Below are 855,790 nucleotides of genomic sequence, written 5' to 3' on the forward strand. Positions count from 1 at the left end.
TTTTTCCCCTGGATATTCTTTTCTGCTTTGACCATATAGTTGTAGGTCAATTTCTGGGTTTTCTATTCTGTTCCATTTATCTATGGGTCTATTTTTGTACCAGTACCATACTCTCTTGATGACTATAGGGTTGTAATATAACTTGAAGTCCAGAATTGTAATGCCTCCAGCTTTGGCTTTCTTTTTCAGGATTGCTTTGGCTATTTGGGGTCTTTTGTGGTTCCGTGTGAGTTTTAATATTGTTTTTTTATAGCTCTGTAAAAAATGTGGTAGTATTTTGATAGGGATTGCATAAATGTGTCGATTTTTTTTTGGGTAGTATTGACATTTTAACAATAGGTTTCTTCCAATCCATGAGAATAGAATGGTTTTCCATTTCTTGGTGACATCTTCAATTTCTTTTATAAGTGTTCTATAGTTATCAGAGAACAGATCTTTTTACCTCTTGGTTAGGTTTATTCCTTAGGTCTAATTGTTTTTGGTGCAATGGTAAATGGGATCAATTCCTTGACTTCTCTTTCTGCTGCTTTATTATTTGGTGTATAGAAATGCAACAGATTTCTATATGTTGATTTTTTTATCCTGTGACTTTACTGAACTTGTGTACCAGTTCTAGAAAATTTCTTGTGAAGTCTTTTGGGTTTCCTACATACAGTATCATATTTTCTGTGAATAGTAAAAGTTTAACTTCTTCCTTGCTGTTTTGGATGCCTTTTATTTCTTTTTGTTGCCTTATTGCTGTGGTTAGGACTTACAGTACTATGTTAAATAACAGTGGTGAGAGTAGACATCTCCATATTATTCCTGATCATAGAGGAAAAGCTGTCATTTTTTCCCCATTAAGGATGATATTACCTGTGGGTCTTTTTTATATGGTCTTTGTGATGTTGTGGTATGTTCCCTCTATCCCTACTTTGTTGAAGGTCTTTATCAAGAATGGATGCTGTACTTTGGTCAAATATTTATTCTGCATCTATTGAGAGGATCGTATGATTCTTATCCTTTCTTTTATTAATGTGGTATATCATATTGATTGATTTGTGAACATTGAACCACCTCTATAGCCCAGGCATAAATCCCACTTGATCATGGTGAATAATTCTTTTAATGTACTGTTGGATTTGCTTTTCTAAGATCTTCTTGAGAATTTTTGCATTTATGTTCATAAGGAATATTGGCCTGTAATTTTCTTTTTTAGAGGAGTCTGGTTTTCGAATCAAGGTAACACTGGCTTCATAGAGTGAGTTTGGAAGTTTTCTTTCCATTTCAATTTTTTGGAACAGTTTGAGAATAATAGTTATTAACTCCTCTTTAAATGTTTGGTAGAATTCCCCTGGGAAGCCATTTGGCCCTGGACTTGTGTTTGTTGGGAGATATTTGATTAATGATTTGATTTCTTTGCTGGCTATCAGTCTGTTTGAGTTTTCTATTTATTCCTATTTCAGTTTTTGGTAGTTCATATGTTTCAAGGGATTTATTCATTTCTTCTGGATTCCCCAATTTGTTGGCATATAATTTTTGGTAATATTCTCTTGTAATTATTTGTATTTCTGTGGTGTTGGTTGTGATCTTACCTTTCCCATTCATGATTTTATTTATTTGTGTCCTTTCTCTTTTCTTTTTGATAAGTCTGCCTAGGGATTTATCAGTTTTATTAATTCTTTCAAAGAACCAGCTCCTGGTTTCATCAATCTGCTCTGTTCTTTTTTGTTTGTTTCTATATCATTTATTTCTGCTCTAATCTTTATTATTTCCTTTCTTCTGCTGAGTGTAGGCTTCAAATATTGTTCTTTTCTATCTTCTTGAGGTGTAAAGTTAGGTTGTGTATTTGAAATTCCTCTTGTTCCTTGAGGTTTGTATTTCTATAAGGTTTATATTTCTATAGGTTATATTTCTATATACTTCCCGTTATGACTGCTTGTTCTACATCTCAAAGGTTTGGGACCATTGTGTTTTCATTTTTGTTTCCATGTACCTTTTAAATTCTTTTATTTTCCTGACTGACCCATTCATTCTTTAGTCAGATGTTTTTTAACTTCCGTGTATTTGTGGTTTTTCCAATGTTTTTTCTTGTGATTGACTTTAAGTTTCATAGAGTTGTGGTCTGAAAATGTGCATGGTATGATTTCAGTCTTTTTGTACTTGTTGAGACCTGATTTGTGACCCATTATGCAATCTCTTCTGGAGAATGTCCTATGTGCCCTCAAAAAGAGTGTGTGTTGGGGGGAAGGGGGGTGCCTGGGAGACTCTGTTGGTTAAGAAGCCAACTCTTGATTTCAGCTTAGATCATGATCTCACAGTTGTGGGACTGTTGGGCCCCATGTTGGGCTCAGTGTTAACAGTGCAGAGCCTGCTTAGGATTCTCTCTCTCCTCTCTCTTCCCCTCCCCCACTTATGTTCTCCCTCTCTCTCTCTTTCAAAATAAATAAACATGAAAAAATTTTTAATAAAAAATATATTTCTTTGTTTGATTTTCTGCTTAGATGATCTATCCATTGCTGCAAGTGGGGTGTTAAATTCCCCTACTATTATTGTATTATTATCAATAAAATTTTTTGTTATTGTTTTATATGTTTGGGTGCTCAAGTCGAGGGCCTAAATATTTACAATTATTGGATTTTCTTGTTGAATAGGCCCCTTTATTATGATACAGTACCCTTCTTCATCTTTGGTTACAGTCTGTGGTTTAAAAGTCTGCTTTGTCTGATATAAGTATGGCTCCTCTGGCTTTCTTTGATGTCCATTAGCGTGATAAATGGTTCTCTATCCCCTCCCTTTCAATCTGCAGGTGTCTTTAGGTCTAAAATGGGTCTCTTGTAGCCAGTACATAGATGGGTCTTGTTTTTTTTATGCATTCGGACACCCTATGTTTTTTGATCGGAGCAGTTAGACCATTTACATTCAGAAGGATTATTGATAGATAGGAATTTAGTGCCATCGTATTGCTTATTAAGTCGTTTCTGGAGGTTTTCTCTGTTCTTTTCTAGTCATTGTCACTTTTGGTCTTTTTTTGCACTCAAAGAGTCCTCTTTAATATTTCTTGCAGGGCTGGTTTAGTGGCCATGAACTCCTTTAGTTTTTGTTTGTCCGGGAAACTCTTTATCTCTCCTTCTATTCTGAATGAGAGCCTTGCTGGATAGAGTATGTTGGCTGCATATTTTTCCCATTGAGCACATTGAATATTATCATGCCACTCCCTTCTGGCCTGCCAATTTTCTGCGGAGAGATCTGCTGCTAACCTGACTTGTCTTCCCTTGTAAATTAGGGACTTCTTTTCTCTTGCTGCTTTTAGAATTTTTTCCCTTATCTCTGTATTTTGCAAATTTAATTATGATCTACTTTGGTGTTGGCTTGACACCCCCCCCCCTTTTTTTTTAAATGGGATTTCTCTGGTCCTGGATTTGGCTGTCTATTTCCTTTCCTAGATTAGGGAAGTTTTCAGCTATAATTTCTTCAAGTAAACTTTCTTCTCCCTTCTCTTCTTCTGGGATTGTTTTGATACAAATGTTATTATGCTTTTGTATCACTAAGTTCCCCAAGTCTACCTCTATAACCTAATATTTTTTCCCTCTTCTTTTCAGCTTCATTATTTTCCATAATTTTATTCTCTATGTCACTTAATCCTTCCTCCGTGTCTTCCAATCCTTGTGGTCATTACATTCAGTTAAGTTTTGCATCTCAGTTATAATATTTTTTTTTTATCTCCACCTGACTAGTTTTTAGGTCTTTTATCTCTGCAATAAGGGATTCCCTGCTTCTATGCTTTTCTCAAACCCAGCTTGTATCCTTATGGCTGTTGTTTTAATTTGGGATCAGGCATATTATTTACATCTGTTTCACCTAGATCCCTGGCCGTGACCTTTTCTTGTTCTCTTTTAGGGTGAAATTCCTGTGTCTTGGCATTTTGTCTAGGTCTCTGTCTCCTCTGTGTTAGGAAAGCCTGTTATGTTTTCTGCTCCTAGAGTAATGGCTTTATTAAGAAGAGGTCATATACTGTCCAGGGCTCAGAGCTTCAGAAAATGTTTCTGGTGCACGCTATGCGCACTGTGCTGCCGCGTTTTGGCTGCTCTTTCCCTCAGGTCAGTCCTCTGCAGAGTTTCTCCATGCCTGCAGTGGGGAATGTTTGGACCTTGGCCAGAGTTTGGCAAGTTTTAACTAGCTGTGCTCCAGTCTGTTAAAAGAGACCTCATGGTATTTTCACCAGAGCTGAAACTTTGCAGTGCTCTATGGTCAGTAGACTTGGTGTGTGGGGGCGGTTTGTGCTGGTCCTCTGGGAGCGTGGGCCTGCTGCTCAGGTTCTTAGGCGCACTTGCGCTAGTAAAACAGCACCTGCGGCACAAAGGGGGGGGGGCGAGGCTTGTTATACGTGGTTTAGGCCACCACTGTTGGCATTGCTCTGCTTACTGAAGTTAGTTTATGCTGAGGGGCATGGGAGAGAAATGGCACCAGAGTTCTCCTTCATCCCCAGAGAGAGGAGGTTGTGCCTGTCACTGTCTGGATAGCCCTCACAGAACAGTGAACAATCTCCGCTCCATCCCTCAGATCCCTGCCTTCACCCTGCGTCTGGGCTGTGTGCCCACCTGGTGAATGCAGTGTACCTGTGTTTTTTCCCAGGCAGGCCGACTGAGTTTTAAAACTTCAAACGTGGGGCACCTGGGTGGCTCAGTCAGTGGAGCATCTGACTCTTGATTTTGGCTCAGGTCATGATCTCATGTTTTGTGGGATCTAGCCCTGCATTGGACTCTGTGCTGACAACAAGAGCCTGCTTAGGATTTTCTCTCTCCCTCCTCTCTCTGCCCCTCCTCTCCTTCTCAAATAAATGAACATTAAAAAAATAATAAAACCTCCAACTTTAGGGACCTGGCATGGTGTGGACCTATGCTGGTCCTCTGGGGGAGAGTCTTGCACATGGGGCTGATGCAGGTTTGTCCCAGAAGGGCAGTCTCACCAGAATGCAGGAACTTGGAGTTTGAAATAAAGTGCAGCAAAAAGCGGTGTCCAGTTTAGCCACCCTCAGCAGGTGTCCCTGTGCCTATGCTGAGGGGCAGGGGAGAGTAATGGCACCTGCCAGCTCTTTTGTCCCCAGAGAGGCAATGCCATATCTCCCAGATGTGCTCCAAGAAGGGGGAACGATCCCTTCCAGTACAACAGGGGATCTTCAGATCTCACCTTCCACTGTCTGTTCTCCTTCTCCACAGGAGCTCTGTAGCACCTGTCAGTCTCCACACAGACCACAATGTGGACCTCCAAAACTTAGAAGTCTTTGAGCTACACTGGTTGTAAAAACTCATGACAATCAGCCCCTCCTGTTTTCCCAGTCAATGACATTGGGGAAATGTTTTCTTTGTGTGATCCCCTGTGTGCCCTCTCTCTCCTCTCCTCTCCTCTCCTCTCCTCTCCTCTCCTCTCCTCTCCTCTCCTCTCCTCTCCTCTCCTCTCCTCTCCTCTCCTCTCCTCTCCATGATCAGGGCTCCTTCCCTTTTGCAGCACCCCATGACCTTTTCTCCCCCAAATCATGTCTCCTCACCTCCTATCTTCCATGATGTGGCCTCTTCTCTCCTTCTAGTTGTGCCATTTGTGCTTTCTGTCCTCAGATTGATTTCTTGGGTGTTCAGAATGATTTGATATTTATCTAGCTGTATTCAAGGGCAAGCCCAGGGTCCTTCTAGTTCCCTGCCATCTTAGCTCCCTGTTTCTTCTAATATATATTAGTCATCCTAATGGGTATGAGATGCTACCTCATTGTAGTTTTGATTTGCATTTCCCTAATGATTAGTGATATTTAGCATCCTTAATTATGCTTATTGTCTTTTTGTATACCTTCTTGAGATAAATGTCTATTCAAGTTCTTTATTTTTTAATTGGGTTGTTTGATTTTTGTCCTTGGGGTTTAGAAATTATCTATTCTGGAAATTAATCTCTTATCAGATACATAATTTGCAAATATTTTTCCCATTTTATGGATTGCCTGTTTACTCTATTGATAGTGTCTTTTGATGTACAAATTTTAAAAATTTTTATCAAGTTCAATTTGTCTATTTTTTTCTTTTGTTGCCTGTGCCTTTGTTGCCATATACAAAAATCATTGCCAAATCTAATGTCACGAATCTTTTGTCCTACAGATTATTCTAAGAGTTTGATAGTTTAGGGTCTATATTTTGGTCATGAATCCACTTTAAGTTAACTTTTGTATATGATCTTAGTTCAAGATTCAGTTCCATTATTTTGATTGTGGATATCCACTTCTTCCAGAACCATTTGTTGAAAAGATGGCCTTTTCCCCATTGAATGGTCTTGGCACCCTTGTTGAAAATCATTTAACTGTATATGCAAGGATTGATTTCCTGACTCTTTATTCCATTGATCTATATGCCTGAATTCATGCAAGTACCACAGTTTTGCTTATTGTAGCTTTGTAGTAAGTTTTGAAGCAGGAAGTGTGAATCTTTATCTTTGTTCTTTTTCCGGCTTGTTTTAGTGATTTGAGATCACTTTAATTTTTATATAAACTTTAGGACAGATTTTTCTATTTATGCAGAAGAAAAAAAAGGGAATTGGGGATTACATTACATGTTTAGGTCATTTTGGGTCATATTGGCATCTTAACAATATTAAGTTTTCTAATCTATGAACATAGAATGTCTGTACATTTATTTATGTCGTCTTTATTTTCTTTCGGAAATGTCGTTTTCATCATACAAGTCTTTTGCCACCTTAGTTAATTCTCAAGGATATTTTTGGAAGCTATTGTAAATGGAATTGTTTTCCTAATTTCTTTTTTCAGGTTGTTCATTGTTAGTGTGTAGAAATGCAACTGATTTTTTTTATTGACTTTGTGTCCTGCTACTTTGCTGAATTTGTTTATTAATTCTAACAGGTTTTTTTTTGTGTGTGTGTGGAATTTTTAGCTTTTTACATATAAGATCATATAATCTGCCAACAGAGATCATTTTACATTCCAATTTTAGTGCATTTAACTTCCTTTCTTCACCTAATTATTCTGGCTAGAATTTCCAGTATTGTGTTGAACGGAAGTGGGGAAAGTGGGCATCTTTGCCTTGTTTGATCTTACAGAAAAAGCTTTCAGGCTTTTTTTTTTTTTTTTACCATCAAATATATTTGCTGTGGGCTTTTTATACATAGCTTTTATTATATTGAGATAGTTTTCTTCTGTTCCAAGTATGTTGAATGTTTTTCTTTTTTTTTCTTGTTTTTTAAATGTTTTTCTTTTTTAATTGTGAAAGAGTATTGAATTTTGCTAAATGCTTTTTCTGCATCAATTGAAATGATCATGAAGTCTTTTCCCCCTTAATTATGTTAATGTGCTATAGTATACTGATAAATTTTTTTTTTTTTTTGGAAGGGGAGAGAGAGAGCGAAAGTGTGTGTGTGTGTTTGTGGGGTGTGTTCACACACATGAATGGGGAAGGGGCAGAGCGAGAGGGAGACAATCTCAAACAAACTCCACACAAAGCACTCAGTGCAACTCCAGCCTTGATCTTATGACAATGAGATCATGACCTGAGCTGAAATCAAGAGTTAAATGCTTAACTGAGGTAACCAGGCGCTAATACTGATAAATTTTCTTATGTTTGAACCATCCTTGCATTTTAGGAATAAATCCCACTTGGTTGTGATATACAATATTTTTAACATGCTGCTGAATTTGGTTTGCTTAGTATTTTATTGAGGACTTTTACATCAGTTTTCATAATAAATATTGGTCTGTAGTTTTGTTTTTGTTTTCCTTATACCGTGTGTCTGATTTTGCTACTAGGTTAATTCTTGCCTCAGAGGATGAGTTAGTGTTCCATCCTCTTCAATTTGGGGGAATGGGTGTTTGAGAAGGATTGGTGTTAACTTTTCTTTAATTACTTGGTACAATTCACCAATGAATCCATTAGTCCAGAATTCTTTCATTGTTGTTGGGAGATTTTTATTACTGAGCCAATACCCTTAGTAGTTATAAGTCTATTTATATTTTCTATTTCTTCATGGTCTATTCTTGGTAGATTTTGTGTTTCTATGAATTTTTCCATTTCATGTAGTTGTCCAATTTGTTGGCATATATTTGCTCACAGTATACTGTCTTATAATTCTTTTTATTTCCACAGAATTGTGGTAATATACCACGTTAATTTCTGCTTTTAGTAATTGGAGTTTTTTTCTTACATCTAGCTAATGTTTGTTAATTTTGTTGCTCTTTTTGAAGAGCCAACTTTTGGTTCCATTAATTTTTCTCTACTATTTTTCTATTACTAACTTAGTTTCTCTCCTAATGTTTATTATGTCTGCCTTCTGCTAGCTGAGGGTTTAGTCTTTTTCTTTTTCAAGTTCCTTAGGTTGTGAAATTAGTTGTTTGAAATCTTTATTATTTTCTAATGCAAGTATTATAGATATAAATTTCCCCTTTAACACTGCTTTCACTATGCTGTGTAAATTTGGGTATGCTATGCCTTTGTTTCTATTCATCTCTAAGTACTTTCTAATTTCTCTTGTGATTTTTTCTTTCACTCATTGGTTGTTTAAGAATGTATTGTTAATTTCCACAAATATGTGACTTTTCTAGTTTTTTCTTGTTATTGATTTCTAACTTCATCCTGTTGTGGTCAGAGAACATATTTTGTATGATATCCTTTAAAATCTATTGAGACTTAATTTGTGGCCTAACCTATGGTCTATCATGGAAAATATCCCATATGTACTTGAGAAGAATGAGTATTCTGTTGGGTAGAGTGTTTTGTGTGTGTCTATTAGATCTAGTTAATTTATTGTGTTGTCAACTCCTCTCCTTCCTTACTTATCTCTATCTTGTTGTTATACACATTATTGAGACCAGGGTATTGAACTTGTCAACTATTACTATATAACTATTTTTCCCTTTCATCCTGCTAATTTTTTCGTTATATGGTTTGATAATCTGTTATTGGATAAGTAAGTGTTTATAATCATATCTTTTTGCAGCCTTGAATTTTTTATTAATATATAATATCTTTCTTTATCTTTTATATAGTTTTTAAATTTAGAGTCTATTTTATATGATATTCATAGAGCCACTCCTCTCTTTTAGTTACTATTAACATGGAATTATTTTCTAGCTTTTCACTTTCAATCTATTTGTATCTTTGGATCTAAAGCAAGTCTCTTCCAGACAACACATACCTGAATCATGTTGTTGTTGTTGTTGTTTTTTAATCCATTCTTCCAATCTCTGTCTTTTGATATGAGAGTTTAATCCACTTACATTCAAAGTAACCACTGCTGATACAAACTCAGTGTGCAGAAATCAGTTGCATTCTTCTACACTAATAATGAAGCAACAGAAAGACAAATAAAGAAACTGATCCCATTCACAACTGCACCAAGAAGCATAAAATACCTAGGAATAAATCTAACCAAAGATGTACAAGATCTGTATGCTGAAAACTATAGAAAGCTTATGAAGAAAATTGAAGAAGATATAAAGAAATGGAAAAACATTCCATGCTCATGGGTTGGAAGAATAAATATTGTTAAAATGTCAATACTACCCAAAGCGATCTACACATTCAATGCAATCCCAATCAAAATTGCACCAGCATTCTTCTCGAAGCTAGAACAAGCAATCCTAAAATTCATATGGAACCACAAAAGGCCCCGAATAGCCAAAGTAATTTTGAAGAAGACCAAAGCAGGAGGCATCACAATCCCAGACTTTAGCCTCTACTACAAAGCTGTCATCATCAAGACAGCATGGTATTGGCACAAAAATAGACACATAGACCAATGGAATAGAATAGAAACCCCAGAACTAGACCCACAAACATATGGCCAACTCATCTTTGACAAAGCAGGAAAGAATATCCAATGGAAAAAAGACAGTCTCTTTAACAAATGGTGCTGGGAGAACTGGACAACAACATACAGAAGAATGAAACTAGACCACTTTCTCACATCATTCACAAAAATTAACTCAAAATGGAAAAAGGACTTGAATGTGAGACAGGAAACCATCAAAACACTAGAGGAGAAAGCAGGAAAAGACCTCTCTGACCTCAGCCATAGCAATTTCTTACTTGACACATCCCCAAAGGCAAGGGAATTAAAAGCAAAAATGAACTATTGGGACCTCATGAAGATAAAAAGCTTCTGCACAGCAAAGGAAACAACCAACAAAACTAAAAGGCAACCAACGGAATGGGAAAAGATATTTGCAAATGACATATCGGACAAAGGGCTAGTATCCAAAATCTATAAAGAGCTCACCAAACTCCACACGCGAAAAACAAATAACCCAGTGAAGAAATGGGCAGAAAACATGAATAGACACTTCTCCTTTTTTTTTTTTTAGAGTTCATCTCTTTTTTTAATTTTTTAATTTTTTTATTATTATTTTTTTAATATATGAAATTTATTGTCAAATTGGTTTCCATACAACACCCAGTGCTCATCCCAAAAGGTGCCCTCCTCAATACCCATCACCCACCCTCTCCTCCCTCCCACCCCCATCAACCCTCAGTTTGTTCTCAGTTTTTAACAGTCTCTTATGCTTTGGCTCTCTCCCACTCTAACCTCTTTTTTTTTTTTTTTTCTTTTTTCCTCCCCCTCCCCCATGGGTTCCTGTTAAGTTTCTCAGGATCCACATAAGAGTGAAAACATATGGTATCTGTCTTTCTCTGTATGGCTTATTTCACTTAGCATCACACTCTCCAGTTCCATCCACGTTGCTACAAAAGGCCATATTTCATTTTTTCTCTTTGCCACGTAGTATTCCATTGTGTATATACACCACAATTTCTTTATCCATTCATCAGTTGATGGACATTTAGGCTCTTTCCACAATTTGGCTATTGTTGAGAGTGCTGCTATGAACATTGGGGTACAAGTGCCCCTATGCATCAGTACTCCTGTATCCCTTGGATAAATTCCTAGCAGTGCTACTGCTGGGTCATAGGGTAGGTCTATTTTTAATTTTCTGAGGAACCTCCACACTGCTTTCCAGAGCGGCTGCACCAGTTTGCATTCCCACCAACAGTGCAAGAGGGTTCCTGTTTCTCCACATCCTCTCCAGCATCTATAGTCTCCTGATTTGTTCATTTTGGCCACTCTGACTGGCATGAGGTGATACCTGAGTGTGGTTTTGGTTTGTATTTCCCTGATGAGGAGCGATGCTGAACATCTTTTCATGTGCCTGTTGGCCATCCGGATGTCTTCTTTAGAGAAGTGTCTATTCATGTTTTCTGCCCATTTCTTCACTGGGTTATTTGTTTTTCGGGTGTGGAGTTTGGTGAGCTCTTTATAGATTTTGGATACTAGCCCTTTGTCCGATATGTCATTTGCAAATATCTTTTCCCATTCCGTTGGTTGCCTTTTAGTTTTGTTGGTTGTTTCCTTTGCTGTGCAGAAGCTTTTTATCTTCATAAGGTCCCAGTAATTCACTTTTGCTTTTAATTCCCTTGCCTTTGGGGATGTGTCGAGTAAGAGATTGGTACGGCTGAGGTCAGAGAGGTCTTTTCCTGCTTTCTCCTCTAAGATTTTGATGGTTTCCTGTCTCACATTCAGGTCCTTTATCCATTTTCAGTTTATTTTTGTGAATGGTGTGAGAAAGTGGGAATAGACACTTCCCTAAAGAAGACATCCGGATGGCCAACAGGCACATGAAAAGATGCTCAATGTCGCTCCTCATCAGGGAAATACAAATCAAAACCACACTCAGATATCACCTCATGCCAGTCAGAGTGGCCAAAATGAACAAATCAGGAGACTATAGATGCTGGAGAGGATGTGGAGAAACGGGAACCCTCTTGCACTGTTGGTGGGAATGCAAACTGGTGCAGCCGCTCTGGAAAACAGTGTGGAGGTTCCTCAAAAAATTAAAAATAGACCTACCCTATGACCCAGCAGTAGCACTGCTAGGAATTTATCCAAGGGATACAGGAGTACTGATGCATAGGGGCACTTGTACCCCAATGTTCATAGCAGCACTCTCAACAATAGCCAAATTGTGGAAAGAGCCTAAATGTCCATTAACTGATGAATGGATAAAGAAATTGTGGTTTATATACACAATGGAGTACTACGTGGCAATGAGAAAGAATGAAATATGGCCCTTTGTAGCAACGTGGATGGAACTGGAGAGTGTGATGCTAAGTGAAATAAGCCATACAGAGAGAGACAGATACCATATGGTTTCACTCTTATGGGGATCCTGAGAAACTTAACAGAAACCCATGGGGGAGGGGAAGGAAAAAAAAGAAAAAAAAGAGGTTAGAGTGGGAGAGAGAGCCAAAGCATAAGAGACTGTTAAAAACTGAGAACAAACTGAGGGTTGATGGGGGGTGGGAGGGAGGGGAGGGTGGGTGATGGGTATTGAGGAGGGCACCTTTTGGGATGAGCACTGGGTGTTGTATGGAAACCAATCTGACAATAAATTTCATATATTAAAAAAAAAAGTAATTACTGCTAAGGAGTGATTGACTTCTGTCATTTTGATTTTTTTTTTTTCTATATGCCTATAGCTTTTTGGTCTTTTGTTTATGGCATTACTGTGATCATTTGTGTTGACTTTTTTTTCCCCCTTTAGTAGTGGAACATTTGAATTCCTTTCTGATCTTCTTTTATGTATATTCTTAGTATCTGTTCATTTCAAACCATAAGATCCCATTTAGAATTTTTAGTAAGAAAGGATATTATCATAATAAACTCCTTCGTCTTTTGTTTATCTGAAATAGCTTAAATTTCCCCTTGCTTTTGAAGGACAGTTTTGCCAGATAATAGGATTCTTGGTTGATATTTTTTCCTTTTAGCATATTCTATCAGCCCACTCCACTGTCTTCTGGCCTCCAAAGTTTCAGATGGGAACTATGCTAATAATCTTATTGAGGATCCCTTATATGTCACAAGTTGTTTCTTTCTTGCTGTTTTCAAAATTCTTTGACTTTTGACATTTTGATTGTAATATGTCCCAGTATTATATAAATAAATAAGCTCAGCATGAGTCTGAGTTCATCGTAGTTGGAGTTTGTTGAGCTTCTTGATGTTTACATTCATGTCTTTCATCAAATTTGGGAAGTTTTCAGCCACTACTTTTTCAAATATTCTCTCTGCTCATTTCTCTCTCTCTTCTTCTGGGACTCCCACAATGTGTATGTTGGTCCTCTTGGTATCCCACAGGTTCCTTACGCTCTGAATACTTTTTTTCTCCAATCTGTTTTCTTTCTGTTCCTCAGGCTCAATAATTTCATTATTCTATTATCAAATTTGCTGATTCTTTTTACTGTCTGTTCATATCTGCCTTTGAATCCCTCTAGTAAATTTTTTGAGTTACTGTACTTCTCAGTTCCAAAATCTTAGGTTTAATTTTTTAAGGTTTTCTTTTTCTTGATATTTACATTTTGTTCATCGCTTTCTTGATTTTTATCCTTGTCTTCATTTAATTCTTTGAGCATCTTTAAGACCACTATTTTGAAGTCTTTGTCTAGTAGATCTATCATCAGTTCTTTTTCAGGGACACTTTTTGGTCATTTACTTTTTCCTTTAAATGAGCCATGTTTTCCTGTTTCTTTGTATGCCTGGATTTTTAGTTGGAAACTGGGCACTTGAATCTAATAATGTGGTAATATGGTAACTCTGAAAATTTGATTTTCACCCTTCCCCAGGGTTTCCTGGTTTTTGTTGGTTTGTTTTTAGATTGTTTTGGTTTTCTTTTCTTTTTTTTATTGTTGTAGGCTATCTCTGTGCTAAGGATCACCTTAGGTGTAAATTTAACTTCTTCCTAGGTCTTTTCTGAAGCTGTACATTTCCCTGAGCATGTACAGTGACTTTCTAATTTCCTCCATATATGTGGTTGCTTGTGAATGTCCTAGTCTTCAATTTCTAGCTCCCAAAAAGTGAATAATGAAATACAGTGGTTCTGACTCTTTACAAATCATGCTGGCTCTTTAAATGCCATAGACGCCACTTTAGTCAGAGGGGCATGGGCTTGCAGAAATTGGAGGAGATACGACATTAGCTGCTACTTCTTTATTTGCACCTCTGTGATCAGAATCTGCAGTCAGAGCACAGATCCCTAATATTTGGAGGACAGGGTGCTTCTTACCTGCCTTTTCCCCGTGTAAGCTGCAGCAGGAAAACATGCATAGCTACTTGCCATAATGGGACTGCGGGGATGGGAATGCATAGCTACTTCTGTGCTAAGAGCTGAAGTTGACTGAAATTAACTGCAATTTATCAGAGTCTTTCCTGGAAGTTACAAGCCTTCAGTCTATACTGCGGAGTTATTAAGTAGTTACATCACACAGATTCTACCAGTGTAATTGTTGTCTAGGTGAGAAGACTATTTCTGGTGCTTGCTACTGTGCCATTTTCTCAGAATCCTCCATTGATTGAATTTTGCATGTCAGGCCAACCTTGCATTTCTGGAAAACCCCTATTTGGTCATCTGATATTATTGTTTTATATTTTATCAAATTTGATTTGTTAAAATTTTGTTTAGGACATTTGCAACTATGTTTATGAGGGATATTGATTGGTAATTTACTTCTTATAATGTTTTTTTATCTCGTTTTGGTATCAGTTTAATGATGAACTCATAGATGAACCCATAGTACCTTGGGAGTACTCTGAAGGTTTTTTAGCAATTAAATTTTTTTTTTTTTTGAGAGAGAGAGAGAGAGAGAGAGATAATTTTTGAGAGAGAGAGCGCGCGCACGCACATAAGTGGGGGAGGGGCAGAGAGAGAGGGACACAGAATCTGAAGCAGGCTCCAGGCTCTGAACAGTCAGCACAGAGCCTGAGTTGGGGCTTGAACTCATGAACCATGAGATCATGACCTGAGCTGAAGTCAGATGCTAACTGACTGAGGCACCCAGGCACCCATATCAGTTTTTGTAATGTTTATTTTTGACAGAGACAGAGACCATGGGTGAGGGAAGGGCAGAGAGGGAGAGAGAGGGAGACTGAGGATCCAAAGCAGGCTCTGCTCTAGATCATGAACTGAGCCAAAGTCAAATGCTTAACCAACTGAGCTACCCAGATGCCCCTTAACTACAAATTGTATCTAAGCTGTCAAATGTATTGGCATAAATTTATTTATAATATTTAGCTAGTACCCTTTTAATATTTATAATTCATATTAATCCCCACTCTAGCTAGATATTTATCACTTGATCTCAAAGAATCAGCTTTTGGTTGTGTTGATTTTTCTCTATTTTCCTGTTCTCTATTTCATTGATTTATACTCTGACACTTATTGTTCCCTTTATTCTACTTCCTTTGAGTTCAACTGGCTCTTGTTCCTCTAGTTGCCTAAAGTGGAAGCTGAGGTCATTTATATGAGTACTGTCTTCTCTTCTAATATTGGCATTAATTCTATAAAATTGTGACATCCCATAAATTTGTATATGTAGTGTTTTCATTTTCATTAAGCTTGAAATATTTTTAAATTTCCTTTTTGATTTATTCTTTGACCTATGTGTAATTTAGATGTGTGTTAGTTTCCAATTACTTTGGAAATTTACAGGGATATTTAAAATCAAATTTTAATTTAAATCCATATTAATCAGGGGTGCCTAGGTGGTTCAGTCGGTTAAACTTCCGACTCTTGATTTCTGCTCAGGTCATGATCTCATGGTTCGTGACTTTGAATCCCATGTCGGACTCCACGCTGGTAGTGTGGAGCCTGCTTGGGTTTCTCTCTCCCTCTCTCTTTGCCCCTCCTCCACTCATGCTCACGCTCTCTTTCTCTCTCTCCAAATAAATAAATATACTTACAATCCATAGTAATCAGACAACACACTCTGTATAGCTTGAATACTTTTCAATTTCTTGAGATATGTTTTATGGTCTACAATATGGTTTACCAATATTGTTTGTGCATTTGAAAATAATGTGTATTCTATTGCATAGAATTCTCTATGGTCTTAACTAGATCAAATTAAATGAGAGTGTTATTCAAGTATGCTATATCATTACTTATTTCCTGTTTAGTTGTTTATCAAGTATTGTGAGAAGGGTAATGAAATGTCCAACAGTAACTGTGAATGTTTATTTATACTTCTAGTTGTCAGTTTTTGCCTCATGTTTCTTTGCAACTCTGTTATATAGTGCCTAAATTTCTATGATAGTTATTTCTACTGCATTAATTGACTCCTTTATTATTATGAAATAACTATCTTTTTACATAATAATAATGTTTTCTCTGCAACCTATTTTGTTTAATAATAGTACAGCCACTTCAGCTTTTTATTTTTTTACTATCGTTAGTGTTGTAATACTCTGGTTTCTCTTCAAACTGTATGACTCTTTCACCTTTTACTATTGTTAGCATTGTGTATTTTTCACACTTTTAATCTATTTGTGCCTTTGTATTTAAATTGTGTTTCTTATAGGTAGCAAAGAATTGAATCTTGCTTTTTTTAGGTCAATTTGACATTTTTTGCCTTTTAACTGGGATATTGATAGTCTGTTTATCATCTTGTAATTGTTTTTTGTTTCTCCAATGTAGCTTTCATTCCCTTCTCCTTTTTTCTTAGCTTCTTTTGGATTTAGTGAGCACTTTTTATAATTCCATTTTATCTCATTTTTTTTTTTTGTCCTATCCAATGTAACTCTTTGTTTTACCATTTTGGGGATTTCTTTGGAGTTTATAGTATACATATTTAACTTATGACTTATCAGTTGCCTATTTTCAAGTGATATTATACCGCTTTTCATAAAATACAAGAGACTTCCAGTGGCATACTTTGACTTCCCCTCTTCTGATATTTGCCCTATTGGTGTCACATATTTTACTTTCACAGATGTTGTAAACCACAGAATACATTATTTAAACATTATATTTAAAAGTATTTAAGTAATAAAAATATTTGGTATTTACTCATGTAGTTATTTACATTGCTCCTTATTACTCTGTGTAGATTCATATTTCCATCTGGTGTCCTCTTCCTCCTTTAACATTTCTTTTTGAAGGTCTCTTCAGCTTTTGTATTTAAAAGAAACTATTTCACCTTTATTTTTAAGAGGTATTTCCCTGGGTATAGAATTCTAGGTTGAATTTTTAAGTTTAGTACTTAAAAATGTTGTTCAAATATTTTCTTTCTTGCATTGCTTCTGACAAGAAATCAACTTTTATCCTTTTTTTGTTCTTCTGTGTATTGGTTTTTATTTGCTTCTGTGCACTTACAATATTTTCACTTACGATAACCTTGGTGACTTAAAACAGCACAAATTTATTATCTTAATAATACATTAAGTGGTGGAATTATCTCATCGTTCTGGAAAAACCTTGAAGTCTGAAATAGGTCTCACTGGGCTAAAATCAAGATGTTGGCAAGACTGCATTCCTTTCTAGAGGCTACAGGAGATAATGCATTTTCTTGCCTTTTCCAGCTTCTAGAGACCTCTAGCATTCCTTGGCTCATGGCCCATTTCCCCCACGTTTAAAGACAGCAAAATCAGAACAAGTCCTTCTCACACCCTCATCTCTCTGGTTCCCTCTTCTGTCTCCCTTTCCCTCTTTCAAGGACTTTTGTGATTACACTGGGCCCATTCACATAATCCAGGATAATCTTCCTGTCTTCAGATTGCCTGGTTAGCAAACTGTATTACATCTTTTACATTAATTCCTTTTGCTATGTGACCTTACATATTTATAGATTCCAAGGATTACTACATGGACATCTTTGGGAGGCTGTTGTTCTACCTTCCACACTCTGCATATATCATGTCTTTTTTCTCTGGATGCTTTTAAGATTTTCCTGTATCACTGGTGTTGAGCAATTTGATTTTGATATGCCTTAGTTTTAGTCCTTTTTTTCTCTCACAGGAATCACTGTTCACTACCTCTCGGGATCAATGTTGGAAGTTGGAAGAGGGTCAATAATGTATCCTCCAGAATGAGGAGGCACTTAAATACAAAACAAACAGAAAACAAAGCAAGACACTGCATATCGTTTATACAGAGTTTTATTCAGAGTAACCTACTGACAGGGCACGTGGGCACTTGGGGCTGATTCAGGGTACTATGCAGGTACCCCCACCCCTCTCCAGATTTAATTCCCAGCTTTTATGAAGTGAGGGGCATGGTAGTGAGGCCCCAGGGTAGTTATCTAAAGTGGCACCATCTGTGGTCCAGAGTGGAGCACACAATGGAGGGCCAAAGGTGGAATTAGTGTTGTCAGCATTTCTATAATCACTCTCCTTTATTGGCTGATATTCAGTGTCTTCAAACCATTGTTTCATATATTTGAATTTTTAAAAATTGTTTCGGATAAGAGGTTAAATATAGCCCCTATTATTCCATGTTGGATTGAAGCAAAAGTCCCCATGGCCTCATTTTTGAGATTAGAATTATTTTACATTGAAGGGAAGGGGAGAGAAATTTATTCATCATCAATTCATCCACTAAATAAATATTTATTGAGAATCTATTATGTGTCAGATACTAGTTGGCACTTTCACTCTCTTGGGTTTGTGTCTCTCTTTGGCTTTTTATACCTTGTTACTTTTTGCTGTGTCTTAGAATTATGTATTTAATGCCCATATCTCATCTGATTTGTGAGCTTTTAAAATTTAAAGTCCTTGTCCTATAGGGGTGCCTGGGTGGCTCAGTTGGTTGAGCATCCAACTTTGTCTCAGGTCACGACCTCACCGTTCTTGAGTTTGAGCCCACATCGGCTTTCTGCTGTCAGCACAGAGCCCACTTCAGATCCTCTGTTCCTCTCTCTCTGCCTCTCCCCGTCTTGTGTTCATTCTCTCTCTCTCTCTCTCTCTCTCTCTCTCTCAGAAATAAATAAATAAATAAATAAATAAATAAATAAATAAATAAATAATTTTAAAAAGTCCTTGCCTTATGTAACATCTACATATCCCTCACGGCACTTACCACAGTTTCTGGAGTCTAGAAAATTCTCAATTAAAGTTTTCCATTTGGAAATGAACTTTTCAATACACACATGCATTTGTGTTTTTGAGCATATAGACCTATACCCTGTATGTGTGTTCCTTACCACCTTGCAGCTTTCACAGAGAAAACAGTTTTGAGGAGACAACATAGTGCTTTCTAAAACTCATCCTTTCACAGCTGTAACAGCTGCTCCTCTGCAAGTGTGATCAAGGGAAGAGCTCCCCAAGAGGCCCCGGTTGTTGAATTGGGAAGGAAAGTGTTTTGTTTCCCATGAATATGAATACTTATAAGAGGAAAATGCTGGGAGTGATGATGCTAATAATTTATATCTACTGGACATAATCCTTCCTGTGGATGTACTATGGCTTCAGCTTCTGAGAAATAGAAAGGGTGATCCAGAAATATACAGATAGTATCTCTTTCTCCCACTAGCTTTCAGCTCAGTCTAAATGGTAACAAATGAGGGCTTTTATTTTATAATTTTTAAAAATTTGTAGTCTGATTAGTTAACATACAGTGCAATATTTATTGGTTTCAGGAGTAGAATTCTGTGATTTATCACCTACATACAACACCCAGTGCTCATCAAAACAAGTGCCCTCCTTAATACCCATCATCCATCTAGCCCATCTCCCACCCACCTCACAAATGAAGGCTTGTAAAAGAAAGTTTGCAAGAGGTTATTTTCAGCTTTATTTAGACGCTATTGATGTATCTATTTTGTTATTTTATAAATTTTACCAGGACTGGGAATTAACTTTTGGGATCTGTCTTTATATACTATTCTGCAGACATTCAGGGTTGTATCAATGGATCTTTGTTCTCCTAATCTTTCAGGCTTACCAGGAAGGCTCATCAGTCTTCAGGATGAAAGAACTTTGGATAACACCCGAATAGGTTTATCGCTTGTAACTAATCCTGAATCTATGGAGTTATAGGCCTATATCAGAACCTTCCTCAAGGCATGAAACCCCTTTTGCTTACTAGTTCAGCCTAATTACTTTTAGAATCTGCAATATTTATCTAGAAGCCAATGAAAGGAAATTCAATATTCCCTTTTTATACTTTGAAAACAATACTGAAGATGATCAAAGTCAGATTTGGGTTAAAAGATGAGGGACCTAAACTCACACTTTGAAAACTCACTTTTTCACCTCCTCTTTGTCTATTCTTTCTCTATTTACACTTTATATGAAGTTTCTATTTACATGAATGAGTCAAGATGAAAAATTTAGCTTATATCTAGAAACTGGTTAAGTAAAAGGTCTCTGGGCTTCTCTTTAAAGCCATGATGAACTAAAAAGGACTAGGGCAAACATCCCATCATTAAATATGTGTCTTAGCACATCCAGGTTGTTATAACAAATTGCCATAGACTGTGTGGCTTATAAACAATAGGAGTTTATTTCTCATCATTCTAGAGTCTTCAAAGTTCAAGATCGAGGCGCCTGCAGATTTGGTGTCTGGGGAGAGCCCACTTCCCGGTTCACTGATGGCCATCTTTTCACTGTGTCCTCACATGGTAGAAGGGGCCAAGAAGTTATTTTATTAGGGCATTAATTCCATTTATGAGAATCAACTCTCATGACCTAATCACCTCCCAAAGGCTCCACCTCCAAATACTATCACATTGTGCATTATATTTCAACATATGAATTGGAGGGGAGGGTGGCAGTGGTGGGATACAAATAGTCAATAGCAATATGAAACAACTATTTTCAGTCATTGTAAAATGGGCAGCATATGTTTGTGCCTCCTAATCACCTCGGGGTTTGTGAACCCCATAATCACCTTGGATTTCTGCCTATAGGCAATTTCTGGATGGTGTGCATAAGCGGAGGTGGGGTCAACCTAAGCAGGGCCCAGTGATCTTAGCGAATTCAGAAGATGGAAATTTCTTATCTAGAAATGTTCTCATTTCAGATAGACTTCTGACCTAGAAAATTAAAGTTCAAGGAAGTTAAGGTTGTTGGATGTTTAGTGTAGAATTTCAAAAATACGTGATGTGAGTTGGAAGGGGAAATCCTCCAGAAACCTGAAAAAAAGGATCCTTGTGAGTCTTTGCTTAGTACTAGGCCGCACATTCATAAAGGAAAACTTTACAATGCCAGGCACGGATTACCCAGAGAACTGTAATCAAAATAATCCCTAGAAGCTTACACAGGTTAGTGTGATGTTTAAGCTGTGAAGAGGTATTCAAATTATGACTAGTTAGGTAGGAGAGCCATTAGTTATCATACCGGGCCATTCATCGGAGACCCCACAGCTCAGCACTGGGCTGTACCACATAGGGTAAAGTCAAGCTGTTACACCCCTACCGTAGGGCTGTGCTATCACAGGATGAGCACTCTAGACCTGCTCTTAAAAAGTTCAGACAGGTCTCAAAAGGATCAAACATCTGCAAATTACTTAACTGCCTGCCCAACACTCTTTAAAGAAAGACCATGCAATGTAGACACTCAACAACATAATATTCACAAAGGCCATCATTCAATAAAAATTACTAGGCATTCCAAGAAAAAGGAAAATATGGCTCATAATTAGTGCAAAAATCAGTCAATAGGAACAGATGCAGAAATGGCAGAAATGATAGAATTAGAAACAAGGATGTTAAAATAGTTACTGTAACTATGTTCAAATATTTAAAGTAAACGATGAACATAATGAGGCAATCAATGGTGATATAAAAATAACCAAATGGAGCTTCAGATGAAAAACTAAAATATTTGAAATTAAAGTCTCACTGAATAGGATTAACAACAGGTTAGACACAGCAGAGGAAAAGATCAATGATCCCAAAGATATAGGAAGGTAACCTATTCATAAAATGAAGCACAGAGGAGGAAAAAATACTAAGGTGTAAGTCAGAGCCTTAGTGACTTATAGATATTAACAAGTAGTCTAACATAGGTACAAATGGGAGAGGAGTAGGAGTGGAGGAAGGGTAGAAAAATATTTGAAAAAATAGTAAATATTTTCCAAATTTGATGAAAAGTTTTTAAACCCACAGATAAAAAATCAATTAACCCCAGGTAAGATAAATACACATACCCATACACACAGGTATGTACACACACCACACTGAGGCATAGTATAAGCACAGTTTATAAAAACTAACGGTACAAAGTGAGGCCTAACAAGAGCCAAAGGGGAAAAAAAAGACATTATGTACAGAGGGAGACAGAGAAGGATTTCTACAGTCTTCTCACTGAAAACTATATAATCCAGAAGACAATAAAATAGCAGTTTCAAGGGTATGAAAGAAAAATAAAACCACCTATTATTCTATACCCAGTGAATATAACTTTAAAACATCAAGGTAAAATTTAAAAAATTTTTAGATAAACAAAACCTAAGAGACTTAATTAGTAGGAGACCTGTGCTCTAGGAATTGCTCTAGGAAGTCCTTCAGGCAGAAGGAAAACAATAGATTGAAGCACATTTGGTACAAAAGAACAACAGGCCCAGGAAGAGTAAACATGGGGGTAGATATGAAATGCTTTGTTTTCATTTTCAACATTCTTTGAAACATAATTGACGGCTGGGACATCTGGGTAGCTCAGCCTGTTAACCATCTGACTCTTGATTTCGGCACAGGTCACGATCCTAGGATCATGGGATTGAGCCCCATGTAGGTCTCCACACAGAGTGTGGAGCCTGCTTAAGATTCTCTCCCTCCCTCTCCTTCTGTTCCTCTCCCACTCCCACTCATTCATTTATTCATTCTCTCTCTCTCTCTCTCAAAAAAAAATATACTTGCTTAAAATCAATTAGGATATTTTGTGGAGGTTATCACATATGTATGTAGAAGTAAAATAAGTGGAGGGGCGCCTGGGTGGCGCAGTCGGTTAAGCGTCCGACTTCAAGTCACGATCTCGCGGTCCGTGACTTCGAGCCCCGCGTCGGGCTCTGGGCTGATGGCTGGGAGCCTGGAGCCTGTTTCCGATTCTGTGTCTCCCTCTCTCTCTGCCCCTCCCCCGTTCATGCTCTGTCTCTCTCTGTCCCAAAAATAAATAAACGTTGAAGAAGTAAAATAAGTGGAAAAAATAGCATAAGATTGGGAAAGAAAAATAGGTTTATACTATTGAATAGGCTTTATACTACATATAACATAGAATAAAATTAGAGATGGATTGTGAAAGTTAAAGATGTATTTTGTCAATTTTAGAGCAACCACTAAAAACTTAAAACTTATAGCTAATATACCAAGAATAGAAGTTAAACAATAGAAATGTACTTAATCCCCAAAGGCAGAAAATTCCCATATAATTAACATGCAGTGTTGTTAGTTTCAGGTGTACAACAGAGTGATTCAACACTTCCATACAACATCTGGTGCTTATCACAAGTGACCTCCTTCATCCCCACCACCTATTTCACCCATTCCCCCCACCTCCCCTTGGTAACCATCAGTTTGTTTTCTATAGTTAAGAGCCTGTTTCTTGATTTGTCTCCCTCCTTTTTCCCCTTTAAATATTTGTTTTGTTTCTTAAATTCCATATATGAGTGAAATCATATGGTATTTGTCTTTCTCTGACTGACTTATTTTGCTTAGCATAATACGGTCTAGTTCCATCTATGTATTACAAATGGTATAATTTCATTTTTTATGGATAAGTAATCCATTATATATATTACATATGTACTTACATTATATATATGATACATGCACATATACATACTTACATTATATATATATGCATATATTACACACATTATGTATATATACATGCATACATACACATACACACACCACTTATTTACCAATTCATTGACCGATAGACGCTGCTTCCATATCTTTACTGTTATAAATAATGCTGCTATAACATAGGGGTGCATGATCCTTTTGAATTAGTGTTTTGTATTCTTTGGGTAAACACCAGTAGTGTGATTTCTGGATAATAAGGTAGTTCTATTTTCAATTTCTTGAGAAACCTCCATACTGTTTTCTACAGTGGCTTGCTTTCCCACCAACAGTGCAAGAGGGTCCCTTTTTCTCCAGTCCTTGCCAGCACCCGTTGTTTCTTATGTTGTTGATTTTAATCATTTCCTAACAGGTGTGAGGAGATAATCTCATTATAGTTTTGATGTGATTTTCCCTGATGATGAGTGATATTGAGTATCCTTTCATGTGTCTATTAACCATCTGTCTTCTTTAGGAAAATGTTCATATCTTCTGCCCATTTTTAAATTGGATTAGTTGGGTTATTTTAATTGGATTCTTGGGTTTTTGGTATTGAGTTGTACAAATTCTTTATATATTTTGGATACACCCTTTATCAGATATGTCACTTGCAAATATCTTCTCCCATTCTGTAGGTTGTCTTTTAGTTTTGTTGATGGTTTCCTTCTCTGTGTACAAGCTCTTTATTTTGATGTAGTCCCAATATTTTGTTTCCCTTGCCTCAGGAGACATAACTAGAAAAAAATTGCTATGGCCAATGTCAGAGAAGTTACCACCTGTGATCTCTTCCAGAATTTTTTTTTAAATTTTTTTTCAACGTTTTTTATTTATTTTTGGGACAGAGAGAGACAGAGCATGAATGGGGGAGGGGCAGAGAGAGAGGGAGACACAGAATCGGAAACAGGCTCCAGGCTCCGAGCCATCAGCCCAGAGCCTGACGCGGGGCTCGAACTCCCGGACCACGAGATCGTGACCTGGCTGAAGTCGGACGCTTAACCGACTGCGCCACCCAGGCGCCCCAGATAATTTTTATACTTTCATGTCTAACATCTAGTTCTTTAATCCATATTGAGTTTATCTTTGTGTATGGTGTAAGAAAGTGGTCCAATTTCATTCTTTTGCATGTTGCTATCCAGCTTTCCCAACACCATGGGTACATCCTTGCCTCCTTTGTTGAAGATTAATTGGCAGTATAACTGTGGGTTTATTTCTGGGTTTTCTATCCTGTTCTATTCCATTGATCAATGTGTCTCTTTTGTGCCAGTACCATACCATTTTGATTCCTATGGCTTTGTAATATAACTTGAAGTCCAGAATAGTGATGCCTCCAGCTTTGCTTTTCTTTTTCAAAATTGCTTTGATTATTCAGGCACCTCAAGGAGCTAAAAAAGAACAATAAATGAAGCCTACAGCCAACGAAAGAAGGGAAATAATAAATATTAGAGCAGAAATAAATGATATAGAAACAAACAAAAAGAACAATAGAACAGGTCAATGAAACCAGGAGTGGCTCTTTGAAAGATTTAATAAAACTGATAAGTCCCTTAGCCAGAATTATCAAAAAGAAAAGGTAAAGAACACAGATAAATAAAATCCTGAATGAGAAATGAGAGTTCACAACCAACACCACAGAAATACAAATAATTATAAGGAAATATTATGAAAAATTATATGCCAAAATACTAGGCAATCTGGAAGAAATTGATAAATTCCTAGAAACATATAAACTGCCAAAACTGAAACAGAAAGATATACAAAATTTGAATAGACCCATAACCAGCAAAGAAATTGAAGCAGTAATCAAAAATCTCCCAACAAACAAAAGTCCAGGGCCATATGGTTTCCCAGGGGAATTCTACCAGACACTTAAAAGAGAGTTAATACCAATTCTTCTCAAACAGTTCCAAAGAATGGAAGTGGAAGGAAAACTTCCAAACTCCTTGTATGAGGTCAGCATTATCCTGATTCCAAAACTGAAGACCCCACTAAAAAGGAGAATTACAGGTCAATATTCCTGATGAGGATGAATGAAAAAATTCTCAACAAGATCCTAACAAATTGAACCCAAAAGTACATTAAAGGAATTATTCACCATGATCAATTGGGATTTATTCCCGGGCAGCAGGAGTAGTTTAATATTTGCAAATCAATCAATATGATACACCACATTAAAAAGAATAAAGGCTAAGAACCATATGACCCTGTCAATAGATGCAGAAAAAGAATTTGACAAAATACAGCATTCATTCTTGATAAAAACCCTCAACAAAGTAGGGATATATGGAAGATAACTCAACATCATAAAGGACATATATGAAAGATCCACAGCTAATATGCTGAAAAACTGAGAGCTTTTCCCCTAAAGTCAGGAAAATTCCAAGGATGTCCACTCTCACCACTGTTATTAACATAGTACTGGAAGTCTTAGCCTCAGTAATCAGACAACAAAGAGAAATAAAAGCCATCCAAATCGTCAAGGAAAAAGTCAAACTTCACTATTTGTAGACAACATGATACTCTATGTAGAAAACCTGAAAGACTGTAACAAAAAAATTGCTAAGTAATACATGAATTCAACAAAGTTTCGGGCTAAAAAAAATCAACGTGCAGAAATCTGTTGCATTTCTATACACCAATAATGAGGCATCAGAAAGAGAAATCAAGGAATCAATCCCATTTGCAACTGCACCAAAAACAGATACCTAAGAATAAACCTAACCAAAGAGGTAAAAGATCTGTACTCTGAAAACTGCACTTGATCTTAGCCAAAAGGCCGAGAAGCAATATGTACTCTGAAAACTGTAGAATACTTATGAAAGAACTTGAAGAGGACACAAGGAAATGGAAAAGCATTCCATGCTCGTGAATGGGAAGAACACACGTTGTTAAAATATCTATATTACCCAAAGCAATCTACACATTTAATGCAATCCCCATCAAAATACCAACAACATTTTTCACAGAGGTAGAACAAACAATCCTAAAATTTGTATGGAACCACAAAAGACCCTGAATAGCCAAAGTAATCCTGAAAAAGAAAAACAAAACTGGAGGCATCAACAATTCTGGATTTCAATCTATATTAGAAAGCCATAGTCATCAAGACAATATGGTACTTGCACAAAAACAGACACACATAGATCAATGGAACAGAATAGAAAACCCAGAAATGGGCCCACAACTATATGGTCACTAGTGTTTTGCAAAGCAGCAAAGAATATCCAATGGAAAAAAGACAGTCTCTTCAACAAATGGTGTTGGGAAAACTGGACAGCAACATGCAAAAGAATGAAACTGGACCACTTTTTTTACACCATACACAAAAATAAATTAAAAATGGATGAAATACCTAAATGTGAGACAGGAAATCATCAAAATCCTAGAGGAGAACACAGCAAACTCTTTGCCCTCCACTGTAGCAACTTCTTACTAGACATATCTCCAGAGACAGGGAAACAAAAGCAAAAATGAACTACTGGGACTTCATCAAGATAAAACCTTCTGCACAGCAAAGGAAACAATCAACAGAACTTAAAGGCAGTCTAAAGAATGGGAGAAGATATTTGCAAATGTCATATCTGATAAAGGCTCAGTATACAAAATATATAAAGAATTTATCAATCTCAACACCCAAGACACAAATAGTCCAGTTAAGAAATGGGCAGAAGACATGAATAGACATTTTTCCAAAGAAGACCTACAAATGTCTAACAGACACCTGAAGAGATGCTCAACATCACTCATCATCAAGGGAATACAAATCAAAATTATAATGAGATACCACTTCACACCTGTTAGAATGGCTAAAATTAACAATACAGGAAATAATAGGTGTTGATGAGGATGTAGAAAAGGGGAACACTCTTACACTGTTGGTGGGAATGCAAACTGGTGCAGCCACTCTGGAAAATAGTATGAAGGTTCCTCATAAAGTTAAGAATAGAACTACCCTATGACCCACCAATTGCACTACCAGGTATTTACCCAAAGGATACAAAAATACTAATTCAAGGGGCACCTGGGTAGTTCAGTCGGTTGAGTTGTCTAACTTTAGCTCAGGTCATGATCTCACAATTCATGTGTTCGAGCCCCACATCTGGCTGGCTGCTGTCAGCGCAGAGCTTGCTTTGGATCCTCTGTCCCCCTTTATGCGCTCCTCCCCTGCTCATGCTCTCTCTCTCTCTCTCAAAAATTAATAAACATTAAAAAAACACTAATTCAAAGAAACACATGCACCCGATGTTTATAGCAGCATTATCAACGATAGCCAAATTATGGAAAGAGCTAAAATGTCCATTGACTGATGAATGGATAAAAAAGATGTAGTCTGTATCTATACATGTGTCTATATTTATATCTATACCTATACACACAATGGAATATTACTCAGACATCAAAAAGAATGAAATTTTGCCATTTGCAATGACCAGGATGGAGCTAGAGTATATTAAGTAAAATAAGCCAGAGAAAGACAAATACTACATGATTTCACTCATATATGGAATTTAAGAAACATGACAGGTGAACAAACATATGGGAGTGGGGAAAAAAGAAGGAAACAAACCATGAGAGGTTTTTAAAGATAGAGAATAAATTTAAGGTTGATGGAGGAAAGTGGGTGGGGGATGGGCTAGATGAGGGATGGTTATTAAGGAGGGCACTTGTGATGAGCACTGTGTGTTGTATGTAAGTGATGAATCACTGAATCCTACTTCTGAAGCCAATATTGTACTGTATGTTAATTAACTAGCATGTAATTAAATTTTTTTTATGTTTGTTTATTTTCGAGTGACAGAGCGAGCATGCACGTGAGCAGGGGAAGGGCAGAGAGAGAGAGAGAGGCAGACACAGAATCCGAAACAGGCTTCAGACTCTGAGCTGTCAGCACAGAGTCCAACACGGGGCCTGAACCCACCAACAGTGAGATCATGACATGAACCAAAATCAGATGCTTAACTGACTGAGTCACCCAGGCACCCCATAACTAGCATGTAGTTTTTAAACCAAAGTATAAGGTGAAAAAAAAACTTTTATGGCCTTAGATCTTACATTTAGGTCTTAAATCTATTTTGAGTTTATTTTTGTATATGGTGTAAGAAGAAAGTGGTCCAGTTTCATTCTTTTGTATGTAGCTGTCCAGTTTTCCTAACACCATTTGTTGAAGACACTATCTTTTTCCCATTGTATATTCTTGCCTCTTTTGTTGTAGATTGACCATGTAAGTATGGGTTTATTTCTGGCTTCTCTATTCTGTTCCATTGACTTATGTGTCATTTTTGTGCCAGTACCATACTCTTTTGAGTACTGTAATTTTGGACTTATCTTGAAATCTGGCATTTTGTTTGTTTACGCAGCTTTGTTCTTTCCCAAGATTGCTTTGAATATTTGAAAACTTTTGTGGTTCCATACACATTTTAGGATTATTGTTCTAGTTCTGTAAAAAAATACTACTGGTATTTTGATAGGGATTGCATTGACTCTGTGTATTGCTTTGGGTAATATGAACATTTTAACAATGTTAATTGTTCCAAACCGTGAGTGTGGTATATTCTCCCATTTATTTGTGTTATCTTTAATTTCTTTCATTGATGTCTTATAGTTTTCAGAATACAGGTCTTATACCTCCTTGGTTAAAATTATTCCTGGGTGTTTTATTCTTTTATGCAATTGTACATAGGATTGTTTTCTTAATTTCTCTTTCTGATAGTTTATTATTAGTGTATTGAAATGCAAGACATCTGTATATTGATTGTGTATTCTGCAACTTTATTGAATTCATTTATATTAATAGCTTTTTTGGTGAAGTATTTAGGGTTTTCTTATAGAAGATCATGTCATCTGTAAATAGTGAGTTTTACTTCTTGTTTACCAGTCTCCTCCCTTCCTCCCTCCCTCCTTGCCTTCCTTCCTCTCCTCCCCCCCCCCCCCCCCCGCTTTCTCTCTCCATCTGATTGCTCTGGCTAGGACTTCCAGTACTATGTTGAATAAAAATGATGAGAGGAACATCTTGGTCTTCCTGATTTTAGAGGAAAAGCTTTCTGTTTTTTAACATTGAGTGTGATCTTAGCTGTGGGTTTGTCGTATATGGCCTTTGTTAAGTTATGTTCTCTCTAAACCCACTTTCTTGAGAGTTTATTATAAACAAAGATTGAATTTTGTAAAATGCTTTTTCTGCATCTATTGGGATGATCATATGGTTTCTATTCTTCATTTTGCTAATATGGTGCATTACCTTAATTGATTTGCTGATGTCAAACCATCCCTGTATCCCTGGAATAAATCTCCTTTTTCATGATGAATGACCATTTATAGTATTGTTGAATTTGATTTACTAACATTTTATCAAGAATTTTTCATTAATCTTCATCAGAGATATTGGCTGTAGTTTTCATTTTTGTAATGTCTTTATTTGGTTTTGGTATCAGAGTAATGCTGGCTGCATAGAATGATTTTGGAAGTTTTCCTTTCTCTATTTTTTGGAATAGTTTGAGAAGAATAGGTATTAACTTTTCTTGAAAGGTTTTGTAGAATTCACCTGTGAAGGCTTCTGGTCCTGGATTTTTGTTTCTTAAGAGTACTATTATTATTATTGATTCAATTTAATTACTAGTAACTGATCTGATCAAGTTTTCTATTTCCTCCCAATTCAATTTTGGAAGATTGTATGTTTCTAGGAATTTATCCATTTATTCTAAGTTGTCCAATCTGTTGGTATATAATTCATTGCAGTAGTAGTCTCTTATAATACAAAGAGTAGTCTCTTTGTGTTTCTGTGGTATAAGTTTTAACTTCTCCTGTTTCATTTTATTTTTTTAAATATGAAATTTATTGTCAAATTGGTTTCCATACAACACCCAGTGCTCATCCCAACAGGTGGCCTCCTCAATACCCCTCACCCACCCTCCCCTCCCTCCCACCCCCCATCAACCCTCAGTTTGTTCTCAGTTTTTAAGAGTCCCTTATGTTTTGGCTCCCTCCCTCTCTAACCTTTTTTTTTTTTTCCTTCCCCTCCCCCATGGTCTTCTGTTAAGTTTCTCAGGATCCACATAAGAGTGAAAACATATGGTATGTCTTTCTCTGTATGACTTATCTCACTTAGCATAACACTCTCCAGTTCCATCCATGTTGCTACAAAAGGCCATATTTTATTCTTTCTCATTGCCAAGTAGTATCCCATTGTGTATATAAAACACAACTTCTTTATCCATTCATCCTGTTTCATTTCTAATTTTATGTGTTTGAGTCTCCTCTTTTTTAACCTGATGGGTCTGGCTAAAGTTTTATCAGTTTTGTTTATTTTTCCAAAACCAGCTTTAGTTTCATTGATATTTTCTACTCCTTTGTCTCAATTTAACTTATTTCTGCTCTGATTTTTATTTCCTTCCTTCTAACTTTGAGCTTTGTTTTGCCTTTTTTTCTAGTTAATTTAGGTGTAAGGTTAGATTATTTACTTGAGATTTTTTCTTGTTTCTTGAGAGGCCTATATCATTATAAACTTCTCTTTTTGAACTGTTTTTGCTGTGTCCCAAAGATTTTGAACCATTTTCCCCCATTTGCATGTGTCTTCAGGTATTTTTTTATTTTCTCTTTGGTAGCATGTAGTTCAGTCTCCATGTGTTTGTGTTTTTTCCAGTTTTTTCCCCCTTGTAATTGACTTCTAGTATCTTACCATTGTGGTCAGAAAAGATGCTTGATACGATTTAAGTCTTCTTGAATTTGTTGAGATTTGTCTTATGGCCTAACACGTGATCTATCCTGGAGAATATTCCATGTGCACTTGAAAAGGATATGTATTCTGGTGTGTGTGGATGGAATGTTTTGTATATATCTGTTAAGTCCATATGGTCTAATGTGTCATTCAAAACCATTGCTTCTTTATTGATTTTCTGTCTTGGTAATATATCTATTGATGTAAGTGGGGTGTTAATGTCCCCTATTATTATTGTATTGTCAATTCTCCCTTTATGTCTATTAATATTTGCTTTATCTATTAGGTGCTCCTATATTGGATACATAGATATTTACAGTCTTATATCCTTTTGTTGAATTGATCCCTTTATCACTATGTAGTCCTCTTCTTTGTTACAGTCTTTGTTTTAAGGTCTATTTTGTCTGATAGAAGTATTGGTACTCCAGGGTTTGTTTTTTTTTTTTCACTTCCATTTACATGAAAAATCTTTTTCCATTTCTTTACTTTCAGTCTGTATGTGTCTCTAGGTCTGAAGTGAGTCTCTCATAGACAGCGTATACATGGACTTTATTTTTGTCCATTTGGTCACCCAATATCTTTTGATTGGAGCATGTAGACCTTTTAAATATAAAGTAATTATTGGTGGGTATGTCATTAAAAATTTTTTTATAGTTCTTCTGTTTCTTTCTTTTACTCTCTTTGTAATTTATGGCTTTCTTTAGTTTTATTCTTAGTTCCTTTCTCTTTATTTTATTGGATATCTATTTAGGCTTTTGGTTGCCATAAAATTAATTTATAACATCCTAGGTATATAGCACTCTATATTAAGTTAATGGTTGTTTAAATTCAAACACATTCTGAAAGCTCTACATTTTTACTCCTTCCTCTCCACATTTTCTATATGTAATGTCGTGTTTTACATATTTTTATGTAGTATGTTTGCTTTTATGAATGAAGTTTATTCCTTTCATAATTTTCTTCTAGTTAATGCCTTTCCTTTCCCACTTAAAAAAGTTCCTTTAACATTTCTTGTAAGGCCAGTTTAATGGTTATGAACTTTTTAAACTTTTGTTTTCTAGGAAATTCTTTAATCTATACTTTTTTCAAAATTATAGGCTTGCTGAGTAGTTTTCTTGGCTGTAGGGTTTTTTTTTTCCTCTCAGCACTTTGAATATATCATGCCACTCCCTTCTAGCCTGCAAAGTTTGTTCTGAAAAATCAGCTATTAGTCTCCTGTGATTTCCCTTCTATATAACAAGTTGCTTTTCTCTTGCTGCTTTTAACATTTTATCTTTATTTTTTGATATATTAATTATTATGTGTCTTGGTGTAGACCTCCTTTAGTTCACCTTGTGTACAACTCTCTGTGTTTCCTGAACTTGGATGTCTGTTTCCTTTCCCAGGGTAGGGAAGTTTTCAGCTATTATTTCTTCAAATAAGTTTTCTGTCCTTTCCTCTCTCTCCTCTTCTTCTGGGACCTCTATAATGTGAATGCTATTATGCTTGACATTGTTGCAGAGGTCTCCTATCCTGTCCTCATATTTTTACTATTCTTTTCACTTTCTGCTGTTCACCTTGGGTGCTTTCTCATACCAAGTCTTCCAGATCATGGATTCATTCTTTTGCATCCCCTAATCTGCTGTTGATTCCCTCTAGTGTACTTTTATTTCACTTATTCATTTATTTCACTCTTCAACTCTGATTGGTTCTTTTTTTATATTTCCTATCTCTTTGTTGAAGTTTCACTAAGTTCATATACTCTTAACTCTGTTGAACATCTTTATAACCATTACTTTATATTTTTTAATATTTATTTATTTTTGAGAGAGAGAGGAGAGAGAGAGAGGCAGTGCATGAGCAGGCGAGGGACAGAAAGAGAGGGAGACCCAGAATCCGAAGCAGGCACCAGGCTCCGAGCTGTCAGCACAGAGCCCGATGCGGGGGTTGAACTCAGGAACCGTGAGATCATGACCTGAGCTGAAGTCAGATGCTTAACTGACTGAGCCACCCAGGTGCCCTTATAACCATTACTTTAAACTCTTTTCCAGGTAGGTTGCTTATCCCCACTTAACTTAGTTCTTTTTTTCCTGAACTTTTGTCTTGTTCTTTCTTTTGGAACATATTCCTTCTTCCCCTCACATTGTTTGACTTCTGTGTTGTTTCTATGAATTAGGCAAAACAACTGCCTCTCCAAGTCTTGAAGGAGTGTCCTTGTGTAGGAATGTCTGCTGTGTAGACTGAATGTTTCTGGCAGCTTTGCTGGCTTGCTGGAGCAATATGGGCTAAGGGGTTTCTTGGTGTGTGCCAGGCCAGGAGTAGCCTTGGTTGGACAGCTGAAACTATAGCAGGTAAAGTGGGGAGGTGAACTTTTATGGGTGTACAGCTGGAGTGGTGTGGTCTAGGAGCCCTCTTAGAGCTCCTGGTGTCGCCGGAGACCTGTTAGAGCACCTGGACCCTGCTGTTATCTGAGCTACCTATATTGATGGTTGGGAGGGAACACAAACAGTGGTGCTTGCCAGCATCTCCCAAGCCAGAGAGAGTTCCGGCAGTTCCGCCACTATTTGGCATACGCTTTAGGGTTAGTAAATGGATTTCCTTCAGTTACAGTCAAGGTGCCCTTTAAATCACTGGATTTTTTGCTTGTTTTTGTTTGTTGTACCCCAGGTCAGGAAATCTGATCATGGGCTTCTCAGTGCTATCCTCTCTACTGCATTTCATAGCATCATTGGTGGGGTTCCCATTGTGACTGTGTCTCCTTCTCTCCCAACATTCTCTATATGGTCCCTCTATCCTTTATTGTGCAGAAGCTACTCAATCAGTTCACCTTCAGGAGGAATTGCTGTATATGTATGTGGTGTAGATTCAGTGTGTCTGTGGGAGTAAATGAAGTCAGGGATTTCCTATGCCACCATCTTTGACCCCTCCTTCTTTTTTGTCTATGTGTGTGTTCATTAGGTAAGACTAGACCATCTAATTTTTTCCTCCAAATAAAATATCCAATAACCAATAATATCACAGATTTAATTCTAACCACAGACTTTCAATACATACTAAACTGCTAGCAGATTAGATGTTTAAATACAAAATCTTACAACCCATACAATCATAAAGTGTTACCCTTGTAGAAGGTCAGTGTGTGTGTGTGTGTGTGTGTGTGTGTGTGTGTGTGTGTGATTAACTTATATACAATAATCAGGTTAGCAAGCACTCCTGTAGAACCAGGTTCTACATCCAAACACTTTGTATATTAATCTAATTATTATAAGAATCATATGAGGTATGAACAATTATTGTCCTAATTTTACAGATGGAACAGACTCTTCCAAGGTCAGTAAATGGTGGATCCAGTATCTGAACTCAACTAATTTGGCTCTAAGTCCTTGTTATTAGCCTGTATACAAAACTGTGAAATACGTGGCATATTAACATTGTACAATAGGGTCACTTATTGTCTAAGAAGTGCATTGCTTTTTTTTCATCATTCCTTCCTATTGAGTTCTTATAGTATCTAGTACCTCACTGGAATGTCAAGTATCACTGCATATGGTGGATGTCTTATAAATGAGCAACAATAATTAGAAAATAAATTGATTAGAATAATATTTAAAATTTTTGTTTTTGGTTGCGGTGTGGAAGTCTTTCTCTGTTCCTTGGATGGGTCTATTTTCACAAATGCTTTTTCAGTCTTGGAAATCAAGTTTCCAAGTGAGAGGTGTCCCTTCCCTTAACCTTTTCCATCCAATTCTAGTGATGGATGCTGGTGTGTGTGAGGGGGGTGGGACTCAGGAAGTGGGTTCAGTTCTGCATGACATACATCATACCTGGAGGAGAACAAAGAGTTTGAAAAAGGGACACCTAAATAAATCCGAGATATTTAGCCTGAGTAAGTCCTTATTACTATCTTCAAATATTTAAAAAACTGTCTTTTGGAAGAGAAATTAGACTTCAGTAGCTCCAGAGGACAGGTCTGTTGCAATAGATGAAAGTGACACCCAGGGGGAATGAAACAGCACAAAATGGGGCCCATACCAAATTGCCATCTTTTTAGCCAGAACAACCTTAAAATACTACTTTCAAAATCTTACACTTTGATATTTAAAGACTGGTTCTACATGGTATGGGCAAACCAGAGATGAGGCACACTGACACAAAATACTCGGGGTCCAATTCCACAAGGTACAAATTTGGGAGCCTGAATTAAGATGTTTTTTGCATGTGTCTAATCCCAGGAATATTTATAATTAACATCCTTTATCCTGGCTGAGTCAGTGTGAGGTCTGAGAACGTTGTATATAAGAGCAGGCTGGTTCAAAGCAGCTAATGCTTCTAAGAAACTCCTCAAGAAGGAAAACAAAACATACTTCTTTTCTTTGAAGCTGACATCAGCTACTCACAGAGAAGAAATGCCAACCACTGTAAATATGGCTATATCTAGTGAGTCTCAGTTTTCCTTTTTGTCAAATATTTTCTCAGATGATATATTCTAGAAGGACAATGTAAACAGACTTTTGCAAGAAAAAAGAACCATAGAGCCCCCCAATGCTTTAAATGAAAATAGCTTTCAACTAGGTAGGGAGTGTGTTTTTTGAGGTTTTATTTTAGATCAGGCTGTAACTAGCATATTGTGTAGCCTCACACAGCACAGATTTCTTATCAATAAAATGAGGGGCTGGAATTAAATCCCTGTTTCTCAAACATGGCTTCTTGGACCACTTGTAGTCTGAATCATCCAGAGTGAATATAAACTTGCAAAACATGGAACTCTACTCCAGACCTACTGAATTAGTATTTGTGGAGGTAGAACTCAGGAATCTGTATTTTCAAAAACTAACCCAGTGGATTTGGATGCACACTGGATTAGATAGTCACTAATAGTCCTTCAGTCTTGCATTTTCTCATGTAATAATTTGTATCCTCTGTGAAGAACCTGAAGTATCTGTCAAGTTAAGATTTGGTAGAGATCTTACCCTTTATGAAGAGGCCTATGGTGACCAAGGGCTGGTTTTCCAAGGACTCGGGGGATTCCCAGAATGCAAGCCTTTCAGGCAAATTGAACAAGTTGGTTACCCCATGAGGACCCAGCTATAATGGTTATTTATTTCACTGCAGCAACCCACCAATCTGCAAAGATATCAGGAACCTCTCTGTGCCAGCCACAAGTACACACCTAGCTGCTAGTATAATTTCCTGGCACTCTGTTAGCAAGTGGTCAAAGGAAACTTTCTGCCCCATTGGTCTGAAAATCTGTTTAGAAACCACTGCCTACTCTGTAGTCCATTGGCAGGGCTTCCAGTTAAGATGGGGGAGGGGTTCTTCATTCTCAGGGGAGTTGGCAGGAAGAATTCCATCAGCCATCTGTACAGCTTAAAGATGAACAAACGTGAGTCATCTCTGCTTCATCAGTGCACACCACCCATGGGGAGTTCGACCTCCGCCTATTTCTAGAGAGGCATTTAACGAAGACTGACCTAATTCAAGCAAAAATAGGTCTTGATTAGTGTGTGACTAACCTGCTGATTTTTCTAATTGCAAAAGAACCTTTCTGCCATGTTTGATGATTAGATTGTGGTGCTTGGTAATGATAAATTTACACTTTGGTTGTGTTAATACTTCTCCTTAATCTTCTTTCTCTTCCTCCGTCTTCTATCTGTCCTTTGTCTCTAAGAAATTTCTGCCGCTGGTGACCAGTCATGGTGCCTGAAAACCCTCTCTTCATCCATCTTTCTGGCAAAGCAGCTGCCATTTGGAACTCTGATTACTGGCCAAGGTTAAAGCCACCACCTCTCAGCTCAGATCTGAGCAGTAGCTGCTTGTGTTTCATGGAGTCTGGCTCAGGGTGCAAAGGCTACAGCACAGTGTGTCTCAGTGGGGAGCCAAGTGGCCCACCCAGTTCCTGGGACCCCTTGTTAGGTCATCTGCCTCCCCTGAGTACCTATCTGGGAAGGGCTTACCAATCCCCCCAAGAAATACTTTGACCCCTCCAAGGTGACTTGTTTTGAATTCAATCTAAGAAGTAAGAAATTATTTAAAACTTCATGGACTATTCCCAGTGCAATCTATTTATGAAGACCCTGTCTTCCATTTGTACTAAAAATCCCACAGTGCAAACCAAAGGAAAAGGTCTATACTTATACAAGTGATTAAGAAAAAAAAACATAGATTCCAAATACCTGGAAAAGAAGAAAGGTGAATAGGTCTGGGGCAGAAATATAACAGGGAAATAAAGAGTCCCTGACAGAGGGATTTAATCCTGAAAGTGAGGTTTTCAATTATAAAGTGAGCAAGACGGGGACCTCTGCAACAGGTTTGCTTCTCCAGAGACAAACATTTGAGGTGCATTTCACTTTTTGCTTAAGATGTACTCCTGGAAGTTATGAATCAATTTATTGTAAAACTCAGTCATATTTTTAAACACACAAAGGGACAACTATTGGGATTTAATGAAGCAAAGAATGATTTGACGACAAAACAAGCTTAATTTATCTTGACCACTAGTTGTGATTCTGACAGAATCAGACAGAATCAGACAGAATTCTGACAGAATTTCTTATTGGAAAATGAGATGCTGGTATGACTTCTTTTGGTCCTTATCTTGCCCTATAAGAAATATTCTAAAGAAGCTGAATATATGAGTGACACAGCTGCATGTGCTGTTAAGAGAAACATGGAAATTATCCTACTGAGAGTACCTTGGGTCTCTTTGAGCAGCGGACTAGATGGGAGGACCAGAAGACTCCACGGTGCTGGTCAAGGCCACCACCTTCCATGAGGAGGTACAGATATGTGGAGCCGCCGCTGCTCAAATAGATGAAGGATAACCCTCTGTGGCTGAAAAATGCCCCCCCCCCCGCCAAATGTCTACATCCTAACCCCTGGAACTTGTGAATATCACCTTTCATGGCAAAAGGGACTTTGTGGATGTGATTAAATAATCTTGAGATGAAGAAATATGACCTGGATGATCTGAGGGAGCTGATGTAATCACAATATTTCTTATATGAAGAGTCTATCAGAGAAGGCAATGAGATTCTAGAAGCAGAGGTTGGAGTGATGCATTTTGAAAATGGAGGAAGGGGCCAAGAGCCAGGGGATAGAGATGACCATTAGAAGCTGAAAAAGGCAGGGAAAGGAAATCTCCTTCAGAGACTCCAGAAGGAACCAGCCAGGTCAACACTTTGACCTAAGCCTACTGAAAGGGACTTTGGATTTCTGACCTCCAGAACTATAAGAAAGTAATAAGAATTGTTTTAATCCACTCGTTGGTTTTTTTTAAATAAATAATTTGTTGCAGGAGCAAAAGGACTTAATATGCCATCTCAACTAACTGGCTCCCTCATTTATTGGAAATCACAGATTTATATGTCAGTGTGATACACCAACCAATCATCAAATCCTGTCTATTCCTCCCGTAAATAGACTTCTCGATTGTGTCCACCTTTTTCCATCTCTGCTGTCACTATTCTATCCCAGGCCCCTCTTACCTGCTCTACTACAATGGATTTGTCCCCCTTTGAGTACCAGTCTGCTCATTTCAGCTAAAGTGTTTTTGTTTTGTTTTTACAAATCAGACCATGTTATTCCTCTGCTTCTTTTACCTCTGGGGCTGCTCACTGCTGTCAGGATAAAGCTTGGGTGATACACAGGGTCACAGGTCAGAGGGCTCCCTACTTTGGCATAGTGGCAACCAGGAGTCTGGGCACTGTTGGGTTCTGTGGCACTAGACTCGGGGATTTACTTAGGCTGGGGAGGGGCTGAGGTTGAGAGTGATAAATGTGAATTGTTCTCCGGCCTGAGGGTTCTGCTCTTCACAAGCTCCGTCACCATGGTAAGACTTCAAGATTGATGAGGCAAGCCAGCCGAGATGCACCCTGACACTTCTCCAGATTAACCTACACTGAGAACAGCTTTGTTGTCGTGTCTGTGAGTAGAACCTGGAGGAGATAGTTCAGCCTCCATTGAGTCTGAAGTGACCCTCCCTCCCTCACATTATCATTTTCAGCTGTGCACCTGCATTGTTATTGGGGCCGGTAGGGTACGGTGGCCAGAAGCTTATATTGTTGGATGCCTCAGAATATTATTTCTCTGTGGTGTATATGGACTATGCTGACATTCTTCTTTATCCTTTAGGTAAACAAAGCTGTTTTGGCTTACCCATGTTATGTCTACCTCTAGTCTTTTCATGATGTGATACTTGTCATTACCATTTGCCAACACAGTGGATGCCTGAAGGTTAAACTCTGAACATGGTTTATGAGCTCCCCCATTATGTTCCAGCCTTATCCCTTAGTATATCCTCTCAAACTTCACCCTTGAAATGCGGCAAGCTATTTTCTCTCACATCTCTACCTGACATTCCCTTTTCCCTCCTTGTGGCCCAGCTAACCCCAGTCATTCTTTAGGCCTCAGCACAAATACCAGTTCTCTTAGGAAGCCTTTTGTGACTCCCCAAGTCATTTCTCGGGGCTGTCATAGTACCATCAAAGTTCCCCACCCTAACAAAAATCACACAATGATGTAATGGTTTGTTTGTTGATAGAACTTCCATTAGGCTGTGGACAACTCAAGATCACTATTTCACCTGGCTTCTTAATTATTGAAACTCTAGTACTTGGCGCCATAGTATGTGATTAATAAATACATTTAATGGATGAGTAAATACATTCATAATGATAACAATGGGTTCATTGAATGTCTACAATATGATAGGTACCATGCTAAGTACTCAGTGTGTGTGTGTAATCTCTTATCCTAAATACAACTACATGCAGTTGGTCTCATTATCCTAATTCTACATTTGAAAACAAAACAAAACAAAAAACCAAAAAACCAAGGGTGAGAAGCCAAGTAACATGGCCATGGCTGGGATCACACTATTCAGTGCATAACTGGAATGTGGACCCAGGTCTACCTAATACTTTATGTATGCATTTACCAAGTTGTATTTTGTGAGACAACCTTTTCCCCTCTCACCACCCTCCCAGCCATCCACACTATATTTCTATCCAAGTCAAGCCATCTGATCTGGAGGCAGAGGAAAGCAGTGTTTCTAACATGCCTTGGGACTGGGCCTGGATTCCACACTGTTATTTTCAGGCCTGATAGTTTGATCTGTCACAGCTCTTCCTTTGATTTTCTTTGGTGCAAGTAGCTTTTCTTGTGCCTGGTATTTCATTAATATCTCCTGGGACTGTTTCAGGGTTTGTAAAAAGGCTCTGGGGTGGGTCTGGGGGATGTGAAGACTCAGATTTCTTTGTACCCTTTACAAGGGAGAGGGTTCATAGTGTCTATTAATTCTAGACACATGAGCAAAGGGTCTCCTGGGGTATTTCTCTGTTATTTTCTTCTCTTGTTTTTTAAAAGGTTGTGCTAGGGTTTCTGGGGGCTACCTCAGGAGCTTTCTGTGGCTGACTAGATTCATAGGAGACATCCTTGTCCTCTGGAAAACACGTATTAGAGTTTTTCTAAGTCTTAAATCCCTCACATATGAAATAGACTAGGACAGAATTGATACAGAGGCCCTTTCCTGCTCTAACATTCTGGGTTCTATGGTCCCTGTATGTTACAGGATCATTTAAATACCAGCAGATGGAGACTATAGTTATTACTTTTTATGAGCACATGTAGTCTTGTATGCAGAAGCTGAGGCCAGAGATCTGGAAACAGTGCCCTGAGGCTTGGGAGTTGCCATCCTGGATGGACTCATAATGGTTGGCTTCAGTCTTCTGCTGCGCTGCCTGGTATCCTGAATACTCCCCCAGGAATCACCTTCACAGTATTGCACAATTTATTTATGTCCCGAGCTGATGACTTATGAACTAATGGTTCTTTACTGATCACATAGGAATGGTCTTTTAAAAGGATTGATCTTATTTTTTTCCTTTTTTAAAAAAAAAATGCTGTAGTTTAGAAGTTTATTTTATCTTCTCCATAAACCTCAGCATGTTTATCTTTTGTATAGTTATTTTTTGATTTCCAAGTAATGTAGTCTTCAGGGAGGTATACTACTGTTTACAGATTAAGTTTGGACTTTTTATATATTTTAATCTCTGTGTTCAACGTGGGGCTCGAACTCACGACCTTGAGATCAAGAGTCCCATGTTCTACCAACTAAGCCAGCCAGGCACCCCCGTGGAGTCATAATCAGGCCATTGATGCTGAATATATGATTCCCTTCCATGTGCTGTTAATTTGGGAGTTGCTTGATATTTCAAATTGTCTTGAATATTGCTATGTTTATATGTGTACAGTATTTTAATGTTGCCATTAACTTTATTGCTACTTTTACAATTAGTATCTCCCACTAATGTCTCCCCCATTTTGTTATTAAATGAATATGGAAATTAGAAGTGAAGAATAAGCAAATTAGAGCTTGTTGCTGAGAAGAGAGAGGAGGCATTATTTAAAAATAGATATATAATAATGACTTGCTTGCTTTTCAAAGCTAATTTATTCCCTTTTGGACTGTGTCTCTGAAGCATTCAGTTTCTTGGGTTTGGGGAATGTACTTGTAAGTGACAACAGTGATGACTATGATGGTGGTACCTGACTTGTACCAGTGCCTCTTATGGGAACACACTGATTGTTCTCTTTATATGGAAAACACATTCAGTGTGTACTATACCCCTTTCAGGTCTTGTGATAATTGTTCCCATTGTAAAGATGAGGAAAGTGACTTTAAGGTTAAATGGCTTGCTCAAGGGCACACAGTTCAGGAATGGTGGTACAGATTGGAATTCGGGTGGATCTGACCCCAGAACTTTCATTTGTCTTCCTGTTCTTTGTTGCCTATTATGTTCATGGTGTTCTAAAGCTATATGCACTTGTGACTAGTCCCAACATTTTGTGTTTTAAGTATCTAAGGAACTGAAATCTTGGTCTCTGGTTTGCAAACTTTCCTAGTTTATTAGCAAAAGAACATGGTATACAAGTAAAGGCAAGTTTTATAATATCCCAGAGGCAAAACTTAGGTTAAGGGACAAGTCTTGTTAGGGTAACCAATAGATGCTCAGAGGCATAATACAGGAACACCAGAGAGAAGTTCAGAGTAGGGTCTATTTTCCTTTATATGTGTTTCCTAGTGCCATTAGCCTGGGAAATACTATGGACCTATGGATACTATGGATTAGAAAGAAACCAAAAACAAACCCCTCATCAATCAATGTAAAAATTTCTTACAAACCAGCCTTTGCCCAAACCAACTAGTCATCCCATAGAAGTGTGTAATTAGGTAAAATTGTTCTTCAAATTCTGTCTTTCCAACTTCAGTGGAGGTAGAAGCCATGGGAAAGAAATTATGACTGGAAAATAAACTCTGAGAGTTGAACAAGATCTTTGAGATTTCCAATCCAGACTCCAAGGGTTCTGACTACTTGGCCACCCAACATATTTTTTGATGGTTTTAATCATAAGAAAACTCTTTAAAAAATCATGTACGTTAGGACTTGAGAAGTCATCTTTGATAGAACTGCAGAGATAGAGGACTCATTCTAGAAGTTGGTTTCCATTAAATTGATAGAAGAATTTATTCAAACAATAAACCCAACACTAGGATTAGAAGATGATGCTTCCCTAGGGACCTGAGGACTGCTGCTTTCCCTTACTCAGGAGCTATTATGACTAAATGAGGAGTAATACAGGCAGAGGGAAAGAATAGGCAGTATCTCCTCCAAGTCTTGGGGTGTCTTCTCCTTCCTGAACCTGGCAGCTAAGTGAGTGTCCTCTCTTGGAGAGGAGGCTGGTTGTAGCTCTTTTACTTACAAAGCCTTGTGTTCCATAGATCCCCTGTCTAATTTAAAACTACTTACCTAGAGATAGTATTTTTCTGGCCAGAAAATAACGTGTTCAGGGAACCAGTTTGTCACCTATTTTTGTTGTTGTTGTTTGTTTCCTCCAAGACAATACTTTTAACAAAAGAAAATCTTTCAGGGCCAGGGTAAAACTTTGAGAAATTCTAGAATTCCTCCTCATTAGCTGGGCTGACCAGATGTCAGCTAACTGCACTGCAGAACCTGCTGCCACTTACCCCGAGAGTTCTGGCGAGGTTTCACTCCTGTGACCTCCCTTTTTAGGGAGCAAAGAAACAAGAGTGAGGGCAATCAGGCCGATTAATTCTTTACAACAAGGTTTTATTTATTCTTTTCTTTGACCCCCCCCCCCAAAAACATTAAATTTGTTCATCTTTCTTTTATTTTTAATAATTTTCCTTTTGGATCCAAACGAGCATTTATATTACAGGATATCCACCTGGTCAACATGCAGTGCTGAACTCTGGCTTTAGGAAAGATGCACCGATACTCTAGGCGGGCCAGCACTGGCTGCCATTCACCCACCATTACTGAAGGGGTGTCAGGCTGGCACACCGCAGTGGATGCTGCCCATAAGGAAGTGTCTCTAGTGTCTTGACTCACGTATGTTTTGTAATGCAGGTGGCAGCGTTTTAACAGCCTAAGACAAAGCACCCAATTTTTCTCTTGATCCTGTCTTACATGCTCATCTTCTAAGAGCAAATCAAGGCGGGAATGGCCTGACCTTAAGTCCCAAAGGACAGAGGGCATGGCCTGGACACCCGGTTGTCTACTTTTTTGTAACGCTATCCTTTGAGGCTGGTACCGGTGCACCCTTCGCAGTTTGAAATCTGTTCCTGATAAAGCTCATCCCCTGTCCCACTCACCATCCCTCTCCCCTCCCGTGGCACTTGTACCACTAGGAAGATCAGTAAAATCTCTCCACTATTGGCACTACTATAATGAAGAGTTGCTAAAGTCACAGAGATGGTCTTCGGGCTGCTTTAAAGCAAGAACCTCCTTTCTCTCCATCTCCCAGTTCTGGAAAAGTTCTCTATTAATCCTTTGAGGGCTTCAAATCCACTACCTTTGGTGAGTTTAGCAGAGAGAACTTCTCTGAATCCAGTATCGTGCTAACAAGTTTACCAGTGATCTAGTATAAGAGACGATCTCAGGTCACACACTTCTGTTCCTGGGACTAGCTGGTATTTTCCATCTCAACCTTCTCTTTGTTTTATAGCTTGTCTTCCTAGCCTCTGCCCACATTGCCCCAGCTACAAAATGCCAACTATACTTGATGCATTAGATTTTTCTCCTCCATTGGGTTTTTCTGGACGAGTTTCAAATTTGGGACTCAATTTGAGTGGAGTTGGACTGTTCTCTAATATCACCGAGTGGGAGGTTCCTCTGCAAGTGCAGCACTTACGGTGGCTTTGTATAAATTTTGGCTTGTTCACAAAACACCAGGATAGAAAAACACTGGTTGAAGTTTGGCCTGCAGGCTAAGTATATATCCCCATTGGTAGGCATTAAAATTCAATGCCTATGTTTTTACTATATCTGCTGGGATCTGCTTAATGTGGTAGAACACCATATCAAATGTAGCTAAGACCAGAACTACTGTATACTTTAATTGGCAGTTAGATTACATTGTTTAGCCCTCATTTCATTTTACCTTTATTTTTTAAATTGATTAATGGCACCTTGAGATTCTGGAGTGTGTTTTTTCCTGCTCATCCCTTATACAGACTTCTAACAGACTTGCTTTGAGCAGTGGGTTTCCTATGTGGTACAGACTAGTGCTAAAAGAAATCAGAGTACTGGAAAGAAAACTGAGTCACCAAATAAGGTCAAATTTGGATTTGGCAGCTTTGTTTTAGTGTCCTTTCAGTTTTGGGGCCCACCTCTGAGTGAACCGAAGAGGAAACAGTAGTAGTTGGTATAGATGCTACCGATCTGTTTCCAGAATATAGAGAGAATCCCTTACCTCTGACAAACTGGCAGAACAAAGAGAGAGAGAAAAGACTCCTGTGTCAATGTTGGGTTAGAGAAGAGGACTTTGTGAGGATCCTAAGCATTAGAGAATGGTTATTTGATCTAGGACTGGCTTAAGTGTCCACAAAAAGAAGGTACCAGGAAGGTCTGACCATGAAAACTCAATTTCTTTCCTGCATTAAAAACAAAAACAAAAGTCAACTTTTTTTTTCTTAGCTAAAAAAAAAAAAAAAAAAGGAAGGAAAATGGGAAGAAGAGATGGTGAAAATAAAGCAAATCTGGGATTCAGGTTCCAGTAAACATGAAGTTTCTTCCAAAAAATTGAATGCTTATAGCAATGCCAAGAATTTCATAGGTCCTTAGTGGGATATAAGGACAGAAGATTTTTCTAAGTTGATTTGTGGAGACTAAGAACTTTAAATGATGTGATAGTAATTTACTTACAAACACTATGACACACCCATTAATTAGCCAAGCTTTAGTATTTCAATTTTCCTAGTGAGGGAAATAAAGCATGTAGACGCAATACCCTTGCTGAAGGCACTAGTACGGAAGGCTGAAATAGAATTATTTTTGACCCCCAATAATTTTCATTTCCAGATTACCATACTGCTAAACATTTTATCTTCTCAAGACCTAAATTTCCTACTTATTGATTAAAGATGTACTAGGGAAAAAAAATCTACATCCATTCTATTCTTTCCTTGGCTCTCACTGAAGTTTTCAGGAAACTTTACATTAATGTAGGTTACATTTTATGTCCCTAGAAACAAGAGACAGAGACTGACTTAGAAGGAGAAGAAAGATAAAAGAAACAGAGAAGAGGGAACTGGTACTATATAACCTCAGATTTTTGGTTTAAATATATTAAGTTTGATGGAAATTAATTAGAAGCTGATTCAGAAACACTGCAGAGCACATATTTATCCTTCATTGTTATTCTAGAGCAGGTTACAAAAAATCCAAACAAAAAGATACCAAATAAAAATAAACATAGATCCCCTTACCATTTTTAAAATCAGATTTGCTCAACTCTTTCATACCCCCAGAAATAAGAATTCAAGCCTCAATAATGTATTTACATAGTAGCATGGCTTATTATAAAATCGTTTGCATTTAGGTCAAGATACTAGTGTCCCTTTCTCCCCATTTTTAGCACGAGGGAAGGGAGCAGAAGGAAGAAGTCTATAAAAATAGAAGGGCAGTTTGGAGGCACCCCAGCTCTCCATTAGACTCTGTGTGAGTCTCATTCATATTTCTCCACCAACTGGCTTGAGTTTTGTTAAGCGAAGCTTTCCAGGCCCTTTGGGTAGGCTGGGACAATCTATGGATCTGTTATCTTTGGCTTGGAGTGATTTCTCCAGGATGCCTAAGCATCAGAGGGTCAAAGCAGGAAGGATTTAAGGGAAGAAAAAGATGGCCATCAGAAACCAAAGATAGTTCAGTTTTTTTATCCAATCCCCCATGTGGTACGTCTGTGTTCTTCTGACTGAATGAGGGTCAGTCAGCACATGATGGCTGACAGATCACCTCAGCTGTCATTAGCTAAACCTGCTACTGCAACCAGCAGAGAAGCCATCAGCTGGGGCTCTGTTGGGATAAATGGCTACAATATACTGGGTGGTTTGCCGAAGAGAAAACTAAAGACAGAAAGAGCTGCAAATACAGGCAGCACTCATTAATGTGGCGTCTCTTCTGATCCTGTCATGCAAAGGTTAGGTCCTAAGTCCTGAGTTAATTCTGTTTGGCTTTTATTAAATTAAGAGTCTCAGTATGGAGATAGATTTATCCAAACCTAGACCTGATTCCTTGTGGGGCTCTTGTCTGGAATTAAAACATGACACCCAACTGGCCACTTGTAGGGGGACCACTTCTCTCTTTTATCTTGCCTTACAATGACCTCACCTAAACCTCTCAGACAATGCTCAAGGCCTGGGAATCTAGGGAGGAAGAATGGACAGGAAGGGAGACTCTGGTGAGGAAGAGGCTACCCCAAGGCATGGAAATGCCTCTCCTCACCATGATTTTTGTGCACACTGGCACCATGCCTTTGAAGGTCTCACATCGTAACAAACATGAAACTGATTCAAAAAAAAAGGGTGAAAATTCCTTAACCTTCCAGTTTCACAAAGTTCCTCCAAGGTAGAGGACTATCTGCTCCCTGCCTGTTACACATATACCTTTTCTTTACATGACCTCATAATATTTATTATAGCTTAGCTGAGAAATGAATCTCCATGTATCCTTGGCTCAACCTACTAAAGACAAACTCTGTCCAAAAATGAGACATCCAGAACAGGCTTTAGAAATAGGATGTAATGAAAAATTGAGAGCTTTCTTTAAAAAAAATCAAAATTATTAAATTTTGTTCTATTATGCCAGGAGAGACCTAATTTGCCTGCAGTAGGCTTTCATTGAGTATGCAGACATTTCATATCCCCATCATGCCCCAATAGTACTGCACCTTATACTGTTTCAGATCACCTTGTGAGTATCACCTGGTGAGTCCCCAACCATTTTCATGAGATCAAAGCATTCCCCCACAGCAGAGGCAGGCACGTCAACAAACAAGCCTGGACTAGGTGAATTTAACCATCTCAGAAGTTGGGTCAATGCTAACATGCAGCAGAGCAAGGGCTGGGATAGGAGAATAGAAGGCAGGAGATACTCAGGCTCATCACAAAGGTTGTAGGAGAGGTGGATGTGTGTATGGAAAGAAGATGGTGGCTGAATGGTGGGATATGGGGTTGTCTTTTTGTGGTCCCAGAGTCAAGAGAGTGCAAAATCCAGAACATCTGGATTTCAGCTTCAGAGAAATGTCCGTGATTTCAGTACCCTGTAGGGACAGTGAGTAGTGAGCAGAAGTGAAGCCCAGAATAGAAATTGATTCCTCAGCTAGAAGAAGGGACAGATCCACATTGGGCAGTTGTGTTCATGGCTTATGTTGACCCTGGGGGGGACATTCAAGGGTACACCCTCTTTATAGTGGAGGTAATTCTATCCTGACCCTGGTTCACAGAGCCTCTTGACCTAGAGCTCTACTCCTATGTCTGAAGGCCGGCTGGCATTCTGACCTCATGGGGATTGAGAGAGGGAGACATGTGAGTTACTAGAAGTCTGCCTGGAGCTGTGAGTGAAGAGAGGAGTATCTAAACACAGACATAGACTATCTCTCCACCTTGGTTTCTTTTCCTTCTTTTTTTCCCCCTTCCTCTCTCCCTCACTCCTTCTTTGAGAGGATGCTGAAGACTAATATTAGCAAGGGAAACTGGATATATAAAGATTCTTCTGAGGGGACCTGCAGTACTAAGTCTGATAACACCGAGTGTCTGAAACACTGATAGTGTTCCCAGTTTGCTTGGCATTTCTTGAGATGCTGCCATACTTTTTTAATCCAAAGAGAAGCACATGTTTTGAGATCTCAAGGGGCTGCTTTACAAAGGAAAGAGAAGAGGCAGAATCTGATAAGTAGGAAGCGATGTCCTGGTCAACTATTAGAGGGAAGGTGAGAGTTCATACTTATCAACAGGCAGAAGGAAATGGTTAGAAGAAGATTATGATAATGAGTTCTGTGACTTAACTGAAGACTGTCTTTTATTTTCTGGTCTTAATGGAAAGATAAATGCAGGCTAAGGGAGAAGAAACCCAATTTCTTGGTCAGGGGAAACTGGTCTAGAAAAACGCAGGTGGTTGGTCGGGAGACTGCGTCTGCAGGGCTTTACAGCACTTCGTTTAAGACTCAAATTCTTGTGTATATAGGGGTTTAAGGAGTTCAGGTGTCCAGGAAGGTTTCCTGGCATGGTAAATTTAGTGTTCGTAATGTGGTTTACAGGCAAATTCCATTTCTGGTAATTGCTCTGCCAGCCCAAATTTCTCCTGCTGTTGAAATGGCTTAAGATATCGCTTCAATTCCTTTTCTCAAAACACAATGCAATAGACTTGCTGACTCAGAACGGCTGTCCTGTTGTGGGCCTGTCCCCAGGGAAAGCTGCATTTCTGAGGTGGAAGAAAGCAATTTTGTGCACAGAAAGCAGCCCACAGCAGCACTTTGGCACAAAATGATGCTGAGCAGAGGAAACCTTTACCACACTATGAGGCCCAGCACCTGAGTCTTGTGTAAAGCGCACGCCTGTTAGGATCGGGGCGTTCCACGGTCATGTTCACACTGCTAGCTACTCCCGAGTACACAAGTGCTCAGCGGGAGACGAGAATGAAAGTGAGCGGAAGGTCTGAGGGGAGGCAGCTTATGTTCTGCCTCACTGGTCTCCTGCCCTGGGAGTCCTTTGATCGGAGGGGCTGACCATGGGTCATGAAGCTGCATCAATACCTAGAAGAGAAGGCAGAGCCATGACAAATGATCCTGCAGCCACGTGATTGTATTTGGCTTTTCGGGGTTGATGCAACTACTCCTTAGTTCCATTTCAACCAAAACAAACAAAAAGCTTCATAAGTAAAAAGAGGCTCCTTCTAAGAAAAACAACAGTGCCTAACTTCTCCTACCCAAGAGGTGGAGTCTGTTTTGGCTGGAGGAGGATAAAAAAGAGTGTTTATCCACTGTGATGTCAGGCCAGGGGAGGGTCCTGCGAGGAAAGCCCCATCTGCTCCCGGTGGAGCAGGGAAAGCCCTGCCTGGCGCCCTTCTCCGGGGATCCTTCTCCTTACTGTGATGAGCCCAGGGAGGAAGTGAAGGGGACGGTGCATTCCACCAGATAAAGAGAGTGATGTGCTTCCCTGAATGGACAGTCGAAACAAGAGGAGCACGGATTAGCCAAGAAAGGCTCTCTTTTTCGTAACGCTTCTGAGATTGGGGAGTTAAGAAGGACACAGTGGCCTGAGGCTGTCTTCTGCCCAGCTCTTACTCTGGGGAGGGGTAAAGCCCAGTCTCATCACATGATGTGATGAGGCCCCGTCAGAGCCTGCTTTGCTAGGAGGAGCAGCCCAGGTCTAAGCTGAGGTATATTTACTGATCACCTTCCAAGTATCATGCCAAACTGACCCTTAAGCACAAGCTGGCTGAGGAAGCTGCCAGACCAAGGGCCCCTCCTCCCAGGAGGTCCTCAGCAAACTCACACTGATGCTCCCATGGAAGCTTCTCATTTCAATCTGTCTGCCTTTCCTCTCTCTCTAGAAGTCTCTACCAGGTGATGTAGGGCCCACCTTGGGTTTATGTGTGCTGCCTGGTCAGGGACTGGCAGAGAGGCCCGCGGGCTCCTGGGCCAGAGTCTAGGTTGACATTTGGCTGTATGTGCTGATACAACTGTAGGACTGTTCCACGTTCTTCTAGACTGGTTGGAAAACAGACCGTGCCTTACACGGCCCCCACCCCCCTCAGGGATCCCTTATGACCAGCATTTGCAGGGCTAAGGCCTGGCAGAGCACGGGGCGCCAGCAGGAAGGCTGAACCTCTGCTCACACCAGCTGGTGCGCTGGCCAGAGGGGTTAAATGCTTTTAAAATATCACCCTTCCTGGAGCGTCAGGGACCTCTGTGGAGCCTGAGGGACCTCCCTGGCCTACCCTAATGCAGCACCTACTGAGTGGGTGACAGGCTTCCAAGAGACAGGACTGTTGCCCCCAACACCACCCATTCATCATCTCTCTGAGCCTCTCCCCTGTGGTCTGGGCTGCTGGACTATGGCTTTGCTCACCCAGACCAGCCCTTGCTGCTGCTGCCACGGCACCCTGACCCCTTGTTCCACTTCAGCTTTTCCCTCCCTCCTTGCCTCCTATCCTTGGCATCCAAGGCTCCTAAACTTAGCCTGTGCTTCTTTGGGGGAAGCAAGCCAGAGGGTAATGCATGAGATGCCGTTGCGGTTGCCCTGATGGCAGTGGTGCTGGCCAGGGAGCAAGAGCTGGTGAGGGAGGAGGTTCCTCTCCTGTGGCCTCCACGACTCCCCAGTTAAGAGCCAGAAAAATCTTCCAGGCTTTTCAGGGCAAGGGGCGTAGACACAGGCCAGCTCCATCCCTCCACGGCTTAGAGAAAAGTGGGAAGGGGCAAGGGGAAGCAAAGCCATCCTCACGTCCCTTCTGCCGTGGGAATAACCCTCTGTGTTCTTGTATTTCCTTTCCCCAGCAAAGAGGCAAAACTATGGCAGTGCCCATCTTGCAAAGGGAAGTAAAGCAATCGGGCGCGTTCGACTGGTTTTCCTTGGGTCCTTTCCTTCGTCTTGTCCAATAATGCATGGTGTCCTTCTCTCTTCCTCCTCCCTCTTCCTCCCCCCCGGGCAGCACTGGCTTCCCAATTCGGTCCTGGTTTTCTCCGTGTGAGAGAAGAGCATGCATCGGAGGGGGGAGCAGCCTCTAGCACTTGTCGTCCTCTTCCGTGTCACTCAGGAGGTCGCTGACAGCCCCACACATCACACCTGGCCCGGGCCCCCCGCGCCTCCGCCGTCGATAGTGCCCGTTGGGCATCTGCCAGCTGTGCCGCAGCGGTGGGGCCGAGCCGATGGTGTTGGAGCGGCCCAGGCTGGTGGCCACAGCTGCTTCAAAGGTGAGCGTCTCCTCCTCGCCACAGTCCGAGGCGTGGGAGTCTTCGTGCAGGGCCAGGTAGGGCTCGGAGATGTAGCGCTGTGGGGAGGCGTGCTGACCCTGCTGTACGTGCCGGGAGCTGGAAGATTCCGCCAGGCCGGCCTCAGGGCTCTCCAGGGCTTGGGAGGCCAGCGGAGAGCCACCCTCGCTTCCATCAGCCGGTGGAGACATGCTCCCGGTGTGTCGAATCAGGGAGCTGTAGGAAAGGAGGGGCCGAGGCTTTGGTGGCACGGGCGGGAGCTGCCGGCGACTTCGTCTCGGAGTGCTGGTGTCAGAGATGGAGGGGATGGAGCTCTCACTCAGGGAACCCGTGCCCTGTGCAGTGGGACAGACATGGCATGTTAGACGGGGCTGGGCCTGATCCCTACTTGCGGCCCTGTTACAGCCCCTAACCCTTCTGACAGAGAGCCTGTGGAGTCTGGACTCTGGGGGAGGGAGGGCTGAGTTGGGGTCCCATCTGCAAGTCCCCTCCCCTAGGAATGCAGGGATTAACTGAGACTGAGGAGTCTCTGCCACATAGGCCAGGGCAGGTCCATTTAAACTGCAGCTGAGGCCTGAGACTCTGCACTTCTAACAAGCTCCCAGGTGCCGGACCATGCGACAAACACCTCAAGTAGCGAAGATCTGGAAGCTCTATATATGTTACAAGTGGCTCACCAAAGAAAGCCTTGGGACTTTTCAGAAAGACCACTTACAGGAAAGGTGAATGAATGCTCTAGGGCTGGTGTCTGGGAAATCCTTCTTGGGAAGTGGATCTGAAGGAATGGCAAACACCTTCCCTCCTCTTCACTTTTGCCTTCGAGTCTTCAGTGGCTTGCTGACGTTAACTCATCCACATGACCAGCTGCTTCCTCAGACCTTACGTGACCTGCTCACCTATTTATTCCCAAGGGTCCCTGAGCCCAGTGCCAGTAAACAGACCTTCTGGAAGGTGTTTCTCAAGGTATGTGTGACCATGAGCCACCTGCTCAGAAACTCTTGGGGAAGAAGGGGTCCTTTCAACTGCAGACTTCTGGGTTTCCCTTTCTAGCTGGTCTCACTACTGAAGTAGAATGCTTTAGGCCCCAAGGCTATGCTTTGGTGATTATGTTCTGCACTGAAATTTGAAAGCCACTACTCTAGAAGAAAGTTCTCCACTGCCTCTAAAAGTCTCTATTAGCCCCTCCTCCTCCCCTCTGCTCACTGCTGTTGCCTGGATCTCCCATCTGGGCTCTGACACCCATGGTAGGGCTGGGAGGAGGAGAGCAGGGCTAGAGCATGTTTTCGCATAGCTCGGGTAGTTGTTTTTTAGGCAAAGGATGGTGTTTCAACAATAGTCTGGAAGAAGAAGGTGGTCTTCTTGCGATGGCTGGAAGCTAGGTCAGTAAGGGTGAACTGATCCAACTTATAAATCCTGTGCTGAGGGATGAATCACCATTCTAACTAATACTTAGGATCATGTAACTGGTCAAAGAAATTTTTCTGGCTAAAGGTGATCTTTTCCTCCTAAATCTGGCTGAGACATTCATGCACGTATTTGTTAGGACTTTGTACCTCTGGGTTCTGAGGACTGAGATGGAATGACTTCTCAATACCATTGTCTTTCTTGGGGGAACTATCTGGTTTTCTGTGAATTCCTATCCTTTGTAAGTACACAAGCATGAGTAGCTAACTTCTGCGCACAATGGATATAGTTTCCTGTGAAACCAAGGTCTGTGTGGGTGCCCATATTTTGCACCTAATGTTAACAGACCACTCCTCCCTATCTTTCTAGAGGCTCCACTTCCTCTCCATGCTCACCTGTCTGTTGGGGGTCTGTGACCTGCCCTCGCTGGGAGACCTGGACTCATGGCGCTCGGGGGACTCCCAGTCAGCCTGGGTCCCTCGCTCCTCTGAGTTGCAGCGGGAGACATCGGGAGAGAGAAGATGCTTTCGCTCTTTTGAACGTCCCCGCTCTCTGCCCCCTGAGCGGTGGGTGTCAGACTTGTGGCCTGAGAGAGAAGACAAAAGCATCTGATCACAACTCTACCCATACTGGTCTCTGAACATAAAGAGATGTCATACAGCCTGGGACTGAGCCCCTAAAGAACCCCAGCTTCTCCAGGCATGTCAGAGGCAGGAGGGAAAGGTTGGAAAACTACCCTTTGTGAAGAGGTAAGTGTGCAGACACATAGGCCAAAGGATGCAATTGGTTCTCTTCTGCTTCTGTTAACCCTAGACACAATTAAGATAGAATCTTTGCCAACACCCTGGCCCAGGAATTCTCTACATCCTAAACATGGGTGTGTAACTTTTGGGGGGCAAGATGGCACCAGTAGAAGGGATGGAGGTCAAAGGGTTTCAGTCCCATTGAGGGCTTCTAGTCCCATTTCTGTGAATTACTGGCCCTATGCTACAGGCACGTCACTGCTTTTTAATATCTGTTTCCTCATCTAGCAAAACAGCGTTTGAAGTAGACTAATGATTTGCTAATGATTGTTATCAGTATGACCCTTTTCCTTAAAACAAAACAAAAAACAAAAAAAACACAAAATGAAACTCAAATACCTAAAACAATTCTGGTAACACTATCGAAGTTGAAGCGGAGTTGGAGGTGAGAGCCCAGACCCTGCCAGGAATATATCAGAGGCCCCCTAGCAAACCCCAGGGGTTTTGCAGAAGGCCATTTGAAAATCTCAGTTTTTTTTTATTATTGAAATATAACTGAAATACAAGGTTAAATTAGTTCCAGGTATACAACATAATTGCTTCAATAACGCTATACATTTTAACGATTTCTATAGCCCTACTCTGAAAGAAAGAAATTTCAGCCTTTAGGATGAATATAGAGGACTTCATTTTGGGATAAGTCACAAAGGGAAGCCACTTCTGGTCATGAGTGTTCTTCCTTCCCTCACTCTCCTCAACCTGCATCCTTATCTGAATCCTGTTCCAGTGATTTTCAGTTCTTGCCAGAATTGGTCGTCAGGGCAGGAGCCTGAAAAGAGGTGAACAGTGAAGACCCCTTCACCTGAGTCAGAATTCAGGCGATGAGCTGACAGTCTCAGGGAGGAGTGGTAACTCCGGCGACGTGACTTGTAGGTGTTTTCACTGCTTCTCTCCATAGAGAATTCCTCCAACCATGAGGAATTTGAACGCTTATCCCGAATGGTGGAAAATGAGCGTCTCATGGAGCTAGGGTCTGTCACCACCTGGAAACGTGAACCCCCCCCCAGAGGAACACAAAATCCGGATTAATTACTGGAAGGTTCTAAAATTAGGGAAGAAGTGAGATAGAAATTATTGAACATTGCAAAGCATAACTTCCCTTGAATCCCTCTTGCTCAGACCTGAGCTGAAGGAGGCTGTTCCAGAAAGTGTCTTATGCTATATTAACACAGATACTGAGACTTAACTAGGGTCTTTTCTTCGTGCTCAGGAAAGCAAGCAGCTGAGTATACAGGGTAAGCTTCCCATACAGCCATTTACCAGAAGAACTCAGCCAGGACCTGCAGTGAACCTTGGAATATGTGAAGGCAATTGTCAAAAAAAGTCTGCACCACACAAGAAGCACAGCTTTGCCTTTTATTGTTTCCCCTCGCCAGCGAAGGCCCTGCCATGTAGCCTGGGAGCTTGGGAGAGCCTGTCACTGGGCAGCATCTAAGATTGAACTGCTCTCTATCATGGGTTCCATCCTAGTCCCACCTTAAACTCTGGCATTTTTGATTTGCCACAGATGTTAAAACAGATCCACAAAAACTTCTTGTCTCTGTCAAAACTTGATGTGAGACAGACAGACAGAAAAAAAGCCAGGAAAACAGACAAATGAGGCGTGGCCTGCACTGGTTAGGACAGACGGTCCTGACACAGAGCTGTGTGTGTACATAATTGCATATGTGCTGGGGGAACCAGGAAAGGAGAAAAGGAAAAATACACAGGGAAAATCCTGTAAAATATTTCTTGCATGGCTGGTTGAGTCTTGAGAATGTTGATCCCATCCGGAAGGAGTTATACCATTTTGCTGGCTAGACTGTTATGGTTAGGGCTTCCTTGAAAACACACTGTGGAGGAGTAGGCTCTATTAAAGATGGCCCATGAGCCAGATTTTTCTTGTAGGGAAGGGATGGGGGCAAGTCAAGAGCTCACCTGATAATATCAGATGTTTTTTCATAACCCACCAATTCAATACAGCCCAGGATGCCACTGCATAGGGTAGGTGGTGATAGCTTTTTACCTGGGGATCCACAGTCAGGCGTGGCATAGAGGATGCCCTCCCAGATCCCGTATGCTCCTGGGTGTCCGAAGGAAGGTAGATGCCATGGTTAGAGGACTGCACGCTTTTTAATTCACTAACCTCTGGCTCCTGGAAATAAACACACAGCCACGCTTGTGGGACTTGGTTCCATCTCATTGCTTCTCACCTCCAGTGGATGATTCTGCCTCCTCCATAACAAAAATGGCTTTTAGAAGACAGACTTGCATCTTTATGATCTCAGTTGTATGTGTATATATGTGTCCATTTATGTATGCACATGTGGTATACCAGATGTCCCAAACAGAAAGCTCTACCTGGGATTAAAAGGTAAAGATTACCTTTCCTAGTCTAGTATTTATCACTTTTATTTACTACTAAGCAATGTTTCAGATTGTATAGCTCTGTAAAGTATTATGAGTCATAATACTTCTTAGATATGTGAAGTCTACTTTTTGAGAGTTGGTAGTGTTGGTTCCCTCAGATTAAAAGAATAAGCCTATTTATCAACTAAATAGAAACTACTGGGGCGCCTGGGTGGCTCAGTCAGTTAAGCGTCCAACTCTTGGTTTTGGCTCAGGTCATGATCTCACGGTTCGTGAGTTTGAGCCCCGCTTCAGGCTCTGAGCTGTTGGTAGGGAGCCTGCTTCAGATTCCCTCTCTCTCGGGCCCTCCCCTGCTTGTACTCTCTTTCTCTCTCAAAATAAATAGATAAAATTAAGAAAAATAAACAAATAGAAATTCCTACTCTAAGGAAAGTCACCAATTTCTGGTGTCAAATATATCATCTCAAACCTTAAGACATGATTTTGTGAGGTGAGAGCTTTCCTAAGATTGAAACCATTTGAAAAATGTGGTAGGTGATGCTGTCAGGGATGCTCTAAACTAGCAGAGTCCAATATAATCCAAACTACTATGTAATTTTAAATTTCCTAGTAACTACATTTAAAAGAGTAGTTTTATCAAACTGTGTTTTATTTAATCCAATATATCCAAATATTCTCATGTCAACATGTAATCAATCTAAAAAATGAAGATATTTCACATTTTTTTTTTTTTTTTTTTTGCACCAAGTCTACCTATCGCACATCTCAGTCTGGACTAGTACATTTCAAATGTTCAACTGCCACATGTGGGTAGTAGCTGTTATACTGGGCTGTGCCACTCTAGAGAATTAGAGATTTCCAATCCACCCTTCTAAGTCTCTGTGCAACTTTTTTTATTTTCCTGGCTAAAGAATGTTAGTTTGGCAAATGTACGTGATCTATACAGATAGCTACTGTCATTGCATAAAGGGTAGGGCTGCCTTGGAAATGTTTACATGGCCACCAAAGAGACCTAGAAATATCCTGGACATCTGGAGATTATAAACCAGAAAAAAAAAAGCTATTTTATATTTAGGAAATTATACCTTAACAACCTAGTTGTCTGAATAGGGCACTGCTGAAGGAAGCACGCCCAAGACCTTGTGGCTGGGTGGTTACTGGGGTGAATGGGAGGACTGCCTTCCTAGGACATGTGATACGTGCACTTGAGGGAATTACAGTGTTTGTAGTACATGCTTTATAAAGCACACAGGTCCGACTTGAAACAGACGTGGTAACAACACTACAGGCTGTGGGGTGTGAGAGGTAGTGTAAGACACACGCACAAATCATGGCCACGCCTCTGGACGTGGAGCAGGGGGCCCCAAGGGATGGGCAAGAGTACACAGTGGTGAGAGTATAGCACGGGCTGACACCTGAACTGAATTACAGACACCAGTACTGACAATGAGATGAACACATATCCAAAAAGTCCTGGCACTACGGCTCAGCCCTGGGGAACCCACAGAAATAATGATGTAATAAAGAAAGCCTCCCTGTGAAAGAAAGGACACATTATTGAGATTTTCCCAGCCAGACGCATCATGAGGCAGACAAGCTGTAAAATGCTGAGAGGCACTTTTAAGAATCAAACTATCTGTACCAATTAGTCCATGGTACTAAATTCCTCACAAAGAAAGGCAGGAAATTCGTTCAAGGCTTCCTGCCTACCTTACCAAGAACACCTAAGGCACTCGTCTAGCTGTCTCCCAAACACAGCGACGCAGAATTCCCTGTCTCTGCAGTCACTGGAGACGGAATCACCCATTTGAGCTACCAAAGGGTTTTGCCCTGCTCTGAGGGTACTCATGCCAGCAGACATGCACTCCACAAACAGATCAGTCCCACATTTCACCCACATCATCCATCTAGGATGGCTCTGAGGTGCACGGTAGCAGTGGAGAGGGGTCAGGAGAGAAGGGGAGAGAAAAAAACAGATGAATTATAATCAAAATGGCATAGAACTTACTATAAGCTGTCTATATGGATTTTTGCAAATGTTGGGTTTTGTCTTTTTCTTCCCAGGCCAATGAACACTTGGGGTTTAATTCTAAGCTCAGGAAGGAACCTGATCTGATGACTCCTGAACTAAGGATAATGGTAAAGTCTATTATCATTGGAAATCACATGTTAGCTTTGTATTAGCAAAATCTAAAGGTCAGTGTGCTCCCTCTTCTCCAAGCTTAAACTTGACTCAAGAGGTTTCTCAGGAATTTTATCATTTATGCTAATAAAAAACTATAGGCTTGGGGCACCTGGGTGGCTCATGTGGTTAAGCGTCCGACTTTGGCTCAGGTCATGACCTCACACATGAGGGTTTGAGCCCCGCATCGGGCTCTGTGCTGACAGCTCAGAGCCTGAAGCCTGCTTTGGATTCTGTGTCCCCATCTCTCTTGTCTTTACTCCGTTTTCACTCTGTCTCTCAAACATTAAAACAAAAACAAAACTCTAGGCTTATGGGAAGGATTTTAGGGACCTCTTAGAATGTACTTAGCTGGTAGAATTGTGACCCAAAGGGACACACAGAAAAGAGGTAAGAGATTGTTCTGTAACTCTTGGCTGACAGCCAGTCACTCACACGTGCTCCCCTGAGTGATCCAGGAGCAGGGCGTCTCCCAAGGGCTGGCGTAGGGTATTCCTGTGTTCCCAGAAGCAGTACCTGGCTACACTAAGCTGTCCATTTGGTGCCACTCATTCTGACGGTCCATCCTAAGGCCCCATATCCAAGGCAAGATTTTAACTCTTGCTTCTACATTTGCTGCTTACAGGCATAAGTTAAGAAGGTTTGGCCTGAAGCAGTGTAAGTTCCTGCAGTAGGTAAGGGGCCTCTGGGATTGTAAAAATCTGCAGAGGAAGCATTTGTCACAGAACATCAGAAATTCAGCTATGAAAGAGACAGCAGGAAACTCCTGGGGTGACTAACTGGCAGGACTACTGGAAAGGGTTTTCCTGATAAACCATAGCTATGAAATAAAATTTGGAAATGAGGATGGGAGGGATCAGGAAACCAAGGAAAGATTTTTGAGGTCATGTAACTCATTCATTCACCAGAGACTGCTGTTCCTGAAACTGTCCATCATCGGCTGGGTCCATACAAGCCAACTGGAATATTTCCTGGGGGGAGAGCGGACTCATCGAAGGGTATCCACCACGGCCACTCCTGAAAAGCAATGGCAAAGTAGGAGGTAATGTGTACATGAGAGAAAGAGAAAGCCATGTCATAGGCACCACTATTAATTCCCACCCCAGACAAGACTTCCTTCCCACCAAGGGTAACACCCTTTAATACTGGCTGGCTTGTAAGCCTGGTAACTGACAAGCAGCTGGACCCTAGAATTAAAAAGGAAAAAAAAAAAAAAAAGCAAAAGCATCGGAAAGGAGAAACCACTGTTTTCAACCTGTGTTGGGAACCATTCAGTATTCTGCTGGTGACTGGTGTATCTGTGACAAATGACATTATTTGTCACACTCAGCCATATGGAAGACCAATGCTGGATTGCAAACCTGTTTCTGCTCAGTTTCTCCCTTCAGCAGAAAAAAATGCCATAGTTTAAACAGAGAACAATTTGTTTAAATATTAAGCAGTCATGGTCTTTTAAAAAATTTCCTCCAGTTTCAGTAGAAATATGGTTTTATTGTGCCAACATCCCTGGCCAAACTAAACAATTCAATGCTATGAACACTTATTGAAGGACGACTGTGCCAGACATAGTATCTGTTGGTTCATGAACGTGTGGAGTGATCTCAGAGGTGCTGGTGAGGAGGTGGTAACTTCTGGGTTGATGGCTACGTAGGGGGATGCTTGAGTGGTGATGAGGTAAGAGGCCTCTGAATGAAAGGTATGGACAGCTGTCCCTGTGTGCCTGATATTAAACCACTGTTGGGTACCTGTGGACACTCTTAGCCAATGGGATCCACGGGGCAGGTTAGGAGAAAAAGAGATAGCCAGTCTTTCCTGAGAAGATAGCTGCTATAAAATAACAGGTGCCCTCTGACCTACTCAAGGATGCAGAGTGGGCTTCCTGATTGTGGGAAGAAGGAAAGTGGTCAGGGGCTGGGCCACAGCTCTCAGTAATGGTGGAGCTAGCAGGGGGAGACGGGTCTACCATCTTACGCTCGAGGAACAGCCCTTTCATGGTTGAGTCTACTGTACTCATGAATGCATCCACTGGAAAATTTGAGGCATAAACAAGGGGTTCCAGTTACTTAAAAATAATCCATAGGCACAATCTTACCTTGACTTGGATCACAAGGCGAGATCTGAAGAGCAGAGAGTCACCCCCCCCCCCCCCCCCCCGTCTGGCCCCTTGCTGCCGGGAGGAGGTTTGCTGAATTTTCACAACTGATACAGAGTGATCTGATATTTAAATGACCTGCTTACATGTTACTCATCTTACTCAGTGTGTCTTCTCCTGAGAACCACTAGGAGTAGGATAGGCACTGCTGTATGAGGAATCACAGAATCCCTAATAGGTAGAGAGGACCCTTGGAATCACTGAACAACCTCAGAGTTGACTAACTTCAACCGAGAGTTGGCTTCCTACTTTAAAAGCCTTGTCTGTCTTCTCATCGTTAGGATAAAGTCTGGAACATGGCTGCTCATGATCTAGTTCCTATTTTTCCAGCTTCCTCTTGCCCTTCACCCCCCGCTCCTGAATTTCATTCTCTTAAATTCACTGAATGTGCCCACCCGGCTTCTTTCTGCCTCAAGATGTTAATACAGGCTGTTCCCAGAGAACAGAATGCTTCTCTCCAACTCCTCTGCCCTCCACAAACTCTGTTCATGTTACTTTGAGTTCATCCTTCAAAATTCACTTTGTTAAGTCAATGCTCTCTGATCTCTCCCTCTGCCAGAACTGGCAGGTCCCCTTTTCACATGCACTCAGATTCTGCCACACTGTTTTCTTCCTATACAAATGACTGAAAATGACAGCTTTTCTTCTTTCCAATAATTGTGTTTCATGACTGGCTTCCCACCAGATGTAAGCTCAGTAAGGGCAGAAGGTACGGAGGGACCAATGTCCCCCTCTCAGGACATGTGCCAACATCGATCCCAAAGGCTCATGCCAGAAACTTGGGGGTCATCTTTTATTTTTCCCCTCTCCTTTACTCCCTGAGGCAAATCAATCACCAACTCCCATCCAGTCTCCCTACTATTTCAAGTCTTTGCATCTCTCCCCATCTCCCTCTTGTTAGTCTAAGGGACAGTCATTAATAATTTACACAATTGCAGTCACATACCAAAAGCAGTACTGTCTCTCAAACTCCTCCCCTCTGATCCAAGCCCACACTGGATTCAAGAATGATCTTTGAAAAGTTCAAGTCTGATCAAGTCACACTGATGAGTAAAACCCCACTCCCGTATCCCATTTATAATGCTCCCACGTGCTGGCCCCAGTGGAGTTCGTCACCTGCTGCCTCACTGAGCTCTCTGTGCTCCAGCCAGCCATCAGGCTCCTGAAGCTTATCACCTTCTCCCTTCTCTTGAAGAACATGCCTCTGAGTCTCACTTAAACATTACTTCCGCAGAGAGACTTCCCTGACCCCCCGACCAGATGTGCTGCTTCCCTCCTGTGGTATTCCAATAGGCGACCCTTCTCCATTAGAACTTTCATCACTTGTGTAAATTTCTTTTTCAGGATTTGTCTCCATGGGGATTGTGATCATGTTGACTGCTAAATACTTAGTGCCTGAGCCAGCTTTTCCATCATATTGGGTTTTAATAAATATTGGTCAAATCAATGAGTAAATGAATCAATAAACACAGAGAGAAGTTGGACTGATGCCATATGGGAGTTATGTAGAGCAAAATGTTTCGGTGAGAGAGGTCTAGGTAGAAGGGTGGCCTCCTTTCTAAGCCAAGGACTCTTGAAAAATGCTGCACACCCTTCCACTGGGAAGGTTCCACTGCTCCAGCCATACCTCCTTCCCGCACAGATCAAAGATAAACATCTGCCGGTTTTGTGTAGACAGGAGAATCCATACCTTGCTACCTCATCACATCAAATATTTGTAAAAATGAGCAATTGCCTTGGTCATGGTGTTGGTCCTTTGCTTCTCTTGTAAATGTGTTGGATTATGACCTCTGAAATCAATGTTTTTCAAAAACAGGCGTCCAACACCACAGGCAGAAAGGAACTCATGGTGAGAGACTCCAAATGGCTTTCATTCCCCTGATGATTCCTAAAGTTGTGATATTTAGTGACTATTGGTTCCATGAGAACCAGGACTGGGTTAAACCCAACAACAAAACCTCATTTACATGGGGTAGAGGAATTTCTGCCCTTTGGGTACTCGTACATGCTTGTTGAGGAGAGAAAAACCATGTTATAATGAAATAGGGATGGTATAATAAAGCATTTATGACTAACAAGTAGGGGCTAAGGCTTGCAACTCAAAAGAGTTGACAAATTCCTTAATTGAGGTTTTGTTTCTGCTTCCAATATACACATCTTTTTTTTTTTTTGTTTGTTTTTTTGTTTTGTGCCTGATCTAAGGTTGCTTTTGTTCATTACAGATAGCACCGTAGTGGGAATACTCTACAGGTTGGGAATAACAAACTGAAATTCCAGTTCAGCTTCGGCAACTAATGTCCAATTTCTTATTTGTTTGAATGATGACACTAACTTATGCCCTTTTTCCTTTGTCCATTCCCAGTGCTGTCTCTTAAGCTGGCCACAATACCAAATATGCATTGTCTGCCTTTTATTACCCATGCCGAATAACCATTTTAAAATAAAAATTGTAATGGGGCACCTGGGTGGCTCAGTCGGTCAGGTGTCCAACTTCCTTTGTGAGTTTGGGCCCCACATCGGGCTCAGCGCTGACAGCTTGGATCCTGCTTCAGATTCTGTGTCTCCCTCTCTGCCCCTCCCCCACTTGCACTCTGTCTCTTTCTATCAAAAATAAACAGTAAAAAATTAAATACATAAATAAAAATAAATGTCTTCACCTCAGAGAAAGGGTCATTTGGCTCAGACTATTATTTCTGGGCCTGCACAATGGCATGGGTGACAGGATGCAAACAGGGCAGCTGTGGACCCATTGGTTATACTCACAAGCCTGAGACAGGGTCTTGCTGGAGATAAGGCAGGGCTTTGGCATTAGCAATGATCTCCTGAGGCAGAGATGAAGGCTCCATGCGCTGGAACATGGGTGCGTTTTTCTGTGTTAAAAGTAGGAAGGAGGAAAAAGGAACTCATATGACCCTGGGGTGTGATGGTGGAGTGGGGAATACAATTTACTTGGGTAAGATAGGAACATGCCTGATACTCTGATCCACTGGGTTTCTAATCCCCACAACTAGAAAGTTCCTGGACGCTGCACCCCTACCTCTGCTGCTAAGCACTTGCAGGGCACTGTGCCCCAGCTATGCACAGGCCCGTCCCTATAGGGAGTCATGTGACTCCTCACGGCGCACCCACCTCCCATACTGTCAGTGACCCTCACCTGTTCCTCCAGCTGCTGCCTCTGCTTCTTCACCTTACTCTGTTTATAGTAGTCCATGATCATCATTGCTGCATAGATTTTGCCCACAGTCAGGTCAGAGGCTAAAAACACAAATGTGGCATGGAAGGGAACAGGGAGAAGACAGGTGGCAGAGAGTGAGGATACCTCACAAGCTTCCCCATTCTTTGAACCAGGTTTGCTCCCTCAGCCATCCACCTAGCCAGTATTTATTGAGAGCTCCACATGCACCAGACCCTGAAGATACAAAGTGACTAGGTTGCATATCTATCTTTGGGAGCTTCCATAGCCACCCAGTGAGAGTAGGCATACTGATGAGAAACCACATGTGAGTAAGCATCACCTCCACTGGTCTAGACTTCCATGTCTAAGTAACGGCACCCTATTCCCACCTGCATGAGGGTTTGCTGAACAGTATCATGGGTAGGGAGAGAGCTGTGCACCCAAGAAGTTTCACCCACGACTACAGTGACCTATCTTGAGAAAATGTTTTCAATTCATGCCAAAGGGATTAAGGAGTGGGAGATTTGGGTTTCCTAAGAATAAAAGAGCAACCTTCCCTTATCTCCTTGATCACTCAGTGTTCTAAAAGATGTGGCCTTGGTATGCTGAGCTCAAAGTGACAACGATACCCAGGAGGAGACCCACACCTTTGGGCATGGGCACGAGCAGATCTAGCATCTTCTGGGATAGGTGAGGCCAGATGGCCAGGGTCTCCTTTTGTAGTTCTGAGTCTAGCTGCTGTCTGTCTGCACCACCTAGAATAAAATAAATTTCAATAAATAAAAAAGACATACAAATAACCAGTACCCAGGGAGCAGGTGGGGGGAGGAGCTGAATCAGCACGGCACCTCATAGTCTCAGAGGAGATCTTGGCACTTCGTGACAGTGGATCTTGTAATACCACGTCTTTCTGCTGAAGAAGCAGAACACATTTTGGCTCCCGTTTTTAGTGACTCAGGGATATCCTGCCACAAGATCTGAGGCCCCAAGACCAAGATCAGCTTCCTCATTCATTTGAAATACCTCCCAGGTGCTTAATATATCAGAGGGAAAGATGAAAAGAGCCACAAGGAGCCTCCCCTGACTCATTATACATACATCAATTCTTCCGGCAACTCTGACTCCATAGTCTGAGTGACCTGATTTTAAAAAGGATTTGGATCAGGCAAGAGCAGGAAGGCTGGATGCCCATCTGGAAGTAATAAACCTCTTTTCTCCTAAAGCACTGAACCGGAAATCAAGAAGAGCAAAGAACGGCCCTGATGGTATCTGCCACAAACCTTCCAGAGCATTAGAGATACCACATAAGAAACAAAAAGAACAAAATTAAAACTCATTTGTTCAATAAACAAATATTTCTAAGATGCCTACTATGTGCCATTCACTGAAGACCACACCCTGGTAAAGCTGAAAGGAGGCTTAGAGATTGTCAGACCAGTCACTTATTTTCCAGGAAGAAATGGCAGACATTATAGTGATTGGGTCAGAGGTGAAACTAGGACCCTGATAGTTGATTTTCAGATCACGACATTGTCAGATGGATGCAATGTTCAAACAGCTCTGTCCTGTGCCACCTTGGGTGAGTCGTTCCAGAGTCCCATTTTCCTTTCCTGGCTTACCTTTGGCGATTTTGATGTCCAGTGCTGTCCGTATCAGAGCCATGAGTGTGGAGGTGAAGTGGACTGTCATGTCCTCAGCTACTGGCATATTCATCAGGACCAACCTCTGTGCGAAAGAGAGAAAAGAAAGAGCAGGAGGGAAAAAAATATCGAAAGAAACCTTGGTGAGAAGAGAAGAAAAGTGTGGAGGTCAATGCTGAGACAAAAAAGAAGGGCAAGGATTCCCCATCCCCGGTCCCACCTCCTCTCCCTGCTTCTCACTTATGGCTCATTTGCTGCTGTTTAGTCCCCCCCCCCCCCCCCACTAGAGAATGTTGCCAAATTCCAAAAGAAGGAGGACTAGTCATTCTTGAGGACTCCTCCATGGTCCTAAGAATGTCTTTAATAGGGATGGAAAGTGATTTCTAAAAGAAGTGGCTCAGAGAAAGGGGTCAGCTCTGGGAGGTGGCTCCATTCCCTGATGCAAGGCTGCTCTCTCTTTCCCCTTGTCCCATGGATACCCCCAAAACTCACATGGAAAGGTAGTGATGGGAGAGATTTTGCTTTGCTTATCTGTTGAAATATGCATCCTGATGCCCCCCTTTTTGAGTCTTTAAAAGGTGAAATTTGCCAGCACGTGATTGAACATGCATAAGTCCAACTTATCCAAAGGTGGATGAGGTGGAGCAGGATGGAAGAGGAGGAGAGTGCAAACAGGGTACAGGGGAAGAAAGCTGGGAACAGCAGAGGAGAGAGAATGAGAGAAGGGTGACCAAGGCAGGAGCAGAGTGGGCAGGCCTTGTTCCCCTCACCCAAAAGAAGGGATCAAACTGAAATGGCCAAATCCACTTTCCAGAGAGTATATTGCTTTTGGAATCCTTTAACTTTTCCTCCAGTCCCCACGCCCCTTCAACCCGCCAAGCTTCATCCCCGACATTCAAAAAACTCAAGGCCACATTCTACCACCTGGTACTTTGGGATGTGGCCATCATGAGCAAAAAGGATGCCAGCCCATAAGCTGCACATGAAGAGCCATGTACTGGGCCCTCAAGGGCCCTGTTCCAAGGAGATGCTCTCTGGAGCTGTACAAGTTGGAGGCAGCAGCAGCAGCAGGTCCTCTGGCAGAACCACCAGCCTAGCAGGGAGGGACATGTCTCTTCCCAAGGCAGGATCTCTAATGCTCCAGTGGAACATCTGGCCTAATGTGATTCTACAGACATGGTGTCTTAGAGTGTAAAGTCAGTTTCTTGTTTGAATCTGAGTTCCATCTCTCTCCCACTTCCTTAAGCTTCCAGAGAAGTGGCCACATTGCTGTGGTATATTCCTAGATGAAAGAGCTCCAGAGTTCTGGGTCAGTCTAAACACCAAACAGTAACTATTACTAATGGGTGGAGAAAAAAAAATCAGGCCCCAAAGCTCTGAGTACCCTAATGGCGGGTGACTTCCAATGTATGCTGCTGCTCTGAGCAAGCCATGGGGAATCCACCCCTAACTCCAGGGCCAGCCCCCAAATCAGTCCTGCCAATCATGCAAATCTAATGCTGAGTGCAACTTGTGCCCAATGTCACCTTTTCCCTTGTACTGACAAGAGAACCGGGCAGCTGGGCTGGTGGGGGAAGGGGCCTGGATCCTTCATCATGTATCCTAGAAGTCGCGTTCTTCTTTTTTTCTAATACCTAGAAGGAACCATGCCACAGTTCCTTCCTATATCAAAGAAGAAGACATTCATTAAGGGTTTGCCTCTCTCCTAAAAATTTGAACCATGTTTAGACAAATTTCTGCATCATTTCCTCAGCTTATCCGATTGGAGGTTTTTTCTAGGCTCTGATAGCAGTTTTGCTGTTCGCTTCCTTCTTGCCCATATATGCTATCCTGCAGGCCACCACTCTGCCTCCTCTGAGCAAACACGCTACTAACACTTCCTTTCTAGTCATCTGCTCACAAAGAAGCCACACGCTTGGAGACACGCAGAAGAACACATAACAAGCCCCACGGTGAAGACTCTTGCCAATCATTCCTCATATTGTTTCGGGACTCCATACTTCCAGGAACCTTCCTTGCCCTTTGACCTCATCATTCCTTTTCCCCTTGGTTCCCTCCTCCGCCTCCCCGGCCCAGCTTCCTCCCCATGTTCTGGCCTCCCTCCTGTTGGTCTCTAGCCCAGAACAAAGGAAGGGGTGGTCTACCTTATATGCCACTTTGGAGGGACATCTCTTGCCGAGGCCTAGCGGTGGTGACATGAGAGTCAGCATTTCATACATCTCAGTGTAATGGATGCGGCCACTGCTCATGGAGGGGTGGTAAGTGGAGACGGGGTGGGTGGGCAGGGCAGGGAAGGAAGTGAGGAGAAGGATGCAGACCAGGAGGAAAGGAGAACAGGCATTCCCAGAGAGCCAAAACAAAACGAACAAAATAATACAGAGAACAGGAGAAGAGAAACAAAACAAAATGGACAAACAGAAAAAGAATAGGAAACCTGTTAATCGAGGCAAATCATACACGGGACTCCATCCTGGTGCGGATTTATATCACGCCCCACACAGACCCGGGAACGTTGGTGGCAACCTCTGGTCCCCCTGACTCTGCTGCGTAGTCATGGGGATGCGTTTTCTCCTCGTGGTCGATTGTTGCCTACTTCGCTACTCACTCTATCCATCCTCCATACAACACAAGCCTGTTTTCAATTCCCAGGGCTGTGTGCGAGCGGTATAAAACGGATAGACGGTGCTCCAGCCACGGGTTAGGATTTCTGGCCCCGGCTGGGACGGGGCCCCGACCTGCATGTCAGGCCCTTCTCCTCCTCTGAACCCACAGGCGGAACATCGTGTATCCCCCTCTGTGGTGTGTGTGCGCGAAAGGAGGCGGCAACTTGCACTGAAAGTGGCGCGCTACTTTTCGGAGCCGGCCGGTTGCTTCCACCTGGCTCTGCGGGGAAGAGTGCTCTCTACTCCGGGCATGCCCCAGGGCGATGGCATGCTGGGGACAGAAGAGACCAAACCAGGAGGAGGAAGAGCATCTCGCATGCCATGCTGCCCTCCCGGCTCTCCCCACATGCGGCTGCAGGTTTCACCGGGGCGGAGTTTAAAGAGTCTCAGCAGAGGCAGCTGTTTGGCCTCCTGAGTACAGGAATCACCGTGTCACCACCCCAGGCCAGCTCCTTCCCATTGCCCCGGCTGGCCTCTTCCTGGGCCTAAGTCTTCTGCCAGCTGCCGGACCGAGCTACGCCCAGAGAGCCCACCCTTCTCTCCTGCGGCACCAGGAGATGCTTCCTTAGCTAGCGGGTTTGGCCTCGGACGGTGGCTTGGCAGAGCCGCTCCTGTTCCAGTTCCCAGGGTCTGGCAGAGTTGAAGAGGGGGTCCTATGTGCCCCTGAGCAATGTCCTTGGTCTCACAAACAAGCAGTGATGTCGCAGTTATGACAGGCCCCCTCGATCCCCTCAACGCTACACATAAGACCCCTAAGGCAAGAAATCTGCTCGGGAGCCTCCGCTGCCCTACAGAGACCTTCGCAGACCCCCTGAGCTACTGCATTCTTCTACACACCCCAAGTCTACCCTCTCTTACCACTCTCACCTCCTGCCCTGATTCATTATGGTTTCTCCCCTCCTTTCTGTCCTCAGGCTTTCACAATCCTTTCTGACCAGACTATCCAGGGGCTGGAGAATGGGCGGAGGTAGGAACAACTAGAATCACATTTTGCTACATTGCACATGGGAGGATGCTGCTGCTTTTCACCAAAAGGAGGTTCTCTGTTCTCCAGTGAAGACGTCTGCATTCTCTGGAGGACGGGGAGGTCCTTCTGGTGAAATCTACAGATTAAGATGGAGTGGGGAGAGGGAGAGAGACAGAGTGTGTGTGTGTGTGTGTGTGTGTGTGTGTGTGTGTGTGTGTGTGTGTGTTTGTGTGTGTGTACACGACTGAGTGTGTGCATGTGCAGAAAAGTGAGAGAGGTCAAATCGGCCTTCCATATCAAGTCCTTTTTTCTGCCTTCCCCCCAAAATGTGCCCTTCTTCCTTCTGTAACAGCTGCTGGTTCTGGGAGTGTTTGGACCTCTTTAAACTCAAAGGAAAGCAACATGAAGGTTCCCTCATGTGGCGCAGCGGTGGTGGAGCAGAACGGAGAGGTGGGTTCGAAGTGGCACCCCACCGCCGGTCATGGCTGGGGACTGGGAGGCAAACCTTGCAAGCCACCCTGTAGGGGCAGTTCTCTCCCAGGCCCAGAGGCGGCGAGATCACCCGCACTAATTTGTACATATCCTTATACGGGATCCTGCCGCTGTAAAGGAAGCACAGGTGGGTTAATAGGACACTCAGAGAAGGGTGGGGAAGACAGGACAGTTTAGCCATGATGCTGAGGGCTGGAAGAGGGAGAGCAGCTTTTTCCCTCCGGCCTGGTAAAACCCAACCAGGAGAGACTGAGAGCAGTGAGCCTCAGAGAACCATCACCTTGCTGAACTGCACTGCCCCCAATTTTCTAAGGAAATCAGAACCCGTCCAGTGCCCAGAGGGGCTGCTGCATGACCAAGAGCACCCCGAGACACCTATCTGGCCCACACTTCGTCAGATGCAGAAAATGGACTCTGGCTCGAGCCAGGCCTTGAAGAGCACAGCCTGAGAGTTCACACAAATGCCTCTGACAGCTGTCAAGAGCAGATGCCAGGCTGCCGTGAAGTGGACTGCCCAACTGTTTGCTTTTCGCAGACATTGATTACAGTCGGTTACTCAGACCCGCTTGTCAGGGGCAGTGGGAAGTCAGCATCTTTCCGCAGACTGTGAGAGACAAATTTCCCATTAGGCTAATTAGCAAGGAGCTCAGTTGGCACAAGGGAATTTGCAAAGGGCTTTGCTTCTCTTGGTGGCAGATTGTTCCCGAGTTCAGCTTGGGCGAGCTCTGCTCCCTCGGTGGGAGCCCGCCTGGATCTGTGCTGGGAGAGCAGCCTGGGAGGGAGCCGTGGACGCTTTCCTTCCGGCTCTGCTCCTGCCGGCCAGCCCATGGGCAGCCTGGTCAGATCCAGCCAGAATTCCAGGAACAAGGTGACCTATCTCACCAACCTTCTTTCACAAGGGCCTGCTAGAGAGTCCTGGCTTTCCGTGAGAAGGACAGAATCAACAACTGATTCCTTTTCAGCAGCTAAAGCATCTGCTCTTTCAGAGACCAGAACAAGGAAGCAACATCCCAGTATGGACCACGGTTTCCACTGGAAATTACAAACACACATGTCCACCTCTGAGCATCCAGTCCTTGCCAGCTGCCACGTGAGGCTTTGCCCCAGCTTTACTCTTTCCAGCCTTTTTTTGATTTTGGTGTTAATTCCTCCTCTTTTTCTAAATAACAGCTCATTGGTACTTCAAGTCTCTTGATTCTTGAGAGGAAGTTCATTTAACCATTTGCTCTTTGTTTCTTACTGAGATTGGGATGCGGGTGGGTTGGTACTGCCTAAAGGCTGGTGTTCCCTGCATCCTGTATGAGTCTTCTTTTTGAACACATTGGCTCACGCTATCCCTGTTAGTTCTTTCCCCTGCACCTCAAAAAGAAGGCCAATGAAACTCTAACCAGAACATGACGCTGTGAATTTCAAAGCAGAAGAGATTCTCCATTCTATTTTTGCTCTCTCACAGCTCCTATATCTGAGTCTCATGGTTTTTTTGTTTGTTTGTTTGTTTGTTTGTTTGTTTTAGTCCTCATAGAATCATTTCTTCCCAGCAGCCAGAATGAGTCGGGAGGAACACATTTAATGCACATGGTATTTGGGTCCCAAGATAATATGAAAGCACAGGAAGCTGTGGTTTCAGAGAGCTAAAGACACCTGAGTGAGGCCAGGTGAGCAATGAACTTCTCTGCTAGCAGTTCTCCTCTCAGGTTGAGTGAAGACATCCCTTCTCAGACTCCCAATCCCATGGCCATCCATGCTTTCCAAACCAATTTTCCATAGTTTCTGGTTGGTTTTCCTGTATAGTTATTGTCAGTTATAACAACAGTTACATACATGATTTCATATCATCCTACTACCGCCCTTCAAAGCAGGCAGGTATCAACACCATTTACAGATGAGGAAGCTCAGAGTAGTTAAGTGACTTGTCCAAGGCCACAGGGCTGATTGGATGCAAGCCCTGGCTACATTCCCTCTAGCACAGCACCCATGGCTTTCTAAGCAGCCCATCTACCAGAAAGTAGATCCAGAGAGGAAAAGCCGTTGCTCAGCCATCGTAATAGGAATGGATTTAGAGAACTCTGTGCCCTAAGTCATTAATAATTACTGAGGGGAAGAGGAATTATGATTCACTCTTCTGACATTTGACCCAAGTTCAACAGCCTCACAGGAGGGAAGATTTTAGGATGAGTCTCAGATTATGAAGGGACTCCAGGTGGAAGCAACGTGGGCCATTCCTGTGAAGGATGGCATTTCTTGTAGTATTTTCAGAGGGGGACCAGAATGGGTAGATTGGTGAGATAAGATCCTAGAACTAAAATGACATGGGACAGAAAAGTTCCTGTGAAGGAAGTGCTTATAGAACAGTCACCCTGTCCTCAACCGCGAGGGGCCAAAATGCTGTTTCTGTCCTCTAAAGCAGGGATCGGCAAACTTATTTGGTAAAGGATCAGGTAATGCTTTGTATTTTGAGGGTCACACTGTCTTTGTCACAACTACACAACTCTTCCTTATGGTGTGAAAGCTGCCACAGACTATACATAAATGAGTGGATGGCTGTGTTCTAATAAGCTTTACTCACACAAACAGGCAGTGGACCATGTTTAGCCTTGAAGCTGAAGTTTGCCAACCCCTGCTCGGAAGCCCAGGAGGCACATCATCTGAGAAATACTGGACGGTGAAAGAAATCGGGGGAGGTTATTCATGCAAATTCCTGCCATTTAATTCAATTCTGTATATAAAAATCCTTAAGTGTTTAGGGGATCAGTTGGAAGAACAGCCTGCTCAGTTTTCTACATAATTTTAGTCAATCTCAAACCATGTCTTTCGAGAGGGATGAGTGAGATAAAATGCTAATGTCACTTACTGTGATGGCCAGATGTTCTGGCCCAGAAGACCCCTGTCAACCCACCCCTCTCCCCGCCCCAATGACTCAAAGGAGTCCACTAACCACTGGCAGGGAAGAAAAAGAAAAAGATTACTGGAAGCCCCTCTGGTGATTGAAACCAAGCACTCTGAGGTGCAGACTGTGTGATGAGATTGGCAAAGAAAAGGAAGGCCCGTCACAGAAGGAATGAGAGGGAAAAGGAAGATAAAGAAGCTATGGTTTTGTTGGCTGGCTGGATACCAGAGCCAATCTGAGGGCCTGAGCTCTTCCCCAGGCCAGGACTAAAAGGAATCTCCTCTCCTTCTGTAACAGGCAGACCTTTAGGTGGTTCTGGTTCCAACCCCTTCCTTGGGAACCCCACAGGCCCTTGATATGGGCCCCACTGGGATGGTCGAGAGGCCTACGCACCATGCAGCTCTGTCATATTCTGCCCAGACGCGGACAAACTCGTCCAAGTGGTGGGGCCCTAGGATGGATGAGTCCCGAGTCAGGTACTCAAAGTTGTCCATGATGACGGCCACAAACAGGTTGAGCATCTGGAGGGCATGGGGGAGAAGAGGAGTTAGGTAGTGCAAACAAACCTAACACAGTAAAACAGGTTTCAAGGCCAATAAAGAATTCAAAAGTGTGTGAGGCCGAAGTTCCTAACTAAAGCCCTATTCATCTTGTTGAATGCCACGTGTTTTCATCAGAATTTCCACACATTTCACTGTGTATTATTTCACTCTTCAATGCCACTTTATATTTGGAAAGAACCCCACAAAAAGAGTCACTTCATTATCTGTTCAATTAATTTGTTATTGCAGCAGAGGGAGCAGTAAGAGTGACAACATTCTCAAAGTCAAGGCCTGACACCAATCCTCCCTTCTAGCCTCCCCCACCCCCACCCCTGCTCCACAAAAGGAGCCAACAGAAGAACTAGTAAGATGCCTTAGAGCTGACTGCGTGGCTTACTGTGTGAAGACCTGGAAGCCATTCACGACCTGAAGTGGCTTCCAAGACCCTGTTGTCTCACTTATTTGCACAACATTTGCACAGCATTTATTGTGCACCCACTGTGCTGCAGAGATCCAGGTGCTAAGGATGGGAAGTAAGAAAGTTTTGTCCAGAGATACATTCCTATGCCTAGCACATTGCTTAAAACAGAGCAGACCTTCACCTGTTCCTTGAATATTCTTAAAGACTTAGTATTTAGCACAGACTGTGATGTATGAGGAACACACAAAAGGTGTAAAATTTTTTATGAGCCATTTAAGAAGCATACACAGGTTACAACGGGACCAGAAAGGGGTATGAATGTGAATTTCGTATCATTTCCAGTTCATGAAATATTATCCATCTTTTATTTTTTCCTTAACCATTTAAGAATGTAAAAACCACTAGCTCATGGGCCATACAGAAAGAGGTGGCAAGCCGGATATGACCCACGGGCTATAGTTCCCCCCATTTCTGGTCTCAATTTTGCAGTAGGCAACAGAATCCACTAAAGGGGTTTGAACTAGGATAAAGACCTAGATATATTTTATCCAGAAGGAGCCCCTGGAAGCAGGGGAGAGTTTTGTGGTGCTTCTGAACCAAGGCAGTAGCAGGAGAGTAGTATAGATAGGAGAATCGAAGGACATGGTATTAACAGAACTAGACCACCTGAATAGCACTGTTTTATTGTTTCTTGGCTGCCTAGAACTCATTTACTATACATCTGGTCTCTTGAGGACCACCCCCCCCTGCATCCCCCCAGCCGCCTATACCCAGTTAATATGGTTCAGTGGGGTACCACCTATGACCCAGGTCTCAATCAGTCACTGAACCCCATTTTCCTGGGCCACAGTGACTGGTGATCCAATCAAGGCCAATAAAATGGTATTGAACCTTCTGGGCAATAGACTTGTTCTTCCCTGTGAGTCTTGAATGTGTGAGGACTGGGGTCTAGAGCTGCTGCTACAGCCATCTTGGATCCAGAGGCTGGGGGTGTTTGGAAAAGAGCTCACAGGGAGGAGCCTGGAGGAAGAGTTCCATAAATAAAGAAACTTGGTCCTGGTGATGTCATCTGAGGGCCAGATCAAGCCTGCTAATGCCTCTCCTGCCCCAAGACTCTTCATTTACATATGCCTGTAAAATCCCTTTTTGCTTAGGCCAGATATAGCCTCGTGTCCTGGCTTTCACGAGTCAAAGAGTCCTGCCTGAGAGACAGAACTGCCTGAGGGGACAAGAGGATTGGATCTCTGTTGATTCCCAGGCAAAATGGCCAGGTGGATGGAGGTGCCAGATATGCAGACGGCATATAAGATAAGGAGAAAGTCTGGAGACAGGACGTGGTTGGAGTCTTCTCCGCAATACAGACAGACTGCTGGCTATTTCCTAACAACCAGTCTCATTCCTGCTTGCCTTCCTCTGTTTTCCTCTGTCCCACTGCCTAGAATACAAGCGGATGCCTAGCCGTGTAGCCCCTGGAGGTGACGTCTGGGGTGCTCACCACTCTGTGGAACGACCGAAACAAGCCTGTACTGCCTTCCTCCAGACTTCACTGGTGTGCAAGAGAAACAAACATCTCTTTTGGTTAAGTCACTGTTATTCGGGGAGTTCTGTCTCATGAAACCTGAACCTAATCACAGGCTAGGCCTTTCTTTCTGTCACTGAGATTGGAGCCGCCGTGAATACATATATTCAATCACTGCCTGGGTTCTAAAGGGGTTTCCACATAGCCACATGTTTGTTTTACACTCCTTTCAAGGTACTTATTATTAATGTTAATAAAACAGTACTATCTTCGCTTCATATTTGTGTAGTCTTTTATAGCATGGTGTGCACACTCATACCTATTATTTGCTTTAATGCTCATCTCACCTTGTGAGGCAGGCTTAATTATCATCAGCCCTTCGAGGGCACATGTGCCTCCAAGGACACATTTGTATTCTCACCTCCAAGCACACAGCCTGGCTCATCACAGCAGATCAGTAAGTCTAGAGTGGTTGGTTTGAGTTAAGAAGCTGTGTGACTTGCCCCAGGTCACAAAGTCGGTCTCATGCAGGGCTGAGATTTGAAAGCAGATCATCTCATCCTGAATATAGCCTCTTTAAAAATAACATTAATGTGAATTATGCAGCACCCTCCATCTCAAAATTCTGAGTACCTTTATAGTCTCTAATTAATTTTCCAGTTATATCTTGGTTTCTTTTAAATATTTATTATTAAACACTTACACCATGTAGGATAAAGCTGAGCTGTCCACATGCCCTTCTACCTGCTCCGTATCACCCCTACAGCAGCCCCGTCAACAGGCACTCATACCCCCGTATGCCTTTCTCCCTTGGACTCCAGCCGACAGAGTGACTATAACCCACTCACAGTTTCTCCCCAGGGCCTCTAAGACACTGTTTTGTGTTCTTTTTCACTGGAAACCTTTCACACCCCCAAGAAGAGAGTGTATTCAAACAAATCCCCGCTCACCATGAAAATAATACCCTTATATCGACTCATTTTCCCTCCCATTTACAGAAGCTACAAAAGGGAAAGTGTCTTGGCCATTCTAGAACAGCAACAAAGCCAAGACACAAGGCAGGCTACCCAAGTCTCTAGCTGGCTCACTCTCTGCTACGTTAACCTGCTGACCACCCTCCAAAGTCTGCCTGCAAGCTGCTTTTCCACACCAGAGAGCTAGACATGTGGCAAATCTCCTCGTGATCACTTTAGGGAAGTAGAAACGCTTGGCCATGAGATAATTCACTTGCTGCACGGCTGTGAAATTAACCACTTTTCAGTGGTATTGCCTTAGTTTTAGACTTGTTCAGCGAGTGACATTAGCAGCGAAGCCAAGCTGAGGGGTGTCAGGGTGGCCAGAAACATCAGACCGACCCTTTAACCTATCTGGTAGCACCTTGTCCATGACTGTGCAGGGCAGGGATGTCTGGATGCTGGTGTGCTAACTCATGCTTTCTTCCAAAAAGAATTAAGAAGGCCATTTAGGGCTTCTCACCATTTTCAAAGTGGGTATGCTTCACCTATATCACTTAATATTTACTAATGCCCAAAACAGTCCATTTCCTTTCATGCCTCTCAAGCTGGCCAACTGTCATCAAACAAAATGACAGAAGAGAGATCACATCTATTACATCGTATATTGTCATCACTCTACCTTATTAATGCTACCACTTTGTACTTCCAAGGTACCTTTTTTCTTTTGAAAGTCTCCAAAAGAGAGATAAGATATTCTTAGTCCTCCCTGTAAGATACTATACCTGAAGTATAGAGAAGACAGATTTACTCCAGGTCACAACAGATTCAACATGAAGCTCAATACTCTATTCCCTAAACTCCACTCCACTTGTTGTTCCTTCTCACAGTAATCCTTCCCTAGAAGCAGCAAGAACTGTCCAGTGTCAGCCATGGGAAGTCACCCACCCAGGAGTTGGCTAAGGATCCTGGCCTTTAAAAGTTCCTTGGGAGGGACCTGGGTGGCTCGGTTGGTTGATCATGCGACTCTTGATCTCGGCTCAGGTCATGATCTCATGGTTCATGAGTTCCAGCCACGCATTGGGCTCTGTACTTGATGGTGTGGAGCCTGCTTGGGATTCTCTCTCTCTCCTCTCTCTCTCTGCTCCTCCCTGCTCTCTCTTTCAAAATAAATAAGAGTTTCTTGGAGGATGGGGCGGGATAGGGTAGAGTAGGCCACATCTCAAGCCAAGAGCACAGGGTTTGCTCACCAAGAAGGAGCAGAAGAAGATGAAGGAGACAAAGTAAACATAGGCCAGATCGGTGCCACAGCGCTCATTCTCATTCTGCCCTGATGGCGCAGTGGTGTCGGGCTCACAGCCTTTCTCCCCGAGGCACGACAGCATTATCTCCTGCCAGGCCTCACCTGTGGCACTCCTGAGCCCAAAAGAGATTTTGGTTAGTAGTATCAGGTCTGCGTGTCTCATCCTCTCCTTGGCCCTCTTCCCCAACTCACCCACCCCTTTCTCTTCTCTGCAGGTTCCTTTTGTGAACAGTTAGTGTCCCTCCAGTACTTTCCATCCAAAGAAGAGGGCCCAGGAGGTCTCTCTTGGGCTCTGTCACCTCACCCACTGCTTCTCTGTCTTTTCAGGAGTCTCTGCTGACAGTGGTAGAGATAGTGATGGGACTCTCTAGGGACACATAAACCTGGCCATCCAGGGTTTCGGCCCTTAAATGGAATTTGGTCCACAGGAAACTGTCTCCACCCTCCCTACTCAGAGTCCTGGCATGTGTGTTCTGAACTTGCAATTTACAAACTAACCTCTGAGTCAAAGATGTCAAGGAAACTTTCTCTTGTCATCAGAGCATTTTTTCAGAGGCACTGGACCTCCCCACCCCTGCCTCTAGTCTACTGTACATCCTGATAGGATCAGAACATGCAGAACAAGGAGACAAATAGGAGGAGGAGGCAGAGTAACTCTGTCTCCCTCGACAAGAGAGCCGCAGTATAAGAGTTTTGCATCCAGATACCTGAAGAGTAACATGAGAGACCCGAAGAAACTCCGGAAGTTGTTGTGTCGGTTGATGTGACTCTCCTCATCTAATTTTATGTTTCCGAATACCTTGAAGAGAAAAACAAAAAACAAAGAGCATGACTTGAGCTGTGTGATGTGTCCTGCATATGAATATTAGATGCACCTCATCTAATGGGGTTGGCAAATCTATATGCATGGCCTTTCCCAATGGCCCAATCCTGAAGCAGACAACTCAAACCCAGATAGGCTGATGGATCCCATGCTCCTGGCCTGACATGAACAAGTAATTATATTCTTCTGCAGCAGAGAGGACCAAAGACCATAGAAGGCAAGATCTTTTTGAAGTCATTCTGCCTGTACGTAGTTCCTCCCACACCTAATTTGGTCTTTTTATTTCCATGGTACCTGTCACCATGGTACTCAAGCAGTCTATCAAAGACATACCCCATAACAGAAGTGCAGGGAAGGAGCTACCCCTGTCTTTCTGTCTCAGGTAGTAATGATTGGAATATGTGTATTTGTAGAACATGTGATTGACAGCTTGGGCAGGTGCGGCCCTGGAATTTGCAAGTGGTTTGGGTCACAGAGGGGCACCTCTATCTTCCTTGGATATGTTTCCATCCAGAGAGTCCAATTTCAGAAAGTCAAAACATCTATAATCTAGAGTCCATGACAATGAATGCACACAAAGCAAAGTCCAGACCAATAGGATGAAGAAAGTCACAAAAACTGGATACTTAGAAAAGGAGAAAGAATGGGCAGACCTGGCTATAGAATGAATTTGCTAATCTGCTTTCGGCCTTTGAGCCCAGAATGTGGTCACCATGCAAATTCACATGAAAGAAAAAAAAGAAGGGAAAACTCAGAGATCTTTATCCACAGACAGTGAATAATGTTGAACTCTGAGACCCTAAGTCTCTTCGGATGAGAGGGGTACCCTTCCACATGGACTTTCCTCGCAACCACGTTTCAGGTATCAGGATCTATTCCTACAAGTCAATGATGGTACAACCGAAGGCTTACAGGTCACTTTTCCAGCCGTTTGAGACACTTTCCAGACTATATTTAACATACTTCAGTTTATCTAATATATGCTAAATGGAACACATTTTCCCCCCGGACAGTTTTTAGAATGTGCAGTTGAGGAACGATCTCTGCCCCCAGCTATTTTACTCAAGTCACTCCCACTGACATCTGCTTTGGGGATTTGTTCTCCACACTGTTTTTCAAAACCCAAATACTACTTGTCTCTCAGGGAGAACGGAAGTGGCAAGGTAGGCAGCACAGGGGAAGAAAGGAAGGAGGAAGATAAGAGGGTGGAGGGCCCACAAACAGACAAACAGTAGAACTGAAAAAATCCCCAACAACCACATTTAGTTCCAGGCACCCCGGGAGGAAACTGTCATACATCCTTATACCTGTGTTCACATCACCTTCTCTCCTTTTCACTCTCTTGGCCCAACATCTGCAATTTATCACATCACATCCACACAACTTACAATGTTTTTTTCTACCTCTGACAGTCCTGAAACCACCATTAATTGTCCTCATTATGATTTTCTCAAACACCTTATCCAGCTATCAACTAGTGGGAGGGCATGCTGTGATTTTGCATGAGGTATGTGTGTAACAGTCAAAGAAACTGAAGCTGTTTTGAATCGACTATAGTTCTCAAGCCAAACATGTATAAATACATATTTATTGTGAAGGCAGTTTTTAAAATCCCACCTTCTATTTATTTATTCATTGTTTATTTTTTAGCTTTTCACTTAGTCCTTGTCCCAGACCAAATTTCCTACACCAAAAGGGCATGAAAGAAAAAGAAGAGATACTGAGACCCACCAGAACGCTTAACAGAAGTACAAGCTTAAATCTACTTTCACTTGGAATCACAGAACTTTAGAACATAAAATGACCTGTGAAGACATCTATCCAACTCGTCTATGGTTCCGGTGAGGGTGTTAAGGCCCAGAGAGGTTCGGTGACTTGACCAAGTTTGTAGAGCTGGTCAGTGGAGGAGCTGAGGCGGAAAGCCTCACCTCCTAATGATCTGTGCCCCTGGACTGTTTCCCATACCCAGCAAGTTACTCCTTCCTTCCCTCTTCAGATTCCTCTGCAAAATTCTCTTCTTCCAAGATGACTGTGAAAGTTCAGAATAATGGTTCTTCTCACAGATTCATCCTGTTCCTATCTATTTGTCCAATACTGGTCTCCTGCCTTTATGTCTGTTTGGATGGATCCCTCTACTTTGTTGTGACTATATCAGATACAATTTCTCTAGCCACAAGCTACGTATCTGCATTGTGCACAGTGTGGGGTTTCTATCATGCAACAGGAGGAGGATGGCTCTCTAAAGGCAAGTCACAGTGGGAAAGCCATTTGTGTCCCTGTGTAATGGAAACAGTGCTCCTATTTTGGGGGAAGAAGTCTAAGGGAAATAAGATATTAGACATCGCAGTTATTGTAAATATCACAATTTCATGACTGAACAGCTCCCACTTCCCACCAAAGGGTCAAATAAATACTTGTATTTGCTTGTTGGTGGGAGGAGAGAGAACATGTAGTACACTAAGAATATGGGTTGTACAGCAGACAGAGCTGAGATTTAATTAAACTCAGCTCTCCCACTTACTGGGACCTTGAGTATGTTATAAGTTACTTAACCATGTTAAGCGTCAATGGAGACAATGAAACCCATCCATAAACATTTTCACATCACTTTCAAATACGTTAGTCACGTATTGTGCGTGTGCCTGCAGACAGGGAGGAAGAATGGGGTTAGAACATTTTGGAGAGTGTTTGGCACACCCAGGAATTCAAGTATTGGTAAATGGCATTATCATCATTATCAGCAATAATGCTAATAGTTTAGTACTAGAGATGGTGTTATTCTAGTTTATTTTGACTGAAGATGAAAGGAAGTAAGAGCTATTTTAATCATGGACAAAAATTTAAGTTTCATTTGGCTGTTCAAGAACATTTAAATTCAAGAATCAAATATTTGAGAGTTAGAAGGGACTTAATAGACATCATCAAGCTGATCGTAAATTTCCATAGGGAGTCTGCTTACAGCACAGCTCTGACGCCATCATGGCATTTCTCCTGAAATATCTTCATTAAAGGAGAACTCACTACTTCTCAACCAAGTCTCACGCTTTTTGATACTTGACATTCTATTGTATTTTGGGAGAACAAAAATCTCTCCAGTAATACAGTTAGGAGATGAACAAAATTAAGAAGTGCATGCAAGAGAGAGGAGCATAAAGAAGAGACATTTCAGAGATGCTTTGGCAAAAGGCTGCTGACACAGCAAGCATGGGAGATGTGTGCAGTGGCTCCAGATGGCAGGCACTGTTGAGAAGGCAGCTGGCAGTCCAAAGGCAGCCAGACTGCCTGACTGCAGGAGACTGCCACTTGGCTGAATTTCCATGCTAGGGTTTAGTCTCAACATCTCCAAGTCAGAAAGTTAGCCCCCCTGAAACAAGCAGACAGTCCAGTGTATCTAACTGGGTATGTTCATGGGATGTGTCACTGACTGTTTATAGTAGGAGTCCACCTGCCACAAATGACAGTCACTTTAGGAAGATCTTATGACATCTTCTGCTCAGTGGACCTCTGGCTACCTGCATAAATATCCAGGATGGAAACACGGCCCTTGGGTGTCCCTAGGATTAGGCAGGCTGCTAGGATCCCTTTGAGTTGTTCCCAGTGGTAGGTCTTAGGGTGTAAATCTCAGCCATTCAAGACTTAACTCAGATATATTTTGTGCTGTTGTGTATGAGGGAACAACCATCTGACCTTCTTTTAGGTCTAGCTCAAATATGGGAGATGCTGAGAAATGGATCATCATGAGCCTCACCCCCTCCTTGGTCTTATGCGAGACCTCTCTGGTGTCACTTTTGCTTTAGCCCTACTGTTATGTTCACAGAAGTCCCACTACTTGTAAGTCAGCACCATGATCTGATAACCTCAGATGAAACCCCTGTACCGGATTTGTACTGCAAATACCTTGGTAACCTGAGTGGGGAACCGTGCATATGTAAAATTCCCAAGGTGACATTGCAATAAGATCTTGGGAGCATGCCCATAGGCAAAAAGGGGTTCGAAGCACCCTCCACCTTGGATGCTAAGGCTGGTGAGCCAGTGACAATATGTCACTGTCCCCAACCAGGCCCCAATATACCAGCTCACCTGCATCCCGATGATGGCATAGATGAAGAAAAGCATGGCAATCAAAAGGCAGACGTAGGGGAGGGCCTGGAGAGAAAGCAGAGATAGGACCATGAATTCAAAGGGAGGCAGCTCACAGGCTCCACACCAACAGTTCCAGGCAGTACTAGAACTCTTGCCCTGAAGCTGATTTTAATGGAAGGCTGGGACTCCCTATTCCCTGGGGCTATTCTGATTTGGAGTGCCACACTTCTGCAGATGTCCATGTCCTCTGACAAATATGTAAGCTATTGTCCATAGACAGACTTGTCATTTACTTTCTGTCAAGAATGTTCATTCACCCAGAAGTGTGGCCCAGATCTCTAAGGAGAGCTAGGGAAACTTCCTGGGCTTGAGATTCATCCCACTTTGCATGCAGAATATTAATAACCGGGGCAATTGTGATGCAAATTAGACAGAAAGCACCTAGATTGGTCCTCAAATACCTATGTTACCCCTTCCCACTCCCTCACTCAATGCCAAGCCCATAATAGAGAATCTGGAAGCAAAGAAGCCGGCTAGGGGTCTCAGTTGTTCGTCAGTTCCTAGAAGACCCCTTCATCTTCCGACGAAACTCTTTTTCCAATGTTTAAGCCTCCTGGCACTTCATTACATATCATGCAAAATTCCAAAAAGCCCTTTAAGTGTTAGCCATTGCAAAACCCTGCCATGAAGCCATGCGGCACAAAATTCCATATCATGTAAGCTAACTGCCACTGTGGGATGACAACATTTCAATTGTAGGGGTGAAGGGGGGCAAGTGAAAGAGATGCGAGGTAGGGAACTGCCTACCTACAGAGAACTGGCTGGGGGAGGATGTAGGGCAATTTCCTTTGGGGGCCAGGGAGGGCTCTATGATTTGGGGGTGATCTCCATGCTGACATGGAAGCCTCTCTCCTTTACCATTCAGGAAGCTTCCTGGAGGACCGTGCAGCTTGCAGTCTCCATTCTATCCTGAGTGTGTGCAATGCGCCTCCCAGGAGACTAGTTGAAGGCTTTCAGACTGCAGGGGCAGGGCAGGGCTTATCAACAGAGCTAACTAAATGAAGAGCCTTGGGAGACTTTTAGAATAGACTTTAGAATAAAGGATAAAATTAAAATGCGACCAAGTTGCCTACAGAATCCCCTCTCCAATGAGGTGCTGACTCCCAGGATCTATAAGGGAAATGGCTGCCTTTCAAGGGGCCGTGTGAAGACTCCGTCTGCTGAAAGGAGAGGGCTGGGAGGCAGGTTTCTTACCACTTGAGGTGCCGCTACCTTCTATCACCTTCTGCTTACTTTCTGCCCTTATTCTACCTTCTACACTCCAAGGTCTCCAGTCCCTAGCTCATCTCTCCCTACCACACCCCGCCAGCTTTTGGGAAAAGATCAAAGATTTATTCTGATCTCCTTTCTTATCATGTTATAAATTCTAACTCAAAATAAGGATAAAGAGGGAAGAACAAAGTAGGAGTCATTGGTTGGAGAACTGAGCTATGGTCACGGCTGGTGGCGGGGGGGGGGGGGGGGGGGAGGGCGTGGCTACGCCATGGCCCCCGGGGGGCAGTTTATATTGTGTGGCTCCTTGCTGTGTATTTGCAGAGGGAACCTTTGTTAAGCCGACTTTCAGAAAACAATTTCTATACTGTGTCCTGGGACTGTTCCAAAAAGGAAACACCTATCCATCACAGTGTCACCTACAGGCTGATTCACCTTGTCTTCACTGTTCTATATTCACTGCAATGAGCCAACCATTTGACCATCAATTTTTGACATGCTTTTCTTTGCCCTCAACAGTATGCAGTTTTACAGAGAACTGGCAAGAATGATAATGTGACAGGCTGACACATATTTCTTGAGAGACTCACTAACTGTAACTTACTCGAAAGGTCTCTAACAAAAAGGTTTTAAAGAGTGGTGTGTGTATCAGATTCTAAATCCAAATTGACCTGAGACTCGGTAAATTCTTGCTAAGGTTTTAGATTTCTCCTCTGTCATGTGGCTTTGGAAAAATTCTTTCCACTGAGGTGAGAATAGATGAGAAACCCCATTGAGAGGGTTATGACACCAAACAATTACTATGGATATGATAAAAATGTTAAGGTTGCTGGTAGGAGCCTGAACATCCTTACAACTCTTCTCATATATCAAACCCGCAGGATCTCAATGGAGAATAAGTCAGTAATGATGCTGTAGGGTGCACACCTTTTCCAAATGATGAAGAAGAAATCACTGAATTCACTGGCTTAACCTCTTTAGCTCAATTAAAATACATAAACAATTAAAATAAAGGAGGCAACTTAGTAAATTCATGATTCTCATCTTTGAATCAATTTCATCAAATTTATTTTTAAAGCACATTCATTGAAAAGCTTTTTTTTTGAGAGAGAGAGAGAAAGCGAACGAGCATGTGTGAGCAGAGGAAGGGCAGAGGGAGAGGGAAAGAAAGAATCTTAAGCAGGCTTCATGGCCAGCATGGAGCCTGACTCGGGACCCAACCTGGAGCTTAATCTCATGACCATAAGATCACAACCTCAGCCAAAATCAAGAGTCGGACACTTAACCAGCTGAGCCACCCAGGTGCTCCCAAAAGCTTTAAGAGGAAATAGTAGGCATTTGGGCAGCACTTAGACTCCCAAAGCCTTAAAAACAAACTATGATATCTGCTACAGCCTGAAGACACTTAAATATGTTTGGAAAACTTCTTTTATAGGAAGTTTCTGTCATTAAAGTGGGTTTCAGGTATCTTTAAAACTTACATTTATTACACATACACCTCTGTGTAGCCCCATGAGACCATTCAAAGAAGCTCACCACATTAACCTTGCCCAAGCATCCTATTAGATAGTAAGACACAGAGGTGACCATTAGCATGCCATACATTCAGGGGTTCAGGAAACACACACTGATGAAGACATGGATGGGACTTATGAATTATCTTGCAGAACTTTTTATCTTTAATTTTTTTAAATGTTTATTTATTTTTGAGGGAGAGGGAGAGACAGAGCGTGAACAGGGGAGGTGTAAAGAGATAGGGAGACAGAATCAGAAGCAGGCTCCTGGCTCCGAGCGGTCAGTGCAGAGCCCGACACAGGGCTTGAACTCACAAGCCACAAGATCGTGACCTGAGCTGAAGTCGGACGCTTAACCGACTGAGCCGCCCAGGCGCCCCACGTTGAAAAACTTTTAATGTGACCTACAGCCATTGGCAAGTCCCTCAAAATGCAGAAGATGCATTACTACAGGTGTCTGGCTCTCTACTTGGACAGGATCGCTGGAGGAGCTTTGGAATACCTCGAGAGGGAGCACACCTGATAAAACAGGCCTCAGCGAACAAAGAAGGGAACTGAGTTATAATGTGGAGGTGTTTTTCTAGAATGAGATTCTCTCCAGTTAAACACAAGCTGCCTGCTGCCTGGCTGAGCTGCATTAATACTAAGAACTGCTGTATCTATTTAATGCTTCTGACAAACACTCATTCCTCGAGGTGAAGGGACCAGTGTAATGACACTGTGTGGCCCGGCTGTGCTGTCTGATAAGAAAGAGAGGAGGATCTGGTGCTGCTTACCTTAAAGGACTGTACAAAAGTCCAAAGTAAAATACGGATGGTGTAGCCCTGACGTAGAAGCTTGATGAGACGAGCAGCTCGGAAGAGCTTCAGAAAGCTCATATTGAAGCCACTGGTGTTCACCAGCTGGTGGACCAAAAGGAAGCATATAATTAGTGACATTACGGTCATTTAGCAAAAACTAAGCACTAGTATTTGCATATGTATCCCTCATTCAGATCATGGAATTGGACACAGATTCTGTCTTGTTTTCAACCCCATCGTCAACTAATGGGCCAGTGAGGACCATCTCTCTAAGCCTTCCCAGGCCTGCACTCTATTCCCAGGTAGAAGGGTATGGGTAGGACCCCAGAAGAGTGCCCTGCATATATCATACAAAACTAGCCTCCCTAGTCTTCTAAGCAGGCCTAGTGGTCCTAACTGCACTTAGATGCCCAAGAACATACCTAATAACCCCTCCAGGACATATGGTGGCCATGTCAACATTCAAAGAGAGTTATGATGAACCCTCCAAGTCTTCTTTAGGATAAACAGTTTTAGGGTAACAATTCAGGTCTAACAACCTTGATGGCAAAGATACTATGCCTCTCTTGTGCCTCCTAAAGAATCTAGCAGGACACTGTGTACACAAGCCCTCTTCTGGTATGGTCTATTGCACTCACCCCATTAGGTAGCTGCTTTTTGAGTCACGCAAATGAAACAGAACCTTCCATGAGATCCAGTCAGTGCCCTCCAATGTTTGCATTTTCTGGTGGATGCTCAGGAATGAGGAAATGAACTCCCAGCACCAAGAGGGCTACACATTTGGCTGGACGAGTTAAAAATGGGCTGTACGCACAGAAGGATTTTTTTTTTTTTTTTTTTTGCTATTCCAGGGCCAAGCTTAAAGACAAGGATGTATGAGCCACTCACCTTGCTGTCTGTCAGAATGATTTCTGTGATACTGCCAATCACGGTGATAAAGTCAAAGATATTCCAGGTATCTCGAAAATAGTTCTGCCATGTGAATTCGGTCATGGGAGCATCAGAAAAAGGAGGAAAAGAAATGGTGAAGAGACACCTTTCATTACATAAGTTTGTAACTTGGAATTAAAACTTGTCAGTTCATGTACAAGGTCATCCTAACTTTGACTTCAGTTTCCTATGTCTAATCGGAAATGCTATTTCTCCTTTACTGATTTGGGCATTTCTCATTTGGGAAGCAGTCTCATCACTACTTGAAGACCTTGTTTTTGAATCTGTCACTAAAAAGCTACACAAAAATATGTAAGAAAGAGATTTGTGGCCAAGAACATTATAAAGTCCAAAAAAAGGCAAGATCATTGTCACCCATAAGGCAATAAAATTATTTACAATATCACTCTAAGGCTTTCTACAACTTTAAGTCATCTATATTATACCATGTGATTCTATAAATATACAGTTCTGACTTTCAACTATTAATAAAAATCACAGAGATGTTCTAAGTGATTAAAGGTCAAAGATGTGCCAAAAATCTCCTCCTAACTCCACGGGGCAATAGGACAAACAAGACTTCATCTTTCCCCTCTTTCTCTGCTTTATTACAACTTTTGAGTAATAAAATGAGTGTATTGAAGGAAATGGAGTAGAAATAAAGGACCGAAGATGCACCAGCCATGTATCACTCTGCTTAACAGAGAGAGGAGGCTTTCCTCCTATCTCCAGTGCTCAGGTGAACACAGACCTTGGACTACATTCCTTAAAAGAAACAGAATACTTGGGTTTCCAAAGTCACTGGCTTGTCCTTGGGCAGCACCTCCCATAGGAGACTCTCAGAGCACAGCTAAAGTTAACTCCCCTACCCTCACAATGAGCATTAGTGAATTTTATGACATGTGCCAGATATGGGGTAGTCCCTTGGCATTCTTTCAGTTCATTTGTGTCTCCCACAGATCCTACAGGTATGTCAAGATCTATATCCTATGTTCATAAAACACTCAGTGGCAGGAGTGGCAAGAAGAATCAGCAGAGACATGCAGTTGGGAGAGCAAAGGAGTGTGGTAAGAGCAAAGCTACCTTTATTGAGCACCTTCTCAGGACTAGAACCTAAGGACCTTGGGCACATTGCCTAACTGGGTATACACAACAAAGTATATAAACCTCTAAGATAGCTATTGTGATCCTCGTTTTGAAAGACAAAACTAAGGCTTAGAGAGGCTCATCTGCTGGGCATGTAGAGAAACAGGCTACACAGCCTCACAAACTCACTTTCCATGAAGAGTACCTACTTCCTCAGGAATTGAACTAAGTTGAGTCTCCGAGTTCATAATTTCTCAGGGCTCTACTATTCCCAACCTGGAGTGAGCTTCTTGATCTTAGGCCCTCATACAGTAGAGAGAACACGACTCTAGGTCTTAGAGGACAGAAGCTCTGGATTCCAGGTGAAGGAGCTTCAGTGTAGTGTAGACTAGTAGATTCTTGTGGACAGATCATGGGCTTTCAAGTCAGATTAGACCAGGATCTGAGTGCTGGTTCTGCCTTTTAGTAACCTTGGGCAAAGTACTGAATCTTCACGAGCCCTAACCCATCCATACAAGAAACTGTATCACCTATCTAAAAGAGCTGTTATAAGGCTAAAATGAATACTTAATATGGCAAACAATATATGTTCATTCTCTCCTTCTTTTTTCTTCTTCTTTTTTTATTCCCATCCTACTTTCCAATTCTTGTGCCTTTTATTGGGTCATCTTCTTTTTAAGTTTATTTATTTTTCATTTTGAGAGAGAGAGAGAGAGAGAGAGAGAGAGAGAGAATATGAGAATGAGAGGCGCAGGGGACAGAGAGAAAGGGAGAGAGAATCCCAAGCAGGCGCTGCACTGCTTTGAGCCAAACGTGGGACTCAAACCCACAGACCATGAGATCATGACCTGAGCCAAAATCAAGAGTCAGATGCTTACATGACTGAGCCACCCAGGTGCCCCTATTGTGTCATCTTTAAAAAAGCTATACCATTTTTCTGAACTTCAATTTCCTCATTTAAATGAACAACATCGACAATGATAATGATGGCATCTGCCATGTGTATTTCAGAGTCACTGAGAAGATCTAACAAAATAGTATACATTAGGATATTCTGGAAACCTAGAGTACTATATCAGTGTAAAGACTTGTTTGGACCTAATGTGCCTTTTAACGGGTGAAAATGCCTCTAGACCTTGAATAAAAATATGGAGGTGAGGGTGGGAAGGAGGCAGACTCTGGGGCCAGTCTAATTAAGCTTGTAAGTATGTATTCAGCATTCACCATAATTAACACACAGTTGGGGACTTAAGTCACAGACAATGTCAATGGTACATGCAAGTAATCAAGATGCATAGAAAAACTTTCTCTGTTGTGGCACCAGCTTCTCCCTCACTCTGCTCACCCTGCTCACGGCTAGACTGTATTATAAAGACATCTTTGTTGGTGGCAGTTTCTTTTTACTTTTTTATTTCCTCAAGTCTCAAAATACTCAAAGGGGAGTCAAGCAAACAACAATAGAGCCACCTGCAATGGGTTCTCTTCAACTCCCCTCCCCAAACCATCAAGTTAATGACTTTTCAAAGACCCATCAGGAGACCAAAAGCAGCCCCTACAATCAACACTCACAATTATCAGGCCCAGCCCAGAGTCCCTGCTAAAACCGCTACCAGACAAGCCCTTTTTCAGATAATAAGCAAAGTTTCTTTCCTTGCAGGGAAAGCCACATACACACACAATTTGAAATGGTAGCTCACACACTAAATAAGTGTGAAACAGCTGTCAAGTGGGTTTATCTGCATCCCACTGATCTCACTGTAAACGCTGAAGGAGGGGGGGTGCAGAGAGAATTATTTTGTTTATAGGACACTGAAGCAAAGGGCTAGGTTTGCTTAACACTGCTGAGAGCAGATGCAAGAATGTGCCAAGCAATTATAATTAATAGTTGAAGAAAAGTAAAAGACTCATACAAGAAAAACTCATCCCAATCCCCCTCAAACCTAATTCCGGTATACCTACCTATCAACCTCTCTCTCCCTCCCTCTGTCTCCCTCCACCCCCCCCCCCTTCACACACACACACACACACACACGCACTTTAAAGGTCATTAGCCTTTGTAAACTTAAGCAATGAACGTTTATTTTTGTAGGCAGAAATTACGCTTCATGTAACTAACGGGAGGAGGACAATTAGGTAAAATCTAGTATCTGCTATGTTTGAGGCTAAGAGGGACAGGTATTTTCCCATATGAATTATAAAATCTCATACCTTTTACCAATAAACACTCGAGGCTTATTAGTCCAATCTTTGTTTGGTTCCTATCAACAAATAAATTGTAGTTCTAGCAAGACCCAATGACTGTCACCCCTAAACCACTGACAGAACCTGAAAGGACCAGAACTGATGGCTAGATGAGTTTGGAGCTGGGGATGCTTTGCCCTTTCTCCTAACACCCTCACACATCCTCTTGTCTTTATGGCAGTTTATTGAGAGTTGAAACAGGCCCACAATTAGGTCAGGTGAACCATTTCTGGAATAGTGGTAACCACCCCCCTTCCAACAAAGGCTGGGAATGCATCCAAAACGAAGGGAAGACAAGTGTGATGCTGGGATAAATGCCATGACTTACCAAGAAGCCAAACGCGATGATCTTTAGGACACATTCCAGAGAAAACACCATGGTGAAGGCAATATTCAGGTACTTCAGGGCCAGTTCATAGGTACAGGGAGCAGAGTAGTACTGCCAAGAAGAGAAAAGAGGAGAAAAAGAATCAAACCCTTAAGGTGAGGGGGTTATTCTTTGTCACTGAGGCTGGCCATCTCTCATCCCTGCCCTTGGGGGACACTCTGGTGTGTGGTGTCAGAGGAGAGACATGCATCGAGTGCTGGAGAGAAGGATGATGGATCCCATGTAGCAGAACAAAACAAAACAGAGGAGAGCACAGACCATGCCCAGCTGTGGCTACTTATTAGCAAAATAGCCAGTCTTCCTAGAGATGAAGGTGGGCAGGATAGAAACATTTTCTGGAGTTAATTACTTTACCAGTTTTTATTAAATAAGATCAAACCTCTTCCAACACTCCTTTAGAACCCCATGATCACCTAGATCACACATTTCCACTCTTGTCTGAATCTGACTGCCATCAGCATCTCTGGTCCTGGGAGCTACTGTACTTCTTTGCTACAATGTGTCTCACTGCATTTTGCTCCAAAGATCCAGAAGCTGGGCTGTTGAATGGGACAAGATCAAAAAGAGATTCCACAGTGTTAAAGGAGGTAAGGAGGCAACAGACTTGAATGCTGGAGTGTCTGCCCAGTGTCTCGAGTGCACATGTAATTGCTCTGTGAGGGAACGGGCCCCAAGGCTCAGTCTCCTGAATGCCTGCAAGCCACCACCCCCTCACCTTCATCATCAGCACGACGGTGTTCAAGGCGATCATGGCCATAATGGTGTACTCAAAGGACGGCGACACCACGAAGTGCCAGACGCGGTACTGGAAGGTATGCCTGTTCTGCGGCATGTAGCGGGTGAGAGGTTTGGCACTGATGGCGAAGTCGATGCACGCCCTCTGAAGGAAAGTCACAGCTATTAGCTCAAGCTCAAGTTCCCTAAACCTTGCACATTGGTGGGCTCTCTGTTAGGTGGCTAGAAAAACAGGACAGTGTATGAAAACAAAGATAGGGCTAGACAAGCAAAAGGAAACACGGCAACAGGGATTATGTAGACAAAACTACAGGTGCATGGTCACTTTAACTGTACACAGCACTGGGATATCATATGGGATATGGACTTTATGGTTCCTAGTAATGTCCTTTTACACAGCCTGTGGCTGAGATGATTAGGCAGGAAGCCTTACCTGATGCTCTCGGTCAGAAGTAAAACTCTATCTCCCTAGGCATTCCCGGAGCACTTTATTTGTATTTCTCTCATAGTCTCTAACAGTCTCTGGTTCCTTTCCATTACAAAAATAATGAGCTCGACAATGTGCCAGAACTATGCTTGTTACTGGAAAAGCAGCAATAAGCAAGTCATATTCCCTATCCTTATAGCAAATACATGCCACAGAGGGACAGAGCCAGGTACGCAAATGTCTTAATGTTGTAAATTTGGCACACATCTTTTACTACCACCTCTACACTACTCACGGCATAAGGGTAGGGACTACATCTTAAACCTTCCAGTTCTCTGTGCCTCATGCCTAAGTCTTAAAAGAGCTGATTCTTAAAAAAATGTTTACTTAATGACTGAATAACTAATCTTTCCCATCTCTTTGTCCTTTTTCATAAAGTCAAGAAAATTCAGTCTTCCTTCCTACCACTGCTGTCCAAGAGCCCTTTCTGGAGCCCCTGCTGTCCCATGCTCTAGACCACTTATTTTTACCTCGTTCTTCTCCAGGCTGCACTCCTCCATCATCTTGTCTCCTTGCTCCTGGAAGGTGATGATGATGAGAGCCACAAAGATATTGACAAAGAAGAAAGGGAAGACCACAAAGTAGACCACGTAAAAGATGGACATCTCCATGCGGTTGCTGCGGCTTGGTCCTCGGTCTTCCTCTGTCACATCGACAGAATGCTGTAAGACTCTGTAGGGACAGAATGAGAGGGCTTGGATGGTGGATGGAAATCTTGGCAGTGGCTCTGACTCAAGGCTTCATTAGGAGATGTGCCACCTATTATAGTTTCTTATATGACTTCTTTGACCTTGCAGATCCACCATAATTTTTAGGGTCCATAATCAAGGTGGTGAAGATCCAGTGACCCCAGATCTACTGCTTTTTCTATGCCCTGTTCCATCATGCATCCAACTGCTAAACAACAGAGTGACATTAGTTTATAGCTTAGGTTGTCATATTCAATACCAAGAGACCCCTGGACTTCCTGGCACACTGCCAACTAGAGTATGCTGCCACCAGAAAGTGGGGTCTTAATAATTGCCAAGTCTCTGAAAAATCAGACATTAGCAGCCTAAGAAACTGCATTCTGTTGTCTTCTTCACAGAGGTGTGACCACAGAAAGTGTCTCTGAGTCTTCCAACTCATTCTTAACCCTCAATCCCAAGGTGAAGGGCCAACGTGGAGGATAAATGTATTCAAAACAGTCCCCAGGGAATTCTTCTAAGGGGTGGAGAGCCATTCAAAACTCATTTGCTCTACAAGAGTGAGATGACTCCACTCAACTCAATTGGCTAAAACAAGAAGAGTTTCAAACATCTCTGACTTTGTTATCTCCCTCTTGATTTTTGCTTTAAGTTTTTTCATTCCTCCTCTCTTCTAGCTCTCACCCACTCATAACCACTTACTTTCCCTGGTATAATAACAAAGGGTTAGCCTCATTCATCTTGAATAAGCTTCTCAAGGCAAACACGTGGCCCTATCCCAGCTCACAGACAAGCATGCCAACTCAAACCCATCACTCACTGAGGCCATCCTTCCCCTGTGGAGACAGTGAAGAGGGTCAGCAGGGCCCAGATAATGTTGTCGTAGTGGAATTCATGGCGCTTCCATTCCCGGCCTTTCACCTCCATCTTGTTTTTTTCATGATCTACATAGTTGCCTCTAAAACCAGAGTACAAATGAAACAGGGCCTCTTCACTACAGCTCGTGGGAGAGTAAGGAAATTCTACAAACTTCAATCATGTGGCTAAGTCATAATCAGGATACAAATGCAAGGAAGAAAGCAGTGTATTATTAAAGGCAGTCTATCATTGCAGAATAAAAGTGGTATTAGGTGCCCAGTAGACATGGAAGATGAAATCCTAATCCTTTTACTAGGCACCGTGCAACCTTGAGCAGTTTAAACTTCCTGAGCCTCAGCTTTCACATCTAGAGTACGTAAATGAAACCTATCTCAAAAGGTCACTGTAAAGATTGATAATGAAAAACAGTATGTAAAATGCCATGTACTGTGTGTGACACAAAAGTTTAGCAGGTTCCTATTTTGCCTTTTTTCCTAAAAGAAGAAATGAGAGATGGGTAAGAGAGAAAGAGAAGACCTATCTATGGAGGGTTAAGTGGGCATCACTGGAACATGCTTTAGCAGAAAGTGAGTGGCTTGTGCTGGCTGCACGTACATGCACTCCTTCTCTGTGTCCTTGGAACTGTCCGTGCAATAAAAGAACTTTCCCTTGAAGAGCTGAACTGCGATGACAGCGAAGATGAACATGAAGAGCTTGTAGACAATGAGTATGTTGAAGACATTCTTCAAGGAAGTCACCACGCAATCAAAGACAGCCTGCAAAGAGAAGTAAAGAGCACTGTATGTCCCTGGAATGGCCTGTGCATTTGCCTTGAGCGGAGCTAGGGCCACATCACCACCAGCCAGCCCCACTGAGAAGGTGCCTCAGGAGATATCACCTTACTAAGAAGTAACCTCATGGGATTCAGAGGTGGCTTCCAAACTGGTCATGACTGCCAGGACCTACCACCTGGAAGGGCACATATGCTCTGAAACTGAAAGTAAACCCCAAAGCAGTAGAGGCCAAAAGGCACCAGGCAGTGGTGGAAGTCCTTTGTGGGATCCCAATAGGTGTACTCCAGTTAGTGGGAGGCACAGAAACCTATCGCAGAAAGGATCTCTGAGAGCATTTAGCCCATTTTAGCCATTACATGGCTTGTCCCTAACCTTACATCTATTTGGTGGCCTTCTTAGATTCGGTTTATATATTGCATGCATATGGTTTTCTCTTTACCTTTCTAAATGGATCAGAGAGCGCAGTAAATTACACCTTTATTTTAGTGATAATTTGAATTAATCCATACATTCGATCAAAATATGTTCAATAGTTCACATGTAAATGTTCTCTAGCTTAAAGCCAGCTGTATTGGGGATGAAGAGTCAACAGGTGATGTAGGAAGGGATGGAGAGCAGCCTTCCCATAGAGAAGGGAGGACTGGGTGGACAGAATCAGACTGGTGCTTCAGTCACAAGCCTGGATGTCACTGTGCAGAATCCATTCTAGGCCCTGAGCTGTGGGGAGTTACACAGGAATTCGACACATTTCAAGCCATTTTTAGGTTATTTTCTAGGTTTTTAGGTTTAGCTCACTGGAGAGTTGAGCCCCATGGTGGGACTGCATTTGTGCAGTTGCCACATTGGTACAGTTGTTTCTTCACAGCGCTGGGTGACTATTGCTGGTTTAATTAGTTCAACACTGCGGGGTATGTGAGCGGCACGCAGCCTTGTAGAATCATCAGAGCCACCTACACTTCCCCCAGGTGATGGAGCTGCAGAGAAAGCAAGAAGCCAGCGCTTCCTAATTAAGTGGAATTAGCCAAGGCTGGGGTCGAATTCTCCAGCCTATTAACTAATCTCATTATGTGGTCTGCAATCTCCTTAGGACCCCAACATAGCTCAGAAAAGAAGAGACCGTTGGAGCCTGGGCTGCAGCTAACAACATTGGTTAAGGCCTCAGCCCCCTGGTGGTATTGTTGGGGTGGAGCAGAAAGGAATGAATATTTATGGACATGGACTGAGGCCTGGAACAATGCTGGGTCTATTACCAGGTACAAGGTTGTAGTGAACAGTGTGCGTAGCCCCTGAAGACCATGCTCGGGCCTGGTGCTGTGGCTCACTCTGGCTGGCCATGTGGCCTGGGCATCAGGGAGTGGACCTCAGGGCTGTGAACCAGGCATCCTGGCCTCCTCCCTCAGGGTGGCTAACTCTCACTCACAGGAATTCAGGAGGAAAAACTTTTTCCCCAGTGAGGCTTCAGCTTCTGTTCACAGCAGTATATGTGTGGAGGGAGGAGGGTTCAATGTGTTAGCCAACTGGACTGGAATGGTAAAGCACACCCTGAGGGCAGGAAGGCTCAGCCAGGGAAGAAGCCCCAGGAGGGTTGAGCAGGGAGACACTGGTTAGAAAGGAGGAGAATCAAGGTAATATACCTATGAAGTGCAGGCCCTGGAAACAGGAAGAACTTAATCCATGTTAGCTCCTCCCCATTCTCTGCTTCTGCCAAAAATGACTATGTTCTTGGGCAAGTTGCTGACCTATCTGTGCCTTAAAAATATGAAGGGGCAGGGCTAGTAAATCCTTTCCTTCTCTAGAATTACCCATCCCTGGTTACTCAGCATGACCTGCTGTTCGGCCACAACACAGTCAGAAGACTTCTACTTCCATTTTGGTGTTCTGGGTCCACCTTAATGACACAGGGTGCTTTCTGGGTGACATGCCACAGCCAGAGTATGTATAAAATACCACCTGGGTCTGGACCCAAGAGGCCAAAGCCCCCTCATAGATTTCTTGGCATGTTGGTTATTTTTCTTTTAAACAAAGACCTTTCACTCAGGCCGATGAAAGGACCCCAGTCCCTGTGTGAGCCAAAGGACTATTCTCAGAAATAATTCTCTGAAAGCAGGCTGACCACGGCTAAAGACAAGATGGGAGAAGGGGACTCGGAAAACCTTACCTTGAGCTTGGGCAAGCGCTTGATGGTCTTCAGCGGTCTCAGAACTCGGAGCACCCTCAGAGATTTGATGGTCTTGATGTCCCGCCCCTTGTTAGTTCTGCAGGGGAGAGGCCCCCAGGGATCAGAAGACAGGGGGAGAAATGAAAGTGGCATTCACACTACCGCATTAACAACAACAAGGTAAAAGGGGGGATAGTGAGGCAAGAGGCCAGATATTGGGTCAGAGTAGACCCCCTTCAGGAAGACCCCACAAAAAATTCAATTCACTCCCTATTTTGAACACACTCTTATGCGCGTGTGCGTGCACACACACACGCACACTCATGTATATTCACACAGAAGAACACGTGAGCACGCACAAAGGCATCCATGTAATAAGTATTTTAATAAACACTTCCTCTCCCCAATGCCTAGAGTAATGCTGGTTATTAACACATTAGCAGAATGGGAATGGAAGAGAGATCGACTATGGAACATGACTGGCAATCCATTCTGGATCCCCATGGTGCCTGGTCTGGTGCTTCTTGAGTAGCAGGCTCTCAAATGATATTCGTTGAATGGACTGGGAACCCCTGGTTGAAAGCAAGTCTCATCAGAGGACTTAAGCTAGTCCTTTCCTTGACTCTACATTTGCCACCTTGGCAGAACTCATTAGTTCAGGGGAGAACAGGGTGGGGAAGGGCAGTAGGGACAGGACACCCCTGCTGTGTTGGCTGCTGCTTCCAGAGAAAGCATGTCACGTAGGCTTCCTGCCAGGACGCTGGCTCACACTACCCGCGCATGGCTGGCTCCTTCCGCAGTCCCTTCTCACTGGAGGTGCCCTATACCTAGCACAAGCTGCAGAGAGCCATACAGTTGGAGAAGGCCCAAACTCCAGTCCCTGCCCACCTTTATCCTTGCCCTACAGCTAATGAGCTTCCCTATTCAGCCACTTGGAAATGTTTGCTCCTAATAGATAAAATATGCTTCCCTTTTTAGTTTTAGGAATGAAATGAATAAATCAACCTGCATTTCTCCCTCCACCCTTCTTATCCCCTGAGATCTTTGCATTCAATTCACACAATTGCAATTTGTAAAAGACACAGATGGTAGGAAATGAGACTCTAAAGACTGAGCTCAGGCTCTGGTTCTTTCCTCATGTTGGCCCAGAGTACCATTACACCAACAGTCCGGGGAAATGGGATCCAGAGCATCAGATGGGAACTACAAGGGCTTCTGCCTGCCTTTTACCCTGTCCTTCCGCCATACACGACATCCCCTCTGACAGGGAGATAAAAGATCATTTTCTTCCACAGAAGGCAAGGTAGGAAGAAGACATTTAATAGAATTCAAGGAATGTTGGCTTTGCTCAGAATGTGAATTTAAAGACCCTCTTAATGGCTGTAGGCCATGGCCTGTAAGCCACTTTTATTCCATTTGAACTCTTAATACAGATAATCCAAAAATATTGCATTATCAGGTCTTTTGCATCCAGGGGTTTTGTATATTTTATAAACTCTTTTACTGTATTACATTCATATAGCTACCTACCTAAAAAAGGCAACTTCTAAGCCAAATACATACCTCAACCAATAAAAATGATCACTGTCCAAGAAGGCTTGGTGACTCCTCACTTTTGTTCTCTTGGTTGTCAGTGAGAACTTACCACTTGTATAAACTCACCGCTCCTTTCTCAACGAGCAGGCTCCTTCCCTCCCAACTGTACTTGCACCCTCCTCCAAGCCCACTTCCCGTATTCTTTACTTCAAAGAAAAGAGAAAACAATATTTACCCTAAGGCGTTCCTATGGAGGATCCAAGCAGAAAGCAGTTTAAAAAAAAAAAAAAAAAGGAGGAGGGGTGGAGAGAAGGAAACAGTTAGAAAACTTCAGGGAGGACAGGGAACCTTACGGCGACAGGGAATTGGACAAGCACAGGCCCAGGAGATCCCGCTTACAGCCTTGGCACTTGCAGAGTCCACACGCTTTGTGAAAGGAAGGGCCAGCGCACCATTTGCTCCACACCCCCCCTCTCCAACCTGGAAAGGCAAAGGCCCTTTGCAAGCACTAGTGAAGCTGTCTCTAACCAGATGGCATTCCCCACAATGTGCTTTCTTTCATGGAGCCCAGTCTATTGATGTTTTCTAAATATAGCCTTTTACTTCCTTAGTAGTCTTCAGACAAACTCAATTTCCAGGGAATTTATAAGAAACCAGGAGAGAGGAATTACTCCTCTGCTCTGGGCCAGAAACTCTATTGGGAAAGGCATATCATGCCATAGTGGTGTATCTATGCTTATGAAGGAGTTCATTTGCAGTGGGGCACACAGTCACTCTGTCAGGGATAGCATGACCTCTCTCAAAAGCACAGATGAGCAACACCCTAAAACCATTCAAAATATAGGGGAAGGCATAGTCTTCAAGGTCTTGATGTCACACAGAGGATGGCTTTGATAAATTAAATGACCGACTGTCTATCATGAGTTTTTGCTGTGCAGCTTGAAGAAAAATCATCCCAGCTCTATTTTGAGGCTTTCCAATAACAAAAAGGGTGAGAGCATAAATATGTAATACTTAAGATAGAAATAATGAGAGCCAACTTTCTGAATATTAATTCTTGGCTAGACTCTATGCTAAGAACTTTTAGTGTGACTCTTTATTTAGACTTTCTAATAACTTTAGGACATAGGAATGACTATCCCCAAGACTATGTGATGGTTGGAGCTCTTGCTCTGAACCAGTAAACCTCTGCAGCAGGTTTTGGTTCCAAGCTCTGTCAAACAGCTCACCAAATTTCTAGACCTGGAAAAGACCCCTGAAATACACTTAATTGCAAAGGAAACTGCATACCCAGGAAGATGTGCCTTGCATAAGATCACTAAATAAGTGAGCCACATTGCCAGTGGTGAACCTGTCTGCAGCCATGTAGAACTGTCTAGAATTCAGGCTGCAGTTCTTAGTTGCTGGTTGCTCTAAACGGTACTTTTTCTCCTTTCTTAATTTTTTTTTGATGTATCACAAACCTAGGTTACATCACTATATGTCACGAGCAAAGACTTCTAATCATTATTTTACTCAGTAAATGATGTCATATTCAAAATTACATTAATTTTCACTATAATTGCCAAACTAATGTTTATTTGGGAATTAAACCCAAGGTTTTATAAATCTTACATTGCTCATGTGATGCCCTCTGAGTGTTCAGAAGGCAAAGATAATATCTTCCCCTGAGCTATCACAGTGTCTTCTCATACGCGAGCCTGGACTCACGGTGGATTGGTCCAACACACCTGTATCCACTCATATAACAGCACTGATGGAGTCCTTAGCATATGTCAGGTACTCTTCTAGGTGTGGGTTTACCACCATAAATAAAACAATTGAGGTCCCTAGCTTCTTGAAAGTTACCAAGTGTAGTAGGGAGAACAGACCTCAAGTAAACAAGCAAACAAATAAAAGTATAATTGCAAGCTACGTGCCATGGGAAAATGTAATCACTTGATTGAAAATTTCACCAAAACAACTACATAGGTCACTTTCCTTTCCCCAGGCTACATTCATCTTAAGGAAAAGCTTAGGGAGACTCTTCCATATCCCTAAAATGAGAGAACAGAGTAGGATCAATGGATGGGCAGGTGATTTAGGGTCACACACTCCAGGCTTTTACCTGTTGCTTAGCCCAGGTCCTCAACTCTGAGACCTTTATGTCCAGTAGCATCTGAACGGGTTCTCAGAGGTTCATACTCACAGATGCCCATTTTATGAAGGAAGGCCCCAAATTTCTTGCTCTTCCCACACACCTGGATAAAGGACAGAATTTGTTCTCTATAATTAATTTTGCTCCAGGATCCTAGTAAAATATTCTGCTACGGAACAAAGAGCATCTCTGACCCATTGCTCGTATGATGTGTGTGTCTCTTGTTTTGGACAATGGGGTTCCTTAACAGCACACTCTGATCTCAACAACTGATTGTAGCTGCCAATATACAGCAGGGGTTGGGAGAGAGATTTGTCCCCTCCTGACTCCCACAGAGTTGAGCCAGGGATAGTAATAAGACAGAGGCCCAAAGCAAAATAAAGATTAGTCATTGCTCTGCACATTGTTCAAACAGGAGGAGCCACTGAAAAGCTCTGATTTTGAGTGGTTGAAGAAAAGCACACTCGCTTCTCAGTTTTGTTAACATATGTTCAGCACTGATTTGAAAACTGCCATTTGAAATGAAAAGAATACTGGATAACAAAGCCACAGAATCCAGAAAGGTCTCAACAACTTAGCACCAATATTAATTTTAACATTAATTAAAACACATCATAATTTACACATACACTAGGCTAAAGTACCTTTACCAAAGTCATGCATACAAGTTATTTAAGCCATTATCAAAGCTAACAAGATTGTAAGGGAAATGTTTTATCAAACCAGGGGACAAACTCTTAAAGCACTTTAAACTGAGGCACATTATTTTTGAAATAATTCATGTGCTTTTTTACAAATCATTTAAATATAATCATTTGATAACACTTTGTTAGTCTTTGCTACTCCATGTATAATCAGAATTTTTTTTTATACTGCCTAGCTAATTACTGAAATTTATCAGGTCTAAAAATTAACTCTAATGTTAAAATTTGAGGATAATTTCACATGGTAGGATGTACTGGTCCCACCTTAACTGGGACTCATTTGGGCCACCCATTTTCCCCACGTCTTTCCTACTTATTTGGTAAGTTACTGGCTGCTCTCCAGGAAAAAAAAAAGTCACATTTCTCTTATGTCTCATCAGTAAAAGATGAGACTTTTCCAGCTCAATTGTCAAGTTGCCCTCCAGATCTTTCATGTATAATCACCCATCATTCACTGTAATTTCACTCTTCAGTTTCCAGCGCCCTCCCTTCCAACCCTTTCTCAAAGGACATGTTCTCAAAGTGATTTCTGCAAGGAATCACTCTTTCCATGGGGGGCAGAGTCGGGGTCTGAAGAGCTCTTCCTCCTTAAGTGGAATAGCCTTCTGCCCTCCCCCATGAGTCCCAGAGAGAACAGCACAGGGATTTGAGGGAATCTCTTGCATGAGAAGAAGGAGCCTCCAGGCTTGCTGGAGTGTAAGGTGGGGAGAGGAGGTCACACTGTGAGGAGCCTTGAGCCTTGCTAAAGTGTCTGGGACTATTATTTGGTAGGCAATAATAACTAAAATTTAATATGCACTTGCTAAGTATTTGGCACTATATCAGACACTGAATATATTTTATCTTGTCTCTCACAAGACCAAAACACAGTTATTTTTAATTCCCGCTATGGATGAGGAAATAGAGACAGTGAAGGCAGCAAGTAATTCGTCATGCTGGGATTCAGAACTAAGTCAGGCTCTGAAATCTACGTCCTTATTTGTGATGTTATGGTGCTTTTTCAGATGGGAATCACAGGGGGTTTTAACCAAAGAAGGAACAGCAAAAGAAAGCAGTTCCTAAGCTCAAATATTGACCTATCTATCCTCTGTTAACCTTAATCAGTCTAGGGTCTGCAAGGGTTCATGGAAAGAAACAGGTACAGATGGAATAGCAAGATGGACAGGGTCAGGGACGCCCTTCTTAATCTGGTCCATATGTCTTGTCTGTCTCTAAGCAGAGACAGATGGACCTGTAGGCTGAGGAGAGATCCACCGCCAGGCCCCCAAGTTGAGTTTACAGGGGTTAATGGCTTAGAAATAACTACAACAACAGAGGTAGAAGGAAGTTTAATGTGACAGAGAAAGCCCCTAAACTTGAAATAAAAAGCACCAGTTGTTTAAAACTGGTTTTGCAACTAGTCAAATGAGTCAAAGTAGTTAAAGTCTCCAGCAATCTGCTTCTCAACTATAAAACTTTCGAGTGATAAATCAACTAGTGAGAAAGCACTTTAAAAATTCTAAAGACCCATGGAAATGATAGTTTACCTCTTTGCGTTGGCAATTCTAGTCTCCAGAGAAAAGTCTAGAACCTGTAAGGTAAGGCTAGGTCATCTATTTGTGTATTCTTCTTCCTCACCCATACCTCAGCATTGTTTGGGGTCCCCCATGAGCCCTAAATCCTTTGTGACTCTGCCAACTTTCTTTGCTCTGTGACCAGGGCACTAGCTCTATGCTAAGTGGTTAGTGCACAGTACTTTCCTTCTTGCAAATCCATCTCAGTGAGCTCCCTGTACACATTCAGCATTGCTCCTGAAAACTTTCTCCTTTGCAAACGCTGCACCATGCTGTGAAGGTCTAAGCACTGAGGAGCAGGAGACAGCAAAGCCCCTTACCGTCTCCTAGCAGTTTTGTTATCTGGTCTGGGGAATGGTGATTTTGCTTCTTAGTGTTCACATTCTGTACATACCCTAGATCCCTCATGTGCTGATCTTCCCGAGAAGGCCTTGGTGCTGGAAAAGTCCAGCCAATACACTCCCCTATGCTGTGGCTCTGTGAGTGTGGATTAAGCAGATGGCTTGCAGATCACACGATCTGAGCGGATCCTTCCCTAGTCCCATCATGACATCTGCTCTGGACTATTCTAAAACTTACTTTTAAATCCGGAGGGCACTGTGGTGGATTTCTACTCATCCTGCAGGACTGCGCTGTTCCTCCATCTGTGAAGGCTTGCCTCATGTGCAGGGTGTTTCTTGCATCTGAGGCTGGTTAGCCAAATTGTTGGCTACTATGTGAATGGGGCTGTGTTCCCTGACTGGACCATCTCATTTTGCTTGGTTATGTGGCCACAGGCTGAGGTCCATTTATAATCAACCATCTCCCAAATTTGTGCTTGTTAATAAAGAGAATTGCTTGGGCATTCACACCCATTGCCTACATATGATAAAGGTCTCCAAATGCACATTCCCCAGCAGCACCAGTGGTGTATATAACAGACAACGTGTTTTTCAGTGTTCGTCAAAAAAAAAAACCCCAAAACAAAACAAAACAAAACAAAACAAAACAAAACAAAACAAAAAAAACATGCATGCTGGGGCTTAATGCCAAGAGCAGGCAGACTGAGAACTTATCTCTTTCAGGCATCCCCTCCATGTGGCTCCTACTCTGTCACCCCTAATTCATGCCAAAACTCATTTTCTATGTCTTCTTACATGTTTATTTATTTTGAGAGAGAGACAGAGACAGAGAGTGAGAGAGTGAGAGAGTGAGAGAGTGAGAGAGAATGAACAAGTGGGCAAGGGTCAACAAGAGAGGGAGAGAGAATCCCAAGCAGGCTCTATGCTGATAGCACAGAAGCCAACGCACAGCTCAATCTCATCAAGGATGAGATCATGACCTGAGCCAAAATGAAGAGTTGGACACTCAACTGACTGAGCCACACAGGCACCCCCAAAACCTGTTTTTCAAGGCAGCTCAGATACAATCCAGCAGTAGGCACCCCAAGACTTCACGGCCATTCATCACCTTTAGTGTTCCTGCCTGGGCAGAAAGTCATGGTAAGTCACTCTCGAGGTAACTCTTAAGGCTGGAGTCTTGAGAAACAACATCCTTCTCTCTGCTCGCTGCTGGAAATTTCCAATTCCAGCTCAGCCAGCATCCTAAATCCACAGTTAATTGGCTACCTGATGGCTAAATTTAATTTTAATCCTTCATTTTCTTCCACAGAACAGTGGGACTGGATGACCTGTCTGGCTCAATGGTAAATGGGTCTTCTCTGCATGAAGCAGGACTGTGTCCACTCCTTTTCTTCCCCCACAAGATGAATGTGTAGGCACAGCTTCCTTTGGGAGACACCCCTCTCGGTTCTAGAAAAATAGGGGTTGTCAAGAAAGAAGTTGCACAGCAAAGCTTGAGGTTTGAGGGGACTGCCTCAGACACAGGCGCACAGTGAGGAAGAGGAAGAAGGAGCCAAGTATAGGGTAAAATGTCTGTACGACTATTACTGTGCTGAGTGTAAGTGCACACTAGTATCTCAGTTCTGAATAGCCACTCCTTTCTCAGAGCACGCATTCACACCTTTATAAATACAAAAGTAGAACTGGGGTACCATATTCTGTGGCTCCTGAGGACCCTCCCGAACCTAAAATTGTATCTGCATATTTCACTGAATGAATTCAGAACTGGCTCTGCCACTGTGGCTGCATTCAGAAGGCCTTATCCATCTTAAAGACTAGGGCAGAGTGTCAAATGTCAGAAAAGCAACACACTTCAATGAAAAGAATGCAATAAAAGCTAATGTGGGAATTCTGGTTCCTTCTGGCATCGAGAGGCAGACTGACTCATGTTTTTCCTTCCTGGCTAAGCATGGAATAATTAAAGGCCAAGTGTGGCTATGATCCAGGTCCCCTGTGTGCCAGGGAGCCCTGACCTTACCTTGTGCCCTGCTAAGATGGCAAACAGTAAGGGGAAGCTTTGGCCTGAGCTGCCATAGAGCCTGCATGATTCTGACTGATGCACAGGCCCCAGATGGGGGGAGGAGGTGGGAGCAGAATTGCTATTTTTTTTAATTGTTTGTGTTGACAAACCGTTATCAGCTGTGAGTTTACTGTTTGCAATCCAATCTAGGATAGCTCACCTGGTGACCTGACTTGAGCTAGTCAAGTAACATGTTGTAGAACAATGAGAATGAGGAAGGTGAGGAGCTTGGGTTGGAGTGCAAGATCACACATACATATGTCCCTCACCTTTCTTCCTATGATGCTGTCCCTGCCCACCTGCCTGTCCAAATCCCTTCACTCAACATTTAAGGTATGAAACCTGAGGGCTGGGGGGCATCACCATGACTGTGCAGGATCCCATAAAGCTCACGAACTCACCCTGACATGTTGGCCACATGACTTCCTACAAGGCAGCTGACTCCGGCAAGACACCCCAAAGTGACAGAATGTACCTGATGTGCAGATACCCAGAAATGCCAAGGCTGGAGCCATCTTTGTTTTCCCACCCAGGAGGCTGGGAAGCAGAAATGATGGCAACAGGGTGTGAGGACACTGGGAAAAGCAGTTTCTGGCCCTTCGGTGTAAAATAATTATCAAACAGAAGAATCCCTCTTTTTCAGATAGAAAAAGATCAAAGAGAAAGGTTTCATAGATCCAGTCACTCACCAGACTTTTCTTGAAACCTCACAGAGGAAAAGGCACAGTCAGTACATTTATAGTTGGCAAACACTCTGTGTCTCCATATGGCCCAGAAAGTGGGGTGTTGTGAGGGCAGTGGAATGAGGAGAAACATATCCAACCTCTGCCAAAACTCTGCCCACTTCCCTACACAGGTATCTGGCTGAAGGCAGGAGACCTGAGTGTTCTTATAAATGCTTTATAATGTAAAAGTGTACCGGGAAGAACAGGAAAGGGGCCATGTGAGTATCTTTCCGTTTATTTTCTCATCTCCTGGTATGCCCACACTTAGAAAATAAATCCCCTTCCCCTCCTCCTCAAAAGTCAATAATAAAAGTTCCCAAACAGAATTTGTCAGGTTTACATTATAAAGAATCCCTTCACTTGAAGTACGCAGCTATAGAGAAGAGAGAGTTCTTTTCAGCCACTACACAGACAGCATATATGCTTATAGAAAACATACATGATGGCAAGTGCAGACCTCTGCAGGAGGGCTCAGGGGACCACGCAGCTTTCTTTGAGAATTCAGCTACAGGCCATTCCCTCCCCTTGGCTAGGGGTATTGCTCTTGGGACTTGGGCTGGGTTCTGAGAGGGCCCTGGCTGGTAGTGTTGGAAGGGATGCCGAGTCACCTATGACTTCTGAGGCATCACATAAAGGTGTTACCATGGCAATCATCATCCGTTCTACTCAGACTGAGCAACAGCCTGAGTAGAAACCTCGGCAGGGCAAGGTTCAATTGCAAGGAGGAGAGAGAGATAGGGCTAGAGTAAGGTCATCTGAACGGTGGACATTCCCAGAGGCAAACATATGGGTTATAACAATGGAAGTTGTAAACACAAGGAGGGAGGTCCTTGAAAAGTGTGCAGAAAACCCCACATTTGGTCTCCTGTTGGCTTGAGCCTCCTGCCATGGCCCGGCAGAGTACAACACAGGCTTCCTTCTGCTGTCTGCCCCAGGCCAGGCCCTCACTCTGCTGGCAGGGGAGATCCTGGCCAACCCTACCAAAGTGATGGAAGAGCTGAATTCTCCGGGGCCCTTAATGAGGAAAGGGAGAGAAGAGAGTTAGGAAGCGTGGCACATGAGCGAGAGAAAGCATTACCTGGACCTCAGCAAATGTGACGAAGGCCAGAGAAGAGGGGTGTGAGCCTGTTCCATGAGCAGGAGGAAGGGGAGAGGAAATGTGCATGGCCAGCTTGGAAGGATGGTAACAAAAGACAGTGGATGGAGAAGGGTGAGCAGGTACCATTTACATTTCCAGGGAAATTAAGAAAAAGTTCAGAAAGTGACATCACTAAAAGCAAGTGATGGATCATAACTCTCAATCCATCACATAAGTGTGGACCCCAGAACCCAGGGGTTCTTGGGGTTCCCTGCACTGTACCTGGTCTGAGGACCAACAGACAGGCTTCGGTTCCGGGGCTGTTAAGGCTTCCCTGCCACCAGCACCAAAGCCACCACCGCCATGTTTTCAAAGGGTACAAAAAGAGAACAAGACAGGTGACAACCCTCCAGCCCATCGTCCTCGCTCTGGATCTGAGGAGAGACAGCTGGACTGTGGACATGGGGCAGGCATGCAAAGGCTTCCTCTAAGATGCACCTTTTTCCCATGGGCACCTACATACCTGACAAGGTGATGTGTGTGTGTGTGTGTGTGTGTGTGTGTGCGCGCGCGTGTGTGTGCGTGTGTGTAAAACAAGTCTTGGAAACCACTCTGTGTTCATCTTCAACTATTTTCATACATTATGTATCAACACATACTTGTCTTCCATGTTTAGCCTTGGTGAGAGGATGGAAGCATAAGGAAGGAAATTAACATTTATTGATCACTTACACTGTGCCAGGCCCTATGCTAAGCACTCTATACACATTATTTTGCCTCTATTTCAGAGATGAGAAATTGAGGATAACAGGGTTACTGTCTTGCTATGTTGCTCTAGCACATGATGCAGGTAAATAGAGGGGCTGGGATTCAAAACAGGGCCTGCCTAAGTCCACAGCCCACACCTTCCTCCCACTATGTCCTGTCACTCCAATGAGATTCCTAAAGATGGGGTGGATTCCTTGATATACTTCTCTCCTTGTCTTTCGTTTCTTCAAAAAGACACAAACTACTTTATTGAGATCAAAATAAGAAAGAAGAACAATATGGTGAATAATGTAAGCAAATGAATTGACAAAATGAAAAGGGAACTTGACCTTTTAGAAACTCAAAGGTGATATTTATCCCTTACCAAATAAATAGGCCTCCTTAGGAAAAAGACTCTAATGCTTCTTTCTAAGAAGGAGGAAGAGGAGCTGGGAGTCCCCTTGGTATAGCCAGAGCTGCCTTGATTTTTGTCTTGAGGTGAGAATTCATACGAGGTAGAGATGTTTGGGAAAATGCCATGCTTTTGTGAAATTTCCTTGGAAATAGCTCAGTCATGTCTAACGGGAGTCTTTCCTGTTGTGAGACACAGGTGATTCCATGCGACTCTAATAGGGGTTAATATACTGGTGTACATGGGGTACAAGGGACACTGAAATTGATCTGCAAGGTCAGCTCAGGGTCATAAGCCACATTCACCCTGGCTCTCCTTTGGGGGGGTCCCTCATGGGTGGGACAGCAATTCAAATAGCCCACTTCTAGGTTCTGGGAGATCTTAGATTCTTAGGACAGCTGGAGACCTTTCATCTCTCCCACAGAGAGCTCCCTACCCTCAGCCACTTGGGGAATGTTTCTTCTTAAATCTCACCCCACCTCTTTCTCTGCCAGGGTAGACAGAAATGGAAGCTTATGGTATTTGGGGAGCAGGGGGGGGATGGATGACCCCTTTCTTGGACCTGGCAAGGTCAAACCTATGCAGGTATTTTGCCCCTTCCCTCTTCCAGTTGCTATCACTGACAACTCCCAAATGTTTCCCTTCAGCCTCATCACACTGAAGCCAGACTTGCTTAGAAGATTCAGCTCTTGTACTTGAAGAGTCTGGAGGGAAGCCTGCTGCACCACCTAGGAAAGGGGGGAGGCTGCTATGGTGGTGGAACAAGGTAGAGACAGAGCCCAAAAGGCTGTCATTCATCTGAGGGTACTCGACATACCAGCTTAGGGAAAAGGCCCTGACACCATGTGTATTTCCCAGCTATACCCTGGAGGGTTAAGAGAGCCCCTTCCTTCCCTTCGCCGGATTCCACAGGAATGTCGGAATGTGGTTGAAAACCTGCTACAGCTGGATCAATGTTTGGGGGAAAAAATCCCCAAATGTAATGAACACGGTTTAGTTACCTAAATGGTTTAAGACTGTCTTCCTCAGTGTGTTATCAAGGAAGTTCCTAAATCTTACGTTCTGGAGTTAAACGTATTAACATGGTTCTGATGTCCCTGAAATCTCTCTGGGGTGTCTCTGCTCATGAGCAGAGAGTTTCCTCATGCTCAAGATTCTGTGATCCCCAACTTTGTTCTACGCTCTACATTCTTCTTTCAAGCTGATTCTTTGTTTGAGAGAATCAAGAAACGAGAGATACGTAAGCTGTCCCTGGGTCCCTTCCTGAGCCCCTGGAGGCACCGCCAACATGGGTGAGCACCTGCCCATGCTTCCTCAGAGGAACCCCAGGGCCTCTGACTTCTCCCTAAGGACTTTCCCGGCTCCTCCTTCACCAGTGCTACCGTTTCGGGCATGTGAGCTGAAGATATAAGGCTCCTAGAAGTACCACAGAGGGCAAGCGGGAAGCAGATTTCAAGGGCAGCTCTCTTTGGCACCACTCTGAGTGAACTGTTTCTCAGGTTGGCCTTGGAGAGGCCTCATCAAAATCAAGGTCTCAGGAAGAAGAGACAACAGGGAATTGAACAAGAAGAAAGAGTTACACTTACGCCAAAGCAAAGGCCACCAATGCGCCAACCACCACCACAAAGTCCAGGATGTTCCATAGGTCTCGGAAGTAGGACCCATCCTGCAGGATCAAGCCCTGGTCTATCATCTGAAGGAGAAAGATGTGAACAGCCAGGGATGAGCCCACTGGTGTCGGCAATGCACCCTGAGCTCGGGGCTCCCCATGACAATGCCCCTACTGCCACTGTCTCTACAATCAACCCTGTACAAGGACCTGAAGAGCAAGAGGACATGTCTCACAGTCTCTCTTCACCTCACTCTGAAGCCTGAGGCCCCTTGTCATAGCCACCAGGGTTCAACTAGACTCCTTGGCTCTCACAGAACTCTCCCACATTCCTTCCTCCATTAGTGGCTCAGAGCACCAGGCGTTGCCACATATGCACAGAGGAGGGAACCCCACATAAGGGAGACTATGAAAAGAATAGAAATGTGGGGTGTTAGGATGGTGGGAAACAGAATGGGGGGCAGTGAGGGCAGCTGGAACTACATGTTGTCCAGGAAGACCCATCCCTAGCTGACCCTTTGCCTTGGCACGTGCCCAGGCTCAGACCAGGGAGCACACTGGGGAGGTGAGTACAATCCCCACCCCTGTCTGCATTCCCACTGCCTGCCTGAGAGTGGGCCTGGCTCCCCTTGGGCCATACCCACAGGTCTGCCCCAGTCTAAACAGATCCACGCAGACGTGCTGTACCACAACATCTTATGACAGACTTCATCAGAATTCTGAGGCCAGAGGAGGCGTGGCTGGAGGCCCTACTGAGGTTCTGTCATTGGCTGGTAGGTGGCAGCACTGGGGAAGGGCACCAAACTAAAGGAGCAGACACATGACCCATCTAAACCCCGTAGCCCAGCTTTTCTCTAGAGGCTTTTACCTTTATAACCATCTCAAAGGTGAACACGCCAGTGAAAACATAGTCAAAATACCTCAGGACCTGTAAGACACATATCCGTGAAGGGGAAGAGCATCACATGTGGCCGCCAGGCTATACACATGCCTGACTGCCCGTGTGCATGCAGTCCTGCACCCCCACCCCAACTCGTTTCTACCTCAGGACAGAAGCTTGGGATTGAGCCTGCTAGTTGGACACAGGAGGAGGGGGACCAGGCGTTACTGCTGGCACCGCATGACTTAGCGGTCAGTCCTTGGCTCTTCCCTCCCCTTGGGCAGAACTTCACTTCTTGGGTCTGAATGGCCTCACAAATATCTCCCTCAGGACCTAGAATCCTTGTCAGTTCCAATCCTCCTGACCTCCCTCATACTCCCCAACATACACCCTTAGGACCTCCGGGAGATGTCTCAGCAGCCTGGGGTAGAGCTTCAGCTCCCCAACTTCATGCACATCCCTCATGACCCTACATGACCCTGTAAGACCTGGCTGGCTCGGGGGAGAAGGCCCACTGCTGAAACATAACAGCACACAGTGTGGCTGGGGAGTGGGGACTGGAGAAAAGGGGCTGGTCTTGAAATGGTCCCTACTTTGCCCTGAGGGACTGGAATGGACCATTTCTTAACCCTTCTTCACTCCCCAGGAACCTGCCTTAATTCCCTTTTAATGCTGGGATGGGGAGGGGCTGGGATGGGGTGGGTACCAGGGTATTACGGACGTTGCAAACGGCTCCCGTGCACCCACTTTGTTGCGCTCCGAGTTGGTCAGGACAGGGTCCTCGGCTGCCAGGGCAATGCTGCTGGCTGCGATCACCAGGAGAATGCACATCTCAAAGTAGCGCAGGTTCACAATGTAGTGGCAGGCCCTGCGAATCCTGTGGGGTGGAAGGGCCTTCTGAGCTGCCTCTGCTTCCCTCCCATCCCCATCTCTTACTCCCCACCCTCATGCTCATCAGCCTCTTCCAGACAGCCAGGCCCTGGCCAGAGGAAGCCATGGGGAGAGCAATTTAATTTCTCAGGCACCACCCTTGATTTAAAGCTCCAGTGGGAGAAGGTAATCAGATCGGTTAGAGGCTACGGTATGCAAGCCAAATACATTATCTGCAGGCACGGGAGCAGCCAGCATCAGATTACACGCACTCAGCATAGCTACATGGGACCCTCCATTGTATCTCAGTGTCACCTCCCCCACTGTACAGAAACTGGGGCATAGCAAGGAAATCATAAGAAGCCAGAAATGTAAAAATAGACTTTGATTCTAAGATTCCTGATGAGAGGAACAACAGGTTTTTATGAGCCCCAGGTATTCTGATTAAAGTGATTATATTCTATAGATTGTACTCTGGACTCAGGTGACCCGATATACCTTAGCCCGAGTTCCTTCCCTCCCAGAGGCTTGTCTGAATACTGCCCGTGTGGTCACTGAAAACCTTTCTGTCTTCCTAGCCTCAGAAGCTGGTCTATGTGTACATCTTGCTCATTTCCGGGGCAAAGGCAGCTCAGTCTAACCTTCCATAATCTTCTCTGCCACCTCCATCTCATAGCCCTACCTCTGCTTTGAGGACCATGCCCATTTCAAAATCCACATATAGGGAAGTGGGACCAATCCTCTTAAACTCCAGTGGGTGGTCTATTTATTCCAGGCTCCATATTCTCAGTTCTGTCCACCACTGAAATATTTGGTGACACATCCCAAGTAGATTTCCTTGCTCCCACCCCAGCCCTCGACACAACCTACTGAACAATTTGAGGTAAAGGGTCCTTTTCTCATGACATTGCTCATGCTTCTCCGTCTTAAATTATTCTTCAGATGCAGCACAAAGCTCAGCGGCGATTCAACCTCATGACACACTTCTACCAGGGAGCACCCCGCATGTTTCAGATGTCTGGCCACAGTTCACTGAGAAGGATCAGGGGGGTGAGCGGACCCTCGTCTCTCCTCCTCATCACCCCAACTCTGGCTCTAACCCTGGTCGTCTACCATGGTGCCAAAGGGCGAGCGATAGGAAGGTGCCTTACGGGTTGGTGGTGCTGAAGATGAACATAGAGCTGTGGGGAACCATGGCTTTGCCCGTCTCACGCTTCTCCTTCTTTTGCTGCTTCTTCTCTACCTCTTCCTCCTCCTCTTTGATCTCTGCCTCCTTCAAAGGACTGGCTTCTCCATCAGTCTTGTTGCTAACTGTGAAAGGCACATGTTGAAATCATCAGAAACCTCGATGCATGTGAGAATAGCACCTTTTGTTTTCCACAGGGATGGGATAGAGACGAGGGGAAGGGGTTACAGGAATGCGTCTAGCCAGGCACCCTGCAAGCACTGGGTTTGTTAGATTACACTGTGAAGCCCTTACTCTCCTCCTAGCCTGACCCTCACCCTAATTTTACATGACAGCCTTTTTGGGCATATAAATAATAATCATGTGGGGCACCTGGGTGGCTCAGTAGGTTGAGTGTCCGACTTCAGCTCAGGTCATGATCTTATGGTTCATGAGTTCAAGCCCTGTGTCGAGCTCTGTGCTGAGAGCTCGGAGCCTGGAGCCTGCTTCAGATTCGGGTCTCCCTTTCTCTCTGCCCCTCCCTCACTTGCACTCTGTCTCACTCTTTCAAAAATAAATAAACATTAAAAAAAAATAATAATCATGTTTCCCAGGGTAACAGAACGATTATTTCTGTTGTAAGGCTTACAAAGTTATATCTAAATATCTAGATTCTTTGTCTACATTTACTTATTGAATTTTCACAACAATACACCTTGAGCGGCATATATTATGTCCATTATACAGATGGGAAAAGTGAAGTTCAGGGAATTCAAGTTATCTATCTTCAGTTCATACAGCTAGTTCCCAACTCAAAATCCTATATCTTTTCAATGATATCACACTGCAATGGAAGATTTTAAGAAACCATTACTCTGTTTGCAGCTGACTCTCTGGCTGTGCTTTTTCCAGTCGTGATTAATGTTGAAACGGGAATGCAATATTCATGCAAATATGGGACCATGACGGCCTTCCAGGGCTAGGAGGATGAAGGAGTCAGAGACTGAGTGGAGCTTTTGGGCCGCCACCCTCAGTTTCCACATGCAACTTACAGTGTGGGTTAAGTGGCAGGGAGGCTAAAGTTGAGTGGGCAAGGGATTCAGTCAAACTCTCCCACTCTTCTCAGTGACCAACTCTACCCTGGAGCCTTGTGCAAGCAGCAGAGCTCTGAAGCTCTGGCTCCTTCTGGGTCCTTCCAAAAGGTAAATGATCCCAGATCCCTCTGACATTATGCCCTTACCTATGACCAAGGCCATAGACTAGCCCCAGGACAGGAGCAGAGGAAGGCCAAACTTTGTTGATGTTTCTCATAAGAGAGGGTCCAAAAGACTTACTTATTAGAGCATAAAATTAAACACACACCACAAGAGGTTGTGAGTCTGACATCCTGAGACATGCCCAAGTCAACCAACCCCAGGAGCAGTGAACATGGGAGACTTCACTTTTTAAAGCAGTACTGGCATTTTGAGTGTACAGAAAGTAAAGCAATGGAGAGGGAGCAGAAGAAAGAAAAACAGGAAGAGGAGACTGTCCTATGAAAACAGAAATATATGGGAAAAATCAGAAGGAAAAAAAAGCAAGGGTAGAGCCCTCTGGTCATAATTCAGTGAGCATGAGGCGGCAGCCAGAATTAATGCAGGAATGGAAGTGGGGTGAGGGGTGGGGGTGAAGTTGGGGTGGGGGTGGGTTTAGTATGGGGATAGAGGCAGGGTTAGGGCAGGAAAGGGGGTGGGGCTGAAGTGAGGATAGGGGTGAGGTTAGGCTAGGGCAGGGATGGGGGTAGATGGAGGGCTTTCTGCTGTTTCCTTTTGAGGTCTGGAGATTAACATCCATTGCCGAGGAATCTATCAGAGAAACTGAGTAAAAGCTCCTAGGAGAAAAGAGTAAATAAGAGTAATAAATTCATAAAATGTTAGTGCTGAGGAAGACCTCAGTGATCACCCAGTTCAGTGCTTCACTTTAGGGTTGACAAACTGAGGCCTCAGGAGAAACAGGTTTGGAAGCCACACACTAAGCGGTCTGGACCATCTCCTGCTCCACACGGGTTCCCTAACTTGTCCGGGTGACATGGCCCCTCGGAGGTCCTGGAGAGTGCCATCGAGTGTTCACATGATACATCAAATAGCCACGTATATACATCTGGCTACAAAACCACACGTGATCTCTCTGACGTCTCTATGATGGTCACAGGGGCCAAGGCGTAAGCAAATTTTACAGATAAAACTAAAGATGGAGAAAATTCTAACTAATTTTCCTGCAAACCTAGATAAAACTGCTCCTATTGTTTCCTTGCTGAAGAATGATTTCGTCCTGCTGGTGGGGCTTTTCACGTTGCTTTACTGAGCGACTCCGGAGCCATAACTGTCCCCAGCCCTGGGTGGGATGGGTGGTGAGGGTGAAGGGGGACAGGGACTTGTGTTCTCACTGTGAACCACAGTTGAGTCCACCAAGGGGCCCACGTCGGGGATGGCGACGGTGACGCTGGTACTCTCAGTGGTGGCCTTGTCCGTGTTGGCCGTGACACAGGAGAGGTCGGGCTCACTCTGACTGATGGCCCGGCCCATGTCCAACTGCACATCCCCCAGCAGAGCTTGCTCACTGCTGCCCTCCGGCTCCTGCTCTGTCAGAGCCGTGTCCTTCCCCATTTCCAACTCTGGCTGCGGCTGGACTAAGGGTGTGTTGGCCTCGTCGAGGGCTCCTGCCAGCCCGGAGCCTCTGGGCACCATCAGACTGTTGGTCCTGCGGAGACAGAGGAGGAGACGGCTGGTGCTCAGATCAGAAGAAGATGTTCTAAAGTGGCTGGTGAGCCAGGCAAGAGGGAAAGTGGGGGGAAGCGCAAGGAGCCTCGCTCGGAGCATGGCATCTGCTGCCTCTCACCCCCACCCACCCAGGCAGAGAGGAGCTAAGACCCACAGGCGCTGTCCGTGCCTTGTTCCCATCCATCCACCTATGACCCACACCCAACAGGAGATGCCCTAGAAGACCAGTCTCTAGGTTTCAGGGGGACAGAGCCCACTGTGTGTCATATTTACCCATGCCTTATAAAGGGTGCATCAGTATCATTTCCATTTTATAAAAGGGAAAAGTGAGGGCCAGGCGGGACTGTATTGAAGCATCCTTAACACCAGGAGGGCTCTATGCCTCCAGGGCACTCCTGCAGCTAACTTACCTCCTTAAGTCTTGGCCTCTTTCCTCTTCCTGGATTGTGGGTTCCTTGCCCCCGTGGCTGGCCCTGGGCTCGCGGTCCTTCTCCCCCTCGGTGGGCCCCTCTTCATCCAGACTCCGCTCCTGGCTGGCAGACCTGCTCCGGGAGGTGGAGGAGGGTTCCTTGCCTTCGGTCCTGACACGACGGTGCCTGCTGCGCCGCTGGCTCTGCCTGTGCCTGGCCCGGTCCTCGAAGGTCACCACAGTCTCCCCTCCCCCAGCCTCCTGCTGGGTCGAATCACAGTTCCCATGACACGGCCTGGCCAGCCATGGTGGCTCCCGTTTGCCCAAGGACAAGGGGCTCCTCTGGTTGTCCAAGGCACTCGGCAGGTCCCCTCCGTCCCCCTTGAGGGACCCCCCGCGGCTAATGCGCTCCTCCTCACATTTCTCCAGGCCCAGGCCCAGGCCCTCAATGGGTCTGGGTCTCCGGTAGAGGCTCGGGTGGGCGTTGAGTGGGTTGAGGGGGCTCAGCGGGTTGAGGGGGTTGAGGGGGTTCATTGGTGGGGCCTCCTCTTTGTTGAGGGCCTCCTGGCTGGACATCTGCATGTGCCTTCTCAGCTGGCTGGTGCGCTGCTCCCACACTGACATGTGGTGCCGGCGCCTCCGCTCCCTCCTGCCAAAGAGGAAAGGGTGAGGACCACGGTCAGGAGCTGACTGCTGAAGGCCAGGGAGGGAGCCACAAGGGTGTAGACCAGCCCTCAGTAGCCACGGGAAAGGGGTGGGACACATGGGGGGCAGCAAACGGGAGAGCCTAGGACCTGCAGACAGGAAGCACAGAGAGATGCAAGGAGCCGAGTGGGCCACGCACGAGTAGGTGGTTGGACCAGCGCCTCCTGGTGTGTGGGGCTTCCCACCCTAATCCCTGCTCTGCAGTAGTCGAAGGGCGGGCAGGGATCAGCCTAGGACTGAGCCCCCAGGGCCTGCAGGAGAGGAGCAGAAGGCTTACCAGGTTTTCACTCCCCTGTTCTCCTTTGCTCTCAGGGCACCAACCTGTACCCACCCTCTGCTCACCACTGGCCCTTAATTCAAGGTCAGAGATCTTTCTTCCTCCTACTCTCCCTGTCTTTGGTCCCTCAGATGACAGCCTGGGATAGCACAGGCTGAAAGGCGCAATGGTGGGCTACTCTTGGAGGATGACGGACGGCAGTGACAGGCAGACCCACGGAGTCATCCCCCTCAAAAAATAAGAGTGCCGTGGATCTCTTCCACAACAGCCGATAAAAGCCACAGGCTGCACGTGTAGAGCCCACCAGAAGCTCATTCTCCAAGCCGCTGCTGAACATCTCATGTGGCGGCAGGAACACGCAGACATATGCACGCAGGAGAGCACGCGGGAGTGGGCTCACACGGGCGGAAGGGTAGTCACCTACTCTTTCACTCACATGTGCCCACACGCATCCTCACTGAGGCCCACACCTGGCTGTACACAACTGCCTACGTGCAAGGCACACCCACCAACACCAATTACCCACACCAACGCGTGCCCACTCACAGGCCGCGCAGAGGAGTGAACAACACACAGGGTCACATACCTTAGACACACACTGATATAAGCACATGTCGGAAGGTGCAGAGGATAGTGTCCACAAACCATGTGCACGGAACACACGCACACACCACAACGCACACTGACATACACACCCAGCGCCACTCTGCCCACTGTGTGGTGAGAACAAAGACACGGTGTCCCTACACACACACATAACCACTCACAAACACGCAGACCGGTACACACATACAGGTGGCTGCTGCGTGGCTCCCACATCGACATGTGGTGTCTTCTCCTTCTGTCTCTTCTGGGAAAGAAAAACGAACAGGTTCAGTTCACCCCAACCTCCTGGAACCACAAGCCCCACAGCCACCAGCCAATTTTCAGGAAGAGGCACAGAGTCCTCTACGTGCCCGTACGTTCTCCACATGCCTGCTGCCCTCCGTAGACTCCCGACCTTCAATTTGCCAAGGGAGTGACCTTTGATTCTTACTCTGTGCAAACACGCGGATCTAGTTTTTGAAGCGTACATGCAGGGACACAATGGATATGTCATTTCGTAGAGTACGTAGCTTCAGGTGCTCAATCATCATGCCCGGCACTCACACCTGTACCTAAATACCTTTCAAGAGAGCTATTCTGGAAACCGCATAAACTTGCATGAAAGTTGTATTTCCCTCCATCATTTCCAGGCTATTCACAGGGGTGTGACTTCACAACTCATCACTCCAATCACTGTAAAATATGCAAGAACAAATGCTTTGCCATGCACACCATCAAAGCCACACAGTAGCCCATGGCCAGAGGCAGGGTCACCACTCCATGAGCTGCTGTCCATGTACTTCAAGATATGTGCCATATCCCCTGCAATTGTGCAACACAGTGACCCTGGCCAGAGGCCTTCCAGGTTCCATCTGTTCATCCAGGTAAAACACAGTAATAACCTTCTTAGTCATGCACAGGGGAAAAAAAAATCTTTCTACAGACATACACATGCTGTTTCCTTTTGTTTACAAGCTCGATAGAAGGTCAGACAGGCAGGGTGTGGGAATCACCCACAAAGGCAAAAAGGACTCATACAAACACAGCCGTCACTGCAAGATCAATGCTCAGGTAGAGGACAACACATCTGGGACACCTGTGGAGTGAGCTCGCCCCAAGTCCCGGGCTGACAGCCCCAGTTTGGCCCAGTGGGCCCCTGACTAGACCTAGGAGGCTGGCAAGTGCTGCGCCCTCCCTGACCAATGGAGAACATGCTAGGTAAAGCGGCACTGCTCAACTGCCATGTCTCACATGCACAGGGGAGCCTGACATGTGGGTGGGCGGAGGGAGTAGAGGCAGCTGGTTGGAGCCTCGCTTGGCATCTGGAAGAGGCACAATGTGTACACGCATCCACAGAGTGGAGATGCCTGTGAGCCCCCCATCTGCATGCACCCTTCAGCACAGGCAGCTGCAATGCAATAAGGCACACGTGGGCTGGTGGTGCCAAGGAGCATGGGTAGCATATAGAAATAGAAGCACACACACTAGCCAGGCAGCATGCACACCCACTAGGGAAGGCAGATTCTGCCGTCTATTTGCAAATTCTCAAATACTCAAATAGCCGTTCTCCAGAAGCACATGTGTAAGAGTTTAAGTACATGGAAGAATTCTCTTTCTTGTGAATGCACACAGGTGTGTGCGCGCGCACACACACACACACACACACACACACACACACACACACACACATACACAGACCAGTCAAACAGAGACCCAACTTTTAATTCCCACACAAATCAGATACACACTTCAAACTCCTCTTCACTTCTCCATTCACACGTACGAAGATCCAAATTCACACCCCATCATGAATATACCTTCATTCTTAAAATCATACAGAGAAGCATCGACATATCTCCCAACTCATGCATATGTGACCTCACATACACCTTACATGAACCTTGTGGATCAGGAAGGGCAGCTGGCGTTCTTTCCATTTCAAAGATGGGGAAACAGACATTGTAGAATCCTAAGTGGCTCTCTCTCCAAGTATACTGAGCATGTGAGTTACAGAACCAGCCCTCAGACCTTCTGATTTGTAACAACACGCTTTTCATGTTTCTTTATAGACAGCCACACCTTGGTTATACAGCAGCCCAGAAATCAGGGGTCTCGTTTGCCCTCCCCAGCAGCACACACCCACCCTGACATAGTTCCCAGCAGCAGCACATACCCTACAGCAACGTACTGCAACCAGAGCCATATCTCTGTTCATCGTGGAGAGTTACAGCACCTTCCTCCACCTCTCCAGGCCCAGATACACACACAGCTCACTGCCTACAGCCCTATGCCCTACCAGCATTTCATTCATTCTTTCCTTCTATAAATAGTGAGTTTCTACTCTGGGCCAAGCATCTTCCCAACTCACGTCTCCAAACCCACTCTTCCTCAAGCTTCCTCATCTCAGTAAATAGAACCACCCACTCCTAAGTGACAGCCAGCCCTACCCACCAGCATGTTTGCATACCTGTGTGTGTGTGTGTGTGTGTGTGTGTGTGTGTATTTTTAACCCAAACTCACGAGTGCAAGGAAGGTGGGGAAAGAACTACTCAAGGCCCAGAGATTATTCCAGAGAGGAAGGAGTTGTTCTGCCTTTCTCCATCAATCTTTAACAAATTTTCAGGGCAGTATTTTCTCACGCACAAAGAAAGGGCTGAGAGGCCAAACCTTCAGTTCTGAAAGGTGAGGGCAAGATGAGGATCATCCAGGGGAAGGAGACCCCCACATAAAACCAAGAATGCCTCTACAGGGAAAAGCAGCAGACATTCAGAGACCTTCCCATGAGCACTTGGCAAAGAAAGGCTCCTCCTTTACCAGCTTCAGGGAATAGATAACGGGGTCTGGTGTCAGGATAGAGTTATACCTACCAGGGGTCTCAAAGTCTCCCCATCGATCCCCAGGGATGCCCACATAGGCCTTGCACAGGCTCAGAAGTCACAACAGGGATTCTCAGCCCTTCCTCCAACACCTTCTTCCAGCTCCACACAGGGCCCACACCCTGCTAGTTCCTGCTAGTTCTACCAGCAACCACAGGTTCAGGTTGGATCCTCAAAGTCTATACTTGCTGCTCCACTCTCTAATCTCTCATCCTCCCCCTAATTCATTCCATCTGGATTCTGTTCCCACTGGGCCACTGAAACTGAAGGTCCACAACAACTTTCATTTTGCCAAAAGAAATGGTCCCTTCTCTGTCCTCATCTCATGTGATCTCTCAACAGTAGTTAGCTGTACTGTCCAGTCGCTACTTCCTGAAGAGTTTTCTTCTCCAGGTCTCCAGGACATGACCCTTCCTTGTTCTTTCTTCCTACTCCTAATTGCCCCCATCAGTCTCCTCTGCAGGTTTCTCGTCAGCTGGACCTCAAGGCACAGGAGTGCTCTGGGCTTCTGTCCTTAGCAGCTCTGTCTCCACTACGATTCACTCCATGCCAGCTCACTCATGCTGAGAGTTTAATGCCATCCAAACTCAAATGGCTCCCCCCAAATCTTTATTTCTAACCCTGACTTCTCTTCTAAGCTTCAGACTCATGTAACCAATGGCCTATTCAACATCCTCACTTGGATGTCCTCTAAGTATCTCAAATTTAATGTGGCCAAAATGAATCTTGCACTGTTCTCTAGACTATCAGTAAATACCACCACCATCTACCCAGTTGCTTAGGCATCAAACCTTAAAACTTGAGAGAAATATTTTTTTTATCCCCACCCCCATGACATTTAATCTATCACCTCTTCCCGTTGGTTCTCTTTCCAAAGCACAGACTGAATGTGATTGCTTCTCATCTCCTCCATGGCTATGATGGCCTCAACTACCATCATATGTCACCTACTTTACTCTAATGGCCAAATCTGTCTCCCCACCTCCACTCTTGGCCCCTACAAATCCATTCTCTACAGGGAAGAGTAACCTACTATCGGTGTAAATCATGTCATACCCATCCTTCCACTTTAGACCTTCCATGGTTGCCATTAGAATAAAAGTTAAAATCCTTTACCTGGTCCTTCAGGATCTCCCTGGCCTTGTCTCCTAGTCTTCTTTGCTCCCTGCATATCAGCTTCACTGCACCTTGCTGGAGAACACTTTTCCTTCATAATTTTACATGACTGCCTTCTCCATATTTAGATCTCTGCTTGAATATCACCTCTTCAAGGAATCCCTCCCAGACTGCCTGTAAGTACTCCGCCCAATTCTTATTCCTCTGCATTATTATCCTGTTTTATTTACCTTACTGCAATTATCACTGTCTAAAATTATTTATGTATGTTTCTTATCTAGCTCACTGAAATAAAAGCTCTGGGAGAACAGAGACTTCATCTTGCTCACTGCTATATTCACAGGACATCTCCGGGCATGGAGTAGGCATCCTCTGATAATACACCATTCTGAGTTGATGAATTAATTGGCTGTTAGCACAGGAGCCCAGGGGTCACTGAAGTGGGGACAGCCAACTCACTCGATAGAAGGCATGTTGGGTGCAGACATCGGGCTGACCTCCTTGGCCTTCTGCAATGCATGTTTCTGGTTGAAGGCCTCCTCTTCTTCTTGTTCATCCTAGACACAGAGCAGGGATGGGTTTGCTGGTATCCCCGTGAAGGAGAATAGCTGCCTTGGCTCTCCCCCCAAGTTCTGGAGACCAGGTGAAATGAGGAAGGCAGGAGAAGAGGTTAACCAAGGCAGTTTGAGGGTGGGTTGGCTCAAAGACTTCAGGAGGCCAGGCGCCAGGCCCTTTTGGAAACAGAACCCTTTCAGCCCTGGCATGGCCAGTTTCTGGTTTCCACCTTGCCCCAAAGGTTTCCTCACAATTCTTCAGGAAATCCATGGAATTCTACCCCAAGCTCCTAGCCCTCAGTGGAGCTACCCACAGCTATGGAGGTCAGAAGCTAGAGCCAATACCTCTCAGATGTTCTGCAGTATCTGGAAGTGATGGAGCAGGGCCCTTCTAGGCAGAACCCCGTGAAGTAAAAGGCTGAGACTGTGCCTCTACTCATGCCCTCTCCTCTGCCAAGCTGAGTGGCATCATCCCAAGTGATCAGGCAGGGACCCCATCCCCTCACCTATATTCCTGTTGTAAATGTCTCCTCTTTGTGATGACACTGGGGAAAGCCAGTTCAGGTGAAATGACTAGAGCTACTAAGAACACACATCTTACTTAGCCTGCTCTGTTTTTCACATACTATACATTATTTCACTTGATCCTAACAATAATCCTGTGAGGTATGCAAAACAGATATATCATTCCCATTTCATCATCTACCCAGTTGATGAAGTGCCCAATGGCATTAGAGAACCATCAGATCCCCAGAGAATGCTTACCTTGGTCAGCTCTTGGGCATTGGCCAGATTGTCTACAGCAATGGCCAAGAACACATTCAGCAGTGTGTCTGGGGTGATGAGTTAAGGACGGGCGAGTAAGAAAAACAAAAGGCTTCAGCAAGACTGAGATGGCATCTCTAGGTCTTTCCTGCCTGGGATACCAGCAGGAACAGAAGTTACCCCAAAGCATTGATTAAGCAGGGGTTATGCAGCCCTGTCTGAAGGGGAATATATATTCCCTCTTCCACTTATCTTCTCTTTGCATAGGACAAAGAAATAGCTAAATCCAACCACTCAGGGGCCAAGGTGGAGTAAGGAGGCCTTTAGATAGCTATGGCCTCTCCTCACGGCTTACTGAATAGAGATCGGCTGAACAACATGACAACAGGAAGCTCAATGCAGGAGCTCATGTCTCCTTTCTGAGAGGCTGGAACTGAAGCCCACCTAGACCAATCCTACTACTCTGTTCTTAAAGATGAAAAGAAATGAGATTCCACAGCTCCATCACTGATTGGTTCTCAATAATGGGATGCTAACTTATTTCTCTCATTCTTCTTATCCTGGAAGTCTTCCATATTTCATTTAACAAAAATGTCACAGAGCACACAAGGTCATTATAGAACCTATTTCTATTCCAAGCTCTAACCTCTGAAGTCCCAATTTTCCAACTCTTTTTGGGGTCCATGTGTTGTGGAACACAGAAGTGGTTCCAGCATAAAAGTCCAGGTCTAACTACCCTCAGAGTAATAGGAAAATCAAGGTGCCATTGTGACAAACTGACCTTCTGTTTCTGTGATGCATTGCATTAACTTTCTTTTTATGGGTTTCTCATGTTTGGTTCATAGTCTGCTCTGACCCCTAGAAATTTTCACAGCAGATAACTTAAAGGAGTATCTTCTCTCTGTGAGACTATGGGAAAAGCCAAAGTCCAGCTATATCACATGGCTCTCCTTTTTCACTTCACCAATCCCATTTTAAGGCAAATCTCATTCCCCCAAAACATTTAATGATTGTGTAGAAGTTAACAGTTTATAAGGTGCATCCAAAGAAATTATATCATTTACTATGCACAACAAAGGGGTAAATGCTGTCATCCTCCCCACAGATGTGAAAACTAGAAGTTCAGGGAGATTAAGGGACTTTCCCAAGGCCACACAGCTGGTAAACAGAATTGTTGGGATTAAAACATAAATCTTCCTAGTCTACATATTATGACCAGACATAGGTTTGGGAATTAAATGGACTCAATTTCCAGTCTCCTTTTATAATTTAATAATTGTTTGACTTTGGTCAAGTTAGTTCATCTAAGTCTTAAGGATTAGATGGTAAGGTAAGGATTAGATGAAATGGTACCTGTAAAACACTTAGTACAGGGTCTCATGAATAGCACAAATACAATAAATGTTGGCTATGCTTAGGAGTATTAGTATTAGTCATAGTACTAATATTTTTGAAAGCTTATTATGTGACCAGTCCTATTCTATATTAACATGTAATTAATTTATTAGTATTACAGTGTGGTCACTATTTCAGCCTACAGTTATCTTTGTCAACTCTTATTTTCCCCAGCTGATAGCATCTCCAACTGTTCAATGTAAGAGCCTCATAAGTTATTATTTGTGTATGTTGTAGATATAGATAATACTTTATCTTCTTGTTTATATTTGTCTTCTTGACCCAACTACTGTACAATGTCCTTAAAATCAGAATCCTTATTTCTCTTAGTACACTGAACTATATCCACCCCAATGCTACCCTGATGCCCTAAAAAAACCCCACCCACCTCTACCACCATCACCACCCTCCTCAAATGCTGGTCCAGGCAGGCAAAGAGCACAAAGAGGAGCATCTTAAAAAGGATACAGTTTCCAAACAAGGTGAGCACAATGAAATAGATAGCTGACCACATGCCTGAGCTAACTCCACCCTGGGAGCGGATCCCATTGTACATAACCTCATTCCAGTCCTCACCTGTTAGGATCTAGGCAAAGCAAACAATAGGCAAGTCAGAGACCTGGGTTGGTTGAAAAAATGGGGTTAATGCAAAAAGGAAAATTCTCGCCTAGGTTTTTTCCATCTACCTCTTGCTTGGCTATTCTTCCAGGGAGAAAAATAAAGTCATTTTTATGAGCAATTCTAAACTTTCTTCTGATAAGGAAGAAAGGCATTGAAAAATAGAAAGAAAGCATCAAAAGGAAAGATTCTATTCCTCAGACTACAGACTCCCTCCATCTCCAGCTTTGCCAAGTCTATGGTAATCACACAGATCAAGTGGTCTGGTCACTACCAGACTATGCCAGGGGAGCCAAGTGTATAGTTCTTGAGATAGCAGCATTATTAGAAAGAGCCTCATGGGCTCCAGTTCTGGAAACCTGGGTTCTGGTTCAGCCTCAGATTCCAGCTAAACAGTGTTTTCTATAGCACTCGGCATTATTTATTTTTGAGTTTGCCCCCGTGATTTAAAAATATTTTTTGTGGGGGGGGGATAGTGGGGGTGGGTGGAAAACATAATTCATTAAATGGACACGTGGGTTAGAAGATGCTTCCAATTTTAGAAAACCATAAATGTGATATGACAGTTTTACTTCTTCCTTACCAATTTGGATGACTTTTACCTCTTTTTCTTGTCTGACTGCGGTGGCTAGGACTTCCAGTACTATGTAGGATAAAAGTGGTGCAAGTAGGCATTATCAACAATTGCTAAGCTATGGAGAGAGCCCAAATGTCCATCGATTGATGAATGGATAAAGAAGATGTGCTACATATATACAATGGAATATTACTCAACCATCAAAAAAAAAGAAAATCTTGATTTTGCAATGATGTGGATGGAGCTAGAAGGTATTATGCTAAGTAAGACACATCAGAGAATGACAAATACCATATGATTTCACTCATCAACAAAACAGATAAACATATGGTAGGGGGAGGAAAAAGAGGAGAGAGGGAAACAAACCACAGGAGACTCTTAACAATAGAGAACAAACTGAGGGTTGATGGAGGGAGGTGGGTGGGGGATGGGCTAGATGGTGATGGGTATTAGGGAGGGCACTTGTAATGAGCACTGGGTGTTGTATGTTAAGTGATGAATCACTGAATTTTCCTTCTAAAACCAATATTGCACTGTATGTTGGCTAACTAAAATTTAAAAATAAGATAAAATAAAATAAATAAAATAACAGTAAACATTAAAAAAAGTGGTGCAAGTAGACATCTTTGTCTTGTTCCTAGTCTTAGAGAAAAAGGTTTTAGCTTTTCACCACTGAGTATGATTTGGCTATGGGTTTGTCATATATGGCCTTTATTATGTTGAGGTATGTTCCTCCTATATACACTTTGTTGAGAGTTTTATCATGAATGAATGTTAAATGTTGTTACATGCTTTTTCTGCATCTATTAAAATAATCATATGACTTTTATCCTTTATTTTGTTAATGTGGTATATCACATCAATTGATGTATGGATATCAAACCATCCTTGCATTCCTGGAATAAAGCCCACTTGATGGTGGTCATAAATACCATAAGTTACTGAATGTCTTTGCCTTAATATCTCTTGCAGACTCACAAGTATGGGGAAAAGGCCAATCAGGTAGTTATAATAGAGCTCTTCCATTATTGGTAAGAATGTAGCTACAGAAATTCTAGGAATTATTGTGTTGATAATTATTCAACAAGAATCCCAGTTGCCTGGAATGAGCCTGGAAAGGAAAAGTAGTATTCTATTAACATATCACCATTTTTCAGTGTGAGCTCCAAAAGATCTTACTTAACATTTTTACCTGCCAGTTGGGCTCATACCTGGAATACAGTCATGATGGCTGCCGGAAAGGTGTCAAAGTTTGCTGAAGGAGTCCCATCATTAAAGTTAAACCTGAGAAAGAAGTTCAGAGAGAAGAATAAAATGAAAATCTCACATGCAAAGTTTTTCCCTTCCTGAGATTGTTCTCTTTTTATCACTTCTTTTACTCTTTCTCCACATCCTCTTCTTCCTTCATTTCTCCCTATTCAGTGTAACTTATGAAGATGGCATTATTAGTGGCTATTACTGATGCACTGTGCACTTTGTAGGGCATGGATAATGAGATAGGGTTTGGGCTGACTCTGAGTTATAAGGCCCCATGCTGTACATTTCAGGGACAGTTCCCAAGAGAGGGGTCTTTTCCAGAACCAGAATCCTGTACACTGTGAAAAGGTTAAAAACAGAGACCACCACACACACTCAGTGGTTGATGGGCCATGGAAAAAAGCAAACAAGATGATATCATGGTGATCAAATTAGAAACCCGAGTGCTCACAGGCTGAAGACTGGGTTTTGAGGCTCCTTTGGATGGAAAGTTCATTGGTGCTTACCTTCCCCCAAACAGCTGCATTCCTAGGAGAGCAAAGACAACGATGAAGAGGAAGAGGAGGAAGAGCAAACTGATGATAGACTTCATAGAACTCATCAAGGAGACCACCAGATTTCGCAGAGATGCCCAATACCTACAAAACCCAAACACTGTAGCAGTGAACACTGAATATAAACTTATCCCCAATCCAGCTGGGAATCTGCCTGGTAGTGTATGAAATGTGCTGCATTTGTATATTTGTGTGAAGGAGAGATGTCAGCAACAATGAGGCTCCCCTTGGGAATGTGACATGGGATCTGGCGTCATAGATACTTTTCTGGTTTGATATTTGGGGAAGGAGGAACTGAAGAATGGAGCGGGGACATGGTAGGGAAGGGGAACATATGGCGAGGGAGAACAGGGGATGGAAGGAAATATAATATAATAAGGGAGAGAGAAGCTTCCGCTCTCACAGGTGGTTGGGAAGAGTCCAGTTTATGATCACTTACTTGGTTATTTTAAATATTCTTAGAAGCCGGAGAGCTCGCAAGACACTGATTCCAAAAGATGTACCAGGTCTGAAGATTGCCCAGACCACTTCAAAGATACTGCCCACTGTGACCTAAAGAGCCAAACCCAGCCACAGTGAGGAGGAGGAGAAGAGCAGAGCCTTCTGGCATTCAGCAGTCAGCACTTTTCATTGGGCTACGGTGAAATTGAAACTCTCCCCACCCCACCCGGCACAGCTCCAACAGGACTACCTATTTGTGAAGGCTGCCAAAGGAAAATGAGACTCTACTGCCTCCCTCCCCACTTCTCTCCACTCCTCTTCCTGACTTCAATCCTTCATGCTGGAGATTGGTTCACTGACTGCTGTTTTGTCCTTGGTGAAAACTACAAGAGCCAGTGTGCCTCTGCACAAATTTGATAGCCACAAGCGTTCTTACACAGTAACTCCTTGAACAGACAGACAAAAGAGTGATACTCAAAGCAAAGAAACAAATTTGAGTTAATGCAGGTTGCATCCCAATGTAAAAACCTCAGAGAACGTCCACGTTCTCTCACCGTCCGAGAATTTAGCACTAACAAGAAAGAATCACTAACAAGAAGCACTAACAAGGTTCATTCACCTATATGTGAAGCATCTTTTAGCCACACAGGTCCCATGTACCCCAATGTGACAGTACTACTTGGTGGCACAGAATCTGATTGCTGTGGGAAGGAGTAGTGTCAAATTAACATTTTGGCTTTGTTTTCATTATATTTTCACTGAATGTCTACTATATTCTACACAGTGCTCTAGGACAAATAACAAAAATTAATCCTCACTGCAATGCTGAGAAGTATGTAGAGAGGGAATGGTCTTTCACTAGCTGTTATGCCTGAAAATTGCCCGTACCCAGAAGCATATGTTCCAAGTTAAAATGCAGATTGGCAAGTGCTCAAAATCGTTAGCACATAACTGAAGATTTGGCAGGAACAGAAGTGGGCTTGGCAGAAAGAGAAGTGGTTCAGGAACCCAAAGTTTTGCAACCTAGTTCTGCTGCTAACTGGCTATGTGAACTTGCACACGATGTTCTCTATTTACTCATTTTCAAATGAGAAAGATAATTCCTGATATGTAATAGAGTGGTTAGGAGTCCCAAAAGCAGTGGAGGACAAAAATGTATGTCAAAACATCTTGAAGGCACACATTTATATATCAACACATTTATATATCAACAGTATTTAGGAAGTGAACACTGGATGAAATAGTCTATGTGGGAACTTGCTAATACAAGTGTGTGTGTGTGTGTGTGTGTGTGTGTGTGTGTGTGTGTGCACGTTTGCATGACAGTATATCTAGGTAACTTTCCCAATTTTAAACTGAACTAAAAAATACACAAATATATAAGCTTCTCTCTCTCTCTCTCTCTTTTTTCTTTTTTTTTTCTTTTTTCTTTTTTTTGTTTTTTTTTTACTGAACCACCTTCTGGAATCAGTTCCTTTGTTCTCTCTCAGGCTTCCCCCAAGACAATAAGTGGTTCAAAACTTACTATGGCTAGATCTGTCAAATTCATACAGCTATCCACTTAAGTGTGCACCATGGTATACGTGTTATACTTCAATAAAAACATTAAAAGTAAAAGAGCTTTAAAAAAACAAACAAACCAACCCTACAGTGGGAAGGATTCACTCATTCCTGACTTCCCTGTAGCTAACTTACTTATTCCCCTTTTATAAATTCTGATTTCAGTGCTTCATGCTGAGCAATGGAGCAAGCTGCTTATCTCAAACCATGGCATATCAACACGAAGCAGGAGGACAGGCGGGCTCCAAAGCACTTACCCCAAAATCAAAACAGTTGAATGAAGAGTGAAAGTAAAGTCGAGGCCCCATGCCATACATCTTCAAGGACATCTCCAAGAGGAACAGTCCCAGAAACAGAAATTCTGCATAGTCTGAAAGCATCAAGAGAAGAAGCCTTTGTTCCATAGATGGCATGGGCTCCTGCATGCCCCAGCCCGACACTCTCACCTACAGAGGAGCCCTCAACACCAGCAGGACCCATAATGCAAAGACATTCACTGACCGTGTCAGGTCAAAGCCAGGCAAAACCTGATGATATCTGCGTACACTCTGATCTGGGAGTCCCAAGCACACTCCGCATATTAGCTTTGCTCTTTTCAACAGGTGGATTTGTCACTATCCTTTAAATGGTATACAGCTCTCAGGAGAGAAGGAAAGAGCTTTACCATGGCTTTGATGCAACAGCCAGATTCGACCTATACACACCCAGCTGTGACAGCATCCTGGATCTTCATTGACACGCAGTGGCAGCCTTACTCAGAGCTGACCTATAAGTTCCCTTATTGGTCTACTGGAAGTAACCATTGCCCTAAGAACTTTCTCCCCAGGACTTAGGTGACCAAACTCTCTACACCACTGAGCCTACACCATTGAGCCTAAGTGAAGGCTTTAAAGTACCCAAGGCTAACACTATCTTATTGACTTGTCAATAAGTTAGTGGTTCAATGATGAATGACAAGGGGAATGGTCATGTGATATCCCAACCCCTTGAGGACAACTCTAGCCTCCCTCACAGAACACTGCCAGGTCCAGTAGGATGCCTGCTCTCTTACATTCACATTCCAATTCGGCAGCACCTGTGACAGCCAGTAGTCACTATTCACTTACAGAGGAGATGGGTGAGCCACTGGGGCTGGTTGTGATGGACGATGGCCACACAGGCAGTGTTGAGAGCCACAAGGCTCAACACAATCCAGTAAAACACCTGGGATTTGACCATGTGGCGGATAGAGATGCGCAGAAGCCTTTCTTTGTGCCGGAAATAGGAGGCCCCATCCACCTTTGCGCTTTTGATGCTGGCTCGGGCAAGAGGTGTGCCTAAGGGGAGACAAGTACAGAAGAAGAATGAGGCTGCACAACAGATCACCCTCCATGGCAAGGGGGCCTTCAAAGGGGGAGACGGACAGCTTCAGTTGGCTCAGTGACCACCATGTTGCAGGCCCAAGGAATCCCCTTGATATGGGCTAAGTGTTTCCATAGCAGAGATCCCTGGTTATCCTCACTGGACACTCTAAGTTTTAGGAAACCAAAAGATTCCCTGGGCATGACATGAACCATACATCCAGTGTTCTGAATCCTAACAGGATGATGTTTATGTTTTTCATAGATTAAGCTTCTTTCTGGCCTTTCCTTTTAAATATGCTTCAGGCATTGGAGTCAATTGGCTGCATTTGTGGTATTTCTACCACTGGCAGCCTAAAGCAGCAATGAGCTCTGTACAACTCTTCTGCTTTTACCCTATGACCCAGCAATAGCACTGCTAGGAATTTACCCAAGGAATACAGGAATGCTGAAGCAATACCCCAATATTTACAGCGATGTTTTCAACGATAGCCAAATTATAGAAAGAGCCTAAATGTCCATCAACTGACAAATGGATAAAGATGTGGGGTGTGTGTGTGTGTGTGTGTGTGTGTAATGGAATGCTACTTGGCAATGAGAAAGAATGAAATCCTGCCATTTGCAGCAACGTGGATGGAACTGGAGGGTATCATGCTAAGTGAAACAAGTCAGTCAAATAAAGACAGATACTATATGTTTTCACTCATATGTGGATCTTGAGCAACTTAACAGAAGACCAGGGGGAAGGGAAGGGGAGAAAAAGTTACTAACAGATAGGGAGGGAGGCAAACTATTAGAGACTCTGAAATACAGAAAACAAACTGAGGGTTGATGGGGGAGGTGAGGGAGAGGGGAAAGTGGGTGATGGGCGATGAGGAGAGCACTTGTTGGGATAAGCACTGGGTGTTGTATGGAAGCCAGTTTGATAGTATATATATATTTTTAAAAAGGTTGAAGTGAGACCCTTCCCTTTTTCTGGGGAGGTAAAATCTGCATTGACCAGAATGTCTGGGAACCTGGGATTGAAGAGGGTTTTTAAGGGTTGTCAGTAACAATCTGTTTAAACATCACATGGAAGTAGGTAGGTGCCACTGTGGCTAAGCAAATGATTCCAGGGTCTCAAATGGGGGTCACTAGAAGCATCAGGTCCTCAGGATCTTCTGAACAATATCCCAAAGTGGGTTCTCATTATCACATTTAGGACAGAAAGTATATATATATATATATATATATATATATATATATATATATATATATATATATATATATGTAAAAGGGATACATCTGACACACTTGAAGAATCTGGTTGGATTCTTAGCCCTCAACCCCATGGTCCATTTTTCTCTGCAACTCACTGTCATCTATTAGATTTCCAAGACTTTCTCTTTTTCTGGATTCTTTGGATTCTGTTCCTCTTTGTGGCGCTTCTCAAAAGACATGATCTTTCTTTACATAGAAGATTCAGACCAATAAAAGAAGATCTAACTGGTTCCACTCACCCACAGAGGAGATATCAACACAGTGCTCATCGCTGGAGTCTCGAGTCATGGCCTCTGTCCGGCTCCTTTTGATGGTTGCCCTTCGAAGCACTGTACCAGGGAAGGGGAAGTCCAGTGAAAGAACACAAGAACAATCAGATCATTCAGGTCAAAGCTGAGGACTGTGTGCCAGAGGCCTCTTGACACAGGCGACTGCCTTGAAACAGCTGAGCCATGGTTACAGAAATCACGAATGTCTATAGAAACATGACTCGTGTGCTCAGCAGCACCTTGAAACACATGTGCTCCAGAGTCCTTGCCAGACCCTATCTACACGCAGTCGTAAATAGGCACTCCATATCTATTTGTTCTGGTTCTTCATAAACAATACCACTTCCTGGGGCGCCTGGGTGGCTCAGTTGGTTAAGCGTCTGACTTCGGCTCAGGTCATGATCTCACAGTTCATGAGTTCAAGCCCTGCTTTGGGCTCTGTGCTGACAGCTCAAACTCTGGAGCCTGCTTCAGATTCTGTATCTCCCTCTCCCTCTGCCCTTCCCTAGCTCATGCTCTGTCTCTCTCTGTCTCTCTCTGTCTCTCAATAATAAATAAATGTTAAAAAAATAAAAAACAAAATAATGCCACTTCCTGCTAATGAAAGTGGTCCCAAGACGATCCCTGCAAATTTTCAAAGAAGATCCCTTTCCATGCCACTGGTTGTATGATGGTCTTTTCATTGCACAGTAGCAATCACACGCCCTAGAACAAAGCAGCTATTGGAGTTCATTTTCATCACTTCAAAAAGCATTTAAATCCATGACTCAATTCCCTTCATTTTAAAGCATGAGGGATTTTATGACAGAGAGACTTTCATTTCAAATCCCAGAGCACCACTCTTTTTATTTCTTTCTCTTTTGATCAAGAGATTGCCACAGCGTAAGAGGGCGCAAATGCAGTAAAGCGTTGGAGCACTTCCTTACCTTCTAAGGCTGATGTTCCAGCGTTTTTATTTTCTTCAGCAAGCATGACTTCCTCTATATGGAAATAAATGGTTTAGTAAATTATCTGTAAATGTCAAATTATTTCACAAGATGAAAAATCCTCTAGGGACAGCTGTGGCCCCAGGGCAACAGAGAGAGAGCAAAGAGTTCATAGCTCCATGCAAGCACCAGCTTCAGAAAGACATCAAGGGTCACAGAGGGAGCTCCCAAGTGCAGATAAGAACAGAAAGGAAGTTCTTGTAGTAAGGGGGCACTTGGAGGTTGACTGTTAAAATTCAGCCCTGTGTCGGGTAATATTTGTTGAGAGAAAGAACTTACCTCTTTCTAACCAAAATCTCCTAAACTGATAGCAATGAAAATTTTCCATTTCTATTTTTTTCCTTCTATCCAGGTTCTTTAAACTTTTTCTAGCAGTAGGCGCTTCCTTGGTTTTTCTTGTCGGCAGCACATACAAGGCATACCAGGGCAACATCTACTGCCTCGTTCAGGCGATAAAACCATGTTTTGAGCTCCAGCCAGTCTACTTCTTTGAGGAGGAGCAGCGGAAGATGCTAATGGCATCTTGTGGGCTTGCTTCCTCTTACCCCCACACTACAGTCTGCCTTGCTTGGGCAAAAGAGGCTCAGGTCTGTCGTGAATTTCGCCCTCTGATAGAACGAAAAATAAATATCTGGTTTTTGTCCACCTTCCTGGCACAGAGCTCCAAAAACCCTTGGAATTTACTGTCTTTTGTATGCTAACTAGACAACTCAGTGTCGAGGACACCTACATTACTTAAGGATCTGCATTGGTCACCAGAAAAACCAACCATATGATTAGGTTATAACTTTCAGCCTCATTCCCCCTCCCAATTCCCATGATGGGAGAGAGGCTGGAGAATGCACAATCACCAATGCCCAATGATTTAATCAAGTATGTCTACATAATGGAATCTTCAGGAAAAACAACAACAACAACAACAACAACAACAACAACAACAAACCCTCCATGAGGGGGCTCAAGGAGCTTCGGAGTTAGTGAATATGTCAAGGTGCTGGGAGAGTAACGTGCCTGAAAGGGGCATGGAGGGTCTGTGTCCCCCTCTACCCTCCACCTTACCCGAGGAATCTCTTCCATTTGGTTATTCCTGAGTTGGATCCTTTGTAATAAACTGGTGATAGGAAGTATAGCTTTCCTGAGTTCTGGAAATCATTCAAGGAATGATCAACCTGGAACCCTCTAAATTGGCAACTGAGTGGGTAAAAATGCAAGTCACTTCGGGACTCCACTTGTGGCTGGTGTGTGAAATGATGGCAGGCTTGTGGGACTGAGTCCCTAATCTGTGGGATCTGCACTAACTTCTGGTGGTGTTTAGTGTCAGAATTGAATTGAATTTTTGGATACCCAATTGGAGAACTGAAGGACTGGCCAGTGTTGGAATGCTGTGTCTGGTTGTCAGTATTTGGAAAAGAATCAAGCGGCTCCTTGGATTTTCCTCTTGACCTCCCCAGGAACAGTCCTGTATTCCAGGGAGGTATCATCACTAGTGGGCTATTTTCTAGTAAGACTTGTTAGGATAAACCTCACTAGCATTCCTCCAAACTTACAAACTAGCCCTTCTGTCCCATATCTGACAGGATTCTGTGTCTCCATTGGGAGTGATGTGGATGAGTTTAATCCTCATCCCAACCTCAGCCATAGGCAGGAAGCTGGAAGCTGGAAGCCATCAGTCCTTAAGATCCCAGCTGCTGGGGAAAAGCTTGCAGCAGGCCCTATTAAATGATGGTTTCATTTAAGCAATTGTAACAAGTAAAAGGACAAGCAGAAGAGGGTAAAGTCATTACCATAATTCCACCTGCATATAAAACTGAGAGCATATAATGTATTTCCCAGGGAGGGGAACATTTTGAAGCTCGGAGGGTACCACTCAGGATAGCTATTATACCAAGGCATAAATGTTTAGCTTTCCTTTTTAGTACAGCCTCTGGCAAAACTCTAAGTTAACAGGTTAAATGTTATTGGTGAGATGCTCCTTTATGCAGACATAGAGGTTTTAAAGTCATTTACAGCACACGTTGTTCAGAGGACATCATTTAAAGATTAGGTACTCATTAAAATACCTCATAGCAACATGCATGACCTCAGCCAGGGAGGCACATCTGCTCTGTACCGTGTCTGGGTGCTGGGTGGGCTAATCTGAGGACCCCCAAGGCAGAAGGAGGGCGCGTGGTGCTGCTGAGTATCTCTGGGAAGTGCTTGAGGGCTCTGGATGTGCGGAAGCTGCCCCCACCTTCCCCCATAGCCTTTTGCCAAGTTCTCTCTCGAACTTGAGAGTCTCTTTCCAGGGAAATGTAACCCATATGTCTCTGATTCACTCACACCCCATTTGCAAAGGGAAGGGCCAGGAAGCCCAATCTGACGTTGCAGTGCGTCTTTTTTCTTAGAAGGAGAGAGCTGGCTTTGCCAACTGGAAGAAAGTGGAGCCTTGGAATTCTGCATGTATCTGAAAAGCAGAGCCACAAAGAACAGCGTCCTGTGCTGCCTGACCACGAGTCGGGTCATGGACAGGGCGGGCAACGTTCTTTTCCAGTTCTGCTGCCAGACTGCTCCCTGGGGTGGTCTGTCAGATGGCTCCTCCACCCAGGAAGCCAAGGACAGTGGGGAACTTCAAGCTGCCTGCCAGACCTGGAGACGAATCTGCTCAGTAAGGCTGAGTTAACATTCTGGAAAGGAGGAGAGGTTCACATTCACCCCTACCTGAGAACCTCGGAGGAGAAAGGGCAAATTGAAAGTATAGTCAGTGGTATGGTACATGCTTCTAGAAGCAGCAAAGAAATGCAGATGGTCCTAAATGGGAGGTGCTTATTGTCTGGCTTTGAAATGGCACTTTTAATCATACGTACTCTCTCATCCCTGACAGATGATCAAAAGTTGACTCCAGAGCTGAGACAGAGCTTTTTTGTCTTGGTGGGTAGAAGAGGAGTGCCATGGTGTCATTCCTAAGCTGCTATGGAAGAATAAGTCTCAGGCAACTAAGCATCAAATCATATTCCAAATTTTTCTAGAGAGATCTCACATCTGTGCTATGCTTTCTACTAAGAATAGAGGGGAAAAAATGCTGTCATGTGTATCTTTTTATTAAAATAAATTCCTCTTTGCTCAGGATGAAAATAAAGATATATAACACCAATGCAATGTAATCTTTAAAATAATAAGGAAAGTAAATGCATCCATTTTACTGACAGATATGCGGTGATTGATACCCCTTCATGAGCAGCTGAGCCACAGTCAAACTTGAAGCTGGTGGTTCTGTGGGTTAACAAAATCATGATAGGTTTGGACCTATCCTCAAGGCGGAGCCTCATAGCGAGGAACTGGTGATAGCTCAGGAAATAGGAATCACCAGTTCTCACCATCAGGTATTACCCGTCTCACCGCAGTGGCCTCGCCGTCGGTCCCCTGCTTCTGACCTTGCCCTCCTACAGTGTACTCTCAATGCAGCAGCCAAAGGGCCCCCTCAAAATCTTCAATCAGACCATGTCCCACCTCGGCTCCAAACCCTCCAATGGTTCTTGCATCACTAACAGCACAGCCCCGAACCCTTACAATGGTCCATAAGTTCTGCCCACTCCTCTCATCACTGGCCCCACCCTGTCTTCCTGCCCCTCTCCCTTTACTCATTCTTCCTTCTATTCCTGGGATATTCCTGGCTTGCTTCCACACTAGAGTCTTAGCACTGAGATATCCCCCTCAGACCTTCCCATGACTTACCACCTCAACTCCTTCAAGTCTCTCCCCAAAAGGGTCTCCCTGATCTCCCTATTTCAAAACACAACCTACCCTACACCCCATAACCCTACCTTGATCTGTTTTCCATGGTACTTGTCACCTTCTTACAAGTTATTCATTTATTATTTTGTTTATCCCTGCCTTTTCCAATAGAGGGGAATGGGCTTCACATGAAAGGGGCTTTGGTGAGCTGGTGGTCTGTTTGGTTCATTGCTGTATCTCAAGTACCTAGGACAGGGGCTGGCACAAAGCAAGCGCTCAAATATTTGTGGAATGAATGGACTGTTTTTGCTGCTGCTGGTGGTCATTATAATTATCAGCAGTAGTGTACAATGTCACCCACCCAACCCAGCTCCAGGAGCTAGCTATGTTACCTTTCACTCAGTTCACCTTGCTAAACTGTGAGCCTCGTGAAGGTGTTCGGTAGAAGAATAGGAACAGTTAGTCCCCGAGGAAGAAAGAGGGACCAGCATGGAGCCCACAAAGCCGGTGAGGCATCCAGAGCTACTCTCTGCTCTGGCCAAGGCTGCTCCTGTGACTGGAGGCACCGGGGGTGCTCAGGGGGACGTCTACACTGATGTCTGTGCAGCCCGCCAGGCCTCACCTGCTTTGTCTATCCAGGCGCGGTACCCATTCAGCTCACGCTCAATCTGCTGCTGCCGCCGCAATTTCATGAAAGCTCTCCGGTTCTCCACTCTCTCTCTCTCTTTGGCAAATTCCCTGTGGATGAGAAGGATGAGATTCATAAGCAGTGAACTGGGGTAGTGCCGTGACTAAAAGGAAGGGTGAAGCAAGTAGGAGCAAGAGAGTGTTTGAGCAGGTGACTCTCTATGCCCCATTTCCCCTTTCCTTTGTTCCAGGCTGCAACTATCACCTCCTTAAAATGCTGTTCAGAAACATACTTTGTTTGGCCTCACTCAAGAAGCTTTCCCAGATCGGTTTCATCCCAGTCATCACTAACACCCTCTGCCTGCTCTATTTTAAAAGGTACTTTCTTAGTCAGGTGACAAACTAGGGTTCAAAATGCTATGTTCTGTTTCCCCAGCTACAACATAAGGCCATTAACCCTCCCGAGGGGCACACCTACCCTTTATGCTTTTAATAACAACAGTGATTAATCTATATGGACCAATTATGTGCCAGCCCTGTATGAAGTTTTTCATACCCATGGACTCTAATTTAATCCATTACAGTCACCATGTGAAGTAATAAGTACTATTAAAATTCCTACTTAACTGATGGGGAAACCAAGGATTAGAGAAGGGAAGTAACTTGCTGGGATCTAAAGTCTAACCATAGTGCCGTGCTTCCTCTGGCATCCTGCGACACTCTATAAGGGCTGCCACTGAAGACCATTGACACCAATGCCTTGAAGGACTGAGTGCTGTGTGAAGATGGCTAGTGGAGGTTAAATAGGAAAGGGAAGAACACGGGAAGGGCACCTGGCTCCAAAAGAAAGAGAGTAGGAAGATGGGAGGGATATGAGAGGAGATAATGAGATAGATGGAAAGCCAAGGTCAGGGTCAGGGAGAAGACACAGTCCACTGACAGGTGCAGGGGACCAGAGCCACTCTGTACAAGACGATGAAAAGCCTAAACCCCAGGATAGCGGGGGTGGGGGGGGGAGGGTGAGTGGCGTGGAAAGGGAAAAGAGACACAAGGATTCCTGGTAGAGAGGAAGATGAGCAAATTCAATGGCTGAGCAAATGGGGTTAAAGAAATATTCATTTGCTGATAGGCCTCTCTAGCAACCACCTCTACCAACGCCCTTCTCATCAAACACCCCTCCAGGCTACAATGCCCTTAGTAGTGTAGTGCCTCTCCAGCCTCGGCTCAGGCATGCTCCCTACTACCTGGAAGCTGTTGCCCTTAGCCAAGGTGCTCCCCACAACTAGAGAGCTTCAGCCTGACAACGAGGGAGCCCAGCACCCACTGTAAAAAGTTGTATTTCGAAGGAAAGTTGCTTTGCTTTAAGAATGAAGTAAGCTGTCTCCGGGTGTCATCATCTTCTCTGTTCTCACGTATCAGAACTCAGCCGCTCAGCTGCTGAGGGGCCACACTGGGGGCTTAACAATAAAAGCATATGGAGAAACAACTATGGCAAGGGCACATTAGACTATGAATGCAGAATTTGTGAGGATGACCCAAGAGTGCTTGGTCTGAGCAAGGCTATACTTTGCTGATCTAAGATAGCTCCTTGAAGATCTTGGGCAATCAGCTCCAGCCTTGGTAACAGTGATACTTTTGTTTTGAAGTTTATTTTAATTCCAACTAGCATACAGTGTCATATTAGTTTCTGGTGTTTCCATACAAATGTTAGAATTGTTTGTTCTGTCTCTGTGAAAAATGCTGTTGGTATTTTGATAGGGATTTCATTAAATCTGTAGATTACTTTGGGTAGTATATAGACATTTTAACAGTATTTGTTCTCCCAATCCGTGAGCATGGAATGTCTCTCTATTTCTTTTTGTTCTCTTCAACTTCTTGTATCAATGTTTTATAGTTTTCAGAGGCCAGGTCTTTCACCTCATTTGTTAAGTTTATTCCTAGGTATGGTATTATTTTTGGTGCAACTGTAAATGGGATTGTTCTCTTACTTTCTCTTTCTGTTATTTCATTATTAGTGTATAGAAATGCAATGGATATCGGTATATAGGTTTTGTATCCTGGGACTTTACTGAATTCACTGATCAGTTCTAGTAGTTTCTTGAGGGAGTCTTGAGGGTGTTCTGTATATAGCATCATGTCATCTGCAAATAGTGAAAGTTTTACTTCTTCCTTACCAATTTCCATGACTTTGATTTCTTGTTCTTGTCTGACTTCTGTGGCTAGGGCTTCCAGTAGTAAGTTGAATAAAACTCTACATCTGTAAAGGTGTCACTTACAGGCAGTGATGAGTCGTGCAGAGGCCCCATGAAGATCAGCTTGCCCATCAACACCAGGCCCCATTCCATAGCAACATGCTCCAGCCACACGGGGCTTTTACTTTTGCACTAATACCTGGACGTCAGCTCCCAGTTTGGCTAAGCTGTCTCTCCCCAGTACCAACTTGTATAAAGGTACACCTCAACTAAATTTGCACTTTATTCCTTTCACCTCCTCTTGCCTGGAACAACAGTGTGATTGATCTATCATTGATTTCAAGTATGTTATTTCTCTAAAAAAATTTTTTTTCTTAGCGTGTATTTATTATTGAGAGACAGAGAGAGACAAAGCATGAGCATGGGAGGGGCAGAGAGAGGAGGAGACACAGAATCTGAAGCAGGCTCCGGGCTCTAAGTTGTCAGCACAGAGCCGGATGCGGGGCTTGAACCCACAAACCATGAGATCATGACTTGAGCTGAAGTTGGATGCTCAACCAACTAAGCCACACAGGCGCCCCGGTGAGTATGTTATTTCTTTATTGGCTTATTAACAGAAATTATCCTGTGTACTACTGGCTTGTCAAATTCCTGCAGTGAACTTTCGTTAAATAAATTGCTGGAAAAGTCAAACTCAGTCTCTGAGCGTAATTTTTCTTCCAAAATAAAACATTGTTCATATCCAGGGAGGAAGAAACCAGCCAGGGGTTGAGGGATGTGTCACAGCCCCAGAGCAGAGGAAGAGGAGGCACCTCATTCACCCTCTCCTACCAAGATAGATGGATTCCTTGGCACAGACACCTTATCATGGTCATGGTCAGGCTGAGGGCATGGGAATAAGGCATATTAAAAGGAGAAATCGCGAGCTTGTCTTCAGGTTCAGATGGTTCTATCAACACTGTTTTGGGGGAATGGAGAGGGAGACAGTCAAAATGAAGAGTCCAGGGCCACTGAGAGTCAGAATAACAGAATACAAGCCGTGGGGCACCGCCTTTCCTTACCTTCTTCCCTGGATGTCAACAATTAGAAAGAAACAAGGGGCTGGATTGGTTCATGGTAACACCATCTATCAAGGTTTTTACCTTTGACTCTTTGTTTTCTTTCTATCCTTCCTGTCCAATTAGTGTGCCATGTTCTGTTGGTTCTATCTTCAAAACAGCACTTGGATCAACCTTTCCTCTTTGTCCTAACTGCCTTTGTCCAGGACCTCATCAATTTATGCCTGGATTATTGCAATAGCACTTACATGGTCTCTCAACCACCTGTTTCTCTTCTCTTCATTTTATCCATCTCACTCACTCTTTCTAAAACACACATTAGATCTGATCACTTCTAAACCTAAAACAATAATCACAGTGAGTAGCATTTGTGAGGCCCTTTCTAGTTTCTGAGCACCTTCATACATTTTGCTAATATTTTTTTATAATCACTCTAAGAAGGTGGAACAGGTATTTTTGTCCTCAATTTAAAAGTTAAACGGGGCGCCTGAGTGGCTTAGTCAGTTGAGCATCTGACTTTGGCTCAGGTCATGATCTCATGGTTCATGGGTTTGAGCCCCACGTCGGGCTCTGTGCTGACAGCTGGAGCTCAGAGCCTGCTTCAGATTCTGCGTCTCCCTCTCTCTCTGCCCCTCCCCCACTTGCTCACGCTCTCACTCTCGTGCTCTCTCAAAAAAAAAAAAAAAGAAAAGAAAAGAAAAGTTAAACAACTTGTGATAATTTAAGTAAGAAGCAGATCCAGGATTGGACCCTAAGCCTGTCTGCTCTAAGAGCCCAAGCTCTTCATGCGGCACACATGTCTCCCTAGTCCAATGGCATATTTATATGCTGTTTTCTTTATTGTTTCATATGTATGTGTCTTGATTTTTCAAATACACTCTAGGGATCCGGGAAGGTTTAACAAGGAGGTAATATTTTGAGGAAGACCTTGAAAAAAGGAGGATTTAAGCAGGCTATGAGCAGAGGAACACAATAATCCTTTAGCATCGAGGATAAGCATTATTACCAACATCACCATTTTCTAGCTCAGAGCACTAAATCTAAGGAGAGTTAAGTGGCCCTGTGAGAGAGCAAGCATCCAAGGACACAGAGTCACTAAGAGGAACCATGACCCTCAGATCCTATACATTCCATTTTCTTTCTATTCTTCCCCTGCTCCTCCACAGCCTCCTCCACCCTCTGCTAAATGAAGTACAAACACTTAACATGCCCTTCACGGTTTTTCACAGCCTGATCCTAACCTTTCCTCCAAACCTCACCTCCCATCATTCCCACCCGCCCACCTGCCTGCAGTCACCACGGCCATGCTCCAGCGGCAGCACCCGTCTCCCTGTCTGGAGAATGCAGTATGGCTATCAAGGCTTGGTCCACACTGTTTCTCTTCTTATCTGCCCAATTCTGTCAAAATCCTTCTCCAAGGCCAGTGTGAAATGTCACTTCTTCTGTTCAGCTTTCCTCTCCTCTCCCTCTCTCCCTTTCCCAGTCTCCAGCCTCCATTCTTTCTTTCCTCTGTGTCTTTACAGTTCATCTCACAGCCAGGCTTCACTGTGGTAAGCTGTACATGTGACTGCCTCTCCCTCTATGCGAGCCTCTTGTGAAAATATTCCATGTCTTACTCAACTCTGTATCCTCCCAGACTAGACTAGGCCTGGCACATGGTATGTGTCCAATAGATTTTTTTGTTAATTAAAAATATCCAGGCTGACTTGGAGAGCATACTGATAGCTCTACCCTGGTTCCCAAAGGCTCAAATGAAGAAACGTTCCGTCTCTGCACTGACTCAAAGGGAGGCAGGTGAACAAGCCAGAGAGCAGCAGTTGCCAGGTAACTCCTGGATGCTGCCACCACTGTTCCTTTGTTCGTCTCCACGAAGATCTCCGTAGAATTAGTGTACGAAGTACACAGTGTCTCACTTCTACCTGTCCCCCATAATGACCACATACCTTGATTTTCTGTGAAGGAGACCAACAAACCCCAGTCTAGCCTCCTTGCATGTTTGGCAGTTTCCTGGCTCTGGGTCTCTTCAGCCAGCTTTCCTGCTCTCCTCTACTGTCACTGCAGGTCCCTGTGTCCTCTCACCCTTCCACCTAGCCCCTTGGCAGTCCTCAAGGGTCCAGAGCCCAATAAAACTGCCCTGGTCTTTTAAAGAAGCCTCTTGGCTAAAAGCAGTAAAGCAAAGAATCTGCACCAGTGGGGATACTTCCTGAGCAGCCCCTGTGTCGGTGGACAAAGAGGGTTGGGTAGGGGGAGGGTTCTGTACTATGTTTATCAAGGGGACTTTTCTGTTTTCTCTTTCCACTGGGAGCCTAGAGCAGAGAGTATGGCACCAGTGTCTTTCATAAAATCTCTCACCCCTCCTTTGTTGTCATACTTGTGCCCTGGCTTATCTCCCTGACTAGTCTACAGGCTTCACAAGGCCAAGCAGAACGTACATCATATCACATTCCAACAAGCCCCTATAAAGCTGGATCCGAGGCTTGGCATTACAGTAGGTTCCACAGATTATGGAAGTTAAATATAAAGAACAGCTAATATTCACATAACACATTTGTGAAAATTTTAATTTACAAATCACTTGCATGTAAACCATTTCATTTATATATGTAAAAACTCTGGGAGATTCAGAAAGGTTCTTGCCCAAGATCACCTAATTAGCAGAAGGCAGGGTCGGAATTCAAGCTAGGCTGTTTCCACAATGCCTCAGCTGTCTTCCATGCTATCTAGAACTCAACATTAAAAGTCTACAAAAGAGATTTAGTTTCAACTTAAGGTCAAAGAAAATAAGGACATAAAAACAGTTTTTTTTGTTGTGTTGTTTTGTTTTGTTTTGTTTTGCTTTTTCTAAAAGGACTATCTTTTTAATTGAGAGAACAGCACAAAAATCCATTGCTCTGTGTTGGGTTAATAAAGACCCAGTATAAAACTCATAGCATTAGTCAAGCTAGTGATGTACTGCTTGATCTTGTGTCCATAATATAGCCATCATTTATTTATGCATATTACATTCTAGAGAGAACAGGGACAGACAAGATTCAGTTCCATTACCTGCCAAAAATAGGTATCTATTCTGACCTTAGATCCAATGTGTCCACCATTCTCATTGCATATATACGTGGCTGGCCCCAAGGGAAGGGAAGCATGCCCCTCCACTGATCTCCTCTCTTCCCTGAAGACCTGAGTACTCTCTCTCTCCTTTTCACAGAGGATCCTGGAATTATTTGGATGATGATACTTTTGCAAAGATAAAGTATATGGCTGCTACCTTACTTAGCCATCCAGATGACCACTGCCAAAGAGTGATCCTCCAAATATCTCAATTTATTTAATTCCTTTGAATCAAGCAACAGGAAGTTTAAAAGGAGGAAATATGGCCTATAAAAGAGTGCTCATGACCCCTCAGCCCTTTTTGTATTGGTCTGTGGCTTAAGGTAAAAGGATGGGTAAATTACTCCTCTTCATTTGCTCCATCTGTCAGCAGCACCCACAGATGTCACAGAACTCAAGACAGGATGCATCTAGACTCCAGAATCCCAAACAGGGGGAACAAAAATACGTCCCATGTGATATAGCAGAAATACTATCAGGTCTATCCTCAGAGATAGGTTTCTAGGTAACTTCTGTGCTAATAAACTGGGCAGTAACCTCTCTGCCTCAATTTCCCTGTCAATCATTAGAAAGTCAAAAAAACCCTCTGCTCGTGACCAAGAACAGGAATAAATCTGGTTACTCTGGTAGTCCTGACTGGGTTCTTGTAAGGGACTATATAATAGAAAAAATCCAAATTCTGTTTCGTTAGAGATACTTCTACCCAATTCTGCTATCCATAGTTTTTAGTTATTACCACGCCCCCTTACTTTGTGCAAGACAATAACTTGCAGTTCCCCCCATATGATAGCTCTCACCTAGATGAAAGTGAGTTGAAGCTAAGCATGGATGAGCCTCTATTCTATTTGTCAGTTAGGTATGCAAGGTTTGAGTTTCTAAATTTCAGTTATGGGAACTAAGAAGAAAGCTGATCTCCTTGTTCTGCTTGGTTAAATACAATTTTCAGTCTAGTCAGTGAATTTGCATTTGTGACTGCTTTTGTTTTCTAGCACTTTATATGAGAGGCATAATTTGTAAAAATCAACAATTCCTATATAGCCAATTATTTACAAATTATTCACAATTAGTTGAAGTAGAAGGATTATATAGATAATCTCAGACAAGGTATAACACCTAAAATATTTGTCATGTGTGACTGGTGGGTGGTGTATAGGAAGAAAGCAGAGTTGTCTTTTAAATCATATTTAGGTTTGGGGCGCCTGGGTGGCGCAGTCGGTTGAGCGTCCGACTTCAGCCAGGTCACGATCTCGCGGTCCGGGAGTTCGAGCCCCGCGTCGGGCTCTGGGCTGATGGCTCAGAGCCTGGAGCCTGTTTCCGATTCTGTGTCTCCCTCTCTCTCTGCCCCTCCCCCGTTCATGCTCTGTCTCTCTCTGTCCCAAAAATAAATAAACGTTGAAAAAAAATTAAAAAAAAAAAGAAATCATATTTAGGTTAATATTAAAATGATTTCCCTTTTTTTTTTAATTTTTTTTCAACGTTTATTTATTTATTTTTGGGACAGAGAGAGACAGAACATGAACGGGGGAGGGGCAGAGAGAGAGGGAGACACAGAATCGGAAACAGGCTCCAGGCTCTGAGCCATCAGCTCAGAGCCCGACGTGGGGCTCGAACTCCCGGACCGCGAGATCGTGACCTGGCTGAAGTCGGACGCTCAACCGACTGCGCCACCCAGGCGCCCCAAAATGATTTCCCTTTTATGAACTCACACATCTATAAAGGAGCCACTGCCTCAGATAATTCACAAAGTGCTAATCTGTATATTGATACATTAAAGTGGCTGGTTTTGATCCATGGGGTGTTGGGAGGATGCCTGGTCGTTCACATTGCTAGAATTTATCATGAGGTGACTGACTAACTCATGGGGACTAACTCTTGGGAGGTTCAATGAAGCCTTGCTGCAGCCTGAAATTCCTGCCCGTGTTGGGTCACCTCAGAGTCACAGGGCACCTGGACAGATATCTGTTTACCTAGTGAGGAAAACGTTCTGGTGACAAGAAGCTGTGACAAGAAACACTCTGTTGGAGGACTCTGGCTCCTGTTTTAGCCTCTAGCTCCAGACCCCTCCTCCTGATTCAGTACACACAGGGAGCTTTGTTTACTGATGCTGAGGCCTTTTGCTGCTGTCATGGCAACCAAAAGGAAGACAAAGCCCTCCAGGATGGGCTGGCCTGTGTGACTCAAAGATCTGTTTACCCACACTCCTGTACACACTTGTACACTTCATCACACACACACTGGCACAAATACACGCATGCTCACACCGGCACGGAGAAGTATATGCAAACACTCTGCCAAGCACACTAATGGCCACATGGTCATATTCCTACTACTCTTCAGAGACCACATTTTCAAAATGCTTCACTGCTCCCAAAGGAACTTGGCCAGTCTTCTGCAAGACGTTTGCTTCAGGAGGAGGAATTTGGGTTAGACACCAAGAAAAACCTCTTCGACCCTATATATTCTGAAACTAAGAGAAATTGGGGGAAGTCAGATAGGCAATTGTGTGTTGGCTGTGGTTTAATTTCAGTCTCATTGGAATGAGGGCTGGAAGATGGAGGGTAAAACAGCTTTTGGTTGTTCTTAAGACTCTGGGGAAGTTTTTCTCCCATTTTTGAGAGAAGCAAACACAGCCCAGAGAAGGTAAACACCTTACTGAAGGTCACACAGTTCAGCTATATTTTAGTTATTTATGCCTTATCCCTTGACTTATTCCAGAAAGGATTTAAGGAGCCTTACATTGCTAATAAATAAAGGCCAGAGCAGTGCCCAATTCTCTAAATGCCATCCAATGTTGACTCCAATAAGCAGGATGGATGTGAGTCCAGAAGGGTAAGGGATGCTTAACTCAGGTGCTGTCTCATACCATGTCACTCTTCTCAGAGATCAGGAGCTTTGGGAGGGCTCCTCCAATGAGAAGAAGTCCTTCTTTAAGGCAAATACATTGCCTTACACAGAATGCTGCATCCCACCCCTACTCCTCCACCCTACACCCACAGCAATGAAACAAAGGCCATGGGTCTCACAGACCAGAATATCAGGTGGGGTATGCCCAACAAATTAATTCTCCAAGTCTTGCCTTTGACATGCAAGGAGACCGAGGTACAGATGGGTCAGATGGCTTGCCAGTCCAAGGCCTACAGCACGTGATGGCTCGTCTGGACACTTGGATCTCTGGATTCCAAAGCCAGTGCATACCACATCTTCATGACATTTCAGTCATGAGAAATCAAAGAGGCATATTCTTGTAGGATCTTGGAGAATGTGTGGTCTTTTTACTTTTTTCCTTGCTCTTCTCTACATTGAAATTTCATTTATTTGTTTGAGTAGATGCAGGGGAAGGCCTGGCAATAACACAAAGGGGATAATGAAGAAGCTGGAATATGTTTCCTGCTTTGCTTTTTAACCTTGAAGTTGGTATAATGCAGACCATTGGAGCCTAATAATTAAAAGCTCTGAAACTGAACCAAACTGGATTTGAATCCTGCCTACATTGGGGTGTGATCTGGGGCAAGTTAACATCTGAATCTTCAGTTTATTCATTTGTAAAATAGGAATAAATACCATACCTGTCTCAAAGCATTGTGAGTATTAAATTAAATAATAGAGGGAAAACGCAAAGTATAGTATCTAGTACAGAGTCGGTGTTTTCAAGTGCCTATTTGAAGTATCACTGACACTCCTGAGAATGTATCATAATACATATAACGTATTACATCAAGGCCTTCATCCATCTACCCATCCATCCATTCATCCATCCATTCAACCATCTACACATATTCATTCTGCCTCCAAAATATGATTGAGTGCCTGCCGTGTGGTTGGCATTATTTTAGAATATGGGATACTACAGCAACCATAAAAGCAGAAATCTTTGCCTTCGTGGAACTTACATTCTAGTGGAGGAGACACACAATAAACAACATAAATAAGCAATATAAAGTATGTTATAAACTTCTAAGTGCTAAGGGGGAAGATAAGTCATGGAAGAGAAATAGTAAATATGGGGAGGAGGTCTGGGATTTGGGGTAGAGTGGCCAGGGAAGCCCAGGCCTGAGAAATGACTTCAGAGGCATGAGGGAGTGAGCCAAGCAGGTATCCAAGGGAGAGCATTCCAGGAGAGGCAATAGCCAGGGCAAAGCTGTGAGGTAGGGAACATCCTGGAGGAGAGTTCCAAAAACAGAAAGGGGCCAATATGGCTTGAAGTGGACTGAATAAACAGAACAATAATGAGATGAGGTCAGAGTGGTTAACGGGCTGCAGGGAGGTGGAGTGCTAGAGGACGTAGGGCTTTAGAGACCCTTAATGATTTGACTTTTACTAGATATGATCTGGAAGCCATTGGTGGGGTTGCCGCAGAGAAGTCAATGACCTAAGTTTTCATAGAATGTCTCTTGTCACCCTGTTGACAACAGGCAGATGAGGGCTAAGGGTGGAAGCAGGGAGACCCTACAGGTTATATCCAGATCATGGTTTCCTTGGACAGAGTTGTAGGTGTGCAGATGTTGAGAAACACCAGGGTTCTGGGCACACTGTGAAGGCAGGACTAAGAGGACTTGCTGACACTTTGCGGAGTATAAGAGAGATCTGTGTCAGGGGCGCCTGGGTGGCTCAGTTGGTTAAGCATCCGACTTTGGCTCAGGCCATAATCTCATAGTTTGCGTGTTCAAGCCCCACATTGGGCTCTGTGCTGACAACTCAGAGCCTGGAGCCTGCTTCAGATTCTACGTCTCCCTCTCTCTGTCCTTCCCCTGCTTGGCTCTTTCTCTCAAAAATAAACAAACACTGAGAGAGAGAGAGAGAGAGAGAGAGAGAGAGAGAGAGAGAGAGAGAGAGAGAGAGAGAGAGAGATCTGCATCAAAGATGACCCCCAAGGCTTTTTAGCTTGAGCAAGGCAAAGGATGGAGTTAAATGAACTGCAATGGAAAAGACACAGAGAGGAGCAGGTTTCCGGGGGCTGGGAATCAAAAGTTCAGCTGTGTATATAAGTCAGCTGGATATCCAGACATATTCACATCAAAATCATTACCCCATAGCACCGATTCTGTTATCCACATGGTATGTGCCAGCTGCTTCAAGGAGTATCTGTTGTGGAGCCACATTAGACTGTCTCCCTACCACCCCTCCTCCTTCTCCCCTGCTGTCATGGGCTAGAAAGATGGTGACTGATTTTTCAGCAAAATATAATCAAGAAATTATTGTTGCTATTGCTGCAAATAAAATTCAAAAGAGAACACAACTCCACAAATATTCTTGAATCCTGCATTACTCCACTCCAACTACTTCACATCTCCTGCCATTAGCAGGGATGATCAAGGGATAGCATGGACTGTGGACATGGGAAAGTGACAAGGTCTCACATGCTTGTCCTCGCCAGCTTTTAAGATGGGAACTAGGGCATCATACTTCTCTCCCTATTCGACAGATCACAAAATTAAAAGCCTCAAGGATCAGTGTGACTTAATGAAAGACACAGAGTTACATAGTGGAATTCAGATCTCCCTGCTCTGTATAATTACCTACAGTCTGCACCACCCCACTGTAGCACATGGATACTATCAAGGCACGAACTCAGGGGCACACAAGCCGCTTTCTCTCTCTGTACAGAATAGTGTATGTTTCAGTCACAATATTTCAGTGGGTTCAAAGCCCTGTGGTGCAGGAAGAGTGAGCCAGGGGAAGTAAGGGATTTCATATTCTTTTTCCCTCATTTCCACCTCTTCCCCTCCCCCTGCCAGCACTCTAATTACAGCAGTTAAGAGGCATCTTGACAGAGAACAAATGGCTGTTCTTTTAAGAGACACTTTTTGCACTCTTCTGAGAAGCTGCAGCAACCAGTGCCTCCCCCCCCCCACCCCCAAAGGTTTGGAGGCTTCTGAGGAACAGGTGTGGCTCCCTTCAGGGGAGTGACTGAGACTTTATTACCAAGTTGAGTCATTATACACTTAACACTGTGTGGGCTTTTTTCCCCTTTTTCTTTGTAAAGCTTTGAATTTCCCAGAATCCTTTGTTCAACAGCCCCAGATAATTTAAACATTAAAGATTCCTGTCAGGGAGGTAAAATCCTTCTGGTTCAGCATCAAAAGATTCTTCCCTGTTACAACAAATCCTTTCTTCTGCTTTAGAATGGACAAGTGGAAGAAAGAGAAGGCCCAGATGAGAGAACGGGAGTGGTGGAGGTGAGATACAAGCAGAAATCTGAAGGAAAACCTGGGCTGGAGAGAACCTGATAAGGGGAGAGTCCCGAGGGAGGGGAACAAGGTTTGCAGACTTGGTATTGGCTGATGCACCAAATGTGAGCTTACCACCCAGAAAGGCTGACCAGGCTTTTCCAGTCACTATCCTTTTAAACATCTCCATGATGGGCTATATAGGAGTCTTTATTCACATGTATACATTCGCATCTTCAGGGTTTATTAAAGAGCCCCTCAAACTCAGTTCCATTTTTCAGACAGAAAAATCTAGGCTCAGAACAACGACTAAACTTGCCCAAATCACAGTCTGTACTAGCAACAGCCGTACCTCAAACCTTTCTGTTCCTTATAACTGTCCACTTACTCGTTGGTGGCCCTATCATGTTGTCCACTGTCTGAGGGTAGGGACTGTGTCAAAATGCTCTTGTTCACCTAAATGTCCATCAACTGATGAACAGATAAAGAAATTGTGGTTTATATACACAATGGAGTACTATGTGGCAATGAGAAAGAACGAAATATGGCCCCTTGTAGCAACGTGGATGGAACTGGAGAGTGTGATGCTAAGTGAAATAAGCCATACAGAGAAAGACAGATACCATATGCTTTCACTCTTATGTGGATCCTGAGAAACTTAACAGGAACCCATGGGGGAGGGGAAGGAAAAAAAAAGAGGTTAAAGTGGGAGAGAGCCAAAGCATAAGAGACTCTTAAAAACTGAGAACAAACTGAGGGTTGATGGGGGTGGGAGGGAGGGGAGGGTGGGTGATAGGCATTGAGGAGGGCATCTGTTGGGATGAGCACTGGGTGTTGTATGGAAACCAATTTGACAATAAATTTCATATATTGAAAAAGAAAGAAAGAAAGAAAGAAAGAAAGAAAGAAAGAAAGAAAGAAAGAAACCAATTTGACAATAAATTTCATATATATAAAAAAAGAAACTTAAAAATAAATAAATAAATAAATAAATATTTTCAGGGGAAAAAAAACTGAGGACAAACTGAGGGCTGATGGGGGATGGGAGGGAGAGGAGGGTGGGTGATGGGCACTGAGGAGGGCACCTGTTGGGATGAGCACTGGGTGTTGTATAGAAACCAATTTGACAATAAATTCCATATATTAAAAAAAAATGCTCTTGTTCAATGTCACACTCATAGTCACACTTAGCACTGACTGACTGCTCAGGAAACGTTTGCTAAGTGAATGAACTGTACCCCACACCACACGCAACCACTGGGCAAAGAGAAGTTTCATATTTTGGAACAAGAGGAGAGAGCGGGTCTAGTGGCATACACCCTGGGTCTCAGTCCTGAAGATGTGTGGCTCCAGGATATGCAGAGTCAACAGGAGGGGGGTGGTGCAGGGGGATCTGTGACTCCCCCTTATTTTTCCCAGGAGATGCTTCTTCTCAGTCTCCTTTGCATCTCCTTCAACCACTGGTGTGTCCCAGGATCCAGACCTGGGGTTTCTCCTTGAGCATTCTGCCTCTAGGTGATCTCAGAAAGCCCCATGGAGTCAACACCATCCTATACTAATGACCAAATTTACATATATCTCCAGCCCCAACTCACCAGTGAACCCCAAAGCCATTTATGCAACTGTCTACCTGATATTTGCTTCATGAATGTCAAGCCGGCATCTCAAACTTAACATGGCCAAAGCAGAACTTTTGATTTCTCCCCCAAACTGTTCCTCTTCTAGTCTTTCCCATCTCAATAAATAAATACTACCACCCAGGCTAATAGTCATTTTTAATGCCCACTGCATGCCCAATCCAATCTATAAGCAATTCCTTGCTGTCCTACCTACTGCCTTCTCTCCAACTCATTGCTACCACCTGAACCCAGGTTACTCTGGTCTCTTTCCTGGATGCTTCCTACCATCAGTAACCTACAATAATCTCACTAAGTGACTTCTTATTTCCATCTTTATCCTGGTCCCCTATTTCCCTCATGGAAGGAAAACTGGGGGGTGACTTTTGAGATACAAAATAGTCATGTTACCCTCTGCTTCACACTCACTCCCCCTGGCATCTCACTGGTAAAATCCAAACTCTTTACTATAGTCTGTGAGACCCTAAATAGGTTGGATGTTTGGATCCTTGTCTATTTCCCTGATTTCCAGGGGCCTTCCCCGATCACAGAATCTAAGTTAATAGTCCCATTAGTTGTCATGTTTTACCATATCAGCCTGTTTAATTTCATTAATAACATTTGTCATGAAAAGATGATCTTTTTCACCTTTTACTTTTCTTTCCAGAAGAATATAACCTATCTGAGGAAAGTGTCTCTTCTACAATGTTCAACACTATGTCCTCGGTGCCCAGTTCCTTAGAAGGAACTCAACAAATACTTGTTGAATGAATGAATAAAGGTAACAGAACATAACATTCAGAATTATGCATTCTTTTCTCTGATGGCAAGTTACCTTTATGAGTCATGACCACTGTGGATCCCATTTATTGGTGGTGTGATCAATCCTTCTACCTCTAAGAATTAATTCTCAACTTAGCCACTCTGAAAGCAAGCTGTACATCTTTGACACTTTATGTAAACTTTCAAAACCATGCCAAAGCTGCGAAGTGTCAACACTGCAGGGAATTCAATTTTTTTGCTGCAATTGACAACTCATCCCTCTGTCGACTCACTTAAGTTGATGGTTATTATCTTTTATTTAGAGGTCTTCATTAAATTGGAGATATTTAATAAATCATCAACTTCTTGAACTTATCTTACAGTTAGCCTAAGTACTTTGATAAAATGTAATTAATTAGTATTTCATTGAATTCCAACATCTATTAGAGACAAATGCTACAAAGGCAGGTGATGTACCAGCAAAGATGTTCCCCTTCTGAAAGGCTAGCATGTATGTGGTGGACCTTCATGCTTAGGGCTATTGTAGGCTATGCACTTTCCAATGAGGACTCTGTCACAATAAATACACAAGGAAAGTAACAAGATGTCATAAAAGATAATTAAACACGTAGTAAAAAAAAAAGAACTGTATGTCATAAAAGATAATTAAACACGTAGTAAAAAAAAAAAAAAGCTAGGTATGCCTAGCTTTGAATCACAGACCACAGGCAAATCATTTAACCTTTCTGAGGTTCAATTTCCTAATATACAACATTGATAAAAATACCAGGCTCACTGAGGTGTTGTGTTAATGGGCTCACAAGAGCACCTAGTATGGTAGATCTTGTTTATATTTGAGTTGAATCTGAAGCTCAAAGTAGCTGGTACTCTTAAAGTCCAAAGCACTATGAGTGGATGACTCCTGCTATTTTATCACCTTTGGATGTTAACTTAAAATAGACATTTGAGTAAAGGATAATATAAATAACACCAGAAAGGAAGGACTACAGAGAAAGAGAGAGAGAGAGAGAGAGAGAGAGAGAGAGAGAGAGAGAGAGAGAGAGAGAAATATGAGTCTTAAGTGAGTTCCAGGCTCAGCAAGGAGCCTGATGCAGGGTTCAATCCCAGGACCCTGGGATCATGATCCAAGTCGAAATCAATAGTCGGATGCTCAACTGACTAAGCCACCCAGGGGCCCCACCTCACAGACTTTTTTTTAGTAACACTGCCATATTCAAAAGAGATAAAAGTTTTTAATAGGGCTTTTTGATGAAGATTTCCATCAGAGAAGATTTCCCAGGGTTTGTGCCAATCAGGGATATATGTATAAATGAATGCATTAAGGAAGGAGCTGCCAGCCTGGACTATAACCCCCACCCCAGCACAGACTTCTAAGAATTTCCAAGGTCCTTCTTTTACTGAAGTCCGCCATTATGCATTTAATGCCATTGGCATATCTGTCCCTCATGGAGCAGTGTTACTCTAAGTGTGGTCCATGGACTGATGCCCATATGCATACGGTTACTACTTCATGATGAAATGCATTCAGAAATTGAAAGTGGTTAGTAACTTCTATAACAATTTGATAGATTTTTTTAATCTATGGAATATAAGAGTAAAAATTGGGGCTTATATTTTATATCTCTTTGTATCTTTTCATTTGTATGGTAATCATTTTTGTTACAATTGCATTTCACAAAACTATCCATACACACTAGACAGGTGAATGTTAAAAAGTGATTCTTCACCACAGAGAGTTGGAGAAGTGCTTCCTAGAGTAAAACCATTTCTTTGTGGCTAGAACATGTGGTATTAAGATCATCATACTAATTACAATTTATTTTGTGTTTATGCTGTACCAGAAAGTCTGCTAAATGTTTCCTAAGCACCGTCTAATTTTCACAAATATCCAAAATACAGGATGTCATCTTATTTTCAAAAAGAGGCCAAAGGATGTCGAAAAACAAAAACAAAAACAAAACCTGCTTCAAGATCATTATGAAGCAGTGACAGAACCAATATTCTCCTGACCACAAATAGATCTAGAAGGCAGGAGGCATGTGCCACTTGAGGTCCTTAAGATTATCCAGGAAGTGTTTGACCACATCTTTTCAACGTACCTTTTTCTTCTTTCCTTCTGTGTGACCCCCTCCTTTGCTTTTTGTTACTTTTTTTTTCTACCTTATTATTTTCTGTCTTCTCTTCTGTCTCTCATCCCTGAGGATGGACTCAGTTGAAAGGATAGGACCTGAAGTCACAAAAGCCCCTGAACTTTGCTACAGAATATTTCTGTTCTACCCTTCCCTGTACAGTTGAGGGGATGAAATCATACGGAGGCATTAAATTCACATTCTTATTATATGCGGGAAACAAGGTATGTATATTGCCCTTTTATTACCCAACAGCAGTTAAGAGAAGGTGATTCTCATTAAAAGCACCAATTTTCAATAGCATAAATAATAGCTATATCCTTTTGCAAGTAAACATGATCTGTTAATAAACATTGATCATTTTTTAGCTATCCTACATTCAAATATTACAACGAGTTCTAAGTTTAACTATTACTTCTTTCCAAATCTTCATTCTTATCTGAAAATACGTCTTATTTGAAAACATTATCTGTGCATACATATGGCTCCACAGTCATGAAAAAGTACATGTACCCATGTGGTTACACACATATATTGCCAGATCCCACTTACAGGAAGGTTGGCACCTGAAAAGATATACCATGCCAATGTTTTTTTCCAGAGGTTCACCTACTTCTTTGTAGATATGCCTCCTACCTGGGAAGCTAGTAAGCATAGGCTTTACTTCTAAAAAACTAGATAGAATTGGCTAAATCTGCTTAAATGTGAAATAAGGTAGTAACTATGATGCTATAATTGTATTTCTACCTAATGCTACTCAGAAAATGATTGCATTTTACAGAGAATCTGAAAAGTCAAAAAACTGGATTCTACTTCTGGCAGAATGATCCACTGGTGTTCTGAAATACCTTTTACCCCAAATTCCCAGATGCTGGGTAAAGTGGCAATAAGCATGGCAATTAATGCATTCCTAAGCTGAAAGTAACAGAAATCACCATGTTCAAAAAATCAAAAATAGATACATGCTATAAAAATATTTTCTCCCAGTCTGTGGCTTGTCTAATTTCCTTTTCTTAATGTTGCCTATTGGATGAACAGAATTTTTGATGTGGAAAAAGCACAACTTACCAATGTTTTTATTTCATTGTTTGTGCTCTTTGTATTCCGTCCAAGAAATATTTGCCTACCCCAAATTCTCACAGACATTCTCTCTCAGAGAGAGACAGGGGTCTGGATTCACTACCCCACCCTGCCCCCACATGCCAATATCTAGTATTTAATAAAAATAAATCATTGATTAAATCATTTATTAATCATGTATTAAAAACTTTCCTTTTCTTATTAAACTGACTTTTGTCAAAAATCAACCAACCATATATATGAGGGCTCTCCATTCTGTTCCACTAATCTGTTTCTCTATCCTTGTACCAATATCATATTGTCTTGATACAGTAGCATTATAGTAAATCTTAAAATCAAGTAATGCAAGTCCCACAAATTTATTTTCCTTTTACAAAACTGGCCTCTCTAAAGCTTTTGCACTGACATCTTAATTTTTGAAACACCTTGCCTATTTTTTCAAATTAGCCTGTTGGAATTTTGATGGGGAATATACTGAATCTACATATTGATTTAGGGATAATGGATATCGTAATGATATTCAGTCTGTCAATCTATAAAGATATTATGTCTCCATTTCTTAAAGGACTTAAATTTATTTCAGCAATGTTCTGTACTTTTCAGTATAAAGGTTTTGCACATCTTTTGTTAGATTTATTCCTAGGTATTTGATTTTATGTTACTTTAAAAATTTTTTTAATTCATTTTTCATTCAAGTTGAAACTGATCATTGCAAGCATATAAAACCCAATTAATTTTTTATATTGACCTTATGTCCTGTAATCTTGCTAAACTTGTTTATTAGCTCTAGTAGTTGGTACATTGCATTGTTAGTTTAAAAATATATGATCATATTGTGAAAAAATTACAATTTTCATTCTTCCTTTCCAATATTACCTTTTATTTCCTTTTCCTGCCTTATTAAAAGGCTCAGATCTACAGAATAGTGTTAAGACATGCTAAAAGTGCAAATTATTTCCCTATTTCCAGATCATAGGGGAAAAGGTATTAATATTTTACCATTAAGTATGGTACTAGCTTGTAGGTTTTTTAGATGATCTTTTATCAAATTGAGAAAGTTCTCTCCTATCATAAGCTTACTGTGAGTTTTTATCATAAAGAAGTATTGAATTTTGTTAAATTCTTTTTATGCATCTATCAAGATGTTCTATGTTTTTTCCCTTTCATACTGTTACGATGGCATATTACATTGATTGATTTTCAAATGCTAAGCCCATCTTGCATTCATGGATTAAATATTAGTTATTAATTATGTATTATCTTTATATTCTGCCAGATTTGACCAACAATATTTTATTAAGAAATTTTGCATCTATGTTCATGATGGCTGCTCTTCTGTAATTTCCTTTTAACATATTTGTCAGGTTTACATACTGGGGTTATGCTTGCCACACCAAATGAGTTGGGAAGTGTTCTATACCCCTCTATATTCTAAAGGAGTTCATGAGAAATGGTATTATGTTTGATAGAACTGACATGTGACCCGGGCTTATGTTTTGTTTTTGTTTTTCTTTTTTTTGGTGTGAAGGTTTTTGGTTAATTTAATTTTTAAATAGATATGGGTTTATTTAGATTTTGAATTTTTTTTCAATATATGAAATTTATTGTCAAATTGGTTTCCATACAACACCCAGTGCTCATCCCGAAAGGTACCCTCCTCAATACCCATCATCCACCCTTCCCTCCCTCCCACCCCCCATCAACCCTTAGGCTCTTCTCAGTTTTTAAGAGTCTCTTATGCTTTGGCTCTCTCCCACTCTAACCTCTTTTTTTTTCCTTCCCCTCCCCCATGGGTTCCTGTTAAGTTTCTCAGGATCCACATAAGAGTGAAAACATATGGGATCTGTCTTTCCCTGTATGGTTTATTGCACTTAGCATCACACTCTCCAGTTCCATCCACGTTGCTACAAAGGGCCATATTTCATTCTTTCTCATTGCCACATAGTACTCCATTGTGTATATAAACCACAATTTCTTTATCCATTCATCAGTTGATGGACATTTAGGCTCTTTCCACAATTTGGCTATTGTTGAGAGTGCTGCTATAAACATTGGGGTACAAGTGCCCCTATGCATCAGTACTCCTGTATCCCTTGGGTAAATACCTAGCAGTGCTACTCCTGAGTCATAGGGTAGGTCTATTTTTAATTTTCTGAGGAACCTCCACACTGTTTTCCAGAGTGGCTGCACCAATTTGCATTCCCACCAACAGTGCAAGAGGGTTCCTGTTTCTCCACATCCTCTCCAGAATCTATAGTCTCCTGATTTGTTCATTTTGGCCACTCTGACTGGCATGAGGTGATATCTGAGTGTGGTTTTGATTTGTATTTCCCTGATGAGGAGCAACGTTGAGCATCTTTTCATGTGCCTGTTGGCCATCCAAATGTCTTCTTTAGAGAAGTGTCTATTCATGTTTTCTGCCCATTTCTTCACTGGGTTATTTGTTTTTCGGGTGTGGAGTTTGGTGAGCTCTTTATAGATTTTGGATACTAGCCCTTTGTCCGATATGTCATTTGCAAATATCTTTTCCCATTCCGTTGGTTGCCTTTTAGTTTTGTTAGTTGTTTCCTTTGCTGTGCAGAAGCTTTTTATCTTCATAAGGTCCCAGTAGTTCATTTTTGCTTTTAATTCCTTTGCCTTTGGGGATGTGTCAAGTAAGAAATTGCTATGGCTGAGGTCAGAGAGGTCTTTTCCTGCTTTCTCCTCTAGGGTTTTGATGATTTCCTGTCTCACATTCAGGTCCTTTATCCATTTTGAGTTAATTTTTGTGAATGGTGTGAGAAAGTGGTCTAGCTTCAATCTTCTGCATTGTTGCTGTCCAGTTCTCCCAGCACCATTTGTTAAAGAGACTGTCTTTTTTCCATTGGATGTTCTTTCCTGCTTTGTCAAAGATGAGTTGGCCATACGTTTGTGGGTCTAGTTCTGGGGTTTCTATTCTATTTCATTGGTCTATGCGTCTGTTTTTGTGCCAATACCATGCTGTCTTGATGATTCCAGCTTTGTAGTAGAGGCTAAAGTCTGGGATTGTGATGCCTCCTGCTTTGGTCTTCTTCTTCAAAATTACTTTGGCTGTTCGGGGCCTTTTGTGGTTCCATGTGAATTTTAGGATTCTTGTTCTAGTTTTGAGAAGAATGCTGGTGCAATTTTGATTGGGATTGCATTGAATGTGTAGATAGCTTTGGGTAGTATTGACATTTTGACAATATTTATTCTTCCAACCCATGAGCACGGAATGTTTTTCCATTTCTTTATATCTTCTTCAATTTCCTTCATAAGCTTTCTATAGTTTTCAGCATACAGATCTTTTACATCTTTGGTTAGATTTATTCCTAGGTATTTTATGCTTCTTGGTGCAATTGTAAATGGGATCAGTTTCTTTATTTGTCTTTCTGTTGCTTCATTATTAGTGTATAAGAATGCAACTGATTTCTGTACACTGATTTTGTATCTTGCGACTTTGCTAAATTCATGTATCAATTCTAGCAGACTTTTGGTGGAGTCTATCGGATTTTCCATGTATAATATCATGTCATCTGCAAAAAGTGAAAGCTTAACTTCATCTTTGCCAATTTTGATGCCTTTGATTTCCTTTTGTTGTCTGACTGCTGATGCTAGAACTTCCAACACTATGTTAAACAACAGTGGTGAGAGTGGACATCCCTGTCGTGTTCCTGATCTCAGGGGGAAAGTTCTCAGTTTTTCCCCATTGAGGATGATGGTAGCTGTGGGGTTTTCATAAATGGCTTTTATGATCTTTACGTATGTTTCTTCTATCCCAACTTTCTCAAGGGTTTTTATTAAGAAAGTTTGCTGAATTTTGTCAAATGCCTTTTCTGCATCGATTGACAGGATCATATGGTTCTTCTCTTTTCTTTTATTAATGTGATGTATCACGTTGATTGATTTGCGAATGTTGAACCAGCCCTGCATCCCAGGAATGAATCCCACTTGATCATGATGAATAATTCTTTTTATATGCTGTTGAATTCGATTTGCTAGTATCTTATTGAGAATTTTTGCATCCATATTCATCAGGGATATTGGCCTGTAGTTCTCTTTTTTTACTGGGTCTCTGGCCTAGGAATCAAAGTAATACTGGCTTCATAGAATGAGTCTGGAAGTTTCCTTCCCTTTCAATTTTTGGAATAGCTTGAGAAGGATAGGTATTATATCCACTTTAAATGTCTGGTAGAACTCCCCTGGGAAGCCATCTGGTCCTGGACTCTTATTTGTTGGGAGATATTTGATGACTGATTCAATTTCTTCACTGGTTATGGGTATGTTCAAGCTTTCTATTTCCTCCTGATTGAGTTTTGGAAGAGTGTGGGTGTTTAGGAATTTGTCCATTTCTTCCAGGTTGTCCAGTTTGTTGGCATATAGTTTTTCATAGTATTCCCTGATAATTGCTTGTATCTCTGAGGGATTGGTTGTAATAATTCCATTTTCATTCATGATTTTATCTAGTTGGGTCATCTCCCTTTTCTTTTTGAGAAGCCTGGCTAGACGTTTATCAATTTTGTTTATTTTTTCAAAAAACCAACTCTTGGTTTTGTTGATCTGCTCCACAGTTTTTTTTAGATTCTATATTGTTTATTTCTGCTCTGATCTTTATTATTTCTCTTCTTCTGCTGGGTTTAGGCTGTCTTTGCTGTTCTGCTTCTATTTCCTTTAGGTGTGCTGTTAGATTTTATATTTGGGATTTTTCTTGTTTCTTGAGATAGGCCTGGATTGCAATGTATTTTCCTCTCAGGACTGCCTTCGCTGCATCCCAAAGCGTTTGGATTGTTGTATTTTCATTTTCGTTTGTTTCCATATATTTTTTAATTTCTTCTCTAAAAGCCTGGTTGACCCACTCATTCTTCAGTAGGGCGTTCTTTAACCTCCATGCTTTTGGAGGTTTTCCAGACTTTTTCCTGTGGTTGATTTCAAGTTTCATAGCACTGTGGTCTGAAAGTATGCATGGTATGATTTCAATTCTTGTATACTTATGAAGGGCTGTTTTGTGACCCAGTATGTGATCTATCTTGGAGAAGGTTCCATGTGCACTCGAGAAGAAAGTATATTCTGTTGCTTTGGGATGCAGAGTTCTAAATATATCTGTCAAGTCCATCTGATCCAATGTATCATTCAGGGCCCTTGTTTCTTTATTGACCGTGTGTCTAGATGATCTATCCATTTCTTTTATTTATTTATTTATTTATTTATTTATTTATTTATTTGGGACAGAGAGAGACAGAGCATGAACAGGGGAGGGGCAGAGAGAGAGGGAGACACAGAATCGGAAACAGGCTCCAGGCTCCGAGCCATCAGCCCACAGCCTGACGCGGGGCTCGAACTCACGGACCGCGAGATCGTGACCTGGCTGAAGTCGGACGCTTAACCGACTGTGCCACCCCCAGACGCCCCAATCTATCCATTTCTGTAAGTGGAGTGTTAAAGTCCCCTGCAATTACTACATTCTTATCAATAAGGTTGCTTATGTTTGTGATTGTTTTATATATTTGGGGGCTCCCGTATTCGGCGCATAGACATTTATAATTGTTAGCTCTTCCTGATGGATAGATCCTGTGATTATTACATAATGCCCTTCTTCATCTCTTGTTACAGTCTTTAATTTAAAGTCTAGTTTGTCTGATATAAGTATGGCTACTCCAGCTTTCTTCTGACTTCCAGTGGCATGATAAATAGTTCTCCATCCCCTCACTCTCAATCTGAAGGTGTCCTCAGGTCTAAAATGAGTCTCTTGTCGACAGCAAATAGATGGGTCTTGTTTTTTTATCCATTCTGATACCCTATGTCTTTTGGTTGGCGCATTTAGTCCATTTACATTCAGTGTTATTATAGAAAGATATGGATTTAGAGTCATTGTGATGTCCGTAGGTTTCATGCCTGTAGCGATGTCTCTGGTACTTTTTCTCACAGGATCCCCCTTAGGATCTCTTGTAGGGCTGGTTTAGTCGTGACAAATTCCTTCAGTTTTTGTTTGTTTGGGAAGACCTTTATCTCTCCTTCTATTCTAAATGACAGACTTGCTGGATAAAGGATTCTCGGCTGCATATTTTTTTTCTGTTCATCACATTAAAGATCTCCTGTCATTCCTTTCTGGCCTGCCAAGTTTCACTAGAGAGATCAGTCACAAGTCTTATAGGTCTCCCTTTATATGTTAGAGCACGTTTATCTCTAGCTGCTTTCAGAATTTTCTCTTTATCCTTGTATTTTGCCAGTTTCACTATGATATGTTGTGCAGAAGATCGATTCAAGTTACGTCTGAAGGGAGTTCTCTGTGCCTCTTGGATTTCGATGCCTTTTTCCTTCCCCAGATCAGGGAAGTTCTCAGCTACGATTTCTTCAAGTACACCTTCAGCACCTTTCCCTGTCTCTTCCTCCTCTGGAATACCAATTATGCATATATTATTTCTCTTTAGTGCATCACTTAGTTCTCTAATTTTCCCCTCATACTCCTGGATTTTTTTAATCTTTTTCTCAGCTTCTTTTTCCATAATTTTATCTTCTAGTTCACTTATTCTCTCCGCTGCCTCTTCAATCCCAGCCGTGTTTGTCTCCATTTTATTTTGCAGCTCATTAATAGCATTTTTTAGCTCCTCCTGGCTGTTCCTTAGTCCCTTGATCTCTGTAGCAATAGATTCTCTGCTGTCCTTTATACTGTTTTCAAGCCCAGCGATAAATTTTATGACTATTACTCTAAATTCACTTTCTGTTATATTGTTTAAATCGTTTTTGATCAGTTCATTAGCTGTCGTTATTTCCTGGACGTTTTTTTGAGAGGAATTCTTCCGTTTATCATTTTGGATAGTCCCTGGAGTGGTGCAGAACTGCAGGGCACTTCCCCTGTGCTGTCCTGAATAACTTGCATTGGTGGGCGGGGCCGCAGTCAGACCTGATGTCTGCCCCTAACCCACCACTGGGGCCACATTCAGACTGGTGTGTGCCTTCTCTGTCTCTTCTAGGGGAGGGATTCACTGTGGGGTGGCGTGGCCCGTCTGGGCTACTTGCACCCTGCCAGGCTTGTGGTGCTGGGGATCTGGCGTATTAGCTGGGGTGGATCAGCAAGGTACACAGGGGCGGGAGGGGCAGGCTCAGCTCGTTTTTCCTTCCGAGATCTGCTTCGGGAGGGGCCCTGCGGCACCGGGAGGGAGTCAGACCCGCCAGAGGGATGGATCTGCAGAAACACAGCATTGGGTGTTTGCACGGTGCAAGCAAGTTCCCTGGCAGGAACCGGTTCCCTTTGGGATTTTGGCTGGGGGATGGGCAAGGGAGATGGCGCTGGCGAGCGCTTTTGTTCCCCGCCAAGCTGCGCTCTGTCGTCTGGGGCTCAACAACTCGCCTGTTGTCCTCCAGCCTTCCCGCTCTCCGAGCAGAGCTGTTAGCTTATAACCTTCCAGATGTTTAGTCCCGCTTGCTGTCTGAACACACTCCGTCCGGCCCCTCCGCTTTTGCCAGCCAGACTCGGGGGCTCTGCTTTGCTGGCAGGCTGTCCCTCCACCCTGGCTCCCTCCCGCCAGTCCGTGTAGCGCGCACCTCGCTGCCCTTCCTACCCTCTTCCGTGGGCCTCTCATCTTCGCTTGGCTCCGGAGACTCCATTCTGCTAGTCTTCTGGCGGTTTTCTGGGTTATTTAGGCAGGTGTAGGTGGAATCTAAGTGATCAGCAGGACGTGGTGAGCCCAGCATCCTCCTACGCCACCATCTTCCCCCCACATTTTCCAACATTCAATTATTTATTGTGTACGGAAATATATGTGTGTGTGTTTGTGTGTAGTAAAACTAATGAAAAGCAAAGGCATAATAAGCACTACCATTAAGAGGGAGGTGGAGAGATAAAGTTGGAGAAAGGCCACTGGGTTTCCCACTATTGGTAATATTTTCTCTCTTAAGCATCATTGTGAGTACCTGGATATTTTATTTATGTTTATATCACATATATGGTGGAAAGCATATATAAAACTTTATACAAATATTGGGGGGATATAAATGAAATATTTCAGGCAGAAGGTTTTTCTCAATGAACCATGAGTCATGGAAACACACTGCTTCATGGTTATGAGGCAGTTGAGTTGTCTTGAATAATAAGAAGAAAAGGACCAGACTGGAAGAAGAGCTGGGTTTTGGTCCCAAGTTTAACATAATCTAGTTAGGAGATTCTAGGTAAGTCACCAAATGGCCTATTTGTTACAAAATGGATGATAATTTCTTTTGAGGTTATGGTGGGGATAAAGAATAAAATATACACAAAGGTGATCTAGAAATTGTAATAAACCATATATTATCATAGATGAATACAGAAACCCTAAAAACACCAAGAGAAGGTACATTTTCCTCCCAGCTCAAGAAATGATCAGCTCTATCTTTTACATCTGCCCCAACGCCCCTTCTTTCAAAAATATAAAAATGCAGTTAGAAGTCATCTTAATTTTTACCCTCACCAAGTACAGGAGCAAACCTCTGAGGTTCTCAAACCTTGATGCTTTGTATTCACTTGAATAGAACCTTGGTCCACTGTCCCCTCCTGCACACACCCTCTCAAAGGACTAAGGCCCAGCCACCTGAGGGGTGAGTCTGACAAGAAGTGTGGTGAGGAACCCCCCCCCCCCCAAACACATCCACTCAGGACATTTAAATCTGTACATAACAAATTTGACATCTCAGTATATTTTGCCCTCGTCACTCTCCAGAGCATAAGGAACCACAGATTCCAGACATCATTAAGGGAAAACTAAAGGGCATGACAGAAAATAGAAAAATCCCAATAGAAGACTGTGAAGATTGGTGGTCATGTGTTCTTCTCACTGCCTCCACACCTGCTGCCCTAATAACTCCAGCATCCCAGTTCCCCTTTGGCAAATGGAGGTTAGGTGATGCTCTTCTCCCTTCAGTGAGAGCCCTTCTGTACCCCCATTAACCATCTCTCTTGAAATCTGTGAATTAGAGGAAGACTCTTGAACCTCAACCTCTCATATTCCCAATCAAGCCAATCACATTATCTTGCCAAAGAGACAACAAAAGACACACACATAGTTCCAGTATGCATAACAATAAAAATTAGCATCACAAGTCACTCAGGATCTACATCTGTCTTTGAGGTGAGCTAGAGGAAATATGATGTAGAGTCTTTTTAGAATTCTCTTTGCCCCTCACCAATGAGCCTGCTTCCCAAACAATTCTGTACATGAGAACTCTTTACGTGAAAGTCCTGCTAGCATCCCTACTTGTCCTCTGAACATGTCCTCACCAGATTAGAAGGGCCTTATATTTACTACCAGTGGCAATCCAAGCTGCATCATCTAGATAGCAGTAAGACTTTAAAAAGGCTTATCATCTTGCTACCAACCATAGTACATCAGCCTCAAAGACTGACACACAGAGACATGAAGCCATCACTTGGAAACCTGGGTTCTTGTTGGCCTCTAAGGTTCTGTAATCAATCTAATGAGGGATGGAAACCATGGTCTTGGCACCAAATCAAGAGAAAGGGACAACAAGGATGGAAGTCAAGTATCAAAATGTTCATCTGATAAGGATAGGCAGTCAGAGTACTGAATAACAGCCAGGGGGCTAGGATTCTAGCCCTACTCTGCCACTCACCACTTCTAGGTCTTTGTCAAGACAAAACGTGGGGTCCAGGGGGCTTTACCTCAGCTGTGAAATGTCCTTTCTCTCAGAGCCTTTCTAGCTTGAGCACTTTATGGTTATAACTCAAATGAAGCCCAATGTTAGTGACATCTGATTGCTCTTAGGGAGTAAAATGTAGAGAACAAAAATGCAGGGTGTGAAGTATATGAAAGAAAGGGCCATGTTATATAAAATGCAAAACAATCAGTGTATAAAATGAGGAAGATTTGGGAAGTGAGGGGTAATAAAACAATGGGATATAGGTGAATTATTCTAAAAAGTCTTGTAGACAAAGTTTGAGAGGGTCTCTTAAAAGTAGGTCTATTTGTGCTTTTCCTACAGAACACAGCACCTGGCTCAGAGGAGGAACTATAAATGTTTACTGAATCAATGAGGCCAGGACTGAGAACATCTGCTAAAGAAGGGTTTCTGATATGGTTTTTACAAATGGAAACACATGCCCAAAACATGACAATTTGGAACATCAGGAGAAAGATCTGGGTGATAAAGAGGCATCCCAAAAGAGTGAGTCAGGTGGGGGGGAGGGCGGGTAAGAAGACTGACCTCCAAGAAGGAAGAAGCAGGTGCAGTGAACCTACTGTCAGTAGAAAATAAACTGTACTGGGTTAGTTATCTACAGTGTCCAGCATGGTTCCCCTGGAGACCTGTACAAGGCCTTTAGAACACAGTACTGACTGACCTGAGGGGTGCAGTCTATGGATGCAAACAACTTATCATGAGGACAACATGAAATGATAGATCTGGGGGAAAAAAGTCTTCATTTGTTCACCAAATTCTCATTCGGCATCTGCCACTCGCCAGACGTGATGCTGGGCATTAAGTATAATGTTAAATATAACACTTTTAACAGTATGCCACTTTACAGTTTGTAAAAAAACTTTCATACAGAGTATCTCAAGAGTAACTCAGTATTTTCAATACATTAAAGCCCCCAAAGCTATATAGACCCCTTGAATTCAAAGTCTGCCAGATTGCAAATTACAACTAACTTGTGTATATCTTGTAGCATGATACTGAAAAGGCAAAAAATGAAAACAAGACATCTTTTGTTTATGGATGATATCCATCTTGAATGGGAATGTGGTATTATCACCAAATAAGAAACAAACAAACAAAAAAACAAGTTAGCAAATCTAATGAAGAATAGAAAGAAAAAAAGTCTGGTAAGAAACAGTCTCTTACACCCAAGCAGAAGAGCACAGGACACAATTCTGTAAGAGACTGAAAAATTACAAGCTGAATAAAATTCAGTAGAAAATTATTGCTGACAAACATCAAAAGTACTGGGTTTTGGTACCAACTCTGCTACTGCCTGGGTGGCTGTAGGAAATCATCCCCCCGACCCCATCATTCAGACACAGACTCTTAGTCAATGTCACTGGATAAAATACTACTTGCTAGATTGAAAAATACAGAGATGTGTAAGATACTATTCCTTATTCAAGTAAATCCAATATTCCCAGGATACAGACAAAGAAATCAATGCAAAATGGCATATGCTATAAATGGAACATGGATGACATAAGGAGGAGAGGCTGTGACTCTATGGGAGGAACTAGGGAAGGTGTCTAGGAAAGAAGATATTGTGTTCCAAAGGATAAACACACAATCAGTGATGACACCAGCCACAGAGAAAATACAGGCTGGGTTGTGGGGCTTGCTGGAAGTGATAATGGGGGTTCAGAGATGGACATGTAGAGTCTAAGATGCCAGGGAGCACTAGATGGAGATGTCTTACTCTTCTTGATCCTTTAGTTTCCTCATCTGTGATGAGTAGAACTGACTAAAAAATGGTTTCTCTCCCCTCTAGTTAGAGTATCTTTAAGGGTCAGTTTTTATACTCAAGTCCTTGACATATTTAAAGTATCCCATCCATCCTCCTTTGAAACCAATTGACTAACTAATGGTCACATGGAGTCCCTGTGTCAGAGCTTGATCAGGTCAGGAGGCAATCCAAAGGGCAATGATCTGAGGTAACTTCTATGGGATTATGGGGTAGTGATTAATGCTGCTCACATAATACTTTTGCTGCCTTCTTAGTCCCTAAGCTTGGATATGAACATATGAACAACTCTGGCAAATAAATTTGAGGCCAAATACTTCATTGCCAGAGTTAGAACCTTCAGAGCTCTCTTTTTCCTTACCCCAATGTGAGGAAGTATGGCTGAAGTGCAGTGGGCCAGTACAGAGCAGGAGGTGATGAGGTCAGAGACTGGGTACTCCATGAGCCCAAGTTCTAGAGGAAATACAACAACAACTTGGTATGGAGTCCCCAGCCAACTGGATGACGGACATGTAACATGAACAAAAATAAAGCAACCCTGAGAGGTAGGTATTATTGTCTTCTTTTTTATAGATTGAAAAACTTAGAATCAATGAGATTAAATAACTTACTCATAGCTAGTAGGTGGTAAACCAGGATTCAAATCCTTGTCTGGCTCTGTTCAAATATAACCCTGTTCCCCAAGGACTTTATGTGATTTAATTTATTCTGTGGGTCGCAGGAAATTCTCAAAGGTTTTTTCACAAGGGAGTAACATGATTAAATCTATTTTTAGGAAAATAGCTATGTTTGTGCCATAGACTAAAGATGAGGGGGTCACTATTTGACAAATTATGACAGGAACCTGGGCCTCACATGGTCAAGGGCACTGAAAATGGAAAGGAGGATGGACAGATCAACAGACATATAAAAGATTAAAAAAAGGAACCTGTAGACCAGATTAGAAGAGCCAGAAATTTCCAAGGCCCCCATGATGGCTAAGTGGGTGTGTTAGTAGAGAGAGGAGGTGGGGATTTTGGTATAGAAAGTTAATTTGTTTTGCAGCATGATGAACTTGAAGTAATCACACAGTAGAAAATACGGCTTTGTAGCCCTGGAGAGAGGCAAAAGTTGGGGATATGGATCCAAGGGTCATAGGGCATGAATAGCTTATAGCAATGGAAGTACATTGGACCTCCCAGGAAGAGCAGGGCAATATGGCTCAGAATGGTACCTTGTGGAGAACCAATGTTTCACCAGGACTTAGAGAAAAAGAAATCAGCAAAGAGAGTGAGGTAGACATTACTGATACCTGCTCATACCCGTTCTCTTTGACTTCCAGGCACACGGAAGACAGTTCTTCTTCCCTCTTGATGTTAGTAAGACCATGTGACTAGTTCTGACCAATGAAATGGGAGAAGGATTGTTGGGTGGCACTTCTGTGCCAAAACACTTAACTGTCAGCCGAAATCTCTAGAGGCATCTATGATATGCAACTTCAACCTTGAAGCCTGAGCAAAAAAATAAACCTCTGTTGTTTTAAGCTACTGAGATTTGGGGGTTGTTTCAGCAATATAGCCTAATCTACACTGACTAATGCTGAGAGGGGGTGATCAGAAATGCAGGCAGTGAAAGAGAAACTTAAGAGAAAGGTCTCAGTGAGATCCTCAGTGTATTTAAACACTTCAAGAAAGTGAAAGGGCTTCATGCCAGAAGGAGATGTGACTTGGTGATGTGGCTTCACTGGGGATAACTGAGGGCAGGTAGAGGAGTGTGGTGAAATTTGCTGTTGAGAGGACTTACATCTGGAAAAAGCATAGATCATTCTCTTGTGGTTTCTTTCTTTGGCTCTTCATTTCTGGAGGCAGGGAGCATGAAAAGCAGGGTCGGCTGGGCTGGCACTGGTTTGCATGTGAATTACAGAACATGCACTGGTGGAACACATGGTTCCTTGACTCTCTTTGGCCCTGTTGGTTGGAAGCCTACACATTTCTCATTGTGGCAGTTTTCGCTCACTCAAGCCCATTTGGGTGTCATATCTTTGGCTTGTACTCTCACCCCAAAACGTACCCCTTATCCCAGTGGTTGGAGATTCATACATCACAGCACATCAGACCTGGCTCCTTCAAAAGTGTCCAGCCCACCTTCACAAGGACACAGGAACCACACTGAAAGCCCACTCCCTGCCCAGAGGATACCTCCAACACCAAGTCCCAATTCCCATGTTGCTTCTCCTCACTCACGTCCCCCTTCCTACCCACTGGCTCCCCCAGCCTGTATCTTGACTCCTGTTCTTTGTCTAGCTCTTCAGATTAGGGACCCAGCTTTAGAACATCAGCCTTCACTCTGACTTTGGTACCCTTCTGAATATGGATATGTCCATTCTTTACACTGCTGTGGCAAGTAACAGGTGGCTTGCCTTATTGGAAGTTCCCTAGGCCCCTGCCTAGTCAGGCCTGCTCATGCCCAGCCACTGACAGGGGAAGGATGTTGGATAGCCCTCTCAGAACCCCAGTCCCTGAAGCACTGTCCTGTGTGACTTGGGAGTGTGATCAGGGACTCAGTCTCTCTGTCTTCCTCAGACCACATGAGTCCTAAGGGACACTGGAAGGAGAAACGGTGAAAATATATCTTTCGTCACCCTTCCCCCACTTACCTGTTAATGGGAAATGTTTGTCTCTTTTACACATTTACGTTGGGCTTCGTGGCACCATGTTCTTAGCCTCCCCTTGGCTTCCCCAGGATGCTTGACTTCTTACAATAGGCATTGCTGTTCTGTGCATTCCCCCAAGGGCCAGCATAATATAAGACAAAGCACACAGGCTTTGGATGAAGAGAGATCTGAGTTCAGATCCTGATCCCCCCACTCAATATCTGGGGATTCTTGGGCAAGTTACTTAATCTCAATGGTTCATATTTCCCTATCTGTACTGTGCGGAGAACCTAGCCTATCTTACTGAGTTGTTATGAGGATTAAATAGATAATACATGACTTTTTCCTACCATACTGTGGTTATTCAGTACATTTTGTTAACCTGCCTCTTCCCCCCCCCCCCCCCCCCAGATTTCTCTACCTTTTACAACTCCAGTCCTTAGCTATCAAAATGATTTTGTCCTTCCTGGGTACCTTTTTCCCGAGGCTCTGTTATTCTAAGGTGCTAATAAACGAATTGCACAAAGATGTTCAAGGAACATGAGGGAGAAAATGTGTAACTTTGATGATATATCATATTTTTAGTTATTTAGAGGCTTTTTCAAAGCCTCAACTCAAAGATACAATGGATGACAGAAAAATTATGATTCACAGGAGGCTAGTTAAGGAGACCCTTAATAATAATTACTGAACATTTATTATGTGCCAGGCACTGTGCTAAGTTTGTTGCATTAATTATCTCACTTGCAACAACAACAATAACAACAACAACAAAACCAAAACTATGACGTATTATGACCCCCATTTTACAGACTGGGAAACTGAAACTATATTATAGAGGTGGAGAAATCCACCCATGGCCGTATAACTAGTAAAATGAAGAGTCAGGAGTCAAGTTTGAGCCCTCTAATTCCGAAACCACCATGCTGGACCACCTCCCACTTTTGGTAAGGGTCCCTTCCAAAACCTTCCCATCAGGGGTTGCCTTTTTGTCTGTATTTATTTCCAGCACATTAAAATCCTAACACCAGTTTGGCATGTCCTTGTCAGAGACCTACATATTAGAGCATATTAGAGATGCAGCAAAATACAGTAAAATGTAAGGCCTAGCAAGCAGGAAACGCTTTACAGAGAGAAGCTATTATTACCATTATTGTTATTGCATACAGCCCTTTGCTATGGCTCCCAGATAGTGGTGTGTTTACAGGTGAAGGCTGACTATTATTTCAGATTTTTCATTTATCTAAACAAAAAGCAAACACCTTTCATTTGAAACAATGCACATCCTGATGTCTAATCTCAAGTCTCAAAGCCATGGTCCGGGCAAAGTAAGTGCTCTGTCTTTATAGAAGCAGCCTAACCTAACTTCTGCGCCAGGCACATCTAGCCAACAGTTCAGAGTGGCTGACTGAGAGACCCAGCCATGGTCCTCATGCCATAGCAGCTCAGAGGTCTCCGGAGGATTAAGAAGCTGGGGAACTAGATAAGCAGATGTCCTTTACTAGGACAGGTCTGCAAGATAATTTTACGAAAATTCTATGACCCACATGGCCATCCTGTATCCTTTATCTGGTACCCACAATAACTCACCCACCTGCAGGATCAAGCTTAATCCCCTCTTTTGTGAGACTCTCCAAAATCTGGCCAGAATCAACTGATCCAACCTTGTCTGCCCCACTCCCAAATGCAGTGCCCTCTCTATCCCACAAATAGATTAGGTCCTGCCTCAAAGCTGGTGCCCACCTAATACTCCCACACCTAATGCTCCTTCCCTGAACTCCACACCATCCCTGGCTTATGTAAACTTTAGGCACCCTTCAAAGCCCAGCTCAAATTCCACATCTTCTGCAAAGCTGCTGTTATGATAAAAGCCACAGAATACCTACTGCGGTGATGCCCCCAATATGACAGAACAGTGGGTTTTAGCTTCTTGGGGAGGATATAAGCCCCCAAGAGAAAGAACCAGTTCCCATACTTCTTTTACATTCTCCTATTTTCATTGACCAGAAGGTCACACACTAATCAAGTGTGCAATAAAGATAATTTCTATTCTCTAACTACTCTTTCCCAACTGACCTTCAAAATAAACATCCTAAGGTATGTGCACGGGAATTTCTAGATTCCTTGGATGTGATGAAAATCACATTGGAGACTACACTATATTATTGAAAATTGCACGTTTAAAGGGAAAAAAAAAGCCTTTATAATCAAACACAACAGTACTATGGGGATCAATATATTTATTCTCTTGAATATAACTGAGAGAAAAAGGATATGCAGGAGTCAGATAAATAAAGACAAAGATATCAGCAATATTTCGATAAAGCCCATTGGATAATGTGGCTTTAGTTCTATCACTAATGTTTACCCCAACATTTTGAGCCATCTTGTCATAGGCACAACCACATGATCCCAGGCCTGCCCTGTTCCAGGGTGCTGGCCCCATAAGCTCAGAACAAAGCAGAAGAGAGAATACATACACCTGGAGGGCAGATCAGTTCTAAAAAGAGACAGGCTGACAAAAGCATAGCCAGTTCTTCTAAGCTCATCAATTACAAGTCAGGAGGAATGAATGAAGGGTGAGGAAAGAAGCCTAGACTTTTCTAGAGGAAGTTCCACCATATGGAAACATGAAGTCAAGGAAAAGGAGGTTCCCCTCGCTAACAAATGGTTCTAAAGCATAAGAAGTATTAGGCACACAATAATATGTGAAAGGGGCTGGAAATTTAGTTGATTAGTATTTGCTGATCCAAAGAACTCACTCAATGATTTGCTTATTTCCATAGAGGTGCTGCCCTCCTCGGGGGTATTAGTTCATGTATATATACATCTGTACGTCATCTGTTGAACTTGATGTGGATCACTGCCAGAGAGTTTTTTGTTGGAGTCTAGCCAGAGCACATATAATAAAGAGGGCCTGATACTTCAACCAGGATCAAGCACTCATTCTATTCACTCAACAAACATATATTAAGTAATTATTGTGTGCCAGCTACTGTGCTTGGTGGTAGAGATTTAACGCACGAGACTAGTGAGGACCAGTATCAAGCAAGCACAAGGTGGCAGCAGGATCCCCAAATTCACCCAGTCCTAAGCCCAAGTGAGTTAACTCACAGATTTGTTCAAAATGCTGTAAAATAAATGCTGATTATATGAGAAAAGAATATGTATTGCAATGTCCATAGCTAGTCTAGTGAGGAAAAAAATGGAACAACATTTGAATGAAATAAGGGGGTTTCGAGGGATTTATTAAAATACCTTTTTTTTCAGTGTAAACATTTCTAAGATGCTTTGGGTGCATTTCCAATTTAAGGGTAGTCAATAAACCATTACTTACAACTCCTTCTCAACCTTCTAATTTTATGCTTCTAAATGCTGCCTGCTCTTTTCTAAAGCTCACACAGCTCTGGGGCACTTGGCTGGGGAGAAGAGCCTTACAGTTACAATGAATGCTCAGCAATGGGGGCTCTGCTCCAAACTGCTGCAGTAAAAGTGATACAGCACACATTGTCACTTGGGCTGCAGTGAAATCCACTGGAAGGTCTAATGCTGGGCTATAAAGGATGACAGGTGGGAGGGAGGAAAGGCAGGAGAACAGGGCAGGAGGACAGACTGGCTTTAAGGGGGCTCTCAGCATGCTAACCTTCACACACAATTCTGACAATTTCTTTTGTCAGAGTCTCTGAGCTGCGCCTCGCCCAAAGCCCAGGAGGTTGTGAAAAGCATTCTAGCCCCGAAGCATAATCCCACCGGCTCTGCTGTGGTCAACCAGGAGCAAGCAGCTTCAGCAGTCCAGGCCCCCAGAGAGTGGCAAGCAGTGGCTCTTCTGAGGTGCTTTTTGCTCCATGATCAGTTTTATTATTTGTATTATTTTAATTCCTTCCTTCTGGGCTCCCCTGCCTTTCCATGCGAAACTAGTTCAGAGATACCACTTTTGGAGCTCATTATGTTACCATGGCAACTAGAATTTTCAAAGTTTATTTCTTCTCTTCTCCCCTCCATGAACTCTCTTTTCCTGTTCCCATCTCTTGCCACATATATGTTTTGTACAAGAAACAAAACATGGAAGAAATTAAGACCAAATCACCACCAGGTAAATTTTTCTTACACTCTATTTCAGCACAGCATGTTCCTACTGGGTACTTGAAATTGCCACTGTTCTCGCTATATCCAATTAATATTCTTAGACTCCCAAATCCCCGTGATGTTTGGGAGCAAGGCCTTGGGTAACAGCCATTAGCTTGCCTCCGTCTCTTCTCCTGCAGAGAGAAGTAAATATATTCCTTCCTGCTTATATAAATCATGCATATGCTACTTATTTACCATTTGTTAGTCCTGGAAAACAGCATTAAAAAAAAACAACAATGGGGGCACCTGGGTGGCTTAGTTGGTTGAGCATCTGGCTCTTAATTTTGGCTCAGGTCATGATCTCATGGTTCGTGGGATCCAGCCCCATGTCAGGCTCTGCACTGACAGCATGGAGCCTGCTTGGGATTCTCTGTCTCCCTCTCTCTCTCTGCCCCTCCCCTGCTCATGCATTCTCTCTCTCTCTCCCTCTCTCTCTCTCTCTCAATAAATAAATAATATTAAATTTTTTTTTAAGAATATGAAAATAACAATGGTAGATGAAGGAAAGTGCAAACACCTCAGACATACTTCACAGGGAATCTCTGGAGATAAGAGAAGCTACAGTTGCCAAAAGGAAAAGAAAGGAAATCCCCAAAGAAAATCTGCTAAATTGATTGTTTAATTATAATGTTAACCTTTACTATCAAAAGCCAGGTGGAGACAGAGAGGGAAAGGAAACCAAAATAGGGCAGAAAGAGCCCGAACTTCCACTCTGCACGGAAGCCACCTGAGAAAGGCTAGCGCTTGCTCCCATCTGCTTCATTCACCCACAGGGAGCTGAGGGGGTATTACAGGTGAAATGGTTGTTTGGTTTGTACAGCTGCCAAAGGGTTGGTACTCTGAGGATCTCGGCTCTGGCTGTCTGGACTGCGTTCCAGGTGACCCAAGACAGATGGGTAGGACGAGCACAGTGCTGTGGACTGTAGTAGAGTCCCTCCTTCCTGATAGCCCTCCTCTGCTCTCTTACCCCCGGGAAACAGAAGTGGACTGGGGCTAGAAGACACAGGCTGGGGGCATGAAAGTGATATATGGGGCCAGACACAGATTAGGGGACAGCATCCAGAAGTTCTAAGAAGGAATGACCATCTGGCTACTGAAATGCAATATTTTTAATTTACAGACCTATTGAGTTCAATATTAGACTTCTGTGACATCAAACATGATGAATGAGTATTTTAATTGAGACTCTGCTTATTTATTATAGCATTCATCATTGGTAACATAAGGAGATCCTCAATTGCTTAAGTCATAAAAGCTCCAGACTCTAGCATTGCTTAAATTGGTCCTTAACAGGATTAGCTGTGTAGATGGGGAACTAAGTAATGATAATGGGAATACTGTACTTCACGGTGAGGAGGAGGGTGAAAAGGGCAGGAAGGCTGAGCAGGAAAAGTACAGACTGGGATTAAATGCAATCGTGGGTGTGCTGGTGAGGGAAGGAAGAAGAGGAAAGGGTAGTGACTTCAAGCTGGCATGGCAGGTGTCAGGGCATGGACCATCAAGTGGGCTTGGGAAGAGGAATAAGGTTATAGGGGAGGGGTAGGGTCATGTTGACCTAAACGTTCAGGTCTCTGATTGGCCTTGCAGGATGTGACAGATGTGTCTTACCCAGCCCATGGCTTCTAAGCACATACCTATTCCCAGGGCACCTATCTTTCCGGCCCTTTGAGGGATCTCATCATTCGGGGCAGCGAAACACCTGCTCTCCCAGACTCTCCATGCCTCAGATCTGTTCTCACCCTGCTTCTTTTAATTCGCCTGGACACTAACCTCAGAAAACTATTCCTGGCACACAATAGGTGCTCAACAAATGTTGAACAAGTGAAATACTCCTTGAATGGACCACATACAGTGTATGCCCTGGATGCCCCACCTCATATCCTCTCAGACCACCTCTGAGTTGTCCTAAAGCTGCAGTTGACAGATCCTGTGTACTTTGACAGATGTGACAGCTCTCACCTCAGGTGCTCACATCTTTCTGTTTCTCTGCCTAAGGGATTTCTCCAGTGCCCCGGGAGCTTGCTCAGCTCACAAACAGGGCAACCCAAAAGTATCATCACTCAAGGAGGGACAGGAATTGGCGATTATATATAAATATATATCCTAATTTTTCAAGCCCTGGTAGAGCAATTCTGAGGTACATTCTATATGGTTCTTTAGAAGGTTCCCAGTAGATTAAGCCTCAGCAGTCCATACTAGTAACCCTCTCAATTAATGTGTATTCTTTGGCTTTTCCTCGGTTTCTCCCACTTTCTCCCTTTTGCAGTTAGGGAGCACCTCCCAAATAAACCACGAATACCCAATCCTTTTCTTAGGGTCTTCTTTCAGAAAAACCCAGACCAAAACACCGCATGTGAACTAGTTAGTCTATCAAATCATTTTCCTTGCTGACAAAAGCATGGGGAAAAGGAAGGAGTGACAGTAAACTGGGGGAGAGCAAGTGTGCATGATTTCAGATATAAATACACCTACTTCTCAAATTTAGCCAGGAGCAAATCTTGACCAAGGTTGAAAGACTAGATGGACAAGAATTCCTAGAAAGAAGGGATAACTTATGCTTAATTCATCTGTGAAAATGACCAGCACAGCCCAACCTAGGGACAGTGATTTGCTACCACTTCTGAGGACAGTGCTGAGGAAAGAGGCCAGAAACGTGTGACTGAATGAATAACACACCTCCTCTCTGGGGGGTACCCAATCTGGGACACAACTTGGCCTTGAGGTTCCCTCTGACCGTTTTAGACTTTTTTTTTTTTCTATTCATAGGTGTATGCACAGGGAATGTAGAGGGTGGGTATGCCAATAACAGCACAGTCCTGGATTCTGGCTCCTTATCTCTGGAAAGAATATTAAGTTGTTTTATCCACTCGGGTATCTTTCACCACTAGTTAACACAGAGGCATCCTTTTGAACACCACTGAGCAAAGGACACTGAGCTCCACACAGGTTAATTAATACATTCAAGATACTATTGCTTGGTTATTTTTTGTAGCCAAGTTGGCTGGTAAATGACATTTTCAGAGTGAATGCACCATCCCTTAGAGAAAAGCACACAGTTCTCCTGTAGGGAACAGTGAGGAAGAGACTGTGTCAGCTGAGAAAAGCATTATCCACAGATCTGACATAGAGGTCAGACCCATGCAGACTGTCCAGGAATGGTAGCTATTCTCTTAAGTCTGATTTTCTTCCCCATTCTAAGATGAGAGTTAGAGCTGCTATTCCAAAAGCCTGCTCATTTTCTTCATAACATTTACCATTAATATCATGGTATTTGTATGTTTACTCACTTGTTTTCTGTCTTTGCCATTAGAATATAAAGCTCATGAGGGGGTTGGGCCTCATCTTCTCGTTCACTATCAAGCCCAGAGTGCCCAACACACATGTGCTTGATAAATGTTTGCTGAAAATGTATTTTGATAAAGGAGCAAATAAATGTTTCATCTCCTTGTCTACCTCCACTTAAATTATCTGTATCTTCTTCCCTCACTTCTTGGTCAGAGACACTTGCTGACTGAGATATTAACATTTGCAAATAAGGTCACCCCTCCCTCGTATTATATTTGACCCCTGGCAACCTTGATCTAAGGGAATAGTGTAATGTGAAAATGTAGTGGCAAGGTGATAGAGGAGACACTGCCCTGTGTATAGCACAGAAGGTCATGGGAGGAGAAGGGAGGAGGATCATAACCTATTTCATTGCCATTTCAGTCAACTCTGGTGAGGGTTAGGGGAACTCTTCTGGACTGGTGAACTTCAGCTTATGCATGTGCCCTCTGGCTAAACAGACTGATTATCAAGTTTAGTTTAATATGGGTAACAGTAATGTGAACCCCTAAACTGGCTTTGGGGTCCCTCTTATTCTTCCAAATGCTCTCAGTTGCTGTCCATTTCCTGGGTTCTCTGTGGAACACATCTCAGTGTTCTCCCTACATATCTGAGTTTGCTTCTTCAACTGGGAAAAAGTAATTTCAATATTTTTGCTAAATGAGGAATATTTTAGGATGCAATGATAATTAAGTGTTGAGAATGTCGTGGCTCACTTAACACCAAGGGGAAAATAAAGAACTTTTAATTCAACCACAACTCTAACAGAATCAGAACTTAACAGCTAGAAATGCCAAGTACCCAGTATATAACCAAGTTGTAAAGACTGTGATTATCAACTGGGGAAATTGGGAGGTATTATTTCAGCCACCTCAGTGTGCCCATGTCTGCAAGTGCACAGAAAACATGTCTAATTATAGGGGCTTGACTATGGGCCATAAGCTCAGAATGAAGTGAGGTTCTAACACTATTACAAATTTCCATGTGGTGAAAGCAATTACTATGAGATTCCACAGACCAGAAAAAGAGACCTAGGTTCAAGCATAAAATTCTTTTCTAATCTTGAAAAGCGTAAGATTTTGACACAAATGCTACAGTGAAATGAGCATGTGGGATAAATTATGACAGCAAAGAAAGCCATTTAAAAGCCTCTCAAATAGCAACGATTTGATTACACTGGGTCATGTCCACCATACTGATAATGACAAATGTTCCCTCTTTCTCCCTGTAATGGAGAAGGTCTACACAGCTCTTAGAGTTGTCCCTTGATACTAGCAAAATAATGGGAGTTCTATTACACTAATCTGTGCTCAGCTCTTCAGCCAATATTAAACTTGGGCTTCAAGGGCATTATACCCATTGAAAACAATGCCCAAGATCTCAGGAAAATTTCTGACAAATACAGACATCCCACAAACAGGAAGATGGCCTTTGATTTGTTTACAGGAGGGCATTTACTGGGAGCCTACTGTGTGCATACTAATTATGCTTGCTAAGTGCTAGGGAAAGAAAGATGAACTCACCATGGTGCCTGCCTTCATAATTTTATGAAAGGGACAAAGACATCCACAAATAACTATAAGACAAGGGCTCTAATAGAGGATTATACATAGTGCGATGGAAACAGATGAGGAAACTTATGGGGAATTTCACCTTACAAGATGAATCCCCAATCAAATAAAGCACGCAAGTGGAGGGAGTTATGAGAGGTGGCTTCTTCTAAGCAAAGCAAAAAATGGAGGTATGTGTACCTGGGAAATCCAGTAGCAGCAGGTGTGTGGCAGGGCTAAAGGAGAGGAATGTAGGATCAAGGGTGGAAAAGTAGGTTCTGCTAAACTTTGAGAGGTCATGCAAGATAAGGAACATTAATTGGGATTCTTTAATAAACAGATGAAGAGGGAAGTTAGCAGTGGAAGCTGTGCTGATTAATGTTTGCTTTAAAGCCTTTAATTGTTAAAATTAAAAGTTACTCATCTGTTCTACACACTCAATGCTAGCTTTCTGTTTTTGTTTATTCTCTTTTTCTAAGAATTTACTGTTTCATAATATTGTTTAAAAAGTCACATATTTAATCATCGTTAGCCAACATTACTTATATTGTCTTACAATATCAACATAAAGTTGTGATATTAATGTTCATGGTCTATTATTTATTTTTAAGCTAGCCAGTGAGGACCTGGAAAACATAGGACTCTCATATATTGCTAGCAGGAATATCAAATGGTACAGGCATGCTAGAAAGATTGACAGTTTCTTATAAAACTAAACATGCACTTACCATATGACCCAGCAATTGTACTCTTGAGCATTTATCTCAGAGGAAAGAAAACTTGTTTGCACAAAAATCTATGCAGAAATATTCATCCTAACTTTATCTGTAATAGCTCCAAACTAAAAACAACCCAAATGTCCTCCAACGGGTTTATGGTTAAACAAACAGTGGTACATCCACACCATGGAATACTATTCAGAAGTAAAAAGGCATGGGCTATTATTACATGGAACAATCTGGGGAGAATTTAAGGAAATTCTACCTAGTGAAAAAAACTGCCCATTTCAAAAGGTTACCTACTATATAATTCTATTTATATGGCATTCTTAAAATGACAGAATTAGAAATGGAGAACACATTAGTGGTCACCAGGGTTTGTGGGGAATGGCTAAGGGACAATGGTGTGTTATAAAAGGGAGAGCATGAGCAAGTCTTGTGGTGATGAAACATGTCTGCATCTTGATTGTGGGGGTGGTTGCACAATTCAGGTTCTACACCTGATAAAACTGCATGAGACTATACACATGTGCGCGCACACACACACACACACACACACGCGCGCGCGCGCGCATGTAAAACCTGCAAAGTCAGAATTAGTTCTTTGGATTGTACCAATGCCAACTTCCTGGTTTTGGTATTGTTCTATGGTGTTACGCATGAGGTTATCACTGAGGGAAACCAGGTAAAAGGTACATGAGGAGTTCTCTGTACTTTTTTTCTTGCAATTTCCTGGGTTCTCTATTATTTCAAAATTAAAAAAAAATTTTAAAAACCAGCCAGGTCCTCACATTGCCCACGTCAACAGCTATTTTTCAGTCATGTTTGTACTGACTGAAGATGACTGACTGAAAATGACTCTAGGACTCATTCAACATTTGGGATTTTCTTCTTCCTTTTTGAAACTGTGTACTTCTTCATCTTTCATGATGTGGTGTTTTCATGATCTCCTTTTGACCAATCTTGATATTCCAACTCTTTAATGGTTAGTATTTTTGGTAAATCTCTATCTCTGGCTCTGTTTTTTTTCTTTCCTATATGTCCTCCATGGATAAACTTGTCTATTTTTACCATTTGCTCTACCATGTCCTGATAGCATGTCACATCTTTTCTCTCTCTGTTCTTAAAACACAGATATTGGCTAATCTTATCTACTTATTTGGTCCTCGCCGACCTCAAACTCTGTCTGAAATCAAAAGCATCTTTCTCCCAGAACAAGAGCTTTTTTTTTTCTGTTTTTCTTTTCTCCTCTATTATTCACCTCAGTAAATGGCAACAAAGTTCTCCAAGACATTTACAACTGAATCTTCGGATATCCTCCATGATCTTTCCTCACCCAATACAGTCGCTCATTTACCATATCCTGACAATTTTACCACCTAAAATCTTCATGAGTTTTCTCTTTATATTTCAGTCATCAGGCTTGATATCCTCATCTTCTGTTCACAAACAGATCTTTTTATAGTCTTATTACTAGCCAATCACCTTTAAAAAAAAATTTACATCTAATCCACTACAGACTCAATCTAAAATTCAAAACTAGGGGCGCTTGGGTGGCTCAGTTGGTTGAGTGTCCCACTTTTGATTTCAGCTCGGGTCATGGTCCCAGGGTTGTGGGATCCAGCCCCACATCAGGCTCCATGCTAAGAGCAGAGCCTGCTTAAGATGTTCTCTTTCTTCCTCTGCCCTCCCCTACTCACCCTCACACTCTCTTTTTCTCTAAAATAAAAAATTAAAATAAAATTCAAAACTAACTCGTTTTGTCTTTTGATTTTATTAAGGAATTATGGTAGTATATTTTTATTTTTTCAAATTCAAATGTATTAATTATTTCCTTAATGGCTTATTAATTTGTATCATCCTTATAAAAGCCTTCCCCTTGAAGAATTTTAAATTGTGCATAATCTCTTTGAATACTTTTATGATTTACTTAAAAAATATACATATGTACTAGCTCCACCTGCAGTTTATTATGGTATAAGATATGAGAGTTAGGGATCTAATTCAATTTTTTCTTTTTAAGTTCTGGCCACAGATTAACACCTTTTATTGAACAGGTCATTTTCACTAATTTGAAATGACATATATACTATTGTAAATTCATATATATGTGTGTGTGTTGATATATACACCCATATATATATATATATATATATATATATATATATATATACACACACACAGACATGCATACACACACACACACACACACACACACACACACACACACACATCTTTTTGGTCCTCCTATTTCTACATCCTACCACATTGTTTCAATTACTATAGCTTTAGAATATAATTTACTACTTGTAGAAAAAGTCTCTGTTCTCATGTTCTAAGCAATAAGCAATACCCTGGTTATTCTTAGATATATAAGTGTTCAAGTAAGTTTCAATTTAATAAAGTGAAAATCTTATTTGGGGACCCCTGGGTGGCTCAATCGGTTGAGTGTCTGACTTCAGCTCAGGTCATGATCTCATGGTTCATGAGATTGAGTCCCATGTTGGGCTCACTGCTGCCAGCTCAGAGCCCACTTCAGATCCTCTGCCTCTCCATTGCATGCATGCTCTCCCTCTCTCAAAAATAAATAAACATTTAAAAAAGGAAAGTCTTATTTGTGTTTATTAATATTAAAGTTAGAAGAAAGAAACATCTTTGTGATTTAAAATATTCCTTTTCAAGAACAGGGTTTGCCTTTACATTTACCTAAATGAAAATATGCAACAATTGGATATGCTCATATTAGAATTCAAGCTTCATGAATACAGGACTTTTTGTTTGTTTTGTTCTCTGCTGTGCAGGCAGCATCTAGAACACTGGCTGGCACATAGCAGAAGTTCAATATCTATTTGTTGAAAACCTGAACAAGTGAAAACATGAATGAGTCCATTACTTAGGCAATAGGAAGCCATTATAAATAGTTAAGATATACAAATCATGTAATTAAATGTCTACTTTGGAAAGACTGCTTTGGTGATGGACAACAGGCCAGATTCCAGTAAGGAGAGCACTTAAAGAGACAATTGCTACAATCCAGGATACAGTTCATGAAACCTTTCAAGGGTGGAATCAGCAGGTCTTGATGAGCAATTAGATGCAGAGAATAAGTGAAAAGAAGGCATTAACTAAGGTTGCTATCTTGTGTAATAAATGTGGTAAAAGGTAACAAAGGGAGAGTGCTGAGTTTAGGGTAGAAGAATGAGACAATGAATTCACTTTAGAGCATCCTGAATGTGAGATGCCTAAGGGATATCTAAGAAAAGAGGTACTCTTTGGAGCTCAGTGGCAGACAGGAAATTAAATCCAGGTCTGTATGTTAGCAAAGCCATCTTCTTAAACATTATTTCATATTATATCATTCTATTAAGTAAACATTGACTCCTCTTCTGAAAAACAGATAAGAAAAATGGGATTTTTAGTGGAAACATTCTTGGAATAGGCTTAAATATACTGTATAAGTATACAATATAGTGTATGCTGTTCAAGGTGAATTCAGAATGGTACAGTCTTCTGCTGGGTCCTTAAGTACTTCATGGAAGGACAAACACTGAAGAACAGTATGTGTGTGCATTAGAGTTGCAGCATGAATACAAAGCATCACAAACATGTGAAAATATGTGTATGTATTAAGTATGTATATAAATATGTGTGCATATGTGCAGTGTGTATATATACACACTGCACATATACACACATTAAATAAAGGTATCAGAGTATTAAAGGATGAATCTGTACGAAGTTAGTTAGGGTGTGGCAGAAGAGATGACACGATTGTTTCAGCCATTTAAGAACTTAGCCAACTAGGGGCGCCTGGGTGGCTCAGTCGGTTAAGCGTCCGACTTTGGCTCAGGTCATGATCTCGCGGTCCGTGAGTTCGAGCCCCGCGTCGGGCTCTGTGCTGACAGCTCAGAGCCTGGAGCCTGTTTCCGATTCTGTGTCTCCCTCTCTCTCTGCCCCTCCCCGTTCATGCTCTGTCTCTCTCTGTCTCAAAAATAAATAAACGTTAAGAAAAAAAAATTTAAGAACTTAGCCAACCAGAAATTCCATGTGTAAAAAATTCTTCAAAAGACAATCAGGCCTTTTTATATTTGGCTACTGTCTCAACATCACCAAATAGGCACCTAATGAAGTCCCAATATAATAGTTCATATGTCTCTATAAAATGGTGAGTACGGATAGAACAGTCCCTCATCTTGATAATTTATCTTGATTGTCCTACTTACTGATTTCTCTGTTTATTTTCCCTGAACACTTCGACCCAGCCCCTGGAAGGTGACCTTTCTGGATACGATGGTTGGCTTCCACCACACCAGAATACCACACTTTCAGATTTATGACTTAGGGCATAATACTTGCTCACTTTGAGCTTTAATATCCTTATTTGTAAAATAATGGCAACACAATTCCTAGGACCACTGTGAGAATCAAACAAAAGAACACATATGGAATGCTTTCTAAATGAAGTGCTCTAAATTTAAAAAGAATAACCATTTTATAGTCTTTTTCTGCTTTCAACAGACTTAGTTGCCCACAACTCCTGATATAACAACTTTAACTATCCTTGAAAAGCAATTATTTATTCCCTAAATATTACCACATATGATAAAAAAGGTTAATATCTTTGCTAAACAAATGGGTCTTTTAAGTTCGTATGAAAAAGATAAACATGTCAATAAGAAAGTGGCAAGGAACATGATCAATAACTAAAAAAAAATATTACTAGCAATAGCCACATGAAAAAACTGCTCATTGTGAGACAATTACTTGTCTGGAAGATGCAGGTAGGGGCCATCACTCTGCAGAATAAACAGTCTCTCTGAGGCTGCCATCTGGATCTCCAGTGCCAGTGACTATGCTCCTTACTTTTAAGATACCAGCATCTTCCTTCATCTCTGCAATATTATTCTCCAGAAAGTCACAGGGGGTATGGCATCCTCTAAGAGGGGCCTGGTGTTACTGGATCTCCCTTCAATTCAGCAATTATTTATTGAGCCAAGAACCAGGCACTAAGATCTTAGGAGAGATCCAATTACAGGGAAAGCCATCTCTAGCACAAGAAACAAAAACTAACAGGTGACAGGAACATTTATGGCTCCAATACACTCCACTCACTTAAATGTGCAGGCTTAGGCATGGCTCAAAGTCTCTCAGTCTCCATTTTCTCATTTATAAACTGGGGTTAACAACAGTACCTTACTCATGAGGCTGTTATAAAAATTAACTGAAATAATGTATATAAAGTATTTAGCATAGCATCTGGCAGATGACGAGCTTTCAATAAATGTTAGCTCTTGTCTTGAATATTATTAAGTTCTATAACAAAATTGCATGTTATTATGAGTAATAGATTCTATAATAGACAGATGCATAGTATTATGAGAGTATATGGGAGGAAGATTTTAATCCTAATTGAAGAATGGGAGGAGGGGTATGGATCTGGAAATATCTCATGAAAGAGGTCAAAGTTGAAACAGGCTGTGAGGGCAAGAATTCAACAAGGAAAACTAAAGGGGCAGGGGCCTACTCTAGACCACAGGAGCTGAAGGCAGAAAGTCCAGGGCATTTCCAAGAAACTGCAAGAAGAGGAATGTCTAAGGTGATGGCCACATGTGGGGCACAAGCATGTGGTCCACTGGTATGTTATTACTATTCCCTGAAGGGTGCCATAGTCAATTAGCCCTACCAGTGGTATCCCAAAACATCTCAGCTCCTGTAACTGACTCAGAGCGGTTACTTGGTAGGTAAGAAGAATGACTCTTTCCCAGCTCTACCTTCTGAGGTGTAGACTAGGTTCTGGAGAGAAGAAATCTGCTATTAATAGCTAACACTGATTAAGTATTAACTCTCTCCCAGGTACTAAACACTTCACATGCATGATCTGATTTAGTTTTCTCAACCATCCTACATGGTGGATACTAGTATCCTTGTTTGCAGTTGGGTAATTAAGGGTATGAAAATATGAAGTGACTTGTCTAAGTTCACAAAGATGACAAGTAATAGAGATGGGATTCAAACCCAGATATACTGTTTACAGTGTCCATATTTTACTACTAAACTACACCTATTTACAGAGGAAGAAAGCACTCTGGACAGAGAGCCAAAGAACCTAGGTTCCAGTCAAGATCCTCCACTAAATAGCTGACTATAACTTGGGCAAGTTGCTTCACTTTCTATTCAGGTTTCCTCGATAGTAACACAGAGGCCACTTATAGTCTCTTACCGTCCGTTCTACCTCAAATAATTTTTATCCCAATCTAAGATACAACTCTGACAACTGATATACGAAACAGTGTCTTGGGGAAATGCAGATGCTCCCAACAAGCTCTCATAGCTTTATATGTGACCTTCATGGTCACACAACTCATCCAAGAAAGGGTCCTTGTAGTCAAGGGAGGGACTTCGAACACTACTCTGGTGATTACTGGTGTTGAACATAAAATCTCTGTCTGCAGGGCCAGAAAGTTCTACATGTCTTGCCAGCCACCAAAGACCCCTTCATCTCCATCAAGATGTGCTGTTCTGTATGCCAGCTAATTTCCTTCCAAAAAGGACATTTACCATATGAAGGATGTGTTTAACAGCATAGGTGTTTGGCCATGGCAGCTCTCATTTCCAAATTCTGAACCTGCTGCCTAACAGCTTTGTGAGCTTAGGCAAATTACCAAACTTCCCTCTTGGTTACCCTATTCATAAAAGAAGATAGTAACACCTTATAGGGTCATGTGAGGATTAAATGAAACAATGTGTGTCATGGCATTGGCGTAATTTTCAATGTATAGCACAATCTCAAAAAATTACAGCTTAAAAAAATCAACCTGAAACAAGCCCTATATTACTGCTGTAAACTAGCCAACAGGTGTAAAGTGTGTTATGCTTTCTCCAACTCAACAGATCTAAAACCTATCCTCCTTCCCTCAAAACCTCTTTGTCCTGTGTTCTCCCCTAGCCACAAAGTGGCTCAATTCAGAAATCTAGAAGCAGTCCAAGAGACTTCCCTCTTATTTTTACCCCCAGTCCACACTCAGACACACCCAAACAGTCACCAAGACATGCACATGCTGTCTAACCAACACCTCTTGGATCTGGCCCATCCTGTCCATAGCCACACCACTGGGTTGCTTTGGGCCTCACTGCTTCTTCCGCTTTGCTCCTAAAGTGTCTCCCTGTCTTCAGTCTTGTTTCTCTAAATAATTTCTTCAGGATGATCATCTTTTTTTTTTTTAACTTATTTTTTTTAATTTACATCTAAGTTAGCAAACAGTACAATGATTTCAGGAGTAGATTCCTTAAAGCCCCTTACCCATTTAGCCCATCCCCGCTCCCACAACCCCTCCAGTAACCCTTTGTTTGTTCTCCGTATTTAAGAGTCTCTTGTGTTTTGTCCCCCTCCCTGTTTTTACATTATTTTTGCTTCCCTTCCCTTATGTTCAGGATGATCATCTTTGATTGTAAACTGGTCATCTTCCCTGCTTAAAACTTGAGAACCCCCCAAGAGCTTCCGGAATCAGATTTAAACTCATTAGCTTAACCCATATAATGAGCCCTTCATGATGAGCCTCTGCCTTTGCTTCTAGTTTCATGTTCTCTACTTTTCCTGACTTGATTCATTCAAGTTACTCAGAATATACCTTTTATACCTTCTTGACTACTAACCTGCTGGGATGTCCTCCCTTTTGCTTCTAGTCAACCATTACTCATTCTTTCCACAAACGTATGGCCAACTCATCTTTGACAAAGCAGGAAAGAACATCCAATGGAAAAAAGACAGTCTCTTTAACAAATGGTGCTGGGAGACCTGGACAGCAACATGCAGAAGGTTGAAACTAGACCACTTTCTCACACCATTCACAAAAATTAACTCAAAATGGATAAAGGACCTGAATGTGAGACAGGAAACCATCAAAACCTTAGAGGAGAAAGCAGGAAAAGACCTCTCTGACCTCAGCCGTAGCAATCTCTTACTCGACACATCCCCAAAGGCAAGGGAATTAAAAGCAAAAGTGAATTACTGGGACCTTATGAAGATAAAAAGCTTCTGCACAGCAAAGGAAACAACCAACAAAACTAAAAGGAAACCAACGGAATGGGAAAAGATATTTGCAAATGACATATCGGACAAAGGGCTAGTATCCAAAATCTACAAAGAGCTCACCAAACTCCACACCCGAAAAACAAATAACCCAGTGAAGAAATGGGCAGAAAACATGAATAGACACTTCTCTAAAGAAGACATCCGGATGGCCAACAGGCACATGAAAAGATGTTCAGCGTCGCTCCTTATCAGGGAAATACAAATCAAAACCACACTCAGGTATCACCTCACGCCAGTCAGAGTGGCCAAAATGAACAAATCAGGAGACTATAGATGCTGGAGAGGATGTGGAGAAACGGGAACCCTCTTGCACTGTTGGTGGGAATGCAAATTGGTGCAGCCGCTCTGGAAAGCAGTGTGGAGGTTCCTCAGAAAATTAAAAATAGACCTACCCTATGACCCAGCAATAGCACTGCTAGGAATTTATCCAAGGGATACAGGAGTACTGATGCATAGGGACACTTGTACCCCAATGTTCATAGCAGCACTCTCAACAGTAGCCAAATTATGGAAAGAGCCTAAATGTCCATCAACTGATGAATGGATAAAGAAATTGTGGTTTATATACACAATGGAATACTACGTGGCAATGAGAAAAAATGAAATATGGCCTTTTGTAGCAACGTGGATGGAACTGGAGAGTGTGATGCTAAGTGAAATAAGCCATACAGAGAAAGACAGATACCATGTTTTCACTCTTATGTGGATCCTGAGAAACTTAACAGAAACCCATGGGGGAGGGGAAGGAAAAAAAAAAAAAAGAGGTTAGAGTGGGAGAGAGCCAAAGCATAAGAGACTCTTAAAAACTGAGAACAAACTGAGGGTTGATGGGGGGTGGGAGGGAGGGGAGGGTGGGTGATGGGTATTGAGGAGGGCACCTTTTGGGATGAGCACTGGGTGTTGTATGGAAACCAATTTGACAATAAATTTCATATATTTAAAAAAATAAATAAACAAACTACGTCTCAATGGCAATTTCTTCACTTGGCCTTGACTGATCTTTGCCTCTTCTAATCTAAATGCTTTCCCTGTGCTGTCTCTCTACTTAGACTACAAGCTCCTTGAGGGTAACAGCTCTCTGTCCTTGTTTGATAGATCCTCGGCCCCTAGAAGCAGGTGATGTACAGCAAGAACTCAGTAACATTAGCTGCATGAATAATTGAATTTCTATGGTTGATTCCAGTGTCTGAATCCCGGCAGGAAAATTACTGTATAATTCACCTACACACAAGTCAGGTCTGGGAGATACTGAGGTGCCATCTTCTAATATCCAAAGAGAAGCAATGACAGGTGATTCAGGAGATCCAAAGTTTAATATTGAAGATACACTTGTTGGTCTCTTCCTTCTGGACAGGACCTAGGTCCTATTCAATTTTGTATCCTCAGTTATGCCTTGCAAGATAGTAGGTGCTCAAAATATGTGACATCTACAAATCTTAAAAAAATATATGGTATATATATTAAATGAATTGCTTTGGATAGGGCTAAAACCCTGGATCTGTTTGAATTTAGATTCCATTACATATATTTTAAATTATTTCCTTAATCAATCTACAATCTCCTTATTTTATCTTTGTGATCTCAGTCTAGCAAAGTGTCTTGTGTATAGTAAATACTCAATAAGCATTTGCTGAATTGCACTTAATTCTCTTTTTTTTTAATTTTTTATTTATTTTTTATTTATTTATTTTTTTTTTTTGCACTTAATTCTCAAACACACTCAGCAAATGAGTTGGTGGCAGGACAGACAGACAGCTGTGACAATGGTTGTTATGGGAGCCATTCCACTCACTCAAGAGATGGAACCAGAAGAATTCTTCCTGTAATACGGAAAGTTCACCACTCCCCATTAGTCCTTAGGGCAAGAGGATGTGGACAGTGGGTCTTGGCATTTTATACCCTGTATGTACCCCTGTGTACATGAAGACTAGTGTATGTGAATAAGTGTGTGCATGAATGCATGTGCAGATTAAAACTCACACTAAAGTCTGTATAGACAGGATACTCTAGGCTAATCCTCAGCAGCCTTTCTCTAGTTGTGCCATGTTGTCAATATTCCTGGATGGAGGCCACATGATACGTTTAAAAACACATGGAAGCAAAGATGCTTTGAAAACTATGACACGCTTTACATACATGAAGTTTCCAATTGCTTCCGGTGTGCATTTGTAAGCATCTCTGGCCTGGCTGTCCCTGTCCCAGTTTGGAGACAGCACAACTGCTCCCCCAAGCCTACCTTCCTCCCTCCAGAAGCCCTGGGAGCAGTAGATAGAGGCAATGGGCTAGCTTAGGGCCATTTTCTGTTTGTGTGCGCTTTCTGCCCTGTAGTCCTGTGCTTATGCAGTTCTGGTTTGTTTCCATGGAGACAGGAAGCTCTGCTTCTCTTCAAGCCTAAGCTAATGGTTTTCATCAAATCCCATTTCCTCTGAGACAAGTAAAAACACTGCAATGCTTCTATCTATACTTCCTCTTTAAATACATCGAGGGTGACCAACTTACCTCACAGCCCTCCTTTCACTGAGTCCCATGCCTCTGAGATGGGTGGCTCAGTTACTTGCACACTTCGTATCCAGTGAGTCATGAGCACTGGCATAGGCTGCCTGCCCCCTCTCACTCAGACTCATCTCGTCACTTGCCCAACATAGGGGCTCTTCCTTCCACTGTCTTCTTTCTCTGCGTTAGGAAAGCCTTCTCATATAACATTCAAACTGCCTTCAGGTCACTGGGAACATGTCCCCTGGAAATAAAATCTCCAGAGCTTTCCTCTAGCTTTCAAGTGCAACTCCCAACCAACTGCTTACTCCAAAGAGAAAGTCTACATCCCCTCCAGAGGCATGTGAGAACCAGACCAAGCAGAAGAGAGCATCCTTGGCCCTCTGTACACAGAACTAGCTACTGCTAAACCCTCTGCAGACACTGGTAAAACTCCATATGTGTTGAGCATCAGAATGTGAAAAAGAAACAGGGACAGAAATATTTCACTCCCAGCCTGTAAGGCCCCTATTGTTAACACTCTTTTAAATGTCAGAATTTATTTACACCAGCTGTTCCCAGCTGCTGTTTTCACTTCCTAGGCTACTCCAGAAGTGCTAAGGAGACATATGCCATCCCGGGTCTGTTTCATCTCCCAACCTAAGGAGGCTGTCTCCCCATCAGAGGGGAGCTGATGATCTCACAGCCTGTTCACACAAAATATCACAGGCTGCTACTCAGATGATAGCCACCTAGACCTAACAGGTGGAGAAAATGAATGTCAGTATTATCAAAGGACATAAGAGCTAATGGCTACTCGATGCCAGACCCTGGGCTAGGTCTCTGTCAATGAAAGACATTACTATCCCATTTTACAGAGAAGGAGGTGAGCTCAGAGTAATTTATCCAAATGCACAATGCTGGTAAGTGGCAAGATTAGGGTCTCACTCATGACTGTCACATGCCAAAAGATCACGCTTCCACCAATGTGCCACTCTTTCCCATCCAGAGAAGGACGTAGGAGAACTAAAAGAAACAACTCCAAACCAGAGATGGTCTATCAGATTGGATACAGTTAGACATAGAAATTGTCCTGGAGGGCAGTGCTCTGTCCTAGTTCTAGCTCTGTTAAAGTATGTCTTGAACCCATATAGAAGCCTTATTTGGAATATGGTTGATTTGTTCACATAGCATCTATTTCCCTCCCTCTTCAAATAGTAAGAACAGGGCTTGAATTTTCTAAATTAACCATGGACACACTTTGGAAACAAGTAGGGATAAAGAACATCAAGTAAGATTACATAAATAAGAGATTATCCCCTCTGCATAAATACATGACAAATGAAGTCTATGGTCAAGCTCCTTCCATACGTAGTCACTGAGAGATAGTATCTGAGTTGTAGGTACAGGCAATATGGAGCAAATGACCTAGAGCAGTGCTTGGACATAAAGAATGTCAATAAATGCTCACTGAATGAGTAAATATATAAGTCCCATTACATCTTATGACTTTCCACTCAAGATGCACAGTATTAAGAATGTCTTCACAGTGCTTCCTGCTTTTATTTCATAACCATTTCACAAGTCACCACAGGCTCTCAATACCACATACTTGGACTAGTATGGTCACTTCCTTCTTAATCCTAGTGAATCTGGTCTCTCTCCATGTCAATGCTTCCCCCACTGATGCTAGATGAATGGTCTTATATATTTCTTTCACCCCACACTTTTCTGTATATGCAGTAATTTTACTGCATATACGGGTATGCACATTTTTTCTCAAGGTATGAACATTGACTTTTAAACTCAAATATTTTTTAAAAACTTATCATGAAGAGATAGCCATCTACTGCCACACCTCTCCCCATCCCTGACTCTCACTCCCCAGAAACCATCATTTGTAAGTTGTACCTGTATTTTTTTCTAGTATCCTTTTTTAATTTTTTAATATTATACCTCCATAATTGATATTTCTTTATCTTTAAAAATTTTAATGTTTGTTTACTTTTGAGAGAGAGACAGAGGAAGAGTGGGGGAGGGGCAGAGAGAGAGAGAGAGAGAGAGAGAGACAGACAGACAGAATCTGAAGCAGGATCCAGGCTCTGATCTGTCAGAACAGAGCCCAATGTGGGGCTTGAACCCACAAACTGCAAGATTATGACCTGAGGCAAAGTTGGTCGCTTAACCGACTGAGCCACACAGGCACCCCTATTTTTCAATTTAGGATACTGCTTAAAGACTTTCTCACTATGGAACCTAAGATTTTAGTCTTTGACATTCCCTTCCCCTCCCCTTATTTATCTTCCCCCATCCTCTCAAGGCAATTATAACACCATACGGGGTCATTTCACAATCCATTAAGGCTCAGCTACACACAAAACTAACTTACTATGCTTACATGTCTCTAGTGGTAACCCTTTTGTATTTTGTGGAGTTGCTCAGATGGAGGTGTGTGCATATAAATACATATATGAATATGTTTATACACAATTCAAACATTTATATATATATACACACATATATAAATTATATATTCATATATATAATCTTCACAAAACCTTTGAACTTTTCTGAATACAATGTACATCAGGGAATAACTTGCTTAATTCTTTCCTTAAAGATATCATTCTTAAGCTCTCTGTCATCCTATCCAAATCTGAATTTGCTGCTCTCTAGGTCTTCTGACAGTTATCATTGTAGACTTCCCTTCATAATCATCCTGGAATCCCCTTTGCCTGTTTTCTCTATTGAATCCCTTGTTTGCATGAATATCATGTCCTTCTCTTTCTTCAATTAATTCCTTATTTTTAGAGATTCACATTCTCCAGTAACTTCTTCAGAAAGACAGTCTCAAAATACTGCCATTCTATTCTCAGAAATTATTGCTATTTTGGCTGGGTATAGATTTCTATCTTGGAAATTTTTTTCCTTCAGAAATATTTAGGAACTTCTCTGTTCAATTCTAACTTTAAGTATCATTGAGAAGCCCAAAGCCACCCTAACTCCTGATTCTTTGTTGTAAAAATATATTGCCTTTTCAATAACCAGAAGCTTTTGGAATATTATCTTTATTCAGATGTTCTGAAATGTTATGATGATTTATCTTGGTGTGTGGTCTCTTTTCATTAGTTGTGTCAAATGCTCAGTGGGCATTTTTATTATTAATTAATTAAATTAATTTGTTCCCTTTTATATCCATACCCTCTTCCCATATTTCTGCTATACAAACTGCCCTTACAATAGACAGGTTTCCTCTGCTATCTGAAAGTTTACTTTACACCACTTCACTTTCATGAAAAACCCACATTAATACATATTTTTGATAACTGAAAAAAATCCAAAGAGCATTTTTGCTTTTACAAAATGGTAATTGTTTCTTTGTTTTACACCACATTGGTATATGAAAGTTTTCACAAGAAGGCTCTACTTTCAAATAAACACCAAAAAAAAATCTGATTAAAAAATCGAGAAGAGGGGCACCTGAGTGGCGCAGTCGGTTAAGCGTCCGACTTCAGCCAGGTCACGATCTCGCGGTCCGTGAGTTCAAGCCCCGCGTCAGGCTCTGGGCTGATGGCTCAGAGCCTGGAGCCTGTTTCCGATTCTGTGTCTCCCTCTCTCTCTGCCCCTCCCCCGTTCATGCTCTGTCTCTCTCTGTCCCAAAAATAAATAAATGTTGAAAAAAAATTTAAAAAAAAAATCGAGAAGACCTGAATAGACATTTTTTCCAGAGACAATGTACAGATGGCCAACAGTCACAAAGATGCTCAACATCACTAATCAAAGAAATGAAAGTCAAAACCATAATTAGGTATCATACCACACCAGTCAGAATGGCTAGTAGCAAAAAGGATAAGAAGTGTTAGCAAGGAGAAAAGTAAACCCTTGTGCACTGTTGGTAGGAATGTAAGTTGGTTCAACCACTGTGGTAAATAATATGGAGTTTCCTCAAAAATTTAAAAACAGAAACACCATATGATCCATTAATTCCACTACCAGATATTTACCCAAAAAAATGAAAACACTAATTTGAAAAGATATAAGCACCCCTATGTTATTGCAGCACTATTTACAACAGCCAGGATATGGAAGTAACTCAAGTGTCCATCCACAGAGAAATGGATAAAGAATATGTGGCATACATAGACAATGGAATATTACTAAGTTATAAAAAATAATGGGGTCTTGCCACTTGTGACAACACGGATGGACATAGGGTATATTATGTGAAGTGAAATAAGTCAGAGAAAGAAAAACGCCACATGATTTCACTTATATGCGAAATATAAAAAAACAAAACAAATGAAAAAACAAACAAAAACCAGATTCTTAAATATAGACAACTCGTGGTTGTCAGAGAGGGGAAGTAAGCGGGGTGGGGGGTGCAAAACAGATAAAAAGATTAAGAGTTACACATTTTCAGTTATAAAACAAGTAAGTCATGAAGGCAAATAGTACAGCAAAGGGAATATAATCAATTATATTTTAATAATGTTGTATGGTGACTACACTTATCATAGTAAGTGCCAAGTAATGTATAGAATTGTTGAATCAATAGACTGTACATCTGAAACTACTTTAAAATTTTATGTTAAAGGGGGCATCTGGGTGGCTCAGTCAGTTAAGTGTCCGACTTCGGCTCAGGTCATTATCTCATAGCTTGGGGGTTCGAGCTCTGTGTCGGGCTCTGTGCTGACAGCCCAGAGCCTGGAGCCCACTTAGGATTCTGTGTCTCCCTCTCTCTCTGCCCCTCCCCTGCTCACACTCTGTCTCTCTCTCCTCCAAAATTAAATAAACTTAAAAAAAAACAAAACAAAGAATGCTCTACTTTCAAGAGAAACTTGTACTCAATGTATACTTTTTATTGAATGCATTCTTACAATCTATGTATTTTGTGTGTATGTATTTTTACATGCATTATACTATACTATTTCTTGTTTTCACTAAATTTTATGCTTTTAAGATACTCTATGTTGTCGTGTGTACATAGTATTTGTTGCTCCTAACTGCTGCATAGTATGTCATGGGATGCATCCCACAGTTGACCCATGTACTTTACCAACTGTGGATGCCCAGGTTCTCTCCAATTTCCCATCACCAAAAACTAATGCTGAAAAGAATATCCTTGCGCACGTTTCAACAGACTTTTACTCTGGCAATGTGTGTTTACTGATTCTGGAAACATTTTTAGTATTTTTACTTGTAAGTTTCTCCCTGCCCTCTTCCCTGTTCTCTTTATGGACTCTTATAAATTGAATGTTGGACTAACCCTCTGATTTTTTAAAAATTTTTGTTCTACTTTCTAGGTGATTTCATTAATCTTGTATTCCAACCATTTACTCCTCATTATTTTCATTACATATTTATATTTTTTTACATTAATTCATGTTGCATTAATGAAATTTTACATTATTTATTTTACATTAATTTCCAAGGGCTCTTCTTAACTGCTAAATGTTCTCCTTTTTTTATTTTTTATTTTGTGATTAAAATTATTTCTCTTCGACCTCTGCTAATATCAATTACACTTTTTAAGAGTTATCTTTTGTACCCTCCATCATTCATATTCCCTCAAGTCCTTTTTTTTTTTTTTTAAGAGAGAGGGAGTGCATGCCAGGGAGAGGGGTAGAGGGAGTGGGGGAGAGAGAGAATCTTAAGCAGGCTCCATGCTCAGCACAGAGCCCAACACTGTACTCAATTTCATGACCTTGGGATCATGACTGAAGCTGAAATCAAGAGTCAGATGCTCAACTGACTAACCAGGCGCCCCCTCAAGTTCCTTTTTTCTGTATATTATTTTGTTTTTGTCTTTTGTTTTGGATATCTTTTTCCAATGCTGATGATCCCTACTCTGCCTTAATATTTAAGAGCAGTGTCAAAAAAGCTTATTAGAAACTCTTGTGTGGATGGCTGGAGCTTGTAGAATGATAAGTGTAATGGGTTGAATGACCCTGCAAAAAAATGTATGTCCACATCCTAATTCCTGTATCCTATGAATGTTACCTTATTTGGGAAAAAAGTCCTTGCAGATGTAATTAAGTTAAGGGTCTTAAGAAACCCTAAATCCAAAGACAAATGTCCTCATAAGAAAGAGGCCCAGGGAGATTTTAGACAAAAGACAAGGAGGCAATGTGACCACAGAGGCAGAGACCAGGGTGATGTAGCCACTAGCCAAGGAATACTTGGGAGTCACCAGTGACTGGAAAAGGAAGGAAATAAATTCACCCCTAGAGCCCTTAGAGGAAGTAAGACCCTGCCATATTTTGGACCTCTAGCATCCAGAACTGTGAGAGAATTAATTTTATTCACAGTGTGAAGCCACTTAGTTGTGTTCATTTGTTGTGGCAGCCACAGGAAACTAATATGAGCCTCACTGAGGGCAATGGGTGGGAACCGTTTCTCTGGCCATCCTCAGGTATCAGTACATAATATTCTTAAGATGGATGGTTTCCCCACAGAGGAACCCTACTAACCCTTACCATACCAGATTGATCCACTTCTGAGAGTTAAGAGTAGGCAGATGTGGGCTGGAAGCATGACATTCAGTTTGTGGACTTTCATTCCAACATATCAACCCTACCCTCAGAAGCACCTGATGTTACCGTTGCAAATTTTTGATTCAGCCTCTACAGAGATAGTAAGTCTTCTGACTTTGGCTGGGGTGGGGGTTGGACAGGGCAGACACCTGTGAGACTTGTTTGGGGCTAGATATCTAGGGTGTTAGATAGATGGGGATAGAGATCTAGGGTGTTGGATAGATGTCCTCTAAGTGTTCCTTATGAGGACTTTTGACCAATCCTCTTGTTTTTAGTGCCATCCATATTTCATCTCTCAGACATATGTGGTGTCTTGAATTCTGGAGGCTTTCCAGGACTGTGGAAGGTTCGGAAGGAAAATCATTTGCCTTTTTATTGGCATTCCTCACCAAAGTCAGTTAAACCTCAGCTTTCCCACCACTAGATCAGTTACCATTTACTCTCTGCCTTCAAAAATTTTGTTGACCTCTCTCATCTGTTGTCATTTCCTCTCCTGTTCTGTCACTGTGCCCTTCTTAATGTTAATAGAATTACAAGACATGGTGAATTTCATTCAACCTTCTATGTTTAACAGAAGCGCCACCTTGTAATTTCCATTTGAAGAACTTATGCTACTCAGAGAAGAAATTAAATTCATTTTTGCTTAGAAAAATGTAAGACCTTCTAAAATCAACCCCTGTTGTAGCTCTATTTTACACTTTACATTTCCCAAATGCTCTAGGTAAATTAGGCTCATTATAATCCTTTCCTATTGCAAGATGAGTCCCATTTCTTCAATTTTTCTTATGGTGTGGTGCTCTCATTCATGGAATGTTCACTCACATATATCCTATTACATATTGTGTGTCCCAAGCAAAATCTCAGTCCTTCATGAAGCAATTCCTAATAATCTCAGACTATATAATAGATTTGTTCCTTGCCCCAAATTATCTATATCTCATATTAGTCAGTAAAAGAACTCCATTCCCTGTCTAAATGTTTGTGCCCTGTCCCCAAAACACAGTTATAGTTATATATATATATATATATATATATATATATATATATATATATATATAAAATTTTTTATTATATATAAAAATTTATTGTAAAATTGGTTTCCATACAACACCCAGTGCTCATCCCAACAGGTGCCCTCCTCAATGCCCACACCCACTTTCCCCTCTCCCCCACCCCCCATCAACCCTCAGTTTGTTCTCAGTATTTAAGAGTCTCTTATGGTTTGCCTCCTTCCGTCTCTAACATTTTTGTCCCCTTCCCCTCCCCACTGGTCTTCTGTTAAGTTTCTCAGGATCCACATATGAGTGAAACATATGGTATCTTTCTCTGCCTGACTTATTTCACTTAGCATAACACTCTCCAGTTCTATCCACGTTGGATAGGAACCATGCCTTAGACTTTATGTGCTCTTTGCTATGCTTACCATGGCTTTAGACACTGAGTACTTGCTGACTGATGTACACTAATCCAAGCTACAAATATGGAATTTGATGTTCAATAAATGATAGAGTAGGAATCTTTGAGGGTAAAACCTCTATCTTATTCAACCTCACATCCCTCACAACTAGCTTGGTGTTGGACAAAGAAGATCTATGACTGCTGAATGACTGAATGAAAGGATGTATATGAATCAATGAACTCTCACTGAATACTATATTCAACGTTGTACCTGGCTTAAATATTTTTTTAACTCATAAGAAAAATAAAGACGATTAAACAATGTGCACTACTGCATTTCCAGCATCTCGAATAGCACCTCACACAGGGGCTGCCCTAAAGGGAGGTTAAATGAATGAACTGGCCAGTAGTCCAGAGCATTAGTTTACAGTTGGAAAGAAGTTAAGAGGAGAGAGGAACATCTGGCTTACCCGGAAAGCACTCCCAGAACGAGGTTGAGAACAAAGAAGGATCCAATGATGATGAGGGGGATGAAGTACAGCCAATTCCAGGTGGCTCCTAAGGCATCATTGGTCTGAAAGAAAGAATAACGCTTCCTTAATATTTTACCAAAACCATGTGCCAGAAGAAGGCTTCCATTCCTGAAGTTTCACATATAGGGTGATATAACAAGCACAGAGCAATACAGTTAAACACTGCGTGCTTTATTCCCAGTTTGGTGTTATTGTGGGTTAACTCATATTCTCCCATGTATACAGTACAGGACACTGCATTGGCCTCACACAACACCCTGAGTAGGAGCGGTCCGACACCCTTACTTAACAGCTAAGATAACTGAACCCAGAGAGGTCAAGTACTTTTCCAAGATCATACAAACAATTGCTGGTTTTTATAGTGTTTGATGAAGTGGGTTCTAAGCTTTTGCAGTCTAAATTGGGCAAATTCTCAAAAATCAGAGGCAAGCTGTGTCCATCTACTCCATGGATGCTGGCAAAAGCCTGGACAGGACTGCTTGGGACACATTATTGTCATCCACATCCTGCTCAGTCCTTGACCTTGCACTCTTTTTTTCTTCTATCACAGTCCAATAGTACAGAGCTGGCTCAGGCTTGGGCCCAACAAGGCTCTGGACAGAATAAGGAATAAATCTAGATTTAAAGATTAATCCTTTCCTCTCTCTCTAATCCGAACACACAGTGAAGTGAAAAATGCTTGGAAATCCATATTCTGGATTCTTATACTACAAGTGAGATTCATGGCCCTTGAATACTTAGAGGCTGAGGGAGGATTACACCACATGGCTTAGCCAAAAGAAGCAACCCTTGGCAGGATGTCTTATTAGGACCTAGGAACCGTTTGGGAGCGTTTTGAAAAGTCTTCTCTAACACTTCATCCTCTCAACTAAACTTCACCTTGACCCTTCCTCCCCATAATATCAATCCCAAATCTTTCTAAACAGTCTCCTTGAATTGCATTTTATATATGCAGGCTTTTGAAATCCCCCTCCAACCCCACACCAGCCCCTCACATGCAAACTGTAATACCCATTTGAAACAATTAAAAGATATTTTATTCTTAATTCACTGGAGAAACAACGCCATGAAAGTCAAATGCCATGACTAAAATTCACAGGCTAAATTACTAAAATTAAGATCTGAACTCAGAATTTCTATGACAAAATGCTTCTTATCCCTGTGATTTACCTTTTCCTCTTCTCACTGCTAAGCTTTACAAACATATGTTTGATTCATTGCCCTCATGCTTCTGGTGGTCTCTGAGGACATTCTTTCTTTTCTCTCAAATTATCTAATTTTCTTTCTGCCTCCTATTGAAATATGTCAGTCCACAGAATATAGCTTCCCACTGATCATGGAAGCTATCACTGCACAGTAGAATTTTCCATTAAAAATAGCTTTTAAGACAACCTCTTTCACCAAACTTGTATCTTTTGTCTTGCCCCCACACTGTTCAGAGACGGATGATTGCAAATGAAGCAGAATATAAGTTAAAAACAAACACCCTCTGAATTGTATGGGACAAAAGTGGGGATCTGCCAGTTTCAGTCTGTAAGTTCTAACTCTTTGGTTCAAACAGGTCTGATCAGTTAAATGCAAGCAGGGAACATGTGGGCCAGACCTCAAAGAAAACTGCTCCTGATTATCAGAAAGAAGATGCAGAAGAACTAGTTATCAAGGGCCACAAGGGATTTTAAAGAACATAAGAAGCTGTTTTTTTTTTTTTTTTTTTTTTTTTCCAGGACAGTTGAGACATGGTCCTTCCTGTGAGCTGAAGGATAGGATCACAGGATCCATGTATAAATAGCTCTACCTTTATTCATGATTACAAATGCAACATTTTTGTAAAGACTGGTTAGCTCAGAGGGCTCACCAGTGGTGCACCAGAAGTTGGACTGACTATATGGTTTAGCCAGAGTCACCCCCCCGCCGCAACCCCCAGCCCAGCATTCTTTGGCAACAAGGACTAAGTCTGCTCCCAGCACCCAGATCAGGGCTCAGCTGCCAATAAACATTAGTTGGTACCAGCAATGGAAAGGATGAAATTGTGACTGTTAAGGTGTCTTTGGTCCCAGGAGTGACTGAGCTACTGTTTGAGGATGGCTAGAGCAATTTCAGTTGGGTGATGATTTGCCAGAGACACTGTAGAGTGAATAACATTTCCCAAAAAGCATTCTCACTGCTAGTGATCTGCAAGATGTTAATGTGTTCTGTGGAAAATGAGCTTCTGCGACCAAAGAGACTTAGGAAACACAACAGATTATACTTTCCCCTTAGCCTGTGGGAAGACTCATGAAAGGCACATTACTAACTTCAGTATCATTTCATACACTTCCTTGATTATGAAACCCCTCTTTTTGAAGAAAATCTATTAACACATGAGGAAATACAGCCTGTGAAATGCAGGGATAAGAAGACTCTTCTCATGAGCCCAAAGTCTAGAACACACTTCCCAGTTCTCCCAGAAAAAAAACAATGACAAGGACAGTGTCTCTTTATCCACGTGTTGTGAGAATATTTTGGTTTGGGTTTAACCCACCTTAAGGCAAGAATCTTAACTGTTCATTTCTATACCTGGCACCTAATGAAGTGTTTGGCACATGGAGTGTGTGTGGTTCAACTACTCAATAAACAACCACAATTTGAATAAGAGAATTCTCGTGTTTAAAATGAATCAAAAAAAAAAAACACAAAACTTTCCTTCTGATGGTCTCCTTTCAAGCTTTGTCTGAATTGTTTTTTTAAGAAACACTGTCCTCCACTATGGCATTGGGACCTGTCTGATGAGAAGAAGAGGAGGAAGGGGAAGAGAAAGAGAAAGACTAGGAGGACACCAAGGCCAGGGGCACTATCCCCTGAGGGAATTATTACAGATGACTGACAGCTTAAAAGGTTCTTCTGGAGAAGGCAGCTTGACAGCGCCCTGAGATTATTCACAAACCTTTTAATAGACTCTGCGCACCCTCTCTACACCTTTCTCCTCTCCCTTGGGTTTCCTCCCATTTCTTCCCCTCCCATCCTTCCTCACCAGGAGGCCTCACCCTCATTTCACATGCCCTTCAGTGGATCAATGACAAATCCAGCAGGACAAGGGGACATAGCTCAGCAGGAAGTGGGCAAAGGACTTCCCATTTTCCTCCCCCACAATGACATGGTTCTTTCTGATGCTAATTAGAACTCCAATCTCCTTCTGATTCATTATTAAAACCTTAAAATTATCCAGTGGAGGAGAGACAACTACTAAAGTGTCTTTTGAGATTGAAAAAGAAGAAAGTAATCGACAACTCTCAAGTGAGCAAAAGCCCCGAAACCATGTGAGGCGGGAGTCAGGAACACCAAGGAGAAAGTTGCCAGTGTAATAATCTCAGAGCTATGTGTGTGTTTTCTCTCAGGTGTCCCTGTGCCTGTGTCACAGTAGGAGGGGGAAGAGAGGAAGGCTGCCTAGGTGAGAAGCTCTCTCTCTCTCATCCTTTCTCCAAACTCCTCTGCTTCTGTGACTCTGACAGGCTGCTTGCATGCGGGATCATCACACTCTACTTACCCTGGTGACTCTTCCTTCAGGAACAGAGGACGACGGCCATGCTAAATGTTCTGAGCAAGATGCTGGGGAAGGAGACCCACAGCCTTCTGAACATGTTCCACTAGATTCTGGCCCAAGAGTCTCACAGTAGAACCTTCCCTGCCCAGACCGCTGCTGTGGAGCAGCTAAGTAAGTATAAACCAGGCTCCTCCCTGCAAAGAAGGCTGCACAAGGAGTGCCAGCCTCTTCATTCCCCACCATTCATGGAACACCTACTCTTTGTCAGCCATTGCAGAACAGTGTTTTTCTTTGGGGCAATGTCCTCTTACTTAAGGCACTGATTCTCCTCCCACCCAACCCAGCCAAGCCCCTAGACTGGCAGGCTGACTACTGTCTTTCTCACCTGCTGATTCCCCAAGTGACACACACATGTACACGTGCGCATGATGGGGGTAATGACAGACAGAGAAAGCAGTCGGGGGTGGCAGCCCGCCTGCACAGGGTGTGCTCAGCGGGTACCAGTCCTGACACCGTGAAATGTGTTCCTTTGGGAACCTGCCTGATTGGGGGTGGTGAGTGCACCCACTCCCTGTGTAAACAGGCACACATGGCAATTATCACATTAATCTCTGGAGGACTGGGGGAAATGGTAGAAGGTGGGGTGGGAGGAGCAGGATTGAGGAGAAAGAGGAGGATGGAGACAGCAATATGAAGGGAGGAGGTCCAATGGTTCTCCCAGGCTGAAGCTGTATATGCAGAGCCAAGCCCCCACCCTTGAACTCAGGTCTCTATCAGGGTTCCACAGGGCTCTGGAGAATATACTGTTTTCCTTCTATGTACATGCCTTTCATAGAGGAGGGCCTCTTCTATGTACATGCCTCTCATAGAGCAAGTCTCACCAAGAGACTGAGTGAGCTGGACTGGGGAAATGGGGGATATGGATTCCAGGGTCATTTCAGGAAAAGAGAGGGTCTCTGGGACACACCAGCTTCCTAGGCTGGAGACAGCATCTGTTGGCGAGCCTGGGCTGGCCTACAGAAGGGTTTCTCAGCCAGGGCATTGTTGGCATTTTGGACTGGATAATTCTTTGTTGGAGGGTAATTCTGGTTAATTCTGTCCCATGTGGTGCATTTGCAGGATCCCTGGCTTCTGCCCACTAGATGCCAGTAGCACTCCCCCACCTGTGACAACCAAAGGTGTTTCTGGAATTGCCAAATGTCCTGAGGAATAAAAACAGTTTCCAGGGGAGAATGACAGGCTGAGAGGCTTTGTCCCAAGGAGAGATCTTTAGAATCACCAACCAATCTCAGGTCAAGACACGGTTGGGATGTCCACTGTAGGCTTCCAAAAAGGCCAGCCCATCCATCTCAGCAAAAGCATCTGTCCAAGGCCTCTGCTGACACCCCAGGGAGAGAAAGTTCAGGAAAGGCAAGCATGGGAATGAAAGGGACAGAAGCTAAAGGCTGGCTCCACCAAGTACCACCTTCCTTGAAGGGCAGCATACCGGGAATCCCCCAGTGGATGGCCTTCCCTGGCCTCTGCTTAATTCCAGCACCAAGTGTGACAGCTCCTTTTCCACCCTCCAGGGACCTTGGGTTCATGTTTTGGAGCCAGAATGCCATATTTTGTTCAACAAATTTGTGGACCATGTACTTTGTGACAGATAGTCTCCTAGGTGTTGGGGATAAATGATGAGCAAAACAACATCAGGTGCTGGCTGTTGTGAAACACAGCACAACAAGGAACCTGCATTAAATAGATGAGGAACACATATACACATACAACCTTCAGCTGTTTGCTATAAAGGGGCCACACTGGGCAGGGATGCAAAGGGGCATTTGATCTGGTCTAGGTGGTCAGGCAAGGATTCCCTGGAACTTTCAATGAAGCTTTGAGAGAATAGAATCACATGATAGTCTAACACACAACCCCTGGCTGAGACAGCAGAGGTCAGAAAGGCAGATAAAGGGTTTATTATGGAAGGGAAACAAAGAGGAGAAAAAGGTGATTAAGAAGTGCCAAGAAGGAGGGGGCACGTAAGAGAAAAAGGAGGATAGGGATGCCCTCTCAGAATGAACTCCTACCACCCTGTAACAGCAGCCTCCTTGCTTCTTTATGGATGTTATACTGAAACATCTATGCACCATAAGGGCACCCCTTGATGGATTTTTTCTAAGTGTACGTAATTTTCTGACCAGCATCCAGATAAGCCCAGTGCTTCCCTCATGCCCCATCCTAGACACCATCTCCCTTTCCTCAAATATAACATTAGCCTGACTTCTATTATCATCAATTATGTCAGTCTAATTGGAAAGCCATATCTAAGCACTTTCCCGCATATGCTGAGCCATCCATTGAGCCATCTTTGCTTAGGACTTTAGCTTGCTCAGGAATTTACATTCAGAATAGCCCTCTCCCACCCTGCTTCCTACCCTGATCCCTGCCTGGCTCTCACCAACCTGGATGCCATAAGTTCTGTGCTGCTCCCATTAGGTACCCTTCACCTGCAGGTGCACCCATCCTCCAGCAGCCATATGTGTTGGCTCACACCTGGACCCTTCTCAGAAGTTTGGCCTTGGATGACAAAACTGCCTCACCTGGGAGTCTATACCTGCCCTTGGAGTGGGGGGACCTATATCCAATGACTGACATAAGGGTATCAATGGCACAGCCCCTCTTCCTCTGGGTGGGACCAACTCTGGGTTGCAATTCACACTCCTGACCTGCCTGTGGGATATGGCTGAGGTTAAAACTTCTGAAATCACGTCTGTGTAATATTTTCGCCTGACCTATCCTGGTTCCCTCATATCTTTACTGCTTTCCTGGAAAGCAGTCACTCAAGAAATCATTGCCCCAGGAATCTGTCCCAGTACCTGTTTACAGGGAATCTGACTTAATACATTATATATACCCTTTCTCATCAGGTTGTTGTTGTTGTTGTTGTAACATTTATTCATTTTTGAAAAGACAGGGCAGGAGCGAGGAGGGGCAGAGAGAAGGAGACACAGGATCTGAAGCAGGCTCCAGGCTCTGAGCTGTCCGCACAGAGCCCAACACAGGCTCGAACCCACGGACTGCAAGATCATGACCTGAGCCAAAGTCAGATGCTTAACCAACAGAGCCACCCAGGCGCCTCTCTCATCAGGGTTTTGACCAACTTTACAAAGAGGCAACACCCCACCCCTGAGTCAAGAGTTGGATGGTGTTTCTAAGGGAAGAGCCATTTATACTCCTCTGACTACACTCACATTCCAGGAAAAGGACACAAAATGCTGACTCTACAACCACTGGGCAATTAAAGGCATATGGATTATCCAACCTGGTTCCCTGCATACCAAGAATTCCAGCAATGGTCTTGGAAGATTATGAGAACATGCTATCCAACCCATCATTTGGTGGAAGAGGAAACTGAGGCCCAAACGAGCAAAGTGACCTGGAGTCACAATGTAGAACCACAGTTGGTCAACTGCTTTAGAACTCTTCACTCTCCATATCTCATGTAGTCCCAGGTCTCTCTTTTTAATTTTTTTTTTAACAATGTTTATTTTTGAGACAGAGGGAGACAGAGTACCAGTGGGGGAGGGGCAGAGAGAGAGGGAGACACAGAATCTGAAGCAGGCTCCAGGCTCTGAGCTGTCAGCACAGAGCCCAACGCGGGGCTCGAACCCATGAACTGTGAGATCATGACCTGAGCTGAAGTCAGACGCTTAACCGACTGAGCCACCCAGGCGCCCCTAGTCCCAGGTCTCTTAAATGCAATCCTAGCCATACTGTTACCACTTTCTGGGGGAGAACAAAAATAAATAGGAAAGCCAAAAACTAGGATCTGGCAGCCAGAAAGTAAGAGCTGTCTTCCCAGTCCTCAGGCAAGAAATAAGGGTAGAGGAGCAGGTGGAAAGAGTGAGGACAGAGAGCTCCAAGTAAAACACAACCACCTGCTGCTACCCGGCAAGGAGGCTGAACCTGTCAGTCCTGAAGGCAAAGCATTTCATTATGTCTCAGATTCCTGAGCATATTTAATCAACACTGTAAGCTTCCCCATACAAACAAGCTCCAAAGGCAGCATCTGGCTTAGCTAGGGGCCAGTTACAAGTAATCAAGACTCAGCACACATTCTGGTTGTTCCAGGTCCCTGAACTTGATGGCCAGGAGCCACTTTCTCTTGCTTGCCTGGATTGTCAGTGACTGTCACCAAGGACGCAGCAGTGCCTTAGTCCAATGCAAAAGCACCTCGAGGAGTAACTTCCTATTGGATACTTCACCACGTATTCCTCTCCTACTCTTGCCAGTGGGAAAACAGCAGAACCAGTTTGGCCACAAAAGCCAGGAAAAAAAACAGCACTCCCACCCTCACCCACAGGCAGCAGTATGATGTGAATGAGTCCAGGGTCAGGAGCTGCATTCCAGGGAGCTCTGCTCAGCATCACGGGCAAGCAGTGCCCCATCCTGGGCATGGGTGGTGATCACCATTGGCACTGGGGAGACAAGCATTGATGCGTCAGTGAAAACCCATCCATACAGCTGGGAAGAGGACTCAAGTAATTGCCATCAAACTTAGAGAGTGTAAGTGGTGCCACAACAGACCAGGAAGGCAGCCATGACTGTGTGTGTCCACATAAGCAAGGGCCTTAAAAACCCACATGGCCCAGGGCCCTGAAATCCTTAAAATCTCTTTGGATAAATCCTAATAATTCCAATATCATGGTTATGTGATGTTTATCCTGTCATCTCCCTTTTGGAGCTCTAGGCCAGAAGCCCAACACGGAGGAAGATCTTCTTGTATCTATGAGACTGGGCTTGGGTTACAGGAGGGGCTCAATATTTTCTTCTCTCTAGCTTTGTGTATGTAATTTCTATAATAAAATGTTTTCAATTTTTCCAAAATTAAATTGAACAATTTACTTAAGTAGTTCAGGGTCATGTACAAATTTTAACAGTAAGTTCTGTTTTAGTCAAAATAGTGAAAAATGTTAACAGTGATGGTAACGGGGGTGGGAGTAGAAACGAGCGATTAAAATAAAAGTTTTTATACCTTTCTATACTTTGAAACTTACCTGCAGTAACTTTTTTTTTTTTTAATTTTTTTTTTCCAACGTTTTTTATTTATTTTTGGGACAGAGAGAGACAGAGCATGAACGGGGGAGGGGCAGAGAGAGAGGGAGACACAGAATCGGAAACAGGCTCCAGGCTCTGAGCCATCAGCCCAGAGCCTGACGCGGGGCTCGAACTCATGGACCGCGAGATCGTGACCTGGCTGAAGTCGGACGCTTAACCGACTGCGCCACCCAGGCGCCCCTGCAGTAACTTTTTTTTTAATAATGAAAGAAAACAAAGACTATTGGGGGAAAAAAAGAGGGAGGGCGGGAGAGAGAGAGTGTGAGGAAAGGAGGGGGTGGGGTGAGAAAGAGAGAGGTGGGGGGAGAGGTCCTCCCTGCAAGTGCAGCCCCAGATACTAGGCAGGCAGGCAGGCAGGCATTTTTGGAGTCTGGAAACCAGGCCAGGGACAGTTGACCCTATGCGAAGCCATCCAGACTGGGATGCTGCTTTGCTCTGGGAAAAGGTGAGTGTGTTGTTCTGAAAGCACCATAGGCTGCCTGGCCAAAGTACGTGACTGAAAGAGGAAATTACAGAGGATGCATCCTATGATGATTAGCTAAAACACATCACCCTTTGACCCGTTCTACAGGGCTTGCTGATGAGAGACTTGATGTACTGTTTCCAGAAAGTCGGGAAGCAAAAAGTGCTCAGAGATTGAAGGAAGAGTCTCAGAAGACTATTCCTTTGAGGCTCAGGGACAAAGGGTACATGAGGCTTGATCGAATCTGTACACTGGCAGAGCTTTGTGGAGGGTCCTTTGTATTCCAGAAAACTGTGCTGATGACACCAGGGCAACAGGTCTTTCACCAGTTCCTAGCTGGTTCTCTTCTCTATCTTATGGTCCTCAGGGATCAATCCTTCTAATTATAACCATTTGTTGCATTTCCATTGGTCCCCTGTCCCCTCCAGCTAACTAATGACTGCTTTCCATTCAGTATAAGAACTCAAATCTTTATCATCTTGCAGATTACAGAGATAGCACACACCCCTCATTTCACAGGTGAAGAACTGAGGATCGAAAGCTGAGTGAATGCTGAAAGATACTCCACTACTTGGCTATAGAAGAACTGGGCGGTGGGCGGGGGGGAGGGGGGGGGATGGTTCAGTCAGTTAAGGATCCAACTCTGGATTTCGACTCAGGTCATGATCTCATGGTTTTGTAAAATCGAGCCCTTAGGATTCTCTCTCCTCCATCAGCCACTCCCCCATTCATGTTCTCTCTCTCTCTCCCTCTCTTTCAAAACAAATACACTTAAAAAAAAAGTATAATTGAGATATGCAGGACTTCTGTCCTGCAGCCTACTCTGCACAGCACTTCTATACCACTTAGTTCAGAACTCAAACTATGTATCCATGGCGCCATTCCCTCTGGCTATTTTTTACGTAATTAACCTAGCCTCATGATCTCATTTGGAAGCTACACCAAGACATTTGAAGACAAATGTTGAAGACATTTGATGCTGTCTCCCACTTTTTCTGAACATTAAGAACACAGAGCTCAGACCTGTGAATACTCCCATCTGATTTAATGAAGAAAGGAGTGAGAGCAAAAGTGTCATGGAAGGCTTCCTGGGGCTGTACCTGGACTCAAAGCAGGAGGAGGATTTAGATTGGTCAATCAATGGAAGAACAAAATCTAAGGACAAAGAAAGGGGTGGGAATAATGAGACCACAAATAGTTGCTGTTGGCAGTAGTTAGGACAGCAAGACAAGAAGCAGCAGGTCATGGACGACCCTGAATGGTGGCCTAAGTGTTTATTTAGATCTGCTCACTCCCTATCCCCTCCCTCTGCCAAACCATGAGCTTTCTCATACTGGAAAACACTGCTTGGCCTTTATAAGGCTTGCCTTAAGCACACCACTCTACTTCACTCTGGAATTGCCCCAGCACTTAGGTACACCCCACATAGCATATACATTTAACACTTTTGAGTGTGTACTCTGCACAAGAGGAATAAGAATGTAAAACAGTCCTCAGGGGCCTTGGTATCTGCAGGAAGGCTAGGCTAAGTCATGAGTAGAAACACCTACAATAGAAAAGAGAACATTAAGTGCTGCACTTGAGTTTTTTATGTGTGCTTATTTACAGACCATCTTTATCTATCTATCTATCTATCTATCTATATAGATAGATAGATAAAGATATATATACGTAAAGATATATATATTCTGTCTCTTTCATATATTGGTCCTACGTTCCCATTAGGGTTAAATGTTTCTCAAGAACAGAACTGCAACTTTTATTTCTCTGTTCACTCTGCTAATGCCTAGAATATTATTTTTCAAACAAGAGATTCTCAATAATGTTGCTGTCTCATAGGAGATTATAACACCCCTAGCATTCTTCTGCGTCACAGGCCTGGAAGAGTTTCATTCTCTGGAAATAAATACATCACCTGTAAGATAGCATCTCTGTTGACGTATAGCAAGTACACTTAGCTAACAAATATTTAGCACAGCACAGAAGAGCAGACACTCAAGAAAAAAAGCTTCAAATAATTTTTCTTGGCTTTCATTTTCCCCTCCATGTTGGCTTCTGAGCAGGTGAATTAATGTATCATTGAACATCCCTATCTTAATTAATGACTGTGTGTCAAACACTACACAAGGCTGGTAAGCCCAGTTGGTTCCCTGAAGAAGCTACAGGCAAGTTTGGTGGCCAGAGGAAATACTCTTACTCCCTAGTGAGAACACTGTGAAAGCAAGAAACCATGGCTTTTAAGAAACTGTGGATTCTCCAACTTCAGAATCCAAGACATATCTCTGGAAAACATGCTCAGTAAATTTGCATTTGTATGAATGATTATAATGAAATACCCAGTCCAATGTGCCTATTTAGCACCTGAGGTGCTGTCCTGAGAGTGCATGGGTGAGGTTCTCCACTCTGGTCCTGCTGGGTTTGAGTTTCTCAAAGCACACTGGGTTACAGGTGTACTCAAGGTATTGCTCTACTCACCTGTCAGAGTCCCCAGGTTGGTCACCTCCACTTGTAAGCAGCCTCATCCATTTACCTCAGTGTTATACAAATATTATTTTCTATGTGTGCCATGATGTGAAAAAAAATGGGAATAACTGTGCAAGATTACCATCTGTTAGGGACACTGAGGAGGGAGTTCCTCAGTTGAGTAGGTGCCTACATCAGACAACAGATGTGAGATCCCTTCCCACTCAGACCATATTCCTCACTTTGCTTCTCCTCTCCCTCATGGACTTTCATTCCTAGGTTCCAAGTCTACCACTCTCCCAAACCCTTCTCTTTTCTCATCTCTTGATTTTGTACTGTCTTCTTCACTTTGCTGCTAGAAATTCTTCTTGTTCTTCCTCACTCTCATAAGACACACAAAGTTCATTGCAATTGAGCATTCCCATTGGTTTTGGGGTATAACAAGGTTGAAACAATACAGATAACAGAACAATGATGTTCATTGTTTGTCCAATCTAGGAGTCACTGGAAAGAATCAGTTTTTGCCTTTACCATTCTCTGCAGAACTATCTTTGTTGCTCAGTAAGGTGGAATGCACCATGATTAATGATGATAGGTGACTAATACAAGAATCTATATAAGCTATTGAATGACAGCTCCAACATGGGCCCAGTCAAACCTATTTCTACAAGTATGAAGAGGACCTGATTAAAACATCTTTACCTAAATATTTTCCTGTGACTTATAGCCTAAGACTCCAGTGTAGCTTAGGAGGAAAAATAATCATGGCTTCCACTTGTTTTGTATCTACTCTATGCTAGACACTGAACCAGGTGCATAATATACATTAAATCTAATCTTCACAACTATGTACAAGAGAGGTGCAATTTTAAGTTTACATGTTAAAAACAAACAACAGCAACAAAATCCAAGCTCAGAAAGGCTATACAGTCAGTATATTACAGAACCAATATCCAAACTCTTATTTGGCCTCTTCTCAAGATATTATATTGTGTTGCTTCTTGTATTAGGGGTGGGAGACAAAAATAACAATGTTGTTTTAATTTGGAACATTCTTGAGGACAGAGTTATGAATGCAAGTATTTACAACAGCAATGCTAGCAGGGTAAATACTTTCTGACCAACTGCATATGGTAATCCCATCCAATGATATATTGCTTCAAGTCATTTGGTGTGCACATCTTAACTCATGGGATTATTTTTGAGCCATGGACATTTCATAAGGTAGGAAGACTGTCACAGCTAGTTCCTTGGCTAGTAGGCCAAATGCCACTCTGTTGCCAGGGTAACCCTGTAAAGTGGGACAAGTGATTCCCAGTCACAGCCGGCTTCAGTCTTCAGAGCAGGGGAAAGGTGTTCTTTGTAACCAACATATCTCACTCTGTCTCTCCTGTGCTTAACACCCTCGAATGGTCACCCTTGCCACATCCCCTCCCAGGACTGACCCCAGCCTAAACTCTCCAGTTGACTTCACAGCTGCTGCCTCTCCCTAGACCAAGTCACATGACCACACCCTGCTTCTTGCAATGCCCTCATATTTCATGTTCTTTCATACCTCTGTGCTTTTGCTCATGTCCCCACCGCCTGGAAAACCTCCACTTTTCCCACCTGGAAAGCCTCTACACATACCCTGCATAAATGTTACCTATGCTGGGAAACCTTCCCAGAGTCATTCACCCTCATTACCCCCTGCACTTGGTGCTGTCACACCACTTAACTTTGTACTGTAATTACTGCTTGAATGTCATCTTCCTCTCCAAGACTTGATACCCCTTAAGAACAAGTAATAGGTGTTATTTGTCCATGCATCTGCCCCAGAACCCAAATTAGCTCTCAGTAGGTGCTCAGCAAGTGCTTATTGAATGAATGAATGAATGAATGAATGAATGAATAAGTTAATAAGCCGAATGCATGGCTCTGATTAAGTCCAAGGGAAGCAGAAAGGAGGAAAGAAAGAAAAGGTGATGAGAAAGAAAATTTCTCAAAGAGCTAATTAGATGCCTAGAAGTCTATTTCATTACTAAGAGGGAAGAGTTAGTAGATGATGTGAGGGGGTTGATCAGGGATTATCACTTAATAAGCCCTTCCCAGGTGTATCTTCCAGGAAGGACTTTAGCTTCTAATCCTCTCTGGAAGGAGAAAGGCTGTATCACCCTTATTTCTGAGGAGGTCAGGAAAGGATTAAAACAAAACTGCTATGATTCTGCCTTCCCATCCAGCTACAGTTTCAGCTGGGAAGTTAGGTCTGAGGGAGGCAGAAAATTCAGACTTGACACACAGCATCAATGTGGACTGCAGTCCGTAGAGGGCCCCAAAGATTAAGGGAACACTCCCTGATCTTGGAATAAAAACACAACGGAGAATCACATCCCTTGGAGCTGGGGAGGGTATCTAGGAGGGGAGAAGACTATGCTTCAGGGGAAGCAATAGAAAACAGCCTCTCTGGAGGGCATTGCTAGGAAATACCCAGTTAATGCTGACAGCACCAACCATATGGCATTTGGGCATGAAGGTGATGGGGGATGGGGGAGAAAGCATCTCTCAAGGAAGGCGAACCTGGCTGTCTCAATGGCAAAGCTAAGTTTGAAATTCTACATCCCAGCCTGAGGATTCTTCCCTCTTAAGATTTGTTGGGTAGGGATGTTGTCTCTGCTAAAAATGCTTTTAAGAATCCATCCTGACAATTAACCCTGAAGAAGAGAAAAAGAAAAAAGAAAAAAAGCACAGTGAAAATCCTGGCCATCCTTCCAGGCCTTTTGTTTGTTTATTTTTGAGAAAGACAGAGAGGCATCACAAGCGGGGAAGGGGGAGGGGGGGGGGGAACACAGAATCTGAAGCGGGCTCCAGGCTCTGAGCTGTCAGCACAGAGCCCTACACAGCGCTCGAACTCATGAATGGGGAGATGATGACCTAAGCGTAAATGGGAGGCTTAACCTACTGAGCCACCCAGGTGCCCCTTTTCAAGGCCTTTCTTATGCCTCATCTGGATAAAGTGAGTCCCTGGTTGCCCCAGCTAAGGCTGCTTCCTGGTAGGGGTAGAGCCCCAGGCACTTTTCAGGCTTGCTCTGAGTTCCTCCAATCCCCACATTCAGACCTAGCCCCAAACCATTCTCTTGGCTAAATCCTGGTGATTTATTTAGTCTGGAGGGTATACATTTCTTTAAGCAAACTGTTTGATATTCAGCATGAGGTTACAAAATATTGATAGTAAGAGGCAACTTTTTATTAGAGCAATTACTATGTTCATCTTGCCCCTTTTTGCACCTATAATCTTCTCAAGATCTTTTGAAGCAGATCCTAGTTCCATAGCATTTTTCTCTGATGAGGAAACTGAGGCACAGAGTGGTTGAGTAACCTGTCTCAAACCGCACAGAGAGTAAGTGACCAGGTTACAGCTAGAAGTCTGACCCCAGCAGTTTTAATCAATATATTCTGTATGTGGTTCAGTAATTGAAACATAGTAAATGCTCCACACACACTAGATGTTAATGTATTTAAGTAGGTTAAGCTCTGATTCCCCTAACCCTGGAAAAGGAGGGAAAGAAAAAAAGAATGAATCACTTTATATGAATGAATTTATGTTCATCTGATTTAAATATTTTACATTCCTTGTACAAGATCAGTGCCTACTTATAAACCTTTTTCATTATTTGCAGGTTATTATAACATTTATCACACCATATAATAATTATTTACTTGTTTGTCCGCTGTACAAATCTGTGAACTCTTGGAGGACAAGGTTTTTTGTTTCTTTGTATAGAGAGTAGCTGCCACAGTACTCTGAAAAGGTGCTCAATAAACATGTTGTATGAATGGATGAATGAGCTAATCAAACCATGTAGAATCAAAGCACAAAGGAATATTCCAGCCATAACTAGTTCAACATGGGCAAACCTAGTCCAGAATAGTGATTCTTAAAGGACGGTCCTTGGCCCTACAGCATCAGCATCTTTTGGGACCTTATTGGAAATGCACATTCTTGGGTCCCAACGAAGCCCTTCAGATCAGAACTCTAGGGACAAAACTCAACACTCAGAAACTGTGTTCTAACAAGCTCTTTAGGGGATGCCTGCTAAAGTTTGAGAAACACTGGTCTAGGAAAATAAACAAGTCTGCCATGCATAGCCTCAGTTGCTCCGCAGATGTATCTTGGAGCAAAAGGAAGAGAAATCTGAGGAAGGAGAAAGCCTGAGGTTGAGTGAAGGGGAGGGAAGATAACCGAGGGATGTGGTGAGAGGTGGAGAGGGAAGAGAAAGGGAGTGGGTGAGGAGAGACTGATTCACCTTGAAATCTCCTGGGAATGAAATGGGTTCATGATCTCAGCTGGGTGCTGCCATAGCAACAGGTACAGCTCCTCTCACCACCCCTGCTCTGCCCCCCAAGATAGGCAGGCACTAGACACACCTACGCTGAGGCCTGAGCTCTGCAGAAGGATCTAAGCTTGAGTAGGAAGGACATAGTGAGGGGAAAACTTAAGGGAAAAGCTCCCCACATGGGGTCTGGCCCCCAGCTGGGCCACCTGCAAAGACCATTTCTTTGTAAGGGCAGAATAGTTATAGGTCCTGACAGGGAGTGAAGACCCAGCAATGTAGAGGCACTTGGGTTTGCTCTAGGCTCATACCCTAACACAGCCTGGCTTGGGCGGATGGCTCAGGTACCTTGTGGGACACACTGTGAGAAAAGAGGAGTAACTCAAGAGGAAAGGAATGGAGCCCACCTTCCTGCAGGGCCGGAAGCAGAAGAGGTCAATGAGGCAGGGCTCAGAGACTGGGGAAGGATTAGTCTAGAAGCCAGGGGAGGAGACCCAGTGGGGAAGGGGCACAGGAGCAGAACTCACATGAAGATTCAAGGCCAGAGATTCTGGTGGGAGAGCAGAGGGATAACGAGAAACAGAAGACTCACAAGATCATCCCAGCCCTTTGCTGGGAATGGCTGGAGCTTCGAGGGCACCCACAAGGCAAACACATATCAAATCAGCTTCCACAATAAAGGCTAGATGAGGCCTTAGATGAGGCTAGATGGGGCTGCAAGAGGAGGACACAGAGATAAGCCAAATGCACAATGCTCCATACATTTGATGGAAATAACTTAGTAAAAGCAAATTTCAGCCAATCAGACATTAAAAGTAAAATATAATTGCTGTTGCTATGTTTGTTTCCAAGAACTCTGTTATGATTAGACTAACAGGCTAGTGTTAGAATTCTGAGCAAACTGCATGGAATACTTAGTCTTGCTATCCCTTGGTGTGAGAGAAGAAAGCAAATTTGGAAAAGATAAATTAATAAACCACCATCATGTTCAAAGTATCTGCCCTCAGAAAATCCTTGCGGAGCTTTGATCCCTCTTTGGGGGGCCAAGGAGGATGGGAAAGGATGTGCTGAGAGATTTCTCGTATTTGATTTCTTTTAATCCTCATAATGACCCAATAAAGTGGTCATTATTACTCCCATTTTATGGATGATGAAACTGAACTCAGAGAAGTAGTAAAACAAAGAGCCAGGATTCAAACCCATGTCTGCCTGACTTCAAAGACCATGCTCATTTGTCCACAACAGAGGACATGATTCTGTCTACAGTAATGGAGAGGGGAGACAACTGGTGGTCCATATATTACCCAAGGGCTGTGATGTTTATTCCAGCCCAAACTGATGTCTTTCACTGGACAGGCTACCTCTGTGAGACAATATAGGACAATGAGAAAACAATGGCTTCATCTCTTATTAGTTATGTGACATTGGGCAAATCATTTAAACTCTCCATGCCTCAATTTCTCAATCTGTATAATGGGATGATAATCTCTATCATGGAACAGTGCTGTGAAGACCAAATGAGGAGTACAGTCTGATAGTTAACAGCCCATCATGTATTAGCTGTGCATTCTTAGGTAAGTTACTTGGCTTTTCTGCCCAACAACTGCCTCACCTTTAAAAAAATATGAACTAAAAATAATGTAGCTAAAACACCCAACTCAAGGTATGGCAGGCAGAAAGCATTCTGCAGGTGGACACTATGTGTTCTAGCCAATTCTTTTCCTCAGAGAGGACACACTCCCATCTTCCTGCTGCTGGGAACATCTGCTTCTGACAGCTCACAGCTGCACCCCTCAGTGGAATTGCCTTTGTACCTCACATCTAGCTAGCTCTGTTGGTGTGGGTCAGTCCTCCCTCTGTCCAACTTTGGCCTCCAGGCTTCCTCAGGTACATTTCCCAAGGTACACCCAATATACATTATGCACGCAATTCTCCAGTGCAGAACTGACTTCCATGGACCTCAATCTAAGGGAATATCTGTATCTTAGGGAGTATTCAATAAAGAATAATCGATAACAGTAATCATAATAGTCTTCAAACTCAAAAGACTATGATATTGCATATGCAACCCCTAGAAGCTTTATAAAATTATTGGCTGGGCTGCATACTCGTTGAGGAGAAGGACTGTGTCTTGAATGTCTTTATCTTTCCTCCAAGCACCTTCAAGACAACAGATCCTCTAGAAGCATATTTGATTTGTACAGGCTATATTTCTATTCAGCTCAGAATCAAATCACCCGGCATGGGTTCAGAAGGTACAAATTTCATTTCCACAGTATCCACATACATGGCCCACAGTCGGGACACACAGCCTCAGCAGTAAGGAACTTTATAAATGAAGTTCCTCTGACAGATTAGCTTTATAAAAATGGGCCACACAAATCAAGCAGGGGAGTAGGTTATACAGGCTATTATTATCATTGGTTCTTTAAGAGTTAAATATTAAACAAAACTCACTTATGTAAAGACAGGTGTTGCTGACCTGATCCTCCAGCATCCCGGTGAGAATGGCATAAGTTCCTTGGAGGATAGCTGATCCCAGAATTCTCCCTCTGCCCCACCTCCTACCAAGGTGACACAGAAAGCTGCTGACAGTGCTTGGAATAGAAGTGAGCTCTCTTATTTTGAAACCTGCATTCTTGGGTTACACTATGCCTTTATAACTAGCTCCTCTGGAATGTCGGTATAAAAGGGAAAATGCACACCCATCGTTCCTTCTGAGCCAGGGATCAACAAATCCCTGTTGATCTCCCTCAGTGGCATCCCTGCATTGGCTACAAGGTGGACAGAGAGTGAGAAAAGATGTTCCATAGAGAATGTGTAGCTGTCAATACTGCATCAGCTCATTCAGTCCAAGGTGACTCTGGTTCAGTCTAAAGACCTTGGGGCCACACTAGAGTGCACTCTACCTCAGGACTCCAAGACCAACTTGCTGTTACTTATACCCGTCTCTTGCTTCGTGTACGCTGAGATTCCCCAAAATACTGAGTTTTTGTGGGGCCTTGAGATCCACTGAGCAGTATTCCTATTGCTACGTGAAATCTGAGCTCTGTGTGTATGTGTATGTAGTGTCTATATATATATATATATATATATATATATGTATATATATATATATATATATATATATATGTATATACACACACACACACACACACACACACACACACACACACACACACCACACCTCATCTCTCTGGACTTGTGGTCAGTCAAGGGCCCTGGGAAAGGCCGTGTGGGTCAGATGTCTCTCCTGGGGGCCCAGCCACCATGAATCAGGACAAGTGGGCACATGGAAGGTTCCTCAACTCTCTCCTTTCAGCTTCAGTGAGTGGGAATAAAGTGGGCATTTTAATAGGTGAGCTTTCAGCATTCTCCCTGGAAATCGAGGACTCAGCTTCTCCCTCTCCTCACCTTCTCCAGGGTTCACTTCCCTCTGAGGGGCTAACAGGAGTTCCTGGGCTGAAAGGCCCATCCTCACTATCTCCACTAAGCCTACTGGGACAAGCCCCCGCCTCTGGGATACAGCCCCAGGCCTGCCCCAGGATCCTCAAACACTTCAGGCATCTGTCATCTGACTGAGCACCAACTATGCCCAAAGCACAGTGCTGGGGGGGGGGGGGGAGCAAATGCCTAGAGAAAATTCCTGACCTCAGACTGCCCAAGATCCAGCCAAGGAGACTGGAAAGTGCAATAATTGATGGCATTACAAAGGATATACCCCCAAAAAAAGGCATTCAGAGAGGGGAGGATAGGGTCTAAGGGTGTGAGTGGTCCTATGAAACTATCCCGAAAGAAAAGTCACCCTGGGACCTGAAATATTCAAGCTCTTTGCAGAGAAGTCCATTCACAGCCTGAGGCTTCCCAGACTCATTAGCACACAGCCGGACTGCAGGACCACCATAATCGCCTAATTAACCAAGGACCCTGCACCTGGCTGGCACCCCACCACCACCACCACCTGTGGGCACCAAGCTTGTGAAAATGCCCCTATTATGCAGTGTCAGGCCTGGTTGGTTTGTTCTTGGAGAGCAGGCCTCCAAGGAGCAACACCCAGCTGAGGGTGACAAAAACCAAGCTCCTTCCAGTAGGGCCTTTCAGCTACCTGAGGGCAATTCCAGCAGGTGCTAGCCTGTCTGGCCTAGGAAGAATTAGGTCAGAGTTAGAAAAACACAACACTACCGCTTGGGAAGTGTGCAGGACTCAAAGCAAGTACATGTGGAAAGCCTAGCACATAGTAGGCAATCTACCTACCTACCTATCTACATATAGATAAACATATGTGTGTGTGTGTGTACATACATACATATATATTTGTTTACATATTTATTAAAATTATAACTAAAGTAAGAAATTGAAGAATGGATTAATGAATAAATGTTAGGTCCTAAAAGCAGAGAGGCTAAAACAGGTGCAGTGGGTAGTGTCAATTATACTCTGTTCCATGGGATGGTGAGCCAAGGAGTTCACCTCACCGGGCATCATGTAACTGTTTTTTAGCTGGTTTGAACAACAGTAGTAACAAAGGTGTCCTAATCAGTTCTTAATTTTTAAGCAATTACTTCAGTTGTACTTGTGATATTTTAAATTGCAAAAGCAATGTGTATTAGGAATAACTGATAGTCAAACACTACAAAGATGTGTAGAGAAAAACTTTAGGGGCGCCTGGGTGGCTCAGTCGGTTGAGCGTCTGACTTCGGCTCAGGTCATGATCTCGCAGTTTGTGAGTTCGAACCCCCACATCAGGCTGGGTGCTGACAGCTTGCTCAGAGCCTGGAGCCTGCTCCGGATTCTGTCTCCCTTTCTCTCTGCCCCTGTCCCGCTCACACTCTCTCTCAAAAATAAATAAACATTAAAAAGAAAAGAAAAGAAAAAGTTTAGCTTCCCCTCATCTCCCTTCCCATCCTGCTGTGTTTACACAGGTGTTTATGGCCTGATGTGCACACTTTCCCCACCCACCTCCATGCACATTCAAACTTATGTATAGTGTTTTGCTATTTTTTAATGGAATCCTACTATACACATTACTCTAACTTGCTTTTCTTATTTAAAACACATTAGGAATATCCCTCCAGGACAAACATATAGATTGAATTCGTTAAAATACACACACCACAGGGGGCATTTGCTTTTGTTTTTGGTGCTATAAAATAAGGCTGAAATATTCTCTCTTACCTATTATGTCCTTATCAACCAGCTTTTTATTTCAGTAGGTGGATGTCTCAACAATGGGCTTACGCAATCAAAAAGAATACTTGTTTTTAGTATTAATTCCCTCAAAGGTTGTAGCAATCCATCAAATACTCCCCACCATAAATTCATCAATGCCTTTTCCTCCACATGCTCACAGGTACTGGATGTTATGACCCTTAAATGTCAGCCAATCAGATGGACAAAAATGCACCCTATGAAATTTGCATTTTCTGAGTATTAGTATCATTTCAGGTGTTTATTAGCCATATAGATTTCCTTTTCTTTGAATTTCTTGTTCACATCCTTTGTCCTTTTTTCTAGGTGACTGTCTTTTTCTTATGAATTTGTAGAAACTCTTTGTGTATCAGTTATGTTAGAAGCTTATTTTGTGTCATTTTTCTCAGTCTATCAATTGTCTTTTGACATTACTTATGGTGGGTGTCCTCTGCCACTGAGAAAATTGTAATTTCTATATAACCATTTCTTAAAGTTGCAGAATCAAATTCCTACTGGAAATGAAAAGATTGATATTCTTTTCCCTTTCATCTTATTTGGGGTGGCTCTGTTTCACGAATATTAAGATTTGGTCTTACAGGTTGAATTACAGCTTGAAGCAACACAATCCATATTATAGAAACTCCACAAGTGTATTTGACAGAAAAGTTAGGAGGAAATAACAGTAAAACAACTCCTCCCAACCATTAGAGAAACAAAGACTGGGAACAAATTTCCACCGATATTCACTCCATGTAGAAGGCTAAGCAAAAACCATCCACTGCTAAGTGCCTGTCCCAATGCCGAAACTACTCAACATCAAAATCCTTCCAGCCAATTGATCTCAGCCAGGCCTCTGATCCTGGTCATTTTGGGGTGGGCATCACCCAAGCAAGCTCCTCCTCTTAATCTTCATCTCCTTCAGCACTCAGCTCAGACACCTACACTTCCCTCACCTCCTTAGACAGAGGAACACTGTGCTATCATGGGCTCCCTGCATTTCCCAGTATTGCACTTACCTATCGTTTGGTAATTATTTACCTGTCATGCATATTTATATCCCCAACACCTATGACTACACCTGACAGAGTATTTGTTCCTCAAGCAGTCATTAAAAGAAAGAGAGCAGAGCAAAAGAGCAAGAAATTGAGAAAGAAGCACTAAACTCCAAAGCTGAATGTTCACAGTTAACTGCCAACTCAACATCAATCAGGAAAGAATGTTAAACATTGCTGAAATTACAGGGTAAGTTAATGAAAAAAAAAAAAAGATTCCATTTACAAAAAGCTGATTGACACACAAAATGTCAAGAACATGCCTAGTTCATAAAGAAAGGCCCGCCTACACTTCAGGTTGTTGAACTGCCATTCTCCAGCTACCATGTTTCACTCTGGGACAAATGGTTTTTGGTCAAGGATAAAGTCTAAATATTCATTTTTCAGACTCTTAATGAGTTTTGGAATGATCACTATCATTTAGCCCTAACTGCAGCCAATTTTCTCTGAGTTAATCTTGACATCAACACCCCACCTAAAAGACTTTTCTATGGTAAAAAAAAAAATGATTCATGTGATAGCATTCACTTCAAGCTCACATCTTTCAGAAGCGATATATTTTTAAATTGACTATAAGACTACAAAGAAGTCTGCCAATGAACTCCTAGGAGAAAGGATTTCCAATTTTTAATAGAAGAAAGATAATCTTGTTGCACAGAGTCCTTCTTTAGGAATACAGCCCCTGCTTCTTCTCTGTAATTGCTGTGGACATTTACTTCCTGAATTAGTCTCATGTTTTCCCTGAAAGTGTTTCCATTCCTGGGGGTTGCTGAAGAATCTAAGAAAAGGAAAGCTTCTTGAAATACCCTCAAAGATCATAACTGGACACATGCTTTTGCAGTAGAACAGCTGAGCTCTTCACCTAGAGCAGGGTTCACCTGGGGCAGGTTATTGACCTTGGCCAGTCATCTAAGGGACACAGATCTCAACACTTCATCACTCCATCTAGCTTCTTGGTGTGATTTTTTTTTTTAAAGAATCTGATTTAACTAGTCTTATGATTCTGGCTTCCAGAATTACAGAATATGTCTAAATGATCTCAAATGTGAATTTCATAATACAGAAATAATTTAGTTCACTTTAGTACTAAAATGAATATGAACTAAATGTCAATAACGGGGTGGAAAAAGGCTAGACAGAGAAAGCAGAGGTGGGTTGACAAGACACGACACTAAAACAATGAAATTATTGTATCACGATTCCAAAAAGTTTAGCAACCTTTAGCCTCACCCACTGGATAAGCATGTTAGTGACACAGCTTAAACCTCATTTTCCCTAATTTGTAATAACTATGAACACTGTGGAAGAAGTCTGATGTCCCCAGATGTATCTACCACCTTGAAAGACATTTTTCTAAACTCTGGAATGCCTAGACAACATTCCCCCATACCTGAACAGCTGTGCTGGACTGATGAGTCCCCTCTAACCTACTCTGTGACCACAGTCAATTCTTCCAATCTACAGCTCTGTTATGGCCTTCTTCTGCTCACAGCTCTGCAGTAGCTACACCCTGCTCACCAACTGGAGACCATGAGCACAACCATCTGGGCTTGACGTGCATGTCAAACCTTACCTCTCCCTACTCCCTGATAGGATCCCTGCCATACACCTAAACCTGACCTTTTACAGTCCCTTGATAACATACATTTTTTAGATACAGGTGTTATTTCCTTCAACTGAGATTTCCACCTTACACATTCTATCCATTGCTCACTCTTCCCATAAGACCTAGTTCAATAGCTTTCTCTTCTGTAAAACATCTTATCCTGTGCTATCCATCTTGAATGATAATTACTTATAACCCTCACAGTACTATTATAACACTGTAAATGCTAAATAAATGTTTACTGAATGAGACGGATAATGTTTGTTGGAAAGAACTGAACTGAATTTTGAAATTTTTCATTGTTCTTTCACCATAGAGCTAGAATGTTAATTATTTTTATAAGATTTTGTTCTGCTAGTCATAAAAGTAATACATGAACATATGAAAAGAAAAGCATAAACAGAAAAACAAAAATTACCCACAATCATCACCTAGAGATAACCACTCTCATTACCCTCTTAATTGCACATTTTACATCAATGCAATTAAATAAATTTACATATGGAAGTCCCACGCCCTGTGCATGTTTTCCTGAATTTAGATCAAGTCACATACTCTGTACTCACCCAGCATTTGGTTGACCAGAAATCGCTGCCAATAAGCACTCCTACATATCAACAGTACAATGCAAGCAGATGTTCTTGGTGATGACTTTGGGCCCAGCAAGTTTCTGAAGTGCCTTCTCTGAATCATAAATTCATAGAACTTTATTTCTCAGAGTGACCTCAGAGAACATCTCTATCAATGCCACCTCTTTTCTCTCCTGTGCATTTGGTAGATAAGGCTAATCATTCAAGCTACTCTTCAAAAATGAGTTTACACATGACCTCAGAATCTTTTTCCAGACAACTGTGTCCATTGACTAAAAACTGCATGCAATGTGAAGCCTAGTTGTCATCTGAGATTCCATCCCTGGTTTTGTTGATGATAAAAGATCCTGAGAGAGACTAATCCCCCAAGATCCAAAAGCCCATGAGGAGTAGAGCAGGAAGCAAAACTTTCTAGCTTTGCATCATTTGCTTTATACCACACATCTAAGAAAGATGAGATTTGTTTTGTATTATTTGAATTTAAAAGGTATTTTATTGCATTTTGATATGTTTTAATTTATAATCTACAAAATCTATACAAGTCTTAAGCACTGTATTTGATTAAACAGAAATTTATAAATTTATACTCCTGCTTCAGACAAATCCCCTAATCATTTAATCATTCAGCAAACATTTGGGAACCTACTCTGTGTCTACTCTTTGTTAAACTCTGGCAGAAAAAATCATTTAAGGTGTAGTCCTTGTCCTTAAGGAACTTACTGTGTAGTTTTTAAGCAACCACTTCAGATTTCACCCTTTATCCTCTGGATCCAGCCCAAATGAACTTCCAGAAAAGGTGTTGGGGGAAGTGGAGACAACAGAAAGATGAAGTGTGGAGAGTTTCCCCACTCTTACGGTCTGAATTGTGTCCCTCCAAAATTCATACTCCCAGTATGACCACATGTGACTATATTTGGAGATAGGATGTATTTAGACAGGTGATTATATTAAAATAAGGCCATTAGGATGGGCCCTAATTCAACCTTCCTATGGACAGACGAAGGGACACCAGGTATGCACATACACACTGAGGATGCAACGAGAAGGTGGCCGTCTGCAAGCCAAGGACGGAAGTCTCAGGAGAAACCAAATCTGCCAACACCTTCATCTTGGACTTCTAGCTTTTAGAAGGGTGAGAAAATAAATTTTCTGTTGTTTAAGCCACACAGCCTGTGGTAATTTTTGGCTTCTCTAGCAAACGAACACAGCTATCAGTTACTCTAACATTGCCCTCATAATCAAGGATGGCTCAATAATGAAAGAGCCTTGACTCCTTGAAAGAGAATAGCCCTCTACTGAGCCAAGAGCTGGCTTTCCAAGACACTGTGGAAGAAGACTCTTGGGGGGAAGGAAACAGAGGGTCTTACCTTGGATATGCCAAGCATAACTTGAGAATGGAAACAGACATGAGACAGTTCTGATGGATCTGTGCCAAGGAGAGTTGGTGGAGTCCTTGTCAACCAAACATACCCAGGAGAAAGGAGTAGGGGCTCTGTGACTCAAGGACACTATATAATTAGTCTAAGGGAATTCTGAGCAGTGAGAGGTCCTGTACTGACTGTCTTAGATCAGCAGGGTCCTGTATGCATCTTGGGAAAAGCATATACTCATGGTGGGCCTGAGCATGATCCTCACCACAGCTGACAAAGCTGTCTCTGCAAGTAGATGAGACCACTTGGCACAGGCAAAGGCTCTGGCAAGGGTCAGGGACCACCCCACCCCATAGAGCTAGTAGTGGAAAATGTCCCCTTCCCCTTCTCACACTACCAACACTTGCTCCAGGGTCTCCCATGGCTACAGAAGAGATACACAAAATGCAGCACAAGACAACATAAGAGTAGGAAAGCATAATTTCTGGAACTATCAGTTAAGAGCTTGAGATATGCCCTGCCACTCACAAGCTGGGTGACAAAATTGGTTCTTCAGCCTCTCAGCATTCTGCTTTCCTTACTGTAAGATGGGGATGATGATACCAATCTCGTAAGGTTGTAGTGAGAATCAAGTGTAATAATATATGGTCATGTTTTAAGCCATTAAGGAGCTCCATAAATACTAGTTGCTCTGGCAATTATTAAATTTACTTACTACAACTTCTGCTTATCTAAGTTCTGTCCTCTCTTACTGACAGATTGACTTGCAACGTGGACATGCATTTTATATTCAATTAGACTTTGAGCAACTGAGAGAGAGACCCATATGTTCAATTTTTTCCAGTCTCCCCTTTATATGTATTAGAGATCTGTGGACTCAAGCAGTGTAAACACTTAACAAGCACCTCTTTGGCTAATACACAATCAACCCCATGGTTCCATGTCTTTCCATTAACCGTAACTAGCATACTAGGACTCTCAACTCTTCTCCTAGCCTATGGCCTTCCTTCACTTCTCTACCGTGAGTTACCTCATAACCCAAGCCAGAGAGCACGGTGCTACCAAGACAGCTTTCTAGCATATTATTTTTAAAACATTCAATCTCTTGTGCAAAAAGATTTTGTCAGCTACTAACTGCCCATAGCATAAAGTACTTAACTCCTTAGTTTGACATTCAAGGCCTCACATAATATAGCACACCAAGCACACATTATTTGTCACTACCTTCCTACACAGATCTTCTGCTATGGTCAATGTGGCCTGCTCGTTGATGCCAGACAATAAGCACTTGCTGAATAAGTAGATGGGTGTTTGATAACCATCAAAAAAAATCACCAGATCATATCCAATTCTGCCTTTTTGTTTTTGTTCATGCTGCTTCTTACCTCCTGGAGTGTCTCTCTGTCTTGGGGTCACTGACTATGCACATGATTAGTATATATATGGTGCTATTTAGAGTTGATATGTATTGCCTGCACAACCACATATGGCAGGCTTTCTCCTCCTTCTCTTACTTAAGAGCCTCCACTCCTCAAAGACCAGCTCAAGCCTCATATCCTGTGGAAATAAGACTTTTCCGACTCCATGGCACTCAGGAGCCTCTCTCTTATCTGTGTTCCTCATGGCACACACTGCCTTTGCTGTGCCCTTGCCTTCTAGCACCCTCCATCTTGCATTATTTATTATTTGAACTTTCATATAAGTCCATTAGATAATAAGTCCCTTAAGAGGGCCCTCTAAGCCTTTTACCTCTTTGCACCCCCAGTGCCCACCACATTGCTGACTGCAGTGCAACCCATGTGGGACTCCTTTGAAGGAAATGCCTTCTGACAATAAATTGGGAGAAGCTGTCTTCCCAGTTTAATAGGCAGTGTTCACCAGTCCTAGTATGCTTTGATCTGTGTTTACTCTGGCCCATTTGTCAGCTCTATTTCAAAGTCTCACCTTGAGATGAATGAACCCTAAGAAAAATAAGAAATGAATTCAATTGCACATGTCAGCCCATGTCTCAACATGTGGATGAGGGGGTGTCAGCATGGTGAAATGACATTATCCAGGTGAGTTGTATCTGCATATCTGTCACAGCAATCAGGATGTGCTCCCCTTCACAGAAAGGACGTCGATGACGGCTGACTCACCACATGAGGCTGCTTTCCCAGTAGCGAGGCTGGCTTATGCCGATCTATTCCCCTGCTCTCATGAGGCTAACCTGTAAGGTTAACACATAATTGTACTATACTATACAGCTAGCCTGGCTAGTGGCCCTGAAACAATTCAGTGCCCTCTCCTTCAAACAAGAAAACCTATCTAGGGGCGCCTGGGTGGCTCAGTCGGTTAGGCGTCTGACTTCGGCTCAGGTCATGATCTCACGTTTTGTGAGTTCGGGCCCCTCATTGGGCTCTGTGCTGACAGCTCGGAGCCTGGAGCCTTTGGATTCTGTATCTCCCTCTTTCTCTGCCCCTCCCCTGCTCACATTCTGTCTCTCGCTCCCTCAAAATAAATAAACATTAAAAAAATTTATAAAAAAGAAAAAAATTAAAACCTATCTGGGCCATATCCAAATGGAATGCATAACAGCTTTGCTCCCATCTAACTTTAATGGCCATGTATATGCTACAATGATGATATAATCATAACATAATATAAATAAAATACAAAATAATAAAGTCATTTATATGTTATAATAGCCCAGAAATATTATGTTTATCACAAATCTTTTCTCTGAAGTTCAGAGTCAGATATCCAGCTACCTAGTCAAGTTCCTCTGTGGATGACCAATATCTATCTCAAACTTAACATATCTAAATCTGAGTTCCTGATATTCCCCTTACAATACAATCGTACTAGTTGTTCAAGCCAAAAACCTTCAAATCATTCTTGACTTCTCTTTATCTCTCATATCCAATTTCCGCCCGTCAATAAATCTATCAAACTTTCCTTCAGAACCTTCAGGATTTTGCTCCTCATCACCCATACTGCTTCAATCCTGGTCCAAGTCGCCATCATCTCTTACTTGGACTATCGCAATAGCCTCCTACCTGGGTCTTCCTGCTTTCACCACTGTCCTCTTCCAGTCTACTCTCAACACGGCAGCGAGACTGACTCTGTTAAAGTAGAAGGTGAATCACACCACTGCCTTCTCCAAAGGCTTCCTGTCTCACCCCTCAAATCCTCATCATGACCTATAGGATCCCACATGTTCTGACTCCCATAGCTGACCTCATCTTCTATTACTGCCTCCTGTTGATAAGTTCCACCCACTCTTTCCCCTTAGCTCTTCCTTGACCTCTCTAGATCTACTTCAACCTCAGGGCTTTCACATGTGCTGTTCCTTCTCAAAATGCTTGTTTACCTAGGTATGCATAGGTCTCAATCTCTACTTTCTTCAGGCCTTATCCAAAAGTCAACTTCTCTCTGAGGCCTTTTAGAAAATCACATTACCAGACCCTTCTACCAAACCTGCCCATATCTCCAAGGATTATATCCCTTTCTATAATACTATGTATATCATTTATTTATTTAGCTTTTACATTATTTAGAATATAAGTTCCATGAATGCAGGTATTTGGGTTGTTTTGCTCCCTGCTGTACCCCCATTGCCTAGATCAGTGCATAGTACATAATAGATGCTTGCTAAAAATTTGTTATACGAATAAACCTAATTGAATAAACTGAAATCCACTTATTTTACCTGTTATAACTGTTTATCTATTGAACCAAAAAATTTCATAATCTTGCAGTAAGGACTTCAGAACCAGATTAGGCAAGTACTCTGAAGAACATGTTAAAGAGTAACCTTGAAGCAATTTTTACTAGCAGTAGCTTGTATTTGGTGTTCATTCAAAAAACATTTGTTGAGCACTTATGTGCTAGTTACTGAAATAGGTGTGGGGATACAACATTGATCATGGCAAATAGTCTTTGACCCCTGAAATTTGCAATCTAGCAGAATCCAATTTTCATTTTTTTATCAAGTAATGGAATGTCTCTGGATATCAGTTGTGTTATCTATAAAATATGAACAAGGATGCTTTACCTACCCAAAGACAGAGGACTCAACCAGATGATCTTCTGATGTCCCTTCTACCACCGTGAATCTCATCTGGCATGCCCACTGTCATCCCCTCTCTGGCATCTTCCTACCTTTCCTAATAATGTTTCTGGTTCACAGAGTTCCCCTGTCTCACATAACCACATAAACATAGACATATAGCCAATTCATACTTAGTTTATCTTTAACATTCAAAACAACATTGTAGGCAAATTAAATGTCATATGGGGACTCATTGTCTGCAGCTTTAGGCCTCAGAGACAAGGCAGGGAGGAAAAGCCATGCTGAGTTTAGAGTCTTAAAAAAAAAAAAAAAAAAGGAGCTGCCATGCAGATCCAAGAAGCTTTTCTTCCCACACTGAAAATAAACTCCCTCAGCTCTGGGGCTCACCCAGCTAAATGTGGACAAAGCAGCAGTCACCCAGATGACATGAAAAGTCCTAATGGTACTTCCAATGGAGTCACTGTGCTAATACCACATCACTCTGTCACTGTCACAACGTTGTGCCCCTTAAAATACCCAGAGTCATTTGGGCTCTTTTGTAATGGAGAGAGGTGTGGGAGGCAATCTTTCCTTGGAAGAACACTGACAAGGAGGGGCTGATGAGAATGTTGGCAAAGAATATGTTATATACTTAAGCCGGCAGCACCTCTAACTGTTATAATTGTGAGTGATGGGCTGGGGAGGAAGGGAAACACAAGTCCTTGATGGGGGCACTGGTATAAAGCAGATAAGCATGAAAGCTGGCTAAATCACAGTCAGAGAGTCAGAGAAGCAACTAAACACAGAACAAAGGTGCCCAAAGGAATTCCACCAATTCATTTGTGGTTGGACAAACTCAGATCCCTGACTATCTCTGTCCCAACGCATGCTCTTCACAAAGACCTAGGTGCTCATTCGCTCAGTATTTTCTGGCAAAACACTTAGGATATGCTAAGTACTATTCCAGGTACAACTTACCACCATGAACGAAACAGACACTAAAAGTGCCAATTAAAAGACAAAAATCGCTTTAAAAAACACCCCTTAGACATAGAGATACATAGAAAGGTTGGGAATACAATAGCATATTAAAACCTCCAAAATAAGAACAAAATAATAAACTTAAAAATAAATCTGCAATGCATAAAATCAACAAAATCAAGAATTGGTTCTCTGAGAAGGATAATAAGTTTCACAAAACTCTATCAAGACTGATAAAAAATAAAAGAGAAGAAAAGGCAGAGATTACTAATATCAGGAATGAAAACAAGAGGACATTACTGCAGATCCTATGAGCATCAAATAAGATAATAATTAACAACTTTATGCAACTAAATTTTAAAATTAAGATGCAATGCATAAATAATTTTTTTAACTGCAACTTAAAATAACCAACACAAGAAGCAGGAAAACTCAAAAGTTTGATGTCTAGAAAAGAAATTAAATCTGTACTTAAAAAAACCACAAAAACAAAACTTGAACCTTATTGAATTTTTTCTATATTGATGTTTGCATTGATCACAATTTTTCTCCTTCATTCTTTCAATACAGTGAATTCCATTAATTAATTTTCCATTGTTAAATAAACTTTTAAGTTGGATAAAAACAAAATAAAGCTTAAAAAAAACCTACCAAGCCCAGATGACTTCATGGGTGAATACTAAGGGGAGAAATAACCCTAATCCTTCAATCTTACAAATTCTTTCAAAGAATAAAGAAGGAACATATCTTGTTTCAGGAGAGAAACCAAAACTTGATATCAAAATCTAACTAGGACATTTCAAGAAAAGGAAAATTACAGACCAATTCTATTATAAACATAAAGAATACAATTCAAAACCAGAATATAACAAATCAAACCTAGTGATCTGGAAAAAGCATAGCACAATAAAGTTGGTATTAATCAAGCATTGAAAGTTTAACACTAGCAAAATCAGTGTAATTCATTATATTAAAATATGGGCAAAAAATAATATGATCAATGCAATAAATATGAGAAAATGAATTTAAGAAAGTTTAATCTCTATTCATGATTTAAAAAAAAATTTATCAATTTAGGAACAGAAGAAAACTTTCTTAGCGTAAAAAACAATATGTGTGAAAAACCTACAACATAATTAATGAGAAAATATTGAAAGCTTTTTCAATGAGACTGTAAATAGGAACATTCATTTTTACCACTGATTTAATTTGTAGTAGAGGTCCTAGCCACTGCAATAAGACAAGAAAAATAATGGTATAAGCATTGGAAAGGAAGAAATAAAACTATCATTATTTGCACCTGGCATGATTACATATGTAGAAAATCCAAAAGGGTTTCAGATATACTATTATAATGCATAAGTGATAGAAAGTTTTTGTTATTATTAAAAATAATGCAATTATAACATTAAAAACATTAAGAAAAGATACATCAGACTTCTACATAGCATACTATAAAACATTACTGAGAAAAAGTAGATATAATATATAGAGGGATATACTAGTGCATGAATGAGATGGCCCTGTATTATAAAGATGTTGATTCTCCTCCAAAATCTACAGATTCAAAGCAGTTCTAGCAGGAATTTTTGTGATGGAAATTGACAAGTTAATTCTCAAATATATACATGGAAATATTAGGAGAAAAATTAATAGCCAAGACAAATCTGAAAAAGGAGAACAAATTTAGAGGAATTACATTATCCCACATCAAAATACATTATAAAGCTATAATTATTAAGAAATGGAGGGGCGCCTGGGTGGCGCAGTCGGTTAAGCGTCCGACTTCAGCCAGGTCACGATCTCGCGGTCCGTGAGTTCGAGCCCCGCGTCAGGCTCTGGGCTGATGGCTCAGAGCCTGGAGCCTGTTTCCCATTCTGTGTCTCCCTCTCTCTCTGCCCCTCCCCCGTTCATGCTCTGTCTCTCTCTGTCCCAAAAATAAAAATAAACGTTGAAAAAAAAAATTAAAAAAAAAAAAGAAATGGTGGTGTTTGGTGCAAAGAGACACAATGCAACAGGACAGATTATCCAGAAACAGACTCATACACATATAGTCACTCCATTTATGATAAAAGCGGTATGATAAATAGCCTTTTCAATAAATAGTGTTGGGTCAATTGGCTGTTCATATAAAAAAATGATTTTTTTAAGTTTATTTATTTTGAGAGACAGAGCACATGAGCAGGGAAGGGGAAGAGAGAGAGAGGGAGAGAGGGAGAGAGGGAGAGAGGGAGAAAGGGAGGGAGGGAGGGGGGAGGGGGGGAGGGAGGGAGGGAGGGGGAGAGAGAGAGAGAGAGAGAGAGAGAGAGAGAGAAAATCCCAAGCAGGCTCTATAATGTCAGTAGCATGAAGTCTGATGCAGGGCTCAAACTCACAAGCTATGAGATCATGACCTGAGCTAAAATCGAGAGTCAGACACTTAACTAAGCCACCCAGGCACCCCTGGAAAATAATGAATCTAACTCCCATGTGCAACATACATAAAAATCAATTCTGAGTGCATTGAAAACTAAATGTGAAAAATAAACCTTAAGTAAAACTTCTAGGAAATAAGGCCTTCTTGACCTTGAGGTGGGAAAAGTTCCTCAATCAACCTGACACTTTTGTGTATACTCAACAAGTGAATGGAGGGGTGTATCTTGCTTGGCATTGTAGATCATAGTAGCTAAGAAGGAAAGACCATTTTAAATGTAATTTGTGTGTGTGCGTGCATGTGTGTGCACATGTCTACACTCCATAGGAGTGTCCCAAATAACTGCTACTAAAGAAGGTCTAGAAGCTGGTGGCATCAAACCAGAAAGGGACAGTGCCAAGGGATATTGCTTGGGAGTCAGACAGACTTTTAGGAGGCCCCCAGTGGTAAACTTCCCCGAGGAAACTCCATATACTCCAGAGTCTGGACCTGAGCATGGGTTACTTACAAACATGATTCATTCACCTCAAGAATTGATTTCTCAGGTCAGACTCAGCATCAGCAAACTTTACAATGACAGAACTATAAAAGAACCATGGCCCACATGAGCTCAGGTTAACCCATCACTCTCCTACAGAGAAGCTACCTGTGAAGCTAATTTCTAATTGGAATTTTTCTAATTTCAATTTCTAATCGAAATATTTCTCAGAACAAGTTGAGTCACATGATTAGAAAGGTTCGTGGCATTAACCACTTCCCTCCAGGAGAGTAGAAGCCCCAGATAGATCTGGAAATCTATTCCTTAGGCAGAGCACCTCCTGCCTTACAGATGCTGGGATGGGTCCTACTTATGCTTCTCTCCAGGCTACTTCTTTCCCTTGCTTCTGCAGGTGGCCAGCACACCTCTGAGGGCCACATTTTGTTCAGGTATGTTAACTGACCAACAGTATTGTGATTTGTCCTGGGAGGGAGACTGGAACATGATTTAGCAATTTCTACTCTCAGCTTTGCACACTGATGTTCAGAAGGAGATCGTCTCTTATTTTTGTGTTTTTAGAGGATACCTTATTTTACCTCCTGTATGCAATAAAGAACAGTTTTTCCATAGCTAAAATTTTACCAAGGGTAACAGAGAGAGTTGGGTGCATTCCAGAATGACTAGATATGGTGGTCCTCACTTAAGAATTGTAACATGAGCCAACTGGCAATGAAAAATCTACTAATGACACAGTTGCACAACCACAATGTTGTGGCTTTTAATACATTAGAATAATTATGGCAGTAAACATGACACCACTGGTTCTCCCCAGCTGCCAATACTGGGATGGGGTGGCGGGGGGGGGGGGGGGGGAATGATTGCTGATTGAATCTACAAATCACCAAGTGAGATAGAGCCTCTGCAGGTACATCCAAATCATGCTTGAAACCTCTGTGTACCTCAAACCTATCTTTTTTAATATGAAATTTATTGTCAAATTGGTTTCCATACAAGACCCAGTGCTCCTCCCAACAGGTGCCCTCCTCATCTTATCCTTGAGGAATGAAGGCTGCTGTCTGGCTTGACAGCAGAGGTGCACCTGCCCAGAACACCTCACCATGTGCCTGCTGATAACTGACCAGGTCTTCCATTCTCTGATTAGAAGTAAGTGCTTAGTATGAACTTTTTTCCAAGAGAGAAGATGGACTTAAAATCAAGCAAAAGTGTAAGCAACTAAAATGAGTACGTTTCCTTAGAGCAATGCCCACAATGGTACCCAGTACAGTGAGCATTTAACAAGTATCACTTGATGGAATGAATGAATGAATGAATGAATGAATGAATGAATGAATGAATAAAATTTGATAGGAGAGGCACTGAGTGACAAAACTGTGCTGACCATGGTGAGGGGAGTGGGGAGTTTTACAAAAGGTCTATATGGGAAAGGAAAGGAAGGTTCGCAGCTAGAAGACACACTTTACCATTCTTTCAAGGTCTGGCTCTGATGCTCATGACCGTGGAAATGGATTTAGCATGTGAACTATTCCCCAGGAACTACTATGCAGCAGGAGGCAGGTCTTTCATACTGGGGTGGAGGTTAAGGGCATGGACCAAAGAATCCTCAGATAGACTTACTACTATGTGACCTTGGTAAGTTATTAATTTTTCTAAATTTCAGCTCCCTCATCTAAAAAATGGTAATGATGTTACATTGTAGTTGTTTTAAGAGTTGGAAATAATAGATTTAAAGACGTCAACACAGTGCCTAGTGTATCGTAAAAGTTCAATAGCCATTTTCCATAGCTCACCACAAAACAGGGCTTTCTTGAGCCTCAAAACACCAGCGTTGACAGAGTTACCTAAGGATGTGTCTTTGCAAATAAGACCTTTAGATGATCAAGTTCACAAGGACTGCTTTCAACTCTTTCAGTGATTTGAGTGTGAGAAACAATGTTTGCACCAGAATGTTTTGCTCTATTCCAAAAATGATTAAGGATATTTGGCACCTCAAGCTTAAAATTCAAAGGTACACAATACTCTACTCTGAGGCTGGCTGTCTTTTTTAAAATAGGCAAAGTAGAAAGTGCTATAGAAAATGAAATGTTCTTGGCATTTCCCAACAAATCCTCATATACATTCGGTAGAACCCTAATTACCTAAAGACACGTTTGGAAGGAGACCTCTCAACTTTATTTGCTTAGGTCACTTATCTATGATTTGGGATAGGAGTGAGAGGAATGGCTAGAAAAATTATGTGTAGGTACTGTGAAACGGATGGTCTTTTTTTTAATATTTATTTTACTTCTGAGAGAGAAAGAGCACTAGTGGGGGAGGGGCAGAGACAGCGAAGGAGACACAGAATCTGAAGGAGGCTCCAGGCTCCGAGCTGTCTGCACAGAGCCTGACATGGTGTTCGAACTCAGAAACCGTGAGATCATGACCTGAGCCAAAGTCAGATGCTTAACCGACTGAGCCACCCAGGCCCCCCTGTGAATGGGCTGGTCTTCAGGAAGTCTGCTCAAGCCACAGACCCTCTATGTAGCCCTGGCGCTAAAGGCTTGCTCCCCTTTTCTTGTACAATATGGGGAGTAGACTATCAGGGATTTTAGAGTAAGAAGATCTGTTACAGGTCAGGAAGATGCTTTCTACCCACCAAACTGATGGGGCTTTTCCCAACTTTTCCTGACCATCCATCTAATGAACACTTGTGCTGGAATCTCTGGGCCAGCTCCAAGCACATGGGAGGTGGTTGTGATAAGGGCGGAGATGTGCTCTGTCCTACTAACTCTTCTTTAACTCCATCTAAGACCAATTAGGAGTTCTCGCTAAGGAACCACATCCAGGTGGAACAATCCCTCGACAGTGCTGGCTTCGCCCACTTGAGTTTGAGATCCATTTATGCCACTTACCAGCTGTGTGACCTTAGGCAAGATACTCACTTTCAGACTCAGTTTTGTTATCTACAAACTAAAGCTAATAGTAGTTCTATCTCACAAAACTGCTGTGAGAATTAAAGGAGATAATACACAAAGGAACTAAACCATAGTGCTTAATGACATAATGAATACATGATTATGATTTCTTTTGGATCATTTAGCAATTTTCTTATAACTTGCACACAAGTTCTTAGGCAAAGGCCTCACTGACTCCCCATCCTGTCCCAGAGCCCCTTCTACCACACTGTGTCTGGTGTGCCCTGTTCATTTGCCCACTCTGTCTCTTTTCTGTCCTATGTGGGGCTATCATTCCTAATGCTTCCCCATCGCACCTGCCTGTTTTCTGTTTGACAACCCCTCTCAAAATTCATCACTTCCAAACATCTTGTCTCCAGTTACCACTGACAAAAACAAAAGAAACAAATAAAATACAAACATTTCTCAAATAAGAGGTTTTAAGGAAAGGAGAATAGAAGGACACTGCCAGCCTGAAAACAAGCAAGCAAGCCCCACTGCCCTTCTTTCTCCGGGGCCCTCATCTCCTGGGGTTATGTTTTACTTTCTTGTTTGTCTTATTTCAGGCCTAAACCCAAGGAGCACCTCCAGTATTTCACTTTGTTTCCATGTGGCCCTGATGTGCCTTTTGTGCTTAGTGGATGTTAAATAAGAACTAGCATTAAAATAAAGGAATGGCGCCAGATGGATGGGCAGGAAGTGGCCCTGCTTGGTAAAGCAGCCTTTCAGGTGCTAAGGAAAAAGCCAGGGGAAAATATTCCCTCTTCATTTCTTCTTCCTGAGCTTCCCACACCCTGGGGGCCCACCTCTGGGTGTGGCTGTCTCCTTGGAATCCCAAATCGCAGGCCTGATCCAGGCTGCTGCAGAAGTTTTGGAATACAGTCAGGAGACACGACTGCCTCAGCCCCGCAGGCTCAGAAGCCTCGGACCATGAGTCCTGAGTCTTATGGTAATAAAGTGTGATCAGGGATGTGGAAGGAGCCCCCAGAAACAAGATGGCAGGCAGCTGCAGCAGCGATGCCCCAAGGAAAAGAAGAGAAAAGCTCTGGTCACAAAGACCCCTGGTATGGGAGTGGAAGAGATGGGAAGGACATAAAGGGGCAAGCAAAGGGATCCTACCCAGAAATGCCAGGATTGGGGGCCTCTCTGTGCCCCGGCGTGTCCTATGGACACACCCACTGGTTGACAGCCTCCACATCCAAATCTCACCCGTTCCCAATGGTTCCTCATGTCCATGTAGCACTTCCCATCCTCACGCGGCCACCATTCAGTCTGGGTCCCCTGTCTCCTTACAACAGCACCTAATACAACAACCTTCCAGACGTTCCTTGCTCCCTCAACCTGACCCACATACCTCTGCCTGAAACATTTCTCCACACACAGTTTTCATAATGGATCTTCTCTGTTGAAACATCTTCCATAACTTCTGTTGTCAGTAGGATAAAACCCAAACTTCCAAGTCTGACAACAGCTTTTCATGGCTTGGCGGAGGTTACCTACTTTTTAGACCCTATTTTCCATTGGTTTCTTCAGCTGCCCCCTAAATAACTTCCAGCCTTTTGGCTTTTCTCACATCATTATCCTCACCTGGACATCCTCACTGTTCTTTGTTCCTATCTTCACCAACTATACCCATCTGTGCTGCCCCTCCCCCATCTATGTTCAGCCCTTCCCTGCGCCCTGAGAGGGTAGCCCCTTCAAACTTCCTCACCTGGCTCCTTGGCCCTGTTGCTTCTCACAGGAGGCACCTGCAGCAGGAGAAGGTTGGATTTAGGTCTTTCCCAGCTCCCCCCAGCTTCAGGGCAACAATTCTGTTGCCTGAAGCAAGGTCCCTCTGTGATCACAGTCTGGCAGTCCATCTTCCTGCTCCCAGATCTCACTGGGGCTCTGACAACCCCCTGTCCTCCCTGGCTCCTTCAGACCCAGGAAGGAATGGAAATTATGTCCCACGGTAGCTGGTCCCTGGGATCTAAACACTCCTTGTTGGCCCTGTCCACATATCTTAAATACTCCCTCTGGTAAATACTCTTCAAATCCCAGCCGAAGCTGTTTTCTGTTCCCCATCAGGATCTGCCTGAAACACCATCTTTCCAGCCTCATTCCAAATCCCACCTCCTCCAAGAAACTTTCTTTTGCGCTGCAGTTAAGAGTGATTGCTCATCTCTCGTCACTCCCCAACATTCTTACTTAATTCCAACACTCTTATGGAGCTTTACGGTTTTCAAAGTATTTGACATAAATGAACTCATCTTTTCCTCACAACAACCCTGAAAGATAGACAAGGTATTATTACCATTAATAATCTCATTCGCATTTTGCAGAGAGCTGAAGCTTCTAGAGAATAAGAGCCATGGCAGAGAACACGCAGCTATCAGGTTGTCATAATGCAGGCAGTTTGGGCTACAGGATGAACTGAAATCCCACAGATACAGGCCAGTGTTGAAGGGGAGGAAGATGCATCCAGCAAGACAGGGGCTGGGAGGTATCTATGTATACTCGAGATTCAAGAAAATAAAACCCACTGTATGTGTGCCCACAAAGTGGAAGACAGAGTACTCAAGAAGTATATAAGGTCTATTTGGGAGAAAACATGCATGTGAACACAAGCTGATAATATAACACAAAACAGAATAGGACTAGGTAGGAAGGGGCCTTAAGGCCAAGGGCTCTTTGTTACACCTTTCTGAATGTCCTGCTCCTCCCCAGCCCTGTGGGAGGCACTTGAATCAAGGAAAGTGCCCCCAAGGCACTTGAATCAAAGCACCTTGAACAGAGGTATTCAAGACAAATTCATTCACGTGTTCAGTTTCTACAATGGAGTGGCATATCCCAGACACCACAGTGAACAGGACAGACACAGCCAGCTGTCATGGGGCTTACGATTAGTAGCAGGGATGGTATTACATAAAACATTACACAGGGGTGCCTGAGTGGCTCAGTCAGTTAAGCCTCCAACCTAGGCTTAGGTCATGATCTCATGGTTCATGAGTTTAAGCCTGGCATCCGGCTTTCTGCTGTCAGCACACAGCCAGATTGGAATCCTCTGTCTCTCTCTTTCTCTCTGCCCCTTCCCCGCACTCTCTCTTTCTGTCTCTCCTCTCTCTCAAAAATAAACAAATGCTAAAAAAAAACATTACACAAATAACTGGAATAATATAATGATGGTATAAGTGCTCCAAAGGAAAATAGAGCCATGAGTATGATTTCCTGGGAGAGCTGACTTTGTTTAGGGCTAATGTTCAGAAAAGATTTTCTTCACGGTATGCCCTTTAAACTGGGGTCTAGGGGCACCTGGGTGGCTCAGTTGGTTAAGCGTCTGACTCTTGATTTCGCCTCAGGTCGTGATCTCGCGGTTTGTGAGTTTGAGCTCTGTTTTGCACTGACAGTGCAGAGCCAGCTTGAGGTTCTCTGTCTCCGTCTCCCTCTCTGCCTCTCCTCCACTCTCTCTCTCTCAAAATAAACAAACTTAAAAAAATAAATAAAGTAAACTAGGATCTAAAAGATAAGTAGAAGTTTAACCAAAAAGCAAGGAGGCTACTGAAGGAAGAAATTCCATATCAAACTTTCTGAGGATGGTGATGTGGGAAGTCTGTGATTCTAACAAAGACCAGCATGGCCACAGCACACAAAGCAAGTGCCAGCAAGGCTAGAAATGCTAGCAGAGGCCATATGCCTTGCAGATCATGTGCCATTACAGAATTTTGTCTATATTTCAAGTGCAAAGGAACCCAATACAGCATTTGAAAAGGGAAGTGACACGGGAGATGTGCATTGTTAAATATCATTCTGGCTGCAGAGTAGACAGTGGACTGAAGAGGCACAAGAGAGAAAACTGGACTGGCAGTCAGGAGGTCCCTGCTGTAAGCCGGGAAAGGAGACAGTTACTGGACCAAAGTCACTGTAGCATAGACAGAGACCTGGGGACTGGGACCCATTTTGCAGGGAGCGTCCACGGGACTTGGCATACATGGTGATAGCCATACATGGTGAAGGAGTAGGGGGAAACAAGGATGAAAAGGAGGTTTGGGGCTCCTGCCCCGCAACTAAATAGTTGGTGGGGCTCTTGTACTAGGATGGGGGGCTAGAAAACAGGACAGCAGGAAGATCAATACTTCTGTTTAAGGCTTGTTAATCTGAGGTATTTAGCAACCGTGCTGGTGGTAGGTAATTAGCTATACACGCCTGGAGCTCAGAAGAGAGTTCTGGGCTAGAAATATAAAATAGAATCATCAGCATATAGTCAAGGGACTTTCAACAGCATTCCCAAGGGAAAGAGTGTATGAGAAGAAATGAGGGCTCGAAGGAGAAGAAGCAACCAGAAAAATGGAAAGAAACAGGATGATGTGACGGCCCTGAAGCCAGGAGCTTCCAGAGGGAGGGAAGGAGCTATGCTGAATGTCACTGAGAGGTAGACTGATCCATATCCACATACTGAAGGGAACATGGTTGAGTTTAAATGCTCAAATCACAAGTTTATTTATTATTATATCCAGCACCTCAGGATATCAGTCTATGAAGCATAAAAACCTACTGAGTAAAGCCTGAAACCTCCCTGTGCTGAAACTTCCCACGGTCACCCTGTCTTCCCCTACCCACTGCAGGGCCAGGCCAGTGGATCCCATGTGCTGGCTGTGTCCCAGAGCCTGGGCAGTGGTGGACACAGCTCTGAGGCCCCCTCAAGGTGACCGAAATAGCCACATAGATAATAAGATCTGTGCTTGCTCCTGAACTGCTAGGAATGCTGGGTGTTGACTGAATTTTCATACCTCCATGACAGACTTTTTTGCCTCTCTTTTCTTTTTTCTGTGTTTCTTTCTCGGTTGTTATTCCTGTTTCAAAAACATAAGGAAAGTGCAACAAAAGGAATTCTTTTCTTGCACATGTATTGGCTCCAGGTTTAGGTGCTGGCTCACAGGATGAGTGGTGTCCCAGCATCTGGGACATAGCAGGCAGACACTTCCTCCCAGTCCCCAGCCCAACGCCCCCCATCCCCCGCTGCCCCTGTTCCTCCCTCCATCCCCTGCTTCTCTCTTTCTTTTCTCTTACAGCAGTTTTTCACTACCTCTTCAGGCAGCCTTTTGTCCACATTCTGCCTCCCTCGCCACCCCCCCTTGGGACATCTTCCCACTTGCTCTAATTCCTCTCTTTCCACTTCCTCCTCAATTGCATCCTAAGTTAAACACTTGAGTGTATGGGCATGCACTCACTCAAGATAACTTTCTTTTCTCTCCCTCTCCTCCCTTGCTCACTCAGTCTCTGGACAGCTCTCCTTATTTCCCTTCTCAGAGAAGAGCCTTCAACCAGAGATCATGACTCTCTAAGAGAAGACAAACAATCATCCATTCCTTCCTCCACGTTCAGAATGACAAATGGGGCCTCTCTCATCTCTCCCACACTAGGAGGGTTTTAGGGTCACTGTCTCCCCCTCGTTCTACAAATTGGACTATAAAAATGGTAAAAGACTCACTTTGACCTCCATTAAGAAACTCTGTGCTAGGTTAAGGGAGGCATCCTTGGGCAGATCCCCACCCCAAGGAGATGAGAGTGGCCCAGAGAGGCTTCCTCTCCTCCCTCCAGCTGGGATGTGGGATCAGATCCAGTTGGAGGTTAAAGTAGGGTAAGGTGTATAGTAAGCACCTTTCTACCTCAGTCCCACAGGAATTATGACAGGTGACCTAATTTCATCTCAAGTGACTCGGCAGCAGCCTCACCCGTGTCGGTAGAAAGTGACGTTAGGAGCCTAATTACATGAGCGTGAGGCCTGGCACTGTGCAGAGAGAACCCACCAGCCCTGATGTAAACACTGCCTCCAAGCATAACCACTCCATCTCTTCCCACTTTCCAGCTTTATCCAAGGGAAGTATAGCCAACCTCAGCTCCTATTCCTAAACAACTCTATGCCAGCCTCTTTCCATGAAAAGAATGTGTTGTGAAGATAGCAGTAGGGTCTAAGGGTCCTGATTACTTCTCCGAAAGGAAGGCTGACCAAGGTGAGGCAAGTTCCCTAATGCTCCCACTCTGGAATTAGATGGGACCTCCGTCTGAGACAGGGTGAGAGTGGAAATACTCACCTACTACCGGCCTCAAAGTGCAATGACACTTGGAAGTTTAGATACGTGTGCACCATTCATGGGAGTCAAGACCCTTCCTCTCAATCAGGATGAGTCCAGCAAATACAAACTTGACTCTTCTCTGAAAATCAGTGCTTCCAGAATGAGAATAGTTGCCCAGCTCTGTCTTCCATGGGGGAGAGCAAAGTGCAGAGGGGAATGGATCAGAGGGCCATTTTCAAGCTTCAATTCAGCTAAGTGTTGCACATCTTTGACCACCACTCTCCACCTGAGCTGCCTTCAGAGGTCTAGAAGGTGGGCTGCTGCAAACCTGACTGTCCTCTTGCCCCAGACACCTGATGGTGAGCCAGAACACATCACCAGAGATGGAAAGGCAGGCAGGCAGAGGTAAAAACAGGAGAGGATAAAAAATAGTCCCCTCTAAAAACTATGGAACCCTTCCTGGTAATCAAGAATTCCTTAGTACCAAGGATCAAAAGTGAAAAATGCTTACTAGCATCTGACCAGTCTTTAAGTGTCCCAGACCTTCCAGGACTTTCCTCAAAAGGACAGCTCTACTTTAACATTCTCTCTTATGAAAATACTAAAAAAATAAAAGGAAGCAGGAAAAGAAAAAAGATGTGTCATGAGCAAAGTCTCCAGCTAGGCACAGTGGGGGAAAAATAAAACCTGTTCTCTCTTAGAAATACTAATTACAGTGTTCACACATGCATACCTCATTAAAAAGTCAGTTTTTACACACAGCTACTCCCTACAACAATATCACAAATAAAAATATAAGAAGTAAGCATACTAAACAAGTTGTCTGTTCTCCTAAACGGCCCTTCGGCAACACTTATTTTAAAACAGTTGTAGCATAATGGTTAAGAGCATAGACTCTGGGCACAGACTGCCTTGGTTTTCTCAACTGTAAAGTGGGGACCTAAAAGTCCTACCTGAAAGGGTTGCTGAGAAAATTAAGTGAATGTATATTTCTAATATGCTTAGAACATTGCCTGGCACACAATATGTGCTGTACGAGGGTGATTCCTCACCCTGGACCTTTCCCAACACTAAATATCCCCAAGGATATAAACAAGAGGTTTTCCAATTCTTAACGCCAGTAGGTTTCCCTTCCTGGTTTTAAGGTTCAAATATCTCCAGTTCGTTCACAGATTCAAACTCTAGCCAGTAGTGTTGAAAGCTCACTATGGCACCAGCTGTGAGTCTAGATGAAGGCTTCATGACAAATCCCTTGGGAATTCTGATCTCTTCCCCACCCCCCATCCAGAGACCCCACAGTTATCTTCGTGCATAAATACGACTCTTGTGGACCCTCAAATAAATCACTATTTCTTTGGTTAATATGATCTCAATAAGCCCCTCTGTGGATTCATCTAAGCTCAGAAATGGGATGGGCAGTTTGCTAATAATACTAAGTATATCTAGGTGAACAGCTCAACTCTGTGGAGGCCAGCTGACTTCTCACATGGGAATGCTGTTCTGAGAGCACAGATCACATCCCTTATAGCAGCCAGCCAATTCAAAAAGGCACTCTAAAGGTCACCAGAGGGTAACAGACAATGCACTGACCAACCCACCTGCCACGAACTCACAGTCTGTCATTTAATTATTCAGCAAATATTTATTAAGAACTTACCTTGTGCCAATGTGCTATGAATAGTGAGACAAAATTCTGACCCTCATGGGGCTTATATTCTAGTGAGACGAATGAACCTATAGACAAAATAAATGGGTAAAATACACACTGTGGTAAATTCTCTGGAAAGAGAAAATGGGAAGGGGGATATTGAATTTTAAATGGAGTAGTCGTGAAAGGGCTCACTGAGTAAAGACCTGAGGAGGGGAAAGAGTGAGCCCACTGTGGTAACTGGGGAAGAACACTTCAGTAAGACAGCATAACACCAAGGTTTCAAGGCAGAAGCATGCCTGATGTGTCTGCACAAGAAAACCACTGTGGGTGGAGCACATACATGAAGGGGGTGGGAGGAGTAGGAGATGAACAGGTGGGTGAGGGGAACAGATCACATAGAGTCCTGTGGAACTTGGTGAGAGCTTTGGTTATTTCTCAGCAAGGGAGAAGGAGCCACCAGAGGATTCCCTGAAGGAGTGACAAGCTCTGACTTAAACTTAACAGGGTTATAGGGACAGACTGACATGGGACAATGATGCAATCAGGGAGGCACTGCAGCAACTCAGGCTTGGAGCAGGGTGTCGTGCTGGAGGTAAGAACTGGGGGTGGTCAGATTCTGGACAAGTACAAAATGTGGGGCCAACAGGAATTATTGATTAATTAACTGTGGGGTATGAGAAGAAAAGAGGTCAAGAGTGGTTTCCAGTTTGGGTAGCTACAGTGTCTACTAATGAATGATATGACAGGTATGTGAATGATGCAACAAATGTAAAGAAATCAAGAGGAGCTGAGAGACAGCAGAGGACCCTGAGGGCAATACAGGAATCAGGAGAAGAACCATGTGTTTGAAAAGGGAGCACAGTGTCCAGCATGCCGTGAGCCTCCAATGCAAGTTTGAGGAATGAAAAGAGGTACAGTTACAGACTAAAAACCAAGCCGTACAAACAACATCATCTCGAGGGAAAATATAACTTCTACAGGAGAAGAGGCGCAAACAAAAGGAAGATGAACCAGACCAGAACAAACTCAAATTGAAGAACATTCTCCACACCTGAGATTCTATCTGCCCTACACCTGCAGCTGGCTCATTGGCTGGTAATGGAAACTCCTATTTTCATTTGCTAGGGCCAAGCAGTCCTTCATAATGAAGAAACTGGACCTAGAGCATGTTAGTATCCTGATAACTTCCTAACAGGAGTAATAATGCTAAATTTGGGTTAAATTCCAGAAGAAATAGCTCCAAGAGAAAACCCCCAAGCTCTCAGAGGCTTAGTAACAGGCCTACTGCCATCCTAATACACAGTAAGTTGTAGCTTCTCAGAGCTCAGTCCTCGGCCCTCTTCTTTATGTACACCTTCCCGCTATGGGACATCAGCCTGTCAATCTCACAACTCTAAAATGATTAATAAATTGATGCTTCTTAAATGTGTATGCTCTGCCTTGACCTCTCCTCTGAACTCCAGACTCATCTATTCAACCACTCACTCATCATGACATCTCTAACTTGTATATCCAATAGGCATCTCCAATTTAACATGCCCCTGACTGAACTCCTGACCCTGCCCAACCAGGGTCCTTGGTCCTTCTCTAGGTTTCCCTGTCTTGGTAAATGGCACTGCTGTTGATTCATTAATGGTGATGAGGAGCCATCATTGGTCCCTGCCTTTCTCTGACAGCCTACCGTGAGCCCATCAGCAAGTCCTACCAGCTCTACCTTCAGAATACATCCTAATCTGACTACTGCTCATCACCACCAGCACAACCTCCCCAAACTTCACCACCATTGCCTTCTAACCACCTCTACTCTTGCCTCCACCACGACCAGTCCTCCACACAGTAATCAGGGTGAACTTTTGACATCTATCAGATCATAACACTCATCTGCTCAAAATACTTCAAAGACTTCCCATTACATGAGAAACAAAATCCAACCAGGCCCAATGTGATCTGTCCCCAACTCTCTTTCTCTGCTGCCCTTGGAGTGTTCTGACATTCCTGCTGTTCTTTGAACCTATCAAGCAACCATTTTGCCAAGCAAGGCACTGTAAGGTTTCTCTACAAAGCCTTTCTTCACCACTTCAGATAGAATATGGCCATCATTTTCATGTGCCCATAGCACTCCATCCCTAATGCTAAAAGTGATTAAACACTTTATCATAGCATTCATTGAACATAGTCTGTCTTCCCTCCCCGAGGCCAGGAACAAAATCTCTTTTCCTGGAAATCAGTAGGTCCTCTAACGTTTGGTGTGTAAATTAAGTTGAACTAAATTGCCTGATCATCCACAATTCTCTCTCCCCTTCTGCACTAACAAATGGCAGCAGGGAGTAGTGGAAAGAATCCAGGCTTCTCTAGTTAGGCAAAACTAGGTTCCAACCCAACCTTTCCACCTTAATAGCTGTACAACCTTGGGCAGATCACTTACCCTCTCTGGGCTTCAACTGCCTCATTTGTAAAACAAGGTATGACGAGAGTCAACTTCAAGGCTACTGTAAGAATTAGAGGTCATACACGTAAAGTGCCCAGCACAGTGCCTGGAACACAGTAGGTATAAGATAAATGGTGATTAGTATGATCATCTACGTTTCTTGTCTTTCATCTCTCTTTCCAGAACTCCCTAATGTTGAAAGAGATCCCAACAGAATGCGTTCTGTCCTGAGACAAAAGAGGTAACACAATGAGAAAGATGCAAAGGCATATGGATGGGAGGAGAGGCTTCACTCCAGATGACGGAAGAAGAATTGGCAGAGTGAAGTCATGGGAAGCAAGATGACTGACAAGAGCAAGATATTCCCTTTCTCCCCTTGAGCCATCCCCTGCTTACTGAAGTGACCGTGACTGCAAAAGCCACGGAGGATCCACATCCCCATGGTGGTCATAGCTCTTCTGAGTGCCAGGGTGGGCCTCATAAAAGAGACTGGTTGCCACAGCAGAAAGGGATATGCAGACTCTTCTAAATTAGAACAGGAATTTAATTAAACCAAGAGAGAAATGAGAGATGAGGAGATGATGAAGGCCCCAGGATATTTCCTTCCTTGGAGGGGAGGGGAGAAGGCAGGTCAGAGCTAGAGTTCACCCCCCTCTCCTCCCTCTGCCCCTCAACCCATCTCCTCCCACCCTCTACTTCTGACTCCTCCTTGGCATCCCTCTTCCTCCTTTTTTGGACACCTAGGCCCCTACCCCAAAACCAGCCTTGTGCAAAGCTCTCCCTCAAGACATATGTGCTGCTGACTCATTCTCCCAGCTTGTAACAAAGCTTAAACTTTTAATTCCCCAGTTATTATCTTTTCTTGCTCTTTCTACTTCATCTTGCTTCATGTTATGAATTATGTACGGTACTTCTGGTACTCAAGAAAGACCCTTTATCAAATCTGTACAAGAGAGAATTCATGAGTGATTTTGATCCACCAAGAGCCTCTTGAAAAGACAAAGGGCTACCCAGGCCTGCAGGGAGTTCGAGCTTGAATATGTACATATACAGCCACCTGCAGGGTGGGAGGGGTGGGAGGGAGATGTGGTACCCTGGATGAGACCCCCAAATCCTTGTTTGGATCCAGTGACTATAAGATATTCGAAGGACATTCTTTCTCCCCTACACATCTGCCCATGGCAGGCTGCTTAAAGCCGTGGCACATAGGGGATCGTGTCAGGTGGAACCTACCTTTCCGGGTAGGGAAGCTCACTGCAGACTTCATGCAATCTGCAGCAGTAGGCAGTGCCTTAGCTTTATTTATAAATCGTAATCAAGATAAGTCCACAGGAGACTGCTTCCCAAATGCCTGAGACAGATAGTCTTCAAGACCCTCCAGCACAGGGGCTCTGTGTGTAGCAAGCTGCAGCACACATGGCTTGCCCTACTGAAAGGAGGGGAAAAGCCACATTATGTTTCTTTGGCCCCTCTGAATCTCCTCTGCCCAACCTCCTGTCTTTCTCCCTCCTCACCGCCCACTTACCCACTTCCGAAAGGCACCCAAGATCCAGTTTAAATAACCTACTTCGCAGTTTATTTAGCTCTAAATGGAAGTCGTAAGACAAATGCAATAAATAACTTGGGCACAAAAGAGAGGCACGTACCCTCCCTCTCACTCCGTCACACACATGCACATACAGACTAAACACGGGCAATTACTCTCTGTGGTAACCCTTCCTGGGCACGGCCTGCTGAGAGTCTCAGCTGCTTCCAGTAGCACAGGATGGCAGGCCAGATTTCATGTTCCCAGGTAGACTAAGGTCCTACATGGTAGACCAAAATGACTGGCTCAATGAGGCAATGGAGTTTGTAATCCCAGGAGGACTGGAGCCATGGATGCCTACCTCTTTTGGGAGCATGATCCCGGTGACTTGGCCAGCCATGGGTGCCTCTCTGCTATTCCTTCCCAACTTGCTCAGGTGGCATCCCCCATGAGGGCATGTTATGCCACTCCAGTGCAACCTGCTAACAGGAACCCTTCACAGAGAGAAGAAGTGGGAGATCTGGGAAAGGGGAGGAAGGTGAAGAGAGAGACCCCTGGATGAAAACCCAGGGAGAATGGGAAGCTTGTGACAGAGATGTGCCAGCCTGACTGACTATCCCAGCCCCATCTGTGTTTGGGGGGGGGGGGCAAGGGGGCATGTACTACCAAGAACTTGAATGTGACTGTGACTGGTGATGCAGGAAGCGTGATCACCTGGGTGGGTATGCATGTGCCTGCTGCCCTTTGAGTCCTGCCTTTGAGTCCTGCCAAATCATTATTGGCAGGCTCTCTGATCCAATAGGACAGTTACAACCAGCAGCACCCAAGAAGGCAGGCGGGGGACATACCACAACCATTCAGATACAGGTGGAGGCTCCTGGGGAAGGACTCCAGTTCCCACACTCCCTTTCTTTTCTGCTTCATCTAGAAATCTGCTGCTTTTATACAAATTACTTGGGGGGGCGGCGGCTTTGTTTTACATCATCAAGGAAACGGTTGAAAAAGGTCACGGTAGTACGATGTGTTGTGCACCAAGGAAAGAGAAAGATGCTAACGATATTTTGAATGTATATTCTACCTTTATTCCAAGGGATCCCATTGGCCATATCTGTCAAAACACATTTAAAGACGCTACATGAAAAATCTGCATGGTTAAGCTCAATAGTAGAAATCCTCCTAACATAACTCTTCATAACCTTAAAATATTTTAATAATACCTTACATTTATAAAGCATATCTCGGTGCACAAAGTACTTTCACACATACATTTTCCTTAATTCTTACATCCATATATGAACTAAGGACTGAATTGGTATTACAATTTAACAGAAGAGTAAAATGAGTCTCACTGAGGTCAAGTGACTTGTCTAACTCATGACCAGTGGGAGCCAGGGAGTTGATAAGAAACAAAACCTTCAATTGAACCCAAGCCTTCTGAGCACAATCCAATGTCTAATACTACTTTATTCCTTATGGCAGTCACTATACCAGCATCATTGGTTTTCTAAGATATTCATTCTTCAATGACATCACATAAGCAACTACTAAGTTCTGTTAAAATTAATGTAAAAAACTCAGTGTCACTAGAATGGAAAAGAAAACCTAAGTACCAAGCTGCTAATAGTAATATTGTGCATTCACAGTAAATGATTTCCATCAACGTGATTATATTAACAGATCGATCTATGATGCAGATAAAATCTATATTACCCATGTTTTTTACCTTTCACAGATCAGAGAATTTTCACAAAACAAAAACAAAAGAATATGGCCTTGCAATAGGGTCAACACTTTATTTTGCCAAGAAAAGCCATTCATATTTAAAATTTTTTAATTCAAGATCAAGTTGAATAAGTTCAGTTTCATGAAAAACTATACTGCCATTATTGTGTAATTGTACCAGACCGGTAAGAAGTTTACCAAGAGCTCAGCCCCGGACCATTCAGAAATATGGCTGTAGATAAAGTTCAAGTGCAAAAGTCCTTCAGCATGTTAGAATTTGGTACCGGCGCAGTATCAGCATTTTGCCAGTTACTCAGAGGTTATACAAGTTGGCAAGAACACAACTGTCTTCAAATGCATTCAGAAACCCTTTTTCACCAAATACAGGTATGGTTTTCAATATGCACATAATATAAACACTACATTTCTAAACCAAAACACAAGACACTAGAGAATCCAGTACACGGAGCAGAGACTTAAACAGCAAACAGATGCAAAGGAACAGAAAACGTGATGGGAGAATTCACCTTGCATGCCCTTGAAACCACCAGACACTTTCTTTGAATAAGCAAAAAAATAAAATAAAATAAAATGAAATAAAATAAAATTTGCTCACTTACCAAAACTGAGTTTACAAGTGCACAGCTCATTCAAGCAAAAAGTCATGAAAAGAACATTCATAGGGTAAGTGATAAGTGTATTTTTCAAAGTACTTTTGCATGTTTTATCTCACGTTATTACTGCAAGACTCTTCTAAGGTAGGAACATTAGGTGGTATTACCCCCATATTACTAATGAGCAGACTAATGCACATTCATTTATTCATCCACTCAACACTTAAAAAGAGAGGTAAGTGTTTTGCCAGCAATCACAGGGCTCCTGGCAGGAGCGGATCCAATGGCCATGCCCCTACCCTCAGTTGAGTATCAAATCCCAAGCTGATGTTAACAAAAACAAAAAAATGAAGCTTGTAAAAGGTTCAAGTCAAAGGTGGATTCAGTTATAGAAACTGATTCAAGAAACAAAACTGGGGTGTGTGTGTAGTCTTCAATTTGGGGGCTGTTCTTGGTCACATTTCATCACAAAAGGCAGAGCATGCTTTTTCTTTGTTATGTTCCAAAACCTTAACTACCTCGCAGATTGCTTAGGTGTGGGTCTCTTTAAGAGCATTTCAGAGCCAGGTTCCAAGCCTGGCCGCCAACTGTGTCATGGAAATAAACTGCTAATTACATGCAAATGCTCTGTAAACACAATAATTACCGTCCCCCTACTTTTCACTATTTTTTCCCTCTACCTGCCACTGGAAAAAGGGAGCAGGGAGCTGAGCTGGGGTGAAGCAGGAAAAGCAGACTGTAAGAGAGGTGCCAGCCCACTGTGGTGCCTCAGCATGGTGTCTCCTGGCAGTGGCTCACTCACCCAAACACAGAACCTGTACCACGTACCCTGTGCAGTCTGGAAGCCATGGCACCTTCAGTGGGTTCACACAGACACTCTGTGAAATCAGTCCATCAGTGGATACTTGCTGAATATTTCATCATGTGTGGGGAACTGTGACTGATGCCAGAAGACAGAAGGATATTCCCATATGGAAAAGGGACAGAGACACCTAAAAGACAAGTCAAAGTAGGAGAATCTGGGGAGAAAAGCACCAAATAAATGCCACTCGCATTTAGGTCTGGGGGAGACAGCTCAGCAGAAAGATCCCCTCTCCTTTGAATTTCTCAGGGATAGTCAGAGAAGGTTCACTAGAAGAGACAGCACCAAAATCTTGGGGGGAAAACATGGGTGCAAGATCGGCAAAGATGCAAATGGAAGGCAGCAGAGGGACGGGAAGGAGCAGATCCACATGGCGGGTCGGCAGCAGAGATGTTCTGCCTGTGTACTCTGGGTGAATGGTTGGCACAAGATGTTACAAGTAAGAATCATATCACTATAGTGCTTCCTATGTGCCAGGCAGGTGCCAAGGGCTTTATCCATGTGATCTCACTTAAAAACCCACCATGCCATGAGGTGGGTCCCATAATTACCCTCACTTCACAGATAAGGAAACTAAAACACAGAGGTTAAGTAAGTTGTCCAAATCCCACAGACAGTATAAAGGTGGGACCAGGCTTCCTAACCACTGTTAAACCACCGCTAGCATCATAAAACAGTTTTTCAAAAAAGACCTTATTAGAACATTAGTGCAGAAAACTTGCTGGAAAAGGACACCTTCCGACATGAAAGCATTTTATCTACTGTAAACCTGTAAACAGGTTTATAATACAAAGCATTTATTCAATAAGGAATTGTTGACTCAAAAAATGAGATGATTTTTAGAAAGATGCAAATGTGAAGTCAGGGCTACAGATGACAGTTGCAGTCTTGAATCAGCATTGGCATCCAGTTTATTTCTGTATTTTGTTTTAGTTTCACAGTATTGAGAAAATCCTGAATCACACAGCAAAGTAATGGCGCACTTGCTGGTATCACTTTACATGAGCAAACAAGCTCAAGCCTGAATTTTTTAAAAGGCTAACACAGAATACACGCTTTCTAATCAACAGCACATTTACACAAAGTTCAAATGAATGCAGAAGATGGAATAGCGAGCTTTACTCTGAGGTCTGCAGAAAATGGAATTATTCCGGTATGACCACAGGTGGTCTCCAAGTATGAAAATGTGGTCTATAACTCATTGACTATGTGTGACTTTTTAATTGTTTTTTTTCTTTTCATAATTTCCAACGTCCTCAACTCCAATATACCTTTCTTCATAGCTGAAAGTTTTAGAACCCAAAATATATGAATATATAACATATAGAGTGTAGTAAGGCCTCCCTCACCTCCACCATGAAATGGTGTTATTATGTTTTTAGTAAATCTGATAATCAATGGTGTCTTGGATTTAAGGAAATGTCACAGTTAAAAGATGTATTTTAAAAACAAAATTTGAATCCATTTTTGTAGAAGCCTCCAAAGCCTGTCTATGGATGTCAGTTGACAAGTTCCCAGTCTAGGGCAAAATGCCCAGAGGGCAGGGGAAAGAGGCACCTGACAAAGCACCCTCAAGGGGATGGAAATGCCAACAGTTCTCTGACCATCGCTGGCTGCTGTGATTGGTCTGCTCCTAAGGGTGATTGGTCTGCTCCTAAGGCTTAGCCTTAGGCTGCTGCTCCTCAAGAGGAAGGAAACTAAGAGGGGCACCTGGGTGGCTCAGTTGGTTAAGCGTCTGACTCCTGGTTTCCACTCAGGTCATGATCTCACGGTTCATGAGTTTGAGCCCCGCATCAGGCTCTGCGCTGACAGTTCAGAGCCTGCTTGGGATTCTCTCTCTCCCCTCTATCTGCCCCTACCCTGCTTGCACTGTCTCCCAAAATAAATAAATAAAAACTTAAAAAAAAAAAAGGAGGAAATGAAGAGAAGCTGGTAGGGATAAAATCAAAAGGTCATCCCAGGTGCCCTAGGGACTGGTCTCAACACTGTGGCTTCTTTGTTTTATTGCAAGTGTTGTGATTTCCCACAAGATCAGAGATAGTCATACGCAGATGATAAACCAAAACTAACTTACTAGTCAAATATAAAATCTATTTCTTGTGACTAATTCCACTACTCTGTCTCTCCATGAGTACAGGGGATACTTCGTTTTCTCTTGTAGACAGATAACGGGAGCCGGTAGCAGGGGGAGGAAGGCGGTGGAAAGTGGGCTTTCTCAGGAGTCCCTTTAAAAAGGGTTCCCAAAATGTAAAAGGGGGCCTCATGATGCCTAGCACCTTGGAGGAAAGAGGCTCCTGTTCAGGCCTTCCCTTTCTTTGGGAGGGAACCGAGGTATAATTGAGGGTAGGAGTGTAGGTCAAGAGGAAAAGCATAAAAGCATTGGCTGGAACTTCAACACAGAAAAAGCTGACATCTGCAAAATGTAAAACTCGAAGAAGGCAAAGATATGTAAATCTAGATGTACTGTTTTGAACAGACATGAAGCAAGGAAGGGACAAGGAGAGGGTCCTTAAGAGAGTTAGTTCTCTCCCAATACCCTGCAACTTTAAAGTCAGTTTCTGAATGTTAACTCTGAAAGAAAGCAAAAATGTAAAATAGCTTCTTAGTGCACAGTAGGCAAATGATGTCCCTTATCTACTTTCAGTTGCTGTGACTTCTTTGTCCAGCAGCCTGTCCAATGGCTGCAATTCAATATCACTAACCCTCCTTGAGTTCACAGGCCCTCACTGAAAACAGGCTCAGTCTACACAGGCTCCTCGAAGCTCCCTATAAATGAGCCATTCCCTCCTCAATCTTCCCAAAAGACCTTTGCTTATGTATGTCCCAATTGTTTTGCCTTGTTACAAGAATGTGTTTCCATGCAGGTCACTGATCACCCCTTTCAGACTCAAATCATTAAATTAACTCTTTTCCTGAGAGTCCACTGTGTGTCGACCACGTTATATTAGACAAATATTGAATAAAGCATGACCTCACGGAAATCCATCCGGTGGGAGAGACAGGCTGAAGGCTTTTTGTTCACTGTCTCCTACTTTGCACCCCACACTACCCTCCTCATGCCTAGCAGTTACAGTCATGTACAACACTGGCTGGTTCTCCAACTTTAGTGTGGCCTCACAAACATGAGGGAACTGTTAGAAATACAGATTCCTTCCTCCTACCTCTGGAGCTTCTGGTTCATTAGATTGGGGCAGGGCTCCAGAAACTGCAGTTCTAATAATTACCCCCAGGTGATTCTAAGGTGGACCAAACTCTGAGGGGCACTGAAAGTAAGTACTCAATAAATACTTTTCCAGGGAATGATAAATTAAGGGAAAAAATAATAGAGACCTCTTGGCCTGTCCAGTGTACCAGAGAATGGCCTTGTACCATCCTTGTTTGGCTGAGATTTCATAAGGATTTTGGGCTCCAGAATGATCCAGTGGAAAGCACCTGAAACAGCCGCTGAGCCACCAATGCGCCACCCCCAGTTAATTTCTGCCCCTTAGTCCTAAGGCTTAGTGTTGCCTCAAACTAGAGAGATCATAGCCTAAGGCTGCATGACACATCAGGCACCTGAGGCCTCTGGCCTTGGATCAGAAATTAAGCTGTATATTAGAGCAGGCTAAAAGAAAGGAAAGAAACCATGAGCCAGCCTAATTGCTCTGTGCAAACAAAAGATCTGGAGATTGGCCTGGTGCATGGTGTGAAATTCAGGCACCCGATCAAGAGGCAAACTTAGCATATTTGGAATAAACCCCAAACACTATGGCATCTCTAGTTTGATAAATTATTAAGAAAGCAAGATGGATATGAAAGAGTAGGGATAATTTCAGGATGGAGGCAACTATGGATGGGAATATGTGAGCATGAGGGAGAAAGAAAGAAAATCACAGCATCTTCCCGTGGAGGGAGCCAGGGCAGGGAGCACTGTAGACCCCAGGCTCCAGTCCAGCCGGCAGGGTGCAGGAGGAAGGCATTTCAGGGTTTAGTGAGAGGACAAGCAATTAATGTAGAGAACAGGCTGCCAAAGGCATCAGCAGAAGCAGCAAACATAATGCATTTTAAAAAACAGTTAGACACACACTCTGAGGAAGAAAACAAGATTACAGAGTACAGTGCTAGTGAGGAAGGTGGGAGGGCCTGTGGTTTGGGGCGCCCAAATGTTCCCCAAATCAGTGTTCTGAATCAGGCAGAAGCAAGGCCAGGAGTTAAGTCAGAGGGCACAGGAGGTGTGCCGAAACTTCTAGTCACAGCTTGCCCTGCACATGGGCACACACATACCTCACTCACACAGGCACACACACGCTCATTCTCTCTCTACTGGGGGCAGTTAGAACACCAAATTAGAAATCAGAACATTTGGTTTCAAAACTCACTTCCTACTTCCTATATGCAATGAGACAGGTTTCGCAACTTATTCCACAGACTGAATATGTCCAGCAGATTTAAGAGTAACATTTCAAATCATGTTTGAATATAATATGTATTCTATATATATTCCATTATTCCAGAATCCATTATTCTACTCCCCTTTCAGTCTCTCCCCCACTTCTTTTCCTCCCTACCTTGCTCAAATTCCACTACCATGCTAAGACCCCTCTCTTGACCCTCTCATTTTATTTTACTCACCTGGCAAAACTGCCCAGGTAAAAAAAAAAAAAAAAAAAGCCAGCTCTCTAGCTACTCCCTGCCTGAAGCTCAGTAATGGAATGTGACCAGAGGAAAATACACACGTTCACTGGTCTCACCTCACCCTCATCGACGCTAACCCCAAGTGGGTCCTGGATGCTGCCCCGATCAGATCCCCACTCCATTCACCCCCCACTCTCCTCGAAAACTATGTTACACTCTCTCTTCCAACCCCAACCTCTTCCTCCTCCCAGCCACTGCTGATGACCTTACTACTTATTTCATTGAGAAAACAGAAGCAATAGGAGGAGAATTTCCACAAGTTTCCATTACCTCATCTACCCACATGGCAGCCTCTGCAGTCTTTCCCTCTAGGACTGTGGATGAACCATCGGAGCATGAGCCAAGCAGAACCCTCCCCACCTGTGCTCCAACCCCATTCTCTCAGCTGCAGTACGATGCTCCACTCACGGTCCTCCCTCTCCTACAACAGCAATGATTTTTTATCTCAACTAGATCATTCTGATCAGTCAAGAAATGGGATTTCTTCCACTTGCCCCATCATCTCTGCTTCCCTTTCAAACAAAATGGTCTGTACAATTTTGCTGAGTACCTCAACACAACGGTCTGTACTTACTGTTTCCAATCTTCACCCTTCTCCAATCAAGCTTTCCCTGTTCCTACTCCACTCAAACTGCCCCAGCTCTCGGATTGATCCAGGAGCAGTATTTGACTCAACTGGTCACTTTCTCTTTCTTGCATTCTCTCAACTTGGCCTCCAAGACACCACACCCCCTGATTTCCATCTTTCCTCCCTACTGCTCCTGATTAGTCTTTTTACTGCTACCTTCTCAATTCATCAGAATTGGAACTCAGTTCTGGAACCTCTACTCTATAGTTAGAGATTCACATCCTTGATGGTTTATCCAGTCTTGTGACTTTACATACCATCTATACACGGAAAACTCCCAACTTGACATCTCCACCCTAGGTTCTACCCTGAACTCATTTAACCAACTTCCTCTTACACCACCATGTCAAATAAGCATCACAAAGTCTGAGTTCATTTGCAAATTCAAGTTCTTAACTTTCCTCCCAACCTACTTCACCTACAGTCTTCCCCCAAGTTAGTTAATATCAACTCTACCTTTCTTTCTGGTTGTCTTTCCCCATGCATCCAATTCACTAGAGAATATCACAGGCTTAACCTTAAAAAAATATCAGAATCTAGCCACTTTCACCTCCCCCACTGCTACCTCCCTGGCCCAAGTCTCATCATTCCTGTCTTAAATCACTGTAATACCGCTTAACTTGTCTCCATGTTTCTGGCCTTGCTCCTTTATGGTCTATACTCAGCAAAGCAGCTAGAAGGATCCTTTTGAAACATAACTCAGGTCATGTCACTCTTCTTCCCCAAACCCTCCCATTGTTTCCATTGGATGCAGAGTACCAACCAGAGCATTTACAGTGGCCTAGAAGGCTCCACACCATCTGGCTGGCTGTTCTGTCTCCTCCTGACCTGATGGTCTCCTACTTTACCTCTCACTCTACACTCCAACCCACTGGCCTCTTTGTTGTTCTTCAAATAGACCCGGAACGTGTCCATCTCAGCATCTCTGCAGTGGCTGTTCCATCTACCTGGGACACTTTTCCCCAATTCAATACTTCATCGGCTCCAGGTCTTTGCTCAAATGCCATCTTCTCAGCACAGTCCTCCCTGACATCTCAGTTTAAAATTGCAACCAACTTCCACCTTCTCCACTTTATTTTTCTCCACAACACCTACCACAACAGATATACTGCATGCTTTAGTTATTTATCCTGCATGTATTTCCCAATAGAATGTAAGCTCCATGAGGGCAGGGACTTTTTTCTATTTTATTCTCTACTGCATCCCCAACATCAAGACAGCTCCTAGCATGTAACAATAGATATTTATTAAATGAGTTAATGAATGAATCTATGTAAATAGAGAAAATGAAAATAGAGAAAAGGTGGAGATTTAGAAGAATTTGCTTTGAGTTTAGAAAATAGCTTTCTCCTGCCTGTGCTCTTTCCCCTCCTTGAAGAGTCTGGCAAGCAATGTGTCTTGCCCAGCACTTGGGAGGAATTAGGGGAAAGTATCATAGTTCTTTATAAGCACACACACCTTGCCTCTCAACCTTAACAGAAAAGGAGACAGACTAACTTCTAACATCCATTTATCAATCCCTCCGTGGGTAAGACAAGTCACAGGTGAACAAACACTAGTATCAGATTCCGAGTGTCATCTGTATTATGGGTCCCAGACACCTGCAAGAACACAGGAAGAGGATAGTGCAGATGGGGTGGGGGGACAAATAAACAAACAATATATTCCAGAGCATGACTGATCCTGGATACAGGAGTCTACAAATTTTATCAACTATATCTGTAATCCTAGGTCAGCTAGTGAACCTTACCATTCTAGCACCACCCAATGATGGCAGGCTCCTTCCTGCCTGCTCTTTGTCAAATGAGTTTTGAGTATGTTCTGCTCCCAGGACACGTAGAGGAGGTAGTGAGAGACTAAAGCAAAGATGAGTAGACACATTCCCTAGTCTCATGGGTTATAGAACCAAAAACATTCTCTATAGATCCCATAAAATCAGATAAACTTTAGGAAGCTAGAGAATGGCAGTTTTTCATCAACCTTGGATATGGTGTTATTCTTTCAATGTTATTGCTTGGGGAAGAAAGGATGGAAGGAAAGGAGAGGAGAGGACAGGAGAGGAGAGGGGAGGGGAGGGGAGGGGAGGGGAGGGGAGGGGAGGGGAGAGGGACGACAGGCCCCAAATGGAGTCACTTGTGCTAAGTCCCACATCTTAACGCTTAACATCTAATCTAATTGTAGTTTCAACCTCTCCCAGCAATGTAACCTTTAACCAGTATTATCTGGAATTACCTGATCAGTATTAGTGAGGTAATCTGACTGATAGAGCCCTCCTTTTCTCCCAAAAGAAGGTGACTTTGCCTGAAACAGTCCATTATTTGTTAGAAACTTTTTTTTTCTACTCCCTTCTACCTATAAAAGCCTTCTCTTTTGCACAGCAATTTGGGGCTTCTTTCTGTTTATTAGATGGGATGCTGCCTGATTCATGAATCATTAAATAAAGCCAATTTGATCTTCAAATTTACTCAGCTGAATTTTGTTCTTTAACAGATTTGGTGGCAGTTATAGGCACTTCTGAGGGCTTTGGGGACAAGAAGAGACACAGGCATGATGCCTGCAAACCTATTTGAGCTCTTTGTCTTTCTCACCATTTCTGAGTGCTGTTGCTAAATGCCCCTTGGTTCTGAGCTCTGATAGCTTTGCATCAAGCTCCAGACCTAATTGGCTTTGAGTCATTTCCATGTTGGGAACTACTGGTAGTTCAGACTGCAGTACTCATTTAACTGGTGGAAACTCGCAGCCCTTGATTTTGTCCCAAGATCTACATGGGAATTGTTAGTGGCAGGTCACAACTCCCCACTTATGTGGAGCCCCAGCCCACAGACCCCATTTGTTGAAGTCTGCTGGTTCTGTCCCTTCCCCAGTCCTTTCATGGTAGGAATTGCTGGTGGTGTGCACAAGGCCTTCTCCTAGCCAACATGCAGTAACATCTCTTGGTTACCGCCACTATGTTAAGGTGCACATGTTCATTTGTCTTATTTTGTGTAGGCCAACGCTATTGCTAATGGGAATCTTAGAAGCAGCTGCAAAATTGGTGGGCATACATAGAGCATTTAAAAGCTGTTGGAGTACTTACCACATAACCCCAAACTCCTGTTAGGATAAGCTGGTCATAGGACAGGTTAGATAGGCACAAGCCAACCTGCCAACCTCAAGAAAATTTCTGTGCAATGAGGTACACTATGAAACATGGCACAATCCCCAATCCAGCAGTATATCCCATTTAGGGATTAATTTGTCTCCAATACAACCAAAGGCTTAGCTAAAAAATAAACAAATAATACAAATAGTATCCTTAAATTCCAAAGAGTTGAGTGTGTCACTTTCCAGCATACTAGCTTATTTTATGTCTACAAACTATGGTTCCAGAATATAAATATCTACAAAAATAGCAAAATCTTACTAAAGACCACCTAGAATTACAATGGCCATTATGGGGAATATTCCAATCAGACAAGATCATTCATTTCAGAAGTACACTTGAAAGTAAGGATTCCTGAATTAAACAGACTGTAGACCTATTTTAATTGCTACGCAAAAGATTCCAAAGGCTTCTAGATTCTAAAATGGCTTCATTAAAAAAAAAAAAAAAATGTTGTATGGCCTCCTGGGTGATTCAGTTGGTTAAGCATTGGACTTCAGCTCGGGTCATGATCTTACTACTTGTGAGTTCAAGCCCCCATGTGGGGCTCTGGGCTGACAGCTCAGAGCCTGGAGCCTGCTTCAGATTCTGTGTCTCCAGCTCTCTCTGCCCCTCCCCTGCTCATGCTCTGTCTCTTTCTCTCTCTCTCAAAAATAAATAAACATTAAAAAAATTTGTTGCAAAGGCTAATGAAAAATTAGAGACAGGAGGTACCTAAAATGAGACATGCTCCCCTCTATCCTTCTTTACCTGAGTACTCACAGTCTAATCTCCCAACCAAATTACCTTTCCACTCTGAAGAGGCTACAAAACTGTAAACAAAGTCTGTCAAGTTAGTAGGCTCATAGATATCCTCATCTACTCTTGAAGGAGAGCCCCCATATGGCTCCCTCCCGGGATTGATGGGACTCTGAGGAATTTTCTGGTAAACTGCTGTTATTCTCTTAAATAGCAAGAGAATCTAAATTAAAGTTAATGAAAAATCTTGCCAAATTCTGCTAAATATGAAGGCTACAGAGGACATCCTAGGGAAACTGGCAGAAGCCAGCTAAGTGTAAAAATTCTTGCCAGAGTCAGCTCTCTCAGATCTCTGTTTGTAGGGCCCAGTTGAAAAAGGAGGATAAAATTTCACTTTGTCTCTTTCTTTCCAAATCTAGACTTATTGGTTATTGATCCTTTGTCTCCCAGGGATGACTGCCTCCTTGTCTTGTTCTGTGCCCTAAGAATTTGGCTTGGCTATCTGCCTACCTGAAACATGCAGGCTGTCAGTTCCTTCTTTTGGCTATCTTTGGAGTAACTCTACATCTTGCGAAGATATTATCTTTTGTACTGTCTTTGAGGACACCTCTTGGGTCTATGAGGTTGTTTAATACTGCCAGAAGTTTTACTGTCCGCTGAAATCTGTAAGTTATTTGAAATAAATTAGTAACTATGATCAGAAATCTGGCCCAGTTGGAAGCTAATACTCAGAGCCTAATAGCAATATTTTTAGACCTTGTCCCCTAAGTTATATGTACCCAGACGAAAGGAAAAAACATTCCAACACAAGTGAATGGGTATGTCAGTCCTCTGATAAGCAACCAACCTCACCAATTCATTTTAAAAGGCTTGTAGACATTGTACAATTCTGGCCTCGGGAAACAAAAATCTTTGGAGGAACTTAATTTTTTCCCTGTACCTTTGAGGTACAAGTGTCCTACCTGGTCTTCTTCAAGAACTCTTAGCTAGGCCATCTCTTTGAAATGCAAACATCAGGAAGGTAATTCTTACCAAAAGAAGAACAGAAAGGGGAAATGTTATTTTAAAATTTAGGCAAATAAAAATCTTAAGTGTCTTCTCCATAAATACTAATAAAAAGCATTAGCCATCTGAGCAGGTAATCTTAAATTATTCCATCTGCTAGAAAGGTATTTTGGATCCAACCTCTTCTATAACTACTTGACTCATGTCTAAAATTTTAAATGGAAGATATAAGGTCTTTTTGCATCCCTCCATTTATGTGTATCTACATATATGTGTTACACATGTATGATAATTTTCTATCTTGGGATGGTATTACCAAAAACATTTTGTAAAAGAGCTCTATTTGATTGGCCCAAAGAAAATTAAGTGCTTATATGAATCCCGTATTCATAAAATTCTCAGAATTATAATGAAAACTAACCAAATGTTTTTCAGGTTCCCATGATCTCAAATAATCTTTAGTAATTAAACGCTAGTTTGTTTGTTTAATTAAATAGACATGTCTTTAAAGTTAGCAACATTAAAAATAATGCAGATATACAACTTTTATTCTACCTGGGTTTACTAGTCAAGCAAATTCATATGATTTCTGTTACAAAACTTGTCAGCAAGAAAAATAACTTGGTATGATGAAATTTTCATAAGTGGTCTAAACATATTCATTAAGAAGAAGTGAATTAAATAGATGTAAGTGGGATAAAAGTCTTAAGATGTTTTTAATAGTTTCCACAAATCTTTTTTGGTAACCTGAAACCTTAAGATTTAGCCAAGTTAAATTAAATTATGCATAGTCATTAAATATCTGGATCATTTCCAAATAAGATAAAATACTGAAATATTAATTACTGAATATAAGTTTATCCACTTTTGACTTCCTTTTACAGATGAACTAAAGATATTTGGTTCTATTAGTTTTGTGCCGTGCTGAAAAATTTACTATGAGAATGCCTGTGTTTCTAGAAATTATAAAAAAAGTATGTCTGCTAATCCACAAAATGCTAGGGTAAGAAACACCTCATAATTGTTTACTTCTTTATTCTTACTAAAAGGTAAGATTTTTTTTAATGTTTATTTATTTTTGAGAGAGAGAGAGAGAGAGAGAGAGAGAGCAAGAGAGCACAAACTGGGGAGGGGCAGAGAGAGAAGGAGACACAGAATCTGAAGCAGGCTCCAGGTTCTCAGCTGTCAGCACACAGACCCATGTGGGGCTTGAACCCATGAACCATGAGATCATGACGTGAGCTGAAGTCAAACGTCCAACTTACTGAGCCACCCAGGCGCCTCTACAAGGTAAGATTTTTGAGGGTTAAAAATTCTAATATATGTAATTAAAGCCACTAAGGTTGGTAGAATAGGAATCTTTGGAAAGGAATTTTATGCATGGTCAGGACTGGCTAAGATTGGAATGCATTTAATTAAGTGAATGTGTTTTAATATCAAAAGTAAGCTGGTACGAAATTAGAATTTGGTTTTCTCTCTCTTAAAAGAACAAAGTTTTATTGGACTATAGGCCCGCTCTTGATAACATACTGTGAAAAGTTTCTCTTTTTAAGTAATCTGCCTGAACAGCAAAGATTTTGTGTCTTACCAAAATAATTTGCCATGCTTCATGTTATCTTTACAATATGTCAGGTCATTGATTACCTAAGAAAACTGAGTCTTCTCTATTTAAAAGCTAAGTTTTTTCCCCCCAACTACTTAATTTTCTGTAATTGCCTATAAAGTCTTTAAGTGTCACTATGATTAAATGTGTAACTATTGTTTCACAATGATTTATAATCCAATTTGACTGTTTTAAAACCTTTGATATTTTTGACAAACTTCACAAAATTAAATCCTAAATGAAATTTGTTTGTTTGTTTTTTGTTTTGTTTTGTTTTTTACTTAGAACTATCTTTGGGATTTTTTAGAAGGTCCCTAGAACATCTGAAAAGATTGTTTTCTTATAAAAATGAGATGTTAAACTAATTAGGCTTATTTGATATGCTAAATTACATAGGAAGCACTGTCAAAAAGAAGTAATACTAAGTCCTTATGCTGTATTTGTATAGGGAAATCTTATAAGTGTTCTAGAAATTGTATGAAATTCCTAGAAATCTGATATGTCCTGGTATATAACGTTATCAGTCATAATGTTAAATGTTAAAATGGTGTGTGTGATAGAAATAACCAAATTTCCTTCTTAATTTCATCATGACAAACTCTTATCAGACCTTTACCAATGGACACTTTTGTCATTTATAATAAGCATTTATTGTTTTACTTAGATGCTTTTGCAAAAATGTTCCACAAAGGTGTTTCATCTTCAAAGAGATCCATTGGAAGGACTTTGATCTGGCAAGCACGGGTTCTGATAACTTTAAGATAATAAAACTTAACTAGGTAAGAATTTCTATAACTAATGGAAAAACTGTATTCAAGCAGAATAAGTATTAAGTACATGGGACTGAATAAACCAAGGATAGTTTTTATTCTTTAGTTATAATAGTTTAATTATAATAGTTATGATTCTTTATGACTTTTTGTTTGAAACATTGCTGGTTCTTTAATGTTTTGTTTTTCTAGATATAAGAAAACCTTTTCTTAAGCTACCTATGGCTTACACAATTTGGTAAAGTATATCTTTGTAAACAAAGATGAAACATTTACTTTTTCTCCCCACCCAATTTGTCCAGAAATTGGAAACTCTCCATTATTTTTTCCATGGCAATATAATTAGTTATGTGCACAAGTTCAACAAGAATCCATTCTCTTTGTAAAAGGACACAATGGAAACACTGGTAGTATTCCCAAGGTTTTGATTAGAATGCCATATTTGAGAGAGATGTACAGACTCAGATATGACCACAGACCTTAAGTAACTACTTGGAAAAATCATCCTGATACTTTGCTTATAAGGTTCCTGGCAGCTTTACCAGGTTAATTAAGGAATGTCACTGCCTGGTAGACCCAGGAACATCAAGATCCTTTGAGGGACCTTGAGAAGAGAAGAATTTACCCAAACTATAGGTATTACAGGCAAAATCTATGGCAAGCCCTTGGCTTAGCTTCCTGGCCTCAGAGAATTTTAAGAATTCAGTCTGAGATTTCCTATGAAAAGTTCCAGCATAGCAGTCTTTTAAAAAGCTTATATAGTCATAACTATTCTTGCTGCACTTATGTAAATAATCAGGCCATGTTTAATGCAAACAAAGTAGTATTACTACGATATTTTTGGTTAGAAAACTAGGGTAATTGTAGAGAGAAAAATTAGTCTGCACCTTTGTAGGTATGAGATTCTAGTCTTGTTAATTGTCTTTGAGGTTTTATTATATACTATAAACTGGACTGGATCCTGAATTGTTCTAGTTTCCTCAAATATCTGGTTACAACTCTCCAAACTAATGTTTCCAATTAGTTCCCTTCTGATTTGGAATCACTATAAACAGAGACTGTCCTTGAATGTCCTTGAAAGGCATTATACTAGATCACCCTTACTACCCAGCCAACCTTCAGGAATTTATTTTTTTTTAATATAATTTATTGTCAAATTGGCTAACATACAGCGGGTAAAGTGTGCTCTTGGTTTTTGGGGTAGATTTCTGTGGTTCATCACTTATATCAAACTTCAGGGATTTAAACCTTGAATATACATACACCTCACAGCTGAAGAAGGTCCACCTAACATCTGGTCCTGTACACCAGTTAGAGACCTCAAAATCAAATTGATGAGAAAGAGACCACCCAAGACGCTGGATCAAGACTTCATACTTTAACTAAACATGAAACTCTTCTTTTCTTTCTTCCCTTAGTTCTGGCGTTGGTCTTGAAAGATAATGCCGGGGCGCCTGGGTGGCGCAGTCGGTTAAGTGTCCGACTTCAGCCAGGTCACGATCTCGCGGTCTGTGAGTTCGAGCCCCGTGTCAGGCTCTGGGCTGATGGCTCAGAGCCTGGAGCCTGCTTCCGATTCTGTGTCTCCCTCTCTCTCTGCCCCTCCCCCGTTCATGCTCTCTCTCTCTGTCCCAAAAATAAAATAAAAGTTGAAAAAAAAATTAAAAAAAAAAAGAAAGATAATGCCATCATCTGTATCTCCTAGGCCATTGCTAAGAGAAGTGATCTTTCAGACAGCTAGAATTGTCATCGAAAACTCTAATTTGTCCATTAACAGTGCCTCCTTATAGTGGGAATGGTTTGTGCCCCAAGAGAATTTATCTTTGTCTGTAGTGGTTATCATTCACAGCCTAAGAATGCTTAGATAGCTGGTATATAACTGGGCAATACCTTTTAGGCTATCTAACTGTGCCCCTACTTTTTCACTAATAGACTGTGCTACATCATTGGTCAACTCCCTTGAATATACAAGATTGAGTTAGAAAAGACCTACCAGGAGGTGTTTTATGACTCAGGATTTGCTTCTTTTGTCAGCTTTCTACTTCCCTGGTTAGGAGCAAGTACAATGAGGCTCTGGTCAAGAAACTCTCCTTAACTCTTGAAAGTTAAGATTCTGCTGGTAAAGCAACAGCTGCCCAACAAAGGTCCTTAGACTCTCTAGCCAAAGTTTTTCTTGATAATAGGGCAGCCCTAGATTGTCTTAGCTGAGCAAGAAGGTGTCTGTGCTGTGGACAATACCACTTGCTGAACTAGACTAACACTTCTAGGAAAGTTGGAACTTAGCTATATAAGATCACTGAACTTGGCTTAAGAAAGTGACTCCTTCAACAGGGTATTTCTTTGATTTATTGGATTTTGATTGGTTTGAATCTTGGGGACCATCGCTCTAAAGTAACTCTAGACATTGGTAACTATCCTGCTTATGTTAGTAGTAGTAGTCGTCTCCCTGACACACTATATTCTCTCAAAAGCTTTAGATGCAAATTCACAGCCATGAACCACCAAGCAAATAATCTCCCTAAGACCAGAAATGCCAGAAAAGGAACAAAGACAATGACTGAAGTCAAAACTGAAGTTTTGGCCTATAAATACCATTGAGATTCAGGGAAAAAAAATCAGAACCTGTGAATATCATATAGAGGACCAGTAAAAGCTATAAGAACTTCAGGGCAGTAGCTGCAAGTGGCACTAATGCTTTAAATTTTCATCACACCTTTCAGTTAATTCTGAATCACAATTCTGATCAAAAAGGGGGAATTGTCAAAGAAAAAGAGAGAGGAGGAGGAGGAGGAGGAAGAGAAGGAAGGAAGAAAGGAAAGGAAGGAAGGAAGGGAAGGAGGGAGGGAGGGAGGGAGGGAGGGAGGGAGGGAGGGAGGAAGGAAGGAAGGAAGGAAGGAAGGAAGGAAGAAAGGAAGGAAGGAAGGACCTCAAGTGGAGTCACTTGTGCTGAGCCCCACATCAGGAAATAAGGTTCATTATATAGTTTCAGCCTCTCCCAGGAATGTAATTTTTAACCAGTGTATCTAGAATTACCTGATCAGCACTAGTGAGGTAATCTGCCTGACAGAGTCCCACCCTGCCCCCAAAGGAAGGTGACCTTGTCTGAAACGTTCCACTCTTTTTAGAAACTTCTGTTTTCAGCTCTCGTCTGCTTATAAAAGCCTTCCGTTTTGTACAGCTCCTGGGAGTTCCTTTCTATTTGCTAGATGGGATACTGCCTGATTCATGAATCATTGAATAAAGCCAACTTGATCTTCAAATCTACTCAGCTGAATTTTATTTTTTAGCATTGGGCATAACACACTTGAACAAAATCTACAGGCAAAAAGTGAATAACTGTTAACTATTTAACAAATATTGACTATGTGCATCTGGAAGCAGGCAACTTAAAACAGAGCCATAGGCTGTTATAGACCAAAGAACTGAGACACGAGGAAGACTCAGAAAGCATCCAGACTACAAGTTCCCTCTTCTTACAAAAAAACAGTAAACTTGAACAAAATCTACAGGCAAAAAGTGAATAACTGTTAACTATTTAACAAATATTGACTATGTGCATCTGGAAGCAGGCAACTTAAAACAGAGCCATAGGCTGTTATAGACCAAAGAACTGAGACACGAGGAAGACTCAGAAAGCATCCAGACTACAAGTTCCCTCTTCTTACAAAAAAACAGTAAAGTCTGTAAAAATCTCTTCTCCCACAGCAGCACAGAGCATCCTATTCAGTCATAACAGATACAGCTGGCATACCAGGAGAAAGGGCATGTCTCCAAGAAATTTGCACACCTGCATGAGTTTATCAACACCCAGTGAGAAGAGAAATAGCTCAAGCTATGGAAATATAGATGAAAAATAATGGACTTTAAGAACAGAGGTTTCAGTAACTGCAGACAGAGACTGGGAACCTCTGCAATATGTATATTAGTCCTGGTAACACAAACAGCAGACAAAACAAAACCAGATATACAACACAGAAATAAGACTCAGACCAGATCCGTAGACAACCAGTTCTCAGGGTCACATCCAATCCAGGTGACCAATGTTGGAAGTTAATACAAGAGCCACAGTAGCATTTATAGAATGAACTCTATTGATCAGAGAGAAAATATACTGTACTGAAGAATACCTATCCAGGTTAGGAGAAATAAAATGAATTAAACTAGTAAGAATAGGGGAGGATTTGCAAGTTGAGGAGACCTTCACAGAGACAGTCAAAACAGGAAGAAACAGCCAGCAGGATTGTAGACTGCTTTGCATTCTTTCTACCACAAGAGGGAGGGAAGCCAAGAATACAGTTGGAGTTTGACCAAGCAGAGTTGAAATTTTGGTAGACTAAATTGAGCAAGCATGACACCAAGTTGCCCTGACAAGAAGAACCCTCCCAGCCCCTTACAAAAATGTATTATCATGAGAAAAGCTATATGCAAATGAAGTTAAAAGTAACCAGCAGCAGAGTACACAAGGTCATAGGAGGCATTGGGGAAGAGTCTGTGTAGCAGAAAAGGGATGCAAACAGGATGAAACACTTAAATTGTATCTAAAACGGCTAACCTAGGTCCATATGCTTGAGAGAACTTCTGTGTACCGTGTAAATCTGAAGGTTCTAATAACTGGTTTGAGCATAACTGGCGCCAGTATATCTTACATATTTGTTGCCATCATGGAATAGAAGAGGTGCTGGACAGGGAAATAGGAGCCCCCCTGTTCCTTGTGGCCTAAGTGAGAAAATCCACCAATGGGGTGAATTGAACCTTCCCAGAATGAGTGGCAGGAAGGGCAACCAACAGTTACATTTGCATCTTATTGGTGGTGGCGGTGATAATGGCAGAGAGAGATTTTCTACACACAGAAACCTATGTATATGTATTACCTATATTTATAATACTGAGTTTATTAGTTGTGCATGGTTAATTCCATTGTGTGCAACCACTGCTAATAGCTATGTAAAATTCTGTCATTACCAAGTCTTGAGTTAAAATAAGAAGAGGACAAATACTCAGGAAATGCTGAGTTGGCTATTTCTTGCAATTTTTTCAGCCAACATCTTTCTTGGGCATCTCTCATCACACTTACAATGTATAGGAACACTGAAATGAATGATAAATGAATTAGGCTGTATTATTTATCTTCCTCTCTCCCTGACCCCCTGATCTCCTCTCCAAGCTGAATGGTTGGATTGGGATAAATTAAAAGCATGTGTGATGTAACTCCACTGTGTATGATGTAACTCTACCTCTCCCCAGCACCATGAAGAATGGACTACTCTGAACCTGCTCTTCCAGTAGCAGACAGTGCTAACGCCAGGATGAGCATCCAGCTTCTGTAACAGAGTTCTGCCTGGGTCATTCTTCATGCCCCAGTTCCCTGCTCAACTGACGCCCAGCCTTTGTTGGCTCTTTCTTCCTAAGGAGCCAGACCTTGTCCTTGTTCCACTGGCTGAAAAATGGGTGTCTTTTTTATCCAGTTTCTCCTGAATCAAGGTATAGTTACCCACCTATGACTATCACCTCTTCCTGTGGATTCCTGGCTCCCTGCCCCTAAATATAATGTTTTGGAAAGTAACTTCATTTCAAAGTGGACATACGTTCATTCTGCCCCATGAGCAGCAAGCTACTTTTGGAAACCAGCCCCACAACTCAACTAATTCCCTCAACCCTTGTTTTTCAGCCACAGGGGGTAGCAGGAGGTCAGTAAACTGAAATTCGGTGGCGACAAACTGGAAGTCAGAGGGAGTGTGAGTCTGTGGTCCTGGGAGCCCGTGTAATGAAAGGTTTCAGAGAATTAGCATCTTGACCTCTTTTCCTCCCTGCTTCCTCACTGGACCAAAACTAGAGAAGAGGGCAAGATCATTGTCTCTGTGTGACCTCCATACCTGTGTTATACAGGTAACTGGAGACAAATGGGAATTTAAAGAGAGCACCATGAAAGCAAGCATCATAGCACCCTTTTTCCCTCCACATTTCCCTAGTACAGTGCTTGGCATATAGTAGACGCTCACTTAATTATTTGTTGAATGAATGAATGAACAAAGGATCTAATGCAAATGACTGGTCATTCTTGTCTCAGCTGTGTTCATACTTGTGTTCATACTTGTCTGTGTTCATACTTGTCTCAGCACTATTTGAGCCCTGGCTCAGGAGGACCAACGGATCACACCTGTATGTTCAAACGCAACACTTCTCCTTCTAGGCTTTCAATGCATTTATCACATCACTTAGGTGAGTCTACACATATAATTGAAATGCATCACTCCCAGAGCCCCAAAATGACACCAGCCACTGTGGGGCCAGTGCAGAGATGCCTGGCTAATCTGAGTGACATGGCCTAAAGACATCCTTCATATCTCAAATAGGGAACAACTATACTCATCAGTCTCTTCTCCCTTCCCTCCCTCCTGCTACCCCCCACAACTGGTGAGAATTTCAGAATGTCCTTAAGGTGTTTCTAGGTCACAAATAACCCTTAGGCTTGCTGGGCATAAGCTTGTCTTTGGGACTTCTTCCCTGCCCTTTAGAGCTTTAGCATAACAGCCTGTGGCTCTATTCTGTAAACCTCAGGCCTGAATTGCTCACCTGCATGGAAATGGATCTAGGTTGGTAAACATTTACTAAACACCCACTACAGGCCTTACACAAATCCTGGCTCTTTGGGCATTACAATCTGGTTGAGTCTCTCCTGGGACATAGCACTTCCTTTCCCTCCAGTGTGGATTATATCTAGAGATCCACAAAAGTGAAACCAAAGACAAAGCACAAAAACAAAAGCAAAGGGTGTTTTTGTGTAAACTATACCATGCCCCACACAATAAGTTTTATACAGATGGAATCAGGTTAAAAGGAAACAGAGGGCACCTTAGGGTAAAGGCAGCCTATGAAAGTAGAGATAAGAGGCATGATCATTCCAAAGTACCTGCTTCAGGGTGGGCTGGCTGGATTCATATGAGAGTACAGACCTTGTAAGCATCTGTACAAAGGCAACCTACCCAAACTGTTTTGCCCACTTAGGTTCCCTTTGCATCAAAGCACACACCTCCCCGACCCCTGTCATTTTAGAACTTGAACTTTGCCCATGCCTTTCATAACTTGTTAAAATAGGACGCTGAGAGGCAAAAGATACTTCAGTGGTCACCCTGTCTAACTTGTGTCCCATGCAGGAGTCCCTTGCCATCCCTGACAGGCAGTTAGGCAGCTTTGTCTTATGCACTAATTCAGAACCTTCCAAACATACCCGATCATATGAATCACTAGAATCACTTGTAAAAAGTATAGCCCACTAACGATTCAAAACTACACAAGATCAACACCTGCATTAAAGGGCCCGTGAACCTGAATTTTTAACAAGCATCCCCAGTGAGTCTTACAATTAAGCATGTTTCTTATGTGCATATAATGCAGTGGTTCTTGACAGTAGCTGCATATTACAATCAGCTAGGAAGTTAAAAAAAAAATCAATGATGGGCCTTTACCCCTAGCCATTCCTACTTAATTTGTCTGGAGTGAAGCCCAGAAGGTATAAATTTTTAAAGCTCCTAGCTGATTCTAATCTGCAGCCAGGGTTGAGAACTACCGTAATATCTTTCCAACCTGATGGTAAACTCTTTGAAGCAACCAAGAAATCTTTTGGTACTCCTCACTGAACCCCACCACCATGTTGAACCTGTAGTAAAACATACTCTATCACTGCTAAGTTGATCTGATATAACTAGCTTTGTTCACCCATCCAATGGGATGTAGCTTCCTAACTCTGCTGAGAAACTGTATACTTCCACTCAGCAAGAGGCCAGACAACAGGATACGAAGTGCTATGACTTCTCACAGTTGAGTCCAGCCCCACCATCCCCACCGCCCCCACGCACACAAACTGACATATACACAGACATATCCCCAGCCTTCCCTTTCCCCAGACTAACCAGTCCAAACAATGCCAGAAGCCTCATTCTAGGGCTCTTCCCTCTGGATCCAGCCCCCTGCCAGCTCTACTCACATTGTACAGCACGGTGGTCCATCCTTCCATGGTGATGCATTGGAAGACAGTCAGCACAGCAAAAAGGATGTTATCAAACTGGGTGATCCCATCGTTGGGGCCAATCCAGTCCTTGCATTCATAACCAGCTGGGCAGCCCTGCACACCACATGGGTGAGGAGGGTCAAATCCTTCTAGAATGCCTGCAGACACATTCAGAGGGTAGGGGATAAACCACATATTTTAGCATGACCTGGAAATGACCCTCAGGAAGCCACAAACACTCAATTCTATTTCTTTGTCTCGGGCTCCCACCTCTGGCTTCTTTATACCTCACAGCTTACATACTGTGTGTTCATCCCAGTGCTTCCCAGCTTCCTCTGAGGCCACATGGCCTTCACTTTCTTCAGGCTACATCTTCTACCCTTGCCTGAGTACCACAGGCATGGACAGACTGGATCACATAGAACAATCTGAGGTGAAGGCAGAATCTTCCTGATTTTCCAACTTCAGACTCAGTACAGATCCTGAGTTCTTCTCGGGTTTCTTGGGGACAATTATAAACTAAGTCCCTTCAGTGGGTCTCAACTCCTTGTTTTTCTGGCCTAAGTTCGTGGTCTTGAATAAGAAAAAAACAAAACAAAACAAAACGCCCAAGGTAGAAGGTGTCCTTTGACGATTTAAAAACAAAACAAAACAAAACAAAAACCAAAACCAAAACCAACCAAACAAACAAACAAAAAAACCCACATGATACTAAATTGGGCTTCTTCAACCTCTCCCTGACCCCCTTTCCTGCTAGGGTATTCTACTGGACTTGAAAAGAACAAATAAGATACAAAGAGGTACAGATTTGAGGTCTGTGAACCCTGCAAATTTCACAAGCACCCCTGGCAAGTCATGCTCAAAGCTCTCTCAGCTTTTCCATACTGTGTGTGGGTCACAGCAGGGAAGGAGGAAGGTCATGAGGTGGATCATGGAGGGAAAATGTCTCCACAGACCTAGAGAGACCCAAGTCTGACTCTGGGCTCCAAGGCCCGCCTGGCCTGTGGGCCAAAGAGGCTATTGTACAAAGGGTATTTCTTCAGACAGGTGGTTTTTGACAGTCAGTCTGATAGCCTTCTACCATGGGATGGGGGAACTGAAACCTCCTGTTTGAAATCCTCTGACTGCAAACTTAAGAGGTCATTTGCTGTACAATATCAGTGTCCCCTGGGGATCCTTAGTCTAGGCTGCTTGTGCCTCAAAAAGCTGCTGACTAGGAAGTTTGTGATTCTAATCCCAGGGCTGGGATAGAATATACTTTTCCACTCAGTCCCCCAATGACCTGAAATTACTCCAATGACCAGAGGGGAGAGGAAGGAAAGAAGGAGAAGGCAGGGAACAACAATCCTACCTGAACTGTTCGTGAAACATGCCCGGTGCAACTTCCCACTGTAGAACTCCAAGCCAATGATGGCGAACATCAAGATGGCAAAGAAGAGCAGAAGGCCAATTTGCAGAAGAGGCACCATGGCCTTCATGATGGACTTCAACACAATCTGTAGGCCTAGAAGGAAAGGAAGAGAATGACAAATGGAGCCTCCTCGAGCACCACGTGATATAGGAGGCTCCCTTTACTCTCTTCTAGGAGGAGAGGGGCAAGTCTTTGAGGGAAAAGAACCACTGGTCCTAAGACAATGAAGACAATTTGCAAAGGGACAACCAGAGCAAGTTGAGCCGAAGACTGCCATCACTACTTCCCCTGGAATCAATTCCATGTTCCTTCTCACCATTCCCTGATCCTTTACACGCCTGTTACTCCTCCCTTATTTGTTTCGCCCATGTTGCTTTCTGCTTATCTCTTATAAACTTATTAGAACATGCTTCTTTCCTAAAGGAAATTAAGCCTGGCCTTGCTAGGCTCTAAATCTTATGAGAGCAAAGACAAAGTTTACCTCCCCCACTACTCTACCTGGAACCTGGCTTTCCATCCACTGTTTTAGGATAACAACTAGTACAATCACTATTCACAAAATACCATATACTTTGACCCAGAAGTTGTACTTCTAAGATCCTAGCCTAAGAAAATAATACTTCAAATAATAATTTGAATAAGATTTAAGAAAAGAGATATATGTCGCTGCGCTACTTCTAGTGGGGGGAAAATGAAAATAATCTAATGTCCAGTAGAAAGGACTAAAATAAGTCATCTTGTATAAGAAGGGCTATAGTACAGGCTTTTTAAAATACATTTTTGAGGAATTTTTAGTGTCAGGAAAATCAAATGCTTATATGATAGGATCCAAAAGTATACACACAGTATGATCACAATTATGTTAAAAATGCACAGGAAAAAATGAATTAAAAAATAGGATAATGAGGGTGTTTCCTTTTCATTTTACATATATTTTTTTACTTTGAAAATTTTCTCCAAAGATCTTCCACTATCTTTAAATTCTGGAAAAAAAGTTGCTAAGTTTTAGAGTGAAATGTTTTGCCAGATTGCTGCATCCCCATTCTTTTTTACCACTGGAGAAATAGCTTCCTGTTTATCATTTCAGGAAAGCCATTAACAGAGGAGAAGGAAGAAAGGCAAGTGCTCACTAGGTATCCCTGACACGAGCTTCAGGGGCCTCAGGACACGCACAGCCCGAAGGGTCCTCAGGTCCACATGTGTGTTGAAGTGGGTTCCTGCCGTAGCCAGGATGCTGCAGATGGAAACAAAGAAGGTCAAGGTTATCACCGTCTGGCTTTCTCCTCCTGTTCCATGGGGGAAGCTGGGTTGAAGAAGGATCAGCCTGGAAAGTACACAGAGCTGATGCCAGCTGCGTGTGGGTGCACCTGAACTGGGGTGAATCATCAGTGGTTCCGACTGAAATTATATTTAGCCACATCTGGGTTTTACTTTGCAAAGAGGGAAAACTCGTCATTACATCAGAATCCTGGTTCCCAATCATGAGTAAAATACAAGCTCTCTAGCATCTATCCCATTCCTGCCTCCAAACTTTGCCCCCTCCTCTCCTCTCTATCCCTCACCAACCTCCTTTCTCCCTTTCCAAACTACTGAGGCCCCTGGATTTTTTATATCAGAATTCGTAGGTTCCCCTGTCTCCTGGCTACTTCAGGGAATTTCCCTGGATCAGCTGCAGTAAAGGAGTAACTCACTCTTGTTCACTTTGGCAATCAAGAGTTTTTACCAAACAAATCAATCACACTGATGCTATAACTATGAGTGTTCTATAGCTATAATGTGCAAACTGGATATTACGTCCAACACAAATATTAATAATACTATTTTTGCAACTTTGTCTAATTTTAGTCTTCTTTCTGTGGAATAGTACCTGTCTTCCCTCCCAACCTCTCCATGACAATTTCAGCTGTCTGGAGCCATGGGCAAATAAATCACTCAGAAAACTGAGTTTTCTACATAGTCAAAGGGTGGCAGGAAGAGTTTATGTCATTTAATTATTTTTGGATGAAATATTTCCTTCAATACTTGAAATCTAACTTGAATGAAAGGTTTATGCTGTACACCTCTAGAAAGCAGCTAGAGTATCAATGGGTACAAATGACACAGATCCAAGACTCTACAATTGTGAGCAATAACTTTGAAACAAGCCATGCTGCCCAAGAACAGGGGGACTGTTCATGTGGTAGTACACTTCCCAACATTAAACGTACTCAAACACAGACTGTAGAACTTTCTATTAGGAAGTTAAAAATGTTCCAACATTGGTTGAAGGTTATCTAAAAAACCAGTAGAGATTTCTCTCAACTTTAAGACTATAATCCTACATTAACCCAACCTCAAGATAAGAACCAGAAAGAAACTCTACTCGCATAAAAGATCTCAGGAGCTAGGCAAGCTTCTCAGGTCTTCTCTACCTCTCCTGACCCAAACTTCCATACTGCCCTCTGAAAAAAAGGGATTTAGAGGAGCCACATCTCTGATGCTGCTTTTGACTCTATCTGCCAATGCCAAAGAGAGAAATTAGGGAGGGAAGTGATATTATTTCCAATAAGTAGGGAAAACCTGAAGAGAAAAGAGAGCAGAAGAAATGTGGAAAATGGGACTGAAAAATAAAACAGGCAAAGAAGCAAATAAAGGGAAGAGGAGACAGACAAACCTCAAGGCTAAGCATAGTGATAGAGAACCAGAACCCCAGGAAAACGGGGTCATTGTTCCGCTGAATCCACTAACAGAGGAAGAAGCACCATACTCTGAGTCTTCTGAGGTGCACTGCACATGGGAGACAGCTCTCCCTATGGTTTGCTCTGTCTTACAAACGCGGTGGGGAGAATCCGCCCTGTTCAGAAACCAGAGTTTTGTTTCCAAGGATACCCAGATACACACGAGATGCTCTTTCATATCATAAGAAAGAGCTACTGAAAAGGAAAATTTCCTCCCCAACCCTGAGCTGAAGGAGGTGTATTTCAGAACATGGAGGTAGAGTCCAAAAGACAAAATTAAAAAGCAAGAAGGCACAAGTGTAGAGAGAAATAAAACTGGTAGAGGGGAGGGAGGATAAGAGGACAGGGAAGTGAATGGGGAAAGGAAACAGGGACATGAAAACAGGAAGGAAATAAGAAGAAATAAAAGCTTGTGGAGAAGCAAATGTCAGAGAAATAAGAATTCTCATGTGGGAAAGAAAATAACAGTGAAGCTAATTTGAAAGAGAGAGAGGCAAAAATATGGCATTTGTTGCTAGAGGCTTGAGTAGTGACCCACAAGACACATCCATGCTCTTTTCACCAAGTGTGGCCCTCAGCTGAACAAACCTGCCCCCCCAAGTCATCTATGCTGCCCCAAACTTTAGCCAGGACTGTGCTGCCTGGGGCCCATGCTCTCCCCAGCCCTTGGAATTTTCTTTTCCTTCATCCTACCCTTTGACCTTGGGTTCTGTCTTAGCCTCCTCATAAACTAGGTCTTTAGCTCATGCCCATTGGCCAATGGCTGCTTCCTAGTGTTCACATCATGTTTGAGGGTAGGAGTTCCTGTCCACCTGCTAGAAGTAGGGGCAATGGAATTCTTAGGGGGTAAAGATAATTGGGGAAAAAGTCCCCATAGAATTCTGTGTCCACTGCCATCACTGCCCTTACCACATCTTAGAGAAATTCTCTGTTTTCTCTGGTTTCTCATCTGTCTCTCCCACAAGATCCAAAACACCTCAAGTAGAGGCACTGTCCTCCCCATCTCTATCCCCACACCTAGCCCAGGGTCTGGAAAGTTAAAAGGTGCTCAATGAATACTTGATGGATTGAACTGCACTGATGAAGGTAGTAAATGTGTTGAAGCAGAAACCAAAAGGAAAGAAGTACCAGAGAAACCCTAGAGTTTACCAATGATAACGGCAGGTGGCAAGCCAGGATGCTGTTCCAACACATGCCTGTTGGAGCACATGTACCAGAAGTCTGTCCCTGAGCATTTTAGAGTCTAATAAGGATCTTCCAATATAGTTTAGGACTCCTGCTCTCAAGGAGATCCCACAGGACAGGATCTGCTCAGGAAGAGAGGGAAGGAAGAAGACTCAAAACGTAAAGACCTGCCCTTCAGCAAAGCCTCAGTGCTAAAGTCTATACGCTCGGCAAAACTCTGGGCCTCAGATGTACGCAGGAGGTTCAGGGCAAGTCCACAGTAGGAAACGGCCCAGGTCCTCAGTCTGGTGGAAGTGGACAGACACAGAAATGAAATAATTATAATTCACCATGAAGAGTGTCATAACAGAGATGTTTACAAAGTGTTCCAAGAATGGGAACACTGCAGGAACACACATAGGGCTCACTATCTACTAGCATCTTTCACATACGTTATCTCGTTAAATTCTCAAACATATCCTGATATTACTATTGTTTCCACTTCATAGAAGAGGAAATCGGGACTTCGAAAAAATTATGCTAATAAATGGGAAGACTAGGCATTAAGGTCCTTTCTCTTCTGATATCAAAGCCAAGCCTTTCCCCACTCTGCCATTATGCCATGCAATGTCTTCTCAGTACTGCACAGCTCCACTGTTCTTTAGTCCAGTACATTGCTAAAAATACCAAGGTCACAATACTTAGTCTCCCAACAAGCCAGTGAGCTCGGTTCCCTTTATCCCCAAACCACAAATTACTAACTCCCACAGACTTGTCACTGACACCTCTCCGGACGAGCAGGTCAGACAGAGGCTCCTTGCACCTAAGGTGACAACGGCTATAATATCCACATATACACACATGAAGAGACAGTTGTGCCACAGAATCAGAGTGAGGCCGCTGTGCAAAACTCTAACTCTGAGTTAATAAAAGCCTAAGCTCTGCAATCCCATGCAGCATATGCGAGTACTCTTCAGAAACAGCGGCTGTGTTTTCCATTTCTTTTGTCACTATGAGCACAGGGTCTGGGTGGAGAGCTCTGTACATAGAGGGGTGCTTAGTGACTACCCCAAAGCAGAGGACACAAACCTCTGGCTACGACCAGGACAGATGCAGGATTCTGCACACTATAAATGTTCAAAAACTGTTTCCTAGCGGATGTCATGGTTCAGACCTACCTCTAATGCTTTTGCTCTTAGCTGTCAGCAAGTAAGAAGAGTCTAGAGCCTGATATGATCCTGAGGGTCTTGTGTGCCCATTACAGCAGTGGCAGAAGATGGAACGAATGCTCTGAGCAATCACAACCAAATGACCTCTCCCCGAGTCAATTATGCAAAGAATTCTCCCACCCTGGAGTCCCTTTGACCTTGGGTTCTGCCTTAGCCTCCTCATCAACCCAGGTCTAACAGTCTCTTTTCACACTTCCATGGCTAAAAATTCCCTGAAGCATTATGCAAATATTACACTAAAAAATTATCCGTTGCTTATCTGCAATTCAAATTTAACTGGGCATCCTGTATTTTTATTTGCTAAATCTGGCAACTCTATTCAAGGGATGACCAGGTAAATAGCTTCCCTCCCAGTTGTTGCACTAGCCTTAAACAAGTGTGTAAGTTCTCTTTTGAAGAGGAGATACAAACCAGGGGTCTCCTACCCTTAGGCCCAAAAGTTCCTCCTGAACTCCCAAAATTACTTCTTTGCTTCCGCCCATATAAATCCCAAGGGAGAAGTTCATTAACCTTCGAAAGGCAAATTGTTCATCAGCATCTGTGCAAAAAGGCTGATTAATACTAGCAAAAGGTATTAGGTGCTTAACCAGCCCACATTATAAGAAACCAAGAGGAGACAGGGAGGGACCTAATTCAAGTTGGATTCCCAACACAGTTTGAGCCAGGATATCATTTCCATGGGTAATCCACCAAAATGAGTTGTTGTGTCCACTTAGAAGTGTTTCAGAGGTGATTGGCTCCTTCTTCTCTTCTACAATTTTACCTCCAACGAGGCACCAAAGTCTAACATATCCTTCCTTTAACACATCTCTTGGATTCACCTCTTATTCTCCCACCTCTTTCTTGCCTGGAATGCCCACCCCCTTGCCTTGTCTCCCTGCCTAAATAATATGATCCAGACTTCAGAGCCAGATGGCATCCTAACTCCTCCTTGGAAAAGATCTACAGGCAAAAGAGAGTTGAACTAGGATGATGAGGAAGTGGCAAAGCACATGCTCTCCAGTCATACTGGCTGGTTTCAAATGCCTGTTCCCTCACACAGCTGTCTTGCCTTATGCAACTGCCTCTCTGAGCTATAGTGTTATTATCTGTAAAATGGGGACAATATTTTCCCAAGAGGGTTGATGTAAGGATTAAAAAAGATAAGATGCTTATAAACTTCTTCACATAGCACTGACTTAAAAAGATATCAGGAGCCCACAGAATTGAAGGGATACTGGAAGACCAGGCGGGAAAAATAGGAAAACAGAAATCTTGGTGTGGTAGGCTGAAAAACAGATTCAAAGATATCCATATCCTAAACCCTGGAAGCTGTGAATGTTACCTAATATGGCAAAAGTGATGTTGCAGAGGTGATTAAGAATCTTGAGATGGGAAGATTTTTCCGGATTATCTGCGTAGGCCCTAAATGCAATCACAAGTGCCCTTATAAGAGGCAGGCACAGGAAAATCTGGCTAGAAAGAAGGTTGCAATGTAGTGACTGAAGCATGGTGCTATGCTGCTGGCTTTGGAGATGGAGGAAACATGAAAGGAACCCAGCCCTAGAAGCCAGGGAAGGTAAAGAAATGTCTTTCTTCCTAAAGGCTCAGGTGAGAGTACAGTCCTACTGATACCTGATGCAGCCCAGGTAAACTGATTTTAGAGTTCTGACCTCTAGAACTGTAAGAGAATACATCTGCTTTAAGCCACCAAGTTTGTGACAATTTGTTACAGCAGGAATAAAAAACTTATACACTTGGCAAAGGTCAGAGACTCCAGGAAGTCTGATTCTTAGGCCACTGTGGATATTGCTAGACACATCATCACCAACCGTACCAATATCATAACATCAACAGCTTAAAAGTCATAGGGGGAAAACCATGTGGTCGAGCTTAAGTCACATGTCCCCTTATATCCCATCTGGCTGCACTCGGACAGTCTTCTACTACTTCCAAAGTGGGCAAGACACCCACCAAGAGCACACACAATGAAAGATCCCCCCAAAAGGAAGACTGGAGGCCACTGGGGAAGTTGGACATGGGAAAGCTAAAACAACAACAGTGTTTACTAAGTCTGACTCATAGAAAGTACTTAATAAATAGGTGTCACGAAGGAAGATGAGAAAGAACATATCTGGGGTTTTGTTTGTTTTTTACTCTCTAAAATGAAGGAATCAACTAGAGGGACCTCTCAGATCCCTCCTGGCTCTAAGACTCTGACCTAAAACCTGTCCAGACGCTGCTACACTTCTCCAGCCCATGCAATCTCCCCTTTCTCTGAACATCTTGAAAGCAGTACAACATTTAACACCTGACTGCATACTGTTCTTAGGTCTTAGAACGAAAGTCTGATTATTAATGATAATTAGCTGGATTCTCATAACTCAGTTCAAAGCCATCTCCTTGATGGAAGAAAGTACCTTTCACATTTCCATCTACTATGGTCTCTTCTCTAACAATATTCAACAGCGGTGCCCAAGAAGTACCCTTGACTCAGGGATAAATGAGTGTTAATACATCCTCACTGGGGCAGATTGGATGGACTTGTCTGGAGCTGTGAATGAGCCCACAGGCAACTGTATAATTAGATATCCAAACTGAAGGAGATTTAACTACGTGTGCAAATAATGATGATCTATCAAAAATCTAAATTACCCCCAATGTTTGGCTCTCCATTTCTTTTAAATAAATTACCGAAAGTGTAATTTGATTTTGGAATCAATTTCTAAAGATTTTACTTCATTTTATCAAAAACAAAAAAGCCCGTGTGTTAAACTGTTCAGTGGAGACAAGCTCCCCCCAAAATTCAACTTGACTAAAATACATTTGAGGGAAGAGGATGAGGCTGCGAAAGGGAAAACAGGTGACAGGTCTTACACAGTACATAGTCTCTGCAAGCTGCCCCCTGTTCCTCCCCAGACCCTATGCTAGGGCTCTTGGATCCCATTCAGGCTTAGCTCAATCCTAGAAACCAGAGCCCATCTACAATCAATTGATATTTACTGAATGTATGCCATGCAGTAGGCATTGGCATTATAACAGAGAACAAAATGGAGATGGTAGCTGTCCTCATGAAACAATGAAAAAGACATTAAATAGATCACAAGTTTAGTAAGTGGAAGGTCAGGAAAGGAAGGATTCACTATGGAAATGACATATGAACTCAAAGGTGAAGTATGAGTAGGCCAGAGGAAACAATGCAGGAAGAGCATCCAAGGTATATGAAAAGGCATGCGTAGAAGGGACAGAGGCACAAAGGAGATTGGCATACTTGAGAAATTCAAACAAGGGCCGGTGTGGCTGGAACTTAGTGATCCAGGAAAGAATGGAGACCAGAGAGGCAGGAGAGTATGAAAAATGTAAAATAAAGGAAACTTCATAGCCTATGTTAGAAATTGGACCAAGCCTGGCAGCGCTTAAAAGCTCCAGGTTACATTTGGTAATGGAACATCAGGTTACCCACCCTGCTACTCTGAGCTCCACAGAAGTCCCCTGATTGAACAAATGGTCTCTTAACCTATCCCCAAGCCCGAGCTCCAGTTGCTATGAATGACTGTCTACCTTGATCACTGTGCCGGAATTAATGCCAACTTCTATTCCTATAGGCCCCTCCTGGAACAGCTGCTGCTGCCTACCTCCTCTACAGTAATCTTTCCTAATAACAGAAATATCCTATAGTCACACCTGCTAGAAAGATTAGGTCCCTCTCTAGCCCAGAGACTGAATCTAGATTATCATAAGCAAATCATCCATTGTTCTGAATAGTGACTGATTTAGGAATGAAAGGCCTTTAAGGGAAAATATGCTGTGTTGCTTCAATTCACCCATGTTCTTAGAACAAAAATAAAAGTGTACAGAGCAATGATTTTCAAACTTCTTTTGAACACAGCCTGCAGTACAAAATACATTTTACATCACAAGCCAGGGTGAATATATGTATGTATGTTTGTATGTATGTATGCAATATGTATGTATTATGTGTATATATAATATGTAATATATATATATATGTTATTGTATGTAAAATTACATAATGCTTCATAAAAAAATACTCTTTCTGTGTATGATATATTCATATTTCCTCTTCAATTCTTCCTAGCTATCTTTTGTTTCACTCTGGTTGCAACCAATTAAATTGATGTCATGACTCTCTAATGGGGTTGACCTACATTTTGAAAAACCCAAATGTAGAGACTAGCTAATACACATGCTCATTTTTTTAAGGATCTAAATATTAAAATTTACTGAATTACTGTTGAGAGTACATGTTGAATTCAATAATTTTTTTCTTTTAATTTTTTTAAATAATTTACATCCAAATTAGTTAGCATATAGTGCAACAATGATTTCAGGAGTAGATTCCTTAGTGCCCTTTACTCATTTAGCCCATCCTTCCATCCACAACCCCTCCAGTAACCCTCAGTTGGTTCTCCATATTTGTGAGTCTCTTATGTTTTGTCCCCCTCCCTGTTTTTATATTATTTTTGTTTCCCTTCCCTTATGTTCATCTGTTTTGTCTCCTAAAGTCCTCATATGAGTGAAGTCATATGATATTTGTCTTTCTCTGACTAATTTCACTTAGCATAATACCCTCCAGTTCCATCCACGTAGTTGTAAATGGGAAGATTTCATTCTTTTTGGTTGCTGAGTAATACTCCGTTGTATATACTTCCCACATCTTCTTTATCCGTTCATCCATCAATGGACATTTGGACTCTTTCCATACTTTGGCTATTGTTGATAGTGCTGCTGTAAACATTGGGGTGCATTACACATGCTCATTCTAAGGAGACTGTTCTAAAGAGGACAAGATGGACTAACATGAACTGCTGCTTTAATAGTACCATGTAGCATCTTGGTGTTTTCCTAGAAATGATGAAACAGTTTGCCTTGAAAAGTTTTACTGTACTTTTCTAATAACTGCACACACAGTGGTCTAGGAGAGACCCTGTTCCCTCCTCTGTTACCAGAAATAGCAACAGCGTCTTGCTACCCTTCAGAATGGATAATCTCAAAGAGAGACCACTAACTCCAAAACTGTCACGAGGCAGCTATTTCTAGGGTTTGGTTGGTTGGTTGGCTATTATTTATTTATTAAGGCTTGGGCCCAAGTTGATTTATGACCAAAGTGGAACATGAACTTCCTTCTAAGATTCTAAGCAAGAAGTCATAGTATTTCTTGGGAGAATAAGAAGGACAATAGGGTCAAATTTCCCCTTTCCAAAAGAGAAAAGTCTATGCCATTTCCAGAAGAGATAAGTGGTTCTGTATTTAATAAAGGTAAGCCCCCCCCCCTTTCTGGAATTTAAAATGGGGCTCATAATTAAATTTCCTAAGAATCTTAGTGGATATGAAGTGGTCCGCAAATATGTCTTTTGATGAACAGAAAAGTCATGGCCTAAAAATTCTCCCATTCCTTTCCCACCAAAAGAAAGTTCAACAATCAAAGCATGTCACACCAAGAAGAGTTTGTATTGACATTTGAGACCAGATAATTCTTTGTTGTAGGAAGCTGTTCTGTGCATTGTAGGATGTTTAATAGCATCCTCCACCTCTAGCCACTAGATGCCAATAGCAACCCCTCCTCCAATCCGCCCCCCTCCAGGTTGTAACAACCAAAAATGTCTCTAGACATTGTTACATGTCCTTTGGGGGGACATCCCTGGTTGGAAACTACTGCTAAAGGAGAACCTCTCAGATAGTGATAGCTTTAGACTGAGCAATAGCCTTGGGCTCTTGGGTGGCTCAGTCTGTTGAGCATCTGGTCAGGTCATGATCTCATGGTCTGTGGGTTCGAGCCCCGCGTCGGACTCTGTGCCTACAGCTCGGAGCCTGGAGCCTGCTTCAGATTCTGTGTCTCCCTCTCTCTCTGCCCCTCCCCCACTCATGCTCTGTCTCTCTCTGTCTCAGAAATAAGTAAACACTAAAAAAATTTTTTAACTGAGCAATAGCCTGATTAAATGCAATGTGTGTGTTTCACAACCAGTCCTCATCCACTCTGGGAGAAGCACATAGCCCCTCAGGCAGAGAGGAAGATGTTGCAGGGTGACCCCAAGCCACAAAGTCATAATTTTGATGAAAATGCAATGATGCCAACATTGATAAAAATACCCTCTGCCTTCTTCTTTAAACATCTCCTAGTAGTTACATGAAGCTTAACCCCAGTATATCTACCAAGGAAGCTGTAATCCAAAAGTTTCCCCCAAATCATGCAAGGTAAAGAACACAATAACATACAAAGGAGAGTTTTGTCTACTTAGCTTCAGTGTAATGGAAACAAAGGTCTAGTTCCTACCAACAGCCCTAGGTTTCTTCCCTTTTTTATGAGAAAGTCCCTGGTTATTCACTCAGATACCACAAGGAGAAATGCCAAGCAATGGGTAGAAACTCTATGAGTGTCATATAGGTCCAGGTGATGATGATCATGATAAAAACATAAATACCTTGTTGTTTCATAGTTTACATAACCCTGTCTCATAAAGGTACCATTATCCTCCATTTTGTAAGTTTGAGAATTAAGGCTCAGAGAGAGAAACTGGCTGGCCCAAGATCACTGAGAGAGTAAATGGTCAAACTGAGACTCAAGCCCAGAAATTTAGATTCCAAATTTGGAGTGCTTTCAGTAGCTACAAAAGATAATGGCTAATAGCTAGAAATACATCCCAAAGGCACATATATTTGACAAATGTCTTCTCTAGGACAACCACAGAGCTACCTCTCTGTAGAGCCTTATGGTGGTGTCCTGTGATTGCAGGATCATATGAATGTTACCAAAACTGTACTTCAGAGAGCTGGCAAAGACGGAGAATTGCTGGAGAGGGAAATCCCATATTATAAGAACTTGCTAACATAAATACATGTTCTTTCAGTTGTTTTTCTAGTAGCGGTGAGGGATTTCTATTGATCCACCACCCACACACTTTCTCTCACCAGGTCTCCCTTAGGTCCAGGGACAAGCATTTGTGAGATGGCTAGCCTGGGATAGAGCAGAAGCCAGGGAAGACACAGAACCCAGCTAATTATCCATGTAGGGGCCAAGCTCTTAATGCAGGCCACATTAGAAGGATGCACTAGTGACCTCCAGTATCACATGACAGAGACCAGCTGTATAATCCAACACTGCCCACACACAGCGGCCACCGATTGTTTGAACAGCCAGTACCTCCTTTTCCTCCAGCAATAATACTCTACCCCTACAGTTCTTTGTATTTTTTTCTGCATTTATTTTATTTTTTTGTTTCTTATAAAGATAACAGACTTTTTATTTATTTTTATTTTATCTTATTTTATTTTATTTTATTTTTTTTAATTTTTTTTAATGTCTATTTTTTTTTTTTTTTTGAGAGAGACAGAGACAGAATGCGAACGGGTTAGGGGCAGAGAGAGAGGGAGACACGGAATCCGAAGCAGGCTCCAGGCTGTCAGCACAGGGCCTGACGCGGGGATCGAACTCACGAGCCGTGAGATCATGACCTGAGCTGAAGTCGGACGCTCAACCGACCGAGCCACCCAGGCGCCCCATCTTATTTTATTTTTAAATAGCATTTACTGTCAAGTTGGCTAACATACAGTGTGTACAGCGTGCTCTTGGTTTTGGGGGTAGATTCCTGTGATTTATCACTTACATACAACGAACAGTGCTTATCCCAACAAGTGCCCTCTTCAATGCCCATCATCCATTTCGCCTCCTACAGTTCTTTTTAAAAACTGTAATGCTCTTACATGCCACTGCTGGCCAGTGAACAGTTCCTCCCCTGGGATGTTTGGACTTGGGACTAGAGTTTGGCTGAGCTCTCCTGAAGCAGGTAAAGCCCTAAAATAAAAGGCTTCAGGAGATGTCACTGTTCATGATTTCTCTCAGAAAATAAAGCTGGCTGTAGTGTGAAAGAAGAATAAAGCTGACTCTGGAGATAGGAGCTAGCACCTTGATCCTGAAATTCCTGAGACCCAACTACTTCCTGGTATTTCTGCAACTTGATGGTTTGGTGAGACACATCTTCCTTGAAAAGTCCTCCTCACTTAAATGACTCCACCTTTGGTTTCTGGCACTCACAATGACCCACTCACCTATTATATCCAGATAATACTATCTGGATAAGAAACCAAAGTGAAAGTTGATATAACTGGCCTGGCCAGACAAGAGCTAAGTAAGATACAGGAAAAACAAGGAAAAACTCAGAACCATGCCCCTGGCATGGAGCCAATACACCAATTAGAGAATGTGCAAGCTTTTTCTTGATGTCATCTTAGCAAGTCACTTAACTCCTAAGATACTGAAACACTGCTCTGCTCCCTCTTCAGCTTTGGAAAGACTGAAAAATTATATATGTTCATGATTCTGGGGAGAGCCAGAGTCCTGTTGCCAAGAAGTCAAATGTGGATGAGTGGAGGTTAACATTTGATGGTGGACTGAGTGAAGGGATACTTCAAAATAGGAGGAAAAGAAAAATCTAAGTAATAAAATTCTACCTTCTCATAATGTATTGGGGTAGGGAGCTTTTTTTTTTTTTTTTTTTTTTTTTGGATGTATGAGGAATATCTAGCTGAAAGAATCTGAGTTTATAAAACCTTTTCAAACCAGTGACTCTTTCAGAAAAATCATGGATCCATAAATTTTAGATAAAACATCTTTGTCCATTGTTCCACTCTCCTCGTTCTGCCTATAATGCCGAAGAGATTGATTTGCATGACAGGCATATGCCATCTGTATTCTAGGATGACAAGTATTAAAAAAAAAATACCAGATAATTTCCCACACTTGCACAGCAGACAAACCCACAATTATAGTGCATGATGAAGAGACAGCTTTAAGTTGTTATAAAATATCAACTGTCTGCAGAGCCCCCAAATGAACTAGAGTTGTTTGTTAGAGAAAACAAAGTGCTTTTTACGTTTCAGATTGATTAAACCAAAATTCATTCTAGTACTTCTGAGTCATATCACATCCCATACCACCTATTTGGAATACAATAAAATACAAGCAATTTTAATAATTAAAAAGAATTGTGCCTATATACAGGAACTCTTTAATTGTTACCCAAATCTACTTGATACAGATATGTAAGCACAAAGTAAGTGCTTTTAATTGTACTTTCATTGTGAATAAATAAAATGCTGAATTGTTGGAAGAATCAAGAGGTTACTCTCCCAGCAGAAGAGCTGAGAGGCATGGCTATTTTCTCAGACAGGAATTTTAAAAAGGACCTTTTTCTTTTTCTAAGGAACAATGGAGTGTGTTTATTAATAATGGAGTCTAGACCAAGGGACTGCTGCCCCCTGTAGAAGAGCTGGCACCCAGGGTCCAAGTTTAACTCAATGGCAATGAACTTTCTTTTCAGCTCTGAAGTTATTTTTACCTTGCCAGCTATGCAAATTAGCTCATGGCCTCAGAGCATGAAAGAAACCAGGCTGAGACCAGGTTAATATTTTATGAAAAAATGAAAATACTGCAAGCCACTGATCCTGGCCCTGATCTTCACATACTCTATAACTATCCTGTATAGATAGAACCATGGCAAATTTCTGTACCAATCTAGCATCAAAAAAAAAGCAAGCTATATACAATTCACAAAAGAAGAAAGATAGAATATTGAAGGATTATATAAAAGAATTCCATAGCATTATAGTCAACGAAATTCAAATTAAAGCAACACAATAGGCTGTTCTGCTGTCAAATTGCCATGACTAGAAAGAAAGCATATTGGTACAACTATTTTGCAAAGGTATCGGACAATGTGTATGCAGGCATTGAAGATGTTCACTTTCTCTGATCCAGTAGGTGTAGGAAATTATTTTAAGACCATGCTCCAAAATTAGGACAAAGTTTTCTGCCTCTTCAAAGGTAGCACCCAATTCAAAAACCAGGACTGAGTTGAAAAGTGTGACCAGTCTGAATCTTGTTTGGGACCCTAAACTCCGTTTACAGCAGGTCCACATAGCATTATCCCTTCTAGCAGCCATTCTGCTTTAATGTACTGTGAATCCTTTCCTCACAAAATGCTGCTAAGACGGTTCTGTTTCCTCCTCTTTTCAGTATGGGGAAGCATGGATGGTTCTGGACTAGGAGAACAATGTGAGCAAAGCTATGCTTTTAGAAGGTCATCCAGCAGTGGTTGATGGAGTGGCCAGAGAGAGGACAGCTGCAGGGGCACAGTTGCTGGGAGAAGTTCTGCCACAGTCTTGCTGGGAGGCTCTGAACTTGGGGCGGTAACTGGGATGAAAAGGAAGCCCATTATCCCCGGCTTCTCCGAATACTCAGCTTGCAGGCAGGACGTGCCTGCCCCACATGGTTGTCAGCAGGACTATTAAAATGTCTGAAGCTGTCAAAAAGAATCAAGGCAGCCACTATATGGCAAAGGGTGACTACAGTAAGGTGAGAGTTGCTGGTGTAATTTTCCAGAGGGGAAAGCGAAGGCTAGACAGAAAAATTAGGCGGTGCTCAGGAGAGCCTCCCAAGCCGTCCCCTCCATGGATCCCACTGCATTGGCCATTTGTTCCTCTCAGAACCTCATGCTTAGGGTACCCTGGATGGCACTGTCAGAAAAGCCCTGCTGAAGGCCCACAGGCTGGGCTTCCCATGAGGCAGCAACCAGGGCCACAGGAGGGAGAGCAGAGGGAATGATGACCCCACCTGAGCAGATTCTCTAACACTCCACAGGCCCCCGCCAACGCGTCTTCTCCCAGAGCCAAGGAGGGGCTCACTCAGCACCCTGTTCTTGCACCTTGTAAGGCTGCGTGCCTGCTCATCTCACTGCTTCTGACATATTTGAAAGAAATAGGTGGGGGACTAAAAATTCTGTGCAAACCATGAGAAAAGTCACGAACTAGCAGATTCTCTAGTTCTCCCTCCAAACTCTGGTTTTACACGTCTCGGTGGCAGTGGTACTGCACACATTCAGGTCACTGTTCAGGTAATTAGGAACCTGAGCCCCTCAGAACTGGAAGCTTTAGCATTTCGTTACCTCAATATGACCACAGCGCCTCCTCATACCTCCTCAAATTCTTCCCACCAGCCCCAAAATGTGTCCTGAGGCCGAACACCTGGTACTATTGTGGGAAGGGGTGTGCTCAAAAGACCAGTGCCCACAGAGGTTTTCTGGGGCTGAGCTATCCAGAGACAATGAGACAGGCTGCTCCAACCCTTCCCATACCTCCCCACCCACACATACCCCCCATCTCTGTCCCTTCCAGCAGTTCAGATCTGCTGTGATCGTGAAGGGAGCCTGAACTTTTGCATCTTATTTCTATTCTTGCTTTAGAGGTGGCTATTATGGGGACACAAAGAGCTAAGAGTACCTCTCAAGGGTTTTGTGGAATGAAAATTCATGAGAATTCACTATTCTGGGATCAGCAGTATTTAGTGTAAACCTGCATGAAGGTATCCTGCACCCCTCCCATCCCAGAGGAAGAAGTCGTGTCAGTGTCATGCTGCGAGACCAGTAAGAAGATGCCTGAGCTACTGTGGTACAGAACCATATCTGAAGCAGAAAGCCCATCCTACATCCTTACTTCTGCAGTGTCCTTCACTGGTGACAGCAGCTGGACAACCAAGCATACCTACATCACTCGAAAATCATTTGCTAGTCTAGGGCCGTGTTTCCAATAATCTCAGAACATTTCCATTCTTTCTGACAGGGTTTAAGGAATAAAGTTTGGTGGAGACTTTCTGGTGAATTTCTTTCTGGGCTCCCTCTTCACAGAGCTTAAAGGCTGCATGGTGCTCAGACCCACAGGAGCCACAGTTCCCATGGAAATGAATTCTCCCCTCATTTATTCATTCCTTCATTCCTGCAAGCCTGTACGTTTTCATTTCACATGTATGAGGTACCAGACAATGTGAGGAGCTAAGCAAGACGGTCATGGTCCTGCCCTCATAGAGCTGACAATCCAGCAAACCAAGACCAAGGAGCGACCAGGGCAGCTCCTAGCTCTGCTGGTAGCAGGACACCATGGAAGTTCCTGCCTGGTTTTTTGTGCCTTAGTTTTCCCAGTGAGAAAATGGGGCTGTTAATGCTTCAGGGTTAAAAAGCTGCTTGCTTCTGTATGCAGCCATCCCTCCCACAGTAACACCAGAAGAAATTTCAGGGGGCACCAGATTATCCTGTGGACACGGTTGGGGGGTGGGTAAAAGGAAAAATAAGAACATGAAAATCAATGCCTATGGCACTCTTCTTCCAGGATCAATGTGGCTTGCTTCTTTGAGGACTTCTGTTATTTAGTGGAATACAGAGAAGCTTTTTTTGTGGACAAAAGAATTCTAAAGCTACACCCTCTCCCTCCTTGAGTCTGCAACTCCATTTCTTCTACTTCAAGCACTAATCAGTGGGGAGATGGCTGGTGAGTATACCTTCCTGTGCCTGATGACCAATATTTGGCCATATACCACTGTGTGTCTTATAAATATATAAAGTAACTTTAAAAAAGTAAAACAAATTCTATTATGAGAAAAGTAAAAACCAAATAGGATATAAGAAAGACTACCTAATCATTTTCAATAATAACAATGGCCCAAATATGTCTGAAACTTTAAAACCTGAGAAGCACTTTTACATAAACATTCTCTTACAAGAACATCTCGACATCCTTAGAAATATTCTTTGCAGGGATTAGTGTCCCCATTTAAAAAAATGAAAGGACCAAAACCCAAGATGGTTGAGTGATTTGCTGTTAGTCTCACAGATAAAAAGCCATAGTAGAACTAGACTTGAATCCAGTCTTTAGCTCCCAAGTCGAATGCTCATTTAGACTCAGCACTGAAAACACAACAAAAATATAGAAAATTGAAAGAGAATTTGTAAGACAGTGAAGATAAAATCAAAGATTGTAGAAACCCAAAACAACCCAAACCCAAACAAATATCTTGATTTAAAAAAATCTAGAAGAATAATAATAAAATAATAATAAATAATATAATATATAAATATAGTAAGTAAATAATAAAAATAACCAGTGAGCCCATTGTCAATCCCAGAAGAATTCCACACTAGATGGCTAAATTGTTTATGAGCAATGAGAAAGCAAGCTGGTCAAACACTGACTGGGAAAGCTTCACTCAGTGCCTTGTACAGGTGAGGAGGGCTCAGTAAATGTTAAGGGCTATTACTGTCACTATTATCACTGTTTCTTATTATCTGGAATTAGCAAGACATTGCTTGGAACAAACCCATCCAAGCTAACCTTGCTTCTTTTTTAATAGGGTTATTGGAAGAATAGATCAAATAAATGCTAAAGATCTGGTATTCCTATGTTTCACCAGCCCTTGACGAAATCTCTTACGCTTTTAGAATGGTAGAGAGTACCTACCATTGGATCAGAGTTGCTGACATTTGAAAAGTCTTGCTCAAATTATACTGATCACTGAATAAAAGATGGAGATAAGTATCGAGTTTGCTATTTAGAGCCTGTGAGAGCTTGGGCAACTTATCTAACCTCTCTATAGTTCCATTTCCTCATCAGAAATAATAATGATAATAATAACAACAACAACAACAACAACCATCTCAAAAGACCAGTGATTAGACAGACAGACACACAGCAAATGTTAGCTGTTGATGTAATTATATCCTTTAGGAGGTTCCTAGAGGTACGCCACTGAGTTTTATCACCACTTCTATCCATTTCAACATAGTTATCAACAGCTTAGATGAAAACAGCAAAAATGTAGAAAAATGTAGAAAACTAGAGGGGAGTGACAACTGTTCATATATGAAAGATTTGAGAATGACAATCACAAGCTTCATATCAGCCAACGATGTGATGAAAGGGATAGACAGTAAGCTCAGACTGTGTTTGTAGATGTATGGTATCATCCAAAAGCACTCTATGTGACTCAGACCATTAGAATACTAGGTTCAGTTCTGGATGGCATATTTTAAGAACCAAATGGAGAAATGTGGGGGAAGAGGTTAACACAGGGGGTCTTGAGGTGATGTCAGGTGAGAAATAGTTGAGAAAGGTATGAATGTTCTGTTTGGCACCAAGTGGTTGTCATTTGGATGAAGACTTACACTGCTTTTCTTCTTGGCATAATGTAAGCCAGTAGATCAAATTAGAAAGGGCCAGATTTTGCAAAAAAAGACAAAGACAGACAGGGAGGGGGGAAAGAAATCTAGGAGCTATCCAACAACAATGGAATGGTGTGGCTTGCCCAGTAGTGAGCTCTCCATCATAAGAAAAGTCCAAGCAGGGGCTTGGTGACCAGCTGTCAGGAATATTGTTGAGGAGACTGATGAACAAAATGATTTTAAAGGCCATTTTCAATTCTCAGAGGCTATGATCCCCACCCTCTGCCCTCCTCATAACTTTCTTCCACATACCCCTTCCCCCATCAAGGTCACTGTGGAGCTCCCAATCCCATGAACACCTGCCAAAATTTGGCCTGTGAAATGTCTATTCAACAGTGAAGGATTCAGCTGGCTGAACTGGTTGGCCTGTCTGAAGATTTCAACACCGCAGCAAGTGACCCTCTGGAATCCCAATGAATTGTCGAGAGAGCATCAGCAGCCTTGGCTCCAAGCAGCCTGCATTGGGGACCTCAGCCACACAGGCCAAATGCTGCATCACCAGCTCCCCACCCCCAACCGCCCACCATCACCATAGCAACCACTGGGGCTGACTACCTCGCAAGGCATTTCAATTCAGGCAGAGGGAGGCCCAGTTTTTCCTGTCATTTCCCAAAGTAGTGAGCCCTAAGGGGATGCAGGTAGGAGGACTGAAGAGGGGAAGTTTCTCCTGTCCTTCCCCAACAGGCTGCCCTGAGGCTACCTCAAGACACAGACTGTCATCCATAAATCCATAAATCCATAGCTTGACCTTCTCACTCTCTTACTGTAACCAAAAGAGAGAGGGAGAGAGAAAGAGAGAGGGAGAGAGAGAGTGCCACTGGGGAATTTCATTATTTTTAGAAGCAAAATCACTTAGCAACCTAAATGTCCCATTCTTCCCCACCCCTCCAAAAGCCTAGAGAAATAAATGCAGTATTAAGGACTCCAGTGTTTGGCTCTGATACAGTGTAAGGATATAATAATAATAATAATGCTTTCTATTTACACAGAAATAAAGCTTGCCTTCCAAGGAGCTCAGACTGTCTTGCTAAAATTGAGGTGCTCATCCTTCACACCCAGCTCCCTTGCCTCTCACTGCAAACTGCAAAAGTTCTCTGCTCTTTGACAAAAGCCTAGAACCAGAATGGACTTTATGTATGGAATTGAACACCCCAAGCAATAATAATTCGATCCCACAGAGACAGGGCCCCTGTATATCACTGTCTGCCATTAAGAGAAAGCTCTTATTTCTAGCAAGGAAGAATAAAAAGGGTAGCGTTTCTCAGACAAATGCCAACAGTGGATTCTTTCCTTACATTTGACCCTGTTAACAATTCTTTTCTTGTAGAAACTCCTCTTTCATTTCCCTGCTAATGGTCTCCACTAATCTGCCTCCCCTTCCTTTTCCTGCTGCACCTGGGGCTCCCTCTTAGGTCCCCCGTATTTTCCCCTGGAGTCTATCCTTGGCCTCTTCTCTCTCTGTCTCTCCCCTCCTCTGGGGCAATCTGACCAATGTCTATGGTCTCACCTGCCAGCCACACACTGATGAACCACAGATGTCCACACAGATGCCTGTGCTGACCTCCACTCCCAGTAGTCCAGAAGGCATATCCAAACCAACAAAGACAGAAATACCTCACACCTCCAGACTACTCCTCATCCAGTGTATTATCTCTCAGGGAAGGGATTCCATCCACCAAACCTGGATTCATCTTTGCTTTTTCCCTCTCCCTCATCACATAAATTTAAAGATCCCAACATTGTATCTGTCCCCTTCAGTCTGGTCTCACTGACACAATCCAGGTTCATATCTTCATTTTTTTCTCTGGACAATAAAGAATATAAAGGATAGCCCCTAACTGGTCCTCAGGGTTCCAGTCTGACCCCTTTCTTCCTAATCACACACATGCACCAGCCTCTGAAGGTTGGAAGGTCTACCCATCCAGGGATTCTACTACTCTCCTGCTTTAAACCCTTTAATGACCCTCTATTGCCTTCACAATAAAATCCAAACATGTTATCATGGTACACAAGACCCCACTCTTCCTACCTGGCTGCTCAGCTATATCTGGAACCACCCTCCCTCATGCTCCCAACACTCCAGCCCTGCACACTACATATGCAGGCCATTCTCCAATGCGGCATGTCTGCTCTCGCTTCTGTGCCTTTGCCTGTGTTCCCTCTCTGTGGCTTTATTTCCCAGTCACACTGTTGAGGAAGCCCCTCTGAATAAGTCTCCATTCAAGCAACACCTCCTCTGCATGGTTTCTTTCCCTGTCTCCTCCCAGAAGAGCTAGATAGTTCATCCTTCACACTCCCTGAGCACCTTGGACTTTCCTTTCTCATAGCCCTATCACCCTTATTGTAATGGTTGGATTCAAGGTCTAATTTTCTAAGATATTCTGAATCCTGCAGGAAGGGCTATCTACCATCTTTGTGTCTCCTGAACTTATCAGAAGGTTTACCCCTTTATAAGCACTTACACCTGTCAAAAAGGTGCTCCAGTTTCCAGAGCCCCACACTGTCCCACTGCCCTCCTCTGAGGGCATTCCAGATGGTTAGCATCTCTTATACCGCATGACCCTTGAATTAGCACATCACTTATATGGGGAGTGAAGTTAATAGAACACATGTATTCCTACTATCTTTTAGCTGGACCCTACATTTCTACCAATACAAACTAAGACAATATTAAACCATAAAAACACAAATCTTATGTGAATTGCTGGAAAGGCATAGCTCTGCTATCTGGTTCTTAAGTTATTCAATTATAAAATCCTAATTCAGCTCTTTACAATTTCCCCCTTTCATTGTATTACTTATTTAGGACTATGGATCTACTTAACTAGAGATCTGGGGACATCTAATCATTGTTATCCACTCCCTTCCCCTACCAGAAGACACATATCTAAGCCCCATGGGGTTCCACTTATTTATAGCTCCTCCAGCAAGTATTTTGGGGCCCCAAGGGCAACACCCCTCTTCCATCCTTCTGTTTTGGACAGATTCACGCCCCATAAGTTTTCAAAAAGTTCTAAAATTGAGGCAGTATCATTGTAAAGGAGAGATAAGTGAATCTGGAAGCAGCCTGAAGGTGAGCTGTTATATCTACAACTCCCTACCTCTGAAGATAAGTGACATGAATGTGGCCTTCTCTTATTCCCTTATTTATTCCTCTTTCCAGAGAGGGGAAGTAGGCTGAATTAAAAGCAAACACAGCTGGCCCCTTTCTCTTCAGCCTTTCTTCCTCCCTTCTCTCTCTAGCCCTTCAGTCATTCCCTGCACTCCTATCCTAATCCATTCACTTCTGTCCTTTTCTTTAAAAAAATGTTTTTAATGTTTATTTATTTGGGAGAGAGAGATAGAGAACAATCAGGGGAGGGGCAGAGAGAGGGAGAAAGAGAATCCCAAGCAGGCTGTGCATTGCTAGTGCAGAGCCCAATGTGGGGCTCAAACTCACAAACCATGAGATCATGACCTGAGCCAAAATCAAGAGTTGGATGTTTAACCGACCGAGCCACCCAGGCACCCCGCTTCTGTTCTTTTCTTAATACCCTCAAAGCATGGCTTGACAATCCAGTCATGTGACATTTCTCCTAACCGCCTGATGGAGCTTAGGGGTTAAGGAAACTAAAACCACGCGACCAGGCTGATAACTCAGAAGTCCTTGCTCCTTCTTCTAGTCATAACCCACACCTTTACCACCAGTGACTTTAGGCTGGCTTTCCTTATTTGGACCTCCATTTCCTTATTCACAAAATGAGGTCACACTTTCCACCTCTGAATTGGAATCAAAGAAGAACAACTCCTCTTTCTGTCTAGCATTTCCTTTCCTTTTCCTCTAGACATACCTTTCCTTCCCAGACCATATTGGTTGAGGTGCTTGGAAAATGCTGCCTGTCTCCTGTTACCTGGGAACTTGCTCTATTCTCTGTACCACAAAGTAAACAATAAAATGTCATCTCTTCATTATCTGGGCTGATAAAAGTAGGAAGAAACCGAGCCAACTAACCATAATGGATAAAACCAAAGTCATTTATTGTGCATTTGACTTTGAGAGGCAGTTAGAGACACACTCAGAGACATACAACTATCTCTGCCCATCTGGAAACCATCCCAAACCCTCCCAACCTGGCCTTCATCCCAGCCTGGGGTTTGGCCACAGTGTGGAAAGAGGTCCTGGGCTGTGCAGATAGACCACATGTGGATAAGATGGTGTTGACTGTGTCATCATTCATAATATTCAATTCAACAACAATGTATGGAGCACAACCATGTGCAAGAAATTGTGTGGCCAAAGAAACCTCCAGGCCATACAGAGAAAGACTTCTTATTGTCCCTGGAAACCCAGAATCCAGAAAGAAGCAGGGGTTTGTTCATAAATTATCCACACGATCTGAGCAACAATCAAGGTGCTAATGAAGTGCTATGAGAACAGAGAGGGGGTACCTAATTCTAACCAGGTGGTTCTGAGAAGTTGCAGAGGCAACACTGGTGTGGGTGGACAGGTCCCCATCACAGCTAATAGCTTAAATGCGAGCTTTGCCTGGAACTGTCCTTGAAACCCAGTGAAACAACAAATAGACAGTTCTATTCCATGCCTGGAACCGTGGAAGATGCTTTGGGCTACAAAAGATATTTAAGACAGTTTTGACTTCTGTGCATAAAGTAATTAGTGAACAAGGTAATGTTATATTCTGATATAAAAGGACTCAATGTGTGGAACTGACAATAAGAATGAGATCAGGCTAGAATAACGTGCTAATTGCATGGCAAAGGCAATGAATAAGAAATCCTCCACAAATATGGTTATTTACTTCTGCCACATCTCCGTTGCTGTTAACGGCAACATCCTCGCTAGCTGTGGATGACAACACTTCCTCTTTGGCTTCAGGCCACATGTGATGAAAGGAGTACTGGCCTGGGACTAGGGGGCCTGGTCCAGGAATCAATCACCTGGTATATACTCATGAGCAGGTTACTTCCTCTGTTGGGGCCTCTAGAGAGAAGCAGGACTCAAGGATCTCTGAGGTCCCTTCCAATTCAAATGTGGTTCTGAATGCAGAAGAACCAGACATCGTGGTGCAAAGCTTTGAGAAGGACAAAGGATGCACAGGAGGAAGAAGGAGGGATGACAGAAGGGGTTCCAGGTGAGGGTGGATCCTGAGCAAGGATGTGAAGGTCAGAAAGGAAGCATGAGCTCGTGGCTACAGTGTTCGAGGCAGTGTAGAGACAACATCACCAACTGAGAAAGGCTTCAGACCTTCAGAAGAGTTCAGACCCGAGGCAACAGGAAATAGCCAGCCATTCTAGGTTCCCACTCAGGGTCATGTCTTGCCACAGAAGGGGCATTAAGGAGATATGACAGTCAACAGACTGAAATTGCGGAGGAAATGAAGGCAAGAAGCCAACCAATGAGCCATTAAATCACCTGTATTACTGAGGTGATAAGGGTGCAGGCTGGTGGCTGGGAGGAGGACACTGAAGGAAAGAACAAAGGGCTTATTCTAAAAGACAAGACTTGGGACTTGGAACGTATAGGTATGAAGAATGCAGAAAAGTGAGGAGTCTAATACCTATCTTATCACTCCTGACCCCAGGCTGACACCGGACTCTAAATCCCCAGAGTTTGAAATAGCCCAACACCAATGTCTGTGCTCTGTGCGATGGGCAGCTGACATAGAGAGGCAGGATAGCAACCGATGAGTGTGCACTGACCCCACAGACACTTTTGCATGGAGAAGAGGGACTACTTAACATCGTGTCTCCGACAGCAGCTAGCACGGTGCTTGGCACAGAATGGATGATCAGCAGTTGCTTAATTGAGAGCTTCCTACTCTGAATCTTAAGTAATCCCTCATTTAACTTTAGAAACCTTAAGAGGCGTCAAACACAGAAGAGAGCAAGTCTGAGAAGGGAAAGGGGACAATCTGAGGTAGAAAACAGAAGGCACAGCCTCAGCAGGGGCTCATGTGAAGACACCGAGGGCAACAGGAAGAGGGAAGGAAAGGTGATCGAGGTAAGGCCTTGCAGCAACTATGGGATTATAAATCAGCAGGCTTCCAAATGCCCTACCTTAGTGTCATCACCTCCACAAGGCAGGAGGAGGGCACTGCCCGCTTTCAGAAAGGAGGGCAGAGGTTCAGGGAAAGAAGAAGCTGGCAAGAGCCTGAGTCTCAATGCTCAGGCCAGAGAGCTCTCTGCCAGGCCTCCGTGCTCCTCAGGGATGGCACACGCTGGCAGGCTTCCCAACTGGCCTGGGACCGCTTCAGAACTTGATGACTTGGCATACATCTGCCTTCAAGCCAAGCTTTGTGTCTGCTGGATGCAAACTCTCCAGCTACCAAACTGTCAAAGGCCAGCCTGCCGCCTTCCTACCGCTGGCACGGGCTTTCCTCTCATAGTGGCTGACTCGCCCAGAGCTCCACAGCCTCTGCCCGCCCTCTCCCTACACCCCAAGATGACTGTTTGAGGTTCAGAGCCCCACCCCCACAAAGTGGCCACCCTGGAGTAGCATTTGGTCACCTCATCTGCACATCAGTCTACTGCCATGTAAAGACCAAGGAAAGAATATACTTTAGGAAAACAGCAAAGAAAGAGGTTAGACTGGGGGATGGGGGGTTGAGGGGGTCCCAGTGATAGCTTTTGAGCAAGAAATAAAAACTCCTCTCTCCTAGAAACAGGGGTAAAAGGCAGAGGCCTTGAAACCCAAGAGGGAAAAGGAAGGAAATCCATAACCATAGAGATCTACATGAGGAATTGTCCAGAACTCCAGCAACAGAGAGCTCCTAGGACCAAGCAGGCAGGCTGTGGTTTCCTGGCTTCTCTTCTCTTTCCTGTTGTATCAGGAGAAATTCTCTCCTCAGGCTCCTAGAGTTCCTGTGTCCTGCCCTGATGGAGCCTGTGTGGGGCCAGGAGTAGTTGTAAGGGTGCCCTCAATGCAGCAGGCAGAGTGGGGAGAAGAAGGGCAGGGCCAGGCCCACCAGTGGGCTTTCCAGCTGAGAACTACCATCACCTGCAGCCCTACCGGAAACATGGAGCCCAATGTGAGAGTCCCTGAAAGGGCCCTAAAACCTAAAATTCCGAAGACTATAAAATACTATATTTCCGATGAGATATTTCAGAAATTCAGAAAATAAAACATACACCACAACGTACACAGTCCTACAGTCTCCTATTTAACAAGGGTTTACCATTTTGGTATTTGCTTCGAATCATTTTTTAAAAGATATGAAGGTGCTAGATCCAGAGTAATCACTATTGTGGAATTGGTTGTACCAGTTGTATACAGATTTATGCACCTTCCCAGTAGAGCTAGGTGTTTTCTAGCTCAGTTGTTTTCAACACAGTCCAAGAACCACCTGCATCAGAGTTATCTGGGTACTTGCTTAACATGTAGATTCCCGACCTTCTTGGAGTAAGGCCAAAATTGTGCTTTTTAAATAAGCACTCCAGATGTTTTTAACGCACACTAAAGCTTTAAGGGCCACTGTTCTAGCTTAGGTCTTTAAGCCTTCTTAAAATGCCAAAAAAACAAAACAAACACAAAAACAAAACAAAACAAAAAAAACATTGACCAAAACAAACCAACTAACCCTGGGAAGGGTGACCCTTTAAACTGCTGTCACTTACTACTCCATGTAAATGACAGATCAGAAGCAGGCCTTCTACTCTGTCCAATGGGTCAGCTTGCTGCTTCCCTGTCACTGCCATGGCTCACTTAGAGCCACAATAAAACAAGAATGATAGTTATTATCTTCAGAAAGGGAGACAGGGAGAGAACAGAGCTAAAAGGCCCCCCATATCTAAGTGTCCCGTTCCCATCATCCCACCGCTGCCACCACATGTAGCTCATCTCTGGCACCTTATAGATTGTAACAGAGTAACAGTATATGCTGTAATTGGATATTTGTATTTTTGTTGCTCTCTTAATTTAGCAGCTTTATATACCAGCTTTATTAAGTTTGTTTACAATCATAAAATTCTCCCATTTAAAGTGGTTTTCTCCCATCCAGTGGTTTTTAATATATTCAAAGAGTTGTCCAACCATCACCGCTATATAATTCCAGGACATTTTAATCACTCCAAAAACAAATCCCATACCCATCAGCAGTCACTCCCCAATCAGCCTCCCCCCACCCTTTGGTAACCACTATTTCTATGAATTTGTCTATCCTGAACTTCTCATATAAATGGAATCATATAGTATGTCGCCTTTTTGAAGGACTTCCATTTTGCAGTTTTCAGGTTCATTCATGTTGTAGCATGAAATCAGTACTTCCTTCCTTTTCATCATCAAATAGTATTCCATTATATAATAAATCATATTTTGTTTGTCCATTCATCAGCGAATGGACACCTGGTGCTTAGCAGTTTTTTGCTACTATGAATAATGCTGTTAAGGGCATTCAGGTACAAGTTTTTGATAGGCACATGTTTTCATTTTTCTTAAGGATATGCCTAAAAGTGAAATCGCTGCGGCTTATGGTAACTCTATGGTTAATATTTTGAGAAGCTGACAAACTGTTCTGCAAAGTGGCTGTACAATTTTACATTCCCACCAGCAATGTCTAAGGGTGCTAATTTCTCCACAGTCCTGCCCAACACTTACTATTGTCCGTCTTTTTTTATCATAATCATTCTAGTGGATGTGAAGAGGTATCCCCTTGAGGTTTAGCTTTGCATTTCTTTAATGGCTAATAATGTTGAGCACCCTTTCCGGTGCTTATTGTCCATTTGCATACTTATTCTTTAAAGCTTTTACCAAAGAACCTGGAACGATATTAAATAGTGGGCTTCAAAGTGCAGTCCACACACACACACACACACACACACACACACACACACACCAGCAGCATCGTCACGACCATAAATCTTATTAGAAATGCAAATTCCTGGGGTGCCTGGGTGGCTCAGTCAGTTAAGTGTCTGACTTTGGCTCAGGTCATGATCTCACGGGTCATGGGTCTGAGCCCCACGTCAGGCTCTGTGCTGACAGCTCAGAGCCTGGAGCCTGCTTTGGATTCTGTGTCTACCTCTCTCTCTGCCCCTCCCCTGCTCATGCTCTGTCTCTCTCTGTCTCTGTCTCTTAATAATGAATAAATGTTAAAAATAAGAGAGAAAGAAATGCAAATTCCCAGGCCCTACCTCAAATCTCCTGAATCAGAAATTCTGGGGTGGGGCCCAGCGATGTGTGTTTAAAAGCTCTCCAAGTGATTCTGATATAGGTTTCAGTCCGAAAATCAGTGCTGTAGAATAGCGTCTCTTATAGGGTGCTCCACAGTATTTTACCAGGTGATATTTGATAAAGAAATGTTTTAGTGACAAAAATTTGGGAAACATTAGGCTAATCAAAAAACCCTTTACTCAGGACTTCTCAGCTTCTTTAATGTGTATGCACAGGTGGATCTCCAAGATGGAGATCTAATGTGCAGCATTTCCCGATACTATATAAGCATGAAACCTCTTTTACATGGAACATCTTATAGGCCTAGAGGTTCCCTAGAGGTTCCTTTGAGAAACACTCCTTCAAAGGTCTTCTGTTAAAGAAATTAAAAGGGTACGCTACTACTTATCAAATCAAGTCTATTGTTAACAATATCCTTTAAACTAGTGCTTTACAAAGGCTTTTGCTTAAGTTGTCTATTGCAGCAGAGCAATAGCGTCTTAACAGAGCAATAAGCATTTATTATCTCACATAGGGGAACAGGAATCTGAGAGAGGCTTAGCTACATGGTTCTTGCTCAGGATGTTTCATGATCTCGCTGTCAAGATGTAACCACGGACTGCAGTTATCTGAACGTTTGACTCTGTCCCAGATTTCTAAGATGGCTCACTCACATGGCCTTGGCTGGAGTGCCCAGTTCCTCACAGCGTGACCTTCTGTAGAGCTCACTGAGTGCCCTTACGAGATGGCAGCTGGCTTCCCCCAGAGCAAGGGATCCAAGGCAGAAGTGACAATGTCTTTTGTGACTGAGTCTCAAAAGTCACACCCTTACGTCCGCCATGTTCTCCTGGTCACATGGACCAGCCCTGACACAATGTGGGAAGGAACTACACAAGGCCACAAGGATCAGGAGGTGAGCATTGCTCTGCTAGTAACTGACGAGGCTGCAACTTGACCTGAGGCAGTCTGGCTCCAGAGTCCAGGCCACTGTGCCTGTGACTGTTATTCTTACTAACCACACTCTCTGATACTCCTTTAAGAATGGGTACTTCAAAAAGACCAGCCTTTATAGGTCAGAATTCAGAATGTGTTCTTCTGCTTGGTGTTAGCATGTTTATATACTTACAGCTGCTGCTGAGCATTACAGCTTGCCCAGAAACCAAACTTTTTAGAACATAGGGCTGGAACTGTTCATTAGCTAATTGGGCTGTTCTTAACTAATCTGGGAGATAAGTATCAATTCAATTCTGTTTGTGCTCTCAAGAATCTGGCTACTAGTAAACTATAAATCACACCCCCCCTCTTTTTTCTTTCATTGTCCACCTATCTAATTGGTAAACTCATAACTCCTAATACATCTAGCTCCTAAAATCCCATTCCTTAGAAATTGCCTCTGTTCTTTTTTGGGTGAAGCTTTAACCACTATTATTATGGCGGTAGACCATTGATATAAAGCCTCAGTTTCTTTCCAGATGTAAATTACAACATTTTTGCCTAAAACCATGTTAAATCCTAAAATTATTAGGACTTTAAAAACATTCTTGAGGGGCACCTGGGTGGCTCAGTTGATTGAGTGTCTGACTCTTGGTTTCAGCTCAGGTCATGATCTCGTGGTTTTGTGAGTTTGAGCCCCACGTTGGATGCTGTGCTGGCAGCATGGAGCCTGCCTGAGATTCTGTCTCCCTCTCTCTCTCTGTGCTTCCCCCATTCGTGCTGTCTCTGTCTCTCTCAGGATACATAAATAAACTTTAAACAAACAAACAAACAAGGATTCTTAAAATACTTGCCTGCCTGCTTTGTTAAATTCTCCTCTTTTTCATATCTGCCACTCATTCATTAGCTCGTTTAGTATTCATTAGATATTGCTGAATGACTACTAAATACAGGCACACAGGGAATAAAAATTACCAATATAAATTCACATAATACACCATTTACCTTAGGGTATGAAGACTACAGCAGTGAACATAAGGGATGAGGATACAGGAAACCCCTGATGATGAGACATCTAATCAAAGACCTCTGATGTTTGTTGTGTCTACGCATGTAATTAAGACGGACTCCAAAAAGCATGTTGGAAACGTGGTTACATTAAAGTGGATTTTGTGAAGATCTTCCATTTCCCTCATTATAAACAGATTCTAAGTACAACATGGCATCACCAGGATACAACAGGACATCATACCCAAATAGTAGGTGTTTGTTTGGTATCTACTGACGGTGGAAATGAGGATAGAAACCAAAGAAGGACAAATAAGAAACATTTTTTTGTAGGAAGCATTTGTTATAAGACTGAGGACCTTAAATCGGACATCCTGGTTTCTGATTTCACCCATGTCCTATTTTAACTGAAGACCTCCCGGTCAAACAGCACAGCTTCACAACACACCATTTCGTATACATTGAGATTGACAGCAAAACCTAGACTCTGCCTGTCTTCTTTGGAGAAAAAGTGAATTTTAACAGGAGTTTCACCCATTAAATACTGTAATGGTCTTATTGTATCTCATATTCAGAGATCATTGCTCTGAGGAAGGATTTCTATTAACTAAGAAAAAAGCTTATCAGTTTTTTTCAGGTTGCTTTTACTCAGCCAAGAAAGGCTTTAGTGGGACTCAGACAATGTAGAACATGTGGGACTGAAGGGCTCACATGCAGCATTAGTAATATTAAAAAGGACCTTTAGAGAAGGGGGAAGGCATAGATGACTAGAAATGATAACATTCTCCCTCCCATGCAGGTATTCCTTAGACATAGATTGGATCAATCTGGCATTTCTTTGTTTGGCCTTAAGAATGTCCTTGAAACATTTTGCCTGCTTTCTTGAATTTTTCTTCCTTTCATATCTGCCGTTCCTTAATTTATGCATTAGCTTGTTCATTCATCTGTTTTTCAGTAGTATTTGCTGAATGAATGCCAGGCACACAAGGAATTCAAATAAGAGTAAGATATAACCCTGCCCTCAAGCCTCCAGCAAGCAACCCATCTAGTGGATGAGACACCAAAGTCAGCTGTGGGAGTAAAGTTCAGAGAGAACCTGGCCAGGAAGGAAGGGGAGGTGGAGGGAAATGAGGAATTGGCTAAGGGAATGGCAAGGATGGTGTAACAGCAGGCAAAAGAGCATATTCAAAAGGAAAGAGGCATATAAAATAGCACAAAATTCAAGGAACTACAAGTAATCCAGTATAACTAAAGAGCAGGTCGCATGTGGTCAGGTCAGGAAGGATCCTGAACAGCTCCTGTACTTTGCCACACACAACAACAAATCACTGAAGGCCTTTAGGCAAAGGATTACATGATCATATCTCATTTTGGTCATCATCTTCTGCAAGATTTTTTTTTTCAAAATTCAACAGAAGCCTTTTAAATTAACAGGATATCATTGAACAGATTCACTTTGTAGATTCTCAGGATTTTACAATTCACTTTGCTTTTATATCAGATGATATCCTCCACTTGCCCTGATTGAGTGCCCGTCACCACATTCTCCATGGCAACCCTTCGCCCATCTTCAAAGCGCAGTTAAAACAAACACCACCTCCCCTGTGACTTCTTTTTCCCCTCAAACATAGTCACCTTCTTCTTCCTCCAAGCTCCCAGGATACATGCTACAGAACGTAACTGCGGTGATACGTTCTAATTACTTTTTACAAGTCTCTCCCTTCTATTACACTATGGATCCCATGAAGGCAGAGACTTGCCTTCTAATTTACATATACATGCTCATTTACTCCGCAGTAGTTTATCGAACACCTGCTCTCTACCAGACATTGTGCTAGACGCTGATTTTCAATACGACAGTACCAGATGAAAGACACTGTTCTCGTGCAGTATATGTAAATGTGTATATAATACATATGTATATAGAAACTGGAGTGTAAATTCCCTTAAAGCAAAAGTCAGTTTTTTTCCCAGTATTCTGAACATGAGAAATGAAAAGCTAGTGATTTTTAAAAACTTATTAACTAAGTTATAAGTTAGGTCATACCACATGACAAAAGCAGAAAAAGTTAAAACGGTTTCAAGAACCAAGAACTCAATATGTAAAAATCTAAAATTTTTTCAGCTGGTAGGGCTGGAACCAAGCAGCCAAAGTCCAGAAACCCAGTTTATTTTTATTATGTAAGAAAACACTCAGAGTTTGGGGTCTGCAGACCAAGTAGCTTTTTGGTGTCTTTTCACTCACCATATTATTTTATTAGTGCCTATTTTCAGCCAGCTCTGTTTCAACCAGCTCAGATTGGCTCTGAGAAAAATAACAACTGCCACTTTTGTGATTTTAATATGTTTCAAGCACCCTGTTAAGTGCTTCATATGTATTAATTCAATAATCCTCAAACTAGCCCTATTAAGTAGGTAGCTGCTTCATCTTATAAAATGCCAATAATATATAACAGAGTGTTGTTGAGGAATCAGATGAGTTCGCACATGTGCAGTGTGAATAATGCCTGACATATATTCTACTTTTAAATATTGGCTAAGTATCACCGCACTACCACCACCCTTACTTGGGACACAAGAAAACTGAGGCTCAGTGAGGTTAGGAGAAGTTTCCCCAAGTTCTCTCAGACAGGCAGCATGAGCACACACTGTGACCTCTTCTTCCCTGAAATTCCTAGAAATCGTTTTACAAATACAAACCACACTGAAAAGCACGAAGGGAAACAAACCCTTGGTAGACTAGAGACTGTGATGAATACCCTTAGGACAGAAAGTAGATGCAATCTGATGTTTAAAAGGACACCACAGCCTCCAGCTCCCAGAGGAGGATGAGACTGCCATAAATACAGTCTGGCTTCATGAGTACCCCTGCTTGCAGATGGTGAACACTGGGGTCTGGGTTGATCCAGGGATGACCAATGTGGTGACAGTCTAGGTATAGTAGCAGAGAGATCAAGCAAGCACTTTACTCTCTCCTCCTTCCCCTCCTCAGATCAAAGCAGCAATAGAGGGATATCTACCCATAAGCCAGAGCAATGGGTGTGGAAGTTGGGTAAGAAGTAGCCAGCACCTTTGTGTCTTTCTATTCCCAAAAGCAACAGGTGACTGGCCACCAAAGTGACCCACCCAACAGCAGGTCTCACCCCACCCAAATTCTCACTAGACTGCTAGGCTCAAAGCCTAAAGTCCCTTTAAGCAGCTAGTACAAACAGATATGACATTACAATCAGATGACATTACAATCAAGAGTCACCCAATGCTTGAGGAAATTGAATAACACAAAGAGAAGAAACTGAACCACCAAAGAACTTATAATCAACAAGAATGAATACATACAATTACTAACTTAGGAAAAGTGTGAGAACATTGCAAACATTTTTAAAAGTTAGCTATAGATGGTGCAAATAAAAATTTCGGTAACTGAAATTTTAAAAAACGATGAAACAGATTACATGGCCAAAGAGATGACTGACTTAGAGACCTGGAAAGTGAAACTGAGCAATGTTCCCAGAAATCAACATAGAGCAATAAAAAGCTGAAAAAAAGCAGAGTTAAAAGACAGAGGATATATAGAAATGTCTCAGCATCACATATAATAAATGCTAGAAATAAAGAACAGAAAAAAGGGAGAGAGACCAATATTTAATGAAAGACAGGAGGGAGCAATTTGCAGGGAGGGAAAAACAATTCAAAAAGCACGTCCCATAAATGAACTGAATAAAATATGAATCTTCAGTTTGAAAGGGGCCCCCAAAGTGGCATGAAAAAATAAAAAAATAAAATAAAAACCATCAGATAAGACATATTAGTGAAATTTTACACCAAAGGTAAGAGGAAAATGTCAGTTTTCTGTAAAGAAATAACCAGGTGGATATTAGAATGGCTGTCAATCACAGAAGATAAAAGACAGTAAGTAGTAAAGATAATCGTGTGTGTGTGTGTGTGTGTGTGTGTGTGTGTGTGTGTATTGAAATGGTATGAAAGTTTTTTATGAAGAAGAAATTTTGCTTGCATTTTGTTCAAAACCAGTTGGAAGCCTCTTTAGTAGTTACCCTTCAATATTTATCAGACATTTATGCTGATGACACATAAGGACTCATAACTTTTACATCTTCTTGAATGATTTTCTTTTCATAGAAAATAGTCACCATTGTCCCCTTTAATGCTTTCATCTTAATGTTTTTACCACCTGTCATACCTGCTTTCTTTTGGTTGGCATTTGTCTAGCATATCTTTTACCATCTCTATTTTCCATTTTCTAGTATCATTTATATTTAGCTCAATCTTTCCAGTATGAGGTTAAAATTAAATAAAATCACAGGGTCTCTAGTTTTTAAGTTTAATTGATTTGCATTTGTTCTGTTATTAAGTTAGGACTTACTTGTACATTCATATTCTTTATTTGTCTTACCAACTGTTTCTTTTCTCTTGTTTCTCACTTTTCAGTGGACTTTCTGAATTTTGTTATCTTTTTTCTTTATAGGTTGTATTTGTCTACAGCTTCTATCTCAACTTATAGAATACCAAACCTTGTTTACTATGACTGAAAATTATGTGCCTGTCACTACCCCATAGATTTGCATTCCATAGGTTTCTTAATTTAGAAAAAAATTTGTTTATACACTAACACCACATAGCATCAAAACTGTATGCATATTATAACTCCAAAAATAAGTAAGCTTATTTTTAAACCTTTAAACAGAATTTTCAATGGCATTCACAATAATTTCAATGTCTTATCCTCTAGAGGATGAATTCTATAAACTTTGAATTTAGAAGTTAAATGAAAACATTAAGATATTAATAAAACTAATTTAACTGTCACCCTTTAGTTACTTTAGAAAAGGTACCCACCATAACAAACATCTGTCTTAATACAGATGCTTTAAAAGCATTTCTTTTAATATCAAAAACAAAGATATGAAAGCCTCTATGCTGCTGTTACTCAGCATTGTACTAGAAGTTCTAGTTAATGCAATAAGAAAAGAATATATATAGTGAGTAAATTGGAAAGAAAAAAATACAATGACAGTTATTTGCAGTTGATGCAATTTTCTACATAGATAACCCAAGACAATCCACAAATAAATGATTTCAATTAATGAAAGGTTTTGACATGATTACTGGATATAACATCGATAAACAAAAACAGTAACATTTTTACACATTAGCAATGTTTAATTAGAAATGCAAAAAAATACCAATTCCTTTGCAAGAGCAATAAAATTATAAAGACACTTAGAAATAACCTTAATAAGAGGCAAATGGGTGGCTCAGTCACTTAAGCAGCCGACTCTTGATTGCAGCTCAGGTCATGATCTCACAGTCATGAGATTGAGCCCCATGTTGGGTTCTATGCTGGGCATGAAGCCTACTTAAGATTCTTTCTCCCATTCTCCCTTTCCCCAGATTGCATACATGCACTCCTTCAATCAATCAATCAATCAATCAATAACCCTTATAAAAGATGTACAAATCCTAAATGGAGAAATCTCCCAGACTCTAATAAGACATCAAATATATCCCAAATAAATGAAGAGATACTGGCAAGACTTAACATTGTGAAAATGTCAATTCTCCCCATATTAGTCAGTAAACACACTGCATTTCCATTTTGGGTTTATTTTTGTGTATGGTGTAGAAGGTAATATAATTTCATTCTTTTGTGTAGCTGTCCAGTTTTCCCGACACCATTTGTTGAAGAGATGGTCTTTTTCCCATTATATATTCTTGCCTCTTTTGTTGAAGATTAATTGACCATAAAAGTGTGGGTTTATTTCTGAATTCTTTATTTCATTCCATTGATCTATGTGTCTATTTTTGTGCCAGTACCATGCTGTTTTGATTATTACAATTTTGTGGTATACCTTGAAATCTGGGATTGTAATACCTCTAGCTTTGTTCTTTCTTAAGATTGTTTTTGCTATGGGGATATTTTGTGGTTTCATACAAACTTTAGATTATTCTCTCTAGTTCTGTGAAAAATGTTGTTGGTATTTTGATAGGGATTGCATTAAATCTGTAGATAACTTTGGGTAGTATGAGCATTTTAACAATACTGATTCTTCCAATCCATGAGCATGGAATATCTTTACATTTGTGTGTCATCTTGAATTTATTTCATCAGTGTTTTATAGTTTTTAGAGTACAGGTCTTTCATTACTTTTGTTAAGTTTACTCCTAGGTATTTTATTATTTTTGGCACAATTGCAAATGGGGTTGTTTTCTTAATATTTCTATGACTTCATTATTGCTGTATTTCCTAAGAAAATCTCAAGATTTGAACAAATTAATTCTAAATTCATATGAGACTATAAGGCCCAAGGTTAGCTAATTTTAATTTTTTTTAATGTTTCTATTTATTTCTGAAACAGAGACAGAGCATGAGTGGGGGAGGGGCAGAGAGACAGGGAGACACAGAATCAGAAGCAGGCTCCAGGCTCTGAGCTGTCAGCACAGAGCCCGACATGGGCCTCGAACTCACAAACCATGAGATCATGACCTGAGCCAAAGTCGGTTGCTCAACGGACTGAGGCACCCAGGCGCCCCTAGGTTAGCCAATTTTAAAGACAAATGGAAAGGAGATGATTAGCATTCCTGGTTATCAAAAACCATTATGAAAATATATTCATTAATAGGATAGACAAATAATAATCAGTGGGATAGAACTGAGAGCCTAAAGCCAAACCATTCACCTGTGGGAACTTTGTATATGAACAGAAGTGGCATTACAAGTCAGTGGACAAAAGATATACTATTCTCTAAATGGAGTTGGGAACCTATGGGGAAATACACAGACATATTCAGACCTCACATAACACACAAAAATAAATTTGACAAGGATGAGGACCTACATAGGAAAAGCATAGTTTTTAAATTATACTAGAAAATATACAGAAATAATCTTTATAGCCTCCCTGAAAAAAAAAACTGAATGACCAATAAACATGCCATATCTTCATCATAATCTTGCATCTTACTCATATACTGTACCTGTACCAACTTCCTATTATAAAATGTGGATGGAGTCTGACTGCCTAGGAGGCAATGAACTCTGTTCAGGTAACAAAATTATATTTTCTTAGCAGACTTCTGAAGACCAGGACATACTCAGGACTCCCAATTTTCCTACAAAATGACTAAAACTGAAAGGGTTTGTAAGTAGGGAATGTCACTCTTTTATAATATAAGCTAGGCATCAGTCCCATTTTTCCCATGCACACAAGTATTTCATAACAGTTTTTAAAGATAAGGAAAAGCTACAAAATGAACGGTAACCAGATGTTCTCCATCTCTAGTGAAGGAGACACACAAGGAAACCAAATTAATGTAGTAGCAGGGAGTGTCTAGGTTAAGACTCCAGGTTAAGAAAAAATGTCCCCTAACCAGGAAGGTTTGAAATATTGTAATGCAAAGGAATAAAGGTAATGTATCCCCTTTCCTCAATTGCTTTGAAAATCAAATTAGCCATTCATCTTGGGGAAGGTGACAAGCTGGTTTAAAGAGGATAAACTCCAATTCATTGACTAATCAAACAAACAAACAAAAAAAGAACCACTGATGAAGAACCGAAATGCATACACTCATGGAGAATCTTGCTTTCCTAGAAGAAGCTCCAATAGTCTTACCTTTGATAGAATACAGAGAGAAAGACCATGTGCAACCTTCTCTGCCCCTAGGGAGTGGTCTGCACCGGCCCTCTAGTGAGCAAGGGAGAAACCTCCGACCTTTTGTATGAAGTGCTGGACACACACACACACACACACACACACACACACACACACACATATCCTGTTGTCCCACCATATGGGCCATGAATCATTCAGAAAGCTTCTGAATCAATTATTCATCCAGACCAAAGACCAAACGTTTTGCTAATTGTCCAGGAAGGAGGGGTGAAGGGGGAAAAGAGACTGATCGAAGGAAATGGAATCTGTGCCAATTTGACAATTGGCAGTATTAATACATCATTCATTTTAAACAAAAACAACAATTTAAAAAAAAGCACAACGAGAAAGAAAATAGCCTCTTCTACATTAATTGGATAACTAATATGGGATACAGGCTGCCTCTGAAACAGGAGGGGAGAAACATACTGCCTTCCCCCAGAGCCCTAATCAAAGCATTCAACCCCATGGCACCTCATTCTCTACTTTTAGCCTCACCACCCTTAGCTTGACTGGGAGGTCAATATCCATACACACATGGCTACTGGGCCTCAGGTAGGTTCATGGCCCACATTTTTATTCCTGCTACATGGGCTTAGGGCTGGGAAACACACCTGGAAAGACTACAAGTGAAACTAGAGTACAAGGCTTATGCTGTGTGATTCCCACACCCACCTTACTCCTCAGCTCCGTGGGCAGGCACACACTGACCCTTGCTTTTCACCTCCTCATTCATCCCACATATGTTGGGCATCTATTACAAGTCTGAGAAAACCCAAGTCACCCTAGAAGAGGGAAAGAAGAATATGACACTCAATCTCAATGGAGTAACAAGAGGGTCACCCGAATAACTAGAGAAGGGGCACAGTGTTTGCTAATAAAGGGCAAACACAGGTAAGTGTTGAGCGAGTCCAGGAAAGGAAGGCTACCTTCCTGAGGAGTTGGGTCTTGAGCTGGTTCCCACAGACAAAACATCATGGCATGGATTGGCAAAAGGCAGACAGGATATAAACAAGGTAGGGTGACAGCAAGTAAAAGAGCATGGGGAGAAGCTTTGAGATGAGAAAGGCATTGAGTCTGGCCCGTGGCAGTAATGACACAAGTCAGGCAACGGACATGAGGACAGGGAGCAGGACATTCAGCTGACGCACATCTGAGATGTCACGCTAAAGTGTTCCTTTTCCACATAAAAGAAGAAAAGTTTTTCCAAAGGTCCTGATCATGACAGAGATATGAATAAAGAAATGATTCAGTTACACCTCCCATGACAGACCAGGGCAGTGGCAAACCTGAGGCTGGAAGTCAAGTTGTGATGCTCTTGCAGGGAATAGATCCACTGATGACAATCCTGACAAGGACAGAGATGGAAATAGCCAGAGAGAAAAACAAAGTCTTGGATTGATGAAGACATCAAACATAACAGAAAAGTCTACATGACAGGAAGGGTAATAAAACCCAAATAAATTCTCAAGCTTGTAGGTTCCTTCGAGATCATTTAACAGAATAGTCCTGAAATGTGGCTCACAGGCTCCTTTGATAAAATCTATGAACCCTTTCCCTGGGGGGAAATGCTCACATATACTAGCCTTTAATAGCATTTCAAGTGACTCAAGGTTCCCTAAAGTCCATCCATCCAAAGCTTCCAGGCTGCAGGTGAGTAAATTGTAGACGGGGTTTTCCTTAGAAGGGACAGGCAGTGCCTGGAACAGATCCCAGTATTTCTGACACACCTAAAGGTCTTTTCCTCATAACCACACAGACTAGTGACATTACTGATAGAAACAGTGATGGTGGAAAGAGTGTCATTTTGTGGGAAAGGATTTCCTGCTCAATGAGAAAAATCAAGGAGGTAAAAAAAAACGAAATAAAAAATTGTAGTGAGAGAAGTCATTACTCTTTCTGGAATCTCTGTTTGCACTTACTCAAAAAAAGTCACCTTTTTTTATAAACTCTTGACTTTCTGTTTTTGCTTTTGTTTTTAATATACAATTAATTTTGGAAGGGGTTTGTCTTTCAAAAATCATCAGGCAGGTTTTCCATTCTCCCTCCCTTCACATAGTAGAGAGAAGACAATTTCAGTGTGCTCTGTTGAGAAATGGGTCTGCCTTCAAACAGCAGGCCAGGGTCATGAATAAAATTAGGGCTGAATTGCTGTCCTTGCTGTGGCAAATTCATTTCCAAATGTCCACCCAGGCCTACGATTTGCATTCTAGAACTGGTGACCTGGGAGAGTTTATTCCCAGTAAATTCTTAGCATTGGGTCCTGGCAAAAGACCAAAGTGGTCGGGGTCAGGGACTAGGGATGCTAAGGCGGGGAGAAGAAGAGAGCAGATCACAGAAAGGCAGGGGAATCCAGCCCTAGAATAGTTCATAGAAATAAGCTATGGTCTCTCCAAAGGAAGGAAAAGGCTTTTAAATCCTTTTAACAAAATAACCACTGATAAAGGAAGCAAGTTGCTAAGGGAACACACTGCCATGCTGTTTGCATTTAGGCTTCTCCTTACTGTAATGCATGGTGAGGAGGATACAGATGCGAGTATAGATATGGCTCTACTTTGCTGCAACTTCAGGCAGGAAACTACGTGACAGATCATCAAGTACACATATGGATAGATGTTAAACTATAAGCCTGTGCCGATCTTCTTCAAGAGCTGCAAGAGTTCTTATTCTTACTTCTTATTCTTTTTATTCTACCTTACCTCTCCAGCCTGGCAGCTGCTGGGAGCACCATCAAACTTTAATGGACTCCCTTCTCTGCAGCACCATGGCCTGAATACAGAGAACTGCATAAGGTGTCTCCATGACTCCTTCTACCTACCGACGGGTGATTGGCATGCAAAAAGGCAGACAAAGAAAAGTACTAGCGGCAGGGCAGGTACCAGACACTCTCAGATATGCCATTCCATTTCATCTCAACTCTTCTAGAAGACTAGTATTTCTGTTTCTTTTTGTAGAGCAGAAAATTAAGACTCAGAAAGGTGAAGCAATTAGCCTACAGTCATATCACCAATAAGGCCCAGTAGCAGTATTTGATCAGTTTTGACCTGGATGGGCGTTCTACCCCAAAACACGGTCTCTCACTGCAATTGACCAAGTCTGACTGCCAAACTGTCAGTTATACAGTTAGTATTTTTTTTTAATATTCATTCATTTTTGGGAGACAGAGAGACAAAGAAAGACAGAATGCACATGGGGAGGGGCAGAGAGAGCAGGAGACACAGAATCTGAAGCGGGCTCCAGGCTCTGAGTTGTCAGCACAGAGCCCAATGCGGGGCCCGAACCCACGAACTGTGAGATCATGACCTGAGCTGAAGTGTGACACTCAACCGACTCAGCCACCCAGGCGCCCCAAGTTATACAGTTAGTATTAAAACTCTACAGGGGCGCCTGGGTGGCGCAGTCGGTTAAGCGTCCGACTTCAGCCAGGTCACGATCTTGCGGTCTGTGAGTTCGAGCCCCGCATCGGGCTCTGGGCTGATGGCTCAGAGCCTGGAGCCTGTTTCCGATTCTGTGTCTCCCTCTCTCTCTGCCCCTCCCCCGTTCATGCTCTGTCTCTCTCTGTCCCAAAAATAAATAAACGTTGAAAAAAAAAAAAAAAACTCTACAAATGCAGGATCAAGCTTAGTTCTGTATATGTATGTATGCTTACAGCTCACAAAGGAGTGGGGAAGGGGATGGGAGCTAAAACAAAAAAGATAAAATGTAGATTCTCCATCATAAGAACTTAATAATTTGGCTGATAATTATAAGAAACTGATTTACAACATTCTGATCAATATAGATTAAGAAAAGAAAAATAAAAAAAAATCTAAGAAGAGCAAGAATATAGATGAAAGAAATGAAAACAACCTATTACAATAAATACTAATGTGTATATTCTCTCAAAAGAGGAAGATTCAAGCATGTCACTGGAAAGCAACACAAAAAACTGAGCTATCACAGGATTTTGATTATTTAAGTATGAAGGGTTGGGAAGCAAACAAGGAAGTAGAGAAGAAATAAAATGGATCGGTTTCTTGGAGTAAATAAATTTAAAACCAGAACTGAAAAGGGAATTAAAAAAAAGGGGGGGGGGGTAAGGAGAGAAAAAGAAAACCACACACATCACCCTAGCATTGCTATTGCTCATAGCCAACTGATAGTGTCCCTTATTTGATACAGACTTGCTTTATTATTGTTAGGTGAATATAGTTATTCTACTAGGTAAACTAACAGTTGTGAATACAGATCAAATTGAAGTGATTCTGGGACCGTGAAGCCCAAGATTCAGGACATTGTAGAAGCTAGTATAACCCAGGGCAAGTAACAACAGACTAGAAATACAGGGACATCAACTCCATCTCAGCTATACCAAGCATTTCTGTGGGGCTTAGAGTAACTCAGGGAATATATTTGCTCATTTTGTGCTTCCCTTTCAGCACCAATAAACTAGAGAATAGTAACAGAAGCCATTTATTAAAAACCTACTATGCGCAAGGCGCTGTGCCAAATGCTCTACATACACTGTATTATGATGCTCATAAAACACCCAGAAATACCCTGAATCCTTAATTTCCTAATGAGGAAACTGAGGCTAAGAGGTTAAATAACGTGGTCAGTCACAGAGCCAGATGCAGACTTCAAATGCAGAACTACGTAATTCCATAGCCTTTGTTCTTCCCATCCTGCATTGTAACACTAACCTATTTTTAAGAACTAAATGGAAAACCTGTCTAAAATGATTTCAAGGTCAAAGTGTTCTAGAAAATCTACTAATATATTGTTTTTTTAATCCCTTTCAATAAAAGATGTTTTCCCAGTAACTGAAACCAAATAGTGAGTTTCACATTCTCCTGGATGGATTCTGACATACCAATAGATACATCCCTTTACTTTTGTTAGTTACGATGCATCAAGATCAAACACTACAGAGCAGGCAACCACCACGATATATGCATTAGGAAGACAGGATAGCATCATGGCTAATGATAAGGGCTTCGGAATCAGACTACTTCATCTGAATCCTAATTCCACCAACTACTAGCAGTGTGATAAGGGGGAAATTGCCCAACCCACTGAGGCCCCTGGTTTCCTAATCCAACGGTGGTAACAATACTATCTACCTCACAGGGCTGTTGTGAGAATTAAATGAGAAAACGCTTTAAAACGTTTAATGCAGTGCTTAGCACTGACGATCAGCTTTTAACTAAGTCAGCAGTCTTGAATAACTAGGTAATCCCAGCTCTCTATCCATTCTTCTCCTCCCTGCCTCCTGACCTGGCATCACTGACAAGGGCCAACTGTGAATGAAAAAGCCCTCTTCCAGAGTTAGACATAGGAAGTATCAAGGCAACTCCTTTCCTTAAGTTCATGAACTTGGGACCAAACTGGCCTCTTCTCTTGGAAAAAGACAGCTCTCCTAGATCAGTTACACAATCCCCTTATAAAAGGCATGTTATACACTGCAGCAAGGAGCAATATAATTAACATCCTCAAGGACTCTTCCAATACTCTGGCCACAATGATAAATCTTTCTCCAAAGACCTGCCACAACCATTTACTTGTTACTGACTCCCCAATTTATTTGTTGTAGATGTACATGAAGTAAACTTCTGACTTCTTAATCTTGTACAGAAAAAAATGTTAGTGAAATGAAATGCTGGTTTTCCCTCTGAAACTTGCTTCTGATCCCCTGTCCTAGTGGCCACAGAGTTTCGAGCTTGACAAATGTTAACTAGCAGCGATATCCAAGCCAACATGCATATTTTAGAAACAGCTCACCGGGCTGACTACCTCTGGGCTTTGTCATCTTAAAGAGGAAAAAAAATACAAAAATTAAATGAAATAAAATAAACTACTTGCTTCTCAATCTTATCTTCAAAGTGTGATCAGAAGAGGTAGCAAAAAGAGTTCAGGGACTGCTTATACTGGCATCTAGTTAACGTGTCAACAGAGCAAAATGAAACCAAATGCCCAGTGGCTTCCCATCTCCTTCTCATTTAACTCTGCTGTTGTGCCTCCTACTACTCACAAGTAGGCCTTTTACATGTTAAGCACTTAATAAAGGTGGATAGATGGGACAAAGAGAAAGCTAAATGGACAGAACAAATTTATGTGCACAGTCTTTCCTCCTGATCAAATGGTGTTGAGTCCAAATCAACATTATCTATCTATCTATCTATCTATCTATCTATCTATCTATCTAATCTATCTATCCACTATCTCTATATCAGACTGAAAGCTCTTTGAGGGTAGATATCTTATTATGTATCATTTTAGACCCAATACTTGGTAAAATGTTCTGTACATGCATGGCAAATATTCCTTGAATCAATAAGTATTACTAGTAATTAGAAGAAGACATTTATTGTAAATCTGCTATACATCAGACAATTTACGTGCATTTTCTTATTTAACTCTCATACAGACGATGAAAAGGTCACTACCTTCCTCTAAAATTGATGGTCTCTTTCCCATCGTGTAGGGTTGTTGTTGGGAAGCAGCCACACAATTAGAGATGAGATCTCTCAGTCTCCTTTGCAACTAGGTTGAGTCATGAAGCTGGTCCTTGCCAATGGGATGTTAGTAGAAGTTATGTATGTCACTTCTATGCCAAAAAATGTAAAAGATGAGTATATCTTCTTCATACTCTCTCTTTCTACTCCCATCAAGGGATGTAAACCATGGGAACCTAAAAGATGGCAGGGCCACCAGATAGAAGGGAACAGAAAGTAAAGGAAAGCCAAGAATGCACTGGCCTATTTAAGGGGAAAGACATAAACCTAAGCCACTGCAGTCTTGGGGGGGGAGGGGTTGTTTCTGACAGCATCAAGTGCTACTCAATATAGTACATAAAATCTTGCAAATGGGATATTTTAGATTTTAAAAAAAGGTTCAGATAGGTTAAATAACTTGCCCAAAGTAACACTGCAATGGCAAAGCTGAAGTTCAAGCTCAACTTCACTAAAGTTCAAGCTCTGCCTAACACTAAAGTCCTCAGTCTTTCCACCACAGAGTACTATTAAGATGATTTGATGTTGGTAATGGATGGATACACACTTATGAAACCACTACTTACCCCCACTACCAGGTACAATCCAGGCAACATCAGACTAAACTTTCTCATTCTTCCCTAAGCCTGAATTGACGGTAAGCTCCAGGTGGGCAGGGAATACAGCAGTTACATTACTGATATATTCAGTATCCTATATAGTGCTTGGAATTCTGTACACATTTAAATAGCATATGATCTTTTTTTTAGATGGATGGGTTGATGGTTAGGTGGAGAGATGGATAGGTGGATAGGTAGGCATGTGGGAAAGGAGTATCACTTGGATAAATATTATACTAGGATACATGTGATGAAAGGGGGCCAACCACCTCTTCCCCTACCCCACATCCTCCTGAAGCAAGGGCCAAGGATGCTGAGAGTCTTTGCAGACTCTCTATTATACCTTCTTGCCCTGCATTCCAGGGAAAAAAAGCTGTACCTTTAAAGATCTAATATTGCTCTCCACTATCAAGCAGTAATCAAATCAAGATCTATATTCAAACTGAAAAATCTTGAGAAAAATATGCTGTTCTCTTTTAGGACAGTAAAACAAGATATATACACACACAGGGTGAAGGAAAGATGGACATGTAACCACTGAAAGAGAGTTAATCATCCAAGAAGCCATTTCTCATCAATGATAAAAGACAAATATCCCAAAGGCTGGTCATGGAATACCTAACTCTGGAGAGGGATCTGGGTGTCTCTGGCCCAAACTACACCCTTCCCTTCTAGCCACTCCTAGATACTGGACCACCCAAGCCAGAACGAGGCTATGTCTTGACCACATTGTACTTAGCTGCCTTATATCCATATACATATTCTACTCCAACCAGACAGTTCCATTCATGAGTGAGAGCACTGTGTCTAACTTCTACTTCTACTTCCCCCAACACACCTACTCCAGACTAAATACCAGAAATCTATAAGCTTGACTAAAAGCAGGCTTTAGCTTCAGGCAAGTAACTGACAACCAGAGACAAGGGTACCAGGCATACATTGGCCCTCTCTGGGCCTCAACCCCTTCATCTGTAACAATGGATCAGACTGGATCAGCTCATATCTTTCAAGTGTGAGACTCTCTTTTTTAATGTCAAAAATCCAAGACCTACTTTGCCCCCTGGAGGAGTTATTTCATTAATACAGCCCCTTAACATTTTGTTAAATAGATGTCATTATCCACCTTTACTACCACCTCCTTTTTTATAGAGACCCTCTAGATAATGTCCTCTAGACACTGAAGCTTACAAAAGCTGGGTCACTTGCCTACAACCACTGAGCTACTAAACAACAGAGCAGAAATTTGAATTCAGCTTTGGTTGTCCACAAAGCTCAAATTGATAACCACTATGCTATACTGACTAAATGGGAGGGAAAAAAACCACTACTTATTAACAGTGCCTTTAAATATATTTATATTTTATAAATCACAATGGCACTTACACACTTTAGAAAAATGATACCGTGGTGCATATCTGTGGGAGACATTGTTCAGAAAAAAGCCAATGCTGAGTGTGGCCATGGATCTGCACGCCCACTGCAATAATCCCAGAGGTCTCCAGAGTCCCATAGCCCACAGACAGAAAACCACTGGAATAGCTAGCTGACACATTACATACACTGCTTCTTTAACTTTCTATCTGTGGTTCTAAAATCTGAATTTCTGGCTGACTTCTTAGTGTGTAGCTTCAGCCTGGCTTCCAGTCAGGCACAGCTCAGGGGAGTTAAAGTCAAGGAAGTTCCTTCTTTATTTGCAGTAGTATCTGATCAAACCTTTGAGTCATCCTATTAGAAATAGGGGGGATCCACCCCAAACTTGAAGTTGTTTGTTGGAGAAGAGGAGCTGGATGTCAAATTCACTTTAATAGAACTTTAAGAAGGAGCCAGTTTCTGGGGTGTATGCGTAGCTCAGTCCATTGAGTATCCAACTTCAGCTCAGCTCATGATCTCATGGTTCGTGAGTTCAAGCCCCACATTGGGCTCACTGCTATCAGCGGAGAGCCTGCTTTGGATCCTCTGTCCCCCCCTCTTTCTCTCTGCCTCTAACTGTCTCTCTCAAAATTGAATAAACATTTAAAAACATGAGTCAGTGAGAACTGTCATCATACATTCACACACATATCACACACACACACACACACACACACACACACACACACACACACACAACCACCCTCCATGGCACCTGCCTCCACCTTACCCAGTCTTTTATTTTGAATGAGGGTGAAAAATGAAAACAGAGAAGAGGTAGGGAGAGTCAGGAGAGGACAAGGGAAGAGCAGGGAGGAGGAAGCCAGAACATTAAGGAGCTGGCTGCACTCATCTGAAGAGGGGATGTGGAATTCAAGTAGTCATTGGGAAAGACTGGAGTAGGCAGTAAGCACCTCCCCATCTCCAGCACCAGAGCCTAGATGTGAAGCATCCATGTGGGTGACCTGTCTCTCTATAACAAAGGATGTAACACTTACCCAGAAAGGGAACCAGGAGGAGGCCTGTATTTCCCTTTTCCAAATGAGGAGTGAGTAGAGAATAAACAAGAGAGCACTGTGAACTCTCACCAGATGGGGCCCCTAAACCACAAAGGGTTATGTTTATGGTGGTTATTAACCAGAGTTCAATTAGGATCCAGATCCAGCATCGTGATGTGTCACAGGCTATGAAAGCAGGAAAAAGAGAAACATCCCATAAACAAGCATGTGGGTTGGCTTGATCTTTTGACTATTGTTCTATCAGAAAAATAAAAGTCGTAATAATCATATAGCAATGTTCTCAGCAAAGCGTTTTTAAAATAATCTCTCTGCTGAATATCAAAAATAAAAGCCCACACACTCATCAATTCTTACCCATTATTTGAATCAGTAGGAGATGCTCAGACTGTGAACCCGGGAGGCAAGACTATGTCTCTGCTCTGGGCAGGGTTAACAGATCTTTAGCATATAATGGGCTACATTATAAGGTCTACAGACTGGGTTTTGGTACAACTCCAATAGGTTAAACAAAATTATAGTTGAGGGCCAGTGTTGGAAGGAGGAGGCAAGATAGAAGAGAGGGACTCTTTGAGGACACTAATTCTATGTACCTAATTTTGAGCAGACACAGAACCAATCAGGGAAGTTGTTCTGTCTTCTCGGCAAGCATTACCCCATCTCCATTCATTTACTGTAAACCTGTCCATTTCCCTGCTTCAAACCATGCAGTGGCCCCCCATGGAACAACCCTGGTGATGCCAACAAGGCACTGGATGAATGATGTGGCCCCTCTCCCACTCCCCAGCCACCCTTGCTTACCATCACCTCAATCACTATACAACAGGACCGCTGGCCTTCTGTCTGTTTCCCAGACCTGCCATGCCCTCTCCCACCCACCCTACCCTCTGCCTATATTCTCCTCACCCTGGCCCCTTCCCTCTTCTCTTCTTTCTCCAGCCAAATGCTACTCAGTCTCCAGGTGGCCACATCAACAGCAACTTCTTGAGCATTCTCTCTCAGATGAGGTTAGGTTCTCAATTTAACCACCCTCCCAGGCCCCTAAAATTTCTCTTTTGCAGCACTTTAGACACCATTAAAGTTAAGCATATTTAGTGTCTGTCTCCTCTGCTAGGCAGCAAGCTCTAAGATAATAGAAATGACATCTCCCTCTGTGGTCATATCCCTCATAGCCAGCACAATGTCTGGAACATGGAAGGTGCTCAACTAATACTGGCTGCCTTCACCCTTCCTTCTTCCCTGTCTTCTACTGACCCCTCCGGTGTCTTCCCCACCCCGTAATTCAGAGTTTCAGATGTGGGTACTGGGCATGCTCAGCCCTGAGTGGCCCAGGCTGGGAGAGACATCATCCTAGTCATCCCCTCCTCTACCCACCAGATTTTTTACTCAGACTCAACAGCAAAGACTCACTAGACCAGTCCATTTTAGTTTCAGCCTCCCCAAGGCCAGTCATGTGGCCTTGGGCTAAGGAACAACTCCCTAAGACCAGCTTTACCCCCTAAAGTTAAGACCAGCTTGGCTCCATAGGGGTGGGAGAAGGAGGTAAGATGCATGGGACTCCCATAGTGACATGTCATGAGACTTCAATGCAAATGCCATCTCAAGCGTGAAGCAGCCACACCTGTCATTCAACCTCCCAGTCCCAGTCCCAGAGTGAGAGGCCAGGGAGAAGAGCCTTGGCCTTGAGCTCCCCTCCTAACCACTGTGTCACCAAGGGCCAGGCTCCTGACAGAAGAGTGGCAGCCGAGACAGAAGGAAATGAAAGACAAGGGTGGGAGGATGTAGGAGCTCAGACTTTCCTGTCAGCTCTCCTCCGCGATAACTAGAGTTCTCCAATGGGACATTCCTCCTGAAGGAAGAGGGGTAATCTCTTCAGCCTTTCTTTGTAACAATCAGAGCCCTCTGATGTGTGTGTGTCTGTGCAAAGTAGGGAGGAGTATGGAGGACCTGAAGTCAAAGCCAAGAAAAATAAATAAAAAAGGGGGAGGGGATCTGGGTAATATAATATTTTCACTATTGATATGATTAAAAATAAAGGGCTTTGTTTCAGCTTTTACTCTGGGAATTTCTTTGTTGCTGTTGATAATAACTGTAGAAGGATTTGACTAGTGTTTTTTTTTTTTTTAATGTTTATTTATTTTTGAGAGACAGAGACAGAATGCAAGCCGGGGAGGGGCAAAGAGAGAGGGTGACACAGAATCCGAAGCAGGCTCCAGGCTCCAAGCTGTCAGCACAGAGCCCAATGGAGGGCTCAAATTCACGAACCATGCGATCATGACCTGAGCTGAAGTCAGAGGCTTAGCCAACTGAGTCACCCAGGCACCCCAGGATTTGACCAGTTCTGATGCAATTAGATACACTACTAACAGGAAGTAAGAGATACAGTGTGTTCAAGTTGTGCTAAACTTCTGTCTTGAAACAAAATGACAACTAATGGAAATTTGTTAATTAGCCACAGTTTTGGAAACTGCAATAGATTGTAGTGAAACTGGTCTCTGTGGCTGCAAGTTATATGGAGATAAATGACTATTCTGAATGAGCTCAACAGAACCATAGTATTTTGAATGCTTTCCTTGTTTACACACCTTTTTTTTTAAAGGTCCAAAAGGTACTTCATGTGTATTTAAACATTCATCTTCATAATATCACTGTCCTGGGGGGAGGTATTACCACTCACTGATTTGGTATTTCACTTCTTTACCTTCCAAAACATTATGCTGAGGCAGCTGTGCATACAGTGGATACAGCACGGGCTTTGGAATTGTTGCTAATAGAATTAAAATAGCATTCCTCCCCTTAGTAAATATCTGGCATGAGCATGTGACTTAGCCTCTTTGAGTTTTGGTTTCCTCACCTGCAAAATGGAGATGGAATCTGCCTTGCTTTGTTTCTATATTTAAAATGATCTGTGCAAGGGCTGAGCTGGTATGTGAAGGCTTTCCCATTTAAAATAGGACAACGTAAGCTCCTGGTAAAATGGGAGCCATCACCATCAGCATCATCATTACATTATTGTGCTTGTCACGGAAGGTGGTGAAGAAGCTAGGCCAGGTGTTGTCTTCACTCCGTGAAGGAAACGGAAGCTAAGATCATCTACGTATCACCCGGCATCACGGAGAGAACGCATATTACAGTCAGGACCAGAACGCAGGATACCCGAATAATTTAATCCACTAGATTAAACTGTTTTCATATAAATTCACATATATATTCCAGCTACCTAATAAAAAATCATATTTGTTTCCTAACCCCCAGCTTGACGGCCTGGGTGCGATCAAGCAACAGCAGCTTCTCACTGTCAGCGACAGCGAAGCTTAACTACTTAACTACAACCACGCCCCAGATCTGGAGTTAGCAAACCAGCAGCTGCCCCCCCCCCCCCCCCCCCCCCCCCCCCCCCCCCCCCCCCCCCCCGCTCACCACATTCCAGCTACGAGACCCTCCACAAGTTGCTTAGCCACCGGGCCTCGGTTTTTTTCTTCTGTGACAAACAGTAAATAAGGGAAAGCTGGATGAATTGAGCATCCTCGTAAACCTAAAGTTCAGTGATTAAGTCTTAGTGACCGTAGACTTGACTTTCCTTTATATGTTCTCTTTAAGACCAGTACACCCCCTTTTTCCTTTCAACATCTGCACTGCTCCACCTCACCCCTTCCTGTTGGCAACCACTCTGCACTCATCACATCTGCTATTTCCTGACTTCAGTGAAACATACATTAAACCGTGCTGTTGAATTTCACATTTCACACTGACGCATTTGTACTTAACTGTGGACTATATTTACAACATAGACACCAGTGCACAGATCTCTGCCCAAGTGAGGAGACATGTATCATCCACAAGATGGAAATGTAAACACTCCCTTTAATTCTCAACTCTACCTTGTAAATCTATAGAATGAACATTTATGCCATATCCATCTCTGCTTTGCAAACATGCTTCGGAATTTTCACCCCTGCCACCCTCTTCCACACACACTCATGCACATAACTAAGAGCGTTTGCATTTCAGTGCCTTGGTCTGACTTAGAAAGCAACTTGCCATAATTGTTTTCCTTACGCGACTCTAAGTGGATGTCAATCCAGAAAAATAGCCTGAAACCAATCTCCCTGTGGATTCTGAAGGCTCTTCTAGTCCCTTTCCCACCTCCTCCTTATTGACACGGAGGCCAATACAGGCCTCAGTTAGTTCTCTCCAGTTTGAGCTTCTGTCACTCAGTGGGGGAGGCAAGAAGCAGTCTTTCAGGAAAGAGAAACCGTGCCAATATCAGTGGTTTACTCGCAGAACATAGTAGCTACTCAATAAATATCTGCTGAGTGAATCAATGATGGCTCTCAAGATAGAAAAAAGACAGAGTTCATACATGAGAACAAAATTACCCACCACCCCAGGAGGAATCCCAACTCAACTGCTTGTCAACTACCAACTGGGATTCTCATTCAGGGCCTCCCTGGAGGAACTGGGCTCGTCATCAGCGCAGAGCTGAGAAGAGCCCTCTAAGCTCCACTTTTTGCCTTCTGGCCCCCTCTGCCCCAAACCAAAACTCCTAATTCTAACTCTGGCATTCCCACCATTCACCCATCTGGAGGAGAACGCATTAGAAAAACACACTAAGGTCCTGATGAAAGTAGGTGTGGCAAGCAGAGCTGTGTCCCCCCTGGTGCGGAGCTAGAAGTGAAAACGGAGCCCGTGAGGAGGTGGAGGTCTTCGGGTGAGCAGCCACCAACTGCGCTGGGAGCAAGACGTTGAGAAGCAGTCCAGCAGAGCACCCTGCCAGCAGCATTAAAGCACCGGAGACCTCGGCCCCTTCTCCTGACTCGGCTCCTCCAAAGCCGAGCCCCGCACCTCGCTCAGCCTGCTGCTCCATCTCCGGAATGATAAGCTCCGATGCCCCCTCCCTCCAGCCAGCCCTTGCTTGCTCCCCACCTCCCCGCTTCGCCCACTCAGAGCAGAGAGGATGAGTACAAGACAGGTCTGTAAAATCCTGCCAGGCTCACTGGCAGGAAGATGCTATATAAATACCAAGTGTTATCGTCCTATTACCACAGAGATTTAAATTGGGCTGGGGGCCCCGGGACTGCGTTCACAATACCTCCTCCACATTCGCAGCACCGGAGAGACAGTGCTCCAATGGGAAAACTGTGCTTTCCTCGATCTTTAGCTGCTCGGGAAACTCGTGTATTAGGGCGGCCTTCTCACAGAAACCCTCTAAAAATACTTATCAATGTATATTTAGCTCCAGATACCATCCTCCTGCCAACAGGCTTCAGGCTGAACCGCTGTGCGTGTGCCACTGGAAAGAAACTGGGGACATGCACTGACAGCCCCCAGCATTTCTTCTGCTGCATTTCCTCAGGCTTTTCTCTCCCCTGTTCCCTCTTCTTTTGTCTTTCCTCTCTCTGCTTGGTTATGCAAGTCCTCCCCAAACTACAGCTAAAGACTCGGCAAAGGCTCCCTTCCCCTCTCCATGCCCCTTCCTGGGAGTGGACTGAGTCCAGGAGAAAAAAGACCTGTGCGGCATCCAGAACAGAGCTAGAATGAGTCATCCCAGCCCTGCTCAAAGCCTTCAGCGGTTCCCCACTGCCCTCCGGCTAACGAACAAGCTCCGGAGCACGGCCGGCCCTGGCCCCTGCTGACCTTTGCGGGCTCGGCTCTCAGACTCCGCCAGCCAACTCCCCAGAGCTGTCCTGCCTGCTCTCACTCTCTCACCTTCAAGGATTTGGACATGGTATTCTTTCCCCAGAAAAGAAAGCTCTTCTCTTTCCTCGTCTAAGCCCCACCTGCCCATCCTCAATCCCAATTTAAATGTGTCTTTCCCCAACCACCCCCCTGCAAGAGCTAGGGTGGGTGCCCTTCTTCTGGGTTTTCATGACATGCGGTCCCCAGTAGGGGACGCTCAACCCCATCCCACCCACACTCCGTACAGGGCCTGGCACATTGTGGGTACTCAGCCATGTCTCTTGAAGGAAGACAGTAGGGTAGGGACAGGTGATCACTCAGGCCCTGGAATGAGGGCCTTGGTAGAAAAAAGGAGAAAAGCCCCAGGCTCAGATACACCTGCCCATAATCCAGAGTCCGCACACATGTACTCACAGTTAAGGGAATAGTCATAACAGGTCATCTCCCACAGCAAGGCTGGCCACGCTGACGGCATGGCATATTCTGAGCAGTAACATACATACATACAAACGTGTGTGTGTGTGTGTGTGTGTGTGTGTGTGTGTCTGTGTGTGTGTGTGTATTACAGTCTTTGGCATATAGCTTAACAAATGCCAGCTTTCTCTCTATAGCAAATGTCAGGTGATCCGATACTGCTGCTTCCTCCTTACCACCCCCCTATAGTCAGTTCTGGAAGGCTGTGTCTTCAATATTCAGCCCTGGCCCTGCCCCCACCCCCATCACCCAGGGAGCAATCCCCAGAAGGTAACCCTGAGAACCCTGTAAATAGGCCCAAATGAATAAAATCCCCATACTTCTTAATAACCTACAGATTGAGTTCCCAGTTTTCTTTTCTCTAACAGAGTGATCAGAATGTGAGCAAGCTCACAGGAGTCGAGAGAGAGAAAGAGAGAGAGAGAGAGAGAGAGAGAGAGAGAGAGAGAGAGATGCTGTAGACCTAGGGGAAGAACTGAGAATAGACAATCATTCCCTACTTTTAGTCCCAGGCTTCCCTCAGCACTCTCTTTTGTATCCTATAGGTGACAAGAGAATCTGAGAGGAAGCCTGTGATTTGACTCAATTAGCATTTACTAAGTACCTACTACAATCCAGGCACTGGGGCGACAGACATGAACAGGGTGGAAAGGCAGCCCTCACCTTCACTTCCCTGTTCTTAGCCAGGGTTTAGGAGCATCTTTGAGTGTTCCATCCCCTCTATAATTTGCCCATATTTCTGGTACTCTGATTTATTACAAAAACCAATATACAATAATGACTTCAAATAATTTAAAATCCTCCGGGTGGCCTAACAAATGTTTAGAAACAGCATGTCCCGAATTGTTACCAATACAAGAGATCCCAAGTTATGTAAGGTAATAGTTTGTTAAAGGAATGGCAAATTCCACTGTCTTTTAGAAGAAATGAGAATACATTAACTTTGGTGTTCCTTAGTTACAACATTTGCTTGCGTATTCAACAATACGAGTCTGTTTAATAAATGGATAAATGAATGAATGAATGAATGAATGAATGAACAAGGCAATTAATGAACTGGTGATTCAGTTTTTGTACATTAAACCCACAGGAGTTAAGTAACGTGCCTTCTTAACCACAGAGCTGGGGGTTTTATTCCAAGCCCACAGAGAGAAGTCCTAGGATGGACAGATGGGACTCTGGTCCTCCTCAAGCCACACGTGAAGCCCTACCTCTGGGTCGGGGACATCTGCCAAATTATGCCCCTCTCTGCCCAGCCCACACTGCTTCAGTGGAACTGAAGGAACATGCAATCATGCAGCTGTAGAACCACGGAGGCTGTGAGGTTGGGTGGTGGCTGATGGTGTGAGAAAACGAGTGCTGAAGAAGGAACGTGGTGTGAGAAGATGTGGGCTCAAGTCTTGGATCAAATACCTCCTAGTACATCACCTACCCTCTCTGAACCTCAGTTTCTCCATCTAAAATGAGGATAACAAGATCTCATTTGGCGGATTGTGAGGATTAGACGAAGAATGCACATATATATATACTTTCTAGACCATGAACTCTCTCAATTTACAGACCTAAGAATACAGAAGGTTAGAAGGTCAGAGGACAGGCAAAATGTAGTGGCTCAGGTCCTCAGCTACCCATTCCTTGGCAAAAGTCAGTGATAGAAGGTCTTTCACTGACCCAGCTGTCTGACACCTCAGCACCCCCTCCCTTGCTCCCTCCCCTCTAGTCACACACTGAGAGCTGAGAAGTTGTGCAGCCTCAGCCCGAGGTGCTGTGTCATGCTCCAGCACTTGTCATCCACCCTGTATACAGGAGGAGAATGAGAGGTGACACCTGGAGCTGAGGTGGGAAGCAGGAGCTGCCTGCAGGGACTACTACAGAAGCGGATGTCAAGAAGTGTGGAGAGGGAGCTGTGCCAGGCAAAGCACCAGCCCTGGGTCAAAGGACACAGTTCCAACTCCTGGATCTGCCATCAAGAAGCAGCTGATCTTACACTGAGCACTTAACCTGCATGCTAGACAATTCACATCTAAAGCCTGATCTGCCTGCCTCCCTGGGTTGGTATTATAACAACTGGTATTTATTGGTATTTCACTGCTTCTAAGACCCTAACAGTTGTAAGATGCCCCATGATTTCCTTCTTAGTGAAGAAAGAAAGAAAAATGCTGTCGATGAAACTATATGATGTCATTATTGTAAGATATAGGCTGATGTTGAAGATGCTCCAGCTTGAGAAATGTGCGTTGTAGAAGCCATGCAATGTGATACATGAGAGCACTGTGTGAGCAGAAGACTAAATCTGATGATCCATCCTTGTGGGATAGAACCACAACCCTCAGCACCCTCAGCACCCTCAGTACACATCTCAAGAGTGTCAAGCCCCTCCCATGGAGCACATTCACATGCGAATTAAAGGGAGAAGGAAATCAGTAGGTGTAGAAAGAAGATGGACAGTCTTATTGGTTCAGATGGACAGCAGTGGCCTTTTGGCAAAGTCTGAAGAGCCGCTAAGAATGGGATATTGGAGGGCTGAGTAGGGAGAGAACAAAGAGGACAAGTAACTTGGCTTAGGGTTCACCACCTGTGCCCACTCATGTGCACCCCCACACATGCAGGAGAGGACACAGAGGTCCTTCCTGGCCATGTTACAACAGAAGGACCCCGCTGACTCCTACAGATCTGTTCCTCGGGCCACATGGCAACCCTAACGGGAAGGCAGTGCTTACAGCTTCCATCAGTCTCAGTCTTCTCTCCTCCTGTCAGAGTCCACTCCTTCTCCTCCCCACACATTCTCGCTCCCAGACCCCACATCAGAATGGCAGATTCTCCTTTAGAAGCACTTCAACCTGTCACAATGCCTCTTAAAATGTGACAGCCGAAAGATGTACATTGGAGCACTTCTAATAATCACAATAGCCCAAACCAGAAAGCAATCTAGGTGTCAAATAATCGTAAAAACGAAGAAATGCACGTCTTCTATGTATATCCATTTAATAAATTGCTTTTTTACCAAAATATGGAGTAACATGTACTATGCCCATACTATGTTCAGAAAAGGCAGCAAAATTACAAACACTGAAAAGAAAGCTTCCTTAGCATTAAAAGGGTTGGAAGGAAACACCACAAAACAATAAGAACTTTTCTTAATCCGTGAACTGCTTTTTTCTTTTGACTTTCCAGTATTTTACCTATTTTCTTTAATGGACACTTAATAGCTTAAAATAAAAATAAACGGACTAGATGAGAAATTTCAAATGGCCTCTGAATATAAAATTCAGCAGGACCAAGAATTCACACAATCCTAACATATAATACACATGCGTAATAGTATTTTTCTTCCAGACAGAATCACATTTCTAAATGACTCAGATTCTCTTTTATACCTTTCACTATATAGTATGTATTACTTATTTTAGGGACATTAAAAATATCGCCAAGCTATTATCAAAAAGTCAAAAGATAACAAACGTTGCTGAAGATGTGGAAAAAAGGCAGCCCCTGTGCACTGTGAGTGGGAATACAAATTGGTACAGCCACGATAGAAAACAGTACAGAGGTTCCTCAAAAAATTAAAAATAGAAATACCATGAATGCAGCAATCCCACTTCTGAGTATATATCCAAAGGAAATAAAATCACTATCTTGAAGAGATACTTACACCCCCACATTCATTGCAGCATTATTCACAATAGCCAAGATATGACAACATCCTAAATGTCCACTGATGGATGAGTGGATAAAGAAATACACACATGTGTGTGTGCGCATGCGTGCACAGACACACACACACACACACACACACGCACGCACGCGCGCACGCGCACACACACGCACAATGGAATGTTATGTAGCCTCAAAAAAAAAAAAGGAAGGAAGGAAACCCTGCCATTTGTAATGACATAGATAAACCTGGAGGGCATTATGCTAAGTGAAATAATTTAAGTACTAAAAAGAAAGATACATAGTGCATGATTTCACTTACATGTAGAGTCTTCAAGAAAAAAATCAGACTCACAGTAACAGAGGAATGAATGGTGGTTACTAGGTATTGGGGGTGAGGGAGACATTGGTCAAAGAGTACAAACTGTCATCTATTGATGAATAAGTCCTGGAGACCCAATGTGCATCATGGTGACTATAGTTGATAATAATGTATTATACACCTGAATCTGCTGAGAGTAGAACTCAAGTACTCTCAACACACACACATATCAGGTAACTATGAGAGATGATGGAGATGTTAATTAGCCTGATTGTGGTAATCACTGTGCAATGTATATCAAAACATCACATTGCACACCTTAAATACACACAATTTTTGTCAATCATACCTCAATAAAGCTGAAAAAAATAAAACATAAAACACATTGCCCAGGTGTGCTGCATTGTCTATGACCATGCACTTCTGAAACACTATGTACAAATTATCTTTATACACTAAATCATACTTAAAATTCAGTAGAATTTTCTTTTAGAAGAGTAACCTTCAGAAAATCCTTTTGTAAGGCCACAGATGTTTTTAAACATCGTTGTCGTTGTCTCTACTTATTTATCTGTTCCCTATATTGAGGGGTTGGCTGCTTATGAGCTCCATTCGAACATTCCAGTCCTTTACACCTTTGACTTTTTTCTCTTTCTCGTGCTCACAATTGGTGTGAAGGTTAAAAGTATAAGTGTTATGTCTATTCCACAAGACAATGAGTAAACGCGAACATTCTCAAGCTCTTGTTCTCCTCAGACTTTATTGACTTCCACTCCTCTGTTCTGTGGAAAATAATTTCCTCTTTGCTCCCGCTCCTTTTGGTCAATCATAATGGTGGCTCCTAGTGCCCCGCTCCTCACTTTTCTACTACATTCTCTTCTTTCCCACACAGATTTGAGCTACTGTCTGACAAGCATCTGGGTGTGGTGATTTCCACACCCCTTGCTGTCATACCCACACAGGACATGGGCACCCCCGTCAGGCCTGGACCACTCCCCTTTCATACAGGAACCGAAAACCACCTGACACAAAGCCCGGTGAGACATACCTACTATCACCAGTCCTAAGGTCCATCACATATGCTGCTGACGGTGCTGGACAGGCCCCAATAGAGGTATACTATACTCATTTTCAAAAAAACGATTTATCAAGTATTCAAATAAATCTACTGCCAATTAATGCACGCTGCCTATGACACTGCATGGGCAACAATTTAGTACTGCGTATCAAACATTTTAATGTGATTCAATTTTATACTTCCTCACGTTAATAAATATGCAAATCATAAAAAAATTCTGTTTTCAGGACACAAGTCTCAATTCTCAGTTAAGTAAATATCCTTGGGGTTCTTCTCCAATGTTCAAAGAAAAACTGCACTTTGGGCCCAGCTTTTGGGGGTGCCCCTCAGGCTATGGCAAGCTGCTTGCTTTAGTGAAAAGGCTCACTGGGATATATGTGTCCAGCACTAGCCAAGCACAGAATGGAAAACCGGAAGCGGTAGCAGCCACACCTTGGTTCTATAACCTCTGTAGAATACCACATGCATCTCTGCAGAGTACCCATACTCCCCTGCAGGTGGGCTACCTATGGTCTAGCCCCATGGGGAATCTTGTCCTTGAACTTTTTTCCTCTGTCCCTATTCCATGGGCTGCTGCCTTCCCACCCTTGAGTTCTTTGCACCAGACACTTCATGACAACATAGGTGCATCTTCACACCCAAAAAAGGAAAGACAGGAAGAAGACTCACCCACTGAGGACCACGATGAAATCCATGACATTCCAGCCATTGCGGAGGTACGAGCCCTTATGGAAGATGAACCCCAGGGCCACAATTTTGATACCAGCTTCAAAGCAAAAGATCCCAATGAAATATGGTTCTGTCTTTTCCTGTGGGATGAGGAGCAGAGGTGCCGGTAAGGCAGGGAATATACTTCATCAGATTCAGACAAAGGCATATCCTGGCCACCCCCTCCACTCTGACCAGTCCTGTCTCCTATAGGACGGCTGGACATCTGCCCTGGGCCAGCCCCATGTACAGGTGGGAAGGGCTTAGGGAGTGCACAGGAGCAAGGGAAGTCTCAGGAAAGCCAGCTGCAGAAATGGACAGATGTAGGGGTAACACCAAGGCCAGGCTTCTTCCCAGGGGCATAACTGATGCTTCTAGCTTTGCCTTGAAGGGGGTGGCTTTTCCATCGCTGATCTTCACTTACATTGGAAGCTCAAGGGTTTTCATCTGCTGGTAATCGGGCTGGAGCCACTTATCCACACATTTGGAGTTTAAGCAATTAATTTGCCCTCTCTAGGGGGAATACATCAGACATATGAATCATTGCTTTAAGGTGAATATGGACATAAGATCTAGGAAGTTCACCACCGTGAAAGCACATAGGCTTTGAGATCCCTCAGCCTCTCTTCTCTACCCTCCCTTCTCCCTCTCACTTCAAAAGTCCCTTAGAAAGGGGAGCGAACTGAATGGCCCTTGTGCCCCCACCTTCCATCTTGTGTGGCTTCCATGCAGCGTATACACAAGTGTTTGTGATGCCCTGAGAATTTCCTGGGAGCAGGAGTTATAAAGGTCAGTCCTCTTGTCCTTATACAGCCCAATGGGATCTGTCACGAGCTTGTCCCTCGGCAAAGAACAAACTCCTCACAGAACTGTAGGTTCACAGAACTGTAGGTGGGAGGGGGCCAGGAGATGAAGCAAAGGAGAAGAAACCAGGGAAGGGAAGGAGAGGGGGAAAGACAAGAAGGAAGGAGGCACATACCAGTCTGCGGGACATCGGGGTCTTGTCATCCTCAGGAAGATGCTGTTCCAGGGCCAAGACAATGCAGTTGGCAATGATGGTGGCTAAAATCATGTATTCAAACGGCGTAGGAAAGGTGAAGTTAAGGAACAGATTCACCAAAGAGACAGGGATGCAGCCTCCAAGACGGCTGTGCACATAAATACACAAAATTCATCAAAATCCATGTTATGTCTGCACAGTCTGCAAGATCTGTATCAGCAAACAGGCAGGCAAGGCAGTGGATGGTCCTTAGCATGGGAACCCATAACCATTTCTGACTGGGCTCTAAACACAAAGCATCTTGTCCAAGAAAAGGAAGAATGTAGCCAATAAATAATACAGTTAGACATACGGTTGATACTTCAGATACTTCGTGAATTCAATGACATATCCGGGAATTAAGGAGGGCTGAAAATGGACACAGAAAGAAGGGAAGAAGAAACACTGATGTTGTGGCAGGCTGTTCTTCCCAGGCTTCAAACCACCGCACTGTACGATGATGCTTCAGCAAGGATCCAGCTGTGGCTGTCCGTTGCTGCCTCTGGGCATCACGTCTGGGGTCTCCTCCTCTAGAACCTCTGCTCAACTGAGTGGAAGAGCCCTTGGAAGAAGAACAATTCTCTCCATGTGAGCTCTCTTCTATTTCAATATCCAATCCAAAAAAATATTTAATGGGGTCAGGAGAAGCTTGCCTTGTCCCACCTTATTTTCTCCTAAGTTTCTACATGGACAGCAAACAGAGAGACACATCATGAGTCTGAATCCAAGACAGCGAAGTCAAGGCATCTAAAAACCAAAGTACAAATGAATGGCTAATGGATTCAGGCTTTTTTGTGTTCCATTGTTCTGAAGACTGATGAGGGGGCTCCCTGGGACTCTCTGAAAGACAGGACTATGATTCAAGAGCCTGCATCCTGCCTATCCTGAAGAAAGGTTGTGTCTCAAGCCCTGGGAGAGTTAGAGGGGGGACTGTTACCAGAGACAGAGGGAATCACCAGTTTCCGAGTCAAGTGATTCTAAACATTGGATTTCATTCCATAACTGTTGTTGTAACAAACACAAGTGAGCTGTTGCCACTGGTCTTACCAAGCAACCTATGCTCTGGCAGATTCTAGCATCCAGGCAGGAGAAAAGAGTAGATCTGGCCAAGTGGGGACAAGGCAAGGGACCATGCTCCTTGTCTCCCCACATATCCAGGCCTCCGGTGTAGCATGTAGGGCCTCGACCTTCCCTAGGGAATACAAGTCATAAATATGCCTCGGATGCGTCCTCATCCCTGCCATGATATGTTAGTGCCCATCAGTGGTAGGTGGACATTCAGGGTGTCTGTGAGGAAGGGCAGGGCACAGGGCACCTACAGGCAGGGGTGCGTGTGCTGTGCGAGGAGCTGTGAGCTGCCCTGGTGCAGGAATGGGAGGCTGCAGTAGGTGAGGCAGCCAGCTGCATCTGAGCCTCCAGACATTTTCATCGTACTCAGCAGTGTCTAGGGCCTTCTCCTCCCCAAGACTATGCACCCCTGAGTCACCGCCCACTCTTCTGCAGCTGGCCATCCTTCCTTCCCACACACCCCCAGTTCATCCAAGACCCGTACTCTAGGGACAGCTCTGCTGGCTTTGGCTGCTCTGTGGCTCTGCCCCCAGATCTGAAAACTGGATGGGCTCAGAGGACCTCAGAGCCAGCATCCTGCCTCCCACATGCTACTGTGTCTGTTTAACCCTCCTAGTCAGAGGGGAATCTAACCTCAGGGATCGTCCCTCAGCGTCCCCCAGCACACCCAGAGACTCCTCACGCAGTCTCTCTGGGAACCAAAGTAGGCCCCTGAGAGCTAAACATGCCAGCAGACACACTCCACAGATGCCCGGCTAGTGTGCATGCTCACTTTCTTGGGACAAGCCCCACCCACAACCTACCTAGGGCCCCCAGTACCCACTGATCACAAAGGGGGTTCTCTTCACTCCCATCATGGGCTCTGGCCCAGAGCTCCAACCAAGTGTAGAGTGACCAGGGATCACACTGTCCAGAGACAGTGTGGGACCTGCTGTCCCATAAGCCCTCTGAAGAGGCTGGCTGGTCCTGGGCCACCCAAGATCCCCCAGAACCAAGTGGCAGAATGAAGATGGGAGTGCCAGAAGTGGTTGCTGAGGCACCCAGGCCTTTTCCTGAGAACATGCCTACCAGTCACGGACACACGTCATGCCTACCAGTCACGACACGCGTCAACAGAAGTTGAGGGCATTTAGGGCAGTGTTCCTAAAATGCAGCCCACGGGATACGAGCACTACAGGAACTTGCAATCACATCAATGAGGGAAAGCCGGAATTCAGGAAAGCGAGCAGGTGTCCTCCCAGCAGGACTTCCTGGAGCCTTTCGCACGACTGTACTATTGTAAACAGTGTGCACCGCCTCCCCCAAAGGGGGTGAGAATGGTACACAGCATTCCCTGACTCGTTCCACTGTATCATCCTTCGATCAGAACATCTCTCCTGGGAATGGTGTCGGAGGAACGTATTTGGGGAGCTCAGACACAAAGGGCTTATCTCACTGCTGGTCCCCAGGTGTGAGGAGGAGGGCCGGTGCTCCGGCAGGAGTGACACTAGTGCCTCTGCCACCTCTCACCTCATCCTTGTTCCCAGCAAAACTGTTCACAAAGTGTGAGGCTCAGCTGCCCTTCACCATGGCCGGAAGTGCCCTGAGCAAGTTCACAAAAGCTGCCCAAAAGTCCAAGGAGCCCAGCAAGTGACCTGGGAAGCAGGGCTGGGGACCACAATGCTCTCACTCAAGCGGCCCACATCAGGAGCTCTCCTCGGTCTGCTTGGGTTCGAGGATTGCTTTCTGGGATTCGGGCTTCTTCCCCTGAAAACCTTAAAGTGATAACCACAGACTTAAAAGTTCATGAGCTCGTAGTTGCTGACTTGCAGGCACAACAGGTCATGGCGGCTATGTGCCCCCAGGCCTCTCTACCCCACAATACTTGCTTGGACTGTCGCAGCCCCTCTGTGGCCCCCACTCCTTGTTCCCTGCTTCCACACCTGCGTTTCTCTAGCCAAATCACCTAAGCATACAACTCCCTGCAAGGACCTTTAAGCTCACCTAGTCCAGAATGCCCAGTGGCAGACATAGGAGGCTTCTGAGAAACACAGGAAGGTGTGGCCATCACACCCCAGAACACCCCAGGATGTTTGGGGCAGGAGAAAGGCTCTTGGCTCCAGGTGCTAAGGAACCAAACTTCCTGCGACTGGCCAGATATCTGGATGGCTGGGAATTCATAAGGTTTCAACTAATAGCACTGCCTAAAGCCCTGGAGGCTACAATCAAAGCAGGAAGGTTTGGTAATGCATTGCTTCTGAGAACACCCCATTGCCACGCCCTCCCCCATCCAAATCCTCTGCCTACAGTCTGATGTCTAAGGACGCATGCAGAGCAGCAATCCTTTGGCTTGAAATTTCGAAGGCCATCTGGGTGGCTCAGTCAGTTGAGCATCTGACTTCGGCTCAGATCATGATCTCACAGTTCTTGGGTTCAAGCCCCACATTGGACTCTGTGCTGACAGTGCAGAGCCTGCTTTGGATTCTCTGTCTCCCTGTCTCTCTGCCCCTCCCTGACGTGTAGCTTACACACACGTTCTCTCTCTCTTAACAATAAACATTTAAAAAAAATTTTTAAAGAAAGAAATTTTGAAAACTATTTAAATGCACATATCCTCAGAAGTGATATCCCTTTAGGCGTTACAGATCATCTCAACCTCAGGATGAATTCATGTTTGGGGCAATTAAGAATCTGAGGTGAGATTTTGCTGCAGAAGAGGTGAGACTATGGGAATCCTGTGTATCTGTGGACTACATGACAGAAAGGATGATTGACTGGAAAATTTGGGGAGAGAAGAACAGGAGAGAACATCCAGTTCCATCTGAGGCCCAGTCACTCTCCCTTCCAGCTCTTTCCTTTCCCCCCTTGTGTCCCCCTCTTTCTGAAGAAAGCATGAAGAATGGGCACCTATATCTTGGTGCTTTTGCCTCCACCTGCAATGGCCTTTCTCCTCTTTTCTGGTCATATGTCAAGAGCAAGCTAAAATATCACCTTGTTTGTGAAGGTTTCTCTCTGTGCCCCACTACTCCTTTACACTGTATGACTTTATCATCTCTCCTCATATTTTCCTTCCCCCAGAAACTGCACCTTGAAAGCAAGGGCGTGCTCTTGTTTACCTCTCCACGGGGCAGTGCTTACCAGAGCCCCTGGTACACGGTAGGAGCAGACTCCGTGTTAAACGCAGGCATGAATGAATGGGAACCAGCCCCTAGAGCGGCAGCTCCATTGAGGAGCCATCACAGAGACTGCAGGGTAGTCACTCACTCTGGCTCAGGCCCGGGCTCCAGCTTACCCCCACCCTTGGGAGCTGACTCAGAGCTGCCGCTCCCATGGCTTCTCCTTTACCATCATAACTTCAAGCCAAATAAGCGTGGCTCTAAGGCTTGAGGCTCTGCTACACCTCCAAAGGGAAGAGCCTGGATGGCAAATAACAGCCCATAGGCTAAGGGAATGCACCTCAGGCTAGACAAAGACGTGACCGGGAAAGGTCAAAGGAAGCTCCATGTTGCCAAGGCCTCAAAGAACAAGGCCCTTCGTGAGACAGTAATGGAAGTCGGTCCAGGACTCTTGATTCCTTCTGCCCAGGAACTCAGTGGCTCCCATTACATTCTGTGCTTGACACCAAACACATTTTGCAGAACAGTATCTCTCCCTGGTGTCCAGCTATAGACAGAGATCCTGAATAAATGGAACTACCAGGGCAGTGAGGTGTGGGAGCCTTAGGGCAGGAGCTTTGCCTGTATTATTCACCTCTGGAACCCTGGTGTCCACCACATGGTAAGCACCCAATAACTGCTTTCTAATTAACTAATAAATTAATCAATCAGTTGATTAGTGAATTGCACAGAGAAACCAGAGCCAGAGGTATCCTTGCAAAAGGTATCTCACACTTTCTCCACACCGTGTACCCACTTGAACTTTCTGTACTATATATTATGTATACACATTAACTATTCAAAAATAGAAAGCAGCAGGCATAGAAGATCCCTTGAATGTAACAAGAGTTTTGAAAAAGAAGCAAAGAAAAAAATCTGTCATACTAGAAGGATAATGAGTTTCTTGGGGTACAAGGGGTATTTCCACTTTCTTCTTTACTCCTTTATGTACTGTCTTGAGGGCTATGAGTATGTATTAATTTAGAATTATAAAATCAATCAAAGCTATAGGTATTTTGAAAAAAAAAAACAAAACAACACAAAAACACCATTCCAACCTGAGGGTCATGGAAATCAATGCAAGATTTCCGAGAGGATCTAATGCAGGAGGACAAAGGGACCGGATCCAATGAGGAAATGGCCATGGAAGTACCTTGAGCCCTGCCAAGATACCTCCTCTCCCTTACCTGTCTCACTATCTGCTCACTATGGGCCTCATTTCATCAACTTCTCTGGCAATCTCCCCAAACACCCCTTCACTCGTCTCTCCCTCTGAGCCCCTTAATGAGGACCTGTGCCGTTCCATCTCTCCCTTTCCCGTCTAGCAGCTTCAAGACAATCATTAGGGAAATGATAAAAATAGGTTTGCTTATTGATTTATCTCCTTTACCCAATGCTCCTTCCTTCCAACGGTTGACTTGTTTCCTTAGCAACACAGCTAATTTGAGCAGCACTACTTGGCCTGCACACCTACCATTTGTTCATTTCCTTCCTGAAGGCACAAAAAGCCAGGGCAAGGAAGAGGGCTGCCCTATAGGCCACAGTTGTGGTGCTGGCCCTGCTCATCAACAGAGCCCTGGGGACCTGGCCTGGGAGATGAGCCACCTTCTGCCCAGAGCAGCAGAGCTTCCCCTGTCAGCCCCTCTCAGGGGTAGGTCTATAGACTGGGAGGGTCTTGTAGACAAGACTGGGAGAGACTTAGGCTCAAGGAGCACACCTGGGGAATCCCAGGGGAAACATGGATCTCCACTACCATCAGGATACTGACCCTAGATCCCCTCCGCTCTCAGCTGTGTCCTGTCAGAGCTATGGCATCAAAGCACACTAAGGAGACTGAATATACTCAGAGAGGCTGAGAGGCCACCGGGGACAGACTACTGTGCTCTCTCCCCAACTCCAGGCCTAATGAAGATTGCACTTTTGTGGGGAGCAGTCTGTGGCCACTCATGCACTTCCTATAAACTCCTGGGGAAGTCTAGAATAGCCCACAGACTCAGAGAAGGCTTGTCTCAACCTCCTTTACCCATTTCCACCTCTCACCCCAGGCCAGAACACTCTCCCTGAAAGATCTTTCTTTTCCCTCCCTCCCATCCCAGCTGCCTATTTTTTGGAGGTATAATTCTAAGAAATGAAAGAGTCTCATAAGATGACCTGGGCCATTCTAAACAAGTTGGATGTTGACTCAAAGACAGTCATAGGGAAGGGTTACTGCCTAGTCTGTGATTCCCTCAAGAACTACACCAAAGAGACATTTTAAACATGAACAATAACGAAATGCAGCTATCCAAGGCTTTCCCACTACTTTCTTTCTATGACCAAAATCAGAATCTTCCTTGAGACCTACAATGCAATGGAGAAACATAGCTTGGTAATAGGAAACCAGAGCCAGGGTTCCCACTGTAAAATCTGCCCCAACATGGTACTCACGGCAGGGAAAATCACCACCATCCATTCCCAAGGAACCAAACATGAAATACAAAAGGATCAAAGTCTAAAACCATCCATGAATATAAAATCCTTTGAAAACCATAAGGTGCTACACAAATGCACAGTCATTTTTATTATCCTACTAAATCACTCTTTAAGCATCTGCTGTGGTTCTAAAGCTTTGGGATAAGCAACTGTTAGTGGTCACAGCCTCCGGGAGTGGGCTGGCTGGCTGCAGCCAGGAGCTGACACTGAAAAGACCGACCGCAATTAAGGATTTAAAAAAATATATATATGGTAATGGGCCTCCGGGAAGAGAGCAAAGACATTTGGCCCAGAACCTCCTGGGAATATGGAAAGCATATCCAAACACCAGTCCCCAGAGCAGGATTTATGAAGCTGATGGCTCTGATGCAATCTCTCCCAGTGATTAGAAGGGGCATTAATCACACCCAAGGCCAGCGCTAAGAACAGGAGGGATTGAACCATCACAGAAGTTCGGCTCCAGCTCCTACAGACCCTGATGGAAATACAGTGAGATCATGCTGGTGAGATCACATCCCCCTTGCCTGGGCTGCTGAGAACGATACATCTGTCCTGGAGGGACCAGTAATATTGAAGAGACAGATTTCATGTCTCAAACCCAGACATGGCTAGAGCCACCATAATTATTTCCACAGAGGGTGTCTGCACCCCTCATATTCTTCAGCCCTTCTAGAGGCTGATATTCTCATAGGAATATGCCATGCATACAGGTCTTCAACCTTTCAGATTGAAAAGAAAATTAAATCCCACCCCGTTAAAACAGGCCTGAGGCCATCTCCCTTTGTGGAAGGATGCCTCGCTTTTTGTCCAGATCATGGTAGGAAGTAGGAGCGAGTATGAGACAAAAAGATGGAGATCCAAGAGGGCCCCCTGAGGCCTCTCAGCAAGCTTTCTCCACCTTACCTCTTCCCATGCAGGGGAAAGGCCAGGTTAAGAGGTAAGCTGAAGTCCAAGGAACCTGGCTCAGAGGCTAATGTGCTCCTGGCTCGGCTCCTTCCAGACTTACTTGCACTTGCTCCTGTGGCTGACCTAGCAGGACAGTGTAGCCCAAAAACCAATCCAGAAAAGGAAATAGACAGAGGGATTGTATTCCTTGGGGTTCTGACAGCTATAGATGAATTTTTCAATTTTTAATCATCTAAACTTATCAATGTATAAACCACCCTCATCTATGGAGCAAGTCACACCTTCAATTCCATTTCCATCTCTTTTCTCAGTTCTTAATTTTAGGTTTCCCTTCCTGGGCTGATCAATAGAGGGCAGACCACACATTGCCACCAAAGGGCAGGAGAGCTAACCCCCCTGGGCTTCTCCATGTGACAGTTAGCAGTGCACAGGGTGCAAATTTGGAAAATCACACTGTATTCCCTCCTCCTTTCCTACCCCCATGTCAGGAGAAATGCACTGTTAACAAACAGAAAAATGAGGTGGAAGGCTCTGTGTACTTCATGTCGTCCCATTTCATTATCTCATTGCTTTCCTTATTGCAGTTTTTCTCACCACCCAACTTTGTCTTAAAAAAAAAAAAAAAAAAGATCAGATTGAAAAACCAAACCCCTTTTCTTTTTTTAAAACAAAACAAAACAAAAATGTATCATGTGACTTCCAGCCTTAACATCAGTTTTTTAACTTTGGTTTCCATGGTGGTGGGATGCAACCTGCCATCACCATGACAACAGCTGCTTCTGTTCAAATTTACCATCTGACAGGCAGTCCTGAACATACATACACACCTCTCCCATTCTCTCTCTCTCTCTCTCTCTCTGTCAAGAACATGGAGATGCCATTACACCTACTCTGAAAGACTTAAATCCTAATGAATGAAAGACAAAGAAAGCAATGTTGACAACACAGCAAAGAGGCAGAGACCCCCTCCCCCAAAAGGCTCTCTCTTGATGGCACAGTCCCACTGCTCTCTTATGGAGAAGGTCAGTGGACTCAGTTACTCAACAAAAAAGATCCCTAGCACTAACCTTTCAATGTTGGCTGTGAAGGAAGCCACATTCAACCTTCCATTGCTTTTAGACCAAAGAATTCTCATCTGACTCCTGTATCCCTGCCTCTATATACAATGAGTGAAAAGAAGTTCACATTATTGCTAATTTGGTTAACCAATACTGAGCTCTGTTCCAGACTCATCTGGGCCCCAATTCCAAGAGAATGGGGAGTAGAATTTCTGAGGAATTAAGACAGAACCCGCTTTCCTCCTCCTTTCGCCTCAGTTTCAGTCAGGTGGATATATCTTAACAATTCACTTTTTATGTATCTGACTGAATCCTGGACTCAAAATGCTGTCATTCAACACACAGTTTTGGTGATTAGGGGACAGATGATTGAACACTACAGAAAAGGGAAGAAAGAAAAGGGGAGTATTAAAAGCCTCTGGAAGAAAACAAAACAGCAGTGGGAAGATTACCTGTTTCAGAAACCAGAATCTGTGTTTTGATGACACTCTGACACATTCGAGCCCATCAAGAGTTCTGGCAGCAGCGTGCATCAAGGGGAGAAGAATGTGGGCTGCAGCCAGGAACCACACCCAAGACTGTACCCTCCTTCACATCTACACTTGCTTCATGGCGTGATAGGCAGTACTTGAATGTATAAAGAAAATGAAAAGTCTTTTATGAAAGGGTCCAAAGATCATCTGTGAGAGAACACTTGTTTTTCTTTGAAAACCCAGCAACTGTACCCCAGAGTTCAAAGACACACACTGGGCCTCCAAATCACATGAGAAAATGTTAAAGGTACTAAGGGTATACAGCTTGGGAGAGGAAGACTTGAGAGAGACGTCATAGCTGTTTTCAAATATCCGAAGGGCTGACTTATAATGGGGACTTAAACATTGTGTAAGTTATTCCAGAAGGTAAGACCAAGGCCAAAGGGTAGAATACCCATCCAAAGGCGGATCTCAGGGAATACAGAGAAGCAACATCACTTTTCCACATGTGAATAGATAATTTCGTTAAGTAGTAAACTGAATGTTATACTAATAAATGTTTAACAACCAGTCTCTCTAAGTATAGCATTTGCCAATTTCTAGTATAAATATTCTCTCCATAACTAATTTCAAGCTACCAATTTGACATCAATGCACATAGAGGTACAAAGATACAATAACCACCCAAGAGTTGGGGCCCGCCAGTTTGAATACATCATTCACTGTTAAGTTCTATGACTCTGGGAGACCATCAAGGCTATTGAGAAGGAGGTTCCTGTATTTGATAGTAGTCAAGCTGGATCAACCCTTGTTGCTAACAAGGGGTTAACAAATGCGTAGGAAGCAAGGTCAATGAGTCTTCAGTTACTTGCTCAAGGGCCTCCTGGGTCAGATGACTCACTCTGTCCATGAGCTTCAACTTGCCCAATTAGCTAGTCCTGCATTCATGAAGTTTGGAAAATCACCCTTATCACAGAAGGCTGGTACCTGTGCAGCTGGATGTGTGCCAGAAGCAGCACAGGTGAATGGTTTGCCAGTGCCATAGACATAACAATTAATTAATCACCCCACTCTCTCATGCTGAATTCTGGGATACCCAGGGGCTCCTGCTATTTCACCACAGCCTACAAAAGAATAGAGAGGAATCTGACAACACAGCTGAAGAAAGCACAATCCCAAGAGATAGAAATACATCAGGTAAAAGGCTCATCTCTCCTTCTAGAAGACTGGTAGATCTCAGCCTTGGCTGCACACAGAATCACCTGGGAAGCTTTTAATTTTTTTTTTAATGTTTATTTATTTCCGAAGGGGAGAGAGGGTGTGAGTGAAGGATGGGCAGAGAGAGAGAGACACACACACACACACAGAATCTGAAGCAGGCTCCAGGCTCTGAGCTGTCAGCACAGAGCTCGACGAGGGGCTCAGACTCACAAACTGCGAGATAATGACTTGAGCAGAAGTCAGACGCTCAACTGACTGAGCCACCCAGGCGCCTCAGACTTGGGAAGCTTTTAAAAATCAAGGATACCAGGGGTGCCTGGGTGGTTCAGTTAGTTGAGTGTCAGACTTCAGCTCAGGTTATGATCTCACAGTTCATGAGTTCGAGCCCCACATCAGGCTAGCTGCTGTCAGTGCAGAGCCCGCTTCAGACCCTCTGTCTTCCTCTCCCTGCCCCTTCCCTGCTCATGTTCTCTTTCTCAAAAATAAACATTTACAAAAGAAAAAATCAAGGATACAGGTATCCTATCTCTAGAAATTCTGATTTGCCTCAGCTGCCATATGATCATCAGCATTTCTAGAAGTTTCCAAGCTGATTCTAATGTACAGCCAGGGTAAAGAACACTTCTGTAGATTCTGGAGGCCATGAAAGGTAATGGTGTCCTCAACTCAGGTGGCATAACAACTGAAGAAACTAAGAAACTAGATTTTCAGGGGCACAAAGGTAAGAACTGAAAGGTGCCTTAGAGTTCTACTTACTACTCCATTATATTCATTTTATAGATGTAGATATTGAGACCCAAGGTGGAAGGAGACTTTTCCAGAGCCAGAACTAGAAACCTCTCTGGATTCATAGCCCCATACCCTGAAAAGCTTAGGAATTTATTATCAGAACAATCAAATAAAACTCCCTGGTTTCTTGGCTTGAATTGAGGATTCTAAAAGAAAAAGGATCTTTTGATTTGCATTTACTGACTCCATCCCCAGAATACTCAATTGTTCTCAAGAGTGTATTTCTTAAGGTAGGGTCTGGATGGTTTACCTTTCCTAAGGCCACTTAAGAGTCCAGAAAACATTTCTGAGACGTGTGTTTGCCTGAGCATCCATTCTCCCATATGCTGAAACACAGTCTTGGTTTTACACTTGGGAGAAGCCCAGTGCCTACTGAGTTCAGTACTATCAATTCATAAAGTTCTCCAGCAACTCACAAGGGATACTCTCTAGCAACATTTCTGGGAAAGGAGAACATTAACCATTGTTCTGAATCATTGCTTCCTATTCTTGTTGGATCAGTGCTGATTGGCCTCTCTTCAACTTTCTCTTATCCATTCCTGCTCCTTAATTAAACCCTTTCTTATCAATCACAATCCCTACATCCAGCCTTCTATGCCCCAAACCAAGATGAACAACAAAACACATACTTGCTAGCTAATAAAAGGATGAGAAGCCCCAGAAAAGGATGAAAGGGCTAAAAGGAAGATGACTGAGCAGAGAGAGGGTACTGAGGGAAGAAAAGAGGAAATGTGATCAAAGAATCCCTGGATGTAGAGTCAGGAGCCCTGGGTTCATTATCATTCACTAAAAGTTTCTCTTAGGTCACTGTTACTCTAATACACTATTATTCTGTAGTGCTAATAGGCAATATGATGGGAGGAGAGTAGAGGATAAAGGAGGAGTATCTATTGTTACAACTGAGAGAAGCCATTTTTGATGAAGCTAGTAATGAGGACATCCAACAATAACATCCAAAATGGAAATCCTGGCACACCTAGGAATACTTTGAAAGTGTCCAAAGTCAATGGAAATGTTTCTAAATTTTCAAGAACAGGAGCTCCATTGGCCTGAGAAGAACAGCTGAATTGGCCAAAAACTTGACTAAAAGATAGTTAATAAAAAGGTAGAATGTTCGCAATGGTGGCCTGGGGGTGAACACAGAGCTGCTTCTCCATAAATTTATTGTAAGCCTTTTCTACACTCTCTATTAGAGTCTAAGAGTCTTTTCTGTCCCCCGAACTCCCATTTCTTTAAAAATATGCAAAGGCAAAAGCATTCAGTAAGATGAAAATTCAAGAAAAAGTCATTAAAGTTGACTCCTCCACACCGTAACTTACAACTATGGGCATCCCAGAAAAGAGTAGACTTCTTTGAGGGCTGGAAAAAAGAAGTGGGACTTCACATGTTAATATTAAAAAGAGAGTGAGAAATGGCATTTCCAAAACAAAGGTCCTTTGCAATGAAGGAAGTGTGGCAATGGAACTTTTGGTAAAGGGAAAACAAAACGACAAAATGCCCCAATTCCAACCCAAGCTCACATTCCAATAACACAGAGCAAGATGTCTCAGATCCGTTTAATGATGGTCATGATGATGGATAAAAGATCTTTGTTCTTCTACCATCTAGTGATCCTTTACTCTTCCATAACCAGCGGGTGCTACAGATACAGATAAGCAGCTCACAGTCATCCTGAAAAAATGCGCTGTTAGGGAAGAGTGCCAGTCTCTACTCTGACCAGAGGCAGTGTGCTACAATGGAAAGAGAGCAGCCAATGGAATTGGTCAGATCACATTTACCTGTGACCTTGTGCTAATCGTCAGTAATAGGAGAACAACAATGTCCACTTCACACGAGGTTAGGTTAAATGATACATGTCTCTAAAACACACTTAGAGTGTCACACAATAGGCATTTATTAAAGGCATACTGAGGAGTGGATGACTCTCTAGGCCTGGATCATGGTTCATATGGAATGTCAGTAAAATTATATGACAAAAATATATGAAAGTAAGAGAAAAGGAGAGATGATAACTCTTATGACTGTCCAAGATTGTTGTGAACCCAGCCTCTTTCACAGAAGTGTGGATAGCTATTGGGACAGTTCTCATTTCCTACAATCTATTCCTTTGTTTTGCTCTTTTGAGACTGTCTACTGATAATTTGCAGCAGAAATGAGCTCAGTCTTTATGAGCCTGTATATTCAGGGGTGGGCATCTGGTACTCTCTAATCATCACCAGGGAAAGAGGTTACCCAGAGATTATATAACATCCTTATCCATAGAACTTGGGTGGGGGGGGCAGATGGTGATCTCAAAAATAAATAAATATATACATACATAACTCTCTTTGAGAAGGGAATGCTATTTTGCCAAAAGGCTCAGATCTCTGAATTTACATGGGCCCATATTCCCCAGCCCTGCCTCCTCCTTGTGTTACCACTTCTACCCACCTACCCCACCTCCAGACAAGCCCACACCCTTCAACTGCTCCTCATATCAACAGATCAGGAGAACACATGCATCCTTGTGCCTCCATATGGCTCAGTTATTTCATAAATACAAATTCCCATGCAAATACAATCCAAAGTTAACAGAAAAAAGAGAAAATTCTTTAATATTCCTCAATTTCTTTTAAATCTTCCACCTGGTTTCCAGAAGCCAAGTGGTACATCCTACTTCTCCATTCACATCCACACCAATATCCAGTGCCCTCAGGTAAAATGTCCTCTGGTATCCCAGTTGGATGCCTTCACCAAGCTCATTAGGCAAATTTCCAAGGGCTCTAACCCATGGAGGTTCCCCCTCCCCACATCCCTCTAATCCTCTCAGAAGCTTCCTCCACAGTTCAGGGAGTCCAATCCTGACTCCCTCTTCTGACAGAACAGAGGTGGAGACCCAGAATACACAGAAACCCAAACAGATAAGGAGTAGTTCACCAGAAGGCCAACAACCCCTTAGAAGGAAATCTGCTCAGAGGCCAAGCTTGGATTCTAGGATGGATCCTTCCACTTGCCATCAATCAAGCTATCTGAAAACTGTGGCTACCATCTTGGTACAAACAAAAACAAAATCTGTGTTTGTTTAAAGCTGAGGGTTCTGAATATCTGATCTGCTTTTATAAAAAGCTTGCTGGGAAAATTCCACATCGTATTGCTCCTGAAGATATCTTTTCTTGGCTGTAAATCCTAATGTGCCCTTAGGGGCAATATCAATATAAAATCGGTATGAGACACATGCAAAGAAATATAGGCTTTGATGTAGGTTTTTAAAAAACTCATCTGAAAAAAAAAAAAAAGTAAACTCAGTAACTTTGAAAAGAAAAAAAGGCTCATGGAAAGACCCTCTATCTGCAGTTGTTGAGGGTCCGGGCCCCAGGGTTCCAGCTCTCGCTTACTGTGTAAGTGGGCAAGTGAGTTAACCTCTCCACACCTTAATCCCCCAACTGTGGGATGTGGAAAACAAGAATGGGTATCTCTACAGAATTGCCACGAGGAATCAATGTAATAGTCTGTGGGACAAACTTAGCACAGTAATCTGGCACCTCATAAATACTCAATAAATGTTAGATATTTGTTAACTCTATCAACATTAGCGCTGCCACTAATACAGATCATGTTTACAAAAAGGCTTTCATACATATCAGCCTTGAAAGGTAGACAAAGTAGAGATAGCTATTTCCCCCTCACACCTGAAATCACTGAGGCTCAAAGAGGTTGCAAAAGCACCGTGAGGTCACAAAAATGTTGGGTAATGGCAGTGCTCAGGTTGAAACCTGACAAAAGTCAGAAGAAAGGAGATGGTATTGTTAGAAGAACACTTAAGTTTAATGTCGATTTACCCAGAGTTAACCAGAGACTATTGATTAAGCTGTAGTCACAGCTATGTGCCAAACATTGTTCTAACATTTTATATGTATTATCCCACCTGATCTTCTGAAAAACTCTATACACCTTATAGGTTAAAAGTCCTATTTCCATTTTGTGTTTGAGGCATCTGAAGCACAGCAAGGTTGAGTAGCTTCCCCAAGGCACACAGCTAGGAAGCTGTGGAGATGGTACCAAGATTTGAATCCAGAGGCCATGTTCTTAATATTGACACTCTAATGCTTCCAAGCAGGGACTGCCATATCCTAATAGTAAGGTGATGCTTTCACCTTACTGGGCACTGGATTAGATGATGTCTAATCCCTTCAAATGCCGAGGTTCTAGGCTTTGACACTTCTATTTGCTAGTAAAGAGATAAAATAGTGTCTAAGCGAGTCTCTGGAAACGATATTTAGCGTGGACTTTGGAGAAAGTAGAATGCTATATTCTAGCCTAAAATAGACATGAAATAGTCATAAAAGTATGTATTGATTCAGCAAGGCATGTGACAAGAATATCTTGCACAAAATTCTTACTAAATAAAGAAATATAAGCTGGCTAAAGAAGAGTACGGGAAATTTGAGAAAAGCTGAACAGTTGATGGGCACTGACCAATGCACTAATCATAAGCAGAAGGGAGGCTCCCCAATTCTAATGATATTCTTATCAGTTACTCGAATGAAAGCATAAAGCATATGTTTATCCAGTCTGCAGATGATGTGGAGCTCCGAGTAGAGAGCTCATTCATTAAACAGCAGGGTCTGAAGACCATGTGTAGTGGAAATCACTTAAATCTTAGACCACTGGGGTTCAAGATCACTGGTGGTGACCTTGGGCAAGTGACTTAATCTTCTATAGTTAAAATATAAATAATATTTCTCTCACTGGATTGCTGTTTTGTATAAATGCAGAGAGTCTCAAATTTGGTGGATACTCAATGAATGTTAATTCCCTGTCCCCACTTACAAAGAATCTCTACAGGAAGAGCTGTTGCACCAAAAGGAGATAAAATGTACTTGAAATAAACATGGAGTCCTGAATTTAGACTCAAAAATTAAATTGAGAAGAGAGTGAGAGAAAACTAACTCTGTCATCAATTCATATAAAAGATCCAGGGTTTATAGCTGATTGCGACATCAAATCAAGTCAGAAGCACAATGCCATTTCTAAAACAAAACAAAACAACTAAAAATTTTAATTTAAACAAATGTATTACATGTCAATGTTAATAAGGAATGCTCTGTGTTCTAGTAATTTAAATACTAATAAACAATGTTCTTTCCAGGGATTTTAATAAACCAGCACTAAAGCTTTGTGGTAACTGTTACAATAAAGCAATAAACCGGGTGCCATATGGGAGCCCAGAGGAGGGAGTTGGTCTTACTCTGCCAAGAGAAATCAAGGAAGGCTTCATGTAGGAAGTGACTGAGTACAGTCTTAAAGCCAGGAAGTCAAGGGGGGAGAAAGACGTTTCAGGCCCTGCAAGCAGTAAGTGCACAGGCATGGAGGCCTGGGGGAGGCTGGTGCCATGAGACGTTAGCAGCCCACTGGAACAGTTGAAAAGAAGGTGATTATGGTGGTTCAGGCACATTGCCACCATGTGTAGAGTAGAGCCCTGCACACCAAGGTAGGGAAATCTTGCCCGATACAAAGCAAACAAATGACAGAACCCAGATAGGAACTTAGGCTTTCTGACTCATTATCTATCTATTCTCTCTACCTCTGCTGTCATATACTGTAGCACTAGCCATAGGTAGCTATTTAATTTAAATTAATTAAAGTTAAATGCAATTGAAAATTCAGTACTCAAACATAATAGCCACACGTCAAGTGCTCAAGAGCCACATGTGGCTACTGCTACTGTAGAAGCACAGATAAAAACATATCCATCATCACAGAAAGTCGTAGTCTACAGCACCATAGGACCATTAAGTGAATGAGAAGTAGACTGGGTTTGTATTGCTTTACAGAATAGAAACAGGAAACAAAATAAGTAGGTGGAAGCTATAAGGAAGAATATTTCAACGTCCTACACCTCAGTGACGGAAGAGCATCTCATCACTAGAAGCTTGGTGGCCAACTATTACAGTGATTCCTGTACTGACTTAATGCTCTTTGGTGAGAATGCTTGCGTTTGACCGTGGCAGTACAGCTGATTCACTAGTGCAAACATATCTCTGTAGATCCTTCACATGGAGTTCCTGTCACACTTGAATCTAAAGAATATGATGCTAGTTTGGGAGTCACTATTCCTGATAGTCCAGCATCCCAACATCCCAGAATGTGGGAATTTTTTAACATAGTCAGCATTTTTGAGTTGTGATCCATGAACCCCCTGAAACTGAATGCAAATTGTATGTGTATTTCTTTCAGGAAAGAGGGGTGCATAGCACCAATCAGATTTCAATCAAAGTTGTGACCCCAGTACAGAAAGCAAATAAACGCTGTACTTGAGGGACTTGGCAGTTGGCAGAATTGCAACTGAGAATTGCAACTTGGCAGAATCATCCAACTGAGTCCAAAAAGACTCAGGTCATTCCTGACTCTAAGGTTCTACAACCTGAGCATCTAAAGACCATCACCCTGCAACTGAGCAATTTCGAGTCAAACATCCCCTGACCTTGTTCAAGGAGAAAAGAGATGAGATGAGTATAAAAGGACATGAAAATAACCCAAGGCACTAAAGTTGGATAATTCAGTCAAGTCGGGGTAGGAAGAAAGAAGAGAATCTGTCAACCTCTTCTGGAGATGCCCATTGGAAGCTCTCTCAGAAATCTTGATGGCTCATTTTCAATGACAGCCTACAGAAACAAGCACACCCAGTCGGATGGAATACCAGTTTACCAGCTGGAGAACTTGCCAAGTGAATCCAAATCTTGCTGAACTATCAATCCATTTCAAAAATTAGGACTTTTGTTCTAATTACCACCTGACAATATGACAAGTGTACCAGGATTCATCTCCAGGTCCTAGAGTATTTATAGAGCTGAAAGGACTGATTTCTAGAACAATGCAGGGATTCCTCTGTTATCTGGCGTAGCTAGAGAAGTACACTTTGGTCAATTTAACAAAAAAAGTGATAAAGAGCTACTTTAAATAATCAAAATGGATTATAATTTGCAAAATCTCTGAACACAACAAAGTGCACACACCATTCAAACCAAGCTGATCACAATGTAACGAATACTTCATTGGTAAAATCCAGAAAGCACTATGGCATTTTGTGGTGCCTGGGGGCCACTGGAACAAATCTCAATTGTTATTATACTACAGACCTCTGTACCCATTAATAAAGAGCTCTATATAATAAAATGCCAGATAACAAATACTGTGTAGTTTTTTCACAGTCATTATTGGGTAACATAGAAACTGAAGTGGTTGATACCAAGATCGTGAGGTAGCTGAAGTTCATCTTTCCAACCTCCAAATTCCCATTGTAATGACCCCACCAGCCATCCTGTGCCCTCACTACCTCCTAGCAACCTCCTCTCCCCACACTAGGGCCACACCTGTTCCTACAGGTCCAGGTCACTGCAACACTAGGCACATAATGTTTGCAACACTGGGCACATTGATGTTTGTTGTTAACCAAGAGTAACCAATTAATTAATTCATCCAACATAATTTTACCAAATGCTCAACATGAGCCAGTCTTGTATTAGATGCTGAAATTAAAGGGGGAATGTCCAGTGTCAGTTCTCAGAAGAGCCTGCCTTCACTTATAAGGTATTAATGCCACATATTAGCTACTATATCACTGCTCCCAAGATCATCTGTATTTTGACAGAGAAGTCCTGAGGCGTCACTATCTGAACCTAAAGGTAGCAACAAGGCTTCAGGCTGGAATATGAGAGAGAAATTTGGGACGAAGACTCTCCTCAGTGATTTATAAAACTGGCCTTCTCTAAAGGCAATGCAGGGCAGATAATGAAACTGTGTCAAACAGCGGTTCTCAAAGTACGGTCAGCAGCATCAGTGTGAACTGGGGACTTGTGACAAATGCATATTCCCAGGACCTACTTCACCTTATAAGTGAATCTGAAACTCTGGCCATAGGTCCCAGAAATCTGTATTTTATGATGCCTTCAGTAGATCCTGAGTGCCACTAAGCCAGAGAACCAGTGACGTAGATAAAATGGGCAGTGCATATGTATGACTTCGACACAAAGAAACAAGATGAGGAATTAGCCTTGATGCTGACGGAAGTCACCTGCTGGAAGGAACAGTCTCTGACAGAATAGTAGCAAAATAGTTCCCAACAACACACAGCTGGAAATTGCCAGGATGCTGGTGAGTGACTGTTGAAAATCCATTTCATGCTTTTTGACTCTGACCAGCCCCATGAGACAATGGTGTGGAAATTGAGAAAGAGGCACAGAAAGTTTGAAACACTTCAAACCTACACTAAGTTGAAGGTTGAGAAAGGCTTATGAAAACTAATCTCCCTCCCTGCATTGGTTTTCAGAGCCTCTTCTCTGGGTCCACAAGGCACACACAGTGTCTGGCATCTCAGCCACAGAAATTACACCAGAATCTAATTCCTACAAGCCTCAGTTCTTGACATTGAGTAGAGAATTTCTTCCTTTCCCCTCTAATCTGTTACCCACCAATCAGCCACATCCTCTTCATCCCTTCTTTAAAGGGGACAGCTATATAGACACCCATTCCCGGCTCTACTGACAGAAGCCTTTAGGAAGCTAAGGCATACATCTGACACAGGCTTTGCAAATTCTCCAGGGATGGGGAGAACAGAGGCACCACAAATGCAGCATGAACAAATGCAGCAAAAAAAAAAAAAAATGTAGCCTCAAAATTATGCAGAGTTGCAACAGCAATTCAAATCAACCACCCACAGGCAAAAAGACCACACTTGGCACAGGTGCCATGCACAGCCTCTCCCTGAAGCCCTGCACTGGCTGGACCGTAGGAGCCTGTAGCTGGAGCCTAGCCTGGAGTCACATTCCCAAGCCCTGCCCACCTGTGTCAGGGATGAACTACCACTTTAAAAAAGAACCTTTTTTTTTTTTTTAATATTCTAAAGGACTAAGAGTGGAACTGCCTAGTCCTACAAATTTGGAACTCAACATGCAATTAAAAAAAAAAAAGGCACTCCTAAGAAGTACCCACCACTCTGCCAGGGGCAGGGTGGGAAGTATCGTGGATAACTGACACGTTTTAGTCATTCAGTGCCATTCTCCTTAATCTGGCCCATTTTTCCTTCTTAAGTACACACCTCCTGGCTGCTCCTTGCTTTCCAGAAACAGTGATATGGGGGGCTCATTAGAGTGTATAGCCAAAGACTGGCCAAAGATACAGGGAATGGAAGATTAAGTAAACATACCTGGGCTATTCAGTGAGCAGAAGTGACCACAGCCATCCCCGAAAGTAGGACTGACACATAAGAGACCATCAGGTTGGAGGAGCCTAAAAACTCGGTGCTGTACTTTCTGCCCTTAAGTAAGAGTGATGCTGGAAACGAGCTAGTGAGCCCATACACAAGTCCTCTCTGTGCAGGTCCAGAATGCTTGGGAGGGGAAGTGTTGCCACACGTCACTGGCATTTCTATCCCTCCTCGACAGGAACTGCTTAAAAAAATTTTTTTTGATGTTTATTTATTTTTTGAGGGGGGGGGCGAGAGAGAGAGTGAGAGAGAGAGAGTGGGGGAGAGGCAGAGAGAGAGAGAGAGAGAGAGTGGGGGAGAGGCAGAGAGAGAGAGAGAGAGGGAGACACAGAATCTGAAGCAGGCACCAGGCTCTGAGCTATTAGCACAGAGCCTGACATGGGGCTCGAACTCATGAACTGTGAGATCGTGACATAAGCCAAAGTCAGACGCTTAACCGACTGAGCCACCCAGGCACCCCTTTTTCAGATTTTTTTAATGTTTATTTATTTTTGAGAGAGAGACAGAGTACAAGTAGGGGAGGGGCAGAGAAGGAGACACAGAATCTGAAGCCGGTTCCAGGTTCTGATCTGTCAGCACAGAGCCCAATGTGGGGCTTGAACTCATGAACTGTGACATCATGACCTGAGCTAAATCATATGCTCAATGGACTGAGCCACCCAGGCACCCCCAAAAGGGACTGCTTTAAAAGCCACGTAGCGGTGCAGATGACAGAGCGGATGGGGAGTGGTACACATTAATTTCAGTACCTGCTCACCCTTCCAAATTCCTATGTGAAGTCCCACTCAAATTTGAAAAGAAACAATTACAGAAGCCTCCTGAGCTCTATGGTTCAGCATTTATTAGCGTAAGACCTGGGATGACAAGAGCGTTCAGAGTGACAAGTACTTGGGGGACATAAATATCTCCTAGTTAACCATTTCTCTGAATAGAGGAGGGGAGTAGCTGCATATTTATGGGGCACCCAAATGTAACAGGACTGGGTAGGAGGCAGTCATTATAAAAGCAGCAAGAAAAAGCATGTTAAAAGAGAGCTCTACCCCCCTCCCCAGCCAGCTCCCCCACTACCTTTCTTTGTGTCCTAGTCCCACTGCAAAAAAACAGAGGATGTAGACGAAAAAGTCCATCTGTGAAGCCAGTCCTCGGCAAGAGACCTTGCTTGTATCCAAGTAGACAAATAACCTTCCTTTTCTGAAAATCCTAGAGAAAACCCACACATATAATGAATTATTCACAAAGGCTGAACCTAAAAATGAGTGAGGGAGAAATACAGAAAGATGGAAAAGGGACAGAAGACAGCAGAAAGAGAAAGTCTCTCTTTGAATAAAAGGGTATTCATTACAGTCACGTCCAGGTTCCCTCTTTCCTGTCTGTGTGGTCAGTGAGAAACAGAGTGGCCTCTGATAGCTGGCTTGCATGGCTGGGTTTTTGGAGACCCGCAGCTTCCTGTGCAGCCTTGCGAACGACAAAAGGGAGGCTGCTGGGCTGCTGGTGGAAACCAAGGAGTCAAGGGTTTGCAGGAGTTCTGACAGCTTAGCGAATCTTGACTCCGTTTTATTTTAACTAAGAACATGAAGATAGGAGGAAACCAGATGTTCCTATGAAGAGGGGGGAAGCTGAAGAGATTGGGGGGGGGGGAACCCTACATTTTATACAGCAGCAGCTAAAAAGAGATCAGCAACTCCGGATGGAGCTAATAAACTCCAAAGTCTGAATCTTTCAGAAGATAAAAAAGACCTGTGCTCATTATTTCCCTCCTCCTCCTTTAATTCATAGTGTGCATCCCGCCTGTTACAGGGAAAGCAAGTGGAGGGAAGAGGAGACATGGTGACACGCAAGCCAACAGACAAAACTATCGCGTCCAAGATATTTTCATCTCCAGCCTCCCGTCATTTCATTTCTGTCAAACTCCTTCGCTCCAGCTCGCTTTCCAGGCTGCATCCCAGTGGCAACTGGTCCCCACGACAAGGCATAGCCTGGTTTCCAGAGGAAATGAAGACCTTTCTCTAGCAGCCGCAGGGCCAGTGACAGTCACTGTCTGCTTCACTGTCTGCATCTGTGCCCAGGTACGCAGAAAATGCGAAACCCTTCTGCATTATGTGATCATAGGATGTAATTACAGACTCTGTCCTTGTTAGCTGCCACCCTCTGCCCTAATCAAGGCACTCTGACTCATGATCCATTAGCGTTACATCAAACCTGAAATTCTTGCCAAGATTACAGTCTACTATCCTGCAAGGTGCTGTATATTTATAGACAACCAGAACAGCAGAAAAGTTTATGTCAAAATGGGAGATGTGGACACTAAAGCTTTTGGTAATCCTCACCCAAATGCTCCAAAATAAATGCACATTTTTCAATGGGAAATTTACCATAATAAAGCACATAACCTCTGACCCAGAGCCAGAGTCTTTTGAGACTACAATGAAATTCTCTGCAACAAGAAATCATGGATGAATATCTACAAGTTCATTATAATGAGCTTCAACATCTCAGCGGCTGCAAACACATTTGATCTTCCTACTTTAGGTCCTGTACATTTCTGCATGAAACATGTGTTCCCCTGCTGAGATGACCCACATCACCAGTGGGGAGGAAATCTCCCACTGCCGGTCAATGGCACAGAATCCCCAAGTCAGATATATTTCCTCCTCTCATCCTCTGACCTAAAAAAGTACGAACAAGTGTGGGGCATCTCACAAACCATGAGGGAGACATTGTATGTGTCCATAGAATAACTGGGTCTGGGAATGGAAGGGTTAGAGCTGGTTAGCATATGGCAGTGAATGTGGGATGACGCTCGGAGCAGCCAATTCCGTGAGGAAAAGAAAATCCTTTTGTTACATCTATTAGATGAGCAAGAAATAAATGGAAGAATCATATAGAATGTGATATCACATTTTAAATCAGATTAGCATTTTCAAAAAGGTTACGGTCTCCACTGCAGAAAAGAGTGCCATAAGAAAATAAAATTATCTCCCTATGCAGATGTAGCTTCCAAGAAAAATGAAACACATTCAGAGTGGGCTGTAACTTACCACCATCTTTCATGCCAAATCAGGGTTCTTGTGGGCATTTCTTTCCATAAGAACTAGACTTCCCCTATTAAATAACTGGAAAAGATTACCCCACCCACCCACGCAAGCCAGAGAATGCTACAAGTATAAATTAAATAATTCTTTTCACCTAACTGATCTTTTCAGGCCAATTTGTTAAAGACGAGTAATAGGCAGCATGAAGAGAGGCTAACACAGCACACAGACGTGTTCCTTCCCTCCTAGACCCACGGTGACTTTCTGCAGCCCATAAAAGATGTGTAAGTCTCAGAGACATAGTGCACAAATAATCAAAGTCCTCAAGCACGTTACATGTTCCTATGTCAGTTCAAAGCAGGAGGTCTTAACACATTTTCTGAACAATCTTTCTTTTTTCCAAAAATCTGGCCCTTACAAACAGTAAAGAAGTACTTCCCAGACTCTAATGTGCAGACTAACCACCTGGGGATTTTATTAAAATGCAGATTCTGATTCAGTAAATCTGAGGTGGGGCTCAAGGTCCTGAATTTTTAACAGGAACAGGCCCCCAGATGATTCGGCTGTTGGCTCTTTGCTCTTTTTGAGAAGCAAAATCTAGAAGTTCATTTAGAACTGGGACCCCTCTCTTCAGGGATGCTGAAATTTCTGAAGGACCCCATTAAAATAACAGCCGGTGTTTACTGGGTCATTAGGCAATGTTCTACAAACTGGACTTTTACTACCTCATTTAGTTCTCCCAGTAACTCATTATTATCACCCTCATTTTACAGATAAGGAAACTGAGTCACGAAGTAATGAAGTAACTTTTCAAGGTCACAGAGCTGGTGAAGGAACGGGGAATTTGAATGCAGACAGCCTGGCTCCAAAGTTTTACTGGTTAACCACGGCTCACAGTGCCACCCAGTAAGAAAAAGGGAGCGATTTCAGGAAGCTGGGTGTCCAGGTAGGAAGGAAAGCGAGACTAGCATCTCAGATGCAGTACTGGAGAAAACGGAGAACCCAAAGAAGCGCAATGTTTCCACACGGTCACCACCAGAGGGAATATATATTAGACAGTCTCGCTGTACAGCCAGGAGGGGGAAAAAAAGCAAACATGGTGTATTTTAAATTTTCCAACCAGGCTCCTCTACACACCTTAGCAGATGTTCTCTGAACACTGTTACAACAGCCTACACGCTGAAGAACCACTGAGAAACTTCCAGCTATGGGGATAGAAGAGGCCACTGGGACCAGGCTCTGGGCCAAGGCAGAGTACGATGCTGAAATCAACTCCCCATTCTCTCCTTTGACTCTCTTTGGTCCATCCTGGCCAAAGACAAGGAAAGGGCGGAGTAAAAACCACTGTCGCACCTTGCGCTCGCAACGCCTGGCAGAAAGGCGGTGTCTTTGCAGCGGAAGAGAAAACGTGAAAAGCGCCAACCGCGTAGTATGGACCCCGTGCTTCATTTCCCAACCCCCGCCCCCCCACCCCCCAGTCTGGGCCCAGCCGGAAGTGCCCGAGGTGCTGAACCAGGCTGATCCCACTGCCGCGCGCACGCCTGGGGAGTTTCGGTGGCGCTGTCCTAGGTGCCAACGATGGCTGCTGGCACCCTTTGCCACCCGCGGGGTGGATGGGCGGCTTTGTCTACCGCCAGGAAACCGAGGGGCGCCTCGGTAAACACGACCGTAAGAGAGGGGCACAGTAAAGCAGCACCTGGAGTGTGGGGAATTTTAGAGAACTGTAGAGGCGGACAGGGGAACGGAGCCCCGCGGGAGGAATCCGTAGAAACCTGACTAGAGGAGTGTTTGCTGCCGCAGCACGCAACACAATGAGATCTGTCCGCTTTGTGCTGCGCACCGGGCAGGCGGGACTGCAGGGACAGGACCCTTCCTCCTCCCCAGTATCCCCACCCCTAGATACGTTTAACTCAGCACGGAATGGCCCCGAAGCACTCTGTGGGGGTGGGAGGAGGAGGGGAGCACAGAGTGGAGGAGAGAGGAAGCCCAGCCAGGGGTGGTTGTGGGAGGATTTGAGCAGCAGCAGGAAGAATATCTGCTTCGAGATGCTCCTTCGTTTCTAATGAGGGGTGCTGCCTAGAAGCACCATGCGCCAGCCAATCGCAGTGCTGCTGAGGCAGAGAACTAGGGAAGAAGGAGGGGAAGGCCAGAGACTGGGGTGGGGGTAGTAGGGAGATGCCCAGGCCCTGGAGGAAGCGAGCCACGTGCCTCACTGATACTAGAGACCCAATGCAGCTCCAGCTGTCTCACTGCTGCACACCTGGAGGGTGGGGGTGGGGAGAGAGGAGGCTAGAGAAGACGACTAGGGGCCTCCTCTGCAGGTACATCCTTCCCAAGAAATTTCTTTCCACAAGCATCAAAGTCCCATGTCTCCAAACCTACTCCCCTATTTAAAGCCATACCACTGGCTTGCTTCCTACTAAGCACCCTCCCCACCAACCCCAATTCCTAAAGACCTTGCCAGGTGCCCAAATTCTTAGTGAAGAACAAGGCGGTGAGATGCCTAATCAGCAGCCTGTATTTGGTGCACTTGATTAAACCTGCAAAGAAGCTCCTTCTATGCCTGTTCACCCTGAAACTGCCACCATCAGAGACACCCCCACCAGCTCTTTGTGGAGAGCAGTTCCTTTGGAAGTAGGGAGAGACAGACGGCTTGCACATCTCTGGGCACAGCTGATGAATTCAAGCTCAGCAGATCAACCTGAATCTTGGGCACAAGGAGAGCACTCAGCTGAGTCAAACATTCAGAGGCAGGAGTACCCAACCCAGGACTAAGAAAAGGATGGACTCCGATGAGCTGTTCTTTGGCTGAAAAGAAAACTCCACTCTGAGCTGTCTGGGCTGTATCATTAGAGATTGCCTCTGCTGACACATTCATTCACTCCACTCTCAGTGGAACTTAAACTCAGTCCCCAGAGTTAGCTGAATCCCCAGCCAAATGGCTGTTTTATTTGTCCATTTGTCTATTTGTCTACAGGGTTTTGGCCCAGACTCTTGAAGCTTCTGAACTGATAAATCCCCTCAGGGAGCCTTGACTTCCCCACAAGCAGACAGTGCAGGTGTCTTTCCAGAGGGTGGGGATGCAGACAGAGGGGGTGTCTTTGAGGGAGGAAAGGGGAGTGAGAATGAAAGAAAACCCTGAGATTTGGGGCAATCCATTCTATGTGAAGGGCCTGAGGGGGCCTGAAAATCAGACAAAGCCCAGCCCAGAAAGGGGCAGACACAGCAACACCATGCACCCAGGGACACCAGAGATTTCCACATAGGAAAAATCAAAAACCAAGTCTTACCTTGAAAAGCACTAGTGCCCACACTGGTCTCTACAGACACCAAGCTTGCCCCTCAGGTGCACTGAAGTAGAGTGCACTCCAGCAAAGGGGCAAATTGGCACCAGGAAGGGGATGGGGGATAAATTCCATGCTAGATTTCCCCCCTTACCGGAAGAAATGCAAAGGGAGAGAGGGGAGTTATGGTGGGCAAGAAAGGATATGGCCAATCGATGAGCTTCTTGGCGTATTTCCTGACAATATTATCTTCTCCGAAGATGAACAGGGATCTGTTGACGGTGAAACAGTTCTGCCGGACGGGAATGGGGTTGTACAAAGCCATAGTCCGCGCCCTCTGCGCTTTCGACTGCTTGTAGGCGGCCGCTGGCCCCGAGGCCGGCACCGGGGTTCCTTGCCGGTTCCTGCTCTGGTCCGAGTCTCCATCGCCCGACCCCGGCCTGCCGACCACCGCCTCCCCGAAGCGAGCCATCCTGAAGTTTAAACAGACAGAAGACACACAAAGGTGATCGCGGCCGGACACCCGCACACAGCAACAAGCAGAGAGACACGGAGACTCAGAGCCGCATCCAGACGAGCACGGGGACCACCGCCTCCGGGGAGCCTCGCGAGCTCTTGAGAGAGGCGGCGGCAGCAGCAGCCCCGCTGCTCTGAACTGTTGAATCTAAATGCAACCTCTGCGAAGCTCCATTCCTCAAGGAGGAAAAAAAAAAAAACGGGGGGAGGGCTTGGGGGTGCTCAGTTTCTGGAGGCAATTTTTTTTTTTCAAAATGCCAGTGTGTGGTGGCATTCGGGGACTGAAGAAGAGAGGGGTGGAGTAGGCTGCTCTTCAAACATAGCTCCTCTTCTGGCAGACGCACCACCTAGTTCTGGAAGAGAGGCAGGCACCGGCCCGCTAGGTAACAGTTTGGTGATTTATTGGGGGTGGGGGTTGGGGAGGAAGGGAAAAATGAAAACAAAAGAACTTAAAAAAAAAAAAAAAAGACAAGGACGGGGTTATGGTGACATGCTTTATAACGCCAGCCCCGGCAAGTCCATCTAAGAAATTCCACAGCCAAGACTTGGGTCTTTAAATCTGCCAGCACAGACGCATCCAAAGGTTGACAGAGAGGGAGGGGGGAGCGATACTGAGGTTCCTGCGCAAACCGCAACGCCCAAAATATCAAAAGAAGAAGTCAATCCAACCGGAGAGGGACAAACGACTTCAAAGCTCCTGCGCTTGGGATAGAAGTTGAGCAGCCTCCGGAGAGCAGCGGAGCCCGAGTGCCAGCATCCTGCCGGAGCGCTCGCCGCCGCCGCCGTCGCCGCCGCCTCCCCGGATCAGCATGCAACAGCGATCCGCGGCTGCGCCGGGGCGAGGGCGGGAGCGGGCGGGCGGCGAGCACTTGGGCGAGGGAGGAACAGGTTGCAGGCGAGCCTAGCCGTGGCCTGGCACGGGAGTTGTCCAAGGACCGAACTTCCTGCCGAACGGCTCGGCGTCTTCTGCCACCGACAGCCCCACACCGGGAAGCAGAGGAGAGGTGGGGAAGGAAAGGAGAAGGCGAGGAGTTGGGGGTGGGAGGGGGGGACGAGCGAAGCGCAGAGGCGCAGCGAGGCGCGCGTTGGAGCGCCTGGAGAGGCGGGGGCGGGGCCGGTGAGGACAGGAGGGGCGGGGATGGAGCCGGAAGGACCCCGGCCGACCGCAGCTGCAGGGGCCTGGGAAGTGAGGTTGGTTTGGCTCATAGATTTATTTAGCCAGAAGGTAGCGGGCCACCTCCGCAGAGGTCCAGCAAGAGTCGCCTCTCCCGCAAGTAACGCCAGAGGAGAGAGGCAGGCGCAGCTGGCGGCGCGGCACGGTCCCCGCAAGAGAGCCGAGCCCAGGCCCGGCGGGGGCGCACACGCACGCGCGCACGCACTCGCGCCTTCCGTCCCCGCCGAGGCGCCGGCCGGTGCTGTGCCCCGCGCAGTGCCCGCCCAGGCGGGTAGTGGAAGCCTTTGCGCCGTGCGCGCCGCGCTCCAGGGCCCGGTCGCTGCTTCTCCACACCTCCCAGTCTCCAAGGAACGCTGCCCAGGGATTTCCGCGGAGAAGGCAGCACCCTCTCCCCGTCTCCCCACTTAGCAACCTGCAGGCCCCGTGAGGCACGCTGGGACCACTGGGGGCTCCGCACCCTGCTGTTGGTGCCAGCTCCCCGCGGGAGCTTCTGCCCTCCCTAGGCAAATGCGATCTGGGGCGGCTTCTTGGGTTCAGCTCCGGAGGAGCCCTGCGCATCCATTTCTGGAAGAGTGGCCCAGATACTGGGGCCGGCGATAGTAGTTTGGGGCTAACATTACCCTTCTCAAAGTCTTATCAGGAGATCCTCCCACCCACCCCTTTTACTCCTAAGTCCGCTCCACTGACTTCCTCAAACCCACCCTGTTAATGAAGAAAAAACCAATTAGTATCTGAGCTGCGTTAAGTGGGAAAGGTGGACTCCAAGGCCCTGAGAAAGAGGGTTTAGCAACCACGCCCTTGTCCACAGGTGACTCAGTGGTTTGAAAGGAACACAGGTACCAGCCACCCCCTCCCATGTCTCCAGTAGCTGGAACACACTTGCCTCTGCTTTTTTCCAATCTCAGCCTCAACACACAGCTCTATCCAAATCCTCCCCACATGAGCAATGTTAGAGAAAAGGAAGGGGCGGGTGGCTAAGGAAAGAAACAGAGCCTGACCAAGGCCAAGAGGTTGGGTGAATGCAGCTTCATGTGTCTGAAAGGCAGTGTGTCCCTGTGTGTGAGATTAACTGAGGGGAAGGGAAGGGACATCTGAGTGAGAGGCACGTGTGTTCCTATGTGTATGTGTATGTGTCTGTGGGCAAGGCCACGTGAGCACTGACGCAAGGTCTACTGTGTGAGAACATAGGAGAACATGTGTGAAGGGAAATTCTCTGGGTACTGGAAACCCAAAGGAATGACGTCACTGCTGCCTTTGGGATGGCATGTTGACCTTTTGATTCAGGGTAGCCTGTTTCAGGCCAAATTACTACACAAGGTGTGTCAGCTCTAATTATTATTTTGATTTCACATTACTGCCTTACTCTGTCATTCTACCTACCTTAATTGGAGGGTCCTTTTCAGTCAGATACCTAGTCAGAAGTAAAAGGGAAGATGTTGCTATGAACCATGAGGTCCCTGTTCGTCACTCACAATGGTCACAAGTGGTCGTCTCAGTAACCCTGCAAACTGTGTAGATTAGAAAGGGCTTTCAGAAGTGAGCAAACCCGTGCTTTCAGGCAGAACCATAATCCATAGTACAAACTTCATTCAAATCAATCATCTGATAAATATTTTTGAGCACCAGACACTGTTGGCACTGAGGACATAATAATGAACAAAATAAATGATGACCCCCAAAAACGTGTCCTCTTCCTGGATTAAATTAGATTCTATAACCTTACCGACCAGAGTGCCTGAAAGACCTCATTCTCAGAGTACGACTTCACCCCTGTCCTCTGTGTCTGGGCCTTAGCAGGCTTCAGGGTGGTGTGCCCATTTGTTAATGCTCAGAGGAAGCAGGGTTCTCTGAGCTTTACCTCCTGGAAGAGGTTCCTGGAAGATCTGGAACACCCAGACTTGGGTCTTCAATGTCACCCACTCAGCAGAGAGGCAGTACTAATTCTGCTTCCTCTCTCTACAATGTTCTGTGTTCTCTGTGGCTGCTGTAATTCTTTAGAGACCTAGGATCCCCAAGACAGGATATTAGACTTGGAGATGTGTAGCCCCAGTGGAATTGAGGCCTGCCTTCCTTGCATTCTGAGACAGCAGTCACAAGCACATGTGTTGGGGATAATGTAGACTATGCCAGCGAGTACGAGCTCCTCTGTAGCGAGGTTATAAATGGGGAATTCCTGGAGGGTGCAGCCCAAGAGGAAAGAGGCAAGCATGACGGTATAAAAGTCTTGGTAATGGACTTGGTACGAGGGCAGTAATGCTGAGAGGGAGGCATACACTCATATTTCACCACATCTACCATCCCCCACCCTATAGTCACAGCTCTTCAGACCTTTGAGATCTGTGACTCTCTAATGCCCCCATTCTTCCAGCCCCCAGAGGGCTAGAATTTTAATGGCCGAATTATATTTTATGTGTGTTTAATAGTTTTCAGCTTACAGAAACCTCACAACAAATCTCTGAGATCAGCCCGCTAACCCATGTATTATGACCCTGATTTGGTGGACAAATTAGCAGTTTCAGAAATATTAAGTAATTTTCCCTGGGCTTCTAACAGATCTTCTGACTTGCACTTTATGGCTCTTTCTAACACCCAGTCTAATCTCTTGTGGATGGTAAGAGTGTAATTCCAAATTTTTCACTGTCAAGAAACTCTACACTCACACTAAGCCCATGGGAATTCTATGCTTGCCATCCTCAATTTGGATTTGATCAGTGGCCACACGTTCCTGGGACCATGCTGGGAAGATGCTAAACTAAACACATCTATTGCCCTCAAGATCCAGGAGGATCCTTAGAAAAAAACAGGTCATTGCCATGATGCTCTTCATAAGGGAACTTGGTGGGAATTCTCCTTACAGTGTCCCTCTTTCCAATGTATTAAAGACCCACATATGGAAATGCAGAAAATCAGCATTTGGTCATAACTGATTGGAAACCGGTTTCCTAAAATCGCTTTCCAGCCCATGAGAAACAGAGGCCATAGTTCCCTGTTGTTAGAGCACCATCTACTGGTCACTTGTGAGCACATCACTGTGAGCTCAGGTACTTGGCAGCCCAGCACCCCCAGATATTCCAGAGCCTGCGTAATGCCTAAAGAAGTGACCTCTTGTCACCAGCCCTCTACTCCCATGTGGGACTTTGCTGAGGTCCAAGCCCCAAAATTCACTATAATACAACCAGCCCATCTCACAGTATTTAGAAAGTACAGTCCCACACACTGGGCACAAAGTCGACACACTGCATGCACATGCACATGTGTACATGCACACATATGGACAATACGCACACAGTTAAGATGGTGCAAGCAAATGTTTTTCCACCTGCATGTTTTTCGGCAAGCAGTCACCTGCAAACTCGAAACCCAACAGGGTCTGAGGAAGCAAGTGAAAAACTTCCCTAGATTATTAACCCCATATAGATGGTTTAATCTCAAAGCTTTCACCCTGTAGCCCCTCAATTCCAGTGTACCATCCAAAATGCAAGCAGGAGGGAAGGCTACTGGTAGAGGGTCCCTCCAGTTACCTTTGGAAAAGGGATGAAACCAGTTGGCTGCACTCCCGCAGACCAGGAAGGCCATGGGAGGTTGTACTAAGATGGATAGAATGAGCATCGCGATTGGAGAGGCACTTAGCCTATTCCCCTCATTCATAAAGCTCTTCCCAGATCTGTCAGGCCTTGGGCCATCTTCGAATGAGATTTTAGCCCGTCACTGCGGAGTCTGTAAACCTAACCTCATCCAAAATGCGTGTGCCCCTCCCACCAGCCTGGCTTCCTCATACCCCACCCCCAACCCCGCCCCTCCAACAATTACACTCAGATAACTTATGCTTAAGCTATCAGAGCCCCTTTTGTTCTATTTTTCCCCCTGTTGAGCTTTTCCAAGAAATAGACTCTTATGCAAAGCAGTGCTCTAAGGAACATAATGCAGAGAGGATTTGGGAGTGGGTTCTTAAGAAAAAAGTTGGCAGGAGACCATGTGCAAATTCATTGCAGAGCAGAGGAGCATTATGGCAATGCAGACATCTTGGGAATCTGGTGGCTTCCACAATACCTTACAGCCCTCACTTGGGTGAAAACATAACTTTACATCCTTATGTAATGTCCATCCCTAGAAGCAGCATTTCTCAAACCCATGCTTGAGAAACTCCACAGCTCTAACACTCCACCAGCTAACTATAGATGTGCAAATTTTGCTTAAAAATGTTTTTAAAACCATTCATTTATGACAACTCAATATTTCCTGAGTGCCAACTGTGATAATGTCATCTCACTGCATCTTTGCTGCAGGACTGTAAGGCACATTCTGTTATCTGCGGCCCAAAGGGTCAGGTATTTGTTCAAGTGCACAGAGCTAGGAAATAGCAGAGTTGGATCTCCTGATAATAAGGTCAGGACTCTTCACAATCGGTGGCCACTATTAACATTCTGCATGTCAAAATAATGGTTTCCTTGCTTCAGAGTCCATCACAGACCTGATCTTGTAAGGTGAAGCATGACCCTGAGCCAGAAAGCCTCCCAAAGGGTTAAATTTGAGGAAAGCATGCCACCTGTCTCAGGACCGTTATGAAGATGAAGTTAGTTAGTATGTGTAAAGCTCTTAGAACACTACCTACCTGGCACACAAGCGCTATATATGTGTTTGTTAAATACATTTCAGCAATGGTAGCTGTGACCACAGTAACACATAGCAAACCACATATCTGGCAGCTTTCGTTTCCAAAAGCAGATTTCAGAAGTGCAGGTCAGAGATGACTTTGGTGTGTATGGGGTGGACGGAGGGGCAGAGAAATAGAAGTGTCTGAGACTTGGTCAGAAGGACAAATGGAGAAAAAGAGAAAAGAAAGAAAAACATTAGAGATCGGAGTCCAAAGAGCCCAAAGGCCTTGGTACCTGGGAGAGGTATTCATTAATTTACTTATTCATTAATACATAAGTCCCCTTAATGAATACTCATGAAAGCATTCTCATGTGCCAGGCATTTTTCTCAGGAATTCTGAGGTTCAAAGATAAATCAGACATAGTCACAGCCTCTGACAGCTTACATTTTTAGAGAGAGGAAGGGTAAAACATACCCATGAAGGGCTCTGATACAAAGCAGAATGTAGTGTGCACCATAATAGTGTACCCCATGAGGGGGAGAACAGAGAAGGGAGACATCCCCTCCAGCTGGGAGCAGCCAGGAAAAGGGAAGAACTAGGGAGATCCCTTTGAAAGAGATGGCACCGGAGGTGGGGAGAAGCAGCATGGAACAGCAACATGGAACAGCAGCATGGAACATGAATGCCCAGGCTGTGGAGCGAATGCTAGATGCACGGGACTGATTAACCAGTCAGCATGTTTACTGTGTTTCAGTGTAACTAGGACCACAAAAAATCTATTACCACTTCGATCCTTTCTTTTCCCTAAGACGAGCTGACTTTTCAATCTGAACAAAAGTCAAATATATTCAATCAAACAAACATTAACCCTTACTGAGAAGGTCCCTTTGGAGCTTCTATGTTTATTCCCAGATGTCAAAGGATCCCTGCCCCATTACTTCACCTCAGCACCTATCCTCAGGGTCCAGCCTTGCTTCCTGGTCAAGGCAAAGTGCAGCAGGAGGACTCTGCAGAGCTCTAGCTCTGACTGGTAGGGGTGAGCGGAGGATGCTTCAGTATCTAAGGGTGAGAACAACCGACGGAAGCACGCCCATCCATCCGCCCCCTTGGCCTCTTGACTCAGAAAACAAAATACAGCCCACACATTGCAAAGCTTGCTCAGCCTGGGTGGGTTTAGTCTGATTCATTCATTCAGCAAACATAAAATGAGCACCTTCCATGTGTCAGGCATGATGTCAGGTGCTAAAGCAAAGGAGGCAGTGCCCAGGACGAGAAGGTACCTGAGTTATAACCTGAACTTGCTGATCTTAATCCATTCCCCACACTTCACTCTTGAAGACAGTGTCCCGATTAGCAGGAAAAGCAGCTCACAGCTGAAACAGAGCCTAGAGGACCCTAAAGGCCCAGAGAAGGGAACTCATTTCTACCACACCCACCAGTCTTGCCTCTTACAGGACTCTTTGGGTTGGAATCATCAGCAGATTAAGCCACCACCTGTCCATCACCACACCCTTTCTCTCCCACTCTCTCCTACGCTGAGCAGCTGGTTACACCCACCTGGTATAAAATAATCAGAGTGAATAAGGCATTCCCATATGATATGGACTTAAGGCCAGTTTTGAAATGTGCACCTGGGCAGGCCATGTGCTGGTTCTGCCCCTTCCACTCCCCTGAAACTGCACTGAGACCCCCCACTGACCTCCTGTGGTCCTGTTTCCCCCATCCCCCCCACCCTTGACTCCTCTGTAGCATCTGGCACCACTGACTGCCCCTACTTCTCAGAGTTCCCCTATCTTAGCACCCCACCTCCCAGTTTCTCAATATCTGTTTCCTTCTTTTGCTCCTTTTATTCCTCTCTCTATTGTGAGAGTACCCCCAAGGGGCTGTTCTCAACCCCTGCATCTTCTCTGACATCTTTCCTTTCAGGGTCATATCCTTACTCACACTTTCTACTATCCCCTCTGCTTCCACATCTAGTTTCATCCTTACCTTTCCACCTTCTTTCCAGATCCAAATGCCCAACTAAGGAATGAGTATCTCTACACGGACTGTCCTTCGTCATCTCAAACTCAATGTGTTAAAAAGTGAATTCATTGTAATTCCTTCAAAGCAAGCTCCCCTCCAAAAATTCCAGTTTCTACTGGGGTGACATCATTCTCCCTGTCAATCACTTAACTTCTGTGGTTCCTTCCTGCCTAAAAAATGGCCAAACTCCTAAGCCTGACAACTCAAGAAAATATGAATTCAACCTACCTTTCTAACACCATCTCCCCATGTGCCATAGTATCAACATAGCTATAACATGTCATGCCCACTCCTGCCTCAAAACTCTTGCTCAGAGCACCTGCTTCAGACTGACCCAAGAACATCTTTCATCTTTTCTGCTTCTCTAACTCCTAGGTGTCCTTGAAAGTATGGTTCAGTTCAATTCTGCCTCTTCCATGAAGCCTTCCGTAACCTCTCCAACTCTATCTGTGATCTCTACCTCCTCTAAATTCACAGAACTTCTGTGTCATTCATATAGTACCTGTTTACTAACTGTCATTGTTGTCATGGGTATAACTTCACCACTAAATTCCTATTTAATTTTTCAATTATGTGTGCCTTGTCTTCTTCACTATGGTATAAGCTTTTCAAGTACAAAGGACATATCTTCCCCTTCATTTTATTACCTGGAGTGCCTGCATTACGTTATACTCATAGCAGGCCTTTATTAAATACATCGTCAATGAATGAATCATTGAGTCTCCTGCAACTCTTTTTGGTGAAAAAGATCTTAGCATCAGCTGGTTAGCTGGTGCCTGTCTGAGGGGCTGCCCTTCCCCTAACACAGTCTAGCTCTGACTAGACTGTGAACCTGCTAGTCTAGCTAGACTAGACTGAATCTCTGCTCTGTTGTCAGCTGTTTCCAGCTGTTCATCCTGGGTTTAGTGTTCATCCTCCCCCTTACAGCATGAAAGGATGCCTACCTCTCCTGTAGGAGATCAGATATTCTAACTCAGGAACTTTTCCAGCACAATAACAGCCTCACCCTCATTTGATCAATCATCAAATTATAGGGTTCATTTTCATATGAGGAATATCTCCCGCTCTTTAAAAATATGGTTGAAATAAGATTTAGGGAATCACGTATTTTAAAAAGACATTCAGACCCTCATATAAAGAACATTTTCAGGTCTCTTTCCACAGAATACAAAACACAGAAGAATAAAATTCTGCTTCGAAATCAATCATCATCTTAAACTAGTTCTATCTCTTCTCTCTACAAAAAGGCAAATGTTATCATCAGACCTCTGTCCCTTATGAAGAATTATATGTGGAAGAGACACACACACTTTTGCCTATATGCAAAGACACACATTCCATTCTGGTCTGATCTCATTCTGCCAGCCAACTGTATAAATATATAAACTGAACTTCCTATGCTGTTGGGAGCTATCAGACAGACCTATACATAAATGTAACCCATTATATTTAAATGGGAAGAATCACAAGTTCTTTTGAAGATTTTTAAATATTCCTAATGAGCCATTTAAAAATGGGAAAGATGAAAATGTAATTCTCAATCAAAAGGGAGAATTTCTGAAATACTCCTCTCTAAGACCCTTAACAAACCAACCCCAACACACACACGGATGTGCTCATACTACAGTCTTCTCCCTTAGAGACTTTTCTTGTTTTTTTTCACATAATCACTCGATCCCTTAGTCACATTCCTCAAAAAACTTCTGCTGGATGTGAAGGGGTCAAGTATTATTAATATAATAACCCAAAGTTTCCTATTATGCTAGTTTTTCTTTGTTAAAATAATCTCTATTCTCTAATAGATCCTGATTTCATAGTGCAAATTCCAAGACTATAAAAATCCAAGAGAAAAATGGACATGCATCAAACAAATAAAGAATAATTACAAAGAAGAGTATAGGCAATTTGGTTAATGATATTAATTATAATGGGTATTAAACACTTATTATTTAATAAAAAGGCACTACACTAAGCTCTTTGCTTTCCTTATTTCTCAGAATAATCCTGTATGGTATGTACTATTATAATAAGCATTTTATAGATAAGAAAAGCAAAACTGAGAGAAATGAAATAATTTCCCTCAAGGTCAGAGGGGTGGTAAAGGACATAGCAGAAGGTCAACCCTAGGTCTATTTGACTCCAAAATCCATTTTCTTAACCACCATAATGTAGGCTTCTCACTGATACCATTAATAGAGACATGGGCTAGTCACTTCATTTCATGACCATCCTACAATTCCAAGATGCAAGAAAATGTCCAGAGACTACAGCAGGTGTTGAAGGGTCTTAGCATAAGCAAGTAATGAGTGTGAGACAAGACAGGAGACTTGCACCTCAATCTTTGTTTGGCTTATTACCACATGTGCAAAAATGACAACAGTAATGCCTGCCCTCTAAATCTCAGGAGACTATTGATAGACCAACTGGGACAACAGATGCCCAAGTGCATCGTATTCCAATATGTGCTGGTGTAATTAGCCCGACCTGCTGCTGCGGTTCTGCATTTCAATGTCCCAGAGCAGCACGGGCACGCCAAGGGGAACCAAGTCTTACTTCAAAACCTGTTCACACTCTTCAAAACTTCTTAAAATCCAAAGGGTATATTATTGTGCACAATTTACTCATGACGAATATGGTTTTACATGCCATTTACCTGTTTTTTCAATGACTGGCCAACTCTACCCAAAATGCCCTACCCCCTGAGCTCCCTGGTGGGTCAGTCTTAGGCAGCTTCCCAGAAACGCTATCAGACAAACTCTGGAGGGGTCAGTAAGGAAGGTAAGGAACAGATGGAGAGATGGTGTTCAGCAGTAGGAAAGGAGGGTCTGCTTTACTGCAGCCCCAAATATTAGCCAGTGTTCGGTGTTCAACAAATCCACGGGTAGCACTATTCCTACCATTCAGGAATATCGATCCTGATTATTAGGTATGGCTTTCATTTTTTTAATGAAAACTTCTGCTGCCAACGCGTGCCACTAAAGGATTCAGCAAATTTAAATCCTCCTGCCTCTCAACTTGTTGTTTTCCTGCCTGCACTCCAGCAGGTAAGACACCCACAGACTCACAGTGCTCCGGGCTGTAGAATTCACAGGAGTCTATAATGTTCGGGTTATTTTTAAACTTTCAGGCCACTTTCCCTCCCCACGAACAGCAGGCCTGCCATTTAGAACAGTGTTTAACCCACACCCCACCTGCTTTGAAACTTTAGCTTTTTGTGTTAAAAGAAAAGAAACAATCCTTCAAGATTGCACGTGTGTGCATGCGTGCGCACGCATGCGTGTGCACACGCACACACACACACACACACACAGGCATGCGCGAGCATCTAAAAACTGAAGACAGTCACCAGCTTAATGGGGTGAAAGACCCAGCTTCCCAAATGATGCTAAGATTGTTAAGACTGGGTGTGTGAAAATGCTTTGTAAACTTACATTGTCACACCACTGTAGGTGGTATCATTGTTATATTTACAGGGACAGACACCAGGCATTACAGGTGATGTCAAAAGACAGCTCCCTATTTCCAAAAGAGAATTATATCTGAACAATCAAAGCATTCAAGGCCCTCCATAGGGATCCAGACAGAAGCTGGCTAATGGGTGTTAGGTATCAATTTTCTTCAATATAGTACTTTAAAAAAAAAGTGGAAAACACTGGGAGAAAGGGAAAGGAATTCTGAAAACAATTCAACAGAAAAAAGAAAAAATTCCAAAGCAGGAACAATAAGTAACATTTGTGGAAGGTCTAAGAAAGCACTGTGTACATGTTACCTCATTTGCTCTGCACAAGAATCCTAGGAGGTAGGTTATGTTTAGCTTCAACCATTTTTCAGGTGGGGCAACTGAGATCAGAGAAACCAAGCCTCTAAACTAAGATCACACAGCTAGTAAGTGGCAGAGCTAGACCTGGAACCTGGTTCTGCCTGATGCCAGAGTTTACATCCCACCACTACACCTCACTGCAAGAGACAAGCTGCAGGAGTGAGTGTGGCCTGAACCCTGAGGCCAGACAGGAATGGCTGCAAGACACCATGGTAGAAAAGTGTAGAGTCACTCGGGAGTCAGTGAGGGTCAAGCCTTGGGCACAGAGCCTCCTCCACAGCCAAAGTTACAAGACGAAAAGTCCCTTTACCTGGAAACCATAGGCTTTGAATGACCTACAAACCCTGCCACACCACTCGACCCTCCAAGATGGCACAAACATAATCGATCACAAACAGTCCCCAAATGTCTTCCCTTCGGTGGCATCCCTCTCAGGGGCAGAAGCTATAGCTTCCTACTGTTGCCACAGTGCTCCAGGAACCTATTATAAAATAAGTCAAGCAGCTTTCTCTTGCAGCAAACCTTTTAACCAAAACTCTTAACACACACGAGGGATGAGTCACTGGAGAGCCTCCTCCTTTCCCTCTCCCTCCTCACCCTCTGGCTGAGGCACCCAGAAGTGATAAAATGATCAGGTGGCTCAACACTTTTACAGCTAAATGCATCCAAGGGATTTTTAAAACCAGAGTCTGTTTCCCTGGAGGCTATTAGGGTGTATACACATTCTGCTGCATCCGGGACTCAGAAGGAATTGGCTTCTCTGCCTCCCTGCTTCCCCCTCAGGAGCATTTCCCATCTATATTCTAATCCCACCTCCCTAACTGCCCCTTCGTCTTCTTCTCCACTTTTTCTTCTTCCATCTCCTAAACGTGTGCATTCTTCAGAGCCTGTTTCCTACCTTTTCTCTAAGTATATACACTCTCTCGGTGATCTCATCCATCTGGCTGGCTGCAACTAAAGCTAATACCCAAAAGATGCCCAAATCTTTATCTTTAGCCCTATTCTTTTTAAAGTCAGGTGCCACATTTACAACTGCTCAAATGGGCTCCCCCACCTGGATAACCTGACGGCACCGTGAATCAATACACTGATTTAAAAACACTCATCCTCTTTCCCTCCAAACCAGCTCCTTCCCAGGTCTCTCATTTTGTTTGCAACATCACAGACTCCCCCTAACTCAGGCAGAAAACTTCAGGTGCATCTTTGATTCTTCTCCTGCACATTTCGCACAGCAACCATCCCCCAAGCCCTGTCACTCTTTGTTCTTTATTCCACGCTCATAATCTTCCTTTCTTTTCTGTTTGCACCACCACCTCTCAGGCTCAGGACTTTAAACCTCCTCAGAGGAGGAAAAGAGCCTTCTGAGGCTTCCTTCTCCTCCACATTCTACCTGGTTCAGAGGTTCACTGCATAACTCAACTCTGACCCTGGTCCCACCCTTCAGTGTAATAAAATTCAAGAGCGTGTTCAGTGTTGCATTGCCTGTGTCTAGTACAGCATCTGGTACGAGGTCACTAAACAAATGTATTTACTGGATAAATAAATGAGTCTCTAATGCCTATCAAATATCACGACGGAATGAAGAGATCTTACAATCTTAGGGTTAAAAGGAAACTTAAATGTCATCCAATCCAAGTCCTTATTTTAAGGACCAGGACTGAACAAAATGTTCCGCCCCCACCCTGTCTGTGCTCCCAGCAATATCTCCTACCACTCTGCAGTGTTCACTGCCTGCTCCAGTGAAGCAGGACTGCTTATCATTCCACAAGCACACCTTGAAATAATCCTCCTGCATTTCATTTCTCATTCTTTCTCCCTTCCTTCTCGTCCTTTCCTATCCACCTGTTAAAAAACAGGACAGACTTAAAAGCCTCATACTATACCTCCTTCATGAAGCATTTTGTGATCATACAACAAACATGATCTGTCTCTCCTCTGAGCACCTCTGGCACTTTATGTCCCGCTGCATCAGATACTGTGGTGTATGTATCTCTTCTCCCCCATTACACTGTAAGGGGCTTGACTTATATTTACATACCCTTCTGTTCCCCACAGCAACCAATGCCTGTACACTGTGGGTACTAACTGCACATTTACGGAATGAATGAATGAATGAGTGATAATTATATGCAAAGCCAAGTGGATACAAATAGGACATGGACATCTTAGGACCTGCACCATACCGGGAAGTTTGTATGGGAAAATCTAGAAGTGATAAACCTGTTCTAGAAACAATCAGTTCAGCTTAAGGAAGATGACCCTCAACCCTTACCTCACAGGAATAAGTGCAATCTGCAAATGTAACATGTTAAGATGAATGACCTAGGGCATGGAAGCAAACACAGTGGTCAATATGAGCCTGAAAAGCTCATAGCATTTTGAGTTTTAGATTTTGTTGTTTGCTAGAAAAGGGAGGGATGTTTTTTTAACTCATTTCATTTGATTCATATTTCTATGGATGTGATGTGGGCACAAGTATTCTGTGTCAGGTAGACAGGTAATTTGAATATAGTGTTTACCTAATCTAGCTACACACATTATCAACCTCCTCTTCTAACCCCTCCACTTTATAGATAAGAAAAGACATCTAGACCAGGGTTTGTCAGACCCAGCACTATTGAAATTTTTAAGTCAGATCATTCTTTGCAAAGGTGGTTGGGGGCCGTCCTATGTATTGCAGGATGTTTAGCAGCATTCCCGGCCTCTTACCACTAGATGCCAGATGCACCCCCAACTTGTGACAATTAAAAATGTTTCCAGGAAGCAGGAAAAAACCTCTCTGACCTCAGCCATAGCAATTTCTTACTTGACACATCTCCAAAGGCAAGGGAATTAAAAGCAAAAATGAACTATTGGGACCTCATCAAGATAAAAAGCTTCTGCACTGCAAAGGAAACAATCAACAAAACTAAAAGGCAACCGACAGAATGGGAAAAGATATTTGCAAATGACATATCGGACAAAGGGCTAGTATCCAAAATCTATAAAGAACTCAGCAAACTCCACACCTGAAAAACAAATAATCCAGTGAAAAAATGGGCAAAAGACATGAATAGACACTTCTCTAAAGAAGAGATCCAGATAGCCAACAGGCACATGAAAAAATGCTCAATGTCGCTCCTCATCAGGGAAATACAAATCAAAACCACACTGAGGTATCACCTCATGCCAGTCAGGGTAGCTAAAGTGAACAAATCAGGAGACTATAGATGCTGGACATGATGTGGAGAAACGGGAACCTTCTTGGACCATTGGTGGGAATGCAAACTAGTGCAGCTGCCCAAAACATTGTGGGGGTTCCTCAAAAAATTAAAAATACATCTACCCTATGACCCAGCAATAGCACTGCTAGGAATTTACCCAAGGGATATAGGAGTACTGATGCATAGGGGCACTTGTACCCCAATGTTTACAGCAGCACTTTCAACAACAGCCAAATTATGAAAAGAGCCTAAATGTCCATCAACTGATGAATGGATAAAGAAGTTGTGGTTTATATATACAATGGAATACTACTTGGCAATGAGAAAGAATGAAATATGGCCTTTTGTAGCAACATGGATGGAACCGGAGAGTGTGATGCTAAGTGAAATAAGTCATACAGAGAAAGACAGATACCATATGTTTTCACTCTTATGTGGATCCTGAGAAACTTAACAGAAGACCACGGGGGAGGGGAAGGGAAAAAAAAAATGTTACAGAGAGGGAAGGAGGCAAACCATAAGAGACTCTTAAAAACCGAGAACAAACTGAGGGTTGATGGGGGGTGGGAGGGAGGGGAAAGTGGGTGATGGGCATTGAGGAGGGCACCTGTTGGGATGAGCACTGGGTGTTGTATGGAAACCAATTTGACAATAAGTTTTATATTAAAAAAATAAAAATAAATAAATAAAAATGTTTCCAGATTTCCTAATGTCCTTTGGGGGGACAAAAATGCCCCAGGTTGAGACCACTGGTGCAGAATAACTAATTGAGTTGCTCTGGATCATGCAATTCATCAGTAATCTGACCAGGAATGCAGTAACTCCCAGTGGAATGCTCTGGCCATACCACACACTGCCTTCTTTGCTATCCCTCATATTTAGTAAGACACAACCTTTGGGAGCTGGAGTGAACTCAGAACAGGACCTCTGGTTTTCTAATGCCTCATAGCCCTACATGGGGTTCCACAACTCAATATAAAAAAGACATATTCTTAGCAGTGGCTGAAGGAAAAACTCAGGGCAAAAATATAAGGGTGATCACAACCCAACATTATCTGCTTAAGTCTTAGCAACTGGATCTCAGACAAGTAGCATTTTTCCTGATGCTTTGCATACTAAGAAATGTGGTCACAAGGCCCCCATTGAAAATAGGTTCTCCCCCTCAAATCAGCTTTGTCTTCAGGGAAAACTACTACACTCATGTTTTCAACTCAATCCTTTCTTTACACCCTCATCCCATGCTTCTCCTTCTATTTGCTTCCCCTTCTAAGTTGTAAAGCTTCTCCTTTCACCAACACCCTCTGTGGCCCCACTTTGCTTCTAGAATTTGTCTTCACTAGAATTTGAAAGCCATCTCCCTGCTTCCAGATACTGATCTTTCATTTCCTAAAAAGTCTCAATCACTTCCGGCAAGCTATTTTTAGGAGCTGCTGGTAAAGACTAATCAATTATCACTTTCCTAAGTGAATTGCTTAGCTAAGCACCTGTGTACCATCTGAGGGAGGCAGAAAATGACTGTCCGTTAATGCGCTGCTTTCTCCCCAACTTCCTTCCTCAAACCTTCCCTTATGCTCAGCCCAGCACTCTGACTAACCTCTCCATTAGGAATATCACACTTATAAGTCCTGGAGGACTTTGTGTATCCCCCAAGAAATATCTTCTGTTCTACTATTTTAGAGTATTCTCTTTATAAAAGACATTCAAGGATCTAGAACTGGAAAAATGGTAGAATAAGAGAAACTACTTGCTATAAATTTCTAGAAAACTAGGTAAAGTACAGAAATGCATGTTCAGGGGCACCTGGTTGGCTCAGTTGGTTAAGCATTCGACCTCAGCTCATGTCATGATCTTACAGTTCATGAGTTCAAGCCCCACATCAGGCTCTGTGCCAACAGCTCAGAGTCTGGAACCTGCTTCGGATTCTGTGTTTCCCTCTCTCTTTGCCCCTTCCCCACTTGCGCTCTTTCTCTCTCAAAAATAAAATAAAAACATTTAAAAAATTAAAAAATAAATGCATTTTCAAAAATATATTTTAAAATATATATTGGTGAACTTGTAAAATATGAAAGGAAACTCCCAGGAAGAAACGAAAAACATAAAACTAAGCATGTGAACCAACACTGCAGCTATCCCATGGGCAGTGATTAGTCCTGGTAATCTCGAGGATTTAATGGATGGATTTAATGCCCATTTAAGAGCAAGAGATGAGGTCTTAACAGCATATGTGAACAGAATTTGAAAATAAAACTCTGTGTTAAGCAGGAACCCTTGAAAGCCTACACCCTGAATTAAACAATCAACTGCAAAAAAATCAACTGTACAAGCAAGAGGAGATAATGATGAAGCTCCTGCCTCTGAGTGAATGAAAAGCAAAACTCTGAGAAATCAAAACCCAAGACTGCATGTTACATGGGTGACTGAATTCACACTACATGTTTAGGAGGATTCAGAACCCCTGAAGCCAATAATAATAAATATAAAAATTAGTCCTAGTAACTCTCCTCGATCAAGTAAGAGAACAAACGAACCATTCTATGAGGCTACTCTCACAACTCTTACTCTCCTGCATTTCCATAGGGAACACAAGTACCACTAGACATGAGCTTACAATCAAAACTTTTAAATCATGCAAGGAAACAATTCACTATAAGGAAAAGTTAGTTGGTACAATAAATAAGAGAATTAGAGCACTAGAGCTCGAAACAATAGAAAATGTATATAAAGAAAGAAATAGGATACAATGAAAAAATATTAAGTGGCAAATATAATTTCTTGTCATGAAAAATGTAATTATTGAAATTAAAGGCAATAGGCAAGTTCACTATTAGGTTAGACACAGCTAAGGAGAGTGTTAGTGAACAGGTAGACACATATGAAGAAAGCTCCCTAGAATATAGCCAGAGAGATAAAGAGATGGAAAATATCAAGTTAAGAGGCAGAGAGAACAGAATGAAAAATCCGAAATATGTCTCATGGAAGTTCTAGAAGGAGAGAATGGAGAGAAAGTAGAGACAGTATTTTAAGACAAAGGATAAATTTTCCAGTATTAATGAAAGATATAAATCCATCAATGAGTTCTAAGCAGGATGAACAAAAATAAACCCAACTTATACACATTTTAGTGAAATATCAAAAGATCTAAAATTATGAAGAGAAATTCCTAAAAGCATCCTGAGAAAAGAGACAGATTACCTACACGAAACAGCAATTTGATTATCAGCTATAATAACAGAGACCAGAAAAAAATGGAATAATACCTTCAAGTATTAAAAACACTCAGCTAAATTACTTCTCAAAATTGAGGTTAGAATAAAGACTTTCTCAGAAAAATGAAAGGCTTACTACTCAGGTTTAAAAGAGAAAAGTACTATACAGTATTCCTCAAGCAGGAAATTTAGATGGAAGAAAAGAATGGCTTGCAAGAAAATGGCATGATGAGCAAAAGATAATGCTAAATTTAAAGACAAATCTACAATAAAGATAAATGATTAGATAGATAGATGGTTAGGTAGATAGTTTAATTTTGAACACACACACAAACACACAAGATAGAGCTATACCACTAGACAACAGGGCATGTAAGGTGGGAAGGGTGATCAGAGGTAAAGTATTATTCAGAAGGACAGACTTGCAATTAAGCAAGTGAAGGAAGGTATGTGACCAGGACACTTACTAAAAAAACTGTTTCTATTCAATACTGTACATGAAATACTAGTCCATGTAATCAACAAAGAGAAAAAAAAAAAGGAAAGAAAAGGTATATAGACTGTTAAGGAAAACACAAAGCTGTCATTATTCATGGTTAATGCTGTATATACATAAAAGAGAACAAGCAGAAAGAAAAATTCAAAGTAACAGAAGAGTTCTACAAGGATGCTGGATATGAAATCAATATATAAACATACAAGTTCTATTATAACTACAGCAAAGAACCAGAAAATACAATGATAAAAAGGTACCATGCAATAGCATCAAAACTATATGGCATATAAAAACAAATTTAATGATAAAAGATATGTAATAAAAATATAGAGAAAAAAATTTTAACTCTCTTGAGGGATTTTAAGATAGAGCTAAGCATAGGAAGAAACATGTCCTATTGGGAGATGGAGAAACAAAAGAGCTTAAAGATAACAATCCTCCCCCAAATAAATCCATAAGTTCAGTTACAATCAAAATCCCATTTTTTAAAATGAAATGTGACAAGCTGATCCTAAAAGTTATATGGATGAATAAAGGGCCAATATCCAAGACAATCTGGCAGAGGTATGGAGAGAATTACCCTAATGCAGCAAAACTACACAGCCATAAAAACTAAATTAGTGTGTCACAGCTACAGGGAATATACAATTAGACCAGTGCAATAAAATAAGGTGCCCAGAAACAGAAACCAACTGACTAGTCACTAAATGGTGTTGGGACAAAGGACTAATCATAGGATAAAAGATGAAATTAGAGCCTACCTCACACTATACACAAAAATTAATTATGGATGGATTGAAAGAGTCAAATACAATAAGAAAAACTGAAAAAAAAGTTTAATACAATACAAATAACTTCTTTTTTATCTCAGTATATGGAAAGAATTTTTGAACAAGACAAAATCAACTAAAGTTATAAAAAAAAGCAGATAAGTTTTATCACACTAAAATTAATAACTCTGTGTGACAAAAAGCACCATAAACAAAGTGAAAAAGACAAGCTATGTGAGGGAGAAGATATTTACAACCCACAAATCATATCTAGAGTACATACAAGAACCCTAACACGTCAAAAGAAAAAAACACATACTACCTAATAAAAATATGGGAAAAGGATATGAAACTATGATTCACATATGAAAAAAATCCAAATGGCCAATAAACATATGTTAAATGCTCAACTTCAGGGGCGCCTGGGTGGCTCAGTCGGTTAAGCGTCCGACTTCGGCTCAGGTCATGATCTCGCGGTTCGTGGGTTCGAGCCCCACGTCGGGCTCTGTGCTGATGGCTCGGAGCCCAGAGCCTGCTTTGGATTCTGTGCCTCCCTCTCTCTCTGCCTCTCCCCCACTCACACTCTGTCTCTCTCTCTCTGTCTCTCAAAACTGAATAAACATTAAAAAAATAATAATAAATGCGCAACTTCATTAGTAATCAGGGAAAAGGCAATTAATGCAATGATTGGATTTCATTTCACACACATCAGATTGTCAAACTTTACTAATTCTCATCAAGTGTTGTGGAAGACACACAGAAATGGGGACTCTGCATACGCCAGGTGTGGGGAATAAGTTTAGAAATTCCCTGGGCTTACACCAATGGATTAACAAGTCATAAAGAATTACAAAGCCATAGGATGCTCACACCCAAGTTTGGGTAAACAAGACAAGGCAACCAAGAATAAGGAGGTGCAAAGGCACCCCAGAATATAGAGGGGGTGCAGAGCCCCTAGAATAGAGAGGGAGGGGCAAAGGCCCCAAAATAGAGGAGTGCAAAGGCGCCCAATACATAGATATATGAAACAAACAAGATTAGATATTCAGGATGGATGCACCCCTAATTTAGTACTATAGCAGAAAGCTGCTTTCACGGGAAGAAAAGACCAAGTTAGGTAAACAGGTAAATTGGGCCACAGACCACTGCGCTGCAGGTGAAGCAGCCCAGAGTGGAGATGATTAACAAAAGAAAAGGTGCCTTGTTAACTCTGAGGTTATTTGTCCTACCTGTCTCATCCCCTAGACTAGCTAAGATAAACAGAGGTGGTGCCTCATGTCCTCTGTAAACAACCTTCTGCCCAACTGCCCAGCATCAGGATTTTGCTTTGTATTAACCCAAACCCCTAACCCCAAATATCTTCAAGACCCCTTTCCCTCACATCTGCAAGTTAATGTTCACAGATTGTCTCTTTGTGCACATCCATCACCATGTCTGTAAGCCTTCTGATCCTAATAAAAACAAGGACAACTTATTCAGGGCCCTTGTCTTTTCCCAGACATTAGCCATCTCTCGCTTTTCATCCTGTGTCCCATTCTCTTGCTAGACAAGAGAGAACTTTAGACCCAGAGTCTATGACAGCAGGGTATGTCGATGGCAGTCACTCTGGAAAGCAATGTGGTGATACTTAATAAAGTTGGACATGTGCATTCCAAAACTCAGCAATTCCACTTTTAAGCATCTATCCTAGAGAAAATCTCACACCGGCACCCAAGGAGACATGGGAAAGGATGATCATTTTAACACTGTTTATAATAGGCAAAAGAACTGGAACAACCTGGCTCTCATCAGAAGGGAAGTAAATGACCAACCTGCAATTTATTCATACAATGCAGTTCTATGCAGAAAGTGAAATAATGAACTAAGTGTGCATGTAATAACACTGGTTAATCTTAAAAATTAATGTTCACTTTGCTGCAATGGGACAGATTTAATATATCATTTATATAAAATTTTAAAACACACAAAATCACACACATACTTTATTAATGCATGTATATGTAGTAAAATTACAAAAATGCACATGGTAATGAAATTTTAATTTCAGAGAAGTGGTGACTTCTGGAGAGAGGGATAAGGGATGAGGGTGCATAAATACATCTATAACATTTTATTCCTTTAAAAATGGGAGCTAGATGAAGCAAATATGACAAATGTTATGATCTATTTAATCTTAATGGTGGTGTATGGGTGTTTCTTAACTGTTTTTTATACTAAGTGTTTGAAATATATCACAATTCAAATAAATGTTTAAGAGAGATTCAGGAGATATTCTTACTAATTAAAGCACATAGAGTTGGCAAAGATGTGGGCAATCTCATCCACTACTGGCAAGGGATGTAATTAGTACAAACTCTCCTGAGGGAGACTGGGCAATGCTTCTAAAGAGTCATAAATATATGCATAGCCTTTGCCCCAGTAATTCCAATTGTAAAAGTCGGTCCTTATGAGATCATTGAACTTGTACACAAAGATGCATTTGTAAAATTGCCCATTGGGTTGTTAATTTGAATATTAAAAACTATAATCCAAATAAACAACAATAAGGAACTGGTTAACATATTATAATGTGGTTATATAGTGGAATATTTTACAATTATTAAAAATCATATGCTAAAATAAACCATATGGTAACATAATATTAAAGGACAGGAAATTGTTCACAGTATACTATTAGTAAAGCAGATTACAAAAGCAGTATGTACAGACCATAATCCCCATTTAATATAATAAAATTGTATATAGGTGTGTGTGTACACACACACACACACACAATTGTACATATGTATGTATGGGAGGGGGAGAGAAACCCTAAAAGAAATAGTTACCCAATATTAGTGATTAAATTTAGATGACAGGATTATAGATAACTTAGATTTTTTTCTGTTTATAAAATAAACACAAAATACTTTTGTAATGTCAAAATAACCACATTACTATATCTAAGATGGGTCTAAGGTTCATAAGAGTTGTTCACATCAGCCACTGTTAACATCTGATAATTTACTCTGCAAGAGCTGCCATTATTTTTGGTTGAGCAAGTGAAGAATACAGCTTCAAGGGAGAAATTCCTCAGCATTTGACTGCAAAGGCACAACTGCCTGAAGTATTAGAATCTTCCATCTATAAAATGGATTGAACAACACTTGTCTCAATAAACGATCTCACACGGGCACCATCACAGTAATTCATAGATGGATGCTGCTCTGAGCCTCTCAAAAGAAAGGGCTAGATTCCAGCCTCCTGAATATCTCCAGGGGAATGGTTGGTAAGGATCTATTACCCTGCTTAATGGTACAAACTCCAGAATCTCCAGGCTCAACCATGGAAGGAGGCTGAGCCCACCTCAAGTCAACCCCACTGAACTTCACCTTCCATGGGATTTATTTACAATGAGTGCAGTAAGGGGATAGAAAAGGCATTTATCAAGCACTTTACACATCTAAACCATTCAATTCTCACAACTCTAGGCAGCTGGTGTCATTAATCTTGACAGTGCAGATGGACTTAGGCTATATAGCTAGGAACTGGTCAAGCTGACATTGAAACACAGAGCTATCTGAATCCAAGATTCAGTCTCGTTTTATTAAGCTAAATTACTTCTTATCAATGGAAGCAATATCTCCTTAAATTTTGAGCCATGGAGATTTTTCTGCAAAAGAAATACTACTCTAAGTATAAATTAATTAAACAGATAAAGGCAGAGGACTACTCTGATTCAGCTGAGAGTGTGAAACACAAGCCCCTTTTCCCTGAGCAAGCAACAGTTTGAATAATGCTGGCCTGAGGTTGTTGTAAAGGTCTTTGGTTTGCCCTGGCAGGGTTCAAGGGGAAGCCTCTCTATTTCAACAAAGATGAAGGTCCATGGCAGGTTGCAATTTGTCATTTTGCTGAAGCACATATTGGAATTCCAAGCATAAAGGAGGCTGTGCAGAGGTGAGTCCATTACTGAGAGCAACCTGGCCTACCACCCAGCACCAATGTCAATGTTGCATTGCCTTATGATTGCCCTTGTCACAGGCACACATACTTATGACCTCCACTGCTCCCACTCATTTGAGCTATCATTCATCTCTCACCTGAACTACAGTGTAGTAATCCACTCTTGCCTCCCTTCAAATTATTCTACCAATTGCAACCAGAGTGATCTTCTTAAAAAGTAAGTCAGATCAATAATCCTCTGTTTAATACTCTCTAACCACCTCCTCTAATTCTCAGAATGACAGGCGGGGATACTCACCACCAAAGTAACGAGGACGGCGGCCCTAATTCTCAGAATGAAATGCAAATGCCTTACTATGTCCTACAAAACCCTACTTCAGCTAAAGGCTGCCTGTCTTATCCCAGCTTCCCAAGAAGCAGAGCCTGAGGCAGGGGCTTAGATGCCTTTTATTAAGGCATGCAATCACACGAAAGCAGGAGTGAGGGGAAAGGGTAGTAAGGCCGGCAAAAGCTAGAGCCAATACTAGTATGTATTACCAAGCTGGCTGAACTAAAAACCCAAGTAACTGCATCTTGGGACAATCCATAAGAGGAAACCAAAGAAATTTATCTCCTGATTCTCCTATTGGTCAAAAGTTCATCATTCAGGGAGTTAATTTCCTTCTCCAACTTGCAGTTGCCCAAGAGAGTTCTGAGTATCTCATGAGTCTGTGTCAACAGGGAAGTTCCAGGGTAAGAGGTAGGGGATGCAAAGCATGAAGTGAGGGGCTGTCAGGTTTTACATACATGGAATTGGTCAGTCACTGCAGTGGTGGTGGGGCTAGAGCAAAAGGCCAAAGGTCCCAGGGACAGGTAAAGCCAAGAGGCTCTGACGTGGCCCATGTATGACCCAATGACCTTGTTATCTTGACCATATCACCTACCTCCCTCTCCCTCACTCATTCCACTCATACTGACATTGATAAATGTCACAAGCTATATTCTGCCTTAGGGCATCTAAGTTAGTTGTTTCCTGTGCTGGAAATGTTCTTCCCTCCTCTTCTTATAATGGCTACTTCCCAGTGCTCTGATCTCAAGTTAACATGCTACCTTGTCAGTGGCCTTTCTGGACCATGCACCCAGATACCCTTTATGACATCACCCTTTATTAATCTTCCACTTTTTACTATCTGGTAATTTCTTGTTTATTTTTTGTTGATCTGTCTCAAAATAATGTAAACTACTTGAGAGCAAAGACTGTCAATATCGTTCACTGCTGTATCTCCATAGTTGGATCAGTACATAGTTGTGGGTAGTTGATAATTATTTCTTGACTATTTATTGAATAAATGGATAGATGGATGGAAAAATGGATAGATGGATATAGATGGATAAATTAACAGATGTGTAAATAAGTTATTTACAATGTATCTTGTCTTATGAAAAATAGCCATGAAGTATGATAAAAAGCCAGGGTGAAAGCTAAAAAGGCTACCGTGACACAAGGCACCAAAAACACATGACCTTCAAAAGTAAAGTCACAAGTCCATATGAAAATGTCTGTATACATGGGCTTGGAAAGCCCCAGCTAGGGCTGCTCAGCTCAGATGTCAAGAGCCCACTGCACATCAGATTATGCATGCTTCTTAGAAATTGCTTTTCACAGGCTAAATCCTGGCTCTCTCTCCACTGCCTCCTTTTCTCTTCCTAGTCATGGATGGGACAAGTCAGCCTATCATGATCCCTTAGGGTTCTTCCCCCAAACAGCCATCCCATCTCAGGTCTCCTATAGCTCTACCCTGAAAGAGGCTGTCCATGTCTTGTCAGGCTATTTGTGAAATGGCCAGAACAACAACAACAAATGTTACTACTGTTTCCTCCTCTGCTTTTGCCTTTTGGTAGGCATAGGTTGTGGGAACTTCATGGATGTGGGGGCAGGGGCAGAGAGACAAGGAGGGGACTTGTAGCACGAGGAGTTCCAGAAGTGCCAGCCCAGGATCACCTGTGTCTTCTGCCTCCATGCTCTGCCAGCAGGACACCCCCGGCCAGCTGGAGACCCCTAGCCAGCTACCATGGCAACAAGAGGACAAATGGAAGCAGAGAGAATTATGACACACAGCTTAAAAGAGCAGTTTAAAGAACAGAAACAGGCTTTCTGGTAAATGGCTAAAAAGGCAGGAAAAGGCAGCTAGAGGAGTGAGTGGAGGAGGGCATCTGGCCCACTGTGGGGAGCCAGCTCACAGACACAGATGGACCCACACCATGTCCAGAACCTACGTGGGGTGACATCCCTACCCACTCTCAACTTTGAGACTCCTTTTTTCATCCCTACCCCCATCTCCCTGCATGTCCCTTCCTCCAGCATTCCTGGGAAACCTCTTTTCCCACTGCAGGAACATAACAAGTCTTAGAACATCATCAGTTATTCATCTTTCTGTCATTCACAAACCATGTTGAGCTGAGGCATTTCTCCTATTCCTGGCCTCAGACATTTGTTCCACTTACTATATATGCTTGACTCCTGATAGGTGAGCAGGTAAATACTAAGGCTGAGTCAGCACCAGGCAGTGGGCTTGGAGGGAACTTGCCCTTTATGCATATTCCCAGGGCGTAGGAGGTAGTTATGCACCTAGTCATGTGAAGCCTGCTAAGCCTCCCCTGTAGAGGTTGCCTGTGTGGCCAGCACCAAGTGAGACCAGTCACAGAAATACCTGAGAGTGTCATCCATACTCTCTAGTACCCAATACTAGAGTCCTTCACCTGGTAAGTAACAGTGTCCCTTGGCTGGCAGCTGCTCCCCCTCCCGGGCTGCCCAGTAGCTGGGTGAATCTTCAGAGCATCTCCCAAAAGCCCTTTGCCCACCAAATTCATCTTCGTTCCTTGCCTTTTAGTAGAGAAGCTAACTCAAGACCCCCTGACTCTCCCCTGCAATCTCTGAATTCTCAACCAGGCAGTCTTGAAGATTACAATTACAATTTTTTTTCATTTTCAAACCTCTAGAGAAAGACAGGTGGAGGAGGAAGGGAGAAAAAATTTGTCTCCACCTCCAGCTGTCACATCCCACGGCCCCACAGCCAATGCTGCAGGTAAATATTAGCTCCCATTGGAGTTGAAGAATACCAGAGAAAGTGTGAGAGAGAGGGAGAGGGGAGAGGGTGAATATGAATTTCTGCTGCTTAGCACCTTTCTGGCAGCGTGGGAAGCTAGTTGAATAAGCAAACATGGGCTCTCAGCTCCAGGCACATAAATAAGCTCAAACAGATCCACTGCTTCTAGCACCCCATGAGGGAGGCCCAAAGAAGGACGGCCCCTTAGGCTCCTACCCTCTCTGTGTCCTGTAGCCACTCAGTTCCTAGAAGCAAGGACTTCTTTACCTTGAGGAATAGGAGGCAGGGAAAGGTGTGAAGACAGCAAGCAAAGAAGGTAGAGGTTTGTGCCAAGGGAATACCACAGATCACACTTGGGCCCATGAAATAAGCACACTTCTCTCTCATCTTCAGGCTGCTCATCTATAGTGAAACATGCCTTCCAGTCCAGAAAGTATGGGTCTTTGCCAAGATCCAAGTTTATGGTCTCTAAGTTGGTGGTTTCCCTCATCTTGTCCCCCATGGGCTTTTCAGTCTCCTGCCCATGTGCCCAATCCATCCTGCCCTCATCTTGTCCCCCATGGGCTTTCCAGCCTCCTACCTGTGTGCCCAATCCATCCTGCACTCATCTTGTCCCCCATGGGCTTTCCAGCCTCCTGCCCATGTGCCCAATCCATCCTGCCCCTCATCATGTCCCCCATGAGCTCCCCAGGCTCCTGCCCATGTACCCAGTCCCTCCTGCCCATCTGCCCAGTCCCTCCTACACTACTTTCCAGCCTTCATGTGAAGCTATACTCCTTTCAGTCTCCTTCTCCCCTATGCTCACTTGGAGCTGCAGCAGCATTGCATTCTCTCTACAGAAGTTCTCAATCATGAATACGTCTTGGCTCCAAATGGACCTCATCTTTTTCCTCCAGTCTCAGTTTATCTCCCTTCCCATTACTGGGCTCAATAACCCTGAAACAAATACTTTTGCTCCTCTGAACAGGCTGTCTTCCCATTGTAGTAAATGGTGAACATTCCAGCCTCAGACCCCCTAGCTTAGGCCACCGGTTCCTCCCTTTCCACCTAGATACATGTCCTATTGAGGCTTCCTTCCTTCTCTCAGTCTCCCCTACAATGCACCCTGCATGCCACTGCTCACTGTGCCTTCCTCAGGAGCTGGGACTAACTCAGTGTGTGTGCCACCCTCAAGGGATGGCCTATGGTGCACATCTCAGAACAAACCCAGAATGAGCAAGGTCAGTCTAACCCAATAATGAGTCTGCATTATGGTCTAGGATGGGTCCTGAAACTGAAAATGAGGTCAGAACTGAAAATGAGATACTTCTCACTGCATGTGAGTATTAAAGCAAGGTCAAATTTGGCATGTTAGAGAGCAGGCCAGAACTGGAATACAAGATGGACTGGGTCATTGACTCATTGACTGGGGTAAGTGGTTCAAGATATGGACTTTGGTTATTTCAAAGGAGTCCAAGATCTGTTTTTATTGTGATAACAGCAGAGCACATTTTTTATGGCCATAGAAGGTGAATGGATAAGGCTTCCAAAACTTTCTTCCTACCACCCTAAATAAACCCTCTAGTCTTATTCCCAAAGCTCTTCTCACATTATTCCTCAACAGGGAGGCTCCTCATACCTCTCCACTGTATCAAATCCTTCCATCCTTCCAACTCCTTATCAATGTTTGTCTTTGCCCTGGGAGCTTTCCCTGAACACTCCACTACTCCACATTTGTTCCTCTCCTTGACTCCAGACATTTGTGCACATCAGTGGTTCCTTGCTTTTGGCTTTCAAGGATGAGCGAAATTTCAAAGGGAATAAATATAACGTGGCCAACTTTTTATTTTCTAAGTATGGGCTTTCAAAAAAAGCCATCACTATTTATACCCCACCATTTTAAAAAAGAAAGGGCATTTTAGCACTAAAATGTTGGAAGGATATACTCTCAGAAACTCCTATAAAACAAATAAATTTAGACCTATGAGATAATCACTACTTGCCCTATTTTCCTCATTTCACAGCAAACTGATGAAAATGTTGTCATCAACAAGCACCAACCCATAAATTAGCATTTGGGAACCACAGATCTCGATGTCTCATTTGACACTTAATCATACAGTGCCTTGCATGTTTTGTTTCCTTTTACTTGCTCTCGTATTGTTTACCCAACTTTTCAACTGCGTACATCTTCCCTACATGCTAGATAGTAAGACCCTTCAGGTCAAGGTCTGTCGTATATTTCTTTGTATCCCTCATAGTATACACAGTACATGGAATAAATACCAAGTAAGTGAATTCCAGATTAGAGCAGGGAAATACTTAAGAAACCAAAGGTAAGGAGGGAGTTAAGCAATAAAAAAATAAAAATAAAAATAAAAATAGAAGATGGGAAAGATAGCGCATTTCCACTACCATTTTATACTACATTTATGCTTTGAATCCTTGAATTATGCTGATGAAAACAGATTTGTATATAATAAATCTGACAAATTTGGTTGGTCCATCCCAAGGGATCATTAGTTCATTAGTTCATGATGCATGAACTACCTCCCAAACCCCTGAGCTGTCACCAATTTTAGGAGCAACTATGTAGAAGAGGAGTATTATATTGAGAGGCAAGACGGGGTTACATTCTTGCTTTGTCTTCAGGGTGTCATTTTACCTCTTCTAGCCTCAGCTGCCTCTCCTGTTAAATGCCCTTATTTTACACTTGTACTGGAAGTTCTCTTCCAACTCAGAATGCTGTGACTTTCTTTCACTCCCATTTTATCAGTATATGAACATGAAAAACACACAGAGAAGGTTAACAGGCTTATCTAAGTTCCCCCAGAAACTCTGGAGAGGAGCCTGATCTCTAGACCCTCAATCCACTTGTAAGAGTAAAGGGTAACATCCGTGCTAGGTCACCTCAGCCTTGTGTGCCTTGTTTCCACTATGAAACTGCTGGATTCACAGTAAAAGTAATGAGGTACTATTTACTGAGGGCCTGCCATATACCAAGTACTTTCCCTGCACTATTTTGCACCCTCTCAACAACCCAGCAAGGTAGGAATTAGTCCCCTTTTGCACCATAAGAAAACTGAGGCAAGAGAAGTTAAGCAACCAACTGAGTGGAAAAGGACAGCAGGGACTTGAACCCAGGTATCCAATTCCAGAGCCTGTGTTCTCCTAGCAGTGGATCTGCTGGGTGAGTTGCTCCAGAGGGTGGTGCTCCCACACTTCAGTCTGTCAGAGGCTAAGAAGTCAAGAACTATTAGTGTTCTTGTGGATCTTCAAAAACATACGATTGAAATATCTTGAGTTTGCCTTAGTGTAAAAATTCCACTTGAGTCCAGAACTCCCCACCATCAACCCCACCAGCATTTGAAATTGGTTTACCAGTGTCAACAATCCTTGGCAGGATCTTTCCCACTCTGTCTGCAGTGAAACTCTGCCATCAACCCCCACACTTCTGGAGTAGGATATAAAAGGGTCACCTGTCATATCACCAACGTTCTAATTTGGAACCTAGAGACAGTCTGTTTACTTCCATGTTCAGGCTACCCTCAGCACTTACCCCATCTACTCCTCCCTCCCTGCCTCCTCTTTGTATTAGTTAAGTGCATGCTGGGATTATAAACTCCTTTGAGGGCAGAAACCATTTCTTAAAATCTTTGCATCCTCTATGGAGACTAAAACTTGCACTTACACTACACTTACTGAGAGCCTTAGTTTTGCACTTACACTATAGTTGCTCAATAAGTATCTGAGAAAAGGAGAAAGGCTTAGGCCTGTATTTTACAAATTGTGAGTTATAAAGTTGCCATTAAATTCTAGGCAGTTCTCAGAAATGGAAACCGGAGAAATATGAACTCTTAATTTTGCTGTACAATTAGGAAATAAAATTATTTCCTTTCCCTCTGGGTCCTTCCTCTTTACCCTCTAACTCATAACTACTGGTGCATCAAGGCAAACTTCAGCCTTTTAAAGAACTTTAAAAGGGATTGTTTAATGGAAAAGGGATTGTTTTAATGAAGGTACAATTTCTGAGAACAAAGAAATTGGTACATTGAAATGTTTGAGATGCAATGGTTTCAGGAAAACACTGCCACGAAAGGTCCAAATACAAGTCCATCAGGATTTAAAGATACTAAAAGTGGACTGCTGGTGGTCACAAGTTCAGCATCAATGCACGTCCAGGAAAGACTCCAAGTGGTAAAATTTTATATTCATTCTTAGAGTGTCCAGGGTGCCAGGAATCCACAGGAGGGGTGGAGGGACAGAAAAAAGGCAGCCATCCTGCTGAGAAGAACCAGCACCAGGGAACATGGTCCAGATGGAAGAGGCTGGAGCTGGAGCCAAAGGGTTAGGGTAAGAACAACAGGCATGGCTTGCTAAGTCTTGTAGATGATAAAGGAACCAACAACAACTTTAGAGGATGGTTTAGTCAGGTCTAACTAGAAAAGTCTTGAAGACAGGAGAGGTTTCCCACACTGCAAAATGCTTTTCTGAGAGAAAACTTCCCAAGAAGGCTGATACAGAAAACTGACAAATACCTGACAGCCCTGGCTGAGGTAGGCTAGGAGTTGAGCGCTGCTTTCTAGATGCTTCCCAACACCCGCAACCTAACACAGTCCCTTAAGTGTTTCAAGGAATATGGTGTGCAAACCACTGGAGAAGCATGAAAGTACCAACTTTTGGACCCAGTGACTAAGATTTAAAAGCTGGCTCCATTACCTATGAATTACCTTCAAACTTCTGTACATCTTAGCTCCTTCTCTGCAATATCCTCTATAACTTACCTGCTGAAATGATAAAATGAGGTAATGTACATCAAAGGGTTTGGTAAACTCCAAAGTGCCAAAGCATTTCTTTTTATTCAGAACCCTTCCCACTTATTCAAGAATCTAGGCTTTGGCGGGGAACTCAGAAGTCAGTTAGTCCCAAGGAACAACGTTTATTGAAGATTCTAACAAAGGAAAATTGATAGATTAACCATCAGGTTGAGGAAGATCCTTACCACCGATGGCTCTGGACCACATTGTGGGACAGAAGAACTACTTACTGTGGGACAGTGCTACTCGCCTGCTACTCAGTCGTCACATGTGGTGAGCTGGTTCCTTTCCAAGGGGCAGTATTTATCTCGCCTACCACAACTTATCTCACCTTCCCCAACTGGAGCAGCAGGTCCTTGAGGACAGCAACCTTGTCGGACTTCTTTGGCATTCTTCTTAGTCCTGAGGGTTCCCTAGTTGCTTTGTTCCCCTGCCCAAAATACTTTATTGGCTCCTCACTTCCTGTAGGGTCAAGTCCAAATTCATTAGCCCTAGACCCTCTCTTCTTACTCTATACACTCTTTCTGAAGACTCTCGGCCACTTCAAGGCTTCAACCTTCAGGCTGGTGGCTTGAAATAGAGTATTTGTAGCCATGACCTCTCTTTCTCCTCAGCTCTTGACTTTTTAAAACCAACTGCCTGCAGGACACTTAGCTGTCTCCAAGGGGAGATGTTAAAATTATTGAACTGGGATGGCAAGGGCACTAACCAGTCAGAATACATGTCCTACTATGCCGCACATTATCCTCATTATACATTTAGTTTCCAGATCTTGGGAAGATCTTAGTGACTGGGTAAGTTAGGGCAGACAAGACAGTGGCAGGGGAACATGGATGAGGAGCTTCTCAGGGTACCAGTTCTTTATCAACAGTACAGAAGTATTTTGTTATTTCAATAACCAACCAGCCACATCAATCAGAACCAACTCAAACTCCATCCTGGCTATCCCACAGCTCCTCACACTCAACATGTCCCTGCTACGTTCATCTTTTCCACCCCAGCCTCCCACACCTGCTCTGCCTTTTATGTCCCTGGAGCAATTAATGGCTCTACTATAGTTAGTTGCCTAAGGCAGAAATTTGGGTATTCTTGTGGCCACCTCCTCTCCATGAACCCCACTGAATCAATCAGCAAGTCCTGTTCTTTGCTATTCCTGAATAGTTCTCAAATACAAACACTTTCTCCAGCCCAATCCTTAAGTCTGACCACCGCTTTTTTCACTTAAGACTATTTCAGTGAGTCTCCCTGACTGGTGCTGCCTCCTCCAAGCCACTCGCCACATCCCAGCTAAAATAATCTTCTTTAAGGATGATTTGTTCATGTAACTACTCTTCTATCATTATCCCATTTCTCTGAGGTTAAAGCACAAGTTTCTTCCCATGGCCCATGTGTCATTACCTGGTGTTTCAGTTCCTGCTAATCTAATCTCTCTCTACCTCCCATCCATTGTCCTACTGTGTGCTAGGTCCCACCTCTAATCTCTGCTTCTAATTCCTTCACTTCCCTACCTCTCTCTGGCCTCTGGGCTTTTACTCATGACTTTATTCTGCTTAGAGCTCTTCACTTCTTCTTGACCCCTCTAAACACACACACACACACACACACACACAAATACACACATTCCTCCCTTACCTGGATGTCTCAAATTTGTCTTCAGGTCTAGTTTGTATGCCAGTTCCTTACGAAAAGCCTTTCCTGCCCATCCACTGCCAAGACTGGGCTGGGTACCTGCCTATGTGGCCCCATAATACCCTATACTTCCCTACCTCCCATAACATTTATAACACTCTATTGTATTTGCCTTTGTAATTAAGGGAGAGGTTTGTCATTGAATATCCAAAGTAGAGGTTTAATCAGTATTTGCTGAAATGAAACAAAGGAGCCCACAGCCCAGCACCTTCACACTCAGGTGATTTGTGGGTAGGAATTGGTCATCAATAGAAAGAGGTCCCCAGTGTCTGCTCACCCAGGCTCCTGCCCTCCTGGATGCAAACAGAAGACGCTGACATCAGTTCATGCAACACTGCTGACTCTCAGCACAGAAGCTAAGAGGGAGAAGAGATTCAGATAGACATTATAAATTCCTCAGCAGCCAGGGCCCAAAAGCGAGTTAGCAACTTGTAATCCTGATCTGTCAGTTGCTTTAATCAACATGCAAAGACAGAATCATGGTGCCGTGCCAGCCTGTCAGAGCAGTACCAAAATTGGAAGAGAAAAACAAGAATACTGAGGCAGGACATAAGCTGATCACATTATTTAAACTATGTACATGAGTGTACACATGTATGTACTGAAGACTGAAATAGCTGCAGCCCCCCCTGAGTCATTACTCTGGCGATTATCTCAGGGATGGGGCTGCACATCTCTGAGGATCTTTCTAATTGATGCAGAAGCCAAATAACTCTGACTTGAACTGTGAGCCTCCAAAATACCACAGTATCAACAGTCTACCCATATCCTAACCAAGTGTATCTGTAGGACATCAATGATCACATCACTGGGGTGTTTTACAGACCTGGAGGTGTCCAAATGTGACCCTGCCAACAGCTGACCCAAATCTGTCACCTCCTTCTGCCGTACCGTCTCCTTTGTTCCTGCAATTCCTGGAAGGTTTTTCCCTGCAGAGCTCCTGCATTTCTGACACGTGTGGCAAGTTGACCATGGGTGTATGGGTTGCAGTCAACTGAGAAAGCAGGTGCCACCTGCCCAAGACCAGCCTCCTGCAGAGTCCCAGGCAAGCTGAGATGAGCAGAACAGAGGAGGAGCTTCAAGCGGCTTTCCAACACCTAAGTTTGGGCACTACAGGGACAAGATGCCTGGTTCCACTTTAAGCACTCAAGTGACTTTGAGCTTGGCCCAGCCAAAGGCTCCAGGACAGTTTCCTCACTTCCTACATTGTCCTTCCCCAGACCTGAGTAACATAAAATTAGTCCTGCTCTTATGAGAGACTGAAATAGGGGGAAATTAGAGATCTACACTCCACCTGAAGCCCAGGCCTCAAACATACTAACTCCAATCTAGAGAAAACATGTATGTTTAAATAAGACATTAATTCTGAGGCTCTTGGTTGAAATCCCAAGAGAGAACAATACGATGTGTTAGAAAGAGCAGGATTCAGATGTTGGAGTGTTACCCTCCTGGGCTCAAATCCTGACTCTGTCATTACTACCTTTTGGATCTTAGGCACGTAACTTAATTTCTACAAATCTTAGTTAACCATCAACAGAGTGAGGACAGTACTTACCTAATGCACATAATGCATGTGCAGGTCTAGCATGATGCTTGGCATACAGCAGGTGCTCAATAAGCATCAATTCCCCTCCTCCTTATTGTAAACTTCTACAATTTAAATTAAATGTAATGTAGGCTTTGCAAAGAAACTATATGTGGCAGGCAGAATAATACCCCTCCCAGAGATGTCCACATCCTTATCTCCAGGACCTATAAATTAAGAGAATTAAGATTGGAGGTGAAATTAAAGTGGCTACTCAGCTGACCTTAAAGTGGAGAGACTATCCTGGGTTATCAAGGTCTCATCTACCTATTTACACAATCTCTAATCCAATCGTATGAGCTCTTAAAAGTAGATGAGGAAGTCAAAAAATTGGGCCAAAGATGTAGCATGAGAAAAGCCCACCTGCTCTTGTTGGCTTTGAAGAAGGAGGAAGAGGGTCACAAGCCAGAGAATAAAGCAGCCTCCAGAAGGAGACGCCCTCTGGTTATAGCCAGCAAGAGAATGGAGACTGTAATCCTATAGCTTCAAAGAAATGAATTCTGCCAACAACCAGAAAGACCAGGAAACAAATTCTCCCCCAGAGCCTCTAGAAGGGAACATTCTGCTGACACCTTGAGTTTAATCCAGTGATACCCATACCAGACTTCTGCTGCATAGAACTGGAAGGTAATAAATCTGTGGGGTTTTTAAGGTGTTAACCTCACAGGAATTTGTTACAGCAGCAATAGAAAAATTAACACACTACACTATGTATATAGTGATTTAACTTTTTAATAGAGTTCTATTTTGATAAAAAAAAAATACCCAAATAGAAAAATGATCAGGTTTGTTTTATTTTTCACTCAGTTAACCCCTCCTAGAGAAGCCAGGATATTCTGGATATTTGAACCCTGAGGCTCTAATACAGGCCACTCCCTCTTGATGTCCACTAGCGAAATGTAGCACAACGCCTAGAAAGAATTTGACAGCCTTGGGACAATAGCCTTACCAAATCACCCTATAATCCAAGATAACATCGCAAGCTCAAAATGCAACGGACCAGATTCTTCTGGGATTAAGAAAGGCTCCAAGAGGTACAGTTCCAAAGAACAACACTTTAGGAATGGTGTGGTTTGGAGAGAGGAAACAAACTAGATGCCATTTGTACCAAACATGGGTATCTGGAAATAAGAATGATCCAGGAGGTGCCACAGCCCTGTGAGTTACCAGTAGAGCTTCCCTGGTAACACGTATGGCACATTTCATGATATGTCCCATCATGTTAGAAGGTGTTCTCCAACTGGATGACAGAATGCAAGAGTCTTCGAGGGACATGCTGCAAAAGAATAATGGGGGTGAGCAGAGAGAGCATTGGGACCAAGACAAATTCTTAGTTTTCAGTCCTGAGTACTTCTAGATTTAGAGAGCCTGAGCCAAGAAGCTCTAAACATTAATTCAGCATGGCATTTTATCATCTTATTAAATGCCTCTGAATCTCTATATAGTGCATTAGCCACCCGAACACCAAGAACAAGAAGAAGCTGATGGCAGTAACTCTAAGCGGCGTGAGCTGATGGGAGCCCACAGCCCCCATAATAAAACAGCGGTCTGCTGTATTAATTAGATCATCTATAATAGCTTTATCCATTAGGCCCACTGTATTCTGACGTGCTCAGAATGCAATACTTGGCATCAAGCAATCCTGAGCCATTCGGCTAAGATTCACTGCATTCCCTATCACAGGCAGAAGCAGAATGTAGGCTGTGCTACAAGTCCAGTGACACCTATGTGGTAACCTCGCAGATGGGGGAAGACCCCAGAATGGTCCTTGTCACACGTTTCTCCCAGTCCTGGAAGTCCCCCCAAAGAACGCCACAGTTCAGCAAGGTAATTAAGACTGACCCATTCCCCAAACTCTGAGGTCAGAACTGCTGGTGAGCATAAAAGGAGTCATTCTAGAAACAGGATACTATTTTACCTTGAGAACAGACTGCCAGGTAGGCTCCAAGATGACTCAGTGACAGTTATTTGCAGAAAAAAAAATGTGAATGCATCCTTATATTCTTCTTCCCCCATGTATGTTTCCCCCATGTATATTGGGGGTGCTCAGTATGGTGGGCTGTGAGAGCAATCACCTCACAAAATTAGGGTTGCTGAGGATTCTCTTGGAGCCAATGGGAATTCAGGAACCATATGCAAAGATACAAAGATGCTTTCCCTACTCTGATATCTCCCTTTTTGAAACCTGAATGATTCTTGCTGCATGAGCTACTAATTTAGCAAGTACAGTAAGGCTGAGACAAAATTTACAAATGCTATGATTTTTTAACTCTCTGATTCTGAATGTTTTTCAATTGCTACCTGTGTGTCAGGCTTATGTGTGTCCTTACCTGTGTGTCCCTTTGGCTCCAGGAGGGCCAGGACCCTGTGTGGTGCATCATGCATTGTACCACCTATCTCTACCACATCCTGATCACAGGGCAGGTATGCAACAAAGACACATGGGTGGACTGAGAAAAGCTCTCCCACCAGACAGCCACGCAAAGAACTTCCTTTAGTCAGAGAATTGCCACCACTCTTCATCCTCACTGCCATCCTTCATCCTGATCACCCATCCTTCATCCTCTCTATCCCTCAAATCTAGAGGCAGGAACAGGCGAAACAGCTTCAAGGCTTTAAGTCTTCTGAAGTATTCATATTCTTCTCACATTTGTGATTAACTCATGCTAAAGACAGAAGAGGCACTCAGAAATAGTGTTGAATTGAAAATACGGGGATGGGGGTATATCTTGAGTTGGAGATGATGTGTTATATTTTTATCTTTTTTTTTCTAGTTTATAAAAGAAGTAAACATACAATTCCTTAAATACTAAGTTCCCCAGTGCATGTAAAAAAAGAATCAGCCAGTGCTTGGGAACAAAAAGATGAATAAGCCATCTTTCCTGACCTCAAGGAATTCAGTCAGGAAGGGAATGAGCCAGGAAAACAACTGTAGGAGAGTTGATCAAGAGAGCAGTCTAAGTGCATGTTTCCCTTTCTTTCCCTTCAGTTGCTTTGTTTTGTTTAAGAATTAGTCTATAACTAGAAATAGAAAACAAAAATGCCATCATCCAGAAATTTCTAAAAGATCAAAAGCCAATGAGTACAAATTGACAGAGAAGACTGAGGAACCATGCCCAGAAAAAAATGGTAACCCCAGAGGTTACCAGAGGGAGCAGCTCCAGGGGACTCCAAGCAGAGTCCTCAGTCTAAGGAGCACTCACAGTGGGGAACTGCAGAACTGCATTCTGGTCTCCTGAGCCAGCCATTCCCATCTCCCCCACTGGTGCTGAGCTCCCCAGCAGATGATCCAAGGCTAAAGCAGGGAGTGCATCTGCTAGGGCCAGACAGGTGGAGCAGTGTCCCAAGTTGATAGCAAGGAAGCCCTATGTTCTGAAAATATATTATCTTCCCTAAACTATTTTCCTCTCACTCCATCTCAAATCTGTTTCTCTTCTGGAATTCTCCAGCTCATCCTACTCATTGCTGTAGTAAAAATTCTTCCCTTTCTCTGTCTCTCCAGATTATCTCCAAGTCCTATAATTCTACCTTTCAGTGTCTCATGGCGGTCTCCTCCTCTCCGTCCCCACTGGCCTCCCTGTAGCTTAATTCTCATCTTTGAACTGTCTCTCCTTCTTCATGCTCCCCCATGTGAAACAGCACAGAGAAAAATCCTATATTTTTAACAGCATAGTCCTCCCTACCCCTGGAAGACACCAGCTCTTTTGGGTGAATACTTTGTTAAGCCACTTGGGGACATGCTGAAGTAACTGCAGATGCTCGCTGGATTGCTATCAAAGGAAGTCAGCTCAACTAACTGCAGAGATTCTGCTTGGCCGCCTTGTGCATGTTGGCCTGGGTGGGCGGTGAATCGCTTAGAACAATGGAGGGAGTACCGAGGAGTCAAAGGAAAAGAGGGAGAGAAAATAGATGAAGCAACCCTAAAAGTGGAGCTGAGAGAAAAGCATTAGGGAGAATAGAGGTGTTAAAAATGAATTCAAGGAATTCAAGAAAGTTTTTCTAGATGATATACAGTGCAAAATGTCTTCCTCATCTGGCCAAGAAAATATTCAGTAAAAGCTCTATTTTTCATCTGTGTGCTTTGAAGTTAGATTTATCTTGCAGATTCATCAAAGTTCTAAGTCCTGCTTTGAACTATTTTGGAGCAGCAGGATGAGAGCTGTCCTATCTACATCATATGCACAGTCAGCGTTATGCTGCAGTGGGAAGAAGATGAATTCTGGAGCTTAACAGGCTTAGGATCAAATCCTGTCTTCACCACTTACCACTGGGATGAGCTCTGTCTGCTCACACAGGCTCAGTTTTCTTATCTGTAAAAGAGGAGTAAGAATCCCTGCCTTACACAATTGCTATGGGACACCCCATCTCAGAACCTGTTGTCCTCAAGAGTGTAGTGAGGTGATAAGACTGGTGGTCCGGCCTGCAAAGGTTACCTGCCTCTTTTTAAATCCGCAACAAACACCCCTCGTACTTTTTCTAAGCAATTGACTTTGTTTTAAAGTGCCAAGACTGAAAAATGTGTTTAAGGCATTTTCTTAGTCAATTTCAATATCTCAGAGACAAAATAAGCACATTTTCTGATCTCTCTTCTGTCAGGGAGGGAAATCCAGGGAAGAGACAGCCATGAAGTGTAAGGTCAAGATTGGGGCAATGAGGAAGAGGTGAAAGACCTGTGCTTTGAAAACTCTGATGAAAGAAATTGAAGATGACATAAAGAAATGGAAAGACATTTCATGTTCATAGATTGAAAAAAAAATCATTAAAAAGTCTATCCTACCCAAATCAATCTACATATTTAATGCAACCCCTATCAAAATACCAACAGAATTCTTCACAAAGCTAGAAGAAACAATACTAAAATTTATGTGGAAGCACAAAATATCCCAAATAGCCAAAGACCTTGAAAAAGGAAAACAAAGCTGAGGCATCAAAATTCCAGACTTCAAGTTATATTACAAAGCTGCAGTAATCAAAACAGTATGGTACTGGCACAAAAACAGACATACAGATCAAAGGAACAGAATAGAAAACCCAAAAATGAACCCACAGTTATATGGTCAATCTTTGACAAAGCAGGAAAGAATATCCAATGGAAAAATAAAGTCTCTTCAACAAATGGTGTTTGGAAAACTGGGCAGCAACATGCAGAAGAATGAAACTGAGCCATTTTCTTACACCATACACAAAAATAAACTCAAAGTGGATTAAAGACCTAAATATGAGACCTGAAACCATAGAAATTCTAGAAGAGAACACAGGCAGATAGGCAATAATAACCTCTTTGACATTGGCCATACCAACTTTTTTCTAGATATGTCTCCTGAAGCAAAGGAAACAAAATCAAAAATAAACTATTGGGACTACTTCAAAATAAAAAGCTTCTGCACAGCAAAGAAAAAACAATCAACAAAACTAAAAGGCAATCTGTGGAATGGGAGAAGATACTTGCAAATGACATATCTGATAAAGGGTTAATACCTAAAATATATAAAGAACTTATAAAACTCAACACCTGAAAAACAAATAATCCAATTTACAAAATGGGCAGAAGACATGAATAGACATTTTTCCAAAGAAGACACCCAGATGGCCAACAGACACATGAAAAGATGCTCAATATCACTTATTACCAGGGAAATGCAAATCAAAACTATGGTGAGCTATCACCTCACACTTAATGGCTAAAATCAACAACACAAGAAACAACAGGTGTTGGCGAGGATGTGGAGAAAAGGGAACCCTCTTGCACTGCTGGTGGGAATGCAAACCGGTGCAGCCACTCTGGAGAACAGTATGGAGGTTCCTCAAAAAGCTAAAAGTAGAACTACCCTATGATCCAGCAATCATACTACTAAGTATTTACCCAGTGAATACAAAAATACTAATTCAAAGGGATACATGAACCCCAATGTTTATAGCAGCATTACCAACAATAGCCAAATTATGGAAACAGCACAAGTTTGCATCGATTGCTGAATGGATAAATAAGACATGGCATAGATAGATAGATACATATATATAGTGGAGATACACGCACACACACAATGGAATACTACTCAGCCTTAAAAGAATAAAGCCATGCCATTTGCAATGACGTGGATGGAGCTAGAGAGTATTATATGAAGCAAAATAAGTCAGTCAGAGAAAGACAAATACCATATGATTTCATTCATATTTCATTCAAGAAACAAAACAAATGAGCAAAGGGGGGGGGGAAGGAGAGAGAGGCAAGAAACACACTTTTAACTATGTAGAACAAACTGATGGTTACCAGAAGGGAGGTGGGAAGGGGGATGGGTTAAATATGTGATGGGGATTAAGCAGTGCACTTGTTGTGATGAGCATTAGGTGATGTATGGAAGTGCTGAATCACTACAATGTACACCTGAAACTAATATTACACAGTATGTTAACTAAGTGGATTTTAAATAAAAAATTTAAAAAGATTGGAACAATGGGAATGGACAGTGCACATCTACTCATGGCAGACTGAGGACTGCACCTGGAACCCTGGTTGAGAAGCCTGAGGTGTACAATCCTGTCCAGTACCTTACCTTCATCTAGTATTTAATATTCTCCAAAGTGCTTTTGCATACTTTATATATGGATTCTGTGAGGCAGAAGGCAGAGGAAGCAGAGGCATTTTGTAGAGGAAGAAACTGAGTCCAAAAAGTGAAGTGACTCATGCAAACTTCCATAGTTTGCAAAGCCAGGCAGGACTAGAACCCACCTATCATGTTTCCTGTCATGTTAGCTGCCCTTTGCTCTTGGCCAGCTCATCTGTGTTGGTGCTTTTCTTTTCCTTGGCTTTTGAGCATTCTGTTCTGCCCCCTCTACGCCGAGGGAGAGGGCAAAAGTCACAATGAGCCAGAGAAGTTAGGGTGAGCAAGGCAGTCGTAGGGGTAGGGCAGGTCTGCAGAAACAGATCCTCCACTGAGGGAGTGGCCCAAGAATGGGGTAGCTGGGTATAGCAGACTGAGATGCCTTCTCTCAAAAGGGAGAAACATCCCTCGTTGAGCCCATTGGCCCACGACATTCACCACCTTCTGGGGAGTGGTAGAAAGAAAGAGCACAGCAGGGTATGGAAAAATTGAAAATGAAGGGAGTTTGAATTTATCTGAAGACTAAGAAACAAGACATCATCATATCCTCACACTCCTTCTGGGATATTATAGAACCAGGACATTCTGAAGCTATATGAGGCCTTTGATGCCTCCTGCCATCTGGGTGCTAGGCAGTTGGCCTGCTTCCAACAGAGGAAGTGGAGAGACAGGCCACTGAGAAGTTCTTTTAGAGCAGCTGGAAAGAAAAGGCCCAGGAACAAAATGAGGAGCAAAGATGAAGTCCTGTGCCCTTCACACCTGTGCTCTTCTTCCCAAAACCCAGAACACTGTGCCCCAGGGAAATGGGAAGAACAACTGCTCTTCTTACAGCCAATTAATGCACATGCCATAGTCCAAGGTCCGTGAGGGCTCTAAAATGCTGTGACTCCATTCATGGCACTACCTGCAGATGAGGAGACATTGCAACTTCCGTTTCTGAGCTATTGGATGAAATGAATTAAGGCTTCCCTAACACTCCCTGCCTTAACTTCCTTCTTCCTCTCCCAGACTGCTTCATGTTCCCAAAGCAGAGGCTCCCCTACTGCTAGCCTCTTTGCCCCCCTTCCTGTGCAGATCCAGGCTGAGAACACATAGCCCAAACATACTTTTGGCCGCCCTCAAATCCCACTTCCCATGCAAACCCAGCAAGGCAAGAGGAGAAAAGCAGGGGCAGCATTTGATACAGTCCTTTGAGACCCAGTCATCAGTGAGTTCCTCCCCATCTGGTAGGATGCCTCTTAAGTTCTGAGCACCAAAACACACAGTGATCCATGTGTCTGCATTAACCAGATGCCACAACAGAGCAAACCTAGCATTTCTAATTTGGGTAGGAAAGGAAAAGAATGACCAACACCATGGTTGTGTTCTTAAACCAAGCCACCCAACAGCATTTTCTTGGTTTCAACAAACAAATGTTAAAATCAATGAATCATTGGGGCACTTGGGTGGCTCAGTCAGTTAAGCATCTGACTCTTGTTTTCGGCTCAGATCAGATCTCACAATTTCGTGGGTTCAAGCCCCACAACAGACAGTGCAGAAGCTGCTTGGGATTCTCTCTCTGTCTCCCTCTCTCTCTGCCCCTCCCCTGCTCATGCTGTCTCTCTCTCAAAAATAAGTAAATAAACTTAAAAAAATAAAAGCATTGAACAATTAAATTAGCCAATTAAAAATAATAATGGCAAAATGAGGCCCTGCCACCCACTGTAGAACATAGATTTAATATATTTCCTGGGGCCAGGAAGACTGCTTTTCCAGACTCTGGGAACAGCAGGGCATCTTCTGTTGAGAGTTTGGAGTCACTGCAGTTATCCAACAAGTTATGTCAACTTTTTCAGTAACCAACACCACCCACTTTTGTCTCTGCCTACCCTGCAGGTGTGAACACAGACCAATCACTCCCCCAAGGTTGGGGGAGTTTCAGATTCCTATTGTTCTTTGCCTGGTTGACAGTTTCTTTGACACACATACAACTTCAAGTCCACCTCCCTTGGTCCACCCCTGCCCAGAAGCTTTGTGCTATGCAGTCTATATGTGTATTTTAAAAATTGAAGTGAATTACAATTAATTTCCTTTGAAGAATTTTAAGACACCCCTGGGGAATCAATAAGCAGGGCCGGGAATCAGTGATGCAAGGTCTCACTCCTAAGGATGGGAAACTTTTCAGTCTTGTCTCCTCCATATCCTTCTATGGAAGCACACGACAATTGACTCTTTCCCCCGCACACTCACACAACCCCAAAAAAGTAGGATGTCCAATGCTGGAGACCATTTTCCAAAGAAAATATCTACCTGATCACAGGTACTGCTTGAGATTGTGGTCGCCAATCCATGCTGAGATAATTGACATGCAAGTACTTTTGAAAGGTATAAAGCATTCTATAAATGTAAGGCCTTATTATTTCCTATTATTCCTACCGTTGCATAAAAGATTGTACTCGATGTACCACTCTGTATACTGCTCACTCTAGAGCATTCTGGTCATCTCACTGAAACTGCTCCCTAGGTTTCTGTTCCCTTGCACTTAGTAGGCATTCACATATATTTGCGATATTGAATGAACTTGAGCAGAATTCCACAAAGGTATTTCTTAAATGGAAAAGATGCTGTCTCCTTGTGGGGATGGATCTGTCTATCATTCAGTAAAGCCTATTTTTATGCTTTTCACCTGTGACCAGATGACATGTTATGCTCTGGGTAGACAGTGCCATACTGTCTCTTGGTGTGAGACCTGCCTTTTCGGGTGGAAGGTAGGGAGATTACTTTGATAAGCCTCTTTCAAGGCAAGCATATATACTAGGAAAGTTGCCAATGAGGTGATGCAACTAAAACTGGCAAGAAGTGCTGACAGACTATTCCCTGCCAATCAGTACCCGGTGCTGGGGACACCGAAGTGAATGGGTGCAGTCTCTGTCTGTAAGTGCTCATTTCCTAGACAATAGGGTGACTACACAGAGTGGTTTCACACCTTCTGCAACTTGGAGCAGGTTGGGGGCAGAAAAGAGACAAAGCCCACCCCAAACTTCCAGTACCTAAGGCATGTCTTACTCACACTAGTCCTGGACCAGGGTTTTAAAGATGACTCTGTGAAGAAAAGATACCACATTTGCGAAATATAAATCTAGCTTTCTGAAATTTACGGGGGAAATATTTCAAATCTGAACTTTCTGTGAGTGATTTTAGACATGTTGTTATTCCCTGTTCCTAAAATGACTCACAGGGCAACAGGGCTTTTCCCTCTTCATCCCTAAAAAACACTTTTAAGCCCCTCCCCCAGCATGGGCACCCTCTCTGATATATTTAACACATAATCTTAAGTATCCATTTGTCTTTATAAAACATAAGATGCTGGGATGTTTTTCAGTTATGTAAGTCACATTATGTTACCAATTTCATTCAGTTTCTATTTTTGTTCACTCAACAGTGTTTTTAAAACCTATCCCTCTTGCTGCATGTAGGATCTTGGTTCTCAACTGCATGTCCCACAGCTGTTCCCACCACACTTTACTTACCTATTCCCTTTGTTGTTGGTTGTTGTTTTTTTTCTTTTTTCTTTTTTTTTTTTTTAAGTAGGCTCCATGTCCAACATGGCGTCCAACACGGGGCTTGAACTCACAACCCTGAATCAAGACCCTGAGATCAAGACCTGAGCTGAAATCAAGAGTCAGATTCTTAACTGACTGAGACACCTGGGTGCCCTTTGTAATGGGCACTTAGGTTGCCATTAACTCCCTGCTATTTTTACAAGCAATACAATAATGAAATCTCTGTACATGGCCCATACAAAGAATTTCTCTGGGATACGTATACCTGAGTGGGGTTTCTAGATTGTAGGTCATACACATGTTTCATTTCACCAGACTCCACCAAATTACTTTCCAGAATCATTGTACCAATTGTGTCTTCACCAGCAATACATGAAAGTTCCCATCTCCCCACATCAGTGCCAATAAGAGAATTATCCACATTTCTGAATTCTGCCAGTCTGACGAGTATGAAGACGTTTCTCATGATTGTTTATATTTGCAGTTCCCTGGGGATTTCTACCTTAAAATACCATCTGACTGACAGTCTGATTTACACTCACCTATTCCCCACCAAAATGCATATAATGATAAAGAAAAAAAACCCACAAAAACAAATAGCATTTAAAAAACAACAACAACTGAGAATGGAATTGGAACAGAACAAACCTACCAGCCTGAAAGAATTTCCATAAATGTTCCATCCATCACCCACAATTCCTATTCCACATCACAGGAACCCAGAGGCTGCACTACCCAGAAAAGCAAGAGGCCAACCTTTTCTTGCATGAGTGTAACTTTCAAGTAGACCGAATACCATTGCCCACTCCAGCCTTCAGTGCCTCTGCTTCTAGAGCCATTATGAGTCCAAAACTCCTAAGAAGGGAGAGAAAGTAGGAGGGGTGGGTGGGTAGAACTGGCTGTACACCCTGCATTCTGAGACATCCACTACAAAATGAGGAGAGTCACATGGGAGAAAGGACACGTCCTGGTAAGAGCACCCCTGGAGAACAGAGCTATTACTCCCACCACACGCCTTCCTTAACTCTTTGACACAAGCTGGGATTGGAGCCACACTATAGATGGTGGTGTCATTTGTGGAACAGGGAAGACACAGTGGAGGAACAGATTGGAAGATGGGATAAGCTGAAAGTTCTGGTTTGGACACATTAAGGTGAAGATGCCTACGAGACACCTGAGTTAAGATGTCAAGGGGGCAGTTGGACTTACAGCTCCAAGGAGAGGCGAAGGCTAGATCTACAAATGGAGAAGTCATCTACATACTGATTTGCATAAACCCACAAGAATGGATGAGCTCCTAGGGATGAGTATAGGCAGACAAGAGGCGGCCAGAACCCAGCCCTGGGGCACACCTTTCTTAGGGGTATAGCAGAGAGGAGGAGCCAGCAACAGAGACTATCAGGAACAGCCACAGAGCTGGGACGGAAGCCCTACAGAAGAGCATGCTATCCCCAAAGCAGAGAGAAGTAAATGTTTCCAGAATGAGAGAATAGTCAGCTGTACCAAATGAGAAGTCAAATAAAATCAAGTCAGAGAAGGAACCTGAAAATGCAGGGGAACCATGGTACCCCTGAGGACCTTCACAAGAGCAGTGTTAGCAAACTGAAGCCTTTCACAGTAGCTTGAGGAGGGTAACAGCAGATGAGAAAATGGAGACCGCTACTGACAACTCTTGATAAGAGAACTCTGCAGAGAAGAGCAGAGAAATGGGACAGAGGATAGAGAGGGGTATGAAGTGAAGGGAAGGTTGCTTTTTTTCTGTGAGATTCAATAGCATGTATTTACACTGGTGGAAGTAATCTCTTAGAAAGAAACTGAAAACACAAGAAAATGAATGGCTGTGACTGAGAGTAGATGTGGAAACATAACCGGCAGAAGTGAGATTACACCCCCAGCCACTTAGAGACATGGGAAGGCCCACATGTGACCCATGGTGATGAGGTGGTCTGCTGGTCAGAGGGGCCACTGGTGAGCACACAGGGAAGACCTGGCAGTCTCTCTCAATCATGCAGTTAGCACCATTTCTTAGTTGATCATGTGTTCATGGATAACCTAAGTTTAGCTGCATTTTATTGCATAATATTTTTTTATCAATCACTGCAATCTACCCCAACTCCAGAAATAATCATGAAGCTGGAATAAGCCAATTCTGGACATTTCAAGTAAAAGAACTCCTTTGTCTATATAAGAACTAATTAGAGAGTACAGAAAGGTAGCCAGATGCATTTATTTACTCCAAGAACATAGACTGAGAGCCTACTAACTGACAGATACTGTCCTGGGCAGTAGGAACAAATAAATAATTAAATAAATAGCCAAGATTCTTGCAAATAAGTAATTATGGATTGATAGCGTGGTCAGTAAAGCCCTCTGGGAGGAGAGGACACATAAGCCCAGACCTGAAGAATAAAAAGGGATTATCTGCATAGAGAAGACACTGGGAAGTCTGAGATACAAAGAACAGATCACACAAAGTAGCAAAACAAAGACCTTAGGGTGTTGGAGGAAGTTGGAGAAAGTCAGGGGGCCTAGGGTATAGAAAACACAGAAGAAGCAGGAGATGGAACTGGAGGACAGATGGTGCCAGATAAGACAGCTGTTTATAGGTCCTGGAAGTTTAGATTTCACTGGGACACCAATGTAAATGATCAATATACAGAAACAAAAAAAAAAAAAATATAGCTTGCCAGACACATCAGAAGAAGTATCCTGCTCATATAGCAATAAAAACTGTATCTAGAGGGAAAAAAAAGCCTTAACAAGATACATAGAAACAGAATTTGCCTCAAGGAAGGAAATTAGAAATAATATTTGACTGCAAAAGGTAAGAGAAGCCTTTAATAAACACCAAGTTCCAAGATGTCCTTTCTATAAATGTCCTTTCTGACTAAACCAATAAAAGGCTGTTGCAATTCCCAGCCAAGTTCTATTTTTTTTTATATTACTGCGAAGTGATTCTAAAGTGTACTAAACCGGATGTGGCCTTATCAAATATTCTAATATAAAGCTAAAAATTAAAACAGCATGCTAATGAGGAAATAATAAAAAGATCAATGGAACTAAATAGAAACAGAAACAGACCTTACTATACATGAAATTGTAGACGATGATAGAGGTAAAATTAAAATTCAGTGGAAAAAGAAATACATGTTCAGTAACTAGTGCTGGGAAAATTGGTAAACCATTTAGAATAAAATGAAATTGAATTATTACCTAAGATCTTAAACCAAAATCAATTCCAAATTGACTAAAGATGTATTTTTTATGAAAATATACATAAACATAAATGAACATTCCTCAGACCACTAGAGAAGAGTTTTTCAAACATGAAAGCACTGGCAGAAACAATATAGATCCCATTCCATACAAATGCTAAGCTTTTATATACTAAAAAAAAATTAAAAAGTGAGCTAAGGAAAGAAGAGTGAACTAAGGAAAATATTTGTAACATAATGCAAACAAAAAGTAGTACTTTTAACTTATGAAGAGTTCGGACAAATCAATAAGAAAAACACAAACACCCAATGTTCTCATAATGGAGCATAGGACATGAATAAATAATTCCATAAAGAAGACAGACGAATGAGGGGTGCCTGGGTGGCTCAGTCGGTTGACCGTCTGACTTCAGCTCAGGTCATGATCTCGTGGTCCGAAGTTGGAGCCCCGCGTCGGGCTTGGTGCGGACAGCTCGGAGCCTGGAGTCTGCTTCAGATTCTGTGTCTCCCTCTCTCTCTGCCCCTCCCCCACTCATTTTTGCTCTCTCTCGCTCGCTCTGTCAAAAATAAATAAACATTAAAAAATAATAAAAAAAGAAGATAGACAAATGATCAATAAACATCTAATCACTAATAACCAAATAGAATACCATTTTTCATCTAACACATTTAGTTTTTTCTTTTTCTTTTTTTTTTTTCTCCCTTGCTAGTGATTAGTAATCAATAAGGGCACAGGAAAATTGTCTCTCCTAGCTGGTGGATATACAAATTGGTGAAAACTAGGGGCGCCTGGGTGGCTCAGTCGGTTAAGCATCCAACTTCGGCTCAGGTCATGATCTCACAGTCCGTGATTTCAAGCCCCGCGTCGGGCTCTGTGCTGACAGCTCAGAGCCTGGAGCCTGTTTCAGATTCTGTATCTCCCTCTCTCTCTGCCCCTCCCCTGTTCATGCTCTGTCTCTGTCTCAAAAATAAATAAACGTTAAAAAAAAATTAAACAAATTGGTGAAAACTTCCAGTAGGGAGCAATTAGATAATTTTATGCAGTCATTTCACTTCTAATAATTTCTCCTAAGGAAATATTCAGACCTGCATTCAAAACCATATGTTGAAGAATGGTCATTGCTGTATCACTGCCATACAACTCATTTTCCACAGGGCAGATAACGAAAGTGTTTTTAAAACCTAGATCAGCTCGCTCCAGGGGTGTGCTTGTAAAGGTTTAACAACTGGCTCTCTGAAGGATAAAGCCCTGATTCATAACATCTGCTAAAGATTTCCGTGGTATAAATATTCTTACTGTGGCCGTTTCAAATTATCAACGTGTGATGTCACCACACAAGGAGTTGGGAAGAGATAGGTGTAATTGGCTCTCACAAGCCCATGTGAGCCAGGTGGAGCACATTTGCAATCAAGTCCACCCTGCTTACCTTGTCCTCCAAAGCTCTCCATGACAAGGTGCCCCCCACCATCCCCTCTTTGCTCACTCACTGCTCCTGAATTTGACTAAACTTCCCACGTTCACTTCCACTTCAGAGTCTTTCAACTTGACCTTTCCCAGATTTTCTTTCTGTCATTCAAGTCACATATTCTGAAAGGTCCCCCCTGACCACCCTACCTGAAGTTGCCACCCCCTAGTTCACTTCATTACCTTGTACAGTCCCTGTCACCACCTGAACTTACCTTGCTTATTTATCATGCTTCTCCACTAAAATTTAAACTCCGTAAGGTCAGACACCTGTAACTCCCAGCATTTAGGAAATACTCGGCACACGGTAAATACTTGATACATATTTGTTGAATACTGACACATTGATTAGTTTACAATAGTGAGAATGTTTAAACCACATAAATGTCCAAGGAGAGGGAAATGATAAAACTAACATTTGTTGATCATTTACCATCTTCCAGGTACTGTGATAAGCACAGGATATGTTCACCTCACCTAATCTGTACAAAACTCTATGGGGCAAGCACTCTTGTGATGCTCATTTTACATATGAGCAAATATCCAAAGAGGTTATCTGTCCAAAGCCACAGGAAGCCAAGTAAGTAAATTCCAAGTCAGTTCCACAGGCCTACCTAGATAGACCATCTAAGATTCCAGGGATGGGGATTAAGCTTCACTTAGACCAGTGAGCACAGAAATGTGGAAGTGCTGGCTTCAGGTGTTCACTGAGCTATTAATAAAGTAGTTCCTTATTTCACAGTTGGCTTCTTCTCTTTATATGGGTGGTTCCCTTGGTCAAGAGCTCTCTGGGGAGGAAGAATTAAGAAGCAGGGCAGGAACTAAGTTTATATGAGTTGCTAGCTTAACAGCAGCATGATAGCACCAAAATCTCTCTCTGAACTTCGACCATTAGCCATTAAAAATCAGGTTTTCAAACAATATTTCACAATATTGTTATAATGCTCACAATATAATAAAAAGTGAAAGACCCAGAATAGAAAACTATGTGTTCTGTAAGAGCTCAATTCTGGGGAAAACAAAGAAATTAAAAACACATTTGTATGTATATACAATACTTAGAAAAATACCAGAGGGAAAAATACACCAAGTGCTAGCAGTGTTTGGATTAAAGTGATCGGATTGTGAATGATTTTTATATTCTTCTTTATACTTTTCCCTATTTTCCAATTGTTTCCCAATAAGCATGTCTTTTGTAATGAGAGAGAAAAAAAAAATCTCTATCAGTGCATTTTTTTTAATGGGTGAAGATTTTAAAGGTAATGGAAAGCAAAATTGAGAGATGTTAAACGGCCCAGATAAAGCACGGATGGGGGGCTATAAATAGGGTTTCTCCAGGGCCAGGCTAAGACCAGATGTGTGGGGAGAGGTCTCATCCACTTAACCTGAGAAAAAGCAGCAAGGGAAGTAGTTACAAATGAGGTAAGCACAGGACAGAGAGGTGAAGGTGAAGAAAGATGACAGGTTATATTTCAAGAGTTGGTCCCCACTCCCCCAACATCAGAAGGGAAGTGGGTTCCATGTCAGGGTAGTCTTCTAGGTTCCTGGACACAATTCCAACATGTGTGTCAAAGGGCGGGGGAGGGGGGATTCCTCCACCAACAACAATCCTCTGGATATCAGCTGGGTATCCTACTATCCAATTCAATTCTGACATTATGTACCCACAGAAAATAACAGATTCCACAGGTTAAGGGCTCAGTCTTGTAAGACTGCCTCCCTGGGACACACTTCAGATGCCAACTGCAAACCCAGGTTGTTACCTGTATTTCTGACCTGCTGGTTATAAATCACAGGTTCCCAGGACCTACCCTTGGATTCAATTAATTTTCTAGAGCAGCTCACAAGCTCACAGAAAAAAATTACTTACTAGATTACTAGTTGATTATAAAAGGATATAATTCAGGAACAGCTAGATGGAAGAGGTGCATGGGGCAAGGAATGGGGGGAAAGGCAGGAAGCTTCTATGTCCTCTCCAGGAACACCAACTCTCCCCAATCTCCAAGTGTTCAGCAAACCAGAAGTTTTCTCCTCATTTGGGTCTATTCCATAGATGCAGTTAAACTCGTTGGCCATTGATGATTGATTCAATCTCTAGCCCCTCGCCTCTCCTAAAAGGAGGTTGCAATGGGACTGAAAGTCCCAACCTTCTAATCACATGGTTGGTTCTCCTAGCAACCAACCCCCAACCTTAAGTGCTTTCCAAAAGTCACTTCATTAACAACCGGTGACATCTTTATCACTCTCATCATATAGGAAATTCCAAGGATTTGGGGAGCTGTGAGTTGGGAACTAGACAAAGACCAAATATATATGAGTAATAGATTTTGGTCATCAAATGACCAAATATACGTTTTTCTTATAAATCACAATATCCCAGGCAGGATAGCCATCTGGAAGAAGGAGCTATGACACTCAGAGACTGAGTCAGAAAGGATAGTAAAGATATTCTAGGGTAGAAAGGATACTCTAAATTTGAGTACCCAAGTGTAAAATCCCCAAGGGTCAGAATGAAAGACACTGAAGCTCATTCGAACAGTGCAGAGTCCAAAACAGTAGCCAGTAGCCAGTGGCCATATGCACTATGAGCATTTGAAATGTGGCTGTTTCATCAATTGGTAGCTATACACTGATTTAAAAGACTTAGTAGGAATAAAATGTAAAATACCTCAATTTTTTGTTGGCTACATGTTTAAATGACTATTTCTGATGTGCAGGATTAATAAAATAGATCATGAATTTCACGTGTTTCTTTTTACCTTTTTAATATAGCTACTAAAAATCTTAAAATTATATATATGGCCTGCATTTGTGACTCAAATAAAATTTCAACTTGATGTGATCTAGACCAACCCTTTCACTTAAAGATGACCAACTTGAAGTTAGAGAAGGTAAGTGGCTAGAGCTATTTAGTGACTGCCACACAGCTAGTTACTGAAAGAGATGAGACCAAATCTCACATTTCTTAACACCCAATCCAGTGCTCTTGCCTCTTGACCCAACATACACATTACATGTTTGACTTTAGGGACATATAAACGGTGTACTTTGTTCCTACAGACAACTGAGGTTATTGTCATCTGAGGTTTGGGCAACTTGGAACAACTAAGGATTTTTTTCCCCAATGTCCTTTCGTTATTTCAAAAACTGTCTTTGTGACAACATTTTAAAAATGCTTTCATTCATGTATTGTTTCAACCCAAGCAAATGTAGGGTTGTGTGGGACGTTCTATAAACCATCAGATAGAGTCCAGTCCAAACTATCACCCTGGAATGAGGTCTGGAAGAGTTTTCCATTGATAAAAATTAAACTAGATCCTGCCATTTTGTTTAGGGAAATATTCTTTATTTAACACTAGGTCTAGTTTAAGTTGGAAAATGACAATAAGACAAAGCTTACATAGGTTTTGATTTTACTTTCATTCCCAAACATAGGTGATGCTGCACTGTTTCTTGCTTTACAAGGTTCTATAGCTGAGAACTGCCTACCCAATAGCCTTTTACTCCTTTCTTCCTAACAGAAACCTGATTCTATAAGGAACAGCTGGGTGCCCCACTAGTAAAACTATACTTCCCATCCCCCTTTGTCTCCTAAAGGAAGTCATGTGATACAGATGAGGCCAAGGAGATATAACCACAAGTTACTAGATAGATGCTGTCGGGGAAGTTCTTCAGGAAGAGGCTGACTCCAATACCATGCTTCCCTTTGCCCTTCCTTTTCTTTCTTCCCATATTCCCCACAGTGCTGGACACAGATCTACTGCTTGGGACCATGAGGCAACAAGCCCACACTAAAGATGGCTGGGTGGAAAGACCCTGATAACATCACAGGACTGCCACACCAGCCCCAGCCTGCCTCCTGCCTACTTACTGTAATGAAAAAAATAAGACCCCAATTTGTTCTTCAGGTCACTGTACTCAAAAGTCCAAACTCAATTTCCAAAACAACAGACCACAAATACACCTTACATGTATCCATCACATGAAATCATGAAATGCTTTTATGAGAACACTCTTTTAAAAAGCAGAACATGGCCTAATCTCAGGTGCCCTAAGGCAAAAGCTTTGTCCTGAGAAATCCTATGGACTGCCAAACAAGAGAGGACAAATGCAGCTGCAGATACCCCACCCAATCCCCCCACCCCCCACCGAAGCCACGTGCCCTGGAAACAACTGAACGGCTTTGTGGTTTGGTGCAGAGGGGAAAAAAAATGAAAGTGATGTTGCTGTCCAGTAACATCTAGTAAGTACCCAGGGTCATTGGTATTTTTGTCAGATTCCTGAAGCAGGTCACGAAGGGATTACCTCTGCCAGTTTTCTTCAACTTAAACTATCTGAAACTGCCAGTTCTAGCCAGGCGGTCAATCCCTGGGTTTCAGTGGTGTGGAACATGTCAATGCCACCTCAAAAGAATTGTTTATTTGGGGAGCGCCTTTGGGAAACTTTAAGAGTCATGATGTCTTCAAAATGATGATTACATACCTCTGAGTTTCAGGGTCAATATTTGTTTGCCATCAAAACCAAGTCAAAAGCAGCTAGAGAGCAAAGATGTTTTACACCCTGACATGTCTAAAATTACTCCACAATTTTGGCTCCTTATGCAAGCAAATGACAATAATCTTCTATTGAAAGTTACTTTTAGGCAGAGCTTCAATATATCTTTTGTTTTACTTAAACAATTTTTTACTTTAATTTTTTTAATATTTATTTATTTTTGAGAGCGTGCAAGCAAGGGAGGTGCACAGAGAGAGGAAGACACAGAATCTAAAGCGGGCTCCAGGCTCTGAGTTGTCAGCACAGAGCCCAACACAGGGCCTGAACCCATGAACCGTGAGATTATGACCTGACCTGAAGTCAGATGCTTAACCGAGTTTTTTATGTATGTAAAATAAAGTATTTTATTGTACGTAAAATAAATTAATAAAATTAATTATGGAAAAATTGTTCATGATGGTGTATATGTATATGTGTTTCTGGGATGGGGAGAGTTCCACAGCTTTCCTGGGTACTTGGAGGATTCCAAAACCCTGATGAGGTCATTACAGTTCCAGGACTAACTCATAGCTACTGAGCCTACAAAAAGTGCTAAGTAGCCTTGTTCCTTTATTACAGTCTCTTAGTCCTTGAACTGTCTGTGATTCTACTTATTTACTATCATACGGAATGGCAAGGTCAGCATAATTGTAAGGTAAATGAAAATGTGGGTTCAATCCTAGTTCTAGCTGTGTGATCTTGGGTAAGATATTTAATCTCTCTGAGCCTTTTCTTTATCCATTACAACTTCAATTGCATCATTACCAACCTAAATTAGATAAGGTAGTGAATGTGCTTTGTCAACTATACAATGTTCCAGAAATGTAATATTACTGCTGTAAGGCACATATTTTCCTGTAGATGAGGAAAATGAGTTTCAAGAAGGCTCAGTGATTACCCAAGATCAGACAGCTAACTCAGAATTGCTGGATTAAAACTGGACGCAAATCCAGATAAGACTCCTACACCCCATTAAGCCCAAGACTCAGCCTTAGGGACATAAGATATCATCTAGTGAGCCCTGCCCCCTTATTTTACATGTACAGAGACCCAGAACCTCTCAGAGAAGTTCTAATTGCCTTCCAAAAGACCCAGATGAACATCCCAGTCTCAGAACAGAATATGTGGAGGTCACCAGGAGATAGTCTCGGACAATCTGCTGTATCCCAGGAAAGACAACAGTGGGACTCACGCCTGACAAAGGCTAGGCAAAGGTGCCTGTCCACCCTGTAAAGATCAATAGTTCTCAACCATGACTGCACCTTAGAATCACCTGAAGAACCATAAAAGTATATTTATCAATATACATATATATGTATACACATAGATCTATCAATGCCAAAACTCCAACCACACATACCTGAATATGACTCTCTCAGAGTTGGAATCTAGACACCTGCATTTTTTAAAGCAAACTGAGAAGGGAGGAAGGTAGGGCCACTGGGCAGTTCACTGTGTAAATACTTGTTCTGCTTCCCAGCCACAGCCTGAGGGAAGCAGGACAAAAAGACTACCATGAACTGAATGTTTGTGTGTCCCTGAAATTACTATGTTGAAATCCTAATCCTAACATGATGGTTTTTGGTAAGGACTTTGGAAGGTAATTAGGTCATGAGGGTAGATCCTCTGTGAATGGTTTTAGTGCCCTTCTAGGAAGAACCCAGAGAACTCTACCCACCCTCTGAGGACACAGCAAGAAGTCAGCCATCTACCACCCAAAGTAAGTCCCCACCAGAACCTGACTGCGCTGGCACCCTGACCTCAGACTTCCAGCCTCCAGAACTATGAGCAATAAATTTCTGTTGTTTATAAGCTACCCAGTCTGTGGTACTTCGTCATAGCAGCCCAAACGAAGGAAGACAAAGACTAATAACAAACACTAGTGAAAATGATATTAAGCACATCACAAGAGTGTAAGAATGTATGAGACTCATCGGTAAAGGTAAATACACAGACAAAAGCAACCCTGAGATGTCGCTGTCCTCGATCCCAGAAAGATTAAGAGACGTGCCAGGCTAGTGAACAACAGACCAGGTCTACCTAATTCCAAAGGCTTTCAGCTTCTACTAAGCTCTGCTTCCAGAAACATCTCAGAGGAGCCTGAGATGCAGAGCCAGGCATGGATGCTGGGGCACATGATCCTCGCTGGCGAAAGTGAGAAGACTCAGGTCCTCTGAGTCTGAGAGGTTCCAACCATCTCCACAGGTATGAGGAGAGGTGAGAGTAAAGAGGCAAGCACTCACAACAGAGGAGTGCCCTCAGAACAGCAGGGCCTGGCTGGTGTTCCAGAAGGTTCTGGCTAGATACTGTGTGTCTGCTCACAGGCAAGTCTGGGCTGTGGGGATGGTGCGACACAAAGGCATCCTTCTATGTGGTACAGAAGTTTCCAGGCCAGCAGCCCTTAGAGCAGCTCAGTGGATGCTGTGATGTGCCCATCTCCCTTCAAGACTGCGGGTCCCGTCCCCTGTGGCTGTCAGCCCACCACAGGAACTGCCTTAGCTAAAGCTAGCCACCTGGACCAAGGTCATGACACCTTCCTGAGGAAGTCTGCATCCAATAACTGATCAGTGAGGGAAAGAAAGGCCTGGCCTCTGTCCCAACTCGAGACAACTCTAGATGACCCCCCCAACCCCCACCCCAGGAGGTCCCCTGAGATCTTTATTGAGACACATCATAGCCTGACTTCTCTCTCCATTCAATCCTGCGTCCCTCCCTTCCTTTCCCCAAGTGTGGATCCCAAGAGCCCCCTAAACCCCCTGCACATCGATCCAAATCTCAGAGTCTGTTTCCCGGAATGCAGTCCGCCACAAGCAGCCTCATCCTCCCTGCAGCAGCACGGGAGCAGAGCCGGGAGGGCAGGTGTCCTGGCATGGGAAGCCAGATGGTGGGCTTGACAGAGCCTGGCCCTCAGCAAGCAGGGCCGAGTGGAGCACGAGGCCAGGCCCACGTCCCAGCCTGGGGGTTGTGGTTCTGTCTTCAGTTCCATGGTCCCAAAGTGGCTCCACAGCCTGCTTGGGAAAAAGGGGAGTGGGGGGCATTGGGAAAGAAGAGGGCTGAGGCCCTACCAGGTGGCCTAAAATACTTCATCTGGAGTCCATCTGTCAAACAGCTTACAAACAAACTCTTATCTTCATCAGATTCGAATTCACCTCAGTATCAAACTGAAATTAGCTGTATGGAAAAGGGATGAGGGAACAAAAGCCCAGAGAGGTGAAGGAAGTTACCTAAGGCCACCCAGCTTCCAGGGGCTACAGCCAGGATTAAAAACAGGCAGTCTGTCCTAAAATTTGTGCTCTTAACCATTGGTCCCCACTACCTCAGACAGCAAAGGAAGGCTACCTCTAAGCCACATTACAAAGGGCCAGAGAGGTAAACAGGCTTGGCCAGGGTCTCATAGCTTCTTGGTGGCAGCTTCCATTACAGAAACATTTCTTGAGCAACCCTATAGGAGCCTGGCACTGTGCCAGTGCAGGATTTAATGTGAGACCACCTAAGAGTGTATCTGTTGTGAAAGATGACAGGGGTGGGGGATGGTTACAATAGTCTTTATGCCGAAGCAATCTTTATGGGCCTCCTCCCCCTCAAGAGAGCCTATGTTTTGGAGGCAGGATCCTTCCTGAGACAACTACGCTCAACACAGCTCGGCAAGTGTCACTCACCTTTACCAGCACCAGAGTCACAAACCTGCCACGTGGGCCCTGAGAATCACACACACCTGGACGTTAACCCCCATGTCTGTCTCCTTTCCCCCACCAGGAGGCACACAGGGCTCTCCGAAGGAACTTCTGAATTCAGCCAGTCTCTTGCAAGGTCGCCCCCACCCCACCCAGGAAGGTTCCAGGGTTCCCTCTCGGTGCCGGATGCCACAAGCTGAGCCACAAGCCTCCCAAAGTATTTCCCTGGCTCTGGATAAAACCCTAGCTGTCGGTGTGCTAATTAGCAACCGGGAGAGGTTGGGCACACTGACTATTAATGACTCCATCTCTCTGTTTCCTGCTGGTCTGTTATTAATTTATGGGGCTTCTCCCGTGGGGCCAGAGAGATAACTCAGACTGCAAAAGTTCACATTTCAATTTGAAGCTGAGATGAGAGGAAGGGTGCTGGGGAAAAGCATCAGTCCTCAAGAGGCAGGAGTGCAGTGTGGGAAAGCCTGCTCCACAGACTGGCTTCTAGGCCTCTCTGTGGGAGAAATGAAAATACACATCATAAAGGCACAAACGCTGAGGGTCACTACAGCACTGCTCGTAACTGGAGACTCTCACGCTAGGGAATACTACGCAGCATTGAAGAGACATTATGGACATCTTCCTAGAAACTGCCACAGAAAATGCCCCTGATACAGTGTTAATCTTTAAAAAGCAAATAAATAAATAAATAAATGCAAAATGTAGACCTGTATGTGTACTGTGACTCCATTTTCACGACAGAAAGTGAGGGACAAGTTTTTCTCAGCTAAAGCACAGGGATGAGGGGAGACAGTAAGCACAATGGATGGTGGCCGGAGAAAGGTTGAGATGAGGCGGAGGGGGTTGAAGATGGGCTAGACCCCGGTATACCCAAGCCAAGGGTGCCTGGCCAGCACTGCCCCGCCCGGAAGAGCATGGTCCCCAAGTAAGCCTTTCTGTATATTATTTCTCCACTCTAAGAACACAGAGGGAATTTGCCTACTCCTCCCTGTTTTCTTCATAAATCTGGGAAGGGATGTGGCTTTGCCATCAAAGAAATCAGGGAACGGGCTGCATTCTGACCAGAGCAGTGCGCTGAGGGGGGGGGGGGGGGGGTGGTGCACCGCCATAGAGTCCACACGGAGGTTCCTAGGTAGGAGTGGAGGGAAGGAAAAGAGGCACAAAAAGACTCCAACCCTGTATTTATCCATTCCTTCTTCACTCTGGGCTTTGGGGAGCAAACGAGGAAGACAGGTGGTGAGAGGGGCCAAGAGCAGAGCAGAGGAGGAAGAGGGGGCGGTGGAGTAGGAGCAGGCTAGGGAGCAGTCCCCGGAGACGGAAAGCAGGAGCTGCACTGAAAACAGCAGCGTCTAAAGGTCAGACAGACCGGCTGCTTGGCCCAGGGCGATGCGCTTCATTCTGCGCGCCTCCGCTTTCTCACCTGAACATTACATGTGAAATTATGTGAGATGATGTTTCTAAAGGTCTTGTTTATCGCAGTGCCTGGAATACTGTAGAGTGTGTGTGTGTGTGTGTGTGTGTGTGTGTGTGTGTGTGTGTGCGCGCGCGCGCGCGCTCACACTTCAACGCTTCAGCACCGAGTATTTCCTTTTCTACAAGTGTCTTCTTCATCTATCCCTTCGCATCCAAAAGAAAAACCCCCTTGACTCATCTGCAGCTACTCATCCAGGTTAAGTTCTTGAATGGAGGTGAGGAAGATGGTAGCGCTGGACTGGAACCAGAACCCTCAGGGCTCTCACTGTGCTGCGGTGTCCTCACCTGTGATATGCTGGGTGGTCACGAGGCTGCCTCAGCTGGTTCCAGCGGCACAGCATTCTGTGAAGCTTCCAAGTCAGAGACGGTGGATGCAGTACACAAAAGTGACCACTCGGAGGCATCGTAAAACAGGAAAAATAATCTCAAGAAAAAGGGAGTGTGACAAATTGTGCATCTGACACTAGAGGGCGCTGTTTGTCCCATTTTGTTCAAAAGGGTGATTCCGGAAGGGTGCAGAATTGGTTCAGATCTTGACAGTCCGGAGGTTGAACAGTCTCCTTTTGAAGATACTGAGGCATGGCCCAAGCCAGGAGAGTAGAGGTTGCCGAGTTTAGGGTGGTGGAGGGGAGATTAGCTCACCTGCCCCCTAAAACAGGGACCTAACTCTGATGGTGGTGGAAAAGGAGGCACAGACATCAAATGGACCCCAGGAGGCATATCAGGACTGAGAGCAGGGCTGCAGAGTCACAGACTCTTCTCCCTTGCCTCCTCCTTCCTAGCATGGCCTGGAAGGGTACAGCCAGGACAGCAGAGAAACATTTGACCCCACTAAACCTTGGCTCCTGCAACCATGCTCTGGAGAAGGAGAAAGGATTCTGCTTTCGTTTAGGGCAAGCGATGACTTCGCCAAAGGAGCAGAGAGGTAATGCTTTCATTTACTTTGAGAAGTGATCGTCACCAGGCACTGAGTGAGGGGCTGGGCACCTGCACAGGAACCCCACTGCGCATGCTTACCACCCTGCATATCCCCATAGCCTATTCCCTACAAGAAGCATTTATAGAACTGTAGAGGGGAAAAAATGTGGGAAAAGGAAAGTCACTAGAGACCAGACCTAGAAAGAGACCCTTATTTTCAAATCCCTGGAGGACAAAAAAAAAAAAAAAAAAAAAAAAAAAAATTCAACAATGTATGTTGACATTTCCTCAAAAGGCCCATCTTAAATCTCTAAGGAATCACCCAAATTGTGTCAGTTCCCAGGAGGAGCCCGGTTCTCTGGATTCTCAGTGACTTCCTGTTCTGCTCAGAATTCCAAAAAGGCTGGGCATATGCTACAGGGCCCTACTTGGTTTGTGGTTTTCAAACGTGTTGTTGACTAGTGATAGCACAGTGTGTTGAAGTCTCCTGATTTTTGTATTCCATTGGCATATGTTCTGGTTTCTGCAAGTCTGTTATACTATAACCCTGTAAGCCTGAAATGCCTCATCTTTGAGCAAGGGGGTGAAATCCAGCAGGGTTACAGACCCAGGCATCCTCAGGACCAAGCCAGTCCTCTAATGAGTGAATCAACCCTATCTAAGGCCGTGGGGAGGGGTGGGGACCGCAGTGACCTCAAGAATTCCCACCCCTCCTAAGAGTATACAAATAAATTGTATTAAAATTACCAGATCAGTCAACAAGGCATCTCTATTTAACTGAACAAATTCTGCCTATGCACCTTTCTGGCAATGACATTTCTATAGACACTAGCATTCAAGGAAACCAAATGATGTCTGCTTTTACCAGCAAGTGGCAGCATGTGGAATGATGTCCCACTCAATCAAACTAGATCTGCATGACATTAGCTGCCTTTCAAGAGCTCAGAAAAACACTGACCCACTGGCTTTATTTTTTTTAATTTAAATTTTACATAGTTAACATACAGCGCAATATTGGTTTCAGGATATTTCAGTGATTCATCACTTACATGTAACACCCAGTGCTCATCACAAGTGCGCTCCTTAATACCCATCACTCTTCTAGCCCATCTCCCATCCACTTCCCTTCATCAGCTTTCAGTGTGTTCTCTATCATTAAGAGTCTCTTGTGGTTCATTTCCCTCTCTTCTCTCCCTCCCCTTCCCATATGTTCATCTGTTTTGTTTCTTAAATTCCACATATGAGTGAAATCATATGGTATTTGTCTTTCTCTGATTGACTTACTTCACTTAGTATAATACATTCTAGCTCCATCCATATTGTTGCAAATGGCAAGATTTCATTCTTTTTGATGGCTGAGTAATATTCCATTCTATATATTTATATACCACATCTTCTGTATCCGTTTATCAGTCAGTGGACATTTGGGCTCTCTCATAGTTTGGCTATTGTTGATAATGTTGCTATAAACATTGGGTGCATGCACCCCTTTGAATCTCTATTTTCATGTCCTTTGGGTAAATGCCTAATACTACAATTGCTGGATCATAGGGTAGTTCTATTTTTAGTTTTTTGGAGGAACCTCCATACTGTTCTCCAGAGTGGCTGACCAATTTGCATTCCACCAACAGTGCAAGAGGATTCCCCTTTCTCCACATCCTCACCAGCATCTGCTGTTGCCTGAGTTGTTAATGTTTGTCATTCTAACAGGTGTGAGGTGGTATCTCATCATGGTTTTGATTTGTATTTCCCTGATGGTGAGTGATGCTGAGCATCTTTTCATGTGTCTGTTAGCCATCTGGATGTCTTCTTTGGAAAAATGTCTATTCATGTCTTTTACCCATTTCTGAACTGGGTTTTTTTGTTTGTTTGTTTTTTTGGGTGTTGAGTTTGATAAGTTCTTTATAGATTTAGGATACTAACCCTTTGTCAGATATGTCATTTGTGAATATCTTCTCCCATTCTGTAGGCTGATGTTTAGTTTTGTTGATTGTTTTCTTCACTGTGCAGAAGCTTTTTATTTTGATGAAGTCACAATAGTTATGTTTGCTTTTGTTTCCCTTGCCTTTGGCAATATGTTTAGTAAGAAGCTACTCCAGCTGAAGTCAAACAGGTTCCTGCCTATGTTTTCCTCCAAGGATTTGATGGTTTCCGGTCTCACATTCAGGTCCTTCATCCACTTTGAATTTATTTTTGTGTATGGTGTAAGAAAGTGGTCCATGTTCATTCTTCTGAATGTCACTGTCCAGTTTTCCCAGCCCCATTTGTTGAAGAGATGATCTTCCCATTGAATATTCTTTCCTTCTTTGTTGAAGATTAGTTGACCATATAGTTATGGGTCCATCTCTGGGTTTTGTATTCTGTCCCGTTGACCTATGTGTCTGTTTTTGTGCCAGTATCATCCTATCTTGATGGCTACAGCTTTGTTAATACAGCTTGAATTCCAGAATTGTGATGCCTCCAGTTTTGTTTTTCTTCTTCAGGATTGCTTTGGCTACTTGGGGTCTTTTATGGTTCCATACAAATTTTAGGATTGTTTGTTCTAGCTCTGCAAAAAAATGCTGGTGGTATTTTGATAGGGATTGTGTTAATGTGCAGATTGCTTGGGGTAGTATAGACATTTTAACAATGTTTGTTCTTCCAATCCATGAGCATGAAATGCTTTTCCATTTCTTTGTGTCCTTTTCAATTTCTTTCCTAAGTTTTCTATAGTTTTCAGAGTACAGATCTTTTACCTCTTTAGTTAGGTTTATTCCCAGGTATCTTTTTGTTCTTGGTACAGTTGTAAATGGGATCGATTCCTTAGTTTCTTTTTCTGCTGCTTTGTTATTGGTGTATGGAAATGCAACCAATTTCTGCATGTTTTTATATCCTGCAACCTTGCTGAATTCATATATCACTTCTAGCAGTTTGTTGGTGTCTTTTGGATTTTATCCATAGAGTATCATGTCATCTGTGAAGGGTGAGAATTTGATCTCCTCCTTGCCAATTTGGATGCCTTTTATTTCTTTGTGCTGTCTGATCGCTAAGGCTAACACTTCCAGTATGATATTAAATAGTAATGGTGAGAGTGGACATCCTTGTCTTGTTCCTGACCATAGGGGAAAGGCTTTCATTTTTTCCCCATTGAAGATGATATTAGCTATGGGTCTTTCATATATCGGCCCACTGGCTTTTAAAATTCAATGGCCTGCGGCATGCCTGGATGGCTCAGTCGGTTAAGCTCAGGTCGTGATCTCACAGTTTGTGAGTTCAAGCCCTGCATGCATCAGGCTCTGTGCTGACAGCTCAGAGCCTGGAGCCTGCTTCAGATTCTGTGCCCCCCTCTCTGCCCCACCCCCATCGCACTCTGTCTCTCTTTCAAAAATAAACATTAAAATTTTTTTTAATTCAATGGGAAAGCTTCAAGGTTGGCACACTTGTTTCCTGACAGAATTTGTCTGCAATGCTGGGTGTGGTGTGAAAGCTGGTGAGAATGTGGTTGGACATTTGAGTTTTCATCCCTCCTGGTCAGCAGGGTAGCAGCAGGGAAAAGCGGATGGGACTTACAAGGCTGGTTCCTCAGAGCCTGTCACTCACTGTAGCCTGCTGGCCTTGCGATCAGAAGAGCAGTTTGTGTAAAGCACCAGCAGTCACCCAGCCCTCAGGACCCTAGTTTCCTCGTCTGTAAATGAGGCAGTTGGACTAGATGATGATGGTGGTAGTGGTGGTGATAATAATAATAATAACAATAATGGCTGATATGCATGGACTCTGTGCTGTGTGTTGGGCACTGTGCATTTCCTCATTTCATGGCCTGAGGGGGTCCACTGATGTACACAGCTGATCGCAACCCTGACTGCAGCCTCTGTACCACAGGCTTTAGCAAACCTCTGGTGCCCTGCTGTAGATAGCATGTGACGGACGCCTAAGATGAGGAACCAGACATTGGGGGATGGGGGGGCCAACCAAACACCGGACTAAGTACTCTATATGCTCATTGCAGTTCAGAAAGGTGACTGTCCTCAACCACAATCCAGCAAATAGACAAAAATGAGGCTGAATATGGAGGTTCAGAAAGGTTGAATCTTTTTCCCAAGGTGGAATAACACACGGCTCAGTAATGATCAGTGGTGAGAAGGGAGACAGTGCCCCAACAACCCGCAACCTAACCAACCTGGGTTTCCACAGCCCATGAAGCTTCACACCCCAGGGGCTGACCTGGTCTAGACCTAGAGCCCCTGATGTCCTGAGCTCCCTAGACTAGACTTGACAGTATGTCTGGGTGCTGGCAGGGGCTAGTGAGCATCCAGATCATAATTATTACCACACCAACCATTCCTTGGGCATTCATTCATTCATGCACTCACAAATATTCACTGAGAGCCTAGATGTCAGGCACTGCTCCCAGCACTGAGGCTATGGAGTGGACAGGGTTGTGTGTCATTTCTACTCTTCTTGGGGGGAGGCAGCAGCACAGGGTGATGTGACCTAGAGTTACCAGATGTCTATTTTAGACTGTTTGGTGAAGACTAACATCACTGAGGAGGTATCACTTAAGCTGAGGTCTAAATGACAAGAATGAGCCAACCTTATAAAGATCTGGAGAAAGAACATTCCAGGCAGAAGGACGAGGCAGAGACATAGCAGACAGGGGTCTGGCCTGAAAGTGGGCAGGAGTGTAGGGAGCAAGGAGCGAATTGTAGGGCTGAGGTCGGGAGTCACCCAAGGAAGGCTAGGTGCAAAGAGAAGTTACATCACAAAAGCATGATTTAATTTACATCTTTTTTAAATGCCCCTGTCTGTTGTATGAACAGACACATTCCTGGTTACAGAAAAACAAAGCCATAAGGAGAGAGGCCAATTAGGAGACCACTGCACTGGTCTAAGTGACAGTGGCTTGGAAGAGATTGGTAGCACTGGGGACTTGGCAGCAGAAGTGTTCAGACTTGGAATATGTTCGGGAGATGTGTTGACAAGGCTTGCCAACTGATTGGAAGTGGAAGAAAAGGGAAAGAGAGTAATAAAAGACAATGGGAATCTTTGGCTTGAGCAACCGGGTAGATGTGGTGCTGCCTACTGAGATGGGAGGAGTCTGGGTTGGGTCAGGAGAGGATCTAGAGTTTTCCTTTAGCCCTGCTAAGCTTTAGATTATGGTAGACCACCGTGTGGAGATGCCAGCCTCGCATTTGGCTACAAGAGTCTGGGGTTCTTGGGAAATCCACATTCGGGAGTCATCTGCAGATGTGTGGGCCTGATTGAGGCCAGAGACTGTGCAGAGTAGAGTCCCTGAATAACAGTGGGGCTCATCAACGTCTTGAGGACCCACACCGGCATATGTGACCTAGTAAACATGGTCCAAATTCACAACAGGCCTACAAAGTGAGTATTATTATTCATCTTTGCTCTAAAAGTGCAGACAGGTTACACCTTGCCCCAGGTCCCATAGTTTACAAGCAGCATGGCAAGAATTAACCCTAAATAGTATGACTGGGTTCCTGCCACTTGCTTACCACTATATAATCACTGCAGGTGGATACTAATATGGGCATAAGGCCCCAGTGGAACAAGATACACAATGAAGTCAGAAAGCCTGGAATGAACCCTCAGTAGCTATGTGATACTGGACAACAAACATAACCTCATTGAGCCTGAGTTTTCGGGTGTATAAAATCATGAGTTGTTTTTTTTTTTTTTTTCATTCTGCAAATACCTGTTAAGTGTCTCTTGCGTGCCGGACACTATACCAAGGGATGGAGACCCGTGGGGAGCAGACAGACTGCTCTGCTATACAGTGTAGTGGGGGATACAGACATGTAAATAGGCAATTAGAATGTAGTGTGATAAGTACTATGATTATGGAAATACTGCTTCCCTCTTTTTAGAGTATGTTGTACCAACCTACGCAGACTTGAAAGTTACACATAATTTTCTTTCTTCCAAATCCATATGCAATAATAGTCCCATATGAAATGTTTCTACTCTTTATAATAGTACCTGTGATTTTCATTAGAATAAATAATACATGCAAAGCACCCAGCCCATAGCCAGTGCTCAATAAATGGTGACAGTCTTTATTAAGACACGGTTTTTTGGACTAGCACCACCTCTGACTTTTGGGCTCATTTTTCTCCTTTGTAAATTACGAATAATAATAGCTAGTCCACAGGGTCCTTGTGAGAGAAAGATGAGATACATGAAAATATTTGGTAAGCTGGGGGGAAATTCTATTAAAGTATGAGTAAAACATGTTTTCATGGCCAGTCACTAAAGCTACAAAACTCAGTCCATGAGGAATAGTGTTACCCAAGAGGTCCCCGTAGCCCATACAGTGGGCCTGAGGAAACCTTTTAACAGGTTCTTTGGGAAATAGCATTCTGCACAAGAAATTCTGCTTCATCTGAATCACCTATACTCTGTCCACAGAAAAACAAAGATCCTTTATTTGAGGGCTCCTCCTATCCTCTTAATTCATTCCCCTACCACATTGGGCTCACCCAGCCAAAGGCAAAAAAAAGCTGGAAACCTCCCAGGCTGGTTTCTAGTCTGCTTCGTGCATCACTAGAGTCCTGAGTCAGTGCCAAGGAGGCAGGATTTGTAAGGCTGGCATGTGTGCCATGGGCTGTCAGCTGTGTGGGTGGTGGACAGGGCCATGGGAGGGGCTGGAGCTGAGGGAGGTACAGGAAGCTGGCAGGGCCACCGACAGAGAATCCTTCCTGACTTCCTACTGCAGCAAATCCATTTCTTAAGGACCAGGCTGCCCCTGTCCTAGTGCCAGGAAGATCCTGACTACAGAATATAAGTCAGGAGAAGCCAGGAGGCAGGAGGCAGGAGGGAGCAGAAGGCTCCATCTCTCCAAGGTGCACTAAGTAGACACAGGGTCCTGAGCAGCCTTGAAGGAGGGCAGAGAACAGACTCCCCACTTCCTCTGCTGATTATTTAACTGGAGGGCCTTGGGCGGTCAGCAACCTGCACAACCACACTCCTCTTTCCCTGGAAGCTAGCTGACTGGAATGGGTATCAATTCCCCTCAGTGCATTTACTTCATCATTCCTTCAACTGATACTTATTGTGAGCCAACTACATACAAGGTACTGTCCTATACTCTGAAGATAAGACCAAGTCCCTCCTTTTAAGAAGCTTACACTTCAGGGGCAGCTGGGTGGCTCAGTGGGTTGAGCGTCCAACTTCACCTCAGGTCATGGTCTCACTGTTTGTGAGTTCGAGCCCCACATCGGGCTCTGTGCTGACAGCTCGGAGCCTGCAGCCTGCTTCGGATTCTGTGTCTCCCTCTCTCTCTGCCCCTCCCCTGCTTGTACTCTGTCTCTCTATCTCTCTGTCTCTCTGTCTCTCTCTCAAAAATAAATAAATGTTAAAAAAAAATTTTAAAAAGCTTACACTCCAGTGGAGGGAGACAGACATATATAGAAAGAGAGAGAGAGAGAGGGTCTTTACGTGCCTGTGTGTGTGCGTGTGTGAGTAGCAACAAGGGCTGCAATGGGGAAAAAGCAAAATAAAGAGAGAAAGAGAGTGACAACAGAGGAATGCTATGCTACATAGGGTGATCAGGAAGGTCTCTCTGAGCAAAGACCTAAATGAAGTGAATGAGAGTCATGAAAAGTCTATGGGGAAAGAGCTTTCCAGGTGGAGGGAACAGCAAAAGCAAAATTCCCTGAGGTGGGAATGGTCTGAACATATTCAAGGAATGGCATGGGGCCAGTGTAGGTGAGCAGAATGGATGGGAAGAGATTAAGGGATGCAGCCAACGATGCCTGTGTGTGTTTAGGGATGTGGGAGAGAGGTCCAAGTGGTAGAGGAGGGAGATCATGTAGAGCTTTAAAGACCGTGCTAAAGACTTTGTTCTGCGGGACATGGGGAGCCAGCCACTAGAGGGTTTCAGCAGAGGACTAGTGTGATAAATTCTGAAGACTCTCTGATGGAAACTCCACGTACTGTCTTTCCAATTCCTCTGCAAATCTTAAGGAAAAAAAGGCAAAGAAGAATCCTTAGCTCCAGTGGGGGAAAGAGACTCTACCAGGGATGCATGGAGACAGGGAGGCTGGTTAGTTAAGAATGGCTGTAGTAACCCTCTTACACAAGTTACTCAAACTCTGTGCCTCAACTGCATATATGGGGATAATAATAGTACCAGTCTCATCCAACTGTTACAAGGATTAAAGGAATTAAAGTATTAAGAATAATCGCTTCTCGGCCTTTTGGCTAAGATCAAGTGTAAAGTATTAAGAATAGTGCTGAGTATCTAGGAAGTACTATATAAGTGTCTACAGAATAAGAATAAAAATAAAAATAAAAGGTGATTTGGACCAGGGAGATAGTAGCAGAAATGGTAAAATGTGATCTGATACATTTCGAAGGGAAAACTGATGGGGACTGGCAAGAATAGGGAGTCAGTGTGAGAGAAATCAAGATGACTCCAATGCTTCTGGCTCCAGCAACAGAAAGAATGAATGTAGGGGTGCGTGGGTGGCTCAGTTGATCAGGCGTCCAACTTCAGCTCAGGTCATGATCCCACAGTTCTTGGGTTCAAGCCCTGCGTTGGGCTCTCTGCTGACAGCTCGGAGCCTGGAGCCTGGAGCCTGCTTTGGGTTCTGTGTCTCCCTCTCTCTCTGCCTTTCCCCTACTCATGCTCTCTTTCTCTCTCAAAAATAAATAAATAAATATTAAAAACTTAAAAAAGAAAGAAAGAATGAATCAGATTCCATTTTCTGAGAAAGAAAAGACTAGAAGAGAAGAAGATTTGGAGAAAAATTTATATTTTGCTGTTGGACAGGTTTTGCTTGAGATGCCTATGGATGTACAAGTAAAGGTGCTGATTAAGTGGGTAGCATGTAAAATTCAGGGAAGAGGTCTTGACCAAAGATACAAATTTGAGAGTCAGCAGTCTGTGATGGTCACTAGAGGTCCAGGCCTGGGTGAGGTCACCAGGAAGTAAGGGTTGGTGAGAAGAAAACAGGTAGAGGACTGAGCCCGGGTTCCCTGGTGTTTAGGGACTGGAAAAAGGAAGAGGAAACCAGCAAAAGAGGTAGAGGGAAGGCTGTCAAGGTAGGAAGAAAACCTAGAGTGGGGTCCTAAAGGCCACGTGAGAAAAGAGTTCCAAGAAAGACAGTGTGATAGTGGACAGATGGTTCTGCTGCTGCCACCAGATCAAAGAAGATGGACACAGAGACCTGCCAACTGTACTCAGCAACGTGGAGGATGGTGTGAGTATGCCAGAGCTGTGGGCTTGACTGGGACAAAGGCCTGACTGCAAGGGGCTCTACAGGGAACTGCAAAAGGGCTCATCATGCTCTCCATCTAGACCTCCGCATGGAGTATCCAGAGTAGACAGTCACAGAAACAGGAGGAAAGGCCTGTAACAGGGGTCCAGGTGCAGGTGGTCAATGTGGTCAAAGAGCTCCTCCAAGCCTCTTTGCTGCTCTTTTCTCAATGAAGTAGGAAGGCAGTTGCAGTTATGAGCTAGAAATGGGCTGGCAGGAGACGTTGGAGTCTGAGCATGAAGGGGTAAGTATGTGAAATAATCTCTAAAAAGAGTGTGAGGGTAAAATGGAAAGGGGAAAAGTAGCAGGATTCCTGGGCAAGATCAAGGGCCGACTTGTGGTAGGGGGGTCAAGAATTTACATAAATTTACAGCAAGCCCTGTAGAGATTTCTCCAGCTTTCTACAGCAAGCTCTACTGCCCAAGGGCAGGGGAGGAATAGGTGGCAAGTGGGATTTAAGCAGAAGTGGAGTCTTGCCAGACCAGTATAGTGGAGCAACAGAGGGGCAAAGAAGTTGAGGGTGAAAACAAGGATGATGAAGTATGAAGTAGACTAGAGCCATTTGGGAGGCATCCAGCATCCTTGCCCTTGGCTGATGACTGGCTCTGTATGAGAAGCTGGCAGGAGAAAGGGTTGAGAGGGTAGGAGGAGACTTCAAGGGCAACATCCCATTTTGCTCAGAAAGTATTTTTTGGTTCTTACAATGGGATTTAATGTGATTATTTTATTTTATTTTATTTTATTTTATGAGAAGTAAGGATATGATTGAGAAGGGGAGCAGCAAAAACATAATACAATCGATCTCTTGTGGATGCCAGCGAGGTTAAAGAACCCTAGGAATCAAGCATTGGAGGGAGTGAACTGGACATAAAAGAGCTGGTGGCCAGACAACAGGATGGTTGAAACTGAGATTAGGGAGCCATGCCCGTTACAAGGTCCAGGCAGGCCATGGAAGTGAGGTCTTGGCAGCAAACATGGAGGGAAAATCATCAGGCAAAAGAGATTAAGGATCCAAGAGGCCAGGGTCCCACAGAGATCATTTAAGTGGATACAAAAATCACCAAGACTGATGACAAGAGAGGAGATGGGAGACAGGTGGTAAACCGAGAGCTAAAATCTTTCTGGAATGAAGGGGAGTGACCTGGGAGTCTGTAGATGGCTTCAAGAAAGAGTAGCAGGTGCTATTGTATGATGACATGAGCTCCAGAGCTGGCATTTTAGGACAGGCGTGAGGAATAAGTCTGGAAGCAATAATAGGGAGGAAGGAGCCACCTACCCCACCTCCAGGCTCAAGAGTATGAGGAAGTGTGGGAGGAAAGGCAACCACCACATGAGGCAGCTGCTGATCAAGCCATGTTCTTGCGGGGGGAGAGGCAGGTACCAGTTAGAACAAGGAGGTAACGGGAATGTCCAGAGAAGGTGGAAGAATGTAGAAGAGTTTTCTGATGATGGAATATGAGTTCCAGACAATGTAATATTAGGGTCTGGGGAGCTGGTGAGGAGCAGGAAGTGGGTCAGATTAAGGCATGGAGAGCCATATGAGGATGGAGTTTGGATGGTAAGGAAAAAAGGCATGATGATATTAACCATGGAGGCCTCCATATGGGCTGCAGCGATGAAGCTGTGAGTGTTGCAGGGCAGAGAGTCAGGTAACATCACCATCTCCATCATCTCTCACTTTCTCCTCAACCCATTCCACCTGGACCCTGGGCCCATAACCCTACTGAAACTGCTCCCACTAAGGTCACCTCCATATTGCTGAAAGCAGTAATCCCTTCTCCATCCTCATTTTATTTGCCCTTTCAGCAACCTCCTACACAGATGATGACTCCTTCCTTCTGAACACATGCCTCTCTTCACTTCCTTGTCCCTTTACTCTCTGTCTTTCCTCCTATTTCCCTGACCCCTCCTTCTCAATTCCTCCACAGCCACACTCAGGAAGGTTGACATGCCCCCAGGCCATTGACGTGTCTGCCCTGTTTCACTTCCTTATGCACCTGTCCAGGTGAAAGCAGTCTCCCAACCATCCCCACCACCACTCCAAGTAGTTGGCTGCTACTAGACCTTGATATCCCCCAACTAGCAAAAGTTTAACTTTAAGAAAGACATAAGAGTTACTCATGCATTGCTAGTCATGGTGAAGCCAGTTTTTCAGTGAGTATTATAGACATTCTTGAGTTAGGCCATATGACAGGCACTGAGTGACATGAAAAATGTGTAAGAGAGTCTCTGCCCTCGAATTGTTCAGACCCTCTTAGGAAAACAAGACAGAGGTGCAGAAAAATATAATACTTCTGAATATGAACAAATACCAACTATCAGAGCTGCACAGTATTTCCACAGTCTACTTTCTCCTCCTCATTTTTCAAAGCCATGAGGTAACTGACTTGACATCATACCACTAGTTTGGTCACCCTGGGAATTAGACCCAAGTCTCTTAACCCCCAAGTCGGTGCTCTTGTGGCATCTCAATTGGTGGTTGAGATAGAAGTTAAATACTGTGGGAACTGGAAGGAAAGGTCCTGTGCCATTGTGGAAAGCATGAATTCGAGAACCAGACTGTCAGGGTCCAAATCATGAATCAATAGCAAATCACAGTAACAACATAGTTATTATTGGAGTGACTTTGGGAAAGTCACCTAACTTTTCTGTGCCTCACTGGTTAAACATGGATAATAACTGTACCTATCTCACAGTAATGGTGAGGATTAAGATAAATTAATATAGGTGCTTAGGATGTTGCCTGGATCTTAGAGCTATGTAGGGTTTTAAAGACTAGCAGTACTTGGAGGTGAACAACAGGAGAGAAGTTGAATGCTGGATGCCCGACTCCTCTCTAAATCCCAGGAGCCTGGCACATATCAGGGCTCACTGAATGAATGAATGAATGAATGAGCCAATAAATATTTTAACATCCATACGAAAAGACATCCAGAGATCAGCTAATCTACACCCCTTTGCACCACCTAGAATGTCCACTGAAACCAGTTAGATAAAGCCTACCATGACCATCACCATCAAAACACATTGATTATTTGCCTTTTTGCACCTGATGACATTTAACAACTCAACAGTCTAAGGAAGAGGAGCTAAAGACATACAAACCACAAGACATAACGTGCAAAATATACACTGGCATCCAAAGGACAAAACAAAGTCCCTAGGTGGGGTGTAAACCTGGAGCACCAATTGAGAATCAAATGAAATCCTATCTCCCTTTAATGTAGGATTCCTTGGAATGAAGCCTAAGTTTCCAACAGGTATGAACTGGGTTAAAGGCAGTCTAAGAACATAAATCCTTTTGCTCTCCCCAAAAAGATCAGTGATAAAGTCACAGAGGCCACAATCTCTTCCACCACTGAAGACGTGCCCCAAAATGTAATCATTCACCCAAAGCTGACCTTAGAAAGAGCAGGGTTGGCTAAATTCCAGAAGGAAAGGTGAAGGATGATTCATTCATGCTTTGGTGGCTTCTCCCCGGCTTTATGGAGTTCCTCTTTTCAGGGAAGCTCAGAGTGTGACACAGACCCCAGCTCTTTCTCCAGATCTCAGTAAACAGGTATGCTTTAGAGGGCAGGCGTGACTGCCCCCATCTGAGGGCTGTAGACCTCAGTGAGGGTGAATGCAGCCTACAGCTGGTTAGTGAGATTGTGGCTGACCCTAGGGACCTCTCTCCCTGGGTCAAATCCCTCTTGAGCGGCAGCAGAGACAAAGGCACCTGCCTCCCTGGGCCCACCCTTTCCCACTGGACGCCCCGGCAGGGCCACGCGCACCCCATCCTCCCCGCCGCAGCACTGGGCCAGCCCCCGTGCCCCCGCCACCCGCTCCCACCTTCCCGTACTCACTCCCACTCCTTGCGCCGGGCCTGCGGGGTGCTCTGCATCTTGTGCGCCTCGTGGGCCTTGATGATGTCGCGCTGCTCGATGAGCCCCCCGCGCCGCCGCTTCATCACCTCGGGGCTCACCGGGAGGAACGGGCTGGAGCCAGCTTCCAGGGCCGCACCGCCCTCCCAGCCGGGGCCCTCGCCCTCCTGCACCGGGAAGAAGTTGTCGAAGCCCGCGGCGACGGCACGCGGGGAGGCGGGCAGCATGCCCACCTCGTCCGAGGCGTCGGCCTCGAGCAGGGCGCACTGCTGGGGCCGCCATGCCTCCTCCTCGGGCAGGGCTAGGACGTGGCGGTGGCGGCGGCCCAAGGCCCAGGGCTCAGGGTTCCCACCTGCGGCGGGGCAGGGGGCGGGCTCGGGCAGCCTGTGGCCTGGGCTCGGTCCACGCATCTCCGGCACCATCCCAGAACATTGCTCTGCGCAGGGGAGGCGGGGGAGAGAGAAGGGAAGGCAGGGGAGAGAGAAGGGAGACAGGATGGAGGCGGGGGGAGGTGGGCAAGAGGGAAATAGAGAAGAGAAAGAGGTTAATGAAGTCGTCCTTCACAGCAAGGCTTTGGGCTTACTCGGTGCTATGGCCCAGGCCTGGTCCAGAAACTGGCACACAGTAGGAAGTCTGTAAATGATCACTGAACTCAGGAGAATCCACTGTGGACCAGGCTGGGTACCAGGTGCTGAGTTACCCAGAGTTAAACAAAGTACACTTGATTTTTGCCCCAAGAACTTCACAGGCTAGTGTAGAAGACGGAAGTTACAGCAACAGTCATGTGCAATAGTGATGAATGTCTCAGGGTACTGCTACAAGGAGAGAACATCAAAGGCTGTCCTCACCCCAACTTCAGACAAGCTAGCTGGCTGTTCTCTCCCATTTGTACTGAAAGAATCTCTCTAACCCTTTCCCTAGTGCCCCACGTCCTCTGAGGAAACCCCACCCACCACCTGCTGCCCTGATTCTAACACTCTCTCCCCAGGACAAGACACAGGCAACCTAGCGTTGAGAACTGGATCCCATGTACAGGTTCCTTCCTCCTTTCCTAATGCACATCCACCGCAGGATCTGGGGAGCAGGTGTAGAATCAGATGCCTCTGCTAGCATCTTTGAGCCTCCTTTCCCTTTTCCATGCCAAGGAGGATGTGGCCAGATTTGCCTCTGAAAGATGTACTCATCCAGTCCACACTGACAGGGCTTACCATGTGCCAGGCACTGTGCCAGGGACTGGGCACACTGACATGAGCTGGATTTAGTCCACATCCTCCTCGTGGGAGAAACGGGAAGAACATCGATTTTGACCACACAACATGACGTGCTATGATTGAGGCAGGCCTGATTGCTGTAGGAGCTCACAGTAGGAACATGGAAACCCACTTGGAGGTGGCCGGAAGGGCTATGTGGAGGAAATGGCCCTCATTCTGCATTTGAACAGAGCTTGCCAGGTGAGAAATGGGACCAGATTACAGACAAAAGGAAGAGCATGTGCAAAGAGGATTCAGGGAACTCAAGGATCGAGAGCTCCCATGATAAGTCTGAGGTCTGGGGGACAGACCTTCTGATGCAAGAGGACCTTTTTGAGATATCTTCTTACTATCTTCTTCCCAGCCAAGAGCCCAACACCTGAATTCTTGGCCTCCTCCCCACCCACATTCCAAGCCACACCACTAGTGACCACAAGTGACACACATACACACACACACACACGCACGCACGCCCCTTGGCACTAAGCAGTGCCACATGCTCTACATGCTCAGAGAAGGCCTGGTATCCAGATCACTCAACCGTGCTTAGTGTGCACTGGGGACTGTGCTAGGCCCCCTAGGGAGGCATCTTTCCAGAATGCTACCCTCCAGAACCCCCACCACCTCCCCTGGTCTGAACTGAAAGTCTCAAAAATAGCGAATACTAAAGTGTAATCTTTATGGTGTAGCCATACCATTTTGTCAGGACGCTGATGTTCAGAGAGGTAGAGACTTGCCCCAGGTCACATCACCACTCAAAGTCAGAGCTGGGAGAGAGCTCAGGTTTCAAGTCCTGGCTCATAGTTTTTCTCACTGTATTGACCACACTGCTCTACCACACGAAGCAGAATAAATAGATGCCTCTCCCAGCCACCCCCACATCACACTAAAGTAGCAGGTAGACAAGAAGAAGCCGGGATGATCTTCCTGCCTGTGTGATAAAGCCTGATGTGAACACTGAATAGACCTGACTTCCCTGGAGAGAGGACCCTACGATATCCTCCTCTTCTGTCCCTGCCAGTATCTCTAGCACCTGGCCTGCTCTTCCCAGCCCTGCCAGCACCATACCCCAAGGCTTCGGTGATGCTGGGCTAGAGGTTCTGGGAACGTGCTGGTCAGTGCTAGATACTCGGCCACCAAGTCTGGGTCAAAGGAGCAAAAGGAAAGGAAGGTAAGGGTCCAGGATAAGCTCGGTAGGAAAGAGAAATGACGGGAAAAATACATTTCAGAATCTGCAAACAGTTGGGTGGGTCCCTAGAAAGAGTGATTCATGTTCTTCACGTTGTCATTCTGTCTCAACTCTGCTTGATGGATTTTAATTTTATCCTTCATTCCTACGATGTTTAAATGTCTCTCCCTCACCACACACATGCACGCACCCCTCCCTGGGGTGCTCCCACTCCCTCTGCCAGGCTTCAGCACTACCAGAAACTCAAGCAACCTCCGGTTCTGCCACCAGGAGCCTCCTCTCCCTCATGGTCCTACATGGCTGAGATTCCTGGGCCACCCTCCCAGCTCTCGCCAGGCCACCGGGACCTGGTTCCTGGCATCTGCTTCCTGGCCCATCCCACCCTCTCTGTCTCCTTACTGGATTTCCCTTTCCCAGACACTTTGCCAATCTGAATCACATCTTTGCCAAAATTACAGCAGCAATAATATGCACTGCAGAGCTCCGCTTCAACGGAATCAATTTTACGAATATCAAAACATGAAATTATCTCATCTTTCCTTTAAGAATTCCTGTTAAACAACCCTTCTATTATTGATATAAATGTTCATCAAGGGAATCTGTCACCCCCACTGCCTGACAAGCCGGCCAGTCTCCTGCTCTGGCTATCATCAAACTGAGAAAACATTTACTATCTCAGGCAATTTAGGTGAGTTGGAGTCTACATATTCCAGGGAAGGACATTCGAGTCTACTCTATACTTAGTCTTCCCCCCACCCAGCCCCAAGTTCTGGCATCCCTGGAGTTCCTCAAGTCTTATCTTTCTATATCCAGAACCTAGTATTGAGTTCAACACATAGTAGGCTGTTGTGGTGGCCATTAGAACTGTTTGCCAAATATTCTGGTCATCCTCCATCCTGGGCACATAGTAGCATGCACTTCCTGGCCCCTGTGGTTGAGTGGGGTCACGTGACCATTTTGGCCAATGAGTTGTGAGTAGAGTGATGTATGTCACTTCAAGGCTAAGCATTTAAATACAGTGTGAGATCTCTAGATCTAGAGGGGCTGGCGGACTGTTTCTATAAAGACCAGATAATAAATAGTTCACATATTGCAGGCCATGTAATTTTTGTTCAACTACTCAAACTCTGTTCTTATAGCATGAACACAGATAATATGTAAACAAATGTGTGTGACTGTATTCTCATAGAACTTTATTTATAAACTTTTGTAAACTTTGCTCTTTCAACTGCATCTCTTGGACTCCATCATTGTTACTCAGTCTATGTCCATGGGGGCAGGTTCTACAGCAGCGGGCAAAAAGAGGGAATGGAGACCCATAAAACAGAATCACAGGTGGACATACTAAATGAGAAGCTTCCTGAGGGCAAAGTTGGTGTCCTGTGGCCCCCAGCCCCAGCCCCTAATGCAAAGAAAACAGGACTTGCTGTTCTGAGATACTAGCCCAAGAATAAGCTAATGAAATCTCCAAGGGCACCCATCTTATTCCTCTAACCCTTGCTTTCTATCCACCTCTCTTCTTTTTCTTTTTTTTTTTTCTTTATTTATTTTGAGAGAATGTACCTGTGCATTCAAGTGAGCAAGGGAGGGGCAGAAAGAGAGGGAGAGACAGAATCCCAATCAGGCCTTGGGACTGATGTGGGGCTTGGTCCCACGAACCATGATCACGTGACCCAACGGAAATCAAGAGCTGGACTCTCAACTGACCAAGCCACCCAGGCGCCCCTCTTCTTATTCTTTATTGCTTTGTTTGGCTAATGGGCAGAGGATAGAATTTTTTTTTAATTTGTTTATTTTGAGAGAGAGAGAGGGAAAGAGAGAGAAGCATAGAGAGAGGGAGACAGAGAATCCCAAGCAGGCTCTGCACTAACCATGGGGCTCAAACCCACAAACCATGACTTCACGACCTGAGCCAAAATCAAGAGTCAGATGCCTAAGAGCCACCCAGGCACTCTAGGGATGGGATTTTTAATTACAGTGGTCCTAAGGAGGAAAAATGACATATCTGAAACCCAGTAGCCCCATTAAAAACTGTTCCCTTGCTTGTCAGTCCACACAGAGTAGCAGGGTAAGGGATCTCCTTCCCACCCCCACCCCAAGCATGTAGCACTGCCAAAGCCACTTGAGCCACTCCTGCCTGCCTCCAAAATCTTCACTCCTCTCTGCCTTCCAGTGTTGGAGTCAAGATCTTCCTCCATGGAGAAATATTACATCATTTGCACCATCCTTCCCTTTATACAGTATCAGTTTTAATTTTTATTTGTCTACTTTTGATTACTTCAGAAATAATGGCCTATGCATCCCACAGGCTTGTCCGTGCCTCCCAGGCCCAGCAGGGGAGTCTACCACATTGAGGACATGCATCCTTCTCTCACTGGGTTCATGTCCATCCCACTCCCACCCCTCCACTGCTCACTTTCTCATTCCTCCAGAACATGTGCATCCTCAACCCACCTTCTGAAAAATAGATACACCAGTAAGTCAACAAAGCCTATGTTCTTGTGAATGTACTGTCTTCATACCCTGAAAGTCTTGAGTCCTACAATGAGGAGGAAGTCTCCACTGCATACACCACCTAGCACAGGCTGGGAGACAGTGGGCAGAAATAAGACTGGTGGTACTAAAAGGTGAGTGGTGGCCCTGAAGCTCTCCTGGCTTTGTTCCTTCTGTCTGCCCTGCACAAGAAGAGGGCAGAAGGATCCCATTCCCTATTAGAAGTGAAAAATCACAAGGAGGAAACATTTTTTTAAAATGTGACACTACACTACTGAGATGCCACATTGAGTTCCTCTCTAAAAATGATTCTCTAGAGATGAGAACCGATAGGGTTCATGGGTTTTCTGTAAAGCAAAAGGGAAGGCAGAGAATGACCCTATTCATCATCCTCACCCACCTGTTCAGAGAGGAGACATTCCTGGTGCAGAAATATTCATCCAGGGATTTTTCTTTTCTGAGTCAGCTTGCTACCCAACCACAAGGGAGGAACAAAAGCTATATGTTATTTTCATTTGCTGTGACCTCCCAAGACTGTGGTGCTCAAGCTTTAGTGTACCCCAGAATCATCTTCACTGCTAGTTTTTAAGTGCAGATTCCCGGGACCTCCCTCCAGAGATTCTCATGCAATAGTTCTTTGGTGCACTCAGGAAACTGTAGTTTTAATAAACATCTCCTCTACTAATCATGTCTTAAGAAACACTGTCCTAAAAGCACTAAGTAGTTATGAGAGGTTGTGCTAAGTTGGTAAGAGGTGTTGTCCTGGATGAATTAGGATATTAAATGCCCCTGGGACAGTGTCCCTCTCACCCATCTTCAGTCTATATCTACATATCCAGGAGTTCCTTGACCCACCCCCACTCCCTGCAAAACTCTATCCTTGCCTAGACTGGCATCGGTTTTGCCCATCCCACATTCTTCTCCATATGTCTATGTTGTTATGGTGACTGTTCAAGGACGGGCTAATGTCCAACTGCAATTTGACAGACAGGCTGGTTCATCTTGAATGTAAACCAAGACCAAGGAAAACACTCTGCTTCAAATATGGAATGATCACTAAGTCTGCCAGAGTCCCTATGGAGGAGTCAAAAGAGCCCATGATCTGGTGTCAGAATCTCAGGGTTCAGGGTACAGTTCTTCCACTTGCTAGTCAAGTAACCTTTGGCAACTCTCTTCTCTTCTCTAGGTCAGTTTCTTCCATGAGGATAATAATATAATCTGTTCCTCAGAAGTCTGTGGTGGGAATCAAATAAGATAGCATCTGGGAAAGAACCTGGAGACTGTGAGTTTACTTACATGCCAAGTAAGAAGAGGAGAAAACTAGTACTAATAAGCACTAGCAATCTCCATTACACTATAATATCTGTATTGTGATATAACCCCAAAAGTAACACAAAGCCATATATTCCACGTATTCCAGATAGTCTCTGGAAACAAATATATCAAATACACTGAATATTGGCCAATTTAGTGGGGTATTAATTAACTGCTGAAACTAGCAACATCATAATATATACAGACACAGGTAAACAGATATATTTTATGTAAAAGGAGAAACCCTAAACATTGTGACAAATGATCGATTCACCAAAGGATCTTGATGATTTGGAAAACAAGACCTCAAAAATGTAAACTGTGGGTGAGTCCTAATAAATTACAGAGCAAGCTCACATCGTAGACATATCTATCTCTACAGTCATTTGATTAATGGCACACCTTCCCACACTAGCCTTTTAGCTACATGAAGGCAGAAACCACCCTTGCTTTATTCAGCACTGTACCCCTAGCACCTAGCCCTTATAGGCATTCGGTAAATAGTTATAAAAGGAAGGAATGCATGGGAAAGAGAGGGCAGGGGCAGGAAGTAGAGAGAAAAGACGCTATGCAGTCTCCCATACTACAATTTTGCTATGTGGCACATTAGTCCTCTTTAAGAGTTACCTTCTGCAAAAAACCTTACAACTACACTGAGTGGATAGAAGTGGTTTTAAGGGGCTTTTACCTGCAACTTTCCAATTTGCTTAAATATTCATCTTTACTATTCTGCTTTAGAAGCTGCTTCAAACCTCCACAGGATCTGCCCGACTTAAAGAGGGAAGGAAAACTCTTTAATAAGGAAAGGGGACTTAATACGTGATGTGCAGAAATCATCAGAAAAAGACAACAGATTCATTCAACAAATATTTATTGAGCACCTACTATGTACTGGGAACTGAGAAAGGCACTGGAAACTCTTTATGATATCACAACAGGAGTCCAGGAGGAAACCCAAGAGGTTAGACCCAGCACAATTAAAAAAAATGTTTTAGCACAGTTACTTTTTAATATAAAGTAAGAATTACTTCTGCAAGACTATCTTGAGATTCCTTGAGCATTTGTGACTTTTCTGGAATTTATTACTTCTCTTACTCCTTCTACTTCCCTAAAGCACACAGATAAAACAGACAGACAGATAGACAAAGACAAAACAAGTCCTTTTTCTGAGGACCTGAAAGGGAGTAGAAAACAAAGGACAGAATACCACTCCTCAGATAGTGTCTGGAAAAAACACCCATTAGGAGTCAGTAATGGTTACAGCGGGAGAAAAACAAGTATTTCCACCCCCCTGGACTTGCAGAAACAGAGTCAAGGTCCACAACTGCCTGACCTGGGACAAAGAAGGCCTGGTGGGCAAACATCTAAGAGACCACAGGTCTCTGAAAGGTATCTGTCCAAACCACTGCAGCATCAGGCTCAGACAACTCAATCCACAATGCTGCAGAAACTTCTCCACTAGCCTCATTTCCATCAAAACACTTCTCAAGTATCAGTCTCAGCAGCACCAGGAGTCTTCAACTAGAGTCTGATAATATCCTTCCCACCCACGCAGACCCAGATTACTTGAATTGATTTCCTAAGAAGCCCTCTTTTAAAGAAGAGTAAGTTACTGCCGCGGTAAAGTTATGGGTGGGAGATAGCAGCGTTGGTGCAGCCAGATAGAATCTCTTCTCTGATCAGAGTCCCAATACCAGTGCATGCTTGCAAAGACACCAGCTCAGCAGCAGTCCCTCACTCTTCAGCTGGAAGCAGGGAACTCTGTACTGGGAGAGCCAGTCTGAAATGCCACATAGACAAACAAGTGCAAAGCTCTGAGCCCGGCATTCAAGGTCTCCATAATGTGGCCTCAGGAAGAAGGAAAAGCCTATACCCCTAAGGGCTTTGCATGTTAGCCAGGCATGAGCCCCTATGGTGGTGGCTGTCTGTCCATTCCAGATCCTGAGCTCTGCCACACCTGTCTGCTGGGGCTGGCTCCTCCTAGGGGTCAAGTCCAGATGTCAGACCTGTGTCAGAGCCCAGCCTCTGTCTAGCCACCTCCTCAGCTGTGATCAAAGATATGGAAGATACAAAGAAGCCCGCCAACACGTAGAAAGATGACAGGTTACGAGCTGGACATTCAGACACCAGTGGAAATGAAGAAGGACACACCGATGACTCCAGAGCCCATCTGGTTTCTGAAAGCTTTTATACTCTCTCCTTCATTGTACCAAAATCTCTGTACTCTGTGTTCAATTTTATGCATTTTCTTTCTGGTCATTTATTGTGTATTTCACCACATAACTACTAATAATGATATTATAATTAACCTGTTTTTTAAGCCAAAGAATTCATTGAGAACAAAATTTGCATTTCCAGGGATAACATGACCTGAAGGATTTTTTGCTCAATAAATACACAACAGAGTACAGTGTGGGCAATCCCAGGTGTGCAACTCAGACTGGTGCCCCTTGGAGTTGTGCAATATGACACAGAGCACTTGTAAGATTAGACCAACAATTACAACCAAATCGAAACCGCCTGCATACCTCCAATAAACTAAAAAGAAAACTCATAGTGGGGCGCCTGGGTGGCTCAGTCACCTGAGCATCTGACTCTTGATTTCAGCTCAGGTTATGATGCCAGAGTCGTGGGATTGAGTTCTGCTCAGCATGGAGACTGCTTAAGATCCTCTCTCTCTCTCTCTCTCTCTCTCTCTCTCTCTCTCTCTCTCTCCCACACTTATGCTCTCTCTCTCTCTCTAAAATAAAAAATATAAATAAAAACCCTTAAAAAGAAAACTTGTAGCAAGCATTATGGTTACCTCTTCAAGACCCTGCCATTCCCTACCCTTGTGAAGTATCTGCACAGTGTGGGCAATGGGCTCCAGGGTGGATTCTGGTTAGATTAAGCCAGTCTGGAGAATCCCATCCTTTCGCCAGTGATGAAGTAAGAGGAGGGCACATGACCCATTTAAGGCCAATGAAATATGAAGTAAAGCTTACTGGGGCTTTTAGGAAAATTCTCCCAACTTGTAAGGAAAGATTTTGGGGGAAGTGCCCTGTCGTCCCGCACAGATGTAAACAGTGGAGCTGTTTACCTCTCCACCAACCTAAGAATGAAGCTCCCACCTGCAGAAAAGCAGGGCCAAGACGATCACAAGCAATGGAAATAAAGCCACCAGACTCAGTCAACCTGGAAGCCACCCCTCCTCTACACCACTAGCAATATGAGGCAATACAGATACTGATGGTTAAAGCCCATTTGTTGGAGTTACATTTTCTGTTACTTCTACCCCAAATATACTAACTGAAGGGGCCCCCACATGCTCTACACAATGATAAGATTTAGTACTCCACAAGCCCACAAAACCACTTAATTGTTTTGATCACAGCAGAGGGAAAGTCCCCTCACACTCCTCCATATATGGTTTGGTTGTAATTCATCTTTTATACATAGACATTGGGACTTAAGTCTTGCATAAAATTCTCAAGACTAGGATTTTAATTCTAAGAATCCTTGGTATAATGGGAAAATGACTTAGCCCAAATAGAATAAAGTTAAATCCAATCGAGCAAGCAGTATGTTTTAGGTAGGGAAGGAAACACTGCATTGGATTGTATGGAAAAGGACTTACTGCAATTAAATACAGTATAAAAGGATTTAGTGGTCATAGTAGGCACTACCACCATCATCATTATCATCAATAAATATAATGGCTAATATTTATTGAATTTTGATTTTATGCTAGATATTCCAGCAAGGGACTTTCATGGAATAAATCATTTAAAGAATTCATTTAATTCTTGAAAAAGTCTTATGAAACAATTATTATTAACCCAGTTTTATGAATGAGAAAACTAAGACTTAAAAGGGCTAATTAATATCCTCAATGTTAGGTTCATACTGTGGTTAAATGGTAGAGCATCTGATCCATTTTTGACCCCAAATGCCATTCTGTCATCCACTGTACCAACTGGGCTTTAATAATGGTAGTACTAAGACAAGAACAATGGTAATGATAACTTTCACTTAATTGGACTCATATTCAGGACTAGAAATTCATGTTTATTAACCACCCTATGAGATAAATATTATTACTATTCTCATTGAATAACAGAAACTTACCTAAGGTCACCTAGCCAGTAAACACTGAATCTGGACTTCAATATCTGATTCCTCATCCAATGTCTCCTCACTTGAAAGTGAATGGGATTGGGGCGCCTGGGTGGCTCAGTCGGTTAAGCGTCCGACTTCGGCTCAGGTCATGATCTCACAGTCCGTGAGTTCGAGCCCCATGTCGGACTCTGTGCTGACAGCTCAGAGCCTGGAGCCTGCTTCAGATTCTGTGTCTCCCTCTCTCTCTCTGACCCTCCCCTGTTCATGCTCTGTCTCTCTCTGTCTCAAAAATAAATAAACATTAAAAAAAAATAAGTGAATGGGATTTCGAATGGTCCTATCTCTTAAGTACAAGACCATCTGCGTCTTGTCTTTTCTTTCTTCCTTCCTTCCTTCCTTCCTTCCTTCCTACCTTCCTTCCTTTTCTTCTTTCTTTGAGCCTCTGCATGTTTCAGTGGTTGTATGCACGTGTACATGTATGTATAGGGGGTAACAAGTCCTACACGTTTATGACAGATTCTACCCAGTCCTCCCACAGCTTGGCTCTGTGCTTTATACAGGTCTGTGTAGAAGATGTAGAGCCATGGTCAATGGGACACTCTAAATAAGCACAGCACTTTGTGGGAGCAGAGCATGCTCTTGGCATGGCACAGAGTCCCAGGCATCCCCAGGCAGCACCCATGCAGGATGATCACAGGACTGCCCAGATGTGTGGAAAAGGGGAAGTGACACTTGAGATCATGGCATCACGTGGCAAGAATCAAGGAACTGCTCTGCTCTGGGTTGAAACAAGAAAGAAATGGACAAAACAAGCTTGGGGTCTTTCCAACTCCTTCCTTAGTCCCTGAGCTCTTTCTCGCCACTACACCTCCACCCTTTAGCTGCCAGGACCCTGGTATTGCCGCCTGGCTGTTGCCAAATTTCCTGCATGTCTTCACCATAATGTTTTACAAAAAAAAAAAAAAAATTCCCCATTACTACAGAAAATTTTATCCAAAAATTAAAACTGGTCTGAAAACAAGATGTTTTTCTGATTTTCAAAGTTTTAACAAATATGGAACGTCTCATATAATTACCTGTGTTGGAAAAAAAATAGAATTATATGAAATTGGGAAGCACCAGAAAGACTGGACCATGTAATCACCACACACATGCTCCAAAGTAGTTTACCCTGTCTTTCTTCTACCTTTTTTTTCCCACCTCGAACTTGAGTTCCCCAACACCAGGCTCTCAGAGGTGAAATCAAAATCATTGAAATACCTTAGCACAATCGAAGGTGTCAGTGCCCCAGGGAGAGTGGGCTCTTTGACAGCCAGGCACTGATAAAAGGACGTGAGGCAAGAAGAGGGGCCTCTGCTAGTCTTGATACCATAAAAATATAGGACTGCCCATTCCATCCAACACATGTTTTCCATGCATTTTAGTCTGATTTCTATATAAAATTGGTGTCATTTTCACTGGAACTAGTTGAACTCTAGACGATACGGAATCTCTGTGGCAAGAAGATCTTCCTTAGCATATAAATTATAAATATGAATTAACTCCTTTTGAGCCAAGCACCATACTGTAGGCTTTATAAGCCTTCTAGCTAATCTTCTCAACAGTCCTTAATTTTTTTTAAATGAACTGAAATCACATACTCATTCATCTGATCCCTTATTTATACAACACACTTATGACGAGCACCTATTACATGCCAAGCATTGTGCTAGCATTAGGGCCAAAAACAGACCAGTAAACCAATCCTGACGGGCCACTGTGGTAAGGGCTCAAATGGGAACAAAGAATAAGTGATTTCAGAGTCCACAAAGGGCACTGGGGAGTTGCAGAGTTTGCTTGAAAGATAGGATATTTAAGCTTAGAATGTACATTATGTAAGAATGGGCCTGGCAGAGAGGCTGGGAGTTGGGGTAGGTTGCAGTCAGGGTAGGCCTCAGTGAGAAAGTGACCTGAGTAAACTTGAAGAAAGAGAAGGCATGAGCAATTCAGATATTCAGGAAGACAGAAAAGGAGGTGCCAAGACAGTATTGAAGGAACATGCCTAGCATGTTCCAGGAGCAGCCAGGAGACCATGTGGTTCCAACAGGAGAAGCAAGAGACAGAGTCAGAGACATACTGGGAAGGGCTGATACACAGAGGCCCTTTGCCTTTTGCTCTGAGTGAAATGGGAAGCCACTGGAAGGCTTGAAGCGGAGTTATGACATGACCCTAGCTACTACTGAGAATAGTCAGGGATCAAGGTAAGAGGCCAGGAGATCAGTTGGCAGCTATTACAATAATAATCCAGTAAGTGTGCCTGCTTCCTCTCTGGAATCCTGGGCAGAGACAGCCATTCAACGTGTTATGATAGGTAGGAGTTCAACACACCGCAAGGAAAAACGGAGGGAGGGCAGGCCTGGGCAGTAGCAGGGAGAGAGGTCTTGAGATAGCCTGGGCCCACCCCCTAAAGCTCCCATGTCTCCTGAGTGGTGAAGAAGAATCTCTGAAGATTTCCTATCTGTTACACACACTCCTGCCCACCGAGAGGAGCAGGGGGATCTTGCAACTGTCCTGAAGGGGCTCAAGGTTCAGATAAGGACCAGCAGCATGGCGGGGTGTGCAGCTGCTGTAGCAGCCAAGACGCCAATGCCCATTCACAGGGAGGACACCTACATGTCAGCCATGGCCAGTCTGCAGCCAGCTCCTGCAAGTCCATAGGCCTGATGCCCCACCCCAATACAAGGGCATGTAAGCTCCAAGAAGGAAAAGGTGGGGGGCAAAATATTAGTTAATTGCACCTGACTGGCTCAGTCGGTAGAGCATGTGACTCTTGATCTCAGAGTTGTGTTTTAGCCCCACACTGGGTGTAGAGATTGCTTACAAAAATTCTTTTAAAAAGAATGATAAATTGCGAATTAACCTGAAAACCTCTGGCCAGAACTAACAAAAACAGGAACTTATAAAAATGAAGTTGTTTTCCATTAATGTAGCTAGGGACTCAGAAATCAAACAGGTTTCTAGAACTAATGAAAGCTACATTTTTATAACCTGAGTTCTGTGGCTGTGCAAATTCAAATCTGCTTCCAATGTATCACTGAAAAGAGCACTGAGATAGAGCATAGAGATACAGTAGATCTAACTCCATATGATTTATCTGGATCATCTGTACTATCCATTCTTCGGAATGATCAGGGCAGAAATTCAGCAATGAAGGTTTTAAATATTCAAGGTCAAGTTTTAGGACTCCACCTGTAATTTGTACAGTCTTAATATGGGTTACCATGGCATTGATTGTCTTAGCTCCATTCTTGGCAATGATATATATAAAATCATGATCTGATATGCTAATTATATTTTTACTCTTTTTTTTCAGTTTTTTTAAGACTTTATATTTTATACCAATTTTAGGTTCAAAGAAAAATTGAGAGGAAGGCACAGAGAGTTCCCATATACCTCCTGCCTCACACATACACAGTCTTCCCCCATTGTCAACACCCCCCATCAGAGCGGTACATTTGTTATAATTGATGAACCTGCATTGACACGTTACAATCACCCATAGTAAAGAATTTACATTAGAGTTGGGGCACCTGGGTGGCTCAGTTGGTTAAGCATCCCACTTCAGCTCAGGTCATGATCTTGCAGTCCATGAGTTTGAGCCCCACGTCGGGCTCTGTGCTGACAGCTCAGAGGCTGGAGCCTGCTTCAGATTGTGTCTCCCTCTATCTCTGCCCCTCCCCCATTCACACTCCATGTCTGTCTCTCTCTGTCTCTGTCTCTCTCTCTCTCTCTCTCTCTCTCTCCCTCTCTCTCTCTCAAAATAAATAAACATTAAAAAATTTTTTTTAAGAATTTACATTATGGTTCACTCTAGGTGGCCTGCATTCTGTAGGTTTGGACAAATGTAGAATAACATGTATCAACCACTATAGCATCATACAGAGTATTTTTTACTGCCTTAAAAAAAGTATCGTTCTGCCTATTCATCCACTCCTAACCCCCACAACCCCTGGCAACCACTTGTCTTTTTACTGTTCCTATAGTTTTGCCTTTCGAGAATGTCATATAGTTGGAATAATGCAGGATTTAGCCTTTTGGGATTGACTTCTATCACTTAGTAATATGCAGTTAAGGTCGCTTCCTGTCTTTTCATGACTTGATAGTTCACTTCTTCTTAGCCCTTAATAATACTCCATTGTCTGATTACCATAGTTTATCCATCCACTTACTGAAAAATGTCTTGCTTCCAAGTTTTGGCAATTACGAATAAAGCTAAAAACTTCAGTGTACAGGTTTTTGTAGGGACATAAGTTCCAGCTCCTTTGGTTAAATACCAACAACCTTGATTGTTGGATCACATGGTAATACTATATTTATTTTTGTAAGGAATTGCAAAACTATCTTCCAAAGTAGCCGTACCATTTTGCATTCCCACCCGCAATGAATGAGTGTTCCTGTTGGACCAATTCTTGCTAGCATTTGGTGTTGTCAGTGTTTTGGATTTTTACCATTATAATAGGTATATAATGATATCTCATTGTTTTACATTTTTCCTGTTTTTAATAATAAATCCTCACCAATGAAAATCATCTAGCACACCATCATGTGGGAAACATTGTCCTTGTTGACAGGCAGGCTCTACCTACAGTGAGTAAGTCATCCAAGGTTTTAATGCTGAACATGAAATAGAGGACATTAAAGATTACCTAAGCTATCCTCCCAGTCACTGCTCAAATCAGCTCTAAATGTTCCCTGCACAGGCATTCAGCCTATGTGTGAACACCTCCATTGACAGGGATCTCACAACCCCCAAGGCAACTATTCCAACTTTAGATAGCTCTATTAGGATGTGCTTTCTTATTCTGAGTTGAAATCAATGTGTGTCAACACAGAAATCAATGGACTGTGAGGAAAAGTAATTCATTCACCTCTGCCCGCTGCTGACACTCTAGAAAAAGAGGATGTAATCAACAATAAAAACAATGAAGAGAAGCCAAAAATCAATGCGTCTCCTGTCGAAATGGCTCTCCACTGAAATAATTCAGTGTTTTCTCAATTGACTCAGAAGACCACAGATTTTTCAGTGGCTTCTTTTCCTTCCTCCACCTCTTCCTTTAAAAAAAAAAACCTTTGAACTTTTTTTTCCCAATGAAAAGCTAATTGTAACTTTCCTGCAAGCCATTACTTTTTGATTCAGGTTATTTTGGGAAGAATCAACTCCCACAACTTCAGAAGAAGGGCACAAAGGGCACAATATGAGGATGAATGTTTAAGGGATTCAGAAGGTGGCCTGAGGGGACTCACTGAAAGATCAAGGTTCACCTAAAATCCATAGAGGAGATGCTCCCTCACAGTCATGCCCTCATAGTGTAGACAGAATTTCTGAAGTGATATTCTGCACAGCAAGACCACCTGGAAGGAAGAGAGTTCTGTTTCTAGTTCTCTCTCTGTTGCTGTTTGCCCTTTGATCTAGCTGAAAAGCTGATCTGTAGGGATGGGGTACAGATGTAAAAGAGGTGCCTCGTTTTGCTTGACAAAGTGAAAGTCCTTGGAAACTAATACAAGAGTAGGTCCAGCCGTGCTGTTCAGACATCTTTCTTGAAAATGAGACCGAATGGAAAGTTGTCACGTTGTCACAGTGAAAGGTGACCCAGGTTGGGTGTGGGGGGGGGGGGGGGCAGAGAGGTGTTAGTGCTCCATAGAACCCCAGTCTCCTTCAATAAGGCCCAAGGAGGGAGAGCACTCCCCACACACAGCCCAGCTCCAGCTGCCAGGAGGACTTCCCTCCAGAAGTCACAAAAAGAGATCGTCCTCCTGGCCCTTCTGCCCTTTCCTGCATCCCTAGCTTTCCCATTTACCAGCTTAATGTCAGTAAGTAAGTTAGCCCCCTCTCTGGGCCTCAGTTCCCTCATCTGCAAAATGGGGTTATTGCCCTTGCCTCCAACAGATTATAAGGATCAAATAAGATAAACGTGAGAAAGCATGTTTTAAGGAGGAAAGTGTTATCACCTAATTTAAAGTTTTATTGTATCTTTTTCCTGTTTTTAAGGAGGAAAAGAATGGTTGTTCCTCATACTCCTGAGACCTTATGAGAAATGGGAATTAAGCTGACCCTCCCCTCAGCTGAAGCATCTGGGCAGAGCCTGTGGTCTTCATAGGTGTGGAGATGGCAGCCATTTGATTTTACAACTGACTTCAGAATAAAGAGAAGTCAAGAGTTAGCCCTCTGCAGGACCCCTGTGGCCTGTGCAGCCCCATAGAAGTCTGGGGTTGAAGCAACAATGGAAAACTGAGCACCAAAACAGGGATAGGAGGCCTAGGAGGAAGAGGTCACTCTCCTGAGCCAAGTGCCATTTATATGGCAACATTAGCACACTAGCAACAGGCTAGCTAATTGATTTTTTTCCTGCTACAGGAGCACCTGTTTCTGCAAAAATGAGGTGGCCACCAGCTCTGTCATGGTTGCTAGGAGAGCATCCAGGATCTCCAGGGTTACTTTGTCCCAGCCAATGGGGCAAGGGCTTTTTGAGAACCAGGAGAGTGCCCATGGAAACTGCCTGCAGGACAAGAGGGGCAAGGGTTGACCCCATGGTCAGGCCTGCACCTGGAGATTCTAGAGCTGAGGAGCTGGGCAGGAGATAGGGAGGACAAGAAGGCAGAAGGGGAGGGATGCCAGTTCTGAAAATGGATTCTAAGCATCATTAATATGACCATTCAAAAGCTTCTCTCACTCTCCTCCTTCTCTGGAGCCTTCCCAGTGGGCTCAAGAGGAGATTAAGTCACCTGGTCCAGGCAGGATTCTGGGCAGCTGAGGGGTCCAGGGAAGAGTCCTAACTGCTATTTATTTTAGTGAGATCCAGTGAGCAGAAAGGGAGCACAGGAGGTGCTGAGGTGGGGCTGATGCTCCTGCCTCTTCCAGAAACATTCTGAGAGCTCCCACAGGCCCCTGCCCTTTTTGACTGTGTATTCTGGTCAGCTCTTCAATTCCCTCATCCAAAGACAGAAAGCCTATCTTCAGAGCTCTGAACTACCCTAAAAGTCCCAGCCATTCTGCTCGCAAGGTTTTTCCATTTACAGAGGTTTTCAAACCAGGATGAACAGGTAAGTTATACTCCTGAAATAAAGAGTCCAGTCTTCTCCCAATTCCCAGAGGAAAAATTAGTTAATGGAACGAATCTTCTCAATATTAAGATTTCTCTTCTGCAATTTTTTTCTTAAATTCTTGAGATGTTACTCCTTGTCTACATAAGAATGTGGTGAGTGATTTTGTCTGTTTTATCATAAACTATTTTTAAAAATTGTTTCTTCTTCTTGGGGCACCTGGGTTACTCAGTTTGTTAAGCATCTGACTCTTGATTTTGGCTCAGATCACAATCTCACAGTTCATGAGATCAAGCCCCACATCAGGCTCTGCATTGTCAGCACAAAACCTGCTTGGGACTCTCTCTTTTCCTCTCTCTCTGACTCTCCCTCCCTCTCCCTCTCTCAAAATAAATAAATAAAACTTTTAAAAAGTAAATAATTAAAAAATAAAAATTGTTTCTTGATGAAGAATAATTGACATAATATTATATTAGTTTCAGGTACACAACATAGAGATTTAATACTTATATACATTTTGAAATGGTCAACACAGTAAGTCTAGTTATCATATGATACCATACAAAGTTGTTACAATATTATTAACTATATTCCTTATGGCTGAACATTGCATTGCATGTCCTATTTATTTTATAACTGGAACACTGTATCTCTTGATCCCCTTCACCTATTTCATCCATTCCCTTCTGGCAACCATCAGTTTGTTCTCTGTATCTATGAGTCTATCTCATTTGTTTTTCATATGAGTTTATTCATTTGTTTGATTTTTTAGATTCTATATATAAGAGAGATCATATGGTATTTGCCTTTTCTCTGACTTATTTTGCTTAGTATACTACCTTCTATGTCCACCTATGTTGCCACACATGGCAAGAATTCTTGGTTTTATGATTGAGTAGTATTCGTGTGTGTGTGTGTGTGTGTGTGTGTGTGTGTGTGTGTGTGTGTGTGTCTGGCATCATCTTTAGTCATTCATCTATCAATGGACACCCAACTGGCTTCCATATCTTGACTGTTGTAAATATGATGCTGCAATGAACATAGGGGTACATAAGTCTTTTCAAATTAGTGTTTTTGTTTTCTTCACATAAATACCTAGATGTGGACTTGCTGGATTGTATGGTATTTCTATTTTTAATTTTTTAAGGAACCTCCATATTGTTTTCCACCATCGCTGTGCCAATTTACATTCCCACCAAACAGTGCACAAGTGTTTCCTTTTCTCTGCATCCTTTCCAGTGCTTACTATTTCTTGTCTTGTTGGTAATAGCCATTATAACAGGAGTAAGGCAATAGTTCATTGTGGTTTTGATTTGCACTTTCTTGATGGATAATTATGTTGAACATCTTTTCACATGCCTATTGGCTATCTCTATGTCTTCTTTGGAAAAATGTCTATGCAGATCCTCTACCCATTTTTATTGGATTTTTTATATTGAGTTTTATGAGTTCTTTATATATTTTGGGTTTTTTTGTTCTTTATATATTTTGAATGTTAACCCTTTCTTAGATACATCATTTTCAAATATCTTCTCTCATTCACTACACTGCCTTCTCATTTTGTTGATGGTTTCTGTCATTGTGCGATTTTTTTTTTAGCTTTATGTAGTTCCACTTGTTTACTTTTGCTTTTGTCTTCATTTCAGGTGACAGATCCCCACCCCTGAAAAAATCACTAAGACCAATGTTAAAGAGTTTACTATCTATGTTTTCTTTTAGGCATGTTATGGTTTTAGGTCTTACAATAAGTCTTTAATCCATTTTGAGTTTATTTTTGTATATGGTACAAGAAAGTAGTCCAGTTTCATTCTTTTTCATGTAGCTGTCCTGTTTTCCTAACACCACTTACTGAAGACACTGTCTTTCTCCCATTGTATATTCTTGCTTCCTTTGCTGTAGACTAATTGATCATAAAAGTGTGGGTTTATTTCTGAGCTCTCAATTATGTCCCATTTATCTACATGGCTATTTTAGTGCCAGTACCATACTGCTTTGGTTACTACAGTTTTGTAGTATAGTTTGAAGTCTGAGAGCATATCTCCAGCTCTGTTCTTCTTGCTCAAGATTGCTTTGACTATTTGGGGTCTTTAAGTTCCATAAAAATTTTAGGATTATTTGTTCTAGTTCTATGAAAAATGTCATTGATATTTTCATAGGGGTACATTGAATCTGTAGATTTTGGAGAGTAGTATAGACATTTTAACAAGACTGACTTTTCCAATCCATCAGCAGAATATCTTTCCATTTGTTTGTTTCATCTTCAGTTTCTTTCACCAACATCTTAGAGTTTTCAGAGTGCAGGTTTTCACCTCCTTAAATTTATTCCTAGGTATCTTCTTTTTGATGCAATTGTAATTGGTCTTGTTTTCTTAATTTACCTTTTTGATAGTTCATTATTATGGTGATAGAAATGCAACAGATTTCTTTATATTCATTTTGTATCCTGCAACTTTACTGAGTTCATTTATTTGTTCTAATACCTTTTGGCCGTCAGCTTTAGGATTTTCTATGTATAATATCATGTCATCTGCAAATAGTGAGTTTTGCTTCTACCTTTCCAATTTAAATGACTTTTATTTCTTTTTCTTGCCTAATTGCTGTGGCTAGGATTTCCAAAATTATGTTGAATAAAGGTGACAAAAGTGGACATCCTTGTCTTGTTTCTAATCTTAGAAGAAAAGTTTTCAGCTTTTCACCATTAAGTGTAACATTAACTGTGGGTTTGTCATATATGACCATGTATGTTGAGGTACACTCCTTCTATATACACTGTGTTGAGAGTTTTATCATACATGGTTGTTGAATTCTGTCAAATGCTTTTTGTGCATCTATTGATATGATTATATGATTTTTATCCTTCATTGTGTTAATGTAGCATATCACATTAACTGATTTATGGATATTGAACTATCCTCACATCCCTGGAATTAATCCCACTTGATCATGGTGTATGATCTTTTTAATGTATTGTTGAATCCAGCTTATTAATATTTTGTTGAAATTTTTTGCATCTATGTTCATCAAGAATATTGACCTGTAATTTTGTCTATTATAGTTTCTTAGCATAAGTTATTTATTTTAGGTTAAATAGATCTTTGTTTCCATGTTACTCTATGAAGAGTAGATGTCCCACTATCTGGACAAGTTATGAGAACAAAAATTCTACTTTTAACTTAAAGCAAAAGGAATCACCCGGAAGGTGCTTTTACTGTGGCCACAGTTACTCATCATCATCAAAGTTACCAAAGCTATCAAAGCCATGATTTTTTAAAACATATACCATCTGGGGGACCTGGATGGCTCAGTCAGTTAAGCGTCTGACTCTCGATTTTGGCTCAGGTCATGATCTCACAGTCAATGCACATGGGGCTCTGTGCTGGGCATGAAGCCTGTCTAAGACTCTCGTTCTCCCTTTCCATCTATCCCTCCTCCTCCTCCTCCTTCCTCTCTCTCTCTCTCTCTCTCTCTCTCTCTCTCTCTCTCTCTCTCTCTTTCACCTCTCTCTCAAAAATAATATATATATATATTTATATTTATATATGTATACACACACACACACACACACACACACTATCTAACAAGCCCAACTGATGATACTTCACTGAGAAACATGGAGCAATCAGAAGATAATTCCACAAACTCTCATAACCATATCTGCCCACATACCACATAGTTATCTTCCCAAATAATGCTATAGATAAAATCCAGCCTGCCTCCATCTAAAGTCAACCCCTCCTAGGGGCACCTGGGTGGCTCAGTAGGTTGAGCGACTGACTTCAGTTCAGGTCATGACCTTACAATTCGTGAGTTTGAGCCCCACATCAGGCTCGCTGCTGTCAGCCTGTCAGTGCACAGCCCACTTCTGACCCTCTGTCCCCCTCTCTCTGCCCCTCTCTTGCTTGCACTCTCTCAAAAACAAATAAACATTTAAAAATACATTAAAGTCAACCCCTCCTTCTTGACACAAGTTCTTATCTCTCCCACTCAAGGACAGTACTTTCTCTTCTATATAATCAATTTTCCACTCTCTATTAGACTATTCCCATCAACATACAAGCATAGTGTTATTCTCTCATCCTAGGAAAAAACGCTTCCTTCTCCAGCTATTACCCCATTTCTTTGCTCCTCTCTGCAGAAAACTCTTCAAAAGAGTTGTCTATACTCATTGCCCCAGTACTCCTCTTCCCACTATTTCTCACATCAACTTCAATCAAACATTTCTCTTCACAGATTTTGTTAAGGTCACCAATAATCTCCACATTGCTAAACCCAATGATCAATTCTTCTTGTCATACTTGGTGTGGTAATCAACTTCCAAAATGACTCCCCACCCTCTGGTACTCATGCTCTTGTGTCATCTCTTCCCAAGAACATCCAGAGGTGATGGTATAACACTTCTAAAAGTAGGTTACAGAAGACCATTACTACCCTCTCAGGTGCTCTTTTACACTCTCTCTATTTCTCTTGGATCACATGAGAAGAAGCTGCTACTATGTCATGAGGCCACTCAGACAGCCTATGGAAGAGCCCACATGGTGAGGAACTGAGATATCTGGACAACAGCCAATGAGGAACTGAGGACTTCCAAAAACTACAAGAATTTGGAGTAGGATTCTCCAGCCCCAGTCTAGACTTGAGATGACAGAAGCCTCAGATGAGAGCTTGACCACAACCTTGTAAGAGATCTTGAGTCACAGGCACCCAATTTAGCCACTCCCCGATTCCTGACCCTCAGAAACTCTGTGATACAGTAAATGTTTATTATTTTAAGCTACTAAGTTTTGTAGTGATTTGTTACACAATAGGTTACTAATATAACTTGACTTGTCACATCATTTGACACAGTTGATCACTCCTCCCTCCTTGAAACACTTTCTTAAGTTCAGCTTCCATTAAACCACCCTTGGTTTTCCTTCTACCTCACGGATCACTTCCCCTCAACTTCCTTCGCTGATTCTTGTACTTCTGCCCAACTTTTTTAAGTTAAGGAGGCCCAGAGCTAGCCCTGGGTACCTTTTCTTCTATGTCTACACTCACTTTCTTGGTGACCTCATCCAGCTTCATGACTTTAATTATCACCAATTATATGCTGTCAATTCCAAAATTTGTATTTCGGCCCATTTCTCGCTCCCAAATTTCTGACTCATATAACCAATTATCTGCATGACTTTTCCACTTAGATATATAATATTAGCACAAATTCAACCTGATCAAAAGTAAACTCTTAATTTTCCCCACCCAAACTGATTCCATATTCTTCTTTATTGATGGCATTCTCCTAGTTATTCAGACTATCCTTGATTCCTATCTTTCTCTCATACCCCATATCCAATCATCAATGAATCCTATTGATTCCACCTTCAAGAATATGAGATCCAGTTGCTTCTCACCTACCATTGCTACCATTTTGGTTCAAGCCACCATCATCCCTCACCTGGACACAGCAATAGCCTTCTAACTGGTCTCCCTGTTTCCACCCAAGCCTTTCTGCAGTCAGTTTTGGATACAGTAGCCAGTGTGCAGTGTGATTCCCTTAAATAGGCAGATATAATCATTCCTCTCTACTCAAAATCCTGCGATATATCCTCATTTTATTTAGAGTAAAAGCCAAAGCCCCCCCAACAGCCAGCAAAGCCCTACATAGTCTGGCTCTCTCTTACTCCCCTGAATTGGTCTCCTTCTATTCTCCCCTTACTCTGCTCCAGCCACACTGACCTCCATGCTGTTCTTGGAATATGCCACACACACTCCCACAGCATCTGCACTGCTCTTTCTTCTGCATGGAGTGCTCTTCCCCTAAATATCATTATGATTCACTTCCTCATCTTAAGTCTTTGCACAAATACCACCTTGTCAATGAAGCCTGTCTTGGCCATCCTATTTAATACTGCACACTGCTCCCACCCCTAGCGGCCCCAAGCCTCCTTATCCTACCTTTATTTTTTCCACAGCACTTAGCATCTTTTAACACACTAGAAACTTTATTCATTTATATTATTGTCTATCTTCCCTTTCTAAAATTTAAACTACAAAGGGCACGTATCTTTAATTCACTGTTATGTCCCAAGCCCTTAAGATGGTGCCTGACATATAGATGACACACACACACACACACACACACAAAACCTTGTTGAATGAATGAATTTATACCTACTATCTATAATTATTATTAAAGCCTCAGAATTTTTTATTATCCACATTTTAGAGATGAGGACACTGAGGAAAAGGGAATTAACATTTCTCAGGCTTACTATGTGCCAGACAGGCTACATACGTTATCTTATTTATTCCACCTATTTTTCAAGGCCCAGAGAAGTTAGGTAGCTGTCTAAAGTCACACAAGTGGTGAGGAGTCAATTCCTGATGTGAATTCAAGCCCCTGAGGATACCATTCTTTCAGTAAACACTCCCCATACCCTAGACTGGTCAGGAATCAAAAGTCACATGAAACAACTGTCTTTGGCCCAGAGAATCCACCATATCACAATCCATGGCATCCCTTAAGGGTCCTGTCTGAAGGCCAACAGTCAATCTCTACCTTACTTTCTGTCCCCAGGTGCAGGCACCAGTCCCACCTGTAACACATGGTGACTGACAGAGACACAAACAGCTCCAGCCCCTCAAACCCACAAACCTGGGAAGAGGTTCTTGGTATTCACTTTTCAAAAGTTGTAAACATTTTTTTCAAACATTTGAAATATCAGGGCTTTCAAAGCCTTTAAGGCCAGATGAGTACACACTGGCCCACAACTTCTTAATGCCTCCACCAAAAAAGAGCACTAGCCCTTTATCAGTCCAATCCTCAAAGACGTGAAGACAGCATAAAATCAGTGAAGTCACTCACAACCAATGGTAATAAGAATTAAGGCTGTACTGGCTCTTTCAACATGCCAGACCTTCCTGAATGCTTACATACATTACACTTCTTATAATCTTCACAAAAACACTCTAAGGGGGTTACTATTATTAACCCCATTATATAGATGAGAAAAACTGAGGCATGGGGAGGTTTGGTAACATTCCTAAGGAACCATAATTAGTAAGAAATAGAGCCAGAATTTGAGCCCAAACAGCCTACCCCCACAGCCTGTATTTAACAGATACACCACACTTCAGCATGAAAGCGAGCGGAACATGTAAACAACACCTGCAGCTGTTGAAGCCTCCAGCACTCCACAGAGCAAATCCATTCATGCTCACAGACAACACCTAGAATGGAAGCAAACTGACATATCTTCTAATAGAGCTATCTACATTTAACTCCCTTATCATTTCACAAACCCCATCCTTACCTTTCTAAAGAACCAGCCCTCCATCTTCCACTACATCAGTCATTTACTATTCATTGATAAACATGACATTTCAAAATTGCCACCATCACCTACCTATATCTTCAAGCTATCCTTTCTCAGTCTGCTCCCCATTTCAGCCCCTCTCATGACCGGTTTTCTTTTCTGCCAGTTACCCATTAATTAAGGGAAGCTTTCTTTTGCTCCAAGAGCCACAATTTCATATTTGCTTCCAGTGATGGTACTGCTCTGTCTTATTCCTAAAGCACTCCCTTTCAGGAGGCTCATTAATCATTGATCACACATATTTCCACCTGCCTAGCTTTTCCTTCTTTTTTAAACACTGACTGCTTGAGTTTTAGGATTGCATAAATTGCCATTCAATGGATGTTGGTCGGTCATCCACTCTGTCGCTGACTATAGTGGTGACATCTCTGAAATCTCTCTTTTTGGAAAAGCTATGATTTTACCAAGAAGTGAAAGCAATTTTAAACCTTTTAAGATGTCTAAAGAGAGAGTGATCCCTGTGGGCTAGAGGAATCAGAAGGATGGAGGAGGTGAGGATTGAGATGTTCTTAAAGAATAGAAAGAATAGGAAGGTCGGATTTGGCCAAAAGGAAGCTTATATGCAAAGGTAAGAAGGTTGAAGTTAGTAAGGCTTAGTCAAGTATCAGAAAACAGATTTCCAGTGGCAAGGCACCTGGGTGGCTCAGTCAGTTAAGCGCCTGACTCTTAATTTCAGCTCCGGTCATGATCTCACGGGCTCATGAGATTGAGCCCCACGTGGGGCTCAGTACTGACAGCACAGAGCTTGCTTGGGACTCTCGCCCTCTCTCTCTGCCCCTCCCCACACTCGCCTGCTTTCTCTCTCTCTCCCTTTCTCTCTCTCTCTCTCTCAAATAAATAAACATTTTAAAAGATTTTCCCTGTAGAGAAAAATGGGAGGTAAGATCAGAAGATCAGATCATCTTAATGTCGAATGAAAAGACACTGAGATTGTATTCTGGAAGCACCAAACTGCCTGGGCTTTACACCTTCTGTGCTGACCTGCCATGTAATTTTCTTAAGAATAATATTCTGTGCCTATCATCCTATGGTCAACAAGAGGCTCTCCTTCATTTACCCAGCACTTGGCCCAGGGTAGACCTGTCTCTCCACCACACACACACACACACACACATACACACACACACACACACACACACACACACACACCTGTAATCATTAACCAGATTCCTGGGCTATGGCACTTTCTGACAGACAATTTCAGCAGCTTTCTGTTCCACCTAGGAGTCAACCCCAGTCTGCATATATTATTCAACCAGAGCCTTGAAGACATTCCATAAGCCAAGAATTTACTGCACTCTATTTTCCAGACACAGTTCACTACAGGACTGCCTTGGCCCCTAGCCCCACATGTGTCCCGACCCCTACAAGGTGTTTCAGAATACCAGGGGGAGCTTGGTCCACCTGTGACTCATCCCTGAGACACAGCGTCTCCAGGTCCGGGGTCTCCTCAGTTTTCACCTACATGGTGAGTCCTAAGCTGAGCTGGTTTTCACAAAGAACACCCCAGGATACAACTCACAATCCCTAGAGTGGGTTTCTGAACCCAGGCCACTGGGCCTCATCTCTAGACTTCTGGACCCTGCCAGAGAGCATTCCTGGGGCTGTGTGGTTATGACTCCTGCCATGGGATGAGTTTGTCCCACTCTGGTTCATATGATGAAGTCCTATCTCTCAATGTGACTACACTGGGAGACAGGGTCATTAGGAAGTAATTAAGGTGTCAGAAAGGATGAGATCATAAAGTGCAGTGCTGGTCTGATAGGATTAGTTACCTTTTAAGAAAAGACACCAGAGAGCTCTTGCTCTCTTTCTCTCTCTCCCTCTCTTTCTGCCATGTGAGGCCACAGCAAGAAGGTGGCTGTCTGCAAGCCAGGAAGAGAGCTCTCACCAGACACCAATTCTGCCAGCACTTTCATCTTAGACTTCCAGCTCCAGAACTGTGAGAAGTACATGTATGTTGTTTAAGCCACCCAGCCTAAGGTGTTTTGTCATGGCAGCCCAAGCTGACTAAGACAACTCCTATTTCCAGAGTCACACCCAAGTTACAGACCTGGGGCTGCAAACACCCAGTCCTAATATAGTAATGCTGGAAATATCAGCATACCAGATATCTTTATACAATTTCCCTTTTGCTTATTTTCATTGAAGACTCCACATGGTCTCAAACTTTTCTGGATCTCCATCTCTGTCCTCCACCTCTATCTCCGGAAATATCACCACCCTCCTCATTCAAATCCATTGGTGCCCCCTGTGACTGTCCCTGGACTGATTCACTCATCCGTGCTAATGCAATAGCTAGTAAGTTCTTCCTCCCAAGTAACACATATGCTAAGAGTCTACCAAAGGCAACACTATATATGCCCGAAAATAAAAACATCTTACATTTTACCTGGTAATTTCAGGTGTTTGACAAGCTAATGGTTCCTTAGGAAACCCCAAAGCACAGCCCACAGAACCTTGCCCTAAAAATCTAAAGGTGATCACCCAATGGGGGATGGGCAATCAGATCATTAGGAATGTCTTGGTTTTTCCAGCTTCTCTCATGGGGTTCTCTAGTGGGCTCCTTCCCCAGCTTGGAAAGAGAAAGGCCAGACTTTACAAACAGCAACACAAGTCACCCAGAGTTTCCCAGATACCTCTAGCAGCAAGGACTGAGCAAGAAAGGGTGTCAGTAACCACCCTGATATGTACTGGTGGGCCACAAATGACTGGCCATCACAGCTGCCAGCTTGTTAGCCCCTGTGGCCAGCCCTTATCCCACCCCATGTGCATACCAGACCTCAGATTGGGTAGGAATAAATTGACCCTGCTCTGTAACCCTGACCTTGCCTTCCTCCACTTCTCTCTATAAATAGACAGATTGCCCTTTGAAGCAGATCAGTGCCAGCCCCCAGCCACACACATCCAACCTCCCCCATCCCCGGTGCCTAGCCCCTAGCCTCCATCCCTACCTAAGCACAGGGAGTCAGGGTGAGTGGGGAAGCTGCCTCAAAGAGAAGACAATGAGGAGTCTTGTGGAAACCATCCCTGATGACATAGTTGAGGTATTTTTTTTTTCATTTTGGTAACATTGACATACATAAAATTCACCACTTAAAAGTATACAATGCAACAGCATTAAGCATATTCACAATGTTGTGCAACCATCACCAACTTACAGAACTTTCTCATTACTTCAGAGGAAACTCTACTCATTAAGCAGGCTTTTGCCAATCCCCCTGCCCCAGCTCCTGCAACCACTAATCTGCTTTCAGTCTCCACAGATTTGCCTATTTTGGGTATTTCATATAAACAGAATCATACAGTATGTGTCCTTTTGCCTTTAGTTTCTATGATGATGTTTTGAATCTGTCTTTATGCGTGTCTGATAGACCCAAACATCAGCCATAGACAACCTTGGGAAACATGGCCCACCTGCCGCTAGACATAGAAGGTCGGCACCCCTCAGCCTAAGCACCCCAGTCAAGGTCCTGTGAAGCTTCAAGAGATATAAATCAAAGGTGAAGGCACAGCTTGCCCAAATGAAAGTCTTCAGCTTAAAGGAAATAACAGAAAGGCAAAGGAAAGGCCCAGGACAGGCAAGGAAGGCTTCATGGAAGGAGCAGCACTGCTCTGTCCCGGAAAAATGGTCAGGACCACAGGGACAGTATTTAACCCCAACACGTGCATGCTCCCAAAACTCTACCTCCACCTCCGACTTTGCCCCTTAACTTCTGATTTGTGCATCCAGCTACCCACACGGCAACTCCACTTGGGTGCCTGATAGGCGTCTCCAAATTAACACTTTTGACTTCCCTGCTCTTTACATTCTTACAAATCTGCTTTTCCATCATTGTCTCTTGTCTCAGTAAATGGCACCGCTGTTCACCCAGGTGCTCAAGTCAAAAACCTTGGGAATCATCCTTGATTTCCCTCTTTCCTTCCTTAACACCCCACATTCAATCCATCAGCAAACTTACCGGCTCCATCTTCAAATATATCTAGAATCTGACCATTTCTCAACAACAGCATCAATGCTAAGCTGCAACAAGCCACCATCATCTCTCACCTACACTACTGCAACAGCCTCCCAACCCACCTCTTGGCTTCCACCCCTGTCCCACTAAAGGCTATTACTTACAAACAATTAGCATGATTCTTTCATAATGTATTGTTCAAAACTTTCCAATGACTTCTCATCACATTTAGAATAAAATCTGTAACTTCAGCCATCACCTGCAAGCTCACCATGATGGGTTGCTAATTGCTTCCTTTATTGCTATCCCTCTTCCTTTATTCACTGTACTTCAGCTACACTGTCCTCCTTGCTCTTCCTGGAACATCTCCTGCCTCAGGGCCTTTGCACTTGCTGTCTTCTCTGACTAAAACACTCTTCCCCATGATACCTGGCTTGCTCCTCTATTCAGATCTTTTTCATGTCACTTCCACAGAACAGAAATACCTTCTAAAACTTAAACACCCCCTTTCATTGTGTTTTATTTCTTTACAGTGTTTTATTTTTCCAAGAACTAATAATTAACTTGGCAAAATAATGTATACACATATACACACATAAATGTTATTTTCACAAAATTGATCATTACTTGGTAACAAATAAATATACACAATATGTACATACACACATATAGATGTATGTACCTTCCCCATTAGACTATAAACTCCATGAGGGCAATTTGCTTACCTTATTCACCACCGTATCTTCAATGTATACAATAGCGTCTGGCATATAATAGAAACTTATTCAATACTTTTAGCAAAAAAATGAACACGAATGAGTGTAAATTGGGTATGATGGGGCCACAAAGAGAGCATTTGTGCTATAAGAAGAAGTCAGGGAGTGGGAGGAAACGGACCTCTTCTTCAAACTCCTTACCTTAAGGTGATAAAGGTCTTCATTACCTGGCCCCTCCCATATTTCTGACCGCACACATTTCATCACATCCAATCCATGGTGCCCTGGTCACTTGCCCAGCCCCCATACACTCTGCACACAAAACTGCTGCTTCCTGTTTCCCAGACAGCCAGGCTCTTGTACCCCTCTACATTTTATACTGCCCCCTCTGTTTTCATTTCCCTTCACAGTTTTGTTCTCCTGCCATTGTCTGCTCACCCTCCAAGCTTGGCCTGGGATGTGAACAGCCTTCCTAACAGCCCCAGGAAGAGCTGGCTGCTACCCCCTGCTCTGCCCCCACCCATGGTACACAGAGTTCTAATAGCACATATCACACTGCATTATAATGACCTGTTTACGGGTTTACCTCCCTTATTAGACAGTGAGCCCAAGGGAAGGGGTCCCATTTTTACATTTACATTAATATCCTGCTTTACATTTAAATGTCTCTTCCCTTGCACAGAACTTGGTTATTACCAGGTATCTCAATCCTTGATGAATAAATGATTCAACCAATTAACCAAACTAGAATTCCTCTTAAGTTCACCAATCTTTGCTAATGGCATCCCTCTGTCTAAACCAATTATGACTCTCAGAAAGCCACAGAATTGTCACTGGTGTTAAAAGTGAAGCAAATCTTCAGACACTTTCTATGTGTATTTCAGGGCTTAGTGTGAGTATTTCACAGCTCCCTCATACCTAACTGAATAAACTCATGAACAGCCTTTAAGGTCTTCCATAATCTGGCCTCAACCTGCCTTTTTTTGACATAACCCCTACCTAACACCCATCACGGTCTTTACATTCCAACAAACCAAAGTTCTCGTCTTTCCCAAAATGTACACTTTCCAAAATCTCTGCTTTTCCATTGGTTGAGAATCTTCTTTCTTCTCTCCCATCACTGCTTTTGAGATTCTACTCAACTTCAACACTATTTATTTGTTCATGCCACAGGTATTCACTAAGTGTGTACTACATCTGGCATCATTCTAAGTGCTGGAGACGTTTATAACAGTTCACGCAGCTGAATGGGACACATAAGTCCCCTTCCTTCATGGGGCTTTCCTTTCAAGTGAATATCTACACACTGCTTTCACAGAGTTTATAATCTAGTGGGGAAGAAAAATGTATGGGTTGGGGGTGGTGCTGAGAGGAGTGGGTGTGTTTGCCAAGCAATGACTAACTATATAAAAAAGAATATTGATTAAGCTGTGTAGTGAAATAGAATGTGATAGGAAAGGGGCACTCCTCAGCTTGGGTGGTCATAGAGGGCCTTCCTGTGGAGGTGATATTTGAGCACAGACCTGAATGAATTCAGGAAAGACAACTAATAAATAGCAAACAAATAAGTAAGTTTGATTATGATAAGCACCACAACAAAATGCCAGGGTGATATCACAGAGTAGTCATCTGTAAGGTGAGGGCAGCTACTTTAAATGGGGTGGCACCTGGGTGGCTCAGTTGGTTGAGCATCTGACTTTGGTTCAGGTCATCATCTCATGAGTCATGGGTTCAAGCCCCGCGTCAGGCTCTGTGCTGACAGCTCAGAGCCTGGAGCCTGTTTCGGATTCTGTGTCTCCCTCTCTCTCTCCCCTCCCCTGTTCTCTCTCTCTCTAAAAAATAAATAAACTTAAATAAATAAATAAATAAATAAATAAATAAATAAAGTGGTCAGGTAAGGCCCCCTGGGGAGATACCATTTGAGCTAAGACTGAAGGATGCAAAGAAGGAGCCAACCATGAAAGTGACCAAGGGATGCCTATTCCAGAAAGAGAGAACATTATCCAAAGGAGTACAGAAAGAAGAGCCTAGGATACTCCAGGACCAGAAAGGAGACTGGCAGAGCAGGCCTGCTAGGAGGAAAACAGGTTGGTACAAGGCAAGGATGGACAGGTGGTCAGGAGCAGATCAGGTGAGGCCCTGCAGGCAATGGCAGAGAGCTGGGAGTATGCCAGTCTTCACCTACTTTCTGTCAATCTATTTCTACCATTCAGCCTTTCTCAAGGTGTCTTGATAATGGAAGACTAGTATACAGGAAGAAGAGAGAGGCCAGAGTATTCCCCTCTTCTTGGTTTCAATTGGCATTTTACAACAATGGTGGCATCTCCTTTGTCCTTGCAGCTTCCCACAAGACATCCCCTTCCTCTAAGGTCACAGCTCCCACCAGGCAGGATGCATCATGGTTGAGCAGCTTCTAGGTTCTGGGGTTTGGGTCCTACCAATCTAGAGTTAGAAGTGGTTTCCTGCTCTGGTTGCCTCCCATCCTCTATTTCATCTATGCAACAAAATCTCATATTAATATTCCTTGTTTGAAATATCTAAAATTGTTTTCTTCCCCAAGGAGCAGGTGGCAGCAGCTTGTGTAGCCATGGCCAGGATTAAGGCTCAACACCTTCATAGCAAGAAGAGGGAGCTGTGTAAACAGCTAGAAACCCTGAAGATGGAACTGTCCCAGCTGTGTGTCACCAAAGTGACAGGCCACACAGCTTCCTTCCAAACTCTCCAAGATCTGAGTTGTTAGCAAATCTATTGCCCATGTTCTCACTGTCATTAACCAGACTCAGAAAGGGAACCTCAGGAAATCGTACAAGGGAAAGAAGTACAAGCCCCTGGGGCACCTGGCTAGTTCAGTCAGTTAAGCATCCAATTCTTGGTTTTGGCTCAGGTCATGATCTCACAGTTTGGCTCAGGTTTGAGACCCACATCAGGATCTGCACTGACAGCAAAGGGCCTGCTCGGGATCTGTCTCCCTCTCTCTCTGTTCCCCCCCTACTTTCTCTCTCTCTCTCAAAAATAAATAAACAGAAGAAGAAGAAGAAGAAGAAGAAGAAGAAGAAGAAGAAGAAGAAGAAGAAGAAGTAGTAGTAGTAGTAAAAGCCCCTGGATCTGCAGCCCAGGAAGACATATGCCAGGTGCTGCCAGCTGACCAAGCACAAAGAGAACCTGACGACCAAGAAGCAACAGCAGGAGGAGAGGCTGTTCCCACTGCAGGAATATGTGGTCAAGGTCTGAACACTGGCATCAATAAAATGCAAACTGGAAAAAAAACAAACCTGTGAAAAAATATTTCACTGAGTAATATAAGAAGCCACATAGGTTTTGTGAGCAGAGGAGTGCCAGGATCTTGAATTACCTTTTGGGGAGATTACTCTGGCTGCTGCAAAAAAACTGTTGATAGGCTAGGAAAATGAGCAGGATTTTAAGCCACCTCGAAAGTTCTTTCAACAGTCCCAGCAACAGGTGGTTGTGTCCAGGGTTTCAGTGGTGACAGTGAATAGAGTGAAATGGATAGAATCAAGTTCTATGCTGGAGATAGATGCTAAGCAAACCAGCAACAGATTGGATGTCAGAGAAGAGGAAAAAGAGAAGCATCAGTAATGACTCCTCTGGAATTTTGGGTTGACCACCTGGGTGGAAAGTATAGAGATGGAAAGATAAGGGCAGGGGAAGTTTGGAGGTCAAACAGCATGTCAAATTATCTCCTGCTTCATGAAGCTTCTAGTTATCCTCTCAGTAGGAAGCAATTTCTCCCTCCCTTGTAAAAACAGCATAGTGGAATAATATAATTATATAGCCACATGTCCATTTGACTTACTTCCCTTGCTAGATTGTAATTTGTCGTGGCTCACCATATCTTGTTCATCTTTGTGACTTCCACAGGACCTAGGGCTCTCAGACGTGGAGCCACAGGGCCAAGCACTGAGCTGGCAGCCTAAGAGAATCACCTCTAAGCCAGAGACACCAAGTTCTAATCTCTTATTATACAAAAGGGTATGGCTTTCAGCAACCACTTTGAGCCCGTTATATCTTTCCCCAACTCATAAATTAAACGCATTCCCCTGTTGATGGGTAGCTGTCACTGACCTTCATGCCCATATTGCTTTTCTGAAGGAATAGAGCGCATGACTATTCTTTCCAGCAGGAAGGACATACAGAGACTCAACAAATAGCTACTGAACTGAATCAAACTGGCACCACCAAACACCACGAACAGCATGGCTTCTTTTAAAAGCTCTCTCAACTTTCTCCAGTTTCCTAACCTCTCATTTCTGGCCATCCCTGAATTCACTGAAGCCAATCCCCACAGTGACATGAATGGCCGCAGGAACGCTGGGTCCATAACTGATCCTCTTCCCTTGGGAAGGTGAGGCAAATCCCCTGGGCCCTTTGCTCATCTGAACAAAGAACACAACAGTCCTGCCCTGTCTCCTGCTTCTGAGAGCCATTGTAAGGAGTGGCCATCATTTATGCAGAGGGGGAGGCCTCAAGAAGGAGTCTCCTGGAGAAATGGAAAACAACAAGCGTTCTGCTTCTCACCTCTCCCATCCCAATACAGAGTCTGCCTCTCCTAATATCATCTTTCTTGTGGCTGCAGCCACTTCAGTCTCTTCCTTCAGTTCCTTCCACTGCCTCTTCATTTATTTTTTGAATTAATTGTAAGCTCTGTGCCCTCACTTGAAGTGCTCTTTAGATCCTACATGCATCCCATCTCATTTCATTCTCCCTCTGGACGCCCTCTGCTCTAAAGCAGGACTGATATCATCCCCACAGCCCAACAGCAAATATTCACCAAGTACCCACTCTGGATGAGACACTGTGCCAGACAGTGTTGATGCAAATGAGAGACATATCCTCCCACAGCTGAGTCTGTCTGAGGACACAGGACAAAAAGTAAGATTCCCTCACTATGCAGGCAGGACCACTACTTTGGGTCTCCCTGTGATACACAACTACACGAGATTTCATGCCATTTCTGCCCAGGATGCTAATTCTCCACATCTCTACAGAAAGCTGATCTGTTTTTTTCTGGGTGCTTGCTCTGAGGAGAAACTAAAAATGGTCAGCCAAGAGGACTGGGGCTTGATATCCCATCTGCCAAGAAATCATTAAAAGAACTCTGGGAGCCTAGACAAGAGACGACTGGGCTATCATCAAATACTCAGGGGTATTCATGTGAAGGAGGGATGATGAGGCTGGGCTTATCAGGTCCCCAGAGGAAGGCCAGAAGCCAGGAGTGAAAGCTCCCATGGGCAGATTTTAGTTCAGCCCAGTGAAGTATGTTCCAATAGTCAGAAGGGCCTGAGGACAGGAGGACAGCCTCAAGTGGCAATGAGGCCCCTGTCACTGCAGGTGACAACAACCGAAGGGACACTGAGAAAATATAAGCACTGACTAAATGATATTTGCGACAGTCTGTCATTAATTCTATGAAAATACATTCTCCAAGTGGGAACTGAGACTCTGCCAGGGCAAAATCTTCATTCCATCACTAAAATTACCACGTCCCTTATCTTCTATGTACTCTGAAAATGGGGCAACACTATCTGTACTTCCAAAGAGAGAAGAACTAGCCCTGGGCTAATCACATGAGAGAACTCAGGTGGGAGCTTCACACATCTTTGGCTCTGGTGACTGAGGGAAGCAAGAAAAGTGGTGGATCATTGATTATCCCCAAATCAGTTGAAAGCATAAGAACATTTTCTTTTATGCTTCAAGCTGAAAACATAAGCGTGGAAATAAGATCATTTCCCAGTCAGTTTTAAGCTGTAAACCCCAGTGGGAAAGTGATTTGACTGTCAAGAGAAAATACAGGAATGGAAAGCAAGCCCCGTCACCACAAGGCTTTTAGAAGAGCAACCCAACAGTTCTTCTGGGTGGCAACAAGGCGCCATGAAGTGACATCTCGCCTTTCCATGAAGAAGCAGAGAATCCCTCTACCTCACTTCATTCACAGAATTGAAGTGTCCAAGGGGTGGACAAGTGAGAGATTCTGGCAGGACCCTGAGAGGCCATGCAGATGTCCCCTTCTCAGGCAGATGTCCCCCATGCACATTCAGGGGGCTGGGATATACAAATCTAATGGGGCAGCCCATAGACCAAGCTAGTGTCTGCATCCTTGAGCTTTTTACCCATAATCAGCCCAGGAAGGAAAACGAGTCAATCCCAAAACAAAAATTACTCAGTGAACAGAGGCTATGTGCCCTGCCATAGGATAAAAACAAAAGCCAAGAGTAGTCCTCAGTCTGAGAGTGTGAAGGAAGAAGGCAGACACACATAAGAACCTGTAGAAAGTTGCTATCCAATTAACTGGGAGATTTGATTGGTACCTCGGGCCTCAGTGGTTGGGAAAGGCTTCACAGGAGCAGAAGGCCACATGGCGGTGCAGTGCAGAAAACACGTGGTTGTAATCCTGGATATGATTTGAAAAGATGATTCAGATATGCACTGTCCAATAAGGTAGCTTTTAGCCACGTGTGGCCATTTAAATTTAAATAAAATAAAATAAAATAAAATAAAATAAAATAAAATAAAATAAAATAAAATTCAGTTCCTTAGGCACAATAGTCCATATTTCAAGTGTGCAAAAGTTACCATGCTTAGTTGCTACCATATTGGCTATTGGCCATCGCAGAATCTCCACCATCACAGAAAGTTCTGTTGGACAGTTCCAATACAAATTGTCCTTACCTTCAGTGGTCTTCAAATGCCCTGAATGAATTCTGGACTCACTGCGGTGGCTTAGATGGCCATTATGGATTGGTCCCTGCCTGGGTCTCAGGACTCATTTTTGCCACTCTGGACCCATACACCATATGCACTAGCAGTGAATAAACTCTTTTCCTTCTTTCTCACAAGCTCCTCCCCTGCAACAGCTAGCTGAACCATTTCCCCTGACCCTTTTGGCCAACCTAATTTCTTCTCATCCTGCTGGGTTCAATCAAAGCACCTCTTCTCTGGGGTCCCTCTAGACCCTTTAGGTGAGACAAGATTACCTGCTTTGCAATCTCAGAGAAGGCTGTGCTTTGCCCATCATATCCCCACTATCAGTTGTTCACTGGTGTATCCTAAGTCTGTAGAACACTGCCTGGCTCACAGTAAGCTCTCTTTAATTATTTGCTGAATGAACAACTAAATAACTCTTTGTCAGAATTCCTTGTATCATTGTTTGTCAACCATCATAGTTTGCAATTACACAATGGCAGGGAACTTTTTTATCTCATTCATCACCTTATTTCAGTCTCTTCAATATAATAGATAATCAAAATTATTAAGGAATTATGGTAAAAGAAAGGAAGGGAAGAAAAGAGAAAGGGGGGTACAAGAAAAGGAGAAAGGAGGGGAGGACAAGTGTAAGGAAAATAAAAGGAAGAGGTAGGTGAGTAAGTGATGAATGCAAAGCTTATACCTTAGGAGACAGGAAAAATGATGTTATTGAGAAACAGAATAGCTGGGGAGCTAATGGCACACAGCAGTCAAGCTTTGACTGTACAATGCTGGAACAATCATTTTCCCATCACCAACTCAAGGACAAGCTTATAAAGACTCCTTGAATAGCCCCATCCTTGCCACCCCCACTCCCCAACCCACTGGAATGAGAAACAGAAGTGCAAATTAAGCTTTTTATTACAATTAGCAGCCTAACACAGGCATCACCTGTCTTGCTGAAATGTGATATTTCATCTGAGACACTCATAATCATAGCCCAATGGGGGAGACTGTGAATCAATTCACTGCCTGTTTTTCAACAGCTTTATATGAAATGATTTTTATTCTTTACACTTGCTAGTTATCCCCAAGGAATTCAAGGCAATTTACAAACTTTTAATTCTTCAGACACTCTGGGAGTGAAGGAAGTAAAAGCCTAGAATTTATAGATATGGGAGAAAAACCATGTCACAGGATTAAGTACTCAGACAGGGGAGACTCATCTGTTCCCAGATCCCACCCTTTTGAAGATGAACAGAAGGGCATTATAGTGATATTCCTAAAAGCCATCTGAGCAGAGTTTGACATGGAAATGAGGCTGGAGAGGCTGAAAGTGAGTAAGGTGTGAGGCAGTATTAACAGGTATGGGCATAATCAATGATAAAGAGGAAAGACATGAAGGTGCGAAGACAGAGGCACAGAATAGAACTTAGAAAGGCCTGGAAGGGCCCTGAGCCAGAAGCACTTGGAGTGAGGATCACCCAAGCAAAGAAGAAGAAACAGGATGCTGAAGAGAGCATATATTAAAAAAAAAAAAAAAAAGCAAATCCTGAAATCATAATTTTATAGGTAAGGAAGTCAGTAACAAGAGATAATAACAAGTGATTTGCCCAAGCCTACACAGTGAGCTAGGATGGAGAGGAAATCAGAACCCTGAGCAGTTTCTTCTACCCTGAGTAGGAAAAGGAGGTAGTGTTTGCCTCATGGCCTTTTGTTCATCACTTCCCTCCGAGAAAATAGGATGGGGGGCAAAACTAGGAGCTTAAGGGAGGTGAAATAAGATTAAATTGTCTATTTAGGAATGACACTAGATAATTAGGTTTGATATTAGATACTGGGTTTGTCCAGCCACATTGCTTTCCAGTTGAAGATGCATACCATATAAATTTTTAGTGTAGGTATATCAGCAGGTATCCCTCATTTTATGGAACAGATATTATATCTCAGTGTCTTAACACAGTAAACGTGTATTTCTCATGCACTTTACCATGTTGTGCCAAGAACTCTGCTCAATCTAGTCACTCAGAGACCAGACTCCTTCCATTAAAAGCTGTGCTATCCAGCATGGTAGCTACTAGCCACTTGTAGCCATTTAAATTAACTAAAATTAAATAAAATTAAAAATTCAGTACCCCAGTCCTGTTAGCTGTATTTGACGTGCACAGTAAATGCATGGCTACCATATTGGATAGCAGAGCTCTAGAACATTTCATCACCACAAAAGTTCTACTGGATAGTGCTCCTCTAGACTGGATCTCTGGCATTCAGCCAGCACACAAGAAGAGAAAAAGCATAGATGATAATGCAGGAAGGGCCAGACCTAGCCAGCCATTACTTTTGCCCATATTCTACTGGCCAGGGCTCCATTTTACATCCATACCTAACTACAAGGGAGAAGAAAGACAGAGAAATGTAGTCAAGCTATATGCCCAGGAAGAGGAGGAAATGAGCTTATTGAGTATTTACCAGTTTCTGCCACAGATATATTCTAGCAAATTCCTAAAATAAAAAATTAATTTCCCAACTGAGCTCTGTAATAAAATCAGAATAATGATCCTAAAAAGAGAATATCTCCCCATAGACTATTTTAAATTTTAAACAAGGAAGAGTTAGGATGGTGGTCAGGCTCATACTCAGAATTGTAGTTCTCTAAGGGCATTTTGCCACAGACATACTTTCCTAATTCTAGCACCCCCAAGTGCTCCATTTATTCCCTTTATTTCCTTTCTGTCCCCACCTCCACTCCTACTCCATCATTTATACCTGGCGTAGAGATACTATAATCAAAATTCACAGGGGAGGCAACAAAGAAAAGATAAACAAGTAGGACTACATCACACTAAAAAGCTTCTGCACATTAAAGAAAACCACCAACAAAATGAAAAGGCAACACACTGAATAGGAGAAAATATTTGTAAATCATATTCTGATAAGGAGTTAATATCAAAAATACTAAAAAAAAAAAACTCATACAACTCAAAAGGAAAAAAGAAACCACTCTAACCAAAAAATGTGCAGAGAGAGGATCTAAACAGGAATTTTTCCAAAGGAGATACACAAAATGGCCAACAGGTAAATGAAAAGGTGCTCAACCTCACTAATCATTTGGGAAATGCAAATCAAAACCACAATGAGCTATCACCTCACACCTGTTAAAATGGTTATCATTAAAATAACAAGAAATAATAAGCCTTGGCAGGCATGTGGAGAAAAGGTAACCTTTGTACAAAGTTGGTGGGAATGTAAATTGGAGTAGCCACCATGGAAAATAGAATGGAGGTTCCTCAAAATATTAAAAATAGAATTACCATATGATCCAGCAACTACGCTACTGGGTATTTATCCCAATGGAATGAAATCACTCTTTTGAAAAGATATCTACACCTTCATGTTCACTGCAGCATTATTTACAATAGCCAAACATGGAAATAACCCAAGTGTCCATCAACAGATGAATAAATAAATAAAATATGGACTTCTGAGCCAAGATGGTGACATAAGAAAGCCCTGAAGTCACCTTCTCCATAGACACACCAAATCCACACCTATATATAGAACAGTTTCTCCTGAAGAACAGAGGGCTGATTTAACAACTTCTGTATAATGAAAGACAGACTACAGAGAGAATGGCAAAATAGACAGAGGTAACAAAGGAAACCTTCATCCCCAACATTGCAAACTGCAGTGGGGAGGAGTAGTACTAAGAGACTGTGAGTAGATTCACTTGCCCCAGGGCACAGAAAAAAAAATGCCGCAGTTTGAATTTAAGAAACAAAACAGATGAACATAGGGGGAAACAAGAAATGCAAATCAGGAAACAGACTCTTAACTATAGAGAACAAACTGAGGGTTGTTGGAGAGGAGGTGGTCAGAGAGACCGGTTAAATAGGCGATGGGTATTAAGAAGGGTACTTGTGATGAGCACTGAGTATTGTATGTAAGTGATGAATCATTAAATTCTACACCTGAAACTAACTGGAATTTAAATATAAATTTGGGGGGGGGGGATAAAAGAAAATAAAAGGGCAACTAAAATATAAAGGAACCAGTCCTAGAACTCTGCCAAATGTGGGGTAGCTGCTATAACTCTCTTCAGGTTGAAGAAGTTGGTGGGAGCCACAGTTTACATTTCCCCTCTACCTTGACAGTATGGATGGGAGCAGAGACCAGCCAGCCTAGCACCTCGGTGAGCCACAGGCCTCTAGGCCACACTAACCCAATCCTCCTATCACAGTGGCCCCAGTGCAGAAACCCCTGGTCAGTGCTCTCTACAGCTCCAGCCAGATCACCAAGATGACCCAGGCACAAAGCATTCCAGAACCACTCCTAGCTCATACCACTTCAGCTCCAGACAAGTAACAAGGACATCTTCAGTACAGAGTGCCAGGACCCCTCAACCCTACTTCACCTCCAGCTACCCCACCAGGACACCCCATGCACAGAGTGCCACACAACACCCTAGCTTGTACCTATGTCAGCTTCAACTGTCCTCCCAGGATATCTTCTTCATGGAGAGCCCCAGCACTCCACCAGCATGTACCCACTTCAAGTTCAGCTGTCCTGCCAGGGAACCCTTGGGCCACCCTGGCCCATGGCCACTTCAACTCTAGTCATCCTACCAGGGCAACCACAGCATGAAGTGCCCCAGGACCCACAACCCAAGTCAGCCACAACTCCAGCCAGCCAGCCAAAATTACCAGGCACACACAGTCTGCACAGGGGTGACCTAAACTTCTTCAAGTTTAGGAGAAGTAGCTCTTCTGCCTAATTAATAGAAACAAACACAGAAAGTCAAGCAAAATGAGACAGAAGAATACATACCAAATGGGAAAAAAAAAAAACAACAAGACAAAACCTCGGAAAATAAGCTAAATGAAATGGAGATAACCAACTTACCTGATAAAGGTTTCAAAATAATGGTCATAAAGATGCTCACTGGAGTGGAGGGAAGAGTAGATGAACATAGTGAGTACTTCAAAAAAGACAAAAAACATATAAAAAAAAGAACCAATAGTAGTTGAAGGATACAAAAACTGAAATGAAAAATACACTAAAGGGACTCAACAGTAGATTAGAGGATGCAGAAGCAGATCAGTGATCTGGAAAACAGGGTAGTAAGAATCACCCAAGCTTAACAGCAAAAAGAAAAAAGAATAAAACAAAATAAGAATAGATTTCTTGAACATCAAGCAAACAAACATTTGCATTATAGGTGTCCCAGAGGAAAAAGAAAAAGAAAAAGTGGCAAAAAAAAAAAGTTCTTTGAAAAAATAATAGCTAAAAACCTCCCTAACCTGGGGAAGGAAACAAACATCCAGATTCTGAAGTACAGAGAATTCCAAACAATATGAACCCAAGCAGGTCCACACCACAACACATATTAATGAAAATGTCAAAGTTAAAGATAAAGAGAATTTTTAAAGCATCAAGAAAGAAGCAACTAGTAAACCACAAGGAAAACCCCATAAGGCTATCAGTTAGGTTTTCAGCAGAAACTTGGCAGGCCAGAAGGGAATGGCATGATATATCAAAGTGCTGAAAGGAAAAAAAAAAAAAAACCTACAACTAAGAATACTCCACCTGACAAGGTTATCTATGACAATTGAAGGAGAAGTAAAGAGTTTCCCAAACAAAAGTTAAAGGAGTTTATCACCACTAAACTGGCCTCATAGGAAGTGTGAAAGAGACTTCTTTAAGTGGAAAAGAAAAGGCTATAATTAGGAATAATAAAATTATTACACAACAAGAGGATATAACAGTTGTAAATATCTATGTGCCCAATACTGGAGAACTTAAACACATAAAGCAAATACTAATAGACATACAGGAGAAAATTGACAGTATTACAATAATAGAAGGAAACTTTAACTCACATCAATGGATACATCATTCAGACAAAAAAATCAATAAGGGAACAGTCTGTGAATATCACATTAGACAAGGTGAACTTAACAGGTATATACAGGTATATATCCCAAAACAACATAATACTAATTCATTTCAAGTGTACATGAAACAGTCACCAGGATAAATCATATGTTAGGCCGCAAAATAAATCTCACTAAATTTAAGAAAACTGAAATCATATCACACATTTTTTCCAACTACAACGGTAGTTGGAAACAAGAAAAAAAAACTGGAAAAAAACACAAGCACATGCAAGTTAAATAACATGCTACTAAGCAACCAGTGAGTCAATGAAGAAATCAAAGAGGAAAGAAAAAATACATGGAGACAAATGAAAATGAAAACAGTATAGTCCAACATCTTTGGGACACAGCAAAAGTAGTTCCAAGAGAAAAATGTAGTGATATAGGCGTGCCTCAAGAAACAAGAAAAATCTCAAATAAACAAGCTAACCCTACACTTCAAGGAACTAGAAAAGAACAAACAAAACCCAAAGTTAACAGAAGGAAGCAAATAATAAATGTAAGAGCAGAAATAAATGAAATGGAGATTTAAAAAAAACAATAGAAAAAATCAATGAAACCAAGAGCTGGTTCTTTGAAAAGATAAAATTGATAAATCTTTTACCAGACTCATCAAGAAAAAAAGAGAGAGAACCCAAATAAATAAAATCAGAAATCAAAGAACAGAAATAACCAACACCACAGAAACATAAAAGGCTATAGGAGACTACAATGAAAAATTATATGCCAACAAATTTAGCAACCTAGAAGAAATGGATAAAATCCTAGAAGCATACAATCTTCCAAAACTGAATCAAAAGAAATAAAAAATATGAACAAGCCAACTGGCCTAGTAACAAAATTGAACTGGTAATCAAAACACTCCCAACAAACAACAGTTCAGGACCAGAGGGATTCATAGATAAATTCTACCAAACATTTCAAGAAGAGTTAATACCTATTCTCCTCAAACTATTCCAAAATATAGCAGAGGTAAAAAAAAGCTTCCAAATAAATGCATTCTATGAGGCCAGCATTACCCTGATAGGAAAGAAATAAAGAAAGAAAGAAAGAAAGAAAGAAAGAAAGAAAGAAAGAAAGAAAGAAAGAAAGAGAGAGAGAAAGAAAGAAAGAAAGAAAGAAAGAAAGAAAGAAAGAAAGAGAGAGAGAGAGAGAGAGAGAAAGAAAGAAAGAAAGAAAGAAAGAAAGAAAGAAAGAAAGAAAGAAAGAAAGAAAGAAAGAAAGAAAGAAAGAAAGAAAGAAAGAGAGAGAGAGAGAGAGAGAAAGAAAGAAAGAAAGAAAGAAAGAAAGAAAGAAAGAAAGAAAGAAAGAAAGAAAGAAAGGGAAAGGGAGGGAGAGATAGAAAACTACTGGCCAATATCTCTGATGAGCACATATGCAAAAATCCTCAACAAAATATTAGCAAACCACATTCAACAATAAATTAAAAGGACCATTCACCACAATCAAGTGAGATTTATTTCAGGGATGCAAAATGATTCAATATCCATAAATCAATCAATATGATACACATTAACAAAATGAAAGATAAAAATCATGTGATCATATAAATAGATACAGAGAAAGTATTTGAGAAAAGCAATATCTGTTCATGGTAAGAACTCTCAACAAAATGGGTTTAGAGGGAACATACTTTAACATAATAAAGGCCATAAATGAGAAATTCACAGCTAACATTATATTCAGTGGTGAGAAACTGAGAGCTTTTCCTCTGAGATTAGAACAAGATATGGATGTCCATTCTCACCACTTCTATTCAACATGGTCCTGGAAGTCCTGGCCACAACCATCACACAAGAAAAAGAAATAAAAGGAATCCAAGTTGGGAAAGGATAAGTTAGACTGTCCTTATTTGTCACTATTTGCAGATGACATGATTCTACACATAGGAAACCCTAAAGACTACCAAAAAAAAAAAAAAAACTATTAGAAGTAATTAATTTAGCCAAGCTGCAGGATATAAAACTAATATACAGAAATTTGTTGCTTTTCCATAAACTAATAACAAACTATCAGGAAGAGAAATTAAGAAAACAATTCCATTTAAAATTGCATCAAATGGCATAGGGACACTTGTACCCCAATGTTTATAGCAGCACTCTCAACAATAGCCAAATTGTGGAAAGAGCCTAAATGTCCATCAACTGATGAATGGATAAAGAAATTGTGGTTTATATACACAATGGAATACTATGTGGCAATGAGAAAGAATGAAATATGGCCTTTTGTAGCAACGTGGATGGAACTGGAGTGTGTGATGCTAAGTGAAATAAGCCATACAGAGAAAGACAGATACCATATGGTTTCACTCTTATGTGGATCCTGAGAAACTTAACAGAAACCCATGGGGGAGGGGAAGGAAAAAAAAAAAAGAAAAGAGGTTAGAGTGGAAGAGAGCCAAAGCATAAGAGACTGTTAAAAACTGAGAACAAACTGAGGGTTGATGGGGGGTGGGAGGGAGGGGAGGGTGGGTGATGAGTATTGAGGAGGGACCTTTTGGGATGAGCACTGGGTGTTGTATGGAAACCAATTTGACAATAAATTTCATATATTGAAAAAAAATTGCATCAAAAGGAATAAAATACCTAGGAATAAGTTAACCAAGGAGGTGAAAGACCTGTACTCTTAAAACTATGAAAGACAATGAAGATAATATAAACAAATGGAAAGACCTACCATGTCCATGGATTGGAATAATCAATATTGTTAAAATGTCCATACTACCCAAAGAAATCTACAGATTCAATGCGTTCCCTATCAAAACACCAACAACAGTTTTCACAGAACTAGAAAAAATAATCCTAAAATTTCTATGGAACCACAAAAGACCACAAATTATCAAAACAATCTTGAGAAAGAAGAATGAAACTTAAGGTATCACAATCCCAGATTTCAGTATATACTACAAAGCTATAGTAATAAAGAAAAGTATGGTGCTGACAAAAATAGACATATAGATGAATGGGACAGAATACAGAACCCAGAAATAAACCTGTTTATTTGGTCAACTAATCCATAATAAAAGAGGCAAGAATATACAATGGGGAAAAGACAGTCTCTTCAATAAATGGTGCTGGGAAAACTGGATACCTACATGCAAAAGAATGAGACTAGATCATTTTTATATACCATACACAAAAATGAACTCAAAATGGATTAAGCCCCTAATTGTTAGATATGAAAACACAAAACTCCTAGAAGAAAACGTAGGCAGTAATGTCTTTAACATTAGCCTTAGCAACATTTTTCTAGATATGTCTTCTAGGCAAGGGAAATACTACACCAAAATAAAAGCTTTTGCACGGGGAGGAAAACCATCAACAAATTGAAAGAGCAACCTACTAAATGGGAGCTGATATCTGCTAATGATATATCTGATACTGGATTAATATCCAAAATATATAAAGAACTAATACAACTCAACACCAAAAATATGTGTGTGTGCGCACACGCGTGCACACGCACACACGCACAGACACACACATATGTATATACACACATATATATGATTTAAAAATGAGCAGAGGATCTAAATAGACATTTTTTCAAAAATGACATACAGATGGTCAACGGATACATGAAAAAGATGCTGAACATCACTAATCAACAGGGAAATGAAAATCAAAACCACAATGAGATATCACCTCACACCAGTTAGAATGCCCATCATCAAATGACAAGAAATAACAAGTGTTGGTGAGAATGTGGAGAAAAGGGAATCCTTGTGCATTGTTGGTGGGAACATAAACTGGTGCAGCCACTGTGGAAAATAGAATGGAGGTTCCTCAAAAATTAAAAATAGAAATACCGTATGACCCAGTAATTCTACTACTGCCACTACTGGGTTATTTACCCAAAGAAATGAAAACACTAACTTGAAAAGATATAGGTTTATTGTAGCATCATTTACAATAGTCAAGATATGGAAGCCACCCCAGTGTCCATCAGTAGATGAATGGAGAAAGAAGATGTGGGTGCGTTTGTGTGTGTGTGTGCGTGTGTGTGTGTGTGTGTGTGTGTGTGTGTGTGTACACATTGGAACATTCCAATATTGCATACACATTGGAATGAGATCTTGCCATTTGCAACAACGAATGGAACTACAGGATGTTATGCTAAGTGAAATAAGTCAAACAGAGAAAGACAAATATCATATGACTTCACTTATATGTAGAATCTAAAACAAAACAAACTCATAGCTACAGAGAACAGACTCTTGGTTTCCAGAGGCAGGGAGTGGGGGGTGGGTGAAATGGAGGAAGGTGGTGTAAAAGCACAAACTTCCAGTTATAAGATAAATAAGCCTTGGGAATGCGATGGACAACATGAAGACTATAATTACCAATACCGTATTGTATATTTGAAAGTTGTTAAAAGAATAGATCTATCTTAAAAGTCTCATCTCCAGAAAAAAAAATTGTAAATATATGTGGTGACAGATTTGCAGTATATAGATATATCAAATCATTATGTTGCACACCTAAAACTAATACAATGTTATGTGTCAATTATATCTCAGCCAGAAAAACTTTAATTAAAAAAATAAACATTGGGGCGCCTGGGTGGTGCAGTCGGTTAAGCATCCGACTTCAGCCAGGTCACGATCTCGCGGTCCGTGAGTTCGAGCCCCGCGTCAGGCTCTGGGCTGATGGCTCGGAGCCTGGAGCCTGTTTCCGACTCTGTCTCCCTCTCTCTCTGCCCCTCCCCCCTTCATGCTCTGTCTCTCTCTGTCCCCCCCCCCCCAAAAAAAAAACAACGTTGAAAAAAAAATAAAAAAATAAACATTCAGAAGCACCTGGGTTGTTCAGTTGGTTGAGCATCTGACTCTTAACTTTGGCTCAGGTCATGATCCCAGGGTCATGGGATCAAGCCCCATGTCATGTTCTATGCTGAGTGTGGAGCCTGCTTGGGATTCATTCTCTCTCTCTCTCTCTCTCTCTCTCTCTCTCTCTCTCTCTCCCCCCCCCCTCTCCCTCTCCCTTCCTCCCTCCCTCCCTCCTGCTTTCACTCTCTCTTTCTCTCTCGAATCAACAAACATTCACATAGGAATCTTAGTTCCCTTCTAACTTTTCTCTGTACCTACCATGTCTGAAGCTTGTATTTGAACTTGAATGGGTTCAATTCAACAACCTTCACCAGGTCCCTGCTATATGCATGAGTTATATGCAGTAAGGATCATAGGGCATAAAAAAAGGTGAAAGACACAATCACTCAGGGAAAGTTTGAAATAATTAATAATATGTTGAGCTGAGACAAATGCCCAGAGAGATACAAAAGTGAGAGTTCAAAACAATGTGAGATGACAACAGATAAGGGAAGCAGGGAAAGACTCCCTAGAAGAGAAGACAGTATAGCATGCTTTCTGAGTGCTGAGCCTGATTTCAATAGGTTGGGATGTAAGGAGAAGCTTCGAAGAAGAGAGGGAGGCAGTGCTAGCCTTTCTCTGAAGACAAGATGGCTGGTTGTGTACTTGGAAGTCAGTCTCGAGAGGAATTGCTTCCCTCAGCTTCTGTTCCATCATCTGTATCTCCTACCCTTCCCCAGGTCCCACTTTATAACACAAGAACCACCATTCCCTGCACCTGAGTACCAAGCTATGACAAAATAGGCTGGAGCAGAACACCAGAGCAACAAGCTGAGATAAAGGGAGGGTAGGACCATGCCCTTGAAGGAAACACCATATATGAACACACACTGGAAACTTTGAAGGACCACACTAATTTGAAAGATAATTATTGCTATGTGCTAAGGTATGTGTCCAGAGCAAAATGGGAAACATGGTAGTTGGTTAAGGAGTTCTACCGAGCAATCCTTAATACCACTTCCAACTCTAATATTTTAAGGCCCAATGGTTTTGTCACTGCCAAGATTCCTGACCTTGGTTTTTATCAAGCCCTGATCTTTCTACCTTTAATCTATCCACTCCATGGTGATCCTAGTCCAAGTCACCACCATTCCCCATCTGAACTACTTACTGAAAGAAACTTCTCACTTGCCTCCTCCACAAGTACTTATCCACCTGCAACTTATCCATAATGACCTTTCTAAAAACACATCATAAATTGTACCCTGAAGACAAAATCTAAACTCATTACATCCTATCAACCTAACCAAGGCTTAAACTACCTTCTTCCTCCTTTACCAACTCTAGCCACGCTGGCCTCCTAAACAGTTGCTAAAACACATCAAAGTCTTTCCCATCTCCAGGTCTCTCCAGTTGTTCCTCAGCCTGGAACACTATTCTTTTTTATCTCTACATGGCTGGCTCAACTCCAATGTCATCATTTCAGATAACCTCTAATTACTCTATCCCAAACAGTACCCCAATTACTGCTATACAATCTGCTAGGAGTGTCCACAGACTTCTACTCTCCCCTTGCCCTATGCTGTCCTTGCAAATATCTCCTCTACCCTCCTGCCTCCAGCCTCGCCTCTGTGAACGTTTGCACGTATTTGTGGCCACACTCATGTCTCTGCAGCTGTGGTTCCACATTCCCAACTAGCTTCTGGGTATTCCACCTATATGTCACTGTTGAGAAAACAGAATCACCATCTTTTGCAAATCATTTCCTATCCTTTATTTCTATTACTTCTACCACCATCCTTACAATTTTCTTTTTTTTTTTTAATTTTTTTTTCAACGTTTTTATTTATTTTGGGGACAGAGAGAGACAGAGCATGAACGGGGGAGGGGCAGAGAGAGGAGACACAGAATCGGAAACAGGCTCCAGGCTCCGAGCCATCAGCCCAGAGCCCGACGCGGGGCTCGAACTCACGGACCGCGAGATCATGACCTGGCTGAAGTCGGACACTTAACCGACTGCGCCACCCAGGCGCCCCTACAATTTTCTAATCTTACAATCACATAGTCATCTTTAATCCCTTATATATAATTAATGACTAACTTTTCTGGAGCACTGTGTAGTATATAGTTTTCACACAACATCTTCTTAATCATTGAGGTTGTCATTATTTTTTAAGAGCTCTACTGAAGTATAATTGAATAAGATATCAAACTATTACCAAAATCAAGATAATGAACATATCCATTGACCCAAATGGTTTTCTTGTGCCCCTTGGTAATCTCCCCCTCATCCTTCTCCACTTCTCCATTCTCTCCTGGAAAGCACTGTTTCCTGCCACTATACATCAGTGTGTATCTCCTAGAATGGAGATCTATAGAATCACACATTATATACTCATTTTTGTCTGTTTTTCTACTCAGCATAATTATTTTGATATTCACCCCATGTTATAGCTTATATCAATAGTCTGTTCCTTTTTATTACTGTGTAGTATTCCGTTGTACTGATGTAACAGTTTGTCCACTCTTTAGTTGATGGGTATTTGGGTTGTTTCCATTTTGGGGCTATTCCAAAAAAAAGCCTCAGTGAACATTTGTGTACAAGTCATTGTATAAGCATACGCTTTTATTTTTCTTGGGTAACGGGTGAAATGCCCGTATCATATTGCAGATATATGTTTAGCTTTTTTAAAAAATTGCTAAACTGTTTTCAGTGTGGTGTGCCATTTTGCATTCCTACCACCAACATTTAAGAGCTCCAATTCTTCCACACACCTCCCAATACTTCATATCATCAGCATTTTTAATTTTAGTCATTCTGGTAGACATATAGTGGTGCACCCACTGAAGTTTTAATTTGTCTTTCTCAAATGACTGATGATGCTGAGCATATTTTCATGGTTTATCTACCACCTTTTTGAATTCAGTTTGTTAAAATTTTGTTCAGAATTTTTGCAGTTATGTCCATGAGGGATAATGGTTTGTAATGTTCTTTCCTTCCGGTGTTTTTGTCTGTTTTCGGTTATCAGTGCAATGCTGGCCTTATAAAATGAGTTGGGAAGTATTCCTTCCTCTTCAATTTTCTGGGAAGAGTTTGTGTAAGTTTCCTATTTAAATGTTTGGTAGAATTCACTGGTGACATTATCTCACCCTAGAATTGTCTTTGTAGAAACGTTTTCAGCCAAAAATTAAATACATAATGCAGCTATTCAGGTTATTTGTCTCTTTCTAAGCTAGTTTTGTTAGCTTCTATCTTTCAAGGAATTTGTCAATTTGATCTAAATTGTAGAATTTACTGGTAAAAAATTGTTCATAACATTATCCTTATTCTTTTTTTAACACCTGTAAAATCTACAGTGATGTCACCTCTCCTGACACTGGTAATTGTATATTCCCTCATTTTTTCCCTGATCAGTCTGGTAGAAGTTTATCCATTTTATTGGCCTTCTCAAAGAACTAGCTTTTGGTTTCATTAATTTTTTTCTATTTTTCTGTTTTCTAATTTATTTCTGCTCTTATTCTTTCTTTCCTACTTACTTGGCGTTTACTTTGCTCTTTCTAGTTTCTTAGGACAGAATCTGAGTCACTGATCTGAGACTTTTTTTTCTAATATAGGTTTTTAGTGCTATAAAGTTTGTGTCTTTATATTCAGTGTATTTCCTATAGGCAGTATATATAGTTTTTTTCCAACCTGACAATCTCTGTTATCTAATTGGGGTATTTATGGATATGGTTGTATTAATCTATTATCTTTTTATCTTTCTATTTGTCCATTCTAGTAGTTCTTTCCCTCTTCTTTTTCTGCCTTATTTTGGATAAGTTGAGTATCTGTATGATTCTATTTTATTTCCATTTTATACATAGTTTACTCTATAACTCTTTGCTTTGTTATTTTCATGGTTGCTTTAGGGTTTATAGTATGCATATTTACCTTATGCAGTAAAGTGAGAGCATACTACTTCATATAGTGTAAGAACGTTATAATTGTGCATTTCTATTTTCTCTTCCTAACCCTTGTTTTGCTGCTACCCTACCTATCATTTTTATATATACTACAAATCCCACACTACACTACACTGTTACTGCTTTTGTTTAAACAGTTTACTTTCTCTTAAAGAATTTAAAGAGTTTTTAATAATAAGTATGTCTTTTCCATGTCTGAAAAATCTTCATTTTTCCTTCATATTTGAAAGATACGTTCTTTGGACATAAAATTTAGGTTGACAGGGGTATTTGTCTTTCAGTACTTCTTCCTTTAATTTGCTTGTTTTTCCAAAAGAAATCTGCTCTCATCCTTATCTTTGTCCCAACTCTGTACATATAGTGTCTCCTTCCTCTGGCTGCTTTTCAGATTTTTCTCTTTACTGATGGTTTTGAGCAACTTGCTTGTCATGTGACTTGGTGTAGTTTTCTTCAGGTTCCTTGTGCTTGGAGTTTGTGAGCTTCTTGGAGCTGAGAGTTTATAGTTTTCAACGAATTTAGAAATTTCACCCATTATTTCTCCAAATAATTTTTTCTGTTCTCTCTCTCTCTCTCTCTCTCTCTCTCTCTCTCTCTCTCTCTCTCTCTCTCCTCCTTTGTAAACTCCAATTACATGCATATTAGGTCACTTAACATTGTTCCACAGCTTACTAATGCTCTATTCATTCTTAAAATTTTCCCTTCCTTTTTTCTTTTTCTTTCTTTTTCTTTTTTTTCTTTCATTCTTTCTTTCTTTTTCTTTCTTTTCCTCCCTCCCTCCCTTTTTCCTTTCTTCCTTTCTTTTTCTTTCTTTTATTCTTTCTTTTTCTTTGTTTCTTTTCCTCCCTCCCTCCCTCCCTCCCTTCTTCCTTCCTTCCTTCCTTTCTTTTATTCTTTCTTTTTGTTTCTTTTCCTCCTTCCCTCCCTTCTTCCTTTCTTTTCTTTCTTTCTTTCTTTCTTTCTTTCTTTCTTTCTTTCTTTCTTTTTTCTTTCTTTTATTCTTTCTTTTTCTTTGTTTCTTTTCCTCCCTCCCTCCCTTCTTCCTTTCTTTTCTTTCTTTCTTTCTTTCTTTCTTTCTTTCTTTCTTTCTTTCTTTCTTTCTTTTTCTTTCTTTCTGGATATTTTCTGTTGCTATGACTTTAAGTTCACCAAACCTTCCTTCTACAAAGTCTTACCTACCACTAGTCTCATCCAGTGTATTATCCACACATTGTAATTCTCATTTTTAAAAGTTGAATCTGGCCTTTTATATCTTCCATGTCTTAACTTTTTTAACATATGGCATACTGTTGTAATTATTTTAATGGCCTTGTCTGCTAATTCTAACATCTGGGTCAATTCTGATTCAATGTCAGTTGACTGACTCATCTCATTACAGACTGTATCTTCTTTGCATGGCTGATCATTTTTGATTGGATAGCTGACACTGTAAATTTTATCTTACTGTATGCTAAAATTTTTACCCACAAGTATTTGTGATCTCTGTTTTTGATGCAGTTTCTTGGAAACAATTCAGTCCTTTTGTGTCCTGCTTTTAACATTTGTTATGCAGAACCAGACTAGTATCTAATCTAGAGCTCATTAATCCCAAGTGCTGAAGAAAACTCTTTTGTGTACTCCACTCAATGCCCTTGAACCTTGAGGTTTCTAGTGTGGCTATTGAGAATAGGCACTATTTCTGACTCTGTGTAAGGGCTGTTACCTCTAATCCTTTCAGGCAGTTCTTTATCCAGGCTTAGGTAGTTTTCTCAGACAGGCACTCATAAGTACTCAGCTGAATCCTCAAAAGGGACCTAAAAATCTCTGGAGATCTATATGCAACTCTCCCCTCTCTACTACTCTGTCCTGAGAACTACAACTGACCAGACTCTCAGCTTTGTCCCCTCATTTCAGGGAGTCTGACATCTATTTGATTTTCCCTTCTCTGCAGTGTGGCCTGGAAATTTTCAAGATAATAAACTGGGACAAGCATAGAGTTCACTTCATGTAAACACGTAAGTGTAAACAAAATACACATAGTTTTGTCCTTCTTAATAATTAAGCCATTATTTGGACAGTTCAGATGATAATTAAATTTTGAACTACGGTGATGGTAATAGAAAAGCAGAATAACTACCAGAACGTGCTTAAAGACTGCTTGCTATGAGGTTTAAGGACACTTAAAATTTGGAATCTTGGGCTGGCTCTTTATTCAATTTACTCATTTGAAATATAGGTGTAATAAAAATGACAGAGATTTGGCTTCTGGCCAAGATGAAACAAAAGGGAGCATATTTAAACTACCATTTGAAATGCCATAAATTAGACACAATATATGAAATAATGGTTTGTAAGACACAGGACATCAGGCAAAAAAAAAAAAGGACAGTAAGTAATCTTTAAGAGATGCATCTCACAGAGATGCACCATATTCTGTCAATCATTCCCCTTTTTCTGTTACTATCATCATAGTTCAAGACTTAATTATCATTTGAACTATCCAAATAATTACCTCTCAACTAAGTGATGAAAGACAAAACTATATGTGTTTTACTGTGTTTTATTTACATGTCTGTGTTGCTAGTGGCTCCTTCCACATGGTTTGGGTTCAAAACATACAGAAAAATGTATCATGCAGTGTAAAGAGAATGTAAATGCTAGAGCCAGACTGCCTCAGTGCAAATCCTAGTGACATGGTTCACCAGCTATATAACGTTGGATAAGTCATCTAATCTCACTGTGCATTCATTTTCTTGGCTAAAACAGAGAGATAATAATAGTATCAACCTCAGAGGATTGCTGTGCAAATTAAATGATTTAACCTATGTGAAATAAATATTAGCATATATTATTGACTTGAACTGAACTGGTCTCCTTGCTTTCAGTTTCTCCTCCCTTTAATTTATCCTCCAGGAGATAGCTCTTTTAGAAGATGCTTCCTAAAATCCAAATTTCATCTACTACATCCCTGCTGTAAAACCTTCTGTGATGCCCCATGTAACCCCCAAAGTGCTCCCACTGTCTAGCCCCAGCCTTCATTTCTGAATTCATCTTACCACTACATCACCACACAAATCCTTTGCTCAAATAATATTGATCCATTTGCCAGATCCCATATACATGCTTCTCCCACCTTTGCTCACACAATCTCCTCCACCTGGAATTCCATTTTATAGCCCCCCCTCCACCCAAGTCTGCCCCCAATCAAAATCCTACCCTTGAGAGTCCAACTCAAACTCCACCTTCTTATAAAGCCCATACTGATCACTTTCAAAATATAATCTCTATATCCTCTCAACACCCTTGGAAACAACTATCTATGGTTTTCACATGACTCTTATTTACTTCCTTTATTAGTACTTGTTATCAAAGACCTGTGTACCCAGTAGGTACTCAATAAATATCTACTCAATGAACAAATAAATTTGACTCAGAAGACTCATGAGGCCATTCAAGGCAAAAGACCATACAATAAATTCTTTACTAAGACAGTTTTTCCTGGAAGAAGATGAATTACTCATCATGCAAATGGCAGGAAGAACTATGCCCAAAACAGCCACATTATCCCTGGCAGCCTCAGGGGTACACAAGTAGCAAAGGCTACAGAACTCCAGTTTCCAGTTTCCAGGCTCTTGAATTTGTCTAATTAACACAGCCTGAGTCAAATGTGCCAAAGGGAAGCAGAACATCCCACCAAATATAGACTCAGCCGCCATGTTCCCCTGGAAATAGAAACTGGGAGGCAGCAGAAGCTCAAGATGCAAAGGAAGATTGACATGATGTCACAGGGTGGGAACCAGCCTATTCCTGCCAGCCCTGCAGTGAGCAAGAGAGAAACCATGGATGGGAACCACTTCCCACTTCCCAAGCTCTGAGGGGCCTTCCCAAAAGGTTGGGAAAAGAGAGAACAAACAAGGCATGTCACAAGCTACCTCCCACCATGAGGTGTTCTCTACCTCTGTCTCTCAGAGATTGAGGGAGGAACAGAGAATTAGGATATAAAAACCCATCCTTGCAGGTTCTGTGCCCCTACCTAGCTCAGGAAGCATCAGGTAGGCCAATGCCGTCAAAGAATGCAAACTGGCACTGCCCAACCTCCTTCCCTATTTCTTGTCTCTGCTCCAGGAAAGTAAATGGCTTACCCTTCCTGGGTGAGCAATCCTAGTCAAGATTTGTTTTATTTTTTTTTTAAGTAGGCTTTATGCCCAGCACAGAGCCCAATGTAAGGCCCAAACTCACAACCCTGATATCAAGACCTGAGCCGAGATCAAGAGTCAGATACTCTACTGACTGAGCCACCCAGGCACCCCAGTCAAGGTTTATTCTAAAGCAAACAGCAATGAGAACAAAAACAAGAACAATGGTATCTACACAGATGACCTCATTTGTAGGAAGTTTGCCCCAAACATCTCTAAACCCCACTCCCACTTCTCTGCCACCTAGGTTTCCACTGTACATTCTTCACATTGTCCTTTCCTGGCTGCACTCACTCAATGAGTATTTGCTGAGTGCCCACTATGTGCCAAATTCTTGCTCTGGTGATTAAATAGAAAATGCTCACACAGTTTCTAGCCCCAGTGGAGATAGTAGTCTACACGAAGTAGACATTAAATGAATAATGGCACAGATAAGAATGTAATTACACAACATAGTAAGTTCTAAGAAAGAAAATACACAGTGTCATTGCAGCATGCAACCAGGAAACCCGGCTTCATTTGGGTCTCAGGAGAGGTCACTCAGAGGAGGCAAGAAGAATGAGAGGCTCCATGCTTGAGGCTCCATCATTTACCAGCAAGGTGAGCCAGGGCATGATGCTTAAGTTCTTTGTGCCTACTTCACAGAGCTGTTGTGAAGATTAAAATGAGTTAATTCAACACATATTATATGTACAAAGGGTTTAGAATAGTTCCTGAAAAAGATAAGTACCACGTGTTTGCTATTGTCCTTGTGGTTGTTCTTGATCCTTCAGGAAGGAGCTCAAGTTCCTCCTCTTGGAAGACCCTCCTTGACTCCCTTGGGAAGAGTCAGACATCTCCAGAAATCTCAGTTCACATATCTATAACAGCATCTGCCATGCTCCACTCTGATTTGCTTGCCTGTGTGTGTTACCCTCACTGTCATTTGAGGTTCTAGGAAGCCTTGACAACATCTGATATTCATCTTTGTGCTCTCAGTGCCTCTCCTGGTAACTGGCACAAATAAGTGCTAATATTTAAGGAACAAATGAATTCCATTTAAGTTTTAAAGAGATGCCTATTAAAATATAAATACACAGACAAGACTAATAATAGCTACAAACCCAACTGAGATGAATATGACCCCTAACGAAACCTCTTCTGCCAGAATGGCTTTTCAGGTTTATGCTCCCAGTCTGCATGACAAACCTACAGGAAACAACTACCTGGAAATCCACTAGGCTGTATGTTGTATGAGGGCAATGCCTGAGTCACATATTGTTCCATCCCCAGCACCTGACATGGTAAGCAAACTGTACACATTCTATAACTATTGGTTGAATGAAGTAACAAATGTCCATTGTATTGTTATGCATCCCCTATATAACTCAACATCTCTGGTCTCTCCATCTTTGGTGTCTGGAAATCTTCTCCAAAGTAACTTTTTCTCTGACCTTATGAAAATGTGACACCTGGGACTAATTGTGCTTTTCTTCTTATTCTGGCTGCAGAGGAGCTCAGAGCCAAATCTGAAGTCCATTTGATGGACTTTTATAGTCCTATGAAGGCATTTATAGTGCACAGTGTGCCAGCTTTTTGTTTGACCTGAACTATGTTGTATTACTTTCCCTTCACTGTAGTCATCCTTTGGTGTCTTTTATCTTTATTACTTGATATACATAGAGGTGCAAAAATTATATTCACAACTCAGATATGTAAAAACATACCTTTCTTTTTAAAGCCAAATTCATTTTTATTTTTGAGCCCTGATTCCTTGAGTTGTAGTGGGGAATGTAAGCTTGCTGTTTCAAGTTATTTTAGACTCTATTGACCTAAAAGAGTTTCTTTTAGATTATCTCAGGCTTCTAGGGGCAAAAATTGAATCAATTCAGAGTTGAATTTCCTACCAAGACTGTTTCTACTAATTAAGTGATGTTAGAGTCTCAGGAGACACTCAGGCATGTTGATGGCATTGCAGAAGGGACCAAGGTTTTCCCAGATCTTCAGTGCAGTGTGACTGGTCCAGCCTGGCCCCAGGGACCTGAAACTCCTTGGCTCTTCTGGCTGTCATATTTCATGCTGGCACCAATTGCTAAGGAACTACCTCCAGGCATGAGGTCCCCATCTTTGAGGTCAATGTACTGGAACTATAGGACAACTTTCAGAAATTCATTTGAGAGAAAGTTCTGTGACTATGGCGTGTCCCAGAACACTTTAGTTAATGGGTAGAGAATTACACTCCCTCTGAGGGGAACTTTGATTGATAGTCATAGCAAGGTTTATGACACAACAGGTATTCATTTTCTCCTGTGGCCCAGTCAGACTGGGAAACAGAGACTGAAGAATGCTGCCATTAAAAAGACTTGGGAGCGAGCCAGGTAATTTCTCCAGTTTTCAGCCTCCACACTGCATTTTGTGCAAGGCTTGAATTAGTGGAAATTTCCAAGCTAGAAATACCTTAAAGTCAACTAGCTTTGAAATGTTGACATGCAACTATTCACTGGTGTGCTTGTCCTCCTGCATAATTAAGTGAGGAAATATCCCAACCTGAACTAGTGGAGTCACTTAGACAAAAGAATCCGCTCTCTTCTACAGCATGTGCTTCTTGATTATGCTTCTTTTAGCGGAGTCGTCATCTTGATAAGTCAGCATCAATACAAATCCTGGTGGTAATTTAAAATGAGCCTACTGTATCCTGAGTGCTTACACACATGTTCTCCACTCCTTTAAGAATCCACAGGGAGGGTATTATGAGATCAATTCTATAGCTGTAGGACTGAGCAATCTGATTCCAAAACCCATGTGCATTCACACTGACTGCCTCTAACATATTTCCTTTCTCCCTTTGGAAAGTTGGAAACAAATTCAGTGTAAATAGAATTTTTTTAAGGTTTTCCTTTTTTTCTTGCTTTCTTTACACAAATCTTTTTTTCAAAATTAGTTCCACGGCCACTTGTCTTAATGCTGAGTGTGGGGCAAATGCCGCTACCCTCCTCACTGCCTATCCTCCACTGCTATCTGCTTTTCTCTGTCCTCACAAAACAAAAGAGGGAAAATGTCAGATGTAAATTTTGAAAAGCAATTTTACTAAAGACCCATAAGGATGTCTGAATAGTTTCTGTCACACAACCAAACAACCTTTTTTCCCATTAAAACTGATATTCTTATTTCTGGCTACTTTTGATTTTCAACTGCTTTTATTATTTCTAATTCAGGTATCTTTAACAATTTTTTAGAGATCCTTTTGATAACAAAATTTGTACCACAGGTTCTCTGTGGAGACAGTTTTCATTTGTCACCTAGTTATAAATATCTTCATTTCGGTTATTCTGGTAGATCTGTGATGCATTTTCTCTTTGCCAACCACTTCACATGGCTATCTATCAAAAGGACTGGTAAGGTTATTCGAAATGCTATATGAGAAATAAGGCATCATGTTCAAGGAAAGCAGAGTAAATTACAAAGAAGCTGGCATATTCATATGTGGAACTTGAGAAACTTAACAGAAGACCATGGGGGGAGGGAAGGGGAAAAATTAGTTTCAAACAGAGAGGGAGGCAAACCATAAGAGACTCTTAAATACAGAGAACAAACTGAGGGTTGATGGGGGGGTGGGCAGGAGGGGAAAATGGGTGATGGGCATTGAGGAGGGCACTTGTTGGGATGAGCACTGGATGTTGTATACAAGCTATGAACCACAGGAATCTACCCCCAAAACCAAGAGCACACTGTATACACTGTATGTTAGCTAACTTGACTTTTATATATATATATATATATATATATATATATATATATATATATGTGTGTGTGTGTGTGTGTGTGTGTGTATATATATGTGTGTGTATATATATACATATGTGTGTGTGTGTATACACACACACACACACACACACACACACACACATATATATACATATATAAAACAAATAAGCTGGCATATTTCTCATGGTTCTAGAACAGAATTATATATGTTACATTGGAAAATAATGAAAAGATAAAAGCAAATTTACCATATCTTACTCATCCCTTATGAAATAATCTTTTAAGTAGTCTACTAGTTACCCTTTGCTTTTTTCACTTATAACTAAATTATAACATAATTATTAACCCAAATCAACTTCACCTGGAAAGCTTCAAGCTTCGAGGTATTTTATTATTTTTTTCTACAACTGTGAATTCAATATGGCAAGCATCCTAAATGTTTTTCAAGATTGTGGTGCACAACAAACATGAATGTCCAGGTGACCCTGGGACAAACTAAGAAAGTAACTCCTGAGGCCTGAGATGGGAAAAAGAAAATTTAAAAGGAGAGATGAGAAGGTGCCAATTCAATTCAAAAAAGAGCTTCTTAAGCAGCACTTTGGATCAGCCACCAGGCCAAAGATCTTTGACAAATTATGAATTGTGCTAAAAATCGCCTTGATCCCAAGGAGCAGCAGTGTCCCCAAATGTAAAAGGTGCTATGACAATACTCTTTTGAATGGCAACTCTTCCAGGATGGGGGAGCAGGAGGTGCAGTGCTGTCCCAGGAAGCTGGGGTGTCCAGGGCCCAATTGGGGCCCACACCTGTGGTAGCCCCAAAGGGAGCTAATAGGATATGTTAGGCTGGGGGGAGGGAACACCTCCTTCAATACAGACACAGGATCACATGATGGAAAGAGGAGCAAGTTTTAAAACAAGCAAGCCTCCAAGACATTGTCCTTCCACTTATAAAACGCAGATGCCAGTTGAGAAGATTACAGATCATATAAGTAAGCACCTGGCACAAAACAGACCTCAAGGGACAGTTGCTACTATTATTATTAATAATGATCGATCATCTCTTTAGTTGGCTGACATAAAGGCACAGGTTTCCTCTCCCATCTTTGAAGAAAAGTCTAAAATTCAGAGAAGTGATACACGTTGCCTGGGGTCACACAGCAAACGGGTGGTGGGGTCGGGGTTCACACTGCTGCTCCTTGCATTTGCAGTCTGCGACTTAGTGCACCCATATGCGGGGATGCTCCCTCCTTCTGCAGCAGCTCCTGTGAATGCCATCCCAGCAGGCTTGGACTTGACAGGCTGGCAGCTCACCTCTCGTGTGGCCAGGGACAAAAGGGACAGATGGGGAAAGCAGAGGCAAATGACCAGATTACGCTGCAGAGGGAGGATGTAATACGTGAAGGTGTGCCAATCTTTTCCTCCAACCCTGAAACAGAAGGAGTAAGGTGGGAACAGCCATCCAGAGGATGGCTGGATCATCATGTGACAACCAGATCCTCTGGGGGCTCTGATCCTAGTTCCTTTTGACAGCCTGTCTCCAGCTCTCACCAGCCTGGGGGTGTGGAGGCGGAGGGACAAGGTAGTAACCCCAAGTTCACAGGCTCTGGCAAGCCATCCCCAGTCACAGGGGACAATCTCCAAGGAGCAAGTCACATGCGCTCACCAGCCAGTTTCCACAGAGCATCTGCCCCGGTCTTGCTCTCCCACTCTGCCCCCCTCACCCACTTCCTCACAAGGGGGTGCTCGCAAACAGGCTGGTGAGGCATTTTCTGCTAAATGTCAGGGCGCGAGGGGGTCCACAAGGGGAAGGCCCTTTCCTGCCCACCAAGGCAAATTCAAGTCCTCAAGTTCCTGCCAAGGCTCCCTTCCCAGTGCTGCCCAGATCACGTGTCCCTGCGTTTGGGGTGGGAAGGGAGAAGCGGCTGTCCCAGCCCAGCTCTTCCCTTGCTGACTTTTCAGTGCAACAACAACAAATCATACCCACAGGCTGCGGCTGCCCCACCCCAGCTCCTCAGATTGACCCTGGTGCTTCTGAACTCCAGGTAGCTCTACAGTCTGGGATCCCCATCACAGTAGGGCTGTCCCCACCTGCCTCCACGCTCACACATGCACTATTAAACAGCTTGACCTCACCAAAGTGCAAGCTCAACGCTGCTACTCAACCATGCCAGCAGTAAATGAAACCTACCCAGGGCCACTCAGTGGGAGTGGCAAAGCTTGGCTGATAAACATATGCCAAGGCCTTTGTGCAGAGGGAAGGCCTGGGGAACCACTCATTATCCTAGCAGCCCTGTCAGCAGGAAGGAGGCCACAGGCAGGAGAGCAGGAAAGGTCTCCCGTCTGCCCCCACTGTGGCACCTGGCTTTCCCCACTACAGGCGTCAGACTCAGGCCCAAACGAATCTGAGAACAGACACTTCCCCCTCCCACACCCCACAGCCCCCTCCAGGGAAAATCTTCCCCCTGGAACCTCACTGTGCCTGTTGCTCCAACAATGCTGCTCCAGCCAGAACTCTGTCCTAGGGTACAGCGATTCACCAATGACACAGCATCATCCTGCTTTCCCTGGTCCAAATCTTCATGAGCATGCCTGCTCCCTCCTTCCACTCGACCCCCGTGTCGACCCACCCTATTGCATCATCCCCCCAAGTATCACTGAGGTCCAGGCCTCCCCACCTAGCTCTTTCCCTGCCAGCCTCCACCCACCTCGGGCTCGCAGCAATCCATTATATGAAATGTGTGCTGCATACGTGCCGTGGGCCAGCCGCCACTCGCCCACTCAAGATGAATCAGTGAGCAAAACAGAGAGCCTTGCCCACATGGAGCTCACATTTTCTAAGAAGGGGAGACCAGCAACAAAAGTTGTAATAATTAGACAGGTTATAAAGTATGTTGGAAACTGGTCCGTGTTACTGAAAAAGGAAAATGCAGAGCAGGAGAAAGGGAATTAGGAGTGTGAGCTGCAAGGAGAGCACGGCGCAGGATTCAGGGGAAGGCGCAGGATGGGCGTTGGTGAGAGGTACTCTGAACAAAAACCTGAAGGAAGTGAGGGAGTTCACCAGTCACGTCCATGGGAAGTGAAGGATCCAGGCACTGGGGAAAAGCCAGTGCAAAGGCCCCAAAGGAAAGTGCATGCCTGACCTGCCCAGCCTCTAGGCTCTGCCCCACGCCCCCCATCCCCTTGAACTTTGCCACTGGATTAATCTATGCTTTCCTTGTGCCAATCACCTACTCAGGAATTTATGAGGGCTTATAGTCAACAGAGGACCCAGTCTAGACTTCTAACCCTGGTACTGACTTCTAACCCTAGCCCCAACCCCTCTGTCTACATATGGCTGCTGGCAGCCATACCTGAATTTCTCTCCCCGCTTCTGTGCACCGCCCTCCGTTCTGCGTGCCTTTTTTCCAACCCCTGGCACCTGTGAGCCCTGCCACTGCTATGCAGAGAGCCAGAAATGCTCAGGGTCTGTGTCTCCCACCCTGCAGACAATGAGCAGGACTAGAAAAGCCTTGCCTAGAGGTTGGACAAAGTCGGCCATGTCATTTATGACCCAGAATTCCCAGAGGGAGTAGGCGGAGGCTGCAACACCTGGAGTGTCAGCCTTGCTTGGTGTCTTCCCTGCCCTGTCCTGCTCCCCCTGGCCCCTCACTCGTTTCTCCTGGAAGCACTTCCTTGACAAATCACTTGCATACCAGTCTTTATTGCAGGATCTGCTTCCAGAAAAATGACCTAAGACACTGTCCAAATTTAGCTTCTACCACTGCCAAACACAGATTCCCTCCTTCCTCCCTCAGCCACGCTGGCAGCACTCTCTGAATTATAGCAATAGACATCTCACACACATTTTGGCAAGTGTTCACAAAGGGGTTGGTTTGGGTTTGGGTGTGCTCATGGTTTTCATAGATCTATTTCTTACATTCCTAATGAGATCAGGCTACCCTGAGAACAGCGATGGATCTTTTGGCTTCTTTATAACCTTCTGCACCAGACTAGGCACAAAATATGTTTTCAAGACCTACAGAATGAAACCTGAAATGAATGCATGCTTATCTGTGTCCTGTATGTAGCACAGCAACCTGGAACAGGGGCTTCAAAGAAGGCAATGACAGGTGACCATCCACGGCACTCAGCTTTGACCCTCAGGAGACTGTGCCCCTAAGGCCTTTGGGGACCTGTAAGAGGCAGGATGTCAGAGCTGGGCTGGGATGTTTATACCCTGTCAGTCTCCCCTTCAGCCTCTTCAGTTAGCCCATAATGGTGCTCCTGAGGATGCCCCAGGGTGAAGGTTCCAGCAAAGGCGCTAGGTCAGCCAGAGACAAAGTATAAGGTCAAAAGATCTATCTTTCACATTTCTCCCCAACGTCCCCACCCATTTCCCTTCTTTGATGTGCATGTCTAAATCTTACTCCCAGGCTCTGCTCTCAATCCTACTGCTATAAGCACTGCTATGAGCCACTTCTGGGAGATACTTGTGTTTCAAGAGGGATGGCAACACTTTAGGTCATCAGGGAGTCCAGAACACTAATCCCCTACAACTGCCCAACACTTTACAAAATACTTATTACATTCACATTCCATGAGGTGCCAGTAATCCTATAAGATGGGTGAGGCAAATAGTACCATTATCCCCATCCTACAGACAAGGAAACTGAGGTCTAAAGAGGGGGACTACCTCGTCCAAGACCACATACCTACTAAGCAGCAAAGACAAGGCTAGATAAGGAGGGTACCATGTCAGCAACAGCAACAAAGGCGAAGGCTCATTCCCATAATGAGGAAGTCTTGCTGTCAGCCACAGCAGACAGGCACACAAATGAGTCTATCCTTTTATCTCTGTACCCACTGGGAAAATACATGGGGGTCTAGGCCTCTGGGAAAAACAGAGTCAGTAAAACGGACCCAGAGTTGTGAGGTCATGATGGGGACAAAGCACCTCCCCTTTTGGTCTCTGAAGAGGAAGGGACAGAGCGGCTGGAGAAAACATGTGGGGGCAGATTAAGGATTGTCTAATACCTACCTACTGAATGCCACATGTAACTAGTCTTCCAAACAGCCCTGTAAAGAAGGTAACAATGGCCCCACTTGACAGATGAGAAAACAAGCTCAGAGAGGGTAAGTGATGATCAAGATCACACATCCAGTGGTAACAGTCAATACGGTCTCAGCCATTTACAGAGCTCCCGCCTCACGCCAGGCACTGTGCTGAGTAACATACGCACTTAATAATCCTAATGATCCTTAATTCATAGACTGAAGGCCGAATGCATTAAGTAATCACGTCACTGTTCACAGATGTGGATACTGAGTCTCGTCAATTTGCTCAAGGCCGTGTGGTCTTTGGGTAACGGAGCCATCTTGAGGGTTTCAAGATCAAGCTGAGTCTCCTTCCCTATAACATCCTCAGATCCACAGTGGAGCAGTGGTTGGCCAGAGGCGGACTGACAGGCACCAAGGCATGCACCTGCAGGAGGGGACAGGCAGCTGGGGAAGATACATTTGCAGGTGACAGAGCAGGACAGCAAACAGCTGCCTCCGTGGGTGGTTTCAAGGGTATTGAAAAGCCCCTTTTCATGCTGCCTCTCTCCGGAGTCAGCCCCTCACTTCTAATGGCAGTACTCCAGTGTTCCCAGAGGGTCCTGGGAAAAGGAGTGAAGCAGGCAAATCTCCTGGCCCACAAAACTTCTGAGACCTTCTCTGCTACTTGGGGGAGAGGCCCTGTATGAAGCAAAAGGTCGGGATGCATGTGGTAGGATAATATTCTGAAATTTCCAAACCCAACTTTTCAAACCCACCTCCATGTTTCTGTCCTTCCCGCACTGGGTCTGCCAAGACAGTCTGTGGGCGTGGCCTCAGGAAGGACAACACAGAAAAATCACGGAGGAAGAAAAAGAGTCCGTTCCTAGCTTGTGGTTTCCAGAGTTCAGCCCTCAGGAAGAAGCAGAGAAGATTCAGTGCCCAGACGGCAGACCCAGGAGACAACACGAAGAAGTTCAGAGGTTCTCACCCCCGGGGAGCGGGGAGCCATCAGTACTGAAGCAAGGAGTGGAGAGGTGTAGTGAGCCTCTAAGAAAGGGGAATGTTATGTCCTGTCCCTCCACCCATGGAGGACACTAGAACCACCCTCCTCACAGGTTTAGGAGATCTGAGCACTAAGGGTCCTTGCCCCCTTTACCCAGTAGAGCCCTAGAGAGGCAACAAGATCTCAGAGAAGAAATAATTGTGTGGTGTGTCCATGGAGATAGTGGGTTTCTCTCTCTCTCTCTCTCTCTTTTTCTCTCTCTCCAATCTTCAAAATGGAGATAAAATTCACATCACATAATATGCACCATTTTAAAATGCACACATCTGCAGAATATCAGAACTAGAAGGCCGTTAGTGGGAGTGCAAGCCTGTGTTCCTTAGAATGGCCAACTGGACCCATTTTAGCTGGTGCCCAAGTTCCTTTCCAGCATCACCTCCCCCTTCAGCCACAATGGACTGCTTGCTCTTCCCCACATCCATGGTGCATGTTCGAACCTCTATGCTCATGCTGTTCTTTCTGTCTTCCCCTGTCAAGGCCAAGTGCAAATGTCTCTTCCTTCAATGAGTTATTTCCTGACCTCTCAGGCAGAATTAATCCATCTCTCATTTATGCCTCTCAGCATGTTACACACTTGGCATTGTAATTTGTTTATCTGTCTCTGTCTTCTGTCCAAAGCCCCTCTGAGTCCCTCCAGCTAAAGAGCTGTATCTTATTGGACTACACATCCCATGCTTTTTAGCACAGAGCTGGTGTTCCATAAATACCTATTAAGTGAATTAATCAGGCCAACCCTCTATTATATAAATAGGGGCCCAAGGCCAAGAAAGGTAAGGGATTTATCAAAGATTCTGACAGTTAATGTATGGCTGAGCCAGTGCTCGAACCCAGCACATCCAGGGTGCTTTCCAAATGAAGCTGCATCCAAATGAATACTTTCTCATTCAGTTTTGGTGTCATCCAAAATTCCTGTTGATCCCACAACTGCTTTCCTGAGTTTCTGATAAAATGATAGAAGTAAAGAGTGTTACAAGTGGGGAACATTGCTGGCATATGCATTAGACTGGCATTTGAGGAAGAGACATATGGGGGAAATGTTACAAGGACATTATGTAGTGTGCTGGGTGTACTTCTGAGGGAGGACAGTTTCTAGAAGTCTGCTTTACATTGATGTGAAATGATAGTTCATGATGAATAAATCAGCCATAACACACAGCTCTGCAATAGCCAGATTCCCCACTCAGCAACACTCCTCCTGCAAAACAGAATATTCACATTTAACCCATTGCAAGAGAGTAGCTGTCCAGGCTTTTCTGAGTAATCTCCATGGAAGGACAAGCCTGAATGTTCCTTAGTTCACTGGATCACCAGCCTACAATAACAAAGCTCTTTCTACTATCCAAAATAAATCCCTCTGCAGCCTTGTAAACTCTCATAAGATTACACATTGAATACGATTTCACCAGATACTCTTTAAAATGTTCCTTTATACACTGGAAGAGAAATCATTACAAACCCCGTTGTTACATCTTGCAGCAAAACAAAACTGAGTTGTTTCTGCACGTTTCCAAGGTCTTAGCTAAGTCAGAAATAGCTCCTGACCACCGAACAGGAGTAGTTGGTAAAACCCGCTCCAAACAAAAGAAAGGCTACTTCCACCTAGTCCCCCTCAAAATCTGAGGAGTGTTAACACTGCTCTGAAGAAGACATGGCATCCTCCACACAGACAGCGAGCCTCCATCAGACACAGTCCGGTCTGTTTCTATAGCCAGCACTCTCCTGTTCTCGTGAAAGGCATCTCAGGTCTCTCTACTCTGCCTCCCCTCCCCGTATACTCATCAGATGACCAGACCTCTGCTTTCTCACCAACAGAACCCTCCAGTAGCAAATCTCTTACTCCCTTGCATGGCAAATGTCAATAGCCCACCACCGTTTCCTCTGCCCACAATGAAAGAGCAGCAGGAAAAAAATCCCTCAGGGAGCAGACATGACCTCCCTGCGGCCCTCATTCATAACTCCAAGAGGCAGAGATTCCAGGTTTGGTGTCCAACCAGTGTGGGCCCCCCAGGCTCCCTCAGGGGCTGGGCATCTAAACACCAAATATCCACAGCATCTCGATACCAAATGTCATTCAGATGTTTGGGGGTTAATCCATATAGCTTTGAAATCTAGGAAAAACCAGATACTCTTTTATTGGCCTCAAATTGAACAGTGATGGGTTAGGCAGGGCTGAATTTCCCTGTAGAGCAGGGGGGGGTTTCCTTTGGGCAATACCCAGGCAATCCTATCCATGAATTACCATCATTGGCCTACTCCTACTGAGCTCACACAGGGTGCCTGGCAGCATCCCTTATTTCCAAACAAGAAAAATAAAAGTAGGGAAACATGAACAGAAGTCCGTCCCCACTACAGAGGCTAGTGGCCCAGGACAAGGATGCAGGCACCAGTTCGACTCACCAGGGAGCCCAAAAAGAGTCAGAATTATGCATCTACTTCAGTTTTCTCATATGGAGGTGGGAAGAAGTAGTGGCTTTGATGTTTACAAGTCCCCAAAGTGCCTGATAGAGGACTTCTGAGCATAGCAATGTGAGGTCACACCCATTCCCGAGGGCTGTGAGCCACGCAAGAGTGGGCTTAGCTCCATCAGCCACGGCTCCCAGAGACTTTCCCCAGCCCATCTTTCTGCTCATTGAGCTGTTGGGGTTCATCCAAGAACAAGAACAAGAGTAAAGACTCCTTTCTAACAGTGGGTGGGTGAGGAAGCAGCAGGTGGAAAGGGAGGAGGGGAACAGCTTCAATGGAAACAAATACATTTGCTGCTAAAACAGGCAAAGAGGATGCCTGGGAGAGGGCAGGTCCAATTACTGGTAAAATAATCAGAAATAAATAGTCATTTACCCAAGTACAACTTCTCCATACCCTCTAACTGAGCTTCTTTGCTGCACTGGTTATATTTAGAACCTATTTAAGCAACCACTTATTTTGTCTACTGGAGCCAAAGAATATTCTAAGGGCTCCTACCAGGGCTTGGGAGGAGGGAGGAGGAAGGGACAAGGGTGTAAAGAAGTTAGCCTTCCCCCACTTCAAGCCCCAGGACGAGGAAACTCCCAGGGTACAGCAGGAGCCCACCCTGGCAGGAACAGAGTACAGCAGAGGAGCCTGGAACAGCCTCAGAGATGGCTCTGGCTCTGAAGCTGGTGGCAGGGGGGTCTAAATAAGGCTGAGGCCTACAGGCTCCAACTCTCTTCTGGTAGCAAGGCCTGGTGACAGATGGTGCAGAGGCCAGGGCATGCATGTCTTCTAGGGAGGGCACGGTGCTGGGGTGGGTCCAGCCACTAAGGGACAAAGTCAGACCAGGAGTCCATCAAGCATCATTGTGTCCCAAGCACTAGGCACAAAGCCATAGGTTAAACCAGGGAAAGAGGAGATGGTGTGGATTAGATAGAGAGCAAACAGATGATATAGGAGCCACCTTCTATGAGGTCACAATCAACCTAGACACATGCATACGCACACATACACAATTGGAAAGCAACAGCCAGGGAATAGGGTGGCTAGAGAGAGTCCCACCACCCTTCTCCATCCCTATGTCCTCATGCTCCACTTCTCAACAGTTCAAGGAAAGTAACTCAGCCATGACACCTCCAAGCCATCTAGGACATTCCCTATACATCCACCCACAGGAGCAACCACATGAGTCAAGGAAGTCACATGTTGGCCATGTACCAAGACCAACCAAGCATTTTCAACGTGCCCGCTCCCACTGGCACCAGGCACCACACAGGCCTGGGGATGCAAAGGTGAGAAGACTTTCACAGCCTTGGCATTTTACAGCATAGCAACCCTGTTCACATCCAAAGTACGCATACTTAGATAAAGACCTAAGCTTAGGATTCCTGCCCCAAATCCTCACTTTGCTTTTCCCCCAGGGCACCTTTTAAAATAACCACTTAGAGTTGAGAGAAGTTAGTGACTTCCACCCCAACTTTGTTATAAGTAACAAATGCTTGCTAGCCTGCTCTCTATCTCCTGCTCACTGGTGACCCAGGACAGAGGGCTCATTGCAGCCCCTAACCCCCTGGTTTCTGGGATCTGGAAGTAATAAATCTTGTGACATGAATTCCTTTATGTGGGTGTATTGAAACTGCACCTTTAACCAATACAATCCTGGTGGGGGGGATGGTTCACTTCCCCCAAGTGAGACCTTGGATGCGAAGAGAGCTACCTACCTACCCTGGGTGGGTAACTTGTGCCTTCTCACACAGCAGGTCATAATATGCATATTCTTAATTCACACCAGCTCTAGCTTCTCAACATATCTACCTGTACCTCCTTTTGTAGGGCTCACAGGTTGGCAGGTTGTCCTAAAAGCATTATCTTAACCACAGCACAGTAGGGTTATCAGTCCACATCTCACCAGAAACACCTGAGAGCTCTCCCCACAATATGGATTATGTAATAGGACCCCATCCGAGGTACATCTGGTTGTGGACGTGGGAAGAGATGCCCTGTCAACATAAGGTACAAGAGGGGTTCTGCAGAAAAGGAGAAGGGGAAATAAGCCACTAAAACAACACGGCATGAAATTTTGGATCACAAAGTAGTGTGGACATTGTCTTATAAAGTGGGTCTCAGTGCCCTGATGGCTTGCCTCACAGTCCCCCATCCCTGATGTCTTCATACTTGGCAATGCCTTCTGTCAATTTAGCTTTAACCTCCTCTGTCCTCCAGCAACTGTCAAGCAGTTACTGGTCTGTAAACAAGCATTGTGGTTGGGAGCTCTCTTTTAAAGGAGGCCTTCAAGGTGGATTTAATTTCTAATCATTAGTAAAATAAGCATCATAGGATGTCCAGGGCTCCAAGTCCCCACACCATGCCTCATGTAACCCCCACCTCCACCCTGTGAGGTAGGTCTCATTATTTTTCCACATTTTTCAGATGAGGAAACTGATAGGGAAAGGGGAATAATCTTGCCTAAGGTCACCAGCTGGTGTGTGGCAGGGTCCGGATTCGAACCCAAGCAGTCAGGGCCTGGTCCAGCTTAACCACCCCATTGGGCTCTTTCCCCTAAGGACTAGTCTACTTTGTCAAGTGCACCCCTTCCTCTGTGGTTTTTCTCCCAGTGAGACTTCTCTCTCCTCATGGAGCAGAGCGCCATGAGACCCTGGTCATCTTTCTTGAGACCCTGGTCATCTTTCTTCACACAACTGAACACACTTCCTAGGAGTCTTGCACAGGAGGTTGTAAGATCCAGAAGCTCACTTGTTAGTACCATTCACTAGGCTTTAGGTTAGCCATATTTATTTTTCTGTTTGGGGTTCTTCATGGACAAATCTTCCTTTTCCCCTCTTCCCTCTTCCTCTTTCCAGAAAGGAATGTGAGCTGCCCTGTCCTCCTACACCCTATCGATTAGACCCTCTCTTCCCCAGAACCCTGTGAGGCAGCCAGCACCTTATGGCTCTTTCCTTCTCACTCTATGAAAACCTACTCTTGGGGTGGCTTCAGCCACATCTTCCACAGCAAAGCTCTAACTATACCTGTGGCACAGCATTCCTCTAAAGAAACAGGCTGAGGGGCGCCTGGGCGGCTCAGGTGCTTAAGCATCTGACTTCAGCTTACGGCATAATCTCCCCGTTCCCCGAGTTCGAGCCCTGCATCCGGCTCTGTGCTGACAGCTCAGAGCCTGGAGCCTGTTTCAGATTCTCTCTGAATCTGCCCTCTCTCCCTCTCTGCCCCTTCCCCATTCACACTCTGTCTCTCTCAAAAATAAACATAAGAAAGAAAGAAAGAAAGAAAGAAAGAAAGAAAGAAAGAAAGAAAGAAAGAAAGAAAGAAAGACAGACTGAAATACAGACAACCCAAACCACAGGAAGGGATCTCTACTTATAACCTTCCTGACCCAGGAAGGTCTGGATTTTGATGAGGTCGATTCCCAGGGCCCCAAAAACTGTTCATTCATTCCTTCAGATCTTCTCTCAAAATTTACCTTCTCATTAAGGGCTTCCCTGAGAGCCTAATTTAAATAGCAACTCCTCCCTTGTGCTCCCTGTACTCCTGCCTGGATTTCTCCACAGCACTTATCAACACAGATACTATGGATTTCACCTATTTATTTTGTTTATGTTCTGTCTGTCTCTATGCCCAGAACATGCCTGGGACAGAGCAGATATTCAATACACATTTCACTCACTTATTCATTGAGTAAACACTGATGGAGTGCCTACTATGTGGCAAGCACATTACAGTGGACATTGGTTTAAAAAAAGAAAAGATTACTCTTCTTTACTTACTCATCCTACAGTTTGATATGGAGATAAATATTAAATGTAAATAATAAAAAAATAAAGTAAAATTCCAATTTATGTGTAGCAGAAGGACCAAGTCCTCCAGGGCAGTTAGACAACACTCAGGAGCTCAGGGCAGTGGCTATTTATCAAATATGTATAATAATATTTCATTGTTGACAACCCAATATAGCAGTACTGGTGCATACAAATTATCAACTAATAGTCAAGGAATCTCTTCCAACTTCTTGCCTATAAATAAGGACAGCCTTTTTTCCTACAGCCTTCCAATGCCTTCCTTCCTTAGTATGGTGGCCACAAATTTGACAAATAGGACACTCCGCTATCAAAACATAGTCTCCACCCCTAGCCTTGAATCTGGATGAATGGTTTTGTGACTGCTTCCATCAACAGAATGCACTGGAAATAACACAGTGCTAGTTTCTGAGCCCCTGCCTTGAGACACTGACAATTTCTAATTCTTCTCTCATGGAATATTCAATCTGGAAATCCTGAGCTTCCACGCTGGAAGCTCAGCCACCTTTAGACAGCTTTCTTGGAGAGTCTGAGCTGAGCCTGGACTTCTAGCCATCTCCACCAAGGTGACAGATGTGTGAGTGAAGCCTCCTTGGGTTCTCCAGGGAAGCCCCTCTGCAAACAAATACAACTAGTCACCTGAGTCAACCCTACACAGAACAGAAGAACTGCCCAGCTAAGCCCTGGCCAAATTTATGACCAACGAAACAGTGAAATATTTGTTGTTTTAAGCTACTAAGTTTGAAGGTCATTTGTCATGCAACAATACGTGACCATAACATGATGGATCTCATCTTTCCTCACTCAGTGCTATTTCTAGAAGCTCTCACCTCTCCCTTGGTTTCAGTTATCATACATGGGCTGAGGATCCAATTCTGCATATACTGCCCTGCTCTGTTGCATGTGTTGAGACCAGTGTAATCCCTTCTGGAATATCCCACCAGTATCTCAGAATCTTTCCTGAAAAGTGGGCTGCACCTCTTATGTTTCCTATATAAGCAAATAAGACCATTTTCTTGCCCATAAATGAAGCCCAGGTATCAACCTCTATTCCTCCTTCTTCATTCTCCACATCTTCCAAGTCCTATCACTTCTACTCTTTTAACATTTCAAATATCTTCTCTCCTCTCCATCCCCACTGCTGAGACCTTAGTCTATCCCACCAATGTCTGTTGTCCAGATGACTACAATAGCCCCTAAACTGGAGTCCCTACTAACAAATCTTAACCCCTCCCCAAATCATCCCCCACACTAGAGCCAGAGTGATTTTTCTAAAATAATAGTAACTGAAAATCTAATCTTGTCACTCCCATGTTTAAACCTGTTCATGACCCATTGCCCTAATGCTCCATCCAAAGGACCTATGCTTGGTTCACCCCCATCTCTTTCCAACCCCATCCCTCTCCTACCACTACATTTTTGCCAGACTGCTTCTGATTTCCCAAACACATCATGCTTTCTCTCTCTCTGCAGAGTTTATTCATATGTTTTTCCCTCTATCTGGAATGTTCTCCTCTCCATTTTACTTGACTAATACCAAATTGGTCTTTCAGACTTTAGAATAGGCATGACTTCCTCCAGAAAGCCACCCTTGACTCTCTCAATACCAGGTTTTGTGCTCTCAGATTACCCAGCACTCAGGCCTGTAGTAGCCTACAGGCCACTCTACTATGATTGCCGTTCTTAACTGTTAATCCCACTACACAAAAGCTACTTAGGGCCAAGCTTGTGGTATGACCAAGCTTGTACCAAGGCTTGTGGTATACCCACAGCCTGACCCATAGTAGACTCCCATTAAATGCTTGTGGGATATATAAATAAAGGCCTATTGCAGGACCCCAGAGAAATGACATACCACATGCCCTTCTAGGTTAGTGGAGGAAGCCATCAGTTCATCAAAAGCCAAACAGTGGCCATCTCATTAATTCCCAATATGTATAGCTGGCAATGACCGGCATTAGATAGAGCAGGCATTGGCACAGCCAATAATCAGCAGTTGTCCAGAAGCCAAGGCAGAATGATAGAAGCCCCCCTTGAAGGGGACATTCAGGGTCAATCCAAGACCCTGTCCTGCCCTCCCTCAGATCCTGGGTGGCACCAACCTATCTGTTCATCTTCCCTGGCCCACACTTAGCTCCATTCCCCAACCCAATCAGAAAGAAAGTCTTGGGGTGCCTGAGTGGCTCAGTTGGTTGAGTGTTCGACTTTTGATTTTGGCTCAAGTCATGATCCCAGGGTCATGAGATCAAGCCTGCATCAAGCCCTGTGTCGGGCTCCACACTGAGCATGTGTGGAGCCTGCTTGGGATTCTCTCTCTCTCCCTCTGACTCCCTCCCTGGCTCATGCACTCGCTCGCTTGCTCTCTCTCCCAAAAATAAAAAACAATTAAAGAGAAAGCCTTTTTTTAAATTTTTTTTTAAGATTTATTTATTTTTAAGAGACAGAGCATGAGCAGTGGAGGGGCAGAGAGAGAGGGAGACACAGAATCCAAAGCAGGTTCCAGGCTCTGAGCTGTCAGCACAGAGCCCGACACAGGGCTCGAACTCACAAACTGCAAGATCATGACTTGAGCCAAAGCTGGATGCTCACCTGACTGAGCCACCCAGGCGCCCCAGAAAGTCTTATTTTAACAGGCTTACCAACCCAAGTCCTATATTGAGACAGATCAGTGACAGCAGACCTTGGCACAGTCCCCCAGGAGCTTACAGCCAAGACCCCTCACCCTCTAATCATAACCACCACCTCCACCCACAGCCCAGTGAGCAATTTAGCTGATGCCTACAAATTGCACTGCCACATCTTTGATCTATTTCTTTCCTCTCAGCACCTTAAGATGATATAGATGCTAACAAGTGGCAGAGGAGGCGGTGAAGAGGGAGACCAATGCATTAATTATTCAAATTTATTCTTGTTTAACTTCAGGAATAATAAAAAGAAATTCAATATTTCTGAAAAGACTGTCTAGGTAGGAGACCTTAACGTTTCTTTGACAGATCTAGGAAATACAGTATTCTCTTATTTACTTAATCTTGTCTCATATAATTATTTAAGTCCATAAATTCTTAAAATCTAACCATAAGTAACTCAGAACTAAAGTCAGCAAAGGACCCTGTTAATGCCAATAGAAGTCCCAGCCCTCTGCCACCCTCTGCCACCCCCACTCACATGGACACCATCATTTCCCACTGCTCTGTGCCCTTTTACCCTGTGTCAGGAGGCTTTCTGTTAAAAACACAAAGAGTTGATAAAGCTGAAAGGCCCAGGGTTTCTGCCACCCCAAACTGCTCATCCCTCCATCCTTCTGGTCAAATTCTCTCTGGGAATAACAGGATTAAGATGTAATGAAAAATTAAAATATCATAGCTGCAGATGGGCAGATGGCCTCAAGTATTTTTACCAGTGCTTACTGGGGCTTCAACCAAGCCCCAAGAATCATCTACTCCAGAAGCTGGTATGTGGATCCTGCCTCACTCCTCCCCCCAACTCCTTTACAAGCACATCTGTGGTAGGCGGAATAATAGGCCCCAAATATGTCCACACTCTAATATTCCCAGGGCCTGTGGATGTTGCCTTATATGGCAAAAGGGACTTTGCAGATGTGATTACAGATCTTGAGATGGGTAGATATCCAGAATTATCTGGGTAGGCCCCCATGCAATGACAAGCATCCTTATAAAAAAGAGGCAAAGGGATACTGGACCCAGAAGGCAAGAAAGAAGAAAGCAATGTGACCACAGAAATAGAAATCAGGGTGATGCAACCACGGCTAAGGAATGCCAGTAGCCACCAAAGCCAGGAGAGGCAAGGAACAGATTCTTCTCTAGAGCTTCCAGAAAGAGCTTGGCCCTGACAGCACCTTGATTTTGGCTCCATGATACTGATTTATGACTTCTTCCAAAATTATAAGAGAAGAAATTTCTGTTTCTTACCATACACTGAGTGCATGGTAACTGGATACAACTACCACCAAAAAAAAAAAAAAAAAAGACAGATACAACATCCAAATCAGTCTTTCTCCATAGTAGAAACCCAAAGTTCTGCAATTCCCAGGAACTTGAAGCCATATTCCTCAATCTTGAAGAGTCCAGGGTACCCGCCATGTTCCATGACATACACATGGACCCTGAACACTTTTTGTGGACCTTGGGACCTCAGCACTGGGAGTTGCCCAGGATGAAACCCCATGCTTTGCTCACCCCTGTATAAACCACCACCCCTTCAACCTTAACTCCATCACTGTTGAGTGAGGAATCCAGACACATCAATCCTCCTTCAGTTATTCTGAAGTTCCCTGCCACTCCCTCTAGCTGGAATTCTGCTCCTCCTGCTCTCCAAGTGGCTGGCTCCTTCCTCAGATCTAAACTAAAATAATTCTTAGAGAATCCTTTCCTAACACAGCATCAAAAAGAGTTCTCCTCCTGGTTTTTCTCTGCCATCTTCCTGTTTGCTTTCTTCACAGGATTTACCACCTTTTATAATTATTTATTTGCTTTTTTTTTTAATTTGGGGTTACCTCCCTCCCACAATGCAGGGGTTTGCATTTGTCCTGTTCCCTCCTATATCCTCAGCACCAACACCGTGCCTGGTAAATGGTAGGCACCTAATAAATACTTGTCAAATTACTTAGTTAATCCCTTAACTGCAGACGTTAGGGATGAAAAAAACGGGGATATATGAGGCAAAGGAGGTAGGGGGGCATATCCAACCATTTCCAAGTATGAGTCATGGGGGATGGCCCTGTTGAGACAGAAGCCCAGTCTGAATGGCTAACGGTGTGTGTGCTCACTGACCCTTGCTTGTTCTGACTGTGCCTTTCTATACTTCCTCTCTCCCCTTTCCACCATCCTTCAAGGTCCATCAGTCCCCAAGGGGTCCCCCCAAGGTCCTCTTCCAGCACCTTCAGCCTGTCTCCTACAGCCTCAGCCATGCCTGCAAAGACCCCAGCAACTTCATCCCGTGCAGAATGGGGCCACTGTGAGACCAAGGACTTACATGCTCAAGGTTGGCCTCACAGGCTCTCTGGACTGGCAGACTACCCTCTTCCCTAGCTAGATTTGTATAATTCCTAAGGCTGCATCCACTTCCTGATTTGCTTGTTAGCCCCTGTCCTGCTCCAATCCAGATAGCTGTCCAACCACAGGACCCACGGCATCTGTACGTACTCGCCTCTACCTGATAAGCATGGCACCATCTAGAAACTCTTGCTGTAATATCCCCACTCATCAGATGCTCTTGGGCCCAGTTCAGAACCCCTTTGGGCACTGATGTGAAATGTTGATCACTTCCACTCAGGAACCAAGGAGTGTTTTCAGCCTGACTGATGGAAGATCAAGAGAAGAAGAATATCACATACATGAGTTTTCCAAAATTAAAATGGAGAATAGGGCCTTTGGGAAGGCTGTCTGGATAATTAAAGCATTAATTCAGCCTCTGGTTTGCCTGAGAGCAACAGGCTTCTGAGAGCTCCATTAAATCTCTCCCAATAAATACTGATGGCTCTGAGGCGGTCTTCCGGCCAGGGTGCAGTCATAAAAGACGCCTTCCCTCCCGGTCTCTACCTGTCATCCTTGGGGAAATATCCAGAGGTGATAAAGTCAGGGAGTTGAGGGTCTTCACTCAAAATGTCCCTCTTCAAAGTTAGGGCTGGAAGGTCTGGAAAGAACTATGCACCAGGAAACCAAGGTGGAAAAAGGTAAGTGACTTGCTTAAGGTCACACAGCTGTTGGTAAGAAAGAGGGGAGGGGCGCCTGGGTGGCTCAGTCGGTTAAGCGGCCAACTTTGGCTCAGATCATGATCTCACGGTCCGTGAGTTTGAGCCCCGCATCGGGCTCTGTGCTGACAGCTCAGAGCCTGGAGCCTGTTTCAGATTCTGTGTCTCCCTCTCTCTGACCCTCCCCTGTTCATGCTCTGTCTCTCCCTGTCTCAAAAATAAATAAAACATTAAAGAAAGAAAGAAAGAAAGAAAGAAAGAAAGAAAGAAAGAAAGAAAGAAAGAAAGAAAGAAAGAAAGAAAGAAAAAGAAAGAAAGAGTGGAGACCAGTATTCAAATGTCTTGCTATCAGGATAATACCTATTCCAACCTTATTACATCACACACTTCTTGGAGCTTCATCTATAAAACCCCCACACACATGCACGCATACACACACACACACACACACACACACACACACACACACACATACACGCACCCACAAGCCCGCACATGTGTGAATCCTTTCTACACAAGCTGTCTCCCCAATGTCACTCAATAACTACATGCTTTTGTTCAAGATGCTCCCTGACCTTGGAGCCCTTACACCTTCACTGCCATCCCAATTTCACCCATCCTTGAGGCCTTAGTTCAAGAACACTCTTCTCCACTGTCTTCCCTTTTAATATCCTTCATTCCCTTCTTTGAACAACTCTAGCACTTGGACGTTAGCCCTGAATTCTACCCTGTTTCGTATGGTGCAGAGCTGTTTCACCTCGTATTCTGAACAAGACAGCAAATTTCATGCAGATTTTCTCTCAGCAGCCCCCTACCCAACCTCCCCACCCGCAGCCCAGCACACATTGAGAGCACCATCACTGTCTGCTCCTTGAAAATCAGGAATTCAAGGCCAGTCCAGGTTTTGTTGCCTTCTGCAGCCTTGGATAAGCCCCACAGTAGACCTGTGTCTCCACCCCCACCCAAACAATGGACATGTACTCAACCAAGGACCAACTTTATTCCACATTATGATGTCTCTCTGCACCTTCTAACAGCCAGCCCAGTCCTGCCACATCCTTGCTTTCTCTGCATGTCCCCCAAAGCACCCCCAGGATACTGCTGTCTAAGGAACTCCATTACAGCACATTCAACAACTGCCTTGCTTCCCTGCCCATATTCTGTGTTCTCTCTGGATCTGCCCTGGAGATGAAGAGGAGCAGTGTGGCTGGTGTGAAGAGCACTGGATGGGGAGCTCTGGGCTGGGTCCCGGGTTTTGTTCCACTCCCCACTCCTGCCTGCCTGACAGGGGTGCGGAGTGGAACAAAGGGGACCAGTGCCACATGCCCTTGTTCACTCACTGCGGGTTCTTGTCTGTTAAATGAGGGTGTTACAGGTCACTGCTGCTCCCTAAAGGTTCACTGCCCTATACTTTTTAAAGTCTTAATTAGACAGCAATGTCTCTGTGCACAAATGACAAGCAGAGCAGCTGAGAGCACAACGTAGCTTTAAAAGTCTGAGGTATGGAAGAAGAGCAGGAGGAAAATTAGCCCTTTTCCTGGAAATCTGGCTTGCTTTTCCCAGAAGAGAATGTGCAGTAAACACTAGAAGCCACGGAAACCTCCGAGGCAACAATACACCCACCTGATACACACACACTCAATCACCACCGCACACAGCTTCCCAGGAGCGTGGCAATGGTTAATTAGATCTGTGGCCCAGCAACTTGTATCAAGGCTCATCACTAAGACAGTAACAAGCAGAACTGCTATTAAACAAACCACACTGGCCCTCTAAGTCAGCTCCTCAGGTAACAGATGTTTTCTTTGACTGTAAAAGGAGGGATGAGGAGGAATGAACTAGATGTGGGGAACCTCACAGGAGGCTCAGATGTGGGGAACCCTCACAGACTTTAGGTTTGGAAGTCCCACATTATCTATGACCCTTGCTTTCCTCTGGTGATTAACTGTGCCCAAATATGACCCTTCATCTCCACTTAAAGGCCATCCTATCTGCCTAGACCCCAGACGATAGCTTAGTGCTGGGGCACATTAATACCCCCACCCCCAAAACAAATGACTTCAAGGAACAGGGTTGAGTCCATTGCTACAACTGTCATGCCAACTGGTCACTTTAAAACTACACGTCACCAGGTAGAAGGCATCTGGAGAAGATGACCCTGCCCATCTCCTTCCCATACTCCAACCCTCACAGACGTCCATATCAATGGCCAGATTGTGGCAATCCCAAGGTATGATCCAGGGGTGCCTGGGTGGCTCAGTCAGTTAAGCATCCAACCCTTGATCTCGGTTCAGGTTGTGATCTCACGGTTTGTGCAATCAAGCCCCGAGTCGGGCTCTGGGCTGACAGCATGGAACCTACTGGGGATTCTCTCTCTCCCTCTCTCTCTCAGCCCCTCCCATCCCTCAAAATAAATAAATACACTTTAAAAACAAAACAAAACAAAACAAAGGCATGATCCAGCAGAAAGTCGGCCCACCTCAATAGTGCCCAAATGTCACCTACCAGTCACCTGAGCAGGTGAGGGTACAGAGCTCAGCTCACATCCTAGCCCAGGTTGGCCCCAGATGGGCTCTCCCAGGGATTGCTTTTGTGCTCCTGACTGTAAGGGGGGCAGCCACCTCTGCACTGGCACCCTAAGGTGAACTGTCGTGCAGTGTCAAGTGCCTTTTATGTTTCCAGCTGGGATATTATTTCTTGACAAGAAGGGAAAATATTTATGATCTTAAAACACTCTGACTGGAATCCCCACAGAGCACAATAAGGGGAAAAGCCCTTTGTGGAAGGCGGAGGCCCTTTTGCTGTCCACAACTCTGTCACCAGGGAAAGCAGACACCATCATTGAGTTCAGATTGCTACTGGCTCCACAAATGACTGAAGCAAAATGAATTAAGGCCTGAGCCTGGGAAGCCCCAGAGTCACAAATGGAGGAGAATCAGGTGCAGAAGTAGGTACAGATCCTATTACCTACCATCCCTGAACCTGTAAGTTTTTAGTATGGGGTTGGAGATGAAGGAAGGGCTCTGAATTTGGATGGGAGCCTTCTTGAAGAGGAAGCCTGTCTGCCTTACCATGCAAAAGCAAGCCACACATTATTCATGGCAAAAACACCAAACGACCATCTGGGGATGGGAGGAATGAAGAAAAAACAAAGAAGAGAAGAACTGCAAATATATTCTTATTTTATTGTTTACTCCCCATTTTGTATCTCTTCAGCTTGGGAAGATTCTGGGATCTTCTGGCTTCATGAAAAATCATGCTTTACAGATAAGGAGACCAGTCCTAATAGAAATCAGGTGAGAGCTGAAATAAGCCTATGGGATGCTTCACTTCTGTGACCTTGGTGAACATGCAGGAAGGTGGTGGCCATTCTTCAAAGACAAGGGATCCGAATAAAGGAATGTGGGAGAATAAAGATTTCCTTATTCCTAACTAAGCAATTTCCTTATTCCTAATAAAGCAATGCTAGGATTTTCCTATTAAGTGCTGTGGTCCTCCCTGATTAGCCCAGGACATTCAAGCAACAAGTATTTCTTGTGTGCCTGGCTCCATTCTCAGCAAGTCTATAAGGAACTCTGTATGCCAGGCGTAGGGCAGGCTGCCCTCAGAGTGCCCTGCCCAGGGTTTGTTTCCATAAAAGGACTTCCCTGAAGGTCCAAACAGTGGTCCTGTGACAGGTGGGGACAACCAGCACTTGCCCCGGTATGAGAGGCAACCCCTGGAGGCCTGGGGTCAAGAGGGCCCTGTCCCTGTTAGCATGCTTGGAATGCCCTTTGCATAAAGGAAATGTGGTCCCAAGAGCCTTCCGTTAAAAGCCAACAGAAGGTAAAGGCAATAACCCACACCTCAGACTGTCTGACTCTCTGTCGGGAAGTGTCCTGAGGAAAATGGATCCCTGCCCAGAGAGCTGTGAGGAGGGATTTAGGGAAGGTTAAAGTAACCTGCACTAATTAGGGATAACAGGGACCTACAAGAGCACCCTACAGCAGCTATGGCTGGTGACCCCACAGTGGCCCCCTCCCTCTAACAGGGGGCTGCCTGGCATCCTGGCTGATAGCAAGCAACAAACCCTACCGAGATCCCTGTCTTCCTATCACCTGCTTTGAATGAGGTATGCAGACAATATCCAAGATTTTGTTTCAAGCACAACAAATGGCATTTTAGATGTTGGTAAGAGTTAAGGAGTAAAAATAAAGTAGGGAGATACACTGGCCTACATTTTTAGAAAAGATAACCAAGGAAGCTCTTCTAGAGAAGGTTACTTCTGAGTAAAGATCTGAAGGGTGTAGAGGATGGAACCATGGAAATATCTGAGGAAGTACATTCCAGACAAAGGGAAGAGCTATGCAGGTACCCTGAGAAAGCAGACCTAGGAGAGAGGTGAGAGACAGGAGGAGGCTGCTGGCTGGAGCAGAGGGAAGGTCAGGGAGAGCTAAGTGACGGGGTGAGGGAAGACAGGTTCGTGGCCCCCACTGACCTTCAGTGACCCTCCTCCCAGTTCTCCTGACGTCCTGCTGCCCACTCCAGCCATGCAGGGGTCTCGATTACCTACCCTTCCAGGGCTCACCTACTTTGGGAAAGTCTTGGGCTTCGCCTTCCATACCCAACTGCCCGTGTGAAATGTTGGGAACACCTTGCCCTACGTGAGTGAGAGATGTGATGAGGAGTGCAGCCTCTCACAGCCGTGGGGCGGGTGAAGCTTGCCCTCAGTGCCTCCAGCCCCTCCTCCAGTAGCACTCAGTGCCCAGGAGCCCACTCCTCCCTCTGTCAGAGCCCAAAAGTGTCGAGAGGGTCCTTGGCTAGGTAGAAGATCTGGGCTCAGCAAGCCATCAGACCTTCCCAGCCTCAGCTTGTTCACTGTAAAATGAGAACATTGCGTCGCTTACCTCTAATACCTCTTCTAGCCCTTGGTGAGCCCTACCCTGTGCCGATAAACCCCTCCTTGCCAGTGTGTTCATCTGTGTCTCCTCTCAGGCCACGAGCCGACATGCTAACAGTGGCCCTAAGTCACATGGCCAGGTGCCCAAGGGAGGCTCTGAAGCCAGCAGGCCAGGGTGCTTTTGTTTTAAGCCCATGACCTTCTCAGTGGCCCCTCACACCACAGGCACAGCCACCCAGCCCAGCCCCTTAGTGTGTGGCCACGCCAAACAATGAGGAGTAATGAAGCGATTCCATGTAGAGAGACCCTTCATCAGCCAGCGTTTTCATTGCCAAGGCTCACACCAACCGTGAGAGCCTCCAATCCCAGGGTCTGCAGACTGTCATGAAAAGGTTTTACAAGGAAATGAGCCACCAGCACTCCAAGGCAGTCATCGTCAATCAGCACGGCAGCTGACTGCTCACCCTGCAAGGCAGCTTCGCCACAGCTCCGTGCACGGAGAGCTGAGCAGCTGAGTCTGCAGTCTGTGCATCTAGGCTGAGGCAGGGGCTCCCTGCCCAGGCACCTCCGTTGAAGTGGGTAATGGGAGCTAGCTGCCACTGAGACAGCCCTACTCCACTGTCGTTCACTGTAGGGTTTGGGGTGGCTCACCTTTTTCTCAGTTTATCATACCTGGGCCACCTATGGATGGCAGGTAGCAGTGGAGCCAGAGGAGGGACATAGTATAATTGCGAGAATGACCTCAGACCTGGCGAAATCCGTAGGCTGACTTGGTCAGTATGAACTGCAGGGGCAACCAGGGCTCTGCCAACAGGTTCTTTTAAAAAAATACTTCAGGTTCCCAGACAAACAGCAAGCCCAGAAGAAACCTTATCACTATCAGCCCACAAAAGGCCAACCTGTATTGTGCACTCTGTGTGGCTCTTCTTCCACTTAAGGACTCCTGCAGAATTCAAGCTAAACGGAAGTGGGGGTGTTAAGCAGGGTAGATACACATAATATAATTCAACTGCCCTTGCCAGATCTCTTCCTAGGACAAACAGCATTTTCAACCACTTAGACCCAGGTTTTCCCCCGGAGGCAATTTTTCAGTCATTTTGTTTGGGAGGACACCAGAAAAGCTGAGTTCTGTTCTCCCTTCTCTTCTTTGCAGCTGCTCCGATAACAGCCTTGCCTCCTCCTTAGGGACCTTCCAAGCCCTTAGGCAGAAAAGCATCTGCACTCTCAGAAGACTTCAGGGGATGACACCAAGCTCCCAGTGTTCTCTCTCCTTGAAGGTCTGCCTTAGAGCCTCAGTGGTTTAGCCCAAGACAGGACTCTTGTGAAAGGAACAGAATGAAGTGTGCCTCAGCGTGGAGACAGTCCAAAAGGAAGTTGTGCTGGTAGAAGAGAATGAGCACGTGCCTGGAATGTGTGCAGGGCAGGGTGTGTATTAAATGCTAATATCAAGAGGTGTTTGTTCAGAGTTTGCCTCAACAGGTGCGGTGCAACTGCTTGGGACGTAACTGTGAACAGGGCCCAGTCACTGCCCTCAAATAGCTTGCAGTTGAACAAAAAAGAAAAAGAAGGGATACCTGTAGGGCAATGGAATGACTGCTAACAGAAGAGCGAGGTGAAGTCGGGGTTGGGAGCACATAGGCAGGCACCTCACCCAGTCCTGGGGGCTCAGAAGTGCTGAAAGGCTTCCTGGAGGAACAAGTATTCCAGGTGAGACTTGAAGAATGAGCCCCAGTCCCCTCATCACTCACCCAGTTGTCTGCAGTCACCTAGGTGATAGATGAAGGGTGAGGGAAGAAGCTGAAGAGAAAGAAGACAGCCCAAGGAAAAGCATGCCATCTTTTATATGACCTGAGTGACAGAGGAGCCGCTGGGAGAGACAAAGCTGGAAAGGCAGGACCCAGCCAGGCACAGGTTTGGGACAACAATGATGAATTCAGCCTGTAGCCACTGAGCAACAGTCACTGGGGAATTTTTGAGAAGAGAAGCAGCATTCCAGATTTACTTTTTGGATACACTACCTGAACCATGGGGGCAAGAATACAATGAAGCCAGCCTCCTGGAGGCCAACTAGCCAGGTAGGAAGCTGGTGTCTACTTGATTTCTCCACTTAAATGCATATAAGCATCTCAAACTTGATAGAACTGAAGCAGAATTCTTTATCTCCCCTTCAAGACTGCCCCTCCAAAGTCTTCTCTTTCTCAGTAAATGGTACTAGACGCTCAAGCCAAATATCCCGGAGGCATCCTGATTGCTGTTTCCCTCATCACGAACTCTAACTATAACCGATCTATCAACAAGCCCTGCAGACTTTCTCTCCAAAACACATCCCAAATACAATCCATCAAAACTAACACAGTTCCAGACTCTGGATGTCTCACCATTCACCTAGATGTATGCAGTCACCTAAGCAATGGTCCTCCCTCCACTCTTCATTCCCCTCAACACACTTGCCACATGGCAGCCAAAGGACGCTTTTATACATTTTTATTGTGAAATATAACATATGTGCAGTAAAGTACAAAAACCAAGTGTATAAATCAATGGTTTATCACAAAGGAAACGTACATGAACTCATCCCCAAGGTCAAGGAATAAAGCGTTAGCAGTTCTACCCCTGAAGCCCTCCTTGTCCTCTCTCCCTATCACTGCTCCTCCTTCTCACTATCCTATCTTTTAAGGTGATCCCTTCTTTGACTTTCCTTAAAGTTTACTAAGCACGAATCTCTAAAAGCAATAGTTTAGATTTTGGCTAATATTTTGGCTCTATATAAATGGACTCCTACTGCATTTGTTATTTTGTACGGGACTTCTTTCATTCAGCATTATGTTTATGAGATTCATTCATGTTGTGTGGGTAGCTCTAGTTTGCTTATTTTTATTGTTTTATGGCAGCCCATTATTTATCCATTCTACTGTTGATGGGCATTTGGATTGCTTCTGGCTTTTTCAATTGAAGTACAGTTGACACACGATGTTACATCAGCTTCAGGTGTACAACAGAGTGATTCCGTATCTCTATATGTTATGCTCTGCTCACCACAAGGGTAGCTACCATCTGTCACCAGAGAACACCATTACAGTACCAGTGACCATATTCCCCTTGCTGTACCTTTTATTCCTGTGGCTCATTCATTCCATAACTGGGAACCTATGCCTCCTACTCCCTTCACTCATTGGAATGCTTCTAGTTTTTCAGATAATATGAGCAAGGTTGCTACGAACAGTTTGATTATTTGTCTCTTGATGTCACAATAGTCTTAACTCACAAATCAGACATCATTCCTCTGTTTAAAACTCTCCAAAAGCCTCCTGCCCTACTTCAAATCCAAATTCCTTATCATGGCCTATAAGGTCTTCCTTCTCTGACATCCTCTTCTCTCTCTCTCACCCTTACTCACAATGTTCCCACCTCATCAGTCTTTCTACTGCTGGAACACACTATACTAGCATCTACCTCAGGGCCCTCACACTTAACTCTTCCCTTTGCCTAGAATGCAGATCTTGTATAGTCGGCTTCTGTCGTTCAAGTTTTGAGTCAAATATCAACTCTTCAGACGACTCCTTTGACCACCTACTTTGGAAGACACCCTCAATGCACTCTCTCTCACATCCCTTTGTTTTGTTTTCTAATGGTACCCTTTACTATGGAAAGCCATCTTATCTAAACGTCTGGTTAGTCGCTTACTCTTTGTCTCCTCCAATCCCCCTGAGCTCAGGGACACTGTCTTATTCACTTCTGTATTGCCTGCACCTGGAACCATGTCTGACATAGAGTGGGCATTCAATAAAAGCTTGTTGGATGAATGAACGAATGAATGAATGATGAATGAATGCACCAGGAAAGATGTCAGCATAACCAATCTAGTGGTAGTTAGATGGAGGAAGCAGAGTAGAGAGCAGTGAATACTTTTGAGAACAATGGAGGAAGAATAAAGATCATTGAGGAAAGGGGCGCCTGGGTGGCGCAGTCGGTTAAGCGTCCGACTTCAGCCAGGTCACGATCTCGCGGTCCGTGAGTTTGAGCCCCGCGTCAGGCTCTGGGCTGATGGCTCAGAGCCTGGAGCCTGTTTCCGATTCTGTGTCTCCCTCTCTCTCTGCCCCTCCCCCGTTCAGGCTCTGTCTCTCTCTGTCCCAAAAATAAATAAACATTGAAAAAAAATTTAAAAAAAAGATCATTGAGGAAAAGATGAATATTGAAAAAATGATATTGGGACAACTGCATAAACATACAGGAAAAAATTAAGTAGGATCCTTCCCACAAGTCTTACACTAAAATAAATTATCAATGAATCCTTTGCAGTGCAGAAGCTTTTATCTTGATGAGGTCCCAATAGTTCATTTTTGCTTTTAATTCCCTTGCCTTTGTAGTGAAATAAGCCAGTCAGAAAAGGACAGATATCATATGTTTTTCACTCATACGTGGATCTTGAAAAACTTAACAGAAGACCAGGAGAGAGGAGAGGGGGAAAAAATAGATACAAATGGAGAGGAAGGGAGGCAAACCACAAGAGATTCTTAAATACAGAGAACATACTGTAGGTGGATGGGGGTGGGGGAGAGGGAAAATGGGTGATGGGCATTGAGGAGGGCACTTGTTGGGATGAGCACTGGGTGTTGTATGTAAGCCAATTTGACAATGAATTATATTTAAAAAAAATTATCAATGAATCAAAGATCTACATGAAACCCTAAAAATTCTAAAAGTAAAAAAAGTATATATTTTGTAGTTGTGAAGGTCTTTGTTAGTACAATACAAAACCAAAACACAGTAATAAAATAAAAAAGACTGATGCATTTAATTACATAAAAATGTAAATACTACCATAAAAGCATAACTTCAAAAGGCAAATTACAAATTAGGAAAATATTTTCTGCATCTATACTATAGACAAAAGGCTAATTTTCTTAATATATAAAGAACTTCTACAAATCAATAAGAAAATATATAAAGGATATGAACAATCAATTGACAGAAAGGGAAATATCAATGACTCTAATTTATTTGAAAGATGTTTAATCTCATAATAAGAGAAAGACACATTGAAACTAGGAGATACCACTTTAATCCCTTAGATAGTCAATGGCCTAATACACACTGTGTTGGCAAAAATGCAAGGAAACAGGCACTGTACTACTAGATTGATAAACCAGTACTTCCATGAGAGGTAATTTGGGACTATACTGCAAAATTCTAAATTCACTCTTTGGCTCCACAATTCTACTTGTAGGAAATTTTCCATCACATATATTTGCATGTATGCAAATATATGTTTTTATAGGTGCACATATATGTTTATTCATTTATATGTTTATCTATTGAAGCATTAATATAATAGTGAAATATTATAAAAAAAGAAACATTACATATTCATTAAGCAGGGAACCACTAAATAAATTATAAAATATATACAGCCTTTAAAAAGATTGAGACAAATCTCAGTGCCCTGATTTGGGAGGATCTCCAAGATTAATTATTAAGTGGAAAAATATCTAAGCACATAACAGTTAAATTATGTATGTTACTATTTGGTTTTGAAAACGCTAAACATTATACTTTTATTTATGTATCTAGAAATGGAAGGATACACAAGAAATGGTAATAGTACTTGTCTTCTAGGAGGGGAGCTAGGTAACTAGGGGAAATTTTCAAAATAAAGAGAAATTTTAAGAATAGACCCTGAAAACTGCAAAACACTATTTAAAGAAATTAAAGAAGATAGTAAAAAATGGAAACACATCCTGTGTTCAGAAACTGAAAGACTTGATACTCTTTTTTTAGTGTTTATTTATTTATTTATTTTGAGAGAGAGAGAGAGAGAGAGAGAGAGAGAGAGTACATGCACGAGCACAGTGGAGGCGCAGAGAGAACGGGAGAGAGAGAATCCCAAGCAGGCTCCATGCTATCAGCACAGACCCTGACATGGGGCTCCATCCCATGAACCATGAGATCATGACCTGAGCAGAAACCAAGGGTTAGGCACTTAGCCGACTGAGGCCCCCAGGCACCCTGATGTAACATTCTTAAGATGTTGATGCTATCTAAAATAACCTACAAATTCAATGAAATCCCTATCAAAATCCCAACTACAGTTTTTGCAGAAATAGAAAATTCAGGCCTAAACTTCACACGGAAACTTAAGAGACCTGAAACAGCCAAAACAATCTTTAAAAAGAACAAAGTTAGAGGTCTCACACTTTCTAATTTCAAAATTTATTGCAAGTGTGGTACAACTTAAAAACAGACATACAGCTCAATGGAATATATTAAAGAGCCCAGAAATAAACCCTCATGTATATGATCAAATGATTTTCACAAGGGTCCCAAGACCATTCAATGGGGAAAGAACAGTCTCTTCAAATGGTATTAGAAAAACTGGAAATTCACATGTAAGAGAATAAATCTGGACCCTTATCTTACACCATATAAAAATTAACTCAAAAAAAAAAGGACCTAAAAGTAGGAGCTAAAATCATAACACTCTTAGAAGAAAACATAAGAGAAAAACTTCATGACATTGGATTTTACAATGATTTCTTGGATAGGACACCAAAAGCACAAGCAATAGATGAAAAAATAGGAAAAGTCAACTTCATCAAAATTTAAAACTGTTGGACACCACGGGACGCTATCAACAGAGTGAAAAAGCAATCTATGAAATGGGAGAAAATATTTGCAAATCATATATCTGATATGGGGTTAATACCCAAAATATCTAAAGCACCCCTATGACTCAACAACAAAAAACTCAAACAGCACAATTTAAAAATGGACAAAGAGGGGCGCTTGTGTGGCTCAGTGGGTTAAGCGTCCAACTCTTGATTTCAGCTCAGGGCATGATCTCATAGTTCATGAGCTGGAGCCCTGCATCAGGCTCTGCACTGGCAGCACAGAGCATGTTGGAGATTCTCTCTCTCCCTCTCTCTCTGCCCCTCCCTTGCTCTCTCTCTCTCTCTCTAAAAATAAACATTTTTTAAATAAATAAATTTTTTTGATGGGCAAAAAACTTGAATAGACATTTCTCCAAAGAAGATATGCAAATAACCAATAAACTCATGAAAAGATTCTCAGTATCACTAATCATTAGGGAAATGCAAATCAAAGCCACAATGAGATACCATTTTATACCCATTAAGATGGCCAATAAACAAACAAATAAATAAATAAATAGGTGAGGATGTGGAGAAATTGGAACCCTTGTACATTGCCAGTAGTAATGTAAAATGGTATAGCCACTGTGGAAAATTGTAAAAGAGTTCCTCAAAACAATTAAACATAGAATTACCATATAATACAGCAATTCCATTTCTGGGTACATACCAAAAAGAATTAAAGCAGAGACTAGAACAGATATTTGTACACTCATATTGATAGTAATATCATTCACAATAGCCAAAAGGTGGAATATACTGACATATATAAGTAAATATATTGATATATATTGATATATATACAATATGTATATTGTATATATATTGATACACATACTCTCCTTTTCAGAGCTATGTCACCTTCGTTTAACATACTTGGTAAGGTACTTTAGCCTTTCTGCACATCAGTTTCCTCATCCATAAAATGAAAATAATAGCACTGCCTACTACACTGGGCTGGTCTGAGGAACATAAAGCCCTTTAGAGTAGTAACTGCCACACTGTATGTGCTTCATAAGTAGTGGTTCCTCAGTTATTATTATTTTTAACAAATATCTATTGAGTACCTACTATATTCAGGCACTATGCCAAGTGCTGGGAATACAGAGATCAACAGAATGGGTTCCTGCCTTTAAAAGCCTCACCACTAAGTAAATGAGACCTTAACTGATTCCATCTTCACTCAAGCCCTCACTTTAGGAATAAGTGTTTAAAAAGCCATTATGGAAGTATTCCTCAAGAAGATACATAAAAGACTCAATTAGGGTGAAAGTCTAAATTGCTTTCTAACGATTAGACCTGCCTGAAAACAGAATGGGCTATCTTTAAAAGTAGTAAGTAGTCTGGATAACTACTTATCAAGATATGTTGCAGAAGAGATTCAGAGGGTTAGACTAGGTGATCACTATGACCCCATCTGGTTCAGAGAGTCTGTGATGCTATAAGGTGAGGGCCAAGGACTAGACTATGAGCAGCTTGGCTGGGGAAAGGCTCCAGGGTTTCAGCCTTGCAGACATATCTGCTTCATGACATCATCCAAATTCCCCCCAGCAGGGGCCAGAAGTGTCCATATGTCTGGTGTGGACTCAAAGTCAAAATGACAGACACGATTTTCTCATAGATGAATGGAGAGGAACCAAAGCACAATCATTCCCAGAAGACAGAGAGAAGGGCAGAAAGGCCCGAAGAGAAGGCCACCACAGCTTTTTTCTGGGCCAGCACAAGCTGCAGGATCCAGGTCTAGGAATAAAACATTGCAACAGAATTCATGAGTGAAGATCAAGAAGAAAACACCCCCAAGGTTGTCTGTGAATCCAAAGATGGTACCTCTACACAAGCCCCAAGCTCTGGGAACCACAGCTAGTCCAGCAACCCAGAGGATTCTGAGAGTCAGGTTTTTAAATAAAGGGCAAAAGTTCTCTTTCTGAGGTGTTTCAGGGTGTCCTGCATGGAGAGAGAGAGAGAAAGGCAGGACTCCCCTTTCAGTCTGGAGGCTTCATCTGCAGTCCACACATCAGTTGCAGGGCCAACTCAGGGCTGATGAAAAGAATGGGCAGGAAGAAACTGCTACATGACCTCAGCCAGTCAGTTCCCTAAGGGTCCCAGAGAAAAACAGCCCAGCTTCTCTTTGCTGGAGATCCTGACTTTCTTCTTCCCTGGAGTGCAGGGGTCAGGGGAATAACCTAGGAAAGGCCTCCTTGACAAGGTGACATTTGAGCAAAGACCTGAAGGTGGTAAGGGGCAAGCCATGCTAATACCTGCAGAAGAGAATTCTAAGCAGAGGAAACAGCAAGTGCAAAGAGCCAGAGACAAAGAGTGTGCCTGGCCTATCAGGAGTTCGTGTGATTGGAGCAGAGAGGTATGGGAAGAGTTACAAGACAGGAAGTCAGAGAGGTAAGGGATGGGGGTGACTTTCAGACCTTGTAGGGTTCTATAGGCCATTTTAAGGATGCTGGCTTCTACTTTTAATGAGATGGGAAGCCACTGGAGGGTTTTGAGCAAAAGAATGAGATATACTGACACAGATTTCAAAAGATCCCTCAAAAGCTGCCAGGTTCAGAATTTACTCCAAGTAGGGAAGCATGACCACCTGACCACCCTCAGTTAGTAGTAGCCTACTGCAACAATCCTGGAGAGGGATGACAATAGCTTGAACCAGGCTGACAGCTTGGTGAGAAGTGGATATATTTGACGATTCAGCCAAGAGGAACTGCTGACAGATTGGATGTGGGGAGTGAAAGAAAGAGAGGTATCAACGATGATGCTCATATTTTTTTGGCCTAAGCAGCTAAAAGGGTGTAGTCATTCACCAAGACAGAGAAGACTGAAGAAGGAAAAGGCTTTATGAAGATCAACTTAATATTTGAACGAGTAACGTCTGGCGTGTCTCATTAGACATCCATGTGGAAATGTCTCGTGCAACTGGATGTAGTGTTCAGAGAGAAGGCCAGGCTAAAGCTATATATTTAATATACTATTAATATGATGCTTAATATGTATCTACATGTAGCTATACGTTTATATATTTATAAGTCCTCTGCATATAGGGTCCTGGATAAAAGAATGTGCATAAAGAAGAGGTCTGAGAACTAAACCTAGGATATCCAACACTTACAGGTTGGCTAATGAGGAAAAATTAACAAAGCCACCGAGAAGGAGTTACCAATAACATGGAAAGAATACTGGGAAAGGATGTACATCCTGAAAGCCAAGTGAAGCATTTCAAGGAAGAGGGAGTAATAGCTTTCTCAGACACTGCTGTTAGGTCAAGTATGTCCAGATGAGAACTGAAAATTAACCACTGGATGTAGCAACAGGATAGCCATTGATGATCTTGGAACAATTTTGGTAGAGTGAGGGCAAGGGAGAGCCTCATTAAAGAAGATTCAAAAAGAATGGAGGGAGCCAAATAATGCAGAGAAAATCTCTCTTTATAAGTTATTCCAACTAATGTCCACTCTCACCACTGTTATTCAACATAGTCTTGGAAGTCCTAGCCTCAACAATCAGACAACAGAAAGAAATAAAAGGCATCCAGATCAGCAAGGAGGAAGTCAAACTTTCACTCTTTACAGACGACATGATACTCTATGTGGAAAACCCAAAAGACTCCACCAAAAAACTGCTAGAACTGATACATGAATTCAGCAAAGTCGCAGGATATAAAATCAATGCACAGAAATCAGTTGCATTTCTATACACCAACAATGAAGCAGCAGAAAGAGAAATCAAGGAATCATCCCCATTCACAATTGCACCAAAAAAATATAAAATACCTAGGAATAAACCTAACCAAAGAGGTGAAAAATATATACACTGAAAACCACAGAAAGTTTATGAAAGAAAGTGAAGATGACTCAAAAAAAAATGGAAAAACATTCCATGCTTATGGATTGCAAAAACAAATATTGTTCTTAAAATGTCAATACTACTCAAAGCAATCTACATATCCAATGCAATCTCTATCAAAATGACAGCAGTATTCTTCACAGAGCTAGAACAATCATAAAATTTGTATGGAACCAGAAAAGACCCTGAATAGCAAAAGCGATCTTGAAAAAGAAAACCAAAGCTGAAGCACCATAATTCCAGACTTCAAGATGTATTACAAAGCTATAATCATCAAGACAGTATGGTACTGGCACAAAAACAGACACATAGATCAATGGAACAGAATAGAGAACCCAGAAATGTCCCCACAAAACTATGGCCAACTAATCTTTGACAAAGCAGGAAAGAATATCCAATGGAATAAGACAGTCTCTTCAGCAAATGGTGTTGGGAAAACTGGACGGCAACATGCAGAAGAATGAACCTGGACCACTTTCTTACACCACACACAAAAACAAACTCAAAATGGATGAAAGACCTCAATGTAAGACAGGAAGCCATCAAAATACTAAAGGAGAAAACAGGCAACAACCTCTTTGGCCTCAGCACCAGCAACTTCTTACTTGACATGTCTCCAGAAGCAAGGGAAACAAATGCAAAAATGAACTACTGGGACCTTATCAAGACAAAAAGCTTCTGCACAGTGAAGGAAACAATCAGCAAAACTAAAAGGTAACGAATGGAATGGGAGAAGATATTTGCAAATGACATATCAGATAAAGGGTTAGTATCCAAAATCTATAAAGAATTTATCAAACTCAACACTCAAAAATACTCCAGTGAAGAAATGGGCAAAACACATGAAAAGACACTTCTCCAAAGAAGACATTCAGATGGCTAAAGACACATGAAAAAAAATGCTCAACATCATTCATTATCAGGGAAATACAAATCAAAACCACAATGAGATATTACCTCACACCTGTCAGAATGGCTAAAATTAACAATTCAGGAAACAACAGATGTTAGTGAGAATGAAGAGAAAGAGGAACGCTTTTACACTGCTGCTGGAAATGCAAACTGGTGCAGCCACTCTAGACAACTGTATGGAGGTTCCTCAAAAAATTTAAAATAGAACTACCCTATGACCCAGCAACTGCACTACTAGGTATTTATCCAAAGGATACAGGCCTGCTGTTTCGAAGGAGCACATGTACCCCAATGTTCATAGAAGCACTATCACCAATAGCCAAAGTATGAAAAGAGCCCAAATATCCATTAACTGATGAATGGATAAAGAAGATGTGGTAGGGGTACCTGGATGGCTCAGTCAATTAAGCATCCAACTTCAGCTCAGATCATGATCTCACGGCTCATGAGTTCAAGCCCCACATTGGGCTCTGTGCTGACAGCTCAGAGCCTGGAGCCTGCTTTGGATTCTGTCTCCGTCTCTCTCTGTCCTTCCCCTGCTTGCACTCTCTCTCTCTCTCAAAACTAAAAAAATAATAATAATAATTTTTTTAAAAAAGATGTGATGTATATATACAATGGAATATTACTCAGTGATAAAAATGAAATCTTGCCATTTGCAACAACGTGGATGGAACTAGAGTGTATAATGCTAAGCGAAATAAATCAATCAGAGAAAGACAAATATATAATTTCACTCATAAGTGGAATTTAAGATGCAAAACAGATGAACATAAGGGAAGGGAAGCAAAAATAATATAAAAACAGAGAGGGAGACAAACCAGAAGAGACTTTTAAATACAGAGAACAAACAGGGTTGCTGGAGGGGTCTGGGTAGGGGAATCGGCTAAATGGGCAAGGGTCTTTAAGGAGGGCACTTGTTGGAATGAGCACTGGGTGTTATATGTAAGTGATGAATCACTAAATCTTGTTTCTGAAATCATTATTATACTAAATGCTAACTTGGATTTAAATTTTTTTTAAATCTCCAAAAAAAAATAAGTTATTCCAACTAATAAATGAAGAAGGAGTAACAGGATTATAATAACATTTTGCAAGCCCCTAATGAAATAAACAATCTAGGCAGGGGTCAGCAAACCACGGACCTTGGGCTATCTATGGCCTGCTTGGTTTTGTATACAAAGTTTTATCGGAACTCATGTATGCTCATTCGTCTACATATTGGCCATGGCTGCCGATGCACTATAATGGCAGTGTTAAAAAACTGTGATAGAGACTGCATGGCCCCCGGACTAAAATATTTTCTGACCTTCATAGAAAAGGTTTTCCAACCCTGATCTAGATAATGATCCTCGGTGGTTGCTAATGTCATAAGAAGAGAAACAACCTCTGATGGAAGTACGTACTACTCCCTAGGAAGTCTACTTACAAAACAGTAAAAAATCAAATCTAAATCAGCGCCAGTTTATAGGAAATACAGGAAACAAAAACATTCAACAACACAATGGAGATGCAAGAATGGAAAGATCTATAGAAAAGCAACTGAGTTTTGTCAACAAATCAACTATAAAGCCAAAAACAAAGTGGGGGAGGAAACATACAGATTTTGACTTAAGGAACCTTTACTTTTTTTTTTTAACGTTTATTTATTTTTGAGACAGAGAGAGACAGAGCATGAATGGGGGAGGGGCAGAGAGAGAGAAGGAGACACAGAATCGGAAGCAGGCTCCAGGCTCTGAGCCATCAGCACAGAGCCAGATGCAGGGCTCGAACTCACGGACCGCGAGATCGTGACCTGAGCTGAAGTCGGACGCTCAACCGACTGAGCCACCCAGGCGCCCCAAGGAAACTTTAAATCAAATATAATGTGTGACACTTCTTTGAATTCTTTTTTTTTTCACATTTATTTATTTTTGAGAGACAGAGAGAGACAGCGTGAGCAGGGGAGGAGCAGAGAGAGAGGGAGACACAGAATCAGAAGCAGGCTCCAGGCTCTGAGCTGTCAGCATAGAGCCCAATGCAGGGCTCAAACCCACAAACTGTGAGATCATGACCTGAGCCAAAGTAGGACGCTTTAACTGACTGAGCCACCCAGGCGCCCCTGAATTCTGATTCAAACAAAAAAATAATAATAATATACGTAATAATAATAAGAAGACACAATTGGAGAAATTTGAATACCAACTAGATACCCGGAAGAAATTATTATTAATTAACTTGGAGGAGTGTGATAATGCTGGTTATTCTTCTAGTCCATTATCTTTTGGAGACTGGCACCTAAATATTTATAAAGTTATGGGAGGACTGGAATTCGCTTCAAAATAATCCAGTGGGGAGATTCAGGTGAAAACAAATGAGTCAATAATTACTGAAGCTGAGTGGTGGGTATTTGAGGGATTATTATACTATTCTCTCCAGTATATGTTTGAAATTTTCCACAATAAGAAGCTAATTCAATAGAATTAGCTAATCAATAAGAAGAGGATATACTTATTGTAATGAACACTGAGTAATGTATAGAATTGTTGAATCATTATATTGAATCAATATATATGTTGTATATTAATTATACTTCAATTAAAAAAAAAACTAAAGAAAAAGAAAGAGGAAAAGGAGGAAGAGGAAAGGAAAAGGAGAAAATAAAGGGAGAGAATTTAGACCCAACAAAGACAGGTAACTCTTTGGAGGAATCATACTGCATTGAGAAGAGAAATGAAGCCATTTCTGGGGGAGGAAGGAGGAGTTTTAAAAACACAGTCATTTCCAGCAGACTCGCCCTTCACAGCCCCTGCAGCTGTCACTGGAGCTCTATTGCTTCTCCCGGCTGCTCTCCTAAATAACATATTTGGTTTCTTCTTAAACTTCCCACTCTGAGCCTCCAGGTAGCCAGGCAGAAGGTATAGTCTCTGACCTTGAGAAACTGCCCTCTAACTGCATAGTCAAGTCCTACAGCTGAAAGGTTAACCAAAAAAGGCAAGGAATATGGGAACACATAGCACAGAGGATGGGAGGACCATAATTATATTGGGGTTCACAGCAGTGATGGACAGGGGCCACCTGGGAGAGATGCCAAATGTTTCCCAGAGGAGATGAGCCTCTGGAAGATGGGCAAAGAGGAGAGAGCAGGGCATTTTAGGAAGGAAAGGAATTCAAGCTAAGGCTAAGTCCCAAGGGAAACCTCTTCCACAGCCTATTTACAGAGCTCATGTTGGAAGGGGCTGAGAAATGTTGTCATCCACCCTCCAGGCCACCCTTTGCTGTGTCACTATGGATCATTTCCTGTGGGCCAAGCTGACCCACAGCCAGCCTTCTAGACAGCATCAGGGCTCACAATTGCAGAAGGGAGCCTCTGTCCGGGTGAGGTGCAGGAGGCATCCTCAGGGAGGGCAAGTCTGCACGCTGAGGATGGAAACTTCTCTGCATGAGTCCTGTACACCAGAAGCTCCGGTGAGGGCAAGGCCCAGACCTGCCTCTCCACCTGGCATCTCTGTCCTCTGAGCTCTGCCCAGTCCTCTTGTGGCTGATTCACGATGCTAAGAATATTCTCAACCTGGGGTAAGTAGGAAGTGCTTCATGAGGTTCTGGGGTCCCCTGATATTGTATGAATATTTGAGATGTGCATTTCACCAAGTCGAGTCCACAGCCTTCATCAAATGTTCAAAGGATTCTATGATGGCAAAGCCTAAGAATCACTGTAGTAGGAGTTTAACAATTTTTTGATGTATTAGATTTTGGGTAATGTCTGGGGTCTAATTACATCTGCTAGGGCTCCCTCCAAGGTCCTCCCACCCCTCAAAATAGAAATCAGGATCAGTGAAAACAAAAGTTAAAATTCTTCAATTTTCAATTGCAATTCCTCAATGGCAGGCTAACAGCAATGTAAACCTCAAGCAACCTCTACCTTTATAGGCAGAACAAAATAGCAAAACTACCAGGAGCCATTTCCCACATAACCACTACAATTATACCTATTTTTCAAGCCCTACAGTTTACAAGGCAAATAATTTCACCGGCGCTTCATATTTGGGCTTTGAGAATTTTGCTATGAAAACTTTAAAAAGCAGAATGAAGGAATAAAATGCGGGTGCAATCTGTATTTTTTTAATTGAATTGTGTTTGTCTTAATGGTTTGAATGGCCTCTACGAATAAGCATCCCCAAACCCTCAAAACTATACACGCCTACAAAAGCCATGCCTAACAGGATGTGAGATTAACACGCTCTGACTCTCTCCCTCAAATACTTTATATGCTCATTTAGTCAGTGTTTACTGGATACCTACAGGCTTGAGGTTCTGAGATGCTATAAGATGCACATTAAGAGGGCGGCCCAAGTGCACTATGGCAGTGCCCAGCCAGATCTTCCTGCCATTGTGCCTTCTGTCCCCTCCCGAGAGCTCACCACCACCCCCTCTGACCCAAAACAAGTCTCAGTAATCTGTAGCTAATATCTGTTCATTGCTTATAGTGGTTCAAACTTCACACAAATCCTGTGAGGGAGGGACTACTCCTACACATATCCAAGGAAGCTGAGATTCAGAGAAAACAAGTCACCTATGCAAAGCCACTTAGGAATGGGAGAGCCAGGACCCTGACAGCTGTGTGACCCTGCGGCTGGTGCTCTAAGCCCTCTCCCACAGAAGTGGGTCCCCCATCTGCTTGGTTATTACTCGTCTGGCACCTCCTTGGACTCCCCCACCCACAAGGAAAACCCACAGGGGCCTGGGCAGCTTTATGTTCCAGCAACACAGTCTCAACAACTCCAGGATGCCAGCAATCCTTGCCCCACCACATAAGGAAGAAAACATAATAGCAGCTGGGGACAGAGCTACTGCAGCCACATATTACACGCAGGCTGTGTTTGCCTGGTTCCCCAGGCACCTTCCTCCAAGTTCACCTGACCAGGCGGCCCTCTGCTCTGCTCACTCCCAGGGCAGCCAGCCTCTCACCAAGATGACTAACACCTGTTTTGACATTTTGGAGGTGCTTTGGCCTTTAGTTTCAGCCATAATGAACTGGAAGCAAGCAGAGAAGAGGGAAAGATAGAGGGCTGGGAAGTGGTGGCCATAGCAGGGAGAGATGATGGGCAAAAGCCAGAGGAAGCTGAAGGCATAATGCAGACCTAACACCAGGAGACCCTCACAGGTCAGAGGGTAGGCTAAGAAAGAGGCCGCAGCTTCACTGGGTCATCCCAGAGCAGCTGATCAACACTATCTTTTTGGAAGCTGGTTGTTCAGCATGGAAGCATCCTCAGTCCAGTGGTGAAAGGGGGGGTGAGGGAGAGGAGAGGATGAAGAAGGAAGGGAAGCAGTATGCAAGGAGAAACACAATTTCCCCTTAAGGAACTCACAGTCTAGAATCAGAGCATTCAATTCTTCCTGGGCAACCCAGGTCCTTCCCAACCCTAAGCCAGGGACTAGGAGGGGTGAATCACCATAAGACCCAGTCTCCCCTACCTCCTTCCCCCTCTCCTGTATCCATTCAACCAAGAGTTAGGGTTACTAAGCTACTGCTATGTGCCAGCACTGTGCTGAGCTCTGGGACACAGCAGTGGACAACAGGGACATGGTCCCAATCCTCAAGAAACTTTCTGCCTTGGGGACACAGATATTAAGTGTACACACATAAATTGGGATGAGTTCTATAAAAGTGTAGGATGCTATAAAAGTGTGCAGTGGAAGAGTCTAAATTAGACTGTGGGGGAGGACAGTTGTCTGGGAAGATCTCACTGAAGAAATGACATCAAAATGAGAATAGAATGATGAGTAGGTATGAATGATGAACGGAATGATGAACAGGCATTCACCAGGTAACTGGAGAGTTAGAGGTTGGAAGAGTTACAAAGAGAGGGAACAGCATGTACGAAGGCCCTGAGAAAGAGCTTGGCATATTCCAAAGGAGTCCAATATGGCTACAGAGTGGTAGGTGAAGGAGAGAGATGTAGGAGTTCAAGCTGAAGAAAGTAGAGATCTAAAACATGCATGGCACATGGGCCATCACTAAGATCTTGGATTTCTAGCTGAGAAGTGGCATGATCGTGTTTATTATCCAACATTATATGAGCTACCAGGTAGAGCAGAGAGCTGCAATAGGGACAAGACAGGAAGTGGAGAGATCAGTTAGGAGGCTCTTATGGTCATCTAAGTACAAGATGATGAGGGCTTGGTCTAGGTTGTGGCAGTAGGAGTGGAGAAGAGAGTACAGGGTCAAACAGTATTCAGGTAGTTAGACTGGCAGGATTTCATAATGGATTGCCTAAGGGTATAGAGAGGTGCAAGTATCAACAGTGCCCCCTGAACTGTTAGGTGGGTGAAGACACCATTCACCAAATCAAAGAAAGCTGGAGGAGAAGCATTTGGTGGTAGAGATCAAGAATTGAGTCTTATCATAAGTTTGAGATGCCCGTAAGACAGCCAAGTGGAGACATTAACAAAGCTTTTGGATGGACGCCTGGGTGGCTCAGTTGGTTAAGCGTCAAACTTCAGCTCAGGTCACAATCTCATGGTTCATGAGTTCAAGCCTAGCATCGGGCTCTGCACTGACAGCTCGGAGCCTGCTTTCGATCCTCTGTCCTCCTCTCTCTGCCCCTCCCCCCCCCAAAAAATAAATAATTATTAAAAATAAGGAAAGTTGTTGGATAAGGATGTCTGGAGCTTATCACAGAGGTCTGAGCTACAAGTGTAAATATGGGACATATGAGAAACCATTTGACTAATGGCTGTGTAGCAGGACATAAGAATGCGCCTGGCAGACGTTTAACTATAGGACACTTAATTAACCAAGAGCCCCAGCTTCTGGGCTCTGAAATCCATCACTGCATTTGCACAGAGGAACAGGGCACACTAAGGCAGGCCACTCCTAGGAGACATGAAACCCATCTAATGACTGATGTTGGTCCAAGGGCTTCCCAGAAGCCTTGCTGAGCCTTCTTAGATTTACAGCAGGCTGGGATCCTTGCACTTAATCTTCCTTCCCTCTACTCATCACTCAGGGTCAGATTCATTTGGTGCCCTGATAGCTCTTCCAGCGTTGCCCATTACCTTTCGTAGGTATTTCCTCTAATAAAGTCCTTGTACATTGAATCCCATCTTGATGTCTGCTTCTTGGAGGAGCTTTGCACACTGAAACTGAGCTTGGCCCTGTGACTTGCTTTAGCCAATGAAACGACAGCAAATGTGACACAAGCAGAAGACAAGATATTGTAAATAATAATGGGTTCAGTTTGGGGCAAGGTAAGCTTGAGATACTATGGAGTGTTGAAGTAGAAATGTCCAGTAGTCAGTTAGAGGGAAATTCTGAAACTCAAAAGACAATCCTGAGTTGGAAAGTCATCAGTATATGGGTGATGGCTCAAGCAAAGGGAGGGGAGAAAATCCCTCTGGAAGAGTGTGTACCATAAGAAGTGGAATGGACCCAGGTTGGGACCAGGAGGACCTACCTTTAAGAAGCAGTCTCTCAGTTCCCATCTGGAAGAAGAACCCAGCCAGAGCTAATCAGAGGTGAAATTACCAAGCAGTTAAAGCACCCAGGAAATACCAATGATACCTGGGTTGCTCCAGATCTCTTCTTAGAAGCCTATAGTAAATGGATAATAAAGCAATCAGCACTAAAGTGTTTAATGGTTAGTAACAGAAATCTCTAGAAATATTATCATCTAAACCTCATAGTAATTATGGCTTTGGAACCAAGACTTCAGTCAAATTTGGGCTCTACCACCTCTGGTGATCTTGGATTCTGGAGGGTTTTGCTCCTATAAAACGAGAACAACAATTCCTATATCTCAGACAGGTGTAAGATATGTCATGTTTCTGGTACATCCCTTCACCAATACCTCTAACTGTGGTTCTCAAACTTTAACATGAGTCAGACTCACCTGGAAGGTTTGTCTCAACCCAAGTTTCTGATTCAGGATGTCCGGGCTGATGCTGATCCTGCTAGTCCAGGAACCATACTTTGGGACAAGATGGTCTCCCTGAAGGACCTCTACCATGTCAGTGAATAGCCCACATACCCCAACAACTGGTCTCGTTGAGTTGGGCTGTGGAATTAGAGCTCTAGGTTCTAAGTACAGGAAGCGTGATAAAGCAACAGCAAGGTGAGGAACAGGGGCAGGCACACAGTCTTCTCTCTCAGCTGTCACCCAAGACATCTCAAAGGCTACAAGTTGAGTGATTCATACCTGGGTGCTTGAAAAGCCATGACTCACTGGATACAGTAGGTGGGCTACATTGACTCAAGTCTCAGAGAGGGTGGCAGAGAGGGGAGCAGGTCTATAGAGTCACAGCCAACAATCAGCAGAATGGCCTGAGGTCTTCTGGGCACCTAACAAGCCAGGCTCCAGGACTGGAGGAAGACAAAGGATGCAGACGTGTGGGAAAGGAAGTCTTCCTCCCAGACATGGAGGGCAAGAGTGAGCTATGGCATCTTTTCCCAATTTCAAATAAATTAACCTCGGCTCTGGGTCAAGAAGACCACGAAAGGCAAGAAAAGCAACATGGAATCTCCTCAAGAAGTCTACTTCCTCAGTATTACCCATCCCTCTCTGCCCTGGGGATGCCCTTCTCTGAGAAATTCTCCATTCTCCCCAGAGCACTGTGTATAGAAATCTCCAGGAAATCCCAGGAGTTGCAAGAGCGGAAGGAATTTTCTTTTAACAAAGGCCTGCCACAGACACCACCTTATTTTATTTCTTAAAAATCCCCTCTGAACTCCCAATTTTATAAGCCTAAATTTTTTCAACTCACATTTACTACCATGCTAGGTACTGAGATTGCAAATATTAATTAATCACAATGCTTGCCCTTAAGGAATTTTGCCTAATGAGATATAAAATGTGCTGCATTTATTTTATAGTCTACAGAACACTTTCTTGTGCAGTGGTAGTTATTCCTCATAATGGCCACAGAGAATCGGTGATTTGGATCCTATCTCGTTTTTTGTCATTCTGATCTTCCACTTAAATATTACGTCCTCGGAAGCCTTCCCTGACATTCCAATCTAAAGAGCTACTCAGTCACTGCCACGTCACCCTATACTAATTTTCTAGGTGACATTTACCACATTTTTTTTTAATTTACTTGTCTATTTTCTCTCTCTCTCTCTCTCTCTCTCTCTCTCTCTCTCTCTCTCCCTTCCTCCCTCCCTCCCTCCCTCCCTCCCTCCCTCCCTGCAACAGAATATAAATTTCACAAAAGTAGGAGATTTTTCTGCCTCGTGCACTGCTATATTCCCAGTACCCAAATCACTGCCTGGACCAGAACAGGCACTCGGGATATATTTGCAAAAGGAGAGAGGGTGGGGACAGAGGGTGGGAAAAGAGAAGGGAGGGAGGGGGCAAGCAGAGAGAGGCTGCTTAACAGCAGAGAAAAACAGAGATGAGGCTTACATCTGGGGGTTTATCTCCTCCCCAGCCCAGACTCCTTCCCCTCCACACACCTTGGGGACCACTCTGGGCCAGTGCCCAGGTTCTGAGGTTGGCAGGCTGACTTTCCTTGCCTGGGTACAGAGGCAGATGTACCCAGGACTCAGACATCAGCGCTGAACAGCTCATTAACCCAGAGTCTGAGATGCGACAAAAAGAGAAGCAGGTTGTTGGATACGTGTTCACCTGTCATTACAAATCCTTTCACTAAGGAAGGCATGAAACTTTGTATCTAGGTTCATTATACTCAAGAAAACATCAATCAAGAACCAAATAAGTCAAGAGAGATTCAATTTACCTTCTTTTAAGAGGCAGAAATATAAAATGTTCTTCGTCACTTTTTAGATTAAGGAAAAAGAATAAAATTCCTACTCAGTAAATAGAGCAAACAAAAAAAAATTCTATTATATGTCAGGGTAAGAGGGAGAGACAAAGAACAAAGAGAGAGGGAGAAAAGGGATGGGAGACAAAATCATAGAACAGTCATTACTCTTAAAATGGGCAGGAATCTCAAGCAACCACAGGCTCCAGGCCCCTTCTCTGTAAGGTGGGGTACTGGGCCTGTGTAGTGATAACATAGCTGAGGCCCAAGGGGTTACGTGATTTGTCTGTGGTCTACAGCCAGTAAGGACTGGAGCAAGACCAGATCCCCTACATCATGGCCAGATAACATATAATTTAGTAAAAGAAAAAAGACTTCTTCAAAGTACTGTACTGAGAGCTAGAAACCAATTATTTGAAAGTGAGAACCATGTCATTTTCATCTTTTTTTCCCACTCCTCCTAGAAAAAGGCCATGTACACATGTGGTTCATGAGAAAGGGGGGAAACCTCAAAAGATATACGAGAGAATAAATATAGCCTCTGTAGTACAGAAGACACAAAGAACTACTTCGGCATCAAGTTGGATTTTTGCAACAACAGTGATACTTCCATCGCTGACAGATGTGTCCGTGAGTATAGCCCTAGACTTTGTTACCCAGGTTAGAAATTATGTAAAAAGTCACAGGGATAGATTCACTGCCCTGCCACAGGCCGTGGTGCCTGGACTGTGCCCAAGACAGCATCACGCCTTCCTCCTGGTGCTCCCCAGTTCTATGCCCTTCCGGAAAACCCATTTAGGAGCTGCTGCCAACACTAACTCCATATTAATAATCTAGAGCATTCTCTCTTTACTCCAGTCCCAGGCTAGCATTTATAGGAAGAAAATGTCTTTTTCAAGTGTGATCAAAGTAGTTACAGAGGCTCTGTGATTCCACAGGATGAATCTTTCCAATAATACCATGGGAATATAAATGGTATATTGGGTACCATGGGAATGTAAATGGGAAGGCCTTTCCTTGGTAAAGCCCAATTCTGTTCTAGAATCTCATTCACTGTGGTTCCTCCATGTCCATGCATGTAAGCAGACAACAGAACCCTTTAGAATCCTCCTGTCAGAGATGAGGATTGTAGCCTGGTATATGTTTTCCAGGTGACAGCGAGAAAGGTACCACATACCTTTGCTTCCACCAGGAAGATACCTGACATGCACATAACCAACTGTCTACTGTAACAAATAGTTTTAAATGAGCCTTTTGGTTCCACGTGGCTTTATAATTTGTCACATGTATACTTCATCCAATGGCCTAGATGCAGGCTCCCCACCACACTATAAGCGCCATGAGAACAAAAACCGTGCCCCCTCCACCTTTTTTTGGTAGACCATCTCCTACTGTCCTGCTCCCTAACCCACTCCTCCTTCAGTGCTTAGCTCTTCAGGGCATATTGTAGATATTGGTTAGCAAAGTGTTGTATTTCCTGCTCTTCTCAATTCTCTGCCACTTATTGAGGATGCAAGGTAATATAACTTATTCGGGATGCCAAGGTAACACAAGGCGGGAGCAAAGAGTCTCCCCTGGCCAGATAAACCACCTCATTTCTCCAGCCACAAACTGGACTCAGGCCTGCCCACAAGAGGCCAAGGCAGTCACTGTTCTGTTCCTCCCCAGGATGCCTCTTTCATAGCCCCTCCATCTAACACCTATCCATCAACCCCACCCACCCACCCCTAGCCTCACCAAGTGAGGAGAAGGGAGGAGGGCTCTGTCTAGGATTTGCAGAGCGAGCACAGAGCACAAAGCCCTCCTGAACTGTGAGATCTTAGATGGTTGAACAAGGACATACCTGGGGAGCATCTGCCCAACCTCCATTTTCAGGCAAGGTAAAAGAGGCCCAGGGAGGTGAATGATTTGCCCAAGGTCACATGGCTACTCAATGGGGCTGAGCCAGGGCTAGAAATCAAGTCTTCCAGAGCAGTGCTTTTTTTATCTACCCCCCCCCCCCCCACCTGATAATGCCCTCCTTCCCCCTAAGCATGCTGTTCTTGGTCTGGCTGACTGTGGTGCTACAAGGTCAATAAGAATGATGACCAGGCGTAAACAATGTCTGGGACTATCTACTTAATGGTATATTTTCACCCATATGATAGAGAAAGAATCTGAGGGACCTGGCCAAGACACTGCCAGCGGGTATGGTCAGCTTTCCTTGCTGATCTATAAAATTATTTCTGGGCAACCATTCCTTTGCTAATCTGTAGAATTACTTCTGAGTAGTGATGATCTCTCCAAGCCCAGGTCATGGTCAATCTCTGAAAAAAACTGGACTCAGTGAACTGTGACAGTGAGAGACCTCAGGCTTTAATAACTAAGGTGTAGACAGACCCTAAAAACCAGATGGTGACATGTTCTATCTTTCCAAGAAACAATCCTACCATCCCAGGTAATCATGAGTTCACTGCAGTAGGATCCAGGAAAGAGACCCCTCCAGTGATGGTCTAAGCAGCAACGCAGGTAACGAGAGACACAAACTTCATGGAGACCAAGAAAGGACAACGCTGACAGAAAGGACAGGGGCAACATGAGTCAAGAACCAGGCAGGATGGACAAATGCACTGCCCTATCCACCCCCCTCTAGAATTGCCCCTCACCCTCCAAACCCCAAATAGGTGGGATTATTTCTGTGAGCCAAACACTGACCACATCAAAGTCACAAAAAAGCACCACTGCATGGAGGGAGTCAGCTAGCTTTGGGTTTGAATCCCAGCTCTGCCCCCTACTATCTGGGGGAACTTGAGCAAGTTACTAACTTTTCTGAGCTTCAGTTTCCTCATCTATAAAATGGAGATACCTTCTGAACAAGGTTGAATAAGGATTAATTATGATAAAGTCTAGAAATTGCTTGGAAAATAATAAGCACTTAATAAGCGGTAGCCAAGTTTTTGAAGCCCTGCAAGGACTTGGCTGCCTGAAAGACCCATGGGCCCCCAGAGGAATGAAGGTATGACTGATAAACACACCCCCTAAGAATCCCCATCACTCCTGCACACAAGCGAGAGAAGTCAAAGCCAGGTATTACCCTGTAACAGGACATTTCCTGAACACGAGTTTCTCAGTTTGAAACCAAAGCACACACACCTCATTCCCAGTTGCAGGAGAGCCAAGGAGGTATGACAGCAGTAATCCAATAAGTCAACTGTGTGACTCTGAGGGTCACTGTATATCACATTGCCATCAACACAACACTTGAATTCCTGGCAGATGGATCACCTCCTTGGATCCCCATGCTCATAAATACCACAGAGAAGCAGACAGAGGGATAGAAACAGCTCCATGTAAATCACCCTCTGCTTGCAATCCCCGAAGTCAGAGCATGAAGTCCCATGCTGGGAATGGGATTTTCAGAGGGACTGATGGAGCTGGGGGGAAAAAGTTCATCAAGGGCAAGAGATTTGTATTCAGAGCTGGACTCTTAGATGGAACTGAAATAAAGTCCATCTGAGATCTGAGTCAGAAAGAACCATGCCAGGAGGGAACATGCAAGATCCAAATGACATGAAAGTAACACATATTATGTCATCAACTGTCCCTACCTCTGACCATATAGTCACTCTTAGGGCAATCATTCATCCCTGTCTGGACAGCCTCTATTGCCCTACATAACCATTACTAATGTCTCTGTCCACTTTCAAAAGTGCCCTGGCTTGAACAATAAATTACATGATCACCCATTACTACCAAGTGGTATTAAAAAACAAGTAAATAAACAAAAACAAAAGAAGACCTCTTACCAGGCCAGAGACTCAGCGTGTGAAGAAAACTCTAGAATGGAATCAACCAAGAAAAGATTGCCTTCTTCTACGCTCTCGAGACAGCCGTACAATCCTACAAGATCTATACATTTGCAGAAAGGAGCTTCTATATTTTCCGTTGGTAATTCCTCTTGGAACTGTCAACTGGAAGTTTTCCCCTGGCATCTACCCTCATTCCCAGCCCAGTAAAGAGAGCCCCTTTTATCCGGCTCTGATGTTGGTGAAGATAAAGTCATGCCTTTATTTAAGCATCACAAACATCCTATCCTTCCAGGAAGACACTTCTCTGGACTAAGCCATCCTGACTCCTCCAGCTTTTCTTCTAACCATGATGCCTCTGTGACATGTGCAGCTCTGGGCGCCCAAGAGTAAGAATCCACCACCATGGCCTCCAAAGGGAAGAGCTGGTGAATCATTACAAGCCCCCAGATTTTGGTCACCAGCCCACCCATTCAGCCTGAATCTCGCGCTCTGAGCCGCCAGAGTCACAGACCCAGCGTGAGGGAGGATCCCCTCCTGGGGCAAGTGGCCAAACTGCCACCCTGACCCCCAGGGTGAGGTGGATGCCTCAATCTCAGAGAAACCAGAGGGGGTAGTGTTTCCCATCATTCTCTCCCAGGCAAGGACTCAAAACAAAGAGGCGCAGAGAACTGGGAGCTCCATCCCAGGAAAAGAACGCACAGCCACTCTCACACCGGGAGATCCAAATTCTGTCAAAAAGCAAGTCACTCCTAAGTACCCTGGCTTCTTCTCCGCACTCCCCTCCCTCCTCTGAGCCCAACTGTCAGCCCTCTCCCAGGAGTGGGTCTGCCGGCCACCCGCCCGACCCGCGGCTCCGGGCACCCAGCCTACCGTTCCCGGGACGCCCCCAAGGGTGCACGCAGCTTCCTTCACAGAAACTTCGCTGGAAGCTCCGTCCCTGCTCGGCAAGCCCCTCCCATCGAGGTGGTCTCCCGCGCACAAAAATGCCCGGTACGGGGTGGGGCGGGGTGGCTGGCGAACGCGCGGCAGGGTCCGGGGAGGCTAGCTAAGACCCCGCGCCCGGCACCTGCACCGAGCCTGGCGGCGCTTCCGGGGCGCGCGAGCCTCCCTGGCTGCGGGCTGGGCCAGCGAGACGCCGGCCGGGCGCCTGGCAGGGGCACACCACTCACACCCCGAAACGCGGGACGGCACGGGCTTTCTCACGCCCAGGAAGTCGCCACCGAAGTTGCCAGGAAAGGGTAGCGCGTAGAGAGGCAAAGCCGGCGGAGAGCCAGATTCCGAGAAGGTATGGGCAAACTAGGAATCCCCGCGGTCCATCATCCCCCAACAGGTAGCAGCGCCGGGAGCGAGGCGCGGCGCCCCCGCCGCCGGGGAGGAGCGGGCAGCGCGGCAGGCGGCAGCGGGCACCGGCGCGGACCACTGTTCCCGCGGTGGCCGGACCCCGGGCTTACCTGGAATTCACGCAGGGTCCCGCGCTCGGCTGAATGGGCAGGGCGTGCTAGTATTCCCGAGGCATCCCTGAATTATTTTAAAAGAGCAAACGGGTGGGGGGAGGGGCCCCGAGAGAGGGGGGCGGGGAGGAAAGACGGTGAAATGGAAGGGGGCCGAAGGAGCAACCCAAAGAAAGAAGGGGGAAGGAAGGCAGGAGGAGGTAAGGGGGAGAAACGAAAAATAAAATCGATAAAACAGAAGGGAAGCAGTTAACAGGGGGGAAAAAATCTGCCTCCTGCCCACACCGTGGAAAGGAAATTTCTGACAGCGAGACAACTCGCACACATGCCCCCCAGAGAGGCCAGACGGGGGGAAACAAAGGAGCAGGGCGGCCCGGAGCCGGCTCCCGGGGAAGCGGCGGCAGTCCGGCTCGGGCAGCGCGCGCAGGTCGGCGAGGGAGCGGGCGTGGAGGCGCGGCGACGGCGCGCCGGCGGGCGCGCGCACTCCGGGGGCTGCGGGCGGGGCGGGGCGGCGGGGCCGATGGGGCGGGGCAGGGGGGGCAGCGGGGAGCAGGTTGGTGACGGCGGCGCTCGGGGTAGTAAACGGCTTGGGGGCGAGAAATCCAGGTCAGGGTTCCTGCGGAAAAGTTCAGGGACCTCGAACTTTCCCCCAGGCGATTCCACTCCAAGAACACCCTCCGGGTTTGTGGGCAGGAGTCTCCGTTGCCAGGCTTGGGGGAACGGTGATGCGAGAGTAGGATTATATCCCAAAAGAAACAGAAGCGAATCGAGGGCTTTATGGAGTAAGGGAGAGGGGAAAGTGTGGAGGGGCCAGTTCCTGAGCCAGAAGCTGCCCAAGGACAGGGGGCCCCGGCCGCGGGGGGAAGTCTCTCGCTGCCCGTGGAGGGGCCTACAGGTCCTCTGCGAGTGCTGCCAGGGGCCAGGTGAGGGCTCCAAGGAAGACCCTACCCCCTGGGGGAGTTAAGGAACACACAAACAGCCCGAAAAGCCAGTCGAACTGTCATTTGGAAGATTTTCTAGATCTGAATCTCTCGGAGGGCTCTTTCTTCCCCTATTTCTCCGCTCTCTGCGTTATGTTTCCTCAAGAATTAACAGAAATGCCTCCCAGAGCCATTGCTGGTGACGACGTTGGGCTCCGGCAGCTCATCTCTTCAGTCCAAGTAGGTCCCCAGGGGGGCTTTGCTGACTAGCTATAAGCAAATGCCCACCCTCCACCAAAAGCTGAGGGGGGGGGGGGGGGAGGAGGAGGAGAAAGGGGAGGGTTCTCTCCCTCACTGCTCTTGTTCCTTAGGCCTGTCCTTGGCACAGATGCAGCAAGTCCTCTGAGGCTTGCTTTGGGTGTTTCCATCGTTGAATGAGGACAGTCGGCCATTCCTACTTAGCTAGGAGTGTCCCATGGCCAAGAGCAGGGATTCTACTTAGTCAGCTTTGCACCCTGTACACCCCACCCACCCAAGGACCTGGCACTTCTTAGAAAACATTCACTGAAGGGAACAAAATAGCCACAAGGCTAATGACTCCTGTCCCTCTCCCTTTAGTTTAGGGCAGGGAAAGGAAGTGAAGACCAAGGGCTTTGCGGCCTCCTTGATTTTTTCTCACTCCCCCCTCTCCCCCTCTGAAGGTCTATTCAGGAGGGTCACTCTGTGAGGACCCAACTTCAACCCCAGAGTCAGGTAAGTCATGAAAATTATCACCAACACTGAAAAGAAGTGAGTCTGGTCTCTATGAACTAGACTTTCAGAAAGCCAGGACTTTAGGCCTGATGTTAAAAACTGCTCACGCAGGGCATTGGGGGAAGGGGAGGGGGGAATCAGGGCTACACATCGGTTTTTCTGAGGCCGATAGATTTTGAGAAAGTCTTACATAAGTCTAGTTTCCCCCATTAAGAATTCTTTTTCTTTTTCAGTGCAAGCATCAGAGTGCAGTGGGAGCCTCTCTTGAGAAGGAGATCTTGGGCCCTGGTCTAAGGGAGGTCAGAATCCTAGGCCTGGGGAATCAGCAGCCCTCCTCTCAAGGGAGAAAAACCACCAAGTGGAGAGGAAGAGGGAGAAATTTTCCCACTCTGGGAAATTAACCTCAGAACCTATTGAATCTGTTAGAGGAAAGGAGAATGACTCCATTAACTCCAAAATGTGCCCTTCATGCCCCCCACCCCACCCCAGCATATGCATACATAGAGGGCAGTTACCAGCTACTCCATAGGCAGGAGCATCGACAGGACAACGTTTGGTTTTCTTTTTATAATGAAAAAGTTTAAAGAGCTAGGATACCAGAAGGCTGATGGTTTTCCTGGCTTGGAAGCCATCATCAAAACAAACAACAATTGTGCCCACAAACAAGATTCTCCTTGATAGCCCACTCATACTATTGGGATAAGGCCATGCCCACCAACTGGAATGTTCCACAACAGATTTCCTTAACCTGTCCAAGGAGGCATCATAAGCCCAGATGCCCAAGTATGACCCCTTGGACATACCTGCCATTTTATTTCTTGCCTCTCTGGCTACCAGTAACAACTAATTAGAACAATATGCTGTCGTTGCAGACATAACAAAAATATTGGCTTTGGTTCTTATCCCATTTGAATGAGTTGTGGCTGTTGCCCAGCGCCTTTTGCTCTAGGCAGAGCAGGTGGGGAAAGTACTCTTGGATGTAGGGGTTCAGTTGGGCACACAGGGCTGTCCCCCTCCCCAGCAGACGGACCTCCTCCCCACTCCCGAGCCTCTATAGTACCCAGCGGTGGGGAAAAGGTTCAGTGCTCAAGACGCACCGCCATCCTCTCTCTGAGCCAGACCAGCAAGGGAGCACCTAGGACAGCCCGGATGCCAACCTATACCCCATACTGCGCCCCCTAACGGTACTTCACACTGGGGCCTTGGGTTCAAAGAAAAGACCCTGGTTTAATAATTCAGCCTGCTTGAATGCCATTTAGTAGCCATGGCAACCAGTTCTCTGATATCTGGTTGTAGGCAGGATATGGTTGGAAGGAAAAAGAGAGGGAGAGAAATAGGAAGGTAAAGGAGAGAGGAAAAAGAAAGCCAGCTCAGATTTCATCTAAACTCCCTGCATTCACTCCGGTGAACCTGACTATGTGGTATCAGTGAATATCATCTCTCTGTGCCTCTCCCAAGCTCCCTGACCTCCATCTCTGACTTCCCACTCTCCCCATCTTCTCCTTCCCCAGCTCTTCTCTCCAACCTTCTGGAAGCCAAGATCTAGCTTCCTGACTCAGCACTCAGATGAAATATCTTTGTGACTCTGGCAAACGACTTTCTTTGCCTCAGTTTCTGTATCTGTGAAATTATTCCTTGTCCGTTCACTATGGTTCCTTCCAGCTCTAACAATCCATGAGTCTATGGTCATCCCTCTGTCTCTGGCACCTGTCCACCTTTCAGCCTTTTGTCTCTGACCAGCTGTCTCTGTTTCTCCTTCTTTGTCTCTTTGTTTCCTATGCCTGCCTCTCTCTCTCTCTCTCTCTCCACCCCCTCCATTTTTTCTCTCTCATGAATATCACTTTCCATGAGGTTTCACCTGTGAAGCAGTTATTTTTTAACAAATATTTCATTCCCTCTTGCCTGAAGGGGTGTCATCACCCCGCTTTACCTAGCTAGCTTTCCCTCATCCTTCAGGTTGCAGATCAGATATCAGTTTCTCTAAGAAGCCTCCTGCCCCGTCCCCTTTATCTGTGCTCTGGGTTAGCCCCTGTTGTGTCTTATCTCATTGCTGGGAGGCTGATACCTCTCCACCAGTGAGCTTGCTAAGGGCCAAAATAGTGTCTCCTTCACTGCCATATGCCCAGTGGCATTTAACAAGTAGTGGTTGGATGACAGGATGAAAAAACCTCAAACCACAGGTTTCTGAATCACTGCTTGTGAGAAACTCAACATACCCCCCAAAAAGGGCACAGGGTGAGGAAGCCAGAGGGGGAACCCATTCAAGTCGCAGCCTCCCCTCTACTACCATAGATGGGGTGAAGGAGACCTCCTTCCTAAACTGTTTTGGTGAGGTGGTGAGCCAACAGCGATGGGATCTTTCAGCCACGTTGGTGGGGATGATCCATTATGGCAGTAGCTCCCAGGGGGCCTGAAATGGGCTCCAGCAGGAGTGGGGAAAGTGAACAGCACCAAGTGGGTGGTTCCCTTCAGCTCATCTCTGAGGGCGCTATGCCACCTTTTGAGCAAAGCCAACGAGGAACTCTGCCCACGCAGTAATAAGAAGTTCTGTCCAAGGTGTCAGTGCTTCAGGCAATTGCCTGACATCAAACATCTCGTAGCCTTTCAGCCTGACTCCTTCCTTCTGGGAGCAGAGCCATGGGGAAAGCAGACGGAGGCTGAGATGGTGATGCCAGAAGCACACGGGCCATGGGCTGAGGAGTCAGAGGACATGGGCAGTGTTTCAGGCCCCTGCTGGGAGACGCCAGTGTGGATTGCTGTCATCCAGGAAGTGGCTATTTTCAAAGGAGAAAAGAAAATATTCTTTTGATAGGCGTTTTTTAATAGACAAACAAGACCTCTCCATTTGGGAAACCTTAGCTGCAAATGTGAAAGAAAGGCAAAAATTCAGAAGACAAGGGTTTCTCCGCAACACTCCCTGGAGAATTCTCTTTGTTTATACATTACATAAAGAAGGGATAGAGCTGATAAGCACACAGACGTGCAGGCTCTCACACTTGCGTGCCCAGAGCCCAATGAAGTCAGGACAGCCTCAAGCCCGGGGTCAGGCTTCACGCAGTATGAAGACCTCAATCATAGCTCGGAGACCCAGGCATGCCTCTCTGAAGCCCCAGGCTTCATATAGCTTTCCCCCCAAATAATCCTTAATCCAGATGGAGCTGCCTTACCCTCAAAGATCTGCCAAGTGACACACAATTTTCTCGATATCATGCACATACTGAATGACACATTTCATTAGCAGACTTCCGTGAGTTGTCCTCACCACCCGCTCCCCAAGTGCCACATTCTCATACTCCTGTTGCCATAATCAGGCTAGCCCAAGCTTCAGAAAAAGGGAAAGGTTTATAGCAGGAAGCTAGAAGAGAATAAATAAAAGGCCAACACATACCCTGGGGGGGGGGGGAGGGGAGACACTGTTTCCCAAACCTGAATCTGCATCCACACTAGATTGTTTGAGCAGCTTAATATGGATCCAAGCTGAGGTTTCCCATCCTGGGGGAATAATACCTCCCAGCTGGTGAAAAATCCACCTCCTGTACACTTTTGTGCAATAGAAATCTGATATGGGAAAAATAAGTTAAAAACCTTCCTGTATGCCTCAATCATGCCACTACATCACCCTCCACTAAATTGAAAATGCATGTCTTCTAACCAGCTCCGAGTGCACCACCCAAACATTAGGACAAACCTACGCTCTCTCACCACCCCTGAGAGCAGAACCGGAAAGCATGTGGCAGCAAACGCCCATGCTAATTCCATTTGATACACACACACACACAAACTGCCAAGCCATCACACAAACACACCCCACATACAGAATAAGGAAAACATGAGCACATGCAGACATAGTCATGCATATATATATATATATATATATATATATATATATATATATACACACACACACACACACACACACACACACACACTCCCGGGGTGTGAGTGTGTGTATGATGCTTGGAGACTGGTGATGCTTTGGATTATGAGGTTTCCATGGTTACCTTCTGTGGAGGGAACTGGGGTAATTGAACTCTTGGGGTTCACCATTCAACAGATGCGGCTTGCTCAGTCCTGCACACTCACTCACACGCTCACTCACTCGCTCACTGGCATGCTTTGTCTGCATTCCAGCACCATCAGTGTTTAGTTACAGTTTCAAGTCAAGTACACTGTAACAGAGTCAAACCTTCCTGAGGCTCTGGCTTTACCTTGGAAGGAGAGTATTGAAAACTCTGACTGCAGTATATAGGTTACCCTCAAAAGGTCTCAGACTAACTAGGGTCTAGGGGCAGCCAAGGTCAAGCCAAGGTGGGTCACACCCACCCTTTCTTATCATACAGGAAAGATAACCATTCCAGCATGGGTGAAAAAAACCATATTTACTAATTAATAAAAAGCTCTAAGAGAATAAACTCTAAGGGCCAGCATTAACCACAGGAATGGGGTCAGGGCTCCAACACTGGTGTTTTCTCTCCTTTCCACAGCCCTTTCCAGGAGGCCCCTCTAAAATAGTTATCTTATAGGGGCTCCTGGGTGGCCCAATCTGTTAAATATCTGACTCTTGATTTTGGCTCAGGTCATGATCTCACTGTCATGAGATCAAGTCTCAAGCCGGATTTCATGCTGGGTGTGGAGCCTGCTTAAGATTCTCTCTCCCTCCTCCTCTGCTCTTCCCCCATTCACACTCTCACATGCTCTCTCCCTCAAAAAAATAAAATAAAATGGTTATATTATATCAATTTGAGGCAAAATAACTTCTCAGGATAGTATTAGCCTCAGACATGGTCCTATTTATCTATCCATAGATATGTATAGATATGTATAGATAGATAGATAGAACCTGTCTATATATATATATATATATATATATATATATATATATATATACACACACACACACAGTCTATATATATATATATATATATATATATATATATATATATATATACACACACACACACACACATATACATGAAACTGCCCAAATTGGATTGTCAGATAAAATACTTCAACACAATTCATATGCTAATGTCTCATTTCCTCCAATGAGTCTAAAAAGACAAACAAAACCTATTGGGAAGTAATTGCCAGACTCTTCTTCAGACTTTGATTACCTAAAGGAGTAAAGAAAAAACATAATTTCATTTAATCAACAGAGTAATACAGTAAGGCTCAAGTGATAGACAAGAAGAAGGAAAATCATTTAGTAGTATGGGAGCCTAATTTCCTGTCTCAGTTCATCCATTGCCAGCCTGGAGGCCCCCAAGCAATCCTCTTAGCTTCCCTCAGTCTCAGCATCTTGTGTGCCTATGACTCCTGGTTTCTAGAGGTCCTAAACAGTTTGCCACATATGGGACAAACCCTTTGGCTTGGTAATCCAACATGTGATATAGGGCAGAAAGGACCCAGTTAAGGGGGCACCTGAATTATAAGTAAGGGTAGAAAAGAACACTTTTCTGAATGCCCACCTTCTTTTATACTCGCCTATCTCCTGCATCTCCACCCTGAATTTTCTCCTCCAACTCAGAATGGGCATTCTCTATGAATCAGTAGGAGGGAAGAGGAAAATTAAGTTTAAATGGTATAGCATGCTTTCAATTTGAATCCAAGTACTTATGAAGCAGGACATGAAACTTGATGCACTCAGTGGAGAAAAGAACCGTGTACATAATTAACCAGTTGGAAAGAGAAAGCAAACAGCAGAGGTAGGAACTATTCCCCCATACAGAAGAGAAGGGCAAGAAACAATTTTATCATTGTGGACCTCAATGGGACCCACACTGTCCATCCTCCTGTGTTATGGGCTGAATTGTATCCCCTCCCAAAATTCACATATTGGAGTCATAACCCATAGTACCTCAGAATATGACTGTATTTTTGGAGATAGGATCTGTAAAGAGGTCATTAAGGTTACATGAGGTAATTAGGGTGGACCCTAATCTAATATGACTGATGTCCTTATAAAAAAGAGACTAGGACACAGACATACACAGAGAGAAGACCACTGAAGACAGAAGGAGAAGATGGCCCTCTACAAGCCAGGCAGATAGGCTTCAGAAGAAACCAACCCCACCAATACCTTGATCTCAGACTTCTAGTTCCCAGAGATGTGAGAAAATAAATTTCTGTTGTGTAAGCCACACAGTCTATGGTACTCTGTTATAGTAGCTGAAGCAAATTAATACAAGCTAAGACCAGGTGCGCTGAAATGAGACCGTGAGGAATGTCTCCCAAACAGTGATCTAGACCGCGGGCTCTGGAGTCAGAACCTGCGGTTCACTCCCCACTCACTGCCTACTAGCTAAATAACATGTGACCTCTCTATGCCTCAGTTTCCTCATCTACGTAACTGGATAATAGGGTGTATCTGGGTTCCTCATCTACGTAACCTTCATACGTGATCGTGAGGGTGATCGTGAGGATTCTAGGAGATATTGTCTGTCAAGTACTTAGAACACTGCCTGGAACATAGAAAATACTCAATAAGACTCTTAAATACAGAGAACAAACTGAAGGTTGCTGGAGGGGTTATTTGGGGGGATGGGCTTAATGGGTAAGGGGCATTAAGGAAGACACTTGTTGGGATGAGCACTGGGTATTATACATAGCGTATGAGTCACTGGAATCTATTCCTGAAATCATGATTGCACTATATGCTAAGTAACTTGGATATAAATTTAAAAATTTTTAAAAATTTTTTAAAGTTTTAAAAAGAAAATATGCAATAAATATTATTTACCTATACTCAATAAATATTATATTCATTATTACAGAGACAGCCAAGTAATGTTTTAATTGAAGGTTTTTTGGGGGGAAGGGGGATGGGTCTTTTTTTTTTTCTTCAAAAAGCTGGAATTGAGTCAAGTATCTGGGTTGGTCCTGCCTGAGGACAAGGAAATGGATAACATAACTTATCAGGCACCCTCCTAGCTCTGAAATCACACAGAAGTCTGAGAACCACTTGCTACCTTTCAGGGAAGGCTGCAGATTTTAATCCCTAAATCCTACACATAGATTACTTTAGAAAGGATCACTAAACCAGAATTAGCCATAATTTTTCAAAACATCACAGTCTGTAAACTATTCCCCACAGATGCACTCATTCCTCCCCTATAGCCCACTCAAGGCTTCTCAGATTTTCATTTTCCTTCCCTGTGAACATATTATCCCTTACAGATCCCTCCAGATCTCTCCACTCCAAGGACAACTGATCTGATTTATTCTCCGCTCTGTCCCTGTGGGATGTTTAGAGGCTGGGGGGCAGGAAGGGGGACTGGGACTGGGCATTTCACTTAATGACACTAGAATAGCACAAGCGGGTTCATTTCCATGGATCAGGTATGAATGGTGGTTAAAGGGTCCTAAAAACAGCAGGTGGTGTGCTCCCAACAGCCTCTGCTTGAGCATCACACTCTGACAATAACTCACAAAATGTCTCCTCTCTTTCCATCACCTGGACCACAGGCCACCCAGTTAATTATCCACTTTGGGAATTTTGATTTAGTTGCTGCTGGTTCTGTTCTACAATCTCTTTAGCCTCTGTTGCACTTAGGAAACATGGCAGGAAACCCAGACTTACAGTCCTTGGGATTCTGGTAATACCCAGACTTCTATGCACCATATCTGCCTAAGGAAGAGTCCAAGGTTAAAGAGACAACATTTAGTTTCACATCTTCAGGGAATGTCCAAAAACGGCAATTTGTCCATTCAGAGAGCTCAACAGTATCCAAGTTATCAAGGCCTGGGATCCTTGAACAAAGAGCTAATGAGTTATCAGAGAGAGAGTTAAAAATGTTTTCCTAGGCCCATAGTGCATGCTTCCCTGGAGCCTGACAGCAGGTATAGCTAATTAGACGGTGCACGGCTTCCCTGGGATGTGTCAACCCTGTCTTTCCAGGTGGACACTCTTAAAATGTTGTTACATGCAAAGACAACAATTTAGAACCTATGGCTTTCCAAGTCCATGGAGGTGAGGGGCCGGAGAGAGAGGAAGAAAGAGAAAATGAAAAAGGCATGATATCTTTGTACAAGGGAAGACCTCCTCGGTTGTTAATGAACAAGACAAATACCACCTTGCTTTTCTCACCACACTGATATCAATGATATTGGCATATTTTCAAAGAGCTTTTATGGGAAGGAAAAAAAGGAATACACAAATATTTTGATGGGTGAATCTAGTTCCCTGTCCACTGGTAGTTACTGAGACACCCATTCACTGTTTCTTCCCAGGAAACATATTAATAGCCCAATCATCACAATAGGAAGGTTTGGGCATCTTTCCATCAAATATTCACCTTGATGGATTTACCTACTCTCAGTGCTTCATATAAGTGGAGTCATATAATATTTGTCCTTTGTATCTGGCTTATTTCACTTAATATAATGTCCTCAAGGTTCATCCATTTGTAGCATGTGTCAAAATTTCATTTCTTTTTATCACTAACATTCCAATGTACATATATACCATATTTTATTTTCCCATTCATCTGTATTGATGGACATTTGGATTATTCCCCCTTTGGACTATTGTGAATGATGCTGCTATGAACACTGATTTGAGACCCTGCTTTTAAGTCTTTTGGATCTATACCTAGGAGTGAAATTGCTGGATCAAATGGTAATTCCATGTTTAACTTTTCGAGGCCCTACCTAATTGTTACCACAGTCTCTTTTAAAAGGTTCTAATCTGCAGAAAAATCTTTCCCAGGGACATAAACAACATCACGTTTCCGAGAATACCAAACTGGGTCTGGGGTAGACTGCCTTAATGTCCTCAGTTCTTCGCCCCTCCCATATCCATACCCTTTGCTGTAGCTTGCTCGGTAGCTTGGTGGCCCCTCCCACAAGAAGGCAGGGAACTCCCCGCCCTGCCCAATGAAATTGGCTCAGACATGTGACTCGCTTTCGCCAATGGGATGCCAGCAGTTGTGATACAAGCAGAACCTTGAAATGTGCTCGCATTAGGCTGCCTCTCTACTACCACTGTGAAGAGAACATGCCTTGCTTGGCCCACTGGTCCCAGGAGGAACAGAAGAGACCCTGGATGCAGCTCTAGCCCAGTTACCGCAAACTGAAGCAAAGCTGGTTCAGCTGATCTGCTGCTCTTTGAAAAGAAACTATTCTGATTTGGAGGGTGGCTTAGGACAGAGTGTTATTATGGCAAAGTTGCCAGTATAAGTACAGGCCCATCTCTTCCTTATCCTAAATGTCAGTGAGAATGAAATTTCTGGAGAGTTGGTAATCAGTATAGGAATCTCATGGCTCCAAGATTTTTTTTTTAATACGCCCTAATCTGTGGGGCGCCTGGGTGGCTCAGTCGGTTGAACATCCAACTTCGGCTCAGGTCATGATCTTGCAGTCTGTGAGTTCTAGCCCTGTGTCGGGCTCTGTGCTGCCAGCCCAGAGCCTGGAGCCTGCTTCGGATTCTGTTTTCCTCTCTCTCTCTCTGCCCCTCCCCCACTCATGCTCTGTCTCTGTCTCTCTCTCTCTCTCTCTCTCTGTCAAAAATAAATAAACATTAAAAAAATTTTAAATACACCCTAATCAGAATTAAAAACCAGGCATCTCCCTATCTCCCAGCTCTCTAGGATATTGGCCAGGCCCTCTGAGTCTGTTCTCTATCTGACCCTGTCCTCAGGCCTTGTTAGTACCAAACCCAGCCTGTGAAAGAATGTTAGCTAGGCATAAAATAGAACATTCTGAACAGAAAACATCAACTAAGTAACTCTTCGGAAGGCTGTGATTCTTGGCTGCTACAGTTCAACACATCTTTATAAATGGCAGAGGGAGGCTGGCTACTGCCTGAGATGGACCCCACGAGGCACTCACAGCTCAGCAGAATCACCTCCATTTAGAATCTGACCTCAGCTGGGCAGTTTCAGTAACTCAGTTTTGTTACTTCCCTCAAAATTAACCAGTTTCAGGGTGTGGGGTGTCACATTAGCCAAAGCTCTAGAGACTGAAAAACCAGAATGCCAGTTTATCAATTTATACAGGAGGTTGTCCTGCCTGGGGCCTGGAGTAATATACACAAATTCTGTAGCCAGCATACCTCCTTCTTGTTATCAGTGTATCTGCAAGACCAAATTAGTCATCAGAAGCTATTTGGTGAGCGCAGAATCATAGCAAAGAAAGAAGGACAGGGTAGGTACATTTTATCCAGGCCATGGAATATCCTAATAAGTATCCCCATCCAAAAACGGAGCTTGATTCTAGTACCAAATATTGGTATAGTGTTAGCCATCTTAGGGGCTAGCACTCTAACCAAATTATCTTAATAAAAAATTTTTTAATTTTAGTTTAAGAAATAAAGCATAAACTTTAAGCACAAAGATACCTCTGGAGTTCTAAAGCTAGGACAAATATCTTGTCACTTTTACAAATCCCACCAATTCTACCTCTTAAATGTCTCTGGAATCCAAGTCTTCTATCATGCCTGAGGTCAGACCACCATCATCTTGCCTGGACAACTCCACCAGCCCCTCTCTCGTCTCCCTGCTGCTCCTCTATCCCCTCCACCTCATTCTAGAACCACAATGCACCCTGCATCCTCAGAGTGATTGTCCTAAATCACACACTGTGTTACACACTTGCTTAAAATCCTCCAAGTTATGAATGGATAAAGAAAATGTGGTATGCCCATACGATGGAATATTATTCAGCCTTAAAAAAAAACAGAAATAAAGCATAATGCTTTTAACAGAAGTATCACATTATTATTGTTGTTATTATTATTAAATGTTTGTAACAACAAGTGTGGGTAGTGCCATACAGGTGAAGCATACTAAGTCATCTGTAAAGACTTAGATTCTTTTTTTCTTTCCAAATTTTTATTTAAATTCCAGTTAGTTAAGGGGCGCCTGGGTGGCGCAGTCGGTTAAGCGTCCAACTTCAGCCAGGTCACGATCTCGCGGTCCGTGAGTTTGAGCCCCGCGTCGGGCTCTGGGCTGATGGCTCAGAGCCTGGAGCCTGTTTCTGATTCTGTGTCTCCCTCTCTCTCTGCCCCTCCCCCATTCATGCTCTGTCTCTCTCTGTCCCAAAAATAAATAAACGTTGAAAAAAAAAATTTTTTTTTTTAAAATAAAATAAATTCCAGTTAGTTAACACACAGTGCAATATTGGCTTCAGGAATAGAATTCAGTGATTTATCCCTTATATACAACACCTAGTGCTCATCCCAACAAGTGCACTCCTTAATACCCATCACCCACCCATACCCCTCCATCAATCCTCAGTTTGTTCTCTAAGAGTCTGTTGTGATTTGTTTCTCTCTCTCTCTTTTTTGTTCCACCCCCTTCATATGTTCATCTGTTTTGTTTCTTAAATTCCACAAATGAGTGAAATCATATGGTATTTGTCTTTCTCTGACATTTTGCTTAGCATAATACACTGTAGTTCCATCCATGTCATTGCAAATGGCAAGATTTCATTCATCTTGATGACTAATATGCATGATATATACATATATGTACATGTATATAACACATCTTCTTTATTCATCAAAGGCTTAGATTCTCATCACAGTTTTGCCATCAAATTACTATGTGACATTGGGAAACTAACTATGGCACTCTGGACATTGGTTTTCTCATGCATAATGTGAGTGAGTTGAGCAAGTTGAGTATCAAGGACAAAATGACTTGAGTCTATGGGCAGAATGGACAATAAGTGTTGAGATTTCAGAGGAGGGAGAAATCAGTGAGGTTTATTCATAAGATGGATCAGGAGAAAAAACATATGGAATAAGACAAAGCCAATAACACTCCTGGCAAAACAATTTAAAGAGTATATCCCATTGGGTCAGGAAGCAATAAGTCAGACAGAATGTCCAAAAACCACTATGGTGAGAATAACAATAATGTAACTATAATTGCTGATCTTGAGGTGGCCTGCTTGGAGAATTCCTTGGACTCACCAAGTCTTTTGGATAAAAAAAAGTCAAGTTGACAGTGTTCAGAATGACAATAAAGTGTTGCTCTTTTTCAGTGCTGTGATTATTTTATTGACGTTAAATTTTAATTTCAATTAAAGTGTCAGGATCATGGCCCAAGATTTAATTTTGTTAAATCCCTAAACTGTTGAAATAGCCATGTTTACTTCCTTGATAATTCTCATCTTGACTTTAAGCCTTTTAACTTGAAATCTTCAGATACACGAAACCATTATTTACTTATATTTTAAAGCTCCATTTCTAATATCCTGCACTGCATGCTCAGTACCCAACTGGCAAAATTGGCCTGTCCTTCATGCTGCATTCTCAACACAGTTTTAAGGCCACTTACTTTGAAATTTACTGACATTATTTTCTGCCACAAACCCAGAGCTCTGAGCTGTCAAAATTGGTTCCTGGTTTCAGACTCAGTTCAACTCTACATGGACAACATGTCTTAGGCTAGGCACTGCTAGGTGGATCAATTGTTTAAGAAATGTGACCCAGCCCTCAAAATTATTACAGACTGGTAGAAAAACCAGGACTTGTACATGTGAAATTATTAGAAGACAATGCGAAGGCAATCTAGTCCACAGACACTCCTTTCTTTAAGAGACTTGAAAAGAATGAGGTTAGTGATGATTTAAAAAGGCTTTATGGAAAAAAAAGTGGGATGTGAAAGAGACCATAATATAGCATGAACATCATACAAAAATACAACAACAACAACAACAACAACAAATGTGCCAATCCAGTGACTGCATTTCTCAAGATTTGAGAAATGGAGCCCTACTCCTGATTCCCTTTCTCTGTGCTTTTGTACACGTCATTCCCCTATGGAGGCAAGGTGATCCTCTCACTGTCATACATGGAAGATTTAAAGAGATATTGTTCATATTGACTCTACACCTGCTCTGAAAACTGGGATGCTTGCTAAGCCTGTAAGCTCAAAGGTGGGAGATATGACACCTGATACTGTCCTGATTTCATCATGCTCCACTGCTGGCAAAGGTCACTGTGAGGCTCAGAACATAAGAGGCAGGAAATACTCCTTTGGAGACTTGTTAAAACAGTGAACAGCCTCAATCCAGAGAAGGCAGGCTTTGCCATAGATGGAGTGGAGAAATCATTGTTGAAAGACTCTTATGACCAACAATAATCCCCACTGGGCCTGCCCCAGGCTAGATTCCCTTTCAAAGCCTTTTCAAGTACTAAAAGAAGTGCTGCTTCTGGTGAGGAGGAGTAAACACTTACCTTACCAAATAACAGCTATAAACCCTGAGAAAACGTACAACAAAAAATTCAGGGAACTCTGAAGACTGAACGAAGGCAGGCCTATTTGGAGAAGAGTAAAAATTGAAGCAAGTGACCAGTACAGAATGAGTTCTCTGCCTATGGTGGCTTCTCCCTGAGGGAAAACACAGTTGCAGCAATGCTGGTGTGAGCTAGCTGACATTCTGGTAGCAGGTCCACCATCTTTCTGACCATGGGACCCATGCAAAGAAGCCAGGACAACCAGGGCTGCCAGAAAGTAAGGGGGAACCCCAGAAAAGAGAAAGATTAAGAAAAGGAGAATCTCAAACTCTATGTATAAACCCAGCCCAAGTCTCTGGCTGACACCTGAACCATGCATATGTGGAACAAACTGAAAGTAAATTGTGAAGAACTGAGGTAAGAACTGAACTACCATGCAGCACAGGCATGACAGCTGGCGATCTGAGTCTAAACTGAATTAATCACCTGCTAAAACACAACAAAACACCAACTCTCCTCAGAGAAATATAACAGAATGCAGAGTTTCTGCAATATAACATTGACAATGTCCAGTGTACAATCCCAAGTTATGCAACAAAGGAAGACTCAGGAAAATGTGACCCACTCTCAAAGAAAAAGATAATCAATATATGCCAACCCTGAGATGACCCAGATGTTAGAATTCTCAAAGACTTTAAAGCAACTAGTATAAATATGCTGAGGGAGGTAAGGGAAATAGACTTGCAATGAATTAAAAGGTAGGAAATATCTACAATGAAATAGACATGATTGTGTATGTAAAAAAGTCCCCAGGAAGCCACAAATACTCCCTAGAACTAATAAATAAATTATAGCAAGGTTGCAGGTTACAAGGTCAATTTACAAAAATTAATTCCACTTTTATACACTAGGGACAAACAACTAAAAATGAATTTTTTAACATTAAGTGTATATTAATTGGTAAATCTAAGACTAAGTTATAGTTACAAAGGAGGGTATGTAAGATACATAAGGTGATATGTTAAAGCTATATGTTTTGACAACTCCTGTGCAGTATAACCATGAAAAAACAGAGGGAGGCTGGAAAGAATATGTGAAGAGTAAAATAAGCTCACTGATTGGGAATTAATTAGGACTAAAAGGAGGCTATTTCAAAATAGATTGAGTGGAAGGAAAGGGAGGGGAAAGAAGAGATTATTACATCAGTGCTGACCCAATAGACATAAAAAGAAACCAAAAAACAAAAAGTCCCAAATCCAATGTCTTACAAATAAGGAAACACCAAAAGCTTCTCTGCTAAATTCAGGAACAACACAAGCACTATCTCTTCCTATATTTCACACTGTCTTAGAACTAATTTAATTAGATGAGAGAAAGCATCTAGAAGAAAAAGAATTGGAACAAAAGAGGTAAAAACTCTTCACCTGTATATAATATTATCTAAAAATTTGAAAAGCATCCCTGAGAAAACTACTACGAATAATAAGAAAACTTAGTAAAATAGCAGGCATTAAAATTATCATAAACCAAGAGACCCAGTTAGAAGGCTAAAGGAAGAGGTTTTTCTCTTAAAAACCCCTTTCATTGTAGCAAAAATAAAATAAAATACCTAGCCATAACCTACAAGAAATGCCCAAAATCTGTACAAGGAAAACCATAAAACATTCAGAAAAAAACAAACGTAGATTTGAACAAATGGAATGAAATACCATGTGTGGGGATAGGAAGGATCAGCATCTCAAAGATGTCAGGGTTTTATTTTCTGTATACTTTTTAAATTTTTATTTATTTATTTTGAGAGAGGAAGAGTAGGAGGAGCAGAGAGAGAGGGAGAAAGAGAGATTCCCAAGCAGGCTCCATGCTGTCAGTGCCGAGCCCAGTGTGGGGCTTGAACTCACAAACCATGAGATCGTGGCCTACCCCAAACCAAGAGTTGGATGCTTAACTGATTGACCCACCCAGGTGCCCCCAAAGATGTCAGTTTTTTATAAGATATTTTCTAAGTGTAATGCAATCTCAATAAAAAATGCCATCAGCTAATTCTCTTTTGAGTCAGACACATTGATTATGAAGTTCATTTAGAAGAACAAACAAGTAAGAATTACCAGGAAAAAAGCCTTAAAATGAGGAGAAATGACTATGTCAGAGTAAGGGGAATAGTCCTGTCAGAATTCAACTCTACAATAAACCTCTCTAATAAAATATCTTGAGCAATGAGCAATGTATAGAATTGTTGAATCATTATATTGTACACATGATGCTAATATAACACTGCATGTTAGTTACAAAAAATAAATATATATGTATCACAAATATCATATATTTTTTTACATATGTTTGGTATTGTTATATGAACATAAAATAAAACCTGGAAAATGACCTAGATATTAACATATATGACACGAGCATTTAGTATATGGTAATGACAGCATCTCAAATCAGTGGAAAAACTTAGTATAACTATATAGTAATATAGGAAAAGATAAGATCAAATCTATTGCTCATACTGCATTCCAGAATAAATTTCAAATGGATCTGTGACTTACTTCACTTCATTTGCATTCACGTATCAGTTCTAACAGTTTTTTGGTGGAGTCTTTTGGATTTTCCACGTGAAGTATCATGTCTGTGAAGAGTGAAAGTTTGACTTCTTCCTTGTCAATTTGGATGCCTTTTCTTTCTTTTTGTTGTCTTATTGCTGAGACTAGGACTTCCAGTACTATGTTAAACAACAGTGGTGAGAGCAGACATCCCTTTCGTGTTCCTGACCCTAGGGGGAAACTCAGTTTTTCCCCACTGAGGATGATATTAGCTGTGGGTCTTCCATATATGACCTTTACGATGTTGAAGTGTGTTCCTTCTATGCCTACTTTCTTGAGGGTCTTTATCAAGAAAAGATGCTGTATTTTGTCAAATGCCTTTTCTGCATTATCGAGAGGATCATGTAGTTCTTATTATTTCATTTATTAATGTGGTGTGTCACATTGATTGATTTGCAGAGATTGAACCACCCTTGCAGCTGAGGAAGAAATCCCTCTCAATCATAGTGAATAATTCTTTTAATAGACTGTTGGATTCTGTTTGCTAGTATCTTTTTAAGGATTTTTGCATTCATGTTCATCAGGGAAATTGGTCTGTAGTTTGCCTTTTTAGTGGGGTCCCTGTCTAGTTTTGGAATCAAGGTAATGCAGGCCTCACAGAATGAGTTTGGAAGTTTCCTTTCCATTTCTATTTTTTGGAACAGTTTCAAAATAGTAAGTATTAACTCTTCTTTAATGGTTTATAGAATTCTCCTGGGATGCCATCTGGCCCTGGACTCTTGTTTATTGGGAGATTTTTGATTACTGATTCAATTTCTTTACTGATCATGGGTCTGTTCAAAGTTTCTATTTCTTCTTGTTTCAGTTTGGTAGTTTATATGTTTCTAGGAATTTATCCATTTCTTCCAGATTACCCAATTTGATGGCATATAATTGCTTATAATATTCTTGTATTATTGTTTGTATTTCTGCAGTGCTGGTTGTGATCTCTCCTCTTTCATTCGTGACTTTATTTATTTGTGTCCTTTACTTTTCTTTTTCATAGGTTTAGCTAAGGGTTTATCAATTTTGTGAAGTCTTTCAAAGAACCAGCTCCTAGTTTCATTGATCTGTTCTGGTATTTTTTATTATTATTTTGATTGATTTCTGCTCTAATCCTTATTATTTCCCTTCTTCTTCTGGCTTTAGGCTTTATTTGCTGTTTTTTTCCAACTCCTTTAGCTATAAGGTTAGGTTGTACATTTGAGACATTTCTTCCTTCTTTAGGAAGGCCTGGAGCACTATATACTTCCCTCTTATGACCACCTTTGCTGCGTCCCAGAGGTTTGGGGCTGTGGTGTTATCATTTTCATTGGCTCCCATGTACTTTTTAATTTCCTCTTCAATTTCTTGGTTAACCCATTCATTTTTTAGTGAGATGTTCTTTAACCTCCAAGTACTTGTGGTCTTTCCAAATTTTTTCTTCTTGTTGATTTCAAGTTTCATAGAGTTGTGGTCTGAAAATACACACTGTATGATCTCAGCGTTTTTGTACTTGTTGAGGGCTGATTTGTGACCCAGTATGTAGTCTATTCTGGAGAATGTTCCATGTGTACTCGAGAAGAATGTGTATTCTGCTGCTTTAGAATGAAATGTTCTGAATGTATCTGTTAAGTCCATCTGGTCCAGTGTGTCATTCAAAGCCATTGTTTCCTTGTTAATTTTCTGCTTAGATCATCTGTCCATTGTTGTAAGTGGGATGTTAAAGTCCCCTACTTTAATTGTATTATTATCACTGAACTTCTTTATTTTTGTTATTAATTGATTTAAATATTTGGATGCTTTCAAATTGGGGTCATAAATATTTACAATTGTTAGATCTTGGTGGATAGACCCCCTAATTATGATACAATGCCCTTCTTCATTTCTTGTTACAGTCTTTGTTTTAAAATCTAGTTTGTCTGATATAAGTATGGCTAATCTTGCTTTCTTTTGACATCCATTAGCATGAAAGATTGTTCCCCATCCCCTCACTTTCAATCTGCAGGTGTCTTTAGGTCTAAAATGAGTCTCTTGTAGGCAGCATATAGATGGATCTTGTTTTTTATCCATTCTGATACCCTATGTCTTCTGATTGGAGCATTTGGTCCATTTACATTTAGAGTGATTATTGAAAGATATGAATTTAGTGCCATTGTGTTGCCTGTAGAAATCTGTTGCATTTCTACACACCAATAATGAAGCAGCAGAAAGAGAAATCAAGGAATTGATCCCATGTACAATTGCACACACACACACGCACACAAACAAACATGAGATACATAGGAATAAACCTAATCAAAAAGGTAAAAGATCTGTACACTGAAAACTATGGAATGCTTATGAAAGAAATTGAAGAAGACACAAAGAAATGGAAAAACATTCCATGCTCATGGATTGGAAGAACAAATATTGTTAAAATGTCTATACTAACCAAAGCAATCTACACATTTAATGCAATCCTTATCAAAATAACACCAGCATTCTTCACAGAGCTAAAACAAACAATTCTAAAATTTGTATGGAACCAGAAAAGACCCCGAATAGCCAAAGTAATGTTGAAAAAGAAATCATAGAATTAGGATATCTTAAATTTGCAAGTTCTAATGAATTAATATGAGTACTGATCATTAAGGGCTACTAATATTACACAAAGACAATTAAATATCACATCACTTCTAATGGAAGTGCACAGTACCACCTATGAAGTAGTCAGTCCTTCTCCAAAATCAAACTTGAATCTGATCAAACCTCTAGATCTAATATATAATTTGTAGAAATACCAGAGACAGAGGAACATGTTAAATAAACACTATCAAAGGATGCAATCAACAACAACAACAACAACAACAACAAATGGTGGGAAACTCTTAGCATCTCATCAACAACAAAAACTGCCAAGGACAAAAAGAAATGGAATGGAAACTATAGCTTAAAAGAAATTTAAGAAACGTAGTCACCAATTATCATACATAGACCTTGTTTGGATCTTGATTCAAACATAGTATAAACAAATAAAAATAAACAAAAGAAAAGAACATTTATAGTACAATCAGGCAATTGTGGACAATGACTGGATACTTGGTACTATTACAGGTTATTGATGATTTTTGAGGTCCGACAATGGCATTATGGTCATGTTTAAAAAGGGAAGTCTTTGTCTTTCAGAAAGAGATACTGAAATATATAGATTAAATTGTACACCTGGGATTGCCTTAAAAAAATGAGGAGATGGAAAGGAACAATATAGTAGGGGAAAATAGGAGCCATGCATTTATAAACATTCAAGCTGAGTGATGGGTAGGATAAGGGATAGGCAGGATAGGTAGGATAAGGATAAGACTAGGGGATTCATTAGGCCATCTGTCTTTTTCAGTAAATGTTTTAAATTCTCCATAATAATTTTTTTAAAGAAACATAAAACATCCTATTCCTCATAGATATGTGCATTCTTATGGTCATAGATTGAGAATTTCAGCAGAAATGTCAATGTTGTGTAATACAACATAATATGTTATAAATAATATGTAATAAAAATAATAATATAAGAAAGTAAATGCAATGAGTGATGATAATTATATTCCACAAACAGAGGAGGGTAATTAATGCACTCTCTAAACCTGAAGCCCTCTCCCCCAAATTACAGAAATAAAATACATGTATAAAAATAAAAGATCATGGCTATCCATTCAAAAAGTAATTCAGGAAGTTATATGTAACATGTTCATTAGCATTGTAATTATAATTTATCTGAGAGCCTCCTGGGTCCTATTATCACCTATTAGAGGCTAAGCCCCATAAAAACTTTTCCAAACTTCATACTGTTCCCTCAGAACCCTGATGTCATGGTGTCTACACATGGATTAATCAATCCTGTTAATATGTGAAATCTTTCTGCATATTTCACTTATCTACCAGCAGCTCATTCTATTCTAACAAACCTGCTCCATAAGAAAACCTGCTGAGAGAAAGTGAAACTCAGAAGTTATAAACATATAACTTCTGAGGAACTAGGATCTGAGGATGTTCTCTGAACTTTATAAAGATATAGTAAATTACAAAGAAAAACTTAGGTCCTCCTCTGGAGGGAGAATCCCATTTCTTACTGGGATGCAAAACTGAAACTCAGAGAACCCCAAATGGAGATCAAGCATTGGGGGATGAAAGGCAAACCAAAAGAAAGAGGAAATGAAGAAGCAAAGGCTAAAAGTGTTGTTGGCCAAGGAAATACAGGGAGACCACAGAACCAGGAGATGACACCCTAACTCCATTCTCCTCATACAAATCTGTCTTGATCCAGAGAACTAGCTTCCAAATAATTTTCCTATTACATTTCTGAGGTGGCTGCTCAGTGATCAGAAGTAGGAGTGGGTTTGGTGGTTTCATTTTACATGTGCTTATCTGCCTGTCATTGTACTCTGATTCAGAGCAGGGTACATCTTACCTTCTACTGACCTATCTTCATCTGCAGACCCAGCAGGAGCAGATGCCCAATGTCTAGGTCTGGTGCTATCTGGTCACAGGCAGTGCCTGGAGAAGCACAACCCACACACTGAGTCCAGGTCTCAAGTATGGGAGTCTCTCTCACAACACTGACCAACAGGCTGTGTGTGTTCATTGCTGGGAGGGTGGGCAAGAGGCCAAAGCCATCTTTGGGTTCATAATGATTCCATGGGAAGAGCTATTTGAGGGCATGACAAGAGCTTTCAACTGAACAGATCAATGTGTAGGGAAACTAACTGGGGTCCCCATGTAGCCCTCTCTGTGCAACATTAGCATGCCTTCTCCCATTCCTATCCACCTCTTGGAAACTAGGCAAGTTCTCACCATAATTCACTCCTATATGCCTTGAGCGTCCCCTCTTGAGGTTTCTGATCTGTCTCCTACTCCATTTTGGTATCTTCACTCCATCTAGACAAACCTGTGTGGAAAGTTAAATACACAATCATGGACTGAGAAAGAAAGAAAGAAAGAAAGAAAGAAAGAAAGAAAGAAAGAAAGAAAGAAAGAAAGAAAGAAAGAAAGAAAGAAAGAAAGAAAGAGAAAGAAAGAGAGAAATTTTAGAATATCTTAAATTTGCAAGTTCTAATGAATTAAATATGAGTACTGATCATTAAGGGCTACTAATATTACACAAAGACAAATATCACATCACTTCTAATGGAAGTGCACAGTACCACCTCTCTCTCTCTTTCTTTCTTTCTCTCTTCTTTCTTTTCTTTTTCTTTCTTTCTTTCTTTCTTTCTTTCTTTCTTTCTTTCTTTCTTTCTTTTCTTTCTCTCTTTCTTTCTTTCTTTCTTTCTTTCTTTCTTTCTCTTTCTTTCTTTCTTTCTTTCTTTCTTTTGCAGTCCATGATTGTGTATTTAAAGAAAGAAAGAAAGAAAGGTTTTTATTGTCTATAACAGAATTTAGCTCAAGAGTTCTTATTTCTTTCTCTGTCACAGAAATCTTAATCTTTCTTATTCAAGATTACTCAGCCTTTTTAGGATTTAATTAGGATTACTTTGAGATATACACTCTCCCACCCACCTCCAACCCCTTCTCTTTCCTTCCTGCTGGGAATGTACTAAACTTCTATTTTGAGGGGCACCTGGTGGCTCATTTGGTTAAGCTTCCAACTTCAACTCATGGTTCATGAGTTCAAGTCCTGCACCCAGCTCTCTGCTGTCAGCACAGAGCCCACTTCAGATCTTCTGTCCCTCTCTCTTTCTGCCCCTCCCCCTCTTGTGGGCTGTCTTTCTCTCTCTCTCTCTCAAAATTAAATAAATAGACATTAATTTTTTTTTTAAATACACTTCTGGGTTGCCTGGATGGCTCGGTCTGTTAAGCGTCTCACTTCAGGTCATGATTTCACAGTTCGTGGGTTCAAGCCCCACATCAGGCTGTGTGCTGACAGTTCAGAGCCTGGAGCCTGCTTCAGATTCTGTGTCTCCCTCTCTCTTTGCCCCTCCCCTGCTCACACACTGTCTCTCTCTCAAAAAATAAATAAATATTAAAATAAATAAATAAATAAATAAATAAATAAATAAATAAATAAATTTATAAATGTATAAACTTGTTTCTATTTTGGTAAAGGTCAAGCATTTTCCTGGATTCTGGGGAAAGACATCTGATCTTTGAGCTGTCCCCTGTCCTGGCTGCCTCCAGTGAGGCATACCTTATTTCCTCTGGTCCTCACCATTCATCATCCTGCTATAGCATCTTACCAAGAGGTACCATGCATCCTGCATCTTCTTTGCAGAATCCAAGCCCAGTCTCCTTAGAATCTACCAGCTTATTCCCAGTCACTTTTGCTGTCATTGTGGGCATCATGGAAACTCTTTGGATGCCCTCTGCTGCTACCACTTTGGAGAGCATAGGATTGTGTGGTATTCCATGAAGCTGTCCTCAGATCTGCTAATTAGACTTTCCCCAACCATCACTACTCTACAGCCCAGGGCCCTGTTGGGAACAGGTATAACTTGGGCTTTGGGCCACAGTCCAGGGAGAGAGAGGCACAGGTGTCTATTACTGTTGGAACTCCTTTCAATCCATTTACAATTTCAGTTACCCAGTCCTACCCACTCCCATAATTCAGCCCAGAGTATAGGGATGTTGAACTTCTTCACAGAAACCCCAAAGTTCCAGCATTATCTGTTTTGGTTATCCTTCCCCCAACTGGTCACATTTTTATCTCCTTTTGAGTAGGGAATAAGTTGTGTCATCCTACCTTCTAAAATTTCAGCTCTCTAGACTTTGGCTCTTGATATTTAAAGCCAAGCATTTGAGATTTAAACAAAAATGTAAAGCCTCAGCTTTTAAGATTATTGTTTTTCCTAGGCAAGTTCAGAAGAATCAATCAGAAATCCAATGGACTTCTTTTTCCCACCTCCATCCATCTGCCCCTAAGAGCAGTGCAATAAAAAGATGTCAGGGTATTCTGATTGTGAGGGACAAGAAAAGAGTGTGGGGATAGGAACAGGGACTCAAATTCTAAATATCTGAATTATTATGATCTTCACTGTAACACCTTTGGCCTTCTTCCTTCTCATGCTCAAGTTTGGCTCCATCCTGCTCTCTCCAAGGTTCTGTCTCTATCCCCCTGTCTCCCTAAGCCAGACATTCACTAACTTCAGAATGTGGCTGACATCCCATCTCTGCCAAGGTGCCTTCCCTGACTATAGTCCTTCCCAGTCACGCTTTCACATCACCAGCCCTCACCATAGGCAACTGGCCTGCAGCTCTTCGTATCTGGATCAGATGTCCAAACAGCTTCTCTGCAAAACCATCTCATGCCTCTGTGCATTTGGGGGGGGGGGGGGGAGGGGGTTGCAAGGTGACCTGCTTGCCTGCAGGCCCCTAGGCCAGCTGAGAGAAATAGAAAAAACTTTGGACTGACAGGCTCTCAGAACATAACAATCGCAAGATGATGTAAGAAACAAGGGAGGAGAGAGCTAGACTATGCCAACTAGCAGTGGGGACAAAGAGTTTAAAAAGAAGAAAAAACCCAAGAGATGGAAGGCTGTCCTTGGCCTTTTGTTCCAAACCTACTCCTATCTAGCCTCTCACATGCTCTTGACATTTAAATATATATAATTTTTTAAAAATAGGGGCACCTGAGTAGCTCAGTCGGTTGAACACCCCACTCTTGATTTCAGCTCAGGTCTTGATCCCAGGGTTGTGGGATCAAGCCTCACATCAGGCTCTGTGCTAAGCATGGAGCCTGATTATCTCTGTCTCTTCCTCTGCCTTTCCCCTTCTCTCTCTCTCTCTCTCAAAAATAAAAAATAAAAATAAAAAACATTATTGTATAGAAAATGAATGTGTGCCCCAGTTTTTATGGCTCTTTTTGTGCATTTTTGACACTTCCATCAGAATGCCAACTATTGTAATTCTTTGTTCTTTTGGTAAATTGAGTCCAGGGAGCATGTACATATGTTTTTCTGCATTTCCCTATCCACACTCCATATAGCAAGTGCTCAGTAAATGTTACCAACTCACTAAATGTCAGCAAGAGATATTTGGGTTTGGCAAAATGAAAAACTTCAGAAATTGGCTAAGAACTGGGGCAAAATAAGGAATTATTCCCCGGAGATCTAAAAACAAAGAACAAAAAACCTAGGATTGTTTTCTCCTCACTAAAATGAGCTAAAATGAGTTCAGTATCACCCTCCACTGTCCATTCCTTTCCTCTTTCCTGAGGCCAAAAATTACCAAGGGTATGGACTATTGCTGCTGAGTTTTCCTTATAGCTTACGCAGAGGCTCCACTTCTTGATGCCTATTTGCCATTTCCAATAATACTATAATAGCAGCACTATGAGAAACCAGCTGTGCACCCTGGGATGCACTCAGCTGCTCTGTGGGGCCCCACAAATTAGACCCTGAATTAGCCACTTAGTGCCCCAGGTTCCAGTCCCACCTGCTGATGCTTCCCAGATGAACACAGCCAAGGTTAGGAAAAGACCATTCTAGGCCCGTGAGAATGACAGAGAGACCTTGGAGTTAGCAATCAGAAGTTAATATACCAGAAAAGAAATTCAGGAAGGGTTTAAACAAGAGCATGATCTGGTCTGACTGACCATTATAAAATATTTGAAAGCATGCATCTTGTTTCTTCACTTACTTTGTAGTTTGAGGAGTGTGTAAGTTTAATAAAAAGCTTACGATATAGGTTTAGACTTACCCACTTAATAGTTTCATGTTTTTAAAGAAGTTATTTACTATGTCTCTGTTTTTGTATCTGATCTAAAACAGTTGTATTGGGGGTGCCTGAGTGGCTCAGTTGGTTAAGTGACCAGCTCTTGGTCAGGACTTAGGTCATGATCTCACTGTTTGTAAGATCAAGATCCACATTGGACTCTGTGTTCAGTGTGGAGCCTGCTTGGGATTCTTTCTCTCTCTGCCCCTCCCCAACTCATATGCACACATGTTCTCTCTCTCTCTCTCTCTCTCTCTCTCTCTCTCTCTCTCTCTCTCTTTCTCTCTTAAAATAAATAAATAAACTTAAAAAAATAAAAAATAAAGTAAAACAATGGTATTGGTGATAATAATGATAATCCTAATAATAATAACTTTAGTTCTATCTACCTATAGTGCTGTGAAGTTAGGAATCATAATAATAATAATAATCATTCTACCTACATCACAGTCCTATTAAATTAGATAGAAAAAGCACTTTTGCAGATGTAAAACATTATAAAGGTGTCAAATATTCTTATTCAATTTCTGACACACCATCAGAACATTTTTATTGACATTGAACCAGTATCTGTCTAATGTCCATCAACAATGTGCTGTGAAAGCACAAAAACAAGTCTAATTCTTCCACATGATAGTCCTTGAAATGTTGGAACGTGGTCCAATGCCATTCCCAAGTCTTCCTCTTTCCAGGTTAAAGGTGCTTAGTATTCTTTGTTTTCCCAGTCATGTGTCCCAAGTCATACAGTACCATGTGTTTAGTCATGGCCTAACTGGGCTTACGTGAAGTTTCCTTCAGCTTTTCAGGCTTCTGAATTGTTAGGAGAGAGGCTGAGGAATACTATGCCCCTCAGACAACTCTGGTGCCTAGTGAAGGAAACAGGCTCCATCCATCTTCAGCCTGTGTTCAAGGCCAGGCTATTGTCCCACCCATGGCCCCATAGCCCACATCTCTACATCAGCTCTGGCCCTCACTTGCTCCTTCTTGTTGCAGCTCAATCAAAATGGGCTTTGAAAAACACAAAAACCAAGAGTGTGAAAAAATCTACACCCCAAGTTTGAATACCAGTGAGACCTCCTTGTAACCTGTAGAAAGTATATGAATTAGAATGAAAGAATCACTTACATATTAGATTCATACAGCTTCTTTCCTCAAAAATGCTGAGGGCATTGTACTGGGAAATTTTAGTGAATTAACATATAATTTCTTCAGTGCTGCAGAGCTCAGCTTCTCAGGACTTTGCAAATGCCATTTCGCTTCCTTGGGCTGACCTCTCCCTCCCTTGAAATACAACCATTTCTTGTCTATTGCTCACCCATGGTGCCGTGTGGTATGGAGGATGGGCAGAGAATGCTAAGCTGGAGGAGAATCACAGATGGTAGAGCCAAAAGAACCTTTAGAGATAATCCTATCCATCCCTTCATTTCAAAGATGAGAAATTATGACACTGAGAAATGACTTTCTCAAGGTCACAGCTAGTTAAGAACAGCAATGGCCTTTTTTTTTTAATTTCCTCTCATCTGAAAAACAGAGGAAAAATAAGCCAAGGCTGCTCAGCACTCCTGACAGAGATAGAACTGAGGGCAACAGGACCTTTCTTCATTAGCTTAGCTTTTGCCATAAAGTTTGCAAGTCTCCCAGAGATGAGTAACCATTCTGATTAGGTGAATACAAGGGCTGGCTGAAGACAGGATCAAATACCTAGCCAGGTAGGTTAGGTCTGTCAGGAATGGTTTCAAAGAATGGGACAATGGTTTGGTGTTTCACAGTTGTTAAATATCAAGGAGGAAAAATATAGTTTGAGTGACACAAGGGAAGGTAATTGTACAATAGGAATGAAGACACTGAAGCAAGAAAAGAAAAAATAAGGCTGAATGTATGAGAATGCTGCCCAGCACTGACCCACAGGGACATGGGGTACCTTATTACAGACAACAGTGTTTGTTTGGACAGTAAAATCAATTTGCCATGTTTCTTCATCTTCTCCAGTTTTTGTGATGATTTATAGGATGGACACACGCACACACACACACACACACGCACACATGCACACAAAGATAGTATTCAAATACTCCTACAGTCATGAGAATCCTTGCCTGACAGCCTGTTCTACCTTTTTTAATTAATACCCAAAGCAATTAAATCATGGTGTGTTCCCATTACCTGCCAAGTTTTGTTATTTTTAAAATACAACAACACGGCTTCAGATTCTATTATTTGGTCCACATGAAGCCTTTCAAAGGTGGTTTCCTTGGTTTCCCCGTAAATGAACCTCTGCAGCCAGGCAGTAAAAACAAGCTTGCTTTGCAATGTCTTGCTTTTGCCTGAAAAGACTCTCCTTTAAAGGGTGCAAGGCTGCCTCTCCTTTCCCCAAAACCTTCCTCAGAGGGAAAAATAAAAGGGCCAAAAAGATGTGGTGTGCAAGGTCACCATTACACTGCAACCCACGCATACACTGCACTTGGTAATGACTCTAGCAGCCCTCCTCCTGGCTTCTCTACCTCTTGGACACTTAGGGACTTAATAGGTATGTGTGGCTTCTTGAAGAACTTTCTATTTGTTCTGCTAGGAGGAGTAACAGCCCAAATCATGGGGAGCAGGTAGTATATTATTGACTTGGAGTAAACTCACGTCATCAGAAGCACAATCCCTAAAACTCACTGTAACAGACTCAAACACACCTCAAAGATGATCTCCAAATGCTGGACAAGGAAAGACCTCCAGCTGTTCAATACCTACCCTATAAGCCAGTCTGAACAACTGAAGTGTTTTTTTTTAAAGTTCTTGTGTTCAATGATTCATGTTCATTGTGAGGAGTCCATAACTTCTCTACATAAAAACTAGCCAACATCATCCCCTCTACAAAAAGATCTACTTTGACAAATTGGCATTTATCCTTGATACTTGAATAAGCACATTTATTATGCAAGAGGACTGAGATAAGTGTTCTGGAGGACACACAAAAGTATAAGCCAATCCCTAAAATCAAAACCAAGAAACAAGTGTTGGCAAGGATGTGGAGAAAAAGGAACCCTGTGTACTCTTAGTGGGAATGCAAACCGGTGCAGCCACTCTGGAAAACAGTATGGAGATTCCTGAAAAAGTTAAAATGGGGCAAGTGGGTGGCTCAGTCACTTAACTGTCCAACTCTAGATCTCAGCTCAAGTCATGATCTTACAGCTTGTGGGATCAAGCCCCGTGTTGGGCTCTGCACTGACAGTGTGCAGCCTCCTAGGGATTCTCTCTCCCCCTCTCTCTCTGTCCCTCCCCTGCTTGCTTCCACACTTGCGCGCGCTCTCTCTCTCTCTCTCTCTCTCTCTCTCTCTCTCTCTCTCTCTCAAAATAAATAAACTTTTTTTTAAAGTTAAATATAGAACTATCTTATGATCCAGTAATTACACTACTGGGTATTTATGTGAAAAAAAATACAAAAACTAAATTAAAGGGATGTATGTACCCCCATGTTTATTGCAGCATTATTTACAATAGCCAAACTATGGAAGCAGCTCAAATGTCCGTTTATAGGTAAATGTATGTATATATGTATACACACACACACACACACACACACACACACACAAAGGAATATTATTTAGTCACTAAAAGAATGAAATATTGCCATTTGCAATAACATGAATGGAGCTAGAGAATATAATGCTAAGTGAAATAAGTCAGTCAGAGAAACACAAATACCATATGATTTCACTTATACATGGAATTTAATAAACAAAACAAATGAGCAAAAAGGGAAAGAGAGAAAGAGAAATCCAGACAGAGTTTTACTATAGAGAACAAACTGATGGCTACCAAAGGGGAGGTAGGGGCGTGGATGTGTTAAATAGGTGATAGGGATTAAGGAGTACACTTGCTGTGATGATCATAGGCTGATATATAGAATTGCTGAATCACTATATTGTACATCTGAAACTAATATAACAATGTATGTTAACTACATTAGAATTAAAATCAAAACTTTAAAAAAAGAATGTAGATTTTTAAAAACTTAATTTAAAAAAGTATAAGCCAATCCTTACCTCAGAATTTTTACAGTTTATTGGAGATAGAAGACAAGTACATGTGAAAAAAGAACCACCAAAGGCAGTGAACGAGGGATGCATTAATACTGAGTGTGGCAAGACATCAGCAGCAAACTCTAGAATACTCACATGTACTGGTGATGAGTTTCATACATTCCAGAGATCAAGAAAGCCCCCACAAGCCAAAGGGAGAAAGAACAACTGAGACAATCCTGCTGCCAGGAAATACCAGACACAGCTTCAGAGCTGGTGTAACCTCTGTCTCCTATTGCTGACAACAGACCTCCACTCACTCACCCACCACCCCAGGGCCTAATTACCTCCCAGATATAGAGTAGGGGTTGTCTAAGAACAGCTTTCTGCCCTGGGAAATACAGACAGATAGAGGGGCCAATGCACCAAGGGCCATCCTCCTCCCTGTAGGGCTGCATAAGGCTGGTGGTGCTGTTTCAAATGTTTGCCAAGAGCAACAGAAGGTGTTTTTCCTCTTGGAATTTTTTCTTTTCCTCTCTCTAGCCTGCCTCTAAGGGTAGCTCAAATGACTCAGAATTGGGGCCTCTGGCAGTAATCTTCTGTATCCACTCATCCAAGTTCCTCTGGTTCCTATGAGATCTACATATCATCACCCAGAGGGCACTGAAGTGTGACAGGACTCATCATACGGTACAAAATCATTGAATCAAACAATATTGGAGCCTTCCACATTTTCCCCAGATGTTCATCAAATCTATCCAGTGATGAGGCACTTACTACTCCAATGGACAAACTAGTCCATCCAAGAACAGTTTTGATTGTGTTCCCCTACCTAAATTGTGTTCCCCTGATACTTCCATGAGTTACTCCTAATGCCATCTGTCATATCTACCCAGATCCAGCTTAATTCCTGGTTCATGAGACAGCCTGCTGGAAATATGAAGGTTCTCAAGTGGCTTTAGTCCTTTCTTCTGCAAGAACAACACATAGGCCTCCTTTAACCATTCCAGATAGCATTTGGTTTCAAAACCTTTCACTTTCACATTTGATTCCTTAATGCTTCAATCAATCAGTTTGCTATATTTCTCTTAAAACCAGATACCTACAAATGAATAAAACACCTTAGACTTAAACTGGCCAATGTAAAGTAAAACAAAACCCTTTGTTTCAAATATCTTGCATACTATACTTTTACGAATACAATCTAAAACTGCATTTGACTCTAAGTTGTAGTCACATGGCATGGCATGTGCTTACTGTAGACTAAAATCCTTTAGCTGCAAGTACTTCCCACCTGCTGGTGAAATAATTGATTTTCACTTAATATGCCTCCCTCACACAGTTAGACATTATCCCTAAAACTATGTAAGAAAGTGACATCTTTCATGTTCTTTCCATCCTTTCTACATGAGCCTCAATTATAGATTCAGATGACAATCTCAACAATCCAGGAAAAGAAACACCGTGCATGACCAAGAAATCTCCATGGAAATATGTCAACATGGAGTTCTATGATAGGAGAATAGAGGCTTCAGCAGCCCTACAAGACCCCAAAACTGTTCCTGATTTCCATTGAAAGCCCTCCCTTCCCATGTCCATAAGCCAATCAGAAAGCCCTAGAGAGAGGCCCTGAGGGATGAATGAGTGACAACTCAAGGAGAAGAAAGGTGACCTGCATTCAACCAGCCATTTATTTCAGTCCCTTCTGACCACTAGACTGTAAGACACTGAAGACATAGACAATGCTTCTTAACTACCGTAAGATATAGATAGACTAAATGAGTGAATAAACAAATGCTGAAGCTTTGTACCCTCTCAGTGTCTAGCATTATGTCTGTGAGAGAAAAGATAGTCAGTTACTAGTTTAACACATTAATTCAATGGTTATGGTCCTAAAATTTTATTACAGATTTTTGTGGTGAAGAACTATTTATGGCTGGTTTAAAAAATAAAATGCAAGGATAAAACTTATTTTAAAACCTTATTCATGTTAAAAGTGAATTTAAAAATAGGCTTACATGAAAGTGGAAGAAAAAGAAGGAAACAGAAAACATAGGGCAAAAACTTCCATCGCTTTATTACAGAAGAGCCTCCCACAGTTCTCTCTTCAATTATTGCATCAAGTCCACATGCCTCAGCCTCGACTTCAAGGTTTCTACTATCTGGGGTCCTCCTTTTAACCAGTCATATCTCCTCAAGTCCAAATTCTACCCTGCCTGGGTCAGCCTGAACACCTATGATATTTGCCAGGAGATTCTAGTAGCCCAAAGGATCTTCCACCTTTTCTTCAGCATATCTTTCAAGAAAACACTCAAAAATCTCTCCTGAAAAGTCTTCTCTGGCTAATATCATCCCACACTGACTATTCTTTTTCTTTCTCAATAGCTTATGGACAGTCTGTAAGACCATATATTGGTTATCTTTTTGACCAAAGACGGTATGAGAATTCACTTTAAAAGCAGTAAGGTATTGGGGTGCTTGGGTGGCTCAGTCGATTGAGTGTCTGACTCCTGATTTCAGCTCAGGTCATGATCTCACAGTTCCTTAGATCAGCCCCACATTGAGCTCTGCACTGTCAGCATAGAACCTGCTGGGGATTCTCTCTCTCCCTCTCTTTGCCCCTCCCCTGCTTGCTTGTACTCTCCTCTCTTAAAATAAATAAACTTTAAAAAATAAAAGCAGTAAAATATTACCAAAATAACAAACTATTAGGTTATATTTTAACTAATATATTTATCTTGCCTCCCTAAAGAGTCCATAAGCCTCTTAAGGGCAAGAGCAGTAGTCTTTATTTTATATTCCTTAGAAATGCCAGATACAACAATTAAATAAAATATACTCTGGATGAATACATGAATGGATAATGCATTTCAGCATATGAGTCTGAAGATTTCCTCAGTGCTGGAGCTGTTTGAGGCTTTGGTTGCTGAGGATAATGATAAGCTTGGGTACAACCAGCTAAGAAAATGACTAGTGACAAATTCTGCTGAACCTGAACCCTGAGAGAACTCCTCAGCTGGTTATCATAATGATCATTAAATAACCTGCTGTCACTGTCACCCTCCCACATTTAGTCCCCCTTACCTCAAACACCTATATCATAGGGGCACATGTACCCCAATGTTTATAGCATCACTTTCAACTATAGCCCAGTTATGGAAAGAGCCCAAATGTCCATCAACTGATGAATGGATAAAGAAGATGTGGTTTATATATACAATGGAATACTACTTGGTAATGAGAAAGAATGAAATCCTGCCATTTGCAACAACGTGGATGGAACTGGAGGGTATTACATTAAGTGAAATAAGTTAGAGAAAGACAGATATCATATGTTTTCACTCATGTGGAAATTGAGAAACTTAACAGAAGACCATGGGAGAAGGGAAGGGGAAAAAATAGTTTCAAAAAGAGATGGAGACAAACCATAAGAGACTCTTAAATACAGAGAACAAATTGAGAGTTGGTGGGGGTGGGGGGGTGGGGGAGAGGGGAAAATGGGTGATGAGTATTGAGGAAAGCACTTGTTGGGATGAGCACTGGGTGTTGTATGTAAGCAATGGATCATAGGAATCTACCCCTGAAACCAAAAGCACACTGTATACACTGTATGTTAGCTAACTTGACAATAAATATTAAAAAAAAAAAAACAACAATCTTACAGCTAATCAGAAGCTAATTAAAAACTTTGCACTATAAAAAAAACACCTATATCATCATTTCATTTGGTCAAGTCCCTGCTCAAAAATCTGTATGTAAGAGTTCCCTATTGCCTGCAGTAATTCTCAAACTGTGTAGCACTAATAGAATAGAAGGTGGGAATTTTGTCATTTAGATTCTAAAATACATCTTAGAAGAGTGGCTACCACATAAGTTGAAAAATAATTCCTGTAAGTAATGAGAGATATTTCTGAGAAATGTGTGCTAAGGACTGAATTGTATCCACCCTCAAATTCATATGTTGACACTCTATCCCCCCCACACCTGCCCCGATGTGATGGTATTTGGAAATGAAACCTTTGGGAGGTAATTACATTTAGATGACATCGTGAGGGTAGGACCCTCTTGATGAGATTAGTGCCCTTATGAGAAAAGACACGAGAGAGCTAGCACATACACTCCCCCTCTACCCCTTCCAGGTGAGGACCTAGTGAAAAGGCAGCCATCTTCAAGCCAAGAAGAGAACTCTCAATAGAACCCCACCATGATAACACCCTGATATTAAATTTCTAGCCTCTAGACCCATGAGAAAATAAAGTTTTATTGCTTAAGCACCAGTCTATGATATTTTGTTATGGCTGCCCAAGCCAACTAAGGCAATGTCTGTGAGGCATATTAACCATATGAAGGCACACAATATATACATATAACTGATCACACAAACTCAAACACACACAGTGATAAATACTGTTCTAGACTTCTTACACCTATGAACAAGTAACTGCTATGGAAATTGCATAACTGACTTAAACAAATGAAAATATAGACAAAACATATTAAGCAGCTATTTTCAGACATTGGACTACAAGCTATGCAAGATTATGTTCCCTTAGAAAAGGGAAATAAATTAAATCTTTATGTGTTTGCCCTCACTGTTCACCTGGATGCAACTTCCAAACTGTAGTTGCAAGGAGGACTAATCCAAACAAAGCCTTGCCAAATTTGAGGTCTGAGAAGCCCAAGGTAGGCAGAACACTAAAAATATGAAGCTATGTGAAAATGCTGAAGCTATATGAAGAAAGAACTTCAGAAATCCACATAGTGTCTCCTTCAAGTCATTGCCTGAATAATATTTGTACATGCATAGGGTGAAGCTCCATAATGCTATGAAAGATTTAGCAGAATGCTATAAGTCAAGAAATTCTCAGAGCCCAAACAGATCTGAAAAATCATTTAAATTTTCATCAGCCAGACTAGGTAGACCTCACTGAATTCATTAAGCATTCAGAGGAGTCATCAGAAGAGTTATGGTTTAGTAATGTAGCAAAGAAGCCCTAGTATACTGGAACGCTAAGGTATCCTCAAGACTTGCCCTGAAAAAAAATTTAAAATAAACCTCAAGGGGTGCCTGGGTGGCTCAGTCAGTTAAGCGTCCGATTCCTGATTTCAGCCCAGGTCATGATCTCACAGTTCGTGAGTTCAAGCCACACATTGGACTCTGCATTGAAACTGCGGAGCCTGCTTGGGATATTCTTTCTCTCTCTCTCTCTCTCTCTCTCTCTCTCTCTCTCTCTCTCTCTCTCTCTCTCTTTCTCTCAGTAAATAAAATTAAAAATAAAATAAAATAAAATAAAATAAAATAAAATAAAATAAAATAAAATAAAACAAAATAAACCTCAAGAGGACCAATCTGATCTCCAAGTAACGTAACTGTCTGCCAAAACAAAACTAATCATGCTTTAAAGAAAGGTAATAAAATCAAGTACCCAACAAAGAAAATTCACAATGTTCATTTTCCAATAAAAATAATTATTAGATATGCAAAATGTGACTCAAAACCACAAGGAAAGTCAGTCAATAGGCATAGATTTAGAAATAATAGATTTGATAGGGAATTTTCAAAGACATAAAACAATTATAAATGTCATAACTATGTATAAGTACTTAAAAGAAAATGTGAACATATGAAAAGAGAAACAGAAAATAGAAACAAAAACAACATAGATCATCTAGAGATTAAAATTCATTATTTGAAATGAAAAGCTCATTGAATGAGAAGTTAAGAATAGATTAAACACTGCAGAAAAAAAGACCAATAAACTTGGAAGACGTAACAGTAGTAACTATCCTAATTAAGTACAGAGGGTAGGAAGAAGAGAAAAAGGCTAAAACAAAATACTAACATCTCAATAACTAGTAGAACAATATTGAACTCTTTAGCATATGTGTACTTGGAGCTCCAGAAAAGAGGAGAGGAGAACAAAATCAAATTTAAAGACTTTATGGCTGAAATTTTCCCAAATTTGAAATTATAATAAATTCACAAATCAAAATTACTGAACAAAGTGTCTAAGCATATACTTTAAGAAATCTAGGGGCACCTGGTGGCTTAGCTGGTTAAATGTCCAACCACAGCTCAGGTCATGATCTTATGGTTCATGTGTTCGAGCCCAGCATCAGGCCAGATCTGCACTGACAGCTTAGAGCCTGGAGCCTGCTTCAGATTCTGTCTCCCTCTCTGCCCTTCCTCCACTCATGCTGTCTCTGTCTCTCAAAAATAAATAAACATTAAAAGAAAAAAAAAGAAATTTAAACACACAGAAAAACTCAACTTTCTCAAAACCATGACAAGGATAATCTTTTTAAAAATCCAGAGAGAAAAAAAAGACATATCATACAGGGGAATAGAGGTAACACTATGTAAACTTCTTATCAGAAACAATCAGAAACAAGACAGAGGACAATAAAATGATATCTTTAAGGTGTTAAAAGGCAGGAAAAAAATCTGTCAACCTAGAATTTTAAATCCAGTGAAAATATCAAAGTTAAATTAAAAATGAAATCAAAATAAGTATTTTTCAGACAAAGGCTGAGAAAATTTGTTGCCAGAAGATCTTCAATCCAAGACAATGTAAATCCAATTATTTAGGAAGAAGGAAAATAATGCCAGATGGAAACTTAGAGTTATCCAAAGGAAATGAAGAAAGTTAAAATAATAAGTATAAGAATAAATATAAAAATCTTTTTTTGTCATACTTTAACTTTTTAAAAAATAACTTTAAAAGAACTACACAATGTATTGTGGAGTCTATAACACTTGTGGAAGTAAAATGTATACTATAATAACACAGTGGACAGAAAAAGGAAACACAGAAGTATATTATTTTAAAGTTCTTGTATTACGGGGCACCTGGGTAGCTCCGTCAGTTAAACATCTGACTTCAGCTCAGATCATGATCTCAGGGTCCGTGAGTTGGAGCCCCTCATCCGGTCTGTGCTGACAGCTCAGAGCCTGGAGACTGCTTCAAATTCTGTATCTCCCTCTCTATCTGTCCCTCCCCTGTTCTTTCTCTCTCTCTCTCTCTCTCTCTCTCTCTCTCAAAATTAAATAAACATAAAAAAAAATTAAAAACAAAGTTCTTGTATTACATAATAAGTGGCACAATATTATTTAAAGGTAGACTATGTTAAGTTAAAATTTATAGTATAAATCCTAGAGCAAACACCTTCCCCACCACACACATACACACACACACACACACACACACACACACAAAGAGGTATAGCTAGTAAGCCAAAAGTGAAAAGAAAAAAGAATACTACAAAATACTCAATCCAAAAACAAGGTAGAGAAAGAGGAAAATATGAACAAAGAACAGATTTAAAAAATTGAATGAGAAAACAAATAGATCTAGCTTTAAACCCAGCTATATCAAAAATTACATTAAATGCAAATGACCTAAATATACATAGTCCAATTATTTTTTTTAAAAAATACATAGTCTAATTAAAAGTCAGAGAGATGTCAGACTGAATAAAAAAGCATATTCCAGGGGTGCCTGGGTAGCTCAATCTGTTAAGCATCCGACTTTGGCTCAGGTCATGATCTCATGGTTCATGAGTTTGAGCCCCGCATAGGGTGAGCTCCGCATAGGTGAGCCCCACTAGGGGTGAGCTCAAGTACCACTTTGGGTGAGCTTGAGCCCTGCTCCAGGCTCTGCACTCTCTCCCCTCTCTCTGCACCTCATGGGATTCTCTCTCTCTCTCTCTCTCTCTCTCTCTCTCTCTCTCTCTCTCTTTGCCCTTGGTTAATTCACATTTTCTATCTCAAAATTAGTTAAGAAAATAAAAAATTTTAAAAACCATACCCCAACAGAAGAAACCAGCATTAAATATAAAATCAAAGATTAAGCTAAATCTAAAAAGATATTTAAAAGGTATATGATGGAAACACTAACCAGAAGAAAACTGGGATGCCTATTTTAATACCACAACAACAAAAAAAATAACGAAGGATAAAAAGATACATTGCATAATGATAAAAGACTCAATTTCTCAAAGACATAATAATCCTAAATGATATGCACCTAACAACAGGGCTTTATAATAGAGAAAGCAAAATACATTGAAATGAAAGGAAAAATAAACACGTAATTATAGTTGGAGACTTAAACATGCCTCTCTCAGTAATTGATAGAACAAGTAGACTAAAAAGTCAACAAAAATACATAAGATTGAAACAACACTTAATCAACTTCAGTTAATTGACATTTATAGAACACTCCACTCTATTCAGCAGCATGTACTCAGAGAACTTATAATTTTCTCTGAACACAACAGAATGAAGAAATCAACAACAGAAAATTATTTGGTAAATTCTAAAGTATATTCAAATTAAACAAAATTCTTCTAAATAATCCATAGCTAAAATAAAAAATCATAGGAAAAGAATTTAAATATCTCAGGGGACCTGAGTGGCTCAGTCAGTTAAGCATCCAACTCTGATTTTGGCTCAGGTCATAATCTCATGTCATGGTTCATGAGATCAAGCCCCATGTCAGGCTCTGCACTTACAGTGTGGAGCCTGCTTGGGATATTCTCTCTCTCTCTCTCTCTCTCTCTCTCTCTTTCTCTCTCTCTCTCTCCTGCCCCTGCTTGCACATGCTCTCTCCCTCTCCCTCTCCCTCTCTCTCAATTTAATAAAAAATAAATTAAAAAAGAAAAAAATTTAATATTTTAAACTAAATGACAATGAAAACACAGATATCAAAATATGTGGCATGCAACTAAAGCAGAGCTTACTGGAAAATTCATAACTTTTCACACTTACGTTGGAGAAGAAAGTTCTAAAATAAATTATATAAGCTCCTATCTTAAACTAGAGAAAAGAGCAAATTAAACCCAAATTAAGAAGAAAAACAAAATAATATAAATAAGAGCAGAAACCAGTGTATAAAAAATACATAAAATATAGAAAATTTGATTAAAACATCTGGCTGTTTGAAAAGATCATTAGCAGTAGCATCAAAAAATGTGAAAAATTTGGGGGAAAATTAAACCAAATATGTGCAAAACCTGTACACTAAAAAGTACAAAACATTGTTGGATAAATTAAAGTAGACCTAAATAATTGGAGAGCTATACCATGTTCATGGACTGGAATACTTTATATTTTTAACATGTTAATTCTCCCTAAAATGATCTATAGATTCAGATTTGGATTTCAGTGAAAATGTTAGCAGGTTTTCTTGTAGAACTTGACAAGTTGACTTTAAAATTTTTAGGGAAGTTCAAAGTACCTAGACTATCGAAAACAATTTTGAAAAAGAATGAACTTGGAAAACTGACACTACCTGATTTCAAGACTTACTATAAAGCTACAGTAATCAAGACTATGTGGTATGAGTAAAATGATAGACATATAAATCAGTGGAAATGAATTGAGCATCCAGAAGTAAATCTACACATGTATGAGTCAATAATCATTTTTGACAGAAGAGTTAAGGGAATCCAATGGGGAAAAGATCATTGTTTTAACAAATGCTGCTAGAACAGTTGGATTTCCATACAGGAAAGAATGAACCTCAACCCTTCCCTCACATCATACAAAAACAAACAAACAAACAAACAAAAACTAACTTGATATGGATCATAGACTTAAATGTAAAAGCTAAAACTATAAAACTTCTAGAAGGAAACATGGAGGAAAATTTTTGTAACCTTAGGATAGGCAAAGATTTCTTAGAGAGTATACAAAAAGCATGAACCATGAAAGAAAAATATGGTAAATTGGCCTTCAACAAAATAAAAACTGCTCTTCAAAAGCCACCATTACAAAAATGAAAAGGCAGAACATAGAAGAAAATATTCACAACACATATGTGTGACAAAGGATCACTATCCAGAGTATTTAAAGAATGTCTTCAACCCAATGACAAGGCAACCAATTTTTTAAATGACGATATATTTGAACACTCTATAAAATAAGATATACAAATCTCAAATACATGAAAATATGTTTATTATCATTAGTCATACATAAAATCTAAGTTAAAACCACAATGAGATGACACGCATTGTGCCATCTAGAATGGCACCACCCACTAGAATGGCAAATATTTAGAAGACTGACGACATCAGGTGTAAGGATATGGAGCAACTAGAAGTTTCATACGTGGCTGAGGTTATATATAAAGTTTTAATCACTTTGGAAATAGTTTGGCAGTTTCATAAAAAGTTAAACATACACCTATCATACAACCCAGTAGTTCCGGTCTTAAGTATTCATCCAAGAAAAATGAGAACATATTCCCGCAAAAAGAGTTGTACACAAATGGCCATAGCAATTTTACTTGTAATAGCTCGAAACTGGAAACAACCTAAATATCTAACAACTGGTAAATGGATAAGCAAGTTTCAGTACATCCATAAAATGCAATATTATTCAGCATTTTCTTAAAAACTATATACTATATATAAAATGGGTGAATTTCAAAAACATGCTAAGCAAAAGAAGCCAGTCTCATAAGAGTACTTGCTATTTTGTTTCATTTATAAGAAATTCTATAAGAGGAAAATTTATGCTATATGTTTTGCCTACTATTATGATTGGTAGGGGTATTGGTTGCAAGGGAATAAGAGAAAACATTTTGGGGTCATACAAATCTTTTATTTCTAGATTATGGTGGTGTTTACTTGGGAGTATATAGTTATCAATGTTCATCAAAGTGTACACTTAAAATGAGTGCAATTTATTTTATGCAAATTATAAAGGTGATTAAACAACAACAACAAAAAAAACTAGTCTGAAGAACAAACCCAGGCTCTTTCAGACTTACATTCAGGACCTCTGTAACCTCTTCCCACACTATTTTTTCAGCCTTATTTTTCATATGCCCCAAATTCAAAATAATCCTCAAATTCAAACAAATTGGCTTATAGCCTGACTATTCATCACTCCCACTCTTAGCTTCCTGAGCTTACATAAACCCTCTTCATTCTGCAGAGCCCAGATTTATGACCAGTCCTTTCACAAAACCTTCCTCTAGATCACTCTGATTTTTCTAACCTTTGTTATTTGTATCAATTTTACTGTTCAGGTTGCTCATTATTTCTTTCATGTGTGTTCCTCTCATTTCCCAAGGTAAACTGTCACCTTCTAATATACAGTCAATTCTAGTTTTCCTGGGAATTATGTTTTATACAGTTGCTGTGAACACTGAATTAGTGAATACTGAGGCTTTGCTCCTAGGGAAAATACAGGGTTAGATTCCTGTGAAATTCTGGTCCCAGCATTTTCATCAATCAATCAATACATAACCTCTTTTGTGTGTGTTTTTGTTTAAAGACACCTTATTTACTATATATTGTTGATCTATCAAATTCATGGTCAACAGCGCTATAACTTATGTCTTAATAAAACTTATCTGGGGGCGCCTGGGTGGCTCAGTCAGTTAAGCGTCTGACTTCGGCCCAGGTCATGATCTCACAGTTTGTGTGTTTGAGCCCCGCATCAGGCTCTGTGCTGACAGCTCAGAGCCTGGAGCCTGCTTGGCTCCAGCTTGTCATGGTTCATGACAGCTTGGAGCTTGGAGCCTGGAGCCTGGAGCCTGCTTCGGAGCCTGCTTGGTAAAACACCTCAGCTGGGAATGTGCATGTTGAGTAAGTCAAATTTTCCCTGTACTACACATGTCCACAAATGACCATGAAAGAGCCATGAGCACTAATTTGGGGTTACAATAAAGTTCACCAACCAAGCAAAATCATAAATGTGGAATCCATGAATAATCAATATCACCTGCACATTGCAATGTATTATATAGTATAAGACACTTAGTAAACATTCAATAATTTCCAATAATTGGATAACAATTGGAAGGACAAAAGAAGGAATTAACTCATGACTTCACTTAAATCTCCATCAAGAATCCTGGTTTAATACTCATTTTAGGAGGCATGTTCAGGCTAGAAGACAAGTTCTCCAAAGTAAGTTTTTGAGATACTTACATAGGCAAATTAGAGGCCATTGCTAAAGAAAGGCTGAGAAGAAAATCTCAAAAGACCATCTACTATTTGCAATATCCATCAAAGAGAAGGAACTTGTTTACCAGCAACCTGAAAGTTATCTGTTTCTGATTGGGGAGAATTAGTAAAAGAAAAAAAAATGATTGCCATGTTTCTAAAGCAAAGGGAAATATGTCATACTTTTTGAGAAGAAAATAGACTAGAGAGACAACACACATAATTTAATTTACCCCATTAAAAATTATTTTTTAAGAATCAGTTGTATTTCTGACAAATGGATAAAGAAGATATGGTTTATATATACAATGGAATACTTCTTGGCAATAAGAAAGAATGAAATCTGGCCATTTGTAGCAACATGTATGGAACTGCTAAGTGAAATAAGTCAGGCAGAGAAAGACATATGTTTTCACTCATATGTGGATCCTGAGAAACTTAATATAAGACCATGGGGGAGGGGAAGGGAGAAAAAAGTTACAGAGAGGGAAGGAGGCAAACCATAAGAGACTGAGAACAAACTGAGGGTTGATGGGGGTGGAGGAGAGGGGAAAGTGGGTGACGGGCATTGAGGAGGGCACCTGTTGGGATGAGCACTGGGTGTTGTATGGAAACCAGTTTGACAATAAATTATATTTAATATAAAAAATAAATAAGTATACATTAAAAAATGTTAATAAAAAAGAATAAGCCCAGAAACAAACCCTCACATATATGACCAACTAATATTTGACAAGGGAGCCAATATTTGACAAGGGAGCCCCATAGCCAAAATAAATAAGTGGGATCTCATCAAAATAAAAAAGCTTCTGCACAGCAAAATAATTAACAGGCACCTGGGTGGCTCAGTTGGTTAAGCATCCAACTTCAGCTCAGGTCATGATCTCACAGCTCTTGAGTTCAAGCCCCATGTAAGGCTCTATGCTGAAGCCCAGAGCCTGAAACCTGACTCAGATTCTGTGTCTCCCTGTCTCTCTGCTCCCCCCTCACCCTACCAGTTCATGCTCTGTCTCTCTCCATCTCTCAAATATAAATAAACATTTAAAAAAAATTTAATTAGCAAAATAAGAAGGCAACCTAGAGAATGGGATAAAATATTTGCAAATCATGTCTGACAAGGGGTTAATAACCAAAATATATAAGGAAATCATTCAATCCAATAGAAAAAATAAACAATTCTATTTAAAAAATGGAAAGAGAGACTGAATAGACATTTTTCCAAAGAAGACATCCAGATGGCCAACAGACACATGAGAAGATGTTCAACATCATTAAACACCAGGGAAATGCAAATCAAAACCACAATGAGCTATCACCTCATACCTGTTAGAATGGCTAAGAAGTCATCATGTCTTCATAAAGACAAGAGATAAAAAGTGTTGACAAAGATATGGAGAAAAGGGAAACCTTGTGCACTGTTGGTAGGAATGTAAATAGGTGCAGCCACTATGGAAAAGAGTATGGAGGTTCCCCAAAATATTAAAAATAAAACTACCATATGATCCAGTATTCCCATTTCTTGGTATATAGTCAAAGGAAATGAGATCAGAATCTCAAAGAGAAATCTGCAACTCCATGTTCATTGCAACATTATTGACAACAGCCCAGATATGGAAACAACTTAAGTGTGCACCTATGGATGAATGAATAAAGTTGTGGTATATATATACAATGGAATACTATTCAGCTATGAGAAGAAGAGAAATCCTGCCATTTGCAACAACATGGATGGACCCTGATGACATTATGCTAAGTGAAATAAGCAAGACAGATATGTATGATATCACTTAAATGTGGAATCTAAAAAAAGATGAACAGAGTAGAATGGTGGCTGCCAGGGGCTAGAGGGTGGGGCAATGTGGAAATGTTTGTCAAAGTATACAAACTTCCAGTTATATATATGATGAATAAGTTCTGGGGATCTAATATACAGCATGGTGTTTATAGTTAACAATACTGTATTATACACTTGAACATTGCTAAGAGGGTATATCTTAAAATGTTCTCATCACAAAAAGGAAATGGTAATTATGTGAGGTGGTGGAGGTGTTGACCAATGCTATAGTCATTTCACAATACCTGTGTATCCAATCAACATGTTGTGTACCTTAAACTTACACAATGCTATATGTCAATTATATCTCAAAGCTGGGGAAAATTTTCTTTTTAAGAGTAATCCAGAAAGAAAACAATCAAAACAAAAATAACAAGAGCACCAAGGAATATTTGTAAGTTAAAATGCCCGGTATTAGGAAAATAAGCACTCTTGTACACTGCTAATGATAGTTTAAATTGATACAAATCTTCTAAGGGGGCTGGGTAGTAATATATATCAAGAGTCCCCAAAATACCTGTTATTTTTTGGTCTGGTAATTCCATTCCTGGGAATTTATCCTAAGGAAATAATCCAAGATGCAGGCTAGGATTTATGTGTAGTAAAGTTCATGCAGTGCAATATAATAGAAAGACTTTTAAACAAGCCAAATGGTTAACAAAGGAGAAGTGGATAAATAAATAAATAAATAAATAAATAAATAAATAAATAAATAAAAGTACATCCATCAGTAGTTCATATGTTGGTCTACCTCCTCCCTGCCCCCTTTCTATCTTTTGTTTTCAAGGCCACCTTTCTCTATTATATGAGGGAAGGAGAATGTTTTATGTTAAGGGTACTTAAGGTGTTGTTTTGCCATTTCCAGTTCCACTTTGGACTGTCATTCACTTCACAGATGGTCTCCATATAGAACTGCTAGATGCCACCACCTCCAAGGACACCATGGAGGTTGGACTTGGACCTGGCCATACTTCCCTTTACTGACCTTTTTTTTTTTTTTAATGCTCATTCATTTATTTTGAGAGAGAGAGAGTGCACAAGCAGGGGAGGGACAGAGAGAGAGGGGGAGAGAGAGAATCTTAAGCAGGCTCCACACCATCAGCTCAGATCTCATCGATGAGCTTGATCCAGTGAACTGTGAGATCATGACCTGAGCCAAAATCAAGAGTTGGATGCTTAATCCACTGAGTCACTCACCCCTTTACTGACCTTTTACTTTATTCCTCAAACATCATACCATAAAGCTCTGAGTATAGCAGATTTTCCAAACTGTTGAATTAGTTAGAGATAATTATACAATAGGAACAAAGAACCTAAAGCTCTATGTGATATGAATTTTCTCCAGTCTACAGGATAAGCACTTTAATACTTAAGTCCTCCATGGATGGGAGGAAGATTCCTTTCATGGATACACTACATTTCCTCCCTCTTCTCCTCTATCCTCATATCTGCCCTCTTTTCTAACTTCTTCCTATTGAATCTCCCCACAAGTTATGGAAACTTCTCTTCCAATCTGTAAAAGTTAATCTCTCCACCCCCAGTGGTGCGTGTCCTCCAATTTGAATTATCCATTCTAGAATAAAGTCCTATTTGGGGTGGGGGTGGGGGGTGAGAAGGAGGCAAAACTTTAGTAGGAGAGTCAATAATGGTTATGACAATGCAATCTGGAAGGGATGGGCAAAGGCAGGGGTGGGGTGTGTGGGGAGTAGCAATCCAAGACCCAAGAAGCAAAGCAGATTAAGTATAGATACTCAGCATCTGGTCTGTCTCTTTTGTGATTCCCCCTTCATTAAGAATTGCAAATGTGCCTCTTTGTTCTTCCAATTTCCCAGTGAATAACCTCCTAAGAATAAACACTTTTTTTTTTCTGAGAAAATAGTTTAATTCAAGGCTCTCAACCTGACCTCAACCTGAATTCCCTGAGGTGATTTTCAAAAATTCCAGTTCTTAAGTCCTCACCTCCAAAGACTTTGCTTTAATTGGTCTGGTGCAAATACTCAAATCAAGCACTGAAAATTATGCTACAATTATTGAAAAAGTTATCGAAAAATATTTTAAGATTTATTCTTCTAAAGCTTGCTTGCTCTCGAATTCAGAGTCTAGCTAGTCTGCTTTTCTTTCTTTCTTTCTTTCTCTCATTCTTTTGTTTTTAAATTTATTCAAACTTTGGATTTCACTTCGTGAGACCCAAGTGTTTGAATACATCATTTTTGGTCATAATATCTTTAATTGATTATAATATATTTATTTTTTTAACTCAAGTATAATTAACATATAATGTTATATTAGTTTCAGGTGTACAATAAAATGATTCAACAATTCTATACATTTCTCAGTGCTCATCATGATAAGTGCTCTCTTAATCCCTTTCACTTATTTCACCCATTCCCCCACCCACCTCCTCTCTGGCAACCAATAAAAGGTTAGTACCTAAAATATATAAATAATTTATATAACTCAACACCAAAAACCAAACAATCCAATTTTTAACATGGACAGAAGACATGAACAGACACTTCTCTAAAGAAGACATCAGAAGGTCAACAGACACATGAAAAGATGTTCAACATCACTATTCAACAGGGAATGTAAATCAAAACTATAATGAGATACCTCCTCACACCTGTCAGAATAGCTAAAATTCAAAACATAGGAAATAACAAGTGTTGACATGGATGTGGAGAAAAAAGACTGCTCATATGCTATTGGTGGGAATACAAGCTGGTGCAGACACTGTGGAAAATGTTATGCCCAGAATTCGTGATCCCCAAAGACCACCAGGGAGCCGAGTCAGATTAAAAGCAAAAGAGACTATTCGAGCTAGCTCGAGCTCAATCCCCTACCTGCACCGATGCAGCGGTGAGATACTGGGGAGAGAGAGTGAGTTTCAAAAGGACAAAGGTTTTATTGGGGCCTAGGGGCAGTTGGTGAGGTAATGGCTGTGGCCTCAGCCCATTGGCTGGGGAAGGGTCCAGTCCTGTTAGGCAGGTGAGCGGGAGGTTACTCAAGGGAGGAAGCGTGGTCAAGGTGAAGGACACAGAACAAGATGGAGTCAGCCAGCGTAGGCCCGCCTTTTCAGAAAACAGTATGGAAGGTCCTCAAAAAATTAAAAATAGAAATACCATATGATCCAGTAATTCCACAACTGGGTATCTATCCAAAGAAAACAAAAATGCAAATTCAAAGGCTTACATGTATGCCTCTGTTTATTGCAGTATGATTTATAATAGCCAAGATATGGAAGCAACCCAGTGTCTATCCATAGATGAATGGATATAGAAGATGCACTACACACACACACACACACACACACACACACACACACACACACACACACCAAAATATTACGTAGACAGACTTAGGCAGTCTTTTTTGAACAGAGCTCAAGGAATATTAGTTTGGCAAGATTTCAACAGGTATGGCAACCTAAAAAGAAAATTTTAAAGTTTCCATGTTCAAGTAGGTTTTAGAAACATCTAAACTCCAAAAGAAAATAAATATTTCTTTGCTGCAGGATTTCTCAGGGACTTTGATGTGTCAGTATGCATAGCGACTCTCCAAAAGGCTATATATAATGTGAAACATTTTCCAAACTTACTTGGAAATAAGAATTTTTGTTTATTTTGTAAGATGGCTCTAGATCTCTATACAAGAAATACAGGTTGAGAAATACTACCCATCATTTATGGCATTCTTTTTGTTGAGCAATTAAAAAAATATTTTTAATTCATTATTTAAAAAGCAAATTATCCACATTATTAACCATATCTTTGGCTTAATCTTTAAGATTTCACTTCTCTACATAGTGAACAGACCTACTGAATATTGGATAATCAGACATATCCACTGATATACTTCCCACTGAAATGTGGAGTCTATACCCCCCCTCCTTGAATGTAAGTGGGTTTGTGACTCTATCAGCCTAGAGGATTATGGAGGCGAATTATAAAGATCCATGCAGCTTTAGCCTTGTTTTCTGGAATATTTGCTCTTAGAGCCCTAAGCCACCACATATGTTATAGACTGAACATGTCCCCCTCCCAATTCATATGTTAAAATCCTAACCCCTAATGTGATCCTATTAGGAGGTGGGGCCCTTGGGAGGTAAATAGGTCACGAGAATAGATTCCTTATGAACAGGACTAGTGCCCTTGTAAGAAGAGACATGAGACCCTGCTCTCTCTGTTCTGCTCTTTAAAGTTATCACCAGTTGTTCAAATATTCCCAGCTGCAACCCCCAGACATCCTGTAACAGACAAGCCATCCCCACTGTGCTCTGTTAGAATTCCTTATCTATAGAATTTGTGAGCATAATAATTTTGGGGTGGCTTATTATGCAGCAGTAGATAACCAAAACACAATCTAAAACAAGTTGTAAAGACATATGGAATCTCATCACAATTTTAACAAAGCACATTGAGGGAAGGAAGATATGAAGAAAAGTCAGCTCCACAGGTGAGTGGGAAAGGCTTAAATAGATGCTCTATTCTTTCTAGTTTTAAAGAGATGTCCCCATGATACCTGTAAGGAGGATAAAGCTAGTGCTTGGCAGGGAAATGGGCTGGGGCATCAAAGGTCCTTGGTTTATGCCTGTTGACATGACAAAAAATGCCCCCATCAGTACCTTGTGACTAACCAGTGTCCAGCTGGCCAGTATGAGGGTCTTGAGCCCCTCTAGCTTGCACTCATCTCAGCATTTTCTCCCCAGGCTGGCACCTTCCTGAAACACACCCAGGAGGATCCCTCCCTTCCTCCCCTGCTGAGCTCAGCAAACTAGCCTGGCTCTCAGCACAAGAAAGGGATTGGAGGCTTGACTGCTAGATAGAAAAAGGAATAGCTCCTGGCCACAGTACTGGGGAATGAGGTCTTTGGGGGGATCATAGAAACTGTTTTCTTATTGCAGAGTTTGCATTCTTATTTGTATACCCAGTTATAACATTTAGGTTTTCATCTGGATCCAGAGTTATCATATTCTGAATTATCCACATATTTATATTCTCATCTGCATCCCTACTTATTACATTTGCACTCTCAGACAGGTAAAGCTGTATTATCTCATGAATATGATGGAGGAGGAAGAGAAAGGGAGTAACAAGGGTGTCCAACCAACAAAATTTGCCCAGGATTAAGGGGTTCCAAAAATGCAGGATTTTCAGAGCTAAAACCTGGAAAGTCTTAGGCAAAGCAGGGTCATTCTACTACTAAAATCTCCAGAGGGCACAATCCTACCACCACCACCTCATAGGTCACCTCCTCCAGGGCAGGAGAAAGGGGAGGAAAGAGACACAGCCACTGCCCAAACACCCACCTGACCCAGTGGGAGTGCCCAACTCCACTGTAGACTATGATAATGGTGTGCTGGGTACAAGAGCCTCTGTCTCCTAGCCCAGGGTTCTCTGCCCAAAAAACTCTGTGCTCAAATAAACTTTGGGAAATCTAGGTTCAACATAACTGAACAGATGCTTTTACTGCAAGACTTCTTAGAGCCTGCATAAGACACTAACTGCTTTTCACTCCTCTCTTCAGCAACCTAATGAAGAACAGAGAGAGCAAGAAAATAGAAGCAGAGGGTTCAAATCATCATCTTCATCCTCACCCTACTTGCCATCAACATCACTGTCCCAATCATCACAGGGGCTACATTTACCAAGCACTTCCTATGTAGCAGGCATTAGCACTGTGAGGCTTCTATGACTTAGGCCATTTAACCATCACAACAGCACTATGAGCAATGTTCAGAAGTTTAAGTGCCCTGCCTAAGGATGCAGCTAATAATGCCTGAGGTAGGATTTGAACCCAGGTCTGTCTGAGTATAACGAAGGCAATGACTCTAGCTTCAGAGACCTAGTCCTTCTGCCTGGCTTCTTTCTTGACCCCACCCCCTTCCTTCCTAATAGGATTGACTTGTTTCTAGAGACTTCCAGCCACAAAGGGAAGAGGTTCTCTCAAGCCAAGATTTGGTGTGGGGAGCAAGGAGAGCCATTTCCAAAAATAGAAAAAATGGTTGAACTTCATGGGCCTGATGGCAGTTCTACCAGAAAATAACAATCATAGCAATAATAGCCAATATTTATTGAGCACTTACTGCAACCAGGTTCAGATGAAATGCTTATATGTGTTCTCTCATAAGATTTGCAAGAAAAAGAAGAAGGAGAAGGAGGAGGAGGAGGAGGAGGAGGAGGAGGAGGAGACAAAGACAATGGAGGAGGAGGAGTTCTCAGGTTGGATCTCACCCTTGGAGCCAGTATTTTGAGATCACACTGCTCCCGTGCATATTCCTCTCCCTGTCTCAATTTGCTCATCTGCAAAGTGGGACAATATTTGTTTCTACATTATGGAATTATTGTGAGGATTGAATGAACTAATATTTTTGAAGCACTTAACATAGTGCCTGGCAAGTATCAAGTGTTTGCTTTTTTTATTTAGAGTTCAAGAAAAAAAATCCTTCATCTCAGGGATCAAGGAGCCTGGCAAGCAATGGGGGGTGCGGGTTCAGGCTGGATGTGAGAGAAGAGTTTCTGTCCTTTCTCCAGCAGTGGTCCTTCTGGCCTCAGCACAGTGCCTGGTTCACAGCAGGCTCTCCAAAAATGGCTGTTAGATGCTGGATTTCTGTCTATAGCTTCCTTCCCCAGCCCCTCCCAATCCTGTTTAATAGCTCCACATATACAAACTCAGTCTTCAGAAGGAAAAACAATCTGTGGAACATCCATTGGCAGGAGACATCCCTTTCCCACTCCCTATATTGCCCTGCCTTGCTCTGCCCTGCCCCATCTGGCTGGCCTGGCTTCTTATCCAGACTAGCATGATGGTCACTCTCACCAATCCCGGCTGGGCCTGTCCCTTTTCATCATTCACTGCAGAGAAGTGAGCTGGTAACTGCTGGTGAAGAGCATATCTCCATCTCTGGCCCAACATTAGAGATGGGGTCTTCAGGCCTCATAGAAGGAGACCATGTTGCTGAAGTAGGCTGTGGGATATGGTTCTCCCATTTTGCAGATAAGGAAACAGGCTCAGGGGATTGAGTGTCCCAATATTACTCAGGTATAAGCAGTGATGCCAAGATTTGAGCTCAGGTCTGATTACAAATTAGACTTCTTTCCACTGTAATATTTCCTTCTTCTACACCTCTCCTACTTCGTTCCTGTTCTTTCAACTTTCCATGCAACTTTGTCCCATTACTTATAGGAATGTACCCTTCCTGTATTGGTTGTAAAAAGTAGCCATCTCCCCCTCTACCCATACACCCATGATACTGCAGTTTGTCGGTGGGTTGTTTTTATTTTTTTGGTTGTTGCAATTTTTTTTAAATCATACCAAGTGGACTGGGGGTGGGGAAGTCAAATAGTTACTATATTTATACAGTGAATGGGTTTAGGTGATAATAAAGGCAGATGTTGCTATAGCAACTAACGTTCCAGGATCCCATACACATCTTTCTGCCTTTGTGCAAAGTACACTGGATGATAGCCAACTCTCCCTGAATGGTATATGCAGAGCAGGGCAAACTGACCATTGTGGTCAGGTCAGGGCCAGTTTACACATGTGGGGCTCCTTAGCTACCAAAACATTGGCCGCAGCCCACAGTTTCAGGTAAACCTGGATGCTAATGCAGCCTCAGGGAGAACCATGAAGAGGCTGCACCGTCTGGCTCCTGGGTGACTCTCTCTCTTACTCACCATTTCTTTCCCTCTTTTTCATGCTGATTATAAATTATACTAACTGATTAATGACAGGTTAGATTATTTTCTGAACACTACTGGTGATAGGAGGGTAGGGTATTCACTTGGACCATAACAAGCCTTGGTGTGAAAGAGAAAGCCCTGGGGCATGCCCTGTGTGCTGTGTAGTAGAAACAGCCCAGGCCCCTTTCCCAGGGACCTCTCCCCTCCTTGCCCAAGAGTTCCTGCCCAATAGTCTGCCACAACCCTCCTAGCCCTGCGTACCCAGCACCACAGGTGTCCTCCCTCATCCACCCAGTCAAAATTGTCCCTCTATGCCTCACACAGACAAGGAAAGACCTGGCTAGAATTTAAAGGGCATGTGTTCTAGCTCCACTCTGACACCCAGGAGCTGTGTCCTAATCCCCTGAATCTTAGCCCCCTGAGTCTTAGTCCCTTCCCATATGAGAGAGGGCTGCATCTCTGTAGAAAATCCTAACCTAATAGGATTCATTCACAAGTAAGGGAAAATGATGTGGCAAATGTACTTCCCACTGGTATTTGCCTTTTTTTTTTTTTTTTTTTTTTTTTTACAAAATAGGAGTCTTAACCCAGTTTTCTGTCTGTAAGTTGGAGACAATGTCTGTCTCATGGATCTGTTTCTGGATAATCTTATCTACTGCACGCTTTGTACTAGTACCTATTTCCAATGGCTCCCAAACACCTCATATCCCAAATACCAAGCCCAGAACACTTCCTTGAACCCCACAGCCACAGATCAAGCTAATAACTGGCAGCTGTGTGTCACCCTGACACCTCAAACTCAACATAGCCCCAACTGAGCTCATCATCTTCCCCCATAAATCTTCGCTCCCCCTGTGTTCTCCACGTGAAACAGTAGCTCTGTCTTCTACTTCTCACTTCTCCTTACACACCCACAGGACCAACCAACACCTAGTTCTATGGAGTTCACCTCCCAAGTATTTCTGGATGCCTTCTTTCCAAATCTTAAAGAATTTCCCTGATCCTGACCATCAGTATTGCTAGCCTCTAATGGGCTTTCCTCTCCCTAGTTTTGTCCACACTAATCCCATCCTTCCCACAGACTCCAGGGGGCCCTTTAAAATGCAGAGGGGATAATGTTGTCCCTGTCATATAAGTCTAAACTCCTCTATGAGGGTGTTCAGAATGCAGCTCTTGCCATCTTCCCAGCCTCACTAATTTCCACCACTTCATTATCCTCATCCCTGAACCACAGACCTGCTTATAGTCCCTAACAAATCTATGGCGCCCCTCACCTTTGTGCTTTGCTTAGCTTTGTGTCCTCTCTGCTTGGGATGGCTCCTCTACACATATGTCCCTCCTTCTTCTCCCTTCGCCATCTTCCACATTCATGGCATTACCTCCTCCTGGAAGCCCCTATGATTTCCCTGGGTGAGCTTCTTAAAGCCACATGCATATGTCTCTTGTCATATTCACCATGTTGTCCTCTGTGTATATGCTCATTTCACCCACAATAAACTCCACTGTGGCACAGACTAACCACCACTCATGTATACATGTGTGTCTAGCTCCTACCTTAGTGCAAAGGCTCCAAATAACGTCTGATGGAAGTGTGAATGAATGAAATATTTGGAAGAGAATCTCTCTAAAAATTGAACTGAACCCATGGACATGATAGTATTTGCTATCCAACTGAGCCAAGCAAAAGGAATATTGCTAAAATGGATGTCCACTTCTAGATTCTAGCTGCAATGGTCAGTTTTATGTGTCAACTTCACCAGGCTATAGTAGCTAGGTATTCAAGCAAACACTAATCTAGGTGTTTCTGTGAAGGTATTTTGTAGGTGTGATTAACATCTACAACCAGTTGACTTGAAGGAGAATATCCTCAATGATCTAAGTGGGTCTGAACCAATCAGCTGAAAGACCTTTCAAGTAGAACAGAGGTTTCCCTAAGGAAGAAAAAATCCTGCCTGTGGACTACAACTTTAGCTCCTACGGAGAGTTTTCAGTCTGCCCTTCCTCATGGCCTGCCCTATGGATTTCAGATTGGCCTAACCAGCCCTTAAAATTGTATAAGCCAGTTCTTTGCACTAAATTTCTTCACACACACACACACACACACACACACACACACACACACGTATATACACATATATACACTACTATATACATATACTATATATACAACAGTATCATATTCTATCAGTTCTGTTTCTCTGATAGAATTTCCACTAATATATTAGCCTTCAAAGCCCTGCTAGACCCCTGAACTTAGAAGCTCCTTAACTTTGGACCAAAGCTCTTCCAGAGAGGAGCACACATAGGAACTCTTTGGATGTCTCCAATTTACAGTGGTTTTACAGCATCCATAAAAAGCAGATAGGTGGTGAAGATCATGCTTCCTTTGCGCCAGGAGAAACTAAGCACAAGATGGTTTAACAGCTTTACAAGATAACACAGTGGAACCGATTGTCAGGTATCCTATCTCCCAGGCCAGGGCTCCCCAGCAGATCAAATCTGAAGCATCAGTAATTTATATTGATGAGAAGAAAAGGCTGCTGTAGATGATTGAACTTGGCCAATTAACAAGTAAACAAACATGCAATTGCAAGCCAGAGCCTTGGCTAACCCAATGTACTCTGCTCATTTAATTTGACATGAGTCATTTAGTTTTAATTAGGACAATGCTTCATGGTATGTTAGTAAGAGTCCTGTAGTATACATTGTAGAAATAATGAAGGCTTAGCAATGAGACCTGTTTCAGCACTCTGCTATTAAACCTTCACTGAGAAGGGAGGTGAGGCTGCCAGGCTCTTTGTAGAAATGATTGGGCTTAGAAATTAGCACTGTGAGAAAGAGGTAGGTGAGACAGAGTCTGGCAAAGCCCCCAGACTCGTGCAAACCCTGGAACACTCAGCTCATGGGCCTAAGGACCAAGCCCACTGCTGAACCCCAGGATCACCCAGCTCTGCAGATCTGAATAAGGCCTGGAACCCCCCTCCCCCACAAACACACACACACACACACACACACACACACACACACACACACACACCGCCCAGTAGCTAAGAGGGCAGGCAGGATGGACGCTGCTCGGGAGAACACTGAAGCAGTGACCAGGGGGAAAATGTCCCAACTCAGATCCTAGTTCATCTTATTTAAGTTCCACTAACCTGAACCTAACTTGGGAGACCATTTGTCTTAGTAGGAGTTGAATCAAGATTCAGACCTCACTTTCTCACTAGGCAGATGAGAACGGAGTCTCTGTCTTTCTTCTATCTTAAGTGTGCTCAGTCAAGTCACTTCATCATAAGATGGTTCTGTTCATGCTCAGGGTTAGATAGCAACATTTGCTTCCCTCTCCCTCACTCACCCAATTTCAGCTTAAATTGCACATTTATAGTCTTTATTTTTATCCTTTATTGCCCTCTTTCCAGCCAGACACTAGGGTATCTACAACCCCCTGGCTTTCCCCTAAGAAACTACCATCATTTATCCTCAGCAGAGATGCATCCCTATCACTGTTCACTCCCTATCATTTGCAATGTTAACCTTCCTTCTCTCATTTGTGGAACAAGAAGGTTGTCTCTTAAAGCAGTTTCAGGTATCATTGAATAAGTAGAAGATATTTGCCTGGGGCAGGAGACAACTCTTCCCACATCCAAAGTCACCAGCATGTTACAGAACATGCACCAAATTGAGAGACATAAGGAATATGGTCTAGGCCAGCTCTTACTGTCAACTCTAAAGTCTTGGATAAGTCATTCACTTCTTGACCTCAGTTTCCCTTTTATCAAAAGAAAAGTTTAGACTAGACCTTTTCCAAGATGCCAAAGGAGAAAAAGCTCATTTCCCCAAGGCCATCTCTTCTATACTTACCATGCCACTACCCTTGCCCTGGGTCTCTCTCTTTCTCTATCCTTCCCTCCCTCCCATTTTGCTTCTCTTCTTCCCTATTCTTCTCCATCCCTGCCTCCCTCCCCCTCTCTCTCTTCCTTTCCCCACTCCCTCCCCACCCATTGTCTCTCCCTCAGAATTCAGTGAGTCGCCACCAGGGCAGACAATCCATAAATCTATATCTCCATATTTCTACAGCACCATCCTGTGGTACCTAAATTGCTCAACCAGTGAAAATAGTCCCAGAACCTCCCAGCATGAAAACAAGGAGGAACATTGCCAGGGCATCAAATACTATAATGGGAATGTTTTAAAAGAGTCCACAAATATTCAGGCCCCTTCGAGGTGAAAAAAATACGGAACTTCCAACTCTTGGGAATAAAATTTGGAGCCCTGGACAGTGAATATATGTTGGTTGCAATGGTGGAATTGGTGTGTAGAGCACCTTGATTGATTCATGTGTTTTGTGAACTAATATTAACATTACTAAGTGCATGGCATCAAGTTCAGTGTTGCTAATGAGTAAGACACTATCCCTACCTCAAGGAACTCTGGGTACAGTGAGGAATATGGACATGACAAAAGGTAATTACAACACAGAAAGGAAGCAGTGGGTGTGTGGGAGCACAGCCTTGGAAAGCTATTGAATCCACTCAAGGGGTAGAACAGACTTCTTAGAGGAGGGGGCAGTTGACCTAAGACCTGAAAGAGTGTGTTCATCTGACTCAGTCTGTCAGCAGCATTTGATGCAGTTAATACACCACCTCCTTGAAATACTTTCCTCACTTAATTTCCCTTCAGCCACTCCTTCCTAATCCCCTTTGCTGGAGCTCCTTATCTTCTGAATTTTTAAATTCTAGAATGCCCAGCACTTGATTCTTGGACCTCTTCTCTATTGCTCTCACTCCCTAGGAGAGTTCAGTCATATCTTGGCTTTAAGTCCCATCTGCCACTAGAAACCACCACATTTTTATTTCTAGCTCTGACATCTCCCCTCTAACCACTAACTGAACAGCTCCTCTGCAAGGTCCAATGGGTATCTTTAACTTAACATGAATGGAAATGGACACTCAATTTCTACCCTCACCTCCCACAAAACTGCATCCCCTTCAGTGTTTCCTCTCAGAAGAGTTCTCTACTTCTCTCATGCCAGCATCCAATTGGTCAGCACATCTTGTGCTATCTCTCCTTAAACATGTTACCCCAATTTGGCCCCTTGTCACCACCTCCACTGTTCTCACCTTGGTCCAAGCCACCATATCTCTCTCTCTGAGACTGCTGCATTAGCCTCCTAAAAGATCTCCTCACCTCCATTTTGTCCCTAAAAATCAGAGTGACCCTTTGAAATTGTAAGTCAGATCGTGTCACTCACCTGCTTAAAAACCCCCAGTGGTTTCCTATGTCACTCAGAGTGAAATCCCAAATCCCTCTCATCCCCCAGAAGAACCCGATATAATCGGAGAGGTCCCTAACTCTCTTCTCCACTTCTGCTGCTTCCTTACCTCCACTCATCCCACCACTTTCACTGGCTCCAGCCACACTGCCTGGTTTCTGGTCCTTGAATGTGCTCAGCACCACACCCTTACCTCCTCCTCCAGGTCTGTCCTATCTACTCAACCATCTTCCCCAGATACCTGCTTGACTTTCTCCTTCACTCCAAATGTCATCTCAGGTATGATCTTTGGAGAGCTTTTTTACTGAAGGTACTGTTCACAGAAGAAATCAAGAAGATATTTTGAGGTCCTAAGGATTGGCAATGCTAGGAGGCTGACACCACTTTATCCCTAGTCCTGAAGGACAAGGCAAGGAAATGGTGTTACCAGAGCCCATCTGAGAGCTGCAGCCATGGGCATGGCAGTGCTTGGTGAAGGTGTTGTGGGAACTAGGGCCAAACAGGGAGCAGAAAGAACAAGTACCTACCCTTTACCCATCCTCGGGTCCTCTGCAGCTGCATACTTTTGGTCAAATACGACCAGGAGTTAGACGGCAAGGGAGCCTTAATGATACAGTCCATTGAGTTCAGGCTCAAGAGCACCCAGCATGGCAGCAAAAGACAGACAACATATCTGGAGTAAATGGAGATGACTCCACATATCAATATTTCTGGTTCCTCTCCTTCCAGGGGTCCCACATTCTCTGCCAAGTCCTTGAAGTCAAGTCAATTTCACTTCCAGACATAAGTGATCATATTCCTCACATTCTCCCTTCAGCCTGCTATAATGACCATGGACAGTCCAGAACATACAGACTCAGCAGCCCAGGTCCCATAGTGATAAGCATGTGGAGAAGAATCCCTTATTGTCCCACAGTGGACATGTAGCAAAAACAAAACAAAACAAAAAAGCCCTGAGATATTGGGGTTGTTTGTTACTGCGGTTTCACCTAGTGTAGTCAACTGATACACTTCCTCTGCTAAAATAGCAACCTCCCTCACACTAATACCTTAGTAGGCTTTGTTTTCTTCATCAGACTAATCACCACCTGATAAACTTCACTAGTTATTATCTGTCTGTCTCCCTCCTCTAAAATGTAAACCATAGGACTTTGTTTGGTTGACTACTAATTCTCAGCACCTAGAGCAGCACCTGGTTAATAGTAGATGCTAAAATTCTTTATTGAAAAGATGAATGAATAAATGAGCTCATAACAACCAACAGGACCTAGACACATTCTCAGGAATTGTGTACGGGCAATTCTGAGGAAGTGAAAGATAAAACAATTCACCAAGTTCACCCAGCTTAAGTCATGAGGTAAGTTGTGAAGGCATTTTGACTCCAACCCCAAGCACTTGACCACTCTGCCATGCCACTTCCCAGTATTAAGGGGGCTTAGTAGGGAAATACAGGAGAGGCCATCCAAGCACAGGCCAGAGGCTAGAGAGAGCCAGGGAACCTACATAAGTATTAGCTATGGCTGGAGCTGAGAGTGACAACGAATAAACTACACAGGATAACAGGGAAAATTAGAAACTTTGCTTGGCTATGTAAAAATAATACTAATTACAGTCATTTATGTGAATTGCTTACCATTTCTGCCTAATTACCAGGCAGCACAACAATTAGATAGATCTTTAACTAATGTCAACGTAACTTTGTTGTAAGTTTTATTTGATTATAACTGTAAAAGCTAAAAACAAGAGTTTAATCCAACAATGAATTGGTTGTTCATGAGGACGAATTCTCTGCCCAGAATTTAAAATTAAAAAGAAGCTACCCAGTCCTTACTGGTTATTATCTGTACTATTTAGTGATCTTCCAGGAATAAGTGCTTCATCTGGACTAGAAGCTCCTTGAGGCAGGTACTACCTAATTTTTTTGAGAGAGAGAGAGAGAGAGAGAGAGAGAGAGAGAGAGAGAGAGAGAGAGAGAGAGAGAGAACATGAGTGGGGGAGGGACAGTGAGACTGGAGACACAGAATCCAAAGCAGGTTCCAGGCTCTGAGCTGTCAGCACAGAGCCCAACACAGAGCTCAAACCCACAAACCCATGAGATCATGACCTGAGCTGAAGTCAGATGCTCAACTGACTGAGCCACCCAGGTGCCCGCTATCTTATTTTTCATGGTATCATTATCCCTTCCCCACCTGGAGCCTAGCTCAGCCCTGAATGGGTGGTGGGGTGGCTTCCATGCCAGTGTTCATCTGCTGGTGCTCTCTCTCTAGAAGAGACAGTCCTGGCTCATGTGTCTTAGTCTCTTCTCACTGTCTGGAGGCTGAAGATGTAAGATTGGCTAGAAGATGCCATGTCTATACCAGCTACAAACAGTGGCACAAGCATTTCCTAAAACCCTGTAATAGGCTTTCAGAAAAGGCGAGGTGAGGGTGGGAGACAGCACTTAGTGGCCTAGAGCTAGCTGAGAAGAACCATTGCAATGTTATAATAGAAAGTGCCAGCCATTCCCCAGTATCCATATTTTCCTTTGAAAGGGACAGAGTTCTAGCCAGGCACATGGGCATCCCAGATGAAAGCCTTATTGCCAGGCTCCTTTACAGCTAGGTGTGGCCAGTAGGAAGTCAGCAGAAGTGATATATTCAAATTCAAGACCATGCACTAAAGAGAGAAGAAATGAACCTCTCCTCCTATTTCTCCTCTTTCCTCTGCCTGGGGTACAGGCAGGATGTTAAAGCTTTGGCAAGCTTCCTTGGACCCAGGGTGGAATGCAAGTATTGAAATGCCAGAACAGTAAAATCAACGGAGCCTAGATGGTCAGAACCGTGGGGTTGCAGAATCGTACCACCGTAAAGCAACACCGCCATGCACGTGCAATAGATGTAAATCACCATGAGAGCACAGAAAATAGTAAAATGTGGTAAAATTCTTAGGAAGTGTTTTTGAGTATTCATTACTTTTGTTTTTAATATACTTTATCCCCTTTCAAGTTTATATAATTTAAGTTTTAATGAGGACTGTATTTAACAGCCAGCTCTCAAAATTTCTGAAGATTTGTGCCAGCTCCAGCTTTGGGTCTTTGTTAGAATAGCAAAATCTGCATCCTAACTAATACAAAGGTAATGGAAGAAGTGGGAAATGGGTTGAGCTCATGTTTTCAGATGTATGGGATATGTAACTCGGCCCATGGATGACCTGGGTTACCTGAAAAATGATGTTGCTCCAGGGATAACTTTGAACAAAAAAATTCTACAACTTCTATCAGTTATTATTTGAAAAAAATTCTTGTAACCTAACTCCAACTTGAAGATACCCCTGTCTGTGGAGAGCTGCTCTTCCACATGACTGTTAAGGGCCCTTATGCTCCAAAGCCCAGTGTTCCTACATAGCTCACTTGAGCATTCCTGCCTCCTCCCCACCTGCTTCTCTTGGGACCTTCTCTTACCAGTATAAGGGCCAAGAGGACATTGCTCTGGTGAGAGGCATAGGGCCTGACCTAACCTCTTACTTTTACAAAACACAAGCTGAATGGCAAGTATTAGCCATTCATTCAACAAATGAGCACAGATTAAGTGGAACAAAACATGTCTCAGAATAATGTGTTTAGTAGAAACCTATGTTGTTACCAGTAAGAAAGGAAGTGAGGAAGGAAGGAAGGAAGAAAGGAAGGAAGATCTATAGTCTCATTCTATTAGACTTTAGGAACACAAAAAGGTAATTCAGAATCATCCCGTTTTTAAGAATCTTACACCTAGCCGTAAAGACAGATGAATAACTTGCTCTATGATAGAGACAAATAGCCTGGCTATGCTTCTTCTGTTGATAGAGAAGGTGGCAAACAGGCATGGAGAGGAAGTATGTGGGGGGAAAAGCAGACTTACGCTCACCTCCCAGCTCTACGGCTCACAGACATGAGATCTTGAACAAATTACACAACTTCTCTAAGTCCTATTCCTCATCCTCGTACCTTGATGGGTCAGTCAGTGCTCAATTACCATTAAATACATGGGGAAATGAAAGATGGAGAAAGATGAATGATTCATCCAAGACAAACTATAATGGATGACAAATCCAGAATTCCAAACCAGGGATGTGATCCCCAGGGTGCTTTGAACACAGTAAGAACATTGAGCTTTCTAGGTGCTCATTAAACACGTGTTGAATTAAGACTGAATTTCTGGGAAATTTCATATGTTCCCATACCTCCTCACCTTCCCCCTTTAACTAGGCCAATCACTGCCTCTTGGCATATAGTCCCTCCCTCGATGTCCTACCTGCTGATTCCCTGTGGTGTATTCAATAAATTTCTATCTCCTTTAAAAAAAAAAAAACGACTGAATTTCCAATTTAAAGTAAATCATTTAAAAAAAATTTTTTTTTACATTTATATATTTTTGAGAGACAGAGTGAGAGAGAGCGCTAGCAAGCGAGGGGCAGAGAGAGAAGGAGACACAGAATTCGAAGCAGCCTCCAGGCTCTGAACAAGCATTCAGCACGGAGCCCAACTCAGGACCCAAACCCACAAACATTGAGATCATGACCTAAGCTGAAGTCAACCGACTGAGCTACCCAGCTGCCCCTAAACTCAATTCTTTAATCATAGACTCCTTTAAAACTAAAATACATAGAAAAGAATAAATCATTAACCATAACAGGAAGGACAAGACAGAGAGGCCAATGGATTTCCCAAGATGTCACAACAGGTGGGACTAGCACCCAGGTCTCCCACCTCCTATCATACCACGCCCTTCCCCCAGGTTCAGAGGTCCCCTCGTGCTCTCCCCTGGACAGCACGTGTCCCCTTTCTCTAGACTGTAACATTAGTGATCACTCATCAATCAATGAGTAATCACTCATACTCCTTGAGCTTTCAAGATGTCATTTGCCCCTTATTTTCCTCCCGCCTCTCTGTCATCTCCTTCCATCTCCTGTCTGGGCAGCTTCTTCTGTACCCATGTGGTATTTTCTGTGGCTTTCAAGTAACCTTGGAATTCCTTTTGCCTCTGGAAAGCTAGGTCAGGCCAGGGTGGGTGCTAGAGTGAATACTTGGAAGAGCCAGTTCAGGTCACCAGAATAGAAAAGGTTCCACTGATAATAATAGACCATTCACTGTGTTGAACTGTATTCTTTCCTTATACTATTTAACTGAATTTTCTGAATAATCTTATGAGATAGACTTCTCCTGCTTCACAGATGAGAAAACTATCACTAAAAAAAAAAAAAAAAAAAACAACAAAAACTTAGAGAAGTGGTCCAAAGTCACATAGACAGTAAGGGATAGAGCCAGGATTTGAACTCCTGAGGCCAAGATTTACCCACTGTGCAGTGCTGCCTGGACAGGAACAGGACATATAGCATACCCACCGGGCTGAATCCTCTCAGCAATAGTGACAGTCCTCAGTTTGACATAAACCTACCAGATGAAGAAAATAAATCTACGTACATATTTCCCTTCTTACATTAACATTCAAGTTCAGTTTGTGGCCCACACCCTGTGCAATTGGTTCTAGAGTCTATAACAATGTTCCTAGCCTCTTGCTTCTTGTTTTCATTTGAAAATTAGTCAACTGCTTCCATGTGCCATTGATCATATTGGGCTTTCCATTTTTCTCTGGGCATTTTTCTCCACAGTCTCAAATGCCCCTTTAAAGTCTTCAAGATGGTTTTGCAAACATCCAGGCCCAAACCCCACACTTCCTGAGATTTCACTATACCCATGCCAGTAACTCATCACTCTGATGTTAAATCCATCAATTCTATACCCTGAAAAACCTCTCCAAAGCCAGCTGCTCCTGTCCCATGGCTTCCTCTCTTTTCCAAAGTCACAACCTCCAACAGGGAGGAGGGAGGAAGACACCTCATGAGCCCTCAATCCCTTCTATTTCTTACTCAAAATGTCAAAGTCTGGGAGACAAGCTCAAGGTTTGTTTTTTACCCTGGACTAGATTATTTTTCCTGTGTGAATCAGCAGAAGTGGGCAGTCATGGGAGACTTGAACAGCATGCTAACCCTGTCTCATAACAAATTAAAAGAGATGATGGAAATTAGTGTTTTTTAAGTAATGGAGTGCTAGTAAGATATTAGATGATAAGGGTTATTTCACATGAGCTGTGCAGGAGGATGGTGGCATATCTCCTTTTTAGTCCAGTCTAATCAGATACAGCTGAGTTTATATCTTAAAAGGAGGGGTCACCAATCCCCATAACCCTACCTCCAAGGAGCCCACCAGGATACATCTCACCTTCCCAATAGTGCCTACAGACATTGTTCTGCTGGGGGATCATCTGTTCAGCCAGGTAGACTAAACTTATCTTGGATGCACCTTTGTTTTCTCTGATTTGTCACTCTGAGGCCCCTAGGTTCCTATTATATCACCAAAGGCCTACCCCTCCCACCACTAGTTAAATGGCCAAGATCTTCCCACACAAGGGCCTCTTGCCTAGTAACTTTGCTTCACGGGTTTGCAATAACAAATACAGTTAACATTTATAAAACAATGGACACAGCTGATTTCATTTAATCCTTGCTCCTATGCTCTGATGTCATTAATATGTTACACTTTGGGAAGTGGAGGCAGAGAGACATTAACTGCCTTTATTAAGTTCCAAGCTAGTAAGTGAGACAACTGAGGTTTGAACCCATGGCTGTATCATGCAAAAGCTCATTCTCTTAACCATTTTGTTATCCCCCTTATAACTTCAGAGCTAATAATACAAGTGGTTTACAACTAACTAAAAACTGAGTCCCCTAACCTTTATTCTAAGAAGACCAGATAAGGAACCAAGCTGCCTTGCTCAAGCTACAAGCCCTACTTAGGTTGCTCATGTAACATTTGCTGCTTCTCAGACTGTGAACTACCTGGGAATCACCTGGAGATCTGGTGCAGATGCAGGTTCTGATTCTATTCTAGATATGGTGACCCTGAGAGTTACATATCTAACAATCTCCCAGGTACTGCTATGCTGCTGGTCTAAGTACCACACTCTGAGTATGAGGCCCTAGAAGCCTGGTGTACTGACTCAACTGACCATGAACTGTTGATCAAACCATCCACCAAGGAGGCCAGCTGGGGAGGGGCTTTCTGGGCTTGAAGAACAGCAAGAGCAAAGGTATAGAATTCTCAGCATGGATGGTGCAGTCCAGTGATGTCAGGGCTGGTACCCAAGGCACATGGGAGAATGCAGAACACAAGTCCTGGAAAACAAGTCTGGAAGGAAAATTTTAACTGAGAAGACTTGGCTATGAGCTAAGACATTAAAGCGTCAAATTTACACTCTTTTTAACCACAACTTTTTTATGGTGAAATTACCCATTTCCAGCTTCTTAATACTGATTCTCCTTTTTAGAAATAAGATGTGAAGTCTCAGAATTGTCTTTTTATCCCCTAAATTGCCTTTCATCTGGCCATCTTCAGTAAGGAGTAGAGAATGAGAAACACCAGAGTTCTCTGAAAGGGAAGTGGTAGGACTCAGTCTGTGTCACAGGCATTAGTATTGGTGGATTGGAGATAGGGAGATGTGTTAGGAGGTTGTCCCAATAGTCCACGGGTAGAATGATGATGCTGTAACAAAGATGACGACTGTGAGATTGGATGGAAAGGGGGGAGGCATTCTGGAAGCAATCAGTCAGACTGTGTTCTCATTGCCACCTCTCTGCCCCATCCTCTGGCTCTCTTTGCCCCATGCTGTCCTTCAGAAGACAGACCCCTGTGGACTGCATTATCCAGGCAACGTTTCCTTCTGCTTCCAGTTGAGCTCAGCCAATGAAAGGCACTAGTAGGAGATTGGAAAGGGAAGAATGGAGGAAAGAGGTCAGGGTATTTCTTTCCATACCCCCTAACCCTACACTTCCTACCTAACCAAGGTTTTGCAGTGGCTGCATTCATCTATGACTGAAGATTTAATTGGACAGTCTCTTTTCCATTATGCTTGCTGGGCCCTGCACCCTGTACGGTTGGGATGCTATCCTATAGGATGAAGTGGCCAATATATGGTATTATTTCCCCTAAAGTCAGATAAGCCAGGTCCCAGAGCCAAGAGGCAAAGGTGAGGATGACCCCTCTTACTACCTAATACCACACTTTAGGGATTTTTTTTTACTTCCTTTGGTTCAGTGACTATGACAAATGGTGCTCATGCCATGCTTCCCTTGGCCTACCTAAATCCCCCCACAGGTGCAGCAGGCAGGTCCCAGCATGCTGTAAGCTTCTTCTCTGCCAAAGGACTTTCTCCAGCATTGAGGGAGCTTGCTCCACCACAGATGGCCTAGAAGACAAGGAAAAGTTACTCTCCAGATGGAAACCCTCTGCCAGTGGGGGACAGAAGTAAAGCCCCAGTCTCCCTGTTCATTGGTAGGATGATGATGCTTAAATGTATTCCACATAATTTGTCAGAAAGTCTCCAGTAGGACCAAACCCAATGACCCATAGTAATCTGCTCATTAATTCACCCTTTATTGGCTTTTCTCCCTTCCTTGTGTCCCTTCTCCATGCCCTCACTCCTGTTTTCTGAGATCACCTTTGAAATAAACTACTTGCACCCAGGTCCCTGTCCCAAGGTTGGTTTTGGAGGAAACCAGACTAAGAGAGTACATTTGGAGCAAGGCTTCCTGTAGAGAACACAGTCTGAGATACATTCAACTGGAAGCTGAGTCCACCCCCAGTCACTTAGGGCTCTTCCTTCTGCTAAATGGACAGAGGGTGGAGGTGCTATAGGCACAGGAGGTACCTATGTGGGCAAACACTGCATTCCCTTCTTCTCCCAGACAACTGAGAGTGTCCATTGGCTCCTCCATGCCTGAGCCTCAGCAATAGCAGTAGTTAGTGATTAATCATTAGATACAATTTATTTAAAGACATTACTGGCTATGCAAGCCATGTACCTATTAGTTCTTTGATCCATTCCCTTCCCTTTCCCTGCTTTGTTTTGTATCACAGAAGACCCATTTCCCAGGCTCCTTTGCCTTCTAGCAGTCTCAGCCAATGGGGGCACTGGTACAGCATTGTAGGGTGAGAAGAAAGGAAAACCCCAGGTATTTCTCCTCTTCTGTCTCTTCTGTGAATGGCATCTCCAGCCATTCTTTGTCTCCCCATGACTGTAGCTCCCCACTGACATTCCTCCCTCCATGGTCCCAGCTCCCAGGGAAAGCCCTGGCTTCTGAACTCTGATAACATGTCCCCCCTCCCTGGGTCCCAGCTCCCACATGCCATTTGTCACTTTAGCTCTTCAATTGCCTGTAAAATTAAATACCCTCTGTTTAAAAACTAAGAGTGGCTTCTGTTTTCCTGATAAAGTGACTTGTCCAAGATCACATGACTGGTAAGTGGCAGAGCAGAGTCAAACAAGTTCTGCTGACCCCAAAGCCCTCCATACTGTCCCCCACCATGCTATACTGCCACCCTAATTGTTTCAGAGGACACCAGGCCTAGACATCTCACCAAAGCTTCTGTGTCCCAGTGGAACTGTGTACCTGTCCTGGGAGTCAGAGTTTTCATATTTGGATTCAAAGATTATTGTGTTGCTGACCCGATTTGCCTGGATCAGGGCTCACTTAGGACCTAAAACACAGCAATTACCAGGCCTGGAAGAAAGACCTCTTTATTTTTGTTCATTTTCTCATTTTGTTTATTTGTAGGCAAGAAAATCTAAAGTCAAATTAAAAGACTCCTGCCTCACCCAGTCACATACAAATTCATCAAAATCCTCTGAGTTTGAAAGAGAACTTACTTACCCAAGACCTGGAGTACAGAAAAGACTTCAGCCAGTGTGCCCACTGGAACTCAAGGCCCACTCCATTCCACTGTCTCTGGAAGATTACATAACAGCCCCCAAGGACCCTGCCATAATTGGCTTGGGTGTAGCTCTTTCTCTCCAATTCTCTTGCTGGGTGGAAATGATGAGAAACAGCACGTTCCCAGCTCCTCTCAGGTGGCTCAATGTGAACCCAGACCTGAAGTGCACCACACTGTGGAATAATGAGATTTCATCTAACTGAGAAGAGGTTATATAACTGGAAATCAGTCCATTAGCCATAACAAAACAATCGGGGAGGGTCAGAAAGATAGCTCTGTTTTGAGCTATTCTGTTCTGAGGGGGGTGGGGGTGGAGATTAACAGCCCACTAAAGATGTAATTCTAAATTATTCAACTTGACTGTCCCCTTAGCAGAGCCAGGAGGCCGGGCGGGGGGGGGGGGGGGGGGGGGGGGGGGGGGAGGGGGTTGATCTGAGGAAGAGCTTTTCTTTCTCCACTTCTCAGAAGCTCTCCTGCTCTCCTCAAACCAAGCCAAGGCCTTGTCTTTCTACTCCCTGCTCTAACCTCTGGATCAGTTATTATCAGCACTGCTGGCCATCAAATATTTCTATCTGACTCAGAAGGGGATGTAGGAAATGGTCATAAAGTGTTCATGCCTACATTGGAGAGAGAGAGAGAGAGAGAGAGAGAGAGAGAGAATGAGGGAACAAGAAAGCTCTCTGTGTCTTAACAGCAGCGCAGAAACAAATAATGAGCTTTATTCACCAACCTGACAATGGAATGAGTTTTGGTACAAAAGCCCACATCCAAACCAGTTGTTACCATAACTCTGTCAGAGCGGGTGGATGACAAAGGATAACCTCACACACATACTTGCTCACTCTCCACAGACAAAAGTGAAAATTAACACAGGCAAAAAAGACAAATCAATACTATCAGTAAGTACCATGGCTAGTTAGATATTAAAATCTCCAGAGAATGTTTTTAAAGCTTATTCCCAGTTCCAGTCCCCAGAAACTGGGCCTCCATAGTGTGGGGTGGAGCTCAGAAGCCACGTGCAGGCCAGTCAGCCTGGCTCTGGGCTGAGCTCAGGTAACCACAAAAATCCCCCCAGCAAGGCTCACCTGGGAACCCTGTCTCCTTCAATCACATAAAGGTGAGTCTTTCAGCTCCATTCACACCCAGTGCAGGTGGTTGCAAGAATTGAGAAAGAACACCACAAGACGAGGAGACCTCATTTGAGATTTCAAGATTTACACGTTTTATGTATCAAGCACTTATGTAGCATACCTGTATTCCAGGTGCTGTTCTAAACACTTTACAAATGTTAATATGTATCATGAATGCAACCCTTATACCAATTCTCTGGGGCAGGTGCTATTATTATCACCTCATTTACAAAGAGGGAAGCGAGGCACACAGGGGTCAGTGATTTGCATAACATCATGCAGTTAAGTGCTGGAGCCAGGGTCTCAACCCAGACAGCCTGAGTTTAGAATACACACACACACACACACACACACACACACACACACACACACACACGTGTTTGTTGCACACAGGCTATTTGAAAACTTGTGTTCACCAAAACTCCTTGAGACAAGGATGGCATATTAGTCACTCAAAGCACAGTAAACATCACTGGATCGAGGACCTGCTCTATGCCAGGCTCTGAGGTAGATATTTTCACATTGATTTCCACACTGGCCTTCAACAACCCTACCTCAAACATGCCTCATTCTCTTTCCTTCTCCCTCCTGGAGAGGTGACAAGTCTCAGACTAGTAGATATTCGCAGGCACATCCCTGCCACACTTTTCAGACTGCTTCTGCTTTCCACCTTGTGGGATCCTTTGAGACATCTTCCTTGATAGGAGGAAAGAAGGGGTAATGGGAGGTCCTAAGACAAGAGGGGAATGGAGATGCTGGCCTGAGTCAGAGCCTGAAGATTTCTCGGGGATCCCAAGTGACACCTGGCTGCAGCATCCTCAGCAAACCCAGGCATGTTGACTCACCTCTGCTCCACCTCTTCCTTCTTGGTAACCACTGTGCTTTTACTATAAACAAACCCTTCTATAGGATGAGGCAAAGGAGCCTCTGAGCAATCATGCATGGGTGAATCTATAGTTACATTTGTCCCCAACTCAAATGCTACCATGGTGACTTTTGTCATCAAAATAAAGTCTAGAATCTCCTTCTAGACTTCCAGGCATTCCCTGGCCATGCAACAGTCTCAACACACTCTCAGCCGTCTCCATCCCAATATCCCATTATGGCCTCCTAACTGGTCACCCAGTTTCTATTTATGCTCCCCCCTCCCCCCTGCCATCTATTCTCAATGTAGCACCCGTGCAATCCTGCTGAAACAGAAGTCAGACCATGCTCCAGCCCTCTGGGGTAAACAGGATTCTAAAACGGTCCCAACATTCCTGCCCCTGCTGTAGGTGGACCTGGTTTAATCAGGTGGGCCCTTTTAAAAGAAGGTCCAGAGGTCAGAGACCGAGGAAGTCAAAGCAGCAGAGATGCCCTCAAAAACAGCCATGCTATGGAGAGGGCCATGTGGCAGGAGTAGCAAGTTGCTTCTGGGAGCTGAGAATGACTTCAGGCTAAAAGGGAACAAGAAAGTGGGGATCTCAGTCCTACAACTATAATTCAACTATTACTCAACAATGACACAACTATTATTCTGCCAATAATCAGTGAACTTGAAAAAGGATCCCAAAACCTCATATGAGGTTGCAACTCCAGCTGACACCTTGATTCACCCTAGTGAGATCCTGAGTAGAGGACCCACTGAAAACATGCCAGAATCCTGACCTTTGGAAATGGTGAGATAATAAATTTATATTGTTTTAAGCCACTAAGTTTGTGGTTAATTTGTTACACAGCAAAAGAAAATTAATACACCTTCCAATGCTTCTCCCCTTCACTCAAAATAAAAGAAAAAGTTTGAACCCAACCACTATTATTTTTGCTCTAGTTCACTCTGAGCCAACCACATAGACCAGGCATACACATACCTCAGAGCCTTTGTACCTTCTGTTACTTCTGCCTGCATGTTCTTCCCAAAAGATCTACATGGTTTCCTATCTTACTTCTTGGGAACCAGTCATTGCACCCACTGTGTGACTAGATGCACCCATGCTGACCCTCTGTATCATTCTTCTTTGATTTTTTTTCTTCCCCAAAGCTCCCTACACCTGCTAATATACCATAAACTCACTTATTTACTTATTGTTTGTCTCTGCCTATAAGAATAGAAGCTCCATGAGGGAGGGATTGTTTTTATCTCTTCTGTTCACTGCTGCATCCCAAGCACCAAGTAGATACCCATTACTTATGTGCTGAATGAATAAGTCTCCATTAGTCCCAAACATTCTCAGTTGTATAGACATTATGTACTTTTCAAGGTCTAGAAGTCCTACTTTTTTTATGGAGCCTTCCTTTCTCCAACCTCATATACCTCCAACCTCCTAAAATATCAAGTGAGTGCCACAGTACTCATTTAGCAGCCAATTATACCCAGAAGTTTTTATGGAGCTGAATAATTATTTTCCAGATTTAAGTCTCTTGTCTTCCTCATTTCTTTCCCCTAGTCCCACCGTGCACTAAGCAGTGGGCTTCTTGAGGGCCATTTATTTATTTAAAAAATAAATGTCCTCATCCAGATGGCCAACAGGCACATGAAAAGATGATCAACATCGCTCCTCATCAGGGAAATACAAATCAAAACCACACTCAGATATCACCTCACACCAGTCAGAGTGGCCAACATGAACAAATCAGGAGACTATAGATGCTGGAGAGGATGTGGAGAAATGGGAACCCTCTTGCACTGTTGGTGGGAATGCAAATTGGTGCAGCCACTCTGGAAAACAGTGTGGAGGTTCCTCAGAAAATTAAAAATAGACCTACCCTATGACCCAGCAATAGCACTGCTAGGAATTTACCCAAGGGATACAGGAGTACTGATGCATAGGGGCAACTTGCACCCCAATGTTTATAGCAGCACTCTCAACAATAGCCAAATTATGGAAAGAGCCTAAATGTCCATCAACTGATGAATAGATAAAGAAATTGTGGTTTATATACACAATGGAGTACTTAAGTGGCAATGAGAAAGAATAAAATATGGCCCTTTGTTGCAACATGGATGAAACTGGAGAGTGTTATGCTACGTGAAATAAGCCATACAGAGAAAGAAAGATACCAAAATGTTTCACTCTTATGTGGATCCTGAGAAACTTAACAGAAACCTATGGGGGAGGGGAAGAAAAAAAAAAGAGGTTAGAGTGGAAGAGAGCCAAAGCATAAGAGACTCTTAAAAACTGAGAACAAACTGAGGGTTGATGGGGAGTGGGAGGGAGGGGAGGGTGGGTGATGGGTATTGAGGAGGGCACCTTTTGGGATGAGCACTGGGTGTTGTATGGAAACCAATTTGACAATAAACTTCATATATTGAAAAAATAAATAAACAAACAAATAAATAATAAAAATAAAAAAATAAAATAAATGTCCTTCATTTATTTAAAAAATAATGTATAGAACACCTAGAAAGTGCCAGGTTTTGATCTCAGGACTGGGGATGCTAGACACAGTCCATGATCCTGTGGAATTTGCAGTCTAGCAGGGAGGGAGAGGGTGGAAGAAGTACACTGTTGTAGTGGGTTCCATAAGGCCAAGGTGCAGAGCTGAGCAAAGTTGTTCATAAAGTACCTGTTGATTGGTTGATTGATTGTTTGAAAGTGGTTGAGATCTTTGTATCTCTTGGTGGAATGGGAATGGAAGGGGTGGTGAGAGTTGAGAGGGCAATGGAGAATGGATAATATATTAGTCAGCATTCTCCAGAGAAGCAGAACCAATAGGACATATATAGAAAGTGTGTGAAATATTAATCATAAGGAATTGACTTATGCCATTATGAAAGCTCAGAAATCCCATGATCTGCTGTCTGCAAGTTGGAGGCCCAAGAAAGTCATGGTGCAATTCTAGTCCAACTTAAAGACCTGAGACAATGGTTTAAGTCCCAATCTGAGTTCAAAGACCCAAGAACTGGAAGCACTGATGCCTGAGGGCAGGAGAAGATGGATGTCCCCACTGGAGCAGAAAGAAAATTCACCCTTCCTCCACCTTTTTGTTCTATTCAGTCCTCAAAGGATTAGATGATGCCCACCACAAGAGTGAGAGCAATCTTCTTTATTCAGTGTCTGGATTCAAGTGCTAATCTCTTCCAGAAACACCAAGCATTCTGGGCATCCCTTAATCCAGTCAAGGTGACACATAAAACTGACCATCACAACATTAACGAGAAGCTCATGTCCTCTACATGTTACATGAAATTCCAAGAAGTAGCCATATCCAAGATGATGAAATGATAAAGCTCTCTATATCCTAATTCATTCTGAGATCCCCACCCATGTCACCAGAATGTGGTGAGGACTTCAGGGAAGTATTTTGTTGGCACATGCTGCTAAATTTGCCATGGTTCTCATGGGCCTCTATCCCTGGGGGAAACTTACAAGTGGAAGATTAATGAGACAAATTATAGTTCAGAAGGAAAATTAATGGAACAAATTACAGTTCCCACTGCTGCAGCTGCTCTCGGAGCCTCATCCTCTATCCATTGTCTCTTTCCACCACTATCTTTTGTGGCTGTTGAGATGTCCTCTCATCTTCAGTCAGCATCTTTGCTGGTTTCATGCTGTTGGCATAAATTGGACCCTCAAGCCTGAGGGTCTATCTCTATTCACCTTGCCCTTTCAGTTTGGGATTGCTGCACTTATCCATTTACCATTATAGTTAAGGAAGGGAATACAAAAGAAGTGCCCAAGGTATTACCTGCCTCCCTGTCTCCATTGTGTAAGAGCAGCTCTACCTCCTGGAATAATCAGGATCAATCATCCTTGTCAAGATGGTGACTTCTCACCTGCTGATCCCTAAACACAAGGAGCCTGAAGTGTCAGGTGGCAGCTAAAGTTATAGTTCAAAGAGTTTTTTGCTGAGTCCCCTGGTAGAGAGAAATGTTCCCACTTTGGAGATGGGGACTTTTATCCTTACAAAAGCCAGAGATGCAGGCACAAAAAGCACAAAATTTTTATGTGAGCCATTGGGAGTGATCATAAGCAGGGTTACCCCTCCATCCTTCTTAGTCCATAGACCCATGAATTCTTCCAGTTTGGGACATAGCATCATATAAAGGTCTTTGATTCAAGGTGTCTATTGCATCCTAGAATATGACACCTCATCCTTGAAAGTATCACCTCTGACCTGGAGCTTCAGCTGTTTCTTCAACAAGTCACCCAAAAGCTCTACCATCCTGTCAGCTTCTACATCCTGTCCAGCATGTACTATAACCAATATATTCCATGGTGATGGATCTACTCTTGTACCTCCGTTTCTGTAAAGTGGATATCCTGATCTGATGTGACGTGACATGGGATCTCATGTATATCCTCAGATAGTGGCTTGGCAGGATATGCAAACCCATGCTCAGAATGTGTATCTATTCATTTCAGAACAAATTGCTAGTCCTTTCACAGTGAAAGAGACCCAATGTAGTCAACTTGCTCCCTCAAGGAATGGTGCTGAGGGCCAGCATTGGTTTCCCTTGCCATAAAGTTGGATATTTCATAGCAATAGTAGCTAGATTAGCTTTCGCAAATGGGACCCCAGGATTTTGAGCCCAGGTTAGCCTCAGCATCTGCCACCACGGCCACCTCATTCTTCTTATCATACAGCACTATGGTGGCCAATGATAGGAGCTGACTGACATCAACTCTCTGGGTCATTTTATCTACTAGCTTGCTTAGCATCTCTCCCATGGTAAAAGCACTCTTATGGGTGTGAGCATGTGATACAAAGATATTTACACTTGTTATGTGTTCCCACATGTCCATCAATATGCCTCTACCCCAGACATCCTTGTTCTCAACATTGCAATCTTTCCCCTTTTAGGTCACTGATCAATTAGATTATTTGCCACTACCTGTAAGTCCATATATATCCTGGAGCTACTTCTCTTTTCACACAGAGTGGATAACCAGATGTAACAGTGGAAGCTCCATCCATTGGGAGGATTTTCCCTCACCTCTGTCTTTCCAGGCTACCTCTGAGGGAGGCTGTGGTACAGCTACTGTACATATTTTGACTTGAGCCCAGATACCAAGCTGATACATCTATAATCCAAGATTGGACTTTTCCTTCTCTGTCGGCTAGTCATAAAGGATTCTCTCATATGGCCATAAGTGTGACCTAAGAGGGTGACCATGGTGAAATAGTGGTAGATGATATGAAATCTGAGCTACCTGCTCATGCAGCTTACATGTGTTCTCTGGTTCTATTCATATTCAATCTGATGCACCACTTCCACCTTACAATGAACTATATCCATCCCAATTAGACATTTTGGGACTGGGAAAATGACAACAGGTGGGTCCACAAGACTCAGTAGAAGCACTGAGAGCTAGATCTTGGCCAGAACTTTATTTATTAAGTGCTCTTCCTATGCCTACTTTAACTGGAGGACCTTAGTGGTATTTCAAGCCTCTGAGTATCAATGTCCACTCAAACTCTGTGTCTAACTATCCATTAAATATTTGGTATTTTCCTTTCCCCAGAGTATAATTATCAGAGTAAATTGTTATAGATCCTTTTAGGGGGAAGGATTGGTGGAATCATTACCATGTATACTTGCAGAGATGTTACAGGGTCCTTCTTCCTGATGACATGGCCTCTCCTTCAATCAATGGGCTGTGAATCTGAAAACTAGCTCAGATCCAGAAATCAAGGGACCCTTACTTTTTGTTGGGTAGCTGTCCTGATCATCCATCCTTGGTTTCTTTTGCTGACACAAGTTGAGTAGTACCCTTGTTTGCTGCTCGTATATTTTGCCCCTAAGGGCACACTGCTGTATTAACCATGTTCACAACACTTTGTGGGTCAGATCCCCTTGGCTACCACTCCAAACTTGCCACTCACTATAATAATTGTATCCACAATAATGGTTCTGCTGTTCATTACAATTATTGCATCCACAAATAGCTTCTGAAGTGGTAAGTACTGCCACTCGGCCTCTGCTGTGTTGGGGTCCTATTTCCTCTGCTATCAGTGAGTCTAGTTCTGTAATAGTCCCTCCTACCACCAGTTCTGGCCCACAGAGGTGAACCAACATCAAACAGTGATGTTGGTGCCTCTCTGTCAGTGCATACTTTAAATGATATCCTCATCTAGTGGGTTTCCAAGGTTCACTTGGTATATCCATGTGGCATGTCTGTATCCCTGAGTCTTTTAATTCCTTCTCTACCATTTATGATGACCATTCTGGAATTTTGCCCCATGAAGGTAGGCCATCACTTTTTGTATGCCTCTAAGAGCCATTACAGCAGCAAGTTTACACCATCTGATTATATTATATATTTCCAAATCAATGTTTTCCCCTATTCGATCTTACATTCTGGCAGTCATGATCAAGCACTCTCAGAATCTGGGGTAGTGTACTCCTCTGGCTCCTTCCAGTACATACTGGCTAGATTTGGGAGATAGTCCGTTTCCTCCCCTTTCAAGCTAGCATGTCCCTGACTGGGTTGTTCTGTGACTTAACACTAGTTATAGGCCCAGGGGCCAGGAGGAATCAGGGACAAACCCTGAGGGATAGGCAACACATTTTGTCCTGCAGATAAGAGGCCTCTGCATGGTCTTTAAGCAAGTGTGGGAGTGCTAGATTTTAACAGGGATAGTGGCCATATTCTACAGGTTCAGAGAATTCAAAGGAATCTGAGAAATTGAGTTTGGAGGACATTGACCCAGATATCCATGTGGCAAGGTCCCATCCTTTCCCAACCAGGATCTTGACCTTGGCATAGCAGACCTGCTATGTTTGGGAATTTAGCCTTCTTTGGAGATCACCCACTCCGATCATTAGGTACTGGGTCTTGGCCTCCACTTTCTCTGTGCTTCCTCTGTAGCATAACAGCCTCTTAACACAAAACAAGGAAGCTTTCATATGGTTTGAATTGGCTGTTAGCTGCTCTTAGTCTCTTTTTTTTTCTAACATGTCATAAAGCTTAGCAATAGCCATCTGCGGAAGCAGATGATGGCCCCCCCACAAAGATTTCTGTGCCCTATTTCTCAGAACTCATGAATATGTGAACTTACATGGTAAAAAGGACTTAAAAACATGAATAAGATTAAGTACCTTGAGATGGGGAGATTATCCTGGATTACCTAGTGGACCCAATCTAATCGTCTGAGTCCTTAAAAGCAGAAAACTTTTCAGGTTGTAGAAAACTAGAGATGACAGAATGAGAGGGACTCCTCCCACCATTACTAACTTTGAAGATGAAGGAGGGAACCATGAACCAAGGAATACAGTCAGCCACTAAGAGCTATAAAAAGCAAGGAAGCAGATTCTTCCCTAGAGACTTCAGAAAGGAATGTAATCCTGCCAAAATTTGACATGTAGGTAGATCAGTGAGACCTGGTCTGATTTCTGACCTATAGAATTTTAAGATAATAAATTTAAAGTGTATAAGCCACTGAGGTTGTGGTAATTTGTCACAGCAGCAATAGAAAACTAATACATAATCCAGTTGTTTTATAGCATTATTTCCCTCATATTTTTCAAATACCTGACATATAGCACCAACTAGTACATTTTCTTCTATCGATACACCATCCAATTCACCGCTAGTGAAAGTTTTTTTTTTTATTTGAGAGAGAGAAAGGAGAGCAGGAGGGGCAGAGGAAGAGAGAGAGAGAGAATTCCAACCAGGCTCCATACCCAGTGCAGAGCCCAACACAGAGCTCAATCCCACAACCTTGAGATCATCACCTGAGCTTAAATCAAGAGTCAGACACAGCCAACAGAGCCACCCAGGTGCCCCTTACCACTGGTGAAAGTTTTAACCATTGAACTTGCACCAGGGACTATAACCAATGATGAGATTCTGATTATCAAATGGGAGGTGAATGATCCAGCTCCAAAGCCCTCTCTTAGTACCTACTTTTATGCAATGCTCCTTAAGAATCTATTGCAAGTTGGGTCATCTGGAAAACAGACTGTGAGAAAGAGTTTACTCTTCAGGAAATTTATTAGGGAGTGCTCTTGGGATCAATGCCTGTGGAAAGGAAAGAGATGGGGCAGAGGGAAAAACCGTCTGACAGCCTCAGCCATTTCCATGGGGAGCTCTAAAGCTGAAATGGTCCGAGAGAGTTGTCCCACAGTGGACCAAAAAATGTCAGGCCCTTACATCACTACCTTGATCAATTATTGGAAATGGGCCACTCTGGATGGGCACGATCTGGAAGGGGCTCTCTGCAACTGAGACTATCCATGAAGAAAATGGCAGCTGAAAACTACCTACTAACCACATTCCCAGAAGCTGATCCAACAAGGCCTTCTTTGAAGGTGGAGTTCCATGTCCACCACAGGCCCCTTTCCCTTTTAAGCAACCAGTCTTAGTGGCTTATAAGGCAAGAGATAGGAGGATTTCTCTATAAGAAAAGTGAGCCATAGTAAAGTCCTAGAGATACTGACATCTCAGGGTCTGCAAGGAAATGGGCTATATAGGGAGGCCCACCAATCAACAAATCTCTCAGACGTTCCAAAAAGATTGAGTATCTTTCTCCTATATATGAAAAGTTAGCCAAGAATTACCAGACATCTGAAGAATCCTTAAACATGGCAGAGAAAATCCAAACCAAATAGGAATTTTAAAAGATATTCAGAGGTAAAAGAGACACTACAAGAAGAAGAAGAAAACATTTTTTAAAAACGATAATTGTGTCCTCAGGGAGATAAAATATATTACATTCATGAAACAAGAATACAACACTAGGAAAAAAAGTAAGATTGATTGATTCAGGGAAAAGACAGAACTTTTAAAAACACAATCAGGGAAGGGGCGCCTGGTGGCTCAGTCGGTTAAGCCTCCAACTCTTGATTTCGGCTCAGGTCATGATCTCACATTTGTGGGTTCGTGCCCTGTGTTGGGCTCTGTGTTGACAGTGCAGAGCCTGCTTGGGATCCTCTCTCTCTCCCTCTCTTTCCCCTCCCCAGTTCATGCTCTTTCTCCCTCTTTCTCAAAATAAATAAATAAACTTAAAAACACACACACGGTCAAGGAATTAAAATTTCAATGAAAGTGTTAGAAGTTAACACTGGGAAAATCTCCCAGAAAAAAATGAGGAGATTATTCCAGAAGGGCCAAAATCTGAATAATGGGAACTTCCAGAGAGAGAGAGAGAGAGAGAGAGAGAGAGAGAGAGTTAATTTTATTAAACACACACACACACACACACACACACACACACACACACACACACCACACAAAAAAACTTTTCCAGAACTAAAAGGTTTAAATTTCTAACTTTAGAACAGTCACTATACCCTTATCTGATGGTGTGAAAAATGACCCACAGAAAGATATCACTCAAACATAAGAACATTGAGAACAAAGACAGTATTCTGAAATCTTTCAGAGGGAAAATCAAATCACGTACTAAGAAAAGAAGTAAGAGTAGCACTGAACTTGTGTGCAACAACTTGGTAAGACAATGGAGCAATGCCTTAAAAATTTGGAAAGAAAAACTATCCAACTTAGAATGCTATACTCACCCAAAGTATAAATTAAGAGTCAACATTAGATATAAAACAAGAATATAAATCATGCATTCAAAACTACAATTTTACATCTTATGCATTCTTTCCTAGAACACTACTGGAAGATATGTCACAGCAGAACAAAAGAATAAATAAGAAAAAAAAATAAAGACATAGGATCCAGAAACTAGGCTCCAATACAAGAGAGAAGCAAAAGGAATTTTCTAAAACGATGATAAATGTTAACAGCTATACAGTAGAACTAGTAAGAAAACCGATTAGAGAAGGTGCTCAGCAATCTCCAGAAAACTTTCCAAAAGAAATAATTGGAACTAATATATTTCCTGACATGATGCTTGCTGCAATGAGATTTAGAGTTCTGTAGGATGGGAATTGATTAATGATAGGTACTGTATTAGAGTAAGCTGATCTGAAGAAACAAGTATATTCCCAAAATTCAGTGGCTTAAAGACAGGTTTATTTCTTTTTGGTATAACAGTCCTGGGCAGACATTAAAGTTGGTGAATTGTTCTCACCATGTATTCATCAGTGACACTGTTGATGGATGCTCTGCCATCTTTAAAACATACCTTCCAAGGACACCCTAATTGTCACCTTTCCAGACAGCCAAAATGGAGCATGCAGGAAACCAGAGGAGGTTTCTATGAGCCAGGCCTGGAGGCAACACACGTCATTCCCACTGGCAGGGCCATACTTATCCAGAAGATAGACTGCGGGGAAAGGCAGCCTAACTGAGGTCCAAAGAAGGACAGAATGGATTTTGGTGGAGAGCTAGCATTTTCTACTTTAGGTACAGAGAGGGGTAGGACCCACTTTGGGGGGACTAAAGCTTACATAATTGGGGGCAGAGGGGATTCCTTAATGAAAAGAATACAAAACCACAAATACAAAAGGTCTAGAGTCCATACCAGGGTCTTTGAAACAGATCTGTGCAAATAAAAAACCCCAGAAGCTTAAGATCCTCTCGCTCCATGGAAAATCTGCCCCTAGACATTACAGCAGCTGTTAACACAGGCCGCAAAGTGACCCAATGGGGCAGAAACTCAAACAAGATGGCAGTCTATTTCTTTCTCATGGTAATGCTGTCGTCTTCAATCATGTTGTCCTTCACTCCTCAACGTTTGACTTCCACCCTAGAGTCTAAGTTGTCTGATCTTGCTCTTGTCACTACATCTGCATTTCTCCAACAGAAAGGAGGAAAGAGAAAGAGGAAGTTACATTCCTACCTTTAAGGGCATGACCCAGGTGCTGCCTTATCGGCTCACTTCTCATTGATCCAACTCAGTCACAATGCCCATACCCAGCTACAAGGGAGGCAAGGAACTATAGCGTTAGCTGGGTGGCTGAATGTACACCTACAACTCTCTTACTCCAGAACAAGGGGAGAATGGATGTCAGGGCCCAGCTGGCTGTCTCTGCCACAGGTACCTGGAAAACTAAAACTAAGCAACTTCTTATTCCAAGAGACATCTAAGTGATATAATAAAGCAAATGTAGTCATCATCACCATATGGCTTGGCTGCAAACAATTTTGCCTAGAAATTGACATGCTGAGTTTTACTTAACCAAACATTATAAGATAGCTAGCAGGAGAAAATGGAGGGAGAGAATTTGATCTATTGAAAGGGTCAGGGAAATGGATAGAAAAGTTAATCATTAACCTTGGTGGGAAGTCAATAGACAATGCTTCAAATTGAAAAATCAAGACGAGGCAGTACACACACGTCATTTGGAAATATGGAGGCTACACACCAGAATAAATAGCTAAAAGAGTTAAAATAAGTTGCCTCTGGGAATCCGAGATAGGAAAAGGTAGAATGGGAGCTGATGATGTTCATTATAATCCTTATAGCTGGATTAAGATATGGTATAGCTGCAAAAGAAATGCTGCATAGTAAAACAAACAATATTTAAGGTTTTGCTAATTTTGAAGAGTCAATAAGCCTAACTATAATCAATTTTTCAACTTTCTATCTCAATGACCTGAACTCAGTGTTTCTAAAAATTTAATCAGTAAATCATCTAAATGAGAATAACCTGGGAGCTTCTATTAAGTACAAATTCCTAGACAATGCCACTCAATAATTTAACACGCTGATGTTTAAGAGAAACCTCCTTGCTTCAAACCTTGGCTCCAGCCATGCCTTGTCTGTGTGCTTGTTTCCACAAAATCTTTAGCATAGTCCTATCTTCAAACTATTCTTTCCTTTCCAGGGATTCTGCCCCTTTTCCCCCAGCCCCCTTTCTTGCCTATATAAGCTCTTCCATATCTATATATAGTTCCTCTGACTAACATATGACCAGTAGGTAGAAAACCACAAAGGATGCCAGTCCTGTCTGCTGACACAATTCCAGTCCTAACTGTTCCCCATGCTGCTGCCCACCCTGCTCTGTAATGGCCATTTTATCTAGTATGCGGCTGGTCCCCTCCTTAAGAGTTGTTGGCCAGTTGGTTGATTGATTGGATTCATATGAGTTATACATTGAACTAGGGGATGTTACCCATAAAGGGTAACACTGACTTGACAGCTTGAAGGACCTCTGCAAGTAGGGAGTGTATTAGTTTCCTGTGGCTGCTGTAACAAATTACCATAAACTGCGTGGCTCAAAACAACACACATTTACTCTCTCACCACTCTAGAGGCCAGAAGTCAGAAATCAGTTTCATGGGACCAAAATCAAGGTGTTGGTAGGGCTGTGCTCCCTGTGGAGGCTCTGAAAAGAACCTTTTCCTTGTTTCTTCTGGTTCCTGGTGGCTTCCAGTATCTCTTGACTTGTGGTCATATTACTGCAATCATCAAGGCTTGCATCTTTAAATCTCTCCATTCCATCTTCCCATCACTTTCTCCTCTGTGTCTGCATAATCTCCCTCTGCCCCCTCTTATAAGGATATTCATGATTGTATTTAGGGCTCACTAAAAATATCCAGGATAATCTTCCCATTTTAAGATTATTAATTTAATCACATCTGCAAAGTCGCTTTTTCCAAATAAGATGATATTTGTAAGTTCCAGGGATTAGAACCTGATATCTTTGGGTGGCATGATTCAGCCTACTACAGACAGTAATTTAACCCACAGAACTTCTTCATCAATGTATTCCTCCAAACAGCATTTGGTGAAAGTACCTACAGGTGGCTCTTACAGACTCATCTCTGGAAGCAGTGGATCCAACTCTGGCTGCATATGAGAACTGAGGACTTTTATAAAAATGCCTTGCTCAAATTATATCAAACTAAGTTTCTGCACAACAAAGGAAGCCATCAACAAAACAAAAAGGCAACCTACTGAATGAAAGAAGATATTTATAAATCATATATCTAATAAGGGGTTAATATCCAAAATATATAAAGAACTCATACAACTCAATAAAACAACAATAGTAAAAGCCAATTAAAAATGGGCAGAGAGGGGCGCCTGGGTGGCGCAGTCGGTTAAGCGTCCGACTTCAGCCAGGTCACGATCTCGCGGTCCGTGTGTTCGAGCCCCGCATCAGGCTCTGGGCTGATGGCTCAGAGCCTGGAGCCTGTTTCCGATTCTGTGTCTCCCTCTCTCTCTGCCCCTCCCCCGTTCATGCTCTGTCTCTGTCTCAAAAATAAATAAACGTTAAAAAAAAAAAATTAAAAAAAAAAAAAATGGGCAGAGAATCTGAATTGACATTTCTCCAAAGAAGATAGATGGTCAACAGGAATACGAAAAGATGTTCAACATCACTCAATCAGGGAAATGCAAATCAAACCACAATGAGATATCACCTTATACCTTAGAATGGTTAAAATCCAAAACACAAGAAATAACAGGTGTTGGCAAGAGCGTGAAGAAAAGGGAACACTTGTGCACTGTTGGTGGGAATGAAAATTGGTACAGCCACTCTGGAAAACAGTATAGAGTTTCCTCAAAAAAATACAAACAGAACTATCATATGATCCAGCAATTCTACTACTGGGTATCTATCTGAAGAAAATGAAAACAATAATCAAAAAGATATATGTACCCCTGTGTTTACTGCAACATTATTTACAAGTAGCCAAGATATGGAAGCAAGCTAAGTGTCCATCCATAGAGGAATGGATAAAGATGTGGTATATACACAATGGAATATTACTCAGGCATTAAAAAATAATGAGATCTTGCCATTTGCAACAACATGGATCTAGATGGTATTATGCTAAGTTAAATAAGTCAGAGAAAAACAAATACCATGTGATTTCACTTACATGTGGTATTTGCAAAACAAAATAAACAAACAAAACCCAGATTCATAGATACAATGAAGAGATTGGAGGTTGTCAAAGGAGAAGGAGTTGGGGGGGGGGGGAGTGCAAAATGGGTGGAGGGGATCAAGAAGTACAAACTTCCAGTTATTAAATAAACAAACCATGGGACACGATGTCCAGCATAGGGAATATACTCAATAATATTGCATTAACATTGTAAGATGACAGACGTTTACTTGCCTTATTACGGAGATCATTTTGCAATGTATATAAATGTCAAATCAATATATTAATACACCTGAAACTAACATAATATTGTATGTCAGTTATGCTTTAATTAAAAAGGAGAGACACAAGTGCTCCACATGGAAGAAAAGAGTACGTGTGAAAGCTCTAAAGGAGTGAGCTTGATTGGAAGAGAATTAAAAGGGCTATGTTGCACAAGTGTGGCTTGAGTCCAATAGCAAAGGTCATGGCAGACCTCACTGGGCTTTGTTTATAAGCCACGGTGATGAGTAAGCATTTTATTCTAAGAGCACTAGGAAAAGCCTAAGGGGATTTAAACAGAGGGTACTCCTTATATTTTAAAAAGCTTACTGTGGCTTTTCATGGAACATGGCTGGATGAAAGAAAGACCAGAATCAGGAAGACTATGTCAGAGGCTGCTGTGATAGTTCCAGGGAGAGATGCTAGTAGTTTGGGACAGGGAGGTGTTACAGGAGACGGAGAGAAGTAGATGGATTCAAGATATATTTGGAGGTAGAACGGATTCACACTTGGTGACAGATGCCACGGGGGCAATGGGCAGAGGTATCACTGAGGAAGCAAAAATGACAAGGATGACCCAAGGTTCTGGCTCGACATCTGAATGGTGATATAGGGAGCCCCAAAGGAAAGCAGCATCAGGGGAAAAGATATAGATTTTGGTTTTGGATATGTTAAGTTTGAGATGTCTGTGAGTCATAGAAATGGAGAAGTAGGAGGTTAGCTACATAAGCCTGGGACTGAGATAGAGTTCTTGGTTGGAAATAGAAATTTGGGGCTCATTGGAATATAAGATGGCATGTTATGCAGGTTTGGGAGAGGTGATTGTTAATTTTTCATGAATTCTGTAAGCCCATTGCTAACCACAGCTATTATTTAAAAATAAAATTGTATAAACATGATTTAAATAGGGGCGTCCAGGTGGCTCAGTCCATTAAGCATCCAATTCTGGATCTTGGCTCAGGTCATGATCTCACAGTTTGTGGGAGTAAGCCCTGTGTCAGGCCCTGCACTGACAGCATGGAGCCTGCTTCAGATTCTCTCTCTGCCTCTCCTGCTTGTGCTTAAAGCCATGCAAGCACATGCTCTCTCTCTCTTGCTCTCTCAAAATAAATATTTTTTTAAAACATGATTTAAATAAATTATACTAAAAAAATACCTTGCTTAAGCTCTCACCACCACCACCCTCCCAAGATTCTGATCCTATTGTCTAAGGTGGCTGAGACTGGGTCGTTTAGAAACCCCCAAATGAGTCTAATGTGCAACCAGATTGGAGAACTGCAGCACAAAGAGTCTTGGGGCACCAGGAGGGGGCCCCAGGTCTCCTTTCAGCAGTCCAAGGTCAGCCTCTTGGTCCTTACTGGTCAACATACCCAGGAATCCCAGGAATTCTGAAGCCTGGATAGCGTCTAGGCTGATATTAGGACAGGAGGGAGCCAAGCAGAAGGTCTCAGTAGTGTTTGTCCTTTTCCAGTCTTTTCCAATCTGGCTGCCTAGAACCCCCTACCTTCCCCTCTTCCCAACAGAGATCTAATTCATGTTCTTCCAGTAAGAAGGGAACAAAAAGGAGACAGGGCCAACAGAAAACCCTGGAATAGAGGAATTATTGAAAAGCACAATTGTTGGGGCATCGGTTAAGCGCCAACTTCAGCTCAGGTCATGACCTCGTGGTTTGTGAGTTCAAGTCCCATGTCAGGCTCTCTGCCGACAGCTCAGAGCCTGGAGTCTGCTTCAGATTCTGTGTCTCCCTCTCTCTGCCCCTTCCCCTGCTCACACTCTGTCTCTCTCGCTCTCTCAAAAATAAACATTAAAAAAATTAGAAAAGCACGATTGTTAAACCCATCATGTTCTATTCAGGAAAAGAACGTTTCACAGATCTCTGAGTATATACAACCTGTAACTGCCCCACTCCGGTCTCACCTCTGAGAGAACAGATGTGCAAGAGATGCAGTTGTCAACACAGGAAGACACCTGCCAATGATTCTATACCATGCCCAGTATTCAAAGGAGCATTTCTCAGGCCCAAGGGCAGGGCAATGTCAGAGCCTAGAGTGTAATCCAACTGCCTGAACAGTCCTGAGGCCACATCACAGTTTTCTGGGAACAGGACCCACTTGGCCTTGTACAGCTCAAAAGTGACCACTGGGGCTTAGCAGCTGAAAGTTGCAACTGGCTGCCATTTGGAGCCAGAAGACCATTACTGAAAGGGCAAGTAGGCACTCTGGTATTGGCTTCCTGCTTTAAGGCTATTTACTTAGTCTCAGATCCCCAAGTCCAAGAGGCTTCAGGGTTCAGAGTTTAAGAGTGTGGTTATGAAGCACATCCCACCCTTGACTTTCACCCACATGCTGGGACTGCCACCAGCTCAGTGTGCCCATCTGAACTGTACAAGGAGGAAGACTGGATGGGGAAGCTGGACTTCTTTTCTCAACACACACATGTGTGGCCTGGAACGAGTCACTTCACATCTCCGGGACTCCAATTCTTTACAGGCAAGGTGAAGAGTGGGACTCAGGATCCCTAGGTCCCTTCCTGAGCTAAGCTTTGGTCAATCAACTTTCTTACTTTTTTTTTTTTCTCTTTCTATATCACATACTGAGTTAGCTTGTCAGAGTTCTGGTACTTTACTAACTCTTAAAGTGTCCCTCTATCTGTGAGCTACCACCAGCAGACTGCTGCTTACCAGCCACAAAGTCCCAGTGGCATACAAAATTCAATAATTATAGCCTACACGGCTCTGTGGAGTGGCTGGTGTAGGCTGCCTCCCCAGGCATCTGTGGATCTGTCGGGGGCTCTCCATGCTGCTTAGGGGGCAGCTCTGCTCCAAATGTCCCTCATACTTTTCCTGTCATCAACCAGCAGGCCAGCCCAGCCATGTTCCTTCCAGGGAGAGAACAAGAGGACAAGCAAAAACAAGGTATCTTGAGGTTCAAGCTGGAAACTACAGTCACTTCTACCATATTCTATTGGCCAAAGCAAGTCACATGACTAGTCCCAGATGCAAGAAAGAAGGAAACAAAATCCACAAAGTCACATGGCAAAGGGCATGAATAAAGAAAGAGGGAAGAATAGGGGTCATTAATGTGATCCACCACAGCCTCTCTGGCACAAAGAAACACCATCCAAGTCAGGCCAATGAACATGAAGTAGGTTTCAGTAGAATCAGCTGTTTTCTACAAACATATAGGCTCTTCAACCCCCTCATGGTATAGCCTGGGAGAGAACGCTTGACTACAGAGTCGTCATCTTGCTCTGCTCCAAATCCTAGGGTCTGGAGGCCTCCTGGGGGACTGAGTCCCAGATGAGAAGCACCTGGTCCTCATGGGCTGGTGGAGTAAGGCAGCAGAATCTGCTCTGGCTCAGGGCCTTTGAAGGCTCTCAGTACCTGATTTAACTGGGACTGAGGACGGTGGATTTGATTTTGAGAAGGAGGAGGACCCAGAAAGAAAGAGTGGACATCATCTCCAGGGGTGGTGCAACCTCACTAGCTCGCAAAACACCGCTGTGGCTTGACCCCAGCATAAGAAAACCCGACTTCCAATCCTGGTTCTGCCACTAACTAACCAGGGGCCCAGGTGACTAACTCATCCAACCTCTCTTGCACCTGTTTCCATATCTAGGCAGTAGAGATGATGGTATACTCTTCAGAGGCCCAATTTAGACCATTTATATGAAATGGGCTTTGCTGAGTGCAACTAAGTATTGTCTGCAGTTTCATGGAGCCCAGCACTCTGTGGGCCAGGCACCTCTGTCCCCTTGCCCTGGGCTGGGAGTGACAGTTTCCATCCTCTCCCCACACACTGCTGTGTGGTCCTGTTGCCCCACAGCTCTCAGCCTAGTCTGCCCTCTGTTTCAAGCCTCCACAAAAGCCCTCTACACTCACTGGGCCCGCTTCAAACATTTGATTGCTGTTTTCAATCTCCCAGGTCTCTGGCTGCCCTCCCTGCCAGGCTGTGCCCCTGGCTGCTCCACCCTTAGCTGGTTTAGGTTTGCCATCAGTGTCTCTTGGCTTGATTCTTCTGGTCTGTCCCAGCAGGTTGGCCGCACACGCCCACATTAAAGGTCAGCTCTTGGACGGTGTTATGGCTGAGCAGCTGGAAAAGCCTCAGAAGCTGATTTCCCTTTCTCCAGCCACTAAATCATTCTTTTATCCACTGACTCCCAAGTGAGACCCTGGGCCCTAAAAGGGGCCATTCTGTCACCTCAAACAACAGTGTCTTTTAAAATCTCATGTGAACTCCTCTCCCTGAATGATCCCCACCTCCCTTGAGATGACAATGCTGTTGGCCTTGCTAAGTGTCAAATGCTCACACTTGGGGCCTCAGGAAGAGATGGGACTGTGACGGGCAGTAGGGGACCTCCCACATGGTATTTTCCCAGCCATACAAGCAGCATCGGGTGCTCACTAGCTCCCTACTGGCCTTCTCAGGCCTGCTGGAAGAGCTAGGGAGAGGGGAATGCCTGGGGTGAGTGTCTGGACAGGGGCCAGAGCAGTGAGAAAGGAGCCACTGACCGGATCCAAAAGTGAGCACCTGTCACCAGGTGGTCTCTCAGACTCAGGTGAACCTCTTATAACCAGACTCTGAGAGGTGGGTCCTGAGCCTCTTCTTTTGCCCCAAGACCAAAAAATTAAATACTTTTTCCTCCAGTTGATAAATACATATTGAACCCCTGCCATGTGACAAGTAAAAATGGGACTGAGGATAATGCAGCAGTGAGTAAAATGGACAGGGTCCCTGGAGAAGACAAAACAGAAACCACTAAAGCAAGCAATAGTTAAAATTATTTCAGACTGTGAAAAATTCTGCCCAGGAAATAAACACCGTGCTGTGATGAAGTCTGGCACAGCTGAGGCCTCTTTGTGATGGGTGATCAAAAAGGCCCTTTCTAGGAAGGGATAGTAAGCAGGGAGCCAAAGGATAAGGAGCAGAAGGAATCGCAGGCAGAAGGGCCGCACAAGCAAAGGCCCTGAGGCAGGAAGCACTTGGTAGGCTAGGAAGTGTAAGAAGAGCCATGTGACTAAAGCAGAGCAAAAGAAGAAGAGGGTGGGAAGAGCTGGAGAGGCAGGCAGGGCCAGCTCACTCATGGTGGGAAGTCACAGAAGACGCCACGTTTCTTTTAATGCATTGGAGGATTTTAAGCAAGGGGCTGACATTGTCAGTGTTTTGAATAGATCTCTCTGGTGATGTAAGGAAAAATGCAAGTAAACTTTAAATCAGAGCACAGGAGGTTCAGGGTTGGCAGAAGAGAAGGCTTTCTGATAAACAGGACCAGCTGGAGAGGGATTTGCTAGAAATTTCTACGTTTGTGCTAGAACTTAAAAATAAGATGGAACCATCTATCTAAAATGCTTTATAATTGTCTTACCTTGGAACAATAGTCTAATTCTGGTCCCTACGTGAGCTGTATCTCAGCTGAGTTTTTCAATTACATAAAGCAGAGAAAATATCTACCTGCTCTGCCTTTTTTTAATTGAATAAGAGAGTAAATTTTTAAAACTTCAAAAATATTGTAGGCATCGTTATTCAACTAAAGCAATAGCTATGTGTTGAGAAGTTCAGTGTGAGACATGCCCTGTCAGAAACACAAAGTTCTTTTTTGTGAAAGCAGCCCCCACTTCAAGAAGCTTATGCTCTAATTTGGGGAAATAGGACAAAAGGACATAAAAAGTTAAGTAACAATCTGGTACTCAAATTTCAATTCAAGACAAACAACAGAAAAAAATATAAAGTTGTACATGAGAACTCACTAACTAGATTTTAAAGAAATGTCCACCACTGGTTGGAAGTGGAAGAAGTCACACCTGGCCACACCTGGACAGAAGAGCTTCAGGAGTGGCTGGCTCAGGCAGGATTGGGAAGGCACTCCTGGGGGAGGATGGGTTGGGCCCAAACACCAACAGTAGAAAGTACAGGGCTATTTGGAGGAGTTCTAGACACACTCCTGTCTGCTCACTGATTGTCAGAAACATCCCAGGCACGTGTGTACTAAGGTAAGCAGTCCCAGATCTGGGTTTTGCAACACCTGAAGAAATTTTTGTTCCCTCTGCTGGAAAAAGAATACAAAATAACTAATATAAAATCAGGTACAAAAGAGCACACTTATTTTGAATAAAAGAATAAATAATAACAAGTTACTTGAAATTTTTTCCAGACCTTTGCTACCAAGATCTCTTTAAGCAATTACCAGAATGCTTGTATAGAAATTACTCTCTCCACTTAGAACATTCTTCAACCCCTGGTACCTCCCAGGGCCTGGAGCCTCAGCCTCATTAATTCCATGTAAATCTGCCCCTGAGCACAAGCAAACTAGTGATTGACTTGGATTTAAGTTCCAGAGAACAGAAGAAGCCAACCAGTCTGTGGAGCAGGCCCTGGGGAAGGTCCTCATGCCCTGCTGGCCAGTGAAACACAGAGGACCGTTACTCACGCTACCAGCACAGGAACATCTCCAACGTATCTGTGCTTTTATGTTGTGGCTATATCCCTCACATGAACACCAGCTGAGCCCCCAGTGAAGCTAGTGGCTCATCTCATGTGCAGGAGCCATGCCTTTGGTGAAACAACTGGGGAGCTCAGCTGGCCCAGCAGACCTGCCACATGAATTCAAATGAGCATTTCTAGTTATCAGTAGATCTGGCTGGTTCAAGCATGGTCTGATCCAGGTTCTCCAACCAAGCATCAGGCTCTGCAAAGTCTCATTTGTGCTTTGTAAACTTGGCTCCAAATTTCTAAGAGGATGATTTTTGACCCCACCCCCCCACCCACCATGGCTGAAACTCTAGAGTTTCCATGTGTATGCCCCCTGATACAGAGCAGAGGTGGGGCAGGATGTAGAGGATTACAGTTTAAGACACTTACCACCCATAAGTCACCATTTAAAACTACAGTATTATAGACTGCTCCAGAAAGAACCTCAGAGGTCATTCAGTAGAGTGCATTGCAAATGTTTGGTAGCACTCTTATCTACAAGGCCAAATGCACAGAGCCTAGGATTCTCTCCATATCACTCGTATTCCATGTTCTTCCAAGGTACACTGAATCTGGCACTAAGTCTCTACTCATCATAATAGCCAAGGAGTCCAGTATCAATAATAGCCAGTCATTGGAGACCCTCTCTTCCATCCCATCCCTTGGGTCAATGGGTAGAAGACACTTCCCTTTGTTCCCTCATCTACCATTGCTCCTTGAAAAGAGAATATCACTCTCCCCAACCCTCTTCTATCTCCAAGATCCTTCTTGACTTATTCACCAAGACATTCTTGAGCACAGAGGCCCACCCAAGGCTATTCTTGAGGACACAGAACTGGCATCTGAAGACACAGCAGCCAACCACCCACAACTAGCATTATGTCAACAAGCAAGACACAGTCCTCCACCCCTCACTGGTCCTTGCCAGCCCCTCTCTCCCAAGAAGAACCACTCTGAGTCCCATACTCTCTTTCCTCTCCTCTCCTCTTCAAACAAAACTTAGGTTGGGGAGAGTAGTTCTCCCTGTGAATGACTTTTTTGTCCTGAATCTCAAAAGCAGACCTCTAGGGCAAGGAGGCCAGAATTCAAGGTGATGGGAGAAAATAAAACTCACCTCCTTCTTTGTAACCTCTCATGACAGCCAGAACAAAGCATTAATTAATTGATTAGTTAATACATCAACGATTATCCTCCCACCTAAATGAAATAAATAAAAGCAGAGCTTTTCTGGCATAGAAGGCCAGTGCCCTATGTGCCCATTACCCATCCTTCTGATCCCTGAGGGTCAGTGGTTTGACAACTGAGTGCTACACAGCCCCACCCCCAGTCACACACACTTTGTTTTACAGATGAGGTCGCTGGAGTGGTTTGCTCACAGTCTGCCAGCTAGGGAGACCCCACAGCCGGCAAGAGGCCGCTTTCAGTGTGGAGAGGATCTGTCAGCTGACACCAGCTCCCATTTGCCAGCAGAAGCTCCTTCCTCCTCAGCAAGTCCCTGACCCCTCCCCAGCAGCTCTCGAAGGAGTGAAGTGTAAGAAGCAGCAGGACTCAGAAGCTGTTCCTCAGCAGGTACCACAGAGCACAGGCTCCTTTACCCTAAAAATGACTGTTTGGGGTTTTTTCTGGGGGGGGGGGGGATGGGAGGTTTGTCTATCTACTCATAGTCTGAGTCTTTCAATTCTGAGCCTGCTGAATAATTGGAGAAGATCAGAACCTGAAAAGGATATACTCTGAGGCCCAGCTCACCTGGGAGAGAACAGGTTGAAGCATGTAGAAGACACTCCAGGAATCTGCCAAGCAGAACTCCTCTTCCAGAAGCTGTCAGAAATGCCACCAGGAACTGAAAGACATTTGCTTCATATGAAACATTGTTCCTGGGGGAGGGGAAGGAAACCATGTTAAGAGACCAATACAACCAAATGTTGGCAGGAGCCATATTGTCTGAAAATCACTAGTGGGATGCCTGGAGTTCTTTATACAAGTTCCAGAAAGTCAGAAGCCATCTGGTTAACAGGTAAGAATTTAAATTTTTTTTTTCAACGTTTATTTATTTTTGGGACAGAGAGAGACAGAGCATGAACGGGGGAGGGGCAGAGAGAGAGGGGGACACAGAATCAGAAACAGGCTCCAGACTCTGAGCCATCAGCCCAGAGCCCGACGCAGGGCTCGAACTCACGGACCGTGAGATCGTGACCTGGCTGAAGTCGGACGCTTAACCGACTGCACCACCCAGGCGCCCCAACAGGTAAGAATTTAAAAGGAAATAAATATTTGGTTTTTTAGAAAAAGCATGAGGAAGTTTTGTGTGGTAAGAGAGTATCAGTCAGGACAGTCTATGATATGCCACAGTAACAGATAAATCCTGAAATTTTGATAAGATTAATCTTAATCCTGGGGCGTCTGGGTGGCTCTGTTAAACATCCAACTTCGGCTGAAGTCATGGGCTCACAGTTTGTGAGTTCGAGTCCTGCACGGGCTCTGTGTTGACAGCTCAGAGCCTGGAACCTACTTCAGATTCTATGTCTCCCTCTGTCTCTGCCCCTATCCTGCTTGCACTCTCTGTCTCTCTCTCTCTCAAAAATAAAATACACATTAAAAGAAAAAAAAATTTTTAAGATTAATCTTAATCCTAAAAGTTTTATGGAACAAAGATTTATTTTTTATTCACAGAAGGGCTTCATACATTAGGAGGTTTTTCTCCATCTTCAACTCTGTCCTATGGACACATGGCCTTCAACATGAGGGAAAAGAGAGGTGAAAAAAGACACATGCATTTGAACCACCTCCAGGTGGAAATGGCTCCCATTACTTCCACTCTCAATCCATTGGAAAGAACCAGGCACATGGCAATGTAATTACAAGAGAAGCCAGCATATGTCAGAGCACGTGGATGGTCGATGATCAATAACTATCTCGGCCACATTAAACTCCCAGCTCCCTGCCCAAATGTCTGACCTTTCTCATAAAGTATTGAGCTCCCTATCCCCAAACATTCCGTTCATTTTCCTTTTGGCCAGAGCTGTTGTCAAACATGAACTGAAACACATGTCCTGAACAGATTTATGTCAGCCTGGGTTTCACAGAAGCCCAGGCCAAAGAGCTGTAATGTGACTTCTGCTTTCTTAAGTTCTGTCATGGCAACAGCATATCCCAAAAGCCTAAGAAATTGTGGTTCATGATAATTTATCCACCTAATAAATGTTTATGGGATGCTCACGGTGTGCCAGGCATTGTGCTCCATGCTGAAGATATAACAATGACTCAGTCTCTCTCAGAGAGCTTAGAGTCTAGTGGGGAATCATCAAATTACTTCACAAATACTTAACTACAAGCAAAAGTGAGTGGTATGCAGGAAGAGAATAGGGAGCCATGGTAGAATATAAGAGGACCCAATCTCACCGGGGTGGGGCAATGACAATTTCTCTGAAGAAGTGATGTTTAAGCTGAGCTAAGAAGGAGGAGTAGGGGAAAGTAGGCAAAGGGGTATGAGGTGAAGGGAAAAGTGCTCCAAGAAGGGACAGCATGTGCAAAGGCCCTGGGGAGGGAGGGAACATGGAGTGTTTGAGGAGCTTCAAGGTGGCTATTTTTAAATGAGATTTTTGTTAAATTTGCTTAAGTATAAAGTGGTTAGAGTTTGGCATTGGCTCTTTATTCAAAAGTGGCGAGGAGGGGAAGTCTGTGGGTCCTTCTTGGTATTGACACTAGATGGCTCATCTTCTGCTCACCCCTCCTAACTCCCACATGGCCTTCTTACTAAAATTTAAGTCCCAAACAAGCCCTCAGCAGGGCTTCCAAAGAAAATATGCAGGAAAAAGACACAAAGTACTGGGAAAAGAAGACTGAACAGTTAAGAAAGGCCTCCTTCACCCTGCCAACTGCCTCAGATGCCTCAAATCCCATAAACATCTCTTCAGGGGAAAAAATAATTAAAAGAAAGAAATCAGGGTGAGCGGTTTATCAGGAGAAGCCAAATAGAAGGGCTATTCCAATGGCCCAGAAGACAGGAGGGACTGGGCTGGCTAAAAAGAGGGCGCTGAATTTGGGAGTACCACCGCCAGCCTGCCACTGGGGGCACCTCAGTCTCTGAGTGGTTCAAAGGCCCTGGGTCTCTCTGCCCCCTTCCAGATTTCAAGGCCCACCAGGCTCTGGCAAACCATCCCCTGCCCAGATTTCCAGCTTCCTCCCACCCAGCTGCCCCCCGCTTTCTGAGCTGCAGCCATCCCAGACTTTGCCCAGTTCCTCACAGCCTCTTAAAGGCTCTTCCTTGGCCCAGATGATCCCACCTTCTCCTCTTCCTCCTCCTTCCTCTCAGCTCAGCCTTCTTCTCTCAGGAGACCTTCCCTGACAGCCAGACAGGGAAGCATCCCCCACTCTAGGATACCTACCCACCTGTTCTTCACCCCACCACAATACAATAAGGACCCTTTATTTTTGTTAACAAAACTTTTTTAACGTTTATTCATTTTTGAGAGACAGAGAGAGACAGCGTGAGTGGCCGAGGGGCAGAGAGAAAGGGAGACACAGAATCTGAAACAGGCTCCAGGCTCTGAGCTGCCAGCACAGAGCTGGACTCGGGGCTCGAACTCACAGACAGTGAGATCATGACCTGAGCTGAAGTCGGACACTTAACCGACTGAGCCACCCAGGCGCCCAGGACTTAGGTATTTCAAAGCCAGGAGTGTGTGTCTGATGTGTTCACAGCTACCTGCCTAGAACAGATATTTGCTGAATGAATGAAAGAATTGACCTTCTGAGCCAGAAAGGGCAATTTAGATGCCTTCATTTTACAGGTGGAGAAACAGAGCTCCAGAGAAACCAAAGACCAGCCCTCAGTTTCACAGCTCAGACAGCGGGCTGGATTCCCAGTGCCAATGAGCAAAGTCGTCTATAAAAAACACTCCGCCTGTCCCCTTTTTATAGAGGAAAACACGGGCAGGTATTGATCCTTTCCAGAAGCAGCTGCCTGAGGTGTATTTATGTATAGATGAATGTATTTGTTTGTTTATTCCCTACCCTGCTCTAAAAAGAACCGGAGGCAGTTTGCCCACTGCAGCTCCTGTCAGTGCTGTATTTTCCAAACTCAAGAACAAAACATGAAGGAGAAACAACCTGTTCAGAAGGAGGGGCAATAACACATCACGCAGAACCAGTTTCCTCAGCCGGCGCAGAAAAGCTCCAACAGAGAGGGCTGTCTCTGTAATCAAATTACCAAAATTAGTGACTGAGAGGAACAGAGCAGATGTGGAAGATTTCAATTTTGCTGAAGGATTTGGCACAATGTCTCAAGGAACTGAATTTGCAGAATTCTTGCGTAAGAACAGTGTCACATGTAATAAAAATCTGGCTGCAGGACCACAGTGGTGACACCCACCAAGTGATGTGGTCATTGACACAAATCTTATCCTCCATCTGATCCACAGGGGACAGCAGATGGCACCAGGGAAGCTGCAGCCACAATGACACCGAGACACCGTCTATTTCTATATAACAGCTAATTTTATAGAGCCCTTTCACCCACACTATCTCTTAGCTGATCCTCATCATCAGAAGTACAGGCTCAGAAAAGTTCGAAGACCTCCCAAGTTCATGGGGCATTTCAGCAGCTGAAGCCCAGCACTAAGGTCCAGTGATTCCCACCCACTTGTGGTTGTATAAAAATCAAGGGAGTGGCTCATCCTGGGAAGGACATTTAACTTCCAGGACACAGGGGCACCATATTTTTTAATGCCCACATGGCACTGTTACCCTGATAGGTCAGTCAGTCCCCCTACTGAGTGACCATTTCTTACAAGGATCAGAGTAGACTCAAGTTAATGGGGAAAGAGAGTGCAGGGGCCCATCTCTGAATCTAAGCACAGAGGTTCCCCTAAAGAGCCCAAGGATTTTCATGAGCAATGTTGTTCCCATCAGTCCCAGGGACCAGGTGAATAGGTACAGTCATATGTCAAACGGAACTCCTGATGTTCGCCCCCAAACCTGGCTCCCACCCTTTGCTCTTCACCATGACGGATGCCACCCCCCAATTTTACAAACCAGAAACCTTGAGTCATCCTTGATGCCTCCCTTTCCCTCACCCAGTCTATTACCAGGTCTATCTGACCCTCTCCCTCCCCCCCCCACCCCCCCACACACTACCTGGTATTCTCCAGACCCACCTCTTTGTTCCACCCCCACTCCTTCCATCACAGTCCAAGAGATCATCAAGCGTTACTTTGAAAGATTCCAATAGCAGGGCACCTGGGTGACTCAGTCAGTTAAGTGTCCAACTTCGGCTCAGGTCAAGATTGCATGGTTTGTGGTTTTGAGCCCCATGTCAGGCTCTTTGCTGACGGTTCAGAGCCTGGAGCCAGCTTTGGATTCTGTGTCTCCCCCTCTCTCTGCCCCTCCCCTGCTCATGCTCTCTCTCTCTCAAAAAAAAATAAACATTTGAAAAATTAATTTAAAACATTCCAATAGCTGCCTACTGCTATCCTCATTCTCCCTCTTGCTCCTCCCCATCTGTCCCCACCCTGCAGCCAGAGTGAGCACTTGAAAATGGTCTCACCTGCTTAAATGCTTCCTTACCTCCCATTGCACACAAGGCAGGGTATGGTCTGGCCTGCCTGCCTTCCTTCCTGGCCTCTCCATGGCTACCTCACCCCTTCACTCTCCAACCTAGAAACACTGGCCTTCTCTCTGCTCCTGGTCGGGGTCACATCCTCCCACCTCAAGGTCTCCGTGTGTCCTGTTCCCACCATTCCCTGTCCCCACCTACCACCACCAACCAAATTTCTAGTTACCTTCAAAGCATAGTTTGAATGCCACGTTCCAAGGAAGCCAGCCTTCCTTAGCTCTCAGGGCTGATCAGGTCCTCCTGACAGATACTGTCATAGGTCCATGTGTTGAGCTTTCTACAGCAGCTGTCGTTGTCTAAGTCAAGTAATACTCCATGACAATGGCCCATATTCGTTCATTCACTACTTTATTCCTAGGAACGGGAACATTACGTGGCCCATGATCAGAACTCAATAGATGTTTACTGGGGAAAAAAAAAAAAAACTTAAGACAGCACGTTACACAGAAGAAGATGGGGAAACTGAGTCTCCTTAACAAAGGACATGAAATCTGCTGGGGTTAGGCAGACCATGGGCATCATCCCACCTCTGAAGACAGATCTGAGGGAAAATACCCTCCTGAAATTAAGTAAAATGTTTCTATTCAACAGGATTGAAGGTTTGGAGAAGGAAACTCCAAAACACATACAATACCAGACTTGGCAGTGAGAAGGACTAGCAAGGAAAAACCCAGATCCTCATCTCTTCTCAACTGTCCACCCATCGAGGCTGGGTAGACCATGGAAGAGTCAGAAACTGGGGCATTCAGGAAAGTAAAACAGCAGCTTTGGGCCGAGAGTGACATGAAAGAGTGGGCAAGTTGTCCGGAGGGGCCGGGACCCACCCTGAGTATGGACTTGGTGAGCTCCCTGAAGTATCCTCTGCTCAGCAAACATCTACTAAGGGTCTACCATTCTCCTGGCTGAATCTCTGGAGTAAAAGCGCAGCCTTTGACCTCATGGAGCTCAGAGTCCAGAGAGGAAACAGGTGAGTTCACACTTCACTGCAATTTAGGAGGAAGTGCTAAAATAAAATACAAGTCAAGGAAGGGGCTGTGCAGAGACAGCACCACGGAGAGCTGCATCTGACCAGGCACAGAGAGGGCATCCCGTTCTCAGAACGCTCCCACCACAGCCCAGGGCGCTTCTGTTGTCCTGCCAGGACGCACACGAACGAAATATCCAGAAGAGCAGTGACTGTCCACAAGGTGGCCCTTGAAGCAGCCAAACCAAGACCAGAAGATTGTGGTGCCTCCTGTTCACATCCAGAGAGGTGAAGGAGCCGTGAAAATGCCGCCCGGAGGAAGGAACCTGAGGACAGAAGTCGGAGGACGGTAACACAGCTAGACCGAACATTGCCAGCCCACAGGCTACACTGGGTTGGATGACGTTCCCCAAAATTCATGTCCCCCATCCCCCTCAGAATGTGACCTTATTTGGAAATAGGGTCTTTGCAAATGTAATCCAGTTCAGACGTGATCATACTGTATTAAGCTGGGCCCTAATCCAGTGACTAGAGCCCTTATAAAGAGACACATGGATGGGGCACCTGGGTGGCTCAGTCGGTTAAGTGTCCGACTTCAGCTCAGGTCATGATCTCACAGTCCATGAGTCTGAGCCCCACGTTGGGCTCTGTGCTGGCCACTCAGAGCCTGGAGCCTGTTTCAGATTCTGTGTCTCCCTCTCTCTCTGACCCTCCCCTGTTCATGCTCTGTCTCTGTCTCAAAAATAAATAAATGTTAAAAAAAATAAAAAAAAAAAAAAAAGAAACACATGGACATACGGAGAGAAGGCCACGTGACAACAGAGGCAGAGGTGGGAGTAACGCATCTGTAAGTCAAGGAGTGCCAAGGACTGCCAGCAACCACCGGAAGCAAGGAAGAGGCAAGGAAGATTCTCCTAGAGCCTTCTGAGGGAACGTGGCTCTGCCCGCACCTTGAGTTCACACTTCTGGCCTCCAGAACTACAAAAGGATGCATCTCTGTAGTTAGAAGCCGCTCAGTTTGTGGTAATTTGTTACGGCAGCCCTGAAAAATTAATAGATGTGCCTAGAAGACCAAATACATAAAGCAATGGAGTGAGGAGGGCTGTTGTCAGGAGGGAGCCCCAAAGCGGACCCAACTGCAGAGCACAGCCTACAAAAGGGGCAGCCAATTGTTGTCAGGAGGCGGTGATGTGGCCAAATATGCTGATTTTTCTAGACAAGGGAAAAATCCCTACTTTTATATGAAACCTCGGATTTTCAAATGCCAAGCCAAGTGGGTTTGTTTGCTTTGTTCTTGTTTTTTGCTTTTTTGAATCAGTGTGGGCCAGATAAGACCAGACCAACCTCCCCCATTTTGCAGGTGAGAAACTGAGACCCAAGCGACAAGGTGATTTATGTCTACAACTCAAGTGCGTGCCAAGGCTGAAACCCACACTGCCCTCTGCCAGGCCGCCCTCCTGCCACCCACCACACCACACAGCCTTCCCTCCCGGGAGTAGCAGGTGACAGAACACTCACCCCACTCAGGAGTCACAGCTCTCCCCAAAGAGGGGACTCCCGGGCTGGAGGGAACAGGCACAGACCAAAAAATGCTTTCATCCTCCCGGCTGCCATGGGGGCCAACGGTCCCTGCCAGGCGAGGTTCCCAGGAAGGAGCTGCACAGGCTCACGCAGAGAAGTGTCAGCCACAGAGAGGGAAAGGGATGGGTAAGGACCTGCGGAGGCATGGGATGTGGGGACAGGAAGGGTAAGCTACGAGTGTGACGTCTCAGGAGGGAACACAAAGAGCCTCACGTGGCAACATCAGTGAGTCTTCAGCAGCGGGCATTTCCCACCAGGTTAAGGAGCAGGCCAGCCAGGCGGGGAGGGTCTGCGGTGAGCACAAAGGTATCCAAGCAAAGCAGTTATTGCTGGAGAAAAGGAGTGCCAGCAAAACAATGCCAATAAGATGCCAGGGCAGACAGGCCTAGAAGCACATCAGAAACGTGGCACTGACTCGCCCCAGAACGCCATGCCTGTTTGGACAGATTTTTGCTTTCTGATACATGTTCCAAAAGCTCTGAGAAATGAGGAGAGAGGCCTATTCGGTTCTGTTTGGACAGTGCCTGGTGTGGTACCAAATGTCAGCAGCCCCTGCAAGCTGCTCCCTTGTGCCAGCGAAGATAACAGTGCCAAGGCCACAGCTACACGCTCGGAGACGGCACACCATCACGTCCGAGCAGCGCCTGCTCTCATGTGACGGGGAGGTCTCTCGCGAGAGCAGAAGAGTAATAAACACAGTGCTTTGTTTCATGGTTTTTGTTTTGGGGGCGGGGGGGGTGTGCTGTTTTTGTGTTTTGGTTTTGGGTTTTTTTTCGTGGGGGGAGAGGGGTCCTTTGACAAGATACAAGGGAACCTTTGCTAAAAGTTGTTCACGATGACCAGAAGTGAAATTCACAGCACTGCTTGGATCCAGCGAGCCCATTACACCACGTGGCTCAACAGCCCCTGCCCCTCCTCCCTCACAGGTCTTCGGCAGTGGTCTTCCGCCAGGCTCGAGGCAGATGTGGGCAGGGGGAGGTCTGTGACTCCCACCAGGAACTCTGGCTGGTAGAGATGTCTTCATGCCAGGGCGGCTTGGTGAGACCCCCTAACACGCACACGTATGCACATATGCACACACACACTGCCCACACAGCAGCATTAAAGACAAAAAGCACAGTCGATCCGAAAGGACAGGGACTCCTGTGTTAACACATAAGCAATATGCAGAGGCATGCCTCTCTGCTGAGCCCTAATCCGCCTGGCATCTGTGCCCCGCTATTTGCATAAGTAAATGGCAGCTCATTAAGAACACATTAGTAGCTCTGTAACCATGTAAGGAAACCAACCTAGTGAACCTTAAGCCACTGGAGGTTTCTCTGATTCAGCTCTGCAGCCTTGGAGGCATGAAACAGAGTCTGTCATCTGCCGTCTATCTGTCCAGCAAGAAAAGAAAGAATAAACCTTTATGGTAACACAGAAGAGACTTAATAAATATTTGCTGAGGAGTGAGTGATGGTAGGCCAGGCTTGCAAAGGGCAAATCTTACTAAAAATAGAGAAATGTTTGGACCACATTGTTTTGAGGAGGCATTCTCCCATGTGTAGCCATCCACTGAAGGCTCGAGGGCAGTGGTTGCAAATCAAAAGTCCTGATTCAAATCACCGGTTAGCTTTTCTGACATCTTGCCATGTGATGACCAGTTCAGGAAGTCACAGACGGGGCCCAGGAATCTGAAGTTTTAAAACGCCTCCACGAATTTGCTCCCCTGTTTAAAAACCACTGCCCTTAAGCCTTCCTCATGTTCAGAAATGCAAAATGGGTACCACCCAGGACATTATTAGAAATACAGAGTCTCAGGGGCACCTGGGTGGCTCAGTCAGTCAGGCATGGGACTCTTGATCTCGGCTCAGGTCATGATCTCCAGGTTTGTGGGGTTCGAGCCCCATATTGAGCTCTGTGTTGACAGCGTGGAGCCTGCTTGGGATTCTCTCTCTCTCTCTCTCTCTCTCTCTCTCTCTCTCTCTCTCTCTTCTCCCCCCCCCCCGCCCTGTTTGCTCTTTCTCTCTCAAAATAAATAAACTAAAAAAAAGAAAAAGAAATACAGAGTTCAGGCCCCACAAAGACCTGCTGAGTCAGAACCTGCATTTTAACAAGCACACAGTGATTCTCTGGCACATGAAGTTTGAGGAGCATCACTCTAGAGGTGGGTGGGCGTGGGGGGGACTCTGCATGACCCAGGTGGGCTCTCTGATGGCTGCATAGTTGCCTATCTGAGCACTGCCCGGGGGGCCTCAAGTCTCACCTCACCCACCTGCAGCGCACACAGGTTGTTCAATAGCCAGCCTCACAGGTCCTTGATGCCCAGAGATTCCCGGATGTCCAAATCCCAGGACACACTGAAGCTGAGCGCAGACCTCAGCTCTCCCGGTCTGTGTACACAGGCCCAGCATGAAGGCTGCCTTCAGAAGCACGGACTGGAAGCCTGGGAAGAGCAGGGGTCTGAGCTCATTTCTCTGCTTCAGTGCGTGCCCCTGCAGCGTGGGACCCAGGGAGCCGGGAAGCCCCGGGCCAGCAAATCCCAGGCTGGCAGGGACCTCTCAGGAAGGGCGGGCAAGTTCAAGAGCCCTCAGGAGCTGCCAGCGGTTTGATTACCCTAGGTGGGCTGCCCAGGAGTGACCAACCTATTGACTTCCGGTGCAGGCAAACAAGACAGGCCCTGCGTCTGCCAGGAAGACAGTGTCCCTCCTCTTCTTCACCCCAGCTCTGACTCAGGCCCCCACGCCACGGTAAGGCCATCAGGGGTTTTCTCAAGCGCCTGCCCTCCACACCCCCGTGGTCCTGCACCCTGCACTGGAGGGTCAGAACACCAGGAGCCAGACATGAGGCAGAGGCTCCCGAAACCCAGCAAGTGCCAACTGCATGGGTATTTTTAGCCCAGATCCCTCTGGAAAGGCAGCTCATGCAATCCTACTCTGTCAGCACTCCCTTCCTCTCTTGTCCCAGGAGGAGCAGGTGTTGCCTTGGTAACCCTTGGTGTGGATCTGCTGCTCCGGGGACACCTGTAACTCACCCCCAGGTATCTGGCAGAGGGACCCAGGGGGCCCTCACCTGCAGGCTCTGGCCTCCTTCTCTATGCAGAGTCCCCAGGGAGCGGGGCCTCAAAGACTCAGGAATGCAGGAAACCTGTGCAGTCCTCACAGTGGCCTCCGTGGGAGACCCCGGGACTTTGGGCTTTCAAAGATATTTACACACACACTTAACGCGTTAAACGTGCAAAAACCACGCACAGTTAAACACGCATTAGAACAACACGTAGGGCTAATTCGGCTCGGGTCTTCACATTTTTCCCAGAATCCCTGCTTGCAGAAAACTGTTTCCTCAGCTTGTTCGGGGCTTAATAATTCACGTGAGGTGACTCTGCGGGGAAACAGGGGTCAGAGAAGTAGGCCCTGCTCCCCTCCTCCGCTCCTCCCTTCCTCCTCCTCCCCCCTCCTCCCTCTGCTATTTGAAGACTTTCTCCTTGAAAGGGGGTGGGGGCCGGGGCCAGTTGTTGCTTTGAGTCCCACAATTACTAGGCAGTGGCACTCACTCCTTCTTTTATTGCTTCTTCACTTTTTCCTTAATTTTATTTTAAAGAGAGAGCATGCAAGCGGGGGAGGGGGCAGAGGGAGAGAATCTTAAGCAGGCTCCATGCTCAGCCCAGAGCCTGACGCTCGGCTCAGTCCCACAACTCTGGCATCATGACCCAAGCAGAAATCAAGGATCTGGTACTTAACTGAGCCGGCCGGGCGTCCTGCTTCTTCACTTTTCATCAGGTGCCTGGTGCAGTTGAGTCCTAAGTCTCCGGTTCACTCCCCTTACGTGCTCCCACCTCTCTGCAGTAATGAACTTGGAGCGGTGTGAACGGGCTGTTAGTGGGCTTGGAGCACAGACAGGGAAGGTGTGTGGCTGCACATCCCCCAAACCCGAAACAGGCAGAAACGGACGTCACGGGAGCTGCACGGCCGCAGGTTCGAAGGCGGATTTAGCTGTTTGACCAACTGAAGAAGGAATCATCACCGTCCCATTCAATTAGCTGCAACCTGCTTTTGAGGCTGGTTACTTGAGGGCCTGGGAAGACAAAATATATTAACAGAACAATCCACAAAATCTTCAGTAATCACACTGATTTTCTTTTATTCTCCCACAATGAAAATAGCTCTGTTGGGTTTTTTTCATGGTTATATAAATCATAGCTGCTTATTACTAAAAAAAAGTTTAAACTCTACAGGGAGGTATTGGGAGGGGGGAGAAAGTCAGGATCGCCTGCCACCCAGACACAGTCACTGCCTGCTTTTGATGACCAGCTTTCACATCCCTCATGCTTCTTGCACACAGACATGTGCAACTTTAAGTAAATGGAATTATATTACAGACGCTGCAGGTTTCTTTCCTTGTGTTACAGAGTGTTTGTGAGGTTACCTTGCTGTCTCTTCATCCGACAGCCCTTCCCCAAGCACCTACTCTCAACAGCCTGTTGTATCAGACAGGCTCGGACAGGAGCAAGTCCCCATGCTCATATCTGCCGTGAAGGACCTGGTCTCCTGCTCCTGAGGACCATCCCGCCACACTGCCATCGTTGAGACCAAAACTATTTCAGTCTCTGTTCAACAACCCAGGAAAAGCGATCCTACAAAACCCTAAGTCACTTCAGTGCTAGATATGGCCCAACAGCTTTCCATCTCTCATCAAGATCATAACAAAGGCTTGGAAATAACCCACAAGGTCCTGCACGATCCACCTCTCCCTAAGTGTCATCTCCTGCCGTTCTGCCTGTGCACCCTCTGCTCTGGCATTACTGGTCTCCTCTGCCACGGGGTCTTTGCACCTATCATGTCCCCTGCCTGACCCACTCTTTCACTAGGTACTTACAAGGCTCCTTCTCTCACCTCCTTCTGATCTTCATCTTAGCATCACCTTCTCAGTAAGGACTTTATTTGCCACTCCATTTAAAATTGTACAATCTTCCCCCAACATTCCTTCTCCAGACACCTTTCTCCAGCCAACATGCCGTACATAGATTTTACTCATTTATGATCTGCGTCGCCCCACCAGGAGGCAGACTCGGTGACAACAGGGTTATAATCTGATTCTGTTTGTGCACTGCTGTACCTTCAGCACCCAGAAAGCACTGCCACAGGTACGTGCTCAGTATTTGTTAAATGCGTGACTCACGGGATCTCCAGGGTGAAGCAGGGGGCCTAGATAATCAACGAGGGCTTGTTCAGTGACTGCAAGTTCCTCCTACAGCTACACTTGCAAGGTCAAATGGTTCCATGAGCCTTGCTGTTCACAAGAGTAGGCAAATGACTTTTTATTCCTAGGGTACGCCCTCTGCTCCACAGACTCCGGAAGCCACAGGTCACTCCTCTCCGGCTGAGTTAATAGCTCAGATGATCCAAGATGGGCTCCACATGGGGAACCTGGGGTACCCCTGCCTCTGAGTGTCTCCAGTGGGCTTCTCCATCAGTATCCCTTCACCGAGCCCCTCCCTCCCATGCCTTCACATAGATGTGGCTTCTGTGTCTTTCGGTGAAAGCCAGCCAGTCTTCCAGCTCAACTTTGTGTAGGACCCACCAGCCAGCAGCAAGCCAATGGTTATCCTGAACTCTTGACCAACACTGCAGCTCCCTACATCCCACCCCGTCCCTGACTGCAGAGAGGAATCCAGAAACATCAGCCTCCTTCCTAGGGCACAGAGGAGGTGACTGCAACAGATAACTTGAACCTGTTCGTGGTTGGTTTGTCTTATGTTATGGTTTGTGTCTTTGTTTGACCGTTAATTATTATTATGTAATATGGACTATCTTTTAATTTTTTAATGCTTTATTTTTTGAGAGAGAATGGACGCAGGGGAGGGGCAGAGAGAGAAGGGGACAGAGGATCAGAAGCAGGCTCCTCACTGACAGGCTGACAGCAGCGAGCCCAAGATGGGGCTCGAACTCACGAACCATGAGATCATGACCTGAGCCAAAGTCAGACACTCAACCGACTGAACCACCCAGGTGGCCCATGGACTATCTTTTAAAATCTTATTACCTGGATAATAGAGGCAAGGCAACAAATGTATGAAAGTGCAACCTCTTTTGAATTGTAATCTGTTCTACAATTAACTTGAGGGAAGTGGTGGGATTGGGGGTATGGATGGGGAGACAGTGGATCAGGGACTCCTTTGTCCCTGGTTTGAGAGCTTCTGACATCTGGCCAGAGAGTCTGTCTATGGAAAGAACACACATACAAAGAGACACACATAGAGACACACACATACACACACACGCACAACATTCACAACCCAGATGGCAGGAGCCTGAGTGCCAAGCTCTCTCTGGCAAAGGCTGCCTGCCTCCACTCTCCCACCATACCCAGGATCAGAAGTACAGAAGACTAAAAATGTCTAAATGCTGCCCCTGGCCTTGCTGTTGGAACACTCTCTCAAAACGAATACGTATTTCAGCTACCACCAGAGCCAGTCCAACTTCCCTCCCTGATGCTCTCCACTGCCTCCTTGGAGAAGGAAGGGCCAGCCCCCTCCCAAAGCCTTCTACCTTCTTCTTCCAGGAAAAAGCTACTCAGACTTGTCAACAGGGAGATCAGGAAGGGAAGGAGACTAGGCCACTCCATCGTGCCCAAATCCCTGCCAGCCGACAGGCAGATGGCTCCCTCTATCACAGGAAGGGGGTGGGTGGCCAAGGTGAATGTGGGCCCCTTAGTCAGTTCAACATTTGGAGGAGTATCTTCTCCCAGGGTGCAGCAGGATTAAATTTTTAAAGACTAAAATATAACTGATTTACAATAAATGTGAAGGTGGGAGCACTCGTGAAATGTGTAGTTCTACCAGTTGTAGGATTTCTTCAATGTAATTATGTCTCTTTCAACTACATAGAGTAATATGAACTCCAGGCTAGACATCACACATAAAACAGCTCATTTAATATAAGCAGCCTGCAAGGTAAATATTATGATGCCATTTTATACTGATGAGATAAGTCATGTTCATCGAGGCTAGAGGCTCACAGTGGATAGGAGGTATTCTTGTAACTATTTACACTGCATTAATCTCAGATGGATGGATGGATGGATGGATGGATGGATGGATGGATGGAAGGAAGGAAGGATGGATGAATGGAAGGAAGGAAGGAAGGAAGGAAGGAAGGAAGGAAGGAAGGAAGGGCAGATGAATGGATGGATAGGCAGATTAGTAACAGAAGAAAAGGCAACTAGACCACATTACTTCCCAATATACTAATAGTATGCTACTTAAAGGAATGAATTCGATTGATTAGTAATTAGCATGTCCACAGCTGAGAAAAAGGGAAGCAGGAAGTAGAGGAACTACTGTTATTAGAACCTGTGCTCTGGAGCCAGACTGCCAGGTTCAAACCTCAAACCTCAGATCCACCATCGAGTAGCTGGATACACTTGGGCTAATTATTTTTCTCTGCACCTCAGTGTCCTCATCTGTAAAATGGGGATGTTATAACTTATGTTATTGCGAGAATAGCATGAGTAATGTAAAATAGTATGTAGAGTATTTGGAACTTTGTCTAGGACCCAGAGGGTGCTCCATGAGTGTTGCTGTTGTTATCCACATTTCGCAGGAAGAAACGGAAGCAAGCCCAGGGAGGTAGATGATGCTTATTTTGCAATTACTCCAATAATACCACTTTCTATATTGATTGTTGGTGACCCTTTTATCCAGTCATGGTGCTACAAGAACATTTCGAGTCAATTCTAGCCAAACAATCGTCAGTTGCAGTGAGGACCTATATATATTTTTTAATATTTATGTATTTATTTACTTATATTTATTTATTTTTCTTAACGTTTTATTTATTTTTGAGACAGAGAGAGACAGAGCATGAACAGAGGAGGGGCAGAGAGAGAGGGAGACACAGAATCGGAAGCAGGCTCCAGGCTCTGAGCCATCAGCCCAGAGCCCGACGTGGGGCTCGAATTCACGGACCGCGAGATCATGACCTGAGCTGAAGTCGGACGCTTAACCGACTGAGCCACCCAGGCGCCCCTACTTATATTTATTTAGAGAGAGAGAGAGAGAGAGAGAGAGAGAGAGAGCGCGGGAGAGAGGGAGACAGAGAATCCCAAGCAGGCTCCACACTATCAGCATAAAGCCCTACGACGGGCTCGAACTCACAAACCGTGAGATCACGACCTGAGCTGAAGTCGGAGGCTCAACTAACTGAGCTGCCCAGGCGCCCCTGCAGTGAAGTGAACACTGACACTGAGTGGGATATATAAAGACTATGAGCAGGTCAGCATAAGCTCAGGTAGGTTTTGCCACTAAATCAGTTTTGCAAACAAATAGAAAAGCTTTGGGCTTTCAGAGCTTTTTGGACACCAGAAAGGCAGACAAGGAATGGTGGACCTGGAATGAACGATGAGCTATGTTTCCCCCTTGTCCAGGCTGCTATGAACAGTTTGTACCCGGGCACCTGGGGTGTTCAGTTGGTTCAGTGTCCGACTTCAGCTCAGGACATGATCTCGCAGTTTGTGGGTTCAAGCCCCACGTTAGGCTCTGTGCTGACAGCTCAGAGCCTGGAGCCTGCTTTGGATTCTGTGTCTCCCTCTGTCTCTCTCTGCCCCTCCCCAACTCTCTCTCTCTCTCTCTCTCTCTCAAAAATAAATAAATGTTAAAAAAAATTTTTTTTAAAAGAGTTTGTATCTCATCAACGTTTGCTGAGCACTCACTGTTCTAAGCTGTTTACGTGAATGGTCTCATTTGGTTCTCAGAACAACTATAAAGGATAAGCAACCAGCCCAAGGTCAAGCACCATTTGTGATTAGCTAACAAAGTTTCCCAGCCAGTGAGGCATTTTCAATCCAGTTGATCCTTGAACAACACAAAGGGTTCAGGCATCAACCCCCATGCAGTTGAAATCCACATACAACTTCTGACTCCGGCCAAACTTAACTACTAATAACCTACTGTTGACTGGAAACTTCACCAGTAACATACACAGTCAATTAACATATTTTATACCTTATATGTGATATATATATGTTTTTACAATACAGTAAGGTAGAGAAAAGAAAATGTTGTTGGAGTGTATGTGAAGTGTCTGGCGCATAGTGAGTGCTGTGTGTTTGTTAAACAGATAGGGAAGTCACCCCCCTCCACTACTCCCTTCCCTCCCCGCCTCCCCCAACCCCACCTCCAGGTCGCTCCTCCAGTAGGCAAAGACGTTTTCTCCCCTGTTCAAATGCAATTTTCCAGCCCATTCTATTCCAGAGAGGGGAGAAACCCCGGGGGGAAACAGAGTTGAGCCTCTTCCTTCCCACCCCTCCCTACCCTACCCTGCCCCACCTCCCAATATCCCAAGCCACCCACTTCTCTTTGTCTCTCTTTAAGCGACCCCGAGCCTTGTTCTGCCCCGCCAGGCCCCCACAAACCGGGAGCCGCCCCCCCCCCAAGGTTCCGAAAAATGCTCCCTTCGCTTCACCTCCCCTCCCCAGCGCCCCCAGGAGCTCCACTGCCTGCTGGGGGCCTGGGCAGGCAGTAGGCGGGACGTGCGCCTGGAGCTTTGAGCTGTGACCCGAGCCCACACACCGCGGCCCGCTGCGCCACCCAGTGGCGAATTGCAGCATCGACGGCAGAGCAGGTTTGCAGAGCCTGGAGGTCCAGAGGAGGCCTCTGCAGGGGCAAAGGGAAAGAATGCAAAAGAAAGGGAAACAGGGCGGGTGGAAAGAATAGCACCAAAAAGCCTACTGGTAGGCTCTAGATCACAGGGAGTAATTAATTCGGGCGGGAAAGCAGTGATCCCTTGGCAGGGCTGTCTGCAGGGGCGCTTTCACATCCCCCCACCCTACCTCAGGCTTCTCCTCCCACCAGAGAATACTTGGCTGGAAACTGAGGCTCCCTGACATCCCTGCCTCCCCTGGGCCCTGGGCTGGTGAGGAGACCAAGACAGAGGGCTGTCGTGGCGCTGAGGCCAGGAGCAGCTTCCCTCCAGATCAGTGGTGCTTGGAGAGTCCAGATTCCTAACCCAGCTCCTCCCACCTCCATTCCACCAGCCTGTGCCTGCATTTCCACACCTGAGCAAAGGGATGATCAAAATAAACACCTCCTAACTCCCCCCACGTGGCGTGTGTGACACTCAAAGGACAGAATGCTGAGGAAAGCATTTGGAAGGACAAAACCATCATCATTCAGAGTGTCTGATCCATAGGGCTTTAGTAAGTAACCATGTGACGACAGGCCTTTACAAATACACTTGCTTAAGGTTCCTCAAGTCCTGACGATTAAAAACTCCTCAGATGAGACATATCTTTTTGGAGGGGAAAGAAAGGAACACAGAGTTGAGATCCAAAATTGCAAGGTTCCATATGGGAAATTTAAATGATCAAGAATGTCTTGATGATTTAACTATATGGAAGGCAGCTCGCTCTTTAGGAAACCAGTGGAATAGGCATTATGATCCCCTAAAACATTTGGAAGATGGAGGAGGAGCCAAAAGAGTTGTCTAGGATCCTACTCAGAACCACTTCAAAGGTAGAATCGCAGAATCACGGGACCTGACCTTGGCCAGTGATGTCCCTGGCAGCGGTGGCCATCCAGATTGCAGGAACATCTTCCCTAGTCTACCTGCAGAGGCATATCCCCTGTATAAGAACAAATCTACCCGCTGGTCCCATTCGGATCTCAGAGGTAGAGTCCAGGCCTCCTGACCATTGGTTCAGTGTCACAGAAACAAAGCTGTCCCCACTTCAGAGTCCAGCACCTGGAACCTCTAGGCAGGATAAGAGTTGACATCAGAGTCAGGGAGAGAAATCAGAAGCAGCCTGGCCCCAGACTCCACCCCAAAATGGAGCAGTGAGCCAACCACATTTATCCACAGCCTCTATACTACGGGCAGGGTAAGAAGATCTGCTTTAGGAGAGAGGATTGGGGCAGGCTGGCCAGAGGCCCAGCACCTGTCAGGGCACACGTGAGTTTGGCATTTCAGTTCCTCCGGTAAAGACACCTCTTAAAAGTCCCCTTTGCTACAGGGACCCTATGCAGGTCCTACTGGTCCCCTTCTCCCTTCCCCTCTTGTCCTCTCTCCCTAGCCAGAGAGGTCACACTCATTGTCCTCACAGCCCATGTGTTTCCACTTCCCAGGGATTTTGTCCTGATTGAGTCTGCTTCTCAGGCTTCTCTTCCCCTTAGCTCATATGCTGCCATGCAACATCTTTCTTGATGATCTTACAGAGAATCTTCCAGAATCTTTGGATGTGAACCTTGATAGACATTGCCCCTGAAGCCTCCAAGCCCAGTGGGTCGTCAGCATTTGTTGAGTATTGCTGTGTGTGTGTGTGTGTGTGTGTGTGTGTGTGTGTGTGCTTGCATGGAGGCAGGGAGAGGGCTCCCTCTGAGGTCAGTTTCCACCCTGACCAGAGGTTCCAGGTCTGGACCCTGAAGCAGGGGCAGACCCAGACCATCCCCCAGCTCATGCTGGCAGTACTCGTTTCTCATTAATTCAACAAGTCCCCGTCACTTGCACCCGGTGTTCAGTGCTGTGCTGGGTATTGGGAGACTTCCTAGGCAAGACGAGATGCTCTCTCAGGACTCCCTCCCTGCACGCCTCCCCTGTCATTCTGTCCTATGGAGAGGCAATGCTCATCTGACCAGTCATATACAAGGGCAGTGATTGGCCCATATCTGCCAGTGGGTGTGGTCACTATTCCTAAAATGTGGACTGGGGAGTGGCTGGCCTGGCCCTCCCTTCCATTCAGTTGGTACAGTTCGGTGGCCCAGGCTCTCTCCCTTGTTCTTCTATATGACTGGCCAGAGCACAGAAAGAGCAGAAATTTGGAGAGGACAAGGCCCCCAGGCTCATCCCAGTTTGCCAAGTGGGGTGTGCTATCAGGTGTGACTCTTCTTTCTTCACTCCTCTTACTCTAGGTCACCATCTGAGACTTTGTGGGCAGTGCTTGCTGGGTTTTTAGGTCTGCCTGGGTCCTCTGGCCATAACACATTATTAGCCCCCTCCTACTGCCAATACCTTTAATAATAATACCCCATGCTCCGGAAGAAACAGTTCAGCAGGTAAGGTTAGAGTTAGACTGTGCTACAATTCAAGGTAAAAGCTAGAATATCAGAAAGTTGGGAAAGGCCTCACAGAGAGAGCAGAGTTTAAGACTGGCCTTGAAAGGTATATAGGACCCCACAGACATTTGGGAACATGGGAATAGGCATTCCAGGCAGAAGGAACTTGGCTGTGGTTGGAGAAGCGTCAAGAGTCCAGTTTGGTGCTGGCTGCATGAATGTGAACAATGGAAGAAGATTCTGGAAAGTTAGGTAGATGCTACAGGCTGGAGTCCTGAAATGCTGGGACAAGACATTTCCCCCTAATTTAGTAATTAGGAGCCACTGAAAGCTACTGAGCAAAGAGGGCTGTGGTCAGACTGAGCTCTAGAAAGAAGAATCTGGCAGAAGTGCATAGGATAGATTGGAGCCAAACCAGACAAGGGCAGGAGGACCAGTCAGGTGGCCTGTATGGTGACCCAGACAAGCAGAAGGGTGGGGCAGTGGGACCAGAGCAGGGGCACCAGGGGGGAGGGCAAGCACAGAACCCAAAGGACTAGAACCCGAAGGAAGAGAGAAGACAGACTGTGGAGGGTTGCCAGAAGGGTCTCCAGGACAACAGGGGTGCCCTCCACCAAAAACAGGAGGTCAGGGAAGGTGGGGCTGGTTTGCCGAACGTAAGCTTGGCCACCTGCCCCTGGGCCTCTCTACCTCACCTCCTACCGCTGCCCCAGGACCCGCCTCCAGTCCATGCCGGCACGGCTTTCCATCAATATCCAGAGTGTCTCTCGCTTCCACTTCCAGTCTCAGCTCAAGCACTGCCTCCTCCAGGAAGCCACCCCTGAGCCCCACCTCAAGGGCTTAGCTAAATCCCCTCTTGCTTACCTCCTCCCTAACACTGGTGCTGCGTGAACTACAGTTGCTGGTTCACTGCTCTGTTTCCCCATCACCCCGAAGCCTTTTGAGGACAGGTGTTTATTTAACATGGAGGCAACAATGTTTATTGGGCACTTATTATGTTCTAGTGCCTGAGAACATACTGGGGAGTGAGTGCGGCCCCTCCTCACATGGCATGCTGGGTCTAGTGGAGGAAGCAGGTGACCAGTTAAACAGACTCTCCACACCATAGGGGGGGCATCTCTTCTTTGACTCTATCTCCCGCCCCTAGCAGGCCCTGGTCCAGAGAAGACTCTTTATAAATGATGGTTGAGTGAAGGAAGGACACGCTGATTTTGAAGTGTGGCGGGACATCCGGAAAGCAGCCAGGAACAGAGGGCTGGAGCTCAGGAGAGAGGAGAGCAGAAGGGATATTTTCAGAAGTTGGCCCACTCACCTGTGAGTTATACAGGTCGTGCTAAACTTAACATGTAGAGTGTGTGGGAGTCCCAGAGCTTACAGGGAACATGAAAATGAGGGAGATTCTGCATTCCTGAGCTGGCTTAAATTAACGGGAGACACAGCCGCAAGCCCAGCTGGGCTGCTCCCTCTCTGAACACATCAGTCAAAGAGAAAACGCTTACACCATGGAATGTTCCTGCTCAAGAAAGCGCTAGAGTCCGCGGCTGAGGGAGGCTGCCTCCATGCAGTGCCCCCAGACAGCAAATCCTATCTCTGGGCTCCAGACCAACCAGTGATAATGTTTTTCCTAGTTTAATGCAAGACTTCGGGTCCATCGGAATGCCTGTGGCACTAAGCAAATCTAATGGAGATCCCAAAGTGACATCAAATATGGAAAGGGCCTGTTTTGGGCATAGTTTCTGCTGGTCCTAAAAAAGAATTATCCACATTCCTAGTCAAGAACTCCCCTTATGGCTCCCTCTCGGGGAAGCCAGCCCACTGAGGCCCCCTTCCCTCTGCCTCACCCACCTCTGAAATGCACTTATCAGTGCTTAAAGCCAGACTATAGCTACCCACAGTCTCCAGCTGTCTGAAAACACTTGCAGGGAAACAGAGCCTCCCCAGTCAGATGGCAGGGCTTGGCATTGGAGAGGATTCCAGACTCTCCTCCTCTGAGCCCCCTCCCCACCGCAGCCCACCTCTGTGGTGCCCATGACCTCCGGCTCACCCTCCAGCACCACATTCAGCATCTGGAATCCAGACTGAAGGCCTCGTGAAGGCAAGGGCCGTGTCGTTTTGCTCACTGTGGCATCCCCGGCATCTAGTACATCTCCTGGCGCACGGAAGGCCTTTTACAAGTATTTGTGACGTGCAGTCAACAAACTCTGAGCACCTCTCGTATAAGCTATAAAGATGTGCCCGTTGGGTTTTCTGCCGGCTGGACCTGTCCTTCCTAGGACACTGCGCAGAAAGGACAGCCAGGGGTCCTCCTACTGAGAGCCTGCTCTGCAGGCGACCTGGAACATCCTGGGAAGTATTGGGCTCCGAGGAGTCCGTGTCCAGCGCCTTCGGCTCCCTCGGCCTCCCTCTGCCTGAGCGTAGGTCTAGCCAACACCCTCTCTTTAAACCTGCAATGAACACATGCCGGCCCCTCCCCTCCCCAGCTGTCCTGCTCCCCTCCCCCCAGAGCCCCCTTGCCAAACATTCCTGGAAACATTCCAGAGGGCATCTTCTCAGACAAGATAAATTGCATGGCTTCCTTACCAACCTGGGACACCTAAGCCTCCCAAATTACTTCTGCCTTTGTTCTAGACAATGAGGTGGGAAAGAATTCCTCACCCTCAAGAAGGGTTAGAGCACATTCTAGAAAGACAGACAGCCGGCTCTATCGCCAGCATACCTTTCCTCCAGTCCTCCAGTCCTGGCTCCGCCACTTATGTTCTGGTGACACTGGGAAAGTTCTGCATCTTTGTTGGCCTCAGTTTCCTCACCTATAAAATGGGGATGACATTAATAGTTCCTACTTCATTGGGATGAAGATTAAACAAAATAATCCATGTAAAGCACTTGGAAAAGTGAGCATGTGATACAAGATTAACTTTTATTATAATTATTACCTTTAGGTGCTATTATTATTACTGTTAACTATTATTATAACTATTTTCTTTAGTTCAGAAAGGGCCTCATCAGAAGGTGCTTACTTCAGTACATACACACACACACACACACACACACACACGCACGCTCACACACATTGGCTCCCTCTTCCCAGTCTAGGGTGGCTAATTAACCCAGAGCCCTCTGCCAGCAGGAGGCCCCTCCCCACCTACTTATGGAAACACCTCTGCCAAATATCACGCTCTCCCCTCCTCCAACAAAAATGATTTTTTTTAAGATTTTATTTTTAAGTAATCTGCATACCCAACATGGGGCTCAAACTCACAACTCTGAGATCAAGACTCACATGCTCTTCCTACCGAGCCAGCCAGGTGACCTCAACAAAAATGGCGTCATCCCACACCCTCCTATACGCTATATAGGAATCACCATAGCCTGACTGCTGTAACATACAGTCTCCCAAGCCAGGGGCTCAATACAACACAGGCTTGTTTCTCATTCGTAATCCTATATGTCAGGGGGAGGGATATTCTGCTTCATGAAATCATTCAGAAAACCAGGCTCCTTCCTAGTGGCTCCACCATCTTCCTGGGCCTTGGGGTCCCACCCGGCTCCTCTGCACCCACCCAGAAGGTGGGAAGAAAGCACACGTAAGTTTTAGGAAGACAGGCTTTAGGACCGTGCTGGACAGGGGTGTGTGTCTGTTTAGCCTCTAGGGTTGGCCAGGAGCTCAGTCCCATAACACCACCTTACTGCCCTGGAAGCTCAGGAATAGTCTTTCCAAATGCCCAAGAGGAAAATAAAAATCTGTTCGATGAACACAGCCTACTGTGTGACCTACTCCTGAAGCAGAGGCTTCTCTAGAAGGGAACTTGAATGTATTTTCTGAAGGACATGCCCTCAGAAAATAGCCCCAAAACAGGGCCCCAGGTGTCCCCCTCCAAGCCTACATCAGATGACGACCCATTGCACCTCGGCAGCCGAGGAGAAAGAAGGTGGTTTGGGAATGGGACAGAGCTGGACCCACCTCTCAGCTTTGTCTCTTCCTCAGACTTCTCACGCCTTCTGCATCAGCTTCCTCTTTTGCAAAGTGCAAGTGGTGACACAGGGTGGTGACCAGTTGGAGGGGACACATGTAAAAGGAGATCATGAAGGGAACATGGCCCCCCTCCTCCTCTTCTCCCATGCCCCAACCTCACGGGCACCGTACAGGATTGAGATCAGGATGGTCTGTGAATGTATTTAAATAAACACAAAATCTGGAAACCCAAATCCCTCCCCGCCCCAACCAAAGCCAGCTTGATCCTTTTCATTCCTCCACCCCACCCCCAATCCCACACTTGTTGCTCTGACGCAGATGGCCTGTGGAGGCTGAGAACCAAACAGTATGGGGAATTGGTTGCTTCCTCAGCTCCTACAGATTCTGTCCCTAATTGCAAACCCATTCGGGATATATTCTCAAACAAGAGGCTTTACACTAACCACTAGTTCCTAAACAAACAAAAAAACAAAAATCAGGGCTCAAGCCTTGTTCCTCATTCCCCCACTGCTGGCTCCTGGCACACCTTGCTTTAAAACAATTACTTGGGAAACAAAGGGCAACACCCACTCTGTTCGCCCCTCCCATCGATCGGAGCAGGAGTCATTGTTCTCCTAGCAACAGGACCTGCCCCAGCTGCACTGTGTTTGGTGCTTGGGTTACCCCAGCCAGCAGCCGGAGGGCGTGCACCGTTGCTAGGAGAATCTGAACTTGAGTTTAAATTTGCAACCTCTCTTCCCAGGCGCACCTTTTCCTCAGCTGCAAACAGACACCCACTCAACAGCAGGACCCACAGCCCTGGGCCCCACAAGGAAATCCCCAGCTCAGATAAGACTCACGTGCCTCTTTTCTTCCCCCTCTTTTTTTTTTCTTTCTCTGTTGATTTTCAAACGGATCCAACAACCACACAAATAAACACGAATTATAAAGAACTACCCATTAGACACCAACAACTGACCTATTGCCATGCACTGTTCTGGGGGACACAGCTAGGAAGAAAACAGGCAAGTCCTTGCACTTGCATCTGGAGGGAAGGGGGTGGTAAATAGTGAGATAACACATCGGTCAGGGTTCTCCAGACAAATGGAACCAGTAGGAAATACGTAAGTGTGCATGTATACGTATGGGTATAGAGAGATTTATTTCAAGGAATTGGTTCATGTGATTGTGGGGACTGGCAAGTGAAATCTGTAGGGTAGGCTGGCAGGCTGGAAACTCAGGCTGGTGCTGAGGCTGCAGTCTTGAGGCAGAATTTCTCCTTCCACTGGGAAATTTCAGTTTTGCAATTAAGACCTTTCAACTGATTAGATGAGGCTCACCCAAGCTAGAACGAGCATCTCCTTCCTTAAAGTTAACGGACTGTACACGTTCCCACATGCATAAAATGCCTTCACAACAGCAGTAGGTTAGTGTTTGATTGAATAACCAGGTACAACAGCCAAGCCAAGCCGACATGGAAATTAACCATGACAGCTACATATATACCCGTGTGGGGCAGTGATAAGTGCAACGGGGAAGGAGAAAGCAGGGTGATGGGGTCAGGGAGCCCCAGGCAGGGGGATGGCAGGACACCCACTATGTGAAATACACTATGTTGCTCAATATGAACCTGAATGAAAAATAAACACACCTAGGCAATGCACTCAGAAAGCAAAAACTCCTCACCCGGTTATATATCACCTTAGTCGAGATTGTGCTGCACGGTCACCCAGACAGGTGATACCCCTGGTAGAGCTCTCATTAGGCTGCTTGACATCCAAAGCAAGACTTACAGTCTCCTGGGCCTGTTCATTCTGCAGACATGAATGCCCATGCAACAGCCTCCTGGCGTCTACGCTTGCTCCCTTCACTATCCTGCCTGGGTTCCTCAGGGTCCCGGGGCACTCCGGACAACAGGCCCTTCCAGCCCCCCAACCCCCACTCCGGCCTCCTGCCTCTTCTCCCCTTATCTCATCACCTGCACACCCCTCTTTCTGCAGCTCAGTTCCCAATACCCTTGGCCTGATTCTGCCTCAGGGTCTTTGTCCTTTCTGCTTCCATGGGCCGAAGGGTCTCCTCTTGGCCATTTCCTCAGCTTTCCCACCGGCACCCTGCTCAGAAAGGCCAACCGCTGGCTAAAATAGCACCTCCCTGTCACTCTCTGTACCTTAGCCTGTCTGCCTTGTCTTCATAGCACTTACCTTAAATATGTATTTATTTGTTAATCATCTGTCTCCTCTCACTTGAATGCAGGGGCAGGAACTCTGGGTTTCATGTATACCTGTGGTAAAATAACATAAAATCTACCATTTAAGGTGTACAATTCCATGACATTTCATACTTTTACAAGATTGTACAACCATCACCACCACCGAGTTTCAGAACATTCTCATCACCTCGAGAGGAAACTCTGGACCCATTAACCAGTCACTGTCCGTTCCTCCCACACACAGCCCCTGGCAATCACTAATGTGCTTTCTGTCTCCGAGGACTGTGGACATTTCATATAAACGGGATCATACCACATGTGGCTTTTTGTGTCTGACTTGTTTCACTTACCATAATGTTTTCGAGGCCCATGGGTGTGTGTTGTAGATCAAAGCACTATTCTGTTTCTTTTATGGCTGGATACTACTCCACGTATGGATATGCCGCGTTTTCTTTAGCCATTGGTCAGCTGATGGACATTTGGGTCGTTTGTAACTTCCACTATTTTAAGTGATGTTGCAATGAATATTTGCATGCAAGTGTTTGTTTGAAGGGCACTCTGTTTTGATCACTCTGTGTCCCTGACCTGTGAACAGACCTGCACAGAGAAAGGCTCAATAATTAAAAGCTATGGACAGTTGTATCTTCAGATAAATAAAAGGCAAGGTTTGGGCATCTGATGTCCTCAAGCTTTAGGTCCCCCTCATCTGCCCTCTCTGCCACAGCCCAGGACTGACACCCCTGCATCTTCCTCTTCCCAAACCCACTCTTGGGGTCCGCAGCCAAACCCCACCCAGCAGTGGGGCGGAGGTCCAGCTGGGCTCTTCCCCCGCTGCCCAACTCCCCGGAAGTAAGCATACCCTGGCCGTGGAGAGAAAGAGACCCTTCTGAATTCTCATGCAGCTCCAGGATGCCCCCAAAACAGAGCATCGCAATTAGAAGAATGTCTCTAAAAAAGATAATATCCCTGGCATTGGCTTCCTCAGGTTGCCATAACTAAGTGCCACAGCCTGGGTGGCTTAAAGCAACAGAAATTTGTTCTCTCACAGTTCCGGAGGCCGGACGTCTGAAATCAGGGTGCTGGCAGGGTCATACTCCCTCTGAGTTCTCTAGGGGAGGATCTTCCCCTGCCTCTTCCTAGCTGTGAGGGGTTTCCAGCAATCCTCGGCATCCCTCTCTTACAAGGACACCAATCATATTGCACCAAGAGTGCTCCCTACTCTAGTATGACCTTATCTGAACTAAATTACATCTGCAGTGACTTTATTTCCAAATAAGGTCACATTCTGAGGTGCTGGAAAATTAGGCCTTCAATATATCTTTCGGGTGCCACAATTCAACTCATAACCTTAGAGACAGTAATGGGATACACATCCTTGATCTCACTAAAGTGTAAATGACTGATGAGGTAGGAGGTGGGCAGGGAACCGCCCTGCAAAAGAAGAGGGGAGAGGACCATGCGTATGCCATGCACAGACAGGTGGTTCCACTAATGAGAAGTGGGGTAAGAGGACCAAGGCTGGAGCCACAAAGACTGGTTTCTTTGTCTTTCCCCTGATTTAGCTGAGGGACTACAGTTTAGCAGGTGCAGCTGCCAAACAGATAAAGGGGGTATCTCGGGCCTCCTAGAGAGATCCTTTTAACACTCAGACCAGTTCACTCCTCCTCTCAAAATCCTCCCAGGGCTCCCTTGGCAAGTGGCCTAAAGTCCACGAGGCCCCACGCCATCCACCCTCTGCCTCCACACACACTCACCTCCTATCACTGCCCCACCACTCAGCCCACGCCAGCCTCCCTGGGCTCCTTGCTGTCCTGGAAAGTGTCCTGCCCCAAGCCTGTGTCCTGCTATTCTTCCTGCCTGGAATGTTCTACTTCCTTCAGAGATCTCTGTGGCCCAAACTGTATCTTCTCAGGCCTTCCCTGACCACCTCATCCCTTCCCCAGCACTTCCCTCGCCCTCACCTTGCTAATTGTCTCCCCAGCACTTACCAACCTCTGATATACAGGTACTTGCCTCTTGTCTGCCGGTCTTCGTCCACTGGACTGTGAACACCACGAGGGCAGGAACCTTGTGTTGTGTTTTCACTGCTGCATCCCAGGCCCCCAGAGCCGCCTCATGTACTAGGTGTTCAGTACATTCGCATCAGATGAAGGAAGCTGCTTCTGCCCCACCATGTGCTTCGAGAACCTTGCAGCTACTTGGGGGCCCACCTGAATCCTCCAGCCTAATCTCCCCATCTCAAGATTCTTAACTAAATGCCATCTGTAAAGTCTCCTTTGCCATGTGCGGTAACCTTCACAGGTTCCGGGGGTTAGGACGTGGGCGTTTTGGGGGACCATTATTCAGCCTACCGCAGGCAGGAAGGGCAGACCTGCTCCTCAGCCCTTTTGCATTGACATCTGTCCGCTGCTGGGTCTGTAATAGAGGCCTCCTACCCACCCTCCTGAGCCTCTCCCCAACCCCAGCTTCAGGGACTCCTGACCAAGTGGTACCCCTTCACCCCAGGCTTTCCCACAGCCCCAGGTAGCTGCAGGCCCTGGCTTACACCTGCTTCTTCCTGCTAAGGCTGAACCAAGCTGGGCAGGCTTAGAACCATTGTCACAGCAGCCAGGACAGTGCCACGTCCTTCAGCTTGTTTCAGGGGGAATGTGGAGGCAAGAGAGGGATGCAGGGGTATAGATGGGTGTCCCTAGGCCTCTTCTGTACTTTTCCTTCTCATCTTTCACCCCCTGCTTCTTCTCTCACGCTGGACACACTCTGATTTTCTTCTCTTATTTTCTATCCTCCTCCACCTCAGCTAGCAACACCCAGTGGCAGTGAGCACTTTCCACACTCAGTGCACAAAGGAGAGGAAGTTCGCTGAGCCTTTGCTACTTCTCTCCCTCGTGCACATACACACACGTGCACACACACAGAGGAATCATATGCTGAGTCATATTCTGAACAATGTTTGCCAGCAAAAGAGGCCGAGGTCATGGACCCCACCCAGCCCAGCCCTGTGTGATAAGAGCTACAGAGTCAGAAGGGCCAGCCCCCAATGCCATCATCATCCCTGACTGGCCGTGAGACCCGACCTGCAGACACTCAATGTTCTCATGTATAAAATGAGGATAATATCCCAAATGGAATGGCTTCCCCAATTTGTGGTCCCCAGAATCTTGGCATAACCTTACAAAATATTCTTGATGTAGAAGAATCTTTGTAACAACTGCACAAGGAAGAAACAGAGATCGTGGATGCAAGAATCTCTTTTAACTTTTAACACCTGTGACAATTTTGTGGCCATCCAAGAGTCATAATTGGTTTAGACAGGGGGGGACGCCATTAGCAAAGACTAATGAACTTCAGAGGAATTCTAGTTTGGCTAACTGGTTGAATCATTTATTCATCAAGAATTGGGATAGCTGGTAATAACCAAGTTCTGCTATGCAAGGGAAGAGACATTTAAATGTAAAACATGATATTAATGTAAATGTAAAAACAGGATCCCTTTCCTTGGGCTGTCTAGTAAGGGAGGTACACCTGTAAACAGGTCATTATAATGCAGTGTGATATGTGCTAACAGAACTCTGTGTACCAGGGGCTGGGGCAGAACAGTGGGGGAGTAGCCAGCTCTTCCCGGGGCTGTTGGGAAGGTTGCTCACCTCCCAAGCCAAGCTTGGAAGGTGAGGAGGCAATGGCAGGAGAACAAAAGGGTGAAGCGAAATGAAAGCAGCGGGGGCAATGCAGGCATGCCTCAAGCAGCAAGACAAATATCAAACCACCTAACCTTACACCTAAAGAAGCTAGAAAAAGAACAAAACCCAAAACCAGGAGAAAGAAGTAAATAAGACTAGAACAGAAATAAATGACACAGAAACTAAAAAAACCAATAGAACAGATCAGTGAAATCGGGATCTGTTTCTTTGAAAACATCAACAAGATCGATGAGAGAGAGAGAAAGAGAGAGGACCCAAATAAACAAAATTACTAATAAAAAAAGGAGAGATAACAACCAATACCATAGACATAAAACAATTGTAACAGAATTGTAACCTGCATGCCAACAAATTGAACAACTTACAAGAAATGTATAAGTTCCCAGAAACATATAACCTACCAAAACTAAAGCAGGAAGAAAAAGAAAATTTGAACAGACTAATCACCAGCAATGAAATTGAATCAGTAATCAAAAAAAACTCCCAACAAACAAAAGCCCAGGACCTGCTGGCCTCACAGGCAAATTCTATCAAACATTTAAAGAAGAGTTAATAACCATTCTTCTCAAACTATTCAAAAAAATACAAGAGGAAGGAAGATTTCCAAATTCATTCTGTGAGGTGAGTGTCAGCCTGATACCAAAAACAGATAAAGACACGTCACAAAAAAAGAGAACTACAGGCTAATATCTCTCGTGAATATAGATGCAAAAATCCTCAACAAAATATTAGCAAACTGAATCCAACAATATATTTTTAAAAACCATATACCACAATCAAGTGGGATTATTCCCAGGATGCAAGGGTGGTTTAGTATTCACAAAACAATCAACATGATAATGTCACATCAATAAGAGAAATGATAAAAACCGTATGATCATTTCAATAAATGCAGAAAAAGCACTCAACAAAGTACACCATCCATTCATGATAAAAACTCTCTGCAAAGTAGGTCTAGAGGGAACATACCTCAATGTAATAAAGGCCTTTTATGAAAAACCCACAGCCAACATCATACTCAATGGTGAAAAACTAAGAGCTTTTCCCCTAAGGTTAGGAAAAAGAAAGGATGTCCATTTTCACCACTTTTATTCAACATAGTACTGGAAGTCCTAGCCACAGCAATCGGACAACATTAAAAAAAAAAAAAAGAAAGAAAACATCCAAACTGGTAAGGAAGAAGTCAAATTCTCATTATTTGCAGATGACATATCATATATAAGAAACCCTAAAGGCTCCACCAAAAAACTACTAGAACTGATAAGTGAATTCAGCAAAGTCTCAGGATACAAATCAGTGTAGAGAAATCTGTTGCAGGTCTATACATGAATAATGAAGCAGCAGAAAGTGAAATTAAGAAAACAGTTCCATTTACAATTGTACCAAAAACGACAAAATACCTAGGAATAAACTTAACCAAAGAGGTGTCTGAAAACCACAAAACACTGATGAAAGAAACTCACTACGACTCAGAGAAATGGAAAGACATTCCATGTTCATAGATGCGAAGAACTAATATTGTTAAAATGTCCATACTGCCCAAAGCAATCTACAGATTTAATGTAATCCCTATCAAAATACCAATAGCATTTTTCACAGAACTAGAACAAATGATCCTAACATTTGTATAGAGCCACAAAAGACCTCGAAATAGCCAAAGCAATCTTGAAAACAAAACTGAAGGTATCACAATTCCAGATTTCAAGTTATATTACAAAGCAATAGTAATTAAAACAGTATGGTACTGGCATAAAAAAAGACAAATAGATCAAATGAATAGAACAGAAAACCCAGAAATAAACCCCACAATTATATAGTCAACTAATCTTTGGCAAATGAGGAATGAATATACAATGGGAAAAAGTCTCTTCAACAAATGGTGATGGGAAAACTGGACAGCTACATACAAAAGAATGAAACTGGACCACTTTCTTACACCATACACCAAAATAAACTCAAAATGGATCAAAGACCTAAATGTGATACCAAAACCATAAAAATCCTTGAAGAGTACATAGGCAGTAATTTCCCTGACATCAGCCAAAGCAACATTTTCTAGATATGTCTCCTGAGTCAAGGGAAATAAAAACAAAAATAAAGTATTGGGACTTCATCAAGACAAACAGCTTCTGTGCAGCAAAGGAAATAATCAACAAAACTAAAAGGCAACCCCCTGCTTGGGAGAGGATACTGGCATATTCAATAAAAGGTTAGTATCCAAAGCATACAAAGAACTGATACAACTCAACACCAAAAAAAGAACAAAACAAACAAATAATCCAATTAAAAAATGGGCAGAAGATATGAACAGACATTTCTCAAAAGAAGACATACAGATAGCCAACAGACACATGAAAAGATGTTCAACATCGTCGTAGACTCTGGGCCTGGAGTTCTCTCTTGTCCAGCAAGAGAGGGGAGGCAGGATTAAAATGCGAGAGAGGCTAATGTCCTGGAGGAGACAAGAGCCCTGAGTAAGCGTCCTTGCTCAGTTTTTATTAGGATCAGAAGGCTTACAAATGTGATGGACGTGCAGAAAGAGACAATGAAACCGTGAACATTAACTCATGTGGGTGGGAGAAAGGGGATTTTGAAGATATGGGGTGTTAGGGGTTTGGGTCAGTACAAAACAAAATCCAGACACCAAGGATATGGTTGTTTATGGAAGGCAGGAGGCACCTCATCTGTTTATCTTAGCTTGCCTAGGGGATAGACTTGATAGTGCCTGCTACCTCAGGGTCAACAAGGCACCTTTCTTTTGCTAATTAGCTCTGCTCTGGGCAACTTCTCCCTCCTGTGGTCTATAGCCGTTTACTTGTTTACCTATTTTGGTCCTTTCCTCCTGTGAAAGCAGCTTTCTGCTATTATACTAAGGGGCTGGAGGAGTGGGGAGGTGAGGGGTGCTTCTGCCCTGACGACCTAGATCTTGATAAACGATTCTTATGCTTTCATCCTGAGGCTTCCTATTCATTCCCTTGTGCCTTGTTAACTCAGGGAATTCCTAAGCTTATTCCCCACACATCACTGTCATCAGGAAAATGCAAATCAAAACTCCAATGAGATATCACCTCACACCTGACAGAATGGCTAAAATCAAAAACACAAGAAACAAGTGTTGGTGAGGATGTGGAAAAAAGGGAACACTCTTGCACTGTTGGTGGGAATGAAAGTTGGTGCAGCCGCTGTGGAACACAATATGGAGTTTCTTCAAAAAATTAAAAATAGAGCTACCCTATGATCCAGGAATCACACTACTGGGTGTTTACCCAAAAAACACAAACACACTAACTCAGAGGGATACCTGCACCCCTATGTTTACAGCAGCGTTGTTTCCAATAGCCAAACTATGGAAGTAGCCCAAGTGTCCACCAACTAAAGAATGGATAAAGATATGGTATATAGTCAATGGAATATTATTCGGCTATCAAAATAAATGAAATCTTGCCATTTGCAACAACATGGATGGAGCTAAAGAGTATAATGCTGAGTGAAGTCAGTCAGAGAAAGACAAATACCATATGATTTCACTCATACGTGGAATTTAAAAACCGAAATAAACAAGCAAAGGGGAAAAAAGCAAACCAGGAAACAGACTCTTAATAGAGAACACTCTGTTGGTTACCAGAGGGGAGATGGGGGCGGGGACTGGGGATGGGGATTAAAGAGTACACTTAACATGCTGAAAAAAATAAAATGAAATTAGTGCTCGCTTTGGCAGCCCATATACTAAAATTGGAACAATACAGAGAAGATTAGCCTGGCCCCGTACAATTCGTGCAAATTCGCGAAGCTTCCATATATTTGTGTCGTTCCCCCAGCAAACTGCTACCCTTTGCCGATTAACTCAGAGGAAACAATAGGAGTCAAAACACAACATGCCACACTGAATGATGAAATTGTGATATTTCGCTAGAAAGAAATTTTTTTAATGAAATTAAAAAAATAAAAAGAGTCTCAGGTAATGGATGGGCACACGGCATCAGAGGTCGGGGGAACCCACAGCATCCAGACCAAGCCTTGACCAGAGTCAGCCCCAGCTTTCACAACAGTGTTGCACACTGGAGCAGCCCCAGACCCCTCTCCATTCTCCACTCCTCGGACCCCCACCACAACCCACAGGGGCCACAGAAGGGGACTTTGGGGCTCTTTTACCTTGTTTTACCACACGCTGGTAAGGTCAGCATCGTCCTCTGAAGAACTTCCGCAGTGGGTGCAGCTTGTACGTCCCTCGTACTGCACCTGAAAGTACAACGCTACAGGTGTCTGACGTCCTACTGTAGTTCTGCCTTTACAAGCCAAATACAGACCGGAAAGCGAGGCTGAGGCGAGAAGAAAGTATCCTAAGTTCATAGCTATCCGATTATTAGCATAATTGCTCAGCACCTGGGCCTCAGGTTAATTGTGGGGGTGGGGCCTCACATAATGTAAGGAAAGCACATAATGAGACTAAAGACCAGTTCTGTCCGCACTTGCTGCCTGTGGGGTGACCTTGTATGGTCCCCTGAGGTCATTGAGCCTCAGTCCTGGGTTAACCCGCTGACCCGACCACCTCATGACACCCAGATGCAGTAACGCGCATGAAAGGATAGGACACCATAGAGATGTTTTATGTAAAAGAACAAGACAGAATAAAGAAAACAAAACAAAATCGTTTGTCAGGTGGTATATTAGCGTCCTAGGCCAGCATAACAAAGTACCGCAAACTGAACGACTTAAAACAACGGGCATTTATTGTCTCTGGTTCTAGAGTCTGGAAGGCTAAAATCAAGGTGTTGGCAGAGTCCTGCTCCCCCTGAAGGTGCTAGGGAAGGAACTGCCCCATGCCTTTCTCATCTTCTGGTGGCCTCAGGTATTCTTTGGCTTGTAACTACATCACCCCAAGGTTCCATGTTCACATGGCTCTTCCCTATGTCTTCACATTATTTTCCCTCCAGGTGTGTCCATTTCTAAAATGCACCTGGGGAGGCGTCTGGGTGACTCAGTTAAGCATTCCACCTTGATCTCAGCTCAGGTCTTGATCTCAGGGTTGTGAGTTCGAGCCCACGCCTAGCGTGGAGACAACTTTTAAAAAAGGTGGTGGGGGGGGTGCAGATAAAATGCACCTGGGATTTTGGTTTTATTCGAGTATGGTGAGCCAACAGATCAGGGGATGATTGCCATTGAAAACACGGTTTGTGGGGCACCTGGGTGGCTCAGTCGGTTGAGCGCCCAACTCTTGATTCTGGCTCAGGGTATGATCTCACATTTCGTGAGTTCAAGCCCCACATGGGGCTCTGCACTGACAACGAAGAGCCTGCTTGGGATTCAGTCTCTCCCTGTCTCTGCTCCTCCCCCACTTGTTCTCTCTCTCTCTCAAAATAGATAAAGAAGCTTTAAAAAAAGAGTACTCATTACGGTTTTCGTGGGAAGGGAGGAGGAAGGCAAGGTGAGCAAGCTGAGGAGGCTTAGGATTGGACAGTTAGAATAATTTCGGCAAGCTCTGGGCCGTGGGGATGGTCTCTAGATGGCTAGTACTTGGCCTCAAGGTGACTAGGAATATTCCCTCCTGGGATGTGAGAGCCGATGGAGGAGGTGAAGTGTGGGCTCTGGAATGCTTAGTTTGCAAGGCAGGTCTCTGTGTAAGTCCTTTGCTATCTCTGGGAATTGGCCAATCATGGGAGGGCAGCTTCACCCCAGTCACTGAAGCTTCAGATGTCAGAGCATCAAGAATCCAGAAAATAAGAAAATATAATTAATACACTCTGTGTCAGGGGCACCTGGGTGGCTCAGTCGGTTGAGCGTCCGATTTTGGCTCAGGTAATGATCTCGTGGTTCATGGGTTCAAGCCCCGCGTCGGGGTCTGTGCTGACAGCTCGGAGCCTGGAGCCTGCTTCGGATTCTATGTCTCCTTCTCTCTCTGCCCCTCCCTGGCTCATTCTCTCTCTCTCTCTCTCTCTCTCTCTCTCTCTCTCTCTCTCTCTCTCTCAAAAGTAAATAAGCATTAAAAAGAAAGTTTTAAATATACTCTGTGTCCAAATTTCCTTTTTTATAAGGGCAACAGTCATATTGAAGTAGGGCTCACCCTAATGACCTCAGTTTAACTTGGTTACCTCTGTGAAGACCCTATTTCCAAATAAGACCGCTTTCTGAGGTATTGGAGAGTTCAACATATCTTTTTTACAGGACTTAATTCAACCATACAGACGAGGAACAGTAAGCTTTTTCAGTAAAGGGGCTGATAGTGAATGTTTTAGGCTAGGGGGCCATAATTCCTCTGTCACAACTATTCAGTCGCTGTTGTAGTGGGAAAGCAGCCAAAGACAATATGTAAATAAATGAGCATGGTTGTGTTGCAATAAAACTTTGTTTACAGAAACAGGCAGTGAGCCATACATGGCTCACAGGCCATACTCTACCAACCCCTTGATAGAGACAAATTTTCAAAACAAGAAAAAATGAGTGTAGATAGCCTTTCTGAGAGAGGGGATTCAGCCAGAGAAACAGAGGTCAGGAGCAAAATTTGAGTCCCCAGAAGTATTAGGGGTGAAGTCAAGGCAGGTCTAAGCCCAGGGTCTAGGCTCAGGCACGTGTGTTCAAAATGAGAGAAGACAGAGCAGGCTGGACCCCTCACAGGTGCTAGGCACTGATCCTACAGAAAGACTGAATGGCTTTGCCAAGATTCAGGGGTAGTGGAGGCCGGAAAACAAACACAGGTGATCTCACTGAGGCGGAGTTTGTAATCACGAACTTACACACCTCCCAGGCCGGGGGTCTGACTCCGGAAGACAAGACTATGGGGGCTGGGCATCTCGAGGGCCAGAGAGCCTGGACAGAGATTGTGGAGAGCAGAAACAGAGTCCATAATGTCAGGCTCGCCACTGAAACTTGTTTGGGGAAGGGGCTTTAGAAATACCCTCCCCACAAAAGCAGCCAAAGATGGGGCACCTGTACTGAGTTCACAAAGGCTCTCTGAATTGTGTTAAACAGCAATTAATAAGTAAACACTCAGGGTTGCAAAAAAATATAAACAGAAAGGTCAGGATACTAAAGGCAAGTCACTAATTGTGCTTGTTTAGCAGTATCATAAAACTTTACCCTCATTGGCCTGTCATCCTCACACCTCATTGAAAATCCATTAAAACAATGGCTGGGCCATTAACCCTGACTTGCAGGAAAAAGCTTCCCTTGGGCACAGTTTTTGACTAGGGTCCTTTCATTAATACTTCGTGTAATTGCTCGCTTGCTAGCTGGATAATTGTGATTACACACCGCTATTTAAATACTTAAATACGGAGGGCGAGCACCAGAGACTCTATCTTTTCTTTGCATCTTTTTAATAAATACAAGTGCAATCACCCCCCCCTCAGGCAAGATAATATATTAAAAGTTGAATTTTCAAAACAGACAAAAGTCTGATGGCTCCATTTACAAAAGAATTTGCCATAGGATTTCCTAAATAGTGAGCTCCCAGAGCAATCAAAACTGTTTGATTTACAAAATTTCAGTTTGCTAGGGTTATTTTCCATCTTACAACCTGAGCACAAAGGTTATATGTCAGAAAGAAACATGACTGCTAGTAAGCACCCTGGTGACTGCTACACGAGAGAGCTAAAGGCTTGCATTTATAAGCAAGGTGGCCAGAAGGCATATTTTTAAGGGCACCTTGAAGATCAGCCTCAAAGCCCGGGATAGGGCTGTTGACCTGCCCAGACATGCAAGGCAGATAGGGGAGCCACGGGGGTCACCAGTCAGAGAAGAGCAGGTGGAGAGGCCAGACTGCAATCTGGAGCTACTACAGATAGACCTGCCTCCCGTGTGTACAGAGGAGAAAGCCCTGGTTACCGCCATTCCCTAGCCGTACACAATGAGACAAACCTACCCAGCACCCCTTCAGACACGGCCTGATGTAAAGCTCGGGGGAACATTAAAGACTTTGCCGATAAAACAGTGGCTTCTCTTTCAGGATTCCATCGGCTTCCATGGCTCTGCATTAAAAACCAACCACATGAAATTGCAATATGCCATCTTGCAGGTGTGTGGCAACAAAGTCTGTAAGCTCAGTTGAGTAGTAACTTGTGACTAAGGATTGCTAAGAAATGGGTTTTGCTAACGATTACTCTTTGAGTTGTGGTTTTTAGAGTAAATCCACGGCTACCCCCTCTATTGGCTGCACGCTCGCTCGCTTGCATTTCCTGATGCTTCTGTGAGGCAGACAGAAAGGTGCAGCAATGACGTGGTGAGCCGTGGCCAGTAGTCTCCCCACACAAGCGTAGTTCCATTTGTGGCCATCAGTTGTCTAAGCCAGAAGAAAAAGCCACCTGGCCTGCTGGCTCCCAGGATTTAATGCACACACACCACCAGTAAAATGTGCACATGAAGCGTGGGGCGCTGGAGAGAATTGCAAATGTTTTATTTGCAAAATAAGAACACTTGATCAATAATCTGTCATCTGCTAAGGCCAACATCTTAACACCGACAAAGTCCGAAGGAGAATCTCCATGCATTCCCTCCCACAAGACAGGCATTACATTCACCTTATATATTAAAATATATGATTCACATTTTTCTCATTTTGCTGCAGATTGGTGAAAATGTTCCTTGGGAAACTACAAACATCAGTGCAATAACAGGGACAGACAGAGTGACAGAGTTTGGAAACCATTCCCCAGACCTTTGCTGTCCAATTCAGTGGCCACTAGTCACATGGGGCTATCGAGCACCTGCATTGTGGCTGGTCTGAACTGAGGTGGGATGTCATTGTAAAATTCACACCAGATTTCAAAAACATAGTACAAAGAAATGTATGTCTTTTTATATTGATTACATGTTGAAATGATCATTGATGGGGTTTCAGAGCGGTGGGGGTCTAGAGCTGACAGCCAAGAGAGAATTCTTGAGACATCTTTGGGGCCAAAAGGTGATTTTACTAAACCATGGGTAGGGACAGGACCCATGGGCCGAAAGAGCTGCACTAGGGTTGTGAAGAGTGCCTGGTTATATACTATGGAGCTGGGGGGAGGTAAAGGCAAAAGAGAGGCCTCCAGAAGGACTTTCATATGCTAAAGAGGACCCATAAGATACCTGGGGCCTGGCTGTAGTCCAGCGGTTGTTTTGTTTCATAAGTCATTAACATTAAGACAGTAGGGGATTCCTAGAGAAATGTGATACTCTGTGTACCTCCAGTATTTGTCAATGGGCTGCAGGTTATAAGGAAATTTAATTTTACCTACCTTTTTCTTCTCGCCTTTGTTCCCCACATCACTGTGGAGGGGAGGCTGATGTTGGGGCTCCAGGAAACTAAGTCTATAGGTTTTTGGAGATTAGGCCACTGTTAAGATTGCCTTTTTCTTGTAATTTACTAAGACATTTGTAAACTGATGGAGACTCTTGTCCTGTGTGACTGTAATCTCTATCAGTTAACCATTGGTTTTTCCCCTTTCCTTTGTTCTTGAACAGCCAGGAGTGCCTGAGGAATATCATACTTATCCGATGGGGGGGGGAGGGGGGAGGAGCATTTGCAGTGTATTAGCTTACCTTATGCTCCCTCATCAATAATATTTTGGCTATATTAATACATCATTAAAGTGAATTAAACATGTTTTTTACTTTATTAAAAATGGGCCTACTAGAAAATTTTAAATTACTGTGTGGCTTACATTATATTTCTATTGAACAGTGCTGCCTAGATGGTCAGCCTCATTTGGAGAATATTATATGCCATGGAGGTCGATTACAGCTTCTGAGTGTATGTATATATATCTTATATATTTGGCATTAAAGCACCAAATAAATAGGACTTGGATTGATGTTTCTACACAGGGCAGGGAAGTTATGACTATGAGAACATTAAAATGTTCAAGACAGACTGGTCCTCGGGCGATTTTACTTGCTGTTTCAGACTATACATTTAATGCCCATTGTGGCCACAAGAGGGCAGTAGCGTATATAAAAATGTGAGCTTTTACCCAACTATTAACTGCGAAAACCCCACAGGCAGAACCATTACAAGGCAAGCATTCAGTAATTATTAGAGCTGATACTTTCCCCCCCCTCTTAAGTGCCATCTGCCCTGGGAAGAAGAAGAGACCACAGAGCACTGGAAGGCCCTTAAACTATGAGGCTCAGACAAAGCAGCAAAGCAGGAAAGCCATTCCATGTGAGAGAAATCATATTCAGAGACAGATGTTCAAACCCCAGGGAGTAGAGTCAGATTTACCTTCCTGGCTGTGCTACTAAGAAAGTGTGTGGCCAAAAGCAAGTCACTGGGTCTCGGTTTCCTCTGTGACATGAGGTGGAGTGAGATGAGCTTTAATGCACCCTCCAACTTCAGCTTCCTTACTTTCAAGAGTAAACCCTGCAGGCCTGATGTTATTGTAGATTTAATGGGAAGTCAAAGCGAGCAGTAATTCAAAGACTTGCAGGGACAATGGTACTATAGATTCACACCTGGAGGCACCCTGTGCTCCAAACACTTAACAATAACAGATAAAATGCAAAAAATTTAAAGTCAAAGCCTTACTCAAAAGGATGCACATCTCCAAAGATCAGAACAGCAGGGACATGGCACTATAAGCTGGATGATGCTGTGGGATCATGAGTCTCCAGGGCAAGAAGCAGGCAGAGGTGGTGAGGAGCTTTTCTGTTATGGTGAGATGGGGAATACCACATGAGGAGGTGTCCCCAAACCAGGGACCGTATGGGGATCCCACACCCAAGAACCAGGGGCATAAAATGCATAACTGCTTCCAGAGCTGAGACTTACACCAAACTTCTTAGCCCCACATGAAGAAGAACTGGTTCCCTGGCCCAGTGACAGGATCAGCAGCACTCCCACATTATGACAGCATTGACACCGGAGTGGAACGGACACTAGGAAATCTGGTTCTAAGCTGGGGGCTATGAAGACCAAGAGGAAGTGACTGTAAAACCACAGTTTGGGGGGGATGAGCATGACAGAGATCAAAATAACGAATAATAACTCCCCCAAGAGAAAGACTAAGAAAGGCAGCCAACAGCCAAAAAGCAAATAATCCAGTTAAGAAATGGGCAGAAGACACAAATAGACATTTTTCCAAAGAAGACCTACAGACAGCTAACAGGCACATGAAAAATGCCCAATATCACTCATCTTCAAGGAAATACAAATCAAAACCATGATGAGATACCACCTCACACCTGTCAGAATGGCTAACATTAACAACACAGGAAACAACAGTTGTTGGCAGGGATGCAGAGAAAGGGGAGCCCTCTTAAACTGTTGGTAGGAATGCAAACTGGTATAGCCACTCTGGAAAACAGTACAGAGGTTCCTCAAAAAGTTGAAAATAGAACTACCCTATGACCTGGCAATTGCACTACTAGGTATTTATCCAAAGAATACAAAAATACTGATTTGAAGGGACACATGCACCATGATGTTTATAGCAGCATTATCAACAATAGCCAAACCATGGAAAGAGTCCAACTGTCCATTGACTGATGAATGAATAAAAAAGACGTGGTGTATATATATACAATGGAGTCTTACTCAGCCATCAAGAAGAATGAAATTTTGCCATTTACAATGACATGGATGGAGCTGGAGTGTACTATGCTAAGTGAAATAAGTCAGTCAGAGAAAGACAAATACCATATGATTTTACTCATTTGTGATATTTAAGAAATGAAACAGGTGAACATAGTGTGGGAAAAAAAACAAGAGAGACAAACCATAAAACAGACTCTTAACTATAGAGAACAAACTGAGGGTTGTCGGAAGGGAGGTGCATGGGGGATGGGCTAAATGGGTGATAAATATTAAAGAGGGCACTTGTGATAAGCACTGGGTATTATATGTAAGTTATATGTAAATTCTACTCCTGAAACTAATATTACACTATGTGCTAATTAACTAGAATTTAAATAAAAAATTGCAACAAAAAAAGTTGACTGCCTACATGAAACTTACATTCTAGTGGAAATGACAATTACTAAAAATTATATAATATGCCAAGTAGTAACAAGTGTTATGAAGAACTGTTGAGAATCCTCAAAGATAGAACAGAATGATTAACAACTATATGTAAAAACAAATTATGAAACAACAAATATGCAAAATTTTAAAAAGCAAGTAATAAAAAGGAGACAGTTGAAATGAAAAATTATAGATTTTGAAATATGTAAACTCAGTAGTGTTGGATAAACACTAAGAAGTCATAATGAAATACAGAGTCATTTATTAGAAGGCAGTACTAAAGAAATCACACATAATGCAGCACAAAAAGAGAACATGTTATATATATATATATATATATATATATATAGTGAAGATATATAGAATGTAGAATTATAGTGGTTAAGAGGCATAGAATGTAGACTGGCAAGCACCAACATACAGCTAATATTAATTAAAAGAAAAGAATAGAAGAAATGTGAGAGAAGTGATACCTACACAGATAATACCTGAAGTTTTCCAGTATTAACATTAGAATTCAGTAAGAATTCTAGATATGGATATATAGGAACTTGTATCTTTGTTATGATGTATTTAGGTGCCCACACATCATACTGAAACTACAAAACATGTAAGGATAAAGGAAAAAGTCATACTTGAGAAAAATAAGACTGTCTACAAAAGAAAGAAAATCTGATGGTAGCAACATCATCAGCAACAGTTGCCAAAAAACATGGAACTCTTGCAAAGTGCTGAAAAATGCCAATCAACATAGGATTCTATACCCAGCTAAAATATAGATTTTTTTTTTCAGGCACTCAATAATTAAAAGAAATAATGGCCCATAGGTCGCAGGTAAAAGAATTAGTAAGGAATGAAATCACAATGGAAATTACAAAAATTTGGAACGGAACAACAAAATCACAACATATCTGAACAACAGTAACAATAATGGCTACGATATGTTGCTTCTGGCTTTGCGCCAAGAATTACTTTAGAAATTTCCCAAGTAGTACATCTCTAAGCCCTCAAAGTCAGGAAATGAACTGGGTATTAATAAGTCCTGTGTAAGGATGAGAAAACTTTCTGGTAGAACAAAATAATCATGTTGCTATGGACTAAATGTTTGTGTCCCCCTAAATTCATATGTTGAAGCCCTAATCCCCAGTACAATGGTATTAGAGGTGGGACCTTGGAAGGATAATTAGGTTTAGATGAAGTTATGAGTCTGGAGCCCCCATAATGGGAGTAGTGTGACCTGATCAGAAGAGGAAGAGACCCCAGTGCTTCCTCTCTCTGCCATGTGAGGATATAGTAAGAAGGTAACCATCTGCAAACCAGGAAGAGGGCTCTCACCAGAATCCAAACATGCTGGCACCCTGGCCTCAGACTCCAGAGCTGTCAGAAATAAATGTCCACTGTTCAAGCCACCTCCTCTGTGGTATTTTGTTATAGCAGCTCAAGCTGACTAAGACACACGCATAACAGTCTGGGTCTGTACAAAGATAGGGAGGCAGCCAAAGAAGCAAGAAGGCAGGTATAGATGGGTTTTACTGACCCTTAGGAATAAGAATAGGGGGCCTGTGCCAGAAACAAACAGATGTTTGACAGGCAGGAGGGGGAGGCAATTTAATTCTCAAGTATTTCATGCTGGCGATGCCCCTTTGCCCTACTCACCTTCCTTCTAGGCCCCCTGAGTTTGCTCCATTTTAAACACTATAATATCAGGAAGACCTGCCCAGCTTTTAGCCTGGACTGGATTTCTTTGTGTGTGTGTGGGGGGGGGGGGGTTGTTGTTGTTGTTGTTTGATGTTTTATTTATTTTTGAAAGAGAGCACAAGTGGGGAAGGGGCAGAGAAAGAGGGGGATAGAGGATCCAAAGTGGGCTCCGTGTGTGCAGTGGCAAGCCCTGTGTGGGGCTTGAACTCACAAACCGTGAGATTATGACCTGAGCTGAAGTCAGATGCTCAACCGACTGAGCCACCCAGGCACCCCTGGACTGGGTATTCAAGCTATAAACAAAGAGGCATTTACAGGAAACAACCACACACTCGGACTGAGGCCTCCAAGCCTGGCTGCACCCAGAAATCTCCTGAGGAGCTTTCAAAGATGCCAATGTCTTCCCCTCAAGATTTGCATTCCATTGATCTCAGGTGCTACCTGGGCAATAAGATTAAAAAAAAAAAAAAAAAAAAAGTACTGTCGTTCAACCAGAGCTGAGAACCAATGGCCTAGAGGTGGGTAAGACGAAGGAAAATGTTCTTGCTGAATGTGGTGACAGGGACTTATCAGCCTCTTCAACCGCCAGGACCAGGGCTTTGGCAAACCTCACTGGCTACTGTTCTGACACCTTCAGGAGCTGGTTCCCCTTTCCTTTAAGGAAAAGTGTCCTCTTCTCTGAAATCAGAAAAGAGGAAGCATAGAGCATTTGTCAGCAAAACTAACAATCTCCCCGAGTGGAGGAGGGGAGTTGTCTCTTCCCTTGGCAGGGACAGAGTTAAGGCCAGCAGCCTAGAATAAGGGTGGTGTGGGGAAACAGTTCGGTTCCTCCTGTGCACGGCCTCACAAGGAAATGACCCAGACGACATATGATCTGTGAAACCTCATCCCCTGGGGTCTAGAAAGCACTTCCCCCTCCTCCCCTCTGCCCCCTCCCTCTCTCTTTGCTCCCTCTCTCCCTCTCCCCACCCCCACTTCTGTCCCAGGGTTCTCTAAATCCTGAGCTGGCCCTTCTTCACACGTCCCCAACTCCCCCAACTCGCACCTCATTAGGCAGGCCCCCAGCAGCCCCAGGCCTCTGGCCATTGCTACGCTCCTTGCCGCCCGCATGCACCCTCATCCATGCCATCCCTGCCAGCTCAGGGTCCTGGGCGCTCAGGTCCTTAGCCACTACCCAGGGGAATGCCTGAGTTTTCGGTGGGACCTCTGTCCACCACCCGCCCGGCTCACAGAAGGAATTCGTCCTAAGTCACCTCTCAGGTTTGTGACTCCCAGTCCGCTGATTGTACAAACCCCACCTCCTCAGCAGAGGCTGCAGTTCTTCTGTTGGCCCCGCCCTGTCCCTCCATGTCACCTATCTGCCTGGGCTTGGGCTGTCCACCCCACACACACGAGGCTGCCGTCCCCCCGCTTCCTCTCGGGACTGACTTCAAACTTCAAACTGACTCAAACCTACTTCCTGCTCTCTTCTTCTGAAAATTCCTTCTTCCTCCCACCCCTGCTCCCCCCTCTGCGGCCATATCTAGGTCCTCAGGGCTCTCCCAGCACGTGAACTCTCTGCCTTGCCCGCCTTCCTCTCTCTTCCCCCTTGATTTCATCTTGGGCCCCTAGCAGGAAGGAGAAACCGAAAAGAACCATGAGGTGGCTGTGCCCAGTTTGTCACTGGACTCGCCCCACCATGCCCACCCAGTACCTAGCAGGTACCTAGGAAAAGGAAGCTGCTGTCCAAGCAGCCCAGGAGAGAAAGAGCATTCTGGCCAAGAGGGACGGCCTGCTTCCTGACAAGTGTCTGCCACTCAGACATCCCCAGGGGCACACATATCACCCAGACCTCGGGGCCTGTCCCACCTGCCAGGTAAGTTCTTTCCTTCACTGGACACAGAGGTACAGCCTTCTCAGGGCTCCTGGGGAAGTGGGCCGCACAGACAGGTAAACAAGTGTGACCACATAGGGAGCGGACATTTGCCATGAAGCAGAAGGCAGTCGGGGGGAAGGCACTGAAGCGAGAGGGAGCCTCTGTGGCACCCAGGCAGCTGGAGCCTCACTCTCCAGACCGAGGCTTCTGGCCATGGTTCCCCCTCACCTCCCCTTGGCCTCAGACTCTCACACTCTCTCCTGTGCCTGCAGCTGGGTCCCGGTTCTCTTCCCGCCCCTCTGCTTTCCTCTCTCTGGCACTCGTTCACCCCTGGTCCCTTCTCTTCCAGCTGTCGCCACCTAACTGCACCCCACATCACTCCTTCCTTCTGGGCTGCATAGCCAGCCGCCTCCTGGACTTCCCCCCACGGTCACAGCCCTACCTCCAGCGCTGCACAAGCACAGCGTCTCTCCCCACGAGCTGAGTACCCCCCATTCAGTAGCCCAAACGCCATCCCTTGGAGCCATCATCCTTGACTCACCCTGCCCGAACCCAGGCTGCTGTGAGACCCCGTCTGTTCTCTCGTGTCCTTCCTGCCCACTCCTACCCTACCTTCCACTCCCACTGGGGATACTGAGTCCAAGTCCCAGCCTCTCACTGCACCTAACTTGCTTCTCCCAGAACACCCTTAAGCACAACACGCTAGCCGCCCACACAGGGCCGCTAAAAAGTCATCCTGGGATGCTGCCTGGTATATGTTGCTGCCCATCTCTCAGAAAAACCTTCAGTGTCTCCATTGCCCACAGGACTGCGCATCCCAAGATGCTCCCCCTCCAGCCTCTGACCTCCTCCGCCTTCCTACGTCCTCCTTCCTGCCCTCCTACCTCCCACCACTCAGTGACTCCGCCAAATTTCATAAGGCCTCTGGGCTTTTGCTCATGTTGTTCCCCTTCCTGGAATGCCTTCTCTTTCTCTCTGTTGGGTGAGTGAAACCCTTCCTTTACAGCAGGATCAAGCTCTACCTTCTCTGGGAAGCCTTCCTCAGAGCCCCAAGCATCAGCGTGCCCCTCCCCAGGCACTGTGGCCGTGGCTGTCAGTGGCACTCCCTCCATCAGGGCACCAGCTGCCTTGGGAGTCTGAATAGTTTCTCTGTGCACAGTCCTCTCTCGACCACGCCTTTCACCGAGCTGGACAGCCAGCACCAGTGCTGGGCTGTATAGAACAGAGACTCTCGGGAGCCTGGGTGGCTCAGTCAGTTAAGCATCCGGCTTCGGCTCAGGGCATGATCTCACCTCTCATGAGCTCGAGCCCCTCATGGGGCTCTGTGCTGACAGCTCGGATCCTGGAGTCTGCTTCCGATTCTGTGTCTCCCTCTCTCTCTGGCTGCTTCCCAGCTCATGCTCTGTCTCTGGTCTCTCTCTCTCTCTCTTTCTGTCTCTCTCTCTCTCAAAATTAAACTTAAAAAAAAAAAAAAGAGGCTTTCTATGGGATTGTGCTGATGGTACGTGGCAGGTTCTGGTCAAGAACTTGCTGCCTCCATCCCCCTCGCGGAGACTGGTTTTCAAATGACCAGAGGCCCACTCCTTCCAGTGATGCACGGGAAATAGGACGCCGTAATGAGAGGAAAGCTGGCCGCTCGGTCCCATCCCCTCCAATCAGAAAGTACCACTTATGCTCAGAGTTCAGCACTGAGCATCACAGGGCGTCCCCAGGAAGGAAAATAAGACAGGTGCCCCCGTCTTTCAGGAAAGGGAGTGAGAAAGATGCCCCCTCCTCTAGGGCTTAGAGCCAAGTTGACTTGGAAGTCCTCAAGGGGCCACACCTCCCCTCAGAGACAGAGGAGGCCACGTCATAAACCCCACTCACCTGATCCAAGTTCCCACCGGCTCATTCCCACCCAAAGGTCCGAGAAGCCTCCCAGGGCTCCGCTGATCTGTCTCGGGAGGCATGGCAGACCTCCCTTTCCGGGTCTCAAGTCGGAACATGAGACAGAGTTGATAAATGGCCACTGACGCAGTGGTTGCTGCAGGTCACGGTGCTTGTGTGGGTGTTGTGTGGTCGCGCAGATGGTGTGGTTGCGACTGCTGTTGTGTGCTTGTGTGCTTGCTGCAGTTTACCGTAGCGATTGCTGATGTTGGTCATACGGCCCTACGGTGTGGTGGCTGCAATTGTGGTTGCTGGGGAGTCTGCGGTCATCGTGGTTGTGTGGCCGTTGCAGGTATTCTGACCCCTTCATCACAGCCTGAGGAGGAGGCCAGCTGCGGGGAACGTGGCCTCTTGTCACCTGACACCATCTCAATTCCCGGCACCCGGCTGAGCCCAGGCAAAAGGAAAGGAACAGGCAGAGAAAGGAAATCTCAGGGTGAGCGGATGTTGGAAGCAAGAGCCTCTCCAGCCCCACAGCCCCTCCCTCTTTGGCTGCTGGTGATGCCCCAGCACAGCTATGCAGGCCACTTACCCAGAGCTGGGCGAGGTCCAAGCACTTGAAACCCTGAAGGCTCGCCTCTGCACAGCACCACCTCTGTTCCCAAGGATACTTTCCTGTGCAGAAACATCTGCATCACCAAAAATAGACCTTGCCCCATCCCCCCTGCCCTGAGGTTGTCAAGCAAGCCTGGCCAGACAGTGCTGATAGCCCTCAGGCAAAAATCAAGCAAACTTCTGTCGTAGGGGGCATATAGGAAGACATGTCTCACCTCAGATCACAGTAGAGACCCAAGTAGAGGGCCCAGCCTGATGCCCATCTGATGCCCACCTCTGTGATCTTGGACCCAAACTCAGCATGAGGCAGGGCAGGCTGGTTCAGCCCTCCAATAGGCAAGACCTGGGCATCTCCTTGCTCACCTCCACCCACCACTGTTATGAAGGCCCCAAGAGGGATTCGAGTCATACTGAGGCTATGTGGTTTCCCCAGCATGGCAGGCAGAGACACTCAGTTCTTGGTACCCGGGATGGAACTTTATATCTGCCTCAGGGAACCTGGGTCCTGTGCGATATATCTCCTCCCCTGAACTCTGCTCCCAATCAGAAATGTAATTGTTTTAAATGTATTAGTAGATAATACTCCACATGGTCCAATAGCCAAATGCACAAAAGGGAATACAGTGAAATACACTATACACTCTCATATCTTTCCCTTAGCCACCAGAGATCGCTTATGAATATGCAAGCAAATATGCACATGCATCCATATAAAGAAACATGGCACGTGGGAAGAGGACAAACCTTGGAGCCAGACTGCCTGAGTTTGAGACCCAGCACTGCCCAATACCAACTGGTACATGACCTTGGGCAGCTTCTCTGTACCCCAGTTACCCCCATCTGCAGAGCACGACACAATCATAGTACCTTCTTCATAGGATGGGGGTGAGCTTAAACAACAGATAGGAGCTCTCACTGTAATGGATGTTCTTTTCTTTCCTCTTTTACGGAAACGATATGCACTGCTTTGCACATAACAGTTCTACACTTTATCGTTTTCACTTCCTAGTGGATCTGTAGCTCATTCCCCTGTTAGTACATAAAGAGTTTCCTTGGTCTATTTCACGGTTGCATAGTATTCCATTGGCTCAGTGCACTATAATTTATTCAGATGATCCTTCTTGGATGGACATTTTGGTGGTTTCCAATATTTTACTCTTACAAACAATGCTGCAATGAATAACTTTGTACATACTTTATTTTGTCCAAAAGTGATTAGGATAAATTCCTAGAAGTAGAACATTAGCCAACTGGTATATATGTTTGTGACTTTTTGCCATCCATAAATGTTGCACAGATTCAACATCCCATAAGCAACATATAAGACTTTCTGTTCCCCAGGCCTGTACCAGCAGAATGTATAAATAAATTTTTTTATCTTTGTGAATTTGGTACGTGGAAAACAGTAAATGCTATTTCTCTGTAGTTTTATTTTATAATATCTCTTATTACACGTAATATGAAGCATCCTTTTATAAAATCATTTGTTTCCTTTTCTGTGAACTCTCTGTTTGTATCTTTTGCCTATTTTCTTATTATATGGTCATTTTTCTTATTGACTAGTGAAAGGTCTTTATATGTATTATTACGTATCACCATATTTTTCCTGGTTTAGCATTCTTCTGTAGAATTTGCTTGCTGGCTTTCCATACATAATTTTTAATGCAGTAGAAGTTATCCATTTTTTTCCTTATGACTTTTGTATCTAATGTCATACTTTGAAACTTCTTCCCCATTCCAAAATAGTTGTTAGATTACTTCTTTTTTTAATGTTTATTTATTTTTGAGAGAGAGGGAGTGTGAGTGGGGGAGGGGCAGAGAGAGAGGGAGACAGAATCTGAAGCGGGCCCCAGGCTCCAAGCTGTCAGCACAGAGACCGATGTGGGGCTCGAACCCACAAACCATGAGATCATGACCTGAGTTGAAGTCGGACACTTAACCGTCTCAGCCACCCAGGCTCAGGCCTAGATTGCTTCATAATCTCCCACAGTTTCTTACTGCACTTGAAAAAATTTAAATCACTGAACTTTCCTGGTATGTTTCCTGATATAAGAAGTGAGGTATAGATCCAACTTAATTTTTTTCCAGATGGCTACTCAGTTGTCTCCACACTATTTATTGAATAATTCATCTTTTTTTCCCAATGATTTGAAATGCCACCATTATCATAAACTAAATTCCCAATAGGTTTTGGTCTATTTCTGGATTTCCTATTTTGTTCCAACTGCAAGATGTCCTACACTATTTTAATTACTGTAGCTTTATAATATGCATTATAGCATCTAGGGCTAGTTTCCCATTCACTTTTCACCTTCTTTTTCCATATGAACTACTTGTTTTATTGCGATTTCTTTTAATTTGTAGGTTAACTAAGGCAAAACTAACATTGAATATGTCATTGACTACGATGTTGATTCAGATTGAGGAGAATTATATTTTTTTCAGAAAACTATCCAATATATCAGGCTTTACAAACTTAGGGGTTTCCGAAGACCACCCTCAGGTTTGACAGTTTGCTAGAAGGACCCACAGAACTCACCGGAAGCTGTTGTACTTGTCGTTACAGTTCATTACAGTGAAAGGATTAACGCCAGCCAAGGAAAGAGGGGCAAGATGCACCAGGCAGAGTCCAGGAAACTTCTGAGCACTGAGCCTCCAGCCTTCCTGATGGACCCACGGACAGCACTGCTCTCCCCAGCGGGCACATGCAACCATACAGGGTAGTGACAGCTAGGGAAGCTCACCTGAGTGTCCAGAGTTTCTCCTGGAGCTCGACCACAAGATGGGACTGACTGCCCATGGAGCTGACGTTTACAGCAGAGCAGGGATAGAGTGAATAACATGTAACCCAAAGCTCCTGTCCTGAATCACATTGTTAAACTGTTTCGTGTGGCCTGAGAGCCCCCCTGTCCCAGTAAAGAAAGACATTCTTATCAGGCAGGACATTCCAAGGTCCTGGAGCTTATCTCCCAGGAGCCAAGGAGAAAGGCCAGAGCTCTCTTTGAGTAACGTCAGGTTTTTTTTACAACACAAGTTTTTAAATGTATTTACATGGAGCTGAGTAATATAGTCTCTAAGGTTTCTTTTAATTCTATTCCTCTGTGGTTGTTATCCCCTTAGCATTTCTTTTTTTGTGGCTATTTCCTTCTTTTCTCTTGACAAAGTTATCTGACAATTTATAATTCTCTTCTTTTTCCTTTTTTATACAGGCTTCACACCCAGCATGAAGCCCACTGCGGGGCTTGAACTCATAACCCTGAGATCAAGACCTGAGCTGAGATCAAGAGTTAGACACTCAATTGACTGAGTCACCCAGGCACCCCTAGCCGACAATTTATAAATCTTATAAATCTTACTGCTTTTTAAAAGAATTCGCTTTAGGGCGCCTGGGTGGCTCAGTCAGTTAAGCGACCCGCTCTTGATTTGGTTCAGGTCATGATCTCACAGTCATGACATCGAGCCCCGAGTGGAGCTCTGGGCTGGGCGTGGAGCCTGCTTGGGATTCTCTCCCTCTCCTCCGCCCGTCCCTTACCTGCTCAAGCATGTGCATGTGTCTTCTCTCTCTCTCTCTCTCTGACAAAATAAATAAATAAACTCAAAAAAAAAAAGAATTAGCTTTAAATTTAGTTATTAGCTACTTGTTATAATTTATTAATTATAAAAATTTTGTTTTATAATTTATTCATTTCTGCTTTAACATTTATTAATTTCTTCCTTCTGCTTTCCTTAGGTTTATGGCCTTTTTTCTAACTACTTCAGTGGGATGCGTATTTCATTTTTCATTCCTGTTTAATTTTTTATTAATTTATTATTAGACTATGTGTATTAGTCAGGGTTCTCCAGAGAAACAGAATCAATAGGATACTGATTTATATCAATATAAAACAAATTTATGGGGCACCTGGGTGGCTCAGTCAGTTAAGCATCCGACTTCCCCTCAGGTCATGATCTCGCAGTATGTGAGTTCGAGCCCCGCACTGGGCTCTGTGCTGATAGCTTGGAGCCTGGAGCCTGCTTCGGATTCTGTGTCTCCCTCTCTCTCTGCCCCTCCCCTGCTCATGCTCTGTCTCTCTCTGACTCTCAAAAATAAATAAATATTAAAAAAAATAAAAAGAAATATATAAAAGAAATTTATTCTAAGGACTTGGCACACGCAATTACAGAGACTGAGAAGTCCCAAGACTGGCAGACAGCAAGCTGGAGCCCCAGGAGCACTGGTGGTGTGAGTTCTAGTACAAGTACAAGTCCAAAGGCAGAAGAGGATGATGTCCCAGCTCAAAGACAGGCAGTCAGAGAGAAAGAGTTCTTTCTTCACCTTTTATTCTAGTCAAGCCTTCAACAGATTGGATGGGGCCCACCCATACTGGGGAGAACAATCTGCTTTGCTCAGTTTGCCAATGCATATGTTAATCTCATCCACAAACACCCTACGGAAACACTCAGAATAATGTTTGACAGAATAGCTGGGCCCTATGTGGGCCCTGATCCTATGGCCAGGTCAAGTTGACACAAAAAGTCTCACTATGCATTCTTCTCTGGACACTGCTTTAATTGTATCGTTTATGTTCTCATAAGTTATATTTTCACTATTGATATTTCATATGTAATCATTCCATTTTGATGTCCCTTGTAGCTTACAGCAGGGATGTGGGTTTTTTTATTTTTATTTTTTTAACATTTACTTATTTCTGGGAGAAAGAGACAGAGTATGAACAGGAGAGGGGCAGAGAGAGAGGGAGACACAGAATCGGAAGCAGGTTTCAGCTTGTTAGCTGTGCTGACAGCTCAGAGCCTGAAGCAGGGCTTGAACTCGCCAGCAGAGAGATCATGACCTGAGCTGAAGTCGGACGCTTAACCAACTGAGCCACCCAGGTACCCCTATAGCAGAAATGTTTTGCTACTAAATTTAGACTAAGCCATAAGTACAATGACTTTCCCTTTTGTGTAAAGTTGACTGATTCTCACAGGCCAATACAAAGGTGAACCAGGACCTCCTCAGGGCCCAGATGTTGCTTTGAAAGGATTCTCTAAGGGGGCACCTGGATGACTCGGTTAAGTGGCTGACTGTTGCTTTTGGCTCAGGTCATGATCTCATGGTTGTGGGATCGAGCCCCATGTTGGGCTCTGGGCTGAGCGTGGAGCCTGGTTAAGACTCTCTCTCTCTCTCTCTCTCTCTCTCTCTCTCTCTCTCTCTCTTTCTCCCCCCCCCCACCCCCCCCCCTCCCACTCACACATTCCCCCTCTCTCTCAAAAAAAAAGTGTAAAAAAAAAAGAGGATTCTCTCAGAACTTGAAAAACCTCATTTAAATATCAATGGAAACATGTATCTTTTTTGCCTAAACAGGTTTCTTAAGAACCAAGGTCAAGAATTTCTCTGTTGAATTAAAAGGGGAAAACAGAAGCCATCACTTCTCTCTTATCCAAATGATCATAAATAAAAATATTATTAACAAAAATTATAATAACTATCATAATATCACCTAAAATATGTTTCCCGTGTTTTATACATGACCTCTTATTTCATTTTTGCAGGAGTCCTTAGAGATATCATACTCTACATCTTAAAGATGAGAAAACTCAGCCTCAAAGGAGATACATAACTTGCTTAAGATCACACATCCTTTTAAGCGAAGGAGCTAGGATTTCACACTGGTTGTGTCTGATTTAACACTATAGGAAAGCAAACACTACTGAGCCCATCTTTACCCTCTATCTTGTTCACTGACCCCGCCCCCCCTCCATGTGTTCCAGGGCCCCTAGGAGATTAATATGCATGCCTTAAAATGCCTACCAAGGCTGAGATGGAGGGAGGCTAGCTTTGGCCCTCTGTAAGTTTGCTCAAGGTAACGTATCTCTCCCTTTCTTGATACACAGGTGGTGCCGTGAGATCTAATTAAATGTTAGATGTCAATTAGGTGCATGCAAACCCTTTGGTCTCACTACAGTGTCCTTCGGCACATTCCCTCGTTCTATAAAATCTGTAGATTAAGGTCCAGATTTCGCAGAGAATAACTCTGCAGCTGGATCACCATCTGCCTGATTCCCCGGCCCCCCACCCCCATCAGTAAGTTACCCTGAATAAAAGTCTATATCAACTGTATGGCGTGGCCTCCTTTCGTGTTTTCAGTCTCAAAGTGCCTTCTCAGTTGGGGGAATACTTTGCAGTCCCTCCTCCACCTTCTATGCAAATGCAAATGCAAAAGCCTATGCATTTTTTCAGGATGTCTCTCTTGACTCCCCTCTGCCCCAACTTGTAGCAATAAGATGGTTCTACTTCCTTTGGCAAAACTTATTTTCCAGGCAGAGAGAGGACGTTTGCTATGGTCCACCATCGATTAGGGAGAAGTCCAGCCCGGAATTCTGGAACAGAGACAGGCAGGCCACCAGCCACGGAAGGCCTTTGCCTGCAGAAGCCATATGGAAGAAGAAAATTCTGAGCCAAGCACTAATGAAGAGGAAGGAGAGGGAAATCAGGGCGGGGGCTGGGAGAGTGGGGGTTAGGCACAGCTGCTTCAGGAGGGGGACACTGACCATGGATCTTGCATGTGCTGGACACACCCGTCACTCATGCCAAACCCATCCAGTTCAACTCAGCTGTCTGGCAACTGCCCTTTAATGCAACAAGCAAACAACTTGCTACATTGAAGGTTTCAGTTAGTGTCTTTGGCCAAGTCTCAGCGGGAACCAGCACAGACAACCATGGGGGGGCTGGAGGCCCCAGTAGCAGCAGCCAGAGCCCAGACTCGGCTCAGAGTGCCAGCCAACTGGGCGCATTATCAGAACCCTGCTGCAAAGAGATAAGGAACGTCCTGATCCAGCCCCTAGAAGAGCAGGACTTTATATAGCAGCCTGTGTAGGCTGCAAGGGAATGTCCTGGCCCCAGGCCTCCCAAGCCCAAGCAGAGAGGGGAGTGGGTGGGTGAGAAGCCAGGAGCTTATAAATAACCTCGTGTGCGCTGATGGGCTCAGCGGCTGTGTCTTACCAAAGCCTGAGATCTTGGGGAGGAGGGGTCACCTACAGATCGTTTTTATCTTCTTTATACTCCTCTGTATTTTCCAAGTTTTCCACAATGAACTCGAGCCCTTCTTTCAGTCAGCAAACATGAACACCATGTTTAAAAAGTGAAAAAGAGAGGCACAAAGGGAATCCCTTGAGCTAGGAATTCTGGTGACCATCCTTCCCCTGCTCATGAGTCCCCAGTCCTGGACCAGTCAGTCCTGTCCCCTCTTGTCTGATCTCTCCCAGAGATGCCCTACAGGTGCTTGCATGGACCCATTTCCCCTCTCCTCCAGGGTTTCTGCATTGCCCTTAACTTCCCCGCCCCCACCAGTTCAAATGTCACTGTTCTTGGCTTTGTTGTCTTTAGATAAGACGCCCCTGTTCCTCATCTCTGCCTGGGTGCAGAAAGGTCACTTAAGTATGTCTGTCCTGCCTGCTTCCTGGCCTCCTAATGCTAGCTTAGTAATGGGGGCAGGGAGGGGGGAAGCCATGATATTCCTGTATAGAGAATGTGCACTTTATGCCTCAGACTCCTTGTCTGTAAAATGGAGGTAATAATAACACCTGCCTCACAGAAATGTTATTGAGAATAAAATAAGAGTGAATGCAAAGTGCTTGACACATTAGAAATGCCCAGGTTGCCTCCTTCTCCACACCCACCCACCCCCTGAAGGACCATACTTAACCAAACTTGGCCAACCTGACTTTCATTGTTTCCAAAAATAACTGCTCCCAGGAGGTGTGAGGATTCACCATCTTGACACTGGTAGTGATTCAAAGCAGGAGCTCTAAAAATGCTTCGGGAGGTGGCAGGCTCCTTGGAATAATAGCCTTCAAAGTGCCTCCTTATAAGGCAGCAGCCTCATTTGGATGTGTGAGTCATGGTTGGGCTGCTAGATAAACAGATAAAGGAATAAACATGTGGTTACTTTGTAGTAACGCCTTATGTAGTAGTCTGAGTTCAGCTCATGACCCTGGGGCAATGTTGAGGAGACAAAAGTAGGCGAAATATCAGCCAATCCCTATTTTTTGAGCAGTGCTATGTGCAAAGAGGCATTGTGCTAGGATTCGAAAATGAAACATAAACCAGATATGAAAGAGAGGCCAGTCTAGCTGAGGAAGTAAAATGCAGATTCCGACAGAAAGCTCACTCAGCAAACAGGATATGCGCCTGGCAGGTGATAAGGTGGAGAGTCTGGAAGAGACCTTCCACAGGGTTCTGGAGGTCAGAGTAGGTCTTATGGAGAAAATGAACATCATTAACAAGTGGGCACCAAGCCTTGTAGTTCCCAACGCAATCAGGTTGGTCTGAGAGAAAGGATCTCACACGTTAATGTCAACAAGGCATGGTGCACACCTAAGTACGCCATCCTGTTTGATCCTGATAACGGTATTCTGTGGTGTTATTCCCATTTTACAGAACAGAAAACAGCAGCTCAGAGAAGCTCGGAGAGGTGAAGTTATGTGCTGAAAGTTACAACAGCAGAGGCAGAATTGGAACGAAGTTCTGCCTGCTCCACAGCCTCTCGCTTCTGTCACCTGGCACCACTGAGACCTCCCTTAAAGCTGTGTCCCAAGACATGGGCTGTCTGTGACCAGCATTGGAGCTCCCATTCCAAGGCTGTGGCCTTCCAACAGAGAGGATGCTGCCCAGAGAGGCTAGCAAATTCTCTGGAGCTGTATCCACATTGCATTGCCTGCCAATATCATGAGAGAAGACGGGGTGACTTCTAAAGCCCAGATCAGAATAACTTTGATGACATTTTATAGTTTTAAATATTTAAGCCCTTCCTTCCACATACTAGTATTTTTCCCAATTCAGAAACTCACCCCTTTTGTCACCACAACAACCCATAATGAGCCACATGAACTTTTCAGGAATGACATGGGAATAAGACAGGAACAATCTTCTAAAGGTGATTTTTGCCCCCAGCTTTAAACCATTCGGTCTTGGAGGACTTTTGCGACATAACAAACAGCACCCGCCAGTCAGCATCGGAAAATTCCTCAGATGCACCTGGGTGCAGCCGATACTATCCTCCAAAGGGCCGACATATCATCCATGACCCTTGGTGTTATGCCCAAAGTCAACTGACACCAATATTACACAAAACCTAAGGATCACATTCCTGAAGGCATCAAACAGCAATTATTGAGCGCCGGGCTCATGGTTCTTAAAACCAGTTTGAAATTACAATCCAGTAATTCTCACATTTATATATAGTCTATATAACTATGTCCTAATCACGAAAGAAGATGGGAGAGCCCTTTAAAAGAACAGTGTTATGGACTGTTACATTTCCCACCACCACCACCAAGATCCATGTATTGAAATCCTAACCCCCAATATGAATATATTTGGAGATACAGACTTTCAGGAATTAATTAAGGTTAAGTGAAGTCATAAGGGTGGGGCCCTGATTCCATAGAACTGGGGTCCAATAAGAAAAGGAAGAGCTCCTGGTGACCTTTCTGTCTGTCTGCCTGTGCACAGAAAACAGGCCATGTCCGGAGGACCCAGCAAGAAGATGGCTGTCTGCAAGCCGGGAAGAGAGGCCTTACCAGAAACCAAGCCCAATGACTCCAGAGCTGTGAGAAAATGCATTTCTGTTGTTACGCTCCCCAGTATTTTGTTATGGCCGCCCAAGCTAATGCAAACAGGAACTCAGGCTGTAAGGGAGCCATAAAACCAATACCCAGGGAATCAGGGCAGGGGACAGGGGACAGGTCATGGAAGCGACTTCCGCTCTTTTGCTGGGAGCACAGTGTTGGAGAGAGTGTGAAACAAATACCATTCCTCTTCCATGAATTTAGTAATACTATACCTGGTCCAGGAAGTGTGACTTAGGTACACAGTAAGAGTGGCTTCCGAACCCTGCCTCCAGGATGAGTCACTGTGGAGCCTGCTCCACAAAGCCGAGTGCCCAGCGGAAAGCTGATGATAACCTATACTCTCTGGAGGCAGACAGATTCTGAGAGTCAGGGAGAAACTGAGCCAGGTACCCTCAGTGCCTTTTCCCAAGCTCATTAAATTGTTAAACCACTAGGGAAAAGAGAGGAAGGGACAGAGAGAAGCCAAGAGTATTACCCTAATCAAACTCCCTCTGTATGGAAACATGAAGAGAGGGGAAAGAACGTTCCTCTCAACACTCATCCTAGTTCTGTTCCAGGCAAACACATACCCCTCTTCAAGGCTCTCCAATACAGTACAATGTGTGTCCAGCTTTCAAATAAACAATAAGATTCACAACTTGCAAAGAAACTCCCCTTATTACACACATACACAAACACATACTTAAGCAATCCTAGGACACATCCCACATGGAAGGTGGAAATGTCCAGTTGCAGAAACTGGGTGAGCTAATTTGTGGCCCTAGTTCAGAAGGGCACAATAAACATGTGTTGAACATGGCTTGCACCCTTACAGCAGTCTCTTCCTCTTTTGCTGGAAGATGGGACCATTCATTCATTTCTTTTTTTTAACTCAACAGATATTTGCTAAATGTTTATTATGTGCCAAGCATCGTGCTAGGCTGATTGATCCGGAAAACAAGAAGCCAAGAGATCTTGGCAAACAGCAGCCCTAAACCAGCTATTTGCTCAGGACACCTGTGCCATAGTCCTTGTCTCCTCCCCAGCCCTCAACCTCCTTACCCAGTCAAACACCAAGTACTGACATTCTATTCTTAATGTATCAAAACCCCTTTACTTTTTTCCATCCTCTCTGTTCTTCCTGGGTCTAGGCCATCATGTTCTCTTTCTTGGATTTCTGCAGCAACCACTTAATTGGTTTTCCTGTTTTCAGACTTAACTCTCATCCAATCTAACCGCCACACCACAGTGCACAGTAAGAAATTTGGCGTCACCTAAAGATCTACCCTTTGTCTGGGTTCCTAGGAGGAAATCCCTAAACTTGCAATTTTCACAGCAAGAGGAGTGTCTTGTTGGGCCCTCATTTATGCTCATGAGATGAGTCAGAGTGGGGCTGGCTGAGTCTGAAAGACCAACCAAGTGATTGTGGGTGGGGCTTTGGGCCATGTGACAGCCTGACCTTCAGGGAGGGGAAGTAGCCTGGAGCTTAAGTTCAACCATGTAAGTTATTATGCAATCAACCATGACTAGGTAATGAAGCCTCAATAAAAACTCTAGGGGCGCCTGGGTGGCTCAGTCGGTTAAGTCGGTTAAGCGTCTGACTCTTCGATTTCAGCTCAGGTCATGATCCTACAGTCATTAGGGCTCATTCATAGGATCGAGTCCCACGCTGGGCTCCACCCTGACAGTGCTCCCTTACTAAAGCTTGCATGAACTAACATGGTTGGCAATACTTGTGCCTATTCATGTAGAGATGCTGGGAAGTAATGCATCCTGAGGGCCTAGAAGCTTCATGTTTGGAACCCTCCTGATTCCAATTAATTATATCCTTGACTAATTCTAATTTATATCTGTTTATTATAATAAAAGTGTACTCCTAAGTATAACACTTTCCTAAATATCAAATTATCAACTGTGAGGGTAGTCATGAGAACCCTTGAATTTGCAGCCAGATGCTATGAAGAAAAGGTGATCCTGGGGACCCCGAACCTGGGGCTGGTGTCTGAAGTGAGGGCAGACTTGTGGGGACTGTGCCCTTAACTTCAAGTTGACTAACTCACTGCACACAGCCAGAGGGGTTTTCTAAAATGGGACTATGATCACATCACATACCTGCCTAAAACCTTTGAGAGATGTCTCCTTTTCTCTAGGATGAAGTCTGATGCCAAAATACAGCTCCCAAGACCTCTGATGATTCTGGCCCTACATAGCTCCTCAGTGTCATATCCCTCATATCCCCCATTCCCCTGCAAATTTGGTATTCCAGCCACACTGAGCCACTTGCCACTCCCTAAGCCTTCCGTGCATTCTCATTTTTTTCAGATCTTAGAACATGTGGCCCCTCATCCTATAATATTCTCTCCTCTCTGCCTTTCTCCCACACCCTTCTCTTAGCTAACTCCTAGCAGTCCTTCAAATCTCAGCTTAGATGGCATTTCTTCTGGGAAACCTTTCCATATATCCTCCACGAAGTCAGAGCTGGGTGCTCACTCCTCTCAAGGGACTTAGCCCATGTACTGAAATGGCCTGGTTACTGGTCTGTCTCTCCAATCAGACCATGAACTTGCCGAGCATGAGGACTGTGTTTTCTTCCCTGTTATATCCCCCAGTAGTTAGCAGACTAACACAGAATTCCAAAGAGAGAAATGATACCTTTGCAGAGAAGAAACCCAGTAGACATCAACATGACTGGTGGTAAATGAGTAACTACACAGATGGGTTTTGGAAGGGTCTCCAGTCTCTTTGGCGGAGATTTGGAAAGCACCCTGGTTGTATCCAGTAGACAATTACAAGTTATCTTCCAAGATGATTCCGCCCAAAGGTTATTAATCTTATTTCATTTGAAGTTGATTGTTGTGGGTTTCAACTTTAGAGGATAATTTTTTTTTAACTTTGTCTACAGAATTCTAAGAGAAGTCCCTATCTTGAGGTCTGTACCAACTGTGAATTGCCCTTTGGACGTTTCTTTGACCTATCAGTGCTATTTTACGTTTTCCACTCCATCTACAAGGTTATATGGCATTTGTGAAGACAGGGACAACAACAATGTGTTTAAACATAAATAATTGGATGATTTATTAAAGCAAAATTTATTACCAGTTCATACATGCCATATGCATCCATCCGTGCTTTCTTACTAATCAATACTTGATAAAGCACTTGCTGATTAGGTGAAATGGCATCTCTTTTTCCCTCCTTTTAGCTTTCAGTTAAAGCAATCAGCACAGACTTTTTCTTCCTTGTCCTTCCTTTCCTCTTCCCTTTCTGGCATGGAATAGTTGGCACCATGGCCCCACCAGGTACTGACAGCAGGAGAGGGCTTCCCTGTGGAGGCCCTTTGATGGCATACCTACTGGTGCCCAAGGACACAGGATGCTGGAGGGTGGGGGCAGGGAGTGGAGGTAAAAGATACAGCTGGTATGATTGGGAGATTGATTATATTAAGCAAATAAGTAATCGTATTGAGCAAACAGGTACATATTGAGGATAATGAGAGCCAGGTTGAGAAAGGAATTGCAAACATAAAGAGGGAGAGAACTATAAAGAACCATGAACGTGGAATGGAATTGGATGTATAAACATCAGCTTATTTTTTTAAGTATATAAATACAGGGATATATAGAAATAGCTACAGGTTTCAGTATGTGTATATACATATTTGTGCATATACATACATGTATTTCCTAGCTCCCTCCACCAAAAGGGTCTAGAAGCAATGACACCCCACTAACAATAAACACACTAGGTGGCCAGATCTTGATTCCTAAACACCATCCTCCACTGAAAGGAAGCAGTTCTCCCTGGGGAAAGGGGTAATCCAGGCTGCAGCAGGAAAAGTACAAGATGAATCTGAGTCATGTTGTTGTATCAGACTGCCAACAAGTGCTGAGATGATGGGGGCGTGTCAGAAGGATGTGGGAGCATCCTGGAAGGAACACTGGCCGTGTCTGAGACGGTCAGAGTATCAAGATAAACAAGGTTGGCAATGGAATACAATCTACTGAATAAAATGAGAGCCCTTACTAAAATAAATCTATAAACAAACACAGAAAATGGGAAAGCTCCTTATTAGAGTAACCTGCCAATTAACAGAAGGAGAAGGAATGATGGAAATAGAAAACAATCATTTGGCAACTGTCAGAGTGGTGGGTGCAATAAACAGAGAGAAGAGCAGCCCCGAGGAGCCACATCGAGAAAGTTATTAGCCCTGCCTGGAGACTCAGGAAAGGCTTTACTCGCAGAGGCGCCACTTGAACTAGTCCTTGAATGAATACATTTCTACCGGGCAGGAAAGGTCATTCTCTACAGATTAGGGAGAATTGGAAGATGTTAGTTCTAGTTATGTCATAAATGATTAATAACTTGCCAAAGCCCCAGGGACAAGTTTTCTCCAGTCCTGAATATTCTCTGTGATACCTCATCACACCGCACAACAGGATTCCCTCCTCATATTCTTTAACGTAATTATATATTTGAAACATCTTCTTCCTCTGTTCATTTGCTGATAACATCTGGAACTCCAACATCATGGTAGGGCTTCAGCCTCCTCACTCTCTTTTTTTGGTCTTTTGCTCTAGGTCTATCGTTAAGAATTTACCTTCTTCCTACCCTGTTACTTCCTGTTTTCCTAACTTCAGGGGCTTTTTATTCGTTGGGGTGCAAGGTTTCATTCTGCCTTGAAGCACTCTTCCCACTAGCTGGGGGATTTTTTTTTTTGACAAGAAAGGTGTATCTAAGCCCATTTTCTGTAAAATCTGTCACTGCCTAAGTGGTACCCTGCTGCTTGAGGCCTCATCTGTCTCCATGGCAATGTTCTGAAACTATTCTGCTTGTGTGAGTAAGTTCAAGGCCCATCAAATCACTTATCATAACAGAGCCATTGTAGCCCACCAATGCACACACATACACGTTCCGTGCATCACGGCAACGTTCACAAATGCAGCCATGGTTTGTATTCGTTTCAAAAATCCTTTGAAAGGACAGGCCACTCATCAGCTGACTCTATTTACTCATTCACTCGTTCATTTATGTATCCAGGCTTCGTGGAGGAGACACAGACATAAAAACACCTCCTCCTGGGGGGTTGGGAGTGAGAATCAGGGATGGCTTCACCAGGAAGTGGCCAGCTGAGACCACCGAAGAGGAAAGGCTTTCCGGACAAAAACAAAGCGTGGGCAAAGGCATGAAGATGTGAATGAACATTCGAGGTAACAAAGGAAAAGTGTTTGATAATGAAGCAGAAATGGGATGGAGGAGGAATGTACAGAGATGAGACAGAACTGGTGCTAGAGAGAGGGGTAGCACTGAGGTCCTGAGGGGCTGGTAGAAAATACTAAGGAGTCTGCACTCCTTAAGCAATGAGGAAGGTCTTAAGAGGAGGTGCAGCATTCTCAGATTTGTATTCTAGAAAGCTCTCTTCTACTGCTGCCCCAGGTTCAATTAAAGGCCCAGAGCCAGGAACAAGCCAGAAACAATCTGAACAGAGATCAACTTGGGGGGTGTGCACAGGAAAAGAGTCAAGCACCACTTAAGAGGTAAGCCAGGTTCGACTGCATGACCAATTAGATGGAGGAGTGACAGACACCTTGAAGATGGCTGGGCCCATGTGATGTCAAAGAAAGAAGCATAATGGGGGGAGAAGATGAAGCACGTAGTTGGGGACACAGATATTCTTGTCCTCCACTTTCCCCACACCTTCAATTCTCTATCACAGGGATAAAACAATGACAAGCTAATCCCCACTGAGGTAAAATGTAAGGGCTTAACATGTGACACCCTCCACCGCCACCACCCCCTCCCCCCCAGCCCCCCCGCCACCAGGAATCACGTTTTCAGTTAATAAGAGAGTACCGTGCAGCCAATGCTAATCAAGGGAATGACTCTCCTATAGTGAAATTCTGGGCAAGGTGACGGGCAAGTTGGGGGATGTTTTCAGGTGGGGAGATCTTCCCAGCATCCCTAAAATCCCATCACAGAGGCTATGGCTAAAACTCTTAGTGAAGAGAATGCTGTTAACATTCCATCTTCATTCCAAAGAACCCCGTTCACACCATAGATAAAGAGATCTTCCTCCTGGGCAGGCTTCTGCTCTCTTAGCACGGGGTGATGGGACAGCAGATGTCACAGAGCTATGGGGTCACTGAGTTCAGGCCCTGGCCCCGCCATTTACTTGTTGTGTAACCGTGGTCATGTTAGTTAACCTTTCTAAGACTCGATTCCATCATTCATTAAGCAGGGGCTCAGAACACCTGCCTCTCAGATTGGTGTGAGCCTCGATGTAAATGGCAAGGTCGCAGTCCACATTAGTGCCTTCTTGTGCCACCTCACCCCTACCCCCACCATCTCATTTCAGATTTGAATCTTCATCAGTCACCCTCGCTACCTCCACCATTTATCACAGTATCTTTCAACACCCAATTCACTTGGAGAAGCCTCATTCTCTCCACGTTCATGGGCTATTAGCTGCCCTGACAACTTCAGGTGATGAAAAGCCACCGTTCGGGCTTGGGCGGCAGGCGCTCAGAGCCCGGCCGTGAGGGCTGTGCCCCAGAACCGCCTGCAGGAGGCAGCATCGGGCAGCGTGAGGCCAGCCGGGCCGCCTCCTGAAAACCGCTGGAACCCGGCTGGGAGGAACCGCCGAGGAGGCGCTGGAATTCAGACTCCAGGTGACAAAGGACCCAGTTTACGCACGCGGCTCTGACACTCGGCCTCCCAAGGAGTCGGGTCTTTGGGGAACAGGGGAGGAGGGAGTGGTTTCGTGAAAGCACCCCGGGCCCCAGCAAGTCCAGCGAGGTTTTTCCCACACCCACACCTGGACTTAGTTACCTCTGAGCATGGCACCCGTCCTCCAGAAGCAAAAGGCATCTCCTCCTTCCCCAGCCTTAGGGCCCCTGTTGCAGACGCCCCTTCCTCCACGATGTGACGGGATGAGATGGGGAGCTAGCTCCCCCACACGCAGTTTTAGCGGCTCACGTGCTCAGCCCCGTTCGGGAGTCCTGGAGGAGACAAAAGGAATCAAGGCACACAGCTCCTGACCCTTCGGAGCTATTAACATTGTTGAAGACGGGCAGATGTGAAACCGGAGAAAGACACAAGGGTACACGTCCTCACTGCTCTGTTTCTGGGCGGGCATGGCCCGGAGTCTCCTTGTTCCCCCAGCCCCAGGGCACATGGCCTGGCCCGGAGTGATTTTTATGATTTGTGAATTCATTTACATGGAAAAAGAAAGGGACAAACTGATTAAAACCACCCAAGGCTCCCCAGAATGTGGGATCACGGTAGGGACAGATGACCCGAGCTGTGGAAATCGGGAGAAGGGATTTATTAATGCAGGCGGCATTAAGCGGCCTGCAAGATCTGGGGGACTTGGTCACTGGGGGCCTCAGAGCTCAGAGCCAATGAGGGACGGTCGTCACTAACTCTCCTGTTGACTTGAGCTGGGGTGGGGAACTGCGATGTCACCATGACATCACCACCTTCCAGGAATCACTGAGTCAGCTTAAGGCCGCAGGCAGGACCCACTCACTTCCTCCAACAGCGGGGGCCACTCCCCACCCCCGGCGAGGCTTTGAGCCTGGGTTTTCACCACCATCCACCAGTGCTCAAGACAGTGAGAGCCTGGCCCAGAGTCCGTCAGCTGGGCAGGGACACACTGGCGTGGTGCCAGCGGCACTCACTCCCACGGCGACCCATGCTGTAGGGTCCGCTGAGGAGAGAGGTCCCTGAGGAGAGGTGGCCCTTTCAGCTTTTCAGTCACTTGTACCTCCTTGTGAACAAACTGAGGTCTTTCTTTCTTTCTTTCTTTTAAGTTTACTTATTTTGAGAGAGAGAGAGAGAGAAAGCAGGCACGTGAGCAGGGGGAGGGGCTGAGAGACAGGAAGGGAGAATCCCAAGCAGGTGCCACACTTCAGCACAGAGCCCCACATGGGGCGTGCTCTCATGAACCATAAGGTCATGACCTGAGCCGAGATCAAGAGTTGCACACTTACCCGACGGAGCCACCCAGGCCCCCTGACAAACTGAGGTGTTTCTAAGGAACTAAGTTGTGAAGGAGGAATTAGGCAGGAGAAAGTAAGGGGAAGTTGGGGCTGAGGGAAGAAGTGTCAGAACAGAGGTGGGGAAGGCTTTAAAAAAACAAAACAAAACCTTGCCCACTTCACAAACGAGGGTCGTTCCAGATACAGTGTCATACCTCAGTCAGCGTGGGGAAGCAGGGGGCTTGTCCGGGCCCAACGCTCTCTTGTAAGGTGGGCAACTAGACGGCCATACTCATCCAGTGGCCGGAAACCCAGGAACAGGGCCAGGGCTATTTGTAGCCCTCAGGTGATGACTTTCTCTTGCCCCTTCCTCCCCAGGTCAGACCCTCCCCTTCCCTGTTAGAGGATTGAAGCCAGAATCTGTGCCTACTATGTCAGAGTCTATTTCGCCTTTTCCTTAAACCCAGTGCTCTGTAAACTAGTCTTACGAAGACAAAAATTAACCAGTAGGCAGTAATGAGATTTTATAGCATGGCAAAGGTCCTGTACTTTCTTCCCCCTCTCTCTCTCTCTCTCTCTCTCTCTCTCTCTCTCTGTCTCTCTCTCTCTCTCTCTCTCACTGCCTCCCCCCACCCCATACACACACACACAACCTGCTGTTTTGATCTTTTATCGTATTCTTTCACTTAATGCCAACAAAAGCCTACCAGGTAAGTATTGCCATTTCATAGACAAGAAAACTGAGATTCAGAAAGGTGGAAGAAATTTTCCAGGGTCACCCAGCTAGTGGGTGACAAAGCCAGTCTCAGAAGCCAGGGCTATCTGACTCTAAGGAGCTGGGGCCTTACTACTCAGATACTCTGACTCAAAATAAGAGCCTCTCCTGAGTCATAAATTATAAAATTAGAATTTCACTCAGCAAGTCACAAAATCTTAAGGTTGGAAGACATTTTAAAGGTTGTCCAGGCAGATGTCCTGAATTACCTGAGTAATGTCCTGGCTTCTGCGTGGAGACACCAGCTCCAGAGAATGCATTGTGTCCTGATTCAGCCAACGCCCGCTCAGAATTATTAAACATTTCTTTTGGGTCTGAAGCTGAAATCTCTCTCCCTGTAATGTCCACACACTGAGTCTGCCCTCAGGAATGTGGAGGACCTTGAGTAGTGTGTCACTCCTGAATTGTTTTTCTCTAGACTACATGCTCTAGATTCTTCTTACCTACTCTCACGTGGCAGTTTCTCACTGTCTGAACAGGGTGTGGTTCGACAGGTCAGTCTCACAGTGAGACCCCAGCACGACTCCAGTGCTCCGGAAGGGAGCTGACCAGCCCAGAGAAGAATGGGACCAGACTACAAGCCCTTCATTTTATCTCACAGATCTTTTTGTTGTTGTTTTCTTTTAAGTGTTTATTTGTTTTTGAGACAGAGCATGAGCAGGGAAGGGGCAGAGAGAGAGGGAGACACACAATCTGAAGCAGCTCCAGGCTCTGAGCTGTCAGCACAGAGCCCGACGCGGGGCTCAAACCCACAGATGGCAAACTGCGAGATCGTGACCTGAGCCAGTCAGTTGCTTAACCAACTGAGCCACCCAGGCACCCCCACAGATCTTTTTTTTTTTTTAATGTTTATTGATTTTTGCGAGACAGAGACAGAGCACAAACGGGGAAGGGGCAGAGAGAGACATTGAATCTGAAGCAGGCTCCAAGCTGTCAGTGCAGAGCCCGATGCAGGGCTCAAACCCACGAACCGTGAGATCATGACCTGAGCTGAAGTTGGATGCTTGATTGAGTGAGCCACCCAGACGGCCCTATTTCACAGGTCTTAAGTGCTAGAGACTCATTTTGCTCTTGTTATGAATGAAAACCTTTAAGTGCCTTTCCCCTGTGCTGATCCCTAAGCCACATCCTCTCCCACCCCTTGTCCAGCTGGGTTTCTGATGTTCACGACCTGCTCTCTCCACGTAGACCATGCCTAACAAGTACTCCTGGGCAGTCTGGCCATCCCTCTGCCCTGGTACCCCTGCCCCACCAGGGTTCAGCCTCACCTTCCCTCTGGCGCCAGCTCTGTCTACTCTGAGACCCTGCCAAGGGGTCCCCCTGACCCAGTCACCCCTCAACAGGCATGCTAGCTTTTAAGTGTCTGCCACCTTATGCACCCCCAGGCATCACTTGGGAAGTTCTGGAGAAGAAGCAAGGGCCATGGGGTCGGGCGCTCCCTCTGCTGAAACACAATCTGCCAGCATTTCCACTGCCATGCATACCCTGTATAGACACCTACAAGGGGTTCTCCTCCCACTGATCCAAATCTGCTTTCTACTTCCTGTCACCCCATCTCAGCTGTTTCCACCACCTTGCCCCCCCACCCCCATCTGTGGCTGGTGGGCAGGGCACACAGTGCCTCACCCCCTTCTCATCCCTTCTGAGTCTTGCTCTAAGCTCCTCTAGGCACCAGATGAATATTTCTACAGGACAGGTACTTCCTTTGTGTCAACGTCTCTATTCTCAGCATGATGGCTTAACGCATTGCTCTATGCTCAGACCCCCCAAGCCTTGCTCTAGATACAGAAAGGGAATCTTCTTGAAAAGTAGAAAACCTTTTCCTTCTCAAGAACCAGGCTCTCAAGATTATTGATTATTAGCGTGGTATGGATTTTTTTTAAACCCAATGTAAAACATGAAGCCGAGCGAGACTTCTTTGTTCCAGGATGGGGCTCCCCTGAAACCACAAACCCATTTATTCAACGAGTAGGAACCTCTTGGTTCCTGAGAGCAAAAATCCAGTATTCCAATCTGAAAAATAATATCTTGTTTCTTCTTTATGCCCAAGACAAACATCTGAAAGAACTTCCCTCTTTTGCATCCCATTCTCCTTACAGTCTTCTGTCCTTGCCACCAAATCCTTCATGTGTCCCAAATTCTGTTTCCCCTAGATCTCTACTTGACTCTTAATGTTTGTTTATTTTTGAGAGAGAGACAGAGAGACAGAGCATGAGCAGGGGAGGGGCAGAGAGAGAGGGAGACGGAATCTGAAGCAGGCTCTAGGCTCTGAGCTGTCAGCACAGAGCCCGATACTGGGCTCAAACCCACCAACCATGAGATCATGACCTGAGCCGAAGTCGGACACTTAACCGACTGAGCTACCCAAGTGCCCTCCTACTGGACTCTTCATAACTACTTCTATTAGTGATCTTTTGAGGGTCTGTTTCGCTCACTCATCATCCCGCCTTGTAACATCATGTTCACATCCTCCAAAGGTGTGTTCCCATCTGCTCATCTCACTGGGCTTTCAACACAGGTATTAGCATATTAAAATATATTTTTTAATGTTTAATTATTTGTTTTGAGAAAGAGAGAGCAGGAGCAGGGGAGGGGCAGAGAGAGGGAGAGAGAGAATCTCAAGCAAGCTCCATGCTGCCACCATAGAGCCTGACTCAGGGCTCAATATTGCAAACCATGAGGTCATGACCTGAGCCAAAACAAAGAGTCCAGACACTGAACCAACTGAGTCACCCAGGTGCCCCAGCATTAGCATATTTAAAACCAATTGAACTGTGATTATTTTCACCCCAGCTGTATTACTCTCAATGTACTTAATATGGATGGGAAAGTGGGGCTTGCTGTATAAATGACATGGCCCGATTTATTATAAGCAATTATAAGCATAGATGCAACAAGGTCTAAACCAATGGTGACCATACCTCCCTGCCACTCTCCTGGAAACATCAGCCCCTATACCACTCCCATCAGATACTAACTCCAGCACCTGGACTTCTAAGCTTCATTCTCATTCAACCCATCAGTTCCCTCCAACCACCAAGGCCTTACACAACTGCCTTGGCCTCAACTTGGAGCCAGTCCTCAATCAGCAGGATTCTGTGGGCTTATGCAGTCTCCACCCTCCCCCCCCCCCCAATCTCTTCCCACTCCATAAAATTTCCCTATCACAGAAGCACATTTTCATTTGCTTTCTCTAAGGCATTTCAGATTCGTTCATTCATTCTGCTAACATTTATGAACACCTTCATCATCAGGCACTGTTCTGGGCCCTGCAGCTACAGTGATTAGCAGGCTGCACAAAGCCAGGCTTTTAAAATTCCATTCTGGTGGAGGAGATGCTGAACACACAAGGACACAGTGAACAGACAAGAGCACCATAGATTGTGACTGCATTCTTCGAAGGAAAGAAACAGGATCTTTGTAAAAGAGCACAGAAGATGGCCCTTAAGAAAGGAAGATCAAGGAAGATTTCTCTGAGGAGGAGGCTAATATTTAAACTGACACCTGCTAGGGGCACCTGGGTGGCTCAGTCATTTAAGCATCTGGCTCTTGGTTTGGGCTCAGGTCATGATCTCATGGTTTCATGAGTTCAAGCCCCTCGTTGGGTTCTGTGCTGGCAGCATGGAGCCTGCTTGGGATTCTCTCTCTCTCTCTCTCTCTCTCTCTCTTCCTTTCCCTCTCTCTCCCCCTCCCCAACTTGTGCTGTCCCTGTCTCTCTCAATAAACAAACGAACAAACTTTAAAATAAAAAACATAAAAATAAAAATAGACACCAGCCACATGAGAAGAGGCAGCAGGGCAGCACGGAGGAAAAGTGGTCCAGACTAAAGGGTACTCAAGAGCAAAAGCCCAGCACCAGGGAGGAGCCTGGAGGCAGGGAGACCCCCAGGCCTGGCAAGGTCAGGGTAAGAGCTGGATTTCACACTACCTGCTGGGAGGCGACGTGAACTGATAAAAATAGTCAAAGGTCCCTCTGGCCACTGTGTGGAAAATAGAACTAGGGATTGGAGCAGGGGAGGGAGTGGGGAGGAAAGAAGCCATCCAGGCTATCGCACTTACCTCCACAAGAAATAATGACCACGGTGCGGGTAATGGCGATGGAAGGCAGCGGAAAGATGGAAAGACAGAGGTACAGTTTAGAGGGAGGCAGATTTTAGAGACAGGACTGACTTCCGTCATATTGTCGTTGTCAGACTTTAGGCAAGTGCGTGAAGGAGCATTCACACTGGGAGTCAGAGAGACAGGCAAGGAGTCCGGACAGGAGTCAGAGACTGGGGCCTGGGAGAGGTGTCCTGCTGTGCACAAATGATTTGAGTGAAGAGCTGAAAGCCTTCTAGAAGGATCGGTAGGGGTGGGGGTAAGAAGAGGCAGAGGTGTGCCAAATACTACAACCTGGACTTTGAAAGAAGCTGTGCTTCTTGCACAGTGTCATAACTCGTAAAGCGTCTGATGGGGCATTTCCTGATATGACACAGGACTGTTGCTCTCTCCAATGGTTTCAGTGTAAACACGAGGATGGGAGCCATACGCACACATTTCTAGACCAGCTCCAGAACTTGCCTGTATTTGTAACAATGATTCTGCGAAGGAAAGAATTCCAAGTTCCTAAGAAGTGACCTATAAATAAACCCTTGGAGCACAGCTTGTAGGGAAGTTACTCTGCCTTACCCCACTGAGGCAGGGGGGGCTAATTCCCTTTTCACACTTCACACTTGCCACCGATCTGCTTTTTCTTACAAATCAGTATTTCTGCTGCTTACTCATGTTCAGCTTGTGGCCAATTATGACACTCTAGGATTTATTTTCTTCTGTAGTGTTGCCCAGAAGGGTTTAAGCTGTTAGTGTTTGTGCCAATTCATAGTAGAATGGCCCAGAGGAGTCATAGCAGGAAACATTTTTAAGAGCCCTTTAAAGAGAGCCATACCTCCTTATAAGCAAAGGCTAAAGAAAGTAAATTATTTTAGAGTCAAGGGTGAAAACAATTCCGTTTTTAAAGACCTATAAATGTAACCCAAGATTTCCCAGACCTGCCAATCTGAGACACAAGAACAATAGGAATGCATATTTGGCTGGTTCTGAACCACATTTGCTCTAGGTCCCCCCTGAGGCCCCCCACCCAGTATCTCTGGGTGTCTCCAGGAGGACGCTCAAAGTCTCCAGAAAGGACAGTGGTCAGGAGCTGAGACAGATGGCACTCCACTGATGACCAGGGGTATGAGCCTCAGTTTTCTCATCCGTAAAACGCAAAATGTAAAATATGAACGTAGGGATAAATCTCACCTCAAGGGGCTGTTCTAGGGATAAAACGATCTAATACCCACAAAGGATCAGAGCATGGTGTCCAGCATCTAGGAACCATTCAGTAAGGAATACCCACCACTACTGCAGCCATCACATCACATGATCATCAATACCCACGCTACTCCCCCACAGCAGATCTCTCCCCCCTCCCCTGACCAAGGCATTCTTTCCAGGCCCAGCTCCAGATTACCATGCCTCAGAATCCAGTAGCAGCTCCCAAGGATCTCTGCAGTCTTCACACAAGTGGGCTCCTGGCCAGCCAGCCCCGCCAGACATGCCCAGGCTTGTCTCCCTCACTCTCAACCTCAGGCCGGACGGCCGACACACCAACTCGGAGGTCCAGGAACACATGGGCAGAGACACAGCACTAGCAGTCCTGCCACTCCCTGCCCCCTCCCACAAGGCATGCTGCCTCCCAGGCCCCCAGGTCAGGAGACCACCAACCCTGAAGAAACTGGCTCCTGTCAGGGATGGTAAATGGAGGCATGAGCCTTCCTGAGAGTCTCTGAAATTGTTACTAGGCCCTCAGAGGGGTCAAAGGTGAGAGCCAAAAATAAATCACCTACAATAAAACCCGGCAATTGGGAGAAAACAGCTGGGGGCACAAGGACACCTGGTGCGGAAGACAGAGGAGAGGTAGGGGTGACACATCAGCTCCCCTCAACTCTTCCCCAGGGAAAGCCCAGTGCTGCCAACATGAAGCCAAAAAAGAAAAGCACTTGAGGCAGCATCCCCTCAAATGCCAACTCTGTCATTTGTAGAGTGACCTTTGACAAGTCTTTCACCTTCTGGGGAAACACAATTTCTTCATTTAAAGCCAGGAGAGCAGCCCACGCTGCACACCCACCTGCAAGGAGGCCACTGCCATCACCTTCACCTTGACTCTGCTCAGTGGCACAGCCCTCTTCGTCTTCCCTGTGCACTTGCTGTGCGCGCTGGGGGCTGTCAGGCCTGGAGAGTGAAGGGGGGCAGAATACACCACCCCAAAATAGGCCACTTGGAGTAAGGATTTTCAGCTGAAAGCAACTGAGCTCTCTGCACTCCTGCTATTTGCCCAGAATCAGCGCATACATTTACAAGAGATCCCTTATCAGCCCAGAGAAGGCACCAGAGGAAGCTGCACAAACTTCACCAACCAGCCCTTATCTTCTTCCATTAATTTCCCCGAGATATTTGCCTTCCCAAGTTCCCCACCCTTGGAAGGCTACAACCCTTTTCCTTTGTCTCATCACTTTTCTACAAGTGTATTGTTCTTTTGTTAAGATGCTCTAGAAGCCCAGGTTCTGTGCACCCCTTTGGGTTACTCATCACTGAGTGCTCCCATGTGCATGTGAAATGTGTGATAACCATGCGTCTTTTCTTTTGTTAATCTGGCCTTCGTCAAGCTAATTTGCAGGGCCCCAGTCAATGCACCTATGGCGCGCAGAAGAAAAAGAATAATTCCGCCCCCCCTACAAAAGCAAAGCTGGTGGTGGCCGGAGAAGTGTCGCTCTTGAGGGAAGAAGAGGCTTCATCGCTCCCAGGGGTGTGCACTTGTAGTGCAGGCCAGGACCACAGGGGAAGCCCAGAGCATAGGTAGGCCCTTAACTCAGGAAGAGAAAGAGGGGACCTCCTGGGAGGGACACCTGACCTCCTTGAAGGACAAGCTGGGAGTGCAGGCGTAGAAGATAAAAGACCGTCCAGGAAGGGAACCGGAGGCGGGAAGGGAGCTATAAATGCAGGGTTTCTCTTGTGGGAAGGAGTTGTGAAGTGAGTGGAGAGGCGAGAAGCCAGAGGGCCTGGTGTGAGTGGGAAGGGAGCTCTGGCTGGAGTCCACGGGACTAGGGAGTACCCTGTCCAGGCCAGGAACAACAAGCCCCATGTGCTTCAGGACACAGGTCACACTGATGTCCCTGCAGGGAATGGAACCAGGTGGCAGGGACTGGTTGGGAGACCACCGCGTAAGTCTGCAGAGAACAGGGGCCAGAGCAAGGTAGCTACGACAGAAAGAGATGAGAGGGGAAATGGAGAGAAGCCACCGGCTCAGGTCCCTCAGGGAGGTCAGGCTGCAGTGAGGAGCAATTTGACAGACCCGCGGGTCTCCTTCTTCCCACCGCACCTGGTGGCTTCCACGCCTTGCTTCCTTGAACAAGACCAGCCTGTGACTAGCAAAACTCTGCAAACAACCCCGCGGTGGGCCAGTGGTGCCCTGACTGCAAGATAGAATCGTCTAGGGAGCTTTTAAAATGCCAGTGCCTGAGCCAGTCTCCAGACCCATGAAATCAGAATTTCTGGGGGTGCTTCTGTTCTCCCAGAACAGTTTCTCGTCCCCCTTCACTGGACAGTTTCCTACCTACCTGTCGACTTAGCTGAAACCTGCTTCCTGTGCAAGGACGTTCAGACTCCCCCTGGCCCTATGCTGTTCTTGCCTGTGGATGCCTCTGTGCCCCCAACTCTCAGTCCCTCAGGGGTGAGACTTCGGCTTATGTATCCTTTATCTGACCCAGAGTAGACACTAGATACACACTTATTGGATGAAAAAAGGGAATGAGTGGATCTTTTTGATAAGCTGCCTCTTCCTAGATCTCTACCTCCTCATTAAGGATGGAGACTAACCCAAATCCAAGATCTGGGTTCAGTTTTTAAGCTGTTCAGGTGGAGTGTTGGAACAGAGGTCAAGAATTGGTGAAATGAGGGACCAGGAGTAGTGAACAGCCTGGATGACTGTCTCTTTCCCCTCTCATGCAGAAGTAAAGCCAGGAGAAGGAAGCTGTCTCTTTTCTCCAGGTCAGGCAGGGCCATTGGCATACCCCTTGAGCCAAAATGCCACCCCTGCCCCACTGCTGGCCTTCGTGTCCCTGTGGAAGGGTGGACAAGGTCTTCCTTGAGAAAAACCAGAGGAGTAGGTCTTGCAAGACGAGCCTTCTAGGGAAATCCTTCATCTATAACTTCCCTGAAGGTCTGAGGGACCCACATCTGGGGGCAGGGACTGTATAGTTATCTTTGACCCTCAGCACCAGCTGGTAACTGGGCCCCACAGCTCCCAGGGCATCTAACGTCCTGATGCCACTAGGAGATACAAAATGTAAAGGCAATCCCAATCAACGAGCTCAGCACCTCAGGGGAGAATGAAGCAGACAGACATTCAAGATGAGGTTTGGGGGTTGATTCTCAGGGAGCCCCTGCTATTCCCTGTGGCCACCTGGAAGTCGAGCCAACAACTGACCTCACCAGGTTCGAATTCAGATCTCCTTTCTGTCCCCTCCCCCACCGAAAACACCCCCGCTCTGTTACTTCCCCATTTCTATAAACAACCACGCCATCCCCCCAGCCAGAGCTGCATTCCGCTCCGTGTATGATTGATTCCTCCAGGCCGCCCGCACACCTCTCCACCCGTGCCCTCCCCACTGCTCACAGGGTGGCCTCACAGCGTGCCGCCCACCATGGCCCCACCACTGTCCCTTCCTGCTCAGCTCCCCTCCGACCACTGCCAGCATAGCCCTGACCATGTGATTCCCTTCATCAAAACTTTTACCGGACCCCACCCCCTAGAGAAAGAACCACAACCCCCATGGTGCCTTCAAGACTCCACAAAATGGCTCCAGCTTGCCTCCCGGGCTGGATCTCCTTCCAGTCGCCTGGTCACGTTCCGCAGTCCGCACCAATCCCCACACGGGCCCTGTGCATCGGTGCCTATTTTTTCCATTCAGAAGAAGCATCACCCTTCCAAATGTCAAAGTGCTGCTCAGTTTTCAAGGCCATTTCAAAGGCCCTCCACGAAGCCAACCCTGACCCTGCCTTGCACTGTACTCCCATCAGGTCTGGCCAGCAGCACAGCTCAGTGGAGAACCCCAGGCCTCTGTGGCCCAGTTTGAATGGTAGCTTTGCCCTCTACTAGCTGGCTGATGGTGGGACAGTCTCCCTGGGCCATGATTTCCTCGCTTTCCTGGTTGCCTGTGAGGACTAACTGGGTAGCACTTTACCAGTGCTCGATAAATCACAGTTGATACAAAGTTGCCTCTGTTCCCTCTTCAGGTGGCTCCACTGAGCCAGCCGAGAGCCCCCATGCAGACACACCTGAATGTGAACGGACATCTCCAGTCAAGCCCTGCTTGTTTCCAGCTGTCCATCAGCTGCATCTGGTGCCCTCCTTGCTGGGGGGTTGCTAAGCTACAGCCTGACCTTCTTCAAGGCACAGGAGCCCCTCTGGCCATGAGCACAACCCCCATTGCCCACCCTGCTCCTCAAGGCTCCTCAATGAGCCCTTGAGAGCCCAGCAGCACCAGTGCCATGACGTGCACGTCCACTTGGGGGTACCCCCCACCACGAGAGCTGCAAAGTGCTTCCCAGAGCCTCCAACCAACCCATGATCTTCAAGTGACTTTAATAGAGGGGAAAATCCCATGTTGATTGGTGTTAAATGGACCAATCTGCACTAAATCAACCACATTAGCGGTATGCGTTCTCCCGGCCCTCGGTCATGATTTCATTCGGTGCAGCTTTCCTGCTTCAAAGAAGGTAACAGTGACTTAGTCCTACTTTCCAGATGGGGCCAGAAGACAGACACCGACAAGGCCTGATGCAGAGAACAAGGCAGATTTCCAGGAGAGCAAGAGGGTGAACACACATCTCAGGGCCAGGGGCCAGGGAGGGGGGCAGCACTGCCGTGAAGAACTCCAGGAGAGCCAGCAAGCTGAGTTCTGAGAGAGGTCCAGGAATGGAGGCTGACGGGAGAAGTGCCAGGGGGGAGGATGCTTCCAACCCAAGGCCAATTTGTCCTGCCCCCAGCAGAGAACACAGACCACCTTCTGTGTCCTTCCTGACTTCCCAAATACAGGCCCCGAAAAGCACAAAGCACACTTACCACTATTTGTGTCTGCTTTACTCATGCCTGGTGGCCTGCATGGAGGAGAAGGGATATTCTGCCACCTGCCCGGGGCCAACTCCCTCCAAGCCACTATAAATTCCCATCTGTGAAATTCTTTAAAGTCCATTCCCGAATGGCCTCAGAAACGCACACTTTTACTCCCCAAGTGAACCACATCAAAGGGCATGCAACACAAGTTTTCTTCCCAGCCCTAGAGACCAACCATCACATTCCTTTCTGAAAGCCTTCTGCTGTGGCAGTTCTGACGGGGACCCAGCCTTGGCAGCTGCTGGGCAGGGCTGGGCTGGACCCCGGGGCTACTCTGACCCGAGAGCCAGGCTGCTCTGTCAGCCGCCCCCCCTCACCTACAGCTGGCCAGGGAAGGGCCGCCAGCCCACACGCTCTCACTTCCTCTTTCCTAGAACAGAAATAGGGCAGCAACTTCACACATCTGACATGGAGAGACTTTTATACACCTTTTCCTACTCCTGGACCTCGTTCTTCTCTGTATACTTTATACCCTCTTCCGCACCACTCACGTTTTTCTCTCCACACACACAGCTCACTCTCACCCTCTCTCTCTGTCTCTCACCTCTTCCCCTTTTAGCTTACCTACCAAGACCCTTGCACACCGCACCTGTTCTGAGCTTTCTTCCTTCCCTTGTGAGCCTGCCCCCTTTCACGCCCAGACCCCTCTGTCCCTTCTTCCTGAGTCCCAAGCCCAGAGTGCCCTCCACCTCATTCCCAGGCCCCATGTCCTCTACCTCCAGCCTCTCCTCAGTTTAGAAGAGAGCTGGCCAGAGAAATCTGTCTCCTCCGCCTTTGCCCCTCCTCCCCCAACCCCCCCCCCCCCCCCGGCACACAAAAGAGGACAGAGGCACCAGATGGCCTGGTGCTAGCTGAGGGGCTCAGGGAGGCTGCCACCCCACAGAGGCCCCTGCTGGGCCTTCAAGCTAGTCCAAGCTGCTGCCCGGCCCAGCCGCCCAGCTGGTAGAGGAGTGGGGCATTGGGCCAGCCTCCTCAGTACACGGCCAGCTCCCCCTGCCAACTCCCCCTGCCCAGTCTGCCCCTGGGCCAGTCCAAGGGGAGGGGGGCATGCTCACCAGCTGAAAAGCAGAAACTGTCACCGCGTGTCAGAGCTTCAAGCACCAGGGGCCGGGACCAGTGGCCTGTGGGGACACTGGCTTTCTCTGGAGGAAGAGTGCCTGGCAGTCTGCTCTTTCTAGGGGACAGGCTGTGCCAAGGAGGGGCCTCAGCAATGGGTGAGTGGGCCACAGAGAAACTAACTGTCCCTCAACTCCCCGCTCAAAAAAGGTTTGATCATGTGGTGAATAGTGTTAATGGCTACCCTTTATTCAGTGGCTAGGTGAGCCAGGCACTGTGCTAGGTCATTTACTGTACTATCCCTAATCCTTTAATAGTCCTGCAGGTAAGTATTTGGATCCCCATTTTACAGACAAGGAAACTGAGGCGCAGAGTTCAATGACTTGCATCACAGCCAGAAAGGCATTTGACACAGATTAAAGCTTCTAAGTCAGCTTCCTTAAAGCTTGCTAAGGTCACGTTCCAAAGGTGGGTATCTACTCTCTCTTGTTGCTCCAAATGTCCCTTGAAGGGCTTTAGGGAAGCCACACGGTGCGAGGCAGAAGCTCCCAATGCTGGCTGGCCACTGCAAGAGCCTGAGGGACTTTTTAAAATATCAAGATCCCCAAGCCCCTCCTCTGAAGGTTCTCACATATACCTACCCTCTCCAGGTGACACTTGTGTAAGAGCAGGGGCTGTGGCGTCCGTGAACTCAGGCTCCCCTTACCAGTCACATGACTTTGGGAAATGATGCTTTTATCTCTCAGAGCCTGAGTTTCCTAGTATTGAAAAAAAAAAATGGAGATAATAATGTTTATTTCACCGTGTTATGAGTAGCGTATGGTGCTTGGCAAGATGCCAGGCATACCGTAAGTGAACAGTTAATGTCAGCTCCCTTCCACTTCCCTATAGGAGCCTGAGGTTCCAGAGTCCAGACTTCAGAAGGCTAAAGAGAAAGGGGCGTAGCCCATGAATACTGCTCCTGTTACGCTGACCTTTGAAGATTCATGCCTGAGTAAAAGTCCAGGCACCCTGACCCAGGGTCAGCCGGCTCCCACAGAGCTGCAGGACAGACTCGACCACAAGCCAACATGGGATAGGTGATTTCCAGGGGTGGGACATCGGCTCTCAGAACTTCCATGGAAAGTGCTCGAAACTAACCTACTCCACCCATGAAAGATCAAAACCCAGACTTGCTTAGACTTTCTAGAAACCTGTCAATCCATCAAACCTTTCCCTAGGCTACCTTCCTTCATGCACCAAGGGACATATGTCCAGAATCGCCTTTACCAGCTGCCCCTGGGGACAGTGACAGGCTTACCCCCAGGCCCAAGCCCTTCTGCCTTGTCCAGCTGCCATCAGCCCCTCAACCAGCCCAGGGTGCCTTCTAACCCCACCCAAAACCCACTCCTCCATTTTGGAAAGGAATGAGCCCCAAATGCACCTTTTCTGCCAACACAGAGTGAGCTTTGACTTACCTTAAGGGTGAGACAGCCCCCTGAACCTGGATGACAATCTTGCCTTTTCACCCTTGTAGTGGAGAAGATGTGGGTTCCAGGAAAGCCCTGACCATTGTCAGAACCTGGGTGGAGGCTCCATCACACAGACACCCTGTTGGGCACACTCATCTTCTTCCTCTCCCCACCTGAGAAACGCCGACGCAGGTGCCATTGTCTTCATCTTACAGATGCGCTGACTGAGAAGTTAGGCGACTCATACAAGCTCCCACAGTTGGTGGATGGTGGCCTGAGATTCAATTCTGAGTCCCAGATCAGAGCATTTTCTACTCTACCCTCGTCCACCTCCCTACACTCTATCTTGAATGTATTTCTTCCACTCCCTCTTTCCTGCGCCCAATGGACTCACCTGGGTCACTATAATAGCCTCCCAGTGGGTTTCCTTGTTCCCATTCTTGGTGCCTAAAGTCTGTTTTCCCCAACAGCCAGGGTCCTTTTCAAGAAGTGATCGTGTTATTCCCGTACTGCGTGTAAACTAAAACCTAACTCCTTACTATGGCATATAAGGTGTCAGGTGATGTGGCCCCCTGCCTCCCTCTCCCTCCTCACCTGGCACCTCACTCCCCCTCAGTGACTGCATTCCAGCCTTGCTGGCCTCCTTTCCACTCCTAGAGGTTCTCCTGAGGTCTTTGCACATGTTTCTTCTCTCCAGTTTTCACTCTGCGTAGCATCCTGTTTTATTTGCCTCATAGCACTTACAACTATCTGAAACTATATTATTTATCTGCTTCTTGAAGGTGCTTTGTTTTGTCGTGTTTTGGGGGTTTTTTTTGGTTTCGCGGGGGGCGGGGAGGGGCGGGCTGTCTGCCTCCACTGCAATCCCTTCCCACAATGTGAGCTTCACAAGATAATTTAGTCATGTACCCGACTGCGTGCCTCATGCCTGGAATAGCACCTGGCCAAAAGTAGGTGCTCAATCATCACTGGTTAGGCAAATAGATGAATGCTAAGGAGACCTCAGAGATGTGGGGCTGACAGGGCAGCCAGGACAGTTGCCCCTGCAATAGAGAAATGGCCCTGCAGAATTCCAGGCAGCCAGGTGAGAACATACATCGAGTCTGAAACTTAAAGACATAAAGACATCACATAAAGCCAGCCAATTGTCTGGCCAAGGAAGCAGGACTATTTGGAAACTAGGACGTAAAGAAAGGAGAATAGAAATGCTAGTTTTGTGCTGGTTGCTGTGATTTTTTAAGGCCACTCAAGGGGGTTTCTGCAGTGGATCAACATAAGCAAACATGAAACTTCTAGAAAATAGAGGAACTTGGTGAAGGAGAGAACTAAATGTTGTGGGCTAAAATGAAGAGGCTCCCAGAGCTTGACCACACATGTGTGAGCTCACATGATCCTCAGAGAGGCTTCCTCCAGAAGAAAACAAAAGAAAAAGGAGGGGGAGCAGGAGGGGCAGGGGGAGGAGGGGGAGGGAGAGGAAGAAAGAGGGGGAGGAGGAAGAAAGAAAGGGGGAGGAGGAGTAGAGGAAGGGGGAGGATGAGAAGGGGAGGGGGATGAGAGAAAGATGAGGAGGAAGAGGGGAGGAGGAGGTGAAGGGGGAAGAGGAAGGGAAAGAGGGGAGAGAAAGGGAGAGGGGGATTAGGAGGAAGAGGGGGAGGAGGAGGAGAGGGGGAAGAAGATGAGAAAGGGAGGGAGATGAGGAGAAAGACGAGGAGGAAGAGGGGAGGAGGGGGAGGAGGAGGCAGTGAAGGATTCAGAGAAGGGGGAGGAGGATGAAAAGGAGGAGGAGGAGGAAGGGAGGAGGAGTAGAGGAGAAAGGGAGGAGAAGGGGAGGAGGAATGGGAAGAAGGAGGGGGAGGAAGGGGAAGAGGGGAGGAGGAGGAAGAGGGGAGGAGGAAGAAGAAGAGGGGAGGAGGAAGAGGAGGAGGAAGAGGGGAGGAGGGAAAGAAAGAGGAGTAGCGGAAGGAGAAGGAGGAGGAACAGCAATCACAAACAAGGCAGCCTAGTGACCACAAAGCAGGAGTAACCAGTTTCCAGATGACCTTCACAGCGAAGGTCATGTGGGGAAGTCACAGCACCCTGACTTGAGAGGGTGGCCAGTGCAGTCAGGGGAAGAGGCGGAAGGGGAAGAGCAAGGTAGCTCCACCGCGAAATGTTCCAGTCCCTCCCTGTCCAGCTCCCCAGAGAGCCCGAGCTCTTCCTGCTCTGAAACCTGGGCCTGGAGGCACAGCTCCCGCCACAGACCGTGTCTCTGGGGCTCTTCGGTGCCTCGGGATGATATGGCATATCTCTCCGAAGCATCGCTTTTACTTGGTTACTTGGTGGGAGGCAATGTCTTGATTAAACATATAGGGACTTTTAATAGATGCAAGATGTATGTGGATTTTTAAGATGAAATGGGAGTATTTCAGAGATTTTGCACCTGCAGTTGTCTTTACCAACAGCCCAAGAGGCATTCACCGTCTCCCGTTGTTCACAGGTACCACTAGGATAGTGTAATGGGTATATGTGAGGGCTCTGGCGCCTGACTCCCTGAATTTGAGTCCAGACTCTGCCTGTATGACCCTGAACAAGTTATTCAACTGCTCTGTGCCTCAGTTTCCCCATCTGTGATAACGAGCCAGTATTAATAGCACTTGCCTCATAGAACACATGCGTAAAGGACACATAATAAGCACTAGGAAAGTGTTGGCTATTTTATTGTTCCCAGTGGGAAAGCCAAGAAGTGCCATGACAGATGTCACAGCCCTCGACCATCAGATCCACGCCACCTTGAGCTACCTTCTCTCCCCAACGAGAGCACTGGTAACAGTGTCTGGCTCTCAGGCATGACTGATGAGGTACAGGCACCTGCAGCTTTCTCCCAGCCCCCTCCAGGGAGGTGGGAATGAAGGCTCTGTGGAGATCCCCCCTCAGGGCTCTGCCAACTCTACAGACATCCCTTACCTGGAAGGAACTTCCTGGCTACTTACCATCACTATCTTCCCCTTTCTCACCAACTCCTGCATATCCTCAGGGCCAAGGCTGGGACTAAAGGAAAGCAAAGTAGATGTTCAGGGCACAAAATTTAAGGAGGCTCTCACTCTCAGAGTTGTGCAAGTGGTCAGGGCTCAGTTCAAACATCTCCTCCTCCAAGAAGCCCTCCCTGAAACTCATCCATCCAAGTCTCTTTTTTTTTCAAAAATTTTTTAATGTTTATTTATTTTTGAGAGAGAGAGAGAGAGAGAGAGAGAGAGAGCATGAGTGGGGTGGGGCAGAGAGAGAGGGAGACACAGAATCTGAAGCAGGCTCCAAGCTCTGAGCTGTCAGCACAGAGCCCAACGTGGGGCTCAAACTCACAAACTGTAAGATCATGACCTGAGCCGAAGCCAGACGCTTAACTGACTGAGCCACCCAGGCGCCCCATCATCCATCCAAGTCTTCTTGGACGTCCCTGATGGCTCTTACCTCCAGTCAAACTTCATTGTAACTGCCTGTTGACCTGTCTGGCTCTCCACTGGGCATAAACTCCATAAAGTCCAGGGCACATCATCCATTTTCCTCCTGTAGAGCCTCATGCTTTGCTGAGAACAGGGAAGGAGCCCAAAAAATGTTTGGTGAATAAATGTTGAATGACTCCTTCTACAGGAGACCCAGCAGCCTGTGCTAATCACCCAGGTGGGGTGATGAGACGGAAAAAGAAGTGAGGAGGGAAGGAAGGGTGAAGGGTAGAGGGGAGGGAGCACTTGGATGGCTTATGGTAGAAATGCCCTTGACCCGAGGGACACACACCCAAGAAAGAGCAAAGTGCTCCCTTTTCCTCCTTCCTGACAAAACATAGCACGGTATTCTAGAACCCACTCAATCATTCCTTCATCCGCGCAGCAATCAATCCCGTACAGAACACCCAAGCATTCCACCCAAGGTGAGAGACACAGGTGGATGGGCATGCCCTCCTCCAAGTCTCCCAGGAGGCCACCATGGGCCCAGCTGTTTGTGCTTCTCACCATGCTGATTACAGGGCCCCCAGGCATGGGCCCCATGTGGCTGATGCTGGCATACTGAGTCACAGTGATCTCACTGTAGGGCTTGTGCTTCAGGAGAGGCACAGTGAGGGGCAATGAAAACAGACAAAAAAGACCAGGAGGCTGAGTTAAGGCACTTTGGGCACCGCTGATCCTCTCATCCCTGGTCCCCTATCCCCTGTTCCCTCCCTTGTAAAGTCCTGAGAGGCCCCAAAATGGCCCAAAGAGAATCCCCACACTGGAAAACCTGCCTCCAAAATGGAGGGGACACAGGAGGCATCGAAATAGCAGAGAATTTGTCTGGGTTTGAACCGCCAGTGTGGCAGGTAAGTGCTGAGTGACTATGGTTGTACTGTTTGGAATCTCTTGTGCCCCAGTCCTGGCATTGTTGATGACATGCTATGACACAGTCCACAGTGGGCTTCAACAAATGCTGACTCTCTTCCCTTGAATAATGAACTATATAATTTTTCCATATAGCTTTGTAAAATTTCTTTTCATAATTCGTATGTTGCAGTGTCTTGCCCACTTAAAAAAAAACCAAACGATTTTCTAAGGCTGTCCATTTGTCAATAATTATCAGAATCATCAAGCACCGGATCATTCCACTTCTGCTCAGCACAGACCCAAGTTCCATTCTGGGGACAGGTGGCACAAGGGAGGGGTAACTACCCGTACCTGGGGTGTCCGGACATGCTAACAAAAAGGGGGGAGGCCTGGGTTAGGTTGAAAGACATAAATGTGAGCAGGAAGGTGAACGGAGATGGCTGAGGTGAAGGTCAGTCCACGAAAGACCAGCCTGAGTGAGATCTGTGGTGGGAAGCATGTGGCACCCTGGGGGCCAGCAGCAAGGGTGAAGAGTTAAGAGATGTGGCAACTACAATAATCAAGGCCCAGGGGCACCTGGGGGGCTCAGTTGGTTAAGCTTCCAACTTCAGTTCAGGCCATGATCTCGTGGTTTGTGAGTTCAAGTCCCACGTCAGGCTCTGTGCTGACAGCTCAGAGCCCGGAGCCTGCTTTGGATTCTGTGCCTCCCTCTCTCTCTGCCCCTCCCCTGCTCGCACTCTGTCTCTCAAAAAAGTTAATTAAAAAAAAATAATCAAGGTCCAGTACAAAAGGGTCTTTTTTTTTTTAAAGCTTATTTATGTATTTACTTTTGAGGGAGAGAGTGAGCGGGGGATGGGCAGAGAGCGAGGGAGACAGAATCCCAAGCAGGCTCCATGCTGTCAGTGCAGAGCCCACCGCGGAGCCCAAACCCAAGAACCGTGAGATCATGACCTGAGCTGAAATTAAGAGTCTGACGCTCAACGCACTAAGCCACCCAGGTGCCCCCAAAAGGACCTTTTTTTCAAAATAATGGGTTTTTGTTTATCCTGGAGGTCAAAGAGAGGCACCCTCCAGCAAAAGGTCAGGTGGGAGATGGTGGAGAAGGCTCCAGGCGAGGCCACTGTGGTGACCAGGCTGATCAATTCTTAGAGCCTGCATTAGGACCATACCATGGTCAGGAATAGAAAAGAGGAAATGGGGGCGCCTGGGTGGCTCAGTCAGTTAAGCGTCCGACTTCGGCTCAGGTTGTGATCTCGCGGTCCGTGAGTTCGAGCCCCATGTCGGGCTCTGTGCTGACAGCTCAGAGCCTGGAGCCTGCTTCGGGTTCTGTGTCTCCCTCTCTCTCTGACCCTCCCCCGTTCATGCTCTGTCTCTGTCTCAAAAATAAACATTAAAAAAAAATTTATTTTTTAAAGAGAAAATGGATTCAAGTGATATATGGTTGGTAAGAACAACAAATATAGAAAGTATGGATGAGAGAAAGGGAGGCATCTAAGATAACTCCACATTTCAGGTGGCTAGACCAATGGCCATTTACCTACACAGGGAACCCAGAAGGAGTCAATTATAGTGAACTTGGCTTTATAGAAAATGAACTTGAAAGGGGCACCTCGGTGGCTCAGTCAGTTAAGTGCCCAACTCTTGATCTCGGCTCAGGTCACGATCTCATGGTATGTGAGTTCAAGCCCCTCGTCGGGCTCTGCACTGACAGCACAGAGCCTGATTGGGATTCTGTCTCCCTCTCTCTGCCCCTCCCCTGCTTGTTCTCTCTCTGTCTCACTCTCTCAAAATAAATAAATTTTCAAAATGATAATGAAAAAAATAAAATAAAATAACATAGTTTGAAATACTTGAAGGTAGCACTTGCAAGCAGCACAGGGTTCAGTGCTGAGGCCAGTGAGTAGATCCTATGTACTCCCTCTCCTTCAAGGCTCTGCTCCTCATCTGTCAAATGAGGCTGATGCCTACATCATAGAATTACTAAGCGAATATACACTAAATAAGATAGCCTTGGGAAAGCACCCAGCCCCATAGCTGGCACATAGTGCCATGAATTCCACGAATATTTATTGAACCTGGAAGTGATCATGACCATCGATGTTTCTTTGTTGGAATACCATCACCACGAAGGTGTGGGCAACTTGTTCTTTCCATCATGGTCTCTTCAGGGCACCTTAGGCTAGGGGGAAAGGACTGTGGTCAAGGTTGCCAGGCGACCAGCCACTGAACTGGGAGCTCTTCATGCCCACCTCCTCAGCTCCCACCCACACGAGGGATATGCCTTGCGTCTTCCCACTCCTCCCCAGCCTCGCTGCCCCAACGGGATTCCAGAGAAAAGGAGGTACTCTCCAGCCTGACTCAGGCAAACAGAGTGCTGGTTTCTGACACGCAGGCCCTGAGGCAAGTCTTGCTGTGGGAAGATAAACAGGTTTTTATTACCTCCACCTTAGGACAAAGCCTCAACCTCTGGCTGCTGTAAGAGGCTCATTCCCAGGAAGAAAAATGACCTCCAGCTGCAGTAGGTGCATGCGACACCTCCCTGGCTGGACTGTGAGCTCCTTGAAGGTAGGAACTGGGTCCCTCGGGTCCCCATTTACTCCTAGCACCTAAGCATCATGTCCACCTGAGTTCATGGCCAAGGGAGGTTTCTTGAATTTCAATTCCTTTGTGTTTGGTTTCTGCTTCGGAGCCAGGGTCTTCTGCTTAAAGTGAGCAGATGCGCTCCTCAAAACTCAACAGAAAAATGTCATTCATGCAGAGTCAAGGTTAACAGGGTCCAGGGCCAACAGTTCCTGCTGTTTCCTCTTGCCCCAGCCTATGGTGCTGAGGGGCTCCGGAGTAGATTCCCAAGTCATGCCTGAGACAATGCATTAGATCCTTCAGTAGATAAATTCAGTTCATCAGCCACCAAATGATACCACCTTGAGCAGGAAATTGAGGCAGCTCCAAGAACTTTCTCCTCCCCCCGGTCTCAAACACGGGTCTTTGGAGCACTGGAGTAGAGCACAAGACATAGGGCCTGCTACCTGACACTCCCATGGGGGCTTGGCACTAGAAACAAGCCAATGAACACAAACCCACCCTCCTCCCCTGTGTCTTCTCCTTGCTGGGTCACCCTTGTATCCTCTGTAGCCAGTATAAAGCAGACAACTATGGGTTGATTCCCCAACTACCTATGGCCATAACACATGCTGAGCCCCATAACAGCAGTTCTGGTGTTTCAGCAAAAGAGCTGCTCCAAGACTAGCCTCCCCTCCCCTGTGGTCCCCCAGGGCTGGATGGGCAGCCTCATTCAGTGACCAGCCCTGTCTATCTTTGCATTTGGACCAGCCTCTGATCCACCACCCACCCGCCCCCCCCTATCCCGCAGGTTGAGCAGTCAGTGATCCAAGGTCTCCACTTGGAGAACAGTCCATTTAGATTGCAGAGGTTTTGGAGGCCTGGGGACATTTTCCTAAATGAAATCCACTCCCACCCCCTACCCCCCACTTCCAGCACAGACTCCTGGTTGCCTAGCAACTGGAGAATGAGATCTGGGAAATCTGGAGCTGACTCCACAGCCCCCTGTGCCGTGATGAGCTCGGTGTGGCCCACCTAGGGGAGGGAATGTGCTGCAGCTGATAATTATCAGGGGTAACAACCATAATCCCAGACCTGCTATTATTACTGTGTTTACCAAGGAGCAATTGCTACAGAAGCTCACACCACTGGCCTTTCCCAGGCCCTCACCCTTCCCGCCCAGTGCTGACTAAGGGAGTAGAAATAGCCCCAGGCTGTTCCCAGGAGTAGAAGCCACAGCCTCAAAGTGCCCCAGGGTGTTCTGACACCGGTTCTACCACTTAAGCTGCTCCCCAAAGCTGTGAGTGGCCCCCAAAGAAGCCAGAGGAAGGATGTGAGCGAGGTTCTGGGCACACACCCTTGACCTGCGTGGGGGCAGGGAGCGTCCAGAGCTGAGAGAACCAGAGATGATGTTTGGGATCCAGGGAGGCTGGTCTCGTTAAGGGAATGCTGGACTCTCTTTTTCCTTCCAGAAGCTGGTGGCCTGCTGTCTGCCCTCCTTTCTGAGTGGTCCACTCAAGGCCAGCTAAGGATGAGGAAGAGACATGCAGTTGGGAATGTGAAGCCTGCCCTCCACCCCTTATTCCCTAACGCTTCTTGTCTCTTCTCCAGCTTTGTTACCTGTGGTGGGGAAGAGTAAGAGAGAATTCCGTCCAATGTCATGATCTCAACGAGGAAGCAGTACAGAGGTCTGTACAGCCAGCCCACTTGCTTCTCTCTTGGGCACCCCCCTATTTATGATCCACCAACCTAAGCTTCACTGCTGGGAAAAAAACACCCTGACTTGCAGCAAATTTTCTGAGAATGACGTGTCACCCTTCCAGAAGGACCTCCAAGTCTGCCTTCTGTGTGAGTGCACCCTCCATGCCCTTGGTCGTCCATCCTGGCTCTAGCAATCATATCCTGGTGGGTCCCACCCTTTTCCTTTGGTTTCTTTCCCCCATGAGGCAAAGACCAGAACATCCTAGAGCCTACCTGGGAAGGAAGACCATGAGGGCCAAGAAATCAAAGTCCTGGAATCTTAGACTGTTAAATTTTGGCATGGCATTAAATCTAACCTAATTTAATATTCCCATTTTATAGGTGAGGAAACTGAGGCCCAGAAAGGGATAGTGGCTGTCCCATGATCACACTGCCGGTTAGTGGCAATATCGAAACTGGAGTCCAAACTTCCAGACTTCTATGCAATTGTTCTTTCCAACCTGCCCCTCAATTCTGTTTGCACTTGGGGTTCAGATCACAGAAACATAAATTTTAAACAAACAAAAATCTAGCATCGTAGGATTATATATACCAAACACTTTGAACTTAAAAAAATAAAAACATTTATACGGGCCTTATCCTATCCTCAAAGCATTATTTTCAGGTAAATGAAGTTGATGGTGTTACTCTCATTGTATAGATTGGGAAATTGAGGCCAGAAAGAGTCACCCTAAGTCACAACAAAGATGTGTTGGGGGAAGAAGTGCTCCTGTTTCCTGACTCTAGCCAGTGCTCCTTCCATTGTACTCCATGGCTCTGTAAATTTAGCATTGTCACCCAAGTAACCAAACTAACCAAATGAAACTGTCACGGGGCCCCTTCCAGAGAAGACTGGCCACACAGCTGGAACAGCCATGGCATTTTAATGCTGAGCTAACATGGTTCCTCATGCAAGTCACTGGTTCCCTGAACCTCCTTCTTGAGGTGAAGCCATTTTTCCCTCTCTCCCCGTTTCTCCAAGCCCTCGGGAAAGAGCACTTCCACCTGATTCCCACTCCCCGTTGAGAAATGAGAACCGAGAACCGAACGGGCAGTGAGAAGTGCCCGTTCAGCACTGCTGGATGCCTCTGGTGCTGCTGTCAGTGGGTGGTGGCCTCCGGTGCCTTTTGCAAGCTGTGGGATGCTTACCAGGAAGCCCAGCTGGTTAGGGCAGTGACCTGCCCCTGCGTTGGCCTCCCTGCTCTGGACAAGAGTTTCTCTGCTCAGACTCTTGTAGACACTGTGATAAGGCAGTGGTTCTCAAACTTCAGAAAGCATCAAAATCACTCGGGGAGGCTGGATAAGCACAGAGTGCTGAGCCCCATCCTGAGAGTTTCTGATTCAGTAGGTCTGGGGTGAGCCTGTGAATCTGCATTTCAAGTTCCCAAGGGATTCTGCTGCTGCTGACGCAGAAGTCACACTTTGAGAACCACTGAGATAAAGGACATGACCCATACAATCTGCCGTCAACTACACGGGTCTGGAGTGTAGGGAAGATCAGAGAGCATGGAAAGAAGGGTCGGGACTGGGAAGGAGTCTGACTGAGGACCAGCCACCTGCATTGCAATTCAGCATGTGCAAGTGGTGTTCGCATGTGTGACTATTTAAATGCTCATCCCCAGATGAATGCAGCAATTTGGGATGGGAGCCTGAGATGAAAGGCCCTGGCAACTCAGATGATGATTCTCTCACTGCTTTCTCTCCCCCTTCTCTCCTGCACGCTCAGCTGCTTAGCTCCAGAGAAGGTCCCCTGAGCTCTGACCCCCTGGTGCCTCACAGGCAGCATGGGGCAGGGGGGAAGGGTGCAAAGCCACAGGTGTCTAAGTGCACCTGTCTACACGGCATAGAGACCTCAGGGCGGGGTGCACTGAGGAGCTCAGAGAGCAATGACTGGTGATTTACTGGCCAGATGGGAACAGGACCCAGATGGATGGCTGAAGAGGGAGATGCCTGGTAGGAACAGAGAGAAGGCGGGGGCAGCCCAGCCCATCCACTGCTGTCATCTGCTGGTGACTGCCCCTCTCCCCTTCTGGGCTCCTTCAGAAGGCCCAGCCAAGGCCAGATGTCTGCCAGATTTCTAAAAGGGCAGGAATCTACCCCCTTGGGAGGTGGAAGGGGGCAGGGTGGCTCTGGGAGAAGGGGCCACCTCTGTGGTGGAGTTCAGACATTCATCCTGGCCCCAACCTCCTGTCTCCCCTGCTCCCTTGGGGTCAGGAAGCCTGGGAGAAGAGAGAAAGATAATCTCTCTGCAAATGGGTGAGCGTGGATTCTCAGAGCACGAGATGCCAAAGAGGGCGGGAAGCAGGGGCCTTACAGCTCAAAGTAGTGACTAAATGCCAAGAAAGCTGACCCAGCCCTCCTGAGTCATTTCCCAAAGAGCTTCCCAGTAGCCAATGGGCCTACTGTGCCCAGAGCCTGCTTTACCTATAGGCTGAGGAGGCATATGGTGTATAATCTAAGGGGCAGACAGGCAGATTACCTCCCCCAGGTCTCCCTCCAGGTCTCTCTCCCATCACCAACAGTAGGCCAGAAATTAGCGTTCATTGCTTTGGGACTTAAGTTATTTCGGAGGGGAAGAATGGGGGGAGTGGCGGCGGGAACATAAAAACCCAGATTCTTCTTTGAGGCAAAAGAATGCCATCTGGGAGAGAGTATGGGGTTGATAAGAAAGCAAGTGAGGGCAGAAAGAGAACTTGAGAAGTCCCTACCCTGCCCTGCCCCACCATGAGGAGGCCCTGCACATGTGGCCTCATACTTGTACCAGAGGAGCATCTCAGACATGCCGCCCCTGGCCCCGTGAGCAATATGTTTGGCCACCTCCCTGCCTCCACACCCTTGACTCTTTCCACCTCCCACCTGTCAGGCATGTTGCAAGACTCCCTTGACCAATGTTTACATAATGCTCCAAAGAATGACCCAGTTGCCAAACACCTGAGTCATCTGGCCTAGTCACCCTTTGCTTATCTGGTCTGGCCCTCCCACCAGAGTGGAGATCACACTCAGCAACATTTTTCACAGGGCCTCACCAACCAGGAGGCCAAGCAGGCTTCCTAGACCTGCCTTTGTACAAAGACAGGTGGTAGGAAGAGAAAGAAACCTTTAGTGAGTCCCTAATATACAAGCCACTGGAGCAGACACTCTTGCATATATTACGTTATCAAATGTCACAGAACTTGTGAGGCTCTGTGATACTCATTTTCCAGCTGAGGCAACAGAAGCAGAGAGGTTAAATGGTTTGACCCAAAGACAGAGCTAGTGAGCAGCTGAGCCAGGAGTGGAACCCAGTTGTCTTTACCTAGGTCTCCCCAAAAGCAGAGCCTGAGGGGCACCTGGCTGGCTGAGTCAGTAGAGCATGAGACCCTTGATCTCAGAGTCATGAGTTCTAGTCTGACATTGGTGATAGACTTTACTTTAAAAAAGTGGTTTTTGTTTTGTTTTGTTTTGTTTTGTTTTGTTTTAATTACAAAAGGCAGAGCCTGAGACAAAGGCTTATATGCAAGTAGTGCATTTGGGTATGTGACCCAAGAAGGCAGAAACAGGGAAGGAGAGAGAGCCAATACAGGAGAAGCTGTTCCTAAGGGCTGGCTGGTTGCCAGTCCTATGGGGGCCATCTGAGAATACTTGGAAACACATCTCAAAATCATTCAAGAGGAAAAGTGGGGGAGAGCATTTATCCATTGTCCACCGTTCTCCATTGACCGAGAGCTGCCCCACAACATTAGCTCCTCTGTATCCTCTTTTTTAAGCGGGCTCCACACTCACAAACCTGAAATCAAGGGTCACACACTCTAGCATCCGCGCCAGCCAGGTGCCCCAGCTCCTCTGTATACTTGTACATACACAAGCCTGGGAGTCGTGCACAGAACTAGTCCCAGCAGCAGAGGCTGGGATTCTTCACAGCGCAGCCTTGAAGCGGTACCTAAGGGTGATGGTTCTGGAGACAAGCCCCACCACAGCACCACATCATCCGACGTATGATGAGTAACTCACACAGGGTCACCAGGGCACCCAGGGGAAGAGCCAAAATGTGAATCGCAGTGCGTGACTTCCAACTCTTCATTCAACAAATATTTATTACAGGCGCCCTATGTGCCAGACCCTGGGGTTCGGCAGGAACAAGAAAGGCAAGATCCTTGTGCTTATGGGGCGTAAATTCTGAGGACACAGACGGTTAGCAACTAAACAAATAAACAAGTGTGATTGTATATCAGGCACTGTGCTGAGCACTGGGAAATCCCAGAAGAAATTGGTTTCTTGTCAGGGAGTCAGAGGAGCAAAGTACCATCATCTAATTTGGTAGCCTCTATGATTAGGGTATGCATACTCTCATCTAGAACGCAGAGAAAGGGCATCTTACTCCAGACAGGGGAGTGTGGGGGGGGGACATTAGGAAAGGTCCTCTGGAAAAGATGAGACACAAGTTCTTCTGAAGGCCTCTCTGGAGTGGGGGAAGGGATGGGTGCACTCCAGGGAGACAGAACAGCCCAGGTGAAGACAGAGAGGAATGAGAGTATGCCATGCTCTGGAAAACCACAAGTCACTGAGGGCGACTGGAGGGTTCCGTGTACAGGATGGTGTCAAATGGTGAATGAGGAAAGGTAGGCAGGAAACAGACCACAAAGACTTGAGTGCCTACCACTGAAGTGTTTGGATTTAACTCTGAAAGTGAAGGCAAGCCTCTGTTGGTGCCCTAAGCCCAATTAGCTCTTGAAGGTCTCAGTCAAGACTGGAGGTAAAAACCAGTCAGCAAAGAGACAGGCCACAATGGCCTTGGAGGGCCCGAGAATGGCTGGATCTGAGCTGCCTGGGTTACATGGCAACAGCTTAGCTCTCCACACTTGATGAGGCACAGTGGGCTCACTCCCGATCATTCTGCCCAGTGCCCCAGCCTCAAAGTTCTTCTAAGGCTACAGAGTCCACCTCTATCCCACCTCTTTCAGCTTCCAGCTCAGCCCCTCCCCTCCTCAGCCTTGCCTCTTGCGGGCAGAATTCCAAGGGCTGTTGCTCAGGGACACTGTGACATTGAGGACCGTGAGTTTAGATGAGGTGCCTCTGGCTCTCCTTTGGTTTGCGTGAAATACCTACCGGGGCTTTGCAGCTGAACCCCACCACTGAGAGCTAAAACCAGAAAAGCAACCAGCATCTGGCTGCATCCCTCGCAGAGGCCCATCACATCCATCATCTGGGCAGGAGAAGAGCTTCCTGCAGCCCACAGTGGCATCCCGCAACTCCCCTGCAGAGCCCTTGTCAAACTGAGCCCCTGGCTTCCGTTCATTCTTCAAAGCAAAGAACCCTGTGATGATCCGAATGCAGACACGAGCGACACTCCCAGCAGCAGCCCTCTTGTCCTCAAATTCAGGACAGAAAAAATGAAATCCCATTCCAGCATCCTCCCATCCAAGAGAGGCTCTGACAGGACCCAGGCTCAGCCTCGGAGTCCTTCAGCAATGGGGGATGGCGTGAAGACAGCAAAACCAGCTCCTAACCCTAGCCCTGGTGTTTGGATTTTTCTCCTTTGACTTGACCCTCCCCCCGGCAAAATCCCCTGCTCCCTGATCCTGCTCCTTCAGGCCCTTGGTCTGCACTGGGTGGCCCTTTCCTGTGCCTGCATCTATTCCTTACAGCAGATGGTGATCCACAGCTTCATCATCCCCACAGAGAGAGTATTTGTCCCACCCAAAGATGCAGGCTAAGAGGAGTCACGGTTAGGGGAGAGTGGGTGCCCCTCCTCTCTCTCTGCAAGTCAGGTCCTTCCACAGCTACAGGACATGACTCCCTCAAGGACATTCTGTCCACAAGATGCTGAACACGTCCACGGCTCAGAAGGGGGTGGAAGGAGGAGGCTCTCCAGGGCTCACACAAACCTAAGCCAACAAGGCAGAGCTTGCCATCCCCAAGGATGCCAAGAACTCTAATGAAACGGACTCCTGAGTTGCTCTCTTTAACAGAGAAGCAAATTAGAATCCTTGCAACCCCTCCCTTCCTCCATTCACCATCCAGCAGTGTCGCGTGCACCCCACCCTGCTGCTGGAGGTCCTGAGAGTCTTACAGATGCAGAGACTCTGCGGCAGGGGGTGGGGGGTGGGGATGCTACTGAGCCCACCGCCCCCGCCCCCCTCCCCCCAGCCAGGGAAGGAGCTCCTAGGTCTTAGCAGAACTCCTCTTGCCAAAGATGGGAAAAGAAGAATGGGCCCCAGAGCTGATTCCAGGCCGCCCAAGGGCTGGGATATCATCTTTCACCACAGCCATGGCAAGCCCCCACCTGCTCCATCCTCAGGCTCCTGATGGGAGCCAACAAAACAGATCTGTCTCTATAAGGCCTGGGCCCTCTAACTGACACGTCTCATCTTTTAAAAAGACCAAGAGAGATTAAACCTCCCAGTCTCTTCTTGGATCTCAGTGACAGATTTTTCTGATTCACCTCATTACCTCCTCCTACAGGGGCCCATTCATTTCCACCTCATTTTCCTCCCGGTTCTCATTCGTGTCCCCAGCCTAGCATATCCTGACAGGCGGGCTCAATCCTCACTCAGCTTTCACCCTCACAGACACTGCCCCACTCCCTCGGCACTTCTCTCTGGATTAATAAGGTTTCTCTTTTCTGCCCCTCTCCTTCAGATCAAGCCCTGGAAATCTTTCAATCCAGCATTTCAGCAAGAAACAAACCACAGGGCAACGGTGTAAGAGGATGCTGACCGCCAGGCTTTGACTGAGAACTAATGGGGGACAGGACCTCTCACTCTGGCCTGGACCTCTTCCAGCCTCGGTTTGCTTTGAGTGTTGGTGGCCTCTGCAAAGATTTTCAACCCCACCATTCACATCTCTGAATCTCCCACAGCATCAAGCAGAGCAGCAGGACGAAGTACACACTCGTAAATAATTGAAAAGAATCCCTATAAAGTTTGAACTCATTCATTGAACACTGCCTAGGATTATTAGTATATTCCAAAATTACAAGCTCCTGGAGTTAGAAGGGACCATGGGAGTCATTAGTTCATCCCCCACCCCAGCACCCCCCCCCCAGCAGGTGCTACAGGGTTTCTGACAGACGGACATCTAGCCTAGACTCTTTGATCATCTCCAGGACCATGACTGCCTAAGGAAGCCCAGCCCCGTCATAGTTGAGGTCTCTGGTTATGAGAAAATCCTTTCTACTATTTGCCAGAAATCTCCCCTCCCCACTGCTGCATCCCATACACCTCCACACAATGACCACAAAACTGTTAGTAGGGCTTATTTCCTGGGAGAGTGTAAGTTCCCTGAGGCACTAACTCAGTGCCCCCAGTGAAGTGCCCAGGGAAAATTGGCTTGCAGATTGGTTTGCTAATTGATGGTGGTAGCAAATTCCCTCTAGAACACCAGATGAGTAAGACAGGAGGAAAAGAAGCCAAGCCCCACACCTCTGCCCACACTCGTCCCAACTCCATGTAGCCAGGTCTCTACTCCTTTGAATCTTCCTCCACCAATGAGATAGCAGCTTAAAACCAAAAGAAACATGAAAGGATCCTAGCTCTTGAGCCCCCCTTCCTGACCCTCACCGGGGGCCATCAGAGTGCTGTTGATAACACTTTCCCACTAGAAGGACACACTTAACAGACAGGGCAAGGATAAGCTTCCCCAGAATGAGCAAATGAAAACCCACTCCCTCTGGCCCCTGCTCAGTGTTCAGGACTCTGTTAACTAATCCAGAAAATGGGAACACAAACAGCAGGTTAACTTTGGACTATGTTTCAGACAAGCTCTTCCAAAGCACAAATCCATTTTTTTTTTTTTCATTCTGACGCTTTCCCAGAACAAGATGGCACATGTACAGCCAGAAACCTGGTTGGCAGTTTTGTAGGCATTTGGATATTAAGTGAATGGGGATACAAAGACACACTATGCAAATAATAGTCACAGGACAAACCTCTTTCAGTCTATAACTAAGCACCTTGCCTGTGTTCCTGGGGCCTAAGATTTGGGCCACGCTCAGAAAAAGAGTGGAGGAAATGGAGAGTAATACTGATGAGTATTTCTCTCCTAAGAGACAACTGAGTTTTAATGATAAAAAGGACCAAGTAGGGATAGTAATAATGGTTGAGATGAGGTAGTGTTAAGTGGCAGATCTTTACAAACTATAAAGCCCTATATAAATATGAAGTATTATAGACTATAAGAGCAAATTCACACCTACGAGTTCCTCCTGAAGTGTTAGATACATATTCCTTACCTGCGGCATAGTTTTACCCTGGGAAATACATTTTTTATGAAAATACATTAAAAAAAAATAAAAGCTGACTTTGTTGGACAACAAGAAGACAAAAGAAAACGGATACATTAAAAATGTATCCGCAGCATATTGAACTCTGCCCACCTCTCTTAAATATGTCCACCAAATCCTCTGACCGTCCCCTCCAGGCTAAGGCAGGCAGTCCCAGCCGGTTTCTCAGAGATGGCAGCATAACCTTGGCTCTGGGATGGCCTTGGGCATGGCTTCACGGAGCTAAAAAGGAAAGAAGTTAAAACAATGCAAAGCCCTCCCACCGGATTCCATTTCTTCTGTTGGCCACTTCCTTCCTTCCCTCCTTTTTCCTTCCCTTCCTGCTGGAGCTACTCTGCCCCACCTTCCTTCCTGGGGAGGAGGACCTGCCCTTTCCTCTTCTAGGGCTGGTGCCAAAGGGATGAACAATGTGATGTCGAAGGGGGGCAGGGACAGGGGTGAAGAGAGTCCAGAGGTGGGAAGAGGCAGATGGTGTATGAACTAAAGAGTGACCAAGCAGAGGTGGACTGAGATGTTTACTCAAGTTGCATTTCAAGGGTCTCTGGCCAGTTCCCAGAAGTTTTTTACTTGAGCTTCCAAGCAAAGAGACTGCTAAGGGCAGCAGCAATAGAACTCCCACACTCCCAACTACAGCCACACCCACGGGACCCAAATAATGTGATTTCAGGGTCACAGAAAAAAGGGTGGTGTCAGAGAAATACAAAGGGGACTCAACCTAGGTAGCCATTCCCAATCTCTCTTCTGCTGTGAGAAAAGTGGAAAAGAAACTGGGAAAGGGGCAGATGTCAAGAGGATTTCTGGAAATCTTGAAGAGGTTGAGGACAGAAAGTAGGTTCTGATAGGAAGGGGAGTGGACAATAGAAAAGGTAATGCGAAGCTGAAAAATACAAGGGGGTTGGGGTCAGTCGCCCTTTTAACAAATGTATTAAGCTACCAAATTTGATGACATAGTGGAAGAGGGTCAAGGTCAAACGGAGTCGGTTGTTTAGGGCAAAGCTTTGGAGTGAGGGCCAAACTTAAGGTGGCGAGCACAAGAGAGAAGGCTTTCCAGAAGGCAGTTGTGAGGGATGGAAGGGTGAGAGATGAAGGCGAGAATGGAAAGAAATCAAAGTGTCCATCGAGTGAAGGGAGAGCCCGGCTTCGTCTAGCGAGGGCGGCAGCGGGGGCAGCACGTGCAGCCCGGAGCGCCTCAGGCAGCCAGGCTCCCAGCCGAGGAGGGTCCGGGAGGAGGCGCGACGCGCAGGGGAATGGGGGGGTGGGGGCGGCGGCCCGGGCCCTCCGATTAGCCGGGCCTCTTGCCTGCGGGCCCCGCGCTACAGAAGGAGTGCATTGTTAGGTCCCAGGCCGCAGCAGATTGCCGCTGTCCTGCAATACCCTCGCACCCTGGCACCGCGCCACTGGCACCGCCCGGGGTTGGAAATAGCTGCGCCGTTCCCATGGCGACGAGGCAGCGACTCCGCCCCCGCCCGTTCGTCCTCCCGGGGCCCTGCCCGCCCCGCCCGCTGCGCAGCCCCGCCGGCCCCTGCGGCGGCGGCCTCCCCTTCACCTGAGCGCCCCCCCCCCCGGTAACCCAGGCAACGGTGGCCGCGGCGCGCGGGAGGCCCCTCCAAACGCGGCCCGGCCCCGCCTCCGCCCTCACCGCCCGCGGCGCCCCGCGCTCCGCCCCCGCCCCGGCCGGCTCTCGCGAGGGAGGGGCCCGGCCGCAGGCGCCGCGGGAACCGACGCAGGAAGCCTCTCCTCCTCTCGGGCGGCCCGGCCCGGAAAGGCGGGAGCAGGGGAGGAAGCTCAGCGGCGGCGGAGGCTGCGGGAGCGCCCGTGCGGGCCGTACAGTCTCCCCCGGAGCCTCCCTCGGCCCCGCCTGACCTCCTGGCCCCTCGAAATCCTCCCCAGATCTCCCCGCCGGTCTTCCTGGGACGGAAGGAGACCTTGGCGGAGGTTCCTCGGCCTGCTCGGCCAGATTAAAGAGGGGGCCGGAAAATAAGGCCCTCTCGTGCCCGAGGGCCGGGGTCGGAGAAACCGGGAAGTGTGGGTCAAGAGGGGCTCTCGGCTGGAGGGGAAGGGCCGAAATGGGAATCGCTGTCGGGGGCCGGGGTCGTGCTTTCCAGACAGCCCCCACCCCAAATGTACTGCATCCCGTGGCGGGGGGGAGGGGGGGGGAGGGGAGGGGGGCGGGAAACTGCCAGTTGCTCAGTGCTAGAATTATCGCTCCCCCCACCCCAAGGTTTCGACCGTGCAGGACCCTCGCGCATTTTGTCGGTGTGGTGAGAAGGAAGTGTTGCAGATCCCGAAAGAGTGTCTTCAGCTTCCTTGGTGACTGGGTCAGAATTGAGACTTTCTGACCGATCAAACTGCGGCGGGAGGAAAGGGGCAGACCAGAGAAAGTTCCATTTATCCCGTCTTCCTTAAGGGGCAGAGTCTACCCCTGGCTTCCTTGGAATGTGAACTCCTGCAGGGTAGAGCCCCTGGCACATAGAAGGTTCTGAACTAAATTAAGGTTTAGTGAATGGATCCGGTTAAAACCAGATCGTGCCTCCCCTCATTCAGTTGCTCTAGGTAGGCAGGACATCTCAAGGAAATACACCAAGAAAGTATTCAGGGTTCCTTAAAATTTGGTCTCAAATCAAACAAACATAATAAAATAACTTTGCATTTGTAAAGTCCTTTCCTCTAGGAACGTCACCTTATTCCATATATTCTACTCCAAACTCCATAAAATTTAGAGCCAGAAGGAAAGATTCATAAGGAGCAAATAAATCTAGAGTCTGGACTATCTATGGTCCTAGCAGAGGAGCTAAAGAGGTAGACTGTGGGCCTTAGAGCCCTGTGTTTTCTTTGAAGTGGTATGGCGATTACATTGCATGGTGGAGTTTGGGAGTGAACAGCAGAGGACCTAGGCATGAGAATTGCTGCACCCGTTAGGCCTAAGTTTCCTCATCTGTGAAATGGTTGTTATGAAGATGGGTTGAGTTAATGTATGAGATATTCTTCATAAGCTATAGGATATGCCAAACAAGTGCTTTAGTTATTGGGACATCTACAAATCGGTATACAAGCCATGGTTCATGCAAAGTGCTTTCCCAAGCTTGCAAGATCTTTAGCTTGCAAGTGTAGCTTGCAAAGTGCTTTCCCAAGCTTTAGCTGGTTATTTCTGCAAATAATTCTAATAAGATACAGACTACCCCTTTCCAGTCTCCTTTGAATGGGACAATTCAGTCCGAGAGAAATTCAGTTGTTTTTGCAGGACCACTCCTATACCCTTGACTTAATTTGGCAAACACCAGAGGACTTCCTTTTTACTTCTTAGCCTAAAAGACAGCTCCAGGTACTATATACTCCAAGCGTAGGCACCAAAACCCAAGCCCAGAAGAGCAGCACCAATAAGAGACAAGGGATTATAAAAGAGTAAATGTTGATACCGGACCAAAAAGACAATCTATTGTCCATAGAGCAAAACAACAAACAGGGTGCCTGGACTCAGGAGGGTGCCAGTTGGGAGACATGGGGGGCAGGGCTGAAGGGTTCTATATGCTATTGAATCTCCTTTAATGTCACTATGGACTGAATTGCGTCCCCACTAGCATTTCCCCTTGTCTATGTTGAAGCCCTAACTCGCAGTGTGACTATATCTGGAGATACGGTCTTTAGGAGGTAATTCAAGTTAAGTGGGTTCGTAAGAACTGTAGTCCTATACGAAGAGGAAAAGAGAGGGGCACCCCGGGGGGCTCAGTCAGTTGAGCGTCCTACTTCTACTCAGCTCGTGATCTCGCGGTTTGGGAGTTTGGGAGTTCGAGCCCCACATGGGGCTTGCTGCTGTCAGCAAAGAGCCCACTCCAGATTCACTATCCCAATCTCTCTCTGCCCATCCCTACTTGTGCTCTCACTCTCTCTCAAAAATAAATAAGCATAAAAAAAAAAGAGAGAGAGAGGAAAAGAGAGATCTTCAACCACCACTACCATGCAAGGACACAATGAGAAAGCTGCCATTTGCGAGCCAGGAAGAGAGCCCTCACTGGAACCAACCGTGCCGGCACCCTGGTGTCAGACTTCCATTCCCCGAAACTGTGAGCAAATACATTTCTTTTGTTGAAGCCACCCAGCCTGTGGTATTTTGTTATGGCAGTCTGAGCAGACTAAGACAGATATGTGTTCGCTTGGAGCTGAGCACCCCTCCTACCACCCCCACCACCTGGCGTTTTGTTCAGCACTTCCACGGTTGTCTCCTTTTTAATTCGTAACCGTGTGAGTTGGAATTGGCAGGATTTATTTTCAAGTGAGGAGCTGAAACTCAGAATGATTAAATGACTCGCTGCAAGTCATACAGAATGTGAATGGCCAAACCAGGACTTGAGTCTCCCCAGACAGCATCTAGTCAACTAATGCTAAGTACTTACCGCATGCTAGGTTCTGATCTAGATCATGGAGATGGAAAGATGAAGGTTGTTTTTGCAGTGGGGAGGGCACATGTGAACAAATAATTACAGCAAGGAGAAGGGTCTGCAAGGATTAATTGCCACCACAGGTATATGGGGAAAGTGGTCCAGGCAGAGGACTCTTGGCTAAACACCGTCTGTTGGGGAAGCCACAAGTATTGCTGACAGCAGGGTATGGTGGAGGGAAGGAAGGGGCAGAGATGCCCCAGATGCCACTGGAGATACTGTTCCTCCTACCTAAGGACTCTGGTTATCTCCCCAGGGCCTTGGCCAAAGGGGAGAACAAACTGGAACAGAGATCAAGGTGAAGAGTCCTTAAGGACCTAATAACCCTAAGGAGAAGCAACAGTAAACTAGGTTAGGTTTATATTGCCATTCTATAGTAAATTATCTTTGTTTGTGTGTTTGTTTGACCTGAGGTCTCCCAAGGGTTAGTTTATTGTAGCCTTAACCATTTGTAAATAAGTGATAATGTGCTTTTTTTTAAATTTTTTTTTTAATGTTTATTTATGTTGGAGACCGAGAGAGACAGAGCATGAACAGGGGAGGGGCAGAGAGAGAGGGAGACACAGAATCTGAAACAGGCTCCAGGCTCTGAGCTGTCAGCACAGAGCCGGACGCGGGGCTCGAACTCACGGACCGTGAGATCATGACCTGAGCCGAAGTCAGACGCTTAACCGACCAAGCCACCCAGGCGCCCCAATAATGTGCTTTAATTAGGAGAAGATATGAATTGCATACCTATGGCTTTTACTAGCAAGGTGTCCACGAATTCACAGGTCCCCAGAGGCACAAAATCTTAACTTCGGTCAATTTATAATCATCCCTTGCAGTGGAAATGCAGATGAGGACCCTAGTGAATGAAGGGACTAACAGCCCTCTGTCCCCTTCCGGGAATATTAGTTTAAATTCTTGCCAGTTATAGTCAGATACAAGGATTCACTTCTCTTCTGCTGTTTTCTTCCTGAGCACAAGTTGCATATTTGTGTTTGTCACGTCTTTAGTCCACTCAGACTTGGGGGATTTATTAAATCATAGCACTCAAATGCCCTCCCTGGGGGAGGGACTGTCGGTTGGGGAAGAAACGAGCCCAGCAGAACTACTTGCACTTCAAGCCCCTCTCCCAGAAAGCAGGTAACCAGGCCTGCCCCCCTCCCTGGGGTACAGGTTCTGAGCACCAGGCCAACAGCCAATTTAAGGGCTGGTTCTGGGATTTCAATACCTCTGTCTGCCTGGGACCAAATGAAGACTATCACCTCTACCTCACTGGAGACCTCATTAGAACTTGAACTCTGGTCTTTGTTCCTTCCCAGTGGGTTCAATGTGGTGGAGAAGGTGAGGGTAAAGGGGGGTCGGGAAGCCCACAGCTCCCAGAGCAGCGGGAGTCCGACAGCCTCTGAGAACTGGGAGTGAGTAAACAACCAATTACCTATAGGACAGCCAGTAACCAGAGAAGTGGCTGAAATGATGTGATTCTACTCACTGCCTGTGAGGATGGCTGCCTTCGTTCAAGCCCTGTTCCCACCCAGCTTCTCAAGACTAATTTCACCGCCCTCTGCCTACTTTCCAAGTGAGATTCCGCCCTCACTGGAAGCGAGATTCCAGGGCTGAGAGGCAGAAGGCTCTATTCTGGCTATATTCTTCCCAGCTTGGCCATTGTCAACATCACTGCATTTCATCTATGTTGTGAGAAGGGGAAAGAATCAGATGGCATTTCTACCCTCCCCACTCCAACACCCCTTAAAGCCTTTGAATCCTTTGGGGGAAGAGAATTTAGGAAGAAAGAGGTGATTCAGAATTTGCTTCTTAGAAACTGGAGTGGGAACCCAGCTGGGCTGCAGGAAGTGTGGGGTCAGAGCAAAAGAAGCCTCACATTCCTTTCTCTCTTTTGGCTGTGAGCTCCCTCCTACCTGCTGCCTCTAGGCTAGTCCCCACCAACCCCTCTTTCTTTCTTTCTTTTTTTTTTAACATTCTCTGGTTCAACTGATATCAGTGCAAATCCTCACCGAAAGGCCTCTACATATATAAGATTAAGGTCTAGCACTTATCTGCAAAGAACTTACAATCTGGGGAGGTAAGGAATTTCATGCAACTAAAAAACATGTACATAAATAGCAATATGAGGCAATGTACAATAGATATACATTTGGAGAATTGCCACTGTGGCTATTAGCCCCAGGGATTTCTCACCTGGATGACTGAGGAGCCCTCTATGTGGCCCCTGCCTCAGCCTGCCTCATCCTTCCTCTTCTTCCACTCCCAGTCCTGGCTCCACACTATAGCCAATGATGGATCTACATGTAAATCTGAGTGGGTCCCACCCCTGGTGGGACTGTCTTGACTCTCCCACATCTTTCCAGATGAAACCAAACCCCTCCTGTGGCATGCCTAGCCTTTTGTAATCTGACCTCTCCTAATCCTTGGCACCACATCCCACTCTATACCCATGTTCCAACCAGAATAAAGCATTTGCAATATCCAGATTCTACCAGCTCTTTGGCCTCAGGGCCTTTGCACATGCAGCTCCATCTGCCTGAACTGTTTTTTTTCTCTTACTTTCCATTTGGCTAACTCCCAGTTTGTCTTTTGGGACTCGGCACAGAAATAACTTCCTCTTCCCAGGACTCCTTCCTTGACACTGTCTGGGTTAAGCATCCCTCATCAATATTCCTGCATCACCATAGTATTAAGCCAAATTGTAATGAGTCGTCCATTGCTCTTTCCCCTAGACATCAAATTCCTTAACTCAACTTTGTACCCAGTGCCAGGTGCAGAGCAGACAATAACTGATGGCTGAATGAGAAGCTGAATGGCAGACAGAGGAGTTCGTAGAGAATGTGGAAAGTCATTAGAGGCTTTTGATTCAGAGACTGAGAACATCGCCAAAACCATATTGTAAGATGAGTAGTCTCTTAGTTACCAGGTTGGTGGGTGGGGGGAGGTTGTTGAAGGATAGGGGAGAATAGACCCAAGTAATAGGGGCTTGATGTAAAGAATAAAGAAGGTGACAGTGAGGAGCAGGAATGGAAATGAGCTTTACAGGAAGTAATGCTAGAAGCATTAGCAAGTGTTTACAGGTGTCGGCAAAAGAGGGAGATGAGCCTAAGGTCTGCAGCCCTGCTGTCCGAGGGAACTTGAGAAGCACAGAGAAGTCAGGAGAAGGCTCTGGATGCAGGTAGCAGTGGGGAAAGGGCCACCAGGGAATCTGTGAGAGAAGATGATCCGTTTGTTTTTAGAAATAGCTTCAGGGGCACCTGGGTGGCTCAGCCGGTTGAGCGTCTGACTTTGGCTCGGGTCATGATCTCACGGCTGGTGAGTTCGAACCCCGCGTGGGGCTCTGTGCTGACAGCTCGGAGCCTGGAGCCTGAAGCTTCGGCTTCTGTGTCTCCCTCTCTCTCTCTGCCCCTAAACCACTCGCATTCTGTCTCTGTCTCTCTCAAAAATAAATAAACATTAAAAAAAAGAAAGAAAGAAAGAAATAGCTTCAGCTAATTAGGACAGAAAGCAACCGGACTGAAGGAATTTTGAGCTCTGGGTTTTATTTTATCTCTGGGTAGTCTAGGCAGACAAAGACTAACAAGTTAGGGCCTCATCTTAACCTTTCAGAAAATTGGGGTGAAGGTCCAACCATGATGTTGCTTTGTGACTATTTTCGCTTTAGCATAAAACGATGCCACTACCAAGTAGAGCTATTAATTCTTCTGCATTCTTCCCCACCCCCGTTCCAGAAGACTTTGCTGGGGGATAATGCTGTTTCTCCATCTGGACAGGGCTATGTTTTACCAAACACACTGCACTTCTCAGTCCATTACCTTCTCCTCCTTCTCACATTCTTCCTGTTTTCTGACTCTGCGTTTATTTTAGTCTTGTGTTTCTTTTGAAATCACCACAGACATCTGTCTCTCTTGCCTTCCCCATGCGTCCACCCCTCTCCTCTCCCACTCCTATTCTCATCATTGCCTGAAGAGACCCAAAACTGCTCGGCTTCCCTCCTTCTCTCAGTATCCGGAGCCTCTTTGTTGGGCAAGTCTCAACCCGTTCTCAGCCTCAGACTAATCCTCCATAACACTGAAAATGACAGATGAGGTCAGACTTTGCTCGGGAGGGAAGGAAGAGAAAATTTCTTACCCAGGAAAACCACACTCATTCATAACTGGCTTTCCAAATGAGAACAGACTAGAAGGGTGTGTGTGTGTGTGTGTGTGTGTGTGTGTGTGTGTGTGTGTTTCTGCTGACAAGAACCCCAGATTCTGCTTTCCTCCTAGCACATGCCCGCATGTTCTGATGTTTTGGACTCCTGATATGTATGTAAAGAGGATGAAGCATCAGAAACATAGATCTTTAGATGAGTAGCTGGCGGCACTAGGGTTTGGGAGAGTGATCCTTTACCCTCCAGGATCCTCTCTCAGTTTGTCACCTTGCCAACTGGTATGCAGGAGTTTAAGCTGCAAGTCTTTGCGGGCTGGGAATGAGGAAGACAATGCAGGCTGCTGATACTAACAAGGTCCCTGGAGTGATTTATTAGTGTCTCCAGTCTCCTTTTATTTGACAGGAGAAGAAAAAGAAAGTGTTTCTTCCTTCTGATAAGAGATGCATACTTAGCAGTTTATATATTCAAACCCCATTCACCTCAGTTCAGTTGTCCCTGGTTGGTTCTGTCTTAAGAAATGTACAGGCCCTTTCAATTGACCTAACAGCCTCTCTAGCTATCCTTCTCGTTCTCTTTTGCCTTTTATGCCAGATTTCTTGGAGGAAGCTGGAGCCTCCACATCCTTCCCTCCACACTTTATAATTGGATTTTTTCCTCCTGTCTTCTACCAGGAACTTTCTCAAAATTCGCCAGTAACTATCCTCAGTTTGGTGACCTTTTTCTTTGTTCTTGCTCTCCTTGACTGTTCTGTTGCCCATCTTCCTTGGCTCTACTCCTACCTTTGCCACACACTGTCCCTGCTACCAATGTCCTCTTCCTACTCCAGCCCTTACCTCCAGGCTTCCCCTTTATTACATCCTTAGCTACTGCCCTTCTCTCTTGCTTGGAGAGTTTCTTTATGCTCTCAGGTTTAAGGACCATCTCTAAACTTTGCTGTGCCCTGGAGAGCAGCATATGAAAAGCAACACACACACACACACACACACACACACACACACACACACACGCCTGCAGGCAGTACCCTAAGGCATCATGAAGGAAGGAATAGCGTGGGGGAGCTAGGCCTTGAGTGATCTCAAGCTGAGAAGTTTACACTTGACCCTGAGATCAGTGGAAATACCTGCTTTTTAAACTTTAATGTGCAAATCACCTCAGAACCTTGTTAAAATGCAGATTTAGTAGTCTGGGGTAGGGCCTGAGATCCACATTTCTGGTAAACTCCCAGATGATACCCATGTTGCTGGTCCATGGACCATACTTTGAGAAGCAAGGGGCTAGATCACACTTCATACTGTCAGGTTTTGGGGGGGGGGGGCAGGGGAGGGAGGTGTCTGTGTTGTTTTTGTAACTCATCTGGAATGAAATCCAACTTGAGAACCAGGACGCTATTGTCTGCATCTCTGTGTTCCCCATTGATGATTTCCTTCTGGGTGTTCCTGTAAATACTTAATTGATAGGACCTAGGGCTGAGTTGTTATCTTCTAGCTATGCTTTACAAACACTGATTTATCTTTAAATAACAATTGTGAGGCAAGTGGATAATTTTTTTTGGGGGGGGGCTATAAATAGAAACCAAGAAAAGTGAATGATTCTCCCAGTAGTAAGCCACATTTCAGATTCTGGTCCCTAAGTTCCTGGCTCAGAGGGGTCCCAAGGACTGGTCCAGGGTGAATTCTAACACTGCCTCTGCTTGGGTCTTCACTTGACTGTTCGAGAGGACCTACTCACTTTCTGGACCTCATCTACTCTTTCCTGACTGATAAGTAGGAGACTCTCCCCTCTGTGTCTCCTTGTCTCATAGGCAAGTTCAGGAGCCTTAAGGAGCTGCAAGCTCCATGTTAGGAGGCCAGATGCCTGATGCTGAGGTGACTTAAAGTTTGGGAAGTTGACAGCTGGGCCAGCTCACATGCCAAAATCACCCCCACACCACATCTTTACAACTGCTCTTAGCAGTGCAGGGAAGGATTGCCTTTTAAAAAGATATTTTAAAGAGGAAGTGGGGTGGTGGGGGAGAAAACCACAGAAATCATAGAGTAATAACAACCTCAACATAGTATCCCGTGAACCTTAAGTTCAGCTTCTGAAACTGAATTTTTGCTTTCAGGGATTTCTCCCATAGCCATAAAAAGAAAAGCAACTCCAGTCTCTAAAGTAGGTCACACAGAGAGAGAACAGGATGATAAATGCAGATGCCAAGGCACTTTCACCCTTTTCCAAACCAAAAATAGAACTTGGAGATTGTCTGAAGAAAATGGGTGCAGCTTGAGAAAAGCTGGGGAGAAAAAAGTGGGTGGGGTGCTCCTGCCCTGGATTCACTTGACCCACAGCAGACCTTCTGAGCAGGAGAACTTGACTCCATGGCAATTCCTCCTAATGACGGCCCCCCACCTCCACCCACGCAGCATCTCTTCACACCGTCTAGCTCACTCCTACTGGTCACCTCAGTTGCAGGATTCCAGCGGGTTTTGACTATTCCTCTACTCCCATTTCCAGTAACTCACTGTAAAAAGTTTATGTTAATCAGTCAAAGCCTAAAGGGGGGACGTGGGGAGAGACAAGGCAAAGAGGCACTTTTGGATTTCTTCATCAGAGCAGCTCTGTGATTCATTATCTGTTCTAAAACGCGGCACTTGCAGTTCCAGGAAAGGGGGAGCGGAAATGCTGTGTAGCCCAAGTTTGGGCTCCCCTGTCTTTGCCTCTCCTTCCCTCCATCTGGCCAAAAGCCAGGCTGTTTTTCGGCAGCTGCTCCGGTTTCTAGATGGATACTCCCATACCCACCCCCTGCTATTATGATGGAATTGGGGGTCTGGCGAGGCACCAGGATTGAACGACCCACTACTACAGCTGTGGCTTGATCTCCAGGGCGTAGAGTCTCCAGATTCTGCAGGGTTCAAGGTCAAGAAATCCAACTCTGCTCCATCTAGCAGGAGGTAGCACTCCCAATCACAGCTCTTCCCTGAGCACTGAGACTCTTCCCCACAGGTAAACAATGAATGTGAGCATCCTCAGGAGAGGGTAGAGGGACGGAAGACTAGCACCCAGACAGACAGATAGGAAAGACATAACTACAGCACTGAAGGAGGTATATAGGCCACAAAGGGCAGGGTGACGCTGTGACTGGCTAGAAAGAAACAGCCACGCAGATGTGGATCAGCCTGAAGAAAAACTCGAATGGGATCCAGGAAAGGGATCAAGTATGAGGAGTAGCCAAAGAAAATTCTGCCCCTCAGAGAAAACCTCAGTGCTTTGAGCAGGGAGAACAGAGTAGTTTTCTTTTACCTCAGAGAAAGCAGGCTTCCAGCAGCTGTCCTGCCCCAAGACTTGAGACATTGAATAGATAGAACAAGCAGGTGGGAACACATGGTGTCTGGCACAGCCCTGAGTTCTAGAACAACTGAAAGGAGCCTTGCCTTGGCATCTAGTGCAACGATGAGCTGGGGCAGCCTGGCAGGGGCCCAGGTCACAGGGAGAAAGCAGAGGGCCACCAGGTCTGCCTTGGTGCTAAATGGGTAGAAAGGGGGTAGCTGAGTCTTACCTTCATTGTGTAAGTTAGCAATGTGGCTTATCACATAGGCACGGGGGCCTCTTGTGACCAGGTCCCAGAAAACTTTATTATATAAAAAAGATTTATCAAGAAATGTCACAGGCCTACTGCATGCTAGACCCTGAAGAGATTTACCTGTGGAAGATGCTTGGTGGTAGTGACGGGCATCAGCCCTTCTTCCTGCAACTTTCAAAAGCTCATAGCTGACGATGTCTCACCTGCCCGTAAGTGGGCAGTATCCAGTGGCGGGGGGTGGGGGGGTGGGGGGGGGTACTGCGGATCAGGAGAGTCGGGGAGAGGGAGAGGCATATGTAGGAATGCAGTCCCAGGAGGCTTCTCCCTCCCTGCTTGTGAGATTCCAAAGGTCTGAGATAAACCCCAGGATATAGTCCAGCAAAGATGCTTTGGGCTATGTTCTCTGAGAGAGAGCTAGAGAAGGGTTTTATTTTTAAAACCCTCATTCCTGCCGGGGGAAGGGGTGGTGGCAGGCATGGGGAAAAACGGTGTTTGGATCAGGAAGGAGGCATTCTACTAGATGTGTGTATCCTTTTACACTTTCTGCTCTCACACACTCTCTTCTCTATTATACCCTCAAGATCTGTTACTGAAAAACTCCAAGGACATGAGCTAAGATTACCATGATTCCTAACATCAGTTCTACTTCTACTGGATTTTTCCTCCCAAGGCTTTCCGCTGAGTAGAATTTTAAATGTGAATAATGGTTCAAAGGCTGAGAAACAAACTGCTCATTACTGGAAAGAGTGCCAGGAATCCTGGGAAGCAGACCTCACTGCCACCGCAGTTCGGCACCTAATAGTAATGGCTTCTTTCATAGTCACGGGAGGGTTGGATCGCTGTTTCTTTTCATTCTCCTCTTCTTTCAGTAACTGCTGGGATTAAAGCGAGCTTAGAAGAATAAAAAATTCACAAACAGGACAAGAATATTTAGGGCAAGAGATCAGAATTTCTTTGGTTATTCAGTGAACTGAACTAAGTCTACTTAAAAAAAAAAAGCACAAGGAAATAAATGTCCATCGAACTCTGTATCGCAGTAGGTATTAGCCTTTTGACTCCACCTCACAGGCTCTAAGGGGAGTTACCTGCCTAGCAAGTTGAGGTAAGAGATTCAGACTAATTCAGTGATAAAAAAAGAGCAGTTTTGTCATCATTAATTCCATTCCCAATATTTACTATGTCTGTAGTCTGAGAAGATTTTTACCAATGTTGCAAAATAGTCCATTCCCTCCCACTTCTCATCCCCAAATCCAATCAGTGATAAATGATAGGGATGGAAAGGTTATTATTACTCTACCAGGTGCCTTAGGGAAAATCTAGTCACTGTGCAGTTCAAGCTTTCCATCTTAAGTTCCTTTCCCCAAATACAATCAACAGTTTCTGAGAGGGAAGACAGGTTTAAAGTAACCTGGTTAAGAAGTGTTGTACTAAAACTTATCACCTTTATTCACTATTAATGTGATCTTGAAGTAGTCATCAAAAAGCACTTTTTAAACAACTAGTTTTCATGGGACAGTAAAAAAAAAAAAAAAAAAAAAAAAAAAAAAAAAAAAAAAAAAAAAAAAATTCCCCCTAGACCACAGCTAAGGTTTCTTTAATCAAAAGAAGAGGTCCCTCCCAGAGTGGTCAACAAGTGGGGTTAGGTATTAAAAACTATTGGCTTCATTTGTAGTCACAGTGAATCTGATTTAGTTGTGTGTGATAACCTTATCCTGCCACTGGGAAGGCTCTTTTCCAAGACCTATCAATTAACATGGCTTAAGAAACATTCTATGCCCAAGCAATTCAGGCTAAAAATAACTCTGTGGGCTATTTTTTTTCTTTACTCACAGAAAGCGTTTGTATGTCAACAAGATCTTTGCTCCTTGACTGTTTTCACCCCTGCTTACTCTTCCCTGAAAATAGAGTTGCTTGATACAATCAGAAAAGTCACAGAGTTGGTGTGAGACATACAGAACAGCAAAACCATGCTGATGCAACTAAGCTTCGTAACTGCCAAGTGTCCAGAGAATAAACAAACCCAGCATTCAGATAGGCTAAGTTTAAAATAGATTCCCCCTTACTTGCCTTTCTTACAAATATACACAATTCTTTGACAGTAATATATCTGATTTACACACAAAATTCACTTCTAAGTTAACAATAACTAAAAAACTGAGTGCTATGCATGCTCACTTTTCTAAGAACTTTTGAGGCGTTAGCTCATTAACTTTCACAACCCTACGAGATTGATACAATTATCTCAATTTCACATTTGGAAAAACTGAGGCAGAAAGAGATGAAGTCATCTGTCTAGAGTTCCTCACCTAATTAAGTGGCAGACCCAAGATACAAAATCAGAAGTCTCACTCAAGAGCCCAAGCTTTAACCATTACACTATACAGCTTCTGCAACACCAATCATGATCTTTTCAGATTTCCTACAAAGCTAGATCTCCCTATCAAATATATCCACTTACGTTCTCTAAATTAAGTAGAAACATGGTCCCATGTTTTCTCTTAAATGTGAAAACAATCAACAGGAACTTCAGTCTTACCCAAAACATACCAACTCTCTTAAACACATCAAATGTTACCCCCTTTCAAAAATAAAGATGCACTGAGATAGCTGTTCAAGCATAATTACTTTCTAGCAACAGGAAATGTTTGCAAAAGTAAGGCCCTGGACCTTTTATTCAGTTTAAGCAGTTAGCACTCAATGGATCTCTTGTGGCTAGAACTGAACTTAAATAGCTAATCTCTGAAAGAAAAACATGTCAATTTTAATAAGACCCTGATTAGACAAGGTTTAATTCTATGAATATATTGTTATGGTGATGGAGCATAAGGCCAAAAGTTCCTTATGCTTAATGAATCACTAATAGAGTTGCAAAAAATCAAAGCACTGGCCTACTGAGCTATGACAGAAGTTCACATAATCAAGACTTTAGGAATACCAAAGCACCATTCATTTGCTCCCTCTGCTCAAAGGCCATAACCTTTACTTAAAAGCTTTGTCTAATCTTTCCTCAATTTGTTCCATCTCTTAAATACTCATTTATAAGCTGTTATAGACCAATAACAGCTTTTAAAGTACTAGCAACAATATTTTAAAATAGCATTCTAATTGATTTGCTTCTGAACTAGATTAGTGAATCCCTTTCACGTATCGAATACTTGCCCGACAAAAAGCTCTCTTAAAATGCAGTAATTATTGTAAAACCAACTGATGACATAGCTGTCATCACCTAAGTGTTTACCATGACCCAAACACTGAGCAAATTAGGAAGTTTTGCTAAGCTGAATTTGCCTAGCCCTCCTTCCTTACCTAGTTTGACACAAGCAATTTCCTTTCACTTTCTACAGATAAGACAATAAGAGAAAAAAAAAAAAAAAACACTGAAAACTCCATCCACTGGAATACAGAGGAGGATCAACCAACTGGGCGGGTCAGTCTCATTAGCTGCCCTCATGTGTCTGTTTTTTTCAATAACAAAGCTGAAAGATGACCCATATTATATAGTTTAACAGGATACTAAAAAGAAGTTTTTGTGAAAACATATTTGCATACGGGAAGGGCTTCAAAAGTTGGCACTAAAGTTAATTAATATTAGACACCATCAGATTGAGCTGCAGAAAATCAAACTGGGCTAAACGGACTTCAGAAAAGGCAGTTGTAGTGACAGGTTAAGAAATTGGCTGGCCACTGGTATCAGTACCTAATAGCAGTCCTCCGTTGATCTAGGGGAGACACCTTCAACATCTCTCTCCATACTTAGTGAAGTCAGAAAACAATGTCCCCAGTCTGTGCATGACTGATATTAAGAACCACTTTTCCAGCCAGGACCATAGTCACCCTTCTCCCTCTTCCCTCCCAACCCAGACAGATGATTACAGACAAGGAGGCAATTAAGTTGCTTCAAAATATTTAATACGTGTTAGACACGTAAAGTTACATTTTTATACCAAAATCAATACAACGAAGGAGAAAATACTGTACAAAAACCTTGTCGGCTCCCCCAACCTTTATACAACAAAGACTGGAGTCACCGTATCTACAAAACCATAAGGTCTTTCCACTTAGGGCTTCTGTCTGTAAACTCTGTTTCATTAAACACTTTTTAAAAGCACTTGTAGTAGTTCCGATCTAGAGCTTTTAAAAATATATCTATTCTCTATAAACTCCATATTTCCAAGCTTGAACTCTTCTGTGAAGTTCATCAAGCTTTTTTCTTTTTTTTTCCCCCCTGTGGGGAAGACAAGAGCCGCTCAGATTCCCTTTTCCCAGAGTAATCACAGGGTACAGAAGTTTCTTCAGAGAGAGAGAAAAGTGGGGAGAGCGAAATGATACAGGTCTCTGCTCCAGACTAAATCCCTCTAGTCTTAGGAAATCCTGTGAGGAAATGCCACTCCCGGCCCTGGTGCGGGGCTAGCTTTCATGTGAGGGGTGTGTGTAAAGTCCCTTCCTCCCCCGAGCACGAAAGGGGAACTCCCCAGGCCCGGCCCTCTCCGCCGCTTCCTTCTCGGGGGTGCCGGCAAAGGAAAGTCCCCGTCTGCCCCCGATCTCCTCAGCCCTGGGAAAGGGGTGGTGCATTCCAGAAGGACAAAATGGTCTGAATTCAACAAGACAGACGTACGTACACAGACAGAACACTACACAAAAGTTAACGATCGTCCTCTTCCGACAAGCCTCCAGGGGGGAGGCCGCCGAGCCCGAGGGCAGTCGGTGCTGCCCGGCGGCACCCACGGTCCCCGCAACGCGTCCAGCGCCCTGCGGTCTCTGGGCCGTCCTCGCAGCCCCACGTCGGGGCCACCCGCCGCTCAACCTCCTTCCGAACGGGACCCGGGGGCTCAGAAGGCCACGATGGCTGTGCTCCAAGGGTTAATGTCTCTCAGCACCGGCTTATCGCAGCAGATCTGCCCGGGCTCGGCGGCTTCCGGACCGCTCTCCTCTCCCTCGGCTTCCTCCCGGCCGCCCCCGGGGCTTTTCCGCAAGAGTCCCGAGAAGCTGGAACCGAAGATGCTAATGAGGTTAGCCACGTTCCCGGTCTCCATCTCCTCCTCCTCCTCCGCCCCGCCCGGCTGCTCCTCCGAGTTCCGGCGGGGCTTCTTGAGCGGGCTGGAGCCGGGCGCCGGACCGCCCGCGGGGCCGCCACCCACGCCCGCCGCGCCGCGCTTCCGGGGGCCGACGGCGGGCGGTGCCGGGGGCTCGTCCTCGGCCGGCCGCGGCGCGCAGCGGCAGTCAACTCGGGGGCAAGCGCCCAGCGCCCCCGGCCTGTCCTCCCCTCCTGGGGGGCAGCCGCAGTGGCGGCGCGCCCCACGGGGCCCCTCAGCTCCCGCGAAGACCCCGGCTCCTCCCTCCGCCGCCTCGCGCGGTCCCTCCACGCGGCGCCAGGCAGCTTCCGCCTCCTCCACCTCTCCGGCCCGAAGAGCGTCCCCGGCGCCCGTCACCGGGGCCGCGGGCTCCGCGGCGCCCACCCGCGGCGGGGCCGGGTCGGCCGGGCGCTCCGGCTGCGGCTCGGTCTCCGGCCAGGCGGCACAAGCGGCCGGCGGTGGCGGCTCCCCCCAGCCCGCGGGCGGCCCGGCCGCCGGCTCCCCGGGCTGCTGCGGCGGCGCCGCCGGGCTCCCCGCGGGACCGGCCAAGTAGAGGCCAGGGCACGGGTCACTCAGGTAGACCTGGCGGGCGCTGCGCAGTACCAGCGAGACCAGCAGGTTCTTGTGCAGTTTGATGCCGCCGCGCTGGACCCGCGAGTTGTAGATCTTGCCCAGGGAGATGCTGACGATACGATGAGCCTCCAGCTTGAACTCCATCCTGCCTCCTTTTCGCAGGGCTGCCTCGGAGGTGACGGGAGAGAGCCCGGCTTACGTTCGTAAACAGGGAGGGGACGAGAGGCGTCGACAAGTCCGGTCCGGGGGTGGACCTTCCACACCTGAAGACTCTGAAAAGAAACGACTCCCGTGACGCGCTCACTAACTCCCGCTCCTACTCACTACAGACAACAGCCCGCTCCCAGGTCCAGTCGCTAACTGAGGGCGGCCCGCACTCCCGGCGCCTTATATAGGCCCCTCGCCCGCCAATCGCGAAGGGCCGCCAACCGTTCCGGGGCTGGGCGGCGCGCCCTCGTGCGCCGCGCGCGACCAATCGGAGGCCGAGGAGGGGCGCCAGGGCCATTCGAACGTTAGTCCCGCGGAGCAGTCTCTTAAAGGGGGCGACGACGTGCGGCGGTGGCCGGACGAGACGGGTCGGGGCTTGTTCTCCGCCTGCGGGTCACTGAGCGGAGGCTTAGCCACAGTGTGGTTTGTAGTTAAAGATTCTGGCTTGTGCGCTGGCTTGCCAGAACCAGAGGGAACTAAACCACTGGAACTTTCATCTGAGTATCCCCCCCCACCCCGCCCCCCGTAACAAATAGTATTACCACAAGGTATTTAGCAGATACTGATTTTGGATGAGTGCCTTGCCGCCCTGGAGTCACAAACACTCTTAGCATCTGTTAAATCTAAGAAAGAAAAAGAGAGTCCTAAAAGTTACTAAGTTTTTAGCTGCTTATCAAGGAATTGTGACTAGATACCAAGTTATTGGTTCTCTACTAAAGCAGTCATCTATCACTTTGTTCTCTATGAAACAAACACACTTGTCACAGGTTACAGTGAAAGGTGGTACAGGTTCTCCACAGTGATTTTTCAACACAAGAACTGACTAGTCCACCTTGGAAGAATCTAGCAAGTTCTAAAAATACAAATAGAGAAGTCTTGTGTTCCCATCATGATGTCATAATTTTATTTTGTGTCAAGGTAAAAATATAGGGGAAGAGTGTTCCAGACTTTTCTGGTAAGTCAACAACTTAGTCCATCTACCAATCCTTAGTATGTGGCCTTAGGGCAGAATCACCACAGGATTGTCCAGGACTGGAGTTCAGTTCCTGGATTCCTGGAGAGTCAGTTTGATTTAGTGGGTCTAAGCTCCACAGACCTGCCTGATGATTCTGGTAAAGAACCTCGGGAGCTTTAGTTTCTCCACCTCTGAGAGGGAGAAATCACATACACATCTGTTCTATTATGCAGAAGATAACTAAAATATTCACCCATAAAAAAGAATGAAATCTTGCCATTTGCAACTACATGCATGAAGCTAGAGAGTATAATGCTAAGTAAGTCAGTCAGAGAAAGACAAATACCATATGATTTCATTAATAAGTGGAATTTAAGAAATAAATAAGCAAAGGAAAAAGAAACCAAGAAACAGACTGTCTTTATTCTATATTTTATTTTTATTTTTATTTTTTTTTCAACGTTTATTTATTTTTGGGACAGAGAGAGAGCATGAACGGGGGAGGGGCAGAGAGAGAGGGAGACACAGAATCGGAAACAGGCTCCAGGCTCCGAGCCATCAGCCCAGAGCCTGACGCGGGGCTCGAACTCACGGACCGCGAGATCGTGACCTGGCTGAAGTCGGACGCTTAACCGACTGCGCCACCCAGGCGCCCCTTTATTCTATATTTTCTTAAAAACATTTTTTTAATATTTATTATTTTGAAAGAGATAGAGCATAAGGACAGAGAGAGAGAGAGGGAGATACAGAATACAAAGCAGGCTCCAGGCTCTGAGCTGTTGGGACAGAGTCTGACACAGGGCTCGAACTCATGAACCTCCAGAGCATAACCTGAGCCAAAGTCGGATGCTTAACTGATGGAGCCACCAGGTGCCCCTATAATTTTTTTTAACGTTTATTTATTTTTGAGAAAGAGACAGACCGTGAGTGGGGGAAGGGCAGATAGAGGGAGACAGAGAATCTGAAGCAGGCTCCAGGCTCTGAGCTGTCAGCACAGAGCCCAAATCGGGGCTCCAACTCATGAACTGTGAGATCATGACCCGAGCCGAAGTCGGACGCCCAACCAACTAAGCCACCCAGGTGCCCCAAGAAATAGACCCTTAACTATACAGAACAAACTGATGGTTACCAGAGGAGAGGTGGGGTGGGGGTGGGGAGTGATGGGTGAAATAGGTGATGAGGATTAAGGAGTGCACGTGTGCGATGAGCACTGGGTGATATAGGGAATTGTTGAATCACTGTATTACACACTGAAACTAATACAACACTGTTATCGTAACTCTACTGGAATTAAAATAAAACGTAAAAAAAAATGGCAACTCTCAGCCACAATCTGAATCCTAAAACTGAGCACAGCTTTCTTGGAATCCACCCGGAATAGTTGGCCTGATCCTGCCCCAGGGTTTGGCCAAGTGGAATATTTAATTAGGAGAAATAGTAAAAGGTAGGATTGATAATGGTCAATTCACAATTAAGAGTCTTCCAAAGGACGTGATGGCTCAGTAACATTACCTATGCCACAACTTATTAATGGTAACTGAGGAACCAGTCCATGAGACCCAGAGCTCCTCCCCTCTAGGAATTCTCAGCTTGCATAAAGGAGATAAAATAGTAACATGAATAATTACAAAAGCATGTCGTATATTTTGAGTAAGAATGTGAAATTTTTTTTCTTCTATTTTCCTTTGAGAGCTATTAGTCACTTTTTAAAAAATGTTTATTTTTTTAACATTTATTCATTTTTGAGAGACAGAGAGAGACAGAGCAGGGAAGGGACAGAGAGAGGGAGACACAGAATCTGAAACAGGCTCCAGGCTCTGGGCTGTCAGCACAGAGCCCGTAGTGGGGCTCAAACTCACAAACTGCGAGATCCTGACCTGAGCCGAAGTCGGACGCTCAACCGACTGAGCCACCCAGGCACCCCAAAAAATGTTTAATTTTTGAGAAAGAGAGAGGGACAGAGAGAGGGAGACACAGAATCCAAAGCAGGTTCCGGGCTCTGAGCTATCAGCACAGAGCCTGATGCGCACTTAACTCAGGAACCACAAGATCATGACCTGAGCCAGAGGTGGAAGCTTAACGAACTGAACCACCCAGGGGCTTAGGGAGCTATGAGTCACTTTAAAACGCTTGAGTGCAGGCTTTGAAGGGAAGCTTCCTGAGTTGGAATCCCAGCTCCACTTTTCACTTGCTGTGTGACCTTTGGAAAGTTATTTTGCCTCTCTGTGCTTTGGTCTTCCCATCTTTTGATTTTTTTTTTCTTTTAATGTTTATTTTTGAGAGAGACAGAGAGAGACAAAGCTTGAGTGGGGGAGGGGCAGAGAGAGAGGGAGACTGATAATCCTAAGCAGGCTCCAGAGCCTGATGTGGGGCTCAAACCCACAAACCATGAGATCATGACCTGAGCCGAAGTCAAACATTTAACCGCCTGAGCCACCCAGGCGCCCCTGGTCTTTTCCATCTTAAACTAGAGATAATAATAGTTTCCACCTCTTAGAGTTTTTGTGAGGACAAAACAAGGTAACACACGTGAAGCTCTTAGAATAGCCTGGCATATAAGAAATTATCAACATATGTTAGAAAATACCACCCCCCCCCCCATGAGACCTTAGAATGGGCAAAGAGGCCAGGGAGGGAAGAAAGAGACAAGAGAAAGAAGTTGTACTTGAAGAGGGTGTTGAAAAAGCCTGAGGTAGGATCCACAAGTTGTAAGCAGCAGAGAAATAGTCTGGTATAGGGAACATATTTTGTAGGTGTGTCAGACGCCTATAGGAAGCGGCAACAGCTAGGAACAGAGGCTAGAACTTCAGGACAGTGGGTCATGAACGCCTCAATGAAGAGATGGGGCCACAGGGATCTTACCTAAGGTAGTTGAGTAAGAAAACCACAGATAGATTCTAGAACAGTCAGTGCTTTTAATTACAACTGAGCTATAAAGAGGATCACTTAATTATAAAGCTCTTGTGAGAGTTTAGGCAAGGGTCCTAAAGGCCTGAACTAGGTGGAGGTAGGAAGAATGAAAAACACAAAAACACAAGATCAGAACTGTAGTCAAGATTTGGGATGCCACCCCCCACCCCCACACACACACCCACCCAAGTCACTGATAGAGAAAGCATTAGGTGAAGCCCGCCTGATCCACATGAGCTGGGAGTTTCGCCATCTGCCACCGCACTTCTTTTCCTTCAGCGTTGCTCTCATCACTTGCTCCTGTCATGCTCAGGGCCCCTGTCAAATTGTGCTGTCATCGGAGGCAGGAGCCCATCTCATGTGTGTAGCCAGAAGATAGTGAGAAAATTTAACAAATGGACGACACGGGCACTAACCACCAGAACAGAATCCTGGAGGCCTTTACAGTGCCGGGGGTTATGGGGGGCTCCTGCAGGAGGCGCTGAGTGGCTAGGAAGGGGTGTACTCAGGAGCCTGGGGCAGAGATTCTGCCAACTGGCATGGAACCATTTCAATATTTTAACAACTGGGGTGGCCACACCTGTGTATACTGAGTGATTGATTACGCACTTGATGATCGAACTTCTAATAATGATGTTGTCTACCAGGCACTGTGCTAGTCACTTTAGAGACATTATTTATGATCTTTATAAAGTTCAGAAAGTACATCTCATTATCTCTCTTTACAGATAACAGAACTAGGACTCTGAAAGATCTCGTCGTCACACAGCCATAGGTGGAGAACCTATATAACTCTACATAACTCTAAACCTAGAGTGCAGGGCTCTGGGACTAGGTGACCTCATTCTACCCATTACTTGCTGTGTGACCTTTGGAAAGTTATTTCACATCTAAGTAAAATGAGAAAATCATGCCCTAGTTTTGTAACATGTGCAAGTTATTCAACCTTTCTGTGCCTCAGTCCCCTATTATGTAAAATGGAAACAATAACAATACCTAAGGTGCTTACTATAGCCCCCAGCACCATACAGGCACTAAGTCAGTCTACTTAACGGTTATTGTTAGTACTGTACAAGTGCCTAGTTCAGTACCCAGCACGTAGTTAGGACTTGTTGAATTTTAAACACTTTTTCTACAACACCGCATAATAGGTGCTTAGTAAATATCTACTGACTTGAAACAGCATGACCACTACTATCATCAGGACTTCCTCTAATCCTGAGACAACAAAATGGAACATTGAGAACTCATGTCTGGAGGGCATGGGCTCTTATGTTCTGCAAGCTTTATCTCCACCTATCGAGAGATATAGAATATTTCCTAAGCTTTAGAAAGCAGGTGATTCACAGTTGGTGGATTAGAGCCTCTGCACTGACAGTGCAGAGCCTGTTTGGGATTCTCCCCCTCTCTCCCACTTGTGCTATCTCTGTCTCAAAATAAATAAACTTCAAAATAAAGTTTGAGAGAGAGAGAGAGAGAGAGAGAGAGATAGCATGAGTGGGGGAGAAGCAGAGAGAGAGAGAGAGAGAGAGAGAGAGAGAGAGACAGGATCCAAAGCAGGCTCCAGACAGAGCCCAACGTGGGGCTCGAACCACAAACCTTGAGATCATGAACTGAGCTGAAGTCAGATGCTTAACTGACTGAACCACCCAGGCACCCCAATAAATGAACTTAAAAAAATTTGCCATTATCAATCTTTGAGACTTTCTAAGTTAAGGCAGGATGAGAAACACTAGGGGTAGGACAAGGACAAGGACAAGGAAGAAACTGCTCTGGAGGAAGTGGCCAGGACATGTTCATCAAGTCTGGTCCATCCCTCCACCCCCAAATTCTCCTCTGGACACACAGGAGCAGGTTAGCACACTGAGAGGTGGCCACACCCGTTCCCACTCAGGCACTCTGACTAGAGGATTCCTCTAAGGATGGGGCTTGTGTGCCCACTGCTGTTGACTTTATTTCGTGTTGTTCTTTATTTCTTGCATGACAAATGGAAGGCTGAGTATTATTATTAGGTGATTACAGACCTTATATTGCCTTAAGTCTAGTCTGTATAAGAACAATGCAAACCGACCATGGATTATGCACTCAGTAGCTCTGTGAGAAGGCACCAGGAGTAGGAAGGAGTGGGTGAAGTAAGTTATCTGCACCAAACCTACCTTGCAATGTTAGGACACTTGGAAATTTTCAGGGGGTCAAAGGTGCTTATGTAAGTGAATAATCATTTGTATGAAATCCTGAGTGCTTTAGGGGAAAAGCGCTACAAAAATACGTTATTAGCACTTTATGTAGACAATCCTGCTCTTGCTCTTGTGAGAACAAAGCCATTTTTTTTAAGTTTTTTTTTTTTTAACGTTTATTTATTTTTGAGACAGGGAGAGACAGAGCATGAACGGGGGAGGGTCAGAGAGAGAGGGAAACACAGAACCTGAAACAGGCTCCAGGCTCTGAGCTGTCAGCACAGAGCCCGACGCAGGGCTCGAACTCACAGACCACAAGATCAGGACCTGAGCCGAAGTCGGCCGCTTAACCGACTGAGCCACCCAGGCGCCCCAACAAAGCCATTTTTTAATGCAACTTTTTCTCTCTCACTGTTGTAGCATATTTTACATCTTTTTTTTTTTTTTTTTTTTCCTTTTGGCTGCTTGGCTACTAGAGAATTTCTTTTCAAATAATATTTGACTAGGAGTGGGCACCAAACGTTGCCTTTTTTCCTTTCTCCTCATTTCTTTTCCCCTAAACCAGCCCTCCTTCTTGTCCTAAATTTTATATTGGGTTCAGAGAAACTTAGGTTGTTTTTATAACCTTTTTTGTCACATCTTGCTTCCTTTGGTACTCCTAAAGAACAAATTCCTCAATAAATAGAGTACTGAAACTCATGAAAATGAGCCTACAGCCCTCTCAAGCCACAGAATGAGAAACTACCACCATATAAAACCCTAGGCCTGCACTATTCAGTACAGTAGCCACGAAGCCAATAGGTCTAGGATGATTGAGGAACAGAATTTTAAATTTTGTTTACCTCAGATCTAAAAACTGAAACAGGATAAAATCCTTTTCCTGCAGCCCAGCTTTATTATGTAATATTTGTCAGAAGCAGACTTCCCATGAAAGTTTGCAAATTTAGCATCTAAATTAATGCTGCAACTGTAAAATACATAGCAGGTTTAAAGATTTAGTATCAAAAAGAGAACATAAAAGGTCTCATTCATATTTTTAGAATGGCTACATGTTGAAAAGATAACATTTTGGATATATTGGTTTAAATAAGATATATCATTAAACTTAATGTAACCGATTTCTTTTTACATATGTGGCTCAAATTATATTTCTATTGGACAACAGTGCCCTAATGGTAATAAAGAGATAAGGTGGTGTGGACATATAAATATGCATGAGCATACTGTGAGCAATTAACAAATGTCCTTGATTGGAGAAGAGAGAAAGGAGAAGAAAGATAAAGTAAAAAGGAAGTAAGCCATAAAACACTTAGTTGTAGAGTTGAGAAGAAAATCTAAGAAAAATGTATAACACAGAGCCAATTGGCCAAATTTCTTTCTAGAACTGAGAAGTAGCCACAAAGGTAGAGAAGCACAATTCTACTATTCTGATTATGAGAACGCAGACATTATCGCAGCATTGTTTTAAAATTCAAAATACACACATGCAAACAAATTTCAGAAACTCACTTGGATAGCATCAATCTCGGGAGCCATTAGAGTGCATTTATTCTTTTCAAATTCTGATGTCCACCTGGAAGCTGCAGGGACCATTTGTTTTCAATATGCCATTTTCCCCGCACAAAAACCTTCAATGGTTCCCCATGACCTTTATGGCAAAAATCCAACCCTCTGGCCTGGTCTCCGGAGTACTACACAATACATTGTCAAAGACAAACAGCCTGGAATGGTGAATAGAGCCTGGCTCCTCACCAGCTGTGCGTGGTCTTTATCTTATAAAATTGGGGAGTTGAACTAAGTCAGTGGCCCTCAAACTATGGCCACACATTAGAATCACCTGGGGAGACTTTAAATATGGAGCTGCCCAGGCCTGACCCCAGATGATTTAAATCAGAAACTCTGGGGTGAGACCCAGGCACTGGAATTGTTTTTAAACTCCATAGGTGATTACAATGTGCAGTCAAGTTTGAGAACTAGTGGACTAGCTGATTGTTTTAGGATCATTTCAGGTCTAGAATTCTGTGATTCTATTAATCCAGGCAAACCTTTTCAACCTTTCTAGTACCCTGAGCAACATTAACACCCCATTTCTTTCCCAGCTAGACAGATCTAATCAAAAGCATACGTCTAGGGGCACTTGGGTGGCTCAGTCGCTTAAGCGTCCAACTCTTGATTTCAGCTCAGGTCATGACTTCAGGGTCCGTGGGATCAAGGCCTGTGTCGGGCTCCCTGATGAGCGTGGAGCTTGTTTAAGATTCTCTCCCTCCCTCCTGTCCCTCCCCCGCCCCTCATGCTCTCTTTCTTTCAAAAAAAGTGTACATCTGTCTTCTACTTCCTCAACAGAATGGGCTCTCCCTCTCCTGCCCAAATTCTGCACAACCACTTTCTCCAGGAAGTCTTCCATGCCCACTGGTGTTTACAGTTTGCTCACCTGGGCACACACTCTAATAGTCATTTGCTACTTAAAACCACAATACCGCTTATTATCTATGGTAACTTTTGTATTTTTGTTTTGCATTTTATTTACTTGCATAGTAATTATTTAACTTTTATGTAGCTTTATTTCTCATTTCCCAATAATATTCAAGTACTGGGAGATGCTACATTATACTTTCTTTGCATCATGCCTCCTCTACATCAAGAAGCCTGAATATTGTTATGTACATATCAAGGGATCAATAACTGGTTGATAAACAAATTAGTAATGGGTTCCCCAAATCTGAGGTTAAACTACTCAAAAGCAGCCAACCGTCGGTGGCGGGGGGGGGGGGGGGGGGGGGGAGAACTCCACATATATTGCTCTAATGGCATATTAACCAAACTATCACATCAAATACATTTTATTTTATCCTAGCTTATTATTATTCATGACCCTAAGCTCCACCATTTCCCTAGAAAAGCTATTTTTCACATAAAATAAGTTGATTTTTGATAGCTTGCTTTTTCCTGCCATGCTATTTACAAATGTGTGATTCTGTTACTGAAAAAATAATTGCTTGCCTACTCTGTTCTGATTAAACATTTATTATGGATTCATGATGTACTGAAAACTCCACTGGGTATCAGCACCTGCTTTAGGGGTAACCTATACATCTCCAGCCAATAAGAAAGTCTTGCCTCTTCTCCCCACTCCCATTCTAATTGCTGTAGCTAATAGAGCAAATTCTAACTCGTCAGTCAAGTCCATTTTGGATCAACACAGCTGATCTAAATTCTAATATGAATGCTCATTCAGTTTGAAAACCCCAAATCACTAACCCGTCTCATGTTCATTTTGACTAAGCAAATTCTGAGTAAGTATTTATACAGACACATCCTGCAATGTAAAAAAGAAGTTTCAGATCTGCTGTCTAACCAGGAGCTGGTGTGTGGATTAGCAGATTTATGTTTATAAAGCAGTCTGAGCTCTTTTGAGGAAAATGATTTTAAAATAGGCAGCACGCTCATACCCTTCCCTGCATCATAATCACTTACAAAGTTCTCTGCGTCCAACTTCTTTCTTAATAAACGATAATTCCTTATGGCATTCCCTGAAAATACCAAAAAGATCATTGCGGCGGGGTGGGGGGGGTGGGGGATAAAAGGTGTCCTTTAAAAGTCCAGTAGGACTAGGATCCTTCCATGTGAGAATTGGTCGGAAAAAAAACTAGTTACAAAATACCTCGTGGCATTGCCCTTTTAAGAAGCGTAAGCATTTGGTTCCCAGTCTTTTTATCCGTGTTTCCTCGCAGGCTGACGTAATGCTTAGGAAGTTTCAGAGTCACGTGGGGGCCCCTGAGGTCAGAGTCCCGAGGAGCCTTTCCCCAGTCTGGGTCTTTTTCTGTTTGATTTTGAATTTGTTCGCGCCGTGATGGAATGAGTGCGTGTGACCGTGGGTGTTACGATTAGTGTCCCTGGGTAGGATTGTTTTCCAGTGTGTCAGTGGGGGCTGGCGGGGGAGGGGATCTGCTAAGTCACTTCGGCCGCAGTGGTTTGTAGCAAGGCTGCGCTCAGGTCGGGTCCGAATGAATGGCAGAACTCCTCAAGTCATTTCGGTCACGGTGGGAATTTTTGTTTGTTTGGGTTTGGGGTTTGTTTGTTTGTTTTGAGGCTTACAAATGATTTTTAAACTACTTTGATTGGTTCTCGAGCCATTGTTATGGTTATTGGTTTCCAACTGGGTAGATGAATTAGATTTATTTTTTAAAAATTCGTTTTTGTGCCTGTGCTTGAGAGGAAGAGGAGTTCTTTATCCTCCTCTCCTCCAGCAGATGCGAGAGTAAAATAGAATGAAGGGAAAGGGTATGACTTTTCTCTCTCTTTTTTTTCCGGGAGATCTAACTAGACTAGAGGGTTTGACAAACAATTAACAATCCTCCCCACTCAGCTGCTGTTTCCCAAAATAGCATCTCCTTAGCTGCCAGGGTGGATGGAGGCCTTAAGGGGAGGAAGACACAAAGGTGCCCTCTTTTTTAAAGCCTGCATCTCTGTGAGATCTTGAAGGCACAGGGGGAAACCCAGGGGATTAAATTAGCAGGCAGCCTAGGCTCCACCTGGAAGGGAGATAGATAATAGGCTTTTAAGACAGGAAACAGCTTGTGCTCCAAAATAATAATTTTCAAAAGCAAGACATGATGGATGCTGGGAAGATTATCACCCCCCCCAACTTCATAATTTCACAATTTACCCCAATTCCATAATTAAAGGAAAATCGCCCTTTAAGATGCAGTTTGGTGAATGAGTCAGGTCTTCTGGTATTCCTGCAATTCTGCCCCACCTCGCCCCCATATTTGGAAGGACTGTTTCAGCCAGCCTGTCTCTAAAGCCCGACTCCCTGTTGCAGAAATTGCTCAACCCCAGGTCTGGGGAGATCTGATTAGGGTTGTGTTGCTTTTTCCTCCCTTTTCCTTCTTTCTTCCTTCTCTGTCTTGTCCTCTTCCAGTCTTGTTTCTTTTCCCCCTTTTCTGTCCTCTGAGCCTGCCATGTTTTACCTCTTCCTCTTCCTTTTCTCTGAAAGACTGCCTCTCACACTCCCACATGTTCATTTGTTCTGCCAGCCCAGGCTCTCTGGGGCCCTGAAATGTCTCCTGTCACGAGTGGGGATGTGGATGGGAAGGGAAAGCGAACGATGCACTAAACAAAGGGAACAGACCAGCAACACGCCTTCAAGAAGGTCAGGAGCTTGAAGATAAAAGAGGAAGGCGGAGAAATATACCCCCAAAGAATTGTACATATCAAATTGGATTCTCGATTTTGCAGTTTTAAAATTTCCTTGAAAATATACCCAAAGGGAATTAAAGCAGCTATCAAAAACAGAAACCTGTTCATGAATTAACTCACAATCAACCTCAGCTGCTAGTAACTATGGGCTTGGTTCCTTTTGCACTGTATATATGCTTCCACTTTAACAGTGACGTTCTGGTTCATGGTCTGATCATAGGACCATGTCCCTCTGAACTGGCCCTTCCCTGAGGGCATCAGGCAGGTCTCCTGTGTGGATCTTCAGTGGGTAGCATAGCACTTGGTCTAGAGGAGGCAGTCCCATGTTGGAAGGACTCTTACAGTGTTGGGGTGAGTGGATGGATGGATGGATGGATGGATGGATGGATGGGAGAATAGATAGTAGAGCAAGACCCCTGGAATACTCCTAAATTTTCTCTTTTTCTCCTGATATTCCAGAAAGGGGAATATACAGTCGGCAGACTTTCTTCTGACAGGCAAAATAGAGAAGTAATGTGATTGACTTTGATGTTCCAACAAGACTTCTCCTCAAATAGCCTTTTCAGCACTGAACGCTATATGTAGCATGAACAGGGAACAGGGTTACATGTTTGTTGAATTAATGATTAGGAGAGGAGAAATATAGCTATTCTTCCTTGAGGAAGAGGTTTCCAGGAAAGAGAGTGGAGGAGCAGTATATAGTGATTCAAATATAAAGCATTTTATGTAGTTATTTATTTTTAAGTAGTCTCCATGCCTAGTGCGGGGCCCAACACGGGGCTTGAAACCTGAGATCAAGAGTCATATGCTCAACTGACTGAGCCACCTTGGTGCCCCTCAAATATGGAGCATTTTAGGCATATCTTCCCAACCTGAGTTCTGTGAAATATGTTAAAGAAGAAACAACCTCATGATGAGAAGGGGTATTTTGGAGACTACAGAAGGGCTTCTACAGTAAAGAGAGAGGAATGGGAGTATATATGTGGTATGATATTTCCAAAGGGCCCACCTTCAAAGGTATTTGTGGCTGACTCAAATGTTAAACATTTGGGTCCAGAGATGCTTACATTCTTTTTACTTTGGCAAGGACTCTGCATGATAGAAGGATATCAGTTCGGAGCAAGGTCAATGCCAAAGCAGCTCGGAGAGCATGACTTCTGCTCTGTCCCAAAATGGGGTGTGGGAAGGGCCAGGGTGATACTAAGCAAGTGCATGATGACGCAGGTATATAATAACAAGATGTCTCACTCAGGTTTGTCACTTAGCTAGCTTTAAGGCCTTTCATTTATCCAAATCCTCTCCCTCTCCCCAAGCCCTCCAGATGCCCTCCCCCCACCCACCAAAAAAAAAAAAAAAAAGCATAGGAGAGCTGATTTACAGAGGCCAGGAGCTTTACCAAATTCTGAACACAGAATATGCCTGGGAGATATTAAAAAGGGTAGTTAATTGGTTGGCTCCTGAATGTGTTAATCCTGAGCAAAGCTGTGTTACTACCTCATTAGCACACTAATTCTACTGACTATTCTCTGTAGTCCTGTATCACTTAATATCCTGGGCATTTCTGGAGGTTGTTTTACAAAATCAAGTTGTATTGACTAGAATTGCAAACTAAGACTCTTGGCTCAAAAGCTCTTATTCAGGAACATTTCAGAGTAAGAAAAGATAAGGTTGTAATTATGTGCCTGAAATACTGAGCCTGGTTCTTTCTTCTCTGCTCAGAAAACCTGTGGTTGGTCTGGGCATCGTCATGGTTCCTTGCTGTTCATGTAAAGCAAGCACATAGTGAGAGGTGAGCAGCTGGGCTGGAAGTGGTCTCTGGGCCCAGTGAAGGATTCGATGCTCCCATCTCCACACACCCATATCCACTCTCCAAAGGACACTACCTTTATCCCTGCCACTAGCCAGTCAGGTGACCCTGTGTAAGACGTGGCATTTCAGAGCCCTCGGGATCTTAATCTATGAAATGATGAGGCTCCTCTAAGGGTCCTTCCAGTTCCAACACTCTAGAAAAAGAAGACTGAAAAAGACTTTGAGGAGCCCAATTTGTTTGCCGAATTGTGGGGGCAGTGGGAGAATATTTAAAGGAAAAAGGAGTTGAGATGTTTCCTAAATGTTTCTGGGTTTATTAAAATCCCTGCACTTCAGGTACCAAACCAACAAAATATAACAGGGCAGAAGAGCCATCACAATATTCTATTTTTTAAAAAATGTTTATTTATTGGGGCACCTGGGTGGCTTAGCCAGTTAAGCATCTGACTTTGGCTCATCTTGTGATTCATGGGTTTGAGCCCTGCCTTGGGCCCTGTGATGAGAACCTGTAGCCTGCTTTGGATTCTGTGTCTCCCTCTCTCTCTGCCCCTCTCTTGCTCTCTCTCAAGAGTGCATGAGGACAGGGGCAGAGAGGAGAGAGAGAGAATCCCAAGCAGGCTCCATGCTCAGCATGGAGCCCAACTTGGGGCTTGAACCCACGAACTGTAGGATCATGACCTGAGCTGAAATTGAGTCAGATGCTCAACCGACTGAGCCACCCAGGAGCCCTGAAATAATTATTAGCATTTTTTAGAAAATAAAATTATTCAGCCTCCGTCGGCGAACATTCCCTGGTTGTCTACTATATGGTAGGCACTGTACCAGGCCCTGGGGACACCAGGATGAGTATGGCCCATCCAGCGGTGACTTTATGCAGCTCACCTCCTTATAGGGGAGACAGGCGGGTAAGAATAGAAAGTCATCTATAACAGAAATAGTCATCATGATAAAGAGTCATCATCATCAATAATAGAATGCCACTGAGAATTAGTCTTACAATACGACTATGTGCAAGGACAAGGGTGAGGTCAAAGAGGGCACAGGTAACTCTCCTGCAATGAAAGTCATGGAGGTAAGGGGAGAGCCGGGCGCCAAGGCTCATGGTGTCAGAGAAAGAGGCTTGAGCTACCTTTTCTTCTAGTTGCAAAAGTGAATAATGTACAGAAAAATGGAGGTGGGTGGGGGAGCTCTAGCCACCATCCACTCCTTAATGATTGCCCCAAGCATGCCAGGGCACCACATTTGTCTGTGTTGTTCACCGGGGTATCTCTAGCATGTAGGACAGTAGCTGGCATGTAGTGTGCTCACAAAATAGTTGCTGAATGAATAAAAAGAATAGGGGCACCTGGTTGGCTCAGTCAGTAGAGCACACAACTCTTTTTTTTTTTTTTTTAAGAGAGAGAGAGAAAGGGCACAAATGGGCAAGGGGCAGAGAGAGAGAGAGAGAGAGAGAGAGAGAGAGAGAGAGAGAGACCTGGCTCACCTGAAGCAGGGCTCAAGTTCACGAACCATGAGATCGTGACCTGAGCCAAAGTCACATGCTTAACCGACTGAGCCTCCCAGGCACCCGAGCACATAACTCTTGATCCCGGAGTCATGAGTTCAAGCCCCATGTTGGGTATAGAGTTTACTCACTGCTAATAAAAAAAGAATACATTCAAACACATCCTCTGTTCTCTTTATCCTTAAGTACCTTTTTGACCAGTTCAGAACACTATATGGTGCCATCACAGAAGCCAAGGAAGGAGCTTTCAACAAAGAAAGTATATTCAGAGATGTTTAATTCATGTTATGTGACGTGCAGAAAGGACAAATGAAATCATACCAAGAAAGAGATTGGACAGTTGAGAGTTTCCAGTGAATTTCCCAGCAACAACATGACTTGAGGGGTAGTGACATATTCAAGTCCTTCTGCAGACCAGAAAGAGTGATAAGAAAGTGAGGAGTGGAGACAGCTAGCAGATAGCTTGCTCTCAAGATTGTGAAGATGAGGGAAGGTCTTAAGTAGAAAGAGACATCCTGGAGCTTGGGAGGGTTTCTGAATCCAGGAGAGAGTCACAGGGAATAAGAGGAAAAGGACCCAACCAACGTTGCATTCCCGTAGTATGTAATCCTCCTGACAACCTTTGGAAGATATGGGGTTTTATAGGTGAGGAAACTGGGGTTTGGAGTTGGGTGGGGGTTGTTTGTTTTTTGTTTTGGTGAGGTGGAGAGAGGCAGAAGGAGAGAGAGAATCACAAGCAGGCTTCACACCTAAAGCAGAGCTCTATATGGGGCTCAATCTCAGGACCATGAGATCACGATCTTGAGCTGACATGAAGAGTTGGATACTCAACTGACTAAGCCACCCAGGCACCCCTGGAGTTGGTTTCTAAGACAATTTTTTAGTGTTTATTTTTGAGAGAGAAAGAGAGAGAGAGCAAGAGCGCATGCACATGAGCAGCGGAGGGGCAGAGAGAGAGGGAGTCAGAATCTGAAGCAGGATCTAGGCTCCGAGCTGTCAGCGTAGAGCCCGATGTGGGGCTCGAACTCACGAGCCATGAGATCATGACCTGAGCCAAAGGTGGATGCTTAATTGACTGAGCCACCCAGGTGCCCCTGGAGTTGGTTTTTTAAAACTTGCTTATGACATGCTACAACATGGATAAACCTTGAGGACATCATGCTAAGTGAGGTAAGCCTGTCACAAAGGCAAATATCATGTGATTCTACCTACATGAAGTACCTAAGGTGTCAAACTCATAGGCACAGAAAACAGGTGGTGATGGCCAGAGGCTGGGGAGGGGTGAGTAGGGTGGTGGTGTTTAGTGGGTATAGAGCTTCAGTTTCACAAGATGAAAAGAGGTCTGGAGGTTGGTTGCACAACAATGGGAATTACTTAACCCTACTGAACTGGACATTTAAAAATGGTTAAGATGGTGAACTTTATATTACGTGCATTTTACCACAATTGTTTTAAGAAAGTGCTTAGGATTGCATGACTAGTAAATGGAGGAGGTGGTATTCAAGACCTTGTCTGGCTGGCCATGTCTCTGTTCTTTTCTATATGCATCTGCACCAGTCTATGAAGCTAAAGCTACAGTAGGGAGAGGGAAATTGGAGGAGATAGTCTTGAGAGATCAGTAAAGGAAGGGATCTGGAGCCTTGGTGGGGAGCCAGCCCAGGACAAAGTAGAATACTTTGAATACATTCTCCCTCTGTGGAGACTGTAGGGAAGAGGGTAAAGGGAGAAGACTTGCGGGGCCATTTGTGGCTGGAGGGCTAAGGAGCTTCTAAGAACAAACCTTGGCTTTCTCTGTGAATTTGGAGGCAAATGGGGTGAGATCACTCAGGGAGCCTGAGGGAGTGAAGAGAGTCTGGAATAGCTGTTATAGACAAAACTAACCGGAGTTACATTTACAAATATATGCCAAGAAAGTTGAGATCCTGGCCATCATGCCTAACCAAATATGTGGATGAAGTCCGTGAGGAACTGCCCCTAAGGAAATAAACAGTTAACAGAAGTTCATTCATTAGGTCGTCCAGCATAGTCACAATGAGAAGCATTAGTCATACCCCTTTGGTCACTAAGAGCCCCAGAAAATCAGCTATTTACCTGTAGATTCAGGCACAGCTCTGCCCATCTAGAAAACAGATACTGCAAGGAAGCCAGCTTGAGAACTGAACAGTCAAAATGGTTGAAGGGTAGTCAGTCTTAAGTGGTAGTCCTCTTGAATGTGCCAAAAGAGACCTCAAGTTCAAATCATCTTGAGCTGTTCACCACCCAGTGATGAGAGTTTTCAGTCATATAGGTAGGTAGATGATGCTCACCTTAGGTAGGGGCATCTTCAAATTATGAAAGACAGCAGCAAGGTCCAGACGCCAAATACTTGCATTGAAATGCCCCCCATACTCCCCAACAGATTACTTTTAATGCTATGAGATTACCAGTAATGCAGACTTTTCTGATTATTCCGCTGTTAATGGGGGTCCCTTACCTATCTTAATATATATAATCTACTGATTGCAAACTAAGTGGGATTTTTCTAAAAAAGAGTATCTGGGTAGTTATTATAATAATAGGCACAGATCACTTTAACAAGCTAAAACTGTCAGCCCCATTATTTGGCCAGTCTCTACATGGAACTAGCTTCATGTAAGCCAGATAATTACAAGTATCATAACTGAAATGAGTTGCTGCATTGTCCTTCAATTAAAAAAACATTGTATAATGAAATAATTGTCAATTCATAGGAAAGTACGAAAGTGGTACAGAGATCCCATGTACCCTCACTAAGTTTTATCCATGGTTATACCTTACGCAATTATGGTACAATATCAAAACCAAGAAGTTGATACCAATACAATATACGTGCATTGTTCTATGCCATTTTATCCACGTGTAGATCCGTGCCCCCAGCACTGCAATCAAGATACAGGGCTACCATCCCAACAAAGATCTCTGTCATGCTACCCCTTTACTGTCACAGCTTCCCCTCTCCCTACAACCATCCCTAACCCTGGAAACCGCCAATCCATTGTCCATCTCTATAATTTTATGATTTTGAGAATGTTATGGAAATTACACGGTATGAATGATACAGTATGTGGCCTTTTGAGATTGGCTTTCTCCACTCAGCATAATGCCCTTGCAACTCATCCAAGCATGTATAAATAGTTTATTCCTTTTTATTGCTGACTGGTATTCCATAATATGAATACACCATTGTTTCACCATCATACATGGAGGACATTTGGGTTGTTTCCAGTTTCAGTCTATTATAAATAAAGCTGCTATGAACAATTGTGTGCAGATTTTTGTGTGGACATAAGTTATCATCCTTCTGGAGTAAGTTGCCATGAGTGCAATTGCGGGGTAAGTATGTTTTTAGTTTTTAAAGAAATAGCCGAACTATTTTCCAGAGTGCTTGTACCATACTATGTTCCCACCAACCACAGGTGAGTGATCCAGTTTCTCCACATCCTTTCCAGCATTTGGTATTGTCCCAACTTTTTATTTTCTCTGTTCTTGTCGGTGTGTAGTGATCTCTCACTGTGGTTTTAATTTGCATCTCCCTAATGACTAATGATGTTGAACATATTTATGTAAAGAAATGATGTTTATAATTGGCTTAGGAGTTTCTATGGGCAAATCATTTTACACTCTCCAAGCCTCAATATTCTCATCTGTAAAATGAGACAATGTTTTTAAGTTTATTTATTTTGAAGGGGGGTGGGTAGTATGAGTGAGGGAAGGAGCAGAGAAAGAGGGAGAGAGAGAATTCCAAGCAGGTACAGTGCTGACAGTGCAGAGCCCCATGTGGGTCTCTATCTCCCTAGGAGATCCTGACGTGAGCTGAAATCAAGAGTCAGATGCTTGACTGAGCCACCTGGCACCCCTAAAACAAGAGAATTTAACTATAAAACCCTCTGGCTCTAAAATTCTAAGTCCCACTAAATTTACCCTGGGTGGGTTTGTTTGCAAGACAAAGAGCTTTTAATTTTCCCTTTGTGCATCAGCTACTCCCATCTGCCATGAATTGACAAGTAATGACTTATCTATGGGCTTCATTCAGCATTTAAGTCCCATTATCAAAAGCTAAGCAAAAAGATTCACACTTTCACAGATTTAAAGGGACTTTATTTTCTGATTCATTCATTGTAAAGTTGTTTTTATTTTGTTCCCAAGGTTCATTATAGAACAAGGTTTTGAATAGATGATACATTGCAATTCTCCTCAAGCATTGCTTGAGCGCCTGGTGTGTGCAGAAAGGGTGGTGTCTGGGAAGGAGCATAAGCTGTATACGGAGGAGGACTTGGTTTTGAATCATGCCTCTGCCCCTTGGTAACTGTGACCTTGTCAGGAAACATAACAAGTTGCCATGAACAATAGAGATATCTGTAAAGTGTCCAGTTCATAGTTAGCACTCAGTAAATGGTAGCTCTGAGGATGTGGGGCAGGAAGAGAAGTCCCAGCATGTACCCTGCCCTGTGCACGGACGCCTTCACCAACACCCACACACACATCTCGCTCAATTCCTCCAGTAACACTGGGAGACAGGTATTTAATAGCCCTGGTTTGTTTTTTCTTTCTTTCTTTTTTTTTTTTTTTTTTTGTAAAAGTGCGGCTCAGAGATGTTCGACAACTTAAAATCATCCTGATACTAAGTGACGGAGATGGAATTCAAACAGTGTGCTGTTGTCGCTTTCTTCCTCCGAATGAGCAAACTGGGTTCTTAAGGGGTTAAGCCAGAATCTTGCCAGAGGGTCTAGCTGGAGTGATGACTGTGCAGAAACAGATAAATACCAACCCAGGGTAGCAAGTGTCCGTTGAGTGGCAGAACCAAAAAGCATCTAGGAGTTGAGAGAGGGAGTTAATTCTGAGGATTGGCCAGTTGGGGAATAGGGTAAGGCAAAAAGAAACTAGTGGATTACAACTTTCTCTGTGTCACCAGACATCTCTGAATTCCTAGATGTCACCCTCACAACTGCCTGTTGGTCCTGGAAGCCCAGCCCAGCTGCTTCTGGGAGGGAGAGAGAACTTGGCTCCTCCAATCCTTCCCTCTCTCCCTCCTCCCCTTCATTAATGGAATATTGATATGTAGGCCCTCCTTTTTCGCTCTGAAGTTTTATCCAACCCGTGTTTTTCAGCATTACCACAGAGGTCACTGTGAGAGTTGTATTTCTTCTATTAACATAAAACCCAGGGTCTGTCTTTTCGACATACATTCTAGATTACCTTCTCTAAAATCATTTTCCATGATGTGAGCTCGATTTGCTTAGAAGCATGTGTCTCAGCCATTTCCACCCTTGCTCATTTTCAAAATGTCATTGAGCTTTATTGCCTATATACCCTGGCTCATAGTAGGCATTACAGAAATTCATTTAGTCAGTGTGCATGCGTATCGAGTACCTACTATGTGCCAGGCACTAGAGAATCAGGCCTCATACAACATCTATTCCATGAAAAGCTGATCAATGTATGAAGGACAAAAGAATTTAATTTGAATGTCAATTTCCATGGCAGATTATTAATAATTGGAATAAATACAATTGGTGGCTTTTTTTAATGTTTATTTATTTATTTATTTATTTATTTTTTTTTTTTTTCAACGTTTATTCACTTTTGGGACAGAGAGAGACAGAGCATGAACGGGGGAGGGGCAGAGAGAGAGGGAGACACAGAATCGGAAACAGGCTCCAGGCTCTGAGCCATCAGCCCAGAGCCCGACGCGGGGCTCGAACTCACGGACCGCGAGATCGTGACCTGGCTGAAGTCGGACGCCCAACAGACTGCGCCACCCAGGCGCCCCTAATGTTTATTTTTAAGAGACAAAGACAGAGTGTGAGTGGGGGAGGGGCAGAGAGCAAGGGAGACACAGAATCTGAAGCAGGCTCTGGGCTGTCAGCACATGAGCCTGATGTGGGGCTTGAACTTACAAATGGTGAGATCATGAGCTGACGAAAGTCAGATGCTTAACCAACTGAGCCACCCGGGGAGCCCCTAGAATTGGTGGTTTTAATGAAAATATAGTGTGTGTGTTGCCACACAGATAAACTGCTAATTCCTTTTGGCAGGGGACAATCCTTGACAATTTCATCACGGGGGCTACAAACAAGTCATCCTGCAGAATGATCTCAAGTCTGTGAAGCTGGGCAAGCTCACAAATCTTTGAAATTTGATCTCAAGTTAAGGCTCTACATTGGGTTAGAGTAGCTTGCTTTCGTCTTCCCCCCCTCCTTGATCCTCAGGGATCAATGACTAATTCTGTCTTCTAAAAGTAAGGTAAAGGGTAGCCCAAATATTCAGCCTCTGGGGGTTACATCTGGTTTGGCAACTTCCTGTTGTGTGTAACGCACAGACCACGTATTTGTAGCCGTTTTGTGAGTAACATGCAGAGTATGTACTTTTAGATCTTTTAAAGTGAATCAAGGGGTTGTATTTTAGCAACTGACAGGATTCCAAATGTTTCAGCCCTTCAAATTTCCCCAGAATTGTCACCACCTAAAGTTCATGTCTTCTCAGTGCGTTCCCAGAATTCCCTATTTATGCCACTGTCCTGTCGCTCAGAAAAAAAAAAAAAAAATAGAGCTTTAACTCCGTTCAGATAACAGATTCACCTTAGAATCCCTACTGATACCTCAAAAGGGGAAAGAAAAAAAAAAAAAAAAGCAAAGACTGCTTTAGCTTGGGGTTGAATGTCTCATTTCTCCCTTGGTTTCACTTCCTTTCCATTCGGGTGGCTTCCCATTTCGTCTGTAGCCTCCTGTTCCCTGAATGTATTTTCCATTTCAGAAACTGTTTTCTCAGAAGCTGTTTTTCTCCTTGGTTGTTCCCACTCTCTGGCCCCTGTTTCGCTCCTTCAGAGGTCTGGCTGCCGCCGCAGTACTTGCCTGAGACCCAGGTCTGGGCTTGCCAGGGCTCCAGGCCAACTCAGCTCTCCAGCTGCCCCTCCGCCTTTCAGCTCCAACTGTCCAGCTCCAACCGACTCAGAACCTTCTGGTCTCAAACATTCTCTCACACCCCACCCCCACCAAGGACAAATGCAGAAGTTCCTACTGGGTTCAGCCAACTCTGAAGGGAGGAAAGGGGAGAGGACAAATTATACATGATCGGTTCTGCTCAGAACAAGCAGTTTCACACCCTTCCCAGGTCATTGATAAGAATTGATGAAATTTGTATTTCAAGAACTTTTGTTAAGTAAATACCCATGTAACAATGCAAAGGAGAATTCAGATTATATAACAACTCTACTGGCCTTAAGAATAAAAAGATATATGTTGGGTTTCAGATATTTGGGCCCACAAGGTGGCTGGGAACTCATTTCTCGGCACCTCTTGTCAGAGCCTTCAAGAAAAACCGTGCCTCCTGTAAGAAACTCTGAATTCTGTTCTTGTCCCTGATACGTGTGACAAAAGTATAGTTAGAATGTTTGGGGTCCCTCATCTCACAGACAAGGCAATAACAAGATGGAGTATTAAATAAAGTTAATGCTGCTGAAACCTTTGAAGAACTCAGATGAGCCTTTGCAGTGTTCATTCTGGGCCCCTGGAATGTCACACCATCTAGGGTGGGATATGTCCCCTCTCTGACTTCAGTTGTAAGATGACACTGTTCTTTTGCACCAGTCCATGAGGACTAGCTAATTAAAATACTGTACTGGTTCATTCAAGAAGTATTTACTGAGTCGCTAATACATACAAGGCATCGTGCAAACAGACTGTGTGATATGACATAAAATTTTAAAAATAGATTGCCATAAATAAACTCCAAGATAGGATTATGTAAAACCTTTCAGTTAATTTTAGCCATTTGAAAATACAAACAGGGCTTCTAGTTCTACTGTTTTGAATGAATTGACCTATTTTTTCCCACCATCGCTCTCCCCTTCCAAATCAATTCATTCATCTTAGTCCATAGCCAATTTCCATCTATTTTCTAATGGTATGACTCGAGCTGCCATGTAAGGTTGAGCCCTGTGCAAGAATACCCCGAGTGAGAGGGAAAATCGGGTAGAAATCCACTCTATGTTCTGCAGGGCTAAGCCATGACCTGGCCTGGGGCTGTGTCCACCAGAGAAAAAGAACAACTTTCTAATTTTCACAAATGTCCCATATGGGTTAGCTGTGGCTCTCTTTGTGTTCTTAGTTGGTTCATGAGCCAGAAATGGGCAGAGTTTACTGAGTTTACAGAGTTTATCACACAAGATTTACAACAAAAATACATTTGATGACATAGCTGGTTTTTATCTTGCTATGTGATAAGTCACCCCTGTAAGTGCCTGTATTTGGTGGTTTTATTACTCAGCCATGCCAACTGTGGGGAAGCAAGAAGGAAACTTGTTAGAGAAAGAGGCCACAGTGAAAGCTTTGATGAGTTCCCCTGGAGCCAGCCACAGTTTGGGCGGTGGGGCATGGGGGCTGGGGAGAGGGTTCCTCCTCAAGCATGGGGTTCCCATGCTCTTATGTTTCAGAAATCTTATGTCCAGGGGAGTCCAGGGTCCTGGGTTCTGAACTCATATTTAACTTACTGAAAGACATAAGCATCCCCCCCCCCCCCCCCCCCCCCCGCTGGTAGAACATGACCTTCTTACTGAGAATCAAAGATGGCAGGCATCAGAAGCCTCTGGCTCAAGAGGAGAAGCTGTTGAACAAGTAGATCAATGAGCAACTCATTTTACCATCAAGAGGCCACAAACACCCTTCCTTGTCCTAGAGGGGTTGCATGGTGAGCCTTAAAAATGGAAGAAAAGCAAGTGGTATGATTTAAAGAAAGCATCGCTATTCTCCAGATTTCCCCAGAACCATCCAAACTTTCACCAGATTCATTTAACTCTTCTCATTCAAAGTTAAGAAAAGGTACACTACTAGTCAATCTCACGGTAGGGTGAACCCATTGAATTATTTTGATTTCCTAACTGCAAGCTGATTCTCTGGAGCAAAAGGAGCTTTGCTGGATCCTGCAGAGCCTTGATAGGGGTGTGCTGTAGGTTGAATTGTGTCCATCCAAAATTTATGTTTAAGTCCAAACACTCAGTACCTAAACATACGACCTTATTTGGAAATAGAGTTGTTTCAGATGTATATTTCTTAAGATGAGGCCATACTGGAGTGGACTCCTAACCCAGTATGACGGGTGTCCTTATAAAAAAGGGAAATCCAGACACAGATACGCACAGAAAGAACACCGTGTGAAGCCTGAAATTATACAGCCACAGGCTAAGGAATTACTAGAAGCAAGGAGAGAAGCCTGGAACGGCTCTATCTCTGGTGTCTTCAGAGGAAGCACGACCTTGCCAACACCTTGGTTTGCGACTCTGCCTTCCAGAATTGTGAGACAATAAATTTCTGTTGTTTTAGAAGCCACCCAGTCTTCCTTACATTGTCATGGCAACCCTAAGAAGCCAATACAGGGTGGAATGGGGAGAAGATGGTGGGACATGGCAGTTGTGACAGATTGTATCATTCCCAAGGTGACCACAAGCATCTCCTATCCACATGTTCTTCTTAGTGTGTCTTTGACAATCTTTCCATTGAGTATTGGGGTCCATGTCCCCTCCCCTTGAAACTGAGCAGAATTCTGAGACTTTGCCTGGAGTATGGCAAAAGTGACACTCTGTGACTTCCAGGGTGAGGTCATAGAAATACTAGGCACTTCTGCCCCGATCTTCTGGGATACTCACTGAGGGAATCTAGAGGCCATGACGCAGTCTCACCACCCTGAGGCCACGGTGCCAATGTAATCTACACAAAGAGACCACATGGAGAGTCCCTGAGTCTACTTGGAACAAGAGGTGCCTGTCCCCCACCCAGCTCCTCCAGTCCTGCACTGTTTCAGTTCCAGCCAGTATCTGACCACAGCCCCGAGCCATAAGGGCCTAGCCAAGCCCTGCCTAAAATCCTGACTCACAGAGGCTACAGAAGATAATAAAATGATTGTTGCTGCTTTAAGCCGCTCGTATTGGGATTTGTTACCAGAAGACAGAAGGACACTGGAGAAAGGGAGGCAGTATAAAAGGAAGATGCAGAGATGTCCTAGAGAGACAAAAGGCTAAAAGATGGCAAAATGTCCGAAGAAAGAGAAGTGATGGGGGTGTCTGGGTGGCTCAGTCGATTAAGCGTCCGACTTCAGCTCAGTCATGATTTCCCAGTTCGTGGGTTCGAGCCCCACGTCCGGTTCTGTGCTGGCAGTTCAGGGCCTGCAGCCTGCTTTGGATTCTGTGTCTCCCTCTCTCTCTGCCCCTCCCCACTCACACTCTGTTTGTCTCTCTCTGTCTCAAAAAAAATGGATCAACATTAAAAGAAAAATTTTTTTTAAAAAGAGAGAGAGGTAGTGAAGGCGCTTCAGACGGGCTCATGAGGGTCTCTTCCTCAGTCAAGTGGAAAACACCTGGTCTGGGAGACCTGCACTCCCTTCTAGCACCGCTCGCTGCCTGCGTCTTCCAGGCGCGTGCCCTCTCCTCTCCAGAGAAAGCTCTGTGAACTGACAGGCTGTGTGTGAACGGAGGAGCAAAAGAGCAAGGATGTGTCCCTTGCATCAATTCTGGGGCACCAAGCACGCTTTTGACCCTGACTCACTGTTCTCACGTAGGCTCTGCTGCCAGAAAATTTGCTGACCAGCTGAGACAAATATCTGACCCACTTGGCAATCGTGTTCCTCACAGTAAACTAATCCACTGGCCCTCCAAGGTATGCACTCATCTGATCAGCACGTGGAGACACCTGACCTTCATACGTGAAAGACAAAGACCCCCGATATGGGTGATCAGAATAAGGTGTGACCACTCTGAGGGATCCTGCCAGAAAATGGATCTCTGGCCTCCCTGGTCAATGACTATTCTTCGTGGTCACAGCTGCAAAACAATCTCTGGCTAAAAATGAGAGAGAAGAGGAAAGACCAAGCAGTTCCTCGGAATTAAGGGAAAACTCAGAAGAGCTCAAAAATAGTGCGAGCAAGAAGAGAAAGGCAGAGGACAGAGGCCAGCCCTCTGTTGGGACAGCTCAGGACCCCTGTGGCAGGGCAGTCTGGCCCAGAAAAACCTTGTCTCACCTTCACACTGCTCTCCAAACTGCTTGCCTTTCCTCCCAATTACACTGCCATGGAAACGAACTACATCTTGGTCTGTATGCACTTAAAAAGAAAACATAAATTGAGTGTAGTTGAAGGCGGGGAAGGAGAAGACGGAGGAGAAGGAGGACAAGAAGGAGGAGGAGGAGGAGGGCAAGGAGGTGGAAGAGGTGGAGGAGGGAGAGAAGGAAGGACAGGAGGAGGAGACGGAGGAGGGAGGACGGATGAGGAAAAGGAGGGGGAGGACTAAGTTTAAAGATTTCTCCTCCAGTGTTCTTAACCCAAATATTAAGTGAAAGCCCAAAGTCAAAATGTAATTCTAGAGACAGCACAGCTTGTTTTTGATATTTAGATTATGTTGTCAAATATTTCATAGATTCCATTTGTTGAGCATCTGTCTTTAGCAAACATGAGTTAAAATTATTAAGAAATAATGAAATTTTGAACCCCTAGTAAAACAAAGATTGTAAAATTTTAGGTCTTATTTAAAAGCACGCCTTTATGTTACATGCATATAATAACTCTTAAATTATAAAATCCCCAAAGGAGAAACAGAAATGCAGCAAGCATATTACAGAAGGTCTTAGCACCACATCCTTGACCTTGTCTCTGCCTTTTCCTCTTCATCCACTGGGACGTTTTAATTTTGTGTTAACTGTGACACGAAGAGGTTTTGGTCATTCACACCTCTGATGAGAGCACCAGGCAGTTGGAGGGATGAGACATTTACATAGATATATCACCTGTATCACTGTAAGTGGTCCATCCAGAAACGTATTAAGTCTTAACTATTTTAATTGTGAGAAACTATTCCAAAAATAAAGCTGCTCTCTTCCCAGTGTAACACTGATGCGAAGACAACATAGGAACTGCCTATGGCGACCCTAAAATCAAAATAAGCAGACATCGGGGCACCTGCATGGCTCGTCGGTTAAGCATCCGACTTTGGCTCAGGTCGTGATCTCACGGTTCGTGGGTTCGAGCCCCGTGTCGGGCTCTGAGCTGTCAGCAGATTCTGCTTCAGATTCTGTGTCTCCCTCTCTCTCTGCCCCTCCCCTGCTCATGCTCTGTCTCTCTCTGTCTCTCAAAAGTAAATAAATGTTAATATATATAATATCCAAAATAATCTATATATATTTTTTTTTCAACGTTTTTTATTTATTTTGGGACAGAGAGAGACAGAGCATGAACGGGGGAGGGGCAGAGAGAGAGGGAGACACAGAATCCGAAGCAGGCTCCAGGCTCGGAGCCATCAGCCCAGAGCCCGACGCGGGGCTCGAACTCACGGACCGCGAGATCGTGACCTGGCTGAAGTCGGACGCTTAACCGACTGCGCCACCCAGGAGCCCCCAAAATAATATATATATTATAATATATATTATATATAGGGCATATATTATAATATATATTATATATTATATATTATATATAATATATATATTTTTGGATATATATATATATATATATATATCTCCAAAATAAGCAGACACAGTTGTGCTCTTTTGCAAGTCAGCTGGCACCAGGAAAGAGACACTTGCCGTAGGAGCTTTATCCACGGAAGTGGGTAGACGAGTGTAATTGACGTCGATCCTAGGATCAGCAATTCAACAGGACCAGAGGTAAATGGTGGTGAGGATTTTAGGGGAGCAAGGAGGATCGTGGGGATGTTCGTTCTCACTGTGGGGCTTTTATTTATTCCCAGTGCATATATATAGAGAATGAGCATATGCATAAAGGTGAGTCAGGCCCATCTACCAGAAGCCAATAGAGGACGAATTGAATCCTCTTCTGAGACAGAGATACACTATCATTTTTTTTCACCAAAGGTTGCAATCGGGTCTAGGTCACTGTAGTTCCACTGAAGCGATGCAATGTCTGATCATTAGTGTTCTGATTCTCCTACAAAAATCGGAAAGAATGAGATGACTTCCACAGATCGGGCCAGGCATACTTCCAAGATTCCAAGCTACCTGGAAGATTTGCCTTAAGAACAAGGCACTTTCACTTTCTCTCAGGCCAGGAAATGTGTAAAATGATCCAGCCACTCACAGGTCGTTGTAGAAACTCACTGACTAATCTCCTGGGCTGGTCCAATCCTGTCTGTAGGGTCACAGCAAAGGCATCTGTGATGTTCAAATCTCTTACGTAACGAACATTCTCATGAAAGAAGAGAAAGACCATGTTATGGTGTAGTGAGCTGCCCTGCACTGGTGGTTTTCCAGTGGGGGCTGGATGCTCAAGTCAGAGGCACAGTAGAAGACATCTCCTTCCCTGGATCAGAAGGTTCCCTCCAGCTCTGAGATTCTCTAATTTCACAAAAATTTCATGACTGCCTATATTTCTGCCATAAATACTCAAACCTATGATATCCATGTGTGTATTATGGATGTGGTCAAGATTTTTTTGTGCACTGGACTTGAGTCCATAGGGGATGGGGGACCATGCTTCCTAGAGGAAAAACTGGAAAGGAGCTATCTCCAATCATAGATCTGGTGTAAGAAGGTCGATGGACTCCATTTTGCTTTGAAAGGAAAAGTCTTTAGTCAGATATATGCAATTTTCCTTGTAGCTCAAAAACAAATTACACAATGTTCAGCAAAATCTGACAAGCCAGCATGGACATTTTTAGCCTGTTTTGTCAAGATTCTCTTAGTACTTGACAGATTTTAACTCGAATTCACAAACTCCACAAGAAGGGACTCGGTGTGTATCATTCTTGAAAGGGGTGTGTCATTGTTAATTTTTTTTTTCTTCAGCAGCTATTACTTCCTGGATTGGGATCACTACTATACTTATAAAGAAAACATTAATGATTCACCAACTCTCTGAGTTGATTTTCTAGTAAACGGGTTGGTCTTACTTTGACCTAATAATATGCTTTGTACACTATCACCAGAATTGAGATTGAAGTCTGTGGTTATGAAGCAAAGCCAAACTCTTAGCCCACAGTGGGCTCAAACCCATAATCCAAGTGTCACTAATATTAAGCTGTGATCAATTTGTGCATCTAATGAAGCCAGAGGCAGGGGAATGACCTTATAAGACTAGTCTGTAAACTCTCTGACCACAGGAATCACGTCTGTCCTTTGCTATATCCCAGCATCCACTATAGTGCCTAGCACATAGTAGGTATTAAATACATAGTTAGTGAATGAATTCATTTTTCCCCAAGGTATCAAGAACCTGTATATCTCCCATTTCTCCTTTCCCTTTTCCTTACCCTGAACCCCATTTTCCAAAGGTATCTACTCTTCAACATTTCATGTGTTGAAAGATGTTTTTTTGTTTGTTTGTTTTTTCTAGAGAGTGAGTGTGCCCATGCACGCACGCACACACATGAGGAGGGGAGGGTCGGAGAGAAGGAAACAGAATCCCAAGCAGGCTCCACGCTCAGCACAGAGCCCGATGTGGGGCTTGATCTCATGACTTTGAGATCATGACCTGGGTAGAAATTAAGAGTCGGTCACTTAACGGACTGAGCCACCCAGACAGCCCTGAAAGATGATTTTAGAAGGAAAAGGATTTTCACATGATTTCAGGGAGAAAAGTGTTAAAATGCGAAAACTTACTAAAGTCTTGAAACAAAGGATAAAATCCCCTCAAAAGTTGGTATTAGTTAATAATAAAGATATAGTTTGGAAAAAGACAAATCAAGATTACCATATCTTCTCTGAGTCACCTTCTAGGAGGACAGTTCACCTGGACAGAAGCTGTGCTTCTTTGCTGATGTTTAGGCGTCAGGCATCACCTACCTGTGAAACAGACCACTGTCCTCACAAGCATCATCCATGGGAGAGGTGTTCCAGGCCCTCCTGTGATCACAAAGGGAGGCCCAACCCATTTCTAAATGGAGCTTTGGGGCGGGGGGGGCGGGTGCAGAAAATGAGCTGTAGGAATGACAGTCTGTATACTTTATAGCCCCTACCTCCAGGTGCCTCACAGCTCGGGCCTTCTGCCCCAGGCTAGGACCAATTCCAGCTCCTAGGTTGGTGAACCCAACAACAGCTTTCAGCTGTCTGGTTCTGAACACAAGCAAGAGAGGAAAAATCCACAAGTCCCCCTCCCCTTCTATGCTAACTTTTGGGGACTTTTGTCCCTGTGATCGGCAGGCAGCCCAACACTACTTTTCTTACTGTTACCTCTCACTTCACAGCTTCAGGTGGGGTAATAAATGAAAACAGAGGAACAACAGTTCCCAAAATGTGGTCCGAATGCCCCAGGGGGTCTCAAGGCCCTTTCAGGGTGCCTATGAGGTCTACATCACGATTCCCCCCCCTTTTTTTTAATCCTAATCTCTCACATGTGCACGGTGGGGTTTTCTAGAGGCTACCTGATGTGTGATGACATCCTCTCTCTGATGGCTTATAGATACGTACTTGTGTTTTCTTGTACTTAAAAATCTTTTCCATTTGTAATTGATAAGACAGTAAATAGCAATAGATATCACTCACATAAACAAAAGCTCCTTGGTGTCCTCAATAATTTTTAAGAAGAAAGGAGCTTTAAGGCCAAAATGTGAGAGAACCACTGATTTTAAAAAGCACATGGTGTTTCCTGCTTTCCACTGTTCCTCACTCTCAATCTCCGGATAGCCACAACCCATTGGTATCCTGGGGGACCTGAACAGCCATGCAGAGGCCACAATCTACACGGGAAGGAGTCCTCAGTTGCTCTGAGGACCCAGCTCAACTGATACCCGTGTCTGATAAGTTCCATCCCCATCGGGAAGAATGTCTCCATAACCTCTTTCTTAGACAATTTATTCCCCGTTTTTCAACCAGATCATGCAAATTTCTGGGGCTGAAAGCCATGAACTCTGCAGAAAGCAGTTGTAATCCTTGGAAAAGTTGTGGTTTGCTCTGACCTATAGGGCTCTAGAAAGAAGAAATAAAGTTACATACAGTACAGGTATCATAGGTACAGAACTTACAATAGTAGAAATTGGCAACGGGGTTTCCCAATTAATTTTCTTCATTGTAGGAAACATGTAAAACCAAGAACGACCCAGAGCGCGGGTCCATCAACAACAAACTTATTTGTTGTGTACCTCCCTTTAGGGCAGCGTGCTGGCGAATGACGAATGTGGAGGTGAGCCAAGTTCTGTCCTCTAAGTGGGCAGAGTGGAGTAGCCTCATAGCTTTGAGTGTTTGGAAAGTGTGTCAGGATCATTTACTGTTAACCTTTGAAATACTTTTATGAGTCACAGAAAAGGAAAACTGAATTACAAAATGTGTGACTGTTTGTGATGAGTAATTCAGCAAAAGACTGGAGATTAGAACTCAGCCTTCCTTTTTTTTTCCTTCAACTCCATGCTAGTGCAAATAGATACCACAGCCACCTTGGCTCTGCTTGGGCTCTGAACTGCCTTGTGTCCTTGGGCCGGCACTTTTGTGATTGCTATGGTATGAATGTATGTGTCTCCCGCCCACCCCCCAGATTCACATGTGGAAACTGTAACCAGCAAGGGTGACGGTATTAGTAGGTGGGACTTTGGGAGGTGCTTAAATCCTGCCAGTGGAACCCTTATGAATGGGATTAGTGCCTTTATAAAAGAGGCTCTGAGGGGCACCAGGGCTCAGCAGGTTAAACATCTGACTTCAATTCAGGTCATGATCTCATGGTTTGTGAGTTTGAGCCCCACATCAGGCTCTGTGCTGACAACTCAGAGCCTGGAGCTTGCTTCAGATTCTGTGTTTATTTTACTCAAGAGCCTGCTTCGGATTCTTCTTTGGATTCCCTCCCTGGCCCGTGGTCCGTCTTTTTCTCACTCTCTCTCAAAAATAAACATTAAAACAACAAAAAAGAAAGAAGTTCTGAGAGATCCCTGGCCCAGTCCTACCATGTGAGGACGTGATGAGAAGTCCACGGTCTCCAGCTGAGACCAGGGACCTCATCTGAGCCCATTGATACCCTAATCTCAGACTTCCATTTTCCAGAACTGTGAGAACTACATTTCTGTTGTTTATAAGTCACCCAGCCTGTGGTGTTTTGTTATGCAGCCAAATGGATGAAAACAGTGACCTGCCATCAGAAACAAACATAGGTAATAAACAGATTGTGTTGTGGTTATGCCCTCAAATTCACAGAGATTCACATCACAGAGGGGCACCTGTAGTGAAAGACAAAAAACAAAAACAAAAACAAAAACAAAAACAAAAAACAAAAAACACCACACTCTGTCCCTACGTGGACTTCCTTCTCCTTGACTATTCTGCTAATTTTCCAGATGGTGCTGTCCTTCACGTTCCCGCTGAATTGGGTCCCATCCAGATGTGAGCCATGCAGAGCCGGACAACATCCTGGAAGGGCTGCCTCCCACCCATCCGTGGGCCTCACCCCTACACCCCACCTTGCTATCTGGTACTCTGATAAAAGGAGGAGCCTTGTCTCAACAAAATCTTCCTTCTCTTTTTCCTGAGGCTTGGAGGGGGAGCAGAGGTATCCATGCCATACTTCCAGTACTCTTCCCATACAACCCAGTGGTCCAGGTTCTCCCCTGTCTTCCCAAGAGCTCCTCATCCCAGGGAGAATCAACAGGGTTGGTATTAACCCTCACATCCCAACTTACAGCAACTTTGTTCCAGTTTTCCTACCTTCTCCCTCCCTTCCCTGAGAGCAGGAGGGCAGGCAACTAACAGTTCTCTCTCTCTCTCTCTCTTTTAGTGTTTATTAGTTTTGAGAGAGACAGAGCATGAGCGGGAGAGAGGCAGAGAGAGAGAGACACAGAATCCGAAGCAGGCTCCAGGCTCTGAGCTGTCAGCAAAGAGACCGATGCGGGGCTCGAACCCACGAACCGCGAGATCATGACCTGAGCCCAAGTCAGATGCTTAACTGACTGAGCCACCCACCGAGGCACCCCTGTTTGCACTCAAAGGTTATGCCACTCATCAAAATCTGGGAGTGGAGATTCATCTGGTCCCTCTTCCTATCTGCCCAGACTTGCCCTAAAATGTTTCCGTGATCAACGGTCCAGCACAACCCCAAGTCAGCCGTAGATTTCAGCCAGATCCTAAGCTGTCAGAGATTTTCCCGTCTGACAACAATGATGACATTTAATGTGTAAGCAGAGAACTACCGTGTACAAAGTGCTGCCATGTACGTTTTTCACACCAATGTCTGTGGTCTAGGCATTATCACAACTTTATTTTACTCAAGGTTATTGCTTTGTTTGCTTAGCATCTATTAGCTCTGCTTTTTTTCTGATAATAAGAACCCCTGCTCCTGACAAACACATAACACATATTAGAAAATTAGTTTACCTGACTCTAATGTGTGCTTCTGTTAAGAAGCACCAATCTTTGGGGCGCCTGGGTGGCGCAGTCTGTTAAGCGTCCGACTTCAGCCAGGTCACGATCTCGCGGTCTGTGAGTTTGAGCCCCGCGTCAGGTCAGGCTCTGGGCTGATGGCTCAGGGCCTGGAGCCTGTTTCCGATTCTGTGTCTCCCTCTCTCTCTGCCCCTCCCCCGTTCATGCTCTGTCTCTCTCTGTCCCCAAAATAAATAAACGTTGAAAAAAAAATTAAAAAAAAAAAGAAGCACCAATCTTTTTTTTTTTTTAATGTTTATTTATTTTTGAGTGAGAGAGAGAGAGAGCAAGCAGGGGAGGGGCAGAGAGAGAGGGAGACACAGAATCCTAAGCAGGCTCCAGGCTCTGAGCTGTCAGTACAGAGTCCAACGTGGGGCTCAAACCCACAAACCATGAGATCATGACCTGAGCTGAAGTCTGATAGTTAACTGACTGAGCCACCCAGGCATCCCTAAAACATATCAATTTTAATCCTGCCACCCAAACATAGCCCACAGTGTATTGGTTTCTCTCTTTCTCTCTCTCTCTCTAGCCCCCAGATCCGGTCTCTGACCTTCTGTGCTTGGCTTCGTGCCCTGGGAGGTTATGCTCATCAGACTGCCCCTGGGGTCTCCTTGGCCTGAGTAGTTTTGGCCAGTGGAGGAGCATCCTCAGCAAATGTCAGAGAGCCAAAAGAGGGAAGGGTTGGGGTCACAAACACCTGTTTCCCAACCACCTCACTGCAGTCTGCCAGCTGCTGTGTTTCTCCACAGGCACAGCACTTGCTAGAAGGCGCTTCTTCTAGGGCACCGACCCTTGCTCGCCCCTTCAGACTTGGGGGTGTAACGGTTTCCCTGTGCTGCAAGTCTCTGGGTACTTCACTGTGCCTTACTGGTCTCCCCAATCCTGATTACCTCTGTGCATGATCCCGTGATTGAATTCTATTCAGCGAAATCATTTTGAGTGTGCCAGTTATTTCTTACCGGGATTCTGTTACCCACAGCCGATCTTAGAAACTCGTCCTGATGGTTGCAGTGATTAGTCTGGGGAGTGGCACATGATCCGATTCAGACCAACCGTAGTTCTCCTGTGAAAAAAAAGTATTTTTGTAGCTAGAATTGGGAGAGAGAAGCCCATTCCTCTAGAATGGTGAAGCTAGGAGGATATGCATAAGCTTTATGCTGGCTGCCACATCCCCACCTCATGGAAAAAGCCATCCGAATCTTGGTTTTAGTTTCTTGGGTTCTCACACAGCCCTGATTCTTGTCTTTCAAATAGCTTCCTCTTTGTGTCTAAGCCAGTTTGAGTAGATTTCTGTTACCAGCAACCATTGCAATTAAGATGGTTATTCAGCTAGTGAGTGGGAGGGTTGAAGTTCAAACTCTAGTCATCTGCCTCCAAAGCTGATATTCTCGGGCAGATAGTCCACATTCATAGCTGTGACCCAGATGCCTCCCCAAAGCCTGTCACAGCTCTGGAAAGTCCCACCATTAAAGATCACTCCTAGGGGAAAAGGCATGTTGTATCTAGGAGTTACCCATAGCATGATACAGACATAAATGCATTTTGAATGGTAAGATTATGTGAAAAGTCTGTATTAACTAAAAGTTGACCAACTGAGTCATATCTTTAATGTCTAAGAGGAACTTTATACTGAAAGGAATCTTATGATAAATCTAGTAAAGACCCTCCATTTGTTTTCTTTATAAGTCCAGATTTTCGCTCATACTGGTACTGTATGAGCCCTCAGTTTAATAAACCACTTATAGGAATGGCTCCCTCCCAAAGTATTTCCCAGCTTATCACTGACAGGAGATGGAAGGATTTGTCTCACTGGATACCTCAAAAAGGAGGTGTCCCTTGGAAGTACTCCACTCTATCAAGACAAGTGGAGTTGCTGAATCTTGTCCAGATGCTGATAAAAAGTAACTAAGGGAAGTTTTCACGGAGAGTTACAGATCACCACAGTGCAACTAACAAGGTGGATTTCAGAATGGGGTGACTATAACCTAGATTAGAGGAAGTTATACATAAACCCAAGGGTTCTGAGGATGTAGGGACCTGGTGTTCTCCCTTCTTGTTACCTATCCTTTGCAGGATATCTTCCCCAAACTGCAGGAACCTCTCTAATGAAGCAGTATGTTCTTCTTCTAGCCAATTCTTTTGATATTAACTCATGCCAATTAGCCTCCTGTGCCCACTTGGTAATGTGAGCCACATTATCAATAACCATCCAGGAAAGGATATCTTTAGTGAAGATCGTGAAATCTTGTCCATCATAGGCCTGCTGGAGAAACATGGTGCTTCTGTCCTCCAACAACTCCGAGCCAATGATTCTCTGGTAACTGTGAAACCCTGGCACACACGTGCAGGTCACGAAGGGGCTTAGACAGGGACGTGGAGGTGGGCATCCAGGTGATGACTAGGGGAATGGCTGGAAGCGTCCTCTGCCCCCAAATGCATCACCCCACAGGCATGGCTCCAGGAGGTTCCTGTGAGATAACCCACTCATCAACAGATGTTTGCAGAATACCTCCTACATGCCATAGGAACATGATCATTTTTGCCTTGGCGAATTATCCGATAATGGGAATGACCCACACTGATAAACTTTATAATGTGGTAAAGGAGGGAAAGATATGCAAGAGCCAAAAATATCCTGGGAAAGTTAACATAGCAAGTCACTGTACCTAAGCAAGCGGCTCACTGAGCCTGGCTGCCAGGAAGTGAGACACAGGATGGCCAGATTCAGAATGAGAAAGAAGCTACAGGTTAGAAGCCTGAATGGGCATGGCATAGAGATATGGAGGGCAAAGGACAGAGGGCTCCTGAGAAGAGACGACTCAGAAGATGCTTAGGGCAGGTGGCAGGCACTGAACGCCATCAGGCTTTGCCAAAAGAGTGCAGCTCAGCAACCAGCTGCTGGAGTTCGCTGTCAGCCCAGGGCAACCACCTGCAGGGATGGGGGCTGGTGCAGGGGCGGGCCCATCTCTGCTGCCACCTGAGTGATTGTGCTGACTCTGCCGCTGCTTCCGTTCCACCTTGAAGGTCTGCTGCTGGCCCCTTGGCGGCTGAGTGTACCTCTCCCGGTGACCAGGCATGAGGTTCTCCACCATCTACAGAGCCCATGGCTCTTTCTGCCAAGAGACACTCGTAGGTAATGACGGGATGAGAAATAAATTCAGTGAAATAAATAAATGCAGTGAATTGCCCAGGTGAAAAGATATCAGAGTGAGTCCCCGGGAAGGAGGCATAAAAGGAAGATATTTAGAGTCACAGACAACCCACGTTAGTGCTCTGGGTTCAGCTGCATCCTGGGACTTAGCTGTCACTTTCTTTCACAGAATCACAGAACCCAAGGAACTGGGGCCTAGAAAGGATCTTAGAGCTCCAGCCCAAGACCTGGAGGCTTTTTCTGTCCAGGTTTGGAAATTTAGGATGAAATTTTACAGGTAATCTCATCTTGGAAGTGAAGCAGAGAGCCCTGTTCTGGGCTTTGGGGAAGGACCCGTGATCACTCATTGGTCCCCCAGGGTTGCCGTAAGAGGGCTTGCAAACCCTGATAACCCACCCCCTTGTTTTATGAATGAAGGCTCTAGGTAGATAAATGAGGGCTCCCACCTTGCCCCTGTGTGTGCATGGGCAGGTATGTACACAAACACACACACACACGCACACCCACACACACACCCCAGATCACTCAGAGAACCCACATGAGGGCTCAGCCTCCTGAGAAAAAGTGCTTTGAAAGCACAGTGCTTTTCCTCGCTCTGTGCGGAAGGCTATGGGGGCTGAGCAGAGTGAGGCCCTCTAACATGTGGGGCCACATCCACATCCAGGGACTTCTCTTGGTTGTCTAGTGACGGTACTAGATACCTCCTCCCCAGAGTGTTTCCAGATTACCCATGTGGATGCTGTTGTCCTTTTGTGAACTCTCTGAGAACTCAGATCTTCCCATGTGGCCCTTGCCACTGTGGAGATTCGTGGATGGGTGTCAGGTTCCCATTCCCCAGGCTGAATACTACTTAATGATGTTTATTCCTTCCTCTTTATTTGTAAGATATATTTAAGAAAAAAATATCGGGGCACCTAGGGGGCTCAGTCGGTTAAGCATCTGACTTCGGGTCAGGTCATGATCTCACTGTTTATGAGTTCTAGCCCCACATCGGGCTCTGTGCTGACAGCTCAGAGCCTGGAGCCTGCTTCGAATTCTGTGTCTCCCTCTCTCTGTCCTTCCCCTGCTTGTTCTCTGTCTCTCTATCTCTCTCAAAAATAAACATTAAAACAATTTAAAATATATAGAGAGAATTTAACAAAATCATCTCACAAGCACTTAGGTCATCTTTGGTGCATACAAATCTGTCCACACTTTGCTTTTTTCTAAAACTGTGTCTGAAAGAATTCATGTAGGCTGTCTTTTAGAACCGGCCGCCCCAAGGCCAGGATGCCTTTACCTTAACTATGAGGGGACACAGGATTCCCTGAGGCTGAAACCAGGCCTGCCGGGGCCCCTTCCGCCTGATTGCACCAGTTCTGTAAAAGCAGAACTGTTCTCTCCTTTCTCCCTGCTTCTCTAGCAGAGGTGGGGGCCGCTTGGCAGGGCTCAGAGTAGGCACTCAGCCCCGTGGGCCCCTCCGTGGAGGTGGTATTCTGCACGTCAGCTGCAGCACTGAGCAAGATGGAGTCTGGTCTTCCTTCCTTAGGCCTGGGCAGAACGGAAGACCCCAAGGCCCCTTTCCATGGCTCCGAACTTCTACCGTCTCCATTTCCTTCCTGGGGCTGGGGTGGGGTGGGGGGATGAGGGTTGGGGTGAGGAGGCAACAGTGGAAGACACTCTCAAGTTGGGCATAAGTGTCTTTCCCCAAAAAAGTGTTGGTTCTTGTAAAAATAAGATCCAGAGATTGAAGCAGAAGGACAAGCACTACCCCCGAATCAATAGTTATCACATTCTGCCTTCTATTCTCTTTATCTTCACTTACCTTCTACTGCCTTCTCGATGCTAAAGCCCTTAAGGGCTGGGACTTTGCTTTTTTCCTTTGTGTTTCCTGCCAAGGCCTACCACAGGGAGGCTTGGCACATGGTAGGAGCTTCATAAATATTTGTGAATTAAGTTGTTGGCAGAGCATTTTATTTCTCTGCCTTGAAATATGCTGAGATGCACAGGAATCTATTTAACCTGGAATGCATACCTTTAAAAATACTTTTCGGAAAGTGCAGGCTGGCGAATGGGGAGCAGAGCTGAAATCTAATTTACACCCAGTCTGGAATCTGCACAAGGTGTATGTGCTTGAACCTGCAACCGATTTTGAAACCGTTCCACTTCTCTACATCTGGAAAGGCTTTTGTGGCTACTCTGCAGATACGCAACGGTTTAAAGAAAGAGGCAAGAGGAAGAGCAAGTCATGAACATTAGTTCTCACATCTTCTTAGTATCCATCCGTGTATTCGACAAGCATGTGAGCGCTTCCTCTGTGCCAGGCACTGTTCCAGGCCCTAAGCACACAGCACACAAAGCAGATACAAATGTCTGCCCTTGTGAAGGCTTCGCCCTAATAGATGGAGGGGGGGAAGGCAGACAATGCAAAATACATGAAATATATATCATGTCTCTTAAAAGGTAGAATGGATATAAAGTTGCAAAGGGGACTATGCAGTACAATTTAAAACAGCAATGCTTGTGAAAGGCGTCCCCCAGAAGGTGACCTCTGAACCAGTGACTGCCGGGAGTGAGGGACCCAGGCAGGTATCCGGGGACACCAGTCCAGGCAGGGGACTGTACAAAGACCTGGAGGAAAGGGAAGGCAGGGCATGTTCCAGGAGCAGCAAGAAGGCCTGGGGCTCGAGCGGACAGAGGGGGTAAGAATAGGTCAGAATCGCTTCCACACTTATTCATAGGAAAAAAACCTACAGAAATCAAATTCCAGGCAAAGAATGGGAGAGAAGGAAAAGGGATTTAAAAAGAGATTGTTTCTTTTTCTTTTTTTTTTTTTAGTTTAGTTTGAAGAGGGGGAGGGGCAGAGAGAGGGAGAGAGAGTCCTAAACAGAGTCTGTGCTAATGGAGCCCTACGCGGGGCTCAAACTCCTGAACCATGAGTTCATGACCTGAGCTGAAACCAAGAGTTGGACGCTTAACCAACTGAGCCACCCTCAAAGAGACTGTGTTTCTGAGCTAAGCTGGATTGGTATAGATAGAACTTCCCTTGGAATCTAGGGTTCCTTTTATGACATCAGGTCTATATGCCCGGGCCACGCCAACAAGCAAAAAAACAAAACAAACAAGCATCAGCAACTTGGAGCATCCCTGCGCAACGGGAGGATCTGGGCTATGAGTGTCGCTGACATCATCTCCATACATATTTACATACATATTTACAACTCATATAATTTCACTTTCTTATGAAAATATCACCTTATAAAAATCTGCATTATCCAGAGTTTATAAGAGGGAATTAGAAACATGGTCTGTCGACAATGCTGTCCAAGTACAGCGTGATGTCTTTTTGCCAACCTCAATCTCAAGCCAGGTCCTGGTTTTTCCGAGCAGTCTGTCTCCACCAGCCAGGCCTGACTTCAAAGACTGCTCTGCCCCTGAAGGCTGGCCTTCATCTGCCGGTCATCTGCCCGCCTACCCTCCTGCAGCTGCAGCGTGGCTCTGCTCCAGGGCATCGAAGCCCTCTCCCCTTGCTTTGCCACAGGCCCACTCACCCATCTGGTGTGTCCACAAGTACAGGTCACGCTTGCTCCTTAGTTGGGCTTCCGAAATGCTACTTCAGCCGTGATGGGAAGTTGCTGGACAGATGTTAAGTCAGTAACTCAGAACAGAAAAGATAGAGGGAGATCCATGGTACCCTTTCTCTCTTGGTGCATTAGACCTTATGATAATTTATATCCTACAGATACGTTGCTCAGATGATCAGATAGTATAATTACGCAGGTTGAGAATCATTTGAAAAAAACCTGTATCTGACCATTTTGTATTTCATACAATTCAATCTGATCTTTTGATTCTTTCTTCTTGTTCCAATAATTATGAAATTAGATTTCTCTCACCTTTTTCACGGACAGATTATCAGCATCAACTCACTTATTGAATGGAAATTTGCAGTTTATTTATTTATTTTTTTAACGTCTATTTTTGAGAGACAGAGACAGAGCTCAAGTTGGGGGAGGGGAGAGGGCAGAGAGTGACAGAGACACAGAATCCGAAGCAGACTCCAGGCTCTGAGCTGTCATCACAGTGCCCAACGTGGGGCCCGAACCCACAAACTGTGAGATCATGACCTGAGCCAAAGTGGGAAGATCAACCCACTGAGCCACCCAGGCGCCCTGGAAATTTGCAATTTAGAATTTAGTCTTCTATCCAGGCCAGTCCAACTGCTTCTTAAAGGACCTTGGCTGCCCTGTCCCAGCAGCCTCTGACAGATATTGCTGACAAGCCTGAACACCACAACTAAACCACCCTTAGACCAGATGCAGTGGTCACATTCTAAATTGCGTTCCCTTTAACCTGTAGATTGACCAGTTGGGCCATTTTTACAAAGGACTGTGAAAATTACTGGATTATACAATAATTGATGAGGTGTTTGCAGATATTCATCCGTGGGGGCAATGTACATTTATGGGTATCTGTGATGTACAAGGAATGGTGAGGCAATGTCAGGAACAGTAAACAAATCAGATCCCAGTTCTGTCCTCCAGGAACTTATAGTATTATTGCAGACCTGAAGCATGGACAGAAATAAATACAAGGCAGCAACACAGGGCAGCAAGCAGTAAGTGCTATGAAGGAAGTACCAACAGAGTACTCCAGTAGCTCGGCAAAGACAGACCCTGTTCTCATATGAAGGAATCCAGAAATGCTCCAAGACGGAGGTAGCAAACCGTCCATGAAGTTGGGCCTCCAATGGTCCGTGAAGGGCAGCAGCATTTGAATCATAACCATCAGAACTCCAATTTATCTCTTGAGTACAGGCCGTGTGTTGGGTACCATGCTAAGTCCTTGATAAACATGAGTTTCATTTATTCCTCACAACAACCCTTTGAAGTAGGTCTTGTAATTCCCATCTCGCAGATGGAAATTAGGGGCAGAGAGATCAAGAAAATTGCCTAAGATTATCCCTAGAATCCTTAAGTGGAGGAGACAGGATTCACACTCTGATCTCTTGCATGGGCACTCCCTCCACCTTAGATTACCCAACTGGCCCTACCATAGGGGCACTTCCCCTTTCCAGGCTCTATTTCAATCTCCTCCTCGCCTGGTCATCCCTGTTCTCTCCCGCCCCCTTGTGTCACAATGACTCATTGTCCCCGATTTCCCAGTCCCTGAGGGCCCAGGCTCCAGATCTTACAAGTGGCTGTGGGTCCTGATTGGATAACCAGGTCAACAAAATTCCAATTAGTATTTGTTCGTTCTCCCAAATGGCCCTATGCCTTAATACAATCAGAATGATTATGATTCCTGGGAACTACTCTTTGGAATTTCAGGCATTGTGGGAATGAGGGGGAGAAGCAGACAGTAATACTTTTAGTTAAAAGGATCTTTGGACACTCCTCAAACCATGCAGTCACGTGGGTGCTTCTATGCCCAGTAAGAACTGCTAATCTCCTCACCACTCACCTAAGACAGGAACTTATTGAAGGCCCCCAAGTACTGAATGTGACAAGTTGATTTTTTAAGTTCCTCTCTCAAGGCTACCTTTTTGGAGGTTACCAATGTCTTATCTCATATAAATTTTATTCTTTTCTGAATTTCCAGTAGGCACAGACCCAGCTGCTAGGCATACAGCAATGAATACATCAAAGTCCCTTTCTCTGAGCTCTTTTCGATGACAAAGACTGGCAATAGATAAATACATAATACAAGATCAAGTGGTAATAACGTGTGTGAAGAAAAGTAAAGCAGAGACAGAGACCGTATGAAGAGAGCTGATCTTTTAGATAGAGGGACCAGTAAAGGCCTCTCTGAGCAGGTGGCATTTGAGAAGAAATTTGGGTACAGTTAGGAAGTGAGCCATAGGAGAAGAAACTTCCAGAGAGAACAGCAAGCCCAAGTCCTTGAGGAGGGTGCACAGAGGAATATAAATAGTAAGGAGAACCTCGTAGGGCCACGTAGAGCTTTAGAGAATGAATGAATGAGCTCTGGTAGGTTTTCTTCTTAGTACTTTCTGTATACAATGATGACCATATGGTCTCATATTTCCCAGAAGAACTCCAACTTATGAATCTTACTCTTTTTAAGTGATTCACTGAAGTTGTAAGAAAATGTCATTTGATATGCATACTCTTGAAAGGTATTCCAGAATAAATATAAATTGGGACATCAGAAAGAATGTCCTTTGTCATCTGTCTCAATTTGGGTTTCATAAAACAAGTGTGTAAAGAGCCATTGCCTCATCTTTAACTTATGCCCCTTCCCTCCAGTTCTTGGCAACCCCCTGGGGTAAGAAGATTGAGGTCAATGGGTTTTAAGAAAGAATAGGCAGATATTTTAACTAGTCAGAAGAAAAACCTACAAATGAGTTCAATTTCTCAAGTTTAGATACATTCCATGTCAGCCAAAAAGAAGAGAGCCTTAGGGGAGTGGAACATTGTCTTAGAGAAATTTTGGTTACACGTACCTTGGCAACAGCTCCATGGAAACAGACCGAAGTCTAATAAAGTCTATAGCAAAGGCCCACATTTTCTCATGTTAACTCTTTGAACTCTAGGCCATTTCTAAGCAGATAATCTGCAAGTCTGCCTTTTAACACTAGTCTGGTTGGCAACTTAGGGGGCTTATCCATCACCAGTCCTTGTCTCTGAAGGACCCTACCATTTGTGAAACAGATTGATATAGCAGATTGATACACCCATAGAATTCTGAGTTAGTACCGAGAGACTGACCTTGATTATTTCAAGATGAAACACACAAACCACATATGGCTTTGCAAGAAAGATCCCATATATGCCCCACACTAATTACACCCACACACATCAGGTCACAGTTTCACACAGGCTGAAGTGAAGAACAGGATGAATTGTAAAGTGTGAAACATCATTTTTTTCCCTACACATTCTACACACATTTCTATACACATTCTACAACTACAGAAAACCACAGTTGCAAAATTGTAGTCATGATTGCTACCCAAATTCTATATGGCTCACAGTCAGATAACTTCGACTTCTTAGAGATAATACCTTTAATATAAATTCACTCAGGAAGTATTAAGTGCCTATTGGTCACTAGGTATTGCCTGGGAAATAAAGAAGAAAAGAATGAGGTGATCTCTCCCTGCCTTTAAGGGAAGAGTTTTGCAAATAGAAAATTATAGAACTGTAGACAGGCACTATGGACTACAGAGGAACAGTCTACTACAGGCTGGGGAGCCAATGAAAGCAACACTCTGGAAGTGACATTGGAGTTATCTTGACATTTCCTGGAGTCGTGACCCCAAACACTCTGGTATCTCTTCCCCATGTTTCCCTATCTAGAAGCTCCTACTCAAGGCCAGCATTAGGCACAAATATCATGTAGACCAAGTCTCATTCATAACCCTGTCTCCCTTCCTTGTCGACATCCCTCAGAATGCTCAGTCGGGGTTTGGCAGGACACAGCCTTCACTCCAAATGAGTCACATAAAGAGACCTGAAGGAAGAGACTCTTTGTGTATGTATGGGCAAGGTTAAGGGACTAAATGAGGGATGATGGCGCACATAGAAGCTAGCAATCATGGAAAGCCATTATCACTCCTAGAGTTGCAGAGATAAGAGAAGCAAATAGTGTTATCAAGGTTCAGTTGGTCTAGATCCATGAAGAAGCAACTACTCAGTCAAAACTATATCATCGAGGGACACAGCTACTACCAGAGGCATTGCAGAAAGAGGGCAAGGAGGAAGAAGAAAATACCCCCAACCTCTCTTTCCTCCCTGCTCTCTCATCTCTCTCCTTTCAGTGCCTCCCATTGGTGAACCCAAATTGAAATTAGCCTGCAAGAGCACTAGGTAATGCAATCTGTAGCAGTCAACTTCCTAGGGCACAAGGCAGGACAGAGAAGGCTTGGAGTCTAACGAGTCAACAGGAGAATAACCAACACAAAATGACCTTTCCTACCCTTTATAGCTGACTTGTTTTATTTCAAATTACACCAACGATCAAAGTGCCAAATATCCACATCCAAAGGTGCTGTGACATTGTGGTAAACCCCAGACTGTGGGCTCGAAAACCTGTATCTGCTTCGGACTCTGCTCATTATATGAGCTGAGTCAACCTCTCTATTCTGGGCCTGGGTTTCCTCACCTTGATTTTTATTTTTTTTTTTTCCTTAGCCTACAAGTGTTAGTGAGACAATTACATGAAAGATTCTGTGCAGGGGATATTATTGGAGAGTTCTTTGAGGATCAAATGTAGGTGATATATCAGCTTTGAGCTTCTAGAATATCATCCATTTCTTTCTCTCTTCCTCTTTCCATCATTTGTATCTTATCCTCCTCACCCCTAGTCTTTTCCATTTCTGACTTGAATGGTGGGACTTTACTGGATTAAATTTCTGTGAAAGTAGGAACTATGTCTGTCTTGTTTACTGTTATATCTCCAAAAGTGCTTGACACATAGTAGCCCATCAACCAACATTTGTGGAATTAATACACAGATGATTTAAAAGAGCTCTGTCAAGTTCATGAGTCACCACCTATGGTGGTGACCCAGACCGAGTTCTAGACATTGCTTGCCAACCCACTCAGGAGTACCAGTCCCTCGCTGGATGTGCAGTTGCTTAAGGCAGAGAAGCCTGGTGCTTCCAGTCCATGGGCCTTCTCCTGTATTTAGGACAACAGAAGGCATCTGCTTTTCCAGTGACATGGATCCCCTAAAAAAAATAAAAAAATCCTCCTTCTCAATTGATACTTCTTACACCCAGTAAACAAGTCCAGAACCATGGTTTTATCTTTCTATGATCTTTTGTTATAGGTAGGGCTTATGGTAAGGAGGAAAAACAAACAAACAAACAAACAAAGTAAACCTGAGCAATGGATCTGCTCCTCTATTCAATGCCCCTGAAACTCTGGGCACATCCCCATGAGATTCACTAAGCTAGTAAAGAGAAACAAAAGGAAAGGAAAGGATTTGAGCAAAAAAGAAGGGTAGCAGTGCTCAGAAGGAAAGTGAGGGGGTTACCAGGAGTGTCTTTCCGGAATGGCTTCTGCCCCTCAGCAGGTAGGTGACCTCAAAAGTCTACACACATGACCTGGAAAACTGTCCAGCTGGCCATCACTCATGCAAGTCCTGGGTTTCATAAATATGCTTTTCCACCCTTGGCTGCATCATTTCGCCACAGGGGGAAGACAAGCTGTTCCCCTCAGGCTGCCTCAGCTTTGGGTTCAGAGCAAAGAAAAGTTGTGATACTCACAGGTTGTGCTTCACTGTTAATACAATGATGAGAGGTAATGAGAGAACCGTCAGCCCCTAAAGTCCTTCTCTTTAGGAATCTTTGAATTGAAACACCAGCCCTTGCTCTTCAGTGACTTAACTGAGCAACACCTAGGGGAGAAATAGTGTCATCAGTTGCTAGGTAGAATAGGGAGACAAAATGACTGTGTTGACTGCCTTCTAAGGTGACTTTTAACCCTTTATTGGTCTCACACACTGCCCATTCAGCTCTACTTCCTTTTTCCTGTCTGGGCCTGTCCCCCAGCTCCCTGGACAAACTCAAGCTGCTGTTTCCCAATGTGGCATGCTCTTCTGATGACAGCGCAGTCACAGCTTGATCCTGGGGGTTGCTAATCAAGAGAGCCAAGCAGCTGCCCCTCAGAATCTTCTGTCAGGCCTTGTCCTTGGCCTCCTTTATTCAACAAGCATTTTTGAAATGCAAAAAATGCTCACACACTTCTGGTGGGCTGGTCTCAACCCTACTCCTAACTTTTAAATATTTCTGGAGCATAGCTATGTGCAAGGCACAGAAAGACTAAGAATACCTGGTCCCTTAAGGAGCTCAAAAGAAAAGAAGTCTTTGGTTCTTCCCTGGAGCTTAGATTTCACCTAAGGTCAATGCAAAAGATTCACACAAAGTTCCCAGGACTTGGAACTCCCTGCTCTGGCTTCTGACAGTCTTAGACCCCTTTGTCTGCTATTGCAGGTACCGCTTCGAGGGTCCAGTTATTTTTAGCTTACGTCTATCCTCCTTGCTGCTCTAGCACCGTGCACAATAAGCTCAAAAAATGCTTGTTGAATAAAGGAGGACAAGGAAAAGGCCTGACTGAAGATTCTGAGGGGCAGCCGCTTGGCTCGTTTGATTAGCAATCCCCAGGATCAAGCTGGGACTGCGCTGTCATCAGAAGAGCATGCCACGATGGGAAACAGCAGCTTGAGCTTATTCAGGGAGCCAGGGACAGGCCCAGACAGGAAAGAGGAAGCAGAGATGAATGGGAGAGAGGAGTGGAGGTAGGGCCACGAGGCAGGATGGCTTGCACTGGGGTTGAGGGGCCTGGGTCTGCATCCCAGCTGTGTGACCTTGGGCAGAATCCCAAATCACACCAAGGCTCAGTCTCTTCAAGTTTAGAAGCAAATCCTGGCATATATTGCACAAGGTTGTTGAAATATGAGATGAGGTTCTGTTTATGATGCTCCTGGCAGGTAGTAGAACTATAAATATTGGTTTCCTTCTGTGGGAGGCTGAATAATGTCCTCACCCCCATCACTCCAAAGATATCCACATCCTAATCTCCAGAACCTGTGACTATGTTACCTTACCTGGCAAAGGGATTTAGCAGATATGATTAAATTAAGAATCTTGAGATAGGAAGTTACCCTGGATTATCTGGTGGGCCCAAGGTAATCCCAAGGGTCCTTATAAAAGGAAGGCAAAGGGGTCAGATTCAGAGAAGATGTGACAAAGGAAGCAAGGTCAAAGGGATGCCACTGTCGAAAGGGGACCTACACCAAGGAATGCAGACAACCTCTAGGACTGGAAATAGAAGGAACAGATTCTTCCCTAAGGCTCTAGAAGGAATGCCCCCTCTCAACACTTTGATTTTAGCTCACGAGATGGGATCCACTTTCAAACTTCTGACCTGCGGAACTGTACGAGAACACATGTGTTGTCTTAGGTCACTAAGTTTAGGGTCATTCGTTACAGCAGCGATAGGAGATTGCTTGTCTCCCATTTCCTCAAAGAGAAAAGAAGCCAGGTAGTGAAATTAATATTTGGCAACCCCTCAGCCCCTCCTAGTACTTTCCCTTCTCAGATCTTTGTATTTCTTTTTTCTTTTTCTTCTTCCTTCTCTCCTTTGTTCCTCCCTCTGCTCCTCATTTAACAAATGTGGAGCACCTTTGTGCCCCTCCTAGAGCCCCCAGTAGTCCTACATGTCTCTTGGCAATGTATTTGTTCCTTTCATTTTCTGTTCATATCTTGTTCCAAAAATGCATACTATACCATAATCTACAGCATTTACATTAAGAAAGCAGGTATGATGACCATGCCTTTCATGTTTAAGCCATTTTTTCAAATTGCAAATTAGCAAATACAATCCAGAAAACTTGAAAAAAAAATCAGAGTAAAAGATAAAAGTCACCCTTGAGAGAAAGCCACTGTTAACATTTAGTATATGTCTATATGTCTTTTATATATATATATATATATATATATATATATATATATATATGCATCTGACTACATAGGCATGTATATAAACACATTTGGGGGGCTGTTCATTTTACCAAAAAAGGGTTTCACATCCTAATACTATTTTGTAAATTGTTTTTCACTTAGCAATATCAACAATGCATTTTAAAAAGTAGAATAGCTTTAATAGTCCTTAAATTCTTAAATAAATAGATTTAATGACAATCAAGATCCTAAAGGACAATGAAGCCTGCCCCGCCCACTAAGCTGGGAATCACTGGGGTAGGGAGTGTCCTGGGAATTGTCCTTGGGAAGAGCAAGTCTCCCTCTGTGGAATTGTCAAGCCTTAAATCTCAGGCTGCACTTTTCAGTGTCCTGTGCTTATCTTGTTCACTATGGATCCTTTTAACTATGTCTTGGCTTCGTGTGTGTGTGTGTGTGTGTGTGTGTGTGTCTTGACTTTTAACACCCGATTTATTATATGTATCATAAGGCTTTTCTGACGAATCTGACCTATTTGCCAGTGGGACAAATCATCCTCAAAAACCAAAAGACAAATTATCAAGTTAGCAGAAGGGTCTTGTTTGTTAAATAATGGTGTTTTCCACATAATGTAACTTATTACAGTCAATAAGTAGTTTCCTCTTGGCTATTTAAAAACAATTTTTAATGTTTATTTTTTTTATTTTTGAGACAGAGAGAGACAGAGCATGAACGGGGGAGGGTCAGAGAGAGAGGGAGACACAGAAGCCGAAGCAGGCTCCAGGCTGCGAGCTGTCAGCACAGAGCCCGCTGTGGGGCTGGAACTCACGGACCATGAGATCATGACCTGAGCCAAAGTCCGCTGCTCAACCGACTGAGCCACCCAGGTACCCTTCCCCTTGGCTATTTTTAAAAATTCAATAGGTGTGCATGTGTTCAAGCCTGTGTGAGCCTGCATGTGTATGTGCGTGGGTGTGTGTGAAGTCTGATCCATTTTCTGTGCTTAGGTAAAATCCATTTGCTAATTTTGGGACAAGGCTAGCCCTTATACAAATGGGCAGTAGGATCCTGTTGCAAAGAACACAGGTTTAGGAGTCAGAAAAACTTGTTTCCAAATGGGGCTCTGCCCTCCCTACCTATAAGACCTTGAACATATTATCAGCCTCTCTAAGCCTCAGATTTCTCATGTGGAAAATGAGGGTCATAACTCCTTACAGAGTTGTTGTGAAGATTCAATAAGATCCCCAGCGGTTCCCAGGACTTGTGACTTGTCACTTGCTGGGACTTTAGAACACTATTATCACACGTGCAATCACCATCATCACCCTTTAGCAATCCCAAATAAATCTGTAGTTTAAGAAAAGACAGTGGGTCTCTCTGGTAATCTCAGTTCAAGCCCCCGGGCCCTGGTGTACAAACAAGTTGGTTACATTCTAAAACCTGCCCAACGTAGAAATTCTGGAGCCACTTCTGAAGATTATGCACGGATGATCACTTAGCGCAATGTCTGGTACATAGTAAGTAAATGTTAGCCATCGTTATTACCATTCTAGTTATTCACTAGTATACTAAGAGAGATTATGGTTTTTACTTCTCTGTGCACCGACAGATTTATAGAAAATGGTAAAGGTCATACCTACCCTCCTGCAATGGTTCAAATTCAATAACATATTTTAACTTTTAATACTTACCAATATCCATTCATTCAGACATGACTAACTTGGCTTATTCTAGAAAGAGTTTTAAACTGCTAACTTTTGATGTACTTTTTGCATATGTGGTCAGTTGGCTTCCTTATTTCTCTTTTTTGATTTTTTTTCACTTTTTGTATTTCTGATTATCCAGGTAAAAATTGCCAAACTCACATTTTCTTTTTTCTAAATATAAGTATTTTCTATGTATAAAAATGTTAGTATATATGTACAAATGTGTATGTAAAAATGACAGGAGTGTATATATATATATATATATATATATATATGTATAAATGTGCATCTAAAGTGGACAGTGTATACAAAAATGTATATCATATATATAATTTTGTGTCTTGCTGTTTTGCATACATGTCATTATACACTTTTTAACATTTCTAACAACCATCAAATGTATCTTCCATAAATTCTTAATCACTTCTTAGTGTTTGGGATATATAAGCTGACTACAATTCCTCTTTATTTTACACCAGGGTGTAAAGGGTAAGAGTGGGAGGTGTTGGTAACATCCAAGGAGAGGAAAGAAAACATAACCACTGTGTGGATATTTCCTGTGGTTGGGGCTAGGAAACATAGACAGCCATAGCTGGATCAATGGAAACCAATATAAGTGAATGTTTCCTAGAGTGTTCTAGAACACACACATGTATATCAGGGCTTTCAGAAGATTGGGAAAATGATGAAGAGCGTAATACCTAACATCTATGTAACACTTTTCTCCCTTACTCTATGCTGTTTCAAAAAGGATTTAGCGTGAACTCAACAACAAAAAACAACCCAATTAAAAGATGAGCGAAGTGTTTGAGGGGTGCCTCTCTGGCTCAGTCAGTAGAGCATGAGACTCTTGATCTTGGGGTTGTGAGTTCCAGCCCCATATTAGGTGTAGGGATTACTTAAAAATAAAACCTAAAAAAAAAAAATCTGAATAGACATTTTGCTCAAGAAGACACACAAATGGCCAATAAGCACAGAAAAGATGCTGAACATCAATAATCGTTAGAGAAATGTAAATCAAAACCACCATGAGATACTGCCTCGTATCCGTTAGGATGGCTGCTATTAAAAACAAACAAACAAATAAACAAAATAACAAGTGTTGGAAAGGATGTGGAGAAATTGAAGCCCTCGTGCACTGTTAGTGGGATTGTAAAATGGTGCAGCTACTGTGCAAAACAGTCTGGTGGTTTCCGAAAAAATTAAAAATAGAATTAGCATATGATCCAGTAATTCCACTTCTGGATATATACCCAAAAGAATTGAAAGCAGCGTTTTGAAGTGATATTTGTACGCTTATGTTCATGCATTATTATTTACGAGAGCCAAAAGGTGCAAGGAACCTGAGTGACCATGGATGGATGAATGGATAAACAAAATGTGGTATGTACATACAACTGAATATTATCCAGCCTTAAAAAGAAGGGAAATTCTGGGGCTCCTGGGTGGCTCAGTTGGTTAATTGTCCAACGTCGGTTCAGGTCATGATCTCATGGTTTGTGGGTTCGAGTCCCGCATCAAGTTTTCTGCTGTCAGCACAAAGCCCAATGCAGACCCTCTGTACCCACCTCTCTCTCTGCCCCTACCCGGCTCATTCTCTCTCTCTCTCTCTCTCTCTCTCAAAAATAAATCAACATTTAAAAAAAAAAAAGGAAGGAAATGCTGACACATGCTACAACATGAATGAACCTTGAAGACATTACGCTGAGTGAAATAAGCCAGTCACGAAAAGACAAATGCTGTATGCTTTCAATTATGAGGTTCCTACAGCAGTCAAATTCACAGAGACAGAAAGCAGAATAGTGGTTGCCAGGGGGTGGGGGGAGGGGGAATAGGGAGTCGTTTAATTGGTACAGTTTTATTTTTGCAAAGACGAAAAGAGTTCTGGAAATTGGTTCAGCGACAGTGTCAATGTACTTACCATTCCTGGACTGTATTCTTAAAAATGGCTAAGATGGTAGGTTTTCTTATGTGTATTTTACCACAATGAAGCGATTTTCAATTACTTTTTAAAAAGGATTTAGGGTACTTAGAGTACCCCGTTCTTTCCAAAATGCTTTCATATACATTATCCCAGTTGATCATTAGAACAACCTAGTGAGGGAGCAGGCTGGGTATTATTACTCCCATTTGGAGTAGACGAGATTGCCTTGTAGGGGTGTCATGGAGCTCCCACAGCTTTTAGGGGGAAGGGATGGCTTCCGTCTACCCAGAGTCCTTAATGACAGGATGTGATTCCACACTTTCTGATCCTCATTTTCATTGGATCCCTGGCCTAGTGGCCTGTGCCTGGGCCCCAGCAAGCTCCCTCTGTCACTCACTCTCCTAACTTTGCAGACTCACTCAGGGACCGGAGGTTCTCCTGGATGTCCTCTCAGGACTGTACAGAAAACTCAGAGGTGGGGTTGCAGCCTCTGCCACCAGAATGAACAGAATCTGAGTGTTACAGTTTGATGAGTTCTAACAAAGGCGTATAACTGCAACCCATGCTCCCATCAGGATAGAAAACATTTCCATCACCTCAGGAAGTTTCCCTTCCCAGTCAATACAACAAGCCCAAGGCAACTACTATTTTGGTATTTTATTCCATGAGAATTTTTAATTCTTTTTTTTGGTGGGGGGATGGGAGGAGATGGCTTTTTGCTGAGTATTCTTCCTGAGTGGTTGTTTATGCCAGGACCTTGGACCTATTAAACTTAAAAAAAAAAAAAAAAAAAAAAAAAAGAAAGAAAAGAAAAGAGAAGAAAAGAATAAAGTAGCTTCCTTTGTTTCTTCCTCATTTTAATTATAGCTTCCCTTTCCATGGAGCCTGTCTGTCCCAATGGTCTGAGAGTGCCTTGGAGGCAAGGACCAAGCCTATTTACCTCTGTTCTTCAGTGCCTAGCACATAGTAAGCACACAACATGTCCCAGGCACTGTTCTAAGTGCTTTTTACACATCAATTCCTTTAATCCTTGTAAAACTCTAGGAGGAAGGTGTTACGATGGGGTCCATTTCACAGATGAGGACAGTGAGAGATTTAACAGTTTAGTGTTAAAGACACCATAGTCAGGAAGCAGAACTGGGATTTGAACTGGAGCAACCTGGCTCCACATATGGCTCTTACTCAGTATTCTCATCTGCCCTTTAATTACATGTGCTTGTTGAATGAATGAAAAATGATCCTTTTTCACCTTCCCATCTCAGTATGTCCGTAGCCAAATTAAATGGTGGTCTCCCAAAAGCTTCTCTTCCCCACAACTGACCTCACTGCTCCTGCAGGAGACCCTGCAGGGTCTAAGAAGCACAGAGCCTTTCACCTCTTGGCTCCCTAGCCTCACTTAATCTCTCATGTCTAGGTGTCCTTTTTTTTTTTGTCCTTCCTAGAAAACATCTATCAGATTCACCCCTTCCTCTCCCTTTGTCACCCGCTAGACCCCAAGACCTGACATTTATTGCCCACCTGCCTGTACTCACTAACCTTTGTCTTACATTTTTCCTTGAGCTCTTTTTTCTGGCTTACCTCTTAACTCAGGCAAATGAAACCCCAAAGCACTCCTGACAGCCCTGAAGAGAACGCCCACTGCCCCAGACCACCAAGCCCTTTTGAGCTAACCACGTGCCCCACCCCCACCCCCGCCCCAACCTTGTGCCTGAGAACATGGACCGTGGAGTAACCTCTGGAATGACCTACAACTACCTTTATGACATTATAATACTAAAATATCTGCCCAAGGAGGAGCCTCAGACTCATTTACATAACATACAATGTCCATATAGGGCATGTTTCCTTAAGGTGCATGGGCAACCTTATGCCTGCCTCCACATACGATGATGAAGCTTCCCTATCTAAATATTCATCCTAGCTTAGAACAAAATCAACTCATTCACCCTCTCTTGGGGAGCCATCACTTTGGAAGCCCTTTCTTATTTGCTGCAAATTAAAGTTTTCTTTGAGCAACTACTCAACATGGTGCAGTTTGGGACTCACCTAGGAGCAAACTCACATTGGTTTGGTCACACCTTTACAAGTGCTGCCTCACTCTTTGGGGGCCTTGGGGTTTACATGCATCTTTATTTAACATTCACAATAATCCACAAGCCAAATATTATTATTCACATTTTGTAGATAAGAAACTGAATAATAGAACCCAGGTTCAAACGGATTTTGTCTAGCTCTGAGGACTCTACCATCTCCAAAGACTGGTGACCTTGAGCAAGTCACTTAACCTCCAAGAGTCTCAGACTTCTCATTTGTAAAATGGGGATGATGACAGTAATTACCTTATTATTAGAGCAACTGAGATAACACTTAGTACAGTGCCTGACACACAGTAAGTGCTCAGAGATAATTAGCAATTAGAGTTCACAAAGCCTATATAGCATACACAGAATGAGTTGGCTAATTGTTCTGACCAAAATGCTATCTGAAGAGCTCTTGAACTATAGCTGGGAAGAAACTGCCATACGTGGTCTCTTCTTAATCCCTCAAAGGTGCTCTCCCCAGGGAAGCACTGTATGCTGTATGAAAAAATTACCTTACTGTTCACCTGCGCAATGCACACATTAGAAAATACATCCAGTCTGGTGGAAAGTGCACAGAATCTATGGCTGTGCCCTGTCAGGTGTGTGACCATGGGAAATCCTGAAATGTCTGAGCTTTGTCATTTACAAATTGGAAATAATTCCTTCCCCCCAAGAATATTGAGATAACGCACATACAGCCTTTAGGACATTGCGGGACACATAGTTAAGACCCACATAAAGGAATTGTGCAACATTATCATAGTCAGATAATGTTATATGAGCTCGTTTTAATGCAAGTCGAGGACGAGATGGATTTATAAATCATATGTTATCAAAATCAAGTGTTAAAAGTATAGGAAAGGTAAAAGGATTGTGCAAATCAGGTACTGGGGTGTATGTCTTGAAAACCTAACCAACCCCAAGGGGGGAGCGAGCAGCACCTCCCCTGAAACCTGAGTAGGGAGGCGGGGGAACACCGGCCCTCCGCCCACCCCAGAGCCCCGCCTCCAGGGTTGCTCGACGCGGCGCCCAGGCTCCGCCGACGGGAGGCGGGGCCGGCCCTGGTCACGTGAGCGCGGGTGCGGAAGTGGTGCAGCGGGCCCGTGTTCGTGGTTGGACGAGGCCGCAGGTCCCGGGGGCGGGGTCAAGTCTGCCAGACGCGCCGGGAGGAGCCGGGGGTGGAGGCAGGCGCGGGGGCCGGCGTCGGAGACTGGGATTCGGTCTTCTGGGCGATCGATTGCTGGACCAGCGGCGGTCCCGTGCTCCCCGGCCTGCGCGCGCCAGCTGCTCTGGGTTCCCCAGGCCGAGGCGCCGGCGGCTGCGGCAGGCCGGTGTGGTGGGCAGAGGGAGGCTCGGAGGGCGCGGGCGCCCGGTGCACGGAGCAGGCGTGAGGCAGCCGGGGACCGGGACGCCATGTCCATGGAGGACCCCTTCTTTGTGGTGAAAGGGTGAGTGTCCCCGAGGTCTCCACTGGAGGAGGAGGTGGCCGTGTTGCCAGCCCGCACCTCCCCGCTCTCCTCGCCGGAGGGGGAGGGGAGACAAGTGGAGGCTAGGGAGGGGACAGTGGGGACGGCTTAGCCTGCAGGGCCATGACCAAGCGTCCAGAGACATCCCTTCCCAGTCCTACCTGGACTGTGAAAACCGTGTCCCCAGCCAAGCCCCTGGGGAAGGAGGTCCTCTTTGGCCTGTGCGCCGAGATACAACTTATTTGGGGTTCGAGGGGACCAGCAGCTCTGCAGGTGGGGAGGGAGACGCGCGTCCTAGCCCCAACTGGGGCTCTGGTGGAGCACGGGGCCCTACTTCGAAGGAGGGAAAACAGCATCTGGGCAGGAAAAGGGAAATGGCCCTCCTGAGCTTTGTAGTTGGCGTTGATGGGGGTGAGTTCCCATTGTCCATTGAGTTTGGAGCTCTGGCCCGCAGACTGGTGAGACCACAACATGCCCAGAGGCGCCTGAGCACGTTTGCAGGCTGGGCTGCGGGGGAGCACGGCTCCGGAAGACAACTCAATTCAGTGGGGGCGTTTTTACTGAGTAATGTGAGGGGAGGAAAGCAGCCGTTCGAACTCGGCGATGATGTTGGAAGGAAAACAAAATGAAATCAGCCAAACTAAACTTTCCTCAGCTTTATATTAGCAACTGGGATTTTCCCACAGTGCTAAAGGAAGTGAGCGCTTGCTTTTTAACTCCCTGATTTCATCCAGGCTATTTGACAGGTTCCCCCCATTCTTATCCAGGCTTTCAGAACAGAACTGCCTTAACTTTTCCCTATGAGCTGTCCTGACTCCATCTTTGATTGCTTGATTGTTTGGAGGTAGAAACTTGGTTTGCACTTTGTTGTATTATCTTTGTAGCCATTAAGCAAATGCAAGAAAGATGGATTCTTATGTTGTTGTAACTTGTCACTTCTATGTTTTAAGTGTTAGACATAAAAAAAAAAAAATCTGAGAACTACTAAATTCCCAGAAGATCAGTACTAGTAATCACGAAGTGTCCCTTTGCTTGCAACTAGTTGCTACTAGCTTCCTATTTCTGTAGTGGTAAAAGCTGACCAGTTGCTTGAGTGTTTGTGTTTTTTAAGGATTCTTCTCAGAAAATTCACATGGTACTCTAGGTGAAGGACTTTGTTATCCATGATACAGTAAAATCTATTTATACACTTCTTAATGTTTTCTTAAAAGGGGTTTCTTCATCTTACTTTAAGGTAGATGGGAAAGTGACGAGTTGTAGATTGATTAGTAATATGTGGCTCTCTGCTTGGAAAATGTGTTATTTGTTGGAAGGATTAGTTTCGGGGTTCATTTTTAAATATCAAAGCCATGTGTCTTTTCCTTAAAGGGATGTTCTTAATGCTTAGGTTGCAAAGGTTGTCTCTGGCAGTGGAAAGCAGAGAGAATCAGAAATTGTTTGATTTTTAATGGAATTTGCAAAAATGCTAAATTACCCTGCCATCTTGGCCTTTTTTTCCTGATAGTATCTAATACATTCTACCAATGCTTGCTCACTGATTAGATATCACTGTTGTATTGGAACACTGGCCTGGATTGTTGGTTGACTTTATATCATGTTAGCTCATGCCCTTAAGGTGTCTGAAGAAAGAGATTCACAATACTTCCAGACTGTGAGAGAATATTTGGGGAGCCATGTACCTCTATTTATTAATATTGAAAATGTATTGCACGGTGTAGAAAAATTAGATGCCTAAGTTATGGCTCTTAGCCTAGCAGCTATGGTTCTGAGAAGCAACTCACCCCAAAATTAAGTAGAAATGACAGGTGATAAATTAAGCACTGAAGCGAATGCTACAGAAGATTAAGTGCCCCAGTAGTTCTGAGAAAAGCTACTCATTAGAAATGGTTATGATTGGAAAAGCTTTTAGAGATAGTAGTAGGTCTTGGATTAGGTTTTGAAGATGGGTAGAATTTAGTGAATTCAGGCCCGAGTCTCATCTGGACTCTTACTAAAATGAGTCTCTTAATTGGTCTGCCTGCTTCTGGTCATCTGCCTTTGGTTCTATTGGATCATAGCTGTCTAAAATATAACGTGAGCCATATATGCCATTTGATAGTTTCTAGTAGCCATGTTAAAAACTAAAAAGAAACAGGTGAAATTAATATTAATGTCATCTTTAATATAATCAAAATATTTCAGCATGTGATTATTATAAAGATTATAATGGGGGGTGCCTGGGTAGCTCAGTCGGTTAAGTGTCTGGCTTCAGCTCAGGTCATGCTCTCTTGGTCCATGAGTTCAAACCCTGCATCAGGCTCTGTGCTGACAGCTCAGAGCCTGGAGCCTGCTTTGGATGCTGTGTCTCCCCCTTTGTCTGCCCCTCCTCCCCTCACACTCTGTCTCTCTCAAAAATAAACATAAAAGAGAAGATTATAATGGGATATTTTATTTTTTTGTACCTGGTCTTCAAATTTGGTGTCTATTTTACACGTATAGTACAGCTCAATTTGGACACTAAATTTGCATCAGAAATCTTTGATCTGTATTTAGACTTCATTAAATTTATAGTTGAAAAAGCAGATTCACATACCCAAATATTTCAAACATACTTAAAATTTTTCCAGTAACTGAATGGCGTATCAGTTTTTAAATTTAAATTGATTGAAATAAAAAAAAAAAAATCAGTTCCTTCATCCTACTGGTGCATTGCAAGTAGTCACCTGTGGAGCCCATATTGGGTTCTAGCTCTTCTAGAACCCAAGCAGGGGTTTCCTACTTCACATCTTTTAGTGGCTGCCTGTTGCCTACAGAACAAAGTCCAAACACTTCATGGCCAGTATGATCCAGCCGTCCTTTCCCCTCCGCCCACTCTGCCTACCCTCAGCTCAGAGCTCCCACAACGTCAGACTCAGTATGGTGAGTCTGACCCGATACTGGGCGCTCTTACTTCACACGCACCCACTCTGCCTGGTTCACCCACTAAGCTTTGAAGATTCAGTGCAAGCGTCTGCACTGCCTCCAGGAAGTGCTTCCCTTGGCCCTTGTGACACATTATTGCCCCTCTTCCTCTGGCTGTCTTTCATTATTAGACTATGAGCTCTGAGGGTTGGGGCTGTTTATTTTTCCTGTACTTCCAACCCAGCACTTTGAATATACAGCGTAAATGTTAAATAAATACTCAAAGGTGGTGGTGGTTGTGGTGGTGGTGCTTAAGGAGTAGTGATTCATGGGTGGGAACGCGGCCAGCAAGGGCCCTGAGATGGGCATTGTGTATTAGAAATTATCAAGGAGAGCATCTCAGGTGTGTAGGAAGTTTATTTGGGGGAAGTAATAATAATAACAAACGTTTAGGGGACGCAACTCCTATCCAGGCAGTTTGTGCTAAGTAAGCACTATCAAAATTTTCACTTGATAAGAGCAGCTCTGTGATGTGAGTACTAGCCACATTTTAGAGATGAGGACCTGAGGAAGCATAGAGGGGTTAAGTTATTTGCCTAGGGTTACACAGCTAACAAGTAGTAGACCCAGGATTCAAATTTGAACCGTCTAGTTCTACTCACACTGTTAATATTTCACAGTATAGGTAGAATAGGGTCAAGGAGAGTCTCATTTTGAAGCCATGGGAGATTTTTAAATCTAGGAAATGGTGTGAAATTAATTTTTGTTTTTTTTTAGGAATACTAATTTGATGGTAGTGTTGGACGCATCAATGTGAGGAAAGATTAAGAAGGGGACCAGATAGAAAGCTGTTTTAATCTAAATGTGTAGTTCTTAATGCCTGGATGTTTGAGGCTAGTTTTGTGGGGTTTGAACACTATCAACGAACGTCCTGTTCAGAGGAGAATCCCAGAACACAAAGGAGAAAATGACCACAATGGGGCAGCTGAGCTCTTAGGACACGTGAAGCCAGCCTCTACCTGGAGTAGACATTCGTAGTGGTATTTACACCACCAGACTCGGTCCCTGAAACTCCAGGTTTTACTGAATCACCTCTAGCCTGCCCTTAACCTAGCCTCTCTGGTGGATCCTCTCCATGCGTTCTCACTGGGTGAGATTGATTATTCCCATTATGTCAGGTACTCTGTGCACATCCAGGTCAGTCTGACCCCACTCTCTTCCCCCTCGCTCCCAATGCCTGACCAGGCCTTCCTCCTCTTAGCCCTCTACTCCTGACTCTGCATTCTCCTTCGTCCCATGTCCACTAGGCATTGTGTTCTGTCAGTGCCATCCCTTAGCTATCTCTAGAATCTTATCTCCCTCTTTGGTTACGGTTCTTCTACCCTGTTTCATGTCCTTGTTCTCTCCTACCTGGACTCGTGTAAGCAACTTCTTCAGCAAGCTTGCCACTGCTACCAGATGTGTCCACAGGGACACGGTCAGATCATTTCTCTATTCAGAATCTTTTATTCTAAAATATTGAGGGTCTGTTTTGTGTGCCAGGAGCTGAGGGTATAGAGCAGCGAACAAACAACGTCCCATTGTTATGGAGCTTACATTCTAAGGACAGGAAACGAACAAATATGTGGTATGTCAGGTGGTGATAAGTTCAGTGAGAATAAAGTTGGGTGAAGAGAAAGGGAAAGTGGATTCTGGGTGTAATTTTTCTCTTTCTCTGACTTCAGGAAGCAGTGAAGTTTGGTGAAAGAACTGGTTTTTGGTGATCAGCTGACCCAATGTTGAGATCTCACCTATCAATTATTTGGTGTAACTTTTGGCGAGTTAATTCTCCTCTTTGAGTCTATTTGTACAAAATGTCTTAGCAAGGTATAAAATTGGCTTAACAATACCTGCTTTATTGGTTGTAAGGTATTAAATGAGTTAATGCATGTAACTTGCCTAGCAGTTGGGGGCACATATTAAATGCCCAACAGACATTCTCTTTTAAATGTTTCCATCCAAATTGGCTGCCCTTTCTGAGAGGAAAACCCTGGTTTTTGAGTAACATTTAAAATAATGTTAGAGGAATATATGCTTCTTTTGGAAAATTAGGAAACAAAAATATAAAAAGGAAAATAAACATTTATTGAGGAAACTGGGTGGCTTAGTCGGTTAAGGATCTGACTCTTGATTCCAGCTCAAGTCATGATCTCATGGTTGTGACCTCGAGCCCTGTGTCAGGCTCTTCACCAACGGTGTGGAGCCTGCATGGGATTCTCCCACCCTCTCTCTGTACCCCTCCCCTTCTCACACACACTCTCTCTCTCTCTCTTTCTCAAAAGAAATAAACCTTAAAAAATTTACTGAAATGCCACCATCCAGAAATAATTCATTAAAATTTTGGTGTCTTTTTTTTAATGCTTATTTATTTTGAGAGAGAGAGAGAAAACGGGGAGGGGCAGAGAGCAAGGCAAAGAGAGAATCCCAAGCAGGCCCCTAGCCTTCAGCACAGAGCCCCCAACTCGATCTTGTGAATCAGTGAGATCGTAACCTGAGTGAAATTGTGACCTGACCTGAAATCAAGAGTCAGATACTTAACCCACTCAGCCACCCAGGCACTCCTTTTGGTGTCTTTTTTGATCTTTATTTCTATTAATAGTTTTAGGCAATACTGCTAATAGAGTTTTTGATCTCTTACTATATTATCAGGCACTGTTCTAAGAACCTAATAGGAATTATCTTTTTAATCCTTATGAAGTAAGTAGTAGTACTATTATCATTTCACAAAGGAAGAAAATGAAACTTAGAGAGTAAAAAAAAAAAAACAAAAAAGAAAACTTCAAGCTTATAAGCTTATCAGTGGAAAGGCTGGGATTTATATAGAAGTCTATTATTATTATATTATTTAGTAATTGTTTAGAAATTGGAATCATACTGTTTTAAATCTTTTAATCTGTACTTTTTATATCCTTTAAATGTCTTCAGTGAGGAGGGCTTTTAATGACTCTGTTGTATTTTGTCATACAAATTTAATATAGTTGATTACCCAGGATGACAGTTGTGATGTTTCTGATTTTTCACTATTACAATTAATGTAGTGGCAAAGAGAATGCCTGACAGGTTTTTATTGCTGCTTCTGATTATTTCCATAGCCTGCGTTCCTGTAGTAGAATTGCTAATTCAGAGAGTATGCACACTTAAAAAAAAAATGTTTATTTATTTTTGAGAGGAGCAGGGAGGGGCAGAGAGAGAGGGAGACACAGAATCCCAAAGCAGGCTCCAGGCTCTGAGCTGTCAGCACCGAGCCCGATGCAGGGCTTGAACCCACAGACCCTGACTGAGATCATGACCCGAGCCGAAGTCGGTTGCTTAACCGACTGAGCCACTCAGGTACCCCAGAGAGTATGCACATTTTTAAAGTTTTTGGTACATACTACCGGATTGCCCTCCAGAATACACCCCTATCTCCACTCTGTCCCTCACCCCACCCATTTCCCTTAATCTCTTAATAGTACTGGGATTCTCATTTTAAGAAATCTGTACTAAATTGTGAGGTGAAAAAAATACCGTATTTGAATCCTATTTCATCTTTGTATTTAGTAGGGACGCATGCAGTACTTGTTTGATGAGTTTTGGATTCTGTATTTTTCCCCTATCTTGTTGGCAACCTTTTAGAATTTGTGACTTCTAACCGAAGAGGCCAAGAAAACCACAACATTGAGCATTGGGTATGAGAGTCTCTTGGTACCAAGTGAGCCTCTCCTATAGGTAAAAGGCACGAATGTTGTGGCTCCTTAATATTTTGCTGTTTGGGAGGCTTTGTGCACCTGAATAAGGATAATTTCTAGGTTCTTGGCTGTGGATCAATGTTGAAATAATGGCATAAGTGAGCAGATGAGCAGTATGGTGTATGTTGTGTTGTGCTCTCTAGCCAGCACCTGTCTCTGCAGCTAGATTGTGCGTTCCTTGAAGGCAGGCCTTGTGTATTTTATTCACAATGTTGAGAAAACTATTAGTATAATCACTGAAAAAAATCACTTGTTTGTAGAGTAGTTTTAATCTAATACATTTGAATATAAGTCAAATCTCATTTTCTACTTTCTTAATTTCTATTTTTTAACATTTATTTATTTTTGAGAGACAGAGAAAGACAGAGTGTGAGTGGGGGAAGGGCAGAGAGAGAGGGAGACAGAATCTGAAGCAGGCTCCAGGCTCTGAGCTGTCAACACTGAGCCAGACGCAGGGCTCAAACCCACGAACTGTGACATCATGACCTGAGCCGAAGTCGGATGCTTAACCTACTGAGCCACCCAGGCACCTCTCATTTTCTACTTTTTAAAAATCAGAATCAGATGTTTCACTATAAAAACAGCCTTGCAAACATTTGTTACAAATTTATCCAATGCCTAATACTATATTTGGCTGAAATTATAGTCTTGTTGGAGAGTGCTATACAGAAACGCAGAGGAGTGCAGGCGAAAGACAATATGCATTGTGTGTAAGATTTTGGAAGAGAGTTAAGATGCCATGGAGAGTAAAAAAAGTAAAGACCCCAGTGGGAATGTTGGTCAATAACATTTTAGTGAAGCAAGTATAGGGTCTCAATCTGGGCCTTAAGGAAATGTCTGCTTTTCATTTGCAGAGATGTAGGGACTCTTGGCTGGGGAAGCAGCAAGCAGAAGTCTAGAGCCAGGAATGAGAAAGGGGAGGATGGGAAGGAGACCTGCCAAGTGACACAGATTTTGTTTTAATGAGAAATCAGGTTGGATATTAAAGTCGGCCAGTTTGGGGGAGGAAGGTGTGGAATACCCAGCTGAAAGAGTTTCAATTTAATCTGTTTCCTGTTACAAGTTCCTAATCAGGAGGCGGTTTTAACTAGCAGTTACTGTTCACTTGCCTTTGGGCAAACAACTGTTAAGGGCTCAAACCCAGGTGTTCCGATTCCACAAAGAAAATAGATTGTCTGGAGGCTTAGCAAAGATGGGATTGAATAGGTCTTGGTGCTGGAAGGCGCCTCATAGTCAGGGTCAGAAGCATTTGAGGCAAACAGCCAAGATGCCCAAGCCCCATTCTCCTATTTGTTCAACGAGTGCAGACTAGATATCTTGAAAGTTCCTTCCAGATCTAAAATCCAGTGATTGGGCTTCAGTAGAAGCCGTGCAAGGTGAGAAGTTTAAGAGGAAAAGCGTCTAGACAAGTTTCAAGTCTTGGAAGATAGTGGCGCCATTGACTGAAAAGGGGAAGTTAGAAAGGGATGCAGACGTTTTTTCTGTTTTATCTTTTTAATACTTGCTTTTTTTTTTTTTTTTTTGTAGGCAGGATAGGATTAGTTTGGTTTTAGGCAAATAGAATGGTCCTATGGGCAGCTAAAAATATAGGAATTAATCCTGGGTGAGTGGCTAAAGTTGGTAATGCAGTTGGGGAGTCATCAGCTTAAAGGGACATTTTGAACCTATGAGTAAAAAAATCTATAAAAAGTGCTGAGAGGGGCACCTGGGGGGATCAGTCAGTTAAGCTTCTGACTCTTGATTTTGGCTCAGGTTGTGATCTCATGGTCGTGGGATTGAGCCCCATGTCGGGCTTTGTGCTGAGCCTGCTTAAGATTCTCCCTCTCCCTCGGCCCCTCCCCCTCCTCCCACATGCTTGCTCTCTTTCTCTCGTCTCCCTCTGTGAAAAGAAAAAAAGTGCTCAGAAACACTGGGACCAAGTGGAGGAAGAGGAAAGAGAAAACTGGTAGAAACTAGAGGAGCACAATGACACAAAAACAAAGGAAGTGAGAGTTTCAAGAAAACAGGCTGTGGTGGCAAGTACCTTGAAAGTGAGCACGAGTGCAAGCCACTCGTGACTTTGACCTGCAGTGTCATTGGTAGTATCCCCGGGGAGTTGTGGAAGCAGCAGCAAATTGAGGTCAAAATTGTATATAACTGCAGGTGACTAAGCAGAGGCAGTTTCTCCCCCACAAGAGTAATTGCAAAAGGTATCACAGTACAGTTGAATTTGGAAATGAAGTGAGGTCAAGTGAAAGGAGAGTGTGTGCTTTTCCCCTTAAATACAAAAGATGTGAGTGTGGAAGTCAAGCAGTAACCGGAGCTCCTCCCTCACCCTGCAAGAGGGATTGGTGGCAGAACGAGGTTGGTAGGATATGGGGCGGGCCGGTGATATGGTTACAGGCGTTTCATTACTAGAGTGGAAACCATGTGCCTTTCGTAGTATATTGATGAAACAGGAACCTGTCGGTAGAGTCATGCAGAACGAGGGCTGCCCCAGATACCGGTATTGGGGCAGATTGTATTTGTCCAAAGGTGGCCACCCCAGTATACATCCTGCCCCATTTGCTTTTCTCTGATTGCAAAGCTGGCATTCTTCTGTCAAGCTGGGATCCTTTCCCTTGAACCTGGGCAGACCTTTGTAACTGCCTCACCCGACAGAGCGAGGGGGGAATGACACTGCTTGACTCCTGAAGCTCAGGTCCTAAAGGACAACCAGCACAGCTTCTGCCTGTATCTCTCTGACCCAGGACACAAGCCTTGGGGGTCCTGAGCTAACATGGGAAGAGTGCAGCTGTACTGAAGCCGCAAGGGAGACATGTGGACAGACGGCATAGACACCAAGGAGCACATGTTCTTGCCGCCCCAGACATGGTGGAGCAGGGACCAGCCGTCTCCTCCGTGTTCGGCACGATTTCCCGACCCACAGAGTCCATGAGCATAATAACTGGTTGTTTTACACCTCTAAGTTTTGGGACGGTTGTTACACAACCACCGTAACTGGAACAGATGCCAATTCAGAGTCTGTCAGCATGATCTGAGAAGAAAGGAGAAATCAGAAGGCTGCTTGCTGGGTATTGCAGCTCCAATTATCCTACAACTTGTTGGTGTAGCTGAATGGAAGATTCTGCGAAACTCAAAATCCCTAATGGCTGAGATACTCCTTCCTCCAACTTTACTGATAAACTTGGTGAGATGTGGATGAGAAAACTTTGTGATTTTTATGGACATCTGGATGTATTGCCTTTAACCCTAGAGGTTGGATGGGAGGGTGGGCCCTTCCGTATGGTGGAACAGACTGGAACGTTGTATGGGAGAGGCTCAGCTAGCAATGACAGGGTTAGTGTTTGCCTGGCTTCGGAAACAAACTAGGTTAGTTCTGACGGTGTCAACTTTTTATTTATAATGAATGGAAGACTCTGGTTTCGAAAGCTTTGATGACTTCATTTTTGCCCCAAAAATACATTCTTCAAAGATACAGACTGTGTTTTCACTTTTGACAGTTATTTACCTCTAGTTCCTTGGGCATTGAGGTGGATTACAGCAAAGGACCTTCATTCTGGTGTTCTTGGAATTTAATCCACTAGGATATGACAAGTCCCATGATTTTGATTGACCATTTGGTGGACAGCGATGGGGAAGCATCCCTAGCATTTTCCAACACTGTGACTCTTATTGCCCATGAAATGTGTAAGACAGAACCGACTTTGGAAACATCTGCAACAGATGTGGCAGCAGAAAATCGGCCTGTTGTGGAGACCTTCTCTGGGTCAAGAGCTAAACCTGTAATTCCTAGGAAAATAATTAGCGAGTTTTTGGTGAAACGGTGCCAGACATGATTCCCAGTGCTGTTGGTGAGCAGATTGTTATTAACCAGGAAGTTTGCTAAGCCAAAGAGCTCCAAAAATTCAAGGTATACCTGGCCCCTCATGGAAAGTTCTGGGTGTCAGACTTCAGTTGTCCCCATCACACAGTTGAAAGAAAAACCTCAAATAGATAAACCAGACTTTACAGGAAAAAGATAGCAATATTTTGTGATTTTGACCTTTTTGGAGACCATAGACAAAAATGGATCGCTGCTGCCTGGGAAGTCAGCAGCTGCTGCTGTTTGGTCAGGGTGCCGTGTTCCTCACAGGGTGAAGGGCTCCTCACGGGGTGTGGTGCTCCTCCCAGGGTACCATGTTCACATGGGCTGTGCTGGACTTGTGTGTGTGGAGGGGGGGAAGTACCTAACTAGTCAGTTCTTAGAGAAACAGCTCCTCCCCCCCCCACCCCCCGCCCTTGCTGAGAAAGGAATGTGAAGAAAACTCAGTGGGCTCTCTTCTTTCTCGTTAAAACCCTCACAGATCTGAAGCAGATGACGTTGTTATATACTCCTCTTTTTTTCTCTCTCTCTCCTCTGTTCTGTTAATTGATTTACTGGGGATGCCTAGTGATTTTAAATATTCAGCTCCAGATATTTACAAATGGTTGTTAATTGAGTTGTGTCACTAGCGTCTTGCACATTTATTGGGTGTGTCTTGTGGCTCTTGAAACCGTTCAGAAATCCCAAGTTCTTTGGAAAATTCTGGTTACCATTAATATTTGGCGTAAAAAAGAATTTGTGCCACATGTTGTTTTCTATTCTCCTTTCAGGCCTTCTTTTCCAGGCTGATGCTAAGCTGACGTGAAGTTGGGAGATGTTTTAAACTTTGAGTGACCCCTCTAGCTGCTGTTAAAATGGGATTCCTTGACACACGGCAGGTTCTGGCTTTTCGAGATTTGAACCATTACCGATAGTTCCCATTTTTGTAATTCTTTGAAACGTGTGTCTTAGAAATGCAGTCTAATGCCTACTTTGCCTTTCTTTTGTCTGTGCCACTAACTGATAGCTAAAGATGAAACTTATTGAAAAACAAGAGATTGAGAGTAGAATAAGCCAGGTGACCAGTTGGGCCTGTGGGGTGTTGGATGTTATCCTGGAATTGCTTTGTGGCATTTTTCTGTTTCCTGCCATTTCTTTGATTACTTCTTCAGAACATGCTTAAGAGCTCCCTGATTTCACTCTGTGCTGCTAGGATTGAATCCATGCATGTGCCCCACCTCCCCCTCAAGTCTATCAGTGTCTTCAGAGTTATGGTTATGAAAGTGTGGTCCTTGAATCTCAAGGGGTTCCCACCCCTCGCACAGAAGAGTCCCTTGGCTTAAAATGCTTTTCGTAATAAAACTCAGGTGTTGTTTGTTTTTTCCATTGTACTCACATTTACACCAATGGTGCAGAAACCTGTGGCAGATAAAACTGTTGATCCCGTCACCTAAACCCAGGCCGTGGCACTACACCGGTCTGGTACTTGTTGTGTTCCTCCCTCACAGTAGGGGGGTGGAGGGGGAGGTCATGTACCCTTAAGAATGCCCTTCCTGAAACAGTAAAAATTGTTAGTTGTGTCAAATCTATCCTTGAAGACCTTTCTTTCTTTCTTTCTCTTTCTTTCTTTCTTTCTTTCTTTCTTTCTTTCTTTCTTTCTTTCTTTCTTTCTTTCTTTCTTTCTCTCTTTCTCTCTTTCTCTCTTTCTCTCTTTCTCTCTTTCTCTCTTTCTCTCTCTTTCTCTCTTTCTCTCTTTCTCTCTTTCTCTCTTTTTGATGTTTGTTTTTGAGAGAGAGAGACGGAGCATGAGTGGGAGAGGGGCAGAGAGAGAGGGAGACACAGAATCCAAAGCAGGTTCCGGGCTCCGAGCTGTCTGCACAGAGCCCATCGTGGGGCTTGAACTCATGGACGGTGAGATCATGACCTGAGCTGAAGTCGGACGCTTAACCGACTGAGCCATCCAGGTGCCCCAAGACCCTTCTTTTTTAAAAGTTATGATTTACCTACAGTAAAACTGACCCTAATTTTTAGTGTACAGTTCTTCAAGATTTGACAAACTGATACAGTCGTGCGTAACCACCATCTCACAAATAAGGTATGGGACCGATACATCTCCCCTAAAAAGTTCTCTGCAAGTTTACTCCTTGGTGAGTCACAGATAGAAACTACAGCAGGTGAGGGGCGCTTAGGTGGCTCAGTAGGTTAAGCATGCAACTTCGGCTCAGGTCATGATCTCACAGTTTGTGGGTTTTGAGCCCCACAGCGGGCCCTGTGTGCTGACAGCTCAGAGCCTGGAGCCTGCTTTGGATTCTGTCTCCCTCTCTCTGCCCCTCCCCCACTTGCACTCTGTCTCTCAAAAATGAATAAACATTAAAAAATTTTTTTAAAAAACTACAGCAGGTGAGTCGTTGCACAAAGGAAATATTTGCATCAAAGAAGGAGTTCACAGGGAATAACTTCTAAAACTGTGACTCCCCAAGCAAGTATGGATGCGTTCCTTGTACTTAGGGTTAGGATGAATATTTAAAAAGGGGAGCCTTGTCATCAAATGTGGAGGTGGGTGTAAGGTGCCTGCACCATAAGAAAACCTGCCTGTGTGAGCTTCGTATGTTATGTAAATGAGGCTTGCGCTCCTCATTGGAGGATTGGGGGAAGTTTTAGCGTTATAATGAGGGAAAGGGAGTTGTAGGTCCTTCTGTAGGTCACTCCACGCTCCATCTTCCCCAGGCTTGAGTCAGGGGGGGTCACACTCAAACTGGTCTGGGCGCTCTGGGCTGGCCGGAACTTTTGTCAGGGCAGGTGCAACTGCCTGAGTTGCTGTCGCTTGGGTGTTTTCAATTTTTGGCAGTGACGACTAAAGCTGCTCTAAGAATTTGCAGGTGGTTGTGTGAGCGTAAGTTTTCATGTCACCTAGAAGTGAGATTGTTGGGTTATATGGTAAACATATGTTTAATTTTAAGACACAGCCACACTATTTTACGAAGTCGCTGTGCCATTTTGCATTCCCTTGAGAAATGCAGGAGAATCCCGGCTACTCCGCCGCCCGGTCAGCATTTGGGCATCCTCGGTTTGTTTTAGGCCATGTGTAGTGGTATCTCACTGTGCATTTAATTTGCATGTCTGTAATGACTAATGGTATTGGACGTTTTATATTCTTAAGCTGTCATCTGTATGTCATCTTTGGGGAAAGCACTATTCACATCTTTTGCCCGTTTCCCTTTTGCTGTTTTTTCTTTTAAGTTTTTACTTATTTGAGAGAGAGAGAAAGCGTAAGGTGGGGAGGGGCAAGAGAGAGAGGAAGAGAGAGAATCCCAAGCAGGCTCCACACTGTCAGCACAGAGCCCGATTCAGGGCTCGCGCTCACCTGCTGCGAGATCATGACCTGAACTGAAGTCAGATGTTTAACTGACTGAGCCCCACCCCCCCAGTCGCCCCTGCCCATTCCCCGCCCCCCATTTCTTTCTGGGTTTTGTTGTTGTTTGTTTGTTTGTGTTTTTGAGAGAATGAGCTCCATTGGGGGAGAGGGACAGAGGGAGAAAAAGAGAGAATCTTAAAGGAGGCTCCACGTTCAGTGTGGAGCCTGGCTTGGGGCTTGATTTTACCACCCAGGGATCATGACCTGACCCTGAAATCAAGAGTTGGATGCTCAACTGACTAAGACACCCAGGTGTGCCTTTCCCTCCATTTCTTTAAAATGTCTTTTAAGTTTATTTGAGAGAGCATGTGCAGGAGCAGCAGAGAGAGAGGAAAAGAGAATCCCAAACAGAGCTCTTGACACATGGGGCTCGATCTCCCAAACCCCCAAACCGTGAGATCATGACCTGAGCCAAAAGATGGACAGTTAACCGACTGAGCCACTCAGGCACCATACTCCCAGTTCTTAGTTGGGTTTGTTTTCTTATTAAGTTTTGAGAGTTTTTAAAAAATTATATTCTAGGTAAAAGACATTGATCAGATATATAATTCATGAACGTTTTCTCCCAGTCTTAGTACACATTTTTAAAAAATTTAATGTTTATTTTTTGAGAGAGAGACAGAGACAGAACATGAGCAGGGGAGGGGCAGAGAGAGGGAGACACAAAATCTGAAGCAGGCTCCAGGCTCTGAGCTGTCAGCACAGAGCCCGATGCGGGTCTCGAACCCGAGAACCGTGAGATTATGACCTGAGCTGAAGTTGCTTAACTGACTGAGCCACCCAGGCATCCCCTTAGTACACATTTTGACATTCTGTGTGGCAAAATGAGAGTGTGCCAAAGCACTTTTGCTATATTGTGAATGAAATAAGATGGCTATCTCCAGGAAAAATAATTTGTGATTGAGTTGCAAGCTGAAATAGCTCGTTTTTTCCCTTCACAGATCCCATTTTTACTTGAAAGAATGCCTGGCAAACTTGTTACTGGAACTTGCATATGTTCTCAAATTTCAAAATTAAAAAATACTTGAGATATTTTCTCAGAAATGAATGAAGTGAACCTGTCACTTAACAGAAAACAATTGACAGTATTTTCAATGATCATAAAATTAGAGCCTTTGTTTAAAAACAGAATTTTGGAAAACTTCTCTCAAGTACTATCACCTTACATATTCCCAGTAATTAAGTTTTTCTGATGATATTGGTGGTGATATTATATGATTTTGGATAGTGTATAATGGAAAGACTCAGCATTTTCAAGACCTGTGATACTCAGTAAACTAGTATTTTCCAGATGACCAGTACATGTGATAAAATTAGACATGGGTGGGGCGCCTGGGTGGCTCAGTCGGTTAAGCGTCCAACTTCAGCTCAGGTCACGATCTCATGTTCCGTGAGTTCGAGCCCCGCGTGGGGCTCTGGGCTGATGGCTCAGAGCCTGGAGCCTGCTTCCGGTTCTGTGTCTCCCCCTCTCTCTGCCCCTCCCCCATTCATGCTCTGTTTCTCTCTGTCTCAAAAATAAATGTTTAAAAAAATTTTTAAAAAAATTAGACATGGGTGGGTGAAAGATCCATTCAAAATACAAGGTAGGGCAATGGATTGTAATACATGAGAGTTCAAAAAGTCTTTGATACAGTTTCAGGTTCCACATTGCAACTAACCTTTAAGAAGTGGCCATTTTGTTGAGTTTTGGTATAGTGGCAAAAAGGAATATCCACAATTATCTAAAAAGACTGTTAAAATACTCCTCCCTTTTCCATCTGTCTATCTGCATGAGGCTGGGTTTTCCTCATATACTTCAACAAAACATGTTCACAGACTGAATGCAGAAGCAGATATGAGAATCTAGCTGTCTTCTGTTAAACCAGATATTAAAGAGATTTGCAAACATGTGAAAGAGTGTGGATTTTTAAGATGTTATTTTTTGGTAAAAACATTATGTTAACACGTAGTAAGTTCATTGTCATGTTTGATTACTTGATACTTTTTTAAACATGTTTGGATTTCTAATATGGTAAGTGGCAGTAGATAAATAACCCACATCAATTTAAGTTTTGGGGGTCTTCAGTAATTTTGAAGAGTGCAAAGAAACCCTGAGATCAGAAAAGTATATGAATGTTTAGTTAAGATAATTTAATTCAAGCATCATGGTTGTGTTCTGGTGATGGAGAATGAGGGATGCCCTGGCCTGAGGCTTCTGTGGTTTAAGGCTTCTAGGTCTCAAAAAGGAATTTATGTTTACTTTACAGAAGTGGTAATTTTATATTCTTTGAAATGAGATGTCATTATAGATACCTCTTTAAACTCTTTTATTATCATAGATGATACTCAACACTTACAAATAAACCAATTACCTCGGATTATGGGAAGGTGTGTACCTCCTTCTCTACCAGATCAGCCAGAAACCTTACTAAAAATTTAAAAGTGGATTTATATGTCAGTTAGTCCTTCCCCATTTTATGTTAGAGTTTCTCAGCACTGCAAGTATAAGGCTGATAGGGGAGGAACAATGAGAGAACTCTGCTAACTCATAAACTGGGTGCTGAACTTACCTGAGGAGATTCACTGTTGGCCATATAGCTCATTGGTGTGTTCAGCCTGGCCCAGTAGCTGTATTCTGTGTTTAACACTCAGCGTTCTAGCTCTCATGAGTGGTCTCAAACCAAAATATTATTGTTATGCACCTTTCTTCATTTTGTAAGTGCTTTGTCTTCTGGTACTTGAAATGTCAGAGGGAATAGGATGCATGCAGTTTCTGTCTTAAAGCTACAGGTAGCAAACACCCTGATTGTGCACCCAGAAGAATTGGTTAAGGAGTCATAGAAGGATCAAAACAGGTCTCATAGTTTGGGTGCATGAAGATTATAATCTTTGTACGCAATAGACCATATGATAGTAAAATGATTCCTTTTTGGCTTTTATAAGCAATAGTATTCAATTACAACATTTAAATTGTAGATATTGGGGCACCTGGGTGGCTCAGTTGGTTAAGTGTCCGACTCTTGATTTTGGCTCAAGTCATGATCTCCCATTTCATGAGTTTGAGCCCCACATTGGACTCTGTGCTGACAGTGCAGAGCCTGCTTAGGATTCTCTTTCTCTGCCCCTCTCCCTCCCTTCCTCCCTCTCTCTCTTTCTTTCTCTCTCTCAATAAATAAACATAAAAAAATAAATTATGGGTGTTGGCCCATTGGTAGGGGGCAAAGTTTTGCCTTTTTTTTTTTTTAATGTTTATTTATTTTTGAGGGAGGGTGGACAGAGGATCCGAAATGGGCTCCATGTTGACAGCAGAGATCCTGATGTGGAGCTCGAACTCCCCAACCACAAGATGATGACCAGAGCCGGAGTCAGACACTCAACTGACTGAGCCATCTGGGCACCCCAATTTTTTGTTTGTTTTTTTCTTTTCTAGGTCTATCTCTACTTCCCAAAAGTTATATAGTGTCATTTTTACCACACCAATATAGAATGCTGCCTCAAAAGTGGTTGGTCTTTTTTTAAATGTGTATCACATTTATTTATTTATTTATCTATCTATTTATTTATTTATTTTCCCAAGTTTTTATTTAAATTTCAGTTAACGTACAATATAATATTAGTTTCAGGTATAGAATTTAGTAATTCAACACTTGCATACCACACCTGGTGCTCATCACAACAAGTGGCCTCCTTAATTCCAACATCACCTACTCAACCCACCTCCTCCAACTGCACCCCATCATCTCCCCTCTGGTAACAACCATCAATTTGTTCTCTACACTTAAGAGTCTGTTTCTTGGTTTTCCTCTCTTTCTCCCGCCATGTTCATTTGTTTTGTTTCTTAAATTCCACATAAGAGTGAAATCATATGGTATTTGTCTCTCTGACTTATTTCGCATAGCATAATACTTTTTAGCTCCATCCACATCAAATGTCAAGATTTCATTCTTTTTTACTCCACCATATCCTCTTCTTTTTTTTTTTAATCTTTATTTTTGAGAGAGAGAGAGAGAGAGAGGGACAGAGTGGAAGCTGGGGAGGAACAGAGAGAGAGAGAGAGAGAGACATGAATCTGAAGCAGGCTCCAGGGCCTGAGCCGACAGCACAGAGCCCGACATGGGGCTTAAACTCATGAACCCCTAGTTCACAACCTGAGCCAAAGTCAGACGCTTAACCGACTGAGCCACCCCGGTGCCCCTATTCCACCACATCTTTGTTACCCATTCATCAGTTGATTGACATTTGGGCTCTTTCCATAATTTGGCTGTTGTTGATAATGTTGCTATAAACATTGGGGTGCAGGTATTGCTTCAAGTTAGTATTCTTAGTATTCTTATATCCTTTGGGTAAATACCTAGTGTCATTGCTGATGATAGGGTAGTTCTATTTTTAACTTTTTCAGGAACTTCCATATTGTTTTCCACCAACAGTATAAGAGGGCTCCCCTTTCTCTGCATCATCACTTACACCTGTTTTTTTCTGTGTTGTTAATTTTAGCCATTATGATTGGTATGAGGTGATATCTCATTGTAGTTTTGATTTGTATTTCCATGATGTTGAGCATCTTTTCATGTGTCAGCCATCTGTATGTTTTCTTTGGAAAAATTTCTATTCATGTCTTCTGCTGTCAGCACAGAGCCTGATGTGAGGCTGGATCTCACATACCTTGAGATCATGACCTGAGCTGAAATCAAGAGTTGGACACTTAACCACCTGAGCCACCCAGGCACCTCCCTTCTGCCCATTTCTTAACTGGATTATTTGTTTTTTGGATGTTGAATTTGATAAGTTCTTTATAGATTTTGGGTACTAACCCTTTATCAGATATGTCATTTGCAAATGTCTTCTCCCATTTTGAAGGTTGCTTTTTAGTTTTGTTTTTTCTTTCACTGTGTGGAAGCTTTTTATTTTGATGAGGTCCCAATAGTTCGTATTTGCTTTTCTTTCCCTTGCCTCTGGAACAAGTAAGAAGTTGCTCCGGCAGCCAAGGTCAAAGACGTTGCTGCTTCTGTTCTCCTCTAGGATTTTGAGGGTTTCCTGTCTCACATTTAGGTCTTTCATCCATTTCGAATTTATTTTTGTGTATGGTGTAAGAAAGTGGTCCAGTTTCATTCTTTTGCATGTTGCTGTCTGGTTTTCCCAGCACCATTTATTGAAGAGACTGTCTTTTTTCCATCGGATATTCTTTCCTGCTTTGTCAAAGATTAGTTTACCATATAGTTGAGTGCATTTCTGGGTTTTCTGTTCTATTCCACTGATCTGTGTGTCTGTTTTTATGCCAGTACCATACTGTCTTGATGACTACAGCTTTGTAATACAGCTTGAAGTCCGGAATTGCGAGGCTTCCTGCTTTGCTTTTTCTTTTTTAAGATTACTTTGGCTATGCAGGATCTTTTGCGGTCCCATTCAAATTTTAGGATTGTTCTAGCTCTGTCAAAAAGGCTGTTGATATTTTGATAGGGGTTGCATTAAATGTGTAGATTGGGTGGTGTAGACATTTTAACAGTATTTGTTCTTCTAACCCATGAGCATGGAAGGTGAGGGGAAGTTTTTAAAACCTTGTGACTCTATCTAAGTTGAAAGCATGCTAGATCATAACACTTAATGACCTGGTTTCCCTCTCTAAACAAGAAACACACTCACCTGCTATATGTATATTGTATACATGTATATATTTAAAGGTAATAATATTAGGAAGTCCAGTGAGATTTTGGGTTTAAAAATGTCTCAGATTAAAAGACAAGCTCCTAAATGGGAGAAGATATTTGCAGATGATATCTCTGATACAGGGTTAGTATCCAAGATATATAAAGAACTGATATAGCTCAACACTCAAAAAACAAATAATCCAATTTAAAAAATGGGCAGAAGACATGAGCAGGCATTTCTCCAAAGCAGACATATGGATGGCCAACAAATACATGAAAAGATGCTCAACATCACTCATCATCAGGGAAATGCAAATCAAGACTACAATGAGATATCACCTCACACCTATCAGAATGGCTAAATTAAAATACTTACCTTCAGATTAAAATACTTACCTTCAGGGATGCCTGGGTGGCTCAGTCGGGTAAGCGTCCGACTTCCACTGAGGTCACGATCTCATGGTTCGTGGGTTCAAGCCCCGCATTGGGCTCTGTGCTGACAGCTCAGAGCCTGGAGCCTGCTTCAGATTTTGTGTCTCCCTCTCTCTCTGCTCCTCCCCCACTTGCGCGCTCTCTCTCTCTCTCTCCTTCAAAAATAAAGATTAAAAAAATTTTTTTTAAATACTTACCTTCAAAAAGACTAGCTGTGTGAGTAACCCTTCCTCCACCCTTTTTACCCTCATTCTTCCTCCATGCAGGAAAAGGGAAGCTGTGTTAGGACTTGTTCATATGAATATAAAATATCACACCAAATGGCAGCATGTGTGAATGTTAATGGCACTTTAGTTAATTTGTAGGATTGCTTCTTACAGGATTTTTAAGTATATAGTCCATTGAGAGAAAAATTACATTTTGTCCTTCTCTAATCAACTTGATATAACTACTTAAATAATGACTGTTTTATCCCCAAATCAGCTGAGAACATAATACTAGGACTGGTATCTTTAAAGGTTTGAACTTTGATATTTGTTCATGAGGAGCCTTCTGTAAAGAGCTAAAAATACTTTTAGGAGTGGTAGGTGCTGAAGATGGTACATGATCACAGGCGTCAACTTAAAGTCAAGCAGTAGTAACTTGTTCGTGGAATGTGTTGTCTCTGATTTCTGCCTTTTCCCTTCCCCTTGATTACAGAGAGGTACAGAAAGCAGTCAACACTGCCCAGGGCTTGTTTCAGAGATGGACAGAGCTCCTCCAGGACCCCTCCACAGCCACAAGGGAAGAAATCGACTGGACCACCAATGAGCTGAGAAACAACCTCCGGAGCATAGAGTGGGATCTGGAGGACCTTGACGAGACCATCAATATCCTTCTCTATGGTGCCTGTGCCTCTGGGATGGACAGAAAAATGAACACATTTTTGTCCAGATGTCTCAAGTACATAGATTAGATATTTCCTTTTCTAGTCGATTGATGTTGCTCTTCTTTGTACCATGATACACTCAAAATAGTTGCCCAGTGAGCTAAGGTTTAGGGGCCACGTTCTTCTACGGTGCATGATAAGTCAGGCAGTGTGGAGACAGTGTAGTGCAGTGGTTATAAGCTCAGACCCTGGAGTCAGATTGTGTGTTCAAGCCCTAACTATACCAGTTACTATCTGTTTGACTTGGAGCGTTGTTCTCTGCTTCAGTTTCCTCTTCAGCAGAAAGTTAGGATAATAGTAGTACCTAGCTCGTAGGATTGTTGGAAGTGTAGCAGGTAGAGTATGGTGCCTGACGCACAGTGAGCTTCTGTGTTAGCGGTCATTATTACATAGAGGTGTATACAGGCCAGTGTTATACGTTGTTGATTAGAAATCAAAAGAAGATCCTTTTGTGGATTGTCTTCTTCCAATTCAGGAGGTGATGCTAGAATGCCAGTGTCCATCGGAGAAGCATTCTAAACCATCCAGTTGCATTTGGTAAAAGCAGATCTGTTACATTTAAGTCATGCTGTTGATGTTAAAGAAGTGCACTGACCTGACTGACGAACCAGAGAACTGTAAAAGCTGAACTATGTGGCCTTTTCTCAGGTGGAAAAATTCCAGCCAATCAAAAACGTTGACGGTATGCCAGCTGCACGTTCTCAGTTCTCTATTGTTCTTTCAGTAAGTGTGACCTAGGAAACCGGCTTTCGTCAGAATCACTCCATAGCATGGGTTCATGTGCAGTTGATGTGTGGACTGCATAATTTATATATATTTCTGTTAATCATAATGACCCTGGGTGCCTTTTAAATTACTATTTTCTAAGTTTGTTTATTGATTTTTTGAGAGAGCGAGTGTGTGCACAAGCAAGGGAGGGGGGCACAAGCAAGGGAGAGAGGGGACGAGAAAATCCCAAGCAGGCTCTGCACTGTCAGTGCAGAGCCCCATGTGGGGCTCAAACCCACGAACCATGAGATCATGACCTGAGCTGAGGTCAAGAGTCGGTTGCTTAACCGACTGAGCCACCCAGGCGTCCTCTTTTTAAATTATTTTTATTTAAAAAAAAATTTTTTTTTTCAACGTTTATTTATTTTTGGGACAGAGAGAGACAGAGCATGAACGGGGGAGGGGCAGAGAGAGAGGGAAACACAGAATCGGAAACAGGCTCCAGGCTCTGAGCCATCAGCCCAGAGCCTGACGCGGGGCTCGAACTCATGGACCGCGAGATCGTGACCTGGCTGAAGTCGGACGCTTAACCGACTGCGCCACCCAGGCGCCCCTAAATTATTTTTAAAAAACAAGCATGTTCTTTAAAATTAGTGGAACAAAATATGTGAGAGGATGGGATCAAAAGCACAGATACAGGAAGATCCGTCTTCCCTTGAGATGGAAGAAGACAAGATTGGGGAGACAGAAATTACAAGAGAAAGAGGAGATACTGTGGGTTCGGTTCCAGATCACCACAATCAAGTGAGTATCGCAATAAAGCAAGTCAAGTGAAGTTTTGGGGTTTCTCTGTGCATAGAAGTGATGTCGACACTAGACTATACTCTGTTAAGTGTGCAATAGGATGTTGTCTAAAAACAGTGTATATACTTTAATTTAAAAATGCTTTATTGCTGGGGTGCCTGGCTGACTCAGTTGGTAAAGCACGTGTCTCTTGATCTCGGGATTGTAAATTTGAGCCCCATGTTGGGTGTAGAGATTACTTAAAAATAAAATCTTTAACATAAAAATATTGCTGAAAAATCCTAGTCATCATCTGAGCTTTCAGTGAGTTACAACCACAGATCACCATAACCAATATAACAGTGAAAAAGCTTGAAATACTGCTAGAATTACCAAAAGGTGACACGGAGACACAAAGGGAACAAATGCTGTTGGAAAAATGGTACCAATAGACTTGCTTGACACTGGGTTGCCACAAACCTTCAATTGGTAAAACACACAGTGTCTGCTAAGTGCAGTAAAACAAAGCACAATAAAATGAAGTATGCTGTTTTCATCACGCATTCAGCAGGTAATCCCTGAGTGTGCCATGTATTTTGTTAGTTACTGGGATGGGACTGGTGAGCAGAACAGTGTACTGGCCCTCATGGAATTTATGGTGAGGAGTAGTGAGGAGCTCTGGGGACAGGGGAACAGACATTAATCAGAATAACACAAATGTCTATTTGCAAACTGTAAGAGAAAAGTACAGAGAGCCATGTGAGTGTCTGACATGGGGCAGCAGGACCAGGCTGGGGGTGAGGAGATCAGGGGAAGCTTCACTGAAGAAGCCTCGATCTCTAGATTCGTAAGCAGGGTTAGCTTCTTGCCATAAGAGGAATGGTTTGGAATAGCAGATGAAACAGGTTTTCAGAGCTGTCATGGGAAAGGTGATCTGGAGTCAGAAAAGAATAGATACAAAGTGCTGGCAGGTCTCTGGAAGAGCCCAGCTCAGCTGTGGTCAGACAGCCATGGATTTATAGTGAACCCAGTCAGCAGTCTTAACCTGGAGGGTCTTCTCCACTTTGAGGCACGGAGATCCTCATAGCTGTGGGAAGAGAGTTTGAGAATGATGTGCGTCAAGTTACCTGTGTGTTCAGAGACATCGAGCCAGATTTTATTGCTTGCCTGTGAGAGATTCTGTGGTTTAACATGATGTCGTTTGTTAGACTTTTGATGATGAAATTGCTTTACCTTGACTCTTTGACCCACGCATAGTTGAAGCAAACCCTAGAAAATTCAACCTTGATGCAACTGAATTGAGTATAAGAAAAACCTTCATCACAAGCACTCGGCAAGTTGTCAGGGTAAGGAATATGAGCTTACTGTGTTATTTGTGCAAGAAATAGCCAAACTGCTTTTCTTAATTGTAAACTAATAGGTCGACTCTGAAACCACTTTTTAGTATGAATTAAATGCCGCTTTCCATCATAATTTCTCTGATTCAAAGAAAGAAATTTGTTTCTAGTATTGTCAGGCTTATTTCTTGGAGCAAAATGGAGAGAATAGATGCCTGGCCCTGGGGAAGTTACTTTAAGGGTGTCCTACTTGGCCATAGCTCTCATTCCTCCAAACCAGTTCTCTTGTTTCCTCTTTATTTCTTGCTCTACTGCGTTTTTGGACAAAAGGAAGAATTACCATTGTAGAAACCATTTGGTTCCTTGATGGATTGGTAATCACTTTGCATTGTGCAGAGTGACTCTTACCAGGTTTGGATAGCGGCCTCTTCCACCATCTGAATTGCTTCTGGAACTTTTGCAACCCGTGTTACTGACATTTCCATATACAACTGCTTGACAGCCTTTCGGGAGCTGTCCAGAGCAAGCATCCATCAAGAGTGTTAAAAGCCAGTCCAAGTTGAACAAATCTTTAGTCTCAAATTACATAGCTAATAATCTATTGTTAAAAAAAAAAACCTAAGAGAAAATATCATTTAAGTCAAATCCTGTATCCTTGAGATATGTTTGTATTTGAAACTATATGGCTAAGCCGTTTGATTAGCATAACTAGATGTAAGAGAACCAGCTGTCTTTAACATATGTACTAGAAAGCAGCTTCCTTGAATAAAAAGACTTGGGATCATACCAGCGCTAACATATGGCTTTGTAAGAGTCATCTTAGGCAGGAACCTTGGTATGTGTTTGCCAAAAACTTTATGTCATGTGATTTCCTTTTGAAATTATTTCAGATGGTAGGTTATCACTGAACTTTAACTATTCTTGTTTCTTCTTTTATTCATTAGTTGCCTTTCTATATACATATATCTAAATTATTTTTAAATAAGGCCATACTTTAATGGGCCTCATATTTTTGGACCTGGGTGCCCCATCTATATACACTGAGCATTTGAATTAGACACTCTTAATTTCTAGCCGGTTCAGAACACTGTTCTAATAAGGAAGCCTTTTATTCCAATAAGGTAAATCTCCAATTACTTATTTGATACATATGGTTTGCTTTTCTATTTTTTGTAATAGATTTTCTGAAAGACACTTCTGTAGATGTTAGTATTTAAATGGTGCCTTGCAGTGAAGCATATATCCCTGACCTTAATCATTATATTTATTCTTTCTGCAAAATAGTACTACTTGTAAGTTTTGCAAATTGAAATTCAGAGGTAAGTATATTGAAAGTTAAGTTAATTGGTATAACTGGAAGTAGAAACTGAAGTTCATTTTGAAAACTTTTTAAAGTGTATTCTTTGATAGAACTGTTTAAAATCAAGTCCATGCTTCATAATGCTGCAGCCCTTCTAGGGTTGAGGTCTAAATCATACTCCACTGTATCATCCAACTGAGTATTGTAGAGTTTTTAGTCATTCTCGTTTTAATTGTGACTCCTTTTTGGAAAGCTGTTACTGTTTGCTAGTTGTAGGTTAACAGTACCTAACTGAGCTTTTGTTGATCTCATTTTAATAAATTCTAATTGAAATCCTTCAGAAGAGAAGGACATAGTAATGAGGCTTACTTGAATTTTTTTTCTTTTTTTTTTTTTAATTTTTTTTTTAACATTTATTTATTTTTGAGACAGAGAGAGACAGAGCATGAATGGGGGAGGGGCAGAGAGAGAAGGAGACACAGAATCGGAAGCAGGCTCCAGGCTCTGAGCCATCAGCCCAGAGCCTGACGCGGGGCTCGAACTCACAGACCGCAAGATCGTGACCTGGCTGAAGTCGGACGCTTAACCGACTGCGCCACCCAGGCGCCCCTTGAATTTTTTTTCTTAAAGCACCATGTGTTGATTGAATATTATTGCATTTGGGGGGCGCCTGGGTGGCTCAGTCGGTTAAGCATCTAACTTCAGCTCGGGTCATGATCTCGCGGTTTGTGAGCTCGAGCCCCACGTCAGGCTCTGTGCTGATGGCTCAGAGCATGGAGCCTGCTTCGGATTCTGTGTCTCCTTCTCTTTTTGCCCCTCCCCAACTTGTGCTCTGTGTCTCTCTGTCTATCAAAAATAAATAAATGTAAAAAAAATTGTTTTAATTAAAAAAATATTATTGCATTTGGCTAAGCAGTATTTGCAGGTTTTTTTTTTTTTATGTTTATTTATTTATTTTGAGAGAGAAAGCGAATGCATGCAAGGGAGGGGCAGAGAGAGAGAGGGAGAGAGAGAATCCCAACCAGGCTTCTCGCTGACATAGGGTTCCATCCCATGAACCGTGAGATCATGACCTGAGCTGAGATTAAGTAAGAGACACTTACCCTACTGAGCCTCTAGTTAAGCAGTATTTATATACTGAGATCTCTGGGTTCTAGTTGGAGGAGGTAGAGTAGGATCAGAGAGTTAGGAGATTTGGGAAAAGAAACCTACGACCAAGCTCAGGTTTGGGATGTGTATATCACAAGCTTACATAAAGTCCTCTGTTAACCTGTTATCAGTACGTTTTCGTTTATTTGCTCCAAAAGGAGTACGTTTTGATCCACAGCTTTCTCCTTCTTAGGCAGGAGAGTTGGTAACACATCGTACATTTGTGTGTGTGGTTGTTCTGTCTGAAGAATTACATCTTTCCCTCATTTTTCCTTGCAATTCATGTCCATTGGCTTTGCTTTTAGAAGCATCCCTGGTTTCAAGAGTCTTGTTTGTGTGTTTTCCCAAGTGTCTTTGAAGTTTATGTAGTTTTTACTAAGTTTTGCTGGCAGTTTTTATTGAAGAGAGCAAAAATATTTTTGTGTGTGTGTAAATAGCCTTTGATATTTTTGAAGTAATCATTTTTGTATTTGTGGGGTCACCTACACATCGGAGATCTTGCATGTGAAATCTTTGTGTTGTGGAAATATGTTCCAGAAGTGACTTTGTCTTAACTTAGTAGCAGAAGGTTTTGAAGTATATGGCAGAGGCACAGGGAATGAACTGTGAGGAGACCTGAGTTCTAGGCTCATTTGTGACCTTAATAAATTTTCATCATGGCAAGTGATTTAGCCTCTCTGGCTCTATGTTTTCTTTATCAATTAAATGGTCCTCACAGACATTCTCTCTAACTTTCAAAGATGATGAGAACTGTACCCCTTGCGAAAAAAAATCCAACTTGTTCCAACCCAAGAATTGTTTCCGTTTCATTGTAAGTCAAGATAGACATGGTTAACCAAAAAGGGGGAGGTGTACAATGTGGACAGAGATGACGTTGGGATGTGTGACCTCTGAGTGCTGAGTACTGGGATGTATGGTGTCCCATTCACTCAGTTTGGAAGACACCATGGAATGGGAACAGGAGCATAAGTAACTAGGACATTTATTGTGTTGTGGGGTTTTTTTGTTTTTTTGTTTTTTTTGACAGACGAACCAAATTGTATTGGTATTAGCTGCTTCTGGACTGCTGGTTCTAAACTTCATGTGTTAGAAAGAAGATGACTGATTACCTTTTTGCCTGATAGGTTGTTACAGAATGCTTAACAGTGTTCAGTGACTTAGCTTAAAATTCCAAATCCTAATAAGGAGGCTGGTGGCTGATAACTTTTAACGGACGTAGAAACAAATAGCGACTAGAACTGAAAGCCTGGCTGTTTTACCTGCTGTCGTGGCCACACAGGACACACGCTGCACAGCCATTGGAAGAGTCACTCGCCATCAGGGCTAACGGCCCCTCCACATATATTTTAGTAAGCAGACACTTTAAAAACCTGGAGCTTTTAAATACATATTTCATTAAAGTAATGCATGTTCATGAAGGAAAATTAGAAAAGTTTATAACAGGAAAAAATAGAAAAAAGAAATCTAAGCTCCAAATAATGAACACAACCTTTGCTATATTTTTCTCATGGTGATTTTCTTCTCAGTGTATGATAGTTGTATTTTTACAGTTGTGATCATAGTGTTAAGTCATCATAAGCATTTTGTATTTTAATTTTTAAAATTAAAAACAATTCATACTTGCTATTTTTAAAATGCAAATAATTTTGCTGGATGAGAAAGGTAAAAAATGCCCCTCCATTCTGTCATTCCACTCCCTGGAAATAATCACTATTAACAGTTTTACATATTTCCTCTAGTCATTATATGACATTGAAATAGACTCTTTTAAAACAAAAAAAATTTTTTTAAATGTTTGTTTATTTTTGAGAGAGACAGAGACAAAGTGTGAATGGGGGAGGGGCAGAGAGAAAGGGAGACAGAATCCTGAGCAGGCTCCAGGCTCTGAGCAAGCTGTCAGCACAGAGCCCAACATGGGGCTCGAACTCACAAACCATAAGATCATGACCCGAGCCGAAGTTGGACCCTCAACCAACTGAGCCACCCAGGCGCCCCTGAAATAGACTCTTCAAAGAAATGGCACATTAGTCTGAGTTTACTCTAAGTTACTGTTCTCTTCTTGGGACATGCTGCTTTTTTCTATTTTTCTTTCCTATTATAAATAGCACTGCAGTGTACATCTTTGCTTTTTTTTCTGGTATATATTTTATACTGTTCTTTTTTTAAGATTTTATTTTTAAGTAATCCCCACACCCACCATGGGGCTCTAACTCACAACCCTCAGATCAAGAGTTGCATGCTCTACTGACTGAGCCAGCCAGGCGCCCCTTTTATATTGTTTTCTTAAAATAAATCCTAATAGTGGAATTGCTAGGTCAAGGCCGTGAATATTTGACACAAATATCAAGGCTCCTGTTACAAAATGTCAAGTTTTTTCAGTTAGTCCAGTTTACTTTCCAGCCATTGTTCCAGAGCAGCAGTTTTTTTTTTTTTTTTTACATTTTTATTGAAGTACAAAAATAGAGAAAAGTGCATGTATCCCAGGTACACAGCTTGAAGAGTTTGTAAACTGGTGACAGCCATGGAAGCATTCCAGAGCATTCCCAGCACCCCTAGAAGCCTCCTTGTGCGCCTTTACGGTCTCTACTTCCCTGTTCACTGTGCTGACTTCTTTTTTTTTTTTCTTTTCATTTTTTTAATGTTTATTTTTGAGAGACAGAGCACGAGCAGGGGAGGGGGCAGAGAGAGAGGGAGACACAGAATCCGAAGCAGGCTCCAGGCTCTGAGGTGTCAGCACAGAGCCTGACGCGGGGCTCAAACTCACAAACTGTGAGATCATGACCCGAGCTGAAGTTGGACACTTAACCAACTAAGCCGCCCAGGCGCCCCACACTGTCCTGACTTCTAATAGCAAAAACACGTTCTACAGATAAAGTTCAAGGTTTAATTGAACTTCAGTTATTTTTTCCATACATGTTTGGATACATGTTGATATTTTCATTATTTCTTTATGCAAGTAATGTTCACTGTTTTTTTTTAAACTATTATAAAATGTATTAAGTGCATTTTTAAAGCATATGTTATCCCACCAGTGAACATTTAACACCACCCCAGGTGACTCACTCAGGTAAATCTCACACATTTAAGAAACATGGCTTATACCACTGAATTCCCTTTGTTTTAAATAAGCCAATATCTGTATGTTCATGGTGGGTGCTTTTTTTTTTTTTTAAACTAAGTATATTTTTCTCAGTTTCTATGGGTGGCCATTTTTTTTAAATTTTTTTTTTTTTTGAGGTTTGTGAACGGCGAAATAGGTAGAGAATTTTAGAATTTCTGGGTCAACTGGACCCTAGACAGAACACCCCTCGGATGTGCTACCTACCCAGTGTCATTTCCAAGGGCTCACATATCCTCTTGTTGAAGGCCCCCAACAGAGGGGGTTTGCTCCTTCTGGATGCACCCTTAGATGGGCAGCACTGGGAGGGACATAGTGACAGGTTATAGTAAAATGATCTCTTTACCTTTGCTCTGCTGGATTAATAACATTTTTTTCTACAGAATACCCGAAGTGATCTTCTAAAACATGAACCAGAATACTCCATGGCCATGCTTAAAATACTTTAATGCTTCTCATTTGCCTTTGCACAGGGGCCTGCAATCTATGACCCATGAGATCTAAGAACAGTTCTACATTTTTTAAAGTATAGTTAGAAAACGTGCGCGCACGCGCGCACACACACACACACACACACACACACACACCAGTGTATGATGGGCTGAATATTTAATATTTACTCCTTTACAAACAAAGTTTGCCAGCCCCTGCCTCAGAATAAAATCTAAGCAGCCTGAAGGGCCTGCACGTTTGGCCAACCTTCTCTTCTGTCCCCTAGCCCCAAACACGCAGCTGGCTCCTTGGACCACCCTGGCCTGCTTTCTCAAGAGCCAAAGGCACTGAGCCGTTTCCCACCTCCAGGCTTTTGTATTTGCTATTCCCTTTGCCCAGATTTCCCGGCCTTTAGTTCTTTCTGTGGTTGACTCATTCTTGCCCTTCAGGTCTCGATTCCATTGTCCCCCCTATCCTATGCCTCTAGAGTGGCATTCATCACCCACTCAGTTCCAGCCCTGTTTATTCCCCTCCTTCCCAACACAGCAACCACTTTGTTGACTTATCTGTGGGATTACTCTTTGCCTTTTCTCCACCATAGTGTCGGCTCCATGTGGGCAGGGACCCGGCCTGTATTGCTCACTGCTGTACGTGGGCACGTATTAGGCTTTAGTGAGCATTTGGTGAGCGTAAAAATGGGTGCTGGGAAAGTTGAAGCAAGGTGGTTATTATTCAGACTGCCCATAGGAATTAGGAAAACTGTGGCACTGTCTCATCTGCTGTTCACTTGTCATGCGTCTTGGAAAAAGTTTCTGAGCGCCTAATACCTCAACATTTGCATCTATAAAATAGCCTACTTGCCAACAGAAAGTTATGAAGTTATTTTGGCAGCATTTATTTTTTTAAAGAAAAATTGTATTACAGCAATCGTACTCAATTCAAATAATTTTAAAGGATATTGGGTTGTGGTTAAATATGATAAGGAAAATGGCTCATATTTAATCAGGTGTTTTACTTCAGAGTAAGTAATGGGTCCATTCATTTTTCTTTTCATACAAAATTATTTTTTAATGTTTATTTTTGAGAGAGAGACAGAGCTTGAGCAGGGGAGGGGCAGAGAGAGAGGGACACACAGAATCCAAAGCAGGCTCCAGGCTCTAAGCTGTCAGCACAGACCCTGACGCCAGGCCCAAACCCACAAGCAGTGAGATCATGACCTGAGCTGAAGTCGGACACTTACCTGACTGAGCCACCCAAGCATCCCTTTACAAAATTATTTTTGATACTGCTCTGGAAATTCACTCTTGGATTAGAATAGTCTATACTTCACATGAATCCAACCCAGAAATAAAACAAGATAGAATACTAGGAAGTATTCTCTGGTGTTTAATGATAGATATACTTTATCCTGAAGTGCATGATTTTTCACATGTATTCTGTTTGAAGATCTCAGTCCTTGAGCACAGGTTCTTGAGTTTGTGTCCCAGGATTGCCGTTTACGGACCGTGTCACCTTAAGAGAGTATCTCAGCCTTTGTAGATCTCAAACTCCTCACCTGTAAAGCAGAAATAATACCAGCTTCATAGAGTTGTTATGAAAATTTAGTGATAAATATAAGTGTTCGGTGGTATTTCTGACCCGTGGTTGGTACTCAGGAAATCCCAGCTCCCTTCCTCTGTCTTCCTCTTTAAATTTAGTATCCAGGTTATGCCCTTTTAAAGGAATGCCAGTCCCACTATTTTATTTCCTTTATTTTTGAGACTTTAAAGAATGCTGTCTTTTTGTTTTAAAAATTTCATAATAATGTATGTGTATTTTGCTAGCATGTAAAATATTAACCATGATTTTGTTTAATCTGAGGGTATTCGTTTGTTTTCTGGTCTTCTCCTTACCTCATTAGGACATGAAGGATCACATGTCACCTTCCTCTGTGCAGGCATTAGCTGAACGAAAAAACAGACAGGTGAGTAAACATCTGAATATACAACATCAGTCAAAGAAAATAGCATGGTTAGGTATTTGTAATTAAAAAATGCTGATGTCTGCGTATTGTGTGTTTAAGCAGAGGACATGTACACGCTGAGCCTGGAGTGAGGTCAGCAGGTGTGAGAAAGCCTGGTCAGCTGCCCCTCCGCTCCCTCACACCCTCTGGCTCTCTCGTCTGGGCTCCCATAGCTCCCTCTGCTTATCCTTGTAGCCCCTACCACACGGCATTTCTTCTGGACGTGTCACGCATGCTCTGTGTGCAAGGCTGTGTTAAGTGCTGTAATTGCTCCATTTCCTGTCTTTTTCTCTGCTGGACCCCATGCTCCTTGAAAGTGAGGAACAGTTTGTGTCACAGGCTGTTTTTAAATCTCTGGCTGCTGTTACATTGCCCATAGAACTTACTAGACATCGAATGAGTGAAATTTTATGTAAAGACACTGGAGGAAACTTAATGTGTGTTAAATTAATGTAACGTGTGAATTTAAGTCCTTCGTCATTTTAAGTATTTATTTTTATTTTATTATTTTTAGAAATTTTTATTTATTTTTGAGAGAGACAGAGTGTGAGTGGGGGAGGGGTGGAAAGAGAGGGAGACACAGAATCCGAAGCAGGCTCCAAACTCTGAGCTGTCAGCACAGAGCCCGACATGGGGCTCAAACTCACGAATCATGACATCATGACCTGAGCCAAAGTCAGACATTTAACCAACTGAGCCACCCAAGTGCCCCTTAAATATTTTTTTGACACGAGGTCTAGTTTCTATTAGTTATTACAGATACATCATGAAATCTCATTTCAGAAACCAAAGCACAGATAATGACATATCAAAAATAAAAGCTGCAAGAGACCAGTCCTTGAATTTTAAGTATCTTTTTAAAGTTAGATGCTTGGTGTAGACATTTCTTTCTGACTGATAAAATAAAATAAAATAGTTTTAAAAAATGTACAACAGGGGCACCTGGGTGGCTCAGTCGGTTAAGCGTCAGACCCTGGATTTTGGCTCAAGTCATGATCTCACAGTTTGTGAGATCGAGCCCCACGTCTCTGCACTGTCAGCACAGAGATTCTCTTGGGATTCTCTCTCCCTCTCCTTCTGCCCCATCTCCCTGCCCCCTCTCAAATAAATACTTAATACACACACACACACACACACACACACACACACACACACCAGTCACCTAAAATTTAGATTTAACTTCAATTCCGTTCAGACTCCATAAAGTTACCAGTAGTCAGTCCATTTAGTAGACTGTTAACTCCAGAATGAGCTCACCATTTTTAACTAACTGGATATCAGTAAGTCCTTACTTTATACCTGCACGTGTTTGTTGACCCACTTAATTTTGAAAACAAGTATTGTAAGAGCTCAAAGAAAGGGAGGGGGCTCTCCAGATATCACCCAACTTAATTTTCCTGTTTCCTTTCTCGCATTTCATTTTTCAAGTCATTGTTGTGTTTTATTTTCTTCCTGTCTACCTCCCTTCCTCTTAACGGTGCAACGAGGAAAAGCCAGTGACTGACCTGGTCCATCTGGCACTAGCTCTTGGGAGAAGCCGAGGGTCTGGCCATAGCTGGCTAGTTTTGAAGTTCCCTTTTTGTCTCCACTTCAGCTCACAGGAGCTGAGTGACCTAAGGTAGTTGTGACAGTGAGATCGGGAACTCTTGGCCTCCATTACCCTGAACTTGAATTGTTTTATTCCCCAGATAGTAGAAGTTGAGCTGACATACACAAACTGTGTAGTTACACATTGCCTTTCCAAGCGTGGACTGGAATTTTGTTTTCAGTGTTGCGTGAAACGTCATAGGGTCACATATTGTCAAAGAATCGCAGGGCCGGTTTTCTGTACGCACTCAGGCAGGCAGGCCTCGCTGCTTCCTGCCAGATCAGGTGCTGTGCTACCCCGGCTGAGCTGGGACCTCTGGCTCTGGCACCTGCACACAGGCTGGTCCTCCAGTGCCCTGGGCCCCTGCCGTCTCCTTTCCCATTAAAACAGAGTCCTGGAAGTCAGACTGGTGAAATCTAAGCTGCTTCACAGTAAAGCATAGACGACTGTAAATGGTGTGACATATGTCCACCTGAGTGTAGACCATGGATGCGCTAGAAAAATAGCCCTGATTGTGTCCCCAGGAGCACACCAGGCTGGTGGAGCCCCCAGTTCTCTGTCGGTAGCCTAACGATGCACTATATATAGCCTTATTCTGACCTTGAAAAAATTGTCACTAGGTCCCACTGCCCTCCTTAGAGATTCTTAGAGTCTTCAGCTCAGAAGGAGCAGGATCTCTTCAACTTGACAACCCTACAATCAGGGCAGGGCAGGGCCATCTTCAAAAGGCCTCGGGTCTGCTTCCTCCAGAGGCCAGGTTGCCAAGGACTGCTGGAGGCTCTCCTGTGCCCTGGTCCCCTTCTCATAATCATCTCAGCACTTAGGCTCTGTCTTCGGAGCTTTGCCAAGCCCAGTCCCCAAAGTGTGGCCCTTTGACCGAATTCAGCTCTGAGCATCAGGTGAAGTGGGCCACGTCAGTCCCGAGGGGCTAGTAAAGGGCTTTTCAGACAGAGAAGCAAGTAATCAGTTAGGCTTTTAACAGTTCCGGAGATAAAAAGTACCCGGTAAGAAGATCTGGCAACCACACAAGGAGAAAGAATCTTAGTCAGCAGCATCTTCTGGCTCTTTATGCAGGACTGGTGTGAGCAGTAACTTTGACCAACTAGTCAGACAGGATTGTGGGGCTCCCAGTCCGAGCCCGCAGCCGAGAATGAGCTTTCCCATTCCTGACAGGCCTTTTCATATAAGGGAGACTTATCCTTTTTCCAGACTTATCCTGTTCTGGCTACAAACTTCCTTGAATTCATATTGGGAAACCTGACCCTGGTGAAGAGCTCTAACTTCAGGCCCAGCACTCGCCTGGGTTATCAGGATCAGGCACTCATTCGTGGCCATGTCCGCCTGTGAATCAACCCCCAGGTCCTATCTGGGAAGCCTGTAGCCCTTTCGTTCAACTGGAAGAGCACTGGGATTTATGTATGGGTTAAACTGAAGAGACATTGGTGGTTCTTGGGGCTTCTGTGTGTGAGAGGCTGTGACTTAGCTTCTTATCATACTAGGGCGCTCTCCCACCTCCTTCCAAAACAAAACCCCAGAAACTTCCCTGGCTCACATTTGAATAAAAAGGATTCTAGATCTGTGGGATTACACTAGAACCTGTGAGTCTCTGGTGAACTTCCCAGGGTAGGAAGAGCTGACCTACAGAGGCCGAGTGCTTTTACATTATGTAGTGTGTACAGATGGGCACTTGTTGGTTTGAAGGTGACATTTATTTGCATTTTAATGGGACCAAAGGCCATTTTTGAGTCCCATTGGGAAAGCTTGGAGGCAGCGGGTGCCCTTCCCGGCATTCCTGAAATTGTGCCACGCAGGCACCAACCTCCACCACCACACAAAAGGCTGACCCGATGGAAAATGCACCGTGAGCAGTATGAGAACTCTTTATGTCCCTGCTGTGGAGCATTTATGCAGATAGTAATGGCTTGTTTCCCGCCCCCCCCCCCCCAACCTGGCTGCCCCGTCCCACTCTCACAGGCGCTGCTAGGGGACAGTGGTGGTCAGAACTGGAGTGCCGGAACGACGGAGAAGTACGTGCGCCTCGACCGTGAGCTCCAGTTAGCCAACTCCCATTTCATCGAGGAGCAGCAAGCCCAGCAGCAGGTACCCGAGGGCCCGTAGGCTGCGGTGGGAGCCAGGCCCTCCCTCCGTCCACTGCCAGCAGGTGTTGGGGGGGGGGGGGGGACTTGTCTTGCGGCGGCCTGCGTCCGCCTGTGCCGTGAACCTCCTTCAGAGCATGACCTTGTCAAGAGATCCAAGCTTGATTAGCTCTCTCAGGAAAAGCAGACCAGACATCCACAACTGACAGACAAGGCCATTGATTGAAAAAAACAAAACACAAAAAACTAGCAACGTCTTTCCCCGCCTCCACTTCTATACTCCGTTTTTTGTTCATTTCAACAAAGGCACTTTCAGAAAAATTGAGTCCTTGTTTTTTCATTGAAAATCTATTATATGTAAAAATAATTGCTTTGGTGGAGGTTATACAGCAGAAAGAAAGCGAGGTTGGTTATATTCACATTGTTGCTTTTGATATGTAGTTGTATTTTAAAAAGGAAGCTGAGAACAATGTATCTGGGGATTTGAGGATTTTCTACGCCTTGAAACTACTGGTTCTTAAATGCGAAGTTGTATGTATACATGTAGGACTGTGTGTTCTCTTTCCATTAGCATGTCTGTTTAACCAGTTGTCTACTTAAATTGCTGTTAATCAAGTAGACTTTTTTATATACAAAAAATGAGGAAGGTACAGCACAATTAACAGTAATTATTTATCACTCAGTGGTTGTCCTTGAGACAGCTCACTGCCACAGGGCCGCCTCTGGTTTGTCCTTGAGCAGGAAGGAAAGGACTCGGTGTGCACAGTTTTCCCACATTCAGAGGTTTGCCAGGCTCTCTCTCGTAGTCAGGCTGTGGCAGCCTGTTGTGGATTGAGACCTTGACCCTGGTGTGGGCTTCCTCTTCCCAGATCCCCCCCTGGCTCAGTGGTTACTGCACAGGTACTTTTGGCCCTGGCCTTTTCCCTCAATGGCCTCGAGCCACACGGCATCAGTCCCCCTTGGTGGTTTCAAGGTTTGCTGACTGTTCACACGTTGGATCAGCAGGAGGTATCAGTAGCCTGACGACCCAGCCTTTTGAGCAGTGTGTTCTCAGAGGCGATGGTCTGGTCCTTGGATTTCTGGGCTTTGCTTCTGAATGAGAATTGTCCCAAGTTGGCAAAGACGCGAGCAGCTGCTAGAGTACCGGGACTGGAGCCAGGTAAGATGGATTCTCATTGCTTATTTCCCGTTTCTCTGGCACCAGCTGATTGTGGAGCAGCAGGATGAGCAGTTGGAGCTGGTCTCTGGCAGCATCGGGGTGCTGAAGAACATGTCCCAGCGCATCGGAGGGGAGCTGGAGGAACAGGCAGTGTGAGTATCGACATGCCCCTCTTACTGCAGGGAAACTGAGGGGCAGAGCCGTGTTCAGAGACCCCTGAAAAGCCTGACAGTTACAGGGCCAGTGAAACCAAAAGCTGTTTTACTTACAGCTCTGTCTTCATTCTGTCTTGCAGACTGACCTCCCCCAAAGAAGCAAATTTATCAGATAAAATTTTCAGCAGGGTTTAGGCAGAGTTATTCTCATGTTAGTTTTACACCTTGCAGAAACAGATCCAGTCTCCTCTGAGCAGATTCTTGGAGTGTTATGACGAATGGGAGCATGAGACAGATCTGGCTTTTGTAACCTCCCTGGGGATTTGGGTCCCGAAGAGGATAGGACATGAGCTGGCTTCACTTTATCACCCCATGACTCTCCTGCTCCCTTGAATAAAACTTCTTACTCTGCATCTTAAACTTTAACATTATGAAAAAAAGTTTATAAATTTAACCTCAATTAATAAAAAAATCTTCCCTCAAAAGTAAAAGGTAAACACAGAGCAAACAAGAAAAAACAATTGGGTTTCTTTGTTTTTCTCTCGGGACAGTCTCCTTTTGTGCTTGGAAGCATGGCCCCAAAAGCATCCTTCTAAAACCCGTTCATTTCACAATTTTTTTTTTCTGAAAAGTAAGACCATCCACTAGGATGTTTCAGAACCTCTCCAGTTGCACTCTTAAGTTCAGCATTATACATTCATTCTTCATAAATTCAGAATGGCACCTGCTCTGCTGGAGGTCCTGGGTATTGATAGGGGAGCGATCAGAACAGACCGTCTTTGCCATCAGAGAGTTTACCATTTACTGTGTAGAACGGACGTTCTACAAATGGTGTAAGTCATTAAGAGGTGACAGAGAAGGAAGGAGGAAGGACATGGGACCTGGGAGCCCTCACCTAGCGCAAGCTGCAGACCTGACTTAGCCCAGGTCCCTGAGAAGATGTGTTTAACTGGAACCTGAAGGATGAGGAGAAGGTGTCCCAGTGAAGGGTTGGGGGTGAGGGGAGGGCCAACCCAGACAGAGAGTGAGGAAGTGCATGGGACAGAAAGGTTTACTGTGTATAGAGCATGGGAGTGGGGAGGGGTGCAGAAGTCAAGACAGGGAGGCCTTAGAAGCCCTGTTATGGGGTTAGGACTTTCTCTTTTGAGGGTGATGGGAAACCATGAAGGTTGTGTTAGGAATGACACCATGGTCAGGTTTACATTTCAGGCAGGCCCATCCAGCCGTGGCATAAAAAAATTTTTTTTAACGTTTATTTTTGAGAGAGAGAGAGAGACAAAGCACAAGCAGGGGAGGGGCAGAGAGAAAGGGAGACACAGAATCTGAAGCAGGCTCCAGGCTCTGAGCCATCAGCACGGAACCCGACACAGGGCTCAAACCCATGAACTGTGGGATGATCATGACCTGAGCTGAAGTCGGATGCTTAACCAGCTGAGCCACCAGGTGCCATGTCTACCTGCGGTTTAGATGACCAACCATAGTAGAGCAAGACTGGAGGCAGGGAGACTAGGTGGGAAGCTACAAGAGCAGGAATCTAGGCATGCGTGTTTAATTTCCGTCTAAAATGCATTCTTCCCCTAAAATGCCAGTTGGGGGACGGGAAAGGACTAATTGCCTGAACTCCTTGGGCTTCGGTAGATAACAGAGAAGCCTGGTAGACTTCCAGTTAAAGATGGTGACTTTGAACACACCGAATACACCTTTTATCTCCGCTCCCTCCCTAAAGCCCACTAGAGTGCAGGCAGAGGGATGTTGTTTTTTAGCGGCATAAAACCTATGGGGACATAGAGCATGAAATAACAAACAATAAGCATAACATTTAGATCCTGGATGGTTACCGACTCTACCGACCAGAGGAAGCTGAACCCTCGGCCAGCCGTGGGGAGAGCCAAGGAGCAAGCTGGTGGCCACGAGCCACCGGCTGGGAAGAGCATTTGCTCGCTCTGGACAGCATGAGCCCCGAAGGGCGGTCTCCTCACACCGTGACAAAATCATGTTGGAAGGAAGGAGGAGGAGGTGTGGGGTGGATGCAGAGATGGGGAAGGAAATGGGAGCAGAGCAAAGCCCTAGCCCTTCTAGTGCAGAGTCAGCAGAACAGGATTCTGGTGCAAGCATTTACTTCAAAAAGTGGAGAAAGCCCGAGAGAAGAGTGGGAGGGGCTGGAGCAGTTGTCCTGGGGGCGGGAAACAGCTGTGTTTTTTTTGGGTTTTGTTTTTTGTTTTTTGTTTTTAATGAACACTCTTAACGTGCTATTTAGCTCTTTAAAGTGTGTGTCGAGGCACCTGGGCGGTTCAATTGGTTAAGGGTCCGACTTCGGCTCAGGTCATGATCTCACAGTTCATGGGTTCGAGCCTGGCATTGGGCTCTGTGCTGACAGCTCAGAGCCTAGAACCTGCTTCGGATTCTATGTCTCCCTCTCTCTCCCCACCCCTCCCCTGCTTGCACTCTGTCTCTCTCTCTCTCTCTCTCTCTCTCTCAAAAATAAATAACTATTTTTTTAAGAAAAATATTTAAAAAATAATAATAAAGTGTGTGTCACTTTGGTAAAAATAATAAGTAAATTCAAAGGAGAACACGTGGGTCTTGGACTCTGACCTGTGTTCCCCAGGACGTGTAGCCACTGGCAGCTGTGCCGTTGGCCACGTAACATGTGGTCAGTCTGAACTGAGATGTGGCCGAAATGTAAATGCACCAGACTTTGAAGACTTACTATGAAAAAAAAAAAAAAAAAAACCCACAAAGTAGCTTGTGCATGATTTTTTAAATATTGAATACATGTTGAAACAATAATGTTTTGGCTATATGGAGCCAAATAAAGCAGATTATGAAAATTAATTTCTTCCTTTTTGTTTTAAATGTGTGGCTACCAGAAATACAAAATAGCGTACGGATTCACAGCCTGTTTCTTTTGGACAGCGCCGAGGAGATAGATCGGGGCTGGAAACCTAGTTAGTGGGTGTCCTTGGGCTGGAGGCTGGGTGACTGGCCTTTTTGTCCTCAGTCAGAAAAGTCATGCCCGGCATACAAAGGTGGCTCTTGTGTTTTCGGCGTTTGGCCCTGCCTGGATACGTCTGCAGCTGCAGGGCTAAGATGCTACCAGGATCTAAGATGAGCTAATAATGTCTTAATGTGAAAATTCAGGTAAGGGACAAAGACTTGCTTATTTAGTTGTCAACATGGACTGTATTTCCTAATTGACTTAATGAGGAGTCGGTTGCCCTGAATCCTGAAGGGTTGTCGGCTGCTTCATGTGGGCACAGACCGAGCCCAGGACTTTCTAGCCGCCATTGATGCTGTCAGAGTACTAGAGCCTTACTAATAAGACCTCTGGTCTTAATAAGACTAATTGGTATGTTGCATTCTATATTTGAGATGATCACATGTTAGCCCAGAGTTGAAAAGTCTGGAATGTTTGGTGATTTATGAAATAAACATTGTTGGGATGAGAGTATTTTGGTGTTTTCTTTCCCAGCTGCACCTTGGACAGCAAAATAGTGTTAGCTTCCTGGAGCCACTTCTCCCCGTGGGAAAACACTGGCTTCTCTGCGGGTGTAGGTGAGGAGCACACACCGTCAGGAATGGCAGTCCCAGGGCCTCCCGGCGTTATGACAAAGCACAGAGTGCATTACAGGCGATGATTATTAGATTAAAGTATGTTTGGCTCCTGTCGCCACGAAGTGCTTTGTGTTATGACCTGGTGCTCACAAGACCCCCGGCAGGGAAGCTACCCCATTTTACAGATGTGGAAACTGTGCCAAAGAGTTGTGGGGTGCCTTGTCAAGGTAGCAGGGGAAGCAAGTGGCAAAGCCTGGTTATCTGACCTCACACAGCCTCTTTCTAGAGCACTGCCTTGCCACTGAGTTTCTGTTCTTCTATCAGTCAGCTCCACACTGCCTGGTCTACACTTCTAAAATCTACAAAGCTCTAAAAAAATTTTTTTTAAGTTTTCAGCAAGCCCATATTACAGGAAACCTAACCTGAACTCACTGCAGCTATGATTCCTGTTAGTTTCCTCTGCAGAAACATTAACATGCATGATTATGGGGTCTGCCCCAGACCCTGCTTGCGAGTGCTGGCTAATATCCAGCATATGTAATTCATTGCTTTTTTAAATTCCTAAAATTCTGAAATCAAAAAAACATGTCTTGTGCTAAGGAATTTGGATAATAGATTGATCAAACCCCCCCCCATTACCTGTTTTAGGTTTGCTAACACTGAGGCGTGGGGTAAGATCATACCTTACCATGATTTAATTTCATGGCCAGTGCGTTGCCAAGACTTTGTGCTTACCAGCCACCCCTCTGTGTCTGCTTCTCTTTCCAGTATGTTGGATGATTTCTCCCATGAGTTGGAGAGCACTCAGTCCCGGCTGGACAATGTGATGAAGAAACTTGCAAAAGTATCTCACATGACCAGTGGTATGTATGGCATTTAAAGCTTAAGAATTCCTACTTCATTCTAGAAACATGGTCTATAGCGTTCTCACAGGTGTGCCCCTTCAGATCTCTCTCCTGTCGTACATTTTTGGGTCTGCTTTCTTGTCAGAGAAGGAAGACCGGTAGGCACAGGCCTCGTCTGCCACTTGTGGCCTTCACCGGAGAAGTGGTCTTTGTGTCTCCCCGCCGCACAAGGCTGGTGTGGTGGGTGGCTTTTCTCCTAGTGGAGCAACTCTCATTGCAATTACAAAATCCTTTTTTATTTCACTTTCTTATTTCCTTGCCCAAATAGGGAACAGTAATGAAGAAGCCGGTTATTGTTTTCCCTGGACTTTCTTTTATTGAAAAAGTCCTACCATTTCAGAATCAGATGGCCTTACAGATCTAATTTAAATTTCTTTCAGGGGCACCTGGGTGGTTCCGTCATTTAAGCATCTGACTCTTAATTTTGGCTCAGGTCATGATCTCATTGATCTTCTAGTTTGTGAGATCGAGCCCTGCATTGGGCTCCATGCTGACAGCGGGGATCCTGCTTGTGATTCTCTCTCTCTCGCTCTCTGCCCCTCCCCCACGCTCAGTGCGTGCGGTCTCTCTCTCTCTCTTTCTTTCTCAAAATAAATAAACTTAAAAAAATCTTTTTAAATAAAAAATAAATTATTTTCACTTAAAGTCGTAAGTGAAATATTGCAGCAGATTTGCACCAGAGTGGGGTGAAATTTTAACAGTTTTCAAATTGGTCACTATGTAGGAAGATATGTTCCAGTGACTCTATGTGTTGATGGCAGCAACCCACCTCCCCTAGTACATTAGAAATACTGTATTTTAAAGCTGAAGAACATCCAGTATCTCCTTTCTTCTTTAGTCGGCAGGGGGTGCCTTGGTCAAGGGAGGAACTGAGGTACTCCTTGAGGTGATGTAAATGTGGTTGAAGCAGAGCACTAGCACCCCCGCTGGAGCTTCCCATTTCTTGCCTCATTCTTCTGTGGGTTTCCTCTCATCAGGTATGTGTTACGGGGTCTAATTGTTCATTCAGCCTTCTGCGCTAAGGCTAATACAGATCTATATTTGCTTTCCAGCAGTTTAACTCATAGTCAAGTTAAAGAACAGTTGTCTGGGGCTCAGCTTCTTACCTGTAAAAAAATAGGTTGTTGCCTGCCTCTTCAGAGCATTGTGGAAGTTAAATTAAATAATAGTAATTAATGTACAAGTGTTTAAAGTGTCTCCCACGTATTAGTACTTACTTAATGTTTGTTTCTTTTTTAAAAAATAGGAAGTCAGGCAGAATATGGCCCTGCAGGGCAAAGGACCTGTTTTGTTTTGTTTTGTTTTGTTTTTATCCAAAACAGAGGGAAGCTCGTAGCCAGACTTAGTTCCTTCTTTCTCTCCGGGTACAAATACCTTTATGCCTCCAGCAGCTTTTCATTGCCTGAAGCAGGCACCAGCTTAGTTAATCTTTCACACACTTAGGGAAAGGTTTGCGAAGCCTTCTTCCCTATTCTTCTGTTCTCTCCCACCTTCATGCTTCTACTTAAAAAAAAATAATAATTAGTGAAGTATTACATAACCAGTGTAAACCCCAGGCCCTCTCTAGTGTGTGTATTCATCACAAAGTCAAGTAGCTACTTCAGCACCAGTTTTGTTTGGGGAAGAGCAAAGAACAAAGATGCACTGTGTCTTTGTTTCTCAGCATTCCGGGAATGAATAATTTAGAAAAGTGCTTGCATTGTGATAAGCCGTTCAGTGTGTATAAATAGCACTGAGCCTTGCTTATGCTTTATGCTACTTTATCCTGAAAGAAAAGTTTGGGGAGCAAAGTAGGGACTTCAATTATATTTGTCTAAGAAAAAGGGCCAGGAGACGGAGAATTCAGCCTGAAAGGCCCTTCAGTTTAGACAGCTTGCCCATGGTTTTTTTCATTTTAAGCTTTGCCTGCTCCCAAAAGAAAGATTGCTCAGGGCCTCCTGCTTGGCTTCAGGTTGACACCAAGGCAATTTGTGTTTGCCTCTATTCTCCATAACTTCTGGGCAAGTTCGCGCCTTTTTAATCTGTACTTAAAGTATATGAAGACACGTTGAAGTTGATCAGGCAGTAACCGCGCTCACGTGCCAGCCACACGGTTCCGGAGAATCAGAACGTCTGCCCTTCCCCGTGGCTGGCTGCTTCGTGGAAGAAATCAGCCGAGATGCCACACTCGCTTTATGAGTGACCCAAGGACGGTGTATTCTTTTGAGTAGAAGGTTCTTTTGAGTCTTCCCTCACCTTCTAAAATTTTTTTATCTTTTCTCTCCAGTGGAGGAAAATATACTGGAAGGGGAGAAACACCTGCCATTGGAGCTCTCTTTGTTCCCATCTACTTTTTGAAGCAGGTCTTGAGCTTACAAAGCTGGTTAGGCTTTTCCCTTGAGAGCGCAGAAGCCTTTGTGGTTAGTTTTGCCCCCCTTCTGGGGAGAAGTCAGCGGGTGAGGTTACCTGGTTCAGGCTTCCTAGCAGCAGCTTAGCACTTCAAAGGGAAATGGCTTTAAAGGAGCGTCCCCGGTTGTGCTAGCTTGTATGAGGGATGTTGTCCTTGATGAAAACCCCTATTTAATGCAATCCTGGAAGAGAGAGTGATCGGAGGTGGGAGGGGCTTGGGGAGAGGCTGATGGAAAGCCAAAAAGTGGAAAACTGGTTCGATATTGGGAATCTAGGGTTGAGAATGTTGGAGGGTGGGGGGGACAGGGATATGTGTAAGGTTGGGGGGCAGGGATGGTTCGGAAGCAATTATCTTGCCTGTTTTGTCCTGAAAGAATACCAACTAATCATTTTAATGAGTGTTTTGAAGTTCTTATAGGCATTTTTAAATAGATGAAAGAATGCTAGATTAACTCAAGTTCTCTTGAGCAGTGAAGTGATAGTTAAACAGATTAAAAATACTATCTGAGTAGGCCAATTCTGCCTCCCGTGCCCATTGGACTAGTCCTGTTCAGACAAGGAACCAACAGACTTGGGGTCTTTGCCCTGATCACAGTTTCTAAGTGAGTTTCTAGAGTGTCTGAAGTAGAGCAAGGTGATCACCACCAAGAAGGTACTTACTTTGCTTACTGTCACTGGGTGGCAGTCTCTTGGCCGGTTCTAAAATTTTGCCAGCCGTGGCAGTTAGATAATTTAAGTACTGGTTTGTGGACTTAGCATTGCTTTGAGGAAAGCTTTGCAATCGATTTTCCTAGATGCGGACCTTCTTATACTGTGATCCTCCATAGCCGTGGTGTCCTAGAATCTGCAGGCTTTCAAGTAGACTTTTGATGAATCAGTTTACCTTCATATCTCTGTTTAAATGGAGGACTCCTCTCTAGCAGCGGAAATACGTTTTCATAGGCCAGTGAAAGTCTGTTCTGTCAGTCTGGCCCTTTGTAGAAAGACTGCTTGTTCTTTCTACCTCCACAAGTTCAGGAGGCATCCTGGCAATGGCGGCACCCTGGGCTCCACACCCGGCCCGGCCCAGGGTGAGCGAGGGTATTCGTGTTTCCTGCCAGGCACGCGGGGGATTGTGGGTGGAGCTGGGGCTCTGCTGGGGTCTGTGTGGGCCCTTCTGTTCCTCCGCGCCTCCTTGCTCTTGGTGTTTAGATGGACTCTAGCCGCTTAGTTTCCGGTGCTTGTTCTGAAGTGTTGGTAGGGCAGGTTTCAGAGAAGGCCTTCCACTTGGATTCAGTGGTAAGCTGCGTAAGTTACTTTCCCAGTAATCTCTCCTGGAGGGGTGTGGCATAACAGTGATCGTGCTTATGGTCCCCGGAGTTTGCTTTTTCAGCCCTTCATTTCCTGGAGTGACCAGCGGGAGCTTTTATCCTCTTTCCATCCTCCCCTAGTGCCCGTTGAGCAAAGAACAGGATTCTTGTTGAATGAAGTGATTTGGCTTCGGTAGAGGATTAAAGCGAATGGGCTTTGATCTGTAATGCCAGTGCCAGCACCTTGCCAGGGGCATGGTACCCACCAGCAGCCAGCTGAGAGCCATGGGTTTTAATGAAAGACTTGAAGCGCGGAGCACGCACTGGTTACAGGCCCGTGTTCGAGGGACCGGCAGAGCTGTGGGTGCACATGCGGTGCAGGCACAGACACCCGGCCCACGGGCGGGTTCCAGATCCTCCGAGCCCCCGTCATCGGCACACTCTGGCCCCTTTCTGCTGCGGGGAGTTGCATGTGACTGTACCTTAGGGAACGTAGAGTCCCGAGAGCGCTAATCCTCGTGTCCTGCCTTCCAGACAGGCGCCAGTGGTGTGCCATCGCCGTCCTCTTCGTGGTCCTGCTGGTCGTGCTGGTCCTCCTCCTTGTGCTGTGACACGGCCGGCGCAGCCCCTCCTGCACTCGAACCCCGGGAGGCGGGCAGCGGCGCCGGGCGTTGCCGTCCCCTCCCGCTTCTCTCTGGAAGACGCGGCCTGCACTGACCCCCCTCCCCGTGACCCCACCACTGACAGCTGCTCTGACCCGGCGCTGGCAGGGCCACGGGGAACACCGGGTGGACGACCGTGCGCTCCTGGCCCGCCTGGCCCACTCTGAGGATGGCCCGCCACTGCTTTGCCTCCCAGGCCTCACGCCCCAAGGACGGCCTCGGAGGAATCCAGAAAATTCCGCAGACTCCACTAGCGCTTGCTGTTGCTCATTCCATCCATCTCGGACAGCTCTTTTCTCCGGCCCAGACCCTTCCCCCGGCTCCGATGGCGCACTGCGGTCCCGTCCCGATGAGCCCTGTCCGGAGTGCGGGCTCCCGGGCACGTTTCATTCCCCGCCGCCCCTGACAGCCGGTCGCTGATGGGAACAGAAGGCCCAAGAAGCAGTTTGTGACAGAAGACACACCGATCCATTTTTCAGGGATAAGTGCTGGGATAAAATTGCTTTTCCAGGCACATTATTTTGTGGTAGAAATAGCTAATGGAGAATAACGGAAAGCACTAGGCTTTGGGGATGCTAACAACGGGTGGCTTGAACTGAAGGGAGGAGAGGGTGGCAGGACCCAGGGAACGGTGGGTGAGGTTGCTGGAGGTCAGAGCCTTGCCAAATTCACGTTGCTGTCCTGGTGCAGCTTGTATTTTTAGGACCACCTTTAACTGTATGGCTACAGCACACTTGAACGGGTTAGGGTCCCTGGCCAGCCTCCTCGACGGTTAGGTCACTCCTGTGGCACTCTGCACCGGGGGGGCGGGGGGCGGGGGGGAGGGAGGTCACGGTTGGGAGTGGTTAGTACATCATTAGCACAGCGACACTCAGAAACCATAATGACAAAAAAGGCTAGTTCTGAACCAGACTTCTCTTACCCTGTGAGTCATGGCAAGAATGGGTAGGTGAACTTGAGGGTTTTTTCCCCCCCTAAGATGACAACTCAGTTTTTTGGTTTTTTTAATCATCCATTCAAATAACTGAGCCAATCCAAATTTAAATAATGGATGCTTTAATTGAGTTTTAGTAGCTGAAACTGCTGAGATGCTAAATTTCAGGCTTCTGATGACTTTTTAAATGCCTCCAACGTACACGTGTCTGTAGGATATTTATATAGCCTCCCTGATGCTGTCACCACTGTTGAAGCAGCAGCTGACCCAGAGCCTGGCAGGGGAGGCCGTGGCTGTCCTCACCATCTTTTTGTGCACTTGGAAAGCACAGCCAACATCCGGATAGAGCTCTGGCTTGGACTTCTTGTTTCCTCATCTGTTGGGGTCCACTCCTCGGCACACTGGTTGGGTTTTTTTCTTTTTAATTTTTTTTCTTGTTTGTCTTTCTTGTTTATTTGCTTTCGGCTCCCCCCCCCCCGCCCTTTTTTGTGATTTGCAATGATGTACTTGCCCAGCTGACTTTTGACTTGCACTTTTTAATAAATATTTGTAACAGTTTTTTAAAGAAGGGTATTTTCTCATGGTTAGGATCATGATAGGTAAGTAAATCTGCCTGTTGATGAAAGCTAAAAGCAGATTTATAAAACTAAAAGGGTGGTTGACATCCACGTTTACAGTCAACTCTGATATATAAATAAGTTATTTTTTTCAAATTAGCAAAAAAAAAAAAAGATTACTACAAAGGGCTTCCGATATAGGGTACTAGGTTATTTGTTTTACAAAGTTTCCAGACTCATTCAAATAGTCTTCTCTAAACTTAGAACAGGGATGGTCCTTAGATTTGCATTAAAATATACAGGTCTTTGTTAAACATAAATGAGGACCTTGTCTCAGTACTGTATCCACACTCACATCACAAGAGGCAGTAGGCATCCTAATGGCCTGTAGGATTATGCTCTTTACAAGCCATGCTGTTGTCCTCCTATTACCAGATTTACTGTGCCCCACACAACTGTCGCATGTGTCAGTGGGGCTTGTTGGGAACACGCCTGGTCATGAATGAGTAAGATGCTTCCCTGGTGTCGGAGGGGAGGGGGGCTGGGGGGGCGGCAGGTTTTGTGATCTGAAGGCTTAATTACTAAGTGTTTGGATGAATCTAGAATCGGCCTGATGACCTCACCTAATTTCAAGTGTTTGCTGAACAGTGGCTACTGTAGACGAGACTCCTGAAGCCGAAGAGGGAATTATTTATGAGGAGGAAAGTTTACTTGAAAATACAAGCACTGCATGCGTGCTCCCTGCAGGCCCCTGTCTCCTCGCCTCAGAGGAACTGCTCTTTGACAGGCAGCCTCTTAATATCTTCGTCAGAGCCGGCTCTGCCCCAGGCATAACTCCTGGCCCAGCGGGCTTGATCCTGGGCTTGACCCTGTTGGGCCTACGGGGCATCGCTACAGATGAGTGTTCATTTGAAAGCCTCCACCCAGACCGCAAACCGGGGCGGTCCAAGAGAGTAACCCAGGGGCTTAGGTTGACTTTTGAGGACAAATGTTGCCTCCTCGGTGATCCTGACACTGCCGGGCTCCAGAGGGCACCTAAGTGGTTCCCCGGCCGATAGGAGGGGGAGAGCAGTGGACACCGGCGACCCCCCCGCGCTGCTCAGTGGCACATCCTAGAAGCATTTGGGCTTTCTCCAGCCTCTGCACCTCGACACGTACTTATCATTTCTAAGGAAGTGGCAGAATGTGATGGATAAAGAGAAACAGCTCAACTTGCGTTTATTGCAAGACCGTTTTTCTAACCAGCTGATTTGGGGGGTTAATTGGGGGAATGAACCGTTGAGAGAGTTAGCCAGAGTGGGGGATCCAGCTGGAAAACCGAAATACCTTTAGGTTTTCATCCTTGTCTTTGATCTTGCCTTTGTGTGGACTGAAAACGCCCCGTGCTCTCTGTGTGCCCGCTGCTGGGTGGCAGTTGGAAGTCACTGCGTGTGTGTTACATGACGATCTTCACGCCAGAGCCGAAGGGGGAGAGACTTGGGAGCTTGCCCATTATTCTCTGCTTTTAGCCAGAGTTAAACAGACTGATGGGTCTGGTAGCCAACCACTTGGCAACTTCTACTCCTTCTCACCTCGTGAGATTCAGGGCTGTGAAGAGAAATCTAGTCTAACTCCAACAGAAATCTGTCTCTGTTAAGTGTTTTACCTTCTGTAAGCGAAGGTGGCAGAGCCAAGATCTTTCTTCTGGTAATTTCCCTGGCTATAAAGTGAGACCATTACCTTTCTAGAGAATTCATAGCATTTGAAGATCTAGGAACTGAATTATACATAGGAGTTGCTTTTCAGCTCTGTGGACACGGATCGCTTGGCTTCACCTTGTACTGCAGGATGAACTTGGAAGCGGAACAAAATTGGGACAGTCTGAAAAGCAGAAGTTCCAAAACGCGGCATGCACTACCTCCCTCTTTGTGTTCCTCTCGCTGGCATTTCTTTCCCTCCCAGGTTTTTGAAGAATAACATTTTTGAAAAACGTGTTCTTTCTCCATCAAGAGCAGAGAGAGGTGAAACCAAAGAGCTCTCAGACCTTCCGCCCCTCTGTCACACCGCGTCACGCCTGACCTGAGTTGGTTCACGAAGACCACGCTCCATGGAATGGGCCTGGGCTGCTGGCAGGGGCGCAGAAGCGCCCCGCCCCCCCCCCCCCCCCCCCCAGGCCTCTGCTTCTGAGGGAGGGGCAGTCCCGTCACCAGGCTGGCCTGATGAGGGGAGACCCACTCTCTGTTCTGTCCGCTGCCCTGTCCCAGCCCTCATGAATGTGCTTGTGCAGCAGTCCGTCAGATGTGAATGCGGACACCAGGCTCCCCGTGTTTACTTGCCGTCCTGCTCACTGGGAAGCTGCCGACTGGTATTGAGTCCAGAAAATCAAGAGAATTCTGAGCAGAGGGAAACAGCCGTCCAGGCGAGGGCAGCCCTGCGGTGACCCTCTGAGATAGAAGCCCGCACAGCCTAGCACAGGTCGCTCCGTGGGGCCGAAACTCCAGACCTGCTGGCTTCTGGGGCCAGCATCCCTGACCTACGCTCGGAAGCGTGCGGACCACCCAGTGCGGCCCTTTTGTTTTAGAGACGAGACCACTCACTGCAGCTCCCCCAGCAAAACAGGGCGGCATTTGCCGGGGTGCATCTTGGGCTGGGCCCCAGGGAGCTCGTACACTGCGTGTGGCCAGTGACCTCAGCGGCACAAGAGGGTAGGCCGGCGGTGGCCTGTCGTGCTCACCCCTCGCTCCAGCTTCTGGGCGTCTGCTTTTCGACAAACACTGAAGCTCCGAAAGTTCCAGCGGCCCCTTGGCCGTGTTGCTGCCATCCACCTGCATGTGACAGCTCCTTATTACGTTAGAGTCTCTTTACCAATGCAGGGGTGGGGAGGTGGGGAGGAAGGAGAAAGAGCTTGGTTTCCCTCTGACGTAGACTAATGTGTTGGTGCTGTTTTCCTTCCAATGTGACCTTTGTCCAGAAATGCCCCTCCCCAAGGCCGTGTGGACGGTAACTGCACTTCAGCAGTCATTGTCCCAGTCACCTGCCCGACTGCTTGATAGGGACCTGGTTTGCCAAGTGCAGCCAGTGAGAAGTGTATTTTACCTTCTTTTTTTTTTTTTTTTTTTTTTTTTAAGGCTATGAATTCTTGAACCCAGAAGCCACTTGATCCTCCAGGGGGTGTTAGACATAAGACCACCCGGCTTCATTGTTTGTTGACCAAAGCTCTCGGGCCTTGTTCTGTCGCCCTGGCGGTACCCCAGCGCTCCACACGAGCCAGGTTGTCTGTCAGCCTGGGGGTGACCCCATGTCCAGAGTTGTTCTTGCTGGACTCTGCAGAGAGCAGGCTTTAGCCAGGACCATGCTACTGAACAGGAATCGTAGCCCTGGGGGTAAGTCTGCTCTGGGAGAGGCAGACGTCCTAGTCCTCAGGAAAAGAGAGTCTGCAGGGTGGGGAGAGGCCAGCCAGGTGTTCCTACTAAGAAGTTACTGGAACTTACCTGTAAGCTTGATGTGGGTGTGTCCTAACTTGACCCAGGAGAATGCCCTGGGTGAGGGTGGCCCGGAAACCAGGAAAGGGCCAAAGACCGCAAGCTGTAAATGATTGTGGATTCGTTTTGTGTTAAGTGGAGATCGGCTCTCGCTGGCTCATTTGTAATCAGAAATTAGTGTGATGAAAAAATCGAATGTGTAACACGTGGCAACACTCAGCAGGACTAAATTGTCGTATTTTTCTTCCAAGCATAAATAACCTACGGTGTTTTATTTTTAAATAACCAGAAGGCACAAACTAAAGACGTGAGATCAAGGATTCGAATTTAAAACGCCTGGGTGATTTCCAGATGGTGCGCACCCCCCCTTCCTCCCCACGAGAAGAGCCCAGTAGCCCTGGTGCCAGTTTACATGCCCCTCCACAGGTAGATACATTCTTGCTCTTTCGACAGGCTGGGTCTCCCAAGTGTGGTGTGGGACCGGCGGCGGCGGCGTGGCCCCTGAGCTTGCTAGAAATGCAGGTTCTCAGGCCCACCTGGATCTGCCGAATCAGACTCTGGGGGTGAGGCCAGTGGGCTGTGTTTCACAAGCCTTCCAGGGGATTCTGCTGCCCACTGTGGTTTCAGAATCACTGCTCCTGCATCATGGAATTTAGGCTACAGTAAACCATCCCTGCATAATAAAACCTCTTCCATAGCTTTGATCGTAATCCTGACATTAAACAAACTGATGACACTATAAACTTGAAAACTTTTTAAAAATACTTGCGTAAGAAAAATCTCAACTAGCCGTCTTTCAAAGTGGTATTTTTACACCCTGAAGTCTATCAGTAATGTTTCTTATTTCTGCTCTTGAAATCATGTTACAGCTGTACAAAGAATACTGTTCAGTATTAAAAGAGAAATGGAGAGACCGTGACCTTTGTCAGTTGTTGTTTTTTAAGTTTTGTTTTTCTCTTATTTCTTTTCATACTTACATACAGCTCCTTCCTTCTGCCCCTACCAGTAAACACAGACATATGCGTATGCCTGGGGTGGGGAAAGCGTGTGGCCGTTGGAAGATCTGAATTATAAATTGCGCTCTCTTGGGCTGGGCGAGTTACGTGAATTATTAAACCCCAAAATAACCACATTATGGATTCAGAATACCATACAGCACAGTTTCAGTTGGGACAAGGAGTGTGGGGAGCAGAGAAACAACACAAAAGGAACTGAGTCTTTTATTTCCCCCTCACCCAAGTGTTGGCCAGCAAGAACACTGGCCATCCCAGTTGGCAGGTGAAAGAGCCTTCCTTCAATTCTGTGTTGGACAAGATGATGAGGCTATATAAGCTCCTTAAGGACAGGGACCTTCATCATCCCATCTGTCCTCATCATCTTCCCTCATTATCTGAACACCTTCTATGTGTCCAGCACCATTCTAGGTGCTTCATCTGTATTAATGCAGATGATACTTAAAATGGTGTTTTGAGACTATGAAGTTACCTCATCTAGTATTATCTCGAATGTGCAGATGAGGGAACGGGGACACAAGTGATTTCTCAAGGTCACACAGCTGAGACGAGGCAGAGCCACTTGCTGGCTCTCCGTGCTACCACAGAAATTGGGACATCCGTGCTTCATGAGTCCCCAGCTTGGCTTCCCCCAAATGTAATAGCTAAGGAGGGTTAACACGTCAACATACTAACCAGCCTTGCTAGAGGAATGAATGCTTATTTTGAGGGTTACAGTTAATATTTGAGAAGGAAGGGCTGTGTGTACCCCCTGATAAAAGCAAATCTGCCCCTCTCCCAGGCCTGGGGAGCTGCGGACTGTGTGGCGTTGAGAAAAAGCCGGCCGTGTACAAGGCTGAGGGTTCTGGAGCCACCAGCACGTTGACTCCACTCGTGGCTCTGCTGCGCAGCAAAAGAGTGATTTGCTGTCTCTCACAAGGTCCCCACTGGCTACAAGTCTTACATAAAACTCGCGTTGAAAATACAAGAGGAGACCTGGGGCAAAAATGAAACTCCCAGGAAGGGAAGGCCTGTCCATACTGCCACAATGCTGCACCGTCCAAGAGGACACATAAACCTTGATCCTTGGCACCTTGGGGGCGTCACTGGTCTGGAAACAGGGACCCTTCTACCAAGACGACACTGACAACTGGAACATTAGCGGTGGCTCCATTTGGTGCAGATGAAGGCAGAGCCTGGGCACGAACATCCCCACCAATACACCTCTCGGTAGGTGAGGTGCTCCAGAACCCAGCTTGGATGGCCAAATCGCCAACCTTTCTGACCTCTGCAGTGGTATCCCCTTCCTCACCACACCGTCGGATGCATTCTAGCTGCGTTCACAAAAGTTCACATTAAGATTGGCCAGCCTTTGGGAAGAGGTCATCAACTCATAGGAACAGATTTCTCAAATTTTATACCTAATTAGCAGCTAAAACTTCTGGCCAACCTTTGATAAGAATCTGACGTGCTGGCAGGTCTTTGATCATGGGCATCGGGGACACGACGGGGAGTGAAATTTTGGTCTTCATTTTGTTCTCACAACCCCACGAGGGAAACACCGTTGAGGCCCAGTTTATACCCACAAACGGGCATGAGCATCGAAGACGTTTGCCCAAGGGTAAATGAGGAAGAGGTAGGGTTAGGAGGAGGACCCAGGTCTGACTGGACCAGTATGGGGCCAGCGTCCCTTCAAAGAGAAAAGAGCTGTAGTAGGAGTTGGTGGTGGGTTAAAGCACTGCTCTAAGAAGTGAAGATAAAGCACGGACACCAGGTACCCTGGACTTGACCGCGTCTCAAATCCCATATGCCCACTGTACAGTTAAGAGATCTGCTAAGCCAAGGACCTCAGGCAGGCTGGCCTTGCTGATAAAATGTTTTGGAGCTTTTATTTGGCTGGAAACGGGCAAAAAGTAAGTGAGCCAGACTCCTGATACGAACTCGGAAAAGCCTGGAGACGTCTGTGGAGCCCAGGGTGAGGATCAGAGCTGTGGCATCTGAATGCTGCTGTGAGCTCCCGCCACTGCCAGCGTTCTGTGCTCCTGAGAGAACACCAGAGCTCGGATGGAGGCTGCTGAGCCCACGGCTGGCTCGTCTGGGAAGCCTTTCTTCTCACCAGGTGGAGTGGGGCCTCCTGCCTGGGGCTTCCATTGTACCCCTTGGCACACTGGTCTGTCTCTCTTCACAGCTGTAGCTGTCTCCACCCTGGGGACGTGGGCATCCCAAGGGCGGGGCAGGCCTCTCCCCAGTACCTGGCACCTGGCCAGACCCCTGAGGACAGCCCCACACTGCGAATTGGGGCCTGAGCCCAGATTGCAGAAGGACAAGACAAAGGCAGGCCCAGCGGGCACCCAGGCATCCACAGAAGAGCCCCGGATGCCCTCCAGGCCTGGCAGGGCAGCTGTTAAAGCCTGGCTCCATGGGCAGAGATTCAGAGCCAATGACAGCAGCCCCTTCCTCAGGGCCCGGCGCTCCGACCTGGCCAAGCCCACAGCCTGAGAGAGCTGGGCAGAGCTTCTTGCCAAGGAAGGCTGCTGCCATTTCTAAGCAGGTGCTCTGGCTCTGTAGGAAGGAGGGAAACTTCAGAGAGGATGGTGGGGGAGGGAGGGAGAGAGGGGGAGGGGAGAGAGGGGATCCGGTGACAGCCTTGTGAATGGCTCCAGAACCAACCTGGGGATTTGGGGTAGGAAATGGGTTGAACAGATGGACCAGGGAAGCCCAGGTGTTGCCAGGTAAGTTTGACGGAGGATAAGCAAGAAACTCTATTTGAAAAGAGAGCCACAATAAAGAGCCCTGGCACTTATATGGGAGCACAGGGAAGAGGAACAAAGTCAGCATGCAGGTGTTCCTGGAATGCTTCCCTGGACAGCTGGACAGGCATCTCTAGTATTTTTGAAGGCTGCCAAGGAGTCCGCGGGTGGACAAGGGAAAGGGTGTTCCAGCAAGGGCATACGAATTAGCAGCAGGAAACGGGTGAGTGAATGCGGGAATCTGGGGCGTGGCCAGATCAGGGATCCAACAGCTCCTGCCCCTAAGTACCCACGCGGGAATCCCACCGCACGGAGGCGGGTTTGGAGGACCAGGAAGTCCAGTCACCTCACTGTACCCTGCCCCTGGAACACGAGCTTCTCGGCGACAAGGTTGTAGGATCAAGGATGCCTCTTCCCCTAGGGGCCACGCACATACGGACGAGCCACCAGTCCAGGAAGGTTCAGCAGCGTTCTGCAGGCAGCGCACCGCTGGAAGAGATCGCGGAGGTCGGATGTGGAGCTCCGGGTAACAGAGGACGGAGGCAGCCTCCCCTCCAACCACCACTCCCCCAGGCCGTGCCGAGGGCGTGTTCTCAGCGCGCTCCAGAGCAGGGGTCAGAACGATCCTTTAAGTTACAGCTCAGGACACACACACACACACACACCCCTCTGAAAAAATTGGTTCTCAAACAAAACCTACACGTGCCTTGTGCGAAACACTACTTTTTAAAATATTGGTGTCGACCCACAAGACATGACCCACGAGTGGCTTACGCCTGCTTTTCGGAAACTGTTCTGGAAAATGATCTTGTCCCCACTTCCTCCCGCCCCCCGCGGGGAGATGGGAGCGCCAAGGCAATTTCCCTGCAGAAAAACTGAAGCCGAACCCCTCACGCCGCCCTGGTGAAGATGGGGGACGGGGGTGCTGGGGGCAGGGGTCGGCCCAACCCGGGTGTTAGAGGGCCTCCGGATGAGGTGAGCCCCACAGGGTTCCAGGAGGGAGGACGTGCACAGGCTGGCCGTCACAGAGGGCCGGGTTCAAATCCATTCTCCGCTAGTAATATTTGCAATGTGACCTTAGATAAATTTAAACCTGAGTCTTCGGCTGCCAGTTTGCAAGCAGAGATAAGTAGTCCGCTCCTCGCAGAATTGCCTCAAGGATTCAGTACTGAATCCTTAACGTCCCCAACAGAGCTCTGGGAGATCGGAGGAGCAGAGCAGGCTGGGAGACGGCACAGTGCACGCCTTTGAATTAACCTTCACTTCCCAAATCCGAGCTGCGCCTGTGGTTCCTCCATCCTGAGACTCGGAACACTGCGCGAACCGGTCCCCATTCTGCGCCCCCCGCCACGCGTGCCAGTCCTGAGTCGCCTCGCTTCCCGTCCCATCCCTCCCTCCTGCTCAGGCCAGTCCTCCCGGTTGTCCGCTCCCGCGGTCCCCAGCCGTGCGTCCCTCTGGGGCAAAGTGAGGGCCAGCCTCTTCCCGGCCTCCGGCGCCCAGCGAGGGCTCCTGCGTCGTGTGTCTGTTGGGGGCTGGGAGCGTGCAACCCGTCCCCACCCCGCCCCCAGCCTCTGGAAAACTGCCGGCTCCAGCGGTCCTGCGCCTCCAACCGAGCCCGCGCCAGGCCGGGCGGCCCCGGGGCGGGGCAGTGCGGCCAGAGCGCCGTCTCCCGCGCCGGCCCCCGCGGACGCCAGGAAGGACAGCGCGGACACGACAGAGGGAGGGCGGGCGGCGCGCAACAAAGGCCGGGAGGCCGGCGCGGAGGGCACCTCCCGGGCGGCCGAGTGGCAGGGAGGGCGCACCCGCGGGGAGCCAGCCGCCTGTGCGACCTGCCCGGACCCGCGGGATCGCCCCGCCCGGCCGTCCCGACTTGCAGGCGACACGCGCGTCGGAGCAGAGTAGCCTGGCGGGGAGGGCGCGGGACGGTTGCCTGCGAACAGTCGCCTCCAGGTCGCTGACACGCGACAAATTTCGGTCCCCCTTCCCAGGGAACCTGGTGCCGGCTGCACTCCGCCTTGGAGATGAGCTCTCGCCCCCCGCCGGCCCCTCCGCCACCGAGAAGAGGCGCCCTGAAAAAAAAAAGGTTCTAGCAGGCGACGGTGGGAGGGAGGTTGGCCAGGGACCGCCTTTCCCTCCCAGATCCCCCCACCCCCGGCTTCCGCTAGCGACTTCTGACCTTGCGCCCCACCCCCACCTGTCACCCTAAGGATATTGACATGTCTGAGGCCCAAGTTGGAGCCACTTTCTGTTCTGTGTAGTCCCCAAATCTGATGGCTTCTGTGGAGAGAGCTCTGGACACAGAATACCAATAAACTGCCCTGGGGGGCGGGGGGATGGGGGAAGGTCATAGGTTAGGTACAGGAAAAAGCCACCTTTGCGCAGGCTTGTTATCTTCTGTGCCTGAACGTCCTTTTCTTCATCCTTCCTGTAAGTTCCTACTCATGTTACAAAACCCTGCGTGGGTGTCCCTTGTCGGTAAGCTCCCTCCCCGCAGCTGATCACTCAGGCTGTCTACCCCAGAGGCCAGGTGCCAGGCTCTCCTGCCGCACACACCAGGCCATGTGGGCATGTTTGTGTCTCCCTGAGACTATGGCAGCTTGAGCCCCTTTTTCTCATCTCCAGGGGATCCTTGTCTGTCAAAGGGCCTGGCTCCTAGTTACTCCACTAGGTTCTAAGCAGGCGCTGACAGTCCTGTGGGTGACACAGGGCTGACCTGGTTAGCAGCTCCCCAGACAGAGCAGATGGGGACGTCAGGTAGGTGTCTGGAGGAACCAAAGTCCCCACCCACCTACACGAGTCAGGGCCCCTGGCCTCACGTTACTCAGGAAGAAGTGCAGGTCTAGTTCACACAGTCCAGAGTGTCTACTCCCCTCTGTCAAGCCTTTTTCGGGGGGGGGGGGGGGAGGTGGGAGATGTCACAGCTGGAAGAGTGGCCTTGAGTCAGAGAGGCCAGGTCTGAATGTCCTGTCACTGTTGCTCAACTCAGCTCTCCATCTGTGTAAAGGCAGATGATACACAGGGCATAAATGGCAGGTCTGTTTTTAGGGACTAAATAAGATGTGTCAAGAGCCTGGCCCTGGCCCTGGGAGGTAACAAAAGCAGATGCCCAGTATTGCTTAGAGACCTTTCCCAGTCCTGTCCTGGCCAGAGCCCCCTACTTTCCCTTCCTTCCCAGCTGGAGCTGGGCAGGCACGTTGTCCTCACCATACAGAGAAAACAGAGGTGCCTTTGCTCCCATAAGTTTTTTTCAATATGAAATTTCCCAAGTTTCATGAGCTCAAGGCCAGGAATTGGGGGTACAGGAGCTGCCAGGGTTTTCCCCATGACCACTTCCTGTCCTGCCATGGGGCCATTTCCAAGCTTTGGGGGCCCCAGGTTGGTCTCTGAGATGTTCCAGCACCCTCTTCACACCCTGAAGGCCCAAACACTTGTTCCACTGGCCCCTCTGCTCACCTGCTGGAGCCACCCCTCCTCATTCCCCATCCCAGGTGGCTCAGTCTCCCCATCCTGCAGCGCTCTGGGGCTCTTGGGAGCACCCTTCACCCCCTAGCCTCCAGGGGGCAGTAAAGAGGGAGTTTTAACTGGCTCCTGCAGGTAAGGCCTGGACCCAGGAGAACATTCACTATACATTCCACAGGATTGCCAGTCCCCTCCCCCCCATCACCTTTCCCT

The 855,790-nt window shown here is 43.9% G+C and overlaps 5 protein-coding genes, 3 long non-coding RNA genes and 1 pseudogene across 23 annotated transcripts; 5 read left to right on the forward strand and 4 right to left on the reverse strand.

The window, feature by feature from the left end:
* Positions 1–42,134: 42,134 nt before the first annotated feature.
* On the reverse strand, positions 42,135–696,316 carry CACNA1E (calcium voltage-gated channel subunit alpha1 E). 11 transcript variants are annotated; one of them, XM_045048892.1, is made up of 70 exons: positions 695,923–696,316; positions 693,788–693,957; positions 677,349–677,431; positions 676,757–677,203; positions 663,558–663,724; positions 656,058–656,304; positions 655,700–655,779; positions 655,185–655,312; positions 653,508–653,710; positions 652,263–652,353; positions 639,776–641,574; positions 637,459–638,897; positions 636,739–637,003; positions 635,801–636,266; positions 635,143–635,330; positions 633,473–633,557; positions 630,110–630,237; positions 605,773–606,006; positions 604,201–604,307; positions 603,072–603,815; positions 561,439–561,532; positions 431,092–431,545; positions 357,857–358,123; positions 330,910–331,015; positions 329,892–330,031; positions 271,725–271,828; positions 270,535–270,687; positions 269,160–269,341; positions 197,184–197,287; positions 136,300–136,415; positions 131,907–131,960; positions 130,951–131,040; positions 129,218–129,427; positions 128,369–128,481; positions 126,550–126,662; positions 126,063–126,194; positions 125,511–125,583; positions 123,573–123,690; positions 121,710–121,777; positions 120,850–120,947; positions 116,607–116,663; positions 114,833–115,480; positions 114,089–114,402; positions 111,650–111,809; positions 110,376–110,505; positions 109,617–109,676; positions 108,726–108,832; positions 97,619–97,630; positions 95,848–95,944; positions 93,511–93,671; positions 92,858–92,995; positions 91,822–92,023; positions 90,845–91,009; positions 90,070–90,180; positions 86,373–86,456; positions 85,461–85,586; positions 81,896–81,961; positions 77,700–77,791; positions 76,940–77,105; positions 72,648–72,775; positions 69,381–69,477; positions 65,225–65,330; positions 64,253–64,360; positions 63,585–63,685; positions 63,194–63,300; positions 59,184–59,295; positions 55,753–55,881; positions 54,550–54,730; positions 53,340–53,530; positions 42,135–51,875 (listed from the first exon to the last, which is right to left on the reverse strand). In XM_045048892.1, exons 20-70 carry the CDS (start codon positions 603,168–603,170, stop codon positions 51,333–51,335), a joined length of 7,587 nt encoding a protein of 2,528 aa, XP_044904827.1. In that variant the 5' UTR covers positions 603,171–603,815; positions 604,201–604,307; positions 605,773–606,006; positions 630,110–630,237; positions 633,473–633,557; positions 635,143–635,330; positions 635,801–636,266; positions 636,739–637,003; positions 637,459–638,897; positions 639,776–641,574; positions 652,263–652,353; positions 653,508–653,710; positions 655,185–655,312; positions 655,700–655,779; positions 656,058–656,304; positions 663,558–663,724; positions 676,757–677,203; positions 677,349–677,431; positions 693,788–693,957; positions 695,923–696,316; the 3' UTR covers positions 42,135–51,332. The 11 variants fall into 11 exon arrangements, with proteins under 11 accessions (XP_044904827.1, XP_044904829.1, XP_044904828.1 ...); XM_045048894.1 differs by lacking the exon at positions 69,381–69,477 and adding an exon at positions 67,390–67,486 and having other exon boundaries at positions 656,058–656,175; positions 663,558–663,644; positions 695,923–696,315; XM_045048893.1 differs by lacking the exon at positions 69,381–69,477 and adding an exon at positions 67,390–67,486 and having other exon boundaries at positions 663,558–663,644; positions 695,923–696,315.
* Positions 462,813–464,160, forward strand: LOC101101608 (60S ribosomal protein L35-like). The gene is given in 4 exon segments (XM_045049252.1): positions 462,813–463,270; positions 463,272–463,412; positions 463,660–463,788; positions 463,966–464,160. Coding segments are annotated over 4 exon segments (585 nt in total). The 5' UTR covers positions 462,813–463,150.
* On the forward strand, positions 539,775–544,244 carry LOC123382795. Its single transcript, XR_006591762.1, has 3 exons — positions 539,775–540,357; positions 540,819–540,870; positions 541,104–544,244. It is a non-coding gene; the product is annotated as an uncharacterized LOC123382795 (long non-coding RNA).
* LOC111558439 lies at positions 663,108–663,208 on the forward strand (annotated as a pseudogene).
* A 15,885-nt stretch (positions 696,317–712,201) lies between the features above and the next one.
* On the forward strand, positions 712,202–723,943 carry LOC109495631. 3 transcript variants are annotated; one of them, XR_006591832.1, is made up of 5 exons: positions 712,202–712,742; positions 715,194–715,308; positions 716,914–717,150; positions 717,385–717,439; positions 723,661–723,943. It is a non-coding gene; the product is annotated as an uncharacterized LOC109495631 (long non-coding RNA). The 3 variants fall into 3 exon arrangements; XR_006591831.1 differs by lacking the exon at positions 723,661–723,943 and having other exon boundaries at positions 712,204–712,742; positions 717,385–717,568; XR_006591830.1 differs by lacking the exon at positions 717,385–717,439 and having other exon boundaries at positions 712,206–712,742.
* Positions 723,944–741,328: 17,385 nt separating this feature from the next.
* Positions 741,329–743,462, reverse strand: IER5 (immediate early response 5). Its single transcript, XM_023247660.2, has one exon. The coding sequence runs from the start codon at positions 743,228–743,230 to the stop codon at positions 742,271–742,273; it is 960 nt and encodes a 319-aa protein (XP_023103428.1). The 5' UTR covers positions 743,231–743,462; the 3' UTR covers positions 741,329–742,270.
* A 34,576-nt stretch (positions 743,463–778,038) lies between these two features.
* Positions 778,039–779,316, reverse strand: LOC105261339 (major histocompatibility complex class I-related gene protein). The gene is given in 3 exon segments (XM_019821358.2): positions 778,039–778,343; positions 778,345–778,528; positions 779,175–779,316. Coding segments are annotated over 3 exon segments (510 nt in total). The 5' UTR covers positions 779,290–779,316; the 3' UTR covers positions 778,039–778,132.
* A 15,708-nt stretch (positions 779,317–795,024) lies between these two features.
* Positions 795,025–796,073, reverse strand: LOC109495486. Its single transcript, XR_002150898.3, has 2 exons — positions 795,961–796,073; positions 795,025–795,153 (listed from the first exon to the last, which is right to left on the reverse strand). It is a non-coding gene; the product is annotated as an uncharacterized LOC109495486 (long non-coding RNA).
* Positions 796,074–797,531: 1,458 nt separating this feature from the next.
* Positions 797,532–849,295, forward strand: STX6 (syntaxin 6). 4 transcript variants are annotated; one of them, XM_045048518.1, is made up of 9 exons: positions 797,532–797,911; positions 818,570–818,739; positions 821,541–821,635; positions 829,526–829,588; positions 833,190–833,315; positions 834,516–834,622; positions 838,098–838,180; positions 838,949–839,043; positions 843,297–849,295. In XM_045048518.1, the coding sequence occupies exons 1-8, from the start codon at positions 797,877–797,879 to the stop codon at positions 839,005–839,007; spliced, it is 738 nt and encodes a 245-aa protein (XP_044904453.1). In that variant the 5' UTR covers positions 797,532–797,876; the 3' UTR covers positions 839,008–839,043; positions 843,297–849,295. The 4 variants fall into 4 exon arrangements, 2 of the variants coding, with proteins under 2 accessions (XP_044904453.1, XP_003999333.1); XR_002739049.2 differs by lacking the exon at positions 838,098–838,180 and having other exon boundaries at positions 843,297–844,762; positions 845,519–849,295; XR_002739050.2 differs by lacking the exon at positions 838,098–838,180 and having other exon boundaries at positions 843,297–844,762; positions 845,564–849,295.
* Positions 849,296–855,790: the final 6,495 nt, after the last annotated feature.

The sequence above is a fragment of the Felis catus genome, chromosome F1, assembly GCF_018350175.1.
Source record: "Felis catus isolate Fca126 chromosome F1, F.catus_Fca126_mat1.0, whole genome shotgun sequence".
In the NCBI taxonomy this organism is placed as follows: domain Eukaryota; kingdom Metazoa; phylum Chordata; class Mammalia; order Carnivora; family Felidae; genus Felis; species Felis catus.

Coding starts and splice junctions, on each gene's coding strand:
- CACNA1E (XM_045048892.1), bottom strand. CDS start 603,170: ATGCTGAGAATTCTATACCTTTGCTCTTGCTGTTCTTCAAGCCCAGAA. Junction 85,587..86,372: donor TCATTCTGACAGACAGCAAG/GTGAGTGGCTCA, acceptor TTGGTCCACCAG/CTGGTGAACACCAGTGGCTT. Junction 51,876..53,339: donor CACAGACCCCCAACAGACAG/GTGAGCATGGAG, acceptor CCCACTGCACAG/GGCACGGGTTCCCTGAGTGA.
- STX6 (XM_003999284.6), top strand. CDS start 797,877: ATGTCCATGGAGGACCCCTTCTTTGTGGTGAAAGG. Junction 834,623..838,948: donor GAGCTGGAGGAACAGGCAGT/GTGAGTATCGAC, acceptor TTCTCTTTCCAG/TATGTTGGATGATTTCTCCC. Junction 839,044..843,296: donor AGTATCTCACATGACCAGTG/GTATGTATGGCA, acceptor CCTGCCTTCCAG/ACAGGCGCCAGTGGTGTGCC.
- IER5 (XM_023247660.2), bottom strand. CDS start 743,230: ATGGAGTTCAAGCTGGAGGCTCATCGTATCGTCAGCATCTCCCTGGGC.